General features: G+C 47.7%; 11 protein-coding genes, 3 long non-coding RNA genes and 1 pseudogene across 40 annotated transcripts; 7 read left to right on the top strand and 8 right to left on the bottom strand.

Annotated features, from left to right (window-relative positions):
• Positions 1-20,040: 20,040 nt before the first annotated feature.
• LARP6 (La ribonucleoprotein 6, translational regulator) lies at positions 20,041-34,903 on the bottom strand. Of its 3 annotated transcripts, XM_032469215.1 has the most exons (4): positions 34,178-34,903; positions 25,362-25,572; positions 21,522-21,608; positions 20,047-21,431 (listed from the first exon to the last, which is right to left on the bottom strand). In XM_032469215.1, the coding sequence occupies exons 1-4, from the start codon at positions 34,375-34,377 to the stop codon at positions 20,541-20,543; spliced, it is 1,389 nt and encodes a 462-aa protein (XP_032325106.1). In that variant the 5' UTR covers positions 34,378-34,903; the 3' UTR covers positions 20,047-20,540. The 3 variants fall into 3 exon arrangements, with proteins under 3 accessions (XP_032325105.1, XP_032325106.1, XP_032325107.1); XM_032469214.1 differs by having other exon boundaries at positions 20,041-21,608; XM_032469216.1 differs by lacking the exon at positions 34,178-34,903 and adding an exon at positions 23,317-23,354 and having other exon boundaries at positions 20,047-21,608; positions 25,362-25,504.
• A 3,660-nt stretch (positions 34,904-38,563) lies between these two features.
• Positions 38,564-44,018, bottom strand: LOC116660267. Its single transcript, XR_004315698.1, has 2 exons — positions 40,764-44,018; positions 38,564-38,802 (listed from the first exon to the last, which is right to left on the bottom strand). It is a non-coding gene; the product is annotated as an uncharacterized LOC116660267 (long non-coding RNA).
• Positions 44,019-56,024: 12,006 nt separating this feature from the next.
• LOC116660155 (translation initiation factor IF-2-like) lies at positions 56,025-56,786 on the top strand (the record flags this gene model as incomplete). Its single annotated transcript, XM_032468853.1, has 1 exon — positions 56,025-56,786. A coding segment is annotated over one exon (741 nt), but the record flags the coding sequence as incomplete, so codon positions are not given.
• LRRC49 (leucine rich repeat containing 49) lies at positions 56,712-186,099 on the top strand. 2 transcript variants are annotated; one of them, XM_014557004.2, is made up of 23 exons: positions 56,712-57,012; positions 57,664-57,720; positions 59,921-60,008; positions 64,188-64,385; positions 64,722-64,824; positions 68,109-68,312; positions 71,889-71,955; positions 76,873-77,016; positions 91,099-91,160; positions 116,124-116,271; positions 126,499-126,582; positions 130,340-130,506; positions 139,287-139,524; positions 140,718-140,903; positions 143,767-143,876; positions 150,845-150,998; positions 159,257-160,277; positions 160,386-160,515; positions 160,844-160,951; positions 166,678-167,070; positions 181,656-183,183; positions 184,485-185,606; positions 185,807-186,099. In XM_014557004.2, the coding sequence occupies exons 1-17, from the start codon at positions 56,854-56,856 to the stop codon at positions 159,458-159,460; spliced, it is 2,373 nt and encodes a 790-aa protein (XP_014412490.2). In that variant the 5' UTR covers positions 56,712-56,853; the 3' UTR covers positions 159,461-160,277; positions 160,386-160,515; positions 160,844-160,951; positions 166,678-167,070; positions 181,656-183,183; positions 184,485-185,606; positions 185,807-186,099. The 2 variants fall into 2 exon arrangements, with proteins under 2 accessions (XP_014412490.2, XP_006182072.3); XM_006182010.3 differs by lacking the exons at positions 64,188-64,385; positions 160,386-160,515; positions 160,844-160,951; ... (2 more) ...; positions 184,485-185,606; positions 185,807-186,099 and having other exon boundaries at positions 159,257-159,895.
• A 5,334-nt stretch (positions 186,100-191,433) lies between these two features.
• Positions 191,434-676,775, top strand: THSD4 (thrombospondin type 1 domain containing 4). The gene is given in 20 exon segments (XM_032469213.1): positions 191,434-191,572; positions 215,453-215,572; positions 227,177-227,246; positions 268,275-268,636; positions 291,176-291,212; positions 291,215-291,571; positions 291,573-291,626; positions 304,025-304,127; positions 405,539-405,675; positions 594,254-594,458; positions 639,124-639,299; positions 641,667-641,763; positions 646,182-646,451; positions 651,715-651,844; positions 652,751-652,955; positions 653,536-653,709; positions 659,231-659,404; positions 665,876-666,055; positions 670,119-670,263; positions 670,727-676,775. Coding segments are annotated over 19 exon segments (3,048 nt in total). The 5' UTR covers positions 191,434-191,572; positions 215,453-215,543; the 3' UTR covers positions 670,870-676,775.
• On the top strand, positions 361,903-365,138 carry LOC116660268. Its single transcript, XR_004315699.1, has 2 exons — positions 361,903-362,109; positions 362,442-365,138. It is a non-coding gene; the product is annotated as an uncharacterized LOC116660268 (long non-coding RNA).
• LOC116660269 lies at positions 627,519-640,553 on the bottom strand. The gene is made up of 3 exons (XR_004315700.1): positions 640,542-640,553; positions 638,541-638,548; positions 627,519-627,597 (listed from the first exon to the last, which is right to left on the bottom strand). It is a non-coding gene; the product is annotated as an uncharacterized LOC116660269 (long non-coding RNA).
• Positions 676,776-691,184: 14,409 nt separating the features above from the next.
• Positions 691,185-697,001, top strand: NR2E3 (nuclear receptor subfamily 2 group E member 3). Its single transcript, XM_032469003.1, has 8 exons — positions 691,185-691,290; positions 691,807-691,927; positions 692,075-692,178; positions 692,266-692,514; positions 692,622-692,797; positions 693,632-693,878; positions 694,120-694,225; positions 696,732-697,001. The coding sequence occupies exons 1-8, from the start codon at positions 691,197-691,199 to the stop codon at positions 696,862-696,864; spliced, it is 1,230 nt and encodes a 409-aa protein (XP_032324894.1). The 5' UTR covers positions 691,185-691,196; the 3' UTR covers positions 696,865-697,001.
• Positions 697,002-705,106: 8,105 nt separating this feature from the next.
• MYO9A (myosin IXA) lies at positions 705,107-875,975 on the bottom strand. The gene is given in 44 exon segments (XM_032469163.1): positions 705,107-705,292; positions 705,965-706,107; positions 708,171-708,373; positions 719,718-719,841; positions 720,545-720,676; positions 721,417-721,522; positions 722,285-722,413; positions 724,095-724,287; positions 728,880-728,941; positions 730,873-730,984; positions 737,889-737,936; positions 739,187-739,375; positions 740,894-741,010; positions 741,629-741,852; positions 744,473-744,615; positions 747,854-747,966; positions 757,585-757,684; positions 759,014-759,322; positions 759,324-760,622; positions 761,221-761,540; positions 762,350-762,499; positions 763,976-764,098; positions 764,946-765,056; positions 766,719-766,799; positions 769,485-769,607; positions 772,368-772,407; positions 773,943-774,086; positions 776,772-776,847; positions 780,551-780,653; positions 780,655-780,671; positions 790,046-790,241; positions 800,047-800,188; positions 804,134-804,255; positions 806,198-806,332; positions 808,684-808,800; positions 815,206-815,295; positions 821,651-821,777; positions 823,969-824,066; positions 829,680-829,736; positions 830,987-831,086; positions 834,083-834,145; positions 836,839-836,933; positions 838,161-839,068; positions 875,844-875,975. Coding segments are annotated over 43 exon segments (7,263 nt in total). The 5' UTR covers positions 839,001-839,068; positions 875,844-875,975; the 3' UTR covers positions 705,107-705,245.
• LOC102522136 lies at positions 865,850-867,158 on the top strand (annotated as a pseudogene).
• On the top strand, positions 874,858-895,385 carry SENP8 (SUMO peptidase family member, NEDD8 specific). Of its 4 annotated transcripts, none has more exons than XM_032469166.1 (2): positions 874,858-875,325; positions 891,682-895,385. In XM_032469166.1, the coding sequence occupies exon 2, from the start codon at positions 891,718-891,720 to the stop codon at positions 892,354-892,356; it is 639 nt and encodes a 212-aa protein (XP_032325057.1). In that variant the 5' UTR covers positions 874,858-875,325; positions 891,682-891,717; the 3' UTR covers positions 892,357-895,385. The 4 variants fall into 4 exon arrangements, 3 of the variants coding, with proteins under 3 accessions (XP_032325057.1, XP_032325055.1, XP_032325056.1); XM_032469164.1 differs by lacking the exon at positions 874,858-875,325 and adding an exon at positions 876,511-876,616; XR_004315681.1 differs by lacking the exons at positions 874,858-875,325; positions 891,682-895,385 and adding exons at positions 876,527-876,616; positions 886,201-887,151.
• Positions 895,386-906,120: 10,735 nt separating this feature from the next.
• On the bottom strand, positions 906,121-936,918 carry GRAMD2A (GRAM domain containing 2A). Of its 8 annotated transcripts, none has more exons than XM_032468970.1 (12): positions 936,813-936,918; positions 914,402-914,482; positions 913,535-913,592; positions 913,114-913,189; positions 912,382-912,485; positions 911,715-911,810; positions 911,525-911,596; positions 910,948-911,010; positions 909,833-909,977; positions 909,494-909,593; positions 908,534-908,638; positions 906,121-908,312 (listed from the first exon to the last, which is right to left on the bottom strand). In XM_032468970.1, exons 1-12 carry the CDS (start codon positions 936,851-936,853, stop codon positions 908,309-908,311), a joined length of 945 nt encoding a protein of 314 aa, XP_032324861.1. In that variant the 5' UTR covers positions 936,854-936,918; the 3' UTR covers positions 906,121-908,308. The 8 variants fall into 8 exon arrangements, with proteins under 8 accessions (XP_032324861.1, XP_032324856.1, XP_032324859.1 ...); XM_032468965.1 differs by having other exon boundaries at positions 909,494-909,711; XM_032468968.1 differs by lacking the exon at positions 936,813-936,918 and adding an exon at positions 916,036-919,599 and having other exon boundaries at positions 909,494-909,711.
• A 1,133-nt stretch (positions 936,919-938,051) lies between these two features.
• On the bottom strand, positions 938,052-962,042 carry PKM (pyruvate kinase M1/2). 3 transcript variants are annotated; one of them, XM_032469141.1, is made up of 11 exons: positions 961,897-962,042; positions 951,349-951,530; positions 950,681-950,772; positions 947,750-947,881; positions 947,131-947,317; positions 946,306-946,576; positions 944,874-945,024; positions 944,489-944,641; positions 941,411-941,577; positions 939,471-939,652; positions 938,052-938,798 (listed from the first exon to the last, which is right to left on the bottom strand). In XM_032469141.1, the coding sequence occupies exons 2-11, from the start codon at positions 951,500-951,502 to the stop codon at positions 938,692-938,694; spliced, it is 1,596 nt and encodes a 531-aa protein (XP_032325032.1). In that variant the 5' UTR covers positions 951,503-951,530; positions 961,897-962,042; the 3' UTR covers positions 938,052-938,691. The 3 variants fall into 3 exon arrangements, with proteins under 3 accessions (XP_032325032.1, XP_032325034.1, XP_032325033.1); XM_032469143.1 differs by lacking the exon at positions 941,411-941,577 and adding an exon at positions 941,982-942,148; XM_032469142.1 differs by lacking the exon at positions 961,897-962,042 and adding an exon at positions 961,857-961,881.
• A 6,300-nt stretch (positions 962,043-968,342) lies between these two features.
• On the bottom strand, positions 968,343-993,489 carry PARP6 (poly(ADP-ribose) polymerase family member 6). Of its 10 annotated transcripts, none has more exons than XM_032469151.1 (24): positions 993,332-993,489; positions 991,880-992,136; positions 989,402-989,601; positions 988,664-988,741; positions 987,837-987,931; positions 987,335-987,395; positions 987,007-987,097; positions 986,491-986,557; positions 983,815-983,964; positions 982,673-982,883; positions 982,085-982,138; positions 980,653-980,748; positions 980,260-980,352; positions 979,506-979,631; positions 978,015-978,080; positions 977,025-977,092; positions 975,675-975,723; positions 975,315-975,427; positions 974,478-974,550; positions 973,704-973,773; positions 969,757-969,836; positions 969,300-969,363; positions 969,044-969,128; positions 968,343-968,700 (listed from the first exon to the last, which is right to left on the bottom strand). In XM_032469151.1, the coding sequence occupies exons 3-24, from the start codon at positions 989,402-989,404 to the stop codon at positions 968,598-968,600; spliced, it is 1,896 nt and encodes a 631-aa protein (XP_032325042.1). In that variant the 5' UTR covers positions 989,405-989,601; positions 991,880-992,136; positions 993,332-993,489; the 3' UTR covers positions 968,343-968,597. The 10 variants fall into 10 exon arrangements, 8 of the variants coding, with proteins under 8 accessions (XP_032325042.1, XP_032325039.1, XP_032325041.1 ...); XM_032469148.1 differs by having other exon boundaries at positions 991,880-992,139; XM_032469150.1 differs by having other exon boundaries at positions 991,880-992,139; positions 993,226-993,489.
• Positions 993,490-1,003,951: 10,462 nt separating this feature from the next.
• On the bottom strand, positions 1,003,952-1,025,808 carry CELF6 (CUGBP Elav-like family member 6). 3 transcript variants are annotated; one of them, XM_032469154.1, is made up of 13 exons: positions 1,025,436-1,025,807; positions 1,021,711-1,021,793; positions 1,013,499-1,013,547; positions 1,007,820-1,007,948; positions 1,007,639-1,007,718; positions 1,007,348-1,007,491; positions 1,007,096-1,007,228; positions 1,006,846-1,007,004; positions 1,006,564-1,006,626; positions 1,006,230-1,006,307; positions 1,006,000-1,006,143; positions 1,005,217-1,005,370; positions 1,003,952-1,004,400 (listed from the first exon to the last, which is right to left on the bottom strand). In XM_032469154.1, exons 1-12 carry the CDS (start codon positions 1,025,695-1,025,697, stop codon positions 1,005,243-1,005,245), a joined length of 1,452 nt encoding a protein of 483 aa, XP_032325045.1. In that variant the 5' UTR covers positions 1,025,698-1,025,807; the 3' UTR covers positions 1,003,952-1,004,400; positions 1,005,217-1,005,242. The 3 variants fall into 3 exon arrangements, with proteins under 3 accessions (XP_032325045.1, XP_032325043.1, XP_032325044.1); XM_032469152.1 differs by having other exon boundaries at positions 1,006,230-1,006,310; positions 1,025,436-1,025,806; XM_032469153.1 differs by lacking the exon at positions 1,006,230-1,006,307 and having other exon boundaries at positions 1,025,436-1,025,808.
• Positions 1,025,809-1,029,161: the final 3,353 nt, after the last annotated feature.

A 1,029,161-nucleotide genomic window follows, 5' to 3' on the forward strand; every position in this document is an offset into this window, starting at 1 on the left:
GAGCCCAGGGCCATCGGCTTCAGGAGCAGCGCTGTTGGCACTGCACAAGCTGAGGTGGCCAGTTTCCTCTGACAGCTGGTGTCCGAGGACGGGGCCAGCTGTGGGGATGGGGGACACAACTGCTCTAGGGCTTCTTGTAAATGTTAAGGGCTGCTGATTCAGAGGCATCCATGGGAGCTACCCGCCCACTGAGCCTCAGGTCCGGCCGCTCCTTGGCCGTGCACCGCGTGCATCAGACCTGCCAGTGTTCCCTGCTTTACATGCCCCTCTGCACCTTCCTCCCCCCTGCTGGCCACCAGGTGAGTTGGGATGTAAATGCTTTTTGACATCCTATAGGAATTTCCTGGCCCACGATTACCTGGTGCCTACTTCTCACTTAACATCTCTGCCCAGAGGGTACTTGGAGAACAATCCAAAGGCCTCAGAATGGAAACACAAATTGTCATATTTATTAGAGAGAAGGGCGAGGGTCCTCCCAGCCACCATCGCCCACCCCGCCTTCCTAGTACAATTTAAATTTGGCTACCTAGTGGCTGAATCTGTCAGCTAACGAGCTCCCCTCCAAGGAGGGAGGCGGCTGGATTGGGAAGGGGTGCCGGGGCAGGCAGCAGGTGTACAGAGGAACACAGGCAGGGGTGCAGGAGAAAGGGGAGGGTGTGCAGTGGGTCGACAGCACGGTCGGGCTGGGAGGGAGAAGGCGGCGCTTCAGCTCCGCCAGCGTGCTGTGTGGCTTTCAAGAAGCGCTTTCCTACTCTGGTCCTGTTTCTTTATGTAACCAGGGGCCCCAGGCCCGGGGAGCGCTGCTGTCCCTCTCTGCTTTGGCCGCTCTGCTGGTCCCCTCCCTCATTTAGCACACTTGTTCAGTGCCATGGATTTGAGCTTTCCTTTTGTGACTTTTGACAAGCTCTCCAAAGTCAGCTGCAGGTTATTGTGTAATGAAGTTTAAGCTGTCAGGCCAAGGAAATAAAATAATCACATACCTTAAAAAAAGAGATTCAGAGGTTTTCTGAATCTTACAGACGAGCGGCTGATAACTGAGTCTACACTGACGCTGTGGGAAAGCTCTGCGGCAAACTTTGATGCCCTGACACCGGCGTCAGAGCCCTGCAGTCGCCCCTCCTTGGGCAGCAAGCGCCTGTTCCTAGCTGCCTGTGGCCTCTGTGTTTAAAATCTAGGGCGCGTGGGCCTCCAGGAGCAAGGAATGTCCACCTCACGCATACCAGGATACTTCCCTGCTTCTTCATCCTTTCTGCAAGGCCCTTGGGTGGCAGAGACTACAGAGCTGGCAGAGAGGTTACGCCCAGCCTGGCAGCCAAATCAGGTGACCGTGGCTGCGTCAAGAGTTACACAGAAAAGGGCTCTAGGCAGGAAGACCGCCAGGTCTGCCCCAAGGGAGGGTGCGGGAAGCAGCGGCACCTCCCTTCCTCGTCCTCCCTGACTTACTCTATGAGAATCAGCCTATTTGCTCCAGGCCCAGCCTTCCGATGGGTTCTCATGCTCCGGAACGTTCTAGCAGCGTGGAGGCAAGGTGTCTCAGAGGCACACCCATGCACTGGACTTCCTCAGACTGCATTCTCCTCTCGGTGGTGGCTCATCCCCTCCAAGCCTTCTCTTGGTGTTAATTTTAAGCCTTCTCCCGTTTCACATGTTGTTTTGAGGAGGTAGGGGTGGGACCTCACAGCGGGCTTGGCTCCGGGCCTCTGTTTTCCATCAGGAGGGTGCTGGCTGGATCACTGATGGCCTGGAAGCTGGAACTTCAAAGAGAATCCGCTATCTTCTGGCTACAAAAGATTTAGAAGCCAGCACCCAGGGAAATGTTTGATATTTTCCCCTCATTCTTTCCATGGGAATGAAAAGTAAAGGAAGTTTAAAATGATTATTAGTGGAACTGGAAGGTGTGGAGCAGAAAACCCCAGCAGGGTTTTAAAGCAGACCTCTCAGACTGGGAAGAGCACGCAGCTCAGTTCGTGGCTGTGTGACGTCCTGAACACCACAAGGTCTAGAGTCGGGGGGCTGGAGCGTGCTGTCCACCTTGACATTTGCCGAGAAAGTTGCTTCTCCTCCTCCGGACTCAGTTTCCCTGTCTGTTACCTGCCCTGCCCACCTCCAAGGGTTCAGGGATGATCTAATGAGAGAAAGGATGCGAACATGCTTTGGGAAGAAGGCTCAGGAGCTACATACATGGAAGGGATGACTGTTTGTGTTCCTAAGTGGACTTGTCCCTTTGCCATCACCGCTGGAGAGCTGTTTGGACCATAAATATTTGGCCTCTGAACTTTCACTCCGGACTGGAGCAGCTGTGGGTGGCAGGAATGCGGGGAGGGAGGAACATCAGAGTTAGCAAGCATGGGCCTCAGTCTAGGAGCTGGCCAGGTTTCTAGGGGAAAACATCTCAAGTAGCTCTTTGTGGTCATGAAGAATAAATACACTGATGGGATCGTTTTGAAAGTTTTTTGAGTCTGAAGGAAAGCTTTAAGGGACACATCACAACGGACAACAACAGAGTTACTCACTCAGCGAAGCTGCACGGGTCCACATGAAAGGGAGAAGAGAAGTTATCTAAATAATTCAGCCCTCCTCTCTCTTCCAGCACGTACACATGTGCACACGTGCACAGATGATTTCATCCACGGTGACTCAGAGAGCGATGTTAAGACCTCCCTCTTTGCACCTAGTCAGAGCCTTCCTGGTCTTCAAAGTTCTTCCCAATTTCCTTGTCATCTTATAACCTGTGTCAAGCACAGTCTGGCTCATAGTAGGCACTCAGTAAATTTCTGATCACTGACATATCAACCAACCTGGACTATGCTGTTACAGAAATGGTCCCCAGTGAACCATGCGTCTCTGAATCCATGTCCCGCGTGACCTCTTCTACACGGACTCTGGGCTTGGCCACATGACTGGCTTTGGCCGATGGAATCTTAGCAAACGTGATACAAACAGGCTTGAAAAAGCACATCAGAATATGCACACCATGTGAAGGAACCTGGGCTGGGTGGCAGAGACACGTGGCCCGGTCACCAGCCTGCTCCAACCACCAGTCATGTGAGTGAGGCCATTGTAGACCCTCAGCCCCCGTTAAGCCACCAGATGACAGCAGCTAGACAGAGAAAGCAGAAGACTTGTCTCGCTGAGTTCAGCCCGAGTGCTGACCCACAGAATCATAAGAAAGTACGGTTGTAGTTTTAAGTCACTGAACATTGGGTTGGCATGCTATACAGTAATAGATAATCGAGATACTACTTTTTAAAAAATGCATGGACATGTGAAGACCAGGAATGGTAAGCAGGTTGCATCTCATCTGTCAGCTTTATCTGGGTGGCAGTGTTCTCCTGCAAGGCTACGCTGAGAAGACTTTAAGGGCAACTTAACGGAAAAGAAAGCCAAGACCCTAGTACCGTGTGCAAAGAACACAGGTGGGAGTAGTGGCAACATGGCTGCCTTACATTTGCCGTCTCTGTCCCGGATTATCAGTCAGGGGTCAATGAGTAAGGAAAACAGAATCATCCACGCAAAAAGTTAAGTGGGCCAACTGGAAAAGGGGTTTCCCAATGAATTAGGTAACATTTCCTCGGAACAGTGATGGTGAAGGCAGAACTCCTTGGGTGAACTCAACCAGACATCATTTATGTCACTGGAAAACGCAGTTCTGTGACTGAGGAAACCCTCAATTTGGGACCCTAGCTGGCGACTCGGGCTTGCCTGGGGGCAGTGTACAAGTGGCTTTACGACGGCCCCAGATCTCACCACAGGTCCAGAGGCCAGGTCTTGTTGGCACATCCAGAGCCGACTGGGCTCTTGAGAACAGACCTGCAAGAACCACACTCAAGAGATACTGACAGCAAAACAAAATGTGAGGACTTCCTAGGGGAACAGCAGCTCTTATCTGCTCCCCAGACTGAACTAGTCATCAGAAAGGCTCGGTTCCACAAAGAGGATGGAATGTGAGGGAAGGAAGTGGGAAGGTTCAGAGGGGACGTTTCACACGAGTCAGGAATAGCAGATAAAGCATGTCTGTGTCTGACAGCAGTGCCCTCTCCCAGCAGCGGGAGGAGAGCTCAGGTCCAGTGCTTCTCTCCCTGGAGAATAACCAGAGGCACTCGGACCACTTGCAGACACCGATTCTTCTCCCAGCACCTCTGCAGATCCCGCTCCTTCTGGGAGACACGTGCCCTCAGACACGTTAATATAACTGATTAGGCCACTGGCACTTTTCTGTTCAGGAGCACTTTCTGGGGATCCCACCTTAGTTAGAGTTTGTTTTCCCAAGTTCCTAACTATCCATCACCACCTTGATTCAGAAGGCATCTTATCCCTTCAAAGATTTCTCTGTAATGCATTGATTTTGCCCATCCATCCATCCATCCATCCATTCTTTGTTTCACCTATTTATTCTGTAAATACTTAATATACACTCAGGTGCTGGGAGATACAAAGAGGAATAAGGCATGGACCCTTCAAGGAGCCTCAAGGATGAGAAAGGAGACAGGAGTCTCAGTGGGAGACCAAGACAAGTCCAGGGAAGAAAGACACGAGGATACTCTGACCAAGACTGAGCAGAGGTGATGGGGAAGATGGGGCAGATATCAGAGAAAGAAAGTGTTATGCAGGGAAAATGGATGGTGACTGCCTCACGGGCAGGCGGGGGGAGGAGGAGGAGACCAGGATGGTAACGATGACTGTTAACTGCAGAGGACTGATTAGTGCCATCGTCATCACTGTTAATAGCTGGTGTTTACTGAGCACGTCTGCCATGCCAGGTACTATTCTAAACCCTTTATATGCACAGCTTCATGTAAGCCGCACAATCCAGCAAGACAAGGACTGTCCTGACGTTCATGGTGACAAGGTGGAGGCACAGAAAGATAAGTAACTTGCCCAAGGTGGCGCAGCGAGTGTGTGTCGGGGCAGGCTGACCCTCAGGCGTCCGGTTCGGTGTCTAGGTGTGTGCCTTCCACAAAGGTAGGGAATATAGGAGGAAGATACGTGGGAAAGTTCTAGAAACGTGCAGGCTGGGAGGCCTGGGACCATCCCAGTGGCGGCTCCAGTGGGGAGGTGTGTGTGGGATGGAGACAAGGAGGGCGTCTGTGCTGGAAACACCAGCCTAGGAGCGGTCAGTGTCCACACGTGGCGGTGGACGCCACGGGTCTGGCGGGGAGTGTCAAGGCCAGGGCTGAGGTCAGGACCTGGGACAGGACCCAGGAGTCAGGTGGCATTTGGAGGAAGAGGAACCTGGTGGGGAGGATGGAAATGAATGATTACAGAGTCTGGATCTCAGCCAGGAACAGGGGGCGTCATAAAGACGCGATGATCCAGTGAGTCACGAGCCACCAGGGAGCAAATGAGTGAGGCCTGAGAGCGGCCAGTAGACTGGACATGAGGAGGTGTGACAACCAGTGACCCTGACGAGCACAGCTTCAGTGGCATGAACTCCAGCTTTCAAAGCACCTGGGTCAGCGGTCCTCAGACTCCAGTGCAGAAGCCCCTCCCAGCCGTTCATTAAAACACAGATGCCCCAGGCCTCCGCCAGAGACTTAGATCCAAAAGGCCTGCATGCAGGTCCCCGAATCTGAATTTTTACCAGGCCCCCCCTCTCCCTCCCTCTCTCCCAGCAGGTGATTCTTGACATGGTTGGTTCACAAACCATTTTTTGATAAGCACCGCCCTGAAGACACAAGCGTGTCCCTTCCCACCTGCCCCGGGTTCTGGCTTCCTGTTAAATGACCAGCACTGTGAGTGACCACCCTTTTCGGTCCAACCTACCCCCAGGGGCTTTGCCCCCCAGGCCCCCGGGATACAAATCCTATTTCAAAACTATCATTAGCAAAACATGAATGCATACTACAGACACACACACATTCATGTGCGGACCCAGAACAGGAGCGAGAGAAACATTTATCTCAGTGACAAACACTTACAAGCAAATAACTACAAACACACGCGACTAATTCAATGAGAGAGAGGAGGAAACTAGAACAATAAAAAAGGCGAAGCTCAGCTGAGCCAAGTATGACCAAGGAGAGTCTGTAAACGAGGTCCTTGACGTTTATATTTACTCCTGGGGGAAAAGTGCCAAAGAAACACAGAGCAAGGGGTAACAAATGCGGCTTGGAGGATGCGGTTAAGGCATCCTTGAGACAGTGACACCTGAGTGAGGCCTTGAAGGGTGAAAAGGAGTTCACAGGCGGAGAAAGGGAACAGAATTCCAGGGGAGGAACAGCAAGCGCGACAGTAGGGAGGCAGGCAGAGGGAAGGGCTCGCAGGAAGGGTTAGATTAGTGCGGCTGGGATGGAGGAAACAGGCCGGAGGGAGGGAGAGCAGAGGGAGTAACGGTGAACTTGGGCGGAAAGCTGCACTGGGCCACCCTCTGGAGGGTCTCTGATGCTAAGGAATTTGCACTTGATCTTGGAAGAAACGGAGAGCCTGTGTGGTTTTTAAGTAGGGGCTCTGGTTTTTGTTTTCTGGAGCTGAGGATGTCACAGTGAGGAGGCTGGCCGGGGTCTTCCCTTCAGTCTACCTGGGCAGTCCAGGAGAAGGAAGATCTCTGGTAGAGACGGTCCTGAACTCGCGTGGTACTTGCAGACCTGGCTTTAGAGTTTGCTTCCTCTAAGCTGTGGAACCTACAGGCTATCATCTGAGAAATAAACCCTGGGGAATGGGGAGGGAGAGAAAGGAGTGGGGGAGAAATAACCCTTAACCCCAGTTCGCATCTCCTTGTCCAAACATGGGTTTAAAATCATCATGAAAAATCCAGTTTAGTTTTCAGGGTGGGCCAAGGGAGGAGAACCAAAAAAGACCAAAGAACAACAAAGTAGGAAAAACAAGCAGAGGAGGAAGGAATATAAAAACAGGAAATCAGCAGGCAGCCGTCCCCATGAGCTCACTGGCCAAGGCCCCAGGGGCTGACTTTCGGGAGGCACAGGGTAGGGAGGGGCGGCTGGGGTACAGCTCTTTGCTCGCAGCCGTGGGCACCAGAGCAGGCCAGCGCATGGGGCCAATGCCAGGCACACCTGGGAAATTTCAAAAATTATTTCTACATGGGCTGGGGGAGGGGCAGTCTCAAAGCTGCGGGACTGGGCCTGGGGGACGAGTAGGAGGCAGCCGCTAATGCCAGGTGGGAAACTGAGCCCTTGGTCTGGGTCCCTGTGGCTCTGGGCAACGGCGTCTGCCTCTCGAGGCCTGTTTGCTTGCCTGGGACCTAGCGGGGTTGGCCAAGCCCCTGTGCACGCGGCCAACAGGCTTGTTACACGCAGCTGCACGCTGGCAGGAGCCCAGGAAGAAAGCGGGCTTTATTTTTCTAATCTACACCAAAACATTGTTCTGCCAGCCAAACCCAGGGCCCACGGAACTGTGACCACTTAGGGAGGCGCTTGTCTCATTCATACACAGGCGTTTCACGGGCTGGTGCGGCCCTGAAACGGGGGGCAGGGTGGGGGCTGGAGGTGCAGTGGGCTAGGTTGGAAAAATCGGCGGGGACTACCCCCTGGAGAGTCTCGGATCCGTGCCAGGGGGCTCGGCCTTGGTCCTGGAGGAAATGGGAGGTAAATTTGCTAGAGCCCGCTGGCCCTCCCCTCTTCCTGGCCTCACTCAGTGGAGGGGCTCTGCGGTGACGTCCCTCGCCTCCCAGCGAGGGCGGGGCCAGGGGGTGAGCACTGGGTTTCAGCACGACCTTGCTTATGTTCTTTGTGATGCGAGGAGCTGAAAGCTCCAGTACCCATGTGCGACCCCGCCTGGACCCACGTGCCTGGCCCCAAGCTGCCGGCAGGGCCCAGCCCCACGGCCCGGAACGCGAGGGAGTTAACGCCCATGGGGCGGTCTATGCCGGTGGGAGACCCGAGGCAGGGAGGAAGCAACGCGGGGGCTCCCACTCCTCTCCCGGCCTGGCCCCACGAGGGCGGCGCTCGCCGGGGACACGGTGCGCGCGAGGCTGCGCCGGCCTTTCCACTCGGCGGCCGCGGCCGCTCAGGGACGCACTGCTCTGCTCTTTTCTCCGCTCGCGTCCTCTTTCTCTCAGTCTCGCCGTGGGACCAACACCCCTCCCCACGAAGCTCGAGCGCGTGAGCCCTGCCTCCTGTCTCCCAGGGAGAGCGCGGCGGCGAGGCCCGGCAGCAACCGGCGCCGCCGCCGCCGCCGCCGCGCTGGCCCGGGCAGGTGGGGGTGCGCCCCCTCGTGCGCCGCCGGGACACACCGGCACCTGTCCCGGCCATCAGCGCGGCCGGGACGGCGCGGAGTCGGACGGGGACTCCGGCCCCAGCCCGTCCCGCAGCAGCGCCGGGCGCAGACTTGGGCGGTGACTTAGCTCTAAGTCTGCGTCCTCTCGTGCGAGGTGGAGGTGATAAGCTTACTCCGCGGGGTTGGCGGCGACGAGGCGAACCGCGACGAGGTGCGCGGGACACCCAGCACCCGGCCGGGCACGCAGGTCGAGCCCGGACAGCGCTGCTCGGCTGCAGTGATCAGGAGAACCGAGGACGACGCACCTCGGGGGCGCCGAGTCGGCGTCCGCGGACACGGGCCTGCCCGGGGCGCCGAGGTGGGGCTGGAAGACTCTCCAGCCCTGGCCCTGAGCTGCGGGCTCTCTGCTGCTTGAACGTGGGGAGTGACATGGGGGCTAACCCAGGCCCCCCGCGTTCACTTCTCCCACAGGCCGCCCACCCTGACCTCGGGCCGGACACGCTCCCCCTCACCCCTGAGCACTGCTTCCGCTGCGGCTCCTGCCCCTTGTCACCCTCAGAGAGGACAAGCCTCTGGCCTGGCCCGCTTCCACTCTGGCTTTGGTCTTGGAGACTGAAGGCGCGACCTGGTGGGGGGGGGGGGAGGTAAGGTCCAGCCCCAGCCTCTGGTGCCAGCTGAGAGGTCAGCAGCTCAGCCTCAAGGTCACTGTCACATTTGCTCGGCAGCGCTTCTGCTCCCCTGCCGAGTGGTGACAGCCCGCTGGCGGGGCGGGGCGGGGCTGGAGGGGGAGAGAAGGGGGCGGGGCTTCTGCACCCCCCCACCCCCGCACCGTGTCTCCACACCTGCCCTACGTCTGAAGCTGAGCGCTCAGGTTTGAAGAAACTGAGGCAGGCTTGGCGATGCGCTGCCATAAATTCGGTTTTGTTCTGTCTCGTGTGCTGATGATGGGGCACATAGAAAGAGCCAGAAAGACACAGAAGAAACTTGGTGGAGCAAAGACCCAGAGGAACTCTGGGAGGGGCTGGAGGCTCTGGAACCCGGGACCAGGTGACTGTTCTCTGACCCCAGTGGGAGGAGAAGGGGGGAGCAGACATAACTGAGTTTGTGGGAGGGAACTTGGAAGGAATTCCACGCCGCCTGGTCTCAGCTTCCTCTGGGACCGAGGAGGCCAAGCTCTCTGCTGAGAGGGGAGTGCAAGGAAGGATGGAATTAGAGGGTGGTGGGGAAGACCCGGAGCAGGCGTTGTGGGGAAGGGACGGTATGCTATCCAGAGACACAGCAAAGATGGCTCAGAGGCACCAAAGACTGAAGTTACGCTTTCCTCCGCAGCCGCATCCAGCGGCAGAGGCCACCCAGCGGTCCCAGGCCCTCAGTCCCCGCGGGCCGACGGCCTCCTCGCCCCTCCGGGTCAGGTGACCGGCTTTGAGGGCAGCTCGGGTGCTCAGGAGCAGAGGGCCAGGTGGGCAGCCCTGCTTCTCTGACAGGGATGGATCTCCCGGTGCCCAGGGTCCCAGGGGCGGCACACAGGACGGAGTCAAGTCAGGGCGGCGCCACCCCTCGCCTGGAGCACACAGGCGCTCTAACACGAGGACCTGGGGGGGGGGGGGAGGCAGAGCCCCGCGGATAGAGCACGTGCTCAGCATGCCGTAGGTCGTGGGCTCACGCCCCAGCGCCTCCCTTACACATAAGTAAATAAATACCTCACTTCCTCCCTCCAAAAATAAATTAAAAAAAATAAACCAAAAATTAAAAAAAAACCCGCTAGGCCCTAGACCCCAGCTTGTCAAACACTGCTCAGGGGACGTTACCCACCTCCTCTCCTAGGACCAACGCCACACCACCTAGGCCAGCTGTCAGAGGTTCTACTGATTGATGTAGAACTGTTTCCGCAGATGAGTTGTTTCCTAAAACTCCCCATGGGGGTGGGTGGAGAGGGCCAGGGACCAGGGTGAATTGGGAATGTTTCCTGGCAGAGAATTTACTGGCTGAGCAACTGAACTGGGGCCACTTACTGTCCTTCTCTGTAAAGTGGCTCAGTGCTCGGCCCTGGCCACCTTCTCACAGACCACGAGCACACAGATGTCAACCAAGGGGTCAGCCTTCTCGGAGAGATGAGCCAGGTTAATTCACTGTGTTCTCACCTTTTTAAAACCAGTTTGAATTTTGTTGATCTACTTACCTAAAAGGCTAAGGAGCCAAAAACAAAAGCCACACTAACCCCTCCCCCAACCCAACACACACCCCCGACCTGAGCTCCGTCTTCTATCCCCAGACTCTGCCATTCGTCCCTTTTCATTTTGGAAGAGTTGAGACATTTTTCTAGCCTGATCCTTGGTATGTCGCCATCTCGTGGTGGAAGCGGGTAACTGCCATGTATGCTCTTGAAAGTATTCATTATTTCAACCAGCACCGTGTTTACTGCCAGTCCGTTCTCTCAGACGCCGTCATCTCTTGACACTAGAAACAACAGTCTGCCGATGTGGCAGGAACCTTCCCTGGGGAAGGATGATAACTGCCATTCCAGACCCTCCCTAGGAACCCGAGACCTCACTCCCCACTCTATTTGAAACTTCACCGAGAATCTTGGCTGCTGAAAGGAGCCTGGTGGGACAAGGCTGCCTGGGGCTGCAGAATTCACTTCAGGTGCAACAAAACGTGACCTCTTCCAGTGGAGGGGACTTCCCGCCCCTGCACAGCAGTGGTTCTCGGCTCTGCTGCACACCAGAATCAGCCGGGGGCTTTTAAAGCAGCCATGCCCAGGTCTCACTCCCAGAGGTCCCGACCTAATAGTTCAGGGGTGAGGCACTGGCACTTTTTAAGCTCTCCAGGCGATTCCAATGTGCAGTCAGGACTGAAGGATGCTGTAAAACCTGGTAAGCAGGGCCAGACATCACCCTTTTACCGCTGCAACACCTGGGAGAATTTCTCCCCCACATACACACGCCTTCCTCACCGCCCCCCTCAGACGGAAACTGCGAGCTGCGTGGACCCACCGTCTAAGAGTTTCGGCGGTCTCTCACAGTACAAGGAACATTTCCCAAGTTTCCGGTGGGAGGCGTGGGGTCTGTGAGAAGCTCCACAAGCTGCTATTAAAGGGTGTATGACCAACAGGCCCCTTTTCTTACTCTCGGCCAGACTAAGGAAGCAGATTTGAAAGTAGAATTTAGGAGGGGAGGAGTTGAGCATAGAAGCCTATTCTGGTCACCAAAAGAATGCAAAGTAAAATTTCAAGGGGCAGCCTTGCAAAGTGCAGGAGGTCAGGGGAAAAGGTTTTCCTTTCCCCTTAAGGGTCTAAAGCTGGTCTATGCTACCCTGGGAGCTGACGCTTGTCTTTGGGAGGGGGCTGTGTGCACCAACGGTTAGTCCAGGGATAGCTGAAGAACGAAGGGGTCCACTTTCAATTCACGTTGGTGGGAGCCCTTAAGGAGGACCAGGCATGGGGGGCCCCCCCACCCCCCACAGCTTATCTGGTTCTGAAGGACCTGGAGAGACCAAGTGCACCTTGGACCGTCCTGCTGAGCCACTCTGGACGGACTCAGTAAGACCTGGCTCTGCGCCCTCCCGGGAAGCTGGGTCAGGGTGGGATCCTGTGCGGCAGACCGGTCAGATGTAGAAGCCTTTAAACACAGGAGGGGATGCACACCCCAGAGTGGGGAGGTTTGAAAAGGGAGGCTGTCTCTCCAGAAGAGAAGGCAGATAAAAGGTCAAGGGACTAAGACTAGGTTCTGGAGAACCCCACCCAGAGTTTCCTCCTGTGAAGACTTTAATCTCCTGGACGCTTTTCCAGGAGAAATGGCACTGACGGCTGTTTAAAATTCTTTCCCTTGTGTGTTGCAACTTTAATTCTTCCAACCTCTAGTAAAGTCTGAAAGATTTATTTCTTCACATGTGTGTGATAATACCGTGAAGGAGAGACGCGGCACCTACGCCCTCCCCTGCACGCAGGTCAGCATTCAGGAAGCACCGGGACGCCGCGGGCAGCTGCCCAGCGGTGACCTGAGTCGGGCACCACACAGAACCCAGAGCCACCAGGAAGAGAGTGGGACTCAGAGGGCGTGGGAGAAGGGAGACAGCCCCCACCTCTCCCCCACATACAGCGGGAGGCGACCTGCGAGAAGGAAGGGAACTATCGCTTAGTCATTACTGAGTTAAAGGGGCAGAGGAGGGCTGTCGGCTGAGAGGGCTGGCCCAGAGGTGGGGTTTTAATTTAATTGCTTTGGGGTAACAGCAGGGCATTCAAGGTGAGACCTCCCACAGACATGAGGACATGTATGGTAAAGAGTAGGCGAAACATTTAAGACCAAAAATAAAAACTGGAGTCGAAGCAGCACGGAGACGTCCCAGGCACAGGAGGATGCGGAGACACACACTAAGTCCTGGTCCTTTATTTCCCATGTGCGGAAACGGAGACCCCAAAGCTCCGGAGTTTCCTGACCTGAGACACATGGCTTGAACCCCCCTCTCCTGACTCTCAGTTCAGGTATTGTTCTTGTTTGCTGTTTTCCCAGGTGTCATCTTGGTCCTGGTCATCTGAACATCGACCCTGGGGAACCCAGCAACCCACACTCTTTCCTTGGGTTTTCCAGTGCTGATGAAAGGTAAGTTTAATTTTCAGGTTTTTAAAAATCAATTATTGTCTTGTTTTGCGTTTAGCAGAGTAACGACCAGTGTTTGTGCGGGCAGAGAAGTAAACCCCTGGGTGGGAGCCCCCCTTTGTTCTCCGCGCGCTCAGACCAGGGCCGCGTGCGCAGAGCGCGCCAAGGGGCCATCTACCAGGGAGCGCCGTGTTGGGCCTTGGAGCTCGGCCGCGGGCCTCCAGCGAAGGGAGTCAGAGAGGAGGCACTTGCCCCTGACCTAGGTGACCAGGCTCTGCAGAGGGGAAACAGAGACCAGGAGCCAAATGAAATGCCCCCGTGAATGGAACTGGCTACGCTGGGACGGCAAAAGGCAGGAGTCAGTGACTCAGCTCTGGCTCAGACGTCTCCCTCTCCCTCTAAAAGGACTGATGTTTACAAAGCCATTTTATCAACCGGATTTTGGGGTCTGGTGGCATTTTTGCTGCCAGCCACAGGGCCTAGCAAACAGAGACCTCTGTCGGCGCTCAAGTATCATCTCTTCTGCATTAAATGAGAAGGCACTTCAAGTGGTGACTCGTGGCCTCCCAGCAGCCTTGGCCACACTCATTTCCCAGTGTGTCCTGAGGTCAGAGGGGCTGGCCCTCCCCGGATGCTCTGTTCCCCAGGGTTGAGCCTCACTTGTCCGTGAGGAGGTGGGACGGCACAGAAACGAGTTCCAGGCGGCGTTCAGACTTGCCCGGGCCCCCTGAGTGGTGTGTTCACAGCAATAGGACCCAAACTGGAAGCTGGCAAGAAAGCTTCTGTGGTCTGGATGGTCTGCACTGGGTCACCCTTGCGCCCGGGACCCTCTGAAAAGCTTGGAGACACGATGTTTATTTATCCTGAGACAGAAAGCCAAGAAAACACAGCGGAAGAAGGCCTGTCCCTTCGTCATCAGGGTGAGCCAGACAAGGAAATCTCTCCAACCACGAGACAAAACCGCACTTGAAGTGCACACTATCTTCTTGTCCCCCCCAGTCCTCAGTCCCAGGTCAGTGGTCCAATCATTGGCACCTCTCTTCTCAAGGGATGATTGCTTTTCTCTTTAATTAATCTTTATTTTTAATGAAAAAAAATCCCTTTTTATGTTCACTATTATGTATCTATAAATAATCATACTGGGATTTGTTTGGGATTTCCTTAAACCTATAGATCAGCTGGGTAAGTGTGACATTTGCACTATAATGCATATGAAGAGAACGTGCCTCCCCGTTCACAGGTGTTCTCCGCTTACTGCCTTCAGTGTCAGTCAGCAGCTTTACCACAGAGACCTGCACACACTCGTCGGTGTTACAGCCGAGCTCACCACGTTCTTTTTAGAGCTATTGTAGGGGTTCATGCTTTTGACTTCTTGAAGACATTTTGGATGTTCTGGATGTCAGTTTCTAATTGTTCATTTGTAGGTAGAGAGAAGTGGTTGATTTCTGTATGGTGACCTCTTCCACGACTTTACTAAACACACTTCGTTCTTGAAGTGTTTTTTACCGGATTCCTTGGGGTTTTCTGTGCAGACAACAGTGCCATCTGTGACGGGGCAGTCCTGTCTCCTCCTTCCCACCTGAACGCCTTTCGCACCTTGTCCTGTCACTTGCGGGGCTTCCCGGTAGAGTGCGAAGCAGCTGACAGGGCAGGACGTGAGGCCGGTCCGCCTGGGGTGGTGTGAGCCGGCTGCCTCCTGGGGCTCCTTAGGGTAAACACACCTCAAGAGAAGACGCTTTGTGTCCCGCAGGCATGCAGGCATGCGGAGGGCCCTGCGGGGTGGGGGTGGGGGGGCGCGGGAGCCACCAGGCTCCAGGCGCACAGAGCCGGCTAGCGCCCCCGGCTCCACACACAGTAGCATCCATCACACTCTGCTTCTGCATTTGCTTGAATTTTTTTCATTATAAAAATAATAAATAAAACAGCCTTCCACATGCCCCCCCCCCCCGCTGCCGTTTTCTACTCCATCACGTAGGTTTATTTTTTTCTAAACTATTATTTGAAGTTACCTTGTTGACTGGTGTATCTTCTGCCTCCTCCCAGAAGAACACAAGCGCCATGAGAACAGGACGGACCTGAGCCAGGCTCACCCCTTTACCCCTGTAGCTAAACCAGCTCACAGCAACGGGCTTCGTGGCATCTCACAGCCAACGCGGCTCATCCAGCAGCTGCTGTGCTGCGGTTGAGGGGCGCTTTATTTCTGATATTATTGAAAGAATAAGATCTCAGCCTTATTTTTCTGTCTCAAAGGGATCCCAGCTCTTCACATTCGTGTCCCAGCTCTTTTCTCCTGGGATGGACAGCAGGACGCTGATGGGTGCAGAGACGACACCCCGTCCAGCAGTGCTTCACAGCCATCTCGTGGCCCACAGGCCTGGGTATCTGCCACGTCGAAAAGCCACAAAACCCAGCACTTTAGTTTGACCTACTGTTAGTTTCCCCTGTGAGGCTGTTCATTTCAAAACCTCTGGGCTTTTCTGGGCTCCATCTTCCTCACGCTGTTTCAAGGCTATAAACCAGGAACAGGTGGTGTGCACTATAAACCCGCATCACCAGCTTCCCGTGAGTCCTCAGCGTCAGTCGGCTTCCCCGTGCCGTGAAGGGGCTGCGCGATTCAGAACAAGGATGCCTCTCTTTCAAAGTTTAGGTCCTTAAAAGGGAAAACACAGTTGACATTTCTCACCTGTTTCTTGTGCTTAAAACTAATCTACTCGTCTGTCTCATTTATTTTATCTTTTTGGTTGTGGCTTTGAGGACTTGTGGTATTAGAAAAATCATTTGCAGATAAAGAAAGCGCCCGTGTTCACAACAGTTGCTGTCTGGTCTTTCTGAAATCTGTCCTGTGGCCACTTGGAGGTGACACTTAGAGACAAGCACATTTGTATTCATCAGGGTTGGTCCTCAGAGTGCATTCCAGGTGCTTCAGGGTAGGGCCGTGCCCTCATCCTGCACAGGAGAGGGCAGCTGGGGTGGCCTCCGGGCCCTGGCTTCCAAAGATCTCGACTCCATCCCTAAGCTCCTCCCCATCTGTCCTAGGCACTCATGTTCCTTTTCAGATACTCAACGGTTCAGAGCTCAGGAGTCCCCATTCCAGACTTAATCATGCAAAACATGCCTTTTCATGCCTTACGATGGGGCATGCACGCGCTCCAGGATGGACTGCAGGGCCAGAGTGCTTCAGCACAAGGTGAGGCCATCAAGCAGCGCTGAGTTCTGGAGCCGTGAGCGTCCACTGTGGCCTGCTTGGAGGCTTGGAAACTAAATTTATACTGCAATGTGCAGTATTTTTAAGACAGAGGAAAATACGTTTTTATTCATTATGCATTCAGCAAACACTCCCTGAGCGGCGGCCATGGGCCAGATGCCGTAAGAAGCGCTGAGATGCGCGGCTCTCGCCGCGTAGCTCCTGACCCAGCAGACCTGGTGCAGAAACCCCCACTCTGAGGCTAGTGCTTCGTGCTCAGGGCGAGTCTTGCACGTCCTTCTCAGGATGAGTTTATGGCCAAGACTTAAGACGGTGATGCACTCTCTGGAGCTATTTCTTTGTGCTGGGGGGGGGGTGTGGGGCGTCTCCCATGTGTGACATTATCCCCTTTAATCCTGACGAGAACTGAGGTGGGTGTTATCGTTCTAACAGAGGAGCAACTGAAGCTTGGAGGGCTGAGACAAGCGTTACCGTCTGGCAAGTGGCAAGGCTGGCGTTTAGCGTCTTCGATCACCGACCGCGGGCACGTACACTGGACTCTGCGTGTTATCTGCCCTTTAGACAGGGCTGCGTGCTGATTTGGACACTAGAGGGCGCTAAGAGAGTAAAGCAATGAGAAGACGGCCTCTGGGCCACCTCTCTGAACGGCCACAACTCACCAGTCTTCCCAGCTCACCTCTGAAGGCGGATTAGCAACAGGCACCGTGCTGAGAAGGCAGGTCGGGACCCACCACGCGTTCCGGCTGCAGGAACGGGCGAGGAGCACTTAGGATTCATCTTCCATGCAAAGCACTCAGCCCGCTGCTTTTCACCCAGAGAAGGGAAGGTATGTGGACTTTAATCGGGTGTCTGTGCTCAGTCACCTCGCACGACTCGCTCGCTTCTGCTCATCCCAGAGCTGATTCCAAACCAGGGCTACTGTGCAAGCGGCTGCTGGAAACTGGTCCAAGTGAGCACAGCCCAGTCCACCGGGGGCTGCAGACACGCTCCCAGCACGTCCCCCCCAAGCCCATTTATTCCAGCTCCCAGAGCACTGGCAGCATCGCAAAGCGCTGCTCCACCGGCATGACGCCCTCCTGAGGGCGCTCCGGGAGGAGGAAGGGCTCCGGCCCCTGCAGGACTCTCCCTCCACCAAGGGGAGGCGCACTCGCCAGGGTCGGCGCAGCTGGAAACAAGTGTAAGGCAGCGCTCCCTGTTGTTTCCGCCCTTCCCTCCTCCGAGCTTTGCCCTCGATGTCTAGGCAGCTTTCCCAGCACGCTGACAACTCAGAAGGAGCAGGACGTGTAGGTGAAGACTGCTGGAAGAAGCTAGGTCACGTCTTCAGGAAAGTATTTTAAAATAATCAGTGACCGGCTTGTCTCCAAAAAGTACTTCCTGTGTGGTTCAGCCCCATGTGGCAAAAACCAAGCAGAGCCTTTTTCAACCCGGTCCCACCCTGGGCTGATGCAGTAGTAGGCAAGACCCAGGCTCTGGACGTGGGGCTGGCCAGCAGCTCAGGTTCCCTCCAGTCTAACAGGCTGTGGACCAAGCGAGCTGACGTTCAGGGAGACTTCCCTCCCGGATGCACAGCACGGCAGGACTGGGAGGCAACGTGGCCCTCATTCCACATTTAGGGAGGGGCAGCCAGCAATTTTTTTTTTTAAGTAGGGAAGTTACACAAACAGAACTCTGCTCTAGTAAGATGGGTTTGGTGGCACGCTGGGGAATGGACTCAAGGGGAGATTGGAGACAGGGTCCTGGGAGGAGGGGGTACGCATGTACGTAGGCGTGTGGAGAGGGAAGGAGTGACTAAGAAGCATTTCAGGGCTGGAACGAACAGCTCTGAGTTACTGCCTGAATGTGGGGACGGGGAGAGGAAGCTATAAATACGACCACCTCTTGGGCCCTGGGCATTCACCAAGTGCAAGTTAGTAAGCATTTCACAGGACTTAACTCACCCAATTCTGGCAAATTGTATGAGGCAGGAATTACCATCCCCCTTTCCTGGGACAGGAAACTGAGGCACAGAGAGGCTAAGTCATGTGTCAAATTCATGAGGATTTGAGCCCAGGTTGTCAAACCCCAGAGCCTCCACTCTCCACGTGCCACACAGTCTCCTGTCTAGTCTGGGGGACGTGGGACATGGTGGCGTCACTGGCTGGGACAGGAAGTCAGGAAGAGCAGTGTGCGTGTGTGTATCAGTGCAGAGGGAGGGGCAGACACGGTGGCGCTTGGGGTACGTGTGGAATTTGGAGGCTCTGCCAGCACCCCAAGTGGACATGTGTGGCAGGCCTCGGGCCCCAGTGTGGAGAGGGAGCTGGTTTCCATTAAAAATAATGAAGCATCTGTAAAAGTGCTGTTGGCTAGCTTCCCCAGTCAAGCTATTCCCGAAAGCCCTGCTGTGCTCACAAACAGGAAGCCCAGGTCCCTCCTGAAGGTCTGGCCAGAGGCTGAGGAAGATCAGGTTCATCGCAAGGTGCTCGGGGTCTCTGGGCCGCGTGGAGGAGACCCAGCCCCAGCCCTGAAGGCGACACCCTCAGTTTATTCCAGGTCCCTTCCTCGTCCAATGGAGCCGTGCTTCTCAACACGGCCTGCTCTCTAGTCACCCAGGCCTCCTCCAGAACCAGTTACATCAGACTGTCTCGGGCTGGGCACAGCTCTCCAGGAGATTCCACGTGAGGCCCAGGCTAAGCACCAAGAGCACAGGAGGAGGGTTTATCTTTGGAGACGATCAGAGAGCAGGCAGGGTGCTCACTAACAGCTGCAAAGTACTTTTCAGCTCATAAAGCACATTCACTCATCATCATCCACCGGCTGGGGGGGAGGCTGTGACTCAAAAAGAGAAAACGACTTGCTCAAGGTCAAACAGTTACTTACCAGAAAAGCCATGACTAGAATCCAGGTCTGCTGACCTCAAACTCAGGGCTCTTTCGTGAGGCCACACGGGGCAATGCCACGGACCAGAGGCCAAGCTCATCTGTATTCACATAGAAAGGCGAGAGCACAGGTACCTTTTAAAGTCACTGTGACCCATGGGAGCAAATCCTAAAACAGCTGCAGCTGTGAGCCAGGGCATGATGGGGCGGCGGGGGCGGCAGGCCGAGCCAGGCCAGGAGGAGCTGCTGAAGCCCAGGGGGCCCCGGGGGCTGCGCAGGATGGAGGGCCAGGGTGGGACCTGGAGTGGGCCGTGGCATTGCCCAGGTCAGGAGGCCTGGGGGCCAGACTCTAACTTTAGGCCGCCTATAGCTGTAGTGGTGGAAACAGCAAATCCAAGAAATTTCTGGAGGCATTAAGCAGTGAATAGGAATTCTTCTGGGCCTTTGGGGACACACCATCTTACTAACCAGAGAGTAATCACCTGCTAATGTGCATAGAGCTGTGTAGTAAAAAGTACATTTACTTTTTCCACTTTCACAATGGCTTGAGGTATTATCCTCCCATGAGCAAACCCAGTATAATAATACTTCACGGAGACACTGAGAAGACAAATGAAAGGATGGCTAGCCGGGGAGGGTACAGCTCCACCGAAAAGCAGCCAGCACTGATGCAGAGCCAGCCGCATCTCGGACACTGGCGTGGAGACAGTGCTTCCCGGGGGCGCAGCAAGGCTGCGCGGGGCGCACAACTCTCCTGAGGACACGGCACCGGTAAGCGGGGGGCGTGGGAGTCCACCTGACCTCCGAGTCGCACGATCACTGTCCGTACCAGGGGCTCTCAAATTCCTGCATGCACCAGAGCCACCTGCAGGATGTGTTAAAATCCAGATTCCGGGCCGCTTTCCCAGAGTTTTTGATTCAGTCGGCCTGAGAATTTGCATTTCTAACAAGCTCCCAGGTGATGTCGAGGCTGCTGGCCTGGGGACCGTATCCAGAGGACTCGGTCTACACCAAGCTCGGGACGGCTCACCGCGCTGCCCTGGCGAGCGCACAGGCTCTGAGCCCTCAGGCGCCGGGGGCCCCCGGGCAGCGTCCCGGCGCGCATTCGGGAACCGTCTCTGTTAGACTCCTCAGAGCCGCGGGACACGTCCCACAGCCTCGTGGGATGCACACGGATTCTGTCAGGCGCAGTCCACGGGTTCAGAGCCAGCACTCCCGGTCGGGTGTTTTATTATTTATTCACTTGACAGGAAACGTACATTTGGTCCCATAAAACACCATGCTGCTGGCATCACTAGTTGCTGGTGCGCAGCTGGGCCCCTCTGGGCTTTCAGCGAGCCCTCGCACGGCCAGCCGAGCGCAGCCCAGTCCCTGCAGAGACAAGCCCCGCCCCGAAGAAGAGACCCGCTGCCAGACCTTCCCGGGCCGCCCCCGTCCCACGGCCCTGCAGAGCCACGACCCTCGCACACGTCGGGCGCCAGCAAAATAACGGTCATGCTGGGAGGAACAGGGGTTCTGAACTAGACGATGGTCTTAAAACCAGAGCATACTGGGCAATTTATGTACATTACAAATATATAAATTAAGAGGTCTAAAGGTATACAAAATCTTTCAGAGGGGACTTAATTTCATTCTGTGTCATGCCAGGAACTTGTCAGGACCTCGAAAACAAGGGGGATTTTCAGTGGAGCTGGTATTAAAAATAGAAGGAATTTATACACAGGCCCGGCTCCTCTCGTGTCCGCCGTGGAACCCTCTGGTGTCGTCGGGGCCCCGGGGAAGCCGCAGCACCCCCACGGGGAGCCCGTCTGCAGTCTGCATCTTCCGGGAGAGCAGGGGACTCGCTCTGGGGCTCTTCTCCTGCGCCCCCATCTCGGCTTGGCGGCGCCTCCGAACCCAGGGGCTGCCTGAGGGCGTGACACTGCTGTCTGAGGAATAATCCGTGCCCTTGCGGAAGCTCTCGGGACTGGCGCTCGGGTTCAGCCTACCTTCCTCGGCCAGCGGGGACTTTCTGGAAACGCCTTTGCGTTGAGCCAAGGGGCTGCTCCAAGGGCTCGGGCACGGGGAGGCATTCGGGCTCAGGAAGAGACTCTGGTGGCCGGCAGGGCTGAGCCTGTGGGCGGCCCCGTGTCGCCGGCCAGCCGTGGGGGACGTGGGGTTGCTCTCGGGGTCGGAGGAGCCGCTGGCGGAGGCCTCATCCGCCGGGGACTGGAGCTCCCCCACTCTGCGGTTCGGGGACTTGCCCGGGTGGGCGCTCGCCACGGGCTCCTCCTCCTGGGCCTTCTCCCTAGACGGCTTCTTTCTGGGCGGCTTCATCCCAATCAGGACCGCCTTCATGCCCTCCCTGCCCCGAGACTCCGTGATCATGAACTCATGGGCCCTGACGGCGGCTTCCACCTCCTCGAACTCCACGATGGCGCACTCCTGGGTCCCCACCTGGCTGTAGCGGCTGCTGATCCTCCGGATGTCTGGGGGCAGCTCTCTCCCAGGCTTGAGGATTCGCACTGATGAGATGACCCCAAAAGTCCCAAACAGCTTGAGCAGGTGTTCCATCACCGTCTCCTGCACCCTTCCATTCTTCTGGGGGGTGGCCAGGGTCCACAGCTTGGGGGACAGGTAGAGGTCATAGATCAGGAGCATCTTGCTGGGGAGGTTCTCATTGGGGAAGAGTGGGACGGGGGTGGTCCTCCTCACCTTCCGGTGGTCCTCATTCAACTCGAGGGTCCCTGAGTACTTCAAGGCATGCGCTGTGGTTCTCCAGTCCCGTGTAAGGTGTTTCACCTGAAGAACACAGAGCAAAGAGGAGATGGCACCTACTGTCCTTGTCCTGCGGGTGTCCCCTCTCTACAGCCTCCCTCCCTCCTTGCCTCAGCCCTGTAACACTGCTGTCTAGAATCACAGCTGCTGTGTGCAGACACCTAGAAACCACGGGAATGAATGAACACACTTCCTACAATGACAGCACGGTTCAGAGCAGGACTGCTCAACAGAACTTTCCGTGGTGCTGGAAATATTCCATTCTGTGAGAGTTTATAGAGGTTAGACCTGCAGGCTCTGGAACAAGGCTGCTGGATACACAAATCTAAGGTCCACCTTTGAATGGCAGTGAGACCTGAAGAGTTATTTGACCTCTCAGTGCCTCAGTTTCCTCATCTGTAAGATGGAGACACTAACAGTGTCTACCTCACAGAGCTGTCATGAGGATTAAATGAGTAAGTAAATAAATGTATGCATATCTACATCCAGACACACAATTTACATACATAAAACTCAGAACGGTGTCTAGCTCACAGTGAGTACTCAATAAATACTATGTGCCATCCTAATTTCAAATATCGCATGCTACCATTTTGACAGGACTCAGATTTTAACTCTTGAATTGTTCTCTTAAGTTGTATTTCCGCATTTCTGCATTTGATACACAGAAGGTTCCTAAAGATCATTCCATATCTCCTGAAAATGACATGGGTTGTTTTCAACTTGGAACTAAATCCAACTTGGGCGTCAAGGAGAATGACGAAACAGTCCCTCCCTCCTCCCCTCTTAGTGGAAACTGTGTGTAACACTGCTGCAGCCCATGGAGGCTCTGTTTATATCGTAAAGCAGTAATTTTCGAGAGGGCCGCTTCCGGTGCAGCGACGCCAGGGAGAATGAGCCATCCCAGAAATGGGAGTGGAGGCGGGCAGGGTGTAACCTGAGCCAGGAGCGGTGAGATCACCCAAGTCCTCCGAGGCCCGGCCAGGGCAGTCCCTCTGCAGACCCACCCTGACCCGAACGGGAACTTCCCGGAACCCAGGAAGGGAAGCTCCCCAGCAGGGCAGGAGCGGGGGATCCCGGCAGGGCTCTCAGGAGTACCGGCAGGCTCCTGGAGAGAGGACACTGTCCACTGTAGCCTGTGGCCTCTGGATGAAACGGCCCAGACTGGGGCTTAGGGTGCAGGAACCATGAGTCACCTACACACAGAATCTTGATCTGATCACTGTGACACCGGCCACGAGAGAAGCAGGTCCAGGCAAAGGCCGGACTTTAGGTGGACAGAGTCATTGAGGGGTCCAGGAAAGGTGAAGAAGATGAGCACAGGACAATTCCAGGTCGTGGGGCACCCATGCAATGGCTCTGTCGGGGTGAGACATGGGGGTGGGGTTGCTTCTCCATCACCAGTCAGGGAGTGAGCACTCAGGAGAGGAGGGGGAACCTGAGCAAGGAGTGCCTGGGGGAGGGCCAGGGCCATACTCAGAGGGCTAGAGAAGCTGCTGGAAGCCATGGCCGATCCAGAGAGAAGCAGGACCCAGCGCCCCTCCAGAGCAAGGAGCAAGGGCCACCGGGAACCCTCGGGTAGGTCTGAGCATCCCAGGCCTGGGTCTGTGAGCTGGGGAAGGAGGGCCTGGGTGTCACCTAGGACGAGGACCCAGGGAGCTGCAGTCTTTGTGCGGTTCCAAGAAGAACTTGGCAAGACTTTCTGAAACTTTACGGTCGCCCTGTTTGTTACCTTTGTCAAATACGTTTCCATTATGATTGGCAGGAAGCCTGTAGAATGAAAAGGGTCTTTGCTGTCATTTTGGAAGAGCTGTGTCTGCTCTGCAGCCAGTTTTCAACAGAGGAGAACCCTCCTAAATAGATCCAGTAAGTGGCAGCTTTAAAAGGAAAGAAATGCAGGCTTACTTTCAGGGAGGAGTAAGGGGAAAAACAGGATGCTCCCACTGGCTGCTTCATTTCGGGTCCCCCACAAGCACTGTCCACATGGGGGCTTCCTCGCTCTTCTCTGGACACGTGCAATGCTGTGATTTATGCTAAGAAATACGGATGTTTCTTCCAGGGATACTTCATCCCTGGTCCTGGCACGAGTTCCTAAGACCTTTATAAATCCCCGAGTGACAGCAGTACGCACAAGCAGCACCTTTAGTTCTAACGAGGCGACTCGGTGGGCTCCAGGATGGGGGCTGGTCACCAGAAAGACCAGCCATGACAGAAGCTTGGAGCCTCTCCATCCTCCAGAGGAGGGGAGGGGCAGGAAAAGGGGTTAATAATGGATCATGACGACACGACGGAGGCTCCATAAAAATCTCAAAAGTAAGGGTTCAGAGAGCTTCTGGGTTGGTGAACACACCCACCTATGGAGGGTGTCACAGCCCAGCTGCAGGCGGACAGAAGTTCCTGCACTCGGGACATCCCTGAGTCTGGCAGCCCACCTGTGTCCTTTATTGTGTCCTTTAATAAATGGGTAAATGTCATCAGGTTTTTCCCTGAGTGCTGTGAACTATTCTAGCAGATAGTCGAATCCAAAGGGGCGGGGGTCACAGGAACCGGCAGTTTGTAGCCAAGTCGGACGGAGCTGTGGATCCCCGGGGACGCGCTACCATTCACTGGCATCCAAAGTGGGGACACCCTTGTGGGACGGAATCTTTAACCTGTGCTGACTCCACACAGATTGTGTCAGAATCAGGACCCCCAGCTGGTGTCGCAGAATTGCTTGGTGTGGGGAAAACCTCTCCCACATTTGGTGTCAGAAGTACCGCAAGGAGAAAGTCAGTTTTTCTTTTAAAATGCAAAATGCCCGTTCCCTTCTCCTGTACCTTGAAAACTCCTATTCACCCTCCAAGATCCCATTTCAAGGTCACCACTTCTGGGCAGACTCCTCAGTTCTCCAGACTTTGCCAGGGCGGGGGGAATACATTCATTTTGCATATCCTGTACCTAACACAGCACTCAGCATATAGAATAAATATGTTCGATGAATGAATAAAGGAGAGAGATCAAGAGGAGAGGGCAGAATGCACCAGCAGGTGAGGCAGAGAAGAGCTGGGGGGGGGCCTCTCCATGATTTGCTGACAAAGTGCACAAGCAACTTGGCTGGGACCCACTTGTTACACATCCCATTATGCAACAGGCCGCGTGGGCTTTTCCATTCTAGTAAACACACTTCCTCCACGGGAGACACACTGTTTCTACTCCAACTGGCCTGTCAGCTCCTCAAGAAGTAGGGAATTCACAGCCCAACTGCTAGATCTGTGTAGGAGAGGCACGCAGGCTGCTGCCTTGACGGCAGCGAGCAGGAGGTACCCACGTCTCCATCCTAGAGAGGAGGACGCGGGCATGACGCAGCAAGGGCGGCCACAGTCTTGGAGGAGGCACATCTCCCGAAGCTCCTTGCTCGTCTTATTTATTCAATTTGACAAATGAAAGCTTGGATTTTGCCTCGTTCTAGGCCTGGCAGGCGTCTCCCAAGGCCCCGAGCCCCCGTCCTGGCGCGGCGTTCTCCTGGCCGCCCACCTGCCCGGCAAGAGTGCTTAAACTGTACTGAGAGCAAGTCATGTCATTTCATAGCTGCCACCAGCTGAGATCCATCCCAGCGCCCCGGACCCTTTACCAGTGCGGGAGGTGCTCTCAGTAACCACCCTAATCCCCCTCCCCGGATCATTTTCCTCTCTTTCAGGGCCCAGAGGAAATAAGCTGTTAGTCGTTAGGTCTCAAGGGGGTAAACGGCATTTAGAGCCACCACCCAAAGTGCCCCCCAAACCCTCAAAGCGGCCTCACCTTCTTGAAGGACGTGAGCAGCTTGACGCTCACGTAGCCCAGCTTGTTCCTCCTCACGTGCTTCAGCAGGAAGGCATCCTTCTCCAGGTTCTCATCAGAAAAGTAGAATTCGATCTGATCCACCAGCTTCCTGATGAGCTCCTCGTCCGGGGGCTGCCACTCCTGCTCCAGGTCCTCACGCTCGTTCTCGCCCCCACTCGTCGTGGCGCCACTGAGACCACGGAAAGGAGACGCGGGGCGTTATGGGTTGAATAGTATCCCGCCCCCCCCATTTCACATGTTGAAGTCCCAATCCCCATTTGTCAGAGTGCGACTGTATTTGGAAAAAAGGTCTTGTAAATGTATCTGGTTAAAGATGAGGTCACACCAGAGTAGAGCGGGCCCTCATCCACACGCTCACAGGCAGCACCCCACGTGGAGATGAAGGCAGAGATGGGGGGAGGCAGCAGAAGTCAAGGATGTCTAAGACTGACCACAAACCACCTGAGGGTAGGGGACAGGCCTGGAACAGACCCTTCCCTAACACCTTGAGAAGCAGCCAGCCCCTGCTGACACCTTGATTTTGGACTTCCAGCCTCCAGAATTGTGAAGCAATACATTTCTGTTGCTCCAAGCCACCCAGTTTATGGTGCTTTTCACAGCAGCCCTAGGAAACTGTTGTGGGTCACATCTGAACTGGACTCCTCAAAGGCAGTGATCATAGGGCCCCAAGGGGATAGATTTTGCCCCCAACTAGCTAAGAAATCAAGCTTTTGAAACCAAGATTATTTAAACAAACACAAAAACACATCTAGGGACATTTCCGTGCTGCTTTTTCTCCATCCTGGTCTCCTGCCCCGCGCGGGATGGGACACGGCTGGCCACCTCCCTGTGCCCTCCCCCGGCTTCTCTGACCTGTTCTTCCCTCATCTTTCTCCCCATGTGACTGCCCGTTCAGACCCCCCCCCCCCACGTCTAAATGTGGGTGCCCCCAACGGCCCTTCCTGGCTCTGTATCCCTGGCAACCTCTGCAGCTCATCCCATTCGAATCTGCTCTCCTGCAGCCTCCGTCCTGCCCCACTCCTGAGCCCCGGTCCTCAGTTCTACCTGCTGCCTGACGTTTCCACGTCGGGGGGTGTTGCCTCAACATCGGCGTGTCCGGAGTCAAACCGCGGGCCTCCGGAAGGACTGACACCTGGGCCCGCGCACCAAGAGACACTCTGCCCAGGAAGCTCGCCTTCTTTGCACACAGACTCTCAGTAAACGACCCATAATGTGTTGGGGGTGCCTCACATCAGTTATTTGCACCTGGTAAGCACACAGGCAGTTAGCGAGGGATTCTGGAGCAGGTGGGCAGCCCTGGGGAGGTGACGGAAAACTCCAATGCGAGTGCAAAGGTGAGCTTCTGGCACCCAGAGGACCCCGCCCTCTGCCGCTCTGGGTGCTGCCAGCAGCTCCGGTATCTCTCACGGGGAATCTTGGAAGAGCAGGAAAGACTGTTTTATATCTGGAAGCCAGAGGCACCGTTCCTTGGTTCTTGCAACAGCCTCTGAACAGAAAAGACCCTACTTCCTTCACAGACTTAAAAGAAGTTTATATTCTTCCTATAAGAACACTGGCAACTTTTTGTCACAACCATCCTGTGCTGCGTCTTCCCTCCCGAACTGGCCCCGGTGACCGCCCGTTCTCTCCTCTGGGAGCTTCGGCTCCACACCTGACGCGCATCTCTCCGCTGTCTCTCCTGCCCCCGCGCTGAGTCAGTCACCAAGCGCTGGCTTTACTCTGCAGTGTCTCCCATCTGTTCTGCCTTTTCCATCCCAACTGTCCTCATCACTTCTCCCTTGGACACTATTAATAGCTCATCAAAAAATAATCCTTAAAAATTAAAGTAATACATACACACAGCAAAACCCAAAATAACGCAGTGGGGAGCTCACAAAGCAAGCAACGCTGCCCCACCCCGCCCCTCTGCCCCGGGCGCTGCCTCTGTCGGCCATTTAGTCCCTGTGAGACTCGCCTTTCGGTTCTACAGAACAAGCCACTTCCCACCTGCCAGTTTCAGAAATTCTCTATTCCTGTCCTATTATGTAAGACAAGGATTTGGGGTCACTTGTCTCCCAAAGCCTCTTTTTCCAACTTTAAAATTTTTATGTTATTTTTGGGTTTTCTATTAGCCTTCTATTTATTTTTTAAATAATACACTGAAAATTCTATTTCTAATTTCTCAGTTCCTCACCCCATAAGATGTGCATATTATTATAATACCTTCTTTTCCTTCTGCTCTTCTTCCATTTCCAACTTCCCCAATTCTATCAGATGGACCTTTATTTCATTTTGTCGTGGTTCATAATATTCATAACATTTACAGGAACTACTCTTCAGGAACCCCTATTCCAAGCTTTGTCTACAGACAGGCACTGAATGCTGAAGCCAGTCAGTTACAGGTCATTGTCATGCCTGCGTCACCACAGGTCACCACAGGGAGAAGGTGTCAGCTAGATTACATTTCTTCTCGTAGGGACCTGAAAGTCCTGTTAGTTGACTGACCACTTGGATTGATTCTCCATGCCTCTTGTTTTCTCTCACATGGTCTGTCTTCACCTTTGTCTTTAATTTACATGCTAAGAGATTTCCTTGACATTATCTTCTAACCTTTCTCAGTGAATTTTTAAAATTTCAGTAATTATTTAGTCTCTAAAAATTCTTTGATGTCTTCAGATTGTTCCTTTTCGAGAGCATTCTCTTCTTGTTTGGTGGATGCAGTGTCTTATATTCTCTCAGGGCACTAACTGGAGTCTATGTAACAATCTCTTTTGTTTCTAACAATGTTGCTTCTATATCCTCTGGGGTCATTCTTTCCATTTAACTTTCATGTCATTGATTTTCTTCATGTGACTGGTAAACCAAGTCGTCTTTTTCTTTATTAAAATTTTAAAAAAAATAAACTTTTTTAGACTATTTTTAGATTGACAGAAAAGTTGTGAAAATAGCATGGAGTTCCCATATGCCCCACACCAGAATTCTCCTATTATTACTACCTTGCATTACTATGGTACGTTTACTGAGTTAATATTGATACACTGTTATGAGCTGCCGTCCACATTTTATTCAGATTTCCTCCCTTACCTATCCTCCTTTTCTGTTTCAGGATCCCATCCCACATTACATTAGCCACCACGTCTCTCTAGGCAACTCTTTTCTCTTGGCTGTGCCAGCTTCCCAGACTCTCCCTGCTTTTGACAACCAAAAAGACAACCAAATTGATAATATGATATAAAAACATGGGGGCAGATTCAAAAGATACAGATTCATCAGAGGGACCAGATGAAAACACACACAGGTATGTGCCAGCTCTGGCAAAGGCATCGCGGGAACAAGGACATTTTGGACGCCACTAGCAGAGGCCACGTGCTACGTCTGGGTAGCCTGTGGGTCCCAGCATATTTATTACAGAGATCATGACCTTCCTCTCTAACCCTGTCCTTGGCTGTGGTTCAGGGCCTGGGAAACAGTGCAGCTGGTGGGTGTCTTGTCTCTGCAGGTCTGTGGTGTGGAGCAGAGATAATGCACACAAAGTGCTTAGTTCCACATCTGGCACATAATTAGCATTAATAAATGAAAGCTTTCATTTTCATCATCCAGTACAGGGAAAAGATAGCCTTGTGCAATGACCCTGAAACATCACAGAAGAAAAGAAGCCTGGATAGTTTTGTTTGTCAAATGAAAAGCAAGTGTGTTCAGCGGTTTTATTATTCATACTAATATTTAGTACTGCAATTTTAAATCATTCTTATAAACTGTAACACAAACCAAATAAGTAAATATGTAAATGTTATTAGGAATCAAGATTTGCAGTGTGAAAAATAAAAGTAAAGCAAAAACCCTGTCATGTTAAATATGAATTGGAATTAGCAACATAAATTTATCTTTTACAAACGTATTTCCTACCTCTGTCTATTGAAATGCTCCAGGAGAAACTGGCACTTTTAATTCCAGGTCTTGGTTTCTAAATACCTTCCTACTAGTATTTGAGAAAATGGGGATTCCTGTGGAAATGGACGGATTCCACAACTGGAGTAAGAAAAGTACGAGTTCAGCCTAGAATGTCTAGTATTAGAAGCGAGAAGACATGCAGACGGCCAACAGGCACATGGACAGATGCTCGACATCACTAACCACCAGGCAAACGCAAATCAGAACCACAGTGAGATGTCATCTTGCACCTGTCAGAAAGGCTATTCTCAAAAAGACAACAAATAACAAGTGTTGGTGAAGATGTGGATAAAAGGGAACTCTTGTGCCTGGTTGGTGGGAATGTAAATTGGTGCAGCCACTAGAAAAACAGTATGGAGATTCCTCAAAAAATTAAAAATAGATCTACCATGTGATCCAGCAATTCCACTCCTGGGTATTTATCCAAAGAAAATGAAAACACTAATTAGAAAAGATACATGCACCCCAATGTTCACAGCAGCATTATTTACAATAGCCAAGACGTGGGAGCAACCTAAATGCCCATCAATAAATGACTGGATAAAAAGATGTGGTGTGTATATATATACAATGGAATGTTATTCAGCCATAAAAAAGAATGCCATCTTGCCATTTGTGGCAACATGGTTGGACCTAAAGGGTATTATGCTAAGTGATGTAAGACAGGGACAGACAAATACGGTATGATTTCAATTATATGTGGAACCATCAAACAAAACAAATGAACAAACAAAACAAAACAGAGCCATAGGTCAGAAAACAAACAGGTGGTTGTCAGAGGGAAAGGGGGCAGGGGAGGAGAGACACGGGTGAGGGAGATTCAAAGGTACAAAGTTTTAGTTGCAAAACAAGTGAGTTACAGGTAGGGACACATGTGGCCTGGGGAAGAGTCAGTAACTGTGAAACATCTCTGGTGACAGATGACAACTAGCCTTATTGTGGTGATCATTTTAAAATGTATAGAAATATCAAATCATTATGTTGTGTAATAGGAACTAAAATAGTGTTGTAGGTCAATCATACTTCAAAAACAAACTCAGAAGAAGAGATCAGACTTGTGGTTACCAGAGGAGAGGGCTCGGGGGAGAGGGAACTGGAAGAAGGCAGTCAAAGGTGTAAAAATTCCAGTTATAAGATAAATGAGTGCTAGGGATACACAGTACAACATGACACACATAATTCGCACAGCTGTATGTTATATACGGAAGTTGTCTAAGAGTGAAGCGTAGGAGTCTTCATCACAATGAAAACAATTTTTAAGTTCTGTACCTATACGAGATGACAGATATTCACCAAACTCATCGCGATCATCATTTCACGATGTGTGTGAGTCGATCGTTACACCGTACACCTCACACTCATGCAGCGCCGTACGTCAATTTTACCTCAATACAACTGGACGAAAATAAAAATAAACTGAGGGAGAAAAAAGCAAGAAGGAAGTGCTCAGAGAAAAAGGAAATAATCAAGCATTTCTGCCTCCTTCTTTAGGAGGAAGTCTTGATCAATCCCAGAGGATCAGGCAAAAGCTCCCTTTTATAGCAGACTGCCCGCTAGTAAATGCATGAAGAATGACAGTGAGAGAATCATCAATTTGTAATCCCCAGTGAACTGACTCAAGCAAGGATCATCAATGGATGCTAAAACCATTAGGCGAAAGGTCGCTGGTGAAAGAATATTCACAAGCAGCCCACATGTTACTTGTTAAATGCAATGGAGGGAGCACCCTAACCGAGAGGTCAAATTTAGCAGCACTAATGGTGGATGCCGCCTGACCTGACATAACAAAAAATCCATGGCATTGCCCTGGAAGTGTTCTTGCCAAAATATTTAATTGAATCTAATCAAGCCTTTAGCCCTAACTTGCAGTTTACAGGAAACACATGGTACTAAGGAGCAAGGTAAACCAGGTGATGAGAACATAGCCAGACCAGCCCAAACTGTGACACATTCCACACGACATCTGGGCTCTTATTTCTAAAATAGCAAAGCATTAAAAAAAAAGGTGGGGGAGATGCTCTAGGTCAAAAGATCCTGCAGAGATTTAACAGGCAAATGGCTCGAGAAACAGCTGTAAAACACAACGTGGGACAACTGGGGGAAACATGAATATGGAACTTGGCTATTGGCTTATCTCAGGAATTGTATTAGGGAATTACTGCTAATTTTCTTATTTGTAATAATAGTATCATGATTTTATAGGAGATTGCCATTATTAAGGGCTGCAAAATGAAGTACTTAGGGTGTAAGTTTTGTGTACAACATACTTTCAAACAGTTCAGGGAAAACTACGCACATCATGTATCCACCAAACCAATACTGCAAAATATTAACAACTGTTTAATCTAGATGGTAGGTATGTAAATGCTCACATTACTACTCTTTCTCATTTTATGTCTGAAAATTTGTATGTTTAAAAGGTGAGGATAAAAGAAAAGACATCTGTTTAGCGAGCACGATTGGGGGTGGGGTAAAGCTAGCAAACATTGGGAGGTTATAGAGATTCCTCCTTATTTCCATTCATCCCTTGTTCCCCAGGTACAAGCAGGTGTCGGGCTAGGTGCTGGAGACATGGGGAAGATTGCGACAAGGCGGTCGTCCTCGAGGAACTTGCTGTCTAGTAGGGGAGAAACACACGGATATTTCAACTTGGTAGAGAGCGTGCGATGACAGGGACAACTTACAGAGCGCCGGGCTGAGTGCTGTGCTGGGTGCCGAGGATACAGTGAAAGGAGGGAAGCAGGGTCCCTGCGTTCACGGAGCCCCTCCTCCAGGGAGGGAGACAGAACCACCGAACTGCAGCTGTGGTGTGCACCGAGGACTACAGCCACGCAAGGAAGAGGACACCAGCTCAGCTTTGGGGGAGGGATTGGGGATGAGGCAGCGAAGTTTTCAGGCGACCAGGAATCAGTCGGAGGACCCCGAGGCGGGAGCACAGAGACAAGCAGACATTAAACAGGACCCTGTGTTCAGGGACCCGGGGGGGAGGTGCTGGGGGAGCATTCAGACGGGCCAGGAAGGCAGCAGCAAGCTGAGGGGGCGACGTGGGTGGCTGCAGGTTTAGGCACTGGGGCTCTCTCCTGCGGGCCCTGGGAGCTGGCAGTGTTGGCACAGGGCGCTGGCCACTGTGGAGCCAGACTGGCCCGCACGGGGCGCAGCAGGTTCCTGTTCCTGGCTACACTCTCCTTGTGCTCTGGATGTTTGCCGGGGGGTGCGGGGCCCTCTGTCAGCTCCACTACCCTGAAGAGCCCCAGAGATTTTCTGGGGTCAACTCTACGCCATTGGGCAGCAGGAAATGTTCTGTGAGAGTCCAGCCACTGGAGCTGGGAGAGGAGGGCAACTCTGCAGGGAGAGTGTTGGGGGTGAGGGCAAGAAGCCCACCTGAGATCTCCACAGGGTCCCCCCAGAAACAAGCAGGGCTTTAATCTCTGCTGACTGTACACTCTCAAAATTTCGTCCCCTGAATAGGGGGCAGCTTTTGCGATAGTCACAGGCAAATAAAGGCAGTGGAGTAAGTCACTCTGGGCTGTTTTACATGACCTCTGCAGCGGTCTGGCGAGGCAGCTGCCTCCCCTCAGGACTGTGGGATGCCAGTGACTCATTATTTTTATACTCTCAATACTCAGCACAGAGCTGAGTGAATGAATGAATCAGGCTTTACAGTAAGTGCTGATCTACCATGTCATCTGCTGTGGCCCGCTTTCCTCACAAAACCCCTGCGCTGGACGTTCCTCCTCAAATACCTCCATCTCCACTGAACGGCCCCGAACTCTGGGACCTTAAATCCAGACCTTGTCCACGAGGGAAGGGTCAGGCAGTGACGGGGAGAGGCTCTGGCCCCAGCACCTTCCTGCCCCTGAGCTGAATATTCTCCCAAAGAAGTAAACACGTGCCTGCCAGGGGACAGTCCTGCAGGCCCTGATGGCTGAAAGCACGCGCTGTGTCCCAGAAGAGGGCCTTTAACGGGTGCCCCTTGGCATTTCCCAGATTCTGCAAGTCCTGTCGCTGCCCAACCCTCATTTCTATGCATTTCCCTTCAGCAGCAGAAACAACATCACAGTCCTGAAAGGCCTGGCTGTTAGCGGACACAAGACCAAGGTCTCTGGCTGATAACAAGGCTCAGGGCCCAGAGGCAAGGTAAGACAGGTGGCTTCTTGTGCCACACCAACTCCAGACCTCCCATTACCCAGGACACACTGCCCCCCACCCCTGCCAACGCTGCAAGGTGGTGATGCAAGCATGGAAGGCAGGAGGAGAAGGTGCAGGAAGATGGGGAATCCCCCAGCAGGGCAGGAGGAAGCAGCCAGCCCTGAAGTGATCCCAAATCAGGGCACATGGGCTCTCTACACCATGAAATTACTCCTCCTCCGGTCCCCAGCAGCCAGCAGCAAGTGTCTGCCCCCCACCACTCCATCCCATTTGGACTGATAAGCAGACAAGGCACTAGTGGCAACGAAGGCTAGGTGGGGGCCACTCTCAGGGGGAGGTGGGCCAGCTTCAGAAGTGAGGGCTGGGCTGGGCTGGGCTGGGGGTTTTGAGGGTCTCTACGTGAGCTCCAGAAGCGGAGTCTCCTCCTGGGGAAGGGATGGCGGGGATGGCCCGGGAAGGACATCCCCCTGGGTCCCGGAGCATGCCCCGGTCCCGGCCCTGAGACGCCCGCCGCCTGCCCCGGGAGCCTCGGGGGAGTTACAAGGCTGCGGCCCGGGCGCCACCCGCCGCCAAAAGCCGGCTGTGACTGCGCCCGGCGGCGGGGTGGCTCCAGCCGCGGTGCCCGCGGGGCTGCGGTCTCCGAGCTCCGGTGCGGCGGCCACCCGCTACCCACCCCGGGCCCGGGCCGCGCCTACCTGTGTCCGCGGCTCGGCTCCTCCTCGCTGGCGCTGCCCCAGCCGGGGCTGAGGTAGCGGGCCGGGTCCCCCGCACCCTGCGCCTCTGCGCCCCCCTCCTCGTCCTCCGGGCCCTCCACGTCCTCGGCCTCCTGGATGGCGACGCGGATCTGCACGGCGCTCTCGGGCCCGGGCAGCGGCTCCTCCCCGCGCTGGGCCATGGCGCTCCGGCCGGCGGGGACCGCGAGGCCAAGCCAGCCGGGCGGCGGCAACGGCGACGAGGGGGCGGGGGCGGCGCGAGCGGCGCGGCCCGGGGAGCACGGGGGTCGCAGCGCCCCGCCCCGCGCCGGCCGCCAGCCCAGCGCCGGCGCAGGCGGGGCCACCCTCCCCCGCCGCCGTCCCGCGGAGGCCCGCCCGGGACCGAGCGCGACGCCCCGACCCGCCCGGTGCGCGCCCGCTGCCCGCGCGGCCCGAGCCCCGGAGGACGCGCCAGCGCTCCCTCCTGCCGCCCGCTCCCTCCCAGGCGGCCCGGCGGAGGGGAGGGGCGCGGCGCGTCTGACTTGGCAGTTTGTGGGGGACTCCGGGGGTGGCCGGCACAGACAGCAGCCTCAGGGGCTCCGTGCCACCTGCGTGTCTACCAGCTGCCTTGCCCAGGCGACCGAAACCTCCACCGTAGGCCTCTCTGGCATAACCACCCAACACTGCGTCCTGTGAGTCAGGAACTTGGCTCCCGCCGTCCCCCGTACCAGCGGTCCCCAGAGTGAAGTCCTCAGACCAACAGCACCAGCTTGACCTGTGAACCTGTCAGAACTGCGCATTCTCAGGCCCACTCAGACCTCCTGGATCAGAAGCCATGATTCAGAACTCGTGTTTTACCAAGCCCTCCCAGAGAAGAGGTTCCCTAAAGTTTTAAACCCACCGCCCTGTATACCTCTTAGAATATGTCCTGAGTGTGGTAAACATCCAAGTATTTGTTGAATCAATAAAGGGATCTATTGAGATGCCCGTGTGTTAGAAACTCTGCCACCTTTTCACATTTAGCTTTAAATTGAGTTCTATCTCAACCCTTCAAATGTGACCCAGAAACTAGGCACAGGGGCATAGACAAGAAGGAAACCTCAACCTGCTCTCAGAGGCTCTTGATTGAGCACCCTACGCACTGTCTATCCTGTGAATTTGCTACACTAGGGCTTCAGAAGAATGGAACCCTGGATTGATACCTTTTGATATAGGGAAGCAAGTTAGGAGAGGCTCCAGAAAGGGGGTCTCTTGTGAAAGAACACCAGGCCCAGGGCTCTGGGCGTCTGGGCCAAGAGAGACCCAGGGGCACAGCAAGGACAGCCCCTCTTTCTAAGGTTTGACCGGAATCTGCGTCCCTTTCACTGTTAGCTCCCTCTTTTGACAGAAGAGGCCTGAGAATGAGTAAGTGAAGGAAGAGGGAGATCCCTGGTGTTCTGCCCCCGAGCAGCTCACAGCCCTGGGTCTGAGCTACGGGGCGGAAGAGGCAAGAAGTCCAGAGGATCTTTTCCCAAGTCAGCTGTGCCTCCCTCCAGGGCTACCGTTGCTAGAGGACCCCCACGCACCTGGCCCACCACTGTGATGAGGATCAAGAGGAGTAAGATTTGCAAGCCCCCCCATGCTTCCCGATCTGAGCCTTCAGTTCCTAAGTTCACAGGACAATACGCTTCATCTCATTTAAACTGTTCTAGGTGGCAAAGGCTAGAGGGATTATTGTCCCTATCCACGACAATGACTCACACTTGTGCCAGGTTTGGATTCATGCAGAGTTCATGCATACCTTATCTCAGGGTTCCCAGCTACCTGATCTTAAGAGTGCCCTGGGGACTCTTCTGCAAATACAGATTCCTGGTCCTCTACAGCTTGAGAACTGGCAGGTGGTGGGTGAGTCTGATCTGCAGAGGGGTTTTATTTGGTTGGATCGCTTTTTGAAAAGATCACTTGAATTTATATGCCCTTGGACCCAAATATATCTACCCATGCTGATTTGGGTATTATTTATTTCAGATTCTGCATAAAGGAATTTTGGATCTAGAAAGGATAACATACACCACCCAGCCCTGAGCTCCTCCTGTTCTGGATTGGGTACCCAGAAGAGTACAAACTTTTCTGCCAGAGCCCCACTGAGAGAATCAAATGCAAAATTTGCATGAAATTTATAAGGCAACTTCACACTTGATTTGATTAGTCCTGCCCACACACCTCATCATTTGTGTCACCGATGAAGGAACCAGGCCTTTTAAAGGGCCCCTCTGGTTTCCAGCTCCTTCCTTCACAGAGCTGTGGCCAGGGAGTGAGGCCAGTTCCTCCGGGGCCTATGTTGAGCACCATTTCAGGGAGTTTGCATCAGTACTGAGATGATCAGCAAAGTCTCCTTCAACAAAATCATGACCTCAGCCTGCAGTTGGCACTGTTCCCTTTCCCTGGGATCTTAAGAGCTCATTTTTATAGTAAACTCAAACTGAGACATGGCTTTTTCCCATAGTTTCTGAGGATGAAACAAAAGGAAAGACATTGACAAGGCATCAGGGTGGCCTGAGGTTAAGTTAAAGCAAAAACTTAAAGCTGAAAGCCTGTTCCAATAACTGTAGGGGAAGGAGGCATTTTATTTTCTCATCTGATCGTTTGTTTAAGCACGTAACAAGTACCAGACCCTGTGCTGGCCTCAATTTTGTAAAGTGACTAAGACACAATCCATGACCACCAGGAGGTGGAGGGAGCCTGGAAAAGGGAGCCTTCAGTAATAAGAATGTGCCCAGTGCAATAAATACTGTAGCAGAAATCTGAACAAAGAGGCATGGCCTGTAAAAACACCGCCCAGGATGTCCTGATCCTCAGCAGAAAAGCCTCCATGGAAGCAGCAGGGGCGGGGGGGGGGGGGGGGCTCTTGCTCTAGTATCAGACCTGAAGTCAGACACCAGCCTCGCTCCACCTCAGCCACGTCACCTCTCTGCTGTTCAGCTTTCCTACCTGTAAAATGGTCTGAATGAGCCTTACATCATCAAGTTGGGGATGCAGATCAAATCAGATTGTGGAAAGTGTCTAGCACAGCACCTGACCCGGATTGGACTAGATGACATACGACACTCCGAGGACGCTGGCATACACTGCCATGCGGCCTTCTGAGCGTTTTCATACCAGGAAACACTTCGCCTGTGTGGGGAACACAAACACTCTGGCTGCTACAGGTGCATCTTCCTCCCCTGTAAGTCAAGGAACTGGTACTTGTTTTGTTTATACGCAAAAATCTTCATAAATTGAAGTAGCCTTTCAGAGCTAACTCAATTCTACACACACTGACAAAGCAAAACCTCTGTGGGCAGGAAATCTGCGTCTTTCATTTCTAGCTTCCATAAGAATTAAGATACCCATCCACAGGTATAAGGTGTGTTATGAGTCTTGTCCATCAATGTGCATTCTCCCTTGTTTAACAGTATTAATTCCCAATGGCCACCTAACTAGAACTTACATTTCCCAGAATGCTTTGCATACTGCTCTAACCATATGACTAAATTCTGGCCAGTAAGATGGGAGCAAAATGTTTTCTCCCACTTCTGGGTTGTGCTTCTAAAATGCAGGTGTGATTCTCTGGCCTTTTTTCTCTGCCCATTGGCTGCTGGAACAAGCATGCTGGCCCCAAGGATGGAAGCCACACGTTAAAGATGGTTGAGATAAGCCCTGGACTTAACCAGTGGGCCATAGTCTGGACTACCATTTGAGGAAAAAAGAAACGAACACCTTGTTTGACCTTGTATTTTGAGGTCTTTGTTACAGCAGCTTAGCCTGTACCCTAACCAACACCTGAGGTTTCACTGAGACTGAATGAGATAGCGCCATATGGAAGCACCTAATTTCAGGCACACGGCATAGCAGTCACTCAATAAACTGGTGCTCAATTCTAATTTTAAAAATTCGACAACTCAATAACATGTATTGCATGACAAAAGGATACCAATTATGTGGTAAGAAGGATGCAGGACTCAGAAAGGGATAGAATCTGCTCTCTTTCTGGGATCTCTCGTTCCGGAGGGGGAAGTGGATTCTCTATTCCTTCTTCTAAGCCTTTTGCAGGAATAGCATCACGAGACTCACCAGTGGAAGTCCACTCACTCCTGCAAGTGGCAAGAACGTTGGGGGCTTCCAGAACACTTTCAGCTACTGTTTCCTACTTCCCTAAGTTTGAGGTTTCCTCCCCCCTAAAAAAGCAACATCCCAAGTTTGGGTCCCATCATTTAAAAATACCACCTTGCTGTTGTAACACTGATTTCTTTGTGACATACAACCAAATTGTTTTGGCACAAATTTCAAAGAGACAGTGTTTAACTTTTGCCTGCTATCTGTGCCTTATAGAAGACCAGTTATCATACTGAAGGGGGGTATGACACATTAAAAATAGATGGATTTTATTTGAGGGGAGGGAAGTGAGCACAGGGTGAGTTCTAGGATAGCGTTCAGAAATTTCAGGGGTAAAAGTGACTGACAGAAGTGCCAAGAAGCACGAGTGGAGGTGCTCATTCTCTCACCGAGGGAAAGCCTGAAGAACGTGCACAAAGCCGGATCGCACAGCGCAAGAGAGCCAGCTGCATCCTCTGGTCAGAAAGGGGAGCCCATCCCTGGTCCTCCAGTTCCTAGGAAGACACACATCAGCCAGTGCTTCCGCCTGAGCAAGGTGGGGGCTGTTAGGTCTGAGGTTCTGTACACCAGTACCACCCAGGGAGCTTTTAAAAAGTCTGATGCCCAGCTGCACCCCTCAATTATGTCCTGGGGATGAGACCCAGGCATCAAAATGCTCCAAAGCTCCCAATGAGATTCCCACGTATGGCAAAGGTTAAGAACCTCTGCTAGACCTTTCAGGCGCATGGTCCCCAGACTCCTCGTAACAGGTCTGGGGACTAGCTGCTGGCCACCTGACCTCCAGGTGCAAGTGAAGTGCCCAGTTCAACCCCAGCAACTTCCCAGAGTTTGCTGAGAGACTGGGTGACTCAAAGATGAATTTCTCAAGTGCATCATGTCTCAGCAGAAGCAGGCTTCTGACCAGGTTGCTGTGAACAGTTGTGCAGGTTGTACAGAGCACGAGGATGCTTGGTACTGGGGGGAGGGACTGAAACTACAGCCTAAATTCTGCTCACCGCGCCGTCACCTGACCTTGGACTTGATACGATGAGAAGGGGAAGAGGTACCTATTTCTAGCTCTTACAAAGCAGCTACAGGGCTAATTGTGTGCCTGGTTCGGACCTGCCTGAGGGAGGGGCAAAGGGAGATGCAAGAACCAACTGCACTGAAATTACCTGGGATCCTATTAAAACGCAGGTTCCTGGGCCCTCACCCCAGACTTAATGAATCAGATGTCTGGGGAAGGAGCTTAGAAATCCCTGTTTTTAACAATATCCTGAGTGGTTTCCATCAGGCTGACGTTGGTGACCACTGACCAAGTGTATGGGACGGTCTTTCGATAAAAATAAACTGAGCACCCCCTACGTGCCGGGCCCGTGCCACCTCGCCGCAACACGAGAACAAGCAAGACCCCGTCTCATCCCCGAGCACCCCGATCTGCTGGGCGGCACAGACGAAAAGGGTGCATCCCGGGGGAGCCCAGGCTGTGAGCGCTGCCGGGGCTCGGCTGGGGCTGGCACACCCAGAGAACCAGTGAGCAGACCCAGAAATCTCTACAGGAGGGGCTGCAGCTCCTCCCAGGAGAACAGTCATCCCAGAGAAGTAGGAGCCAGGCACCACAAGCCAGACCCACTAACAAAGCCTTCACTGTCAGAACGGAGGAGTGATTTGGGGAATGGCTTCGTGTCTGACGCGGGTTTGCTTACGGGCCGAGGCCCTGCTACCCAGCCCCTGATTCTGCTTTGTGGTTAAGTATCAGAGCTCTCTGGAAAGCTGGGGGCCTGTGCATTCAAACTGGAAGAGCTGTTTTCCTATAAACCAATCTGAACAACCTGGGCAGAAGGAACACGACGCTGGGACCCTGCCGACTGAACATACACATGAAGGGGGAGGCATACTTCGCCGCTGCACAGAGCAACAGCTCACAGCTCTGGCACCTCCTGTGCGTCTCCTCAGCTGCAGGGCGGACCCTGTGGTGCCTGGTGGACACAGCTGTGCCCAGTGGGGAGGCCACTGCCTGGCTCAGAAGTGCTAGGGCAGCAGAGGAGGGACAGTGCACAGACGCCAGGTGGTGACTAGCTGGACTTGTACGTGAACACATGTGAGATGCCCCCACCACCCTGCCCTGGGAATTCCAGGATACTTGGCGGGTGTTTGTAGGGGGACAAGGAGCATGTATTAATGACATTAGTGCGCAAGAGGAGGCAGGTGGCAGGAGCCCAAAAGTATAGGTAACAGATTCAGAAGGTTGGGCTTTTCTCCATCATCATCCCTTTTGCAGAAGGAAGTTTGTGCCCAGCGCGAGTGACCTCTAATTGTAGCCCAGACCAAGCCCTCTGAGGGGCCCTGAGGGGTGGGCTCTGGCATGGGGCAGGGGTCGGGAGAGGACGACCCTGGGGACCCAGAGGGGTCATTGCCTTTGCCCAATTTGGAAGGTCTAGCACATCCAGGCCCCCGCCCACCTTCCCACACTTACCTCATGTCACCTTGGCCTTTGGTCTCCCTGCTCCAGCCACGGGGACCTTCTCTCAGTTTACTCCAAGGCACCACCACTCTCCATAAGCTCCTGTCCTTTAAACTTGCTGCTATGGGTGCTTAAAATGCTAATTCTCCTCTTTTCATGGGCCAACTCCTACTAATCTGTCAGCCAAAATGGCACTCACTCAGGTGGACCTCTCTGGAGTCACCAGTTTAGTGTCTAGGACACGAGATGCAGTCCATAAATGTGGATGTGGAGAAAATGTAACTCTTTGGGATGATGGAAACTGAATCTCAGCTTTAGTTTGTGCTCTTCCCATAACTTGCACTTGGATCAAAATTTCAGGCAGTCATCTGGTCACCAGTCGTCTGTTTCCCCAGGAATCTATCCACTAAGATGTCTGCGTCATCAGTCAGGGGCTCTCTTGGCTGCCTCAGCGCCACGTTTGCTGCTTCAAGGCCAAGACTGGAACACGGGGGTCCTTGCTGAGTTCGCCATGATGCTGTGTGCCTCGAATCAACACCACCCACACACAGCCATTTCCCTCCTTTTCCCTCTTGTTTCCATCCCGGAGGAATCATTCTCTGGTTCCCAGAGAAGTTACTTTCACCTCAGACCTTGTTCTGCTCACTGGTTGCTGACTTCTTCCCCAAAACTTCCAATTATTTCCATAGACATTTCCATAGCGATTTTCATAGAAAGGTTGAAAGAATAATAAAATGATTGTCCTTACAAACTCTACTGGACTAAAAACGTGTTAGTATTTCGCCATCATTGCTTCCTCACCTCTAAATACTCCAGCCTATGTCTTCTAAAAACAAGGGCATTTACCTACATAACCACGACACCATGGCCACACCTGACAAAATTATCGGTCTTTCCGTAAAATCACCATGTATCTAGTTCATATCTGAATTCCCCCCAGGTGTTCCATCCCAAAACCGTTTACACTTAGCCACAAAGACCGGCGCCAGGCGGGCCACACTCTGCACCTCTACACTTCTAGCCTGCTCCGGTCTAGAGCAGTTCCTCTGCCTTCTTACGCTGTTGCTGTTCTTGCTTCACGAGAGGGACAGCTTTTGAAGGACTCACGCCAGTTAGCCTGAAAGACACAGGCTTTTGTAAACAAAATCAAAGAGCTCTGCTCCAAACGTTCCCTCGGGCAAGAAGTGTAACCCACATGTCCTGTTTGCTCAGGATGGAGGGTCTTCTCTGACCACGGGACTTACAGTGCCCAAACCATGAAAGTCCTGGGCAAACCAGGACTAGCTGGTCACCCGAGAGGCAAGGAGGCACAGGACGCTAAAGATAATAACCCAGCATTACGCAGCCTCACCGATCGACGCACGGTTTCACCGCATTGTGGTCACCCTTGTGCAACACTCACCATACTTTGGACTGTTTAATGTCTAATTTCTCAACTGGTAGTAAGCTCCACGAAATCGGCGACATGTCAGTCTTTCTCATTACTCCAATCTCACTGCGTCCCCCTCGTCCTCGTCCGTAGCAAGTGTTTGCTAAATATTTACTGAGTGAAGGAATAGCTGAATGATGTCAAGGTATTTCAGAACTGAACGTATAAAGTGGAATTCATCATCTATTTTCAGCTAAGACGTTTTTAAACAGGAAGACGGTAGCCCTGGTTGGCAATCTCCACACCCCTGATCTCTGAGCACCGTCCGGCTATGTTGCCGGCAGGGAGATCTGAACAAGCACCCTGTACAATTAGCCCAGCCTTCCAGGTGTGACTCTGCAGGTTTAAATCGTCTCCCACATCGAATTCACTCAGCCCCTCGGTCCTCAGAGGCTTCATGCAGCGAGGGTATAGAGAAAAGCAGGGGGGATCCAGGACTCTGGGCCATTAACTCAGTGCTAAGCAGCACTGGCCCAGGTCCTAAGGTCCTGACGAAATCAGTAACACGCAAGAAGATGCAATTAAATCAAGTAGAAATTAAAATAATAATTCTACTCAGGCCTTTTCCTGTTCTCCAGAGTTGAACACCTCAGGGCCATGAAATGATTGGTCTCTGAGAGGCCAGGAAGGAGAGGTTAGGGGCGGGAGGGCAGTTGAAATATGGTATAGTTCTGGACTTGGTCTGAAGTTCAGGTGGACACTAGGTCATGTCTGACTTCTGGGAAGTCTTCCGGGCCGGAGACTTGGGGACAGACTAGCATAACACCAGGTACCTGATCACAGAGAATCCTGTCGGAGGCTGATGTGAACAAGAATCTTGAAGGCCCCGCATCTCGGATGGCAGGTCCAAGTGGAAGACACTGCATCTCAACGCATGCACCCTCACCCCTTCCTCCCTCCCCAGAGGACCCGGCTGGGACCCAGGCTCACTCATAATACTTAGTGTCAGGAATCCTTCATACAGATGCTCATCAGAGAAAGACAAGTCAAGGGTGCTATGAAGTATCAACTAAAGACTGACAGACAGGAACATTAAGAAAAAAAAAAACTTCCTGATTATGAAGGAATTTTGCAGTGCATGATGAGATTTGGCTTTTTAAGCATCAACAGAGTACTTTCTATGTGTCCCTCACACTGAAGTCGGGGGCGGAGGTACTGAGAAGACACCAAAGCACAGTGAAGGAGAGAAAGGGAATGACCATTTAAGGAGCAGATACTGTGCGCTGTGCACGTGACTTCGCTTAATCCTTGTAGCAGTCCCAAAGCGGTCTTTTTCAGGGAAACTGAGGTTTAGCAAAATTAAGTGACTTGCTAAAGGTTTTATCGCTGAGATGCAGGAGACGTGAAGATTTATGCCTGCACTGTCTGACCTCAAATCCACAGCTGTCTCACTCTACCACCCTGCATTCTTCTGGAGACACAGTGAGACTAGGGCCTAATCAGCCTTAGGAGTGGGGACTTTAATAAATCTTGGTGAAGAAAACCATCTTGGCTGCCACGCTGTTTCAAGGACATTGGGAAGACTTTTTTGTTCCTCAGTTTTCTCTACCACGCCTACCACGCTGCCTGAAATCTTGGCATGCGTTGCTTGAGACGAATGTTGGGGTCATGGTGCTCAGCCATTCTAAATGAGTTAGCGTGAGCCAGAGGTCTCAGGGCGCGGTGCTCTGTGCTCCTCCTCTCTGTCACCTCTGTTCTGACATGTTCCAGATGCCCCAGCAGCTCTGGGTCTCAATGTGAGCTGTGAACTTGGGAGCACTGTGTTTTCCCTTCTCTTTGGCTTGATTGTCCTTCGCCCCTGGGGGAGGAGGAGGGGTGCTAATAGCCTGGAAGGGGGCCAGATTATTCCATTCTGCAACCTCCAGTCACAGCCGCTAAAGAAAACTTATGCTGTGTTTTCATTCAGTGGGGAAAACATGTTTTGCTCTGCACTCTTGCGTAACCATGAAACATCTGGGGAAACTTAGCTTAAAGCCTCCCTCCAGTGTCACATGTGGGCTGAACGATACAGAAGAATGTTCCCCTTGAAATGTACGCTCTGATTTACATTTAAGTAAGCCATTATTACACGTGTCTGGATGCATACCCAGCAGGGAGTCGTCCAGGACTGACAGCCCGGGGCCCTCTGAAATAAACCCTGCCTTTACCCTACATCACACTGTCCCCGTAAATAAACGGTCAGGGCCCAGAAAATGGCATGTGGGCACTCAGAAGGGAGAACATTTGAGAGGAAAAGGACTCTTCAGTGCTTTCAGCTGGCGGTTCTCAGGCCTGAGCCGGCACCAGGGTCGCCGGGAAAACCTGCTAAAGCCCAGGCTGGCGCCCGTCCCCAAGTTCTGACTTAGCAGGTCGAGGGTGAAGCTCAAGCACATGCATTTCTAACAAGCCGCTGGTCTAGGGACAGTATTTTGAGAAGTTCAGCTTCAAACCCTGGTCAACCCAAGGGAGGAGCTGAGTACAGTGCGTGGACTGCAAAAGCTGCGCACAGCGGCAGTGCCCAGGTTCACGCTCCGGTCTGGTTTCCTAAGTGGGGAAGAGCTGGTGCTGAGACGAGATGGCGGTGCTCAGTCACTGATGGTGCGGGGGCCCGTTAACACAAACCTTCTAAAACACGAACTGGCAGTCAGTAAATAGTCACAGGCACTGAACGACTAACCCCGCCTCTAGGTTTCCCCGAGGAGACAAGCAGAAAAACGTGCAAAGATGACGGTACAGGGACATTTAATTGCAGCTTTATATAGAATAGTAGGAGCCTGGAAGTCACAGTAAATATCCGACACCCACACAGCGGAGTGCTCCACCACCATCAAAGCGCTCAGGCAGTGTTTCTGACGAGAGAGAATGCTGCAGCGTGCTCGTACGTGAAGGCCCACGGCCCAGAGCTACACAGACAGTAGCCCAGACACATGATACAGACACACTTCTACAAACACTGTGTCAACGAAGGGAACACGCTGAAATGCTCACAGTGGTGAATTCTGGATCACGTTACATTTGCACAACAGATATTAATCACCTCCTCCCTACTTGATCTGGTTCTAAAATGACATGTCCTACCCGTTCATGTGAAGTTGCATCAACCCCAAAGGGTAAACCCCTAGCTCCACCCTTCTGAATCCAAGCGGGGAATTTCAGGTGCCATGTTTATACCGAGGGACCCCACCCCTGCAGTGGTGAGTGCTTGGCTCTGGCTAGACCCCTGACCCAAGAAGAACCCATCAGAGATCCTGACACAGGACGGGACTATTAAGGCCAGAGACTGTAGGATACACATGCAGGCTTGGGGCTGGGGCCCAGCTCAGGGCGTGTGCAAGCGGAGGAGGCTGGAGCAGGTCTGGGTCTCTGCTGGCTGTTTCCGTCGCCAGGCTCGGCAGCTAAGGGCACACGCACGCATGCACAAATCCCCTTTAAAAAGCAAGGAGGGGAAAGGCTGCAAACATCCAACTTCAACACGCTTGTCCTTGTTCCGTTTCTAACCACCACCTCCCTTTTTGTGCCTGGAGCTGATTAGGTAGGGTCCGAAATTAACAAGTAACTTTTGCTTGTTCGTGTGTATTTGTTTTTTCTTCATCTCCCACACAGTGTATTGTTGCTTCTTTTAACAGGAAAATATTATTAAAATTAAAACACTGAACTGCAACTGGAAAAATACTTACTGGAATGTTTCCTAGCTGAGTTCTTGCCCTCACCCCCAAACCTTCCTATTTTTGACACTCTGAGCTGCAGAAATTGAGAGGTTTTCTTTGTTGTCTTTCAGTTTGATTCAAAATCCAGTGGACAGTTTAAGTTTGGAATGTGTCCATGCAAAATTCTTGTCCTGTGCGGAGCTAAGCCTGTCATTTCCCCCAGCAACTCTCTGAGGATTCCAACAGCAGAGCCTGATGACTAATCAGAGACGCAGAGCGCGGTGGTCCCATTGGCTCGTAGACCTGAAGACTGCAAGGGGCGAGCCATCAGCAAGCTGGATGGGGAGGGGTGGATGGAGAGCAGCCCCACTTTGTCAGAAATTCCTGCTGCAATGTCACGCTAGCTCAACTGTGGTTTTCACTTCTAGAAATACGAGTGAATGCCATGTAGTTGGTTACTGCTCTTTCGTGACACGTCAGATTCACGTGCAGTTGCAACAACCCCAGAGGTAGATCAGCTCAGGACAGAACTCGGTGGCATAAGCCTCCTAGGTAACTCTTACCCCTCTCAAGGCTGCCGCCTCATCTGCTTCCCCACTGGGACTCAAGTTCCAACACAACAAATGACTGGAGTTGGTTTTCAGAATTTCAGGTATGCTACAAAATCTTCACGGGAAGGGCTGCATCTGCCGTGTTTGCTTTTACCCTCAGCTTCTTGAGTGAGTGAACAAACATTCACATCGTGCTAAGAGATGAAACTAGGGTACGCGTACTTAGAAGTAACTTCCCGCGGGGTCCAGTTTGGGGATCCAGGATTGTGGTTTAAAAGCCTGGGAAGATGTTGGGGATAAAGCTGTGATACAATTTAGGGTTTCCAAAAGTGTGTGTGTGTTCTAAAAGGACGAGGAGATCAATTACTGTCAGGTTAATAAGAGGAAATTTAGACCGTTTAGAAAGAGAAGTTCAATCAGCAGGAGCTAAGAAAGGTGCCATGCCCGTGAGGAGAGTGATCTGGATCTGAAACCAGGGACTGGATCTGTGCCTGGAAAGGAGGACCTTGTATCCCAAGAGAGTGCAAGGCCTGAGAGAGAGACGGCTCTTAATGATGCGCTGCCAAGCAGAGATAACCGAAGTCTACACCTGCAGTTGACCCAGTTTTAATAAAAATGACACTCCACTATTCCCTCACTGAGAGTAAACATCCCGTCAAAACAGCCCAGGAAGCCTCTGATGGCAGAAGAATAGGAGGGTGGGGGTCAAGACGATGAGGAAGGAGAAAATCCTGACGCCTCTTCCTCAGGGAGCCTTTGCCACGACCCATGCAGCAGGCAGTGCCTGCTGTGTAACAAGGCTTCGCCACAACGTACGACTTAAACACAGCCAGTAATTTAGCTCACAATCCCATAGGCTGGTTGGGAAGTTCTTCTGTGTGGACAGGATTGGCTGATGCTACTGGCCTTACTCCAGCTTCTCGAGTCGGCTGGCAAGTTGGCAGTGGCTGGATGACCCAGGACGGCCTCACTCAGATGTCTGGCATTCAGAGGGTTCTTAGGAAGGGCCTGGCTGCTTCTGCACGTGGCCTCTCACCCTCAAGCAGGCTGGCTCGGGCTCATTTCCATGGTGGTGTTAGGGCCCCAAGCGCAGCAAGAGGACAAGCCCAGTGCTCAAGCACTTTCAAAGCCTCAGCTTGCATCCCTTTTGCTAATGTCCCATTGGCCAAAGTGACTCATACGGCCAAGCCAGATTCAAGGAGTGGACAGACAGATTGTGCCTCTTGATGAGAATGGAAGAACTCATGGTCACTTAAACAATCTGCCAGTTAGTTAGTAGGGTTGGTAAAGAAATAAATCAATCAGTTCTTAAAACTTATAGAGAAAGTGTTGAGATATCAAGGAAACAGTCCTCGGATATAGAAATTCTTCATATCCTGGGTGGTGTCATTTAGTCCAGCTAGGGAATGCTCTGTTTAGGAATCGCTCTGGGCCACGTTATCACAGAGCCTAACACAACTCTGGAGGCTCTGAAGAGGACTTCAGACGCCATCTCAGAACAACACGGGAGGTGTCCTGCGTGTCTGGGATCTGTCTCCTCTGAAGCTCGCGAGGCAGGGACAGCCTCCTTGGCATAGCTGAAGACCTGTCTCTGCGGGTTCAGGTGGGAAAGAGGACCTGCTGCTTCTCTTCAAGGGCAGGGGTTAAGATCCAGGAGCCGCAAAGGGTGGATGGGTACAAGCAGAAATGACAGGGCAGGTTAGTATTTGAACTGGAATCAGGAAAAGGAAGGCTATGAATGGTGGCCGGGCTCCCAGAGGAATACAATCCAAATTAATAGTAAACTGGCGTCTGTGACCTGGAGGAAAGGACAGGTGGAAGAAATCTGACAGTCTCTTGAAGCAGTTTGAACTTTTTTTAGGATGGTGAGTTAGGGAAGACTCTAACCTCAGCTCTGCCACTAACCAGTCAGTTGTACGACCGTGGACAAATCGCCTCATTTAGTTTTCTCATGGACAAAATGAAGGATTCTGACTCGACCATTTTCACAAAGTCCTTTCTGGCTCTAACCTCCTCATGGAAGCCAGACAAAGAAGAAAAGGACCGGCAGACACGTGAGGGAGTGAGGCTGCGTCAGGGGCACTCCGCTTCCGGGACAGGCACTGAGAAGGACCCGAAGTCTCCAGAGCACTAAAGACACGACAGACCCCTGTCAGCACTCATCCCACAAGTGGCGTTCCACAAAAATTAACTGCGGACCCGCCCTGTGCCAGGCAAAGCTGTCAGCGAGTGACAGCAGCGTGGCCCCAGCCCTGTGGAACGACAGACCCATTTGGGCTTGATCAAATTATTTTAGAGAAAAAGTAGGATTTCATCCAGTTTCGCTATTCAATCATTTCTGATAAAAGTGGGGTTGGGTTTGCCAGAAAAGGGGAGACTGGGTGCTGAGACAACTCCGGGCAGGAATTACGTCAGGTAACTTCTCTGAGCTTCAGTTTCTTCATCTACGAAATAGAAAGGGCAGATCAGACCATCCCAGCTGGTGGCATTCAGCTCCGGGATTCTGGTCTGGCTGCCCGGCCGTTCTCAGGCGCTTACGCTCAGCAGCGCCATCTGGTGTCACGGTGTGAGCTGAGCAGAAAACCTCCAACATTCCCACTGACCAGAGAGGCCACTGAAGCGACTGCGCGGAACTGAAGACGGGCGGGACGGCGACACGCCAACGCCCACGTGTTTACGGTGTGTCGGGCACGGTCCTCAGCGAAGTTCCACAACAAGCCTATGATAAAGGCACTAAGAACAGCCCTGCGCTACAGACGAGGAAACGGCACAGGAAGGCAAGGGCACTCGCCCGGTCAGCGGCAAGCCCAGGTGGCCGCCACAACGCCCGCCCCCTTAACCCCGCACTTCCCGCCCCCAGCTGAGCCTTACGGGACCCCTGCCACGCGCCAGGCACCGCGCTACGAGTTCCGCGTGCTGTGACTCACTGCATCCTCTCAACAAGAGTAGACGTGGGTACTAGAGTCGCACCTCCTCAGACGAGAAGACTGAGGCCCAGCGGGATGAGGTGAGCTGCCGCGGCCCACACAGTTGCCAAGCGGCGCAGCCTGCGATCAAGCTTCCTCGTGCAGCCAGGATGAGGGAGCAGCCCAACGGGTGCACCTGGGCTGCTGCCACCTCCCTAGAACTCTCTCCTTCCTTCTCAGTGTCCCTGCTTCCTCCTTCTCAGCACAGAGAGGGAAGAGGCCAGCATCAAAAGCCACATGGAGTTGGGTTTTCTTGGTTTCTTTGTTTTGATTTTGTTTTGCCAATTATCTGAAGAGCCCAAGTCCTGAATCCTCCTAAGTTGTTCATTCAATTGAATGGTAACGCAGGCTTGTGCAGGTTTCTCGGCCTCTCCCGCTTCTTGTTCTGGCGCAGTTTTGCCAGGGGAGTAATGAGGACATCAAGTGCCGCAGGAGGGCTGTAAGCTCTCCTCTAGGGAATCTACGGCACGGCTTCAACGACCACGTCCATGCAAACGCCTCCCCAGGCTACACCTCCGTGCCTCCCCACTCTGACTGCCCGAGAAAGGCATCTGCTCTCGGGTTCCACTGTCCCCTCAAATTCAACACGCAGGATTCATTTAGCAGAGACTCACAAGCATCCCAAGCACACATGCAAACCCCTCAGGCCTTTGGAACAGTGCTTGGCACGTGAGAATACTAATGAAAGACAGCCCTTATTTTCAAGCTCTACAGAGTCCAGTGAAGGGAGGTTAGTAAACAGTCTTCACAACAAGGTGTAAGTGCTGCGATGGGCTAAGCAGGGCTTGCTTTGGCAGATGCAGTGACACTGCATCCAGCCTGAAGAGAGAGGCTAAGGGGAGGGTCCGGGTAGGTTTCTCAGACAACTGACTCCTAAAACAGAAATCAGCATCTTTCTCCCCACACTGGCTCCTCCTGGTTTCTACTAGTCGCACTGCTGTTTTTAGGTACCCAGGCTTGAAAACTCGGTCGTTGTGTTCAAGTCTTTCCTGATTCACAAATCCAGTGTCTAAATTAGTCATTGTGTCTAGTCAATTCTTCTTTCTCAACATTGCCTCCCTTCTTTACCTTTCCCTACTCTAGTTCAATCTTTTATCTTCTCAAGCCAGGACCACTGCAAAAGCCTGTCATTTTAACCCTAGCAAATTCTCTTTGACAACACCTCCTGCACTGTACTCTGGATTCATTTGCCCAACATACTCTCCCACTCAGAAATCTCAAAAGGCCATTCAACGCCCCAAGGGTAAAGACCAATCTCCTTGTTCTGGGAACATTCTGCTTCTAGCCTTCTCCCCTTCCATCCTCAGACTCTCCTGCAAGAGCCTCTGCCTTCAGTCTCGTGACACCCCTCTGACCCACCCGCTCTCCGCCCGTTCTGCTGTCATGCCCTTGTCGACTTTTTCTTTGCCTTCAGTTCCTTATTTTTTTAAAAAAATAGCATATTTATATCTTATTTCTCCTCGAAAGGCCATTCCAATTCTACCTATTCCGTGAAGCCTATCTTAAAAATCTACAGAATTTATTGTTTGTGTTAGTCATTTGGCAATTAGTATGAGCTGCCTTTTTCTTCCATCAACTTTAAAAAGGTGTAAATTATACAACCACAACCGTATGTACCAATGGAACCAGCATCACATCAGGATATAAAACACTTGCGTCACCTCCAAACATTTCCTTCTTCCCCTTTGTGGGCAGTGTCCTTCCCGCCCCAGCCCTAGGCAACCACTGATTCTGTTTCTGTTACCACAGATTAGTTCCTTCTCTTTTCTAGAAATTCACACAAATGGAAATGCTGAGTATGTACTCCTTTTTGAGTCCGGGTTTCTTCACTCAGCTTGTGTTCAAAATTCATCCACGGTGTTGCATGTGTGTGTTCCATTTTATTGCGAGAGAATTTCTTTGTTTGGATATTCTACATTTGTTTACCCAGTTACCTGCTGATGAGCGTTTGGGTTGTTTTCAGGCTTTGACTCATGAACATGTGTGTAAAAGCCTTTGTGTGGACACAGGTTTTCATTTCTCTTGGGTAGACACTTAGGAATGGAGCTGCTTGGCTGGACGACTTGGGTGCGTTACCTTTATGAAGCTCTGCTTCTTTATCAGTCCGTTCACTCCTGATGCCCCATCTTCCTCTGCTTCTGAGTCGCTGGAGAAACGTCAGGGGAGTTAAGAAGGCCTAGACCACACAGTCCGTCGACCTGTGAGCTGCACTGCATGGTCGTTTTCCAAATACTTTCACTTCGGCCTGAACACCTGGGAGAGGACAAACACGGTTACCTGTGATAGACTTCGCATTTCGTATGTCTTTCATATACAAAACATCAATTCAATTGATCCATCAGTTGATAAGTCAAAACATCCCCACACTCCGCTGAGGGGGCCTGTGCGGAGAAATGCGTGTACTTTTATGCACGGGGCCTTCTTCACAGTGAGGAGGAACTGAAGTGACGTCACTGGCAGATTACAGCATGGACTGGGGTCTGCATACCTTGACTTTCACTTTCAGTCTAAAAATATACATCAGAGGAGAATTATATCACAGGTAAGGCCTACTTTATATGACTTTCTCTCTTAAAAGTCACAAGTAGTCAAAGAATATAGATAATACTTCTCAAGGTCACATATTAGGAAGGCTGGAATTTGAACCCAGGCAAGCTGGCTCCGTAGTCCAAGCTCTTAATAACTCTGCCGTGCTGTTCTCTACCCTTTCTAAGTCATAAATTGTTAAGCGTTCTGGTCACGCAGAAATCTATAAGCTATTATGCTATTTGCTTACAGCCCATGGTATTTGTCCTAAATCAAGAGCTGGAAGAGATACTACTACTAGTATTAAATTATTATAATGGTATTAAATATGATATCATAGCAGAACAGCAGCATTATTCCACAGAACCGAAGCATCAGTCCTTTATAACTTACAGAGAAATGCTTTAATAAGATAATACAATTGGCTTGAATGTTTTCATGCTTTCCTGAGAAAAATTACCATGTGAACTGGAAATCTTGATTTGTGGGGGGAGAGATAGGAAGGAGGAGAATCTGGATATTTAGAAGGTAATGCAAGACTGAGTACCTAGAAGTTACGTGGAAGAGGCTAAGGAAAGACAACTGAAAAATGTAAGAGGTTCCTGTGGGAAGGAAAAATAAGTGATAGAGAAATGAAAAAAAGCGCTTTGCAATTGCACCCCTGGCCCTGGGAACAGCAGCTGCCTTCAGACCACTGAAAAACACTTCAGCGAGCATCTCTGGCTGTTGTAGCACATACTATTAATACTCAAGTTATTGAAACTTTGTGAAGAAACTTTTGTGAAGAGTTTCTCTGTAACATGAATAATCACATGGAACACTATTGAGGATTTAAATAAAAATTTAAGCCTTTATCTTTATTTGTGCTTATAAAATTATGACTAATTTTGACAGCTACATCTACTTCTAAGCCAAGCATTATGAAAGTATAGAATAAGTATTTATTTCTTTGCAAAACAGACATATGCCTGATAAAATGGAGTTTTAGGAATTTATTCAGGCCTTAAAAATAACTTTTGTTCCTTTTATAACAATAATACATTTTATAATTTATATAAATTTGCACCATACAGAGAACAAAAAGAAACAAAAAATTAGCTGTAATCTCATCATTCATAGCCAACAACTTCATATTTTGGTATATTTTTTATCTTTTTCTATGTATTTTTAAAATTGGGATCATATATTTTATAATCTTGTTTTCCTCTTTAATACATCATGTTTCTATGTTATTAAATATTCTACCTATAACTTTTATCGCTGCAATCTATTGTACAGATATACTATAATTTATTAAAATAATCCATTATTAGAAATATTTGAACATAAATCTTTTGTGTACATATATGATTACTTTTTCATATTAAAAGTTTAAGAAGCAGAATTTTCAGATATGTATTAATCAACCGGAACATGAATCAAAAGAAAATATTTATGGTTGCCACGGGGGCGGGGGGCGGGAGGCGGGAAGGGACAGACTGGGAGTTCAAAATTTGTAGATACTGACAGGCATATGTAGAACAAATAAACAAGATTATACGGTATAGCACAGGGAAATATATACAAGATCTTGTGGTAGCTCACAGCGAAAAAAAAATGTGACAATGGATATATGTATGTTCATGTATAACTGAAAAACTCCACACTGGAATTTGACACAACATTGTAAAATGACTATAACTCAATAAAAAAAGTTTAAAAAAAAAAGAAAGATATTTAGAATGAGGCAGAGAAAGACAAAAGGATGAAAAATATAGAAAAGACAATGAGAGATATAGTGGATAAGATGAAAAAGCATATGTGATATTAACTGTATTCCCAAAGGAAAAGAGAGAGAAAATGGGACAGAAGCAATATTTGAACAAATGACTTTTCTATGGCCAGTTTTTGATAATTTAATGATTTAAGACTTGTGCACTTCCCTGTATATTTGCTGTATTTGAATTGAAGCTTAAAAAAAAGTTGAATTAGAAAAGCAAGTATGCAAAATTCACAGTTAAGGAGTGACAATGATCGTAGTCATATGAAGCAGAATATCAGTGTATGGTGCCCCTGAGAACCCCCTTTCTTCCTTGGAGGTGGCCCCAAATCATTCTACAAGATCCCAAAGATATTATTTATCTACTTATAGCACCAAGCACTCAAACAGCGTCTACAACAGCTCCTCAATAAATGCTGTAGAACGACTGGGAACTTCCTGTTTAGTCAGTTGGTCCTGGAATTGGAAAGAAAAACAGCGAGCATGGGAAGGAGGGAGAGGTGGCACAAGGAAACTTTCCTAGTGATGCTGTTGGGGTTCTCAGTTCAGTTCTGGCTAAAAATTTATTGCTACACACTCTAAACTTTTTAAACTTTATATACTTTTAAAGTACTATTATTAAAACCTACAGTTTCCTAGTAACTCAGCATGTGTATTAATGTTATCTGGATTGTCAGAAATGTTGGCTGAAAATATTTGCTAATTGGAAAATGGAGCTGGGATCTGTTCTAGATTTCTCACTAGTTAGCCTTTGTTGCATTATAAAATCTTTGATTGTTTCATTATCCTGGCTTTTATTCTCCCAGTTCTTGATTAGATGGTAGAATTATGAGGGGAAAAAATGGTGTAAGGGTGTATGAGGCACATGTTTAATATTTAGATGGATATATATGGGCTTGGGTACAGGTTGGCTAGGTAATGATGCTGGATAAATGGTTGAAGGAAAGGGCGGATGTCTTGACGGGTGTATAGCCTGTTGAGAAGGGAAACTGGCAGAGCACTGAAAATTCTAAAACACTACAAAAATTTGTTCTCATAGTCACACAATCATTCCACAAACAATTATTAATTCCTTAAATTTGCAAAATATTGTTCTAGGTACTGGCAATACAAGAATGAACAAATCAGATAAGATCCCTGCTGTCATAGAGTGTATGTTCTAACGTGAGGACAAACATTAAGCTAACGACACAATTATTTCATGAAGACTGCGACCAGGGCAACTGAAGTATACGTGCTAGTGAAGTGTATGAAAAATGAGAGTATCTAATTAGTGGGCCAAAAGGGAAGGATGTTTGAGCTGATTTTTATAAAGTAAAAGGACTAACTTGATGGTGATGGGGAATGGGAGAGGCGTAAGTCCAGGGTACCCCATGAAACAACTGCAAAGAGGCTTGTTGGTGGCAAAGAACATAGTATGTTAAAAAAACTGAAAAGATCAGCATGACAGGTACCTGTGAGCAACCAGGGCTGTGGGCTTGGATAGGACTGGTGTGGTAGGCAGGGCAAAAAAGCATTCAGGGACTTAGACACTGTGTTAATAATTTTGTTCTCCATCCTAATAATTGGAGGATGCTAGTAAAGGGTCTTAAGCACCCGCCCCAAAGGAAGGAGCGGGCTGGTACCGCACAGAATTTCTGTCTGGCAATCAGACCTAAAGCAAAGATTACAGGCTTGTGAAGAAATTAACCACCCAGATTGGCTTCCTTGTGCATAAACTGAGTTTGGACTAGATGAGAACTTAAGATTCCTTCAGCTCTAACTCTTAAATTCTATGAATACCTCTGTATATTCAAAGCCAAAATATCAGTAACAGATAACTTGACTTCTTGGTGAACTCTTCCTATCTCTGAAAATGAACACCTTTTGGATCCTATTAAGAGTCACAGTTTCATCTACGTCATGGTGTTAGGGCTGAAGTTTGACTCACAGAAGGCTAAGAAGTGTTTTTTAAGATGGGAAGCGGGGAAGAAGACCTTAGTGACCAGATGCCGAGACAGCGTAATCAGTGCTTCGGGGCACTAGGAAGGCAGGCAGAGCTGGGCCCGGGCAGCACTGGGATGATTTAGTTTAAAGGCAGCCAGTCCAGAAGAAGCGGAGGAGTGGGAAGGGGCTGCTGTTCACCAGCAAGCTCCATCTTCACCATTGGCTCCGCATCCCAGTTCCCCCACCACTTTGACCGTATAATTGCTAATTCCTCAAGTTTATGTAATATGCTATGCAGAAACAGTTTCAAGCACTCGATTCCTTGAGACTTGCTCAAATTAAACCATTTCCATTTAAAAACTCAGGAGCGGAGAATGCAGGCGACTCCACAGTCTGAAGGACAAGAGTGTGTGTTTTGGGGAGAAGCAGGTAGAAGGAACTTAATTCCAAAGCACTAGGGCTAGACAGGCTCTCGGAGGTGACTGACTGAACAGAAACCTTGGAGGTGCGGGGCCTTTTCCAGGACGACACCAAGTGGAGGAGCCTAGCCACGGACCCGGGGTCCTCCCACGACCCTCGGTGGACTCCTGGGGGTCCCTCCGCCTGGCCGGGAGGAGGGTGCTGGAGGGTGGCCGGGCGGCCCGGGCTGTCTGACTCCTCTCCACGCTTAGGCGCTGCGGGGACAGCCGGTGCAGGGGGGCACGGCCCCGCCACGCGCCTCAGGATCACCGAAGAGACGTCCGAACAGGCGGGAGCGGCGTGGTCGGAGAAGAGGAAGGAGCCGTCACTGTCCCCGGACCGGTCGGCGCGGCGGCCCCACTGCAGCCGCACGGCCCGGGCCGCGGCGAAGCGGGACGGCGACCTCGCGGGCGGACGCGGGGGCGGGCGGAGGAGCCGGGGCCGCGCCCCCCGCACACCTGCGCGCCCCCGTCCCGCACCTGCCGCCGCGCACCGCGCTCGCCCGTCCCCGACCCCCCGGCCCCCACCCCGGGCCGCACCGCACCGAGGGCGCCCGGCCTTCGGAGGCTCCCCCCCCGCCGCCTCTCCCGCAGTCCTCCCGCGAGCAGGCGGCCCCGGCAGCGGGATACGAATTCCGCGCGGCGGCGCTGAGGCGGGCCGGAAGTGGCGGCGGTCGCGGCGCCGAGGCGGCGGCCTCCCCGCGTCCCACCCTCCTCCCCGCACCCCCGCTCCGCGCTCTCGGGGCCGGGAACACGGGCCGCGGAGGCGCTGACGTACCAGCCCTCCAGGCACAGCCGAGGCTCTAACGGGCGCGCCGGCCGGGGACTCAGCGGAGGACCGGGCCGGAAGTGGTCGTTTCCATGGTAACCCCGAGCGGTTGCTCGGGAGACGACCCCGTTCGGTCTCTGACCCTCCGCGGGAGCGGCGCTTCTGAGGCAGATGCAGCCGGTCTTCTCGGACGGTCTCCTGCCATGATTCCCGGGAAATACCGCTCCGTTTCTGGTCGGGCTGCGAGCAACGTAGGTTGGGTCCCCTGCTTCCCCCTCCTCCCCTGGTCGGCGTCCGTTCCGCCGCGGCCTCGCCCCAGGTGATGGGCCGTGCTCCCCGGCCCTGGGCGCCGGGCTCCGCGGCTATTGTCTGCCCGAGGCTGGAGGCGGGGGCTGGACCGGGCACTTGGAGGGTCCTCGCGCGTGTGCCGGGTCTTCGGAGCCCCGGTCAGCGTCCGGGCTTCCCAGAAGGTGGAGCTGCTCTGCTGTGAACGGCTGAGGTTCATTTAAATTCTTTTCATCAGCCAATTCCTCTTTTTTTTTTTTTTAAATTAAGAAAATAATTTATTATTAACAGACACCCCTATCTCCTTCACCTGTCTCACTGACATGTTTATTCAGAACTGAAATGGCAGTTGTCAGAAGCCTGAAGTGCTAAGTTGAGGGTTAAATCGCTGCAGACATTTTGGAAAATAAATCACAGTGACACCTTTTAATTCATATTTGTGATTTTATTGTTTTCAGCAAATCCCCAGAGCATGATCATTTACCAAAAAATGAGCGTTCTGTTTTATTCTAATTTTTTGGTTGTATCCTTTTCTGTACTATTTTGAGGAGGAGAGCGTGAGAGTGTGTCTGTGTAAGTTAAGAGCATATTTTTATGGTTTAATTTTTACATTGTAGGTGAACTGTGGGCTTCATCTGGTTATTCAAACATCATCGCTTCCTGAAAAAAACAAAGTAAGATTTAAGCTGATTTGTATTTAAATTGAAGATAAATTGTTTTATATTCTGCACAAATAGCATGATTTAAAGGGTAGAGCCTATGCTGAAAGTTTTAAGTATATTTACTTTGGTCTCCAGTCTAAAGCTAATTTCTTATTGTCTGCCTCCATAAAGCCAACTACTCATCACCAAAGAAGAGAGGGCAGGGGATGGGGCCAGTGAGGGGTATAGAATTAAGCCGTACAAACTAGTATGTATAAAACCGGTAGCCGAGAAGGATGTATTGTACAACCATTACCTTATAATAACTTTTAATGGAGTATAATCTGTAAAAATACTGAATCACAATGTTGTACACCTGAAACTAACATAATATTGTAAATCAACTCTATATCAATTTAAAAAATCAAACAAAACAAAACCAAAAAACACCTCTTTTGAAAACTGAATCTTATTAATTATGAGAGGTAAGTTTTATTTGTTTGTTTTTTACATTTAAACATTTCTTAAATCAGGATCCTTCTTAAAACTTATGGCACATCATAGTTTAATTGGGAAAGCTTTTTCTTTCCTAGTAATGGACAAAATGATAGCATGTCTTACTACTGATGGAATCTTATAATAGAAAAAATGTGGTAATTTGGGGGCACACATCTAACATTCCAGAAAAAATTGATTAGCAGTGGAAATATATTAGACTTACTGCCATTTAGAAGTTAAGTTTTGAACATGAGATTCTTTTTCCCAAACAATTTGCTCATATTATCCTTGGCATTTCCCTGATTTTTGGCTTTTGATTTGATTTTTGAGACACGTTTTTCTTTCCCTCCCGTCTCACCTCCACACTCAGATATACTCATCCACTTCCCACACGACTGTGTCTCAAGACACAACACTATTTTTCCTTCTTTGATCGAGTTGGAACCTCCGACCAGCACAATTCAGGTATTTCCTAAAATGTTGTTAAATAGGTGGCACTGGAGAAACTCTTAAAGTGAAGGTTAGTCTACAGATAACCACAGGAGGATAAAGAGGAGTGCCACAGGATGGATGGAAGGACACCATTAGTCATGGAGGGAGCGGTTGATTCTGTATCTGAAAATAAACACTTGAGAAATGGACCATTTGATCATTTTGAATACATAGTAGTTAGCTAGATTAATTGAAAATATTCTTTACTATAATTGGACATGATGGAGTCCCTCCAAAGCTTTGCTGATTGATTTCACTGGACAAATCCTGTTCTACTCTTATACATTATGTGCTTCTAGGAACTGTGTGCCTCATCCAGCTTCTTCCCAAACCATTCATTTCCTTATATGGGGACTTATATCCTGAGAATTTACCTTTAGTTCATATAATTCATAAGGATATAATACAAATGCTATTATAATTTTTAGTATGGGTGAATCAGAAGCATCAAAATTGTTTTAAGATACGTGTTTAGGGTTTTGTGGGGTTTTTTTGTAGCTAATCATAAGAGGTCATTCATTTTGTTTTTTCAGTCCTCCTATCAAATAATTTAAAATAAATTTAGAGAAAACCCATCTTCGAAGGTTTGAATCGAAGGTTTGAATACAATTTTATTATGTTATAACTGGACTCTTAAAGAAATTCTAGTGATAAAAGCGTTGTGATTTTTTTCAACAGAATTTAGTTTCTAATGTATTTTTTTGCCTTGGCTTTTGAAAAAATGACTTTTTAAAATCATTGAATTGTGGTGAGGGTATGGAGGAATTGGAAATGCCTCAGACTGGAGCATGGTTTCATCTGACCTCATGAATTTCACTCTGATTTGTGTGTGTGTGTGTGTGTGGTAAAATACACATAACATAAAATTTTTCATTTTAGTCATTTTAAATTGTACAGATCAGTGGTATTAAATATATCCATTCACAATGTTGTGGAACCATCACTACTGTCTAGTCCCAGAAGGGAGTCCCAGTACCCACTGAGCAGTAGCTCCTCGTTCCATCTTCCCCACCCTCCTGGAAGCCACAAATCTGCCTTCTGTCTCTGTAGATTTTCCTGTCCTCAGTATTTCATAAATGGAATCATACAATATGTGACATCTTGTGTCTGGCTTTTTTCACTTAGCACAATGTTTTTGAGGTTCATCTATGTTATATATCAATTATTGTATGTCATTTTATAGTTACATTCACTATTGTTAAATCTTCTCCAAATTTTTTTTCTTAAATAATTTTTTTTTTAGGTTGAATTCAAGCTAAATAAAGAAACACCATCATTCCCTGGTCGACTCTTACAACATGACCTTGAAAGAAACTACTCAAGTAGGCAAGGTATTTTCAGAGAATAGAGATCAGATTTGCTTTATCTTCTCTAAGTAATATTGTTTAGTAATGTTGAATTTCTAGATCCAAATAGACTTGAATTAAAAAGGGTGTCATTCATTGGTTACCAAATTGGTTGGGCATTTGTTTAAATGAGAGTTGATTTTATATATACAACATAGTAGGTTAATTCTAATATAGAAAAAGCTGTTGTATTTTAGTTTGGGGTGGGCTGTGCACAGGGAGAATGGGAAGGAATCTTCTAAATGATGTCTTAGAACTAGGAGAAATGGCTAATTGGTAAAAGTAAGCGCATAGGAACACAGATCTCTAGGAAATAAGGAAACAGTGGAAAGAATGGAAAGTCAGGAGTAGAAAAGAAGCAGGCTCTTTCCCTTCCTAGTGCGTCTAGTTATGGATATTTTATAGCAGAGGCCTTAAACTTCTGTGCATCTCCTGAGATCTCACTAGAAATGCAGATTCCTCGTGCTTCCTTCCTTTGTCCTCTTCCCCATTCTGACTTTGTAGGTCTGGGGTGGAATTTGGAAACATGCCTTTCAGCGTCTCAAGTGATTCTGATGGATGTCGTTTGTGGACCATCCTTTGACAAACAGCCTCATCTGATCTGGTTATATTTTTGACATGTATTTTTTAATTCAAGGGGGAGTTGTCTTTAGCGCATTAGAGTTATTACTTGGTTGCTGACAAGCCTCAGCTGTCTGTAATGTGCCAGTGTTGAGCACTGCAGGACCCTCCCGTACAGCACTGTCCCCGTCTCCCAGGAGCCTGTGTGAGAGGGCCAGTCAGTACCGGCCTCTCCAGATTCTTCACCTTGTGACTGCGTGAACGGATACAGTTTTGAATATTGTACTTGTTTTCTTTTGTTTTGTTACTTCTGGACTTTCCTCTTGGGCCCATCTAATCTGACATGACTTCTCTCTTTCCTGTACCCTACACTCTGGTCTTGGTTAGTTGCTGGACATGATATCGGCCTAGTTGCTGTCCACGGTGCAGATACATTGGTCTTGCCTTCTTTCGTTCTGTTGATGGTGTACTGTGTTCCAGACACTGTGTTAGGCACCGAGTTATAGAAGTGAACCTGAAAATTCTCAAGTAGGATATTTTATGTTTGCATTGTGAATGTCCTTCACACTTTTGATAATAAACCTTAAATTGGTTTTCTAAATCATGAGTCAAATGTAAATACTTTTCCCAAGGTATTCTTGAGTTCGAGGAGGAAGTCATTAGATTTGTGGATGTCTAGTTAGGTAAATTTATTTAAGTTGTAAAATATTACTAGATACTTGCTAATGAGGAAACAGTATGGAGGCACTGAGTTTTGTGAACCTGAGAGATGAATAAAGTCATGTACATAAATAACAACCCATAAAATACGAATTAATTGTTTAGGGAACAGTAAGCCTATTTTTTTTCATTAAAAGAGTTTGTTCAAAATCATTCTCTGACACTTGTCCCTGGTTCCCTTGTGTCTCCTTCACAGTTCCAGGCAGTTTCCGGCAGTGAGGGCCACACAGTGTGTAGCTGGCTTTGACTTTTGCCCTCACTGTTCTTCCTCCAAAGGCATAAAACTTTGGAAAAACAATAAGCAGCACTTTATCAGGAGAAGCTGGGAACCTCCATCTAATAAACTGCATCCTGATCCCCAATTACTGTAGCTAATTTCACCTCATTTCTCATTTTTTTCTATTTTTCAGAATTAATTGAGCATATAGAATAGCCTGTCACCATAAAACACCCAGTGGCGCTCTCAGTCCAAAGTAAAGAAACTGTGTTTTATGGTTAGGCTGCTTAGTGTGAAACTTGGCGTGTGATTTCTTTAGGTTTTTAAGATTCATGTTTAAAGTGAACCCCTGAATCTCTGAGATTTTGTAAGAGCCAGGGACTCCTATATAGTAAAATTTTAGTTAACCAGACATTAACTGATTAAATCTCTTAATTAAGAATTCAAAAATATGTGTATGGAAAAAAAAATGTGTATGGAGAGGAAGAGGCAGTGTTTGACTCTTAAGATCATAGTAAATGTTGGTAAACCCAGAATCAGGATTTTGTTTACCAAAACAATCCCTAGAAAGGTAAGGCTGAGTGAACACATATATGACCATGTTCTGTATCATCCAGCCAGTCAGCCACCCACCTGTCCATCCCCCTGCCCATCTGTTCATCCATCTTTCCATCCATCTACTCACCCATTTATCCATCCATCCATCCATGTACATAGGGTCCAGTGCAGTGAAGATTCTTACTAAATACAGACCGTTGTATTATGCCTCTAAACACTTTGAGATCCTAATTATGAAAGAATTAACTCTAGCATTTTTATACTAAAATGCAAGAATTTCTCACTTTCTTCTTTTTTTTGGCAGAAATAATATATACAAAATAGATTTCTGATTAACTGTTAATAAGTTGGAAAATCAGTTAATTTCCTGACTGCCTACTGAATTTAGGTTCTAATGTAGGAGGAGCTCCATTTCTCAAGGAGCTTTTGAATCTAACTGGGAAGACAAGGGCTACATAGCTGGTAAATTAAACAGTGACACAGGAAGTCGACAATCACAGGACATTTTCAGTTAAGACTTTGCCACGTAGCAGTGCAGTTTGTGTGTGGGGTGAAAATACGTGTATCTACGTGGGTGTTTATATATCTACAGAAACATACGGATGTTTCAGCTGCAGATCACTCTGCTGCCTAGCCATTTACAGGACCTTGTTTGTGCGTTTTAAGGCCTTTATATCTAATCATTCTCATCTCCTGCTAGTTATAGTAAGATGTGTGCCTTATTGAGCATGACAGTAAGCTCATCGTAAGAATGGTGATTATGACTTCAGTGTATAATCAGAGTTGAAAAGTGTGAGGATGAAATTCCTTTATTCACTGAGTGTAAGTGAAATTTACTCTTTGATTATTGCCTCTACATCCCAAGTCTTATGAAGTTTAAATCTGCCGCCTAAATTGCAGAATGCCTCAGTTTAGGAAGCTTTAATGAATAATTTTAAAAAACCTAACTCTGATGCTAACTAGAGAAATCTATACAGTTTGGGAGTTTTTCCTTTATCATCTTTAGCTGACTAGTTAATCCTTAATCAATGACCCCTTACACTAGTTTTTGTGTTTTAACCATCTAGTTTTTGATTTCTAAATCAGCCTACAGAATCATGGTTGCTTGGGTGTCTTGCCAGCAGCAACCGGTCATGTCACAAGATCAGTTCATTTATGAACACGATGTCACATCCTGAATGCTTGTACATGGAACATCATTATTGGTATTGTGATATTTCATGATTTTTGTAAAACTAGGTTGTGAGCATTGACTATGTTGTGCAAGAACCTAGATGTGTGATACTTTGGATTGTATTTTGCACCCCTGGAGAAGCTAGCAGGTGCCATGGCTTTACAGCTCTTTAATGTGACATGTATGGAACTTGACTTTCAGATGGCCTCCCAGAGAGTATGTTAACTTCCTAGGTTTGGGTTCATCTTTTTGCCTTATTGGTCAGTTTAAGCAGCAGAATTCTGTGGTACCTTACGTTCTGTGCTACTGTTCATCACTGCTCAACATCAGTTACTGCTTTCAGGAAAGTTTCTCTTTGTAGAAGGAAATAGAGTCTATTTCCTCTGGTGTTCAAACTGGCAGCTTTGACCCATTGCTCAAGTCTTACTTCATCTCTGGAACTTCCCAGCATGTCTTATTAACCATTCTGCATTATTCTAGATCTTTAGATGTATCTTAATATCCACCTCCCCTCAAACCCATTTGTAACCGTCTTCTTTAAGTGAAAAGTAACCAGACAAATTTAAGTGTGAATATATAAGTAGCTCTTATTTTTAATTCTGCATTTTGTACATGTTGTTCTATACAGATTATTAATTTCATTTGTGTTGCCCACTAGATTGAAAGCTACTTAATGGCAGGGACCGTATCTAACCAACATCCTGTAAACCTCATAGAGGTGTCACATACCTCGTGGACTCTGACTGCAAGTGTGTAAGATTAATCGCCATCCACTTTGATCTCTGCAGATGTTCTCTACTAGTAGCAGTTGAACATACGAAAAGAAGGGATGGTGCTAGGCTTACATTTGCTGTCCCAAACTACTGTCGCTGTATTTCCTGTAGCAACACCGTGTATTGTGTAGCTTTGTGATACATTTTTTGATATTTTGAAGGAGATGGAAGAGTAATAAGCCCTTCACCTCGTAATAAATCATCCTGCATCTCGTCCACAACAAACGGGACAGAACCGTGTGGGCTGGAAATGAAAACTACCACGAGCTCCTTACCAGCATTTGGAGATTCTTCCATTCAGACACCTTCAAAGTCCAGAATCCGGCAGGGCTGTCATAGTGCTGGCCCCAATGTATCTGGTAATGAGGGATGATCATCTCGACCACAAGAGAGTTAAAGTTTAGCATTAGGAGTGTTGTAAAGGGCTAAAGATAGCACTGCAGTCGTTCTGCACTTTCAGCCCGTCTGTGAGGCAAGGGGACATTATGTGGTATCCACAGGGCACACAGTTTTGGTTTGAGGAGGAAAGAAACAAGCTCAAGTTTAGTAACATTTAAAATGCAGAGAGCTATGGAAGCTGTATTTTCTAGAAAGGATATTAGTAGGTGCCAGGGTTCTCCAAATATAAGGTGACTGTAGTTTCAAGATTTTAAAGGTCTTTCTTAATCAAATAATTTGTGTATCATTTCCAACAGGTGATCATATTAACTTGGTGAGCTCATCAATGCCATCCTTCCCCATTCTCCAGCGTTCTTCTGAGGAGAAAATTCTGTACTCAGACAGGCTGACCCTAGAAAGGTGAGGACAACTTACTGTATTTGCTGACTAGATAATGTACAGACATGGTACAGGACCTGAAAGCTACACAAATCTCTCCCTCGTCTTGTTTTCCAGCTGTCCGTTCTCCTTCCTTTTCAAATTTGCCCTCTCACGGTTACGTGGAGACATTTAAATCTATGTAGTAATGTAAGAGAGCCTGAGTGTGCTCTGAAAGAGCACTGCAGCAGTTCTAAAACACGACATCGATAGAAATGGGCTTAGAAACCAACTTCAAATTATGGCCCTCACACGGGCTTGTGGGTCCCATCCACTTGAGTTCCCGGTTAGCTTGTTGGCCTCACCGCCTCCTGACCTCTCCTTCACTCACCTGCTACGGCTGTACCTACCTCCCTGCGGCTCCTGGGAAACACCAAGCATGCTTAGACCGCAGGGCTTCTGCATTTGCTGTTCCCTCTGCCTGGAATGCTGTTCCTTCACCTACATGTAGGCTCACTATCTTGCCTCCTTCAGGTCTTTACTCACATGTCATCACCTCAGGGGTAGCCTTCCCTGGCTACTCTCCCCAAAGCTGTAGCTCCTCCAACCCTGACAGTCCCCAGCCCCCTTCTCTGCTTTCTTTTTCTTCTTAGCGCTTACCGCCCTCTAACATATGACATATTTCACTTATGAAGTTTGTGGTTTGTCTCATACTGGAACATAAGCCCCACAGAACCAGGAGTTCTGTTCAATTCTGTGTCCCCAGCAGCCAGAACAGAGCCTGGGACAGAATAACCTGGAACACTGTAGAATGGGTCAGCACACTGAGCGCCCGCTGCCCTCCTAGGTCTGGAAAAGACCCCGCGCCGGAGCGGCGGGGAGGCTTGGGCCGTGGCCCCGTGGCCAGCACAGAAGCTGTTTGCCCCGTGCCCTGTCGCTTGGAGCCGTCCCTGACAGCAGGTGGTTAAGCAGGCTTCCCAGCAGCGCACCTGACGCAGCTCTCGGGGACGGGGACCGTGTGTGTCTGCAGGAGGGAGGGGCTCCGTGGGGGCGTGGCCTGCTGTCTGGTGGGCACGGTGACCCCTGAGGGCAGTCACTGTTGTGCCATCTTTGCAGTGCTGTTGGTTTTTGAGATTCTAATGCTGTCTAATTCAGCTTTCATCACATCATTTTAATGTTTTGAGGGATTTTGTGGTCATTTTTATCTCAGTCTTTATAAGTCCAGCCAAGAGTACCTGAGCCCCTCAGTTCGATGCTTCTGATGCTAACGGGAGCCGTCACATAACAACTCAGGCTCTTGTGTTGTTGCTTCGTGCGTCAGGCAGTTGTGAAGATGGTCCTTGGGCCTCGGGGTGAAGAAGCAAACTTTGATCCGGCGGAGACTTGCTTACCAAGAAAAGCCAGGCTCAGGGAGCTGGCTCAGCTTCGCAGGCGGATTGTGCACTGGCAGGATCACAGAAATGTCAGAAGCTTAGGTAGCATTTGATCTGTACCCGGATGCGCAGTCAGGGAAGCTGGGCCAGCAGCAAGGACTTGGGGATCGTTTGCTGAGAGCCAGTGGGTCACGGCAGTGATTTCCAAGGGCAGGTCTGCCGTGCCGAGCAGCTTCTTAGCCAGGAGGCTGAAGGTCAAGCATAGAACCAGCCCTGAGGAGAAATGCTGGGAAGAGCTAAGCTCTGGCTGTTCTGGGAGTTAGGGTGGGCCTAGAGTCAGAAACAGGCCAACAGCACCGTCCGGCAGACACCTCAGTAACAGGGCAGGAGGTGTGGCGACTCAGGGATCTTGTAGGGCGACAGACTCCCCTGGAGAGCGCTGGGTTTGCTGCTTTCCTGGATGACAGGGACTTACGGGGCTAAGAGGTACATAAGTGAGCCTTGGAGGTGGGACTTGGTCACTCGATTCGGAATCTGAGAATGTGACTTTATTTCCGGCCTCAGGAGCTTGTGTACGAGGAGGGTCAGAGGTTATTCATCTTCCTAGCTCAGTGATGACTGACTCAAGAATTGGGTGAACTAGAAGCTGGGGTATCAGTCAGTATAACTGTGAGAAACAGAGCAAGACTGAAGCAGGAAAAATGAGACAGTATCAACTTTTTGCTAAGCTGATGCAGAAAGGTATACACTTTACAAAAATACTTATAGTTTATTAATTTATAATTTGTAAGACAGAAGTACCAAATATATATTTGAACACAAAAAATGAACTCTAAATACTAAAAGAAATTACCTAATATTTTCATTTCTATTTTAAACCAATTTCTTCAGAGTCTGTATTTTTAAGCAACATTAACATTCAGTTATTTCCTTGTGCTAATCATCCTTCTTCTTTTTATGAGGAGGATTCTGATAACTTCTGCAGTGTTGCTTATGCTTAGAGCACTCTGATTTATTTCCTTTAAAGGGTATATTAACTTGATTTTTACTGAAAGGAGATATTTCTAATAAACCTACCTGTGAGAGTTGTTCACTCTGATTCTTAGAGCCACATTTTCCTTGAAGACTGTTGAAAATCTCCGAGGAGAACCCCTGCTCTCTGGCCATTGTGTTACATCAGTAGAATTCTCCAAGAGCCCTGCACACATTCATTGCACATGTAACACATTCTAACTCTTGCATGATAGAGGCTTACTGTTCTAAATATACCTAAAGGCAAACATTACTCAGTTGGCATCATACCCTGTAGCATTCTAAGTACTCTGCAAAGTCAAAGTTAGTGTTGAACATGTAAACATATACTTAACATCTGAGCTTCTGAGGAAATGTTCGGTTAGGACCGCCTTACGAGTAATGAATCTCAGGATGAAACTGTCTCCATCAGAGTGAGCTGTGGATGGCTGAACTTCAGGCTCTTCCTAAGACACCGCCTGGCTTAAGAGTCTGTGATCCTGTGAGAGATCCTTCTGTGTGTTGCTTTTCCTGGTGGCTGAGTTGCCTGAGCAGCCTTTGTATCAGTGGACTGACGGCAAAGACATTTCTCTGCTGATGTTATATGGTTCTTTGGATCCTCTCAACCTCGGTCTCAGAAGGCAATTACATTGAGTGTTTTCTGATGTTAATTTTATGTGAAATAATTAATATTGGAGATTTTTTAAAAAATACAGTGAGAGCTTAGACTTAATTTTAATAATTACTCTTGCCAAAGTTTGTTGGCTTTTATTTGAGCGATTTACAGTTAGATCTAGGATGCTTAGTTCATGGAGGCAAGACATGGTTCCGTTCATCTTTGTCTGCTCACAGCAGGGGGGCACAAAGATACTACTGTTAAGATTTGTAAGAGGAGGCCGGCTGCCATGTAAGAATCTTATTAACTTCTTCTATGTTTTCTAGGCAAAAGCTGACTGTATGTCCTGTCATCGATGGGGAGGAACACCTTCGCTTGTTGAACTTTCAACACAATTTTATAACTCGGATCCAAAATATTTCTAATCTGCAGAGGCTAATATTCTTGGATTTATATGATAACCAGATTGAAGAAATTAGTGGGCTTTCTACTCTGAGGTCCCTCCGTGTCCTCCTGCTGGGGAAGAACAGGTAATCTTCATAGATGGCTGTTGGCTTGTTGTGCTCAGGGCTGGTGTTGAGTCCTGTGGCTTTTAGATGGCAACTCACAACTGAGTAATACTTAAGAAACTGTTAGGCTAAAATTTTCGAAAGATTATTTGAACGGATTCAGATTCAGTCATAATTTGTTTTATGAGATTCAGCCTGATAATTAGTCAAACCAAATAACATTTATTGAGGGTATATTTTATTATTTCCATTGCTTTCCAGTGCCGTTATCTCACAGGGACAGAACATTGCTTCCCGGTGCCGTGTTGCGTAGGGGCGTGAATAGCGGACCTAATGGCCTCCTGTTTTCTTAGGCTGTGTTTGAAGCACGTGTATTCACCCCAGGCTCACGTGTGGCCTGGTGGGATGCTGTGAGAGGACACGTTGCAAATGGAGGTTCCTGTGATTAAAGTGCCGATTACATTGACCTCCAAATTAGAGAAATGGAGGCTGAGACAGTCTCCATCCATTGTGTGTAATTTTCAGAATGTTAGAAATAAAATTCTCAGGCCAACAGATAGTAATTACAGGCCAAGTCTTAATTAACTCAATAGTGAGGGAACCAGTATGATGATGAAGCTGGTCAAAGGAGGATACGAGGAACTGAGGCTCAGTCAGTGAAAAATGAAGGTGAAGTTATAAAACAGGTCAGTATCCTACAAAGCGGCAGAATCATATCCTCTGGGTTGTCTTTTCTATTAGACAGAAATGAATTACATCCCTACGTGGCATAGATCATTCTGTCTCATCAGTTTTCTGCAGGTTGGCACACAGCTTCGCAGAGTCTGGCTCTCATCAGCTGTAACTGGTCAGATGACCCGAGGTGGGCTCCCTGTCGGTGCTCTGATAAGACACCGAAAGGACACGCAGCCGTCCCTTTGCCGTGCTCCCGGGTTTTGGCCCTCAGCCCTGAGGGCACCCTTCATTCTGCTCTCACGCATCACAGTCTTGCAGGATTGGTTTTTATACCAGGTGGTTTTCACTTGAGTGTTTATATTTTTTTATTTACACCTTCTCAGGTCATTAAACATGCTTTGAGAGTGTCATTTTAAGAGCTGCGTATATACATGGACGTATTTGTAACAGTTTACTAAGTATCTCCCTTTTGCGAGGCTTGCACTGTGTCCTTTCTGTGATGAGTACCCTCGTGCAAAAATCTTTGTCTGCATCTCGGACTGTTTCCTTAGAATAGGCTTTAGTAGTTGAGTTCACCCTCTTAAAGCCTGTATGAGAGGGGAACTGAAATTTGATGAGGAAGAAGGTCTGTATTTTAGGTACTTCTCAGAATGTGATTCCTGGACCAGTAACCACCCAAGGACTTGTTAGAAACACACATTTTTGGACCCTGTCCCAGAAACTCTGGAGGGGGGGCTCAGCAGTCCGTGTTTTAGCGAGCCCTCTGGATGGTTCTGATACGCACAGAAGTTTGTGGACCCCTGTTTTAGGGAATGTGAGCTTGGGAGTATTAAAGAATTGAATGAAAGATGTCTCTAGTAGCCTGAGGCCAGTACTGTTAGCGAGCAGCGCTCTGCCCCGGGCCGGGTCGCCAGGGGGCCGGCGCTCTGTCTCGGGCCATGTTGTCAGGACGCTGTGATTTTCTGCAGCTGCTCTAGGTATTTCGCGAGCAGAGCAGGCAGAGGAACGATTTTGTTCAGAGTTTTGTCTGTTTTCCCTTCTGGTTTGGCTGCTGTTACTGTTATTGTTGTTAACATTCACTGATTCAAGTGTAAGGTAAGGTACTAAATGCCTGACTCTGGACGAAGGGTAATAAAGGATTCCAGTGAGTCCAGAAGGATGTTAACGGCTTAGATGAAGTGATTTAGGGGTGTTCGTGGGGCCTGGTGCTTTCCAGGGAGAGAGCAGCTCTGCTAGTGTGATGGTGTGAGAGCGGAGACCGATGAGGAGAGGAGGCTGTGGTCGTAAGGGGTGCGTGCGGGTGTATGTGCGTGAGCGTGTGAGCTAACGGAGAAGGAAGAACTGCAGCCACACACAAGGGAACGTAGCAGGTGTGTGGTGAATATTTTTGTAAACTAAATTGGGTTGGGTTGGCTGTGGCGATATAATTCTGGGCTTGGCTGTGACGGAAGATGGCTAAAGTCAAATAGGGATAGAAATTCATGAAGTTTCAGTTTGCGTTGTGTTTACTTGATGATCAGCATTTATGAAGTTTTAAGGGATGATCCAGGTTCTGGAAACATTTAGATTGGTGGAAATGGTTCGTTGAGGCGGGAAAGGGTGACGGCAGAAATGAACAGTGACAGACCAGTGACAATGAGGACAGGTGGGATGACCTTCATCCTAGCCCTCTGTGCCGCCGCTCCTGTCCCTCCGCTGCATCGCGGCAGCGGGAGGAAGCAGGGTGTTATAGGGAGGAGAACAATGAAAGGAAGTGGTTTTGCTCTTTTTGTCTGTTTGTCAGAGGAGAGTCCCGTCGGAGGCAGTTGGGCAGGTAAGGTAGCCATAGGAGTTAGAAATGGGGGAGGCAGGGGGGAGGCCCTCACCACTAGGGAATATAAGAGGGGACACTTTAGAGCTAAAATTCTGTGTTTTTAAATTTATGGGAACATTTTAGTTTTCACAAGATGGCAAATCAAAAATTCCAAACACATATCACCACCCGAGAAGGTTCAGTAGGAAGCATTACGCGGCATCCAGTCTGTCTCTGCGATGAACACTCCGGTTATGAAGACCTTGTACCTAAAACTCACCCGTTGTGTCCGCATGTTCGCCCGCTGATTAAACAGATATTTACTGGGTGCCTCCTTGGTGCCAGGTGGCGGCGTGAGCGCTGGGGGTAGAGCAGAGGGCCTGTCAAAGCTTCTGGCCTCTTGAAGCTCCCATTTTGGTTTGAGGAAGAACATCATAAAAAGTATACACATTCATGATACAAATTTAGGTCAGGATAAATTCAGTGAAGTCCATTAAAACAGGAAGGAGAGAGGGATGCGGACAGGGAGGGCGAGCTGGTTTTGAGAGGGTCATCTGGAAAGGCCACTCGGAGGGGGTATTTGAGCCTAGACCTGAACCTCGTGAACGTCTAGGGAAGAGCATTAAGGAGGAAGGAACAGCAGGGAGAGACCCCCAGGCAGAAATGAAGCTGTAAGTTAGAGACGGCAAGAGCACTGTTGTGGCTGGAGCAGAGCGAGCGGGAGCCTGAGCCCTGCTGGGAGGAGAGCTGGGTGGATCAGCGGCCGGACCGTTCAGGGCCTCGAGGGCTGAGGCGTGGAGTTTAGACTGCAGTCCAGCGGGGAGGGGATTGCCTGAACACTGCCTTGTGCTGAAGTTCTTAGAAGCAGAACTGTTCTTCCCTCAGGACGGGACTTCTGAGCCGCCTTCGGTTCGTTCTCCCAGTGGGCCTGCGTCTTTAGCATTACGACCCAATCAAGGGGAACCGGGTTTAATATGGATAATTATAGACAGTCTCTCTGTTCATATATATGTATGTGTCTGTCTGTCTGTCTGTCTGTCTGTCTAAATTACAATGAGTTATGCCTTCGAGTGGTTTGGTCTGCAGTAGGCATGATACATACATGTTTCTACTCTACTTCTGATTTTCAGAATCAAGAAAATCTCAAACCTGGAGAATCTAAAAAACTTAGATGTCTTGGACCTTCATGGAAATCAGGTATTGTTAAAGCCCTTTCTTTTCTTTTTTTTTTTTTTTCTTTTTTGAAAAAAGTCTAGGAAATTTGGTATTATAAAAGTTTTAATAATTATACTTGTGTTGAATTTTTTAAGAGTTACTTTACTCATTTCACTGAAATTACCTACAGTATTAAGGTATTAAGCTCATTTATATGAGTTGATAATTCCTCAGCAGCAAATGACAGCCAAAACTGATCAAACATTTGGAATTCTTACAGTTAGGACAATTTTGTTTCTTACTTAGTCTTTTATTAACTTCTATCCAACCCCAACCCAAGAGCTAGAATATTGCCAATTATTTTCTTCTTCGTAAGTGTTCCTTCTTCATTCCAAGATAGCCACTGTTACAGATTTCACATTTATCATTCCTTTGCAGGCTTTTTAGTTGGTTTTACCACATGTGTGTGTCTAAATAATATATAATTTAGTCCTATTGTCTTAATGTTATAAGGTGTCATATGACACGTTGCCATCTAGGGTTTGCTTGTCGGATACAACATTGTGTTACTGAGATTCATCTGTTTTGACAAAGAAGCTGTAGTTTATTTTCACTGTTGTCTCTTCCACGGTTTGATTATGCAAAACCCTGTTTCTCCATTTTACCACCAATAGACCCTTGGGTAGATTCTTTTTGTCTCTTTGCTTCTTGTTTTGTTTCCTGTTAGGATGGCACTTGTAAGTACATTCCTATCCGGGCGTCCCCCATGCATCATATGTGCTTTTAGGGTGTATATCGAGGAGTGAAACTGATGGATCACAGGCTATTTAAGTGTCTCGATTTAAAAGGTAATGCCAGGTGTTTTTCCAAGGTGATGGTACCAGTTTATACTCCCGCCAGTAACACGGAATAGCTCCTGCGGCATCACATCCTTTCCAACACTTGGAACTGCCAGACTTCTTAACTTTTGCTGAGCTGGTACAAAGTGGAGTCTTCTGATGGTTTTGATTTCTGTCTCCCTGACTACTCTGTAACCTGGGGTTATTATTCTGTTTGATCAGTTTTTCTATCCTTGCGTTTGTCTTAATTTCTGTGTCTGGTTTGTTATGTTCCCCCTCCTTATTCTTTTGTCTCAGAGCATCTTGGCTATTTTTTTTAAGCCTTTGCTCTTACATTTGAATTTTAGTCTTTGGAATATGTAGTACTTATTTGTGAATAGCTGTGTGAGCTACATACTCACGCAGAGGATGACACCTCTCTGGGGTGGGAAGGGTCCATTCTCGGGCGATCCAGAGTCCCTTCCTGCTGCTGGACAAGATCTCCCCCCTGCGCTTGTTCAGGAGCAAACCTCAGTGCTTTCTCTCTAGGCCTTCTAATAGCCGTGAGTCCCAATCATTCTTTTGAAAGTGAATGTAATGAGTAAAAACCTTTATGGATCTAGATAGGCCGCATCTGCTGGGTTCTATTGCACCCCACCCCATCTGTCTGCCTGTCTGTGTGTGCACACAGAGGGCCGAGTGTTGGTGGCCTGGGAACAGGCCAGCTCTGCAGGCTGGTTAGCGTTACTCTAGTAAAGGGGAAGTTTGCCCAGTTAGTCAGATGGTAGTGGAAGGGGAAGGAGAATGAAAGAGTTTTGTCAGTATGAGAGTATCATATTCAAAAGCATGGAGACTGGAAACAACGTGGGAAGTGTTTTTACTGCTGGAGAATTTAGCACGTGCTGAGGGATGGTGAGAGATGAGGTGAGAGAGGCAGGTATGTGGCCAGCGTGCGGAGGGCTTTAGATGCCACACTGAGGAATTGCCATTTTATCTTTATGTAGCCCTCTGCTTTTAAAACTGTTCATAAGTATAATTGCAACATTTTATGGCAGCATTGTTTTTCTTAAGTTTTTTATAAAGTGTATGTATGAGACCTAAGCATTTATGTGGTTTTCATATTATAATATACTTTTAAGAATTCATAGGCGTTGCCCAAGATCTACGAGAGGAACTGGTAAATGAGTAACACGTTGCTTTGTCTGTATGTTACATGTAAGACTTGTTTACCAATGGTTGTGTTGATGAAAAACGCTCCATTCCTTCTTAGCTGACGTGTTATGTGTCTTATAATTTCAGCATGTTTGCGACAGTCTGTGTAGTAAGATTAAATATTTATACCACACAAATTATTTCTCAAGATTCTATAAGAAGGAAATTTTAAGTGAAAATCTGAGTCTTGTTTCAAAATATTTAAACCCAAAAGCAAAAGTCTGGAGTCTTTAAAGCAAAGACAGTCCTAGTGACCTTAGGTTTCTAAAAAGTCAAGAGATACTCTATTCAGGATGAAACAATGTCCAGTTCTAAAAACAGCACCAGATAGTTAAACTGAAAGAAAAGTGAGTGAGTGGGTTTTGTCTTTTGAGTATACTTCTTCGAGAAATAAAAATGATGCTTGATACACATGGTGAAATGAAATGTAATCGGTCTATGGATGTAAACGCACCCAGAGGAACAGTGGTAGGGCCCGAGAAACAGGTCGGGGGAGGGGTGGGAGGAGTTCGGGGAGGTGAAGCTGGAGACAGGGCAGTTGAGGGACTCGTCCAGTAACCCTGGTGAGAAGCGATGGTGACTTACAGCAGTAGCAATAGGGATACAGCAAGGGGGCAGGTTGGATAAATAGTTGAAAAGTAGGAACATTGAGTTAGCAATTGATTGTATGTGAGTAGTGAAAAACACAGAGCAATATGGGAGATTGACTCTCAATTTGTGACCTAGATTATTTTTTGTCTGCAAGAAAATTTTCTCTTGGTAAATGCTTGCTTTACCACGGACACAAATGGACTTGAAGAAGAAGCTGTTCTCCCAGTGACGTCTTTTCCTCCAGGGAGAGCTTGCCCTGGCTGTGACTGCTTGCCTGAACGCAGACATCTTCCCTTCCAGTGCTGCCGAGTAGGAATGTTGTCTCCACCCAGACGCAGCGGTCTGGGTTACCCTGTACACGTGCGGAAGGCTGGCGTGCCCAGCTCTCCTGGATACGTTAAGAAGCTCTGCTGTCTGTCTCGTGACCCTCTCTGATCCAGGGGGACTACGCCTGGGCTTTTGAACATTCCTGTAGTCTCTTATTCTGGCTGTGAAGTTTATTAACTAACCTAGAATTCTGCTCTCACCCTACTCCACCCTTTGCCTCAAGTTTCTGTTCTTTGCTCTGTGCCTGTGACTTTGCACACGGCCTCAATGAGTAACGGACTTCATTCCACTAGAGAGGCCGCTCACAGTTCTGGCCTGTCTGATTGCAAACCAAGAAGCTGAACAGTATCCCCAGTGATTTTTTAAAAAAAATTATAGGCTGACACCCATATGTAAGAGCTGGAACTCTAAAAAGTAGGCATTCTGATTGTTAGTCCTACTGGAACGAATGGAATTGGAGAAAGGAAATTTTCTAAAAGAAATGCCCCAGGATGTGAGCAGGAGGAGGAAGACACCATATACAGGCCGTGGGCCCCTTCATTCTGTATATTTGTATTTTTCTTGAACTCAGGAAAGTTTTATGTGTACACACACACACACACACACGGGTACACACACACACACATACACACATACATTTACATACTGCTCTTCCATATGTCTGGTTTTTCATACTATTTTAGGAGAATTTCTCAAGCTTGTGCTGATATTACTGATTTTCTATAGTGTCTGTTTTGCTTTTTGCTGATTGTGTACATTCAAATTCTATCACCTATTCAGTTTTGAAATGTTTTTGTCTGTGTCTCACTGTGCAGTTCTGTCATCTGCAGATACTGATATCCTTGTTTCTTCATTTTACATTAGTTAGTCCAAAAGCCTTAGGACAGATTATAAAGCATGGTCGGGTGCTATCTTTATGTATCGTTAGCTCTGCCGTGAACATACTTAGGTTTCTCCTCTTACACCTAGATGGACTCCAGCTGGTATCTCTTGAATGTAAGAGAAGGTCCAAACATGACCAGAAACTGGATTAGAAATCTAAAAAATGGTTAAAGCCAACACCTGTTTGAAGTGTTAAATAGAGAATTTCAGTTAGTACTGTGATGGCAGTACAGGTGAGAAGATTAATCTCTAGTGATTGTGAAGTGCATTAGTCTCACTGCTCGGAAGCAAAGGGCTATGTAATGTGTGTAACTCGCTGCTCCTTAACAGTGCATTAAGGGCCGAGGAAGTCCTGCGTCGGGTGGAAACTCATCCCGTTGTGCTCTGCTTGCTGCTTACGACAGTGGGGCTTAAATCATGTGTGTCTTACTGCTCCATGGGCTGTGCCCTCTGACTCACCCTGACCCGTGCCTCCTCCACCACAGTTCGTGGTTGTGTGCGTGTGGATACGCAGTGATTCAACTCCTCTTGTTCTGAACGGCGCCCACCATGCTGTGCCCTGACCAACCATTATCTGTCTCCTCTCTTAAGCGTGTCCACTAACAGAGATTATCCATCCTCACCCCCACTGGGAATCCTAGTTCCTTGAGTCTTTTCCATTCAGACTCCCAACTGCTCTCAGCATCCTGCAGTGTACGTGGAAGTAACAAGGGGGACTCAGTATCGTTCCCTCTCCTTGCCTTTTCTCTCAGGGTTAGTCCTGTTTGATGGAAACATTGTGAGCTTGTGCCTTGGGCTCACAGTAGGTTTCTATTTGGCAGGTAGTGTGTATACTTCTCTTCACCTTCAGGGGTCCTAGCAAAGTGTTGGGCAATTGGAGATGCCCAGTCAATGGACTTGTTGATTATCTGATAAAACACACTTCAAATAATTACTGTGGTCAAATCATATGTTCCTTTAGTTAAGTGACTTCATAATACCTACAACAGACGAAATTGGAAATAGATTTTTAAATGTCTTCGTATAAACCTGTCACTGAATCCGGTGACTGTATTTTATTTCAGGATTTCTGTAACGTGCGTATCTGAGATTTATGCCTGCTGATCATCCTTTCCTCATTTTTTAACAGATTACCAAAATTGAAAATGTCAGTCATTTGTGTGATTTGAGAGTTTTAAATCTTGCCAGGAACCTTTTAAGTCACGTTGATAATCTTAATGGGCTGGATTCACTGACTGAACTTAACCTGCGGCACAATCAGATCACTTTTGTGGTGAGTATTAAAATGCAAGCAGCATGCGATGTCTGGCCTTTCCTTTAAGGAGATGAAATACATGTATGGCGTCACTTTCTGCAGAGTGAGAATCTAAAGTAATTTAGTTTTTTTCTGCATTTAAATTGTGTATATAATTGTTAAGCTTTATCATATTTCGATTTGGGAAATGTTAGGGTATTTTCCATTCTAAAAGATAAATACAAAATTAGGAACAGAAGTGTTATCAGTAAATGAATCAGCTAGTGGTAAACAAATACTGAGTCCTTTCCTTTGTTATTATAGGAATAGAATTAATAAGAAGGAAGGTTACTGGTGATTGAAGGTTGATGAATTGTTGCAGCAGGAGGTGAAAGGCGCAGAGAAGAGGGGCTGAGGTGTGGAGACATGCATAAATATCATATTCTTTGTGGTTTTACAAAAGGCAGCTTGGTACAGTGGAAAAAGCATTGTTGCACAGGACATTAGAGGCCTAGTGCTGGCCTCAGCTTCATCCCTCTTTAGCTGTGTCACTTTGGATAAATTACTTTAAATCTGTAAGTCTCAGTTTACTTTTCTCTAAAATGAGAACATTGGGCTAGATTATCTCTGTAGAGTCCTTTCTGGCTTGCTGACAATGGAAAAAGCCATAAACATGCTAGAGTGCTAGCATGTGAGCAGGAGGAAGAGTTGGCACCGTGGGGACCAAACTACAAAAAGACTCCACTGGAGCTCTGAAGATGAACTTTGTTAGATTGAGAGTTTGACTCAAGATTACCAAGTAGGCGACCATTCGATGCTCAGGTGCTTTGCACGTGCGTGTGTGTGAAGAGCACCAGGGGCACGGTCTCTGGCTGTGCGATGTGGGCCACGAAGATGTTTGAGGGTTTATAAAAGCACTATTTGCTCTTTTGACAAGTTTCGTTTGCTTATGTGCAATAGAAAAACTACATTAGGTTTTCTCTGGATATCACTTAAGCACTTTGAAAGGCACGATCTGATTCATAGCTTTTTTCAAGACACTAAGTTCCTTAGTAAATAGTTAAATGTACTACAAGTGTGCACTTGAAAAAGTTGGGGTCAGATGATACCTTATCTCTAGGCCTCGGTGTGCAGATTGGTTTCATTTTGAAAATTTTCCAGAAAATCTGAGCCAACTAATGCTCATATCTTCTAGAAGCCTGGGATAATTTCAAAACCTTCTTCAAGACATGGATTTATTCTAGAACCTCTTAACTTCTGCCAGCCCTTCCCCACATTGGGCTTAAATACTGGAAATGACTAGTTTATTTGAAAAGACACCCAGATTGAGTTAATCTGTTGCTTTGCTGGGTCTCTAGGAACTGCTCAGGCTGGACTTAATCTGTCCCTGGGACACTGGGTATGGTAAGGATCCAAACAGCTCTGTTAGAGTGGGGGACGCACATCTGTTGGCTCTAGCATATTCCTGTCTGCATTGTCTTTCATTTGTAAAGTGTGTAATATATATCCAGGAAATTGCTTACTGAATTTCCTGTTGAGCATTCTGTCTAATCATTACTGCTGTACCTTATGGAAAAGGAAATTGTATTAATTTCTAAAAGTTAAGATTTATTATCCATATGGTATAATTATGATAATAAGTATCATGCATTTTAATTTATTGGAATTGTGGGTATATGTATAAGAATAAATAAGAAACTTTATCTGTTTCTTTTTTGAAGCATCCTTTTCCTAAAAGAGCCAAGAGACTTAAATCTGAGAATTCTTTTGTTGCTGTTGTTTTTAACTCTCCTTTGCTCAGGGTCAGTTGTCACACTCTTTTTGCTTTTCATTCTCTTACGGTGTCCTCGCTGGCTGGTAATCCCTAAATGAAGGACCGCGTTGAGCGGCTGGTTCTCCCATGCAGCTGAACAGGGCTTTTTAACCACGTTCTCTCCCTAGAACGGTCACTACACCTGTGTACGTGTTGAATCCCACGCGCTGGCGGACTTCCCGCGAGAGTAGGGGCGGGAACCGAAACTGACAAAGTGAGAGCTGCTCGGCGGCGGCGTGGGTGGCGGGTGCGGGAGGACTTGGTGTCCTCGGCGCCGGGTGAAATTGTGGTTCCCGCCCGCTCTGGTTCTGCGGTGGCCGTACCAGCCACCTCCACGGATAAATCTCCCGCGCCCTCCCCTGCAGAGCCCGAGGCTCCGGCTGAGGCTTTCTCCAGCCAGCCGCCCCGCGGCTGCACGTGTACCTGGCAGGGCTGGGGGGCGGGGGGGAGGGGCGGGTCTGCTGGTGTTGCAGGAACAGCATCTGCCTGGTTAGTGGCGGTCGCCCTGCGCAGGCCTGCTCTTCGCGGTGCCGACGCCCAGCGCCGGGGGAGAGGCTTCTGTCGGGAGGAGCTGCTGCCGCCTGCTCTGAGCTGCAGCTTCTGTTCAGGGGCGCCTCCTGTGAGATCCGAGCTGCTCTCCACCTGACTGAAATTCACCAGAAACGTTCATCAGTTAATAACTCTCGTTTTTATCATTTCCACGGACTGACTCACTGTGGCAGTGTTTTTGTTTGATTCACCCATTGAATATTGCGAAGATGAAACAAGTGTGTTTATCTGCTTTACCATCTTATCAGAAACCTGTGATATTTTTGCTATGGAAAAGTCATTATTTATTGTATTAAATTCACTGACATTTTCTTGGAAATTTTATAAATTTCTACCAAATGTCTATTTAGTTTATATGGTATCTTTCCTTTTTAAAAAATAGGAAACATTTCAGACTCTCCCAAAATAATACAAAGTAATATTACCAATACTTGTATATACACCAATGAATTTAATACATAAAAGGCTTTTAAATACAGTTGATGCCTGCTATGTAACCCTGCCCCAACACATTCCCTCCCTCCTTTGCAGAGGTAACTGCAGGTACACATTTGGTACTTATTTCTGTGTATGCTTCCTTTTTGATATATCTCTAAACAATTCCATATATAGCCCGAAGCACTCTGAAGTAATTATTTTGCGTGCTTTTAAGTGTTCTGTACATAGTATAGTCATACTGCACATGTCTTCTGTAAGGTGCTTTTACTCTTAGATTCATCTATGTTGATACTTGTGGCTCTGGTTCACTAATTTTCATTGTCTACAGTATGCCACTGCGTGATTATAATTTAATATTTATTCTTCTACTTATGGCCAATAATGTTATTTCTGATTTTTGTTAAGAAGACATAACATTTTTGTACATGTCTTATGCATATTTATAAGTTTCTTTAGGACAGTGACTTTCAAACATTTTTAGCCATAATTTATGGTAATAAATGAAATTTACCTTGAAACCCGGTTATTAAATCCATATTTATATGGGTACTTCATAAATAATGGAAACAAGCATTTCGTGACCATCACCACCCTTTGTACAATCCAATCTGGTACATCCTATTCTATTCTATAATGGCTCATTAAAAATGTTGCTCTCAGAAAAAAAAAGCTTAGTCTCAATCTACTGAATTGATTTCTTGACTAATGAAAAGTTGGCTGCAATCTGCATTTGAAAAATGATGCTTAGTGGTGGATTCTTGGGAGAACCAACGTGCAGGGTCGTGCCCGTCATTTCACTTGACTAGATACGCCCGCTTCTCCCAAGGTGGCTGTACCGAGTATCATCTCCATCAGCTCTACCTGAGCATTCCTTTAACTTCACAGCTTTGTTGACACTTGCTGTTGTCGGACCTTTTAATTTTTGCCAGTCTTTTAATTAGAAGTTGTATTATACTGAGATTTTAATTTGAATTTCCAGTGAAGTTGAATGCCTTTCATGTTTTCATTTTTGATGTTGAGATTGCCTCTTCTGTGAATAGCCTTTTCTTTGCCCATTGTAGTAACGTGCTTTTTTTCTTTTTCTCATTGAGCTGTGATATTTCTTTTGTTTCTCCGCCTTTTGAGGATCAGAAGTGAAAATCATCAGTAGTTTCCTTTATTGTTTCTTTTTGTTTGTTTGAAAAACCCTTTCTTACGGGCTGAGGACATAAAGGTATTTTTCTCTGCTGTCTAACAAAAGCTGTGAAGTTGTTCTTCATGGGGAGGTGTTTCATCTGTTTGGGATTGATTTTTACCTGTGGTGTGCAGTTGAATTTTTTTCTATTGGATTACCAGTTGTCCCAGGACCTTCTATTGAAAAGTGCATTCTTTCTGTCTTTCCCTCTCCCCTTGGCAGTATCTTCCTCTGGCAAATCAAACATCCGCACGCGCGTGGATCTGCCCCTGGCTCTTCTGGCCTGTGTGATTGATTTCTGTGTGTGTCATAGTGTAACATTGTCTTAATAATGCTGACTTCCCATTATGTCCTAGGAGCTTGTGGAATAAGGTCCTCCATCTTCCTTTCTCTTCCCTTTCCTTTCTTTCCCAGCCTGCTTGCCTTTTTCAAAAAAAAAACAAAAACAAAAACAAAAACCGTCTTGGTTTTTTTTCTATATACATTCTAAAAATAGCATGTCAAGCCTCCTGAATAACCCTGCTCTCTGTTTGACTGGAATATCTTTGACTCTGAAGGGAGCTGACAGGCTCAGGATCATGATGTGAACATGAATGTTATTGTTGTGAGTGGCTCACATGCCTGTAGCACGTCCCCCATTCATGTCTCATTCAGTGATTTTTATACTTTTATCCATAGATTACTTATTTGTTTTTTGTTAGGTATCTTCTGACATATCTTACACTTTTTTGTTGTTGTTATAAATTTTTTGGTTAGAAATAGATTTTACTGCTACTAGTATACGAACCACAGTTGATTTTTGGTTCATTGATCTTAAATCTAGCAACCTTGCTCAGACACTTAATAATTCTTAATAGTGTACTTGTAGATTATGTTAGGTTTTCTAGTTAGGCAATTATAATTTTTGCAAACAATGGTAGTTTTTCCTTAATCATTGTGTTTTGTTTCTACTTATTTGACTGAGCCAGACTGAGCCTCCAGTTTAACTTAACCTCCAACACAAAGTTGAACAAAGAGGCAAACATAGTCATCCTTGTCCTATTCTGGATTTTCAAGGGAACACATCACGAGCTGTGTTTGCTGAATGCCATTTATTAGTCTGAAGAAATTATCCTCTGTTTTTTATTTGCTTAGAGTTTACATCATGAATCGTTGTTGAGTTTTGTTAAATGATATTTCTGAAACTCTTAGATCGATCATATGGATTCTTTAATTTATTAATTTTGAAAATTATAAGATTTTTATAATGATGACTCGTAGCATTTTGGGTCAGTGTATATATTATGTACTATATTTCATACACATTCCTTTTTTGTTTGCTAATATTTGATTCAAATATTTAAACATCTGTTATAATAAATGATACTGGCTTGTGACTTCTTATTGTTATTTCTGTTATTGAGGTCATATACTAGCCTCATGAAATAAATTGGAGAGTGCTTCCTATTTTAATATTCTGTGATTCCTTATTTTGGTTTTCTATCTAGTAAAAACCTCAACTTGTATGAGATAAAGATGACCTGTTCCTTGAATATTTTGATGGAATTTATCTTGTGAACCGCTGACTCAGTATAATAGTGGACATTGGTTTTGATATGTTGTAGTTTCCCTTCATCTGAATTCTTTTTTATTCTATTTCTGGCTGCTTTTCCTGTAGTCATTCCAACCCCTTGTCATGTCTGATAATACTTACCTACTTTGTTTTTTCCTGATCAGTGCTGCCTGAGGCTTGTTTGTTTTGCCGGTGGTTTCAAAGAAGCAGCTTTTGGCTTTGTTAAACCTCTCTGACAGCTTTTAAAAATGTTATTTTATTGATTATTGTTCGTATCTTTCTTGTTTCCTCTATTTTAAAATTTTTCTCTCTAAAGTTTTGTGTTCGATATTTGGTATATTAGCTTTCAGTTTTTTATTGTCTGATGTAATCACACAAGGCTGTACATTCCCCTCTAACAACCACTTCAGCTTCCTCACACAAGTTTTGAAATTTAGTATTTTTATTATAATTTAGTTCTAAATATATTCTAAGTTGTATTATGATTTCTTCTTTGATCCAAATGCATATTTAGACATATATTTAAACTTGTTGATATGAATGGATTTCTCACCCTTTTTTTCATCTTTTCTAACTTAATTGCCATTTGGCCAGTGAGTGTGATTATATGTAATTGGTTCTCTGCAGTTTGCTGGGGTTTGCTTTATTGCACAGTGTGCTGTCAATATTTATAGTCAATACTGACTATCAGTATATTCGCCTAATATGTGGTCAGTATTTAAAGCTATGGTTCTAGGTGCTTACAGATTTTAAACTGATGTGTCTTCCTGGTGGATTGTTTCTTTCATCATGTTGTACTAACTGTCTTTATTTGTAGCTCCTTCCCCGAGTGAGCGCTGTATGGGCATGGGCTGTGTGCCAAGCACGGCTCCCAGTTTGCACTGGATATCAGGAAGCTGAAAAATAACACTTCTTGTCTTAACATTTGTTTAATCAAATGTTAATATCAGTTTTCTTTTGGTGATTTTTTTTCCTGGTATATCTTTTTGATCCCTTAACCTTTAAAAAATTTTTAATTTTGCCATCATTTCAGAAACCGTTGCAACAATAGTGTGAAGAATTCCCATCACCCTTCAGTCCGAGTCCTTAAATGATGACCTCTCAGTGCCTTGGCTTTCTCCTCTCTCGATCATTCTCTTTCTTCCTTCCCTTCTCTCTGTATCTACCAGTCTCTCTCTCTCAGTGTATATATATATATTTTTTTTTCTGAGCCATTTAAGAATAAGTTGGAGACATAATGCCTCTCTATCTTCATGTACTTTAGTATGTATTTCCTGAAAACAAGAAATTCTCTCACATAACCACATTACCGTTACTAAAGTCAGAATGTTAACAGTGATATGATGCTGATATCTAATCTGCAGATCCCATTCAGATTTTCCAAGTTATCTCCATAGTGTCCTTTATAGCACAAGAAAATCCAAGATCACGCATTGCATTCAGTTTCTACGTCTCCCTAGTTGTCTCTGAATTGGAAGCACCCGACTCTTTCTTTGCATTTCCTGGCATTGACATTTTCAAATATTGGTTTATTATTTTGTAGAATGTTACTCGATTTGTGCTTGTCTGTTTCCTCATGATTAGATTCAGTTTATGTAGTTTTGGCAGGAAGATTAGCAGTAGTGATGCTGGGTTCTTCTCAGTGAATCATGCTAAGTGTTGTTTAACTTTCAGCTTTTCTCTTGTAAAGAACACACAGCTCCTTTTTGCATTTACGGCCTGAGCTGTGTCTTCTGGCCGGAGGCTTCAGTCTGTCACACTCATTGTGATTGCTGACGTGTTTAGATGTGTCACTGACTTTACCCCGTGCCTTCTGTTTGTCCTGTTTCTCCTGTGCTGTTTTTCTCTTGTGTCTGATTTCGAGTTAGTGTTTTCTGTTTTCTCTGTTCTTCTCCTTCCCTTTAATGGTTACCCTTAACATTTTAAAACACACTTGACTTAAATTACAGTGTTAACACACGTCCCTACCCCGTCTTCTCCCCCTCCCATTTTGCGCGCTGTTGCTGCCTAGCTTTTCCTTTTCATCTCTTTACTCCCCAGGTTGGGTATTTTGAGTCGTTGCTTGTTTGGACTCACCCGCGTGCTTGTTTGGGTTCACCCCTCTTCCCAAAGTACATAGTTTGGATCAAGTTCCTTTAAGATGACTCTGCTGGTAGTAAGCTCTCTCAGTTTTTGTTTGTCCAGCGATGTGACTGTTTCGCTTTTACTTATGACTCATACCTGATTGATTGGGTCGCCAGCTGTCTTTCTCCAAGGTGTCTGACGCTCATGTTCCACTGTCTCTGGTTTCTCCTATTGTCATTAAACTGTCTGCTATCATTTTTGAAGGAAGTCGTTTTCTCTCTGTTTGCTTTTAAGCTTATAAGGTTTCTTTCTGAAGCCCTCAAACTCACTATGATGGGTGTAGATGTGGAAACATCAAATTTGACCAGTTTGGGACCTGCATTTTTACATATTTCAATGAGTCTGAAATCTGGCTATGCCTCACGATCTATACATGGCGTCTTAAAACTACACAGGACAGCCTGCGGCGCCTGCACTGCTTGCGCACGAGGGAGCTTGGTTATGACTGTTTCTGTTACTGTCACTTCATTTGTTGGTGTTACATGTTTTGAGTTTAATCACTCTTCAAAATGTATTTTAAAAGATTACACCATGATTTGGCATTGAAATGAAACATTCAGAAAGGCATGGAAATAGAACAGCAAAGACTTAAATTTAATATTAGTGAAAATACTTTTCATTGAAGGAATGACTGTAATTTCACATTTTCTTGCTGATTAACAGTCAAATACTTTAACAGGAAAATAACCATGTTTGGCAAAGCTGTGTTATGTTTTGTTAATGAGATGGGTTCAGAGAGGTTGCTTATCACAGGCCGAGAAGTGCAGCTGAAGGCAGGAGAGATTGAGCAGACTTCTTGGAATAGGCAGAAGAAATTTCAAAGCAACAAGAAGCTGTGTGGACGATTAATGGTGTGTCTGGGTCCGTTTGTGCCACTGCCACAAAGCAGCGCAGACAGGGCAGCTAGCAAACAGCAGGGATCTGCTTCTCGCGGTCCCAGAGCCCAGGGAGCCCCGGAGCAGGGCGCCCGTGTGCTCGCCCTTGGGTGAGGGTCCTCCTCCCAGCCCAGAGTTGGTGCCTTCTCTCTGTGTCCTCACCTGGTGGACAATGCTAGAGAGCTTTGTAGGGTCTCTTTTAGATCCTGTTCGTGAGGGCTCCACCCTCGTGACTTAAGTGCCTCCCAAAGTCCCACCTGCTAATAGCCATCATCTTTGGTTAGGATTTCAGTGCATGAATTTGGAGGAGACACATTCAGACCATGGCACTAGTGTTTCTTTACCTTAACAATATCAGTATGTAAGAGTGGGTATTAGTAGCTTGGAAGAAAATCCTGTGATAGTAACAGAGCATACGTTATATGATGTATGTTTATATATATATATACTATATATATATATATATATATATATATATATGATATATGTTATATGATACATGACATATGTTATATGATATATGATATATGTTATATGATATATGACATCATCAATGTTCTTGATGGCACAGAAGACAATATTGTGTGAAAAGCATGGGTGTTATTAGTTAAAAAGGCATTTAGAAGTTGGACTCTAAATGTGAAGACTTTTCCTCCATATTTTAATAAAGTATAATTTGATACAGTAAAATGCACAATCTTAAAAAATTTTCTTTTAATTAGAAGTATAGTTGATTTACAATATTGTGTTGGTTTCTGGTGTACAGCATAGTGATTCAGTTATGCATGTATATGTTCTTTTTCATATTCTTTTTCATTATAGGTTATTACAAGCTATTGAGTATAGTTCCCTATGAAAATGCACCATCTTAACTGTATAGTTCAATGACTTTTTTATGCAAGTGTACTTTCTCTCTTTCTACTTCTTAAACACCTGCTAGACATGGCATGGACCTTCTTATTCTAGTCTTTGTTTCTTAGAATTCCATCATTCTTATTTTTCTCTGCTACATTTCTGCATTATTTTTACTTTTTTAATGCTGTCTTTCAGTTCACTGACTTCCTCTTCAGTTTTGTCTAATCTGATTTTCAGTCCACCCATTGAGTTTTTAATAACTACCACAATTTTTTGTTTCTAAAAGTTCTACATGGATTTAAAAAAAATACCTAAATCTCTATTTATAACACCTTATTTTTCTCATGTTTTGATTCATTTTATTTCTCTAATAACCTTAAACATAGATATTCCATAGTCTTTATCAAGTTATTCTGTTCTCTTCAAGTTTTGGCAGTTCTACATTTGCTGCCTGAAATTTCTGCCGACTCTTGCTCCTGGTAGTTTTTTTCCATAGGTGAGTCATTTTGGGGTAGTCCAAATGCCATAAAGCCTGAGCTGTGTTTGTGTCTTTCCAGAGAGTTTCGCCAGGAGTGGTAGGGGCGTGAATGCCAAGGACCATTTTTAACAAGGAGTCTTGTTAGATCATGCATGTGATGTAAATTTAAATGAGGGAAAGCCTATGGGTATGAAATTGAGGCTTTTTCTATTTCCCTCATAGCTATTATATCTAGCTCTTCTAGATTATAGAGACTGTTAATCTCTGCAGTCAAAGCACCAGTGCCTACTTACTAGTCTGGTTTTTCATTCCTTTTTATTTTGGGGAGAATTACAACAGTATATAGAAGAAAATCAGACTGAGAGTAGCTTGCAATTAGATGGACTGATATCTGTTGCCATGTAGTGGGTAGTAAATAAATATCAAAAGCAGATACGCATATTACTGCCTTTGGGTGATAGAGGCAGAAAGTGGACATTTCGTCATGGTGTGTACATGTGTGGTTAGAGCCGCTGATATGAGGGTTTACACACGTTATTCCTCATTGTGTTACAAGGTGATGGCTGTAGCAAGTAGTTATTTTGGAATTAATTTAGTAAACCTTTTTATAAAAAAGAATACTTTTTTCTTTGTTTTTTCCAAACTTATTTAATGTTTGTTAATAAATCTGTTTTTAGTTCTCAAAATTAAAGCGACTACCCCTATATATTTTTCCACTAACTTCCTTGTATAACAGAATAGGTCACACTGAGAGTGGCCGTGACTTTATCACGGTCATCTTTGTCCTCCTTGACGCATGCCAGCGCCTTCGCCCTGCTTCTTCCTTGTCCTCTGCAGGAGGCTGGTCCAAAAATAGCTCCAGGACTAGACATTCTGCGCATGGTCAGATTGCTGAATCATTTGGTTCTTTCGTGAAGTTTAGGAATATAGAAAACAGTGTCTGAGCTGAGTAGGACAAGCATGTTTCTCAAATGGCAAGTCATTATTCTTTTGAAAAATAAAGAATTATAATCCTCAGTAATCTTGTAGTAAGTAATTTTTAAGTCTATTTTTAAAGGATTATATTTTTAAATATATAAGTTGGTTCAGAGTCTTCAAAAAATATTTTGAATGTGATTCTCAGAATAGTGTTGTATTAAGTATAATAAAGTTGACACTGTGAGCAGGCTGACAGTTGAGATATGAGTATTTCCCTGTATGCAAGTATCGTACTTCCTCCTCTTTTCCTTCTCTTAAGTGTGTGCGCAGGACTGCCTCCCCGCGGCGGCCCCGCCCAGGAGCAGGCGCCTCCGGGAAAGGACTGCTGGGAAGGGTTAACATTTGCTAATGAAATAGATGTTCTGACTTTTTCTCAAAGTTATAAGGATTTAGCTTTCTTATATTATCTTTAACCCCTTATTTCCCCTTTCCCCATCATTCTAAAATACTTATACGTTTTGGATAAGCAGATTGTTGAGTGCTGGCTTCCCCAAAATAGCACCAGAATAAGCTGTTGATGAAGAAAAGCTGAGTTTATTACTGACAAGTGAGCGCACTGCCTGCACTTGGTCTTAGTCGTGTCTTCAAGGGCCAAAGCAAGATACTTATTTTTGAGATTTCTTGGGGGTCCAGTTTAAGGTGGGTCTTTCAGTACAGTGACTTCAGGTTGATGAATTTATGACACAGTAGATTAGGATTGTCTGGAACAGCAAGATGAGTTTTCCAAAGTACACACTGGACTGTCATATTCAGCTCTTGTTTTCTCTGGCTTTAATAACTGTCTCACTTCTCCCATTAATTGAGGGTTCTATTTAAGTACCATTAATTAATGCCTAAACTCCCCAACCGAACTCTAAAATCCCTCGCTGTATGGGCAGATTCTCAGGTAATCTGTTTCATTGTCTCTCTTTGGAGATACCCCTTCTGGAGCCCTCTGTCCTCCGTCTCTAACGTATTGAGACTATAAATAGGATGTTTTCTTTTTGTCTATTGTAATGCTAGAAATTTATTACAAAGTATACCTTGGAATTGCTAGAAAAATTAAAGAAATTTATAATTTTCCTATAGAAATGAAATTTGGAACAACAAAAATGATTATCAGTAATTATTTTGCTTTTTAAAGTTCTGGAAAGGCTGTCTACTAAAATGGGTTCGAGGTACATGTAGTTGATTTTGATTTTTAGTTTTTCAACTTGTGAATATTTTTTAAAGCTCTATCAGATATTGATAGTTAATAATTTTGAAAATTTGACAAAGACTTATGGTAAAATGTTGTTTTTAAAATGAAGATAAATACAAAACGCTATAGTCATATAAATAAAAAAACCCTTTTCTCATGAATTGTAGCCTGATGTAATTTGAGTTTATAGTTTAATAGCAACAAGTTATGTCTTAAGAGGTATCTGTGGTCTAGTCTCTGAAGGTGATAGGCCGGGGCTCAAAGAGACAAGTGTGTTTTTTTTAAGGTGCCTCGATTCAAAGGAGATTCAGGCTGCTGCTCCTCAGTTTCTCCCAGTCAGATGTCAGCAAACTGTGCTTGTGCCCAGGAATATCTCAGGTAGAAAAAGAGCCCCCCCACTGGCCCATCACTCAGCCCCCCCCCCCACTTGTGGAAATATCGGAGACAGAGCTGGCGGAGCTGATGCAAGGAGTCTGCCGCCATGCAGAGCCTGTTGCCCACGGAGGGGAATTGGGCAGCGTGCCTGCTTTCTGCAGACTGTGGTCACATCCATGGAGCAGGCTTTTCAGGGCTGGGCCTGCGAATGGTGATGCCAAGAGAATGGTCCCCCGAGGCGGGCCCTCATCCCTGGTAGCTGTGTTCATCTTGCACGGATGAGGCTCTGAGGGTTTGAGGGAAGTCTGGAGAATGGCACAGAGGCAAGCCGCACGGGGCAATGTCTTAAGCCAGGTTCTCTTCTCCTGTTCCTCTCGAAAACCAACGAGACGTGGCTCGGGCACAGCTCTGTCACTTATATTTTCTTTGTATAACAAGCTTTTGAAAATAGATAAATGAACTGTTTTTGGAAAGGCTGAGCTTGTCTGTAATTTCAGTACATTGCCTAAATTTTACTGGGGTCTTGGAAATGGTAGTTTTAAAAGGGCGGAAGAAAAGGAGGGAGGAAAGAAGATGATGACTTATGGAAACAGTAAAACAAGTTTTGGGTTGAAATATTGTTCACGATAATATGTGAAGTGTGTGTAGTTGTGTTAGCGTCATTCAATCCCATGTAATGAGGGATTATTGCAAATGATGCTGCCTTTAAAAATGAAGAAACACTTATACGAGAAGGGCCAGTGTGTGTGGTATTTTAAAGAGCAGAATCTTAGGAGTCAGGGTGACAGGAGTCTGGTCGCGTCTCGGCCCCTGGGCCAGTGTGCATCCTGGGTCACCTGCCCAGCCCGCTCCCGTCCTGTCGCTGCAGCAGCTTCAGCTGTTTGCTTGTCCTCATGTGAATGATGGGCTTGCTGCCTAAGCAATTACTAAGCTTCCTCTTAAGATTCTGGTGCTCCAGATTGTGTCATGCCTCTCAGAAGGTTTGTGTCTTTTCATTTAATGAAATTAGGTAGCTTTGTGATTTAAAAAAAATCATTTGAGCCAAAGCATTTCAGTATTTGCTAGGGGTAACTATGTTTCAGCAGCAGTGTTTGCCCTGGGGTGCTGCACCGAACGGAACAGTGTCGATTCCCAATTGTAAGGGCCTCTGATTCTTGCTGAGGTTGGGGACTGCCCTTACCGTGTCCTTCAGGGATGCTTATTATGATTGTTCAGTTTGACGGGGGAATTGTTGGTGTTTTGGTTCATCTGTAACTGGGTGGTGTATTTCGGAGGGTTTGGGAACAGTGAGGTTAATAGCTTTGAAATTCTCAGTACTGTTTGGAAAGCCAATTGCATAAATTTAAAACTTAAAGCGTTTGGAAGGCTTCCTTTCAAAAGTGACTTTTAACAAATGTTTGGTCATACTGTATTTGTGCCACAGTTGAAATGCTGAAGTAGCACTTTGGCTCCTTTCCCAAAAGCATGCTCGAAGAGGCCAGCAGCAGCGTCTCCTCTGTTCTCGGAGCTTTTACCTTGCAAGTGGTGCAGCTCGTTCTGCGGATGTACTGAACCCTCCCATTTAGTCTGCAGTGAAGGAGGATGGAGCTCAGTGTCCAGTAGAGATCAGTGGTCTAGCAAGGCTGCAGTAAATAGAAATGACTCTCTACTTCAGCAGCAGAGCAAGAAGACAATTATAATATTTTTTTTTCCTTTCAGCTGATAAATTTTTGCTTTCTGTTTCCTTCTAGAGAGATGTGGATAATTTGCCCTGCCTCCAGCGTCTGTTTCTCAGCTTCAACAATATATCAACGTAAGTGGAACCTCCCAGCTTGTCATGTATTAGTCACCTGATTGTGTGGGTTCTGGTGCTTTAAATTCAGACTGTAAATACCTTGGAGAATTTTATTAACATGGAAGATTTTGAATTGGAAAATGATGGAGCCGTCTGTGACAAAGTTCTTTGTGGAAAAACAAAGCTCCGGTGTGTATCAGTGCCTCTGAAGCTAAAATGATGGGATTAGTGCAGTGTGTCCTTTTTATAATTATACCTTTGGTCATGTTCTTTCGTAAAACATGGACATGGGAATGTTGACACGTATCTGGCTGTCCTTTGTGTGACACTTACTGCACTAGGCAGCTGGATTAGAATTTCTTTGTAAATCATCACCTGTGATCTGCATGGCTCCTCAGCGGTTCTGATGTGGCAGGCTGTCTGGCTGCTAAGCCACTTGCTAATTCGGCCATAACTCCGAACTTGGCAGCCCTGCTCGGGACGAATGCAGCTGAGAGACTGTGTATTAGGATGTATACATGTATGCATTTTGTTTTCCAAGGATTTGTATTGTGATGAAGTCTCACTCAGCGTCAGGGTGGGAGATGGCAGAGCCGAGCTGAGACGTCCAGCCGGGCTTTTCAGAGCAGGCGGAGCAGCGGTCCTCTCCTGGTTCTCTCCCGCCTCACCCCCTAGAGCTGTAGTTTCACTTCAGGACTGTTCTTTGAACCTGATTTTATAGGAGGGTTAGGAATTAAGTGTGAAAGAGTTTAGAGCACATGCCTTCCTGAGCGCTAGGTCTGTGCTTCTGATGATTCGAAACCGGTTGGGCTTTTGTGCGTTTTCTGTTTGCATCTTTTTCCTGTGTTACCCCATGTCCCTGTGCTGTGTCTCTACAAGGTAGAGGTTGAATCTGGATGGTGAGCTCTGCATATAGCGTTATTTCAAAGGAAATACCCTTCATCTTTTTCTGTTTTATCTTCTGTGGAAAGAAATGTTAACGTTTCTGAGAGACTTCTGAGATTCTTTTCAGCGTGTGTTGGACGCCGTTCCAGACGCCTTTCAGCTTTGTTGGGGGAGTAGGATTTATTTTCAATGGCAGTGGAAGGAACACTCAGTTTTCTTTAGGAAACTCCTACCTAACGACCATCAACAACTGTTTTGAGAGCATAGTTTCTCCTTCTCACAGTATGTTGTTTCTCACGTCTCACAATATCCACTGTTCGAGGTGCTGCAAAGCCCTAGGTTCCTCTGTGTGTGGTGGCACCTACTGCTCTCACTCCTTGTCTTGCTTACGGGGGATAATTTAGAAAGAGATACAGATGTGGGTGTCCAGGGCTTCTGACGTTCCTGGGTCCCCAGGGTACCTGGACTTCTGGACTCCTGGCTCTGTAGGGAGTTGATCTTAATTGCCTGTATTTAGGGAATTTTCTTCCCAACCTGGAAAGGAGTTTCACCTCCCCCAGCAAAATAAAGATATGATTAATGGGATTAATATTTATGACTTTCTTTAAAAAGTGTAATTTCTCCAGAAATTGAGCTAGAAGGACGTCAGCAGTCTCCGGGAGTTCATGTAATTAGTTGCTCTGTGTTTCTGCTTAGGCGTAGCCCTTCCCCGCCTCTAGAGCTTCCGGAGGACCTCCTTTTGAGGTCAAGGGCGTTGTCTGCTGTTCCTGTAGCTGCAGGTGGTCCAGGAGATGGTATAGAGAATATGTTGGATCTAGGGGAAAAAATTGGAGAGTGCAAGCCTTGAAGACATTTCTGTGCGCTTTCCTCAAGACACACATATCCCAGGTAGCTGGGACCGCAGACGATCTGCGGTGTCCTTTCATGTCCCGGGCGGCCTGCCATGGTCCTGGTGTGACAGAGCTGCCTGATTTTACAGGTCAGTGGCCCAGGAGTAACACACAAGAAGAGGAGAAACCGCAGCGCAAAGGTGAACGTGCCTTTGGGGCTTTCTCTGGGTAACTCTCAGATAGCACCCAGCAAATGAACACAGGCAACAATACGTCCGTTCTGGGGAGACGGCACGGTGCTGACTGCTACGTGGCAGGGCTTCCTAGGTTTTTACTGAGGCATTGAATTCTTAGCGGTCCATTTACGTGAACTATTAGGTATCTGGTGGAAATTTAGGAAGTTCCAAAATGTGATAGCACCCTACTGAATTCGGAGAGCGCCAACTGGGGATGAATAGGTGCCTGTGCTCAATGTGGATAGACCCATTGCCGTGTGTTATCCTGCAGATGTTAGAACGGTGCATTTAGCTCTACTAGCAGACGTGCAAGGTGTATTTAGAGGACGTCTGTGTATCTGAATAGAACCAGTGCCTCTGGTTAAAATATCCCTCAGAGCATGAGGAAGACAGAGGCACTAACAGGTAACTGTGGTGCAGCGCGGTCAGCTCAGTTGTGGTGCTGCGCAGGGGTCCCAGGAAGTGTCAGCCAGCCTGGGGAAGGGCAGTGAAGGAAGCCTTCCCGGAGGGAGCGGGCCCTGGGCTGGCTGGGCTCTGAGTGGGGCGGACCTTAGTGCAGTGAGGGGGACCTGGACGTCGCAGGTGAGGGGCACAGCCCGGGCAAGGCTGCTGCAGAAGGCTCGGAGCGGGCTCACCAGGTCCGCCCTCCGGGGGCCTGCAGTGAGACCCTAGCCCTCCCTCTCCGCTACCCCCGCACCAACCCCAGGCCCTCCTCCAGCCCACAGAGTGCCGGAGGCGCCTGCCAAGGGACATTTTGTAATGACCAGCCTGAGAGAAGTATTCTGTGGCTCATCGAGAGAATCGGTTATTCTGAATTCTCTTCAGACACGTTCACTCCATTATTCAGCTCTTCCGAGGTGCTGCTGTCTGCGTGGTTTGTTCTGTTTTTCCTGGTCTCGTGAGCTTAGCTTCTGAGTCGTCTGTAGTCTTTTCCAATGGCTTGTTCTTGTTTATGAATTAAAGAGCTTCCTTTGATTTCTAGAATTGACTTTCGCCCCTGAGTTAATGCCTGTATTTGGTCTTTAAACTAAACTAAACAAAAATTCTTTTCTTTCTTTCTTTCTTTTCTTTCTTTCTTTCTTTCTTTCTTTCTTTCTTTCTTTCTTTCTTTCTTTCTTTTTCTTTCTTTCTTTCTTTCTTTCTCTCTCTTTCTCTCTCTCTCTCTTTCTTCCTATGATTTTTGGATGGCAGTTTGTATTTATAAATGAGAATTTGTAAATGGATTTGCTTCCTCAACGTAGGTTAGAAATACCACTGTGAATGCAAATCATGAGTGTGGGATCTCTGCAGAGGTTGTGGGGAGGGAGGAGGAAGGATGTCCGCCCCGCTGGCTTTCCTTTGTGATGTGTGGAAGCAACTTGCCCTCTGGGAATGGGGTCCTTTTCCATCCTGGCTCAGATGCACCCCCTCCCCAAAGCGCTGCCCTTCCTCTCTCACCATTTCCAACCGGGGGGCAGTTCAAGGGTCAGCACTTTGAGAGTGAAATTGTGAGCAGACCCTCCAGTAATTCCCGGGCAACTGACGCACCTCTGTCTGCCTCTGACCCTGGGGAGTACTCGGAGGGTCTGCCGGCGACACTTATTTAACAGTGATCCTGTTCACTTCCAGCTCTTTAGCAGCTTGGGGTTTTACTGATTCCATCTGCTTTATATCTTCCAGAAATTCCTCAGTGCTCTGGCCTGCGGATGGAGCTCTTCCGGGTTTTCTAGTACTGCTGTGATGTTTTCACACTTCTATGTTCAGTCATTTCAAAGGGATTTTGAGAGGGTGGGGAGAGGTGAGAGCATGTGCCCAGGCAGCCGTTCCCAGCACTGCCCCCACTCGGAGTGATTTCCCCAGACGGGCTATACATAAAAATATCCTTGGAAGCTTTAAAAATACACAGTCCTCGCTTCACTGCGAGGTAATCCGCTCCAGTAGGTTTGGAGTGGGGCCAGGGATCTGTATTTTTTTAAGGCTTCTCAGAGAATTCTGATGTGCAACTCGACGCTAGATTTGGGAACCACTGAGTTACGGCACACCAGAGTGAGAGTATTTGTTAACTTGGAGATGACTGGTTTATGTAAAATTTCCCTTAGCATGGAAGAGCTTTTAGACAAAAATATTTGTCAGGGATAAATGTGCACTGCCCTCCGGAAGCGGTTTACGATCTGCAGCCAGAGCCCGGGTGTTTCATTTCTTTGCACTGAGGTGTCACAGAGCCCTGCTCCTCGTCACAGGGTCGAGTTGTGATTGTCTTCTTTCCAGGCTCCCTTTTCTTTCATTCTCCAACGGAGAAAGTTTTTACAAGCTTCTTTTTTTTTAAACAAAGAGGAGACGCATTTATAATTCTAATAACTTCATTACCTGAAAGGGAATGGCTGCTGTTGCCTCCAGAACTGAGGGGAATTCTGTATCACTGGGGAAGGAGTGAAATACGACTCAAGGGCAAGTGTTAGCCCAGGGCCCTTAGGCTCATGTGTCCTTTTTCCTTTTAGTTGTGGTAAAACACACATAGCAGCACCATCCTGACCGTTTTAAAGGGCGCCGTGCAGCGGCGTTAAACACGTTCGCATCCGTGTGCGGCCGGCCTTCTCTTGTGCTGAACTCCTCATCTTGTGAACCTGAGACTTGATACTATTACACAACAGCTCTCCATCCGCGTCTCCCCCCGACCCTGGCAACCCTCTTCTTTCTGCCTCTGAATTCGACTCTCCAGGCCCCTCACGTCCGGGCACTCACGCCGTGTTCTGTGACTGGCTCGTTGCACTCAGCACAGTGTCCTCAGAGTTCATCCATGTTGTCGCCTGTGTAGGAATTTCCTTCCTTTTTAAGCTGAATGCTCACGTCCTTGTATTCTTGAAACAGCGTGAAGCTGACTGGAAGAGGGAGCCTGCAGTGTGCGGCACGCCCACCCTCCTCCTCGCCATCGCCCGTCGTGCCCCAGGGGCTCACCCTGCTCCCCTGAACTTCTCTGGACGTGCCACGCCCCTCCTTGCCCACGCAGGCTTTGTGCCTCCCGTGGTTTCTGGCTGTGACATTTCTCTATCCTCCCTCCATCCTTCAGACCTCAGGGTAAACGACATTGGGGTTCTCAGACTTGAATATGCTCAGGGCCATCGGAGGGCCCACTAGAACGCCACGCTCTGGGCCCCATCTCCCGTGCGTTCTGACCCAGTGGTTTCAGGTGGGGCTCAGGAGTTTGAATCTTTAGCCAGTTATGCAGCTGACTTGAAAATACCACTGGTCTGTGTTTCCTAGACTTCGGGTCAGAACCCATACAAGGATCCTAAAATCAGTTCAGGTGGTTCAAGACCAGAAAAATGAAAATAGAATAGAAAAAGTATCAGTTTGTCACACATTGTAAGGGCAACCACTGTCTCATGAAAATTGTCCGCTTTTAATTACGTATGGTGCGTTCCTGCGTGTGCGTGTGTGTCTGTGCATTATTTTACTGCAGGTATGTGAGAACTGGGTTGCAGTGTAAATATATTCCTCACTATGGATTGGCTTTTAAAAGTTTGAAAAACTCCCGTGGGGCCTTGCCACGTGCTTCCTAGCTTCCTGTGCTCTGCTGTTACCGCAATGTCCGTCGTTTATTGTACCTCCGTTCTGAACGACTCTCCCTGCTAGACTGTGAACTCGGTAGAGTCAGAGGAGGGCCTGCTTTTCTCACTTCTGTCTCTCTGGCATCTAGAAGGTATGTGCCCTTTGTTGAAAAATTTTGAGAATTTAATCCTTGAAATAGACTTCTCTGTGTGACCTAAGAACCTGTTGTGGAAGGTCCTCTTTCATGTCATTACTAAGTCACCTGGGCTTAAGTCACGGTGCCTGGGGTATGTGAGGTTTAAAGGCTTAAGCAATCAGAATTCTTTTGGTAGCTGTTTTCTGGCTTCCAGGTCAATATTTTAATTTGTCGATAAGGATGCTTGCTTCCTGTGGGTGGCGCATCAAGGGCAGGGTTTGGGCGTGGCCTGTCCCAGGGCACAGGCAACGCGAGCGGTAGTCCCTGCCGGGGCTGGGCATTGATATTTCCAAAATGAACCAGCAAGCAGATCCGTGGGAGAGAGACCAGGTTGTGCTGAGCAGAGTGGGGGGGAGTGGGAATGGGGCAAAGATAATCAAAAGGCGCAGACTTCCAGTTGTGAGCTGAGTGAGCACCGGGGTGTAACGTACGACAGTGTGGGTAGCCCTGCTGCATGTTGTACGTGGAAGCTGCGAAGAGAGTACATCCTAAGAGTTCTCATCACAAGGAAAAATGTATGTATTTTTTTGTATTTCTTTAATTTTGTGCCTGTATGACATGGTGGGTGTTCACTAAACTCATGTCATCATTTCATGACGTGTGTCAGCCACCTCATTGTGCTGTACACCTTTCACTCGTGCAGTGTCAACTGTGTCTCAATAAAACTGGAAGAAAAAAGTACGTAGGATTTAGATACCCTTATCGATCTTACCAGAACCTTGAACATTTATCCACACTTTGATGCCACGAAATTATCAAAGTCTGAATTCTTAGAGCAACACCAATTACAGTACGTTTTAAGCATTCACTCTCCTTAAACTGAATTCTACACCACGCTGTTTACCACCGAGAGCCTGTGGCTTCCACAACTCAGTTTATTCAGTAAGTACTAAAGAAATGCTAATAGTGCAGTCCTCATTTTGTTTTGAAAACAAGGCTCCAAATATTAAAATATTGTCAATGTAAAAAAATAAATAAAAATAAACACAGTAGGGCATTTAGACACAACCAAAACCTACGAAAAACAGCTTGCTGCTGCTTACCACTGGGCCCTGGAGTTCTAAGCAACGTCAGGGGTGAAATAGCCCGCCTTCCCCTCCCGGTGAGACGGGCTGCCTGGCTCTGCCCTCCCTCCACGGCGTCCCTGAGGGCTTTGAACTAGGTTTCCACTCTCTTTTCCGGGGAGGGAGTGCTGTTACACGCTCTGCAGTGCCTCTTGCGGTGATCCTGGTGTAACTCGAGGTCTTTGGGCTGCGGCCTTTCCTTCATTCCGGGCAGGGTTATCCTGCAGGCTGCTTTCAAAATTTTACTGAAAATGGGTCATAGTTTTACCTTATCAGGAAGTCATTCTCTTTGCCTTTTTCCCAAATGGTGCTTCAGCTCGGCAAGTGGCCCTGGATGAAGTGTGCATCCAGAGGAGACCCGCCTCCACTCCGACAAGGCGGAGAGGCTCGGGCTGCCTGGCGGCGCCCCTCTCGACATCAGGCGGCGTTCTGAGGAGAGGCGACTCCGCTGCCCTTCAGAGTGCACGGCTGTCTGTCATGGGCTCAGCTTGTTGCAGCAGGTGTTCCTGTAGTAGAGACACAGGGCTTTCTTCCTCTGCTTTCCAGGACTGGAAGTGTCGCTGTGTCATTTCGTCTGAAGGAAATTCCTTTTCCTTCGCTCTAGTGTCCCGCAGACTGCCAGGTTGCCTTTTTTCCCCTTTGTGGCTTCAGTTAACAGACAACCAGCAATGTCGGGGTCTTCTTACTGACGGAATAAAACAGACGGAATCAGCTGTTGACAGATCTTTCCTGACCACCTGCTAAGAAGAGTTTTGTCTGAGGAATGGCCACGTACGTGTCAGGGAGGTTCCATATCATGTCCATCTGACTACTTAGTGCCTCTGGAGGTGTTTGCCTAGTGGCTGACATGGGTTCCCCTCCACACAAACATTTCATTGCATTTTTCTAGACGTGACGGGTGTCATCTAAAGAAAACCTACAAAAGCGACTCTAAAAACAGGGTTTTTAAAAATGCATCGCTGTTTTACTTGCCTGTGGCGAGCAGAACCCCCGGGGCGTGCGAAGGCGTCACCGTCGCGCGGCTGGCCGGCAAGCGGGGCTGCGCCTTTTGACTTCTTTCAGGAAGGAGTAGGGGCAAAGGTGTGACCCCACAGTTAGTGACACATTTTCCCGCCACTTCAGAAAAGTAGACTTTGAGGTAAAACAAATTTGTTTTTATCATTCTGATAGTTGACATAATTACTGGATCTAACTTTAATTTATTTAAAACATAGAAATTTTACTTAAATAATTTTTATGTAATCTTCCACTATACACCTGATCTCAATATTACTTTATTATGGGCCACTTTTCCTCTTCGATCAAAAGTAGGAATTATTCTAAAATAGAAAAGTGTTTAAAATGGCCTGGCTTCATTTTCTTCACTGATTGCAGGATATGCAGTCTGTTAGCTGACTGTGCCCTTTGTGATGCCTTGGGTTCTTAATACAAATGCTTGTTTGGATTTTTCTACAGTAATTTAAGGATTGCACAGTTCAGTTAACTTTTCTGGGCTATTTTATTTTTGTGTTATAATCTCAGTGGCTTTTTATTTCTGTTAGCTTTAAGTGCTTGTTGCTCTCATGCTGGATGGACTGCTGACCCTGTAATGGGAGTGTGTGCCTGTAACGCCGCAGCGCCACTCTCGCCGAGTCGGTGTCATGGAAGACGCTGCAGATTTTCTTCTGACTTAAGGGGATTAAGATCACTGCCGTTCACATAGCAGAACCTGGTGATCGTGAGGTTGTCCTGCTGTTCTGTAGGTGAGCGAGCACTAGAAGGCAGCTGCTTTGTGTGCCTGTGCGTCTGTAGAGTGCTTTGTAGTTATAAAATCCGAAAATGTTTTACTTTAAGCTAGCATTTTAAAGTGCACAGAGTACATTTACATTATATCTTCTGATTTACTAAGTTGATAATAGAATATATTCTGCCAAGAGAAAATTATCGACGTGACATGAATAGAGGCCAAAGGCTTCATTCAGCGGTGCTGTCGGGGAGCCCCCCACAGCCAGGCGCCCACCGGCCGCAGCAGGGCGTCAGAAGGCGGCGCGCGTGGCCTTGCGGTGTGACCGTGCGCTGCCGTCTTCGACGTGAGCCTCTGCCAGCAGGTGTTGCAGGTGGTCCTGGCCTTCGTGCCTCATGTTTAAGGGCTCAGTGATCATCGGCGTGATAGTTTGTGAGGACTGTTTTTGCAAGCCTTGTGGCTCATCGAGGAGTCAGACTTCATGCAGCGGGTGGTAGACAGAAAGAAAGGGCAGAGGTACAAGGCAGTGGGGAAGCGGGGGACCCTCTCTTGTGTTTGGTTCTTTTCGTGTTACTTGTGAAGGAGAGAAAGGCAGGAAAGGTCTGTTGGGTAGCAGTTACTTACTGTTCTCAGGGGCCTATTTTATTGTCTTCTTCCTTTCTGTCAGTATCTGCAGTCACGTGAAACGTTAACTCTGTAAGTACAGTAATTCATACAAGTGCTGCCATGGATTTTGTTTATAACATTATGGAGAAACTTCACAAGACGTTTTCCAGATACTTTTTTTGTCATCATAAAGTTTCATTTTCTTACGTGTAAGGGTAGTTTATCTGTGTGTGTATGTGTGTGAGTTTTTTAAAAGGAAAGAGTCTTGAACTAAAATTAAACAGAGACCCCGTGAGTAGGCTGTTTGCACACCTAGTCTCATCCTGCGTTCACACACACAGAGTTGAGAGGCTGCTGGCTATTCACGGCAGCAGATTAACGTTTTGAAAGGCATTGATGTATCAGAGGCCCTTTTGGGATTCGCTAATGTGAAGGTTCCAGATGTTGCAGACATTTTAGTGCATGTTACTAAGGGGGAATTTGGATCTTAAAATTACTCGTGATTAAACGTTATATTGAGTGTTTATTTCTAGGTTCAGAAACACAAGTATGATAAATTGAGACCAATGTGTGTTCTGTGATCTCCTTTAAGTTTGTTCTGCAAATTCAAGGTGTAAGTGGATTAAATCCAAAATGCATTTAGAAAGAAAGGTATGTAAGTAGCTTCCTCTAGTGCTGTTCCTTATGCTTGTAGAAAGTAGTTCCCAAAGGGGCTTGAAGTACTTTGCAGTAAAAGTCTCAAATGCAGTGAACACAAGTATTTAAAACAAAGGTAAATGACAGACACTGAAAGGACTGAAAAAGCTGATCAGTTAATTTCAGGAAAAAAACAAATTCAAAACCAATTATACCCAGACTCCAAGTGTCTGCTCTGACCTGCAGAACTTCCAAGTTCGAGCTGCTGAAGGAAGTTCTGTTCAGTCTTCATAATTCAGACCAAACCCCAAACAAGGAGAATTGTTTTCTTTTTCCACTGTCTCTGCCACACCTCTTAGAGTACTGCACTGTCTGTTTTTATGTAGCCCCTTATAGCTCAATCTTGGTGTCTGTCCCGTCTGGCACGTGGTTTAGTTTAGAGCTGATGTTTGTCAGTGTTCATAGGTAGTTCTTAAGGCCCCTTTTCAACATTTTATCTTGTTTAGTTGTCTGAGGATTCCATTTGTAGCTAATGCAGCATGGCTGTCCCCTGGGATACAAACTGCTAAAAAGTAAATAGAACAAGGAAGCAAATTAAGATTACTTTATGGTAGAGTTGGAGTGTTAGAAACACCTGTCACAAGATCGTCCCGCCCAAAGGCTCTCTTCAGCGATTTGAGATTTTTGTGGGGTACTTTTTGACCATTTGAGTAGATTCTGAGTTGTTCTCGGAGAAAAGCTGAGACTTGGCTTCAGATAGCTCCTCAATTACCTGATGCAAAGATAAGATAGCATATATATATGTGTGTGTGTGTGTGTGTATGTGTGTGTATGTGTGTGTGTGTGTGTATATATATATATACACACACACTGTTTTAAAGTTCCTGTCTACTAATTCCAACATTCCAACATCTGTGTCACCTCTAGGACTGTTTATGGTGACCTGTTTTTCCTCTTTGTTATTTATGTATATATTGCATTTTCTTGCTTTCTCACTTATCTGGCAGTTTTTATTGCGTTCTGGGCATTGTGGGTGTTACACTGTTGAAAATCTGGGTTTTGTTCTGTGAGGTAGTTTACCTGCTGGAGAATCGGGTCGACCTTGTCAAGGCTTACTTTTCAGTTCCGTGGGGCAGGTGTGTCTAACATAGTCTTATCCCACGACTAGAGGGGAAGCTTTGTGGCTGCATTCACCTTGCCCGACAGTGAGCACACGACCTCTGTGTCACAGGCAGACTGAGTGTTTACCTGTGACTGTCTTGGCACTGGTTTCTTGTGCTTCATTTTTCCCCACAGGGTTATGCGATGAGGGCAGATGTCACCCACGTGTGCAGAGTCAGGGGGTGGTCCTGGCACATGAGAGGAACGCAAAATTACTATTTTTGGAGCTTATATAGGAGCTGATTGCATAGCTTCACCTCCTCCCGTCTGGAGGAGACAGATGGAGACAGAGAAACAGGGGGAAGGCCCCTTGGACAGATGCCCTTCGCAGCGTAAACACATGGTTTAGGGAGGCGACGTTCTGTGTCACCACAGAGGGCTCTACCTGTACAGTCACCTTTAACCCAGCTGCCAGTTCTCCTTGCTCAGAAAGCCCTGCCCACGCAGACACACGACCGTCTTCGCGCCGTCTTCCAGCGTGGAGCAGCCTTGCACCAAGGGCGCAGGCGCTCGGGGGCCCCGGCTGTCACTGGTGCTGTGTGGCCCCTTCCCGGCGTCTGGCTGGACACCCCCCCGCCACCGCGGCTGCAGGCACTCTTCTCACCTCATGCCCCCCTCCCCGCGCTGTGTTCACTAGGCTCCCCGGAGCCCCGCTGCGCTGGTGCATCTTAATATTCAGCCAAATACTTAAAAGACTCCTGTGCAGGTTCTGAAGTTTCTTCTCCACACACTCCCTCTTCCCCACCGCCCCTGCCCTGTCCCAGGTCCCAGCAGCCACGCAGACCAGACTCTGACCGCTATTTCCTCCACCCAGTGAGGCCTCTGCTCTCTTCTTGACTCCCCTTCCCCGTGCTGTGATCTGGAGAGTGCCTCTAGGCAGAAGGCAAGATGAGAGTGACTTCCATATGTTTTTCTTCTCCAAGGATCACAGCCCTGTCCTGTCTGTTGTTCAACACTTGCTTCAAACGTTTTGTCTGGTTTCAGAGTTGTTTACATTGGGAGATTGAGTCTGAAACCATCATAGCCAAAACTGCACGTTCTTTCTGCCATATTTTCAAATTATCATGCTGTGTATCATCTCTGCCACATGCCCATCTGGTGTTTAAAGGATATGAATTCCCTTTAAATTAACAGGACTGTATTCCTATATCTAAGAACCAACGATTCAGTCTATTCCTGAACTGGTAGATATGCAGTTTCTGTTAAAAGCCTTTCTGAAATTTAAAATTAATAATTCAGAAATAAGCAAAAAATCTGCTCTAAAAGTCCAGTCCAATATCACGTTATTTGTCCAGAAAACTCCATGCTGTCTTTATAACTTTATCTCCCTATAGAAATGCCTTCAAAAGCTATGATTTAACATATGTCTAGTATTTATTTAAGAGACTGAGGAGGGTGGAGAGTACAGCTCAGTGGTAGAGCAGATGCTGAGCATGCACAAGGTCCTGGATTCAGTCCCCAGCACCTCCTCTAAAGATAAATAGACAAACCTAACCCCCTCTCCCCCCCACCAAAATAAAGATTGAGGAAAGAACTAATTAAACCAGAAACTTCTGGCCAGTGAAAGCTACTGCAGTTGAGCACAGATTGTATTGGGGATCAAGGTGAAAGGAAGGACTGTGACCTGTGAGTAAATTGCTGGGCTACCTTGTTTCGTGTGCGCACACAGTGAACACGTCCGCATGCAGTCACTCCTGAGTCCACGTCTGACGCTGGGGGATCAGGCCATCCTCAAGAGAAAAACGCTTTTTCCTGTTTGTGATGGAAAAATACATATTAGTGAAAAGCTGTGTTAAATTATTTAGGACTACATTTACAAGGATTGTATATTTCTGAAGAAGCTGCTGACTTTCGATGTTTGAGGGGGTGGTTGATAATCATACCCTTTCTCTTCTGCTCTATGTTTTGAATCAATTGAAAGCTGTGGGAATCAGACGAATAGAGTACAAACAGCAGAATGCAGCTTAGATCTGTACCTGCAGTCAGGCTTCCTAACGGATGTCTCCTGGAGTGGATTTTCAACTTGCTGGCAGAGGAGCTGGAAAACTGAGAGCGCCCTCTCTGGGAGGAGTGGGGCTGCAGAGAACACTCCCGTCCTGGAGACGGGGCGGCTTGACAGGAGAACAGGAGGGCCTGGGATTGCTGTGTGGGCGCCTCTCCTTTTGGGAGCTCGCCTCTTAGGGGGGTGTGTGTGTGTGTGTCTCTGTGGTGTGGGCGGGCTTTCTTCCTGTCAGTTTCAGTATTGAAGATGGCTTGTGTGAAGGGCTGAGTCCGACGTGGCTGGGAGGGGAGTCACTGCCGGTCTTGATAGTGACTAAACTTCCAGTCAGGCCTTGCCTGAAGGAGTAGGGTGTTTTCCCCGTTAACAAATCTTGGGTACACCCATGTGAGGGAGTTGGAATTCTTCATAAATAAGGAGGATATTTCTGGATTCTTGCCTTGAAGGGAGGTGAATCAGCTGGTCTTGTTTGTCCAGACAAGTAGGAAGATGCCACAGTGACTTACGCACTGCAAGACATCTTAGCAGGTAGTTCAGAACCGTCAGATAGTCTCTGTGAACTGTTTTTTGATAAAACTGCCTTCTTATGGCTTAAAAAGAAGTTGACGATGTCGGTTGTAGGCCCCGTGTTAGAGACCATGGCTTTTAGTTGAGGAGTCTCCTGGGAGGCCCTGAACAGTCTAGCCAGATTAGTAGTATTTTCCTGCTGGTGCCTGTGATCTTGTCTTTGGGGTTTGCCTTTTCTGCACTTCAGGGGTATTGGCTTGTGATTCTCCAAAATAACCCACGAGAGGAATTCAGAGAGTGTTCTTTGTAGCTCCATGGGCTTCGGCTGCAGGGCTGGCTCAGGGGTGTCCAGAGGGCGCTGGCCAGTCCCGACCCTCCTCCTTCACACCCTTTATCACTGCATGAAAATATCTTCTCCTCTCTCTCATTTAAATAATTTAAAATTTCTTCCCAGTTGGTTGGTGAACAACATTGATTATGCATGGCTCCATGTAAAACACCAAATAAGGCATTGTAGGGAACGGCCGAGGATAAATACATGGCTTCTGTTTTCTAGAAGTATATAGTCTAGTGACAGACAACACCCACGGACATGAGTGACACAAGCGTGGGACAGCCCAGCCTCCTGCCTGTAGAAGAGCCAGCAGCCCCGGCATCACAGTTCATCGGCACAGCAGCTCTGGGGTGAAGCGCGCTTCTTCCCTGATGCCTCAGAGCCTCACTGTTCAGAGCTGTGGCCCTGGGCCAGCAGCAGCAGCATCCTGGGAGCTCACTAGACATCCAGGGCCAGGCGCGGCCCTAGACCTCCTAGAAGAGAATCATCTGAACGATCCCTGGCTGAGGCCGGTGTGCGTCGCAGCCTGGGAGGCGCGCCGCAGAGGATCCCAGTTGTGCTCATCTGCGCGCTGGGTCAGGTGCCCAGCTGGAGCTCGTCGCCCTGGCCGGGAGCCTGCAGGGCAGGTGCGCCGGATGTGCGGCCTCCCCAGCCGGGACGGCTGTTCTCCGTCCCCTGGCCAGTGGGGGTGGGGTCAGTCCGTGGGCTGAATTTGCTGCAGGAAGAAAGTGTCCTGCCCCAGGGGAAACAAGGAGGCAGCAGGAGATGAGATTCCCAGTCCTCACTTCCTCTTCCGTGTTGGGGCTCACATGGCCGTGAGGGCCAGCTGCTTACCAGCCCTTCACGCTGGGTCATTTCATCCCCTTTCCTGTGTGTGTGTGCGCGTGTGTGTGTGCGTGCATGTGCTCCCACGCTACTCCCAGTTCCCTTCGCGCTCAGCCTATCTGTTGGCTTGACCTGGGTGTCAGAGATTCCCACCGCCTCCACAGCATGGTTCTTCTGTCGCCTCTCAGACAGTCACAGTTCTCAAATACATGTGACCACTTCAGAGGAAGCACACACGCGCCTGTGTCCAGGTCTGAGTTCACAGCCGCGGGGTCTTGGGACTGCAAGCATCAAGTACTGCCTTTCATTCTGCCACTAGCACTTCGGGCCTTGGAGTCAGGCCCTTTCAAGCCGCCAGCTGGCTGTTAAGATGCATTTATGTTTCCCAGGGGGCGTCATACCTCCAGCCCTCAGGAACCGAAACTCCTGGCGACTACCTTACTGGAAGTTCTATATACAGGGAAAGAGGAGGTTCTGCCCTTTTACTGTTATTACTTACAGTTGACCTTTGAACAATGCAGGTGTTTTGTGGGAGAAACAAAACTTCTAACCAGAGTTCATTTCTTTTACACTGTGTTTTGTTTCTAGTCTAAAAGAATATAATAAAAAAAACCTGTGTTTTTAAAAAAAAAGAAAACTGCATTCAAAGTTGCTTGGGTTAGTTCTCCTGTTACTTCAGTGCGATTATGTTATTCATTTAAATAGTAGATTTATTTGTTTGTATTCACTTTTTGTTTCCCCTCCAACCTTCTAATTTGATACACTAATTTTTCAGTCGATGTAACAATAACGTGGTTCTAAAACTTAGCTGTGTGAGAAGGTATCACTCGGAGGTCTCTCACTTTCCCCCTCTTTCTACCCACTTCCGGTGCCCCTCCTTTCCATCCTGTCTCTCCCACTCTTACAGGTAAATCTCATACATTGCTGGCTTATCCTTCTCATGTTTCTTTTCTGTACGTATCAGCGGATATGTTTGCACTATAGGGAAACTCCCACGTATTTTTCCCTAGTATTTGCATGGTATTTCTAGCATTTGCAGATTTTTTTTTGGAGGGTATGATATTTGAAGCTAATTTTTTCAAATGTCTAGTTGTCTGAGAGACACTTGCTGAAAAGCTCGTCTTTTCCCTGGTGACTTGGGGCTCTGCCTTTGGTAGCACCTTATCTACCTCCATGGAAGCTCAGTAATCATGATCTTGTTTCACTTTCCCCTTCCTCCTACCTTCCGTGTTCTCAGCTACATTATTTCTACCTTCCTGCACGCGAGACACACTGTATATAATACACAGCATGCTGTTCTCCCACAGGGTTTGTGCCTTTGTTCTAGTCCTGGGTCTACAGATGACACTGAACGCACACCATCCATGCCCTGAGCCCCGCACAGGTGTCCTCAGCCATCTGTCAGCGGATGAAGTTCACCCAGGACACTCCTCAAGAAGGGCTCGTGGGGGCAGGATAGTCTGGCATCTTACCAGTTTAAAAGTGTTTCTGTATTTTGACACTTAAAGGACAGCTTGTCTAAATATAAAATTCTCAGTTCATTCATTCTTTCCTTGGGTTTTTAAAAAAATGCTGCTCTGTTGTTATTCTGCACTGTAAGTTGTGTTTAGGGCATCTGGTGCCAGTCTGATTTCAGTTTTGATCTTTATGCTTAGAGATCTTGAGGTTAAAAAAAATTTAAGTCTAATAGTTTTATTAGGATATGTTTTCAAATCGATCATTCTGGTTCAGTTTTCTCTGGTACCTGTTGGGCCTTTTCAATATGTGCATTTTGGTCTTTTCTTGTTTCCAACGAGTCTTCCTGGGTTACAGTTTTAAGTATCAGGTCTGTTCAGTTGTTTTGCTTTTATCTTTAGGACCTCCTACTACACATCCTTTTCTTCTTTGGCTTTCTTCTCTTTCAACCACTTTACTTCTGATCCATTTTATTTCTTTGCCACGTTTTCATTTTCTTGGTTATTTTTTTCTGGCTTTCTTCAATGACCCTTAGTAAAATTTTATTTGGATCTAGTCTCCCTTGGGGACTTTGTCATTTAATCTTTGATTCTGCAATGATTTTGTCTTTTCATTTCTTTCCCACATTCAGTCAAGTCTCTTTTCATTTATTCCTAATTATTGTCCATTTCTGCTTTTAATTTTTGAATTTCTTATCCAAGGTGGTTTCTCATTCCCCCAAACGCAATGACGGTTTGAAGACTGCCACCTGAACTCATGTGCACTCAAAGACCCCTTGCCCGTAGTGCGTGCTCTGACCCACTGGGGCTCTTCCGGGATTTTTACACTTAGTGTGGCCTTTCCCTTTCTGGTTGTGATTTTAGCTTAGTTTTAGTCCCACTGCTAGTGCCCCTTTTCTCTCTTGCACATAGTTTTTTCCAAAGTGCCCTTCCACATTACCTGCTTATAGGTAACCTGATACTTGGGCATTCCTCATCTTTTAGTTATGTTGTGGGCATAGGTTTTATATGATCTGTTTGTTGTTCTTGTGGTCCTGTATTGTTTTTGGAAGATGGGCTGGGACACTCAGTTTATGCCCCTGCATTTGTTGCAGAAAAACGTGTTACAGCTCAGTTGTGACAGCAACCTGGATCCGGGCGAGAGACCAAGCAGCACTTGGAGAGTTGGAGAACACAGGTTTATTACGCCAGCGGGCCCAGAAGAGTCAACACTCCAAGCTCTGAGCCCCATCTGTAGGTTTACACAGGCCTTTTATAGGCTGCCTGTTTACACTTTGCAACGTCATATGCAAATAAGGTATAAGAAAAGTTGACTTATTAGGAACAAGCTTTGTAGAAATGGACCAATCAGGAGGGAGAGAAATAACCAATCAGGAATGAGCTCCATGCAAATAAAGTACAACAAATGGACCAATCAGAAGTTAGGGAAGTGGACCAGTCAGGAGTGAAGGAAATAACCAATCAGGCGTGAGCTCAGGGAACCAATAGAATTTTAGGGGTAAGTAAGCTGTTTCAGAGGCAAAAAGTGAGATAGAGCCTCTGGGCCAGGGAACCGGATGGTGCTGGCAGGAGAGCAGTGGCTCTGCCTGGGGGTCCTGCCGGTCTTTTTATGGGGCTTCCCGCCTCACATCTGCCTCACGTGTATGTGTAAACGTGCGTGTATGTGTGTAGATATTGTATGTGTGTACTTGTATCTGCTATCAGAATGTAATTCCTTAAGAGTAGCAATTCAGTTTTACTCATCTTTCCGTCTTTAGCAATAATCCCAGTACCTATCACATGCAATGCCCTTTAAACATTTCTTTTTCTTATTAACAATTAAAACAGAATTGCAGTAGAGCATGTTTCTCTGTTAAAAATCATCTATCTCTTTTCCAAAGGCTGCAGATAGCTAAAGGATTGTGACAGGAAGTGCAGACTCCTCTAACTATGCAGCTGGGCCTGCGGGCTGGACAGCAGCACGGGGAGTTATTTGAGAGCCTGAATGCACAGAAATTGCCATGTTGCTCATGACAGAAGGAATGTGATGTATGCATAGTGTTATAAGATGGTGCGTTCACTTCAGAGGAGAGCCCCATGGCTCCTGGGTGACACATGATTGTCCTTATTATTCTTGTGACTTGACTATGAAATGAGGTGAGAGAGTGCAGAAACCTTCTGCTTAGGGGAGCGGCAGATAGCGGTGCTGTGCGGTGCTCCTGTGCTCCGGATTGACTGGGAGGGTCCGAAGTGCCACAGTGAACGGTTAGTGTTCTGATGGAATCTGAGGGGAAGCGATGCCGTGCTCACCAGCACCGGTCTCACTCTGACTCTTCCTCACAGTCCTCCTGTCTGGGTCACGTACCAAATGAAACTTAATGTAATTTCTGCACGATAACTGCCATTTCTGTAAGAAATAGATACTTTTGTCAGTTTGTGATTCGGAAAGAGGGGAGAGTGGTGGATGTGGGGTAGGGATCAAACCTAGGAATGTGCTTGGGGACTTCTGTGCAAGTGTTACGGGCTGAATTGTGTCCCCCAGATTCGTGCGTTGAATCCTAACCCCCAGGACCTCAGAATGTGATCTGGTTTGGAGAAAAGGCATTTAAAGAAGTAATTAAGGTAAAGTGAGGTCATAGGGAAAGGTCCTTATCCTAGTAAGAAGAAATTAGGACACCTCCACACACAGAAGGAAATCTTGTGAACACAGGGAGAAGACAGCCACAGAGAGAGGCCTCGGAAGAAAAAAACCCCGCCATCACCCTGGTCTTGGGCTCCTGGCCTCCAGAACCACGAGAGAATACATCTCAGTTGTTTAAGTGACTGTTCGTGGTGCTTTGTCGACACCCCTACCAAACTAGTAGTGCAAAGGTACTCACCGCAGAATTTTTAAATAGCAGCTCCAGATGGAAACAAAAGATGTGCCCAACAGTGGGCGCGGAGTTATGTTCGTGTCCCGCTCTGCCTGTCCTGCCCCCCTGGCCGTCCCCTGTGGGCGGCAAAGGACAGTGAGGGTAGTCAGGGCTGCGGGCTGCCGTCACCTGGGGTAACCTGAGCCACCTCGCGAGAATCATCGGTCCTGAGCACCCCTGCTCTTGGGCCGCGGGCCCCTCTGTGCGGTGGATGGAGTTGATCGTGGACGTGCCAGGGAGAAACAGAAGACGGGTACTGTGCCTGGGGATTTTAAGGACTCAGGCTCAGTATATCCCTTTTCACCAAAACAATTTCATTTTGTTTTCTGCACAGATTTCCTCCAGAGCTCCCGCTGAATTCGGGTTTAAGCCGCTAGGTTCTCTTTACCGTCCGTACATGTCCAATTCCATGCCAACACCATATATACTTGTTATGTCTGATTAAATATTGTTTTTGCCAACAAAACCTTACAATATAATTCCCAAAATTCATTGCCACAAGCAAAAACCTTTCAAGATTTCCCCTAGCAGTTTCCTTATGAGCGCACTTGGTTATTCTGGTCTGTTTCACCTTGGCCCCCATGCTACACATGGTAGCGAGTAAGCGAGCTTTTCATTAGGGTGATTTCAGAGTATGTGGTGCTTTGTGGGCATGAAAGCTTAAAACCCCTTTTACTGAAGCACCTAACTTACCTTTGGGGGAGAACTTTCCAGTTAGAGAAGTTTGACATTTGGAAATTGTTAGTTTAATATGTGTGTGGTATATATGCATAGACAGGAATTTCATTTTTTCTCTGTATTTTGTTAAGTGGGCACAAAGTGGACGGAAGTCGTTTCTGTCCCTTGTGAGAGGGGAGCTTGGTCAGCAGGACGGTCTGCTCTCTGTGGGCTCTTCAGCACACAGGAAGCGGGTGTGGCGCTGGGGGGAGAAGAAGTGTGTGAGCAACCTGGAAAAAGATTAAAGTCAGACTACGAGGTTCGTGTCAGCCTCTGGACCAGGACTTTTCCATTCTTGGTACTTTAAAGAAATGAGCAACTTAGTGTTCTTAGAAAAGGAGAGACCATTCGTAAAAGCCGGCACCGCTCCCCTGTACTTACTGCCGTGTTTCCAAGTGCTTTTGTTTTTTTAACAATCTGATTTTTTCTTTTGTTTGGGTGGGATGTGACCCTTCATTAGCCTGTATGTGTACTTAAGGAGTCTTGTTTTATTTGATTGGAGAATGTTTTTAAAATCATATGCACCTTAATAACTGTGTTTCTGGGAATGTCTGGCATGTTTATTGGTCAAATGCCTTGCAGATGAAAGTGAAACATTGTGAGGAATCTTCTGGATCAAACACGGATCTATTTTTACTTTAGTAAAACTATTCAAAGCATAAAGCCTTCAGTCTGGGTGTCGGTGCTGGCAGCTCACCTGGGAGGGCTGCCGGGAAAGTGCCTGCTATGGGCTGCAGTGATTTTCCCATCCCTGCTGCCTCTGGTTGTCGTGCTTGAACTACAGACATGGACCAGCTGAGCACCACCAGGTCTCCTGGGTTTCCAGAGCACTGCACGACGGCTGCGTTCACGGGCGTCCTGTTTTCTTCTGAGTTCACTAACATGCTTTCAAGTTTTCAAAGTCAGTGAAGATACCGTTGAGTTTTGTGTCTGACACCAGCCCTTAAGAGATTATTAGACGAATTCCGTTCTCCAGAGGAGCACTGGAGAGGTAGAGCTGGGGTCGGTGGCAGTCATTTTAGTTTAAAATTATACCTGCTCTTAAAACAAGCCGTAGACGCTCTGCAGTCCAGCTGGGAAATCGACAGTGACGAGCAGCAGGGCTGGAGCACGCCTGCTCTGAGTGCCGTCTCCCCGCTTCTCTGTGCTCTGGGCGTGCGTCCACTTTCTCCGTGCATCTGCTTGCCTGGCGACAGAGAGCAGGTGTCAGGGTCATAGCAGTTCACAGTTTACAGTTTAATTTTGTTCAGAGACGCTGGGCCGTTGAAGAGAAGCGCTCCTCACCATGGAAGGGTGCTGCTGCCTCTGCTCCTCCCCTTGGCTAGGGTCTCACGGCTGAAGGTAGTCGCCCTGTTCTGTGCGAGCCGGGGGAGGACTTAATGAAAGCCTTTTGGAAACATGTCCTAACAGCCCCTGGCCAACAGCATCGCGTCGTGTTCCTGTTCCTGGTAAAGGTGAGCTGGTAGGTGGAAAGGTGATCTGCAAATATGTATTTTTTTGTATTTCAAATTTCTTTGTAAACCGATTTGAGATATAACTTGCATGTAACACAAGGCACCCAATTTTAAGTGTAGAGCTCACCGAATCTTGACAACGTGTACGTTCTTTTTTTTTTTTTTTAACATTTTTTATTGATTTATAATCATTTTACAATGTTGTGTCAAATTCCAGTGTTCAGCACAATTTTTCAGTCATTCATGGACATATACACACTCATTGTCGCATTTTTTTCTCTGTGAGTTATCATAACATTTTGTGTATATTTCCCTGTGATATACAGTGTAATCTCGTTTATCTATTCTACAATTTTGAAATCCCAGTCTATCCCTTCCCACCCTCCACCCGCCTGGTAACCACAAGTCTGTATTCTCTGTCTGTGAGTCTATTTCTGTTCTGTATTTACGCTTTGTTTTTGTTTGTTTGTTTTTGTTTTTGTTTTTGTTTTTGTTTTTAGATTCCACATATGAGCGATCTCATATGGTATTTTTCTTTCTCTTTCTGGCTTGCTTCACTTAGAATGACATTCTCCAGGAGCATCCATGTTGCTGCAAATGGCATTATGTTGTCGGTTTTTATGGCTGAGTAGTATTCCATTGTATAAATTTACCACATCTTCTTTATCCAGTCACCTGTTGATGGACATTTAGGCTGTTTCCATGTTTTGGCTATTGTAAACAGTGCTGCTATGAACATTGGGATGCAGGTGTCATCCTGAAGTAGATTTCCTTCTGGATACAAGCCCAGGAGTGGGATTCCTGGGTCATATGGTAAGTCTATTCCTAGTCTTTTGAGGAATCACCACACTGTTTTCCATAGTGGCTGCACCAAACTGCATTCCCACCAGCAGTGTAGGAGGGTTCCCCTTTCTCCACAGCCTCTCCAGCATTTGTCATTTGTGGATTTTTGAATGATGGCCATTCTGACTGGTGTGAGGTGATACCTCATTGTAGTTTTGATTTGCATTTCTCTGATAATTAGTGATATTGAGCATTTTTTCATGTGCTTTTTGATCATTTGTATGTCTTCCTTGGAAAATTGCTTGTTTAGGTCTTCTGCCCATTTTTGGATTGGGTTGTTTATTTTTTTCTTATTGAGTCGTATGAGCTGCTTATATATTCTGGAGATCAAGCCTTTGTCGGTTTCACTTGCAAAAATTTTCTTCCATTCCGTAGGTTTTCTTCTTGTTTTACTTCTGGTTTCCTTTGCTGTGCAGAAGCTTGTAAGTTTCATTAGGTCCCATTTGTTTATTCTTGCTTTTATTTCTTCTAGGAGAAAATTTTTGAAATGTATGTCAGATAATGTTTTGCCTATGTTTTCCTCTAGGAAGTTTATTGTATCTTGTCTTATGTTTAAGTCTTTGATCCATTTTGAGTTGATTTTTGTATATGGTGTAAGGGAGTGTTCTAGCTTCATTGTTTTACATGCTGCTGTCCAGGTTTCCCAACACCATTTGCTGAAGAGACTGTCTTTATTCCATCGTATATTCTTGCCTCCTTTGTCGAAGATGAGTTGACCAAAAGTTTGTGGGTTCATTTCTGGGCTCTCTATTCTGTTCCACTGGTCTATATGTCTGTTTTGGTACCAATACCATGCTGTCTTGATGACTGTAGCTCTATAGTATTGTCTGAAGTCTGGGAGAGTTATTCCTCCAGCCTCTTTCTTTCTCTTCAGTAATGCTTTGGCAATTCTAGGTCTTTGATGGTTCCATATGAATTTTATTATGATTTTTTCTAGTTCTGTGAAATATGTCCTGGGTAATTGGATAGGGATTGCATTAAATCTGTAGATTGCCTTGGGCAGTGTGACCATTTTAACAATATTGATTCTTCCAATCCAAGAGCATGGAATATCTTTCCATTTTTTGACGTCTTCTTTCATTTCCTTCATCAGTGGTTTATAGTTTTCTGTGTATAATTCTTTCACCTCCTTGGTTAGATTTATTCCCAGATATTTTATTACTTTGGGTGCTATTTTAAAGAGGATTGTTTCTTTACTTTATTTTTCTGTTGATTTATCGTTAGTGTAAAGAAATGCAACTGATTTTTGAACGTTAATTTTGTAACCTGCTACCTTGCTGAATTCTTCGATCAGCTCTAGTAGCTTTTGTGTGGACCTTTTAGGGTTTTCTATATATAGTAACATGTCATCAGCATATAATGACACTTTTACCTCTTCTTTTCCAATTTGGATCCCTTTTATTTCTTTCTCTTGCCTGACTGCTGTGGCTAGGACTTCCAGGACTATGTTTAATAGGAGTGGTGATAGTGGGCAGACTTGTCTTGTCCCAGATCTTAGTGGGAAGCTTTTGAGTTTTTCACCGTTGAGTACTATGCTGGCTGTAGGTTTGTCATATACAGCTTTTATTATGTTGAGATATGTTCCCTCTATACCTACTTTGGCGAGAGTTTTTATCATAAATGGGTGTTGAATTTTATCAAATGCTTTTTCTGCATCGATTGAGATGATCATGTGGTTTTTGTCCTTTCTTTTGTTGATGTGATGTGTACGTTCTTGTAGCCGCCACCGCAGTCACTAACAGGAGACAAGCCTGACTGCTGCTCTGGTTTCTGCAGAGCCCGCTCCCCGCTGCTCACACTCACGGCCACCACCTTCCCTTTGATGTGCTCGGCCCTCACTCTGCACCACTGCTGCTTACTGCAGTCTGCTCTGGAACTGGCGTTTTGCTCTTAACTCCTTTTTCCCCCTTGTACTTTCTATAATATCTCTAAGTTATGATTATTCTAATCACATTAGCCGCCCACCTTGCTTAAAATCCCTTGAGGGCCCTTCGCAGTTCCCCTTCTCAGTCATCAGTTTCTAGGTAAGAGGTTGGTTCACGACGGCATTGAACAGTTGTGAAATATACACGGGGAACCGGACTCGTGAAGGGCAGGTGATGAGTTAGTTCACTTAACAGTGTGGAAGAAATAAAAGCTCACCTTGTATTTCAGGGTTTAAATTATCAGAAGCATTTTACTTGATTCTCACTTTATGCAAACAACTGTGAGGGAAGGAGAGAAGCATCTTTCAAATATTCATTTCAACGTTAGAAACTGGAGCCAGCCGAAGGAGCTTCCGATGACCAGAGCTGGAGCCACCTGAACAGGATAAGTAACATGGTGCCGGATCATAACCCAAAGTACAAAGTAGAGTGTCCGTGAATCGACAAACAGGGAAAAGAGGCAAACTTCTTGGGAAGAGAATTCCAGATAATTGATATAGATCCTCTGCTCTCAACGAGCGGAAACTGAACTTCCCACTGACTGAGTGTGGGCTGCACGTGGTGACTTCCTTCCAGAGAACTCAGTGTGGAAAGGAGGGGAGGGGAGAGTAACTTTACATCAGAGAAACCTGAAGAACAGGTGACCAGTGTTGGCATGAAGAGTGACAGGCATGTTAGTAATAATAAGCACTGTGACCCCAGTCTAATCATGAAGAAGCATCAGGCAGATTCCAGCAGAGGAGCAGCCTGCAGAATAAGGGGTCAGGGCTCCTCAAAGCTGTCCAGGCTGTCACACACAGAGAAAGTCTAAGAAAACGCCACAGCCACAGGAGGAGCCTAAGGAGACACGACAGCTAAATGTGATCTGGTGTCCCGGATGGGATCCTGGAACAGAAAAGGACATTCGGTAAAAACTAAGGAAATCTGGGTAAAATATGGACTTGAGTTAACAAGGATGATCGATGCTATTTCATTCATTGTAAAACGTGTGCTGTGCTAACACAGGGTGTTAACACCAGGGAAACTGGGTGCGGAGTGTATGAGGACTCTGTACTGGTCTCAGTTTTTCTGTAAATCTAAACCTGTTCTAAAAAATAACGTGTCTGAAACTAAGGAAAGCACTGTTGAGGGTCCCCGGTAACCCGCTGGTTTCTGTCTCCCCTGCAGTTTCGAGAGTGTTTGCTGCCTTGCTGACTCTACTTCCCTCTCTGACATCACCTTTGATGGCAACCCAATAGCTCAAGAGTCATGGTACAAACACACTGTCCTTCAGAATATGATGCAGCTGCGCCAGCTGGATATGAAGAGGGTCACGGTGGGTGAGGGTCCCCCAGAGTGCTCGCCACAGTGCTCCGCTGGGTGGGTGGGGAGCTGGGCTGCGCGCGCTTTGCTTGAAATGCTTCTCACCTTTGAAGCACTGTGGATCATCACGACTATGTACTTCTCAAGCATAACGGTGAGCCTTTTACCTCCTGTCCCCTATTCCCGCTTTCACTGAGTAGACCTAGCCTTCTGTTTAAACTAATCCTCATGCTTATTTTTCACTCTTGCTTAATATCCAACTATTTACTTTGGAGGAGATGAGTAAGAATTTCACCGGTGAGTTGCGCAGCGTGGCGGTTAAGGACGAGGGTGCTGGAGCTGGCCTGCAAGCCTGAGTGCTGGCCTGGCCGCTTTCCGGCTGCGTGCCCTTTGGCGGTTTACTTAATCTTTCTGTCCTCTTTTCCTCAGAGTAAAATGGGGATTGTGGTCGTGTCGTGTCACAGGGTTGCTGTCAAGGTAGAACGAAGTGCTAAGCCGCAGGACGGGCTGAGGCTCCCGGAAGCGGTGCGGCCTGTTGCGCTGGGCTTGACGCGCTCCCGCTCAGCGGGGCGTCTCGTCTCTGTTCATTGTGTCTCCATGGGAGACACTAGACGTTTCCATGTGGCTCCTGATCTAAGTGAAATGCTGCACACAGTACCCCTCCTCTTAACTGTACCATGTACGTAAGCATACTGCAGGCTCTAGAAAGTTCTGTGATAAAGACACTTGCCAAAATTTGTTTCATTGCACCCCAGATTTATTTGAATACTTACCATCAAAGAAAATATCTGTTAGTAATCTCAGTTTGATCATCTCTGACCTAGAAAAATGTCCTAAACTTCCATCTGTTTTCTCACTTCTAGACTCTGCTAATTTTGATGTGGATCCTGAGTGGTCAGCTAGGTTTGTTCAGCTGCCAGTCGGCTCACTGCCTGTACACTAATGTCACAGTGTGTGCCGCTCACAGTTCTTCCTCAGCAGTATTGTGGACATCTAAGGTGGCCAGCGGATGGGCAAGGTGTGGCGGGATCCGTAAGTCCCAGGAGGCCTCTCAGGTTCCGCCTGTCTCTGTTCATGGAGATGAGGTTCTCTGTCCTTCCAGTTTGCTCAGACCTGCACCGTCCACTGTGTCTCATATGTTTACCCTCATCTCCACAGCTGTCTCACTGAGGCATCTGTGGTTCTTCTAATTGCTCTTCCGGATGGGGTTGTGACGAACAGGAACCCATTTATATAAAATAGTACTTAATTATGCTTCCCGTAGTGAATTTTATTTACTGAAGTACAGTCAGTCACAAAGCGCGCAGTTACCTTGTACGCCAGCCTTGTCTGCCACCTCAGGACGTCGTCTGTGAGGGCGGGAGCCGTTCTTCCTCCGGGCGGCAGGGGAGGACGCACCACACGGCTTCCTCCCTTCCTTTTCTGGCTCGCCCGAGGCTGGGCGCGCAGTCAGGTTCAGCCGAGGCTTGCTGGCTCAGTGCGCCCGGCCTGTGCGCGGGCCTCATGTAAGGAGGTGCGTGCCGCGTGCGGTGCCTGCCCTTGGGCGCCTGCCTGGCCAGGACGTGAGGAGATGGGCTGGGGTGGAGCAGGGCCTGCTGTTCTGACGTGTGTACAGTGGCCGACCTTGCGCGTCTGCTCCTCACTGTTTAATTTTAGAAATTAAATTTTTTTAAATGGAAATAATATCAAAATTAGAGGAAAGCTGTAAGTACAAAGAACTTGTTTTTCTTGAACCATTTGAGAGTAAGCTTCTGACTCAATTCCTCAGCCAGCCTGAACACATCAGTGTGTATTTCCTGCAAGCAAAGACATTCTCCCATGTAAGCACAAGAGAGCCAACAAAATCAGGAAATAAATGCTGAGTAATTGCTAGTGTCTGATTCTCACACCACGGTCACGTTTTACTGGTCACATCAGCAGTATTCTGTGGAGCCACGTGGTCCAGTTTGGAATTAGATGTTGCAAAGAGGAGGTGTATTTTGTTGTCATGTCTCTGTCACCATTTTTCTGGAGCAGTTCCTCAGTCTTTCCTTGACTTTCATGACTTTGACATTTATGAAGATTACAAGTCAGTTATTTTGTAGAATGACCCTAAATTCAGGTTTTATTTGATGTTTCCTGACAATTTTTGGTTATAGATTTTTGGCGTAAACATCACAGAAGTGATTTTGCGTACTCCCCCCTTGCCTGCTGGCAGGTGGTGTTTAATTTGTATTTGTCTCTTCACTGATGTTCTTCACTTTGGCTCGGTGTCCAAGACTTCAGTTCAGTTCTGGCCCTGTCTATCCAGACGTACCATCAGATGTCACAGGCTGAGGGCTCAGTCCCGTGGGACTGCATGCACGCTCCCTCCTCCGCCCAAGATGCTGGTGACAAGACTGTTACCTGTGCTTCTGACCCACTGGCTGTAAACCAGAGGGTCCCGTACCCCCGTCCTCAGGTCTGAGCTATTCGCTAGAGCGGCTCACAGAACTAAGAGAAACGTTCCACTTACTAGGCCACCAGCTCACTGTGAAAAGACGGAAGTCAGAAACGCCCAGGGGGAGGAGCCGCGTGGGGCGGGCATGTGGGAAGGGACACGGAGCTTCCGCGCCCTCAGAGCGTGTCCCTCTCCCCAGACCTCCAGGTCTCACCAGCCCCAAAGCTTCTGAACCCTGTCCTTCTGGGCTTTTATGGAGGCTTCATTAAATAGTCATGGCTGATTATGTATCATCAGCGACTTGGCAGTTGATTCAGCCTCCACCTTGTCTCCCCTTCCTGGAGGTCTGTGGGTGGGATGGAAAGTTCCAGCCCTCTAATTGCCTGGTTGGTTCTCCTGGCAACCTGCCTCCACTCTTAGGTGGGGTCCAGAAGTCATCTCATTAACAAAACAAAAGACACCTTTATCACTCCTCACATTTGGGAAATTCCTAGGGTTTTGGGAACTGTGAACCAGAAACTGGGATGAAGACCAAAGACGTATTTCTTATAATAAATCATAATATCACGCCTTTGTAATCCCATTCCTCATAAAAAATTCAATTTATTAACTTACTCATATCAGTATGGACTCATGGTATTTAGTCTCACCTTTTATTTATACCTTTTTACTGACTTTTTAAAAGATGTTTTATTAATTAACAGGTCTGGCAAACAATAGCCCATGAGTGGGCCACCTATTTTTGTAAATAAAGTTGCCCTGGAGCACAGTCACGTTCACTCATTGATGAATTACCTACACTTGCTTTGATGCTGCGATGGCACAGCTGAGTAGTTACTGAAGAAACGTGTGGCCTGCAGCCCTAGAAGATTTGCCGTCTGGCTGGAAGTTTGCTAATGCTGGGTCTGGAGCTATTTTTTCTCTTTAAGAATGACATCTTGATTAAATTTTTATATAATTTACCATAGGAACATTCTAGCTGGGGTGGATCACACAAATATTTAATGAACTTCCATGCCCTTGGGCTGTGGTTCCCAAACTGTGCCAAGGATGCTGAACTCACAGGGGCCCTGTAGAATGTTTATAATTTCCAAGCTAAACACAGTGATATTTGAGCTCTGTGAGACACAGAAAATTACCAGCTTAAGGTAATTTTCCATTTCAACATTAGGTCACAGTGCATTTCTCTCTATGGCATCATATTCTGGCAAAGCTGAGCTTTCAGTGGTGATTGTAATAAAAACAAACACCATGCCAAAATCAGGACAGAGCAAGCAGTGAGGGTGGACGGCCGGGTCCAGGCTAGTTCTAATGTGTGAGAAGTTGGGTGATGCTCTGCACGTGCACGCAGTTCATCGGTAATTGTGGTTATTTAAGGATGGGATTTTTTCTTTAATTTACGCGTATTATTGCTTTTTCAGATGGCTGCTAAGTTGCTAAAACATGAATACTTACTAAATTGTTTACTAACTGCTTAGTAAACAGAGCTGTAACATATTTCTTTTGACCTAGAGACACCGTGAGAAGATTCCTGAGTGCAGGCATGCAGGTGGAGTACGATGCAAGGTGACCAGCTAGTTAGATACGATCCATCTCTAGATTAGTACATACACACCACACACACACACAAACACACACACACACACACACACACACACACCCATGATGCTGTCAAGGAGCAGAGCACTCCTGTGTCTGCTGGAGAAGCAGGGAAAGCTCCCAAGGAGGAAAGACTTGAGCCTGCAGAGCAGCACAGGAGGAGGAGGATGTATGCGTGGACGATGCCCAGGGAGGTGCAGGCGCGAGGAACGCCGAGCGCCGTGGGAAGTGCGGCTGCGCACCGAGGGCAGGGGGAGGAGGGCACGAGCGGGAGGATGCTGCCTGGCGAGGGCGGGGTCGCGGAGGGCATTTATGCCATAAGAACAAGTTTAGAGTTTTGTCCTGAACGTGATAGGAAACCCTTGAAGGGTTTCCTGGTTAAGTGGGATCTGCCTGTTGGGAGGGTTGTCTGTGTGAGCAGTAGTGCAGAGGACGAGTGGGGAGGCCAGGCAGGGCGATTAGCCGGGGTAGGAGCTCTGGGGGTCTGGTCCAGAGGAGCGGCAGGAGGTAGCAGGATGTTGGGAGATAATGTGAGTTATTGGCCTCAGTTCCTGTTTTGCTTTTGTTATCTCTGTTAGGAGGAATGGCTTATAGTTAGTAAAGAGTGGAAATAAATATTAGTAAGATGAAAGTAAAGCCTAGGATAGGTGAATGAAAAGCTTGAATTAGACCCGTTTAGAGCAGGGGCTGACAGTAAGCACACCGGGCTTTGGGGCTTACGCGGGCTCTGGTGAAAACTGCTCACCTCTAATTGTAACCTGAAAGCGGTCGTGGACGGTACGTAAATGAATGAGCATAGCCCTGTTCCAGTAAAACCTTATCTACAAAAACAGGTGGCACGCTGGATTTGGCCTGTGGGCAGGAATGTGTCAGTCTTTGATCCAGAACAAGGAATAAATGGAGTGAATAAACTGCTAGGCACCTGCCAATTCTGTCTGAGAAGCAGTGTGGAATAGCAGAGTAGCTGAAAGGTAAGATGGACTAATCTGTCTTTTTATCCTGAAAGGAAAGAATCCAGAGTCCACAAGTGGTGACAGCAAACTTGCAGGAAAGAAAGCTAAACTGAGGTGTCAGAAGGCGGGTTGTGAGTCCTGGAGGAACCGACCCCTAGGAGGCGGCATGAGTTCACTACACACAGTTTGTGCCGGACAGAACTAGGTGACCGTCCTGGATACTATGAAGAGACCCCTCAGAGAAGTGCTGCGGGGGACAGTGTCTTGGTATTCAGGCAAAGCATTCCACAAAGTCTTTATGACAGCACTTTGAGTACGCTGTGACAGCATGGTTGAATGGCTTTGTGGTTCAGGTGTCCCTGCAGAACACGAGTGACGGGCTGACGCCAGCCTGGAGAGACAGCTGTCCTGGCGTGCCCTGAGGCTCTTCCTTAGGCTTGTTCTGTTCAACATTTTTGAATATTGACTAGTTGAGAACATTTATATTATTCTGATAAAATATGTGAATGACAAACTGGAGAAGTTAGAGACTCTGGTATGTTGGTTGATCAAATTAGGATCCAAAAATAGCTCAACAATCTAGAGCAAAGTTGGGCAAACTACAGCCCGTGGGCCAGAGCCAGCCCACGGCTGGGGGTTTTTTGTTTGTTTGTTTTTGTTTTTTTACAGCCCTTAAGCTAAGGATGGGTTTTAGATTTGCTGAAGCATTGTGAAAAAAGAAAAAGAAAAATGCTTGAGAGACATTTTATGTGGATCACAAAGCTTAAAATATTTACTATCTGGCCCTTTACAGAAAAAGTTTGCTAACTTCTAGTCTACAAAAATAAGCAGAATTTAGCAAGATAAAAAAAATTGATACATTGGAAATTCTAGACTTTACTTCATAAAAACAAACAATAATTCTCAGCCAAATGCAGGGTTTTGGGAAACGAGAATTAGCATATGTGAAAAAGACCTGCATTGGAATTGATAAGTTTAAACTGAGTTAATTATAAGATATGATTGTTAGAAGTTAATATGATTTTTAAACCAATATTCATTTATAGAAATAGAGAATTTAGAAAAATGGACAATAGCCCCCTTTTTTTCTCTAACTGTTGAATTACACCGGAACTGTTAGTTTTAGAGGGGTGATAGCAAACTGGAGAATTTCCAGAGAACCTGGCACGATGCGTTGACAGAGGAGAAGACATAAGGAAGATAATGTAGTAGTCTTCAGGTATGCTTACAGCTGTCCAGAAAAGGAGAGAATAGATGCATTTTGAGGGTCTAGAACGAGGACAGTTGCATAGAAAATCCTGCCTCCCAGAACTTTTTATTTCCAAGGCAGTATTTTGTGAAAGCAGGTGCTGTTCTCACAGTTCTGAAGTGACGTGGTGCCTAAAGTTTTCACCTCGAACGCACATTTAGTTGGCGTCACATGAACTTGTTTACAGTTCGCTCTCTGGAGGTGGGGAAGCCTGTCGGACGGAGGCACGTCTCCTGCCACGGGAGCCGTTGCCTGCTGGTTCTCCTCCTCCTCCTGACAGATGGAAAGCTGGTGCCTCCCCTCCTTGGAGTTGGGTGTGGCTGTGCAACTTGCTTTGGCCGATGAAACGTGAGCAAATGGAATGTATATAGTTTTCAGAGACAAGCATTTAAAAGCCAGTGCGCGCTCCTCCGTGCTCTCCTCCCACGTGGTGCTCACTGGAGAAGCCCGCGCTGAGCTGAAGGTGCCGTCAGGCCCCGGCACCAGGAGTGCGTCGCCACTGCGTGGGGACAGTTGTGGTGGTCTTACGGGATCAAGAAACAAACCTTTCGGGGGGAGGGTACAGCTCAAGTGGTGGAGTGCATGTCTAGCATGCATGAGGTTCTGGGTTCAATCCCCAGTATCTTCATTAAAAAAATAAATAAATAAAACCTGATTACCTCCCCCTTCTAAAAAACAAAAACAAACAAACAAACAAAAGAAACTTTTCTTACCGTAAGCCAGTGTAAGCGTTGCAGGTGTCCTGGCAGTGTCCCCCGGCCTGGTCTGCAGTGCAGTACTGCTCCTGGGCCAGGCGGAGGCAGGGGGCGCGGCTGCTCTTCTTCACTCTGCCGGTAACTACAACCCTGGAAAAATTAGTTTTCTCTGTAAAAAAAAATTGTTTGAAAAATATGGGCCATCCTCTTCTAGACAAATCTCTGTGATTTTTAAGTAGTCAAGGAGGGCAGTGTCTTTGTAACTGTCTGTTCTGAAGTCTCTGGGTGAAAACCCACGTTGCCACTTGTTAAAATTCCACAGAGGAAGTTGCTGCCTGTATTAGGGCTGCTATTATTTACTTTGGAGCAAAACATCTTCTCATATAATATTTGCATCGTTTTAGAGCTTTAATAATCTGACAGAGTATAATGCCTATTAAATCACTGTGCTTCTTAATTAATATGAAATCGTTTCCATATTGGGTCTTCGTGACGAACTGAAATAAGGAAAAAAGTGCACGTGTATTTTTAGTCCCAGATAGATCCCTTTCTTTTGCTACATAAAGGATATGGCTTTTGTCCCAGAAATTGGACTATTATCATGAAGATGCCAGAATTTTACAGTATTTTTCCTTCTTACCCACAGGTTTATAGCTTATCTTTACAATTAGAGGTCTATTTTTGTTTCTAAGTTTAGATGCTCCGTAATTATTTGGGCTGAATAATTACCAGGTGTATAAATTTTTTAAAAACACTCAGTGTTTGAGTTGATTTGGCTTATACCCGGTTTTCCTAGGTTTAGCTTTCCTGTTAAAGTTCTACTGTTTTTAATAGAAGCTCAAGTTCTTTTTGAAAACTTGATGAAATCATCTCTTAAGTATGCACAGTGCGTTATCCATGCACTTTCCAGTACTGTGTGAAACTGGCTCTTTGAATAACCGATCTGTTTCTAGTTCACATTTCATAGATGAGTCAGTAATTGGACATCAGTATATTTTGCTCTTTTAAGAGGTTTGTTCTGAAACAGGTTATACTTAATAGGTACTAAATCAGCATTTGCTGAATAGAAGAGTTTAATATGATTGTTAATCAAGCTATTTTATGAAGCTAGAAATCAGGGCTCTGAATTTGTTATTTAGTTTATTTCTCTTCATTAGTCAGCCTTTAAACATTAAGAATAACTGTTTTCTGTATTGTAAAAGACACTTAATTCACCAAAAATCACATGAAATTTCTATTCCCTTTAAAACAAGTAAATCATATGGCAGATTACTACTGAGTTTTGACCTCACCCTTTTCATCTCTCTAAAATCAGTAAAACACATTTAAATATATCCTTATTGTAAAAAATACAAACTCCGTTTCTTGTTCAGACATGGCTTCTGGTCCTGATTCTGAATTCTCAGAGCACCCATTTCCTCATTTCTAAGACTAGTCTCCCTGTGGATGCATTTCTGGTTTCCTTTTTAACTCTATGGTGGTTTATTTTTGTGCATGTTTTATTTACTTCTTTAGATCTTTGTTTTCAGAAGTATTTATAATGGCTCACCCCCTGGAATACACCTCCACGGCCTCTTCGACCTTCCTTAATCCTAATGTAACATGTACTGATCAGGATAGGCTAGATCATGTTACAGCAACAGCTCCTCTAACCTCAGTGCATTAAAGCAGCGCAGTTTATTTCATGCGCCCACGGTTGGTCTGCCCATTGTATGTGGTCTGGGAACTTTACTCATTCCAGGACCAAGGCCTTCAAAGTAGCCGCCATGTGGAGCTCTGCAGGTTCTGTAGCAGAGCTGAGAGAGAATAGCTGAATCATATACTGTCTTTGAATGCCTCCACCTAGGAGTAAACACACGTCATGTTCGTTCATACGACGTTGGCCAAAGCAAGTCATATGGCCACACCTAACTTGCCACACCTAACTTCAGGGGGCGGGAAGAGCTCTCTCACAGTGTGGCCGGGTTGTGGGAAGACACAGGAGTATTTGGCAAACAGCTCTTGTGACCATCCATCATGTTTTAAATCAAATGTTAACTTCTGGTAGAAGTATAAATCAGCACTACATTTATGGAGGGCAATTTGCAAACATATCAAAAGCCCCAGAAATATGTTACCATTTGATTTAGTAGTTCAGTTTTAGGAAATTATCAAACAGATACACAAAGACGTACATTGAATAATTCATTCTTTGAATTGAATATCTACTGTGTGCTGGGGAGCTGACATGGTCTGTACCTTTGTGCAGCTGTTTGCAAGAGAGGGGAGACACGGTACCAGAGAGAATTTCAATGAAACAGGCTGAGTGCTGTGGTGGGCAAGTAGGGGGCGGGCTGAGTGCGCACAGGAAAATGTCTTGCGACCTCTTTTACAGCTGTGTAAAATCTGCTCTTCACCCCCACCTCCACTGAGTTTTTAATTTCAGTGTTTGTAGTTTTTTATTTCTTGAAAAGTTCTCCTTCAAATGTACTGAGTTGCTTTTCGTAGTTTTCTATCTCTGAAGTACTTTCAGGCTTATCTTTTATGAAGAAATTGTTTTCTCAAATTGTGACATCATTTTTAATGCCTACAAATCTTTTGATAATAAAAATTAAAAGTTACATGGTTATAATTTACAATATTAAATTTTACCAATCTTCACAGGGGGGAAAAACACGATCCAGATTGCAACATTAAAAAGTTTGCTCATAGTGGGTATCATAAGGTGATACATAAATGATAAGATTTGAGTGAGGGTGTTGGGATTATGGCATTTAAAAATTTTTTTTGAAACTGTCTGTAATGTTATTTCATGGTTTTTAGAGTGGAAGAGATTAGACTCACCAGATCAGCTTAAAAACTCAGAAAAAATTATGATATTAATGAAGAAAAATTAATATCAATGGAGAGTTTTTGAGAACTTCCACAGTTGCTTCGTCTTTTAAAAAGCTCTGATTTGCAACCATCAATTAAATAAAAATGCTAGAAGCATAAGCTTTGCCCTTTTTAATCTTGGTGATAGAACGCTTGCTGCGTCTCTCCACGCGGAGGCCAGTATAAAGAGAAGGCGCCCCTGCTCCCCACCTTCCTTCTCCCCTCATCCTTTCTTCTTCCTCATTTCAGTCAGGGCCACCTCACGCCAGGAGTGGGAGCAGAGTGAAGGAGGCACAGGTCTTTTAGAATTAGGAAGGAGGAAGAAGATAAAGAGGGACACACTGACTTTTATTTTGGCAGAGTATTTTTCGGTAGCAAGTAGCATGCTGACAGGCAAAGGAAATCAGGCTTGTTGAACCAAAGGTATTTAGCATAAAAAAGATTGTAATGCTTCTAAAATTTTTTCTTTTAGGAAGAAGAAAGGCGTATGGCATCTGTTGTGGCCAAAAAAGAGGAAGAGAAGAAGCGGGAAAGTCAGAAGCAGTCTTTGCTTAAGGTACTTTCTCTGACGCCCGCAGGTGTGTGTGCGCACGCGCTCCCCGCGCTGACGCGCCCCAGCTGGTCAGCTAGAAAAGCCGTTTTCAAACGTTGCCAATTTTTCCTTTCAGTGGAATGTTTTTTAAATAAACAAACATCCTTAAAACTTTTATAAGTTACTACCTATAAATAAACCTGTACTTCTGAAATACGGTGTAATGTGCATTATAAAACACGTGCAAAAGCTAGACATTTTGAAAGGAGGAGATAAAAAATAAATGTAACAGAAGTTACCATTTTTCCCACCCCAGGACATCCCCTTGTGTGTCCTCACGGCATGTGCACTTCTTTCTGGAAACCCCTGGGATAGACTGCCATCTCTACTAATACTTTAATGAGCTCTGCTACGTGGGGTTTTTAAATGATGACTTTTTAAATTTAAAAACTTCCTCTATTAGCTTCTCTGATACAGAGGTGGTACAGATTTTGAGGATTTAGAAATTAATTTTTTAAACTGGTGTAAAATGATTTAGTATATCAGACGTTACTTTCCTTAAAATGTTCTCTTTAATTTTTTTTTAACATCACAGAGTGTAATAAATAAGACAGCTTAACGTTTACGGTTTGTGTTACGCTTCCCACTCTGTTCTGTACTGAGGAGATCACTGAAAAATGGGCGTTACTCATTCTTGTATCATGTAGGTGCTTTTCTTTTTAAAATTAACATGGCATTCAGTATTTTAAAAATGACCGGTAGGGATACAAAGTTGTGAACGCTGGAAACGAGGGCACTCGCTGGGGTGACAGAAGAGCCGTGCACCTCGCTAGGGGTGTGGGCTGACGGGTGCACGCACCTGTCAGAACTGATCAGAAAATACACTTGGATCTGTGTGTTTCGCTTGATGAAAACTTCTCCTAAATTAACAAAAACAAAGCAAAATAAAACAAACTTGACCTCAAGCCCCCTCAGCTCCAGACGGCTGCTCCGGGAGCCATCAGGACTGTTGGTCTGCTCTGACCTCCTCACTTGCCGTTTCTCTCTGGCCGCCTGACTCCTTCCCAGCTTTTGCCTGGTTTCCCTCATCCCGTTAGTTAGCTGTGCCCCAGCCCCCTCTCGACAGCTCTACCTTTTTATTGATTGATTTAGCCAAAAGGATGTTGATCTTTTTCCTATACTGGAACATCCCTAAGGGTTGGCCCAAAACACCTTGGTTTATAGGAAATAAGTATTTTTAAACGTGTAGGAACAAGAGTTACCATTGACAAGGCTGCTGCTGTCAGATGCCTGTGTGAGTGAGTGAATGAATGAGTTAATGAATGAATAGACCGAAGCCCTCAGACCTAAAGAGGCCTTCTGTGTGAGCCCTGGAGAACGGAAGGGAGAGTCTGCAAAGAAAGTCCACTGGCGGTTTAGCTCTGAGGCTCCCAGTGTAAGCGGAGCCAACTGTAGGCAACAGATCACACTTGGCTCCACCTTTGAGCTGAAAAGCTTTTGTTCTGCACCCAATTCAGCTGCTCGTTACCATCAATATTTTTGGAAACATGCCATTAAATATTTAGTGAACATGTTTTTTAAGTGTTTGGAAAAGTTTTATGAAGATGTCATAAAGCAGCTAAAGCTTCTCTTGAGGTCACTAAATAGGACTCTAATTATGAGGGTTATTTAGCTTTTAAAATTTTTAGTAAGAGGGAAAGAGTGGGAAATGAGGACTCCTAGCCCTAGCTCGGATTTGGGGTCATAATGTCAACGACCCTCAGCATTTGCTGGGGACTGTTTCCTGTAACAGCGCGCACTGATAATTTATAAAGGCGGGCCGGGCGCTTGTGGAGGGGCAGGAAGAGGGCGTGGACGCGCACCGTCAGCCCGGACGCTCTCCTTCCATTTTCCTTCCAGCCTTGGAAGTGAATGGAAGCGGGAGCTGTGGGATGTGCTGGTGATACTGGCGTGGTGTTGTCTGGACAATAAAGAGTAGACCGAAGGGGGCGGAAGCTGAAAGTTGGCATCTTCTAAAATAATTGTCACTTGAACACAGACTTGGCAAATTGCCATCTGGCTATAGAAACATGATTGTAACTAATATGCCAAATACATTCGTGATCTTTGAGCGTGAAGTGTTCTGCCTTACTGGGCCTCTAGCCTTCCTTTTTCCTCTTTTTCTTGCTCCACAGATACCTGGAGCCCTTGCTTGGCCCCTGGCCAGCCAGTGATCCTCCTTGACCCCAGGCTGCACTCTTGTTTTAAAATATGTCTTCCTTTTTCTTGGCCCTAGTGAAAATATTCATTTTCTTAGTCAACCTGGTCTTGATCTGATTTTAATAACCCAATTAAATTAAATTGGAGACTTCACTTTAGGATTGGTGTAGGAAAGTGTTTGCATTTTCAGAGTGTCTTGTTATAAATTTGTTAACATACTCAGCGGAGTGAAATTTTGTGCCTTTTGTCTAAACACTGCTGTATCTACCTCGCTAAAAATATTTATTTTTGCCAAACCCAAGTCAGCCAGAAAACCGGGCGCACGGAGCCGGCGTGGTGGGCGTCCCCCATTAACTCACTGCCCCCGCCTCTGTCAGTGTAGCCTTGGTACTGAGTAAAAGTAATGGTGTAGCTTAGATTAAGAACTGGGCTGTCCCCAGTCATCTACAAACAACTGACATAGAATTCTTTAAGGTAAGATGCCTTTTTATTATAGCTCTGGGGAAAAAATTACAGTAGAATAGCAGATTCCTACTTGCTTTAGATAAGAAAGACATACATAAAATGTCAAAAAGTCTCAGAAGCATATACATATTAAGTATAACCCATTTAACAAGTGGGTTAAACAAATGGGTTAGACTAATATGAAATACCAAGCAACAGCAAAAAGAACCCATGCTAAGAACATTTTTAAATGCAGAAATAGGACTTTTCAACAGTTTAGATTTGATTAAGCTTTGCCATCGCTTTCATTGCTATTTTGTGCCATTTCTGCGTGCTAAAATTTTATATACACAAAGAAGTGGAACTAAACGTAAGTCTCGTGCATGTGTAAATGCACGGAGGGAGGGGCAGAGGACCCTCCTGACGGCCTGCAGTGGCTCCAGGGGGAGCAGGTGACGAGGGTCAGTGTCACACCGCTGGGTTCTCACTGGATGATTGTGCTCCTAGTGAAGGCAAGGAAAGTGTCTGTGTTTAGCACTCTGATTTAATGGGCATCTCGTTTTAAAATCCTAACTTTTGATAATGGGTAATCTAGAAATATTTCAGCCTAGTGTAAGTTCTCTTAGCAGTGTGTATGTAATTGTTAATTTTCAGACATCGTAATTTATGCTGTGAAGCTTGGAACATTGATCAGCACCTCTTCTGCCCCCTCCCCCTCGATTATTCCTCCATATTTGTCCTAATTATTGGGTAGGAAAATTAAAATGTTAGTTTTTTCTTGCTATGTTTAAACACAAAGGCATATAAATTTCTGTCAAATTATAACTTCAAATAATGCTTAAGTCTATAATTTCTGTCAAATTAATGTTTCAAATAGTGAATTTTTAAATCTCTAGTGGAAGTAATTATTGCTTAAATGTAATTTTTTGAGGATGATGGAGCATTATTGTGGTGTTTGGATGCACAGGGTAAATACAGGGCACTTACGCTGTGTTTTAGAACATGTATCTGGTAGCTACCTTTAAGTAATAGACTCCTTTTAAAGGTGTGAGAAGTAGTGCAAACAGTATGCTCCTTGGATACTCTCTGCTACAAGAATTGCATTCTGTAATTCTTGTCATGATGGACTTTTTCGCAGGAGAAGAAGAGGTTAACCATTAACAACGTTGCCCGAAGGTGGGACCTGCAGCAACATCGAATAAGCAATATTGCTGCGGATCAAGACGGAAGAGACTCGGACTCCCCTTCTCAGGACCCCTGCCAGAACGCCGGGAGCACCGTCTCTGCATTTCAGGAGGAAACAGGGTATGCGGTGGTGTTCTTTCCAGATACTAGTATCTTTGAAGAACTGACTTTGGAGCAAAATGGGGAAACGTTTTACATGTAATTATTTTAAGATTGTCTTCTTAAGAAAACCTACTGAAATTAGCAGTTTAAATTTAAAAGTGAAGATGGAGATATTGAAAATACAAGCTGACCCCTAATTTAAAAATCCTCCAGTAGTTCCCCATTTTTCATAGGCAGGAACTTGAGGTTGCTTAGTGTAGCCGGGGGGCCCTCACCCACCTCCCCTGTTCTATCCCATACTGTCGGCCGCTGGATTCTCTGAGCTCAGTGAGCTCTCTCCCGCCTCAGAGCCCTTCTCCCGGAAACAGGGAAACAGCCGTGTCCTCCCCGACACCACGTCCCTGCCCTGCTTCCCTCCCCTTCCCCGGCTAACTGCATCTCAGCCTGGAGCTCTCAAATTTAAGCCTCACGTCCCCTGAAAAGCCGTTCCTGATGACTTCCTGGTGACAAGACTACATCAGATGCCTTCTTTCTCTCTCAGGACCCTGCACTCCCCCTTCTTAGCGGTTACCAGGGCCATAATTAAACACCTAGCGGGTACAGCTGTTTGACATCTCTCTTGCCCATTAGAACGCAAGCTTCTCAAGGAAAAGGATCCTGCCTGTGTTGACCTCTGTTGTTTCCTCAGCAGCTAGCACAAATCCTTACTCCTTAACCGGCGGTGTTAAGCAATTTGGCATAAGAACTAAATGATGGCTCTATAACATCTGTCTATTCCAGTAGCTCACGTCCTCTTTCTTCTATGACACGTGTCACGTTAAACGCATCCCTTGGTTCATGAGCAGATCTGAGGACACTTCCTAGACGTCACGTGTATGTCTTCCTCTCCAGAAGGCGTGCTGGAGTCAGGCCAATGAGAGGAATAGAAAACAGATACAGCTTTATAGTTTGCTTATAATTATACACAGAATTTTAAAATAAAGCCTAACAATCCGGGACGGAATGCACTTCAGTTTTGTTTCATTTGGGGAAGCACAGTTATCCAATGACCTAATCAAATTCTGAAACACATTTCAAACTAAATATAATACAGCTTTTATTTCAAGTATTTAGCCAGTGTTCTTTAAGCTTTCTATATACAAAGAATGTAATAAAGAAAGTAATTTGAGTCATTAGAGTATTTTGGGAGTTTACTTGAGTTACAGAGTTTGACATATATTTTAAAGACAAATAAAAATTTTTAGTTGCAGGATTAATTTTTATCAATTAGTGTACCTCCGTCAGCTCACCTGGGTTTCCACATGTAGAGTTTCTCGCCTCTTTCAGCGAGAAAAATAAGGCAACAAGAATAAGGATTCTAATTAAGTGATTATTTATATAACAAGTGTGTCATTTCTGTTGCCCTGGAGCTTTGTTTAATATTATTCAGATGTCAAAATTGATTTTACTTGGGGAGAACTATAATACTTCATAGAATTAAAACTATACCATTGGGCTTTCGATTTATGAAATACTACACAAGTCCATTCTATTTCTGATTTCTCTCTTTTTAAAAAATATGTTTTCTATCATCCTTAAGGTTTCCTAGTTCCAGGTTTACCCAAATGATCTTATAAATTTTATTCTAAAATTTTACTAAGATTTTAAAAACTATTCGTACAATATGTCAAACTTAGTTTTGAATATGGTGTCGGTGAGAGTCTAACCTGCTTTTATTTCAGGTGACCGGTCAGGTTGCCAGTAGCGTTCCTCAGTTGCGTTGTCCTCTTTGTTACCGAGATTGCCGTTTTCACTTTATCCGTTCCCATAAGTATCTGGGTGTATTTCTGGATTTTCTATTCCATTTCACTAATCTGCTGATCTGTTTTCATGCCAATACCAGACTATTTTGATTATCGTAGTTTTATAGTTAAGTTTTAATGTCTAGTAGGGAACTAGCTTTTACTATTCTTTTCAGAGTTTCAATTCTCACGTACTTGTTCCTCTGTATAAACTTTAAAATAATTTCATTCAAATGGAAATGTTCAGAGACTTATTTAAATGGCATTTAAGTTGTTTATTTCAGAGGGATCGACATTCTTAAGATAATAACTCATCATTTTAAAAATCATGGTACATCCATTTTTTCAGGTCTTGTTTGTATTGTAGAGGGCTAACTGGAGAAGTGTTGAAATACTGAAGGAAAATTCTGGGGAGCTAAAGGTGGTTACAGACCATGAAACTGTAGCAACTGTAGTCTGAGCTGTTGAGTGTGTATTCCAGGGGCACAGGGTGGCGAGGTTTATCAGTAGAGACACTAAATGCCTTATAAAGAAAAAAGAGATAAAGGATCAAAGATAAGAAATAAAAAATTCAAGTATAATGACAAAAGAAAGAGGTGATGGGTCATATGGTTTAGGCTAGGTTTTTAAAGAATTAAAAAACAGAAGGTTGCCAATGGATTGGGTGAAATTTTAGTATTTCTGGGACAGAAGTCTAGATGAAATTAAAGATGAGAAGTATATAAAATAAGAGGGTTAATAGTGAGCTGGAATAATGGGAACTTGCGGCCAGATTAAGTTTTTGAAGTTGAAGATTTTAGAGGTGGGCCGAGTCTAAGTCGTGGCAGCGTAAGAGCGGTGCGGAGGCCACGCTGGCCCTGGGAGCGGGCTGTTGGAGACGGGACGTGAGGGTTGTCAGGGGAGAGGAGATCGGCTGAAACTAGCGCTGCAGACAGTGAAGTTCCTGACGGCTGAGCTGGGCGTGGAACCAGGGACAAGTTGTCCGGCCGTGACCAGCCCCGTCTCCTTCCAGTCTCAGCCACGCATCCCAAGCTCTTGTCACGGGGACGCTTGCTGCTTAAGTTGTGCTCGTGCTGGTCACAGCAGTCACTGCGGGGGCTTCTCCGAGTTCTTTTCCCCCAGTGTAGTCTCATTGTTTTCTCTCGGCCCAGTGTTTACAGTTCATCGTGTTACATCGTATTGCTAGTAGCCTTTGCTTTTCACTTGCATTGTGCATCTCTCATACTCTCGAGTATTTCCATCTTCTCAACCTCTAGACGGTAGATTCCTCAGATTTGGGTCCTTTTCCCACTGAACTGCAGTGCCTCTCTGCCTGTTTTATTGGCAGGGGGAGAAGGAGGTGGTAGGGTCCTTTTGCAGATCTTCAGTTAATGCCCCACCCTGTGTTGGTCCCACTTCTCACTCCCGTCTTCCATCATGTCTCTGTTCTTTTCTTTCCCAACTTCTGCCGGGCAGCTTGGCTACCACCTTTGTTCTTGTCTCCAGTGTGTCTTCAGACCTACAGCCTCCTTTGTCCTGCTTCCTCACTCAAATATTTTCACTTTCTGCCTTCTAGAAATTTGCTGAAACTTCTCACTGAAGTTGTCCCCTTCCCTCTGTACTTGCTGCTGCCATGGGTTTGCACCACTTCAGTTACTTTGTTAGGGTCTTTCAGGGAGAAGTTTCACACACACATGTGAAGCTCGGTCTGTCTGCTCTTTTATCTGAAAGCACAGAGTGAAACATTTTAAATATTAGAAGTTGTATTACTACATTCTCTGTAAGTCTTTAAAAATGTAATTTAATTTCATCCTTCAGGAATGATAGAAGCCTGGCTCTTTCTGAAAGTTGAAAGCTAGTCAGAGGGCCACAAAGTCTCTTCCTTAGGGGTCCAATTTGTTTTTTAATGCTACATAAGATTTCCCATTTTTAACAATCCCATTTATGGTCTTTAGTGTTTTGTAATGCCAAAAAAGTGGCTAATTCTTGTGTTACAATGTCTATGACCTTTGACTTATGAGTGTGTAACTGAATGCCTGGAAATAAGTATCCATGAAAAAATTACAGGCACATAAAGGGGAGAAATTCTGCAAAACTTGGGCATATCCCATTAATGACTTCACTGTTCACTGTACTTGGGGCAGCTCTGCAGTAAAATGACGTGTCGCAGGTTTCTGTCCCCTGCCAGAAACGGGAAGGTACTTGCCGTAATGTTTTCTTTGCTTACATTGGACGCATGCAGTGAAGCTGGTTTATTTTTGGCCATTTCCTGTCTATGAACACTGGGGTATTTTAGCCAACACTACCATAATGAAATACAATGTATAAAATAAATTTCCACACCTGTGAGTGTCGTAATAGAAATTCATAAAGTACGTCGCTGTACGAATCAGCACCACTTGCTCGTTGGGAAAAGAATCTTCCGAAATGTTCTCAGTCTTTCTGTCCTAGCCTGTAACGGACCTATGATCCTCGGAAATACTGTCCTTCTTCCATTTAGGCATCGAAGAGTGTATTTTCCATTTAACCTGGCGTTCAGGGACCGTTGCTTTATTGCATTAAGTTAATCGCCCTGTCTCTTCTTAGAGTCCTCTGCTAATCAAGAAGGCAGAGAACATTTTTCTGATTTATTCTTATGTAAAGATTGAGTTGGATAAATGAAATTTGGACTTGGAATTAACTACTAAAGATCTTGAAGAGAATTTCTATTTGATGGCAGGCTGCCTACAGTTATGTAAATAATATGAGTTGGGAAATATACGTGGGTGTGCACTGGGCTTCATGGGAAAACAGAGTTTAAAGCATTGATCCTCCATAGAGGAATACCACGTTCCTTAGAGCGTACATTTACACGAGACAGGGGTAGGAGCTGGACCAGGAGACCCAGGCACCTCCTCTGAACCCCTGGCTCCTCCCTCTCCTTCATTCCCCACGGTCACTAAGTCCTACTTTTATGGTCAATTAAATACCTGGTGTATTTGTGTTCTCCTCATTTGCTGGTACACATCCCTGAAGTGTACTGAACTGAGTGTGAGATCCGGTTTAGAGTATTATTTCTAGTCTTCATAACAGCTCTGAAAAAACAGGTGTTACAGTCACCATTTTACACACGAGGAAACTGAAACTACAAAGAAATTAAATCATTTGCCCCCAAAGTCCTCTGTTTATTAATGGCAGATGTGGGATTTGAACTAAGCTCTGTCTGATTTTCTTGCCATTTGTTCATTCATCTGCCGCCTTTTTTGTAACGGTCTTACACGGTCTGGGTGACGCTGCTGCCTGGTCTTCCTACTAATCTCCCCCAACCCAGCCTCTCCCTGCTCCACCCTCCACAAAGGTGACCAGCACACCTGTCTTTAGTGGGTCCTTGAGGGCAGAGAACACATCTTATTTATCAACGTGCATGACACATTGGACGTGCTTTCAAACTTGCATTGAATACGGTCCTAATTCTTTTTTATTTAAAAGTCTCCTTCTGCTTCTCAACCTTACAGGATAAAATCTGCCTTTTCAGCTTCATCTTCAGCTGCTACCCGCCATGTGTTTTAGTGCTGCAGTCCTGTTCCTCAGTGCTCCAGCCGTGTTGGAAGTGTCCTTAACTGAATATGTTATATATGATTAGGCTCCTGTGCCTTTCTTCATTATATTTTTTACCTTAAGTGTGCTTCCTTCTTCTCCTGCTTTTTTTAAATGGAAGTGTAGTCAGTTTACGATGTTGTGTTAATTTCTGGTGTACAGTCTAGTTATTCACATAAATGTATTCCTTGTCATACTCTTCTTCATTACAGGCCATTGCAAGGTATTGAGTACAGCTCCCTGTGCTCTGCCGTAGGGCTGCCTCCTACTTCTGATGACATTCTACTGTTCATCCTTCAGGGGCCAGTTCAGATACTACCTCCCTTTGAAACCTGACTTCTCCCCACCCCAAGAAGACTTGGTCATTCCTTCCTCTGCATTTCCATAGCATATTGTTTATTCATTGTATGACAGTAAGCATCTTATATTAGAGTTAATGTATGTATTTATCTTGCTTTCCACTCTCCATCCAGGTTGGGAGCCCTTCAGGGACAAAGCAGTATGACTTTATCTTTCTATCCCCAATGCCTGCCCCAATGCCTGACACGTAACAAACTCCCCAGATTAATGTTTGTTTAATGAGGTTGAAATCATTTCAGTTTAGGAATTATATCCCATGCGTTTATTAATTTAACTTCAGAGTATGATTAGAGTAGTTATATTTCTGGGACCATAGCCCAGAATAAAAGTGAAGAAATTTTTGATACATCCAAGAACTTGCACCTGACGTCTATGTCGATTGTCCTTATCGATACAGGCGCGCTGGTTACCTGCGGCGGAGTTCTTAGGACAGTGCCCTGTGTACAGTGGGCTTTCAGCAAGTGTTCGGTGCATAAATGAGTGAATGAACAAACGCAGTAATACGGTGCGTGTTTGACTAAAGAGCTGCGGATGCATCTCCCAGCCGCACGAGGAAAACGCGAAGGAGGAGCCCCAGCGTGTCAACGTAGCGAGGAGACCACCGGGCGACTTCCTGTGGAAGTCAGAGCACACCTTCCCTGAGGGGCAGGCTCCTCTGCTCCAGACTGGCCCGAGCTTGAGGCTGCCCTCGGCCCTCAGTCAGAAAACACCTGAGATGGGTTTCGTCTTGTACGGCTGTTTGACGGGTGCTTTGTTTCCTCTTGAGGAGGGCGGACCTGTCCGCCGCCCGGCAGCTTGCCCTTTGTCTTTGCTGAGTGTCCATGCGGGGTCTGTGCGAGTTGGAAGCCACTTCCGCTTTGCGTTGTAACTGTGTTACTGTTGCTGAGGCTAGGTTCGCTTATTATTTCACTTACTTTCCTGACCATTTGCTTAACAAACCTTTAAACAAAATAAATAATCCTTTTGTATGATAAACATTTTATTTTGTAGTTTATAGTCTTAAACTTTTCATCACATAGAAAAGGTAAACAAGATGCTTCCAAAGGTAGGATTTAAAACAACACGACTTCCCAGAGGATTTATTCGTGTTTTTGGTACATTGCTCTGATTCCCCATCATTTTTATGTTAAAACAAACTTCTTTTGCTGGGAGCCATGACATCCGGCGTCACTGCATCACCTGGCTGACTGTTCTTGCCTTGACTTTACTTCTTTATTATTGTCTCTGCCTCACCTGCAAAACCTTCTTATTAACCTTTATTCTGTGTCTGTATCACTGATTCTGCCCCTTTGCTGAAACCAGAGTTTATGGTTGGAACACCTTTCTTAAGATTCCGTGGAGACTCATAAGAAACTTCAGTAACTGTCTCATTTCATTAATTCATTGAAGAGACGTTTACTGAGCACAGCCTGTGCCACCAGCTGTGCCAGACGAAGGCTGAGCCCTCAAGGAGCCAGTGTTTAGGGAGAGAGGCAGGTGACGAGGGCCTGCGGCGCAGCGTGGGGAGGGCTATGCTAGTGGCGTGTATGCTTTTCATCAAGGCTTCTTTATTTCAGTGGCACTGGAATGCAACTCCCGTCCTTCACCCTAGCCTGCACAGCTCACAGCGTGCAATATAAAGAACTCCTAATTCTCATCTCGATTCTCATCTCAGCTCTTACCTTTATAGGACTGTCATCTCTGATTACTCACACACCACTGCTCGCTGAATGTGTGGTGACTGTCGGTGATGATCATTGTCTTGGGCACTACTCTGGCAGGCACCAAGCCTGTCTGTATTTTTTCGGTTGCGTATTCACTTAAGAGTGGATTGATGTTATCACCCAGCTTCTTACTGTGTAGACAGATGTGTCACATGTTAACTGGTGCCATTGAAGTAAGTACGTGAAGTCTAGTAAAGCATGATAAACCCACAGGGTGGAGGATTGTCAGTCTTTCCTGCCACATCAGCATCATAAAACTTTTGAAGATCTGTCATAATGCAGTCAATTACATTGTGAAAAGCTCATTACTAGGTTCCAGAGCCTCCAAAGATGAAAAAATACAGGGATTAAGCCCGAGGGACTTAGTATCTGACAGAGGAGGCAAAACTGTAAACATGTCATTACGCCTGAGTACGAGGAGTGATGCATTTGAGGAGTTACAACATTCCATAGGAGCATGAAGGAGGGCAAAGCACTGACACAGCTGGGAGCAAATGCATACTGTCTGAAAGCAAAATCCCAGAACAAGCAAAAACCGAGCGTTGTTTGAGTTTTGAGATTGGATAGAACAAATACTTATGTCTCTATCCTCCAAGCAGAAAATCTGAGTTGGATCGAGCTTGCTCTTCTTCAGAGAGCCATCTCTCAGGTGCCTTGTACGGAAAATGTGGCTCTGCTTTGAAAACAGCAACGTACTCGACAGTTTGTGAAGCGAGTTTGTGTATCTTTTGTATGGAGTAAATGCGGGTGGTTCTCATCGTTTCTTATTTCAGAACGGGGAGGAAATCTTCTAGATTTTACTGCCTGTAACTGTAGTGTTTATACACTTGTAAAATTTCAAACAACGCTGAGATACTGAAAAATAGAAAAGTCAAAGTTACCCCTTAATCCAGCTTCTGGGAGGGAAACTGTTGCTTCCAGTTACTATATGAATTCCCAAGTGTTTTACAAACGTAGTTTTACATTACATGGTTCTTGCTATAGAAATATTTTATTTTATAAAATCCAGGCTTTTTTTTTTTCCAGCCAGACAGTGGAATATTCTATAGATTAAGAAAAACTGTTTGTTTCAACATGAAAAGGTATCCATGATATACGAAATGGATTGTTTAAAAACTAAATAGAGTATCAGGTATTTTTCATTGCTGTGAATAATTTGGGTTTCATAGTGGTGTTTTTTTGTTCACATGCACTTCTTTTTGAATTAAAATTTGTGACTAGAAGACAAAACTTGCAGATGCTCTATGGAAAATGAATCTTTGGTGCTCTGGGTTTAGTTATTGAAACTGAAAAACAAATGACTGTAAAATTTCAAATACCTTTTCAACAGGTCTTTATAATCTCTTCCTTACTTTGCATCATGAGACTTTCGTTTAAAAGTGTGTATTGGGTTTCCCAGGTCTCTGGACTCAGGGCTCACCAGTGCTTTGCAGGGCCTGTCGGTCACGGACACACACCTCGTGGAGGTGGACGGGGACACGCTGTCCCTGTACGGCTCAGGGGCGCTGGAGTGTCTGGATCGGAACTGGAGCGTGCAGACAGCGGGAATGGTGACAACGGTGTCCTTCACTTTCATAGAATTTGATGAAATCGTCCAAGTGCTCCCCAAATTAAAGCTGAAGTTTCCTAATTCCCTGGTAAACACTTCCTTTTAGTATGTATTTGAATTGCTCTCGGTCATGACTTGTGTGTTCAGGCCAAAGAACTGTTTTCAGCTTTATTGACATAGTTTCTGTCTGGCAGGGAGACTAACTTCTTGTGTTGGTTTTCTGAACCTGGGATTTAAACTAAGATTCGTACATAGCCTTATAGTCTTCTGCTAATGGAAATGATTTCTCTAGAAAATGCTTCTTTATGGAGTATAAAGGGCTAGTATAATTTTTCTCAAATTATATATTTCAACTTTGTAAAGCATTCAACAGGACCTCTCTTAACTCTATATTATATATTCATCTATTATACCTGGCATTAATGGGACATTCATATTTACTTATAATGTTACAGTAGTCCCCTAGTAACATTTAAAATAATTTTAATAGCTCATTAAAATTGCTTTGAGATACTGCTTTTTTCAATTATGGTATTATCATGTTATTTATTGGTATGCATTTGCAGAAGCTGTGATTTCCATAATGAGTTCTCTCTTGAGTTTTTAGTATCATTGTTTATCTCTGATAGACAGTGATTTCCCTCACCTGCTCTTTTATAGTGTTTTTTTTTTCTTTTGTTATCCTTCCCAAAGAAGATAGAAGTAGAGACAGTATGTTTAGAAAAATTTATCCAGATTCACAGATGGAACACTTAGCATTTCAGTTTTAGCGATTTTATTTTCTGGTAGCCAGTTTACGTAGCCTCCATAGTAACTACCAAGGTAAAGGTAGTAATAGGTAACTAGTTCTCCTCAGAAGCACTCTGAGCCCTGTATTCATACAGTTCTGAAAATTTCATTTCTAATCTTTCCTTTGTAGATTTAATCTCAGTGTAAAGCATGTAAAATGACTGTAATGCCTCAAAGAGTTTGAATTATTGTATATTTATATAATTTTTAAGAATCTTAGTTTGTTAATAATTAGAGGGATATCCTTTGCAGAAGGGAAGTCACTTTGAGTCCAACACAGGAGGGATTACTGCATTTCATCAATAATGATACGTTAGATGGATTAAAGTTGTGTAGCTTAGCACATTCAATGGGTTTAATTGTAATTAAAACCACATTAGCTAAGCCTGAAGTTTCAGATTTATTTGGGGAACGATCAGTGAAGCTCTAATGTTAATAGTTTAAGATGGTAAAACTCAGTGTTCAGCTCTGTTTTGTGTTCTATTATTACAGCACCTTAAGTTCAAGGAGACAAACCTTGTAATGCTGCAGCAGTTTAATGCCCTGGCGCAACTCCGTCGCGTCGACCAGTTGACAGTTGATCCTCAAGGAAATCCAGTTGTCAATTTTATCCTCTGGAAATACTATGTCCTGTTCAGGCTGAGCCATTTTAGTATGCAGAAAATAAATGGAACAGAGGTAAGCTAACCACTAAGTCAACTCTAGAATTAAAATGTTCCGTTTTAGGGGAAATAGTCATAAAAGTGGTCAGGAATTTATGTAACCATGATAGAACTTTTGAGAAATAATTTAAAATGTCAAAAAGCTAAAAATGTATCCAAAAACTTTTTAGGCACCAGACAGATTTCAAAAATGAAATAGTCACCAGGTCGTGGTGAATGGTAAATTCTTTTTGTATTGTTTGTAACTATTCAGAGAAGCAAAGTGTTGGTAGGATGGTAGTTTAAAATAATAAAAAAATAGAACACTTCTGTAAGTGATGGGATCTTTGTGCTTCTCAAAGTGCGGTGCAGACTGGCACGCGAGAGGCGCGGGGAAGGGACACTGAGTGTCGGGTAATGAGGGTTGTGGTGGAGGAGGGAAGAATCACATGGGGAAAGAGAACATCCACAGGAAAGGAGGGTGATTTTGTTTTAAAAAAGAAAAGATGAGAAGGAGAAATAAGCAAAGAGGAATGACAGAAGAAGAGGAAGTAAAGACACGTGGAAAAGAAATGACACAACTGTAAAGAAACATTTCGACTGCTTTGTTACTAGCTTGCAAAGCTGCTTGTGGCGTATCTGCACTGTGTAAGTCTGGCCTGGAGCCTGGAAACTGGAAAACTATTAGTGAAGAGTTATTTTTCAGATTGATTCTGCTGAGCGTGTCGCAGGGGTAATGCCCCAGCTAGCCAAAGATCATGTTCTCTCTAAACATCACTCTGAAAGAAGAGGCAAACTGTGCCTTTCCCTCTACTGTGGAATTCCCAAACTGAATTTAAACAATCCTCCAAAAAAATCTTTAATATACTAACGTATTATTGTGATGATCTCTTAAAATTCAAGCCTCCTTGTTGTAAGATGAACTGTAATCAACTTTGCTAGCATGGTGGTAATAGCAACTGTATTTCCCTGCAGCTGATACACTGCGAGTAACTCTGACCTGAAACTCCAAAAATCCAGCATACCGTTAGGCTGGCGGTCTCTGGTCTCAGTGCACCAGAGCCTTGTGAAATTTACGTCAGCCGTGGGGGGCCTGTGACCACAGTGTCAGCCATCCGTTGACGATACAGGCAAACCTGGAATCTCCTGATGACTAATCTCTCAACTGGTTCTCAAGAGACTGGGTTCAGTTTCGTGTCCTCTTGTGTCCCCTCTTGGCACTTCCCCAGAGAGGCTGTGAGTCACTGGTCAGGTCTAACAGTTAGTTCCAAAGTTTGCAAAGCCAGCCTGGACTGAACGGAGAGTGGTGGTTTTGCCTACAGGTGGGTCATCCTCCCTCATTCATGGCCAACCGCTATCTCAGTTAACCCCAAATAGTGGATTTATCCGAAGGTCAGCCACTAGTAGAGGTGTACTAAGTATTACAGGACCTTGAAACAGGAAGGAGCAGAACAACGTAATTATGTGAAGTAGAGAAGGGCGGAAAAGAGCCAGTATGATTTATTCTGATTTAAAGTTCTGAAAATGTCAATGCCAGGGATACTTGACCCTTTACTAAAAGACCTAAAATAAAACTGCTTATCCCATCCTTCACGATATATAATAGTGTGACACTGTGCTTCTACTTCTCTTTGTGTAGGAGAGAATGGTATTGCTTGAGGTAGAATTAAGCTGAATTATGAGCACTAGGGAGAAAAGACGGAGCAGTGGCCTGCGCTGGCCACTAGGTGACTATCTTAGACCAAACAACCTAGTTGTCAGCTGAAGGAAGGACTCCAGGGAGCCGCAGCCTCGTTAACTATGAAGGTCTAGAGAAGGGGAGAGAGTGAGCCAGTCTGTCCGGCTCCATGTGTGCAAGGTGCTCCTGAGTTACAGGTTTGTCTTCCAGAAATGCTCATAAAGTGTGCTACAGCTAGCGTTAAGAATATTGTTTAGGGGGAGGGCACAGCTCAGTGGTAGAGCGCCTGCTTAGCATGCATGAGGTCCTGGGTTCAATCCCCAGCACCTCCATTCAAACAAATAAATAATTACCTCCCCCTAAAAAAATAATTTTTAAAAAAAGATGTATTTTTTTTTTTTTAAAGACCTCAGATGTGACAATGCCAGGGTTTCTCAGCCTCAGCTCTGTTGACAGTTTGGGCCAGAGAATTCTTTGCTCTAGGACCCCTCCAGCAGTTGTGATAACCACAAATGTCTCCAGACATCGCTGAATGTTCCCCCGGTTGGGAACCAGTGAATTACACAGACAAACTAATAGTATTTAAAACGCAGGCAACCTTACTTTATATTAAAAATATGCCCAGATACTAGTACAAGCCCTGCTTTTAGCAGCTTTTGGTTAACAGAGGAATGAGCCCCCACAAGGACAGATTATTCCTCGTGGGGAGAAAGGTGGGCGTGACTTTAGAATGAATAGGAGTGTCCTTCCTGCTCCAGCGCTCATGCCCTCAGGCAGGGACAGAATTGTCCTTTTAGAGCAAGGTGTAAACACCTTGGCTTACCTTGGGCACATTATGAAAGTTAAGCAATTCCATTGATACTTGAGAACTTTTCCCCCTAAATCGTTCTACTCTAAGAAGCCATAGGATTTCTGGAAAAAAAAATTCATTAAGAATTTAAGGTATCTGAAGTAGAATTCTCACAAAACACGGCTTCTAAGTCAGAGTTAACTCGGCACCTCCCAGCCATCCTGCGTCACCTCAAGCCACATCTGTACGTCTTCGTTCTACTCAAGCTCGGGGAGAGAAAAACCCACAAGAATTCTCCTCTCACAGCCCAGGGAATGCACTTTCCTGGACTTAAAGACGATACTTAAAATGGACATTTCTTTGAAATTACGTTTGTTGTATCAAGCTAAAAGACAGTGTCACTCTTGACCCCTCTCCACTGTATCTCTTCAGGTGACGCAAAACGATATGATCATGGCTGAAAGGCTCTTTGGAATCCTAGCACACGTAGCATCTTCTGAGTTACCGCCGTACCGTCTGATTTCAGTTCTGGGTGATGCCAGGTAACCTTTAATTTCTGTGGTTTTTACAGAAGTGTTGTTGCACCAGAAAAAGGAATACATCCCACACACCTCTCATTTGTGCCATTTATGCCTCCCACAAGCACTTTTTCTAAATTTGTTTTCTGTCTGGCCCTCTCCAAAGTGTTGGAGATAAAACGATGAAAAAGGTAAAGTTCTTGCTCTTGTGTGGCTTATAAGCTAATAAGTTAAAGATGTGTAGCGCTTTGGATGCTGTAAGAGAGGGCTGTAGGGGCACAGGAGAGACTAACTGCATTTTGGAAGAACATCGGGGAAGGCTTCACAAGGGAGGTGACGTTTTTCCAGTTCGTCAGGAATGAACAGCTTTTCAGTTGGAGGGTGTAAGGGAAGGAGATCTGCAAAAGCACAAGGAATTGTAAATAATTTAGTATAATTGGAGCATAGGATGATTGCGAATTGTGATAGGAAATGAAACTAGAAAGATTGATTGTGATCTGATTTTGAAGAGCCTGGAAATCCATGAAAACCAAAAATGAATGCATTGTTTTGTAATTAAGCACAATCATCTGATTGGATTCATGTTTTAGAAAGGCTGCCATTTGGAAGACAGAGATGGAAGGAACGGAAACCAATCTAGAATCTAGTCTGTAGTCCAGGAGGGAGATTATGAGGGTCTGAACTAAGACAGTAAGAATCGAGAAGACGATGGCTTGAGAGATACGTAGAAGTGGATGGGGAGCAGTCTCTGGACTGGGCCTGGAGAGGGTCCCGGAATGATACCTCTGAACCGGTCCTCCAAGGGAACTGCTGCCTTTGCTTTAATCTGGGCAGCTGGGTGATCCGGAGACAAGTCCCTAGAAGTCAAGTACAAGTGCCTTTAAACTTAAAAAGTTGTTTGATTTCAAAGTTATAGACATGAAAATTTTTAAAGAACAAGATAACTTTGGGAAAAGACAAAACGTCTGAAGCTGCGCAGCATCAGAAGCAGAGTTCTCATGGCCTGTTCCTGGCGGTGCTGGTGCAACTCAGCTTTTCTCACAACAGTCTAGTAATACCTAACATATGTTACATGTACGTGCCCTCTGACTTAGTAATTTCAATTTTGGGAATAGTCTACAGATAATGGTAGTTATAAATATATGAGCACAAATACATGTGTCCAAGGATTTTCATTGCAGACAGTGCTTGTGATAGCAAGAATATGAAAACTCTTTACATGTCCGTTAATTAAGGACCAGTTACTTGCAGTTCTAAAAATGATTAGATATTAAAGTAGTCTTCAAGATGTCTTAGAACGTAAGACTACAAGGTACAGAATAATTGTGCAGCGTGCTGCAGTTTGTAAGAAAGAGGGCATATATTTCAGAGATTTCCTTGTGTAATTTAAAAATGTTTAATTTTTGAAAACTCATTGTCTCTAGAGCCGAGAGCACCAGGGTTCCAGAGCGTGTAGAAGTTTGCTTTTTACTGTATGTCTGTTTGCACTGTTTTAATTATCTTTTTGGTTTTTGTTCTGTTTGTGTGTGTGTGTGTGTTCTTTTTGTTACAGTTATTGTATTCCTTTTTTAAAAAAGGATTTTAAAAATACTGTTAACTTTTTAGGGTTGAAGAATAAAATAAAACCAAAGTCATAAGTCACTGTCAATGAATTTGACAACAAGAACTCTGTCAGAACCTGTGGGATGTGGCTAAAACTAGACAGAGAGGAAATTATATCTTTACTATACTTAATAGAAAACAAGAAAGATTAGAAATTGATGAGTGAGGTTTTTAATTCAGGAAGCTAGAAAATCACCATAGTAAAATAAAGTGGAGGAAAGAAATTCATAAATGTAACAGCAACTTATAAAGAAATAAGAAATTGAAAAAAGAGTAGTTGACCAGAGAAAGCAAAACCTGACTCTTTATGAAGACCGTTTTCTAAGGGAGCCTACGAGCTCAGCTATTAAACTTCAAAAAAAAATGAATTAGACTATACAGAAAGGCCAGATAGTACCTCAATATGCAAAAATAATTACAATTTATTCTTTACAATAATGAAACTATTGGATGTAGTACTGGAAAAAAGTATCTCATTTATAGGGGCAATAAAACTGTAAACCACCAGGAAATCCGCCTGACACAAAGTAACTGTGAAGTAATGAAATTAAGGGTGAAAAAGGAACCTAAAATGTGGAGAGATGCATATTCTTAATGAATTTCAAGACTTACTATTGTAAAGATGCAAATTTATTCAAATTAAGTCTCAATTTTACTGAATTCCCAATCAAACATCCCAGTGTGATTTCTCAGTAAACTAAACAAGATGAATTTGTATTTTGGGAAGGTATTCATCATTCCAAGTTTTAAAAAATATTCTACTGTACTTTTTAATACTTCTGGAAGGTCTGACACATTTAGCTCACAAAAATTTAACAGTTGTATATGATAAAAGACATCATAAAATCAAGACATGAGCAGACAGAGAGAATACGTTTGCAACATATTTAACAATCCTACACATTTAGTAAGAAAAAGACAGTTGACATGATAGGAAGAAAAGGCAAAGCTTATAAACAGAGAATTCACTAGAAGAAATACAAATGGCCAAATAACGTAAGATCAAACTCACTTGTAATCAGAGAAATAAAGTTAAACTAAAATAATTAGATGTCACTTTTGCCAGTGAGATTGATTTAAAATTTTAAACCAATAATGTCAAGGGTTTTATACTATTCAGGGAAATTCATTCTGCACTGTTGGTGGAGTATAGCTTGATGCAGACTTTTTGGACAAGGTGGTTTGGCAATATTCTGAGCACAGAAGGTCTAGTGGTAGGAATATATCCTACTGTAACGCACTCATATGGACACAAGAGACTTATGTACAAAGCTGCCAATTCTTTATTGTTTATAGTAGCCCAACTTTGGAAAGTAACTAAACACACCTTCTCTCTGGAGGAAGTTACTCTCATCCTATCTCAAATAATCCCCCTGCATAATTTTTAAGGACAATGACCAGCGCACAATGAAAAAAAAAAATTAATAGCCAAACACACAAAGAAATAAGGCACCATGTGTAAAAACTAGCAGAAAAAAGTAGGCCACAGAAACAGACCCACAGATACTTTAGATTTGGCATTTTAACTCATAGATTATAAACTGATTCTGCCTAGTATGTTACACAGTATAAAAGATAAGATCGAAAATATCTGGAGAAAATAGGAAAATTTTAAAAAGTGATCCAGCAGATTTGAAAGGAAACCAAAGGAATTTCTATAAATGAAAAATACAATAAGCTAAATTAAAACTTAATTAATTAAGAGATTTAACAGCTAATTAGATACAGTTGAAGAGAGAATCAGTAAACTGGGAAATGGGCTAGAGGAGATTTTGTAGAATGCCGCACAAAGAGAAAAGAACAACATATAAAATGGTTAAGAAATTTGAAGGTGGAACGACTTTGAAGATTTAACCTATGTTTGGCATTTGAAAAAGACACCATAGAGAGCATGGAGCAGAGATAATGGCAAAGAACTTTTCAGAACTGATGAAATGCACTAATCTGCACATTAAATAAACTCAACCACGCCAAATTTGATAAATTAGAAGAAGCCTGCACCTCGTCACAGCAGTGAAGCTGCAGAGCACCAGTTGTAAAGTGACACTGTTTCCAACAACCGGGAAACAAGAGGTCGTCTTCAAAGGCACGCATGAACGCTGACTTCACAGCAGCAGCCGCAAAGCCCAAGGACAGGGCGAGGAGAGTGTTCCAGGTCCTGAAGGAAGTTACTTGCCATGTTGGAATTCTATACACAGCAAAAAGTATTTTAAGAATGAGGTGAAATAAAGACATTTTAAAACAAAATAATAAAAAAAAAACTAAGAAATTTCCTGTCAGTTTTTTTTCACTAAAAGAAACGATAAAGCCTGTAATTAAGGCAGAAACTGATGCCAGACCGACTTTCCGAGGTGCACGAGGAGCTGAAGAGCAGGAAGGTGCTGCATTTGTGGGTGAAGCGAAGTGAATACCGACTGTATTCAACAACAGTAATGATGTGCTGTGGGGTTTGAAAATGCAGAACTAAAATATGCTACAACAGCAGTAGATATAGTTCTCCGTGTCCTTGTATTATCCAGGATGAAGATATAATCATTAAGTTTACATATTAGTAAATTAAAGCTACATATTGTGATTTCTTTGGTAACCAAAAAATAAAAAAGTATATAGCTTCTGAACTGGTAAGGGTAGGGCAGGGGTGAGGAATAGGGGGAAGGACAAAAAGGAAAAGAATCAGAACATTTGGGTCAGATAGAAAGAAAAGAAAATGTTAGATTTAACCTAATTACTAGCATATCAGCAGTTACACTCGCACCAAAACTCGGCGGCTTGAGCACTTGGCCCGCTGAGTCTACAGGTCAGCTTGGCGGCTCTGCCCCCCGCAGCTGGGTCCTCGTGCGTCTGCAGTCACCGGGGAGCTGGGTAGGCGGCTCTGCAGCCCCCTCACTTTTAGGGGGGTTGAGAGGTTGGTTGTAAGCTGGGCTACGAAGACTTCATTTAGGACCACTCATCTCTGCTCCACGTGGTCTCCTATACCAGACGTCTCCCTGGGCGTGTTGCCACGGCAGAGGCAGGGCTTGAAAAGAGAGCAGGAACATGCAGGTCCTCTTAAGACCCAGGCTAAGAGCCGGAACACCGCCATTTCCCACACTCCACTCGTCACAGCAAGTCACGAGGCAAGACCGCAGGGGCTCAGAGGCAGATGTACCTAGCTGTGAAATCACATGGTAAAGGGCGTGGGTTCAGGGGAGCCATTATGACCATCAATGTCATAAATTTGCCTCAGTGCTAAAATGCAAATGTACTCTAATTGTTCCGGTTGAAAGCCAAAGATTGTCAGACTAAATCTTTAAAAAAAAAGAAGTTCAATTATATGTTGTCTAAAAGAGACACATCTGAAACATACGGTTACATAAAGTTTGAAAGTGAAAAAGTGGGAAAAGATAAACAATATCAATAACCAAGATAAAAACAGAGCAGCCATTGAGGGCTAACAGACCGCGGCTGAAAGCAGTGCGAGGAGCAGGAGGAGTATCGCAAAGTGAAACTAGGTCTGCTCGCCAGAAACAAAGCGTCAATTTGCGGATTTAATTTGTATGCACCTGTAAGCTTAGCCTTAAAACTTATAAACCAAAAAATGACACTGCTCCTATACCTCTGAGTAATTAATAGAAAAAGGATGTAAAATGCTTGAACAACATGATTAACAAATTTGACTTAGACATTTAGAGAACACTGCCTCCAACAACTGCACAACGTAAGGCTTTTCAGGAAGACAAGGGATATTTATAATAATTGGCCAGATACCATCGAGAAAGCAAATGTCAGCGGATGCCAGAGGATTTACATGAACCATGTTCTCTGTTCACAATGCAGTTAAGCTTTAACTCAATTACAAATGTTAACCAGGAAATCCCCATATATTTGGAAATTAAGAAACACGTTTCTAAATTACCCAGAGGTTAAAGACAGTTTTACAATGGAAATTTGAAACTACCTTGAACCGAAATATAATAAAAATACCACATTTCAAAACTTGTAGGATCAAGTTACAATGGTGCAAAATGGAGATATTTTAACCTATCTCAGTGCGTACATTACTACAGATAAAGGCTGAAAGTGAGTGAGCTAAACGTTTATCTAAGGAAGTTGGAAAAACAACAGCAAAATAATCCCGAAGAAAGTTAAAGAAAAGAAATAATGACATTAAAAGCATAATTAATTGAAAAATTGATTATTTGAAAAGACAAGAGTGATGGAAAATATGTATATTGCTTTTGCAATTAAAAACCAGTAAAATAAGTGCAGATAAATATATTATGCATTTTTTTCTTAATGATAGTGAGGAAATTACGCTACCTAAATATCCAATAAACGGGCTAATGAGTTAAATTGATCTACATCACAATTGAATTGTATTTTATTTATTAAAATATTAATTTTCATGACATATAAATGCTTATATAGCATTAAGTGAAAACAGCACACAAAATTGGATGTTTAATATGATCTTAACTTTTTACAGAAATTCATAGAAAAAGTCTGCAAAGAAATATGTCTAATGTGAACAATGTTACTGATTTCTGTAGATTTATAAGCTATAGATTTATAGGTGATTTTATTCTATTTCTTTATACTTTTCAAAATGTGTCCTGCTTATTATTTCTAAAATGGTTGTGTTAACACTCCTCACCTGGAGAAAGGAAGACATTTGGAAAAAGATACATTCCTTTTCTGCTCCCAGTCTTCAATTCCCAGATTCACAGTAAAGCAGTGGTGTCCCTTCCCCCAGAGACTCCTGGGTGGTGGGAACCAGAAAGCAGGCTGAGTCACAGTCCTCTGCAGTTCTGGGCCTGGGTCTGCAGGTGACCCTGGGAGCGCGGCTTGCGCTCTTCACAGTCAAACGAGGCTTCCTGTTCCATTATTTACCGCCCGCTAGGATCCTGCCCTCATGTGCTAACAGTTGTAGGTTTGGGGTTTTCTCCTGTTTTTACCTAAGCTTAAACCAGTGCTGCATTTCATTTTCTAGTTATTGGTAATACTGCTGAGCCACATAATGGAATTATGAACTACTTGTGTGATTTGTCAGATGTGTAACTAACATGTGATTTATGGGATATAAAGACTTTGAAAGTTTGGTCTGCTGCGTGTTTAACTGGGCCGTTTTGCACTCTGTGATTGTGTAAGTTTCGTCTTGGTTGGGATAGCTTTTCCACTTTTGAAATGCTTGAGCCATGTTTATGTTGATGATTGGTACTTAGGAAACAAAAAGAACTTGAGCTGTGTAGTTTGACCAGTGGAAAGGCTGGGGTGGTGAACTGATTTCAAACAAATAAGCTCATAAAACAGACATTCAGAAAAGCCTGCGCTGTCCTCTAAAGGCAACAAGCATGGGCACATTTTCATAAATTGGACAAGGAGCTCTGCATCCCTTTACTGTCTTTCTACAGAAAGAAGCAATTCCAGTGTCTTCTGGAAACCAAAGGAAGAAAACCTGGTATTGTCAGTGAAGAAAACGACAACAGCAAGAGACTCGCAGGAGAAAACACAAACCGGGCCGCGTTGCACTACACCACGCGGGACCTCTACCATGAAAAGCTGGAGGTGAGCAGCTGCTGTCCGGGAGCCTCAAACCTGGGTGTGTCCCAGAGGGCTTGGGCCCTGGCAGGTGTGTGTTTCTCCCTTAACCAGTTAAGATAACGTACTTTTTTGTTCTGGAATGTTCGCCAGCCTTATACATAAAGCTGGGGATGGCAGGCACCAAGGCATTAGAAGAAGCAGAGCCCATGGTTTCAACACATGTAGGCAGAAAAAAGACGTTCCGGAGAAAAGGGCACTGAAAGCCTAGAGCAAAGGAGGACCGAGGGCTCCAAGCTCTCCGAGCGCAGGGCCCCGGCGCAGGCTGGCTCGGAGCGTGCCTCTCGCCTCACCCGGCGGGCAGCGGACGCGGCGGGCCCTCCGTGCCCGTCCTCTTTGCCCAGGTCCTAGGGCTCCGCTCACCGTGTCCGCCTCCTCCACCGCTGACTTCTGTGTTCTTAGCACATCGTGTTCACCTGCTCCCACTGCAGCTATTTAGACAAAAAGGCTGGAACCAATGATTTCTTTCCCCACATGTGTAGAGGTTTCTTGAGGGAGTGCTAGGTCGGGGTGCCCAGGAGCCATGGAGGACGAAGCCAGGCAGTGCCTCCTCCACGGAAGTCAGGGAGAGCCGGAGACGCAAGTCGTCCAAACAGCAATAGAGTGTGAAGATTCTACAAGAGATTCTGAGAGACTGAAGGGTGTGTGTGTGTGTGTGTGTGTGTGTGTGGAAATGGCGAAACATTTTTCAGATGCTTTGTAACAGCTGTGAGATCCTCTGTTCACACCACGCTGCAGCTGCAAGCTCAGCACATCAAAAGAAAGCAAACAGCAGAGCGGCTGCTGCTGGGGGAGAAGGGGATTCAGAACTTCCCTCTGCTGGACCTTCTGTCCTGTTGCTTTCCACCTACTTCACCCCCAATCCTGGTCATCTCTTTGGAACCCATAGGGCTCTTAAGGATTACAGCTCAAAAAGCACTTGAGAATTCAATGTGGCAGTATTTTTATAGCATTCTGGAAGATGTTCCGATTCTGCTTTAAATTTGTCTAGTGTAAAAAAGGTTACTGCTTCATGAGGTAGCTGTGTATCTCTGAACAACTCCAGCAGTGAAGAGATTCTTGCCCATATTAAGCTGAAATCTGCCTCCTAATAACTTTCAATTAGCGAGCCTAGTGTTGCCTTATTTAGAAAAGAGAACAAGTGTCTTTTTTATGAAGACTCTTCAAATCCTTGAAGTCAATTCCTGGAAGTCCCCTCTACAGTCGTACTTGTGTTGAGCCCCTACCGCATAGTGCGTGGGCTGTGAGAAGGCGCTGTCCTGTCCCCGTGGAGCGCCTTCCGGCGGGGGAGACGGGCATATACAGGGACAGTTGTAAATCACAGTGTCAGCACAGCAGGGGAGCGGCAGCTCATCCAGGTCAGGTGAGGCTTTCTAGAGAAGAGCTTCCTGGAATCTTAAAGGATAAAATGTAGCCACGTGACAAAGGAAAGGGGGCAGATTCACCTCACAGAGGTTGGGGTAGATGGTGTTAAAAGGTGAGACTGGAAAGGTAGGAAGAGGGCTGTGAGAAAGGGACTGGACTCAGTCCTCTGGCCGGCCGGGCCTCCTGGTGCCGCCAGGAGAGGAACACGAAAGCCAGGCTGGCCAGGCGGCAAGTCCTTGTCTTCCTGACGGCGGTTGGCTCCAGGAGTCAGCAATTAATGCTGGTTTAATCAAAGACGTTTAGAAAAATACCAAAGAGCTGCTTGCAAAAACAGGACCCGTTTCATAGAGAAACCTACCAACTCTTTAAGGAACAGAAAATTACAGTGATTTTTTTTCATTGTTCAAGAGTATTGGAAAAAAAGGAAAACGTTTTCATTTTTTTTAAGTCAGACAGTGTAACATTGAATCCAGACCTTCCAGGATTGCACAGAAAAAGAAAAGCCAGATCAGATACCTAAGAATACTGATGATGTAAAAATCCTTCTGAAATGATACCAAGCAGAATGCAGCAGAACATTAAATGAGTAATGAAATGTTACAGCCCAGTGTGGTGTATTCTGGGAACGTGAGAAAGAGTCAATATTAGTAAATTAATAGCTCTAAGGTGAATATGTCTGATTATTTCTATAGACATTCAAAAGGCATCTCACGCAATTCAACACCCACCCCTAATTTTCTTTTAGCTCCATAGTAGAATCATAGAAATGAATAGTAAGCATCATGCTTAATGGGGAGATATTAGCATCAATAGCAGGCGGAATTCTGACTAAGATGGCTTTGATCCCACCCCCTGAGGTCCTCTGGCATAATCCTAGTGACACTTCTGTGTGATTCCTTCCCCTAAGTGCAGGTAAAACCTGTGACTTGCTTCTAACCGATGGAATATGGTAAGGGTAGGGGATGTTTGCAGATATAACTGAAGTCTCTAACCAGTTGTCTTTGAATTAATGGAAAGGGAGGTTATCTCAGGTGAGCCTGACCTAACAGGCAAGTCCTTTAAAAGAGGATTCAGGCTTTCTCTGAGATTCTCCTGCTGGTCTTGAAGAAGTAAGCCACCGTATTTTGACAGGGTCATATGGCAAGGGGCTTCCAGAAGCATCTGGGAGCTGAGAGCAGCCCCCTGCTGGCAGCCTGCAAGAAAATGGGGCTTCAGAACTGAATTGTGCCAGCAGCCACTTGAGTTCAGGAGAGGACCTCAAGTTTCAGGAAGGAACACACCCTGGCCAGCACCGTGACGGTAGCCTTGTGACTTCTTGAGCACAGCACTCAGCGAAGCCGTGTCTGGGACTCTTAGCACGTGGAAGCCGTGACGCAGTAGAAAGTAGTGTAAGCCACTGAGTTAGAGGCAGTTCTTTTGCCCGGCAGTCGAGCACTGATGCGTCACTGAAGCCAGCCTCAAGACAAGGGCATCCGGTGTCGCTGTTACGATTTATCAGCACGGACAGTGAGCTTGGGCAAGAGAAGGAAATCCGTGGTGACTGGAAAGAGAGGGAGTAAGCTTACTATTTGCAGACAGTGTTGCTGGGTACCAGGACATCCCAAGAGAATTAACTGAGAAACTGTCAAAGCTGTAAGAAAATTCAGTAATGGAATAGAAATCAGCAGTTTCCATTTGAGAAGAAAACATAATGGACAGAAGACCCAGCTCACAGCAGCAACACAGAAAGGTAAAATATCTAGCAGTGAGTTAATTAACAAGTGTACAAAATCTGTACGAAGTAAACTTTGAAACATTGGTGAATCACACGGAAGATTTATACAGATGGAAAAACCTACCATGTTTTGGATAAGAAGGACCTAATTCAAAATGTCAGTTTTCCTTAAATTAACTTAAAAATCTAATATGATCCCAATAAAAATATCAAAAACTTTTTACTGAATTTGACCCTATAGAACATGTGGAAAAATAAACATAAATAGCCACGAGAGCTCTGAAACAGAAAAACAATGAGAAGACTGACACCACCGGTCTCACAGGACAGAATGGAAAACTCAAATACGCACCCGAATACAAAAGAGAGTTTGTTTTATGATAGAGAATAATCTCTCCCAAGTCAGGTGGACTACAGAAATAGTGGCTTGGGAATGTGAGGGAACTGAGAAAAAAAGCTGGGTTGAGACGTTTTACCTTACATCAGCATAAATTCCAAATGAGTCAGAGAGATTAAAATTTATAATGAAAGCATAAAAATTCTATAGAACCCATTGATAATTGATGTGTGACACTGGGATGAGAAAGACCTTCAGGGGGAGAAAATAAGCCATGACGAAAAACAAACTGAAAAAATAGCTTGCAATTAACTCCCTAAATTACCGAGAGATTTTAGAAATCAGTAAGAAAAGGGACCAACGACGCAATGTAAGTTGTGTTACCTGTTCAAAAATGAATTTAAAACAATTTGCCATTTACCATAATAAGAAACACTTTAGGAATGAATAATAAAATATCTATAAACCCTCTGCAGAGAAAATTGTTAAATTTGATTGAAAGACACTGAAGGAGAACTAAATAGATAGTTCATGGACGGAAACTTTCTACGTGGTAAAGATGTCAGTCCTTCCTAAATCCATCAGTGTAAGACAGTTGTAATCAAAATCTGGGCAAGGTTATTTGTGGAACTTCGCCAGTCGATCCCAAACTTGTCTGATAGAGCAAAGAATCCAAAATAATACAAGAGTGAACGCGGGGAGAACCCGCCTCACGAGCCATGAAACTTCATTGCAGCTGTCGTGATTAGGGCAGCGCAGGAAAAGACACAGGGACTGTGGAAAAAGAGGCAGAACTTCCCCGTGTACGTGGGGAAGCCACACAGACAGCAAGCACTGCACGCTGCGCACACAGCCTCATAAACGCCGCTGAGGAAGCGGAGCATCGCGTCAGACGCGCACACCGAGCCCCTGCCTCCCGTCATACAACAGAATTAACTCCAGGGCGAACACACCCCAGCACGAAGAGCAAAGCTTTGAAGCTCGCATTTTAAAACAGATGAAAGTATGACCTTGATTGCACAGGCTCTGCTTTTCTAACACCCCAAGGGCACAAACTACAGGGGGAAAATCTGATAAATTTGGCAATCAAGGTCTTTTTTTTTCCACAGGGATAGTTCAGTGGAGTCATATAAGCCGTCTCGATTTAAGTGGTTTGAGCAGTAGATGAGCCATCAGGAAGTAAAGACGGCGAATGTGGGCTCCTGTGTGGGGAAATACCCAAGGGCAAAGAAACAATCTGAAGCAGTAAAACAGTTTGGAAAGAATACGTGCCGTTCGGAGACGTGGATTTGAGCCCGGGATTCTCCACCTGCTTGCTCAGACCTTGCCCTGGCCCCTTCGTCACCTTCTCTGGATTCACAGTCCAGCATCCCCCACTTGAAAAACACTTAAATCACCGCAGCACAGAGTACTCGTTCTTCCTCCTCTGTGCATCTTGCGTCGTCGAGGGAATTGGTGGAAGCGAGTTGCTCACAAAGCAGAGTGAGCAGACCCTTTCATTACACGTACGATATGTGTAATTACGCCTGTGGCATGTGTAACTCTGATGCTTGGTAGCTGTCCATCCGTTTTCCTGACTCATTCTAAAAAAGATTTAAGAATCCAAGAGCTGAATGGGACTTTTTAAAGAATCTGATCCTGTTTTTAGGCAGGTGAGGAGAACTGGAACTCGGGGAGCTGCAGGGGGTCCCCTGGCGAGCTCCTGGCTGAGCTGCCTCCAGATCTCAGCCCACTGACCCCTGGCCTCGGACCCTTTCACGGTGCATCGAGCTGTTTCCTGCAGTCTTCTTGCCCACCCCAGCGCAAAGGGCTGTCCCTTCTTTGAACACTGATTGTATTTGCTGTCCGAACATCTTGCCCGGCACTTGATTGCTGTGTCAGCTCTTTTGAGTTAGCTTTCACACGTGCAGGCCGTCTCTCCAGGTGACCGCGGGCTCTCGAGGACTGGGCTGGCGTTTTCTCTAGGTAAGATGGTGTCTGATCCTGAGCAGGCCTCTCAGCCTCTGTTGACCTTAGCTTCCCACGTATAAAACGGAGACACGGATTAAACCCCAGTACAAGTACCGTTACAGTGAGAATTGCTCTGTAACAAGTCCACCTTTGACATCCTTCTTTTCCCTTTTCATGACAATAAAATTTTAGTTCAATAAAATAATGTGAACAGTATTGTGTAGCATTTATCTCATCAGGATTGAACTTGTAAAATACTTGCTGTATGACCTTCCACAGGGGTATTGTGGGCTAGAAACAATCAGCACAGGAGAGCATTTGCGAATGGAAAAAGCATTATTCAGCCGGCAACAACCCTGTGACGGGTCAGGGCAAGAGAAGTCTCTCTCGTTTAACAGGATCATTCTGGACATGCAGAGTGAGCTGTCCTGGCAGACACTGCACAGAGATGCAGAGGAATTGGCTTAGAGGAGAGAAGAAATGATGAAGTAAAGGTGCTTTCAGACAGCTTTACTAAATGAAGAGTTATTACAGCAGATACAATTCTGCATCAACATGTTTTAAAGAAGTCGTGGAACAAACCACAGCAGGAAACTCTGAAGCACCAGAAAGCACGCTATGCTGACGGTGGAACGTTTATTTTAATTTGTATTGTGTATAAGGTATTTAGCAACATATTTTAAAATTCTGTAAATTTGAATTACCCTTTATTACTGTAAATGTTTCCAGTCCTGTTGCTGGAACTTTTTTTTTTTAATTCAAAATCATGTTTTAAGAAACTTAAAAATCTGTAGGAGAGCCCTTCTGCTCGTGTCAATACGCTGCTCAGTGTAAAATGCTGCTGGTTCTCGTCGCGGATCTCTGGTGCTTCGCCCTCGTCTCTCTTGCTGTCGTCCTCGTGTCGCCGGGACTCCCTGGGTGTTAACCCGGAGCAGCTCGGTGCCGTTCTCATTGGCAGGCTGACTTAGCGCAGGTGGCCGAGTCCCGGGCTGCTGCGGAGCTGGAGGAGTCAGGTTCAGCAGAGGAGCAGCCAGCTGGAACCGTGTGTGATTTATCGCCCATCAAAGTCTGTACATATTTTTATGATAGGTCAATTCATGACCTGTTATTTTTAGCACACGAACTAAATCAAATCAGCATGTTGACCCCAGAATGGCGAGTGATTATTTGGAGAAATCTTATATATCATTAGAAGACTTCCCAGATACACCTCTGTTGGACGCTAGTGACAGCTGGGACTCGTCATTCACTTATATTTAGTCAGGAATCTCAAACATTTATTTTGTTGTTTTACAAATTGTGAAAATTTGGAAAAGGAAGAGAAATAGAAAAAAGGAGCAGGAAACACTCATGGCCTCCTTCCTAAAGACAAGCTTAATGACACTTCAGTTTATTTTCTACCAATAATTTTCTGTATATTTTTGTAACTTTTCAATGAAAATGTCGAACATACAGCGAAGTTGAGAGAACTTTACAGTGAGCGGCGTGGCTCACACCAGAGCCTGCTGCAGTACCGCACCACGCGGCGCACCTGCCTCGCCACCCACCTGGGCAGTCACCCGCCCTCCAGCCCCCGGCAGTCCACCTGATTTTTTAAATTTACTTCAGAGTCATCGCAGACATTACCATGCTTCTCCCTAAATAATTCAGCAAGCAGATCATTAATTGCAGTCCAGTATTTCACGTAGTTTCTTATTTTGAGGTAAAATTTGTATACAATGAAATACAAGTCTCAGGGGTGCACTTGCTGAGTTTTGACGCTTACAGACACCGATTAGCGCAGCCTCTGTTGAAATTTCATTTTGTATTTTTCTTTTTCCACTTAACATTGCAATGCAAGCATTTCCTTGTTATTATAGATCTTCACAGTATGATTTTAACGGCTGTATCTGTTGATACATTAAATTTAACTCTTTATTTTTAAATTTGGTGTTTTGATTTGAGTTGGAGGTTTGAGTAGATCCTTTTCCAAGTAATTGATTAGTATTACTTCCGAGTGACATTTGTGATTTATTTCCTCCTTCACTGGTGTGAATTTGGTTGTCTGATCTAGTCCGTGGGTTTTTCCATGTGTATTACGGCACGTTCCATCGTCAGGCCTGGATACTCTCTGAAAGTACCAACAGCCAAAATGAATGTTGAATTCTTGAGTTAAATAAAATGGCTTTTTTCCAGCCTCTAGGATAAAATTGGGGCCCAGGGCCCCAGTAGCCTCAGGCCCAGAAGTTCGTCTGCTGTGTTTTGAGCCCATGGTTTTCATCGCAGACTGCCAGACCCAGAAATGACTGCGAGCACTGTTTCTTTGGAGGGACAAGTTCTGGGTCCCAGGCTTGTATATGTTTCCTTTCCTCCTTGTATACTTTCCCCCAGCTTTGTCCAGATGGTCTCAGCCACAGACGTCAGTGGCATGTACCACTACGGGCTTTGCTGAAGTTCAGAGTGAACTCAAGAGTATGGGTGTTTCAAGTAGGTACGTGGATGTGAACTGACCTCATACTAGCTAAGATTGTCGGTATCAGTGCCCTGACACACTTACCACCAGAAGTCATGAATCTGCGTTCAGCTGACTGTCTGAACTGAGACAGGAGAAAGTCTCTCGGTGGAGACAGTAGTTATGATCAGTGATTCCAGTAGGAAATACATCTGTAACAGAGCTGCCCCACGGAGCGGGGCGTGCGCTGGGACCAGAGAGCTCCCAGTTGCTGTCTTTCCTCAGGCAGCGCCCCAGAGGGTCCAGGGAAGTGTTCCTGCTCTGAGGGGTGGGGGTCAGAGTAGAGTGTTTCAGGTTTCTCTAGTTCAGCTAGAGTTGGTTTAGGGATTAATTATGATTCAGTGCAAAATTTTCTGTTTTTTTAACAGGAAATAAAGGAAAAAAAGAAATTCTGCAAGATGTATATCGAGGACCTTGTGAAGGAAGCCACAGAAATCAACATGAAAAATGAGGCTTTGCAGAAGCTTTGGCCACAGATGTTCATAGAGCTCGTCAGGGACGCGGTCATAGAAGTCCGCAACAAGAATTCCTACATGAAGCTTTGCCTGCAGCACATCACTGACCAGAAGTAGAAATGGCTTTTAGTTGCAGCTGATTTTAGCAGTTTTATGTTTTTGAACGTTGAAATTATGTAGGTTAAACATGTTAAAACAACCACACTGTTCAACAAAGACTAGCATCAGAGTGTCATTGCCTCCTGTCCTCGTAGTTAAGGGTCAGGAAGCAGAGGACAGAGACAGGGAGGGCTGCTGCCCCACGTGCGCTGAGCAGGCCGCCTGTGGGAACTAAGCAGCCTTTAGGGGCGGCCGGCCCTTGCTTGACTGGCGCCCTGCGATAGCCCGCGGCACGTGGTGTCTGCTCGTGGCTCAGCGCGAGTTGCTTCCACCTACTTTCAGCTGATAAGTTTTAGTTATTTGCCTTTTTATTTTGTGTCATGATCTCAAAGCCAAAAATGTTTTTTTTAATGAATGGAGAATAAACTTGCTAATAAATTAGCTTAAAAGAAAGTGTTGCCTCCTTGATCCAGGCAGAACTGTCGTTTTTATTGCACGCTCCTCTTTAGCTGAGAAGGAGCCCTTCCTTCGCTTACACAGGAAGAGGCCCTGTTCTAGGCCTGCATCCTCAGGGCGCCGCCGCGGGCCCTGGGGGTCACTGTGGGCAGAAGATAGGAGAGTGAATCAAAACTGGGGCAGGAGGCAAACGCTTTGTCCTTGGAGACCCGGAGGGAGTGGGCACGCCAGTACTTCTGCTTCTCTGAACGGCGTCTCGTCCTGACGCCAGTGCCCGGGGCTCGCTCGTCAGGCAGGCGCGGGCGCCTGTGCCTCACAGTTACAGGGACTCATGAGTGAAAGTTTCTCGTTCTTCTAACTGCATTTGAAGATCGAGCAGGTAAGTAAGCTGTAAGCAGGGGGCTCCTAGTTCATGCTGGGAAAGAGGGCGTTCGGAGCCCGTGACCATTGCTAGAGGTGACACAACTTCAGAAACCCCGCCTTACAGGTCAGCAGATCGGAACTCTCCGATCTGCTCAGACTTCGCCTGGCAGCTCTGGCTAGCAGGACCAGCAGCAAAGACGAGAACGGAAGTTACAGGACCACGAAGTCCTGCAGAAACGCTGGAAGGAAGTGAGGTAAGCTGCTTTTGCAGTTCCAAGAAAGCCCTACATCCTTAGAGCTCCTGGCCCCCCTCCCCCAGGAAGGACGTGCTCAAGTTTAGGAGATTAACGTAGTGTTTCAGGACGTGGCCTCTCAAGACACACTGTCCGGGTTTCCGTCTTGGCACTTTGGCTCCCAGTTTAGCTTGTGACCCACCCGCACCTCAGTTTCCCCCTAAGAGTACCTACCTCACAAGATTGTTGCGAGGGTCGAATGAGATCAGTGCATTTAAAGCACTCGGCATAGTGCCTGGAACGAAGCCACCACCAGCAAGTGAAGCTGTTCTTCATCTTCTCAGAACAGGTTGGACCGCAGAGTTGGTGCCCCAGGACAGGAGGAACTGTGTTTGGTGATGATCATCCATCTCTCCAAGTGGAAACATGCGGACACCTCTCATCTGTCTGGCAGAAGGTGATCTCTCCCGGGGTTTCTGTCTTGCTTGGGATAGAAATGGAATCCCACCCTGAGGGGGATGCCGAGAGGGGAACGTTGGTTCACCCCTAGTAAACGGGAGAGGCAAGAGCGTGTGCCTGCTCAGACCCGTGGAACGGTTGCTCCCACCAGGCCCCGCAGGTGAATGGCTGGCCATTTAACAAATGACCTGTCTTGCTTCCCGAACGCTGCCCCTCCCCCACGACCCTCCCACCCCGATGCTAAAGGACTTGACCTCACGTTCACACGCGCTCTCGGCCCTCCCCAGTTCTCCTGGGTATAACGCACCCAAGGGCAGCACTCACTGACTTGGCACCAGGTCTACAGGCACTGCTGGCTCTACCCCGACCTTGTGCTTCAGGTCTAGTTACAGGGTTTCTGTCTCGTTCCTGAAGCCAAACCTTAATGCGTCAGCTCTCGTCACTTGTCTGCCAGCCCTTTGTACCTGAGCTCCCCCTTGTCTGCCCCCACACTGCCCCCTGTCCCAAACTGATTGACTTCTATTTCTTGAATCCCTGTTTTGCATAGTTCCAAACTCCCACTGGCTGTGCTGTGCCCTCCCATCTAATTCTTGTCCCCAAGGGTATTTCGGCCAATAAATAGTAGATAGGACCTGCACTCACACCGCTGCTCATCTGAAGTCTGGCATCTGAATAAAATAATGAAAGAATGAAGAGAAAGGGGGGGAAGAAGGAAGGAAGGAAAGGACAAAAGAGCCAACGAAAGAAGAACCTGGCTAGTGAGCAAGGCGAAGCGCGAAGTAGAGCACAGAGACTCCGCTCAGGAGAATGTTAAGTTAGATCTCGAAGAGCAAAGGTTAGTTTTCCTAACCTGCTTTTGTGGGTCAGCTGGAGATGGAGTGGTTGCTGTTGCCAAGAGGTTCAGAGCCATGCTTGAAACTTGATCACAGCAACTGTGGTTAACCAGCGTTGATGGAATATTTGTTATCTTTGATCCTGATTTTCTACTGAAGTTTATGTTTTCCTGGCTCATTTATGCGACTTTTGTTGCAAGCTACCTCCAATCCTTTGTGGAAAGAGGATAAGGAAAAATAAATGAGCTAAAGCATACCCAGTGTTGCAGTTTATTCTAAACTACTCCTCTGTTTTGGGGGCAATGGAACACTTTACAGTTTCTCTTCAGGAGACAGTGAAACTATGAATTCCTTACCCCAGCCTCTAAGCTTTAGTTGTCAGAGAGTTGACTTCTTTCTTCTCTTTGTTTATCTTGAAATTTTTCAACGTTCAGAAATGCGTGTAGAGTAGTATCTCAAATAAATACCCTGCGTGCACCACCAAGCATAACAGATACCAATATTTTTCCACATTTGCTTCAGATTTTAAGAATAAAACATGGCAAGCAGAATGGAGCCTCGGCGGCCCTGCTTCCCTGGAGGTAACCCCTGTCCTGAATTTGACGCGTAGCCTTCGTTCATGTTTCAGAACGTTCCTATTTATGCGCACATGCAGAGGGAGTTCACTGAGTTAGGTTTTTGTACTTTCAAATTTTATATAAATATTGTCATGCAGGATGTATTTCTCTGCGTATTTTTTCCACTCAGTATTCTGTTTCTGAGTAGCCGTACCCAGAAGCATGACTGATGGGAATAACCACTTTCTTTGCACTGCTGCGTGACGTTTGGCTGCACGGCCAGTGCACGGTGTATACATCCCTCTTCCTGTTGGTGGGCACTGAGTGAATTCTAGTTTATAACTGTTACACACAATGCTACTTTGAATATACTTGTTCCTGTGTGAGTTTGGGGGTACACAGCTAGCAGAGTTTCTGGGTCATAGGCACACGTCCAGTCGTATTAAATATTGTCAAATTATTTTCTGAAGTCATTATATCGGTTGATACTCCCACAACCAGTTGTCCCACATACTCAATGACAATTAGATGTTCATTTTTGCAGTCTGATGTGCTCATGTGAAGTATGTGTTTTTGAGGGTAGGTCTTGTGCAGAGAAGAGACTGTTCAGGAGCTTGTTTTTAAAAAGATGAAATTTAAATGCAGTGAAATGCGCTTAAAAAGGTGATTAATTTTAAAAATATCATCAACATCCTGATTAAGATACAAAATATTTTCAACACTTGAGAAGAGCTCTTCTAGTCAGCCCGTGCCCTCCCCTGTGAGCACCTGCTTTTCTAATGTCTTTCACCATTGATCACTCTTGTCTTCTCTGGAACTTCCTGCACGTCGAACAACACAGCGTGTGCCCTTGGGACAGGCTTCTTCTACCCAACGTATGTTTTTGGGAATCACTCGTACTGTTTCCTGTGTCAGTAACTGATCATTTTTCATGCCACAGTGTGAAGATACCACGCTTTGTTTATCCATTCTGTTGGGTTGTTTCTAACTTCGGGGCTGTTCTGAATAAAGACATTTGATATAAGTTTTTTGTGCAGTAGAACTGATGGGTCATAGAGTAGTTTTAAGTTTGACTTTATAAGGAACTGCCATGCATTTTCTCAGAGCGTCTGTGTAATTTTACACTCCCTCCAGCCACGCACAGAGCGTCCGACTGCCCCACACGTTTGCCAGTATTTGTTGCTGTGAGCTTTATTATTTCTGACAATTCTGGTGTGGCTTTTTCAGCTATCTCGTTGTTGCTTTAATTTTATTTTGCCTGATGCCTAATGACGTTGATCATGTTTTTGTGTGCTTTTTAGTCATTTTATATCTCCTTTTGTGAAGTACATGTTCAGGTCTGTTGCCCATTTTTAAAATTTGAATTGTTCACCTTTTTTGATTGAAATGCCCTCGAAGGGGGTGCTGAGCTGTCCTGTGCTGCTCCTAAGCGCAGGAGGCCGTGGTGCGCCCGGCGGGGAGCCACGTGTGCTAGCCGAGCTTCCTCCAGGCCTGAGGGCTAGTGCTGTTGGCCGGGAGTTCAGTGTTATTGAATCAACAATATATATAATTACTAGATGCCTTTAAACAAAAGCCCATATTAAAAAAGTTTACATATTGATTGATTGATTGACAAAAATGTTGTGCTCAAAGGCTCACAGGAACCTAAGCCTGTATTTTTCTTAGGAGCAAATGCTTAGTGTTTGCTAATTCAGTGTTCACGACAACCTTATATAGAACATACCTTCAGTGAACAATGAGAATCTACTGTACTGACCTTGTATCCTGTCTTGCTGTAAATCCTTTCTTAAAATTAATCATGTTTCCATATCTGTCTTCACTCTATTTTTCTCCCTTTATTTTTTGTCCCAAGTGTTGCCGTCATCTTCTGCTGCTTTCCTGCTCCCTTCTCGTCAGTGCCCTCTCTTTCCCACACTTCTCATCACAAAAACATATCTCCCTCCCTCTCATTCCGTTCATCTCTTCCTGTCCGTGTTTTTGTTTACGAGTGCCTCCAGCCACCGTCTTTGTATCTCAGTCTTCCAAGACCTCTGTGGCTGTTTTTCAAGATCTCTGTGTTGATCTCAATCTCTGTGAAGTTATTCTCAGGAGCATCATGTACCAGGCAGAGTGAGATACTCTGACAGGCCCAGTCTAAGGTCCTGTGGTGAGAAGGGCAGGAACGCATTACACCCAGCGTATCTCCTACTTGACTCGAATTCCTCAAAGCAGGTGTAATGTTGGGACTGTACTCGGAGCACACACATTTATAGAACTGTTTTTGCCGGGGAGAAAGCCTTGGTATCAGGTGATACCATTTACTCTAAGAAAAGTAAGATACAGCAATATGGCATCATTCCACGTGAAAATCACATTTTCTAATGCAGATGGCTCAGTAGCAGCGGTGGACCTTTTGCCTGTCTTTCATATGCATCCTTCCATCCCCCTATTCCAATACTGTTATCAAGTTAAAAAAGAGCAAACAAACCCGGGACTGACCTGGATAAATAGCTCCTTGTTCTGGGAAAGGGAACAGAAAGATCAGAATGAGCCTGGAATATCTTGTTGTCATCAGAAAGCAAGAATCTTATTTTTTTGATGTTAGGGGCCATATGAGAAGGTCAAAGGACCTAGGTTAAGGGTTTCCATTGACCAAGTTGTAACCATTTGAGCACAAAATATTATTGTTATTCTGGTTACTTGGAGTCTGTGGCCTTTCACAGACTCATATAATATTTCTCAAAAGAGAAAAGTTAACGTCATGAATACAGAAATGTAGTTGTAATACAGAAATTGGATAATCAGTCATGGATTTGCTGCTTGTAGATGAATTTTAACAAGTGGCCATTGTTTACATATGGATATTTTATTCCTCATGCTTAACTATTGTCCTGTATAAAAATACGTAAATAAATACGCACGTATTTGCTTCTGAGGAAAGAATAAAGCTATGAAACTGAGTAAATCAGTAATCCAGAATGAAGCGGAAACTCTGTCAGGAAGAAGAAAGACTGGTTTGGCTGGCACTGAGACTGACGTGTGATTTAGGTGGAAGGAAAGTCCAACACTTAATCAGCACCGGCGGCCACACAAAGTTACCAAGTAGAAGAAAGGCTCAGCAGGGTCCTCCGGAAAGGTGACCGAGTCAGGTGTCCGAAGAGGAAGAACATGCAGCGCAGACCCAGCGCCTCGCCTCGCAGAGGATGAGGCCGCCGGCCGCCCTGCGCGTGTTACTAAAGCACCAGTAAGGGAACGGACCAAGTCGGTGTATCACGCCGACAGGACGCTGGGTTTTGTAGCCCTGGCGAGGTGAGGCTTTAAAAGTACATCACTTCCTGAAAGACATCAGGTTGTAAAAAAAAAAAAACCCAAGTGAAGGTGTGACCTTGAAGCGCGTGTTGCAGTAAGGCCGGAAGCTAAGGCCGCCCGGGGTGAGTCCTGCCCCGGCCAAGACCGGCTCGGCTGGTGAGCCGGCCTCTGCGGCCGTGGCTGGGCCGCGCACGTGTGCTTTTCCTTTTGGGTCTAGTAATGTTACTCCACCCCTGGGAAGAAATAAAAACCTATTACTGAAACCCTAGGAAGATATTAAAATAAGTATACCAAGATCCCTTAGGAAGGTATAAAACAAGCACATAAATTATCAAAGAAAGGAGGAAGCCCATTGTTCTACTGCTTTAGAGGACGTTCAAGTGTAAGTGTGATGGCGAGCTGCGCAGTCACTGCGTCTGTGAAAGTTCTGTGATATTTGAGGCGTTCAGAACATCAGCCCTAAAAATTCACAATTGCATTTAAAATGATAAAGGAGAACTTAATCAAATGATAGCTTAAAATTTCAAGTAATTTTTAAAAAATACTTGTTTATTAGGTATATGAGTTCAATAATTTGAGCATTAAACAAAATACAAGTTTCCAGCTCCTGACAAGAAAATTAAGAAACCTGGGCTGTGAGATGCCATCTCCCAGGTCATCCCAGAGGAAATTAGAGACGGTGACTGAAGACCGCCGTTGCACCTTAGGATTACCCAGGGAGCTTTCATGTCTGTTGATGATCAGGGGCGTGCACTCCTTGGGCCACTTGTAGCAGAATCTTCAGAAGCAGATTTTAGGCAGTAGAATTTTTTAAATACTCCTCAGTTCCAACTAATATGCAGTCAGGAATTGACAGAGGAGGGGAGAAGGCAGAGTCTGTGGAACTAACATCAACACTTTGAAAAGGCCGTGAGGAGCCCAGAGACAGCTGGGAGTGGGTGTGGATGGAAGCGCACGGCAGCCTGGGGCGGGCACATCACGGGGCGGTGGGTGTAGCTATAGAGGGTGAACTTTGCTCTGACTTATCCCCTACGTTGCCTTGGCAGGAGCTCTTCTGGCCCCAGTCACTTTCGTGGAATGGAAATTAGCGCGAGCAGCCTTGATGCCAGGTATGCATATGGGGGAAATGGAAGGACTGGGGAGGTGGGGAGAATTTCAGACCCTCCCAAGTTGGGAATCCAGTGAGAACACGGTATGATGACCAGCTGCCCTGAGGCATTTGCTTCTTCATTCCCTTCCTGCTCGTGTCCTCAACGACAGTGCATTTCAACCTAAGAAGTGTCTTTCCCCTTGGAGATAACCTGCTTCTCTCCAAGAACTTAAGGGAGATTGTCTGATGGAGGCGATGCCTGACGAAGGAACTGGGAATGGAGCTGGTCTGCAGGTTCTGGGCTATGTGATGCTCTCATTCCTGGAGACCCTCCCCAGCCTCCATGAAGGTCAGTATCACACAGACCATATTGTCTAACCACGATGCAATCATGTTAGAAATAGTGACAAAAGAATTGTTCGAAGACAATTCTCCATGGGTCGCTTGTGTTTCTGTTTGTCTTCTGCACAGAGGCATTGTCAGCTTTTGACTACCTTTCCAAGGGTGTTTGTATAGCCCATAGCCTTGGAAAATAAAACTAGTATCTCCCTCCATGGCCGAGGGCAGGTCTGTTTGCTGTCTAGTAAGATGAAGATAGTGTCTCCCTGTGGGGCAAATGTTAGGTAGGTTGGCTTTTACGGAAGATTGGCATTTCCTAACCTGAGGGTCCCTCAACCGTGACTGAAACCCACTGCCTTTGCAGCGCCCTCCTGGACCCACACGTGCATCCCTCTTGTAGGATTTCGAAGGCAAAGAGATCCAGTAAGAAAATGAAGTCATTAAATTAAGTCCTTTGTCTTTGACCCAGGAGTCTCGTGTCTTCCACCAGTGTTTCTGATACGGTGACTGGCTCCCTTGTTAGCGTACAAGTAGGTAAAACCCAAGACTCTTTACAGTTCTTGATAATTTTTAAAATCCTTTAAGTCTGGATATGAAATTGCATACCTCTAAATAATCTTTAGATTAAAAAGGAATTCAAGAAGATAATACAGAAAACAGAATAAACAAAGGATTTTAAGCCAAAATTTATGGACGTAGCTAAACGGTATTTGGAAGGAAATTTATCAATTTAAATAAATGTGTCAGGAATCAAGAAAGATTGAAAACTAATGAGCTAAGTGTTTAGTTCAAGAAGAAAGAAAAGGGAAATTAGAGCGAAAACTAAAGAAATCAGAAAGAAAGAAATATTAAGGGCAGAAATCAAAGTAAAGAGTAAGGAAACAATAATAATACAAGATATAATAACACTAAAAACTAACAGTAATGAAGGTCCGTAAAATTAAAAGCTGATCTTTAAATTTCTTGAAAAGATAAACAAGATGGTCTTCTGGGAAGACTGGTTAATCATATAAAACAACGTGCAGAGTGATGAAAAGGAAGTAGCTGCGGGTGTGTGAGGCATTTCAAAATAATAAGACTGCTGTGACGACTGCGGTCTAATATATTTGAAACTGTAGGTGAAACAGATTTTGCTCTACAAGGTGGTGCTTGGTGCTGGCCCATCAGGGAGGGCCCGTGCCGGTCAGAAGGGTGCTGCCTGGGTGCCAGGCGGGCGTGTCCTGCCCGAGTGACAGCTCTGCCTTTCTGAGTTGACACTTAAATTCCCAACTGGCTCAAGGATAAATATAAATATCAAACAGCCCAGTAAGCACTGAAGAAGCAAGATGGTGACCAAAGCTCTCCTTTCCCAGAAAGCCGCAGCCCAGGGAGTTTTTTAGGTGAAAGCTTTGCAGACTTTACGGATCTTTAAGGAACAGGTAACTCCTATCTTGTATCTTCTCAGTGGGATAGAAATGCACTGGTTTGGGGAAAGTGAGGGGGAGTCTTAGACACTAAAACAGTGTGTGATCCTCCAAAGGGTCACAGGACATAGACAGAGGCGCAGTGTCTCTGCGGTAGTAAATTTTCATGGCGGGGGACTAGGGGAGAACAGACCTAAAGCGGCTCCAGGGCGGGGGAGGCTCTAACGACAAACACAGAAGATTGACAGACGCTCCCTAATTCTAGTCCAGAAAATAGAAAAAGAGCAAAGCCTTCCCCGATCATTGTAGTGTTTTAAGAGTCTGGTGTAACTGAATCCAGAACTGGGCAAGAAACGCCCACACACAGACACAGGTTCATACACACGTGTGTTTGTGTTTATAATCGAGAGGGAATCGTGGCCCTGTAGGCAGGCAGGCATGTTCAGCTATGAAAATGAGTGCAGAAATCCTCCATAAACACCTGTCAAGTGAATCCGACAGTGTTAAAAATGTATCTCGGAACCAGATTTACTCTCCTGCCTCAAACAGAGTACAACTGGACAGAATGTGCGGAACAACTGTTTTAAGATGTGGGAGAATATGAAGATGAAGACTGTGATTCCAGAGGAGAGGGAAGCGAGTGAGACGGGCCTTCCGTCTCTGAAGCTCTCTGCCAGGAGCTGCGTTCCGAACAGCAGCGTGCAGGGAGTTCGCGAGCAGAACACGGTGTCCTGGGCCGAGCAGTCGAGCCTGGGGCTCTGGGGGCCTGAGGCAGCTGACAGTCGTGGAGGCAGAGTTCCAGGGAGGAGAGAGCTGTGGAAACCAGCTCCGTGTTTGCTTAGAGCTCAGATGTGTAGGCAGAGCGAAACTCTCTCACGTACGTGTGTACACACGCGCACGTGTGTAACGAGACTGCCACTGTGTGAAGGCGGACTGTGACGGTGAGTGCTGTTGACTGTGCGCTCTGGAACAGCTGCCACATGCAGGGTCGTAACTAGTAAGTCCCCAAAGGAGAAGAACAATGGATTCAGAAAAATATGCAATTAATCCAAAAGAAGTCATTAAATAGGAAAAAATTCCTAACAGTTGGAACAAACAGAAATCCAACAGGAAGAAACACACGACTTACTGCACAAAGTGTGGATGACGCAAAGACCAGGTTAAAAGTCAAGTCGATGATAAAGCGACAGCGAACGTCTTTATAAAGACACAATAAATTAAAAGTAAAAGAGCGGAAGAGACACACCAAGCTAGCACTGATCAAAATAAAGCGGGAGTGCCTACACTAGTACCACACGAAGCAGACTTCACTGCAAATAATCTTAGCAGGATACGCAGGGTCACTTCGCCAGAGGAAACAGCCGTTCTCAGTGTTTTTGCACCAAATAACAAAGATCAAAATACATCAAGTAGAAAACTCACGGACCTGAAAGGAGAAATTGGCAAATTTACAAATAGAATTAGAGATTTCAGCATCCTCTTTAGGGTGGCCAGGTGCATCAGCCAGCCCCCTCTCCCCCAGTCATGGGGACTGACACCCCCACCACCGCTGAGGTACTGCCCCCACCCCTTTCCCTTGATGATGGTTAAGTTGTCATTTTGGGGCTTCGCTCTGGCCTATGAACAGTGTTTACCTGCCCTACCCTGTTGTCATCCTGGATGGACGACAAACGTGGGTTTGTATTTCCTTTTTTTTTTGCAAAATTCTTTCTGTTTCTATTCTTGGAATATTAAGTTGAAATTTTAAAATGGTGTTTATTCATTCTTTCATTAAATATTTATTGAGTGACTGTGTGGGTAAGGGCTGCATGAATGTATGTAAACACAGCCTCAGGGGATATTTTTTGTTTGTTCTGGTTTGTTTTGTTGCCTTTGGACCTCCTTCACCCATTTTCTCCTAACCCCAACCCCTCGCCTCTGGCAACCATGAACCTGTTGTCTGTATCTATGAGCTGAGGTTTTTGTTTTTGTTTTCATTTCTGTTTAGGTTCCATATATAAGAAAGATCATATGGTATTTGTTTTTCTCTGTCTGACCTATTTCACTTAGCATAATACCCTCCACGTCCATCCATGTTGTCCCAAATGGGAAGATTTCATTGTTTTTTAAGGTTGAATGATACTCCATTTTCTGTCTGCCTGCCTGCCTGCCTGCCTGTCTGTCTGTCTATCTATCTGTCACTTTCTAGATAAAGAAAATTATTGCTTCAGAGCTCTTCAGTCCTTTCTGCCAGTCTGAATCACCCTGGGTACAGGGAGTGACCCCTGACCTCCCAGTACCTTCTGTCCATCCATCAGTGGACACGTAGGTCGCTTCTGTGTCTTGGCCACTGTAAATACTGCTACATGCAGGCGCATGTGTCTTTTCAAGTTAGTGTTTGCCTTTTCTTTGGATAAATATCCAAAAGTAGAACTGCAGGATCTTACAGCAGTTCTATTTTTAACTTTTTAAGGAACCTTCATACTTTTTTCCATAGTGGCTGCACCAATTTACATTCCCACCAACAGTGCACAAGGGTTCCCTTTTCTCCACACCCTCATCAGCTAGTTATTTCTTGTTTCTTACAGTAGCTCTTCTAACAAGCATGAGGTGATATCTCGTTGTGGTTCTAACTTGCATTTCCCTTTGAGCAGTGATGTTGAACGTTGTCTCAGGTACGGGTTGGCTTTGTCTTTGAAAAAATGTCTATTTAAGTCTTTTGCCTCTTTTTCAATCAGATTGGTTTTTTTTTTTCACTACTGAGTTGTATGAATTCTTTATATACTTTGGATGTTGTCCTCTTAGCAGACAGGTGAGTTGTAAATGTTTTTCCCATCATCATCGTGCTGATGGCTGGCTTTGCTGTGCGGAAGCTCTTTACTTTACCACGGCTCCACTTGTTTATTTTTGCTTTTGTTTCTCCTACTTTTGACGTCAGATTCAAAAAAATCATTGCCAAGACCGGTGTCAAGGAGCTTACCATCTTGCATTTTATTTCCTGTGTGCTCTATTGAGGGCCAGTAGCTTCTTGCTTTTATTCTTGAATCGCCCATAATTTTTCTCATAATAATCTCCAAAGTTTAATGTTTCCAGAGCACCCTGTAACCCAGGTTTATTGTTGGCGCAGTTTCTTCAGTGAGGAGGGGGCCCTGCTGGCAAGCCTGGGGGAAGAGGACTGCTGTTTGACATTGTAGACCGTGGAAGCACAATTTGACTGAAAGCTGCATACATGCAATTCTCGTATAAAATAAAATTAAATCTGAAAAGAAAAAGAAAAGGTCTAGCATGCTTGCTGTTCCTCTCCACCCTGGCCTACTGCAGGCATCGCTAATGTGTAACAGCCCTGCTGTCCACTGACTCCCAGCCTCCCAGCCCTTCTCAATGCAGGACTCCAGGCAGGCACTGCCGTCAGAGCTGACATGAACCCAGTCCTCCACTCCTGATCTTTTCCACTGACTCTGTGAACAGATTCTGCTTTTGCTTTTCTAGCTCTGAACTTGGTGCCTTTTGCAGAATGACTCCGAGCTTCAGCCCTCCGGCGTCACGCACCACAGCTTGTGGCGTACACTGCTCCTAAACCGAGCCGTGCCTCGTGGCCACGTTCTGTGGCTCCCTGCTCAGTGGAGGGGGGGGGGCTGTAGCAGCAGTAGTGTACAGAAGCTTATTTATTTATGTGTCCCCACACCGGAACTCCTAAGAGAAACCCCCCTTGGGAGGAGTGGGTGCAGCTGACTGGACATCTCATTGCTTCAGGGCTCCTCAGTCCTTTCTCTCGGTCTGAGTCACCCTGCGGACAGGAAGTCACCTCTGACCTTCCGGTACTTTCCTCTCTAAGAAGAGCAGCGACATCTGACAGCCACTCCTGCTGTGGTTGGCTTACACCAGGGAGGGGTAAACTGTGTCAGCGGGGGCGGGGTGGCACAGGAACGGTGACAGCAGTGAGAGCTGCTACTCCATGCTCCCTCCCATCGGGAAGAGCACTGACCTTTTTTTATATTTCCCCTTACGAATCTTCAGTGTCAGAAGCAGAGCAGTCAATCACGTTGTTGACACAAATAGGCCTCGTAAAATCCAAAGCTAAAGCCGCCTCTGACAGCTTCCTTGCCCATAAAAACGAGGTGGGTGGACCAGATAGTCTCCCAAGGTCTTTCCAGCTCTCCTGTCTGGTGACTTTATGGCTTCAGTCAACAATGTAAAACAAGAGCAGAAAGCAAAAGACTTCCTTTAAACCTTAGCACAGGTTCTAGAGAAAAAGGACTGGCTTGAAAGCCGAGACGCCGGGATGAATTGTGAAGCGCAGCAGGGCTGTGAGAACGGGCTTGTAAAGCACATCGCCGCCGCGTGCCCCCAGCCGGCCCGGGTGGCGTCCAGACTGCGTGGTGACTGACAAGCACCGGTCTTCGTTAATGTGACCACACTCTGTTGTGTTTGCCAAAGGCTGGGAGAAAACTGAGCCGAGAGCTGGAGGCTGCGGGGGTCCGCTCCTGCCCTACACATCTGGACTTCGGGGTGTCACATTTTCTACTACATTTCAAGGCAGGTAACTTTAATTTTCTTCTCTGTCCTCTCTCACTGTGAAATACCACGTCTCCATGGGAACGGAGGATGCCTTTACCTTCACCAAACCTGCGAAAATCCTTCTCGAACGTGATACTATAGGATTTGCCTTTCAGTCGGTGGAGTTTCAGAATGTAGCTTGTACAAGAAGGGTTGCCTGTGCCCCGAACACAGACACTCCCCGGATCCAGAGGTATAAGAGATCTCTTGTGGAGGGACTGGTGGCTGCCAAAATCCAAATGGAAGAGCCGTGGGCAAGGAAAACTTAAGTTTGGCACAGAATCTGGGACTGTTGCTTGGGGAGTCAGACCCCAGATGGGAATGGAAGCCTCCGGGATGGCTGAGGCAGCCCAGAGGCAGCAGCTGTGTGAAGCGGGGCTTAGAGGTGACTCGGTGAGGGGAGGTGGTGGCGTGGGTGCCATCTTGGGTCTGTTCCTAATAGCATGCTCTCCAGTCTGGTCATGCCTTCCCGCACCTCCACGTGGGCTAGTGGAGTGTTGCATTTCTTCTTTCGCTTATTGAATCATCCATTCTTTCACTTACTCCCTTGTTCATTCATTCAAAAAACACGTATTCAGCACCGACGGGGTGCCAAATACTACCTTAGGTCCTGAGTTCAGGTGGAGGACACTCCCTGCCCAGCGGGGCTCACAGCCGTGCTGCTCGGCACGGTCCACGCCGGGGCGGGGCCAGCGGATGAGGTGGTGGGAGCGCAGGAGGGGGCTCTGCGGGCTTTTCAAAGGATGGCCTGCCTTAAGGGTCCTGACGGGTGTGGGGTTGTTTGATGGGGGGAGGGGAAGAGGGGAAGGTGCGTTCTAGGCTCAAGGGGCAGCTTTCCCAACGGCCCCGAGACAAGGAGGAGCCCATGGGGCTCGGAGGTCTGCAGGTGGCCCGGAGAGCTCAGCCCAGGAACCGGCCACACGCTTCGCGGCGGGCGGGGCCCTCGCCTTCCCGAGTGTTTCCTGAGCGGCTCCTGCTAAGAAATAAGCTCGTTGGGCTGGTCTGTGAAGCGAGTTCGCGTGGTTTGGCTGTATTTGACTCTGCGGTTGGGCTGGATGAAAGGTTCCCTCTTGAGAAGGAAGGTGCAGAGTTTGGAACCACGCGGCGTGGTGGTGAGGAGGCGCGCGGGGAGGGGCGGGCCCCGGGGGCACGGCGGCCGCCGGGGCGCGGGAGGGGGTTAACTGAGCGCCTGCCTCGTGCCCGGCGCCAGGAGACGTGGCGCAGACGGCTTGCTTCTCACAGCACCTGCCGGGAGGGGGCGTTACTACCCTCGCTTTACAGCTGAGGACGTAGAGGCTGCAGTTTGTCGAAGCCGCTGACCCTGCCTCACTCTGAGAGGTTTGCCATGGTTTCTGACTTCAGCACAGACTGGATTAAGTCATCGGAAGGAAGGCCCACGTCGGGAGAGGAAGCAGCCCCGCCGCATTTGGCTGGATGCGCGGCTCCGGGAGCTCCCGGGGCCGGGAGATGTGACCGGCGTGGTGTCCGCGTTTCGAGCGGGGAGCTCAGGAGAGGTGGTGGGGGTTTAGCACGTGGCGCCGTCCTTCTTCGTTCTGTGATTCAGTGAAGGGTTCTGTCAGAGGTGCGGCAGCGAAGGCCACCAGGAAGAGACGAGGTCTGCGCCGTCGAGGGGTTTGCCCGCTAGTGGGGCAGACAGGCAGGATGGGGGCGTTTACTCCAGGGCGGGGTAGGTGGTGACAGCAGCAAGGAGGGAAAGAAAGGAAGGAAGGAACAAAGTGCCAGGGTGGCCAAGGAGCGAGCAAGGAAGCGGCGTCTGCGTAAAGACCTGAAGACAGCGAAGGGGGAGCCATGCGGATATCGGGGGAAAGTGGTTGGCAGGGGGACTAGCAGCGCCGGGGCCCCGAGACGAGTGTGCCCGGCGAGCGTGAGACCCAGCGTGGAGCCCACGTGGCAGGAGCGGCATGACCGCCAGGCTAACGGGGAAGAGAAAAGGCAAGAGAGAAGGGGCTGGACCGCCTGGGGCCTTGAAGACCATGGTGAGGACTTTGGTTTCCCCTCTGTGCAGGGCTGGGAGTCTTTGAGCAGAGTGACATTACCTCACTGTCATCCTAACACTGTCCATCAGATTTTGGTGTTAAGCTCGTGGCCTAAGGGGGGCCCGATCAAGGCGGGAAGACACATCGGGAAGCCAGTGCCATCATCCAAGTGAGAGCTGACGGTGGCGTGGACCGGGGAGAGCGGTGAAGGTGGTGCAAGGTCTCAGTGCATCAGCAGAATTTGCCAACAGTTTGGATGCGGAGTGTGAGAGGGAGGAGTCAAGGGTGACCCCGGGGTTTTGGCCTGAGGGACTGGAAGTGACTTTAACTGAGGTGCGGGGGGCGGGGTGGTGAAGGAAGAGTAGGTTCCGGGGGGACCTGGGGCCTCGGGTAAGCTCGAGGCAAAGATGTGGAGGAGCCTGAAGACAGGATCGTCGTGCAGAGGCCCGGGGCAGAGGGAATGTGTCGGACGCCACAGAGATGTCAGGGAAGGTGAGCACGGGGAGGGGTCGTTGGGTTTGGCAAACAAGCCTCCCTGACAGCAAGGAGAGGCGCCAGGGCGCTCTGTGGGCTCGCACACACTTGCACACTCCTCCTACCACGTCTGGGCTCCGCGGGCCACGTTCCGTCTCCTTCGCGGCTCTCGCAGACTGGTGTGGCCTGAGCCTGCCCACTTTGCCAGGACTGGCTTTGAAGCCTGTTTCATTTCATGGTCGACTCTAGGAATCTCTTGGAAACCGGTGGGAGGGTGCCCTGTCCCCTGTATGGTACTTTTATGTTCATTTTTGTGGGACATTCATTTGCCCTGCTAAAAATACCCTCTGCCTTTCTGGACGGAGGGGAGGGGAAAGTGGAATGGAAAAATTACTTCAGTGCCTCGTTCACAGGTCCGCCCAGTGGGCGAGAGGCTCTGCCTGCTGTGGGTCTGAGCGCTGGCCTTCCGTGCCCATTGCTGGACATCCTCGTGGCATGTTCCAGCCCAGGCCCCTCCTGTTGTAGTGCACGGACAGCGCTGCAGTCCCACCCACTCGCCTTGGACACTCCCTCCGGGTGGCCTGGCTGGTCTCCATTCCAGTAGATGGCACGAAGCTGCGTTCGTGGAGCACAGAGAGTCTGGACATCTGTTTCTGTGGGTCTGCATGATGTCATTTGTCCTGAAACACCCCCCGGCCCCACACACAGACAGCCCAGATTCTCAACTTGGCAGAAAAAAGAAGACAGAAGGGGAATTCCTACTGGGGTTAGTGTTCTGGATGTGGAGGGGCACCCAAATCTGGCTTTCATGGACATACTCATGGAGCTAGGAAGACTCAAGAGGGTTCATCTCCCCTCACGGCTTTCCTACACTCTGTCCTTTGGGAAAAAGAAAAGAAAAAGAAACTGGGCAAAGTCATTACTGTGTGGAAAGGGCTGGGGGTTAGGGTTTCCTCGGGTCTGAAAGGGCTGGGGCTAGGGTTTGTGCAGGTCTGAGAGCCACTGAGTCATTGTCATTGCATAGATTCAAGGCTAATTTCAGGGTGCCTGAGTTCATGTATCACAAGATATTTGAGAAACTGTCTAAAGAAAACTTCACGGTGACCCAGGCTGAGCCAGAGGAACAGCTTGCGTCAGAAAAGCAAAAATAAGTCAGTAACATCCCAGCTGTAGCAGGAGATGGGACAGATCTGGGACACGCAGGAAGGAGGAAGCCGTGTGAAGGGGGCCTTCATGAGGCTCAGAGGGTCGGGCTCCCCTGAGCGTCACTGTGGCCGCCTCCAGGAAGGTCCCTGAAACAGTTCCTTAGGGTGAGGGGTGTGACCCCTCCAGGTCTGGGAACCAGGACTTGGGACCACCGTTCTGGTCGATTTAGGTTTGAGGAAGGATGAGAAAGGGACGGTGTGTGAACGCTGTTTAGCACTGCAGGTCGGGGGGCTGCTCCAAAGTCCAGTCCACTGGGGGTCACGGTGCACGGTGGAGGTGGGAGGCGGGAGGGGGCGGGGGTGGGCTGGGTTTTGTTTTGCCGGCTCGGAGCACTAGGCTCCTGACGGCGGCAGCCTGCCGGTCCTCCTGGTGGAGAGCTGCGTCCGCGGCGATGTCGGGAGAGGAAGGTGGCAGGGGTTGCTGATGGTGTTTGAACCTGTGCTTTTGAGTAAGAACTTTGTATGTTTACTGTATAGAGGACATAAGTTTAATCATATACACCCGTGCAGGAGGGGTCCCACGACAGGCCTGAGCCTGCTGTCCTTAGAAAGGCCTGCCTGTCACGTTGGCCTTTGGCTGGCATGTGGGGACCTGGCCAGCAAGCAGTTCCCTGCGCTGATGTAAAACCCCCATGGCTGATAAAGGCCGCGCATCATGCCTGTCCTGTCTGCATGATCTGGTTTTTGCTGAACACCTGGCTTCCTTCTGGGAGTCTGGAATGTTGGTGCAATAGGGTGTCTGCGTGACCAGCCCCCAGTAAAAGCCTGAGACACTGAGTTTCTGATGGGCTTCCCTGGGTGGCATTTCATACATGTCGTTACAACTTGCTGCTGGCGGCAGGGAGCGCGTCCTGTGTGGCCCCACTGGGAGAGGACGCTTGGAAGCTTGCACCCGGTTTCCTCTGGGCTTCTCCCACCTGTCTTTTCCCTTTGCTGATTTGGCTTTGCGTCCTTTCCCTGCCATGAGTGCGGCCACACACTGACTCCTGTGAGTCCTCGCAAATCACTGCCCCTGGAGGTGGTCTTGGGGACCCCGGCACAACACCAAGCCCCTTACTGTGGGGCGGGGCTCTAAAATAAACGACTGGCTTCCTCTGCCCTAAAGAGTCTGGAAAATTCTTTAATTAGGTGAGGTGAAAGGAAGGTGTTGATTGCAGCCTGGATAATTCTGTCGACCCATTCCTGGTGGCCCCTGCTGCCCCTGTCCCGAGCCCCGTCTCAGAGCAACTCTCCCCTGGAGCAGGACCCGGCCTGCCGTGTGCACGCTACTCCCAGCCTCTCCTCACCCTCCATGGGGAAGAGAAGAGTGAGTGCAAGTATCAGGGCTTGATGCTGGGAGCTCCGTCAGTGTTTGCAAATCATCTCCTGAGCCCGCAGGAGGGCGACGGTGAAGAGCGGCTGCAGGGACTGTCCAGAGCGGACCTTCGACTCGGCGTGGATGGGCCCACCCCGAGTGTGCCTTCCTGACCAAGGCTCCGAGTGGCCGGCTCTCACCTGGGCTCCGCAGTCTTTCTCTAGACGTGCTAATGCCGTCAGTCAGCTCAGAGTCACGCCCCAGCTTCTGCAGGGTGGCCGCCTCTGTCCGCGACCTGATGTGTGGATTGGGGTCTCAAAGAGCAAACCGATCCAAGTTTTGGGACGCTCCTCACTCATGGTTCCTTCCCCCAGCTGCAGTCACCACCTTGCATGCAGAACTGCTTGGAAGCCTGGTGTCGTTTCTGGGCCATCCCACAGAGAAGCAGGTCTTCAGCCTCTGTGTGCCGTTCAGGGTCCTAGAAAGCAACGTGCTGTCTACCCAGGCGTGGCTCCCAGACAGCCACTCACATGTGGAGGCTTTCCCAGCAGGATGAGTCCGTTTCTCCGTCCTCGTCCCTCCTGCAGACGAAGCGCACATCCTTGAGGGTACGAGAAGGGGACCTGGGAAGCACACGGGAGTCAGACGGGGCGGGGGGCGTTCTCGGGAATCTGGACGAGGTGTTTATCGTGCAGGCTTACAACTCCAAGGGCTGATATTCTAAATTTCCTAGTCCTAATTAGCTGTCTTGGGAAGAAAACAGTCCATGGGTCTGACAGACCCCATAAGAGGCCAGAGAAAAGTGGGCTCCTGGGTGTGGAGGCGAGGGGAAGGAGGGGACGGACGCGTCTAGGTGGCTGCAGGGCCCAAGGGAGAAGGAAAGGGAGTTTCTGTGGATGAGGGACCAAGACACCTCCAGGGCTTGTTTTCGGGTCCAGGTCTTCCCGCCCCACTGAGGAGTGGAGTAGGCTTGAGGGACCATTCCTGGCTTGTTGACCCAGTGTGGACTTTCATGAGTTGCCGTAGGTGAGTTGTTACAAGTGGCTTCAGACCCAGAAAGAGAAACCATTCAACATGTTCTGCCTCGGCGTGATGGACGGCGGGCGGAGCGTTAGACGCGTGGGTACTGTGCACCCCATCCTTCCGGCATTACGATTTTAGTAGGAAGCCAGGAAGATCTCCCAGTCACCACCGTAGGAAGTGCTGGACGGTCAGAGGGGTACACTAGAGCGCCAGACCTTCCGACCGGGGAGCGTTTCCTCCTGGTTAACGTCAAAAGTCTCTTTGTCAGAGTTACGTGGGGTCAGGAGCCTTTAAGGGAACGTGATGTGAGAAGGGTCTCCTTTCATGTCTAGGGACCTGCTTTCCATCTCCAGTGCAGGTGAGCAGGGGCCACGTCATTTGCCCTGACACACAGCAGCCGAGCACCGCGGTGGATGGCGGGAGCCACGGTGCACTAAGACACAGCCTCTCCCTTTAGAGAGTCTAACACGGTCAGCTCGGTGAGTGAGACGAGGAGGACGCCGTGTCACTGACCGGAGAGCAAGCCGGTGGACCAGGGCCAGCTCTCCCTGGCGGAGCGTCCATCCTTACCTGCTCGCCATCTGCAGGAGACTGTGGAGGCTACATTCGCTCCCCAGAATGATGGCTTTCTGCACCGTCTGTAAATGTCTTTTAAGGAGGTCTTCAACAAATGGACTTTACTTTCTCATAATTCAAGCCAATCCAGCATTTATTGAAGCCTACAAGAATGGAAAAGAATGTGGTCTGTAACCTCATGTCCTCTGTTTTCACTCTCTTGCGATTGCCTGTGAACCCCAAATCACGGCTTGGCAGGCAGCCCAAAACCTCCAGCCCCAGCTGAGCCATTTAATAGGTGCATAAGTTGAAATTTGGGAGATTTTCTAGAGAGAAAGAAGCCATTTCCCTCAGCATACAGAAATATTTCATGCAGCTGTATTTGCATCCTCTGCATTCTTCCCGTTGCAAGGCTGACCTGCCTCTGCCTCTGCCTCTGTCCAGGGCAGCTCACCACCGGTTCTTGGGGTCCTGTCCCCCTTTCCTTTCATGGACTTTGCATCTTTCTCTTGTATCATCCCGTTTCTAATGGCTTATCCCATTGGCATATCACTATGTTGTAACATCCCTTAAGATAGTAAAAAAAAAAATTTAATAAATCTCTTCTCAACCTCTAGTCCTTCAGCCATTGTTTATTTTGGCGTCTTTATAGCACAGCTCCTCGAAACAGCTGTCGCTCCTACCTCTACTTGCCCTCTTCCTGTTCTGCGTTTGAGCTGTGTCAGCCAGACCTTCGTCTTCCCAGTAATACTGAAGCCAGGATTCTCAAGGGCACCAACAACGTCATCTTGCTAACTCCACTGGTCAATTCTTGTCTTCATGTTGTTGACCTCCCGTTGGCATTTAACACAGTGGTTCATTTCCTCCTTCTGGAAACCTTGCCTTCTGTTGAATTTGGGGTAGCCCACTCTCCTGGCTTTCCTGCTCACTGGTCACTCCTGCTTGCCCCTCCTGCCTTCTGCCCCTCTTCCTTCCCTCTCTAAGTGCCGGGGCGTCCTGGGGCTCAGCCATCAGACTTGCTCTCTATCTCCCCTAACTCCTTAGGTGATCTTACCCAGTCTCGTGATTTTAAATACTGTTCATACTCTCGTGGACCCTAAGCATATCTCTAGCCCAGACCTCTCCCCTAAGCCAAGTGCCTTCTTACCATGCTCCCTGGGACACCTGCTGGACAGTTCCTAGTTTGCACGTCCAAAATAGAACTCTAAATTTCCTGCCCGAGCCCCTCCTCACACGTGTGTCTTCTCCAGTTTGCCCTCTCTCAGACAAGGGCACCACCGTTTACCTAGACTCTCAGGCTCCACACTTCTAGAGTTAAGACTGAGTTTTCTCTCTACATTCCACATCCAAGCCATCAGGAAGTGGGGTTGGTTCCGTCTGCATAACATCCTAGATTTCAACCGCTTGTCAGCGTCTTTACTGATGTCACCCGTCTGAGCCACCTCCATCGCTCTGGACCCACTCAGTAGCCTGGTAACTCATCCCTCTGCTTCCTCTCCTGCTGTCCCTTCCCCAGTCTGTTCTCTCCATGGCCACCCAAGTCGGTGTTTTAAAATGCAAATCAAACCATGTCAACCCCTGCTCAAAACTCAGAGTGAAACCCAAACTGCTTACCATGGCTGCCTCTCACCCCATGTTCTCTCGTGCCCTCCAGTTCTCACTACACCAGCCTTCCTCCTTTTTCTCGACCCACCGACTTTGTTCTCGCCTCACGGCTTTTACACTCTGCCTGGAGCGCTGCCCAGGATCTGCTGCATTCTCACTTCTTCATATTGTTTAGCTGTCAAGCACTTACTGTTACCTGAAATTATAATGGTTGCTCATTTGTATACTTGTGTAGTGTCTGCCTCTAAGGCAACAGAATCTAAACTTCATGGCAGGAATTGAGTGTGTCTTGTTCGCTGGTGTGTTCGCTGGTGTCTGAAATAGGAACGGGCACATGGAGGACTCCACAGATGTTTGCTAAGTGAGCGAGAAACAGTAACAGCTGGAACTTGCCGAGTGCTTGCTACGTGCCGATACTGTGATGGGGCTTTGCACGCGTTGTCTCGCTTAATCCTCACAGCAGCCCTTTGAGAAATTTACTAGTATTTTACCCTGTTTTACAGACGAGGAAACTTCAGCACAAAAAGGTAAAGGAACTTGCCTGGGGTTACGCAGCTAGCAAGGGATGGAGCTGGACCTTGAACCCAGCGAGGCCTCACTCCGAAGCTCCTGCTCCTGGACGCTAGCTTATGTACTGCCCCCCAGTTAAAGTCCCACTGGAATCATGTGAGGGTGCCCTGCTTTTGCTTTCTGCATGTGGGGACCATCAACCCTCCTTTCATTGCCTAATGGGGCTGAAGAGACACGTCATCGTCGCTCAGGAAGGAGTCGTGAGGACTCAGCCACAGGTTTTCCGGCCCCGCCCCTAGAAGTGGGTGCATATTCCAAATGCAAGGTTGGGGCGCAGGAGGGGAGGGGTCAGGTGGGATGGGGTGGGAGAGGCACTCTACTCCTGGACGCCCAGGTTTCCAGTCTTTCAAGTCTAGGCTTTGACGTGGGGCAGACTCCACGTGGGCTCCTCCCGCCTTACTCCTCCGGCTTCACTTCTCTCTGGCTGCTCTCCCTTCCTCCTTTTCTGGACGGGAGGTGGGGGCTCTGCTTAGGAGACGTTCGTGGTCCCCCGGGTCTGCCCCAGCGAGTTTGCAGACAGTCCCTCACAAGGAGTTTCCCTGGGTCTCTCTGCCTAAGGACAGTTTTAGGCCCAGGAATGTGCTTTGTTCCCAGCAGGGGATGGGCCAGAGGTGCCAGAGAATTACGTGCCACGGTTTCCCTGAGGGTCCCCAGTGGGACAGAGCCCAGGCTGCCCACGGTGGTAACCCACTCATTAACACACCCTTCATCAGCTTGCCCTTCTTCCCTTCCTCGCCTCCTCTCCCCACATGCTCCCTGAGGTCACCCCCGTGTGAGTTACGTGTGCTGGAATCCCCATCTTAGGGTCAGCCTTGGGGGACACCTGACTCAAGACAGACCGCCTGCCCCGTAGCTGCGGGACAGAAGAGCAGCCAGGAGTCGTCACCAGAGTCAGCCTGCCTCCCTTCCCACTGAAGGTCAAGTGCGTCTTGACGAGCTGTACGTTTCACAGCTTCTGCCAGGATTTCATTTCGTGCTCTCAGTCGTTCTGCGGTGGACACTGGCTGGGTAGAGTCAACCCATTCGCTCCACGCCTGTGAACACCGCGGCTCAGAGAGGCGAATGCAGTGCCTGATAGGAAGACGCCAGGCAGCCGCCGCGCACCCTTGCAGGTTTGCATGGCGCTGCACTCCGCAGAGAGCCCAGCCCTGAGTGGGTGCTCAACCCACACGAGTTCTCTTTTCTCTTCTGACTTTTTTTATTCCTATAAAAGTTCTTAAAATCATTTTGTCAATGGAGTTTGGCCATGTTTCATAATCAAAAAACGCAGACACACCTGAAGCATTTCCTTTTCCGAGGTGAATGTGTGCATTTGGTTCAGAAATTCCCCTCCAGGTTCGCCCCTGCTTTTCCCAGGCGAGGTCTCTGGATCAGCCCAAGCTCACTCTGGACACGCGCCGTCTCCTGGCTGCCGACTGCCCCCCGGCCTGACTCCAAGCTGCTCTCAGGCTCCCGAAGCAGGTGGGCACCCTGATTCTCTGAAGGACTTAGTCTGGAGCAAAGCAGCGTGGAGTGGGAGCTCGGGGGGCTCGCGGAGACGTGGGCTGGCTCCCTGACCCTGGAGTGGAGCACACATTCCCCTCCAGTGGGTCAAGGGCGTCTGGTGCCTGCGGAGCTGGGGTCTTCAGTGGGCGCGCTCTGCACACGTGTCAGCCCCTTGGTTGTGGCTTCCCCGGGTGGAGGGCGCGCCCTGCCCGGCCTCCTGCGCTTTCCCCGGGACCCCTCCTTCACTGTTCCCTGGGGCGCCTCGCGGGGGGTTCCTCCTCCTCTGCTGCACAGTGTTTCCTTAGAGAAACACACGCCTGGAAGTGGGGTCTCTGCCCTTACAATTTTATAAGTTCTCCTGTGAGTTCTCTTTTTTTTTTACATGCTGGTATTTGCCGTCACTGCTGATGACCAGCTCTATTTTTTTTTTTTTTTTTTTGGTGCACTGAGACCTAAAGCACCTGCCAGCTTCCCTTCCTTCCTCCCTTCATCTTCTCCTTTCCTTCCTTCCTTCCTTCTTTTCTTTCTCTTTCTTTCTCTCTCTGTTTCTTTCTTTTCTTTCTTTTTATTTTCTTTTAAAAAGAGAAGTCCCATTCCAGTGGAGTGGCCAAAGCAAGTCACAGGGCTACATTTAACTTCAAGGGGACGGGGAAGTTAAATCCTCTCTTGCCCTAAGAGGGAAACAGTGAGCGTCAGCAATGACTGCCCAAATCATGCCGTCAAGAGTTGTTATCTCCTCTTTAGAGCTGAAAAACTCAGACCGCATTAAGGCGCTTTCTGGAAGTCACGCAGTTAATGAGTCTGCAGAGCGAGGGTCCAGGGGCACACGTGTCCGGCGCACGTCTCCCCTTCAGGAAGCTGTTCTACGGAGACGGGTCTTACTAGCTTCCAGGGAACTTCAGATGCTGACGAGTGAAAAGCTTGACCCGCAATTTCACAAAGTTAATTTTGTGAGAAGATGTTTCTTTCTTCTCTCCTCACAACAGCCTGTTGGTTTTTCATAAGAGAAAGAACAGAAAAACCCCAAAAGAAAGAGAAAAGGAGAGAAATTAAAAAGAAAAGGGAAAATAAAACCCCACCGGGCCTTCCGCCCACCCAGCCTGTCCCACCATTCGCCCGCGTGGCGGGGCTTTGCTTGCTTTCCCACCGGGTGGTGGTTTCCATTCACAGGACCAGGTCACCAGTGTGCGTTTTAAGCTGCGTGCTTGTTCTTGCTTATGTTTGCTCTCTGCTCGATCACATGCCTTGCCTTCATCCTTGGAATGTTCCCATGACAGTGGACGACCAGCGGTACAGGGAGCCCGACAAAGGGACGGACCACGGACGCAGCCGCCTCCTCCCAAAACCCTACCCGGGAAGGCAGAGGGATGAGAGTGTCTGTGTGTGTGTACCCACTCTGCAGATGAGGAGACTGGGGCTCAGAGAGGTTAAGACATTGTTCAAGGTTACACGTCTCGAGCCAGATTAAAACAAGCTGCTGCTGTTTTCCAGAGTTGTAACTTCAGACCCCCTCGCCCCCCTCCCCAGCCTTCCCTCTGCCTCCTGCTCCTGGTCACCTGCCCTTAAGTGGATCGTGTCGGCAGACGCAGGGGTGGCTCACCCGTGACCCCTTCGCACACCTGCCCTCTCACGGGCACAGAGCAGGTGCGGTCCTTTCCCACCGAGAGCACAGTTGAGGCAGCGACCCCGCCGCTCAGGCTGCTGGCCCTGGACATGGTCGTCCTCCCAACACCTTAGAAGAAAGAAATGCTTCTCGGGCCTCAGAACTCGTCCTGAACAAACCCGAGATCCATAATGAGCTCTGGGAAGAGGCATGAGTGTAGGAGAAATCTGTCCACACTGCTGGGCCAAGCCTCCGGACAAGCACGAGGAGACCCAGCAGTGTTTTTGTTTTAATCCCGAAGAAGAAAAAACCACCTTTGATTAGATTAAATATGCTTTGAGTAGGGCCCGAAGTCCTCAGCTTTAATGTGCATGAGATCTGAAACCCAAGATGTTTTCAGAGGCTTTGAGAGCGGCCCTGACAGCACGCGACACCTGCTCTCTCGGTCCGTGGGCTGTCGAGGGCCGGGCAGCGGAGAGGGGCTCCCTGACATGGCTGCAGCCCGGCCCCAGGGGTAGCGGGAAGAGCACGGGCCGGCGCCTGCCCGCGGCTCCGGTTCTCCCTCAAGCACGCACGCTCAGAGGGCACGTGTCTGCCACTCCCTCACCTGCATGAGGGGAGATGTCATCTCCCACCCCTGGAACGAACGCCACGACTGAGACGGGCAGGTGACCTCGGGAAGAAGCTGGCGGTGGACGCTGACCCCACGGCCTTGAACCGACAGCCACTGAGAGGGGACACAGGCGCCACTCCAGGGCTCGCGCACGGGCAGGCGTCCTCCCCTCATCCCTCCCAAGTAAGTGAACGCAGCCCCTCCATCAGTGAGTCTTAGTGACTCAAGTCACGGGCTGGGGGAAGTTTTCGTCTGAAGCCATGATGTGGCCCCTGAGTCATGTGGTCAGTCTCCACATCACAGGAATGAAAGAAGCCATTTAAGATGCAGCTTGAAATTTTTAAAAAGTCACATACTTCTCTGTGTTTGTCATCTTTTCTCAGGTGGCTCCAGAACAAGCTGCAGAATTTCCCTGTTGCAGAATTTCTGAGAGAATTGTAGACCCGAGAGCTGGAAGGGGCCTCGCGAGCTGGCGCGAGCCCCTTTCCTTCCAGCAGGGGCAGATCTGTGCCTCCTGCTTTGTGAACGAGGTGACTGCGGTGCTGAGGCTGGTGGTTGCTGTGCTGACGTGACCAGCAGGCGACGCTGGTGTGGAGGCTGGGGGATCCTTGCCTTCTGTTACCCCAAACTGCTTCTCACATGTAGAAGATGCCACCATCATGCAGAGTATGAATCAGGAAACATGAAAGTCATGAAAAAAGGCACGCAGGACCCACAGGAGCCTTGGCAGCCAAGTCTGAAGGATGTCACCCCTGGCGCACAGTGGGTCCCCGCACACTGACAGTGGAGGCTGGGCAAAGGTGACCGGCGACAAAAGCAGTGAGCTTGAAGGCCGCGAGACCGGCCCGTTGGGCCTGGGTTTGCGCGCAGACCGTATGTGGCCGGTGGATGCGCGGTGCCTCTGAGATGTCACAAAAGTGAGGCCATTCAACAAGAAAGCTAGTTTGGTAAAAGAGGGAAGACCGCCAGCGGGGCGGAGGCGGCGGCAGTTGCAGGGCCCGGACAAGCCGATTAGCCGCCAGCAGCGCCGTGGCTCCCGTGCCGAGGCCCCTGCGGCCCGCAGCCCCGGAGACGTGCGGCGCCAGGCACAGGGCAGCACGGGCCGGCGGAGGCCGGGACCTTATCGGGACAGCCTCCCGGGAAGCAGGGAAGGCAGACCCGGCATTCCTCTAGAATGAAGGATTTGTTTTATTTTGCATTTATGTTTTTCATTACAAAAGAATTGTGGAGTGATGTTTTTGTATTACCTTTTTTTTTTTAATTAACGAAAGGGACTTTTTTCCCCTCTCCCTTTGGATAAACAGAGATCTGGTCAGATCAGCCCCTTGGAGGCTTCCTCTTGCTCATTTGAAAATAACCCACTCGCAGAAATCACCCTGAGCGTCGACCTTTAACAGGTCTGCACAGAGCCGTTTTCTCTGTTGACGACGAAAAGAGCTGCTTTTGCACTGGTTGATTAAAAGCCACTGCTTCAAGCTGCCCCCACCACCTCTTCCCCTCGGGGATCCCTGGACCGCCCCGAAAGCCAGCATCTAGGACAGCAGGGGCACAGGACCCGGCTCCAGCCTGTGGCTTGTGTCTGTTCTGTTGGGACGTGCCTGAGCCTCGCTGCTTGTCAGAGGACCATCAGCCACGCCTGGAAGGCTCAGCGCTGTCCAGCCGTCCCCCTCACCCCGCCTCCCTCCCTCCCGCGAGCCCTGGCCACACCGCCCTCCTTTGCCGTCCTCCAGTGTATCAGGCTTCCCTCTGGGCCTCTGCAAGTGTGTTTCCTTCTGTCTAGGATGGCCTCTCCCACCCTGTCCCCATTCAACTTTGGTTAACATTTCTCATCCTCTCTTTGATCACTCATAGTTGGCTTCATTATAGGTTGGATGGATGGATGAAAGAATGACCAGTCACACTGAGAGGAGCAACTGCCTGCAAATGGACTCTTTCCATCCATGTGCCTTGTCTTCGCCTAGTTAATCATCGCCAGACGAAGAACGGAGCCGGTGGGTCTGGGGGCCGTGACGTCCACCTTCCGTCTTGCTCAGCGTTGCTTCTCCTGGAGACGCGGCTTCACCCTGGGTGATGCCTCCTGGCTACAAGTATTACCACTTGCAAAGAGGGAAAAGAGAAATAACCTGAATATTTGGGATTCCAAAAGTTGTCTTGTACGAGGTAACTGGAAGTTTCCTATCTCCTCTTTCTGGCCATGGGGCAAGAAGGAGAGAGAGAAGTAAGGGAGGGAACGGGGCTGGATAACCTGAAAATGGCCGGAAGACTCCCTGACCACTGGAAACCCGGCATTCCGTCGAGAAGTCATTTTGCTCTGTCCTCGGAGCTTGGGGCTGCGGGTTTCAGGGCAGGTGGGGGCCGGCCCCAAAGGGAACAAAGTGAGATGGGGAGGGACGGCTTCTTCACTCTCACCCACAGAGCTCGGACACTGCTGAGAACAGCGTGTTTACCAGCTCGCGGGCAGCAGTGCCGCGTTGTGTTTTAATCACACTTCCCTTACTTCCTTATTGTTCATTGGGCACAAGCCTCCCTTGACTTTACAGTCTACAAAGTTCACAACCAAGAGAATAAAAAGAACAGGTTTGCAGGCCTTGCGACGGGGCCCGGGACCTCCCTGGAGCCTGAAATTAGGGGTTTGACGACACGTCTGCTTCCCTTCCACCTCCAAATGGTAACAAAGTAGGGATAATGGAGGGGTTCCATCTTCCCCGCTGGGCCCCAGCACCCTGAAATGCCGTTAGGATGAAAACACTGCTGTTTGTCAAGAGTAGAGAGCAGTATTTTTTCAACGTGTGATTTTTGGAACTCCAGCCCCAGTAAATACCCTGCGGGTACCAGTCAGCGGTCAGTCTTAGTGAGACACAGCGCCATGTTCCTCATCCCTCCCGCCGCCAGCATCCAGCTGTCCCACGCCGCCTTCCTGCAGCCGTTCACGTGGGGCTCTTGGTCCGGTCCCACGTGCTCCAGGGTCAGGAAGCTGCCATTGGTCCCCCAGCATTCGGGAGCCCTCACTAGTGCTGGCCCTGTGCTCCAGGCTGGGGACCCCCAGGAGGAGTGGCCCTAGGCAGGGGGCAGACTTACTGAGGGGGTGGCAGTCCTGTGCAGAAGGACCGGACCATGTGTGATGGCAGCGGGGACAACGCAGTGAAGAGGCCACTGATGGTTAATTCATGGTTACCCTGGGGCGCCAGGCAGAAACGTACTGAGCTGACAGAGGGCTTGCTTTTGTCTCTCATTCCAGGGGCCACGTCTAAGGCCGATGGGCAGTAGTAACAAGGAAGAGGGTTCAGTTAAAATTAAAGGGGGCTTTCTAACCAAGAGCCTCCAACAACAGTGTGGGCTGCTCTCCGAGGAGCGGGCACCTCGGCACTGCAGCGATGCAGGAGGGCAGCTGACAGCCCACCCTCCTAGATGTGTGCGGGAGACACTGACATGCCAGGGAGCTGCGGGGGCTGGGTGGCCCCGGGTGGCCTGTGACCTGAGGCACCCACTCTGCTTTGCCCTCTCTGGGGGTGAGGGTTAGTTGCTTATCTCAGATGTGAGGACCCAGTCCTGCCAATCTGGTCCACGCTTGCGCACACGGATAAAAGTAGAAATGCAACAGGACTGAGAGATTTAAAACTTGCCATTTTGTATAATTAATACTTTCTTGTGCCTATATATAATGTAAATATCTGTTTAAAAGGAGGCTAGATTTCACTCTATAGTCTTGACTTTAAATAGTCTGTCATTCTGTGACACACTAGCAAAATACGGTCATGACAATTTGACCAGGTTTGAAGTGGATTAGAATTGGTTCTGAAAAGCCAGCCTAGATCACTTGGATCGAGTCTGGTCCAGAACAGTTGCTTTCTGGTTGTGTACAATGTTCACATCAAGGGAAGAAGGGCAGGAATAAAAGGAAATTCTTTGTACTATTTTTGCAACTTGTCTGTATGTCTAAAATTAGTTTTTTTTTAACCCCATATCCTTTGCTCCTAAACCCTGCTCATACCATGCCCTGCCTGGCGGACCTCCCTCATCCTTTAAGGCTCAGCTCTGGCAGAACACCGCAGATTTCCGCTCCCCTCCCACGAGTCCCCGATCCTTCTGCAGATGCTCCAGTTGCACCCGCCACCTGCTAGTATGCCGCTCTGATTCGCGCCTTTCTCACCTCGCTCTGAGCTGCCTTTGGACTGGGGCGTTGTCTTCATCCCGCCTTTGCCTCTGAGCCCCGAGGCCCGCACAGCACTCAGCACGTATTTCTTCAACAAGTTAATAAGTCAGTCCAATTTGAACGAGTGTCATTAGTTTTGTTTTCTTTTTTAAAACTGTAGCAAAATACACATTACATAAAATTTACCATTTTAGCCATTTTAAATGTCCAACTCATTGGCATTAAGTATATTCCGATGTTGTATAATTTTTCTATCACTTTAAATGGTTCAAACTGGTCAGAGCTGTTGGAGCCACTTAATCTGGACCCAAGGGACTCCTGACACTCAGAATTAATTTAATCCCACTCACACCAGTTGCCTCCAATCAAAATCTGTTTGAGCGTGGAATTGTTCATCCCACTTAAACCAGTGCGAGTCGGGGAGAACCGGCCCTGCCCAGGCTCCAGGCCAGCCGTCTGAGGTGGTCAGCACCGAGGTGGTGCTTTGTTTCTTTGGCCTAATCTCTTGGGTTGTCACTTTCTCTTTTGTTAACCCACCCCCACCCCCACCCGGGGCTCTCTGCCCTGTTGCTCTCCTTCCTGCTCCTACACCCTACACCCATCCCGGGCTTGGCCTGACTCCGGGGCAGGGAGCTTTCCTGTCCTGCCACCTTCAGTGTCCCACCCCAGCACCTGCACCTTCAGAAAAGCCCCTGCAGGCCAGCTTGGGAGGCCGCCATAAACAGACAGGCTCACCTAGGGAGACTACCTGTGCTGGACAGCCTCTTTAAATACTTAAGGTCACCCTCACCCTCTCCTGGGAGAGGAGGGCCGTTTCCTCACCTGCACCCTATTCCCTGCCCCACTGGCTCTAAACCCTCCACGTGAATTCAAGGAACGTAGCGCGGCACCAGGCGCCAGTCATTCTCCGCCACTAGCTGGCTGGGTAACGGTCATGCCCTCTTCGGGGCCATATATGCCAATTAATAAAAAGAAGGGTTTGGAGCTACAGATTAAAGTTTGATTTTTTTTTATTACTGTTTTGCAGCAGGCTTTTTTCTTCCCACACAGAACGACCCTAAGACAAGAAAAATGCTGAATGCCGCTGTCAGAAGGCGTGTTTTCCCTCCCGCGTGCTGGCTAGCCCCAGGCAGAATTTGGAGGGCTCTTCTCCTTTCGCCCTGCTCCAGAAGGAGCCCGGTGAGTCTCATCTTGTGTGTGTGCGAGTGTGACTCGTGTGCCCTTTAGATGAGGACGCCTCCTTTGCTGCCCTTATAGTCACTGCGGCCTTCTCTGCTCTTGTTTGCAGCAAAAACGTTCTTGCTGGCTCCCTGCTTCAGCCTTGTCCTCACCCTGTTGCAGCCAGAGTGGTTGTTCCCCGTCCCTCCCGTGCCTCGGTCCTTCAGCGGCTCCCAATGACCTCAGGATAAGACTAGCGCGGAGTTCAAAGCCTTCCACCATCCGGCCTGAGCTGGTTCACCTCCTGGTCGCACTTTTTCCTCTTACTTGGCCAGTCCGGACCTCGGGCCGCCCTCCTGCCAGGCTCCAGGCTCCTGCCCTCGTTTCCGCGGTCTCCACTGCCCTCCCCTCTGCGAGACGATAGCTGTTCCCTGGGTACCATGGGCGCGGTGGCGCGCATCCTTGCAGGCACCCCTCTGGGGCTCGGGGCTGGGTCGGGGGCCGGTGCTTCCCGAGGCGACCGCCAGGGGGCGGTGCGAGCGGCTCCCGGTGACAGCGGGGGGCCGCGAGCGGGGGGAGGAGGAGGGACGCAGGCAGCGCGGAGCGCGGCTCTCCCGGCCTCACACTCCGAGCAGAGCTCTCCGCGCGCCCGAGCCGCTGGCCGCCCGCGCAGCCCGACGCGGAACCGGGCGCAGCGGAGCCTGTGCAGGACGGGCGCGGGGCGGCGGCGGCGGCGGCGGCGGCCGTCCATGCGGCGGGCTCGGGGCTGCCCGGCGCCGGGAAGCACGCGGGGGCGAGGCGAGGGGGCCGCCGGCCGCTCCGGGACGCGGACCGCCAGGTGAGCAGCGCAGCCCGCACCCAGCGCCCCGCGTCCCCCCGCGTCCCCCGCGCTCGGGCCGCGTCGCTGCCCGGCTCTTGGGCCTGTCCCGACCCCGGGCACGCTGGGCGGGCGGCGGGCGCGGTAGGTGTGTCGGGGCGCCCGCCCCGGGCGAGGGGAGCCAGCGCGCGCCGGGTCTACGCCGACGGCTGCGCCGCCTCCTCCCGCCTGCCTTCCCGGGGGACCCGCTCTGTCTCAGCGCCAGCACTCACCCTCCGCCCTCCTCCAGCTCGGGGACTCGGGGGACGGCCAGCCTGGGCGTCCCGGGGCCGGTGGGGACGGGCGGGCACACACGCAGCGCGCGCGCGCCCCGCCGCAGCCTCGCCAGCCTCGGGCCCGGGCTGGGGAGCGGGCAGCCCCGCCCCGCGTGCGCCTCCGCGCGGCCGCTGCAGCCCGGCGCCTCGGGAGCCCGAGGGGACGGGCTGTTCCGCCGGCTCCGGACTCTTCCTCGAGTGCAGCCCGAGTACCTGCAGCCCCTCGGCGCGCCTGCAGGCTGGGCTCTTACAGAGCCAGCCCACGTTGGAGCTGCAGCGCCCTGGAAGTTAGTATTTTTTTCTTTGAAACATCAGCGCTAAACTGGGAAGAGGCTTTCAGGTTATTCTCAGGCCCACTTAGCATCTGGAACTGGTGGGTCCGGGGACCCCCGAGCAGCCCGCCCCCGCCCCCGCCCGCTGACTGCGCGTGCTGGCGTCTTCCCTGCCCCCTCTGTGACCCCCGCCACGCAGCCCGCGTCCCTTGGCAGGCAGTAAGTGAATCTGAAGCCTTGGACCTGGGTAGCCCAAGCGGTCATGCGATGCCTGTTGGAATTTGGAGTAAGAGAAAAAGGGACCTGCGAGAGGGCTAAGGAATCATCTGGTCCAGCTGTCGTTCCCCAGCCGAAGGCGCCCAGGCACAGAAAAGTCTGAACATTTTTCCAGAGACCACACAGCTCTGAGAACCCGCGTCACCTCCATCGCGATGTCTTCTGCTGCATCGCTGAAGGTGATGAGGTGTTTGCTTAATAGGATGTTATTGGGTCTCAGAACACAAAGAAGCAAACATTTTAAAAAGGTGACTTAAATACAGCACTGCCCCATTCCTTTAGACTTTTGCTGGCACCATAGTTGAATTCCTTTAGAAAACAAAATCCCAGCCCTGGAATTAACGAGAGGAAGCAGATGGAAGTCCGGGGACTTTCCTACACACCTCTGCGGTGCCGGAGCAGGCATTCCCAGAGGTCCTGGAGATGGCTTTGGGTGATGAGAACAAGGAGGCCCTACGAGCAGCCACCCGGGTGGCCTCCGTGAGGAAGGCTGGTCGGTTAAGCTTGTAGAACTCCTTCCGGCGGGGTGCCGGGCTGGCCTTGTCTTCATTTCGGCCTCCCCTGCCATGAAGCAATGGTTCTGATTGGCTGTTAGGAAAAAGTAAATAAAGAACCGTCCAGAGTTGGGGAGTGAGATGGGCTTGTATATTTTGGACTCGGAGGATTGTTGCTGTTGTTTTTGGCTCAGAAATGTTTGTTGTGATTGCAATCGCTCACTGTAAAGAGAGGCTGGGAACTGCTTGCCCAGCCTACTGCACCCCCCCCCCCATTTCTCTCCATGGCACCACCTTCCTCCCGTTGGCTGGGGTCTCAGTGTTTGAGGGCTCCCAGCTCCCCATCCCACCCCCTCATTTATAGCTAATTCGTTACCAAGTCCCTTCCACATTCTCTTGTGATAGCTCAGGAAATTGTTTTCCTGTCTCCGTTCCCTCTGCCCGCTCTGTAAGCCATGTCCACATTACAGTAATAGGCTCCCCTCTTGACTCCTGGCCACGAGCCCCTTTCTTCATTTTAATCCATCTTCTTTCATGCTGACAGATTAATATTCCTAAAATTCTGATTTGGCCACATCATTCCTTTCAAGGTATCACAGTGGCTCTCTGGTATTCACTTCTATTTAAATCTTCTCCAACCGGTATTTTTGGGCATCCGTTGTGTGCCAGGGACTGTTACTACGTGCTGGGGTTTAAACTGAGAACGAGACCATATTCTTGCCCTTGATTTGTTGACAGGCTAGCGGGTGACACATAGCCACCTGGGAGAGAAAGGGACGTAAAGAAACAACCACAAAACTTTGCAAAACATCGGGGAGACACAGATGAGGGAGAAACATTTTCCTGCATGGGAGGAGCTAGGGAAATTATAGCTGGGCTTTGAAGCAAGAGGAGGAGTTCAAGGAGCTGGGGAAAGCTGGCAGGAGGGAGGGCCTGCCAGGCAGGGGGAAGAGCTTGAGCAAAGACCCAGAGACGTGGAAGTGCTGGTGTGGACATGGCGGCGTCAAGGTCATTCTTCATCTGGGCGTTTAAAACCTGCCTTAATTTCAGCCTACTTGATTGACCCAAGAGCAGCCCAACCCTCCCCTGCCTGAAACCCTTCATTCCGCGTACCTGGACGTTTTATCGTGGTCTTGTATGCCCCCCACCCCCAGCTTGGAAAGTCAGAGCTCCCCTCGCTGGTGTCAGGCTTGTCAGGACGTGTATCCCTGCCCTCTGGCACACGCCTCCCCCCTTCCCTGAACCCACCTTCTGTGCTCCCCCACATTCTCTGCACTGACTCTGTATTCAGCCTGGACATATCCTGGTGGGCAGGCCTCATCTCCCCAGCCGCCCAGATGTGTCTCCAGAGCAGCCCCGGGGCTTCTGGTCCTCCGGCCTCTACCTGGCCCGGGGGCACAAAGCCAGCTCCCTGCCAGCACCGGTGAACCTCAAAACTTGACTGAGTTTAACCTTCCATCCTGCTTTCCCTCCTTTCTCTTCTACTGTCCTTTTCCCGCCTTTTGTCTGTCTTTCAGTTTGTGTGCAGAATGGTGACATTTATTTACATACGAGCAGATCTAAAGGCTTCATGTGTTTGTTGACTGGCTTCTCTTTGAAGGTCGTGGATTAGAAATGCTGCGCTGGTAGCTGAGGCAGGACCCAGCTGACGCCCGGAGGGACCCTGCCTTGAGGCTGCTCTGCTGACTCTCCCCTCCTTCGGGGTCCCGCTGTCACCACCCCCGCCCCCCCGCAGGATCTGTGCTCTGAGGCTGGCCACCTCTCATCTTCTGGGCCGTATTTGCCTTCTTTCCTTTCCCCAACCCATCAAAACTGACTTCTCCGGTTTCTGGAGCCTCGTTGGCCCGATGAACTCCTTCAGGTCCTGTTTAACAAGCCCTGTGTGCTGGCGGATTAAAGGCTCCTCCCAGCCGTCTGTGCCGGGGACAAGGGAGGAAACGCGGCTTGTTTGCCCGAGGTCAACGACTCAGGTCTTGAACCCTAGTCTTACAGCCCAGCTCAGTTTGGTGCTCTTTCTAGTGTATCGTTATTTCCTGAGAGGGTTGTCTTTGGAACAGCTGAGTCAGAATTAGGATCTGGTGGGGGGAAAAACCCCAGATTCCGGGAATGGGCACTTTAAAGATGGCGTCAGGCAGCAGGCTCCGGTCTGAGGACCCCTGCCCTCGTGTTTTTACAGTGAGGTTCCAGTGACAGGGGGTGAGTTAAGCCACGTTATCCTTGACTGAGGCCTTGACCTTGACTCTAAGGAGTGAGCCACGGAGCAGGGCCCTCTTTTGGCCAAAGTGGTCTTCAGTTCAGTCCTGAAAGCGTGCTCCCCTCCCCCTCCCCATGAAGGCAGGTAAGCCCAGCCCCCATGCAGGTCACTGTGAATTATTTCTGGGCCTGAGCCAGTGCTGAGGGAGAAGGCCCAGGGTGGGTTGGTCTGGAGCCCCAGGTTGCCTAGGGTCACAACGAGCTGAGACTCCTGGTGCCACGCACTGCTGCCCCGGGCGGGCTGAGCTGCACTCTCTTCCCCAGAGTGAGGTCTGCTCACGGACACATCTTCATTCTGCAGGCCTGTGCTTCACCCCCTCGCACCTCCACCCTCAGTCTCCCCGTCTGCAACAGAGGATGGGCACAGCCTGGAGGGCTGTGTGGGGGCCGGTGCCCGGGCACTCGGAGCGGAGCCAAGGCCCAGCACCTAGTGGGCGCCCGCCGTCGGTTCTCACCCCACTTAACTGCCTGGCACCCAGTCGGAGCTCGGCAGGCAGGCGGCGCTGGATGTGCTGGAGAAAAAGTGTGTAACCTCAGGCTCCCTGCGCCCTGGGGGCTTTGTATCTGAAGGGCTGAGCATTGCAGCCTTATATTCAAACCAGCCAGTAAACCCTGCCAGCTGTGCAGTAGTAATAATAATGAATTATCCACTCAGCGTCTTCTCCCCTGTCCACTTTCCCCCTCCGGTTTCCCTTTAGCTTCCTCTGAGAAGAACCTAAGGAGCAGGCAGGCAGCAGTTCCCTTTACTGATGCTTACTTGTCCCGGGAGAGTGGTCTCTTTTTGCTTGCCTCTTTCTTTTTACCTAATCTTTCAACCGAACATACAGCACACACTGTCTTCTCCGATGAGCCCGCCTGGGTGGGTCATGAGTGGTACCCCGCCCGGCAGGGCAGCATTCTCCCTCATCCCCTCTCCTCTTGGGCGTGGTCCAGAGGACAGAGAGCCAGTTGACGACGCCACGGTTGTCCCAGAAGGGTGGCACCGGGCAGCCCATGACCTAGGCCGGGCAGAGGGCGGGCGGGGCAGGCGGGCCTGCCCCACCCTCCCCGCCCGCTGGCCGGCTGCCCGGGGGCTGGCCAGCAGTGAGGACCCGAGTAATGAGTGATTAATGGGCGCCCCCTCTAGTCTCCTGCCAGGGGAAATGAAGGGCCAGCCGTGGGCTGGGGCCCGTCGTGACCTGCTCCAGGTGGGCTTGGAATGCACCCAGCTCGGGATGGGGATTAAGGCTTGAAAGATGAGAGGAAATGAGATGTTAACCCTTTAGGCCGTGGCCCTCTGAGTCCCAGCAGGGAAATCGCAAGGCAATTATCTATAGGCCTCTGATGAAAGGGGAGCTTGGCCTTTGATTCACGGCAGAGACGCAGCCATGTGACCGCGGGGGAGGGGCGGGGTGTGTGACAAGCGACATCTTTGACTTAACCATTTTCTTGGAGGCTCAGATGAACACCTTATGAAAGTGGATACGCGGACTGCTGGGCGGCTGCTCTGCTCTCGGAAACCTTCCGATCACATCAGCAAGTTACAGATTTGTGGTTGCCAAGCAGATTTTTCCTTCTGTAAAGTCCTTTCCTGCAGTGACTCCGACCACTTGTCATTTCAAGAAAGATCGAGGAGGCGTCTGACACTGGCCGGACACCATCTCTGGCAGTGGGTCAGCCTGCTGCTCCGGGTCAGGCAGCAGCACCATGATGCCGAGTGGGAGGCCCTTCCGGAGCCAACTCCCTGAGTCCAGGCCTTGGCTCCCCAACTCTGGGGGTCCCTGAACAGTTCCTCGCCCTCCTGGGCTGTAGTTTTCCCATCTGTGAACTGGGGATGATAGAGACATGCCATGGGTGAGATTCATGAGGATATAAAAAGCTGACCACAGTCTCAGGCACGTGGAAGTGCCAAGTGGATCGTAGCTGTCACTTTTTCTCACCTCTCTGGCTAAATCCAGACACTAGAACCTCTATGGGAAGGATGTAAGCGGCCTTGCTTAGGGCTGTTGATCTGGTTGGTTGACCTCTGTCCCTCACGTGCCTTGAATGCTGGTTCCCCTCGCCCCTCCCTTTGCTGCTGGCTCGCTGGCCTCCAGCTGCCCTTTGGGTTACACCGCTGTCCCCTGCCTCCGCCTCCATGCTTGGTGGCCAGAGCTGGTGGACCGGGCAGTGATGCCACCAGGCCCCCTCGTGGCACAGCCCTTCCACAGCAGCTCTGCCCACGGCCAGCCTCACTGTGACCAGACAGCGCAGAGCAAAGTGGCTGTGCGTAGAGAGGGCGGCTGCCTTGAAAGCAAAAGTCAGAGCCGTGGAGATGGTCTGACCTGGGTGCAAACCCCAGCTCTGCCCCGTCCTCTGATTTCTCTGAGCTCCTGTCGCCTCAGCCTTGATTGATGCCAGGAGTAGGAACAGTTATGTAGTGGTTGAGAGGGTCAGGCCCGACAGTGACACCAGGCCCTTTGAGACTGTGGCGGGGAGTTTACTGCTGGTCACAAGGGGAGCCTTGGGAGTCGAGCCTCGTCTTCAAGTTTTGAAGCGCCATCACAGGGTGTGCCTGATGTCCTAGCCTCTATTTCCATTTAGTGTCATTTCCAGAACAGACGAGGACCCAGGTCCGGCTTGATTTTGGTGCTGTTTTAGCCAAGGCCCAGGGTTTCATTCTGCTTGAAGCTCAGAGGATCTGCGGGCCAGCTGAGGGTGAGGCACTGCTGTTCTCGAAGCTCCGTGTCAGGGACTGGGATTTCCCTGCATTAACTTGTTCAATCCTCTCAACAATCCACGTGAGCTAGACATTATTACTCCTGCTCCACAGGCTAGAAAACTGAGGCTCAGAGAGGCTGAGGAAATTACACAGGCTCACACAGCAAGTGGATGTCAGAATGATACCTGAGTCCCAAGTCATCTGGCTCCAGAATAAGTACTCTGGGGGCTCATGGGCCAGGTAGGGCCTCAGTGTAATTGTAACTCACGGAGAAGTCTCATTGTAACCACTTAAAATTCTAATTGTAATCCACTTGAAATTTGTAAAAATTCACATACCATAAAATTCACCATTTTGAAGTGCACACTTCAGTGGTTTTTAGTTTATTCACGAAGTTATGCAGCCATCACCATTATCTCCTTCCAGAATCTTTTCAGCACCTCTGAAAGGAACTCAGTGCCCATTAGAAGTCACTCCCCACTTCCCCCCCCCCCCCAGCAGCCCGTGGAAACCACAAACCTACTTTCTTGTCTCTCTGGATTCTGGACGTTTTATATAAATGGAGTCACACGACACGTGGTCTTCAGTGACTGGCGTCTTTCACTAGGAACCGTGCTGCCGGGGTTCACCCACGTTGAGGCGGGTGTCAGTGCTTCAGTCCCGTTTCTGGCTGTGCAGCCCACTTTTAACCTAAAACGTAAGGCTGACCGTTTTGCTTAGAGAAGGGGTGAAGTAGCAGCCGCAGGACAGATGCAGCGCAACAGGGTGCTCGTGTTTTACCGTGGGCGGCTGTGGGAGACCTGAAGGGATGGGCGGGAGGGGTGGTGCTCCTGCCTGGCGGGGGGGGGGGCGTGGTACTGGTGGGGGCGCGGTACTGGCGGGGTTCCTATTCTGGGGGGAGCAGGGGAGCCCAGCTCCTCTCCTCCAGGCACTTGTGCTGCCCTCGGCTTGTGCCATTGCCAAGCCTACTGAGACAGGTCCTGGAGAGGCCACGTGGGTGCAGTGGGCCCCTCCCTGCCTGGGAGAGGTGACCTCCAGGTGTCCTGAGCCGTCTCTGCCACGCCTGCCAAGTTTCGGTGCCGCGGAGACAGTCCGGCCCCCGCGAGTCTGCGGCTCCTGACTCCAGGTGGCCCCTGGCAGCGCTGGTGACTTGCTCTTTATTTAGATGTAACACTTGATTTTTTCTGATGACCACAGTAAGGTGTATTGTAGAAAACTTAGGAAATACAGAAAACTCAAAGAAGAAAAATAAAAGTCATCCACAATTCCCCAGCTAATGGTGACCGTTATTTTTAATGTGTGTCTTTCAAGTCTTTCTCCACACTCACACTCACACACACACACACACACACAGTTCTATAAAACTGGTATTATGCTGAAGATATTGTTTTGCTCACTACTTTTTCGCTTAACAATACATAGTAAACATTTTCCTTATGTACTAAATATTCCACATTCTTCCAAAGCGTGATTTACTAAATGGCTGCAGTGTATTTTTAGAAACATTAATATTTGCTTAAACAGACCCCTATTTTGGACATGTTGGATTGTTTTCAGTTTTTCAATATTGTTTATAAATAAAACTGCTTCTTTTGTGCATTTCTTGTACTGCTGTTAATGCACAGTTCTGTTCCTGGGATAAAAGATGTAAATACTCTTAAGGTATTTGATACATATGGTCAAACTGACCTTCTAGAAAGACTGTGTAATTCCACAGCTGGGTTATTTTTTAACTTGAGTTTTACTCCCCTCCCTCCTCCCCTCCTTCTTCCCATCCCCTTCTCCCTCCTCTCCTCCCTCCCTCCCTCCTCCCCTCCACTCCCTCCCTTCCCTCTTCCCTCCTTTCCTCCCCCCTCCCTCCTCCTCCCCCTCCTCCCCTCCCCCCAAATATCTGCATGGTCCACTAGCTGCTGGTAGTGTTTCCTCCTTGATACTTGCCTGTATTTTAGTTCACGCACGTCTTTTCCACACAGTACGAGATGATGTTAACATTTCTCTTGACCTAGTCGGGCTTCCCATCTTTAAGCACAATGACTGTTTCCATGCTTTGTTCCATCACGGTTTCCTTAGCCATTCTCCTTCCTCTGTTAGGGATCTAGGATTTTTTGAGTGTTTTACCCTAATCAGAAAATTAGTACTACCAACTTGAATGTCCCGTGTGCTGGGTTTTGTTTTTCTTTTTCTTTCGCTTCACATTCCATTTTGGACATTCAGTTCCTGGTCATGTAATTACCAGGTCCAAAGCAGGAGCTGTTCTAAGAGCGTTAAGCTGCTGAGGGGTCTGCAGAGAAAAGGCCCCTGGGAGGCCTCGGGGGAGAACCCAGAAGGAGAGTGGGTGCTGGTCTTGGTGAGCAGTATTAGGTGCCGTTCACTCCTCCCCGTAGCGTGAGAGGCGCCGGGAGCTGGGGCTTCCCCGCTCCACGCGGAGCTGTGTCGGAGTTCATACGGGCTCACGGATAGATGGCGTCGCACAGCACGCGGTCCTCTGTAAGTGGCTTCTTTCGCGAAGCGCCGTGAAGCGGATGGTCTTGGCGGCTTCTGACGCGGTGCCGACGCGCTTCAGCGGCTCCGTGCGGGCGTCCCCGTGCGCTCGCTGCCCCTGCTGCCCGAGCTCCCTGGGCCGCAGTGCGCACGTGGTGGCGCCCTGCACTGTCCCCGCGTGGGTTCCAGGCCGGCCTGCCGCTCACGGCCCGGGGACGGCTCAAGCTCTCCGCGCTCCCGACGCCTCGTCTGTGCAGCGGGCTGGGCTCACGGGGCGGGCTGCGGGGTCAGAGGCGGCGGCACGTGGGAGGCGTGTGTTCGGTCCACTAGTGACGCGGAGGGCCTGCTGTGCGCCTTCGTGCGCACGGGCAGGTCTGTCCATCTTAAAGATGAAGAGGATGGCACTCCTGCCTTGGGGGCGCATACAGCCTTGGAGGGGCTGGCGGGGAGACGGTCCGTGTGATAAACACTAGGCAGTCGGAAGCCTGGGGCCCAGGAGAGGGACATCAGACTGAGGTTGGTGGGAATTCAGAGACTGAGGACGGCGCCCGAATGTGGGAAACCGTGTGGAGGGAGGGGGAGAGGCGGTGGGAGCCTGTTTTGTGGGAGGGCTGCATTCTGGAAGACCCCACGGAATGCAGGTCCCTCATACTTCAGATTGTGCTTTTCCTGGAGATAAGTGGCAGGGGCGTGAGTGTGTGCTTGGTGCATTCTCACGACGCATCATTTTGCTCAGATGTGGCTTTTCACGTTGTCACTGTTAATCTCCAGCACTGCACGGAGGGTCGCTCGTAAAAGGCCCGTTTGGTGTCTCCAGGCGGTTACTTGGCTTCCTCAAGGGCCAGGCTGCTGCTGCTGGTTCTTACTGCCATCATCTCAGTGTGATCTCGGTCCTGCACCGCCACTTCACAGCCTGTCTAGATCAGGGGTCAGCAAACTTTTTTTTTTTTCTGTAAAGGGCCACCAGTGAGTTAATATTTCAGCTTTGCACAGTATATGGTCCATGTTGCAATGAATCAACTCTGCCTTTTGAGCAGGAAAGCCACCATAAACGACACATAAATGAACGGGCAGTGAAACCTTATTTATGGGCGCTGTAACTTGAATTTCATATAATTTTCACGTCACAAAATAACTTTCTTCTTTCGCTGTTTGTTCAGCCACTTGGAAACGTGACAGAGAGGGCAGGGGGTCAGGTCTGGCCCACCAGCCACAGTGTGCTGAGCCCTGGGCTAGATGACGGTAATATTCGAAAATTGTTTTAAACTGAGTGACCGTTAAAAAAATAAGATAAAAAGAGTGCATGTTAAAATCTGCCTGTAGTCCACAGAATCTCTCACTGAAGTTCTGCTCGTAAGAGTATGGCTCAGTTCACAAGTTCTGTCAAAAGACTGTGGGTATTTCCCAGCCTGGCTGATGCCAGTGCAGGCAGTTTCTTCAACACAACTTGCAATCCCTTAAGTAGTTATTCTAGTGAATTTTTAAATTGAGATCATCTTGTTTTGAGATGTAGGCATGCAGTGACTTTATGAATAGTTACACCATTCTGTTTCGTGATTCAGATTGAAAACCGTGAAGCTGTGGTTCCATCACCGTGCACCTTCCTGGAGTCTAGCAACTCGGCCCGACTCGCGACAGCCCGACGGCCCACCGTGAGGGGTCGGAGCTCGATTCCGGCTGGAATTTTTGTTGCAGAAGCCAGGGGAAGGCATGGGAAGGAGCTCAAGGCGCATGTCTGGCACGTGGTGAATGCGGGATAGACTGTGTTCCTTCTCTTCCGCTTCTCCCCACCCCCCCACCCCCCCCCACCCCGCCCAGCTGGTCTGTGTCTTTGGTCAGCTCCAAAACATGCGGAGCCTCTTTGAAATTACTTCGGTTCTTTCCACATGCAGTAAAGTCACTAACCTTTTTAAATGGAAACAAAAACAAAGGCTGTTAGAAAGCAGCCTCCCCTCCCGGGTCACCAGCTTTCCCTTGCCGGGGAGTAAGCAGGGCTGTGCTCAGACCGCTTGGCCCCGGGTCCAAGGCAGGCGCCTCCCGCTGGGTGCAGACCCAGCTCTCCAGCCAGGAGGGGGCCGCCTGGCCTGCTGGCTGCTCGCAGTTCCACAGCTCCTGGGTGTATCTTGGTTTCAGACAGTCTAACAGTAGGAAAGCCAGGACCGCCTCCAGATGGAAGACCACCGGCCCCGAAGGCGACTGTGACGCCGTGGTTCTTGGCTCTCGTGGTGCTTTTGCTGTGTGTGTTGGATGGAAGGTCCGTCTTGAATCGACGTGTGTCTGTGTTGTTTGGGGGATGGCGGTGCACAACCACGTGTGCTTCCTGGCCTGGGTCTGGCAGGGTGTGAAGGGAGGCGGCCCCTCTCCTCTGGCCGGTGAGATCTGGCGTTACTATGTTGGGGGCGGGGCTGGTGTTCTTTCTGTGCGTTAGGAGCTCCTGGTCTTGGAGCCAAGGGCATGGGCGTTGAGTCCTGACTTTGCCACCATCTTGCCACTCGACCTCCTGTAAACCGTTCTCCTCTGTCTCTGGGGTCACTCGTTCTTCATGACTAAATGAAAGGTGATAGCCACTTCTGAGGGCCCATTGCTCAGTTTCAGAGACTTGTGGGGAGCCTGGACTTTCACTCCCACCCAGCAGCAATGAGACATCCTTGCCCTCCCCACTGGGTGGTCAGAGAAGACCTCGTGGAGAGGAAGGACTCTTAACTGCCACCCAGCAGTGATGAGGCCACGTGTCCCCTCCTGCTTCCCAGGCCCCCTCCCCACCGGCGGTGCCACAGGATGCACAGTGATGAGGCCCTCTACCCCCCCCCCCAGCCGGGGAGGTGTCAGGGGAGACCCGCAGGGCAGCTGGAGCTCCGTCCCCTGCTCAGCAGCAGTACCCCTCCCCCTTGGGGGTCAGTGGAGGCCAAGTGGGGAGCCTGGACTTCTGTCTCCACCTGGTGTAGTAGGGTAGGGTCCCCCTTCCTCTGCCGAGGCAGTATCCGAGGAACCAGCTAAAATGGAAGGTTTAAATAAGATCTAAAGCTTCCTAACATACCTAAAATGTCCAGGTTTCAACTGAAAATCACCCGTCTTACCAAGAAACATGGAGATCCCACACTTACTGAGAAAAGACAATCAGTTGATGCCGACTCTGAGGTGACAGGACGCCGGAAGGTTGTTGAAGCAGGCGCCAGCGAGCAGTTATGAACACACGTGCAACAAGCGAGGAAAAACACGAAGACTCAGCAAAGAAACAAAAGGCATCAGATGAAAAGTTTAGAACGAAAAGTACAGTAACTGAAATGAAATCTCACCGAGTGGATTAAACTGCAGAACAGGAGATGACAAAGGAAGGAATGGTGAACTTGAAGATACAGGAGTAAAAATCTCCCAATCTGGGCAACAGAGAGAAAAAAACACAGGGCCGGGTGGAGGAAGAAAGAACTGATGCTCGGGGACCCGCAGGACTAGAACAGAAGATCTAACGTTTGTGTCTTTGAAATTCTAGCAGAGAAGGTAGAGGGAGACCCTGAATAATCACTCAGTGAACTAACTGCTGAAGACCCCGCGGTCGGGATGGGGCAGAAGCCTCCAGATTCAGGAAGCTTAGTGAATTCCAAACAAGATAAACCCAAAGAAATCCACACCGAGATATCGTTAAACTTCTTAAAGTAATCTTGAAAAAGAAAAAGAAAATAGGAGGAATCAGCCTGCAGGTTTGAAGACGTAGAGCCGCTGTGCCCGAGTCCAGTGGTGCCGGCGCGGATCTCCGCGCGTAGATCCGCGGAGCAGAACAGAGAACCCAGAAATCTGTCCGTGTGATTCGTGGCCAAGGTGCACGCGGGAACCAGAGAAACCCTCGCGGCGGAGATCCGGATGGGCTGGCAGGAGGCGGGGGGGGGGGGGGTGTCTAGGAGAGAGTACAGACGAAGGGCGGAGCGAAGGCAGGGGCCGCCCCGGGCTGGCGGGAGCGGGGAGCGCCGCGGCCCAGGTGCGCTTTGCGCTTCCGCGCTGGGAGGACGGTGACGCCGCCGCCGCCGCTCGGCAGGAGGAGGGCTCGGCGTGGAGCTGGTGACCAGCGCTCCCGCCCCTCGTCTCGGGTGGCCCAGCGGCCGGAGGACCCTGGCAGGGCAGGCCGGGGTGGGTGGTGAGGAGCGGGGCCCCGGAGGCCTCAGCACGGGGCGAGCATTGGAGGGTCCGAGCGCGGGCCCCCGCCCGGCGCGCGCGGCCCATGGGCGCGGTGGGTGAGGGCGCGCTTCCTCGGGCCTGGTCCGGTCACGGGGAGAGCCGGCGGGGCAGCCAGAGCGCGCGGGAGGCGGGCAGGCTCGGGCGCCGCTGGCCGCGGAGCTGCAGGGAAAGGCCGCGGTAACGTCTTACTCTTGCTAAACGCAGGTGCCTTTCATCGTCCCCCTTGGCCTCTGGGCGGCCTTTGGCGCCAGTGACTTGCGTCTCTCGGTCTCCTTGGAAGCACCCGCGGTCCACGAGGTGGCTGTCCGCCTCGCGCTGCCCAGGCTGCCAGCCGCGGCCCCGGCCCTCCCAGAGCCGTGCCGGGGACCCGGGCTCGGCAGCCGGGCTTTGGCCTCCCCGGGTGAGGGCGTGCGGGGCCTCCCGGCCTCCGCCGCACAGCGGTGACCGCTGCAAACCGTTGACTAGATTTCTATCGCTTAGAAAAATAACGACATAACTCAAATGTCAGTGCAGAAACCCCAGGAGCCGAGCCGGAAAAGGCAGATCCTTTCCTCCGAGGTTCAGAAGCACCGAGGGCAGAGCGCGAGGCCGGCTGATTTACGGCCGAGCCACACGGAGCCGGGCTGCATCCTGGAGGGGCAAGTGCGTGGGGGCACGGAGGTAGCACCCCGGGCTCAAGGCCAAGGCCGGTGTGGAGTGAATGGGGCAGAGCTCAAGCTCCCGCACAGCATCTCGCCGTCTGGGCCCGCCTGCAGCTTGCGTGCTGGGCGCCAGGTAAAGGTGAACTCAAGCATCTTACTTGGAAAGGTGTGTCTGATACAGCGTGTCAGGGACACCTGGGAGGCAGCTGAATGGAGCGCGGAGAGGAGCCACGGCCCCACAGCAGGTGGGCGAGGGCTCCACCGTGCCGCTGCCTCTTACGGGAGGCATGTTGCTTCTGGTGACCTCAGGCACAGTGCTGCACTGCTCGCAGCCTCAGTTTCCTTCTCTGTAAGATGGGCGTATCTGTCGCACCTACCTCATAATGCTGGAATAGTGTCTGGCACGTCTTGTCATGTATCAGACACTTGATACAAATTTAAAACCTTTGGCCCTAGCTTTGCCTCTGATTGGCTGTGACACTTTGCGCCAGTCGTCTTATTTCACTGAGCATCAGCCTGTTCATCTGTGAATCACGGTTATAAAATCATGGAAGTGAAGAGTTGGGTTAGACTCTCCCAGTTTTCTCGTGCTGTGGGATTCTGTGACAAGATGTCAAGCAGGAAAGTTACAAAGGAAGTAATGTATAGATTTTAAAGACATAAAATAAAAACGTATTTGCATAAAAGTGATGAGCAGGATTAAAAGACAAAAATCAAACTGAAAGAACTTGACAAAATAAGGGTTACTGGCCTTAATATAGAAAGAGCTTCTTGAAAGTCAGCTGAAAACGTGGGCTCTGCAGAAGAATTGGCAAAAGAGGGAAGAATTCAAGAAAGAGATGTTACACATGGCCAGTCAAACCGAAAATCTGTTCCAACTTTACTAATAATCAAAGGAATACATGTTAAAATGATTTGCCTCTTTGCCTGTTATGACTAACGCACTGAATGCCCACCCTGTACCAGGCAAAGTCGTCCACCCAAAGGCTTCCTCCTGGGCGTAGACAGACCACATTTTCCACACTCCCCTGCACTTGGGTGTGGCCGCGTGAGGACGCTGGGTAGTGCCGTATGAGTGGCTGTGGTTTAAGTGACCTCTGTAGAGCTGCTAGCTCGGTCCCCCATGCTCTCTCATTTCCCCTGTTTGTTCACTGGGTGGAAAGTGGGAAAAAACAGACAAGGGTTCCAAGACTGTAGACACTGGAGGGGCCGCTAGATGCAAAGAGACTGGGCCCCCGGGTCCCCGCGTGGCTGTGTGGAGCCGAATGCCCCTTCCAACCCACGGCAGACGATGAAGTGAGCAGGAAGCAAGTTAAGCCGCTGAAATCCCGGGCTGGTGTGCTGCGGCGGCTGGCCCACCCTGACTAATTGTGTGTCAGATTTTAAAAGACTGTAATGCTAACACTGTTGGCAAGTGTGTGCACTTCGCCCCCTGCAGTGGGATTTTAAGTGGATATACTCTTGTTGAAAACAACCCATATGTAGGAAGGACCTTAAATAGCCATACTTTTCAGCTTAGTGATTGTGGTTTTAGGAACCTACCATGAGGAACTAAGCAGAGAAACAGATAAAGAAGTTTATACAAAGATACTCCTCACGATTCTGAACAAGGGAGTTCCTTAGGTGTGTTATCCAGCTTCCACAGGGTGAACGATTATGGAGCAATTAACATGTTTCCGAATATTACTGAGGTGCTTATGATTTAAAATGAAAAATAGAAAGCAAAACTGCATGTGACTTTGTGTGTGTGAAATATGCACATGACATCCGTGAGCGTTGAGCACAGAGAGAAGACTGGAAAGAAGAAACCAGAGCCTTTCACAGTGGCTCACCTGGACTGTGAGGCCACACCTCGCTGCAGTTTTCCTGTTAATGTTTTCCCATAGTTTTCAATTTTTTTCTCAGTAAACGTGTACGGTATGATAGCGACTTTCTCTAAAAGAATATCACAGTGAGCAGCTGTGTTCCACCCGCCCCTGAGATCTCACCCAGCCCTGTTTCGAGGATGAATGTATTTTCCGTCTATGGGTTTGTTCCCTTTGTGCATGTGGCGCCCCCTCCCCCAGTGTGTGCGTGTGTACATGTGTGCGTGTGCGCACACAGATGGACACAGGTGCTGGCCAGAGTGCCAAGAGGTCATTTGTAGATGCCAGGACCTGAGCCTTGTGTCAAAAGGAAGGGAAGATGCGCCAGGAGGGCAGCTCAGCCTGAGCCAAAGCTGCCGTTAGTCCCACGGCCACCTGCCATCGACCGAAGGCGGCTGGGGAATACACTGGTTTTCGGAAAGAGAGGCACCATCGTCCTGGAGAAGACCTGGGTGGCATGTCAGAGAAGTCTGTGCTTCCCGTGCCGGGCTTGGGCTGTGGCATCCGGGGTTGTCTCCTTTGTCGAGTCTGAGTGGGGACGAAGGCTGGAGGCTGTGTCTGGGTGTCTTTGATTCCTAGGTGGGGTGACCTGCATCCCATCACAGCTGTTCACGTGTGTGTCTGAGGCTTTAGGAGTAGGGTGGGGTGTGCCGTCGGTGGTGTCGACTCCAATTAGCAGTCACTGCAAAACGAGAAAGTCTCTTTTCAGATCCTGGACGGGGCATCAGCACATTGAAAAAGTAACATAACCATGCTCAAAGCGAAGGCTCTCCAGTGAGAGGAACATAAGTGCTTTCTGTCATCATGGAACATCTCCTGTGCCCCAGGCGCTGTTCTAGGCACCAGGAATACAAAAAATAAGTCCTTGAGAAACGGCTTTGCTCTTCTGTAGTGTCATGTTATGGGGAGAAAAGGCAGGCACAAGTCAGGATGATTCACTGTGGCAATGACAAGGCTGGAGTTCGGTGTATGAGACTCACACGGAAGTAAAGAACTTCAACCAGCTTTATCAAATGCTGTAAATCAAGTGACTAAGTCAGTCACATTCGGAGACGAGAAAGTGCTCTTACTGCAAGGGCGCGCCCCGCTTTGATCTGGGGTGTCATGTCACCTGAAATTGGAGAAGCAGCTCTGCACAGAAGCAGGAGCAAGGGGCTCATTTATGTACAATATCTTGCCTGCCTGATATTTCTACCCTTGACTGTTTTCCTTAGTTACCTGGGAAACGTTTTTTAGGACCGAAAACAAATATACACATCAGTGTTGATGACCATGAAAATGATGTAGTTTGCATTGAAAACCCTTGACCAATATGTGCTGATTACCTAGTTTCTCCAGGGAAGTAAAGAGAAGTAAGCTGTTTTCTTTAATGAGTTAGCAAAACCTGCTGTAATGTGTTTGCTTTAAAGTATCCAGGGAGTTTTAAGATCTTCTCAACATTTTTTCCGAATCCAGATGCTGTGGGTTTTCAGGGTGCTCTGGGCCAGCCAGCCGGATTGCAGAATGGAAGTTCAATGGGAAGAAATGAGCTCTGTGGCTCAGTCTGAATGTGACGGGGGGAAAAGGATGGCCTCGCAAGGGGTGGGAGGAAAGACCGAGAGCAGGAGGGAGTGTCAGGGGAACGTCCCTCTGGCTGGCCTCGGCCCAGCAGGGAGAGGCTGGAAACGTGGCTGGCCCTGGGGCTGCAGGGTCAGCTTTCCTGAATACCCTGCTGCCTGGGGCAGGATTTCCTGAAAGGGCTGTGGTGAGTGATGCCAGCCAGCGGAGGGCTGGGGCGCGTCGGACCCTCCGCGGAGGCGGCGGCACACGCCCACAGTGGGCTGGTGCCTTCCGATTGCCCTGGCCGTTCGCTGAGCCCCAGCAAGAATGCATAGAAATCGGACCTGGTCCTGCTTCCTAAGAAGCAGAAAAAGAGTAAAGTCCAAAGGAAAAACTCCGTTGGAGACTCGTGCCTCATTCATCCTTCCGCTCCTCCGTCAGACTTTTACCGCATGGCCTCTCCGTACCAGGCAAGGTGAGGAAAGATGTAAAGGCGAAGAGACACATCCCTGGCCTTGGCAAGCTCACCATCGGCGGGGACCCCTATAACAGAGCGTGCCTGGTGCCTGCTAAGAGAGATGATGATCCCTCTCTTTTAAGTTTTTGACACCGTCCTGTCTCTCCCTTTGCTGGCGGGCAGATTTGCCCACTGGATGGTTAATGATGACCCTTCAAAGACTCTCTCTCAAGAGGATAATCAAGCGTGAACAAGAAAAGTGCGCTGTGCTGTTTACTTCTTGGAATGCTGGCATTCCTTTCGCCTGTGCCCGCCGTGGGGCGCCCAGCCTGAGGTAGTCTCATCGTGAAAGAGATATCCATGTATGTATCTGTGTGTTCATTGGTCTGCCTCGGTGAGAGTGCGAGCTCCTTAAGGGACAGGACCCCCCCCCCCGCCTTGTCATATGTGTGCCTTGCATGAAGGCTAACCCACCAGGTATTGAAAGCTCATTAGCCGATAACCTGATTGCCCCACGTAAGCCTTACCCAAGGACCTCAGGGGGACCGGGCCCAGCTCTGCAGGGGCCGCGGGACCACGCTGCTGTCTGTGACTTGAGGAATCCTTTTAACATATCCATTGAGGCCTACAATGTTCCTTCATTTCCAAACTAGTACTCAAGATGGCAGCTGGGAAAAGACGGGACCCACAGCAGACGCAGCTTCTGTGTGACCGTTCGGGCCAGCCCTGTGTGTGGGTGGTGGAAGGCAGTGTCAGACGATGGTCAAGGGCATAAGCTCTGCCTGGGCTTGAGTACTGACCCTCCCACCTGTACCAGCTAGGCGACGCTCCTCCATTTCTCAGTGGTACCTCCTTCACGGGCTGTTGTGAGGACAGAAGGAGTTAATACCAAGTACTGAGAACACCCTCCGACACATGAGGTAACCGCTCAGTGCGTGTTCGCTGGCATCCTCAGCCCCATTGTTATTATCATCTGAAATAATAGGTTGTTAAATCACTCATCTTGGCTCACTTTGCCCCAGGTGATGTTCATGGTGCAGTCAAGTCAAGTCCTGAAATGTTTCATCTCCCAGCAAATATGTGAGATACACCCAGCCCCCTTGAGACAGCATCCACCCACCCATCACCTACCCATCATCCATCCATCCATCCATCTATCCATCCATCCACCCATCATGCATCCATCCATCCATCCACCCACCCATCCACCCACCCACCCATTCATTTATTGAGTGTCTAGCTATGCATGGCTCTCTAATAGGTGGGAGGTAACAAGTCTAATAAAGTGAAGAGGTGGTCTGTGTTCAAGTCCACACCTACCCTCTACCTGCCACGTGGCCTCAGTTTTGCCCTGAGAATGAACTAACAGGACTCGTGTCTCACATCAGGTGCATAGTACAAGTCGGTTCCTGACTGTCTTGACTTTTCTTCCACTTTCCCGATCATGGAAGACACAGGTGGGTTGAACACACTGATGTCAGGAGCCTACATCCTGGTACTTTGGTCCACAAACAACTGGGATGTCAGGTAGGCAGTGCTGGAAACTGGGCCAGGGTTCTGTAAGAAGACGTGATGGGGTGTGGGGTGGTGGCGGCAGGACGGAGGCCCAGTGCGGAGGCTTCCGTCTGCCAGGACCCTCGGGGTGGCTTGCACAGAGGAACGTGCGGGTTCTGGGGCTTGCCCTCCCCACGTGCTACTGGGTGCTGGTTTGGGGTCTGAACTGCCTCTTTCTGAAATCCCTGCTCCTCATTCTGGGCTGGTGAGTCACTTCCTCTCCCCAGGGACTGGGGCTTTTGTTTGTCTGAGTGGTTGCTTTACATTGTGGGAGTTCTAGAGGAGAAGCCGGGGTGTGGGAGGGAGGGAGGGTGGGTGGGAGGTGGAGCTGGCGCCTGCGGTTAGGATGTGGCCGCGAGGTCGGGTTTCTGAGCCCAGACATGAGAGGCTGAGCAGATCCCTCTCTTTGGGTTGCACTGAAGTCAGGTGAGGGTCCTCTAGAAGTTCTGGTCAGGCCGTGAGGAGAAGGGGCAGGAGAGATGCTCAGAGGTGGGCATGTGGGCAAGGGGCAGGCAGCGCAGCAGCACGGTGGCACCTTCCGGGATTAGATCTGCTGTGGCTGCCTCCATCCCCGCCATCGCCATCGGAGCCTTAGAACCTCCTGCTGCGCCCCCTCCCCCTGGTGTGTGGGGACCGCGACTTTGGCCTGAACCAGAGCTGGCGATTTGTCCCACCTTCCTGCAGGGTCTTTGTGGAAAGGAGAGACGGTGGGGCCTCCATCTGCCAGGGAGCACGTGTTCTAACAGAAACTAGATTGTCCCATTTTTTTGTTCACTGTCAGGAAAGGTTATAAATCAACAGGCACAGACCCCAAAGGCGGCTGGCTCCACAGATGCGTGTGTACTCAGCCGCAGGCACTGTTGCCGCACGGGTTTTCGGGAAACCTCACTTTCCTCAGGCCCCTCCTGCTCCAGAACCTACAAGGGCTCCTGCTTGCCCATCTTGTCAGCATTCCCCTGGCACTTCCTGGGCTTGGACAGCATGTCTTTGCCTCGTCCTCATGATTTCATCTCCCCGTCACAGTGAGACTCCCGCAGTGCCTCTGGGCCTCCAGAGCCGGGGCCCTTAAGCTCTTCTGACTGCGAGCCACACTGGTATTTTCTCTTCTCTTTCATTCTCTTCTGTTTCATTTTTTTAAAGTACAGGTCGTGACTCACAAAATTGATTTCATGACAGACGAACGGGTCATGACCCAGAGTTTGAAAAGCAGAGTTGACTTAACACAGTGCTAATGGTGTTACCGAGTCCAAGCTCGTACCGGCACGACAGACCAATACATCGAAAGATGAGTTGTTGGGGCAAGGAGTAGCGACTTTATTCAGAAAGCCAGCAGACCAAGGAGATGGTGGACTAGTGTCCCAAAGCACCATCCTGCCCGGGTTGGGATGCTAGCTTCTTTTATAGAACAAAGAGGGAAGATGAGGAGGGAAAGTGGAAAACGTGGCAAGTTGTTGCAGATATGCCAGGGTTGCGTCAGACTCAAGAAAGGATGTGTTCGATTCTTCCCTGCAGTTATTTACAGGTGGGCCCGGTCAGGGCGCAGCTCAGCTGAACGCTCAGGCATGGGAGGCAGGGATCCCAGAGATGGGCCACCATGTGTACCTTAAGCTGTAGGTGACATTCCTTTGGTGATTAACGTAGCAGAAGCAATAGAACACAAAGGTTAAAGTGAAAGAAACAGATCCGATGGGGAGTCAGATCTGCCCTTCCCTGTTACAACCACAGAAGCCCACGTGGACGTTAGGAAACGGCCGCGCTCTCCCCACTCTGCTGGAACAAGCTCGTAACCATCTCCTGAGGAAAAGTGACCAGTCCAATCTGACAAGAAGTTGTGCAAAAACACATTCAAGAGTAGTGGCTGCCACAATTTTTTTTTTTGCACTCTCCATGAGTTAAAAAAAATGTTTGAGCATACAACGCTAACCCATATTTGGTTATTTTTTTAACCTATCAATGTATTATGTGACCACATTAAACATACACTCAAGATACAGATTTTAAAAGGGCGTCATAAAGATGAAAGGAGCCATATTGTGAAATGCCATGTGAAATTGTGATGGCTTCATTCTGTCATCAGCAACTGTCTGAAGGCAAGGTTCATGGTTATCAGCCGTGGCTGTAAATCTATTTTCAAACGGTTTTGATAATTTAAGATGGTTTTCCTGGATGACTTCCTGTCGGATTTGGGAACCACGGCTTCACGTCCCGGCCTCTTCCCTCCACCTTGTCCTTCCTTTCCTTACCGAACCCAAAAACAGCCCCGCTAGCACCTCCTCTGGCCACCTCCGTTCACCAGAAGTCTGCTGGGAGTCACCTGTGGCGCCCTGTCGCTCGTGCCCTTAGCCATGCATGCATTTACCGGATTCTGGGGGATTTCTTCTCAGCCGGGGGTCAGCTCTTCCCTCGTCTCCTGCGACTCTGTGTCCCCGCCACGCTGCTTCCTCTTCCTCCCAGCACCTCACACGCCTTTGCCGCCGCGAGTCCCTCTCCCTGGGGTGCCCCTCCCCCTTCACCTAGCTGCCCCCTGCTCATCCCTCAGGGCCCGGCCCAGAGGGCTTCCTCAGAAGGGCCTTCTCTGACCATTGCCCTGTGTACTTCCCGAGGCACCTTGCACTTTCTGCCACGCCTCTTATTTCTATACTTACTTATGTTTCAGTTTCTTTAAAATGCGTAGCCCTCTTGCACCTGGATTGTGATGTCCTCGAGGGCAGGGACCATGCCTGGCGTGTGTGCGTGTGTGTAGCACCTAGGTCACAGAGTCTCAATAAATACTTAGTACTCACAACAAGTCTATGAAGTAGTTACAAACAGTGCACCCACTTCACAGATGAGGAAATTGAAAGCTGAAAGGGTTGGTTGCCGAAAGTCACCTGGTTAGTAAATGGGATGTTGGTCTCAGATGTAGGTGTTTCTTATTACAGCATGTACAGTCCTGCCAGCCACTCTGGATTGTTCTTTTGTGAGCCGCACAGGCTGAGGGCTGGTTTGAAGCCCCGTCTTCCTTGCTGATTCCTGACCAGCCCCCTCTAGTCATTCTCTTACCCCTGCAGCGGCCTGGTTTTCCCTTCGGGTCTCTGGATAACGCTGTTGACCCTATGTTGCCCTGGAAGACACCAGCGTTCCCCACATAATTCCATGTCCCTAATCCTCACCCGTGCAAGCTGGACTTTGCGAGACCTTGCACTGCCTCATCTCTGGAATCCTGCAGCACCTGGAAGAGGCTGGAGCCCCGCACGCGCTGAGGACGTAATTACTGATTAGCTGGTCTTTGTCGGGAGCTTGGCAAAGACTTCCTCTGACTCCCAAGTTCAGTCCCGTCTTTGTGCGTGTCTGCTCCTCAGCCAAGAGCAAGGCCGTGCCTCAGGTTCAGAGGGCGTTAACAGGTCCAGTTCGCTCTGGTTGGCCTTCTTCCTGGCAGATCTCAGTGCAAGTTTGGGCTGAGAGCCAAGAGTTTAAGGGTCTTCAATGCCATGAGTAATTCCATGAGTTGCTGATGGCTAATTAGGGGTGATTACAGTCAAGAGGCGTGGCTTTCTTAATAACCCCCAGAAAGAACTGTTGGTCGTTTTAAAAATCTTGATTATTTTCCCCCACAAAGGGAATTACCTGATTCTCCTGACTGTCTTTTCTTAAATCCGTGTAATTTATCCCCCCATCTCCCCTTTCTAGTGAGAAGGAAGTATGAAGTCCTGAGACAAATTCAGAAACCCGTGGTTTTGGAAACGCTGGCTTTATTAGAGAGGACCCCTGGGCACACGGTGAAGCCCTGCTTCGTGTCTTCGGCTTTCCCTGCAAGGAGGTGTGGGAGGAGAGGCGTCTGGCCCATGGTTTTCTTCCCAAGTTCCATAACATTCCAGCCCAACCTCCCACCCCGGGCTTTCTGGGGCTATTTATAATTTACCTTCGAAATTGTTGGCCCATTTGACTGTTAGGAACTTGTGTTTAGGGAAGGTTTAAGTGAAGCGGTGTTTGTAGGTAAGGGGTTTTACCTTCCTGTTCTGGCCATGACGATGCATTCTAAGTACTGCCCAACCTCTTCTGGTATGTGTGTCATCAGAGCAACTTCTAAACTGAGTGTCCCCTACGCCAGGCCCTGCGCTAAGCACGTGACATGTGTCTGCTCAGTCTCCACAACCCGCCAGGTTCTTTGGGCCATACTGTTTGAATAGTTTTATTGAGATGTAATTCACATATCATATACTTCACCAACTGAACGTGTACAGTTTTTTCAGTATGTTCACAGGGTTGTGCAGCCATCATCACAATCTAATTTTAGAGCATTTTTGTCACCCAGGAAACGTCTTACTTGTGAGCCCCTCCTACCCTCCAGACCTTGATGCACTAATGTATTTTTTGGTCTCTATAGATTTGCTTATTCTGGGCATTTCCTATAAATGGAGTCATGCAGCATGTGGCCTTGTATCTGGCTCCTTTCACTTGTGTGATGTTTTCAAAGTTTGTCCATCTCCAGCATGCATTGGGACACCGTTTATTATTTTGTCAGGCAGTATTCTCACCCCTACCGCACAGCTAGAAGAAGCCAAGGCACAGAGGTGCAGTGACTTCCCTGTGGTCAGTAGCCTTCAGGGAATGGGGCTAGATTTCCCACACGGGTTTGCCTTACTGCCTGCTGCCTGCTGCCTGCTCAGCAGCTGAGGTGGCCGTGCTCATGGTGATGCATTGAGCACTGTGCTGAGTGTCCTGCAGATTTGTTGCCTCATGTTCAGACATAATCAGATTTCATTTGGGCAATCTGCTAACCGTCGCTGGGCGGGGCACTTCCGTCCTACTGTCTTCCACTTGCTCACTTCAGGTGTCATCGGCCAACTCAGGCTACGGAAGCTGGGGCTCTAGACTCTTCCCAAGCAGACGATACTAAACATAGTGTTGTTGTTCCTCCTGCAGGAGCTGAGCACCACTCCCGGCGCCACTCCAGGCTCCAGGAAACTGGCACCATCTCTGAGGAGCCCCTGCTTTTCCCGGGACCCCCAACATCATGGTTTCCTGTTTCATGGGGTCTCCCAGGTAAGTGGAGAACCTTTTAAAAATCAAACAGAAAGATAAGACATTTGATATTTGAGTTTTGCTATATAGTTTCATATAGTAGCTTGAGAGCCTGCATCTCACAGATATGTTTGATGTGCTGGGTACATACATGTCGTAAGTTTGTTACCCACAAAGGGAGCTGAGGCTGGCGCTGTGTGCGGTGGCGGGAGGTGCTTGCGCCGAGATCCAAGTGGCTTGGGTTCTAGGCTGCGCTCCGCTGTTGGCTGGCAGACATCTAGGACTCAGATTTTTTTTTCAAATAAAGATGTTACTGGATTGATGAATATCCATCATAGTTGCACAATAGAATTGCCTGAAGAACTTTAAACATATTGTCCTCTGGCTGCATCTGCACAGACTGGGGTTTAATTCACCTGGCATATTTAAAAGGTGACCTCTCTGGTGCCTTCTGCTCGAAACATCTGTGACTGGCACCTGCATATTTTTTGGTTTGATACGGTATCAGTCATGCAGAGCAGGTGGAAAGAGTGGTGTTCTCTCCCTGTGCAGATCAGGAGCCCGGTGCTTAACCCGCTGCTCGTTCCTTCAGTGCAGTCAGGGGTTGGGGGAGGGCTCGGTGCTCCCGAACTGCAGTCTGTGTCACTGAGGCTGTTTTCAAACTTCCCTTAAGCCGATGGGCCCTGTGCAAACTCCTCAGTCAAAAGCCTCTGTAAAAAAATCTCAATGCATCAAATAGCCAACAGCAACATTTCATTAAGATAAATTTATTTTATAACTTTGAAGTTGTAATATTTACACATTATAAGATGAATGAGTCTGTTTGGATAAACATGAGAATCTGAAAGCAGGATTTATGGGTGACAGCTCGTGCCCCAGCCTCAGCGGCGAGTGTATTTTGCAGTTGGTTTTAGCTGCCTCGTGTTAGGAAAGTCTTGATCCTTGTAGGTAAGTGAGTGCAGTTGGTAACAGTTCCTCCGTGAAGCTCCTCGTGCAGTCCCAGGAGGCTCTTTAAAGAAACTGACTCAGAATCCAGAAAGGGGAAAGGGCTTTTTGTTTCAAAGTTGGATCACGAAGGATATCTTGTAGTTCTCCCCCCATAACTCTACATTAGCTCCAAATGCCCAGAACTTACAATAAAGAGCGAAACAGTCTATAATCTGTTATTATGGTGGTGCCACATGTGATTGCCCATCCAGGGCGAGAGCATTTGCCAGGCAGATGCTCTTAGGCTGATGCCTGGCATTTAATTGATTGTTGTGCGTGCGTGTGAGCTTAGTCTGTGATTGCTTGTGTAATTTTACTGAATTGAGCTTGTGTAATTGTAATGAACTGACATATGCAGGCCTGGAGTCCAAAGACCCATGCCGAGCTACAGGGTTCTTCATCAGTGACATAAGCGAATATATCAGAAGGAGTCAGAGAAGACAGGAAACGCTCTGCTCTGAGGCCCCTGCAAAATCCCGCCATGAACAGAGCAGCCCAAGCCTCTTCTGAGTTAATCTTTGGTATCTGATCTGAATTTAAATTAGCAAGTGTGCTTTTATAAACCGTAGTTTAGGAAATAATTTAAAAGCTATTTCAAGACATAAAATATGCACCCTGTGGGTGGAAGTATGCACCCAACACACCGCTGTAAAACCACAAGGGTGTGAGAAAGGCAGTTGGACCACTGGTCCCTTTAGGACCGCAGCGTATCTGAGCACCAGAACCCGATGGGAGACACTAAATGGAGGTCACAGTCACATATTCAGCTGCATTGAAAAGAGCAGCAGATAAAAGGTACGTTCCCCACGTGGTCAGCAAGCGTCAGTCTGGCAGCCGTCAGGAAGGCTCCTACGAGTACTAGGACCCTCAGAAACGTGGCCACCCCGGCTGTACCAGAAGGCATCACTTGGGAGAAGTCCCTTTCGCAAAATTTTTTTTCTTAGTGCTTGGAATTTTAATTGATGCCCCTGCAATTAACCTCTGAAATGATCTGCGGAATGGAGGCCACCTCCCTTCAAGGGAGGCCCAGGGGTTACCTCCAAGCCATGTGTTATTTCAGAGAAGTTGCCCACAGGTTAGAAATTAGCAGGGTCGGAGTTGTCGAAAGCTGGATGTGGCCTCGCTACCCTCGGGGCAGAACTCTGGAAGTCTTGACAGGCCTCTGGGATTAGGGTCCTGCCAAATGGATGGTTTGAACAGAGCTGCTCAGAATGACATTTCTCCAGCAGTCCTGCTGTAAGGACTGGGGAAAGCAAACTTAAGTTATGCGGACAGGGGAGTCTTTGGGAGGGATCAGCTGAAGATTTCCATCAGGTCTCCTTCTTCATAAGCCAGGTACTCATAAACCACTTAGCATTCTGTTTCTCAGGCCACATAAATTTACTGATCCTGAAGAAAAAAGAAAGAAAGGAAGAAAAAAAAAAACAGAAAGAAAAAAAACCCACTAAAGTGCCTTTTGTTTAAATGCTTTTCAAAATGCTCTAGGGGGAAAGGGCAATGGTTACTTATGAGTGAGAGGTCTTTGATACGATTGGTAGATGAGAAACACACAGACATACAACTATAAAGGCTTTTGAGTATTTATCAAGACAACCAAATACATCAAGATGGACTGGAAAAGCCAGAGGCTTGCTCTGCCCAGAGAGAAAACAGGTCAAATTAGGAGTTAGCTGCCAAGAAAATCCCTGAGAGGAAAAAACATTGAAGGGGATTCACAATTCTGATATACAGAGATTTCATTTAAAAATCCCTCCTCAGTTCTTGCCAAGCCACAGGGACACAGAAAGCCAGCTTCCTTCACATTGAAAGAGATAGAGGAGCCCTGAGTATTAACATAGCAGGAGTATCTCCACCCTGCTCAGAGTCTACAGTAATAAAAAGAATCACATTAAACCCCACAGCAGACAAGACACTAAGATTTTAACTCTGTGGAGCTGGTTAGCGAGCTGCCATTGAACCTTGGACAAGCCGTGGACGCCATGCAAAGTTCCAGGCAAGTGAGATCTGTAGGACCAGAGGGTTGGTCAAGGCTGGATTAAGGAGCGTTTGTTATCTGTCACAAGTTAGAGAGGAGAAGGCACTACGTAACCCAGAAGTGTGTGTATTTCTGAAAGACGTGCTCCAAATTGTGCCCCCTTTTTTGGGTATGTCTTTATGTGTTTGCTCAGGACCTGAGTGGAAGGAGGCTCAGTTCTCCCCTAGAAGCAGGCACGTCTACCATGACCAGCCAGCAGTCTCCTTAGAGCCAGTCTGCCTGGTCAGGGGCTCTTTGTTTACCTCAGGGGTGTGCTTTCATATAGTTGACATGATTTATCCTTGAAATGAAAGCAGAGAGGACAACAAAAGTATTGAAAATTCCAAACAAGCGGTGAAAGTTGATTCGGGTATGCTATTTTGAAGAGTAGTTTTGGAAGCAACGCAGGTGTAATTAGGGGATTACAGGGTTAGATGGTCATTTTTATGGCTGTTATGAAGGAGAATTCTGGATCATTTTCAGGGTTTTACAGCTGATGGCCCTAGGTCAAGTGTCTGGTTGTCGTCTTCTGAAACTTGAGGCTTTTCTCTTCCTTGACGCACACCTCTGTGGAGGAAGGGCGCTGTGATGCCTGGCAGCCGCTTCGCTGAGAAATCCAACTGAAGGGAAACGAGGAAGGGAAAGGTGGCTGTTCTTGGGGCAACTGAAAAAGATCCTGAATACAAGAAGGAAGAAAGAAGGGGGTTGAGGAAGTGTGTGTGTAAGTGTGAGGAAGACCCAAAGCAGTGATAGCTGAGGTGTGAGCGCTGAGACTCCCCTCGGGGGCAGAGAAACATGTGATCATTGGGAAGGGCCAAGGGGTCAATTAGTGTCCCTGTGCCAGTGATCAAGAAATCGGGAGAAGGAGGAGAAATACGGGAAAGAAGACGACAAGAAAGAGGAGGAGCAGAAGGAAGAAGGGAGGGAGGGGCATGAGGTGAGGGGGAGGGGCGTGAGGCGGGGGAGGGGCATGAGGGGGAAGAGGTGGGGCATGAGTAGAGGGGGAGGGGCGTGAGGTGAGGGAGAGGGGCGTGAGGCGGGGGAGGGGCATGAGGGGAGGGGGAGGGGCATGAGGGGGAAGGGGTGGGGCATGAGAGGGAAGGGGTGGGGCATGAGAGGGAAGGGGAGGGGCATGAGGGGAAGGGGAGGGGCATGAGGGGAGAGGGAGGGACATGAGAAGGAAGGGGAGGGGCAGAGGCCAGGCTGGGTATCAGTAAGGCAGGACAGCGTTTATGTAGCCCGCATCTAAACCACCACCTAACTGATGGTTAATAAATATTCTTTGACTAGTGAATAAATAGCTTAATAATTATCCTTTGTGGAAGAGAAATAAAGAGGAAAATTTTTCTTTCTTGATCCGGATCGTTAGTTAATTACAAAAGTAGGGTAAAGCAGAAGATCGTTCACATGATACGCACGCACACCTTTAACAGTTTACTTTTAACTTAAAACACATGTACGCTCACTCACCAAGTTTTTGATGTGGGGCCAACGACTTTTCTTTGAGCGTGAATTCCTGATTGTCTTTCTTGCACAAACCGCACCCAAAAGCATTATCTAAGGTTTCCATTCGGGTTTCTTTAAAGTGGAGTAGGAATTTAAAGACATTTGCAAAGCAATCTGAGTATAGAATGATTCTAGAGTTTTATTATTTTTGCCCCTAATCATTTACAGTTGTCTCATCCACACCTAATTTGCCAGTAGTTTTTTTTTTTTTTTCTTGGCAACTTGCCTTTATTGAGTCTTTCCAAAGCATTCAGCTTCGTTTGTGTAGAAACAACTCACAGCTACTCTTTTCGTGTTCTCTTTGAGTATTTTGTGTGATCGCAAGTCCTGGCATCACCAGGCTGGGGAACATGGTTGACACCATATGAACGCACCTCAGGTGGTGGGCACAGAAGAGTTCAAGGGTACTAGGGAAGAAGCTGCCGGAATCTTTTGTGGGAAGCCCGGTAGGAGCCATCTGAATGGTAGGCTTAGAGGCTCGGAGGAAATAAGATAGTTTTTGGAGGCTTGCCCTGGCAAACCCATACCTATGAAATGATGGCAGGCGTTCAGACAGTATTGATTTTTCTCTATGCCTGGCACAGTCCGGCACCTGGCATGTAGCCTCATCACTCAGAACTTGACTGTGGGATTTGCTAGAACCTTCTGTACCAAAAAGGGTTCAACAGAGTCAAGGTGTGGTCACTGGGCTGCCAAGTACCTGTTCCCTGTGTACCCAAGTGAATGTCTATGCCTCAGGGTAACACTGACCCCCACCCCAGCCTTCAGCCAGGGATCAGGCTAATATCTCCAACTTACAGGAATCCACCCCCGCCCCCAAGTTCTTCTGTTTTTCTGACGGAGAATTCTGGGAAGCACGGAGAAGACGCTTTACTGATGAGAGTGTGGGTGGGCCACAGCGGCCCCCCGTGTTTCCGGGGGGCTGCTGTTTCCACCTTCTCCTGCTTTTCTCTCTCCCTTCGCTGCAGCCTCTCCTTCTCTCCTTTTGTTCACTTGCTGTTTATTAGCCCTGAGTTTGGGCCAAGACCATGCTGGTTGTTCCTGCTGCAAAGATGTATCAGAAGCCGTTTCCTCAACAAGCCTACCCTGGAGGAGGGGAGTTCACCAGGGGGCCTGTTGTGTCTTAAAAAGCTCTGCTGTGACGGAACACCTCGCTTTTCCAGAGGCCCTGGTCCAGGAAACACCAATGGCTGCAACAGCGGAGAACCTGGAAATTAGCAATAAAACCCAACATGCAGTTAGAAGAGAGGTCCTCAGGTCCACGCTCTCAGGTGGAAACTTCCCTCCACGACAGCCAGCCCGGCCTCCTCCCTGAGCCTGCTTGGGCTCGGCTTTGGCTGCAGCCTGGCTGTCTAAAGGTTTCCGCGGCCAAGGCCGACCTGAAGGAAGCCCAGAGCAGAGGCACAGGCTTACTTACCCGTAGTTCGGGAAGTGCTATCTGTCATCAGGGAGGAGCCGGCAAAGGGCCGACGAGATTCAGAAAGCCCCAGGCCTTCAGCCTGCTCTGCTCCGGGACTGCCGCTTAATGCTGCAGAAAGCCGGTGACTCTGAGCCATCTAGACAAGGTTCCCTGAGCCCAGCATACTCTGTGTGAGGAAGCAGGGCAAAGACATAGAATACAGTCTTTCTTAAGGTGGGGATTTCAATGGTTAGCTTCGATTATTTTTAAAACTTAGAATGTTCTCTAGTGAGGCTGGATACGTGAAGTTTTACTGTATTCACTTATTTTCTGATTATTTTTGCAAGCAGTGACAGAAAGTAAAACAGATGTGTGAAGCCACAGCCTCATGCAGTCCGGGAAGAAAACTGATGTAATAATATGGCAAACGCTTGGTGTGAAGGTACGTTGGGTCCTCGGAGGCCCCAGAGCGCTGTGGTTCAGAGTCCGGGCCAAGAGTCTGACTGCTGGCATGGAAGGCAGGCTCTGCCACTCATTAGGTGTGTGTGTGCCCTTCAGTCAATGACTCTGCCTCTCTGCGCCTCAGTTTCCTCACCTGCAAAATGGGTGTGATAAAAGCACTGGATAGGATGGTTGTGGAGATGAAATGAAGTAATACTAAGTAAGTGCTGAGATCAGTGGCAACCAGGTGGTTCCCTGGTGAAAGGTCACTTGTAACCCATCTCTCTCTCTCGCTGACTTGACTCTTAGTGCTGTCGGAGGAAGGCAGCGGGCCGAGCTGAAGGCAGCAGAATGCACGCCCAGCGAAACAGTCTGCTCTCCAGCGTGTAGTTGGTGGCGATTCCACTTCAAAGATGAGATGTTGGTTCTCTTTTGTGAAGGGTGCTATAATTTTGTCTGTGATCAAGTTGCTCCCAAAATGTCTCTTTGGTTGTTTTCACTGAAGAAGAAAAGAAGTATACAGTGTTTTTTTTTCCTTTCTGCTCTTTTTTCTTGTTTTGTGACTTTTTTGCGCTCAAGGAGCATTGCGTCCCTGGAAGCAGCCCAAGGCGCACAGTGGCTGCGACATGGCCCTCCGACCATGAGTCGGGGACGGCGGGGGTGGGGCAGGAAGGGCGCCCAGGCTAACGCAGAGGCGCGGCCCAGGCCCGCGGTGTCGGCCTCGTACCCGATTTCAGTGAGCGGTACTTTCTGCGGGAGGAAATGAAATGATGGAGTGTTTAAAGTCTTGAACAGGCCCGGGTAAACGGCAGGACTTTCTTCCTGAGTGGTATGAGGCGCTGGGCTGTCCCTGCTGCAAGGTGAGTCGGAAAGTCTGCTAGGAATGTGGCTCCCCCCACCGCTTGGAGGGGAGTGTGGGATTTGTTTGCCAGAGGCCCTGGTAGCCTTCAATCTGTCAAAGCCGTTGCAAGCTGGGAGCAGTTTGCCAAAGCAAACTATCCAAGTGAAGTAACACATGAGCTGAAGTAACACCGACACACACAGGCCTCCCGCTCCCCAAACGCTCGCTTCGAACTGGGCCAGGAGGCGCAGGGCCGTGGCCTAGACTGTCAGTGTTTTGAAGAGGTGTGGGCACAGTTGCAGGCCACCAGTGAGACAGGTGTGTGTGCACAGGGTGGGTACCCCATACGGAGCCTGCAGGGCAGGGGCGGAAACCTTCAGCCCTTGGCCGGGCTTCGTCTGGGCCCTGGGGTTACATACTGCTCTGGCTTCTGTTAGTGCGGCCCAAAGAGTAACTTCCCCTCCGGGGGACCTCAGTCTATTCCATTCAGAGAAGAGCCCATTTAATAACTGATATTTTATTCCAGCATGAATTTTATTGGATGCCCCTATGCATTTTAGCCCCATGAGGGCCCAGCTTGATGAAGAAAAGAAGCATTTGAACATCTCACTATAACTTGTGTTGCATTTTTGCACCAAGAAGCACCTGCAGACATTTTGCTGCCAGCCCTTGTGTAAATCCTACGGGCACAGATTTTTGGGGAAGTCACACAGAGACTCAAAAGCACTCTGATTTTTAGAAATACTTCGTAAAAGAGCTTTTAAAAGCTCCCAAAATTACTTTGGACTTTTTAAAATATGTTAATCACACTGTTTCCAAGGATCTTGAAATTTTGTAGGTCACAAGGTGACAAGGCACCATGTGTTAGTTCAGTGAGTTAAGCTCTTCCTGTGTCCTGTGTAGCAGACGCTGCTGGGAGCTGGGAGGTAAAGCAGTGACAGAAACTCCGGCCTCGTGGGGCTTCTGCTCTCGCGGGCAGAGGGAGAAATGGGAGTCAACAGTACACAGTATCTGAGGTGGTGAGTGCTCTAGAGAAAGGTGAGTGGGCTGGGCTGGGAGACGGAGCCCCATTTTATGGAGGGTCAGGGAGGCCTTAAGGAGAAGGGAAGGCATTGGGCAGACACCTGAAGGAGGCGAGGGGACGAGCTGTAGACACATCTGGGAGTGGAGCTGACCAGACAGCCTGGCACGCGGTTCCTCCGAGGCAGCGGACGACCTAGAATGTCCCCTCCTCCCGTCTTTCACTCCGTCTCCCAGCCCAAGCCCCCGTCTGTCAGGGAAGTGCAGGCTGGGATGAGCGGCTGTGCAGAACTGCTCCTGACTGCACTGCAAACGTGTGGCTTAGGTGCGTGCCAAGAGCTCTGAGCGGCTGAGGTGTGACACGTTTCTGGAGCTGCTGTTTGTTTTCTTAACAAAACCGCACTGATCTGGTTTTCTTTTTAAATGAGTAAACAGTGCCAGAATGTGTTACAAATGATTGCAGTCTGCAGGCACGGTTTCATAATTTGCTTCTTTGCACATTAACTCATCTGAGGTAGGCAGGGTGGGTTCTCTTCTTCCCATTTCACAGATGAAGAAGCTGAGGAGCAGAGGTGATTTGCCCAAGAAGGTCGTGTAACCAGGGAGCATAAACCCCTGAACTGTGATGCACACGTTCCTTGGTTTGGAGGACAGACTGCACCCAGTAAGGACATAGCTAGAAAGGAACAGTTCTTTCCCGCCGCCGTGTCCACACCCCTCCTTCAGATGCCCCTGCCCCGGCCCTGGAAGACGTCTCAGGCAGTTTTCTGGTCCATTGCAGGTTTAATGGGCTGTCTCACGCACAAGAATCAGAAGGCCCCAGAAAGATGTGTGTGTGTGGGAGGGGATGGCTTTAACGGTTGAATGCCTGTGCTTCTAGAAGTTTTAGTTACAGTTTTCCTCCGGTGGTTTTTGGGTGAATCAAAGACATCAGTAACTTCACCATCCAGACCTCTCCCCTTAGCCCCCTGTGTACTGAGCAGCGCCGATCCGCGCGTCTGTGCGTTGGACAGGACAGAATTTCCATCATCGTAGAAAATTCTCTCAGACGGAACTGGCCCAGAGCCTCAGCAAGTTATAAATCAACCCTTTGATTCTTTCACCACTAATTTCATGTGATATTTTTCTGAATCGGTTCCGTCCTTGGAAGGATTCTGTGTATAGGTACGCTGTATTAAGCCAGACAGAAACCTTCAGTCTCTCATCCAGTTGCGAGCTTCTTTCCTCCCCGGTCCTGGGCCTGGTCTGGCCTCAGACGCCTGCGGTGGGGAAGAGAGGGCTCCGGGCCCCCTCCCTGCCCAGCTCCCTCTGGCCCTCGTCGGTTCCTCCAGGACGGGCCGGTGGGGGAGAGAGGTGACTGGGTGAAGAGGGTGCCCGCTGTGACCTGGTGTTGCTGTCCTGGGTCGGCAGGTGTCTGAGTTGTGGATTCTCCCATCAGGGCACTGTGGTTGGTCGTGTGGAGAACCTCCCCCGGCAGGGGTCTCCTGCTGTGCACCCCCCAGTGCAGGCTGTGCGGGAACTGGCCGCCTCCCACCACCTGCCCCCAGCTCCGGGTCCTCCGGGTACACACCACACATCACCTGTCTTTTTGGGATGACCTGACCCTGGTGAGCGATCTTCTCAGATGAGGGCCTTGCAAGACAACCAAAGCCCCTCTTTCCACGTGCCCACACACAGTCGTGGGAGAACCCAGCATCACCTGCCCCTGCAAGGTCCAGACGGGCAGCTGCGCCCACGCCAGCCCTCTCTCCTGCCACTCGGCCCTCCCAGATGCTCCAGCCAGGCTTTAGCCTTTAACTGCTTTTCAGGGGAGAATCAGGCACCAGTCTTCATGCCCCGAACACAGGGGCTCCAGACCAAGCTCTCAGATGTTTGCCCTCATCGTCTGGCTGGAAAGGAGCTCCAGCGTTTCCTCCCCTGTGGCCGGGGAGGGGCTGTGCTCAGCTCGCCAGCATCCCTCACACTCTTCTCCATCCCGCTGCCCCGACCCCCTCCCTGTTCAGGCTGGAGGGGGGTGAGGGGCTGCAGCACAGGGGGGTGGGGGCAGAGGGGGGCACCTCCGGTTCTGATCCAAGTAGACGGTGCAGCCTTTCTCTTTGGAACGTGTGCATATGTAATCCCCTTGGTTCTTGGCTTTAGAGCGCAGTGCAGCTCTGAGACAGCAAAGACGCATGTCGCGCCCGGCTCACACACACCCCTTCCCGTTGCATTTTGTCCACCGCAGGGTCTCGGACCAGCCCGTCCACACCCGTTCTGCGAGGTCTGCTGGGGCTGGGCTCACCTTCACGCAGTGGGGATTAGCGTGGAATTTAGGACTCTCAGAGACGGCCCCAGATGCAGGCAGGTTTTCCTCATGCCCTCCTCCACACGGTGAGCCTTCCCGGCAAGGGCAGCTTTCACGTCTCTCCGTGACGTTGGAGACCTCAGAAAGGTCGAGAGCCACTGGGTTGCTTAACTGCCCTCGGGGTGAAGCCCTGAAAAAGGACTCAAAAGACAAGCACATGGGACGAGCGGCCTTTGTGCAGGGACGCTGGGACAGTGCCGCTGGCGGTGCGACGTCAGGGGGCTTTGGGCGCCTGATTCACTGGCAGTACCTGTCTCTCCGCTGACTGGCTGTGCCGGGGGTGCTCCCCTCTGCCGTCCTCAGTGGTCCTTCCAGGAGATGGGGACGTGGGGCTCAGAGGCGTTAGCTTACCTGGGATCGCCCCTGTGGGAACGGCGGAGCCGGGCCTCAGCCTACATGTGTTTGAGTCCAAAGCTTCAGGCCCTCCCAGCACACCCTGCTGTCTCGGGGCCAGCTGGCTCCTGTTTCTACACCTTCTCTTTATTTGATGACAAGCTCTAATCAGGGCTGGTGACAGTGGGGCTTAACACAGCTAATCCCACCCACGGAGAACGTAAGTGACACTAAAGGATGGCAGAAGAGTGGTTCCGAGGGAGCTCGGGGGTGTGGGAGGCCCTCCCCCGGCGGCTCGGAGCCCCGCTTCTGGCCTGGCCTTGCCACCTGCACGAGGACAGGCCGGCACTGCCCCTTACCTCTGTGCCCGGCGTGGCGTGTGAGCGCGTGCGGTCCTCCCAGACCGCAGCCAGCTTCTGTCGTCGTCCCCATCGTAGGAAAGTGAGGCTCGAAGAGGTTACGTGCCCTGACCTGGAAACCTCGCTGGTGAGCGGCTAAGCGGGGTCTGACCCAGGCCGTCCCCACGCTGTGGCCCCCCCCGCAGCACACAGCTGCCTCCGCTCCCGTGGGGCCGGCCCTCCGTGTCCCCTCTGGGTTGCGTCCCCTCTGGGTCGCATCCCCTCTGGGTCGCATCCCAGGGCCCGGGGTGGACGCTGCGCTCCCTTCCGCCGTGAGACGCAGAAGCACCTTCCGCCTGGAGCTTACTCACCGCCCCGCCTGTTGCTGTTTTTCCTTCCCAGTGTCCTGGCTTCCCTCCTGCTGCTTGGGTTCCAGCTCGTCTGCCCACAGCCCTCCACTGAACACAGAAAGGTAAGCCAAGGCCCGTCAGAGGCTCTCCGGCTCTGCTCAAGGGGCTGGGGCCCTCCAGTCACCACGCTGGGCTCTGTTCTGTTTAGAGGGGCATCACCGCTGATTCTCAGAGGAAGCCCCGTTTGTAGGATGGTCACCGTCCTATCCCTCCTAAGTCCTTGGAGCTTAAACACAAAGCTGGGGCGGGGTGGGTGTAGAGTGCACGCTTAGCGTGCACGAGGTCCTGAGTGCCTCCGTTAAAAAACAAACAAACAAACAAACAAACAAATCAACCTAATCCCCCCACCAAAAAAAACAATGAAGCAGGTGCCCAGAGTCAGTCCCGGATCCCAAACAGGGCTGGCTTCCCTGCGGTGCCCACTGAAATGCGCAGGTGAGGGGAGGTCGGGGGTGGGCCCTCCCCGCCTGGAGTGGAGCGGCTCCAGCATGGAGCTTCCCACCCGGGGCACCAGCAGGGCGATGGGTGTGGGTGACCTGAGAGAGAGCTGCAGTGCCAGCTAACGCTGTCGCTGTGTCAGAGGGAAGCATGGAGGGACCACGGTCTTCGGGAGGATGCAGCCCCTGCAGCAGCGGCCAGGCGGGGAGGGGGCAGGGGACAGGGGCCCTCGCTGTCCTCTTCCCCTCCGTCCCTGCTGGTGACTTGCTTAGCAGAACCCAACCAAAGGCCAGAACACCAAACATCCCTTGATGGAGCCCTCAAAGGCCACCTCTTGGGTAGCAGGGCTGGGTGAGAAGGGTGGACAGGGCTTCTGGAAGGACAAACGGACAGTAGCAAGCATGCCGCCCATCAGGATCTACGTGTCTCATCATAAATGAACTATTCACTGACGCCCAGACAAGCCCAGTGCTGTCCCACCACAGACAGGCCCTCAGGTGCCTCTCTTCTCCCCAGGAGCACCCAGGTCTGCAGACAGTGACGTGCAGACACTTCTGAGAGGAGCAGCAGGTCAGCCATTTGTACGTGGGGGGGACTGACCTGGCGGGAGCCCCTCCCGGAGAGGGCTCCCCTCCCTGAGAGGGCGCTCGCAGGGGACGCCCAGGAGGGAAGGGAGCCGGGAGCAGAGGGCATGTGCAGGCCACCTGGACAGGCCCCTTCTCGGGAGAACTTCTTGGTGTTTCTGTCTGATTAGTCTCATTCCCTTGAGGTCTGTGGGTTATGCTCTGCCTTTACTTTCTGGGCCAGAGATGAACCTGTATCGTGCCATTCCCCCTCCCCGCCAAGACCCTACTTCTGGAAAACCGACGTATTGGCAGGGCAGCCTGGAGCTTTGGGGCCCCAGGCCCTACCCAGCAAGGCCGGAGGCAGGGCCGCAGCCCCGGTGGGCCGGGGGTGGGGGGGAGCACTGAGCCAAAGAGGGTTGCTCTTCAGCCTTAGAGCTCCTAGTGGGACTTCCCCAGTTGGGTTCTGGACTTGCTTGGGGCCTGCCGGGACTTCCCTCCTTGCTCTCCCTCCTGTCTGGGATGGGGAGTGTCTGTCCTGCACCTGTCCTTCTGCTGTACTCTGGGAGCACAGACACGCTTGACCTCGCAGATTCACGGTGGGAGAGCAGTTTACTTCAGGGTGACTCTCACCTCGTGTCTTACCCGTGTCTGATTAGGTGATGTTTAGGTGAGACTTCGGACCTGGACTTCAGTACTGACGCTGGAACCGTCAGGGCGTTCAGAGCTGTTGGGGTGGGGTGAATGTACTTTGCACGCAAGAAGGCTGTGGATTTTGGGGACCAAGGGGTGAAATGCTGTGGACTGTGTCCCCCCAAATTCATATGCTGAAACATAAGCCCGAGCGTGGTGGGGGTGGGGCCTTTGGGCGGGTGTTTGGCCATGAGGGATTAGTGCCCTTATAAAGACGGCCCCGCAGGGATCTCTTGCCTCTTTTGCTATTTGAGGACACACGGAGAAGAAAGCTGTCGATGACCCAGGACACGGGTTCTCCCCAGACACCAAAATTCACGGGCCCCTTAATCGTAGACATCCCAGCCTCCAGAACTGTGAAAACTAAATTTTCTACAAACCACCCAGTCTATGGTATTTTTGTTACAGCAGCTAGATTGGACAAAGACAACTGTCTGTTTTCACTATGAAGTTGTATTATTTATTAGTGTTCAGAATTATCCCGGTGGTTTATCCTAAGAGTTGAATCAATCTACCAGGGCTGTTTTTGTGTTGTCATTGTTCACACAGACCATCAGACGTGAAATGTTTTATAAGTGGTCAACTTGCTTTGCTGTTTCTCTTTTCAAGTTCACCTGAATGCTATATATGTCGCCTGAACAAAAGGTTCACACAAAAAAGTATTGCCTCCGTATTTCTTAAAGAAAGTACTTTTTCTGAGAAATTTTTAAAGATCGGTTTATGAATTACTTTAGGGTGTTGAATTTAAAAGTTGAGCAACAAGCTTCACATCTTGGAGTGTGGTACCTTCTTGTCAAGCTACCCAGAACTTTGCAGTAGAAAGATAGACTAAGAAGATTTTTCAAAATCGTTTACAGATCCCTTTACTTGGGAAACATTAATTTTAGGACAGTTCTCAAATATGGTTCTGTGCATCGTAGCTGCCAGGATCATTGTTATTGTCATTCATTCCAGAGAAGAAAGGATTCATTGCTTTCTTGGTGGTGAACTTTGTGATGTCTTATTGGAGCTCTGGGGAGAGCTGGCTGTCAGCCTGCCTGGCTGCATCCTCAAAACCCTGGAGCAGAAGCAGTGCTGGCAGTAGTAGCACCCATTTATTTCTGCAACGTAAGAAATAAGGAGATACTAATTAAAACAGAAGTAGGAAATTCTTTTCTAGAAATGGCCAGTTAGAATACTTCAGGATTTCTGGGCTACAAAGTTGCTGTCACAACTGGTCAACTCTGCTTTTGTAACACGGAGCAGCCATAGACAACATGTAAATAAACGTTCACGGCCGTGTTCCAATAAAACTTTATTTACAAAAACAGTTGGTGAGCTGGGTTTGGCCTGTGGCCCACAGTTTGCCAGCCACTGCTCTGGAGTCAGGATGGAGAGGAGTTAACTGAAATTACTGCATATGTGTTTTGGAATTTGAAGTTGGAAACTGTTCCCTCCTGGGACCTTAAAGAACAGAAAGGATTTGAAAAAAAAAGTATTTTTTTTCATTAAAACATAAAAATTATGATTGCTATCAAATTGTTTTCATTGCTTAGATAAGTCATAATTGAATTCCTGCTGACTGATGGTTTTGTGGCAAAATCCGCTCCCAGTCTATAGCAGAGAGCAGCGGAATTAGGGAACCAGTTGTGGTCAGTTCGGAAGGGACCGCACTGCTAACTTGTGCAGGCTGCAGTTTCGTATGCCTATGAAAGCTACCCTCTAAAAGACATCTCTTTTCCTTTCTCATTACTATAGTGTGTCCAATTTTAGCATATGGAAGCATTTCTACAGCATAAGTTATTCTGAGGAAAAGACATAATTTGTAAATGCTGTCAAGTAAACTATGCATTTCTAAATGCTGCTCAGGTGACTGGATTTACCTCCGTAAAAACTGTCCCGTAATAGCGCGGGAGAAGGGGACTCTGGTGCGGAGGGTGAGCTCACTTGGCATATTTCTACCCAGAAGCCTTCCTCTTGCTCCTGCAACCCGGATGGTATCACAAAGGCCTGATTGCTCAACCACTGTTCTTGGTAATTATTTAATGACACTTGGCAAATGATTACGTTTTAAACCTCTCCGTGGCTTCATTTGCAGATAAGGTAAGATCAAGAGAGGAAAAAAGCTTGACCAAGACTTTAAGAAAAACCGTACGTTGTTGGTGAGGAACAATGTGTAGACCGTAGAAAGCTTCGAGGTGAACGAAACTGCTCTGCTTGCCGGAGAAGTTCACCGTGCACGGTCAACATAATCTATTTAGGAAAGAATCGTCAAACATACTTCATTCCTACAAATGGAAAAACATACATTTTAATCACAACGACTTACCTTGGTTTTTTTTTTTTTTTAAGTTTACTTTTTAATTAAAAGTATGCACGTTTACTATAGTGAATTTAGAAAACAGTGAAAAAGTAGAAGAAGGAAATAAAAACTCACTCCTGGGAACACTGGTCAAAGAGAAGTGCTCTTCAGTCTGTCGTTTATAGAAACTTCAGAACAGAAAGAGCAGAGACACTACAGCATGGAGTGAGGGTGAAGCGAGATACTTGTTGTGGTAACTGATCAGCAAACCGCAGCGTGAGCAGCAGGGCACCGTGGCGTGGCTTCAGAGCCTCCTGTCCCCATGTGCCGCCGCTGACTTCCAGCTGCCCCTGGACAGCGCCCTACAGGTGGACACTGAACCGAAAGCCAGCCGATGGAAGGACAAAAAGAAGTTTTAGGTAACATAGAATGTCTCATATTGTTGCTGCCATATGCAAAAAGAAGGAGAAGAAAGCGTTTCTAGAAGAAACTATATGAAAATATCGTGACGATGTGAGGTTGGCAAGGATTGCTCTAACAGCACACCCAAAGACTAGCCAGAAAAGAATGGAGCTCATTGAAACGGAGGACTTTTGTTTATCAAAATACACCATAAAGAGTGAAAAGATGAGCCAAAGACAGGGTGAAGGTATTCACAATGATATATTTGACAGAAGATTTATACTCAGATTGTACAAAGAGACTCTACTAATCATTAAGAAAGTTAAAAAATTCAGTTTTAAAATGGGCAAAAGACGTGAACAGACACTTCCTGCAAGGGGAAATTCTAATAGCCAGTACGCATATGAAAAGATGCTCAGTTAAAATCATTAATTAAATAAATCATTAGTCCCTAGAGAAATACAAGTTAAAATGAGACAGCACCGGGATGGCTTAAAATGAAGCCTCCTGACAGTACCAAGTGCTGCGGAGGATGTGGAGCAGCTGGGACCTGCATACATTGCTGCTGGGAGTTTAAAAGTAAACCCCTTTGGGAACCTGTCGGCAGCATGTGTTAAAGCCAAGCCGAGGCTTATGCAGCAGCCTGGCTACTCTGCTCCTGGGTGTTTACCCGAGAAAAGTGAGTGGATGTATCACCAAGACATACATGTAAAAAAGTTCTTAGAAGTTTATTTACAGTAACTCAAAATTGGAAATAATCCAAAGGTCTATCAGCAAAAGGATGGATAAATAATTTATAATATATCCATACAAGATAGCATTAAACGGCAAGTTAACAATAGACATCTGCTTCCAGCAAGATGGGAAAACAGGGCTCGGATTTGCTCTCCCATCTAGAATGAGAGCAAAATGACCGAGAGAGAGCAACAGAGACCACATTTCCCACAATCCTCTCACCTGAAACCATCAAAAGAAAATAAAACCAGACAACACATGTAAAAGTGTTTTTAAAAACACTGGACATCGGGCAACAAAAGACAGAAATGAGAAACAAATGAGCTGAATTCTAAAACTCCCCCAGCTAACTGCCCTGAGAAAGATTTCTGTCCTCGGAGTGGGAGAGGGAGATGAGAATCCAGGTAGAACCTTAGAATTCCCCGAGTTAAGGAGGTGGACTTGACGGTCCGGGAGCCCATGGTGGTGGGCGTCTGCAGGGCAGCGTGTGGAAGGAGGGAACTGCACAGAGGGAAGACGACAAGAGAGCTTCAGACTTTCTCCTCAAGGACACAGCACAGCACTGGTCAGCACGTGTGTGAGGAAGCAGCCCAAGGCCAGGAAAGAATTGTCTGAAAGGATGAAAGGCAAGAGCATCCAGCACTCACACGGGAGCAAGAACAGTGACTCCTCGTAGCAGCGACACTTCAGACTCCTAACCCAGGACGCACCGGAGAGGATGCTCAGGAAGCTCTCGCCTTGGTTCTGCGTCGCTCTGGACCTGACAGACGAACTACAAAAGCTCTACTGAAAGGATCAAACTGTTTCTAAATAACTTAGCTGTCCTGGTTCAAGTCTCCAGAACACAGGAGAATAAAAATATCCAGCACCCAACAAGGTAAAATGCAAGACACCTGGTGTTCAGTCAGAGACCCGCCAGGCACGCACAGAAGCAAAAGTAGATGAGCATGATTTTCTACAGTGAGGAGAGCAGTGAATCAACGGAAGCCAACTCAGGACTGACACGGATTTTAGAATCTGGAAACAAGGATATTAAAATTATTAGAACTGCATTCCATATATTCAAAAAGTTAAGTAGAGGATTGGAAGATATGAAAACACTCAATCAAACTTCTCAAGATGAAAATGAAAAGGATACCAGATGGGATGGACGGAAGACTAGACAGTGCAGAAGAAAAGGTAAGTGAACTTGAAGGTGTAACAATAGAAACTCTCCAAGATGAAATACAGGAAAACAGATTTTTAAAAGATGAACAGAGCAGCAGTGAGCTCAGGGACAGCTTCAGGCGAGCTTGTGTACGTGCAGTTGGAGGGTTGGCAGGAAAATGTTCTTAAAAATTAGCAAATGTCCCAAATTTGATTAAAACTATGAACCCAAGCATATCAACGAGCTCCACGCACAGAAACATAAAGAAAGTGGCCGTGTGACACCAGAATCAGGTTGCTCAAAGCTAGTGAGAAAGAGAACAAATTCTAAAGCCCCTGGAGGGAGGGGAAGACACCCTCCATCCACAGAAACAAAGACGAGGATGGCAACAGATTCTTGTCTGTTCTCCTCGCTGTCATATCTCAAATGAGCCTCATCAGGAGACAGAGTGGCAACATCACCGCAGATTTTGTAGACGTTGACAGGATAATAAGGGACTGTTACGAATACTTTTTTCTTATAAATTCAACAACTTAGATGAAAAAGACAAATCCCTTGAAAGATACAGACTACCAAAGCTCACTCAGAAAGAAAGAGATAATCTTAATATTCTTATATTTATTAAAGAAACGGCATTTGTAGTTAAAGAAAGAAAACTCTAGGTCTTGATGGCTTTACTGACGAGTCCTTACAAACAGTTAAGGAAGAGATAATGCTAATTTTGCACAAGCTCTTCCAGAAAATTGAAGAGGATTAAAAACTTCCCAACTTACTCCATGAGACCAGCATTACATACCAAAGCCAAATAAAGATATTATAAGATAAGAAAACTTAGGTGATCGTTCATCGTGAACACAGATACAAAAGCATGAATAAATTTTAGCAAATTAAATCCAACATTATAGGAAATGGTAGCGCACCATGAATAAGTCGGCTTGATTCAAGGATCCAAGTTTGGTTCAACATTTAAAAATGAATTGATACATTTCATCACATTAACAAACTAAAAAAGAAAAATCATATGGCTACCTGATTAAGTGCAGAGAAGTCTGACAAATTCTGACATCCATTCCTAATAATTAATTCTCAGCAAAGTAGGAATACAAATAAACTTGCTTTAACCTGATAAAGGACACCTGCTAAAACCCTGCAGCTCACCGTCTGTCATGGTGGAAGACTGAACGCTTGCTTTCTAAGACCAAGAAGAAGACAAGGATGTCTTCTCTTACCACTTCCCATCTACCTTGTACTAGAAGTTCTGCCTGATGCTGTCAGGCGATAAAAAGAAATAAAATGAACAATAGAAAAATTAAATTATAAAAGAATATCACATACCATAACATGAAAAACCTGAAATACTTAGGGATAAATCTGACAAAAGGTGTGAAAGAACTGTGCACTTACCACTGCAAAACATTGTGAGAGGAATTAAATAGGACTTAAATAAATGGAGAATTATACAATGTTTACGAGTCAAGAAACTCAATACCATTTTCTCTAACTTGATCTATAGATTTAACACAATTGCAATAAAATTATCAGCAGGCTTTTTGCAAAAATTAACAAACTAATTCAAAAACCTATGAAATGTGGAGGACCTAGAATAACCAAAACAAATTTCAAAAAAAGGAACAAAGTTGCAAGAGTTACACTACCTGATGTTTGCATTATTATAAAGCTGCAGTGCTAAATATATCATGTTCTTGGCATAAAGGTAGATAAACAGACAGTGGAACAGAACAGAGCACGAAAATAGAACCACAAATATACGGAAAATTTACTTTTGACAGACATACAGAGGTAACTCAGTGGAGAAAGGTTAATCTTTCAATAATAATCCTGGAACAGCTGGATATCCACATGCAAAAGAGTGAACTTCAATCCATACCTTGTACAATATGCAAAAATCAACTCAAAATTGATCATAAGTCTGAATGTGAAACTTAAATCTTTAAACCTTCTAGAAGGAAACAAAGGAGAAAATATTTGTGACTGAACCTGCCAAAGATTTTATTTTTTATACACGTCATTAAACTCATGACCCATAAAGAGTTGATTGAATTTTATCGAAACTGCTAACTTCTACCGTTTCAGGACACTCGTAAGAGAATGAAAAGACAAGCCACAGATTGAGGGAAGATATTTACAAAGCACAGATTGATAAAGGACTTGTGTTCAGAACACACGAGGACTCAAAACCCAGTCATAAAGAAAAACAACCTGATACAAGATTTGGCAAAAGATTTGAAATGATGCTTCACCAAAGAAGATACAAAGTTTGCAAATAAGCTCATGAAAAGACGCCCGAGGTCATTAGTCAGTAGGGAAGTGCAAATTAAACCACACTCACTAGAGGAGCGAAAATTTAAAAGACCGATTGTACCAGGTGCTGAGACCATAAAGCTATTAAAGATGAACTGCTCGCCTAAGCAACACTTCGCATGAATTCATTCACTGAATCCACTGAAGACATTCTTAGTGACTATGAGAAGCCACACACAGAAGTACCTGTGGTCTGATTCCATTTCTGTTTAGTTCGAGAACAAGCAAAGCTAATAGGTGGTAAAAAATAAAATCAGAATAGTGGGTCCCATGGGTGACAGGGGCAGGGTGGGGCTGACTCGTAGGGGCCATGCGAGGAACTTCCAGGAGGCTGGAAATAGGCCCCGTCAAGACCTAGGTGCTGGTTATTTAGGTCTTAAAGGTGCGCAACGAACGTACATCGTGCGCTTCGTGTACGTTACACCTCAATGAAGAAAGGGAAGAAGAAAGCGCAGAGCGTTAAAGGCCGGTACTGAAGTGGCCGGGGCGGGGAGGGACGGCGCTGGGACGGTTCCCAGGGAACAAAGGCGGGCCTCAAAGGGCAGTGTGAGACGTGCTTTCATCAGCCAGCGCCCGGCCGGGAAGCCCTGTGGACTCGGAGGCTGGCTCTAAAGCAGGCACTGTGTCTTCTGCAGCTGGTGTCTGTCAGGCCTTCTGTTTCTAATGGTGTAAATATAACTGGCTGCTTCTGAAACATTAGGAGTATTTCTACTTATGAGAAATGAAGAAATTAAAATGAAAAGACCTTATTAAGGACTGGGAAGAATGTCAATGCTCGTTAATTCATGCTGTGCCAGATCTCTCGGGTTCTAATCCAAGGGCCGAAAAGTCAAATTTGCTTCTGTTACAAGTGCAGCAGCAAGCTTGGGCTGGGTGTTGGGAAAGCCCTTCACGACGCAGCAGAAAGAGACCATCTTGGCTCTCGCTTGGGCGCATGGCGCATTCCTGCTTTCTTAGCCTTTTTCTGGTTTGGGGCCAGGGCTCCCTACCAGATCTCTGCTCTTTTTCTGAGTGCGCTTTTTACCCGTGGGTGGATGGCACAGACTGGAACACAGCGTAAACCTCTCTGCCCGGAGCCAGTTCCCACGCTGGCCGCTGCTCGCCGACCTCCTCGGCCTCAGACAGGGGTCCGCCTGCCCAGCCCTTGGGGCCCGCTTTGCCTTCTCCAGCCCTGGCTGACTTAACTTGGATTGGGGTTTCATCCTCCCAGCCTCTTGGTATCTGCCAGATCTCTCCTGTGGACAAGGGGTCTTGGTCCCATCTGTCCTGTGTCAACTGCCCGCCTGGCGCCAGGGAGACAGGAAGGAAGTCATCCCCTCCCCATCATGGCAGCTCTGTCTCTGACCCATTTGTTAACCCCTGCTTGCTTCAGATCCCTCCTTCTCTAGATTGTGAAAGGAGCTCTTATCTCCAAATCAAGAAGTGAAACAACAGGGACCTTGGCTCACGTGCCCAATCCGTAGGCGTCCGCGGAGATGTTGAGGGACCGTCAGAGGAAGCGGTCACCAGGGATCAGAGGCAGTCATCCCACAGTTTTAATGGCAAAAATGATATCCATTGAGTTTTGAGTGTTCCTTTCCTATGACAGCCTGTGCCCTGAATTCTTTAAAAAACTATTTTTGATATCCAGTTGCTACTAGTTTCAGGCACAAAAAACTTTATTTTTCTATATTGTGAATATTTCTTTTGTTCTAAGTGTTTTTCCTGCTTTCCAGAAGTACACACAACCCAAGTTTATAAATTCCTTCCTTTGGAAGTTTGTAGTTCCGTTTGTAATAGTATTTAAAAATAAAAACATTGTAAATTTGTTATTATTGTCTGAACAAACTCAACTCGAACACCCATACCTCAAATGCGATCTTGCTACAGACAAGCCAAGTTACACAGAATAGATTTTGTGTGTTTTGACCCTAACAAAGTGACTCTGGGACTATAAATAGTTATAAGGAAAAAAAAGAGTATTTTATGTACTTTCATTTTTTCCTTGAAATTTCCATTCCCTCCCACACTTAGACACACAAAACCCAAACCATAAAAAGGTGTTTTTAAAATAACTTCTAAATTCCCCACTATGTTATGTTTCCAGGCCAGATTACAGTTAAAACAAAGTTTTAACAGACAGAGTAACTTATCACTTAGGCCGCAAATCTTGGTCCTTGGAAAAGAAAATGAGCGGAGCCATCTTACGGCCCTGGTGCTGTGTGTGTGTCAGCGGTCCCCCTTCTCTTCCAAATGATGGCGATGTTTTCTGTTCTTACCGATGGGGGGATTCGGCAGGTGGCATCGTCACGTGCCAGCCGGCTGCCCTCCCTCCACAGGACGCTCACTCCTTGGTTAGTCTGGAGAAATAGAGAAGTCAGTGTACTTGTGTTCCTAATTTTATTCCGTTTGTATTGCTTCTCTTGTATTTTTGATGCATGTGTTTACTTATGGCTAAGTTCTTTTTTATTTTTTCCATTAACTCATCAAACATCACCAAGTGCCTACCGTGTGAACTTGGACTCTGAAGCCAGACTGCCTAGTTGATATCCTGGCTCTGCTGCTTACCAGTTCTAGACCTTGGGCAAGGTCCTGTGCCTCAGCTTTGTCGTCTGTAAAATGGGGCTGATAATAGTACCTACTGCGTAGGTTGTTTCGAGGATTACGTGAGTTGTATGTGAAGAGTTCAGGATGTTGTCTGACCCAGTAGGTACTAGGTGCGTGTGGCTGCCATTGTTTGCTGGTGCTGTTATGACAGATGCCAGCCTTGAACTACGGGCTGCTACCCAAACAGGCTGCTTCCCGAGGGGCTTCCCTTCTAATGGCAGGGATACGGTTTCTACCTACGCCCATTTTATCGAGACCAGAGTTTTTCTGCCTCGGCGCTGTTGGTATTTTGGGCCGGGTAATTCTTTGCTGTGGGACGGTCCTGTGCAGTTAGCAGTTCAGCAGCGTCTCTGGCCTCGACTCGCTAGGTGCCAGGAAGACGCTCCCCCAGCTATGACAACCAGAAATGTCTCCAAAATCGCCTGCGGTGGGCGACCGCCCGCGTGGCCAGATGAGGCTGCCTGCAGGGGCGGCGGGGAGGGCCCCTGCTCCCCAGGGAGCCCCTGTCACTGTGGCCACCTCCTCCATGAGCCTGGTTGTGAAGATCCCTGTTACGCGTTGCAGGCGCCTCTGAGCCACACGCTTGGAACCACAGGGAGGTTTCTGCTGGAACTGCTGCGGCCCCCGCAGTGGGAGGTGCGCCTCTTTAAAACCTCCCCCCCCCCACCCCCGGGCTTCTTTGGGAAGAGGAAGGAGCTCTCTTCCGAGCATATAGGCTCAGGGCTGCCGTGAAGACAAGCCCCGGCCCTTTACGGTGTATCACCTGGGGAAGCACCGGGGGTGACGGACCGCACACGAGGAGGCCCCTGGGGCGTCTGTGAGGCCTTGGCCCCTGGTCCCCGCTGCGTCAGCACTGACGGTTAACATTGGCAGGACGCTCCCCGGGCGCCAGGCTCTGCGCTGAGCACGCGCCCAGGACTGTGCACGCTTGCCCTCGAAGGCAGGTGTTTCCATCCCCGTTTTACAGGCGGGGAAACCTCAGCTTAGAGACCCTGAGACCACAGCTACCAAGGGGCAGAACCAGGAATCGGACCCGGGCAGCTGGTTCCAGAGTTCTCGACCCCGGCGATGCCTGTCTTCATATCTGCCCAGGAAAGCCGCAGCTCACTTCTCGGAGTGCCCCTGTCTGTGCCCTAACTGGATCTGATCCTGTCACACACAGCTGTCCAGCAGTAACTTCAGGCTGACCGGAGATGCGACAGGAGTGACTTTATTTTGTTTTGTTTGCATGGTAATGATGTCACAACCGGGACCCACCCTGTGCCCCACCCCTATTTCTTGGCTTTCCCAGTGCTAAAGACCACACCTTTTTCTTGCCTGTCTTTAGGCTGACCGGGAGCTTCTGCTAACCAGCAAGGCGCGCTGCGGTGTAAACCAACCTTGTGGATTAGATTAGAACTTCTGAGCTAAGCCCTTGGCTCACAGAACGTACCTTGCTGGTCCCAGGTGTCCTAACACCTCAATTTCCCAAAGACTAACCACTTTAAAACTATTAACTCTGTAAGCAAAAAGCGATACCCCTCTAGTTCTGCCCCAGACACAGAACTCCACACAAGCCCAGACGAAAGAGTGTAGTGTGGAAAGAGAGTCACGCCCACGTTAAAGGCCTTTGCTAGAGTCTTACTGTGTTGAATGGTGTTCAAGCTGTGCTGGCCATTGGAGGGGTGGTGTCTCTTCCCCCGTTACTATGGCAGTTTGCGCGATACCTGATTTCTCTCTGGCCTGCCTTGGTTTCCTTTCGCAAGGCCGCCTGGATCTGCTGTAATTTTCCACTTTTATCAAAACCCTTGGCTTTCAGATTGTTGTCCTTACAGTTTTAGTAAAAGCATCAGCATTTGTAGAAAACACTCAGAGCAAACGGAAGTGAGTCACAAAATGCCAAAGCACAAGTGCACGAGGCAGAGCTGTGCCTCTGAGTATTCGGGGGAGCCCTGAGAACACCCTGTCCTCTTTCTTTACTCTCCTCTGCGCCTTTCACGGGAAGACACTCCACATAGGTGCACAGGCTGACGGGAGGCGGGGGTGGAGTCCAGTTTGGAATTCATCATCCATGCAGAAAAATGTGCCAGGGGGTTAGTTGAGCACTTGTGTGTGCCCGGCACGTACCAGGCACCGAGGATGTGGCAGTGACGTACCAGCCCCTCCCTGGAGGAGCTCAGAGCCTACTAGGGGTGATGAATAGTGATCGCTGGGCAACCTGGGAGTTGCTGTGACCAAGTCTGACCATTGAGTTTGGGATCTCAGAGGAGAAAGGTGATGCTCATGGTGACACCTAGCATTTATTGAGCACTTTCTACGTGCTCGGCACTGTACTTTCTGCACATTATCTATTTTGTAACCCTCATGCCTGTGTGAGGTGGAAGCTTGCTCTTATCCCCATTTTGCAGATGAGGAAATTGAGGCTTAAGAGAAATTCCTGAGGCTGAGTCTTAAAAGCCAAGGAGGAATTCTTCAGGGAGAAGAAGAGGGGAGGCAGGAATTCTGGGATGAGGGAAAAGCAAGTACAAAATGAGGCAAATGGGTGGGATGGACGACCTCTGTGTCGCCAGGGGACATTGGGAGCTGGGGTTTCGCCATCCGGTTCTGCCCATGGTTAAGTGATTTCAACCTCCTGCCCTGTTTCTTCACTGAAGAGCAGCCCGTGCTTCCCAGCAGCCCCGTGCAGCTCCCTTCCGCCCTCCAGCCATGGGCGCTCACCGCGTTGTGTAACTCAGCCTGTGACTGGGGTGAACTGCTCAACCTCCAAGTGGTTGTTTACAGGCCTCCGACCTCGAGCTTGGGGGAAACCACAGCTGGCCTCTCTGGGGACGGCGTCGCGGGGCTGGCAGGGTCCCCGGGTGCTGGGTTCTCGGCCTTCCAAAACGGTCTTCAGGTGTCCTTGGGAAATTCACTTAACCTCCGTGACATTTGCTCTGTCCCTCGGAAGCTCGAGTCTGTGTCCCCGGAAGCCACCACAGGGTCTAGACCTTTACCCCCATCAAGTGGGGGGTGCCAGTGAAGGCAGGGCGGTTCAGGTGATCAACTACAGTGTGAATGAAAGCCTTTAAGCAGCTCAGTGAAAGGTGAGGAGTAAGGTTCCTTCAGTGGCCAGTCGTGAGCGGTCAGAGTCCTTCTATGTGGAGCTGGCAGAGGCTGGAGGCGCCAGGAACACTGTCTTGGCCTCTGCTCTGTGCAATTTTAGTTCGCAGCGGGTGGGTACAGATGGAAGCAAACTAGAGGTGGAATTTTTTTCCATACATGGGGCATGCTGGTGGAAAAGCAGCCTTTTTGGCAGGGGAAGGCCAGTTGAGCAGGACAGAGAAGCCTGGAGCCGCAGGCTGTGCCTTCTGAGCACTTCTCCTCCGCAAGGGCCGATCCCCAACACCGGGGTTGGGGGGCGGGGATCACACTGAAATCTCTGCTAACAGGCAAGGCCCTGCCGGCCTCCACACCCTCTCGCCTCCTCTCAAGACTTTCTGGAAAACAGAGCAAAAACAATGAGGCAACCCCAAGGGTTGATGAGAATTGCATTCTCCGTGCAGCCCTGATTACCCTGCTGCGCCTTTGTCCTGGGAACCCCGTGAAGGGCCTGCCTGTCAGGTGTCTGCCTCCCTACCCGGCGTAATCTGCACTGATTGACTTGTCCATTGTCCCTCTCTGGAGCTAAAAACAAAACAGGAAAGGCGGCTTGGGGGGATGGAGGGGAGGTTTCCCGGCATTGGACACAGGCTCGTTCCCTCTGAGAAACTTCCATCCACCGGCGGTGACTCTGAGAGGGCCGTGGCTGTGGAATTAGAGACAGATGCTCAGCTGGCCATGAGCAGATATTAAACTGTGTTCAACTATGCAAGCCGCATTTCTCATGCGAGGCGCGCTTCAGCCTTACATCAGCCCTTCGGCTGCATTTGCATTTCTATACGAAGGAAATAAAAGCGGCATGTCACTTACTCATTCCTGTTCCTGACCGGTTGTTCTTCTAGCTCTTGTCTCCCTCGACCTCCGTCGGGAGCGGCCCCCAGCCTTCACTCTGCCAACCTTGCTCACAAGGCCCGGGGCTGGGGCGGGCGGAAGGATGCGTACGACGAGGCTGGCTTCAAGCTCGCCCGCCGTGCTGCGGCGTTGGCGGCCCTTGTTTGCGCCTCTTATCCTGATAACAATGGTCACTAACACCTTTCCACTCTCAGAAGTGATCCCGTTTTAACAGTGAATGACATGGTCACCCCACTCACGCGCGTCCAAGTGCCTGTCAGCTAGAAGAGGCGGGAAGTATGAAGAGAGGTCATTTCAGAACGAGGTAGAGACGGGAGGCAGCGGAAGTCGGTGGTTGGAGGGGGCAGGGAGTCGCCGGCGAGGAGACTGACGGGGAGGCCTGGGCTTCAAAGGATGAGAACGGCCCAGACAAAGCGGGCAGGGGGCCTGGGTGAAGGTCGGCCAGCAGCACGAGGAGCGGGGCGTGTTCGGGGTTCTCACGGGGCCACACAGACGGAGGCTCATCTGAGGGGAGGCCAGAGTGGACCGCAGAGGTGGGGGGACGGATCTGGAGGGCTTGAAAGCTAGGAAGGAGCTTATGCTCCACCCGGAGCCCAAGGGAGGCCTCAGGGACTGGCCTGGGAAGCTCCCAGGGAGCAGGAGGTGAAACTGCCCCGGTCTGGGCCTGGTCAGCCGAGTACCAGCTGCAGATTCAGGATCTGAAGCTGCCCCTGGCTTTTCCCGCCAGTCTCCCATGTCCCGCACCATTAACCAGGCAAATTAAAATTTTCCACACATGACAGGGGGAGGCAAATGGATGTTCTGGTGTCTTTGGTTTCCTCTAAGCAGAAGACTCCAGCCAAGAGTTGACATGAGCTTGCTGTTTTAACATCAGCTAAAATCATTATTTTAGCATGGTTTTTTGACAGGGAAAAACCAAAAGCATCCATTTACGGGAGCAGGCTGTGCAGGCAGGACGGGTAGGCCCCTCCGAGCCTGCCGAGCGTGGCCCGCCCTGGGTGCTTCTGTGTTCCGTGGGGCCATCATCTTCGGGGTAATTTTGCTCGACTGTAGTCAGAGCCAAGGCTCCACATGCACAGGGAAGCTGTTCGCTTGGTCTGGGTCCGCGTCTGTCTCTTTTCTTCATTCCTGTGTTCTTTCCTTCAACTAAAGCCATTTATCAGGTGCCCCGAATGTGGCCACACCCTAAGCTGGAGGCCCTCACTTCACCATCACAAGGACAGTCCAGGCCTCTGAGATCGGAGCACGCCCGCCCATTTTACAGGTGAGGAAAGTGAGGTTCCGGGGGTGAAGAGAGCTACTTGCGGAGGCTGGCAATGCGTGCTGTTGAACACATCCCCAGGGCGGTTGTCGCCCAGCAGGGTTCCAGGAGCAGTCTGATCGTTTCCAGGGATGCTGTTGAGGACGTTAAACGTCAGACAGAAAGCAGTGCCAGGTTAGCGGTACCCAAGCCAGAATGTGCCTCTACACCAGCTAAGGAGCTTTAAAAATACAGGTTCCTGGGCTCTGCCCCGAGAGATCCTATTCTAGTGGGTCCTGGCAAGCTTAGGAATGTGTGTGTGTGTGTGTGTGTGTGTGTGTGTGTGTGTGTGATGTTCCCCAGGGTACTGGCTCTCAGACTACACCTGCAACAGCATCCCCGGACGGCTTGTTAACACACAGACGCTGGGCGACCCTCCCCAGAGTGCCTGGTCCAGGAGATCGTGGGTGGGCTTCCCGCCCCAGGTCCTGGGCACCAGCCTGACGTGCGCCGGGTCCCAGTCTCCCAACAGCCTCTGTTCAAGAACTTCCTCCTGTGCTCTCCGAGCTGGCCCTGTCTCCGGACCCTCTGGTTATTTCAGGCCCCACCATGTCTTCTGGCTTCCCAGCGTGGGATCTGGGCTGCGTTCGGCTCCATTATCCAGCCAGGGCCCGTGTCTGGCCCGTGTTTCCTTCCTGACACCCTCACAATGGCCGTTCTTACCTGGGCCTCTGCTGCCTGGAGCTGGGTTACTGTGAGAACCCTCCAGCGAGGGAGCCACCCGCTTCCCAGTCTCACTCTGTCCCATCTACACATGGCTCTCAGAGTCCTCCTTCTGATGCGGCCTCCCCTGCTCCCTGCAGACACCTGTGGAGCGTGCGCCGTGCGTCTGTTATCAGCCCCACGACGCCCTCATGAGTCAGCGAACGCTATTATCGCCCCTCGTTTACCTGTGAGGAGGCAGAGCCTGGGGATGGCTGGGAACCTGGCCAAGGCTCTTACCCCAGGACAAGTGGTGGAACAGAAATCCAGACTTGCTCTGGGCTTGTGGACCAGGCTGCGCTGCCTGTCGCCCGCCGGCCCTCAGCGGCTGCTCAGCACACGTAAACGAACACGAAGCTCCCCGGATGGGCACGCAGGCTTTTCCAGATCCGCCCTCGCCCACCTTGCAATTTTATCTCCTTTCATCCCGCCGTGTAGGAGTTAGTTCCTTGTGAACCAGTGCACTCCTGGGTCCCCAGGCCACATCACTCTGTTCTCCTCTTCAGAGTTTTTGCCCAAATGGGTGGTGGCATCCAGGATCCCCGGAGCAGGGCCACTCCTGGACCTGAGTCTTCTCGGCCTCTGCAAACTTTCTGAACTTCAAAAGCCTTTTTCAGTGTGCTTGCTTGTGCTTTACATTCCTTTCGTTAATTTTAACGTGAAACTGTTGTGGGCTGTTTTCCGGGTATTTCAGAGCCGTCGTCCTGGCTGGGTTACAAGCCCTGGAGGGAGGAGCTGTGTCACAGGCTTGGTTCAGTGTCCTGCGCCGTTGGATGCAGCGGCCAGTCCAGCCGCGTTGACTGTCTTGCCCCCTGCTCCTGTGCGGCCCGGGGCCGGGGCCGCCCTCTGGGAGCGGGGCTGGGAGAGGCCGCCCGACCCCCCACCTCCTCCGCGCCACCGGGGTCGCCTGCTAGATTAGTTTTCCATCCTTCGTGGGAGTCATTTTTCTTCATACGTTTCTGTTTTTAAAGTTTGAATAAAATGGAGACTTGGCTGTACACCAGGGAGGTTTAGGAGAGAAATGAGCAGTGGGACCTCCCCAGCCAAACCTGGCTGCGAACCGCTGGCTGCGCAGGAATACATACGCACTCCAGCGGAATCGGGGGGCCGCCCGGGGGGCACTGCCGGTCCCGCGTTTGCTCAGGGCTGGGCCGGCTCAGGGACGTCTGAGCAGGGCCGTCCTTTGGCATCTGAAGTATCCAGTGTCCGCGGGGGACTGGTTCCGGGGTGCCCTCGGCTCCCAAAGCCTGTGGACGCTCAGGTCCCTCATAAAAAATGGCACAGCGTTTGCACACAACCCAAGCACATCCTCTTGTGCACTTTAAATCATCTCCAGATTATTTGTACCTAACCTAATGTAAAAGCCACAGGGATCATTGTAAATACGATGTAAACTATGTAAATAGTTGCTGGCAAATGGCAAAGTCAAAGTTTTGCCTTTTGGAAATTTCTGGAATTTTTTTCCAAGCATTTTTGATATGAGGTTGGTTAACCTGCAGGTGCAGATCTCATGGGTGCAGGGGGCCGACCACGAACACCGCTCTCCGGTGGGCTCCCTGCTCCATGTCTTCTGGGACAGACTGGGTGTCCATGGTCAGCAGGGCTGATTCTGCTTCTGGCCTGCCTCTGGCCGACTGGCGCCGGTGGCGTTTGGGTGGGCAGCTCATGACCAGCCGCATACGGAATTCTGTGAATGATTAATACTAACAAGCCAGGAACAGAATGACACCCGACACAGGGATATGACAAAAGTGCAGTAAAATCTGGGCACAAGTGATACCATTCTAATTCATAACTGCTAGGATTTCTAGATCTTTCTGCCGCCTGGATTGTGGTTCTAGGCCCCTGTCACAGAGTCGCGGTCACCTAGAGGAAGAGCCGCTGGGCTTGGCAAGAGCACTGGCGTGCCATGAAGGACATGTGAAGTCTGTGTCCCGGGTCTTTCTTCCCTTTAGTCCCATGATAAAATGTGGTCCCCACATCCCTTCCCCACAAGCTCAGGCCACGTTTCCTGCCACCGGGTAGGAGTTGCCACCTCTGGCTTCCAGCAGGAGCAGCAGCCTGCCTCTGAGAAGCCCGGCCCGCCCAGGGCCTCAGCACGGAGCTGCGCAGAAGGCTCTGGAAACCATCTATCACTTCCACATCCTGGGCCCAGGGGATGACTCAGGGAGCGTAAGGGGACCAGTTCCCCAGGACCCCGTCCCGTTGGCCTGCTTTCCTACTGGGCCCCATTCCTGTTTGTCACTCATTTTCTCACCAAAACTGAGGCTTGGCCCTGAAGGTGGGCCCTGTTTGGAGAGTCCTCCGCAAACCCATTTAGATCCTGCCAGTCTGAGGCCGCACCTGCTTTTCAGTCTCCGGTAAGTGCTTCGGAAAGTGCGCACACTCGAGCTCCCAGACACCAGCAGTTCCTGGCCTCCCGGGGCACCCACTTGGGACATCCCACGTGCACTGTGGGATCAGACGACCCGCAGCAGTGGCCTCACGGTAGAGGCCTGGACACTGTGGCCGGTGAGCACCCTGTGGGCTGTCACACCTGGAATCCCAGTCGGAGCCCCGGCTCTGGGGGGAGCTGGGGGCCGGGGGAGCAGGAGCAGGAAGGAAGCAGCCTGGCCTGCAGGAGCCCAGGGCAGGGCCGGGGCGTTCTGTCATTCTCCACGGTGTGGGCCCCGCCCTCCGTGCTCCCGGGGCCCGTCTTCATCAATCAGTGAGTATTTATTGACTGCTCTATGCGCAGGGTGTTGTGTTAATCCGTCACAGGAGGCGGAACAGCAGTAATGTTTGTGGATGTGCCTAGCAGGGCCCAGTCCAGGGGAGAGGCTAAAAAATGTTAAAAATCTTTAGGTCTGGACATGCAGATACGACTCTGCTCCAAAAGATTAAAGAACAACTGAGCATTATTGGGTTTGGTGAAGGACAACCTCTCTGCTGGGATCCAGGGGGTTGGGAAGGCAGAACTGGGAAGAGTTCGCTGGATGGAGGCAGGCAGGGAGGACAGTTCTCTCGTCAAGTGGAGTGTGTGAGACGGACGGGGGTGAGGAGACACTGGTGGCGGGGAAGCTAGCTGGTAATGGCAATGATAACAAGAGTAACCGACCACTGAGCGTCCCCCAGGGGCCAGAGGCTGCACACGTGATTTCCGTCTTACTCAGCCCCACAGAGTGCACGAGGAAACGCGGACTTGCCCACGTTGAGCAGCCCACCCAGAGCCTAGAGGCGGTAAACGGCAGAACCAGCACCTGAACTCCGGTCTGCCTTCTTTCACAGCCCTGGCTGGAATAAGTGGGGTTTTCTTAAATTATGAATTTGGGATTCAAATTAGGGGAGTTACAATCAAATTGAAAGGAAGGGTCTGATGAGAGACATGTTTGAAAGAATCAGGAAGACTTGATAACTGACCCGTCTGAAGGGCAAAGGAGACTTGGAGGGAAAGAATGGCTGCATTTTGTGGCCTCAGATACTGGAGACCGTATGGCCAGTGGACACCAGGTGCCAGGGGAAGAGGTGACCTCGAGGGGGTGAGGCAAGAAGGTGCTGTGATGAGTTTCAGAAATGTGGCAACCAGTGATATCACTTATATGTGGAATCTAAACAATAATACAAAAGAAGGTATATGCAAAACAAACGGACTCACACATACAGAAACAAACTATGATCCAGCAGTCCCACTTCTGGGCATATATCCAGAGGGAACTCTATGCTGAAAGACACATGCACCCCAATGTCCACAGCAGCACTATTTCTAATAGCCAAGACATGGAAGCACCTAAATGTCCATCAACAGATGACTGGATAAAGAAGCTATGATATGTGTATACAATGGAATACTACTCTGCCATAAAAAAGAATGAAATAATGCCATTTTCATTAACATGGATGGACCTAGGGATCATCATTCTAAGTGAAGTAAGCCAGAAAGAGAAAGAAAGATACCATATAATATCACTTATATGTGGAATCTAAAAAAAAAAGACACTATGAACTCATCTATGAAACAGAAACAGACTCACATACTTAGTAAACAATCTTATGGTTACTGGGGAAAGGGAATGGGAAGGGATAAATTTGGGAGTTAGAGATTTACAAATGTTAGCCACTATATAGAAAAATTGACTTTTAAATAAGTTTCTCTTGTACAGCACAGGGAACTATGTTCAATATCCTGTAATAACCTTTAGTGGAAAAAAATATGAAAACAAATATATGTCTGTATATGCATGACTGGGACACTGTGCTGTGCAACAAAGATTGACACATTGTAATTGACTGTACTTCAATTGAAAAATAAATAAATAAAATAAAAAAGGAAAAAAGAAAACAAACTAGCAGCTACCAAAGGGGAGGGGCAGGGAAAGGGGCAAATTAGGGGCATGGGATTAACAGATACAAACACTGTATACACAATAGATCAGCAACAAGGACATTCTGTGTAGCACAGGGAAATGTAGTCATTATCTTGTAATAACTTTTTTCCTGTGTTTTTTCTTTTCTTTTCATTTTCTTTAAATTGAAGTATAGTCAGTGTACAATGTGTCAGTTACCTCTGGTGTACAGCATAATGTTCATCACACATATACATACATATGTTCATTTTCATATTCTTTTTTATTATAGGTTACTACAAAATATTGGATATAGTTCCCTGTGCTGCACAGAAGAAACCATTTTATCTATTTTATCTATGCTAGTTAGTATCTGCAAGTCTTGAACTCCCAATTTATCCCTTCCCACCCCCTTTCCCCTGGCAACCATAAGAGTGTTTACTATGTCTGTGAGTCTGTTTCTGTTTTGTAGATGAGTTCATTAATATTCTCTTTTTTTCTTTTTTCAAGGTTCCACATGTAAGTGGTATCATAGGTATTTTTCTTTCTCTTTCTGGCTCACTCGGAGTGACGCTCTCCAGGTCCACCCATGCGGCTGCAGGTGGTGTACTTCATTCTTTTTTATGGCAGAATAGTATTCCATTGCATAAATATACCGCATCTTGTGATAACTTTTAAAGGTATAATCTGTAAAAATATTGAATCATAATGCTGCACACCTAAAACTAATGTCATATTGTAAATCAACCGTACTTCAATTAAAAAAAAAAGAAAGGTGACATGAAGGTAGCGGCAGGACGTGCCAGGTGCCAGTCAGTTGTCTTCTCCGACTCAGGTTGTAGACAAGCTGTGAGATGGACGAGCAAACATGGGAGGAGAAAGTGGCTTGAGTCAGGGGTTGGTTCTGGAGGGAGCGGAAGGATGGTGGTGGCAGAAGTAGCCGTCAGGGATTGGGGAGAGGAGTAAGGATGGTGTGGTGGTGTGCGCGGCGGCAACTAGCCACGGAGCTGGTCCCCGTGAGCGGTCAGGGCGCCGCGCGTGTCAGGCAGGGCGCGGCAGCGCTCTCCCTCCCGCGTGCACTCGGGACAGCCCAGCCCACACACTCAGGAGGTGGCTTCCATGGACCTGGCCTTGTGTCAGGGGCAGGAGAGAGAGACAAGACCCTGCTCTTAAAGGCTTGGGAACCCTGAAGCAGACCTGAGTTGGAACGTGTCTCTTCCGCTTCACCCAAGCCCGTTACTCCCTGAGCTTCTGTCCCCTCCTCGGTCGGATGGGCGTCCTAAGACCTGCCCCCGAGCAGGCGCTGCTGCTGGGAGCTGTGCCGGGTCCCGCGCTGCCGCGTGCACGGTGCTCCCCAGGCACCTGGGGCTTCGTGGGGGCTGCTCGCTCATGCTCGGGACCCAGAATGACACGTCAGAGAAGGTAGGGTGGTTTCGGGGGGCTCTGCCCGCCCGACTCAGGGAGCCCACCTTCCTCAGGAGGGCATCCTTTCTTCAGTGGTTTGCGCTGTTCGCTCAGTCAGGCCTGGTTTCTGCTGCCTCCTGTGGCTTTTCAGTACTGGGGAGAGTCTCCTGTTTCTAGAACTTTCCGTCCTTTAATGTGTTTTTTGGCCCAGATGTTCCAGTGGAGCTCCCTTTCATTTCTCTTCCCCGAGTTCAGACAGAGGCAGAGCCCCACCCCCACCCCCACCGTGGGCTGGTGGCGCTGTCACTGGCCACGCTGCGGGAAAGCACGCGGTGCGCCCCATGGCAGACGAGCAGGTCCCCAGCGGCCCCGAAGGCTGGCCGCACAGAGGAGCCGGATGCACCGTGCACTGCGTGGAAGGGTCCTTGTCCACTGGGGCCCGAGGGCTGCAGGGCTCTGTGTTCATCCGCCTGGGGGTCTTTCTGCCCCCTGCACAGCCTCCCGCAGACTAGGAGGGGCAGAGAGGGCTGAGGGCATGGCCCTGTGTGTTTGGCACTGTTGGGAGACTGGGGTATGGGGCGGGGGTCTGATGCCCACAGATGAGGGCTCTGGGAGGAATCCGTGTGTGACCCACAAGCTGGAGGTTGGGAGGCTGAGAGGGGGACGAGATCAAAGGAGGGACCGGAAAGGCCACCAAGGTGCCCCACGAGGCTGTGCTGCGCGAACCCTGCCTCCTCCCCGGCTCGCCCAGTGGGCAGCTCCGTCCCCCAGTTCTGTGCAGTCAGCCTCCCCTGGGCCTGTATCCAGGGCAGGGAGATTCCTGCACGTAAGGCTAGGAGGGCCTTTAGGGGTCAGCCGTCCCTTCCCCGCTTCCTTCCTCCCCCAGGTGGCAGTTGCCTCAGTCTCCCAGGTGGCTGGAGGAGTGTGAATCACAGGTGTCTCAGTGTCACAAGTGTAGCTCTGGGCCTAGAGGGCAGAGCGGGCCAGAAGGATGCTGGCCTCCAGGCTCAGGAGCTGGCTGACCTTGCATGGTCTACCCCTCTGCCTGGCCAGGAAGGCCTGGCCCACGAAGGCCAGCCGGGATGTGTGGGCTCTAGGTGCAGCTGACTCTCTCTGCAGTGCATCTGGGGACACACCGCCATCTCTGCTGATATGGACGGCCCAGGTACCTTTGAGTAAAAATTCACCTCCAGCCCGATCGTTCCAAGGGCCCTGCCTCAACCATTTAATGAGTCAGAGCAGCGTTCCTCTTCATTCCGACTGACCACTTCCAACCCGGGTACCTTCCTATTTAACCTCAGCAGTATCAAGTTTAATCAACTGGCATAAGAAGCTCCCTATTAATAGAGTCACTGGAAATCCCCTGATGTGTCATTCTATTTGCGACCTTGTTTAAAATTAGCCCATATCAACATCCACTAGCGGTGCACCGAGACCCAGATGGGAGAGCCTCCCGGCTCTCTGCTGGGTCCGGGGCTCGTTGGAGGCGGGGCCCGGCCCCGTCCCGAGGCCCCCCCACGTGCACGCCCACGGGTGCACTCCCCCCGCCGTGCACTCCTCCGCGAGCACGCCCACGGTGCACGCGTGTTCCCTCAGGACCTTTTCTTCTTCCAACTTTGTACCCCACCCCCTTCCTCCTCAGTCACGATGCTGATGCTCTGGGGACTGGATTCTTTGGCTCTGCACAGGCCAGAAATGGAACTCTGCAGAGAGGAAGGCTGAGCGGTGCCAGGGTACCCCTGGCTCACTGCAGAGCAGGGCTGTCTCATCCTCAGCACCACTGACAGTTGCGGGTGGGGGTAGGGGAGACTGTCTCGTGGATGGCAGTGTGCCAGCAGCATCCCTGGTCTCTACCCTGTACATGCCAGTGGCGCCCCCCCATACCCTCAACTGTGAGACCGAAGATGTGTCCAGGCACTCTCTGATGTCCACTGGTGGGCAGAACTGCCCCTGATTGAGAACCATTGTTCTAGCAGCAGCAGCAGCAGCAGCAGTATTTCCGAGGCCTCTGGGACTTGCCCCAGGCCTCTCCTTCAGTCAGGAGTTTCCAAGGCCACTCCAGCAGGGGTGACTGAGGGCCTGTCCCCCAGATTCCTGGGCCCAGCGTGCCAGGACCTCATCACTCCTCGCTTTGGCCTGTGGCTTGCTGAGTCCCCATTGCTGCAGGCAGGCTGGCCTGCAGCTTCTCTGACCTTGCGTGTCCGGGCGACCGGGGGAAGGGGTGGTGGAGAGAGCTGAGAAATCCTGGGCTGGTGTCCCAGCCCGGCCTCTCGCTGGCCGTGTGACTTCAGTCACCTTGTGCATTATGCCAGCACTGTGTCCTGGTGAGCTGGCCACGTCGCCCAGCAGTGTTACGGCCAGGGCCGCTGAAGTGCCTGAACCCTGCAGTGGGATGCCCAAGGGAGACGGGCCCCCAGGACCGTAGCCGCTGGGAGACGAGGGACCGCATGGCTGGTCAGAACGCATTAGTTACGACCCTGAGCGGGTTTGTGCTGAACATCAGCTCATCAAGGCCATTGTTTCGAAGGAAGAAAAGGGTTAAGTGTTTGAGCGTTTCCTATTTGCAATAATAATTTTTTTTCATTTTCTGTAAGAATTAATAAAGTGTTTTTCATGGCCACAAAGTATATTTTGGTAAAGAGTGTACACCATTGTCATCATGAGCCACTGTTAAAATCAGTAAAGCACAAAACTGACATAAGACGTCGGGGGCAGGGAGCACTGGTCCCGGCGCCGCAGCCCCGCTCACGAGGCCCCCTCGGGAGGACGACGCCATGTCGGTGGTGTGGGTGGCGGCTCGGGGAGCGGCGGCACCTCCCACGCCCCAGGCTGGCTTCCCCGGGACTCTCATCTGGCCGACATCCGTGTGATGCTGGTCGTGCTCATTTTTAATCACTCTCGTTGCATCCAATTTACAGTAAGAGTTACGTCGGGAGTAAGATGCCAGAAAACGCTTCATCTGGGTCAGTGCCCAATGGCTCCCAGTGCAGCGTTCTGATGCAGCCCAAGTGGATTATATAGCTGGGATTTGAGGCCTAGATGGAACCTCCTGTCTTCTATGAGCCCGAAGCAGTGGCCAGCCCTCTCCAGAGCTTGTGAAGAAAGAGGTGGAGGGCCCCATGCCGTGGAAGAAAGGGCCAGAGGATGGAGGCTTTCACAGTGGTACCTCTGCTCGCCAATAAACGTGGTCCAGGCCACGTCCGGGCTTCTAAGCAATTAGGTGAACGCGTCTCCTGTGGATAAAGCGAGGCTGATGCTGACCTCACAGGCCTGGGCTGTGCGTGAAATGAGCAGACCCTAATGCAATGCTCCTTACCACCCAGCACACTGAGGCTCAAGCCCCGAGCAGCTTGAAAATCTAAAGGGGCCTCTGGCTTCCCCAAACCGACCCTGCCCCGCGCGGGGCAGAATCCGCCTGCCCTCACAGCCCTTCCTACGGCGCCTTTGGTCTCCCACGTAAGTGACTGCGAGCATTGGAAACAGTTGTGGTTCTTAATGCAGTGATATTTCCTCTTCGGGGACTCTAGCCCCTGGTCTGGTTTCAGCAACTCCCAGCCCAGCCCCAGGCGAGGTTCTCGTTTCTTCCCCGTCTAACGGGGGGAGTGTTTGCGTTTGCATAGGGTTTCTAACGGGCTGTAAGCTGTTGGCTCTGAGCGGGATTCTTGGTTCAGAGCCAGGGAGAGTGGAGTGGAAACGCTTGGGGAAGCCTGTGAGTGCCGCGGAGGGGCCCCCTGGGCTGAACCACGTGGCCGCGTCCGCACGGCAGGTGGACGTCCCTGTTCACCTGACAGGCAGGAGGCGGGCACTGCTGGCGTGATGTGTTCCTGAGCAAGGACGCTGGGCCGGGCAGCCTTTTCTGTGAATGTCTGGGGCAGAAGTTTCACATTAAGCCGGAGACTGTTAAGAAGGGCCTTTTTATTTTTATCATCCCAGAAACAGTGGTGGGAGCTTCCAGTGTGCTGCTGGAGGTCTAGACCATAGAGTTCTTGGCATGGAAATCATTTCCAGAGGTTTCCTCTTTCAGGCAAGACCACACCTACGCCACCCCGGAGAGACACGTCTGTTCTGCCTGGAACCGCTCTGGGAGGGAGACTTTGCAGCCGCCCTTGGCAGCGGCGTCTTTCCCCCGGTCCCTGTGCTTGGGTCTTCCCGCCTCCGCCCCTGTAGCTGAGGTCCGCTGACCTTTCTCTCTCAAGCACCAACCTTCATGACCTGGAGCATCGTTGTTCAGGGCGGTTGCCCTTTGGCTGCTTTTCTCTCTGCTAAGTCACTTCATGTCCGGAACTTCTGGGTGGTGGCCAGTACAGTTCGGGGCTTCTCAAATGCCCCCCCTCACAATGTCCCACCCGGAAGACTGTGAACATGCACACAGACACCCGTGCACACGCACGTACACACCCGTGCACAGTTCAGCCTTCCGAGTAGCCCAGAGTGACCTACTGAAGGCTCAACATTTATTTGAAGTCTAACATTTTCTTTAAACATTCTTGGAAATGTAACATTCTGTCCCCAAGTACAACTGATTGTTTTCATTTTAAAACAATGCTTTATAAATGACTTAACAGCAGGAAAAAATTCACACATGCACACACCCTTTTTATTTTTTTAGCCCTGTGCAAACTGGTTGTTGGTGAAGATGCCACGACTTTTTTTTGTGGAATATCTGGTGCACTGCTAGCAACATCAGTTAGAGCGGCTTGGGGAGTGGGCGTCTTGGCTCCAGGAGCGGGTAGATCTGAGTTTGAATTCCGACTGTATCACCTTCGAGCAGCTGAATTTAAGCAGAATACACTCGCTTCTCGGTTATGAGAGGGGGATCATTTTTTCTACCTGGCAGGGTGTGTTCATTCAACAACCATCCAGCACATACTATGTGTCAGGCTCTGTTCTGTGGGCCGGGAACAGAGGTGAAAAAGAGACACAAGAGCTTCACATAGAATGAGGCGTTTCTAGTCCGGGTGAGGGTGATGGACAATGAACACGAGCAAGCAAATAAGAGCATTCCGGGTGGTGATGGCTGTTACGAGGGAGATGAGAGAGGGCGATGTGATAGTGACTGCGTGTGCGTGCGTGTGTGCGCGTGTGATGTGTGCAGGTTCGTGCATGTGTGTGTTTGTGCATGCGCGTGTGTACACCTGCACTCACTGCTTTAGAGGATGTGGCCAGCGAAGCCTCTTTGAGGAGATGACATTTGAATTGAGGTCTGATTGGTAAGGGGAAAGGCAGCTTTGAGAATCCAGTGGAGTAATTTAGAAAAGTTCCTGGCAATAGTAGGGGCTTGGTACACATAACTGCCTCTCTTTCTAGAAGAATCAAAGAAATGCTGTTTAAGCACAGGGAGGTCACGGGATGTCACGGGAAGGACCTCAACAGAGTAACCAAGGAATTCGGCTTGACTCTGGACATGACACAGGCAGGACTTTTCTCTGCGTCCCAGACTGCTGCCCCTCTCCCAGGGACGGCTGCCCCTGGGGGCTCCTGGTGCCCGGGAGCTTTCTAGTCGCATCTGTACCTGGGCCCCTGATAAGCAGTGTGTCTTCCTTTGCCGAGAGGCCTAGGTGTTCTGCTCACCTGTTGCCACAACCTGCTCCCATGGAGCATGTAAATAATATCATCACCCCCTTAATCAAATCACATCAGGTTTGAGTTGTAACCTGTTAATATTAGCTCCTTAAAGAGGCATTGCTTGTGCAGGCTGTGCAGGGACTCACTGCCTGCCGGCCCCTCCCCTTCGACCTATACAAACACCAGTGACCTGCCCCTAAACTCACCATCATCTAGGACGTCAGTGTCTGTGAAGCCCAGTGTCTGGTGCCCAGTGTTTGGCCTCACAGCATCCTTGAGGACTGAGCACCAGGGGCAGGGTGAAGAGTCTGAGCTTTGGAGCCAGCCCAGCCGGGGGTCACATCCTGGCTCTGAGCCTTATCATTTTTCTTTAAAATTAAACAGTGTTTTATAAGCTGAGGGCCCATAGCTCCCTGGAGTCTTTGGTATGTTATGGGTGGTCTGCAACTTAAATTAAAACAATTTTTTTTTTAGTTTAGAATTTTCATTTTGATGAGAACCTAAAAATATTCATGTAAACCTGTTCTGGATAATCCAAGTGACAGTTTATTAGCTAAATACCTCCATTATTGTAAGAAAAGATTTTTTAAATTTTGAATCCATAAGTGGGTGGGGATATAGAGATACCACGTGGGGTACCAATCTCCAAAGACCCTGTCCCAGGGAGGCCGGAACCGTGCCACCTTCCTGTGTAACACGGTTCTGCCTTTGGTGACCCAGCTTACACCAGCTCATTTGCAGTCAGTACAGTTGTAAGTAGAAGTGAATTCTTTTCCTTAAGCAGCATTTTCGGGTCTTTTCCAGCCTTATAGATCGGCTCTTCTCAATGAATGATTGGTGGTTTAAAGCAAGTTCATTTTTCAAAAGGAAAAAGTACCAACTCAAACAATGGTCCGTCCTGCTCAGATTCAAAAGAACTTGGTCAGCACGTGATCCGTCAGAGACTTCAGTGCTTCCTATCGTGAGACCCCACAAGGTCGGCTTCATTTCATCCACCGTCCGCCCCATTAAATTAATATTGTTCATTTGACGTTCCTGGTTTGTTTTTCAGTCTTGTACCTACTCCGTTTGTGAGTGTGCGTAAGAAACTTCTCCTTGATTTCATTGTACAGCTTGGGGTATGAAACATCAGGAAAGGAGCTGTGGCGGAATACAGTCGAGTGGACGCCCGAAGGGCGGAGCAGCTGTCCCTGCCTGGGGGGCTGGGGGGCCTGCGAAGGGGCGTAACATCCCACGGGTCTTTAAGAATGAGCAGCAGTTTGTCAGGTGAAGTAAGGATCGGGCTGAGGGAGGGCGGAGGACCCCAGGGACTCGGGTTATACGAGGCCCAGGGCCGGGTAAGGACCTGCTGTGGTTGAGTGAGAAGGTAAGAAAAGCGGAGAGCTGGCAGGGGGCCTGAAGGTCCAGGGAGGCCAAAGAGGGAAGGGCCTTGGGAACCAGGCTGAGGGGCTAGACTTGGTTCTGGGCGCAGAGCGGAGCTCCGGGCGGTCAACAAACATGGGTCTCGGATGATGTGATTTTTAAGAATGTAATTCTGGAAGTGGGGGGAAGGGAGGTTGGATGGATAGAGACCAAGTAAGAGCAAATGGCAGTGAGAGCTTGGGCCGTGGGGATGGAGGCCGTGGGACAGAGACCAGAGATATTTTTGAGGCCCAGCTGGCAGGGTTTTATGTCCAGTTGGTGGCAGGGAGCGGGGCTGGGACCACTTCTGGGTGAACCGGGAGATGGGGCAGGCATCAGGTCCTGGCTGGGCGACACTGAGCATGAGAAGCCCACGTGTCATCCTGGTGGGCGTGTCGACTTGGTGGTCTGGAAGGGAATCGGGGCTACCCGGCAATAAGGGACACGAGAACACGCAGGCCGCCACCGATGCAGTGGTGTTGCCCTTCAGAAGGTCTGAGTTAGATGGGAAAGCCGAGCGTGGAGCCCTAACATTCGAAGGGCAGATGGAAGGGGAGAAGCCAGCAGATGGAAGAACCAGGTGCTAGAAGAGGAGGAGAGAGCTCCAAGTTTAGGGGGAAATCCAGGGCGGTGTGGTGTGCTGGAGTCGAGGAGAGAGACGTTTCAGCAAGCAGGGGATCGTCAGGGGAGCTGACGCTGAGCACCTTCCTTCGAAGAGACAGGAGGCCGTCACCTAGGCATGCGGAGGAAGGGAGGGAAGCAGGGCGTCACGGGTCATCAGCCAAGTGGCTGGACAGCCTGGGCACGTGCTGCTCTGCAGAGAGGAGGTGCTGGACCTTCCACAGAGCAGGACACCAAGTGGCTGGTACACTTGTCATTCATCCATCCGCCGCATATTTTCCGAGGGCCTTGCCAGGTGACAGACTCTGTAAGGTGCTGTTAGAGAGAGCAGACGGAGCACAAAGATAAATGGGGCTAATCCCTGCCTCGGGGAGCTCACGGGGTCGCTGGGGAGATGGCTGTGTGCGCGGATGGTCACAGTGCCAGGTGGTCAGTGCTGTGCAGAGGGATGTGGGTGGCGGCCCCGGAGCACGGGAGAGAGGCTGTTTGGCCTGGAGGGGAAAGGTCTCGGGAGCTGAGTGGGAGCTCCCAGGCAGAGCGGGAGGGGAGAAGGGCGAGAGCACGGGAGCCGAGGGGACAGCGGGGTGACGGCAGGGGCCGGGAGGGGGCTTCCTGCTCGCTGTGAGCACTGGTCGGGCAGCAGTGAAGGGCAGGCTGGAAAGGAAGGGTGAGGCTGGTTTATGAAAGGCTGGAGTGCCACAGTCGAGAGTGAGTTTAGATCTTGCCTTTCTGAGTGAGAACTCAAGAGACAAAGGTGAGCAAGGGAGTAACACAGCAGGGCTAGGTACAAGAGCTCTGGTGGCGTGGGGAGGCCGGCGTGGGCAAGGGAAAGACTGAGCAAGGGAGTCCAAGTGGGTCGCACCTCAGCCCGTGTGCGGTCCCCCTCACTCACGCAGCGGAGTGTCTACAGAACACCCACTGGGAGCTCTGCTCTGCGCTGCTTTCAAATTCCCTTCCTCACAGGAGCCTGCAGAGCCCAGCGGCTTGCTGGGCAGTGCTGGATGCTGACCCGCGGCAGATGGCGCAGGCAGCCAGGCAGAACCCCCTGGAAGGCTGCGGCTCCTCTGGTCAGCCTCCGGGTCCAGAAGCCGGCGCTCTGTATTGTGTGGCCTGCTCACTGTTTTGACTGCCCTGGTCGGCTTGGGTTTGCGGGTAGGCGACTGCTGTTGAGAGCATGAGGCCAAGTGGACGAGCCACCGAGCCGAAGAACACAGCAGGCGGCGGCTCCTGCCTCCCGAGGAACTGCGGAGCCCCGTGGGGCGGCCTTGGCGCCCGGGCGCGCGCGCCGCGCCGCTTTCTGGCTGTAGCCGAGGGTGGTTCCCCTGCGGCTGGTGATGAAAGAACCCGCTCAGTTTCAGCAGGGAGAGTGTTTCCCATTATGCAGATCACATTCAAATATTTACCGCATTCTATCACTCTGGCCGGGCCCTGCCTCTGAGCAGCGTGGAAAGGCATCGGGCCTCCCGGGCGACGCGCTTAGGGACGGTCTTCTGCGCTTAGAGCCCGTCTTTGCTGGCAGTGGGGACCCCTGGGCACCACCTATGGGATTGCCTCTCTTTTGTGGTACTCGAAGCGAATCAGTGTGTGGCAAGGAATGTCAGTGCTCTTCCAGGAAAAATCAGAGCCTGTTAGCACTGGAAGGGACCCCAGCCCTCATCAAGCCCAGCCGGCTCAGGTTACTGATACGGAAACTGAGGTCCTGAGCCGCAGACTGACTTGCCCCAAGTCAGAAAGTGAGTAACAGCAGACTTGGGACCAGGGCACGGGCCCAGCCCTGCGTTTCCCACAGGTCTCCCTTCCCTCTGCTTCCTGTCTTTCCACAGTTCCTGTTGCTCCTCTTTCCTTCAAAGCACATTTCAGATGGGGTCTGCTCAGCGTGGATTCCACGTTAGGCAGGGACCGTTCTCTGAGTGTCTTCCTGTCCCCTGTGATGGACTGCAGGTTGGCCTCTACTTGGATGGAGTATTTGGGGGCTCAGGAAGTGGCAGCCTGTGGGGGAGGTCCACAGCCCAGAGGGTATGCTTGGTTGAGTGTTTTCCTCCTAGTGTCTCACCTAGAGGTCTCCAGGGGCCAGTGGTTCTCAAACCAGAGGGTGCACTCAGACTACTGGGGGAAGCTCGTGTAAAATGCATGTTCTGGTGTGGGAGCCAGGAATCTGCACGTCTCAAGGAGACGTGAGAGTGGTTCTGCTGTGGCTACCACGTGGGTCACACATGGAGAAACAGCACAAGACTGGGGGTGGGAGGACGAGGGCGTCTCCGTGCGGCTCTCCAGCGTCTGGGTCTGAGCATGTACTCAATACCGTATTTGTGGATGCATGCGGTAGAGTTTGATGTACCTGAGATAACTTACTGTGAGGATTCGCCACCTGGGAGGACAGCGGGCGTTGGGAGGGGGCCTGAGGGCCTGGCAGACAGGGCTGGAAGCCGCAGGCCCACCACACTCACAGCGGCTCAGCTGCTGGGTGACTGTGGATGGATTTCCCTCTGAACGGCTCCGGCTTTGGCTCAGGCCTGGCATTCCTCCCTCCACACATCTCTCCCTCTCCCTTGGCCTCCACTCACTCCTTCCTTGCTATGGTTCTGTACAAATGCATCCTTTTAACTGTCCCTGAAGTGCGTTTGTAGAAGTCACTTCTGTGTAAACCATGACGTGGAGGGTTCCGGCGCAGCGGTCAAGGCTGAGTGCGCTGCGGTCCGATCTCCTGGATTTGCCAGACTCCTACATTCATTTTGCAGCTGGCGGCGTTGACGTTATGCGGAGAGATACGATTCGGGGCTTTTACAGTGTGTTGTGTCAGAGTTGAGGTTGGCGGTTGAGGTGTGGGGCTGAAGTTGGGCCTCGGAGAAAACCCTCATGGAGGTCCTTCCCTGCGGCCTGCTTGGAGTCTGGAGCTTCCTTACCCAGACGCACCCGCCCAGGGAACGCATGTCCCGGCTCAGTGTCCCCGCGTTCACGTGCTCTCCAAGACTCTACTCTCTGGGCTCAGACCCCAAGGTGTGCTTTTGTCACGTTTGCTGTAGTGGGTTGACTTGGTTATGTGGCTGAAACCAAACCTCCGTTTTCCAGTCTCCTCCAGAAAGAGACCTCAGAACATCCGACTCTGCATGTGACTTGTTTTCGATGAAGAACAGATGGCGGGTTTAATTTTGTAGAAAGAAAATTAGAAACCAGTGATATTTTACATGATTTCACATTAGTAGCGAAACCAAATACACTGAAAACATGTAGAGCTGTTCCCAGTTAGGGATCTACTGGTGGGAATGGGAAATTCCCAGAGCTCTCTGGACTGGAAGGAGGACCACCGCCAACTCTGTCTACCCTGTGCCTGAATTTTTCTCCATTTAATATATTTATTCTTTATTTATTGAGTGAGCAATAGTGTAACCATGACGGAACCTTCTTAAATCACAAGAAAACTGACCCTGGGTCCAGCTGCGGTAACAGATTGTGTGTTTCCGTTTTTCCACGTCCCCTTCCAGGCTGTGCCTGCGGACTCTTTACATGATTGTAGTCACGGTGCAGCCACAAGCTTGCGTTCAGCATTTCTCACCTGGTGTTAGGTTGCAGGGCTGTATCCACGTTGTGCTGTGTGGGTCCTGGCTGTGACGCTTCATTGTCATGAAGCCCTCGTTGACTTGACCGTCTTTCTGTTTTCGTCACATATGTCCATCCTTTTGAAGACGACAGTGAAATAAAGCACAGCCACAACCCCTCAGGCCCTCCAGTCCTTCCCTAAGACCACTCGCTGTCTGTCCCTGTGGCCCCCTCCTCGCTCGGCCCCTCTCATCTCATGGAGACCCTGGCTCTCTGGTTGCGCTGGCCTGTGGTCAGCTGTGGTCTCCACACCCCTCCAGCCCTGGACTCCCTCAGTCCCAAGGCTCCTACTGCATCAGGACCACCTTGGGTCACATCCCAATCATTGCTTCCTCTCCAAGTCCTGTGCCAACGGCAGACCCGGCTTATTTCACATTATCTCAGTTATAACACTTCATCTGTGTATTATAATATTTGCAACCACTTAGATTTCATTCAGAGTTCTTCACTGCCAGCCACAAGCCACAGAAACAAATATGAGTAACAAGGAATTTCCCAGAACCAACCTAGGAAGCAGGCAGGAGCCTGGCACTCCGGAGAGCGACAGGAAGGGGCCCAGAGTGCGGGCAGTGGGGTGGGACGAAGGGCCCAAGCCACTGGTGGGCTCTTAGCCACTTCCCTGGAGATTCAGAGTCCAGGCAGTGTTGGTTGGCACACCTTGCTTACCTTGGCTCCAGCCGGCAGCATCCCTGAATGCGTCGCTGTCACACTGCATCCAGCGTGGAGGGGCGAATTCCTAAAGGACCCCGGGAAAGGGGAACGAGTGCCGGGCCGCCCTGCACGTGCATCGTGCCATCGGTGTGCATTCACACACGCATTCCTAACTTCCACACAGCCGGCCCCAGAGTGTTACGGCATCCAGCTCCGAACCCCAAGCCTTTGGGGGACGTCAGTTCCCCCTTTAGTTCCGCCTCCACCTCTTGACTTAAACAGGGCTGTGACCGCCTCAGGTTCTTCTGCTTCTCCGAGCGCCTTCCCCGTTCTCTGCTCCCTGGCCCGTGCCCCACGGTGGCCTGCCACAGGCAGCGGGACGTCAAGCCGTCATCTGTGCGAGAGGAAGGGGCTGTTAGAAGGCCCAGAGCATGCCTCCTCCTCGCCCCTAACCTCGCCCTGGACCGGGCCGAGCCTCATCTCCGGGGAAAGGGCGTGGCACGGTGTGCGGCCTGAGACAGGTCTTCTCTTCTAATCCTGTTAGTTTACTTTGACACCCCCACTGCCCCTGTTCTTGCAAACCTCCAGTGGAACCGAGAGAGCGCCCGTCTGACCTGAGGGCTGGGCCCGCAGCTTACGCGTTGCAGAGCTTGGTGACGGAGCTCTCCCAGCGCAGGGAGGAAACGGGGGTCCTCCACGCTCGTGCGCGGGCGGGCGGTGTGTGTGACGCTTCACCGCGTTATTCACATCATCTACCCAGCAATGCTGCCAGACCTGCATCACAGTCCGTCCCTGGCTACGCAGGGATTGGTTCCAGGACCCCCAGGCTTCCAGAACCTGCAGCCGCGCAAGTCCTTTCTGTGAAGTGGCGAGGTGTGTGTAAGCTGTGCGTCCTCCCACGCACATTCACGTCGCCTCTAGGTCACTCCTCGTACCCAGCACGACGCAAAGGCTCTATAAATAGTTGTAAGTGCGACGCCAACGTCATGTAAAGAGTTGCCAGGTCAAGGCAAAGTCAAGTTTTGCTTTTGGGGACTCTCCGGCATTTGCTTCTCCGAATGCTTTCAGTCTGAGGTTGGCGGAACCCAAGGTGTGGAACCGGTGGATACAGAGGGCATTTTGTTTCTTACGTGTATTTTCAAAACCCATGCTTCCTCCACTCGGGCACCCTGCGTCCGTGACCACATCGGCAGGCTGGAAGCAGAACTGCTTGAAATGCATCTTGCATCAGACGCAGAGCTTGTGTTGAAGCAGTTCAGGCAAAGAGCGGGTATGTCTTGCGTCTCCTGATTACATCTTCTTTCTGTCACCGTCCAGGATGCCTCCTGCTTTCAGTGGCAGATCTCACCTCTTTCCTGGGAGGCTGAAGCCATCCAGTATGCACTTCACCACCCACGCCTCTCCTTACAGCAGGATATCACTTTTTCTTAACAGAAGATCAAAGAGCAATAATTATTTGTTTCCACCTAATGATCTGTAAGTGGGTCTATTCCCTAAATGCCGTCCTACCGCTTGGCTTTTTCTCACTGATTAATGCATTAGCTGTCAGCTTTAACAGACGCAAGTCCACCTCATCTGAGCAGCGAAGTGGTGTCCCAGCGTTTGGACAGACTGGGTTTGGGAGACTTAACCAAGCTCCTCCTCACGGACATTTAGGTTGTTTGCAGAGTTTGGGGATTTTGTTCTTACAAAAAATGAGGCAGTAAAAGTCCTTCTGTGTACACATTCATGCACTAGTTTTGAGCGCTTCTATAGGGTGGATGACTGAGAGCAGACCTATTAGCTAGAGGGTACGTGCACTGAAAGTTGGGTGGGGACTGCGGTGTCCCCTGCAAAGAAGTGCCCCAACTCAGACTCCCACCAGTAGCGAGCGTTCCGGCCACGTCAGTGTCGTCCAACTTTATCATCTTTGCTGATCTGATGGGGGTAAAACGGGATTCCGCCGTGTTCGCTTGCGTTCATTTCTTTCCATGTGCTGTGCTGTGTGTGTACTGTGTTTGTTTTCCTCAGCTGCTCAGCCTGGGTGGCTATAACAGAACCCCGTTCACTGGGCGACTCAGACAACAGGAATTTATGTCTCGCAGTTCCAGAGGCTGGGAAAGTCCAAGGTCAAGGTGCTGGCAGGTCTGGTTCCCCAGTGGGGGCCCTGTCCCTGGCTTGCAGGTGGCTGGCTTCTCACTGTGTCCTCTGAGAGGGAGTTAGTTCTAGTCGCTCTTCCTCTTCTAAGGATGCTAGTCCCACACCGGTGCCATCTTCTAAGCCTGGTTAACCCCCAAAGGCCCCACCTCCATATGCCATCACAGTGGGGCAGGACTTCAGCACCGGAACTTCGAGGGGGACACACACACCGAGTCCAGACGCCTGTAAACCACTCACTCGTGCGTGGCCTTTGCCCCTCCTTCCATGGCTTGTTTGTCTTTTTCTTACGGATTTGCTAGCACTCTTTATAAACGAGGGAAATCAGCAGTTTGGGGTCATTTGAGAAGCGCCTCGTGTTTTCTGCCTCAGTCTCTACACACTGCGTGTGTCTCGGGGAAGGGACAGAGTGCTGGCCGTTTACAAGGCTTCGTGTTTCTATTATTTGTTTGTTTTTGTCTTTCACCATGTCTTTGGTTTTGCTGTTTGTCGCTGACTAACTGAGGGCCTGTTAGTTAGTCCTAATTTAGGAATATTACGTCTCAGAACACTTGGAAGGTTTCCCAGAAAACTCCCAGACCATCAGGAAAGGAGGAGGCAGGAGGGTCTTTAGGAGGGCTGAGAAGGAGCAGGGTGGGGAGAGAGAGTGGTGCAGCTGGGAAGCTGGCCTCCAAAGCTCTCCTCCCTTTATTTAAAAAAGATTTTTCTTCCTTTCTTTCTCTTTCTCTGCATTTCCCCCCTTCCTTCCTTTCTGTTTCTCTGTCTTTTCCCCCGTTTCTGGCTGTGTACACTTCTGGAGCATGTGGCTGGATTCCCACCATGGGGACTGAGATGGAATTTCAAGTCACTCACCATAATTCAACTTTACAAATTAGAGAATTCTTATGAATAGAACCGGATGGAATGTGGTTTCATGTCTTCTCTCCCCGGGGACCCTGCCCAGTTTGGCAACAGGAAACTGAGTTAAGGGTGGGATTACTTCTAGGAAGTGGCTTTTCAGTCTAGCTGTGCGGCTAATCCACGCGTTACAGCCCGAGTTATCTGTTAATGAGGGCAAAGGAAACGTCCAAATGTGCCAGGAGCATGCTTCTGCCTTTGTACGTTCCTCCCGATTATCCTTCTACTGGAAGAACTATCGAAGTGGGTTTATTTCTCCTCATTTCACCCTTCTGTTTTCCACCAGCAACACAGGCAGGGAGGCACCAGGCTGCCTGGAAAAAAAAAAAAAAAAACACTAGACTAGGAATCCAGGGACCTCAGTTTCAGTCCTGCCTGCACCCCTCGTTGGCCTGAGACTGTGGGCAAGTCACACATCTTCTCGGGGCCCCAGTTTCTTCCTGTAAAAGGGCCAAAATAACCAGCCTCCAGGGTGGCTCGGGGCCCTGTAAAGTGGAACCTGGGGCTGGTGGCGCCCACACCGTGCAGGTGAGCCGTGTGCCCAGGGCCGGACCCGGACAAGGAGCCCAGCGAAGCCCACCGCCGTCCTTCCTGGTCCTGGGAGCACCGACACATGGTGTTAGTGTCTTAGGGCTGTTGTCACAAAGAACCACAAACTTGGTGGCTTACCACACCAGAAATGTATTCCCTCACAGTTCTGGAGGCCGGAAGTTCAAAATCAAGGTGTGACCTTCCAGTTACGAGGGGCAGTCCTGCCCTGAGTCTTGCAGCTTGTGGCGGCCCCCGGCCTGTGGCTGCGGGCCTCCCATCTCTGCCCCCGTGGTCACGTGGCCTTCCCCTCTGTGTCTTCTCTTCTGTGCCTTCTAAGGACACTTGTTGTCAGATTTAGGGGCCACCCGGAAAAGCTAGGATGACCTCATTGCAAGATCCTTAACTTAATTACACCCACAAGGGCCCTCTTCCTCAAAAAGGTCACATTTACAGGTTCTGGGGGTGGGGCACGGGCACCTCTTCGGGAGCGGGGACCACTCAGCCCACCACACAGGCTCTAGGGGTTACTTCTGGATCAAGACTGTGGCCCGATTTGACACATTGTTTTACAACAATCTCAGCGAATCCACCATTGGTCTGATACCAGTCAATCAGGACACGTGAGGGAGGAGAGGAAAGAACAGAAGCTTGTCCTTTGTTTGATCTGTGTTGTGTCTGCAGCAGCACAGGCCTTCCCTCCTGGGTCCCCAGCTTCGTGGGGATGAGTTGAGTGTATTTGCTGTTCCTGTGCCCACCCCCCGCCTGCTGCTCACATCCTGGTGGGAAGAAAACTGCAGCCCTCCGACCACAGAGCCTTCGGTCCTGGCCCTGCCCTGGCCGCGTGTCCCGTGGGCTCCACTCCGCGTCACCCTGGACCTCTCGCTGTGGCTCTCGGAACATGGCTCCCACACTGGCTGTCTGACGTCCAGCCTGGGCTTAAACCTCTGATTAGATGCTTGTTTGCTCCCTGGGCCCCTCCGCCCTCTCACTCTTCCTGGTTCGGTTACTCACTGAACCTTCAGGAACCCAGCCTAAGCTGTCAGGGTCACCCAGAGACCCCTCTGTATCCGAGAGTGTAGTTGAAGGCAGGCGGCCCCAATTATACAAGCCCCATGGCTTCGGGGTAACTGAGCACCTGGGGGCAAGGACTCTGCCTCAGAGTGGAGCCCTGCAGGGCGTTAGGGACTCCAGTGCCAGCGGCAGCAGCGGCTCCCACTTCCTGAGCACTTACCTTGGGCACTTCGGTGGGGTTCTTCATCCTCTGAGTCCTAGGCCCCCTCTGGGGTAATCTTAGCTCCATGTCTCGTTCCCATGGGGTGTGAAGGGGTTCAGCCTATTCTGATTTGTTCCACACAAAGGAGAAAGTCCCTGTACCTTCCCACTGCTCAGGGGTATCGTGGGGACAGAGGGGTGTAACCGTGAAAGGTCTTCAGGCTCGGACCAAACAATGCTGCTGAAAACCAACATCTTAAAAAAAAAAAAAAAAAAAAAGCCAAGGTAGTCTGGAGGCATTTATGCCCAAGGTTCACTGAAAACCCCACATTTTAAGCAAAGTCAGTGTTGCTCGGCATCCCAAGGGTAAGAAGGACATTCCAGGAGAAGGGCCCAGAAACGCAAGAGCGACTGTCTGCTGGGGAGAGAGCGTGGTGTGCCGGAGCTGCGGGCACTGGGGGCTGGGGAGACGCCAGTCCAAACCCAACGGCGGCCACTTGACCTGGGCAGGTCACACTCTCTGAACCTCAGGTGGGAAACCTCATCTCTGAAAGGGGAGAGTGGTAGGAGCCAGGGCTGCTGGAGGACCAGAAATTACAGGTGTATCTGGCACCAAGTGGCGTGCCTCCTCCAAGGCCTTCTCAGCCCCTCACCTCCGCACCAGGCACCCAGTGCCCGGAGCCTCCCCCAGTCTTGCACTCGCTGCGTGGAGCTCTTCTGCCGCTGGGTCCTGGCCACTCGCGTGACCCGGGGTGCTTTTCTCCTTGTCCTCGGGGCCTAGCTCCACACTGGTGTGCAGCCGGCGCTCAGAGCGTGCCTGCATCACGACGGAACGCGGTGGGCCCAGGCTTAGCGCCTTGCTCGGCACGCTAGATCTCTGCAGAGTGACCAGCAAACGAACAGGAGTGTAGAGTCACCCTCTGCGAAGAACTTGAACGCCTTCTGACATCTTCACCTCTCCTGACTCACCGCGGAAGTAGGAGAGTTGATCATTATGGTCGCTGACACCTATGTGTTCACTGCCAGCTCCTGCTGTGCAAGTGGATGACCTGACAAATCTCCTACAGCCCTGAGAGGCAGCGAGGGACCATCCCTCTTTAGAACACACAGAGGTTCAGAAATTTCCCAGGCACACTGGTAGAGGTGGTGGCCGGGATGTGACTCTGGGCACCTGGTTCTGGAGCGGGGCCTCTCAGCCCCGGTATCCACTGCCTTTACCGCATGGAGACGCTGGTCGTGGCCACCTCTGCAGCTTCAGGGAAGCGCTGTCCCTCTAGCCTGGATCCCGGGACCCATCGGAGGCCAAGGGGGACTCCTGAGGGTAAACCTGAGTAAGAGGTGAGGGCGCACAGTCTCCCAGGCATGCCCCAAGCCTGGACCACATGCGACTTCCAAGAGCCCCACGCATATATATACATATATAAAGTTCTATGTAATGGCCGTGTCTGTGTAAAGACGAATACAACCCAGGCTGGATTCATTTTGTCTCTCAGATCTTAACACAGACCCCGTGCCAACTCGTGCCCGATGGCCAGGCCTCCCGGGTTATATCCAGAGCCTCTGCGGGTGCAGCGGGAGCGGTGTGCGGTCCCCTAACCGGCCTCTGTCTCCACAGGTGCCGCAGCGGATGGCGGCGGCCGAGGGCGCCCCCGAGGATGGCGGCGGCGGCGCCCCGGGCGTGTGGGGCGCCTGGGGCCCCTGGTCCGCCTGCTCGCGCAGCTGCAGCGGCGGCGTGATGGAGCAGACGCGGCCCTGCCTGCCCGGCGCGCACCGCGCGCGCGCGGCTCCGCGGCCCCCGGCCGCCGCGCGCGCCTTCGCGGGCCACGTGGTGTCGGCCGTGCGCACGTCGGTGCCGCTGCACCGGAGCCGCGAGGAGCCCCGCGCCCCCGCCGGCCTCGACGCCGGCCGCCAGGGCCCGGCGCCGCGGGGCAGCCGGCACCCGCAGGCCCGGGCCCGCGAGCCCACCGCGGACAGAAGGTACTCGCCCGCCCGCCACTGTCCCTGTCCCCGTCCCCGCCCCCGCCCGGCCGCGCCGCGCTGCTCTGCGTCCCAGGTCACGCAGTATCACTGCCTTGCTTCAGCCAGGTGGGGAGGAATTCTTGGCTCCACGGAGCTCCTTTCATCCTTTGATTTATTTTGCAGCCTCTGAAAGCGTCGAGGCCACTCCCACCCCCTCTGTGGTTCTGAATAGCCTCCGAAGTGAAGCTGCGTCTCAGAGGCCCTTAGGCCCCAACCTTAGGGGAGCCCTGCGGCGGGGGTGAAAGAGAGAGGGACCTGGAAGCCGGGACGCCTCCGCCCTAGTGCCCCTAGAGCAGGGGGAAAGGGGGGTTCCTGCGGCCCGCGGGCTCTGTGCATGGGAGCTGAGGACACAAAACGAGGGGCCTTTTACTCCAGGAGCGGCTGGGAGTTTGGAACCCTCTGACGGGTCCAGCGTCTCGAGTCTGACTTGCCCCTTCCTAGGCTGTAGCTTCCAGGATTCTATGAACTTTTCCAGAAACTTTCTCCAAAGTATTTTGAGTGAACACACAACTTTGAGGATATGGCTAATTAAGGGCCTAGACTTTTTTTAGGGTCAATAAAATACAAACTCCAGAAATGGCATAGGGCGCCGGAAGAGCAGTGCAGCCCTGAAAGGCGACAGCGTGCGCCCCTGGGGAGGTAGGGCTCAGAGGACGGAAGAGCTTGTCAGTGCGCTCTGCTTTGCGGGGAGGGGTAATCAGGTTTATCTGCTTATTAATTATTATTATTTTACTTAATGGAGGTACTGGGTATCGAACCCAGACCTCACGCATGCTAGACATGCATCCCCACCGCGGAGCTACACCCTCCCTCCCCCACTTGTCAGTGAATCACTGAACCAGCATTGACAGGTCACCCAGCACCCATTCAGCAGCATTTGCTGGGCGCTCTGGGTCCACGATCAATTCGGAGAGAATATCAATGCGAAAGCGGTGACACTAACAACAGACAGACATTTACAGGAAGAACAGAGAGAGTGAGCGAGGCTCTCATGCTCAGGACGCGTGCAATTTAGTCACTGAGCCAAGGTGACGCCCATCCCAGGCAAGGTGCGACTAGCAGGTGGGCTGCCTTGCCCCTCCTGCTGCTCGCAGCTTAGACGTTGGCGTCAGTGGCCACCCTCTCCCCTTACGGCTGGAGCCGCGTGAGAAGGCCCAGCCCGGAGCTGCAGGGGGAGAGGAGGTGCCGCCCGTCCGCCCCCATCAGCCTCACACTCTGGACCTGGTCAGTAGGAGCTTGGAGAGGGACAACCGTTTCACAGAGAAGGTGCTCCAGCTGGATTCTGAATGATTCACCGAATCCGGGTTGATGGCAGGGCGAGGTGAAGAAGGGAGAATGCCGAGGCCTGGCGCGGCCTGTCAGTGGGAGAGTAAAGGAGACAGCAGCTGGGAGAGGACGCTTCCTTTTTTCCCCCTCTTCCTGCGTAGAAAGCCGAGGGCCCTTCAGTGTCGCTCGGGGACTGAGGGGCTGCTGCAGGTGAAGGTGCGGATATGACCTTGTCTCCTTTGATCCCGACCACCACCCCGTAATAACGTGGCTGCCCAGTCCCTTATCTGCAACGCTCACGGCCAGTGCATCTTAGCCTTCAGAGCTGTTTGGGTTTTAGAAAGGTAACTGAGGGTCTGTTTCACAGGTTATGTGCTATGGGGCCACATTCCATCATCAAACATGTTTATTTTGGCAGTGAAACATACGAATGTTCACATCAGATAGGATGAAAAAGAAATTAAAAGACCGTTAAGAAGCCTCATGTCCATTAAGGTGAGGTTGGCCGCCCAGTGAGTTTTACCACCAAACAGAAAAAAAAAAAAAATTCAAAAGAAAAGGAAAGAAAACTTGGTTTTCAAAATTCTTGGCTTCAGAACTGCAGATTTATGACAGCTAAAGATTGTCGAATACCTACTCCGTGCCAGGCACTGTTCTTGTCTCTTTGTACTGACAACCCTATGAGATAGATGCTAATATCAACCCCCTTTTTAGAGGGGAAGAAATGGAGCCCAGAGAAGGAGAGTAACTTGCCCAAGGCCACACAGCTAGTCTGCCAAGCGTTAGGAACCCAGGCAGTCCTGGCTCTGGGACCGATGAAGTAGATGTTAACACACGAGGGATCAAAGGCTCTAAGGATGAATGACTTGGAAGAGCTGGGGTTTGAAGGTGCTGCTGACTCCCAGATCCCTGGAGGACTGGTGACCTCTCTTCTGGCCTCTGTGGTTGAGACCCGAGGAAGGCTGCGCGGGGAGCAGGCTTGCGCTGGCCGCTGGCCTGGGCTGCAGGCATTCCAGCCCGTGCGTTTTGGCAGCAGGGATTTTTTTTCTTCTTCTTATTCTAACTTATTGACAAGGGGCCAGTTACTGTTTACTACGAAGTTCCTGCAAGTTTCTATCCTGCTCTTGTAATATGACAGTTTCAGATGAGACAATCCAAATGTTAGTCTGGGAGGCCCGCGCTGCCGACAAACGTGCAGCTCTTCCTGGCTGACGAAAATCACATTTGCTTATGTTACTAGTCATTAGGAACTTGCACAGGACATGTGACCCCCGAAGAAATGTCAGTGTGTTCTCCGGATGGCTGGCTGCCTTGCTCTCTGTTTCAGGTTTGAGGTTTGAGGCGAAGGCTTCAGGGCTTAGATGTTTAAGAAACTGTGAGGTTGCTATGCTACGCAACCGAAAACCTAATTGGAGCCAGATAACAGATAACACAAAATGATTCAACCTTCTAACAAGTATTTATCAAGCACCTGCCGTTGTAAGGCCCTGGACAGACACAAAGGTATAAAAACCAGGTTAGGGACCCTCCGGGCTTTTACTGACAGGCCAGAGCAGCTGTTTCCAACCTTACTGTTTTTTGAAGCATAAGAATCCTTTGTGCAAAATCAGTCTTAGGTGGTGGCTCAGTCTGTCACACAGATAGAGCTGAGCTGCTCTGGTTGAAGCCTCAGAGACATCACTGTAGAAACCCGGGGTCTGGGTCCCAGTGCAGCGGTGGTTTTCAGCCTCGGTTGACCATCAGAATCCTTTGCCCATCTTTTAGAAGTCTTGACATCCTGGTCACATCCCAAACCAACATCTGGATCTCCAAAGGCTGTACTCGGACATTAATGTAATTCCAGTCCAGCCAAGGACAGGAACCTCTGATCTGGAAGTATCTCTTTGGAACCTCAAGGTTTTGTGGGAAATAATTTGAGAATCAGTATTGTCCAGCAGGATTTTCCAGGTTCGGGGTCGCCTGCTCGGGAAAGGCTTCCACAAAGGTGGCCTCCCCTGGGATTTCTTCACAGCCATAGTGGCCTGGGGAGGCTTGGGCCGGGAGACTTCAGCCTGCAGATCTTGGCCAGCAGGTTCCATAATGCATTCTACCAAGCCCCCCCTCTCTCCATGCCCAAGGCTGTGTCCCTGGGACGGCTAAAGGGGGAGGAGGTATGCAGGTGAGTCGGGCAGCCGTGCAGCAGCTCACACCTGTGAAATTAAGACTGTCCTCAGTAGGAGAGCCTTCCCCCTCAGTTTCTGGAACTGGGTACCTGCAGACTGGAGGGAGCCCAAAGGGGCCCCTGTTATGGCAGACCTTCCCTTTTATGACACTGAAACCAGATGGATTTCCCATTCCCGAAGTGTCTAGCAACAATGGCTTCCAAAGAGAGGCCCTGCTGCCCAGAGTCCAGGTACACACGCCTACAGAACCTGCTGTAAATACCTGCTGGCCAGTTTCCCTCGGCTTCCACAGAGACAGGATATGAGGGCAGCGCCCGCCGCACTCGGAGAGCCACTTCACGACCTTCGTCATGCTCTGGTTGCCAAGCAGCCCGCGAACAGGCAGGCGTTCCTCCCCAGTGGGCTTCCTTACGCTCGCCTGCCTGAGCCAGTTCTCCTGATCATTACGTGCACGAAGCAGCTGGAATCTGGGGATGGGATGCTGGGTGCTTTAATTCAGAGATTTGTTTTTAGATAGGGAGCGCCTCCCCCCACAGGCGTGGCAAGTTGAGAACTGTCACCTACTGGAGACAGTGGTAGGAGCCTGGGGCAGGAACGTCACGGCTGTGAAATCATGGCCACTGTCTCCCCTGGGCGGACGGAGAGCGTCATACCCTCCGGGAATCAGAAAGAGGTTGCGGAGGGGGGCTTCCCAGAGCCCCCAGAGAAGTCGAGCCGCGTTTCCTGCTGGGAGGATTCTGGCTAGCTCAGCGATCCCGACGCCCGGGCTGTGCAGGCCCACAGCTCGAGAGCGGTTTGCGGTCAGTTTTCAATTATTGGGTTTTTTGGTTTTTTTCTTTGAAATATTGGTCTTTATTTGGAGTCAGCTTTTTAACCAGAACTTCCGATGTCGGGCGCAGCGGGAGAGAACCCAGCCTGAGAGGCTGCAGACGCACGAGGGCGAAGAGCCCGGCTCTGGCGCCGGGGGGCCCGCGTCTCTGCCCAGCCCCGCCGCTGCCTGGCCGCGTGTCCTGCCGACGCTGCTTGACCTCCCCCGCTGAGGGGGGTGGCGCGCCGCTTTGCTGGGTGCTGGGAACCGGACCCGTCACGCAAAGGGCTCGGCACAGCGCGGGGCCCCTCAGAAGCCCGCGTGGAGGCGTCGGCGTGCCTTCCGCACGCCGGGCATGCTGGCAGGCGTGTACACGCGGCGTTTTCTCAGGTCTTCCCCGTGGGTTTGCGTGGAGGACTTGTGTTTTTCCAGGTTATGGATGAGAAACCCGAGGGTCAAAGAGAAGATGTCAAATTCAGGGTCCCGTGGAAGGAAGGCAGGAGAATCAGAGTGTGCACCCACCTGTTTCCCATGCCGCTCAGCCTTGCCCTTCTAGAGAGCCTTTCTCAAAGTCAAAGGTACCGCTCATTGATTAAGCCTAGTACAGTAAACAAATATTTCTCTGAGATGAAAAACAAAATTTTCTCTAACATTTACCCCCAAGTTTTTGGTCCAGTAACTTATGTATCGGTAACGCTGAAACCATCTGCACCACGAACTCCAAAGTCTATGTGGGAATCCGGGGGAGCCACGAGCCCGCGACGGTCGGCTGCTGGCCACGCCCAGCCTTCTCGTAAAGGTGCTTGCTTTCAAAGGCTGCCTCTGGGCCACAGGGCTTGATTCACAGAGGTGACCTGGGCATTAACCTTTCTGTGTTTCGTTCTCATCATTCCTCGTGTGTCTGCTGTGAACTAGCCCCTGTGCTAAATGTAAAAGGGCAGACAGATGCAGGAGGTGTGGTTTCCCAGGACCCCACACCTGCGGAGGAGACACCCAGGGGTGACCGCCAGCAGGTGGTGTGGGGCACGTCCTACCTGCAGGGTGGGCAGGGGCTGTGGGAGCGCGGGGCTGGGGCTGACTCTCGGGGAATCAGGGTGACTTGGTGGTGGAGGCACTTCCTTGCCAAGTGAGGGAAGAGCTGGGAAGCACTTGGTATGGAGGGAGAGGGCAGTGGTTCGGTGACACAAGAGGAACCAGAAAGTGTCCTTGTCCTCAAGGGGTGCATGCTGGGGGTGGGGTGGGGAGACAAACGAACCGACATGTCCAAGACCCAGTGCCCAGGGCTCCCTCCAGGGCACACTCAGGGTGTGGGGAGGAGAGGAGGGGCAGAGGGAGGACCGGGGAGCCAGGGGAGGCTTCGCAGTGGTGGTGATGACCGAGCTGAGCTCGGGAGAGGAAGGGTTTCAGCAGAGGCTGAGAGCGAGGAGGGCATTCCTCCAAAAGCAAGCTGCGAGGGCTGAGACCGGGCGGTACGGCGAGCCCGTCACATTCGGGAAGTTCCAAACAGTCTGATGAGGCCAGAGCCCGGGTGGTAGGGGAGGGAGTGTCCGGGCGAGACCGGGAAAGTCCACAGGCCCCTTTCCAAGGAGTGATGGTGAAGCAGTCCTAAGGGGACTGAAACAGAGTTTCTTTGAGAGAGACAGTCCTCGTAATCATGGACGACCAGATCTTTCCATTTGAAAGCAAGGCAAGATGATGCCTCCAGTGTATAGTTGGTCCAAATCTCTTCTTAATGCCCTTGTGAGTTTGCAAATGCATGACTCTGCCGCCCTAAAGCTCACAGTCAGGGTGTCCTGTCCCGGAGCTCAGTCCTTTGGTCCCTTGGTTTTGCAATAGGTGTGTTAGTTTCCTGTTGACGCTGTAACATTGACCGCAAATTTAGTGGCTTAAAACAGCACAAATGTATTCTCTTACGGTCTGGAAATCAGAAGTCTGAAGTCAAGGTGTCAGCAGGGCCACGTTCCCTCCGGGGGCTCCGGGGGAGGGTTTGTTTCCTTCCCTTTTCCGGCTGCGGGCGTCGGGCTGCCTCCCTCGGCTCGAGGCCCTCTCCTCCCGTCCGTCCACCCTCTTGCTTCTGTCATCTCGGCTCCTTCTCTGACGCTCATCCACCCGTCCCCTCTGTATAAGGACCCTTGTGGTTACTTTGCACGCACTCAGGTAACCCTTTCAAAAGCTGTGGGCCACACAAAGTGGCGTTCCGGGGATTAGGGTGTGGGCATCTTAGAGTCGGGGGGAGGGGCGCTATCCAGCCTCCTGCAGTGTACGTGCATTTGGGGGTCTTGAGCATACCCTGGTTGTGGGGCAGTTTCTGTGCTGGCCAGACCACCAGCCACTCCCCAGCCGTGTCTGCGGGACGTTCAGCAGCATGCTTTCCCCGGAAAATGAAGAGGACGAATCATTCACCCCCCCCCCACCATGTGCTCTTTTTGGACATACGGTGTTCATCAGGGACAGTGACGATGAAGTTAAAGATAATAGATGCCCGAGGCAGCTGGCAGAGGATGAAGGGCTCTGTGTTCCAGCCCAGAGTCCCGGGGCCAGTCCCCGGCTCTCGCCAGCGCTTTGATCTTGGAAAGTCACCTCATTTCTCTGAGCCTTCGTTACTTCGTGTTTGTACAATAAAGGGGTTTTACCCGTTTATTACCCATTCAGTGAGGTCTCCAGCCGGACGCTGCTGTGTTGCTGAGGTCTGAGGCTGCGCCAGCACCCCCAGCAGCCTTCTGTCCGCAGAGTGACGGGGAGTCATGGCTGGGGACATGGCTCCCAGCTCCGCTTTTTCCCAACGTGCTTTGGAGCGAGATGGGTTGTCTTCTTCCTGGATGCATCCACTGCCCTCCAAGTGCCGTCCACACGTCTGACCTCCTCTTCTTGGTCTCCCTCTGGGCCTCCGCCCTTTGCTCTTGGAAGCATTCGCATTTCTTACCTCGGAGAAGCCCTGGGCTGGGAGTCCTTAGACCTCACTTCCTGTCTCAGCGCCATCGTTTGCTCACTGGATGGCCTTTGGGAATCACTTAATCAGTCTATAAGATCTGGACAATGATTTGTCCTCTGTCTGCCACACAGGCCTGTTGAGAGGGTGGGATGAGGTAACAGCCGTAAAAGTGCTTCAGAAATAAGAGAGACTGTTCAGATCCAGCCTGGCCTGATGACTTGATTGTCATTGGCCGGATCATCCTTGGGTTTTAGAGCCTCGTGCCTCTTTGTCTGATTCCTCGTACGTGCACGTACAGGCGTGTGTGCGTGTGAGCGTTTTGGTTGAAAGGTCCATTCGTTCTGAGACAGGACAGTCAGGGCCAGGCCGAGATCGCAGGCTGTCCCACCCTTTCCCACCTCCCCGGGGACTGTCTCTGACTGCGGGTAGGAATCATTTGTTTTTTCAGCTCCTCCTTTCCTGCCCACTTTCTTGGAGACCATTTGCATTTCATCATTAGTAACTCCGGGGCGATATGTTATTTCTGTCCCGTGGGCCCCTGGAGCCGAGTGGGCCCCTTCATGACGCTGGACAGGAAAACTTGCCGTTAATTAAACTTCACAAAAGCACGTGACGTTTTCCTGACCCTCCGTCGACACCTAGGGAGTCTTGTTACATACAGCGGGGCAGAAGCCGGCCGGCAAGGAGAAGGGAGCCCCCTGGCCTTGCCTGTGCTCCTCCTCGGAGAAGCTCCTGGCGCTCCTGGGCCGTGCGCGGGGGGAGCCGGCTGAAAGGCACACCCCGCGTGCTGGGTGTTTGGGGTTTTTCTCCTGCAAGGAAAGTTTTTGTTTCTTTACCTTCTTTTGAAGCAGGATTTCCACTTAGTCCCTGAATTGTTTGACACGAAGTTACCTGTTGATGCTAACCAGATGAGTGGTGTTTCAGTATGCCTTGGTTTCTAAGTCTGAAACTTTAGCCCTTCTCGGAGAGAGAGATTGCAGTGGAGCCGGGCCCGTTGGGATGTGCACGTCTGCCTGCAGGTTAGGAAAGATTGGAGCCAGATTTTAAGCTTGAGTGACTCTGCTCTCAGACAAGGCTCCAAAGAGCCCCTGTTCCTTCCTGTGGCATTTCATTGAGTGTCAGAAGCATTTCATTAGTTATCAGAGCAACGATCCCATTTGCCGTTAAGAATGCTGCGTTGAGCCTCCTCCAGGTCGCTCATGACGCCGGCGCCCAGAAGAAGGGAGCCTGGAAGGAGCCTGACTGCAAGGTGTGTGCCTCAGGAGGGGCCTCCGCCTTGCTGCTGGGGCCCGAGGGCTTCTCCTCGGATGTGTGCCCGGTGGCAGCCTGAGATGCCTTCTTGTGAGGACGGGAGGGAGGGACGCATTCCGTGTGTGTGGGTGACTGTCATTTCCTTTATTCGCCCTTCTGCACACATTGCTGATTGAGTTGTAGCAAGGACGCCCGTCCTACAGCACCTACTGTGTGGCACATCCGTTTGATAGCACCTACTATGTGGCACATCATTCACGAGCGGATTTGAGCTGCATTTTACAGTTGGGGAGACCGAGGTAGAAAAATCCCCAGTGTCCTGCTTCTGTGAGGGGCAGAGTGGATCTGAACGCAGGGTCGCCTGACCCCAGCGTTCCCCACTCTCCCTACTCCGAGCCTGTAATGTGGGTCCAGGTACTTTACCTGCACATGGGAGGGTTTGGGGTGCAAAGACTATGGCTTCGTTCTTGGTTTCCATGGCAAAATACAAACGGCCCCTCGAGGGCTTTTTGAGTCCTTACTTTCTTATCCATTCAAAGGCCCTTTCCTGGGCATGTGGGCCTTTCGGCTCATCTCTCTTAACAGCACGAGAGCAACCACAGAGGCTGGTTATTGCGGGTTGACTGTGTGTCACTGGCTGAGCAACACCTTCCCCTCCAGAGACAGCAAGCCCGAATCCCGGGGGCCTGAAAACGCTAACTTACTTGGAAAAAAAAGATCTGCAGAGGTAATGAAGGCTCTTGAGATGGGGCGATCACCCTGCCTCGCATGGGTGGCCCCTAAATGCAACCACGAGTGTCCTTATGAGAGACAGGCAGAGAGAGATTTGACAGCCAGACACACAGAGGAGAAGGTGGCAGGAGGACAGAACTGAGAGAGAGCTGGCGGTGCGGTCCCCAAGGACTGGCGTGACGGGGCCCAAGGCGAGGGGTGCCGGCCGCGCCCGCAGCCGGAGAGACCGGGAAGCAGCTCCTCCCAGGGTCCCCTGAGCCGCCCTGCCAGCAGCGTGATGTCAGCCCGTGGATACTAACTTCGAGCTTCTGGTCTCCAGAGCTGTGAGAGAATGAGTTTCTGTTGTTTTAAGCCACCAAGTTTGTGGCAGTTTGTACAGCAGCCCGAGGAAACTAGGACATGTGGAGACGGCTCTGGGTGGAAACTCTAAGGACTGCGGTGCGTGAAGTAACCCACGTCATCCCTTTGTTTTAATACGAGAAGGCCTCTGTGCCTGCAGATGAAGCGTCGAGCCTCGGGGCCCAGGCCTAGGAGGCTGAGAACAGGGGTTAGGGCCGAGCTCGCCTCCGGGCCTCTGCCCTTGGCCTCTGTGCCATTCTCCCTCCCGCCGGCCCCCTTCCCGGCCTGAGGCCCCCTAGGGCAGGCCCGGGTGGGGATCGGGCCCCACCCCAGAGCCCCTTTTCCTCCTTGAGGTTTGACTTCCAGGCAGGACTTACTGTCTTTATTCCTTCATGAATCTTTTCCTACAGAAACACTGAGTTTCTGGGCCACGTGGCCCCAGCAGCCACCGACACTTCCCTTTTCCTCCGTGGTTAGAACCTGTGGGCTAGTGCTGAAAATACTTTCTTTCTGGATTTGGAGGGAAACACTCATTTCCCCCACCCTGTTTTCCAGTTAAAGTCTCACGCCGGCAGTCCACCCCGGTGATCCCGTGTGAACGGCGCTTGGTGTTTATAAGCTGTGCCACAGGACAGCTGTGTAAGCTCCTTAAGAGCTTACCCCCCGTTCATTCAGCGGCGTTTGTTAATATTGCAGTGATGTCCGTTCACACAGACCTTCTGGCGGGGGCAGGTTGCTTAAGATCTTCCAGACCCTGTTTCCTGGTGTATGAAATAGGGGTAATGACGCACTTCACTGTTCGCAGTGGTGGCTAAGTGGGTTAACACACATAAAATATCTGGCAGGTGTTCAACAAATTGCTGCTGTCTGAACACGGAATTTATTTAAGTACATGATGCTGACTGTTTTGGGGGTGGAGTAAAATCTAGGAAAAACCCTCCTTTCCTTCAGCTAGCTGAGGGTGACCGGCTTGCGCTGAAATCCCCTCTGATGCGAGGAAGAAAGCTACGCATCATTTTCATACCTGACTGTTGTACTTGGAATAGTTCATACTTATATTAAAGTAAAATGAAGCAACACATGGTCAGTGGGCACGCGGTAAGGGGTGTGTGTAAACGTGCAGACTGGGGAGACAGGCGCAACTCGGGAGAGATGCCGTTGCTTCCTCCGTGGGCCTTTCACAGACAAGATGCTCGAGGGATGTCAGCTGCATCATAATTGTTATTACTGTTGCATTAATGAATTAATTCAGCAGAACTTGCAGAAAAGAATTCCTCAGCTTGCTTCAACCTGCCGGGGGCCAGCCTCGGGGGCAGAGGGCACTGTCTGAGAGTCTCCAGGGAGAGGGGTTAGGAGCTCACCTTTGCTTAGCACCTGCCTGGCCAGGCACTGTGCCCTGCAGGTAATCTCATGTGGTTTCCCCTGAGGCTGGCAGGGCCCCTCGGGTTCCAAGTCACAACACACACCAGCAACAGGTTTGATTTCCAAGAGGGCTCCTCCCACTGACGCTGGAGAAGTGAATGCATTTCTTTTCTTCCATGCAAAGCCAGCGCTGTTGCTGTCAGCCCACACTTGGCTGTCTGCCTCTGCAGTGACCCTCGCAGGCCATGGTTGCATGCTCTGTGTCCTTCACCTTGGGGACAGTGCAGCCGTCATGGTCACCACCATTTACAGAGCATCCACAAGGGCCAAGCCCTGTACTGGGCCGTTCACCTCTGTTATCTCATTCACCCCTGACGACAGCCATCGATGAGGTGGGCATCCTTACCCTGTTTTGCCACTGGAGACAGGAGATGTAGTGTGACCGACGGCCGGCCCATGGTCACACGGATAATAAGTGTCTGCCCTGGCCTGTTTGATGGGCTACCCAGGATCTCTCTAGCATCCCATGTTGCCACCCCAGGGGATGTCCTGCTCTCCTCACTTCAGGGATACCCTGCCCAGAATGAAGTAGGGTGGGACCAGCCTCTTTGCTCCGAGCAACCTAATATTAACTCGGCCTCAACTGGAAGTGCCTCTTGGGTGGCCCTCTCCTAACTCATTTTTTGCCTTTGTGCGAATCCAAAAAAGATACCTCTTCCTCTGGCTAGGTTCATCTTCCCACTAGGAGGACACCCTGGATTTCAACACCCAGGTGTCCTGGTGCAGTGCGTAACCTGCTCAGCTGTGATGGGTGGGGACAGTGCTATGGACCTCACCTCCTGGGAGGCCAGCGGGTGGGTCCCTGGGGATAGGGTCTTCATAAGTCTTGACTTCCCCGTGCAGAGAGGGCCTTTTAAACTCAGAGTCGCTCCAAGAGCACCTTTCTGCTCCCTTCGCTAGGTTGCTGGCCTCTTGGCTGCGGCCAGTCCTCCTGAACCCATGGCGACGAGCCGGCTTTCCTTCTCTCTCACTAGAGGAAGTTCATCCCTTCGCCCTGTGTCCCTCCGTCCCCCCCGCTTCCTCCGGCCTCTTCCCCCCGCTCCCCAAGTGTAAGCCCTTGCGATCCTTCTTCCCTGAAGGCTCAGAGCAGAGCTGTCAGCTGATTCTCACGCTGGTCTTTGGATCCAGGCCTTAAGCACTTTCTGGAGAGCGGCAGCAGGTCTGGTCAGACCGGCTAACGCGTGTGACCGTGTGTACCGCGTGGGAGGCAGCAGGAAGGCTTTTGTTTTCATCGTCTGAATTTTTATTTCCTTAAGCGGTCAGCGTCTTGCCTCTTACCTTCCGTAGATGCGAGATGGCTTATTGGGCTGGAACAGCCCTGGCAGGGCTCTCAGTCTTCTGAACTTCTAAGAAGACACATGCGCTCAACCTAAACCGTTGGCTCGCGGCCTCTTTGAACTTAGCACACGCGATCCTCTCTCCGTTTGGCAGGTGATCATAGTGGGACAGTGTGAGTTTTAGGAACGCAGCTGTCTTCCCAGTTTCAGGGGGCGGGCTCCTGCCCCCCGCCCCCCCCCCCGGCCTGGGACCCCCCCCCCCCCGCGGGCCCTGGGCGAACACGTGCTCCTGCCCCTCGGCTCCTGCCCCCTGCTCTCCCTGCCCTGGAAATTGAGGCACCTGGTCTCCCCAGGTGGCTGGTGGCTGTGGACTCACTATTACCAGCTCCCCACCCAGACGCGCGGGGCCACCTTGATTGCTTCCTTCCTGGAGCTCAGAGCCTTTCAGTCTCTCCTGATTGATCCACGGAGGTCACCTTTACCGAGCCACTGGTCAGAGATGCTGGGCAGCGAAGCTGTGGTCTCTCTCGTGTCTTGTTTCAACAGACACTCCCAGAGCGCCCCGGGGCAGGCCGCAGCTGGTCCTCCGGATCCCGCACTCGGGCGGGAGGAGCTGGCAGGCTCGCCCCGAAGACCTAGAGGGCACGTGCGGGAGCCGGCCTTTGACCAGCAGCCTCACGGAGACACAGTGTCCGCGCCGGGGCAGGGGCCTGCAGACCGCCCCTTGCGGTGTGCGGGTGGCTGGGGGAGCCTGTGGGGCGCTGAGCGGCTGTTTATGTTGGGCCGGGAAGGCTGCACCCGTTTGTGAGTGAGTAGGGTAGGGTTCCAGGCAGGCCCTGGGAGGCACAGGACTCAGTGTGTTCGGACATTGGTGAGTGATCCATTATGCCTGGGAAGCGTAGGGGCAGGAGACGGGGGGAGGGGGAAGACTGGAGTCGAATCTGGGAGGAGAGACTGAGACCAGATGGCGAAAGACATGACGTGGCATCAAACCGAATGTGCCTTTTTTAGGTTCCACGTGTAAGCGATGTCGTTCGGTGCTTGTCTTTCTCTGACTTACTTCACTTAGCACAGTGCCCTCCAAGGCCATCATGTCGCTGCTGGGCGTAGGACAGGTTCAAGGATGTACGTACAGCACGGGGAATGCAGCTAATATTCTGTAATAACTGTAAATGGAGAGAAACCCTTCAAAATTGTATAAAACAAAAAGAAAGAAACTAAACGTGCCTTAAAACCGTCTAGGTTTGAACGTTTTTTTCTAGGCAGAGATGAGCCATGAGGGCTTTTTGAAGTAGAGGGTGATGACCAAGGGCTGTGTTTAGGAGAGCAGATCTGGTGGTGAGAGAAGTCAAAAGCGCGTGAGGCTCCTGAGCCTGACGGGGGGCACCGGGTGGGTGGGGACGCTGCGGACAGCCGCGGATGTGTGCGGGCACGTTTGCCGCCACTGAAAACACGGGACTGGACGTCCCAGGGCCGGCACTGTTCCTCACCGCGGCTACACTGCCGAGCATGTTCAGACTCTGCCAAAGCTTCCACCTGTCCTCGAGGCCGGGATGGCCTTTGCTAATCTGGAATTTTCTGGGAGGTTATGGCTTTTCAGTTACTGACAGTGACATTTCAGAAGAATGTTTTCTCCGCTGTTTCCGTCCCCTCCGTCTTTCGGGCTGGTTTAGAAGTGGGTATTTTGTGTCCAGTGGACAAGCCTGCATATGTACGTATTAAGGCTGCTGACTTGGATTCTGTGGGTGGTGCTGTGTACGCCGTGTCCTCAGGGAGACTTCTGACCGGGGCTTTCTGCGTTCGCTTCCCACGACCCTCCCCACGTCCACACGCCTGAAACCTTCAGTGGAAACAGGTCCGTGCTTTGCTTCTCGGTATCACTTTCATATATTGAAAACCTGTGCAGAAGAAAAAAATTATTGTGCTGGTACAAAAGAGGAAGACATGACAGAGGAATCCGCTTCAACTCCGCCCTGCTGAGCCCGCTTCCCGGGGAAATCAGGGCCTGAAACTTCATCTCTACCAGTTCAAAAATGTGTCCAGCACACACGTCTATTCTCCTTTATTGTGTACAGTTTTCTCTTTTCTTTTTAAGCACAAACAGGAGCGTGAATGTTTAGTGCCTTCAGCGTCTTGTTCTTTTCCATTTCACTGGACTTTGGAGACCGTTCTGGATCAGTACACAGGCACCTGCCTCATTCTTCTAAACAGCTTCTTTGAACTCCAGTCTGCGCTGCGCCATTTGCCGTAGCATGTCCAGTCCCTCGTTCTCCTGTTTAAGGGGGCTTGGGTTGAGTGTCACAACTCAGACATGCGGAATGCCGGTTATTTTTCTCCATCTAGGTTTCGTTCATGAGTCTCTGTTTCTGCTGCTGCAGTAAATTCGCCAGCTCCAAGGACTCAGGCGCTCAGAGCCTTCATGGGAGACTTCGTTAGTTTGGGGTTTATGCTCCATCCCGTCAGGAGTCCCCTCCTTCCTCAAATTCTGCCCCTTCCCCTGGGGGAGACCTGGGTCCGCAGACGAGAGGCTCTGTGCAGTCGCGGGGAATGAAGGGAGCAGGGCGTCTGCTCTGCGTCCCTGGCTGCCTCCCGCCCTTTGCAGTAAATGCTGCCGAAACCTCCACGCGTGCTTTGCTGGCCTCTCGTCGCCGAGGGCCATGTGCTCTGTGTCCCTGCTGGAACCACAGAGACCCCTTTGGGATGAGCCATTGGCACTCAGGCGCCATGTTGGATACGGGCTTCCCCAAGCTTCCAGGTCCCTTCTGTTCTCAGGCTCCTGAACAAATCTGTTCCTCCCCACTCCAGGCAGAGTACTGTGGTCTAAGCTCTGCTCACTGCCTCTCCGTCGCTGCCTCGTCTCGTCTGCCTGCTAGCCAGGCTCTTCAGTGCCTTAGATTCAAGAACTCCAGGGTCATCGCATCTTCCTCACAGTCTGTCCTGTACACCCTACTTCTGCTCTCTGCGCCCCGGACTTTGGTTCTTGACAGACCAAGCCCAGCTCTTCTCTCCTGCCGACCTCCAGGTCCCCTCTCCTCTGGTGCTGCCGTCATCGCGGTCACTGTAGAAGCGCTGGCGGGGGAGGACGGGAGGAGGGCTGGCTGGGAGGGAGAACGTACCGGCTAGTTCCTTAGGACGCTGTCCTGCGAGGGCTGTTTCAGGCGTCCTCCCAGTTCAGCAGGGCTGCACCGGGGACCTTGAGCCCACACCTCTTTGCACCTCTGTAACCGCTTGGAAAGACAGTTCCCAGTTACCATTCCTACTGCTCAGTAGCCTGTAAAATATCTTATATAAAACTCCTTAAAAATGCCTTTGGTCGTACTAATGGATTGTGGGAAAAGCGTTTCACTCGACAGCGGTTGCAAATCTCATCTTCCGCCCCCATGTCCACGCTTCAAGCGCCTTGTCTTCTCTAGAGGAGAAAGGAAGTGCGTCCCGTTGTGGAGGCTGGCCTAGAGCCACCCCCAGATGCAGCGGCCCTGCGCTTGTGACCCGGAGTCTGTGACTTTAGCTTCTCGTGCCGTCCCGCCCGTCCTCGGTGCTAGGACTGGCCAGGCAAACCTGCCCCAAACACGGGCTTGGTACGAGTTTAGCTTTGATGTGTAAAAACAGTGCCAAGTGCCAATGTGGCATCAAAGATCCTTTAAACCACGTGGAGATGAGTCATTAGATGTAGTAAGATTCAGAAGGGCCTTGGATTTTCTCAACAGTAGCTGACAGGGAGACTTCAGCCATCCCTGGTTCCCTGAGCCGTCCCCAGTATTCAGGAATCTCCCACCTCACACGCCTCCTTTCCGTCTTCCCTGTGGAAGAACTGACTTCTGTTTACCTGACAGCTCAGCTCAGGTAGCCAGTTGCAAGCAATGTCCGCTCTACGTGCTGGAAGACCCGGAGCCTCCAAGACGAAGCAGGGTGGGGAGCCGTTCCACTTGAGCGGGGGAAGCTGACCCCGTTTCCCAGTCCCCGAGCGGGCAGGCTCGGGCTCCTGGGGTCCCTCGCAGGCTGGGCCCAGGGGCCGCTGCGCTGTGGGGTGCTCTGGCCCACGTGTGGTCCACATTAGCAGAGCTGAGAGAGGCTGGACCTCACAGAGACCTGCCGGGGCTCCCAGAGAAAACACAAGGGGGGTAAACACGGAGAGAGTAAGACATACAAGCGGCCTGGCTTCCAGAGGGCGGGGCTGTCTCTGCCGCTTCCCCGCCGTGCCGGACGCTCAGGCGGGACCCGGGGAGCCGCCACAGCAGCCAGCAGACGTCCTCGCCTGTGTGGCTCTTCAGCTCCGGCGGGCGTGCGTGGGGCACGTGGACCTCTGAAGTCGTCCCTCTTTTTGAGAGTAAAGCTGAGTCCCAGCCTTTGCGGGTCCTGCCTTCTGTTCCAGGGACCTGCTCCATCTCCAGGCGTCTGGTACGAGGAATGATCTCACCCGGCAGATGAGGCTTTTATGCCTGCACAGAGGGGTGTTCCATGTGACAGAAATTAAACACAGGGACTAATGGAGGGGGCGGTTTCCTTCCTCTGGCAGTGGGTTGAGCCAGCCATTCATTCAGTTTCTTCAGTTTTTCAGTAGTTGTTGAACACTTACTCTCTGCTGGCCGTTATACTGGGTTTCAGGCACACAGGACGGGTAAGACACACCCCGTTCTGAAGGGGCCACAGTCTGGTAAACCAGGGCAGGTGAAGCGCGTCGGCGTGGAGGCGTTTCTGTTCTGTGCCGGTTACACGGTGGGGCCCGCGTGAGGACAGAGGACGCTGACTCGGCGGGTAAGGGCTGCGGTGGGGTTGGACTAGGAAGAGCCACATGGACGGGTTAGTGTTCAGCCAAGTCCTGGGTGAAGCGATGGCTGGTGCAGGAAATGGGGGGGGGGGGAGGCAGCCTCGAGGAGGAAACAGCATGGCGTGAGCACGGAGGAAATGATTGGGTTGCTCTGTTGGGGAACTCCGAGGAGTGTGGTGTTGGGGGGGGGGGTCCCTGCAGCGCCAGGCTGTGGCGAGAGATGTGACAGGAGCTGTGTTGTGCGGACAGGGTGGCTAAGCCGGGGAGCTTGAACTCAGTACCCAGGGGCCAGGTCAGGTCAGAGGTCACGGAAGAGCCAGACAACGTCAGGGGTTGGTGTGGTACTTGGGGGTGAAACGGAGCAGTGTGGTCCACAGACCCAGAGCGTCAGCTTCACCTGGGAGCCTGTCAGAAGCACAGATTCCCAGACCCCAGCCCAGACCTCCCGAGTCAGACTGTGCAGGTGGGGTCCAACGCTTTGTTCAAGTAAGGCTTCCGGGCGGTCCTGACGCTTGCTGGAGTTTGAGAGCTACTGAGACGGGGAATGTGGGGCGCACTAGAAGAAGCTGGGCTTGAACGTGTTGAGTTTGAGATGTCGCTGGGCAGGGGTGTCTAGCTAGAGCAGTTCCCACAGCATCGGTGCCGCCTGGGGGCTTGTTGCAAATGCAGACTCAGAGCCCAGCCACCACCCTCCCACCCCGACCTCCTGAATTAGAAGCTGCAGTTTGACAGGATCCCCAGACACTTGCGTGCACGTCCCAGGTGAGAAACAGGTGCCAGTCCAGAGCTTATTTGGGTCTGTGGGATTGGTGCTCCAAAGAGGGGTCTGGGCCGGCCACAGAAATGTGGGTGTTGTCAGTTACAGGTGGTGGCTGTAGATGACACGCTTCCAGGGGTCGTGCATGGAGCTGGGAAGAAGGAGACGAGTTGTGGTGTCTTTGCCTGAATCTTCCCACCGCCTGGCCAGGATTAACCTCGCCAAGCTGCACAGCACCACCCGTAGTGAGCCCCAGGCGGCAGCCGGCCTGCTGCAGGGGACGTGTTTTCTGTATTTACTCCCTTTTCCAAAATGCAATTTGCAGCTGTTGTCTCAGGAGACAGCAGGTTGCCCAGACGCCCACAGTTGGCCACTGGAAGACCTGGGACCAGAACCCGGTGTCAGAACCCTTCCTGTCCTGCTCTGGCCGTTGTGGGGGAGGGAAGTACCGCACACGATGCCCACCAGATGCTCGTAGATGTTCAGTAAAGGTTTGTTAAAGTTGTGGAAACACATGGAAAGTGAATGATAAAAACTGCTTTCAGATTCAAAAAATGCATTCCTATTGGTAACTGCTGTTTGATCTTTACAATGTCACTGTCGGGAGAAAAGACGGGAATTCATGCTCTCACTTTTGGAAGGTGAGCTTTAGGGGAAGGTTATGGCTCAGTGGCAAAGCGCATGCATGAGGTCGTGGGTTCAGTCCCCAGTGCCTCCATGAAAATAAATAAACAAACCTAATTACCTCCCCCCACAAAAATAAATTTTAAAAAATACATTAAATAAATAAATGAATACTGAGAGAAAAAAATTTAAAAATTAAAATAAATAAATAAAAGATAAGAGCTTTGTTGAGATGATTAACCTACCATAAAAGTCACCATTTAAAGTGTACGGTTCAGTGGGTTTTAGTGGATTCACAAGGCTGTGCAACCATCACCACTGTCTAATTACAGAACATCACCCCCCCAAAAAAAACCCAGACCCTCTAGCACACTCCCTTCCCCACCCCCACCCCCAGCCCCTGGTCACCACTGATCTGCCTTCTGTCTCTGTGAATTTGTGACATTGCCGACCAGTGGAATCGTGGAGTACGTGGCCTCTCGAGCCTGGCTCTTTTCACCTAGGACACTGTCGAGGGCCATCTGTGTTGTGGTCTGTATCAGTACCTCACCCCTTTTGCGGCTGAGCAGCAATCCAGTCTATGGATGTGCTATGTTTTGTTTCTCCATTCATCAGTGGATAAGCATTTGGGTTGTTTCCATCTCTTGGCTATTATGAATAAATCTGTTATGAACACTCACGTACAAGTCTTTCCATGGACATATGTTTCCATTTTTCTTGGGTGTACACCTAGGATTGGAATTGCTGGGTCACATGGTAATACTACATTTAATTTTTTGAGAAACTTCCAGATAGTCTTCCAAAGCAACTGCATCATTTTACGTTCCCACCAGGAGTGCATGAGGGCTCCAGTCTCTCTACATCCGCCCCAGCGCTTGTTACTGTCTCTCCTTTTTATTATAGCCATCCTAGCCAGTGTACTCTCATTTATAGTTAAGAAAATTGAGGGCTTTTTTTTTTTTCCTGAAGTTCATAGAGCTAGCAAATACCAAGCTTGAACTTTTTTTTTTTTAAGCAAATACTCTGTGAAGCATGCTCTATGCACAGCATTATTTGTCATTTGCTCTCAAATTGTTTACCCGTTACAACAAGCCTGGAAGGAAGCTACTGTTACCGTCTTTATTTGTACGTGCCTGCAGGGGCCCGGCTGGGCCTAGGACTGCAGCATCTAAGGAGACATCACAACCCTGGGAGTGAGCGTCTCCCTAAATGTTGGGCCCTAAGTGCTTCTAAGGACCGAGGAACCTACCCAAAGTTTCACAATTGGCAGAGCTGGGATTCAAACCCAGGAAACCTGTTTCAGAGTCCAGGTCCCTAACCACTACACTGTGCCAATACTCATATCCTTGCGCTCCAAATCAGGCTTTTCCTAGTTCTTTCTCAAGGCCTACCTTTCCAAAATTAGCTAGAACTTTGACACACGTTGAACCCCAAGTAAAATCCCAGAGTCGGATTATGGGGGGACCCAGCAAGACGAATCAACCTCACAGCCCCCAGGCACCTGCCGCGTGTGCCCCTGGAAGGGTTCACTGGCCACACACATCCCCGTGGCCCCACCTCTGCTTGCTTTTCCAGCTTCACATCAATCTGCCCCCTGCAAATGGCCAGATGGACTCTGTCCTGGTGGGGAAGAGGCCATTCTGAACGTCGGGTGTGCTCTGACTGGCCGTAAGGAAAACACTGTTCTCCTGGCCAAGCGGGGACCGACCTGCCACTGGTCCAGGTGTTCTGGGACCAGCACCCTGACTGGCTGCTCATTTTCTCCGTAGTCTGTGGGTCGGAATTGATGGTCGTCTGTGGTGGAATCACCCTCTTTCCTGCGGTGTTGCGGTCTGGGTGGGTTCTAAGCAGGTCTCCGGTTTAGGCCGTGCCTCCCACAAGGCAATGTGAGTAGAAAAATACACATTTGCATGTGTGCACGTTACCCCTTTGGGGGTGATGGCAGCCTCTGGAAAGACGCTGACACCCGTCATCAGCCAGCTGTGGCTTATCCCTCCCCCCCCCCAGGTCAAGGTCAAGTCAGCCTAGATTCAGCACTTTTCACTGACTGAGCTGCAGCCACACAGCCTGGCCCAGACCAGCAGATTTTTGTATATGTCACAAACTCACAGGTTCTTAAAACAATTTCATGGCTAGCTTTCTCCATTAAACATGACACATTTTACTGTTGAATTCTCACTCTTCTGTTTGGAATTTCAATTCCATTTTATGACTTTGTTCTCCAAAGCCATGGGTCTGTGGACCAGCATCACCTGGGAGCTTGTTGGAAATGCAGAATCCTGGGCGCCACCCAGACCTCCTGAGTCAGAATCTGCCTCTCGGCAAGGTTTCTAGGCGACTCCTGTGCCCATTCAAGTTTGAGAAGCATCTTTCCGTGTGTCTTCCTTTCTCTATTACCTGCAGCTGGGGGCTCCACCCAGTACTTACCTTGAAGCTAGAATTTTTGGTAGGCTTTCAGATCTTAAAAAGAAAAAAGAAAAAAAAGATACGCACACACAGAGAAATTCTTTCCTTCGCCTTTGTATGATGTCATTCATTTTACCTGGCCTGCCACAAGGAGAAAAAAGCAAATTACACCCAATTCTGTCTCTCTCTCTCTCTCTCTCTGTATATATATATATTTAAGACTAACTTAATTACGTCTCTTTAAGCAGCATTCTGGATCGCCCCCATCATTAACAGAGCCCCAAGTGTTGCCAAGATTAATTGAGAAATGCCGAAAGGCAAAACAAACACGAGCACCGTTTAATTCAAAGCCGTATCAGCTAAGAATGAAGGTGCAATTAGTGATAAAGATGTTAATAATTAGTTGTGGTCTGTTAAATTTTATATTCAGTGGTTATGTAGAGTGAAGAAAGAATTTCCTCATGAGGGCAGAAACTAATGTTTCACCTTGATTGCTGTTTTAATGTGTTTATTTTAATGGGGCCATCCTGCAGAAATCCTCGGGCACATTTCCAATTTTACATACATGTAGAATTAATTATTCTGGAAGCATTTGTAATTTTAGAGTTGGAACGATCTTTGCGGTCGTTTAATCCAGTTCAGTCATTTACAAATAAGTGAGAGTGAGAGACTGACTTAAGTCCTTCCATGGGGTACGGGAGCCTTGCTTCCCAATCCTCAGACCAGTGACGGTGACGCCAGCTCCAAGCGCCCCAGGCAGAAGCGCTCTCTCGCGCTCAGACTTCCCAGTGCACTTTTGGCTGTGTTGCTCCCAAGGCCCTTTCCCCACCTTATGCTATGTTCTGGTTGCTTTCAACTGGACAGTTACGGTCTTGGGAACCCTGTTTGATTCACTTTTATATTTCTTCACCGTTCCTAGCTCTGTATTTTGCAAGCAGCGTGTGCACGGTGACTTTGTGTGCAGCGGTGGGCGGGAGCGGACGTTTCCCTGCTTGCTGGAGCTGATGGGGCCTCACGCTGGTAGCTTGAAATTGGCCAGTTGTTGACATCTACCAGCACACCACTGCATACATGGTTTTCATGAGAACTCGCAAGGCACCTGGCCTTGACGAGATCTGAAGACGCACACCGACGTGGAGGTGACCACTTGGCGGTTACTTTGCACGGGCTGACTCAAGAGTAACCAGTTGCTCAACTCCTCTAGTTTCTTCAGGGACTGAGTCTGACCCAGTGCAGGTGAGGCCATGGGGCTGCACAGGAGGCGGCTGCTTAGCCAGGTTCCAATTACCTGCAAAGTTATATGGGCGCCACTGGTCATGGAAACAGGGTCTGAATTATTGGGCACAGTCGAGTGAGGGAAACCCCACGGACTGTTATCAGGAAACTAGTGAACAGGAAGTTACTGCGGCCGAAATTGCAATTTCTGTCTTCATATTTTTCAAACAGCCTTCAGTGGCTCCCTGCAACCTACAAAAATGCCCAAACTCCCTCAGTCACACACGGGCCGTGGCTTAGCGTTCGATCCTCCTTTTCCACCTGTTCCGGCCTCCGTGGTGTTTCCTTGTCCTGGAAAGCCCTCCTTCCAGAGGGTGAACGTCATCTTCACGTTGGTATGAAGGATTTCCCTGTTCCACCCCAGGCTTTCTGTATGGTTTCTCTTCCTCCCCAGTCCCTTACACCACAGTCCAGAGCTTCTGGGTTTACTGAAAATCCTATGACTCGTTCGTCTCTTCTCCTGTGTGTCTCCCTTTAGGAGCAGGACCCGCGGTCCCATCGGCCCTGGCAATGTACTGGCTACGGCAAAGCCCCGTACATCCTACCCCTGCAGACGGATTCTGCGCACTCACCGCAGAGGCTTCGGAGACAGAGGCCCTCCTCCCGGAATTCCAGGTCCCAGGGAGCATCAGGTTCCAGCCACAGCTACAGCCCTCCAGCCCAGCGGGCCCCCCAGCACGGACCTCTGTACCAGAGTGACAGTGGCCCTCGTTCTGGACTGCAGGCCTCCGAGAGTTCCATCTACCAGCTGCCTCTGACCCAAGACCAAGGCTTCCCTGCAGCCTCCAGTCTCTTCCACGGCCCAGAAACAAGCAGCGGGCCCGGCGCAGGGGCCCCCGGGGCGGCCCAGGGCTTCTCCCAGCCCGCGCGGGCCTGCGGCCATCTCCTGCATCGGGGCCTACCGGCGGTACAGGCTGTGCAACACGGACGTGAGTACCCGCCCCGGGCCGCCTGCTGGCCGGCGGACGGCGGGGGAGGCGGGGAGGGCACCGGCCTTCAGGCTGCGTCAGGGCCCCTTCTGGTTCCCATCCTTCCCATTCCTCTCCGTGTTTTCTCCCGCACGCTTTTCTTTTTAATAGGTGTAACTTTTCCCTTTTAATTAATTCTTTGAATAGGTAATAACACTTCAGTAACTTAGGAAATAACTTCTTGAAGTCACTTGTTTTTTTCACTGCTGATTTTATTATTAATAGGGTTATTTTTATTTCTATTGAAGTAGAGTCGGTTCACAGAGTTGTGTCGACTTCTGGTGTGCGGCGCCGGGATTCGGCTCTGTGTGCGCACGCGCGCCTTTTCACGTCCTTGCGCGTTGCAGGCTGTTACAGTGCATGGAAGGTGGTTCCGCGGGCTGTGCAGCGGGACCTTGCTGATCTTCGAATCGCTCGACGATCACTGTTGCTGCCTATCAGACGACCCCCTGTACTCTCAGGTGGCTTCCTGTCAACAGTATTTTTTCTTTGCTGGTGGGCCTGTGGGTCAAGTACAGTTTGGCGAGTTTAGGGCAACCAGTGATGGTGCCACGGCTGTGGGGGTTTGGGGAGGCTTGACTGGCATGGCTATCGCCCAGTAAGTTTCCTGGAGGCTCCCTGCTCTTCAGGGCATGAAGACTTCGGATGTCGTGCCACGAAAAATTCTGATAGCGAATGACTTGCCTGAAGATTCCGCAGCTGGTGAGGAGCAAAGGAAATCATACGTGGAATCTACATGAGATGCCCAAACGTGTTTTACAAAAATATAGGTTTAAAGACTATATATAAAAGGGAAAGGAATAACAGAATGTTTAAAGGTTAAATTTCCAAATTGCTATGTTTTCTCATTAATAATTTAATCTGCCTTTAATGCTCTGTTACTGGGTAACAGGACAGCTGTTCTGTATTAGCTTCAATTTCCTCATTAAAAATATATTTCCGGCTAGAGAGTCCACAGAAATGACTTAATTTGTGATTTTAATAATTCCTCTGAATGTCTGGGTTGCTTTTCAGCTTATTCTTCCACTGACAGACTTCAGGAATTATTAATTTTTGTAAAGCAATAGTTTTTCCAAAGCCATTACTCATCGGTCTACCACTCAGTCTTGACTGAGTGTCACTGCTTGTCTTGTAACAGACCAGGCTCCACGGAAGACCAGAGGGAAGTCGTGTTACCCACCCCACGGGGTTGTTACGAGGATCAAACAAGGAGATGTTAAGAAAGTGCTTCGTAAATCAGAAGGAGTATTTGTGTCCATGATTGGTCCCTGTTCTTGAATATCCATTGCAATTCTTTTGAATTGAAATGAAGTCATTTCTAATGTAGAACACATTCTCCCATGGACTAGTAATTGTCTTAATTTTGAGGACCGAATAAATCATAAAAAGAAGGGAAAAGGGAGCAGGCACTTGGCATATATATGGACCTGCTATCTACTTAGCTTTTCTTTCACCGAGCCTGCGTTTTAGGCACGCACTGTGTGCCAGACCCGTGCTGCCCACAGCAGGGCGGCCTCTCCCCGAGGAGGAGCTGTGGTTTCCCCAGGTGCTCGCTGACCCCACTGCTGAGGGGCCTGAGGTGTGAGGAACGTTTTAAACCTCTTGTGAATTCACGGTCGTCGGCATCACTTTGGAAGCAGGTAAAGCAACGCGTCGCACCGAGGACAAAGCCGTAATGCCGACGGAGGAGTGTACACGCCCAGTTCCCTTCTCCTCACCCTAGCATCCTGCGCCCCTTCACCCCACGTCACATCCTAGTCACCCCTGTTGAGAGGTGTCTTTCCTTAGAGGCCCCCTGACTGCATGTCGTTCTGTAAGCCTGTGGCTTCTTGTGACTTGGGCCACTTTAAACACTTCACGTGGCCCGTGAACACTTTAAATCTCCCTGTGTTAGTGGTTTCCAAAACCACTCCTAGGTTTAACGACTTGCTGGGAAGACTCACAGACTCAACACGGTCCCCCGCGCAGTTGTGGTTTATTGCAGTGAAAGGACGCAGAGGAAAGTCTGCAATGAGAAAACTGCATGAGGCCACATCCAGAGGAAGGCAGACACAGTCTTCCAAGGGTCCTGTCCCTGTGGGGTCGCACGGGGTGCTCACTCCCCCAGCAGTGAGAGCCTGCACGTGCGAAGCGCTGTCCACCAGGGACGCTCGCCAGAGGCTCTGTGGCCGAAGTTCACGCTGGGAGCCAGTACGCGGGCACCCCTGCCTGCTGCATGCTGGGATTCCAGGCTCCCCCGAAGACAGCAGGTGCTTAGCATGAAGCGTATCACTGGTGCGTATAGCTGGGGCACGGTGAGTCACTCTTGCCGCTTTGGGAGTGGTGGAAACCCTTCCAGAACTCAAGCCCCCACCCGTCAGCCGAGGACCAACTTTGCAAGCAGGCCTGTCTAAGGAGAGCAGTCGTGGTCCTGTTGTGTTAAGTTTAACTTGCATCTTCTCCACGTGGACCCACGTGCTCCGGCACCTTAGCGTCGGTGACCTTATGTGGACATGTGCGTAGACTCCTCAGCATCCACATGAAGAGATGGCACGAATCCTCCAGTTATGTCGATCTTCCTACTCAGAAAGGAACGGGGTGACGGGCGATATTGTGACCAGTCTCGCTAATCCCCCCAGGGGAGGCCGGCCGTCACCTACGTTCTCCTCAAAGATTAAAAAAGAGCGCGTGCGTGGAGAGTCCTCGCCCAGCTGTTATCTGGGAGAAGGGAAAGTAAGCCAGGGCGGGCTGGAAGTACCGGCTGATTTCAGAACTTCACCCCTTAAGCTAAGTGCCCAGAACATCCCACCCCGGCTCTGGGTGGAATGGCCCCCTTTCTCGGGCTCCCCCACAGGGAAAGTCTCCGTTCTGAGGCTCAAGGTCGTGCAGGTGACGGGCGGTCTGAATTAGGGGAGGTGTTTTTGCTTCCGTATCTCAGAGCCGTGTCCCCTCACTGGTCGCGATCCCTCCCTCGATGCCCTTCCTGCCCAGTGGCAGAGAAGGCGCTGAATGCAGCTGCTTGTGGCTGTTGCGGCTGGCGCTGGAGCGCTCAGTGAGGGGGAAGAACCCTGGGAGCACAGGGCAGGAGGCCACAGAGTTGGAGAAGACGCCACTGAGAAGGGAACAGTTGAGCTGGGCCTTCAAGGATGCCCAAAAAAGGGAACAGAGAGTTTGGAACCAAAGAAATAGCTTAGTCAGGAAGGCAGGATTGTATCAGGATCTCGGGTGCTGCGACGCCTGCCGGGGGGGTAGGGACCCGCCTTCCTGCCCCCCCCCCCCGCCTCCTCCTATCCACTGCAAATGACCAGTCTTAACTGGGTGTTTGTTCTGTAGGCATCTCAGAATATTGACACGTCCCATGGTCTTACTGGACTTTCATACTTGAGGTAGATGGCGAGAAACTTCTTAACTATAGGGAACAGTCAGAAAGCAACTCGAATCAGCTGGTTCAATTGGATGCTAGGCCTGCAGTGCAGGACGGGGTAGTGGGTTTGGAGGGAGCTCCACACTGGGGAGCTGAGTTTCCTTGGGCAAGTTACTTAACTCTCCGAGGGCCCTCTGCGGAGTAGGCATGGTGATGAGGGTGATGTGAGCTCCAGGCAAGGTCCTGTGTAGAAGCTGCTCGGCGGGTGCCGACACTTCGTTAGTAAATAAACCATCTGGACCTCAGGAAGTGAACGAACGTGGCTGACCTGCCTCTCTGCAGGTGAGAATGGGGTGAGGTATCTGCATAGCTCAACAGGCCCCAGCTCCTAAGTGCTAAGTCACCGAACTGCGGGCGAGGTGGGCAGACGTGCTCAGAGTCGCCGTCTGGCCTCTGGGTCAGCTGTGGTTGACAGCCTTTCCCGTTGCCCAGCAGTAAGACAAGATTGCTCAGAGACCCAGCATTCCAGCTGCGATGTGGCTTCCACGTCACCACCCTTGGGTCATGTTTCAAGTTACGAAAGTGAAGCTATAGGTAACCTCACGCCAGTGACGTCTTCCTACCCTCAAACGTGCATATTTAACGTTAAGCCCTACCTTACGACGCCATCTGGAATTTTAAGCGTGCTGGTGTGTCTTCGGGATTGTCTGATTTATGTGAGATGAAATAGCACTTCGGAATCAATCACGAATGCAGCAGTGACGATCTCTGAATGCTGACCTCAAACATAAGACAGGTTTTATTTTTCACTTGCCTACGATGTGTAACAGGAAGTTAAGGGGACACATTCCAGTATAAATAAAGAATCCATGTCTCGGCTGTTGTGAGTAGTGCTGCTGTGAACACTGGGGGGCCTGTGTCTCCTCGAATTAGAGTTTCCTCCTGGTACACGCCCAGGAGCGGGACTGCTGGGTCACAGGGTGAGGAACCTGCACGCTGTCCTCCGTGGTGGCTGCACCAGTCTGCGTTCCCACCAGCAGTGTAGGAGAGTTCCTTTCTCCCCACACCCTCCCCAGCATTTATCATTCGTGGACTTTTGAATGATGGCCACTCTGACTGGTGTGAGGTGACGCCTCATTGTAGTTTTGATTTGCATTTCTCTGATAATTAGTGCTATTGAGCGTTTTTTCATGTGCCTATTGGCCATCGGGATGTCTTCTTGAGAGTAATGTCTATTAAACAGGGACCTCCTGAATAGCACAGGGAGCTATATTTTCTTGTAATGAGCGGTAATGAAAAAGAATCTGAAAAAAAAAGTATGTATGTGTATAACTGAGTCACTTTGCTGTACACGTGACACTAACATGGGAAACTGACTACACTTCAATACAAAATAAGAATTAAAAAAAGACCCTTACGATCTTTTAGAGCAGTCATCCGTCTTAGACACCTGCTGGTGCAGCAGTTCAAGTCACTCGCTGTTGCGGGTTTGTACTTGGAATCCATGAGCACAGCGCTGACACTGACCAAGGGGTCAGGGACACTGAAATCAGAGCGAGCTTGGAACCCAAGCAGCTCGGGGTCAGTAGGAGAGACTCCTAAGTAGGTAATAGCAAGTGCGGCGCGCAGGCACCGCTACACACGCTGCGCGGGCACCTTGAAGGCTCCAGGTAGTGGAAGTGAACTTGGCGTGGGTGGAAGCAGCGAGGCTTCCTGCAGGGGTGCTGGCGACACAGTACAGGGGGAGTTTTCTAGGAAGAGGAGGTGCTCCCCTCAGGGCGGAGGAGCAAGGAGGGGCACCTGGAGGACCTCTCAGTGGAAAGAGATGTCTTTGCCAAGAGCGATGGTTTCACCTGTGAGTTTATCTTCTGCAACAAAGGGCACCCCAGACAGGCACCCCTGGTTTATCCACAGCCCTGCACGTTCCCAGCTGTGGCGAAAAAGAGTAAGTGCTCAAGGAATTGAGTAAATAGGTGCGTTTCTTCTTCGCGGAAGCTCGTCGGAGGCCGAGACTTGGGAGCAAAAGAACTAGCGTCCTTCTGGGGATGATGCAGGGGAAGGAGGAAGCCAAACCACAGGCCCTCTGGTGCCCATGGGGATGCAGTTAAAATGCAGTTCTTTCCTACTGGCTGTGTCTGGGGTTTTGTATTATTATTTGCTGAAAACATTAACCAACCAAGACACTTTATGCCCTTCGTCCTGGACACCTGGGTGTCCCTCTCCCGCCTTCTTCTCTTAAGCCCTGTGAATTCAGCGCTTCCTCCCTGGAGAGGAGACTTGACACACAGGCTCCTGGATCAGGGAGGCTGGAGCGAGTCTCCTGGTGCAAGGCGGGGACAAGGTTCTGAGTTCTTAAAGGGCTCTGCTGCCAAAGGAGGTGTGACCCTGAGTTTAGAGAGTGCTCTGAACGTTTTGAAGGGTAGAACCCCTGGGGCTAAGAGCAGCTTTTAGCAAACGAGGGCTGTGATGAGTTCTGGTACCGATGACTCTCTGGGCGATTTCCCTGGGGTGGGACTGACTGCTGACAATGGATTGATCCATGTGGAGTTGATCTGGCTCAGAGTAGGTGAAAATGAAGGGAAGATGTTGGACAAATCTCAAGTATATCTGAGCTCTCTTTAGGCAGGTTCTAATTCTACCCCAGAGCTGACAGACAACTTCCTGCGTATAGTTTTAAGGAGAAACGTAGCAAATGGGCCAGTGCATTCAAGAATTCGGTGCAGCTCCGTAAGGTGTAAAACTTGCTGGGAACTGTAAGGCCAGGTACTGGGTGGACAGGTCATCTAACCAGAGGGCTCGACGTCAACTTCCCCCATTGTGACCTCATCACCAGCCTCCTTATGCGGGAAATACACGCCCGTGTTAGTGCCTTTTGCATCGTTCTGCTTTCTGTCTTCTCAGACCACTTGGAATTTTCCATACAAATTTCTTATTAACTTTTTCTTATTCTATGAGTGGCCTTTCATATATATATGAAATACGTATGTGAATGTTTTTGAGTGTGTAAATATTAAATATATTAAACGTGTAAATATCAAACATAAATATTCAGATATATTTCATATAAATGGATTTCATATGTATGAAACACAGATGTGTGAATCACGCACACACATGTATATAGATGGTTCACAGCTGTCCCTTTTCGTGATGGTACAAAGTCGTACATGCAGGAAGAAGTATCACAGTGTTAGAGAGAGAGGTGAAACCTAGTCCCTCTCCCAAGACGCAACCACAGCTATTTTAAATTTTCATGCTCGCTCTCTTCGTCACTAAGTTAGCGTGCTAGCACCTCTGCTCCTGATGTATCCATTGCAGATTTTCTCCGTCGATGTCTCACTCTGCGAGATGAAGAAGTGACCTCCTTCCTCCCGCTCTGGCGACCTCTGCTGCCCGCATTTTACTTTCAGTCGCATCTTTATTATCTATAGTGTATTAAGGGTTTTTCCCCTTGACTTACCCGCATTAGGAAGGATCAGTTAACTCCTGAGTTTTCAGGATTGCAAATGCAGTGCCCGAACAGTGCCCTAATTCTCATTGCCCACGTGTTCTGGCTTATTTTATTTATTTTTAATTTTTTTGCCTTGCCCTGGGACATCTCTGCAAGAGACTCTTCCAAGGGATTTTCCTCTGCACCCTCAGGAGTCATAGCACCTGGCACATAGTAGGGGCGCAATGAATGTTTGCCTTTGAAGAGTTTCACATGCTGTCTCAGCAGACAGCAGACAGGAAGGAAACCCGTGGTTAATTCAGTCCCTAAAGTAGCCACTAGGAAACGGGTGCTCCTCGGGGGAGTAGGAGCTCTGAATTTACAAGTGTACGTTTTGCAGTAGACTTCCTGTTAGTCAGAAAAGGGACGTTCTCTTTTAGACCTTCTTACAGGCGTGAAGATATATTAATAACCTAAAGAAGGAGAAACAAACAAACTTTCCTGGGATAGGCCTAGATTTGTGTGGAGATGTATGTAGAGTTTAAAAAAAATTAGCCTCTTTGGGGTGAGTGGATGGGCTTCGTTACGTTAGCATCCTTGGGGTCTTTGACGTATTTATCGAATGAGAGGGCAGCTCCTTTCTCTAGATCATTATGAACTTGGGTGGGAAAAATACGTGTTTGAGGACTAAGAAAACCTCAGTCCTTTGTGTTTTGTTTTTAAGTCCAAAGCTTTCACCCGACTCTTCTGGATGAACCAGTTCACTGACGGTCCAGAGGAGCCCTGGGAGTGGGGGTGGCAGAAGAGTCTTCGCGAGGTTGAGTTTGTTCCAAGGGACTTGAGAAAGCAGAAATTAGACATATTTGGAAAGCTGTGCCGGATGAGTTGTAAGACATCTTCGTTCACGGTTGTGTGACTCTGCAGCTGGGAAACAAAGCCCATCTTCCATCTGCAGCAGAGCAGGGAAGGGAATGTGTGCTCAGAACATCTGACATCGACCCGTCAGGAACTTAGCTGGATTCATCTCTGATGTCTTCTTAGATTCCAGCCCCGCTAACATGCACTGAGCGTTACTGCGAGCTGGAAACTTCAGTGTGTTACTGATTTGCTCCTCACAGAAGTCCTGGGGCGGGGGCGGGGCGGAAGTGGTGCCGGGCTCGTTCCTGAAATGCAGTCATTTGGGTTGAAGGGAGCAAAGTGCTTTGCCCAAGGTCACATAGCCACTTTCTCATGGCAGCGCAGGGACGTTTTCTAGGTTTATTTTTTTAGACTTCTTCACTGCGCTGATGTTAAATACATCGTGTGTTGCTATGGTAGCTGGTCTTTTGATTGAATCCAGAGCGATGCAAAGGACAGAAAAAAAAAAAATGCATGCTGGACTCAGGCAAACCCCAGCGTCATGTTCCTTGATGTCATCTTCATGGGGGATGATGGTCTTCAGGCTTCTGGGAAACTGACAGTAATTAATCACTGAAAGGTAATTGTGTGATCACAGACAGTGGCCTCTGAGCAGTGAAGTTAGGTGCAGGGCCTTGTCATCTCAGATTACCCAGGGTCACTAGGAATGTAGCCAGAGTTTCCATAATACTCTTTGTGACTCATCGTAGCTCTGGGCAGTTGCCTGGGTGGAACTTTGGGTAGGGCCCGAGGGCTTCGTGAGGATTCACCTCATCCTACTTATGTAAACAAAGTACATCTTTATATCTCTTCCCATAAGAGAGCTGTGGGACTGCCCCCCACCTCGGGGTGGAAGGGGGTCGTTTGCAGGGAGGTCATCTCTCAGGGGCGCTCTTTGGCTGTGCAGCTCCTGTCCTAGCTGGCTTTATCCTGAATGACCCTGATCCCCACGTATGAGGCTTTTCCCTTGTTTTGGTTTCTGAAGATTACGAGATTACGAGAATCTGTGCCCATGGAAAGGATCAGCTGTCTGCAGGAAGTCTTCCCAAAGCCAACTCACAGCTGTAATGTGGCGATAATTACTGATAAGGCGGGGGTGACTCAGCCTGTGGCATCGGGAAACAACCCACTGAAAGTATAACAGATGTAAAGTGATCCGTAACCTGGAGGTTTTAACTTCTGGGAGGCTGTTAAAATGGGAGGCGATCTCAGGCTGATAACAGCAGGACAAGTACAAACAGATGTAATCTACAAAAGGGATATGAAACAGAATTTCCCCAGCCCGCCTCAGCTTTCATCCTCAGTCCGTGGCTCCCGATCCTTTTTGCTGGGGCCACTTCAGTGGACCTCAGAGGCGGAATCTGACCTTGGCCTCCAGGCCTCCTGACAAGAGGCAAGAGGGAGTTTGAGGCCCTCTTGTCTGAGGACCCGCTGCAGATTAACTTTGCTGTCCACGCACTCTTGAGGGGCACCATGGCATCGTGGTTACTGTCGTGGGTTCTCGATTCAAGTACTGATTTCATCGCTTGCCCTGTGGCCTTGGGCAGTTCATTTAACTTTTCTTTGCCTTGGCTTCCTCATCTGTAAAATGGGTGTAATAGTGGTTGTGCAGATTAAATGAGCAACTATAGATACATCGTATGGTGGAGTATCTGACATTTAGTGAGCGCCAGTAAAACTTAGCTGTTCTTAACAGCACCCTCATCGGTATCACCCCAGGCTCCTGCCTCCCTCACTGCACCGTAATTGTCTTGGTAACCCCCTTCCAGATCTGGACCCTGTGAGACTTGCGTTTCTCTGGCCAGGTCTCTCCTCCCCAGGAAGTAGTGGCCTGCCTTTAACTGGCAGCTCAGCTGGCATCATGGGAGGCCCTGCTCAAGGTCACACACAGGGTGACGCCCATCTTCCAGGGCACCTTGTTACCTCCTGCCGCACCTTCCCATGCGAGGTGTTCGCTGGATGCCGTGGTCAACCTCTGGGCTCAGCTGCCTCCTGGCTTCTGTAGGTGGCTTTGCTGCCTCAGCCCCTGACCCCCTCACTGTGGGTCTGATGCCACATTAAGCCTTTGGCCTCAGGAGGTAACTGGGTCGTACTCAAATATAATGAGCTTGTTGTTGGCCAAGGACAGGGTATCCTGAATGACCCATCACAGGTGGCTGGTTGACTTGGCAGATGCATACGGATATAAATGAGAACACCAGGCACTAGCATTAAAAACACTGATACACTTTTATTACTGTGTGTATTTACTGAAGAAAAGTTAGACAATACAAGTAAGCCAGAAGTCACCTGTGGGAAGGAGGCGGCTATGCCCCACCTTCCAGAGATAACGCGTCCAACCTCTCTCTCCACACACCCTCCCCACACCCCACGCACATAATCATTTCAACACTTTGTCACTTAACGGATTGTGGGCTGCTTTCCACGTCATGAAATAGACACTTATGTCGTCAAACACTGAGCAATTCAGAATGATTCTGAAGATGTGGTTCGCGATCCAGCCTGTTGGCACTTTTTTGCTGATGGAAAGAAGTTAGTTAAATAGACTGGCCAAATTTCTGTGGTCTGCAGCTTCCATTTCTGGTAACTGCCACCAGGTTCCTTAGGGTGGCTTCTGGCGGGAGCCTCGATCAGAGCCACTTGGCTCTACGTAGGCGTGGTTATTTGAGGAGCAGGACATTTGGCCCACTTGATCTGGCCTCTTTCCGTTACAGAACCCGCCGCCCGACAGTGGCCCTCTCGTTTCTAGTTAGGGCTGGGACGGGTGGCGGGCAGTGCTGCGGACTCTGCCTCCATGTCGCTGTCAGACCTTCGGCAAGGTGCCCCGCCCCTCCAGGACTCTGCTTCCCATCTGTAAATTGGAGGGGTTGGATTCGCTTCTCTTCTTCTCTCACGCTATGATTGCGTGTTAAATAATTTGGAGTCGACTGAGGCTTGGGAGGGGCTCTGAACTGCTGCTGCCTCGTCTGGTGCCAGGCTGGCTGCACCAGCATCACAGAGGGAGCACACGGAGCGTATGCGCCTGGCCCTCTTCTCCGCCCTCCACTGGGGTGAGGCCCGAGAATCGGTATTTTTAACCAGCCCCTGAGGGATTCCTTCTCATTGCAAGGATGGTGTCTGCTCTCAAGGGACCCAGCTGAGCCTGTCCCAGTTGAACTTTGGTTCGGGTCAAAGGGTTGTAAAAAGCGTCCTAAGCCCAGATTCTTCGTGGGGACAGCTGCCACTGCTGGAAACCACACGGCTCTGCTGTGGGACCGCCAGCAGCTTGGCTTCCAGAGCCCGCGGGGACAGCCTTTCCCAGCCCGACAGCTCCTCGCTGGCTGTCAGCGCTCAGCCCACCCTGCCCATCCAGCCAGCCCTTTTTTCCCCCTCCAGTTTCCAGCATGTTCTACTTCACACGGTTTCTTGCTCCATATGGTTTGGCTCAGGCTGCAGCGGGTTATGGCCACCCTGAGCGCTGGTCCCAGCAGCCTCCCCGGCTGCCCTTTATCAAGCAGGGGACGTTTCCCTTCCACCTGGATTCACTCCGCCCTCTGTTCCCTTGCCGTCCACGAGCTCTGATGTTTCTGATGCCGACAGCGGATTTCTTTCTAGATCCTTCAGGACTTGAGCTGTCGTGGTAGTGGTTTATTCCAGAGACTCCTTCTGTACAGGGCTTTTAGCATCTAAGGGGCCAGATTCCTTTCCCTTCTGATTATTAAAACACACACCTCGCACTTAAACAGAGTGTTGCAAGGTTTAAAAAAGCCAGATCCAACTTCATCCACCGTTTGAATTAGAGACTCTGATCTTATCATCTCATTTCACATTTGCGTCATGTTTTGCTCATACTTACCATTTATGAATAATCAAGAAGCAAGCTGGAGGGAGCTGGGGATTTTCTCTGAGTAGTGGAGTACATCAGCATCACCTGGATAGTTTGATCAAATGCAGACTCCTGGACCTCATGCCAGACTGACGGAATGATAATCCTTGACCGAGCAATCCAGGAGTTTGCATTTCCCTCCAGGTCTCCGGGTGATTCTTTGGCACATCAAAGGCTAGGAGCTCCCACACTAGGTGGTGGAGAAAATTTAGACAAGACGGAGAGGACACTGAGGGGGGCTGCCTGGTGGGCACCAGACTTCCTGGGGTTCCAGCCAGCCTCTGCCCTCACTAGCTGTGTGGCTGCCCTGTGCCTCAGTTTACTCATCTGTGAAAAAAAAATTCTAAAATTATCATACCAGTCCCACTGGTCAGCATGAGGATTAAATGAGTTAATATGAGAAATAGGCTCAAAGTAGTGCCTGCGCCTGGGAAGGGCGCCGTGCCGTTTGCTGTGAACACTGTCCCGGGCCTGGGAATGGCACGGACAGTAAGTCAAACAGATGGGAATGGATGGCCTCTGGGCGGTGGGGGGTAGACCAGTCGTCGGGCGCAGAAGGTTTAGGTGGGGGTTTCAAAGTATGGTATGCAGAAACCGAACGTGGGAGCTTCTTAAGAATTTGGTGTCCTTCCAAAGATTCTGGTTTCGTCAACTTGGCACCTGCATTTAAAATTTTTGATGTACGTGATCAGCACAGGTTTAGAAACCGTAGACTTGGTGGAGGAGGACTGGCATTTTGTACCGTTCGGAGAGGTCTCCTGGGGTCTGGCGGGGGCCGTGGAAGGTACGGACGCTAACTGCGTGTTTAATATCTGCTTTGCTAGGTGTGCCCAGAAAGCAGCAGAAGCATCTGGGAGGTGCAGTGCGCGTCCTACAACAACAAGCCATTCATGGGCCGGTTTTATGAATGGGAACCATTTGCAGAAGGTAAGACTAGACCAGCCCTGTCCACAGGAACTGCTTGTGTCTGCTCTCCAACCCTGCCGCCTTTCGGTGGTCGCTGGAGGAACTGGTGCGGCCCTGTGAGCGGCGATAAGGGAGACGTGTGGCCCCAGGGCAAGGGGGAGCAGGTAGGGGTCTTCACCGAAGGAAGTGGCGCTCAGGCGACATCTGGACCATCAGGCCGCTGGACGAGGCCTTGACGCAAACAAGCATCATCTGAGGGCGGCAGGGAGCGAGGGACAGAACGGGGTCTGAGCAATGGGTAAGGCCGTGAGGAGTGAGCTGGGGTGGAGCTCCCTTCTCCGTGGTCCTCGCTCCAGGGGCTGGTGTGGTGGCTGAAAGAACAGGGAGAGCTGCAGGGTTGACGGCTGTCTGGCTTCTGTGTTGGGGGAGCCTGGTGTGCTGCTTCCAGGGGTGAATGTGGTAGCAGCCGCGGCCCTTGGGCCCGGCGTTCCCGTCCTTCCGAAACGATGGCAGATCTGACCCCGGGAGGGCTTGTTACACTGTCCTAGAGCCTGGAGTCAGTTTCCTCTGTTGCAATTCCGAGGGTAACATGGCTTTGGACTGAGAAGTGGAGAATTCTGGGATTCTCCTTCCCAACACAGAGAAGGTAGGCCCGAAAGGCCCCACAGGGGTGCTGCGTCAGGCGAAGCTCGCGGGCTCAGTTCTGCCGGCCAGGCTGGCCGGGAGGGGAGGGTCCGGCTGCTCTCAGCGTCCAGCTGGGGAGCCCTGCTCAGCCGCAGCCCGAGGCAGTGCTGGGGTGGCTGGGCTTGGCCACAGCCCGGAGGGCAAGCGCTGCAGGCCACGTCTGGGGCCTGGGGAGCCTGTCCTGGGGAGGACTTGGTGGTGAGTGGTGCTGATTCCACTACAGAATCAGTGCCCAGGGGGAGCCCAGCCGTGGAAGGTGGTCCTCGGTGGGAGGTCCTGGGGAGAACTATGGGAATGAATTTCTGTGTTTTAAGCCACCAAGTCTGTGGCGTTTTGTCACGGTAGCCCTGGGAAGCTACTCTGAAGAGGAAGAAACCAGATTCTGGATTGACTGAGACCCACCCCGGGAGTAGATCAGGAAGTGGGGTTGATCTGACCAGTAGCAGGAGGTGCCCGGAGAGATGAGGCGCGTGTGCGAAGCGAGTGGCCCCTCACAGCTCTGGGTCTCCCCCAGGCCGGGGTTCTCAGCCCTGGCTGCTCACAGAGCACTGAAGGGCCTCCCAGACGTAAAGCCGATGCGTCACCGCCCCCAGGCCTGGATCTAGTTGGTATGGGATGCAGCCTGGGCTTCTGGTTTTTTTTAAGATTCCCAGTGATTTTCATGGGCAGCTGGGGTGGAGAATCTAATCCAGGAGGGAGGCAGGAGCTCAGAAGAGGTGGTGACTCTGGCCTAAACCGAGGCACCGAATCATGGATGTTCCGTAAACTGTGAGATACGCCGTGTCAGAACAACAGTGCTTGTCAGCGAGCATTTACCGCAGAATAACCCTGTCTTCTGTGTGAGCCTCGCCCTTGCTCTGTTGCTGGCTGCGGGTGATGGCCGCTTTACCGCGATTTGCTGGGAGGAAGGGCGAATCCCTCCCACAGGGCACTAGGCCGCCCAGTGTCTCCCCGGGAGCTGAGCCACGTTGTCCAACCCCCCTGCTCAGTTCTGGGTGGTCATCTGCCAGCCACCGGTATTCAAGGCCGGACCCTGTCCAGCCTGGAAGACGCAGGCCTCACATCAGAAGCCCTGTGCGTCCCGCAGAGGAGACCTGTGCTTCCAGTTCTTCTGTTTGCCCTGACTGTGCGCTGGACTTCGTGAGTCCTGGGGGAGCGGGGCGGTCCTTTTTTTTAACATTTGATATAACTTTTTATTTTGGAAGATTTCAAACATGTGTAAACATAGAGAGAATGGTAAAATCATATAGTAATAAGCTCCTATCTACCTGTCACTTAATTCAACAGCTGTCAACTCGTGGCCTGTCTTTCCTGTATGCCCCACCCACTTCCCTATCCCGATGTGGGGAACTATCTGGACCCACATTACACAGCGTTAGTTATTGGTGTGTATATTAATTGGAACTCTTTGTTGTACAAAACAGAAGCCAAGCCCAAATATATTTAAATGAGAGAGATGTTTTGTTGGTCATGTTACTGGCAAGTCCAAGAGGTGGACTGGGGTTCAGATACGGCTGCATTCCGGGCATTCAGTAACATTAGGACCCTGCTTTTCTCGGTGTTTCTCCATCTCCTGGTTCTGTCTACTCCCTTCTCAGGTGGATGGGCAGGCAGTACGTGGCTTTGAACTTGCAGTCATAGTGAGAAGGACCCTCTCTTATCTAGTGTTGTGGGTTGAGTTGTGTCCCCCACCGAAGGATGTTGGAGTCCTATGCCTGGCACCTGTGAACGTGCTTATTAGGGAATAGTGTTCCTGCAGGTATGATTAAGGCATGCGCTAACGCTAAGAAGCACTGGAGTGGGGAGAGCCCTTCATCCGACAAGACCGGTGTCCTTATAAGAAGAGAAGAGACACTGACACCCCCGGAGAGAACACGCAGCCGCAGAAACGGAAGGAAGATGGCCACGCCACGACCAAGGCAGAGATTAGAGTGGATGGGGCTACAAGCCAAGGAATGCCAAGGATTTCTTGAAACCATCAGAAACCAGGATGAGGCACAGAAAGATTCCTCCCCAGAGACTTTGGAGGGAGCATGGCCCTGCCAGCACTTGGGTTTGAATTTCCAGCCTCCTGTTTTTGTAACCCACCCAGCTGTGGGTATCTGTTGCGGTGGCCCTAGGAAACTAATGTGCCCCGTGACTGGTTTCAGCCTCAGCAAAACCGCACTGCGGTCCCGTTTGGATCTCATTCCCATCCCTGGACCTGAGCTTGGGGCCTGGTGGTCCTTGGGCTGCTCAGGTCACGTGACCAGTCCTCTGATGGGAAACCCACATCACATGAAGGAGGCGGGGAAGCTGGAGATTGGGACAGACAGAGAAACGCAATCTTCTACAAAAATCATGATCTACTTCTTGAGCATAAGCCACGGAAATTTTGAAGGAACCAGTTAGCGTCCTGGGGTCTCACAGAGCAAAGGGAAACGCAGAATAGCGGCAGAGCGGGGACTCAGCCGTCTCCCGCAGTGCGTCCCTTTACCTTTAAAAATCATTACCGTGCCTCCCGTGCCCGGGAGAGGGGAGCCGTGGTCGCTGAGGGTGCACTGACTGTGGCTTCTCTTGACAGCTCTTCTCGCTGCTCAGATTGTTTTCCTGATTTTGTGCTTCTTCCCCGTAAATGACTCCCAGGCCGACGGGAGGGAGGCAGGCGCTGCTAATGCTTCTGCAGGGTGTTCCCGCTCCACGGCGGGGTTTTGCGTTGGGCTCTTGCTTTTGTTTGGACGTCCGCTGCGATTCACGTGAGCCCGCGCGGGGAAACAGCTGCGCTCGTCCCGCCCAGCGCCACACAGGACAGTGAAAGCAGAGTGCGCTCTCTGATAAACACATTAATCTCACCACGTGCTGCTTCTTGGGCCTTCAGACGCATTTCCTGGATACGGTGATCTGTCCGAAGATAATGCCTTTAGGAATTTTCCCATAGCCCTAGACTCATACTGTAAAGACGCTCCGAGTAGAGTTCGGGGGCCCGGGTGTCCCTGCTTGCCCAGAACAGTGATGGTCCCTGCCTGTCGCCCCATTCCCCCTTCACTCTCAGGACCACTTTGGATAATAAATTACATGGTCAGCCTAGCTAGAATGGGGCGCTTCAGTAGGAAGGTTCTTGTTCAGGTGCTGGCGCTGGGGGAAACTGTACGTGTCTCCATGCCTAGGAGCATAAGCCAGGGCAGCACTAGAACCGAGAGCTTTGCTGGGTCACTGGGGGCTTAGAGCGGCAAATTCCATTCTTAATCCGTAAAACAGAGGCCGTTCTGTATTAGGGAAGCTGAAGTGCTCTGCGTGTCTGTGAGAGCTGAGCTAAACCTAGTGGACATCTGAAAGCCAGAAGTTGAGGCTGAGTCAGAGTTGGAGGTTGCCAGCTGGTCGCAGGACCCAGGGCCACTGTATCCGTCAGGAGTGAGCAGCTCGTGCGGCAGGAACAAACAGCCCCCCGATCCTAATAGCAGAACAAAGGTTTGTCTCTTGCTCGTGCTGCTGGGTCAGGTAGGAAGGGTCTGCTCGCTCGGGGACCCAGGCCGATGGAAGCTGCACCCCAGCTTCCGCTTCAGCTGTGGCTGGAAGAGGGAACGAAAGAGGCACACACAGGTTCTCAGCGCTTCTGCCGGGAGCGACCCCGGTCGCTTCTGCTCACGTCCCACTGGCCGAAGCGAGGGGCGTGTCTCGCTCAACTGCCAGGGCAGCGGGCAGGTGTGTGCTCAAAGGGGGAGAAATGGAATGTCCGTGACCAGCCCTGATGGCCGGCACAGGCAGGACGCTGCAGCAGAATTCCCTGAATGCCTTCCTTCTAAGTCCAGGTGACGTTTATTAGACTCCTTGCAAGAACAGGAGATTTCACACTAAGGAATATTAAAGGTGCCACATCGTCTCTAATAGCCACGGGGCCCCGAGCCACTTAGATCGAGTTCTCCCCCTTGACTGAAGCTCTGAGGGGCAGAGATGGAACGCTGGCATCTGGGTGCCCACGTGTGCCGCTGATTCCCCCACCGGGCCCCAGTCTGCCCTGGCACAGACTCCACGTTGGTGCATGGGACAAGGGCTGTCGCATAAAAACAGGGACAGTATTATCAAAACTGTACGACCCGAGGAAGGAAGGCCTAGGACCAGGAGCTGGTGGACCTCGGATTAAGACGTTCGTGTTTTAATGAAGCAGTTGCATTCCTAGGTACCTGGAACTCTCGCTCCTCCTGCTCACCTCTCTGGCACGGACAGCTGACAGTCACCATGGGCCTTTCACAGGCGGACATGGAAGGCCCAAGGGGAACAAGAGAAGTTTTCCAGGGACACCACCACCCCGACTCAGTCCATTCCCAGGCTCTCCTATACTTGCCAGGGGACAGCTGGCCAGACGAGGCCAGGCTTGTGAGCGTATCGTTGAGGACAAAGCACAATCCTGAGGGCACCCTCTTTGTGGAAACACATGGTGGTTTTGATTTTATACATGTTGAGTTTGAATGAACGGCAGGGAGATGCCAGTAGGAAGCTGGGGACGGAAACTCTGAAGTTTAAGGGAGTTTCAGGCTGTAGACCTGGGTTGACGTCACTGGCCTCGGTGTGACAGTGAAAGCGGCCGTGATCGATGAGACCGTCAAGACACCGTGGCATCAAGAGGACGGACGACCCAGGAGGGGGCTCTGGAGTCTGTCCACGTTAAAGAAGCAGCAGGAGGCTCGACCGTTAAGGAGCCTGAGAGGAGGTGGCACCAGAGCACTGTGATCCTTCTGTCATTGCTCACGGTAATAAAGCCTACGATGGTTTATGAAGTTCCCTTATCACATACGCCGTAGTGAGGAACCAGTGAGACTGCCGTGGTTTGTGGGGCAGGCACAGTTCTAAATGCCAACTCTTTTCATCTTCCCAACAACCCCGTGCGGTGGGTACTATTATCCGCCTCATCTCCCAGAAGCAACAGAGGTGCAGAATAGTGAAATGACCTGCCCGAGGTCACTCAGCTGGGAAGCGGTAGAGCTGGGGTCAAACCTCAGAGTCTGGCTGCTGCATCCCCACTCTCAGGGTGTGTGGAAGCCAGGGCCAAGGTGTGTGCAGCCATGAGCATTTAGGACCCGGCCCTGGGTACCCATTTCCTTGTAAAAACTATCTGAGTAATTGCACTTTAGCTTTTCTGAAAAAACAAAAAAGGGAGAGAGAGAGAGACCGCGCGAAGCAGTCAACAGCGTAACACAGCAAGAGGTCAAGGGCAGAGTGAGAACTGAGAAGATGAGACTGGCGTGGGCTGTCGGGGAGACCACCGGGGAGAAATTAAGGAGGGCAGCCCCTGAGTAGAGCCAGCGCTTTCTCTGAAAAATCGCGATGAAGAAGGGATGTTGAGAGGGTTTCCTAGTTTAAGGGGAAAGAGAAAGGTTTGTTTAGAACAGCAGAGAAATGATGGCGTCTGTAGGTGGAGAGACTGGAACTCACAGAGAAGAGTAAGGGGTCAATAGAATGGGACCTGTGAGCCTGCTCTTTCCTAGAAGGAAAGGTGGAAACCAGGCATTCTTTCCCTCCTGGACAAAGAATATTCTTGCTTCTCTGCCTGCTAGTGATGGAAAGCTTCTTCACCATTAAATGAAAATTCATTTATTCAAGAGAAATGAAAGCAATCACATGTCCATAAAAAGATTTGTTCCAGAATGTTCCAGCAGCTCTTTTCATAATAGCTGCAAACTGGAAACAAGCCCGCTGTCCAGCGGCAGGAGACTGAATAAACAAACGGCGGCACCTTCGTACCACGGAGTATTGCTCAGTGGTACAAAAAGCACACTGCTGGTGCACACAGCAGTCGGGTGAGCCTCAGAAACGCCGTGCTGAGCAAAATAAGCCGGAAACGAGAGTACATTCTGTCTGATTCTGTTGATGTCATGTTCTGGAACAGGAAGAGCGAGGCCGTGGCGATGGACATCAATCAGAGCGGTGTTTGCCTGCGCGTGTGGGGAAGGGCTGGCTCGCTGGGACTCTGTCGAATGGTGGCAGTGCTTCCACATTGTGGTGGCATGCTTGTTACACAGTGTGTACAGTTGTCAGCTGTGACTGTGCACCTGTGATCTGTGCATGTTCTTGTGTGTAAGTTATACTTTAAAAAGCCCGTTAGACTCTCTCTCACCTTCTCCATCTCCATCTCTCCGTTCCTAAAAGCGAAGTTTAGAGCCAGTGTAAATTCCACCGTTAGGGAGCTAATTCTGAGGCTTGCTAGCTTGCCTCTCTCTCATTCTAAATTATTTAAAATCCTCTCTATTCCCGACCATGGAGGAACAAGAGGACTTCAGGGGGACGGACTGAGAGGCAGAGTATCATATCTGGAGCCACTCAGGACCAGAGGGCTTTGTTGGACCTAGAAATCCTGAGAGAGGTCCAGAGTCCGAGGAAGCAAGCTGCACATCTCTATTAGTTAGAGTTCTTTTCTCTCTTTTTTCCCTAAGCAACAGACACCAATCCTGGCTAAGTCAAACGGCAAGGGATTTAACTGGAAGGATACCCAGGAGCTCCGAGAGTCAGCAGGAAGTGTGTAGGACCAGGCAGGGCAAAGGACGGAAACCGAGGGGGCCCCGGGGAGCCAGGTGGACGGAGCTGGCGGTCTTGCTCGCACGCTGCAGCTGCCGTGGGTAAATCCCAACACGTCTCTTTGAATCCAAGATTCAAAGCCCTGGAAATAAGAGCCCTGTTGCCTTGGCACAGGCCACGTGCCCATTCCTTGGCAGCAGGGTGGGGGGATCTTGATCGACAGTCCCACCAAGACTACACGCAGAGGGCGAGAATTAATTCCCCAAAGGGAAATCCAGGTGCTGAGCCACAAGGAGGAAGAACGGGCCCTCGATGGCCGGCCCCGCCAGTGCCCACGCCGGAAGCTCGGGGCAAGTCGGGAGGCCCCCCTGGCTTGTCAGCTCACAGGACTTCTGAACACCTTTGAGGGATTGCTGGCGCTAATGTGTGAGCGGCACTCTTTCGTTCCCCTTGCGTTTACGTTTCTGAAGATTCCTGTAGGTAGGCCTCCGTACGTGTGCACGACATGCAACTCTGTGGGTCCCCTTGGCCTCCAGACATTATCTGGCGTCACTCGGGTTGACCAGTGCGCATCTACACGGGGGCCTGGGAGGGAGGCTGGGCTTCTGCGGGACCCGGTACCTTCCCGCTGCCTCCTGTGTCGAGGACGCCCTCGGCGGATGGAGGGGTTAGCAGTGACTCTGTCCTGTCCCCGCTGTTTTCCGTTCTCGTGGTCACTCTCCTGCTCTGCAGGGGGATTACAGACGTGGAGTGCACCCAGCGCACGTCTAGGGCTGCACCCACGCTGTTTCTCTCTGTATCCGGAGAGTATGGAGAAAACGCGATCGCATGTCTCTGTGAGTCGTTTCTCTGGTACATTTAGCATCTGGAAAAGGAAAGATTGACGGAGAAGACCTGCCCCTGCTCTAGGGTATTCTGGAAGGTGTAAATGATTCACATAAAAGCAATTCATTTCCTGGCACTTGGACCAGTTCATTCCAAGTAATTAGTAAAGACAAGCCTCAGGATATATTTCAACATCTAATAAGCAGATTAGACTGAAGGTGAATAACTATGAGGATTTAAAACCAAGGGTGGAGCTTAAAACCACTGCAAAATATTAAATAATGAGACGGAATCCTGTTGTTTATCTCATCCAAGAAGCTCAGCTTTCTTCAGATCCGCCTCAGTCCTCGTAGTGTGTCTGGTCAAGGTGGGTGAGGTCAGATGTCCCTGCACAGTGTCCCCATTCTGCAGACACAGGAACTGAGGCCACGGGCTGAATGGCCCGCCCCGGGTCACAGGGGAAAACGGAGGGATCAGATTGGAGGAGAAGTCATGTAAGCACCGCCTGCTGATTTCGGAGCAGTCATTTGCCTCGGGGGCTGCGGAAGGGTTTCCCCCTCTGTGGAACCAAGCCGGAGTGATTTGGTACCTTTAAAAACAAACAAACGTGTTTTTACATCAAGACAAGACTTTTCCGGGAAATCCTGGGACTCTGCCTTAACCCTTGCAGCGCAGCTCTCTCACCCTCTGGCCAGAGGCCCCTTGCTGTGCGTTGGGAGAGCTGTGTCCCGGGGTGTGCTCAGAACTTTTTGTTGCCCCTTGCGTGAACATCGAGACCTTCTGTTGGGCCAACATCAGATTTTTTTTAGAAGTCAGAGGGCTTAGAGCTAGAAAGTGATGAATGAACATGCAATTTATATTCAAATTGTAAATCCAGCCCATCTTCTGCATATTTATCGAAGAAATGCTCCCTTATCTGCCCAGTCCCTCCCCCAAAGCTATTAAACAGCAACCATGCATCAGCCTGTGTGTCTTAGAAACTTCAGTGAGAACGTTCCGTGGATCGGGGACTTCTCTGCAGAGGATTAAAGGAGAAAAGTCAGTTGTGTGTCTGTGGCCGGGCGGGAGGAAGGGAGAGAGCGCGCCCTGCCCGCACTCCCTCGTTCACCGGGCGGCAGTTGGCTTTGCATGCCTCCTCTCACTGCGTGTGCCCTGCAGTAACGCCACCCTTGTGAGGCCACCAGAGTTCACCCGGGGACGACGACTTACTGCCTGGCTTTGGAGCCACGCTGAATGAAACCTCCAGGTTCCCGCTTCAGAGGTTTGAAAGCAGCCGTCTTGTCACCCTCAGTCTTGCTTCACCAGCCTGCTGAGTATTCGTTTCCTTCCACTGACTCCCGATGTGTGGGGGCGTGCTGTGTGTCAACATCCTGGCTGTTCCCTTTAGAACATAATACACGAGTCGTAACAAGCAGCGCTGGTTGAGCAAGTGCTCAGAACAGGGAGTGTCACTGGGATTGATTAGTCATGTCTGGCACAGATATGGGAAGGGAGGTACCAGCTCGTTCGCTGCCTCTTTTCTGCCTTTACAATCGTTTAGTCTTTCACATTGGGATGACACAGGTGCCATTTAACCCTGTTAGTCGTTTGAAAATTTGGGATGAGTTCCTATTCTTTATTGAACAGGGATGAGACCATTAAATGAGTCACAAAGTTTGCCGAGCATTGCATAGGTCTTGCTTCAAGTGCAGGTATAAACCTTCTGATTTTAAAATACAATAGTCAAGGAAATGATGCAAGTAAATATAATGGACACACCATTGTACTAATTATTCTAAAATCTGTTAACATTTAAAACATAAATAAAAACCAAACAATATGTAACTAATCGTAATTTTCCAAGAGAGGACTTGAGGGCGGCTGAAGTCATCAGGGACAAGCTGGTTTCCCAGAGTGAGCCTTTACATTGTGGGCTCTTCCGTAGGCCTGGTGTATCTAGAAGTGGAGGAACTAAACCGAGGACATTTTCTAAAAACTGGATGATCTGGTATCTATGTTTTCAATAGGTTTCATTATGCTTTTGGAATTGTGTTTCCTGTCTGCACCTGTGGCCGTGTCTTACTGCAGCAAAGCAAAATGCAGCGGTGGCAGTGATTTATATCTGAATTGCCCTGCTTCCAAACCCAGCTATTTTCAGCCTCAACCGCGAGAGGGCTTGTCACCGTAACCTGAGCTCACGTGCCTCGCTATTTCACCTCTTTGCTGCAAACCTAGGCTACGCTGACAGCTAACTCTCCGACGTCCTTTGAACCCAGATACTTAGCAACAGAGTATAATTATTGAGAGTATTTTTCTTTCTGATTACCAATTATGGTATACATTACCCTGAAATACAAAGCTTTCGTTCACGACTGCTGCAGTCCACACGGGGAGGGGTTTCTGGATTCTGCTTCTCCTCTCTCTTTCCTGTTCCGTGACTGCCACTGTTCCACTGTTACCCATGGTGGTATCCAGCGATCTCTGGATGGCCCCCTGAAGAGGACTCACCTTTCTGCCCCTCTCTGTGCTGGGCTGAACCTGCTGCAGATTCTGTAGCCCCCCACCCACCAGGGGCAAAGCAGGGGCTCTCATCACTACTCCGTCAGATTCCTCCTGTTCAGCTCGCCCTTCTGTGGGTGGTGCCCAGTTTTTGATCTGGGTTCCTCCATTCTCTCTCTTTGGGTTGCCAGATACACGCAGGCATGCATTCCCGTGAGGAAGCCACTGTAGAACTCTGTGGGCAAACATGTGTCTGGATCTGTTTAAATAGTTTAGAGGTAAGACAAGGAAAGGCTCCAGTATGAATTCTAGTTTTGAACTCAAGAACTGCAAAGAGCAGATAGATGCTCTGCAAATGTAGGTGATTGATAACTGATAAGCAGCTTTGGAGCTGGTCAACAGACATTGTAAGTCAAGACTGCAATTTAGTAATTAATGACGAGAAAAATTTAGGAAAACAAAGTTCTACATTGTACTTGGTTAATCTTTTTCTTTTATCTTTTTTTTTTTTGTCCTTTTTTTCCCTTAAAGGACAGTCAGTTACAATATGTTGATTTCTGGTGTACAGCATAATGTCCCTGCCATGCATATACGTACATATATTCGTTTTCATATTCTTTTTCATTAAAGGTTATTACAAGATATTGACTATAGTTCCCTGTACTATACAGAAGAAATTTGTTTTTGTAATCTATTTTTATATATAGTGGTTATCAGTTTGCAAATCTCAAACTTCCAAATTTGTCCCCTCCCACCCCCTTTCCCCCGGTAACCATAAGATTGTTTACTATGTTTGCAAGTGTGTTTCTGTTTGTAGATGAGTTCATTAGTGTCCTCTTTTTTCTTTCTTTCTTTTTTTCGGATTCCACATACGAGTGATCTCATATGGTATTTTTCTTTCTCTTTCTGGCTTACTTCACTTAGAATGATGATCTCCAGGTCCATCCATGTGGCTGCAAATGGCGTTATTTTATTCCTTTTTATGGCTGAATAGTATTCCATTGTATAAATATACCACAGCTTCTTTATCCAGCCATCTGTCCATGGATATTTAGATTGCTACCATGTCTTAGTTATTGTAAATGGTGCTGCTATGAGCACTGGGACATGTATCTTTTCAAATTAGAGCTCCCTCCAGACACATGCCCAGGAGTGGGATTGCTGGATCACAGGGTGAGTCTATTTTTAGTTTTTTGAGGAGTCTCCGCACTGTTTTCCATAGTGGCTGCACCAGACTGCATTCCCACCAGAAGTGCTGGAGGGTTTGCTTTAAACCTTACTGAAAATGGTTTTCCTCATGAAGGCCAGGAGGGGAGCGGTGATGCACACTGACTGGGGAGGAGTTGCAGTTGGGAGAGATTGAAATAGAGCAGGTTAGGGGTGAGAGAGCCAGGTTATCTCAGAGATCCGAAATGCTGAGGCAGACAAGCCTTGTCATGAGCTCAGTGAGGCCAGAATTCACCAACAGAACAGGGCAGGGCAGGAGCCTGGCAGGGCAACCATAGATTTCACATGGTCACCGGATTAATTTTTGCTTTAAAGTTGTATCGAGTGAACCATGATTTATTGAGCTGAGTCAAATTTTGTTCCGGGAAGTGATTTGAAGCTTGGGTTAAACCCTGGAAGCAGCTTTCGCCTAAAGTCACGCTCCAGCAAACGATGGGATTTTTTTTTTAACTGAGCAGTCTATTAAAAACAGGTCAGATTCAGACAGGACAGTGGAGCTTTTGGTTTGAGGGAAGACTTGCAGTAACTTTGAAGAGACGTATCTGTTGCGATCACTAGGCCTGCCTGTCCTTGGGGAAGGGAGGAGGTGGAGGGGAGGGCACTGATCTTCCAGTCCATTCGTGTAACCTCTCGATGCCAAAAATTGGAAAGGAGCAGCGTATCGGATGCGCACAGCCCAAGTTCCATCTGTGCTTAAGGTTGCGTAACTGCTCATCACGTAACAGGCTCCTGGCCCTCGTCCAGGGAGCATGTAGATATTGGCAGCCCTGCGTGCCTAATAGGCCCCCATCAGTCAGGGACGAAGCCGAGCCCCAAACCCAGTTGCCGTGTTTGTTTAAGCCGGCTCTGGAGGTTGTATGAATAGTTTTAGCAACCGGCTCTCCCACCCTGGGTGATAAATGGCACCTTCAAAAAACCCCTTGGCGTGTCCTTAAGATGTGAAGGAGTAGCCCTGGACGCACTGATGTTTACGATGGGTATCGGTCTTCTACCACGCGCGATCTCATGCGTTAGCAGGTGGGGGGTGGGGGGGGCCTCTAGGGAATCTGCTCCCACCCTGGCTCCCGGGACCTCCCAGGCCTCTTCTTTTAGACTCAGCTCGGTGTGTTGCCATGCCTCGTGGACCCTGGCAAAGGGCTGTGCGGGGGCTGCCAAACGGAGCTGCGCCTCGGAGCTGCATAGGTGAATTCGAGTTCACACAGAATGGAAAGGTGTGCTTTTTCCCCTTAAACACTGAAAAGTTTTTTTAAAATTGCTACAATACGTTGGCATTGATTGATGCAGCCACCTTTTGTTCTGCGTGAGAGATGTGATAACCTTGGGGTGGCAGGAAGGACAGAAGGACACTGGTCCCAGGGACACCAGCCCCCGCCCCCCGACACCCAGTAAGAAATGACTTCCTCGCATTGTGAGGATCCAGGCGGGTGATGCGCATTCAGCGTGCGGATAAGGGCTGTAAGTCCCACTGCTGAGAACCAGGGTCCCGCATCCTCCAGGCGGAGCCCGGAGGGTGAAGACTAGGGGCCTCCGCAGATGTGGGGAAAGGCGTTCCAGGCAGAGGAACAGCACAAGCCAAGGTGCAAGGGCAGAAAATGCAGAATGAATTGGGGGACCTCAGGGAGTGTCCTTTGGCTGGGACAAAGGCTGTCTAAAGGGAAGACGTGCCGCATAAGGTCGGACGGGAAGTCTGGGGCCAGATCACGGAGGGCCCCAAGTCGGAGGCGAAGGAAATTGGACTTTGTTTTATAGGCAGTGAGGAGCTATTGGGTTTTTTTTAAGCAGGGGGAGTAACATGATCAGAGCTGAGCTTCAGGAAAATTAATCTGGCAGCAGAAGGCTGCAAAACTTCTTTGGAACAAGAAAGGGTATAAATAAATAAATAATGTGGAAATTTGGCAGGAGCGTTTTCAAATACGTTCTGAAACGTATAAGCTATACATTTTGAAATGATAATGTCTTTCTTGTTCTTTTTTTTTTCCCCTCACTGCAGCCAAATTCCTTTTTCATCCCCTCTTTTCTTTCTCTTCTGCACTCCCTACCCCCCTTCCTTTGCGTCTTTCTCTTTCGCTCACTGGCTGCTCCGTCACCCCCTCCTCCCTTCTCTCCTGTCTTTCGTGGCTGCTGGTGTTTTGGGGGTCGCAAAACCAGAGGTTGAGGGTTCCAGCACAGGGCTTCGCGAAGGCCCAACAGCCAGGGTCTGTGCCCGTGGTGACTGGGCCCCGTTACTGAAGGCGGTGAAGCCACCCACCTTTGATTGTCACCAACGCCGACCACACAGAATATAGGTATTTTGGACGAGGAGGCAGAGTCCTGTAATTCACGTGGCCAGTGTTTCTGTAATCCGATTTCCTGGGCTCATCACCCAAAGGCTTACTTGACTTCTGTAGCTCTGGGTCAGCAAGAACAATGGAATCTCTACGGTTCTAGCGGCCCAGCCCACGTCCCTCGCTCCAGCAAACCGATGCATGTGCTCAGTCCCCAGGTGTTCGTGCATTTCACCTGCAGGCTCGTGACTCTGGGTGGGGTCTCCCAACGGAGACAGGAGTCTGAGAAGTCTGCTTTGGGACATATGTATGGGGAAAAGATTCGTTTACCTTTATTTTTCTTCACCTGTTTGTGCATTTGCAGCAATGCTCATTTATTAGTTAGAAAAATGTTGTTCGTTGCTGTGAAAATTGCAATCAAGTGAGAGAGAAAGCTATCCTGAGCCGTGAAAGTGTGGCCGGCCCGCAGTACAGAGCGCAGGACTGTGGACGGGAAGCTCTCCGTGGAACTGGGGTTCCCGAGAAAGCTGGGGGCCTCTCTAAACACTGTTGTATTCGTGAATCTGGGATTTCAAGACGGTTCCAGATGTACGCCTCAGGGGTCTGCTGTAAATCCAGATTCGCAAAGCAGATAGATTATTGGATGACTATTCAGATTGCAAAACGATTTTTCATTTTATTAAATATTTACTGCATGTTTACCCTAGGGAAGTCCTTTAGGTAAATACAGTTGGGATTTGCTTTACAGAAATTCCGTGTAAACAGCTGTTTCTGGACACGTGTATTATGTGGAGTGGAACCTCATTTTCATGGCATTAGGGAAAAAATTTTTATTGAAGTACAGTCAGTTACAGTGTGTCAACTTAGAAAATTTTAAGATAATCATTTCTCCATTTGAGAAACAATTTGCATGTATGAAAGGTACTTGTTCAGTAATTATTGACTTTTTTAACACAAGGAATTTTGTGTTATAGATGATTTGAATGTTCAAAACTCTCTAATAACAAAGGTTCTTATTTGCTATGCTCAGCCATCACCATATTCATTGTCCTTTGTTTTAGGCCCACATGAAATAGCCTTTAAAATTCTCTCATGTTCACCTGCTCTGAGACCACAGGCCTCAGATTCTCCGTCAATAAAATGGGGATAATAGCAGGTTCCTCTCAAAGGCCTTTGAAGATTAAATGGCAGAACTCACGTGCCTTGGACCTGGTAGGTGCTTAATAAATGTTAGCTGTCCTGTTATTACCAGTATCACCGTTCTTCCAGTCCCAAAGATGAGAGCAGTTCACTCAAGCTAAGCGGTATTTTATTTCCCCATGAGTATTTTTCATTCAGCTCTTGTTTGGTTTCTGAACTGTTGCAGGTGTCCCAAAATGAGGAAATGTTTGTCCTCCAACTGAAACGACTGGTGCCTAGCAGTATCAGGAGCGCCTGCCTCATCTGGGGCTTGGATTAAGGTGTTTTAAAGGTTTGCCTACGGTGGTAGGCCTGTCCACCCGGCCCATAGCCTAGGAAAGACGAAAACGGGGAGAAGAGAAGGCGAGGAGGGGGGTGTTCCACTGACCCTGGTGGCTGTCCCCGTCTCACTTCCCACACTAGCCCCTTCTTGTGCAGCGGCGCCTTGCTTCCGACGTCGCGGGTCTCATCTCTGCTCCTGGGCCTTGAAGCACGCTCCCCCCCATTCCACTTCACAGACTCCCCACGCTGACCCGGAGCATCCCCGGGGACTCGCTGGTGCGCTGACTCTGCCTGGGCTCTCCCCCAGCCTCCGTTCATGCATCCGCATCCCGGCTGGCCTTTGGGGCCCAAGCAGTGTTTATCAGACCCATGAAGGCCTCCCTGCTCCTCACTGATTTCTTCCTCGTTCAACTTTTGTATCCTTTTCAGCCTGGGCGCCCTGACCGGGTGCCCTGTTGTAGATACAGCTGACCCCTGAACAGCTGTAGGGGCCTGGGGTGCCAACCTTGAGCACAGTCGAGAATCTGCCTGTGATGTGGAGTTGGCCCTCCGCACTCATGGCTCCCCTGTGTCCACGGGCCCACACCTGCAGTTCCTGCGGCCTTGTTAGTATTTACTCTTTCAGAAAAAATCTGTGTAGAAGTGGGCCTGCCCAGTTCAAACCTGTGCTCTTCAAGGGTCAACGGTAATGGGCACACAGTCATAATTACAAGCACATGCAGTTCTCTAGCCCCGCATCCCCTGAGCCTTTTCGCTGATTTCTCTGACTTTCCTCACAACCCTGTGAGGTAGGCGGGCCGGGGCTTGTAGCCCTAGTCTGCACGGGTACCAGGTCAAGCTCATACAGCCAGTGAGACCGAGAACTCGAACCCCCGCGTCGGCCAGCCCTGTCTCCCAGGTGTGGTGCTATAAGACCGCGTGCTTCTTGTGTGTTACGGTCGTCTCCTTAACTCGTCTGTAAAATCTCGCCGTCGGGGGAGATGGCACCGTACCCAGCTCTCACTAAAGACGGGCTGCCTGGTAACAGTACGTTTAGCGGCTGCTTAGCATCAGGCAGGCAACTACAAGAGCTTCTTTACAGGAAGCACTCGGTCCTCGGGGTGCCCCTGTGATACAGGCGCCACTGTGAAGTTTCCTTCCATTCAGGTTCAGGGAGGTTCAGCAACTTGCTAAGATCAGATGGATCGAAAAAGCCAGCGAAGAGCGTTAGCTCACCCCAGAGGCGGCCGTTACCGCGGGGGGGGGGGGTGGCGGTCAAGGTGGTTTCTTTCTAAGCTAGGCTCCTGTACAGCTCTGAATTCAGAGGCAGAGCTGACAGTGGGCAGGTTGACGCGCTGTGGGGTCCGGGCTCTGCTCCGTTGAAAGCACAGTAAATGGAGACCGGGAAATGGAGAATTTAGGCGGGAAAGGACCTTCGTTCCTATCCTGTTCGGATCTTTTATCCTAGAAAAGAACAACCCATTGATCAGTTACCAGAATTTCACGTTTTGGTAGAACTGGATTACGTCAGTGCCGTCATGTTCTGCTTAAACCAGACGTGCAGGGCTTCTGACGCCTTTTCTCAGGTGCACAGACTCCCAGAGCGGGTAAGTGAGAACCCTGGGTACGTGGCCCCAGGTAACACAGAGAAAGGCCAGAAATGTCTACATGTCCTTAACAAATGCACGTGGGCTTTTCACGGTACACCATAATATGTGCCTATTTGTCTTTATAGAGAAATACCTTTGTATTATTTACCATTGAGGGAGCATATGAGACACTGCTGTTTGGTTAGTTTAAAAATTGGGTTGGTGAACGAGTGCTAATGCTGCTTAATCGTAGGTCCAGAGAGCTTCTCCCTCCTTCTTGGTGCTAGAACGTTTTGAAACCATAAACTCATGCAGAGACGTTCGGGGCATCGTGTGTGGGAAGGTGCCCGGAATGTTGCCGGAGAACTGGTTTCATGCTGCGTTTTTCAGGCTCCCGAAAGCTGCACTCAGTATTTCTTCCTGCTGAGAGACCAGGTTACTTCCATGAGATAATGGACCCAACGCGTTTCTGATTTCAGTCATGAAAAAAACTGGCGTTCCTTGTTTTGGCCGTTAATGTAAATAAGCTGTCTCAAAGACATAGCGTTCCTGGGACCTCTTCGGTGACTCAGTCTTTTTTCCCGTTGCAGCAGTTGGTTCCGCTTGCCGTGGTGGGTTGAGAGATTTCAGCCGGGAAACAAAGGTTTCCTGGAGAAGCCAACTCGTGAATATCGGAATAATTCCGTGTATCCAGGTCTTTACCTGTTCCCTTGAGAACAACTGTTCCTCCATTAAAAAAGCAGCAGTTCAGCAGTCAGTTTAAGAACGTTAGCCATGGTCTGCCCTTCCCTCCAGCAACAGCCAGTATTCAGCTAGGTAACGGAGCGAGCTTTCGGACGCACTTTGTATTACAGTCAGTCTAAAAAGTCTAGCAGCCGGCCGCTGCCTGCACGTCCTTCCCTCCTTTTAAGGTGCGCTCTCTGTGGAAGCTCCAGCAGTTTTGAGTGCATCCACCAGCCTCCATCCAGGCTGTCATTCTCGATTTTAATCACCTCCACATTTCCAGAGATGTGAGCACCATTATTATTAGGAATGGAATGGAATGAAATATCCATACGTCGTTAAAAATTACTCCATCAGATATTTTACAGCCAAGCATTTTGCACATTTAACAGGCCTTTACAACGATACTGTAAACAAAAGAAGCAGAGGCCATAAATGGACTAATTGGACCAAACTTCTCAACTGTCTGGAAAGCCCCTTAACTGTTCCTTCGCTTGTGTCTGTTGAATAGTTTAAAATGTGTTGTTGGTAGCACTGCTGATTTTTTAGCTTGGCTATCTCTTTTTGATCCAAACCAGAAAAACTCAGGTGTCCGTAGCAGGGCTTCACCAAACGCTCTCCTGACAGAGCTTTGTCTCCCAAGGTGTTTCTGAAACTGACCCTGAAAGAAAGCTTCAAGGAACTGAGGGCTTCACTGATTGTGTTTTCCAATGGCCTGTTCCAAATCCCAGCTTTTCTCTTAAACTGAAAAAGATCCTAGTGATTTTTCTTCAAAAATTTGCATTGTTTCTTAATAAATATTGCAAGAAACTTTTTTTCTTGCAGCTAATCCTCAGATCTTTTTCCACTGTGGTGAAAAAAAAGTCGGGGCCAGGCCCGTATGTGTCACTACAGTGGTGAACTCGTTATGTGATGTAGACATAGAACGCATTTTACATAATCTGTGCGTGTAAGTGTGTCCTGTGCGTTTTAGGTGGACTGTGACCAGGTTGCTGTAAGTCTGGTTTGGGCTCATTTTGTTACTGTTGTTGTTTTGCTGTTGTTGTTGTTATGTGCCGTCAGTTTTATAGTGAGGAAATTTCAAAACTTGGGCTGATTTCAGATCAATTTGAATTTTGCCTTATATTGTCTACATTTTTGATTGTTTAAAGTTTATACTTCAAACTCCCTGTTTTTAACAAGTGATTACCATTCCTGGTGGAATGCTGACTCCCATTTGGGAAGCATGACGTTTGAGTTAAACTCATAGTCACAAATAAATTAATGCTAGAAACTGTGACGGCCTGGAAAACATACCAGAGAAAATGAAATATTTAGGAGGCAAAGGAAAAGTGGAGGAGCGGCCTTTGGGGTGGTTGAATACAGCAGTGTCAGATGCCTGTATTTACAGAAGGAAGTGGAAGAAGTTCATCATCTTACAGAACGCCGTGTTCATATTTAATATTTAGAAAATTGTAGCAGCATCCAATAAAAACGAGAAGAATATGCTTATTACCCCGCAGTGCTTTCACACAAGCCTGCGGAGCTAGTTCTGCCCGTGCGCTATCTGTAATAAGCATTATGGGATAATGTGAATGTCCTCACATTCTTTTTTGATATGCATGAGGATATTTTTAAATTTAGATGTTTTATATCCAGAGCAGTTCCAGACACTAAGCGAAAAAACAATCAAACTTCACGTGGTGAAGAGAAATAGGAGTAAGTTCCTGGGAAACAGTTAGAGACCCAGCTTGGAACGAGGCAGACGTAACTCGTGGAAGGTGATCTTGCCGGCTTTTGAAGCTAGGACGAGCCTCTCCTGCCACACAGGAGTCAGGGGCCACCGTGGGGTCAAATGCCAAGAGGATGAACTGGCATATTTCAGAGGCCTCATATTTTGCTTTTGATGCTCTGAGCCGCTGGAGGTGGGTGCAGTTCTTCTTGGATTGATAAACTGTTAGGAGATGTTGAGTTCAAGAAGGAATTTTTGCAAATATTAACTACTATATATCAAGTGGACAAAAAAACAGATTTCTTCTGTAGAGCATAGGGAACCATATTCTTATAGTTACCTATAATGAAAAAGAACATGAAAACAAATATGTGTATGTATATGTAGGACTGAAACATTATGCTGTACACCCGAAATTGATGCATTGTAACTGACTCTACTTCAACTAAGAAAAAAAGAAGGAATTTTAAGCCTTTTACGTTTAAAAATGAATGGCTTCGACGGCCAAGGGCTGATACAGTTCCTGTGATCTACTTGGGGAAAAGGTGGAGGAAGAAATCACCTCCTTTTCACGTTTGGGCAGTTTCACACAGTAAGTGCACTATGGCCCGTCCGTGCGGGGAGGCCACCTACACAGTGCGCTAGGTGACGCTTCCCGCCGTGGAGGCCCCAGGCTGTGCCCGATGAGACACACGAAACGTTTAGGAAAAAGTGTTTTATAGTCCCGCATAACTGCTCCCTCGGTATTTACTGACTTCAAGCCTGCAGTTAGGTGGCAAAAAGGAACCAGTCCACAGTAAACAGTGTGAAAAGAGATAAAGACAGATCAAAAGGAATATGCCGTCATCTTGATCCCTTTTTGAAAGAAGGCATCCTGACCGCAGCGAGGACGTATCCGCTTGGAATGCAGACCTGTTTGGTTTGGCAGATGGAAATAACTATTCCTTCTCAGGCTCCAAGAAGTAGAACCATACGACAGCGACTCGCAAACCACCTCAGAGAGGATCTGAGTCACTACCCCGTTGTACTGATGGGGCGACAGAGGACCGGAGGTGTCTAATGACCTGCTTGGGTCAAAGGGCAGAGGAAGGTTGGAATGCAGAGTTAAAATAAACACCCAGACTCCTCTCACCATCTCATCTCCTGCTGGACACGTCCAGCTGGAAGTCAGAGTGCAAGGGCTCCGCCCTGGGACGCAGAGCAGGGCAAAGGAAGGCAGAGAATGGGCCCGGGGAGGCAGGCGGAGAACGACCCATCGGTCACACCGTGATGAAGAGAGTCCTGTGAATGGCGATTCAGCTCGTTCAGCAAGTCGCAGTATCTGATCCATCACCACAGCATCCACATGTTTGAAATGGCGCCTACGCACATGTGTGATGCTTGCTGTTTACACAGCCTGCTGGTGACACTTGGTGCAGTTTGTGCCTTCAGGCGCCCCCTCAGTTATCCAGGACCTTCCAGGGATCCACGGTCTTCTGCACGGGGACTCTTGCACCAAGAAACAAAGAAAGCACTGCCAGTGGGCAAGTCCCCGCCCGGCAGAGGTTTCTACTCATTGGTGCTGCTTCCTGAAAAGAAAATCAACTCTCTCTTTTCAGAAACTAGCTCAAAATTACCTGGATGTTGAATTAAAATTTTCACCACGAGCTCAGCGCCGTATGAGACCTCTCCTGTACGCCACCTCAGGTCCTCTTGGCTGCACCTGACTCGAGGGTCTTGGCTCCGCCAGCGCCACACCTGTCCTGCTGTGGACACAAGCCATCAGCCTTGCCTGCTGCCCTGGGGCTTTCCTGTTGACCCTGAGACTCCCAGGAGCCCTCGGGCACTCATGCGATGTCACCTAGGAGTGTGGGAAGGCGGCATCCTGGGGCAAACCTCTCACTGGATGGGAGATGGCTTCCCTGCCTCACACCCCATCCCCTCCCTCCTGAATGGAGGGGTAGCTGCCTCAGGGAACCCAGACTAAGAGATACCAGGGCCGTGCCTCTGTGGGTTCTCTTTTGAGATCCAGTTTTCTTAGGAACTAATTTGGCAACTGTTAAATGAAGATGAAGAACATTAAGTGGAGAGGTCAGTAACCTAAGTTTACCTGTAAGTAACTGAATACCTGTTTGACTCAGAAAACAAACAATGCTCTGTTCAAACAACACAGCATAGCACGGAGAGTTACGAGCCGCCTGATGTTGCCTTGGCCCGACGCCCTCTCATCCCTGTGTGGGGCTCATCCTTCCTCACAGGACGCGTCCCCGGCTTCCTCCTGTCAGGGGAGGAATGACAGGGATGCACTTGCCTGTTTTTCCAGCTGGTTGATCCCTCCCTGCCGGAGAATCTAGAATGGGGTGACGGAGCCAGAGCCCTGGGGGAGAATTCACGTGTGCCGAACACCTCCTCGCCCACCTTCCCCGCAGCAGCCGTGCTGGACCTCAAGGGACGTTCAGCAGTTCTCCCTTTCCAGCGGCAGATGGGATGGGGGAAGGGTGTGGAAGTTTTGCTCTGGATCAAACTGCCTTGGTCCCTTTACCGCGCCCTCTTGGCTGTACTGACGGTGTAAGCAGTGGGGGACGGACCTGCAGCCTCAGGGCTTCCCGAGGGCTGGTGCTGGTACAGCTTGTCCTCTGTTCCTGACTGAGCGGCTTCCAGGTGGCTCCCCTGGAGGCTGGGAGCCACCTAATGCCCCTGGAGTACGGTTTTTGCTGAAGTTGGCCGGAGTGAGCTCCATATTTGCAGCAGCACAATACAGCACTTTTTAAATCCATGAATGATGCTGTCAGTGGAAGTTTTATTCTAAATCCCAAGCTTTCGTTTGTATGTCAATTAGTTTTTTTTTTCCCTTTTGCCCTATTAGTGTCTTTTTGGGATCTCCATGACTATCAACTAACTTACTGAGTTGCTTTTAAAAATGATCTTGTTTACAATAACATCCAACACTGGAAAAGTTCTTCACGCCCAAGAACTGAATTCCAGGGAAGCTGAATGCATGACAATTAGATTTATTTTAGGCTTTGAGAGATACATCATTCACTAATGCTTGATTTAAAAAATAGATGATATAAATATCTATTTTGGTCATAACATATATATTCGCTACCTCTGAATCTTGTTTATAACCCATGAAACACTTAACTGCCTAAAAAGCTGTAGATTACAGATAAGTAACCTTGTCATCACGTGTTAGAGATGGCAGGGAGGTTTGTCTCTACTGCCAACTCCAATTAACCTACTTTAACATGTAAAAAGCACACCCTTATTGATCTATCTGGAAAATCTGGTTTCCTTTCTTTTTCCTTTTTTAAATTAACTTTTATTTATGAACATATGCATATAATTTAAAAATCAAATCGTCCTAAAAGGCTTATAATGAAAACCAGCATTCCCCCCAAATCCTAGCCATTCCCCAGAGGCAGCTGTCTTCCACTTCCGGAGCTGTTTCTTTTGGCATTTGCCTCCAGGTTTCTAGACAATGCGAGTTGTCCATTTTGGGTATTCCTTCTTGACTTCTTGTAAGGTATCTGGATTTAGCATTCTTAACCCAGCCACTCCCAGCCTCATTTCCCTCCCTAACCTTCCCCATGTAGTTACAACTGAACTTTTAAGTGGTTGTTGTTTGTATTGGCATGACTTTGGAAATACTGTTCACTATAGTTCTTTCATATGTCACCGTATTTCTTTTGAAATAATTCAATTCATCTGTATCAGTGAGGATGCTCCAGAAACAGAACCAGTATGTATATGGGTATGTATGAATACATATATGTACGTATTTACTTATCTATTTATTATAAGGAATTGACTCACATGATTTTGGAGGCTGGGAAGTCCCAAGGTCTGCAGTCATCAAGCTGGAGACCTGGAGAGCCAGTGGTGTAGTTGTAGTCTGAAAGGCCATAGACCTGAGACCCAAGAAAAGCTGATATTTCCATTTGGCTCCAAAGGCAGGAAAAACCTGATGTCCCAGTGCATGGCAGTCCAACAGGAGGAATTCCTTCTTACAATGGGAAGACTTTTACATGGGAAGAGGGTCAGCCTTTTGGTTTGATTCAGGCCTTCAACTGATTGGATGAGGCCCACCCACATTAGGGAGGACAATCTGCCTTTCTCAGTCTGTTGATTCAAATATTAACCTCATCCAGAAACACCCTTACAGATACACCCAGAATAACATTTGACCAAATGTCTGGGCACTCCATGACCCAGTTGAGTTGATGCATAAAATTAACTATAACAGTATCTTTCTGACATCCATCAATTTTTCCAAGTGCTCACATAGATACAATAACCTACCATCTACATTTTGTTTTCTCTTGGAGGTCTTCCCCCCTTATCCCTCCACCCTCCTGCTCCAATCTGGCTGTGTTCTAGGCTGGGGGCATAGCTATCAGCCTCTCTTGTGATGGCCTCCGTCTAGGGTCTCCACATTTCACAATGAGTGGCCTTGCGGAGGACCTTTGTGTGTATCTTCGTGTCCCAGGCATACTCTATGATGGGCCTTTCAAGCTAGAAAGGCATTCCTGGGTAGTTTCTTGTAATATTTCTTTGATAAGTTTCTTTGTATTTTCTCTGGTCTTAATTTCTGGAACTTCTTATTTGGATAGAGTTTCAAATTTTCCAATCTTTCCTCTCCTGTTTTCTGTTGTTTTGCTTTTTTGTTCTACTTTCTGAGGAGTTGGCTTGGAGAATCTTCTAGATTCTCTGTAGAACTCAAAAATTTTGATGACCATGTAATTTCTAAGAGTTCCTTCTTGTTTCCTGATTAATTCTTTAACGTAGTATCCTGTTCCTGTTTAGTGGATGGGATATTTTAATGCGTTTACTCTCTAAGAATAGGATTTTAAAAGTTCTTTTTACTTTCCCTGAGTCTCCCCTCACCTCCAGGTTATTTTTCTGTTTGTTTTGACTCTGCCTTTCCTGTCAGAGGCATTCCTTGAATGTCTGTCAGCCTTTAGTGAGTATTTATATTTGACAGTAAGGCACTAAAAACCAGATTAGAAGTTCTACGTGCTTGGGTGGGGTAGTTGGCTGCTGAGCTTTCTTTGGGGAGAACAGATTTTGCGCAGGCCTTTTTGTTGGAACCTCACACCCAAATGTCCGTGTGCGAATGTCTTTCCTCTGAGGTTGTTCTTTTTCTCCAGAGAAAAATTCTTTCCTCTCCTGCCCGGAGAGGTGGACGTGTGGCCCGTGTCCTGGGGGCCCTCATCCCTTACCTCTTTCCTCCAGCACGTGCTTCCTGAGCCTGCAGGCGCGTCCTCAGTCCCTCCAGAGAATAAACCTCTTGCCCACTTGGGGAGGGAGGTGGGGGGCACACCGGGACCTGGGCGGGCGAGGTTAGCAGAGTGACCGGGCCGTTTTCCTTCATTCGCCTGACGCCCTCTCTTTCATGGAATTTGTGCCTCCCGGGGCTGAGCTCCCGGGGCTGAGCTCCCGGGTCGTCAGGCCAGTCGGCTTTGGCCTCAGCAGACCCTTGGGGCGGATTCGGAGTCTGCAGCGCGTAGTCTGTTACACCTCTTTCATCCGCTCTTCTGCAAGTTTGCGGGAACCTTTGATTTGCTGGTGTCTCGCTTCTGTTGCCTTTATCCTCGTGGGTCACGACATTTTTAATTGCTTTGCTGACACTCAGTAGGGTTCTGGGAGGGAGAGGAGGGGGAGGCGGACAGTCCCTCCTCTGTGACTAACTGGATGTGGAAGTCCAGGCTTTCCCTTCAGGCCTGAGACGTGCTGGGGAGCCCAGTCCCCCTGGTGGCGGCCCGGGGGGCTGCGAGGGGCTTCCTGAGGCCCCGTGCGCCCCGGGGTTTGCAGCCCCCGCGCTCGGTACTTGCCACCCCACTTTCGATGCCTGTCCTCCTGGCTTAGCGTCTCTTCGTGTTTCCCCGCCTTCGTCCTCTCCCCCTTCTCGCTCCTCCTCCTCTCGTGGATGTTCCGCTGCTGCTGCTGCTTCAGACGACACCTTCCACAAGCCTTTAGCACCGCTCTGAACTGAACGCTCTCAGCTTAAACCTTTCTCCTCCCAGCCTGAGCCCGCTCTGCTGTCGCGAGCGGGGAGCGTCTGTCCCCTCTGCCTTCTCGTCTGTCCCGAGCGGCCCTTTACCAGGAACGCCCGTCAGTCACCGTCCAGCTCAGGTGCCCGGGGCTCGCCGGCCAGCGGCACAAGCACGTCGCTTCCAGAAGCCAGGTCTCCCTGGGAGCTGATGAAGCAAATGAAACGTGGCCTGAGTCAGCCGATCGCAGGGCTCCCTTGCCACCACGGCCTTGGCTGTGTCGACGTTCCCGGCCGATGGTCTGATGGCGCAGGCGGGGCGCTCGGCGTGCACTTCGCTGGGCTCCGCGCAGGAGGGGCCGTGTTCGCCTTCTTCCTCCTCGGGAAGCGTCCTGGCCTGGGCGCTCGCCGTCCCGACACGGGCTGCAGCGGCCCTCCCTGTGCGACGCTCTCGTGGTCCTCTCGGTCCCTCGCTGCGCCTGGTCTGCGATGTCTGTCTTCACATCAGGGGTCTAGGATTATCCATAATGTAAACGCTGGGCCCCAGAACGTATGGCCTGAGTTTATCCAAGGCACAAACGATTACCCAACATTCCTCTTAGACAGAAGACAGATTTCTTTCCCTTGGCAAAGATTTTCTACTGAGATATGTTGCAGGATGTTTTACATTCTCTGGGTCTTGTAATAACACCACACCCAACCCAGGATTTGATGCGTCGGTGGCCACTTGGAAGGTTGTTACGTTTTAAATACATGTTGTTCTCAGTCTGGGGCTGCCCTGTCTTTAAGAGGTACAGTCCTGTTGCCCCCTGTCCAGAGTTTTATGGCACTTGGGGACTTGGATTAAGTCAGGACCTGGACAAGATCGGGGTGGGTGTGTGGTGCCTGCGTCAGGGAGTCCTGAAGGGGCCTGTGCCTCAAAGGACACTCTCGTTACGGCGTCTAGATAAGCAGACTGGCTGGACGTCTGTGGTTTCAGTTAGGCAGGACAGGGAGCCATCTGGAGTCGCCTCTTGCCTGGATTACGCAGTGTCTTTTTTACGGGTGTCACGGTGGTCCTGGGAGCGTGTTATCAGCTCCGTTTGCAGATGGACGGACACAATGGAGCTCAGGGAGGTGGAACGACTGGCCCAGGGTCCAGGACTGGAACTCAGGCCTCCGACGCCAAGTCTGTGGTCTGTCCACTGCCCTCCAGCTGCTTCCTACGCCCCTTTCCTGGATCATTCAAGCAAAACAAGCCCACTTCCTGCTCTTTGAGGGGGAAAAGGGTTCAGTGGGGACTGACTCATTGAGGTTGGCTGTCCCCTTCAGCTCATTTCACCAGGCCATCCCCTGGCTCTGCGTTTCTGCGTATGTAGTCTCAGATCAGAGGCATCCTGGCTCTGTGTAAATTCACTTTGTGACCCGAGGTGACTCATTTCCCTCTCTGGGTTTCAGTTTCCATTGTCAGGTAAGTACATTGGAATTCAATGGAATTTAAATCTGCTGGTGCTTCAAAGTCACCCGGAGAGCTTTTTTTTTTTCCTAAAAAAAAAAAACAATGAGTAAGGCATATTTGCATATCATAAAGCTTACCCATTTCAAGTGCACAATTCAGTGATTTTTAGTAAATTTACCCAGTTGTGCAGCCATCACCATAAATCAGTTTTAGAACCTTTTCACCACTCCAGTAGTATCCCTCGTGCCCAAGTTAATCTCACCCTCTGCCCCGGGCAACCAGTGATGTGTGAACTTTCTGTCTCTATAGATTTATCTTTTCTGAACATTTCATATAAATAAAGTTTTACATGATGTGGCCTCTTGCACCTGGCTTCTTCTACTTAATGTAACATCTTTGAGGTTCGTTAAGACTGTGTCTTGTCTCGGTGCTCGGTTCCTTTTGGTTGCTCAGTAATACTCCGTTGTTTGGAGGCACCACATTTGGTCTGTCCGTTCGTCACTTTATGGACATTTGGTCCAAGGGATGGACTTAGCAGACAGTGACTGATGCTGCTAAGAACACTCAATGTACGTGTTTTTGTGGGAGTGAATGTTTTCATTTTTCTATATACCTAGAAGTTGAATTGCCAGGTCATATGGTAATTCTGTGTTTAATTTTTTCAGAAAACTGCCAAACTGCTTTCTAAAGAGACTGTCCCATTTTACATTCCCATCAACAACTTTTAAGGCTTCTTCCTCTGGGGAGCTTTTTGGAACTTCTCGTTTCTGGGCCATACTCCCCAGAGGTCTGGAGTGGGGCCCAGGACTTTGCATTTAACAAGCTTCCCGGGTGATTCAGATACATCCGGTGGGTAGCTGTGTGTTTGGACCCACAGGACCAGGTGACCTCTGAAGCCTCCTTGAGGCCAGTTGTTCCTGTTAGTTTGTGGGTCTAGGGCGAGATGCGTGTTCCTGCCAAGTCCTTCTTGGTGTTTGTCTTTGGATCAGAGGAGCAGTTATGCAGAGCGGGGTTAAGGGCGTTGGCCAAGAAGCACTTGCAGATCCGGGCGGCACCTGTCCTGCATTCTCCTTGACACAGGCCAAGGCTTGTGCCCCCGGTTTCACAGGCTTACCATTTGATCACAGCCGTTTCTGTGTTACCACACTGTACGAGTGCCACACCATCAAAGCAACCTCCTCAAGTTTTAATCCCGGTTGCTGCCATGTTGGTGACTAGCTGAGAAGCTTTTATCGCAACCGCGACATTTATTATCTGTGACTAGTCTCCTAACGGCTCTGAGCGCCCCTTTCCTTGTCTGCAAGATGGGACTAATAGTATCGACATCATGGAGTCGCTTGTGAGCATTAAATGGGAACATATGAAGCACAACCAGGATGGTCTTAATCCTCCTTTCTTCCTCTTTCTCGCCCTGTGCCCTGCCTCACCGTTTTGCATATTTTCATGGGCTTGAGGGCCGTTTGTGTATCTTCCATTATTTCTTTACAGTATTAATTTATTGTAATAAAAAAACACAACGTGAGCACCACCCTCTTCACAAACGCTTACGTCTGCAGTGCGGCGTCGCTGGTTACAGAGGCGGCGCTGAGCGGCAGGCCCCCAGCTCTCACTCCTCTTGCATAATGAGGACGTTACGCCCAGCGGCCAGCCGCTCCCCATCTCCCGCTGCCCCAGCCCCGGAGACCATCACTCTGTCTCTGATTCTGTGAGTTCAGATACTTCACGTAGGCACAGAGGTGCAGGACTTGTCCTTCTGTGATGGGCTTACTTCACTTAACGTGTTCTCAGAGCTCATCCGTGTCACTGCACACGCAGGATTTCCTTCCTTCCTTCTTTTTTTTTTTAAGCCTGAGTATTATTCTGTCATCTGCCACATTTTCTTTAGTCGTTCATCCATCAGTGGACATTTAGGTTGTTTCTACAGTCTGGCTGTTGTGAATGAGAGTGCGAGTATCTCTTCAAGATGCTGATTCCAGTTCTTTTGGCTGCATAGCTGGAGGCAGGGCTGCTGGGTCATATGGTGGTTCTGTTTTAATTTTTGTGGAGTCTCCATATTGTTTTCCACAGTGGCTGCACTCTTTTGCGTCCCCACCAACAGCATGCAGGGGTTCTGGTTTCTCCACATCCTTGCCGACACTTGTTGTCTTTTTTTTTTTTTTTTTTTTGATAGTCCTTCTAACAGGTGTGAAGTGATATCTCATTGTGGTCGGAATGTGTCTCCCTGGTGATTAGTGGGGTTGAGCGAATTTCCACGTACCTGCTGGCTGTGTGCCCGTCTTCTTTGTGAAGGTGTCGATTCATGTCTTTAGCCCATTTTTAAATTGGGGCGTTAGTTTTTTTGCTGTTGATCTGCACAGGTTCCTTGTGTGTTTTGGAAAGTAAGCCCCGTGCGGTTTATGATTTGTGAGTGTCTCTCCCCCGTGCCGGAGGCTGCCTTTCACTCTGTTGTTGCCACTGCTGTACAGAAGCGTTGTGGTCTGAGGCGGCCCCGCTCTCTTATTTTGCCTTCGTTGCCCGCACGTGTGATACCATATCCATGAAAGCGCTGCCAGGACCGATGCCATGAAGCTTTCCCTGCATTTTCTTCTGGGAGTTTTGCAGTTTCAGTTCTTACGTTTAAGCCTTTAATTGATTTCCCATTGAGTTTTGTGTGTGGTGTAGGATAAGGGTCCAGCTTCAACCTTTTACACGTGGATGGTCAGCTTTCCCAAAGCCATTGAAGAGGCTGTCTTCCTCCACTGTGTATTCTTGGCACCCTTGCTGAAGGTCAGTTGACTATATATGTGTGGTTTTATTTCTGGGCTGTTTTGTTCCTTTAGTCTGTATGTCTGTCTTTAAGCCAGTACCCTACTATTTATTGTTTGTTTGTTTCTTTTGCCCAGAATAGAACCTTTTATTTTTAAACATGCTTTATGATACGTGTATATATGTTATTATAAATATATACAGACATATTTTTAATTTTATTTTCTATTGAAATATAGTTGATTTACAATGGTATGTTAGTTTCAGGTGTACAGCATAAGGATTCAGTTATATATATATGTTCTTTTTCAGATTCTTCTCCATTACAGGTTGCTATAAGATACTGAACATAGTCCCTGTGCTCTACAGTAGGTCCTTGTTGTTTTATCTGTTTTATATATAGTAGTGTGTATCTGTGAATCCCAAACTCGTAATTTATCCCTCTCCCCCACCTTCCCCTTTGGTAAGTGTAAGTTTTCCTTTTTGGGGAGGAAGAGGTAATTAGGTTTATTTATTTATTATTTTTCATGGCAGTACTGAGGATTGAACCCAGGACCTTGTGCACGCTAAGCATGCGCTCTATCACTGAGCTACACTCTCCCCGACATAGGTTTGTTTTCTGTTTTGTAAATAAGTTCATTTGTATCATTTTTTTAGACTCCACATATAAGAGAGATCATATGATATTTGTCTCTCTCTGTCTGACTTACTTCACCTAGTGTGATAATCTCTAGATCCATTCATGTTGCTGCAAATGGCATTATTAGCTTTGTAATATATTTTGAAATCAGGGGTGTGATGCCTCCAGCTTGTTCTTCTTAAAATCGTTTTGACTATTGGGGGTCTTTTGAGGTTCCACACGAACTTTAGTACTTTTTTTTAATGCCATGGGATTTTGATAGGAATTGCATTGAATCTGTAGATTTCTTAAGGTAGTGTGGGCATTCTATTATTAAGTGTTCTAACCCGTGAACACAGAATGTCTCTCCATTTGTTTCTGTTTTCTTTATTTCATGAATGTTTTGTAGTTTTTAGTGTGCAAGTCTTTCACCTCCTTAGCTAAGTTTGTATGTATGTATGCATGCATGCATGTGTGTGTGTATGCATGTATGTATGTATGCATGCATGTATGCATGTATTTATTTATTGTGCTTTTGTAAATGGGATTGTTTTCCAGTTTCCTTTGCAGATAGTTTGTTATTAGTACATGGAAGTACAGCTGATTTCTGTATATTGATTTTGTTTACTGAAACTTTATAAAATGTATTTGTTCTAATAGTATTTTGTGGAGTTTTTAGGGTTTTCTATATGTAAGTTCATGTCCTTTGCAAACAGGGACAATTTACTTCCTCATTTCCAGAGAGGATGTTTTTTGTTTCTTTTCCTTGCCTGATTGCACTGGCGAGGACTTCTAGTACTATGTTGAATAGAAGTGGCGAGAGTGAGCATCCTTGCCTTATTCCTGATCTTAGAGGAAAAGCTTTCAGTTTTTACCATCGAATATGATAGCTGTGGGTTTTTCATATATGGCCTTTATTATGTTGAGACAATTTGTTAAGAATTTTTACCATGAAAGAATGCTGAATTTTGTCAAATGCTTTTTTCTGCATCTTTTGAGATGATAATGTGATTTTTATCCTTTATTCTGTTAATGTGCTGTGTCAGATCATTTGATTTTCATATATTGAACCATCTTTGTTATCCCAAGGGTAAGTCCCGCTCAGTCATGGTGTGTGATCCTTTTAACATTGCTAGTATTTGGTGAGAATTTTTGCGTCTGTGTTCATCAGAGTTACTGAGCTGTAATTCTCTGTTCTTGTAGTATCTTTTTCTGGATTTCAGGCTAATGTTGGTCTCATAAAATGTTTGGATGTATTCCTTTCTCTTCAGTTTTTTGGAAGAGTTTAAGAAGGACTGGGGTTAATTATTCCTTAAATGTTTGTAGAATTCACCAGTGAAGCCATCTGATCCTGGGGTTTTCTTTGTTGGGAGATTTTTGATCTTGATTCAGCTCCTTACTCGTTAAAGGTCTATTCGGGCTTTCTGTTTCTTCATGATTTAGTCTTGATTTATGATTTTGGTGTCACAGCTAAGACTCCATTGCCAAATCCAAGGACATGAAGATTTAGTTCTGTGTCTTCTATTAAGAGTTTTATAGTTTTAGTTAAATTTTAGGTCTTTGGTGCATTTTGACTTAATTTTCGTGTATGATATGAGGTAGAAGTCCAACTTCATTCTGTTGCTTATGGCCATTCAGTTGTCCAAGCACCACTTGTTCAGTTTGTTTTTTCCTCATTGAATGGTCTTGGTACTCTTGTCCTAAATTAATGGACCGTTGGTATATAAAGTTTTATTTTTGGACTCTCAATTTTATTCCATTGAAAGTATGTTGAGCCTTATGATAATCCCGCACTGTCTTCATTATTGTAACTTTGTAGCAAGTTTTAAAATTGGGAAGGTTGAGTATCCGATTTTGTTCTTTTTCAAGACCCTCTTCTGTTATTAACTGGCCATCCTACTCTTCTGCAGCAGCCACCTAAAACACATCCGTTATCTTGCTGCAGGGCCAGGGCATCAGCCAAGTATTGTAAAATCAGCCACACGTCTGACCTCGCTGTGTTTTTCACTTGATGAGGCTCCATTTCTTGTCTTGTAGCCTCCCCTTGATAGTCCCTCCTTCAGCACGACCGCCTCCACCCCTCTCCTCCGTCTGGAGTTTTACGGCTAATTTCTCTTTGAGCCCCTGACCTTTTGTTTTAATCCCCTCCGTGGTTGCAGAAGCAGAATTACTGTTGTTGGGTCCCCAGGACACCCTTTGCTTCAGGTCTCAGTTCTCCCCCACCCAGCTCAGCTCAGGAGCCTCTCGGAGTGTCTGAGACCCAGCTTGGCAGCTTCTTCCTTCCTCCCCTGCCCTCATATTGGTGCTCTTGGCACAGACTGGGCACCTCTGCATCAGATCTCAATGAGCCCCTGCATTTTATCATAATCAGGATTGTCATTTTTGCTGTCACTTCTCTTGCACCCTCCCATTTCATCAGCATGCGTATTGTCTCCGCCAAAAGAGATTAGGTGACTCGCCCCAATTAGGAAGAGTTAAAACCTGGGCTAGAACACCTGTCACCTGATGTCAAGTCCAGTGACACTGCCTTCTTCCTAGATGGCTGTGTTTTCTGTCTCTCAAGAAGAGGGTGTTGAATTCAGACAAATGTAAATTTAATTCTAGCTCAGGCCCTTGCTATAACTAGGTGAGATTGGGCACATTTCTTGAACCCTGTGAGCCTCGGATTATCCATCTGTGAAGCTGGGTTAGCCGTTCCGACTCTGCAGGGTTAACACTCCAATCAAATGCAGTAAGGAGTGGAAACTACCTGGCACAGCCCCTGGCGCAGGTGCTGCATGTCTTCAGAGCCTCTAGTCTCCCTGACAGCGAGGCCTGCCCTTGTGTGCAGTTCCCAAATTCCCACAGGTTATGGCGTTCCCTCTCAGATGGCCTGCCATTTTTATTTCTACTTTGATGGCTGACTTGTTCAGTTTTTTGCTAATGACTATTTCTCTTTAGATTTGTATAAAACTTTCATTTACCCTCATTTGTAGGGGATAAAAGAGAAACCGGGTTCTCTTTGGACTCTTTTACCTGGCTCTGAGGTCCCTAAACATGACGATCATTGGAATCAATTTCCTGGGGATCTTTAAAAACTGCTGGAGCCTGGTCCCCAACGCCAGACATTGATTTCGTTGGTGTGGGGTGGGACTGCTGCCCTAACCTAGATCAGCCGTCATGCTTGCTTCCACAGATACGTGTTTCCTTCCAGTTTGTCCATCTGTGTGTTTTTGAAATTTTGCTCGGTGCCTGTACATCTTTTATTCTGCATTTTTCAAAATTCCATTACATCATAAGCAGTTTTCCAGATTCCCTCTTTGTTTAATAACCATCATTTAGGGCTCCACAGTACCGTTTTGAGTTTACTGATAATAACCCATTTAAAATGCATCCTACAGTGAACATTTCAGTTGATTTTGCTGAAGCAGCTGAGAATAACGGATGCAAACAGTGAATCTGGTTTTAGACTGTCTGGATTTGACTTACTAACTCTATGGCTGTATGACCTTGAGCAAGTTGCTTAAGTTCTGTTGCCCTCAGTTTCCCCATCTGTAAATGGGGATTATAAAACAGTACCTACCTCACATGATTGCTGTGACGATTGAACGAGTGAGTGTGTATAAATCGTTTAGACAATGTTTGTCTGTTGCTAAGTCATCAGTCAGTGCCACGCACTATCTCAGGATAGCTCTTACAACACCCTGTAAGAGACGATATATATATATATTTTTTTAATTTTTATGTTTTTTTATTTATATAAGATATAGTTTTAAACTATTGTGTGATTCCATTATGACTCCTGTGTAATAGGTGTTAATATCCAGAAGGCCTGATCCCATTTGTTTATTCTTCCTTTTCCCGAGATTCCCTTTTCTGTTGTGGGCTGTCCTCTTCCCAGAAGAACATCAGAGTGACACTTGTGTTTTCTTTTGACAAGTAATTTAATGTCTCTTTTACATCAGTTTTCCTCTGGAGACCTCTAGCCATTTGAGATTCAGTTTACAGCTCCAGGTTTCTCACCTGAGTGTGTGCTTCAGTGCAGTTGGACTTGGGTTCTGCCTGGAGACCTGCAAGGTGGGGGTCCTCTCCCCCAGCCAAGGGGCTGCTGGGAGGGGAGGACACGTGGCTCAGCCTTTGCAGAACATGACACTAGAAGGATGGGGTGACCCTTGGTCCCTCCTGCAGGGGTCTTGCTGGGATCTGATCTCTGTTGCCTGATGCCCACCCGTCTGCAAGGCCAGACGAGAACTGGGGGTCTCTCCGTGGGAGCCAGGTTAGGGCTGTTCTATTTGGGGACATATTGCTGAAGACTGAGGTTTAAACCAATAGGTTCAAACCCAGAACATCCTTCTGCATGTAAGAGGCGAGCAGTCAAGTGTCACCATCTGACTCCCTTCGCTGGCAGGGTTTTCAGTCCTTGTCTGGTGGGATTCCACGAGCTTGAGGCTACCTAGAGATCCTCTAGCCCAGGCTGGAGAGAACACTGGAAGTGACGGAGGGTGGGGGCAGGCAGAGCAGAGCTGAGACCCACACAGAGAAGCCGAACTCTGATGACCCCTAGAGGGGAGGCCAGGAGGTCACCAGAGCCAAAGCAACCAGAAACAGGCACCGCGGTGGAACACGCAGCTGGAAAAGCCAGAGCAGGGGGCCGAGACGAGAGGACCCCATCCAGCAGAGCGGCCCTGGGCTGCTGCTGAGAGCGCGCCCCGTCCTCGCTCCTCCCGGTGCACACCACCTGCGAGGGGCCGGCTCACACCCAGGGTCCCAGTGGGACGGCTGGGGGTGTCTGTGGGGAGTGAGCTAAGGCAGCAGGTAATGAAGACTTGGCGCTACTATCTCCACACACTCCTACCCACTCTTAGCCCGGGGGACACATCCCTTCTTTGGGCCAACAGGGAGTCTGCCTGGCCACCGGAGAGTGACAGGTCTGTCCGTCACCTCCCCTCATCTGATCAAGACTACACCCATTTTCTTCCAGCACCATAGTCCCCAGGCTCTGGTTCCTTGTTCTGCCCTCCTCCCCACCACTCGCGTTGTGCAGGGGGCTCAGGGGGCCGCCCTCCCCTGCGAGGCCTTGGTTTGGTCCCAAGAAATGGTGGCCCCCAGCCAGAGACCCTGCGTGCGGCTGGTGGTCTGTGGATTTCTGACGGCAGGCCTGCCCTTGTGCCCCGTGTGCCTCTCAGCACCCACTGCTGGCCTCGTCCCCAGACTCCCTCACCCAGGAGGAGGCTCTGATTTGCCACGTCCGGGAGAGACCCTGGCACCGAGTCTGCAAAGGCCCCCGTCAGCACACGTGGCTTCGGCCTCCTGGCGAGGCCCGCGCGGACCCGGGCAGGACGCGGGCAGGCAGCGCGGGCCGCGTCGTGACCAGGCTCTGGCCGGCGCTGCCGCCTGCTTGGCTGACGGGGGCATGGGGACAGACGGAACGTGGGCCCTGAAGTTGTGGAGGGCGATGTGACGCGTGCTCGCACGGCTGTTCTGCGGGGAGCAGGACGCCTGAGGTGAGCGCCCTGCTTGCTAGTTTCGTTTCTGCGGGAAGAACGGGGGCGGTGGGCCTGACGGACGTTGGCCTCGGGTCTTGAACGTGTCGCCTCTTCTGGAGTCTTCCTCCAGGCTTCCCCACATCATCACCGATGCCCCTTCCCGCAGTCCTGCGTCCGGAGCCCTTCGTCTGGCTGACCTGCCCCGCAACTGGGCGCTGTGCCGGACGCCGCCTGGCCTTGTGGGTCAGTCCCAGCCCGGCCTCGTCGCCGGCGCGGTTCCTCCGGGGAGCGTTTGCCCGGAGGGCGCCCCCAGGCGAGTGCGTGGTGCCTCCAGACTCCAGACGCCTCTCGGCTGCTCCCCAGGCCAGGCCCCCAGGGCCGCTCCACTTTGGTTCTTGAGGACCCCTCTGCTGGGCCCTTGCCCTGCTTGGCCCTACTCGTGACCTTCAGGGTCAGATGGCAGAAGTGGAGAAGGGCATGTCCCCGAGGGCAGGGTGCTAGGGGCCAAGAGCAGAGCGGCCCAAGCGGCCTGTTCACGAGGCCCCCCAAGGAGGCAGCTCACCCCGGAAAGCGCCCAGGACAGTGAACTTGCCCTGGAGGGAAGCCGAAAGGACCGAATCACGGGAAGGGCGGGACCACGCGCTCTCTGTGAGCCATGAAGAAGCCTGTCCCAGCTGGCTGTGACCGGCTTTGGAGGGGACTCTCTGCGCCGCCCTCACCAGGGGAGCCGCCGAGGGGAAGGAGGGCGAGCTCGCTTCCGAGGCTGGACGGCGCTTTGGCACCTGCCACGTCAGACCCTGCGTCCTCTGGATGGGGTTCAGGGGAGACGTCTCTGTCGCTTATCCTGAAGGTTGCCGTGCGGAGGACTGCGCTGTCTCCCGGTGTGTTCCCGCGTGGTCTGTTTCCGGTGTGGTCAGGATGTGCCGTGTCATCCTGCGTACTTAAATATCTATTTGGCAGTGAAACTTCTGGTCTGGCCGCTAAAATTTCGCCTCAAATTTTCTTTCCCTTTTTTTTTTTCCTCACCCAACTTGAGGATTTTTATCAGTGTTTCCCATCTGGAAGATGCAAACACATTACTGAAGAACCTTGAAGTTATTATCCAAGAACTCAGATGCTGCTAATTTGGAAGACCCTCAAGGGCTTGCCAATGCTCTCTAGCCTTGTCCGTGGTAAAAGGTGTTCCATGGAAGAGACCCCGCTGGAAAGAAGTAACCACAATGCACATTTGCCCCGTCTCGGATAGTGAGTCTCCCTAGCAGATTGTGGATGCGTGCAGAGAGAGTGGTAGAGCATGAGGGATCATTCATCGTCATGGCCTCATGTTGTTATGGGATAAGTATGCTCACTGAATGGATCCAGATGCTGGCAGACACACATGTCCAGTAAAGACTGCTGTCTCTCCCTGGCCTGGGCAGCGCGCACAAGAGGCTTGTTTGTGACACTTCTCTTCCATCAGTTACCAGTGGCCCTGCACACATTTTTTAACCTCTTCCCCCCACCGCTCTGCTGCTGGTGAAAGGTGGGCAAGTGTTTCCTGATACAAAGATTCTGAGGAAAGCCCTAAGAAGGTAGGAGGCTGCTCCCCGTGACCCAGAGCTGATGGATGATGGGGAAATGAAAATCACATGGCCACTCATCTACCAGCCTAGGACGAAGCATTCTTCTCCATTAATCTTCTTGCTCATTACATCAAAGCACAACTCCCAACCCAAGACGTTCCCAGTCCCCAGAGGACAGGCTTGAGTCTAGGAGGAGCCCCTGCAATCTGCCGGGGAAGGACGGAATGACAGAACGTGGAGACACGTTCAGTTGCCATCAAACACCGGTTCTTAACGTGGTGAGCTGTCTTCCCAAGACCACCCCAGGAGCTGGCAGCAGGGCTGCAAAGCCGAGGGGCCCCTGTGAGAGAGGATGGAGCTCGGCTGAGGGCTGTGGTTGACGTGGCTTTGGAGCTCAACACGTATCGATTCCAATCTTGTGACCTTCGAAGGTGCTCTGTCTTCGGAGTTCATTTTCTTTATTGTTTAACTCTGAACTGTTCGGAGGCTCAGTGGGGTTTTGTTGTGAGCTGCCCGGTACTTAGGACGTACCTAAGCTGTAGCCATCGTTACCCTTGTGAGCAGGATGATCGGACAGGAGACTGGCTGTCCCAGAGAAGCAGGAGAGCGTGGAGAAGCCGCGGACTCCAGTGGCAGGACGGGGCTTGCCCATCCTGCTGGGAAAGGCGTCTCCTCACAGCCAGACCCAACCTCTTCTTCCGGGGCCCCCACTCCCCTCCTCCCCAGTGCCCCGGGTTCTCCGGGTCCTCCAGTTGGCCGGGTGGCCGCCGCCACCACCACCGCCGTGCATGGCTGACTGGAGTCCACGTCTTGCTGTTAACACTGGAGCAACCTCGTGTGAAGATGCCCACGTTGCCTCTCAAACCTGTGCCTAAGAACTTGAAGGCTTAAAGTTAGACAGGGAGACGGAGGGACTTGTGTATTTATTGCTGCCTTTTCTTACGGCCAGCCCTGTGCTAGACGATTCAAAAATGTTGTCTCCTTTTTATCCTCATAATATCCCTGAGAAGTGTGACCACCACGTCCCGGGAAACTGAGGTCACACCCAGGTTTATCTTTCTTAAAAGCCTGCATTCATTTCAGGGCCCCTTCCTGCATCTCGAGGGTCTTTACTAAGAAACTAAGGTAGACAAAGCAGTACACGTGCAAAAGGGCTCAAGGGAGAGAGGGTTTGGGAACACGTGTGCTTGTGCTTTGCTGAGCGTGGGCTTCTGTGTCACTGGATGAACATTTTGCAGCCTGGTGTCCAGCGAAGCAGGTCTTTGAAGTCCTTCTGGAAAGGGCGTGCAGTGGTCAGGTGGAGTCCGAATGCTGCAGGTTGCAGTCGGGACAACTCACCGCGCAGGTTAGCATATTAAAGGCTCCGAGAAAGTCCATTAAAAACAAACAAAAGAAACCGTTCCTAGCGCTTAACGGAGCATCTTCCAGCCGTGCTGTGGTCCCTGGGTGGTGTGTGAAGCACACTTTTCCCCCGTGTTGCGTTTCTCCTCGTGGATCGTTCTCCGGAGCGGTCGTTCTCAAGTACGAGCGTGCATTTCTTAGGTTTCTAAGCTGGTATCATTTCCAAGTCTGGAAGGATGTTCAGGTGTCATCTCAGGGTCTTCTCTCCAGGTCCGGCTGTGTGGCCATCCCTCAGATCCCAGCTTGAGGAACCTGTGTTCCTTCCAGGCCGGGGCCAGCCCGGCCCCGCTGTGTCTTGGGGACTCCCGGGGGCTCTGGTCTGTGACTGTTGCTCCTCTTGACTAGTAGCCCTTTCCACTAGCTAGTTGTCAAGGCCGACAGGAAGCGGGCTCGGGTCCCTCAGCAGCGCCTTAGGTCGCTGTCCCGCCCGAGTTTCTGCCCCACGCTGACTCACTCTTAGGCTTGACTTCTGCGTCCACGAGATTTCCTGGGGTGCTGAGCGCACTCTGTCCCAGCATGCCCAGCCTCTAAGACCGAGCGTGCCCGGGGCCCCAGGGCCACCCTCAGGCCTGATCATTTGCAAGATGGGATCACAGGACCCAGGAAAGCTGTTACATTTGCAGTGATGGTTTATCACAGTAAAAAGTTACAGATTAAATCAGCAAAGGGAGAAGGCGCATGGGGTGAAGCCCTGGGGAGACCAGGCACAGATTCCAGGTGTCTCTCTCCAGTGGGGCTGCGGAGTTTCCAAAGGGTGGGTTGAGTTTTAGGTGTTCTCAGTTGGAAGTGAAGTCGGGATATTAAAGGAGAGCCCCTCGGCAGAAGTTGGAGAAATGAGAACGAAGGACAAGACCGAGGCCAGGATGGCAGCAGGGATAAATCACTGCCCTAGCAGAAGTGGGGGTGTGACTTCGGTCACGGCCAAGAGCCTGGAAGCAGATTCCCATCCTGGCTGCATTTTGGCCTGAGAATTTTAGCAACGTGCTGGTGAGAGTTACCAGTGAATACTTATGTTTGTTATTTTTGTTCTGTACTACCAAGGATGGCTTCTGCCTGGCATGGAAAAGGCTGTTGGTTGTCCCCAGAGAGTTGTATCCCCATTTCCAGACTGGTCTCTGCCCAAAAGTGGCCCATGAGCCGGCACAAAGAGCATCACAAAGTCAACGCAGAAGGGACGTTTTCGTTGTCACAGTGCTGTTAACACTTCTTTAACCATGCGGTCTTGGAAGAGTCCCTCAGGTTTTAAAAAGATTTGACTCCACTTGGGAACACGGCTGTAGCTTAAAGGCCTCCAGCCTTTACCCAGCGCTGCTGCTGACACGCGGCGGGCTGTGTTCAAAACAACCGTCGTTTTCAAATTTCCCTTCTAAGCCCCACTTCCCGGTTGGGCGTCTGTGTGCCTTCCCACCGCATTCTGTTCTGTGGGGGAATTCGGGCCGTTGCCTCCGTATGAGAGACGTTCAGAGCAGGAGTCGCACGGTACCCACGTGCTGCCTCCCACAGTTTCAGTACGGGGCCGTGTGTTTGGTGACCATGTTGTAGCCCTTGGTGTCTCTGAGTAAGTTTTCCAAGAAAGGATTTGATTGAAATGCATGGTGAAATATTCACATGATTGGCCCTGATCTGATTGGCGGCTATTTATTCACGTCAAAGCTTACAGGGCACCTTGCAACATCTTTACTTTGTTTCTTCTGAACAATTGAAAATTTACTGTGTTTAAAGATTCTCTTTTTTTAAAAAAAAACAATCCCAGAGTTTGTATTACAGCTTTTTAATAGATTTTTAAGGGTAAAAGATCAGATGCATAGGAGGGAGAGAGATTGTGAGAGCCTGCTGAAAATTTCTAGGCTAAATTATCTCTTTCTCATGGTATCAGAAAAAGAGTAAATAGAAGTGAGACCGTGAAAAAGCCGTTGTTTAGCACCTGGGCCGACAGAAACTGCCTGGGTCCGAACTGCGCCTTTCTGCTTTTCCTCCATCATTAGTGATCCAATGACGTTGTTGAAGAAGAAATGAGAGTTGCCTGTTAATGCTTGTGCCGGATAATTTGTGCCAGCATCTCTCTGGTTTGCTGCGCCAGGCTTCTGCCAGGCTTGTGGGTGTAACCGGGAGTGTTTGGTGGGGGGGGATCCCATGCTTTGCTGGGCTAAGTAACGGTGTCTTACAGTGGTCAGTCATGCTCCTTTGTACAGCCAGCTTCTTCTGCAAAGACCGTGTTCTTTCTCCGGTTGCCTCAATTTGGTAGAAGTATGCTGAGGTTGGACAGAGGAAAAGAAGCAATGTCAGAGTAGAAGAGGTGACCGGCAGCCGCTCCGGCAGCTCCCCTGAAGCATGACAGTCCGGTGCTCCCCTGCAGGCTCAGACGTGAAGTGGCAGTGACCTGAATTACACGAGCTCCAAATTATTAAGGCTAACAGATGCACCCGCCAGGTGACACAGGCACTCGTGTTAGCTGCCCCCGCCGCCTTCTCCCTAGAGGAAGACGTGCGGGGGAGCCAGTGATTACTCCAAAGGGAGAGCAGCCGTCACCCTGTGGTGGAATGAGCGTGAGCTGTCCAGCTGGACGAGGGCAACTTAAACATCGGTTGCTGGCCCAGCCCTCCGCTCACACTGTGTGACTTTGTGTAATTTTTTGACGTTCGTGGAACCTCAATTTTCTTATTTGTGAAATAGGATAATAGTCACTCATTCTATTGAATTGTGAGGACACGTGGTGTCATGTGTAGGTTCCACACCCTGTGGTAGTTACTGATATTATAGTATTTTTATTGAAAGGTCACTTACCATTGAATTTGAGCCGAGGGAGTCTAAGGAGGCTTGAAGTCCTGGAGTCTGGTGTTTCCTTTCTCATGACCAGAAAGCATGTGTCCAGAAAACAGACGCTCACCTCCTGTCCAGGCCGTGCTCCCCCTGGGGTACAGCTGGAGGTGATTCACCCTCCTGCGAATCCAGACGGATGACTCCCTTCTGATGACAGAGTCCTTCTTCATGTTGTGAACTGCTTATCATAAACCACCTTAAAAAATAAAGCTAGCCAGGTCTTTCTTACCTGTTTTGACAAACTTTCTGCCTTTTAAGAGGACTAATGATTAATGTGGGTCTTACCCATTTTTTGTATTGTTTCTACCAATTTATGCTCAGAGAGGACTTTACTTACAATAATAAAAATAATCATTATGATAACTACTATTTATTGAACAATTACTATGTGTTTGCATTGTGCAAAATGCTTTCCATGGATTATCCCATTTAATTCTTATAAACAAACCTATGAGATGGACATTATCTTCTTTTTTTCTTAATTGAAATATAGGCAGTTACAATGTATTGACTTCTGGTGAACAGCATAATGTTTCAGTCATACATACACATACGTATATTTTGTTTTCATATTCTTTTTCATTATAGATTTTTACAAGATATTGAATATAGTTCCCTGTGCTGTACAGAGGAAATGTGTTTTTTTATCTATTTTATCTATACTAGTTAGTATTTTGCAAATTTGAACTCCCAGTTTATCCCTTCCCAACCCCTTTCCCCCTGGTAACCATAAGTTCGTTTACTGTGTCTGTGAGTCTGTTGCTGTTTTGTAGATGAGTTCATTACTGTCTTCTTTTTTCTTTTTCTTTTTTTAGATTTCACATGAGTGATCTCATATGGTATTTTTCTTTCTCTTTCTGGCTCACTTCGCTTAGAATGATGATCTCCCGGTCCATCCATGTTGCTGCAAATGACACTGTGTACAATAGCCAAGACATGGAAAGAACCTAAATGTCCATCAGCAGATGCCTGGACAAAGAAGCCATATGTTTAGGCAGTGGGATACTACTCAGCCATAGGACGGAGACAGGCGTGGTCTCCATCCTCAGGGTGAGGAACGGGAGACTTGGAGAGCTGGGATGGCCGCAGTAGGTGGCGCGGCTGGTGCTCTTCCAGAGCTGAACGCCCCCGGGTCTGGGGACAAGCTTGTTTCTGCCTGTGGCTGTGCTGGGAAGGCTTACCCAGCAGCGGTGACTAGACCTGTCATACTTTTATATTATTGTCATTTAAATTAGAAATTCTCAAATGGAGAGAAAAGTGTAGGAAGTCATAAAGCATGGTGTGCTCACAGCTAACATTTAATGTGCACTATTGTTTTGCCATATTTGATACAAGTTTTTAAAGATACAGAAATAGCTAAAACCCACCCGATCATTTCTTCTTCCTTAATCTCCTCACCAGAAACTGATACACTGAAGGCAAGGGATAGCCTTCTCTGGGTGTTCTTGTGGTTTGTGACTCGTGTACGAATCTTAACAAAGTGTGTAATACTTGTTTAATGTCTTTTTAAAATGGTATCACGTTGCATCTTACCTTTTGCAACTTACGGGAGGTGGTATACGTGGCTGCTACCCACAGTCCATTGGCCAGAACTCAGTCAGGTCACATGGCTGCACCTGACAACAAGGTGTTCAGATGAACAGAGATAACTACAGGGCCCCCCTCATTCAGATCCAGAAATGATCCATCATGGGGGCAGGACCATGTTTCTTGCATCCGCCTGTCTCCCTAGTACCTAGCATCGTGCTGGCTTACGGCAAGCGTTCAATGAAATGCATAAAGAAAGAAAGTGGACTGCAAGAAGGAGGAAGAGGAGAAGGGAAGGAAGGAGGGAGGGTCGATTGACAGGAGAGTGAATGAATGAATGGGGAAGCCCCAGGCATTACTGAGGTGATGGGCCCAGGCTTTTGTGGAATCTGCAGGTCACACACAGGTCTCCCTTTGTTGAGGGCGAGTGACACAGAGCTGGGACTCTGCAGGGGCCTTGGGTGTCATTCGGCCCTTCACACGCAGTGCGCCCAATCTAAGCCCATCGCTGGTAGGGAGAGGGACCCGTCGTGCTTCTAGACTTGGCTGCTAGTAGCCAAAGGACCGAGCAGAACTGAGCCTGAAAAGGCCCTTGTTCAGTCCCAGCTGCTGAGCAGAGCAAGGCTCCCTGGGCCTGGAGGAGTGGGCTGGAAGGCTATGTCCCCAGCATCTCAGGGGACTTCTAAGAAGTCAGTGTGATGGATGTCAGGGCCGAGGTCTGGGGACGCGCATGTGAGACTTTGTTCTGCCTGTTGTGGGAGAGCCCACGGTGGGAAACGCCCGAAGTATCACACTTCGTGGTTATCAGTGGGACCCAATAAACCTGGCAATCCTGACGTTTATATTTTTATGCAGCACAAAATGAGCCACGGGAACTGCCTTCCAAAGTCCAGACTCTGAAAGTGTTGGCAGAACCCAGAGTTTTAAAAAGATCGGGTGGGATGTAAATGTTTAGACGGAGCAGATTGCCTAAGTGTTTGTTTTGTGTGAGAACAGTCTGAACACCCGCTGAGGGCTGGTCTTCGGAGTTGGATGTCGGTGTCTGAAATGGTTGATGTGACAGTGACTAACCGTCCCTCCCTTTACCTGCGAAGCAGATGTGGGATGAGAGTCAGCAGTGAGGAGGAGCCACGGCAGGAGAGGGGCGCGTGTCTCCTGTGAGCCCGTCCCCGCGGGTGTGAGACGGAGGCCTTGGGAAGATGGTGAAATGTGCCCACTGGGGAGTTTGTTTTCCTCTAAGCTTCCAAGGCTGGGGTTTCCCGTGGAGGGGAACAGCAGGATAGTTGAGGACTGGGGACGGCCTGCGTTCGAGCCCTGGGCCCACCCCCGAGGATCGATGCTTGACGAATTACTCAATCTCTTTGAGCTGTACCTTCCCCGTCAGTAAGCCTGGGGAAGTCGCAGCGCCCACTCACGGGGTCTTACGGTGAAGATGAGATGAGCCACCTAAAGGGCTTGATCAGCAGAACGCCTGGTGTTTGGTTCGTAGGTGTTCACAACTCTTACGTCCTCACTATTGTAACTGGGAGCAAACGGTGGAGCTTGGAAGATATGAACACAGGAGGAGGGGACTCCTTGCCCAACACCCACCTGCCACTGGCTTTTAGGGAGGTGTAGAGGGAGGAAGGATTCAGGGAGTTTGGGCCCCAGTCTGCTTGGGCCCCCTGGGGGAAGTTCATGGAGGAAGGTTCCAGGCCCTTCCTAGGAGGCAGGCATGAGCCAGAGACAAGGCAGTGAGCTTGGGGAGGCAAGGGCTTGAATCACCCAAGCCTCCTGGTCAACATAGAGAGGGACAGAATCACCGTGGACGGCCACCAGAGTGAAGGCAGGCAGGTCAGGCGTGGAGACAGCTGGGGAGTCTGGCAGCGGCGAGAGGGACGGGCAGCGCACGGGGTGGTTGAAAGCAGGGCCAGGTCAGTGTCCTCTCCACCGGGCCTTTTGTTCCTGAGCCGCAGGGAGAGGCAGAATCTTAATGCAGAGTGAGAGACCTAACCCACGAGCGAGGCTCCTGGAGTAAGGATCCTGATGGGCGAGGGCGAGGGCGGGGCTCACGGGAGGCACTCAGGGTTCGGCCACAGAGTCAGTGAAGAAGGGGTAAGGGTCATTAAGGTCATTCCGACCAACACAAGCACAGAGCCAAGGCCTAGAGCCGAGACTGGGGCTCAGCCCATCAGCTTCAGAAGGACCCCCAGAGAGGGCAGAACCACGCAGGATGATTTCATTCTGGGGCGGAAGCCACTGAGGGGGCTAGATCCTAGGGCAGTGAATCTCAGACTTAGGACAGAAGGAAGGCAGACATCCAGGCTAGCTGGACAAAGGTCAGATGCTGTCAGGGGTGGACCTGAGAAGCAGGAGGGCAGAGGGGGCAGAGTGCAGCTTGTGGAGAGAGCACTGAGCTGGGATCTGGCACCCTAGGTGCCATTGGGATTATCCGAGCTCCATGTGGGACTTGGGCGAGCTTCTTTGTTTCTCGGAGTCTCAGTTTTCTCATCTGCAAAATGGGGGTGACCACACCTTGGGTCATAATGTTAGTGGCAGAACCTGATTTACAGCCAGACCTTCAGGTGGGGGTGGGGGCGGTCACAATTAGCACTCGGTCTGACATTGGTGCTTGCAAAATCCTTTCTCTTAAGTAATCACATTTGATGATCCTTGGTCCAAGTCTGTTTTTATCACCCAACTTGAGGACACTCTTGCAATGTCTGATCAAGGAAACGAGGAACTAAAATACTGACCTGAAACACAAAATCCAAAATCTCTAAAATATACCAAAGTCCTTAAAATCTCTGGGAAATACTCTTTTACATTAATTCCAGAGTGAAAACACTCTTCCTTAAAAATGTTCAAGAAAACAGACACTATTTCTTCCTCAGTATTTTTCTTTGTCTCGATCCCAACGTGCCAGTGTTGGTGGCGGTGCCCAGCTCGAAGTCAGTCAGGATGACCCCGAACTGAGTTTGCTAGGCTAGCCACGAAAGCTTACTTGGCCAACGAGTTACAAACATCTGATTAAACAAAGAAAGCAAATTCTTTATCACAGGACTTCTCAGAGCTTTTACCCTGCTAGTGGGAATTACAAATTTTCAAAAGGAAGTTATAGTAACCAGACTTTACCAAAAAGGTCACAGAAGCTTTTTAAAATTGAGATTTTTTTTTTTTAAACAGAAATCTCTTGGCACTAACATTCCTAAGAAAGTGCTTTGGGAAATGCTGACTCGGGAGTTCACGTGCGCCGAGTCGCCCCTAGTGAACCCCCAGTTCCCCCAAGATGGCCTTGGAATGAGTCATTGTCCCACATCAGGGTAAACTGCGTGAGGTCATTCTGCTGTGACCCATAATGACCACATCACAGTCCAACGGGATAACTCCATAAGGCCTTACATTTGGTGTAAGCCTGGAGCTCACAGAACACTTCTGCATATTTGGAACGTACTGAAGACCACCAGCTGACCCAGAACGAAACAACCTCAGAATTATTTGCTGAGCGTCTCTGTGTTACAGCAGCTCCCTTTCTCCCAAGCTCTTTCCTTCTCCTCTTCTCATGGGGGCACCACCTTCCAGAAAAAGGGACTCTCCTTTGTACCAGAGATTATTCCCTTCTCAAAGACCCCGGATAGTCCTAAGATTGAAAATAGGTCAGCTCACATTTCTGGCCTTTTCATACAATGCAATCTATCTTGAATTGGTAAAGAGACAGACAGCACAGAGGAGGGGAGATCTGAACAGCCGCAGAAGCCCGTTCCTGGACTGTCTCTAAATGCTTTGCTCCACTGCACACCTTTCAGCAGCTTTTCAGGAAGTAGGAGCCTCACTCTGCGGGTGGCTGCTCATCCCTTGACTTTAGGTGGAACCAAGAAACCTCATTACCTAACACTGACTCATAAAATGAGAAAGCCATCCTTTTTTAGCTCTTTTTCAGCCCCACGCAACATCTCTTTTTTTTTAACATCGAGAAAAATGCTCAGTTGGGTTTTAGTTATTTCCAACAATTCTCAAACTGGGCTAGCCTTCAACAGTATTCACCCCAAATTGAATAACACCGTTTGGTTTTCTTTTGTATTTATTTTCCTGTGACCTTTCATTGACGGAAATTGATGTGGGTTTTCCACTTAACCAGACTAAGACAAGATGTCTTTGGAAAATAAGTTTTTTAAAATGTGGACATAGAGAAACCCATGCGGTGACAAAAACTGGGGAGATTGGAACTACTGCCATAACAGTTGCCGTTCCACCTTCCGAAGGTGACCCCGTGTAGTGACTCATTTTGCAGGTGAGTAAACTGAGACTTGGAGAGGTGGAATGACTTTGACGCAGTTATTTGACTGAGCCAACCAGAGCTGGGACCAACATTTCCTGAGTCTTCATGAACTCTCCTCATTAAAACTTTTCTGTCAGCTCTTTATATTAAAACATAAGGTTAAAATAATCTTTTAAAATAATTTTCCCTTTCCCCACAACATTTTGAAGTTGTTTTCCAAGAATAGATTAGAACCTAAATAAGGTCTTAAAATACTAAAAGCAGTTATGAATGTGAAAGCACAGAAATAAAAATAATTGCATTCTTAAAATGCTGAAATCTCAGATGATGATTTTAAGTTGAAATATTTAGCTGAAAAACAGCTGAAACAACTTAAGACCTGTTAAAACAAAAATGGGCTAATGTGAGCAAAGTTGAAAGGAATCTTAAAATATTATAGTCAATTTAATAGGGGCCAAAAAAATTTTACTTTCTCAAAACCCTGAAAAGCAGCTAAAACAAATAAAAGCCAGAGTCAACAATTGCAAATGTTAATAGCAGTCGAGGTCCATGAGAACTAAAGGGCAAACTGAGAACCGAGTAAAATAATAACATAGATTTCTTTGGGGGGTTTTAATATGGTTCAAGTTAAGTTGAAACCAAGCTCAGAGTACATTAAAATGCACTTACTAATGGTTTAAAAAAATCCACTGCAGGTCCAGCATTGCAGTGGGATTCTGCCTGGAAGGGATCGGTGACTTTTCAGGAACTCTGAGGAACTGGCCCCCTCGTCTGCCTGATCTGTACTTACTGACTCTGTACTGTACTTGCTGGAAAAAGAGGGTTTGCATGAAGCAAAGAGATCGGGAAGCTGAGATTGTAGACAGACTGGCTGGACAGACTCGGCCCCTGCTGGAGGATATTTGGTTATCAGACCCATCCAGAAAAAAGTGAGGAAATTTAGCCCAAGGAGCAGACCAGAATAACTCACGGGTCTGTTAAATCATTATGATTTCTTCCTATTCAAAAACTGTCAACCCTGTCTCTTTCACATGGCGTCAGGGGGTAGCAGAATTCTAAAAGCACAAATGCGTTCGTTGTCAATTGCTGCGTAACAAATGATCCCCAAACTAAGTGGCTTAAAAAAAAACAAATATTTATCAACATTTCTGTAGGCTGAGAATTCGGAAGTGGCTTGGCTGGGTGGTTGTGGCTGGTGTTCCTTGCGGAGTGGCTGGGGCTGCGGTTGTGTGAAGGCCTGACTGGGGCTGGAGGATGAATGCCCACAGCAGCTCACTCCCAGGGCTGGCAGGTTGGTGCTGGCTGTTGGCAGGAGGTCTCAGTTCCACTCCCCGTGGGCCTCTGCACAGGGCTGCTGAGAACCCTCCTGACATGGTAGCTGGCTTTCAACCAGGCGGGTAATCAGAGAGGCAAAGTGGAAGGTGCCACATCCTTAGTGGCCCAGTAAGGGAGTCGAAACTGTCACCTTTGTGAGCCTAGTGTTGGTTACACAGGCTGGTCCTGATCGGAGCGTGGGGAGACCGCACAGAGTGGTGAATAACAGGAGGCACTGACCGCGTGAGGGCCATTTTGGAGGCCGGCTGCCACACCAGAGAATTCAAGGCCACAGAAGGAGCCTGTGGCCAGCCTTGCAGGTTGAGGAGACCTAAGGTAGGCACATGGTGGCAGCTTAAAAGGGGGAAGAATCCGCTAAAATCCCAGTGAGGCCTGCTGGGAATGAGATGGGGTTGTTCAGACAGCCAGCGAGGAGCTGAGGGGGAGAATCGCAGGAGGGGGTGGGGCGGGGCCCAGGCAGGTTTCTCAGATTTCCTGAAAACTGGCTGTAGCGCTGCCAACTGGTTTAGGTTCCAGGAAGGTCATCCTGAGCGAAAGCCTTGGGTGCCAGTTAAGTCTGCCGAGTGCCCTGCATGACAAGAGGAGAGCTGGCGGATGGGAAGGAGGAGAAAGGATGAAGCAGCTGCCTTCGGTTTAGCACGAGATGAACACAGGAACCTGACTCTCAGAAACGCCACACACAGCCCTTGTTCCTCGCGAGGACTGTGGCGATGAGAGGAACTTAAGAAGATGCAGATAAGCAAGGAGAAAATAAAAATGGTCTGTAGCCCATGACTCAGAGAATGTGACTGAAAGTTACAGCTTCTGTTTTTCCCAGTGAATTTCTCACTCCGTCTGTCGGGCTGTGTGTTCTGCCGAAGGGGTGTCACGCCTCCGTCACCGCCGTTCCTCTTGCAGCATCTTCCGTGTCGACCCCGTTGTGAACGGTTCTACCGCAGCCGCGATCCTCAGCCTCTCCTTTATCGCTCCGCTCAGGAGCCCTTGCAGGGCCACCGTGAGAGCTTAACGCCACAGACACACCGCATGAGTGTCTATGTGCTGCGGTGCTTTGGGGCCCACAGGTAGTTACGGTGTCTGAGATCTTTGTTTTCACCTGCCAAGAACAAGCGCTTGCCCCCGTGACTCTGCGCGCTATAGCCCCGCTTTACACAGCTCTATGGTGTTTCACCGTGTGAGTGTGTCGCGATTTATATAACCATCCCCCTTTACCGAACATGAGGCTCATGTCCAGGCTTTCCTTGTTGCGCACGGTGTTGCGACGTGTCCGGGAACTGTTCCTCTCATCCGCAGGAATCAGACCCTTTCCTGTAACATACAGTGTGATTGCCTCCTTTTTCCCTTTGATTTCATGATGGTGAGTTTTCCCCTCCATCCCTCAGTTGAGTAGTCCCCAGGTACCTAGTGGGTGCCGGCCCGTCCTGAGTCTGGCTCTGGAGATAGAGAGATGACTGAGGAACCCGTTTTTGTCTGTGCAGAGCTCACACCAGTGGAAGGAAGGAGGCAGACATGAGGATGGAAAGGATGCAGGGAACTTGGACACCGAGAGATCCTTAGTATGGTCCATGGGGGTTCAAAGGTGGGGTATGTCATAGCCTCCATCCTCCTTGGAGCTCAAGTCAGGGTGCAGGATCACGTGATTCACGATTGTTGCAAACCTCGACTTCCACAGCTGTAAAATGGGCTGGCAACAGGGCACAGGGATTTCTTTTCCCCCAAACCTCTGCATTTGGGGCTCAGCTGCTGAAATGCCGAGCCCAGATCAGAGAGGAGTCAAAGGAAATGCTAAATTAGAGCCCATTTGACTTCTAAGTATGACATAAATTGAACAAAAGAATCTCCAGGAACTGTGGATAGTTTGTCCAGGGCTTATGATGACATCAAAGCCAGAAAGCCTTTTACTGGGAACTTTTTTCCCTCTCACCCCTGAGTAATTCTAATGATATGCATGTAAAATACATTATGGCAAATTCCTCTAACAATTTCCGCCTCAGTAATAAATGTTGTGTTCTGCTAGAGCAAGGACATCTGCTTAATAATTTCATGTACTGCTCTGCAGAGCTGCCAGGGTGGAACTTAGTCAGCTGGGTATAGCATGAAGCGGATAGCGTGGGAGAAGGAAAGATGCATTTTGAGCCCAGTTTTCGGCCACTCACTGATGTGACCGGGAGCCAGTGATTTCACTTCTTCAAGCCTTAGTGTCCTCATCCACAAAGTGGTGATAATAAGCAGCATGGCTGTTGTTAGGATTCAGTGAGTGAATGTGTGCCAAGGCCTTAATGTTAATGCCCAGTCCAGAGCCGATATCTGGTCTACAGTGAACACTCAGTGATTGGCAAGTGATGACAATGGTGGTGGCGATAATGGTGATGGTGATGATGGCGGTGGTGACGATGGTGTTGATGGGGGTGATGACAATGGTGATGATGGTGGTAATGATGGTAGTGATGATGGTGATGATAGTGGTACTGGTGGTGATGACGGTGGTGATGATGGTAGTGATGATGATGATGGTGATAGTGATGATGGTGGTACTGGTGGTGATGACGGTGGTGATGATGGTAGTGATGATGATGGTGGTGGTGATGGTGATGATGATGGTGGTGACGATGGTGATGATGGGGGTGATGACGATGGTGATGATGGGGGTGATGATGGTAGTGATGATGATGGTGGTGGTGATGGTGATGATGGTGGTACTGGTGGTGATGACGGTGATGATGATGGTGGTGGTGATGGTGATGATAGTGGTACTGGTGGTGATGGTGGTGATGATGATGGTGGTGATGATGATGGTGGTGGTGATGGTGATAATGATGGCGTTGATGTTGGCAGTGATGGTGGTAGTCATGGTGATAATGATGGTGGTGTTGGTGGTGATGGTGGTGGTGAGAGTGATAATGATGGTGGTGATAGTGGTGGTGATGAGGATGGAAAAGCGAAAAAATATATTGCTAATATGAATCAGGAGTGATTTGAGGTGTGTTGCAGCTGTAGCTGAGATGTCGTGGAAGGAAAGAGAATAGAAATGGGGGTGGGCAGCATGAAGCTTCAGTGATAAGAAAGAGTCAGAAGAGCAGAGGCATGGGAGGCCAGCAGCCTGAGAAGTGTGTTGCCTCTAATCCTCCTGGTTTTGTGATGTTTGGTCTTGAGTGTCCACCTGTGAAAGGGAACAGGCCCTTCTTCTCAGGTGGTGATCAAAGGAGACAGTATGTGTGAAAGCAGCTGGTTGTGGGCAGGGTAAATGTTAGTTGGGTCCATGAAAAGGACATTCAGTTAACAACTGAAACCTCCCATAATAGAGCACTCATTTTATTCTGTTTCCCCCTTTTAGTTGTTCATGGTCGCCTTTTGTCCTCCCATGAAATGCATAAATTCCTAGGCTTATGGAGCTCACACTGTCCTGCCACACACCTTTGTTTCAGACAGCTCCTGCCAGTCCAAACCTTAGCCTCCACCCACTGTGTTGTGGTCATCTCCCTCAGGAAGCCCTCCCAGACTGACTTGACCCACCTAGAGCTTCCTTTCTTGGGACTTCTGAGTCATGAGATTTGTAAAAGGGTTTACTAATGCTTTACTATGCTAAGTATGTATATTTATTTTATATATGACTCTTTATGTTCATTTTGTCTACCTAACAAATTGAAGCTCTGTGAAGTCAAGAGCTCTGTCATATTTGTTTTTTGAATCTCATCTGCTTTCCTCTATCCAGATTCCCTCCCTCTAAAAATTCTTTGTGATACAGTGCTGAGCATATAATGGGCATTTGATAAATAAAGCTGTATTTGGATTTCTCTTTTTTAAATCCTGCTTTTCTCTCTTGCTCCTTTTTCTTCACCTCACTCCCCGTATCGTGTGCCTTCAAATATACACAAATACAGCCTTTTATGTTTATATATTTAGTGACCCGCTTGTGAAAATAACCGTGTTGCCGTGGGGCCTGGGACAGCTGACGCCGCCGGAGGCGCGGACCGTGCTAATTAGTTCAGCCGTGTCAGTGAGAGCGGTGACCGCTCAGTGTCAACAGAGGGACTGTGAGGAAGGCCAGTGTCTGTCCTCACCAAGTCACCAAAGGGAGGATTGGGGCGAAGAGGAACGCCACCCTCTTCACTGCCTGGCTGACTGGGTTGTGTGTCCTCCCAAACCCCAGTGTGACCTGACTAAAAATACTAAAAACCCTGGCTCCGAGGAGGGCCTCTAGACTCGCGTTGCATCCTGCTGTGGGCCCACTGGGACCCCTCTGTTGTTAGTGGGCTGTGTCACTGTGTTTTTGAGCTCCTCTTGTCTTCATTTCTCTTCTTTCTATTTCTTTCTCTTCTTTTTTTTTTTTGATTAGAGTATAATTGATTTATAAAATTATCCCAGTTTCAGGTGTAAAGCAAAGTGATTCAGTTATATATGTATTTTTTCCAGATTATTTTCCATTATAGTTTATTATAAGATATTGAATATAGTTCCCTGTGCTGTACCGTAGGACCTTGTTGTTCATCTGTTTTGTGTATAGTAGTGTGTATCTGCTAATCCAAAACTCCTAATTTATCCCTGTCCCCCTTTCCCCTTTGGTAAGCATAAGTTTGTTTTCTATGTCTGTGAGTCTGTTTCTGCTTTGTAAATAAGTTCATTTGTATTTTTTTTTAGATTCTGCATATAAGCGATATATTTTTCTTTCTCTTTCTGACGTATTTCACTTAGTATGATAATTTCTAGGTCCATCCATGTTGCTGCAGATGGCAATATTTCATTCTTTTTTCTGGCTGAGTAGTATTCCGTTGTGTGTGTGTGGTGTGTGTGTGTGTATAAATATACCACATCTTCTTTATCTGTTCATCTGTTGATGCACATGTAGGTTGTTTGCATGTCCTGCCAATTGTAAATAGTGCTGCTATGAACACTAGGGCACATGTGTCTTTTCAAATTATAGTTTTCATCTTTTCCAGATATATACCCAGGAGTGAAATTGCTGGATCATATGGTATCTCTGTTTTTAGTTTTTTAAGGGACTACCATACTATTTCTTTCTTTCTCTTCTTAATTCAGTCTTTAGTCATGTAATCTAGCCAGCTGCGTGAATGATAGTGGCCATTTGGGTGTTTAGGTCTGCTTTTTATAAGATGATGCAAGAACCCTCCACCTCATTCTCCTGAAAGATACTAGAGGCTGCATACGTTGGTGGGCGGAGGGGGAAAAGTGTGATTTCACATTATTTCACTCACGGCTTTGCTCCCCTCTCCCCGCCAAGAGGCAGTTCGGCTTGCTGATTCTCTTCCTCACATTTACTCCCTGTGTGTTCAGTCAGTCAGCCGGCCACTTCATAAACATTTATCCTTTATCCACCGAGTGCCAGGTGCTATTCTGGGCTTTGGAAATAGAACAGTGAATCACACTGATAATGCCCTGCTCACCAGGAGCCAGCATTTTTAGCAGGGGAGAAAGAATAGTGCGCCACACGGACATTTTTTGATTGGAACTTTTTAAAAACTCTGAACCTTGGAAAAAGTCCACTTTCCATGGTCTTATTAAATATGCTGAACCAGACGGTTAGGGCTGCTGACTGGTGATCAGGGTTCAGCAAACTTGAGCTCCATGACACAGAGCGTTTGGTTTTATGGTTTATAAAACAGTGCAGCCGTCTGCACATGCCACCTCTGTCTTGTCCCCTGTGCTCCCTGGAGGCTCCGTGGGGTCGAGGAAGGAAGCAGGAGCAGGCTGCGTGGTCCCAGTCGCTCGGGCGCGGGGCCTCGGTCGCCCCCTCTGTGAGGCCGGGGGCTGGGCGGCGTCCGCAGGCCCGCCGGCCCTGCCGTCCGGGCCGCCAGCCCTGCAGCGCCCGGCTCCCTCTCCCGAAGAGCCGCCTGCCTGCTTCAGCCGCTGGCCCGGCCCCAGTCTGAGAAGTACCGAGCCTCATTACGATGTGTCACCACGAAAACGCTGGCTGCCCTCTGGACGGAACTCTGCTGATGCCGTGGCCCGAAGTTAAATTTAGATAAAAATCAGTTAGGGGCTAAAAATATTCCCAGCTTTCCTGACAGGTTGTATCCATCATCACGGGAGGAAAAACAAGGAGCTGGCTGCCTGGCGACCGGGCCGGGGCCGGGCCGAGGGTGAGCTCAAGCCTGGGCTGGAACCTCATCGACTTGAGAGGCCAGAGCCGCATCCTGGGAAGTCGGAGCAGGGAGGTTCAGGCTGGAGAGAGAGGTGGCCCACGCCGCCTGTCACTTCTAGAAGGTTCTTTTAGGGACTCCGGTTCAGGGTGAGCCCCCAAAACGTCCTTGCTGCTTCCTTAACAACCTGCCCTAACGGGCTTCTTCAGCCCAAAAGCGTGTTATAATTGAGCGGGAAAATGAAGGCCGCGCGGTGGCGTCTCCCGTGGGAGCCCAGGCGGGCAGGCGGCGTGGCAGGCCCGGGGGGCGCTCCGGCTCCCCCCCCCCCCCCGCGGGCTGCGGCGGCCGGCACGGGAGGGGCGCGTGCAGGGCCCGGCCTGGTGCTGGGCCCGTGGTGAACGCTCAGTCCGTGTTCAGTGTTGGGGCGAAGGTTTACGTAGCTCAGGTGGTGGAGCATGTGTGTAGCATGGATGAGGTCCTGGGTTCAAACCCCAGCACCTCCACTAAAGAAATGATTAAATACATGAACCTAATTACCTCTCTCCCGCAGAAAGGTGGGGAGGGTAACAGCTTCGTGGCGACGTGCGTGCTCGGCATGCATGAGATCCAGGGCTCAATCCCCAGTACCTCCATTTTTCTCAAAGTTAAATAAGTGTTCAGTACCTTTGCTCGTATTGTTACGCCCTCCCGGGCCGCGTGAAAGGTGGCTGCGGCTGCGCCTGGGCACCCGTAGGAAGGATTTACGGTGTGTGGAGCCCCTGTGCCCTTCCACCCCTCACTTACCAGCTGTACGACCTTCCTGAGTCTTTGTCCTCACTGCTCAGAAATGCATATGGCAGACTTTGTAAGGTGATTGTAAGGGTTACATGAGATCATGAAATTAAAACAAGGCACACATAGGTATTGAGGAAACACAGGGAATCATGCATTGTTGTGGTGGATAGAGTAAGGTTTACTGGTAGACTGACTTGGTAAGATGTAGGCCTGGCCCATAATCCGTTGGGAAAGTTGCTTCACCACTCTGAACTTCAGTTTCTTCTTCTGTAAAATGGAAATAATAGTAACACCGCCTGTCTGAGTTACTGTGAAGACTGGAGGACACAGCGCACGTGAGTCAGCCAGCCCTGTGCCTGGCAAGGGAGCAGAGCCCTCAGTAACCATTAGCCTTTTCCTTCCTGCCCTCGGGTCTCCCGGGGCCCAGTTTGAAGACAGTGCTTTTATAAACCCACTCATTTTTTCTCACTTTCTCTCTCTGTCTCTGCCATGGCCGACCCTGGTCCACTGCTCTGTCCACCACCAAGAGTAAGAGAGAGGCTACTTCTGTGAGTAACTTGAAATAAAACAGGCATCAGTTGACATTTAAGAGGTTTGAATGGCACGGACACTAACTAGCCTGTTTACCTGCCTGCCGGCCTTGGCGAGAGGGGAGGAAGGCTGCGTTCACTGGCTTCCCCGGCTGTGAGCCTCCCGGGGGCAGTCGGGGAACTGAGCTCCCTTCTCCTGCGCGCCTCTCAGGGGCCTCTGGCTGGCAAAGCTGTTTGTCTCCCCATCCAGCCTTCTGCTACAGTCATCTAGACCGCCTTGATTGGTTTTCCTGCGGTGGTGCTGGGGTGTCTCCCCCAGCCACCTAGGTGTTTGGCCTGGGATGGTGACGGAGGGGTGGCTGCCCTTCCTCGGGCTGCTCCTGGCATGGGGGAAGCAGCTCTGAAATCTCTCGGACTGACTGGGTGGGCCAAGAAAATTTGGATGTGGATGCAAGAACCCTTGGTTTCATCTGAAGACAGTCAGGTCTCAGGTGGCCAGATCCCTGGGCAGAAATGTGGCTCCACGTCTGAACACATCTGGGGAGACGTGGAGCTGTCAGTCTCTGCAGCTCTGACCCAGAGCGGATTGACTTTTATGAAATGGTTGTCTCTAGACACGCTTACTAAGTGCGGAAGCCTGCTGCGGCTCGCGGGCAGCCCGGGGCAGGGTGGCCTGCAGAGGCCCGTGCTCTCCCTCTCTCGCTGGGGCGGCTCTCATGCGGCCTGGCTCCGAGCGCGGCAGGGCCGGGGAGGAATCCCAGAGGCACTTGCTGAAGACCTAGGCTTTGGTCTTGGCCCACCACTAATCAGCCTGTTTACCTGCCCGCTGGACCTGGGGAAGGTGTCCAGCTTCCCGGAAGCCACCTCTCAGCCCACCTCTGGGGCTCTTTGTGGGGGGGGGGGGGGTGGCGTCCGTGTCATTTGGATTCTCAAATAGCTCATATCGCATTCCAACCCTTTTCTCATCCCTTTTGTGACACTGGGCTGGTTACTTCCCCGTCTGTAACACAGAGATAGTAAGATTCTGTTTGTCAGGGTCTTGCAAGAAGCAGACACCAAGACAGGATCAAGTGGACAAAGGTTTGACTGGGGGAAACGTTATGCCTAGAACAGTCACTCAGCAGTGCAGGTCTGTCCTCAACAGAGGGACAGAGGGAGGGAAGTTGCGGGGGAGGAGCCCAGATTTCCAAGGAGAGCTCAGCGAGGCCCAGCGGGGAGCCCTGGAGTCAAAGCCAGCTGTTAGAGGATCCGATCTCCTGGGAACAGACTTGTCTCCGCGTACCCGCTGGGCTCAGCATTGCCTCTGGGAAGCTCAGGTCACAGCCAGTGCCGCTGCGATGATGGATCTGGAGCCCGGGAGCGGGTAGTTGGAGGTCTGCAGAGACCACGAACACCTACATGGCCGGTGGCTGTGCGGATAGGAGATCACGGATGCAGAGAACGGGCATCTTGTTTTAAGGATGATGTACGCATGTGCGTGTGTACGTGTATGTATGGCAGTTCCTGGCTGTAGAGCATAGAGGAAAGAAAATCAGGAGGCCGGGGGAGAGGCAAGGACCCTGTCTGGGGTCCTTCAAATCACTGCCTTCGTTTAACCCTCCCCACAAATCCAGGGAGGTCGGGGTACAAAGTTAGAATGCAGCGTGCCTGGGATTTGAGCCCCAGTTCAAGTCTTGTGACGTCAATGTTTTAGGACCCAGTGCCTGTCACGAGGTTAGGGCAGGGTTCATTATCCCCGCCGGCAGCTGGCCTGTCTGTCTCGTCCATGCTGAGTAATCGACACCTGAATTGTGCCTGGTACACAGAGGCCCTCGGGAGATATTTGAGTGACTAGTCCGTGGATGGCTGACTGTGGGTCTGTGTCCCGTCAAGCTCACCCAGACTCCGTTTGAGCCCCCCCACCAGGAAGCCTCCCCAACGGTGGTGCTCCCGTGGGGAGCCTGGGGTGCTGGGGGGAGAAGGACGTCTTCCCTCCGGGCCGGCTGCAGGGTCCTGGTGGAGGCAGCCCTGTGCCTCGTGCTTTCTGCTTCAAGGTGAGAGGGGCAGTGTGGGCTTTGGCTGCTCAGCTCGGAGGCGGGGCTCCCTTCCTCTGCAGTCTCCAGGCGGAAAGTGCCTTGGAGGAGTTCACGGGTGTCCAGCTCTCTGATCAGACACGCATTCTGGGGAGCGGGTCCCAGCCAACCTCAGGCCGCCTCGTTACTGCCCTGTGACCATCCCTGTGCTGGGGAAGTGCAGACTTGCCCATCAGGGTCCCTAACAGCTCCCTGTTTTCTTTCCCGTTTCTGATGTGCGGGCCTCTCGGCCATGACCTTTCTCACCCTCAACAGGCTCTAATTAGGCTGGGCCTTTGTTTTCTCTTGGCCAGGTGCCTTGTCGCTCTGGCATCTGCAGTCTTGGACGGGAAAGATGTGGATCTGAGTGGCTGGCAGCTGGTCTGCCGCAGAAGGGCAGTGACATCAGGGTGCCATCCCAGGGCATCTGCTGGGCGTTCTTCCTTTCCCAGGAACCAGCCAGATCAGGGGACGAGGGGCTGCGGCTGTCATGAAGGACACATATTAAGTCTTCACTTCGTACTCCACTTAGTACTCAGTGCTCTTTCCCTCTCACCAGAGGTAGCATTCGTGTCAAACACCCCGTTTTTAAGGCAGTACCCGGCAGGGCTCAGCCGACGCTCGCTGACAGGCGTGGATTCCGTTTGACGAGGTAATGCTGCAGAGAGCCGTGGCTTCCTTCCGTCTCCCACTCTCCGGTCTTTTATCCTCAGCTCACATTTCTGTCCTGTTTCTTTGCACCAAGTATGTGGAACTCAGAGATGAGTAAGACGCCACCTCTGCCCTCAAGAAACTCCCAGCCTCCCAGCCGGCTGTTTTGGGGGCTGGTTCGGTGGATGAAAGCGTTTAAAGAAAGATGGCTTTTAAATTTAGAACTCACACGCTGGAGGGCCGTGTGATAAGGCACACCCAGCCAGCAGGAAGCCAGAGCAGTGTATCGGCAACCAGGACAGTCATAAACTGAGAACTCAGCCCTTTTCCACAAAACCGTCCAAAGCGCAGTCAGGCGGGTTGTTTTGCTTCAGGTCGTCTAACATGTGAAAAACAAGAATCCTCTCCTTCTTGCAAATGGGCCAGCAAAGTTAAAGGACTTCTTCACAATCCCAGCTTCGAAACCAAACCGTGATTTCCCTAGAACCTTTCCTCCAGGAGGCAAGCGTCAGCGGCCTTTGTAAATGAACAGCACAGGCGGGTGGGGCGCTAAGCGCGAGAGGACACATGGGGCATCTGGGGCGTTCCGGGGTGCTCGCCGGCGTCCAGTGGAGCTGGCAGCGCTCATTTTCGTCATCATTCTTGGTATTTTCTCACTCCCCCACTCTGGGAGCAGCTGGTGCAAGGCTGTCACCCAGGTTCCACAGAGCGTTCCCGAGGGCCAAATGACACGGGGATTGGCATCGGTCAAGCCGGGGCCAAATGCCATCCCAGCGGGGCAGGTGACTCAGCCGGCCAGAGTCTGACCCAAGCCCTGGAGGAGAAACAGCAGCTCTCCTGCCCCCAGTTCTCTGAAATGACGCTCTTGGCACCATCTTGCTGGAGAGATTCGTCACCCTCACAGCTCTAGGAATATCACCAGATATGGCCAGTGGAGAAAGGAAAATGCGTGTTCTCTGTGGAAGCTGTGCTGTCCACTGGGGGCAAAGGTGGCCGTGTGACAAAGCACGCTGCTTTTGGAAGCGGTGGCTTCAGAGACAGAATGTGGCTAAGTGACAGACCGGAGCCGACGGGCCGGGGCGGCGCTGGAGCTCAGAAAGGCCCTCCGTGCCGGGCAGAGCTGCTGGCGCGCAGGTCCTGGGAGGCGCCCTCGGCGCAGCTGCCGTGTGACTCCTGCCGCGCTCAGCCGTGAGACACTCTGGGCCCGAGACACGAGTCTTGGATCGTAGGTCGGGTTTGCGTCCGAGTCATCTGTCATCAACTAAACGAGACAGTACATGTGAGGGTGCGCGGAGCAGCGCCTGGCGCACGGCTCACGTTCAGCGAATGCGGGCACGTCAGCACCAGCATCTTGCAGCTGATGGCTCTTTGCTTAAATCAGAGTTGTTGGGTTCAGAGATGGTACCTCAGTGAAACAGAACTTCCTGCTCTGCTTTGAACTTGAACCAAGTGCCCCACGTCCTGTGAGGGGTTTCGTATAATCCCCATCCCTTAGCACCTGGACTCCCAGGATGGCAAGTAGATTTAATCTGGCGCCGGGGAGTCTGGCTGGACCACACTGTGAGAAGAATTCTGGGGCTGATTTCAGGCTCAGAGGAGAAGGATGCGGTGATTGACTGGTGATGTCTGTCATGAGTGTGGGAGAGGGGTGGGAGGGTGTGACTGCCATGCTTTTACCATCTCTAACTGAACAAAGGAGCCTCAAGGCCTGACCTTCTCAATCAAGATGAATCTGAGGCCCATTTCTGAAGATGTTGCCATTCTGGCAGGCAGCTGAGACCTGAACAGCTGTTTATCTTCCTGGTCATGTTTCTGGTTTCTGACTGTTTGTCTTTTAGCAAGAGGTCAGTGATCGAGGGCTCCTCCACATCTGCAGGGAGTTTCCTGCAGAATTAGGATGTGTAAAATAAACCTACGAAATCAAAGCCCCGAGCAGATGCTGGAGAGTGTTTCCCACTTGAGGTCATCCTTATTCTAGGAGGGCACGGGGTGGGTGGTAGAGGAATGATGTGGAAGGCCCAGCTTGAGGGGCTGGACTGAAACAAAGCACAACTGACTAAGAAGAATTCTCAGATTGGAGAGGAGTCACCTCAGCAGATGGCCTTTCAGGTTTCATTCCTTGGGCAGGGGGGGGTCTCTTGTGCTGGCCGCCCCAGCACGGCTGAGACATGTGCACTCTCTTTCTCTCTCCCTCCCACAAGTGCTCAAGCTTCTAGAACTCGTTTAAACAGTTAAGTGATTTAGAGCAATTGTTCCTCAACTTTTAACATAAAGATAACTTTTACAGCCATCGTCTGAGTGGTGCATCTTTCCATGACGCATGGAAGGAGGAGGCATCGAATAAACCCACGGAAACCCTATCCTGCAAGTTTGTGTGCTTTCTTGGATCTGAAGTTCGATTTCCATGTAAACATACAACAGATTCAAATTCAAGTTACTGAAACGTTAAAATTTCTAACTAGCGATATTTAAAGCCAAGAATTCTACACTTCATCATTTTAACACATGAGGGAGAAAGAGTAAAGTGGTCATTTGGGTGTGATGGCTTTTTTTAAAGTTGGAGGTCAAACTTTAAAATAGATAAACAAGTTCATACTGTAGAGCACAGGGAGCTATATTCGATATCTTGTAGTAGCTAACGGTGAAAAAGAATATGAAAACGAATATATGAATGTTCATGTATGACTGAAGCACTGTGCTGTGCACCAGAAATTGACACAACATTGTAAAGAGATTGTACTTCAATTGAAAAAGCAAAAAAGGAAAACGTTGAAGATCCGTCTGTGGAACAGTTGGTGTTAGAACTGGTCATTAGTTATATTCTGCGTTGACCTGTACCTCAGTTTGTTTTAAAGTGCCATGTGTGCAAAGGAACGGTAGATCTCACGGAATGAGGCTTTTTGAAAAGGCATGGAGTGCTACGTTTCTGTAAGACATGCTTTCAAACGCCTCATCTTTGAACTCATCATTTCCCGTCTTCAGTGTGGTTTTCTTTTTAATTCGTAACTCCTTTTCACTTATTTGGAACTTCAGGTACAGTTTCTGAAGCAACAGACAGACCTGACCCCAATCTGATTTTTCTCTAGGAAGCTGGTGAGCTTCTAAGAATGATGCATGGACCATCAAAGCTGTCAAAGCCAGTGAGACTTTTTTTTCTTTTTTTTTTTTTTAATTTTTTTTTTATTGAAGTGTAGTTGATTTACAATGTTAGTTTCAGGTGTACAGCAAAGTGATTCAGTTATACATAGACAAACATATATACATATGTTTTCAGATTCTTTTCCACTATAGCTTATTGCAAGAAACTGAATATAGTTCCCAGTGCTCTACAGTAGGTCCTTGTTGTTTGTTTATCTATTTTATGTGCAGTAATGTGTATCTATTAATCTCAAACTGCTAATTTATCCCTCCCCCCTTTCCCCTTTGGTAAATAACTATAGTTTGGTTTCTATGTCCATGAGTCTATTTCTGATTTGTAAATAAAATTTGTATCTTTTTTTAGATTTCACATATAAGTGATAGCATATGATATTTGTCTTCCTCTGTCTGACTTCCTTCACTTAATATGATCATCTCCAGGTCCATCCATGTCGCTGCAAATGGCATTATTTCATTCTTTTTTATGGCTGAGTAATATTCTAATGTACCACACCTTCTTTATCCAGTCATCTGTCGGTTGCTTCCATGTCTTGGCTGTTATAAATAGTGCTGCTGTGAGCACTGGGGTGCATGTGTCTTTTCCTATTACAGTTTCCTTCAGATATGTGCCCAGGACTGGGACTGCTGGGTCGTATGGTAAGTCTATTTTTAGTTTATTAAGGAACCTGCACACTGTCCTTCACAGTGGCTGCACCAAATTGCATTCCCACCAACAGCACAGCAGGGTTCAAAAGGAGCAAGACTGTCACACCTTCATCAGGGAAAATGCCATTTATTAAGGTCCACTGGAGGTGACCTTGGTCACATGTAAGCACAGGCCTCAGGGAAGCCAAGGGCGTTATCTGTATGGGAGCCATTTCCTTGAGGGCCGGCCCAGCTCTGGCACACCTTGGGGCAGATCAGTGGGCATGCGCACACACCTGTCTTGGCGGGGAGGGAGCAGGCATGGGGCGGGAAGGGCTCGAATGACCACCCCGTCCCGGGCCAGGCCGAGGGCGTCTGGGGCTTGGATGTGACTCAGCTGGGCGCAGCACTGAGTTTCAGCTCCACCCGTTTCTAGTTCCACCCATAAAAACTGCTACAAAGCTAAGCGGCCATTTCTCGGCCCAAGAGGGAGCTATGGCAGGCGGTGGTCCCGGCAGCAGCCAGGCCAGGGGTAGACTGGACAGAGGACCCAGCACGGAGGCCCAGAGCACCTGGCAGCTGTGTGTGGGTCCAAGCCCCGCGGCGGCGGGTGGACTCAGGACTGAGGAGCAGGCTGGGCCCAAGGTACCTGGGAGGAGACCTGGCCCTGGAGGGCCAGCCCTGGTTACCCCCAGAGAAAAACCACAAATACTTGCCTTGTGAGCCAAACCATACAAGAATCAACTAGTTAACTTGTAAACAGTCATCCTAAATTGGAACTGGATAAACTGGTCTGGCCTGATAAATAGCGAAAGGGCTTCCCAGCCACGAATAGGGTGAGAGAGCCCTCGGACGGACGGATGGACGTTCTGCCCAGGCAGGCCGTCCACTCAGCAAGTCTGTGTTCGGCTGGGGAGGTCTCAGAGGCCTGGGCCCTGGGTGGGAGAGGTGCAGCTGGGCTGGAAGATAAGGTTCTGTATGTTGGGCGCCCCAGCTGGGCCTGATGGAGGCCTGAGACGCCCGGAGACACGCCTGGGAGGCTAGACGGTCAGTCAGGTGACTCCCAGATGGTGTGGTGTGGGCAGAACGCCCATTCGAAGGTCAGGCTGAGTGCTAATCTGGACTCATTCACTGACCGACTGCGCTTCAGTCTTTGAGCCTTTCTCAACCTCAGCTCAACCTCAACCCTGTATAAATAAGTCGGTGACACTGGTGAACTCCTTGAAGGCTTGCGAGGGTTAACAGAACCGTGCTAGACACAGCTCAGCACGCAGCAGTGCCTGGCAAAGGCTGGTGTCCAGATTGCCCCTCCCTGTGCCGCTGTCAGACGCCCCCACCTCTCCTCCCGACACGCGATCACTTCATTTCCCCAAGGACCCTGTTCAAAGTGTGGTTTTTAATATTGAAGACTCAGAAATGTGGGCTTCGAATCCTAGTTTCCCTCGTTGGCTGAGCAGCCTTGAGGCCGTCCTGCAAGCGTGCTGTGCTTTGAAAAGTCAGGATTCCCGGAGGGTGGCCACGGCCCCCCGCCGTCGGGAGGAGAACCCAAGGGCGCAGTGGGAGGACGGGCGCACGGTCGGCGCGCCGACCCGTGTGTGAGCCGCCGCGCCCGGGGCGCGTGCTGTGTCCCCGCTGCCACTCGCGCGGGACCCAGAGTCGGCCCGGGGGGTAGCGCCCAGGGTATGCGGCTGCATAAATTCATGCCCTTCTCTGCTCTGCAGTGAGCTTCTTTGAGCTCTGATTTCTCCTTTTATGGTGTCTTTAGAGAAAGGCGGCGAGGTTAGGAGGCCTTTGACTGAGGAGTTCCAGGGGCACGTGCATTCGGCTCGAAAGGGCTGGAATTCAGCTTTTTCTTTTTGAGCAGTTTCTGTTGTTTGGGTTTGCTTAATCTGCGACTCGAAGCTGAGGGATGGCAAGGACAGGACACCCGTCACCAGCCTCCTGCAGTCACGGACACTTAGCGGGAGGTGGAGAAGAGGGAAAGGGGCCAAAGGAGAACAGCTCCTCCGACTCTGGCCACCGGAGCAGCCCGGCGGCCACCGCAGGGGCCCGTTGGGGTGGCCGGAGCTGAGCCCAAGTCCGGCCATTGCCTGGAAACCAGAGTCAGGGTCTGGGGTAAGAGGCCGTCTGTCCTAGGGGTCATCTTTGATCCCAGAGGAAGGGAACTATAGGGACTGCGCGGCCAGCGTTTGTGGGATGAGCTGGCATCTCCTAGCAGGGCGGCCCCTGTGTTGCTCCGCCCACTGGCCGTCCCCGAGGCTCGGCTTCTTCCGTCCGTCTTGTCCTGACCGTGTCCCAGCTCTCCGTGTCAGCCTTGTCTTCAGCCCCTGACGTACAGCTTCTTCTGGGCACCCTGCCTGCCCTTCACAGCATTTTAACTTTCTTAGTACGTTTTGTCTCCCTGAAACTTTTCCAGTGTTCTGTGTACCTCCTTCCTTCCTTCCTTTTTCTTTCTTTCTTTCTTCCCACCCTCCCTCCTTCCTTCCTTTTTTCTTTCCTTCCTTCCTTTCTTTCTTTTTTGTTTATTTGGCTTCTTGCCTCTGCCCACCCAAACTCTTCCTTCTTCCCCAGGGTCTTCCTTTGATTTCCTTATTTTTTAACTAGGAAAAACTTCCATTCATCCTTCAAAACCCAGATTGAGTGTCATGGCTCTTAGGAAATCTCCCTTGACCCTCGCAGATATTTCATTATCTCCCCCCGGGTCACGTCCGTACTTAGCACACATGTCCTGTTAAACTGATCACCGTGCATTCCTCTTTATTTCTTTAAGTGCCTTGTCCCTGTCTGAAAACGTAACCTCCTTAAAAAAAGAGAGCTGTGTATTATTCATGATCGAGCGGGCGCGAGGTACAGTGTGCGAGGGATGGACGGCTTAGACAAAGTCCCCGCACTACTGTTTGCAAGCTGTGTGGCTTGAGGCGAGTTCTTAACTTCCCTGCGCCCCAACTTCCTAATTTATAAAACGGGAGCAATGAAAGAAGCCACCTCCTCAGGCTGTTCTGAGGATCAAATGGCAAAGCTGTGAGAAGCACGTAGTTGCCCAGGAAGCCTTAACTGTTGCTGACGCTGGTCTGCGTCTCCAGGCTTCGAGAGACACGTGCCGATCCTCTCCGCCTGTGACCAGCCTGTGTCAGACCTCCACGCTGAGGAAGGGCCGCGTGGCCTGCCTGCTAACGCACACGGTGGGTTCAGCCCCTTGCTGTGAGGGGTCTCAGATCCCCACTGCACAGAGGAGGAACCAGAGGCTCAGGGAGGCCGAGGGGCAGGCTGAAGGTGACTTGGAAGACCGAGATGCGGTAGAAGTCCTGGAACTCTGAGCGGGCACTTGAACCAGGGGCCTGACATATCGGCCACTCTGAAGTTGGAAGGTTCTGGGCTCTCAAACCGCGTCCTCGAGGGCCCGAGCTAGAGGAACCAGGACGTGTGGCCCGTTCCCCGCAGCACCGGAGGCTCGCGGTGCCACCGGCCCTCCGGGTGGCCCTGGGCTGCGGCGGCTGCCAATATCCCACTGCCCAGGCTTTCCTCTGGGGGAGAGGCAGCCGGTGTCGGGGCCTTGATGGACCTCCGTAGACTCTTCCATAAGCTCTCCTGGGGGCTCACTCGTGAGCGTGGGGCTGGAGGGCCCCCCTGGGCCCGAGGTTTCCAGGGGGATGTGCACGGCTCGTCCCTGCTCTCAGAGCGCAAGCACGGCCCGGGCGCCCGGGTCGGAGGGAGCCCAGCCAGCGCCGCGAACAGCGCCCCCGGTGGCCCTGCCCACCCAGCATCGCGGTGGGGGGGCCGGGGACACCGGCTGGATGGCGCGATGCCCCTTTCCTCATGGGGGAGTCCCTCCTGGGGCCTTCGGTGTCAGGCCCACGCAGACCCTCAGGGAGTCACGTGCTGACCCTCAGAACTTGTTTGCTGTCCCGCTTTGTCCCCGGGCACTCTGCTCTCTTCCACTCACTGTCCAGCTCTGCAGGCAAGAAGGTCCTCAGAGAAGTAGCCTTTGCCATGCCCTAAAAGGTTCCATTTCATCCTCATGCCAGAGCCTTTGTGCCCCCTGGTCTGACGTTATCACAGCCGGGGGGGACCATTGTTTCTTCTCTGGACAAAGCCCACCCTGGGTGGCCTCCCTTGCCCGCACTGTGAGCTTTCCAAGGTGCTGTAACCAATGACCAAAAACTTGGCTTGAAACAAAAGAAATTTATCCTCTCGTGGTTTCAGAAGACAGAGTTTGAAATCAAGGTGTCGACAGGGTTGGCTCCTTCTGGAGGCCCCGAGGGAGAATCATTCCACGCCTCTCCCCTGGCTTCTGGTGGCTGCCAAACATCAGTGTCCCCCTTAGCTTGTAAATGCACCCCTGCAGTCGCTGCCTCTGCCTTCACGTGGCGCTCTTCTCTCCATGTGTCTGTGGCTCTCTTCTGCCCCTGCCTCGCTCTTAAAAGGACACCTGCCTTTGGATCCAGGGTGACCCTAAATCCGGGACAATCTCATCTCAGGATTCTTAACTCAATGCCACCTGCAGTGACATTGTTCCAAATAAGATCGTATTCACAGGTTCCAGGGTTAGGATTGGGACATATTTGGGGTCGGGGAGGGGGAACCATTCAACCCTCTACTCCCTCCTTGTCAAGAACCACTGGCAGCCTCTCCAAACAAGTGTGAGCTGCCCCTCTAGGCGCACGTGCAAGGGGCTAGCTGGGTGTCTGCTCAGAAAAGCTCACACCTTTTATCCTTGGTGTCTGCTTGACTGTGCTGCCAGATGTGATAATTTAGGAAAAATAGTAAATGTCGTGGAAACTTCTCTGGGCTCAGGGTAGGGGCGTTCTTTTCATACTCAAAAAAAAAAAAAAAAAAAAGCCGTGGAAATACTGGGTGGGATCTCGAGCATTCAGAAGGATTTCTCGCGCTTGCCTCTGTGGATTCTGTCTTCACATGTATGAGGTTCCCCCAGCACGCTGACCTTGCTCACCAGCATCTGCAGGGCCGTGGGGAGGCACGAAACTGGCGTGGTGTCAGCCTCCGTCTCTCAGGCCGCAGCCCTGAGAGCTGCCCAGGTGGGAGATGCCCTTCAGGTGTGACGGCGCGAACGGGAGCCAAGATTTCTGCGTATGGACGTGGTCGTGAGGGGAAAGTATGGCGGGGGCGGGGTGCAGAGCGCAGCAGCTGAAGCACGCAGGGGGCGACCATGGGACCTAAAGTCCAAGAGGAGACTGTGTTCGGGTATTTTGAGCTTCATCTTTGATCCCTTCTTAGTCTAGACAGGGTCTGTGACGTTGACTATAAACATGGTTGTGATTTCTCGTTTCTGCGAGGTCCATTTTTGTTCTGTTTCTGTGTGTGTGTGTGTGTGTGTGTGTGTGTGTGTCTGTAGGGTGAAGGGAGGGACTGACTTCAAGTAAGGAGGGGCCGTACCCCATAAGAAAGCCATTTCTCATGTCAGCAACTCCAAACTTGGACCAGAGGAGGGGTGGGTGGGAAGCTGAAACACGGCAGGCAGTGAGGGGCCAGAGGTACCCGCGCGGCCTGGAGTAGGAGGGAGGCCTGAGCTCCCGGACTGGCCCCTCTCTTCACACGGGAGGGCCGGCGCACCCAATGGCAGATTTTGGTCTGGAAGTAAATCACACGGAAGCAATCTGAGCTCGCTGCTCTGGGGGCTTGCTGATTTAACAGCCCGACAGCGTCAGCCTCTGGGTCGGTTTCAGCCGAGTTTCCAGTGCTTTTCCCGTGTTGGCGAGATGGTGGCCCCAGCTCTAGGCACCGGCTTCCACCAGAAACGTCTGCGTCGGGTGGAACGGAAGAGATTTCCTGCACTGCGCCCTCTTTTTGCTAGAGAGGAACTTCTTTCTGAGATGCCTCCAAAGGGTTCCCGTGACATTCTGTTGGCCCAAAGTCGGTAAAGTTGTTGATTTTCAATTGTTTACACTGAAGCAGTGTCACGCGTACAGAAAAGTCGCAAGTCCTGTACCAGGGATGACTTTTTTTCTTGAACTAGTTGAGGTAAGCGGCCGAGATGGTGCCCCGTCCCCCTCGCAGACTGCGCTTCAGACACAGTCACCGCAAGTCCGTCAAGATCAAATCAGCGTCGCCATCTTACTCCCGTCAAACCTCGTTCACGCTCCGCCGGTTGTTGCGGTGGGAGTACCTAGTTCAGAATTGCGTGTTAGGTTTAGTTGTCGTGTTTCTTTGGTCTCCTTCAGTCTGGGATGATTTCTCAGTTTTCCCTGGACTCTCATGACCTTGACATACTTGAAGAGTGCAGGCCATTTATTCTGCAGAATGGCCGTTAGTTTGGGTTCGTCTGATATTTCCTCATGAATAGATTCAGCTTGTGCGTTTTTGGCAGGAAAATCACAGAAGGGGTGGCGTGTTTTTATTGTGCCCTAGCAGGTGGCACATCACGTCTGTGTGCTCCTTCATTCCGTCTTTTATTTATCCCAGTGTGGACACGCGGATTTCTCTTTTCCTCAATGGGTTGTGATTTTCCTTATTTTGAGGCTCAAATTGTCCTAATTTGGCCAGGGGCAGTCCTGTCAGCTTGTGTCTTTTTTGATGCCCCCATTGTTCTGTGAGCACAATAGGGTGTTCCAAGTCTGTATTGTGTTTTTCCAATCCAAGCCTTGGAATCAGCCATTTTTCCAAGGAGACCTGGTTCATTTAAGTGGAGCATGGAACTTAGAAGCCAAAATCTGGAAAACAGAGGTGCCTTTTGCTATTGGGACTGCTGCTCCCAGGCCCTCGAGCAGAGCGAGCCGGGCAGTGTGTATGTATGTCTGTGCACAACTGCTTACATCTGTATTCATTTCTGTGTCCATCTATACAGGTGCATTGAAAATTCTGAGCTCACCCTCGTGTCTCAAGTTTCAGTCCAGCATCAGAAGGCCTATTCTTGTTTTCTCTCTTGGCGTATTTGTAACTCTCTTCTCTGGCAATGGGAACTCCAGCTCCCATTGTCCTTTGTGTGTTTATTTATTTGCCTAATCACTTTGCATGTGATCCATTTTCCATTTCCAGCATTACCCCTGCACTATGCAGGTGTCCACCCAGTGCCAGATCCCCATCCCCCATGAGTGCCATCTTCCTCTCACTACGGCTGTGACACTTTGCTCTGGGCCACCACCAGACGGACATCTCCCTTACTCAGCCCCGCAGACACACAATTTTAAAGGCAAAGAGTTTGACTTTATCAGGATGTCCGTTTTCTGTGTGTCTAAATGTACTCGCTCAAACCTTCCTCCTTACTTGACTGGTACCTTAGGTGCCCCATCAATGACCCTTCCCTAAATGACCCTGCTGGCCTCTTGGGCCAGAGGCAGGCACAGGGGCTGTTCTGCCCATGGTGTTTACTTATACCCCTGCTGTCCAGTATGGTGGCTAGCTAACAGTCACATGTAGCTTTTAAGTTTAAATGAACTAAAATTAAATAAAATTGGAAATTGAGTTTCTTAGTTGTGCTGGCTGTATTTTAAGTGCTCAGTAGCCATGTGTGGCTAGCAGCTGCCACACTGGACAGTGCAGACATAGAACGTTTCTGTCGTCACGGAAAGCTCTGTTGGACAGCTCTGTTATATGTATAAACCCACTCTCTTTTCTGCCTAATTTGACCTTGATCCTCCCCTCACTACCATTCATCCTGACTTCAGCTTGGTTTTTCATTTTCAGATGATCAGCTGGGCCGTGCAGACACTTGGCAGTCCTTCATGCTGATTAGTCTGTCTCCAGCCCCACACGGTAACAGCTTCACTGAGCTCATCCCCGAGCCCACGTTCTCAATACCCGTCGGTCCATCCCCTTTGCCCCAGACCATCCATAATGTGTGCTCTGCAAATGGAACAGAACCTGTGAAACTGGGACTGTCTGGGAAGCTCTTGGGCTTACAGCTTCAGGAGTTGTAAATGAGTGTCTGCTTGTCTGAGCTTTTGAAAAGCTTGCTTTCTAGGTCGTTCCTGGGAACCCTGATTCCAGGTTGGCTTTCCAGTTCCTCGGTACCCAACCCTTGGCATAGGGCCTCCTCCCCCAGATCAGTGCTTCTCACTTTCAACGTACAGTAGAACCACATGGAAATGCTGCAGAAATGCAGGCATTCTGAGTCAGCAGGTCTGGAGTGGACCCGAGTTTCTGCCTTCTAATGAGCGCCCCTGGGTGCTGACGTTGGGAGTCTGAGGACCACAGCAGCAGGTCCTGGGTGTCTGAGATGCTGAATGCCAGAAGCGTGAGCGCTCCCCTCTGCTTCCCCTTCGTCCTCTCAGAGAGGACGCTCACCCGCCTGCCAGCACTGGGTGTCTAGGTGCTTTCAACAGAGACACCTCGAGAGCCTGCACCCCGGCGATGGCGCCGTTCCAGGAACCAGCTCCGAGTGTAGCCCTGGCTGTGTTCAGAGCCGGGGAGCGCGGCAGAAGGTGCAGTCTCTCTGTTTTATAGTCACACCAATTCGTTATGGCTGTTTCAGGCTTTAATTAAAATGGACACTTCCCCATAAACCTTCTGCTTCAGATTTGGCTCCACAGCATGAATGCCTGTTACCACCGAGCCATTTAGAGGAATGTTCCACGTGTTCTGTAACTCCGTTTTAATAAGGAGGCATGCAAACATTTTGGGTGACAGGATCCTCTTTGGAGTAAGTGCCAAGTCCCCAGGTGAGCCCCCGAAAGGGCAGCGGTGCTCTCATTTGGACAGGCAGGTTTTCACCGATTCATTATGAAGTTCACTCTTCTTCACGAGCACATCTTGACCTGCAGCTTCTATAGCTAGGCATTCTGGATTTCAGACACACACTCTCTTCCCCTGGATGGCCCTGCCTGCCCGCGTCCTGAAACCTGCCCCGTCCCCCGGGGGCTGTGAGCACGGAGCCGCGGCGCATCCAGGACAGAAGAATCAGGCCAGCCTGCGTTTACATCCTGAGTCAGTGCTTCTTAGCGGTAGGGTCACCAACACACTATTTAACTGCTCTGAACTTCAGGGTTTTAATGTAAAATGAGGCTACTCTGACCTGTGGGAATTGAATTAGATACAGTGTTTTCACAGGATAATTGGATACAGAGGTGCCCCCCAGAGAAGCCCCCAGAATGCTGTTCCCTGTCTTGGCTGTTTCTCTCTTCAGTGCTGAGCGCTCCCTTGCTCAGGTCTTTCCTCCTTCATCCAAACGTGCACGTTTCTGCCGTCGGGAAAGCGGTGACACGAGCCTGCTCCCCTCCCTGGATGCTTTTCCATCGCCCGCCTCCCTCCTCTGACAGATCTCCTGATGACGTGGCTGCTGGCTGCTCCCCCGTCCTCCTGGCCCCCGCGGTGCCCCCCCACCCCAGAGCGCAGCCCGCGGCCTCAACCGTCCTGGATGGATGTTCTCTGACCTCGTCGCCTCCAGGAGGCAGCGTCTCCATCTTTTCCTTACTCGATGGTCCTTTCACAGGTAGAAGTGGGTCCCACCCAGCATCGGTCAGAAACCACTGCGGCGAGAGAAGGTTGCCGAGAGACTGATCAAAGGGTCAGTTTTTGGTTTTGCTTTGCTTTCACTTGTTTTGGAGAGATGGGATGAGGCTGTGTGTACGTACATCTGTGTCTGAAATGGGACGAGGGTCCTTACTCTTAGAGGTTTGGGGGGCTTTGTATTGAGTGTGGGCCCCGCCAGGGGAGCCGATATGCAGCTGGTCCCAGGGGCGGCTGGAGCAGGAGGGAGAGACAGGGAACGCCCCGTGACTCCAGGAGCAGGGGTTTACAGCCCATCCATTTTAACGTAATGCCTATCAGTTTATGGAAGTGCTGACATACTGTTATTTAAAAAGCCTGAGTGGCATGATAATTAAGTCTCCGCATGGATTTTATTCCAGCACATTCATGGTGTGTCCTTGTCCAGCTGGTGTCATAGATTTCCAGTCTTACAATTATGTAAACTGCAAAGTTCCCCCCAGTTTATTTTAAACGTTAATTGTGATGCCAAAACCAAGGTGGGGTGTATTAACTTAAGCATCATCATTTTAAGCTGAATTTTGTTTTGTCCCTGAGTTTGATGACATCCAGTCACTAAAAATATCCGGAAGTTATGCTTCCCAGTATCCATCGTGAGGGGATGTCGGCGTCTGTTCAGTGTTTCTTTTTGGCACCTTGGCTTTGAAGTGTGCATGCCTGGTGGGGAGCCGAGTGCCCTAGAATTCAGACGGTCACTCCCTGCCGAGCAGAGGGGTGGAGCAGGGAATCAGGAGCCCTGGGCTCTGCTTTGGGGCTGCCACTGACTGGAGAAGTGACTGCCCCTCGGGGGCTTTGTCACATAGGAGCCAAGGTGCTGTAACTTCTAGAGTGAGTTCTCTTTTTCCTTCTTCCTTTCTTAAAATAACACCCCCCATGTTGCCCTTTCCAGTTCCAAAATATTCAACTGGAAAGAACACCTACAGGCTTGAGGTGTCCGTGGCCAATGAGGAGGAAGGCAGGCAGGAGAGCGGGGGCGGGGGGGTAAGCTGAGGTCTCGGGGGAAGGGTAAATGGAGAAAAGAACAGAGCCAGGGGCAGGGCTGTGCCACCCCCAGGTTTGAGGAGTCTCCTCTTGGCAAGTTGCAGGCAAAACATGTGGACACACCAAACCCCTTCACTGTATTAAGCCTGTTTGGTGATTCTTCTAAGAAACACCACTGGGAGGATTAAGCTGAGCTGATACGTGAGGCCACTCGGTCCCCGTGCTCAAGGAGCCTCATCAGACAAGCCTGTCGACAAGCTGCGGGTGGAATTGCTTTGCTCGAGCGCCGGCTGGGGTCCCGAGGACCTCTGTCTGGGAAGTGCTTTCCCTGGCCAGCTGCGGCACCCCCGGAGCAGAGGTTGGGGAACCGCGGGGAGCCTGTCGCGGCCCGTGAGTGCTGCCCGGGGCCTGAGGGGGCGCCAGCCCGAGCCTGCCTCCTGGAGAGCGGAGGCCCGACGGCCAGTGAGGGGCGGGCCAGCTGGCTCCCTGGTGCTGAGCTGAGCGGTCCGCGTCGCCCACGGTAACACGTTATGTATGTGCCACTATTACTAAAAAAAAAAAAAAAGCACTCTTTAGGAAAAGTGCACATTAGCAGTACAGACACATGCAGGAGGCAGTTAAACTGTTGCTTCTGTTGACTGATTTTACCCTCTAAATACTATTTTTTTCTCCTAATTCATGGATTTCATGAGACTTCCAACCTAGTTCCTTCTCCCAGCCATCTGCTCTTAAATTCCTCCTTGTACGAAAACTAAACCACCCCTTTTTAACCTCAAAATAACATCTGCATGCTTCTCACATGTGCTCTCGCCCTCCTCATCTGTGTCGAGGCTGCAAGCTCTTGGCTGCAGCGACTCCCAGATTCTCCCCAGCGAGCGCGGTGGCCCTTCCTGGTCCCTCTCCCAGGCTGCTGCTGGTCTTCTCCACGGCCAGGCCAACCTGGAAGCAGCGTGCAAACCAGTTCCTTTCTGCAGCCTGTCTCCCAGGTCACTCCATGCCTTTGGTTTCTGTCTCCTGACTCCCTTCCAGGGGCCGTGTTGATTCAGAAGTCAGTTACCAAATAACGGTAACTGGCTGACTGATCTGCGTTTAGGAAAGCCGCTGCTCTCTGCCATCTAGCCTTCCCACCCAGAGTCTGCCAGCCCCACTTCTTTTTAAAGCTCCTCAACACGATGTGCACCGCTACCCGAGAAAAGCCGTCTTTGAAGAATCAGGCAGCGCCGTACTTCTCACATCTTCCCTCTTCAGCCTCCAATGGGGGCCTATTCGTTAAACAAAAGAAAAGATTACAGTGTCCCTTTGTTTTTGGCAGGTTGGTGACTTGAATGAGTTGATACTTTTCCTGTCCTCTTTTTTTTTCCCCCTAAGCATCCTTTCCCAACCAGGAACATGTTGAATTTTCATTTGGAAAAACAGTGACTTGCAGGACCTGTCACTCCCTGCGTTACTGTTTCTATAACGTTCGGTCCTCAGCCAGGTTAGGGTTTGATGATCGGTCCACAAGTTAACCTCTGACTGAAGACACATGGCCTGAGTTTGTCCGCCACCCTGATGGTTGCCAGCCATTCTTTCTGAGAAGCAGACGTGTTTCTTTCCCTTGGCAACGACTTCGTGTGGAGATGAATTACAGGATGTTTCGCAGAGCCGGGGCCCCATGATGGAGCAGCAGGCATGACTGTCTGCTGGGTCGGTTATGAATGGGGTTGGAAGGTATGGGTCTTTAGAAACCAGGTAAATTGGAACATACTTGAACTTGACTAAAGCTTCTAGACACCTTGGGACTGAGAAAGAGTTTGAGAGGATTTGCTAGTGCAGCTGAGCTCATTCCAAAGAGTATTTGTTGAGATCCTCTGTGGCCTGCTAGGAATACAGATATTAGAGACATGGGCCCTGGCCGGGGAGTTCTGAGATACCAGGAGAAAGAAATGAGTACTTGCAACACAGTATTGTACGTGCTGTGATCGGGCTTAGCCACAGTGTTTTATGAGCCCTCAGGAAAGGAAGAGGAATTCCACCCAGAATCGGGGTGGGGGAGGGGTACTGGAAACCTTAACATTTAAGCTGGAGCTTCTTTTTTTGTTGTTGAGATGCACCTGGCGTGTAACACTGTGTCAGTTTCGGGTGTGCACCGCCATGTTCGTGTGCGCTGCAGAGTGAGCTCCACCGTTGACATCCATCACCACACATAGTTACAATTTTTTCCCCCTTGTGATGAGAACTTTTAAGCTGGATCTGGATGGAATTTTCCATGTGGACACGTTGGTGGGAGGGTCGAGGAGGGAAGAGCGTGAGTGAAAGTCCAGAAGCCTGAGAACTCTGGGGACACTGCTTAGTCCGCGTGGCTTGTCTAGAGGTGGAGGAGGTGGGAGATGAGGCTCTCAAGGCAGAGGCGGCCAGCTCTCCAAGGACCTCTCCACGGCTGACTGCCTCCCGCCCATTCAGCACCATCTCGTGGACCAGACGCCATGTAGTTACCACGGCATCTCCGTCAGACACTCCTGGCGTCAACAGACACACACACGTGAAGCGGCAGCAGTGCTTCTCTCTCTCCATCTGGGGATGTTGCACCTGGAAGAGCCGTGGGGGGCGAGGAAAATACAGTCTCCATGGGACACAGCATCTTTGATTGGTTTGGGCCCTAGTGCAATGTTTGACAACAAGTAATCTGGGTTAATCAAAAAAAGATGTCCGGTTGTTAGTTAGAAAGCACTTGACCTGCTTGCAGAACAATCCGTGATGTGATGCAGTTTTCCGTCAGCTCAGAGCAGATGAGGAAGAACCCCTAGCCTGTGGTGTTATTTAAAGTACTTCAAAGTGTTTTTTCTTTTCTTCAGTTGAAGTATGTTCACAGAGTACGGCAAAGTGACTCAGTTATATACGTATATGAATCTGTTCTTTTTCAGATTCTTTCCCATCATAGTTACTATGAAGTATTGAACATAGCTCTGTGCTGTACAGGAGGCCTTCGTGGTTATCCGTTTTACATACATTAATCCCAACCTCCTGATACGTGTTTATCCCTCCCCTCTTTCCCTTCGGTAACCATAATTTTGTTTTCTACAGTCTGTGGGCTTATTTCTGTCTTGTAAATAAGCTCATTTGTATCGATTCCTTTTTAGATTCCACATCTGAGTGATACCATGTGATGTCTGTCTTCCTCTGTCTGACTGACTTCACTTAGTATGATCATCTCTGGGTAAAGGTGTTTTCTGTGTCTTTATAGAATAGGTTCTTCACTGTGAGGTTTCTGACCCAGACGGAGTTGTCAATGAGCCTCAGGGAGATCCAGGACAGCCTTTAAACTGTGCACAAACCTCTTCTCTGCTAACGCATGCCTGCGTCAGGTCCGCGGGAGAACGTCCACGCGTTCATACGGCTCTGAAATGGGCCTGTGACTCCCCCGAGTGACAGGACCACTGCTGTCTGGGGATCCACAGAATGTGCTGTCCCTACGACTTCTTCAGTGCCTGGATGATAAATCCCAAGCTCCTTCACACGGGAGGCGTGGACTGGAGCATCAGACAGACCCGAATTCAAATCCTGCCTCTACCTTCCGCTGCTGGTGTGACCTCAGCTTTCGCTTCCTCCCTCGTGCATGTGGGAAGTCATATGGGAGCAGATAATGAGATCCACACACGTGCAGTACAGAGAGCAGACAAGACTGCCCGCCGACCGAGGAGGGAACCCTGGGCAGCATCAGGACACAAGGGGCTGTCGATGCAGGGGGCTGAGAAGGAGCGGCCGGGGGCCAGGGGAGAAACCAGGAGGGGAGGGTGTCCAGCCGGGAGCCAGCAGGCTGGCCTGTTGGGCCGGGACTGAGACTCACCCAGCCAGGTCAGGACTGAGAGGACACGGTCGGGTCTTCACTTTAATCCCAGATTACACTTCTCGGAAGGGTGGCTCAGGGCATGTTTGATGAGCTAGTTGGAGACGACTCCTTTATTAATTCAGCGTCAGTTTACCGAGCACCTGCTACGTGCTAGGCAAAGCCCTTGGTGCACGGAGCTTGCACACGAGGCTCCCACCTATGGAAACTTCCAGCCCCTGCAGTTGCTAACAAGCCCTGGATGAGACGGCCAGACAACAGGCTGGCCCCACGCGTGGCCTTGGGCGGGCCCCGTGATCTCTCCAGGCCTCAGGGACGGGGTCTGGATTATCTGTCACGTTGCCCGCGTCGATGGTGAGTCCTGCATCACTGCCCAGGCAAGACGGGGCAGGAGGCAGTGATGAGGGAGCGCCTTTCACAGCAGAACCCAGGTTATGCTCGGAGCCCTTCGTGGTGTCAGATGCTCCTCTGCCAACTTCTCGGTCCTCTTTCCTTGCTGGCGTTCCCTGCGCCCGTGCGGTGCCTCTGCCCATGTTTGGCGGGTGGATAGACGCAGTGAGTGTGAGGACTTTGCCTCCCAGGGGATCCTGTCGTTCTGGCACGAAAGCAGTGCAGATGTTCCAAAAAACAGAAACAACACTTGCTGAGCGTGGGCCGTGAGCTAGGCCCCGTGCTGGATTCTCTCATGTGCGTGACCTCGTTGGAGGGGAGAGGCCTCTTTATGGAGAGTTCAGTGCGGGGCAGATCAAGTAATGTTTCAAATAAAGGTCTTCCTGGAGCTGACCCACAAACACCCAAAGAGTGACACAATGTGCCACGTGCACGAGGTGAGCGTCCATCCTGACACCCAGCTCACCAAGGAGCTCTTCTTTCTCTGAAACTGGCTTCCAGACCCCACTGACTTTCTGAGCAAGACATGCTTTCCTCCAGCTGGTCTGAAATTTGCTTCCTCCGGGGGTGTGTAGGCGTGCGCTCAAAATAGAGACTCGAAACGAGCGTCTCTCGGTTTACCGCCCCAACTGCCCGGAGGTCTGTTCCTGGCTTCTGTGGCAGGTGTGGGTTGTGTTGCCCAGTGGTGCCCTGAGAGGAGCGGGTGGGGGGGTGGTCCTGGGCCGCGGGACAGGAAGGAAGCTGCAGGCCCGGCCCCTGCCCAGCTGGGGGTGCTCCTGGGCAGCCTGCCTGGGCCTCGGGGAGCTGAGCTGGTGGAGGGCCGGCCCAAGGAGGACGCCGAGCCCCCATCAGTAGGACCAGGGGCAAGTAGGAAGACACGACGTGGTGTTTTCTTCATGTGTCACAAATGGAGTCTTAGCCTCTCCCAAGTTGTCTAAGTTAGGTCTTTCCAACTGGTCTGATTAATTTCTTCTCCGGAACATTCTGCTCAGTCTCTTCTTCCAGAGAAGCTGATGACTGTTCCCTGCAGATGGTTTCCTCTGGGGCCGAAAGACCCTCCATGAGCACCCAGATCAGAGCGGCCGTGCGGTCACTCCCTGCCGGGCCCCCGCCCCAGCCCCCTCCACCCGAGAAGGAGTTGAGGGGCTCAGCGTTTGCTCACTTGTGTACCGTCTGTCGCCTCCGCACCCTCAGTCGAACGTAACGTGGTGAGAGTGGGGACCTAGCAGCCTCCTCTCCTACTCTGTCCCCAGAGCCTAGGAAAGGTGCTTGGTACATAGTAGGTGCTTAGTGAAAGTGTGTTGAGTGAACAAACAGAAAGCAGAGGGAAAGAAGGAAGGTAAGAGAGGACAGGAGGGAAGGAGGGAGGGAGGAAACGTTAGCAGGGACACTAACTCTTCCTGTGTTAAGCAAGCAGGGAGGCCACCACCATCAAAGCTCACGAGGGGTGCCCTGCTCTCTGAGTGAGGCTCGCCTACCCCCGGGCCCTGCCTGTTCCAGCACCGACGGGCCGGGAATGCCCTCACAGCTGCTTCGCTGAGGGAGTTTTCCCAGGACATTAGCAGCACTGTACACCCGAAGACACCACGGGACAGGGAGGCAGCCAGGTCTAGCCTGGGGACAGCACAGGGGACGTGGCTGCCCAGCCCGGCCTCTGCTCCTCCCCACCTGCTGAGTGTGAAAGACCTGTTCCCTGCGCGTTTGGGGTAAGAGGGTCCATCGTGCCAGTGCGCCCAGCACTTGGTAGGTGCGCAGGACGTGATCGCTGCCCCATTTGTGTCCTGCAGCGTCTGGGCCAAGGACCACTCCTCCCCAGCAGGCTCCTGCTCTTACTGGAGAGCAGGTGGAGAGGGGGCAAAGGAGTGTCCCCTCGTCCTGCCTTCCTGCCCCCCACCCTGTGGGCTCGCTGCTCACAGCCCCTGGACTGCGTGGGACAGCAGCGTGTGGCGGCACATCCTGAGACGGCCCCGCTGGGAGGGGTGCGTGTCCTTGTCTACGGCCCCTGCCCCGCCGGGTGGGAGCTGACACACTCTTGAGCGTGAATTTCAGCAAGTGGACCTGGTGGGACCCCGGCCGGCAGGCGGCTTCTCGGAGAGGGTGGGGGCTGCGCTGCCAAGTGGGTGGGGGCGGCTTCCAGGCTTGGAGAGAGCATTTGAGGCGTGGAGGCCGCGCAGGGCCCCACGCCCTTGCTCCCTCTCCCTCCTGGCTCTCGGGCCTGCAGTTCTAATATGGGCGGGGACTGGATTAAGTGTCTTGGCAGAATCCCGCCACCAGAGTCCTTTCTGGCTGAGGATGGGGACCACATTCCAGACACAGGGACGGAGATTGGGGAAGGATAAAGGGAAAGAGAGTGAGAAAATTAAATGCGGCAAGAAATGAATTTTCCCTTTCTGCTGTCTGAAAATAATTGAGTTATGTTATTTTGTAAAATAATCTGTTTTGAGGCTTTTCCTGTTACCCAGCAGACTACCAGTGGCCTTACTGATTGGGGGGGGGGGGGCGGTAGGAAGCACTCACGTTGGCCCTGTGCTGTGGTTCCTACCGAGTACCTCCAGCTGGGCCGGGCTCTAAGCCGGGGCCCTGCTGTCTGTGAAAATGAGAAGCCGAGGCAGCCTTTTAGGGACGGGGTGGCCGGACCCCCTCGGTCAGGTCCTGGCTGGTTCCGCCCACCCCTCCCGACCTTCCCCGGGCCGTCCCCTTCTCTGGGCTTTGAAGGGTTTAGCCACTTTTGTCCCAGGACCCTCAGAGGAGCCTATCTGTCCCCGTGACACCCAGCCAGAGTCCCTCCCCTCCTTGCCAGCTGCTCCTGAACTCTCCTCCTGGCCTCTCTGCGCGGCCCACGGGGGGGGGTCCCCCGCTCGTGGCTGCCCTGATGGTGAGGACTCTTTGCTGTCAGTCCAGGGTGTGTCTAGCAACTGTCAGTAACGGTGCTTTAACCGTGGAGTGTGGAAAGGTGGGTCTTCGGGCATCTGTCCGAGCGAATCCCATTCGATGGCTGTGCGTTTAGAAGCAGCCTCCCCGGGTGACAGACAGGAACAGGCATGGGGCTCTCAAGAGCTTCAACTCTGGAGCCAGATTTCATAAATTCATATCCTGGCTAGCCACTTATCGATGGATGGCCTTGGGCAAAGACATGGCGTCACCGTGCCCCCGTGCGGAGGGGGACAAGGGAGAGATCTGATAAAATGAGAAGAGGTCTTTCTGTTCTTTGGCTGCCTTTGGGACCCTTGGTGCCCCAGCCTCCTGGCGTGGGCTCTGGTTGCAGTGGAGGTGCAGCTGCACGTACAGCCAGCAAACAGAACAAGAAGCCCATGGAGTGTAATTACCAGCAGCTTTTCCCTCTCTCTCTCTCTCACTGTCCATTTACAGTAATTTAGTAGAAGGTCTTTGACTGCCCTTGGTTGAACACTCAGGTGGTCCCTGACTTTTCTGATCACTCTCAGGTAATATATATTCCTTGGACCGCTGGCAGTTGACAACACGGTCTCGATTTATTTGCTAAGTGTCCGGTCTGTGTAATAATTTCTAACTTACTTTCAAGTTAAATCCGCTCTCTTTTCTAAACTAGAGCCCGGTGCAGGTAGAAGAGGAAGGGCTTCCTTCCCCTCTCCGTCCGTGCACCCTCCTTCAGCTCGGTGACAGGGCGGCCGACCCTGCCGGGTGCACACGCCGGGCAGAGCAAAGGGCAGGAAGCTCTCATTCAAGTCCGGCTGTAAGATGCACTCACTGGGTGCAGCCTGGGGGTCTGTACAGCCAACTCCTTCCCTCGTGGGTTTTCCTAAGACCCTTACTGGGAGCACTGACGTCTGTCTTCCCGGACACACATGTTGCCTTTTCCTCCAGCTGGCTACCCTTTCCTCGGCCCTCCACACGGGCCCATTCAGCAGGGGCTCTGTCACCGTCCTGTGGAACCCTCGTAGGTGGGAGTCCAGTGGATCTGGACTCGCTCTCTCCCCAGCGCGCCTCCTGTCTGGTCCACCGGAAGCTCTCACAGATCGTCTGTCCCTGGCGACCCCTCGGAGGACAGCGCCCAGCAGACCCCTCTCCTGTGCTGGTACCAGGAGAGCACCCAGGCTTCCAGAAGCCCCAGGAGGGGATTAGACCCACTGCTCTGAGTCCCAGTGATGGTAAGGAGACCAGATCAAAGCCTCCGTGGTCCCCCTGAAGACAGGCGCCACGCTTCCCCTGGGGAGGGGGCAACGCCAGCACAGCTCTCGCCAAAGAAACCCTCTCTTCAGCCCCCCTTTCTCAAAACTGTTCTGTCCTCACTGTGAACAAGGGACTCCAGAGCCACGTAACTCGGGTTCAGCCTTCAACTTTGAAACTGAGTTTGGCCTTCTCTTCCAAACGCAGCATCCGCTGTTTGCCTGCCTTAGCTGAAGATGAGACAGAACCAGCCCCGTTTTAACATCCCGTACGCTTGGCCTCAGAGCTGGCGTCACGTTTGCCGAACACTCTCCGCTGGGCCCCTTTTCGTGTTATCTCTTTTAATCCTTGTAACAACCTCCTTCTCAAGAGAAGGAAATTGAATGATTATAGGATTTGTCCAAGAGTGTTCAGAGCGCGTTGGGCCGGGGTTGTAAATGATGCTTCCACGCAGTCCGTGGTTTCAGGTTTGATGGCCTCTGTCATCAGAGAGTTCGAGGAATGGCTGTGACTTGCAAGTAAATAGATTTAAAATGATTTTTTCATCCATTTCTAGTTTTATGGGTTGTTTCCCCTTCCGGGCAGAGGTACAGCCCTGAATGAATTCTCAGTTTTGGAATGCCGTGAGGTGTGTGTGGTTGTCTAAGACACGGGCCGTCTGGTCACCGTTCCACGGTGTTTGAAGACTCTGCTTGCTCCTTTGTTGCTGGGTGCAGACCGCCGTGGCTCTCTCTTGACTCAGACTTCCGTGGCTCCTAGCTCGGGGTCGGGGTCGCACACACAGGAGATCCCAAGACTGAAACAAAGGCATTTTTGAGGTGCTTCTGACCCAGACAGCAAGCTTTCACCGAAAGCATTAGCACACCTGAAGCCCACCTACACCTTTGTTAGTTCATTGCCAGACCAGCAGGTCTCTCCTAGACCCGACAGAGCGGGTGCCGCGGTCTCTCTCCCACGTCTGAAACAGCTCTGGGCGGTGGGGCAGCGTAAGTGAGTTCTTGGTCCCGCCCACCACTGACTTGCCCCGGGCAGACTCCCTCCCCGTGAAATACGGCCTTTGGGCAAACGTTTTCATGGTCAACTCTGCGTCTCCAAGTCTTGAGACGCGCAGCAGGCCTCTGGCTTTCCATCCTGAGGGTCACAGGCAGTTCATGAAACAGGGTGTTCCCATCGAGAGTGAGTGTTTCTTGGAGAAAAAGCGTCTTACACAGGCGAATGCTACACATGGGTCCCTGGGAATTACAGAATCATTCTTTCAAAGCCATTGGAACTGCCCGTCTGCAATCAGCTGTACAGTCACCGCGCTACCCCTCTCCTCAGCGTGTTACACGAACGCTGGACCGAGCGCAGTGACACACGAGGTCGGAGGGCAGGCCCGGCAGGACACGCACAGTCCTGGCTTGTGTTCTCCGTGTGGAGCGGCCGCGCATGGGCTGGGTGACGCGTGTGCCCCCTGGAGGGGTTGCAAGCACGTGTCTCGAGAGCTCGCTGGAGTCACCTTTCTTCCCGGACGCCCTGACTGTGGGGCGGCTGAAGCTCTCAGACGGGCGGGGGTGGGGAGCAGAGAGGGCGTAACTGACCATGCTAAGCGCGTGGTTCCTTTCCTTCATCTCACGTGTCCCGTGGAAGCGCTGTCTTATCTCACTCATTTCCCATCTGCTGGGCATCCCGTCCGTGTCAGGTGGTGCTGTCGCGTGCAGAGACAACGAAGGGACCGGGAGAGCCTAGTGGGTGTCTGTCACGCCCTCTCCCTTCTAAAGTGAGGCACACCTGCATTTTACACACGAATAAATGAGCGTGGTGAGACAGGGGACATGGTAGGGAAACGTTCGTCCAAATCTCCAAATCAAAGTGGCAGTTTCGGGGGGAAGGTGGTGGGACGTTACCCACGTGGTAATCAGGAAAGGCTGCCGTGACCCGTCAGCGCGCTGGGGCCTCCGTCCATCCTCCTCGGAGGCTGCTTTGGGGATGAATCTTGAGAGTGAGCCACGGCCCTGACCCTTAAGCTTGGGATGCTAGGAATGCGGTGGTTTGCAGGAATGAGCTCAGCCTACTCGCTTGAAATGAAGGCAGCGGAGGAGTCCGCCCCATCTCTGTTTATAAACGTGCAAAACAATTTGCGAGACACAGCTATTACTCAGGCAGGAGACTGCTCACAGATGGTGGCCTGGGCTGGGAGTGGACGCCCAGGCGGGGACTGAGGGCCATCGATCACCATCCGCAGATGTGCTGCTGGGTCTGAGTGGCAAGCCGGGCGGGGCGGCGTTCAGGAGGGCCTGGTGTCACGTCCCCTGTCCTGGAGGGCATTAGAGAAATCGTCACAGCCAGAGAAGTCACCCAGTCACGGGGGGGTTTCAGCCAAACCGACACGTCCTCGCACCCCCTCTCCTCCCGTGCCTTCCTGAGTGCAGGCGGCTCCAGCCTGTGCAAGTGTACGCGCCCCGTGTCCGCTAGAGCCCAGGCGCCCTGACGGGCGCCCGTGTAGGTTACAGATGAGCCCATTCAGCCGGGTGGGTCGCTGTCTAGACGCAGAGTTGAGGCGTAGTGTGTGTGTGTGTGTGTGTGTGTGTGTGCACGCGTGCACTTGTGCACAGGTGTGTGTGCAAAGGCAGACCACCCCAGGCCACACCTAAGTTTCTTCTCCTCCTTCCAGAACTACCTTCTCTGCATCCTTCAGGTCCCGCTTGGCTTTGCCTTCCCCTGAGCAGCCTTCTCGGACCTGCTGAGACTAGGTGAGGTGCTCCGCCTGTGTTTCCACAGCCGCCTGGGCACCCCCCCATCCCAGGGCTTCTCCCACCGAACTGTAACTGCCTGTTACATAGTCTGTGCCCACCCCCCGCACCAGGGACCTCTGTGGGAGCAGGGACGGTGCCTGTCTGTGGCGCTGCCAGCACCGCACATGCCTGTGACAGGTTTATAAACAGCACGGACAGCGCTCTCCAAAGTGGCGACGGAGGAGAAGGGACTCCAGCTGGCCCCGAGAGCCAAGAGCCAGAGGACAGACGAGGTGGCTTTGCCTAGCGCGGGGGTTGTCAGGCTGTGGCCCCTGGACCAGCAGCCTCTGTGTCGTCTGAGAACTTGTTAGAGACGGACATTCTGGCCTCACCCCACACCTCCGAAGGGCGAGGCCCTGCGGGTGGGCCCGGCAGTCTGGGTTTCAATAAACCCTCCCCCCGGTGGTTGTGATGCCCATCGAAGTTAGGGGACCGCCGACCAGGCACCTCGCCCCTCTGCCTCCGTGTTGTTCACGGCTGAGCCGGTAGCTCTCCCCGGCAGCTCTGGCCCTGCCTGTGACTTTGGGGCCACGCGCGACGTGTAGAGTTTATCTCGTGTGCCACTTTCAACTGATTGACAGGGGCTGTCGGGAGGTCTCGTGTGAAGGGTCCTGGAGCTGCTTCCGGGCCCAGAGTGAAAAAGTGCTGTGAGCCGTCACCCACGTCCGCCGCGTGTACACGGGCAAGGAGCACCCACGTCCCGCGTGGGGAGCCTGGGCCACAGGCGGTGCGCGGACTGGGATGAACAGGAACGTGGGCGTCCCCTTCCCAGCGACGGTGGAAGAGGGGCGAGTGGAGAAGGAACTTCAGGCTCTGAGGCGTGACCTTCGAAGAACGGCCATGCCTAGGCTACTCGGATGAGCAAGCAAGGTCCCACCGTCCTCGGGGAACTCAGAACCGCCGCGGGGGCGTGCGTCGCAGGGCAGCGTAGTGCGGACCTTACGCGCCTGAGGCGCTGGGCGCCCGGGCTCGGTGCCGCCCCTTCACGCTTGTGCTTGTGCCGGACCCAGCTTTCACGTCAGCCGTTACGGAGGCGTCGTTGTTAATGGATCTTGGAACGTTGTGCGCCGCTGCTTCAGAACCTAACTCTCTTCGGGGTGAGAGAAGACCACGAGCTTTAAGATCACACTTTCTCAGGGCTTCTGCGGCCTGCGGCGGGCGGCTGTGGGGAGAGGCAGGGACGGGAGGGCCTTGTTCTTCAGCTCGTCTCACTTGCCCCTGAGGCGCGTTTTAGCTGGTGGTCGGGGGGACAGGCTTGTCTCTGGAGCTCTAAGTTCTCGTCAGGAAGAACGAGGAGGGTTTGGCTCTCCTGGGCCTATCGGACTTCTGTTTCCTCCTTTTATTTACTTACTATTTCAGTGGCGGCACTGGGGATTGAGCCCAGGACCTCGTGCCTGCCGCGCACTCGCTCTCCCGCTGAGCTCTGCCCTCCCGCGGTTTCTGCCGGTCAGGTGTTCCTTCACCAGGCCTCCCTTCCTAAGAGGAGGACAAGGGTATCTGAGCTCCTGCTCCTGTCACGTCTGCCCCGAGAGTCGGCAGAAGCAGATGGCGGTCTTTCTGTGTCTGGGCCGCTTTCCTCTCTGACCGTCTCGCACAGCGTGGACATAAGAGACCCCCCCACTTCCTCACTGCACAAATAAAGACAGGGAGGCCCAGGAGGCTGCTCGGGCTCGCGCTGGGAGTTTAATCCCAGGAAGCAATAATTTATAAACAGAATTGCATGTTGGTTTACTTTAAAGAAAAGAATGGCAGAATGGAGGCTGGACCACAAGAGGAGGAAATTGATTCTGAAGAGGAAGGTCATGCGAATGGAGAGACAGAATCGGCAGAGAGGGAAAGTTAGACGTCTGCATCCAGGACGCACTTGTATTTCCTAGGCTGCTCCCTGAGTGGGCGTCTGGCTGAGACGGACCCAACACCACTGTACGGAGAAGCAAGAACCTTAGAGACGCTGGAAACAAGAGAGTGGCAAACACAGCCTTGTCCTTCCTGTCTCCATGTTTGTGGGTTTATTCTAAAATCAAAAGCAAAGCAGGCAGTCACTGAGCAGCGTGCCCAGCCAAATAAAAGAGCTGGTACTGGTGTCAGCTAGGATCGCAGTTGAGCAGAATGCCAGCACTGCGGCAGGGCTGGGGGACAGGAACGCCTGACCTCCAGGTAGACAATACCCGGCTTCAGAGAAGGGTTCCTGACTAACCTGAGGATGTACAGTTACAGAGAAAGACTGACGGGGAGAGAACTGAGCCGGGGTGCGGAGAGGTCCTGCCTGTGCCGTGGGGATGAAGACCCCTGGGGGCCTCAGAAATAAGTATAAAACCCAGGTGCTTGAAATAAAATGGCAATGCGTACAAATCAGAAAGTGGACGTGGAAATCTGACCTCAATTTACAGGAAAATAAACCATTACTGCCCTTAATGCAGACATCTGACTTTCCAGCAGATGGAGACGTTACCACGTGAAAGAGAAGTCTGACAGGTGGGCCAGCCCCAGGCTTCCTACTGCCCAGAGCAGGGCGGCCCGTTCCTCAGGAGTGAGGCCCGGAGAGGACCCCTGAAATGCACAGTCGCGGATCCCTGAGGAAACAACCCTTTTCAAAGGAAGATGGAGGCGTCACCTAGGTTCCAAATTCAGAGGGGAAGCTTTTTGAATGACGGAAGTCTTCCCCCCTCATTATTTCCTCCTTGCTTTGGAAGAATTTGGCGAAAATCGCTTTTCCTCAGCTTTGTGTTTGGAAACCATGGGCAGAAAAGGGTTCTGTCTGCCTTCTCATCAGCGTGTATTTGCATGACAGTACCTGCCGCTTCAGGAGTCAAGGTTTCGGGGTTTTTTTGTTTTTGTCGTCTTTTCTCTTTTTTTTTTCCTGGACGCTGGCGGTTCCCCGTGGCCGTGGGCGTGGGGGTCACGGCGCTCTTGCCGCTTGCTTGCGTTCTGTTTTAGGCTTCTGAGGACTCGAGCAGGATGCTTTCATCACCCGTTTGAAGAACTGAATAGCTGCGCCCTGCAAGCTAGCTGCCAGGCGTAGCTCATTAACATTAAAAAAAACCTGTCTGAGAGCCTGGGGGGGCGGGGATTGCGTTGACGGACAGTGTTGCCTGGGTGATCCCAGGTGGCAGAGAAGCACTTCAGATCTGCTCAGGATGCAGTGGTTGATGCTGTCTCCAAACCAGGGACGCGGCCCCCGTGAATCAGGGCTTACATAGGGGTCAGTATGGCCTTAGGTGTAATGGGGTCATGCTTTATCTCCCCTGGGGTCTTTTTCCTAATGAGTTTTTTAAGAAGAACTCAAAATTCATTCAGATGCATTTTCAGGAAAACCCTAATATGTTCTACTCTCCTCTGAGATTTTAGTCTCAGAATAGATTCCAGGAGGGGGAGTGAATCGGTCAGTGGGTATGAATTTCATCACCTGACATCTGCCTCATGTTCCCCAAATTATTGGCCCAACTATACAAAGATACCACATTCACTGCCAGACTTGCTTTGTGCGCTCTCATTTTAAAAAAAAAAAAAGGAAAGCAAGGCCTCTTTTTGGTTAATTACACGTTTATGCCACAAAGCTTAGAAGTAAGCACTATGGTGAGGCACGGAATTTCAGGCATGTAACTCGGAATCCTGTTCTACGCAGCTTAGGGAAAGCATCTTACAGATTTTCTTCTCAGCCCAGGACCCGTTTTCCACATTCCTCTAAGTTCAAGCAGAGGTTACCCTCCCTCGGCCAGGGGACCTCTTGCTGCCTGCCAGCCTGGGACGTCTGGTCTTTTGATCTTCTATTTTCTCTCAGCCCTGAGCTATTTAATCTCTCCTGGGAGAGGCAGAGACATTGGCTGTTTGGCCATCAACAGTTAACTGCCTTTGCGGCTTACGCACACACACGGAAGACAAATCAAAACTACACCCAGGATGTCACATGCTCTCAGGAAAACCTAAGACTTTAACAAGAACCTCCTTTATCTTGTCTCACGTAAATCAGCCCTCAAATTTGTACAGAAAGAGGCAGCCAGTTTGGTTTTTTAACAGTCTTGAGGGTTCCGTACATTTCTGCAGTAAGAGAGGCTTGGTTCATTCCCCTTGGCCTTCAAGCGATTCATTCATCCGCTCACCAAACCCATATGGAGTGCCCGCTCTGCGCAGGGGAAGCGGTGGAAATGCAGCCCCCGTAACGGGGAACACAGCGACCTCCACCCGTGCTTTGTTGGTTTGGGGTCAGTAATGTCATCTTTGTCTGCAAACGATGGCTAATTTTTCCGTCTCCCAGAATGTGTTCTCTTTTCAAAAATTTTTCTGTTCATCTCTTCCTCTGCGCCCACCTCACATGGAGCAGGGAAGACAGAGAGCAGAAAGCACATCTCTGTGGGGCGGAGGAGCCTGGCAGACCATCCCAGCTACTGGAATTGTCGCCCCAGTGTTAGCTGTCTTTTCATGACAGTCTTGATTCGATTCCTTGGAATATAATGACAGACTTTTGAATATTTGTAAAGACTCTGGTTCCGTTGTTTAAAAAATTGTAGCGAAGTGTACAAAACAGAACGTTTACTGTCTAAACTCTTTAAGTGTACAGATCACTAGTGTGAAATACACTCACACTGGTATGCAACCCATCTCCAGAACCCTTGTATTCTTGCAAAACTGAAGCCCTGTACCCATTAAATAGCTCCTCATTTTCCCCTCCCCTAACCCCTAGCACCTACCATTCTGCTTTCTGTCACTAAGATTTTGACTACTCTAGGTACCTCATATAAGTGGAATCATACAGTGTCTTCTTGTAACTGGCTTATGTCACACAGCATAACATCCTCAAGATTCCCCCACGTTATAGCCTGTGTCACAATTTCCCTTTTTGGTGCTGCATAATACTCCACGGTAAGCATACGCCACATTTTGTTGGCTTTTTCATCTATGTCAGTGGCTACCTGGGTTCCTTCCACTTCTTTGGCTCTTGGGAACAGTGCTGCTCTGAACATGGGTGTACAGATGTCTCTTCAAGACCCTGCTTCCACTCCTCTTGGATGTACAGCTGACCCTTGAACAGCACGGGTTTCTGCAGGTCTGCACACATAGATGGTTTTCAATGCATAAAGTCCAAGTGTTCTTATTTTATAAAGTGTGGGGGAAAGTTTGTGTTTGATTAGAGACCACAGTATGTGGGGTCAAAAGAACTGAGGTTTGAGTCCTGACTCTATTCAGACTGCTTCAGCCTCTTGCTCTGGGGTGAGTCACTTGTCAATTCTGGGGGTTTGTTTTTGAGGCAGACGTAGCAGTACACAGACTTCCACCTGCACGGGGGTGGTGGGGGCAGTGGTGTCAGCCAATCTCTTCAACCCTCACCAACACTTGTTGTGTTCTGCTTTTTTGATATTAGGCATCCTAATGGGCGTGAGGTGTTGGTTCCATTTTTTAGAGTGAAGTAATAAACAGGAGAGACAACGTGTCCCAAGCATTTTCAGACAAAAGGATACAAATCAGGAAATGCTAACATTTGACCCTACGCACCTGGCATCAAAACCCAAACAAGATGGCCCCAGTGGAATCGGGGCCAAAGGTTTAAAGAGCTTATGTTGCGGTTCCTCTCTGTTGATGTTGTCTAGTTTGATTTTCATGGAACTGTCTGCTTTTGGTGACTTCTTTGTATGGCTTTAAGTGGACAAGAAAAGCCTGGGGGAGGGTTAGAGGACTTGGAAATCTGGGTAGAGCTGTTGGGTCTCTGGACTGCAGAGACAGCGGTGGAAAATCTGACCCTCGTAGGTCGGCAGGGTTGAATCCAACCTTGCATCTCGTGCCTGCCCGTGTCTCCTCTGTCGTATGACCTTCCCCTGACCTCCAGCACTCTGAACCCACGGAAAGGCCTGGTGTGTCCTTGGTCTAAACTCGCGCTTGGCATTGGTCAGAGCGCCCCGAGGAGCCGTTTACCACGTTGGATAATGCAGGAGCTTTTCCTGGAGCCCGATCGACTTCGTATGGGGAGGGGGAGAGTGGGTAATAACCTGGATGACTCAGCCAAAAAGATCATATCCTTTTACCTCAGATCTATTGCTGCAGCTGCCCGAGTCGGGTGAGCAGTGGCTAGGCGGAGCTGGTCATCGCAGGGGGGCCCGGCTGCGGCCGCGCCCCGCCGGGCCTGGAGGGAAGGCGTGTCCTCTCCCCGGGCGCCCAGTCTGCCGCGTGGGCTGTTTTCACCTAGGCAGAGTGGGCTTGTCGCGTCGGTGGGAACTTCTGCTGGAGGAAGAGAATAGCGAGTCCCTCGGTGAGACCCGTGTCTGTCGCGGGTGGTGGCTGAACGGCAGGAGATCCTGGCCCTTTGGACAGAGCAGACTCTCAGAGGAAGGAGGGTTCAAACCATTCCTCTGTACAGAGCCAACAGAAATGACACTTGCAGGTGGCTGTCTGCAAGAACCACTGAAAGAAGGAAGACGGAATGAGACCTCACATGGCGTTTCCAGGCGTGGCTGCTGAGCGGCTGGGGCCTGCAGCGCCGCCAGCCCCGCGGGACTCTCCGCGCCCCTCGTCCAGGCGCGCTCGAGCGGGCCGCGCCGCCCGGCAGGTGTCGAAGACCAGGAGAGACAGGCGGCTCTGCAGGGGCTGGGGGACAGCCTCGCAGCAGTCAGCTGCCTGCTGGGAAGGGAGTCCTTTCGTGAAGCCTTGAACCGGGCTGCCACCGAGCCCGGCTTTTACCTGCCAGGGGCTGCCGCATTCCGATGAAGGTAGATATTTCCCTGCCTGCAGTTTTTAATGAAGCTTCCAAAGGCCAGCTTCCGGGCACCTGGTTTCGGGGGAGAAGGAAGGAAGTGAACGTGCGCTGCGCACCGTGCTTGTGCAAGCCTTCTGTCACTTGGCTCTCAGGCCTGACTGTGAGATGAGCACCGGCCTGCCCGTTTTCACAGATAAGGAGAGCAAGGCTCGGGGACATAATTATTGCAGTGACACAAGAGCTTAGTACGTGGCGGAACTCAGATTCAAACCCCGGTGAGGACACACAGAAACCACCCAGGGGAGGACACGCAGAAACCCGGCTCTCTCTCTTTGGCTTCAATGCCTTCCAGTGGATTCGTGGATGCCAGGTGGTGGGTCTGAAGGTCTCACCAGCATCCTTTCTGCTGCATTTCTTTACCTACACTTGCGGGTCGAGGGTCCTAAGGGCCCCCGAAGGCCTTCGCTCTGGAGCCACAATGCTGGCAGCAGCTGGTCCTGCAAGACGGCTTTGGGTCTCTGAGACTGAAAGGCAGGCCGCACCTCATTTAACTCCATGGCCACCATCCAGATGGCCCCGCAGTCAAGAAGTGGGCTGCTTTCCACGCCTTTTCTGTACACATGCTTTGTTCTCCCTTTTTGTCTTTGCCCATCCTCTTCCTCCAAATATCACAAAACACTGTTTCAGCCTGAGGTTTCAATTAGGTTCTGGCGCGATGAGCTCCCGCCGCCGTTTGTGGGGCCGCGGCAAGAGCACGGCTCCCGTGCTTCCTGTGGGGGGAGCCCGGCCGCTGAGTTCCCTTTTCATGCCTCCACAAGGGAGCCTCCGCTTCTCATGTGTCCAAATCCTTATTTGTCTTCGGGAAGTGAAAGGCTTGCGTTTGATTGTGACTGGGATGGACCGACGTCTTTTCAAGTCCGTGGAGGAATGAAAGCCAAGCCTACGCCGAGGGATTAAGCCCCGGCATTCAGCGGGCTTGAATGTGAGGGCTGCGTTCGTTTGGTAAATAGTGGTGGAGGGTCCCACCCTGCCTTTTTCTCCTGGTGGTTGTGCATATTTGGACGGGGCGTGTTCTGCCTGCAGAGAGGGCAAGAAAAAAGTCTGTCAGCAAATAACTAGGACCTGAACGGGACAAACGAGGCTGGTGGGTGAGTCCCTTCAGGGTCACAGTGTCCATCTCAAGGTAGAAACGATCCCTTCCCACACTTGCCGGGTCAGTTCCATGGGCCACCATTCAGGAATAAAGTCACCAAGCCAGCCGTGGGGAGAGCCTTCTTGGTCCCCGGCTCTCATGCAGTCTCCCGGAGAAGGCAGGCGTCTAGCTGGTGGGAGCAGCCGCTGGCTGGGGTCCTTTGTGTCTGTCCCTCTGCTTGTGCAAGTGGCCCCTTGGCTGTCTGGCTGGCTGTTTATTTTGTTTGGAAAGCTCCTGGCTGTCTGGGTTTGTGTCTATTCATCCCCCTCCCTCCGCACAGAGGCATGCAAATGAGTTTGTTAATTCAATCACGGGATCGATGCAGCTGTTTTTCAGTGTGCCCAGCGCTGTCCTAGGCGCAGCAGGAGGGCGTGCAAGGAGCCGCGTGGGGTCTTTATCTGTGACCTTGAGGGGCTCTGGTGCCTGTCTCGGCCTCCTGTTCGTTCTTGTCTGTGGCGCTAGGAGGGCAGACTAGCTGCTTCCTAGCAGGGCTCCTCCTGCTCGGAGGTTCTCTGATTGAGGTCATGGGAGGCGGAAAGCTAAAAATAAGACCCGCTGTGATTAAGAATACAAATGAGTTATGTAGAAAAATGTGTCCTTTGCTTGTATGCAGAGTAAAGTCGCTAGCAAATAAAGATAAAGGATGTCCAGTCAAATTTGAATTTCAGATAAACAAATAATTTTTTTTCATGTAAGTATTTAGCGTACGTCCCATATGACACATTGGAAAAATTTAACTGGGCATCCTGCACTTTATCTGGCAGCCCTGATTCAGAAAGATCACGAGCACGGTGGCCTTAAAGAAGGGCCCGCTCTCTAGGCTGTCTCTCCAGCCACACTGGCCTTCTTTCCACTCCTCCTGCCGCAGGGCCTTTGCACAGCCTGGTACCACTACTTGGGATGGCCTCCTCTCCATCCCCTCTCTCATAAAACTGGTTCATCCTTCAGATTTCAGTCCCAACGTTCCTTCCTCACTGAAGCCTCTCCTGACGCCCTGGACAGAGTCGGTTTCTCTGTCCCACATTCCCTGGCAGTGCTTGTCACGACCTGTGACAAGCACTGCCTTCATAGTGCTTGTCACAGCTCATGCACTCGTGTATTTCACAGCCATGTGCCGACGGCAGGGCCTGTGTAGGTAGATTGGAAGGTCAAGGACACTCTGGATAGGTGAACAAAAGAAATAGCGCTGCGGAGGTGAGGACAGCCACGGGGCGCTTCCGGACAGGCCGGCCAGCAGCTGAGCAGGTGGTCAGCAAAAGACCTGCCTGGAGAGGACGGCTGTCTTGAAGCCCGTCTTCGGGGCTGGACAGAGACGTTCTGAGGAGACCGAGGAGCTCGGGGTGGCTGTGAGGAGAGTGGTGCTGCAGTGGAAGTCATCCTTGGTGGGGTGGGGAGGCTATTAAGCCCCAGAACAGGGAGCTGAGTCCAAGGCTGGCTGGACTTGTTTGAAGTTTGAAGTTCAACTCTGTAAAGTTTTCCCCTGAATTCTGAGAATCTGTCATACTAAAAAATTCTCCTGAAGCCGTCAAAACTTTCTTCCTGCCGAAACCTTCTTTTTCTAGCGTCTCACCACGTCGGCTCTCAAATGTTTAGAAGAAGGAGAGCGCCTCTTCTGGACCCACTGCTGGGTTTTAGGCACGTGGGTTTGCTGGGTCCGCCCACACACCCGTGCCGTGAGTTTTGCCACCTCCTGGGCCAGCTCATGTTGTGTCCCTGTCTCTGCTGACTGCTTTGACCCGGTGCCAACAGACTCTGGAAGATACACGTGTGCATACACAGATGGACATGAACACACACACATACACACGTGTAAATCAGTACCGCTCTATCGTGCATACGTGCACACATGCAGCATACATAGTGCACACATGTAAACACGCCCACATGTGCACACGTGCTCACACACATTTACACGCATTGCTTACTGTGATAATAGCAGGAGATGAGAGGTCAAGCCGCCGTCCTTCGGGTCTCACCTGCAAAGGGGGCACCGTTTCCTCAGCCTCTGAGTTTCTCTGGCCTCAGAGACCTTCACTTTACACAGCAGTTTCTACCAGCCTCCCCTTCCACAGCTTCCTTCTCAGCCTCAGTCCTTAAGAAGAAAAACCCCAGCCACATCGTCTTTCTGGAGGATGTGTAAATGTTCCGTATTTTAACATGTCCGTATCCGCTCAGATGGACATATATTTTCCCATCAGAGACTGGTTATGACCTCCCGCTTCCCTTGAAGCTGTCAAGCTGCTTTCCTGACAGTTGGCCAAGCTGGCTTGCTCCTGGCAGGACCCCTTTCAAACTTTTTTTTTTTTATTAAATGTAACATTTTAGATGCAGCACCACATGTCACACAGCTTGAAGAGTTTTGAACAGCATGGCGGGGTTTTTTTTATTTCCATCACGGTATTTGTTTTCAGTCACTTTTTCCAGCTTTGGATTTACTATGACATGAGAGAAAAAGAACACATTGCAGAAAAATTGGTTGGGTAACTTGGATGAAGTTGGCTTAGCCAATTCCCATGGAACTCGGCGTCTAGGAACATTCTCCAAACAGGAAGCTACTGCCATTGCATGTTCTGGAAAAGTACAAAGAAGGCAAGCCGTGGTGCTTCACAGAGCTCCAGACAAACACGTGTTCATCCTTTCTACCAGAACGATGGCTGTGCACGCCCCGCGCTGCTGACCTCCGTCTGCAGCCTTGTCTCACATCTCCTCCCCGCCATGCCCATCCCGGGGGATGCCCCGCACCCCTCCAAGGCGCCGTGTGTGGTGGTGAGCAGGTCACTCAGCTGGCCCGAGCCCCAGTGCCCTCGTCCTCCACAGGGGAGGGCGAGATGAGTTCATGTGTATAGAGTCTGGCACACAGTAGGTGCTCAGTCAACAGGAGACATAAAACTTGTAAGAGGCAGGAAGATGCACATGCAGATACTCAAGAAAGAGAAGTTCCTTCTCTCTCTCTGTTGCCCGCACAGCCTGGGCCGTGCCCACCTGCTCGGAAGGGGCTTCCTCCCCGCATGGCGCCTTGCTGCCTGCAGTCTCAGCTGGCTGGCTTGCACGTCTGAAGCTCAGATCTTTTCATCAGTTAGCTGGACGCCATTCTGTGTGTCCGCTTTGGCAGCAGTGCCTTCCCTGGGTGTCAGCTAGCGGTCTGGCTGCTGGGGCGGTCTCCTCTCCCCACCCTGGTCAGGAGCACCAGTCAGAGCAGGGGTTCTCAGAGGGTGGTTCCTGGGCCGGCAGCGTTGGCGTCACCTGGGAGCCCGTTAGCAATGCAGATTCTGGGGCTCCACCCCAGATCTAATGAGTCAGAACGTCTAGGGGCCGAGTCCATCAGTCTGTGTTTTAAGGAGACCTCGGGGTGATTGTGAGGGCACCACGGTTTGCGGGCCACTACGGGGAAGTGTTACCCATTAGAAACGTGTGTGTGTGTGAGCAGCACTAAGAGGAATTTAACATCTATGGAACATTGAGCCGATGATTTTTTAGGATTTGAAAAAGACATTTTGGGTACTGTTTCCAATCCAGATCTCCAAGCCTGATAAAGACTGTCAGCTAAGTGAGATTCGGTAGGGCACCCTGCACGTGGGCTTCTGAAGTCTGAGTCAGTCGTGGTGAGGGGTGGGTGGAAGGTGAGGACAGTGCGTGATTGCTAAGCTGACACACTTGCACTGAAGTTTCGATCACGGAACGCACCCCTAGACAATCTCCTTCTCAGGACAAGAATGCCAAGGACCACATAGCCTCGCCCTCTTCTCCTCTGACTTTTTCAGAGCAGCTCTCTGATTCCAGAGACGATCTGGGCTCTTAGCAGCATTCTCCTCATCTTATTTCCCATAACTTTGTCCTGGAAAATGCAGTCTGGGGAAGGCAGTTTCGGTGGTAATCATCTGTGTCTCGTGCAGGAGCCTGGAGTCCAGCGCAGGCGGCTCAGCCCTCGGTCACAGACAGGAGGGCCCGCCTCCGCCTGGCTCTGGCCGCCCGGACCGCTCACCCCGCGCAGCGCTGCAGACTCCGTGCCCGTCGCTGGGGCGGTGAGCAGACCCCTTTTCATTGAACTGAAACCCTGTCTGCGCAGCTAAGGCATCGCGTCCACGTCGCCCAGCAGCACGTGCCGGGTGAGCGCCCTGCCCCGGCCGAGCTCTGTAAGCTGCGTTTACCAGGCGCTTTCCTTGAGCAGGGACGTCGCTCTCCCACCCCCAGCGCGGAGCCTGAGCCTGGGAAACAGGGCTTCGTGTGAACCTTGGAGTGAACTTGGGACATGCGTGTGGATCCGAGACTGAGCGCAGGTGTCCTCCGTTCTCCGGGAACTGCCTCACGTGTTCACTCCCAGCATCGCTCTCCTCTCTTCTCACCTGGGACCTTCCCCGACTTACATGCGGCGGGAGGAAGTGTCTCTTGAACCGCATTTCCTGCCACGCTGGGGAGCCCCTTCCTCTCGCCTCCTAAGAGCTCACGCACACCCAGGTAGCGGCAGAGCTGGCTGCAGTCTAGAAGCTTCGGCGGCACGTTGCTTTCTTGGAAAACAACAGTTTGCTCTCCCACGTATGCCGAGTTCCTGAAAGACAGCGAGGAGTTCTGTGTCCACTTTGAACGGAGGTGGCAGGGGCCCGCCGGCCGTCGAGTCAGGGCATCGTCCTGGCTTAGGGCAGCCTCCAAGTTGCTGCTTCTGAGGCAGAGATTTGTGCCCGGTGTTTCTCGGGGAGCGAATCTGCAACAGCACCTGAGGGGGTGGGAGGTGCCGGACCGAGATGCTCTGTGCTGGGGTCGCCCTGCAGAGGTGCCCCAAACTGAGACGGGATGGGGCTCTGTACAACCACAGGGACCGGGCATCGGACAGGGGCCAGCCCCGGGAAGGAGGCCGGGGAGGCGGCTCCCTGAGGCTGGGGCAAGTCCCAGAAGGACACGGCTGTGAGCTGCCAGCTGCTGGGAGAATCCGGGCTGGGGCTGGGATGGTGACGGTTGATCTGAGCGCCACCCTGTAGCCCCCGGCACCTGCACTGGCGTTGCTTTTCTTTTCCTGAAATCCTTTTCTTTCTGTGTTGTTGATAAACGCCTTTTTGTTTTCCGCTTGTCTGCCCTTCCAGGTACTTCACACTAGTCCAGCCCAAGCCCCTCCAACTGGTGTTGCTCTTCTTTGAGTAACGTCGCATCTCAGTATCTTGAAATCTCAATATCCTAACGTTTGTTGGGTGTTCTTCCATTTCATTTTCTTGGAGCAATCTCTCCTGGGACCTCTGACCTGCTCCGGTCTTTCCCTGCTGCGCGTCTGTCCTGGGCATTCTCTTTGCTTCTCTTTGGGGTTAGAGCTTCTGTTTCCTGGGTCCCACACCTCCTACTCCCTTGGTTTATCCCCTCACTGAGGTAGAACGTGCTCCAGTAAGGGCACGTGAGAGGTAAACTGTGTGAGAACTGAATTTCTGAAGACGCCTTTACCGCTTCCCGGGGACTGATAGTTTGACCAGATACAGAATTCTAGTCACGGATGCAGAATTCCAGAAATTCCTTCCCCTCGAAAATCATGAGGCTTTGCGTAGTTACCCCCTAGCTTTCGAAGTTGTCGCTGGGAAATCCAGCACCGTCTTATGTCCTGGTTTGCTTCCTCTCTGGTGGCCTGTTGTCCTTTCTTTGTGTCCTCATTTCACAGTCCTGTTCCTTGGCGTGGTTCACTGCTGTCCGTTCGCTGGCGGGCGCTGCTCCTACAGGTCTGGCCTGTAGGCCAAGGGTACAGGGCCTTGACCAGCGTACAGCCAGGTCACTTCTCAAGGCTGTGTTTGCAGTGAGCAACCTTGAAGGACGGGATGCATCTCCAACCAGGACGAAGAACAAGGTTTCTTACCACTCCCCGTGCGAGCAGGGGTTCCGCGTGCTCAGGCGTGCGTGCGTGCCGTCCAGGCTTCCGCGGCTTGTCCCCACGGGACCCGGGGCAGGCGAGCCGGCGCACACATGCTGACTCTTCCGTGAGTGGGAGGGTCCTTTCTCGCTGACTCGGGAGTCTGGTATCCGCCGTCTGTGTCCGTGAGACAGTAGCAGGCTAACTTACTGATTGTAAGTGGGGCGAACTCCAACCCCACCCTGACAGCCTGGTCTGGGCGCTTGGTGGGCTCCTGCAATCTGGAGACAGAAGTTTTCTTGAGTTTATTTGATGATTTCCTGGGGCTCTGGGAAGCTAACTTCTGCTACCTCTTTTTTCTTTTTAAACAACAGCTTTATTGAGATAAAGCTCACATACCATAAAAGCCACCAAGTTAAAGAGTACAATTCAGTGGGTTTTAGGTTATTTAGAGAGTCGTGCAGCCACCACCACCATTTAACTTTGGAGCATTTTCATCACCCCGAGAAGGAAGTCCACGCCCATCAGCAGTCGCTCCTCGTTCTCTCCTCGCTCCAGCCCTGGCCACGCTGATCTGCCTTCTCCCTCTGTGCCTAGGCAGATTGCCTGTCCTGGGTATTTCCTACGGATGTCACTGTACAGCATGTGACCTTCTGTGGCTGGCTTCTTTCACTGGGCGTAGTGTTTTCAGGGTCCACCCATGCTGTACGTAGCTTGTATCAGTGTTTCATTCCCTCCTATCGTCAAATAATATTTCGTGTATGGAGAGACCACATTCATTCCTCCCTCCATCAGCTGAAGGACATCTGGATTATTTCCACTTTTTAGAAATTATGAAGAACGCTGCTATGAATTTTCGTGTACAAGTTCCCGTGAAGACGCACGTCTTCATTTCTCACGGGCATAAACCTGGAGGTGGGGCTGTTGTGGCGCACGATGCTGACGCTTGTGGCCCTGGGACCACGCGGAGCAGAGCGGGGTGGCTGTGGGGGTGGGGCGGGCATCAGGGAGCAGCAGAGCTCGGAGGAAGGCGCGTGGAGAAGGAGTGCCCGTGCAACCTCGTCCCGCTCCTCCAGCCTGCCCTCTTCCCCTGCAAAGAGAAAGCCATGACAAGCTCTGCTCAGAGAAGAGGCTCCTGGCGTCAGAATTGTAATTCTATTCAAGGAAAAAGGAAAGGAATGAGGTGACTATCCATGAAAACCTTAACCTGAAGCCCTGAAAGTGGACTTAGGCTGAGTTCCTCAGTGCCGGAGGGGTGTCGCCGGGGCCTAGAGAAGCCGGGCTGCAGGTAATGCTGTGAGAAGCTCCAGGCTGAGCGTTGCTCAGGCAGTTCTGTGAGGTGGCCACTTGTCCCCAGGTGCCGGTTTCTCCTAAGGTCCCCGTCTTCCCTGCTGCAGGTCTGAGAAGGCAGGGACGCTGTCTCAGCCGCGCAGACAGAGGGTCAGGCGAGCGGCCGGTCTGGCCCACCAGGAGGAGAAGCCCAGACGCCAGGCCGCTCCTCTGGGTCCTCCGTGCAGCCGGCGGAAGGTCCTGCCGCGGTTGTCGCACGCTCGCCCTGAGTTTCTGTTGTCGCTGTTGTTCTCAGGATGTCTGGTGGCAGATACTGAGAGCTAAGCTCGTGGCCGCCAGTGAGGGCACCCCAAAGGATAGAGGTCGTTGGGGAGAAGCCCACAGAAGTGAGAACTCAGAGCCCTGGCCCCCGCGAGGCTGCCTTCCAGACACTTTTATTACATAAAATGCGACACACCTGCACCTGGATAGCTTGTTGTCACTTCAGAAAGCAAGGAGGTGGGAGGCAGGAAGTGGGGTCCGGATAGACGGATGACATGAGAAAGCAAGTTGTCGCGGACTAGCTTTACCCCCAACCTGTCCTTACTGCCTTGGGCCTGCTGTGTGTGTGTGTGTGTGTGTGTGTGTGTGTGTGTGTGTGTGTTTAATCTATAAATTGCCGGTTAGGTTTTAGGATCCCCAAAGGTGCTTATGTCTTTGATTTTTCCAACATCACCTCTTATGTCTTTTGGGCAGCGAGGGTAGAAAACCAAATCTCTCGACTTCCCCAACAGAGCTCGGAGGACAGAGAAGATTCAATCTTCCCCAAACCGTGTGGGCCCAGAGGTTGCCCGTGAGTTCCTGTTAGCGGTTTGCAAGCTTTGGAGCAGAAGGAAGTTCATTGCTATGACAGTCAGGCAGCCACGCTGGGGAAAATATGATGTATTGTGTTGTGTAGGAAAAAGCCAGTATCATCCAATGCAGTAATCAGATTTTCAGACAAAGGCCTGACCCTGGAACATGCTGTCTGTGGCTGAGCAGAGCGTCAGTCTCGTCTCCAAAAACAGTTAAAACCAATGTGTGCTTGGCTCGTCTTTCTCCCTTGGATGTGGAAATCTATCTTGTCTGAAAAATTTTCTCATTCTTACTTTGGAGGCAGCTAGATTGCTCTGAAGATACTAGTTGTAGCGGTAGTTAACTTAGCATTTACTGAGCGCTGACTGTGTGCCAGGCTCTGTGTGAAATAACAGAAATGTAAAGAAAGACTCTGAGGTGGGAGGATCTGTCTAGTGGGGGGAAAGGAGAGAAAGGCAAAAACGAAAACCAAAGCAGACAACCCCAAAGGCCAGTTTTCGTTCACTGACCCCTCGGGGGTTTCCTGAGCATTTGCTCTGTGCCCTGCTCTCTACCGAGTGCTGGAGACACAGAAGTGAATGAGCCAGATGCAGCCCTGTGGTCCCTCAAAGCCATGCTTCAGAGTGAGTCTGGTTAACCTTATGGTAGAGGAGGTGGAATCAGCCTGTGATGGGTGGACATATGGGGGAGATCAGGATCCACGGAGGGCTTCCTGGAGGGGGTGACCCGGGGACAGCAGCAAAGCAGACACAGGTGCTCGCCAAGCGAGGCAAAGCCAGAGGAACAGCCAAGCAACGGCTGGGCAAAGGAAGTGCGGGGCCGGGGACAGAACACGGATTTAAGGAGGGACAGCAGGAAATGAGACCATAAAGGCAGGTGAGGTTCAGCTCTTGAAAGATGTTTTCTCCCTTGCTGAGGACTTTGGACTTCAACCCAAGGGGACAGGGAAACCACTTAAATATCTAATAAGGAAGGAATTATTACAGGAAACTCCATCCGTGTGCAAGGGCATAAAATGACATAACCGCATAGGTTTTAAGCAATAAAAAAGTGGAGCATAAGACTGGGATTGCTGACTTACACGGTGCAGTTGTGACTGCGCTGAAGTGTGGGGGGAGGTCCAGGAGCAGAGTCCATTATTTGCATTGTGAGAGTCTTTAAGATTTCCTGCACCATATTCTCTCAGCATCGAGTCTCTGCCACGTGCCAGTAAGTCAGGATACAATCCCGTCTCTCTACCATCAAATACAGAAAGAGCCAATAATTCTCATGCAAATTTAAAAGGTGTGTGACGACGAAATGTCCGGAGTCGGCAAGCCCATAAAGCCAGAAAATGGGTTGGTGGCTGCCAGAGTCTGGCGGGAGAGGAAGGGAAGTGGCAGCTAATGGGCCCAGCAGTTCCTCTACGGGGTGGATGGAGATGTTCTGGAGTTAGTTCGTGAGGAGGGCTGCACAGCACTGTGAGCGTACCAGAAGCCGCTGACCTGCACACTCCGGCTGCAGTGGTGAGCTCCGTGTTGCAGGGATGCCGTCTCCGTGGAGGCTGCAGGGGAGCAAGGGAGAGGAGGGGCGCCGCTGACCGCTGTGTTCTGCTTAGTCAAGGGCAGCCGGAAGTGCGAGCTGAACTGCCAGGCGACGGGCTACCGCTTCTACGTGCGCCAAGCGGAGAAGGTCATCGACGGGACCCCGTGTGACCAGAACGGCACGGCCATCTGCGTGTCCGGCCAGTGCAAGGTGAGTGCCCCCGCACGGGGGCTGTCCGGAGCGGGTCCCGGGGCGTCTGACCCGTGACTGCCGACCGCACCGTTCGCCGGGCTGCGGTCCGCCACCTGCCCCAGCCCGCGGTCCCCTGGCCACTGGCCACCTGGAACCGTGAGCGCTGGGGGACGTGGGTAAGACGGGGAGATGGGGTGGCCTGGTCTGCTCCATGGTTTTGATCTTTGGGAGTTGCCCCATCTCACCCTGGCATTTCAGTTATTAAGTGACTTATGTTTACATCACATGCGTCGTAAGAAACTCAGCCATGTTTCCCTGTTGGATCTGGGGCTCCTTCCTTACCTCTGAAGTGGAGGTTATGGAAAGGGCACTGCTGGGTCCGTCAAGAAGTGTTGGCGTCGTCAGGGTGGCGTGTTAAGTGCGTAGCGAATTTTGTTGTCCCTCCCACCAGCCGGGGCGGGCTTCCAAATGAGAGTCGCCCAGCACCTGGGTAGCGAAGCCGTACTTTCAAGAGGGAGGCTGCAGCCTCCCCTGCACGTGTGAAGTCTGTCCTAGGACCTCCCCGCCCTGCATTCTGCAAACGTGCTGGGCTTCAGAGAGCCCTCGTGGGTGCTAGCCGTTGACAGAAAGCACCATTTGGTTAAAAGCAGGCGCGTCCGAGGAGGTGGCACCAGCTCCGCAGCCACGTTAACTGGGGTCTGGAAGTCCACCCCGCTCTCCTCTGTAAATGCAAGAGTGGAGCTGTGACGCCAGCAGGTGAGTAACTCTTGGGAGCCCAGATGAAGATTCTATCTTGACAGTCAGTCGCTGGCAGGACTGACTTTCTTCGAAGGAAGAGCTCTTTGGCCACCACGCCTGGAATCCCTGTCACACTCTGGATGTGAAGGGCCACAGTGTTCAGTGTTGGGGATTTTCAAGTGTGACTGACGAGCTCCACCTCCCCTCTCCCAGCCTTTTTCTTAATGAGGTTTTAAACCAGATACAAAATAGTGTATCAAAGCAGCATGGTTTTTCACGGATTGTGCATAAAATTGAGGAAGGAAAACACTGTCATTTGATATCTGACGCATGTGAGGTGTCTCTGGACGGGCAGGAAACCCTTGAAGCATCGGGATGCGGGTCGGAAGAGGCAGGGAGCGTGCGGGGAAGCAGGCTGGAGCTGACCTGTCTGGCCTTCGATTTCCGCTCCTCTGGAAGAAACCGCTGGGTTCCACACATGCCCTCTGTGCCTCGCCGTCCTCAGATGATGCCCGAGGGCGTTCTGTCGGAGTGTTTTTTGGTGTCCAGTCCCTGCTTCTAAACGTCACTGCGCCTGAAATGATGGCGCTTACAGCAGCCTAGCTGCTTCTTTCAGGTCCTGGATCAACTGTTTTGTTTCCTGGATTCAGGTGCACACATGCTGGGAGGTGGTACAGTGCGGTGGTTAAACACTCGTCCTCCTAAGTCACGCTGCTCGGGTTCAGATCCTGCCTCTTCCACGATTTACTGTGTGACCTGTGTACAAGGTGCATAACTCTCTGTGCCTCTGTATCACCCACACCACGAGGAGGCTCGTCCCCACCTCCTGCGCTGCAGTGAAGAATCATGAGCTAATATACGTGGGGGCCTTACGATTCACTATGGCCTGGCCCTTAGTGAAGCACACTGGCTTTTCTCAGGGTTATGATGTGTATGTCCACACATGTCCTGTTGCATTTGAATTTTCTATGCAAAAGCATTTGCTTTCCTTTTTTTTCTGCTTTGCTTTTTTTTGCGGCAGATTGTAGATTTGTGGGATTCACATTCTCTTTGGAGACAGTGTTCCCCCACGGGGCGTGGCAGATTCCACGTAGGCAGGTCTGGGGAAACGCCTGAGTCGTCGGCTGCTCTAACCGGCTCCCATGTGATGCTGGTGTTGCTGGTCCATGGATCAGACCTTGAGTCGCAAAGTTTTAAAGGACGCTTTGGTTAAAATGCAGTTCCCAAAGAGCCAGAAACGTAAATACGAAGTGGTGAGGTGGCCGGGAAGGAAGGTGGAGTGTGGGCTCTCTCCACTGGGGGCCCTTGTCTTCTCAGTGTTGCATGAAGCGGCTCTAAGCTGATGCTATGAAAGAAAAACAAACACTCTTAAGGACACGGGTATGGATTCTCACTAGCTGATGGAAACCAGTGGTGGAGGACAGCGCAGGTGGAGGATGAGGCCTGCGGAAGGGCTGAGGCGGATGCTCCCCAGGCCGTGGGCGGAGGAACGGGGGTGTGACGTCCCAGGCACGGCTGTGGTGTTGCTTCGTGTTTGCTTCTGTGCATTTGCCCGAAACCCACTCGCTGGAGTTGTTGGCGCCTCTGACTCTCCCGTCCTCTTTAGAGCTTCAGTTTAAATAATCAGAAGTACATTTGCTTCCCAGGGTGAAGTTCTGTTTACTTTGCAGCTTTCAAAGTGCCCTTTTCTGAATATTTGATTGGAAGCCCAGAATTCAAATCGCTACCTCTGCATCTCGGGCCTGTGGCTGAGGGAGCTGTCACTCTCGGACAGGAGCGTCTGCATCTGAAATAGCTCCAGAAAGCCTCTGCTGGCCAGAGAGCTGAATGCAAACCCCGGCCCGCCACACGCATTAATGAAAAGTGACAAGGGCTAAATAAGAATATGAGCTAAACCCACGGAAGAGTAGCTGAGGGAGGAGGGCGTCCTGCCCACACCACGCCGCAGAAAGGCCCCAGCCCACCCAGGGCAGCTGGATGCCCTGTCCCAGCGCCCCGCGGAGCGCTCCCTGGCCCTCCTGCGTTCACCCTGCAGTGTTTTAGATCCAAGAGTTGGAAGAGGTGCGGGAAGAATGCGCAAGTCCTCAGGCGGGGGGTTGGAGAACGTGGGGTTTCCTCTCCAGCCCCCCAAGTCTTGCGTGGCTCTTCCTTTCTTGACAGGGAGTGAAGGATCCCAAAAGGTGGCTTCAGGCTATCTAGGAATCTGGGCTCTGCAGGGAAAGAGCTCCAGCTCTGACTTGTCCTAAAGCAAGAGAGTGCGCCTGGGGCCCGCAGCGACCCCGCCCCCTCATCTCCACCCCCACCCCCACATCACGCAGGGGCATCTGGCCAGCCTTCAGAGGAGCCTCTGACGCACTCGCAGCCCTGCCCAGGCACTGCCTTACTGGTGGGAACGGAACGGCATTTGTGTCTCATTAGCAGAGAGCACAGCAATCATTTCCAGTCATTAAAGCATCGTGTTCACAGTGCTGTGGTTTGTCTTACCCGCTCTCAGTCTTCAGCTGTCTAAAAACCTCGGAAGTTCCTTAGTTTGATAATGTGCACGTTATTTTTGCTCACAACTTAATGAAAATAGATGAAGCGCTGCCTTGAGCGCAGTAGGCACTGGAAAGAACAGTCCCCGGGCCAAGACCCATTAACAAACAGAACACAAAGTCCACCCTAGCTCCCCGGAGACCGGCCCTTCAGAGCCTCAGGCTTCCAGGCTTGAATCATCCTGGAAGAGTCAGAATCACCCCAGCACCTACCCTCCTCCCACCCAGGAGTCTCTGGTGGGGAAGAAACGGTCCTTGAGTGAGTGCCCTGCAGCACGAGGCTGATGCAAAGCCCCAGGGAGGAAGGCGCGGGAGCTGACGCGGGTGGCGCGGGGCCGCTCCCGAGGGCTGTGTACCACGGGCCAGGCGCTGCGCCGCACGCGGTCCCCACAGGACGCTGTCCGTAAGTCATTCGTCTTCACGGTAACTCAGTCAGGAGGAACTGCTGGTCCGCTCTGTACAGAGGGCTGTTGAGAGGATGAGATGAGCAAGTGCTCGCGGGCAGCTGGCTGTTAGCGCTGAGCGGGCAGGGCGAGCTGTTAACCAGAGCCGACAGCGCAGTTCACATGTGCTGGGCTGAGACTCCCACGCCTTAGCTGTCTCCCCTCTTCTGAGTCTGTTTTCCTCACTGCCTTTTTCCAGAACAGACTGTTGTTCTAAAACACACATCGAGCCATGCCTTTCTTCTGCTTAAATTCCATCGGTGGCTCCCCATTGCCTGCAGAGTAAAGTTAAGGCCTTTCACCATCTGTCTCCCACCCGGCCTGCCGGGGCCCCAGCGCCGGCTGGGCTGGGACATGTTGCTCCCTGACCCAGCAGGCCTGCAGGGCTGTGTCTTTGCAAGCATGTACACGCCGTCTGTCAGCCCCGGGAGCCGTCCCGTGTCACTCTTGGCCACCCAGTGGACTCTGCTCAAAAGCCACTGGCTGACCCCCCACTGGAGCACTGTGTCTGTTCTTCTGTTCCCGCTTCTTGGAACTGTTTGTTCCCATCACCCTGCTGACCACCCACCCAGGCCGGGAGCAATTCCAGGCACTTTGCTTTTGAATAGGTGCTTAAAATAAACGGGCAAAGGAACTGAGGTGCTTGGTGACTCAGTCTGTTGGATTTCAGCAAATGAAATTAGCCTTGAATCCAGCACAGAGCTTTCTCACGTGGGGCTGGCTGGGCAGCTGAGAGCTGATAATACAGGGACATGAGCCCTCTTGGCCACATCCCCAGAACCCGAGGCTTTGACGGTCAGGGAGAATTCCTGGCACCCCCAGGCTCCTGTCTCCCTCTTCGCGTGGTTCATGCTGCTCGCGCTGAATTTGCTGAGCCTGTGCGGGGCCAGGACAGGGAGAAGCTATCAGGTGTGAGAGCAGAGTGTCCCGCGGTGCCTTCCCCCGCCCCACCCCCCTCCCTCCTCGTCCCTGGTCTCCGTCACCTGCCACGCGGTCCCCACCGCCTGCCCTGGCCCCACGGGGGCTGCCACACCTCCTCTCCCCGCTGGGGCAGCGCTGGCCTCCATGGAACACAGCGGCAGACAGGTTCGTGTTTACTCCACAAGCTAAAGCAGGGTGGCTCTCTCCACACGCTGGGAGGTAAGCTCTGGACCAGCGCGTTGCCTGTCCGTGCAGGATGACTTCATGGGTGTGTCCATCTGTGGGCGCCTGCACGTCCCGGGCCGGAGCCCCGCCGTCCTCCTTCGTCAGCCGCCGCTGTGCTCCCCGAACCGATCAGCCCCGCTCGGGTCTCTGCCTGTTCACCCCAAGCTCCCCTCTTGGGTCCCTGCCCGTTCACCCCAAGCTGCCTTTTCCCCCTTCGGGCACCGGCTCTATGTCGTGGGCTTTGCCTCCAGTGCTCTTGTGACTCAGATGAAACCGAGAGAATCGTCGCGTTAGCGCCGGACGTGTGCTCGGCCCGGGCCGTGGAGTCGGGTGGAGAGCCTTCCCTTTGCCTGGATCCTGAGCTCGTGCGACGCTTGGTGGACTCCCTCCTGCATCCCCACCCCGAGAAACTGTGTTCTAAAGTGCTTTCTGCGTGTGCCCACTGAGGTGCGGGTCCTACTGGGTTGCAGTTACTTCGCCGTGCGCCTCAGCTCCCAAAGCAGAGAGAGTGTTATACAGGTTTGCATCCTCAGTGCTTGAGTTATTAAAATTATTCGACAAACATTTTAAAAATGTGTACGTGAATGAACCGGAAAACGAGTTAGAAATGGGCTCTCCTAACCTCCCTTTCCTAAAAATGATCAAGACTCGGGCTCACTGAGCACCACGACGTGAGAGCGCAGGCCTCGCCTGGCTGTCCTCGGGCTCGAAATCTGAACCAGAAACCGCAGGTGAACTTGATGACATTTGCCTGACTCTGTGCACTTCTTTTCCATTCTCTGTGATTTTTCTCATTTTCAAACATTGGGACGGGTCCCTAACATAAACTGTTTGGATTTCTTAATGAATACATACTTAATAATTATGAACTAATTATTAATTAACAACCCAAGCAATACATATAAATAACTGTTAATTAACTCAAATAATCTTTACCACTCACAGCCCTACACTGGGCCAGGCATTGGAGATAAAACACAGGAAAGACTGAAGTGTCTTCTACCCACACTGAGCTTAAAACCTCACGGAGGAAGCAATGAGACAAAAAGTCGGTTAGGAAATGAAAGACTGACAAACCCTGATGAGCCCTGTGACATTAACAGGGAACTGAAGCAGCAAACAGCGAGGAGCACAGATTCGATGGAGTGTCGGGGAAGGTCTCCGAGGGCGCAGGGTCGGGCTAACCGGTGGAGGCAGGACCACGGCCATGCAGGGCTGGGAGCTGGAGAATGTGTGTGCCGGGTCTGCAGCCAGGACCCGGCGCACACGCGGTGCCCAGGAGCCGGGAGGTATTGAGGTGATGGTTTTGCGTTTTCTCCCACTCTCCACCCCTGGGTGGGTCTGGTCTCCTCCCAGTGGTGCCCCCTCCTTCCCCCCAAGATGCCCACACAGCTGCCGGGGTGCATGCAGCCTTCAGCAATAGCAGGCCCTCCACTGAGCCATTCTCTTGGCTGGAAAGATTGCCCTGGAAGCCGGGGTGGAGGATGGGTTTGGGGGTCAGCCAGAGTCTCCAGTATTAAAACAGATGAAAGAGGACTGCTCAGAAAGATTGGGGTGGGATGTCTGGAGCCTCCAACCCGCCCTTGTGTGGCCCCTCTTGCCACAGAAGAGAGAGGATCTATTAGGTCCCTTTCCCCTGGCCGTCGGAAGGGATGGGCAGCCTTCCCCCAGCGCGAACTTAAAGAACCATTCTGTCTAAATTGGCGGGGGTGCTGACTGGCGCCTGTGACCGAGACGTGAGAGGAAGCTTCAGCCCCTTTGCCCCCGTGCACCCGCATTCCTGCCCCTGAGCCAAACACAGGCTGGAAGCTCTGCCCGAGTCCGACTTGTTAGGATGCAGACGCTGCAGGGATGCGATGCTCTTCACATGTAAGCTGGTCTGCAGACACTGGTCCACAAGGCACGGGATAAAAGTGTTAGGGGTGCAGGTTACGCTGCCACGTACAGAGCCCAGGTGGTCTCTGTTTCGACTGACGCGGCCCAGGGGGGAGCCCCCTTCCCTGTGGTCCTTGTATGTGTTCTTGCTGAGTCAGCTTCTGTTTCTAAGGGATGATGCTGACGTGCGATCAGACTGTTTTTCTTTTTTAAGTAGGCTGCCTAGCCAGATGGTGTCTCCTGACACCAAGTTTGGGCATTTGGCTTAAGTTTCTGCCAAGTCAGGTCAAACCGAGCCGTGAGTATAGTGCTGCTGGCGTGAGAGAAGAGCTTCTGACAGACATCCTGGGGGGGGGGGTGCATCTGGGCAGAAATGGGTGTCTGAGGACCGAAGTGCCAAATGAAAAGCACTTAACATTTTTGTTTCATATTTTAATAGAGAATATATTTATTTGACTCAGGCATCAAAAAGTGTGGTCCCCTGTGTCCTCTCCACCCGGTTTCCCATTCCCCGACAGGCAATAACCTCTCCCTGATCGTTCCTTTTTAAGGCAGGTGCTTTTATGCGCCTACAAGCCCATTCATAGTGTATTATTTCCCCTTCTTTTTGACACAGATGGTGGCATCTCACACACACAGCTCTGGACCTTGCTTTTCTTACTCACCGTACCTTAGAGAACTTTCCGTTTCAGTATCTAAAGCGTGTCCCCCATCATTTTACCGTGGCTCAGTACTGCCCTGTGTGAACGAACCGTAATTGATTTAACCATGATGCACCTTGAGGTTGCATCCAATCTTTAACTGCTACCAGCAGCACTGCTGTAAATACGCCTGTGCGTGAGTCGCTTCATCCATAGGATAAATTCCTAGAAGTGAGTCAAGAGTCCACATGTATTTGTGATTTTAATGCCCAGGGGGTGGCAAATTGCTCTCCAGAGAGTTTGGAACAACTCACCCTTGGACCAGCAATGTCCGAGGGTGGTGTGTTTCCAACATTTGGATTGTTGCCAGTCTGCTAAGTGAAAAATGGTGTCTTCATTTGCATTTATTTTGAGTAGGGCTGTGTATCTTTTCATATGTTTAAGATGCACTGGGGACTTGGAGGAGGAGGAATGAATGCCTCGGATGCAGAATTTAAGGAGGCACTGAATAAAATAAAATTCTCAGGGTCTCCTTAAATGTTGTGCCTGGAGCACCTCACTGCCCCACCCCACCCTGTCCCGCCCTGCACTGCACTGTGATCTCCTGACCCCAGAACCATTCCTTTTGTGTGATCTGTTTTTCTCCTGGGTTGTTGATCTTTCTCTTAATTTGTAGAAGCCTTTCATACATGAAAGAATCTTTTGTGATATAAATTGCAAATTTTTTTTCAAGTAGCCTTTTGACTTAGGCCTTTGCTCAGGGTTTTTTTTTGTTTTGTTTTGTTTTTGTTTTGGCTAGGCAGAAGTTTTAAATTTTTTAAATGATGAATTTAGTAATTTTCTCTTCTCTGATTTTCAATTTTGTCATAGAAAGACTTCCTACTTTGAAGTTAAAAGGAGATTCTCCTGTTTCTTCCTTCAGTGATTCATAGCTGTATGCTTTCACATGTTTACATGTTACGTTACTCCATTTGGAATTTGTTCTAGTGCATCGTGTGAGGTGTGGATTCAATTTTACTCTGTTTCAGATGGCTACCCAGGTATGCCTCTCTCATAATTGAATGAGTCTTTCCCCACTATTTTGGGGCTTTTGGGCTACTGGATTCCGTTTATCTGTTTGTCTATTTATAAATGAATCCCAGAACATACATTTATAAAAGTTAAGTTTGTTCTTTGCTTGGAGCTAATGCACTCATGACTTTCAAATGGAAACCTTTCTTTGTTTCTTGCTTGGAAAAGCCATCAGCGTTTAGGGGCCTTAGCAAGACTTCACATTTACAATACATTTTACCTTGATTGAAAAACGAACGTTCCATGACTTTTAGGACTAGAATAGCAGAAGTTACAATCATGAGACGTACTCCACATGGCAAAACCCATGGTCGGCCAGAATGAGATCTCATGGACAGGGACAGCTGGGAGAACAAAAAAAAAAAAAAAGGAATTAGAAGATTTATTAAGATTGAGAAGCACAGAATAGAAGGTTCTAGCAGCTCTTTGCTTTTAGAACAAACTGGATTTGACAGGGAGAAAAGTGCCTTCCCGAAGAACAGCTCAGCGCTCCAGGTCCCGCTCTCTGCCGTGCAGTAAACAGCAGGATCGTCTACAAGTTTTGTTTAATACAGACCTGGATCCTATCAGTTTCTTAAAGTTTATCAGCTCATCGCCTGAGGGGCTGACGTTTACTCTTCTTCCCACTTCCTGTCCTTGTGTTTTCTCTTCAGCGTAATCCTGGTAACTGTAGCAACTGAGGACAGTCTAGACCTGGTCCCGTAACCCCATCCGGAGGGGGTGCCAGGCGAATAGACTCCTTTTTGCCCCACCTCCAAACTCACCCCGGTGGGCTGAGGAAGGGGGACCAGGAATGGCCGTGGTTGTCGGGGACTGAATAGAATCCTGGGAGTTACGAGACCTTAGATTCGCGTTTTGGCTTCCAAGCACCAGCCTTGTTTTCTCAAAACTGTACGTGACCGAGCCTTGAAGTCTGGCTCCCTCGTGAGAGCCCTGACGAGCTGGCGCAAGGTCTCCGTAACCTTTGGGTTTCAAGTCAGCCTCTACAAGCCTGATCTAAAGGCCTCACACATGCAGCGGTCACTTCAAACATACGATGTAAATAAATTCGGTGCCTGGTGCTCTTGGTGCCTGACGGGTTCTTGCCATTATTTCCCACTTGGAGAGAAAATAGGCTTTTTTTGGAACCCCTCAAAGTGAGGCTAGAGAACACGCAGTGTTTGCAAGGGAAGTCTGTCTTATTTCTGTCCCAGGTTTTGCCGGTTAAGTAGCACAGTGTCACTGAAGTGCGACTTTAACACTTGTGCTCTCGGTTCCCTCAGACACGGTGTGAAGGGAGGTTTAAGAGCGACCCCTAGTGTTCGGTAGTGAAATGACACCTCCTTTTTGGAAGCGGCTCCTAAGGGAACGAGTATGCATTAACCCTTTAATTCAGGGCCTGCGATGGATTAAATGGGCCGAAATCAAAATAAGTGGAAGTGGAGTAGTGGGGGCAATAACTGGGGCAAGTCTGAGTCAGAGGGGTGATTTCTTCTTGATGACGACACCGAGAACTGCGAGTAACGCTTGGGGGCAGTTGGCATGGACCTGCACAGCACGCTGCTGTTCGCTTTCAGAGGAAGTCCTGCGCCAGTTGTTTCAGCTCGGCCGTCTTTGGCCCCTCCCTAACCAGGCCTGGGTGTGAATTCGCTAACGAAATTACTTTACCAAGTCGTGCCATTTCTCTGAGAGTCAGTCCCTTTAAATTTAATAAATTACAGCCGCCGAGATTCTGGGAGCATTCAGTGAGGTGTCGTTTTGTGTGTTAAGATCTGCGCTCAGCGTGGGGTGCACCGTGAAGGGCGCGTGGCAGGCGGTGCTGGCGGTGCAGGTGGTAGTGATGGTGCGCTCGGGTGCCAGGGCTCATTTGCTGGATCCCGATGTCTCGAGGTAGCAAAGGCAGACAGAAGACGGGGACCGGGTGCAGAAGTTGTCCAGGAGATTGTAACTGGATTCAGGACACAGCGAGCAACAGGAGCCAGGTCCTGACAGGAACAGAAAATGTGGATTGTATGAGGCCCAGGTGAAGGGGCCCAGGGGGCTGAGAAGCTGCTACCCTCCTGACTTGGGACACAGGTGCGGGAGGGAGGCCGGGAAGGAAGTGTCTGGCATCCTTGGGGGCGGTGTTCTGCCTGTCGAGCTTTGAGAAGATATAACCACGTGCAGAAGCAATTGCTTATCTGCCACTTGTGAGCTGAGTCTCCTTTGTTAAATTGGTTGACTTTACGGAGCCCCATTTTCCACTCTGTAAAGTGGGGATGATAACGGTGCCAACCTGGCAAGGATGAGAGGTTAAAGGAGAAGATGTACAGAAAGTCCTCAGCACAAAGCCTGGCACGCTTAGGAGGCAGGTTGCGACTGTTACCTCGTGTTCCTATCTAAGGAGACGAGACGGAAGCAGAAGGCTAGAAACACGACACACAAAACCATTCAGCCCCTGGACGCATGGCTGATTCCTCCTTGCCTTTCTGCCCTGTTCCCTCTCCCTCGAAGTCCTTTTCTTCCTCTGTCTCCTGCATAAGTCATTTCTGGGGGGCATCCCCTGACTCGGGGCCAGGGGATGGCCCTCTTTGGACTGTATCCCCTGGTCCCCAAAGTGTCTCGTCTTGACGTCCTCTCTCTTCTCATCAGTCTGTAGTGTGGTTGTTCACACATCCTACCTCCTTGATGTGAGGGCCTGCGAACAGACTGACGGACTTTAGGTGCTTAAAAAATGTTGCTGGAATTGATGGAGAGGGAGACGGAGAGGGAGAGAGGAGGAGCAGGGAGAGAATGCAGCCTGTGTGGCAGGTTGGTCACTGGATCTGTGGGTGGGGTGTGTGCATGTCAATGGAACTATTCTTGCAACTTTTTCTTTCCTTAAAAATGCAAATTGGAGGGAGAGGGGATGAAAGATTGGCCCTGTTTTCATTCCTGCATTCAGAGCATTTCTTTTGGGGAGATCAGACCCACCTGCTGTGCGGTCCCCCATTCCTCGTTCCTCGAGGCCTCCCTCGGCTGCCCTGGCTGCCCGTGAATGTTGTTTGTGTCCAAAGGGTAAAGCTGCCCTCGGCCCACAGGTCTCTTCACCTGACTCGGGTCAGCTCACCTGGGCTTCCACCTGTAATTAAGAGAAAAATAGATTCTTCTCTAGGTGTGAACACTTCTCTCAATGTTGCTTGGAAGCTATAGTGTGTTTCAGAATTTGGGATGAGGAGGAAGAACGTTAAATTTTGCAAAGAGGAAGCACTGAAGCATTGAAACAGCCCCCTTGAAAATGCTAGTTCATTTCAGAAGAAAAAAAAAAAAAAAACCAAAACCCGAAAAACAAATAAAACAAAACTGCATGTTGTCACTTCCAGCTCCCCCTGCTGGGCATTTGCAGAACTGCGGCACCCCAGATCACTTGTGAAAAATTCCTTGTGCTGCGCTTTTGAGAAGCATGAAAGGCGCTGTGTTCAAAGCTGTACCCCGTCCCACCCCCTTCTGCCGCAAGCATTGCTTAAACCGGGGAGCTCTGCACCGAATTAAAGCACAGCGGGCAGATGTCATTTCGAAATGAGAGCCGCATAGCAAATGCTCTTCAAATGCTTCTATGTTATTTTATTTTTCTAAAGCAAGGGCTTGAGGCAGACCCTAGAAGTAAGGACTGCCACGCATCCCTTCTGTTGCGTGGGCTGCTTGAAGATCAGACTCTCTTTCTGAGTTGAGAATGTGCCTCTCCTAAGGCTGAGGTGGTACTTTCTGAGCTAACAGACACTTTGTCAACATTTTTAAAAAGTTCCTATGAAGTAGGATTTTCCAACAGCCCTTTCCATGTGGTACTGCCTTTCCTATCAAAACTGGTGTGAATGCATTAAATGTGTGGTGAACGGAGTGGGGAGGGGGGGCAGGCGCATGGAGGCAAAGGCAGGCAGAGCAGGGACAGACTGATACACTGATGCCGGAGAGGGAGGTCCACACTGAGAGCAGGTCAGCTCACCTCTGGATCCCTTTCCGTCCAAGATACTGCAGATCTGCCGTTCTAAAGAATTAAATTGATAGTCTAAAGCACTGAATCAATCCGAAGTGTCTTAGACTGATCCCACCTCTTCGGTGGCCACAAGTGACAATCCTAGCTTGTCTAGTCATTTATCAATTTAATGCTTGGTCAGAAGACAGAAGTTTCCCCCAGAGAATCAGTGTGTCCTCTGTAGCCAGACCTCTCTGTGGAGCTCCAGACTCGCTCTGCCAAGCTCTGCGTGGTCTCCCCAGGCTCTCTGCCCTTGTTTTCAGGACATCTGCCGTGGGTCTGAGCATTGCCGGCAGGCACGAGGTCCAGCAGAAGGAAGAGGAGTCCATTCTTTCTTGTGCATCTTCTTTTTAAGAGTGAAGAAAGCTTTTCTAGACACCCTCACAGCAGAATTCGCCTCTTGTCCCATCAACCAGAACCAAGTCTCATGCCCATCCTAAACCCGTCACGTGCAAGGGGATTGAACAGTCATGAAAGGGAGAGGGCGGGAGGGAAGGCGGGAGGGACACTGGAATGAAAACCGAGGCGCTGTCAGTCTGTGGAGGGAGGGAAAACGCCCACTGGGTTGTCAGACAGCAGTGTCTGCTCTAGCCCTCTCTCGGACCCTTCCTTAGCAGGTTGATTTTACCAGGCTAATTCATACGTACTCAACTAAGTCACCTGGGGGGAGACACTTCTGGCCACTTCGCTCCTTCCAGTCCCTTCTGATGAGCTACACGGCCATAGAACACAGACCACAGGGACCGCGTGGTCGTTAGTATCTGTCACACGGTTACAGGCATGTGCTCTAATATGTGTCAAATAAGAAATGGACAGTGAAACCTGAGTTGTGACTTCGGGCTTGCAACAGAAATCCAACAATGGCGGTTTAACCGAATAAAGATGTTTTTCCCATGGGACAACAACCCCAGAGGAAGAGGCTGTAGACCAATGAAGATGTTCTCATCAAGGACCAAGATGCCTTCGGGGACCTTAGCATGTGACCACGTGCTCCCATGAGCGCCAGTTGACCGTCTACTTCACTGAGTCCGTGTTCCAGGCAGGAAGAAGGGCTGAGGGTGCGTGCCAGCCGAGGCTGTGTCTTTTCCTCAAACAGCAGCTTTCTCCGCAGCAGCCCCTCGTTGACTTCTGGTTCCATCCCATTAGCCAGACTTGGGTCTGGTCTACTGGGGTCGTTGCCAGCACAAACATTGGCAGGGTTCTGCTGGGAGAAAGGGGAGGTGGGAGAATTTGCAGGAGCTGAGGCAGTGCCTGCCTTGGTCACCTCCAGAGGGTCTCAGAATACTTTATGCTTTATTGGTTGTTTCACCCGCCAGCTTGAAACAGAACAACAGCCACTCAAAGCTGTCAGGTGGAGCTGTGGTGTTGTGTCCTAGAAGTGGGTCTTGTAAGAACGGTTTCCATCACGCTGTCCAACACCCTCGTTGAGAATACTGAGGAGACAACATGGAGAGAACGCAGGCCCAGAGAGGTGTCGTTTGCCCAAGTTTAATCAGAAATTTGGTGGCAGAGATTGGGGAATAGCCTATCTGCCTTACCGTTCTGGGCATTTAGTGATTTCAGTGCATATGAGCCTGGGATAAAGGAAATTAAATTTATTAACTTCTCTTCCCGGTCTTACCTAACGAAGTCTTCAAGAGCAGAAACCGTATCTGCACGATTTGCTAGATGGAATGCCCCGTGCCGAGTCAGTCGTGAGGATGCCAAGGGCTCCTAGAAAGATGCAGGGAGGAACTGCAGTTCCCCCCACCCACACCTAGGTGGCACTCTTACCCCGGTCGGGCCAAGGTTGACAGCTAATCTTAACCGCCTGGTGGAAACTGACGGATTCTTGAATCGAGGTGGTGAAAAGTTAACTGGAGGTGGCTTTCAGGCATGGCTGGGTGAATGGATTGGTTAAAGGAGAGGTGGTGAAAACTGGGGCCTGGCTGTAAACAGATTTGATGATTACGTAGAAATCTCCTTGCCTTCTGTTCAGTCCCCGTGGAATCCCAGGTCCCTGCTGGGCCAGCCAGAGCAGGACAAACCAGAAGCTGGCCGCCCGGGGTGCCTGTGACCTGCGGGCAGCCTCAGCAACCCCCCACCCCACCCCCCGAGGACCCGGGGGCCTGTCCACATTGGTCACGTGCTCGGAGACGGTCAGCACAGAGGAGAATGGGTCGCCCAGCCCCGTCTTCGCTATTCAGAGAAGGTGTATGTGCTGGGTTGAGTTAATAACCAGACTGGCTTTTAAATTACTCTTGTAGACGTAAACATGTAAGTCATTTTTCCAGACCCTTGTGCTGGTGTCAAACCCTTGGGCTGCTGACTGACCGAGCCACCCCGAGGTGTACTGGATGCTGGTTCCACGTGGCGGTGCAGGAGAGTGGTGAGAACGTGGGCTTTGGGGCTAGAAGGACCTGGGTGCTGGTCTAGGTTCTGTCACCTCCTGCTGTGTGGCCTTGGGTAGATTAATTAGCCTCTATGTGCCTCAGAGAAGTGGAGGTAATACTAGAACCTGCTTCCCAGAGTCACTGTGAGGGCCGAGGGACATAATTTTATGAAAACCGTCTAGCACAGTACCTGCTACCCTCTAAGTGCTCCCCCCAAAATTAGCTATTATTGTTGCCATGAATCCAAATTCACGAAAGTCGCAAAGGACAGTGATGTTTATCAGTTGTTCCCGTTTTATGCAAACATTTCATGATCAGTTTAACTTGAGCTATAAAAAAAGTGCTGAGAGTAAAATCAGTAATATTTGACAGTAAAACCTATTAATAGGTTTAAGTTAAAACAGCATTTTAGAAATAAGTAGATTTAATTAGGGAGAAATTTATTTGCAACTAAAAATTCAGACTCCAAACTACTAGACGACAAAAAGCAGGGTAACCTACTTTTAACCAGTTTAACCCCAACTGCTATCTGTAAACTTCCGCTGGCCAGTCAATGCCTAGTTCTCTGGGTAGCTCTCATCACAGGTAGACAGCACTGTTTGTAGACACTTAGAAAAACGACATTTTGGTTTCAAAGTAGGACAAGAAACGACTCTCCATATTAAAGCATCAGTGACAATGTGAAGAGGTGGGTCAGGGCTTTGGTGCAGAAATGACCACCCAGGGTGGACGGATGGCCCTACGGGGGTGTGACATGCAGATCTGGGTGGAAACCAAAGCAGAGACCGGGGAAGGAAGGTCTGGACGTTGGACAGAAAGCTCAGTGCAGCGGTGTGTGTTTGAACACTTGAGGGGGCGGCAGACCTGCCTCTAAACCAGGTCGGGACGGGTCGTGATAGCTGGGGACTCGGGAGCTGCCTGCCCGTGTGGCCTCACTTGCTCCGCTAACCGGTTGGCATTGCTGCCGGGGGGGCCCGGGCCGGGGGAGGAAGTGTCGGTGCCCGGGACTGGGGGCCACGGGGAAGGTCAGGCTGGCGGCTGAGTGTCTGTCCTCTGGCCTTACTTTCACCCAGGAGAGCGGAACCTGCTCAGGGGGAGCAAACCCAAAGCATACAGGACTTGGCCTCAGAAGGTTCAGGGTCACACCCAGCTTCCCCCTCTCACCATCGATAAGTTGCTTCCGCTCTCTGAGCTTCTGTTTTCTCGTCTGCAAAATGGGGAGAGAGCAAAGCATCCAATGGAGGGCCGGGGTCAAGGACACAGTCACAGAGGGAGTCGGTGCGGGCGTGACTTCGTCCGTGCCTGGGCTCAGCTAACTCACGGGGCCCCATGCCCCAACGCAGACCGAGGTGCCGGGGCCAGGGAGGGGGCGGCACTACAGTTACTTAAAGTTGTCACTTACAGCTAGTCGCTGCTGGCCTAGAAGCCTCTTCGGAACGCAGTCTCTCTGGGAATAGTCCTGTCTCTCAGGGCTCCTCCCTCCTTCTCGAGGATCCCTTCTCTCCCGCTGTTCTCCTGGAGAGAGTCAAGGTGAGAGGATGTGTGCAAAGCCCGGTAGCTCTGGGGGCCGAAGGTGCGGCCCCTGAGGTCCTTCCTGCAGGCTCCTGCTGACTGCTAACTGTGATCGGTGTTGCCTGGTCTGGGGCCCCCCCGTCCTCGCTGCACCTGCTCTAGCAGCAGTGGATGTAACTCTCCGACTGTTTTTGTAGCACAGTTGAGGGCTGTGGACCCGTTTGCCCTCACACTGGTATTGACCCCTGATGCTCCCAGGTGTCCTGCATGCCCACAAGGGTCCAGCTCTGCACCTTCGACCTCTCACCTTGATGCCTCGTGCAGCCCTGCTGGCCCTGGGGCCACTGTCCCAGCTCCCTTCTGTGCCTAGATCCACCGCACTGCTGTTTCTTCTCCCCTGCAGCTTTCCTGTGCTGCTGGGGACACAGTGAGGGGGCTCCCCACTCCCGCTCTCCCGAGTGGGAAGGACGACACTCGTCCCCTTGGCGCTGGGTTCCCAGCTCTTTCTGGAGGCTTCTGCTCCCATCTGCAGTGTTTCCGCCATGGTCTGGACAGGGGCACAGCACGTGGTGGAGGAACAGGTCCCACACGTGGAGCTTGAGCTCCCCTCTCCCGACCTTCCTTCTTCTCCCAGCTCTCGGGGCCTCTATGCTTGTTCTAGACTGGATTTCTGCCTTTTTCCTAAATCTCATATATTGAAGCACTAACCCCAATGTGGTAGTATGTGGAGGAAATTAGGTTTAGATAAGGCGGTGAGGGTGGGGCCCCCAGAGTGGGATTAGTGCCTTTATAAGAAGAGATGACAGAGAGCGCCCCCCAAACATACACAGAGCAAAGGCCACGTGAAGACACAGCGGGGGGGTGGCCTCTGCAAGCCAGGAAGGGCGCCCTCCCCAGGAGTCCAGTCTGAGGGCCCTCGATCTGGGAGGCCTGACCCCCAGAGCGGCGAGAACACCCGCCCGTGGTGTGAGCCGCCCGGTCTGCACTGTTTGGTGGCAGCCGAGCTGACTGAAACACCCCGCCCCTTGTGACAAGACCCTCCCAGGTAACAGCTTTGCCCTGTCGTTTGCAGCCACAGCTTGTGCTCAGGCCCCGCTTGGGGTGACCTTGCCGGCCAAGCCCTTTCAGAATTCAGAACTGAACACGTTCTCTCCAGAGCACCCAGTTCTTGCAAGTCAAGGCTCTCCTGTCAGAGACAGGCTGCAGGCGCTGACCCGCGGGCCCCGTGGCGCCTCAGTGGATGGGGGACGGGGAGCAGCAAGGCACTGCCCCCCACGAGTGAGCCACCCGTCGGGTCAGGATTGTAAATCCTGTTTGACATGAGCAGATGGGGCATTGTCAGTGCTATGCCTGGTAAACAGGTGGTGCCCGGGGAGTGTTTCCTGAACGTTGACGTTGAGTAGCAGCCGTGATCTTGAGTGTCCTGAACTACATGAGAACGATGGTGTGTCAGCAGCTTGTGCCCTGTAGGCACGCGGTCGGACCTGGGGGCACGTGGGGGTGTGGCCGTGGGGCTTCCCTGGTGGGAAGCTAGTGGCGAGGGCATCAGAGGGCCCAGCGTGCTGGACGCTGCCTACGTCACGCCCATCACCTCCTGGCCGCCCCCGGCGGGGAGGAGCTCCAGGCCCGGGAGCGTAGGGCGCCAGGACAGCTTGGTGCCCGCCGTGGGCGAATGCTCTCTAGCCTGGAAGAACCTCATGGAAAGTAACTCGGGAAAACGTACATTTAAACCCCTCTTGTGTCTCCTGCTCCCCTAGGAAAGAAATGGGGGAGAAGAGGAACAACATGTCATGTTTAAGTCAAACAAGGCTGTTTCTGTACCTCGGTGTAACTGGATGGCTTTGAAAAGGAGGGCAGGGTCATCTCTGGCCTGGGTCTCGGAGCCTGGCTGCCGAAGAAAGAGGCGGCCTGGCCCCTCTCCCAGCCCACGTGTGACACCTCCTTCTTAAGATACCCTAATTTATAGTTAACGCCTTTTAAACAAACAAGAGGGAGGAAAAAAAAGAATCTGGTTCATATTATGGCAACGTGCAATGAAGGGAAGTCTGGGAGTTCAAAGAAAAATGTCCCAGGAAAAGCACAGCCCGTTAAAGCTCACTCTGAGTGGTCAGGAGGTAATCGGAAAGAAGGCTTCCTCAGTGCGATGCTGGCAGCCGGGCACCCCACTCTGCCCCCACCCCCCAGTCATCTCCCTGACGCGAAGGTCATTCCAAAGAGGAACAGAATTAGCAAGGATTGGTTACTAAGACATGCTAAATTGACTGAAGAAATAAAAACTCCAGCGCTCAGTGGAGGGGCTCAAGACGGGGGGGAAAGGACACTCTCCTTCCAAAGCCAAAACCCTCTTTGGTTCGAGGCACTCACCTTTGCCATCCAAAAAACTCCCCCTCACCTGCCCATCCGCTGGGGCGTGATGCTGGCCCATCAGTCAGTTCCTGGCTGGATCCTCTGGGCCAGGGCACCTTCTGTGACTCTGTGTGCGTGCTGGGGGTCTGCAGGGCAGGAGGGATGGGGGCCAGAGGAAAGCAGGATTTGCTTCACCCCCCGCTGCCCACCCCCACCCTACCCTGAAGCCTTGGGCCTCTCCAGGCTGGAGGGGATTCAGATTGTACAGCGGGGGCACCACCATGACTAATTCGGGAGGGCTGGGGGTGGCCGGCCGGCTGGCTGGAAGGCGGTCTCACGGGCCTCACCTGGTAGCCGAGCTCACTGACAAGCCTGTGGTTTAGGCTCAGACTGCCTGCTGAGCCGGAGGGCTGCTGGGCAGGCAGGGTGTGCAGGGGAGCCCTCCTCGCCAGCCCTCCCTCTGGCCCTGACACTTCATGGATGGGGGGGCCCACCTCCTAAGCAGCAGCCTTCAGTCACCCCCTGGGGCAGTCTGTCCCTCACGGCAGGTCCACATGCACGGCCTTGGGTATTCATTCCCTGACCTGAGGAACTGGCCTGTAATCAAACGCTCCGGTCCCTGGGCGGTGTGACAGCCTGGCCGAGAACGAAAGTGAATTGATGGATGTAATCCGTTCCAGATGAACCCGGACTTGGTTGCGAGGTGGGGGGAGGAATCAGGAGCACCGAGGAAGGGGGCAGAAATCCGCCACAGTCGATGCTGAAAGGGAGGTGGGAGGGGTCAGAGACAAAATCGCTCTGCCCACCTCGGGGTGGCCCCAAGTCGCGGCAGGACCAAGCGCCGTTCTCTGTGCTTCTCCCTGAGTCCTCGTGGGTCCTGTTGCTCCTGAGCCACAGAGCCTGTCATGCCTGCCCTGCCCGTCCCTTCCAGGGCAGTTTTCTCTCTCTTTGGAGCCTGCCAGAGAGTCAGGGGTCAAGCTCAGCCCAGTCTGACCTGCTGACTTTTTCGACTGGGCCCCTTTTGTAAACGGGGTCCGGCCTTTCCTCCCTTAATTAGAAGCCCCTGCAATGAATGGCCGTGTTGTTCGGTGGGGTTTGATTTGGGCGTGAGGAAAGCTTTTCTCTCCCTTTCTTTTCCTCTTGCGATTTACTTTCAGATTACCTAAATAAACAGAAGAGAATGTCCCCAGTTAAGCATCCAGGGAGAGCGCCACGGCAGCATGCCATGTTTACTCATGTACTTTCCACCCTGCGTATTCCTCGTCACCTCCCATCTAAGCCAGTCTCATGCCCTTCTTTTTCGTGAATAATTTCTTCCATTTCCAGGGAGGGTTTTTTTGCCTGTAGCAAAAAGGAGCTGCCTTAAAGTATCACTGAGATGGTGGAAATGCTGAAACGCGTATCCTGCTGAAATAAAGAGACGGCGTTGTTTCCCGGAGCCTCGCGGGGATGAGCGCCTGCCCCCGCAGCCCAGCCCCGCACAGTCTTACCGGGTGGGTCCTGTCACGGCCCTCAGGTTCCCCGCAGCAGACCTGATGCACACAGCGGTTTGACCGAGGCCTTGGACCTGGCTGGTGGCTGAGTCAGGAGCCACACCTCGTCTGAGGGCCATCGGAGCCCGAGAGCCCCATCCGGGGGCGCCACTGCTTCCCAGTATTTGCTTCCCTCTCAACAAGCCCTTTCTAGAAACTGAGAGTCAGGCGGAATGGGGAGGGAACCCGCAGCAGAAGAGTAGAGAGCCTCACGGATGCGCTTTGGATGAGGACGCAGGCCCCGTGGGGCGGAGCGCCATCCCCGCCAGTGGAGGAGCTGGCCTCGGAGCGCCGGTGATGCTGGAGTTGCCAACCTGCAGTGCAGTGTGAGGCCAGGAAGGGAGACTCGTCAGCTGAAGTAAAATCCACGCTCCTTGCTGTGGACTCCAGGGCTCTCTGGAATCTGGCCCCTTCCCGCTGCTCTGCCCTCCTCCCCGGTCCTCTCACTCGGTGTCTGCCACCCGCCTTTCTCATTCCTGGGTCCTGCCAAGCTCTGCTCATCTCAGAGGCTTGCGGTGACATCGGCCTGGGGCATTTGACCCTGGGATCTTTGCAGGGCTCACTCCTTGCTTCTGTCACACTCCCCTGGAAGGCCCCCCCTGGGACCAGCCTGGCTCCACCACCACACTCTTCTCCCTTGTGGTGCCTGACTTTCTCGGCAGCACTACTGCCTGAGACGACAGGATTTATTTAGTCGCATGTTCATGGCCTACCCTCCCCACCAGGCTGTGAGCCCTGCGAATGCAAGACCTTTGTCCATCTAGCTCCGTTCTTGGATTCCCTGCACCACTGCAGGGCCTGGCACTTAGCGTTCAACAAGCAGATGCATTCAGGGAGTCTGCGGCGTCTGCAGTTCCCAGAATTCTCTACCCGACGATTTCTGGGCTTTTCCAGTTCTGGGATAAATTATTAAAAATGACACAATCCTGTGAAAATGTCATCCTGTTATAATAGGTCTCGTTCACATGTGCATTAGTTTAGCTCTGTAATGGCCACGAGTATATTGTAATTGTTAACAATACTTCTCTATCACAGACGATAAAACTGAAGCTCGGAGACATGCACTGACTTGCCAAAAAAAATGTAACTTTTAAACAAGAATTTTATGGTATAAACACACGTGGAAATTTGATTTGTATATCTATTGTTGTAGAGTGGAAAGAGTCTTGGATTTGGAGTCAAAAGGTTTATATTTTATGTTTTGTCTTAATTTGCATTTTAGCACTTTTATGGCAATTATTATCACGGACAACACACTTCCCCTGTTATGCACGGGTGTTCTTCTCTATAAGTGAGGATAATAAATTTTAAAAATAAGACTTCATTAGGACTCCCTGTGATGGCATATTTAGCGTTTAGTAGAGTCCAGCATGCTTGTTAGCCGCACAGTAAATAGTGGCTGACTGATACACACGTACTTCCTCACCTGAAAAATACTGTACCTGTCTCTCGGGGTTGTTATTAAGCTCAAATCAAGTATCAGAAGTACTGCATGAACTGTAATAAGCATCAGGCAAATGGCAACTGATTATGTTACTGTCATGTTTCAAAACACTGGACATTCTGGAACTTTCTAAAAGAGAAATCACTGTGATGAAGATATTCTTTTCATCCTTAGACATTATTGGAAAACCCATTCACTGCATGTGTGTTACCGAGAGAGAGTCATTCTTGTCCTGTGAGTTTTCCACCATTTAATAGTTTACTCTTGGGTACAGAATTTTTTAAAGAAGCTTCAAAAAAAAACCGGACTCTGTCGTCCATTTGCAGTGGCACTGAGTGTCGGCAGTTCCAGGCCTTGCTGGGTGTGCAGGTGGAGTGTTCTCTGCTTGGACCCTCGACTGCGCTGCCATTAATGTTTTACATTTTATTTAGAAAGAGTTGGAAGTTGTCTTTGAGGGAACGGAAAGGTATGCTTAAGACAGCTTTCTCGAGAATTCCTGACCGCAACGACATGCCTGCTCGCGTCTTCAGCACTGGTCAGCCCTGCCATTCCTCCCCGTTTCCTGCCGGGTAAGTGTGCCCGAGCTGGTGGCTCGGCCCGCAGCGCCGCCGCTGGCGCGGGCTTCGGCGCACGCACCCTGCTCGGTTCGAGGCAGGAGGAAACGTTCTTCTGCAGGTTTTCTTCAAAAAGGTGTAGTTCTTGCATAAAACAGAATTTTCGAAGCGAGAGTTAAGTTCCTTTTTAATTGGAAAAGTTCAGAAAGATGCATTTACACCTTCAAGGTAAAAATCACACAGAATCCTTGAACTGCAGCAAAATAAAACTAAAATTAATAAGTGAATACAGTTCAGTTTCGTGAAGATCAGCCCGTCTTGTGTAACTCTGAACTAGAGAGGGCCGAGGTTGCTAAGTCTTGGGGAGGCGCGCTCAGGCTGGCGGGCTTTCCGCGTTTTGATTTTCTGGATTGTGTCCCCTCTTACAGGCTCTCGTCCTCGGCCACACTCGGCCATACCTTCTGTGGCCCTGGAGTGACCAGTGCACTCTATGCTGTCTCCAATTTCTACCTCTGGCCACACAGCTGTCTCTCCCATGAGAAGGGCCACGGCCTCTTTCCCTGTTTCTCAGGAAGTGTCCCCTCTCTGCCCCTTGATCCCTGTGGCCCCCCATCCTGATGGTAATTTTCTTTCTCAAGCACATTCCCTAAGGGAATGGCTGAGAGGTTGAAACCTGGGCCAACTGTTCTGAGCCGACTTACCCTAATGGAAGGAATAAATCACCTACCAGCATTCAAAAGCACATAGGTAGATAAGAAATACAAGCCTCCTGTTTTTTTTAAAGCATGCCATGGGCCCCAGACAGCTCCAGGGGTAGACGGCATGGTGTAGTAAAAGGCACTTAAGCATCATGACTGCTCTCGCAGAATTAATGGGTCCGAGTGCGTCCCGCACTGAATTTACCGTGTCCGCCAGCAGGGCTGGATGGCATGTGGACGCATTCGCACACCGTGGAAGCCATTAGCTGGTTTATGATCCCTCGAGTCCCAGGCTCGTGTCAGAGTCTGACAGCAGTGCCTGCGACTCTGTGGGAGCTGATTTATCCTGGACCATTTAGAGTCAGCGGGTGCTTTTCACCACCTGAGTTCTGCACGCTCTCTCCCTGAGCTGTGGCTGTCTCTTCGGTGAAACTAGAAAAGGGCTACCTCGTGACGGTGATGAATGGTCCCCATTTGAGCACAGTTCAGCCTCCTTTAGTATTTAAGGCCAAGGTCATTTTTTTTTTTCTTGCTGGTGTCTAGTCATTGCCACCCAGCTAGATGGGACTGGAGGTTACCAGAGCACAGTTTGCTTACCTAATCATTCATGGCACAGGGTCAGCAGTCCTGGAAAGACCAAATAAAATCTGAGTCTTCTGTTCGGCTTCCTACGTCCTCTTTTTATCCATGTTGGCCTCCTTAGGGAGGCCCCCACTATGTAAGCACCAAAAAGAAAAACTGAGTTTTACTCATTGTAGCTCTGTATTAACTCCCATGTGTCAGTTGGCTCTTGCCGTGTAACAAATTACTCCAAAACTTAGTGACTTGAAAATAATAATAAACATTTGTTATCCCACAAAGTTTCTGCGGGTCAGGAATTCAGGAGCAGCCTCACTGGTGGTTCTGACTCAGGGACTCTCAGCAGGCGGCCGTCAGGGTGTTAGCTGGGTCTGCCTGCTGTCATCTAAGGACCTGACTCGGGCTAGAAGCTCTGCTTCCACGACGGCTCACTCGCGTGACTGGGAAGTTGGTACTGGCTACTGGCAGGAGGCCTCAGCTCCTCATGGATGAGCCTCTGTGGGGCTGCTTGAGTGTCTTTACAGTGTGGCGGCCGGCGTCCCCAGATGATCCAAGCAAGCGCAAAATAGAAGCCCCGATGCATTTATGACCCACCCCTAGAAGCCACACCTTATCGCTTCTGTGATACCTTAACTGGTTACACAGGTTAGCCTTGCTCGGTGTGCGGGGGAACTAGGGAAAGGCATGAATGCCCGCAGGCCAGGATGAGTGGAGGCTGTCTTAGAGGCGGGCGGCCACACTCTCTCTAACCTTCAGAATTTGAGTCCCCTTTAGTAGAAAATGCCTGTAGTGTTACTGCAAATAAAGAATCAAAGGTGCTGTTGGGACCCATAGGTTCTCTCTGTTCTAAATATGGCTGCCGAACAGTGTCAATATTCTCTGTAGTCCTGTTAAAGGAAGGATTCATTTCCAGACATCTGAGCTGATGTTTGTCAAGAAACAAAAATACAGTCCAGAAAAGCCAAGGTTAGAGTCCACTTTTGATCGTGCCTTCCAAGCAGGATTTTCTCCCGCCGTGGTGAAGCCATGTGGGGACTGTCAGGTTTCTTTTCTTCCCCAGTGTTTGCACTGAGGAAAGTTAAACAAACAAATCAAAACTGAACCTCCTTTCACAAAGTTACCATTTCATGGGTCGCCATCCTGGAGTGCAGGCCAGGTTCTTTGGTTAGCTGCTGCTTTGAAATCCGTAGCCAAGGTTGCCTGGCACAGAGTGTGGCGTGCTGGCAAGCCACCCCCAGTGGATTGGAAGTGCGTTCGGAGCTCAAGGAGCAAGACCAGAAGCCTGGCAGAACCGCACCTCTTACAGCCTCCCGGTTGGAAGGGCTCCGTGAGCCCCTCCCGGCCCGACATCCAGCGCGCGCAGGTGCGTGCTCTGAAACGCTGGAGGTGTGCGGATGTCTTCAGTGAGAAAAAGCTGACTGCTTGTCCGAGCGTTCTTCTTTGCTGCTTAAGCCAGGTTTTACCTCTGCTCATCTTCTGACCATTGACTTCCTCTACCTCTGGAGCAAAACCAAATGTGAAATTCCTTCAGACGTATGAAAACCACTCTCGTGTGGGTCTGCACGGCCTTTTCCAGGTGAATATTCCATGCCTGCTCAGCCTTCTCTTCTGAGAACAGCCTCTAAAGCCCTTGCTGTCTTAGTTTCCAGGTCCATCTGAAAATGTGGCATCCACTCATTCGTGTGACAAGTATTTGTCGGATGCTTTTGGCAAGGCACTGGGCCAGTCCAGATGTCTGACCAGGACAGAGCTGAGTGGAGCTGTTTCTTCCAATCAGTTTGGATATTATGTTTCTATTGATGTCACCAAAGATTACATTAGCTTTCTTTGCAGCCATGTCAAACTCTTGGATTATTTTGGGCTGTGATCAACTAAAATTGTCAGTTTTTGTTGAAGCGAACCATTCTCCGTTCTGGTCTTCCCAACCCTGTGTTCGTGTAATCGATTTTTTGAGCGTAAATGAAAGACTTCATATTTATCTCCATCCAGCTACGTCTTGTTGGTCCAGCTCACCGTTCCAGTCCGTTGAAGTCACCGTGATACTTGCTAACTCTTAGATCTTGATTTCATTGTATTTGTATTTCTCGCAGCTTGGTGTCATCTGCGGTTTTGATCAGCATTTCTTATATCTTTGTATCCGAGGCTCTCCCAGTAATGAGGAGCAGAATAGGACCAGTGACAGCCATTTGGCAGGTCATTAGGCCCCCCCTTTCCCTCTCCCATCAGCTCTTTGAGAACAGGTTTTCGGCCAACTATGAGTTGCCCAGATTATACTGTCATCTGGTCTGCATTTCTCCATCTTGTCCACAAGAATTTCCTGAGAGCCTTTGCCAAATGTCTTGATTAATCAGTACATTCTGGGCCCTGACATTCACAGCTGTCAGTTGTAGTGACCTGCTTCTCGCTCCAGAGGGACAAAGGGAATGGGACAAGCTGGGGATGGTTCTGTCCTCTGCTCAAGCTCCCAAACCCCCAACCTCCTGGGTCAGCCTAGGGGAGAGCCTGGTTCACGAAGATGGAGCTGTTGGCTCACACCTTGACCTGACCCTTTAGGGCCAAGAGATACCTGGTTGTTTAAAAGTATTACAACCCTAATTGGACTCCGGGTCTCTTCATTCCTGATCAGATGTTCTTTCTAGCTGTCTTGGGTTCACCTCATTCTCCCCTTTTGACCTCATTTGTCTGCCCTCTACCATACTTTGATCCTCGAGTTCATGGATTTTCATAATTCAGATCACCAAATATTTGAGTACCTAGTGTGAGTTCCTGTGCAAGACAGCCCAGGCCTGTGTCAGTGCTCTTCAGTGCACCCTGCACAGCTACCCAAACTACAGTCCATGACAAGCCATGCTGGTCAGGTCTGCTCCACCTTGGGAATTCCTACAGACCCACACCTGTCCCCACCATCCTAGGTGTCCAGCCTTACGTGTTAGGACCTATGATTTCTCCGTTCTTTTTGACTTCATGCCCTGACTTGCACACTCTCTTTGGGTCTTAGATTTGGTAACTAAGTTTAGACAGTTTACTCTGGCTCAGACCTTGGGTCCCACCAGGCTGTGACTTCCATTGGATCAAGCCCTGTAGGTAAGATGCATTTTGCTCTGCCCTGGAACCTCCGTCACAGAACCTATCCTTCCCCTGTGAGAAAGATTAGAAAGGCAGTGGGTGGAAGAACTGATGAAAAGACTAGGTTCCAGTCCCCAATCCTGTACTGATAATCCAGTACTGTTTTTGGTCTGTTAATTTTAGATAAAGCACACTTTTTTTTTTTTTTTTTGCAAGGGGGGCTGCTTTGTAGTAATGAGTCCCGACCATCACTCGTGGTGAGCCGCAGTTCGTGGTCACTGTGTTAACCGCCGTCTGTCTCTTGGTTGGCAGGACCTTTCCGTTGTGAGCAACGTGCTCAGTGAGCGTCCCCTAGTTTTTACATGGAAGATGTAGAGCTTTGGTGCTTTTTTCTGGGACATACTCATTGTCTTAGTATAGAATCATAGTTTCATCCAGACATTTTCCCCTCTAAAGCTTAAGCTTAAAACCTTCTAGATCAGAAATCTCTCTCCCATGTTTTTTTCAGTTTTGGGAGATGTGCATTGCTTCTTTCTTTTTTTTTTCTTTCTTTCTTTTTTAGAGTTTTTGTTTTCCTAATTTTATTGCGATATAATTAACATATAATATTATTAATTTAAGATGTACAACGTAATGATTCAATATATGTATATATTGTGAAATGATCACAATAAATTACCATCCCTCACCTCACATACTTACGAATTTCTTCTTGTGATGAATCCTTTAGAATATTCTCCCTTAGAAACTTTAAAATATACAATACAGTAGTTTTAACTCTAGTCACCGTGTTGTACATTACATCACCAGAACTTATTAATCTGAAAAATGGGAGTTTGTACTTTTTGACCAGCTTCACCCACTTCCCCCATCCCCTGCCCACTGCCTCTGACAACCACCAGTCTGTTCTTTGTCTCTGTGAGCTCAGTGTTTTTTAGATTCCACATATAAATGGGATCATACAGTATTTTTCTTTCTCTGTCTGATTTATTTCATTTATCATAATGCCCTCAAGGTCATTCCACATTGTCGCAAATAGCGGGATTTCCTTCCTTTTTATGGCTGAGTAATGTTCCTTTTTATACACATGCCATGTTTTCTTTGTCCCTTCTTCCATCAATAGACATTTAGGTTGTTTCCATGTCTTGGTTATTGTACATAGTGCTGCAGTGAACATGGAGTGCAGGTGTCTCTTTGAGACAGTGATTCCATTTCCTTTGGATGTGCATCCAGAAGTGGGACTGCTGGATCATACAGTGGTTCTGTTTTTTTTTCCTGTTTCTTTTCTATTTTATTTTATTTTATCTATTTATTTTTTAATTGAAGTACAGTCAGTTACAATGTGTCAATCTCTGGTGCACAGCACAAGGTCCCAGTCATGCGTATACATACATATATTCATTTTCATATTTTTCCATTAAAGGTTATTACAAGATATTGAACATAGTTCCCTGTGCTATACAGAAGAAACTTTTTTTTTAAAATCTATTTTTCTGTATAGTGGCTAACATTTGTAAGTCTCAAACTCCCAAATTTATCCCTTCCCACCCCCTTTCCCTAGTAACCATAAGATTGTCGACTATGTCTGAGAGACTGTTTCTGTTTTGTAGATGAGTTCATAGTGTCCTTTCTTTTTTTTTAAGGTTCCACATATGAGTGATATCATATGGTATTTTTCTTTCTCTTTCTGGCTTACTTCACTTAGAATGATGATCTCCACTTCCATCCATGTTGCTGCAAATGGCATTATTTTATTTTTTTATGGCTGAGTAGTATTCCATTGTATAAATATACCACAGCTTCTTTATCCAGTCATCTGTTCTTAGACATTTAGGTTGCTTCTATGTCTTGGCTACTGTATTTAGTGCTGCTGTGAACACTGGGGTGCATGAATGTTTCTGCATTAGAGTTCCCTCCATATATATGCCCAAGAGTGGTATTGCGATAGTTCTGTTTTTAATTTTTTGAGGAACCTTCATCCTCAACAACACATGTTTTCTCTTGTCTTCTGGATAATAGCCATTCTGACATTCTAACAGTCATGAGGTGGTAGCTCATGGTGGTTCGATGTGCATTTCCCTGATGATGAGTGATGTTGAGCATCTTTCCATGTACCTGTTGGCCACTGGTAGGTCTTCTTTGGAAAAATGTCTATTCAGTTCCTTTGCCCATTTTTTAATTGGAGTGGGTTTTTTGGGTTTTTTTGTTTTTGGTTTTTTTTTTTTTGGTTTTTTGGGGTTTTTTTTGGCTATTGAATTGTATTTACTCTTTATATATTTTGAATATATCTATATCAGATGTATGATTTGCACATATGTTCTCCCATTCCTTGGGTTCCCTTTTCATTGTGTTGATGGTTCCCTCTGCTGTGCTGAAACTTTTTAGTTTGATGTCATCCCACCAGTTTGTTTTTGCTTTGGTTGCCTTTACTTTTGATATCAAATCTGAAAAATCATCACCAAGATTGATGTTAAGCAGCCTTCCCCTGTACTTTCTTCTAGGAGTGAGATGTACACCACTTCTGCTCAAGAATTCATAGAATCCTTGTTCATAGGCCCCACTTAGGTAGCCAGCTGCCAGTTTCCCATTTATTCCATGATCATCTGAATCTATGGCCTTAAGTCGGAGTAAGAGATGAAGGCATCACCTCTGTCCTTCAATCTTTAATTCTCTATTTAAGAAAGTGACTATATGCATTTATGCATTTTTAATGTCAGCTTAGATCCCCAGGTGGCAAGTGAAAATGAACATTTACAACTTTGCAAAATTTGTACTTGCGTGTGGTCCTTACCTGGGTTGCTTTTTTCCTGGAGGGTGATTGACCAGAACTCAAGCCCCTGGCTCCCCCCCAAACACTAGGAAATCTGAGCTTTTAGCCACTGAAATTCCTCACTAACCGAGCCTGTTTCCACTCATTTTCAGATGTATTCATCTCTGCTAGCATGACCCTTTGGAGAAAACAAAGTTTTTATTAATTGAAGTGGGGCCTCCCACAGGACGTTCGGGGTGACTGGCTGCATCATTATGTAACAGTGATAAACAAATGAGCCCCCTTTGCGCTGAGCAGCGCAGGGTCCTGCTGCCTCTTGGCCGAGGGCCCGCGGTTTGACACTTGCACTGCAGTTAATCAGGGTGGCTGTGAGGGGTGGGCAGGGGCAGAGAAAAGGCAGGATTTAAAAGCTGTTCCTGCTACCTTTTGGGGAGTTTCAAGTCCTTTCTACATTATAAAGCTAAATGGTAGATTTATGCTTTATTTTCTCCCTGGCCGCCTTCCTTGGCTTCAGATTTAGTGAGCCCAAAGGAAAGGGGACTCATTATTTAAAATCTGGGTGACGTGCATTTGAATTTAAGATTTGTGTTTGCCCAAACTTTTTATTCCTGCAACCCAGGTTACCTATGTGTAAGTCAAACTTCGTCAGTTCCATTGTCGGCATTCACCTCCCCCGTTGGGAGAAGCTGGATCTAATGGGTTATTTCCCAAAACTGGCTTCGCTGCTTTCTTATTTGTGAAGCACGTAGGGTCAGCTGGAGGGAGGGAACTGGAAAGAGTGCTTTGGTCACTTCACATGAGTTTGAAAATAGTGACCAGTAAGAGAATGGCTATTCACAGTGTTTGTCGGCAGCTCCACGGGGGGCAGGTGCTGACACTTCCTGGGACAACAGAGCGACAGGTCTGGGAAGCAGAGTCCAGGATGAAACTGATGCAGGGAGGAGGGTCTGGCTTGCCCTTCCTCGAGAATTCTGAAGGATATTTCTTCTTCCCTGTCCAGCTTTTCTGCCCCTCTCCTCCTTAATCGTGGGGGACAGAGGCCTGAGGAGGAGAGGCTGGGTCAGGGAAACAGGGTCAGACGGGACAGGCCGCAGACCCTCACTGTCCACCTGCACCCCAAGCCCCCCCAGTCCGAGGCCCTAACGTGCTTTAAAGGGTCCTGTCCTTTATCTGTTAGACCTCCCTTTTCTGGCCCTGAGGCAGAAACCCCTATGTTTCCTTGGATGTGGAGCCCCTGCTTCATGCCAGGCTCACCCTGACCCACTTCCTGTTGCCGTCTTTCCAGAAGGCAACGCCGATCTCGGGTTCCTCGGGTTAAACCTGGAAGGACCCCATCCACGTTGCCCTGAAGATGCAATCTCTTCCCCTTAACATTTCGTGGCCGGGCCTCAGGCTCCTCTCCTGCCCGCCTCGCTCCTCTCCAGCCACACTGGCCCGCACGGGAGCTCTCTGGCCTCCGGCCTGATGCCTCCGGGTCCTATGCTCTCAGCTGAGAAGGCCTTGCTCGCCCAGACCTTTAATCAGGTGTTCCCTCTAAGGTGTTGCTTCATATTGAAGACCAGAGGCCCAAATCTCCCCTTCAAGAAATCTTACTAAATTCTAAGAGAGGCCTGGATGCTCCAAAGCGTTACCCGTGATTTGTGAAGCCTGCCAGGGCTGCGTTTCCCTGCTTCTCCCTGCCTCCTCACATCCACATCCTCACGGGCTGCCTTGGTTTCTGTCCTCATTAGTCATGCACCCAGATCCATTTTCCACAAATATCCACATGGTGAAATGAGTTTGCTTTCACGAACTGACTGTCTTTACTGAAGACTGGGATGAACATGGGCGGTGACTTCAGCAAGTGATTGGCCATAGGTCTGTTCATTGGCTCAACACTCATTCCACTCCCTTTTTCTTATTCCCCATTACATGAAGCTCAACTCTAATAGAAGTAATAATAATGATGAGCAATGACATAAAGGAGTCTATTTTTGTCCCACATTAAAGAAGTCGGAGAGTGGCAGAGCAGGTCTGCTGCCCTCAGGATGAGTCCTTCCTTCATCTTACTTCTTCATACTTGGCTTCTATTCCGAAGGTCATCTCACCATCCAAAATGGCTGCAGCAGCTCCAGCCATTACTTGTATATACCAGCCAGCAAGAAGGCATGCACTCTCCATTGTAATATTTCCCAGAAGAACCACAAACCACTTCTCCCTCCACCCTGTTGGCAGAACTTGGTCACATGGCCAGACCTAGTTACAAGGTCATCTGGGAAATAAAGTCTTTATCTGGGCAGACATGTGCCCAGCTAAAACCTGGGGGTTCTATTACTATGGAAGAAAGAGAGAATAAATATTGTAGATTCTCTTCCAGCTGCACATTTGACCCAGGAACTTGTTTGAGTATTTTTCCCAAACACCTACAGCTTACTTTCAAAGAGGAGGCTGTTGAAAAAACCTTTCTCCATCTTATAAACCATGCTGAATTCTCTGTTTCCTGCATGGCCTGGGCCCTGTGTGGTTGTCATGGGTCTGTACCAGAGGTCTTCCTTGGGTCTGCTCCCATGCATGACAGTTTCAGCTGACCCAGGTCACAATTTCAGATTTACGGGTTCTCAGAATGCAATAGCAGATTTCCAGGTCAACAGTCATGGTGACCAGTGAAAAAACACCATGAGGATCTTGGTATTGTCCCCTTGTGGCCACAGGTCCACAGACACACTCTAGCGGCTGGTTTCAAGGCTGAGAAGCTACCCAACAGCTTCTGATCGCTCCCTTCCAGTGAGGTGAGGCATGGGTGATGTTTATCTACTAAACAGCACCCGTATGAATACATAGAGCTGGATGTGTATTCAACTTATGCTCAACACACCTGCATCAAACACATCTTTGGAAGACTGTCCTTTTGGGGGAGGAAGGTAGGAAATTCATAATCTGGTTATCTCCGTCCGCATGTTCTCCACTCCGCTGGTCTTGCTCACTCTCGTTTCCTTTCTCAGTGTTTCGCGTGGAGTCTGACGTCGGGCAGGTTTTCAATAAATATTTACTTAAAGAACTGATGAATGAATCTGATATGCTAAATGAGGAGGACACAGAGATAATTGAAACATGGTCTTTGTCCTCACAGAGCTCAAAATCTAGTGGGGGAAGCCAAACATAAGACATCATTTTCCAGAGAAAAATATACAGTGTAAATACATGCACAGTGTTGAGGTAGCACAAAGGAAGGGCCTGATCTGGACTTTGATGTATGAATAGGAGTTCACTAGGCCTGTGGAGGTGGAGATGGAGGCATTACAGGCAGAGAAACCAACTTGTCCAAGGGTCTAAAGGCACAAAACCACCTTACGTGTTCGACAATAAGTATACAAGGTCCTCTAAGTTAAAAGAGCTTATCGTTTTTAAGTAGCTTTTTGAAAACTAAACTTTTCCTTTTTTTTCCCCTTAGAGGTGATTCATAATCGCTATTGATTTAATCAAGAGTCAGAACTTTGATTTGAAATGGAGATTTGCAACCAAATGTTATGGCACAGGACCTGGTAATCTGTTAAGAGTCCTACCCGCTCCCCACCTGGGGGCACCCGTAAAACTGGAAGTTCTGCTTTCTTTCCTCGATGTCGGGTCCCGGAAGCCACGTGAATCCCGCCCTGCAGCAGTCTCATGTCTCAGACCGGGACATGACGGTCGCAGATTTTTACAGAGTGCGGGGGGCCGTTCTAGGTGTTTTACATGTACTGACTCATTTAACTTTCACAGTACCCTTATACGGTAGGCACTCGTACTGTCCCCGTTTCAGAGACGAGGAATCCGGGTCACCAGGATTTCCTGACACCCTCAAGGTCACAAAGCCCAAGATCACGCAGGTGGCTGGGTCAGCATTTTCAGCTCTTACACAGGTCCGAAGTTTCGTAGTGCATTCAAAGTTATCAGGCCGTTTATTTTATTACTTCACTTTCTGAGCTCTTCGGCTAGGCAAAGGGAATGTTTATGAGGAAAACCAGAGAGAACTTGCTGGTCTGGGATAACCCCTGGGGCACTGCCGTCTCTGGAGCCCCCCGCCCCCCTGTGCTGCGGGCCCCTCTCCAGCGTGGCTTCCTTCTCTGGCTTCTCCCTCCGCGGCTGGTCCCCGCCCCTGACCCCTGCCAGCTGCCCTTGAACCCGAGCACCCTGGCCCTCTGCGTGGTGAGGTTCAGAACGAGTCACAAGAGCAAGCAGGTGAGGCTATCCAAAAATCAGACTCCTGGAGGGAGGGGCAGGTAGCCATTTCCAGAATGTTCCTACAGGAGGCCCTGCCTCCCTCTGAGACAGCAAATGCGCTTAATCCTCTCTATTCCATCTGTCGAAAGCAGGCAGGGCCCACCCCTCTCTACTCTTCAGGGACCCTTCTTGCTCGTCCCGGCAGCTCGAAGGTGGCAATCCGGGTCCGGGGTGGGCAGTGTGTCCCTCTGAGGCTGTCCAGCCCGTGTCTCCTCGTTCTCCCTTTGGCCTGGCCCCTGCCCCTTTGTAGTACCTCGGCAGATGATTGCCTTTTGTGACGTAAGGGAGGAGCAGCGTCTGGTGGCCAGGAGCAGGGAGGCTCTGCTCAGACACACCTGGGTTCAAACTGGCTCAGGCACATAGTAAGTATGTTGCCTGAGGCAAGGCCCCCAGACTCTTTATTCTTCAGTTTCCTAATCTGTAAAATGGGGGGTGATGAACCCTTCCTGGCGGTGTTGTCATGAGGATTCAAGTGAGGGCATCCACGGTGCTCGGTGACAGCGGCTGTCGGAGCTGTCTGTGCGGCGTGAGAGCCTGGGCTCTGGAGTCACGCGGTGGGTTTGAGTCCTAGCTTGGCCACAGTCTAGCCACGTGGCCCGTGACTTTGTGACTCCTGCTCTGCAACATGGGGGTAAGAGAAGTACCCACCTTATCAGATTGTTGCAAAGATTTCATGCCTGTAAACGTGCTGCCCTGAAGCACTCAGCACGCTGTCTGGCACAGACTGGGTGTTCCAGAAAACTAACCACTACTGCTTGTCGTTAGTTACCATCATTAACACTAGTTGGAGTTAATCCATTCTGGACGAAGTAGCCTGAGGACCAACAAAAGGCCCGTCCGAGTGGGGCTCCCCTCCAGCGTGGCTCAGGCCAGCCCTGGAAGCCCTCCGCCGGCTTTCGCTCAGAGCTCCCAGTGAGAATCTCCCAGCTGAAGGTTTCTTTGCTGTTCTCAGCGGACGGAGGCTTGGCTGCCCTCACGGGTGGAGTTCCGCACTTGACAAACCGGGATCGTCTCCCTCGGGAGCTTTCCTTCATTCCAAGACGAATGTTCCAGAAGCAGCCCCCTCCCCGTGTGTCTGTGGACGTCCTGCTTGCTGGCCTGCTTGGAAGTGGGGATCTGGGTTTTAAGAAAGGTTGATTCTGCAGGAGGTTGGCTGCACGTTATTCCCAAAAAGCACATGTCGTCTTAATTGAAACTGTGTGAGTGGTAAACTTTGCTTCTAAATTTAGAAGAACAGCGGGAGGAAATGTAACCTCTGAAGCCGGAGGTGGCGTGGGAGCTGTTTTGTGTAAGCGGCGGGGAGAGCGCGTGGGGGGCGCGGCCGACTGCGCCCAGATGCTGCTCTGGCGAGGTCTGTTTTTACTAGCACGTCTTTGGGGATTTTTTGTTTGTTTCCTGATGTTGCTCAATCTTTGTGCAATTTTTATGGACTGTATGCAGCTTGGAGCATCTTAACCTGTTTTACTTCAGTCAGTGTCATGTCAAGAGCCCCCGCCTTTCCCCCAGGCCAGGCCCCAGCTAGGACTCTGCAGACACGGTCACTCAGAGCTGTGATCGCTCCTGAGTCTTCAGAACCACAAGGCAAACTGTTGGCAGGTGATTATTCTCTCCGATAATAGCATAGCCTCAGCACGCATGCCTGACTCGCTCATGCCCTTGGAACAAGGTGGTCTCACCGCGGTGCCCCCAGCCCGACACAGAGAAGAGCGGCCGGGAGCACTTCCTCCCATCGCCACTGCTCCCAGGGGCTGGGCAAACGGTGACAAGGACCCTGACCTCTGTTTTGGTCGGCTGTTGAAAGGGAGGGACGTTGAAGCCTGGCATCGTCTGGTGGGGCCAGCGAAGCCCCCGCTCATGATACAGGGTGCGCAGAGGTGGGCAGGCCCCCCGCAGTGGAGGACCCTCATCAGAAAGCGCCCAGCCCGGCGCTGCATCACCTGGGCGTTCTTACTCACCTGCCCGGGCCACCCCAGGCCAGCGCAGTCGGAGCGTCTCGGCCTGGGGCCCTTGAGGCAGTTTGCAAAGCCTCCCAGGTGGTTCAGACGTGCGTCCAGGTGGAGACCCAGCCCAGTGAGGGCCCTCTGGTGATGGACCCTGCTGGGCCGTCCCCCGACGCTGACTCCTCCTTCTGCATGACGTCCCACAAATGAAAGCTCAGGTTCTCGTTTGCCCACCCCTGTCTGTTCCTGGCGGTTCTGTGCCCCGCCCTACATCTGTAGCTGATACTGCACTGCCCTTAGCGCCCCTCAGACAGCTTCCAGTGTTCCAGATTGGTAGCTTCTCCGGAAGGTCCTACTTGTCTTCAGGGCAGCCCCAAGTCCACAGCAACAGCCGGGACCCAGGACCGTTCTCCGCCAGCACCTCTAGAAGGGAGCTGGTGGCAGACTCACTGCCAGCCCCCTGCTGAGCAGCTGTCCCACTAGTTCAAGAAACGCTGGAGACATTTGCTTTTAGAAGAGTGGGCCTGGGGAAGCACCCGTTGCCCCGTCGGTCCCCCAGGCAGACATCTGAGCCACCTTTTTCTTTAGAATGACTTTAGTCCTAATGAAAACCTTCAGGGAAGTCGCTAACCCTTCCTTTCTTTAGGACGAACTTGAGTGAACGCGAGGTGGCAGCCTCCCATTTGGAGTAGAGGGTAGAGCACCCCACTTCCTCCCGGTGAGAGCCAAACTCGGCTTTCTGGGGAGCGCAGCTGCCCGGCCCTGCCGGCAGACATCCCCCACAGCCCGTGGGGTGTATCTGTGCACATGGGCCCTGAGTAGTGCTGTTCACCAACGTAAGCGTGCACACCGTTTGGAATATAGATCCCAGTTTACAAAAGAACATCTCAGAAACCAGAGCCATGACCTCGCGGCGCTGAGAAGAGGGCTCAGAGCTGCGTGGGGCCAGGTGCCTGAGCGTGTGCCCAGGTGCCTGAGCGTGTGCCCCCAGGGGCCCCCCACGTGGCCTCATTCTTCCATGTGATGTGGAGTTGAGTGCAAGTGTGAACAGACAGCTAGAGAAGCTGTGAGCGTGCGTGGAGACGGCATTTAGAACTGCTGTTCTGTAAAATAGATAAACAAGTTTCTCCTGTAGAGCACAGGGAACATGTCCAGTGCCTGTGGTCGCCTGTAATGGAAAAGGCTGTAGAAAGGAATCTGTGTATACGGATGACTGAAACCTGACGCTGCACACCAGAAACGGACACAACATTGTAAACTGACAGCACTTCAATTTTAAAAAGGAAAAGAAAAGAAAGTGTCAGAACCAGGAGAAAAAGGAAGTCGCCCAGAGGAGTCCAGAGGTGGAGGAAGTGGGCGTGCTGCCCTGCAGGCCCCGGGTCTTGAATTCATTTTCCCCACACGGCAGCAGCTCTGGGGCGGGAGGATGGAAGGACGGGCGGATAGCGAACAACACTGGAAAGTTACAGGAGTGAGACGGGACGGGGGTGTGGAGGCCACACCGGGAGCCTCACGCGGCGTGTGCACAGAAAAGGAGTTAAGGGTGCTGTTTCCTTCCCTTCTCGAGCAGCTCTCTCATCTGCGGGTCCTCCGACCCTTCCGTCCCTCCTTGTCTCATCCTCCACCCTCTGCTTCGTGCTGGTGGTTCTCCAGTCTTCATCGCTAGCCCAGGTCTCCCTCCCAGGCTCCTCCCCCACGTCTCCAGCTGAACCTCCCCTCGGAGCCCCGCCATCACCATCCCTAAGAACCCTCACACCACCCGCTGCCACGGACCTGCACCTCTTTCTGAACTTCCCACTCCCAGCTAAGGCTTCATTTGAAAACAGGGTTCTGCAGCTTAAAAAAAAATGATGAAGAGCAATCGTTCTGCTTGCTCCCAAATCTGTGCCTGGATCAGACGCAGCAGAGCTGTACGCCCAGATCAGATTGTCCTGGCCCCCGAGGAAGGGGGCTCATGCTCTCAGCCTGCTTTGAGGACTGTTGTAAGAAACAGCCCCGTGAAACCGCTAGCTGGCTTCGCGCAGTGTTTCCTTGAAGGTGCTGTTCATGATATTCCACAGCAGCTTCTTAATGAGGACCCCAAGGAGGGGTTTCCCTCAGGGTTAGCTGCGTAGAATTAGCTGTCTTTGTAGTGAGCAACCAGCCTCCTCTGGCCCCGTGAGTCCTGTGTCACATCTCTGCTCACAGCAGAAGGTTCAGAGCCCGCCTCTGGCTCAGACCTGAGAAGGCACAACAGCACGTGCTGTGCGCTCACCCTCCTGGCTGCGTTATGCCTCCATCTACTTATTTTAACTTCATTATCTTGGATTATTACGTGTATTTATTTAAGCCTCCTTTAAGGTTGGATATACCCTCCATTCTCGTATTTTTACAACTGGACATGTACGTACAGTCTCTATAGAGACACATGTATTGAGTGGAAAGATGCAACTTTTAGTGGAGAACACGATGTGGTGGATTCTACCCAAAGGGTGTACTAAACGGTAACAAACTCCAAGTAGCAGCGCTTCTGGTCACCTGTTGTGAACAGTGCAGTGTTGCGAGGAGAGGTTTAGATCTTGGACTCCAGCTGGAGGGAATGTCGGCTGTAGGCGGCAACCAAAGTTCAAGCCGCTTTTATGTGGCTTAAAACACACGCTTCTCTCTAATTATGTAACATGTAACAAAAATATTGGGGACTGTTTGCTGATAATGAGAGGTCCCTGGCAACCAGATGAGTGATCACAGGGGACATGAGCCATGTGGAACCATATGGACCTTCTCCCAGGCACGAAGCGCTGAGACCTGTTCCTCCCTGCACTTCTCTAATGGGCCATTAGGGAAGCGGACTGTTTGCTGGTTAACAGAGATGAAAGTTTCTGTCATTTCCCTGCAAGAGAACAGGTCTTTAATATTTCCTGAAACCACAGGTCTGCTTCGTGCCTTGTAACTGAAACAACTATAACCCCTAACACCAGAGCGCAGGGGGGCCCCGACAGTGCAGTGGCAGCCCGGGGACCAGAAACACCTGCAGGCAAATGAGGCAGGGCATGTTTTGCAAGCCGTGTCCGGGATCTGTAAATGCTAGCTGATCACTGGCAGATTTTTTTTTTTTTTTTTTTTTTGGTTGAATGTTTTCAATGACTCCCCTGTACCCGAGTGAGGTATTCGATGGACCTATTTCACACACACTCCCAGGAGACTTAACGCACCATTCTCCACATCCATTTGTCGGTGTTCTTTAGCATGTTCACAACTTCTGCTTCTCATACCAAGTCTTAGTCCTTTTAACTGGGTAAGCGTTCTCTTTCCCAGACACTAATGAACTTATTTTTATTAGAGCCTGCACTTTCTTAATCGTTGCTTCTGGATTTGGCGTTTTACAGGTAGATCAAGGACAAATCATTAAGTTAGAGGTGGAAGAGAAAGTGAACCTTTCCCTTGGGAACCTGTATGAAGACAGATGCTACTCAGAGTCTGAAACAAAGGCTTTCCATCAGTTAAGGCAAGAGATGGACAAATTTGAGGAGCCACAGTCTGGGCTGGTTTTGGTTCGTTGACGGGAATTTGGCTTAACTTTTGAAGGATGCTTCAGCCTTTAGTTGCCAGATTTTTTTTTTTAAACATGCCTTTTAACTCTTTAGGAAAAGAAACTTTTCCCCTATTAAAGGCCAATGATTTATCTGGCAAATTATAGCCAGAATTTATACAAGTTTGAATTGTTTTTTTAAGAGAAATAGCTTTATTTTCTTCATTCTGACTTAAAACTACTATAGTCTTATTTTTTGATACAAAAAACCCAGATATTCATAAAGAAGAAAGTGAAAATATTTATATTCTTACTACTCAGAGATACACACTGCTAACATCTGGTATATTTCTTTCCAGCTTCTTTCCTGTACATGTAAGCACACATATGTACATATATTTTTATAAGAAAGGATTCATGCTATGCATACAAGCTTATAACTTGCTTTTTTCTTAATATGTCTTCCATATCAATGTGTACATAGATCACTATCATTAATAATAATGACTGTTGAATGTTCCATGAAATGCATAGCAATTTGTTAAATTCTCTACTTTTTGACATTTAAATTGTGTATCAGTCACCTACTGGCATAATAATGCTGCATAACAAGCAACCACAAAATCTCAGTGCCATGCACAACTAAGCACTGCTCCTTGCTCATGAGTTTGCAGGCTGGCTTGAGTGGTACAGAATAGGGGAAGATGGGGAGGCTGTGATCCATGAGTCTGTCATCCCCTCCTGGGATTTTCTCACACTGATGCCAGCTAGTGTGGTATGTTTTCTCGTGGTGATGACAGACATGCAAGAGGCCCAGCCCAAATGCACAAATGCGTTTCAAGCCTTGGGTTGCATCTTGGCCATGAATGTTCCATTGGCTAAAGGAAATCCCCTGGCCCAGTCTAAATTCAAGGGGCAGGAAGTACAGAGAAGACCATAGAAAGAGTAAATACTTAAAACATGAATCTAATCTACCACATTGGCTCCATTTTTCATTACTGGAAGCATTGCCAAGAACACGTCTATGTGTACAGTTTGTACACAGGATTGATTTTTTTAGGATACATTCATAGAATTGATAATTGGTCAGAGGTCAAAGTATATATAAAGTTTTGATTTTTATACATGTGGTCAGACTGCCTTTGTTAGACTTGTTTAAAAACAAGGCCGTTGTCCAGGAATGATACTTCCACTGAGGTTCATGAGATTGCTTTGGGGGAAGAGAAGGGAAGATGTTTATTAAACCAAACAGCAACAACTGAATACCTGTACTTGATTGGGGGTGGGGGGAAACTCTAACAATAACAAGTTTGGGCTCCAAATGTAACCTTTAGACTTTGTGAATTAGGAAGCCCCAGGCAGTTCTCAGAGATCCTGGACAAGGTAATGCGATGACTCTGGAATAACCCCACATCATTAAGCTCACATGCAAAGCGATGAGAAATACCTCCGACTTGTAAGTATATTTATAAAATTTGAGTTATTTGAGTTATTCCTCTGTGTATATATAAAAGCTCAAAAATTCCAGGGAAAATGACATTTTTAAAAAACAGACATTAAAGTTTACAAATACAAACAGATCCATTCTTTCACAGCGCAGCAAGAAACTAAGCTACTTTTTCTAGGTAGCTAAGGACCTTCACTGAACTGCGAAGGGCAGTGACAACAGTGACAACGCCTCCTGATACATGCAGCCCAGACAGAGAAGGTGCGAGTTTCTTTTCCTTGCTCTCTCACTTTTTCTCTCTTCTCTCCTTTCCTATTTCTTGTTCATCTCCTTACCTTAGCCTCTGTCTTTCTTCTTTTCATTGGCTCGTTGAGTTTCTTTAATTACAAGGGAAGGGAGGAAGGAAAGAAGGATGGAAGGAAGGAGGGAAGGGAGGGAGGAAGGAAGGAAGTGAGGAAAGAAGGAAGAAAGGGAGGGAGGAAGGAAAGAAGAAGAAAGAAAAGATGCAGACTTCTGTGCCCACAGCTGAATAGAGCAATTGTTTCATTGTGTCTGTTGACTAGAATATTGCTTTCTCACCTCATTAGTTCCGTCTTTCATTCTGTAGACATTTATGAGAACACTATGGTTTCTAGTAAGTGAATATTTGGGTGAACTCCCCTAAGTGAATAGTGAGAAGGTAGGGGTTCTTGGTGTTTCTGGCCATTCCTCGAAAACACATCCTTTTATCTTTTAACACCAGAAAAGTGACCCAGAACCATGGGTGCCCGTCCCAAAGTCCAGTATCAACATGGGGTAAAAAACAATGGTCCCTGCTGCCCCTGATCACGAAAGGGCCACGGTCACAGCCATTTGGGGCGTGTTGGCTTCGGGTGACAGGGACCCACCTGGAAGTGGCTTAAACTAAGGAGGATTCGTTTCCCTCTCATGACGAAGTCTAGAGGCAGCACCGATCAGCGCTGTTCTCCAGCACTTTGATGGCAGTGCCGTCTCTCCTGACTCCCTTGGCCTTCCTTGCTGGTCACAGGGTGGCCAACCATCGTATCTGAGTTCAAGGCAGAAAGAAGGACGGAAAGGGCAGGACTGTGACTCCTAACAGGAGAGCAAGGCTTTCCCGTTACTGTGACCCCCAGCCGAGCCCCACTTACACGCACGGGCCAGAGCTGTTGGCACGCCCACGCTGCTAGGAGGGGGATGGGGAAGCTGGTATTTCTGGTGAAGACATCAAAACAAGGAGGGGGTTGAGAATGGGTATTGGATTGCCAATAAAAAATGTCCTACACAACAAGGAGTACAGAATATTAAAGAGCTATAGAAGCCCCGTCCAGGGACACAGAGGAGCCAAGGGAGGAGACGCAGAGCCCAGGCCGGGCCGACCACGGTCCCGAGCCCTGCAGCCTGGTGCCGAGGAGTCAGAGACCTCCATCCTTCAGTACCTTCTTCTTAAACTGCCCCCAGACGTCTATGTTTGTGTGTGAATGTATGGTTTGTATCTCATATGATACACTGGCACCAGAATTAATAAAATCGTATTATTAATTGCTAAGACTGCACATACCTGGCTTTTGACTGGACAGTTTGTCTAAGTGAGAGCAATGTCCTTAAACTTGGTCGAGTGGAGTGAGAGGCAGGGCTGTGCCATGAAAAGAGCATTTGATTGGTTGACTGGGACGGTAACTGGAACCTGGACTCTCACAGCCTCAGTTTCTTCGTCTGGGGAGTGGAGGTGGCAGCGTCCCTCCCGCACAGGGCTGGGAGCAGAACGTAGCAGGTGGGAAAGCTGCCGGTGAGCCGCAGCGGGCCCTGCCGGCCTCGCTGTGTTTCTCGGCGGGCCCGTCAGACGGCGTCTCTGAACCTGGACTTTCTCAGGATTTAAGACCGTGATGGAGACAAGACTGTTCCCCAAAGGGAGCTTTTGAAATATTTTCCCACAAAATTCCTAAAGCGCCGACCCCCGGAGGAGCTCCGTCCGCTGATCTGACTCCGCCGGCTGAATCACGAGGAACGGAGGGCGGCCCGCAGCAAGGCACACCTGCGGCCGTTCCCGCGCGTACCACCACAAGCGCAAACTTCCTACATCGATTTTCCGATGAAATAGGTCCTATTATTATTATTCCAGTTTTAAATTTGAGGAAACCAAGGCTCAGAACGGTTTTGTGTTTTGCCCAAGATTTGGCTTTCACACCAGATCTGCCTTATCCGAAGGCACAGCTCTTCCCGTCAGCTCCCACCAGCATCCTCAACACCAGAACTCTCGTCTCCCTCCTCCTTCTCTGCACCCTCCTTTAAGCACACCTGTTGCCTTACATAACCCTCGTCTCAGCTCTGAGGTTGGCTGATCTGTGAGTTGACTAGCCCCAGTTTACAGGTGAGGAAACTGAGGCTTAGAGACGGAAGGTGACCCTCGTATGATGCTGCAGGGAATTCATGATTGAGGGAGACCTTGTGATAGAGTCAGACCTGGTGCCACGACTCTCCTTCCCAGACAGGTAGCACCATTCTAACTTAAAGGAGGTCACGGTTCCTGACAAAGGGTTTGGGCCTGGCTGATAAAACATGCCTCCCGGTTGAATTCACTTAAGATTTCCCGTATTCTCAGAGGCCGACATCCACCCAGTGTCCTCTGCTCTCCTGACTGTTGCTGACTTGCGTGGTGACCTTCAGCCACCCGTCTGTGCCCTCAGATGTGCGGTCCCTCCCGTTTCCCCAGCTCCTCTGGAGGCTCGTGTGGAAAGGAGGAGGGCGGGGCTGGGGAAGCGCGCTGGATGAGCCACCGCCAACGGTCCTGCTACCCTCGTTAACGTGAATGGCTTTTTCTAGGCCTCGCTGGCTCAGCATAGACAGTATTCAGCTGACCTGATTCTCATCAGCATGGTGGGAGCCCTGGACGTGGAACCGGAAGACCCGGGTTCTAGGCCAAGGTCTGCCCTCAGCGGTCCCCTCACTCTCCATCTCTGGACCTCAGATCCTTCTCCCCGAGCTGACAAGGTTGAATGGGAAACCCTCTAAGGAACTTTCCTGTGATTCATTTTCCTCCCTGGGCAGAGTTTCAGTTTACCATCATGGACTGTTTTTGGCTCAGAATGGTTGTGGTTCAGTGGTGGAAGAGGAGCTTCTTGCAAATTCATCTTTAACGTGTTCTGAGATTGTTAACAGAAAACTGACCTCACCGTTGCCCCCAGAGCTTTCCATGTTACCCGTCTTGCCAGGCAGAAGGAGCCCTGGGCAGGCGGGATCTGGAGGCAGAAGGGCCTGGAGATCCTCGGCTCCACCTCCCACCTTCTGTGAAGGGCAAACCACAGCCCAGGTCCAAGGTCACCCCACTCTTAAGAACAAAACCGAGCATAAAACTGTGTTTTCTGCATTCTTTCACGATGCCTCTCACAGAAGGGCAGACCTTTGTTAGTGTGTATTTTAGTGTTGTTCCTATAAACTTAGTGACCGCGTGTGTCAGCGACGCCTTTTCCTTTGTGGTCAAACTCAGGCACTACTGCAGCTCAGTGACGAGCTCGTTTTTTCAGCCTGTGGAAACAATTACATCGTCAAATGCCCCGTCATGATTAAAACCTTTTCTAACCAGGAATGGCTTCCCTTTCGCAGTAATTACTTGTGGCAAATATCCTTTTTTTAGAAAATAGAGGCTGAACAAATTGAAGTCAGATCACTTTTTCCTCTCCTGCTAAAATAATTGCGTGAGTTAGAGGTGACTCCAGCTCGGGGGATGTCCGTAGTTTCACGTATTGCATGAGATTTAGACTTCAGTGTCCTGACACACTCTCCTCTCCATCACAAAATATTTCTCTGTCTCAGAATCAGAGCTGAAGTGGACCCGTCTTCCTTTAAAAAAAAAAAAAAAAACTTTCTTTAATTCACCCTTCCTTGGTGATAAGCTCTTGATTTTATGTAATTTTTAGCAGCTGCAGCCTCTCCCTCTTTGCTAGCTTGGGGTTCCAATTCCAGTTCCAGTTATGTGACCTTGGGAAAGTTAAACTCCCAGGCTCCGTTAAAGAAAAAAATGGGAACAACGATTTTACCCCACAGGGCAGTTGTGGGAATTATACAAGAAAGCTGTGTTTCAGGAGAGTGGCTGGTACGTAGTTAGCTCCCCGTCGGGGTTCATTCTCCCACTTACGCGTTGCTTTTCCATTCTGGCTTCTGGCGCACAGGTGAGGCACACATCTTAACCGAAACCTTCATGGGAACCAGTTGCCTGCCTCCCGGATGCCAAGTTTCTTTTCTAGTTTTTGTTTCTGTTTTTCCCTATTCTTTCTTCTATGTCTATAAACATTTTAGAAATCGTTTTTAAAAGCCTCTTGCAGATTGGCCTCTTACCTGCTGTTTCTGGGAGTGAATTCCCTGGTTTATTCCGAATGCTGATGCCGGCTCATGGTTGGGTATTTCTCCCATGCTTTGCGATTTTAGCGTGTGAGCTGGTTCAGCGGGAATCCTTTTCCTCCAACAGCCCGTTTGCCTTGGATGCAAGAGGAGTACCTATGGGAAGATTTTGCATTTGCCTTTCTGGGACGCTGTGGATTCCTCCAGTGCTGGGCCATGTTTCCTGTTAGTGTCTTTTTTCGAGGACAACACCAACTGAGCAGTTCCCCCCCAGTTCATAAAGTGTCCAGGTTTATGCTGAGAAAAGCCCTCAGGTCCAGCTCCGTTCAGCGTGGGAGGGGAGCGGCTGTGGTCTCGGTTGTGGACTGTTTAAAAGTGCATCCGCCTCTCATCCCTGCGGGGTTGACCAGGGTCGGGCACCACTGCCCGACATCCGGCCTTACGCCCGCATGGCGTCTTTTCTTTATTTTCTCTTTACTTCTGATGCCTCAGAGTGTCCCTTTCTTATTCTGAATGTGGCCATGTGGGATCATTTTTTATTACATGTATGTGTATTTTATCCCATGTAACTGTGTTTGGAGCAGGAAGGTCAGCTTTTTGCATCCTGTAATCGGGTGAGAAGTTCTACGCCTCTCTCTTGGCACTAAAATGAGAGGCTTTGGGTAACAGTTGCTGACTGGTTCTCAGACTCACTATTCAGTGGAAACTGCTTTCTTGGAGGTCAGCAGCAACCTCTTGGTTGCTCAATCCAGTTGCCTTCTCTGAGTCTCAGTATATATAGATCTTTTGAGTATTTTTATAGTAATTGCAAGAACGTGTCAACCAGAACATGAGTTGTAACTTGGTACAGAACAATCCCTGTCTGACTAAGGGTTGCAATCTTCCTGAAGCCCGGGGCAGAATCTCGTGTGTAGTGATCTGTCTAGTTCCAAGGAATGAAAATGACTGATACTTACATTAAGATCATGTTAAATGCACACAATCCAAGCATGCGGCGTGCCTTTGCATTTGTTCAAGTGTTCACTGGAGCCTTCAGAAATATTTCATATGTTGTTATAAGTAACTTTTGCACTTCTTAAGTTAGTTTCTGTGTATCTTTTTTACTGCTATTGTAAATGGGATCTGTTATATCTTTGGTCTGGTTATTATTTGTAAATATGAAAGTTACTGAGTTCTGTAGAGTTTTTCCATTTATTATCTTCCTAACTTCTTTTATTATTTCAGTACTTAAAAAAAAAATCTTTTCCTTTGGGTGTTCAAGGTACGTAACCACATCACCTGCAAGTGTGACCATTTCATCTCCTCCTAATCGGTATCTTGAGCCCTGGTTCCTCTTTCCTGTCTAATTACATAGGTTACTACTTTTGGTACAAAGTTAAATAAGAGTTCAGTCCTTGTATCTTTGTTTTGTTCGTGACTTTACTGAAAATGCTTTTGGTATTTCTTTAGCAAGATACAGGCTCTTGGGCAGGGACAGACTGATTGTCATCAGGTTAAGGGAGCATTCTTATATCACTGGATATTTTAATCAAGAATAGAGGTTCCCCTATGCTTTTTCTTCTTAAACTTATTAATAGGATGAATTATAGTAATGTGTCTCCTAACAACAGACTGCCTCCATTCATGGCATGAACTCCACCTGCTTAGGGTGCAGTGTTCTTTTAACGTCCTGGATTTTGTTTGTGTCATGACTTCTTCAGAGTTGTTAAGTGGAGCACAGGATACTGGATGGTGAGCGCAATTCGACAAGAGGCCACGAGAGAAACTGAAGTAGGGAAGTAAATGACTCGCAGCCCCTGGGGACACCTTGAGGGGCCACATGGGGAGGTCAGTGCAAAGCACAGACACTGAGAGGCAGGACCTGGGGCCCGTGCCTTTATTAGGGGCTTTCGGGTTCCCAGGCTGGGGCCTGATTGGTTGATTGAAACCAGAGGAGTGGGGCTTTGGAAAGCCCTACCGGGGACTTACGTAAGGGGCCCATTAGGCGTACAGGCCCTGGGAGACTGGACCACAAGGGCTACTGGGAAGTCACATCAGACACTTACCTCTGTGTGTGACAGCAGCTGCTATGCAGGGCCCGTGCTGGCACCACGAGATCACGAGCGTCAGCGTCAGTTTAAGGCCCGTGACGGCTGCCTGGCTGAGCAGAGCGGAGGCTGGGGCAGCAGTACCACGGGGCAGCTTAGCTAAACTCTCGACAGCTTGTTAATATTTTATTTAGGATTTAGGCATCGGTATTCATAAGAGATGGTCTGCGACTCTATTTCTGAAATCTTTGTTTCATTTTGTTGTTACTCACATTGGAAAATTTAGAAGTTTTTCGTCCTATTTCTATGTTCTAGGACAGTTTAAATTACACTGGGACTTTCTAGTCTTTGAAATTTGGGGGAAATCCCATGTGGAACCAGCCTGATCTGGTACTTTTTAGGGGATGAGGCTCTTTGTTAATCCTCCTCATTTTTTTCCCCCATGGAAACTGGTCTGTTTAGATTACCTCTTTTTCTGGAGTCAGTTTAGGTAAATTATATTTTCTTCAAAAATCGCTCATTCAGGTTTTGCGTTATTTCCTTACGGCATTCCTTCCTTGTCTAGTAACCATTTTCTCCCTTTTCCTCATTAAGTCAGCCAGCAGGTCAACTGGCCTTCTCCCCGGAAGGCTTTCTGTTCTGTTTATTCCAATATTCTCTATTTTCTAACTCACTAATATTTGCTTTTGTTTTTATTAATCCCTTTCTTCTGCTTCTCTTCAGTTTATTTTTCCCTTTTCTAATTAATAATTCTCAGATTTGTCGTGGTCTTAGATTTACAGTTAAGTGCGTCCAGCGTGCCCCTCCGGTCCTTTCGCCATGGTTTCCTCGGTCATCTTTTGGTTGGCTGTAGTTCAGCTAGAAATTGCCACAGAAAGTGCGTGGGAACAGTGTTCCCTGAGTTTTTGCATATTAGAAAGTGTCGTCCCATGAAGAGGTGATCGAGGACTACGCAGCCAAAAAACACAGGGAAAGAAGGTGTTTAGAGACGGCGCATTGCAGAAAAGGGCTGTCCGAGAGGAGGGTCTAGCAGAGAGCTGCAGTTAGTTTTTAGAAGCATCTTATTTTTCTGGATCTTGGTGGTGTGTGTGGAATTTGTCCACCTTAAAAATTTATATTTATTACTCTTTCTTTGCTCCTTCTAAATAAATATCCTTGTACCTAATTTTGTATTTAAAATGTATTGTTTGTCTTTAAGCGGGGCCCCCACATTGTACACACTTCAGGCCCACAGCACTGGTTCTCTCCTGGCTGCTGCCCGGCTCACCCCCGCCCGGGGACCCTCCCTTGCAGGTGGCGGATCTGCCCGGTCCCCGGGGGGGTGGATCAGCCACCCTACAGAAACACGTTGTTTTGGGGGCCCTGTCAGGCCAGCTGCCCCAACTCTGGAGCTCCAGAGGACGTTGGTTTGCCTTTGGTGTCCCTTTAAAAAGTTGATTATGTTTCTTGGTTTTGCCAGAAATGGAAGATGGTACTTTTTTCCCCCTTTCCCCCTCATTTTTGGCTTATTTCCATAAGCAGAACGGGGGGATTGCTGACTTAGGCAACTATATTCATACCAGAAACCCACTTCTGTCATTTTAAACATTTTTTTTCTATTTTAAAAATAACACACATATACATTATAGAAAATTCAGATCCTGAGGAGTATGAAAAAGAAAATTAAAACCACCGTCACTGTTAAAACCCTTGTGTGTTTCTTTTCTAATCCTTTTTCCATGCTTACATGTCCTCTTTTCCTTTAAAAACTTGGGATCACTGTAAACCTACAGTTTTGTATCCTGATTTTTTTTCCTACATAAGCATTTTCCCAAATCACTGAAAAGAAAAAAGTTTGTAAAGGGCTGCATAAAATTATTTTATCATTTCTATACTGTAAGCATTAGATGGTTCTGTATTTTTTATAATCTAGATTGTACTATGCAGGTTGGCAGACCATGGTTCATGGGCCAAATCCAGCCCGTGGCTACTTGTTTTTATAAATAAAGTGTCACTGGGACATGGCTGTGCCCACGCGCCTGTGCGTTGTCTGGGTCTGGTTTCTCCCGAAAGGGGCAGAGCTGAGTAGCCGCAGAGACTGACTGGCCTGCAAAGCCTAAAATACACGCTATCTGGTCCTTGACAGAGTTTCCAGCCCTGTGGTACGGTCTTTCCAGGGTTATTTTTATATACGTGTTCGTTGGTTTTCTCAGCGTAAATCTCTAGAGAAGGAGCTCTTTTGATCAAAAGGCTATGGACATCTTTACGGCACTTGAAAAACTGTCCACCAGAAAGATTGACTCATTCCTGCCGGAAGATGGAAGTTTACCCTTATCCCCACACTCTTAACAACACTGGGCATAATCATATGTTTTAACCTTTACAAATTTTGTAAGTTGAAGAATGGTACCTTGCTTTTGTTTGCCTACCTTTGGTGGCTGGTGAGGTGGAACGTTCCTTCGTAACGTTCACTTCCCTTCCATTCCTCAACTGCCTGTTCATCTCCTTTCCGCTTGTGTTTGCTTTTTCTTCTTGATTTAAAATGTCAGGCATATTTCAGTGTTACCAATATTGTACACTTGATGCTTGGGATGTTGGCAACCTTGCTGTTTCTCGAGATCATGTGCTGTCCGCATCCACAGCTGGGGTGGGTGCTGTACTGGGAGTCTGAAGTAGGGCGGCAGCTGTTTCTGTCTTGGGTTTTGTCTTGAAGGGAAGCACATGTATGTAGGAAAGCTAAGGACCGGCTTCTCCTCCTGGAGCTGGAGAGAAAGGAAGCTTCCAGCAAAGAAACACAGCAATTTAGGAAGCGAAGCCCTCTTTCCTTTCTTTTCCCAGGCCCGCAGTTAACCCAGGGTCGTCTTCAAAGTGGAAAAGTGCCCCCCCCCGACTCCCTGTGGGTCTTACAAGCCCCTAAATCAATTCCATGCTCAGGGGACTGGTAGCAAGCGTGGATGTGTGTGGCAAGCGTTATTCCTGAAGCGTGCCCCGTCTGAACCCTTTGCCTCCACGAAACGTCTTTGTTATGTTTTTCAGAAACAGTGTAATGACCTGTTGGAAAAGGGTTCCTCACTCTAGTACATAAAGTAGCCCCTCGAAAATCCACGCCAGGCATCACACTGTCCAAATTAGATTTTGTGAATTCAGGTGGGTGTCTTGGCTGGGAGGAGGCAGCAAGGAGCTATTTATGAACCATATGATTGTACCTCGTGTCTTAAAGTCAACAAACCTGCTTGGGTTACTCAGAGTCAAATGGTTGGGGACCAAAACCGTCGTAGGCTGGCGTGAGGCATGAGCGCGACACCGGCTGGCCCGTCGCTGCACTCTGTGCTCCGGGGTAATGAGGTGATAAGCAGGTTTTTGGATACAGCTGGAGAGTTTGACGTTTAACTGTGAGACTGCCTGTGGCCTCTTCTGAAGCTTGGCTGACAAAGCAGCGCTCCATTCCTGTACCTCTCACTCTTACAGTCCTTTGATTTTTTAGTGTAATACTTATAATGCCCTCTGAGTTAGGACGGGAGCCACCCCAAACTTAAGAGTAACCTGTGTTTCTATAGCAGCGCCCGGGACAGAGAGCTTCCTCCATGTGGTCTCTATCATTGCGAGGAAGATGCAGCTAACTCTCCTCCCCATTTTATAGCTGAGCAAACTGAGGCTCTGCGAAGCTCAGTGGGCTGCTCTGTGTGAGGCCCAGGGCCGCCAGGCGTCAACACTCGTGTGCGAACCTGGTCTTTACATTTACTCCCAGAACTCCACACACTTCAGCGGGGACAAGAAAACACGGTTGCGTTGCCCTGGCGGTGCCGGCATGACCTCTCCATCTCAGGGATAGCCGCTTCTTCCATCCAGAGGGCAAGTATTTATCCAGCTCACGCTCTGTCCCATCCATCCTGCTGGGTGCTTTACACACAGCACGTCGAATCGACCACAGCCACCTTGTGACGGCTGCTGCCATCAGCAGAGCTGGAGAAGGGGAGGCCCAGAGTGGCCGCCCGGCCCGAGAGCACATCGGGGGTTGCGCTCGGTGTGAACTCAGCCCTGCGCGCCCCCGGTACTGGGTGAGCCAGCCTGCGTGAGGCTCAGGCTGTGCGTGCTGGCAGGGCACGGCCATACCCAGCCGCCCCCGCGCAGCCCTCCCTCGTTGCCAGCCGTGCTCTCAGGTGGCATCTGAGGAACGGAACACCCAGATGTAACCCGACTTTCATTTGGTTCAAGATCGCAAGGGTCCATTTTTAAAGGATATTATGCTTCCAGTATGGGGAGCCTTCTAAAGTGACACCTGATGGTGGAGCGCATGCTTAGTATACAAGAGTTCAGTCCCCAGTATCTCCTGCAAAAATAAATAAACCTAGTTACCTCCCCTGCCAAAATAAAAAAAAATTAAAATGACACCTGAGCCTCTGTAAAGGGAGACGTGTAGGGGCGCTGTTTTTCGTTTTGCACCTGCGGTTTTATTTTGCGCACTGAGCTTACTGGGAGAGGGGCTTCTTTTCTAATTACCGTAAAATAGAAGAACATCAACATAAAAAGAAAGGATTGGCTGAACTCTGCCCCCATCTTTCCCTTTCTAACCCCACCTTCCAGCCTGGGACTTGGTGCCCTAAGTGCAACGGAGGACCCAAGTCATGGTCAGCCCCGAAGTCTGCGGAGCTCCAGAGGCTGGCACATAGCGCAGGCAGCTTCCAGATACAACAGGACACTGGGGTTTAATTAAATATTTTCAGATGCTTTCAAGCAGCCTAAGGATGTACTGTACAGAGTTTCCTCTCTCCTCTTCCATGTTCCGAGCCCCTCCCCCACCACCACACCACGGACCCCAGAAGAAATGCTGTCTGGATCCTTGCCCATTAGTGAATTCAGTCTTTTTCTCTTAAGTTCTGTTTCAGTTCAGGAAGAAGAGTGGCTTTATGAACCATTACCAAATCAAAGCCCCATCAGAGGCAGACAGAAGCCGCCATACATGGGATGAATTATTCTCGGTTCTTGACTTTGTGCCAGTGCTAGTGAAGCTTCACAGCTGGTTATTAAAAAATCCCAGGGTCAGGGGTATGTGCTATTTATGTCCCAAGAAGCGGGAGAAATAAAATACCCCAAAGATATGGAAGTATTTTGTAAATCGACATATTTGGGGCATATGTTTCTCTTACGGGGCCTAGGAAGCGATTTATGTGCCCTGATGAAGTGCTGGTCGGAAGACCTCCACCACATCCCTGCCTCATGGGCCACGCACCTTCCAAAGTATTGATACAGCTGAGCTGGCGAAGGCCCACGGCAGGGCGAGAGGGGGGAGGCTGAGGAAATGGGGACAATTTATTGCCTTTCAGAAAGAAATGGTGCGAGTGACCTAAGTCACAGTTTCCTCGAAAGGTAGAAACTGCTAACAACTCAAGCTGACGACTGCCAGCAGCTGACCCCGCTGTGCTCTTCTCGCTGGAACCTGGAATCTTTGGGTTATCTGGGGGACGGTCGCAACCCCCTCCTACTGCTAGGAGCACTTCCAGCCCTGCCTTCAAAATGCAGAGATCCCGGCACCAAAGTCCCTTCTCTAGAGGGGATGGCCCACGAGCCAGCCCTCCCAGAGGAGGTGTCCGCTCCCACAGAGGAATGGAATTCCAGTGTCTTACTGCGATTAGCTCATGGTCCCCCAAATCCAGTCCCCCAAGAATAACACTCTAAACTCAACTAAAACACTAAAAGTATAGTTTCTCTTTGTTAGTTAGAAATATGAGATAGGAGAGAAGGAATCTTTTTTTTTTCTTTGCTCGGGGCATCTGATACCCAGCAAATCGAACAGGACACCCCAAGCTGCTGGGGCGAGAGAGCGGCGGGCCGCAGCGGGCGGGAAGGTCTAAAGCGAGGGCCAGCACGGTATCGCTGTGACAGGGAAGGGTTTGGGTTTAGGAGCCTCCCATGTGGGCTCAGTGGGGAGGAGGGCTAAAGCCGTATTTCACAGGCGCACCTCACGGCCCCAGGGGGGGCTCCCGGCGCCCAGCCCATCTTGTTGATAGCTTCTCCGTGAGGCTTCACTTCAGGAAAAGAGCGTGCATCTTGATGAAGCCCGTGGTAGAGCCGCGAGAGAAGGACCGATTACGGCCTCGGGCTTCGGAAGCATTCAGCACAAGCCGCCTCCTCCGCCTGCTCTCAGCCCGGGCAGCTGAGCTTTGCACTCACGTCTTCCCTGCGCAGTGAGGCGCCGGCTCAGGGGCCGGCCCGGCCTGGAGCACAGGCTTGTCTCTTGGAGGAAATGATGCAGCTCAGCTAGTCTCTTGAGTTGCGGGTGGGTTTGGAACCTCACTTGACCTGCGTGAACCTGAGCCGTTCTTGATTAAGCTGGACTGAGATCCCTGAAGGACGGGCAGCGGTGCCCGTCTGTGACTTACTGCAGCGGCAGCTTCTGCAAACTCACGTTACTTCATGGTATTAAAAACTAAGTGTTTGGGATTGAAACTGACTTCTTGTACAGTAGGAAGCTGCTGGTTTGAAGCCTGACATTAATTAGGGTTAGAATCTGCACACACAGAAACGGAAGACCCAGAATGACCGTGTGTGTCCCAGCGGTGCCTTCCTTTTCTTTCACTTGAAAGAAGGCTGTGCCCTGGATTCCTCCGCCCCCTTGCTCTGTCCCCTCAGGGTGCCCCTTTCATCCAGGTGGCCCCAGGGCTCCAGGGCCGCGGGAGCTCTGGCAACAGAAACGCGTTCCAGGCAACAGGACGAAGGGAGGAGAGAAGGGCAAAGCCTACGGTTCTGCTGGTGCCCCCGTTAGGGGGCTTCTCCAGAAACTCGCCCTATGACTTCCACACACATCGCATTAGACGCCCCGGCAGCGAGAGAGGGAGAAGAAGCCATAGTCATTCGTTGGGCTCCTTGATGCGTGGACTAAAACTGGGGTCTGTCCTAAGGAAAAATGAGAGGATGAGCGAGTGACTCAGCGTCCCTGCCGCAGGCAGCCCCGGAGAAAGGAGCAGACTGGGGCCCCCTTTCCACCTGGGGTGGCGCCGCTGGAAACCGCCCTGGGAGCGTCTGCGGGAGCCCTGTGCCCTGAGCAGGGCGAAGGATGAATTACCAAACAGGGCGAAGGACATGCACGGACGCTGGGCGTACTCCAGACGTTCCACCCAGCAAGCGGCGCGGCCGCGCTGCTGCTGCCCTGGAGTGCCCAGAGTGCTTTGCAGAAGGAGGGTGTTTGATGGATTCGGAAGTTGTTACACCGGTAGGGAGATCTTTCTGCAGGAAGACTGCAGTTATACACATTTGCCACTATACAGATGTTTCAACATGCTCTCTTAGTAAGGATGAGAGAAAGGGCCGTATGTGTGAAGGCATTTACGTGCATGAAGTACTACGTGTGCACAGAAGTAACATCTAAAAACATACTTAATTAAATTCATCTCAGAGCGCTTACCACACTGCTTCCTTGCTCAAGGGGTCCTGTCTGCAGAGACAAAGTTTAACCTCTTAAGACTGCAGTTCCCTGGGGACTGGGCGGTGCTCGCCAAGCCCTGGGCACCGGGCTAGGTCTCCGGCCTGCCGTCACCTGCTGGAATTGGTTTCTTCCTGTTTGATTGTCCGTCTTCGAGCACAACCATGGGACTGAAAAAAGATTTCTCTCACTTACTGAACAGGAATAATGGGTTTTTAATGCCTTGGTCTAATAAAATAAATGGTTTCAGTGCCCTGAAAAGCAGACTCTGGCTTCTGGATCGTCAGCTCAATGTGCTTGGTGGGTTGGATGTCTGGTACACACCGACACAGTTTTCAGACTAAGGAATTAAATATGTTTGGGTTACAATTATGTTTAAAGGAAACTTAATTCTTTGCAAGGGAGGAGCCGGGCACGGGTTGATTCTTCTAATGATTTAGGCGCTCGTCCTACCGGGGGTAGGCGTGAAGCCAGCGTGCGTTGGTGATAGAAATCTAATACTCAAATTTAATGATTAAGTCATTTTTAACGAACGGAAACCCTGCTGTTGGATTATATTACTCAAAACAATATTAAGTTTTGCAACACTGTGTAATCAGAAAGGACCCGCGGGCATGATCCCAGGAGTACCGTCATTTATCATGCTTTACGAGGGGAACAACTCATTCTGCTGGAGAAAGCTGATTATTTCTCATCTAATTAAACGTGCTAACATCTGAGGGCCCACTGCAAGTTGAGACCACAAAGCTTCCTTCTGTGTGCGGGTACCTTACATACGTCTCAGAGTGTTTAAACCTTCTCACCCTGTGCTTGTTGTTAGTGTCTTACTGAGGCATGCTAGCTGGGGGCCGATATGTTATTGTTTCTTGCTCTCCCTCTCTTTTTTTTTTTTAACCCTGTGGCTGCCTCTCCTAACGCCCCTCATCCTTGGGGTCTCTCCAGAATCATTCCTTCCTCTCACTGCCGTGACCACCTCCCTGGTCCAGGCTTCACCGCTGGTTTCCCAGGTGTCGCAGCAGCCGCCATGACTGCTCCCTCTGCCTCTGTTTCTGCCTTTTCCATCCGTCCCGTACACAGCAGCCAGGCGCATCTTAAAATGACATGACTTGCGTCGCCTAATCACCACGTTCAAGGTCACCCGTTAGCCTTGAGCTGATACCCAGGGAAGCGCGGTAGCTTGGCGTTGACCAAGCGGGGTCCTCCCTGTCCCATTCTGCCTCTCGTTATTTCCAAACACAAACCTTTGCCTTGGTCTGATCAGCCCAACCCCTGGTGCTCAGAGTTGCTGTCCACCCTGGCAGTTTTGCGTCACACTGTCCTCTCTTTGTCTTTGCTGAGCCCAGTCCTTCCCTCAGAGCCCAGAAAGAAGCCCCGTCCGTTGCTCCGTCTGCCGTGGAGCAGTGGTCTCTCCAACACTGAGTGTTCAAGGCACCTATTGCCCTGACACTTTTCTGCAGTGTCACCAAGGATTCCACATGTATATTCTCCTTACATTTATTCTCTAAGCAACTTGAAGGCCAGCCTGTATGTCTTAGGTGCTTAGCACAACACTTTATGTAAAATAGTAAGATTGTCACTGATGATGAAAAGGTATGAAAAAATCACCACGGCTTTGGGGTTTTCTTTCTTTTTTTCTTTTGGAAGAGATAGAGAGAAGGAAAGCAATGAGCACCTGTTCGGCATTTTCAGAGTATCAAACACTTTCTGTGTATGGTTATTTTTAGTACGAACTCATGAGGTAAGTGTTGGTCGCCTTATTTAGCAAAGAAAGAGAACTAAGACTCACATTTCGTAACTTCAGTTACTAAAGGTCACACGGTGAGTACGTGGCAGGGTACAGGCTTGCCCAGAGTGGGCTTGTCTGACTTCCAAACCTGTGTTTTATTTGTTCTCAGTCTCTCCTCCTGTCTCCTCTTTGCTCTCTCCCTCCCCCTCCTCGCCTCCCTTGCTCTCCAGGCTGGTGTTTTCCAGCTCTGCCAGTGTGAGCGGCTGACTGCCCTGGGACCCGGGCTAGGCAATGCCAAGGTCATTATTAGTCACCCCTTGGTGAGTCTGTTTCAACATGGCATGGGAATTTCATGGCTGAATTGATGGACCAATGCCATGTGCTCTGGCTTCGTTCACTAACCTGTGAGTCTCTTTTGAACAGCTCACAGTGGAAGGCAGATGTGAATTTAAAGATGCAAATAACTCTTTCCACTCTGACCCCCTGGTGAACCTCCAGGAGCGTTTTTGTTTGGGGATCATTGGGTCATCTTCATGGCTTCCCTTCCCCACCCCTGCCTCCCCCATTTCGTACGTGTTACATAATTTCTGCCACCAAAGAGGGAACAAATCACACAGAGAACACACCTATTTAACTGTGTTTAAGATCTGCCCAGGAATGTGGAACATGTTTAAATACAAAGGTGAGAATGAGGCCTTTGACATTGATTGATTTTAGAAATAAAGTAGAGCTAATCCACGATACCGATCTCACAGAGAACTATTTTCACAAAATCCCAGAACGTTTGTGGGAACTGGGCCTTAATTAGAGCCCCACTGTACAGGAATAAGCAGCACGACCCTCAGAGTTGATGTCGTTACTGAAAGGAGCGAAGCATGATTAGGGCGAGCTGGTGCATTTAGATGTTCTAGATGTTTGGAGCCACTTGTGTATGATACAGGGGCAGTCTGGAAAGCGTTTAAAAATACATCTCAATGCTTTTTTATGGGCTATTGAACTTAACTAGGCGTATGAACATTCATCAGAATTAGGGTGGCGAAATGAATGAAAACAGTGGAGTGTGCTTCAATTTAGAGGTCCCCCTGGATCCCAGGTGAACAGGAACACAATATCTTATCCAAAAGCGAAGACAAAGGATGTTTGACAAACCACAGAATCTATTAAAAATCTTCCAACTTGACATTCACTGTGTACGATAATCATGGATCAAGTTTTATGCTCCCCGAGTTAGAGAAATGGAGGAGCTTTGAAAGGCGTTCAAAAAGGATTAAAGCATTGGAAAGTAAAATGTAAGATGAGTTGAAACAGTTGACTTGAAAAATAATAGATTGGCTCCTAATATATATATATATTTTTTATTGTATATTGAATAGAGGCAAGATGTTCCACGAAGGTAATTTCAGGCTCCTGTCTGTCTTTAGATAGAAAAGGGGTAGAAAATGTTGTAACTGAGAGTTGGAGAAAGAAAACAAATCACGTAAACGAGGTCTTTCTGGCATAAGGTCAAGCATCGGCGCCCTCACTGCTGACACCACGCGTGCAGCCCCTCCAGTCCCCGTGTGCAGGTGCGCATCGGAGGCTGCCACCTCACTCGGGGGGTGCAGGGGAGCGAGCAGACGTGCCGTTGAACTTGCATGGTGTGTCATGTACCTCCACGTCTAGGTGGACGTAGACGTACAGTATAGACCACGGACAGAGCAGCGCTGCGCTGTGTGTGTCAGTGAGCTGACGCAGTGTGAGAGCAGCACAGGGAGCCACACTCCCACCCAGCCTGGTGGGGAGAGCCTTCTCATAAGGGTGTTTTTCAAGTGTCACTAAAAAATCAGGCAAAACAAAGCAAAGCCCAGGACCAGCTCTTTGGTGAGCTGCGCTGGTGCAGCGTTGGTGCGAACTTACCAGGTTTGCTTCTGTCTTTTGACATGAAACCTTTCCCCCGGGCCTGGCCCTTCTGCGGGGCTGTTCTGCCTTGGGATTGCGAGCGCACCCACTAGGAGCTTGGCTGGTCCGTGGTGAAAACAAAACAAGGCAAAGCCGCAGCGGGCCCGGGCCCCACGCACTGCAGGGGCCGCTGCGGCGAAGGGGGTCTGGGCGACGCCTCCCTGCTGACCGCCTGACCCCCTCCCCTAGAGCGTTGCCCTCCAGGGTCACAGCCTAATTTATTTGCCCTGGAGCCCTGAATTGAGAGCTTTGAAGGACAGGCAGCACAATAAAGCCACGAGAAGCACCCATTTCACTCCTGGAGCCAGCCCTCCCATGTTTTCAGTAGATGAAAATCACGCACAGAAACTGGAAAATGGACCTTGGTCTGTGCTGTAATTTTCTGAGTCAAGTGACCATGAAAAGCAGCTCATGCTGGCACTCGTTATCCAGACAGCTCGTGGGGCCCAGTTACTCAGTAAATGATGATTTTAGGGGGCAGATAGCATAGTCTTAACCTGGGTGGAGGCAGAGGAGAGGTGGAAAAGAATGGTGGAAAGTGAGGTGGAAAATTAAGGCTTTTCAAAGAGCCAGCAAATCATATCTTTCTGATTCAGCAGGGCCCCTGGGACATGGCCTCGTTTATGAAGAACAAGTCAGAGGAATTTCACCTTTCTTTATCTTGATGACTCAAGGGCTGGGACTTTAGGTCGCCAGCACATCTTGGGGGGCAGCTCAGAGTCTGGCTCCTTGTAGGGCTTCCAGTATACGTGTGCTGAATGAGTGCGCGAGGGAGCGGACGGGCGCATGCGGGGTTGTGGAAGCCGGGACAATTAAAGGTGAGGGTGGACACCTCCGTTGGCTCATGCAGGGATGAAAGATCAAAGGACTTCTTAATTGAGCCAGATGACCTCCGAGGAAACAATTTCAGAAGCCTAAAAACTGACGTCACACACTCATCTCACAAAGTATACAAATAAGTAAAAAAGGTGAAAAAAAGAAAAGGTGCAAAATGGGGCCAGTGGTTAAAGCCCCAAGTACAAGCAGTTTGAGAGTGATATATTATTTGGATTAATTTTTTTAAATAGAGTTTTTATGTTGGTATAATTTTAGATTTACAGAAATATTGCGAAGGTAGTTCAGAGAATTCCCGCGTGCTTCAGGTAGCGCCAGTCTTGCCGATGTGGACGTGGCACCAGGGTGCGTTTGTCAGAGCTGAGAAGCCTGCGTTGGGGCATCACTGTGAACAGAACCCCAGGCTCTGTTCCCGCCACCAGCTCTTCCGCTACTGTCCTCCTTCCGCTCCGGGTCCCATATCACATTCGGTCGTCGTGCCTCCTTAGTCTCCTCTGTTCTGTGACAGGTTCACAGTCTTCCCTAGTTCTCATGCCCTCGAGATTTTTGGACAGTTTTGAGGTGTGTGATCATGTATGTTGTAGAATGTCCCTCAAAAATGGGTTTGTCTGAGCCGCGGAGGGTAAAGCTCAGTGGCAGAAGCGTGTGCTTGGCACGGACAAGGTCCTGGGTTCAATCCCCAGGACCTCCATTAAATGAATAAGCCTAATTACCAACACCCCCCCCCCAACAAAAACAAACCAGTGGGTTTGTCTGAGGCTTTCTCATGGTTAGACTGGGGGTGTCTTGGGGGACACCTGCCATGACGGGGAGGGGCCTTGCTTGACCCCTCACATCGGAGCCTGTGAAGCCCATGGCATCGCTAGAGAGATTAACCTTGATTCGTTTTTTGACCACAGTTCTTGCCTTTACCCCAACATGTTCCCATCCTTACGGCCAGCCTCCCGTGCTTCCAGGCTCAGATGAAGTAGCGTGGATCTTCCTTTCAGACGTCCTCAGACCCCTGTTTCTTTGTACCGTAAAGGAGACCCCATTCCCACACTAAATCTCCATTGCTTTAGTATCAATAATCTCTCCCTTCATGGAGGTTTGTTGAGTCTCTGTTGAAACATTGTCAAAGAGGGTGAATGAAACAGACACGCTCTTTAAAAAGACCTTCTTAGGGCCCGAGGAAGGAAACGAAAGTACCGAAGCGCAAAGCGAGGTACGCACGTGGACCAAGACGGGAGGAAGATGGCAGCCAGAAAGCAGGCAGCCCGCTCACACGAGGGCGAAATTTGTGATGAAAAGAGCAAATGCAAAATGGAAGCCTGGTCGAAAGCACAGGGTAAGGAAAAGGATCGGAAAGTTTCCAACTTTCAAACGAAATTCTGCGAAAGTAGAGGACATTTGAGTGGTTTGAGCTTGAATGGAAACAGAAACAGGGGTGGAAAAATACGTTTCAAACAGGTTAGGCAAATTTTAATGAAAAGCCGAACAATACGGTTATCGGACCTCACAGAAGGAAAGCACCGCCACGCGGGAGGAGCACGAAGCTTCTGGCGGCCCGTGGGCGGGCAGCGGCTCTCAGCCTGGGCTTCAGGAGGGGTCCGCGGAGGACTGTCCGGAGGCTTGGATCCAGGCCTGTTGCTTTCCTTGCAGAAAAGAATCATCTCGTTTTGAGAGGCAAACAGCAAAGGAATTTGAAATCCTTAAATACAGGTTGGTAACATGTTTTTTGTTTCTTGACTTTTGAGGGGAAAATGCATAAACATGCTTTGTGGACGTGGCTCAGGCCCGCGGGGTCACGGGGACGTGTTCTTGCACTCCAGACCACGCTGCGCGTCGCCCGCACTCAGGCGCGGCGTCAGGAGCTGGTCCCTGCCCACGACGTCGCTGCGGTCTGGCTAGTCCGGGCCCGCTTTGTTCCCCACCTCCCGCTGGCGTTTCTGCTGATTTTGGTCTTGGGAGGCAAGTCTCTCCCCCAGGCAGGGCTGTGGTTCCGGCGCTTCCCTTCTGTGGCCCAGGCTGTGCATCAGGTCACTTCGGGAGGTGCGTTACCCATCAGGGCGAGTGACCTGTTCGGCACCTCTGCCCCCGCCGCCCAGGTTAAGCGCTGGGCAGGGTTGACCCCCTCCCTCACCGCCCCGCGTGCTTACAAGACGAGCGACCCGCAGACACGGCAGAGACAGTAGCCTTGTCTCCGGAGGCTGGCCCCTCTCTGTGGCTCCCAGGCCAACCCAGCCCGGCTTGTTTGCCAGCGGTCTGCCTTGTCCAGCCTTTGGTTTTCCGTCCAGCCCAGTGCCACCCACTGGGCCTTCTGTCCCGTGTGAGAACATCAACACAAGGCTGTGGGCAGCCATGTGACCCGCACAAGACCGGATGGCCCGTCAAACCTTCGGGCTGCACGTAGGAAACAGATCCGACTGTATCCCACGTCCCCGTTATTTTTCGGGTTTTTCTCTGCCGTCACTTACGGTTGCTTGACGAGCAGGGTGTCTTTCTTTACGGCCTGAGCTGGCCCGAGGCCTCTGCCGTGGCCGGACCGTGGTGCCGGCTTCGTGGGGTTGGTGCTCCAGGCTCATCTGTCCTGTGAGGTGCTGTTCTGTCCTGACGTGTGCTTGGGGTGTTGTTGGCTCACAAACGCCTGATAGACGGAGGCACGGTGTCCGTGTCCCGTGAAGTTCAGCTGACTCTCCTGTGGTTTATCCGAGGAGGAGAGAGGTGGGGTAACGGGAGTAGAATGACGAATGTCAGCAGTTGCAGCAGAGCAGCAGAGCAGAACCGAATCAGACCTCGTGGGGTGTGCACAGGCTGGAGCCTTTCGGATCGATTTTAAGTGAATTAAAAATGGGTGCACACCGAGGGCCCCCTCCAGGAGAGCGCACCTCCTGCCCGGGACGGGGGGGGCCTGGGGCTGCGGTGAGCTGCGCTTCCCGCTGGGCCTTCGGCGGCTGCCCTGGGCTCAGCGCTGCCTCGTCACCTTGTCTCAACACCTGCCAGCGCCGCCCCCTTTAGTCCTGGTGCGTTTCTAACATCCCCTGAGGTCGACTCCAGAGCTCGAAGCGTCCTGCGTGAGGTGCCAGACTACATCCCAGGAAGGAAGTGCTGTTTCTGCCTGGCCTTTGGTCACAAAGTTGCCTAGGATTTAAGTGGTTGGCCCTTTGTGGGACCCAAAACTCTTCTATTTTTGGGGCACGATGTTGCAGAACACAAGGTCCTTCAGGGCCATATTGAAAGGCCCATGCTCAGCTGTGTCTTGCTTTCATCCACACTCCCATCTCCTCTCTCTGATACGTTCTTAGCTGGGGACGCTGCTCCCTTCATGGTCCCAACGTTTGAAAGGTGGGGACTGAAGAGAAGAGGGGAGGAGTCACGCAGTTCCCAGCAGTTACCGCCCTCCCTCTAGACCCCAAACTCCATGAAGACAGAGACCAAATCTTTGGGGTCTATATCGCTCATGCCTGAAGAAAAACCGAGACTCAGAGTTGAGCTGTCTGTAACAGGTGTCAGGAAGCCAGGGGCCCTCCCCAGATACACTCCGCACAGAAGCAGGACCGGAACTGCACTGCAGGACTTTCCAAGATAAACCCCATGACGCTCCGAGGGGCCGCTGTGATGCAGCTGAGCTCACTGACCAACACGGCAGCTAGACTCTCTGATCACTTGTACGGGGCCCTTCTCCTGAAACAGGGAAGAGCAGAGCCACTGCTACCAAATGTTAAAGTAAAAAGTGCGGTGGTGCAGTGACGTCACTTGGACGTCCTAGTGGGAGAAGAAGAGAGAAATAGCTGTGTGACTGAGAAAGAATGCGTTGTGAGTGTTGCTGAGAGCGCGGGAGGGCCACTTAATTATCCAGCGAAATGGGAGCTGTCTAGACAAGTCACTCAGGTGGCTCAGGCTGAAGCCAGCCCGTCCGGAGTTTGTGCCAGGGCCCAACCTCAGTCCTGCCTACGGGAGTCTCAGGGCTTTGTTCTGCCCAGGGTTAAGCCGCGTCGCCGCTGGCTGCCAGCTGCTAACAACGAGGTGCTCACCATAGGAAGTGCATGCCCAAGGGAGCATGTCCAGTGCAGTCAGGGGCGGTGAGCCTGCATCTGGCTCCCAACAGCCATTCAGAATGCAAAGAGCTGCTTCTCCCAAGTTGAGAGGGTCACGGCTCCCTTGGCCAGGCGCTCCGTCCCCCGCCTGGCCCTGTTGGTCCTTGTAGATCCTGGAGGAGAAGTCCTGAGACTCGGCATTCCAGAGGGCTTGCGTTCCAGCTCTGCAGAGCACCTGCTGCGGACCTGGGGGAGGTCACTTAACCTGTTGCCTGCTTCTTAGCACCTCATCTGTGAAGTGACGGGGGCTGAGCAAGAACATTGCATTTTTTTCTGAGAAGTGATAAAGCACATTTTCATTGTAGAACTTGATAAACATGGGAAAATATCATGCATATGTAAAGTATTTTTAGATATTATAAATCCTATAAAGATGAAACTTATAAATACTTATATGTATTATATGTATCATGTGAGTGTTTATAATGTTTTTAAAGTACTTATACTATAAATATTTGTAATATAAATACATATAAATATTATACACTTATAAATATTATGCCTTTGGGATCCTGCTGCTTCTCCAAACATTATATGAAGCACTTCTCCATTCATTAAAATAGTTCTGTGTCATTAGTAAAATGTCACATCCATTTGGTTTCCAAAATGCCTTCCAGCTCAAACATTTTAGGATAATTTGAGGGATGATACAAAAAAGGATGAAGTTTTATTTAAAAGGAAGAAATTTTATTTAAAAGAAAGAAATTTTATTCTGAAGAAAGACTGGAGAGCGGTGGCCTGTCTGGCTTCCATGTGGTAGGCGCCGTGGGGCATAATTTAACCGCGTTACTGGTGGGGCGCATTCGTCCGTGGCCCTCTCGTGCTCTCAGATGTCTTCCTGAGTGTGCCGAGAACGTGAGGCCCCGCCTGAGCCATTCTTCAGAGTCGTTCTCAGCAAGCAGCCCTGAGAAGCGAGGTAAGCTCCGCCTCCAGAATGAAGAGCAGTCTTGCTTGAGCTTTCTCTGAAAGCTCGTCACCCCCCAGACTCAGTGTTCCTCAGCTGCAGTGCAGACCCACTGCCTGTGAAACATCTCTGTGGACCCCTCTGCATTGTCCCCATGGACTTGAGGACGAGGGTCACTGATGCAAATGCTCCGCTGTGAGTCATAAAGTCTTCAGTCTCTGACCCAGGGGTCTCGTATCTTCTGCCAGCAGCAGATTAACTTACTAACTTATAAGTGGGGTACAGTCAACCCTCAGAGCAAGCAGTTGTTACGTGTTACTTAAACAGTGGCAGCCGAGCCGCGAGGACGTTTAGACTCCGGGAAGCACGGCGTCCTGCTTGGCTTGACGCAGCCGGCTAGTGGCACCGCTGGAAGTCAGTCTGGGTCCCTGGGGCTCCACGTCCCCGTATTTTACTGGCCCCTTTCACCAGTATCGGACACCACGGCGAATCCTCCGGTTGGGAGAAACCGCTTGCTGGGAAATGAACTGGGGACTTCAGGTGGACTCTTCATTACGAAAAATCGCTGGTCCCACTTAGACGTTCTGTCTGAAGCTACTTTCCCTGAAAACGCTTGGCCTCTGTTACCTACTTGGAGGGTTCATCCGCACCGCTGGTTTATTTAGATTTAATGAAAGCATTTAAATCTGGCTGTTGTGGTGTTTCGTTGGCCTTAAAACTTTTTTTTCTCCAGCAGGCTCCAGTTCATAAATATGATGGATATTCTTAAAAATGAAATAAACACAGTAGGAAGCATTCTAATACCCACATTGCCCCAGAAGTTCCAAGCTCTCCACACTGAAGCGGAGAAAAGGTAACGAATAGCCCTAGGGGACATGTGTCACTGCTATGCTGGGGCCAGAGAGTTTTTTTAAAAAACTTATTTTTTAAAGCAGATTTAGGGTCCCAGAAGCATGAAGAGGAAGGTACGGAGATTTCTCTTATCCCCTCTGCCTCCACACTCACAGGGCCTACCCCTCAACAGCATCCCCTACCAAAGTAGTACGTGCCTTACAGCCGACGAGCCTACGATGGCATCATTGTCACCCAGAGTCCATAGTGTACAGTAGGGTTTGCTGCAGGGGACTTTTTGTTGATTAAAAACAGGGTATCGCCCATTGCTAGAAGATCACGATGTTGGCAGAACACCCGGCGAGCTTGCTGAAATCCCGTCGGCCATGGCTGGTGTCTAGGAAGCGCTCCGTAACTCATAGGCGTTGTGATAAGGTGCTTGGTAGATGCTCCTGCTCAGTGGATAACGGTTACGTCCACGCATGGATCCCGCACGTGCGCTGGGGACGCGGCAGTGGACAAGGCAGAAGTTCCGCCCTTGTGGGGTTCATGTCCCAGAGGGGAGCCCCGGAATGAACAGACGCACCAATACGGAACATCAGCGGTGAGAGCCGCTCTGGGAGAAGTTAAGTGGGAAGAAGAGGCCAGAGGGAGATGGTGTGGGGTGTCCTTTTGGGTCACGCGGGCAGGGGAGGCCTGGGGAAGGCGTGGGTCAGCGGGGAGGGGGGTGCAGAGGGGAGGGGGGCATCGGAGGGGCCAGCGGGGGAGGGGGGGCGTCAGCGGGGAGGGGGGCGTGGGACGGCGTCAGCGGGAGGGGGGCGGGAGGGGGGCTCAGCGGGGAGGGGGTGCGGGGAGGGGGGTGTCAGCGGGGACAGGGCGTCATGCGGGGAGGGGGGCGTCAGCGGGGAGGGGGCGTCATCGGGGAGGGGGGCGTGCTACCTGGATTAAGAGACGTGAGGGGCACGAGGAAAGGGTTTCTCTGCAGCGCGGCCCCGCTCTCTGCTTCGCACCGTCGTCTCTGTGGGGCTCCGCTCCCCGGGGCCTGGGCACGAGCCCCGTGCAGGGACAGCCAGCAGGGTCTTCCGCCCTGTGACGGGGCGGTCAGAGTGCTCAGCACCTACTGCAGGTGGCCGTCACAGAAGTGAAAGTTTTCACCTAAACTGAGCATCGATGTCTCCCAGGACCAGGCTCCATCCTGGAGGCTGAGTGTGATGGGTGGTGTGATCCGCTGTGTTTTGTTATCAGAAGCATGGAGAGCAGTAGGTGGGGTGGGGATGAGGAGAAATAAGAAGTGTGGCTTCTGTTTCCAGCGGAGCTGACCAAATGGATAAGGTGTCAGATCACGGGAAGCAGATGGAACAAGAAGAGGAAAGAGCTGTTGGGATTGTGGGCTGTTTGTGGGACTGGCCGCCAGCTTGGTCTCAGTGGCGTTTTCGTGGACGTTCGGTGCTGGGCCAAGCAGAGGTTGGAGACACCAGCCTCTGTGTCTCAGCTTCTGGCTTAAAAGGACTGAAGGAGGAAGGGTAGATTCTCTTCCCTCTCAGCTAAAGTCGGGGATGAAGGTGGGGGGATTGGACTGTCTGAAGACCTGGGTCTTCTCGCTGAGTTAAACAACATAAATTTTATTGTCGCCTGTCCTTCCTCCCCAGAAAAAGAAAAAAGATTTTCTTTCATTGCAAATGTGTAAGATTTGTTGGGTTCATTTTCACAAAAGAGTTAGAACGTGGGAAAACCAAACACTCCCTCCTCCCACTGCTTTCCTTCTGGCTTTTGCTTAATTTTGTAACATTAATTCTTTGATCCTTCCAACCAGAAATCATTTAAGTGACTTTGATTGAATAACCGCTGAACTCCCAAATTCTTTGTATAATGATTGTATTTCTTGTTGTGTTTCGTACGGTCATAATGAGGTTCCAAAGCAGGTTCCGATGCCAGCGCACCTGGACTTCTCCTGGCAGGCCGTGATCTAAGGCAAGTTGTCTCACCTCTTAGAGCTCAGCCTCAGCAGCGATAAGAAAGGCCTGGCACTTAATCTGCATCCCCTGTGGAGACGGCGTTGGGAACTTTATTCGGCTTGTGTGTGTATAAAGGATCTTTATTAGAGACCCCAGAGAGGGTGGTGCTGTAATGCAATAGGAGCCCTGCTCTCTGGACCATCGAGCTGATGTTATGTAATGACCTGCTCTTTGGCTCCACATCCCTCCTGAGACTTGCCTTTGGCTTCTCTGGAGACTGGATTCTGCTGTTTTCCCAGCAGCTGAGGAATCAGGGGCGTGGTTGCAAGCTGAACAAATGGCGGAGTCTGCCCCCAGCGTGGCCTTCCTTTGCTGTGGATGCCCCGTCACGTCTGTCGAGGACCAGCAGCGACTGCCGGTGTCTCTGGTTTTGAGGGTCAAAGCAGATCTGTGAAATACACAGTCCCTAGCTCAGCTCACAAGGCTTTATCCAAAATTCTAGCAAATGACTCTTTGTTTCGCTCACCCCACGGCTTTATTAGCAACCCTGGTTGACCCACACTGACATCCACGGGTTGCTGTGTTGCAAAGGTCAGACCATTTCAGTCTGGCGACGTTTTCCTGTGGCACGTACGTTTACAGCAACTCTTAAGGCCGACAGTAAAACGCACATGATGGACATGGCTCAGGTATTTCCCACTGCTTCTGAAGTGATGATTTCTCACCAAGAACAAGGGGCTAGTGAAATGCGGGCTTAAGGAGAGGCGGCAACAGAAACCGTGGGTTTTCAAGTTTAAGCTAATATTTAATGTAGGATACAGACCACTGGTAAATATTGATTTATCTTCCCTCGTGTTCCCCAAGGGGCTTAATCTCGCTGCACAGAACATTAAACAACTGTTTATTATTCCACCAGTATTATAAAAACAATACTGGAATTCTTTTCTTTCTTTCTTTCATTTTTTTGAAAGAAATAACAAGCATCTAACATCCCAGCAGGACAGAGCAGCTGCGTGTGAGATCAGCAACACACCCACACGGGCATCGGCCTTACGCCTTGTGGCTCCTCATGGCCCCTCGTGGCTCCTTGTGGCTCCATTCTTGACAGGCATCTGCTTTTCTTCCTGGCCTGGTTTCTCACCTGCAACAATACTTGAAAGAGTTCTTTTAACTCTAGGCCTCAAAGAGAGCGAAAAAGATTGCTGGTAAATGGCCGACCTCCAGGAGCCACGTAAGCCACCCCGGGGCAGCGCTGTCAGATAACGCCCTGAGATGATGGAGACAGCCTAGCATCGCTGTGTGGTCACCATGAACCACGCGTGGTGACGGAGCACTTGAAATGGGGCTGGTGCCACCGAGGAACTGAATTTCCAGTTGAATTTCAGTGTTAGTAATTTAAGTTGGAATAGCCACGTGTGGTTAGCGGCCACCATGTTAGCGTGGATTTATAGTTTCTCAAGAGTTCGCTTAATGTGCGTGTACTTCCACACATGTACGACAGAAATCTAACTAAAATGCAAGAGTGGTTGTCTGGCTACCTTGAGCCCCGCCTTACTGGGGGAATGGCAAGTCCTGGGGCAGTCTGGTCCCCTCTCTGTGCTTGAACTTTGTCCCTGCCCCTCTTCTGCATTCACCTTGCCTACTCTTTTTTTTTTTTTTTTTTTTTTACATATAGCAACTTTGTTGAGATGTAAGTCACATACCATGTAATTCACGTATTGAACGTGTGCAATTCAAGAGTCTGTCCTGTGTTCACAAGGTTGTATAACCATCACCCCATCAACTTCATGACACTTTCATTGCCCCAAACAGAAAGCCTGCACACATTAGCAGTCATGCCCCATTTCTCCCCGGACTCCCACCCTGCCCTTCCTGTGGCACCACAAGTCTACTTTCTGTCTCTGTTGATTTTCCTATTTTGCACACTTCATAGAAACAGAATCATACTGTATACGGTGTTTTGTGTCTGGCTTCTTTCCGCCAGCATCACGTCCCTGAAGTTCGCTCGCGTTGTCGCAGGCGTCTGTGCTCCGCCCATTCGTTGCTGAATGTCCACTGTGTGGTGCGCCAGCGTCCCTGTCCGCTCACCAGCTGAGGGTCACTGGGTTGTTTTCACCTTTCAGCTGTTATGAGTTACGCTGTTACGAGTATTCACATGTAAGTTTCTGTGTGAGTGTGTGTTTCCATCCCTCCTAGGTGTGCACCTAGGCATGAAATTGCTAGTCTCCTCTGGTAATGCTGACACTGAACGTCCGGTGGAACTGCCAGACTGGTTTGGAAAGCAGGTGCCCCTGTGAGCGTCCCCCATCAGCAATGTGCAAGCATTCCAGTTTCTCCACATCCTTGCCAACTCTTGTTACTGTCTGTCTTCTTTTGATATAACCATCCTAGCAGGTGTGAGATGATAGCTCATTGAGTTTTGATTTGCATTTCCTGATAGTCAGTGGCCCTTTGCCCCCGTCCGTTCACACTCGACGCAGGACAGTGACGCAGGCAGATTCGCCCTGGAAATGCAGTTTTGCAAGAAAAGAGCAAGCTCTGTTTTAGGTGTTTCTTTGGAAATGGCAGGAACCACTTCTGTGGCACAGTCAGACTGAAACCAGGGGGGCTGGTATTTAACCAGTTCGTGCCCAGCTAGACGTCGGTCACATTTATGCTTTTTCTGAGTCAGATTCCTGGGCAGGGCTTCTTCCCCTAAAAACAGTCTATGTAAGTAAAAGTAGTTTGAGCCAAGCCTAAGGAAATGCTTTTTAAAATTTCCTGTTACAAGAGTTTTCTCCAGAAGTCCTTTCTCAAACAGGCACCAACTCTTCTAAGATCACTTTTTTCTAATTTTTATTTTCTATTATTATTTTTTATTGAAGTACAGTCAGTTACAGTGTGTCAATTTCTGGTGCACAGCACAGTGTCCCAGTCATGCATATACATGCATGTATTCATTTTCATACTCTTTTTCATTAAAGGTTATTATAAGTTATTGAACATAGTTCCCTGTGCTCTACAAAAGAAACTTTTTAAAATCTATTTTCATATATAGTGGCTAATATTTGTAAATCTCAAACTCCTAAATTTGTCGCTTCCCACCTCCCTTCCCCGGTAACCATAGGACTGTTTACTATGTCTGCAAGTCTCTTTCTGTTTTGTAGATGAGTTCATAGTGTCCTTTTTCTTTTTTCTTTCCTTTCTTTCTTTTTCTTTTTTTTTAGATTCCACATGTGAGTGATATTACATGGTATTTTTTTTCTTTCTCTTTGTGGCTTGCTTCACTTCGAATGACGATCACCAGGTCCATCCATGTTGCTGCCAATGCCATTATTTTATTCTTTTTTGTGGCTGAGTAGTATTCCATCGTATAAATATACAATATACACATCTTCTTTATCCAGTCATCTGTCGATGGACATGTAGGTTGTTTCCACGTCTTGGCTATTGTATATAGTGCTGCTGTGAACACTGACTGAGGTGCATGTATCTTTTCGAATTAGGATTCCCTCCAGATAAATGCCAGGAGTGGGACTGCTGGTCATGGGGTAAGTCTGTTTTTAGTTTTCTGAGGACTCTCCATCCTGTTTTCCATAATGGCTGCACCAGTAGTATCACTTCTAATTCTCACGGTTAAAGTGACGCAGAGCACCGTGCTGACACGGGGTGGGAATGGGAAGATCGAAGAAGTCCAGGTTGGGAAGCCCCGGCAGGCAGGGTGAGTGGTCTGCCTGCAGGAGCCGCCCCACCCCCACCGGCTGCCTCGCGTTCAGGGCTTCATGCATCCATTTCTTTAATGAATACTGAGTGCCCCGATGTGCCAGGCACAGCTCTGGGGACGGAACAGTGAGCAGACTGGGCCTCGTCTCTGCTTTCACGGGGTCAGGCCGACGTCAGTCAAACAGCAAGACTGGCCAGAGTTAGGAAGGCGCGGTCCGGGGAGCTCTGGCTGAGACCGTCCGTTGCCTGCTCACTCGGCCTCTCCGCGTGCTCGGCCCCGACGGTCCTGCGGCGGGAGACCCTCGTCCCGGCGTGACTCACCTGGGTGCGGTTTCTGTTCTACTGCTGAGTAGTTGTTACATCGTTTATTTCCTTTCTCTTTCTCTCGCTCTTTGTTAAACATTCTTTTTAGCTGATATCATTTTTATAACCGAGTTTTTCTAGCATCTTGGGAGGTTAAGAGTTTGGAGAAATACGTTTCTGTTGATACTGTTCCCTGTCTTCCTTGTCTGTCATATTTCTGCTTATCCTTCAATGAACTGCTTGGATACGGCTTTTTCTGTGAAATATCACCATCACCATCAGTCCTGAGGGCCTCCAGGAAGAAGCATCCATTTCTCCCCTGAGCTTCGGCAGTGCCTTACGCCTGCATTGCCATGTTGCAGAAGGAAGGTTCTTTACCTGCTGGCTTTCCTCGCCAGTCAGTCAACATCTCAGAGTAAAGCTTTGTGTCTGAGTCTTGTTTATATTTTCAGCCCCAAGCACAGCAGCTCACACCTAATAGGAGATCTATAAATGCTGAGTAAATGAGTGGTCATGCAGAGGGGTCCAGACATCACACGAGCCCGGCTCCTTTCTTCCAGCCAAGAACGATTTGTCACTGAAGCAGCAGTGAACTGTCAGCTCTTGTAACCCTTGCTTATTATCTTCTATTGACCTTTTAATTCAATAGGGAAAAATATAAATACATTCTCCTATTGGAAAATTTATTATAAAAACAACAGACTGGACAGGGAAAGATGACAAGAAGCCAGTCGTTCAAGACCTTCAGCGCTAAAGCCAATGCTAATGTTTTGTTCTGGGAAACAGAATCCACCTCTTAGCCCACAGAGCACCCTGGCCGTGTTATTTCTAGGGTGAGGAATGAGGGACCAAGTCTAGCAGATTATGAGCAAGCCCAGACATGCAGGGAAGCGAGGGGCTGGGCCCGGGACAGAACACATAAACAGGCCAGGACACAAGCATCTTAAGAGCCCTGGGACAGAAGCAAGACCACACATCAGAGCCGGAGGGAAGGCAGGATGCTGGGCTAAGGGCAGGATTCAGGGCAAGCAGCAAGCCATGCAAGAAAATTAAAACATAAATCTTAGTTGCAGGAAGCTCAAAACCTAGTATTTCAGGGTGGGGGTGGGGAAGGGAGTTGGAGATCAGAGCAAGTAATTGATGCAAATCTAAGCCAAGTCTAGGGGTGAACTGCGAATCCCTTCAGCACTGCCGGGGGCTCCGCAAGGCGGGGAGGTGAGGCCGAGAGCCTCCTGCCGTCTCCGCACGTGAGGATGTGCCGTCTCCGCAGTGCGTTTCGCTCCAGATGTGCTGTTCCTTACGAGCAGCAGAACTGCGGTTTCTATTCAGAAGGGCTGTCCGTGGTTCGAGCCTGTCGGAGCATCGTCTGATTTTCTCTTTACCTTGAATGTCTGAGGTCGGCAGGGACGTATTTTTAAAATCATTTCACATGACAAGGGACTTGTGTCCAGGGTATGTAAAGAACTCCTAATTGTAGGAAGACTAACAGCCTATTAAAACGGGCAACAGGCTTAAGTTGACACTTAGCAAAAGAAGATACATGAACGGCCAGTAATCACATGGAGATGTTCAGCGTCGTCAGGCACTCAGGCACGTGGCGCGTTCAGCCTTCCGTGCACTGCCTCCCGCGGGCACCGCGTCACTGGCAGGACCTCGCGTTGGTGAGGATGAGAGACTGGGATCTCCGCACGTTGCTGCTGGGCATGTAAAGTGACACACTGCTCTGGGGAACCGGTCCAGCCGCTCCGTAATTCCAGGCCCGGTATTTCCTGGAGGGAGGACACAATGCACGTGCTCACCCACACACGGGACTTGAACAGCAGTGTTGATGGCACCTCTAGCCGTAAGAGCTCCGCACTGGTAACAGCCCAGACCCCCGTCACTAGGTGAGGGACACGCAGATTGGGGTGTGTTCATTCAGTGGGTATTTTCAGCACCCAAAAGGAACAAACTGCTGACCCTCAAAACAGTGTGGGTGTATCTCAGAAACATTACGTTGAACCAAAAGAAGCCAGACACAACCCGCAGGACTCCATCCATCAGTGGTTCTAGGCCAGGTGGCGGGAGAAATGGGAAAACGGATGCTTCAGTTAGAGACGAGGCAGGAAGGAACTTTCAGGGGTAACGGACGTGTCCTATGTTTAGATTCAGGTGGTGGATACATGCGTGTAGATGTCTGTAAATTCGTAAGTGCTTGTCAGAACTCAGTGAACTGGACCCCTGAGGGCTGTGCATTTTGCTTTGTGTACGTTGTGCCTGAACAAAAGAAAAAAGTCCGGTTCGGAGAGGTGAAGACATTCGCTTCAAGTGGGGCAGCAAATCCGGGGCAGAGCCGGCGCCTGACTCGGGCTGACGCGTGCCAGCGCGGGGCCCGCTTTAGCTGCATCGTCCTCCCAGCACAGAAGGAGGGCAGGGGGGAGCGGGAGGGAGGCTCCCTTGTACCAGAAGGAAGGGCAGGAGTCACGGGGGTCACATTTCTGTCCGGGGCAAGAGGCTCTTAATGGCGCCTGCGATGGGAAGGGCCAGTGCCACCTGGCCCCCTGCAAGAGTGGTTAGAAGGCGCAGAAGGCGCGGGGGCAGAGACAAGCACCTCCATCTGACTCGCGGAACCTGCCAGGAGAGACGGTTTTAAGGTTATTCTTTTGTTGGTATCCACCTTGGGTAGTGAATAATAAGTGTGTTTCATTTTTAAGGCCTCTCAAAACTTCTTTATGAGTTAATCTATATATTTACATTGGGGAAAAACAGAAAATAACAAACAGAAGAAACAAAGAAAGCCTCCCAGGGCCTGTCAGCCAGCAATAATAAGGTGTTTTTCATTGCTCACTAATAAATAAAGACTTTAACAAAAATGGGACCATCCTAAATGTGCTGCTTCACAGTGTGCGTTTTGTGCGACATACCATGAGCCTTTCTCTTTGGTAGAGGACACAGATTTTTCCTCTGCTGAGCTTGTCACTTTCCGTGGACGGCTGTATCCGGATTTGTTCAGCCAAGCCTTGCCGTCGCTCGCTCAGGCTGTTCCCGGTTCTCAGCTGCCGCCCGCCAGCCCCCTGCAGGAGGACACCTCGTAAGCCACGCCTGCTCGCTTCCCTAGTTACCTGCTCAGGGAAAGTCCCGAGAAGGGGAAATCCTGGGTCAGAATCGAGGTGTGGACGTCTTCAAGGCGCTGAATCCATGTTGTCATTTTCTCCTTTTCGGGATGGCTTTTACCAACGTGCATTCTCCCCGGTGGGGAAGGAGGGGTCCCCCTGATGCACAGCCTGTAACTGTGGTCCCCACGTCAGGTGCCGCCTCTTCATGGAAGCACAGTCAGGGTCAGAAATCAGCCGTCACTGTCGTCTAGCTCTGTCTCCCAAGCGATGCCTGAATCCTCTTTTGGATTCAACTAGTCTAAAATGTGCATGTGAACGGGAGGGCGTGGCTCAGTGGCAGAGTGAGTGCCTGGCCTGCACGAGGTCCTGGGTTCAATCCCTGGCACCTCCACTGAAAAATACATAAATAAGCCTAATTACCTCCCCTCAAAAAGAAAAAAAGAAATTAAAACATGTTAATTTGAGGACATGATTGATGACTGAATGGAGCTGGAAAGAGACGTGATCCTGGGGTCCGAATCCCTTGGTCTCGGGACTGGCTGTTCCGTCACCTCGCTGAGCGTGAGCCTGGCCAGTTACCCTGCCCGGGCCTCAGCGGCCCCGGCTCCAAGATGAGCGGTGGGCGCGGACCCCGTCTTTACACATTGTCTTCAGTTATGACGTTCTGTAAATCTTTGGCTATGTGAAGCATTCCTCTCTAAGGCTGGGCTTGTAAATTGAGAGCGTCAGGCCTTTAAAGTGCAGCTCGTGCGGGAAAGGAGAAGGCCCAGCAGCCAGCTTGCAGCTGGGCCTGAACCCCGTGTTCTCTGTGAAGTGATAAACTGCGTCTTGGCGCCCAGATTATTCCAGGTCGCCTCGGGTTTTGCGAAAGTGGCTTTTTCAGGAATTGTTCCCATTGCCGGAAAGTGGGTGTTAACTGGTGCCTTGGCTATTTGTCAGGGCACGCGCTGGCAGAGTTCTGGCAGCTTTTCCAGAGGATCAGCCGATGCCGCGACCCGGTTGTGGCTCTCCTTGCCAGACGGCACACACCCTGCGTGAATAACCCAAGACAGACCCACACCAGAGACCGAGGCTGTATCATGCACCACTTAGCCTTGGCCTCTGAAGTGTCTTTTGGACCAAGTGGAAACAGTGGTCAGCATATCACAGGAAACAGGCTAGCCCAAAGCAGAGGAATTGGTCAGTATTCCTTAATAAAGTGTCTGCCACCCGCTGAAACGGGGTCCAGGCGGTGTCCTGGCGGAGGAGATGAAGCCAAGGAGGGTGAGCAGGGAGCAGCACTGAACAGCACTGGTGCTGGCTTCTCTACAGTTCGCAGCCCGTGCGGACTGACCCTCCCTCTTTGTCCCACGTGGCCTCTCTGGGAGCTCTTGGGTTGCCATTTCGCCCTGATCCGCCCAGGAGAGCCTGCAAGAGCAGGCGTCGTGGTGCCGAGGGGCCCGGTCACATCCGCAGCAACCACGGAGCGTGGCTCGAGCCCCCCGCTTCTCTGCTTTCTTGGCAGCGTTTTGCAGTCTTGCGCCTCCTTCCTCTTCTGCCTTATTCTTCTGTGACAACGATGGGAAAACCCCTCTTCTTTCTTGCTCTGTGAGCCCATGGTAACAAATTACAGTAACAGATTAAAGACGACCAGTCTTCCGTAGGAGGCACTCGCAAGACGCTGGTCCGGTGTGTCCCAGGCTTCAGGCATTAGTCACTTAGCGTTCACGATGTGTGCATGTTTATGTACCACATGTACTTTTATTTACTTGATGTTTGTCTTCAAATGAGTGCGCTATTTCTTTTTTCCTTATCCTGAGCAACACAGTATCTGAAATCCTCGGCTGGGCATGCTGGTTACAGCTTTCCGACATACCTTAAAATGTTATGTAGCTAATGAATAATGTTCATTTGTGTGCTATGTAATGGGTTTCCCTTTTCCTCTCTTTGTTGTACACACCATACTCTGAGACATTCATTAAAGTTAAACACTTAAAATTCAGCTCCCTGGTTCCAAATCGCCACATTTTAAATGCGCAGTCGCCACTGTGGCTAGTGGCTGCCGTGCTGAACTAGGCGGAGAGACAGCATCCTGTCACCCCGTCATCACCGGAGGCTGTGCTGGACTGCTCTGCCCGCGGTCGGCCCAGGGCACGCCGACTGCTCTTGTCGGCTAAGCTAAGCTAGTATGCGGCAGGGTCACCGAAAGACTTGTTCGCAGCGAGCAGTGTGGGAAGTGCTGGCAGCAGTGCCCTCCCTCCCCGCCCATCGCTCCCCTCCGTGTGTGTCTGAGCGTGTCCCCTTTTCCTCCTTCTGCTCGTCTTGCTCCGCCTCTGTGTCCTAGCTCACGGTCACTCTTGCCCTCTTGTCCTTTCTCTCTGGTTCCTTTTGCCTTCTCAACCAAAAATCTCCCTAATTCAAAATCCGAGTGTGTCTGGATTTCACTTTATAAATTATCCTTCAGCTACAATAATTTCAGGCCAGAGCAGGTTCTGGGCTGTGACTTGAGTAACGGATACCTCTTGGAGGAGCTCCTTCCAGATGCGGCCAGCTGCTCACGGGGCATCTCTCCCTGGAAGGCCTGCTGGCTGCTCACCGTTAGCGTGCCCAAGGCTGGACCGTCTCCCAGTCGCACCCCTGCCTGCCCCCCACGGACGTGACTATGTGCTTTACCTGCTCCTCATCCAAAGCCACGTCTCCAAGAACAGGAGGATTTTTGGTCACGCTTCTCTTCAGGCCCACGTAAGAGGGGCCCAAAGTTCTCTCTTTGGCACTGGTTACCTTTATCGAGCAGGCAGAAAGCCGGGAATTGCCTAGAAGGCTTGATGCAACTTCTTTTGAAATAAAATATGGTGCTGCTGTTTGTATATTTTGGAAATTAATTAACAACTTAATATCAAAAAAATGAACAAACCAATCAAAAAATGGGCAGAAGACCTAAACAGATATTTCTCTAAAGAAGGCATACAGATGTCCAACAGGCACATGAAAAGATGCTCGATACTGCTAATTATTACAGAAACGCAAATTAAAACTACATTGACGGGGGGAAGGTATAGCTCAAGCCGTAGAGCATATGCTCAGCATGTATAAGGTCCTGGGTTCAATCCCCAGTACTTCCTCTAAAAATAAATCAAATAAATAGACCTAATTACTCCTACACACACACCAAAAAAAAAAAGACCTACATTGAGGTATCACCTCATACCAGTCAGAATGGCCATCATTTAATAAATGCTGGAGAGGCTGTGGAGAAAAAAGGATCCCTTCTGCACTGTTGGTGGGAATGTAAACTGGTGCAGCCACTTTGGAGAACAATATGGAGGATCCTTAAAAAACTGAAAATAGACTTACCACATGATCCAACAATCCCACTTTTGGGCATATATCTAGAGAAAACTCTAACTTGAAAAGATACATGCACCCCAATGTTCACAGCAATAGCCAAGACATGGAAGCAACCTAAATGTCCAGGTGAATGGATAAAGATGTGTTTATATACAATGGAATATTACTTGGCCAAAAAAAGAATGAAATAATGCCAGTTGCAGCAACACGGGTGGACCTAGAGATTATCGTATTAAATGAAGTTAATCAGCAAAAGACAGATATCATATGATATCACTTATATGTGGGATCTAAAAAAAAAATGATACAAATGAACTTATTTACAAACCAGAAATAGATTCACAGACATAGAAGACAAACTGTGGTTAACAAAAGGGAATGGGGTGGGGGGAGGGATAAATTAGGAGTTTGAGATTAACATACACACACTAGTATGTATAAGATAGATAAAACAACAAGGACCTGCTGTACAGCACAGGGAACTATATAATCAATGTCTTGTAATAACCTATAATGGGAAAGCATCTGAAAAAGAATATGTATGTTAAAAATTTTATTCTATAAAAAATAAACGAGCACTTGGAAAGCTTCTGGAGGATCCCAGAGGGAGGAAAGCACTGTGTAGACAGACGTCTGCTTTGTCGGCCATGAAGGCCAAGGACTAGGACAGACCACACCCCTCTCTCCCTGTTTTAATCACGCAGAGACCCCAGACAGGAAAGCAAAGGAGAAGCTGGATCCAAGAGCCCTCAGAAGAGCAGGCTGCTCTCGGGGACATGTATGCATTGTTTGCACAAAAATAGGCCCTTCCGTAGGAAGACAAAGTTGGAAGTTTCCCTCATTCCCTGCAGGAAAATGTGTTCTTTTTTTTTTTTTTTTTTTTTTTTTCCATTCTAAATGTATTCAATTAGGCTATGGAAAATTTAGTTCTTCTTGCTAACTTACACAAGGCGTTAGGATACCTTGGGATCTTCATCTGTCAGCTTTAAAACCTTAAATATGGCATTGATTATTCTCAGGAAGGTGATGGGACAATCTGCTCTCTTTCTCAGACAAAGGGAGGCAGTTGTCCAAAATGGGAAGCCCCTACCTGGGTAGGGGTGATGCAAGCATCCGCTGGCTGCGTTCTGTTCTGCTCCACTCTGAAAAAAAGAAGCAGACCCGAGTTTGCCTAGCCGTAATCTTCCTACAGTTTAAGGGCTGTGGTGTTCTCCGGATAGTATAACACGTATGTGTTGAATGCTTGGAATTTTCCCAGCGGTGTGTTAGGTGCAATCTCATTAATCCCCATCACAACTGCGATGGTGGGGATGGTGGGGACCACCGCCGCGGTCCCTCCCATATTTTAGTTTGAGGAATTTGAGCTTGGGGGAGGTAAATAATCTGTCAGCTCAAATGCAAACCCACGCCCAGTGTTCGCTGATGGTCACTACGGGCCTGGCACTTTTCTCAGCTCAGGGAGTTCTGCAGGGAGAGATCCTCGGTTGTACGGGGCTTACAGCCTACAGAGGAAGGACAGGAAACGAGTAAGTTAGAAAGGAGCGTAGATGGTTCCAGATGTTGGTGATGTGGTAAGAACAACAGGTGGAGTGAAACAGTGGCGACTGTGGGCTGCTTACACTGGGAGCTCTTCCAGGGATTTTCTGAGATGGCTTTGAATTCAGACCTGAATAATATGGAGGATCCAGAATGCAGGTATTGAGAGCAATGGAAACGGAAAGTGCAAAGGCCCTGGGGTGAGATTGGGGGCCATGTGCTTCAGGAACAGCAAAAAAGCCAGCTTTGCTATGTAGCCACTGGGGGCTGAGTGGTAGAAGGTCAGACACGTAAGCAGTGTAACAGGACACCGCAGAACAAAGCTAAGCAGAAGAGGCATATAACCTGAAGTAAGGTTTTGAAAGTTCCCTCTGGTTTCTAAGTGGTGAATAGCAGGTACAGGAGCAAGACAAGAAGTGAGGGAAAGGTTAGCGGAACATGAACTTCAAGGGGGCTGGAGGTGTTTGAAGAAGGCACACGGTGCTTTGGAGACAGCAAAGGAGGAGGAGACAGGAAGGTGTTTACTCTTCCGTCATCCAGATCCCGAGACACTGCCGACGGGAGGAGGGAGCCGCGGGGGCCAGCCAGGGCCAGCTGGTGGGCTGAAGGGAAGGGGACATTCAGAGAAGAGGATGAGGGTGTAGACAGTGCTTCAGGGCCGGTGGTGGCCAGTCATGGTAATGAGAGCTGGTTTTATTGAGCACGTGCTGTGTGTCTCCTGCGGTCCGAGTGCTCTCCTTGGACTGGCTTCTTCAGCTTTCTCAGTTACGCGAGACCACAGGTGCTGCTACCAGCCCCTTTTTACACAGGAAACTGAGACACAGAAGAGCGAAGAAACTTGCAGCTCCTATGTGATGTGACTGCTGCTAAGCGGGATGGCAGAGTCTTCATTTCAGAAGTCAGAGCGGTCAGGTTTGGGGCTGTCAGAGAGAGCTGGGAAGTGAGCTCACTAAGGAGGGGCCGACGGGTCTGGAGGTGAGACCCAGATGCCCCAGGTGATCTGGGAGGGAGGGGCGCAGGTAAGCAGGTTGTCCTGTGGTGCCGCTCATCCCGGCCGCGCCTGGAAGAGGGTTCCTGCCCGGCGCACACGGGAAGCTGGAGCCCTGGGTGGCTGCTCGTCCCTGCAGCTTCCTGTGGGTGGGGTGAGCCGGCGCCTCCTCCCTGGGGCTGCTTGCTCAGGCAGCTGGTGGGAGAAGAGCGGCTTCCTCTAAACAAGACGGCATCTTGACCTCTTTTATCTCACTGCTCTTGGGTGGCGAGGAGGCTCAGTGACACATTTCTGGGATGTTTTGCCGTAGCTCCCATGCAGAGATACGGATCGCTTCCTGTGACTAATTATTTCCTATGTGCCAGGCTCTGTGCTGAGCGCTGGATGTATATTGTTCCCAAGAAGTCTTTGTAAGCCCCAAAGGATGAGTGAACAGAGCGACACAAAGCCCGAAGAGAGCCCTTGGGAGTGAACAGCCAGAGTCCTGCTTGACCGCACTGATGCTGAAATGTCGGTAGACCTGCTGTCAGATTCGCGGAGCGCCCTGTGGGTGAAGGACTTGAGGGAGGTGCAGGCTGGAAGGGGGAGGTGGGTGTAAACAGAGGAAGCGGGTGTTGCTTTAATGCACTCTGTTACTCCTCCTAAGTCTGAAAGTGCCTCTACTCAAATAATAGTGCTTCCCCCTTTTAATTCCCCTTAAAGGACGCCTGAAAACTGCCTGCTTCCCCCCTTCCCCCAAAACAAGAAAAAAGGTGAGATTATGAATAATTTTTGGTGAGGTATTTTAGTTTTCCATAATTTTAAAAGAAAACAAATGTGCAGGCTATTTTAAAAAGACATCATTTAAATAAATGAAATGTTTCTTTAGGCATCGAATTTAATTGAATCCATTTCATCATTTTAAAAAAATTATTTTCTCTGACATTCATCTGTTCCTATCCAAGAACATGGGTGGATAATCTGCTCTCAGTTTTCTTAGGCTCCATGGTCCTGGCAAAGTCACTTTTTAAATGTATGCCTGGATTTCTCCAACTTAAAGACTCCTGGACTTCCAAAACAGCTGAACTGTGCGGATGGGCCGTGAACTTCTCTGCCCAATGGCCTCTTCTGTCGCCCTAAGTCCTTCATTTGTACAATAAAAAAACTCATTAACCTGCCAATCAACTTGTTTTCTTTGGGTTCACCTAGTGGACTGGATTTTGCTGTCCCTACATGCTTCTTCGAGCTCCTTGGAGAAAACTGCGATGAATAATAGACATTTGATCATTTGTTTTACAAAAGTCTGTTGAGTGCCTCCTGTGTTCCAGGCTCCAGACGTCAAGAGTGAGTAGGATTGAGGTCCTTGTTCTTAAAGGATCCCTGCTTGAAGGAATTATTACAAACCGTGGCAAAGGACAGGTGTAGCCCCCTGTGTGTCTCCCGGTGTAACAAGTTCCTTGAGCGTTAGGGACCCAGAGTCTTGGACACATTCGCACGACCTTCAGACCCTCGTCATGGACCCACCGTGACAGTCGTGCGCTGCTGCACCGGACGTGAGCTCGGGCTTTGCAGGCCCCCCAGGCTCACTCCTTTTTCAGATGGAGTGATGAAACCCAACTGGAAAATGGCAGCCTTGGGCCGCAGATTCCTACTTCACTGTGCTTTCTTCCATCTAAACAAATCCTGTGTGCTACATGTACATTTTGGTTATGTCTTTAAACCTCCCCAAATTTATTAGTATCATTAGGTACTTATTATTATTTATTATTGGCGGAGAATATTGACTTAGACTAGCCAACATGTTGTCCTGTAAGGTCTTGGTAGCAGCAGACTCAAAACTGTCCTCAGGGTTGCCTCCTTGGTCCGCAGCGCACAGGCCACCCGTGAAAGTCGGCTCGCTGTGAAGGGTAGGGTGAGCAGTGGGGGAGAGGGAGGTCCGGGACATACAGCAACACAAGGAACATGCAGTTCCAGGCTGAGTGTTTGGAAAAGCAGAAGGAGATGGATTCAGTATTTCATGCTTAGATGCAATCAGCTCTGGGTAGAGTGGCTGCACATAGTATGTGCTCAGGGAACACTGGTTGACCAACTGAATGAACGTAGGGAAGAGAAACACAAGCGAAGGCACCAAGCAGATCTGGAGCCGTCCTTCACTTCCCACGTGCCTTCTGGAATATACGGTCTAACGCCTCTGTGTCTCTACGTGGAACCAAAAGCTTTGCGTGCCGGCACTGATGGATGTCCGTCCTCCAGTGCCATTTCGTGAAACAGCAGGCATCAGAGCGGTAAATCTGGGAGGTAAAAGGAGGGACTTAGTAAATCCCAAAGCTGGACGCTTGAGAGCCTGCAACTTAATGGGACTCCAGTCGGGAACCTGGAGCAGGGGCAGCCAAGCCTTCTAGAAGCCCCCCTTGCACGGACGCATCACCACATGATGGCCACACTTTGTTACTTGGCACGTGACGGGAGCAGAGGAGTCGAGGCTTTGGGGTAAATCAGCACTGGGGCGGGCGGCCCCGTTTCCGGAGCTAAGTGCAAAGACGTCGTGATTCTGTGCTCATTTCCTGTGACTGCTGTGACGAACCACACACTTGCTGGCTGAGGCCGGCAGAAACGTATTTTCTCACAGTTCTGGAGAGCAGACATCCACATCAAGGTGTCTGCAGGGCCGCACCCCCTGCGGGGGCTCTGGGGCAGAGCTCAGCCTCGCCTCTCCCAGCTTCTGGTGGGCCCCGGCGCCCCTGGGCTGGCGGCTGCGTCCCTCCAGCCGCTGCCTCCATCTTCACACGGCCTCCTCGTCTTCCCTCTGTGACTCTTACAAGACCGCTTGTCATTGTACGCAGGGCCCACCCAGACAATCCAAAATGATCTCATCTTGAGATCCTTAATTTAATTACATCTGCAGAGACCTTTTTTCCAAATAAGGTCCTGCAGGGGAGGAAAAACATCTTTTCCTTCTGCCTTTCTAAGTTCTTGGCGGGGGCCCCGTAACAAAAGACAGATTAACAAGAGAAAGGCATACAGATTTATTTAATATAAGTTTTACATGACAAGGAAGCCTTTAAGGAAACAAAGGCCCAAAGAGACAGTTAGACCAGAGTGTCTTTATACCAGGCTTAAAGACGAGTGCAGAGCTGTGGGAAAGTGTGCCGGGACACACGTGGGTCTGGGAGTGGCACACGGGGAGACTTGGCAGGCCCGTTCATTCCGACTCCTCTTGGCACCTCTCCAGTCTTTAAGATAAGGGTGCTTCCTTCCTCCGGGAATAAGGAGGGCGCCTCCCGCGTGAGGGCCGTATGACCTGCTTCAGGGGAAGATGAGAGATGCGCCGCGCTTGCGCATCTAACATTCCTTTAGCTTAAAAGGTCCTAGGTGTTTGGGGTGCCTGGCCCTGAACTCCATTACCCGTGGCCACAGGCTGTGGGGCTTGGGCGTGGACATATCTTCTGGGGACACTGTTCAGCCCACTGCCCTGACGTTGACGCGTCAGAGGACAGTTTGCCAAGGGCAGTTGGACGGCAAGGGTGGATGGAGACGCCAGCTCCCTGGCCGCCCGCCCTCAGCCCAAGTCGGAGGGCGTGTGGGGCCCGAGCCGGCAGGGCCCTCGGGAATGAGGAGGGGGGCGGAATCAGGGGGCGTGTGATGGGAGAGTTCGCCCGACTTGATCACTGTGTGTGTGGCGAATGAGAGAAAGAGAACGTTTTAATGTGGCCCTGAAGCGCGTGTCCCACAAGCGCGTGCTGCGGTCCTGGGGACGGCACGTCGGTGGGTGTTATGTGGGGAGAGGGTCCTGTAGACAAACACGTCTGGGAGACGTGGGTCACACGGGGCTGCACAGGCTTCTCTGAGCCTTTGGCGTGTTCGTGCACACTGTGACTCTCTAAGGGGGGGTTTCTGGGGGGCAGCCTTTCCCAAACCTGCTTGACTGTGGGCCTGTCTTACCTAGATTACCTTGAAGGACAAACGGTCCGCGCACCTCTGGGAAATACTGCCCTCAGGCTCCCCGCCCTCTAAGACAGGGGTGAGAGGAGAAGAAAATGAGGTAATGGAGTTCAGGGCCAGAAGGGTGATATGAAGAAAAACTGAGTCAGGTGGTCTGCTGGGAGCCAGGCTTATTTTTCCAAGACCCCTGCCAGCAACAAGGATGGCACAGGGACTGACAGCAGTTGGCAGAAGCCACTTGAAAGCTTGCACAGCCCTCTCTGACTTGAACAGTCTGTGGGATTGCCCTGTGGTGGTTTGGGTTATTCTCTCTCTGGCACCTCCTTCTCCGTGGAGAAGCTTTCACTCTAAGAGGAGGCGTGGCACATCAGTTTCAACCATTGTGCCAGCCCTGGTCCCTCAGATGGCAACGCTCCTGCTGCCTGGAGAAGGATGCCGGGAGGAGTGCTGCAAGCAATTAGTAATGTCTGCCATGAGCACAAGAGGAGGTGGGGATGAGTTTTGAGTCCTTCTTGCTTTGTACCTGGAAGAACTGCCTTTCCCCCCACCCCACCCTCCCTCTCCACACTTGGAAAGGGGCCATCTGGGAACGCAGCTGAACCCCCCACTGCTGCAGTAATCCTGGACCCTCCAGTCTTTAGCAGTCCCTGCCCCACATAGAGAAGAATCTTTGGGTACCGATGACAGAAATATGGTTATCAATTTTGCAGTGAATAATAAAAAGAGCGAATATTTACTGAGCTCTTAGTACGCCTCAAACAGCACATTAAGTGTTTTACGTGTGATGTCTCATTTAATTCTCATGACAGCCCTAAGGGATGGGCACCATCAATCATCAGATTTTATAGATGGGGACCTTGAGGCACATAGAGATTAAGTTACTTGCCCAAGGGCTCATAGCTGCTGTGTGGTGCAGCCAGAATGTGACTTCAAGCAGTCTGATGTTAAAATTCACATTCATAACCACCAGATTACGAATTTAATGGTGGGTGTTTTGGATTTCAAATGTTGGTAAGATTTGCAAATGGAAATAGGCAGAAGGCAGTGGAGGATGCAGACTCGGACGAGGTCTCGCCTGGGCTCAGAGCCATCGGGGGACATGCGGGTTGAAAAGTGCCCGTGGATACGTTTATTCAGACTATGAGGTCGAGAGTTGGTTATAAGATTTACAACACAGAAAGGACTCCATGCAAAGATTTTATGTATTCGTGGGATGTTTTCCCAAGCAACGAGTTAGAAATAACCGGCTACTGTTATCACAGTCTATGGACAGAACATTCCAACTGTGAGGAAACAGGACCCAGACACAGAAGTCTACACCCTAAATCATGCTGAAAGTCAGAAGCAGTTGGGACTTTTGAGAAGCAGAGAAATCTCACTGGTCCCGAGAGTGCAGTGAAAACCATGGTCCTTGGCGAGAGCCAGCGAGGAGATCTGACAGATCCCGGCTCTGCCTTGACATCCGACCACAGACTCAGGGCCCTCCTCGTCCCCTGGAGCCCCATCCCCTTGATGCATCTAGAAGCTCTGAGTGCCAGGCACGCTGCAGACGCCCAGGAAACGGTCGCTGAGCCGAGGAAATGGGAACCAACCCGGGTCAGCACCATTCTGCTCCTGGGTGCATTCTCTAACTTCAAGTGCTTTCCCTGACCCGTCACTATGCCCCTGCATGCCTACATTTCCCCCATGTACTGGGGACAAGGCCACGATAAATTGCTGCCTACTTGCACTGAGTTTCATTTTGTTCTGATTCATTACCTACTTCAGGGACCTTCTAAAATCACAGTTTATGGACTCTACGTCATGGTGGTTCCCAGAGAGAAATAAGCCTAGATTCCAAGGAATGCAGATGTCTTCAAACTTGCAGCCAGCTTCCAGGCTCCCTGCAAAGGTCTCTTAAGCCCCTAAGTATTTCCTCTCTTAAATCACACGTCACTGGCGCAGGCGGAACATTTGCTAGGAGACGGTCCCTTAAAGGTCTGCCCAGTGGACAGTTTGATTGTGCTGTTCTTAGATTTAGTTTAGTGATTCTTTTTTTAACGTTGTGTTTGGGTTTTGTTGTTGTTGTTGTTGTTCCTGAAAGAAACTAGTTCTCAGTGCTGCACTTGAAACGTGCTGTTGAATCTCTGTTGGCGTGTTTACGGGCTGGGGGAAGGACCGTGTGTGTGGAAGGGAGCTGAGAATTTCACTTGTGCAGATGTCATGACTTGTATTGACACGTTTCTAATCAGGTGATGTCAATTCCTAGAGCCAGTGATGGGTTACTGCATTGCTCTGGCACCCGGGTGTTCCACCAAATTTTGATGGGTTGTTATGGTTTTATTTTTGTGTCATCCTAGAAGAGATTCTCTTATGGTGTCTCTTATGGCATGTTGACATGAATGGGTTATGGGACGAGGCAGAGAAGGAGGCACGGTCTTCTGGGATAAGAGGCAAACTGTCCACATCAGGTTAGCACATATGGAAAATGGCCATAGATCAAAATATACAGACTCTTCTCATGAATATAAAAAAGCATGCAGTCAGGGCAGCAAACAATTCTTGAATGGAGGGCAGCAAAAGTGGATAATGTGACAACAATGGGAAATTTCTGGAACTTCCTGAAGCCTCCTTTTTCATAATCAGTGTTCACCTTTAAAGCCCCTCAAACGTACAACCAAAAATTTGAGTGTTTGAAATTGTGCTATAGACACACACAAAAAGGTTACCAACCACTGACCTTTTCCCAGTGACATCCAGTAGGCTCTGACACACACACGCACACACACAAACTCACACACATGCACACACTCACACACACACACTCACACATACACACTCTCTCACACACACACTCTCACACACACACACACACTTCGGTTCATGGTTGCAATTCTTCTTCTGAGTTTCCTTCAAATTTGGCTGCAAATTCTTCATGGACGTTATTCAGAGCTCGCTGGTTTCCCCCCGCGTTTCTGCTTATGCTGTAATATCTTGCCTGAGATGCCCTAAGTGGGCGTCTAGGAAAACTGCCTTAAGTAAGAATGAAGAATGCCTTGAAATCTCTTGCTCTCAGATATATACCCACCTTTCCAAAGTGATTATTACTGGAAACCACAAAAGTTGAAAATGCAGGACAGCTAATTCGGAAGATCCCCTTACCCCCCCACCTCTGCCGTCGTCAGGTTCAGTAACAAGGATTCGAGGCCAGTGCGCTCACCCGTGTGCTGTGGGTGTCCTTGTGGAGGACGGGGCTCCCTGACTCTCTGAGAACCTCAGGGGCTGCCAGGGAGGATGTTGTCGGGACCTTCCCATTCAGGGCGCCCCCCCCACCTCCCCGTGTCACCTAAGAGCACTCGGCTCCGTGGGAGGCAGTGGGACAACACGAAATGGGATCCACCCCTTACTACTACTGTAACCTTGGCACAGTTGTCTACTTCTGTGAGCCTCAGCCTTCTCATCGGAAAAATGGAAATAAAACTCCTTTCTCTGGACAGATACTGTATGTTACCACTTATATGTGGAATCTAAAAAATAAAACAAGCAAATGAATAGAACAGAAAAGAAACAGAGAGTTAGAGAGAACAAATTTGTGGTTACCAGTGGGGAGAGGCAGGAGGGGAGGGACAAGATAGGGGTAGGGGACTGAGAGGTACAAACGACTGTGTACAAGCTACCGTACAAGGGTACATTGTACAGCACAGGGAGTAGAGCCAACATTTTATAATGACTTTAAATGGAGCATAATCTATAAAAATATTGACTCACTATGTTATACACCTGAAACTAATATAGTATTGTAAATCCACTATACTTCTCCACCAAAAAAAAAACGCCTTCTCCACAAATATTAGTAAAAAGCTTTAGCCGCGTGAGTTGGGAACCTTACCTTGTTCTGTGTGCCAGGGACACAATTTGGAGTCAACGGTTATTTATAAACTAGTGAGTTTGTATTGTTGTACCTGATTCATGACTAAAGTTTTGGAACAAAAACTATGGGGTCTGTCTGTGTATTTATGTGTGTCTGTGGATACATGTTATGTACATATGCTGTTTTTCCACCTCCAGGGGGTATTGCCAGGATTCACACGTAGAAGAGTTCTACTTCATAGGCTCAAAGAAAAACAAGCTTGAGTATTGATAGTATATTTATGTAAAACTGAAATTTAATTTTCTTTCATCTGCTAAAATGAAAAAGTTTTCTTGGACTATTGGTCTGTCCTTAAGATTGTGAAAGGTTTTACTTTACCTTCAAAGTAAGCAGCCAAGAAAACAAAGATCCTGTGTTCTGTTAGGGTGGTTTCCTGTCCTTCGTGTCTTCTTCATCAGGTCTTTGATCATTTAAGAAAATGGAATCTTTTCTATTAAAAGAGCTAAGTTTGTTACAGCTATGTAACTTTCAAAAAATGCCGTTCTCCATCATTATTGAAATTAAAGAGCACCACGTCTGTGGAGGGCCGGCATGGAGTAGGCACTGAAATGTTCCCGTCCCTGCCCCTCTGCACGCCGTCGTTTGAGCGGTAGCTCTTTCACTCAGCTGCGGGCTCTGTTTCTGAAACTGAAATTTCTGAGCATCAGCTGAGAAGATGATGAGAAATGCTTCTTTAGTGAATTATGCAGATTTCTTGGCTGGACTTCGATGAAGCAGAGGCGGGGAAAATCTGGATATAAGGCAGACGTTTAGTATGGGACGAGCCGGGGCTGTCCCTGGGCACCGCGCTGCGCGTGGGCACCCTACTCCGGTGTAGCCCTGCTAACAGCGACGGGCTCTCCCCTTCCGAAGATCCCGGCTGCCGTGGTGGACTGTTCCGCTGTTTGGCAGGCTGTGGTTCCTTTCTCTCGGGCCCACAGCTCGGCCTTGTTTCTTAGCCTTCTTGCAGTTGGATGGGGCCAGTAGAAGGTGGGCCAGTCCTGACAATCCTCCACCTTCTGCCCTCCCCGCCTCCAGGTGGACAGCAATGTCCAGGGTGACCCTGGACACCATGTGCTGAAGCAGGCAGAGCCCGGGCCAGCCTGGGGCTCTAAGTAGCAGGAGCCCGCCTGCCCCGCCATCTGCCCCGCCATCTGGACTTTCCCCAAACAAGAAATAAACTCTTTGTATTAAGCCGTTCAGACCTCACGGTGTGTCTGTTACAGCAGCTACCCCAGCCCCTGCCGTAACTGATAAACGTGGTGACGCGGGGTGAAGTTTTCAAATTTTCTCCTTAGGATGGTGCTTCGCGTTCTCCTGAATGTGACAGCACCATTTTATATTTTGTTACTGTGGGAAAACAAATCTCATAATTGCTTTAAAAATGTCTACATGGTCTATCTATTCAAAATGTGCTGTGTATACGGATCGTAAGAAATATGCAACAAGGTTCTCTGTCAGCAAGAAGTCTGTTTGATTTTTTTCTTGCCCAGCAGTTCCAGCTGAAAGCCGGAGTTAGTGATTAACTACGTTTATTGTGTTTTAAATGAGATTAAACACTCCTGAAGCCAGGTGCTGGGCGGAGAAGGGAGAGCTCAGTGAAGCAAGAGAAACAGAGGGTTTTGTTTTCCCCCTAAATTATCAGAAATTCAGCCATTAGAAAACTAACAAAGGCATTTTATGTTTTTTATGTTTTCTAAACAAGCTATACTGAAAACAGTTTTGCTTTTCCCAGCCTTCAGCTTCATCAGCCCTCAAATGAGGGCTACTCAGCCCCCAGGATCTGAGGATCAAGTGGGGATCACGTCTAGCCCCCCGCCTGAAGCCTGGCACAATAAGGATTAGACAACACACACAGTAACCCTTGAGACCTTGGCCTCTTTCTTAACGATTTGGTTTATTGGATTTCGCTTTGGATCGTGCTTGGGAACCTGAATCATCCCCGTCAGAGCCTGGTGCGGTGCCTGGCCACCCACCCTGACGTCAGCTGATGCTGAGAAACAGCGATTAAGTCACAGTTTCTACTTTTACAGTCAGCCTCTTGCTACCTTATACTGGTAGCGACAGCCTTCGAGTTATCAAGTCCTTTTTATGGGGAGAAGAAAATAAAGCACCCCGGTAGGAATCATTACTGACAAATGAGTAAGCTCTGTGTGCAAGCTGGGGGGATGCCCCAGCAGAGCCGACGACCAGCCTTCTGAGGGCTGCCTCAGCCGCTCGGGGACCCGGCACGTTCCACGCCAAGGCTGCTGCTGGTTCCAGCAAGCTGAGGTTAGCAGAAGTCAGAACTCCCCATCTAGGTATGTTCTGGCTGCGTGCGCTTCCTGCCAGCTCAGCTCTGACGCCCCGGAGAAGGGAGAGGGGAAGGAGAGGTGAAAGGTGAAGTGCGATTGGGGGTGGAAGACGGAGAGCTGGCCGAGGGTTAAGAGGTGACTTTGGTGGCGCTTCTTAAGGGGACAAGGTGTTCTGCGTGCACATCAGAAGTTTGAGAAGCCCAGCTCTTAAAGCACCTGTTCTGATCTACACTCAGCAGCCTTAGGTCAGAGCGCCCGCTTTCCTAAGCTCTTGCCAGTAGTGGGTATTTCCTGCTCCCAAAGAGTCTTCTCCGGTGTGTCAGGTGGACATGGTATGGTGTTACTTGGTTTTGTGATTCTTTGGTCACCACTGATGTTAAATTGCTTTTCAGCTCCCATTTTCATACTACATTTGTGTATCTTCATTTGCGAATGGACTGTTTCATGGCCTTTCCCATTTTTATTGTTATAGTCATCATTTTTACCAAATGAAAATAATTTTGGTTTTCCTTTCTACATTTTTTCTTCTGCTGATCATTGTAGAAAAAAAAAACTAAAATTTTAAAAGCGAGAAAGTGATCATCACCTTTTATGTTTACCCAAAATAGAATGAAGTGGGCCATAATATGGACCACTGTCTAAAAACAGCCTTTGGGGTGGGGGGCCGTGGGGGGTACAGCTCAGTGGTAGAGAGGGTACTTGGTGTTCACAAGGCCCTGGGTTCAATCCCCAGTGCCTCCATTAAAGGAAAAAATAATAATAATTTTGAAAATAATTAGTTAAAATTTTTTTAAATAGTAAAAATAAGAAAAAAAGAACAGTTAAAAACATAAAACCAGCCTTATTAAGAATAATGCACGTACACCATTCACCCATTTAAAGTATGTATTGCCGCATTTTTAGTATATTCAGAGTTGTGTGACCATCGCCACAATCTGATTTTTAGAAATTGTCATCACCCCGAAAGGAACTACTCCCCATTAGCTGTCACTCCCCGTTTCTCCTCGCACTCCTCTGGCCTGGGAAACTACCAGTCGACTTTCTGCCTCTGTCAGTTTGCCTGTCCTGAACATTTCATGTAAACAGAATCATTTAATAAGCGGCCTTTGGGGACTGGCTTCCTTTACTCAACACGTGCGTCGTGGGCCAGCAGGCCGTGGCTTGCGCAGCGCTTCATTTCTCCTTGTGGCCAAGTAGCGTTCCAGTGCTTGGGTCCACGACCCTGGCTTTGTCCGCTCATCAGGTGCTGATGTCTGAGTTGCTTTCGCTTGCGGGTGATTAGGAGTAGCGTTGCTCTGAGCATCCATGTACAAGTGTCTGTGTGGACACATGTTTTCGTTTCTCTGAGCTGCACAGCTGGGGCTGGAACTGCTGGGTCACACGGTGACTGTACGTCTAACTCTGTAGCACAGCCGCCAGGCTGCCTTCCAGAGCGGCCGCACCATTTCACTCTTACACCCGCAGTGTCCGAGGGCTTCCGTTTCCTCACATCCTCGCCAGCGTTTGCTGCTGCCTGCACTTGTGCTTCAGCCGGTGCGAAGCCGTGTCTTGCTGGGGTTTGATTTTCCTTTCCCTGGTGACTAATGATGTGGAGTGTTCTTTCTTCATGTGCTTGTTGGCCATTTGTATATTTGGGGGGAAGCATGTTATTCCAGCCCTTTGCCTCTTTTTCACTTGGAATGCCGTTTTATTATTAAGTTGAAGAATTTTTATATATTCTGGACACAAGTCCCTTATGAGACGTATGATTTGTAAATATTTCCTCCCAGCCTGTGGTTTGTGTTCTCACTTTCTTGATGACATCATTAGCAGCACAGAAGTCTCTAATTTCAGTGAAGTCCCATTTATTTCTTCCTTTGTCATTGGTGCTTCTGGTGTCATATCCAAGAAACTGGCCCCTAACCCAAGGTCATGAAGTTACTCCTGTGTTCCTTCTAGGAGTTTTATAGTTTCAGCCTTCATTCAGGTCTATATATTCGTGTCTTATGGCTGCTGTAAAAAAAATTAAAATTAACACAAACAGTGGCTTAAAGTAACACAAATTGATTTTCTTACCGTTCTGGAGGTCAGATGTCCGAAACGGGTCTCGCTAGGCTAAAATCAAGGTGCCAGCAGGCTGCACTCTGCGTGGGGCTCTGGAGAAGAGCCCCATCTTCCGGCCTTTCCCAGCTCCTAGAGGCTGCCCCGCCCCTAGGCTCATGGCTCCTTTATCTTCAAAGCCAGCAACGGCGGGTTGACTTCTTCCCACATCAAAACCCAGTCAGCCCTCCGCATCCACTGGTTCTGCACCCGTGAATTCAACCAATTGAAGGTAGAAAATATTTGGGGAAAAAAAATTCCAGAAAGTTCCAAAAAGCAAAACTTGAATTTGCCACATGCCCACAACTGTTTTCGTAGCATTTGCACTGTATTAGGTGTTGTAAGTAATCTGGAGATGTTGAAAGTATGCTTAGGTTATATGCAAATGCAAATACTGCGCCATTTTACATAAGGGACTCGAGCATCCACGGGCTTCGGTGTCCGCTAAGGGTCCTGGAACCAGTCCCCCCAGTGGAACTTTGTGATTATGTTGGGTCCGCCCAGATACTCAAGATACTATTCCGGTTTCTGTGCAGTCTGAGGAACCACCTTAACTCCAGCTGTTACCGTAATCACCCTTTGCCATGTAAGGCGACACGTCCACGGGGCCTGAGGGGCAGGGCAGGGCCTGCTGGGGGGCTGTTATCTGCCTGCCGCAGTCTGTGCTCCATTTGGAGCTGATCTTTGTGTGCGGTGTGAGGCCGGGGTCCAGCTTCATTCTTCAGCACGTGGATGTCCAGCTGTCCCAGCACTGTTTGTGGAGGGGACAATTCTTCCATTTATGTGGCTACTTTTGTCTTAAAACAATATAACATCAAAATGTGCCCGTATCAATAAATATGTGACACGGTCACTTTAAATGGCTGGATGGGATTTCACTTTCGGATGCATCTGTTTAGCGACTCCCCTACCGGCCGCTGCTTCTGGTCTTTCACTGTTAAAACTGGCACTAAATAAACTGGCATTGGCAGATAAATTGGCATCTGATTTGTGGGTTGTGGGTTTTAAAACCTATGTCATGGACACAAACCCTTTTCCATTATAGATGCTGTAAATTATCTTTGAAATTAGTCACTTCTTTCCACCATCCCAGTTTAAACACGTCCCTTCATCCCTTTTCATCTGGACTCCAGCCGTAATCTTCTCCCAGCCTCCTCTCTCCAGCCCTCTCTCCATAAGCAGAGTGGCGTTTGCAAAATGCAGTTCTAGTCATGGAACTGCTGCCTCTGCCCTTAAAACAGATTCTCATTAGGAAGAGGATGACACTCTTCATCGTGGCCCCTCCCTTTGTCTTCGCCCTAACATGATGCTGGCCCCCACTCGCCCACCCTCTCTCCATCCACACCTGCTTCCTCTCGGGTCCTTGTAAGGGCCATTGTTGCTCCTGTCACAAGCCAATCTCCCTAATGAGGGCAAGCTTCCTACGTGACCGCGTATCTTTTCTTTGCAGCCCTCTTCACGTTGCACTGTTTAATTTACTTACTGGGTCTCATTAATGTTGGCCTCCCGCGCGTGACAGCAACTCTTATCAGGATAGGCACTGAGTCTGCCTTTGCCGGTCACTGTGTCTCCCCAGTACATGACACGTGTGGATGTTTTAAGTAAATACACAAGTGAAATACATTTTCTACTGTGTATTTGACTTTTAGTCGTGTCCATGGCATGTGAATTTTTGATTTTCAGAATTTTACAAACACTTACACATCTTTTATGATTTCTGTTTTGTTAGAGATGTGATCAAAAGTCCTCCCCCACTCCAAGAATACCAAAATACTGACCTAGTTGTTTTTTTTTTTTTTTACTGCTTTCATATTTCTATTGTTTACATTAAAATCTTGAGTCTACCTGCAGTTTACTTTTTGGCGTATGATTATAATTTAGGGAAATAACTCTATTTTCCCACATAGCCATCTTCCCAACCCTTTTCTAGCCTTTCCTTGCAGAGCCGAAGTGGCTCACCGTTTGCACACTAAATCCTCTTCCATGTTTAGTCTGTTCCTACGCCGGTGTGTTTGCCACTGTCTTCATTCTTAGAGCTTCAGGCCATGTTTTAATGCCTGACAGTCACGTTTTCTAAGAAGATATGTTTTGAACAGAGCAATACTTTCAAATTATACAACGTGAACTGAGGGTCACGAGGCAGAGGACTGGCGCTTAGAGCAACACGTATCAATGAACCCCACCCCAGGGCTTCTGATTCAGGGGGTCTGGGGTGCGGCCGCCGCGTTTGCGTCTCTGGTGAGTTTCCCGAGGATGCTGCGGCTGCTGCTGATCCGGGGACCTCAGTCTGAGGACCTCTGCCTTGGGGTAAACAGCTGAAATAGCCAAGAGTGGTCCTGATGTCCGGATTCATCCCCGCGTCCTCTCAGACTGAGGCTGAGCCCACCTCCTCCGCTCCGTGCAAGCATCTCCCCGACGGTGTGTCCAGCCCTGCTCCTGGCTAGAACACCCAGCCAAGCCACGACACACAGCCCCCCTTTCAGTGACCCCGCAAGGTGCTCCGCGCTGCTGCTCACAGGTGCCCGGGGAGCCAGGCTGAGCCCGTCAGGCAGAAAGCGGAGGGAGGGAAGAAGTGTGACTCCCGTGGCTGCGTCTTCTCGGGGTCTTCCCTGTGTTCGAGCGAGTGGAGCAGAGGTGCCCGCCGCCCTCCTCACTCCCGCCTCCTCGGCCCCACCGTCCACACGAGGGGAGAGCTAATGACGAACACCCGCTCCCGGGCCCCTCGCTGACTCCTGACAGAGACTTCTCCCACCCCTTCCACGCGCTGTAAGCGTGTTTCAGGAAAGGCGGTTTGAACTGGTTAGCCCGAGGGCGTGTGCCTCTGTGGAGAAGGCCGCGTCTTCCTTCCTGCTTCATGAAGGGATGGACGTGCTTTGCGGGGAACCCAGCGGCCTTAGAGGTGCTCTCTGCTGTGGACTTCCTCTTCTTTGTTATTTAGACATAAGTGTGTGGTTATATTTTATATGAAATAATGTGATTTTAGGCAAACATTTGTTTTCTTTTTTTTGATACTCACACTTCCCCAGCTGACTTACATTTTCCCTAAAGTTCAGTTGTAAATTTTCTGCCTTTCCTGGAGGGGTGTATCTTCTGGGAATGTCTCCTTCTCCTTTTTCCCTTCTTGGCATCTCAAATACGTCATTAGAGGACCTCTCCTCCCGTCACAGGCAGACGAGAGCTTCCTATCAGCCCCTCTCTGGTGTTCACTTCTGGAGTCAGTGCACACCGGACGCGGCAGTGGGTGGAACCTGGGGGCCCAGAAAGACGCATCTCCGGACATCAAGGCCTCCCTCCCTGCTGATGAAGGCAGATACTTCAGTCAACAGTGACAACACAGTGCAATGAATGTTGCACTGGAGGAAATCAGAAGACGCAGGGGGCACCGTCCTCAGCGTGGTGGGAAGCCTGACAAGGCGCAACTCCCAGCAAGGGTGACATTTAAACGAATCACGGGCAGAGGGGGCTTCGTGCATGTATTTATTTATTTCTATTAGTAACTGTTGTTAGTACCATGATTTCGTTTTTATTTACTTTTGGAACAGCAGTACATTCACATGTTGACAATTCAGCAAGCACGAAAGGGAAACAGATGTGCCATCCGATAGAAACAGGCAGTTTAAAAGTTTTCTAGTAGCCACATTTTAAAAAAGTAAAACAAAACAAGGGAAACTGTATAATACCACATTTTATTTAACCCAACACATATAAAATTATCATTCTAACATCCAGTCAGCAAAAAATCACATTAGGGAAATATTTTCCATTCTTTGTACCCAGTCTTCACGGTGCTACGAAGTGTGTTTTACGTTTATCACACAACACAGTTTGGATAAACCACACTCCGAGTGCTCAGCGACCACCTGTGGCTAAGTGGCCACCTGCTCAACAGTTTCCCTCCCGTTTCTGCCCTGAAGCTTCTGAGATCCCCTCCCTAGAAGCAGGTGATGCTGGTGACCTCGGGTGTGTCCTTCCGCAGATCGTTAATGTGTATGCAGGCCATTGTGAATGTATACACGCACATGATAGGAAAATGATCACACCGTTGTGCGTTCCACTTTCCCCACTTCACAGGTCTTGGCGATGTTTCATACAGCACAGAAAGCAAACTCATTCTTATTTTACTGCTGCAGAGTGCCCTGTTTTATGGATGTCACAGATTACTCATTTAGTCCTTACCAGTGGGCATTTAGGTGGTTCCCAGTATCTGGTGTGTACTTGAGCTGAGTTTTCAGAGGCAGGCGGCAACAGGGGTTAACCCGGTGAAGACGGGGGGACGACATTCTAGAGAAAGGGATGAGCATGAAGAAGGCGCGGGGCACAGGGACACATGACGTTTGGGGACAGTTTCTTGTGGCTCGAGGGGTCTGGAGAGTGGAGCATGTGAACAGAAAAGAGGAGGAGGAGGCTAGGAGGGCGGGAAGAGACCAGGTTGCAAACAGCCTTGCAAGCGTCATATTAAGGAGTTTGGACTTCATCCATAATGGGGAATAACCAAAAGATTTTAAGAAGCAGGGAAGGATTAATTGATAACTGAGTTAATAAATAAATGGGGGAGGAGGGACGAATCTTCCACACTGATGAATTCTGACGAATGGATGTAGACGGGACACAGAAGATTAGAGTAACTGCTAGTAGGAGTGACCTACTGACTGAATGTTCAAATGAGTGGATGAAACTGAGAAACAGGGTATTTGCACAGCCTCAAAGAATCTTCCCCAAAATATGTGTTAATTATTGTGATAGATGTAACATATGTCCAAATATTCTTTGATCCTGCCCCTCCAGGAAGTGGAACTTAATTCCACTGGACTGACTGACTTGTAATGAATAGGGGATAGAAAAGTGGACAACCCTGGCAGACACCTCCTTAACCAAGTGATCGGGGATAACATCACCAGTCATGCCCTGTTGATATGGGGTGTCCCTGACAAACGTGGTGAGAAGGGCACTCCACGTCTGCGATGTACTCCCCCCAAAACCCATCCCCACAGTCTGATGGTGGGAAAACGTCAGATAAACCCAAATGGAGGGACATTTTACAAAATACCTGACCGATACTCTTCAGAAGTGTCAAGGTCATTAAAAAGAAAGAAAGGCTGAGAAAGTGTCACAGACCCAAAGAGACTAAGGAGATGTGTTGACTTTAAATGCAATATGGAATCTCGGGATTGGGTCCTGGACCAGTAAAAGGACATTTGGGGAAAAACTGGTGAAATATGGGTAAAGTCTTTATTTTACTTAATAACCTTGTACCAATGTTAATGTCTTAGTTTTCTTAAATGTACCATAGCTACTCAAGACGTTAACATTAGAAGGAGCTGGGTGAAGATACACCATGATACTCTGTGCTATCTTTGCAGACATTCTGTAAATGTAAAATTATTTCAAAATAAGAAGTTAAAAAAAAAAAAAGGATCAGGAGAGTCACGTGATTGGATACACATTTTAGAAGAATCCCAGTGGTTGCTGTGGGGAAGAAGGTTGGAAGGGGAGAGACCAGAGCAGGAGAGTTACCAGGTCTTGCTCCAAAAAGTCAGGAAGGGAGAGTAGAGACCCTGATGAGGGCAGAGGCAGCAGGACTTTGGGGCTGTGGACGGACTGGAAAGGTCTCTAGGAGGAAACTCAATCAGACCTGGCGATGATTTGCTATGGAAATTGAGGAAGTGAGAGAACTCAAGATAACACCCAGGTTTCAACCTCCAGGAATTAGCTGGGTAATGATGTGGTCCACTGAGATGGAGAAAGCAGGATGAAGAGCAGGTTTCAGGGAAACACTGGTTTAGTTTTAGATCCATGGTCTGGAGGACCTTTCATAGGTCCCAGTCTCCGTCAGGCAGCTGGACATACGTGCCTGCAGGTCGGCAGGAAGAGCTGCCTGTCGGCCATTGTGGGGAGTCCCTGGTGTGGAAAGAGTGTTGTCAGCATTGTATGAGACACTACATATAAAGTTCTTAGAATAATGCTGAGCTCAGTGCTCGAGGAATGTCGGATAAGGGGAGGCAAAGGAAAACAAGAGAATGGTGTCCCGGAAGCCAAGGGAAGAGAGTGGTCTAACATGGCAAGATGTACCCAAACATTATTGATGAGCAAAGTAGTGTAGATTGTATGATTCATTTTTATTCTGTATAATGTTCAAATTCCATATAATGTATATATAGAGAAAAACTTAGCAAGCTATAGCTGGTTATTAGGTCATCTCTGGGTAATAGAGTTTCAGTTGATTTTTATTTTAAAAAGAAGAAGAAGAATGTGCACGGCACACCCTTCAAAATGGCTGTAATCCAAAAAGGGGAGAATAACAAGTGTCAGCAAGGATGTGGAGAAACTAGAACCTTCATTCGTTGCTGGTGGGATCCTAACATGGCACTGCCACTGTGGAAAAAACTGGTGGTACCCAAAAAAGTTAAACATATGATTAGCACCAGTTCCACTCCTTAGTGTATACCTGAAAGAATTGAAGGCAGGGATTCAAGCAGAGATGAGTACACCCATGTTTACAGCAGCTTTGCTCAATGGCCAAGGGGTGGAAACAATCCAAGTGTCTGTCAACAGATGAATGGATAAACAACGTGTGGTATATCTATACAATGGAATATTATTCAGCCTTGAAAAGGAATGCAGCTCTGACCAGGCTACAACATGGATGCACATTGAATACATGATGCTAAATGAAGTAAGTCAGACACTAAAGGACAAATACTGTGTGATTCCACTTAGCTGAGGTATAGAGCAGGCAGATTTATAAAGACAGGAAGTTGAATAGAAGTTACCAGGCGGTGGGAGGAGGGAGGATTGAGGGTTATTATGTAATGAATACAGAGTTTCTGTTTGTGATGATGAAAAAGTTCTGGAAATGCAGAGCGGTGATGGTGGTACGACATTGTGAGTGGACTGAAATGCCTCTGAATTACACACTTAAAACTTGTTAAAATGGTAGTATTATATGTTGTGTATATCTTACCACAATATTAAAAAAAAAAAAGGTGACCACGGTTCATACTGCAAAGATGCCAAAAGAGATAAGCCTTGAAAATTATCTGTGGTATTCAGTGACACAGAGGCCACTGGTGACACTTCCAGAGCCCCTGCAGTGGAGCAGAGAGGTGGGAAGTCAGGTTGCAGACGGTCGAAGGGTGCCCAGGAAGCGTGCGGACCGGGATCAGCAAACCATGGCCAAATCCGGCCCACTGCCTGTTTCTGTAAGTAAAGTTTTATTGGAACACAGCCCTGCCCCTTCGTAGCTGAATGGCTCTTGGTGGCTTTTGTGACACCACAGCAGGGCTGAGTAGCTGCCACAGAAACCGTGTGGTCCGTGAAGCCGTAAATATTTACTGTCTGGCCCTGTACAGGAAGTTCCCCCATCCCTGGACTGGACAGGACCCCTGGTCTTCCAAGAAGTTTGTTTCCTTAGACAGTTCCTGCCTTTCTGGCAAGACTACTGAGCAGATGAGAGCGCCCAGCAGTCACCCGCAGAACAGGCCCCGCGCTAGACGGGAATGACGGTGGATAAGGAGGAGGGGGAGGAGGGGGAGGGGCAGGGAGCGCTCATCCCCTCCTTTCTCCGGCGAGGTGTCCGCTGCACCGGGCCTTGCGTCCCTCCCCGCCCTGGAGAAGGGGAGTGTCAGCCCCCCCACCCCGCCCCGCAGCAAGCTCCCCTCCAGTCGGCTGCCACCTGACTGGTGATAACAAACGTTCTGACATGGCTACAGACTGCGGTTTGGTTTAACGTTTCCTCATTAATGCAGGAAAATGCCTGCAACCCGAGGCTTTTCAGGTGTTTATGAATTTACCTTCTGGGACCGAGCGCCAGTGCTCGCTCAGATCAAAGGGAAAGCGGCGTGTTCCGCGCTTGCTGCGCGTCCAGAACTGCGCCGAGGTCTGTGCCCGGGTGACCTCGCTGACAGTCACCAGAACCGGCAGAGGGCCTCTCCCCGCTCGACCCGTGGAGCGACTGCGGCTCCGGGGTCAGTGCGGGCCCACAGGCCCGCAGCGCGTCCGCACCAGGCCTGGGCGTTGAGCCGCCGTCTCCCCGCTTCCTGGCATCCGGGCCGTCTTCTGTCTCTCGTGCCCATTCGGAGCAGCATCTGGTATCTGCTGGGTTCCTCAGCCTGTTTTAAACCATGAGCCTTGGTTTTTCACAGGAGGAGTTGACCACGTGGGGTGTGTCTCGGGAGGAGGGGGCTGTAGGCTTTAGCGAGACCCTCTCCCCAGCCTGCTCCGTTCCCTGGGCCCTCAAGCTCCGCCTTGCCGGTCAGCGTGACTCCACCCAGAGGTGCTTCTGCAAAACCATCCTGCTTTTCACGCACCCTGCCCGTGCCACCGAACACCTGGGCTCCACCTGTTCCCACCTTACCATTTATTTTTACATCATCTGCAGTGATTGCTCAAGCTCCTGGTTAGGCACAGTGACCCCGTGAGGCAGCAAGAGTTGTAGTGGCTGCCTCAGCTCCCAGCCATTATGTCCGCATGATCGGCACCTAAGCACGCAGCACCCTGGTGGCTTCCTTCCTCTTCGAGGCTGCGCTTGATAGCACAGCCTTTGACTGCCTAGATTTCTGCAGCCATCGGTCAGAACTAATAGGGAACTCAGAGGTCATGCACCCAATCCTTGACGATGCGAGTGAGAAAAACACCGGAGGCCCAGAGAGGGTTGGCAGCTTAGCCAGGCACGCACAGCTTGTCAGCAGCCGGTCCTGGACTAGGAAGGACTCGGGAGTCTCCCACCCCCAGCCCTCCCCGCAGCAGCTCGCTGCCTCCCGCCCGCCTCGGCTGATGAAACAGGGGCCCTGCATGTGGAGTGCTTACCTTGGAGCCTTTTTCATGAATGAGACCAGATGCAGAACTCCACATTGATCATTTCTGTCCCTCCCCTTTCTGCTTTCTGTTAGAGGCAGCCCCCCCAGCTCCCAGCTGGCTCCTGTCCCCTCCCCCAGCCGGGAGAAGTTATTACATGAAGCGATCGGCTTACCAGTTCCCTTCAGAGCAGAGGCTGAGCTCGGAGCTCCGGGCAGCGCGGCGCGGGGGAGCCGAGGGAGCCGGCGGAGCCGGCGCGCGCCCGGGGAGCTCCGGGCTGGAATCCCGAGACACAAGTGCATCTGCTAGCCGTTAGCGCTCGGCAGCCGGAGCCCTCCTCTAGGGCCGCTCTAGCTTTGGGTAATAATGTCTGTCAGCTACCTGATACTGACACTGCTGCACATTCACACAGCAGTGGTAGCAAGACCTGGGGGCGAGGTAAGCCGAGTAAAGTGCCTTGTCAGAAGTTGTGTTTTCGTCGGCATTGTATTTCCTCTCCTGTCTACCAAGAGGGATCAGGGAAGGGGTTTGTACGGTGTGCGGAGAGTAATGCTTTATTTTGCTTTTTCAGGCTTGCCTTGCCTTTTCTTACAGGAAGATTTCTTTTCTCCTTGAAAAAATCTTGTAACTGCTAAAATCTTATTCTGGTACAGCCGCCACACCAGGGCATTGGCGTGGCCTTGTGGCAGATGCCTGGGGCATGTGTGTTTCTCGTTCTGCTGTTGCAAAAAGAAAGTGTACATGTCAGATTCCAGCAGGGAATGTTACCTTTTGAGAATTTTTCTCCAGTATTGCATACGCATGCTAGAGGGTGCAGCCTAGAAGGATTGCTTTTCTTTGCTGCTTTTAGATCACTTTTTTCCTTCTTTTTTTTTTTTTTTTTCTGCTTTGATGTGCTTGGAAAAAAGTCTGTGCTTAACTCTGTTTCATAGATTTGAAAAGGGATAGTGATGGATACACGGCAGGGTGTCCCAGATCTGCTGTGGAAGAGAAGCATGTTTCAGACCCGAGAGGATGATTTATTCTTTTGGTTTAGCTCAGACCTTTGCTGGATGCATTTCTGAACATCGCAGATGCCTGTAGGAGCCAGTGTTTGACGGAGGCAGAGATCAGAAAGGATGATCATCTGGAGAGAGAGGCACTTGGGTGTATCCACCCTCACCTGCAAATAGCCTGCAGCAAACTCACCTCGTCCACTCTCTTTACTCCCTATTCTGATGAGAAGTCTCGGAGACGGATGGCTGAGTCATCAAAGGACAGCCTTTTTCCTGAATCCATCTTCTCTTTGAAAAGCCTAGTGAAAAGTGTCTCTCCTAAAAAGGCCACGGGGCCGCTCCCCAGCTCTGCCTTTTGTTAGCATCGTGGGGACAGAGCAGGCTCTGAAAGCCTCCGGTAATGACTCTCCCTTTTCTAAGAGGGCTGGAAGTGAGCGCGCTCCCAGACCCAGGCTGCAGGGCTGGTTCTCCGTTCAAAGCAGACGTGTGGCTCAGAGGCGCGCAGCGATGGGTCATTTGTTTCAGGCTTTTAGTCTGTTAGTTACCCGTGCCCTCCGCTCTGCAGATATTTTCTGGGCCCGTGGTGGGGGTCGAGGTCTTGAATGGGAGCTGGAGGAAGTGAATGGGTTGGTGATGCTGGAGGCTGAAAGCGGACCATTGCCCTCTGGTTGTGGTTGACGTTCGCAACTTCCCTGTTGGTTTTTTTACTGCGTAGGGCAAATGACAAATGGGCCGGCTTGACAGCCTGGAGCACTTAAGTGTGAGAGGAGAGCTCATATGGAAAATATTTCTATCACCGCTGCGTGTGCATATGGTCTGGGGAGACCCCAAACGGAGCAAATCGCAGCGCCCCACGGCCCCTCAGCGGCATGCCAATTACTCTTATTAACAGCGCGGCTGCGGGCCGGCTTCAGTCACCTGCACACGGCGGGGCCCGGGGACGCCACCCTGGGGCGCGGGGCTTCAAGCCTTGCGTCACGCGCAGCGGGGCCAGTGGCTCTGTGTTTCCCTTTGCAATCAGCACAGCTGATGACAAATGAAAGGGGGTTACACAGGCGCATCCAAATCCTGAGCCTGTTCAGACGCCGCCAGCCCTCGGGAGGGGAGGCGGGACTTCTGCCTTTGGAGTTAAAGTGTGTGTGCTTCCCAGTCAGAGGTGACGAGTGCCTGCTCGGCCGGTCCTTTGTTCTGCTCGGCTGTGCTAACTAAGGACCCTCCTGTGCCTTGTCCTCCTTTCTCTCTGGTTTTCCTTCCTTCCCTGTGCGCGCACGTGCGTGCGTGCTGCTGCAAGGCCTTGGCGCCATAACTCCGGTGCTCCTAGGAAACTGTACAGTTAGAATTCCGTTCCCCGTGTTGGGAATGAAACGATGAGAAAGGACACGAGTATGAACAGCTCCCCCTCCCTCCTTAAAAAGAATGTCGTGTCTACAGAGCTTTGAAGAATGTGGCATTTCTTTATAAGAGCCTCCTTTTTTTTCAATAGCCCTGTTACTTACGAAACTCACCCATAAACATGTGGCGTCATCCCCAAGTCACCCCGATTTTCATTTTCTTGGCCAGCCGCTTTTCTTGCAGGTCTTAATTATCTTCCCTTTGAATGTTCATAAAAACACATGAGGAAAAGGCAGGAAGGGGAAGGGAGTGTCGCACACCTTGTGGTGCTTGGCTGGCTGTGTTCTCAGTGGGGATGGACGTTACACAGCCAACCTTGGGCAGCAGCTCACAGAGATGATGTTCTAGGAGGCGAGGTCCTTCCGGATAAGCAGGGCTGGCAGGTGGTGGGGAAGGAGGTGTGATTCAGAGCAAGCCTTGTTTAGCAACCTGTTGCTGGCGCTGTGGGCACTGGTGACTGTGAACCAAGGACAGAACAACCAGACGGTGTCGATGCATGGGTTTGAGAACAAACCCGGAGAAGGACTCTCCCTTCTTCCAGGAGCATCCCACTGAGAGCACGGAGGTCCCTAGGGTGCCTTTGCTCTTGTCAGATCAGCGCAGCACTGGTGCTCACTTGCGCAGACTGCATGCGTCCCCTGAAGGAACGTGAAGGTCTGTGAGTCAGGCTGGACATGGGGTCCATTTTTCCTTGCTGGAAGTGTGCCTGGATCCAGTTTCTCTGCAGGGTGCAGCGGGGGGGTGTGGGGTGTGGGGGTGTGTGTGTGCGTTTTCTGAACTTGGACATACCTTCCCAGAAAAGACCGATGAGAGGGTCTTACGTGTGACAAGGGGGAGTGACGGGCAGCCAGAAGCCTGTACAGTTCCATACGTCTTGGTGAAACAGATTCCTTGAAGTAAGTCAAAAAGGTGTTTATTTTAACTTCTTGAAGCAACTTGGCAAAACCTATCAAAATTAAAAATAAATACCTCGGCTGCTCACGGGTACGGGGTATCTTTTTGTGGTGACGAAAACGTTTTGGAATTAGATAGCGGGAACACTTGCACAGTCTTCTGATCGGACTGAATCGTACCTTTGAAAAGAGCCAATTTTATGATGTGAATAATAGCTCAATTTTTCAAAATTAAAAAAATAAATAACAAATCTCTCTTTGACTCAGCTTTTCTATTTCTAATATCGTGTCACACAGATCTACTCTGAATGTGCAAAATGCCCTCTGAACTGTTTTCTGTGGTGTGGCTGCTGCGACACCCTCATGTCCCTGAATAGGGGGCGAGTGCGCCCCACGCCCAGCCTGACCCAGTCGTTTGCATTCCTTCAGGGCACGCCTGCAGCCTGCACAAGTAAACGCCAGTGCTGCGCTGTGCTGACAAGGCCAAGGGCACCCTGGGGACCTCCATGTTCTCAGTGGGATGCTCCTGAAAGAAGGGAGAGCCCTCCTCTGTGTTTGTTCTCAAACCCACGCACTGACGCCACCCAGGTGTTCTGTCCTTGGACGGCCGTCACCGAGGTGTTCAGAAAGAACGGGGTAGCTCCACGTGCGCTGGTGTGAAATGACCACCCAGCTATGTTGTTAAGTATAACGTGCTACTCCTTGTGTAAAATGTGTTACTGTATTTGTCCATCCTCTCTCTCGAAGGACGCACCAGAAAACGGGGGAAGAAAAGAGGGTGGCTGGGCAGGAGGGCAGGTGAGGATTATGGTCCCTGTGCACCTTTGGGACCTTCTGAATCGTGTGCAGTAAGCATGTCTTATCTGGTAAAAAAAAAAAAAAAAAAGAAAAAAAAGAAATAGAATAAAATACATGATGTGGCAGTAACTCACTTGGTAATAAGTAAGATACGTGATATAATGGAAAACATGCCCAGCAGGCGCCGTGGCGTGAACGAAGGTGGCGTGTCCGCGGGCTGACAGCAGTGAGGCTGAAGCCCGGCTCAGGGCGGCGACTCCTTAGGGCTCAAGTGATGTTCTCCCGGTGGCTCATTCTCTCGTTTCCCACCTGCTTACACCCTCTGTTTTCTCGTTCTCGCAATGCAGCTGAGGATAGAAGCTATTTTGAAGGGTGGTGGGAAGGATTACCATCAACCAAGACTCACAGAGACAGAGAGCAGACTAGTGGTGACCTGGGGGGAGGAGGGGGGGCAGCCTGGGGGCAGGGGATTAAGAGGCACAAACCACGTGTGAAATAAATAAGCTGCGAGGTGTGCTGTGCTTACGGGGCACACGGCCAGTAGCTATAAATGGAGAATAGCCTTTAAAAATTGTGAATCACTATGTTGCACACCTGAAACTTATATTGTGAATCAACTCTACCTCAATAAAAAAAAAAAAAATTTCAGAAGTGTGGTAACATGTGTAAGAGCTCTGAGCTCGGGGTGCCGGGCGCGTGGTAGACGGCAGGTACTGGCCGTTACCACAGCTACTACTGCAGGAGCCACCGGGGCGTGTCACCTGGGAGCCGAAAAAGGGAAGGCGAGCGGGTAAGGCCTCTGTCGTTCCCGAGCCTATGCTTTAAAGGAGGCACAGAGCGCAGACGTTTAATGATTATGAGATAAGGAAGCCTCTTTAGTTGTGAGAGCAGGGGCCAAGAAGCAGTGCAACCCGCCCGAGAAAGTGAAGGAAGACTCCACGAACTATGATGCGAAAAGCCCGGAGGCTTGTGCATGGGGGTTGGGGCAGCCCGCAGGCCCGGCGCCCCCAGCGGCCCTGTAACCCCGCGGACGCTGGGGTGCAGCACGGACGGGGGGGGGGGGCCAGGGGCGGGCTCCCGAGGATCTTCCCCCAGGGGGTCCATGGGACTCACTTCAGTCCCCCACCAATGAGCTGCGACAACACGCACGAAACGTTGCCAGCCAGGGAAGCGTGGAGAGACTCGGCACCTGGGGGCTTTCGGGGGGCTGGCCACACAGCACCCTCTGCCTGCCACGTACCACACGACAGACTCCCAGAGGGAAACAGGGCTCCACTTAGACCGTACCGTTCATCCAGTGAATGCGCGGGAGCCACTCTTGCCAGTTCCGGGAGTGGTGGGCACCCCCCCCCCAAATCCGAGTTCCCACGCGCCCGCCAACGGCCTGCCTCGCAGGTGGGTGCGCTTGAAGGAGAGGAGTCAGATCTGCTATGGTGACTCCTCTGCACGGATGGGTGGGCACCTTCAGAGGGAGAAAGAGGGAAGAAGGATGTTCCAGGCAGAGGGGAAACGTCTAAAGAGCCCCAGAAGTAAGCAAGCAGGAACACAGCGTCTTCTGGAAACAAGGCTTAGTTCAGATTACAGAAGCGCGTCGTGAGGGATGGATCCGGGGAGGTTCCATCGGCCACCTGGATCCCACGCTGGAGTTTTCCCCTGTGACTTTGGAAGTCCCAGAAATTCTGTGTCTGCAGACTTAAGATCATCCTTGATGGTGTGTCGTTTAGGTCACTGTCGTGGAACATTTCCTTGGTCACAGATTATTGAAATTATTTCCTAAGGATTAAAATAAATGAAATGGTGAAGTGCTCTGTGAGCAGTAGCAGCCTTTGTAAGAAGCTTGTCGCCATTACTAGTCCCTGGAGTGTTACTTGTGGCAAATAGGAGTGAAGGACCAGTGTAATGCCCTGAGTGACTGAGTCTTTGTGCACGATTCCCAGTGGCCCCACCCCCCTCTCACCTTCAGATAAATGAAACGAAAAACCTCCTGTGTGGCACTAACTTGATGATGCAAGACCTGAGCTTTGCAGTGAGTCTACCACATCCAGCCTTATGACGTTCTACATTTTTAGTTGGTTTTTTTTTTCTTTAATTATGAAAGCTGTTCTTGTTATAAAAACAAATTCAAGCAAGGAAGAAATTCAAAGAATAAAAAATTAAAGGTTCCTCTTTACCCTCACTCCCTTCCCGGTCCTCCCCTCCTGGGATGAAATTGTCGGTAACAATTTGACATTTGTTCTTTAGAACCTTCCCTGCACATTTATAAGCACAAGGATGTGTGCGTATCTGTATGTGTGTGCCTAGGAGTGTACGTGTGTGTGTGCCCGAGACGTGCAAATAATGACAGTTTGCTTCTTCCCTGATACCTGGTGCCCCTTGCTTCTACCCCCTGTCTAATGCCGTGGCTGGACCTCCAGGATACAGTGCTGAATCAGAGCAACGAACATGAGCTTTCTTGTCTTCGTCTAGACTTAGATGGGAAAGCTTTTAACAGCCCGTCACTGAGTGCGATGCCTGCCAGGTAGATACATTTTATCCAGCTGCAATTTCCCTTCTAAGTGTTTATCAGGAACGATTGTTGAATTTTATCAAACCCTGCCTGCCTTCGTGAAATGCTGACATGGTATTCTCCCTCCATCTCCTCAGACAGAGAATTTTATTAATAGATTTCTGAACATTGGGTTCTCTTTGCATTCTTGGAACTTGACTTTTTTTCACCGTTGAATTTGATTTGTGAATATTTTATTTTGAACTTTGTCTCTTTTTTATGAGTACTGTTGGTTCACGGCTCTCTTTTATTGTGTTAGGCTGGGGTTTTGCTAGTTCTGTAAAGTAAATTCAGAAGTTTCTCATGCTTCAGTGTACTTTGAAACAGTTTAAACAACAGAGAAATGAGCCTTTTCTTAAAGGTTTGTTGAACTCAGTCATAAAACCAGCACTTTTGTGGAGTGGTAGTCTTTGAGTACCTTTTCTACCTTCTCTTTCATTCCTGAAAAAATGTGTACTATTGAGTATATACAGGAGAATGTATGTGCTATATAAGCAAGTTACGAAGCAAAGTAGTAAAACCAACACCTGTGAGCTCATCTCCCAGCTGGAGAAACAGAACATTCTCAGAACTGCCTGCTGCTCCCCAAGCACGTGCCCCCCCCCCCCGAGGGAAGCAGCATCCTGAGCTTGATGGCTGTCATTTCTTTGCTTTTTCAAAAATAATTTTATCACACGTATGTGTCTCTAAGGACTATATTGCTTGATTTTGTTTGGTTTTGAGTTATGTAAGCAGGATATCTTGATTTTTTTCATTCGACTTGATTTTTTATCCAGCAGGAGGATGCTTGTAGCTGTGGCTCATCCATTCTCCCTGCTGCATAGGGTCCTTTGATGTGAATAGACCGTATTTTTTTTTCTGTTGATGGATATTTGGGTTCTTTCCACACTTGTTTGGGTTTTTCTCTATTATAAACGATGCTACTATGAACATTTTGGAACATGTGTCTTCACGTATACATGCAAGGATTCCTTTAGGGTATATACCTAGGAGTTGAGTTACAGGGGTCGCAGAGTATGTGCTTAACTCCACAACATAACGTCAAATTCATTTCTAAAGTGGCTGTATCAGTTTTCACTTCCACTAGCAGTGCCCAAGTGTTCTCAGTTATGTCTCCTTGTCAGCGTTTGGCATCATCAGACAGGCTAATCTTTGCTGATCATTAGGTGTAAAATGTTGTCAGTGTGTGGTAATTGGCACTTCTCTGATCACTAACTCTCACTATACAGTGTAATTTTTACACGTATACAATCTATTCATGTTTCCACTTCCATGAAATGCCTGTTCATGTCTATTTTCTGATTTTAAATTAGTTCTTTGTTTTCTTCACTACTGATCGAAGAGTTCTTTATATATTTTGAAAAGAACCCTTTGCTTGTTACTCCATGTACTGATTCGTCCAGTTTATGTCTTGTACTTAAAATTTTTTAATCTTTTGATAAACAGAAGTCTTCAGTTTTAGTGTATTTGAATTTCTGTTTTATTTCTTTGTCTTGTTTAAGAAATGATTGATCCCAAGCTTAGAAAGATATCATCCAGTGTTCTTTTTTATCCTGTATTCTTATCTAAAATTACTGAAGTTTTGCATTTCATATTATGTCTTTAGTACATTAAGAAGCCATTTTTCTGCTTACTGTGAATAAGGAAATCCAATTTCATTTTTCCCCATATTGGTAATCAATTGTTGCAGGACCATTTATTGAAATCTCTCCATCTTATTCTTATTTTGGGGGAGTATCAGCTATTCTTAGACATTCTTCATGAAATTTGAGGTTAACTCATCGATTTTCCTTGAAAAATCCTTTAGGATTTTGTACTGAGTCTGTGGATCAATATGGGAGCTCTGATGTCACCCCAGTATTGAGGCCGTATATCCACGGAGCCACGCTAAGCTTTGCATTTATGTGGGTCTTCTCTGAAGGTTTTCAGTAAGGTTTTATAATTTTCTGTGTCAATGTCTTGCACACTTTGTAGATTTTTTCCTAGCTACCTTGTTATGTCTTTGTTATTGTAGATTATGTTCATTTTGCAATTAGTTTTTTTGGTTTTGGCTAATGCTTAGGCACGCAAATGATCTTATATCCAGTCAACTTGTGAAACTCTTATTGATTTAAATCAATTGTCTGTAGGAACGTCTGTGATTTCTAAGTACATGATCATGTCATCTGTGAATAATGACCATTTGGGTTTTTTTGTCCTTTTTCAATCCTTTTACTTTCTACCTCTTTTTATGTTTATTGCACTGGCCTGAACTTCCAGTAAAATGTTGAATAGAGGCAATGCTATTTTGCTTCTGATTTTAAAAGGATACTTCTAAGATTTTGCCATTAAAAATGATGTTTGTTGAAAGTGGTTGTATCAAATTGATAAATCCTCTTCTATTTGCTAAGAGATTTATTTTTAAATCATGAATAGGTATTAAATTTTATCTGGTGCATTGCCTCTGTCTGCTCAAATGCTAATGTGGTTTTCCCTCTTCAGTCTGCCTAATTACAGAAATAGACTTGATAATGTTAAACTATCCTTGCATTCCAGGGATAAATCTGACTTGGTTATGATATATTTTTATCTTTATTAAATTAATTCTACATGTGACCATTTTGTTTAGAGGATTTAAAAGAATCTATACTCAAGAGTGAACTGTAAACTCTTCTTTCTTACACTGTCCTTTCTGTTTTTCTTATAAGGCTATACTAGTATCAACAATTCATTTCAGAAGTATTTCCTTTTTTCCAATTTCTGAAATTTTAAAAATAAAATTATAATTTATTTCTAGAAAGTCACCTGAAAAAAATGGGCTAGGCCTCTTGTGGTATTTTGTTTTGTTTTTCCCTCTGGGGAAATTTTAAACCACTGATGCAATTTATTGAATGGCAATAGGAAAATTAAAGCTTCCTATTTCTTCTTGGAAAATGTTTTAAAGTTATTTGTGTCAAGAATTTGTCCATTTAAGTTTTTCATTTTTTTATTGAAGTACAGTCAATTACAATGTGTCAATTTCTAGTGTACAGCACAGTGTCCCAGTCATGCATATGCATACATGTAAATTTTCCAGTTTTATTAACATTAATAGGTTCATTATATCCTCTAATGTCTTTTCAAATATTGCAGATATCCTTTGTTTTTTCCTAACATTGTTCCTTTATGACAACTATTTTATTGACCATTCTCACCAGAAGTCTGTCAACTTTATTAATCTTTATGAAAAATCAACTTCTGGATTTGTTGATCTTCTGTCTTGGAGTTTTGTTTACTATTCTATTTAGTTTTGCTCTTCTTTTTATTTCTACTTTCTTTGGATTTATTCATTTGAGTTTTTTCTTTGAGTTCTTTCTTTATCTCCTTAAATTTATGTTTAGCTCATTAATTTTCAGCCTTTAATCTGTTCTAATATAAGCGTTAACAAAGGTATTTTTTTCTTGAAATACCACTTTTGTTGCATCCTTCAGTTTTGATACATTGTATTTTTTATTATTTATTCTGTTTTAAATCGTTTTTTAAATTGTCATTATGATATTTTTTCTGGCCCATGTATTATTTAATTGTACTTTCAAAAGTATGACCCAAGCTCATTTCTAACTTGATTATATTGTGGCCAGAGAACGTGGTATCTGCAATGCTAATTCTTTTAAATAAGTTGAAACTTGCTTTATGGCCTAGGATGCGAACAGTCTTTGTAAACATTTCAAGTGTGCGTGAGAAAAAGGTTCATGCCTGAAACTGGGCACAGGGACTTTTTATGTATCTATTCAATCAAGATTGTAGATTGAGTGTTTCAAGTCTTCTATATCACGTTTGGTTGCCTCGTCAATCAACGTGTGAAAGAGACACGTTGACACCTCCGAGCAGCTGCTGCGTTGGCCTGTGGGGAGAACGGATGTGACTGACCTCTGTGTTCTTCGGGCCAGCCTGTCCTGGACACAGTGACCTCTCTTGCTCCCTGGCCGCTCCTGCTCCTTGTACCTGTGGTTTCTGTGTTTAGAATTCTTCCCTCACTGCGATAATCTGTTTTGGTAGTGTTTTTTTTTTTGTTTTTTTTTTTTTCTGCCGTGGCTTTTTGTTTTGCCAACATAAACTTTCTAATAGCCAGAAATTCCTCCAAAATTTTTTTATCTGCTGATGGTCTCCTTGCTTGTTTTATAGTTGTTTTTCCAACATGTGTAACTGTTTTGCCATTTGAATGGAATTTTGGAAAGAAAAGAGAAAAACAAATACCTTTGCTCCATCTACCATCTTGATCCTTCGTAGGATGCACTGGTATCCTTTCCTCTTTTCTTATGTTCCTTTTTCTCTCAGCATGTGTTTACTGGGCAAAGAATTGTTCTTGACCTCTGTTTCCTCATCTATAAAATGGGGATAATAATAATAATATTCATCTCAATGGCACATAAGGGACATTAATAAGATACTGTTAATGTGAGTGCTTTCCAAACTGTAAGGATAAACACATGCAAAGGGCGAGCTTTAGCAGCTCTCTGTGACATTCCTTTTCTATAGCTAATATTATATAAAAGCAGCTCAGTTACATTACAGAAGAGTGACTAATTGTGGTTGGCACATTCGTAAGAGGCACAAACAAAATTTTATTTGTCACTTTTTGAGAAAATTACTTGCCAAGAAACTGTTGGGTACCTTAGTAGAAAATCATAAATTTTATGACCAAAAAATAGCATACATTTTATAAATGGAAATATTTATCTAGTCTAAAAACTAACGCTATAATGGGTGTCTTCCCCCACATTTTTGTACTGTGTTGTTGGCATGCATACTCAAATTAGGCATTTATCCTTTAAAAATATTTTTTTAACTTAAAATAACTTATTTGCTGATTCAGCACGTTATATAAATTTATTTACTTTAGCTTAGAGAGTTAATATGAACTGACAGAAAGAATGCTAAAATTTCAACCCAGGCATATTTATGGGACAGAATGAGTAATTGATGTCAAAGACCAAATGGTTTGTATTAGAATGTACTGAAATCTGCCTATCGACAATTATGTTTTTTTCACATTCCTATATTGCACCAAGGCAAAAATTAGCAGCTCTCAATTCAGTTCAGCAGCTCTGCCCTGAGTGCTGTTTTGTGTGTGAGGTTGGTGCTAAGCGCTGTGGGATCCGTGAAGCGGTGAGACCCCGCCCCCCCCATCCATACTGTCCTCTAACAGTGGACGTGTGCAAGAAGGCTGGTTAAAGCTGAGATATAAATTACTCTAATAAACACATCACACCCTATCGTGAGGATCAAGAGCAGCCTTACGGAGAACGCCGCGTTTGAGACGGGATTGAAAGTGCTCTGGCGTTCCACAGCCGGATGGTGGGGCAGCCCCTCCAGGTCTCAGGGACAACATGAATAAAGAGAGCTCTTGAGCTGGAAGAGGTAAGGGCACATTCAGATGATGGCAGATGATCATCTTTCCTTCTTTTGGCTGGAACGTCAAGTTCACGCACGTAGTAGGAGATAAGCGTGCGTGACGGCTCAGGGACATATTGTGCACGACACAGTTCCAGCCCTAGAGAAGGGACTGAGGCTTTCTTTGTGGCCACATATACCAGTTTTTGTAAATGTTCCGTGGAAGCTGTTTATTATAAATGCATGTAACTATAGATGTGTATAACGTGTGTGCATTCCTCCGTGTAATTGTGTCGTTCCTTTCCTCGGCGTGGGTGTGTCCTTATACTCCGTAGGTTCTACTAGGAATAAGTAAAACGAAGTGATTTTCTTAAATATGTTCCAACTTTACAATTCTCCGAATCTAGAAGTGACCACTAAACTACAGATGCCCACTGTGGATCCGTGAAGAGAGCTGCTGTCTTGAACAGAACGGGAGGGGACCCGCGGGCCGCGAGGCGCCCTGGCCCGAGCCTGCGTCTGCGGACGTGCGTGATCTCACTCGGGCAGGGTCAGGGACTTCCCTAAGTTTCATTGTTCTCATCTTTAAAGTGGGGAGGAACACCAAAAACAAAACAAAAGAGGAAAAAAAGAAGAAACAATCACCAAAAACAAAGAGAGAAAAAATAAATAAAGTGGTGAAGGTCGCGTCCACATCATAGAGTTTTGGTGACGATTCAGGAGGCGATTTCCGCAGAGGGGCTGGTGCACAGCGGGGAGCGTCCATGGAACAGAAAGGAAGGATCCAGGACAGCGGGGTTGATGGTCAAGACCCAAAACTGTGGCTCCACATTCCTCAGCCAAATCTTGTGGATTCAAAAGCTCTGAGTGGGAAAGAAAGGAGAAGAAAACATCCAGGGTGATTTAAAATGGGGAGATGGGGGCGGCCAGCTGAAAAAGGAGGAAGAGCGGAACTAGGATTCTTGCAGCTGGAACAAGGAGGCCACACCTTCCCAGAGGGTGAGGGAGGCCGCTGGGGGCTCCCTGCGGTTTCTTAGCAAAAGGGTGGATGAAAAACAGTCCTCGCTAGAGCCAAAAATTGGTATTAAACACCAAATTTTAGTCTCTTGAGTCATTATTTGAGAAGGACCCTTAGAGACAATCTAGTCCAACCCGTTAACTTTGCATAAGAGGAAAAGGAACCTTTTGGAGGTTACAGGTCTTGCCCACGACCACACGTCTGCCAGCCCAGAGCTGGAGGGTGATGGTCTGGAAGCTGCATGGACCTAACTAGCATGATGGCCCTAGCTGTGGCGTCTGAGACCTTCGGGCGAACGAAAGCTTGGGGGTGACTTGAAAGACAGTGGTGTGGCTTTAAATCTTTATGGCAGCAACAGTGAAACCAGATACATTAAATGTGCTCAAAGCTATTTGTAAGAGACCTCGGCTGTATACAGTTTGTTCCCCAAGGTTGCTCACCCTATAGGATGGCTGACCCTCTGAGTCTGTCGGAAGAGGGTGGGGAGGGGAGAGAAAGGGTGGACCCCAGAGACACGTGGGCTGCGTACACTTATGGAGCCTTCAAGTCAGACTGGAGCAGCCGTGACTGATGAGGGCTCCCTTCAGAGACGAGTGATACAGCGGAGTCTTACTGGGGGACCCGCCGTCACAGCCACTCCAGGGATCTGCCCCGCGAGGCTCGGGCAGCCGAGACCCGGGCAGCGCCCTGGAGGCAGCTGCTTTGGAACCACATCCTCCAAGTGCTCTGGAAAGCCCATTCCAAGGGAATGGAAATCTCAAATGCCACTGAGAACATCTAAGGACTATGAGTAAGACTGTGGGATGGTCAGAGGAAGGGGGCCTTCTGATCTTGAAGCATTTTGATGATTAACAGAATTCTGAGCCAAGACTTGAAGCCAGGTACACACACACCGTGATAGTTAAGCCAAGTAACACTTAATCACCCCTGCAAAAGAAAGCGCACCGAAATAGAAAGACAGTAAAAAAAAATTTTTCAAAGGGTTCACTTATTTTTACTGGGTTCAAATAACCTAATTCTACGTCCTTACTCGGCCTCTGATTTCCGTGTTTTATGGTGTGTCGGTCAGTAACCTCAGGAGAGACGGCTTTGTCTGGCTTCAGAGAAGGTTGTTATCCGACCAGGGCTCTCTTCTTCCCAGTTGCTGCTCCCACGTCCCATAAGTGTATCCAGACCACGTGGCAAATGGACACGAAGGCCCCCACGGGGCACCAGCCCCTGGGGTGGGGCTTGGTGCGCAGGTCAAGGCAGTGACGGGGCGGTCGGGAGTAGCGGAGAGCTCTTAGCTCCCTGCTTTCTGCTTCAGGGACTGTTGTGTGAGTTTAACTGCAGACACACCCTGAATCTGAGGGGGGACTAGCAGGCAGATTTCCCTGGGACCTGAATGAGCCTCTGAGACCACAGGGCATAAATGGTAGGGGTGCAGTAACAAGAGGGGAACAGATCACCCTGTAATTTACTGACAAGGGAAGAAAAGCCAAGGAGTCGTCGAGGTTTAGAAGTTTAGATGCTCTGAGCCGGCTTCTGAGGCGCTCAGGACACAAGTGTGACAGTGGCAGACGGAAGTAACTCTTTACGGCCACGTGAGTGACTCAGGCCTCCGCCGTCCCAGGGGAAGCGAAACAGACCCCAGAGCAGAAGAGGCGCTCCATGTGCATCTGGTCCAGCGCCCCTCAACTTTTAATTACGGGGAATCTGAGGTCCAGGGAGAGGAATAACTTGACAAGGTCACAGTGAGCACTCAAGGAAAAGTCATGAGGAAACCATTTCCTTTGGTTTCGTTTTAGAATTTGTTTCTAAATACATTTAGAATTCAAGTGCCCCACAGGTGCTGTGATTCTGTAACGGTGCATGGTCTCAATGTTGTGCTTTCTCTTTATAGGGACTTAATCAGATAAAAATGCAAACTAGTTTTGAAATAGCCGTGAGTCAAAACACCCACTTCCTGAGCGTTGAGAAGCTTGCAGTCAGAGGTGTCCATGCATTTCTGTCGCTCGGGGTCGGCCAGTAGATTCCAGCACCAGTATTTACGGGACACCTCCTCTGTGCTCAGGTGCTCAGGCCAGTGAGCCCCCTGCGGTGGGGAGCGTTACCCCATTTTTCGATGAGGAAACTGAGCTAGATAGATAAGTGGCGCCGTGCGTGTGACTTGTTGAAGGACCTAGGATCTCTCTTTGTTTCTCAGCCACTCTGGGTGGCACCGTTCCGCCCTGAGTTTCTGTAGTTTGGACCCAGATCTCTCAGACCCTTTTGCCCCGTAATTTTCCATCCCTTCCTACACTGCAGCCAGATTTTGTGGGTTGTAATTGACTCACTGCGCCTCCAGAGAGCCCTGTCATTTCCTCTCTTGGTTTATAAACTGTCCTCTCAGCTCTCGGGCCTCCCTCCCTCCCTCCCCACGCCCTTCCCTCTTCCTTACTCGTCACAGGGAGAGATGTGACCACTGCTCCAGACCCTGGCTCTCCCCTCATCCAGGGTCACCCCCTGCCTCCCAGCCCTGAGGGCTTCTACAAAACAGACTGGGATTCTCTGAAAGACACTTGGGCAGAGAGCACTGTGATTTTTTTTTTCTCCCTAAAAACTTAAACTCATGTAGATGTGTGGCATATTTTATATCAAAGGATCATAGAACCGGAGGGGACCAATAGAACAACCCTCTCTTGTTAACGATTAAGAACCTGCAGGCCAGATAACATTACTGGCTCAGCTTCACACGGCAATGCTAGAGGTTAGTTCCATCACGTGGACCCTTCGCCTAGAGCAGTGAGAGGTGGCCGTGGCCTTGATTCCGTGGAACTGCCCTTGGCTGTACTTGTAGGAGGCAGCACGTGACAATCATCGTTGCGTTTACTGCATTTCACTAGATCTCACGGCGTCCATGGCTTGATTTGGGTTCCCCCAGACACAGACCCCGAGCCAAAGACCCCAGTGCAAGTGGCACATTCGGCAGGTGGTCACAGGAAACCCCCGCTGGGGGAGCACCCCGTACCGGGTGTTATCAAGCCATTGACCACTGTGGGCACCTGGGATTCCATCCGGATGGCGGTCTCTGGGGGTCCGTGGAGCACACACCTCAGGATTACCCAGCAGAGGAGCAAGGAAGCCGCCGTATTTGCCCGCCAGCTCTGTTTCATCATTTATGAAGACTCACTAGAGGAAGCGCCATCGTCAGTCAGAGCCGGAATACCAGGGCACCTGATCTGGGGGGGGGGGTGCACGTGCGTGTGTGTTTGACTCACAGACACTGGCTTTGATGACCCATCGTGCTTGCTTCTCAGTGCAGACAGTTTGGAAGCTCAGAACCCATTTCTAGCCCACGTCGAGCTGGTTGGTAGGACCTTACGGGAACTCAGTCCTTGTGCTGACCTCACCCTTTTATTTCCCTTCTCTTACGTATTTTCCTCCTGCCCCCGTTCCTTTGTACGTTTACTCGTGCCCTACTTGCGTCTGCCTCTAAAAGCCTCCTGGAGTCCCTATGTTGGTGTGGGTTGGGTACAACACATACAAAAGCGTGTTACCGGGTCAAAAGAGACAAAACTGGGACTGCAGGCTGCCACCGGCCTCTCGCTTTACCTAAGGATGATTTTGTGATCTCTGCACAGAAGTCTTGACTGTCGGGGAAACGGCAGAATTCTTGCCCGCGCATCAGGTTTGCGGTGAGTCAGCAGAGAACTGCAGATAAAGGGAGATCTGCGTGCATTCTTCAAAGTGGCTGCAGAACCAGGATGTGCATCACCCTCACAGAGTGTGGACTAGGGGCTCCCGCATCACATGGGTGATGTGACCAGAGGTCCCTGGAGGCCAGATCGGAGCCCATGATTCTCAGTTTTGCTGAATCAGGTTCGGGACCCTTTTGACAACACAGAAAATAGAGAAGCAAGTGAGGGCAAGTGCGCGCAGAAGCGCCTCCGAGACTCCAACAGCTGCGGCCCCACCTCTGTTCTCAGGCTGATGCTGAAAACATTTCCTTCCTTGAGTGATTTTTTTATTAATATTTTTACTGCTTATCTGTAGAGTGTACAACACATTTTCTTTAATGAGCATATGTTACCTTTAAATGGGGAGAAAATGAAAAGGCACTTCCTCTCATCCTGTTTTTAATCATGACATCCCCTTAAATGTCTTGGTTTTCTAACAATACATGCTTTGCTGAAAGGATCCAAGGTGAAGTGTGGCCTGCCTGGCAGGCGTCCGAGGTTTGGGGTGTTTTCTCTGTTGGGCAGAAGCCCTGGAGAAGTGAAGATCTGCCCTCTGGCACTCGCGGATGTGCGTGCTGACCCGCGCTGATCTTCCTTTGCCCTTTGGTGTCAAGGAAAATATTAAGCCAGACGTCACAGTTAAAAGGAGGAGGGGCCAAAAGGGAAAGGGTGGGGAGGGATAAATCAGAAGCTTGGGATTAGCAGGTACCAAGTACTACGAAAGGAGCAGACGAACAGCAAGGTCCTGCTGCGCAGCACAGGGGACTGTATTCAATAACTTGTGATAAACTACAATGAAGAAGAATATGAACAAGAATATATATATGCGTGTGTGTATAACTGAATCACTGTGCTGTACACCAGAAACTAACACATTGTAAATCAACTGTACTTCAATTTTAAAATTTTTTAATTAAAAAAAAAAAAAACTAAGAAAAGCAAGATGGAAAAAAAAAAGGAGGAGGAGGGAGGGAGGGAAGGAATGAAGGACGAGAGGTTAGAAGCCTAGACGCCACTCTTGTTCCATTCTCTTTCTTTTGTTCAACAATCAGCAATGTTATTTGAGCATCTCTCAAAACCTATTTATTTAGAACTCCTTTATTCTAAAGAGGGCTTAAAACAACCACAAAAAATTAAGTGAGCACAACAGACAAGGCAACAAGGGAGGAAAATGGAGCAAAGGGAAAGCTTGGAATAGGGAAAACGAGACAAGAATAAGCCTGGTGTCTAAAACTCCATGCCGCTGGTCCCACTGGGCACGGGTTAGAAGTTTTACTCTGAGCTTCACAGCCACCAAAGTGAAAAAAGAAACATAATCAAGTATGTGACTCATGGGTCAAAAAAAAAAAAGCCAGTTCATTTGGGATGGGGTACTGAGCCAAGTATTTGGAGAGAATGTATACAAGAAGATAAGAAAAGGTCGTAGCTCGTGGACTGCAGAGGTCGGTGCCGCTGCTTGTGAGGACCAGTAGTAGTGCTAGCTGCCACCAGCTAGCCTTCTTGTGTGCCGAGCACAGCCCCAGCAGGGCCGGGGTGAGTGTATGTGAGCGTGATCGCTTGCATCTGTAGAAGTAGAATTCGCGGCTTACAACAGGCTTTCCCGTTTGTATTTGCATAATTACTCACAATAACCCTCATGAGATACTGGCCAGGAGGACATTATTTTTCCAAGAGGAAGGCAAGGTCATACAGCTAATAACTGGTGGGCCTGGAATACAAACCCAGATTTTTCCGATAGACCGTTTCCACCACCTTGTGATCTAGGAGGCAGAACCGTAGTGATGCACGTAGGGTGTTCGTCTCTGGGCTCTTAAGCGGAGTTTGCGTGCGTGGTGTCTGCTCCTGGGCCCGCCATTGACAGACTGTGTGGTGTTGGAACAGTCCTCTTTCTTCTGGGAGCTGCAGTGTCTCCAATTGGAAAATAAGGAGGCTGATGGCCGTCGGGGGAGATTCATTGCAGCTGCAGCAGCCCGTTCATCTCTGGGTTTCTGTGGCTCCAGGCGGTTTCCCAGACGACACTCGGGGGGTTCCTAGTCATTTTCGCATTAGCAGCTGCTCGGTGGTATGGCTGGTCTGCGCCTCTGTGGGCCATTTACCCTTCGCCATTGTCCCAGGCTGTTGGGGGCCGGCTTGGACTTGCAGGCTGCGTGTTAAAAGCTGAGAGAAGCAGAACTCCCTCTAAGCCTGAGGTGGCCCCCAGGGCGTTTCCACGGCATCACCAGGACGGGGTTTGTTGTCACTGATAGACGTGCCACCCTCCACGCATCTCCTGAGGGAGAGTCAAGGTGGAAAGTGCCTGAGGTTGACTCCAGACCTGGTGAAGGACTCCCCTTCTCTCCCTCTTTCCTTTTTAAGCCTCTCCTGAGCCCAGAGATCCCATGTACATGTCTTGGATTCTTACAAGTCAGCCGTGTCTCCGTGGAGGGCTTCCCTGGGGGAGTAGAGTGTTGTGTTAGTTTCCTGTGCCCAAATAAATAAACCCTGTCCTAAGCTGTAGGCTCCAGGTTTGTTTCTGGCATCCCTTTGCCTTAGAGTTTCTGTATTGAATAAAACAGAAATGTTTAGCAAATCCCAAGAAATTCCTTATTTAATGGAAAAAAGAGATCCCTGAGTTTATATTTCAAAATGTGATTTCCACGTTCCCACTGCATTAAGGCAACTTCGCCTCACCAAATCCCCAGATGTCTGGTATGCTTTTCTAAAACTGCCCATGTTTAGTCCCTCAGATGCATTCTGAGTATCTATTATGGACAGAATTCTCCTCTGAGCCCCGCAGGAGATGGAGTGCCCGAGGGAGACAAACCACATCCTCTAGTTTAGTTGTAAGGGCTGCATCAGAATCTGCAGGAAGTTTCAGCTCCAGCCTGCACACCAGCTTCCTCCTGCGTGTTGATCGTTTACACTGTGCGATGCAGCACCTCTGTGTGGCCGTCTGTCCTTCCTGCTGATAGGAGAGGCTCAGCTCTGCGTTGGCCACAAACAGCGTATCTTACCCACTGCCCTGCCGTCCTGAAGCTGCCCTGGCCATTTCTCTATGAGCTGTGTTTTCTTTCTTCCAGCCTCTTCGAAGATTGGGTTTTTTCACTGGCTTCTTGTTTCTGCCAACTTTAAGCTGCTCTCTCTCCTAAAATGTTTGTCTTTTCTCCTAAAAGTAAGTTATTTTCGTTGCCGAAAGAGAGATCTAGAAACACAGAAAGTGTGCAGAGAGAAATTTAGAAAAACGTGATCAAGAAAATAACCCCCACCCAGAGCAAACTCACTGCTGTTAACATTTTGGGTTTACAGAAGTACGTCTGTCCACGGTTATCTACTTGCACCGCCCGCCAGTGATGTAAATGTCGAGTTGGGGGGATAATACCTGTATTACATAGTGAGCGGCTTTCCTCTGTCATTAAATAGTCTTCAGATCCTTATTTGTTAACGGCTGCACACCACTCGGTTGTAGGGGTGAGGCCACCTTTTTAACCGTTTCCTTTGTGCTGGACTTGTAGGTCATTTCCCGCTTTTGTTCAAACCCACCTTTAAGGTGGTAGCTGGAGCGTGGAGCCGCTTGCAGAGTGCATAGCTCGTGCCTGGCGCTGGGCGAGGTCTGGGGACAGAGAAGGAAGAGGCACCGGCTCACCCCGGGGGTGGGGGGTGAGCAGTGTCGCCGGGCATGTGTCATGTCTAAAGATATTAGGGCCGTCCCCACTGTAGCACCGCAGAGTCCCAGCGGGTCCACTCAGTCATCTGATGCTGTTGTGTTCTGTCGAATCTCAGACTTACGTTATTTCATTATTTTCTAAGCCTGAAAAGTGGTTTTAGCGGGGAAAGTGGGGAGAATGCTCCCCAAGAGAAGCTGCCCGTTGAGCTGTTTCTTGAAAGACAAAGTGACTTGGGGGAAGAAGGGAAGGTTGCGGGTAGGGGAGGGAGAGGTCATTCCAGGAAAGGCGAACAGTGCCCAGGACGGGAGCTGGGCAGGGCTGGGAGTGCGCCTGGACTTTACTCTGGCCTGACCTGAGGATGCCTGCGTGGGCGTGGCAGGGCTCCCCCTGGGGAGGTCTGCAGGGGACCCGGGCTCAGGACCTTTGAGGCCTCACCCAGGAGCGAGACTTCACCCAAAGACTTGGTGAACCGCTAAGAGTTACCATCAGACGCCTGAGCTCAGCCCCATGCGGGTCCAGAAAAGACACTGTGGCATCTGCGGGGGATCAGCAGACTTGGGGGTTTCTGGGGAGAAGTAGTGGGAGAGACCTGGAGCCTCCCGGGCGCAGGAAGTGTGACTTCTGTTTACCGCTGCTCAGTGCTCGGTACACCTGAGTGAGGCTGTTCCAGGATTCCAGGGGGAACGCTGAGGGTGGTGTTAGTGGACTGGTGGGGCGGGGGCCTCTTAGAAAGACATTTAGGGAGGGACATGGCTGAGATTTACTGATTTTAAAGCCAAGGACCCCAACAGACCTTATTTTTCAGCCCTGAACAAAAACCAGAATGCAGCTTTTGAAAAGGTGTTTGACTTCAGGAACCAAAAGGCGGTGGAATGTTTCTAGACCCTTTGAAACTCTAATCTCTGCTTTGTGAATTGCATCGCTTGCTTGTACTCAATGGGTCCCTTTTTCCCCCACAATGCCACCTGTGAAATAAGTTAAACACCACAGTCTTAATGTAAAAATATTTCCTCAAATCCTCTGTATAAAGTAATTACTCTCTCAGGAATGGGATAATCTAATTTCCCTTATACAATGTGTCCATTCACGTGTTCTGTGTTGCTGTCGGGGTAGGTTGTGAATCAGCCGTTTCTGAAGGATTGTGAGCTGTAATAACCGTCAGTGCGAGCTGATTGCTTTCCCGCAGCCTCGGTCACCGTGACCACACTTAGTAGCATAGTACTGCTTGTGTCGCTCTGCTTGCCTTTGATTTGCACTGTGTCCCCAGCACCTACCAGGGTACCTGGAGTGAGCGAGCAGCCTAGTAAAGGCCTTTGGAGTGAAGGAGGACTTTCAGTCCTTTAAAGATGCTGCTGGAGGAACTTCAGAGGTCAGGGAGAACACCTGCAGTTCAGGTGGGCGTTCACCGAGGAGGTGAGAGCCGATTTCAGCCCTGGAGCTGGTGACACAGACACCCCTTATCCCAGCGCTTTGCAGGCTCTCGGTGAATCTTAGCTCACTGCTCAGTTCTGCCGGGGCAGTGTCTGGTGCCGAGCCACGGCCGTTGATTCCAGCCTGTGCCTTAGGCAGTAATGCCACCTTTCATGTAGGCGTTGAGCTTTTATTGAGCACTTACTGTGTACCACCATGATAGCAAACATTCGTGACATTCCTTGAATTCCAAAGAGCTTTCTCATTTTGAACCTTTCGATCACCTGGTGGATGATCATTCCCCCTTGCAGATGAGCCAGATGGGATCTGGAAGCCCTAAGTTACTCATCCAGGTGAGCTGGCTCTCTCACCTGTGTCTTCATGGTACCGGAAACTGGTTTTTGGGTCTCCTTTTACCAGTCAAGTAAGCAGTGGGGGCTGGGCTGTCAGGATGTCAGAGGATGTGAATCCCTGACTGCTGGCTTTTCTGCTTTGTGACCCTGAGCAGTTCCGTCCTCTCTCTGGCCCTCAGTGTGTAGTGCCCAGGTGAGAGGTGATGAACTGAGGGGCACCAGAGCAGATGGAGAGGAGCAGCTGGACGCAAGAATGTTAAGGAGAAAATCACCTGGACATGATGACTGATGCGAAGGAAGGCAGGAAAGAGTGGCTTCAAATAACAACCATTTATTATTGCTCTCGAGTCTGCAGGTCAGCTGGGGTGGTTCTGCCAGTCTGGGCCGTGCATGGCTGACCTTGGCTGGGCTGCACCTGTGCTCAGCCAGGAGCTGGCTGGCCTGAGAGAGCCTCACACACATGTGTGACGGGTGCCTGGCTGCCCACCAGGGCGACGAGGGTGAGTGGAGCGCATGTCCATGCTCTCCCAGACCAGCCGGGGCTGGTTCCTGTGACAGTGTTGCAATTCCAAGACTATGAGCAGAATCAGGCAAGACCTTCAAGGGGCAGGGAGACAGACTCCATCTCTTCACGGGGAGGACCTGACCTGCAAAGTGCAGCCAGAGTGATCACCCGAGGCTGGTAGAACCGTCTCTTTGCCTGTAGGCCCTGGAACAACTCAGACCAAGCCAGCCCGGGAGCAGCTGCATAGCTGAGCCTGGCACGACGGCCGTCCGGAGAGTGACCTGCCCTAACGGGCTTTAGGACGCGTCAGCCGGCACACAAGGGACGCTGCAGGAGACTGGACCAGCCCCTCACTCTCACATTTACTCCCGGTTGTTGTTGAAGACGCTGTGCATCTCGGTACACGGAGGAGAGAGTCCTGTCTTGTCTCTGTGCCAGGCATGCCTGGCCTTCTCTAGACCTGGGCCAGCTTTTAATCATACACATGTGTGGCTCGAGAAGCAGATGGATTTCTCTCTTGAGCTGTCTACTAGAAAGCTCGGAGCCGACGAGGGACCCACTGCTGACAAACACGGCGACCTCGTGACATATATTTTAGTACTGATTCCACTTTGGGCTCCATATCATTGTGCCTTCGAACAGGTTTCCTCCCTGTTTACTTTAAATCTTACTGTGTTTAATTGCACTGTATATTTGTGGAAGTGGTTAAGTTTTGAATAAAGTAGATGATAAATAAAATGGCTGAACAAGCAAGCCTTCATATGGCCAGAGATGTCCTGAAATCAAGGTGGTTTTGATTGTTGTTCGCTTGTTTTTAATAAGTTGTACTGGAGGTCCTCACTTGAGCCGAAATTCATACCTTGGGAACTGCCTCTTCTAGAAGCGTTTATTTCGGAGAGCCTGTACTTACCCTTCTCGCCGCTAGGTGACACTCCCTCGTTATCCTCTCCCAGGTGGACTCCGGCAGTGTGGACGGGTGGCCCCTCTGAGGCACAAAGCCTATGTCTCTTTTATGCAGGGTTGGGTGCACAAACGCTTGACGGTGGAGCGGAGAAGGTTGAGGGGATGTGTCCCTGGGCGTGGGCCAGCCCTGCTTGCACGATGCTTACAGTCCAGGTCGGAGGCTTCCTAATCCTCCTCCATGCAGGTCCAGTGGCCCTGGGCAAAATGTGCCGATGGACACTGAAGAACGTGAAAAAGAGTTTACACGTATAACTGGCCCACCATGCCGCACACCAGAAACTGACACGACGTTGTAAGTCAGCTATGCTTCAGTTAAAAACAAACAAACAGCAAAACCCAAAGTGTCTTCCCACAGCAGGGGTTGTTTTCTAGTCCAGGAACAAGGCTCGAACTTGTAAAATGACCTTGAATGAGAGAAACTAAAGGGCTTTTGTTAGGACAGTCCTGGAACACACTCTGGGGACATTAGCAGTTTATACTGAATAACCTAGCACTTTCCAAAGGATACCATTTATTATATAAAGAAGACTTTATTTTTTGGAAATATTTGTGTATCATTCCAACATAGGGTTTGGAGGGTTTATAACAGAAGACGTTAAAAGGTTGATTAGAAACAGAAGAAACCAGGAAATGGAAAATGTATCGGTCTTAAAGGTAAACGAAGTTGTTCTGGGTGAAGAGAAAATCTGAACAGAGGCCACTGGCAGGCAGAGGAGGTAAAAAGATAACCTGCGATCCTGTTATCTGAAAGGAGAGGAAAAGGTAGACCCCAGGACACTGGCAGTCCCGAAGGCTGCCCAGGGCCCGGGGCTCATCTTCGAGTTCTACCTTCCCCTGAGGAAGCTGCTCCTCAGAACCAGCAAGCATCGTGCCTGCGATGAAGGATATGAAAATGAGTATAAGCCCTTCTCTGCCCCTTTACAGTTTGCAAAGCACGTCCTCCGCCGTGATCTCACTTCCCTGAAGAAAAGAAAAAGATCTACCACATTTTCATTTTATGTGCAAAGAAACTGAAGCTCAAAGAGGTTAAAAGGTTAATCCAAGGTAACAAACCCAGTGGCTTGGAGCTGTCTCTGACTCAAGGATGAGTCTCTGACTCTAAGACCGGAGCTTCCACTGTGGCCTATTTTCATCCTCAAGAACCTTGTCATTTGGAAGACCATGGGAGACACAGAAAGCAGCTGAAGATTAAGGAGTAACATCCTAGTGGTGTTTTCAACGTAGCTTAAGTTCAAGGGCAGTGTGAGGCTGGGGAAGCCTGGGGTGCTGGCTGGGGAGACGGGGACAGGAATGCAGACAGCAGGAGGAAGCGGGCCGGCAGGGGGACAATTTGAGTAAAGGCGGGAACAAGCCAAGTGTGCTGGGGGGGACGTGTCAAAGGGTTAATGACCCGTCAGAGACCCAGGCATTTGCTGTGAGGCGTTAGACATTAGGGAACTGCTGTGTTTTTTTAGCTGGACAGTGATTTAAAATAGCAGTGTTCTAACGGGGGAGTTGAAGGTTCACATAGCCTTCCATCCACTCAGCAATTTCACGCCTGGGTATATGCCCTCGGCCCATTAATGGATCATGAAATCAATTTGGTGGATTTTGAACAGCATTTAAAATACAGAATAAAGTGGACTGGAATATATTAAAGGACAGCGGACGCAATAAAGGCAAGAAGCATTACTTCTTGAAATAGTTCCACTGCTTGTGTGTGTACATATTTTATGTTTTGTGTAATATACTGTGATATAAATATATTTCTTACTGTGGATTACAGTCAAAAAAGTTCAGAAAATCCTGCCCAGAGAAGCTCTTGCAGATGTGTACACAGAGGCAAGTCCAATAATGCTGCTAGCAGCACTGTTTATTTTTTCATTGAAGTACCATCAGTTACAACGTGTCCGTTCCTGGTGCACAGCACAGTGTCCCAGGCACGCATCTACATGCATGTATTCGTTTTCATATTCCTTTTTCATGAAAGGTTATTACAAGATATTAGCAGCATGGTTTATAACCACCAGGAATTGGAAACCCCCTTGACATCCATCCTCAGGAGAAGAGATGAATGAGTTGTGGGTTCTGCATGTCGTGAACTACAGGTAACACTAGAGCCATGTGTATCATCGTGGACAAAAACTGTCAAAGATGAAAGAAAAAAGACGGTTTCTGAATTACAAACGTATTATATCATTACATAAACCATAAAAACATACGGGACAATGAAATGCATCACGTACGGATCCACAGCGACGAGCAGGAGCGTAGACACGTGTGAGCTTAGCAGCGAGCTGAGGACCACGGTCACGGCCGGTGAACAAGGGAGGGGCCGGGACCGGGGGAGGGCCTTGCTCCCTGCGTCTGCTGTGTTAAATTGAGGGATGGGGGTGCCCGTGTTTGCGGTACGCTTCCCTGCATTTGTCTGCAAGCTTGAAATACTCTCTAATACTTTTGCTTGGAGCAGAACCATAGGGTCATTGATGCGCCAGCGCTGGCAGACTGGGTTGGAGACTTGCGGTATGTGGCTGTAAGGCCATGTGGCCCCGGACCCAGCCTCCTGTGTTTGCAACTAGCCTGTGTGTGGCTGGAGACATTTAGACTGGAGCCAGATGCTCGCCTTAGCAAAAGAAAAAAGAAAGAAAGGCAACAATCCCAGACATCTTCCAAAGATGAGGAACCAACAAACAAAATAGTGGGTGTGTGACCAGAAGGCAGCAAGCAACTGTGGACGGTGCTGCTCAGAAGCGGCCTCGCTCTGTAAATAACAGAAGGAAGGACAAGCACAACATTTGTGGGTCTAAAATGTGATGGGTTCCGTGTCGGGTTTGGACGGATGTTACCTCATGTAATTTTCCCGATGACCCTTGGAGGCAGGTGTTAACGTCTCTCAGAGTAAAGACTGGGAAACGAGAGTGAAGGTGTCAGCTTGTCTCCCCAGGGTCCCTGGCTAGTGAGTGATGTAGCCAGGATTTGAACTCGGGTTTTGCCCCATAGCTCATGCCGTCTCGTCTATACCGTGCGGCAATAAAATTGAGAGAGAAAAAGAACATGAATTTATAAGCCAGCATGTGGTGATCATGGAAAGAAGTAGATTTGGGGGAGCCTGGAATACTGGAAAACCAGTGTTTGGGCTGGGAAACCATTTGAGGTTCTTGAGCAGATGACTGTCCAAGTGAATGCTCTATTCTGGTATGTTCCATCCAGCAGTGATGTACACGGTGAGCAGGACCTACAAGCCCCAGGGGCAGAGAGCGGGAGGCTGCTGGCAGCCCCGCGGCCCCAGGGAGCAGCCACGTGGCCCTGCTGTCCCAGGAACTGAGCAGATACCTCTCTATAGAGATGTGGGGAGAAGCTGTTTGTCTGGCATCACAGGTCGAAATGCAGAGCACACTTTCCCATGGAAACCATGTCCTCCTTGGTGTTGGGGTCTGGTCTGCAGAACAGTGACAGAATCCACAGTGGGCTGGACCGGCTTTTCTGGGCGGGTCTGGGAGCCCGGTCACCATGCATGCCACACATTCTGTGGGAAAGTGTGTTCCTAGTTCAGCTTTCAAATGGACGTTTGGAACATAGCCTGCCTTAAGTTGAGGACAGCCTGCCCCGGAAGGATGTTGAGATTTGAGATGTTCGGAGTTGGCTCCCAGCGCTGGCTGAGGGAGGGGGAGGGGCGTGACACCTGCTGGGCCCTCAGGTCCCAGGGGCTGTGCGGGGTGGGGGGGGGGGGGTTGTACGTACCCTCTTGTGGCGTTCCAGCTCTGGTTCTGGGAGGTCGGTAGGAACAGCCTCATTTTTGTGCAGGGGAACTGGACTCTGAGACGTTCATTGGTTTTTTCAAGAGCACACAGCTGGGGAGAACTGAGGCCTCCAGTTCAAGTACTTTCCAGAATGAGATCAACTCTCTCGACTGGAGGCTCTCTTCCTGTCCCCAGCCTTGTCCCTTAGCAGCACGGTGATTTAAAAAAAAAAAAAAAAAAAAAAAAAAAAACCCTAAGAAAGCCTGGGGCTTGGGGGTGCTTTAAAAACACACTAAGTCATAGCTGGAAACTCTTACTATCAAATCTGTGATTGTTTCTAGTCACTAAGAGACGGGGAGGCGCCCAAGGACAGGAGGGACCCGAGAAGATGGAAGGAGGGACAGACGGCAGTGAGCTCTGGGGGGTGGGAGGTGCCAACGGCATCGTCTGGGAGGGCCTTTTCCCGCCAGGTGCCTTGCTCTGCACCTTCTGCCCCACAGCCCAGCAGGGTGCTGGACCCACTGGATGGGTGGTACCGTTTGCACCGGTCCATTCTCAAGCCCGCGTGGGTCTCTTTCTAGCTGGGAGGTCTGCCCTAGCCCAGCAGGAGCCAACCTGACCCAGGTGTGACCAGGGTCAGACCTCCCGAGTCAGAGCGGTCCCCACACTGCCTTCAGCGGGCCCCATGGACCTTCCTCTGGGCACTGGCCGCAGACTCGTGAAGGGGGTGTCCCAGGTCACTCGTACTTCTGCCTCTGTTACACAGAAAGCTGAGAAACCTGTCCAAGGTCACCGTAAGCGGCAGAACAGGATCCCGGTGTGTGTTTGCGTAGCTGCACGTGTTGGTGTCACTGAGGGATGGCACAGCTTTTGGGGGGGACTGTCTCAGCATCTCCTGACCCTCCAAGTCGGGAGAAGAGTCCTTCTGTCCAACCTCAACATTGCTTTTCTTCCCCAGCAAAGGTTCTGTTTGGGGTTTTTTGTTTTTTTGGTTTTGTTTTTCAGTTTTTAAATCAACCAGAACGTCCTTGAGGTATTCCTTGTTGGTGTTTTTTGCTTCCTTTGGGTATTCATTCCACCCTTTATTAAAAACACGTCTCTGGAGAAATCACTGAGTGATGAGTGAAGCGCTGAGGCGACTTCTGTTTGGCCGACTGGTGAGAGGGGAACGTGGTCTTCCGCAGAGACATGGTGTGTGCCCCTCCGTGGGTAGAGATGTAGTCAAAATCATGACATCACTGTGGTTTTCCCTTTCTTTTTTCCAACTACAAACAGCAGATAATGACACAGAGGCTCTTTCCTTGAGGAAAGACGCACCGCCCCCCACGCTGCAGAAGGAGCCACGTGCGCCTCTGCCCGTAAGTGCGGCCAGGCCCGCCTCCCGGGGGCTCTGCAGTGAGCTCCCACGCAGACCGTCCTGAGCGACCCCAGACTGGGTCCACGGGGACGATCTGAGACTTTTCATTGTATCTAGTTACTCCGGATCGCGACACCTGCGGGCGCCCTTTGAATTCTCGAGTGCCCCGGTGTTGAAGAGGCCGGGTGGGTACTTGCCGGGCAGGACTTTTCACACTCGGTCTGGCCCACCTGTTGACCATGGGACCGTTGTCGGCTTGTTTCCTGCCGTACATGGTGGGGTGAGACCCCCGCAGGCCTCCTAGCTGAGGAGTGGTGCCCTGTTTGGGGGGCACAGAAGCAGAGGGAGGTGGGAGGGTGACGCTGCCTGGCGGGGCCCTGGGGCGGCCCTGGCGCTCCTGGCTTGGAACACCGTTGTTTCAGGGCCGCGGCCAGAGATGGGGTGGGGCCAAAGGAAAGCAGCCAAGAAGCGCTGAAGCCACAAGCTTCAGGGAGCGGAGGCTGGGCGAGGCAAAGAGGAGCTCTTGCTAAACCAAAATATTTGACTAGATTTCCCTCTTCTCCTTCAGTCCAAATTCTTTGCTTGAAAGGTTCACTTTGAAGTTGTTTCTTTTCTTAGCGTTCCAACAATATTGTTCTTTTAATCTTGTTTTTTGGGTGGAACGTAGACTATTTAGATTATTTCTAAATCAGAGCATCAGATTGCTCAAATTCCTGGGTATGCTTTTCGTCATAGGCCATCCTTGGTGCAAGCCAGAACCTTCTTTCTCAAACAGGCAAGAATTGTGTGAAAACAGCCTGGCTGAAACTGACAACTGAGTCTTTAGCATCCGGTAGTTTGCAAAATTTCAAAGACTTGCTGAATAGGTTCTTTATATTATATATGCCGACTGTATATAGACTATATGCAATTACATGCACGTATGACACATGCAACTCCTCCTGACTTCTTGGTACAGAATGTCTACGCCAGTTCTGCCTGTAAACAGCACACACTGTAAAGAACGTAGTAGCGGAGTCATTAGAAGGATAGTAAGATTTATAGAGAAAAGGTTTTCACCAAAAAACCTGTTTACAAGAGAACACAACCTTTATATTTCACTTGGAAAAACAAGATGAGGAGCTCCCAGGTCAAACCAGTGAGCTTCAGTGAACCATTGCTCTTGCATACATCCCCCTAAGTCGCTGGAAAACACACGCGGGTTTTTAGCAAGCTCGCCATCCCACGCGAGAAAGGCCTCTTCCATCCACAGCCCCCTTGGGTAGGGGAGCGGGCCCCACCCCCAGCGCCCAGGCCCGGCTCTGCGCCCCGGGGCTGTGCGTCACAGCAGGGTGTGCACCTGTGGCGGCCCCAAAAGAGGTGAGTTCGGGCACCCCCTTGAATTATTTTCCATTCCTCCCTCAGACATTTGGCGAGTGGCTGCTGGGAGCCAGGTCCTGTGCTGGGCCCCGGGACCGCTCAGAGGAGCAAAGCGTGGTTCCAGGTGCTCCCAGCCCATCAGGGAGAGGGGGGTGCTCACCAGTGCAGGCCACGCGGAGTGAGGAGGGTTGCAACAGGCGGACGGAGCGGAGGGGGGCTGTGCCCGCGTCGGGGGGCAGAGTCCCGAGGGTTAGCAAGGCCCCTTTCCGGTTAGACCTTGCGGGGCTGGTAAGCATTGCTCTGGGGCGTGAATGAGAGGGGCCTTCCAGGCCAGAGAAGCAAGAACAGAAACCAAGGCCAGAAAGGATCCAACCCATGGTATGTTTGGAAAATGGCAGTTGGGCTGGGGGGGCTACATCTGGAAGCTTGAAAGTTAGCCCGGATCCGTCCCAGGCCCAGGAGTTCGGCCTTTAATCAGAAGGCCTTGCTGGGGGCTGAGAAGAGGAAGGGGAACGTATGCACAGAACCAACTGTCAACACTCCAGCGGCTTCATGGGAAGGAGAGGACTTGACCACAGGCTGGGGAGGGGGGGTCGCCGTTTTGTTGAGTCCGTTTCCCTCCTGTCCTGCAGGGCTCCCCCGCCCCCTCCCCGCGGGCGCAGTGCTGGACCCCCACTCGCAGCCGGGGCCTCGGGGCTGCTCACAGTAACTAAGAGAGACTTCGCAGGCAGGAACCAGCAGGCCTCAGAGGCTTGAGTTTGGGAGGACTCAGCACGGGGCCTGAGGACCGCGAAGCCTGCTCTGTCGCCTGCGTCATTGCTGACTGAGCTGCTCTCGTTCTTTTAAGACGGCAGATGCCCCAGGCTGAGGCCAAGGAAGTGTTTCCGTAATGAAGCTCCCAAGTGGGAGGACGAATCTCCTTCATAAGTTTTTTTTTTTTTGTCTTTTTAATTGAAGTAGAGTCAGTTTACAACATTGTGTCAAATTCTGGTGTACAGTACAATGCGATGCTTCAGTCACACGTACATGTACGTAAACCCCTTTTCATAATCTTTTTCATTATAGGTTACTACAAGATAGTGAATAGAGTCCCCTGTGCTACACAGAAGAAACCTGTTGTTGTTTCTGTTTTATACATACTAGTAAATATTTGTAAATCTTGAACTCCCAATTTATCCCTTCCCACCCCCTTTCCCCCAGATAACTATAAGATTGTTTACTGTGTCTGTGAGTCTGTTTCTCTTTTGTAGATGAGTTCATTAGTGTCCTCTTTATTATTTTTTTAAGATTCTACATATAAGTGATATCATATGGTGTTTTTCCTTCTCTTTCTGGCTTACTTCACTTAGTATGTCGATCTCCAGGTCCGTCCATGTTGCTGCAAATGGCATTATTTTATTCTTTTTTATGGCTGAGTAGTATTCCACTGTATAAATGTACCACAGCTGCTTTATTCCAGTCATCTGTCAATGGACATTTGGGTTGTGTCCATGTCTCGGCTGTTGTAAATAGTGCTGCTGTGAACATTGGGGTGCCTGTGTCTTTTTGTATTAGAGTTCCCTTCAGGTATACTTCATAAATTCTTAACTTAGTAGCACAGAACAATAAAATTCATTCTATCAAATGCTGTTTTTCACTCTTATAGTCCCTCCCAGCCACATAACGTATGCAGGATCCAGAAAAACGACATTATTCTGAATGTGCTTTGAAAGAACCACCTTATTTTCACAGTAACTAGAATGAAAGCAGGGCCTAGGGAAGTTCCACAGTCCTCCTGCCGCTGTGCGGGGCTGAAGAGCAGCCCTGGGTTCGGATCCCTCCCCGGCTGACAAACCAGATGACCTCGAGTGGCAGTTATCGCAAAAGATTGCTTAGTCCTTAAACAGATCTAATAAAGAACGTTTTTACTCTTCCTCTGAAAAGTTATTTTTTTGAAGATTGACGAAGGAGATTATCATATTAAGTGAAATAAGACAGACAGAGAAAAACAAATATATGATGTTGCTGTATGTGGAATCTTAAAAAAAATGATACAAATAAACTTATTTACAAACTGGAAATAGACTCACAGACATAGAGAACAAACTGTGGTTACCAAAGGGGAAAGGAGTTGGGGAAGGGATAAATTAGGAGTTTGGGATTGGCACTTACACACGACTATGTATAAAATAGGTAAACAACAAGGCCCTGCTGTAGAGCACAGGGAACTGTATTCCATATCTTATAATAACCTATAATGGAAAGGAATCTGAAAACGAATATATGTCTGTATATGTGTAACTGAATCACTTTGCTGTGCACCTGAAACTAACACAACATTGTAAATCAACTATACTTCAGTAAAAAGAAAAGAAAAAAGATTGAAGAAGGGACATGTCACCTAGAAGCCACCCAGTAAAAGTCCTGCCCCCTTCGGGACTCCTTTTTTGACTCAGACTTGCTTTGACCTTTGTATTTTCTCTGAATTCCACTTGAGCTCAGTCAATATTTACAGTTGGGACCACTTGAAAACCTTCTCAAAACCCTGAATGATGTTGGGCACAAGTATTTATTTCATGTGGGTTAGTTTTGTCTCCCAAACTAAATTGTAAACCTTTGAGATCAGGGACCATGCTTTTACATTCCTGTGAGTCCAGCCCTCCGACTCTGGCGGGTGCAATGCTGGTTACACAATATGTACAGGATAAATACTTGACTGATGGATTTGCTGTGGCTTTCCCATCCAAGTGGAAAAATGGATGTTTGTCCCCGGAGGAGGATCCAAGTCCTCTGGGCTGACATCACACACGGCGCTCGCTCTCCATCAGTACATTCATTCACGTTGTCGCATCCTCACCTGACATAGACGGAGCCCCTGGGGTGCCAGGCCCTTTCTGTACACGTCATAGTGTCTTCTCTTGGCACCTAAATTTGAGGCTCAGACTTCGGCAAGCTGTTCACTGTTCTGACCAGACTTTGGTCACCTGTGAGGTCATGGAAATGCTGTGCAGTATCTCAAGGATGGAAAGGACCTAAAACCAAGAACCCTGACCAAATCATAATGCAGGGTAATTACATGCCATCGGTCCAGTGGTATGCACCCCCGGCAAGGTCTCGCTCCACTTGCTTTGTAAAACCTGATGAGGAGCATTTTTTCAAAGGAAGAGCTCTTATATTCTGCCACTCAGCTGCCCTGGTGGACGCTGGCTGCTGGCCCGGAGGAGAGGAATGTGTGTGCAGCCAAGGGCAAATGTCACCTCCCCACACTGTGTGGAGAGCTCGCTTTGTGCCTAAAGCCTGGGAGCTGCATAAAGCCCCAGTGTCTCCCCCGCAGTGCACCCCAGTGTGAGAAACTTCTTCCCAGCAGCAGAGCCACAAACCTCGCTGAGATGCATTTTGTCTTCCCGTAAGCTCCCGCGTCTCAAATCCTGAGACATCCAGGCTTGGTTAGTGTCATCCTTCTATTACGACTCCACCTGGTGAAAGCCTGTTTAATTTCCCTTCCAAAGTGACTGGTAGGAGCAGCAAAAGCTTCTTTTCTTTAAAGACTGAAACAGCAGTTAGGATTTCATGGCAGTGTGGCCTTGGGAAAATACCACTGATTAGCTACAGTCAGTACTGCGGACTAGAGAGGGCTCTGTGCGAGACGGCCATCCACACAGAAAGTTCTGTCTTGGGGTCCTAGCCTTGCCCTCTTCCTGGAATGCCTGTCTCCTAGTCTTCCAGTGGTCAGCTCACTTCACCATCATCCCTTCACTCACTCAGGTACCACCTCCTCCAGGAAGCCTTCTCTGATTTCACTCTTCTTCTGAATTCTTGTAGGGCTTTGTTTCTTCCTCTCAGGGACCTCTTCGTTTTCTTCTTTGTCGAGCCTTAATAAGCACACATATGACTTGGGTTCTTCTCTAAGACCCTTGAGGGGAAAATCTGCGTCTTCTTAATCATTATAATTCCCATGATGCGTCATATAGTGCCTTACACATACATGACACTTGCTGAGTATTTGGTGTGTGGGGATAGACAAGGAATGACTGAGAATTATTTGTATGAATTGTTCTCAACCACTTTTTGTTTATTTGGGGGATTTTGCAATTTTATTGAGATTTAATTGACATAGCATTGTATTAGCCTAAGGTAGACGGCATCACGATTTGATATAAATGTTGCAAAATGATTATCTATTGTGATACTGAGTGTAGTTAACATCCATCACCTCACATAGTTACGGATTTTTTTTCTTGAGAAACTTTTTAAGATCTACCCTGTTAGCAAATTTCAAGTATACACCACAGTGTTGTTCACTACATGACATCCCCGGGACTGTTTATCTATAGCTGGAAGTGTGTACTCACACTCAGCCATTTTCAGTGACTCCACGGGCGGGTCGTAAGTATGTTGTCTGATGATGATTATGATGAAGACAGCTGTACATAAGTATACAGTTGTATACATGTGTATGTAACTATATGTATGTAACCCTGTGTAACAACAAAATACAAGAGCGGCCATCGTTCCTTGAACAGCTGCTACATTGTAGAGGTGTTCAGCCCTTTGCACACCACTGCACCGTCTTAATGAGGAGGAAGTGCGGTTTTAGAGAGAGGGAGTCACCTGCCCAGCACCCACGATGAACAAACGGTAGAGGTGAGACTTGAACCCCTCTCCACTAGACTACAGATCGAGAGCCGGCAATTGTGTCACAGACACAAAAGAGGATGTTAAAGAGCAGTTTCTGCGAGTGTGAGAGCAGCCTGTTCCCCTTCAGGGCGAGGGGAGTGCGGAGAACTGGTGCATTTGTGAAATCAGCCCAGGAGGAAAGCATTTTGCAGCTGGAGAGGGCGGTGCTGGCCGGCTGCTCTCACCCCAGCCCCACCGATGGGGCCGCACCCCCAGCCCGGCCTCCCTGTGCTTCCAGAACAAGGGGGTGGAAACCTGGGTGAGCACTCCCAGGCGGCCAGACTCTGTGCAGCGTTGTCATGGGCCTGCCAAGCCGCTTTTCACGTTGGCTACTTTATAAATGATAATAATTGCACCAGGCTTTGGTGGAAGACTCTGAGCCTAATAAAAATGTCAGACTCATTAAGAAGGGTCCGAGACCAAATAAACTCTGGAGAGGCTGTAATCTCTGATGGCTCTAAGTTTGCAAATCACAAGAATGTGGGAAAACACAACTGCGGCGCGCAGAGCTACTGAAATGCCACTATTTATTGCTTCAACGTCATCTCGTAGTGGAGCTTTGGTTGCAAGATCAGAAGTCTCTCCTGCGAATATCGTAGCACACTTGTTCTTTCTTGTAATGAAGCAGCTGTGTGCGTGAGCCATCCTGTCCGTGGCACAAAGCAAAAACTGGAATAAACAAGTTTGCTGAGCCTGGAGTCACAGCCAAAAACGTATTATATTGGAAATGTTTACAGTCAGGCTGAGGGCTTTTTTCCCCTCTCTTTCGGGGAGGCCTAGGACAGTCGTAGGAGAAACAGAAGTTACCCCAGAGAAGACTCCACACTGCAGAGCAGGATTTCCGTGGGAGCTTCAGTCCTGGCTTTGGAGAGGCAGCGATCTAGGGGACAGAAATGGGCGCAGGGCAGGGACGCAGCGTGTAAGGTGAGGACAGTGACAAAGATGGTGGGTTGACTGGGGCTGAGGGCTTCATCCTGGGGACTCTGAAGGATTCAGTGATCTATTCAAGTCCTCCTGGATGCCAAACTCTGAGCTAGAGGCTTAGCAAACACTGCCTCCGTCCTCACGTTGGTCCTGTAACGGAGGCCTTATGCTCAGCTTGGAGCTGACGAACTCGGAGGCTCGTGCAGACCCCTAGACGTCAGAGAGCAGACTGACGGCCGCCGGGGGCTGAGCAGGGGGAGCAGGAGGAGGTCGCTAACGGGTGCGGGCTTTCTTTGGGGTGACGGTGTCCTGGAAGCGGGTCGTTGTGGTATTTGTACAACTTCGGGAATACACTACTGCCTTCTATACTTTAAAAGGGTCAATTACGTGGTATACGAATTATATCTATAATAGTAATAATAACAAAACTGAGGAGCAAAGCGGCCGAGCGGCGCTCCCAGGGTCCTGACGCCGGCGGTCAGCCGGCAAGCTGGGCTTTGTGCCCGGCGCGTCCAGGCTCCCAAGCCCGTCATCCTCTCCTGAATCGTGCTGTCTTCTGTCCCTTCAGGACCCACGAAGGCTTAGCCATGAGGTTGGTCACAAACTTTTGATGTGAGTTGCATGTATTTTTACAAGGGCAGTGACGGGGTCTGACAGACACAATGGGTCATGAGGCACATAGTGAAGTTTCTAGTAGGGAGTTAGCACACAGGGTCCTGCCTTTGAAGAGAACAAGACCAGTTCTGGACCCTGTCCGAGGTCAGGATGCGGGTGCTGGTATGCGGGCTCCCAGGGCTCGCTGACCAACTGAGCCTCGTGGTGGCGTTTATTTAACCTCATAAAGAAGTTTTTTTTTTTACATACTTTTATTGTGGTATGATTCCTGCAGAGTAAACAATGCGTATTTCAGATGTACAGTTTTTATGAATTTTGATAGATGTACACACCCATGAAACCACTACCGTAATCAAGATAGCTAGCATTTCCGTCCCTCCCCGAGAGGTGCAAGTTTCAAACTCCCAGTTCATCCCTTCCCACCCCCTTTACCCCCTGGTAACCATAAGTTTGTTCTCTGTGTCTGTGAGTCTGTTTCTGTTCTGTAGATGAGTTCATTTGTGTCCTTTTCTTAAGATTCCACATATAAGTGATGTTGTATGGTATTTTTCTTTCTCTGTCTGACTTACTTCACTTAGAATGATGATCTCCTGGTCCATCCATGTTGCTGCAAATGGCATTATTTTAGTCTTTTTTATGGCTGAGTAGTATTCCACTGTGTGTGTGTGCGTGTGTGTGTGTGTGTGTATAGATATGTGATGGAATATTTTTGGTGCACACAGCTGTGACAGGGAGGATTTGCAGGAGGGGACCATGCTATAAAGGACTTGCCCTCACTTCTGGTGGGGAAATTTTAATTCGGTGCAGCGGGCAAGGGTGTATTAAGGAGATGACTGTTGTTGGAAAGTTCTTCTGGTGGTGTACAAAGGGTGGGTTCCTTTGAGGATAGGGTGGGTCAGGGAGGCCAGCCGTAGCCTCCCAGGCGTGAGTTGAGGAGAGTTTAGTTCAAGGTTTGGTAGTAGAAATGGAGAGGAGGAATGAACTTGGGTGAGATTTAGGGAAAATAAACAACAGCCTCAGCCACAGAGGTAGAGGGGACAGTTACAGTTCTGAAGCTACGCAGGGTTTCTCTTCTTCTTAACTCTAGGGTTTTCAGGCTGGAAGACTAGGAACCTGAAGGTGCTGGGGGTAGACACGAGATAGGAAGGACGCCCAGTCTGAGGAGATGATGAGGGAAATTTGCGCCCTCATGAGTTTGGGGTGGTGACACTGGAACGCTGGCACGAGAGCTGTGCGAACTCCCTGCCCGGGCCCCCACCCCAGAGGCAGCCTTCTCCTTCCTTGCACTTTAGGAAGGCGAGGTCTGATGGATGTGCCAGTGGGAAATATGAAAGAGTAATAACACTGGCAAGCCAACGCATTTTTATAACACTTTGTAGTTTACAGACTTTGGGGGCATCTTTTATTCTGCTCATTGTGACAGGTTTATCATCATCCTTCCACAATGGGGAATCTGCACGACACGAATCTATAGTTGGACATGCTATGACATTCCATTCAGTGGCCTGAGTGGCCTGGGGAGTGTCAGAAAGGCCCTGAATATTCAGATGCAAGATGAAACACTCCCATCAGTGCCTGGTGAAACTTAAGTTCTCTGCATCAAAGCAACAAATACCTCATTCACACTTAGGGGAGCTCCAGAAAAAGTTCTGCAAGCAAGTGCTGAGAAAATGTATGTTTATAACCAGTCCCAATTATATATGTTTCAAGGTATATACAACATCCATTGTAATAGAAGAAGACAGTAGGATGGTGTCTTTAAGTGCAGAAAGAAAAAATAACCTGTCAGCCTAGAATTCTACACCCAGTGGAAATATTCTTTAGAAATGATAGCAGAAGAAATGCTTATGGAGGAAAATAAAGCAAGAAATGTCACTAGGAAATGCATGGGGGGGGGTCTCAGTTTTAAGTAGAATGTCAAGGGGGCCCTTTCTGGGAAGGTGACAGTTGTCCAGAGAGCAGGTGAGGGGATGAACCATGTGAACAAATGGGAGAAGAGGTTATAACAAGCAGGAAGGCCTTGAGAAGGGTGTGTGTCTGACATGTTTAACACACAGCAAGAAGGGGGAGGGTGTAGCTCAGTGGCAGAGTGCAGTGCTTAGCATGCACGAGGTCCTGGGTTCAACCCCTGGTACTGCCATTAAAAAAAAAGAATAATGGTAAATAAAGAAACCTAATTACCTACCCCCCCCCAAAAAAAAAAGAAATAGTGAGGAGACCAGTGTGGCTGGAGCAGAAAGATGAGGAATAGAAGACAGGGCATCATGGGAAGAATAAACATATATCTTGTTTGCCTGGGACAATCCAAATCTATACTTATTGTCTCAATATTATTTTTTTTAATGTCCTGTTTTGGATGAAAAACTTTTTGGCAACCCTAAGTTTAGTTCATTTAAAGACGTTGGCTTTCTTGCCTATTGAGATGGGAACTTCTGGAGGTTTTGACCCAAGATCTGGCTCTGACATGACTGCCTGGCTGCCATGTGTTGAAGCGACGGTGAGTGGGCAGAACCGAGGGGAGGATGCCCGTGAGTTACCTACTGACAGACCGGGGTGAGAGGTGAGGGGGTCAGTGGTCACAGGGCAGCAGTGCAGGTGATGTGCAATGTCAGGATGCTGGAAGTATTTTGAAGGGAGAGCGGCATAACGGATGTGGGGTGTGAGAGAAAAAGGTGGCATCAAGGTTTTGGCCCAAACGATGGGAAGGGTGGAGCAGCCCACAGCGGAGACGGGGAAGGTTCTGGGAGGAGCAGGTTGGGGAAGGAAGATGCGGGAGGCACGGGTGTGACAGGCAGAGGTCCGGGGGAGCGTCAGACTGGAGATGGAAACGTGGTGCTTTACGCCAAGAGACTCGGTGAGCTTGGCAAGTGCGGTTGCAGAGAAGATGGGCAGATGGCTGAGCCCGGGGCTGCTGCAGTGTTTAGAGTTAATGAAATGGGGCGGGCAGCAAATAAGACCGAGAAGCAGCCACCAAGGAGACAGGAGTAAAACCAGAGACCGTGCAGTGCCAGAAAGCAACTGAAGACAGGAGAGGGGGGCGATCGGGCTGGGTGAGATGTCCCTGTTAGGTCCGGTAAGACGAGGACTCGGAATCAGCCATGGCAGACGTTGATGACCTGGATGACGGAGGTGTCTGTACGTAGTGAGGGCAGAAGCCTGACCGCAGTGAGTTCAAGAGAAGATGCTGTCTGTTTCTGTGGGGTTTTTTGTTTGTTTGTTTCATTTTGCTTTTTTCCCTCCCCACCACCCCAAACACTCTCCTTGGTTGGTCCTTGTGAAAAGCAAAAGACAAAAGAAATTTCTCCAAAAGACCTCTTCTAGCCTCCTTTGTTCAGTGGCTGGGCAGAGACCACAGAAGCTATGTGGTTTTCCGTTGTTGTCATCTGGCTCCCTTTTGCAGGGGGATGGGGGACACTTTGCAGTGATGCGGTAACTCATTTTATATTCCTTGTGACTTAGGCTCCTGCGGCAAAGTGAATGCAACTTGGGAGCCGCAAGCTCCAGCAAGGAGGCAGGATCAACAGCTCAAAGGAACAAGACCTCCCAGAAATAGCATATTTCCAGGGGCAGCTGTAATGTGGTTGTCCTTAAAATTGGGAGATGAAATCTGAAAACATTTCAGAGGGAAAAAAAAAAAGGCAGGCCTGGATGACAGCTCGGATTTGGGGGATGAATTACGGGAGAAGAAAGCATTCGTCAAAGCTTTTGGGCGAGCCAGCAGCTCAGCAGGGCTCAGCAGAAACGCGTTGGGAGGAAGAGGGGCCAGCTGGGGCAACGTGGTAAGTTTAACGTGGAACCTTTGCAGGAGATGCAAATGGAGATGGCCTGTTGCTGGCTAGAAACTGACACCGGAGAGCCAGGATGGCTAGACGTGGACCCGGGGGTCCCTGCCTGGGAAGTGGCCGAGCAAGCCACTTTCACGGGAAAGGTGGGATTTAAGAGCCATTGCAAAGGTTGGCGAAAGGCGGCTTGACCGTCTTGGGAAGAAGTGGTAACGGGGAAGGGTCACAGGCAGGTGGTCCAGCTTGCAAGACTGCTCAAAGGCAAGGAGGGATGGCATTTAAGGCATTTGTAAATGACAAGGACGCTGAGAGGCGACCGCTGTGAGTTAAGGTGTTGGAATAAGTCTCTCACTTCTGCACTCATCTGACTCACTGCTGAGACCCAGGCGTCACGCCCAGGACCGAGAACTCAAAGGGGAGTGAGTACGGTAGCCGCACTCGCTGTCCTTGTGGTGAAACAGCAGCGCGTGGTCAACACGGCACGAAGCGTGCAGTTGTCATCGGGGAATGAGGAGTCGAACCTCACCCACCCCGAGTCTCAGGGCAGGTGCACAGAGAGAGTCGTCCGGCACAGGGCTAACTAGGTCTTGGGAGGGCGGCCTATAGCTTCTTCCCACATGGACAGACACTAGGGCTTACGGGAAAGCATGGAAGTCCCAGGAGGGACCGGGAGCTCAGAGGTATGGGAGGGCCCGGAGCCCTGGGGAGAGCAGGAAACGAGGTGGGAAATGGATGAGGGCCGCTCAGTAGCCGCTCAGGAAGCAAGCTGAGGGGGTGGGGGACAATGGGACTCACACCCCGGTGCTTACGTAACAGCAGGCCCTTTGCGGAGGTTTTCATATTTTTATGTTTGGTGGTGATCTTTCGATTAAAAAAAGCATTGCGCTCATGGTAGAAAATTGTAAAACACCAAGAGAAAGGAGACAGTTACCCTCCACGCTGCGCCCTGCTGGGCGTCGCCCCGGCAACCTCTGCTTCTGTCACGCAGCACTTGAAAGGGGATCTCCCACATCATCAGAAATCCTTTATAAACATCATCTTCCGCAATATCTAATATTCCGTCACGCGAACGCACAGCCCCTTACCTAACCATTCTCCTCGCACGTGCATTTGAGTTGTTTCCAGTTTCACATAAAGGTAAATAAAGCTGTGGTCAGCATCCCTGTAGGTCCATCTTTGACCTTGTTTTTGATTATGTCTTCGGGATTAATTCCCATAATTGGAATGACTGGGTCAAAGGGCATGAGCATGTGAAGTCTCCTGACCCCCATTGCCAAATGGTTTTCCAAAAAATCCCTCCAGTCTACGTTTCAACTGGCAGAGTGTCACTGCATCCTCCCCAAAAGGGAACGTTATCATTTAAATTTTGATCTCACTTAATCCTCGTGATAGGCTCGTGAAATAAGTCTTATCCCCAATTTACAGACAAGGAACTGAGGTCCACAGGTTAATGCACCAGCTGTGAGCCACAAAGCTGGTAGGGCACAGAGACAGACCCGACTCCGGGTTCGGGTAAGAACTCGAGAGCTACACTGCTCTCTCCGTGGACAGGTGAGGGGCCCACTGGAGGGTTTTAAACCTGGAAAGTGGCGTGAAGGGCCGGGTCCTCTTGGTCTACTCTTCTGAGCCCTGGCTTGTGTACTGGTGATGGGTCTAAAGATTAACTACCAGCTGACACGAGAGAACCCTCCCTTAACACGCCGTTTCTTGTTCTTTGGGGCATTTATGAGCTGAAGACCGATTATGTGGAGAGGGGCGAACAAAAGAACAGAAAACGTGATGTAGGTTGTTAATGTTAACAGGTAACATATCTCTGAGTTCGTACAAACCGGTTAGCAAATGTGACCCACGCAGGCACACCTCGCCGGTGCCGCGCGGTGAGTGACCGCGGGAGGGTCATTTCACCCGGAGCGAAGCTGCACTCTCTCAGCTTGGCTGCGCCTCTGGTGCTGCTAAATCTCGTCAGCTTTTCAGACCTGAAGGTCAGAAGTGATGACATCTGGGTCCCAGGTCACCGCACGGTGTAACTCGGACTCTGGCCAGAGTAGCCATGTGGGTTTTATTGGCTCTCTTGAAAGACCCAAATCGGCCAGTAATCTCACTTGGCCACACAGGGGGAGTGTGAGAAAGATGACAGTCAGAATGGCCATTTACTGAGTGCTTGCTGTATGCCAGGCACTTGGAGAACATGAGCTCCCGCGGGCACGTGTGGGACCCAGTAAGGAAGCCAAATTAAAGACGGGCTCCCTGGCACGGAGTCCCAGCTGCCATCAGCAATAAAGAGGTGAAAGCTGTTCGCAAGGTGGATTTAGATAATCCGTTTTAAAGCGCGCTGCGTGGTGCACACTCCCCCCCCCCCCGACTAAGGGAAGGACACAGTGCTGTCAAACAGGCACAGTGTCAGACCGGCAGGCAGTCACCAGTGACAGCCGCTCGCACGGCCCTGAGGAAACACATGCGTCAGAGAGGAAGGGCCCGTGTGGCGCGTTGCGGGTGGGATGTGCCACCCCCACTGCGAGCCCCTCCGTCCCCTTTGTGCCCTCCCCCTCCTCCCCGCTTTGTTTCCTATTCGTTGCTCCCATCAGTCAGAGAAGCACCACGTTTCGTAAGCACTTGTGGGGGTCCCTCATCATCCAGAGAATGGCGTCTTTAGGAAGGCACTGGGGCAGACTCAAGACAGCGCTGACGTTTGTCACAGCAGAACTCCTGTGAAGACAGGGCTCAAATCAGCACGGTCCGCCCTTTGAGAAACCATTTCTCTTGCCACAGGAGGGAGATCACGGTGGGCGGTGGGGGTTCTTCTTAGTGGGGACAGTGTGTGGGACACTCCTGGTTCCAGTAATTGCCTGACACTCTGTGCTCAAGTGTAAACCCGAGTGACTTACACACGTTCGTTTATACCTTTATTGGAACATACTCGTTCGCTCGTAGACTCTTTCCCCCAGATTGTAGGACACGCCTGTCTATACCTCTCTGCTTACGCCCTGCAAGTCACTCCTCAACTGTAAACTGGGGTGAGCAGAGAGCACAGAGCAGACAGGGCAGTTATATCCTGGGAGTGGGGGCTAGAAAGGTGCCGGGGGAATTGGCTTGTATGTATATATACTTCCGTGTGTGTGTGCATTTGTGTGTGTAGAGGAAAAAGGCTGGGTGTGGAGAAAGTTACGTGGATGAATGAGATGATGACCGCTATTCTCAGCATACAGCTGTTTGCTGAAGCCTCGGCCATGTTTAACGTGAGTTTAGAGGCCTTAACAGAAAAAGCCCCGCACCTGCGGCCGCTGGGGCCCAAGAGTCAGTTTTGCAGCCTCACTGGCGGTGGGTGCGGCCAGTAAGTGTGAGAAGCACCAGAGGCAGCTGTTCCCGCAGCAGACTGCACTTCCCTGCTGTAGCCCCGACCCCCTCCGCCTCCCCACATGGCCCTGCTGCTCCCTGCGTTCCACGTCTGGCATTTGGCGAGTCCTGGATTTTTCACTGGAGACGAAAGGATTGCCGTTCCCCCTGGAAGTGGGTGAGGGCGGGTCCCAGGCTGGCCTGCCCCCCCCCCCCCCCGGCTGCTGCCCACTTGGCGCTGCCAGCGGCTCCCGGGGACGCTGCCCCCTCCGGGAGGGAGCTGGGCAGCTGCCCCTCTTCTCGGCGCCGCCCTGCCCTGCGGACACCTGCTCTGTGCTGAGCGCTGGGGCCTCAGCACCGGGAGCTCCCAGTCCGGGCATGGGAGAGACGGATCTGTGAGGACCGACCGCTGTGTGACACACACTGCTGTTGTGTGCGGAGGGGAGGGAAGGACTCGCCCTGCCTGGGGGGGTCGGGGAGGCTTCGGGGAAATGACGTTTCATTGGGAACGTGAAGGATGACTTTTGTTCAGCAGGCCAGTGAGGACAGTGAAGGCAAAGGCTACAGTATGACAGGATTAAGGGACAGGGAATAGTCTGGACCGCCTGGGTCCCTGGGGAGGCACTGAGCATGTAGCTTGTGATACAGGAAATGGTTCCAAATAAGGTTGGAAAATTAGGGAGTCAGGTCTTGGAGGCTTCGAGCTGAGCAGAAGCTGAGTGACCCCTCTGTGCCGAGAACTGCTGCATCCGTAAGTCGGCGAGTGTTGTGTACCACGTGGAGCGAAGGCATTTGGGGCCCCACAAGTACTGGGTCATTTGAAAGACACCCCCTTCTAGCCAGCTCCGTGGAAGTGCACGACCCTCAAAGGCTGGGGAAACGCTAGCTGTGTGGCCAGGGAGGGGCCAGGAGTCCTGGGAGACCTTTGGAAAAGGGTCATGAATGGCCAATATCTTTGTGCTTTTGTCGCCAAGGGGGAATTAAAGCCTTTTGTGAGGAGGTTAACGGGGCTTTCCAAGGTTGGATGAGCTCACAGTTTCAGCTAACCACCCCCAGGGGGCCTGATGCCAGACTTCTCTCCTGCAAACTTCTTTGTAAGAGGGCACCTTGAAATGAAGGATTTCTGAAAACAGATATTTCATAGAGAAAATGGTTGCACAGAGATGGAGGGTCTGCAGGAAGCCCGGACGGTGTCCCTGCCTCTGTGAGGCTGCTTGGATTGTGTGTGTGTGAACCTGTGCAAGGTTGTCCGGGGCTGTTTTCTGGGCCAACACCCAGTGAGAAGGGGTGGGCTCCGTGTCTGCAGCTGTTGACGGAAGAAAGAGGGCCGTGCAGCTGCTTGAACTCTTGACACATCGCCGTGGGACTGGCTTGGGAGGCCGTTCAGCTTCCTCTCGCTTCTGCCCTGCCCTCTCAGTTCTGCAGTGGGAAGGGTCACACTCAGAGGCCCCAGATGTGAGATTATTTCCCAACAGAGTCAACGCATTGATGTGTTTCAGAGACCCAGTCGAGGGTGCTCCAGTCAGCTTAGAGCAAGGTGGATGATTGTCGGAGCTTTCTGGAAGTTTCTGACTGTTGCTGAAGACAAAATGCGATTGCCGTCAGTAGGAAGGGGTTAGCAAATCCACACACTGTGCTTTCGATATGAATTCTATCTTGAAGGGCACTGTGTATTTCATAAAAGCCTTTGTCCCTTGGTCACATGAGTACCAAGGCTAAAGCGATCGTGGAGTCTGCCTCCTTGATGACAGTGCCTACTGAAACTCGCCTTGGCTGTGGCATAGTAACTGCATCTTCATTTGCTAACGGCCGGCCACAGGCATCGTGTTTGCAGAAGCAGAGCTGGTGAAGTACAACCTTTCCTGAAGCGCGCTCCCGGACCTTTAGTCCCGGGAGAGTCCCGCACAGAAAAGCCTTTAAATGCTAACATGCTCACGAAACGCTGTGTGCTGTGTGCTCCTGTTGGAGAGTCACGGGGCCCACCAGCGTCGTACACACACCAAGGAAACCTGGTTGACACTGTATAATTTAGCATCTCCCAGACCTGTTGTCCACTGAGCCATTGTTCTGGGTTTTGTTTTTCAATTTTTAACATCTTTTAAAATTCTGCATATTCAGAACAACTTAAGGAAATGCTGATTTGGAGAACTAAGGCCCACATAGGAGCAGGATTTATTGATTTAAATGGTCTTTTCTTATTTTTGACAGTGTCAAGCCAGCTAATCTTCAGCTTGAAGATACATTCAGAGCCACGTATGTGAAATGAGTCGCAGTCTCTCTCTCTAAACCTCTTTCCTTATCTGGACCCTCTCATTCTCACACCCGCACCCCCACCGAGCAGAGCTGGCCCGGCCACGATGTCTTCCCTCCCCACCCTGTTTATGACCCTGTGTCCACGGCAGCTGCTGTGCTCGGAAGGGTTTTCTGTCCCCTTGTGGGATCACAGACCATGTGAACCATGAAATCCACGCAGAACCCGTGTGCTCCAGCAAGCCAGCCCCGATCAGGCTGAGTGCAGTGTCGCATGTGGGCAACTTCCCCGCTGAGCTGTGTGCCCCTTTTATGTGGAGCGTGAGCCTGACCCAGCTGGGCTTTGGGTGCGCGTAAGTGCTTCCCACCTGCGGCCTGCGTGGGGCTTTGCTGCGTGTTGACCAGACCATAAACTCACTGAATAACAGAGCCCTTTCCTGTCCTCTCCTTACTACACGGAATACTTAATCATGCAACTTTTAACCACAGAAGCCCGCTCCAGTCACAGATGCTTGCTGGTTGTGCTGGGGCATCAGAAGGGTAGACAAGAAACGCTTACTCCCTAAGGTACCCTGTCTTATTTTTCTCCAAAACTCAGCTCCCCTGTTTTGGCTGAATATTCCTGTGTCTGCCCCAAATAAATGTTCCCAAACCTGCTTGGGCACACCCTGCGCACTTCTTGCCTTTCCTCGCCGCCACTGACTCCATTCTTTGACCCACCCAGTCGCCTGGAATCAGCCACTTTTACTCCTGAGGACACTGGTCACTGCCTAACATCACATCCAGTTGCCACTGTCACAGCTTTATTTTTTTTTCTTCCTCCTTAAAGTCTTCTTGAGAAGTCTGTTCTCTTGAGTCCTAGGACGCTGCATCCTCCTGGCTCTCCCGTGCCCTTGCCGTCTGCCCCTCAGTCTCCATCCGCCACACACAAGGCTTCCATGTATTTATTTTGCTTACCTCCAACCACCCACGGGTGCCGTCCCACCTTCTGGAATGCTGCCGACGATCAGCAAGTAAACTGAACCTGTTGCTTCCTCGGCACCTTCCTATCTCTCTGAATGAAATCATAAACTTCCCAGGTCAGTTGAACTTAAAACGTCAGGATTGTCTTGGACTTCCCTGTCTCCCGGACCCCCTGTGAAATTTGTGACCGTGTCATAAGTTAGGAAGCACAAGGGCAGATCTGTAAGAGATCCACTTCTTCCGTGTCCTGCTCAAACGTGTGGAGTCTACTTAGCCCCTTGTGCCGTGCTGGGAAGCTGCCCTGCTCTCCGGCATCCTCATGCGTTACTTCAGAATGCCTCCTGGCTCTGCTAACATGCTTGTTACTGCGTCCAGAAGTTGCGCGTGTTTTACTGGGGCCTCTATTTAATCACAGTTCTGGCGGCTTTCTTCTGGTGAATGGTTGTGTCTGTTAGTGATTTTGGAAGCCTAGATCAGAGGTTCCACTCACTGCCCGGCTCAACCCAGTGCTGGGTTTTTTGGAAAGAAGGGGAAGGGTGAGATTTGGTTCCGATTTTGCAAAGCATCCTCTCACTGGAAAGGAAAGCCATAAATCTGAAAGGTTTAAATCGTTTCTGAAAATATTTAATTAAATCCAGAAATGCTGAGTTGGAAGCCGTACTTCAAGTATAGGAAGAGAGGGAGAGGTTGCGTTGGTTGGAGCCACTGTGGACGGTTCCCAAAGAAGTCCAGGTTTTGAGTGGAGATGAAGAATGCGTCATATTTGAAGAGAGCAGTAACGGAGACAAGGAACTCGAGGACTGTTTCTTCCTCCTGTTAAAGTGGAGAGAGGAGGGTGGGTGCAGCTCGGCGGTGGAGCACATGCTTAGCATGCCTGAGGTCCTGGGTTCAATCTCCAGTCCCTACATTTAAATTAAATAAAATGGAGAGAGACAATGCGCTCGGCCTGGCAGAGGAAGGAGCACTACGGTGTGACCCTCCCAGGAGTGCGCATTTCCTGAGACGGGCTCTGGGCTGGGTGCCTTTACAACCAGCAGGTGAAGCCTGCGTGGGCTGTGTCCCCTCCAGCTAGGGAGGGGGAGATGCCACCTTGTCCGCCAAACCACCACCCTCAATGCAAAACCAGGGCCTGAGAGAGGACCGGCCTTTGGAGTACACTACCTTCCATGTAAGTCAACTTGTACAGACTTGCTTTTGCAAATGAAAACAATGGGCCAGGGTTTCGCAGCTCTCCCCTTGTGCCCTCAGGCTTGTTGACGCGTCCCTTTTAAGTATCAGTGGGAAAATGGAAACAAGGTTTCCGTGATGCACGGAATCTCTATTATCAGAGAAGATAAACAGTGGCTTCTGGTCAGAGACTCCGAAGAGGACGGCGACCCCCAAGGGAAGGAGGACGGAAAATAGACTGAAACGCTGGCAGGCAGGCAAGTGAGTCAATAAAACGCACCGCCAGGCAGACCCCCCACTCAGTCCCGGTGCCGCGGCGAGGAGCAGCGCGGGGAGGAAGCGGAGAAGCTCCCAGGAAGCCCCGGAGCTGCCGCGGGAGGCCGCACGGGTGGGGCTTCCGAGAGGCGGGGCTTCCGAGAGGCGGGGCTTCCGAGAGGCGGGGCTTCCGAGAGGCGGGGCTTCCGAGAGGCGGGGCTTCCGAGAGGCGGGGCTTCCGAGAGGCGGGGCTTCCGAGAGGCCGGCCCCGCGGGTGGAAGCGGCTCAGCGCCCGGGTGAACGCGCGCAGCACCGGGACGCGGCGGAACGGGGCGGGAAGGCCACGGCTGGGGCCCGCAGCGGAGCTGGCGGGAGGGCCTTCCCGGTAATGCGGACGTGTCGCTGGCCGACGGGCAGGCAGGACGTCAGAAAAAGTGGTCCGGGTGACACGTGCACTTGACGCGCAGGCTTCCCGGGCTGCGGGCCCGGGGGCCCGTTTCCGCGTGCGGCCGGGCAGCGGCCCGCGGCTCGTCAGCTGAGTTGTTGGCGGTGCGCTCACTTCCGAACAACGTGACACCGGACACGTTGCTGAGCCTGCTCCCCCAGCTGTGAACGAGGACAAAGACGCCCCATCAGATCGCCGTGAGGATTAAAAAGCGCTGGAGGAGGACACACGAGACCCACGACCCGTGCTCCGCACGGAGCAAATGTGCAGCAGACAGAAGCGTCTCCTCCTCTTCGTCACCAGCATCCTTCAGAGCAAGTAGGGGCAGGTGCAGGGCCAGGCCCCCCCTTAGGACCCCAAGAATGATGTTACCAAGTAGCAGAGAAACAACAGCTGTTCCCACGTGGATTCTCTGCGTTCCTGGGTGGAAAGTGCAACAGGGTAAAGGGGCTCCTGCCGCCCCGGGTCAGCGAGGAGGTGGAGCCCTGGAGATGAACGTGGTCTCCCGGCCAGTGCGACACGCGTGCGGGGTGGCCCCAGAGCCCCAGGGAGAGACGCCCCTTCAGTGTGGGTGAACGCGTGCTCCCACGGCAGCGCCTTCCTGGGCTGCTGTCACCGGCTCATCCCTCTCCGCGCGGGACAGAGGCTCCGTGAGGGCAGAGGCTGTGTCCCATTCGGTCCCTCCCCAGCTCCCAGCACAGCATCGGCCCGGAACAGACGCAGAATTCAGATGTGCCGATTGAATGTGCCAAGACTAGAGATGGACAAACGTCTACATTTTTGAAATGAGAAAGGGTGAAACTGAGGAACTACAATTATCCAAGCTTGATGGCAGTTCCAATAAAAGATCTGGAACAGAATTAAATAGCTGGTTTGAAAATCTGCTGTTCATCTAGAGATGATCAGGAAATTTGAGCGGACGTTCATGAAAAACCACTAGTGCAATGAAGAGATGTGAAAAGCGGATCTAGCTGTATGTTGCGTGAATGAATAGAAACGTAGGGTCCTGGTAATCATAGTCCTCCTGTGCTTTGCTGTCAGACCACATTACATTCTGTACTGAGCGGCTCATTTTCAGAAGCGCTCGGATGATCCAGAACACACCTGAGGGAGGGTGACCAGGACCAGTCCTCAGGGTCCTTGTCAAATGGGTACAGTGGAGGGAGCTGGCTTGGTTTCACCTGGGGAACATCTGTGGAGGTGGGCAGGAGGAGGCGGCCAGCTCATCTCCAAAGCTTGGGAAACAGGTGTGGATCTCCTTTGTTCTACTCACGATGGCAGAACTGGGACCAGCGGGTAGAAGCAATAGGGAGCCTGAATGTAATCCACCGTAAAGACGAATTTCCTAGAAAACAGATGCAAAGGCTCCCCGCACAGCAGACGTCCCACGGCCGTGCCTGGGTGACCTGCCCGGGGGTGCACGGGGACTCCTGCATTGGGCCAAAGGCGGAACTGGGTGGTCTTCAACACCAGGAGCGCCTGACTGTCCCACTTCATTCATCGTGAATAGGATCGACTCTCTACAAGAAACCTTTCCGGATTAGGGTCGCTGTGCAGCAAAGCCCCTTGGAGGCTCCATGCACATTATTTTCGAGGTCAGCTGCTCCCAGGAACCTGTTTCTGTCACAGGGATTCAAAAGAGTTTAGCCATTAATTTAAAGCCACTTCCCGCCTGTCACCAGGGAGTGGCCAGTCTAAAATGACTTCTACTTATTAGATGATTTGTAAGTTGGAGGCTTGATTCACATCACATCATGTGATGTCACGGCAAATGTCAGCAGGCGTTTCTGGCGATAAATCAACTCATGTGAACTCGGATCGGAGAGTTCCTGAATTCCTCAAATTCCCTATCTCAGATTCCTCCCCACCAGTTGTTTTTAGAACGTTTAATAGCAATCTGCTACTTTTTAAATAAAATCAGATCCAAGCCAGAAGTGACTTAATGGAAGGATGTGAGATTAGACTGCAGAATTTTTCTTAAATGATTTCAGTGCAAAGGTTTTCCACCATCATTTAGACCGAACTTCTGTTTTTATTAGTAATTTCTTATTGTCTCCTCCTTTTGTTTCCTTTCGTCTCCTTTTCCTCTAAGAATTTATCTTTTTTTTTTTAACTTTCCCAGAACTCAATTAACATCACTTAAAAATTTTTTGTGGGACCAGTGAAGTCTTGGGGCTGCTGCATTTAATACTCAGCCGAACCCTGGAAACGAAATCTGTAGCCAGACATTTGGCTTTGGTTTAGAGGCAGAAGTCAAAAAAGGGACTTGCTATGCAGGTGTGGTGCAAAGCTGGTCTTAAAAATACAGCTGTTATTACCTCTGGGCCCTGGGGACCTGGAACAAAATGCAGCGAGCCACCCCCAGAGGTGAAACAATGGTCATAAAACGGTTTCTCGGTTCGTGGGTTTTGCTGAGCTGTCTCTTTGCAACATTTAGTGATGATTTAATAACAGTAACAGCTCTTTGAGTTAAATTGCTAACATTTGGAGAGCAAGGTAATGTAAAACAAAATTGAATTATGAAAACAATTTTCCAGTTAGCTCTGGCATTTCTTTATTTGTTTATCTTTTTCCTCAAAGGAGCCATTTACCAGTTCCCACCCCACTGGCATGAGCCAGAGTCCACAGCCCCAGACGATCAGCACGCACCTCTGCGCAACAAGCGGCCTGATTTTCCACCTCTGGTCCAAGCCCAAGGCTTGGAAACACATCCAGACACGGAAAGATCTAAGACCAAGAAGTATCCAAAGTGGTCTTTGGGAGAAAATGACGGTGCTCGTCTACCCCACTTAAATTTTCATAAAACTTCTCCCTCGGCCGAGTGCTGTTGGAGGTAGAGTTTATTTAGACATAGGAACGGTGGGTATTGAGATGTGAGACTTAGAAACAGAGGCACTTTCTAGTGAAACTGAAAATGCACACACCGTAAAAGCAGGCGAGTCCCCGTCTAGCCGCGGACTTCAGGGCAGCCCTCCTGCGCGCACCCTTCACAGCCGTTAAAGCCGATAAACAAGATGCACATGTGTCCCCGGGGACAGCTGTCAAGAACACAGAGTGAAGAAAGCAAATTACTAAAGATATGTCACCATTATCCAAATATTTAAATAAAAACCACAAAACATACAACATAAGAGCATGATGCACCCTGGCTTCGGAGACTGCCTCTGGGGGAGGGGAGGAGAGGGGGGAGGGTTACCAAAAGCTCTTTGACGTTATCAATAATGTTGTGGTTCCCTGAAAAAGACAATATCTAAGGCACATTTAGCAAAAACTTAACTTAGTGTGTACTTGGGTATTATTTCAATGTCTTTATGCATCTTTACACATTTTACAAATTAAAAATAAAATGCACACCAGGATTGGCTGCATCTTTACATAGTTTACAAATTAAATATAAAGCCAGGATTTAAACAGAAAGGATGGCCCCCGCACTGTCTGGCACCCAGGAGGGGTTCTCTCCAACCCCAGCAAAGCGGGGAGGGTAGGCATCTGGGAAAATAAGAGGAGGCTCCAGGCTTCGGAGTTGTGCTTAAATCATTTCATTCTTCCCTCTTTCAGTGGCCAGCCCCCAAGACTCCGTAACAGCTTGTTGTTACATGACTTTATGTCCTGGTCACTTTCTTCTTGCCTGGCACAAAGTTTTAATCCCAGTTGGTGATACTCTAAGTGGAAATGTCCATCTACCCATTCTGTTCTCCTGTGGCTCAGGTTTTCCCTTCTCTCTGTACGTGGCAGTCAGATGCACGCGCCCAAACCGGACCTGTACGTGGACGGGACAGCCGGCTCTCGGTTTCACACTGAACTTTATTTAGTAAATGGGCATAAGCACCTCCATGTGGAGGGAGGTCGGCTCGACCATAACAGTTCATTTTTCCAACTAATTCAGTTAACACCTGACTGGAACTCCCGACCAAGGTTTGAAGCCCTTTCAGTGTTACTTAGTATCACTTCCATTCAGCCAGTATAGGTGCAACCTCTTCTCTTATCGAGGGCCACCAGCCTACAGGGCTAGAATTACACACAGCCCTTTAGAGAGTCACATGCAGTCCCAGAAGGCAGATTGAAGAACACGCAGTGGGCTGCACGTTGCACTGATGCTCTGATGAGAGGCCTTGGAGGGTCCTGAGAGGGACACCTGGAAGAAACAGCCCCGTGTTGGGGGTCAGACAGGTGGGGCCCTGGTGGCAGCTCTGCCGCTGCCGGGATTGTGAGGAGCTGGGCGAGCTAAACCGTGGCAGATGCTTCAGCCGGTGCCTGACTGGGTTGTCGGCGTTTGAATGCGTAGCTGTGGTTCCTCGTCCTCATCCCTGACGCGAGACACCGGGAGGGCTATGTGAGCGCTGCACGTTATCCAGGAAGACGCAATATGCATGCAACGCATTGACACAGAACAAACACTGGTCTGGCTTTGGGCAGACTGGAGTATCAAGATTTTGCCTAGGGGACTGTAACCACCCCTCACGCCCTTTACCAAACAAAGGTCATCTTCTTGCATGATAATTTGTCATCAGGAGGGCACCGGGATTCGCTCAGCGTGAAGCAGCCCTCCTGGTCATTGTGGTGTCAAATACCACGATGAGGTCTGTGAATTCCACATGTAACCTTGTACAGGCTTGAAAAGTGAAGCCTCGGGTGGTTAGAGGTGACGTAGATGAATGTTGCACAGGGTGTTTATGACACTTTTTGTAGGACTCTGGGAAACATTACACCTTCCCAGAAGCTCCTGATGTCACTCTAATGAGGAGGGGAAGTGCCGTTAAGGGGAACAGTCATAAATTTTTAGCATATAACTACAAGAACAGCCTGTGGGTGTGATCCTGAAATAACTTTGCGTTGATTTGTGCCATTGCTTTTATTTTTTTTATAATTAAATGCATTTTTCTTTAAAAAAAAAATTGGCTGCATGGGTCCTATGTCATCCCTCCAGCCTGGACTCACCACCCTGGCGACCACTGTTACTGGGGAGAGGGCTGAAAAGGTTGACCATCGCGGATCAGCCCCAGGCTGGGAGCCCACCCTGGTCCCATCCTCCCACAGCTTCCCTGTCATGTCGTCGAGCAAGGAACTTCCTGCCTCAAAGTCTCTTGGTTTGAAAGATGGGGAAGTAGGAACTCAGACAGATGATCTCTGGGTCCTTTGCTTTGGTTCCATGCTGCGTGTTCATGATTTCTGGTGTTTTTTTGCATGTATGATTAAACTCTAAAACAACCATGTGCTTTCCATTGTAAAATGCACATTTTTTCCCCATTTTAAACTCCAGGAAGTTATTGTGGATGGTAACTTAGATTGCTGTGAAATACAGCATTAAATACAGGAGAAGTACTGATAGTAAGTACTGTTTCATCAAGTTTCTACAGGAAAAATTGGAAATCACTGTCAAAATATTGACTGAAAAAGAGAGTGTACAACCCTTGTAACTTGAGAGAGATTACTAACATAGAAAAACAACGCAGGAGCTGGGAGGACAGTTGGCCCAGGGCAGGGGTTGGTTTGGGTGTCCCTGAAGGTCCCTTTCCGCCCGGAGATGCTCGAACACATTACCTTTGTTTCAGTTATTTGGTTAGTTATTTTGTGCGCTCATTAAGTAACTGTAGAGCATTTTGGTAAAAAAAAAAAAAAAATAGAAGATGGGTATGGAATGACACAGTAATATTGTACCTATTAAATAATTACATGTAAATTTCCACTGAAGTGTTAAATTACTAATACTCTGATTGCTCTAAGTGTTACTGTGGCTGTCACACACTGATTCTTTGTTTTCCAGTAAATATGTTTGGGCACTAAAACTACAGTGAAAATAACTTCATGGCCTGTTGATGGCTTGAAAGTTCCTTTAAGCTCTCGTAGAAGTGTGAGTCATCGCTGTGAGCGTAGTGCCAGACAAGGAAACGTATTTATTATTTGTGCTCTAGGTAAATGGAGCTTCCGTATTAATTCTTACCCTAGTAACAGAGGAGACACTGCTCTGTTGTAACTGCTGATGATTTTTCGTGGCTGCTGAGGTTAGGTACATAAAGAGAAGCCCTTAGTTGCTTGTGCATGACTTGTTTCTTGATTTATCAAAACTTCGTAATAATCACAACATGCTGCCCCTCGTCATGCTCGCTGTGGCTCTTAGCGCTGCTGAGAACTGAGACCATTTCGAACCTGACCGTCCCAGGAATAAGGCCTAGAGGTGCCGTGCGGTTGATCTTGGAGGAGCGCCTTGAAAAGTGATTCCCCAAGCCAAAATCTGGGATCCGTTATCCAAAGAGCTGTATTCGAGGGCTGGGTTTGATTTCTGGGTTTCCCTAATTGACAGTAGAAATCTCAGTTTATCACATGTGCCATGAATTTGTTGGTCTGAAGGAATTAATCATAATCCTATTTCTATAAAACATTTTTATTGATTCGTCATTTCTGAAGTCATGCGCTTTGTGAGCTGGTCCTATCTTGGGTAATAGCAATCACTTCTGAAAGCTGCGAGATAGTTTCTGTCAGGCTTAATTAGACCTTTTCTGCTGGGAGACTCTTTAAAGAGTTTGTGAACTGTCAACTGTTGATACTGTGTCCCAAATATTACTCATGAAATGGAATCTCTACCAGTAAAAATAACTCAGAGGCATCAAACCTCCAAGTCTGGGAGGCAGTTGACTCTTTTTCAGACAAATTCCATATGTCGCATTACCTCATCGCCACTCAGCGTTTGGTCTTCTGTGTTATTTGGGTGGGAGTCAGTTTTTTCCTAACTCTTTATTTATTTATTTATTTTTTGAGATGTCCACTCTATTTTTTTTACTAGCGTCCTTTTGTAAATTTTAATGCTGTGGAAAGCACCCAAGGATGCATGGAGATGCTCAGAACAGCAACCGTTGTAGGATATCCAGATGGCGAGCTTGTCAAGGGAGAGTTTTGACCCATTTTTGAAACCTGAGGAAAATCTAGAATCTCAGGGACGCGTTTGACGATGTAGTATTAGAGACGGGGGAGAACGTAAGGGTAAGTGGAGGCTCAGGACGGGGTAACTGCAGAGTTAGACGGAGAGGAGGTCTGATCAATGGGGTCCACTTTGATCTGTGCAGGGTTTGGATTGATAAAAAAAAATAAGAGAGCAATTCAGACTGAGCAATGGTTCGAAGACAGTGAAGAAGAGTTTTCTCCACTGGAATAGTGGTTGGATGACTACAGAGGCGCCGGTTCTTGACGGTCTTGGTAATCAGGAGTCCCTGAAGAATTCTGAGTGAGAAGGGACATAATGGAAGCAATGTTTAAAGAAAATAAGTCGGTGGCACTGGGCAGAATTGGAGGGGAGGAGTAAGGTCAAGGACAGCTGAGAGGCAGGAGGACCAGTTTCTATGACGATCAAGGAGTGAGGTGATGATTAAGGCACCAGTGTTGTGCCGTTAATAACAAGAACGGCCACCACTTATCGAGGCTTACTCCATGCCATGGCTAGTGCCCAGTGCTTTACGTAGGTTGTGGCGTTCAGTCATCATCACAACAACCTTGTAAGTACGATTATTAATCCCACTTTGCAGATGAAGAAACTGAGACTTAGAATGATTTCTCCTGAGTAATTGGTAGAGGGAAGATCTCAACCCAAGTCTTCTGCTACCCGAACCCATGCTAGAAAAGAGGAACGTTCCAATTATTTGAAAGGTGTAAGTGAGAAACAGTTGGCTTAGCACTGTACTCGGTATTACAGTGTAGCACCTAAAGCATTAAGACCCAGCATTTTTTTAACATTTTTTTATTGATTTATAATAATTTTACAATGTTGTGTCAAATTCCATTGTAGAGCCCAATTTTTCAGTTACACATGAACATATATATATATATTCATTGTCACATTTTTTTCTCTGTGAGCTACCACAAGATCTTGTATATATTTCCCTGTGCTGTACAGTATAATCTTGTTTATCTATTCTGCATTTTAAAATCCCAGTCTGTCCCTTCCCACCCACCACCCCCTTGGCAACCACAAGTTTGTATTCTATGTCTGTGAGTCTGTTTCTGTTTTGTATTTATGTTTTGCTTGTTTTAGTTTTTTTTTCAGATTCCACATATGAGCGATCTCATATGGTATTTTTTTTAAGACCCAGTATTTTTTTAATTGAAGTATAGCTGATTTACAATGTTGTGTCAGTTTCTGGTGTGCAGTATAAATGATTCATATATAGGTTTTCATTATAGGTTATGACAATAGAGAACTATTGAATATAGTTCCCTGAGCTCTAAACAGTACGACCTTGTACATCTATTTTATATACAGTAGTTTGTATCTGCTAACCCCAGACTCCTAATTTATCCCTCCCCCCTTCCCCTTTGGTAACTGTAAGTTTGTTTTCTGTGTCTGTGAGTCTGTTTCTGTTTTGTAAATAAGTTCATTTGTGTCATTTTTTTGGATTCCACATACAAGTGATAGCATATGGTATTTGTCTTTCTCTGCTTGGCTTCTTCACTTAGTATGATCATCTCTAAATCCATTCATGTTGATGTAAATGGCATTGTTTCACTCTTTTTTATGGCTGAGTACTATTCCATTGGATATCCATGTAGTATTCCATTGTCTGTGTGTGTGTGTGTGTGTGTGTGTGTGTGTGTGTGTGTATATATATATATACACCACATATACCACAATTTCTTTATCCAGTCATCTGTCGATGGACATTTAGGTTGCTTCCACAAAGACCCAGTATTTTATCACAACCAGAGAATCAAGTCCTACAACAGGAAGCAGACAGATGTCATGAGCTGGGCTCCCCAGAACAGGCTTGGAGGTTTGTATGCAGGAGGTCTCTTGGGGAGAGGGCTTAGGAGCAACGTCTATGAGAGGCGAGGGATGCAGGAATGGGCAGATGCAACCGAGGCCTCAGCTGTTCTTACATGGAGTTCTGGAGCTGAAAGGACCCTTCAGAGTTGTCCCAGTAAAGGCGAAAGGCCCGGCCCTTATACCCCTCCATCAAGCAAGTGGATGCTGACTGCCCCCAGGACGGGAGGGCGACCTTCGAACAAAGCAGCTTCTTTCTGCTGATGACAGGCCCTGGGAAGGGCCTCAGCTGTGTGCACCGTCCTGAAGGGAATCTGAACATGCCACAGTGTCCACTATAACAAAATATTAGAACGTATTGATATTTTAAAAATTATCCACTCTTCAACATGTAAATACCTAAAGTCACATGTTAAAAGGACTTTTTGGTGGGGAGGAGACACTGTCAGCATGCTTCTTTGCTACAGAGCGGTAGCCTTGGCTCTTGATGAAAATAATCAATGTGGAAGGCATTTGGTGTGTGACTTAATTGAAACACTGTGGTTTGGACCCATTTGGTGTTAATGTGTAAATCCAATACTATTTTCACACCTTCCCCTTTTTTTTATGGTGCCTTTTTCAAGGGGAAGTCTAGTGTAGACTTCTTGCTTCAGACCACAAGAAGGGCATGGACTGTCATCACTGGCCAGGAATCCAACTCACGTGTTGTTGTGAAGTCATCCTTCACGCCCGTCAGAAAGCCCTCACCAGGCTTACCTGCGGAGAGGAGCTGTGTGAATGATGTCCTGTGCCAGAAATCACCCAGGGAGCACTCTGCTGCACCACAGCTGGTCTTGACAAATATTAGATGTAAATACACAAGATACATGCACCCCTGGACTTCACCTCCCGAAGAACCTGATTCCTGGTGGCTGGAGTGGGACCCAGGAACACTTATTTCGTAACAGCCTCTAGATTGAGCAGAGTTTAAGAACCCCCTTCCAGCGGGCTGGTGGAGACCTTTGATACATCAGTCTGTTTTGTGGGAGTCTTTGGGGGTGAGATTGCCAACTGGGTGTGTCGGGGCTCTTCCACAGACTGAATCTCAGAAAGGAAGTTCTTCTCAGAGGATGTGGGGAATACCATCTCAGAAAAGGAAAGAAAGTGAAGCAAAGTTTGAAAAACTCTGCACTCAGAAGAACAAGAGGACACGGGACAGAATTAGGAACCAGAGAGCAGGGATAGGGGTTATGAAAACTCTCTAAGATTCATAGATCTTCTTTAACTGCCTCTTACTTATTTTCATTATTTGTCCATTACTCTTTTTTTTTTTTAATATTTATTTATTTATTTATTTATTTATGTGGGGAGGAGTTAATTAGGTTTATTTTTAGAGGAGGTACTGGGGATTGAACCCAGGACCTCATGAGTGCTAAGCATGCACTCAGCCACTTGAGCTATACCCTCCTCCCTTGTGTCCATTACTCTTAAATGAAGATGATCCTTGTGTTTCTCTTGATGGGTATCAAGTAACTGGGAGCACATAAGCAAGGGTTGCCTCTTTCATTCATTCACGCAACAAGCCTTAGCTGAGCAGTTACTCTATGCCAAGCACATGCAAATGTCAGTAGCGCCGAGAGACGAAGATTCCGCCTCTGCCTTCTGGGAGCTCACAGTCTGAGGGGCAGAGGCTGACAGATGATAGAGTGCCGACACAGAGGCTCAGGGGCTGGGGCAGCACGGACGGGCGGTGCTGAAGCCCTGCCCGGAGAGTCAGGGAGGGCTTCCTGGAGGAGGTCTCGAGGACTCTGCAGGGCTGGAAGTGGGTAAGTCAGATACCGTTTTTCCGTCCATAATTGTGTCACATCGTTTCACTTATTTAGAGCTTCTTTTATATTCTTTAAGAGCGTTTTATACATTTTTCCATAAAGCTCTGTTACAACGTCTTTGAACTTAATTCCCAGATAATTCACAGCGTTTGACGCTATTGTGAAGAGCATGTTACTTTATATTCTTTTTCTGGTTGGTTGGTGTCGGTTACAGAGAAGCACAGCTGGCCTTGGGATGGGGTCTTGGATCTTGCAACTTTACAGCACCCTGATTCTGAGAGTGTTGGGATTTTCTTGGTGAACAAACCACCTGCAGACAGTGGCAGTCTCATCCCGTCTCCTCCCGTCCTTACGTTTCTCGCCTCCTTCCTGTGTGTGGCTGCACCAGCCAGGACTCCGTGCCTAGCAGAGAGCAGCGGGGGTGGCAGGCGTCTCTGTCCCTCCCGGCCGTGGAGGGAGCGTGTGTCTCGCTCCTCCTGTGGGGTGCTGCCTTCTGCAGGTGGGCTTCGGTAGATTCCCATCCTGAGATTCAGGCAGCGTCCTTCTAAGTGTTTGTAGGAATGCTTCATCTCAAACGCGAATTGGACCTTAACAAATGCTTTATTTAAGTTACCTCTTTTGAGACGCCCAGATGACGTTTATTCTCTAGATGCATTACCTTGATAGATTTATCAGGTTGTACCGTCCTTACGTTCTGAGAGAAAATCACTTAATTAGAGTTATTACCGTTCTTATACACGACTGGATTACATCCGTTCACGTCTTATCCAAGACTGCGGCGTGCTAAAGCAGGGAGCGCGGCTTGCTGTTCTGTGTTCTCGCACGGCTCTCATCCAGCTTTGGAACCAGGATATTCCAGTATCGCTACATGAAACGGTCAGCTTTCCGTTTCCTCCTGTACTCGGGAACGGCTTGTGAAGTGGGGATTATCTGTTCCTGAACATTCAGTAGAACTTAGTTACAAAACCATCGAGGCCCAGGGCTTCGGGGGGCGAGGGTCGGGGGGGGGGGCGTAAGAAGATTATTGCTGTGTCAGTGTAGTTAGCGGTCGTTGGTACCTCAGAGATGTAGTGGGTTTGGTTCCAGACCATGGCAGTAAAGCAAATACCACAATAAAGCGAGTCACACTAATTTTCTGGTTTCCCAGTGCATCTAAAATTACACTTAGACTACACTGTAATCTATTAAGTGAGCAATAGCATTATGTCTTAAATAATACATATATACATACCTTAAAAATACTTTATTGGTAAAAATAAATGCCAACCATCATCTGACAATGCAGGGTTGCCACAAACCTTCAATTTGTTTAAAAAAAAAAAAAGCCATGTCTGTGAAGCACAATAAAGCAAAGTGCAAGAAAACGAGGTCTGCTGTTGGAGAGCGTAGACGACCTTGGTGACGTCGTTCAGAAGTCTTTGGTTGCAGATGGCCTCGATGGCTGTTTCTCACACGAGAAAGCTGAGAGGAAGAAGGGGCGGCCCCTGGAGTCCATGCACGTGTGGGGAGCTTCTGCCCCGACTCGGAGACGCCGCCGGGCTTCCCAGGGAGCCAGGGACGGGGCTGGAGGTGATGGAAACAGGGGCAGCGTCCAGGTTGTCCAGCTGGCGTTTACGGAGCGCCCACAGAGCGCTGGGCCGCCCTGGGCGCTGGAGACGCACAGGTAGACGAGTCGCTTTTCCAGTCCAGTGGAGTGAGCCAAACCAACATAGTTATCCCGGGGTTTGGTTACGGCTCTGACTTACAGTTTTCCTGGCCCAAACCCTTGAAATGCCCTGACTTCTCACTCTGTCCGCCTCTACCCCCAGCCTGTCACCAGGTTGGCTCAATATGAATAAACGAAGGTGTGGACTGGCCAGAAAACTAACGGAGTCCCCATGTGCATGAGCAGAAGTGTCCTGAACCAGCCCGCTCTGCCCGGTCAGCCTGCAGCTGGATGACCAGCTTCAGGGTCTCAGTGGTACCGTGACATCGTGGCCTCATCCAGGGAGCGGCCAGACAGGGGAGGAGACCTGAACCATGTCCCATCTCTCACTGACGGATGAGCTGGAAGTGTTGGTCCTGCCTGAAGACAGGGGGTGCGTGGGACCTAAGGGCCCCCCAGCCACCCCTCAGCCTCCATCCCTGAGGACGCTTGTCGTTCAGGCCACACTGTGACCACTCTCCCTGATCCAGGCGTCCCCAGGCTTCCCCCAATCACACGCCCGCGTCTCCCTCTCTTCTCAGCCCTCATCACTTCTCTGGTTGCACCTGCCTTTCGTATTTGCTTGTGAGGACTGTCTGAGAAGCCCGGCTCTGGGGGCCAGGACCCACGTGGAGAGTCTTGGAGGTTCCCAGCTGGTCCTTTGTGACACCTGTAGACTTGCCTTCTCCACATCCAGGCCCCGCTGCACCCCACATCCCACACCTGGACTGCTGCACCAGTGTCCCTGGAAGTGCCCCCCACCCCCGTCCCCCCAGAATGCATCCTGTATGCAGCTGCTCGGCCGTCTTCCTGTCCGTGTTCCTAACCCAGTGTCGACGGCAGCCTCCGCTCCCGCGAGCTTGATTCTCTGACAGCCAGGATAGCCAGCCTTCTGTGACTGGCGACAGCCTGGTTCCGGGGCCCATGGTGGCTCCTCAGCACCCGCAGGCCTTCATGGTCGTGCCCCCTGTGAACTCAGAGAGGGCCCCCCTGCCTCTCAGCCAGCTTCCCTCCTCCTGCCTCAGGCTGAAATCTCTCAACAAAAGTGGAAACTTGCATTCAAGCATCAAACCTCTGTCGCTGTCAGCTGGCTCTCAAGAGCTGTCTTTCTTTTCATAAAATGTGGTGATCTAACCACATTCTCAAGTTCCCCCGATAAAAAGGAAAACCAACAGACCAAAAACAGCACCCTGAACAACCCCCCCCCCAACCAAGGCCTGCTTCACGGGGGCTTCAGACAAGCACGTCGCTGGCGGATGGACGACCACGTGGGTTTTCCAGGAGGAGCAGTGTGGGGTGTGAAACTGGCCCAGAGCTCGGCTCAGAAACTGCTCTTGGTCTTTAACTCGAGCCATCCTAGGCCCGGCTCAGCACACTCTGAAAACACACTTTGTGATTAGAAAATGTGCAGGTCCTTCTGCCAAAACATTTGTTTATATTTCCATTTCCGGGTCCTTGTTTCTTGCCATGCCTTCGTTGAGAAAGTTCTTCCTATAATGAAAGGTGCGGGCGCTGGGAGCTCGGCTGTGGACAGAACACAGAGCGCGGCTCCCTCCCCTGGACCCAGAGGCGGCTTTCTCCCCACCTTCAATGGCCAAAATGATCTTCACTGTCACGTCTCCAGAACGGTCTTAACAGGCAGGCTGCCCAGGAGAAGGAGCCTCACGAGGACTGAGGCCTTCCCAGTGGGGCCCCGCACGGCCCCTCACAGGCCGAGGCTGTCTGATCGCACGGGGGTGTGTCTGCAGCTCAGTTAGAGCGGAGGTTGTCCGCGGTGGGGCTCTTCACGTTTTGGGCCACTGATTCTGTCCTATGTGTGTAGGGTGTTCGCGGCGCCCCTGGCCTCTGTTCACCAGGTGAACAGCAGCATGCGCCCTCAACCTCCATGAACTGTACAATCAGAAATGTCTCCAGCATTTCCGCGTGTTCCCGGGGGGAAGCGGGACCCTCCCTGACACCCAGCTGAGCCCTGCTGCACTGGGTGGGCTTGGAAGGGAATCCTTCTGGGAGGCCAGGCCTGCGGGGCCCGGAGCAGTGAGCACACAGTAGAGTCACTTCAGAAGCTTCAACAAACTGCTGTGGCCAAGCCCGTGCCAGACTAAGGAGGTCAGAGTCTGGGGGGAACGGCCCAGGCACCCACGGCTTTTATTAAAGGCCCCCAAGTGTGTTGTACACCACAGGCCCCTGGGAGTGCACACACTCAGGGCTGAGGAAGAGAGAACTTCGAAAGGAGGGGCTATTTCATGATCTCCATCAAAGGATGAAGAGAAGAACAGGGGCCTGGGAACATCGCTGTTTCATTAACGAGGGAGTCAGAGAGGTAGGACCGAGAAGGACCAATAACCAGCCTGTGTTCCTGTGTTTGCTCTTCCTTCTGCCTTAGTGGTTGGTAGAACCCTTAAATGAAGAAGTCAGAACATTGGGAGGGAAGTTACAGCTCAGTGGTAGAGCACAAGCTTAGCACGCACAAGGTCCTGGGGTCAATCCCCAGCACCTCCGTCAAAAAAATAACCCTAATTGCGTCCTCCCTTCCAGAAAAAGAAGCCCCGTGCTGGGAGGGGCCCAGGAGCCCCGGCGACACCTCACGGCCAGGCTGTGAGCAAGGAGGAGTCCCAGAGGAGGAGAGTGATATTAAAAAGAAAAGTCAGCTGAGCCTTTGAGGCCTCAGGAAAGAGGGAGAGGCAGGAGTGGGGGGAAGGGAAGCAGCTCTGAGACTGAAGTCGGTCCTTCCTGGCCACGTGGTTCCAATTAACCAAGGAAGAAACGGCTTCCAGCCGTGTGGGCCTGGGGGTCCTGTGATGTCCCTCCATTTCCCTCCATGATACCTAAGTCCTATTCTAAAAGGATAAGGAAAACCATGGGCTGCTCTAGTGCCAGACTTCTGGGCTTCAGTTCAGGGCGCTGTCACCCCACCTCATATCCCAAAAGCCTCCCATCATTTGGCACTGATTTCTTCTTACAGCAGAGAGTTTAAGGGCTGGGCTTTGGAATCACTAGAGTTGTGTTCAGTTCTTGAATCTAGGTCTTATTAGTTGAGAGACCTTAGAGAAATAAGCTGCTTGACCTTCTGGGCCTCAGTTTTCCCATCTGTAAAATGGGGGTAACAATCATGCCTCCCTCATAAAGCTGGTGGAAGAATCAGATGAGCTAATCCATGAACAGCACTGACTATAGCACTCGCTAAAGATTAGCTACTGTCATTATTTATGCTTTGGCCACAAGATCCGGTGGGTCGAGAAGTCCTGCCACCTGTTCCTTGGAAATGTCTTTTGAAAATACAGTCCCCAGCTTCCCACCTCTGTTGGTATTGCCTGAGTTCTGTGCCACTGGTCACCTCTTCTGGCAAGTCTGCCTTGCTGTGTCACCCAGCTGACCGCTCTTCAGGTGTTACTAAGGGGTCATGCCACTCCTGATTAAAACTTTCAGGAGTTCTTTGCAACCAACAGGGTGAAATCCAGAAGCCATTGGCCAGAACCTGCTTCTTTGGCCCTGCTGTGGTCTCTCGGTGTGTCAGAATTGTTAGTTTTGGTTCCCACCTCCAGAGAGCCTGGACTGGCTTCCGTTGCTCGGGTTTTAGATGTCTGTGTGGTTTGAAGTCACTCTAAGTGGTGGTCAAATGAGCTGCCCTGTCCGCAGTCCATATGTCTTGGACTGAAGTGTTTCACTTTTTTTCCTGTTATGTTTTAAATATAAAGTTTTGTTTTCCCAGCAAGTGCTGTCAGTGATTTGGAAACACTGCCTGGTTCTGATTAATTTCTTTTCTGCGTCTCATGTAGGGTTTTGTTTATTTATATTAAGAAAAAGACTATACAAACAGCTTACATGTGATATTTTCTCCTGGGTACACAGAGGCCGACGATAGAGGCTAATTCATGAGTGAGGGCAAGTGGAGATCCTGGCTCTTTCTGCTCTGATCTGAGTGCATTGCTGCAACACACCTCCTCATCACGACAGACCTTGTCTGAGGCAGCTGTTTCATTACAGGTCTCCCCAGCTCGGCCGCTGACCTAACAGCTTGCCGCTTCTTCAGGGGTGGGGGAGAGGGAGGAAGGCAGTCAAGATGAGACAAGAAAGAAAAGAGTTCATAAAGGAAAAAAATTACAACTGAAAAACAAACTACCTCGAAACCAAATTCTCTGGAATTCCTGGGCCTTGGTCCACCCTCAGCAGGAAAGTGCTTGCAGGAATATTTTGTTGCGTTGCCCCCAATTTGGACTCTTCAGACTCTCACTCTAAGTCAGCCTCCATCTCTTGGGTGTACAGATAACCAGCCCCACTCGTGAGGATGATTCCACTGAGGGTGAAGACAGGGGTACCTGGGGGAACATGGCGACTTGAAATCCAGAGCAGTGTTTCTTGTGAAGGGGTAAATTTTGATTCCTTGAACACGCAGCTCACCTAGGTACTGGTGTAGATTATTAACATGAATTCTGTTCGTTCTTTTTCCTCCTGGATTACAATTGTCAAATGACTGTGAACTTACGTGTCTGTTTCCCTCCACAAGCCTGGGGAGCAGGTGACTAGAAGGGACAGTCAGCCAGCATCGGGGGGGGGGGGGGGGAGGCAGGGACCTGACCCCAGAAAAGCGTGGCTCTGGTCCTGCCTCTGCTGCTTCCCGGCTCCCCGGCTCCCCAGCTCCGGGGAGGCTGTCGGCTTGCCTCCCGCCCAGCATTCCGTTCCATCGCCTGTCGGATGGCAGGGTGCAGCGGCCCGGCCCTGGCGGGCTCCGCGGTGAAGCGGCCGCGCGGACCGGGCGCGGGTCCTCTGAGCTCCCTGAGCACGGGGGCTCCTGTCTGCGTCGCCGCTTCCAGACCTGCGTCCGGAAATGAAAGCGTCTGAGGTGAAGGAACGAGGGCCGTGCTCACACGTCCGGGTCAGCCAGTCCGAGCGTTCGGGTGGGGGTGGCCGCGGCCGCAGCCCAGCGACGCCGCCGGGGCCGAGGCCGGAGCGGGCCGGCGACGTCCTCAAGTCCCCGCGTGGTCTGGGAGGGGGCGTGTCCCCCCCCCCCGGGGGGAATCGGTCACAGCGCGTGCGCACGGAGAGAGGGAGCGGCTCGGGACTCGCGGGGATGCGCGGCGCAAGCGGAAGAAAGGCGGGCGGAGACGAGAGGGGAGAGCCGGCCTCGGGCTGAAGGAGGGGCTTCCTGAGGCGGGGCGGCCGCCAGGCCGCGGGGAAGGCCCGTCCGCGTAAGCTGCGCGGCCATGCGGGGCCGCTCGTCTGCGCCCCCACGTTTATTACGGCTGCGTCTCCCATAAGCTCATTGTCCTCCGTCCTGGTGCGTGGCTCGCGCACCACCACCAAGGAGCACTGTTCTGACGGCTCTCAGCTGGGCCCTGGCTTCCTCGCCGCTGTTTGCACACGAAAGCCTGGTCCCATTAAGACGGTCAGATGTTTCCTGCCATCGCATGGCCTCGTGCTCACAAACATGTGACTCTATTTAAAGCCTCTTCTCTGCAAATATGCTTTGGTCACATTTGTGTAGTGCCCATTAAGGCCAGGCTGGAAGCTCTCACAGCTTTCACTTCTGTTAACTGACTTCAGGGCATGTAGGGCTTGATTTTCCGGGAGATAATTTGGACATCAGAGAAAAGCCAAGAGACCCTCGAATCCCTGTGGCACTTACCTTGACTCCCAGCTTCTAATGAAAAAGCTTCTTAGACAAAAAGGGACACAAAGACCCTTTCACAGAAGCCATCAACACTCTGCCAAGCAGGAGATTTATTGGGTGGGAACACACACACACACAACTTGATTTTGAGGCACCCTGGAAAATGAAAAGCTATCTGGGAAAAGTAATCATGAGAAAAGATGGTCCTGAAGATAGCAGCCTGCGTTTCTGTGAAAGCAAAAATGGAGCAATTGACAAGCACGACTCTGCTGGGAGGCTGAAAGGGCCGTCTCCTTGCTCCCATACCTACCGTTCTCTAAAAGAAGCGTATCATAGATTGGTTGGAACACATGATCTTCTGGTTACCAAATACTTTAATTAACGGGGAGTCAAAAACATACTGTACAAAGATCACCGAGTATCCACGGAAGGCACTGCGGATTCTCTCCCAGAGGCGCGACTTGGAGCAGGGATGCGGTGATGCTGCAAATAACTGCACTCATAACATCAATGGACTTATTATTAGATTCTTACTCTGAGGCACTTTAAATGTATGCACTTTCATGAAACATCTCACTTAACTCTTGGAAAGCTAGGAGGTAGGTGCCATTAGGTGTCTGTTTTATAGATGAGGAAATGGCAGGGTCAGAACTCAGACCTCAGTGAGGTCTGTCTGTCCTGAAGTCCTTGCTCGCACCTTCTGATACCCTGGCCCAATGGAAAGCACAGCTTTGGAGACAGACCAGAGTTTTGTCCAGGTCCGTCGTGTGACCACGGACAAGCTGCTTAACTTTTCTGAAACTGTCCTTCAACTGAAGTAAAATGGGAACAGTAGCTGCCTCACGGCTGGTATAAAAATTAGATGAAATAAAGATAAATGGAATCCAGAGGTAGTCAGCCAGTGTCAGGACCTCCTCCTCCTCCTCCGTGTCGTTTCATTCCAGTGATTTCTCTTTTCCATCCTTGGACTGAAGCTCCTGCCGTCTTCTGCTACCTCATCCCTGCATTCTTTCTTCTTCCTGGCTCTCGGGCGTGGGGACCGTAGAGAAATCTTTCTTTGCTTAGCTCCTCCTAGCAATCCTGCAGCTGTGCCTTCTGCCCCCCAGACCCCGCTGGCCCCCCAGGAATCACACTCCCTCCTCTGTCCTCGAATCCCGAATCCCGTGATGCCCCTGAACCACAGGAGGCCCTGGGGGGTGAGGGACCTGCAGGTCTGAGTGCAGACCTAGCTCCCCCTTCTGCTCAGGAACTTCTCATGTTTTCACGAGCTCCTAAGAGAAGAGCTCTGAACAACAGCTGTTTTCTCTGTCAAAACTGCTTCCTAAAAGATTCAGATTTTATTTCTTCGAGAAACTTGGGTATTCCTGCCTTAGTATCTTTTTTCTAAATTTCCTGGAGGATGAGTGAAAAAGAGAATAATTAGCAGAATGGTTTTCAAATGTAATCCATGGACTTTAGCTAGAAAACACAGACACTTGATGGACTCCTTAAGATGGTGGCCGTTTGTGTTAGGATTTCAGGAGGGAACAGGTAGCAGGTGGGCGGATTTACCGATGGCAACACAGTAAATGGAAAACTCTGAATATGAGCAGTTCTCTTGGGAGAACACCCACCGTTAGGGGTGGTAGGGAGTCAGTGGTCACTGCTGCTTTCAAGTCTGACTAACTCTCTTTGAACCATCGTTTATAGATCCCTAACTTCTCGTTTCCCATCAAAACAGCTGCGTCTGAAATTTTAGATGAATACTAAAGTTCCTTTACAAACAAATTTTCAAAAAGACTGGCTTTCAGAAAACAGCTTGGGCTGTCTTCTGATCGAGAAGACGCGGTGAAGGACCGAGCCCCTGGGAGCCCACAGCGGGGGGACAGCAGAGGAAAGGGAGGAGGGAGGACCTGGAGGGCCAGGCTGGGTGCCGCCGTGGGGTAGTTCGAGGGGCGAGGCATGGGAATGAATGAGAACTGAGGAGACCCCCCTCATACAGGGTAAAATGAAGTCATTAGCATCTTCGAAGGAGAAAACTCTCAGTAACCTTCTGTGGGTGGGAGTCCGTGGCCGTGGGCTGGGACAAGATTGTGTGAGAGCTGGTGCCAGTTTGGGATATTTGGAAGCGGGAGGGTAATAGCCAGAAGTGGAGGCATATCCTGCTTGGGGCTGCGGTGAAGGTCCGGGTTGTCCGTGATCCCATGTGAAGTGCCTGCTGCTTTGCAGGACGTGGATGCTGTCGGGTAGCGTCATGCTGAGCTGACAGTGTGTGGTGTGGACAGACGAACACAGGACTCTCCAGGGTGTATTTTCAAAAGGCCGAAGGCCATTTGGATGCTTGTGGGCCTCTGTTTCACTCTGGCTTTGTGTGGCACATAAAAGTTGTGCTGAAACAGGTGCCCTACAGGGCCTGCCCTCCATGGGGCTTCCCAGACTGTGTCTCATAACCCAGCAGCATCAAGTTAGAGGTAAAGTCTGAACCCCAGGAGACTAAACCATACGTGAAAGTCATGAACGGTGTGTGGGATTGGCAAGTCGCATTCTGTATCTATTAAAAGCTTGTGTTTTCAATACAATAAAGAAAAAATCTTTAGAAGCAATTTCAACTACTCAGTTTCAAACTTTATTTTCTTATAGTCGCAGTACTTTTAATTTACATTATATCAGTGCAATAGTGCACTCTTAATCAGAGAGAAAGAATTAGAAAGAAAGAATTCAGAACCTAGTTTGACTCTAGCAGGTATTAGAAATTAATATGGTCTAGTCTTGTCACCTGGCCTGAAATTCTACATAATTTTTTGACTGTCGTTTTAAGAATTTCACCAGAGGTTCTATATAAAGAAGAAGAGTCTATATTATGCTTGAGTGACAAATAATGGCAAAATGTCAGTAGCTTTACAAAGATTCCTTTTTCATTCTAGACCTTACAGGGCCAGCAGGGGTTCATCACAGTCCCTAAGAGACCCAGGTTGGTGGAGGCTGCATCCTCTTAGGCAGCTGCCATTTCACCCAAAGTCTGCACGATTTGCTCTGGCAGAGGAAGAAAAGGTTGGAGCCTTGAGCACCAGCAATTAAATACTTCAACATGGAAGTGACACATGCCACTCCCACACACTTCCCCGTTGGCCGGAACTAGTCACACGGTCACGCCTAATTTCAGAGGCTTGTAATCCTCCATTTACCCAGAAGTAGAAGAGCCGCTTACTAGGAACACCCGTAAGGTTGAACAGAAGCTCGCCCGACCATTCCCTCTGCCCAAGAAGAAGAGGTGAGCACCTTCATCAACTTTGTGAGCTGTCCTGTTGGAGTAAATCCTGGTGACTGGCCTAGGGGGTGGGAGAGTTCCAGTAAACCAAGGATAACTCCACTGTGACATCCACCTGAGCTAATAAAGCGTCTCTTTGACACAAACACCTCACCTGCAATACAGAACCAAAACGCAGTAAACCGCAAAGTTGCACTCCACGGGATCTAGGCTCTAACTCTTCATTCTCCAAGTGAGACAGTCTGTGGACTGAAATGGAGGCCCAGTCACAGCTATAAAGTTTTACCTAATTCAAGAATTATTATCACTTAATATGTGCTAGTTCTGAAAGATATGCAGAGTTAAATCTTGTATGTTCTTTGCTCAAGGCACTTAGATGTAACTTTAACATGAGGTCAATGGTAATGTTAGGATTTCAGTATTTTAAACAACTTGTTATTAAATTGAAATGTTAATCAACACAGAATCATGATCTTTATCTTGTGGCTTTGTGTAATCCTGACCTACTGCCAATAAATCCTTGGGGATTCTCACCCACTCATTCTTGTAGGCTGGTCTGGTTCAATTATAAGTAACCTATTTAGCAAAAAGAGCAAGGCAGAAGAACAGTAAAATATATTCAGAGATTTTTTTTCTTATTCAAAATGAAGTTTACTTTCGTACAAAGCCTGGGAGGTAACGTATGGCAGGAGGGCCAGGGGTTGCTCAGGACTGGTCTTGAATTTTCCATAGTTGGGCCGATATCCCTGATGTCAGTTGAGGCCCCCCAACTAGGTGACTCCTTCAGAGCCAAGAGCAAAAGGACATCGCGACGCAGATAAAGACCCAAGTTGTGCGGACTGTTACTTACACATTCCAGGCTTCCCCCAAACTGCGTGATCTTTTCATCTTTGATTTCTTCGAGTCTAAAAATCCATCCTTTGTGTTACGAAGCCTGGTTCTGTCGTGAGGCCAAGTGTGAGTCCTTCGCCACGGCTGCCCACTTCTGGCAGCGGGCCCTGTTCCGCCTTCCGTGCGGGCGAGCTCATGCCCGTCTCACTCACAGGTGTTGTCTCCCTAACTGATCGCTAAGCCCACTGAGCGCGGAGACACGACACCGGCTGCTTTCTCTAGAAGACTGTGTCAGTGCTGGTGCGTGGTTGCTGTGTCATTAATTCTTCATTAATATAGTGACTCATCTGATGATCTAAACCCTTCTTCCCGCACCCTTCCACCCTCAGTCAATTCTGACTACTCATGCGGAGCGTGGCGAAGAGTCACTGCCTGCCCACGAGGTTCCAGGCACAGTGCTGCACCTTCGCACAGACTGTGACATTCAGCCCTCACAGCGATCTAACGGCGCAGGCGTTCACTGAGATTCCACGCGGGATCAGTAAACGTGACAGGCCTGTCCGTTATGCCCCCGCCAGCCCCAGTCCAGCCTCCTAGGGCCACAAAAAGGATGTCTTTCTTTCATGGGACAGCGCCTCCGATGTTGGAGCCATCTGGCACGTCTGTCTTCTTTGTCCTCCTGTCAAACACCCCAGTTTTTTGTACTGTGATTGTTGACAACAATCACAAACTCTTATTGAGGGCTTTCTATGTTCCAAATACTGTAATAAACTCTTTCCTTTTGTGGCTTAAATTACTATATATTTTCTTATTTAAGCACCTTGCCTAAGGTCACATGGGACTGAAGTCCCAGGAGAGCATGATTCCAAAGACAGAGTTTCCAATTATTACTCATCATTCCTACTTAAAGGTAAATTTATCTCTTTTAACAGTAAAAAATTCCGTATGTCGTCTTTTTAATAAAAGAGTGAAAAAGGACAAATACTTTGTCATAGAAGTTTTGTGAAAGGGATGTTTTTTAGCCCCTGTTTTCTTAGGAAAACCAAATGCTAGAAAAGGGCACAACACCGAAAATACAGTTTCGACACTGTGCAGAAGCAAAGTTACTCCAGCTCATTTCTCTGGAGCTGGAAGCCTGGGGCTCTACGTGCACCAGCCTCTTAGCCCCTAGTCCTGACAAAGAGGGGAAGAGGTTGAGGAAAAGGCCGGTTTTAGGCAAATACATCAAACTAAATGGAAAATATTAGAAAGGAAGTGTCACAGCCCAGTGTCCAGAGGTCTCCAGAGATCAGAACATGGAGCAGTGGTGGATGGTACACAGAGCGGTTTCCAAAGGGAGGATTTGTGACAAGTCAGAGCCTTTCAGGGATGAGTGGGCTCCTCAGCAGGTGGGGAGCCGCCTGACAGTGCGAGGGGGTCGGACAACCCCAGACAGACAGGGCTCTTGCCAAGAAGGGAAATGTCTTACAAAGCTAGGGTCACCAGGCAGCCATGGGGTCATCGGGAGGTGTAGTGAGAGCTGAAGTTAACAGTCCTCATTCTGGGACCAGCTCAATAGCTTGCTAACCTTGCACAATTCTCTCAGTGCCTCAGTATTCTCTTCTCTAAAATGGAAATAATATCATCTACCTCTTGGGGTGTTGGGAAGAGTCAACGAGCTAATTTATGTAAGGCATTTTATAAACTCAGTGCTATGCACATGCTAAATTATCTAATCTTCACTTTTTAGCAGAAATGCTTTTTTCCAAAGAAAATGGTATGAGTGACCCTAATCAGAAAGCAACTTTTTAAAACCCCAGTGCGTTTTCCCCGTGTGTTTTATTATTATTAGTTAATTTTAATGAAAACGTTAGCACCTAAGTTTGTCACGGCAGTTAGAGAGCATGTAGCTATTTTGGTGAATAGCAAATGTAGCACATGGAATATGGAAAATGATTTAGGTGCCCCAGCATCCAGCTTGTTTCTGAATTTTGTTTCAGCCTACAGCTCTCGAGGTGTTCTTGATTAGGACAAGACAACAAATTGCAAATCGTAGACAGACAGCCTCTTTGGTTAAAAACGGGAGCAGTTTGTCCTGGGGGCTACATGAAAAAGAGTGAGTGCTGCCGTTCCCAGGGTGTTGTCACCAGGTGTCTACGATGGTTGAAGATGACGCTTTTCAAGTTCTTCATATTTTAAAAATATGTTTTAAAGATTATGAAAATAGTAAAGTAGAACCTTAGAATAGCTTGAAAGCCATTCACATATCTAGTCCAGAAGACACGTTTTATCAGTTAAATTAGCCCCAGTGACCTGCGCAGGGTCTCGGCAGGAACCTGCAGTTCCTAGGCTGTCCTCAGTACAGAACTTGGCACCTCCTCTGCCCTTGGGTAGACCAGAGAACCATGGTTTCTTCTCTTCTAAGATTCTGTGATTCCGGCGTTCTATGTGCAGTGGGAATACTTACTAATAAGCCTGATTTTACTCTGATGAGCCGCCACCGCCTCCTCCTTCCCCGACTGTTTGGACCATTTTGAACTTCTTTATATTACAAAAATCTGTTATGAAATAAAATGTCAAAGTTGTATTTGCTGGAAAGGATAGGTGTCATTTGTTTCAAATCCATCTTGTTGTTGCTTGTCTCCACTTTTGTGATGTTTGTGTAAAATAGAGAACTGTGGAGAGTTAGTGGGTTTTGCTAACACTCATTGGCAACGGCAAGGTCCAAACTTACAAGAAAATCCAAATTTGATTTTCATGACGAGCAAGATCAGTTCCCTCTGCCACCCTTGTTTGTGTTCTGGCCCCTGACATTTAAGCTTTTATCAGAAAAACTGGTTCAGTGTGTTGATGACTTTGAACCACAGCGGAGGGGAAGACAAACATCCTCGTCTACGCTAATGCCGTGGTTTTCAGGCCTCTTCCAAAGAAGCAAGTAAACGTCCCGTTAGTTACCATCCAAAGAAGCAGGTAGACGTCCCATTAGTTACCAACTAAAGAAGCAGATAAATCGGCCTGTTAGTTACCATCCAAATGGCTTTGTGTCGACCACGTCACTATTACCAACTTAGCTGACGCAAGGATTTTCCAGGGCTCACGTAGACGCTTCAGATAACTTTTTTAGCAGACCAGTGCATTCCTGAGCTCAGGGGTAACACCTTGGTTAACTCATGGAGCCCACGGGAGGATTAACAATTCAAAATCAGTGTCCTCCCAAAGCACCTATTAAGCTGTAGGCTATAGCCTTCCTCTGCTCAAGATTTCTAGAAGTTTCTTCACCTTAAAAAGAGCAGCCTGTTTCCTGTCATTATTTAAAAACACAGGGCAAAGGAGTTGAAACTACACGGTGATTTCTTTGCAGCCCTCGAACGTGCATGGTACGTGGCCTCAAAGAAGGCAGCGTGAGGGCCCCCAAGGGGAGCCCAGGCTTGCTGGGCGGCTCAAATACACACAGCAGAGGTGGTCTGAGGAAACCCTGGGCTGTAAGCTCACGATGCCATGATCTGAGGCTCCCTTTCTGCTAGTCAAAGGAGAAGATTCTGGAGGCTTGAGGCAGAGAGAGCCCTAGGAAACAGAGCCCGTCCAAAGGGCTTGAGCCCCAGACCTCGGGTCAGCACTGGGGGGGCCTCCAGCAGAGCCTTTTGTTACAACAGGAAAAAGGGTTCGGAGAGTCTTTTGTGCCAGGGCTGCAGACAGCACGCAGAGACAGTGGGTCAGAGAGAACTCGGAGCTCCTGAGGACCTGGAGCTTTCCCAGGAGTACAGAAGGGAAGTCCAAGGCGACGTTAAGAGACCCCTTTCCATGAGCTATCAGGGAAGAGCAGGCAGCCAGAAGCCAGCAGTCCCTCCGTCACCTGTCAGCCCCCGGCGGCGTGTCCTCACCTGGAGGCCGTTGGCCTCCGTGGGCCCCTGCATGCGTCTGCTCAGGGCTGTCCCCGCTCCCTGCTCCTGCAGCGCCTGCTCCTCAGCTGTCGCGTGTGCTGCCCACCACCGTGTTCCCTGGCTCCATCACTGTCACCCTCGCCATGTGGCATCCCCTGTATCACCTGCTCTGAGTTTCTGAGCTAGACAGATGTGGGCTCAATGCCTGACACTTGGCCACGTGACCGCCTTCCTCCTCCATTAAAATGGTGGTAAATATGTCACCTCAGTAGATTCACAGCAAATGCCAGTCTCCTTCCTTCCTGTTACTTTTCTTGGTGTCCTCGAGCACGTCTGTAGACCTTCTCTGAATAATGAGAACACGTCGGTCTCACAGGGCCCAGGGAGCCTACCAATGCTCAGGACTGAATTTTTGACTCTTTTTGACTTTGGCTCGCCTTTATCTAGGGTTTATTTTAGTCTGCCAGAGAAATGCTTTTCTTTCTGCTTCCATATTTGCTGCCATTCCACATTCCTTCAAGTACACGCAGACTGGCCGTTCCCTAACTCAGTAACGTTCCAGGGCATCCATTGTCTAAGCCAGGAATGAGCATTATTTGTTTGCATTTCTTTGAATTTGCCCTCTGTGTTATCTTTAACTTGACTTTAAATAAAACGTAACACGGATTGAGTTCCTCCCACGTGTCAGATGTCTTTTACAAACCTTGTCTCCCTTTCTCATCATAAAACCAACCCAACAAATGAGAACATAATTAACCATCAAGCATTGCTAATTAATGTGTACTGTCACTTTAACAGAGTCTTTTGGTTGTCAAAGCGTAATGAGGCTGGACCGTCTTCAAAATTCCTACTTTCAGTTACCCACACCTGGGGTAAAGCTGCTGCTTGAGCTAGATGGCCCCAGGCACTCCTTTCCACCTGGAATCGGGAACTCAAATAGAGGCCTGATGCCTAGGAGGAAACAGTCGGCTGTGTAAGTGACAAATGGTATCAGGAAGCCTTCTGAGCCAGAGGGATGACATGATGACAGCAGCGTCTTGGGAAGATAAATGTCACAGCCACATGCAGGATAGATTACCTGAAACCGCAGCAGCAGCCTTTTCTTATGCTTATGCATATCAATACGATCTGTTAAAGAGGGGGCTGGTGGAAATGGAAAGTTTCAAGGTTCCACCAAAGAGGGTGAAGAACCAGCATCTATCCAGCTGGTCTGCATGTCCTAAATATTTATGCACACAAGTGTGTATTGTTAATGCAGGCACTTGGAAGCCACGTGTGGGTGTCCCTGCAGCCACTGCCCTATCTTTTTGTTTAGAGGTGCAGGAGGAGGGAAATTCTCTGCAGGCATGAGAGTGATTCATCTGGCTGCCACCTGAATTATCGTTACGGGACACATTGAGTTTGACAGATAACCCTGTTCTTAGCCATCCTTCAAAAGAAGCATGAAGGAGCCTTCATGTTCAAATATTTCAGCCAGATTTCTTCCTTCTGAGCCTGCCAATGGCACACAAATGTCTTTATTTCTTAATGAAATAAGTATCTATCTTGGACGCATCTGTGGTTAGAAGAGAGAATAAGATGGCATTATCTTTATTTGATTTCTTGGTCAGTCTGGCCCCAGAGAGCAAGCTCTTGGATTGGGTCATGATGTCTCCCCTGGACAACGCTTTTCCTTGAGTCATAAACATCTCCCAGCCTGGTAAACCGACAGTTTCCATTCCAAGGAAGCCAAATGAGAAAAACAGTTACTGCTTCAGTGAATACGTTTGGACCTAGGAGTGTGTCGTGGAGGATGGGTGGTGGTAAAGACGTCCCTCCCCTTGGGTGACTGGGAGCTGCATGAGGGGGAGGTGACAGAATGGGGCTCTGGGGGAAGCGAGAGACGAAGAGAAGCCACGGGAGATGATGAAACAGTTGAGCTGGCCCTCGCGGGACGGGAGACCTCAGGCTGCAAGTAGCGCCCCCGTGGAGGGGTCTTGGGACAAGCCAGAGAGCAGCCCTAAAGATGGGAGCAATGAGGGAGTCAGCCTTCTCCGATTTCTTGAACATTCTAGCCCCTGGTATATGTGGCCTGGGTGGGCCAGCTATCAGGCCCTGTTCTTAAAGATTTCTGTTGGGCTAAGGGACTTTGCAACCAGCAAAGGAGCAAAGTGCCAGTGGGCCCTTCGTTCAAACCCACCATCACCACCTCTCACTCTCTCTCTCTCTCTGTATATATATATATATATATGATACATATATAGTATTTTTAGAGGAGGTGCTGGGGATTGAACCCAGGACCTCAAGCTTGCTAAGCGTGTGCTCCACCGCCGAGCTATGCCCTCCCCCTGCCACCTCTGTATTACGTATTTCTTACCTTCTCTGAGCTTCTGTAAAGCAAGGATAGTCAAGATAATTAAACAGGACAGCATGTGCTGGGCGCCTAGCACGTGGCTAGTCCTGGGCCCTTGACAGCTGCCACACACGGGCGGGGCTCCCTGCTGCTGGAGTCCCCAGGAGCTCGAATGCCTGCTTGCATCCGTTTCCCTCTACAGCTCGCCTAAGACAGCGCTCCAGCGTGCCGCGCTACACGCTCCATCCACAGCCCTCCTTGCTCTGTTTCTAAAATGAACACAGACTCTTTGACAACTTTACACACTTTCCGAACCTCGTCTCCAAGACAAACTAGGAAAGATTAACAAACAAATAAGCCAAGCCACACATTTAAAAAAAAAAAAAAAAAACCAGAGAGGTAAAAGGGTTATAAGAAAATCCCTGGAATTCTTGAACCCGTTGTCCCGGAACGTTATTGCAATGCAAATAGCCCACAGCAGAGTGGCTCTTCCAGCCTGGCTCTGAACATCGCTTGAGAATCATGTGTAAATAGAAGTGGGGTCTTACGGGCAGTGCAAACAGACCAGCGTCCTCTGCTGGTGTGGAAGTGCGCGCGCCTGGCGCGAGAAGAAGGGTTCCCACGGCCACGCCCAGAGATGGGTCCCTCCAGGGAGGCTGGCTCCGCCGCAAGGAGACATCTTTCCAGCCCCAGGTCCCGGGCAGTTCTGAACTGGGTGCCTTCATCTGCATGTTCTCCTTGACGCCTCACAACAGGTTTGAGAAACTGTATGTTGACACTGTCCTTTGACAGCTGAGGCTCAGAAAAATGACGTCCCCTGCTGGTGCAGCGTGCGTTAGGGCTGCTCTCGGGTGAGCGTCCGTGTGTTCCGAAGAAAAGACTTTGAAGACGTGGGGACATAGAAGAGAAATGTTTGCTTCTGATTATAGAAATGGAAAGGGGGTGAAAGGAATCTAAACCAGGAATTCCAAAGCCTGGAGGACAGGCCTAACAGGGACGTAACGCTTTGCTGAGGAGCCGGGAGGGCCGGAGACAGAGAGGTTTCACTCACAGCAAGTAAACCTCGGATTCCAGGCCAACATGAACAGTCCTTCCACCTACTCAGGGCTTCTCACTGGCCCTCCACCATCTCCGCGCTTCTCGTCCTTCCCTCCTCTGTCCCTTTCTTCTGTCTCCAGCTCTGGAAGCAAAGCCAGACTCTTCTGTGCAGCCACGTCCCAGTTGAGCCGTTCTCTCTGGTTGCCTGGGCTTCTGCTGACCCCCAGGCCTCAGGGCCCACCTCCCAGTGCACACAGTGTGTCTAAGTATTTTCACAGTGTTTGCTCTCCAAAAGGAGTTGCTATTCTAACTGGTGGATAAAGCCTTTTCCACGTGGTCACAGGGACAGAAGAAGAAGACAGAAAAGAACATAGACCGTTTGAGTGAGGAAACCGTGAAACGCTGCTTTGGAAGGAGCAGGAGGGCATCAGTGTCATGAAAAGGCACCCCTAGCAGGACGTCCTCTCTCGGGCGCCCTGAGAAACCACTTCCCCCTCAGTGTTTGGTTCTTCGCCCCTGGAGCGAGGGGCTGGGGCTCCCACGGCCTTTCCTGTGCTCCAGTTCCGCGGTTCTCAGGAGACGGGGTTTATGAATGTTTGTCTTGCCTCCACCCTGTTCCGAATCAGAATATCACAGAGAAAAGCTTTCCAAAGGCATTGTTCATTTTTAATTTTTAACCGAGCGGGAGATCTTGTTGTGTCGTCTGTCTCGGTTCTGACGGCGTTCACTTGGCTTTGGTGCGCAGTTGGAGAAAAGTAGAAAGAACATGGAGTAAACGGAAAGTGACCTGAAAAGGCAGGTAATCTCAGACCGCACGGGAGTCACCTGAGGATGCTGCCCGAACGCAGGCTCTGATTCCTTAAGCCTGGGGTGGAGCCAAGGTTTCCAGCGAGCTCTCGGACGGTGCCGCTGCTGCTGGTCCACGGACCACACTTTGTGTGGCAGTGGGGCCAGAGAAGACCAGAGAGTGCTTATTATTCTTGATTTAAAAGAAAAGAAAATCAAAACAGAGGAGTGAAAAATATAATTTGGAAGGATTCCCATCCAAAAACTGGAATTAAAATATTTAGCATTCCAGAGGAAAGTTCCAGTGAAAGAGGTGAGTGAAGTGATGTGATTAAATGTAATGAACAAGTCAGTGGTGGTCGAGACCCCACACTCAGCCCTCTGCTCTAGGATGACTCCGGCAGAGGCTGCCTCCCTCGTAGAGCTTCTGCCTGGAACAGGCAGCGTGGCTGTTCCTCCAGGTCCCAAAGCCACGGACCTCGCCGCCTTCCCCACTCCACCTGCAGCCCATTGGTGGCTCCTTCAGCCTGACTTCGGTGTGCCCTTGCTCTGCATCCTGGCTCCAGCTCTCTGTCCAGGCCCCCACCCCTCTGTGCCCATCTTAATGTGGTTGCCTTCAGGCTTCTCAGCCTCTGGCCCCTTTCGTCTGTGTCTGCCGAGCATCCTCGGAAGCAGCGTTGCAGTCTGCCCTTTTCCCGCTCGAGAGTCTCGGGACTCGAGCCCTCGTGCTTTTGGTAGCCAGTCGTTCCTTCTCATCTCCTCCCACCCCTCAGGCCGGTCTTCTCAACTGTCCCTGGAGGGATCACCCAGTGACACGTAACCCCCAAAGTTTAACCCACACAGATTTTTTTTTAAACATTTTCTTGAATATTCTGGAAATAAAAGGCCCGAATATGCCACCCACCTTTGTAAAGGCTCCACAAAAACATTTGGAGAAATGAAAGTCCTGCCTTAACCACATGGCAGAAACTTGCACATAAGAGCACGACGAACGTGCAGCCGCCCTTCTTGTGCTTCTCAACTAGCGTTCCTTTTCGTGTTTAACCTCCGTTTCATGTCCCTGAGCAAGTTGGTCATGTGGGTGCCCTTTTACAAAGGCTTCTAGGTGCCATCTTGTGGAGAAAAATGCAAACAGGCACATTTCACGATGGGCTGTGGGTCAAGGAAATGACAGGAAGCCACGCCTGAGGCTCCCTCGTTGCCTTCCCGTCTCTGGATTCACCCGCAGTCCTGGGGGCCTTCTGGTTGGGCCCAGCCCTGAGGACCCGGGCTGTGTGCGCCCAGGGGGCCACGTGGACTGGGCCAGCGTGGAAGCAGCCCAGATCCCAGAGCACAGCTCATCAGCCCAACACACTGTGGCCTTTTGCTGGCAATCTGAATCTGGCTTCCAGAACTTTGCCCTTCGGAGCCTAGACAGCGCCTCTCTGCTCCTTTCTGCAAGAAACTTCCTGGCCCTGACCCCCTGGCAGCCCAAACCGCAGCTCCAGACAGATCCCTCCCTCCCGGGGCCCTACAGAGTTACAATACAATCTGACCAGGTATATTAAACCAAATTCTCTTTAAACAGAGAATTCACCAGTCAGCCTTACATTTTAAAAGTAAAGTGGAAGTCCAGAGGTTTCTACTGTTCTGTGCAAAAATATGGTCACCTTACCTTTATAACAGAGTAATTGTCACTGTCGTAATCCATCCATGCCCCCTCCCCCGTTTTAGTCCATTAGGGAGGAAGAGCATGAAAGAGAAGCCCTGGGATGTTAGAGTTGGGAGCAACCCCGTTCTCCAGGGAAGGCCGGCCCCGTGGGGGGAGGTGGGAGGGGGGTGGCAGCTCTCCCGCCGCACAGCACCCGTTCCCCGCGTTCCCCCACAGGGCTCTTCTCCCCAGATGTGTAAACGCTGCTGCGGGTGATCCTGAGAGAGCGCCGGTGTTTTCTCCCAGACGAGTCACTTGGTAAGGTGCTGGGCTCTAAGGAAACAGGATGAGGCACTGAAAAGGGACAGCCATGAGCTTGATGAAAGCCAGATCGCCAGCTTCACAACCACCTTCATTAAGGAAGCCCAGTACCTGTATCCCGAGGACCGTTTCTTCCCTTCAAACGAATGGTATTGTCAGTCTGTTCCCCGTTGATTCCTGTTTCCAATTTAATTTTGTCTACATAAAGCAAATTCCTCTGACTTTAGACATGGCAGGATTCTTCACATCAGGGCTGTCTCTCTCTCTCTCTCTCTCTCTGGTTTTTTTAGAAACAATTTAACACCAGAAGAGACTTAGAGATGATCCAGTTCGAGAAGCAAATCGGTCCCGTAGCTCTGACCCCTTGATTCCTCAACCAGCTGCTGTTTCATTCGGCCAGCCCCTCCCGTGCACCTGCTGCGGCCCAGGCCCTGCGCTCTTCCCGGCGCGTGACCCTGCTCGCACTGACGTTAGGCCACAGCGCAAGCTTACAGAGCTCTAGAAGGCTACCGGCCAGCTTGGTGGCGGTGAGAATGTGTTTTTTAAAACTAGATAACTGAGTATTCTTTGTTCATTAGCGTCTGGTGTTTACAGATGACTGTTTCTGCATTTCCATGAAATGGCCATTGTTTTAAAGCTTTCCGAGTGTCAGCTGAAACAAAACGCACAACCTGTACACTGAGAGTCATGTTTCATCCGGCGGACCTTCTGAGGCCTCGAGCCTGGCCAGTGGCCTGCTGGATTGCTCTAAGATTGTTCCAAAGAGGCAGGGAGGAGCCAGGGTACATAGGAGTATTTGCCACAAAGACCAGGAATTTGGAACATCAAAGGATGACTGTTAGTTAAAGAAAACCAGGTATCTGACATTAAGGAATTTAGCACTTTTCTACGTATGAGAAGGAACGAAGGTCTGGGCTCACTGGAGTTACTCCTTTGATCTGCACCTAGCTGTCTAGGGCCAGTGTCCTCCCCTTTCCCAACCTGAGTCCCCTCAGGGGGCACCGCCGATGTGCTGGCAGTGTTTTGCATTCACACAGGGGATCTGTGCCTCTAGGTGTGCCGTGAGCTTCGGCAGTAAACTGGCGCAGTGCTTCTCAGCTGGGGGTGGTTTTGTTCCAGGGGACATTCGGCACTGTCTGGAGACATTCTCGTTTGTCATACTGAGGAGGAGGGTTGCTGCTGGCATCCAGTGGGCAGAAGCCGGGGGCTGCTAACCATCCCACAGTGCGGGAGACAGCCAACAACCAGGAGCCGTCTGGCCCCACGTGTCACTGGAGCCGCAATGAGAAACCCCGGCCATGAGGGAGAAGAGCAGGCAGGAAGGTGAGAGGCTGGGCTTCCAGACGCTGCCGGCCGCTCTGCCGCCAGAGAACAGTTCTGCTTTTCTGCTTTTACATATTGGAGTTCCCTACGTTTGTGCGTGAGGTTTGGTTTGAAAAATACGGGGGTTTTGCTTGAAAAATAAAACTACAGAGGTCGGAGAGGAAACACCCTGCCTTCTGTTTCAGTTGAGATGCATCGGGACGGATCAAGTGGGCCGTGTGTGACCCGGGACGGGGGCCCGTCGGGTGGACGGGACCATCAGCCCGAGCGTCCGTCTGGCCTGCGCGGGGCTTGGCACGTCTCCCTCTGAGCACGTACTTGTCGTGTGGAAAGCCAGGACTGGGTCTGCCTTTCAGTTTAGCCCAGAGTTGGCTTTTTTCCCTGTAAGTCACTCTGTCCCAAACCTTTCAGGCTTTGTGGGCCGTGTTACCGCCGTCATGACCACTCAGCCCTGCTGCCACAATGCAAAGGCAGCCCTGGGCAGTAAGGGACCTAATGGCGTGTTTGTGTTCCAGTAAATCTTTATTTGCAGAAACACGCGGTGGGCCAGGTTCGGCCTGTGGGTGGCAGTTCGCCCACCCCTGCCTGACACCATGTTGTCACGTCGCTGGGGCCCCCTGGGAAACCCTCGCTGACCTGCATCGAGGGTCAGCCGTGCAGGGGCACGTGCTAGAGGATTTTAATGAGAATAACAACTGGAAAAAGTCCATCCAGTGTTTCCCGGAGGGTTTCTACATATTGTTTAACGATTTCCCTCTGCTGGACATTTAGGATGTTTTCTTTTTTTTTTTTTTTTTTTTGTTAATAATCGTGCTGTGATGAGCTCCTTCATACCAAAATTATTGGCTGTGTTTCTTATAATTTCCTTAGCGTAAATTCCTAGAAGAAGGATTCCTGGGTCAAACTGCAGATATTGCTAAACCGCTTTCCAGGAAGGTGCTATTGATCTACATTCCTAACCGGCAGAAGAGGGAGATATTCATCATACAGCAAGGATTTCTTTCAACAGGATGTCATGAATAAAAGGCTTGGCATTCATATGCATTTCCATGAACTGGCTCACCGTAAATACAAGTAAACTGGTGGTAGCTACGAAGCACTTTAATAATGACGCTCCCCCACACTGTTGAGACCGCGTGACTATTACGGCACGGTGATTTTTACCTGTCGGTGTCCCCTGGCCAACCAGCCGAGGCCGCCCTGTCTGGTGTGTGTGTTGAGCAAAAGCAGAAACATCTGCTTCCCATTAGGAAGCAGAAGCTCCACCCCCTGCATGCCTGGCACCAGCCGACCCTGCTGTGACGTCCAGGGGCCGCCTCCCTGTGAAGGTCACCACCAGAGATGTCGTCTGGGTTGCTCATTTCCCACGGGAAGTTTCGTGTAGGTTAATGTAGGCACACAAGCGGGGACCGTTCTTGGGCAGTTTCTCCCTTGACGGCTTGTAATGTGTAACATTTTCCTACAATTGCTACAAAAGTCCCTGGAAGATACGGCTCTCTGATAGCTGCCCAGTTGTCTTTGTAACAGCAAGAAATAGCTCTTCTGAACGACAGTGCATAGTGAGAAAAAAAAAAAAAAGACGAAATAAAGGTAGATCGGGGACCAGATATTTGTTTGTCCTTTGGCACCCGGCGCGTTCCGGGAGCAGCGCGGGTGAAGGAGCTGTGCCGGGGGTTTTCCTTCGTGGGGGACTTGGCCTTGCCTTAGCTCTTCAGACTTCTCTGAATTTCTCCAAACGCAGAAGAGAGTGTCTGTCACTGAGAAGTGAAAGTAAATGCTGCAGAAACAGGATGGGTCTGAGAGGTTACACAGTGGCAGGTCATGGATGGACAAAATGGGTAGATTCCAGATGAAACCAGCTCTGTGAAGACAAGGGCAAACCCAGTGTTTTCTGAGAAACCGCCCTACCGCGGTGTCCTGCTAAGTGCCTTCCCTGTGTACCTCCTCTCATTCTCCCAGCGGCACTACGGGGTCGATACTGTGCCACCCCAGCTGTAGGTAAACTGAGGCTCAGAATGGCTAATTAGCATGTCCGGTGATGCAGCGCTCCAAAGTGGCAAAGCCAGCACAAGACCCCGGTCCAGCAGACTCCACTGATGGCACGTTGGTGGTACCTCTGAAGGGTTTAGAGACATAGACCAGACTTCTGGTATGCAAACCAGAATTCAGGCCAGATCCATTTCTGAGCGCCGTCCCCTGAAAGATCTGGATGGTGGTGAAAGTGTTTTCAGCGCCAAGCCCAGAGAGAAACGACTCATCCAGCGTCACATGTAAGTCAGGGGCTGAGCCAGGACGATGTTCCAGGTTTCCGGATTCCCAGTGCAACATTCTTTCCATCAGTCTTAACTGCTTTTCCCGCTAAATGACGTCAGCTCAGCTTATCAATTACACAGTCTCCTTTCGGAGGAGAATCCCAGCTGCTGCAAAGAAAGTAACATAGGACATGAATCTAGACACGCAGTGAAATTTTGTTCATGTAAAAAATGCAAAATCCAAATAAGGGTCACTGTTGAGTTAATACGTTAGTTATACCAGTGTCAGCGGTATACGCGGTTTTGACAACGTGCTGTGCTCATGTGAGAGATGTCACCGGGGAGGCTGGCTGATGGGTCACTGAAACGCTCAATACCGTTTCTGGAATTTCTTGTGAGTCTTAAACTAGTGCAAAATACAAGTTGTAACAATTACTTTCTTAGTAATATGAAGGGAAGATGAGCTAAAATATTGACCCACTACCTGTGTGTGGAGTGTTGAACCCGTCAGTGTGGGAGAGACACGTAACGTGCTTGGGGCGTCATCGTGTTGGAAGGGGAGGATGCGGTCACTTGTGGGCCAAGCTATGACAACAGCGCCTTGAACTTGTTCCTCTGCACCCAGGTCACCGCCACCATCCACTCCTCCGACAGAGCCAGAACCCTCAGCACGACCTCCGGTCCTTTGGAGGGGGCAGTTTTTGCCTGGGGTTAAAGGCATGGGATTTGGGTTCAAGTCCAGTCCTCCTTAGTAGCAGCTTGGCCGTGGGCCAGTTAGCTAACCTCTCTTAAGTCTTAGTTTCCTAGTTTCTCAGCAATAGCACAGGTTGCTTTTAAGATTAAATGAGAAAACTGCATATTCAGGGGGCCTGGAGTATGACAGAGATTCTGTAAACATTAGGCTCGGTGGTGGGAGGAGTGCGGTGGGGGGAGGAAGAGGAGGAGGACAGTGATTCGAGCTCCCCCCACCCTTTGCTACCCAGGCGTCTCTCAGCTCCTCTTCGTCCTCCCACCACACCCCCAGTTCAGGCTGGGACGTTGCCACCTTCTCCAGACTTACACACCCCATTGTTAATTATCCACTTTCTACAGGAGAGTTGATCTGCTCAGCTTGATTTAGGGGAGGATGCAGGGACTCCTCATTGTCTAAGAGTGTGTGACTTTCTGCACGGATGTCTCAACGCCCCGGTTAGAATCAGATTCCCACAGGCGGGACCTGTGTCTGCTTCAGCCTGGAGCCTCCCAGGTGGCCCGGCCGGCGCAGTCCCTCAGCAAGGCCAGTGATAAAATGCATGTTTACATGTTTGGATCTTGTCACAGCTGCTCCTTCTTGTCCTTCAGAGTCTAGCCCGAAGATCACTCCCTCAGCTGCGCACGCCCAGTGCGAAGGTTCCCTCCTTGTCATCTGAGGCTCATAACAGCCTATGCAGGAAGAGGGACGGCTGTCACACATGTGATCCGCCTGCGACCTCGGTGCTGAAAACAAAGCTCTTGAATTCATGTCATGTGCACGGTTCTCATTCTGGGGTCGTCCCTCCTGCTTTGTGCACTGCATGCGGGACATTTAGCAGCTCCACGGCAACCCAGCTTCTCGGAGACCCTGGGTTGCCACTAGAACCCTAGAAGGGTGCTCCGTCAGCCTCTTGTCACCCCTCAAGGAAGGCCCACACACCCCTTGCTCTGACTTCTCTCTTCAGGAGTGAACCGTGGGTGCTCAGAGTCCAGAGACGGGCCTGCGGGACAGGATGTCACCTTTAGTCCTTGGCATTTCTTGTGCAGCCTCGTGCTTCAGTGAAGCCAAGCTCCAGGCTGTTGGACATCTCCCAGGAAAAACTGCTTTGCAGCCCTCCCTCCCCACAACCAGATTCATCCAGAGTGGCTGTGCTGTTACAGGAAATCTGGGAGGATTCTGATGTAACGTCTGATTTACAAGAGAAAATGGTGCTGTGTCTATGCTTGTCTGAAGCGATTCGTGGCTTGTAGTTTCCTTGTGACCGTCCTGTTCTAACTGGGCAGGGGGCTGCGGACTCGGGCAATGTCCATCCCCGCCGTCGGAGGCTCCTGTTCAATCCTGAAACATCCTGCCCACCGCATCTGTAGGAGAGGCTCACGGGACGGCCTGTTCTCCCACTCTGAGGCCCACCCCTCACTACAGCCAGAAAATGATCACCCAGAAAACAAATCTGAGGGTGGCCCTCGCCTTTTCTGACACCCAGTGGTTGCTGCTGCCACTGGATAAAATTCTAAGTCATCCCCCTGGCGAACGAGATCCTTAACACATTCAGCTAGATTCTCCGGCCTCCTTCCATCCCTCCCAGCAACCATTTCTGTGTGCGAGACGCTTACCTTCTTCCTCAGTGTTCTCTCCTACTTCCGTGCCTGGGTGCACATTGCTTCCTTTGCCTGGAGTGCCCTGAGGGAATGAGCCCAGTCTGGGACCAGTTGAGTCCGGGAGTCGCAAAAATGGATCACGATGGGGAGGAAGGAAGGGGGGAGATTGCCGAGCAGGGAAGGGAGTGAGCGCCATCGGCTTTCTGGTTCCTCTTGCTCAGTCAGCGGCAATCAGAAGCACCTCCTTAATTTGGTTAGAATCTTTCTTTAGCATCGTGGGGTCTGCTTTCCCAGACTTCTGTTGGCAGTGGCCTTTTTTTGTTTCAAATTTAAGCAGAACCTGGAGCGGGGGTGGGGGGCAGCGAGGGTAGAAACCCTGCGCAGAAAGCATTTGCCTTATTTTTCTGCTAAAATGTGCCTGGGGCAAGAGCAGGGGAGGAGAAGCACACAGCAGACATGGCGTTTTTGAAAGGATAATTGGCTGTGGATGAACAACTGAGATGATGTTCTGCTCTTGTCAGAAATAATGTTTTACAGAGAAGCTAGTTGCGAAGAAAGCGGTTATTACTGATGGACCGACGTGCGCTCAGGAATGTGGAAGCAATAATGCAGGCGAGCAGGGCCTGCAGAGAGATGCCAGTCAGACAAGAAGTCGGAGGGGAAAGAACTAGCACCTGGGGTGTGACTTTGCCGGAGGGTCTGACCTGTGGGGCCCACATGCACAGGCCCGGGACGCTTAACAAAAGCCAGAATGGTCTCGCTGCCCGCTTTGCCCCAGGGTGGGGTCTGACGGTCGCGCTCAGAACTGCAGAGCCAGCACAAGCCTGTGATTCCGCAAACACGCATCTCAGGTTTCAGAGTCCCATTCGGGTTTCAGGTACCATTTCCTGTCCCCATAACCCAGCGAAACAGCCCTGTGGTCCCAGTATTTCCTTGTCCAGACTGCAGTCAGTCCACTTCTGTCTGCCCACGGACATGTGACGGAGTCTTCTCTGCTCAGACCACAGGCCCTGTCTTTAAACTCAGGATGCAGGAATGTGGGTCCTGTGGACTCAGCCCCAGAAGTGGAGAAGGAGTCCACGAAGATCATTTCATCCTGTTCTGAGGTCTAACTGCCCTAAGAGAGACCTGAATGGGGAGGGGGAGGATAAAGCCAGAATATCTCGGGATGAGAAACGAGAAGATTCTTTGGGGGAGGGAATCTAGGAAGGTCAGAGTTCCTCTGAACCCGGGAGAGGTTGCCTACAAAGCTCCTGGCTGTTCAGAAGCACGTCGTCCGGTTTGCTGCGGTTTCTGGCCGCTGCTTCCCCGTAGCCTCTGCCCTGGGAAAAGGGCTTCGGAGGATTCAAGCAACAGTCCTACTGCTCAGCTTTTCAGAGCCACAGTGACCCGTGGGGGCCCAGATCTCAACCAGTTTGATTTCATTTCCTAAGAAACAGGGCCTGAGATGGCTACTTTTGGGGGGTATTTGGCCAAGTCTTCGCATGGTCTGTCATTTAGAGTAGAAATCTTGAGGACAAACCCCAGTTTTAGGTGCGGTGCAGTGCTCATCATGGTCCCAAAGGACGTCTTTCTGTGACAATCCCAGCACAGTCCAGCCTCCCCTCTCCAGAGTCCAGCGGTGGGATGGATTCACGGGACAATGTCGCTGCCCAACCTGTGGAAATAAACGCCCAGCCCCCACACCCTCCTTACTCCTTTTCTCTGTGTTATTTTTCTTCTGATCATTTACCACCACCAGGTGCACTCTGTTTTACTTCCTTGTCTGTTTGTGTGGCCCCCACCTGGCCCCTAGAATGCGCATTTCACGCATACCTGGAAAAGAAGTTCCTCGCCCAGAGTAGGTGCCCTGTGAAAACCTGTTGAACGAAGGGCAGAATGAGCTTCCCCACCTACAGGAGCTGAGTTGGGGGCAGGAGGAAGGTTGGTTCGAGACCCACCAACAGGTCTTCAGTCACCCCCGTCCCTGTCTCCCCCGGGTGCTCCTGACACGTGCTACAAGCGTCTTCTGTTTTCCACCTCTTGCAGAGCGTTGGCTGTGATGACTACCTGGGCTCCGACAAGGTCGTGGACAAGTGCGGGGTGTGCGGCGGCGACAACACGGGCTGCCAGGTGGTGTCGGGCGTGTTCAAGCACGCCCTCACCAGCCTGGGCTACCACCGCGTGGTCGAGATCCCCCAAGGAGCCACAAAAATCAACATCACCGAGATGCACAAGAGCAACAACTACCTGGGTAAGCTTGGTCTTCTTCCACAGGAGGCCCTCTGGCGCGACCAGTTTGATCGACTCCTTCCAGGACGGTGACACCGCGGTGTCTCCAAGTCCGTGGACACGTGGAAGGCGCCACTGGGCAGCCAAGGCACCCCCTGGCTCCCCCTCTGAAATGAGATGCTTGGGGGGAGCAAGTGAAAAAGTAAAAAAGTCCTTCTTGCAAGTAAACGTTTACCATCTACACATTTAAACCAGCCATTGTTCTTTCCAAGAAAAATAAGGTTATGAAATTGAGAACAGGCTAAATGGTTTCTCTGAAATGGGGGAGGCTCTTTGAAAAGCCAAGCGACCTGCCAGTCTTCTTCTGTTGGAATTTCGGGGGAGCGGGGCGGTTGATGGTCCTGTCTACCTTCATTCCCGGGGATCTAAAGCAAAAGCCATTTCTCTGTTCTTCCTGCTTCGTCCGCCTGGGGCAGCGGTCTGTGTGTGTGTGTTCTGAACAGCTGCAGCACCCCTCCGCAGCCATTTTGGGGAATAGCGTCAATTTTGCTAGATCGTTTTTAACCCATTTACCCACAAAGGGAGATCTTCGTTGATCCTTTCTTCTTGGGTTTCTGGCTGATTTTAGGCAAAGCAAGTCGTGTCCTGCAAGTTAATTTTTACCAATTCTAATTCATGTAAGCGTGCACAAATCAGTTAACTAAATAATGTGAGGAGAGCACTTTCTTAAAGTCATTTAATGAATAGCAGTGTACGTCTTTATTTTTTAATTATTTAACAGGAAGTTAAATAGCACAGACTATCCGCCAGGCACTATTCTTAATGCTTTGCAGGTATTAAATCATTGAACCCCCTCAACAGCCCCGGGTGATAGGCGCTAGTCCCCTCCCGATTTCATATATAAGGAGACAGGCAGTTATTGGGTAACTTGCCAAGGTCACACAGCAAGGGAGGGGTGGTGCTGGGATCCGAACCCAGGCAGTCTGTCTCCAAACGCGGTAGTCTACCAAGGCAGAAAGCCCGTGAGCACCTGTGGTACACCCGGGCCACGCGGCGGTGAATGGCTGCAACAACTGAGAGATCATTCATCCTGCAGATTGCAAGTACCAGACTCTCCCCAGAAGGTAACTCCAGACTCGAGAGCTGGACTCTGCAGCGCTCCCTCCTTCACCTCGGCAAACACATCCAGAGTCAGCTTCGCTCGGTTTTGCCGGTGGGAGGAGGAGGGATGGCAGATGGGCTCGGAGGCAAACCTGATTAAAGTGGAAAGCTGCTACCTCTGCTCTGGCAAACCCAGGCGCCACCGGGGTGGCGATAAGCCTGGTGTCCCCGTGAGCGGTTTGTGTGTTATTTTCATTTGCAAAAAAAAACCTTTTTTTTTTTTTGGCTTCCTTTCTTTTGTGCTATTAAAAGAACAAAGATTAACATCACGTTCCTAGAATGGAAAATATTCTTCACGGGATTATGTGGCGTGTGACTGTTTTCCAGTGCACCAGCAAGCCATGTCGCTTTTTATGAGCTTTGTGTCGTTTGGTTCAAATTAGTCCTACTCAGTAAGGGGCTTCCAAGCTGCGCCCTCCGAAGGTAAAACAGATACCCTGGGTTAACATCTACCGGGAGTCTGACTGGACACTGCTCTCAGAACCTCGGTGTTTGCATCCGGAGTATGGGAATAAGAATCTGGACCTTACCCGTGTTCATGAGGGTCTGAAGGACAACAGATGTTCAAGACCCTGGGAGCCCTTGGCACAGGTTAGCAGTTGACAAATGTTTCTGCTCTTTCTTGCGTCTCAGAGAGCTTATCAGTATGTCAGAGTTTCATGGAATCAAAATTCCCTAATTCCCTAAAATCCCCTTAAAAAGACAAAGAGGAGGCAGAGGAGAATGGAAGTACTCAGAATCAATGGAAGGGTGATTGAGAATTTCCTGTGCCGGGTGACCAGTGGCGTGCATGAGAAATCCAGAATCCGTGCAGTGTTGCATGGTGCCACGTGGGCAGAGGAGGGAGAAGGGCAGCACGAGGGCAGGGGGCTCGCAGAGGTGCTGAGCTGGGCTTCTGTGCACAGCCCGGCCCTTAAGCACCACTTGGGATGTAGCAGCACCCGGACAGCTCTCTTTTTTTCTTCTTCTTTCCTTTTATTATTGAAATACACTTCACATGCCATAAAATGTGAAGTGCACAGTGGACGGGATGGTCTTTTTGTCATCATGGGTGATGACACCTATTCCACTTACCCTGCTGAATCTCCTGTTCTGTGAAGTCTGTATATATATATATATATATATATATATATATATATATATTATATATATATTTTAGATTTTCAGTTAAGTTTTTTACTGACAGATAGTCAGTTACAGTGTGTCAATTTCTGGCGTACAGCATAACGTCCCAGTCGTGCATATGTATATACGTAAACTCATTTTCACATTCTTTTTCATTTAAGGCTATTACAAGACAGTGGATAGTTAGTTCCCTGTGCTATACAGAAGAAATTTGGTTTTTGTCTGTTTTTATATGTGGCAGTTAACAATTGCAAATCTCAAATGTACCCTTCCCACCTCCTTTCCCCCGGTAACCATGAGAGTGTTTACTACGTCTGCAAGTCTGTTTCTGTTTTGTAGATGAGTTCATTAGTGTCCTCTGTTTTCTTTTTATCTTTTTTTTAGACTCCACATATGAGTGATATCGTATGGTATTTTTCTTTCTCTTCCTGGCTCATGAAGTCTGTACATTTTAAAAGTCAGGCCACGTGCAGTTGTTTGAGATTACGTGTAAGCCGTTAGAGCACAGGTCCGTCTAGCTGTTTCTGAACTGTCCAGTGACTTTTCTTGCACATGACACGGTTTTAAACATGGAAACCTTTTTCCAAAGAGCTACGTGGTGGGTTTCTCCACAAGTTCCAGGTAATGATAAAAGTTTGGGTTTTCTTACCGTGTGATTTCTGACTATGTAAACTGTGTTTTGTAGAAAAATTTGACTTGATGCACAAAATTGATTTGGCTGTCCACACACATTTGTTCTGCAGAATAGGCAATATAGAGGAAATGAATATTTCAAAGGTGTATCATTGCTTTTTTTAAAAAGCACAACTTTAATCAGTTTTTTTCAGTTGCCCTATTGTTTTCCTGAATGACCTGTAGTTATTTGTAATAAAAATCAAACTTGCCTTGTGAAACACTTGGTATTTTATATGACTGAGTCTCCAAACTTGGTAAAGATAGAAAGTAGATTTCTATGAAACAGAAGGACTTGTATTATGAGTGCTGGAGAAGATGGCTTCATCACCTCACCTTTAAAGGTTTGTTTTTTAAACCTACAATATTTAAATGGCTCATTCTAGCCTGCTCAGTTAACAAGAGTAGTCACTCTATACATGTGGTACTTCAGCCCCCAAGTGCGTTTACATGCATGGTCTTTGGACTTTTAAACCTGGACATTCTTCACTTTGCATGCTTCAAAAAAGATCTGAGAGTTACTTACTAAAGTTGCAATTATTGACTTAGGATCTGAAAACTGAAATTAAAAATCTAAAACTTTGGAAGAATGTCTGTTCAGATCTTCTGCCCTTTTTTAACTGGGTTGTTTGTGGTTTTCTGATACTGAGTTGTGTAAGCTGTTTATACACTGTGGGTATTAACCCTCTACTTGTCATATCATATGCAAATATTTTCTCCCTTTCAATATACTGTCTTTTCATTTTGTTGATGGTTTCCTTTGCTATGCAAAACCTTTTAAGCTTATTTAGGTCCCATTTGTTTATTCTTGCTTTTGTTTCCTTTGTCTTAAGAGACAGATTCAGAAAAAGTATTGCCACAGTTTATGTCAAAGAGTGTTCCACCTATGTTCTCTTCTAGTTTTATCATTCCCAGTCTTACATTTAGGTCTTTTCTCCATTTTGAGTTTATTTTTGTGTATGGTGTTAGAGAATCTTCTAAGCTCATCCTTCTTCAGGTCGCTGTCCAGTGCTCCCAGCACCAGGTATTGAAGAGACTGTCTTTCCCCAGCGTATGTTCTTGCCCCCTTTGTCGTGGTTTGATTGGCCGCAAGTACGTGGGTTTGTTTCTGAGCTCTCTTTTCTGTTCCATTGATCTGTGTGTCTGTTTTTGTGCCGATACCAGACGATTTTGATGACTGTAGTTTTGCAGCATAATCTGAAATAGGGGATTGTGACCCCTCCAGCTTTGTTCTTTCCTCTCAAGATTGCTTTGGCTATTCAGAGTCTTTTGTGGTTCCATATAAATTTTAGGATTACTTGTTCTAGTTCTGTGAAAAATGTCATAGAGAAGACATACAGATGACCAACAGGCACATGAGAAGATGCTCAATGTCACTGATCATCAGAGAAATGCAAATCAAAACCACAGTGAGTTATCACCTCACAGCTGTCAGAGTGGCCATCGTCAAAGAGACTGCAAATAACAAGTGTTATCTGCAAGGGTGTGGAGAATAGGGAACCCTCCTACACTGTTGGTGGGAATGTAAATTGGTGCAGCCACTGTGGAAAATAGTATGGAGGTTCCTCAAAAACTAAAAACAGAACCACCATATGATCCAGCAGTTCCACTCCTGAGCATACATCTGAAGAAAAGGAAAACACTAATTCAGAAAGATACATGCACCCCAGTGTTCACAGCAGCTTTACTTATAATAGCCAAGACTTGAGTGTCCCTCAACAGATGAGTGGATAAAGAAGATGTGGTATATAGAAAATGGAATATTATTCAGCAGTAAAAAATAAAAAGAATGAAATTTTGCATTTGCAACAACATGCATGGACCTGGAGTGCACTGTGCTTAGTGAAACAAGGCAGACAGAGAAAGACAAATACTGTATGTTACCACTTGTATGTGGAATCTGAAAAACAATGAAACAAGTGAATGGCTATAACAAAACAGAAATAGGCTTACAAATTGAGACAACAAACTAGTCGTTACTAGTGGGGTGAAGGAAGAGAGAGGGACGAAACAGAGGTATGAGATTAAGAGACACAAGCTACTATGTATAAAATAAATAAGCTACAAGGATGTACTCTACAGCACAGGGAGCACAGCCAATGACTTTGAGTGGAGCATAATCACTAAAAATACGGAGTCCCTATACTGAACACCTGAAACTAATATAAGATTGTAAATTGACTGCACTTCAAATTTGAAAAACTCAAAAACTTCACAGAAGAAAGAGACATGCATATCAAACACCTTGGCTGATCTGTAAATAGTGATGGCACGTTCAAGCTGATTCTGAGTTTCTGGCTGACTTTGGTTTGACCATCAGGAATTGGACCTGCTGGACTCAGATTCCAAAAGCCTGAGTTCTGATCCCGGCCCTGCCAGAACTCACAAGGGGTCCTGGTCCATGTGGAGCTCAGAGGACAGGCCAACTCAGCATCTCGTGAAGCTGACTGCTTCTCCGGGCAAAGCGGGAGGAACCATGACATTTAATGGTGTGCAGATTTCAGGGGGTAAGATGTTTATCTGTCTCATTTTCAGTTGGAAACCAATGAAATTCTGCAGAACTGAGCTCCACTTTTCAGTGTTTATTTAAATTTTTCACATGCTCCAAAATATAGACTAGCTGGTGGATTATAGATTCCTGGATCTTTTTTTCATTGCAAATACTTTAGAACCCCTGTAGCTGTTGTGAACTACGTAGTCTCCTTTTCCACATGAGTTATTCTGCACCATGCTCTTTAGAAATAAAAAGTTAACTCTAATTTTATTAAAGTGATTGACATTTTATATTACTTGCCTCTTCCTTAATAAGATGTTGTGAAATCATTTCAGCTGAAATATCAAAGTTTGGCGTAGTTCAGCCAGCTCAGTTTACTAATGTTATTATGTAACAGTTAAGAAATCAGACATAAAAGCACACCAAGCAAAACCTGATTCTGCCGAACATGGTTGGTCTGCCTGCCAACATGTCACAGTGTCATTGAGCCTTAGACTTGGCAGAGGTTTTTTTTGAACATTTATAAGCTTTTAAAAATAAACTGGCAATACTTTTACTTTTAAGCATGTTTTCTTAAAAGTTTTAAACAATAAAAGTAGTGGTCAGCTTTATAAAAAAAATCAACTGTCTGTGATTTGCAAGCCTTTATTAGTTGAGTAGCTTTCAATCTGGGAAAGGGTAGAGTGTTTAAATAATATGATGTCTTACATTTGTATGCGATTAATTCCAAAGATTTCTTCATATGCGCTGTAAAAATTTTAAACAATACAGATGATACGAACAAAAAGGTGAAGTTTCTTCTCCATGCCAACCTCCTCGCGCTTGATCCAGCTGCTTTCAAGTGTGGAAACAGAGATAAGTGATGACTCTTAACAGTTCAGCGTGGACCTTTGTCAGTCACCTGTCACAGGCAGAGGCAGCCTGAGGCGTCCTCTCGGAGGGGAGTCCTGCCTCCTGGCTGGATGCTGCTCGTCGGTGCAGTGCTGGCGCACGAGAGGGGACCACTGAGCATTTTGTTTCTTATTTGGACTTGGTTCTTGCCTTTTCTTCAGGCAAGCTTTTATGATTCCTGTCCAAAACCAAATCTTCGCCAAGGACCCCCACCAGAGGGACTGCGGGAAGGCGCTGTCGTCTGCCTGAGCGCTCCCGGGCTTCGCGCTGCATTACCTGCTTTCCTCCTGGCGTCTGGCAGCGCGCGCCTCCGTGATTTGGGAAAGCTCTGATGTCCTTGTATCTGTTTACACGGCTTTCTTTCCACTTTTACAGTTGCTCTGCCTTGAAAAGCTTTCAGATACGCTGGACCCAATTGAAGCGACTCCCCCCCCCCCCCCTTCATGCTCCTTGTCTTCTCGCAGCTTCTGGTTTTCGGTTAGCACCTGGTCGCCTGGAAGTGCAAGACTGCTTCTGCCCGTCGGTGCTTGGATTTGCCTTTTGCTTTGTGGGGAATCGTTAAGCAGTGACTTGTTTTTGCTTTTACCTGCATCGTCTGTCTCAGACATAAGCAGATGATCCACACCTGTTTTTCTGCACATAATGGGGTGCTTTCCTCCAACGCAGGAAACAGCTGTCGAGCGGGCTGAGTCCTAGATTCTTATGGGGCTGTTTTGACAGCCCTGCCCCTGCGGTGAGAACAGCGTTCTTCCCCCACCCCAGCACCTCCAGCCGCACTTTCGGCGGGGCTGCTCACCGCTCCCGGGTCTCCTGCCTGGATTAGGGCAGCAGCGCAGAACGGGTACATGTGCACCCAGCGTGGGTGAAGCTGTCCTGAATCTGCCCACTCCCTAACCCACTTGGAAGTGCCTCAAAGCCTTTCCCTTTTGAATCAAAGTCTGGCTTTTTGCAATGTGTTGGATCACTGAGCTGCCACATTAGGGAATGAATACAAGTGAAGCCTCAAGAAGAGATATCTAAGGTTTGAACAACATTTAGTAAATACAGTTGACTCAACAGAAGAGAAGCAACAGCCGAGAAAAACAGAGACTTCCAGACCTCGTCCATCAGCAGCGGGGCCTCCCACGCTCCACTGCCCCGCGGTCCACGCTCTCTTTGGAAGATCCTCTGATTTCTCTCAAGGGGAAAAGCTTCAGAAATGGGAGATCTGCCTTTGGAGTGGTCCCCCTCCTCCCTCCAGGTCTCTCCTTCCAGACTTTAGGGCAAACCGAACACCCTTTTCCCCTCTCTCATTAAGCAGAGCTCCCGTCGGATTCTGCTCTTCCTTTAAGCCTTTAATTCTTGCTAATAAACCCCTGGAGGGTGCGCTTCGAAGATAAGCGTCTTTTCTCCTCGTTGTGGGCTGCTTCCGTCGGCTCTTGGCCCGCTGTTTCAGCCAAGTTTCAGCTCGTAGAAGAACTTTCAGCATCTCCTAATTCTGCTCTCCCCTTTCCCCACGCCAGACACTCTTCCTGGAACTAGAATCATCGAGATGACAGTGCGGGGAAGGTGCACTGTTCTGTCTGAATTGAGCGGACAGTCATGTCCTCAGAAAATGCACAGAGCCCCCCTCGAGCGTCCTTTTGCCCCTGACAGCCACGCTTCTCTTTATTTCGCTTTGGGGGCAAAATCTGTCTCCTTGATCAGTATTTAGTTCTCTCTTAATCTGGTAGTTACATAATCTGATTAAGTAAAACATTGCTCTTCATCTGACCTGGTATTCGTGCAGAACGGTGAGACAATTCAGTGACTATCTGTAAAGCCGCTTCTGTGTCTAGTGCGTTGCAGAGACGTGACTTGTGGTCCCTGCCTCCGAGGCACTCACCGTCTGTCTGGAAATCCTTTGAAGACTTTGTTTTAGAAGAGACCGCGCACCACGGGGGGACAAAGGATGGAGAAATTACTTCTAACAGGATGATCTGAGGAAGAGTAAGAGAAGACGGTTTTTCGGCTGGGCTTTTAGAGCAGGGCTTGGCAACCTTTTTTGGGAACAGGCCAGTTAGTAAATATTTCAGGCTTTGCAAGACATTTGGTCTCAGCTGCGACTACCCTGCCACCATAGTGAAAAAGCAACCACAGGAAATATGTGAGTGGGTGGGTGTGGCTGTGTTCCAATCAAATGTGATTTACATAAAAGACATAGTAAACAATCTTACGGTTACTGGGGAAAAGGAGGTGGGAAGGAATAAATTTGGGAGTTTGAGATTTGCAAATATTAACCACTATATATAAAAATAGATTAAAAAAACAAATTTCTTCCGTACAGCACAGGGAACTGTATTCAGTATCTTGTAATAACCTTTAATGAAAAGAATATGAAAGCGAGTATGTGTGTGCATATGCATGGCTGGGGCGCTGTGCTGTGCACCAGAAACTGACACCTTTTAGCTGGCTGTACTTCAATTTAAAAAAAAGGGCAGTCACCAAACGCAGCCTCCGTGCTGCTTGCCAGCCCCCGTTCTAGAGGCTGGCTGTGACCAAGATGCTCATAGACGCAGTCAGAAGCTGATCAGCACTTGTGTTTAAGGTCTGGGCGGGGATCAAGGATTTGGCTTTTAGCTGTTCTGCTTTTAATATGAACACTGACTTTCTGTTTTGTGACGTGTTTTTTCAAATGCTCAGAGACCCACAGACACAGAGACCCATTTCTGAGCATGGGGAAGTCTCAAAGAAATACAGACCCTCAGTAGTGCCAGCCCGGGGACTCTCCGGGCCCCCGTGACACAGACGCCTCCTGGAGGGACAGAGACAAGTTTCAACCCAGGGCCTCTGTGGACCCGCTTACTTGATTACAATTAAATAAGTTTAACTTCTCACCACTTTAGTCTCTCTTCTCCTCTCTCTTCAGTGGAAAAGAACTGCTGTTTCGGGACAGGAAGCCCGACCTCTGGCCAGAGCCGCCGCTGGCCCGGCGCTCACCCATTTGTTATATTTGCTTTTTATTGACATATTAATACATAGGGGAAGTCCGCAGTTCAGTCTGGTACAGCTTTGATGAATTTTCACAGAGGGAACACGCACACAGAACTAGGACTCAGATGAAGAAATGGAGCTTTATTGGCGTTCCCCCGGGGCCCCCCCGACACCCCCTCCAGGCACTAGCCCCCGCCTCCAGAAGGAACTGCTACCTTTACTGGTAACACCACAGATTGGTCTTCTTCTGTCTTTTAAAAGCCTCGTGTAAATATGGACTCATACAGCACACACGCGTTTATTTCTGGCTGAGGGGTTAGGGAGCCCTAAACATTTTCACGCCTAACTTGGAGAATAGTACGAAACGCAATTACAGATTTTTTTCCCTATTATTTAGCCAATTTTCTAACCCAATATTTTGGATCATTTATTTCTTCACCATTGGAATGTTTAGAGTGTGCAACATCCTCATATGCAGCCTAGGTCTGTTTCGTGGCTGCTCATTCTGTGCCATCTGTCTGTCAGATAAATTCCATACCACACTGTGACTCTTGTAGCTTTAAAATGCGTTTTAATATTTGGCATGGCAAGTCCCCCTTCTTTTGCTTTTTTTTTTAAAAACATTTTAAATAATCTGGCGTGTTTGTATTCCAGGTGAATTTTGGAGCCATTTTGTCACTTTTTTTTTTTTTTTTAACTCCTATTGGTGTTTTCCTGCGATTGTGTTACATCCACTCGATAAGCATGTATCAAGCACTTGTGTGCGCCAGGCTCCGTTCTGGGCACTGCGAGTGCTGCGGAGGAGAAGGGCACACCCCACTGCGACGGCACTTAGGTTCCAGGGGCCGAGACCAGAGACAAAAGAGCAAAAAGATCATTTCAGACGGCAGTATGTGCTATAAACAAAGGAAACAGGGACAGTGGAGAGCAAGTGACAGGCTGGAGGAGCAGGGTGCTGTTTGAGTTTGGTGGTGGGAAAAGATCTCTCAAAGGAGGTGACGCCTGAGCTGTCGCCCGCATCCCGCCAAGAGTGTGCTCGCTCTGTGCGTCGCTTTGGGAGGAGCAGGCATCGCTGAAGCATCCGGCCTGAGAGCATAGCGTGTACTTCCATTTATTCAGATAGTTTATATCTGGCAGTAGAATTCTGACATGTCCCATACGGATTCCCTGCATTTCTTGTGAAGATTGATCTCAGGTGTTTAATCGTAATCTGTTGTGGGATGATGATGGTAATGACGGAGGATGGAGTCGGGTCCGGTTTTATCTTCAGGTTGCTCTCATCAGCATGTGGAAAGTTATGGATTTCCCACACTTATCACTGTCCAGCCCCTTTGTGAACTTCCGTTAATTCTGAGAGCTTGCAGTTGATTCTCATGACTTCTCACAGTGTAACCCTAGCAGACAGAAACGATGGCGTCGCCTCCTCCTTCCCGGTAGCCACACCTCTGATTTCTTTTTCCTGATGTATTGCCCAAAGTTTACCAAAACTTCTAAAACAACTGTTACTAAATGATGACAGTGGGCGGGTATGGCTGAGTGGTGCAGCCCATGCTCGGCATGCACAGGGTCCTGGGTTCGATCCCCAGTACCTCCACTAAGTAAATAAATAAATACACTTAGTTACTCCCCCCCCAAAAGAACCAAATAAATTAATAATCGCTACCTAAAAAGTTTAAAAATAAGTGATGGCAGACATTCTTCACCCGTCTCTGACTTGAGTGTGAAGGCCTCTGATTCTCAGTACCCAGAGAGAGAGAGACGTACACAATAAATATTTTAACGTATGATTACATGCTTATTCTTGGATTGAGAAAGTCTGTTTCTAATTTTGTAAATGTCTTTACCAGGATGAGTTTTAAATGTCATTTTGGCAGCTATTTAAATTATTTTTTTCCTAAAAATTTCCTCTATTAAATCATTCTTGCGTGCCTGGAATGCAGCCTTCTTCGTCTTGCCCAGTGACTTCTTTTACTCTTCTGTTGAGTTCAGTTTGCTGGGACCTTACTTAGGACTTTTTAAATCTATAATTCATCAGCGAGACTGCTTTGACTTTGTGCTACTTCTTGAAGCTTAGGATAGGTTAGCTTTCCAGTTTTTAGAGTCTCTGGAAAGGTTTATATCATTAGCAAGTCCTTTAGGTTTTGATGGAAACGCACCAATGAAAAACATCTGGCTCTGGAATCTTTTTGAAAGAAATTATTTTTGGTAACTCTTAAAAATTCTTCTATGGTTACTACTAGTCTGTCATGGTTTCTTGTTCATCTTAAGTCAATCTGGTAATTTTTTTTAATGTCTTTTTCATGGAGAGCTGTAAATGCTGTCATAGAGAATTACACGTAAAATTCACTTAGCATTTAAATGTCCTCTGACGTATTGTCCTTTTGTTGTTGTTGTTGTTGTTGTGATATTGTTTGGGGGGCCTTATTGCTTTTTTCTTCATCAAAGTTGCTTATTTAAAAAATGCAGACTTCCAGCTACAAAACGAACACGTCACGGGGAAGTAGCGCACAGAGCGGTGACTGCGGAGCCTGGTGCATCTGAAAACCGGCTCAGTTACGAGTCCCTCGCGCTTCACCCACTGACCATGTTAAAGGGAGGTCCTGCCAGCGCACAAACGAGCAGCAGCCAGGGCAACGAGCAGTCGTGCCCCTGCCTGTCAGCAGGCACAGCGCTGGACTCACCCTCTTTCCAACATTTAGTTGAGGAAAGTGTCGTCGTCAGTTCCAAGCGCAGTGTTGATGGTGGCTAGTAAGCACTTGGGAATAAAATTAAGCTGCCAGCGTCTTACCAGGTGTTCATTTTCTGTAAGTGCTTGTTCTTGTGGACTGTTTAGTCCTCCTCTTGATGTTTCACGGTCTGCTGTTTTAAATAAGAATTTTGTTTCATAGGAAAAATTATGCCAATCTGCTTTACTTTTTCAAAGCTGCAGGGTCCTGGCTGTTTGGACCAGGAGGCCGTCACCAGGGGGCCTCGCTGCTGCCCCCGACAGAGCTTTCTGTTTTTAGGAAAAGGCCATCAGAGGAAGATAAGTTCACAAACTAACCTTAAAGACTGACATCTCAGAAATCGATCCGTATCAATCATCCATCAGTCAAAAATATTCAAGTGCCTATATGCAGATTATACTCATTCATTCATTCCCTCATGCATTCATTTATTCACTCATTCAACAGACGTTTGTTGAGCGGCTAAGCCAAGTCTGTTTCAGGCTACAGTTACAACTTCAGTTACAGCTTCTTGTGAACGTTTGTTTTGCTCACGGGTGCTCGTATGTATTCTATGTAACACTTTCTTCTGCCTTCTCTCCAACACTGAAAGCTCCTTGAGTGAATACCTGTATTTTCCCTTCTCTTCATAATGCTCCACAGCTCCCAACTGGACGCTCCACGTGAAATAAAGCACATGGCTCTGATTTCCTGACTGGTGGGAAGGGACGCCTTTACAATCCAGTCTTCCGCCTTAAGCCCCATCCCGAATGCTTCCCTCAATTCTCCAGTAGCTCCCCAAGGTTGCAAAGAATATTTTCATTTCTGCCTTATTTAAGGGTTTGTGTAGAATTACCAGGACCCAGACTTCACCCTAAAGATGAGCGTATTTACGCGTTCAAATGAACTAATCCTGAGGTAATATTCTGAACTGTGTCCTAACTTTTAAAGAGGCTCCATTATTGCATTTGATTCGTAAAACTGAAGAGTCAAACGCTAATGTGTAAAAGTGTTATTCCAGGTCATAAAATCGGTTCCCAGCCTTTCATAATCACTTCCAGCCCAGCCAACAAGCTTATTAGCAGAAATAATGGCAGGGGAGGGAAATTAAAACTTTCATAAATAAAAAGAATAATGCTCCTCCATTAAGTTACGTGTTTAATACCCTTGGTTGGTTCTTTTTTTTTTTTTCTTTTCGTAAACTGCCTGTAATTTTTTAAAACCTACTTTTCAGGGCAAAATGTTAACATCTTGGAATAATCACCCCTGTCTGCTTTTATTTATTTATTTATTTTGAGTCATTCCCTTTGACGTTTCCATTCCCAGTTGTGACAGATGTTCCAGAGCCACATGCTTCGGGCTCTTCTCAGGAACAAAGCCATTACCTGCTGCCTGTCCATCTCCACCCACAAGATAGCAGCCCATGAAAGTCTCTTGTCCACCCCCTGGGTGCCAGGCGAGTACCAAGGAGCCTCTGCTCTGAAGCTCTGCCCATTGGACCTGCAGAGACCTTCAGTGAGATTCTGATGGATAAACAGTGTGTCTAAAATGTGACCCCCAGATAGTAACCCTCCTGCTGAAAATTTCTGCGCTGTCTTCACCCTCCAAAAGCGCCGTCCTCCTGGTCTCCTCACCTGGGTGCGTGCCGTCAGACCAGGGGTGGACTTCAGAGCTGGTGTGTCCTTGCTGCTCTGGAAGCCACCACCACGTGGTTCCTTGGGGTGCCGGGGGCCTCTGGGCTTTGAGAAGCAGCACCTCAAGGAAGGGGCGGTAGAGATAGCCCAGGACTTGGAGCCTCAGGCAAGCCTCGAACTCTGTGCACCACCGGGCAGCTCTGTGGCCTTGGGCGTGTTATTTGAAGTCTGTGACTCTTCTCCTCCTGACGTGTAAAGTGGGGGCAGTCGCAGTGTTGAGAGGATTAAACGAGATAATGTTATATAAAGCTGCCCCAGACAAAGTAAGCTCCGTTTTCTTGCCTCCGCTCTCAGAGTTATAAAATCAGTGCGCCAGGAAGGAGAGCCGAGCATCCAGGCTCCACTCCCAGCAAGAGAGGTGTGCGGCCGGAGCGCCGGGAGCCTGGGCTGTCCTCCCAGCCCGGCCGGGGACAAGCCCCATTACCTGGGGTGAGCCTCTGCACCCACCTCGCTTCCCTGGTCCCTAAAGTGGAGCTCGTGTTGTCACCCTCTCTGAGGCCACCGAGTCCTCACCGAGGACTAGGAGGGCACGTATGTAAAAGGACCACATCACCTCTAGGCCAGGGGGGGGCATTTCTCCAGGCGTATTCCCTCCAGGTTGGGCTCAGAGTCCAGAACCCTGTCTGGAGCTCTCTGTTTGGACCACACTCCCCCGATTCCCCGAACACAGGCAGAGGCACAGAGCTGACTTCCTCACGAGGCAGCCTCTTCAACCCTGAACAGCTCTGATTGTTCAAAAGTCCTTTCTCGTTAACCAAACTCTGCCTTTTCGAACTTCCCACCCATAATCCATAAAATAAAATAAAGGCCCCAAGCCTTTCTCCAATTAAGTTTTTTTTTTAATCCCAATGGAATCAGATTCAGTTAAGCATCGAAGTCAATCTTAAAAGGAAAAAATAAATGAAAAAGTCAGCCAGGGGACCTTCGCAGAGGGACCATCCTTGCCTTTCATCTCGGCCCTGGTGGTGTCGGTAAGGTCTTGTGATGGATGGGCAATTACATCTGCGTGTTCTCTGAGTCTCCCACTTTTAAGACTCCTGGGTGGAACTGTCCTCTTCGGCATCGCTGGCTCCCTCTCTGGGATCACTGGGCATCAGGTCAGAATCCTTGTTGAGGAACTGGGGTCCCAGAGGAGCTGTAGCCCCCCCTCCTCCCCTCCTAGGATGGTGCTCAAGTCTGCACTTCTGGACTTCCACAAGGCTGCTTGACAGGTGGGAGCCAGGGGTCAGGACACATGCCAGAAGAGGACATAGGGACCTGGACGCCACCACCAGCCAGCTTCAGGTACAACTGCGAGGAGGCGGAGTCTTACTGACACTCCCAGTGGCAGGCAGGATAGTGCCCCCACAGAGGTGCTCACATCCTACTCCCTGGAACCCATAAACATGTTAGATTATGTGGCACAGGGGAAGTATGGTTGCACATGGCATTAAAGTTTCTATTCAAGACTTTGTGATGGGGAGATTATCCAGGTGGGTCTGATGTAATCACAAGGGTCCTTCTAAGCGGAAGGGGAAGGCAGATAAGTTGGAATCAGAGATTTGAAGATGCTTCACTGCTGGCTTTGATGATGGAGGAAGGGCCACAAGCCAAGGAGTGCAAGGAATGCGGCTCTAGGAAGTGGGAAAGGAAAATGTATTCTCCCCTCGAATTTCCATGAAGGAACATTGGCCAGCACCTTGCCTCTAGTCCAGGGAAACCCTTTTCACACCCCTGATCTCCAGAACTGTGATAGAATGAGTGTGTGATGCAGTAGCCACTAAGGTCACGGTGCTTTGTTATAGCAGCAACAGGAAGCCAATGCGTTCACCTCCTTTCATTATCACGGGTCCTGTTTCCCGCTGGGGGTGTGTCATTCTTTACTCTCACCTGCCTAGATTGTGACTCATCTTTAAGAGGCAGCTTGCCTGGAGAGGAAGGGGCCCAGACTGGATCCAGGTGGGGCTGTATTGAATTCCAGTCTCAGCACTTCCTGGCTACACAGCCTTGTTCAAGTTGCTTCATGGCCTTTATTAGCTCCATCTATGAAATGGGCATAACAAAAGGATCAAACTGCAGGATGTACTCCTCGTGGAGAACCTGGCGCCTGGAGGACTCTCGGCATCCGGCCTCTGTTACTAACGGCCCTGGGAAGCGTTTCCCTTTGTTCAGAGTGTGGGAGATGGGCGCTCTCTCCCCACCCGGCCCCAGGAGCCCTGCTCGGGGGTTCCCAGGGACACCACTGCAGGTAGCTGGACTGCGGGAGGCTGGCCACTCCCTTCTGCAAGGGCAGTTAATATATGAAGACTTGGCACAGCACTTCCACAGGGAAGTTAAAACTAACTAACCACCAGGCTCCCCGAAGACCGCGCCAGCCAGGTGAAAGCCTCGAGGGGCCCACCGCGGCGGTGTGGCCGCGCCGAAGTGCTCAGCCACTCTGCTGGGACGTTCGCCAAAGTAACAAGCAACCGCCCGGGCGGGCTCTCTGAGTGAGTGACCAGAGCCTCAGTGGAGCCAGTGTCCCATGTGATTAGTTTGAGAGCAACAAAATGCCAGGGCGCGGGTACGTACAAGTGAGTGTCCGGGAACATTCATCCAGGCGGCAACCGGTAACAGACACACGGGAGGGAGCATTTACATCTAATTTTGATTTTTTCCATTATTCTACACTGAATTGCTATTGTGGGTTTCCAGAATTGTAGAGACTATGAGGCCATCTTACAGGAATTTTGCTCCCAGGCCATCCTTCAAAACAGTTCAGGACTTTTTTTCCCTTCTTACTCGCTGGATGCCAAGGGGATTTATCTAGACAAAAGCTGTACGTCATGGCAGGACACGCACTCTTCCACTGGAGACCTTTGGTCCGTTCGCTGGGCTGTAAGATGCAGCTCTGCGGTGTGCAGGGAGCTGCCAGGGAGCCGCCAGGAGCTGGGGGTCCGGAAGCGGCCGAGGGGGACGCAGCTCGGCTATCCGAGCCGGTGTCTCCAGCCAGCCGCCCCTCCGTCTCCTCCTCTGTGCCTGGGGGATTGGACGGGGTGGTCCCTGGGCGCACAAGCAGCTCTGACATCCGGAGGCGTCTTAGAGAAGCAGCAGGAGGAAGTGGGGAGGGGAGGCGCGACGCTGAGGCGGCTCTGCCCCTGGGGAGAGATACCCCACGGCGCTCCGGGCCACCTGGTGGGCTCCTGCTCCAGCAAAGACAGCCTGGGAAACGCTGACCTGGGGGATATTTAAAATTTAAAACTGCCTTTGAAGTCACTGAATAAACTGTACTTACAAGCCACTATCCTGGACTTACAGTTTCATAGAACTTCCAACGGGGCAAAGAATAAACACATCCAGAAGGGCGAGCAGTGTCCTAACCCGGTGATGAGACTGGATTCAAAACTGCTTTTGAAGAGACACAAAAATGTCCCCACTGTGGTTGTGGATGTTTAATCGTAGGTTTGTTTGAAGACTGAAGCAGCCCTGATGCGAACTCACTGTTAAGCTCAGAGTGTGGGGCTGCTGGCGGGAAAACCAGCCTGTGGAAGAGGAAGATCAAGAAACCCCTCGGTGGAGAGATATTTCCCGTTGCTACAAAGCGCGTGGGCGGCCAGAAAAGCCCCTTCGCAGGAGGCGTTCGTGGGCTGGATCGGACGTGCTCTCTGGTTGGGGCAGCAGAGCAAGGAAACCCAGCTCCGTGAACTGTCCACACGTGTCCACGGGCAACAGAGGCTCTCGAATTGGAGAGAGAGGTGGGGGAACCAAACTTGTGTCACGGGTGGGACTCTGAAGAGTGGGGGTGGGGAAATCCGGATGAAACCTGACCCTTGGTGAAGAATCTGGGGAAGACTCTTGAAAAGCCATCAGCCACTGAATGGATTTTCATACGTGTTCCTGGTGACTTTCTCCTCCTTGCATTGTCACAGGCAGGTCATCCAGCTCTGAATGTTTAGATTTCTCCTCTTTCGGTTTTTTTCTTTAGATTTTCTTTTTCCCCGTAATACAGATTTCCATCTGGTTAGCTTTTCATCAGCTGCCTCCAGATCGCTGCTTCTGATGACTTTTAATAAAAGTGAGACTTCGGGTCACGGTATTTTCTTTTAACTTGGCTAAGCTTTTCAAGAATTATACATTTTCCTTCCATTGACTCAACAAGTTTCCTAGCGGCTGATTTTCCCCCTCCTCTTCATGGTTTAACAGACGTTTTTATTGAAATAATTGTGGATTCACATACAAGTGATAGGAAATAATACAAATATTATTTTTCTTTTGAACGGAGCAAAAAATTCTGCTCCCCAACAAAAGAGCCACTAAAAGCTTTTTTTTTTAAGTCTAACGGTTACTGCCTATATTATCATGTCCAAGAAAAAGGGCAGATGTCCTGAACTTAGGTGTTCAGGATGTGCTGTCTGACTGTTTTAACTCCGTCAGGAGAAGCCAGAAGCACAAATCTGAGGCCGTCCAAAGACCACCCCGGTGGACCCTGCAGGACCACAGCAAACCACGCAGAGCACCCGTGGCATCCGCCTGGGGCCTGTGTGCACTTGGCAGCCAGGACAGCCCACATGTAGAGCCAGGCAAGGGAGGCAGAGAGAGAACAGTTCAGGACCAGCGTGTGGGAGCTGCCCAGACCCCCTGGGCTCTTAAACTTTTCCTTTTGTGCCTCTTGAGTTCATATCCCATTCACTATCCTCATGTCTCCCTTCTTCCCAAACCCACAGAGCGAGTGTATGTCTTAATGAGTTATTACAAAGTAAAGAGCTGGAAATCCGCCGGTCCCCAGAAGCCCCCAGCATGCTCTGTCCCAAGCTCTGCTTCCCCCTTCCCCCTCCTGTTTTATAGAGAAATCACTTCCTTGAATTTATTTATCATTTCATTGCCCAAGTGGTCATCCTTGGACCTTAGAGGTTAGTCTTGCCCATTTTCAGTGAAGGTCCTTTAAGCCTCTCCTCCTCTACAAATTCTCCTCTGTTCTTGTCCTGATGATTTGAGGACCCGGGGCGACTGGCTGTAATGCTTCCCAAGGTGGTGAGCTCTGCTGACCGCAGTCACGGTGCAGTTGACTAGGGTCCTCTGTCCTCTCTATTTTCTGCCAACTGGCAGTCGAATCGGAGGCTGGCTGCGTCAGGTAGAGCCCCCTGAGGGAGACGCCGGTCCGCATGCTGAGATCTCTGTAGCTGACCAAGGCTGGGAAAGAACTGGGCAGACCGCAGCTTCTCCCCCTCAGAGACCCTCCAGCCCCACTCCTGCGTCTGCTGCCCGCTCGTGTCACTCCAGGAGAAAATGTGCTCTGGACGTGTGATGTCCTTGTCCCCAGAGACGGCAGACCCACAGCTCTGTGAAGCCAGGGGACAGCCTCACAGAGGGAGACCAGGCCCTGCCTCTGCTCTCCCTCCCTCCTGAAAGGGGGAGGTGCTGGCGACCACAACAGAGGCAGGCAGGCAAGAAGGTGGTGCCTCCCGCCCTGCCCGGGGTCACAGCTCCCCGTCTGGTCACAGCTCCACACCCCACACTCAGGAGCCAGCGCAGGTGCTGCTGTCTTCTTCCCGCACAGGGGAGAGGATCGGCCTCAGAACCAAGTTCAGACCCCTGCTTTGCATCTCGGTGGCTCTGTGACCTTGGGGCAAAGCGACTTTTCCTGTGTGAGCCTCTGCCTCCTCTCCTGTGCAGTGCAGCTAATACCGCCCACCAGGAGACCTCACGGGGCTTACATGCAGTCCTGGTGTACACTGGGCAAGTCACTTCTCTATAAAATCGGAGGCACCTACCTGACAGGGGGGTTGTGATCATTAAATGAGCTACTGTAGGTGAAGCATGCGGAAGGCTGTGCCTGGGAGAATTCTGGAAGGAATCTTAGACTGGAGAGCTTCAGAAGAGCATGTGGGAAAGTTAGGTGGAGGAGCTGCCCCGAAGTGTGAGGTGGTGGGGCCGAAGGGCAGGGTGGGGGACAGTGACAGTGAAATGAAGATCCGTGAGAGGTGAGTGGCATCGGGGAGCTGGGAGCCAGCCGGCAGGAGGTGGAACGTGCTGGAACACCAGCTTCAATAATCACACTCGGTATTCTTTTCAGGAGAGTGAGCGGAAACGCCTGCTCAGGGGAAGTGGCCACACAGACATAAACACGCCTGTTCTGCAAGCTGCCAGGAGAAGCTGGTGGGGTGGGACATCCAAGGGCTCTGCTGTAAAGAAAGGGTGTGAATTTGGACCCAGATGAAAGGAGCGAGGAAGACGAGTGATGCCTGTGACACCCTGGGACGGGAATGCTGTGGCATTCAGGCCGCTGAGTCCAAAATGCACCGTATAAAATGAAGGGAGGAAGGCAGAGCAGCCTTGATAACACTGATTAACACTTGGGGGTTTTGCAACTCATGGTGTTTGCAAAATCTGCATTTGTGTTCAGTATGGGGAGGGGAGGGGAACATTATTGGATATTTGTAAAACTTCACATCTTTCCAGTTATAAAATGTGAATTCATTTTTGTGGCACAAGATGTGGGGGTCTCCTCTCTGAAGTTTTAGAAAAGCTAGGTAGCTTGTATTTTCTCTGGAATAAGAGCTGCCTCTGAGCTGGATCATGAAGAATCGGGTTCTCTGCATGACAACGGAGAAAGACCTTTAAAGGAAAAGAGAACTATAAATCCATTAAGGCGTAAATGTGCATAGAATGCTCCGGAAATGTTGCGTCTGTGACGTCTAGAACACAGGGTGCCTTGCAGGCTAATGGGAACTGAGACTGGCCAGGCCGCGCCAGGTCAGTGAGGGAGTCCAGGAGCAGCAAGGGAGGAAGCGGACCTTGCCAGCCGGGTTTGCCAGATCGACTTGGATGACGGGTGAGGTGGCAGGACTGCACCCTGGTCACCCTCATAGGATTCACGGTGACATCTGGAATGATCATCTCTTGTAAGGCCTTCCCTAAACTCAAGGGTCATGGAATGTTTCCTTTGGGAACAGCAAAGCCAGGCACTTAGGTATTTTTCGTAGCTAAGAACATGTATATCCCATGTTTTGTATGTCTTCTGATCTGTTCTTTTCCTCCAGCCTTCAAAGCAAGGTTTCTGCCAATATTTTATTGCAGTGTTTAGTAGTGGTACCAGCTCTTAGTGTCTGTTACCTTCTCTCTTCTTAAAAATAACACTGTCATCCCCCTTTGTTTCTCTGTTCGGACATTTCACATTCCATTTGACAGGTTCAGCCTAGGGTTGGTTTGCCAAAGCCACGTTCAAAGTGGGTCTGTGCCCAGCACTTAACAGCCGGACAGACTACACCTTCACTGGACCTCCTGGGTCAGAAAGCAGCAGGGCAGGGACTGGCCGAGAGGTGGCAGGTCCAGCGTTCTGGTCTTGACAGGCTGGGCGCGTCCTGTTAACAGGACAGTCTTTGTTGCTGCCAATGGGCAGTCCCATTAGAAAGGCATTGTGGCTGGAGGCGGGATCTGTAGTTTAATGTTTAAAATCCAAATAATTTGGAGATTAAAAGATAGTTAATATTGGATATCGGTTACTGCACTAATATAGTAAGAGAAAAAGTATCTCAGTAGGCACTGAAAAGTCACTTGATGCCACTTGCCTCCCAATATGTGTTAAAACTCCCTTAATAAGCCAGGAGTAGATGTGAAATCTCTTAATTGGATAAAGAATGTCTACGGGAATTCAGCAGTGTTCATCATACTTAATGGTGAAACATGAAAAGCAATCCTATTTCAGGGCAAAGCAGGGATCCCCACTATCACTATGACAATTCTAGCCAGGGAGTTAAGATGGGAAAAATAAACAAGGTATAAATATTGGGGGGGAAACAGGTAAAACTCTCCTTGCATATATCACATGACTTTTTACCAACAAAATCACTGACAACTCATGAAAAGATCTAACCATTAGACCTGATCATATGTTCATTACAGTGTTCAAATCAAGGTTAATTCAAAAGTAAATTCACTAGCTTTCCTACACATAAACAATAACCATATGGAACATGTGATTTTTAAAAGATGCCATTCAGTAAAGCAACAAAATTTAAACTATTTAAGAATAAATGAAGCAATAAATGCCCAAGAACCGTATGTGAAAACTGTAAAACTTTACTAAAGAACATATAAGGAAACTTAAATAAATTGAAAAAATACACCACATTTATGTCTAAGACATGACTCCATACTAAAGAGCCATCAATTTCCCTAAATGAATCCATAAGTTCAATTTTAAAAAAAAAAAAAAAACCTCAACATTCCAGTAGAATTTTAATGAAAATCACCTGACTGATTCTAAAGTTCATCTGGAAGAACAAACGGGCAAAAATAACCAAAAATTTTTGAATGAAGAGGAACTGAGAACATGTCCCACTAGACATCAAAATTCTGTAAGCTGACAACATTTAAAACAGTGTGGGACAGACACAGGGGTCCCAAAGAGGTTGCAATGAAATGAGATAGTCTAGAAATAGACTGTATATGTAAGAACATAGTATATGATAAAAGGTACATTTTAAATAATTAAAGAAAGCTTGGACAGTTCAATAATCAGCATTGGGATAACTAGTTATCATTATGGGGAAGAAATAAAATTAGATTTCTGTGTTATAATATATACCAATATAAAAACTAAAGACATACCAGAAGAAAATATAAGGAAATAAAATCAATAAAAACACATAAGGAAAATATTTGTGAATCATGTAGTGAGAAGAGACTTTCTAACAAGACTCTAAACACTTGGCCTCTGAAAGCATTAATAAGATTTACAAGTTTGATTTAATAAAAATTAGAGGCTTCTCGTAAAACAGATAAACAGCAAGGCCCCACTGTATAGCACACAGAACTATATTCAGTATCTTACAGTAACTTATAATGAAAAAGAATATGAAAAGGAACATACATATAACTGAGTCACTATGCTGGACACCAGAAACTAACACAATGTGGTAAACTGACTGTACTTCAATTTAAAAAAATTTTTTAATTAGAAGCTTCTCTATATCTAAAGACTATAAAAAAAGATAGACTGAAAGATACTATTTTTGAACATATAACAAAAGGCTAATGACTAATATTTGAAAAAAAAACTAAGAACAGATAAAAACAACCGAATGTAAAATGGGCAAATGATATCAGCAGGTAATTCCCAGGAGGGGAAAGTGCCAATTGTTGAAAAATATATGAAAAGATATTTAACCCCACAAGTAATCAGGAAAAAGCAAACTGTGTAACTGTTGCCTAGTAGATGGCAGAAATTTTAAATATGGGTAAAAATACAGTTTGGGATGGGAGGCAAAAACAGTTACTCCTTTAAGAGCACAGACCTGTGCAAAAAGGTTTATTGCAACCAGTTTTATAAGCTGAGGAGAACGAAATGCAATCTAACTGCCCAACAATAGGAAAATGATTCAATGTTATGATTTTTTTCATTCTATGAAACACTCTTCAGCCATTAAAAATAATGAAGTCACTCCATACTTCATGACATGAAATGGAGATCCTTGAAGGGGTGCCAGGCTAAAAAAAAAGTTATAGTAGGGTCCCATTTTTGTATTAAAAAAGCCCGATAGGAAATTATATATGATTTTATATATGTCTGTGTCTGCTCATGCACAGAAAGATTTGGAAGGATACATACCAAATTGTTAAAACGTTACCCTCGGGGAGTGAAATGAGATTGGGGCTAAGGAGAGGAAAAATGAGAACTTCCACCTCTTTTGTTTAGATCATTTAATGTTTTTTAATGATCATAAATAACTTCTGTGATGTTTAAAAAAATTCAAATTATTCTGATGAAAAACATACAGAAAATTTACACTGCCAGAGGTAACACTGCCACACAGCCTGTCAGTCAACTCTGAACAGCGTCTTTGAAGCAGACGCACCCTGGCAGCGCTCCTCCCCATCAGCTGTGTGCTGCGCCGCCGCCCCACAGTCACCCCGCGGCGCTCCTCCCAGGGTCGGGCTTTCGCTCCCGGCTGCTCTGCCCGCTGCTCAGGAAGGCTTCACGAAGGGTGTGGCCTCACCCAGGGCCTCCCCGCAGCAGCGGAACCGCAGCCTGGAGTGTGGTGACGGGACGGAGAGAGGCCACCACCGAGTTCCTGGAGCCCGTCGTCACATGTACTCTCTGAGCTCACCGATTCACTTCACCGTTTCCAATTCTTTATTTGGATTAGGTTTAGCCTGTTAAGAGAGTTCTTCACTGAACGGGGCCTTGGAGACCTTTAGTTCCATCCTGACGTTTTAGGTAGGAGGCGCCAGCCCAAGGGAGGAGCGTTCATCGGATGTGTTAGATTTAAGACCCTGAGTGTGGAGGCTCGGCCTTGTCAGTAAGTTCCTTGGTTCTTATGAGAGCCACCTCCTGCCCCCGTGCTACCGTTTGAAATATTATTGCCACCATCTTGCCCATCCACTTCTAGAAGGAGGACCAGCTTGACCTCCCGTCATTTCTTCAAACCAAGTTCTTCTGACCTCAGGGTCTTTGCACATGCTGTTCCCACTTTCCTGGATGCACATCCCTGCTGGCCCAAGGCTGGCCCCTTCCCACACTCAGGCACCTCCTCACAGAGACCCTCCCTGACCTGCATGTACATCAGACCCCTGCCCCATCATGGTGTTTCCCTCCAGGAAGGCAGACTCTGTGTCTCTCCTGCATGTCCTTAGTGCCCAGCACAGTACAGGGCACGTAGTAGGTGCTCAAAAAGAGTTTGTTAAGTGAATGAGTGAGCAAATCTGACAGCTCCTTTTGGAAGGTTTCTGGCCCCTGCTCTTAGATGACTGTCTCCTCCTCTAGTCCATGAAATGTATATTGTCATTTAATTTTTGTTAAGCAAAAAAATGATACAGCTTTATTATTTTAGCTTGTGTAACTTACAAGGGACACTAAACATATTTCCTTCAGCTTATGTCCTTTGTTCAGCAGTCCATTGGCCTCTGGCTGTTTTACTCAGTCTTTCCCGGGCAGTGGCCTGAGTCAGCAACCGGGGAACCTGTGAGCGGCCGCAACCTGAGGCACGGGGCAAAGAAAAGCGATCGATTCCACCTGGGTCTTTTTTTTTAACTGAAGTACAGTCAGTTACAATGTGTCAACTTCTGGTGCACAGCACAGTGCCCCAGTCATGCGTATACAGACACATTCATTTTCATATTCTTTTTCATTAAAGGTTATTACAAGATATTGAACATAGTTCCCTGTGCTGTACAGAAGAAACTTTTTTTTAATCTGTCTTTATATATACTGGCTAACATTTGTAAATCTCAAACTCCCAAATTTATCCCTTCCTACCCACTTCCCCCCAGTAACCATAAGATTGTTTACTATGTCTGTGAGTCTGTTTCTGTTTTGTAGATGAGTTCATAGTGTCCTTTTTTTTCCTTTTTTTTTTGGTTCCACATGTAAGTGATATCATATGGTATTTTTCTTTCTCTTTGTGGCTTGCTTCACTTAGAATGACTATCTCTAGGCCCATCCATATTGCTGCAAATGGCACTATTTTATTCTTTTTATGGCTGAGTAGTATTCCATTGTATAAATAAAATGGGAATGTAGTTTGGTGCAGCCACTATGGAAAACAGTATGGAGATTCCTCAAAAAACTAAAAACAGACTTACCACATGATCCAGCAATCCCACTTCTGGGTATATACCTGGAGGGAACTCTAATTCAAAAAGACACATGCACCCCAATGTTCATAGCAGCACTATTTATAATAACCAAGACATGGAAGCAGCCTAAATGTCCATCAACAGATGACTGGATAAAGAAGCAGCAGGTGTATTTATACAATGGAATACTGCTCACCTAGGTCTTAAGTAGCACCAGGGACAGGGCTCCCGGGGCTCGGTGCTCTGACATCTAAAGCCAGCCTGGTCCCTTGCCCTCTTGCTGGCCTTTCCACAGAAGACAGCTCACGTGGCCGGCAGTGCGTTCGTTCACTCATTCATTCAGTGACTATCTCGATGTTGCCTGCTACATGCAAGGAGGATGTAAAGAAGAGAAAGAACTAGACTTGAGCTTTTCCCAGAGGGTGTGGTCACTTAATCCAATGGGGAGATGAGAAGTGATCAGTGATAAATCCCTAAAAGAAATATGTCAAGTGATGCAGGACAACTGGGCCAGTGAACAGGCAAAGCAGGGCTGGGAGAGATAGAGGGCTGTTGCTTTGGGACGTGTTGAACTGGCACTTATGAGAAGTACAGAGTGAAGTTCCGGCAGGCGTTGGAAACCTGGTGCTGGGGTTCAGGAAGGAGAGCAGGACCAAGATATGAATTGGGAGTCACCTCCTCAAAGCAGAAAATGAGGTGTCTGGGCAGGTGGGGGCGGGGGAGACAGAACGGAGGGGAGCTAGAAGCCGACCGAAGACTGCAGCCACAGCTCCCTTCGGAGAGGAGGAGGCAGAGGAGAACCAGAGGTGCGGTCGGAGGTAGGCAGGATGCAGTACCCCGGAGGTGAGGGAGGAGAGACGCATCTGGGAGCAGCCTGTGTCCCTGCAGAAAGGGTTAACACCCCACAGGCAGGAGGCCTGAGCAGAGAGGCAGCTGATCCAGCAACTAGAACGTTCCTCCTGACCTTTGCAGGTGCAAGGCAGCCAGAGTAAATGTTATTTAGGAAGTTTGACAGTGAAGAGGAGGAGGGAGATGAAGGAGTGCCAGGACTGAGGCAAGATGTGGTGTTTCTTTTCTTGTTGAAGGCTGGGGTAGACTTAAACATGTTTCTTGGAAGATGGAGAGGAGCTGGCAGAGAGAGGGGGAGATAAGGGTTGCAGGAGAGAAGGAATGCTCGCTGGAGGGTGATCCCGGAGGAGGCAGGCGGGATTCAAGGTCGAGGACATGGCCCATTGGCAGTTGGAATGGAGGCCTCTGAGCTGAGGTGGGAGGGCCTGGCCAGGGTGAGCCCTGAAGCCCCACGGATGGGAGTCAGTCACACAGGAAGAAGAAAATCAAAGAGCTGAGGCTCCACCCTTGGGAGGAACCCAATGTTCAAGGTCAAGTAGGCACCAAGGAGAGGACAGCTGGAAAACATAGTCGTGACGTCCAGAAACCCGAACAAGTCAGTCCGCGGTACACAGCCCCGCAGATGGGGCTATAGGAAGCTGATCGACAAGGATGATGTTTGCTTTGGAGGCAGGTTAGGATGATAGCGCTGACATCCGTTAAGCCGCATATCAAATGCATGATTTCTCTGCTTGCACTGGACTTCAACTTCCAAATATTTTAATTAAACCAATATGTGAGTGTGGAAGACAGCAAAAAGACAGGGCACTATTAATTTGAGAATCAAGGCAACTAACTGCTTGATCCTTTTAAGTCATTTCCTCATTCAGCTCTAATCTGTGTAACCCACATTCCTGTAACTCCGCGGTGCGGTTCTTGGACTTAAAACCACGGTTTGGTTTTTTTCACCCCCTCAGGGACTTGTTTCTTATCTCACGGGCCCTTTTGATAAAGGCCATTATCAGATCAACCTTTAGCTCACTGGCCTTGGGTTTAATAAGTAATTTTCCCCCTGAATCATAGGCTCTTAAGAATTCAAGCCAAAATTCCAGGCTGGCTCTAAGCAATAAATACTGTAATTAGCTTCTAACCAGGCAGGCTGACATTTTGCTTGGAGAAAGATCGTTTTCTCAGACAAATGCCTTTCAAGTAAAACCAATTTCATGCCCTTTTTTTCCAGCGCGACACTTTGCGGTGCTTGGAAAGAATCTGTGCACCGTGGGAGAGTGTGTTCTGAGAGGTTTTTTTTTAATCAAGTTTTCTCTGGTTTTCCGTTCTGCCATAGAAGCTGCACCATCTTCTAGGGGTATTTTGTTCCTAATGGGGTTATTTTCCGTCTCAACTGTTCACAAAGTTCTGTGGAAGCTCTGCTGCGCCCGGTGAAGTGTGACGTCCGTCCCGCCCGACGGACAGAACTGCAGTGAGCCCAGGGCCGTGGCAGGTGGGGGTGGACACGGACAGTGGATGTCTGTGACTGAAGACAAACTCAATAAGGATGATCTCTTCTTGGAGAATTGACCGTTTTATCATTATATAATGCCCTCTTTATCCTGGTAACTCCTAACTCTGAAGTCGGCTGTGTCTGAAATTAATGTAGCTGCTCCCACTTTCTCTTGATTAGCATTAGCATGGCGTGCGTGCGCACGTGCATGTGTGTGTGCGCGCGCGTGTGTGTGTGTGTGTGTGTGTGTGTATTTCCATCCCTTTAATCAATAGGTGTGTTTTTAAGTGGGTTTCTTGTAGACAGCGTGTAGTTGGGTCTTATTTATTGATCCACTCTGACAGTCCCTGTCTTTTCATTGGTATTTGTACCATTGACATTTAAAGTGATTATGGATATTGTTCCATATCCGTAATCCATGGCACCAGGGTGGAGGAGGAGGGGCAGTGGCAGGAGTAGTTCATCACGGTGATAATAAAAAGCATCTCGATTTCTAGACAGTCTTACTGCCATTTTTCTTTCATTGAAGTCAGTTACACTGTGTCAGTTTCTGGTGCACAGCACAGTGTCCCAGGCATGCATATACATACATACATTCATTTTCATACTCTTTTTCATTAAAGGTTATTATAAGATATTGAATATAGTTCCCTGTGCTATACAGAAAAGAAATTTGGTTTTTTTATCTGTTTTTACATATTATTGCTATTTTTAAATCATCTACGATGTACCTCCTTAGTCCCTGCACCTGGGACAGACCACGCCCAGTGCCCAGCCGGTGTCTGTCACACTGTCTTTAGTCCAGTCAGTGAAGTACGTGAAATTAAGACCCATAGTAGGATCAGCAAAGGGAGTTTGAAATGAGGATGTCCTGAGAATATTCCAAACGTGCAGCCAGAAAACCAAAGCCTGGGGTGACAGCTGAGCTGGAAACAGAAAGGGTGTATAATTAAGGTGTCAGTTGCTAAAAGAGATTTTTTTAAGTCCTTGAGCAAAACACAAGCCGGGAACCAAAAGGAGAAAAAGGCATCACGTGTGTACAGGCAGGGACCCATCAGGAGATGGGTCGTGAGTTTTTGCCGGACGGGCTCCCGCCCCCTGACCTGAGTTTGTTTCGGTTCAGCTGTGCACACGACGGCCTTTCTCCGCGGAGGTTTTCAAGTAACCACATAATTTCTGTCAACATCCAGAGCGAGGGGCGTGTAACGCTGCCTGAAACCAGGCCTTATTTTCTCAGCGCTGTGGCAGAGACCCTGTCCTGTGGTTACGGTGCTGCGCACACGCTGCGGAGCGCTTGGGTGGCCCCGCAGCACGGCCATGCAGAGCAGCGGCCCTAACCAGGGGTCTGCGCCCCACGGGGCCCCGGCCCCAGCCCGCCGCGGGCTGTGCGGTGACGTGGGGGGGCGTGTGGCCCAGGGTAGGGACTGCTGGGTACGGACGCAGGAGCCTAACGACGCACCCCCAGTCCCGCTACTTAACTCACCTCGTGGTTTGGGGCACAATTCTTCTTTGTTTTAAAACCGGCGTCCTCACCTGAATCATGGGGTTGGACCAAGAACAGCTGAGGGGAGGAGTAATTGAAATGAGCTGTGTGAGTTTACTTTGCAAACTGTAAAAGGCTCAGGGACAGAGGGTGGATTGTCTGCGGGCTCTGCGGACCTGGCCCTCTGGTCGTCGTTAGGTTTCAGCCAGTAATTAGTAATTAGCGTCCAAGTGCAAGGTGGGAAGCCAAGCTCAGCCGCAGCACCTGTTTGAAAAAGACTCTTCATCAAGTCAGCCATGTGCTGCGCAGGAAACTACAGGGATCAGAGTGGAGGCGAGGAGGAGGCGGATCCCAGTCCTGCTCTCCTGTGGGGCATCACATCCACGCCAGCATCCTGTGTTCCCTGGGAGGCACCTCGCCTACACAGAAGCACAGACCAGCCAGAAACGTGCTGCAGGAGGGGCCGTCCGGGGGCTCTCGGGTTTTTCATTGGAAGGAGAGAGCCCTGGGGGCAAAGTGAAAGCCGTCTTCGGATTTTGTAAAGGTTCGTGCGTGCAAGACAGGTTCGAGTTGTTACGTGGCTTCCGCAGGAGGGAGAGCGCCGGGTGACGCTCCTGCAGCGCAGGTCTCAGCTCCTCGAGGGCAGGGCTTCCCAAACTCTGCTGCGAATTAGAGTCACCCGGGAAGCTCTGCGCTCTCCCGTGGCCCAGACTGCTCCCCAGACCAGCTGAATCAGAATGTCCAGGGGCAGGGCCCAGGCATCGGTGTTCTTTGAAACTCTCCAGGTGATTGCAGTGGGCAGCCAAGTTCGCGAAGCCCTGATCTACAGAAGGACTGATGGCATCAGAACCAAGAGACATGGAGTCCCTGCCACGGACGCTGCTGAGCCCCAGGCCGGGTGTCACATGGCATCGTCTTCAAGTGGAGGTGATGCATGCCAGACTTCCACGGGTGGCTAGACTGAAGTCCACGAGCCTCAAGTTCCCACCCACCCTGAGAGGTTGAGTCAATGCTCTGAGGTGGAGGTTTTCAAAGTTTAATAGTTCCAAGGAACTATTTGTTCAAGTAAAATAAAATATTTTAAATAAACAAAGGAAGAAGGAGGTGGATTCCACCCCCGCCACACACACACACGCACACACAAATCCACTCTGCCCCTTTCTCCGCGATGACCCCAGAGGACACTGTGGAAATCTGGAAACTTAGTGCAGATCCCCAGGACTCCAGGGAACACAGTTTCTAAAACCACTAATTTAAGGGAAAGGAAATAGGATTTCCACAGGAATGACTTTCATCTTCAGCCATCTGTAGTTGGAGCCTTGATTGTTTTGATGAGTAGAAGTAGCAAATCCCAAATGGAGAAAAGCCAACATAAATGACCGTGGACCTAAACGGCTTGTTCGTTGGGAACACGCGCAGCGTCCGTCAGTCTGTGGTTGATCCGGTGCCTGAAAAATCAGACCCAGGTCTGTTTCTGCTTATTGTCTTGGTGCCACACGTAGGGTGTGAGAGCCACCTCCAGCTACCCCCGGTGTTGCCAAAGGGAAGAATGCTTACATACTGTTTACTGGAGGTTCCCGGACCCTGCAGCCACCCAGGGAGCGTTCCCTCTGCACGAGCTCTTCCCTCGTGTCCCGTGATGTGCAGAGCGTGTCTGGAAGCCCGGTCATCTCACCTCCAGTGTCTTCTAACAGGTTCATGGCCCTCTGTGCCACACAGACTCTAGCTCAGGAGGCCTGGTTCTCAGATGCTGCTGCCGCTGCCCCAGGGACCACACCCTGAGAACCCGGCTCTAGCCCTGTGCCACCCCACCTGGACCCCAGTCTCACTCGGCACTCAGCACCCAAAGTGCGGGAATGGTGCCCAAAGCGGGTGAATTCCTTTCTGAGCTCCGCCTTACATGCCTTAACCCAGTTTGGAAATGGAATTAAAGCAGAGAAGTCAAAAGAGATAAATCTGCTCTATTCTTGGAGTCTGAACTGAATGAATACTTTCAGGGGAAAAAACAAGTCTGTCCCTCCCCGAGAGAAGCGTTGAAAAGCAAAACAGACGAGGAAGAGCAGTCGGAGCCGGATGGTGAAGAACGGCTGAATGCTGATCGTTCCTGACGCTTGGGGAGGAGAATTTATTATACTGCCTCGTTCACTTTTAATATGTTTGACATTTTCCATTTTTTAAAAAGTTCTTTTTAAGTAAACTGAGATTATAACGTACAGGAGCCTAGCAGAAGATGGATGTGTGTTCGAGAAAATTAAGGAGCTGTTTTCAGATTCTCAAGATGATTCAGACCTGAATCCCCTCCACCGGTGCTTCTTACCTTTTCCTTTATGCCCCAGCAGCCTGGGAAAGTTAGTGCTTACCTGAGGCTAAGAAGTTAGCCAGGGCTGTTCTGCGGCAAGCCCAGATTTCTTTGAAATTTTGTCTCATCTCCCAAATGTGATTTTGCATCCTAGTTAGACTCCATTTGGCTTTATCTAAAAATGTTTCAGACTGTCATTACGGGAACACGTTTCCTAGCTGTGCACCTGGTGGGCACACACGCTGCCATCATGAGCTGTGTAACCCTCGTAACTCCAAAGACGTGAGTGGCTCAGTCTCAGAGGAGTGGCACGTGCGAGAATCAAAGCTCAACGGTCCAAATAATTAAGCAGGAACTTCCTTCCTCATGTTTGCTCTCAGAAGACGTTAAAACTGGTATGCATTTATCGCTCAGTGTTCTCATACTCAAGACACAACAAGGTTTGGCTTCGAGTCTCTGCAGTAAAACTCTTACATTGTGTTAGCAGCTAAGGACATCCTGTGTTTTTTAGGCCAACTTCTTCTGCCATTACCAGTCACCAGTAAGGACTCACTCAGCACCACCGTCTCGGAACCCTCAGCCAGACTACAAGACTGGTTCGGAATTTCCCACAAGACCTTGCATCTTTTCATTGGATTCAAGCTTATGCTTCAAGCTTCTATCTCTAGTCATCAATTTTTATAATTTCTTTAAAAAATTACCAAATCCCCGCCTTTGAGGGGCCTTTGGGTTATACAGGAATGGAACTAAACTACAGTTGTATGTTTATACTAAAAAAAAAAAAGAGCGTGTGCTTACAGCAGTATGTGGGAGCCATTTGTGTGTGTGTGTGTGTGTGTGTGTGTGTGTGTGTGTGTGTGTGTGTGTGTGTAAAATCAAAGGGAAAGCATTTTGGTTCAATCTAATCAACTTTAAAACACTGGTTGTCCCATGATGTTGAGGATTTTCCTCATTCCCCAGTGTCGTTCCTGTGGAGCCACAGGCTTGGTGCTACACATTTGGCATTAGACTCCGGGCCATTTTTCTCTATTTACAATAGGTGCATTTAATACTAAAACTCTGACTTCAGAATTGGTTTAGATTAATAAAACAATCAAGACAGCCATTGACTGAGCCTCAGACAACAGGGCACAGACACTAAGATTAGGGCTGGGAGCTTAGAAGGAGGCGACTGCAGCTCCTAAATCGGGCCAGGGGTGAGGAGAGGACGCGGGCTTTGTTGGACAACAGCTACTGAGTGTCCTTTTGTCTCGTACTAGATAAGACAGGGCTCCTGCCCTGTGAAAAGTCGGAATGGAATTTTTAAAAGTTGCAGACACAAATTACCAACATCTTCCATCCTTGACTGAATGAAGACGAGGGGCCATGTGAGGCAGCTGAAGGCAGGGTCAAATCACACAAGATACTAATTGTGAATCAGAGGAGGGTGGGCGTCACCCTTTAGGCATGAAGTTTGGAGGCAGAGGAGGGGCAGGAGGGAAGGTAAGGCTAGAGGAGCACGCAGGGAGAGCCGTGATCAGGCGTCTGCCATGGTCCAGGTGTGAGGCAAAGAGGACTCGGATGCAGGAGGGGAAAGAGGAGAGAAAGATAGGGAATGGCCAAAGATGATGCCAAAACTCGAATCTCAGTAATGAGAGAATAATGCTTTTTTAAAAGGAGGAGGGGTTAGGAAGCAGCTCTTTTGGGTGAGAAAAATACTGGGTTTATCTGTGGAAGAACTGAGCTATAAAGAGACCCATTAGAGTCACGAGGCTCCTGGAATTCCTTCTGAAGGGTGAGGAGATGCCACGCTGCTTGCTGGTGGGAAGTCGCCGGCTCAGTCTAGAAAGGAGCCGTGGCCCCGAGACGCCTGCCTCAGCCGAGCTGGCGCCGCCTGGAGGCATGGCAGGCACTGGGGAATTGTGCTGGTTGTAAACTGTCAGCTTCAGTGGTACCTCCTAAAGCCAGAGCTCAGCTGTCACTCTCCTGATCCAGAACCTTTCACGGCTCCCCAGTGCCCACCATCCAGCTCTCACAGTCCAGCCACGGTGTCCCCTTCCCACCTCCCCTCCAGGGGCTCTCCCTCCACACACCCTGCTCCACCCCAGCCCCCAGGACCCCACGACACCCCTGCTCTGACCACATCAGACACTCCCCCACCCCTCCAAGGTTGGGCCCTTTCCCACCTCTGCCTTTGTCCATCGCCTTCTCTGTCCCCTGATGAACTGCCCCCATCCTCTGCCTGGTGAACTCCTCACCCTGCAAATTCCTGCTCAGACGCCACTGCCCTCCGTGACTCTCTACACCCCACGGAAATTTTACCAGCCTCTCTAGCCACATTGCATTAGTGTGTGTCCACACTCCCAAAGCTGTGGGCTGTCTCATCTTCCCAGCCGCACCCCCCCATACTCTTTGTTGAGTTTATTTATCTTCCTTAAACCCTAGATGGGATCCATTTCATACAACATTATTTGGGGCTGAAAACACACAAACTTTCTTTATAGTCAGTAAGCATTCAAAGGAAATTTGGAGTCAAAATAAATCCAATGTTAAGATTGTAAAGAATGAGAACCAGCCGTTCTCAGCCATGATTTAGTAATTAAATAAGAACGGCGTCGGCAGTTTCCTTTACCCAAACTCGTCACACCCTGTAATCGCCCCGTGCGGAAGAGAACGCCTGCCTGCTTTTCTGTTGCTCTGATACTCTGATTTTGGGTCCAAGTGTGTTACGTTATGTTGCGGAAAATCACACAGGTTCATTTCTTCCCAAACTCAAAATGCCAAAGTCGATCTGAACTGAGAAACCGCTGTGTGATATGGGTGTGTATTTCTTTAACAGGAACTGTCATTTGAACTTTTATCAGACTGGCTCTGAATCTGTCTAAAGAGAGATGTTGCTCTGTGTGTGTGTGTGTGTGTGTGTGTGTGTGTCTGTGTGTGTGTGTGTGTCTGTGTGTGTGTGTGCGTCTGTGTGTGTCTGTGTGTGTGTTGTGTGTGTGTGTCTGTGTGTGTGTGCGTCTGTGTGTGTGTGCGTCTGTGTGTGTGTGTCTGTGTGTGTGTGTGTGTGTGCGTCTGTGTGTGTGTGTGTGTCTGTGTGTGTGTGTGTGTTGTAAAAGAATTTTTAGGCACGACTGCATGTGTTTACCATGTTGACCAGGAGGGGTGGAGGACGTTTTTGAGAGTGGAATTCTTAAACAAGAATATCCAGATATAAACAGGACTTTAAGGAGTTTCCAAGAATCCCTTATCTAAACTCCAAAGTTAAAATAAGACAGATCAGAGCAACACAGCTTATCATTTACTTCCATTCCGCGCGCATTTACTGAGCGCCAATGCGGGCTAAGTCGTGGGGCAGACAGGTAAATGCCACAGGACTTGCCTTTAAAGCAGGCGGGGCAGGTACACGCATGTAGAGTTCAGGGAATTAAGCTCAGTAATAGAAACCAGCCGTGATGTGTGTTCATGCGTAGATGCCGCTCCTTTCTGTTGCCCTCGGGGCCTTCTTCACGCCCAGGCCCTGAAACTTCCTTTGAGCCACGTCTGGTCTTCGGCAGTCGGGGAGAGCGTCCCGGTGGCGGGATGTCTGTACGATCCGCGCAGCAGGCGTTCAGAGCACAGTCGCAAGTCCTGGGGCTTCGTCTGAACTTCTCGTTTGATTATACGTGTTGTTTCCCCTTCGTCACGTTATTTATTTCTAGAAGTGACCTCCCAAAAGTTAGCTCGGCGTTTCAGAGACACGGACGGGGCGCAGCGCCGCTGGGGCTCAGGGTGCGGGACACGGGGGCGCCAACGTCTGCTTCGGAAGCTCCGTTATCCGCCCCAGCCCTGCCTGCGCCTCGTGCCGCCGGGGAGCTTTTCAGTCACCCGCTGCCCACACTGTACCCCACCCAGTTAAGTCCAGATCTCTGGGGAGCTGGGACCAGGCATGAGTGTTTGGGGGAGAAGGAGTCAACTTGTGTTTTTTAAAAAGCTTTTTATGTGGAAATAATTTGAATTCATAAAGTGATGCAAAATTGAAATAGCACGAAGACCCTTATATTCCCGTGTCCAGAGTCACCTGTATGCTTTCTCCTCTGAACCATCTGAGGGTACGTTGTATGCGTCACGGCCCTCCACGCACAGAGGCCCCAGCCTCAGCGAGCGCTTCCTAAGAATGGGGCACTCCCTGTGTCACCACAGCGCAGCCAGCAACTTCGCTCGTTTACTGCACTGATATGACACTTACAAGTACTTCACGTACCGCCCATCCTCAGTTTTGTCGCTGAATCTAGTAACGTCCGTTGTCGCGCTTCTCTTCCTCCGGTTCAGGATCCAGGGCGTTAGCGTCTACGTTTAGTTGGCATTTCTCTCTCTCGTTGCTTCTTCACCTTGCATAATGTTGACATGTCTTCAGAATACACTTCCCGCCACTTTAAAAAAATAAAGTCGTCCTCACTGTATGTTCCCCGGGGCTAGACTGAAGGTCTGTACTCTCACCCGAGCACTGGGCCGGGGCTGGTGTGTCCTTGCAAGGTACCACATCAGGAGATACACAGGGTCCACCGTTTCTCATCGGTTCTGTTCATTCCGATCACCTGGTAAAGTGTTGCCCAGTCTCTCCATTGGATAATTACTCTTTCTTTTTCTCTCTTGCAACTCACAAGCGGTCTGCGGGGCTGGCAAGACCATCAGAATGCCTTGCTCCACATCAAAATTTCCCTCCAAGGTTTAGTGTCTGTCGATGATTTTTGGCTGATCCAATCTTTACCATGATGACTGCAAAATGATTTTCCAGCTCTGGACCCTCTCGCTAGTTACCAGTCAGCCCTGGACACCTCTCATAACAGGAGCGCTGCCTTCTCCCCCCTGTATTTATTTATCTGCTTACTATTGCCATGAACCCGTGAGTTTCTTTTTTTTCCAGTAATTTATAATTCATTACCATGCTTTTTGGGTGCTCAAACTCTCTGAGATGTGGCCAGTAGGAGCCCCCTCCAGGTGACTCCTGTGTCCTTGTGACATGTCCCCATCATTTTTGTGAACAATTCCTTAATTCCAGGCTTACCTTATACCTACCCTACCCTATCCTTGGAACCAGTCTTTTCTCCCAGAAAAAAAGGCACCTTTTAATGGGGTTGGCATTAGAGACAAAGATTAAGGCACCAGGTGTGCTCATTGCTAGTGGGGTGTCTCTGCCTCTTAGCCCCCTTAGCAGACAGAGCTAGGAAATTCATACGTGTATGTGTACACATGCACACGCAAACTATGCATATTCACATACATGTAAATATGCACGTGCACACACATTATTTCAAAATCATGAATTCACACTGACACCTCGCATTTAAATCCATCCCTGCAGGGTTCTGTGTTGCCTTCTCCCAGTCCGTGTTTGTACGTCTCCTTTTCCACAGTGAGACCCTTGGCTCCTAACAACATCACAGGGTGCAGCCGCTGTGGGAAAACGTGTGGCGGCGGCTACTGCAACTACACACACATGTACCGTGACCCAGCAGTGCTACTCCTGGGGACGTTCCCAACAGAAGTGAGGACTTGTGTCCAGCAGAAACATGCAAGAATGTTTACAGCAGCTTCACCCGTAAGAGCCAAAAACTGTAAACACCCCAAAAGTCAATCAACAATAGAAGAGTAAACGGTGGCATATACATATAAAATAATACTGAATTGCTATGAGAAAGAATGAAGTACTGATAAACGCAACAAGGGGAAATGAATCTCATGGCATCAAGTTAAGAAAAAGGTGTCCAGTGTGAAAGGATGTGTGTGTTATTATTCCATTTGTACAAAATTCAAAACAACAGGGACGCCGTGGTGCTGGACAGCAGAGTAGTGGTGACCCCGGGACTTGTGAGGGTCGGGTGGCGACTCGAGGGGACAGGAAAGAGCCTTCTGGGGGGACTGGACTGTTCTGTGTCTTTATCCAGGTAGTAGTAACACAGGCGTGATGCAAATACTGAAAATTCGTCCAGCTATGAACTGATTTAAAAACTTCGCTATATGTAAGTTACATCCTATTTTTTTTAATTTAATGCAGTTATAAATTGGGCTGCCAATGCAATTAACTCAGCTGAAATGGCTCAGTCAGACCAGTTTCCCGCGTGTTCAGGAACTTGATCATCTGCCCGGCAGCGGCGGCGGCTCCTCTGCCGTAATCCACATCCGGTGCCTGTAATGGTGGGGAAGTGGGGAAATCGTGCATCCGAGGGTTTAACAGTGCAGGACGCAGGCTTCGTCTCAGTATGACTGTTTGTTGAGTTGAACTGGACTGTCCTACGCGCGCACCCTCCAAGGGTTAGTCACAGATCCACACCCTGAGCGTCCTCCACCCCGTGTGTGAAGCCACGTGGCAGACGTCCTCTAGGACTGATTGCTGGTGACTGGAAGTCCGCTGGGTCCGGGAACCCTAAACGCTCGGAGACGGGGTGGAGGGCGCCAGTCACAGGGCGGGCTCAGCACAGGCCTCGACCTCCAAGCTGGTCCTTGGGCCTCCCCCTTCTCAGTGTCAGCCCTGCGGCCCAGGCAAAGCCAGAATAAGGGAATGAGACCGTTCCTCGGTTGAGAAGTCTTCGCTTCTGATCAGGACTCAAAAATAAGAGAGGAGGAAAGGAGGTTGAACTTCGGTGATTCTCCAACTTTAAATGCGCCACAACCCGCTGGAGCTCTTGTTAAACCCAAATGCTGGGTCCTGCCTGAGTCTCTGATTCAGCCGGTCTGAACCTGCACATCTAACAGCTTCCAAAGGATGCTGATGCTGCCGGTCCAAGGACCACACTTTGAGGGACGCTGGAGTAACCGAATGAGTGTGGAACTGAGTGTCTGAGTTCAAATCCTGAACTCTACCTAATCACAAATAACCTTTCTTTCCAGAGGAAGAAACAGACGTCTAGCGCACAGTGATCTGTTTGCTGTGAGGAAACCACCTTCTCTGTTTGACTGTGGGAGCCAGGGGCTGGGACGTCGACGGTGGGCATTAAGACGCCGGGATAAAGCGTATGAGAAGCCGGGCTTGGGTGTATAAGCAAATCCGGTGTGAGCCCTGGAGATGGGCATCGCCGGTGCAGATGGTTTAGGCGGAACATGCTTGCCCAGCGCTGACAACTAGAACTGGAGTAAAACGCAAGTGTCCACAAGAGTTCCGACGAGAGTGAAGACTTCCTCTTGCTGACGTGGTTGGGGGTTGCCTTTCAAACAGGCTTTGCCGAAGCCTGACCTTCAGGCAGCACAGCCGCCAGCAAGAGCCATGGGTCACCTGCACCTTTCTGTGGGGCAGCTCTGGGCGCACGAACAGCCGCGGAAATGCTTCCAGGCCCAGAAGCTGTGGGCGCAGCTGTGCCCGATGTGCGAGGCCCCGGCCCCGGGTCGGGGCTGGTTTGGGAGCTATTTCAGAAGCTAACCCGTGGGCGTATGGAATCAGGACCAGGCTGGCTAAAAACCTAATGTGGCTTTTATTTAATGCTTCGCTATTAGAAGTTTAAAGTTCGTCTGGGCCTTTAGAGGGACGCAGTGGTGGACGGCAAAGAGATTCAGGGCCGCAGTGTCTGATTTCCTTGGGACACTTTGCAGCTGTCCCCTCCACGGTACTTCAAATGCTGCTTTAATGGACTTTTTGGTTTCCAGGTAATAGCCTCTTCTACACCACTGCCATTAAAAGCAATAAAATCTTAGCCAGAACCTACCTCCATTCTGGGCTTTTGATGATCTGAATAGGACTTTTTAAGGAGAAGCTGTAAAAAGCAGGGCAGTGGGGCAGGGGGAGAGTACTTACATCCCTCAGGAGCATTTCTGCTTGTACAGTGTCCTTCATAGTAATTAAAATTTTTAAGCTTTAAAGAAAGTTACATAAGCGTGTGGTAAAAACAAAATTTAAATGATAGTAAGAAGATGTAAAATGATATATGTCTCCTTTCTCATCTCCCTCCCAAACTAAACCCCAGGCCCCATCCCCAGACGTTAACAGTTCTAGGACCATCCTTCTCTAAAAAGTTTTACGTGTGTGCCTACGTGTCGTATATATGTTTTTGTTTAAAAGTATTGCTGTTTATTTAAAAGAATAGATAAACCGCAAAGTCCTACTGTACAGCACAGGGCAGTATATTCAGTGGCTTGTAGTAACCTGTAATGAAAAAGAACGTGAAAAGAGTCTGTGATGTATGTATAATTGAGTCACAACGTCATACACCAGGAACTAATGCAACGTTGTAAATCAACTACACTTCAGTCAAAAAATAAAATTAAGTAAGAGCATATCACGAACGAGACCACACCAAATGTGCTGCTCTGCATTTTTGTTTCATTTAAAAATGCATCACAGAGCATTTTCCCCACGTCCACAGACCTGCCTCACCGTTGTCAGGGCCACAGGGCATTCCGTCGTGGACGACAGCTGACCTGCGCAATCCTCTACCAGTGGAGATTTAGGTTGGTTTTCGTTTTTCTCTGTTTAAAACCATCTGCAGAGAGTTTCCTTGTTAAAAACACTTTTGTATCCTTACAGGGGGAGTGTCCTCGGGTAGTTTCCTAGAAGCACAATTCTCAGGTCAGGTGTGTGGGCATCTGAAGTCTTAAGAGTGTGGCCCAGCCACCCTGCAGTATGTTGAATCACCAACAGCATCACGGTGCTTGCTTGTTCACGCACCTGGCAGCTCTGGCAGTATGAAATCTTTTAAAACGTTTGCCAAGCCGGTGGGTCAAGAATAGCCCACTGTGGTTTTGATTTGCATTTCTTAAGCTCTGGGCAAGGCAGAGCGTCTTTGCATCTGCTCGTGGAAGGTGTACTTGGTTTTCTGTGCGTTGCCTGTTTATCGTTCTTTGCCTTTGTTTGGAGCTGTTGTCTTTTTCTACTACGTACTTTTGCATTCAGCAAATATTAAGTTCCTCTATGTGATGAGCACTGTGCTGGGCACTAGAGCTGCAACGGTGAGGAAACACCGCTGTCTTTGCCCTTTGGGAGCTTACGGCGCACCGGGAGACAGCAGTCATCCGGCCATGCTCTGGGTGGGTGTGTGTGCAGGCTGAGCTAAACGCCGTGAAGGGGAGGCTCTTGCCTCTCGTAGAGCGTGTGAGAAGAGAGATGCCTGGACTTGGGGGGAGAGCAGATTGCCCTACGGGGCTGGCTTCTACAGGACAAACAGGATCTGGAGTTACGAGAAGCATCTCTGGAAGAAGGAACAGCATCGTGGAGGGAACGTGATGTATTAGATGAGCTAAAAGACGGTCATGGAGCAGACCACAGAGAGAACAGTGACACAAGATGGGGCTGGACTACGTCACCTGGGGCCCTGACCCTGTTCATGTTGGGGTTTTTTTCTCCTAGAGAAACGGAAAGCCAGTGAAGGATCTTGAGCCCTAGTTGGTGATCAAATCTGCATTCTGAAAAGATCACTCTGGCTGAAGAGAAGGGAAACAGGAAGACCAATGAGGGTTTTGAATCAGTCCATGTGAGGTCCAATCAGAGCTTGGCCCTGGACTGTGGCAGGGGACTTGAAGAGAAGAAGATGAGTTCAAGAAATAAGTAGGAAGTCAAATAAATTTGATGATGGATTGTATAGAGGGGGCCAGGAAGGGAGGAGGCACCCAGGATGAGTCCTGGGTTCCTAATTAGGTGGATGGTAGTGCCATTTACCGGAATAAGAATGACCACGTGATCCAGCACTTCCACTCCTGGGTAGGTATCCAGAAAGAACTAAAACGCTAATTCGAAAAGATACGTGCACCACAATGTTTACAGCAGTATTTTTTACAATAACCAAGACACAGGAGCAACCCCAGTGCCCATGAACAAACAAATGGATAAAGTTTTGAGATTTACATATATAATGAAATATTACTCAGCCATAAAAAGAATGAAATTCTGCCATTTGCAGCAACATGAATGGACCTAGACAATATTATTTTTAGTGAAATAAGTCAGACAGAGAAAAACAAATGCTGTATGATATCACCTCTATAGAGAATCTAAAAGATAGTATAAATGAACGTACATCCAGAACGGAAACGGACTCACAGACACAGAAGACAAACTACTGGTTACCAAAGGGGGGGGGAGGGGCAAATCGGGGGGGAGGGATTCAGAGACACAAACGATTATGTATAAAACAGATCAGCAACAAGGATACATTACACAGCACAGGGAATGATAGCCATTATCCTGTAATAACTTTTAATGGCGTGTAATCTGTAAAAACACTGAATCTTTATGCTGTTAACCTGAAATTAATATAATATTATAAATCAACTATACTGCAATTGAAAAAAAAGAAATGCTAGATGAGGTTGAGGATGAGTTCAGTCTCACACGACACCTCTGAGTGCAGCTGTCAAGGCGGCAATGAGACGTAAAAGTCTGGAACCAGAGGAAACGCCTGGACTGGAAACATAAATATGGAAGTCACTGGGTTGCAGTCATTACGCTGTGGGTATAGAGGAAACCGCCCACGGAAGGAGGACAACGCCCAGCTCAGGTCTGCTCTGAGTCCTTCAGGGGTTCCAGGATGTAACGGCTGAGTGGAGAAGGACGAGACGGGAAGGAAGGACCAGAGGCCAGCCCCAGAGCAGGAGGAAAGCCTGCCGCGTGTGGTGCCCAGAGACCAGGAAAAGGATGTCCCAGACAGGATGGGGCGCCCGGGAGTGCCGAGCACCGCCGGCACGTCCACGAGGAGGCCTGGAACGTGCCCACTGGGCTTAGCGACACGGAGGTCCTGGCGACGTTCGCTGGAATTGTTTCTGTGAAGTAACGGGGGCAGGAGTCCGACTGGAGATGGCTGAGAAATGAGTGGAAGGTGAGGACATGGAGACACCGTAGGGACCACTCCCAGGAGGTGTGCTTTTGAGGGAAAACAGCCCCAAACCTGTTCAGCCTCAGTCTCGACTCTTGACCCTTCCTTGCCACTCCGTAAGCTGAGCTGATTTTCCAAATTGGAATTTGGTGTCCCACAGCTGTGGTCTCCCCGGAGCCACGGCACGCAGCCAGCCAGGGACAGAGTCTGCAGGGGAGGCCGCCTCGACCCTGGAGGCTCTTCTGTCCCTTTGAGCAGCTTCTGACTCTGCAGGACTGGGAAGGCCCGTTGCAGACACGCTGCTGAAACCGGCTTAAAGAAACAAAGGGTCCTTACGCTTTAGAGGTGCCTACTGAAAAATGGGAGGATGAACAGTGTCTGGGATTTGCAAAATGAAACAAGCTAAGCCATGATAATTATTGAAGCTGGTTGATGGGATGGGTACATGGAGGTTTAGTATACTGTTCTCACTACTTCTTTTTTTAATTGAACTTTTTTTCGTTTTTCCTCCAATAATTCAGTTTTTTTTTTAATTGAAGTATAGTCAGTTTACAATGTTGTGTCAGTTTCTGGTGTACAGCATGTTTCGGCCATACACATACATACATATATTTGTTTTCATATTCTTTCTTATTATTGGTTACTGCAAGATACTGAATATAGTTCCCTGTGCTGTACAGAAGAAACTTGTTTATCTATTTTATACATAGTAGTTAGTATCTACAAATCTCAAACTTCCAGTTTAGCCTTCCCCACCCTCTTTCTCCGCTGGTAACCAGAAGTGTGTTTTTCTATGCCTGTATTCTCACTACTTTTGTTTATGTATACATTTTTCATAATATGTTGTAGAAAGTTAAGTTCAGTAACTCTATAAATTGAAAGTACACAGAGCCAGTGACCATCACAGGCCCACTGTGACCAGGCCGCTTGAAACAGGATCTCCTTTACATCCAGTTTGCCGTTGGCTTGTGGGTTTCAAGGTACCGAGTGTCAGAGGGAGGAGAGTCTGCTGTCAGGTGCTGTCCCTTCTCCTCGGTAACCCTGGCGCCTTGTTTCCTGCCCCTCTTCTCCTTTCTTACCTCCCTCCGGGGCGTGGACTGCAGATCCCAGTTCTGTCACCCCTCTTCGTGAACCTGAACAAGTCCCCCTCATCCTTGAACCATGTTCCGAACGATGGGGACGCACACCTTCTTAGCAGCGTTGCGAGGGCTGACGGGCAGCGTGTGTGGGAGTAGCTAACCCAGCTCACCGCCTCGAAAGCGAACAGGGGGCCGGAGATGGTCACACTAAGAGCAGCAGGTCAGACAGAGAAGGACAAACACCACATGCTGTCACCTTACGTGCAGTCTGAAAAGATGATGCAAATGAACTTCTTTACCAAATGGAAACAGACTCACAGACATAGAAAACAATCTTATGGTCACCAGGGGAGAAGGTGAGGAGGGATAAATTAGGAATTTGGGATTAACAGATACACACTACTGTATATAAAGTAGATAAACAAGGACCTACTGTGGAGCACAGAGAACTAAATTCAATATCTTGTAATAACCTATAATGGAAAAGAATCTGAAGAAGAACATATACACATATATATATAAGAATCTGAAAAAGAACATATACACATATATATACACATATATATTCACTTTGTAAATCAACTATACTTCAATATAAATCAATCAATCAATCAATCAGAGAAAAACCAAGAGAAAAAAGCCCACAGAAACCAGGTAATATAAATGAATGGAGGTGCCCAAGTAGGGGAAATCATGTGACCGGCTTGGCCTGTCTTTAGCTTTGCCACATTTAGTAGACATACAAGTAGAAAGAATTGTAAGAAAAATTCTAGTCTATAAGAAAAATAATAACTCAAGCATGCTCATAAATGGAGTAAGTAATCCATATTCATAAATCAGTGGGGAAGAAGCTGAGGCCTAGCCTCAGCGTGGGGGAGCACTGGGGAGTGGCGGGGAGTGGGGCCGGCCGAGCACGCAAGCCCCGTCTGACAGGGCGTCCTCAGCTGCGTGACTGCTGCCATGAGGGAACGTGGAGCCAATGTTAACATGTCTTCTTGTTTTACAAGAGAAGCTAGAACTCTCAATTTTTTATGGGAAACCTCCCAGTTCTTAAACTTGGTTTGAATTATTAAAAACAAAACAAAACAAAACACTACAATAGCCAAACTAAGCCCATTTGTGGGCCAAAATCAGCTCATGAGCTGCCAGTGTGCGACCTCTCACCTAGAAAATGGGTAGAATTCCCTTCCCCTGCTCCCCCTCCCCCTCCCCCTCCCTTTTATGTTCTTGCTCTAACTTTCTCCTTCCTCTCATTTTCCACATCCTTCTCTCCTGACCACTTCCGCCCTTCCTTTCTAGACCAAGTCCAAGTGCGGGAGGGGTGGAAGTGGGCTGGGGACGTGACTGCGCCCAAAGGGGTGCTCTGGGTGCCTCCCGCGCCCCAGGGCTGAGGCCGGCGCCCGGCTCGCAGTGCGTCATAAGGACAAACCTGACGGCTGAGCGAGCGGCGGCTGGGCCGGCAGCCTGTCCTGCACACCCGGGCTCACCGAGGACCGTCTCGTCTTTCTCCACAGCCTTGCGAAGCCGCTCCGGGCGCTCCATCATCAACGGGAACTGGGCCATTGACCGGCCCGGCAAGTACGAGGGCGGAGGGACCATGTTCACCTACAAGCGTCCGAACGAGATTTCGAGCACCGCCGGGGAGTCCTTTCTGGCGGAGGGTCCCACCAACGAGATCCTGGACGTCTACGTGAGTCTGAGCTGTGGCCCGGGCTCTCTGCCTTCTTGCTTCTCGGGGTCCCACGTAGAGCAAGGAAGGGCGGCTCAGGAAGACCGTCTGAGCGGCGCCCCGGCAGTGCCCTGCGAGCCTGGCGCTCGTCTGCGCGCCTCACCTCTGACGGTGCCCTGTTCACAGAAACCTTACACTCTGCCAGATGCTTTCACCCTCAGAGTTAACTGACCCAGTAAAACCAATTTTACTTGTTGAACCAAATCAGAGGCAAAATACATCCTTTATTTCATGAGCGTTGGGTCTCCGCCAGGCCCTCTCCTCCTGTGCTAATCTGGCGTGTTTTTTTTTTTTTTATGGCAAAAGAAAGCAAATGCCTAAAGCAAGACAGGACCACTCACAGCCCCCAGCCCTCTTCAGATTCCATTAAAGCAAGTGAAGAAACGAGAGCTCCAGGGTCCTCCAGCCCGCAGGTTACTCAGAGTCACAATACAGAGGTTTACTAGAAGGCCCCCGCTTCGCAGAAGCCAGAACTCTGGTTTCTTTTACAAGAAACTAAAGCACTAAGTTGCCCCAGAGTTTAAAATTGTCCTTATTTTTAACTGAAACCACTAGAATCCAGCCTCCTTAAAAAGATCAGGAAGTAAAAAAATGACCAGAAAGAAAAGCTCAAAGTCACATTTTGATAAAAAAGAATGAGCCCCCGCTAGGCATGCGTCCTCTCACCACCTCCAGAGCCTCGCTGGCCTCCTCGACACCTGCTGAGTTCGAGTTTTATGAATATTACTTCTCCAGCTCTCGGGTTACCTGTTCATTCCTCCTGGGCCCAGTGGCCCATGGACTAGAAACTATAAAGGAAGCCTTGTTATAGTTCATTTTGAAAAATTTTTTTAGACCGTCCAGTTGGTTGTTGGACTCTAGGTAAGTTTCAAATGGCATCAGAGGTAAAAACTCATGGTGTGAAAGGCCCACTGTGGGTGGTCTGGGATGTGGTGGCCAATAATAATTTCGCAAACGGGACGGATGTGCACTGGCAGAACATTGCCTCAGAAGAGGCGCAGAGGAAGGAGGAAGGGGAAGGGTTTTCTGTCGGATTGTGTGAGAAGAGAAGTGAGGGGCTCTGGAGCAGACAGCGGAGCCCAAGGTCACAGCACCGTGTCCCTCGGGGGTTCTCTGCCCTCCATGGTTCCTGGACGCCAGGAGCCCAGGGCTTCTCACGAATGCCTTCCATGGATGACTTATAGACTGGAGGCCCCATTTTACGTGTAGGGAAAGGGTGAGGGCTGATGGTGTAAATGGACAGAACAGACAGCCTCCTAGACCAAACAGGACCCACCCATGCAGTGTGACTCAGTGGACATGTGTAGCTAAAAGGACCTGAGAGATGAGCTGTGAGTCTAGCCTCCTGCTTCTCAGATGAAGACGTCAGACGCTGAGAGATTAAGGCCCCTGCTCCAGGTGACAGAGCTGGGGAGCAGGAGGGCCCCTTTAGGAAGCAGCGGAGAGAGAAGCCGCGTGGCGTGACCCTGTCTCCTCGCCCGCCCGAGTCTTCGCTGCAGCTTCAGGTCTGCTGCTCCAGCTGAGTGCCCCACCCTGCCTCCTCCTGCCCGGAAAGCCTGGGGCACAAAGGAGTCTGCGCTCCAGAGCCGACAGGGCGGGATTTGCTCTGCTGCGCCTCGCTGGCTGGCTTTGTGGCTTTGTCCTGGGCTGTCTGACCGCTGGCTTCCACAGCCCTTGCGGCTTTTGTTGAGGGTTCCTGAGAGAACAGGGCCCAGGGAAGCTTACTTACCTTATGCCGGTTTTTCTCACCCCTATCTCTCTGTGGTTCTGGAACTTTCCGTGGAGGAGAGGGCCTGGAACCCAGAGGGTCAGGGAGGGAGAGGATTGGGGCCCACCCTTCCGGAGTCGGCCTGCTGGGCCCGGGGGTCGGAGGGCTCTGCGGGAGGTCTGGCCCCTCTCCGCGTGGCTCTGTCCGGCCACCTGGTGTCCAGACGGCTTCTCCGTAGGGTAAACTTCAGTGTCTGTTTTGGACATTCTGAGAACCGTGAGCAAAATCTAAGCTGTGGTAGAGGCTGGTTGGGAGCCAGTGGGCGGGTTCACTACCATGGCTCCCTTCTTCCTATTAGGAATTTATAAAATCTTAACCTGCAGCCTACTTTTCTTGATTCTCTCAAAGACGACGTTCTTCATTCTTCAAAAGCCAATAGCAAAAAGCCATCTGGAAACCGCCTTCGTTTAGTCTGTCCCCGGCCCGCTACCATTATTAGATTAATATTGGTGAATCCGTCCACTCAGTTACAGTCAGTGCCGCTCACACGGCTGGGCCGGAGCCAGCAGGAGAGGGTGTGCCCGCGTGCCAGGCGCTGACGCGCCCCTCTGTGTTGCCAGATGATCCACCAGCAGCCTAACCCGGGAGTGCACTACGAGTACGTCATCATGGGGGGCAACGCCATCAGCGCCCCGGCGCCGCCTCACAGGAGACCAGGTACCGCCGCTTGTTCTGCTGCCTAGCGCTGTTATTTTATTTCATTTTATTTTATTTTATTTCAAGCACTTTTAAAGCCCTTCCCTCTTCTTCTTGTGTGTCCACCCTGTGTCTCTCAGTCAGCGCAGAGACAACCCGCGGACACATACTTTAGAGTCAAGGGGCCTTGGAATCAGAGGATGCTTCGCCATCTGCCTGAGGCTTCCCTGATAAGAGTGTCCCATGCACATGACCCAAACACGAAGTCAACATTCGCGGTCTGACTTTCCAGTTCCACGTCTTGTATTAGTTTCCCGCTGCTGCCGTAACAAACGACCTCACACTTAGGAGCATAAAACCACACAAACGTGCTGTCTTACAGTTCTGGAGGTCGGAAGTCCAAAATGGGTTTTATTTATTTATAGTGGAGGTCCTGGGGATTGAACCCAGGACCTCGTGCATGCTAAGCATGCGCTTTCCCCCTGAGCTATACCCTCTCCCTCCCTGCAAAATGGGCTTTGCTGGGCCAAAATCAAGGTGTTGGCGGGTTATGTTCCTTCCACGGGTTCTGGGAAGGAATGTGTTTCCTTGCCCTTTTCAGCTCCAAGAGGCCACCACACTTCTTGGTTCACGGCCGCTTCCTCCCTCCATCTTCAAAGCCAGCCGGGTGGCACCCTTCACATCTCTCCTCACCTCTGACCCTCTTCTCTCAGCACCTCCTTCTCTGTCTCTGGCCCTCTTGCCTCTTTCTTATAAGGACCCTTCTGATTACACTGAGCTCGGTCAGACAGTTCAGGACAACCTCTCCATCTCAAAATCCAGGAGAACCTAATCACATCTGCAAAGTCCCTTTTGCCACATAAAATAACAAGCCAGACTCCAGGGATCAGGACACAGACATCTTCAGAGGGACAGTGTTCTGCCTCCCACTTGCCTTTTCTCTTGGTCCCCTCCTGCCTCTGCTAACATTCCTCTGACCCGTGAGAAGAGAAGAATGAGCTCTCACCTGCCAGCCCCCCGCTTCCCGTGGGCTCCGCTGGCAGAGAGCCGGCAGCGCTCGCTTGGTGCTGCTGCGTGTGTCACAGCCCCTGGCCGGGATCTTCGCCTGAGTGATGGGGGAGCCCACCACCCACATGGAGGCTGTCTCTTCCATCTTTCGAACAGGAAGGTCTGCAGGAACACTGTGATCATTCACGCACGCCGAGTCCTGGCTGTTTGCTGGCACTGCTGAGCCTTTTATGTAGACTAACCCATCCGACCAGCAGGGGCCCAGAGGGAGGCACTACTGCTAGCCCCGTTTTAGGAGTAAGGAAATGGAAGCGTTATGTGCCCAGGCCCCACAGTGACCTCAGGCCAGCCTGGGTCACTAGCCCCTGTGCTTGTGACATTGTCCAGAGGGGACCTGGTCCAACCCCTGTCCTAGGAAGTGAGGGGACAGACGCGAGACCGGGTCCATTCATCCTTCCCTGGGTTCTCAGTTGGATAATCAGGTGATCTGATTGTCACACGTCGGGGAGGAGCCACCTGGCAGCCGGGAGACCACAGCCTGGTGTGTGCCTGGCATGTGGGGTGCACGTGTCGTCCAAACTCCAGGTCAGCCCACTCACGTTTCCAGGAGTAATATACAGCCCGAGAAACCAAGTTCAGGTGGCAAGATACTGAGATTACTGAGGTCTGATGCTGATTTACAGGGGCAGCTGGACAGACCGTCTGAAAGCATAGGGGACGATGATGACTTACAGCAAGTGTAATGGGTCTCAGCTGATGGGCAGTGAGGCTCCGGGATCAGCTGCCTGGGACAGGGCAGGCCAGAGGGGCCAGCTGGAAGAAGCCGGTGAGGAGAGGCACTCTGGACCAGGCTTCATCCTCCGTATCAGCGGAGTCAGGAGGCCAAAGCTTGAATTCAACTTGCCACTTTCTTGCTGTGCGCCCTCAGGCAAGTCAGTAACTTCCCTGAACACATTCACAGTCTACAAAATAGAGAGAAAGAACGTGCACCCAAAGGTTTGGTTTGGGAGGGAGGGGGTATGGAATGAATCAGGTCTCCCTCCCAGCACGTGCCCGGTGCGTACAAGGTACATACAAGCCTTTCGAATGTTTTATCTGAAACATCTTAGTCTCGTTTATATCAGCATGGATGCTGGGCTCAGTTCTATTGGTTTAATTTGCATATAGTATCTTAAACCCTGAAGTATTGTGAGTAGGCAACTCAATAGTAACGTCCTAGAGGAAGGGTGGTGAAAACCCTGTTTCAACTGCATTTTACAGTAACCCTAGGATTTGCTTTATTATTTTATATTAAACTAGTGAATGTTTGAGCACTATTCAATCAAAACACACGTATGTAAAGTGAAGTGCAGCTGCTCCTTCATTGCCAAAACTTGGAAGCAGTAGGTGAATTTGGATAAAGAAACTGTGGTTCCTCCAGACAGTGAAATATTATTCAGTGCTAAAAAGAAATGGGCTGTCAGGCCTCGTAAAGACACGAAGGGACCACAACTGCACGTCACTAGGTGAAAGCAGCCGTCTGAAAAGGCTGCGTGCCGTGCGGTTCCGCGCGCGCGTGTGACGCTCTGGCAAAGGCACGACTGTGGAGACAGTAAAGGGGTCGGTGGTTACCAGGAGCCGGCAGAGAAAGAGGGACCAACTGGCAGAGCACAAGGATCTCAGGGCAGTGGAGCTACTCTGTGTGATACTACAGTGGTCCATACACGTCCTGTATTTGTCAAAACCTACAAAATGTACAGCACCGAAGGTGAACCGTGGCGTAACATGGACGCTGGGTGACAGTGATGTGTCAGTGTAGGTTCATTTGTTTTAACAAATGGACTGTCTAGCAGGGGATGGTGGTGTGGGAGGCTGTGCACGGGGCTGGGGCAGGAGAGAGGTGGGAACTCCCTGCACTTCCCGCTTGATTTGGCTGTGAGCCTTAAACTGCTCTAAGAATATGTATCAGGTCTGTTTATTTTTTAAAGCAATACCCCCAACCTCGTCCTCTCCCAGCGCCCCAGAGGGAATCGCTCTTGAACAGCTTGGTGGGCTCCTGCCCTGCCGTTGCTGTGCACACACAGACACGTTTGCAGCCAGTCCGAATCGTTGTCCACAATCCAGGTATAAACACGCCAGTCTTCCCCATAAGTCGTTGTAAATCTAACCTCAACTTGAAACTTCTTTGGAACTGGGAGAAAATTCAACCTCAGTCAGTCTGGGGGATCCCACACTCACCCAAGGTGGAGTTAGGGTCTGTGGCGCCCAGGGGACCCAAGACCTCAGAAGCCCACCTCCCCTTGCTTTGGACATCTTCCTCTCTCTCCCTCTCCCTCTCTCTCTCTCTCTCTCTCTCTCCCTCTCCTCAGCACTCTCCACTCTTCCCTTCTCCCTCCCCTCCACTGGCCCCTCTGGGACCCGTTATCCGTTATCCGTTATCCGTATGGGGAACCCAGGCTGTCACCACGGGAGAGAAGAGCTGTTGACTTCCAGCAGCTTTTTCTTTCTTTCCTGCAAAAATCTGAGGCAAGAAAATCTAAGAATTTGGCCATTTGGACTAGGAGAGGAGGAGGAATGCGATAAAGAACAAAACACAAATTAATCTCTCAAAAAAGTCTCCCTCCACATCTGCGCATGAGTAGATGTACACACGCGGATCCGCCACATCTGCGTGCGTGTGTGTATACACATGGATCCGCCTGCGTTTTTTTCTTTCACCAACTACCTATCAGTCATATCTCCATGTCACAACACGTGTTTGCTTCATTCTTTTAAAAAAGTGACATAGTATTTCATTCGTGGTTGTAGCATAATTTATTCTAACTGGTGCCACTAGTGGACATGTAAGTCCGTTCTACAGGTTTGCTGTTTCAAATAATGCTTTAGTAACCATGCTTGTCCACACAGCTTTATGTAAAAAAAAAAAAAAATGGAAATACCTGTAGGACAAATGTCCTGGAAACTGAATCGCAAGGTCAGAAGGTGTGTACGTGGAAAATTTGGAGAGATATTGGCAAATTGCCCTCCAAAACCTTGCGTCTGTTGGCAGGCCCGGCCAGCGTGTGAAAGCGGGTCCCCGCGCCCTCCGTGGGCGGTTAGGGCGCTAAGCGTTCCTGGGGGCTCATCGTTGCTGTCAGGCAGGCGGGCTGCTGCTGCCGGCTGCTTCCTTGCACACTGCTTCCCGTCGTGGGTGGACTGAGCGTGGTTATGCGCCTTTGGCCGTCGGTGTTTCTCTCCCGCGCAAGCCGCCTCTCCCAGGCCCTGGCCCACCCCCCACCAGGACGTTCATCTTCTTCTTACCCGTTTGTAACATCTGCCTGTTTCAAATCTGTGTGCCGTGAGCTAGGAATGAGCTTGTGCCTCCTGATGTCTAATGTTGGAGCAACTTCCTCTTTACGACTCACCGTCCAAACCCACCTTCCTTCTGGGGTGTGTGCACTTGCCTCTCGCAGGGGAGCCCTTCAATGGCCAGCTGGTCCCAGAGAGGCGGAGCCAGGACGAGGGAGCAGAGAAAGACGGGGACGAGGACAGGGCAGACGTGCACGGCGGCGGGGCGCCTGAAATATTCACTCCGGAATCCGCACAGACCTTCCCGGTCAGGCATCCAGACAGATTCTCTTCCCATCGGCCGGACAGCGTGGTGCCACAGCCCCCGCGGCGGAGCCGGGACCACAACTGGAAGCAGCTGGGGACGACAGAGTGCTCGGCCTCCTGCGGGAAAGGTGAGCTCGCGGGCGGGCTGGGAGGGTCTCTGAGACCCCTGGGCGGGGACTGTGCTGGTGGGCACATAGCAAACCCTCCCTCCCTTGAGCCTGACTGTGAGACGGCTCCTTAGTGTGACGCTGCGTTGGGAGTGGGGGGTCCCCAAGATCACCCCCAGGCTCAGAGATCCACTGGAAGGTCTTACGAGACCCAGAAAAGCCGCCGTGCTCACGGTTACCGTGTATTACAGTAAAAGATTGGAATCAGCCAAGGGAAGAGTGCAAAGTCCCGGAGACACCACGCACCAGCCTCCAGGGCTCCCCTCCCGGTACAGTGGCTCAAAGATGCACTTAATTCTCCCAACAGTGTTGTACACGAGCTGAGCATTGCCAACCAGAGAAGCTCCCTCGAGCTCTGGTGTCCGGGGAGGGTATTGGGGTTCAATCACGCAGGCATACAGCCCCCACATTACCGGCATTAGCTACTCAGCCGCTAGCACCCAGAGGTCAGACTTAGACACTGTGGCCCAAGGCCCCAGGCAGCAAAACAGGCCTGCACACCCACCACATTGTTGGTCCTCAGCTCACTTGTCAGACTGATACGGTGCAACCCAAGATCTCCTGCACAGAAAACTCTTATGAGCAGAATATTCCAGGGCTCTGAGGACATCCCCAGCCCTGGTCAAGGGCCAGCCCTGAGCACTGGGCCGCCCAGGGGGCCCTTCCCCACACCGCGCGCCCGTTCACAGGCAGAGACCATCTCACCTGCCTCAAGGTCTGGGCTGACGTACACGTCGCAGATGTGGAGCTCTTGGCCAAACGCCAGTCGAAAGTCATTCTCAAATCTAAGGACCTTCAGGGAAAAAAAATGCTTTGGGAGCTTGAAGGGTTAGTTCGCCAGCTTTCATACTCAGCAACACTTGCAACTCCCTTCCTCCTCTTCAGTAAATTCTTAATCCTCTGTCCGTCCCATCACCTGAACCCAGTCCACTGAGACCTCCAGGAACTACGTGTAGCCCCACAAAGCCAGTTTCCACAGCAGGGAAACCACCCACCAGCCAGCGGAGAGAAAAGATGGAGTTAAAGGATTTGGGGAGAAGGTGGAGTTTAGGGGAGACTTAAATAGAGCAGGGCTGTGATAGTCCGGAAGCAGAGCGCGGCTGTGTGAAGGGGCCACGTCGCAGTCTGGACTGTGAAGTGTGCTCACAGCCCTGAGTCCTTGACAACTGCCACGGGTGAGCCAGGCGTGGGAGTGCTGTCCAGAAACCCCTGATCGGATGTTCTGCGGGGTCGGACACTGAAGCTGCTTCTCTGTTCCAGGACGCCCTAGGTCCTCATCACGAGGGCGTGTGTGACTGTGCGGTCGTGATTTCCTTCATGCACGTGGCGGTCGCCTCCTGCTTCTAGCAGAGTGCTACTTGTGACCCTAAAATGGCTGTTCTTGGAGGGGAGGTTGTCATGGAAGCAAAGGCTGTACCCCTGAGGAGCTGCTGCTTTCTTCAAGAGATGTGTGTGTGAGGGTTCCAGATTTGGAAACCATGAGGTCGTCGACACATGGGAAAGTCCTCCACAGCCTCCTCTCAAGTTTCTATCTTTTTCATAAAAGCACTGACTTAGTGATTTTTGAGAATCCAGTTCAAGTCTTTGGTTCGCCTTGGGGTCGGGAGCCCTTCCTGCCTGGAACCTTCGCTGGTTCCAGGGCGGCTCCACACCTGGAGCGCTGGCTTCTGGAGGCTTTCCCGTGTTTATGAGGAGCTGTGCAGAGCAGGTGGAGTGGGGAGTCATTGTGCCGACTTCTTTTGTAAGCAGTATGAGGGGAAGTTAAATGCCTGCTGAGTGTGTCTTGATAAAAAGCAGGAAGCCACAGATTAATTATGCGTTAAGGCCAAAATCGCTGTAGAGAAGATCTGTTCACGGCACCGAGGAGGGAAGGAGCACGAAATGTGACTCATAGGAGCCCAGGATCAAAATGTGTCGTCACTGAAACGTTCTGCCTTAGGCGGCGGTGCGATGCCCGTTAAAGGAACCAGCTACACCAGAACTAGGTGAGACCAAGGGCGAGTTCTAAAAAGGATAAAAACTCTTGTCGTGTGGCTTGATCTCAAGGGCTTGGGGAGAAGATTCTCTTCCGTTTCATGTCTTTAAAGACAGCCTGGCCCAGCCTTCCCAGGAGGATGGGATGTGGGTCTGTCTGGAGACCGTAAGGCAGGGCGTTGCGGACACAGCGGGACAGGAATAAGAGCTCGCGCCCTGCGCGGGCTCAGCCCCCCGCACTCGCACCCGGCCTGTGTTCGCTGGGTGGGTGCAGCGCCGACCCACCCAGCTGGTCCTGCCACGGTCTCCACCTGTTCCATACCAGGCGTGACAGAGGGACCCCTCTGCTTCCTCCGAGGTTTGCTCCCGGCCAGCGATGGCCTCACACAGCAGGGCAGGGAGGCAGCATGGATGCACAAAACGTTTAGCTCATCTCACGGTCATCAGCGGCACTGATAAGTGTGCCGCGACCAAGAAATCCTGAGCCTGCCGGTGCGTCCAGCCCTTCTGCATGACTCAGGTCCTTCCGCCTTGTGACCTCATTATCCGTCCCCACACAGGCCTTCTCCCAAACTCTTCTCCAGTCCTTCCTGGTAGTGCTCAGCAGACCACACACTTCTGTGCCTCTCGGGTTACACTTTCAGCATCATGACAGCATCACCACAGGGAGGGCCCGTGGCCGGTGTGCAGGAGGCCTGTGCTCTGCCCCGTCACTGCCCAGACCTCTGTCCGTCTGGTCAAACTCGTGGCTTGGCTCGGAGTTCCAGGTCTAGAGTTCTTTTTCCCCTTTCTCCTTATTTTGTCCATCTCTCCACAGTGCCTCACTGATCTCTACACTGTGCCCTGAATTCACTGACTCACCTCATTTAATACCCACTGGTGACCTGTAGTGCGATTCCCTCCTCCAACGTAACATAACTTCTGCTTGATCAACACGCTCAGCATACAAACCGACCAGACTCAGCCCAGATGTTTCCTGCTGCCTGAAGCCCAGCCAGCCCCTGACCTCACCCCCCCCCCATTCCTGCTTGCTAGCAACTCGAGGACTAACTGTGTGGCATGCTTGGACAATGAAGGGAAGGCCAGGTGCCAGTCTGAGTCATAGCCTCCCTCTCTGCAGAAATACGAACTGACCCAAAGAAAGAAACCATTGCGAGTCACTGGAGTCAAGAATTATAGGTATATAATTATATATATTATGATATATAGTGTTTTCTCACCATTGGAGAGATAACAGTGCCTCTGAATATTTCCTTGGCTAATCGCTGAGACGGGACCATGGACAGACGTCCTGCAAAGGCGGTGAGAAGCCTGGGGGAGGCAGACAGTGGCCACGTGCACACGGCCCCAGGTGGGAGCCATCTTCCCAAGGCACGGATCGTTCTCGGGGTAACCTGTCAGCTAACGACACTCAGTTTCCCCTCCTTAGGGCCGAGCGGTTGGCATAGTTACCTTTGCTTTCTAATCCATAAATTCATAAGTAGAAAAATTAAACCCACGTGGTCTGAACAGAAAAGGATGGGCTAAACAATAAAATTTTTACTTGATCCCTTAATAGCTGGGTCTCAAATGAGCGACCTGCAAGCCGTGAACTGCACCTCGTTCATCTTCATAACTCAGTGCAACGCGCTTAATGTTTGTCGCGTGTCATTAAAAGTCTGTTCTTAATGGGAGCAGATATGTCACTGAACAAAATTTAATTCCACGAAAGTTTTTGCTTCCTATTAATTTTACAGCCAGTACTGCTTTTTACTCAGCGAATAATTAGGCTTAATTGGAACGTTATTTTAAATAATGGTCTCCAGTTATAGCTGCATGGTAAATTCTCACTGCCAGAGGAGTTTAAACAGGTGATTGTTTCTGAGTCAAAACTGTCTTATAAACCGTCAGGTTTCTTACTAGAACTTCCCTGTGGCTCAGTGTGTCTCACAAAGTCAGCTTAGAGAAGCACTGAAACACTTTGTGGCTGATGAAATATTAAGAAGCACCTTCAAAGTTATCTCTGTAGTTACAGTTAAAATTACGGCAAGTTGCAAGCTCAGAAACTTTCAATGCTGGCCAGTCAGCAGCAGAGCTGTAGCATAAACGACAGTGCTCTGCCCGCAGGAACCGGGCACCGCCTGGACTGGGGTTGGTGGGTGGAGGTGGGGAGGAGACAGGTTTCTGTACAAAAGCACCGTACTCTTCAGACCAGCGGGTTGCGCGTTCAGCCAGTTACTGTTTCTCGCTTTGAAACACCCATTTGTAATACTTCAGTGTGGCCACCAGGGGGTAGCAGAGAGAGGAAGGCAGAACTGAATGGGCTTTTTTGTTTTAAGTTGAGAGCGAGAAATTCCACTTAACAAATTCTGACTTTTTTTCCAAAATAGACTCTGTCTTATTAAGTATGAAACACTAGGCTGTACTTTTAAAGAAAACAAAAAAACTGAGGCAATTAGTATTTTGTTTAGCAAAGTAATAAAAGAAACATTAGACCTCTGATAAATATTCACTCAACAAACTTTTACTGAGCACTTACTACTCTGCTGTGCCGGGGTTAGTTACAGGGACAAACAAGAGCTAGTCCTGTGCCTGAGAAGTTCACTATCTCATAGGAGGCAGAAATACCCAAATAACTAAAATACCATTAGATCAGTACTTTATTATTTATTAAATACCAATAGATCAGTGCTGTGATTTACAGAAGGGGAAGCCAGCTGCTTTTCTAGCCTCTCTTGAATCTTCTTACTTCTCTGTCCCAACCTGACTGCCTTCAGCACACCTGGCACTTGCAGTGAGTTTGCGGCCTGGACAGCCCCCTCCCTGCCAAGACACATGTGCACAGACCCAACCCTTCCTCTACGATGCAGCTCGACCCCACTGGGACCCGTTCTCTTCAATGTCTCCAGAAAACCTTCAAGGAGTTATTCTGTGTGTTCATTTTATCATCACTCCCCTGCCTGGCGAAATCTCTTGGTGTCCTGAACTCATATGAAAGTTGATTTCATCTGCCTTTGAACATACTCAGACCCTGTCCACAATTACATGATAAGGTCTTTGCAGGCAGGAGCTATCTCTACCCATCTTTGCCCCCGTCCGTGCCTGGGAAAGCCCTTGTGCGGGTGGTGTGTAAGCACAGGAGTGAGGACGTGTGTGTGTGTGTGTGTGTGTGTGTGTGTGTGTGTGTGTGTGTGTGATGGCTCTGCACCTGGGTCTCTGTGCGTTGGCATCCACAGCCTCACATTCAGGTGTGTCCTCCCCGTCCTTGCAGGATCGCAGTACCCGATTTTCCGCTGTGTGCACAGAAACACTCACGAAGAGGTGCCTGAGAGCTACTGTGACTCGAGCACCAAGCCGGCCCCCGAGGAGGAGCCCTGCAACATCTTCCCTTGCCCAGCCTTGTAAGACAGCCTCTCTGTTCCGGTCACCTTTAGCGGGCCACTTTCGGTTGCCTGTGCATAGGGCCCTCGTGGCGCACATGACGTAATTCTTAAGTCAGCCCACTTCTGATTTAGGAGCGGGAGGCTTGGTCTATGCAGTCTGGAGCAATCACGCCTGTCTTTCAGGGTTAACACGAGAGCGCGTGGCCATTAGCTGGTCAGCCTTTGGTAAAGTAGAGCGATTAATTAGGTCTTAGCTGGGCAGGGAAGACAGAGGGAGGTCAGTGCCGCAGGTGAGCTGTGTGCAGAGAGGGGATGATGAAGGTCGCCGGCACACCTGCCTGGAGTCAGTAGGAGAGTCTCAGGCACGAGCTCGGGCTGGTTATTGAATGATTTTTTTTTTAATTTTTTTAAAAACAAGGGGGAAAAGCCCTAACAGGAGTCAAAACCCTAATTCTCAAACTAATAAAATCAAAATTCTCATCTGAAGGCACAGTGAACACACGCTGACGTCTTATTTAAGTAAATGGCAAAGCAGGATGGCGGAGGAGAGGACGTGTGAAGCTGGCGGGAAAAGAGTTAATGGAAAATAAGGAGGGCTCGGATAAGAGTTCTAAGTTAGTTCCGAAGTGGGTCGTGTCCTATAGGGTAATAAAACTAGCCTTTGGAGTTACTCTTTTGACTAGATAGAAATTATTTGTGCCTTCTCGGCTTTTTGTAATTTCATGGAATCTGAGCCCTGATCACTGGTAAACAGCACATGGAGCAAAGCTGCATCCTTTACGGGGCCCCGGCCGTAGGCGGACCGCCGGGCACCGCTCCAGGCTGGGGTCGAGGGCGAGGGCTCTGACGCTCTGAGAGCTGGCTCAGCCTCTCTCCCTGCTGACTGACCCGCCTGTCCCTCTCGCTGTCTCGCTCCCGAGCTAGCTGGGACATTGGGGAGTGGTCCGAGTGCAGCAAGACCTGCGGCCTGGGCACGCAGCACCGCCAGGTCCTGTGCCGCCAGGTGTACGCCAACCACAGCCTGACGGTGCAGCCCTACCGCTGCCAGCACCTGGAGAAGCCGGGCACCACCAGCACCTGCCAGCTCAAGATCTGCAGCGAGTGGCAGATCCGGACAGACTGGACCTCGGTACGCGGGGCAGGGCCGCCCGTGGGAGCTCCCCGTCCAAGACCCACCACCCACTCCTATTTCCCCCACCCCCGAGACCCACCGCCACCCTCCCGTTTCCCCCCTCCAAGACCTTATATGGGAGAACCTGGGGTCTCCAGGAGGACCCACCCTGAGGGTTTCTGGAAGGACTTTCCGGCAAACCATAGGATGTGCTGATCGCCGGACAGACCTAAGGGCTGACTTTCAGGGGGAGCCCCCGGGAGTCATGTGCACACAGGTCTCCTCCCTCTCAGGCAGCGTGGTGGAGTGAAGGCCACCAACCACTGGTAGAGCCAACTCCTCCTTCCGGTCCTGCTCTCCCATTTTACAGATGACAGGACTGAGGCCCAGAGGCTCAAAGTAGGCAAGACATCCAAGAAGGTCTTAGAGAGAAAAGGTGTGAAGTTTCAGGGCCGGGATCTTCCCCAGGTAGCATCGCATGGCAGAGGGCCTGGCCACCCAGGGGTCTCGCCCCAGTCCTGGGTTCAGGGGATGGGTGGTGAGAGTCCCCGGGGGCTGACCCTGCCCGCTGCGCTGACATGCGCTTGCTGGGTTTCAGTGCTCGGTGCCCTGCGGAGTGGGGCAGAGGACTCGGGACGTGAAGTGTGTGAGCAACCTCGGGGACGTGGTTGACGATGAGGAGTGCAACATGAAGCTGCGGCCCAGCGACATCGAGAACTGCGACATGGGGCCCTGCGCCAAGAGCTGGTTCCTCACCGAGTGGAGCGAGAGGGTAAGGACGGCGGCGGGTGGACTGCGGTCTGCGGGGCGGGTGGGCAGCAGCTCCGTGCCACCAGCTGCCCCAAACCACGTGAGGACACACTGCTAGCGCAGAATCCCCAGGGTAACTTCGGACTTGGGGGAAAGGCCCAGAGGTGAAATAGTGCAGGCTTGCTGCCTTCTTATGAAGACCGAGGGCTCCGAGATCCAGGCGTGGGCTGCAACAATCCACTGAATTCTTCCTAACACACTATCCATTTGAATATTAAATAATGAAATTCTAAATAAAGTGAATAATTACCTCACACCTCTCCTACCTACATTTTGGGAGTGCCTGGCGTATGATGGGCGCTCAGCCAGTGGCAGGCGCCTTCCCTGCTTCTTATGAACTCAGAACAGCCCACGGAGTTCTCCTCCCCAGGAGCCTGGCCTCCCTGGGGGCCCCTGATGTCTGGCATCAAGGAGGAACTCGAAGGCATAGATCGTTCATCAGGAGCCCACTGGTTCCCCGTGTACAGGGAAGCCAATAGGGATGGAGTTCATCTATCAAAGACAAAAATCAGATTTACCTCAGGAGAGAGAAGGGTCGTGGAGCTGGCCGGTGGTGATGGCTGCACAACAGTGTGGATGGAAATGCCTCCGACTCAGAGGCTGGGGCAGATTAAAGTGATACATTCCATCTTATGTGCATTTTACCATAGTGAAAACTCGGGGGAAATACTGAGCACAGTTACAGAACATCCCTTGGGGAGAGGGAGGGCGCGGGGGGTGATGAGCTGGGTCCTGCCGTTTTTGGGGGAAGCTGCTGATTGGCTGGCAGTGGGGGTGTTCTGACCGGGGCGGCTGAACCACTCATTCATGAACCATTTCTGGGTTTCTGGGTTCTCCAGAGGACCTTGGAAGTTTAACTGGGATACAGGCATGATTGGCTACCTCTGCCAGTCTGTCCTTAGTGCCTCCCTCTCAGACCAGGTCTGCAAAGTTCCCCTTATCAGAATCCCGCACAGTACTTCCAAACTGTAACGTGCCTACAAGTCACCTGGAAACCTTTTTACAGGGCAGGGTCTGAGACAGCACTGGGAGGTGGGCTCCCGGGGGCCTGAGGCCGCCCTGGAGCAAGGGTAGAGGACCAGCCAAATGCACAGAGCCTTAGGAAACACTGCTGAGCTCGTGGGTCCTGTTCCCCGGGCATCGCTGGGCCAACAGTGCGAGATCTCAAGCTCAGAGGAGTAAACGGTCACCTGCCAGCGGACTCGCACCCACACCGCCACGCCAGTTGATTCCGATTGGCCAGCATCCATTCTAAGCAGTCAGAGCCCACCAGGGACCAGCTACTGAGTGTTCTGAGCGTCCACCCTGCAAGTATGCACATGGGTTTCCACTCGTTTCGTGTCATAAGATGCCCCCGTGGTCCCATCCCTCTCATCAGACAGTAGTGACCCACAGCAGTGGGCACTGCCACTGAGAAAGAAAGGAGGAGCAGACCTGTGTGGCAGCCCTCACGCCACATTCAGAACCATCCTGGAGATTCTCACCCAGTGATCTGGCTTCTTGTGGGTTCCCGACCTCTTGTGGCTTACAGCCCCTGTCCCTTAACCCCAAGACGGTCCTCAGATAGAGACTTCCTGATGCAAAGACCGACCTCTAGGAGGAGCAGCTCACAGTGCCTCCTGTCTCAGGGGTGGACTGCAACGGCCAGCAGATTAGCCATCAGGCAGGCACTGGCCAAAGGGAAACGCACGGAAAGCAGGTGCCAGTCTAAAGGTGTCTGCTGACGCAGACTTCTGCCCCTAAAGCTGAGTGGGGCAGCGTTCACCCCAGTTTTGTTTGGTACCCCTCCTCTCCAAGCTCCCGACCGTGTACAGCAGCTCCTGGCATTGTGGAAGCAGTGCTGGGGTGCGATTCAGAATCACCCGGCTTAGCCAGCACGAGGGAGCCCCGCGGCACCCAGGCACAGGTCTGGTTGCTCTGTCAGAGGTGCACGGGGTGTCGAGACACGTTGTTTCTAGTGCAGCCTGTGCTGTCAGGAGGTTTCCGTTCACACTGAACCGAAGTGTCTCTTGCCGACCCCCTCTCGGGCCCTGTAGAAAATCTGAGTGCGCTCTCCTCGCGCGGCCGCCCTGCAAACACCGAGGGACGCCTTCCACTTCTTATCCAGGCTAAACATCCCCCGTTTCTTCGACTAATTCTTTCGTGTTTCTGGACGCCTGGTCATCCCGAAACTCACTCGTGCTCACGGTAAACTTGATGGATTTAGTGTGTAAGCCAGTGAATGAAAAGAATGATGCCGGCTTTCATTTTCACTATTGGAAAGATTCCTTTTAAAATAATATTCTTTCTTTGGTCATAACGTAACATATGCTATCATAAAAAATATTTAATAATCAGAAAAGCAGACCTGTCATCTCTTCACTAGAAGATAACAATTTAAAGTATTTAAGGTATGCTGCCAAGCTCTTTTCTATTTGTACATACTTGGCGTTTATAGCTTTTTTATACTCATATTTATTTTAAGGATATAAATCATAATATACGTATCCTTTGGTAACCCACTTTTTTCACTTCTGTATTTATTGTAAACATTTTAAGGGTATCGAAAACCTTTCATGCATGACCAGATCTTAATCAGAATAAAATACTTCAGTTTGACTACTAAGATTGAACCAACCCCCTGTTCTTTATTTCCCCTCCAGTAAAGGCTTATAAATTTCACTTTAATGTAAATTTCCTTTGTATTTTCACATAAGTACTTGCTGGATTGGACCCTTTTCTGAAAATTCTAAATAGAGGAAAGAATGAGCACTTTATTCCTCTGTTTAGAGAATATTTTATTATTCTTTTTCGGGAAAGATATTTTAAGCCATGTAAGTTTGGCGCTACGTGGTAAGTGAGTAATTTTGCTTTACCCCCAGGGTAGATTGTTTCTCTAGAACGTTCATGCTAGTTTTAGAGTAGCTGAGTTGGGAGAAGGTGTGGCTGGGTTTGAGGGAGGCACGGGGGCTTTGGGACCACTTCCCCAAGGCCTTAGGTCAGGTTAGAACTTGAGCAAGCTGCTGACTCTCTGACCCTCAGTTTCCTCATCTGTAACGTAGCAGAGCGAGCATGAAAGACACACACCCCTGAAACCACGACGTAGCAGGGGGCGCAGTGAGATGGGCCTTCGAGCTACCAGTTAGCCTGTCGAACGGTTCAGCCCCCCCAGGAATGACCAGCTGGTGGCAGCCGTCCACATTTGCGAGGGGGCTTTGTATAAAAATGACCCCGTTAAGCTTTAGCCTGCACTATGCGGCTGTCCACCCCAGGAGTAAACATGTCCTGAGCGTCTCCAACACGCGAGGCAGGAATGAGACTCAGCCTCCATTTCATGAGCTCACGTGGGAGAGATGAAAGAAGACGACATCAAAGTGTACGAACACTTAAAGATTCAGAGCGTGTCCTGTTGCTCAAGTTAAAATTAATCTCCACCTGATTGAGTTGACATTGGAAACAACCTGAATCTTTTCAAACTTCTAGGGCCCTAGGGGTCTCCTGACTTGTTGACTCACTTGAGGAAACTCCTTGCAGCCACCTTCAGCTGAGGCTGGGCCCTGTCAGGCCTGGGGCATCGTGGACCTTTTTGTTCTGCAAATCATGACAAGTTTAAACACACGTGCAGTTTTTAATCACAACAGAAAAAAAAAAAAAAAGAAATCTTAGCCCTCCAGCCTCAATTTTTTAACAGCCAATTTCTTCTAAGGATGTTTTTCTCCAAAGGAAAAAATAAGTAAAGATACTGAGTTATTTACATTACAGATGATGCGTAAAACTGAAGTTCAGGAATAATCGTTAGAGCCGGATGGTCCCTGAGGGGCAGCTGGGCTGAGTTTAGCGTTTAACGGATGCTGGAGTGAGAGGACAGTCCTTCACCAGAGAGCTGCCTAGGAATTCCAGGCATTTCTGTGTTCCGTCAGCCCAGGAGTTCAGTTGGGAGTCTGGTCCTTTTCTGGCTCCCACAGCGAGTTTGGTCCTTCCCTTAGGCAGATCCTTCAGAGACAGTGTGTGTCACTGCCTCACTTTGAAGGTTGGTCTCTGCTGCCTGGTAGGGACCCCCGTTCCCCTCAGTCCTGCGGAGACGCTTCCTGGGCCAAGCCCAGTGCAGGCAGCTCCCTTCAGTTTACATTTGTTTTGCTTTTCGCTGCAGCTGGCATGATAAAGTGATGTTCCTCTGCCAGGCTCATCCTTGTCGTGTTCTCTCGGTGGGCACTGGCTTGGTCCTTAACATTCTCCCTCTCAGTTAAGCACATGGGGGTGTGGGAAACGTTCCCAGATGCATGCACATGACTTGATTTGGAAAGCAGAAAATTGAGTCAGAAAGTCCATGGGACATTACGTGGAAAGAAATATTCTTAGGATTTGAAAAAATGATAACATAGATTTGACTTACCTTGTGTTCTTTAGGAGAATTTAAATATCTTGAGTGTTTAATATTAAGAAAAGGACCACGTAATACATGTCTGAAGCCAAAACACAACTTTTAGCCTAGAATATTCCAATTACTGTAACAAAGGATATTTTCTAACCTAAGGGACTGATTCATTGTCTCAGATTTCTAATAATGCAGATAGAGTGTAAGTCGTGAAAAGTTTTTCGGAGCCTGTAGGGGAGAAAAAACTTTTCCTGTACCCTCGTATGTTCTGTGCTGGAAGCCTGCGAATTAAGCTGACAAAAGCCAGGTTAATAGGAGAAAAGCATATAAATTTTATTTGGTGTTATTTTTTTTTAACATGGCACAGGGGGCTTCATAGAAAAGAAGTGAAAATCTCAAAGAAGTGTTTAGACTTGAGGACTTATGTACCATTTTTATAATAGACAATAAATTATAAATGACTAGGCAAAGGAAAGGGGCCTAAGCTTCCAGGGGCAGTAAATTGTAGAGTAGTGGATGAGAAGCTGATGGAAGATGAGGGTTATTTCAGTAAGGTTTGTTTGTGCAGACTTACCTTGGCATCAACCCCCCGTCATCAGTAATAAGAATGTTCTCCTCTTCCTGTTACTAAGTGGAAATTTCCCACAGGAAATTTACACCCTGCTTTTAGGCAGCAAAGGGGAGGGCAGAGAACCCTCCCTGCATCTGCTGTTTCTCAACTGCCTTCAGCTCAAAATAATCAACTGCTGGGGAAGGGAGAGCATAGTTCAGGGGCAGAGTGTGTGTTTAGCGTGCGTGAGGTCCTGAGTCCAATCCCCAGTACCTCCATTAAAATAATAATCATCATCAATATGCCAAAGCAGCATGCTTAGGGGTGGCATGCTCTAATGCCTTTTAAGCTATTTGCTCCAGAGAGACTTCCCCCCTGAGGAGTCAGACCCAGCTTCTCAGCGGTCGTGTAATTACTCATCCTGGGCTGTGGTTTTATAAGACTAGACAGCAACGCACAAAAAAGAAAACAGAAGCTTTGATAAGGAAACCGGAGTGTTCGGTCCTCCTCTGCACCTTTTGGGAGTGGCCCCGGGCCCCGCGGGGTCCCCCCTCTCAGGCGCCCTGTCCTGTCCCGCAGTGCTCGGCGGAGTGCGGGGCCGGAGTGCGGACGCGCGCGGTGGTCTGCATGACCAACCACGTCAGCAGCCTGCCACTGGAGGGCTGCGGGAACAACCGGCCGGCGGAGGCCGCCCCCTGCGACAACGGGCCTTGCACGGGCAAGGTGGAGTGGTTTGCCGGGAGCTGGAGCCAGGTGAGTGGCCGGAACGCGGGTGTCTGTCTGCCCCTGGCGAGAGGCAGCAGGGCAGAGGGGCCAGGAAGCGGGGCGCGGTGTTACCGGGGATGCGGGGTCCGTTGCCCGTGACCCTGGAGAAGCCGCTTCTGACGCTCTTGGAGCCTCGTTCGGTCAACGGTACTTACTGAGCACCCACTCTGTCCTCTTCCAAGCCTGTGGGAAAATCCGCGAGCAAAACAAATCTCTCTCCCCGCAGGGAGCTTAGGTCCACTGGGCTTCCTTGTCTATAAAGCGCTGGTAATGACAGCACATATGAGGCGACTTCTAGAAGAAACAAAGTCCTGTGTCCAAAGCATGTGGCACAGTGCCCGGCACACAGTAAACGCACAATAAATCGTAACTTCTACTGCTATTATTTTTGTTCTTAATAAAGCCAATTGTGTCTGTATTTGAGCGTCAAAGGCAGAAATAGATGTGACCCAGCAATTCCACTTCTGGAGCTAAGGTGATTACCTGGGAGAGACAGCTGCACCCCGCTGTTCACAGCAGCATTATTCATGGTAGCCAGGGTATGAAAATAAGCTGTGTGTCCACAGATGAACAGACGAACTGTGGCCTTTGTTCACAGTGGAATATTATTCAGCCTTTAAAAAGGACGTCCTGCCATTTGTAACAACATGGATGGGCCTGGAGGGCATTATGCCAAGTGAAATAAGCCAGACACAGAAGGACACATACTGCAGGGCAAATGCTCACATGCGAAATCTGAAATAACGTCAGACTCAGAGAAGCAGAATAGAATGGTGGTTGCCAGGGGCTGGGGGTGGGGGAAAGGGGAAGAGGCTGGTAAAAGGGTACAAAGCAGTTATGAGACGAGTAAGTTCCGGGGTTCTGATGTGCAACGTGGTGACTGTAGTTTAGGAGGTTAACACTGTACTGTATAATTGACACTAACAGAGTGAAACCTAAGTGCTCTCCCATATACACACAAAACAGGTAAGCCTGTGAGGGGATGGATGTGTTAACTTGATTGTAAGAATCCTTTCCCTGCGACGTAAATCATGTCATCGTGTGTGTACGTTAACTGTATCATTTGTCAGTTTTGTGTCAGTAAAGCTGGGGGAAAGGAGCAGAAATAGACAAAGTGAAGGCTGTTCTTTATAAAGAACCGATAATACTGAACACTTCAGTAAAGCAATGAATGAAGTAACTTAATTGATCAATTAATTTTTTCCTTAGTGTTCCAGAATTGAACATGAGCCCCCAGAGAGCGTTCCCTCTTTGCCCTGTTATGATTACCATCAGTATTTTGAGTTCTTGGGCAATTTAGCATTTGGCTCCCAGGGCTGGCTGGTTCTCCAAAGACTTTTTGGCTGATAATCATGATTTACACATTATCTGGACCTCTGGCTCCATATAGAATTTTATTTCTTTTAAGTAGCTTTAAAAGCAGACCCTGAAAAAAAAAATGGACGCCTTGTCCTTGTAAATTGATACAACCCCTTTGGAAAGCAACTTGGCAATAAAAGTCAAGAACCGTAAAAATGCTCGTTCGCCTTAACCCAGTCACCCCACTCTTGGGACTTCATTTTAAGGAGAAAAAGAGACTTTTTCAACAGAGGTGTTCCTGACAGCAGGGCGGTTGGGGTTATTATGGTCTATCACAGCTCGTTCAAATGTTACGTAGCGACAACAATGACAATTAAGGAGACATGGAAATTATGTGTGGTATAATGGCAGCTGAAAAACAAAACATGAAAATACATGAACCCTGTCTCAGCCACTTCAGAGTATAGTTTTTTATATAAACGACATAGGAAATGTTTTCTTCTCACATTTCCTTTAATGTCTTTATAATACAAGCTGCAAAATATAGAAAATTCAGGAAAAAAAAAAAAAGAGAGAGAGAGAATTCAAGTCCGTCCAGTGCTGCCTGAGTGGGTATCAGAGGGAGACAGACGCGGTGACTGACCCCAGCTCTGCTTCCCTTGGTTCTCTGACGTGGGGCAGGTAATCTAACCCCTCTGAGCTTGTTTCCTCACCCAAACATGAGGGTAATAATGCCAGCCTCCTAGGGTTGTCAATGGGTTTTCATGAGGTGCGGCACAGATAAAGGGTCCCCACTGCCTGGGATGCGGGGAGCACTTACTAAATATCACTGTCCTTTTCTCCGTGCTTGTTGTTTTCTTCTGCCAGTGTTTCTATCTCATTGTTGGCAGCAAAGCACCGAGGATCTAGACCCCAAGGGTGACTCAGAAGTGGAGTGTGTATGGGGCACTGATCGCACCGAGTGGCCCTGGAGACCGAGGCCCCGGGAAGAGCCCTGGGAACCTGTAATGTCGGGTCAGAACAGCGTCCGCACAGGCAGGAGAAGCAGTGCGTTTCACCCGCACGTCCCCCAGGGTCGGAAGCGGAGCGGGATCAGGGCTCGGGGCTTTTTGCCGTGGGCCTCCTGTCGACTGCAGACCTCCTCGGAGAACTGAGAAGCGTGCGAATCCTGGTGAAGGCGGCATTCATTTCTGCTAAGATTAGAAACATAGAATGTATTACCCTGCCATCCAAAGGGTTGGGACGTGGTTGACGGTGGGCAAGGTTTTAGTTCTGACTTTATAAGAAGGTCAGAGCCTGCCGGCACCTCCCTGCCCTCAGAGTTCGATATTATCCCCAAAGAAAATGAAATGCAGCACGCTTATTTATTGAAAGTAAATCTTAAACATGAACTGACTTAAGAGTAGAAAAATAAATATTCCTTCCAGCCGCGTGGTTTGCATGAGAATGGGCCTCTGGAACACCCCACCAGCCTGGTCACAGTGACCAGTCCAGGGTGGACGTGTGGCCCAAGCCGAGCCAAACGGAGTCCTTCGCTGGGACTTTGAATGTGGACTCGGGGAAGAGACCCCCTGGGAAGCCATGAGCACGGGGCCTCGCAGGGGCCGTGCTGCGGGTGCGGAGAAGCCGGCGGGAGAGACAGAGACCCAGCAGGCTTGGGGAGGCCTTCTCTCCTCTGGAGGCAGAGTAGCCGGCTCTCGCTGGTGAGGGTTTCCTCCAGGTCTGTTACTCATGCCCAGGAGCTTTCCTTCTTCCCTGCAGGTTCTGGGTTTGCTTCTCCCTTAGGCCTCCTTAGTTCCTGGGGGCCTTTCACAGCCTTTAACCATAGGGAGCAGCCCTCTCGCCCGCCCCGGCATCTGCATCACGTTTATCCCCAGTGGCGTCTGAGCAGACAGCGCCACTCTCTTCACTCTCGGATCAGTGAGCCACCAAAGTCCGACTGCAGGGATTCTTTAGGTGTCGGAACAGGCCTGGCTGCTGCCACGTCTCAGGGGAAGCGCTCGTCCCTGTTAGACCCCGCGCTGCCTCCTGCGCTTTCCTCCACGAGCCAGCGTTTCATCTGGTGTTTGCGTTATCCTGCTGCTTATTGTTGATTTTCACCTGCAAGACCGCTGTCAGCTTCTTATGCATTTTTTATGTTAAGTCTTTTGAATGTGGGACTATTTTTGTCTTCATTTTTACCCAGTCTACATGTTTCTATTTTTCAAGAGCTGCATTTTAACCGTTCACATTTATTGTAACCACTTATCTGCAGGGACTTTTTCCCGCCACCTTATTTTGTGTCTTCTGTTTGGTTTTCCATTGCCGTGCTTTGCTGGGTTCTTCCCTCTTTCCTTCCACACGTTTGTGTTGGTCAGGTTTCCTTAATTCCTTTTCCCCCTCTAACATTTTGGGAGTTATCATTCCTATTTTTATTCATCTAGTGATAACAGAAGAAAAAAGATTTAGCATATGGTTTAAACTTTGATATTTCTATCAGCGTCGAGGCATCAGTAACCACGTCCTCCCCTAAAAGAAAACAGAAGCCTCAAGTTCTTCTGTTTACGTCCTCTCTCAGTCTGCAGTACATCCACAGCGATGCTGAGGTCATCTGGATTTAGCTCCATATTAATGTTAATTAATTTTATAGAAAATACTAATACTAATTTAAATTTTAAAATGCCTTTTTTCCCCTCCAAAGTTTTCTTAATCAAAATATAATTCAACATCATAAAATTTACCCTGTTAAAGTATGTAATTTAGTGATCTTAATATATTTACAGAGTTGTGCAGTTGTCACCACGATCTGATTCCAGAACACTTTCATCATGCCCAGAAGAAACTCCATCTCCATTTAGTACCCGTAGCTTTTACTGAAGTCTTTGCCAATTTCTGCTTTTGTCTCCTATGCCTTCTTCCTGGTTCTTTTTCATTTTGGGAGAGACCATAATCCAACAAATCTTCCCAAGGATTTGTAAGCCGTGAGTTTTCTGAGCCCCTAAACGTCTGGAAATGTCTTCCCTTTGCTCTTTGACTTGAATGCTCCCAGTAGGGGCAGGTGGCTTTGCCTTTCCGTGGCGCAGTCAGTCTCCTGGTCAGTCTCCTAGCCGATCACTGTCTCACTGCCCCCAGGCCTCCCTCCTGTTCCTCATACCCGCACGTCCACCGCCATCCTCACCTGAAGCACTTGAGCCCCTTCCTCTTTGCTAGAAAGTGCAAAGCACGGAGATTTCTTGCCCTGCATTTTGGACTGTGACTTTCTCCTTCAATTCAATTTCATCCGTCTTTTCACCAAAGATTCCCCGTAATTTCTGGCCCACCAAGGATGAGTGCGCCTTCCTGTTTTTAGATACTGTCTCATGCAACCCATATACCCCCACACACATCCACGCACTGGGTCCTAGACACGCGGATTCTGCCCTTGCTGGGCGTTTACGGTAGGAGGAGCCTGAGACATGCTCATTCACTCCTAATTACCTAGCATCTTCAAGGACTTTCCAAACACGCCGTAAAATCACCTCAGGTCTTCACAGCCTGCAGTTCTGCCAAACACTCAGCAAAGACTCTGACCCTCAGAGCAGTCAGGAGTCTTTCAGAGCAGGTTTCCAAACCGTCCCTGCCCCCACCTTTGCAGGTGAGACAGTAGAGACCTGGGGAGGTGCAGTGTCTTGGCCTAAGATTCCGAACTGTTGAGTGACGATGTCTAGACTAGTTTCCCTGTCTCCTGACTTCAGTCCAAGGTTCTCCTGCCACCGCCAGCACCCCACCACCCCCAGACCCTTTGCACGCACCTCACTCCTGCAAGAGAAGCCAGACCTTTGCCTGGCAGCCTGTTGCTCCCCTCCTGCCTCCAGTTCCTTCACTGTCTGCAGCACTTGAGAGAAATATGAACACAAATATACTTCAAACCAATAGTAAACTAACATTGTGATACGCAGTGTTACACGCAGATGAGAAGGATCACGTGCAGGGAAACCCCACGTAACACACGCCCCACAAACCACGTGGCTGCAACACAGTCTGCCTGTGATGCTGGGATTGGACCAACCTCCAGCATAATTAATTAATTAATTAATTAATGACATGGAAGAAAGTGGGAAAAATAAACTAAGGAGCCTTGTCATTTTCCCGATGTCTGTGAAGATGGCGGAGAAAAAAGGCCCGAAGTGCAATGGCTAACGGAGGTGCTGCTTGTGGCCTGTGCGGCTGACCCAGGGTCTGCGGGCCTAGGCTTGTTTCTTTCCCCTGGCAGTGACGTGGGTTCCCCCCGTCTTTGTTTCGCATGTACCTGCTGTGGAAGCGAGGCTAATATTAAGAGTTGCAGCCGTAGACGTTTTTAACAGGCTTTTCATAAAGGGAGTAGATTCTTTAAAGTCTTTAAAATTATATAGATCACAGCTTGTAAAAATTTTTAATCAAAAAGTATTAAGAGTAAACCAAATGTGAACAAGAAACATTTTTTTACAAAGTAATAGATATGAAACGGAGTAATTTATGAGCAGTTACATGCACCGTATTTCTATAACCTAACAAAACGCACCGAGACGTGGAAATGTCTGACCGGCCTCTTTGTGGCCACGACCCCAGCAAGCTTGGCTCCAGGTTAGGAAGTCAGGCGGTCGGACAGTCAGAGGCTTCCTGCCTTCCAACAGGGGGCGGAGGGCTGACCGCAGGAGGGCTGACGGTGTCTCAAGTCTGTGGTCTTCTTCCGAGCTTCGTGTGTCCCACAGAATTTTCATTTAGCCCTTTATCCACAGGCACGCAGACTCTGGGAAACCAATTCGTTCCCAGTGTCTGCCTCCTAAAAACCCAGCAGATAAACCAGCAAGTCAGTTCACTGATCCACAGTGAGAGGTGTCAGAGTCTACCCGACAAAACCACCAGATCGACTGGCTGGCGTGTTCCTGTGGGAAAGGCTGGGGGGCACCAGGGCACCAGGGTCTCAGCGTCCAGCATCTCAGGCTGCGGAAACTCAGGGCGCCCACTCTCCTTCCAGACACAGAACTGTCGGGAAAACTGGAACCTGCGTGCGGCTTCTCCTCCAGATACGCTTCCCGGCGCCCTGGGGCTCTTCCTCGCTGACTCCATGGTGGAAAGCTCCGGGGAACGTCCCTCAGCGGACAGGAGCCCTGGTCCCCTTTCCCGCATGTGACACCCGTCTCCCTCTGCTACTTTCTGCAGTGTTCCATCGAGTGTGGCAGCGGAACCCAGCAGAGGGAGGTGATCTGTGTTAGGAAGAACGCAGACACCTTTGAAGTGCTGGACCCCCGTGAGTGTTCCTTCCTGGAGAAACCCCCCAGCCAGCAATCCTGCCACCTCAAGCCTTGCGGGGCCAAGTGGTTCAGCACAGAATGGAGCATGGTGAGTCGTGGAGCTCCAGGTAGGGGCTGCATCCGCACATCAGCTTTCCTGCCACTGGCACCCCGGGCCCTCTGCTGGGCACCAGGCGCCGGGCTCAGCCCTCAAGCAGATTCCCTAGTCGGGGCACCCTGGACTCAGCCTGCTTGGTCTGGGGGAGCGTGAGGCTGGGACGGTCCTGATTTCTAAACGGTAGAGGCCATAAAACAGTGACTCGCAGGCTTTTGTGTGCATAAGAATCAGCTGGGATCTTGTTTGCAAAGACCAATCCCGGGTCCAGCCTGGCCAAGGAATTTGCTCCTTGGGTGAGCTGGCTCCAGCTGTAAGACTCCTGCAGAGGACTGATGGCCGAAGGGGTTCAAGGGATGCTGTTGAGAATACAGCATGCATGAAGTGACCTCGTGATAAAACGCACTGGAGGAATTTGTCAGGCCTCCGCACCTGTGTGTGTGTGTGTGTGTGTGTGTGTGTGTGTGTGTGTCTACAGTTTTTAAAATTCCTACAGACAATATGGATTATGGGACTGATCCCGTTTTTCTCTTTGAATTGGCTGCCAGGGAACTCAGAGCCAAAATGGTGGTCCAACTCTAAGAGAGAACTTAGCAGAACTTACAAAGTGGCTTAAAGGTGCTAATGTTCCCCGGCTTCTCTTTCTTTTTCCTACTTTTATCTTCTTCTTACCCCAGCTTCCTAATTTTTTTTTTTTATCTTGTGGTTGTCTAAGTATTTCACAAACCTTCTCAAATCCTTTTTCTAAGGAAGGAGGGGAGCGTGTAAATGAAGAGAGACAGAGACAAAGGCAGAGTTAGTACAGACACAGGTGACTAAGGCAGGAAATGGCAAAGGATGGAAATAGTGATACATCTTTTTTTTTCAAGTGGAAGACTTTATTTTTAAGAAACTTCCTAAAACAGAAAACCTCCTCAGGCCATGTTCCTGGTGACGAGTTAGCACAGCTTCGACACAGGGGGACGGGGGTTCTTTCTGCTTTTTGTCACGAAAGGTCTTCAAGCAGTGGCTGTGGGTGAGCCCAGAGCAAAACCAGAGCCTTTTTCAATATCGTTCAAAGGTGATCGAAGGGATTTGCTTATAAAATACATGAATACAAGCTGAGAATTCCGTTTCCAAACTGTGTATGTCTGCTCTGGTGACAGTGGCCATTTGGGCACGTGGTGACCCACACCTCGGAGGCAAATGGCAACAAGGGAGGTGTTGAGTTTCAAAGGTGCTCTGCCGACTTCTGAGAAATACCATTTAATTATTTTGATGTTGGCCAAGGCCCTTGAGAACACAGGCACAGAGCACCATTTTCTTCTGCCCTTTGGTTTGGAGAGTCTAGAAAAGGCCAGGCTCACCAGGCCACATCAAAGGAGACAAACTCCAACACACCTGCCAGGAAGCCACCCAGATGTCCCTCACCTGGTCAATGGATAAGGAGACCGGTGCATGCATCCAAGCAACGGGCACCACTCGGGAACAGGAACAAGTGAACTGATACTTCCCATGACACAGAGGAGCCTCAAATGCATTTTGCTAAACGAAAGACCCCAAAAGCTATATATTGTGTGATTCCATTTACATAATATTCTATAAAAGGCAGCACTGTAGGGGCAGAGGCCAGACCAGTGATTGCCGGAGGAAGCGGGCTGTGCGAATCTCACTACAAAGAGATAACACGGGGATTTGTTGTGTGTGATGAAACCTTCTGCCTCGTTGGCAGTGGGACACACGTGACTCTGAATTTGTCAAAGCTCACAGAACTGAGCACCACAAAATGTGAATTTTTCTGCATGTAAGTTGAAAATAAATAAGTAAGCCGAAACAAATGTGAAATAAGTAGTTACTATGGTAGCAAAGATGGTGACGAAAGCTGGACATTTTTTAATTTATCTTGTTTTATAAATTTGAGTTTGCAACTAAGTAAATATTTTATATAATTATAAGGCAAACTTTTTTAAAAAGAATCCCTAAAAATGGAAACTGCAATGAAGCAAATTAACCTAAATGTGTATCCAGTTGGTGGCATCAGCACACTTGCACGTGGCTCTAAACCACAGTAATTTGGCTGTCCATCACTAAACACAGAAAGAGCCACAGAAAAACGTTTACATTGTTTGCAATAATCACATTTTTGAGTGACAGCTGCCGTACTGTGTTCTGAGGTGGTTGGGTATATAATGTGTGATCAGGTAAATGAATAATCTGCTTTATGGAACTGGAAGTGTGATAGTGCATATATGATAATATGATGGTATGGCTCTGTTATCCCCAACATCCCTGAGAAATAGGATTCTCAACTTAGGAGAAAGAAGATACAGACAAAAAATAGAAGAGATTTAAGTGAAAATCCTGTTGTTCTGAATTTGGATTAGAAATAACAGTATGAAATCACAAATTAATTTATCTTAAAGAAATTTTTTTCCTGTCTTACCCATTGAAAGAGCCTAGAAACAGTGAGCAAGACAGCAGCAAAGGGCACTCCCATCAGCCAGAATGCGGTTTCACAATACCCCTCTGCACTAAGAGGAGCCGTCCTTCTTAGAGAGTGGCTGGTTCCAGGTCCGGGGCTGCACAGGTAGAGATGAGACTGGGATGTCTTTTCCTACCGGGAAGCAAGGAAGTTCTCAAAGGCAACTGAGTTCACATGCAGAGGACTCAAGAATCAGCTTTTAGGGGCTCCTGCTAGCCACTGACGGGGCATCAATGAGCCTCAGAAAAAATAATAACTCCTGTAGATTGAACGAAATACACTGTGTATGTTTAATCCATCCATTTATTAGAAGCTTATATGATAAAAAAAAAAAAACTAATTAGAGGACCCACCGTTGGTGGATATTCAGGCAGCCTACTCACTTCTGAAACCTGATAAAGAAAGAAAATGATCAAGCATTTACCCTTCTCCCCTAAACAAGCTGTGCCCCTGGGCAAGCAGAGACTACGCGTATGTAAGGAGCAGGGGGGGAGGGCCTTTAGATTCCTGGCTTGTAAAAGAAGAGGTGACGGGTGTTATCACCATTTCTCAAAGCCAAGTGAACTAACCAGTCATGCACCTCCCACTGCAAGCAAGACCGAAGTTTCATCACACACAGCAGATCCCCATGGATCGTTTCAGCCCCGATGAGCTACTGCCCATCACGGGCTGCCAGCCGCCCCCAAAGAGAGACCACCACATGCATCCTGTGAAGTAGTCTCAGCACCAGAAGACCAATCCCGCACCTGTCAGGGCCTCTTCTGGATCCAGCTTCCAGTTTACAGGAAATACAGAAGACAGAGGAATGAGTTAACCTGTTCCATGGGGATGCGGTCAGCAAAATCCGGACTGTGGGTAACTCCACAGGACAAACGACTCAGCTCCTCCAACAAATGAGGTGCAAGGGGAAAAAACACAGCAGAGGGGAACCTGTGGATTAAGAGAGTCATAGAAGGCATATCCAACAACTGCAATGTGCAGACCTGATGTGGGTCCTGATTCAAAAAACAGAAAACTGTATTTAAAAACCAACATGTAAAAAATTGGAAACAGGAGCACCGAATATACATTTGAAGATATGTAGCTATTGTTTTGTTTTGTTGTTTTTGGTTTTTGGTTTTATTTATTTATTTATTTTTGGGCTGGGGGGGCGGTAATTAGGTTTATTTATTTACTTATTTACTTATTTTAATGGAGGTACTGGGGATTGAACCCAGGACCTTGCATATGCTTAGCAGGCACTCTACCCCTGATACAGAACTACTGTTAATTTCTAGGTATAATACTGGTATTGCGGTATTTTTATGAGTCCTTGTCTTTTAGAGCCACAAACTGAAACGTTATGGAAGAAGTGATATGATGTCTCGATTTGCTTCAAAATAACGTGGGGCACGGACCTGGGTGGTGTGTAGGTGGGAACGTGACTGGCCTGGAGCTGGTGGTGTGGAAGCTGGTTGATGGGCGGGGGGAGTTCGTTTTAATACTCCGTCTCCTTTTGGAGATGTCCGCAACTTCCCATTATCCGCCTTCTCCGGTGCGCTGAGCCAGCGGGCCGCGAGAAAGCTGAACCCCCCCCCCCCCCGCCTCCCCGTGCAGTGCTCCAAGAGCTGCCAGGGCGGGTTCCGCGTCCGCGAGGTGCGCTGCCTGTCGGACGACATGACCCTAAGCAGCCTCTGCGACCCTCAGCTGAAGCCAGGAGAGAGAGAAACTTGTAACCCTCAGGACTGTGTCCCTGAAGTTGGTAAGTAGATTCCTCTCCTGGCGTAAAAGACTCGTCTTTCTTAAGCTCCGTCAGGGCCCCTGGTGTGACACGGCCAAAGCCGTCTAGGCCTCTCTGTGACCTTGCGCAGAGTCACGGAGTTCGGGGGCCGAGGGGGGTGGGTCAGCCCCCTTTTGGTGTAAATTTCATGCTTTACGGTGGCTGTTTATAGCACAGCTGGGGATCCAAGTCACCCGCCAACAGATAAGCCCAAATGGGAGTTGAATAAAATGGCAGTGAACTCAGAGAACTGGATCCATCATCCCTAAGGTCAGAGTAGAGAGGTCTCAGCTTCACGGTTAAAGCAAGCATAGAGGCTGCCGTCCCACCTCACGCCTGCCGTCGGCAGTAAGCAGCGGCCACCTCCGCGGCCGCCCTGGCGCCGCGGCCCGGGCGCTCAGGCCGCCTCCCTGTGTCGTCCCCCCCCCCCCCCCCCCCGCCGCAGACGAGAACTGCAGGGACCGGTACTACAACTGCAACGTGGTGGTCCAGGCGAGGCTCTGCGTCTACAACTACTACACGGCCGCCTGCTGCGCCTCCTGCACGCGCGTGGCCAGCAGGCGCTCGGGCTTCCTGGGGAGCAGATAACCCGCCGCGTCGCATCGGCTGGCGGGTCCGGAGCCTGCGAGCAGGGGTGCCGGCTGCCCGCCGCCCCGCCAGGGGGCGCCCTGGCCTGTGGCGCTGCCGGCCGCCTAAGTCACCGCCCCGCCTTCGTAACGTGTGCACTCGGTGCCCGGGAGCAAGGCCACCGGTATCCTTTGAGCATCGCCGTAAGCTGATGACCCCGCCTCCAGGACCCCGGCACCTGCGCTGTCTGCAAACCACGCGTGGGTGGGGGCTGGGGGGGTGAGTGTACGCGCGGGCAACCCCCGTCCCGAGTGAGTCGGCAGCCGGGCCCTGCCTGGGCGCTGCTTCATCCCGGCTGCGCCCGGCCTTTCCAGCCCCGGCGCCCCTTGGAGAGTCAGAGGAGACGGCACCACCCCCCCACCCCACCCCCGCAGAGCCTCGCTGCCGCAGAGCCTTGCTGATGCGCCCGCACCCCCGTTACCTCGCCCCCGGCTGTGCCTGTTTTCATTCTCACAGACAGCAGGCTCTTCTCCTGCCTACGACACAGATATCTCATGCCAGTATAGCGCTTTATTGTTTCGAGGTGTATTCAGAGGTATTAGCTCGTTAGCGGCTCGCAACACCCCAGAAGGGGAGGCGGGGAGTGAATGATTGTCCTCATTTTACTAACAAGGAAACCGAGACTGAGCTTAGGTAGCTGACCTGCCGTATCAGGTGGTAACTGACCTGGTCACCAGCAGAGCTGAGTCCCGACCCCAGTCGTCTGACCACAAAACCCTCACCCCCAGGCCTGCCCAGAAGTCTTAGGTCTGCAGGAAGTAGCTTCATTGCAGACCAAGAAGCCAAGAAGTTTCCCCATCAGCAAACAAAGCCCAGACCTTTGAGTTCTCTCTTCTGGCCAAAGGTCAAGTCTTTGTCCCTTGTGCTCCGTTGTTCCAGGAGTCTATTTCTTTTTATCCCTTCCCCTGCAAAGTCACAGCCCTGGTTACAGGACTCTGCATGTCTTCTTAAACCCCATCCTTAATGGAACTATGCCATGAGACAAGAAAGCCATAGGGGTAACAGGGTGACTGAAATTCTGATTCCTCTCCCCAGCGATATGTGCTGCCCATGGAATCCCCCATCAGGGCCCTTGTGACTGTTCATCTCCCGGAGCTGACTTCCAGAGCGCACAGCTCTGTGCCCTGGGCTCTGGCCCTGTCCTCAGCCACCTTTCCTGGGCCATATACCACATATTGCCCAGCAGAAAGTCTAACCAACCCATCCCAACAAAAGCCCTAGATATTTATGTTAGAAAGAGGCTCCCTTGGGTCCTTCTGGTTTGATTTGCGGATTTCTCTCTGTGACTTTGCATCCCTCCGTGCCTCCATGACTCATAACCCATTTCCCCTCCCAGACCGAAGCACTGAGATCTCTATTAATGCAGCCAGCCTGGGAGAAGGGGCTGTGAACAACTCTGCCATGGCTGTAGCGGCAGTTTTCCCTGATTGACTTCAACTCACTCTGTAGTGCCAGAGGCCTCGGGCTGGAAGGAGAAAGTGCATATCAAAAGATAAGCTTCTGAAAAATCAATTAACAAGAAGGAGAAGAAGAGGGTGGGGAAAATATGTATGTGTGTTCTTACACCCTCTAAGGAAAATATCAGGCTAAACAAATTGGAAGCTTAGAGAAAATTTATCTTACTTAGAACTACGATTCTGGGCATTTGCTCTGAAATTCGTAGCAACCGAGTTTCTCTCATGAGCCCTTTAACCCAAAACTCTGCTAATTTGATGATGACTTAGCTTCAGGAAGCAGTACCACCAGCTCAGTCTGACACACTCTGTTAGGGTCCCACGACCCTTGGACTTTCAGCAATTCTACATGGCTTTTCTGCAGGTGTCCTTCTCTTCCTGGAGAGCCCCAGCCACCATTTCCCCAAAGCACCCCCATCTCTCCTGATTCTTAATGTAACTCGTGCAATAAGCCATAGGGCAGAGGCCCAGATTCCCGTGCCCACCAAGCAAAAACAGACCAGAGAAGCCAAGCGAGTAGGTGATTTCCGTCCAGTGCCCACTGCCCCGCTCTCTCCACCTGCTTTTGCGTCTTGTCCCAGGGGAGCATTTCCTTGGCGTAGCCGCCCTCCGATCTTGCTGAACAAGCCCATCGTTCAAAGGATTCCTTGGAGGAGCCTTTCTCCACCTGCTGGGGGGCAGAGCAAGACCAACGGGTGGAAAAGCAGAAGGGCTGGTTTCAGCTCAGATGAAGGGAAGGCCTTCTAGCCGCCCAGGCTGCCCCGCACATACCGAAGGGGCTCTCCAGCCTAGAAGGGATTCTCCGTCACGTGGGAGGGGGCACGCCAGGTCCTCCTGACTCGGGGCCCCCACAGCTGGCTGGGGCAGTGATGGCTTCGTCTCTTTGCTGCCCAGCAGTGTCCTCTGGCTCCCAGATGGCACCTAACAATTCTTTAAAAGGGCAGTGGTCCTCCAGGAGAATGGCCATCCTGCCAGGTGTAGAACTGGGTGGAAGCAAATGGGTCAATCCCGTGTCTTTAGGAGAAAAAAGTACAGAAAATAGGGGTCTTTTTTCTTTCGCAGCAAACAGTTGAGCTAGTCTTGGAATTCATTTATCTCTGGAAAGGTTATAAATGACTAGATTAGGGCTTTTATCAACTTGCCTTGGAAATCCAGTTTTTACTAATTTCCTTGTTTCTTGCATCAATGTCTAAATGCCTCTGTTCTCAGCACAACGCACATGATAAGGTCAGTGAGTGTGTCCAGTGACGATGCTCCTGGGGAGGGAGTCTGGGGAGAGCGCCCTTCTGATGGCTTCCTCCCTCCTTGGCCCCCATTCTCTCACCCTCTTCTCTGTGACCCCCCATCTCCTTTTCAGTCCTCTGCCGGCTCCCTTAATTGGTCACAATACAGAATTGAGATTTACATTTTAATATAGCTTTTTTTTTTCTGTGTCCCGAATTGCCTCATTCCCTGCTCTGAACTTTTAAATAAGATAAATTAAAGCTGTTCTATGTTTTTCTCACAAAAAAATCAACAAAACACTAAAACAGAAGTAGTTTGGTTTTTAGTAGGAAAAGGAAACAGTGCCCCTTTGCAGCCAACGCAAAGGCCATTCAGTGCAGCTCATCCTTCCCATCCTCCCGTTGACTCACATTTCTCCCTCTAGAAACGGAACAAATACGTTAAGAAATACGTTAAGCCCAAAAAATAGAAAGAAAAAAAAAAGCTTGTAAACCCGGCCACTGGGTGGAGTCAGTTCAGCTCATTAGAAGTGTGTTTGGTGCCCCTGCTGGCAAGCTGGTGGGGGACCCAGAAGCACACAGTCTGTCCCTGCCGTGGAGTTGCTGCAAGACAGAGGCGCTCAGAACTGTCCCCTGCTGTCCCTTTGCCTTACTTCTCTGGTCCAGGGTTCTCAGAGCTTGTGTCATTTCCTTACCCTCAAAGTGCTCAGCATTCAACACTCTTTCCTTTAAAAAGGGCAGCCTTCCCGCGGGATGGAAACGGGGGACACTAGCTTCATTTCTTTCCATCAAGCTGCGTGGCAGAGAGAGAAGCCCAGATGTTACTAGTAGCTTTCTGAACCAGTGGCTCTCTTCTTCTTTAATATAGCCATCTTCGAATTTAAATACCAGTTTTCTGATAGAGAAGACATACATGTAAGTGGTAAAAGGAAACACAGCTTCCCTTAAAACAGGCTGAATAATCAAACCCGAAGAAACCCCTATCGGCCGGGCAGGTGGAGGCCCACGCGTTGATCATTGCATAGGGAACATTTTGAATGTGGCTTAATAGGAAATCAAACACCTTCCTGGTGAATGTGGTGGATGCCAGGAAGTTGGAGAGAGAACATCTTGAGTGACAGTTTCTAGAACCACAAAGGAATGGGAGACAGGAACAAAACCTGGATCTTAGAAGTTCGCCAGGAAGCAACGTGAAGTCCCACCTTTGGATTTAAAAATGTACATACATACAGGTACAAGGTGGGGGAGGTAGAAGAGTTTCAGCTGACTAAACTCAGTGTGGGTCAAGAAAGTAGGGTGGAACTACCCCCAAAAAACCACAATAAACAACAACAAGAACACAAGACATTTAGGCTGCACGAGGAGAAGGCGCTGGTGAGCCGTGCTGGCAGTGGTCGGACACTTTAGGAAGAATATTGATAACAGGTGACATTCAGATGAGCGTGCCCGACCCTGACGAGCGGTGGGAGGACCAGCGGAAAGGGCTCCGTGAAGGCAGTCCGCCTTGGGGTGGCGCCCTGCGCGCCGTCCGAGGCCCAGGAGGGGAACGTGCAGGGAGGCAGATTTTAGCTCTTGCGGGAGAACCGCCTTTCTGCAAGTGAGAGGTTCGGAAGGCAGAGGGCTCTGTGGGTGGTCCCTGGAGGACTCAGCAGAGGCCAAATGGCCGTTTGTCGTGGACGCTGAAGGGCAGGTTCCAGCACCCAGGTGGGGCAACACAACTCTTACGGTTCTTTCCAAGTCTGGGCTTTGGCGACTCTAAGTAGGACAGCTTTGAGTGACTCGCCTGCTCTGGGATGGCCCGTACATGGCACGTGTGCTTCCCGTTGCTATGACTACCGCCTTGAGCCCAGCGTTGCTCCCCACCCCCAGACCTGACCGTGGCCTCGGCCCTCAGAGACCCACTAGCAAATTGGCCAGGGCTGCCCCATCTGGTCCTGCTTCATAAGTGAGTAACCAGATGTCCCGATGGCTAGTTCCCTGCCCAGGGTCCCACACCTTGATGGGGACAGAGCCTCAACCAGACTAGGACCCTCTTTGCTTTCCCGCACTTCTGCTGGAGCGAAGTCACCCCCTCCGCTGTGAACCATCCCGCACTCCTGGTTCCTTCTATTCAGTGGGTATCAGTGGGAGACCGCCATCGTGCTGCGGAGTAGTGACCCCCACAGGGTGGGAGCCTCCAGCCAGCTTTCTCAGCATCTTCCAGACACTGAGTCCTTTGCCTCAGTGAGAGGAAAGCCATTCTGTTACCCAAACCTAATTTCCACTTGCCTTGACCCCCCTAGATCCCCACCATTCAGTTTGATGGAAGGATATACTTTGTTATAACTTATTATTTTGTTCTTTGTAAATACAAGATGTTTATAGGAAATGTGTATTCTGAACTCTGCAGGCCAAATGAGTCACTACCCCAAAATAGTTCTATTATTTAGAATATGTTAATTTTAAAGGGACCTAATAGGTATTTATTTGCATATTCGATCCACCCTTGTGTAAAATCATGGGATCCTACTAACCCAGCTTCCTGGAAAGTTGCTGCACGCAATGTCCTGTTCTAAGTCCGTAGTTACGATTCAGTATACTGACTGGCCAAATTCCTTGGGTTTCAAGTTTAAATATAAATTACTCTGCTTTTTGACGCGTTCAGGGGCTTTTACGCCTGGCGTTGTACCTGAAACAGGTCTGTCTGGATGCCACGTTTCCACCTTAAATATCACATTTGCTCATATAATCTGCCCTCTCCTCACACCCCCCCCAACACACACACACACATTTGGAGGAGGAACCAGGCAAGTCTTTTTCGGCCTTTCTCTTTGTCCTGCCTCATTTGCTAGAATCACCCGCGGTAAGTTGCTGGGAGGCTGAGCTGGGACGGAGGCAGGGTCCCCTGGGATGGGAGGCAGTCCCTGCTGTGACCACGCCTCCAGGGTCCCCGGATGGCGACTGCTGGCTGGGAGCTCTGAGTGGTCCTGTCACCTGCACAGTCAGGAGCGAGGAACCCCCGGCATGCTCTCCGCCTGCCCCGTGTCACCCCTGTGGTGTCAGTTACTGCTCAAGGAGGTGGAGGGCAGAGGGCACATTATATGAGTGAATGAAGTCTGTTTTCTCTTCAGCAAAAATGACAACTATTTTTGTGTATGACTAATTTATTTTTATTATTGTAAAAATACAATAAACTGGTTTTAAAAACTCAGCTTTGTGGACACGTTGGTGCTTTCTCAGGCCTCATTCTGTTTCTGCTCACGTTGCTTCACACAGCCGAGCCCTTTAGCGATCAGTTGGCCTGTGGGGCTCTGGGGGTGGCCGGGACACTCAGACAGCTGGGAACACAGGACATCACATGCTGGCTTCCACTGAGCCTCAGCCTTGGCTGAGGAGCTTAAGAGAAGACACTCAGGTATGTGCACTTTTACAGGATTTCATGTTTTTTACAGGACTGCACTTTTACAGGTATTTCTTTAAACCTCCCCCGGGGCAGGGAGGGCTGGGACCCGCCTGCTGACTCACTGAGACTCTGGCTCTCCGCGGGCTGCCTGCGCCCTGGGCTTGAGCTCAGCAGAGTGTTTGACAGAGTCTTTCAGGTTATCTTGGTGCAGAATAATGTGAACTGAGGTTTGGGTGGTCACACTCACCGCACGTCATCCTGGACGCGAGAGTCTGTGGCAGAGTGCCCGCCGGCCCTGCCCGTGACCCCGCCCGTGACCCCGCGCTGCTCCCGCTTCCTCAACGGCTCTCAGAGGTGCTTCCTGCCCCTCCCCCACTCCCATCCACCTTGTCTGCCTGGAAAATCTCTCCTTATTTTCTTTTTTTTAAATTGTGATAGAATTCACTTAACAAAATTCACTGTTTTAATCATTATAAAGTATAAAATTCAGTTCTTAGTACAGGGTGTGGTAAAACCACAGCCAGAACATTTGCATTACCCCCAAATTCCATTTATTCTTCAACACCCAAATCAGAAGTCTACTACGTGGGGGAAAGTGGGCCGAGCGCTCTCACGCAGCCCTACCCAATCTGCACAGCAGACCTAGGAAGCTGGCGTGTTGTCCCTGTCCAGAGACGAGCACACTGGGGCTCCCGGGGGTCCCGTCTCCCACTAACGCCAGGCGGCCCTAGGATTCTGCAGTCCGCTTCCCTGGAGGCGAGCCTGTGTCTCTTCCAGCTCCATCTCCCCCGGGGCTGCACGCATTCTGGTCTCACTGTATATTCGTTCCAGCCTCTTCCTCCACATCGGCTCCCATCAATGACATCAGCTGGCCAAGGGCCGCAAGGGGTGCTTGGCTGCTGATGAGCAAATGCTGTGCTGTTCAGTGTCCCCAAGCTCAGTAGGACGGGGGATCGTGGGCTGCACTTGAAGTCACACAGCTGCCCTCAAGAGGGACGCAAAAAGCCTGCTCTGTTCCAGGGGTCAGACCCATGCTGGAAGCCTCGGTCTCCAGCTCTGGGAACCACTCGTGACATGAAGTCAATCGGCCACCAGGAAAGAGCCTGGAGGCTGAGGATGGGGACTGGGATGGGGGCGGAAGGATCTGGAGGGGAAACTGTCTTCAACCATCTCCAGACATCGCTAGGACTGTCGGGGACAGACGGCAAGACACCTCCAGCAGATCAGAAAGGGAGGGACAGCGAGTCAGACGGGGTTCAAAATAAGACATTCCCGTAACAGAGAGGCTCAGCCTCAAAAAGGAGTGGTCAGTAGCGTTTGGGCAGAGGGGAAAGTTGAACGGGAACTGTACTGAAGATGACCTACTCAGGAACAGGGAGAACAGGGCAGCGCAGGCGAAGGGGAGGTGGGACGCTGGGGAGCCGGGGAAAGGCTGTGGTTTCCCCGTGAGAGAGGGGGAGGTCGGCCAGGGATCTGGGCAGGGGGGGTGGGGGGGACAGGGCGTCAGTAAGGCCAGCAGCCCGAGTAGAGGTGTGGATTTGCGCCTTGCTCAAGCTGTGCCCAAAATGCCTGTTTTCCTGGGTTAAGCCATGAGCTTTGGAGGCAAGCTGAGAAATACCATTTCAATGAAAATGCTGATTTATGAACGTCCACTCAGTACCGTGTAACAAGAGCCACACGGCCACTGAATAACTCCGCGCCTGGGGATGCAGCCTGCGGAGAGAATTTAATAACACGGTGTTTTTCCAGGGCGTTTTCGGTAATACTTTATGTTCATTTTGTGTTTTCATGTTAATGAAAATCTTTTTAAAAGCAGACGTGAACATACACTCCTCGTCGAGCTGACCTCTGTACGGCCCAGCGCTGCCCCGGGTTCCGACCTGGGACCGGGTGGCACTGCGTTCATTGTCACGGCCGAGCTGACGCAAGAGGAATGGAGTTGAGTTTAGTAGTAAAAGGTTGATTCACGCCAAGCAAAGGCCAAATTACGTCACAGACTTGCTGTCTGAAGCACGGCCCTGCAGCAGTGTGGGCAGGCGGGAGTGGAAAGCTACTTGCTGCAAATGCCGAACGCAGGCCGTTCCTGGACCCGTGCCGTGAGAGGCAGCTGAGCTTCAGCAAAGCATTCTGTGTCTCACCGGTGCTGTTGATTGTCATTCTGTTTGTTCTGAAATAGAGTTTCCACTTAGCAACTCCGTTTTGGTTGTACAGTTCAGGAAGGGGTACAACGTCCTCCACTTGGTCTCGTTTGGGAGCGCCGTAACTAACCATTGGAGTATTGCATCCAGTACTGGAGGTGAGGGAGACCATTATTTTCCTTTACACGCGGTCTGAAAGTTACTCAAGCGCGAGCAGCATCGGCATCACCAGTAGCTTGAGGCATCAGATGATTCAGAACAGCCTTTGCAGTGCTGACCCTCTGCTCACCCGCTCAGGAAGGGCTGGATGGTCTCGGGCTGCAGGAAGGACCTAAAAAGCAGTCGAGGTCGTGCTCCCTGCCCAGGCCTATTCGTGACGATCACCAGGTCACCAGGGCTCCTCTACAAACAGGCCCTGACAGGTTGGTCCAGCATGGACTCAGGAACATTCAGTTCATTTACTCTGCTGCTGACCACACTCTGGGGGAAACAAGGCAGGTTGGTGTTTAGAAAGTTGTCTGGCTCCCAGGCTGAGGGCGTCCACCCTTTGTCATCACGGAGGCTCTCTCCCAGGTGACCTCAGGCACCACCTTCTGGGCAACCTCCGCCAGCACCTTTCCACCTTCCCTGCTCTCGTGGCGGCAAGAGGTCAGCACCCCAGTCTCGTCTGCTCCATCCCACCCCCGTTCCGAACGTCTGCGGGGGGGAGGCGTCCCCTAGGAACACGGGAGTTTGCCTAACCCTGTTGCCTCCATACATTCTTTTCCCACCAGCAAAAGATAACGTGACAAAGATTCCTGACCAGGGCTTAATTCAGTAAATGTCCTTCCAGCTCAGTGCTCCCCAAACCCTGGCAATCGCCTCTAAAATGCAGAAAACCCGAATTCCAGACAAAAGCTAGAGACAGCTCTAGCCATTGTCACAAATCATGTCCACAATTCTTATGGGAACATGGGAAAACCTCTTCATAGAAGAGCATATATTTTCATGCCAAGCAGGCATTCAATGATTCAATTCAACAAAGTCAACATCCATTCCGTTCAGCATCCATCTCCTGGATGTTTGTGTGTCGGGAGCTCTACCACACAAGAGCCAGTGCGTCAGAACAAAACCTTGCAGAGTCTTCTTGTCGCGGAAGGCACCACGTCAGGGTTAGACCATGCCCTCCCCGCTCCATCACACACACTCCCCTTTGGTGCTTTGGGAGAAAAACAAAGCTGTGCGTTAAACCCTAGGTAACTTTGCAAAGATTCGTCACTAAAAGAATGTAAATCTTCTGTCTGAAGTTGCAAGTACTAATGAACTTGCTTTTTCTTCTATAATTTCTGAGAAGAAATTCCCAAAGCTCTTGCACTAGAATTTGGGGAGTGGGTGAAACAGTCCACGGAGGAGACAAAGCTTTTCTCATGGAGTAACAGCGGCACCTTGTGGTCACTCTGGGTATTGCAAGTAGATCAAGCTACCTCTGATTTTGTGACTTGGTACAATCCTGAACCTGGGAGAGAACTGCAGAGGTCCTCTATTTCCATCTCCTGCCTTCACACAGGTAAGGTGTATTAGCGCCACGATTTCTTTCTTTAACAGCCCAGAGAGGTTATGGGGTTCAACCAAGGTCACACAGCTATTAAATACCTTACCAGAGGCTCCTGCAATCCTCTTGTCACTTTTTTGGAAAAGGAAACCTTTCTTCAAACAAAATCCTACCAGTTATAAAACAGACACACATAGAGGAGCTCTGCTTGAAGCATGGACGGGTGAGCCTTGTCAGTCCCCTTCCTCAGCACACCTGGAATCCTGTACAGGGGCTGCTTCCCTGGTAAATCAACACGGAAGCATCACTGTGGAAACCTGGACAAGATGCCCAGGAAAATGCCATTCCATTCTGAGGGGGCTTCTCATTTGAACAGTTTTCTGGCCAGATAAACCCCTTTTATTAAAGTACACTCTCTTTCTGAAAGAAAAATGCCATATGACATCACTTATATGTGGAACCTAAACAAAGTGGACACAAATGAACTACTTCTTATGCATAGCTTAGATGACCGATTTCTTCAATATGTGTAACGCACTGACGGTCCTTTATGACTGGGTCACCGCATTCTGTTGATTCTTGTTTTGTGGTGGCTTTATTCCTTTAATAACTATGTAAGTTTAAAAAGCTAAAGCTCTAAACTCCTCTTAGAAACAATTAACAGTATGTATATGTAAATTTAACAATAGATAAATAATAAAGATAGAAAAAATTTTAAATTTTAAAGTTTTAAAAATAAAGCATATTCTCTATCAGGATTACCAGCAAGTTTTCATTTTTACCTCTCTCTGCGTGGAGAATCCCTGAGCTGCCTGGTTTTCAACTGCAAATAAATGCTTTAAGACTCCTGTGACAGAATCAGTGGCAACACTGGCCATGGATGTGACCATGTGGACCTGTCGCCTGCCAGACCCCGGGCCAGGCCCCGGCGGGGGAGCAGAGGGAGCTGGAGCAGTGACATGGCTCTATAGGAGGCCAGAGCAGAGGGAGAGGGCAGGAGGAGGGGCTGCAAAGTCTGCTGGGGACTGAGGGGTGCTTTCATTTACTCAGTCAGTCAGTCGTTGAATAAATCATAGTCAGGGCTCCTTCTATGTGTCAAGCCTTTAAAAAAGGTCGACAGCTCTCTGGTCTCAGACATCTCTTGGTCTGTCTAGTTGGAGACAGGCAATGACAACTCAACAAAGAGCTGGGTGCTATCACATGACTGGGAAGTGGGGAGGGATGGAGAGCTCGGATCTGAGGAGAGACACTGGTGCTGAGTCCTGACGTGTGAGAAAGAGTTGGCTGGAGGAGGAGGACAAGGATTTGAGGCAAGCCAGCCGCGGGCATCCCAAGAGAAATAAATCAGACAAGGAAAAGCACTGCAGGAGATCACTGATCTGTAGAATCTTAAAAAAAAAAAAAGAAGCCAGGCTGGTAGAGACGGACAGTAAAATGGTGGTTTCCAGGGCCCTGGGGGTGGGGGACGGGGAGAGGTTAGTCAAGGGTCTAAGCTTCAGTTAGAAAACGAACACGTGCTGGGCTCCAACGCACAGTGTGGTGACGAGGGTGGACGAGACTGTGCCGCACCAGCAGGTCTTGTCCCTGCTCTCACCGCGGACAAGAATCGTGACGTGACAATCGCGTGACATGATGCTGGTGTTGGCTAATCCATTTGGAACATATGACGCGTCAGATCAACACGTTGTACAGCTTAAACTTACACGATGTTATATGTCAATTATAAAAAAATTTAATAACAAGTAAGTTAAACAGATAAATAAATTCTCTAAGGAACACCATTGAAAAAAAAAACAGACACTCATTCAGAGAGAAGCTCTAAGGCACCTCCACCACAGCTAGCTGCCTTTTCCTTCTTCCAGGAGAGGTCGCTGGTGCACAAAACCCAATGCAAAGCCAGCACCTGGAATTTTCGTCAATTACACAGCAAGATAAAAATGGTGAGTGACAGTTTGCAGGGGTGGGGTGCAAACAAAGGGACAACCAGGAAAGACAGACTTGAGAACGTGTCCAAAGTCATCAACCACATTTTTGTATCATTTTTCATGTTGTCTGCTTGTGTGAGTAGATAATTTTTAATTAATTTTTTATTTTATAAAATTTCAATCATAAACAAAATTGTGGAGGTAATAGTTTAGTGAAACCCCATGGTCTCATTTCCCACATCAAACCATCAACCTTAGTTGTTCTCAGTTCATATTCATTCATTTACTTTTGGGGGCAGGTTGAGGGGGGGTCTTTAAAAAGCAAATGCAAGACATTGAATCACTTCTCTGGTAAATGCCTCAGGACATGCCTCCAACAGTTATAAACATTCACGTTTATTAAGCACAGCCACAATACCATCGCCATGACAAACTAAATTAAAATTGACTCCTTCATGTATTTTAATTGTGTGTGTCTGTTTTTGAACATTCTGTTTCCAAAATAATTTCAGCATTCCAGAAAACTTATTTTAAATTTCAATATCTTATCCAAGAGTCTCAACTTAGGACTGTGTCTGGGAATAAAAATATAGATCACAGACTTAGTTAGACGCTACCATGGAAAGCAGATGACTAAATAAATAAACGAATAAATAACTGACCATTCTTGATGCTGAAGAAACAGTATAACAACATAAAAAGGTCAGTAAAATAATAATGTTAATATCCATTAAACACTTTTTCCTATTAAATATATTAAGTATATTGTAATGCATTTTTATAATTTAATAATTTTATTAAATAACATTTAGTACAATTAAAAAAGATAATTTCTATCAAATTTGATTTAATACCAGGCAGAGTGCCCGTGACTTAACAGAACCATTTTGGTTTTGTATACAAATGTCATAGTGTCTGTAGTATTTCGTAGCTTGCTAGTTCATCGTAACATTTTTCCATATAACCCCCTTTCAATGGCAGAAAAATAGCCATCTGGGAAACATGCCATAATTTATTAACTAAAAAATATATATTTAGCTATTTCCAGTGCATGGTGACTGAAAACAACACCTTCTCATATCATGGTGTAGTGTTTGTGTAAGAAGTTCTAGCAAAGAGCAGGTTAAAGCCCTTTGAAGATAACAGGGAGCAGGAACCTCATACGGGAAGCCCGTGTTTGGGGAAGACATTCGCTGTGTTCAGGGATCCAGGAGACCTTTGCGGCCAGAGCCTGGAGCCGGGGCAAGACTGCAGCCCAGGCTGAAAAGATGGCCAGCAGTCGGTCCACCCCGGGGACCCTCCTGCAACGTCACATCTCAGGGAGAATTGCTTTGAGCGTATATGTTTTCTCAAATGTCATCCTAAAGACCGTGTCCTCCATCTCTGGGCAGATGGATTTTTGCTACCTCAGTTTACCATGTTCACCAAATTGATAAATGGAGCTAATAAGGAATGTCATTAAACACAGCTTCCCTCAGGATCAGAAGTCAGGAAGGAAAACGTGCCCAATGTTACCAGTGAGCAGGGCTCACTCATCTAAACAGTTCGATCCCGGCAGTTTCAAGGCGCCCTGGCAGCTGGCAGCACGTCGTCTGGGGCCTCAAGGAAAAACGGCAGACACAGGCAGGGCGGGGGTCCTCGCGCCAACCGCTCAGGCAGCCCTCGGCGGGCGCGGCCAGCCGGGTCCTCCCCGCGCACACGCGCCCCTGCACACGCGCGCGCACGGACGCGCAGCACTGCAGGGAACTCCCAGTCAGCCCAGAGCCCTTGCGTTGGAAGCAAACACAGAAAACAAAGGCTCCGACAGAGTGAGCCTCTCGCTCTTCTCTAGACGCGTTACTGCAGCTGGAGGCTAAGAGCTGCATCTCGGGGAAACGCCAGAACAGCGACGCCGGCTCAGAGTGGCTCCAGCAGCCCCGAATCCCTGGGGACCGCCCTGTCAGCCTTCCTGGGGAGGGAATGTGTCTGCAGGAGGTTTTCTTTATTACATGTACGGAGGTGATTTTTTAAATGTGATAGTCCCATTTTTTCCTCCCTTCCCTTGGGCAGATACATTCTCCTAAAATAACCAGCTTATCTGCCTGGGTTTGAATCACAGCTCTGTCACCTACCAGCTGCGTGACGTTGGGCAAGTCGCTAAACCTCTCTGGCAGTCTTGTCTGCAAAAAGAAGCTAATAATGGTACTGCCTACCTGGTAGTGTTGTGAAGATGAAGTGAGTTCACACATATAAACACGTACAACTGTGACGGGCATATATTTATTTCTTAAATAAGTATTTCCAATGATGATTGTGATTAACGGTCATGTTTATTTCAAATTAGCTAGTCTCTTTTAAAAACATGAAAAAGCTTCATCTTAATTATAATTATGATACATGTTCATTATTAAACATTCAAACAACACAGAAAAATATGTTGAAAATACAATAGTAAAATTCTCCTACAGAGAAACCTGCCGACACTTTGAGCATCCTTCCAGACAGTTCCTGAGTCTGCCTACACATGACACTGGACATAGTGTCACACACCTAACGGCCAGGGGTTCCTCACAGACACCTGCCACAGGAAGTGTTTCCTGCAACTGTGGAATCAGGTTGGTGAACTGTCAGGAAAGTAGGAGATAACAGGACTTAGACCCGTGTCCTTCAAGGGGACATTCAGCAATGTCTGGAGACATTTCTGGCTGTCACAGCTGGAAAGAAGGGGCTGGCATTGAGGCGGGAAGCCCCATAAAAAGACAGGCAGGACCCCTAGGCAGGGCCGCTGCTCTACCAGCACCGCCCGTTCCCTGGCCCAGAGGCTCTATCTCACTTTTTGCCTCTAAAGTGGCTAACTTACACCTAGAATTCTATTGGTTCCCTGAGCTCACTTCTGATTGGTTACTACTCTCACTCCTGATTGGTCCTCTTCCCTAACTTCTGATTGGCCCATTTGTAGTACTTCATTTGCATGGAGCTCACTCCTGATTGGTTACTTCTCTCACTCCTGATTGGGCTATTTCTAAAAAGCTTATTTCTGGTTGGTCAACTTCTGTTATACTTTATTTGCATATGATGTTGCAAAGTGTAAAACTGGCAGCCTATAAAAGTCCTGTGTAAAGCGAGAGTCGCAGTATAGAGCTTGAAATGTAAACTCCTTTGGGCTTGGTGGTGTAATGAACTTGAGTTCTCCAACTGTCTAAGTGCTGCTTGGTATCGCCCGGATTCAGACTGCTGTCACAGCTGAGCTGTAACACTGACTTTTAATACCCAGCTGTAACGTATTTTTTCCGCAACAGCATTTAGTGAGCAGAGGGCAGGGAACTACTAAACACCGCCCAGGACACAGAACGCCCCACAACAAGCATTGTCTGGCCCCAAACGTCAGTCGTGTCCCAAGTTGAAAACCCCTGCCTGCTGTTTCGTTTCTAGGAGGTAGTAAATGTTACAACCCAGAGGGTAGCTCAGCAAGAACACACACGTGCGCGCAGGTGTGGTGGTGCGTGCGGCTGAGCTTGTAAGATACTTCGGGGCTGGTTTTCAGAGAGTTCTCACTCCCCGGCCCCCACCCCACCACCGGGTCTAGCACTAAGGGGATGACACGGGGCTCAGCAAGAGGAGGGGCTCCTTGGGGACGAGGCCCCACCCCTACGGCTGCAGCCTTTCACATCAGCCCGGCCCGGCCTGAGCAGCGGCTGGAGATGCGAGCATCCCCTCAGGTCACGAGGGAGGGAACCCGAGAGCACGAGAGGCTTGTCATCCCCGCACGGAAACACTGAACAAGTTCTCCATAAATATTTCCCGGGATTATTATGGGTGTATTTATTTCAAGTTAGCCATTCTCTGTTTAAAGACCTGAAAAGGGCTCTGTTTTATCCTGATTATAATTGTAACACATATTCAAACACTCAAAGGCAGTAAGATTTTCTGCGGGTGGTGAGAATTCCCGCTGGGAATAGCTCCCCTAGAGAACGGAGACGCCCCGCTCTCTGAGCACCGCGGGGGGGGGGGGCGGCTAAAACAGACCTGGCTCACGGTGTGTCATCACCACAGAGGAAGGGGGATCCCCCCCAACATGGAGCAGCAGATCGGACGGGCCCTGGACAGGCTCCCTTCCGTCTGCTCCTCCTCCACAACCGGGGCGGAAGCGCCCCTGCTCTGCTCAGACCTTTAAAACAATTCTGGAAGGAAAGACTTCAGTAGCCGAGACCTGGGAACCAGGGCACGGAATATCTGATTATTTCTAAATACTATCTTGAAAAGGAAATAAAGAGGCTTTGTTGAGAAACTTTCCAGCTGGCGTCGGCTTCTTGGAGTCCTGAACCTTCTATTCGCATCTCTAGAAAAAGAGACTACTGCTTAACTCCGGTCCTACCGAGGGGAAAGGAGGCGCGTGCTTGGCCGGGAATCCCCGAGACGCGCTAAATCAAACCGCACCTGCTGTTCTGTAGCTGGACTGAGGCTGAAAGTCAGAGGACGTGTTTCCGTGGAAATGGATTTGGGGACAGTACCACTTTCAACAGCCGCACAGCATTCCACCCTCGGGACGAGCATGCTTTATTTGGCCAGTTGTCTCCGGATGGGTGTTTTACTAAAATCGCTGCAGGGAACAGCCATCTAATTAGATCTTCGTGAGATTTTCCGTGGAGTCGTTTCCCGGAAGTGGACTTGCTGGGCCCGGAGCTCCAGGGCCGGCGTACACACCACGAGCTCTCCTTCCTCAGGGAAACTTGGATTGGGGGAGAAAAGAGAATTTTAAGAAATCCCAGAAGACGGGTTCCCAGGACCGTGTGCTGTGGACAAGGCTTGCCCCCAGCCAGAAGCCCAAGGCCACCAGCATGGCAGCCACGCCAGCCAGGCCGGGCAGCCTGACCAGCAGCTGGGTCAGCCCAGGAACCACTCCCTCCTCCCGAGGGCCAAGCACAGGCCATCTCTCAGGCCTGGGACCTGGTGACACAGGGTATGGCAGGCCCTGGACGGGCTGCAGCAGGCGGCTGTACCTGCCAGGGTCCCCGAGGTCCAAGGGGAAATGAGTTCTGAAGGCCCACCTCCCAGCCCCCCCCCCCAACTCCCAGGGAGTCAGAAGGAAGTTGCTGACCTGTCCCCTGGGGGAATAATTGTATTAGTGATAAGGTGGCCTCTGGCAGCTTCGTCAGCAGATCCAAGGCTTTGGGCTGAGTAATCCTTTGGCGTCTGCCCCAGCAGCTGGTGGTCACAGATCGGGAGGGACCCCCCTGTCCCCTGGCCCTGCTGGGCTGTCATCCTTTTCCCCAGCACAGTCACAGCTCTGGCTGGGCCTGACCTGCCAAAGAACCGAGGGCCAGGGTGAGAGAGAGGAGAGGAGCTCGGCTGCGAGCAAAATGATGGAAGGGCTGACATGATAAAGTCAGAACACACAGTGTGAGAACAAGCAGGTCCAGCACTGCTGGTGTCTTCTATTTTGATGGATTAATTTTTTTTTCATTCCAAATAATACAAACCCTATAGAATACCAGGAAAATAGAAACAAGTTAAAAATGGACTTCTGTTCATTAAGGCCTGGGATCCGCATGCCCAGCTGACCCCAAACTCTGTCTGAACCTGGTCCCTGGAACCTTCCATCGACTGAGGAGAGAAAGCTGACCTGGCGTGAGGCCCTATGTTAAAGACAATATCTAGCTCTGGAGGTGCCTCTAGAAAAAGAAAAGGTGGACGGAGGAGTCAGGGCAGACAGCCTGGAGGAGGTGAGCCCTACCAGGCCTTGGAGGATGGGAGAGATTGGGCAGATAGGGAGGAGGGGCAGGGCAGCTCAGATGGAGAGCAGCAGAGAAAAGACCCCCCTGGGGAAAGGCGTTCCTCCCGCTCCGCATCCCTGCTCAGTTCTCCCCCAGGACTCCTCTCCCCCACCGTCAACCCCTTCCTCGAGGTCCTTCCCACACACTTGCCCAGAGGAAGCGCAGCCATGGAGCAGTCCTGGTGTCCATGTTCTCCCAGTATCTGCCAGGCTGCTGTGGGCTTCAAGGAAAATTCTATACCTGCCCAGACCGTCACCGTCATTAACCTCAGTGGGGCCTCAGAGCTCCCCGCACCGTCCCTCCCTGAGCCCCTTGTCCCAAGGCGGCTACTTCAGACCTCACCTCACCCTCTCCAAGGCGTTCACCCCAGCCTCTGCCCTCCCCCACCAGCCTCTGCCCCCCCCCCCGGCTCCCTTCCACCTGCCTCCTCCCTCTCACCTTGGACGGGGCCAGCCCCTGTAGTGTCACCTCCTCTAATCCCGCCACAACCGCCAGGAGCACTAGCCTCCCCAGTTCAGAGATGGTGGGGCTGAAACAGAGAGGCAGAGTAACTTGTCCAAGCTCACACAGCCAGGAAGTTGTAAAACCAGGATCTGAACCCAAGCCTGCCCAAAGCCCTGGGTTCTCTGAGTCCTTCCGGGCAACCCCTCTCCAGGCCAGAGCCGCCCCTCTACTTGTGCCCTGCACCCCACCTAGTTTTGCTCAGGTATCAGGTATTTGATTTACACCCTACTTCCAGCTTCACTCTCTCTCCCTGCCTCTTTCTTCTCTCTGTCTCTCATTGTAAAAGGAACTCCTGTTCTCAAATATTTTTCTGTAAATATCTCCCTTGACAGGAAAAAAAAAAAATCTTTCCTGGTCACCCTTCCTACAAACCCCTTAGCCTGTCTCCTGGCCCAGTGCTCGGCCTCCAGGTCCTCCCTCCCAGCCAGGGTGGTCTGCTGTCCCCCTCCTTCCGAGCAGCTGGCTCCCAGGGCGGGAGGCTGCTGGTGGGGGGGAGGGGGGGTGGAGATGTCCGCTGGGGCACCGGAGCTGTCGACAAGTCCAGAGGGAGAGGAAGGTGGGGAAGGGGTCCTCCAGAAGAAGAGGGAGAGGTGCTACTTGGGAAGGAGGGAACTGTCAGTCAAGTTCACGGGAGATGCCCTTGGCTTTGGAGGTCAGGTGCAGCTGGAGACCTTGCAGTGGAGGGCCCTGAGGGGCTGCTGGTTAGGAGACAGGTGAGGGCAAGGACGGGGGCAGAGGAGGCCAGGCGAGGGGCCTCAGCCCCATGGCCTCGATCTTCTGAGGCCCCAGAAAGCAGATTACCGTGCAAAGCCCCTCAAGCTGACTTTCCAAATCCCCAATACTGCTTCCCTGTCACAGCGAGGGTTAACCCCACTTGCCCCACCCCCTCTGTCCCCATAACTCTGTGATCCTTCCAGAATCTTCACACTGTCCGCCCTGAGCCCTCAGGCTCTCAGGCCGGGCCAGCTCCTGCCGGGGTGAGCCCAGGTCTGCTGAGGATGGGTGGTTCCCTCCAGACCAACATGGGGCTTTCTTCTCTGGCCTGGGCGTGGGATGGGAGTGGGGGTGAGGTGGGGGGAGCAGGAGAAAAGGCCGCCCACTGTGGATTGCTCTGGGCTCGTCTCAGTAACCCTGAGAAGTAATCATGGTAACAGCTCCCGTCACTGGTCTCGCTCCTGCTACGTGCCACGCACTGGACACGGAGAATCAGCTTAGCTACCCCGGTTACAGCGCCACGCGGGAACTTCCCTCACCCCTTTGTGAGACGAGGGGACTGAGGCTCAGACAGGTTAAGTCACTTGCTCGGGGATGCAGGGCTGACTGTGAGGAAGCGGGGATTCGAACTTGGGTCTGTCTCAGCTCTGTCTGAGGCCTGGTGCCCGGTCCAGGGAGGGGCGGACACCTCTTTCCACCTCCTCCCTTCAGAACCATCACTGGGCTCAAGCTGGGAAGACTGGGTCTGGAGACAGCTGAGGGACCGGCCTGGCTAGGACTGTGAGACCAAGTCAGGGAAGGGTGGGGAGGCCACCTGAGAGCCCGTAGTCAGACTCAGGGTCTGTGTCCTCACCGCCTCCAGTCCAACAGAGACCCTCCACATGGGGCCCCAGCCGCCCTGCCTGCAGGCCAGCCTCAGACCGTGCATTGACTCATTTCCATGTATGATGGGAGCTGCCTCTGTGCTGGGCGTCTGGGGGCTACTAGCCATCCAAGAGTGCTCAGACCTTCAAATCCTGGGCCCTACGCCGTCCGCTAATCAAGGGACTGAGTGAGAAGCACTGGGGTGGAGAACAGGAGCCACCCAGGCCCCACAGTGAGCACCCGTGTGCAGAGCCACACATACACGGACACCCCACCCCCGCCAAGCCACACGCTTGTCTCCAGACACATCCAGTCCTGGGGCAAGTGGAGTCCACGTCTCCTTGATGATTTGAACAGCATGAGAGCACAGGACAGGAGCCACCCGGGGACACCAGGCAGCCTGGGAGCTGGAGAGGGGCGGCCGGACTGACCGGCTCCGGGGGCACCTTGATAATGCTGCAGGTGTGGCCGGTTGATCCCCTGTGGAGACAGTAAAGATTAAGAGGATCATAAGCTGCGTCCAGCGCTGCCCTGGGAGAAATCTCCTCGAGCCAGAGCCGCTGCTGTGAGGGGAAGTTGGGGCCGCTCCTGAGTTTAGACAGAGGGGACAGGAAGCGGGAGCATGGAGAGGAGAGACAGGGAGAGAGACAGACAGAGGGACATGTAGAGACAGAAGACAGAGAGCCGGAGGTACAGAGAGGGAGGCAGAGGCTGGGCCCCGCTCAGCCATCCTGAGGCCTACCTCAGGCAGAAAGGCAGAGGCTGCCCTGGGACCGGCCGGGACTAGGCTGACAGCGTCCATGAGCTCCAACATGGCTGCAGCTGTGCCGGCGGCTGTGGCTGCCTCCAGGAAGGAGTCTCCAGGCAGGTGGGGCCTGGGGGAGGAGCCAACAGGTATGGCTTTCCAGGAGGCAGGGTCTGCGCCCCTGGGGAGCAGATTATGGGCAGAGATTTGTAGGGACCATGAAAGGAGCCAGAGTGACTCAGGAGCAATCCCCAAGGGCTGTGGGCAAGGGTGAGGGAATCTGCTGGCAAACCCGGAATCCTAGAAACAGGACAGCTGAGCAGATGGAGGAGGAAAGCAGAGACAAGTGACCTGGGGCTTGGGAGCAGAGGTCCCCAGTGATGGTGTCAAGAATGCTCTTGTGTGTGATGGAGCTGACGCCGCAGGCAGAGAGGGGCTGGGGGGTGGGGAAGTGGCGGCGGAAATTGGGCTCTGGTGGAGGACTGGCCGTGGTGGGGGGCGCCAGGAGAAGGGTCTGGGTGGTAAGGGAGACACTTCTCCGGAGGGGAGGGACACGGGTGCCTGTAAATGTGGGCGGATGGGACCCGAGGATGGGAAGGGAAGGAGGGAGGAGGGCCCCTGAGGCGGTGCCCCCAGCCCAGCCTGGTCCTGCCCACCATGCACAGGGCCCTCGCTCCAGTGCCGCGTATGTGGCGACACCAGCAGCGGGAAGCACTATGGCATCTACGCCTGCAACGGCTGCAGCGGCTTCTTCAAGAGGAGCGTGCGGCGGAGGCTCATGTACAGGTGGTGGAGGGCAGGGCCCTGGCCCCCCCGGGTCCCTGGGAGGGATGGGGCGTTCAGGGAAGACGGGGCTGGGGCAAACGTGCCCCAAACCCATGGCCCAGGGCCCGGCCAGGACCCTGACGCCCTGGGGCTCCCCTCGGCTCGCAGGTGTCAGGTGGGGGCGGGGATGTGCCCGGTGGACAAGGCTCACCGCAACCAGTGCCAGGCTTGCCGGCTGAAGAAGTGCCTGCAGGCGGGCATGAACCAGGACGGTGAGTCGGGAGCCGACCCAGAGGGGTGCGGCCGAGGCGCTGGGGGTGCGTGGCCCATAGGGGTCCTGACGCCTCCTGCCTCCCCAGCCGTGCAGAACGAGCGCCAGCCACGAAGCACCACCCAGGTCCGCCGGGACAGCGTGGAGTCGGACCCAGAGCCGCGGCTGGACCCCCTGGGGGCTCCCCCAGTGCCAGCAGGGCCCAGCTCCCAGGGCCCCACGCCTGTGTCTGCAGCCAGAGCCCTGGGGCCCCGGGCCCTCACACCTCCAGGGCACCACCACTTCATGGCCAGCCTTATAACGGCAGAAACCTGTGCTAAGCTGGAGCCCGAGGATGGTAAGTGGGAGCTCCCAGACGACCCTTATCCCCACACCCGGGCCCCTGAGCGCCCTCTGCCGCCAGCCGCGGAGCCGGGGCCGATGCACAACCTCCTCCTCCAACAGCGGATGAGAATGTCGATGTCACCAGCAATGACCCCGAGTTCCCCTCGTCCCCACACTCCGCCTCCTCCCCCTGTGGCCTGGACAGCATCCACGAGACATCGGCTCGCCTGCTCTTCATGGCTGTCAAGTGGGCCAAGAACCTGCCAGTGTTCTCCAACCTGCCCTTCCGGGACCAGGTACACCCGCCAGGGGGCCCCCGAGAGTCCGCTGGGCTGGGGGCAGGGGCGGTTGGGGGTGCCCGTGCCTCGGAGTCCGTGGTGGTCGGGGCACAAGTCTCAGGGATGTGGCTGTTGGGGATGCTCACGTCTCTGGGCAGTGGTGGTGATCGAGGTATGCACCTCGGGGACAATGTGGCCAGGCACACACAGGGACCAGGGGTTTGAAGGCAGTGCCTGCGGCCCCCTGGGTCTTCTTTCCTCCTAGACAAACCCTCAGGCCCTTCAGATGCTCTATCCGTCACAGGGTGGTCTGCACACCCTAAACAGCACAAATGGTGACTCGGCTCCCTAGGAACACAAAAGCCTCTTACTTCAGGGCTTGAGTTTCACCCCAGCCTCCTCACCTCTAGGACACTCCCCAACCCTGGGCTTCTCGTGAGCAAGGGGACCTGCCATGAGAACTCCAGGAGAAGAGACGCGCTGAGGGGCTGAGCCCTTAGCCAGGGGCTTGGATGGAGCAGCTCAGAAGCTGTCTGCTGAGTGCACTCGACTTAGGACGCTGGTGGCGATGTCCCTGAGGCTGCCCAACTTCCCACGGCTCTGGGCTTTCCTAAATGTTCCCCCTGAGGCTCTGGATGGAGCCCACAGAGTGTCTTGGTGCCTAGGCTGCTGGGCCAGATGGTGCCAAATCCCAGAGCTCTGTGCCTGGTGGATGTCAGGCAGAGGGCAGAGTGGTCTGGGCACCCAGGACCAGCCCTTCCTTTCCCAGGGCACCCGAGAAGGGGGCGGAGGTTCCAGGCGGAGCCAGGGAGCCATGGATCAGCCATCACACTCCTCCCTCTCTGGGCACAGGTGATCCTGCTGGAAGAGGCGTGGAGTGAGCTCTTCCTCTTGGGGGCCATACAGTGGTCTCTGCCCCTGAACAGCTGCCCACTGCTGGTCCCGCCCGAGGCCTCTGCTGCTGGCAGCTCCCAGGGCCGCCTGGCACTGGCCAGTGCAGAGACTCGAATCCTACAGGAGACCATCTCGCGGTTCCGGGCACTGGCGGTGGACCCCACGGAGTTCGCGTGCATGAAGGCCCTGGTCCTCTTCAAACCAGGTAGCTGCGTCCTCGCCCCAGCCTTGGAGGACAGGGGCTGGGGATAAGGAGGGGTAACTCTGGTGACTTCCCTGCACCTCTCGCTTTCCCCGCATTGCCCCACGCAGACCCAGACGCATGCAGGCTCCTTCCTGGGGCGGGAGGGAGGGCTGCGGGGCTGGGCTCAGCCCTCCCGAGGCCCTGGCTGGCTGGGAGTGGGCAGAGGGGCCAGGAGAGGCTCACTGCGGCCACTTCTCCCCAGAAACGCGGGGCCTGAAGGACCCCGAGCACGTGGAGGCCTTGCAGGACCAGTCCCAGGTGATGCTGAGCCAGCACAGCAAGGCCCACCACCCCAGCCAGCCCGTGAGGTGAGCCGAGCGCGTGCCCACCTGCCCACCCGCCCCTCAGCTCCCCACCCGCTGCCCACCTCCAGCACTGCGTCCGGGCTGCCCTGAGCAGACGGCACAGGCGTCTCAGGTCAGCCAGCACGCATCCAGCAGCTACCATGGGCCAGCACAGCGCCAGGCCCCACGGTGGGACCAAAACGTGTGTGAGGCAAGCCTGCTGCCTCCCGAGCCCGCACTGAAGGTGAGCGCCCCCCAGCCAGGGACTGAGGGCTGCATGTGTCCGAAGACAGAGCCCCCCCGGGAAAGGGGGTGCACAGCAGAGCGGAGAGGGGATTTGTGGAGGCAGGGCCGGACTTGGAGGAAGGACAGGATCTCAGAGAAGAGAAATCAGTGTTTACAGAGGGAGAGAGAGGGAGAGGCCAGTCTGCGTGTGTTCTCAGGACAGGAGCCCAGTCTGAAGGTGGAACAGATTGCTGCCCGTGAGGCGGGGGGCACTGAGCCAGAACCGCACCCCGGCACCAGCCTGTTCAGGGCTTTGTAGGCCTGCCAAAGGCCATGTCTGGTGTGGCAGGCGGAGGGGAGCCGCTGCAGGCTTTGAGGAGGGTGTTGTACCCGGAGCTGGACTTAATGCAGACTGCTCTTTAGGAGCGGAAAGGCCATGACAGATGCAAGGGTCCCCGGGAGCTGGAGTGGGTCAGACTTGGCTCCTGAGTGGATGTAAGGAACAAGGGACGAGTTCTTTACTTAGGTGGAGAGGCACTTGCATAAGCTATGTGTGTGGACAGTAGGAGCCCGGCCCTGGCGGGGTTTGGAGGACGGTGGCAGCCCGCTGAGAGTGTGGCTGCGGGGAGGGCGCAGGCAGGGGCCCAGCTTGCCCCAGCACCAGCAGGTCCAATGGTGCCACAGCCAGATCGGACCACTTGGCCTCCAGGCACCTACCGGCTATTTTAGACCATACTGCCTGCATTCTCCTGGGGCTCCCAGCAGTTCTCTCTGAAGAAATAAGCTCACACGGGCACCCTCGAATCCCCTGTCATTCTAGAAATGACCACAGAAAGAGGCAATTTCCCTTCAATAAGCATCAAATTACACACGGTCATACATCCTTTGTGCGGAAAGGTTTCTGCTCTCAATGAGCGTGAGCAGAACACGGGTCCCCCAGGCGTGACCCAGCATCCTGAAAACGGTCACCACGGACACGGACACCAGCGGCCCTCCTCCGCCAGGTTTCTGCTGGGACCAGTTCCCAGAGACGTCCAGGCATGCTGGTTTTGTGTCAAACTGCGAAATTCTGCTCACAGTTTCCTGTGCCTCTCCGTGTAGCTGCTCCGTACCAACCACAGGCAGAGCTGACTGTTGAGAGAGTCACTCCGGGCTCTCAGAGCCAGCGCATTTCAGGTTTTAAAACCTGCAATGCCCAGGAAGAAATGCTATTCTTATCATAACCCAGTGACACGCAGGCACGAAGCAAAGTTCTACCCAAAAACACCTGCCCTTACTTTGTATAATTTACTCTGATACTTCTATTTCTAGTTTATTTTTTCAGAAGGCCAGTTGTGACCCACTTCCTGCAGTTTGAAAAACAGTTTCTCTACTTGACTTGATAGTTACTTCTTCCTGACACTCCTTAGAGCAGAAACACAGCAAACGGGAAGGCACAGGGAGGCGTGCACACGGGCTCAGAGCCACTCGCGAGGGGAGCAGCCACTGAGCTGTTTTGGTGGCAAAACAAGTTCAGCGGATAATTGGAAGGCGGGGGAGGGCTTCCCAGACCCCCGTGCTGCCCAGCTTCGCAGCGGCCTCCTTGACAAGCGCGTGACCCCAGCCGTCAGCCCTCCCTCCGACCAAGGCCTCGTGCCCCGCTCTGTCTCTTGGGGCTTCACCATCCACCTTCTCTGCACGGGGGAGCCTTGCCCTGGCAAATGGCTCTTATTTAAAACTACAGTGACTGTTTTCCTGGATGAGAATCTCGGCCGCAAAACTTACACTTCAATTTCAGGACATTTTCACTAACGGCTACTCTGTCATCCTAGGTGGCTTACAGAGAGGAATTTATATTCTCATTCAAATATATATGACATTAATCATAAATATTGTATTAATGATGTAATGTTAATTCTAATTATTACGTAAGATTGGTAATGATATACTCACATATATAACCAATATAGCTTCTCACATAATAATAGAGCTTTACACGTAATAACTAAGTGGTATTCACTGTTTTCATCACACTCCTTACCTAAACACTCGAGGGGGCGGCAGTGGGTCAGGGGCGGGGGTATATGGGGCCTTTCCTCGAAATTGCTCCTTCCGCGCTTCCCAGCCCTGGGCGCCTGGCATCTCTCCTCTCCTCCCCCACTCCCTCCCCGCCCCCCCGCCCCCCCCGCCTCCCCGCCTCCCCCGCCCCGCCTGTCCTGGGAGGCCCCGCCCCCCCCGCCTGTCCTGGGAGGCCCCGCCCCCCCCCCGCCTGTCCTGGGCGGCCCCGCCCCCGGGACACGTGCTCAGGGGCCCGTCTCCCGCTCAGGTTTGGAAAGTTGCTCCTGCTCCTGCCGTCTCTGAGGTTCCTCACGTCCGAGCGCGTTGAGCTCCTCTTTTTCCGCAAGACCATCGGGAACACGCCGATGGAGAAGCTCCTCTGTGATATGTTCAAAAACTAGTGGACGTGGAAGCGAAATGGGTGCGACCACTTGGGAAAAGCCTCCTGAAGCTAAACGTTTGCCTGCCCTTTGACCCAGAGATCCCACTCGTAGGCGCGTGCGCCTGGCAGAAACGCCCGTCAGAGGATAGTGCACGCGTGTTCGTAGCAGCTTTTTTCCTAATAGCCCCAAACTGTACATTGCCCGTGGAATGGATTAGTAATTTGTGGCGTATTCGTAAAATAGGAAACAGCAATAAAAAGGAATGAACCAGCAATACATGTGACAACGTGAATACATTCCACAGACATGAAAAGTTCAAGACCAGGCAAGGCTGATGACGGTGGTAGAAGTGGAAATAGTGGGTTACCTCGGGTGGGGCGGGGGGTGGGGTGATCGGGAGGGGCCCCAGGGAGCCTTCAGGTGTGCTAGAAATGTTCTTTATTTTGATCAGGGGGATGGATTTGCAAATGTACTCATTCATAAAAGGGAACTGAGCCATGCACTTACGATCTGTGCGCTTTACTGTATTATTACAACTCAATTTTAAAAAGGGGGGAAAAAACAAGAACAGGAAAACAAATGTGGCCAAGGTTCTCCTTTTGAGGACACTGGAGCAGGGAACACAGGGTCTTAAATTCCATCTGGTTTCCACTCCGGGCCAGAATCCAAGCCCGGCGAAGAATCTCTCAGAGGATTCAGCAACCCAGCTTCTCTCCAGATGGTGCCCCACCACCCCGAGGCTTCTCCCCCTCGTCTCCTCCTCATCCCCCCTCGCCTCTGCACAGACAGAGGTGAGCACCACGCAGCTCCCCATGGGGCGGTCACAGGCACTTTCGGTGAAGGGGAACCTCCATCACATCTTAATTCCTTGTGGAAGGGTGAAGCTCAGACAAACTCCATCCTTTTCAAAGACAGACCCAGAAGACCTAGAAAATAAAAATTTAGAAAGTTAACATGTATCAGGCACTTTATATACCAGGCGTGAGCTGAACTCTGAAGGTACATTATTATTCAACCCTCAGATTAACTGTGGTGGAAGGACCAGTCATCCTCACTAGTAAATGAAAAGCTGAGGCTTCGAGAGAACTCAAACCTCGGCATGACTGTAAACTCTGGCACTGCCTCCTCCCCATCCCCCTCTGCCCCTGGAATCAGCTGAACAATTCTGTTGCATTTTTTGTTTTCAAAGAAGAAATGCTTAATGCCAATATACAAAGGTCACATGAGAAATCTGTGAAAATCTGGGGACTCCCTGGCCTTTGGCCTGTGTGTGAATTCTTCTGGTTATCCGGAGATGTCTTGCCTCCATGGAGGAAGGATGGTTCTGAACACTCTGCTCTGGAAATGACAATAGCGAGGCTGGTGCCCGGACAGGAGAGTATGGCAAATACCACTCAGCCTGAGCCCTTCCCACTGAAGCACTCAAACTACTCGATCTTCTAAAAGCATCAGACTTGCCTGGGTTGTTCGGGTCATTTAATGTCAATAACGCCATTACACTTTCCAGTTCCCTCTCAGAAGTTTTATCCATAAGGCTCAAAGGCCCACGTACAGAAAGCTTGAGCAAGGCAGGTGAGCAAGAGACATGGTTGCGGCAGGACCAGATGGGCCCTGAACATTTTCCTTGCCGTCTTGCTTTTGGGAACATAACACTGCAGAGGCCGCCTGCTCAAGTTCACAGGCTGCCGCCTGGGCTGTGAGCACAGCAGTTCGACCTCGGGAAAGAGACTGGGGTCTCCAGCAAGAAATCTTGGGGAATCAGAGGAGGTGCAAAGCTTGAATTATCTGCTGCTGACCTGGCATCCATACCACGGCTCCCCCGGACCCCAAGCCCCCCCAAACGTCCTGTCTTCATTGCAGAGATGCCAGGAAGTACGTTTCCCAGGACCCCCTTCCCCCAGGGCTTGCTAGTGGAAGGCAGGCACTCACATGCGATGTGCCAGGTAAATAAGGAGCTGTCGTTTTCTGGAGGCAGCTACAGCCAGATGTGTGGGAAGACGGAGGCGTCACAGCAGCTGTCTTGAGAACTGCAGTCACTTCCAGGCAAGCTCTTGAGAACTTCAGAAATTTTGCTTCAGATCAGCTGGCCTCTCGGCCTCTGGTGGGCGTTTTCTCTGACATGTTTCCCCAGTTCTTCCAATGTTTATGCTAAGCCCCTAATTCCTAAATTAAGTCCTTCTCACCTAAAATAAACTAAGTGACTTTTGTTTTCCTAGTAACAGATCTCAGTTGATCCCAGGATCTATTCAACTTTTTGCTGTAAACTGGCCCCACTGCAATTCAGATGCATAACAGCTCTCTGCCACCGCATTTGGGGCCCTTGCTAGGAAAGGGGTTGCTACGAACTCTTTTCTGCCCTCAGTGCCAAGCATGTCTTTGCTGTGAGGCACAGGGAGGCAGTCCCTGTGTGGGCCTTTCTTTGCAACTGCAGCCTGCAGATTCGTGAGCCACTTCTCCTCCTCCACCCTTAAAGGAATACTTAAAGGTAGGAAGGACAGAAAGACTCAAAGATACCACGAAGCACCCACTCAGATCAGTAAATATAACCTGATCATGCAGCCTAGACACCGTGGATAACTAGTCTCCATCTGGTGGACACCACTGGTCTTCCTCGAAAAGATGCAAGCTCTGCGGGGGCGGGGGCCGGGGCTCTGTTCTGCTCACCGTAGACCCCGGCCACCCAGGAGGACAGGGCCTCTGGGGGCTCAGGCGGTGTCTGCTGAATGAGTGCATAAATGGCCACACAGAACGGGGAAGTGACATACTCCTCAGAGTCCAAGATGCCTTAGAAGACTCAACAGATATTTTATGTCTTGTCCCCGTCCGTGGTCAGGTCCGGGCTCTCAGACACCGTACCGCCGCCCAGCCTAGGGGAGGGAACCACCTTCACAAAGGCAGAGCTCTGGTCTGCAACTCCCTACACCTTTCTGCTCTTCTGCTCATAATCATAAAGGTTTGTTGTGGATTCAGTAATCACAGGGGTAACTTTTAAAAATGGCATTTCTAGGTCTTATTTAACCAATGAAGGAAATCTTAAGAACCAATCCGCTATCCTTATCATTTTGTTGTAACATAAATTTAATGCAAAAAATGTAAGTATAAACTTAACGTAAAAAGAAATGGGAAAGATGATCTCAGAATTTTAAAAACTGAGTAACTTTGACATTAGGGAAAAATTCACGACACTGTTTCTCAGTTCTACCTGGGACCTGGTCTGGCACTGGGGGGCCCCGGCCTCATTCAGTCTTCTCGTCCTGCATGCAAGTGGGGACCCCTTTGGTATGCACCAAGGACCTAAAGACAAGACAGGCCCATGTCGTGCCTTGGGAACCTCACATCAAACAGGTGTTTGATGCCGCAAACACAGGAAGCTGTTAAGAACACAAGGCATCTCAGCCAGCTCAAGGGGGAAGAGGGGATTTCCAAGGAGAACTGCCTTTTACATCGAGACCTGAAAGTCAGGAGTTACCCAGAGAAGTGAAGCTGGGGCAGAGAACACGCTCCAGAGAGGGCCTGTGACTCGCCCAAAGTCGGGCAGCGAGCGGCACGATGGAGAGGGCCCGCGGGCCCTCCGGCGGCCGACACCACTACCTGTCTAGGGCCTTTCTGGTGAGGATCTGAAATGCAGATTTAGTGCCTTCCCTGCCCACCCACCTCGAAATCGATTAAATGAAGCCTTCACAGCTTAGCACCCATTACAGAAAACTCACAGCCTGAGTGTCACCTTCACCTTCGTTCTGTTGAGCTCCAGTAGTTACCGCCTCTGTGCTTTGTCAACTTGGGGCTCAGTGCTTTCCTTAAAACAAGAAACAAACAAACAAGAAACAAACCAAAAAACCCCAGTTTAACAAAAGTCATCGCTGTTCCTTGGGCTCAGGCTGGAATGAGCTGGGGTGGGAAAGAAACAAGCCACACACAATGCTGCTCTGGAAGCTTCGTTCTTTAATGAGCCGCCGAGGGATGCGCTCGTCAGGCCGCTCGTGTGCAGCCGTACAGTGCGTACTTTGAGTGACACAAACTGCACTTCATACAAATGACGTCTACCCCCTCAAAGGAAAAAAGCCAAAGGAAATTACAAAGTGCCTGCTGATTGCATCAGGAGTGTAGTCAGTTCTGTGGGTGAGATAAGCCATTTTTTTTTTATAGAATTACTTCTGTTAAACAGTAAAATGATATATTTCACAGGATATGTCCTTTTATAATACATAGTCTTTTAAAAATTTACACTCAGCATACTTATAAATTACTTTAAATCCATTAAAATAATATAATACTAATCTGTAGTCTACACCTTTCCCCGAGTAAATACAATTACTTGGTTCAAAAGGTGACCTAACAGGGTTGATAAATAGGCGTTAAGTATGGATGGACAGCAAAGTGACAGACCCCTTGGTGGGGCTTTTCTGGGAAGTTTCAACCAAGAGACAGACAGGACCTAATAGGTCCACCTCCACAATCATCACTTTGCCGTTTACACCAAATCCAGCGTGGGAGCGGTCCCAGAGAAGGTGGTTAACAGTCACTGAGGGGCATCGAAAGGCAGAGGACTCCCACCGACACCAGGGCACTTCACTACCCAGGCCAGCACGGCCCTGGGGCCGGCGCTGAGGAGCTGTCACACGTCGGCCAGCCCAGAAGGATGTCCATCTCCCCACCAAGGGGGGGAAAGAGGGGAGAGGGACGGATGAGGAAAGCTGTCAGATTGTTTCTTTTTAAAATTAAAACTCTCTTAGCTTTGAACACATCCTGAGAATACTTTCTTCTCTACAGTTCACCAAAGTGCTTGTGAAAGGTACACATTCACTAGTTATAGTTCAAAAGCCACGGCCCGCAAATACCGAGCAGGCCTGCAGGACCTTGCTGGGCCTCCTCTTTCCAGCCCGCTGCTGGGACCCTCCGTCTCTGACAGTGAAAACCACCTGACTGTGATGGAAGGCAGACGTCCCCACTGCCCTCCCAGCAAGGGAAGAGCTGTAGCTGGATCCAAAGCATGGTGTCCCATCCCCGGACCTCAGGCCCCTCTGTCTCTCCTGTGCGTTCAGAAGCCCAGAGTGGCTAAAAAATTAAAATGGCAGAAGTGCAAAGTGCATCACAAACTAAGGACGTCACCTTCCTGAATCCTTGGTGGATTGGCTTTACTTTATGATACACAGTGTGACCCTGAAATTCCACTTCTCTGCTTCTGTCACATTTTCCACGGCAAGGGCTACATTGGCTGTAATGGGGAGAACTGAAAATCCCGGCTCTGTCTGGGGCTGGGACGTGGGCTACAAAGAGAAGCTGTGGGCGTAGAGCACGGGCTCCGAAGGGGTGGCCCCACCGCGGCCATGCGGGGTCAAAGGAGAAACAGCAGGAGACATGAGTTTGACACACATTAAGGTGAAATCTCTTAATCAGGAGTGATTGTAACGCAGCATCACCTCATGGTAGCATAACTTGCACCCCAGAGGCCCGGGTAAGCCCAGAGGAAGGGGAGGCCGCACTTGTTCTGATGGGCTGAGAGTTACAGGCTTCACCTCTTTCCCAGGACCACCATGCCTGTTCTGTGGGAGCGATGGCTTGCCTTCCTTCAGAGGGAGGGCTCCACACTATTTTCCACCCTTGTCACTGCATGGGTCCCCCTCAACCCTCCCTTCTGGCAGCTTCTTCCACTATAATGACTAGATATCCACAAATCTAGCAACTAAAATACAAGTTTTTTATTTAATTTTATCCAAATTCAGGTTTTAGGTCCCTGAGATAAACGATAAAGTCTCTTAACACCCATCGCCTAGTTCCTGTAGAGACCTATGTGGGTAGTTTTGTAACTGCCAAAAACTTATTTTGCAAAACAACAACAATAAAACAAAAAACCCACAAAGATTCAGAGAGGAGAACACATGCCAAGGTGTGTTCTCCAGGCCATTCCTTGGGCCAAAGGAAACGTGCTATTTAACCGATGTTCTGGAGCAAGTGGAGGGAGGAGAGCAACGGCAGCTGAGCGCCAGCCTCCCAGGAGCCCCGGGACAGCCTGTGCCTGGTCCGGGGCCCGGGGCACCAGAGACCCCATGGTGACACGAGCGTGCTGAGGGCCGGGCGTTAACTCTAGGAGACCCTCTCAAACGCAGGTCTTTGAAGAGTTTACCTTTATTGCTCCTCAGGACAGTATGAGCTGGCAGACGTCTGAGGGATGTAACATCTAACATTCACTCACTGACCTTCATCACTGTGGAGATTTTAAAATATCCCCTTCCCGAGGTCATCTCTGAACCCACACCAGGGAGAGGGAGGCCCCCTCCAGCTGCAGCTGCAGCTCAGAATGCTGTTCCCCGTCCGGCCTCTGGGGCTCGACAACGCCACCGAGGCAGCGGCATGAGGTCAGCACTGTGTTAACAGGAGAGACTCTGCCTCAGCAGGAGTCTTAGCATTCCCACAACTTCACATCAGAGCAGCAGGAGAAGGAAGAATAACCAAAATGCAGGTTACAGACGGTAAAGGCTCTTTTTTTTTTTTAAGAACAGTGCATGTGGTAGTTAGACAAGATGCATTTAGTAACTTTAAAAATAAACATTTTCACATACTTATCTCAAGAAAGGGTATCATGTTTCGTTTTCCATATATTATAAATAGCAAAAACAGATTTCTAATCCCACAAATGCTAACAAGCTTAAAATGCTTTTATAACTCAGGTATGTGGAGACACCCAGCGGTGAGAAAGATGGTCTGACTTCTCCCTCAATCCAGGGATGAGTGCCCTCACCACCAGGTCCAATGGCCCTAATCTGTGGGAAGAAATTCCATGGGAAGGGGGGAAGCATAAGGATAAAGAGAGATAAGCATACTATACATACGTATTTACAGTAAACTTCAGTGACCAGAAATACTAACAAAAATAGCTTCAAGTAGTCCTTGATTTTACTTATCTATTTAATACTGATGGTCCAAGGAAAAGAAGATAAAAGTTAGATGGGTCATATTAAAAACGTTTCTCTTTTATTTTTTGGCAGCTTTCTGTAACACGTATTCATGCAGTGCTGTGTGTGAGTGTTTCAGGAGAAGTGATTAAATGGTCACATTATTTGTCTGAGTTCCTGGTGGAAATCCACCAGCAGGTAACAGGTTCATACACAACCTTCAGTTTAACCTGTACAAAGAGGAGAGCCTGCATGGATTAGGATGAAATGCTCATGTTTAGGAATCACCATGTCTCTGGGACATTTAAAAAATATCAGAGGAACCCGACTCTAGGGTCAGGGAGGGCAAGAGCAGCACGAGGACTGACGCTTCGGCCCGTGCAGTGTGTCCGGCAGGAACCAGCCAGGAGCGACACCAGCACTGATTACCGTGACACTGACCACCCTCAAAGCCCAAACCAAGCCTGTGCTGGCTTCTCCTAGTGTGGCCAGATGTCTGAGACACGCCCTGATGGCCTGATAGCGATAACTGCTCTTCTACCTTCCCCAGAATATAACAGGGAGTGTTTTTTCAAAAATCTTAAAATAGAAGGGCTTAGGCTCTTTGTTTATAAATCCTTGGAAAAAATTATATTCTTCCCCAGCTCTTAACTATCCCAAAATAAACCCAAAGGCTTTTGCTTTCATGGCTAAGAAAGATTTATATGTTTTCTTCAAATGTCAGAACTCAGTGGGTCCCTCTGGCCCACAACGGCCCCCCAGTCCCACACTCACCTCTGGGAGGGGAAAGGAGGAGGGAGGAGCGGCAACTACAAAGACCCCCACACCTGCCGCAAATCCCCAGGCCCCAGGTGCTCTGCTCAGTGAAATCTCTAGCCAAGCACAGCAGCCAAGGCACAGCCGGCACCGCCCCTCGCAGGCTCCAGCAGGGGCCCCAGGAACTGAGCACACGTGGTCCTGGCTGCGTGCCCGGGCAAGAGGCAGGACCACAATTAGGATGGCTACTGTGGACCAGGTGGTGAGAAGAGGCCCCAAAGACGAGATGTGTTTACCACTCCGTAGCCATGAAGGGACACTCATCAGCCAGTTCAGACCATAAACTCATTGCTCCCAAAGAGAGCTGGCTGTTGGGCGGAGCTGCGGTCTGGGTCCACAGTTCTCCTGCGGCCAGACACAACTGTCCCCTCTGGGGTCTCTTTGGTTTTCTGAGGTGAGTTTTTCACATTCTTTAATTTTTGTTTGCCCTTTTCAGGGTTGAAGGTTCCTCTGCTGATGAATTGAGGCCTGTCTTCTAGGGATTTGGTCTGGCCCAGTGGCCCTTCCATTCCCAGGGCCTCGCCAGCTGAGGCAGCTCGGTAGAATGGAGATTTGGAATAAATCTGAAATCGTTTTCTGGTCCCATGAGAAGACGCAGTGCTGGACGAACACAGAGAAGAGGCTGAAGAGTCCACTGAATCCAGTGAGTCTTGCTGCTTTTTTAGCTGCTTCCGCAGTCTGCTTGAAGGTTCAGACTTGCCAGCTGCCTTCAGGGAGGATAAGGGCTAAGCTTCTCTCTAATACGAGAACAAGAGCAAAGCGGTAAATGACAGATCTCTCTAGAGAAAATCTCCGTGTGATGAAGTGGTGTCACTGCTCACACGTGGAAGTGGGCGGGGGTGGGGGGGGTAAGATCTGTAGGGCCCAGGCTGACCGATTTTGTGTGGTCACAACTAGAGAGGAGGGCTCACCATCCATCACTACACCATCCATGTTGTTTCAGAATCAACCCCAAGGAAGTCTGGAGTCAGACCATGCCTTACAGTCCCCATCATTTAAAAACTGCCAGGATATGCAGTAAGTGCCACAGCTTCCTGCAATGCGCCACGCAGGTAAAGAGCTCCTTTGGTTCAGTCCCATCTCACAGCAGGGCACACCTCCTGCCACCCACCCTTAGAAAACAGAGCGTGGTTCGGAAGGGCAACATGAGTTGTGACTGCTGGCCTTTCTTGTAGTAAATACAAGAGAAAACATTAAATTACAAAAAACTGCATTACACTAAAGACCTGGTCTAATGAACAATTTATATAGAAGCTTCATAAAGATCAGTGTATTTCAGTTCCTTAGGACTCTGTCACCTTTTCATGTAAGGTCAAGGCCTTCTTGAAAGGGACCTTGTCTTCACTTGGGAATCCTTACTCCTCCTTTGCAAAACAATCCAGAGTCTCTGGTCTAACACATTCACTTACCTGACTTCTCAGGGACGGCACCTTCAGACTCAACGTTCAAGTTCTCTGAGCTGTCAGCAGTCCCGATGGAGGCCTCCGACTCCAGCGTCTCGTCGTCTGAAGCACGGGGCTCCAGCACAAGCATCTCGAATGTCAGCTCCTCCCTGTAAGGCACAGTCAAGGAATCTGTTAGCGTCTGATAAGAAATGGAAGCAAAACAACAGGAAAAGAGACTTTCCATGAAAGTCAGGAATTTAAGCAGCAAAACTAGTCACAATGCTTACTGGTTCCACTCAGGGGAAGCCACAGTAGCAGTGAAGGCTGAAGACAGCAAAGGCTGGGACCTGTAACAGGGCTAAGGGCAGGGTGGGGGGTGGGGGTGGAGCGAGATGCTGAAGCTGTCGAAGCTTCGGTAAAATGAACTCTGGGCTGGTAATCCGAAGATCAAGATTCTAAACTCATTCATAATGCATCAGGAAAGTACTTTCCTCTCTCTGGACTTCAACTTTCTCATCCACAAAACATGTAACTAGATAGTCTTTAGGATTCCTCCCAGCTCTTAAACTGTTTTCCACAAGATTTTATTAACTAGCTACAGACGACATCCTCTATCTTAACCTAGAAGAGACTTCCGATCTCCGAGATGGTGTAGAACACTGGCCGCCCTGTCCCGCCCTGTGAAGCCTTTCCCATCCCCACGCAGAGCATCCTCTGCTCTGCTCAGTGGTCACCCACCAACTCTCTCTCAACCACGCCCCTCATTCCCTGAAGTCTTTGGTACCTGGTTCCTAATCTTGCTTTCTCACTGCTGCCTGATCCCACCTTGATCTATTTCAATCAACGTCTTTGTAAAAGCGCACTTCAACACCCTAACACCCAAGTTCCTTTATGTCTGTAATTCCGAGCAACCTCTCCTCCACTTTATGTAGGCAATTTTCCCCAATGGGCAGATCCTAGGGTTTGTCGTTGCCTGGAAATACACCAGCTCTGAATCCAGTCCTCCACCCTGTCCACAACCTCCTCATCCTTCCAGTTCTCACTGTTTTTCATCCAGTCTCCTCCCTTTCAGAGCCCTCTCAGCTTCTCTCCCATTCTGCTTAGCTTAAAACTATTCATCCTGTAATACCTCTGACACCTAGCTTGAGATTCACGGACAGTCTGTTTAAGGACAGTCTCACCAGCAACTCGCTGCTGCGATCACACCTGTCATAAGCCATGTGCACTCACACCTCTAAGACGACGCTCATACCTCTTCCTTTCCCTGGAAAGACTTTCACCTTCCTGGCAAATCCCTACTCATCCTTCAGTGCTTCCAATGCCATTTTCATTCAAGCTGAATTAGGTCCTCTTCTATCAAACAGCTAGCCCCTGGTCAAAGTAGGCCCCTTGTGCACGTTCAGCACAGCTGAGTTTCAGCTGCTTTTTTAGCTTGCCTAAATTCTAGAATCAATCCCGACAGGCTAAAATTACTTTAATAGGCTCATAACTTCTCATAGATTAAGCTCTCGGACCTGAGATCCTAGGATCCTGTGATCCTAGACCTCAGGAACAAAAATCCCCTTAAAGCTTAAGAGTCATCACTGTCAACCGGAACCAGTACACAGTACCTTCAGGGAGAACCATGGGCTGTTCATATTACCCCCAAGGTGTGATGTTACCCACCCCTGCTCCAGTGATGGTGGAGGTCACAGAGTGGCCTATTTGTCTCTCTCCTAAATTGCAGCCAACTTCCCTACCCAGTATCCCAGCACCCACTAGAGTTGCTGCCTTACCCTGCCCATCCAGTTGCTGGCCCCGTGGTTATATTGATCTTCAGATAACAGTGCCTTCATGGAGTTCTGCCCATTCTTGAAAGGGACTTTGTCTTAGCCTGAGAATCCTTATTCCTCTTTTTTTTTTTTTTTTTTTTAAAAGAAAAATCTGTTCACCGAGGCTGGGCTCTGACCCATGAGGAATCCTGGCTGAGGCTGACACCCTGTTCCAGTCAGCCTCTCCAGAATCGTTGCTGTAGCAGCTCCAGGTCTCCCAGTTCACGGAGCATCCTTCCCTGACCACCTTCAGTTACCTGAGTACAGGCAACATGTCTTTGTCACCTTTACATCCCCTGCATCACCTTAACGTAGTGCTTGACACCCAAGAGACACTTAATGAGCAAGGAGAAACAAAGAAAGGACGGAAGGAAATGAAAACAGGTAACTGGTTGCTCCCTCCCCTCCTGAAAACTCACTTCTCCTTTTGCAGGCTCTCAATCTGCTCGGTCAGCACCCTCTCCTCTTGCTGCAGGGCTGCCTGCTGCTGCTCTGTGATGCCCGCCTCCAGAGCTGCCTCGCCAGTCAGCGTCTCCTCTGCGACAGCAGACACGGAGGGCGCCCCAGCTATGGCAGGAGAGGGTGGACACGGGTAGTTTCCTCGACGAAGACGCCCCTTTCCCTGCAAAGAGGAATACATGTCAAAAAGCAAACTGAGTGGCTGCATCGGTTTACTTGGCCCAATTAGGATCAGAAGTGTAATACTTCCATCACACCTGGTGAGTGGCAGGAGTAGTGGAAACATTCTGAAAGGCCTAAGATAAGTAGTGAGGTGCCATCCATCGAACACATTTAGGTGAAGTATTTCTTGCAAAAGCACTGGAAAATAGGTACGTGGGTGGGGGGAGTGTAAGAACACATGCTGTAACTTAGCCAAGATTCTTGTTTCAATCTAAGCTGTATCCCCTCCAAACTAGATATCCAGCAGAGCTATTTACATTTTAATTGATTAATTAATTAAAATTAGATGGAAGTAAAAATCTAGTTCTGCATTCACACTAGCTACATTTCAAGTGCTCAAAAGCCACAGGTGGCTAGTGACTACCATATTGAACAGTGCAGATACACAACATTTCCATCATCAGGGAAAAGTTCTGATGGACAACACTGCTCTATAACTTTAAACTTGGAATATATAATTTCTCTAGAAGACTACAGAAACAGGTCCTAAAACTTAGTCGTTTTTTTTCTTTAAGTCATTTATATATTAAGTCATTTATATATTACAGGGTGTTAGTGAGAGAGATTCTCTGAGAACAACCCAAGAAAATTCTTTCTTGAGATCACAGGGAAAAAAACTCACTCTTTTAATTGGTTAGCTTGTATATGACTTTCTGATAATGGCAGACTAGGTATTTAAGATTAAACCTTCTGCTGAGAGCAACTGGATCAAACATAAAAAATGCAGCATATTCTTGTAGGCACTGGAGAGCTAACAAGGTAGATGAAGGAAAGGCTAGCCCAGCATTCAGGGCTGATTTAAATTTAAGAAGAGGTGTCCGAAAGTCTGAGCAGAGCTTTTGACAGAATATAGGAGATGGCCCAGGGCCCGTGGGCCAAATCTGGCCTTGTGCCTGATTTCAAAAACAAAGCTTTACTGAAATACATTCCTGCTTGTTAATTTACACATTGTCTACGGCTCTTCTGCAGAACAATGGCCGCACTGATAGTTGCAACAGATTGTACGGTCCACAAAGCGTCAAGTATCTACTCTCTGGTCCTTTATAGAAGGTCTGCCAATCCCTGTGGTACAGAGTAAGAGTCCAGGCCCAGGCAAGGGTATGGGCTGCTGTCTGGTGTGCGTGTGGCCTCCAGGCATGATGCTGGGATCCCTAAAGTTTGCATCTCAGATATAAGGGTACACTGAAATTATTATAGTCCTTGTAGAAAATGCAGCCTAGCTTCACTTGAATGGTTCAGAAACCTGTAACCTCTAAAACTGGATTACAGTAATCCCAGATGGCCAGCGCCTGAGGACCTGGCAGGAAAAAATGAAAACACCCTCTGGAGGGAAGTAACATCATCTCAGGTTTCAAAATATTTTGACAAATAACTTTTTAAAATACTATGTCTGACACACAATCAAAGGTGACCAAGCACAAAAGGAGACGAGACAGTGTAAATGAAAACCAATAAAAACAACAGAAACCCCCAATGACACCAGACACTGTGGCTACCAGAGCAGACTTAAGACCACCATGCGGAAGGAGACAGAAAGACAGAGGAGTTAGTGGACCAGACGTTAGGTCAGAAGAAAATACAAAGAATCAAGCAAAAAGGAAAAAAAATCACTTTTCTGGAAAAATTCAGAAAATAAGGTAAAAGACAGCTCTCAATACAAAGACCCACCACTTGTAAAAAGAGCACCCCGGGGAGGAGAGAGGCCCTGCAGAAGAAATACCGAAGGGACAACGGCAGAGAGCTTTTCAAGCCATGGAGAGACACCCACCTCCTGACTGCAGAAGGCCTTCAACCTTTAAGAAAGAGAAATAAAAAGAAGTCCACACCTAGAGAAAACTGCGGAAAATCAAAGGCAAGAGGGAACTCTTGTAAGCAGCCAGAAAACAAAATACACCTGCAACAAGGAAGCAACTTGGACTCAAAGCTTACTTTTCCACAGAAACAACGGAAGTTAGAAAACAATAAATGGTATTTTCAAAATGATGAAGGTAAAAAGTAACTGCCAACCTAGAATTCTCTACATGGCAAGAAAACTTTCAAGAATAAAGTTGAAATAAAGACATTTTCAGACATACTAATACAGGGAATCTGTCACCAGCAGATCTGCACTAAAGGAAGGGCAGAGATAGAATGACCCAAAGAGAAAAGTCAGGGAGGAAGAAATAAATAGCAATGAAAGTGGTAAATATGTAAGTTTAAACGAATTTGCGTAAAACGTAAGAACAACATGTTAGATTTAAAACAGATAATTAAAAACATAACAACAGCAACTGTATCATACAATAGCTGAAGCACTGAAGTCCTTGCATCATCTGGGAGAAAGATAAAAGTACCAAACAGACTTTGATAAATCACAGATTTATACTGTAATCTTCAGGTTGACTACTAAAAGAAGAATAAAAGAGTATAAAACATCAAAATTAACAAAGGAAAATAATGGAATAATAAAAAGTAGTCAAAAAGGCAAGAAAGAAAAGAAACATATCAGGCAGGAAAAATTAAAAGCACATAAAAAATAGTAGATTTAAATCCAAATATATCAGTGATTATATTAAACATAAATACATTAAATATTCTAGTTAAAATCTGAAGATTGTCAGACTGTATTAAAAAAAAGAAAACCCAACTATACTAAGTTAACAAGGGACACATAAAACATTTAGAATTCAGAAAGGCTAAAAGTAAAAAGGTTGGAATAAAAGACGCACCATGTCTCATTAACAGAAAACTTGTGTAGCTATGTTAATTATAGACAGTAATCTTTAAGGTAAGAAGCGATACCTGTGACAAAGAGGGATATTTCACAATGATAAAAGTTCAAAGTATGAAGATGTAACATTTCCAAATTTGTAAGTACTTAAGAAATGGCTTCAGAAAATTTAAAGTAAAACAGCGACATAAATACTCAAAGAAATAGACAAAGTTATAATCAGCACAGAGAAACCAAGTGTGTACACACACATCAGTCAAGCCACGAACCGAGTAACTTAACGAAACCCAAGCGGCCTAACAGACATATACAGAACTCACTAACAAATGCAGAACAGTAATTATTTTAAAGCACATACAGCAAGACAGTACATTTCCAACAGTTGAAATAGTTTATCAGACCTTTAAGTTTTCTGACAGTGTAATTACAAAGAGAAAACTAAAAATCTCTATATATGCAGAATTTGAGAAACAGACTTTTACCCATAACCAAAGAAGAAATCACAATGGAAATTTACAATTTTTTGAGACTAAAACAATAATAATAAAATCTGTGGGATACAGTTTAACTCTGCCTATCCTAAAATTATAGCATTATATGCATACATTAGAAAAGAAGAAAGGTTAAAAATTAAAGAGGTAGCATCTATTTCAGGAAACTAGATAAAGAACAACAAAATATACGCAAAGGAAAAAAAGCAGCATTATTCATAATTCCCCAAAGCACAGGCCAAATGTCCATCAACACTGGACTGGACACACTGGTATCCAAACACTGGACTACTACACGGTAACAAACATGGGCTACGGCAAACACAACGTGGTCAGCCTTACACACTGAAGGCTGAGTGAAGTAAGGCAGATAACACAGTGATGCAGGCTATGTGATTCCACTGGTACAAAGCTCAAAGACAAGCAAAGCGAGACCACAGCGCTCAGGGACAGGGACTCCAGTGGGAAAACGACGACGAAAACAAGGAAGTGATTCACGTAAAATTCAGGTTTCTGCCTACCTCTGAGGGAGGAAAAGGACTGTGATGGAAAGAGGACGCGGGAGCGTCGGGGGTCCTGGTGGTGTTCTCTACCCGACTGGGGGGGCATGCGGATGTTCACCTGACCATTCGTGAGGACGTGTGTGGGTGTTTCTGTGCCCTTCCATATGTGTTCTATTTCTCAATAAGGAAGATGTTTGAAGAGCTCCTCCTCAAAGTAGCTATTTACGCAAAGGTGCTAGTGTCTCTTGAATAGCATGGGACAAAAAGCTGACAGACTTCTGAATTGATGTTGGGAAGAAAAAAGGAAGATGTACTGTCTCAGAAACAGAAACTGCTGAGCTGGCCCAAATGCTCAGGTGAAAGGGGAAGCGGTTCTAAGGGCACTCAGACCAGCTCTCCCAAACCCGTGCCTCTGAAACACGCCACAGCTTGCAAGACTGCTACTCCACTTTTAGTTCTAAGATCAGGAAGTAAAGAATACACTGAGAAAAAGGCACTCAAAACACATCAGTCTGCAAATTTAACAAAGGGTGACTCTGGGAAAGGTACCACCATGGAATGGAGGCAGAGAGCGGGGTCTGGATGAGTACCAGCACAGCGCTGAAGTCCATTACGACTGGTCAGAATCACATTATAAATTCCAAAACATCTTCCCACTACATACCATTCTGACTATTTTAATGAAGCCAATTGAATAACTACAACTTAATGTGATATAAAAGCTTTAGGGAGCTGGAAAAACCTGGGCTTATTCCTAGTTTTCACACATCCCAGTATTTAATAGAAGAGCTGCCTCTGTGCAGCGTCCATACCATCACGGTCGCCTGAGTACTCTACCGTGAGTTAGCTCACTTGACAGGGTTGAGGAAAACCACACGAGCTGTACAGGAATGATCTCTTTTAAGACAGGATTAACCAAAGGTTAAGGAAAAGCTGAAACCCCTACAGACCAGAGTTCTCTTACAAGGTCAGAGAAAGTACATTTTAAAGTTAATTACCGAAAATCTGTGTCACTATGCTGTATATCAGGAACTAACACAACCTTGTAAATCAAAAATATTTCAATTAAAAAAATAACCTGAAATAGGGTAGATACAACACCAACAAAAAGAAAGTTAATTACATAAAGCTCTCAGAAACATGGGAAAATGCTTATATTGTGTTAAAAACTAAACATAAATTTGTTATACCATAGGTTTTTTAAAAATCTGCAAATATATCAAAGTATTTCCCAAGTGGAATAATATCCTTTATTCTCCATACTTTTCTGTACCTTCCAACTTTCCCATAATAAGCATAAATTAGGGGTTTTTTTAAATGGGATTTTTTTTTTTAGCAGTTAACACTCACCATAGATTCTCTTTCAGTGGTTTTATCCATAATTGTTTTTCTACCATCATTGCAAAAGTCAACAGAGTGAAAAAGGCAAATATTTTCTCTACATTATGATAAATTTGACCTCATGGACTCCCTGGAGACAGTCAGCAGTTAACACTTTGAGGTGGTTTGCAGTGTCCTTTGTTCATGTTCTGCTAGGTAGCTGGTCTTTCTCCCGTTTATTTACAGGGGCTTCTCCTTATTAACTAGAGAAAATTAGCCTGTGTGCTATGAGCTGTAAATATTTTCTTGTGGTACGACATCTCCCGTTTGCCTTGCTTACAATCATTTTTGTCATGCGTTAACACTTGGTAACTATGCCATCGAACCCATCAATTTCTTTTAATGGCTTTATATAACAGAAAAACCTTATCTACTCCAAGATCATAGTATATTTTTCTATCGTAATAGGGATTTTATTACTTTTGATTGATCACATAGTTTATGAATAATTTGTACCCAATTCTTAATACAAGTGGGTACAAACTGAAAAACCTATAAACTCATTACTGTATTCCTTTTCTGAAGTTATTTCAGTGACTTCCCAGCTTAAGCTTTAGAGACAAATTTTTCTTAAAAACAGGATTTCACCTACAATTATTTTCAAATGTTAGTAAGCGTTAGGTCTAAAGTCTCACTAATCCATGGTTTAATATCATACATGATATTCAAATTTCCAATGCCTCACAGTACATTTACAAAGTTACTAAGAAAAACGGGACCACCATTACCAAAGACACCACAGATGACGGTTCTGAGTGCCGAGCTGAAGGAGCAGTTTAAGACATCACTATACTTACGGAGAGCAAACTACTTTCAGTTTGTACAGAAAATACACTAGCCCTCGACTTCACCCTTTCAAAAATGGGAGGAGACGGAATTTCCTTCTTCTTAAAAAACACACTTGTAGCCGAACTCACAGAAACAGAGAACAGACGGGTGGCTGCCAGGGCTGAGGTGTGGGGGAAATGGGTGATAGTGGTCAAAGCCTACAAATTTCCAGTCACAAGATGAATAAATTCTGGGGGTGCAATGCTCAGCATGCTGACCATAGTTAACAATACTGTACTGCAAACTTAAAAGTTGCTAAGAGAGCAAAGTTCTTATCACAAGAAAAAAGTGGTAACTGTGTGTTGTGACGGATGTTAGCTAAACGTATCCATTTCACAATATACACATATAGCAAATCATGACGTCTCACACCTAGAACCAGTACAACGTTCTATGTCAGTTATGTCTTTAAAAAAAAGATTAGCACCAGAAAAATACCTTCTGGTCAGTACCAGAAACAGTAAGAGCGCTTCTATATTCTGAGAAAATCTTCCTTCTCTGGATCTGATTCTTACTGTGCCAAGTCACCTAATGTGAACAGCAGACTTAGACACACGCATTAATAAAGGAAGTGACAGGACCCTTTGCTGAGTCAAATCCACACTTGGAATATCTTTTTTCCTTTGGAGCTCTTCAAAGCTGCCACATTTCAATTGATTCTTGGCTTTCCAATGATATTTTAATGCATAATTTTTGGAAGGGCATTTCTTGCTTCTTTTGGTGTTGTCAGTTGCAAAGCTCAACCCCACAGATCTACTTATCCATGTTGATATACAATTGCAGGTATGCCAATTTCTAACAGAGACATGCAGGTAAGTTCTTTAATAAGCTTAAATGATGCAAAATTCACAAGTGCTGCCAATCACTATGAACACAGCAAGACAATCCTCGAAAGACCCAGAGCAATTTTAAAATTACAAACTAAATACATGAAACAGCAACTGACACTATTTAAAAAATTAGAAGACTGTTCTTAAAACGTCTTTTTTAGAACCCTTGTTCAACTAGACACATTATGGAGAAGGCGCTTCATGGTTAAAGGTTTAGAAGTGTCACACACTGTGTCTCAAACTCTGGCTACAGAAACCTTTGTGTGTCACATCCTTCAAGAAGATAATCTGTGAAGGTTTTACGGATTAGTAAACTTTACTTACATTATATTCTTCATATTATCTTAGCTTAAATAATACTAAATCAATACTTATGCTTAGAGCTGTAAATTATTTTAAAAAACCCACCTGCTATGGAAGAGCCATAATCAGACAGACTGTGAGCACATCATATTCCGAAGTCCTGCTCTGGGAATAGCCCTGTCAAAGATCAGGCCCATAAATCTAACTATGTGGAAAGTACATGGTAGCAGAAACATACTTGCAAAATCATTTCGAATTGAAATGATCAGATTCAATCTATTTCAGCGGTGGCAACTATGATTCATCACAAGAATCTCCTGATACCTGGCCACCAGCCTTGCCCATCTTTAACTCAGTCTTCTTCAGAATGCTACCAGTTAGCTTCCAAAAGAACTGACAGTGACATCCCCCTACTTCAGATCCTTTCCATAGCTCCCAAATGCTTCAAAACCAGAAAATTCAAAATTCTTTGTGCTGCACATCTGGTTCCCGTCTACCTTCCCAAACTCCTCTCCCACCTCCACACGGCCTGCCGCCTGCTCTAGCGACACAAGGTGGTTATCACTGACACACACCTGCTTCGTGCTTCCTTGCCTCTGGAGCTGTCTTTCCTCTTTCTTTTTTCCATTTATTAAATTACTACTCATCTTTCAACACCCAATTCAAATGACTTTTCACACTGGCAATGATATAACACACTTCCCAAGAATACATTTCATTCTTCATTTCAGAGAAGTCACTATTGTATTTAATTCTCGAATAGCAAAATTTTCATCTATGAAGATGTGAATACTATTGACTTTGATTAGTTTATATTTGTAGTGAATATCCTAAAAATTCACTGCTGTTTTTCTTAGATTCGGTCCCATAGGTGCTTAATGAACACCAAGTATGTCCTAGATAGTCTTGTCTTCAGACTGGACCTAAAGCCTTTCCTACAGCTAATGCATACGAAATAGGACATTAGTGGGATTTGTTCTCTTGTTCCAATACTGTGGCAAAGGCCTAAACTAATAATAATTAAGTACCCTCTTCTCTAGCGCCACGGGGACAACAGTTGGCACCAGTGCCCTCCCTCACGACTTACTGAGAGTCACATTCTCTTTCAATGAACACCACCATCAACATTCTAACACCTTCCCTTACTGTAAATCTAAAAAGGCTTAAAGAAGGGCAGGTTATTGGACTTTCAGGGGAACACAGAGTTTATGAAAAGAAGATATTCCCTCCTCTCTTGGGGAAAAAAAAGTGTTGTATCTGAATCCAGAAGGTAAGAGTCAAAGTTTGAGTCATGGAAAGAAAGGCAGACTGGTACTTTATTCTGTGTGGTCACCTGCGCAGGCAGAAGACCTACTGATCTGCTCCTCCGTTACATGCACAGAGGAAAAGAGAACTGGGGAGAGAGTGTGGTGGAGAAGTCCAGACAGGGAGCAAGACCGTCACCCACCCTGAGTTCTCGGGAACCAAGGGGTATGAAAAGTGTAACCCTCCCCCACATGCGCCTGCAGGCCCTAGAACCTGCCATGGGAGACAGATTTGATTGGGTCAAGTCTTGAGGCCAAAAAAAAAAAGACATACATATCAGTCATATGGTGTGAATGCCATCAGTTAGGATGAACCAGAAGATGTAAACAAATCTTGCAAGGGACTGCCAATGCCTGTGGAAATGGGGTAGGCTGGCGCTCACTGTCAGCAGTAAACTGGAGCTGCTGCAGCCTCCTGACAATGAGCTTCAACAGTCGTGCTGAACAACCAAGAGAAAAAGACTGTCACCTCAATACTGGGACAGCATGCGGAACTCTCCCTCCCCGGTCACTCCTCCCAGTTTCAGCACCAAAGGGAGAAAGGGCACAAGAAAGAGATCTGAGTGTGTGATCTCTCACTCACCCCCAGTTTTCAGCCCCAGATTAAGGTCTGGTCTATCCTGGGAGAAAGTGGTAAGAGTGCTGGATCAAGCCTGCGACTCACGTCACAGCATGAAGAGAGCTAAGTCTTAAATACTGGACTGAGACCAGAGCATTTGAAAATCACGGAAAAGTCACAAGACACTATTAAGTACTGATATCCAGTAAGAAAGGGGATTCTGACGTGGGAGAGTTAGAAGGCAGTTACCAGATAAAAAGTAAAACTGATCAGTGTTTATACCCTAGCAAACTGAGACCCTCAATGAACTAGCTGCACATAGATGGACAGTCTCTGAAATTAGCTTCCACATATACTGGTGTGCTTATCTTTCCATCTCTCCATTTCCTTTTTCTATTAAGCCCTGGTTTGAGCTCTATTATACTATTAGATTTAAGTCTAGAACCAGTCCATCAATTTTCTGTTTGCTGCTCTGTCTGGAAAATGCTAAGTAGGTAAGAGCCGTACTTCTGCATGGAGGAAGACACCATCAAAGTCCCAGATCAGAACGGGAAAACAAGCACTACTAACAATGGAGGGCGATAAAGCAGTAGCAGGTGTTTCAAGTAATAAAGTAAAGGAGATTGATGAGAACAAAACTCATAGAGTAGACATTAATTTGATACCTCAATGCTTTCAATGTTCTGTTCACCTTTTAATGATCCAACCAAAGAAGAAATCCACAAAGAGGTTTATCTGACAAAGAGGAAAAACCAGTATGTAGTAAATAGACATTGTTCAACTGCATGATACAGAGGAAAGAAAATAAAGGTTCTAAAGAAAGAGAGGAAGAGAAAACCAAGGGAAGGCTGATCAGGAAGTGGGACCTCACTGGGCTCACATGGAGGGTGGACAGGCATGGATGATGGACAGAGCAGAACAACTCCTAGGTGGATGGGAGACAGGGATGTAAAATGGCTGTGACACGGTGCAATATGAATACATACCGAGACTGAACTGCGCGTAATGCTCATAAATCTAACTGCAATTAGTACAGGTTTCTGGATTAGGAAGGACATGAAAAGGAAAGCAGAAGGTTAGAATGTACATGTCATTGCTCTACTAAAAGAGAAGGTTTAATCTTCCATTGGAATGAGTATATTCGTCTTCTGCAGGATCAGGAAAAAAAAAAAAAAAAAGCACAGCTTGTCTACCTGCTTTGAAAAGTAGCTTTGTAATAAAAGGTCTCTTCCCTTCCTCCCTGGGGAGGCACTGCTAACTTGGGCCTCTCAGAACTGAGCTCCTGAAAATTCATATTACAGAAAGGGTTTCACTGTAGTGGGGTTTCTGTTTTCATTTTCTGGGAAAAAGATTTAGAAAGTATCCTGTGATGAGCTTTATTTAATATATGCACAAACTAGAAAAATTCTGTCTATGTTTGTTTTTAGAGAACACCCTTCACTGACTTAATCAGCAGGCATTTGTTGAGCACTTGTCCTGTGCTGTGCAGCTTAACAGTAAGGGAAGAAACAAAATCACTTTAATGCTAATCCAAGGATAAATTATGAAGAATATGGAGGAAGTATTGCTGGGCCCCTGCAAAAGCACAGGCTTGATGATGGGGAAACCTGCTTCTCTTCAGAGACTTACTGGGGATCAGAGTGGGGCTCACTGATACAGTTCTGTTTCACAGTTCAGGGGATGGCTAGCAAACGGAGAGTAATTAAACCTTAACACAGCAGTGGCTTTCCAGTTACCCAGATCCTACTGATTACTGGCCAGTGAGAACTGGAGTTATCCATACACAGGTCACCGGTTACAAAGGAAGGTATTAAACAGAACAGTGGGCAAATGGAAGAAATAAGTTATCATTTTTGCAAGGTTTTTCTCAAACCGTAGCAACAATCCCTTAGAGAAATCTTTATTTGGTAACAGTAGACTCATAGATGGAATTTCATATCCTGATGAATCACATTCTTGCAAGTGACTGAGTTCTCTATACCCCAGAAGTACTGAGTATTGGCAGGACCACCAAAAGTGACATGGCTGAGGGTGGGAACAGACAGTGGAAGGAAGCAGAGAAAAAAGGATGGGTTAAGTGTTCATAAAAAGGACAGGAAAAGAAAACAGGGCAAATTATTAAACCAGCAACACTTTATCCAAATAGTTGATTTTTAAAATTTTCCACATTTAACTGTATGTATTCTGTACATATAACTTAAAGAGAGGTAAAAAACCAAACACGAGGCATCCACAGTACCCTGAGATAGGTGATTTTTCCCCCCACTTGTTCCATGTGAAAAAGATTTGGAAGATAATCTCTCTCTACACCATGATGTACATTTAAATCCCAGGAAGGCTCCCATCTCCTCCTGTGATTCCACGTCCCGCATCTTACCATCGATCTACGAATCAGTGACAGCCTGGTCTTTGCCTTATTCTCAGCAAATTCCAGGCTATTGATGTCTTTGAGACGAGCCTTATATTTATTCATCTGTTCCACGACAATCAGCTCCACACAGCTGCAAGGGGAGGAAAGAGAGAAAACTGGTTAATCAAATAAGCTGTAGCACCACAGACTGTTTTTTCAGGTAAGTGTGGCAGACAATTGGTGGATGAAAGGAAAACCAACATCCCTTATTTTACGAGCTGAGAGGGAGGGTGTATGGGTGGGTCAGGACTTTAGCGACACCTTATGATCCACCTGAGCAGTTGTAAGTTCCAATACATCAGCCACACCCCAGACCAATCAAATCAGACTCTCTGGGGATGGGACACAAATGTCAGGCTTTTAATTTTTTCCAAAGCTCCTTCTGCAGGAAGGGTTAAGAACCACCTGCTCCAGAAGGACAGCAGAGGTCCATGAGAAAAGGTCGAAGTAAAAGACAGGAAGACTGAAGTATCAGGACCACAGGTCAGAGCCACGAGACCACAGTGAGGCCAGACTACGGGAAGACACAAAGTACACGTAACTGGGTAAAATGGGATTTTAAAACGTATTTAGAAACCATAATCATTCCTAAAGAAAAGCCAAATTTGAAAAATAAAATCCTTCAAAATGAATAATGCCTAGTTGAATCCAATCTAAAGAAATGTTTCATCTTCAGCATTAAAACCCCCAATAGTGCCTAGCAATCCTATTAAAAACATCTGAACTACAGAAATCATTCATTGTGTTTGCCATCTGGCTCCTGGGGTCTTGCAGGGCGACGTGACCAGCCTTACGTGGTAGTTTTACTGATGTCCTGCACACTCTGCAGCGGGTCGATGGTGTCAGGACAGCGGAGGATGCAGGGGGCAAACACAATGGCCAAAGCATTAGCAGACATTCGATTAGTGTCTTCCTGTAGAGCAATCCTAAGGAGCAAAAAAAAAAAGGTGAAACTGGGATGAAAAAGGCAAACGGCAGGAGATGAGAGAAAGAAAATGAGTGACAGCAGCTGCACAGCACTGCAGGGACTTTCCTAGCAGCTGAAGGGAGAGCCTACAGACTTGTCCTTTGCCTCTGGAAAATGTACTTTCACTCTGTCTTTCCTTGAAGCAGTGCAGGCCAGCAGATGGCTTATCAAGGGAAATTTGTGACCTGCTGCTCCAGATCACCATTACTAGATGAACATGTGTAAAGAATGCAGAGTAGAGATTTTCAGGCATTTTCAGTCATCTAAGATATTTATCCAAAGAGAAAGGCGGCTTTTCTTCCCAGCTATGCTGATGCTTACACTCAGGAGAAGAGAGACTACCCTGAAGTCTCTTAGGTCAGTAAATTCCTGAGCTCCACCTGGGCCAATCTATGAGTTAGGTTATGTCAACAGAGACACACCCCTCCCAGTTTAGGCATCAGGTAACAGGCCAGGCTACACAGTGCCACCACAAGACCAAGTTGTTACATGGCTCAAATAGGGCAGAGGAGCACCTGCCAAGCAGTCCAGCTCAGTGGAGAACTTCTGCTCCAGGGAATCGTTCCCACCCATTTGAGGCACTGACTTTATCAATAGAAAAAAAAAAAGATCTGTCAGTTTTCCATATGAAGGAAAACGTCATTTACTTAAAAGAACACAAGAGAAGCCGTTAAACACTCCTTGGTGCCTTGAAGTTACCTGACCAGATGAAAGACGAGCCGCTCCAGGGTGTTGAGGTGAGTTCGGGAGAGCTGGTCAATCACGGAGTATACACCACGGATGGTCTCCTTCCTCTCCTGGAGGCCTGGAAGCAGCGAGAGCAACAAGTAAGACCGGATGTCCCCTCTTACACACCATGCCTTCCTCTGGGCAGACACCAGGCTGCCAGGCAGGCTGGCTCTCGCTCCAGGAGTGCGAGCTACACGTGCGCGGCGGAAGCACAGCTCCAGTCACCGCCAGTCCCCTCTGCTGGAGTTGCACGTTCACGGAGCAGCTCCCTGACGACAGCCAGGGGAAGAGCTGCCCAGACTTTCAGGCATTTTGTGGCAGACTAATTCCCCATTAATTAATCAGCTGCCATATAATTGCTAAATCAGTCTTATGGGAATTTGAGGAGTCATGCCCCAGGGCGTAAACATTTCTAGGTAGGCCTTCATCCATATCCTACACCTCTGTAGCACTGAAAAACGAAACCATCATGTGAGGTATGGCATAGAACAGACAGCCAACATTACACTGAATTCTTGCCTAGATTCACATTTTAAATGAACATCAATCTCCTACTTAATTTTTTGATTTGTTTATAACCCTAGTCTTTCAATCTCTGTGAGAAGCAACTAGGTGACTTACTTGTAAAACTTTTAGGACACTGACATTTTAATGAGTCTCTAAAAAAGTCAACATTTGAATAAGTGAGAGTTCACTGGCAGTTTTGCATTGACTGTCATAAGCTTACTTTTGGATCTATTATGAACTAAACCACTGGACAGAATGGCTAAATAATACGAAGACGGCATTTCTTTCCCAAGTGGAGGCCTTCCCTTGAACCCAGGGAGCCTGTGCTTACCCATAGCTCGTAGAAATTCCTCATAGAGTTCAAAGGTCATGAGTGGATTGGGCAAATCACGAAGCCATTGTTTGAATACACTTGCAATGACGTGAATGTTATAGTCATCCAGGTTGACACTCTCAGCATCTATTCAGAGATAAGAGTTAGACAACAAAGCCAAACATGCAGAGAGTCAAATAACTCACTTTGGCAACCATCATCACCAAAAGAAGCCTTCCATATTCTTAATCAAACTGTCTTCTACAGTCCAAACCATGCTTGGGAACAGTGCTGCTGTGGTTAAGGAACAGTTTCTGTTTGCTGTTTGCTTTCCACATTGTCGTGGCTTGACAGATGTATAAAATAAAAGATCACATGTTTTCATGTCGAAGCACTGTTAAATGGTTGTAAATGTTTCTAAATGCTTGCTCTCAGTTTCTGTACTTATCCTGTAGATTGGTCCATTAACCACAATTCCAGTAGTGTCTTCAGATGACAAATGGAAAAAAGGCCCAGAAGACATTTTCTAAAAGTCAGACTGATTTTCAGTCATTTTTACAGATGAAAGGACAGTGGCAACTGAGCCTCAGAAATGTGAGGAAAACCTTTACTCTGCTTCAGTTACAAGGGTACCCATGAGATGATCAGGATGATACAGGATGAATGGTGCCTGGTGGGCGGATTCCTGGTGACACAGAGACAAGCTGTGCATCTGTTATGTGATTAAAAAGATCTATTCCTTTTCAATAGTGGTAAGAGTAGCAACTGAAAATAAAACCATTCAGAATGTAGAACAGATAAACAAGATTATACTGCATAGCACAGGGATATATATACACAAGACCTTGTGGTAGCTCACAGCGAAAAAAAAATGACAATGAATGTATGTGTGTTCAAGTATAACTGAAAAATTGTGCTCTACACTGGAATTTGACATAACATTATACAATGACTATAACTCAATAAAAAAAATGTTAAAAAAGAAAACCAGAGTTAAATCCTGGATACAGTCCAGGACTGAGACTAGAGCTCTACACAGATACATGTCAACCCACCAATTCTCAGCCGACGTAACTATGTCATCGACGTAGGAAGGCAGGCAGGTGCATCAGCAAGAGCACCGCTCGGAGTCAGAGAGGAGAGACTAACAGGCAGCAGCTTAGACTATGGACTCAGAAGATCTGGGGTTAAGTGCCAGCGGTGTCCCTTACTGGTGGTGAGCCTTTGGGCAAGATCCTCTGTAAGCCCTAGTTTCTTTATCTGTAAATAGGGCTAATAACTGCAGTTTATGCAGATTAGTACAAAGAACTGTTGTGAAGATTAATACAAAAACATTAACAGTGACCGGCGTCTCATCAATGGGTCGTTATTTAATTTCCCTTTACATAAATCTTCTTCTTTGTAAATTACAGATATCACGATCTTGCCTGACTGTTAGAGACTAAATGAGGTCTGTCTGAAGGGCATGATCATGTCTGGTACAACACGATACTCAGTGTATGTTTGCTGAACTGACCACATCAAAACAAAAAATCTTAGGGGGGTAGGTATGGTTCAGTGGTAGAGCACGTGCTCAGCATGCACAAGGTCCTTGGTTCAATCCCCAGTACCTCCATCAAAAAATAAATAAACCTAATTACCACCCCCCCAAAATGTAATAAAGTTTAAAAAAAAAAGAAAAAACAAGAAATCTTTAGAAAGCTACAAAATGATAAAACAAGCATCCCTCAGGATGGAAGGAAAGGATCCACATGTGATGAAAACTAGGAGCATGAGATGAGCCACTTAAATAAAAGTTCTGGCCTTGATACAGAGGGCACTATCTTACCTGTGTCTAGACCTTGTCGAAGCTCCTTGATTTTATTATTTGAACCAGACTTTCGGTAAATACCTTCTGTGTACAGTCCATGCATTTCAATGTAGTTTATGAGCTTTTCCACCACTAAAGGAACAGTTCGGTCTTCACTGGTCAAACGGGACAGTTCAACCCCAAACTGTCGAGATGACAGCTCTGGATCATACTAAATGAAAGACAAATGTTGTTTCCAAATACATTCAAACATCTTTAAACCCAATTCTTTAAGACGAAGTACTTTTTAATTTTTCTGAAGTTTTATGAATGTAGTTATGAGAGTTAGGACGAAAGGGGGTTAACGATTAATGCTGGGAGTATAAATTATAAGATTTTAGTTTCAATCCTCTTCCACTAGGAATCCCCCCCAAAAATACTAGGGTGGAGAATGGCAACAGTGGTAACAGGTTACTGCTTCCCTTCCTGTTAAAACCTCTTCAGAGAAAGATGGTTTGAGTAGGGAGAAGGCGGACAGGCTCTGTATGTTAAATATTTACCAAGGACCATGAGGAAGTCTACTGGTTTGATATGATGTAGGGTTGCCATGAGACTGCTTCAGTGTTTATGTAACCTCAGGGAAGTTTAACTGAACAGTGATGTCATAGCTTTCGGCAGAGGCACACACAAACTGGCCTGTGATTAGTGTTCTGACTCTTTTTTATTTACTGCAATAGTGTATACTAATACTGCACCTACTAACTATATTTTATGTGACTGAAGAAAAACAGCTTAACCTTAAGACTATGTGAAGTAGTTCAAAGCAAAGTAGAATGCCAGGATTACCTGAGACTTAAAACCTTTTTTGAAGACTTCTTTTCTTGTCCTTTCCTTCTCTTGGACCATTTTCCTTGCCTAACCCAACACTGTGTATCCTAGTCTCTCCTTCAGTCTGCATTCAATCAGTAGCAGGTTCTTTTACTCAATAAGGACACTATTTTTTTTTCCTAGTCTCAGTGCTATCACTGTGTCAAACCTGTATCACTTCCCACCTGAACGGCACCAACAGCTACCCGGTGAACTTCCCCACGTCCATGTTCTCCCCTTTTAATACGTTGTACAGTATACATAGCCTCCTTTATTATCTTCAAAACTGTTCAACGGCTGATGAGTACAAGGCATTCCTGAGTCTAACATTCAAGATATTACTTGAATTGATCTTAATTTCCCTTTCTAGGCATCTGTTAATACGTATGTCATATATGTGCTAGGTAACAGAAAAACAAAATCAGAGACAGTTCTTACCCTAAGACTAGTATTAAGACTATAGTGCGAGTGTGTGGGGATAAGTAAAACATTAAGGCAGATTACTAGGTGTTACGGAACCATAAAAATGAAACAGCTAGTTCAGGAAGGACTGGGCTGGGTAAATGATGAATGACATTAAGATGACCTGATGCGTGTTGCCTAACTGCTGGAAAGCAATACCACATAGTAAAGAAGGCCAGGAAAGAACTTTTCAGGCACAGAAAACACAGAACTACAAAGCTGGGCAAAGCAAATTTTAAGTAATCAAGAAAAAGCTAGACAGAGAGCTTATGAGGGCTTTGGGTACTAAGTTACAGAATCTGCGGTCTTATCCTGACAGCTACGAGAAGTCACCAGAGAATGTTAAGTAAGGGAAGACATGATTTATATTATATGCATTATGCATCTAATAGATATTGTTTATGCATATATATTTATATTATTATGCATCATTCATCTACATATACTCTGTAATCCAGAACTTAATCTTTAAGAATTTTCATGTCTACTTTGAAGCATATTAAATTACCTTAAATTAATATAAGGCAACATCTCTGAAAAGTATTTCTGAGGTGGAAGAGAAAGAACTATGTAGAGGCTGCAAGTTAAATGTCTGCACTGTCACTACAGGAACTACGTTATATAGGTTATTTCGTATTTGCAACTAGATTACAGCTGGGGATAGGTCTCTCCCTTTCCCGTCTCAGAGGGTTACTGTAAGATTAAGTCACAGGTGGACTTACAAAGCTCAATAAATTGTTAAAGAAATAAAATAACGTTTGTTGCAACGATTAAAACGAAATAAACTTTAGCCAAATGTCTTACTATTACTATGACACATACATGCACACATATAATCTATTTACTTAAATGTTATGGCTAGCACGCTAGGAATGTTAACAGTAAGACTTGTGAAAGTAAAAAAATAAAATAAAATACTTGAGAGTATTAAACAAAAACTTTAAAACAGCTGTATCTGAAACCAAATAATCTAAAGCAAACATACTAAAAATTTCTATTTCTTGAAATTAAGGGAAAAATTAATTTTACTGTTTTCCACTGAAAAAAATTAACTCTGAATTTTCACTGTAAAAAACAGTATGTTTTTATAGTTATTTTCTGTCTAAATTAACTTCCTTGTATTTTTTTTTAGAAGTTTAATTAAAGTATGACATATATACAGGAAAGTACATAAACTGTAAGAATACAGCTTGATGGACTTTGGCAAAGCGAACTTACACTTGAGACCAGAAGCCAAATCAAGAGACAGAATAAAACCAGCGGTTATGTCCACCTGCAGGCCCTCCTGGCAGCGGTGCCTCTCCCCCTTCACAAACAGCCAGCATCTCTACTTCCGTCATGACAAGTTAGTCTTTCCTGCTTCTAGACATCATGTTAATGGTATCATATAATATGTATACTATGAGTTAAGTTTCACTCATTTTTGAACTTTATCTAAATGGAGTAACACAGTATGTGCACTTCTGTTTCTGGACTCTTTCATTCAACATTATGTCTGTGAGTGCCAACAGCGTAACCTCACCGCCATGGGGGACTCTGCTGTGCAAATACACCACAATTTATTTATTTATTCTATTGCTGATGGACATTTAGGTTTCTTTCAGTTTGGGAATATTTCAAACACTGCTGATATGAATGTTTTTGCCTTCTGGCACAAATACCTACGTATATCTGTTGGGTATATATCCTCAAGCGGTACTGCTAAGTGACAAGAAACACTTACGTTCAGGTTTGGGAAATACTGCCAAATAATTTCAGAAGCAGTTAGGGAAAAAAAAAACCAAGGTAAAAAAAAAAAAAAAAAAAAAAAAAGCCGTTAGGCAAACTTAAACTCCTACCAATAATGTATGAGAGTTCGACATCTGTCCTGCATCCTTGCTGAGGTGCTTTTCCTTTCAGCCATTCTAGTGGGTATATATCTCACTATGGTTGCAATTTGCATTTCCCTGATAATTAGTAAAGTTGGGCACTTCTCCACACATTTACTGGTCATCTGGAAATCCTTTTTTGTGAGGTGCTTGCTGAAGTCCTGTGCTTATTTTTCTATAGAGTTGACCACCTTTTACTGATTTATAGATGCTTTTTATATATTGTAGATACAAGCTGCAAATATTGCAAATCTTTAGTGGTTACTTTAAAGACTGCAACAGTATCTTAATCCAATCAAGGACTGCACTGCAGTTTTCACAAAGCTCAGCCTATCACTGCTTCACCTCCTTTCCTGGGTATAGCTCTTCACAGGTCTCACTGGATAGTCTAGGGTGTTGACTAGGGTTCTTCTTTGAAGGTAGTTCATACAACTCCAGTTTTTCTCTATTTGGCACCATGAGACTGAAAAACACTCTAATCTGCTTTTCTATTTAAATTCTTAGCCTTTTGCCCTGTGCAGCTTAAGAATTTAGAAAATTCCTTGAGGGGAAAATCTCTGAGTTTCAACTTCTCTGTATGTCTGGATCATGGTCCCTCAAATCTTGACAATCCCAAACTCCAACTTCTGTCTCTATAGCCCTATGAGATTCCTAAAAGCTTTGAAGGCTTCTCTTGACTCTTGTGCTCCTCTGCCCAGAATCTTGGTTTCCTGTCCTACAGCAAAAATGGACAAACTTCCAGCAGGAGGAAGACTCCTCACAGATACAGATTTGCCAACCTGCAATTCTCTTCTCTTGAGGGTCTAGACCCCTAAACTCCAGTTTCCCTAGGCAGCTTTCTGATGCCTGGCAATAATTTTTTCAGTTTTTCTCAGCATGAGTCTGCCAGAAGCTACTCCATTTCAGCTGGAAGCAGATGTCTCACCTTCGTTGTATTTTAAGCCCTGAGTCAAATTTCATTTTGTACTTTGCCATTATTTGTCTACTAACTTGGAACAGATGCAAACTATATATGCTGGCTGTAAACACGCACACACATTTTACATAGTTCAGATTCGTACGGTATTGTTAAAATTATATGTGACTAATAAGTAAGAAAATGTGATTAGATGTCAATAAAAGCCTGAAATATTTCAAAATGGTTGCTTTATTGAAGCATAAGGGTGCCAGAAAACTTGTTCACTACCTTTTAGACCTCTGCCTGTATATCCAAGCAGAAATACGTGAAAACACCAGCTATGCTGGTGAATTTTGCTGCTCATGTTAAAATTTTGAACCGTAGCCGACCACTTTCAAGGGAATTTCTAGGAACACTTACGAGTGTTTAAAGAAGTAGGAAACCTTTAAAAGAAGTGTTTTAATAAGTTGTCATTTGTGAAGTCACTTTAGTAGCTCCCACGTAGTGAAGCTAAACATAGTTCCAGAAAAATCAATTCAGTTATATGTACCCATCCCTCTGCCTGGGTATGCTGCATCATGATATAAAACATGTTTCTTACTACAATTTGTGGCCAAAGAGTCTGAAAACCACTGCTCTATAAAATCGCCAAAGAGGCCTTGCTGTCTTCCCTCACGCACAGCAGCCCAGCAGGCCTGTTGTCACTGCTCACAGGTGGCAGCTTCTTACCTTTTTAGAGCACTTGGCTGTGGTTTTCAGACAGCACCTCTTATGGCAAGCATACTTGCATACTGAAAAAGAAGTTAACAGTGTAGCATCTTCAGAAGTCTCTACATCAGCAACAAGGACTTAATAAATTTACTACTTTATTTTGAACATAAATTTTTTCTTTAAATCTGAGACTGTTATAATATCATACACATATACTTCGTACAGTATTAGAATGAAAAAGGGGTCTTAACCCATCCTTTTCAGAAAAATGAAGTTGAAAACATGCCTAAAATTTCTAACCACTGTCTATGAAAAAGCTTTTTATTCTTTCAAGACTGCCTGCTCCCTCCTCCCCACCCCTACCATATTCCAGCAGAGTATTTATCTATCTTTATGGTTTGATTCACAAATTAGCACTCATCTTCCCCTATTATATGTGCTCTACAATCTGCTAAAATGCCAGAAATACTATTAAGAATCATTCCAATGGGTAAGGAAGGCATTGCTGTCCAAGACCCTTACTGAAATAAAAACAAATTTGACAGCATGTTAAGATATAGGGAAGGTCTTATTTACTATCTTAGAAGGTCTAGAATAGAGGAACCAGAACATAAGACTAACAGCTGTGATCGGGAAGATAAGATAAAGGCAAAGGTTCAGAGCAGAAGTAATTTCTTGGAGCAGAAGATCCAGGGTGGCTAGGCAGTGGGAAGCGGGGAGAGGCATGCAGAGAGGAGGACACTGGGAAAATGCTCGGCCCACGTCACTCTGGTACACCAGCTCTGGCTCCTGCATATCAACACCTGCATATCCTTCTTGAGCTTGTAAAGGATGACTTGCAGGATTTTCAAAGCCCAGATCAAGTAGGGGAGGCCATATCATTGTACTGGTGAAATCATCAGTATAATTACAAAAAAAGTTAGTTAATCCTATTAAGAAATCAAACCAAGCCCACCCAAGTAATAAAAAAGCAGATTCTTTATACTTTCAGTTTTAGATGACAGAGAAAACTACCAAACCTACAGGAGTCAGACTAACACTAAACAGTCAAGCCCATGGCAAACTACCTCCTATTTCACTCTCACTATAATTTTTTATAGACTACTGATAATAAAACAATAGGAAAACCATTGCTGAACCACAGAACAAGCGGACGTATCCAGCAGTAGTGGTGAACATGATTCTCATCCTTGCTGTCCTACTGGATCCAGCCCTTCCTAATATTCGTCCAATTCTGGCCCACGAGTAAACAAAGCCTCAAAGAACTGCTGGAAGCACCAGAGTACACGTATGGAATGAGGAGTGGAAGTTAAGGTCCTCTGTAAGCCAGAACCACACTGACCTACAGAAATCTTTACTCACATTCTAGGATTTATAAGTTCTGATGAAAGGATTATAGAAGGAAAAAGTACCTTTCTGGTTATAATCTAAGAATTTGTTCATTAATTCATCAATTCATGTATAGGCCCATCTACCCAACAAATATTAACACTTACAATGTGCCAGAACTGTTCTGGGCACTAGAGATATAGAAGAGACAGATTAAGTTTCCTGACCTTACAGAGCACACACTCTCGTGGGACAGTCTGACAAACAAGAAAACAAATGAACATTTAATGTAACATTGGGTAGTGAGAAGTGCTATAAAGACTAGAAAAGCTGAGTAAAGGGACAGTGATTTGGGGGAGAGGGTGGTGTTTTAGATAGCAGAGTAAGGAAAGAGCTCTCTAATATTTGAGCAGAGACATGAGTTAACTGAAACAGTAAGTCATAACTAACATCTGGGAAAAGAGCATTTCAGACAGAATGAGCTGCAAGCAGGGGGACCAAAGAACAACAAAATATCTCACTTGGCTACAAAGAGCAGGTGAAAGGGAGTATAATGCGAGATGAGGTTAAAGAATTAGGGAGTGTGAACATCTTCTTTATGTTAAAGAAGATATAAGAAAACTCACAGAAACAGAAATACCAAGTGGTTTTAAACAGTTCCTCAAAGATCTCTCATACTTACATTTGCAAACAGAGGCTCGGTCCATTATCCATATCAGAGAAGAACAGTACTCACAGTACGTAGGGATGCTATATTGGGTGGCCTTAAAGATGTGACCATTGTGCTCCTCCACCTGGATGAAAACAAAAGAAGGAAGCTATTTAAGTTAAAGCCAACACGGTAAATGCTGCCCTAACCTGTCAGGCAATGGGAAATCCTTCAATCCCTTGTTGTCTTCATTGGGCACTTATGTCAGAGGAGAATTATAATCTTCTGAGAAATAAAATAAAAATAAAATATATGGTCCCTGATTTCAAAAAGCTAGGAATCTAGCAGAGAGACAAGACCAACTTATATGAAAATCAGAAAGCAATGTTATAAACATATAAAAGCTGTCTTATGCAACTCTGAATCAGCGTGTTAAATTAAAAGCGACAGTTCTCAAATTTCTTTTAACCTCAAGAACCTTTTATGCTTTTGAAAATTATTGATGATCTCAAGGAACTTCTGTTTCTATGAGTTATGAGTTAAAAATTGAAACAAAAAAATTTAACTATCCAATTCACTTAAAATTAGCGTTAAACATATGATATGCTAACCTAAATAACATTTTTATGAGAAAGAACTGTATCTTTAAAGCAAAACAAAAAAAGGACCAACAAGAGGAGTATTGTTTTACATTTACATAAATCTCTTTAACGTCTGACTTAATAAAAGACCCCTGTATTCTCATATCCACTTCTGCATTCAATCTTTTCAATCAGTTTAGTTTGAAATATATGAAGAAAATCCAGCTTCATACAGATATGAAATTGGAAAATGGAAGAATAGTTTAATTATCATTACATCTAATGATACTATATCAAAATTCTGAAAATGATAACTTAAAGGTTAATTGAAATATGAAATCTAAAATCATTATCAATGAACTCTTCGTATTCTGTGACTTTAACATCCATTGTTCTGGGCTTCATTAAAACTTACAACCTTTACTTCAAAGTACCATTAAGAAAATAAAAGATAAGTCACAGACTTGGAGAAAACAGTTGAAAATCATATCTAATAAAGGATTTCTACCCAAAATATATGAAGAACTGTTACAACTCAATAATGAGACAAACTACATTTTTTAAATGGGCAAAAATATCGAATAGACAGTTCAGCGAAGTACAAATGGCCAACAGATAAATGAAAAGATGCTCACAAGGATCAGCCGCCAGGGAAACGCAAATGAGAACCATGACGAGATACCACTTCACACCGCTACACAATAATTAGCATCTACTGGTGACAGCAGTATCTACTGGTGAGGGTGTGGAGAGACTGGAACCCAGCAGATACTGCAGGTGGGGGGATAGAACGGTGCACTTAGTTGGAAAAACTGTTTGGCAGTTTCCGAAAATCTTAAACCTAGAGCTACCACATGACCCAGGAATTCCACTCTTAGGTATATACCCAAGAGAACTGAAAACACATAGCTACATAAAAACCTGTCCATGAATGTTCACAGCAGTAGCATTCACAAAAGCCAAAAAGTAGAAACAGCCCAAATACCCAACAAACGATGAAAGGATATAGAGACGTGATATATTCATAAAGTGGAGTAGTATCTCAGCACTAAAAATGACCAAGCTTCTGACATACCCAACATTGCTGACCCTCAAAAACATTTTGCTAAGAAGCCATATGCAAAATAATGCACATCATATGATTCCATTTATAAAAATGTCCAGAAAATGCGAAACTTGAGAAACAGCAAGTAGATTAGCAGTCGCCTAGGGCTGGAGCTGGTAAGGGCAATGACTGCAAAATGACCCAAAAATGCTTTTAGGTGATGCAATGTTCTAAAGTTGGATTGAGGTGATGGTTATAACTGTGTAAATTTACTAAAAATCACTGAATTGTACACTCAGAAGGGATAAACTACATGGCAAGTGCCTCAATGAAGCTGCTTTAAAATAACTTTTGGTCTAGCCTGCACTTAACATTGACCACTTTACCTGTACATGATTTTGTAGTATTATGCACTGGTCATTCAGAAAATACCAGAAGAATGGGGAGCAACTGCTGAGGATGGAGTTTCTTCAGGGGGTGATAAAAATGTTCTGATTATTCAGTGGTGATAGCTGCCCAACATAATGAATATAGTAAAACCTGCTAAAATGTACACTTTGAAATGGTTAAAAATGGTAAATTTTTATTTCATATGAATTTTGGCACAATTTTCAAAAAGGGTAGATCAGCTTACAGTTCAACGCTACAAATGATGTTTTGGAGACAACCATCCTGTGCAGCCATTGCATACTTCCCATTCCCTTGAGAAGTATCACCTGCCTTGATCTGTGCTAAGTTGTCAGCAGTTTTACCCATGATTGCTTTTGTGTTGACTCAGTGAAAAAGAAAAATACTGTCATTATTACTAGGAAAATAGTTTTGATCTTGTGAAATCCCTGAAAGGGTCCCAGAAACCCCTGCAGATTTCACACTTTGAGAACCACTAGACAAAAAAAATTTATATAAGTTCACAAAGAAGTATAGAAAGATACATACCATACTGTTAACTACAGTGGTTATCTCTGCTGAGATAAAACACCCAGTAATAAATGTAATATGAAATAGCAAACACCTCGATATGGAAAACTTTAAAACCCTTTTGGAAAGACACAAAAATAGACTTCAACAGATGAAAAGATTTGAAATCATAAAGATGTCAGTTCTCTGCCTGTTTATTTATAAATATAAGGTAATCTCAGTAAATGTACTAACAGATTTTTCTCCCTCCAACTGGAGAATCAAATTCAAAGTTCATATAGAAAAATAAGTAAGACTAATCAGAAAAGTTCTGAAAAAGAAAAGGAGAGAGCCCTGCCAATTATTACACATAATAAAAGCTTACTAATTAAAGTAGTGGAATTGGCTCATGAATATTCAGATCAACTAGGGGAACAGGATGAAAAAATTCCAGCATAAAGGGGAATTCAGAATATAAAAAAGAATGACACCTCAAAGTAGATGGGTAAAGACAAACTCTTAAATAAATGGTGTTGAATTTGGTAACAAGTAAAATTAAATTTGTATTTCATACTACACATCAGAATAAACTCCATAAAGATCAGAATTTAAATATAAAAAATGTGACCATTAAAGTATTCAAACAAAAAATTGAGAACTTCTTCATAACATTTAGGTGGGTAGGTGGGGAAAATTTAACTGGGACTAAAAATTAAGAAATTTTGGAAGAAAATACTGGTAAGTCAAATTTCATAAAAGTAAAAGTCTTCCATATAGCAAATGATATCAAAAGACAGATCAAAAGGCAACTGACAAACTGGGAAAACATTTGCAACTTATATCACAGACAAAAGGTAATCTTCCTCATATACGAAATTCTTACATATTGACAAAGATCAAAACCTCAATAGAAAAATGGATAACAAATATAAACATTATAGGCTACCAGGGGGAAAAAAAAGCAAATGGTACTTAAGAAGAGATACTCAAGTTGACTGGTATTGAAAGAAAAGCAAATTAAAACTTCAGGGAAATACAATATTCCTCATCTATCGGATTGGCAAATATCTAAAAATTTAACAACCCATTTTCATACATTATTGCTGAAGCTGAAAAACGAAATTATCCCAATTGGGTAATAAGGCAACATTTATCAAAATAACAAACGCATTTTACCTATGACCCAAGAATTCCAATTCTAGGAATCCCCCTCCTCCCTCTAACCCATACACACACACACACACACACTCACACACACTACACACACAGAGTTATTCATAGTGCCATTAGTCGTCGTAACAGTAGGCTAGAAACAACCCAATCCAGCAAGGAGTATAAGACAGCTGTAAATCAGATTTCTACGCACAGCTATTGTACTGGGTTTGAAATGCTGCTGTAACAACTTCCCATAACAGCAGCTTAGAACAACACCCATTTATTATCTAACAGTTTTGTCGGCCAGAAGTCAGACACAGGTCTCACCAAGCTAAAAGCTGGCATTTTTCAGAGCTATGTGACTTTCCGGAGACTCTGGGAGGTAATCTGTCTCTAATCTCAACCATGTTGTTGACAGAACTCAGTTCCATTCGCTCGGAGGCCCAAAGTCCTGTTTCCTTGCTGGCTTCTAGCTGGTGGTTGTCCCCAGCTTCTAAAGGACGTTCACACTCCCTGACTAGCAGTCCCCTGGTCTCTGCTAAGCTACAAACAGGGGGCTGCATCCTTCTCCTGCTTTGACTTTACCTTTTATTTTTCTTTTTGGCCAAATAGGTTTTATTGTTTTTATTGCTTGTTACTACTTTTATTAAACAATGTTAGGCTTGTAGGATGATTAAGAAAACAACGAATATTCTTGGAATTTGTATACTCTATTAACTGATATAAATCAATCCAGTCTTCCATCATAGCAGTTAATTTTCAGGCTGCACAAAGATAAGTAATTTATATTCCAAACATAACAAATCACCTCTGGGTTAATCATCCAGTACTAGTCGCAAATTCCTACTATACGGCTGCACATAGGTACAGAATTTTAGCACAAGGCCGATACAACTGAGAAAGCATCTCCAGGCTAATGGCGATGGAAGCACTAGAGGCGGGTGTTAGCAATGGGTACCCTCCTGAGTTCTAAGGTCTGCGAGTCAGTCAAGGCGCTTCGCATCCCTCCTGGCTGCCTGGACCAGATTCATTATCACCGACACTGAGACCAGCATCAGTTTTTAATGCAAATATCAAGTCATCAAACTCCTGGGACTCCTCACTGGCTATTACTGACCCCTGGCTAAACACATCCTCCCGCCAAAGGGAACCTGGAGCCATTTTGAGGACCTGGCTTCTGCCAGGGCTGGCCTGACTGACGAGTTGGAAGCATGCGCTCTCCAGCTGGGTAGCACGTCCCCCATGGCACTGACAGACCCCGGATGGACCTGCTGAGGTCCCCTCCAGCAGGAGGCATTCCACTCCCCAGTGTGAAGAAGGCGGTACTGTACCTTGGCCCTCCACTGGATAGCCGTCCTTCAGAGGGCAACACATATGGTAGTGCAAGATGAAGTAAACCACAAAAACGTACAAAGTCCCTGCTGATCTTGGAGAGCCTCCCAGAGAGGCAGGAGGCAACAAGCTCACCCTGGGGACACAGGCAGGCTGGGGAGCAACTAGCATGCAGACGCTGGTGCAAGCAAGTGCCTCCCTGGAGCCCTGACCTCTCCCTGTCTCTTTCACTATCTTTGTCACATAAATCTCTCTGACGGACTCTTCTGCTTTATTTACTATTATTATCAATTAAAATTGTTTTTCCCAACTTTTTAATTATGGCAAAATACACCTAACATAAAATTTACTGTCTTAACCTTTTCTTTAAATTGAAGTACAGCTGATTTATAATACTGTATTCGCTTCAGGTGCACGGCACAGTGATTCAGTTATAGATACACGTTTTTATTTTCAGGTTATTTTCCATCATAGATTATTTACAAGATATTGAACATAGTCCCCTGTGCTACACTGTAAATCCTTGTTCTTTATCTATTTTATATGTAGTGGTGTGTATCTGCTAATCCTATACTCCTAATTTATCCCTCCCCTTACCTTTCCCCTCAGGTAACTGTAAGTTTGTTTTCTACGTCTGTGAATCTGTTTCTGTTTTGTAAGTAAGTTCATTTGTATTATATTTTAGTTTCTACATACAAGTGATATATAATATTTCTCTCTCTCTAACTTATTTCACTTAGTATGATAATCTCTAGGTCCATACACGTTGCTGCAAATGACATTTCATTCTTTTCTTCATGGCCAAGTGTGTGTGTGTGTGTGTGTGTGTGTAAACGTCCCACATCTTCTTTATCTGTTCATCTGTTGACAGACACAGGTTGCTTCCGTGTCTTGGCTGTCGTAAATTGTGCTGATACGAATATTGAAGTACATGTACATTTTTGAATCAGAGTTTCCATCTTTTCTGGATACATGCCCAGGAGTGGGACTGCTGGATTATATGGTAACCCTATTTTTAGTTTTTTTAAGGCATCTCCATACTGTTGTCCACAGTGGCTGCACCAATTTACATTCTGACCAACAGTGCAGGAGGGTTCCCTTTCCTCCTCACTCTCTCCAGCATTTATTATTTATAGACCTTTTGATGGTGGCCATTCTGATTAGCATGAGGTGACAGCTCACTGTACCTTTGATTTGCTTTTCTCTAACAATTAGCAATGCTGAGCATCTTTTTATGTGCCTGTTAGCCATGTGGATGTCTTTTTTGAAGAAACATCTAGGTCTTCTGTCCATTTTTTGATTGGGTTTTTTTGTTTTTTCAATATTGAGTTATATGAACTGTTTGTATATTTTGGAAATTAAGCCCTTGTTGGTCCCATCATTTGCAAATATTTTCTCCCCATCCACAGGTTGTCTTTTTGTTGTGTTTATGGTTTCCTTTGCTGTGAAACAGCTTGTAAGTTTAACTCAGTCCCATTTGTATATTTTTGCTTTTAAGCAAGTAGTAATTTTTTTAATGCCTGCCTTCACTAGCAGATTATGAACTCCTCTAGGGCTTAAATCACCCTTGTAATTACAGAGATTATAGAAAAGTATATAATAAACATATATAATACAAAAGATAAGAATATGAACAATGGTAAAATATGCTCAAATGCCTTTGGGAGTGTTTTTTGAATTAGAAGTACTTATATTTGTAAAATCCTAAATGGTCCTCATACTCTTTGGAAGGGAGGGAAAGCTCCTAAAAAGTTCCTTCCCCACCCCTACTTCCAAAAAAGGGTCGTATCTGACTCTTTCATGAGTAAACATCTCCAGTTTTCTACAACTGAAGGAGGCCATCATTAATAACAAATCAAGCCACAGAATTCAAGACACATCTGTCATTCTAAGCTTTTGTAAAGGTATAAATGATTACCCCCAGGCATCTGATAAACTTATTCCTTAAATATATCCACAGAAATACTATATGATATACTTCACACCGTTGGTCTAACAATTACTTTTCTATAACATAAACAAAACAGATTATAACTTACCAAATCAGTTTCTTTTTTCCTTCTTTTCTTTCTCTCTGTTTTTAGCACCTGGTGGGAGAGAAATACAGCAACTATGATGTAAGAAGGACTAACATACTTTCTTCTTCTGCAAATGCTGAGATTTTTCCTCTACAGGTAATCAAATAAACAGCTCTTTATTCAGCAGGAGGAAATGTACAGTGCTAGTAAGCAAATGTGAGAAAAAAATTTAAATTTAGTAAAATACAGTGCTCAAAAAAGCAACAGAATGGAAGGACACTTTAGAAATTACTGTTTTTTTAAACCTCAGTTATGTCCAGAAGCCATACCATACTGATATAAATGATTGTTTTATTTCAATCATTAATTAATTGATTATTAATTTTAAAGACTGCACTTTCCGTATTTTGGCTCTAGAAAACTCTCCATCCCAGAGCTAAATATAAAAAGGTATCATTGGGGACATGGAAAAGCTTTTTCACATGTAACATTTTCTGATAGCCACAGCAGAGGACAACTGAAGCCTAACCTTTTAAAATCATAAACAAAGGTAGTGTAAGTCTAGTAGGAACCCTCTGCCTGACATATGAAGAACTTAGCTTACATGTAGAACAGAAGAACTTTCAAGGATTTGTTTATACTTAGCTACTTCAAAAGGATTTAAGATACATTACAAATTAAATATATATAAACCAGAATAACTGAAAATAAAATGGGACATAATCAATAAAAAGGATTAAGAGTATTCCTGACACCCAATAATTTCAGCTGGAGTACTGAAAGGAAACACACTGACAATTCTGCCTAAGTCTCCTATCTCTTCTGTAATATGAATGTCATAATAGTTAATAGGATTGAAGCAAGAAGTAAACAAAATATCAAACACCTAGTATAATTCCTGGTACTCAATAAATAAAGGTTATTAGTACTATTACCTGGATTTCCAGATACACATATTTCCCTAAAACCTAATTCAAAGAGAAATATAATTTGTGGTTCCTTACATGAAAGTCACTAGAAGATATAACGAATCACATCATTAATCACTGTTTTTCAAAAGGAAATTCATGTACTGACCTCTATCAATGCTGAGGGTGTAATCTTGAGGGGACAACATTTATTCTAACTAACTGACAAATGTATTAATTGCAGAAGATTTAGATAATATGGCCTGATGAACTTTTCAGACAGAATGGCAGTTTGCTGTAGTGTTAAGTTGACATGTTCACTGTAATGTTTTTCTCAAATACTATTAGTTCCAAACAGACTCTTAAGAAGAATTCATAATTGAATCCTTTTAGAAATAAAAATATATTTACCTTTGTTGGTATATAATCCAAAGTCTTGAATTCATTCATATATTCATCTAAAAACACTTTAAAAGTGTTGACCCAAACTCTGACTGGAGATTCACTCCAATCACGCTGCTCAAGCCTCATGGTCTTTTCCAGAATCTGTTCAAACAGTGCGTAGAGGTCTTTATACCGGATGCTTTTCCCATCATCTATCTAATAAACAGTAAGAGAAGACATGTAAGGCTTTATGAAAAGACTGTTTAAATATGGAAGGCTGATTCAACTTTTACCGTGTGGTATTTTGAGTAAAAATTGGAATCCTGACATAATGACCCAGGTCAGGTGGTATCGGCAAATTCCCACTCCACTATGGAATGTCTACAGAATAAAACCTGCTGAATTTCAGTAAAACCCCTAACAGTTTAAACAATGTGATAACTGGAGAAAGTCCGGGGGATTTCTTCCAGAAGTGCGGCTTTTTTTTTTTTTTTTTAGCTGTAAAGGTTATTTGCATCCCTCTTAGTTATCTAGCTCCCCAGAAATGAATCTTGTTCAGACAGCTTTACTCTAAAAGTGAAAGAGTGAACACCTGAGTCCCTGCCTAATGACACATTAGAAAGCTTGTACTTTAATTCACTTTTCCAAAGAAGAGTGGCAAGCCTAGAAAAACACCGTACATGGAATGCCTTTTAACTTATTTAAATGAGGTCTGGAATCTTTTTGAAAGGGAAAAAAAGCATTTAAGTGACCAGAACTTATTATCTACATTTAGAATTTATTTCTTTTTCACATCTTCAAAATTAGAAGTTGAACTTTTTCTTCGACCCAGGGTTAGAAAACCACTATTAAGCTCTATTACATAATGTTGGCTCTTCCTGTGTGACTCAAAGTGTTCCAGTCCCTAATCTAGGAAATACAGGTGTGAAGCAGGGAAAGACAAGAGCACGGTAAGCAGAAAAATATGGCTAACACTGTCTCCACCCAAACCCAGTCATTTGCCCTAGCTCAACGGCTATTTTATCACAGTCTTGAAATTCTTGCTCTCTTAGACTGTATGGTTCCTATTTTTAAAAGGAAAAAAGAAAATCTTATACTGAGAAAGAAAAAGTAGAGGATACACAGAAAGTTCTGATTTCTCTTTTCATATTAAATTATAGGTTAAACAAATTAAATACAAATTATTATTTAATAGAATAAATATGACAATTCAGAGATACTAATAAAGATTTTATAGCTCAACAGCATTAATTATTATATACTTTAGCTCCAATAATAAATTTTCTAAAACACAACCAACATCATGTTAAAGTATAAGGTAAACTTGGAAGTGATATAAACGCATACATAGAAATCAGTGAACATACCTGCTCTAATTCCACTAAATAAGAAAGTATAATGATTCCACACAAATGAGAATTACAAGCTAGAGCCAGAGCTAAAAAAGGATTATGAGAAGTCAAAATGGTAGAGAGCCCCAGGGTGAGAGAGGATCATACCTAGAAAATCTGAATTCAATTTCTTAAGAAGATGAAAATACACCTGTAAGGGGGGGAACTACTCAAGGAAATTCAAGGAGTCTGTTAATCTGAGGTCGGTCAGTTGCTTTTCCTTATCTGTCCTTGAAATAAAAACAAGGGACTGGAGAAAGCTCTCTCTGTATTATTCTCTAAGGCATCGCCAAATTTTTCATATGCTGAACTACCGATTATCTCCCAACACAGTCCAACTTACCGCCAATGCAGATGAATAAAAGCTGAAGATATTCTGCCGAAATTCTTTCAGGGCTTTTTTAAATACAACATCCACTAGTGTGTCTTTCTTGCTGTCTTCATTATCTAGGTCATTCATCTGGGGACCACAGAAAGAGTTTTTGTACACCATCAACTAATTGAAAAGAAATAAACGCCACAGTGGACATACACTGCTTCTTCAACAACGACTGTCCTGCAAGTGCAAGCCACTGCTGTTACAGGACACAGGTGAACGCGTGACTAGACAGCCCAAGTTTTACTACTACTCATCTTTTTGTTTTTTTAATGGAGGTACTGCGGATTAAACCCGAGACCTGGTGCACGCTAAGCACACGCTCTACTGCTGAGCTCTACCCCTCCCCTCCCAAAGTTTTATTACGACTAGATGCTTCCTAAGGTCCCTTCTAACACCGTGACTCTATAGTTCTGCCACCAGAAAAACAACTCAACATGGGCAATGATGAGCCTCAACTCAATGCCTGGAATGCACCGTGACAGCTATAGCAAAACTGAAGTCAACAGTGAAGCCTAAAACCTTCAATACCGTCTCTCCAGCCTGACTCACGCATATCCTATTATCTGCACCTTTCCAGTAGAGAGCAGACCATACAACCTACTCAAGTGTGTGTAACCTTGCTCTCTGAGGGGCGCATCCTGATACACAAGTGTTCCCGTCAAAGCTGCTCAGGGGCCCAACAAAGCACGCAAAACGTACCTTTTTCAGAAGAAACTCATCCATGCTTTTTAAATCGCTGGCACTTGCTATGATCTGGACAGAGTCATTCTGCCAGTGTGTCGACTCCAAAGCCACGCTGCTGATCTTCACACTGCGCCTGCGCCTTGCCTTTGGAGAAGGCTCTTTGTTCTCCTTGCACTCCTTCCGGCAACTCCCAGGCAATTCTGGACTCAACGGAGGCGTTGGGTGATTCTGAGCTAATTCTATAATTCAAGATAGAGTATCCCAAAAAAATTTTTTTAGTAAAAATACTGAAATCTCCACATCCTTCTTTTTAAGTTTAAGTTCCTTTAGTAAGTCACTGAAGGAAATATGGAAATATCTAAAAAGTAAAGTAACATTAATGTTTGAGGTCAGGCAGTTAGGCAATAAATCCAGATTGCACATTTGTACAGAAAATGTATTTAAGAATTACTATTTTTCAACAGGAAATGCTATCGTGTCTCCCAAAGAGCTGAGATCCCATACTGAAAACCTAGACAAAAGTGTCTTGTAGAACTGAAGCCTGGATCCCAAAGACCTCAGTTCCAAGGAAAAGAAAGCAGATCACACAATTACACTACATGTTAGATGCTGTTAACCCAGTCATAGCGCTACTGTAACTGTTTGAAAGAACATCCAGCTATACACAAGCCCGTGAAGTTTAATGATTATTATTACCTCTTTATCAGTGTCAAAAGCCAAAAATGCTTCAGTGACAATATCTGGTATTAGGCTGGCAGCCTATATTGCAACTCAGTTGGCTTACTTCTGCTTGGGTCTCTTTACTAGTTAGGATTTTCGTATACATTTCCCAAATAACGACCTGAATTTCTCAGACAATTCCTGGAAGGAATTAGCCTTGTATGTAATACTGGAGAACACAGCCAATTTTCTCTGCAATTGTCTACACCAGAGAAACTGGGGTCCATAACAGTCCATTACCCCCTAGGTACTTACACTGGATTTGCCAAAGCCCCACCTGGTGCTTGATGAGAACACTGGCCCCACCTCACACATCGGTTTCCCCCACATGTATTTACCTTCCCTTCTGTCCAATGGTATATCCACATTCCACCTAAAAGCTAATTCTGATAATGAAGGAAAAAGTAGCCTCTTACATGCTTAATGCCAACTCAGGCAGGAAGTGAGGCAAACGCCATTTCAGGTATGGCACCAGAATAAAAACTATAAAAATACAGGAAATAAACATACTCAAATTGGCATCACCTGATATTAATTCCATTATGTAACCTAGATATACAAGTATCTAATTATTTCATTTAGCAAAACCAATATCTATCGCTATACTAAAAGAAATAATGGTTACTAAAAAAATTGCATATAATCCTATTTCAGCATTAAAAATAAGGGCTACCTTAATAAATTTTGACCAAAAGATTAAAAAAAAGATACAATCTTATTAATGTTTATAAATCCTTATGAAGCAAGCACACAATAAAGTCTGCTAATAATATATAGTTCAACTAAAGAGAGTCCTAATTCCTTCTTGGGAATTAGCAGTGGGGAATATTAACTGTGGAAAATGAAGAATTTAGAGTGATTACTGTGAGCCAGATAAGATGTGAGATTCTCTTAGGAATTCCAAATTTTCCAAACTGAACTTGCAGTATTCACTTACTTTATTACTGGTTTTACCCATTTCAGTTTGGAAACTGACTGGAGAAAACCACACATCTCTACTAATTTTCCCTCTGATACCCAGGAGCCTCCTCCCTGGCTGATCCAAAGGAAGCCTGGCGATCTTTTCTCCCTTATCTTACCTTTATCTTACCCTTTGTTGCTTTATTTTTATCTTATCCTAGAGACAGGAGAAGTTTTCTTTACTTTGTGTAACTGGGTCTGCTCTATCATCACTTAGAGATTATAACTTTCTTCCTAGGACTTCTATTTTATTCAACTCTGGTATTTCACCCACCCACCGGTCAGTGGTATTGACTCACTACCACATATCCATCTCTGATGCACATCCCTGCTGAAGACAGCTGGCAACTATACACGATAATTAAAAACTCTCATATATACTTGAGCAAAGGGCTTGGGAAGAATGGGCTATCTTTCTCATACTGGGACTACTGGAATCCTTGAAGAGTTAGTAAGTCCAGCATTTGGAAAGGCCACATCTCAACAGGTGAACTAACTGCTGGGTACTTGCTAATGTGTCGTAACTGGTGCCCCCAAAGTTAAAGTGACAGCTACCACTAAAAAGCTCCAAGCGCTAACATATAGGAGGTACTTGGTATTTAGCATCACGGTTAAGAATATGGACTCGGGAGCTAGACCGCCTGGATTAAAACCTTAGCTCTGCCAATCACTATACGTGTATACACAAATAACCTGTCTGTGCCTCAGTTTTCTCATCTAAAAAGTGGGAACAATCATCATACCAACCTCAAAAAATTGTTATGAGAAACAACTGAGTAAATACACACAAAATGCTTAGTACAGTATCTTATACAAAGTAAACACTCAGATATTAGCTGCTGTCTTCTTATTAATTTTTACTAATAACACATATTGTTAAGTAATGAATGATGGCCTAATCTTTATGGTTTAGAAAACTGAGGCCAACCAAAGACTCACAATCATTCTTGAAGTTGTTATTTCACTGTTTTGTGCCATATTTCCTTGGAACTTCTATTATAGGTAAAATGTAATTTTGTAATTATCTTTTAATTAAGGAAGGATTTAACAATCCTGGTCCTATCTCATCAGAATATCTAGCCAACAGGACTGCCATTATGAATATTAGAGGAATAGCAAACTTTCAGAAAGAGTAAACAGAAATTATGAAGACCATCTCCACCCTCTGTCCATTTTTACCATCTGGAAGCTGATGAACGGGAATCACATCAGAGCCAGCAAAGAGTGCCGGAGCCTCCGAGTGGGTGGCAGCTTTCACTCTGGTAGTCTTCTTCTCCCCTTGTCTCCCTTTGGCCCAGAATCGCATCTTAGCTCTCTGAGGTCTATTTACAGAAAAATAAAGGTAAAAATGGAAATCAGCACATCCTGTTGACAATATTTATGTATCACTTGAAGTTACATATACACATCTTTTATGTAAATTAATTCATTTAACCTTTACAGTTATGTTTGGTCATATTTAATCTTCAATTTTACATTTAAACTTCATCTGGACGGTAAGGTGAGAATTTCCTCATCTTGAATACAGAAATAATGAGACCCAGAGATGTTAAAATAAAACAGCCACAAAGCAGTGGAACCAGGAGTCCAGCTCAGGTTTCCTGACTCCTAAACTGGTATCTTTTCATTCTTACCCTCCTATCAGCTTGGATTTAGTACACAGACAACAAACAAAATACTTCAAAAGAAATCGCTGACACCCCGTCACTCTAAAACACATTTGTTTACATTTTTGGGGTAACTTCCTTCCAGTCTTTAACCATAAGCATATCCATTTTTACATCATTGTAATCATGATTCAGATACAATTTTAGATCTTTCCACTCACCATTATGTAATAAAAGCTTAGTGTCACTACTTTATACTCATGAGTTATCAGTACTATTAAAGAACAAAAGCCACCACTTATTTGAGTTGTTATTTTGCTCCAGGCATGAGTACTTACATAGGATTACCTTAATTAACTGTAACAGTAAGTTTACTTTCAAATTATAACCATTTTCAAATGAAAAACTGGAGGCTTAAGCATTAGGTAACTTTCCCAAGGTTGCAGGGCCCTTGAGAGCCAAAGCTGAGACTCACACCTACTGTGATGCCACACTGCCTCAGCCTTAGTGCTTCCACACTCCCGCCGTGCACACAGACCCAGGAGACGCCCGCCCTGTGGTGACAACAGCCCATGCCTACTGACCCGTACTAGGAGGCTTCTTAGAGCATTAATTTGTTTGCTCCTTTGTATCTTCATTCAATCCACCAAAAAACTGAGCACCTACTGTGAGCAGGCACTATGCCTTCCACACCACGTCTACTTTTCACAGTTACCATGACAAGCAGGTGTTTTCATCCTCACTTCACACGTGAGCAAACTGAGGCTCAGAGGGCTGACAGGATGGAAGGTAACACCGGGTCTATCTGGTTTTGAAGCCCATCTTCTTTTTTCCATTGTCCCCCCACTTTGTTTTATAGCTCACTAGTAATCTTATACATCCAGATAGTATACGGAGAAACTGTTCTACAAGGATTATTACAAATGACAGCATTCTTCTGCCATTCGCACTTCTTCCCTGCTCCCTAGAGTAGTCCTTTTGATTGACTTAAGGATCTCTCCCAGACCCTTCTACCTGCTCTACTCTGGCTCAGTGCTTGCTGTACAAGTGTCATCGGAAAAGCTACTTTCATCATCACAATGGAGACTTTGTGTGTCTCTACTGTTCTATGACGGTAAGGGTCTTTTGGTAAGGGTCTACTGTCATCCATTATGTTGGGCACTCAGTGGGGTGGGTCCTTTCAATCTAGAAACTCAAGTCCTTCAGTATTGTGAAATTTATTTGAATTTTTATTAGTGATTTGTTCCTCTCCACATTCTTTGTTCTATCTTCCCAGAGCTCCTGTGCATGAGTTACTGGATGTCCTGAATTGCTCCTCTAATTTTCTTATCTTTTCTTATTTCTTCCATCTCATTATTGTCTTTTTGCTAAACTGTCTGAGATATGCCCTCAGTTTTCTTTCTAACTCTTCTGACTTGTGTCTTTATGCTATCACAGTTTCAATTTTCAAATGCTCTTCTTTATTGACTGTTTCTCTTTCAAGCATTCTGTTTGGTTTCATGGATGCAGTTGTATTTATTTACGGAGAAGATCTACTGATAGTTGTATCTGTCTGTCTTGAAGTTTTCTTTCCCCTGCACAGTTTATTTCTTCCAAGTTGTGTTTTATCCATTACTTTCAGTTTCTTTCATTTATATCTCCTCAAATGTGTGATGATCAAAAGTAGGGTATAAAAAGCTGCCTGGAAATTCTAGTGTACACTGGTGGGGCTTCCAAACTGCGACCTTCCTTGTGGGGTTATCTGGCTGGTCAAATTTGTCGGGAGAGCCCCTGACACCAACATCTTTAAGTCTTTCCTTGAAGGCTGGACAAAAGTCCCAAAGATTCTTTGAATCATCTTCTCAAAGGGTATGTGAAATGTGGAAGCTGAGTGCAGAAAAAAAGCGGGAGGATCTTTTCAGTACGCAATCATTCATTAAATCCCCCTGTTTCAAATATGTACCTCAGTCCTCCACTGTATCTAGTGACTTCCACCTGCAGGAGACTTTTTATCCTTCTCAGAGCATAGAGCTCCTGTTTTCTGCTACAGCTGAGGAAGGTCAGCCAGCCACATGCTTCTTTCTCACTTTTCCCAGTTGGTTTCGGTTTCAGCTTTTTCCTGTATGTCAAGGCATTTAAAATTTCTCAATTTAGTTTCTGTATTCCACAGTTTTAGTACTGTCATCTTCTGTTGTTTTGTTGTTCCTGCTTTTGTCTTGTATAGGTTTTGCCGTTTTAGGAGGATGTGGAATTTAACTTTATATATTTAATCTGCTATCTCCAGCCGTATGTTCCTTCTATCGTGTTGTATTTTGTTTCCCAAAATTTGATCTCCAGTACAACCTGCTCTAGGTTTGGGTGACCTTGGATTGTGCCTCTACATTGACAGAGTGGTCTTTAACAGGGTTATGAAGCAGATAGATTTCAATGTGATCCTTAAGTGTTCAGTGAGGGCCCAGCTGCCTTATATCACACAGTAAGGGTCAAAGACATATTCTTGACAAATAAAAATTCCATATATTCTCTTAAAAAGAAAAGAATTTTATTTCCTGAAAGTTTCCTCCAGTTCCATTTGTAAAAAATTTAACTCAGAACATAATCCAAGTCCAAAGCTTCAAAATATTTTCAATCTCATCTGGTCTAATCCCTTTTCTTTTACAACAAAAAATCATTAAGTCATATAATGATTTAAAGACTTTGCCCAAATCACGCAGCTAAAGATACCATATAGAAGCTCATTTTACACACACACACACACACACACACACACACACACACATATGTACACATATGAACTATTTATGTGCCTGTCACAGTGGGTACTTAATATTTGTTGAAAATAGATAAATTTTAAAACTTTCAAAACAGTTACAGCTGCTCTATCAACTTTTAAAAAGAGGCTCAGTATTTAACTATAGTTTATTAGTTAATAAAATTAAATTACCCCTATTAAATTTCGGTGTATACTTTATACCTTGTATCTGAATCTGAAGACTTCTGTCTCACTGTCAACTTCGTAATCTCTCCTTGAGACATGGTCTTATGAAGTTTTGCTTCTTCATCAACTGAAGAAAATCTCTGTGATGTCTGTAATAATTACATATGTAAAAGACTTTAAAACCAAGTAACTGTATCATAGCACTGTAAGTAAAGCTCAGGTTATAGAATTATATAAGAATTACATCCATTAGAAAACAAAAATACATTCATATTATTCAGAGATTTACTGAAGTATAAGAACCTACTAAAACCTCTATTAACGTCCTAGAATAATCTGAACAAAAGAGACCTTGGGTCGATGAAAATGCTGAAGAGGAACTACCAGCTCATGTTTTCTGACAATTTAACACAGAGCATTAAGTGTGGGGAAAGCAAGAAAAAATTCAAAACCAGCTAAAGATACAGACAAAAGATCCAGGATCCGATAAATCTAGAATGCTAAGTATAGTCTTTCATACCTTCTTTTATTTGTCCCTATAAAGATGATAATTATTTTTATAGCTTAACTTGTTATTATAGATTCTTATTATATCCAGTTAAGGATTTAAAAGAGCTAAAACACAAGAAGATAAGAAAAATTAAGGATAAAAGAATAAAAGATCATTACCCCCACTAATGGTCTAAATTATAAACAACTTACATATATCAAACTGGGACATGAATTTCAATTGACAATTCTTTTTCTATTTATTTATGGTGTATCCTATTAAAGACAACACCATTTGGAGGAGAGAATTTCCTGTTAACTATTCAAGTCATTTTCTAATATTCATTTTTCTACAGCTATAATACTTTCTTTAGCCTTTTGGTCTGCCTAACTATGGCCTTACCAACAGAAATAGCAAATATCTTGAGTTGTTAAAATTTAAAGAACAGATTTCTGCCTCTGGCCAAGATGGAGTAACAGGGGCCTGTTTTATCCTCTTGCTTGCAACAACCAAAAATAAAAGCAAAACAAAAACCAGACAAAATAATATGAAACAGCCGTTATCAGGGTGATGGATAGTTACCCCTGGGAGATGGGAAATAAAATCAGTGGGCTAAGTCCTACAACTGCCCCAGCTTAGTGTCTGGATACAGTTTCCAGGCTGTGACACGGGGAATTCAGGTGACCCCTGGCAGACTCGGAGTTGAACACATGAGGTTGAAAGCCTAAGGGGAGACCAGGGCGACTAGAGACCAAAAGACAGCGCACTGGAGAGGAGAGGGACACACGAAGGAAGAGCTCTGGAAACCTTCAGAGGGTCCCCAGTGAAGATTCAGCTGAGTACTGATCAACACGTCTGCATCAGACAATCACCCAGGACCAGGGAGGGGGCCACCCAGAAGGACTGAAGGTAACAGCACACTGCTCACAAAGGCTGGCTGCAGCGCCTGCGCCTACGAGTCAGAGTGCATAACCTCACGGCTCCCGGGTCTCATGTCAACAGTCAAGGTCAGTGAGCCAGAGACTAAGCACTGCTCTGTTAGAGCCTAACAAATCTTTACTTTATTTAATAAAAACTATTCATTTAACATGTATAACATGATGGTTTGATTTACATATAAACAATTAAATGATTACTGTATTTAAGCTAAGCTAATTAATACATCATCTCCTCATATAATTACTTTGGTGGGGGGAGGCAGAACACCTGAAATTTAGTCTCTTACCAAATTCCAGTATTCAATACAGTGAACCTAACACATCTGTCAAAAGGAATAACTAAAAGGACCAAACTACTTGCAGAACAAAGCTCTGGACTATTACTGGGATGTAACAGTCTCAAGAATTTTAATTAACCACGGAAGTGTCCAGCACCCGACAAGGCAAAACTGACAGTGTCAGGAACCCAGTAAGAAATAACTAGGCACACAGAGAAGTAAGAACGCATGACCAGTGAAGAGGAAGAAAATCAACCTGTCTATAATGACTTAACACTGACACAAATGTTACAGAGAACTGACTTAAAGGGAAAGGACTTAAAATTGCATGTAATTCAAGGTGACATACTTTTACAGGCATTGCTTCTGAGGGGAAAAAAATGTAAAAAGGAAGGAAGTGGTGCCCTTTGGAGACTGGGCAGTGATGAGGAAAGAAGCAGACGGGGAAAATTTAGAATCCAGCAAGGAAAAAGAGGAGTAAAATATGGAGGACGCAACATTGCTTCCACCACACAAACCAAAGCAACCCAAAACAGTCCATAAAAGACTGTACTTGCTACATGGACACAAGAGGAAGCTCCTGAATTGTTATGTTATAAACTACCCCCAACGCACAAAAGGAATAAATTAAAACATAAAAAATCTACAAAAGCTTCTACAGTAAGAAAAACAAATAAAATGAAAATCAAAATTAGAATGAAAATAACTCATTTCCCACCCAAAAAAAAGAGCATAAAACAGAAAACTGTAACTCAAAAGTGAATTAAATTTCCTCATCTATCTGAAACAGTATCCTGAATCAGAAATTCAAAAATTAAAACTAGAAATGAAACCCCCTCACCAAAACAAAAACAAAAACCAGGAGGAAATAAAAGGAGAGTTGAATGAACTCAGGAAAGAAAGAAAAAGACAGTGAAATGAACTTACAAGATAAGATGCCTAAGGGAGAAAAAGTACAACTGGAAAATTTAAAGGCAACTGAAGAAAGGCGGAAAGATAACGAAAAATATAAAATATACAAAGAAACAAGTAAAAAGAGTCAAAAGAGAAGGTGATTGAAATGGAAGACAGGAAAAGGAAAAACTTGTTTGTAACTGCAGTCCCTAAGCAAGAAAAACAAAACAAGAGGACACAATATTTAAAACTATAATCCAATTTTAAAACTATAAACACACCTCTAAATGAAAACTTCAAAACAAGGCAAGACCAGAATTTACATATTGACAGAGTCCTGAAGATACATGGGATAATTAATGTGTAATGATTAACGTGAACACATACTCTAAACTTTCAATACAAATTAAAAATTCTAAAGGCCTCAAAGTAAAAAGATCAAATAACTTCGAAGGGCAAGAGAATTACACTGGCAATAGACTTACCAAAAATAACAAATAAAGGAAGACAAAAACAAAATAGCATTTTCAAAAAACTCAGGGAAGATATGAATCAAAGATTTCATATATATTTTATATCAAATATCAAGGCTACAGAAAGAACTCAGGGAATTCTATACTGATGTCCCTTCACAAGCAATCTAGTAGGGGAAGAGCTTCCTTGAACAAGAGATAAACAGGGAAACTCCTGCAAAATATCTGAACTGATCACTTAACGTATTTAATAGTAGATCTAAGACACAAAACAAAGTGAGGACTAGGAAAAGAATCACATACAAAATTACACGTTCTGACAAAGTAGAAATAAAAGTCTAAAACTCAGGAGTAGAAAGGAGCAGAAAAATAGAGACTAGAAAAGTTCATTAACAGTTCTGTCGTAACAGATGAGAATATCACTCATTTAAAAATGACTGACCAGAGTGTAAATGGTTAAACTGAAACAGTACATTAAAGGCATTTTTAAAAGCTATGTACAAAGGTGAACAATCAACAGAATAAGAACACAACCTTTCCTGAACAGCAAAAGAAATTTTTAAAAAATTAAAAAGCAAGAAAAGCTACGTAAACACACCAAATTTAGCATAATATATGATAAAAAATTGTAAGGAAGAGTTAAGAATGAATCCATCCTTACTTCAATAAATATGAATAGATTTAACTCACCTATTAAATGACATTTTTAATTTGGCTCACAAAGCAGGACCCAACTCTACTGTATGAAAAACACACCTCTAAAGCAAAAGGATCCAGAAAGGCTAAAATTAAAGGATGAGCAAAAGTATTCTAGGCAAGTGGAAATAATCAGAAAATAGGGGCTGTGATATTATTATTTATATAGAATTCAAGCAAAAAGCATTGAATCTGACAAAGGACACTTTTTAATACTAAAAGCCACAATTCACAATGATCAATAGGAGCCTTTAACGTAACATTCTCTATACAAGACAGATTAAGTGTACAAAAAATAATAAGGACACAGAAGACAAACAGCATAATCAATAAGGTAGAAATTACATACATATAAACTGAAATGTTATACTCTGAATAGAGAATACACCTTTTTATCAAATGCACATTCAACAAATAACAAGCATTGGCAAGGATGTGGAGGAAAGTTCACTGTTCGTTCATTGTCGATGGGAATGTAAACTGGTTTGGCCACTATGGAAAACAGTACGGAGGTACCTCAAAAAATTAAAAATAGAACTATGATATGATCCAGCAATTCCACTTTTGAGTATTTATCCAAAGAAAACAGAAATACTAATTTGAAAAGACACTTGCACTCCAATGTCCACTGCAGCATTATTTACAATGGCCAAGATACATAAGCAACCTAAATGCCCATAAATAGACAAATGGATAAAGAAGATGTATGTGTGTGTGTGTGTGTGTGTGTGTGTGTGTGTGTGTGTGTGTGTGTGTGTGTGAATATTACTTAGCTATAAAAAAGAATGAAATATTGTCATTTGCAACATGTATGGACACTAAATAAAGTAAGTCAGAGAGAAAGACAAAAACTGCATGATCTTACTTATATGTGGAATCTAAAAACAAAATAAACAAATAGAACAAAATGAAGACATTTGGAAAATGAAATGAAAAGAAAACAAATGGATGTTTGCCAGGAGGGAGGGAGGCAGGTAAGGTGGGCGAACTGGTGTAGGAGATTAAGAGGTACAAATTTCAAGTTAAATAATAAATAAATCATGGGGATGTATATATAACACAAGAAATATGGTCCATACTATTATAACAACTTTGTATCATGACAGTTATTAGACTTACTGTGGTAGTCATTTCATAATGTATGCCAATGTCAAATCATTACATAGTACATCTGAATCAACATAACATTGTATGTCAATTATATCTCAATTAAAAAATGCACATGGTACATACACAAAAACTGATCACATACTAAGTAACAAAATACCATTATATTTGATCAAATTACTAGCATTACAAATACTCTTTCATCAAAATACAATGAAACTAAAAACTAAAAATTTTTAAAAAGGCTCTTCATGTGAAAACTAAAAAATTTTATCAAACTAGTTTTGGGTAAAAAGAGAAATACAAACTAAAATTACAGATTTTCTTTTAAAAATAAAACTTTTACACATTAGAAAAAATAAGATGCATCTGAAGTGTGATAAGAGGAAAATTCATAGCCTTAAAAACCTGTATCAATAAAAACAAACAAAATAAATGAATTAAATTCCCCACTCAAAAGCTAGAAAAATAAGAAAGCAAACAAAAAGAAAGCATAATAAAAGGTAAAAGCAAAAATCTGTGGAGAACTGGGGGAGGAAAAGTAAGTATGATAAATAAACCAATTCCTGTTATTTTGGAAAAAAATTAACAAAATAGACAAATGACTAGCTAGAGAAAAAAATCTACAAAATAATAAATGACAAACGAGAACTAATCATTGAAACAGAATTTTTTAATATCATGAGACTACTTTCTGTATCTCTATGCAAGTAAATCTGAAAAGTTAGATGAAATGGATATTTTCACAAGAAAAAAACAGTCAAAATTGGCCCCATTAGAAAGAAAGCTTTAAAGACAAATTTTCCTAGAAGAAATAGCGAATTAAGCCACAAAAAGTACCAATCCCAAATGGTTTCACAGGGCAATTCAACCGTATCTTCAGAGAGCAGAGTCACAATGCTATTAACTGTCCCTAATTTTCGGGGAGGGGAGAATAAAACACACATATAAATACTAAGTGTACTCAACAGTGTGGCTGCTCTCTGGGGGCCACCAATCTAAACCTCTTATGTCATAAACTCTGAATTCAACCGGTATTCTAACTTGTAAGACTCACCTCAAAATCAGTAGGCTAGGTCCTAAAATCCTACAAATATCCTTTTCTGACTTCCTCTTTCCGAGAAATAACTAAGACCTAGTCAAGGTGAATTTTCCCTTACTGTAAAAATAAGCTAATAAATTTAGCCTTGTTTGATTAATGAGTTTTTCTGGCAGTTTTGTTGGGGAGTGGACAGTAAAGAGAAGGAAAATTCGACACAGATAAGGATTGGAGAAAACCTCAGAAGAAAACAAATAGAAATGGGAATATAAGAAGTGACAGCAGATTTGAGGGTAATATGAGACATTTCATACTGGAGATGAAGAGTACAAATTCTGGAGAGCTATTTGGGAGTCATACCCATAGAGATGACTGCTTTAAATCTGGGGAATGGTAGAAGAATCCATTCAGAGAAAACTATAAAGTTACCTATACTAATCCTACAAATAAAGGATGGAAATGATTTTACTAACTTACTTGCCATCCAGAAGATGGAGAGACTAAAAATCTATATGAAAGCCACCTCAAAAATATTGCTTAGCAGAACATGTTGTTCTTCTTGGGTAAAAACAAACACAGTGGGTGTGAAAACTGAGTGAAAACAGTAATACAGAGACTAAACAGTTATTCAAATGGCAGAGTTAAAGGTAGAATGTTAAAAAAAAAAAACAAAAACGCCAAAGGCATAAGGAGGGGAACTACTAGCTCTGCCTCCACTCCTCGACAGCTCAGAACAAGTACTTAGTAATTCCACTCGGGAGGCAAAATTCCCCTATAGGGAATTCATTTCTAACTGTCTTTATCTCATTAGATCAGTTGTTTCACAACTGGAAAGAGCAGATGGCTTCCTCCAAGACTGAATGAGATACTTCTTAGGAAATGAGTTATTACATCACTTTGTCCAGAATTAATTAATTAATTAACTAAACTAAAATAAACAAAAACTATCCAGTTTCTTAAAAATCATGTGCCCAGAAAATCTAGACCATTTAAAATTCTGAAGATACCTGAATTTTGAGAATTCAGCGGATTCCATTTAGAAACAATGTCTTCATTTTCACAATATCAGATAACATTAAACATGGCATATTTTCAAGATAAACAAACAGAAGCACACTTTAAAACTGTTCCTACCCTTCCCACCCCCAACCCCAATAAGTATTTATCAGCATGTTCAAGAAAGCAAAGCTTTTCATGCAAGTGTCCACCAGAAACAAACACCACCACCTGCTCCTAAAACAGCTAGTGATGAAACAGAGGGACGGTGAGACGCTGGAGGGGTGACTAACACGCTGTGCAGGGCGCTCTACGACTACGGGCATGCAGTGACCGTCAAGCAGGTGAACAGCGTCGTAGGCAGAGGCTACCAGCTAGAACCCTTACAGGGGCCCTCCAAGCAGAAAGCCCAACTTCCTGCTCCATCTCAGTAAGAGTTCTCAGCGAGAAAGAATTCTACCACCAAAAGGACTAAGGTTTGTAACAAAGGAAACGCTCAGGAACAAAAACAGCAACTGCAAATGCTAAATTCTTCCACAAATGAGAAGCTACGTGTACTCTGGAGAATAATCTAAGTACGCTCCCAATTTACCCTAAAAATACATAGCAGTACTTTTCATTAAAATTCGTTTGCTCCATTACATGATTTCATCTTTAACAACTAAGCATATGATAGAGTATGTTTCATTATTTATAACTCAAAAACAGGGCACGTCCAAAATGGAGTTACTTTGTTCTACACTGAAAAGAAGGCTTTAGCTCTAATTACATATATTAATGGATACACAGACTGCAACTTTTACAGTCCTACAGGGTCATGATTCATTTGTCTAATTAGAGAAGTGGTCATGGATTTTTGTTTTTGCTGTTGCTTCTTCTTTCACAGAATATCAATATTATCATTTAAAAACTGGGTCTATTTCCAACAAAAGATAAAGATAATGAGGGTATTCTGGAACTCAGCAAATTTTTCATTAACAAGGTCTCTGTCACAAACAGCTTAAAACAATTTAAAGATTAAATATTAATGAGCCAAAAGAAGACCATCCTAAAATGTTTATCCCATAATGAACAGATGCTAAAGAAGAACATTAGCAATCCAACTTAATTAAGGATATACATGGAAATAAAATGCATATCCCTCCACTTCACCAGTGATAATGTTTTAGAACATTTTAGACATGCAGGGTACTCACACTGTTTTTTCCAGGACAATTCCAAAATCAAATACTTCATAAATATATTCATAATTGTCAAACTATACATATATATATATATATACACACACACATATATACACACACACACACACACACACACACACACACCCCTAATTTGGGTTGAGATATGATGACAAAGTTATTTTCTTAATGCAGCTTTATTCAAACATAACTCCAATGTTATAATTTGTGATTAATACAAATTCACATTATCTACAGCCTTTTACTTCTCTGGCTTGGTCCAAGGAGACATTTTAGGCACTGTTCATTAAACTCTTAAAAATTCATGTTTATTTTCTATTACGAAAAAATGGGGAGATGAAGCAAGTTTAAAGGTGAAAAAGAAAAGAGAGAGAATACCATTTCAGCTAAAAGCTACTGAATTATTTAACATATACCCTATTCACTAGACCAGAGAGGGATCAGGAAACAGCCCACTGCCTGCTTCCGTAAGTAGTTTTATTGGAACACAGCCATGCCCCTTTGTTTACTGACGGCCTATGGCTGTTTTCACTCTACAGTGGCAGAGTTAAGTAGTTACAACAGAGACTGTGTGACCCAGAAAGTCTAAAATGTTTACTATCTGGCCCTTTAAAAAAAAACTGAGGCCGCCTGCTCTAGACCTCTTAAGATGTAACACACAAAATTTCTACATCAGCGCTTGCTTAAATAATCTTAATCTGGGGGGCCTAATTTATGAGTTGACATACACTATGTTAAAGTGCCCTTTCTCCAAGTCCTATCAAATTAAGGTTTAGCTTTAGTTGCTGTGTTCACTGAGGTTTCCCACGTACAAACCATTATACGGAGAAGAAGCTGTGAAGGTTAGCTTTAGATTAGCAAAGACTACGCCCATCAGATTCGCTTGTTGCCTATTTTTCTTATATGCTGTAAAATTACCATTTCGGAGTCACTGTGAGAGGCCTGGCCCAGGCTGGGCGCAGGCCCTAGCTCAGAGTGAGAAGCTTGGTCAAGGGAGAGAAGGGGCTCAGTAATGTCATCGTAATCATCTTCCTCTGTATCCCCCTCCCCATCGGCAAAAGTACCTCTAGTCAAGAAATCGGAGCGCGTCCGCGCCATTCGAGCTTTCTTTTTATGGGCCGGTCTGGCAACCTGCTTGACCAAATGATAAAACAAATAACACAACAATGTTTTGGTTTTTTCGTTTTGTTTGGAGACGATGCCAAAGAAAGACATCAGAGAGCTCATGAAGGTATTGAACCATCCCCTCCGCCCCTGTGCCCTCTCCACTAGAAGTGACAGCGATAACCAAAAGCAACCCACATACACTACTGTGGACACAGGGAAAGAACAGAGCTGGATCTACACTGCTCTTCTCTCCACAGCCAAGGAAGTCATCCCTCACTGCCATAATGAGTCAGCAAAGTCACTTGCATAAACTGCCTTTTTTTTCTTAGCAATTTCTTTCTCGTAAATACAATCTGGGTTTTTAGGCACCATTCCCTGCCTAAAGTACACCTTCCTAAATATAACAGAATTAATTCACGGCTTCTTTCTCTATAAACAGTTGGGAGTAAGTGCGTAGACAAGGTGCTTTACCTACAAGAAGAATAATTTCCAAAATAGCGTGTGTCTATTTTGCAAAGAAGATAAACAAACAAAATTTAGGACTTACCTCTCCTTGGCCCAGCCCAGTTAACTTCACAGGTTTCCATGCTGGTTCATCTTGTTTATGGAGTTGAGGATTTCCACTGTTTAAGGCTTCCTTGGTGACACTTAGGATAAAACAACAGGATTACATTTCAGTTCCTAGCAGATATCTCATGGCAGCAGTCCTGAAGTATAGCATGAAATATAGTCTGCCAGGCCAGGTCAACGAAATAGATTTGATAATGAGAAAGCCAAAAAACCAAACCTCCAAATCCTGAGAGTTAGTCTTAGAAGGGGCCTTTCCTTTAATCACTATAAAGTAAGTAGCCACCCAGTGAGGAGGACCTCATTTCTTTGTTTTATACTAAGATGAGAATGACCTCTCACCTTCTAGCATAGTGCTGGGTTTAAAGTAGACATTAACTTATAGTAGTGACAGCTCAAGCTGTCATGTAGTTCAACTGCATTTCATAGTACATAGAAATCCTTAGTGGAAAAATAAAATGTCAGTGATCTCTTGCCCATATTTATAAACGGTTTCTTAAAAATCTGTATGCAACTTTCAAGACTGAAAGATTTAAAAGCTCAGGTTGTGAGAAGAAAGAAAAAGTTATTTCCATAGTTAATGTGAAATTTAATTTTTTTAGCCCTAAGATTTAGCCCGCCTTTCATTTAAACAGTGATATTCTCCCATAAGAACGGAAAGAATCCACTGTATACAAAGACTTAATATAAACATCTTAAATTTTATCAAGTTTGTTTTTATGTACCACTTTAAAAATGCTTTTCTCAGTTACCATTGCTTAAAAGTATAAAGAACTTAGATGCATATGAGGCATGCAAAGTGGTCAAACTCATAGAAACAGAAAGTACAGTGGTGGTTTTGCCAGGGCTGGGGTAAGGAGGGGACGGGAGCCGCTTTCAATGGGTGACCGAGTTTGTTTTGCAGGATGGCAAAGTCCCAGGGCTCGGCTGCACAGCAGCGCGCGCAGTTGCCAGCGCTGCGCCGCACACTGTCAAGTGGTTACGACAGTAAGTTGTATGCGGTATTCTCCACAGAAAAAAGCACGAGGAACTTAATGAAGACCATAAGCAGGCCAACAGCTGCACAAAGCCCCGCTTTACAGCCTGATGCCCGCAAGCCTGGGCTGCGACGCCTAACCGCGAAAGCCCACCTGCTGTGCTCCCACGCACTGCCTTCACAAAAGCTTCCTCACTTAATGCGAGGAACCCCAACCTCTGCTATCTATGCTCAGTCAGACTCCTAGGCTATTATTATTAAATTCCACTTCAGGTGGCTGGTGGAGCCAACAGTTAGCGGGTTTTTTTCACACACAGAAAATGGCTAATTTGAGTAGCACCCATACAAAATAGTTGAGGCAGATCAAGGTACCTCAGTGAAATTTTCCAAGCAGTTTCCCATTTACACATAAAAAGACAAACACTTCACTTACAGGGAACTACTCATATTCCCCTTCGGCAGGAAGAAAATGGCCCCAGTAGTTCCGTCTCTGAAAGGGTCATCAGATTTGTGGCTGTAAGGCTGAGTCGGCCGAAGGTGTTCTCTTTTTGAAATACGATTATTAGAGAGTTTAGAGGCTACATTCAGCTGGGTGGACAGTCTGTCTGTCTTTGCTAATTCCTTGATAGTACCAGACTGGCATGGGCCTCCTTTCCTTTCAAAGAACAGGGTGACAGGTCGGTCCTTCACGGGTAAGTGACCAGAGGGGCTGTCTTGTGGGGCAAGGGAGGCATCTTTTACAAAGGCTACTGATGGAGTCCCGACTGAAAGTGGGTTCCTCCTTACTTGGGGTGCTCAGGATGAGGAGAGAAGAAGGCCTCTCTACTCTTGGCTTTGACTGATGGACAGACGGTGCCAGAAAAGACTCACCAGTTCTTGACTTTTCAATTGTCTTAAAGGCTTTACGCTCCTTTTCTAAAATACCTGTTTGCTGGCGAATCTGTGCCATCATCTCTTTTTCATTCTGCTGCTGCAACTGCTTCTGCCTTTCTTCCTTCTCAATGTTCAGCTTTTCTAACTTCTTAAGCACAGTGTTAGAAGGATCTGTATTCAAAGAAGCAACAACTTGATTTTCTCCTGAGAAATGGTACTTTCTGGCTTCCCTGTTGATACCCAAAGTAAGAGCTGGAAGTGTTTCTTCACTTTCCAATTGTCTGTTTCTCTGGATACTCGTGTCCAGTTGGGAACCCGTTTTCAGTGGGTCTTGATGAGGAATGTAAAAAAATGTAGGCAGACTATTTGAAATAAAGGAGTCTCTCAGTGGTGGTTTACAGGTAATAGATTCAGAACTGCAAACCAGCTTTTCCTTCGAAGTCCCAGTCTTCAAATGCACCGAGTCAGACGGTGCCCCCTTTTGAATCAATGTACAGTTAATCTCACCTGAGGCACTGAGGGCACTGTCCTGTGGCTCAGAATTTGGACTGCCAGATCTCTTAGGTGACAGAAATGGCAAGTCTCCTTCATCTAGAATTGCGGGCTCCAGCTTGCTCTTCTGGCCTTCCTCGCAGCTCAGAAGTTCCAAGCTGCCTTGAGAGCTTCCACTGTCCGGGGACCCCCGTGGAGACTGAAGGCCCTCGGGCACCAGTTCTGCAGACCACCTGCGTTCCTCTGAAGGAGACGTGCCACCGAGAGAGCGGACTTTGAGCAGTTCTAAACTAAATATAGCTTGCTCTAGTTCTCTCATTCTCCGACTCTCTCTTTTGGCCCGGCCTACTTTCTTCTGGTGGAGATCTTCCAAGGACTTGGGTCTCTCTCTCATAATCACATCTTCCTGCACGTCCACACCACTCTGGCTTCTGGCCCTCTCCTGTCGCTTGCCTGGGGACTCATTCACCCAGTCCCCTGAACTCTCCTGGCTGATTCGATTATTCTCTATCACAGTTTTACACTCCTCTATGGCTTTTACTCTGTCGTCAAAGGAACGATCCTCCCACTCTGAAGGGTCTGAACCCTGAATTTCCAGAGCTGCATATGGCTTGATATTTGCCAATCCAAGTCCTAGTTTTGTTTCTTTTAGTCTCTGTTCTTTTAAAGCTTTATATCTATGTCAAATTAGAAAAAAAAAGTTAGAAGTATCTATTTTTACCACTGGAGAGAATACATTTATTGAGAATCTTTCAAAAAGTGAGAAGTCTCAAAATTTTCTTTTAATGTAATATTTCTTAAATTGACTTGGATGTACATTTCATAATTCTATTTTTATGAGTGAGACAATATTTTATTAAGTGTTATTACTCCTAACTGGGCATTCTAGTCAAAGCATAAATTAACTCAGAAATAAAGCTCTGATTTTAATAATATCCTTATTTTAAGGTAAATCTTAAATATGAGATTAAAGTTTCTGAAGGTAAAAACAGTTTAATACTGACAATGTTTAAAGACTTAACATAATGTGAAAGTTAACTCTTAGCAGTTTTAACAACGATCTTGTTAAGTTTTCAACCCAATTTAATTAATAAACACTTATTTGGTTTCTATGATAGACCACCCGGTGTGGTTAAACCTTGCTGGGAGTATCACGGCCTAGCAGAGAAGACAGCATACAGAACCAACCCTAATACAAGCCAGGCAAAGGTTCGCAGACATCCAAGCAAAGTACTTGAGAAGACAGGGGCAACTGTTACAAGCAGCGAAGATCACCTTTGTCTAGCTCTGAGGCCTCTACACGCCGACTGCAAAAGGACGATCTTCTCCCTTCGCTCTTGATACCTCTTACTCTCCCGGTAGCCCTTCCACCTGGCCTGTATGCAGACGGCAGCCGCGTGCCTCCGCCTGCAGCGCTCCCGCCATCTGTGCTGGACCAGGGCGGCAGCGGCCCGGAGCTCCAAATAGCGCTGCCGCTCCAGGTGCGCGCGCCAGGCGGCCTGCAGAACGGCGGCCGCGTGGGCCACGGCTAAAGCATCCTTCTGCGCGGCTGCCTCTCTCACTTGCTTCTGGTTTAGATAATCCCTCCAGAACCGCTGTGGGGAAGACAACGTAATAAAGGCTGCTGTCACATCTTATGACACGTCTTCACAGAAAAAGGAAAAGAACAACTGTCTTATAACTAGAGGTTAAGTGGCTAAACAGCTAAACTGTGGGTGATTACAGTAGAAAAACAAGTTTTCTTTTCTATATATGCTTGGCTAAAACACTTATTTTAGATAATACAACCTCAATGAAGTTAACCGTAGAACTTAAAATTTTTTTAAAAATGTTGGTGCTTTCACACTCTACAAATTAACAAATTACATTATATTCTCATGCTACAATTTGCCAATACTAATGGGTTTAAGGTCAACATCCATACATTTCAAAGGTTAAGATCCTAAAATTTTCTTGTACAAACAGAAAAGACCCTGTGGAAATGAGCCATCATATAAATCACTGAGGGAAGAAATTTTAAAAATAAATGTGAAATAAGGTACCTTTCATCCAAAATGAATACATAACAACAATGCATATATAATTCGCAAATATCACTCAGAAAACTAAAAATAACTTTGTCAGCAAAAATTAAGGCATGTAACTCCTTTGCCCCTAATTATACCTCACAAGACATTACAAGTTCAATTTAGTCTAAATTTAACTCCATCAATATTTAATAGTCCATTATTATATGCCAAGTAATCTGTTGGGTGCTGTGAACATTTCAAAAACAAACAGGATGCATTCTTATCTCTAAAGAAGTTCACATTCTTATTTAAACGTTCACAGTAAACTAGTTCAGCTACTAAAACCCAGGCTAAACAAACTAGCCCATCTCACGCAAGGAGTCCTCTGCTCCCACCTGGATGGTAACGGCTGCCTGCCTCAGCTGGAGGAAGTGCTGCCTGCAGAGCAAGGCCCTGAACCACCGCTGCAACACAGCAATTCTGCGAAGCACCTCTTGGTGAAGCAGGTCCTGTAGGTGCTGCCGCCCCTGCTCCTTCAGGAACACCTGCCGGGAGGAAGACAGACAAGGAGCACAGCTTGAGAAGCAGTGAGAAATTTATTTCATGAATCGTCATTCCTGCTGTAAGCTTTTTTAGAGAACAGATATTGTGGCAAAAGTGCAAAAGCAGTACTGACAAATATTTCTATCGATTCATCCAAGGCAACCATCCTCAAACTGGAAAGGAGACGCCAGAATGCAGAAGGGGAGGTGGGAAAGGAGCATCAGCACAGAAATCCCAGTGCCAGACTGTGACACATGATCCCCTCGGGAAATAACCACCATCAGGAGCCAATGCAGCACAGGAAATACGCTGCGTTTTTCAAGGGTGTTGTAGTTGAGGGGAAGAAAAGACGACAGCCACAGATTTTAAAGTTTGAACATAAAATGAATAAATCAATAATCATAGTCTTTTTGAAAGCCAGTATGTATCAAAGGCTTCTTGTTGCCCAAAGCTATTCATTAGTTTATTTATTTACTCCTTCATTCCATTGTAAATCTTTAGGGATTCAGAGGGATACAAAGATAACTTAGACATAATCCCTTTGGAAACAGGATTTGTACTTCGACTTTAAGAGCAGGTAGACAGGAAAAACTATGTATTTAAGGTGTACAATGTGATATTCTGATATATGTAAACATTGTGATTTCCACAAACTATAACATATCTATCACCTCCTACTTTTGTCAAAAATTTAAAAAATATTTTAAGAAAGAGCAAATAGATATTAGATACCCCAAAGGAAAACAGTAAGCTAACAGCGGCAAGGGATGGAGGATACCACCTGAGCCAAAGAGGTGGAAACAGTAACAAAGGCAGGAACTGGGGACCACGGAACAATTAAACAGTGTGAAGTCACAATATAGAGATTCTTGAAAAAGAGAAAGATGTTTAGTGTCAATGAGGAGATTATCAGGGGATTATTACTAAGCAGGAAGCCGACAGAAAGAAAGAAGTATATCAAGGTGATGATTCTGGTACTATGGGTAGAGTGAGTTAAATGGAACGACAAATAGACTGGCATCAGATGATGGACCTGTTTACTGTAAGAGAAATGTGTGTGAGAGCTAAGAAACAGAACTAAAATGGAAGCAGTAGGAATGGAGAAAAAGGGAGAAATATGAGAATCATTTGTAAGGAAAAAGAATGAAGCAGAGCTTTGTAAAAAAAAACTAAAGGGTAAGCCAAATATGATTATGGTTTCTAGCCTAAGAAACTACAAGAAAGGTAACAGAGAAAAAGAATAGTTGATAAATTAAGGACAGTAGGGGAATGACAATCACAGGCAGGACTAGAGCACTGGCCATAAGCTCTTTGATCACTACTGACTAAGATTATTAAGTAAAAATCTTAGCCTCATTTCCTTCAGATACCTGGTACATTACCTTTCTTATAAACATTCTCACAGGCAAAAATTGCCATTATTATTTAAATACAAAAATGCACTCAATTTTGACAAGGGCTGTATATATCATATTTACCATGGATTTTCCAACTTGATAATTATCTGGATTAAGATTTATTTTCCTGAAGAAATCCTGAATGTTAAATTTGGATGGTATAATATTTCGGGGAAGAAGTACGTGGAAATGGCTCACAAAATCCTGAAAAATGAAAACAAAATGTTGTAAAATCACAAGAGAATTATATGTAAACAAGATCCTAAACTGGCTAATTGTTGTTTTATTGATCCTTTTCTCATTCTTTTAAACAGGGTGAAACTAAGAAATTACTTGCTAATTTAAAATATTACAAAAGATTACTACATAAAACGGTGGGGGAGCAGTGATTTGTACATATTTTGTTTTCAAAGGAGAATCAAAGAAGAAAAGACGGGCAGAAACTAATTCTCTCTTTTGAGAAAGCTGTATTCAAGACCAAAGAAAAAGTTATTTAACAACAATCTGAAATTCTTAGCAGAAAAATAAGCAAAGGTGGCGGCTATTACAGGATAAAACTGAGAACGAAGCTTTCCCTCCTGGTAACAGTAAAGACTGGCTCAGCTGCTGAAAAGCTTCCAAATAATTTCTACACCCATAGCAGCAGCAGCTGATGAGAACAGCAGTGAGCCTTGCTGGCAGCCGCCTATGAAAGAAAATCCTGCTGAGAAAACTTAAGGGAAAACTAAATGGAATTCTTTCTTTTGAACTAGGTAGTTCTGATTGAACTACTTCAGTTACTGGAGTAATCAGTGTGAAGAACTGGCTACATTATGAGTAAACCTGCATTAGCCAACTTCCAGATTCCACTACAACACAAGCTTAATGAGACTGTTGCCATTCAATGGGAATGCGTATTCTCTATCCCTCTTCAATTCTACATACAAAATACGGAAAGGAAAGGAAGAACTAAGAGAAATTAACAAGTGAGCCTCAAGTAAAAACTAAGCAAGACATAGGAATAATTTACTTGATGTGCATATATATTTAAATATCACTATAAAGGCATAACCTGGAAAGAGTATTTGCAGCTGTATCCTGACTGGCGAATTCGAACTGTCTCCAGCATCCCAGTGTACCGAAGCTGTCTAAGTACCAAGGCATCACTGAACCTTAATGGCAACTAAAACAAAACAGATGGGAAAAAGATTAACCCAGAAGAATAGATCTCCAAATTAACGTTTGTCTCATAAGTGTAGTTAACTTTTAAATATTTAAAAATTGACTAGAGGTTGTCTGGTTAAGACGTAGCAGAGGCAACTAGACAGTCTTAGCTCCCCAGCCGGTAGCTGCAGAAGACTTCTGACTGCCTGACCTTAGGGGGAAAAAAGAGACCCCGAGCTTCCAGGCTTCTCCAGTTGCAGAAGAGGAAGACCTTCAAAGCTCAAAAGGAACGCAGTTGCCCACGGAGGCAGCTACACAGTCCAGTCACTATAAAATCTGTAACAAGATTAACCTACTTGTATTCAGTCAAGTCTGTATTTTTGTTTTTAAAGAACTTATCTATAATCTCCCTCAGAAACCACCTACTACTCTACCAGCTGCCTGGGTTAAGTGAGAGCTGACGGATTCCTCTTCTAATGACCAGTCCAAGGGTGAGAGGACTGATCTCCCCACTGGGCAGGAATTGCAGGGAGGAGGCGAATGGGGGGCATTCGCCAGTCACCAGACACAGCACTGTCACTCCTGGGTATCTCAGTAGGCACTTTCTAAGACATCCAAAAGAGAATGTGTCTGGAGTTTCTGGTATTTCTCCCTATTCTCTAAATACTATTTTCCAGTGATGCACTAAGGCAATCCCAAACGTTTCCCTGCAGAGAGAGGGGGCATACCAGCTGTCAAGTAAACAAAAGTCAAGTAGGCAACATACATTACATATCAATGGCACTTAACATTTATTACTTATTCTGTACCCTTAAACACTTTAGTAACTGAACTCCTTGTACAGAAAGGTCTCAATCAATAATAGGGACTCTAGCGCCCATTCAACCGTAAATAAAATGGTTTGCCTTTTTGTCACTACAAAAGAACAACTAAGATTGACTTACCGCTTCATACGGGCTAGAAACACTCTAAGTACTAGACAGGTGTTGACTCACATATAGTCGCAACACACTATGAGGTTGATTCTATAATTACAGTATATTCTTGCAAAGATGAAAAGATTTAAGCCAGGAAAAGGTTAAGTAACTCATCTAAGATCACAAAGCTTGTACCTAGCAGAGTTGGAGACTGCTTCTTAAAAACCGAGAAAGCTGAACCTAATTCCTACTACATTTTAGCTGTTTGGGCTGGAACTATTTTTTCCTATGATGGACATAAAGATGACAATGTTTATACTTAATAAATACATTTTGCAAAGCTCTAATTAGGGGAACTGCCATATAAAACAATAAAGTATCAAGAATGGCCAGAGTATGTTCCTTATTTTACAGGCACAAGAATCTCTACGCATGAAACGTGCCAAGCAGGTTCTATAGGAATGACTGACAGCTTATACCCAAACAAGAGACAGTAACCTTGGGGTAACAAAAGCTGCATAAAATCCTTTTGTCTGATGGAATTTCAAGAGGTTTCTGGTTCTCTAGGAGATGCTAAATCAAGCCCATATACCACTTTACACAAGCAGTAAGTGTGGAAATTACACAGATACCCATAGAGAACACGGTTTTCCTTACAAAGATTATAGATAGCTCTTCCCCTCCACTTACTCTCCTTAGAAAGAATTTAAAGCTTGGTTTGAAGTAAGCTGAGCTAGAAGATCTCGTTTATAGGATGTTTTTACCTTTTCGGCATTAGAGCGGATGCATTTTACAAAATATGGTTCTGCTTGACCAAGTGTCTCCATCAGCTTGCTTAATGAGGCCTGCAATACAAAGCAATGTAATTAGCATTTTCTCCTATTCCAAACTGATAATGAACAATTTATAAATATAAACAATCATGTTGGCAAAATATACAAAGACAAGTGGTATACCTAGAAATAGGTTTGTTTCTGAAAAGCACACTGTGTACACTCCCACACTGATTCAACTGAGGCCAGTGAAGGACAAGCACGGTAGTTTAATCTTAAAGCTGATAGCCTGGCAACACTAAAAATTGCAGGTGTATTTCAGAATACTTTAAATCTAGAATAAGTTTTTTATTTTTCTTCACATTTCATGGAACAATTTTATCTAAACTCACGCAGTCCTAGAGCAACTTGGGGGAAATATCCGGTAAGGCACCCAGGAAGGCAGGAATTCACTGCTCCAGTTTTAATGTTTGCAGAGTAAGCAGTGATGTCCCCTCGTTCACTCCAGATGCTGATAACTGGTGCTTTACCTCTTTCTTTGCCCAGATTAGTCTGGAGTTTTATAAGTTTTTTTTTTAATATTTTAAAATAACTAGCTTTTTTGTTTCATTAGTTTTTCTCTATTATTTTTCTATCTTCATTTTCATTGATGTCTGCTTTTATCTTTATCATTTTATCCCTTCCGCTTGCTTTGGGTTTAATGTGTTTTTTTTTTTTTTAAGTTTCTTAACACAGAAGCTTAGATTACCAATTTGAGTCCTTTCTCCTTTTCTATTAAAAGCATTTAATGTTATAAATTAACCTTGGAATACTGCTTTGGCTGCACTGCACTGCACAAATTCTGAAATTTCATTTTCATGCCATTTAAAATCTTTAAAAAATTCTCCTTCCTCTTTGACTTGTGTATTATTTAGATGTCTGTTCTTTATTTCCCAAATATTTGGGGACTGTTATCTTTGTTTTATGATTTGTGGTTTAATTCTATTATGGTCAAATAACATATTTTGTTTATTAATACTCTATCTAATTTATCTATTGGCTTTTCAGTACTATCTCTTTGTATTGTTTTTTTGTGGCTGCTCCGGGAATTACAATATACAAACTTACTACAGTCTACTTAGGAGTCAATATTTTATGACTTCAAGAGAAACTTAAAAGCCTTACAACCATATAGATTTCCACTATTGTTGTATCTGCAGTAGCTATAATGTGCACTCTTCAGATTAAAGACTAATTTTGGTATGCAGACACCTGTAAAAGATGCAAGGTAACAAAACAAGGTACACTTAACAGCTTAATGATTCTGCCCTTCATAATTATGAGATTCATGCTTCCTTTTTACCACGCTCACCAAGTTACCTGTTGATCAGAATCTGGCCTCCCATGTTGATCTGCTAATCGGAGGGAACGGTGATAAAGAATTAACAATTGTAGCAAGTCTGCTTATGACTCCTGTTTCTCATAGTATATTAATAAATGTTAATACTGCTTTACACAGCAGTGTTTATAGTTTATCAGTCATCATGACTTTTTTTCTCTGTAACCTACTCATCTGTGTGTTTCTAAATCTACAAAGTGAAAAGCCAAACTCCGGGAACGCGAAGATGGCACCAAGGTTCAGCCAGACGTGGCAAGGCAACACCTCTCTCTCTTTTTTAATAGTCAAATACCATTAACCCATAGGATTATGATTCAGATGGTTCTAAAAATCCATGGTAGAGTTTCCAGTATACTCAGCTGTCTTTCCTTTAACCTCATCAGCACATAATAAGCTATTTGGCTCTTCACTCTTGTTGGGTTTCTCTTTTTTAAAAAAAAAAAAAAAAAAAGCATTTGACCAAATAGCTTTCACAAATCCAAATTTTTCTCTAGGTCTATGGTGAAAATTATCTAAAATAAAATGACATTTTGGGCCTGTAGTTTGAAGGACTGTGCTTACAAATCAAACAAGATCATATCCAGTAGATAATAGTAGGCAATTTACATTCAGATATCCTGGCTTAAAAAGGAACATTAAAAAAGTGATGGCATATATCAATCAAGCTACCAGTAGATAGAGAAATTTTTGGTGAACACTGCTTCTGTAGATATGCAAAGCATCGTTACCATCCAGATTTTCAGTTCATTTGCACAACTATCTAGCAAATGAGTGTTAGACAGAGATGACTTGAGAAGAACAGGAAGAAGTCATCAGAAAAATATTTTGAAAAGTTACTCTGGAAGTTTTTTGGTTAATTTACTATGATCATATTTATTCCTAGATATCCAGTCACAATAAAAGGAACTGCATTTCTATGTATATAAAATAAAAATAAACAAAACAAGAAAAAAATGCTCCAATTCCATTCAGCTAAATCCTGATGGCAGCAGCAGCAGCATGTGGCTTAAATTTACATAGAAAAAAATATACACCATGATGTTAACAGTGACTATATTCAGGCAGTAGGGTTTAAAGACCAATTCTGTTTATGATATCAACTTCTCTGCTGCTTTGCTCCTCACAATGGAGACAATGGACTCCTCTCTGGGACACCCACTACCCAGAGACACAGGGGTGGAGAAGAAAGGCAGCTGACTCTCTTCCCATCTTTGGCACTTCTCTCCAAGATGACCATCACAGCACAGCTTCTCAGCCACACAAATCATACCCATTCAGGTGGCTGACAGATCGCTTTGACCTTTCAGTGTCACTCTAAACAAAACAGACCCCTCTTTGCTAGAAGTGAAAGGAAAACACAGAACACGGCAGGAAACAACCTGGAACTGCGCGCTGATGCTGGGAGGCTTCTTCTTCTTGTGCAGGTGCAGCAGCGACTTGGCGATGCGGTCCTGCAGCGTCAGCCTCATCAGGTGCTTCAGAGACTTCACTTCCAACAAGTGCTGGAGAGAGGAGGGAAGAGAATCAGAGTCTCCCCATAAATTAATCTAAGAACAGGAGAAACACAACTGTAAGCCAGTTTTCATCGCTCCTACGTATGACTGTGGTGAATACAGGAGATTAACATCCAGCCTCCATCCTACCTTTTCTGCTTTCCCACAGAAGCTTACCAGCGAAAAAGAACTACGTTTCCCAAACTCTCTTGCCTCTCAGGTTCTGGATGTGATTTAAAAGTTTAGCAATTAAATTCCCACACGTGAACTAGGATGGTATAACTGAGGCAGCAGCTCTGGCTCCTCGCTTGTTTCTGCTGCCAAACGTGCACACAGAAGTACCCGAGTCTTCTGCAGTCCCAGGGTCCAGGCACCGCTTTTGCCCAGAGGGCAGGGCAGCTGTGCTGTCCCCACAACTCTAGGAAAAGCACTTCCGCCCTGGAGCCAACAGTTGTAGCAGCTCCTTCCGGAGCCCGGATCACACTGCAGGAGGCACGAACCTGGAAGCTGCAGCGACAATGGCAGCTTCCGCATTTCCCAGCTTTCCGATTTCAGCTGGGGTCACTTCTGCTCCTTTGTTTTAATACTATGAAACTCTAAGGCTTGGGATGATTTTTTAAGCACCTCTTTGAATTAAGTCCCTTTCTACTTAAAAATATTTACGGTGATTACTGTTATCTGCAACTGAATCCTGACTTATGGAGACAATAAATTAAATTCAATCCCAGGGCTACAGCAGGTAAGCCAGAAACAGGTATACAGAAAGAAAGAAAACACAGTCCCTTATCAACCCTCATTCTGATGTGCTAATTATTAATTTTAATAAGACTGGAGTGACACATAAAGCAACTAAAGAATACAAGATAGGATATTAATAATGTATTTTAGAGCTTTTTTAGCCAATCATAATTTTTTAAATCCTATAATTTACGGCAGTGAATCTGTCATGGAAAGAATGTATCTATACAGATGTGTAATGTTATTCAAAGACTAGTAAAAGTTCAACTGTATGAAAAGCACAGAATTGAGTTAAAAGCAAGATAAATTTAAAAGACCAAAAATATTAACCTTGACAATATAAACACTAAAAAAACAAAAACTTTCAAATGGTAGTAAGTACAATACATATTTAGACAATTTCAACTACGAAAAAAATTTCCAACAATGACAGACTTATTATCTATATATAAGAACTGTAAAGAAAATCTTTAAAAATAAATCCCATGATAATAAGTGAGCAGAAGACCACAAAAAATAATTCTCAAAGTATAAATGACAAGTAACATAATGACAGTCAATCTCACTTGTAATCAAAGAAACATACATTTTCTTTTAAGGAGATTTTCTGCACATCAGATTGGCAAACATAGTAAAGACTAATAAAACCCAGTATGCATGTTGCCTCTCTAATATTAAAAATATGTATGTGAATCTGTAAGACACATTTAAAATAACAAAAAATTAGCCATGTTTAACTTTAAAAGATTGAGAAATAGATGGGATTCCTGTGATTGACGACTGAATGAAATTATTTACTTCAGATGTCCAACACCACTCCAAGTTTAAGCAGTCACCCACGAGGACAGTGAAAAGAACAGTGCAAACACTAGGCTCAGAGGCAGCATTTAAAACACTAAATGGCCAAGGAGACAGTGAGGAAAAAAAGGAAAGACAAGTGAACAAATAAAGAGGACGGGTAACGAATGCAGTCTCCTCTCTTTTTCTCTACATAAAATCTTCTCAAGGTAAGAACATAGTCACAAACCGCTTGTAAGAATTTTCTTTGTGCTGTGTAGTTACTACTGCTAGAAACCACACTAGCAGTGTGTTAAATTTTCTCTGGAAATGTCAGATGACTTAAGTGTCAGGAATAATTAGGCATGGATTCATTTTCTTGTTTCTTGAACTAAAGAATCATGAGAATAAATAGGTCTTTTTCAGTTCTTTTAAAATTCTGGAATTACATTCATTAACAAGGTTCCAAGTGACAGGATTCCTTCTTTCCGAGGGCACAAGAGAAAGAAACAATCAGTAACATTTTTCTTTCTTTAGTAAATTCAGTAATATTCTGGAATGCAGATCTGGATAGGCAAATTACAGCCCCTGGGTCAAATCTCATGGTTTTTAAGTGGTTTATATGGTTAAAAAAATGTCAAAATATTATATAATGGCATGTGAAAATTACATGAAATTCACATCTCAGTGTTTGTTCATAAAGCTTTACTGGAATACAGTCGCACTCATTCAGCTGCATATTGTCTTTAGTTGTATTTGTGCTGCAACCGCAGAGCGGATTAGTTACAACACTGACTTTTTTTTTGTTTCCAAGCCTGCAAGCCTATCTGCCCCTTTACAGAGAAACCTGGCTGACTCATGCTAAGGATGACGTAAGTTAGGTAAGGACTACTTAGAAATTATTTTTAAATCAGGTAAAATTCAGAATTTGATCTTAATCTGCCTCAAGGAGAAATGAAAAAGCCTTATGCAGAGAGGCAATTACTAAACAAAAATTTACATTTATATTCAGAAGCTTCTCAAACACTAGAAAATGGAATAGATCACAAATATTTTCCTGAATCATTAAGCTTATTAGCCATTTCCTAACATTTAGCATTATTTTTAAGCTGGATTCAACTGAATGTACACAACCCCTATTCTGGGTACAAATAAGATATTTCTTGTTTTTGATTTATAAAGATTGCTTGTATGATTAATAAAAAAATTATGAAGTAGGGCATTAGTGGAAAAAAACTTTTTCATAATACTCACCTTTGGAAGAACAGGTTTGGATTTGAAATTTTTGTTTCTCCTATAGAGACAAATCACACATTAGAAAAAAACTACTGTAGAGATGAATTATTCAAGGTCTCTACTAAAACAACAGATTATATACCCATTCCCACGCTACAAGTCCTCTAAATGAAAACACTGTCTAATTCAACTAAGCAGGCACCTTTGGGAAGAAAGAATAAGCAAGGGAAAAAAAAACAAAAGAGATGCCTGTTCTGTAATACAGGTACAAACTGACTTAGTGTGATGATCAGTAGCGTAATGTTGTACATTCAAAGCTAGAGTTTCATTTTCTTTTGGATGTTAATAGGGCTCTGAATCCTTATATCTACAGAAGATTTGCTTCCGTCATTAAAAGACTTTAAATAGACACCTAATTTCATGAATTTTTAAAATGCACTTTTCACTAAAATTTATGATCTTCCATTTTTGGAAATTAAAAATTCTCTTCTCATTTTTTCTTATTCATAATTCAATATCACACTTACATCAAGATTTTCTTTTTAATGGCTACATAATGCTTATGAACATGGGCTGGGAGTCAGTTAAGACCTAGGCTTGAATCTAAGCTCTCCCACCTACCAAGGTATGATTTTAACTTAAGACTTGGTTTCATTACGCAGTAATGTACAATGAGGATGACAACACTATCAACCCCACAGATCTGTTGTCAGGCCTAAATGAGTTAAGCCACAATTCTGGAGCACAGCAAGACTAACCTAAAGCAATGACTAGGGATTAAGGAATCCAATTCAGTCACACTTTCAGTTAGTGGTCAAAAAATAGTCTATGGAAGTGTTTATGAAATATGTTGCCACAGACAGTAAGAACTGGTCCTTCATGCATAGTTACGTCTATGTCCTCAAACCAGTCCTGTGATCAGCTAAGGAGAAATGGCAGGCTTCAAGAGTGTCGACATGTAACACTATACCGGTGCCCCTTCAACAACGTGGGTTCTGACGGCACGGGTCCATTGATGATGGAATTTTTTCAATAGTAACTACAACAGTACTATTTGATGTGAGGTTGGTTGGATCTGTGGATGCAGAACCATGGATATGAAGGAACAGTGGATACGGAGGGCTGACTATGCGCAACATGCAGATTTTCGATTGTGTGGAGGGTTGGCACCTCTAACAAGCGCTGTTAAAGGGTCAACTGTCTATGGCTCCATTCACTGTTTCACAAGGAATTTTCTTGCCCAGTTTGTTAGGATTACCAAAATTAAAGGACAACTGCAGTTAAAGACTGGGAATCCTAAAAAGAGCTAACAGTTTTTCTTTCTCTGGATGTAGGAAGAGGTCTTTCAAAGAGCAATAGAGAATCATCTCCATAATGAGTATATTCAGTCATGATCCTCCTGGGAGATGAAAACAAACAGCAGCTTTATAATACATGAGACTGTCACAGCTCTAAATTCTGCCTACTTTTGAGTCTTGTTTCATTTAAAATTCTACTAAGGAAAAGAATGTTTCGTGATCACCCCCTTCTTTCTTCAGCCAGAAATTTTAAACCAGTCATAAAAAGCAATCCACATTACTGATCAGTACTAACGTGAGAATTCCATGGGCTCTCTCCAAGAGTTTGCTGCTAGCTGAATTAGAGAATATCCCATCTTTATCAAGCAAGGAGGTGCTACTTGATAATCTGCTCTGGCGAATCCCAGTTCTGCCATTCCAGGCAATATCAAATGTTTCACTGTAAAAATTAAATACAGTACAATTTCTTTTGTTAGTTGAGACATCTCTAACACTCTTTAAATTGCTTAAATGAGTAAAATAAAACTGTAAACACTAAGGTCAAAATTCAGAAAAAATGCCAACCCAGCAAAAGACGGTTTTATTAGAGACGACTGATCAAACTGGACTAAGCTTCTCCCCATTCAGAATGAAAAGCTTCTGTGGATTCTGGCACATTCACATGCAAACGTGCACGCAGATGAGCACACCATATAATTAACACCTTTAAATATACTGTTAAGCACTTAACAAGTCAGTAAATAATATAATGCATTATAATATAATGGCCTTTGTGCCTGTTAGAGTTTAGAGCTTCCAATGCTGCCGAAGCAATGTGCAAGCCTCATCGGCCGTCCCATCCTACTGAGGATTAAATTTCCTCCCGGAGGTCTCATTCGCACTCTCACTCACTACACACGACCACCAAAGCTACTAAGATCCCTCTGTGGGCTGAGCACTGTTCTAGGCACTGGAGATAAAGGAACGAACAAAACATAAAATTATCAGTGATTACAATATAAAGAGTTAACAGGGAGCTTTCCAGGTAAAGACAGCAAACTGGACACATATTTGGATTCCTCCGAAAACCCATATACACATTAACAAAATAATTTTCAAAGGAATAAACACTTAAGAATAAAGAGAATATACTAAGAAACAACAGTTACACATTTTGAAACACCAAAAGCAGATGAATATAGAAAGCACTCTCGTTTCACAGTATTAAGCCTGAGAAAGAAATCTTACACTGGCTGGGGAGGAGGAGGGTGAGAAGCATCCCTATTTACTGGGCAGAACTCCTAAAAAGCTCCTGTGAACAGCTGTAGAGTGGAATGCGTGAAGAGTAAAATGTATCACCCTACAGTGGGGGAAAAATGCCTTTGGAAACTTGTTATCTAGGAGGAAACAGGTGTGTGTACCACCAGAATTTACTACTGACAAGTACATAATAATGAATTTCATACACTGTGGAAGCACATGGTGGGTTTTTTAACTAAACGGTGTCTGCTGTACCATCATGCTAATCTCAGAGCATTAAGGAACTAGAATACGTGGTAATAACTGCATGGCTGATCTGATTTTTCATGTATCTACTATTCTGTCCTCTCCATCTTCTCACCAGTTTTCTCTCAAATATGTCTAGAATAAATGCACCAATACAATAAATGCAATCTGGAAGAATGTCTTGTTAAGGCTGCTAGCTGGCCTTTTCCTGGTACCAGCACCTCAGTGCCGCATCTTTCTTTACTGTATGTAAAGGAAAAGCAGCAAGCTGATGTCATCACCTTCCCTGTGAAGACGGGTCGCATAAATGAGTGTATGCACACATGTTTACAAAATCAGCTTATCGTTCCATGAGTGCCTAAATTCAGCTAACTGCTTTAGCCCAAACCAATCAATCTGAAACCAAAATATTAGACTTTCCCAATGGGTGCATTAAAAAACGGAAGCCCATGTAGACCTCTTTAGGTATCCAAAACTGAAAGCATAAAGAAACACAAACTAGGAATGAGGAGAGTTATAACCAGTTGAATTGTTCTGGGAAAGGCAGCAAGTCAGAGTTCCCTTTTTTTTAATCCAAATCAAGAAAATGAGTTCCTTAAGTGAGGGGTCTCTAATGACCAGGGTGAGAATACTGCCAAAAGACAAATGAAAATACACAGGTCACCAGATTAATTATCTAATTTGTTTTGGGGTAAAATCTAAGATGAACATATAGTGGTGATTTTCACCATTAGCCAAGCGTCACTGTTAAGAAAACAAAACACATATTCTATAAAGATAGCAAGTAGCTCCATTTGCTGGCATTTAAGATTAGTATAGTTGAGGCTGGATATCTGGGCTGTGTTAAATGGTAAACCTAGACTTCCTTTAACAAGAATAAGAAGTTACAAGAAAGCGACAGAGCAGAGAAGTGACAATACACATTAGAAAGACAAGGTAACTCAAACTGGGAAACCTGATCAATGCAGTTATACGTTAATTTTAATGGCAGACCACCCTCCTCACCAGGACACTACGAAGCTCAGTCTTCTTGAAGGTATTTAAAAAGTACAAAGCAGACGCTAAATAATGTTCTTCAGTGCATTTAGAATACAATTACTATAAAACAGTACGTGTAAAGGACAAAGAAACTTTATTTACAAACTCAGAAAACTATTTAAATTTTTTTACTTTCAAATTTTATTCACGAATTCTTTACTGAAAATGGTAAAAGGTAAGCTTTGCTTGTGACACTCGTCAAGAACAGGTATTGGAGGGTTTGATGTAAATCAAACTACTCAATTATTACTTATTAATAAGACTTCTCTGTGGAAAGCAGCAGAATACGTGTAACTTTTCCAAAAGACATTAAGTGCAAAAAGGATCTCAGAAATTTAAACATATGTGCTCATTTTTAATTATTCTGGGGGAACTTTTTTTTTAAAGTGTACAACCATTTTACCACAGGCAATCTTAGAACTTAGTCTTAATAGTTTTGTTAACTCTAACCTTATTTTTCACATCATTTATAAAAGCTTTAAGAAATAAACAAAAAACTAGACCTGATTTTCTTCACACTTTTAAAGTCACCAAAGTATTAATAAGAATTCTAGTTATTTCTTCTATACTCCCCTGAACATACAAAACCAAACATACTTACTGTTGGTTTTTTTCATTAAGAGTATTCACACCCTGAAGATCAGAAAGAGGTGTTCTGGGATTTTTCCGAGCTAGACCTAGCATTAAAAAGCAAAAATTTTCAAATTAATGGTAAGAGAATTTGAACATGAAACAATTTTTCTAAGGACAAATGAAATGAATGTACTTTGATAGTAAATATTTGCTAGACATGTCAGAAACATCGAAATAATAATATGAACCAAGTCCCTTGACTGTTACTTACAAATGTGACCTAGTCAAAATGAAACAAATCAATTAGGGAATTTAATAATAAATTCTTTAATTTCTTCTCTCACTTAAACATTATCAGGAAATACAAGGGTAACTGAGCTGAAAGTCAAGAAGTGTACAAGCTCGTTTCTTACTTTAATATTCAAAAAATTTCTAGTGTTTCCTTTGTTTCATTTTCAGCAATAAATATATTGCTGACAAAAACTATAGATTTTAGAGATCAACGAATCTTATATATATAAAGACACTGAGAATTAAAGACAACAAACTGCTTCTTCAAGAACTACTAGTTTTTTTAAACAAACAATCCAATCAAAAAATGGGCAGACGACTTGAACAGACGTTTTTCCAAGGAAGATATACATAAATGGCTGAACATGCACATCGAAAGATGCTCAACAGAGCTGATTATTAGAGAAATGCAAATCAAAACCACAATAAGGTATCACCTCATCCATGCCTGTCAGAATGGCTATCATTAAAAAGTCTACAAAATAAATGTTGGAGAATATGAAAAAAAGGAAACCTCGTACACTGTTGGAGGGAATGTAAATTGGTGCAGCCACTATGGAAAATAGTATAGAGGTTCCTTGAAAAACTAAAAATAGAACTACCATATGACCTGGCAATTCCACTCCCAGGAAAAAACAGTACATACCCAGAAAAAACCGAAAACACTAATTTGAAAAGATACGTGCACCCCAATGTTCACAGGAGCACTATTTACAAACTAGCCAAGACATGGAAGCAACCCAAGTGCCCATCAACAGATGACTGGTTTAATAAGACATGGCAAATATATACAACAGAATATTACTCAGCCATAAAAAAGAATGACGTATGGCCATTTGCAGCAACATGGATGTACCTAGAGACCATGCTCAGTGAAGTAAGTGAGACAGAGAAAGATAAATATTACATGGTATCAATTACATGCGGACTCTAAAAACATAATACAAACGATTGTGTATGTACAACAGAAACAGACTCACAGATACAGAAAACAAACTTGTCAGAAAGAAGACAGGGAAGGAGGAGGGAAAAATTAGGAGTATGTTATTATACAAACTACTATCCATAAAATAGTAAAAGTATCTCTATTTGAGATAATAAACTTGTATGTGGAAAACCCTCAGTAATCCACAAAGAACTCAGGACTAACAAATTCCGCAAAATTACAAGATGTAAGATCATTATTCATAAATCAATTATATTTCTATACAATAGCAACCAACAATTAGAAAATGAAATTAAGAAAAGAATTTCATTTATAATAACGTCAAAATAATAGAAAAGGAATGAACAACAAAATAAAAAATGTCTACACTGAACACTACAAAGCATCGTTAAAAGAAATTAAAGAAAACCTGAATAAACAGGATAGCTGCCCATGCTCATGGGCTGGAAAACATTATTATTAAGACAGCAGTGCTCCCCAAACTGATCTACAGTTCAATGCAATCTCTATTAAAATTTCAGCTGCCTTTTTTTATTTTACAGAAATGAATAAGCTGATCCTAAAATTGATATGGAAATGCAAAGGACCAAGAATAGCCAAAACAATGTTGAAAAAAAAAGAATATGATTGGCGGACTCGTATTTCCTGAATTCAAAACTTTCTACAAAGATATAGTAACTGAGACAGTATGGTACCAACACAAAGATAGACAAATGGATCAACAGAAAAGAACTGAGAATACAGAAGTAAATTTTCACATTTATGATCAACTGAATCTTGCCAAAGGTGCCAAGATAATTCAATGGTTAAAGAATAATCTTTTCAACAAACGGTGCTGGGAAAACTAGATATCGACAAGGAGAAGAATGAATTTGGGTCAAAGACCAAAATAAAATAAATGCTAAAGTATAAAACTCTTCTGGGTGGGGGGTTAGGCTTATTTATTTATTTAATTATTTTAATGGAGGTACTGGGGATTCAACCCAGGACCTTACACATGCCAAGCATGTGCTCTACCACTTGAGCTATATACCCTACCCCACTGAAGAAAAACTCTTAAAACAGGAGTAAATATTCCTGACACTGGATTAGGCAATGGTTACACCAAAAGCACAACCAACCAAAGAAAAAGACCGACAAACTAGACGTCATCAAAATCTAAAACTTTTGTGCTTCAAAGGTTACTGTATCAAGAAAGTGGAAAGACAATCCACAGAATGGTAGAAAATGGCAAATCAAACATCTGATAAGAAGCTTGAATCCAGAATGTAAAAAGAATTCTTACAACCGAATAATAAAAAGCCAACTCAGTTTAAAGATGAACAAAGGATATGAACAGGTATTTTTCCAAAGATGATACACAAATGGCTAATAAGCACTTTAAAAGATGCTCAACATTATTAGTCATCGGAGAAATAAAAATCAAAACTGCAATGAAATACTTACCTTCGTTCTGTAAAATGAGAAAATACATTTGGTAAAATCTTTCAAAGTGCATGTCACATTTTCTCATGCCAAGACGGCACAAGCAAGAGAGAACAAGGACCCACAACATTCGCTGTTAGGGATTCTACTTATGCTCTCCTCCGACTGATGATTAAATATTAAAAACTTCATGGAACTTCAGTCACAGAACTTAGTCAAGTAAATCTGAGCTCAGAACAGAATATGTAAGTAACTCAGGTCCACGTACATATGAAAACTGATGAGTTAGGTGCTCGTTCTGAAGGATTCATTTATTTGCACTATAGCAATAATGGGAGCCAAATAACTGTAACTCCACAACAGGCAGAAGAGTCTATTTTCATGCAGAATTAAGTATGACAAATAGAAAAGGAGAAAATGGATGGATGGAAACCAAGGGCATCTTTTTACACCAATTTTGTTAAAAAAGAGAGAACACCCACTATGACTCTGTCATTCTGCCTTCAGCCAAAACATCACATGGTGGCTTTGCTCGAAACCAGACATCGTAAAGTCTGACAGAAGGACTATTCAGACGAAGTGGATTTACCAATGACACATGAAAGGAACACTGCTGATCTTGAAATGCAAGTATAAATAAGGGTAAAAATCAGCAGGAATTCAAGAGACAGAAAATTGTTGGCAATGTTAGATACGTTAATTATCTTGATTGTGGTGATGATTTCACAGCAGTATATATATGTCAAAACTTACCAAACTGTATGTTCTGGCAAGCAGTTTACTTTACCTCAACTAGATTTCAATAAAGTTTATTTTTTAATCAACAGGAAAAAAAATCATTATTCATTTTTCCCATCACTCAGGTACTTTAAAGACAAAAATGGAAACCAATTCAGAGCCTATAACCAATTATAATTAACAAGTCCAGGATCATAGGCAAACAGTCATCCAAGTTAAAAGAAGAGGTATAGTAACTTTCCCAAGAGAAGGAACAAAGATTTCAATGGAAGTATCATGAGACTGGTCAAAATTACACAGGTCACATTTCCTACGCAATCTGTATCCCACCCAGGGGTCGAATGCTCCTGGTTTCCATTTCCAAATGAATGTGATGACACAGAGTTTATCAGGATTCGCAGCCTTACTGTACTTCTCTTCCTTGCACCTCTGCAGAATCTCTAAGCTCCTCTGGTGGACTGGGTGTTGGAGAAAGCTAATACTATCCATACTTTTCAAAATTGCACATGGCAGTTGTATCATCATGTCCTTAGGAAGCAAAAGAAAAACAAAAAAATGGAGAAAAGAAAAAGACATTATATAAGCCCAAACCAATAGAGAATCAAGGACAGTGCTGCCAACTATCATAAGAGTATATAAAAATGTATCAAGTAATAGGGATTAAATGTGAATAATTTTTCCAATTAATTTGAGAAAAGTACCCAGAAATAAGAGGAAAAAATAAAAGTCCTATTTAGGTGTTCAAAGCATCCTTTTTCAGGACTCAAAAGTGTCTTGAGTTAACAACATACTAAAAATTTCTAATTTCAAATATTAGGAAAATTTCCAAAACAATTTGTATGGTGTAGTTATTTTTTTTTAACGGACTCATTTTCATCAGGTCTGAAATATAATTAGTTGGCAACAATGCAAGAAACACTGATGGAATCCCAAAGAGAAGTACACCCAAAACACTTTACCCAGGCAAACTTTCACAAACCTCGCAATTAATCACACTTGCAGGAATTCCAAGTGTGTCAATGCTGAAAGGGTAGGAAGAAAAGCACCAAAGAGCAGGAAAACCCAGCAGCACTTCTGTATTTATAAATCTGAAAACAAAGCTGAAAATCCATACCTCACAACCACTTCTTAGCAAAGTGAGACAGAATTAAGTGTCAGGGTGAAGGGAAGAGAGCACGTTCAAGCAAGACCAAAGCCCCAGATTAGTGCTACTGACACAGTGAGTCACTCGAGCAATAAAGGCAGGGGTCGGGGTTGGGGTGAGGGCGAGGGTAGAATGTACCATAAATATTAGCAATAAATGGACTGAAAAGAGAGTTCAGGTTTTCCAGGTTTCAGGGAAGCTGAGTATCATTTACTCAGAGAACATCTCTACAGTTAGAACATAAGGTTCCAATGTGCGGGGGAGGGTGTAGCTCAGTGCACAGTGCCTGCTTAGCAGGCATGCGGTCCTGGGTTTAATCCCAGTACCTCCATCAAAAATAAGTCAATAAATAAACATAACTACCTCCCCCCCTAAAAAAAAATAAATAATAAAAATTTAAAAGTTCAAATGTATGTATGTTTGCCTTTTAAACACAAAAGTGAAGAGCTGAACAGTAGACAGAGGCAAATTAAGCAACACAAAAACAATGAACTAAGTTCCACAGGAGATTATTTACCGTATAATTAGGAATAAGATACTATCTATGAATAGGTCTCAAGGAAGAGTCATTTAAAAGTTAAACAGAGGCAGAGGAATGCAAAGAGGTTTGCAAAAGCATGGTTTAATCAAACTATAATTCCTTAATCTGAAATTCTACATCCACAGAATAGGCACTTATGTTTTAGCTAAGGAGACAGAATCTTACGACACCATAAAATCAGCTAGTAATATATATTATATATATATAGTAGGCTTTTTAAGTAAAAATTTTTCCTATAATTAAAAAGGAAGCTAATAAAACACTATCTCATTTATCCAGTATGGAGAGCCCATAGTTGCAAGTGTTTACTGTTTCAAAAGGAGACAAGTATTACCAGGTTACCAACAGTTCTTAGTCAAAAGGTGCCTCAATAAAAATATTCTATCCTCATTATTATCAATAATCCTGCCCTCCACAGGCTGCTGGAGAAAGAATGCTCAGGCTCCCACCAGCTTGCACTTGGCTGACTGCAGGGTACGGTAGGGGTTGGGGGGAGGATAGCAGCTGAGCTGGACCATTTGAGAAAAAAACACCAGGGTGAGTTCTCTAGCACCAGACTTTCAGGCCCTTCAATAGCTAACTTGATGCACTGCTAGTCAGAAATAATTTAAGAAGATCATAGTACTGAAGTGTTTTATATAAAAGTTTAGGGCATTAAATACACTAAATTATTACATAATTTTAAGAAGTTAGAACTCGCTCACCACTATTACAACCACTGTACTCTATTTTCTATTTAGCTAAATAACCTGTGGCAACGCCATTTGGATATGGGTAATTTTGTATCTGCGACTCTTTTGTGTCCCAAGATATCTAACACCTTAGTGTTTTTTATTTTTTAACTTCTTTCACTCTGCTTTCTATGCCTTCTTTGAACTCTTTAACAACTTTAAACATTATTTTACAGACTATAATAATATTTCCAAACCTTACAGGGACATTCCTCTCTGTCGTGTGTACCAACTCCCGCTGTCAGAGTGGTTTGGTTTCCCAGGATGGTTTTATCAGTGTATTTTCAGTGCAATCTCATAAACTCTTAAAAGAGGTCTATTTAGTATTTGCTTACACTAGTTCCTGGTCTAGTTTTGATAATTTCTTAGTTTGAGATAATGCACCAAACAGCACAAATTTAGACATCATAACCCATACACGGGGAAGATACGGGGCACTGATTTTTTTAGGGAACTTTTTTTCACTTTACCTAAGGCCTAACAGGTTGATAGGTATTTGCTCTTCCTCTAGGCAAGGGCCACAGAGAGAATTTTTCAGCGCTCTTTCAGCCACAGAAAGCTTCAGGTTCTCTGAATCTCCTACGCCATGCAGCAAGCTCGCTGCCAGTCCCACTGCATTCATTCTAACTTGAAGCCATGCCTCTGACCCTGTGACAGTTTCTAGGTCTTAGGACCATTTTTTAAAGGTGTATTTCACACACAGTAAAAATCCACTAATCTCAAGTATACAGCTTGATGAGCTTAAACAAACGTTTACATCATGCAATTCTCAATCGAGATATGGAACATTTCCATCACCTCAGCAAGTTATCTTATCCCTTTCCTGTCAATACCACCCTGACCCCTCCCAGAGTCAACTGAGGAATGATTTCCATCACTGTGTATTTCTCTGCCTGTCCTTAAACTAAATGAAATCACGCCGCACATGTTCTTTCATGCCTGGCTGTTTGCTAAGTGTTCTGTGAACCATCCATTGTGAGTATCAGCAGTTTGCTCCTTTTTGTTGCTAAATAATGCTACGAGGTAGGAATGCATCACAACTTGGTTACCCATTCTTCTAACTGATGGACAGAGAAATATAACTTACACAGCATACAATTCACCTATTTAAAGTGTACAATCCAATGGTTTATAGTGTACTTCCCAAAGCTGTTTAACTATCAGCACAATCAATATTAGAATATCTTCATCATATCAAAGAGAAGCCTTATACTTTTTAACTACCACTCCCCTTGTCATCTCCCATCCTACCCACTCCAGCCTCAGGCAAACACTATTCAAAATTCTGTCTCTATAGATATGCCTATCTAGACACTTCATATACATGGAATCATACAGTATGTCGCCCTTTGTGTCTGACTCACTTAACAAAATGCTTTCAAGGTTCACCCATGTTGTGGCATGTACTAGTACCTCATTCCTTTATATAAAAGAACAACATCCCATTATGTGGATATACAACATTTATTTATCCATTCTTCTGTTGATGAACAATTGAGCTGTTTACACAATTTGGCTATTATGAATGTAATGCTAAGAACAAAAGGTACAAATTTTTGTTTGAACACCTGTTTTGAGCTGTTTTGGGTATCTAAGAGTGGAACCACTAGGAAAGGTAACTATCAGGCTGTTTTACAAAGTGGCTGCACCATTTCCTACTAACAGCTTATGAGGCCTCCCATTTTTCCACATCCTTACCAATATTTGCTATTACCTGTGTTCTACCGTAGCCATCCTAGTGGATGTGAACTGGTAGCTCATTCTGGTTTCGATTAGCAGTTCCCTGATGACAAGTGACGTTGAACACCTTTTCACGTGTGACTATTTGCATATCTTCCTTGGAGGAATGTCTTTTGGGTCCTCTGCCCATTTTTCAATTGGACTATTGGTTTTTTATTACTGAATTGCAAGACTTCTGTATATATTCTAGGTACCAGTTCTTTATCAGATGTATGATTTATAAATAATTCCTATCATCCTGTGAGTCGTCATTTCACTTTCTTAATAGTGCCCTTTGAGGCACAAAAGTTTTTAATTTTGATGATGTCTAATTTATCCATTTTTTCATTTGCTTATGCTTTCAATGTCATATCGAAGAATCCACTGCCTAATGCAAACTGAGAAATGTTGAGTCCTCCAACTTTTGCTCTTCTTGCATTCCTGGATCCCTTTACACACCAATTTTAGGATTAGCTTGTCAATATCTTCACAAAGACACCTGAGGTTTTGACAGGGACTATGTTGAACCTGTAAATCAAGTATTGCCATCTTGATTATATTAAGCCCTCCAATGCCTGAACATAGGATACCGTTCCATTTATTTAGGTATTCTTTAAGTTTTTCCAACAATATTTTGTAGTTTTCAGTGAAAAAGTCTTACAATTCTTTTGTTAAACTTATTAATAAGTATTTTACACTTGTCAGTGCTCTTGTAATTGGAGCACCAACCTAACTTCCTTTTCAGGCTGTTCACTGCTAGTGTGCAGAAACAGAACCGGTTCTGCATACTGATCTTGTTCCTGCAAACTTGATAAGCTTATCTACTATCTCTAGTAGATTTTTTTGTAGATTCCTTAGGAAATCCTATACATCATATGTCATCTGCAAAGAAAATGGTTTCTTCCTTTCCAATTTGGATGTCTTTTATTTCTTTTTCTTGACTGAATACTCTTACCAGGACCTCCAGGACAATGTTAAATAGAAGAGGTGAAGGAGACCTCCTTGTCTTGTTTCCGACTTTAAAGAAGTAATCAGTCATTCATCATCAAGTACGATACAAGCTTTGGGTTCTTCCTAAGTCCCCTTCTCACGCTGAGGAATTCTCCTATATTCCTAATTTGTTCAGTGTTTTTGATGAAAAACATGAAAAGGTACTGGCTTCTATCAAGTGCCTCTTCTGTGCTGACTGAGGAGATAATGTGATTTTTGCTCTTTATTCTATCAATGTGTTGTATTACATTGATTTGATTTCTCTAAGTTGAACCAACCTTGCATTTCTGGGTAGATTCCATTAGATCACTGTATATAACACTTTTTACATATTGCTGGATTTAACTTGCTAAGATTTTGTTGAAGTTATTTGTTGAGGAATATTGGTTTGTGGTTTTCATTTTTGTGATGTCTTGTCTGGAACCCATGTAATACTGACCTCACAGAATGAGAATGAACATATTTCCTTATATTTTGTTTTTTGAAAGTGTTTATAAAGAATTGGTATTAATTCTTCACTAAGTATTTGATAGAATTTATCAGTGAATTCACTGTTCCTTGGCTTTGCTTTGTGGGAAGATTTTTTTCATAACTAATTCAATCTCATTTCTTGTTACAGGCCTTTTCAGATTTTCTGTTTCTTCTAGAGTCAGTTATGGGTTGTTTGCATCTTTCTATGAATTTTCCATTTCCACTAGGTTCTAACTTATTGCCACAGAATTGTTCATAGTATTATAATCCTTTTTATTCCATCAATTCAGCAGTAGCACCTCCCTCTCATTCCCAAAATTAGTCATTTGAGTCTCTTCTCTCTTTTTCTTGGTCTGTCTACCTCAAGGTTTGTCAATTTTGTTCATCTGTTTAAAGAAAAAATTTGGTTAAAGAAGAAACTTTTATTTGTTGGTGGGGCATTCAGTTATTGATTTGAGATATTCCTTCCTTTCTTAAGAGGTATTTGAAAGTATAAATTCCCCTCTAAGCACTGCTTTAGCTGTATCCCATAAGATTTGGGTGTATATTTTCTTTTATTTATCTCACACTATTTTCTAATTTTTCTTGTGATTTCTTCTTTGATTCATTGGTTATTAAGAAATGTGTTGTCTAGTTTCCATATATGTCTTAAGACATATTATTTCTGTTCCTCTATTCTTTCATTATTGCCTACTTTTACATCAAACAGTTGTTTTCAAGAATACTATTTTAATATTTGGACATTTCTTTTACTATATTTTTTTGTTATTTTCTTAACAGATCTAAAGGGAATTATAGCTGGCACCTTAATTTATAACAATCTAGTCTGATTTTAAAATACTTAATTTCTTCTTTTTTTTTTTTACCAGTTTTTAAAATTGGAGTTGATTTTTACAATGTTTCAGGTGTACAGAAAAGTGATTCAGTCACATATGTGTGTGTGTGTGTATATATATTCTTTTTCAGGAGAGCTGGCGAGGGAGGGAGGTGAACAGCAAAAGTTAAAACCCTACGAAGTGCACTGTCCTTACCGATATTCAGCCTTTTTTCTTGTAGGAATACATCCCAAATTACTGCAAGCCTTTGATGAATTTCCTGAGCTCTGACAAAGTTATTCTGACACTTTCTGCAAGTGTTCTTGTTGCTTTTAAGGAAAAGAAAATTTTCAGAGGTCCTTACTCCACCATTTCACTGACATTCAATCTAAAACCCTTTCTCTTAATCACCACACCATGGTGCCTGATACAGAAGTGATTTATAAATAATGGTCAGGGTTTTGTCTGTTAACAAAAATCCATTTGATTGTCTTAAGTATTGGATAGAATTGTGGGCAGAGTACTGAACAGAGATGCTAGACCCTGGGTGATTATCTAAATTAGTTTTAGTACTCAGTCATTTCTAGAAATAGATGGTCAGTGGAATCCTTGTCCCACTTGCAGAAACAAACGGGAGCACATTAGAGTCACGCAGTCCACTGAGTGGGGTGGGGAAGAGGGACAGGTTATGTTGGAACCATTAAAGCTCTCTATCTGCAGACACTATTGAATGGCTTTAGCTTTTCTTCCTGTGGATGAAGGAAATTGAATGGCACTTTGAATTCTCTCGTTCTTGCCTCTTACACCAATGCGACAAGTGAATTCCCAGTCTCTGTCTGGTCTTTTTAGATGGATCAAAATTCCTCTTTGGTTACACTTTTATGTAACTCCAAAAGAACCAATAAAGCATCACTGCACTCACATCTACATACCATGAAATTCATGGCCAAGTTATAATCTCCTCTGTATTCTCTAATCCAGGCTCTTTCTTATTAAGGAGGAGCAAATCAGAGGCAAGGTGCATATCACTGGAATTTCTTCTCCCATACCTCACTGCTGACAAGACAGATCATTACTATTTTTAATTCTATCTTCCAGCAGGGCCAACATTAGCTTCACTCAGATTGCCTACTTATGACTCTACAAATATCCATTTTATGGTTTCCTGATCACCAAAGTACATCTACAACTGTAACAAAATTTATTTTTAAAAATAATAAACTGAATTAATTTTTATTTAAAGATCTTAAAATGGCATTCTGTCCTCTAATTTGGAAGCCTATAAAAAAAAGAAAAAATAAGAGTAAAAAGTAGATTTAAATTTGATATTTACATTTGCGCTCAATTGGCTTGATGAAGAGAAACAGTATTAGGGAACTTCTTAAGAAAATCCAGGATTTTGTAGGGGGGAGGGTTCACCATCAGGGCATTTGCTGACAATTAGCTAAGAGTCAGTTGAAATTTTTTATAAAGATATTCTCAAAGGAAGTGAATGTATACTGTACTTCTGCAGTCTATATCTTCTTTCTTCATTAGAAATATTACCTTTGACCTCTTATTCTCATTTCCTAAATTAAAAGAAAAAACTTTTCCTTTAAGTTTTTTGCTGGCAACTACAGTCAATAATATTTGCAGCACATATTTGAAAGTTGCCAAGAGATTAAATTGTAAAAGTTCTCATCACTAGAGAAAAAAAGGTTTGTAACTTAGTTACCTTCTGCTTTTTATATATTCTACTCCTGGTTAAATAACCTCCAATTTGTGTTTCACTTTGATATGTTTATGTACTACTTATGGTCATTATAAAAGTTTTGAATATACTACTTAATCCATTTTCATATTTATTTTGTTAGTTTTCACTTTGCAATGCTACAATGCTCTATTTTTATAGTATCCTTTTATCCTAAACCCACAAGAAAACAAGTGGGAAGTGGTGTAGAGGGAGGAAAAATACTAAATGCTACAATGACACTAACAGACTGTGATACAAACAATTATTCTATATAACAAATATGCTCAATCATTGCCTTCAAATGAAAATGAACTATCATTTTTCTTTTTCTTGATAAAAAGTGAAATTTTAGAACTTTTTCCAAGGGAGCCTTCTAGAACGTTGGTAATACTCTATTTCTTAACCTAGGAGCCCCAGGGGTATTTTCACTGCGTGATAATTCACTGAGTTACATGTTTTTGTTTTGTGCACTTTTCTGTATGCATGTTATATTCCAGAATAAAAGAGTTTATTAGGAAGATCTGTGCTGACCAGAAAGAAAAACTAAATTAGCAAACAAGAAGAATCTAGAAATTACCAAAGTAGAGATAATACAGTTCAGCTGGCTGATTATCAGTGACACTGCATGCCTTACTAATAAATAATATACATACAAGCAGCTTTCACAAATAATATTTTGAATGCCAAAGGAGTATGTAGACAATGTGAGTAACTGTTAGAGAAAGCAGTGTGTTTAAATAGTAAATATAAGAAAAGTTTCTTCTCTTAGTTACATCTTGGCAGGATATATATTAATTTTCAAAATTGTTAAGTCCATTGTAATAAATAAGAATGCATCTTAAAATAAAAGAAAAAACTTTCTTAAAGCTTTTTGCTGGTGACTATAGTCAATAATACTGCAGTACCTATTTGAAAGCTGCCAAGAGATTAAATTGTAAAAGTTCTCATCAACAGAAAAAAAACAGTTTTCTAACTGTATACAGTGATGGATGGTATCATTTTTCAGTGTACACAAATACTTGTGTTATATACCTGAAACTAACATAATGTTATATGTCCCTTATACCTCAAGTAAAAAAACTTTTTCAGGCTTTTTGCAAAGACAGCCTCTTAAATAATTTTGAAAAAGGCAAAGCAGTTTTAAGATATTTCTTTCATTAAAAAAAAACAACTATCATTCTGTCCACAAAGGCCAGTCTGCACACATAGTTTTGCCTCTCATTTTAGAAATACAATCTCCTAAATATATTTACTCATTTAAAATATATAAAAGCTGAATTTAGTTTTCCCACTATGCACGTGGCAAAAGCCTATGAGTAACTCTGAAAGCACTGAAAGCACAAGCTGTACCCTAGTGCTCTGTGCTGAAGCTTCCTGGCAGAAAGAGTTTATTTTAAATGATTACATGTAAAAGAGAGAAAGGTAACAATATTAAATTCTGTATAATTAAATAATGATAATTTCACTTCCTGTTTAAAAATCATACTGATGTCTGAATGCCTAGTAAATACCAGGTGCTTTATACTCGTTACTCCTGTCAGTATTTGTTAATACAAATGTACATGCATATATAACACACACACACACAGACAGCATACAGCCACTTAACCACGTAAGTGCACCAGCACTCATTAGGTCTGAAACACGACGTTAGGCATAATAAGAAAACAAAGAGAATAAAATTATTGTGTCTATACTTCTTAGCGAGGTAAAAACTCAAAAGATGAAGCATGGGAGGATGCCAACATCTACTGCTTACCGGTTTTTCTCTGAATGTGTCTTTTCCCAGCCTCCCTGAAAGCAACCACGGCTCTGAAAAAAGCTCGGAGAACTGCCCATCGGAAAATAGCGACGGGGTCAATTCCAATCATCCCGGAGATAAACGCACTCTTGCTGCTTCTCAGAAGAGCTACAATGTCCGGGCGCATGTGATCTGTATTTTTTTCCCGGAAATCCTACATGAAAAAATAGCAGTGTTAATTTTGAAAAAATTATTGAAACAAGAAGATAATGAGTGACATATCTGAACAGCAGTTGAATTAAGGCCCTAGAAGTGATTTCATTTTTAGGCAGCTAACTGGACCAGACAGATACCCTCTCTACAAAATCCCAACCCTAAAACTACTGAATTCTGTAATTCATTTAAATTAGAATGAACATTCCACAAACGTACTGCAGCTTCTTAAACACTGCCAGAGAGAGACTCTCTAAAGGAGTATCACATAAAATCACAAGAGAGCTGAACAACAAAAAGGAGCCAGAAATAGGAAGACCAGGGACAGCATTCCAGGCAAAGGGAACACGTACCTAACACCTGCAGGTGGTGATGAGCTGGACAAGTGCAGAGAAAACCAGTAAGACCAGTGACTGGAGCATTCTGGGCAAGAGTGAGAGTGGTGGAAGATGAGGCAAATACAAAGGCCATAGCAGGGGTCTAAGTCTGGATTAGGGGTTTGGGTTTTATTCAAGTGTAAAGGAAAGCCCCTGGAAGGGCAGTGACAGGAGCTAACTGGTGTTTTATAAACAACACTGGTTGCCGCAGAGGAAATAAATTGTACAAAGAATGGAAAAGGGAGGCCAGCTACTGCAGTATTCCAGGTAAGAGCTGACAGCGACTTGGCCTATGTTGGCGGCACTAGTGGAAAGGGGAAATGGTTACCATGTTTGGGGTACGTTTTGGAGGTAAGGGCAAAGGACTTGCTGGAGGATTAGGGCATGGTGAGAGAATGAGGGCATTAGGGTAACACCCGTATTTTGGGTTTGAGCAACTAAGTGGATGGAGGTGTCACATGCTGATATGGAGAAGCCTAGAGAAAACAGAGGCATGGGGACAGAAAACGAGGATCAGGAGCTAAGCTGTGTGCAAGCGAAGTCTGAGACGGCGAGGATGACGACGTAAGAGCAGGTAACACGGACCGAGAGGTCACTAAGTGTGTGGCGCCTGTCTAACCGCTTTACGCGTGTTGTCTCATTTAAGTTCGTTTCATCCTCCTAAAACTCCTTGAGGTAGATGATCCTATTATTCCTATTTTATAGATGAGGCAACTCAGTCACAGAGAGGTTAACTATCTTGGCCCCTATCACACAGCAAGTGGAAGGACAGAGGCTCCAACACAGCCACTCATAACCACCAGACTGTCTGCAGACAGACATCCAGCAGGCAGACAGGTATACGTGTCTAGAGTCCTACAGAGACTTCAGAAAATACATGTGGGTATTATCAGCATGCAGATTTTTAGAGCTAGGTAAGATTACCTAAGGACTGTAAACAGCCAGCAAAAACCACCTCTCAGTGGGGGCTGGAAAGGACAGAACACAAGAAAATGGGTTTAAATGCCCCGAAGAAAGGCAGGAAGGGCAAGCAGCTCACACTCTGGAAGAAGGGCCAGACGGTCCCGGCGCCTCACCCCAACCACACCCAGATGGAAGGACTAGGACTGGCTGAGTAGACCACTCTAGGCTGGCGCAGCTCCACAGAACGGCTTTAACTCGGGATTCTCTGAGGATCATGCCTAGCATGACACCATCAAAGCTCACGACCAGAGGCAGCTCAGACTCATCCTATTACCTTTCAGGGCTTTCCTTTCCTAGTAATTCTTGGTTCTCCTGAAAACAGAGGAAAAGGGACAACAAGCCAGAAGTGTTGGTGCTTAGTTTGTCCCTAAGTACCCTTTGAGCAGAAGTATGTATTACCAAAGTTAGTAAAACTGAGTAAGAATTTCCAAATCCAATCACCAGCGGCAGCTGCAGCAGCAGGGGGGAAAAAGAAAAAAAAAAAAAAAAAAAAAAGCACCTACCAAAGGCGGACAAAGGTCAGGCACTAAGGCAGCACTACACAAAACTTACTGAATTCTAACAATTGCTCAGTAAAGCAGCATCAGTTACAAACCACACTTCACTGATAAGTAAACATGAGGTAAAGAAGTTCATGAGAGGTCAAACATAATAAGCACTGGCGCGGGAAACTAAAACGCCCGTCTGCCCTGCTCCAAACACCATCCTGTCCTAGGAGTAACTACACGGTCAAATCTAAAATTCTAGGTGTTTAAAGTTCCATGACGACTGTCCAATGCTGATAGAGACCTTCCTTCTCCAAATGTAATGGTGCCATCTCCCTGTCTTCATGCTCCAGATCTCTGAGTCTACTTCATGAGCTAGTCCCATCGTTCTCCTGGAAACTCTCTAGTCTTGGTTTCTGTAACAACACACTTTGTGATTTGCTGTTAACCTTCTGTACTGCCCCTTTTCAGTCCCCACTGCTGGCTCTGCACTGAAATTTCTCAGGGTTTCCTCTTGTGTATTCTTGCATTTCCCCTCAATCATCTTACATCACTTGATTGCAACCATAATGACTGCTTTACATACCACCTATACGATGAGGCCCAAATCTGTATTTCCAGCTCAAATCTTTGTTATGTCTGAGGTTCTTTCACACTTCTTAAAGGTATCTCCAACTTGAAAGAAAATGCGTTAAGACTAGTATTGCTTATGTGTTGGAAAGCATTCAGCAGTGAAACCACGTTGGCCTGGAACTTCCTTTGTGCAAAGTTTTAAACTACTGATTCAAATTATTTAACAGACATAGAATCTTCAGGTTTTCCTGTATTTTATGGAGTCAGTTTTGGTAATGTATTTTTCATGGAATTGTCCATTTTATCTATGCTGTCAAATTTACTGACAAAATATCCTTCATGTCCTTTTTTTTTTAACATTTTTTATTGAGTTATAGACATTTTACAATGTTGTGTCAAATTCCAGTGTAGAGCACAATTTTTCAGTTATACATGAACATACATATATTCATTGTCACATTTTTTTCTCTGTGAGCTACCACAAGATCTTGTATGTATTTCCCTGTCTATACAGTATAATCTTGTTTATCTATTCTACATTTTGAAATCCCAGTCTGTCCCTTCCCACCCCCTACCCCCTTGGCAACCACAAGTTTGTATTCTATGTCTATGAGTCTGTTTCTGTTTTGTATTTATGTTCTTTTTTTTTTAGATTCCTCACATATGAGTGATCTCATATGGTATTTTTCTTTCTCTTTCTGGCTTACTTCACTTAGAATGACATTCTCCAGGAACATCCATGTTGCTGCAAATGGCATTATGTTGTCGTTTTATGGCTGAATAGTATTCCATTGTATAAATATACCATGTCTCCTTTATCCAGTCATCTGTTGATGGACATTTAGGTTGTTTCCATGTCTTGGCTATTGTAAATAGTGCTGCTATGAACATTGGGGTACAGGTGTCTTTTTGAAGTAGGGTTCCTTCTGGATATATGCCCAGGAGTGGGATTACTGGGTTATATGGTAAGTTTATTCCTAGTTTTTTGAGGAATCTCCATACTGTTTTCCACAGTGGCTGTACCAAGTTGCATTCCCACCAGCAGTGTAGGAGGGTTCCCTTTTCTCCACAGCCTCTCCAGCATTTGTCATTTGTGGACTTTTGAATGATGGCCATTCTGACTGGTGTGAGGTGATACCTCATCGTAGTTTTGATTTGCATTTCTCTGATAATTAGTGATATTGAGCATTTTTTCATGTGCCTATTGGCCATTTGTATGTATGTTGGAGAATTGCTTGTTTAGGTCTTCTGCCCATTTTTGGATTGGGTTGTTTGTTTCTTTCTTATTAAGTCGTATGAGCTGCTTACATATTCTGGAGATCAAGCCTTTGTCAGTTTCATTTGCAAAAATTTTCTCCCATTCCGTAGGTTGTCTTTCTGTTTTACTTATGGTTTCCTTTGCTGTGCAGAAGCTTGTAAGTTTAATTAGGTCCCATTTGTTTATTCTTGTTTTTATTTCTATTGCTTGGGTAGACTGCCCTAGGAGAACATTTTTGAGATATATGTCGGATAATGTTTTGCGCATATTTTCTTCTAGGAGGTTTATTGTATCTTGTCTTATGTTTAAGACTTTGATCCATTTTAAGTTTATTTTTGTGTATGGTGTAAGGGAATGTTCTAGCTTCACTGATTTACATGCTGCTGTCCAGTTTTCCCAACACCGTTTGCTGAAGAGACGGTCTTTATTCCATTGTATATTCTTGCCTCCTTTATCAAAGATTAGTTGACCAAAAGTTTCTGGGCTCTCTATTCTGTCCCATTGGTCCATATGTCTGTTTCTGTACCAATACCATGCTGTTTTGATTACTGTAGCTCTATAGTATTGTCTGAAGTCTGGGAGAGTTATTCCTCCAGCCTCTTTTTCTTCAGTAATGTTTTGGCAATTCTAGGTCTTTTGTGGTTCCATGTAAGTTTTATTATGATTTGTTCTAGTTCTGTGAAATATGTCCTGGGTAATTTGATAGGGATTGCATTAAATCTGTAGATTACCTTGGGCAGTATGACCATTTTAACAATACTGATTCTTCCAATCCAGGAGCATGGAAGATCCTTCCATTTTTTTAAGTCTTCTTTAATTTCCTTAATCAGTGTTTTATAGTTTTCCGTGTATAAGTCTTTTACCTCCTTGGTTAGATTTATTCCCAGATATTTTATTACTTTGGGTGCTATTTTAAAGCAGACTGATTCTTTATTTTCTTTTTCTGTTGATTTATCATTAATGTAAAGAAATGCAACTGATTTTTGAACATTAATCTTGTAACCTGCTACCTTGCTGAATTCTTTGATTATTTCTAGTAGTTTTTGTGTGGATCTTTTAGGGTATTCTATATATAGCATCATGTCATCTGCATATAGTGACACTTTTATCTCTTCTTTTCCAATTTGGGTCCCTTTTATTTCTCTTACTTGCCTGACTGCTGTGGCTAGGACTTCCAAGACTATGTTTAATAGGAGTGGTGATAGTGGGCATCCTTGTCTTGTCCCAGGTTTTAGTGGGAAGCTTTTGAGTTTTTCACCGTTGAGTACTATGCTGGCTGTAGGTTTGTCATATACAGCTTTTATTATGTTGAGATATGATCCCTCTATACCCACTTTGGTGAGAGTTTTTATCATAAATGGGTGTTGCATTTTATCAAATGCTTTATCGGCATCTATTGAGATGATCATGTGGTTTTTGTCCTCTCTCTTGTTGATGTGATGTATTACATTGATTGATTTGCGTATGTTGAACCACCCTTGTGTCCCTGGGATGGCCCCCACTTGGTCATGATGTATAATCTTTTTTATGTGCTGTTGGGTTCTATTTGCTAATATTTTGGTAAGGATTTTGGCATCTATGTCCATCAATGATATTGGCCTATAATTCTCTTTTTTGGTGGTGTCTTTTCCTGGTTTTGGTATCAGGGTGATGGTGGCTTCATAGAATGAGTCTGGGAGTATTACTTCCTTTTCAATCTTCTGGAAGAGTTTGAGAAGAACTGGTATGAGTTTTTCTTTGTATGTTTGGTAGAATTCCCCAGTGAAGCCATCCGGTCCTGGACTTTTATTTGTAAGGAGGTTTTTTTATTGCTAATTCAATTTCATTTCTAGTGATCAGTTTGTTCAAGTGGTCAGTTTCTTCTTGATTCAGTCTTGGTGGACTGTATGTTTCCAGAAACTTGTCCATCTCCTGTAAGTTATCTATTTTAGTTCTATATAGTTTTTCATAATATTCTAGTATGATATTCTGTAGTTCTATGTTATTTGTTGTAATTTCTCCATTTTCCTTTCTTATTTTGCTTATTTGTGCTCTTTTTTCTTCTTTGTGAGTTTGACCAGAGGTTTGTCAATTTTATTTACTCTTTGAAAAAACCACCTTTTGGTTTGATTGACTTTTTTCTACTATTTTTTTAATCTCTATTTTACTTATTTCCTCCCTGATCTTTATTATTTCCTTCTTTCTGCTGACTTTTGGGTTTTTTTGCTCTTCTTTTTCCAATTCTTTTAGCTGGTGGGTTAGATTGTTTATTTGAGATTGTTCTTTTTTGAGGAAGGCCTGTATCACTATAAACTTCCCTCTTAGCACTGCCTTTGCTGCATCCCATAAACTTTGTGTGGTTGTGTTTTCATTCGTCTCAAGGTATTTTTTAATTTCACCTTTGATTTCATCATTGACCCAATGGTTTTTTAATAGCATGTTGTTTAATCTCCATGCTTTCGTTTTTTTCTCCTTTGTTTCTCTGTAGTTGATTTCTAGTTTCATGGCACTGTGGTCAGTAAAGATTCTTGAGATAATTTCCATCTTCTTAAAATTGTTGAGGCTTCTTTTGTGCCCAAGTACATGATCAATCCTAGAAAATATTCCATGTGCTCTTGAAAAGAATGTATATCCTATTTTTGGGGGGTGTAATGCTCTAAAAATATCCACCAAATCTAATTTTTCTATCGTATCATTTAATTTCTCTGTTGCCTTATTTAGTTTCCGTCTGGAAGATCTGTCTAGTGATGTTACTGCGGTGTTGCAATCTCCAACAATGACTGTACTCCCATCAGTATCCCCCTTTATCTGTTAGTAATTGTTTTACGTACCTAGGTGCCCCTACACTGCATGTCCTTTTAACACCTACAGGGCAGGTAGTTAAATCCCCTTACTTGTTTCTGGTGTCTGTAATCTGTGAATCTCTTTTCTTCTTTTATTAGTTACTTTCTACTATTTTTTACTACCTTTTACTTATACAGTTTAGCCCTGAACAACACAGGGTTGGGGGCACCAACCCACTCACACAGCTTAAAATCCCCGTGTAACTGTATGGTCGGCGATCCAGCACCTACGGCTCTGCACGTGCGGAGTCAAGCAGCCACGAGTCAGGTAGCACTGTGGTGCCTGCTTACTGAAAAATATATGCATGTAAGTGGACCCACACAGTTCAAACCTGTGTTGTTCAAGGGTCCACTGCATTACTTTCCATTATCTTTTCAAGGATCTAACTTTTGGGTTTGTGAATTTCTCTATGGTAAGTCCACTTTCTATTGCGCTGATTTCTGGTCTTCCTTTTTTTGTTTGTTTGTTTGGTTTTTTTTTAGAGCAAAGTTATTGGGGTATATTTTTATTTTATTTATTTTTTTAACTTTTTTTTATTGAGTTATATAGTCAGTTTACAATGTTGTGTCAATTTCCAGTGTAGAGCACAATTTTTCAGTGATACATGAACATACTGGTCTTCCTTTTATTACTTCCTTCTTCTAATTTTTTGTGGTCTAATTTGCTGTTCTTTTCCTAGTTTCTTGAGATGGAGATTTAGATGATTACTTTTCAACCAGTGTTCCTTCCTAACATATGAATTTACAGTTATAAATCATCGCTTTAAATGTATCCTACAAATTTTGATACTCAGTTTAAAATATTATCATTTTAATTGTGATTTCCTTTTTAACTCATGGGTTATATAGAAAAATTTTACTTAGTTTCTAAACATCCAAAGACTGTTCAGTTATCCTTATGATATGCCAATTAGGTCAGCTGTTCAAGTTCTGCTTTTATTGATTCTGCGTCTACTTATTCTGCTAACTACTGGGAGATCTATATTAAAATCTGCAATTCTGATGATAAACTTGCCTAGTTCTACTTTTGCTCCTCGTTTGGCTTACATATACTGGAGTCATTAGGTACATACAACTTTGATTATGTCCTCCTATTGAACTGACCCCTTTTATTGTTACAAAAGTGCCTCTTTATCTCTAACAGTAACTCTTGCCTTAAAGTCTTCCTTGTCTGATAATGACATAATTATGCCAGCTATCTTTCAGCGTTTGCCTGACACATCTTTTTCCCTTTCTTTTACTTTCAGCTTGACTGATAATATGGATGAATAATCACAGATGCAAGTGTATATATTGTATGATTCCATTTATCTGAAATTTAACATGAAGTAAAAAAACTAAGGATAAAAAATTAGGGTAGTGTTTACCCCTGGGCAGGGGAGAATGTGCTGGGAAGGGGCAGAAAGAAATATGTACACTTTAGATTTCTGCACTTTATGAACTTCGATTTATGATTTTATAGCTCTTTTTTTGTTTGTTTTAAACTTCTTAAATTGAGCTATAACTGACACACATCACTGTTTAAGATGTACAACATGTCGATTTGATGCGTTTATATGCTGCAATATGATTACCATGGTAGAGTTAGTAAAAACCCCCATTGTGTCATACAATCATTTCTTTTTTGTGGTAATAGTATGTAAGATTTGGTCTCTTAAAGACTCTAAAGACAATGTTGTAATTACAATGTTAACTATAATTACAATGCTGAGCATCAGATCTTCAGAATATAACTGCAGGTTTGTAGCCTTTGCCCAGTATCTCCTTAATTCCCCAACCCTCCACCCCCGGTAAGCACAATTCTACTCAGTTATTCTTAATGCTTTTTCTAAAATCTGGTCCTTCGTGTCTTTTCCATATCAGGAAATAGTACCTCAAATTCAGCCATCAAAAAAAAAAAAGAGAAATTCACCCATCAGCTACATCCAGAAGTTCTTTACCTAGACTCTATCACTAACGTCTACTGACTGCACCTCCAAAAAATACCCTGGAATCATCTGGATCTCCTCCATCTCTATGTCACCTCCGTGGTCCAGCTTACCTTAACATTTCACCTCAACTATTTAAAAGAGCTATCTAATTGATTTCCCATCTTCCACTCCCATCCCCTGTTATTCCTTGTCTTCCAAGAAATCAATCTTTTAAAAAACACATATACCCTCTTAAAATCTTTTCATGGCTCCTCATAATAATTTTAACAAAAAAACAAACTCCTAACTTGGTCTGGAAGCCCTGAAGAATTAACCTGCTGTCTATGCTCTGAATTCATTTCATGCCACTATCTCCCTTGCTCACTACAATCTAGTAACACTGGCCTGTTTTCCATCATTTTAACATATTAAGTTCTTTCCTATCTCATGGCCTAGAATATTCATCATCCCAACTCCTCAACAGGGTAAAATTTACTTCAGATCATCTCTCAAAATTTTAGTTTCTCAGAGAGGTGTTCATGGATCTACAAATTCAAAATCTACTATTCCCCTACTATCTCCAAAGGACCGATTCATTTATTTATAACCACAGCCTCATTTATCTACATTATACACACACACATACTCGTATACATATACATATCCACGCACACACACACACAAAGCCAAGAACAAGAACGTGTCTGCTAGTTTATCACTAGATCATTCCAAACACCAAGCACAGGGTTTGACACACGTTCCATGTTTAATAAACACTTCCTGAATCAATGAATCAGTGATGAATGAATGAGTGATCTTAACTGTGACTCTCTCTGCAACACCCAGGAGAAAACATATTGCTCCACCATTCTCCGAATCATCACTGCCTTACCTAGAAAAGGGTTTTAAATGACAGGCTTAAACATCAAGTCGTCGAAGGAAAAGGGGCTCATCGATCACAAACAAGAAAAGAGCAAAATTATGAAGATTCCCTTCTACAGGACTTAAGAGTTTCAACATATTCATTAGGAATCTGAGCTCACAAACACTTAATGATATGCAAAGACATGAAGCCTGTCTGGCCTCATGGATGCAGAGAAGAGAAAAAAAAGATCAACCAACTATGTAGATGAAGACATGGGTTTAAGACATACTGATGACATCTTTTCTTTCAGAACTGAAAGGCTATTCTATACAGAATGGACTGACATCAATTTTAGCTGCAGGAGGAAACTAACAAAAACATTGCCTAATGACAGTAATGTATTACAAAGAAGAATCTGAATTTTAGTAGCATCCTTGTAAAATGTCTCCAACTGTTACTGATCAACTACAAAGAAGGCAGTGCGACAAGGATGGTGATACAGTTAAGAATGCTCCTCTGCTCTAAAGCCGCTTTCGGTGAGAAATGCACTGACCTTTACCCCGTATTTTACTTTCCCGGCATAATGTTTTATGATGAAAGCAGGCTCCATCACAGCTGGAAACTCAATGTAAGGACTCTCCTCATGCTGATGCTTAAATTTGTCTAGCAGCGTTTGGTTTGTAGCCTGTGGAAAGCTGAATTAAAAATAAAAATAAGAACACTAAAGAAAGATGCAGCAGTTAATACAGCCTTTAAAAAAAATACATTATAATTACATTGCCATATGACACATCTAGCAAATCACAGAAAGTTTTCATTTAAATTATCCAATCTGATTCTTATAACAAGGTTTAAAAAAAGAGTAAAACAAGGGCTGGTACTCCTATTTTGTAGACGAGAGGTCAAAAGTTGTGATTTGCCCAAACTCACACTTCGCAGGTAGCAGAACTGAGACATTAACTCAGGGCTTCAGATATTTAGCTTAGGTTGCAGTGTGCTGCCCTAGCATAAAACCCAAAGGATAATAAAAACCAAATCAGATGTTGTTTGGGCTCAAGAACTTGCAAAAAGGGAACAATCTCTGAATTTGGACAGGTTCTTTAAATCCACAGTCATTCTTCGTTTTTTCTTCTTGTATTAATTAAGCAGTAATTTTCTTACTTACACCAGTTACTGAATATTTTTATATTATACTTATTATTATTTCAAGTATATGTCAACAGGTTTGTACTCATTGATGAGTATTTCATAACCAGGAATCATTCAAATAATATTTATTAAGAAGTAACTAACTACATAATAGTAAATACAGGCATATAAAACTTCAGAAGAGGAAAAAAGTCACTATTGGTTGGGAATAACTGAAAGGTTCAGAGGATACAGGAGGATCAAATTACTAACTAGATGTTAAAAGCTGGGTAGGAGTTTCAAACAGAGAAAATAATCACTGACCCAAAAAAGGAGAGGGCAAGTATCTTTCAGAGACTAGTTTAACAGTAGCTGAAATAATGAGAAACAATGTGACATGGGACTGCAAAGGTGCTGAATATATCTAATGCATAAGAATTCCAAAATTACAATAAAAATAGTTAATTACATAGTATGTACTGGAATCAGGAAGGAGAATGGCTGTTGATGTTAGACAGGCATCACTTAGGCTACCAGTTCTGTCTGTGGCCTTGGGAAAGCTAGGTATAACCTTCTTTAAGAATTGGTTTCCTAATCCATAAAACGAGGTATCACAGTGCTAGGAGAATTAAAGAAGAACCAAACGACACTAAGAGAAACACCTAACACTGACATCTATAGGGATGCTATAAATGTCAGCTACTTTTCCATCTTGCCAACCCTGCCACTCCCCTAGTCAACTAGGCCTGCTTTTTGCATTCAAATACTATCCCTTCTTCAAAACATCTCGCTGTCTAGGCAGCCTCCTCTCCTTCCCAGGAGTCTAAAGCCGTTCTAGAATGAACTACGGCTCTTAACAACCTCAGAGAGCACCGTAACAGCCTCTGTAGTAGCTTCAGGGATTCTGGTCCTACCTTGCTTCAAGTCACCAAACTGAGGTATCAAAGCAAATTTTCCAACAGCAGTGCTTTAATTGTGTGCCTCCTCCACTCTGGAAAATCAGAATCCAAGCCCCTAAGCCTAGACCAACCTAACACCTGCAAACTTACCCCTCACTACTCCACAGCAGAATGCTTCTTTTCAGGAAGGATGCTCACCTTACTGTCTCTAAGTAAAGGTTCATTTACCTGCTCCTCCTCTGAGTAATCAAAAAGCTTGTATGTGATTCAGTTTTCTCTTACTTTTAAATGGAGAAAAGAAATTTTTAAAGGAAGGTGGACAGACATGAGAATAATTTCTATTCCAAACAAGGAAAGACGGACAGGAAAGAAAAGAAATAAAAATATTACTATGGTTTATTTAAAAATGTTATGGAGGACTAATATAGACACATAAGAGACAATTAAGAGGTTATTTAGTCCAATCTCCTACCTCTAGTAACACCCTAACAGATGACGAAAATAATTACTATCATAGGGAATTCTATTACTTTATGAAGCAGCTGCTAACCAGCTCTAATGAGTTCTTCTATTGAGCCAAAGTCTGCCTCTCTGTAATTTCTGGCCATGTGGCTTAACCCCAGAAGATTTGGGGTAACAGCAAGAGGTAGCATTCTCTTCACTGGGCAGTATTTACATTGCTGCGAGGTAGCAACTGACCAGCGAAAGACAGTCTTTGTATAGTAAGATGTGCACTCCATGAAATTTTCCTTAAAGAATGACAGGCCAGACAAGATCCATTTGCTTTATTCACCTTTTAATTATATGTCCACTAGCTCAACTGCTGCTCACCAACCTCCCCAGGACATACAGCAGGCCACACTACCATTTGTCATCATCGCTTCCTTTTTGCCGAGGTTGGTTAACAGAGCTGGAACACAACTCTGAACTTCTGACTCTGCAGCCATAGGATCATGGGGAAGCGACACAGGACAATGCTTCAAAGCGCAGGCTCACTACTCTGCTCTCTGTATCTACATGCTTTTTTTGTTTGGTTTGATCATTTATTTTGTTTCTGTTTGTTTATCAGCTTTTTATATACCAGAGGGGAAAGGGCAGGGGGAAGGGCAAAATGAGTAAGAGACCAACCATATGTTGACAGATGGAAAATACATTCTTGGTGGTGAACACACTGTAGGAGATACAGAAGTAGAAATCCAACATTGTACATGCAACTTACATAATGTTATCAATCACTGTTACTTCAATAAAGAAGGAAAAGACAAAGCTCAGGAAAAAGAAAAAAAATAAAGCTGATTAGTCGGAAATAACCTGGACAGTGTGAATGTCAAGACCACCATTTACTACCTACATGATCTTTTTCTCAAATTGCTTAAACTTTTTTGCTCTTTTTGGTTCCATAAAATACCTCAAACAAAAAGAACTGCTTATCATTTCCATATCAACCACAATTGTTCTCAACACTAATTATCAAAATCACCTATGAAGCTTTCCAAAAGAAAATACACCAGAGGTAAGAGGCAAGCAGAGTTAAGAACCATTAACCTTACAGTTTTATAAGAGAGAATGTATGCTTCAGTACATATAGAGCAATAAAAGAAACTTCCACAACTCCGGACATAAAATTAAAATATTTTTAGTATTTGTTGCATTTCAATTCATTTAGATTAATGGAAACAGACTAGTGATAGAGTGTGTAGATATAACTGTTAGCAGTCTCCTTTCCAATATATTTTGCATTCTGCCATATTACTTTATAATTCTACACAGCAATTCTGTGGGTTTATGGCATATTAACAGGATGACATATAACTTACCATACACACTGGGATATTCTGAGAGTAAAAGTAGGTACCTTTAATAACTAAAGTAAACAACAGGCATCAACTTTAGACTGTCCCACACAAACTTGGTGTATGGTCATCTGACCTACGGTAGTAAATGCCCAACATTTTATATCTTGGTTTAATGGGTATAATGCTGAGCTAGGAATCAGGGGACCGAATTCAATTTCTAAAGTATCTTACTAATGAGTCACAGAAAACTGACAGACTCTCCATCACTTCGGTTTCCCAACTCTATAGATTTGCCACTTCTTAGAATAATTTAACTAAATAATACTTTATAGAGCACTGAGAACACCCTGGAGGCTGCTCTATGTAGCTTTACGTGTGAAGCAAATATATGTTTGGTATATTGAACAGTGTTATTAAGAGGTGGCAAATATCTGACATATGCTGCCTCTTAAAACTTGCACAGCCGTGGCAGGTATCACTTATCTATTATTATATTCTTTTCTGCTGAACGTGAGACTGCAAACACATCACATATATAAAACAATTCAAGAAGAGAGGAACATGCAACAAAAAACAGTAAATATGTGCAAACAAATTTAACATCAAAGTGACTGTGTACAAGAAATCTGGAAAAACTCAAGGAAAAAATAGTTCAATGGTGAAGTCCATCCAATTTTCTTAGAAACACATAAACACAAAATAATACATACAAGGGAAATTTTGGCTCTTTACTTTATAAAGTGACGAAGAAAATTTAGCACTTAAGATATGAAAAGCCCAAGTGGCCAATAACAAAATTGAAAAGACTCATACTCACTTGCTTTCTTCATCCAAAAGATGGAGCAGTCCTGTTGGTTTCTTGCTAATAAGATTTATGCAACAGGTATTATCAATATAATCTATATTGTGCCAGCTTATACCTTCACTTCTATATTCCTCCTAGGAAATAACAAATTAACAATTTATTCATCATGCATAAAGTAACAGGTATATGAGAGTAGGGACTAAAAAGCTTTTACTAAGATTAAAAGAATAGTCTAAACTTTTCTCTTTTAAATCATTAATCCACACAACGGAAGAACGTATAATTTCAGCTGTCTATGTAGCATCCACAGTGACTGTCCTCTTTATCTTTGGAATTCTGGCTATTTATATTCCTCTCTGTGCGTGTGTTTGTCTGTCTGTCTCTCTCCCATGAATTTCTTGAGGGGTTTATCAATGCTATTGGTCATTTCGAAGTATTACTTTTGACTCTGCTGATCCTCTCCCATAATGTATTTCTTTTAATTTTTATTTAATTTTCTCTTTTATCTTTATTATTTCCTTCTTCCCATTTTTGTTTGGTTTAGTTTGCTGACCTCCTTCCAATCTGTTAAATCATTGCTCTTGAATCTTAAAATCTTCCTCTAAGTAAATCCTTAGTTATATTTCTTTAGTGACTGAAGTACACCTTTAGACACAAGTTTTAATATGTAACATGTTAATTTCAACATATGTTCTAAAGTTTTCAACTTCTAGGCTATTTAGAAATTCATCTCTTAATTTTTAATCATAAAGTATCTTCTAGTTATGTTTTTGGTTTTGGTTTCTGATAAAACTTCATTATGGTATTGAGATCAGTTACTGATCAGGTTAAAACAGTGTAGAATTTCCAGTGTTCTTAGCCACCTGCCAAGAGCAAATTCAATCTCCAGTGGAGGAAGAGATCATCCTAGTGCTAAAGTTATCTTTTTTATCTTGGATTAAGTAAAGAGACCAAACCCAGCTCTGTTTCGGTTAATAGCAAGAATTACAGAGCCAGAGTGTTAAGGATGAAGTACAGGCTTTAGGCGTCATCTGTAAAACTAGAATAAATACAGGATCCATTTGATAAACAGTAAGCACCACATACACGTTAGGTGATAGTTTTTTAATAGTTCTTTAAGAGAGTCTAGCAAAAAGGTTATGTGTTAAAAGCATTAAAGATTCACATCAAGATGGCCAGGACTAATGCTGCTTCTGCTAACACTAATCAGTCTTCATAACTCTTTAAGTAAAACAGAAGTACTTAAAGCTAGGACAAAGGACAGCAAGCCCTAATGATAGGAAAGACCTTATTTTTCTGTTTTGTAGATGTGCTGTGCTCTTTCTGTTCATTTCTTTTCTTCTCCATTTCCCTTGAGCTGAATGTGAATCCTGCTTCTGCTAACGTCTGCACATACAAACTCAAATTCTGGGCTTAAATCTCAACTTGTTATTGTCTTCAAACTTGACTTGGAGAAAAAGCCCATATTTTCCTCAACGCTGCATTTAACCTAAGAATTCTCATGCAAACTGAAAGCTCACTCTTTCTACACTAATTCAATCAATTTGAGCTTCTCACAAGAAATATCTAGTTACCCATTTTGGTCTTCCTACATTGTCCTGTTTCCTTGTATCCATATTCTGAGCTGACTTAAGATTCTATTAGTAAGCTCCTCCATCCTATCCTTGAACTAAGAGATCAAAACAATCAAACAAGCATACTTAGCATTACATACAGCGACCAAACCCATGGCACCAATTAAAAAATCAAAAACACCAACAAAAATTCAAAACAAACCCATCCATCTTTTCAAAGGTTTAATCAAACAAGCACATATTATGGGATCTACTTGAGGACTATTAAACAACAACAACAAAAAAAACCCTGTATGATAAGGCCCCAAAACTATGCTCTGCTATGCCCCGTGCTGACACTAATATGAAGACAACAGTATCTATATTCAAATACAACACTTAAAATACTTACGGCTATGACTCAAAATGTTACGTGTGTTTACGTGTATAAGTATATGTGAGGTAGGGGTGCGGGGATGACGGAGTGGGAAGGGGGCTAGCATACATGCATTCAGGTACTCACTTGCTCCAATTTAAAGATATGCTGATTAAAGTAGTGTTGTAAACGTTCATTAGCAAAATTAATACAGAACTGTTCAAAGCTGTTATTTTCATAATCTTCAAACCCAAAAATATCAAGAACACCAATGGACAAAGTCTGTTAAACAAGAAAAAAATTATGGTTAAAAAACAACAGTCAAATTTATTTCATTAATAATATTCAAAATATAAGTAACAATATGCTCAAAGTTTTTCAACAGCAGGAGAGAGATTTTGGGAGGCCAGTGTTCAACCAAAATATACCACAAATAAAACGCATTTTAGTTCTCTTTATCTTTTTATCTTAATTATAAAAATATGTCAAAAAATTTAAAAATGTAATCCACTGATTACTTTACAGAAATGTACAAAGCAGGGTTAATGGCCTATTAGCTTAATCTCAGAAATCCCTAAAATCCAAGAGTCAAGAAAATGGTAAAAACAGGCTATGGGGAAGTCAAAAGGTAATTTAAGCAAAGCTAGGTTACTCCTGGCAGTATCTAGTTATGCCAAGAGGACCATGAAACTTTTCTTAGTTTGACTTCTATATCCCAGTAGAATTCTGATTTAATATGTGCAAGCTAGAAATGAAACTGGTTATCAGAATATGAGGTTTCTTGAAGTTGAAACTTTAAAAATTTTTATCAAAAAAAGTATGAGATTTATGACATTAAATAGTTCTCAAAGGATTATAACAAAAAACAACAATCCCTTCTCCATCCTCAATTTCTGCTCCCAAAAGTCAACAACACTCAAATTTTTTTGGCTGTTTGGTATGGAATAGTGTAGTACAGTAAAAAAAAAAAAAAAAAAAAAAAAAGTTTTATTTTCCTATTTCTTGGTATTTTACTTGAAGACATTGTCTTCTTATTATGGTTGATATAGAGTCAGCTCTAACAACCCAAACCAACATTCTTCTTACCACCCTACCTCATTCTAAAATACAGTTGTATGGCAATTTTGATTAAATGAAAACAATTTTTTCTTCACTGGTGCTACAAGAGATACTGGGCAAACTGATGTAATGAGTGATAAATAGTAAGAGATTTTTAAAGTCTCCATTAAGAGTATTCTGTTTGATTAATTCTGCTGACTAATTCTAGGCCCTTATGAAAAACAGTGAAATAATGATTTTCAAAAATAAGTCAAGTTGGTAAATTAGATTACAATTAAAATCAATTTTCTAACTGTGGGGTTACTCAAAGCATGAAAAGATCATGTAAGAACAATTTTACATTTAAGACAGTAGGATTAAGTAATAAAGATAACACTGCTAATCAGTCTGTAAAGGTAGACTATTGCATAAAAGTTATTGGGAAATAAAAATGGATTTGAAATGAATAAAAGGTAAATATCTACATCTACCATATTAAAAAATAAATTCCAATTGGGAAAAATATAAACTCAAACATGAACTTAAAAAATTAAATTCTACAAGTATGAGAATAAATATTTTATAATCTTGGGCTGGAAGAGCCCTTCATATGTAAGAAAAATAAGTAACTAAAACCCAGGACAATAAAAGAAAATAATGACAGAATTAACCGTACAAAAATTTTAAGGTATACGGTATATTTAAAGTGTATCAAAAACATAACATAAACAAATCTTAAAAGTCAAGAGAAAATATTTGCAATATATATCACACTTTGATCCCCTGAAATATCTATGATGACTCTTTAAAAGAAGTAACAGAAAGACAAAATGAACAAGATCAGAAACAGCAAAAATATATAAAGAAAAGAAATAAAATCAAGAAAACATGAGAAGATGCTTGACTTTCATCTCACTGAAAAGACTGGTAATAAAATAGTTCTATCAGACTAGCAGGTGAAAATACTAGTAATATTCAATGTGAGTAAAGTGTAGGGAAATAGGCCCCTCCATACACTACTAGTGAAGTGTAGTCTTTTTGAAAAGCCATTTAGCAGTAGCAACCAAAATCTTTATATATGTATATATATGTCTTGAAATGTAACAATTTGTTCTGAGGATTTTATCCTAGAGAAATATGCACAAAGAATATTTCTTACTTCATCATTTATATCAATAAAACAAATATATTTTAATGGGAGAATTTATGGTATATAAGCATACTACACACTACTAAAAAGTTATTAAAAATAATGAGGTCCAGATATATTTCAAGACGTAACAAGTTAGAAGCACTATACATAGCATGATCCTATTTTTATGTCTAAAAACAACACTGTATACATACATCTAAAGGAATATAAGTATATAAGAAAAAAGCTCTGGAAAGACACACAGAACAACAGTTTCCCTGAATAGGTAATAAAAACAGAAGTAAGGAGAGAAACAGCAGGGAATACAGATAAAAGGTGACCCTTAACTTATCTCTCCATATAATTCTACATTTTGAAATTTCATGCATTAACCATCTTATTAAATATTTTTTCAGGAATATATTTTTTTTCAGGAATATATAATAATCCAATGTATGTCTACCTTGGTATTTTGCTCCAAATCTTTACTATTCATAAGTGCATGATTAATCCGAAAAACTATCCAGTCAAACAGGGCACTATATAAAGACTTAGCCATGGAGTTCCTCACTGTCACAGCCTGAAGGAAAAGGGAAAAAAAAAGTTAAGTTTCCAAGTGAAATTGGCAACAGTATGACTAAGATACCATAACAAAGTGTTCTGCTCTCATTCAAGAAAGAAAGCTTATTATCCTGAATTAGAGATTAATTTTTCCCTCAATATAAATAGCTTATCATTGAAGTTTTCTATATATACTCATTAATTTAGTCCAACTTGGGGAATCTAGGCTAAAACTGCCATGAAAGATAAAGGAAACAAAGTGTAGGTCACTCAGTTCAAAACAGCTTTACTGCAAATTGGGATATATATTTCACCTAGTAAAGAAGGTATAACTGGAAGTTTAGAAACAAATGAACTTTGCCAGCTAAAGTGGGGAAGCATATTCCAGGCACAGGAATAAATCTGATAGCAAAAAGGCATCAGTTATCTGTGGAATCCCAGTCAGACTCTTAAAAGGTAATCGTAACACCGTCAAAACTGCATTCTTGGCTGTCTTCAGCCTGCCATCCGCAGTAACCTCTAGAATTTCTCCATCCCCAAACAGTAACAATTCTTTCATTATGGAGTTGTGTGATTTATTTTTTCCCTCACTTCAAGCTTTACCCAGTTTATGGAAACTCTCTGTACTATCTGATCAATTTTTTCATAAATCTGAAACTGTTCTAACAATAAAGTCTATTACTTAAAGAAAATACAACATTTAGAAAGTACTATCACCTAAAAAGGAGGCGGGGGAAGACAACCGAGTCCTCGCACGTAAAAGCATGCAGATCCTAGGAATGCACATGTGTATCATCTTGGGACTTACCTTGAAGCTTGTGTATTCAGGGACACATGGATACCTACGTCCTTAAGTTCAGAGGAAGCAGAGAGTAATGATGAAGAGCTAGATTACCTTCCCATCCCAGTTTCTCTACTGAATTCTAGCTGTGTGACCTGGGTCAAGTCACTTCAAATACGTCTGAGACTGCAGCGTGTATGCTTGTTAAATGGAGAGAGTACTACCACCTACCACAAAGATGATGAATGAATTTCTGAATTTCAGTGGAAAAGGGATTCAGGTTTCTAGAACAAAAAAATAACTGCCTAAACTACTACCTGCATAGGAAAGAGGAAACAGGTATCAGACTCCCAATCTTCAACAACAGACACTTGCAAATAACTGGAAAATGTTTGGCAGTTCTGAGAGAAAAAAGAATGTGCCCCTAAAATTTTATTCTTAGGCAAGTTATCAACAAAGTATCTTTAAAATATCATGAAAATCAATAGTAAATTATATAGAAAGAATCACTATTCTATTTTCCCCCAGAGGGGAGAAAAATAAAGAAAATCTGATTAAATTCAGCAAAAGCAAAATATTTTAAAACTAAATAAAAAAGCATAAGACACAAAAGCATAGAATAATAAAATATATTAGTTTTTACAATAAATATGAGTTGAAACTTTTAGTTAAAGACAAATCTTCATATTAAATTTAAATTCAGAGAGAATACAAATAAACCAATTCCAATTTACCCCACAACTCCCAATATTATACTTTCAGCCTCTTTTCTCTGAAATGCAGTCCTGTCTCTCTCGGCTTAATCTCAATAAGCCCAAATAACAACTAATTGTTTTCCCATTCAAACAAGATCTCGTTTGGTGTTTCCTATCTCTCCGAACGCTACCAATATTCCTACAGTTATGCGTACCAGAAAATTAGGACTCATCCTTCACATCTCCTTCTCTCTCCTTGCCTCCCCTTAAGCAAATCACTGCCAAATCTTGTTGCTTTTACCATTGAAATGTCTTTCCTTTTAAATACATGCAAAAAAAAATCCACTTCTCCATTTCAGTCTGTCACCATTCTAGACAAAGCAGCAAGCATCTTCCTCTGCGGAGTACCAACTGCCACAGGCTCTAAACTCATCCTTCCACACTCACTCCTGCCCTCCGTGTGAGAATCCTAAGGTGGTCCCAAGACTCCCATCACCAGGTGTACTCCCATCACCAGGTGTACGCGTTCTCTATAGCCCCTCCCAGTAACTGTAAACATGATGGATTTCACTCCCACGACTATCTAATATTATGTGACAAAGGTAAAGGGATTTTAAAGATATAATTACGGCCCAAAATCAGCTGAATTTTTTAGTTAATCAAAGAGAGACTGTCCGGAGTAGAGCTGACTTAATCAGAGAAAGCTCTTATTAGGGACTGAGCCCATCCATCAGAGATTCTCCTGTGAGCCTCGCAGAAGCAAACTGCCACGTTGGGTACAGGACCACTGAGCAGGAAACTGCAAGCGGACTCCAGCTGCTGAGAATGGCTTCTGAAAGCCAAGAAGAAATTATGGATCTCAGTCCTACAACTGCGAGGAACTGAATCCTGTGGACAACCTGTGATTTCGGAAGAGGATGTTGAGTCTCAGGTAAGATCACAGCCTTCATGGATAGCCTGACTTTAGCATAATGAAACCATGAGCAGAGGACCCAGCTAACCTGTGCCCAGATGGATAATCCATAGAAAATGTCAAATAATAAATCTGCGTTGTATTAAGTCACTAAGCTTGTTACATAGCTATACAAAATTAACACACTCTCTGCCAACTGATTCTTCACACTGCTGCCAGAGTGATCCTTGAGAAAAAAACCTAAGATAACTAATTGCTTAAAATATTTTAAAGAGTTTTCCACTGCTCTTCAAGATAAAATACTAAAATTTTTAAGGGATGCTTCTCATTTTACCCCTAATGCCTAGCACAGTTCTAGGCACAAAAGCGTTTTCAAATATTTACCAAACAAATAAACAAATATACCAAACAAACATAAACAAAAAACATAAAAAGAGAATTATAGGCCATTATCACTGATGAACATAGACGCCAAAATCCTCACCAAAATTTTAGCAGATAGAATCCAACAACACATAAAAAAGATTATACATCATGACCAAGTGGGGGCCATCCCAGGGACACAAGGGTGGTTCAACATATGCAAATCAATCAATGTAATACATCACATCAACAAGAGAGAGGACAAAAACCACATGATCATCTCAATAGATGCCGATAAAGCATTTGATAAAATGCAACACCCATTTATGATAAAAACTCTCACCAAAGTGGGTATAGAGGGATCATATCTCAACATAATAAAAGCTGTATATGACAAACCTACAGCCAGCATAGTACTCAACGGTGAAAAACTCAAAAGCTTCCCACTAAAACCTGGGACAAGACAAGGATGCCCACTATCACCACTCCTATTCAACATAGTCCTGGAAGTCCAAGCCACAGCAATCAGGCAAGAGAGAGAAATAAAAGGGATCCAAATTAGAAAAGAAGAGGTAAAAGTGTCATTATATGCCGACGACATGTTACTATATATAGAAAACACTAAAAGGTCCACACAAAAACTATTAGAGCTGATTGAAGAATTCAGTAAGGTAGTAGGTTACAAAATTAACGTTCAAAAATCAGTTGCATTTCTTTACACTAACGATGAATCAACAGAAAAAGAAAGTAAAGAAACAATCCTCTTTAAAATAGCACCCAAAGTAATAAAATATCTGGGAATAAATCTAACCAAGGAGGTGAAAGAATTATACACAGAAAACTATAAACCATTGATGAAGGAAATTAAAGAAGACTTTAAAAAATGGAAAGATCTTCCATGATCTTGGATTGGAAGAATCAATATTGTTAAAATGGTCACACTACAGGCAATCTACAGATTTAATGCAATCCCTATCAAATTACCCAGGACATATTTCACAGAACTAGAACAAATCATAATAAAATTTATATGGAACCACAAAAGACCTAGAATTGCCAAAGCATTACTGAAGAGAAAGAAAGAGGCTGGAGGAATAACTCTCCCAGACTTCAGACAATACTATAGAGCTACAGTCATCAAGACAGCATGGTATTGGTACAAAAACAGACATATAGACCAATGGAATGGAATAGAGAGCCCAGAAATGAACCCACAAACTTTTGGACAACTAATCTTCGACAAAGGAGGCAAGAATATACAATGGAATAAAGACAGTCTCTTCAGCAAATGGTGTTGGGAAAACTGGACAGCAGCATGTAAAACAATGAAGCTAGAACACTCCCTTACACCATACACAAAAATAAACTTAAAATGGATCAAAGACTTAAACATAAGACAAGATACAATAAACCTCCTAGAGGAAAACATAGGCAAAACATTATCTGACATACATTTCAAAAATTTTCTCCCAGAAGAAATAAAAGCAAGAATAAACAAATGGGACCAAATGAAACTTACAAGCTTCTGCACAGCAAAGGAAACCATAAGTAAAACAAGAAGACAACCTACAGAATGGGAGAAAATTTTAGCAAATGAAACTGACAAAGGCTTGATCTCCAGCATATATAAGCAGCTCACAGGACTCAATAAGAAAAAAATAAACAACCCAATCCAAAAATGGGCAGAAGACCCAAACAAGCAATTCTCCAAGGAAGACATACAAATGATCAAAAGGCACACGAAAAAATGCTCAATATCACTAATCATCAGAGAAATGCAAATCAAAAAACTACAATGAGGTATCACCTCACACCAGTCAGAATGGCCTTCAAAAATCCACAAATGACAAATGCTGGAGAGGCTGTGGAGAAAGGGGAACCCTCCTACACTGCTGGTGGGAATGCAGTTTGGTGCAGCCACTATGGAAAACAGTGTGGAGATTCCTCGAAAGACTAGGAATAGACTTACCGTATGACCCAGGAATCCCACTCCTGGGCTTGTATCCAGAAGGAACCCTACTTCAGGATGACACCTGCACCCCAATGTTCACAGCAGCACTATTTACAATAGCCAAAACATGGAAACAGCCTAAATGTCCATCAACAGGTGACTGGATAAAGAAGATGTGGTACATTTATACAATGGAATACTACTCAGCCATAAAAACCAACAACATAATGCCATTTGCAGCAACATGGATGCTCCTGGAGAATGTCATTCTAAGTGAAGTAAGCCAGAAAGAGAAAGAAAAATACCATTTGAGATCATCATATGTGGAATCTAAAAAACAAAAACAAAAACAAACAAACAAACAAACAAAAACAAAGCGTAAATACAGGACAGAAATAGACTCATAGACAGAGAATACAGACTTGTGGTTGCCAGGGGGGCAGAGGGTGGGAAGGGATAGATATTTCTATTTCAAAATTTCCAAATTGTAGAACAGATAAACAAGATTATACTGTATAGCACAGGGAAATATACAGAAAATGTTATGGTAGCTCACAGAGAAAAAAATGTGACAATGAGTGTGTATATGTCCACGTATGACTGAAAAATTGTGAACACTGGAATTTTACACAACATTGTAAAATGATTATAAATCAATAAAAAATGTTAAAAAAAAATAAAGCAGGGGCTACAAAAATAATCTCAGAAAGTTGAATTTAAAGTCAAAAAATGAAAAAAGTTTAAAAATGTAAATAAACATGAAGAAAAATTTAATAATGAAAACAGTTACAAAAGAAAATAAAAAAGCATTGAACCTTTATGTAAAAAAGGGCAAAACTCTTAAAATGACTGGCTTTCTCTGTTGTTTAGAAAGGTTCTCAAAGTTGGAGACTGTGAAATAAGACATACAATCCCTGACACGTAAGAAATGCAGACCCACAGGTACAGCTGGGAGGGACCCAAAACAAGGGGTGAAAGGATCAGCATCTTCCTAGAACACAGTTAAACCACTATTTCCCCACTCCTGTGTCTCCTAATCTTCTATTCCTGTCCTATTCTTATAATAATTGTCAGTTTGAGTTCTTATCACTTTCATAAAATTTCACTATAAAATAGTAGGCTTTTCAATAATCTTCCTAGCCTATACAGCTAGTGTAGTGGTACAACAGGAGTATCAGCTCACTATAGCAGTGAATCACCGAGAAGCCTCACTACACAGGTGAGAGGTAAGGCCGTGGGACTGGAAGAGACAACCTAGACAAAGAGAACAAAGACGAAAAGACAAAGATTATCCTAGGACGCCCTGTCTTTTAGAGGTCAGGAAGAAAACAAAAAGCAAACAAGAACAACTGCCACGGAGTGGAAGCCAGCAGAGCATGATGTGCTGGAAGACAGAACTGCCTCAAAAGGAATTTGGGTCAAACACTGCTCATTTATAATTCTACCTACCATCTATTCATCCCACATATTAAGAATATGAAAATTAAAAATGGTGATCAGATTAAGATTTCTGGAGAAAAATGTAAGTGTATTGCTTAAAATCACATTCAACCACGTTAAGTTTTCAAGTTGATGGTAAGTTCATAATCAAATTTCAAGAGCCTAGAAAATATTTCAATCAACATTTTGTTGTTATTTTCATTCTGTTAAGAGAACGAATGTAAACCTAAACTTCTAAAAATGTTCAGAATTCTTTGATTTCAAAGAAAATCTGTTCATACCTCTGCCAGCTTGTACGGTAAAATAAGCTTTTCTCCCACTGTCATAGTCTTCCTCGTAACCAATGCTTCAAAGAGCATCTCTTCTTTAACCTACACAGCAGAAAAGTAAATTCAATATATATGATTTATATGACAATAGTTGAATTATCTACTGAAAAGCCTAATAAAGAAAAAAATTTAATGAGATTAGCAAACATACAATAGAGAAAAAAATAAAAACAAAGACACACTGGGTTATTTAAATATTGGCCAAAGTGGAATTTAAGTTTCCTACTCACCTCATTTCACCATATAAAAGACAAAAAAGAATCTTTTTAAATTAAAGTTCTCTTTCTGATCATAACAGAGAAACATATTTCATTGCGTAGAATATGAAAAATACATAATAGTAACAAAAATATTTTAAGATAATCATAATCTCACAACATGAAGACAAGGACCAAAAAGTGACAACACTTCTTGAATTCCAGGCATTATAACGGATACTCATTTATGTTTCAAGTGTTTATTTTTACTTATGGATGTTAAACAGACACAAGTGATGCTCCTTCTGTTCTCAGTCTCTTTCTAGAGGCTAATACTATCTGTGAATTTGACATGTGTCATTTCAGTTCACTTTTTATACACACACACACACACACACACACATATATACATACATACGTATGTATCATTTCAGCTAATGTTTTTATATTATCCACAAATTTCTGAGCTATAACTATGTTGAAAATTTAGGTCAAGCTTATTCATTTTAACTGCTATACTACATAAATGGCATCCCATCATACACATTACCACTGTGTGCAATCCGTTCTCCTATTGTAGGCACTTGCACTATTTACAATTTTGCACCATTAGAAAATAAACTGCAGTGAATATTCCTGTTAGTTTAAGAATTTTCTGAAGTATGTACCTAAAAGTGGAATTATCAGATCATAGTGTACACATTTTTAGCTTTACAGAGTATTGCCAAACTTCCATACACAGTTTTACCAATTTGCTCTCTCAGCAGCAGCACTGAGTTACTTCTTTAAACCTTGACTATTCTTGCTGTTATCAGACATTTTTTATTTCTGCCACACTGATGGGCATGAAATGGTAAACAAGACTATTTTATAAAAGCATCCATACATAATAAAGATACAACATTCATAAAATTTTATGTACATGATATAAAATATTTCAAGCAAAAAAGATTACAAGGAAAAACTGAGTTATAAAATGACAGAGTGGGGCACTACCCTGCCACCAGCAAACTCATGAGATCAATTATTTTTTTTAAATAATTACACGGTAAAGAAAAGACATCTTCTACTGGAGCATCCATTGCTCAATCCTCACATTCCAAAAAAAGGAAACAATTTAAGGCACATTAACTTGACAAAATGAAAAGCCAAAGTTTAAACACAAAACCTCAACCTTTCAGATTTACTTAAAATATTTTTAGGAACAAAATAAATAATACCAGATTACACAAAAAATGACAAAGTTAAGAAAAGTAAGAAAAACCATGTATGATATATATGAGATAAAAATCACTGTAACATTGTGATATATATTTCTCCATGTAAGCAATTATTAAAAGTGAATATTTAAAAATAAATGATCTCTGCAATAGACTCAAGAAATTTTTTTAAAGGAAGAAACAAATATAAGCTGGCAACAGTGCTGAGCAAAGGTCACTTCCATACACTTGTATAAATTCATACAACCAGTGCAGAGAGTAATCTGTCAGGATCAGTAAAGCCCAACGTGTGTATGTAACATAACCCCGAACTGTACTCCTTGGACTCTACTCTAGAATAATTCTCACAGATTTTAACAAGAAGATACGTACAACAATGCCTGTCATGGTACTATCTATAAATGGAAAATTACAAACCATCTCACTCCCCACTAAAACATACAATTATGTTTTATTCATATAATTTTACACAATAGCTAAAAAGAAGACTCCAGAATATATAAACCAGCACTGAAAAATCTCAAAAACATAATATGAAATGAAAAGGTCAAGTTTTAGAATGATACACACAGTGTAACATTCATATAAAGTCTGGAAACATGAAGAACAACAAAACTAGACGTTCTTCCTGGAAATATCTACCTGCTCTGAAAATATAAAAACAAGAATGAGAATGACAAAAACTAAATAAACAGTAGTGTTTACTTCTGGTGGGGGCAGAGTACACAGTGGACTTCAATTACACACTATTTTATGAGTTGGGTGAGATTTCAAGTACACAGGCATTCATTATATTGCTTTTCATATATAATGTATGCTGAAAACATTTCATAATTTAACAGAGAAAAAATGAAGAAAATACGTTAAAATAAAAACTAATATATAATAAGAAAAAGACAGAACTAATAAATCCAAAGAACAATTATTTAAACATAAGAAATGACAGACAAATTTCACACCTATCAAAAGAAAAATACACAAACAGAAAGCCAACACCATAGAGAAAAAAAATTTAAACATCAACAAAATATTCACAAAGAACACAAAAGTAATAAGTTTTAAGCATTTAATCAACACGTGATTTCCTAGAAAAACACAAATTACGAAAATTAACTCAAGCTAGATTTAAAAATCCTGAAAAATCAGTCAACACAAAACAATCTGGAAGGACATCAAATATAACTGGTCACAGGCTGATATCCCTCACATCCTAGAAACATATTATTCTCTGCTAATGATTCTTCTCTTAAATGTAGGAAAAAGATTAAAAGAATGGAAACTAGCCAACTCATTTGAAGGAGCTGACTTAATGCTGGCATTAAAACCAGACAATTATCATACACAGATCTACACACATACACACAATCACACAAAACAAACTAATCTTCCTTGTATTTGAAAAACATCCTAAAGAAAATATTATGGAATTCATATTTTAATCAGCTACCTCTATAATCTTCCAAATGGTCTTAGTTGTACGTATGTGACTTTAAATTTTTCAAATAAACTTTATTAATACAAAATAATTAGCAATGGGCTCAACAGCCAATCTACAATGTTTCTCATATTCACATAATTGAGAAACTGAAATGTATTTTAAAAACTCATTTTTTTTCAAAATTAAGGATCTAAATTTTTTCATTATTTTATTTTTTTATTGAAGTGTAGTTGATTTACAATGTTAGTTCGAGGTGTACAGCAAAGCTATTCAGTGATATATACACACAGATATATTTTTTCTTTTCCGATTCTTATCCATTATATGTTATTACAAGAAACTGAATATGGTTCCCAGTGCTATACAGTAGGTCCTAGTTGTTTATCTATTTTATATATAGTAATATGTATCTGTTAATCCCAAACTTGTAATTTATCCCTCCTCCACCCTTTCCCGTTTGGTAACCATAGTATTTTTCCTATGTCCATGAGTCTGTTTTTAGAAAAACTCATCTTTTTAACTGAAGTATAGTTGATTTACAATATTGTGTTAGTTTTAAGTGTAGAGCAAAGTGATTCAGTCATACACATACAAATGTACCTTTATTGTTTTTTCTATTCCTTTCCATTATAGTTTATTACAAGATACTGAATATAGTTCCCTGTGCTATACAGGAAATCCCTGTTGTTTATCTGTTTTATATATGGTAGTATGCATGCATCTGTTAATCACATACGCTCAATTTATTCCTCCCCCATTTCCTCTTTGGTCACCATAAACTTGTAAAAACACATTCTTTATATTGTTTCAACAGATGTTAAATATATTCAAAATACATAAATCTATGAAAAACTGAACAATTCTTGGTAATGATGATGGTTCTAATATCTCACAACAAAAACATGCTCCAAATTAAACACAATCTATCAGAGATTGTTCTCTTTTCAATAATTTCACAAGTATCTATTCCAATAGGAGTTAGTAAAAAGAAGACTCAAAACATTCACTACTGCCTGAAGTAACTACAAACAATAATTGAAAGAAATCAATAAAATTAAACCATTATTTTAAAAACATTTCTTCTTAAAAAGTAAATCTCTATCACTGAATTGAATCACTTTGGGAAGGAGGGAAATTAAATTAAATCTTGACTAAACTGAGTTTACATTTTAATTAAACCAGTTGTTGTGCCAATCTTTTAACGTTATTTCAGTGAAAGCCTTACGGTTGTAATTATTATTATCAACTTTAACCAATAAGAAAAAATCACACTTAAAAATGATGTCTTAGATACCATGGGAGGTCTTGTCAGATCTCCTCCAGCTCCTCAACTCTGAAGACACCTTCTTTCTACTTAACACTCAACCTCCATTTCTAGAGCTAGTCCAAACTAAACATAACAAGGAGGAATTTAAGAAGCTTGAGTTCAAAAGTGAGATTTGCTATCAAATCACGTTTAGCTAGTAGTCTAACTTTGACAATTCTCAGAATTGGATTTTTCCTCTTTTTTTAACCAATACTTGAGTATTAAATTGCCTGAATTGCCCTTACTAGTCTCTCACCAAAGAAAGAATACTGCACGAAGCCTTGGTACTTGCTAAATGTCCGAACTTAATAAGACCGCCAGCCGCAGCGCTCTACATTACCACAACACCAAGTGTTTGACTAAAATATCACCTGAAATGCCTGCCTGAAATACCATCTGTTCTCTGACCCTCACGACCTTCAAAATTACAGCCTTCAGATACCACACTCCACATCCTGGAACTTCTTTCCACTGAGTGAGTCCAGTTCCAATACAAGGTACTCCCGCCTCCTAACCCTTCTGCCAGGCTAACTCATTCCACTGAAGTTAATAAACAACACCCAGGTATGCACAAAATAATAAACACTGTAGGGCTAGGTAAATAAGAAAGAGGCACCACTGCTCTAAAAGAGCATCACCACCACCTTATAATGGACACAAACTAGTAAACAATTAACTTTATGCTACAAAGCCAACATTAAATTATGCTAAGTAGAAGCAAATGTTCCATGCTGATAGAATCAGTTTCGACCATTTAATAAGGTAAACCTCATAAAGTAGCATATGAATCAAGATTTGAAAGGTAATATTTTAATAGAAAAAAAAGGTCATTCATAATTGCAAAAAAACTAGAAACAATCAAGATGTTCTTCAAAAGGTGAATGGATAAACAAACTGTGCTACATCCATAACACAGAATGTTACCCAGCAATATAGAGAAATGAACTAGCAAGCCTCGAGAAGACATGGATGAATCTTAAGTGTATACTATACTGCTAAGTGAAAAAAGTCAGTCTTTAAGAGGCTACATACTATATGATTCCAATTATGTTACATTCTGTAAAAAACAAACCTACAGAGTAAGTAAAAAAAAAAAAACTCAGTAGTTTGGGGGGAGGGGTTGAACAGGTAAAGTATGGGGAAATTTTAGGGCTATGAAACTATTTTGTATGATACTGCAGTGGAAGATACATGATACTATGCATTTGTCACAACCCATACAGCAAAAAGAGTGAACCTTAATGTATACAAATTTTTAGAAAATTATTTAAGACTTTGGGGGAATCCTAGGAAAGAATGCAGACCATGGCATGAGAACTGTATGACAAATATATGGAACAACCTCAATGAAGGGGTGGGAGGAAAAGGTGCCGACCTAAATAATTTTGCAAATAAATGGACTCTGTAAAGCTAGAGGCAGATGTCTTAATAAAGTCATTTCTCACAGAGGTAAGGAATAAAAATTCTAATACTGCTACCCAGGTATACTGGAATTGAATAAGTAAGTAAGTGAACAGGACAGCTTCCTCATCGTTGGAGTGCAGGTTTACAGATAAGCAAGGGCAGGAAGGCTAGAATAATACATGTAGTAATGGATTAGTTAGAAACAGTACAATCTCATGTTTGTCTTTATATAGATATAGATAGCAAACAGATAAAAATATCTGTAGATATGTGAAATACTGAGGTTAGTATACACACATGTATTTCCTCGTTCTGTCAGAGGAGAGGACCTATAAAAAATTATACCCTTTTTAAGATGAGCAGTTAGCTGGGAAAACATGAGAAATCATCACTCCAGGAAGAAAGAGAAAGTTAATAAAGACCTTGATGTGGGAAGAAGCATCATAGGATGAAGACCTTCGGCTCCCTCTTCCCCATCCACCCAGAAACTCCACCTTCAAGTAAAATCATTTAACCAAAGTCCTAGTATGAAAAGAAATCTGAAATACAGAAAGAGAAAAACTATAAAAGCCCAGAACATGCCACAGTCTAGAATGATATATTCATGCTATTCAGCAAACTGAGGAATTACAGACATCCGTCACAAGGGGAGGCAGGAGAGAAAACCCAAATCCTCGGAAGATTCCGGCACACTCGGTAGCAAAATTTCTATCTTGTGGAGAAACATTATAAATAAAAAGTATTAACCCACTTATACCTACAAAATAGTGACACAGAATAACTGAGAAGTTACCCAGAATTTGAAATGACAACTGAGAATGTAATCACTCACTTCTAATAGTTCCGAGACAACAGGCAGCACCTCAGGGTTATAGATATCTATGGAGTCATCCCGGTATGTCTTCTTTTTGTAACAGATATTACCCAAATGTAGTATTGCTGAGAGAAGAGAGAAAATCCTGCGAAAATAAAACCACAAATTACAGCTTGTTTGTGTGCATCCTCTAAGCTTATTTCATTTCAAAATTCTTATCCAGCAAATTAACTAGTACAACTACAAAGTATTTAGTCTTCAGAAAAATAAGAAATATGGGGATAACAATCATAACCATAATAACTAAAAGTAATTGAGTGTTTACTATGTCAGGCACCATGCAAAGCGCTTTACATAACCCTACTTTCAGGATTGTATCACTTGTCAGACAGAGCTGTTCAAAGGAGACTTTTTACTATTGTCTGAATCTGCTATCATGTTTCAAAAGTCTGACTTTCTAAATTCTTCTCAAAAACCCTGCCTGGAATGCCTTTTCCCTGCAGTCTAATTCAGATCTACTGAATCAGAAGCTTTAAAGGAAAAGCCGTGGAATCTGTATTTTTTTAATGAAGTAACCTGGGTGATCTTTTATTATTATATTTTTAAATGCTTTCCTACATCATATTATACGGTCCATCATATTATAAATGCTTAAAAAACAGTATGAGGCCATGAGGGTTGGCATATCAGGCCCTGGTGTGAAACATCTATGTCTGGACAGCTCTCCCCTCCTGTCTCAGAAGAAAATACGCCCTCCTCCGGCCGATGAAGCTGACCCCTACACTTGCGCCCTACATCTCACGAACTCAGTTTACTCTGAACCTGTACTTAAAAAGGCAGAACGTGAGCAGTATTCTACAGCAAAGGTTTGATCCACATGGCAAACAACAGACTGCCTGCAAGGCTCTGTTAAGAGTAGTTCTGAAGCAGATGTGGGTGCAACAGAAGACTGTGATTTATCAGCAAAGTCAGCCATGGTCACAGGGGAGGAGAATAGCAGTACACGTGATACGCTCTCCATCCAAAACATTACAAGTATGTAACTGAATGAGTGGAAAAGAGACGACTCCTTCATGGAATGAAGCAAACAGTGAATGTTCTGAGTACAACGTAACATTTCAGAGAATACCATCAGTCTAGTTAAAATGTGAAACTCGTGTTAGAGAATATCTGAAGATAACATCTGAGGGATAGAGAAGGGTCACACTGAAGGCCAGGCTACCAGGAACATATTGTTTCCAGTGGTTTCCAGTATGGGACGCAGTCATACCAGAAAGTGTAAAAGACAATCTCATGGTGTAAGAGAAGTAAATACTGTATTTCCAACTTATTTTATCTAAAAAAAATGAAATGAAATTTCACTATTATTTAATGTACAGACTGACACTTCGATCCGTAAGTCAGCCAGTCACGTGTCACATGAGGTAAATGAGGTGTCCTGAGGGAGAATGGAGGAAGGAGGGGTACCTTCACTTATTTACTAACGTTCAGTGAACTGCAGTTTATGCCACCAGTTCAATAGATCTGCATATTTATATATTATATTATTTGGTTTTAACTTCTTTCATAAAAAGATTCTGGCAAATAACCTGCTGACAATTCATACCGATGATGTATCACAAGCAAACAAGAAAATGGCAGAGCTGGTATCTTTCCACTCCTATTATTAGATTAAAAACACAGTATAATCAGATCTGACATAGTTATCAACATTTATTCCCTCCTTATAAGAAATTTGTTAACTGTTTTTCTCTGATGAGAGTCAAGGTCATTTGTCTTTAATTTTAAATCGTTTGTTTTATTTTAAATATAATTTACTTTTATCTCAACCTTTTTACATTTCTATTTTGTTTATAATGAACAAAGTGCGTTTAGTACAATGCCACAGACATAAATTTACAGTCAAATACATGGAAAATTATATTTTACTGATAGGTATGCATGTCATAATAAAATTAAAGATCAATGATACAGAAAATAGGAGTTATAAAAATAATGTTATAAAGCATCAGTTTTTAAGAAAGGTAGTGGAAAGGTCTGGGGGACCACTATGAACTCTTGCAATAATATGCAAATGCTTATGGATTACATTTTATAGGAAGAAGAGCTCCAGTTTTCAACAGACTCTCAAAGAATTTACGACCAAAAAACAGCAATTCAAAACAAGTCTTTTAGAAAAATAAGTTTTCTAATTCTAAGCAGCACTTAAGATGGAGGAGGCACTGGATCTGGAATATCAATTAGAAAATGGTTTCAAAGGATCAAGGAAGAGGAATCTTTGAAACACATCGTGATTTGTTCTACAGAGGACAAAAGAATAAAATTAATAAACTCACTGTCTTCGTGTCTTGGGAAGGAATCCTACCATCTCCATGGCTAATTGTAAGCGTTCAAAGTCATGCCTCAAATCTTCCCCCTCCACCGTGAAGCAATCCTGCTTATTTAAGAAGAAAAGGGGGAGAAAAATCAAGATTACCTATTGGAAAGTAACGTAAGTCACTCCGAAGTTAGTAATTTTAGATTAAGTACACCTATATATAAAATTAGAGCTGGTGAATTATTTAGACATTGCCAAATTCATGACAGCTCTTACCTTACTTACAGGTATGCAGACTAAACACATATTTACCAAGATACCAGCATGTTACCTTTTCTCGCCCTTTCACAATCACCAAAGCAAGGATCTCAAAAGTAACAAGATAAAGAGCTGGCAATACTTATAAAATGTTCTGATACCAAGTTTAATTTTGAGTGGTTCTGAAGAGTTTTAGAAATCCAAAGCATTTAAGAGAGCTCAAGTCCACAAATGGGACTTATTCAATAAATATTTAACAAATGCCTACCCGTATGTAGTAAGGTGCTGAAATAGATCTTGGGACACACAAATAAATTTTAGAAGAGGCAGTAATTTATGTGAGAAGTGGAGCTTACATTTTTATAATATAAAGATGTTTATATTATATCAATATTAGATACAACATAGTTTCTAATGAAATAATATAAACAACATGGTAATCAATCAGCCAAATAAAGAAGAATATGTGAAAGTATAAAAACCTGTAAAGAACATACACGATATCAATCAGTAAAAATATTTACGGACTACCAGATAAAAAAAAAACACTACTCTTTTAGAGCAACTCTTACATTTCAGTTCCCCCAAAAGTCAAATGGTAACACCATATACATAATCTAAATCTTTAAAACAATAAGTCTTTAAATCCCTTTACTGTATGTTCTCACAGTCCCTTGCACTTACATTTTCAAAAACTTCCTCACATGTATTTACTTTTTTAATGCTGACCCCCCCTCTTATGAAATGCTGTATCAAATACTCAATGAACACATGAACTTTTGTCTCATTCACTGCAGATCTCCAATATCAAGCAAGCCAGTGCCAAGAAGAAAGTGGGTAATTAATTATTGAAGTAAATATATAATCACTGAATTATGTAACTGAAACACACCTTTTTGAGAAATAAACAAATTACTCATTTATTTTTTTTAAAATATTTATCAAGTATCTACCTATGTATAAGCACTATGAGTTAATGAACATATGAATTAATGAACATACTGCAAACAAAAAACTTTAAAATTGAATATTAAATCTTAGAATTCTATTAAAAGTGTTTTTATTCTCTATATGGAACAGTATACAGGCATAGTTTAAAATTTTAAATTCACTTCAAGAAAAGTTCTTTCTGAGAACACATGGATTTAATTCTCTGACTATAAAATTTTTGGTAAGCAATTTTAAGACACATTTCTACAGACATACCAATGTCCTACCCACCAAAAAGATTTTAAGTTATCACATTTTTCTTTTACCTAGAGCAAAGTTTTTTTAAAAGCTCTTGCTTCTCTTTCCCCCAAATCCACAAACAGCTTGCCCATTTTAAGATTTAGTAAAAATTTTTCTATAACAAATAAGTTATAGAAAAACACTATGCTTCCATTTGTGTAAACTCAATGACAGAGCAATGATTCTCACAACTGACAGTTGTTGTCTGCCCCCAAAATGAATAAAGCCGTATGTATAAAATATTGAGAAAGTGAACTGAAAAAACCACTAAAATATAGATTTATATTTGCTATTATCCATAATCAAATGTTCTTCAGAAATACAAAGCAGTCTCAGTAAATAACAAATAATTAATTTTTAAAACATGTACTTAACGTATTACTTCTCTGATGGCAATGGTATTAGAAAAACTAAGGATAGATTAATCTACCAGACCAGAAATATCCTTATCTTAATCTAGGTGTCTATGGAAGCAGACCTTGAGACCAAGATTCAGTACAAGTAGCAGCAGAATGGGAAAGTAAAATAGGGAAGAGAATGTAGCCTAAACAGGGTACAATATTAAAGTAGCCACCACAGTGGGTAACTGGACTTTAATTCCAAAGTAACCCACAGGAACAGTATGAAAAACAGAAAGGTGGAGGAGCCGGAACACTTACACACCCTCTCCCATCAGTTACTGACTGAGGACTTCTGGAAACAGGAGGAGGAAGCTGTTAGTTCCTGGGCACTCCAGGAGGCGCCGTGCAAGCGCACAGGGCCTCCCAGAGTTCTGAGAAAAGCCTTCAAGCACCAAGAGATAGACACTGGCTGCTGGAGGTCCTTCAGGAAACAATGAAAGGGGAAATTCAAAGCATCAGGCAGGGAACTAACCAACAACTGTTACAACTCTTCCCACAGAAAGAAGACAGCTGATTCCTCTGGTCAAATTCAGCTCAAGCTCTAGTTTTACTTGCTAACACACCACTGCACACTCCCCACAAACACACCAAAATGTTCCTTCATGCTATCAGCCTTTTGCCCCTTTGCGTGAGATGATGAGAACCCTTTCTCACACATAGGTGCCTACGATAAGCCTGGTGTGCAGGAAGCATTTATGAGGGAGAGAAGTGAAGGAGACAGTCAAATTAGACTTTTTTTTCTACGCTGTCTATATTTCTTAGAATGCTGTTTAGAAAAACCACACTCTTTTTATTTTATTTTATTTGGTGGGAGGAGGTAATTAGGTTTACTTACTTATTTATTCTTAGAGGAAGTACTTAGGATTGAACCCAGGACCTCATGCATGCTAAGCACGCACTCTACCACTTGAGCTATACCCTCCCCCCGAAAAACCACATTCTTTTAGAGCTACCAGCACAGGACATAAATCTGAATAACTGACTTTGAGAGTTAGTAAAGATGCTGAAGATCATTTAAGAAAAAAGAATATAAAGAACATAGCCTGATTTGAATCCCAATTACACTATTAACTTGCTTCATCACCAAGAAGGAAGTCACTTAAACTCTGAGCCACTGTTGTTGTGTGGAAAGTAATCATACTAACTCCAGTCAGGGGTTTTATAATGACCAAATATAACATGGATGTTAAAGTGGCTTTAAAATGGAAAAATATATGCAAAGGAAGTTGTGCAGCACACAGAGACCTCACACTGGACTGGCATAAAGCCAGAAAGGCAGAATTTGAGGGAGTGACCACAAATTTATAAACTACTGAATAGTGAACAGCAATAAGAGTCTTTATGCTGCAGAAGTACTTAAAATAGGGAGAAAGGAAACATTATGGATTCAAAGCTTCTTGCCCAAGTTGCATCAGGATCACTGAGAGCACTGCAGCAGGTCTACCCCAGAGGAAAGCGAGCTGCAGGTACTATACAGACGTGTGGGCTCCTGCAAAAGCAGCAGCAACCAGCGTGGGCGCTTGGCCTCCAAGAGACGCTAAGTTCTGATCCCACTGCAGCATGGTGGGATGGCGGTACTCTGAGACCTGCTATGGCAATTCTCACTAAACCTGACCTGACAGTTGGACCGTTCAAAGCTCGGTTTAGAAAAAAATTTTAATTAGGTGAAACTAACCCTTTACAATGAAGTTATTCAGACCAGCTTTAGGGTAAAACAGATTATTACCATTTAAGGAAGGGTGGCATTTATTAAATATCTTCTACATATCAGTCAATATGAGAGTCACTTTCCATATATAATCTCTAAAACCTTAAAACACAAGTTGTTAATTATGTGTATGTATATTTAATTGCACATAGGGGAGAAAACAGACTCATAGGTTGAACAACTCACCTAAATAATAGGGGTGGCCAAACAAAAATTTATCCAGTTCTAAATCCTCTATCTCCCATGAAACACTAGCTGCTTGAGCTTGTATTAATATTTAGAAGAATTAAATCACCAATCAATGGACAACAACAGGTCCCTTATTAAAAGCAATTTTCTCACTATAGTTCCCCTTGGGATCACTCATACAATTCCACACAATGTATGGTAATACACTACAAATTGCAGAACTGCCCTTAACAATCCTCTCTTCCTATAATACTAGACCCATAAGTTCTAATGACTTAGAGGGAAACAAAGTTTAGTTTGCCCCCAAATTTACTCTAACGGGGAGTAAAGAGGAAAGAAGAGATCGAATGCTTGCTTTCATTAACTAACTTGTGAGGAAGCAACAGAAATTAATCAAAGTTTAAATTATAATAGACTTGAAAACACAACACATGGGAGGATAGTGATGAACGTTAGGTTAAGGGAGCAGGAGAGTATGGCTACAAAGTTCTTCTAAAAGGAAAAGATGGATAATGGTGTTTCCAATGGTACAGCAACAGAGGAAACACCCATTGTGCACTTACTGAGTATTAAGCAACCTATCAAGCTCTTTAGATGCATGAATTTAATACTCACAAAATTAAAGACCATTATTATCCCCTTAAATAGGTGATGGAAACAAAAGGATAAGTGACATGCTCAGGTCCTCCAAAATTGTAAGTAGATGAGATGGTACCCAAGTCAGGTCTGTCTACTTCAGAGTCCAAACTCTAAAGCATTACTTAGACTAAATAACAGCAGACCAGTTCACAATTTCTCTGTAAGCTCCGTCAGGTAATCAAGCCCTACATTCACCATATGAGTTACCCAGTCTCCTACCTACCTCCCAGTGTGGCACGGTCACCTGGTTTTCTAAGCCAAAACTGGACGCTTGTCAAAGTCGGCAAAACAGCATTAAATTCCTCTACTAAAATTTATCAGTATCTACATATGTAAATGTCTAAAATTTACTCTCTAAAATTTTAAATCTGAAACTGCAAATTACATGATTTATTATGAAACAGTAATACAATTAAACTGAAGGAAAAATTAATGTCATAATTACTATCCCTTCTCAATTCTGAAATAGGCTAGTTTTGTAATTAGGAGAGTTTGTAATTACACATGGCGAGAATAAGTGATGGTTATTTAAAGCAAGAATTAAGACATATTATGTTTCCAGGAGGAATAGTTAATAAATTAGTTCATTAGTTAATGAACAGGTATAGATGGTGTGTGTTTTCAGTCGTTCACATTTAACCTAATTGCAAACTGAAGGACAGGAAAAAGATTTTTTGTGCTCTTTTTATAATCACAAACTTGTTCTTATAAAATATAACAAAGCTGAATTTACCAACTTATTTTATATATCATAATATAAATCACTTAATTAAAAACATAAAGTAACCTTATTTATAGGAATTCCAATTCTTAATTTTTAGGAAATAATGTAAAGGCTATAGCCTCTCTTGCTATTAAAAATATACAAGCATTCATTATGTAAAAAGACTGTTAACTGACACATAATACAGGAGAGATATAACTTTTTAAAATAAACAATAATATTATTCATAATATGTGGGGAATTAAATTACTAAAAAAAAAATTTTTTTAATCTCAAGGAAAGAAGCCCTGTAGTTCATAAGGATTCATATAAATGTTGAAATAAGGAATGCAATCAATCTACTCTTTGTTAAAATGAATACTGCATATAGCCTAACATTAGCAAAAAAAATCCAAAAAAGTAAACTGACTGGTTTTTAATCAACAAACCATACACATACAAATAAGTTAAACATTGATTTATCTTCTTTCCTATATTCTTGGTTTGTATTTCAACGACTGTCTTTCTAAATCATGAGATGCAAATAAGCAAGCTGAGGGTCCTTTAACAGGAACGCAGAATATTTAGGTACTTGTACTGACCGGCTCAGAGTCATAGCAACCATCATCCCAGCTCTGTCTGAGGGGTCTCTTTGTTATCTGAAAGTAAGGCAGGTTAGTTAGGCAGAAGCAATGACATCACACGTCTCCAATCACCTCTCAGATGTCGTGCTCAGGCGGCACTGCTGGCATCCAGAGAAAGTTACTCCGTACAGCAGCACAAAGTGAGACACAACTAGGTAAATGTTCAGATTCTGGGAGATCGTATGTTATAAACGCCAATCTGTATTTGCCATTTCCAGGGACTCTGAAATTTATATTGCTGCTGAGTCCCACAGTCTATGAATACTGACCTTATGACAAGAATATGTATGGTATGGCCATCGACTACAGAAAGATCTGGAACAACAGCAATAAACTCTGGATTTCTCTAATACTGACAACTATCAGCTCATTTATGGGCAAACACTACTTTTTAGAAAGGAAAATATTTAATCACCCAAGTGTAATGCACAGTTTAAACAGGAAAGGGAAAAAACTAAGGAGCTAATTCGATGATTTTATTTTTTAATATACTTAATTCAACAGAGTAAAAATGCCTCATATTATATCATAAAGTGATATTTTAAATAATTTTGAAACTCTCATAATGGTAACACAGAGTTATGTCAGTTTATATAAATTATGTAGTTTCAAACTTGGGAATTACCAGTTATACAGTGCACTCCCTATCTTGTGAAAAGTCTGAGATGTTACTTTCATAACCATAAATATACACTATAATCTTATTACTAGATATATAATCTTACTATTAGTTCAAGAATTTTTGTTAATACAAGGAATGACATTGAGGAAACCAGTGAAGAGTTGGGAGTATGACTCCTTAAGAAAGTCAATACCCTAAATCAGCCTCACAGCACCATGCAAAGAGGGATATGCATTAGACTTCAAAACATGCAAATAAAGCTCCAGTCAGCCTTTCTCAAGGGCAAGCATTAATCATTAGTAACATTTAACGTGCGGTGGTCGGTACAAGGTACACCACTTTGAAAGAGTAAACCACTCTTCTAAATTGGAGGTACCTATAATCAGTTTATTATTCTCTAAAAGAGTCTACAGAAAGCAAAAGACACACATATAGCTAAACTTTTACAACTCACATAAGAATAATAATAATTTCTGAATGAGAGAACAGCATCATGTAAGTTTTCAGAGGGTACATATGAAAACGCTAGTCAATATTTACTACCAACCAGGTTTGGGGGTAAAAACACTAGGAAAACAACTTTTCTTAAAAGTTAAAATTTAATAATGTCCTACATTTCAAAATGCTTTTCATGAACTCTCACCTGATTGAGATAATGATATTCTTCTGGCTGTTTAAGATGGAATGCTAATCTCTCTTCTTCACTTGCTCCTGCCAGGAGGTAATAGAATACATGATAGTTCCTGTTGGAAACAAAGAAGTATGGCTTTATAATGAACATGGTTTATGGTTATCACTTAACAGGGGAAAAAAGAGAAAACATAAATTTGTAAAATGTTTCAGCTTTGCTTCATTTTTTAATACAAAGGTGATAAATTCAGTATTTAAGTCCTACAAAATAATGTTTTGGATGCTGAATACAAAAGAGAACGGTGAAATGCAACAATACATCAAAGTTAAAACCTCTGCAAATTTCTCTCCTCCATAAAACCAATCAGAAAACTGGCAAATTTGCCAGAATCAACTTTTTCAGAACTCTGGAAATTAACCAAAAGCTTACAGCAATACAGAAAGTGTTTATACAAGAATGACAGCTGAATCTCAGTAAAAACAGAAGCTTGGTGGCCTTTTAACTTGCCTTATTCCATCTCCTGCTTACCAGATCCATGGTAGCCTTCAATACCAATAGCTTACAACTGAGGTGGACACCAGAAGCCTGGCAACCTCCAAAAGAGGGCAGAATAGGGTTGGAGCTCATTCAGACTTTCATTCCTTGAGAAATACCATTATTTGAACTGTCTGGTAGTTCCCTGGAAGAAATCATTTTCAAAACTATCTTTGTTTCACCTGACTCTGAGTTAGCCCAGTATGAATATCTTTGCCCCAGAAACATTTGTAGAAAACAATTATAAACAATTTTTGAACATGTCTGCTGCCTGAAGCAATGGATAAATGTTCGGGGCAAACAGTAGGTAAACCAAAAAACTTACAGGGAAACGCTGGAAAAGGAGATCTCCATATGGGCTTTGAAAAGCTCCAGTACGTTCCTGGGAACCTAGATGGCCATGTGCGTGAGTAAGGCTGTGCCCATGGCCACTCAGCAAAGACCAGAGGAGATACTAAGCTCTCAGCTATCACCAACCCTGAAGGTCTGCACAAACAGGAAGCAAAGGCTAAGGCAGAATTATAAAATGCCTACCTGGTTGTTAAAAGTCATGGCCCAACACACACAGAGAGCCCTGAGGCAAAGACTAGGAGATTTACTATTTCCAAGCATTTAAGGAAGTCTCTGTTCAATCATTAGCTGACAACCAAGCTAACCAAGCAGATACTTCAATGGCTACCCTCAAAAAAGAACACAGACCTCAAAGCAGTACAGAAAAATCACAAAACAAATGGCAGAAACAAAAGTAACCACCACAGATCCTGGGAGGAGAAGGAGCTCATTTCTAGAACTGCCACATAATTATTTCAAATGTTCAATCATTATTTAAAATGTTTAATTTTCAACAAAAATTTATGGAGCATGCAAGGAAATCAGAAAATACACCACATACAATGGAGGAAACACAATCAAGAACAACCGTTCTCGGGGAAGTCCGGACATCAGACCTACTGGGAGAGAGGTTTAATCAGCTGTCTTAAGTACATTCAAAGAACTAACAGGAACCATGCTTAACGAACTGAAGGAAAGTATGAGAATGATGTCAAATAGAAGCTATGAATAAAGATACACAACTTACAAAAAATGGTCAAAAGGAACGTGAGATTTCAAAAATATAGTAACTAAATGAAAAACTATCTGGAGGAGCTCAGCAGCAGATCTGAGCAGGCAGAAGTAATCAGTGGACTTGAAGAAAGGCCAGCTAAGGTCAGTTAATCTGAGAAAGAAAAATTATCAACATCTCAGAGATCTGTGGGACACCATTAAGCAGACATATGCACAACAGGAGTCCCAAAAGAAGAAAGAAAAGAGCAGAAAGAATATTTGAAAAAATAATGATCAAAACTCCCCAAATTTCATGAAAAACATTAATCTGTACATCCAAAAAACTCAATGAACTCCAGGAGGGAAAAACTCAGAGATCCCACACCTACACAAATTAAAACTGTTGAAAGACAAAGACAAAATTTTTAAAGCACCATGCAAGAAATGCCTCATCAAAAGATCCCAATATAAGATTACCACCTGATTTCTCATCAGGAACCATGTCAGAAGGAAAACAGATTCAAAATACTAAGAGAAAAGAAACTATCAATCAAGAATTATATATCCAGCAAAGCCATCCTTCAAAAAGAAAGGAGAAATTAGGACATTCCCAGATAAAAACTAACATACTTCATAGCTAACAGACAGGCCCAATAAAAACTGCAAAGCTCTTCTGGCTGAAATAAAAGGAGACTAGACAAGATTCAACTAAGCATGAAGAAATAAATAGCATTACTGATGATAACTATAGAGGTAAATACAAAAGACAGTATAAGTTCATGTTTTTTGTAATGCTCTTTTTCCCCTATTAGATTTTAAAGACACCTGCAAAAAGCAATAATTATAAATCTGTACTGATGGGCCTACTATTATAAAGATGTAATCTGTCTGACAGTAACAGCACAAAGTAGGGGAAAAGAAACAAACCTACACAGGAGCAAAGTCATTTGTATACTATCAAAAGTAAGCTGTTATTAATCCAAACCAGACTGTTAGAAGACATATCCAACATCTGAATGTAGGTCTGTTTAACTTCAAACTCTGGTTCTTAACTTTACTTTGTCTCATTGTAACATGAAGCAAATCATTTACTTCACCGATATTGAGCTTCTTCATCCAACGGAAGATACATATATATCATCTCTGAAGTCCCATATACCTTAAATACTATAATGAAATTAAGAGCTTTATTAAAAACTTTTCTCAAATTAGAGAAAGAACACTAAGACATAGCAAAAGGTCCAAAGGCACAAGGCTGACAAAAAGATACCACCTGAGATACCACTGTTTTCCTGTTCTGTTAGTTTGCCTAGAATTTAGAAAGGACAACAGTTCTACATACGCATTTTAAAAATCTCCTAGCAGCCTCTAAAAAAATACAGTGTTCTGCCCGTGAAAGAAACAGCAATTATATGTAAAGCTACACATGGTATAAACTGAATTAAAGGTCATGATGTACAAAGATCTGAAAAGTCAACCTGTATGATACAAATGTTAGCTTGATCTAATCATACAAATTAAAATATGTACCGTTCATTATGCTCTTGATAAACGAGTCTGGACTTCTCCAATAGATATTTTTCAACATAGGCACTAGAAGAAAAATAAGACTGGTTGATATAAAGCTTAACATAAAGTAGACAAACATTTAATCAGAGAAGGCATAAAAGTATAACGAATACTATCCAGCTTACTTTAGTACATTTACTATTATAATTGTGTTATGGACACTCTTTATGTTATCCACGTTAAATTCATGAACTCAAGTTTTCTTTTTTTTTGCTTTCAATAGAGCAAAATAAAAGTCAGAAGTTCGAAACATTGCACACAAGACCCTCCCATGACACAGCCTTCACTTTCTTTCAAGGCTTGGCAAGACTGTACATTCTTTCAGATATTATAATTTGGCCAGACCACTAAACAAGGCTCAAAGATACACTGTCTTCACATAGCCATGCTACTGCCACATTCTGGGATTACTGTTTATTACTTACTGGTTTACTCAGTAAGTATTCATCATTGGGCACTCTGCTAAACACTGTTCAAATATAGAAATAAATGATATACTACCTGTTCTCAAGGGGCTTCCATACTAGAGAAGGAAACAGATGGGTAACCTAGCAGCTATAATACTGAGTTTAAAGGGTTCATTATAGAGCAATGATCAGAATATTATGAATGTACCAAGAGAGACACGTAAGATCCAATCCAAGAAGGAAAAAGGATGTAAAGAAGAATTCGTATAGAGGGTGAGTACATAGCACACAGTAAACATTCATTAAATATATTTGGTAAGTGACTGAGTAAATGACTGAAATCTGAAAGACTGACCAGAAGAAGGCAAGGAAAACTGCCTTTCTGAAAAGGCATAAAAGGGGGAGGGTAATAACAGCTTCAGGGAAGACAATTAGTTAACATGACTAGAGAATGAGATAGGCAAGTGGACTAGATCAAGAATCATCAATATACCAAGGGCCAGAAGAATGGAATCTACCCTGAAAGTAATGGGAAACTGAAACATGAATTGTATTTCTGATGTCATTTGCTTTGTCCAGCCCTGCACCCTTCAAGTCTTCAATACCTCTTACTGAAATTAGAGTAAGCAGGTAAGCTCTTACTGGAAAAGGGGGTTCTACAGTCTGAAACTTAAAAGCTTTAGACGGCTGAATCCAAACTACCTAGCACAAACATGTCTGGGGTCAAAATCTTGACTCCTGAGCTTTTATTTCCCTCAGTTCCCTCCCATCACATGCTGTATTTCAGAAACTCCCAAATACAGGCTACTCCCTCAAGCATGCCATTCACCTCTTACTGCACTGTTCATGCCCCTTCTTCCACTTCTAATTCTGTAAAAGAGAGTGTAATCTAACTCTCTGGTCCAGTAGATTCCTATCTTGCATTAAAATGAAGCTCAAATGTACCTTCTTTGCAAATTCATTGCCACAACCATCACCAGTAATTAAAATACATCACTTCTTCTGAATTACCATTACGACCTTCAGTCTAAACCACTGAAACAGGCTCTTACCTGCCTACAGTGGAAGAAAGGGAACTAACATAAACCGGTGGGTTAAATCCCCACTGAGCATGGCAAATATTACTGCCTCCGTTTTATAGGCTGAGAGACTGATGCTGAAAGACATTAAGATCATGCAGCTAGTAAATGGCAGAACTGTGATTTCAACCCCGGACTATTTTAACCACACAGGCTCCCTCAGTGACCCCCACATACTCCTGGACATCTCTCTTGCTTCCCCTCCAATCCATGGTTATGCTGCCATGAGGGTTATCTACCCACACAACAAGACCCACTCTTGCCTGCTCCTCAGACTGAAATACGTGGCGGTGAACTGATGTTATGTCCATCTAGGACTTTTTTAATACATCAGCATAAACAAAGGAAACAGAAAAGTAAATATGGCAAACTTTGAAAACTGCTGAGTCTGAGTGGGAGTTCTTTGCACTGTTCTCTCTACCTATGTGTATGTTTGACATTTTTTATAATACAGTTTTTAAAATGAGCTTCCCAGGGTCAAGAGGATAAATTATAAACATTAGAACTTTAGTCACGATCTGAAACCAACTGACCACTATGCCCATAATCTGTAGCCACTTAATTTACCTCCTCAATTATACCAAGCTCTTGTCATAGCTGGAGTGGAATGAATGATCCCATTCATTTGATAATGCCAGTTCCTCAATCGATAAAGTGATTTCCCACTTTTTCTGACAGGCAAATTTTCAAGATCCAAGATAAAAATCACCTCTTTCTGTGAACTCTTCCAGACACATACTTCAGTCACTGCACTTACCTCATTTACCGTAATCATTTTATAGAAGTATCTGCCTTCCCAAAGAGCCTATGGGACCTTCAATGGTATAAAACATGTCTGCATCTTCTTACGTCCTCAACACTTACACCATGCCTGGTACTCAAATGAACTTGATCAACAGTCATAAACACAAACAGTATTATGTAGGGAAATGTCACTTGTGGTTGCTTTAAGAAATACATTAATTAGGGGATCAAGTTATATCTCTGACTTATTCAAAAACACTTTTTTAAAAATGGATGTATGCATAATATAGAAGTTAAGGGTATTAGACTATCCTTAGAACTTCTCTCAGGTTTGAACTTTTCCAAAAGAAGTAAGTTGAGAAGAAAATAATTTAATACGAACACCAATGTCACTATTCTCATTAAAGAGCGAATGAACAACCTGTCGTTTATGAAGGGGCAATGGCAAAAATGTAAACATGCTCCAAAGCCTGTGACTGTTACTTACCCAAGTACAGTGCCTGTTTCTTGGTAATTTACTTGAATAAACTTGCCAAAACGACTTGAATTGTTATTATGAGCTGTCTTTGCATTTCCAAAGGCCTGTAAAAATAAACAGTTCTCATTAATTTCATCTTTAAGAAATGAAAAATCATGCTTAGGTCAGCTTGGGGGGAATATAAAATGGTATGTACAATTTATACATAAGTTTGGAAGTTTCTTTAAAAGTTAAACATATGCCTATCACATGACCTAGTCATTGTACTTCTAGGTGTTTGTTTACCCAAGAGAAAGGACAGTGTATATCCACGCAAAAACTTGAATACAACTTTATGTGTAATGGCCAAAAACTGGAAACAACCTATATGTCCAACAGATGAATGGATAAACAAAACATGGCATATCCATACAATGGAATACTGCCTTAGCAAAAGGACTGAATTATTGACACACAACAATATGAGTGAATCTCAAAATAATTATACCAACTAAGAGACGTCAAACATAAGACAGTACATACTGTATGATTCCACTTATATAAAATTGTAGGATACACAGACTAAGCTATAGCGACAGAAAGTACTAAGAGGTTTCTTGCAGGTGAATGAGCTAGAAGGGCTGAGAGAGAGGGACCACAAAGGGATGTGGGAAAACTTCAGGGCTAGTGGGTGTGGTCAGTCATCCTGCCAGTGCTGGTGGTTTAAGGAGTATATACGCTTGTCAAATTTATCAAATTGAGCATTTTAAATATGTGCAGCTTACTGTATCTCAAGTATACCTCACAAAAATATCTTTCAAGAAAACAAAACCCAAGTAATATTACCCTTCCTTTCAGCTCTAAAACAAAAATAGTATATTCTCTTTCCTTTCTAACATTGATGGCATTATTTCTAAAACATACCAAACTAAAACATTTTCCCATATTCTCTACATTTTCAAAAATGAACCCTTAGAATTTCAATGCTAGGCAGATTTTAAGGTTGCAAAGATACAAATATACTGACAAAAATATCTTCCCCAACCACCTATTTCCACAGCGCAATAACAGACAGGAGTCTGGCCCTGCTGTCCCTTTACAAGGGGACGTATATTACTCCAATCACCTCTTTCCCCTGCATCACTATGACCCAAAGACACCCCCTGAAAAAACACTGCCACACCTTTCAATCTTCCACATCGCCTTTTCTACCTTCCCATCGTCCAGTTTTCCTTGGTAACTAAAAATGATGTCTGTATTTCTACTTTGTTTCATTTCATTTTCTCACATCAACAAATTTTAATTTTTAAAAGCTATGTTTAAGAGTAAGAAAAGTATTTCTACACACTTACCTCAAGTACTGGTCCAGCTCCAAGAATAATTTGTTCCACTCCACTGGCAAATCCTTTCTGACTGAGAGCAGTAAGATGGTGAATAAGAAAGTTTGTGCTTTGAGTCTTCCCAGAACCACTCTCTCCTGAAATCACGATGCACTGATTCTTTTTGCGCTGAAGCATGGCATGGTAAGCTACATCAGCCACGGCGTAAATGTGAGGCTCAAGTTTTCCCAATTGGTGGTTATCATACATTTTGACATATTTGGGGTTATAAATAGGAAGAAACTTAAATGGGTTAATAGCTATTAGAATACTGCCAACATAGGTATAAATTTTTTCATGCTTAAAGCGATTCCGTAGGTTTTCTAAGAGAGTTTTCTCATTCAAATCAGGTAAGCTACATAAGTCATCAAAGTCTTTCTGCTGAGGCTGTGGAAGAAAACCCCGTTCCATCATCCTTCGACGTTCTTCTGTTACCCGTAGCCATGACTGAAGACTACCATAATGGATCGATCCATCGAGGTTTTTTTCTCTTAGAAGAAAGCGGTAGTCCTCTCCACTCAAGCGATTTTCCAGAGCCATTCGGGGCCACAACATCATTCGCTGAACTGGACAGTCCGTTGGATTGAGTATCCATTCTTCTCCACCAAATTCCTTTACCTCTGCTAAAACGTAACATTTTGTTTTGTCAAGATGAAGTCTGTTTATAAGAGAGTCAATCACCTCAGCAGCTGTGGAGTTCTTTCTGGCAGGAACTGGACAGTAGATTGTCCCTTCTGCAATTGTCCCAGGGTATATACGTAACGTGTGTTCATTATCCTCAAAGCGTCGTCTTCCTCCATCATTTACATTCATATTGGATCCTGTCCCATCAGCATGAATAGTATGTGTTCAAGACTATGCAAACCATTTTTGTAAAAGAACTGTTAACATAAAACATGGGAAACATTAGAAGTCATATTGCACAATCACTGCTTTCTTATGCTCAAAAAAAAAAAGGCTTAACAATCATGTTAATTACATCTTTTAGAACAAAAACATCCTAACTCTTCTTTTAGTACAGGAATGGTCTTGAAAATAGTCTCTATGCGACCACATATTTCATTTTATTCCAAATCTGGACACTAAAACAGCAACTTGCCAAAATTTTTTCCACATTTTATTATATTAGTAATTCAGAACCCAAAGAGTAAAAATAGAAATGATTTTATCCTCTACTATTTTGAATGGTTCTGAAGTATCTGGGATTACAGCCAAGTTCTTTCTTTACACTTGAAGAGAGACTCATTGAAGACTGGATTAAGATGCACAGAACAATCACACACATATCTAATCACCCTGCACCCAAAAGTTCCTACACATAAAGCAAAAACGAAACAGAATGCCATCAATAGAGCAAACATTTGTGAAATTAAAAACAGTAAGCTAAGATGAGATCAGATAAACAAATTAAACTAGATAAAGTTATATCCAAGAGAACACGAGGGAAACCTGCTATAGAACTGACATATTTTCAAGAACTTCTAGGCTATGCCTTCCCTAAGGTGAAGACATGAAAGGAGCAATGGGACTGGTCCTGCCCCCCGCTTGCTTAACAAAGCTGACAAAATTATACAACAAGGCACCGTTACAAGTTTTATTCAACCTTTCCTTTCCCTTCAATGCGACCTTTCTATCTAACCTTATTTCATTTCTTACAAGTATTCTGCAAACTCGTCCAATCTTCTCGAACTCCACACATCACACTGCTGTAAGAATGAGTTCAACTTTTATACCCGAGAAAATGGTGATTTTGTTAAATGACTTCTCCAAGTCAAAATGTACTCCTATTTTCACCTCAGCTCTGTTCTTCCAATTGTGTCTAGAGAGGAAATATGTCCCATATCCTTCCCATGCTGAATAAAACCCAATTCTTAGCATCTCCATCAGCAACCTGTCCCCCCAAAAAACTACTCTCACGTTATCAATCTTTCCCTTATTTATTGCATCCTTAACATATAAAGATACTGTTTTTTTTTTAAAGAAAGAAGAATACCTTCAGTTGCTTCTTTCTGATACTACTACACATTTGTCAAAGTTCTCTCTAATGAAGAAACTTCGTTTACCTGTTTCCTGGATGATCTTTCAAAAGTAGAGAACACTACAGAACGTGTAGAAAGCAGCCACATATCTACTACCCTATTCTACTATAAAACGTTTGAAAACTCCTACAACTGCTCCAGATCATTTTATAAACAAACAAAATAATAGAGCATTAAAGCACCTTCCTTTGCTCTGCAGAGGTAACCATCTTCCTGAGGTTGGTATTACTGACATACGTGTTTTTATATTTTTATTACATAAGTGGGTCTCCATAAATTAGATAGTATTGTTCCGTTTCTAAGCTTTAAAAACAAGTGTCATACTATACTTAATAGTCTGCATGTCACTGTGACTTAACATTGTCTTTTTATTTATAAATGCTGATGCATGTAAAGTTCATTAACTGCCAAACAATATGATATGGTATGTTGGTTCATTAATTGTAACTGAAGTACCACTCTGGTGGGGGATATTAATAACTGGTGAGGCTATGCATATGTGGGAGCAGGAAGAGGGTATATAAGAAATCTCTGTATCGTCCACTGAATTTTGCTATGACCCTAAAACTCTTCGAAAAAATTAAGCTTATTTTTCAAAAAAAAAATCCCATTGTATGATTATACCACCATTTATCAATCTACTACTGATTATACCACAGTTCATCCACCTTAAAATGTTTCCAATATTATGCCATTAAAATAATGCTGCCATTCTATGCTCATACATGTCTCTTCATGTACCTCTGCTAGAATTTCTACGGGCTTTACACTAAGAGTGAAACTGCTGGGTTTTAAGCATCTTCAACTTTACTGGATATTAACAAAATGCTCTCCAAAGTAGTTGCAGCAACTGCCTATTTCCCAGCAAGTGCAGGAAGAACTCATGTTTCTCTGCCTCATTACCAAAAGTTAGTATTGTCAGACTTGAGTTTCTGCCACTATAAGAAGTGTAAAAAGGCATTTCATCGATTTTTATTTCCCTGATGACTAGTTTGGAGGGAAAACACTTATCCTAGCATTTGCCATTGGGGCTATGTTGCTTATTGTTCATTTTCCTCTTTTTGAGTTGTCTTTTCCTTATTAATTTGAACTATTTTTCACATATCCTGGATATTAATCAATTTTCAGTTGAATAAGTGACGGATATCTCCTACTAATCCGTATCTTATCTTTCTATTTTTTTCACATTGCCTTTTGTTGTAGAGAAGTCTTATTTTTAATAAACGCACCAGTCCTTTACAGGTTACGATTTCTTTTTCAGTAAACAATAATGGCAATTATAGCAACTCCTATTATGCGCTTGTTAGCACTAGTCATTCTTCTAAACATTTTACATGGGTCATTTAATTTAATCCTCACAGTTCCTCCCTAAGAGTTATTTTTATCATCATCGTCCTCATTTTACAAACGAGAAAACATAGAAATTTTACATAACTTGACCAAAGTCATAGCTACAATGTGAGTTAAGATTTGAAGCAGGGAGTCTGGCTCTAAAGCCTACATACTACTATCTCCTGGTACAGTTTTTTAAAAATTCTCCTTTATCCTGAGGACGTAAGATTACGCTTATCACTGAGCTGATCTTAATTATTACAGTTCCATAATAAGTTTTGGTATCTGGAGGGCATATCACCCCAATTTGTTCCTCTTTAATGTTACTTTGGCCATTTACCATAAAAATTTTAAGATCAACATATCAAATACAATGAAAAAACCTTCTGGCATCTTGATGGACAGACACTGCATTGATTTTATAGATTCATACTGGCAAAACTGGATGTCCTATTGACTTCCCATTCATGAACACCATGTTGTTGTCATTTTTTTTAATTACACTGTTTATTACTTCCAAGGTTTCTGTCATTTTCATATCCACCTGATCTTTTTTCTACCTATTTAAATTTGATATTTAAGAGATATGACTTGTTTACTTATCTCCTTGAAAATCCTAAATAATATAATTTTACATTGTTCAGACTAATATTTTAATGTCATCAAAGTGAATTTCTCTTCTAATGATTTTATTTCATATTTTTCTCAGCATTAGATGGCTTTGAGAATTTACTTTATAGGTGCACTTTTTGATAGAAAACTTTTTTCATACCAACATTTACTAAGAACCCATTATTTACTACTTTATTTTTAACACAACCACAATACCATTAATCACACCTTTAAAAATTAATATTTTAATATAACTAGTAGTGTTTAATTTCCCCAGTTATCTCATAAATATTTTTCTTGCAGTTGGTCTATTCAAACCAGGAGATTTGTCCTACAGTGGACAGAGCTAGGAGGCTTCTAGCTGCAAAGCAATGTTTGTGTTCTCCTGAATCCCTAAGCATAAGGCCTCATATAAACTGTGGCCTCTGGCAACAGACAGCAGTAAAGCTGTTCCTTACAGACAAGCAGGCTGTGCCTGGCACTTCAGGAGACAGCTGGAGTCTGACCTATAAAGGTGTGCAATGCGGCAGCCCTAGAACTAACTGAGAAATCTCTTTTTCAATAGAGTAGCCCATGGTTTCCAACAGTGAGCCCAACTGCAATAACACTTCCCCATTATCTCAAAGCCAGAATCTCAGCTGCTTTCCCTGCATGCTCCAGCCAGAATCCCCACTCATTGCTTTGCATTCTATTCCGTTTCTGAGACAGAAATGTTTACCTTTTTTGAGCCCAATTTATGTCAATTCAGTTTTCTCTTTTTGTTAACTTTACCAATCATTGCTTTGTAGGGGCTGCCTCAAAATATCACTCACAAATACATCTTGACAGCAAGCCATGAGGATTTATCAGAATCATCTGGGGAACTTTTAAAAATCTACATTTCTAGACCCAATAATAGTTGTGGGATTGGGAAAACTAGGCAATTCTTTTGTTGCTGGCCCAGAGAATAACATTTGGGAATCAATGACCTGTATTTCCACTCTCTACTCCCTTACCACTCTTCCCATATAGCAAGCTACTGCCAATGTTCTTTGAAAATGTCACCAACTACCATAAAGTTGCCAAATCCAAAGGTTTCTTCTCAAGCCTCATCTTAACACACCACACTGTAGCATATGACTAAGGTGGCCCTCTTCTCATTCTTAAAACTGCCCTCACATGACAATTATTTTTCTTGTAATCTTTCTGATAGGTTCACTCTTCTTCTAAATCACTCTTATAGCTCCTCTTCCACTGCCTCACTTTAAAAATAAAAATATTAATATTTAATAAAAATATTTCCCAGTAAAAAAAAAAGGAAAAAAGTATAACTTTGCAACTAGTAGAATGAAAATATGGAATGATTAAAAATAAACAATTCAAAAGAAGGCAAGGGGAAGGCATTTAGAACAGATACAACAAATGTAAAGCAAACTAAATATATCAGTAAATCTATGAAGTGTAAATGCTCCCAGTAAAGAGACAAGATTGTCTCTGAAACTGAAAACTTAAGAAAGTGAAGGTCTGATGAGCCAAGGTTTTTTAGTAAGCAAGACTAAACTAGATTTAGGTCAAAGGTAGACAGGTGCCTTTCAAAGAAAGAAACAAACACTATTTTTCTGAAAAATTAAAATTAAAAAAAAAGGATGGGTTGAGAAATAGCGTTTCAGGTAAGCTGTGACAAGAGTGCAGGCCAGCTGACCTTCATCACTGGAGAGGATACAGGAACTCAATCTTAACCTATGGTAGGTCAATGCCAACCAAAAGCCAAATCTGGTACTGAAAGAAAAAACATCTTGTAGTATTTCAACTAAAGAAAGGGTGACAGAAGAAATGAGTTATCTTATGACACACTACAGCATAGGTATATGGACACCTATCAGTTTAGTCTGCCCAGTAAGTAATCAATAACTTCTTCTGGTGAAAGTACTGTGTTTTCCCTTACAGAACTACTCCTCCCTTGTCATCTGACACAGTATGAATGGACTGACCCCATCCCTCAGTTAGCTGTGACCCAGGCCTGGCCAACCAGTTTATTCCATTCCCCTAGTGACAGTGGCTGTTCACCAGGATTCTATACTGGAAATCTGCTGTAATCATTAGGAAAAAGGATTTTTTTCTACCAGGGCTGCTAATCTAGAAAGATGTAAACTACTGGCAGCCATCTTCCCTGGATGTATAGAAAAAGCTTTTCTGCAGTTAAGGAAATAAAAAAAAAGAACTAACACACACAGCAAAGCCTTATCAAAACTGTTTGAGCCACTAAATCCAGCTGTGCGTCAAATACACTCAACCACTGAACTTCCCTAGGTGTGCCAATCAATTCCCTTATTCCCTGAGCCACTCTGAGCCGGATTTCTGTTCCCTGTGAGCAGAAGAACCCGCTACAACAAGAAGGACTTCAGTGCAACACCCTTTGACAACACAGGTACTGCTTGTCAGACAACTCCTCATATCCAAGAATCTCACAATCTAAACTCAGGAACCAAATACACATGAATATACTTTTGGATACTTCCGTCACTTTCACACTATTTATTATCCACTTAGGGAACCAAATTCAAATAAGGCATTTCTCCCTGACATCCAAATTCACTATCAGAACTGAAGAATTAAACAGATTTTGATGTTAAAGGATACTTGTAACACCAACCATGCAGAAATATTGCAAGGGGTGTACAATGTAATGTCAACTGAAAAAAAAAATTAATATAATATATTTAATATATAATATAAAATTGCATATAAAGGTATACATGTATAAAAATGGATCAGAATATTAGGCTTTTTGGAAATCTTCAAATTTTTCTTTTGTAGTTTTCACCAAAATTAAGTTTGACATGTATTACTTCATTTGAGTTGAACAGCAATTCTCTGAGACAGAAAACAAACTATTACCTTTCAAAACAAAAATTAAGGCTTAAAGAGCAAAAAACACATCTATAAAACTTACTTTGTGATAAAGATTTCAAATCAGCAGGGAAAAAAGGATTATTCAATAATGATGTGGGGATAAATGAATGACTGTGAAAATAAAATAAAACTGCATATTAATAATTAAGACAAAAACTCTTAGCAACGTGGGTATAGAGGGAACATATCTCAACACAATAAAGCTACTTATGACAAACCCACAGCTAGCATCACACTCAATGGCAAAAAGCTGAAAGCCTTCCCACAGAAATCTGGACCAAGACAAGGATGCCCACTCTCACCACCTCTGTTCAAAGTAGTATTGGAAGTCCTAGCCATGGCAATCAGGTAAGAAAAAGAAATAAAAGAGGAAGAGGTAAAACTGTCACTACATGCAGATGATGTGATACTATACATAAAAAACTCTAAAGGCCCCACACAAAAACTACTGGAGCAGATAAAATAATTTGGCAAGGTAGCAGGATACAAGATTAACATACATAAATCAGCTGCATTTCTCTACACTAACAATGAAACAGCAGGAAAAGAAAGTAAAGAAACAATTCCTTTTGAAAATCACATCCAAAAAAATAAAATACTTAGGAATAAATCTGACCAAGGAATGAAAGACTTTTACACAGACAACTACAAAATACTGATTAAGGAAACTAAAGATGACTTAAAGAAATGAAAAGATATCCATCCCATGCTCTTGAAGTGGAAGAATTAATATTGTTAAAATGGCCTTATTGCCCAAAACAATCTACAGATTTAATGCAATCCCTATCTAATTACCCAGGACATTTTTCACAGAACTAGAACAAAGAATTCTAAAATATATATGGAATCACAAAACACCCAGAACTGCCAAAGCAATACTGAAGAAAAAAAAATGAAGCTGGAAGAAAAAACCTCTGAGACTTCAGACAACACTACAGAGTTACTGTAATCAAAACAGCATGGTATTGGCTTAAAAACAGACATATGACTCAATGGAACAGAACAGAGAGCCCAGAAATAAACCCACAGATCTACGATCAATTAATCTTCAACAAGGAGGCAAGAATATACAATGGAAAAAGGAGAGTCTCTTTAGCAAGCAGTGTTGGGAAAACTGGACAGCCACATGTAAGTCAATGAAGTTAGAACACTCCCTAACACCATACACAGAAATAAACTCAAAATGGATTAAAACCTTAAACGTAAGAAGACGCTATAAACCTCCTAGAAGAAAGCATAGGCAAAAGATTTTCTGACATAAACTCTAGCAATGTTCTCCTAGGGCAGTCTACCCAGGCAGTAGAAATAAAAGCAAAAATAAACAAATGGGACCTAATTAAACTTATAAGCTTTTGCAGAGTAAAGGAAACCAGAAGCAAAACAAAATAACAATCTACGGAATGGGAGAAAATATTTGTAAATGATGCCACTGACAAAGGCTTAATTTCCAGAATATATAAACAGCTCATACAACTTAATAACAAAAAACAAACCAACCAATCCAAAAATGGGCAGAAGACCTAAACAAGCAATTCTCCAACATGCATACAAATGGCCAATAGGCACATGAAAAAATGCTCAATATCACTAATTATCAGAGAAATGCAAATCAAAACTACAATGAGATATCACCTCACAGAATGGCCATCATTCAAAAGTCCACAAATGATAAATTCTGGACAGGGTGTGGAGAAAAGGGAACTCTCCTACATTATTTATGGGAATGTAGTTTGGTGCAGCCATTATGGAAAACAGTATGGAGAGTCCTCAAAAAACCTAAAAACAGACTTACCATATGATCCAGCAATCCCACTCCTGGGCATATATCCGAAGGAAATTCTAATTCAAAAAGATACATATATCCCAATGTTCATAGCAGCACTATTTACAATAGCCAAGGCATGGAAACAACTGAAATGTCCATCAACAGACAACTGGATAAAGAAGCTGTGGTATATTTATATAATGGAATACTATTCAGCCATAAAAAAGAATAAAATAATGCCATTTGCAGCAACATGGATGGACTTGGAGATGGTCATTCTAAGTGAAATACGCCAGAGAGACAAAGAAAAATACCATATGATATCGTCTGTATGTGGAATCTAAAAAAAGAAAAAAGACACTAATGAATTTACCTAGAAAACAGAAACAAACTCACAGACATAGTAAACAAACTTATGGTTCTGGGGGCAAAGTGGGTAGGAAGGGATAAATTGGCAAATATTAACTACTACATATAAAAAAACAAGTTTCTTCTGTATAGCACAGGGAACTATATTCAATATCTTGTAGTAACCTATAATGAAAAAGAATATGAAAACAAATATATGCATGTATATGTATGACTGAAACATCATGATGTACACCAGAAATTGACACACTTTAAACTGACTATACTTCACTTAAAAAAAAAGTATATACTAACAGAGAAAAACAATGTGGTGAGACAGTTGCTGTGGTCAGTAGGGTGTGGTTCAGAATAGGCTAGCTTATGATGGTATTCGCTGGACTGAGTTAGGAGAGACTAATTATAGAGGAAAACTATGGTGAAGAAAACAGGGAATATGGAGTTTCCTTTAAATTAGAAGTTCAGTAAAAAAAAAAGATAAAAAGAAATAACTAAAGACTTTTAATGCAGTATTTTGTGTGTGCTAATAAAACTTAATTTTCAAAATTTATGCACTATTGCTTTTACTTTTGTATCAAGTTCTCAAAGTTACTTTTTATGAAGGACAAAAGAAGAGGCCTTTCCCTTTCCACTTGCTTTCTCATAGGTATCTATTGGTGAATGGTAGCAAGTAGGATCATACATTATCATTCAGTAGCAAGAGGCGTGGAAGGATAGAATCAGGCAAATGCATGTCTAAGAAATAAAAATCTAACCTTGCTTCAGCCTCACTCAAAGCAAAACAGGACAGAAATAGACTCATAGACAGAGAATACAGACTTGTGGTTGCCAGGGGGGCGGAGGGTGGGAAGGGATAGACTGGGATTTCAAAATTGTAGAATAGATAAACAAGATTATACTGTATAGCACAGGGAAATATACACAAAATGTTATGATAGCTCACAGAGAAAAAAATGTGACAATGAGTGTGTATATGTCCATGTATGACTGAAAAATTGTGCTGAACACTGGAATTTGACACAACATTGTAAAATGACTATAAATCAATAAAAAATGTTAAAAAAAAAAAAAAAGAAAAAGCCTCATCAGTACATTTTAAAAGGAGAACAGCCTACTATCAAGGTAGGGTCCAGTTGCGAAAACATTAGTGACTTGTGTATCACTGTAAATTTCATGGGAAGAAAGCTAATAAGCATTTTGAACTCATTTAGAAAAATAACTCTGGGAAAGTGGTATTTAAGAGCTAATACTCACATTTCTTCATTTTTCAGTACTTACAATCGAAATGTTCTACAAATAAATGTATTTATTACCATACCAATGCAGAATCACATACAGACACACCTTGGAGATATTGCAGTTTTTGGTTCCAGACCACCGCAATAAAGAGAATATTATAATATAGACCAGAAACTGACACATTGTAACTAACTATACTTCAATTTAAAAAAGAAAAGAGAGAATATTACAATAAACGCACAAGAATTTTCTGGTTACCCAGTACATATAAAGTTACATTTACACTATACTGTAGTCTACTAAATGCGCAATAGCATCATGTCTAAAAAAAAGTACACACCTCAATTTAAAAATACTTTATTGCTTTATAAAAATGCTAGCCATTATTGGAGCTTTCGGTGAGTCGTAATCTTTTTGCTGGTGGAAAGTTTTGCCTTGATGTTGACAGCTGCTGAGCAATCAGCGTGGTGGTTGCTGAAGGCTGGGGTGGCTCTGGCAACTTCTAAAAACAGGACAATGAAGTTTGCTACATCGACAGACTTCCTTTCATGAACAATTTCTCTGTAGCATGTAATGCTGTTTGATAGCATTTTATCCACAGCAGAACTTCTTCCAAAATGGGAGTCGGTTCTCTCAAATCCTACTGTTGCTTCATCAATTAAGTTCATGTAATACTCTAAATACTGTTGGCATTTCAATAATCTTCACAGCATCTTCACGAGTAGATTCCACCTCAAGAAACCACTTTCTTTGCTCATCCATAAGAAGCAACTCCTCATCTGTTCAAGTTTTATAATGAAATTGCAACAATTCAGTCACTCCTTGAGGTTTCCCTTCTAATTCCCTCGCTATTGCCATCACATCTGCAGCTACTTCCTCCAATGAAGTGTTGAACTCCTCGAAGTCATGCATGAGGTTTGGAATCTGTTTCTTCCAAACTCCCGTGTATTTTGATATTCTGATCTCTTCCCATGAATCACAAATGTTCTCAATGGCATCTAGAATGGTAAAAACCTTTCCAGGTTTTCAATGGACTTTGTCCAGATCCATCAGAGGAATCACTATCTATGGCAGCTACAGCCTTATGAAATGTATTTCTTAAATAGTAAGAGTAGAAAGTCAAAATTGCATCTTGATCCATGGGCTGCAGAATGGATGTTGTGTTAGGAGCCAGGAAAACATTAAGCTCATACATTCCTAATCAGAACTCTTAGATGACCAGGTGCATTGTCAATGAGCAGTAATATCTTGAAAGGAATCTTTTTTTCTGAATTTAAATCATATTGTAAACAGATTTGCTAGCATCCAGGCTTTATTATTCCACTTACGGAGCACAGAGTATATTTATCATAATTCCTAAGGGCTCTAGGATTTTAGGAATGGTAAATGAGCACTGGGCTTCAACTTCAAGTTACCAGCTGTATTAACCACTAACAAGAGAGCGAGTCTCTCCTTTGAAACCAGACACTGACTTCTCTCTAGGTATGAAAGTTCTAGACAGCATCTTCTTGCAACAGAAGGCTGTTTCGTCTACATTGAAAATCTGTTGTTCAGCATAGCCAGCTTCATTATCTTAGCTAGATTTTCTGAATAACTTGGTGCAAATTCTACATTAGCACTTGCTGCTTCACTTAGCACTTTAATGTTACGGAGACAGCTTCTTTCCTTATACCTTATGAGCCAACCTCTGTTAGCTTCAGATTTTTCTTCTGCTTCTTCCTCACCTCTCTCAGCTTTCACAGAATTGAAGAGAGTGAGAGCCTTGCTCTGGATTAGGCTTTGGCTTAAAGGAATGTTGTAACTGGTTTGATCTTCTATCCAGACCAGTAAAACTTTCTCCATATCAACAATAAGGCTGTTTTGCTTTCTTATTTGTGTTATTTACCAGAGTAGCACTTTTAATTTCCTTTAAGAACTTTTTCTTTGTGTTTACAGCTTGGCTAGCTGGTGCAAAAGGTTTAGCTTTCTGCCTATCTCAGCTTTCAATATGCCTTCTTCACTAAGCTTTGTCATTTGTAGCTTTTGATTTAAAGTGAGAGATAACTGACCCTTTCACTTAAACATTTAAAGAGGCCATTGTAGGGCTATTAATTGGTGTAATTTCAATATTGCTGTACCTCAGGGAATAAGGAGACCAGAGGAGAGGGAGAGAGATGGGAAATGTCCAATCGATGGAGCAGTCAGAACACATACAACATATATCAAGTTTGCCATCTTATATGGGCATGGCTTGCGGCACCACAAAGCAATTGCAATGGTAACATCAAAGGTGACTGATCACAGATGACCATAATAAATATAATGAAAAAGTTTGAAATATTGTGAAAATTACCAAAATGTGACACAGGGACACGAAGTGACCACATGCTGTTGAAAAAGTGGCACTGATAAGTTTGCTCAATGCAGGATTGCCACTTCAATTTGTATAAAATGCAGTATCTATGAAGCATAATAAAGGGAAGTGCCATAAAATGAGACACGTCTGTATACACATACGTGGAACTCACTTAGATATGTAAGTATTTGTATTTTTAACTTTGCAAACTACATGTTTTGTAATTTATTTTTCCCAAAGGTCCCCGAATACACTTTTTACAAACCCACTTTTTCCTCTTCCTGGGCACCCAGCTAGAATTTATTTCCCAACCTTCCTTGTAGTTAGTTACCTATGACCATGTGACCAAGTCCTAAGCCAAATATGTGGGAAGGGGTAATGTACACTCCCTTCAGGATGAGCCAATAAAAGTCCCCTCAAAAGGGTCTGCCATTCCCAGTCTGCTCAAAGAATGGAGAGGAGCCAGGGGAAAGCTCAAAGATTCTAAGGGACACTATAGATAGAAGGACCCTGGGTCCCAAATGACCACATGGAGAAGAGCACCCACCACTGCCATCCACATATATCAGATTGTAAAGTAAATAAGAAATAAAATTTTACTGTGTAGAGCCACGTATATTTGGAGGTTGTTTAGTTACAGTAGTTAGCCCACCCTAACTAGTGCATTCCCATTAAATTCTTCCAACCCCTGCCCTATAAGGAATTTTGTTAAGGAAATTTCTCTTATCTCAATCCATCAATAACTACTATTAGTCTGCTTTTAAGATATATCCCGAATTTAGCCAGTTTTTAGCATTTCCATCTCACCTAGTTCAAACCCACTACCACTTTCTCATTTTAGTTACTTAAGTGATATCCCTCCTTCTATCTTGGATCCACTACAGTCAACAGGCAGAGCTGTGCTTTTTAAAGGTAAATCTGATCCTGTCACTCTCCTATCCAAAACTGTGAACAGATCTCCATAACACAATCAAATAAAACTGAAACCTCTTACTGTGGCCTAACTTCACCTTTTCCTTCACTCCACTCCAGCCCAGCCTCACTGGTCTTTTTTCTGTGTTTACGCCTATTCCTGCTTCACAACCTTTATGCTTCCTTCCTGCTCTCTGCCTAGACTTTCTTCCGTATCAGTGAGGTCTCCACTCAAATGCCAACTCCTGCATGAGGTTTTTCTTTACTATCCTATCTAAAATAACCCTCTTCCCCCACTCTATTCTCCTTATCCTGATTTATTCTTAATCAGAGAACCTGATGCACTACCTAGAATTATTATTTGTATTTTTGTTTATTATCTGACTTCCCCATTAAAGGGTAAATTAAAAGGCTTGTCCTTTTTTTATTGAAGTATTGTTGATTTATAATGTTGTGCCAGTTTCAGGTGTACAGTAAAGTGATTCCGTTACACATATATATTCATTCTTTTTACGGCTGAGTAGTATTCCATTGCAAACACGCGCGCACGCGCGCGCGTGTGTGTGTTTATATGTGTATACCATAGCTTCTTTATCCATTCATCTCTCGATGGACATTTAGGTTGATTCCATGTCTTGGCTATTGAAAATAGTGCTACTATGAACACTGGGGTGCATGTATCTTTCTGAATTAGAGTTTCCTCTGGATATATGCCCAGGAGTAGAACTGCTGGATCATATGGTAACTCTATTTTTAGTTTAAGGATCCTCTATACTGTCCTCCATAGTGGCTGCACCAATTTACATTCCCACCAACAATGTAGGAGGGTTCCCTTTTCTCCACACCGTCTTCAGCATTTATTATTTGTAGACTTTTTAATGATAGTCATTCTGACTGGTGTGAAGGGATACCCCACTGTAGCTTTGATTTGCATTTCTTTGATAATTAGTGATATTGAGCATCTTTTCATGTGCCTATTGGCCATCTGTATGAATGACTTGTCTTTGTCATCATAGGTATACACAGCTCAAAAGTATATTAGTTAAAGGAATAAATAAATTCATATCCACATTAATTCATGTATTTTAGCAATCATTTTATTGCTTAAGGTAGTCATTTTATTAAACTTCACTATAGCTTTTACCTACTGACTTCTCATCGATTTTCATGTATATGTACCACTTCATCTGACTTCCTGTGAGACCTATTTTCAACCACTGGACAATGTAAAATGCCAAATGACATCATTTAAATGAGGAATCTAAAAAATAATAACAATAATAATGACACAAATGAGCTAATTATTATTTTGATTTCTTTAATATGTGAAAGCACATTTGACTGTCCTTTATGATTGGTTACCACATTCTGTTGATTCTTATTTTGTAGTTGGCTTTATTCCTTTGATAACTATGTAAGTTTAAAAAGCTAAAGATCTAATCTGTTCCTAGAAATGATAATTAGTACATACATATAAACTGAAAAAAGTGCAGTATACTGTATATATATATTTACATGCAATATAATACGTATGTGCAGTTGAACTGTAATAATTCTACCTAATAAAACTGAAAAAGGAGGGAAAAAGTAAGTAAAAAACAAACAATTGGACAACGTATGGCTTTAAAAATGAGCAACTACTAACCGAAGTTCCTTCCTAAGGAGGTAACCAATGTTGCTGATAAAATAAGCATGTCCAGCAACAGTACGTATAGAAGAGCGGCTCTTACGAGGACAAAAGAGGACATCCAAATGGCCAAGGAGGATATGAAAAAGAACTCAACATCCGTGGTAAATTAGATTATTGCTCAAAACATTCACTACCAACCCTCAAGTCCACTGGAGACTCAGCATACCTCCCCACCCCCAAATTTAGGCTACTTACACCCAGCAGGAAATATGGGAATAAGCAAAACAGAAACATACTTCTTAATTTACATATTCATAAATTTTTATTCCTTCAATTCCTTTCAAGATATCCTTCATTTCAGCTCTTCTTTGGACTTTCAGTAAGAATCAGAGATACGGGAAATTTATCTATAGGTTGATTCACTTAGGAGCTCCATAAATGTCTGCATAATTTTGGAGGTTTTGTTGACAAGAGATACTCAATGACTATAGCTAGCACATCAAAATGCTGAGACTCAGCACCTTCCACATGCTTAAGCTTGTGCAACCAGAATTCAGCACTATTTGGGCCTCAGAATCTTTCATCTCTACTGTTCTGTCCATGGAACACATGTTTCCCTAATACGTCTTCCAGGCACATAGCGGCTTTTCAGATGTGCATACTCTCAAGCAGTTGAAGAGTTTCCAGGTATACTTTAAACTCAGATTTGAGTCCTCCATATGAATGATTCTGAGGGGCTTTCAGAAGCAGTAGATCCTTTTAGTAGACCATCTCTTCTTGTGCACTTTGGGAGAAGTCCCACAAACTCTTTAGTCTTTGTCCCTACCACATTTTTTATCTGTTCTGCTTTTTATACCCTTTTAACAATGATTCTAAGGTTCCCTTTATTAACTATTGTTGCTCAATTCCTTCATTCCAGACAACTCAACCAACGTTCCAAAACTCTTCAACAATTAAGCATTCTGAGGGAAAAAAAAAAATCCAAAGGAAACAAATAAACAAAGTAATTTTTCATAGCCCTAAGATCTTTTTCTGTGACAGTCCAGACAGTAAATACTTTAAGCTTTGTGCATCACATATAGCCTCTGTCACATATTTAGGTTTTCTGTGGGTTTTCTTTTACTCTTTTAAAGGTTCAAAAATGTAAAAACTATTTTTAGCTTTCAGACAGCACAAAAACAGGCCACCTGCCCGCTCTGGCCTGTGGGCAGGAGCCCGTCTGTCATTATACTAGAGGATTTGGGTATGCTATTTTCATTATCAGTAGCACTGAGTGAAGCTTCTGGGAGCTGGTGAGACGCCTACAGGACAATGAAGGAGCCAACCATGCTAACATACGGGAGAAATAACCCAAGCTAAGAGGAACAGGTAGTGCAAAATCAGAAACAAACTTGGCATAGCTGAGGAACAGAAAGGAACTCAGTATGGCTGAAAAAAGTATTCAAAAAGAAAAATGGGGAGAGATGAAGTCAGAGATAGGAGGAAAGGACTGGTTCATACAGTACCTTGCAGCCTGGGATTCTATTCTAAATGTAATAGAAAGCCTCTAGGTATTGTATAGTTTTGTTTTTATACACAGGGAATGATACCCCTGAATTATGTTTTTAAAAGATTACTCTTTTAAAAGTGGAAATATGGGGGGAGGGTATAGCTCAGTGGTAGTGTGTGTGCTTCCATGCACACGATCCTGGGTTCAATCCCCAGGACCTCCATTAAAATGAATAAGTAAGTAAATAAACTTAATTACCTCCCCCCCAAACAAACAAACAAAAACCAAACAACAAATAAGGAAGTTTCTTTTTAAGTAGAACTTTGTAAGCAGTTGGACATACAAGCCTGTAAAGGAAATGAAACGACTAGAGACCTGGTATCATTAGCACACGAAGGGCATTTTAAGCAATCAGACTAGGTGAACTCACACACACAGACTGCAAACAGAGAAAAAGAACTACGACCAAGCCCTGTGGGTCATCAGTGTTTAGCGGTTCAGCAGGAAAAAAAGGAGAGTCAAAAATAGAGCAGCTAATGACTTAAAAACACATAGCAGTAACAGTAGTAGTAATAACAGTAATAATGGCTAACTCTTATAACACTTATTATGTATGACACTATTCATTTGAGCCATTAAATCTTAGAACAACTTTGTGGAGATAAGCACTATTATCATCATTTTCAAATGAGGAAACTGAAGAACAGAGGATAAACAACTTGCTATAGATGACACATCTAAGTAGAGGAAAACCACCAGACAAATGAAGGGTCATGAAAAGAGAAGTATTTCAAGAAGCAGCCAATGAAGTCAGATAAAACAGAGAAATGACCTATGGATCTGAAACCATGGAAATCATCTGTGACCATTTTGTGTTTGATTTTTAAGATTATAGCTGGTTGAGTCTGGGAATGAAGCTCAATTTCCTCATAGCATCAGTATGAGAGAGAAATAAGTTAATATATGAAAAGAATTTAAAACAGTATCTGGCACATAACAGCATATAAGTGTTGGCAAGTATTATTATTATCATTATTATTATTATTGAGTATTCCATTACCTACTTATTATCTAAAGCAGGCATCTTACCTTTACTATTATAAATCATTCATGGTCAGTAATCTTTTTTTTAGTATCATCTTCAAATAATATGAATATTTAAGACAATGTGAAGATATAGGAAACCACTTGCTCCCAGAAGTTAAAGCTAAGCCACTACTAACCACCCATCAAATGTGACCCTCCATTAAATTAGTATTCAGGTCTAAAGATCTTAAGACCTAAAACAGATCAACAACCTGCAACATTTGCCTCAGATACTTTGAAGTCATTTAGGCAGCTCCTGGAACTAGGACAAATCAGTGTACCTCTCTCAAACAATTACCACTGCAATTACCAGTGTCCACCTAGCATCAGAAAACCATAAGCAAGTAATGCACTTGAAAACAGCCATGATTAGATCTAGGCATACCCCCTGCTCTAGTAAATTTATTCCACAGAGCCAACAAATTGTTTTAAGAAACACATCTCAAGGGAAGCTAAATTAAATATCAATGACAATCTCATAAGAACTGAAAGAAGAAATTTAGATTAGGAAGAGCCACACTTTGAAATTTATAAACTATAGCTGGGATTAGCTGTTTAGCAATGATTCACCACAGCAATGATTTTATAGGAAAAAGCACCCTGGGGAGTTTAAAAAAAAAAACAGCACTGATATACAGTAACCTTCTATTTGGACAACTTTTACAGATGCAATTGAGATGTCTACTAACAGAAAGCAACCGAAAGAAAATGCCAACAATGACAAGTAGTATGTAAATGTGGTACCCATAGTCTACTGAAATTAAAAGACTCCCCACAAAACTCTGAATACAGATATCTAAAGCAAAGTAGCCTTATGACCTGGGACAAGCTATTTAAATTGCAATATTATTCACTGCCATTTAATCATGGTCTAATGCAGAGGTAAGGCAAACTTCTTCCATAAAGGCCCAGAAAGTTAACATGTTGAACTTTGCAGGTCATGTAGTCTCTTTCCCAAATACTCAACTCTGCCCCTGTAAGATGCAACAGTCATCAACCAAAACTAACCCTCACATCACCTGCCTTTTACTCATAAAAACTAAAATCCAGAAAAAAAGTTAACTGATAGAAAGTTAGATGTGACTAGGCATTCCTGTGCTATGATAATAAAAAATTAAACATGTTCCATATAGTTTATATCATCTTCAATGGAAATGAAAAGCAAAGCAAAGCAAAGCAAAGCTTAAGTCATTTGGATGTGCTAGCAAATCTGTTGATGTTATTAAGGAATTAAAAGAACACCACTTTTTCAAACTGTGCAAATGAAGAAAAACTAAAATAATTTCTAACTAATTTTTAATCAACTAATAAAATAATGTCATGCTGAGGGTTATTCTAGTCAGAATATTATAAGGTCATGAGAATGAGTGACTCTCACCATAAATACAAGAAAAAAAATCTAGACAGACTACTAAGAGCTGGACAAAATTAATTTTTTAAAGCCATTAGGGAGCCGAGAATACAAATAAGTCTAAAGAAACTCAAACCCATAGATGGACAAGTCGGACAAGTCACTTCTAGGTAAAGAGACAAGTGACCACTTTCAACTCAAAGACCATGGTGAGCAAAGGGGCAAATAATCCTATCAACTGATGTGATGGGCTGAAACCCAAAGGAGCCCCACAAGCAGAGCTGATCAACACAGCCTAAAACTCCTCCCCCAGGGGCTTTTAGCGTATGGAGCAGCAGGCACAGAGCTCAGGGCAGACCAGAAGGGCAGACTGGGATCTTCTGGAGACTGGAAAGCCAAGTGCAGGATTATAAAGAGACCTCTACAATCCGGCTGTACTTAAATCCCAAGCTCTGTTGTAGGGTAGAGACTGGATTCATCCTCAAAATACTGGAAACCAAAAATAACTATAGCTATAAACCAGCCCACATATAACTCAATTCTACGTCAGAATGAAGACATTAGCCCCTAAACCCTTTTGGTCTGTCTGTTAGTATGCCTTTTTCCATGAGGAAGCAGTTATAAACTTCATTCTAACTGTTCTTTTTATATATAATATTCACATGCAATAAAAATTATAGGATATTCAAAGAATCATGAAAATGTGGCCCACAGGCAAGAGAAAAAAGTCAAAATAAAGCCACATACGGCCCAGATGTGGGAATTAGCAAAGACTTTAAAATAACTCTTATAAATACATGTTTGAGAAAAGTATGGATTTTATATATTTTAGCAAAGAAGTGAAAACACTAAAAAAAAAAAAAAAGCCAAATGGAAATTCTCAAACTAAAAAAATAGTTTAAAAAATACAATATTTGAAATGAAAAGTTCATGGAATAGGCTTATCAACAAACATGGTATCGAAAAGATCACTAAAGGCAAGAAATCAATAGAAATTATCCAAACAAAAGCATAGAGAAGAAAGAAACAAAAAAGTTTAAGATCAGAGAGCCACAGATCTGTGAGGTAGTATCCAACAGTCTGGAAAGAGATGTAAAAGAGAACTATTTGAAGAGAAAATTGCAGAATTTTTCCAAAATTGATGTAAAAATAAATCCAAGATCCAAGAAACTCAGCAAATCACAAAAAAATAAATAAATACAAAGAAAGCTGCACCTAAGTACATCATAGTAAAACTGTTTAAAATCAAACATAAAGAGAAAAATCTTAAAAGTACCCAAAGAAAAAGAACAATTTATATTCAGGTTAACAGCAAAAATGAGAGTTGACTTTTCATCAAAAGCAATAAAAACTAGAAGACAACAGATAATATATTTTAATTGCTGAAAGAAAAAAACCTGTCAACCTAGAATTCTAAATATCCTTTAACATGAAGATAAAAATAAACGTATTTTTCACAACATTGTAAAATGATTATAAATCAATAAAAAAAATGTTAAAAAAAATAAAATAAACGTATTTTCAGACAAATAAAAGCTCAAAGAATTCATCACCAGCAGACATACAATACAAAAAATTCTACAGGGATTTCCTCAGACTGAAAAAAAATAATCTCAAATGGAAGTCCAGATCTACAGGAAAGAATGAAGAGTACAAGAAAATACTGGAAACAAGTAAGGTAATGTCCACCACACCTTTACACATGAGAATTAAAGCTATCTTTATTCTCAGTATGACTTTATACACAGAGAATCTAATTTAATTTACCAAGTCCAAATGACACAAAGTCAATATACACAAATAAAGTAAATTCTAACTACCAACCAACACAATTGGAAAAATGAAATTTAAAAAACAATATCGTTCATAATAGTCAAAAAACAACACTTAGAAATAAAGTTAGCAAAAAGATGTGAAAGACCTCTAAAATGAAAACCATGAAACTTTGCTGAAAGAAATTAAAGACAATCTCAATAAACATAGAGATATGCCATGTTCGAGACAGGAAGACCCAACATTATTAAGATGCAAACTTTCCCCAAATTGATCTATATATGCAAAACAATTCCAGTCAAAATCCCAGCAAGCTATTTTGCAGATATTGACATATATTTAAATGAAAAGCAAAAGACTCAAAATAGCCAACATAATATTGAAGGAGAAAAACAAGGTTGGAAAACCAAACTACAGGACTTTAAGACTTATTTTAAAGCTACAGTAATCAAGACAGCTAAAAGAATGGACAAATAGATCAATGGAACAGAAAAGAGCCCAGAAAAAACCAACTACAGTCAACAGATCTTTGACAAAGGAGCAAAGGTATAGTCTTTTCAACAAATGGTGCTAGAACAAATAGACACCTACATGCAAAAAAAAAAAAAAGAGTATAGACATAAACCTTCCACATTTCACAAAAATTAACTCAAAATGGATCACAGACCTAACTGTAAAACAAAAACTATAAAACTTGTAGAAGACAGCATAGAGGAAAACCCAGATAACCTTGAGTTTGGTGATGACCTTCTAAACACAACACCAAGCCATGAAAAAAATATTGACAGTTGGAGGTCATTAAAATCAAACACTGCTCTGCAAAAGACACCATTAAGAGAACGAAAAGACAAGCTACAAACTGGGAGAAAAATCTTTGCAAAACACATTATCTTATAAAGGACTGGTATTCAAACTAGATAAAGAATTCTTAAAACCTAGGTGGGGAGGTTATAGCTCAAGTGGTAGAAATGCATGCTTAGCATGCATGAGGTCCTAGGTTCAATCCCCAGTACTTTCATTAAAAATAAATGAATAAATAAAAACAAACGTAATTACCTCCCCACACAAAAAACAATTAATTAAAAAATAAACTTAAAAAAAAAACCCTAACAACAAGGAAACAAACAATCCAATTAAAATGGCAAAATGAGACACTGGACACTCACCAAAGAAGATATACAGATGGCAAATAAGCATTTGAAAAGATGCTCAACATCATATGTTATCAGAGAATTAAAATTGGATACTGAAAGACTGTATACTGAATATAATTTACGTGTTTCTTAAGAATTTGGACTCCTGTAATAAACGTCAATTTTTCTGACAGTGATATTCATAGAAACTACTGATATCTGTCCCTATCCTCAGTATCACCAGACTGGCTTTCGGTTTATAGAAAAGATTTCTTCCTGTCAGTATAAATTCCCCTCTGTTTTCACTGCTGCTTCTAACTCACGTGACCTTAGAAACCAAATACGTATTTGAATTGTCTAAAATAAGACTAACCTCTAAATGAAAGCCTGAGGGATTCTGATACAAGTACAGAAATGTTAAGCATATTATTTTCATAAAATCTCCATTAACCACTTAGAGAACATTTTTGTTATAGTAAAATTTTATGGGAAAAACACATGCTTTATAGTCACGGAGAAGTTCAGATCCTTTTAGCACTTACCAGCACATAATCCTGGATAAATAAATAATAAACCATCTTCCCTAAATGTTTGCATACTTGTTATATATCACCATTAACACCAAACTCAGAGTTGCTATGAAATTAAACAGATACTGCATATAAAAAACAATATTTGCTACAAAGTACAAAATTAAAAAGTCTATTTTTACCTTTGATTCATATAGTTCACATGACAAATTTACTGAATTTTACTGTCTTTTGTACAGTCAACAATATTTTCCATTTTCTCACATTTTTTTATGTCTTGAGTTTCTATATATGGTGTTTGTTTTCCCTTCCAAAAAGCTTATGAGTATTTTAGCCTTTCTTGTCCTCTGTAACTGAGACACTTCTCCTGCATGGCCCCAGTAGCAGAAATGGGAAAGAATGTGCAATCCTAACTGCACACACTCCAAGATCATAAATAAGCTTTCTAAGGTCAAAGTTTCTGTCTGCTTCTTACTAGTAATATAGCTTTTAGGCTATTTCTCTAAGCCTTAGTTTCTCCATATTCAAAAAGAATGTCAATCTCCAATAATTTGGCCAATTATTTAAAACAAAACACCCACTGAAATTTTTTAAGTTAATAAAATAGAAAGTATATATTCTTAAAAGTCTCCAAGAGCTGACAAGATAGTAAGGAATTATAAGAAACATAAGAAAAGGGCAGGAACTCAAAGAAGTAAGCAGAATGCTGAAGCCAAGTTAGCCCCTGACCAAAGCCAAACTTGGGATTTGGTTTTCACAGTCTCCTAAAATAAAAAAAAAGCCCACAGCCCACCCTAGGTAGTGAGTCTGATAGGAGACTCTACACGATACAACTGGAACCCATAAAATAAACAAGTAAACCTGTCCCATCCGAACCCATCTCCCAAGAACTTCAAGGAAAGTTGATCTGGCACTGAGCTGTAAAGGAGAGTTCCTGACAAGTTGTAATTTTTTCTGCAAAGGGCCAGATTATAAATACTTCAGGCTTTGGAGGCCATACTGACTTCTGCTGCAACCACTCAACTCTGGTTGTAGCCTGAAAACAGCCACAGACAGTGCAGAAACAAATGAGCACAGTTGTGTTCTAATAAAAAAAAAAAAAAAACCTGAAAGGGACAAGAACCATTAAAAATGACTTTGAAGATTTGAAAAAAGAATTTCTAAAATTATAAAACACAACTGAAATTAAAAATAAAATACAATAGTTGAAATGAGTAAACTAAAAGATATATCTGAAGAAATTATCCACATTGAAAGAAGAAAAATATGAAAAAATAAAGTTGAGAAGAAATCTAATATATATGTAAACTGGAGGTCCTGAAAAAGGAAAGAAACAGCATTGAAATCATAACATCATGTTCTTGAATAACTCTATTTGGATTTGCTGAAGTTTTTTTTTAAATTTTTTTATTGAAGTGTAGTTGATTTACAATGTTACTTTCAGGTGTACAGCAAAGTGATTCAGTTATACATATACATACATATACATTTTTTCTTTTCAGATTCTTTTCCACTATATATTATTACAATAAGTTGAATATGGTTCCCTGTGCTATACAGCATGTCCTTGTTGCTTCTCTCTTTTATATATAGTAATGTGTCTCTGTTAATCCCCAATCCCTAATTTATCTCTCCCTGCCCCTTCCCATTTGGTAACCACAGTTTGTTTTCTATGTCTGTGAGTCTGTTTTTGGTTTGTAAATAGAATTTGTATCACTTTTATAGATCCCACATATAAGTGATATCATACGACACTTATCTTTCTCTGACTTACTTCACTCAGGATGACAATATCCAGGTCCATCCATGTCACTGTAAATGGCATTACTTCATTCTTTTTTATGGCTGAGTTTTATTCCATTGTATATGTATACCACATCTTTATCCATTCATCTGTCAATGGACATTTAGGTTGCTTCCATGTCTTGGCTACTGTAAACAGTACTGTTACGAACAATCGGGTGCATTTATCTTTTTGAATTAGAGTTTCCTCCAGATATATGCCCAGGAGTGAGACTGTTTGATTATATGGTAACTCAATTTTTAGTTTTTTAAGGAATCTCCACACTGTCCTCCATGGTGTCTGCACCAATTAACATTCCCACCAACAGCATAGGAGGGTTCCTTTCTCCCCGCACCCTCTCCAGTATTTATTTGTAAACTTTTTAATGATGGTCGTTCTGACTGGTGTGAGGTGATACCTCATTGTAGTTTTGATTTGCATTTCTCTAATTAGTGATGTTGAGCATCTTTTCATGTGTCTGTTCACCATCTGGATGTCTTCTTTGGAGAAATGTTTATTTAGGTCTTCTGGCCATTTATTTATTGTATTGTTTGGGGGTTTTTTGTTTATATTAAGCTATACAAACCGTTTGTATATTTTGGAAGGTAGTCCCTTGTCGGTTGTCATTTGCAAACATTTTCTCCCATTCTGTAGGTTGTCTTTTCATTTTGTTTATGGTTTCCTTTGCTGTACAAAGACTTTCAAGTTTAATTAGGTCCCATTTGTTTATGTTTGCTTTTATTTCCATTACTCTAGGAGCTGGTTCAAAAAAAATACTGCTGAAATTTATGTCAAAGAGTGTTCTGTCTATGTTTTCCTCTAGGAGTTTTACAGTATCCAGTCATACATTTAGGTCTTTAATCCATTTTGAGTTTATTTTTGTTATGCTGTAAGAGAATGTCCTAATTTCATTCTTTTGCAGGTAGCTGTCCAGTTTTCCCAGCACCACTTATTGAAGAGACTGTCTTTTCTTCATCGTATATTCTTGCCTCCTCTGTCATAGATTAATTGATAAGTACGTGGGTTTATTTCTGGACTTTCTAGCCTGTTTCAGTGATCTGTGTCGGTTTCTGTGCCATATACCCTTTTACAATGTGATACTGACACTCTTCCCTATGTTCTCTGCTCCTTCAACTTGGATGGACCTTTATAACTGTCTTGGCAAGCAGAATGCAGTGAAGTGAAGCTGACTGACTTCTGAGACTGGATCATAAACAGCAACATGGCTTCCATCTGGCGCTTTCTCCCTCAAGAATTCTAGCAGTCAGCCTTTAACAACACTGAAAAAGCTCTATGGAAAAATCCACATGGAAAGGAACTCAGGCAAAATTGCCAAGCTGAACCGCTCCTGAATTACTGATCCACAAAAACTGTAAACAAAATTAGAAGCTCCTAAGGATTGGGCTTAACTTGTTACACTGCAATAGATGACTAACATACTAGAAAATTCTCACATTGCTATAAACTTAAAAAGATAGTCTAAATAATCCATATGACAATAAGTAAACAGAAAATATTCTGAATAAACTATAACAAAAATATTACATTTCAAAACTTGTGAGATGCAGCTAAAGCAATACTTTATAGGGAAATTTATAACCCTAAATAGATATAATAGAAAAAAAACAAAAAGTAGCAAACTGTCTATTCAAGAAGACAGAAAAAAACAGCAAAATAAAACTAGGACAAGTAAAAGGAAATAACAGAAATAAGAAATAATAAGAAAATATAAAATAAAAAGGGCCAACAAAGCCAGAAATTAGGTCTTTGAAGAAAACTATAAATTGGCAAACCTCTGACAAGAGTAATGAAGGGAAAAAGAAAAAGGGATCAGGAATGGAAAAAAAAGGCAAAAACTACCAATGCTGCAAATATTAAAATGGTAAAAGGATTTTTTAACTTAGCTGAAATTGAAAAAAAAAATCCTAAAAAATATATAACTTCACATAGCCTAAGAAGACACAGAAAACCTGTAGGGTCCCATTAAAAACAAAAACAACAACAACAACAAAAATGACTAAAATAAAAAATTTCCCCAACTAAGAAAACTCAAGAGCCACACTACGTTGCCAGCAAATTCTCCCAAAAACTAAAGGAGTAAATAATCCAATCTTAAATAAATTCAATGCTTTTTATGAGACTGGTACAACCTTGAAACCAAAAAAAAAACAAAAAAAAAAAAACTGGCAAAGACCAGAGAAGAAAGAAAAGTTAAAAGCCAATCTTACTCCTGAACCTACATGCAAAAATCCCAAACAAATAAAGCAAACAAAATCCAGCAATCCGAGTACAATATACTATGATCAAGTTAGGTATTCCAGGAAAACAAAGACAAATCTGACATTACTATCAGAAAGTCAATTAATATAATCAACCATATTTTTAAATCCATAAAAATTCAATTATTTATTCACTAAAACAATGTTGTTTTATGCTGGATTATTTATTGGGCTTTTTGGTGTGTGTGAAATTTGACACAATGATTCTAAAATATACATGAAAACGCAATGGGCTAAAGACAGCCAAGACTCAGTCTCTCGAAGAACAGCAGCAAAGTGGGAAAGCTTGCCTTATCAAAAATTAAAACTTCTAAAGCTATAAGTAGTTAAGATGGTGTTTTACTAGTGAAGGAACAGACAAATAGACCAATTGAACAGAGAAGCAAGTCCAGAAACAAAACTGCCAAATATGGACACTTGGCACATAGGTCAGATGAGGCGCAGCAGGTCACTGAAGAAAAGATGAATTTTTCAAAACCAATGCTGAAACAATCAAGTGTCCATTTGGGGTAGAGTAAGACTGGATCTCACACTATTTATAAAATTTATTCCAGATGAAGACCAAATTTGTGAAAATTTGGCTAAAACTTACAACTCTGAGAAGATAATACAGAGAATATCTCCTTTACCTCAGCCTAGGACAGGGTTTCTTTAAAAGGATTCAAATAGTACTAGTCAAAGCTGATAAATTCAACTACATTAAAACTGAGAAATTCTTTTGTTCAACAGGCAGCACAGAAAGTGAAATAACAAGCCAAAAATAGAAGATACAGGTATAACTGAAAGACCAGTATCCAAAACATATACAAAATTTTTAAAAATTAGTAAGAAAAGCAAGACTACCTAATTGAAAAAAATTGGACAAACAACTTGAACAGGCATGTCTTAAGAAGAAAACTCAAATGACTATAAAAAGATGCTCAACTCCATCAGTAATCATGGAAATGCAAATTAAAATCATGAAATACCATTACACCCTTCAGATTGGCAAAAATTAAGAGTCCGACAATGCCAAATGTTGAGAATATAAAGCAGTGGGAATTCTCAAATACTGTGCTGGAATTATAAATTGAAATCACAATTTCGAAAAACACTACACCATTATCAAAGCTGAATATGTGCATACCTCACAACCCAGCAATTCCATTCCTAAGAACTCAAGAGAAATACTTGTGCAATTGCAAACATGAAACAGGTATGAGAGTACTCACCACCAAATTGTTTGTATAAGAGTAAGAAATTAAAATCAACTCAAATGTCCATCATAACTAGAATAATTAAATTGTAGTATACAATGGAATACTTTATCATAATGAAATCTAATGAACCACAGCTAACAACTTGGAATTAATTTCAGAAATGCTGAACTAAATTTTTAAAATCACATAGAACAGTCATATGAAGTTCAAAAACAAGGAAAACCAAACGAGGAGTCTGAACAGCAGATGCAGAGATACAGATCTTTGTGAAGACCCTGACAGGCAAGACTATCACCCTCGAGGTTGAGTCCACTGACACCAATAAGAATGTCAAAGCTACAATCTAAGACAAGGAGGGCATCCCACCTGACCAGCAGCATCTGATTTTCACGGGGAAACAGCTGGAGGATGGCCGTACTCTGTCAGATTACGATGTTCAGAAAGAGTCCACCTTGCATTCAGTGCTTCGTTTGGGAGGCGGCATCACTGAGCCTTCCCTCCACCAACTCACCCAGAAATACAACTGCCACAAGGTGATCTAGCCGCCAGTGTTATGCTCTCCTGCACGCCTGTGCTGTCAACTGCCGCAAGAAGCAGTGCGGCCACACCAACAACCTGCACCCCAAGAAGAAGGTTAATAAGGCCCCTCCACCGGCTCCTCCTTTGACCGCTGGGAGGCCTCCTGCCCAAGCCCCATGGCTCTGGGACCTCAGTAAAGTTTCCCTTTCCATGACTAGGGGAAAAAAAAGGAAAACTGAACTATACTACTTAAGGATATATGACCTGGGATTTAAAATTATGAAGCAAAGCAAAAAAACAACAGTCACAGAGGTGAGAATAACAGCCACCTTCACAGAGTGGGAATGTTGACAAGGGCAAGGGAAATACGAGGTAATGAAGAGGCGATCCTGGCTTTTTGGCCCAGGCAACAAAAACCCAAATATTCACTTCATAATTTTCTTTAAATTGCATATACTTTTTTCACTCTCCTATATATATGAGGGGGATAAAAGTAACAACTTCAAATGATTGCTATGGTAATTTAATACAACAAAGCACTGCGTGTGAGCCCCAGAGCTTGACTTCCTTCCGTACTAGCAGGTACCCTGCCCTGTCCCTCTAGTATTCCTATCTCTTACTCTTTATACTCATGGTATACATCTTACCTGCCTTACTAGACTATAAGCAGCTGTCCACTGAATGCTTGGGAAATTTAAGAGATTTAAGGCAAAAAGAGGAAGAAGAAAGGCTACAGTTGAGGAGAGGGGAAGTTTTGGGAAAAACAATCGGGACAGAACTTGATTTTTGCTTCAATGAAAACACCCAGGACATCAGGAGTTTAGTTCCAATGCTTCAAGGAGCCTGGCAGCACAGGGAGAGAAAGCAGGTGAATCATCTATTTTCCCTTCTGACCCCGGCACCAGAAAACAGTTAAAGAAGATTACCATTCATTGATATCAATCATCTAATATTTAGAAGCAACAAAGTGTACCTATGTTCCAAAATCTACTTCTTCTGAAATACTCTTAAAAACAACAACAACAACAACAAAAGAAAACCACAATAACAAAGACACTCAGGCTATAAGACTCTCTGGAACAAATCAACTCCTTCTCAATTACTTGAGGAAGAAACTCTATTTTTTAATTAATTTATTCAACACATATTACTTATTCATTGTTCAAAAGATTAAATACAAGTATCAGATACAGACTTGTTAATAAAATTGTGGTGAATCAACACAACAGAAAATTATGCCTCCATAAGAAAGAGTAAGATCCATATGTACCAATATGGAGTGCTCTCCAGTATATATTGCTAAATGGGAAAAAAAAAAGAAATATAAAACAGTATATATAGTACATTACCTCTCGTATATGAAAGGAAAATACAGACATACACATGCATCTAACTTTGAAAGAATAAAATTGAAATAAGTGATCAGAAACTTACAAAAATGATTCTCTACAGAGGAACAAGGAGGAAACAGAGTAAAGGGATGAGGATAAAAATGAGATTTCTACAAATACCTTTACATCTGGTTTCTCCTTTTGGACTATGTAAGTATCTAATATATCCAAAGGGTAGTATTAAATTAAAAAATGGGACGCAAACCCTAAAATGAAAAACAAATGGACCTAACTACATATCAAATTGGTAACAATCACACCAAGAAAATGATTTCAAGTGACTTTTAAATATAGTACTAACAATAAGTATAATCTTGGTGGGATACATTCTAAGGGCAAAATGAAACACAAGGAAATCTTAAAGTTCACTGAGCAGTTTTAACTTATTTTGAAACTATTTTAGATATACTTAAGGAAAAAAATCAGTGTTAATAAAAACTAAGATTTTCAATGTAAAAGAGATTAAAACTAAAGTACTCTTTTTTAAAAAAAAGATGAAGAAAAATGCAATGTTAAATGTGAATTAGAAATATCAATATGACCTCATGCCTTCCCCCACCTCAACCAGGCCTGTAAGTGATGACAGCCCCATAAAAAGGAGCACATCTAGCATCTAAATGTTGGTTTCTGAACATCATCCTCCACCATCAGGAGACGGATCTTCTTAGAGAAACTGCTGATTCCAGTCTAAAGCAGGAAAAAGTCCTTGGTGAGTCAAGGTATCTCATACCCAGAAGTAAGGACTCACTCAAAGACTAGTAAGGAATCTAGGCAAAAAGAACTCAGAAGTCTGCTTGAACTGACTTCTAACGCCCTTATCTGAAACAATACGAGCATCAAAAATCCCAATATCCGTAACTACTTTGTAATACAACAAATAAAAATCCAAGAGACCATTAAAAAAGTCATCTGTCACCACTACAGATGACTACTAAACCAACTCCTTACTCTGAAAACTACACAAGAAAGAATTAAGCATTTATTTATTCTGCCCTTTGAGGAAGAACTGCAGTTGACACCCAGGTGATGAAGGTTATAAACCCTGTGTTAACAGAAGAATGACAGTTAAAAAAGTTAAAAAATTACAGAATTAGAAAAATCACTGTTTTTTCAACCTTCAATTAAATAGCTGACCTGCCCAAAGCTCAACAAAAGATGCTAAAATCACTAGGTAAAGTATATTTTGATGAACAGAGTATCTGTATGGTACCAAAGTATCAGGAAAAAATATACTTTTACAATGGTAAGATACAGCAAGCACCATTTCAAACTTCATAAAACTCAGATCACTAATATGTGACATTATATACCTCTCATTGTATGCAACATGAAATATAACATTACCTATGAAATATTCTTGCCATAACTTTTTAACATGCATAATCAAATCTTTGAAATACAACTTCCAGTGTACAGGATATACAGGGAACACAGGAACAAGGTAAACAAAAGCACAAGGAAATAATTAGATAATTGGAAACAGCTATTCTATGAGATAATGATCTCTTCTTGTGAAAGAAGTTTCAATAGCATAAGGAAAAAAAGTAGGGTAAGAAATTTTTCTAGGTTATAAGAGACTAAAAAGATAATTCAAATGCAATGCAAAAATCTTGACTGAACTCTGGTCTGAAAAAATCATTTTGTGGGTCAATTCAGAAAATTTAAATGTGGTCTGAATATTAAATGTTATTAGGAAATTACTATTATTCTTCTTAGGTGTCGATAATTGCACATGTGAAGAATGTGATGTGAAGAATTATCTATTTTCTTAGGAGATATATGCTATTTTGAGGTAAAAGTCAAAATATCACAACTTTCAAAAGGTTCAGTTAAAGTAAATACACACACATAGAAAACAATAAAGCAAATATTGTCAACTTTTGAATCTCAGTGGCAGACTTATCAATGTTCTTTGTTCTGTTCTTTCAACTTTTCAATATCTTCTAAGTTTTTTCATTATAAAAAAAAAGTAGGGAGAAGACAGGAAGAAAACTAAAAAAGGTAGAGCTGCAAAAGAAAGAAAAAAAATATGATCTAAAGATCATTTATGAACACATATCCAGTTACCTGAAGAACTTTTTCCCTTTAAAAAAAAAAAATCCAGAGACTACTCAGTCCACTATTATCTGATCAATATCAGTAAACAATTCAAACAAATACTTACACACTACAAACAGCAATAGTGCTACAATCTGTCAATGATTTAAGAAATGTTTGTCTTTGGCAAACAGAACATTTTATAATGCCTCACATTGAATCAAAATACATTCTAACATCCATTAATCTGATATACTAAGACATCAAAAAAAGCATTTCTTTGAGCTTTTTTTGAATTGAAAAATGTGATCGTGAAAGACAGCTAGCAGACTATCCATCTAAGATTTACGTTCATCAGCAACAAACTTTGACGGCCATTTATTTACACCACACAATGAAATTCTTTAAATTCTTGATCTCATATTTAAACATAACAAGAAATAGACATATTCAAGGGGGAAAAGGAAGACTTGTTGAGTATCAGCTATGTGCTAGGTGCTTTACACAGAGTGTTTAATGATAATCTTGTGAGGTAAATAGTCCCATTTGAGACATGAACATTCTTGAAGCTCACAAATGTTAAGTAACTTGCCCACAAGTGACAGCTCATACGTGATAAGGCTGGAAATGTAATCAAAGTCTGTTGGAAATGCAGGTTTGAAAGTCTATATTCTTTCCATTTAATTGGCCTTAACATATTTAATATTTAGACAGAAAAGCCCATCTAAAGAAAAAGTATGTTTAAAAGAATACCTTCATATTCAAGGAGCTACATAATCAAAACTGAAAAAAAGAAAAACTACCCTCTAAAATTACTGCTAGTTGCAAAAAAAAAAAAAACCACCAATTCTTAACAAGCCAGCTGTCTATGACACTGGACAGTTAGTCCTTTCCTCACTGTACATGTAAAATTACACTCCAGTTGCCCGTTGAATGACCCCACTGCCAAAATATGTTAGCAACATAATTCACATTAAAACCCAGAGCCCAAACACTATTTGGAAAATGCTTTACATGTTTACTAGCCCTATCTCAAGTATGTTCCCCACTCAAAACAGGCTATTTTCAGCATATTCTTTGATCTAGCATATACTTTTCTGGTACTCTAAAATAATACTAAACTTATAAACAAGGAAATCTACCTAAATACAAACATTCCATAACTGAACACTAAAATATTATGTGATTGTGCATTTGTCTACTGCACAAAAATATACCAAAACTATACGTCTCTAACATAACACAAATTATGTATGCTCTTTCCATAGGATCAAAATTCCATTATCTATGTCTCTTGTGTATCTAAAGATACACACAAAATATGTAGAGAAATCTGTATCTTAAAGAGTTTTCCCATTTAAAATTAAACTGAATTTGAACTGAGCTAGTGACCAGAAGAGGGCATGAGGTGGCTTGTAGAGTTGCAGAAACAGCCTGTATCTTGATGTGGGTGTTGGTTATATTGGTGTATTCACTTAGTGAAAATTTACTGAGCTGCACATTTATGATATTATACATTATAATTTATAATAAGCATATTCTTTTTTAAAAATCCTCAATCTAAAAACCTGCCTTGCTGTATTGCACTGATACCAAAGAAGCCAGCTCAGTAAAGTAGACCAGCTATTAGGGATTTCACTAGAGCTACAAAAGAAGCAAACACTACGTCCTACATGAGTGGCACCTAATTTAACCTGGAAGGAAAGCTTCCTGAAGATACATCTGAACTGAGTTCTACAGATCAGACAGGAGACTGCCAAGCAAAGAAAAAGGGAAGAGAAAGTCAGGAAAGAGAATAGAGTGAGCAAAGACAAGAGAGAAAGCATCTTATCTGAGAGGGAGCCTAAGCTCCATAACAGTGGATGAAAGAATTTAAGGAAGAGAGCAAGGAAGGAAAGCTTTAAGTAAGAGTCAGATCATGATGATCTCATATACATGTCATGCTACAGTTTAAGCTTTATCCTGAAAGCAGCAAGGAAGCAGTAAAGACCTTTCAACACAAAAGGACATGATTAGATTTCTATTTGTACTATGTCAACTATGGTGCCGGTCATGTTTGCAACCCCATTTTGAGAAGTCAGCCTGCACTCTGTCCCATGTTTTTCACCATTATGATCCTGCCCCACACCCCACAAATAAACACACAGCCAACACTAAATGGCCAGGAGTGGTCACATGACCCATGTAACCCATGTACACAGGCTTGCTAGCAGCCCCTGAGTAAAAAAGCTGAGCCAAAAAAAAAAATTGTTTCTTGAGAATTCAAACCAGAAAATCCTAGGGAGAAGAAGTTAGCAACAGGAGCTCAAGTTAAAACGATAGTAGCCAGGAGGCAAAATGTTGGCATGGGAGTGACACAGTAGTTATAAGGAGGCAGAAATTAGGAATAAATGGAAGCTATGACATAGAAGGGGGAAAATCAGAGTAGAGAGGAAAAAATAATACAAAAACAGCAAGAGTAGCTAAGAGCACTAGAATGAAATCTGTCTTTTCCTGCTTCTAGTTTTATTTATTAAGGTCCCATTCTTCTGAGACCAAGTTGCTTAATTTTTCCTGGGTTCCTTTGTGCATGTTTTCATTTGATAAGCCCTCCATTACTTAAGGTAACTTGAGTCTCTTCCTTGCAATTGAAAGAGCCTAACTAAAAGAGCATCTTAGAACACTTACTCTGGCAACAAACAGTGCAGAGAACGAGCCAGAGGGAACGGCAAACCAAGAGGCAGGAAAGAAGACAAGAAGACCACTCAGAGAGCACTACAGAAGCCCTACAGACAGTTAGGGTTAAAACACAGCAAAACTAGCAACCAGGAATGATCTGAAATATCATGAGAGAGAATGTGCAGGACTTGATGTCAGTAACATGTATGGTACAGAGTGGAGTGGAGGATGACTCCCAGGTTCCTGAGGCTTCCTGAGGGGCGAGATACCATTCATCAAGATAAGAAATCAAAAGAAAAGTTTTGTTGCAGTTTGTCTCCCTCTACCTCTACCTTTTGAAGGGGAAGAGAGGCAGAGAAGAGTTTTATTCTGTACATGCATGAAGTGCTTGTGAAATGTGAATCCAAGTGGAGATGTCCACTAGCAGTGATTTACAGGGGACCAGAGTAGAGGCAAGAGCCCTACACAGCAGCTCCAGATTAAGGAATAAATATATTAAGCCCATCTTACGGTTTTAAAACATGACTGAAAAATCTGACTAATATTTATTTTAAACTAAGCTAATATAACTAAAAAGCATGAACTAAAAAATTTAATATTCTTGACAAACCACATGTTCCAAGCTCCTGCACTTCTCTGTAAACACTGAAGATTGAACAAACTTGGGCAATAGTATAATCTAAATGATTAGAAAATACGGGGTTTATATTTCTAACTTCTACTGAAGTTTTACTTTTTTTAAAACTTAAGTTAATTACCCTCATGAACTATACACCACTAAGGGAAAATACTGTTAAAAAGCCGTATGTTAGACAATGAATCTTCTGATGTTTAAACTGTAATAACAAGATTTTTTTAGAGTACTTAATCACATAATTTACTAGCTTTGACATTCAACTCTACCTGTACTGTACATGTGGGTTTCTGCCCTGCAATCTTTTCTCCTTTCACCTAACTTTTGCCCCCAAATCCATTACTGCCAACCCAGAATTTGACAATGAGCTTGTGCCACAAACCCAGCTGCCTACTGGCCACCTACATCTAATAAAAATATAATCACCTATACTCAGCATGTCACAAATTGAATTCCTTTCTTGACAAAAGTAAAAAGAAAAATTCCATTTGTCCCTCATAAAGGCACAAGCTAGAAACCTAGATCTTACCCTCTATGAACACTCTCCCTAATCCCAAATCCAATGAAACCACCAAATCCTGTCTAGTTTCAAAACCCAAACGAAGACCCACCATCATCATTTACCCTCCTGATATTCTCACCTTCACTTTTAGTCTATCCTTCTATCCACCCTCCTCAAAACAGCCAGAGTGACCTTTTAAAAATGCCAATCTGATAATTTCAGTCCCTACTGTAAATCCTTCAATAACTTGATAAATATTACAGTCACCATCAAAGCAAGTCACTCCATAGAAGCTCCGAAGTTCAATGAGAAACTTACTTTAGTTATATCTTTTTTTGTAGGTTCACCCCAAAAGAATCATCAGGAAATTTCTTCAGATCCTGAAAATTCCTTAAAACATGCATATAACAGCTGATATATTTAAGAGAAAAGCATGCAGCACTGTTTGCAAAAACAAAGACTGAAAATAACCTCAAGACCACCAAAACGGAACACTATCCAGCCATTAAATGAGGCACTTCCAAACGTAGTGCTGTTAGGGGATCTCTAGGATCTATTAGTAAGTGTGGGGACAAAAAGCTGTATACACAGTGTACGGTATGCAAGCATTTCTCTGTGTGCATTTTAAGAGTATAAATGTGTACACTTGTCTGCTGGAAACATCACGGGAGGGATACACACAAAGATGAAATAATCGTTGCTTCCAAGCAGGGAAAATAAGATGGTTGGAGGATAAGAGAAAGAGAAACGCTTTACTGTGCACTCTTCTGAACCTTCAGATTTTCATACAATGTCTGGTCATGCCCTATAATTTTAATGTGATTTTTTGCCCTCCTCAGTTCCACACACACAAAATAAAAAATTTTTAAGTACTGACTACAAAAATCTCTCTATACTTCATCCCTATACCAACATTAAAAATATGCACTGATCATTTGGTATAACATCACATTTCCTTTTAGACAGCTCAGGAGTTCAACAAACATTTTATTCAATATTTACTACTGCTGAGAAGTCTGCTGGTAATGACATCAGTGAACACTGCATGAGAACTGTACCAGCTCCCTGAAAAAGGAAGACAGCAGCACCCGCTAGCAGAATTTTATTACTAAATTCACATTAAAATCTTCAGCGGTTAAGGATAGCTACAAATCTTACTTTTCCAGCAAATTCGAAAACAGCAAATGAAAAAAAAAAAAAGTCCCCTGGTATCCTTCAAACACAGTGCAAAAGATCTGTAAATGTCTACGAGGTGAAGCAAGTGATAGTACATGAAGACACAATTATATTCATCAGTGTTGTGTGATTTAATCCTTATAGAAGTCCCTACAATGTCAGATCTGGACCACCCCACGCGTCCTACGGCAGACACAAGAAGAGAAGCAGGCTGTGCGACCTTACAAAAGCACACACCCCCTGCCCTGGGCTTCCAAGCGCTCTCTCTCCACCAAACTAAACCCTCCAAACACGGGTGTCAGTTGCTCCCCTTAAGCCCCACTGTGGGGAATACACTAAGCTAAGCGAACATCCCTTCAGGATCTCACGGCAAAGACCTTTCAACCAAAGAAAGGCTCACGACCGGGGAGAAGATAAAAGGAGAGGAGGTCTGGGGGAGAGGCCGCCGCCAAGGGCGACACCAGATCTCCTGGGAGGTAAGAGCATCTCGAAACAGACCATCTGAAAGCCGAGTTGGGTGGAGGAAGAGCCACCGGCTGGACGGTGAGCGAGCCGGGGGATGAACAGGCCCACAGGGAAGGGGTGGGCAGCGGTGGATCTGCCCGGGAGCTGGGGGTCGCAGGGCTGGGGGCAGCCGTCACTGGGAGTGAGGGGCTGTGACTACGTCTGCGCTCACGAAGGATGAGCGTCTCGAGGCCTTATTAAGTCCTGAGAGAGTCCGCAGCGGGCTCCAGTGGGGTGTGCCGGGCGTGGGCCCGGGACAGACTGCGGGGAGGCTGGAGGCCAGCACGGGGTCCGACCGGCGGAAGGCACAGTAGGCGGGGCCCAGGGGGCCCGGGGCAGCGATCGGGGTCAGGGAGGCTCTGGGGCAGACCCACTCGCGGGCGCGTCTGCGCTGGGCGGGGCGGGGCGGCTCCGCGGGGGCCAAAGGGAGAGACCGAGACGTGGGCCGGGCCGGGCGGCAGGGCCGCTGGGCGGCTGGGGCGGGTCTTACCTCGGGCTCCGCCGCGGTGGCCACCGCAGCCCCCTCCTCTTCGGCGGAAACCGCCTCCCAGCCGCGGCCCCCGGTGAGGCCGGAGGGGACGGCAGAGGCCGAAGGCACAGAGGGTCGCACGGTCCCCAGCGGGTGGGCCCAGCCGCCTCAGGGTCCGGGCAGACGGCCGCCGCGCATCCCCCGCCCTGTCAGAGAGACTCCGCCCGGCCTGGGCAGGCACATCGCCCGCCGCGCCCGCCCAGAGAGCACGCGCTGGACCGCCGCCTCGACCGCTGTCGCCGCCTCTGCCAGCGCCGCGGGCGCTCCGCCGCCGCCCCTCACAGTGCTGGCCGGACTCTCACCGGCCGCCGCCAACCGCCGCCGCGTCCCAGTCCGCTCCGGCCCGCGCGCCCCCGGCCCCGCGCACGCGGCCCCGCCCCGCGCGACTCCCGGGCTGCAGACGAGCCGGCGCGCGCGCACTCACCTCCCACGCCCCCTACGGCCGGCCGGAGCCGGCCCGCCCGCCCGGCCCCGCCCTCGCACGTGATGCCGCCAGCGAGTACAGCCTGCGCTTGCGCTGACACGCCCCCTATCTTCCGCCCCGGGCGGCCCCGCCCAAACTTTTCTTCCTCACCTTACGGCAGAGTTGGGAAATCTGCCTTAGATTGTCTCTCTACCGGAGAGGAATGTCGCAATGCTGGGGTAGAAAAGTCTGGGTTTGCGACTGTAGCTCTCGCTTTCCGGCCAATACAGAGGTGCCTGAAAGCTGGTTGGGGTGGTGAGGCCAGAGGCAGGTAAGAAGCCGCCTCCGCACTTCGGTTTGTGGGTCGGTATGTCCAGGCAGGGAGCCGCTTTGCCGCCCACGCGGACCTAGCGTATCTGTGCCCCTTCTCCAGTTCTGTCGCGGGGTCCTCGGCGTCGCCAGTCTTCCCCCCGCCCCTTTTCCACACACGCCCCCTCCCCCGCACTTCCCCGCCCCCGACCTCCGCTTCCTAGTTCTGCTTTCCATTCATTCCTCTGACTTTTCACTGAGCGGTTTCCATGCCTTAGACTCCGGAAAGTCAGAAGCAAGTGAAATAGTTTCGGCTTTCTTAACTGCTGTGTTATGTCGGAGACCAGGAGAGAATCGGCAGTGGTAGTCAAGTAAAATTGTAATAGAGAAAAAAGAGCCCCGGATACTCTCTGAGCATAGACGAACCCCCCCGCCGCCCCCGATCGTGTTGAAGGACCTGAGGAAACCCTTTCCAGGGTGACCTTTGGATCATTCTTAATTTGTATTAAAAGGCTGGTGAGCACTAGCTGGTCAAAGAAGTGTAAGAGGAGATAGAAGCAGAGAGGATTTCAGGTACAAAAGCAAATGACAGTCCTGGCTGGAAGAGTGAAAAGTTGTTGGAATAGAGTATCGCTGGTGAAAACCATACTGCTGTAGGCTACCCTTTAAAGAAGCATCGTTGTGAAGTAATGAGATGAATAATCACGTGGGCCACAATGTAAGATGGGAGACTCTTAAGCATGAAAGTGTACCATGGAACCGAGAAGTGGACAATTAATGAGTGAGAGTGACTCATTTATATAGAGCCAAGAACACTGGCGGAACTCAACCCTGTATGCACATTAAAATTGCCTGGGAAACGTTTTAAAAATAGAACCAATGCAGTTGCTCCACCTGAAACCAATTAAGCAAACCCAGGCATCAGTATTTTAAAAAAAAAAAAAAAACCCTCCTGAGATGACTTTAAGGCTGCGGGTTTAGTACCGCTAAGCTAGAGCAAAGGAAAGGATGGGAAGTAGGGGAGGGCAGGTTGATGGAGTTGGCTCTGTAACATTAAGATGGGAGTCACTTGATGAGGCAGAGTTGGAGATGAAATGGGTAGCTTGATTAGAGTGACGAAGGTTTTGAATAACTGCTCTGGGAAATGGGAGGAATCACTCTTGCCTTTCCCTTCAACATAGTTCCATCCTTCAGTCTTAATCAGGTCCCCCTCAGCTACTCCTGTCTTTCCTCTCCCTTTCCCTTCCGTCCAGGATTTATCAGCTGGGGATCCAGCCTTAGATGTTTAGGGTATCCTCATTTCTATCAGAAAATCAAAGTTAAGCCAATTTTTGAGATTCAAAGACTGACTGCTTTCCCCTAGAGATTAGTACATACAGTCAGTGCCTTGCCAATTTAGTATCTTTTATTATTCATTTTATTAATCATTTAAGTTAGGAATGAGATACAAAGGTATTTATGATTCAGCACTGTTAGGACCGCACTAGTATTGGGGAAAACAAAACAAAACTAACAATTCACTTGGCAGGCGTCGAAGGTCTGTATAAGTTCATGACTACTGTCTATTAACTAGGGTTAATCCAAAAACCTGTCTATCTGCCGCTAGATAAGAGAGTCACTATTGTCTGGTTAAGACTAGAGTTTAGTATGGAAAGTAGGGGTGGAACAGAGACAAAGACGATAAAGTGGGTGGGAACAGATAATGAGGAGCCTTGAATTCCATGCTAGTGTTTAGATTATATACTATAAGCAATTAATACGTATCTGTAACAACCTCTTTTATGCCATGGACCACTTTGGCAGCCTGACCTGTGGACCCTAACTCAGAATGATGTTTTTAAATGTATAAAAATAAAACACGTAGAAACATAAATGAAATCATATTTACCAGAAGTTTTTAAAATGTTAAAGCAAGTGCATGATGTAGTTATATATGTGCTTCCTTATGCATTATGTAACATCTGGCAGCGGGTCTAATTATGTAATTTCAAGATAGTGGTGAGTATAAGTTATATTTTGAGATACCTGTAACAACTTTAATGTGGTATGAAAATACTGTATGTCTACTGGTTACAAAAACAGAGACTGCTAATACTTCTGTGGATTATTGCCTCCACTTATTAAAGAGAATGCTAAATTTCAACTAAAATGTATTGAAAATAAAGATGCCGGTTTTTTTCCCAATCCAAGTCCATGGAACCCTAATTCTAGCCACATCTTGGCCCATGGATCCTAGATTTATAAACAGCTCACTGTAATGGTTTGAAGCAAGAGCATGACAGATTAAACGTGTTTCCGAGAGGTACTTGAGCACTGTTCAATTCTCAATCTCTGTTGGTCTGGGAGTGAGAAACTGGCTATTCTCTTTTTGTATACCTTACTGGCAGTATCTGGTACTGATCCACTGTTGCATAATAATTCGGACCAGTAGGAGAACTGAACTTGTATATGTGGAAGAGTACAAGAAAATTGGGAAAGATAGATTGGGGCTATTTTTGTGGAAATTATTGAATGCCAGGCTGTAGTTTGTACTTAATGTGGTAGACAATAGAGAAATGTTAAAGTTTTGGAATAGAATAATGTAATTAGAGTTCTGTTTGGAAAATTAATCTACCTGTGATGTGTAGGTTAGATTATCAAAAGAGAAAATAGGAATGAAGAGACTAGACCAATAAATAATTAACTTTTTAAAACCTAAATTTTATCATAACATGATCTCTAAAGAGTCTACTAAATTCCTTTATTTCCCAGTGTGACTGACCAATCTAAAGAAACAGACTGAAATCAATTATATACCTTTCAACAAGGATGTGTACAACAGTGTGGAGGTCAGTTAGCATTTTATGTGGTCAAGAGATTAGCCCATTCTTCTGTTTTATAAATGATGTTAATATTTCTGATGAGCGATGGCTGTACCATTTATCTAGGTTCCCAGGTGTTGCTAACGCCTTTCTTGGTTAAATTCCTCCTACACCTCTAAGTCCTACATTTCTGACTTTTTAACGTCAAGACTCCTCTCCCCACTAGTTCCTTGAACCACTTGGATGAGTAAAATTCGTTAGTTTTTAAAAAAAAAAAAAAAAAAGGAAGTCCTCAAGGACCAGGTAATTCATCTCTTTGGAAACTGATCAGTTGCCAGACTGTATAAAACCTACTGCCCAAATCCCAGCCAGTCCCCAAATTATGTGCTTTTTAAAACATACTCCAAAAATTGAATTTGAGGTCCAAGTATTTCTAATCCAAATGAGTAATATAAAGTTACTTAACTTCTCTGAACCAGATTCTCTGAGGGAGTACCTTCTTCAGCATGACTAGCTGTATTGACTTTATTCATCTAACTATTGGAGACCATTTGGGTAGTGATACAGTTCAATGCAGATTGAAAATCAAGTTTATGTAGAGGTTGCAGTTCATCTGTCTCTTTTAGGTAAATGGGGAATGGGTCTGTCTTAAAGCAGAGAGAATACTTGAAACTTATGAGGGTTTCTAAGCATTTTTATTATAGAAAATCTCTGGAAGTTTCTATCCCTGGCTTCCAATTCAATGACGACCCCTTCACACATTCATCTGTTATAAAAACACTGAAACTCAGTCCTGGTACTGAAAACAATTGTCCCAACTTTAAACCCGTAAAAATTGGGTTTAAAAACCTTATTCCTGCCTTCCCTGATGGCCAGCAAATAAATAATAGCTCTCTCAGAGCAGTGTGATAGTTTAAATTCCTTCAGAATAGTAGCTAGGGGATTTCTGGCCTCAGTTGGTTCTAACTTTCTCTCTCCTGCTTGTTGCAGCAACCTAGCACTTTACATTAGCAGTTAAAGTGAATAGTTGCTGGAAATCTTTTGTCCTACTTAATAATACGTAATTCAGGCCTGGTCAGATAACTCACAAGAATTCATGTTAATTAACATTTAAGGAAAAATTGCTAAGACAGAATTCTATATGTCATAACTGTCCCATCAAACCCTGTTTTCCTATCAGGACAGTACAGTAAAACACAAATTCATTATTTCTTTCATTTGTTCATTAAATATTTATTGAGCTCCTACAATGTGCCAAGCACATTTTTGAAACCCATTAATTAGGAGTTTGTAATAACAATTTACCTCATAACTATATGTGAAAAAGATAACTTACCAGGCTTTGAAATCTGCAAGACAAGAATAACAGATGACGTCTTTTTCACTCTTTCGAACTATATATTGGCATATAGTTACTGTGTGCTAAACACAGTAATTATTTATGAAACCAGGAAGATTATAACTTTAGCTTGACCACACCTTATCACTAAGGTGTATCAGCTATACACTAAATAAAATTCCTTCCACACCTTTATAAAATATTATCTTACTCAGACCTCTCATTAAATCCAGTGACCGCCCTATGCACTGTATTTACAATCCCAGTCATTTCAAGTTTTGTGATTGTGTTAAATCATTTCTCAGAAAATTTAAGCAAAACAAAGTCAAGTTAAGAAAAGGCTGACGTTTACACGAACTATATGCTAAGGGAAAAAATTTGTGACACTTTTGAGGTAGAAACAGTAGACTGAGAATAGCGTTCTTTTTCTGGTCAGTGACCCTTTAACCATTGATAGACATGCCTAATAAGTAACAGAACAGTAAGAGGAGAGCCTTGGTGCTAGAAGAAATCCTAAAAGGTTCCCTAGTCTTATCTCCCTGGCCTGAGATAGGGCCAAGTGGAATTTATCGCAGTGGAGTTACCAAGCATCAACACACCCAAATGGTTTTTCTCCTTTGAGAGCTAAATTCCTCTATTTGTAAAATATTCCTGTTAGAGGTATATGTTCAAATACATAAATAATTTATAAAATTGAGAAATCTTCCTATGTTTATAACAAATTTGTGTTTTAAGAGTTTTTCAAAATGTATTTCACTTCCAGGAAAAATATTCATTTATTAAAACTTCTCCAGTTTGTCAAGGACTGAAGATTGAACAGGGATGAGTAAAATCTAATCTCTGTCTTCAGGAGGGATATATAAATCTTGATGATAATTTTTACGTGCCACTTTATGCAACTCTCTGGATGATTTAGGCTAGCATTAAAAGGAAACGTTTAATTAGGGGAAATTGAAACCAAAAAATAAGGCTTCAGCTTCCTTCCTGAAAATTTTTCTGTTTATGCTGCCATGAGAAGCACATTTGGTCTGGGATGTGATTCTTTTTGTGAAAGTGCAAATGGAATCAGAAATTAGAAGTTCAACATAATCTAATTTGAATAAACCATCAGATTATTTTTGACTCTTTGTGTTTGAAAATGTGTAGAAGAGAGATTAGACTTACGGTTTTTTCAGACGACAAAAGTGAGACTAGTAGGTTGAAGAAACAGGCATGTTTAGGGCAGTGTAAGAGTGGGAGGTGGTGCTTTTTTTCCCCTGAATGAAAATAGCTGCATTTACTGGATACATGCTCATTCTAAAAAGGGGTAAAAATAAAGCAGTCAGTAACAAAAGTTAGAAGGAAAAAGGTTAAAAAGTATTAAAATTCTGTTCTTAAAGAAAAGTGTACATAACTCTGGAGAGCTGTCATTCTTGATTATTTTGTGTATATTTTTATACAGATTTGCATCTAACCTTTCTTTTCATAGCATATCATGAACATCTTTCTGTGTCAATAAATTTATGTATACAACTTTTTAAATTTTATTTACTGAAGTGTAGTTGATTTACAGTGTTAGTTTCAGGTACACAATAGAGTGATTCAGTTGTACATATACACACTTCTTTTTTTTCAGGTTCTTTTCCATTATATGCTATTCTAAGAAACTGAATATAGTTCCTTGTGCTATACAGTAGCTCCTTATTGTTTATCTATTTTATATATAGTTTTAGTGTGTATCTGTGAATCCCAAACTTTCTTTCCAGAAATCCCTATGAAAGCTCATGGAACTGTGCTGTCCAAAATAGTAGCCACTACCCACACATGTGTGGCTATTTAAATTTAAGTTTAAATTGATTAAAATTTAATATTCAGTTCTTCAGTCACACTGGCCACTTTCAGGTGCTCAGTGGCTACTGGATTGGACATTGAAGATGAAGAACATTCCCATCGTCATGAAAATCCTAGTGGATAGCACTGCTGTAGAAAATTGTGTTCATTGAGAGACTGGAATAACCCATAATTTCTTTCATTGGTCTTCATCATTATATTTTAAATTTCTAAAAATGCACGGATTTCTTCTTGTGCTGTTTCATTGATTTATCTATTTCTGCTCCAATATCACACAGCTAGTTGTAAGTCAAGCTCCTGCACACTTCCCTGAGAGCAGACATGGAAAATTTCTACATGGAGTAGGAAGGGATAGTAAAGGCCTTTACACTTCTAAGACTCTGTAGATGTAAAAATTTCTCTGCAGAGCTTGACTTATATCATGTTGGAATCCATAATCTATTATTCATTTATTCTACAATTATTATTGAGTATCTGCCTAACAAGTTCTAAGTCCAGGAGACCAAAATAATACATTTAGGCAGGCAAAGTCCCTTATTCTTTTAGGCTCATGGAGTGTACATATTTGGCCTGGTAGCAGGGGGCAAGAATTAAGAAACAAACAAGAAAACTATCAGAGAGCCGTGAGTGCTATGCAAGGAATTGAAATTAGAGGATAATAGAGTGACTGGTAGTCTCTTATTTGGTTAATCATGGGAGATCTCTGAATAAGTGGCATTTAAATTGAAATCTACCTAACAGATAAAGCCAACTACAAGAAGGTCAAGACACAGCTAGTACCCCAGCCCTTAGGAGGAAAAAGCATGGTGTGTTTGAGGAAGAAAAAGAAGGTTGGTGTGGCTGAAACTTAGTGGGCAAGGGGACAAGTAGTAGGAAATGAGATCGGGGAAGTAGCTGGGGCCGTGTGATCATGCATGACTTAAATTTTTAAACAACTCTGACAGCTGTGTGGAGAATTTACTGGAGGGGTCGATAGTGGAAGCAAAGACACCTGTTAGGATAGGTCAAGACAAGAAATGATGATGGATTTGACTAAGGTGATAGTAGTCAAGATGGAAAGCATTGGACAGATTCAGAACATTTTGTCTGTAGAATCACCAGGACTTACTGACTGGATGTGAGAGATGAAGAAAGTCAGAAGCTCAGGGGTGATGTCTGTATTTCACTTTACAGTGTTAGGCTCAGTTTCTGGTCTAATTACTATAGGCAAAACTGGCACACAGAAAACACCAATAAATATATTCTGACCAAATGAATACATTTGCTTCAATACACATATTGCTCCTATACACATACCAGCTACTAAAGCATAACCGCTTGTGCTCATGCCTTTATTAATTATTAGGGAATCTGGTTCCTAAGAATTGAGGTTTATGTTATAGACATATCGAGTATGGGGAGTAGCTAAACTGTTTCACGGAAGTACCCAAGCTGGCAGCGCAGAGTGAGTGAGCCGAGAGAGCTGCCCTCCGCAGGTGCAGTTCTCTGGGAATCTCTTATTTTAAAAATCTATGCTGATTTTGCATTTTATGCTACATAATATCCGTGTTTATGTTAATAAGATATTGTAAGTTACTGATTAAGATATTTTAAGTATTTAAAATATTTAAAGTATTTAAGGTTAATGTGCTTAGCTTTTTTTCCCCCAAAACTAGTGAAATTGAAGCTCTAGGAAGATGCACTGGGATTAGCTTGTGTCTGATCTTTGGTGTGTGTGTTTGTGGATACCTGCTAGTACATAGCCATGTATTCAGTTAGAGGAGCACAGACCACATTGTTAGCGTTTGCAGTTTGATATAATTTAAAGTAAAAGCCAGTGGGAGTGAGGAAGGGAAAGGGGAACTGCATTTAGAAACTAACTTTCAATCCTCGCTTAAAATGAGTAGGACAGCTGCACTTTGCATGTAACGTTTTTAAAAACATAACTGAATGAAAGCTGTTCCCTTTTTTTTTTTTTAAGGAACCCTTGCTGAATAATTAGGGGGAAAATGAATAAAGGTCACAATTCTGGGGTAGCATTTTTTCTTTGGAGTTTTATGGTAAAACTTACCTTGATCACTGCTTCATTCAATAACCACAGGCATGTTTTCCCAGTTGTGAGAATTGCTGCCTATCTTATGAAATGCTTATTAATTAAAATCTTCATGTATATTTTTGATCTTATAAAATGGGTATTTATGCATCTATATAGTAGACACTTCTTATTTATATCCACTGTAATTAATATTTTTAAGCATTTTCTCATCAAAAATTCAGATTGAAACAGCAGTACCACTTCTAGTTAAAGGTTAATCTACTTGGAAACTGCCTTTAAGATATTTTAACAAATACCCCCAATGCTTTATTAGACCTTTAAAAGCTCTTAAAATTAATTCAACCTAGACATTTACAGAGGGGTACATGATAGTGGTCTATAACAGGAATTGGCAGAATTTTTCTCTAGGAGGCCAAACAGTAAATATTTTAGGCTTTGCAAGCTACTCAGCTCTTATAGCTCAAAAGCAGCCATAGACAATATGTAAACAAATGAGTATGACTTTGTTCCAATAAAACTTTATTTACAAAAACAGGCAGTGGGCCACATCTGATTTGTGGGCTGTGGTTTATTGACCCTTTGACTAGAAAACTAGAAAACTTTTAGGATTTTTAAAGAGAATGGCAAGATTTTTAAATTGGGAAAGTTGAGAGCTTAGAATTGTGGAACCCTAGAACTAGAGGAGACTTTTAGAAATCATAGAAATGCTTGGAAAAACATCTTAAAAATACAGGTACCCAGACCCTACCCTCATCATGTACGTTCTTTAAAATTTCCATAGATGATTCTGATGTGCATCCCTGGCTAGAACTACTATTTTTCTGGTGCAAACCTCACTTTACAGATGATGAAGCTGAGACCCAGAGGTTTAAAATGATTTCTTCAGATACAACTGGTTAATTGTAAATCTGAACAGAATCCTAGGTCTGCTGACTTCCAGCTTAGCTGAACCTGCAGCTTCTTCCCTTGCTTAATTACATCAACAAGTAATCAGAATTGTTCCTACTGATTTATAAATTTTCCCTTCAAGTTACTATTTTTTTATTTAATTGCCCTATTTTTGTAATAAAGAGAAATATTCAAGTAGTATGCATTTTAAGGATTTTAGGATTAATATGAAAAACTAGTCTCTTCCTTTTGTTAAAATTAAATATTTAGGAAGTGTTATGTACTATGAATTCAGTATTCACTTTGTTTAGCTACAGAAGTTGGAAGATACAATAAATTAAACCCTAAAATCACAAGGTTTGTGTATCCTGACAACACATTAACAGCATTGCTTCGCTCAGGTTGAAAGAACAATTTTATGTGGAGTTAGCATTCACTCTGCTTATGCCGAAGGTAAAGCACAAGAGGGCAGAGTCATGGCCTGACTAGATCTATCCCTGGTGACTTTGTAGCTTTATATAAAGAGATAAATGGATGCTTTATTTTCAAGAAATCTTTGAAGTCCATTATTACCAACCCAAATACAGGGAACAAGGATGGAAATAAACGTTTTTGAGAGCTTGCTGTCTGCCAGTGTGCTGAGTCTGTTTACTCACGTTTTAATTCAAAAACCAACTCTCTGAGACAGGTTTTGCTCTTACCTTGTTTTACAGATGAAGACAAGCCCAGAAGGAGGAGGATTAACTTGCCCAGGGTCTCACACACATGGCAAGTGGCAAAGTCAGAGTCTGAACTCAAGGCCTCCTGGCCCCAGAACATAGACATATACTATATTTTATAGGATTTTACAAGTAGAACTATGAGGAAATCATTGCCTCCTCAATTCACTCTCCAGCATTCCTTACTGTCCACCAAGACCAAGTAATCTTTTCATTCTAAAGGAACTACTATCAATCAACAGAGGAAAATAGACAAAACACAAAATCAGAGCAAAAATGGGGGTGTTATAGACAATGCAGAAATCTTTAAATGCTTTATTTCTCCTTTTTTCCTGATCTGTATTCTCTGACTCCCTTGTTAAAATGTGTCGTTCATCTGGCAAACACTGTACCGCAGCTATGCCAAGCACAGTGTTCACTATATAGAAGGGAAATGTCCCTAGGACGGTTCTCCGTGATTCCTGGTTCTTTTGCTAGGTCCTTGCCATCTCATTTTCCCTCACCCCGTTACTGATGGGATCGTTGTCCTTCTAGTCATTCCAGCTGAAACCCCGAGACCATGTCTTAATTCTTTTCTCTCTTATCTGCCCTCTTCTGATCACTTGTTAATTCTCTGTCTGCAATATCTTTTCCTCCTTGCCTCTCCATTTCTGTTACCAGCCCAGTCTTGAACTCTTTAATCAATGAAAATTGGTAAGAGCCCAGATAAGAAATTCAGGCAAAGCTCTACTGGGACTCCTGCCGTAGCAGGAGGGAACTAAAACAAGTAACTGTTTCCCTTACTCGCTCCCTGAGCGGGGGTGATCTGGTCCTTTAAATGAGGTGAGGGTAGGCGGGGGCCTGTGGGTCAAGCCGGAGGGGCAGCTCAGTTCGTCTGCCCACCCCCTTGGTGGTGCTTTGTGGCTGGATCATGCTCAGTACCCTGCTTTTGCTCCCAACACCTCAGAAGTGGCAGTTTGGTTTTGTTTTTTTGTATCTTGTTGCTGGTAATTTGTTCCAATGGCACATACATGCAGTTATTTTTAGTCCCTTAAAGTTTCTATGTATTCTGTTGTTAGAGGAGACGTTTGTCTAGGAACAAGAACTGCAGTAAAGGGTCCAGGTCCCAGCCTGTCTCACTACTGCCATCTCCCCTGGTTTAGGTCATGTCCTCCTACTTTTACTTTCAATAAGAATCTAATTGATCTCCACCTCCATTTTCTCTTCCTGCCGATTATCATCAGTCTTCCAAAGCATTGCCATTAATGGCTCCCCATTTCTTCCAGAATAAGTTCCAAGCTTTTCACCTCTTCATTCAGTCCATCAACACGTAACATCTAATAATCTTTCTCTAACCCTCCGCTACACCCCTGTTCCCACTTCATTCCAGCCAGCCTGGACTACACATTTTTTTTAGTATTTTATTTGTCTATTTATTGACTTATCACTTTATTATTTAATTATTGTATTTTGGTGGGGGGTAGGGGGAGAGGTAATTAGGTTTATTTTTAGAAGAGGTACTAGGGATTGAACCCAGGACCTCATGCATGCGTCTTATGCATGCTAAGCATTCACTCTACCACTTGAGCTATACTTCCCCCCCACCCCCGGCTACACATTTAAAGTGTATTACTTTCCTTGCCTCTGCCTCCTTAATACCCTTCTCATGCGTCCAACTCTACCTGCCTTTCAAGAGCCCACTTCTATGCCACTTTCTTCTTGGAGTCTTTCCTGTCTGAGCTCTCCTACGCTTTCCCTCTTTGGAATTCCCATTCATTTTATTTGGGGCTTATGGGTTTCTTCTTCCATTGAATATAAGCCACCTGACACATCTTTGTATCTCCAACACCACCTAATATCAGATACTCAGTTGGTGTTTATTGACTAAAAGAGGTGTATATGTACATAAAAGAGGCTCATTATAACATAATAGGCTTAAGCTCAGTGAGGATAGAAACTATGCCTATCTTGCTCCCCTTCTGATTTTCCAGCCCCAGCTCATGGTAAACACTCAATAAACGTTTGTTAAATGTAGCACACTACAGTTACCAGTTGTTAAGGTATAAATTCCTTGATGATACAGTAGATATCTGGAAATACTATTTTGTTATTTTTTTTAATCTTAGTTACCTGTGTTCTTCATTTTGTGTTGACAAATACGCTATGTAAAGGTCATGTATTAATCTCGCTTTACAGAAGACGAAACTGAGACTTAAAGAAATGAAGTAGTTTATTAATGATCACATAGCCAATGAGTAACAGAACAGAGTCTAAAATTCAAGTCTTCAGATGTGGAATTTAGAGTCCTTTTTCTTGGCCAAGGATAGTTTGGCGAAAGGCCAGTTTGGTTCCATTTGCTTTAGAATTTATTGATGTTAACTGTTGCAATCATGCTGTTTGGAATAGAAGTTCTTGACTGGCCCAGCATCTGTATGTTGGATATTTTCAAAATCAGACAAAACACAAAAACTGTTTTCTGAAGAAAATCTTGACCCTGCCTGTGGACACTCCCTCTGAGGTGAGATGCCTGTCTGTTCAGGTGCTCTTCTCTTTGTAGGCTTCTATCTGTGTGGTTGGGTAAAGGTGTGGATCTGATTTCAGCTGGCAGCATAGAGACAGGTCTCCAGGTTCTGCCAGGCAGGACAGTCTGGCTGTCACCAGTCATGGGATCCGTGGAAGCCGTGGCGGGGAGAGGCGGGGAGCCTTGCTCGATGCATGTGCAGTCATTCCCGTTGCATAGTCATGTCATCTTAAGTCCAGTGAGATCAGCAGCCCCTGAGCACCTAGGCTCCCCACAGCTGCTCTTACTAAACTACTGTTTGCTCATTTGCCATCAGGCTGGGTTGTGGGGGTTGAGGGGTGCTTTTTATTCTCAATTGATGTATGGTTGATTTACTGTGTTGTATTAGTTTGTGGTGTACAGCATTAGGGATTCAGCTATATATACACACACAGACCCGCATATTCTTTTTCATTACAAGTTACTACAAACCATTGAATGTAGTTCTCTGTGCTATACAGTAGGACCTTGTTGTTTATTCTGTTCATAGTAGTTTGTGTCTGCCAGTCCCAAACTCCCAATTTAGCCCTCCCTCTCCCCTTTGCCCCCTGGTAACCATAGTTTGTTTTCAATGTCTGTGAGTCTCTTTCTGTTTTGTAGATCAGTTCATTTGTGTCTTTTTTTTTTTTTAAGATTCCACATATAAGTGATATCATATGATGTTTGTCTTTCTCTGACTTACTTCACTTGGTATAATAATCTCTAGGTTCATCATATCACTGCCAGTGACATTATTTCATTCCATTTTATGGCCGAGTAGTATTCCATTGTGTATATACCACATTTTCTTTATCCATTCATCTACTGATGAACATTTAGGCCGCTTCCATGTCTTGGCTGTTGTAAAAAGTGCTGCTAGTGAACATTGGGGCACATGTATCTTTTTGAATTAGAATTTTCTCCAGATTTATGCCATCAGGCTAGTATTAAGGATAATTATAAGAAACAGTCCTCTGGGGGTGGGTATAGCTCAGTGCTTAGCATGCACAAGGTCCTGGGTTCAAAACCCAGTACCTCTATTTTTTGAAAAATTAAAAATTAAAAAATAAGTTAAAAAAAAACAGTCCTCTGAAACTGTTTCATGTTTCATCAGGATATTATGGGACATTCATTATGATACACCGTGTCTTTTCTGAAAATTTCTTTAGAAAAATCCGTCTGACCTTCATACAGAGAACGCTTTTAACTCTCCTGAGCGATTGTTTTGTTTTATAGACATTGTGAATGTTTAACTTAACACTCTGGTTAGCTGCCAAAAAGCTAAAAGCCAGATCTGTGGCCCACCCATAACAAATGTGCTCCATGCCTTGTTAAGTTCGTTCCTGGCTCCAGTTTATGTATCTGCTCAAGTTATTCTTTCTTTTTAAGAAAATCTTACTTTGTGCCATCTTATTTTTATAGATAGGTAGATAGATTCCTACACAGCCTTAAATTTTTTCTGAAGTAGTTGATATCATGATATACTTTGTGAACAAAACACCTACTCATTACTTTAGCTCTTTTTCTTGCGGATATTTTTCTGTATTGGTTTTTGCAGGGTTTCGATTGCATGAAAATGGTTGTACCACAAAGTTTTAATATTTCAGTAGTGTAACCAAGTGGTAAAACAGCTGTTCCAATGGCCAGAACTGATTTAATTGATGTTATTATTCTAGCCCAACTTTTCACAGTAGCGTTATTTTTTTACAGTATGCTTTGCTTTGTCCTCTCACTCTGCATGTGACAGTTATTGCTTTATGCTTTTTAGAATATTGTGATGCTGCCAAGTCAATGCACAGCAGTGAACTCTTGTCTGTTAGGCTCAAAGCTTACCACACTTATCAGACTTCTTGCCTCTGTTAGTAGCTTCCCTCAGGTGATCATGAGCCTGTCAGCCTTCTCATATGACTTGTCTTGCTCCTGCTCAGAGTGAGTCATGCATTTGTTTGGATAAGATAATATGAATGAGTATTTGTTTACAAACCTCATTTGTATTGATTGGTTTGGAGCTCTATCCAGATTGTCTGATCATCCAGTCAGTAACATAAATATTATTTGTACAACATTTTATACTCTTAATAATACCTTCAAGTAAAATTATTTGGCCTTTTCTACAACTCTCTGAGGCATATAAAGCAGACATATGCCCTTTTTTAAAGATGACAAAACAAAGATAAAATCATTTAATGACTTGCTCTGGATGATACCAGCAAATCAGAGGTAGAACCAGGGCTTGACCCAGGTCTTCTGATTCCTGTGCCACATTACCTTCAATGCCAAAACAATCTCTAATTTACATGATAAACATCATGTAGTCTTTATCTTACTCCTTGGGGTTAAAGATGGGAAATGGGCAAAAACATATGACTTATGCTCATAGAATCATGAACAAATTTCATTTGTAATACTCTCATAATTTTCTGTGCCTGAAATTACAGTGTCTTTTAACTACAACTCTAATCATTGTCACTTTCCATTATGGAATGAGGAAGTAATATTTTATCTTATCTCTTGAAAATTAATGTTGAAATGGAGACTATTTCCCTTAGTAATTAATATTTTTCTTTAGACTCTGAAAATTCATGTTTAATATAAAAATAATTTGCCATTGTTACCACGCATATTCGCTTAAGGGCCAGATATACCATTAATGCTATCGAGTTTGGTAAAACATTAGTTACACTGTTAACCAATTTCTGCATTTAAAGAGGAAATTTAAAATCTACATTTACTGTTTCAGATGGAAAATTTCCAAAGTTTTCATTCTAATTGTAACATAAAGCACATGAACTGGAGGGTTTTTTTTATTTTTACCCCTAGCCAGGCATCATTTCTAAACACTTTACAATTGTATTAAACCCGCCAAAACTTTGTGAGAGGAGTTGCTATTTATGATCCCCATTTTACAGCCACATGTCATACTCAACAGTAAATATTGTCTTCTGCCTCTCCTTCAGCTTCTGAAATTTCTGAGCAGCCCTGGTCAGTACAAGATGGACCCTGTGGTGTTGAGTTACATGGACAGTCTGCTGCGACAGTCAGATGTCTCACTGTTGGATCCTCCAAGCTGGCTCAATGACCATATTATTGGGTTTGCCTTTGAGTACTTTGCCAACAGTCAGTTTCGTGACTGCTCTGACCACGTCTGCTTCATCAGCCCGGAAGTCACCCAGTTCATCAAGTGCACTGGCAACCCAGCCGAGATGGCCATGTTCCTTGAACCCCTGGACCTCCCCCACAAGAGAGTTGTGTTTTTAGCCATCAATGATAATTCCAACCAGGCAGCTGGGGGAACCCATTGGAGTTTGTTGGTTTATCTCCAAAATAAAAATAGCTTTTTTCATTATGATTCCCACAGCAGGAGCAACTCAGTCCATGCAAAGCAGGTAGCAGAGAAACTGGAGGCTTTCTTAGGCAGAAAAGGAGACAAACTGGCCTTTGTGGAAGAGAAAGCCCCTGCTCAACAAAACAGCTATGACTGTGGGATGTACGTGATCTGTAACACTGAGGCCTTGTGTCAGAACTTCTTCAGGCAGCAGCCAGCATCCCTGCTGCAGCTGCTCACGCCTTCCTACATCACCAAGAAGAGGGCAGAGTGGAAGGACCTCATTGCCAGACTTGCTGCAGATTAGCTGCTGAAATCACACCTGTGACTTTGGAAGTCTCCTCTCCCTGGCAGCCACCATCCGTGGGGCGGCTGCAGGCTCAGTGCCTGAGGGAAGATGCCTGGTACAGGGAAGCTTAAGGTTCTTGCTTTTTTCTGAAAGAATGTTGCCCCCTGCATTATCCTGACGGAAAGTTTCACTTTCACCCTACCCTGAGAGCAGTATGTTCTCTGAAAATGTCTTCACATTTTGTACCAAAACCTTAAAACCAAGCTGTCTTAACGTTTATTCATTCCCTTTTGGTCTCCCTTATCCACCTCGGCTTATTCCAAAGGAAAAGCAGTGATCTGTAAAACACATTAGGAATATGTGAAGTCTAGAGGAATGCAAGAAGACTAGAGAAGAACCAGAAACTTCCTGCTTAGCCCACGTATTTCAAGAGATCCATCTGGCTAGAAGCAAATCAAGACCCAACCTCATTCAGGATCTGAATATCCTAGAGATGGTGTTAGCCCGTCTTCCCCCATCTGATCCTGGAGTGCTTTAAGACAGAGGAAACTTTGTTCGAATAAATGGCTGTGAGTGGGTCGACTTGCTGCTCTGCATTGATAACAAGCTTTCCTTCACCTTGTCTGCTAGCCATACACACACTCTTTTCTTACACCCAAAGCTCTGCAGTTTTAAAATTTAAGCTGATAACTTGCTAAGATTACCTGTTACTTCAGATAAACATTTCTGCTTTCTGATAGTCATTTTTCCTCTCTCCATCCTTAATCTGGCAGAATTGTTTTCCAGTTAGTCATGGTGATTTGAGGACTATTGTATCTAAAATTTACAGACTTAATGCTGGTTTGTCTTTGAGATGTAAGGGAGAAGTGACCTTTGTCAGCCCTTTCACTTAATTCAAAATGCAGACAGTGTAATTTTTAAATGTGGAACCAAGAGTAAAAAGAAACGCGAGCCCTCCTAAATCACTGGTGGGTTTTTTTTCAGAGTTGCTTCAAATAAGTAACAACTATGGTATTTAGATACAGACATTGATTCTATTCCTAGTTAGAATTAGATTGCAATGCATATGAGATTTAAAAGCCAGACATTAGCTTCGGCCATGAAATTTATTTCAGCTGCCTCCCCAGCTTAGCCCTGCCCCCAGCCCGCCTGGTCCGAAGTAACCTTACCGCTCAGTGACCACAGAGGCAGTACCTCAGTTGCTTTCAGTCAGGAAGGGAAAGCACAGTCAGTGTAAATAGCTGCGGGTTGCAGAGCCGGCCTGAGTGAACGCAAGTTGAAACCAAAAGTCAAAGAAAAAGCCAGCAAAAAAGTTTCCCCTTCAAGTCAGTTATGTTTGGGATAAAAAAGGAATAAAAGATTCGGAGCTGGCGATCAGCCATAGAGGTAAATAGGGAGGGAGGGAGGGACAGCAAGGGGAGGGTGACACACTTGTGAAGCCGGGAGTATAGATAAGGATAAGAAGGCAATATTGTTTCCATAACCGTGGACTAGGCGTCTCGTGTAGACTCTTAAAAAGAGGCAAATCCTCTGGAAAAAGCGGTGGTCTTTCTGATGAAGAGAGTGCAAAGTGTGTCTGTATAAATGTCAGATTGTCTCCCTCTTAAAACAATGCATATGGGAGCAGGCTTTCCTAACTCCCTAAGATTCATCCCAGAGGTAAATTATTTTTTGAACTAAATTTGTAAAATCTTAAAAAAAATTAAATCTGAAGGCCTCCTTTTCCACAGCATGACTGAGCTGTGCCGCAGGTTGGTCTCCTGTGCTACTTTGAGTATGCCTTTGTAAGTCTTAGCGTTATAAATGACAGGAGAATTGGAAAGTCTACTTGTACTATTTCAGCAGATACTGTAACAGCCTGTAAGGTACACACCTGCTTGACCACACAGTGTTGATGTTGTGTCAGACAAAATACAGAGAAGATCTTTTGCTGGATCGTGCTCCCTTCTCTTAGTCAGACGGACCCAGTGTGCAAAATCCAGCTTCAAGGTACTCAGGAGGTAAGGTTATTCAAAACTGGTCGAGCAGTTATCACACTGAGCCACACTGCTTTCGTACTGATCCATAAGTATATTCACAGTTGTCCAACCTGTGTCTCATATGGAATTTAGGTCTGCATATGTAAACCCAGCTGCAGGTGGTGGTGAAAAATACCACTGAGTTTTTTGTTTAAAGTTGTCCAAATCATAACTATTTCTGCCCTTTGGCTAGATAGCTGTTGAAGTTCCTAAGCACTAGTCCTCCTTGGATCAGAATAATGAAAAAACCACAAGTGGATTATACTTCTGATATGAGCCTTATTACTTTTCTCTATAGTTTTTACTATATCTGTATTGACTCCATGTTTCTTGTTTGTTTGTTTTGTTTTGGGGGTTTTTTTTTGGCGGGGGTGGTAATTAAGTGTTTTTTGTTTGTTTGTTTTAATTTTAGAGGAGGTACCGGGCATTGAACCTAGGACCTCGTGCTTGCGAAGCATGTGCTCTACCACTTGAGCTATACCCTCCCCCCAACTCTATGTTTTAAAACTAGGTATTCCATTAAAATGGCAAAGTAGAATTTCTCAGTATTCACTGATACAGAACATTTTTTCTTCCATTACTTAAAACAGAAAAGGGGAAAACATTTACAGAAATTTGCATTCTATGGTGTGGGAAAGGGCATGAATGTTCCAGTCAAATCCAAGCCCTTTCGTAAACTTACAGCCTCAGGCGAGTTTGAGATTCAGTAGCCCTGTCTGCAAAATGAAGTCGTCGTCTGTTTAAATGGGTGCTGTGAGGGTTCAGTATCTCCTGTGACTCATGTAATAGACTCAGAAATGAACCTCTCTCCCTTCTTTCCTATGACCCAGTCCATTTTAAGACTAGCAGCAAGACGGAAAACTTAGTTTTATATTGCAGCCAACCAACTGTGTAAAAAATGGTCTGATAAATACTGTCATGGACAAAAGAGAGAACTTATTCAAAGATGGTAACTGATAAAAACTAATCTTTGTATCACTCTATAATGTGCAAAATACTTTATATATATTAAATTATATTGCCATGTGTTTCCAAGTATTTTTTTAATTGAAGTATAGTTGATTTACAATGTTTCAACTGTAAAGCAGAATGATTCAGTTTTTTACATATATATATACACACACAAACACACACGCACACACTTTTTCAGATTCTTTTCCATTATAGGTTATTAGATGATTGAATATAGTGCTACACAGGACATCCTTGTTGTTTGTCTGTTTTATATACAGGAGTAGTGTGTATCTGTTAATCCCAAACTCCTAATTCATCCCTCCCCCTTTCCCCTTTGGTAACCATAAGTTTGTTTTCTGTGTTCTCCAGCATTTATTATTTGTAGACTTAAATTTTGATGATGGCCCTTCTCATTGTAGTTTTGATTTGCATTTCTCAAATTAGCAATGTTTCTTTTTAATTGAAGTGTAGTCAGTTTACAGTGTTGCATCAGTTTCTGGTGTACAGCATGTTTCAGTCATATAAATATTTGTATATATTCCTTTTCGTACTGTGTTCGTTATAGATTACTACAGATATTGAATATAGTTCCCTGTGCTGTACAGTATAAATGTGTTTATTTTATATATAGGAATTATTATCTGAAAATCTCCAACTCCCAGTTTATTCCTTCCCACCCCTTTTACCCCTGGTAACCATAAGTTTGTTTTCTAAGTCTGTTTCTGTTTTATAAATAAGTTCATTTGCACCTTCTTTTTTCTTTATTTAGATTCGACATATAAGCGATACCATATGGTATTTTTGTTTCTCTTTCTGGCTCACTCCACTTAGAATGACAATTTCTAGGTCCATCCATGTTGCTGCAGATGCCACTATTTTATTCTTTTTTATGGCTGAGTAGTATTCCATTGTGTGTATCTACCACATCTTCTTTATCCAGTCATCTGTCAGTGGACATTTGGGTTGTTTACATGTCTTGGATATTGTAAATAGTGCTGCTGTGAACATTGGGGTACATGTGCCTTTTAAAATTATATTTTTATCCAGATATATTCCGAAGAGTGGGATTGCTGGATCATATGGTAAGTCTGTTTTTAGTTTTTTGAGGAATCTCCATACTGTTCGCCATAGCGGCTGCACCATTCTACATTCCCACCAACATATAGGAGGGCTCCTGTTTCTTCACAGCCTCTCCAGCAGTCATCGATGGCAGACTTTATAATGATGGCATTCTCACTGGTGTGAGGTGATATCTCATGGTAGTTTTGATTTTCATTTCTCTAACAATTAGTGATGTTGAGCATCTTTGCATGTGCTTGTTAGCCGTCTGGATGTCTTCTTTGAAATCCTTATAGCATATTGTTTAGCCTCCAAGTGTTTGTGTTTTTTGCAGGTTTTTTTCCTGTAGTTGATTTCTAGTCTCATAGCGTTGTGGTTAGAAAACTTCTCCCCAGCAGCGCAGCCCAGGACACGGTGCTCTGCGCTGGGCCCATCTTCCCTCGGCCACTCGCCCTCTGGCTCTCCCCAGCTGCCCCCTCAGTCTTCATTCCTAAAACCTGCAAAGCCCTCACCACCTCCCACACTCTCCGACCTCAGAGAGGAGATGGGAGCTAGCGTGAAGGCCTTCAGCTTTCCTGACACGAAACCTACCAACCTGACTGAATCTGTACCCGTCTTTGAGCCTTCCTTGCTCCTGTTGCAGTGACCCTCACAGTTGTGACTGATCCCTTCACCTGCGCACAGGCATCTTGTGCAAACAGTTCCTTCACACACACACACACACACACACACACACACCACAGCTGATGGAGATGGCTCCTCTCCATCAGCATTTAGATGTATTAATCTCCCTCTCTTTAAAAATAAATAAAAGCATGACCTCATGTTTCCCTCTAGATACTGACCTTTTGCTTTCTTCCTCTTTACAGCCAGATCTGAAATGTCAGTGTCTCACCTCCCGCCCTCTTAACCCACTTTAAATACGGTTCCCGCAACTCTTCCCCCAACTCTGCAACAAATTCTCAGTAAGATCAGTAATGGTTCTTGTCTGACTAGTCCTCCTAGCAGCGTTGATTTCTCCTTTTCCACAGCTCCTCCTTTAATTGGTGTGACACCTAGTTCTCTGCCCACTCTTGTTTATTTGCCAGTTTCTTCTCTACTTGCTGTAGATTCTCAGGTTTTTGTCCCCAAATCTCTTTCCTCATTCTGTACACACTTCCCATCCCTTCCCGAGACCAGCACTAGGTTTGGGCATAGCAGACCTGCATTTCTCTTCTGAACTCTCCCAGACTTCTACCTGAATATCCATTTTCCAGCCTACTGGAAATCTCCCCTTGAATGTCTCACAGGCAGCTCAAACCCAGCAAATCCCAGCATTCATCTCATTAACTTCTCTCATCAAACCTGCTCCATCCATATTTCCTACCTTAAGAAGTGGCATCACTGCCCCACCCAGTTTTAGCCAATAATCTAGGAGTCATCCTTGACTTGTCTCTCTCTCACACTCCTCACATCTCTCAGTCTCCTAGTCGTGTTGATTCTACATCTTAAATATCCTTTAAATCCACGTACGTCTCTGTTGCCAGTGCCACCCCTCTCGTCCAAACAACCATCACTTTTTACCCAGACTGCCGCAGTAGCTTGTGAAGTAGTCTCCAGTGTTCACACACACTCTCCATCCCCCAGTCCGTTTCGTATCCTGCCAGTATCTTTAATAAAGCTCTGCTCAGTCCGGCCCCTTCCCACTTCTCCTGCCTCTTTGCGAGGTGGAGCCCTCTTGCCACGGTTGGCTGTGCCCCGACTCTGCAGGCCTTCTTGCGGCTCCTATGGCACAATGCATCCTCTTCTCCCCTTACGGCCTTCCCACTGGCTGTGCTCTCCCCTTCTAACTCTCCCACACTTTTCATCAGGGAAACCTTCCCTGATGCACCAGACGAGTTTGCTTTCCTTGTTAAACAGTTCCCTAGAATCGTGAGCCTTTTCAGCATGCCCAAATCACACATAACTTGGCGGTGTATCTTTCTTGCCGCTAGACTGTAAAAGCCCTGGAGGCCAAGGACCAAGTTTGATCACCATCAAATCCCTGCTGCTTAACATAGTGCCTGGCACAATGTAGTGCCTGGCACGTAGACACTGGTTGTTATTTGCTGAATGAATAAATACAAATGTAGAAGCAATTTATCAAAAAACAGCCCATCATCCTTCCACGGCATCGCAGCCGAGATCAAAATGCCCTGTTAATCAGCGTAACACTTCACGCTTGCCTAAGAGCAAGCTGTTGTGGGGAGAGGGTTTGACAAGCAACCTGACAGAAAACAAGGAACTCTCTAAACATGTAACTAACCATGGACGTCTCTTCAACTTCCTTGCTGATTTCTTAGAGATTTTCACATTTTACATAGTTATAATCCATGGGTAAGCACTATTTTAATTCTGCTTTTTACAGATTTCCTCCCTTAATCATTGCCTGCTTGTTATGTTTAAAGGTAACCTGGGGTTACATCGAGTCGGTAGCTCATGATACTCGTAGCCACTTCCGCACTGTGAGGCTTTTTGGATGGTTCCGATGTTGCGATGAGTGCTGTAAGCACCCTTCATAATGACTTTTTCATTTCAGATTATCTCCCTGAGGAATACAAGAGCGGCCTGAGATATCAAAGAGTATGAACAATTCATATCTCTTCACATGGATATCCAGAGAGTTCTCAAAAGAGAATCGATGGACAGTACCATTCAAAACGTGTAGTGTAAACCTGTATCTGATTCCGTGTAGCCCCGCCAACGTTGAGTTTTGTGCTTGTTTAAATTTACTTCCTGACGTTTAGTAGAGAATAACTAACTTTTATCGAGCTCTTCCTGTGTGCCAAGGACGTCTAAGGATTGCTGTCAGCGTTCCCGTGTGATGAGCAGCACGGAGCGCTCGGTGGACACTGCTATTACTCGCCTTTTAGAGGTGAGAAGACGGAGGCTAAGAGGTGCCTGAGTAGGTTGGTGCGGTTTAAATGCAGATGAACTGGTTCCGGAACCTGTGGTCTTACCCACCAGGGTCCCCTGCCCTGTGGTGGTTTGTTAGTCGTAGTGTTTTTTTCTGATTTATTTGCCTGAAAGGAAAAACTATTAAAAACAAAAACTAAGCGTAGCCCTTCTGATTTCAGGAGTGTAGCACAGCGTATCGCCAGAGAGCTGCTTGTTCTGTTGAGGTGAGTGTCTAGATGGGCTTTTTGACTGAGAGAGGCCGACTGCCTGGATTTAGCCTAAGTGGGCCAGGAGGATACAAGGAGAGATCAGTTACTCCAAATAATAAGATGAAAGAAACCTGAATTTTCATTGGTTGCCCTAGAAAAAGAGAATGAGGCCTGGAAAAAAAGAAGCGGAGGGAGGGAGGCGAAAGGAGCTGAGTTGGGATGCAGGCCAGAAACATGGCAGGAGGTGGGGTCTCCTGGGGGGCGGGGCCGGTGAGAAGGTTGCTGAGATAGCAGAGAATGACTTTTAAATTGCCATAAGCAGTCAAGGGTGCGCTGAATTCCATGTTGTCGTCTGCTGTGTGCCTTGGCCTTCCATTAACTCGAAACCTTTCATGCAGTTTGGATACGTCCAGTTATCTCAGTGGCAGATTATTGGGGGGAGTGAAGGACAGGGAGCGGCACGTCGCAGGCAGGAGGGCAACAGCCCCGGGAACGGGAGACGGTAGGAAGCCGGCTGCGTCCCAGTCTGACCTAGGAGACGCAGAAGCAGCCTTGGAGACCCCTGGGGAAACTGAGGTCTCAGAGCTTCCCACCGAGGTTGGAAATGGAGCTAAGGCCACTTTTGTATTGAAAGAATGAACCCTAAACATTAAGTTGTTTGGAGTTGTCCAGGTTGGAAACTTCGGGCTTACATTCAAGTGAGAAAACGTTTTTGTAGATCACAGTAAGAGAAATTTGATTTATTGGCAGCATTTGTCAATCCCCTCCTTGCTGTCTGGTAATGAGCTTCCAGACCACAGACTCCTCTGGGTTTCCTCCTGCGCTGTCAGGCGCTCGTCGGTTTCCTTTGCCAGTTCCTCCTTCTCTTCCTTCTCTCTTAATGACAGTGTGCCGCAGGGCCCAGTCCTCCATCCTCTCCTTAAATGGACAGCCCGTTGCTGATCTCGTCCAGTCTTGTACTTTTAAACACCATCCTACATGTCGATGGTTCCTAAGTCTGTGTCCCCCAGACTCTTCTCCGGAGCTCCAGACCCATGTCCCTGTGGCCCACCTGACACCCCCACTTGGGTGTCTAAAACTCATCTCAAACTGAACACACCCAGCAGTACATCCTGAACTTCCTTCCAAAAGCTGCCCTCGTGGCTTTCTCCATCTCAGTTAAGCCAAAAACACGAGTGATCCTTTTTGACTCTTCCTTTTTACTCCATCTCTAACTAGACAGGAAATTCTGTTGTTCTTACCTTCAGATTATATCCAGAATCTGCCCATTTCCACCATCTCTTCTACCACCCAACTAAGAGCCACTGTCACCTCTCACCAAGATCATTCCAAAAGTCTCCTCACTGACCTCCCTGCTTCCCCTCCCTCATAGCCAAGGATGATCCTTTCAAAGCCTATATATTAATACAACATTGCAAATAAAAAAATTAAAATTTGTCTAAAAGCCTGTATAACAAAAGCTTATTATTTACTCCTTTGTTTCTCATTTCATTCAGAGTCAAAGCCAGAGTTCTTACAGTGATCTTATCTGATCTTCACTGATTCCTGCTTCATACAGAGATAGATCTTGGTAAATCATAGCTCTTCATTGAAAAGCCAGGCTCTATCCACTCACTCTACCAATTTCCAAAAACAAAATTTTAGGAAGGTGAATGCAGAACTACAGATCAGCATCTTCCCTGCCTGCAGATAGATGGAGCATTCCTTACTCAAAGTGGCTGCTGAGCAAGATGTGACTTGGGGTGGGGGGAGGGAGAGAAAGCCTGCTCTCAGCCACTTTCCTGCTAATGAGTTTAGAGCACATAACCTGTAGCTTTGCAGTATCCTCTGGAGGTTTCTGGTGTGCAGAATAAGCTACTTCTGAAGCCTCTTTTCTGTAGGCCATTAAGTCTCTTGGCATTGACGACGACTCTCCCGTGGCAAGGAAACCATTTGCACTTTCGTCAGCTATTCTAAACGTCAATAGATTGACGCAGTTGGTTATGAGAATACCTGCCAACATTCTGAGGCCCAAGCCCTTACCTCCTGCCATCTAGACCAGTGCTTCTCAGTCAGGGGCAGCTGTTCCCCCAGGGGACGTTTGGCAATGTCTGGAGACGATTTGGGTTGTCAGAACCAGGGGTGGGAGGTGCTAGTGGCATCAGGTGGACAGAAGCCAAGAGTCTGGCCGAGCACCCTGCAACGCACAGGCCGATCCCCCCAGCAAAGGAGCGGCCCAGAGCGGCCGCGGCGCTGAGGCGGGGAGCCATGGTCCAGACCGTCCCGCCAGACTCCTAACCTGCCTCGTGCTCCGCTGCCAAACCAGCATTCTGAACCTGCGCATTTATCCATCACTCCTAGGCTCCGGTAGCCCCAGAGCTCGTCACTGCCTGAAGACCAAGTCTCTCCTCCTCATCCTGGCATTTATCCTGAGAGACTTTGCACACTTACGTATTCCTTCCCCAGCAGGAGCTCTGCTTCTCCCAAGTTTTCCTCTGCGCCATCCTCCGCACCGCCATCCTTTTACTGATACTACCCCCCAAACACTCATCCTGTGAGATCCTCCCCACCTCTCTCCTCTGACCCAGAGCTTACTCATCCTTTGAAACCCACACATGCGGCACACCCCTCTGCCACCGAGTCAGACTGTACCGCGCCCTTTTGTGCTTATAGGGGTTCATGTGTCCTACGTTGTTTTACAGCTATTTCCTCGATTTTGTCTCCTCAATAACCCTTTGAAGGGGTCCATACTGTATTTCTGGCCTATTGGTCTCAGTTTCCACAGCATAAGGTTTGAAAACTGTTTCAATGAGAGTTACTTGTAGTAAGAGTCATTTAAATGAGCATGAGAAGCACTTTGTATGGGGCTCGATACCCAGTTTGATGATCAGAAAATTATAGAATCATAATGTCTGTAGAAGCAGCATTCAGGCACCCACAGAAGGTGCTTAATAGATCTTTTAAATGTAGTTACTGGAGAGAGCATGCATTCAGATGAGCCTGGTGTTTGGAGCTAACAGCAAAGAGCAACTTCCATCAGAAATCCTACACGGATTAAAACACCTTCATGCTAGAGTGACTCCAGGAGCAGTGGGTGTCACATTTTCCCAAAGTGGAGCCTAAGCCAGCCTTTCTGCATTTAACAAGTTAATGAACAGCTTGTGAGTAACGCTTTGCCCACTCTGGCCCAATTTGGAAGGCTGCCAATAGGATAAGATGTCAACGTGCCACTCTCCGCTCTGCTGGGGTGCCAGCTGCGTCCTGCCTAAGTGCCTCTGCCCTCAGCCTCTGGCGAGTCTGCTGTCCTCAGCGAAGCCGGCACCAGAGCGAAGCCTGACCTCCCCCCCACACCCCCGGGGCGGAAGAGAGCTTGCTCAGAGCCTGAGAGTGAAGTGAGTGGGACATGGTATTCCGAGCAGCTCAGGTTTGGCTTTGGGCCAGGCACTGAGTGGCAAACAAGAAGGAACACATTCCGGGAAGCCAAGGAGCCCTGCCAACTCGAAGGCTGCCCGGCCAGCAGGGCCTGCCGGGCGCCAGGTGCTCCTTGGCCCCGCGGAGGTCAGGCGCGCAGAGGATGAACTCGGGTTTCTCTGGATTATCATTTCAGAGGCTTAAACGCCTCCCTCCCCCTCACCTTCAGTGGGCAAGCATGTGTACGCGTTACGTTTGAATCCTCTCTGCTCTGGGGCCCAGCCCCGTATCTCTGACCGAAGTTGGAGGAGGAGGAATGAAAGCGCGCTCTGCCGAGCCGGGTTTCCGCGGTTCGCGCCCTGGGGAAGGGCCGGCGAGGGCGGAGCGGGAGGGAGGCCGGGGGTCGGCGCCCTGCTGGCAGCGGAGCCCGCCACACACACACACACACACACGCACGCACGCACTTGCGCCGCACACCCGCCACTCCTGCCTTCCGAGCGGCCTGACCTCAGAAGAGGTGCAGAGCCCTCGGGCATGCCCTCGTCTCGGAATCCCCTCGGGCCTTTCCCGGAGCTGAGAAGGAACAGGGAAGAGGGAAGAGGACTCGGAGGAACGGCCTCAGGAGCCTGCCCAGCTCGCCCGCTGCGCTGGACAGGCAGAGCTCGGGCCTGCGGACCGCAGGGCCTCCTCTGGGGAGGAAGGGTCCGTCCCTCCGGCCGTGGCTCCAGTTCCTGCTGGGCTTTGCTGCCACCTCGCGGCCCCTCAGACGCTGAGCCAGGGGCTGACGCGAGAGCCCCTCTCTGAGACGCCGACCCAGCGCCAGGAGAGAGGGGCAGCCCCGGGTCACGGCCCCACCCAGCTCGATGGGGGTCCTAGTGCCAAGGCCACCAAGTAGGAGGGCCGGGCTGGCTGGCTGGGCACTCAGGAGTGCGGGTGGGGGCGGTTCTGACTCCCGGCGTGTCTCCTGCGGGATGCCGTTTCCTGGAGCCCCCTCACTCCTGAATGCCCTTTTCACTGGAACTCCTGTCCCTCCCACGACCCCTCCTCATCTGCCTAAAGCCCACGTTGCAAAGCTGAGGCTCCCATATTTGTATGTGTGTATATATATAATATGTATAACGTATGTGTGTGTGTATGTATAGTGCTCCATTTCTCCAAATTTAAGGCGGTTCTTTCTCCCGTATAAGTTAGCTCATTTCAACTTAAAAAATGTAAGCTGATACACCCTTTCTATGATTTGCTGCCATGAACCACTCCCCAGGAACAGTGAAAAGAGGGCACGTGATCACGTGTGGATAACCGGCTGTACTTTTCTGCGTGTTCCAGCCACACGTTTCTTCCCTGGCACAAGAAAGCACTTGGTTTCAGCAACCACTGATTCGACCCCCTCCAAGCTTTCAGGTCTGAGCTTCACTACCCAGGGAGCGTGTAAAACCCAGACTCCCTTCTCCTGCCTACCTCTCCAACCTCTTTTAATTGTGGTAAAAATACACATAAAATGTATCATCTCAATCATTGTTCAGTGTATAGCTCCATAGTGTGAAGTACATTCACATTGTCATCAATCATCACCACCTCCAGAACTCTGTTTATCTTGCAAAACTGAAATTATACACATTAAACAATAACTCTCGTTTCCCTTCCCCCGGCCCCTGGCAAGCACCATTCTGCTTTGTTTCTATGAATTTGACCACCCCAGGTACCTCATGTAAGTAGAATCTTACAGGATTTTCTTTTTACGACTGGATTATTTCATTTAGCATAATGTCCTCAAAGTTCATCCACGTTGTCACGTGTGGCAGGACTTCCTTCCTTTTGAAGGTTAACAGCATCCTGTTGCATGTGTACCCCACACTTTGTTTACGCATTCATCTGTCGAGTGTCATAGATATGTGGGTCGCCCCCACCTTGTGAATGGCGCTGTGAGTGTGGGTATGCAGACAGCTCTTCAAGCCCCTGCTTTCATTTCTTTCGGGAACATAACCAGAAGTGGAATTACTAGGTCTTATGGATCCTGTGGTAATTCTGTTTAATTTTTTTGAAGAACTGCCATATTATCTTCCACAGTGGCTGCACCATTTCACATGCCTACCTGTAGTGCGTGAGGGTTCCAGTTCCTCCGCATCCTCACCAGCACTTTGTGTCTTCCGTTTCCTTCGATAGTAGCCATGGTAATGGGTGCGAAGTGGTATCTGATTGTGGTTTTGGTTTTCACAGCCCGAATGACTAGTGATGTTGAGCATCTTTTCAGGTGTTCATTGGCCATTTGCACATCTTCTTTGGAGAAGTGTCTGTTCAAGTCCTTTACCGATTTGGGGGGTATAGCTCAGGGGTGGAGCGTTTGACTGCACGTCCTTTACCGATTTTTAAACAGGTGGCTCTGTTGTTGAGCTGGCCGCTCCAGCCTGTCCGCACGCCAGCCTCCCGCCGACCAGTGTTCCAGGTGGTCTCTCTTCCCCACAGACGCGTGCTCTTTCCTACCTTTTGCAGTTGCTGATCCTTTGACAGGAATGTTCTTTTCCCAGCTCCTCTCATGATTGGTTCCTTATCCTTTAAGCATCCTCTTAAAAATCATTTCAGAGAGCCTTTTCTGACCACCCATCTAAAGCCATCTCCCTAGTTACCGTCTCCCAGGAACTTGACCACAGTCTGTAATTACTTGTTTGTTCACGTGTTTACATTTTCATGGGACGTAAGCACGATGGGGGACGCACCGGCATCACCTGACATGTCCGCTGCTCCATCCTCAGTGCCTCGCTTAGGACCTGGCTCAGAGTGTGGCTCAACATTCCCTGGAGGAACAAATCACTACTAGAGCGGGCATCCCAGGGAGAAAGGAAGGTGATGTGGCCCAAACTGGAATTTACTCTCCATAATCAAGGCTTGATGTCATAGAAAAGGACACAGGAGTTTTCTGGCTCTGAGTTCCAGACTTCCATTCCTGAGTCAGCAGCACAGGACTGTCTGAACCAGGGACAGTGCTTTGGAGCTGCCCGGGAGAAGCGAGCAAGTGTTCTCAGTGTCCACCCCCAGCGGCAGGAGGCCCTGTGGTTTGCTGTGGCCATCCATCCTCACCGTGCCTGAAGTATGAGTCAGCTCAGCTGAAGTCCTGAGGTTTGCAAAGTTCTTGGGGTTCTGGGAATGACCTGAGCTCTGCTGGTCTCCTTGGTGCCAAATATGTCAGTAAGAATACCTTTAGTGAGTAGTCGGAAGGTAAAAATGAACTCTCCACTCCATGGGACACTAGAAAAATCAGATTCTTTATTTAAAAATATTTTCAAAGGCTAATGCCATCATGGAACAACCCAAGGACAGTTGAACCAAGCTCTCAGGGAATCAGAGGCGCATCCGCCAATGCCAGCAGGTCTGTATAAATACACGTGGTTTATGAACAGAAGATATGCTGGTTGAGGGACAGGCACACTTACACCACTCCAAGCCCTGGACCCAAGAGGGCATCCAAAGCCACCTAGCCCCCTACGTGCCTCTCGCCCTCTCTGAGCCCGGGGCATGGCTGGAGACTCGATTCACCAGCAGGTTGGCACAGCCACCCATGACTTGGCACCTCTCATGGCCTCTGGCTCAACTCAGCAAGGCTCAGAGAATGGACCTGTTCTCCCTGCCCTTCAGCAAGGACCAGGGAGGGGAGGCACTGGGGCAAGTTGGATTATTTCCCTGAAAATATGATGGAAAGGAGTGATGAAGGGGGCTGGTTCCAAAAAACTCACCCAGCGTAGCACTGTGGAGAAGGGAACAGGGCCGTTGCACCTGAGACATACAGACTTGGTGCAAGCGGCCCACAAGGCCAAGCTCTAAGCCCAGTCCTGGAACCTGGGATGGAGAGGGGATGAGGGTCTCCAGTCTGAGCTTAGAGCATTGTCACCTCCCTGACAGTCTCCCGGGTGGGCATTTGGATGTGTCATAAACAGGACCATCACAGCGCCGGCCACACTGAGTAATTTCCACCTGGATTTCTCCCCAGTTTACCTCTCAGGTGTCTGAAAAGGGGAAAACAGTGGCTATTTCTGACACCACCCACCCCATCACCAGTGACTTTTTCCCTGCTACCTCTGGCCTCCTCACAAAGGCCTTTCCAGAACTTCCAACGGTACGTCTTAGCAGTTGGGGGTTTCAGGGAGAGCAGGCCAGAGTTTTAAGGCACAGAAAAGCTTTTTAGTATTGAGAAGACCTTGACAGTTGAGAAGAAAGAATCTCTAAGGCAAAGCCACCACCCTTTCTACTGTGTCCGCACTTTCTACTCTCTACCTTTCTTGTCCCCAGAGGTATCAGACAGACCCCCTTGGCCTGGCCCCTGCACTGTGCCAGGCCCTCCTTGGACACCCCCATCTAACTCCTGGAGAATGGAGCCCATGGAGTGGGGGACCCTTCTACATGGCCTGCAACAAACACACTGACTGCAGGTGACACAGCGAGCTCTGCCCCGGGGCCCTGACACCATCACGCCCAGCCGCCCAGCTGCCCAGCCGAGCCCGAGATCCGGGCAGTCAGGCAGGGAGTACAAAGCAAGACCTCAGCTCAGAGCCACCGCCCTTCCCATCCCCTATGTCCCACCTGGGGCGCCCTGGCGATGTCTGAGCACACCGGGGGAAGGTCCAGCACCAGGTCCGTGACCACAGTGAACAAAGGCCCTGCTCCACCTGCCTCACCAGGAAGTGGCAGCTGAGGACACAGAATGCTAGATCTCTGTTTTCCTTCGCAGCCCCTGGCCCCTGCTGTAGGCCGTGTCCGCCCAGGTTCAGCCCACCTCTGTGTGAGGGGCCAGAACAGAGTCTCAGTGCAGCACACGGACGTGGTCCTCTCCTGCTAGAGTCCTGACCACAGGCCTCTTCTCATTCAGAGCTTGCCTCACCTCCCTCCAGTCTGCCCCGGTGGGTGCCTGGCTGCCTGGAGAGAAGCCCTCTGAGGCCCAGAACAGGGATTCACGGGGACCCCAGGGACTCCACAGTATGTTGGGAGACCGCAGGGCCCCACACTGGCGGTTTGGGTTCTGGCCTCTGTCCCACCACTGGAGTGAGCCATGTGACAGTCAAGTATCAAAGCATGGCCTCTGTCCCTTGGGGTGGCTCCTAGTGCTCTGCCTGTGTGCCAGGACTGTTTTCAAGGAACAAGTTAATTTTTTTTTTCATTGAAGTGGTTGCTGAAGCTTAGTGAACAGAATTCCTCAGCTAGCTCCAAAAATCTGGCTTTTTGTCCGAGTCCCAAAATTTAGGAGCTTTGTAAACAGACACTTCAGATCACTCATGAAAGGAGGGAGAAGAGCTGGGGGGAGGAGGAGGGACCTGGAGTGTCTTCCTTCAGACTCAGTCTCAGCGCAGCAGCAGCAGCAATCAAGGGGACCGTTGGTGGCACCTCAGCACCCAGAGCATCCTTCTCGGAGGAGTGAGGACAAAGGCCAAGTGGCTGTTACCTGCACACAGGAGAGATGCCAGGTCAGACAGATGGGTCAGCAAGGACCTCCCCCGACGAGAGAGGGTCAGGGTGGCACCCGTGGCCCGCCCTGCTGAGGGCCGGCAGGCCAGCTCAAGGGCAAGGCCGAGGCCCGCCAGGTGACAAGCAGCCTGGTTGTAGGTTTTGGCTCCTGCCCTTAACCCTCAATCCCCGAGGCCTTAGAAAGAGAGAGGGCGTCACCTGTGCCCAGGGACTGAGCCAGCCCAGCTCAGGGAGCGCAGCTGCCGTTCCAGCCGGGAGATGCGGAAGGCCAGGTAGGATGAGGACGCGACCAGGAGGCAGATCCTGGAGACAGGGGTAAGACGGGATCGAGCCCCTCCTCCAGGAAGGAGGCATTCTTACAGGCTCACCAAAAACAGACGTGGGACTAAGCTGCTCTTACGATTGGAGGGATGAAAGAACCCTTTGCCCTGCAGCTGTGTCCAGACCTGGGCAGCTTTCTCCCAAGAGGCCCCATGGGGGTCCTGAGACTCGTCCCCATGGAGGTGCCCTCAGAGCTCCGGGTCCTTCAGCTGGGCCACCTTCCCTCTGACCAGCCGCCTTGGTCCCACACCCCCTCCAGGAGGCCACTAAGGTGACCCCTAAGGCGGCAGCCCCCCCCAGCAAGTGCTGAGGCTGACAGTCCATACCCAGCCGACAGAGCCAGAGTGGCAGGGCTGCGAAGGAGAAGCGAGGGACATAATGAGGGAAGGGGAAGGGAAGCCGGGGCTGGCTGTTCGGGAAGCGTCCCAGCACCCTCACTGCTGTGCTGGTCCTTGGGCAGAGTCACAGACAAGCCTGGGCTCCAGAAACCGCCCCCGCGGTGGGCAGCGGAAAGGCCGTGGTCCTCCCGGGTCTACCTACGGGCCTCCCAGACTCTGCCAGCCCTCCTCCTCCCCAGTCCTGGGCCGCCTCTCCTCTCCTCAGCAGCCTCACACCTTGCTCCTCCCCACGGCGCAGGCTCAGCCCTGAATGACGGGCTGTCGTGAAGGAGACACTTTGTCCTGCTCTGGAAGGGCCGCCAGCCACCACCCAGGAGCTTGTGGGTGACTCGAACCTTCCCCTCGCTCTGGGCAGCGGCCTCCCCACACACCGGGGCCCCTGCTCTAGACATCCAGACAGCAGGCGGGTCTGCCCACCCCACCCCCCATCGTCACCTACAGCACGAAGACGACCTTCAGGAGCCGGTAATCCCAGAGCCTCAGCTCCCCGGCGCTCTGGGTCTCCTCCTCCAGCGTCTCCTCCTCCCTGACAGCGCTCTCTGCAACAGAACGGCAGTCGGCAGTCGGGCACCTTCCAGGGGCAGAGGGCGGGGCCCCAGCACGCTCCCCCAGCCCGCCCTCTGAAGCTGCTTGGGCGCCAGGCTTTCCCGTCTGGGTCTGGAGAAGGAAGCAGCTCTCAGAAGCCCTGCTGGCTGCGATGACCCCTTTTCACAGAAGAGGGAGGAGGGACAGCCTGGTCTTTGCAAGCAGTTGCCATGGACGAGCTCCCTGAACTCACCAGACCCCAGAGGCTTCCTGGAGGGGAAGAAGCCATCCGTGGAGCCCATGGATGCATGAGGGATACAAGGGATGTTGTCCGGGAGGGACAGGGACCTGGAGGCAGGGCACACTTTTCTCCACTTCATCTCGGGGATGAGGACTTCCTGCAGAGGAGGCAGGAGAAGCTGTCTCACCGTGGCCCTTGGGAATCTCACTTGCCCTAAGGGGTCCATGCTAGGTTATCAAAGCCCGTCCAGACAGTACCAGCATGGACGCCTAGCAAGCGTGGAAGCAGGTCCCCAGCAGCGGGAGGAACCACCGCCATCGCAGTCCCCTGCCTCCCTCAGCCTCCCCTGTCTTGCTCCCTTGCAGTGAGTGGCCACTCTTCCAGGGAACGGCGTCTTCGAACACTGAAGTGTAGAACCACAGTGGAATCTAGGACTGTGAGCCAACCCAGGTGCAGCTCAGATCAGCTGAGTCCAAGAAAGCTCAGCACCGTGTATCTTAGGTGGGGTAAGTCATGGCCCCTGCTCATCTGGGCTGTAACCCTAAGCACATCGCCGACCTTGGCAGGGGCACCAGGTGTCCCCATCAACAAAAATGGGAACGTCACCTTCTGTCCCCTGCGTGGCACCGTGCACATTGTATGCTTGGCTAAACGCTTAATAGTTACTGAAGGAAACGCCAAGCGCCCTGGGGTCATTTCCGCTCTACCCTCATCCCTGCTCTGCAAACTTGGTTCTGCCAACCCAGAGCCCCAGGGGCAAAAGAAACAGCTGGGATCTCAGCAAATCTAAAATGAGCCTGCCGGGTTCTACAGCGAGAGCCTTCGCAGCTCTCCCCCGGGGACAGCTCTGTCCCCTTGCAGGCCCTCCTGACTTTGCTACAGGAAAGCGGATGGGTTGCGGCTCTGTGCCCATAAAGGTGTGGGTCCAACCTGGGCTGTGTTCTGCCCAGAACAGCAGCAGTCTGCCCAGAGCCTGGTGGCTCTGCGTGGTTCGGCGCAGAGGGCCTAGGGGACCGCCGGCCTGGGCTGGCCCCGGAGCCGGGCCCCCAGCTCCGCACTGCCGGCCCCTGGGAAGCCCCCGAGCCCCGGGCACACTCAGGCCAGCTGCTTCCCAGTTCAGCTCTCACCAGAGACTCGCACTCAGGTTCCTCTGGAAACTCTCTTATACTCAGACTCTTCTTGCTGGAAGGCTGAGGAGGGAAGGGAACAGGGGTCACTGGTCCATCTGGAACAGCCAACGTCAGGCATGGGGAGGTGACAGCACTCTCCAAGAGAGCTTTGCCTCCCAGTAAGCCACTTTGGGTGAGGTGGCGCTGATAGCTCCCCAAGTTTGCAGGGGGGCCCCCAGTTAATGCTGGGACAGTGGGCAAATCCAAAGCAAGGTGCTCCCCAAGCTACTGCCCCCGCCGTTTCCCTGCCGGAGGCCAGAGAGTTGCAGGCACGTTGAGCAGCGGCCACGTGCTCCTGTCCATCTGTGCCCTGAGGAAGCACGGGTGAGGGCACATCCCCGGAGACCCAAGGGCCCAGTGGCCTCGGGCCCAGGCTCATAAGCACAGACACGCGGCCCAAGGACTGCCTGTGGCTCCCCTGCCCCAGTGTCTGCCCCGTGCTGGAGGGATGGGCTGACCTCTCCCAGCGGCCGTGACCCCAGAGCTCAGTTCTGAGCAGCCTCCCCGGCCTGCCCCCTGCCCCCGAGCTGCACACCTGCAGGTGGGTGCACACCCTCCTCAGCACGTCATATACGCTGTCCCGGGAGAGCAGTGACACAAAGACATACTGCAACACGGAGAACAGAAAAGGGTAGGTAAGTGGGCTTAGCACCAGGCTCAGGCTGCGGCCCCCAGGGCTGGGCGGGGAGATGGACGAGAGAGCACTGGTCCAGAAACTCACGGACCTTCCGGCTGGTGGTGGTGATGGCCAGGCCGTTGGGAAGGAGCCGCGCCATCTTGTGCTTTTTGATCATTTGCACCGACACCACGGGAATGACCACCTGAGGACAGAGGCATGCTTCTCTCAGGACTCACCCCCTAGGACAAGGTCCCTTCACCTCCTGCCTCAGGCCCCTGCCCCAGCTGGCGGTGAGCCCAGCACAGACGCCATGGAGAAGCCCAGCCCCACGTGGGAGGGCATCTGAGCCTTCCACCTTCCCATGCAGGCGCCCGTCCAGTTACACCCCCAGTCCTTGGCAGCACGTCGCTCTGGGCTCTCAGCCTGTTATCCAGGTGGCAAGGATGGTGAATCCCATACTCCAGTAGGAGTTCCCTGAGCCACCACCTGGCCACACTATGGCCCCCCAAAGTGTGACATCCCACTCTGATTCTGAAGGCATTTTGGAGGCACCCATAGGCAGAATAATCTGGCAGTGAACTGTTCTGGCCAGCTCAGGCCTGGAGTCCAGATGGGGGCCCCTGTCTGGAAGGAGTGGGGCTGCTCCCCTGGATTGCAGGTGGGAGGCCCCATCAAGTGCCCGCAAGCAGAGGGGCAGGCCTGACTTGAGGCGTGCCGGCCGGGCAGGGGCTGTCTCTTCCCTGGGCGAGGGTGAGGGCCTCACTTATTACTACCTTGACATCCTTGCCGAAGAGGCTGGCATGGAAGCAGAGCCAGTTGGGGGAGATGTAGAGCCGGCCCTGGAGAAGGAGGTCCCTCTGGAGGGCGCAGGAGCACACTGGGAGGTCACAGGAAAGAGAATGCCATGAGCAAGGCCAGCCCAGGAGCCCCGATGCCTGGGTCCACACACTCAGGAGTCTGGAGTCCAGCCTAGGAACTGCTCTGCTCAGTCCCCTTCCCCGACCCGTTCCCCCAGCACCCTGAGCGTCCTCCCCTGAGGCTCCTGCCTGCCCTCACCCCACCGGGCCCACCAGACAGCTAGATGTTTCCTCCTCCTCCTCCCATGCCCCAGAAGGTCTCGCAGGTGTCTACCCTGGTCCCCCACGCTGGATTTTCACCCCCTCGGGCAGAACTCCTTGTCCTGCCCTGCCCTGGAGAGAGGACCGTGATTGTGCAAATGTTCCCGCACACTCATTGAGAGGCTTGAGCAGGAAAGAAGAGTCACTGATAAGAGCAGAAAAGAAATAAGATTTGGAAGCCCTGATATTTCCTCAAGAAAACTTCCAAAAATTCACCTTCATATCTCAAATCAGCCCAGCCTCCTCACACTTCTGGAGAAAAAAGGACCAACCACATTCAACGGGCAGTCAGTTCCCATATCTGATTTGTGCCTGGAGCCTCCAGGGGAGGACCTGGGCTGCGAGCACTGCCGGCGCCCGCCCAGCCACGCCAGGGAGACCACTCACCTTTGAGAACCGCCTCCTCCAAGGGGACGTCCTTAAACAGCCTGTGGTATTGCTGGTTGTATTTACTCAGTAGTGTCTGCAAACACACGAGCTGGCTCTGAGAAGGCCCGGAGACCAGACCACCAGAGGGGCCCCGCTCCAGCCACCAGGAAGTCAGGCTAAGGGCGTGGGGGGCGGTCGTCCTACAGGGGTCTAGCACGAAGCAGCCGGTAAGGGGCCGGTGGGCGTGGAGGGCTGAGTTCCAAGCACAGCTTGTCTCCTAGTGACGTGAGATTTTGACAGGCAGCCTGTGACTGGAGGGGACACCCACTCAGGCTTCCTGGTGGCTGGTCTGTGGCCAAGGAGCCAACAGGCACTGAACTCAGACCACCCAAGCCCCCTCTCTCGGTGGGCAGTGAGAAGTCGGCCTGCACACACTTACCCCTTCTCGGCCACACTTCTTTATGTTTTCATCCTTCACGCCTTCTGGCCAGTGCGGACTGCAAAGGAGACAGGCCGTTCCAGGGACAAGGAACCCCCTCGTCCTGCCCATGCGTCCAAGAGCCAGATCTGCCCTGGCCTCGAGCCACAAACTTGGGGCAGAGACTGGAGACTGGGGCCCTTCTCTAGGGGCCCCTGGGGAGCAGCACTCCTGGATGCGGGGAGAGGCGCTGAGAGCCCTCCTCCCGACAGCCGTGAGCAGTGGCCCCCACAGGAAGCACGCTCGGCCGGAGCCTCGCTCCCCAGGGATGCCTAGGAGCCGCCCGCCCTGGGCGTCAAACACCCTCTCCCAGTCCTCTAGCCGAGGGGTAGGCCGAGGAGCAGGGCCCGGAGGAGCAGGCAGGAGGCCCAGGGAGGGGGCCCGGTCTGGGGAGTGGGCGCCGCAGAGGCGTCAGACTCACGGCTCCGGGGCCTGGCCATGGGCCATGATCCCGGCAGGACTGCCCTCCTTGCAGCCGCGTCCCCTCGGCCTGGAGCTCTGCAGTGGGGAGCTGGGCAGACTCGCCTGACCTGACAGAGGCTACCACGGCTGGCAGAGAGGGGGTGGTGCTGAAACGCAAACCTTTGCCCTGGCCAGGTTGGCCTGCGGACAGGTGGGCAGGGAGGAGGCTGGTAACCCGAGAAGCCTGGACGCTGCTGGGTCCCAGCGCGCTGGGACAGGCCTGGGAGTGGGAGGAAGAGGCCCCGGGCAGCCTGTGTCCAGCCTAACACCCTGACTCAGCCTTAAGGTCCGCCTTCTAACAGGTCACCTCCTGAGGGCTTCCCACCCCCAATCAGTATGTACATCTGACCGGGAAGGAGGCCTCACCTGGAGTCTGGGGGTCTCTGGACCCTGTCTAGTTTTTCTGTGCTCTTCAGGGAAGCCGTCTTTCCATGCATCTGTTGGTTGCTGCAGAGAAACAGACCTGCATCAGGAAGGGGGCTCTCTGGAGACACCTTTCCCGGCCAGCTCCCCCATGCCCAGGGCAGCTGCCTCTGCCCCACCCAAGACGGGCCCTGCTCTCCAGGGCAAGGCTGAAGACGTCCCAGTCCAGACGCAGCAGCCCAGGCGAGGGTTCAGAGCAGCTGGTGGGGAGGAGTCCCACTCACGTCTTCCCTGCAGGCTGTTCAGTTTATGCCTGGGTGTGAAGGAGGATCAGTCCACCAGGCAGCTGGGAGGCTCCAGCCCCATCCGTGAGGAGGCGCAGTGGGAGGGCGGGCCCTGAGACCCGCTCACGCCTGAGAGCCACAGCTTCAGAGGCACCCGGGCAGTATTACCGTAACCCGTCGGGTCCCGGGAAAGGGTTCTGAGCGCAGGAGGCCTTATCAAGGCTGCGCAGCTGGCAGAGCACAAGTGTGGACGGGAACGCACAGGTGAGCGTGGGCTGGGAGGGGCGGGGCCGCCCCACGTCAGGAAGGGGCCTCGACGCCTTCCCACAGTCAGGGTAGCTCAGCCCTGAGAGCCAAACCATCTCAAAAATGTCCCAGAGGAAGGGGCCCGGAGGGAGGAGACGCCTCTCCCCGGCCAGGTGGGGCTCCTCAACAGCCTTGGAGCTCATGCCTCCGCCACACAGCTCCAAAGCCCGCGGTTCCCTGCTTCCTGCTCCTCCAGGGCAGACGGACGAGGAAGCAACAAAGCCAAGCGGTCAGACTAGCCGCCTGTGAGTGGGCCCGGGGCTGCCAAGAGGCCGGACCAAGGCCGGGCAGCGTGGTGGTCGTGACCAGGTCACGGGGCCTGAGCAGGTGAGGAGCCGGAGCCTGGAGCCCGCGGTGCCAGCACTCCGCCCCTCTCGGCAGTGTAACCAGGCAAAGTCAGCGTTCCCTTCTTCAAGGACGGCTACCGCCCCAGCTGGTATCTGCCAAGACCCTCTGAGGTACTGGCCTGACGCCCTCCCACCCCACTGCACAGAGTAGGAAACCGAGCCGCCAAGGGGACAGGCTGTGCCCAGTGTCGCAGGATGAAGAGCCACATGACCTCACCCGCAAAATTGGCCCAGCCACGGCCGTGTGGCCTGGTGACCTCTGTCCTCAACCTTATGGAGAGTTTTGGGACACACCTCAACACCTATTTCCTGATTCTTGCAAAGTGACAAGTTGTGCTAGTGATTCGACTCTGACTCCTACAGTTAATTTCTGGATTTGGTTCCATCGTTACACACGTCACAGAGGCTTTTCCCCCTTGATTTTTTTAATGCTTACTGTAGAAAATATGAGAAATACAAAATACGTAAAGTGTGATGATCGAAATCACCCATAAGAAAAAAATCCCCCCCCAAATCACCCAAAGAAAATGTTTATGCATGAGGGTGTGTAATGTAAGCGGGGTTGTGTATCACACCGCTTGTACGCCCAACCTCTGTTGTTTAACCTGGTCTCCCCGTGTCACTGCTCACTCCTCAGATAGATTCTCAGAATGGCATTAGTGGCTGGAGAAGGAACATTGCTCAGGATCTTTAGACCTACTTCCAAGACGCTTTCCAGATGCTCCACCAGCGCGCATGGCCTCCAGCGCTGCACGGGGTGCCGGCTTCCCCGTCAGCCAGCCCCACACTGGGTGCTACCTTTTCCTCACCGCTGAAAATTTGACAGGTGAAAATACATTGTTTTCACTTCTACGTCTGCTTACTGATAGGCTGCACACTCTGCCAAATACACATTAACAACTGGGGTTTCATCTGTGAAATGTCTGTAAGGATCTTCTTACTGATTTGTATACATTGCTTTTTGAGAATACGAATCCTTAGTTTGTCATTTTTGCAGATACTTCCCCCCGTTTGCCGTTTGCCTTTTAGTGCTGTCTGTGGGATTGCTGTGAACTGTGCTCCATTTCTGCGTGGTGGGTCCCATCCCTCTCTTCCCCCTCTCCCTTCCCTTCTTGGTTTGAGCGCTGCGATAGGAGAGGCCCCCAAGACAGAGCACGGACAGGTCAAACCAGCGAGCCCTTCGGAAGCCGCAGTGCGGCCGACGGGCGTGGGCCCGGCCCTAAGGAACACTCTCCAGCCTGGAGGACCAAGGGTAAAACGGGACCCCGAGAGGAAGGAGGAGCTTGGCCATGGTTCCAGAGGCAGGGAGCCTGTCCCTCGGGCACTGGAACGTGTGATTTTGAGTTGTCGGGGCTGCATGAGCTCAGAGGACACACGGGGTGAGAGTTGCAGTCAGGCTCCCAGAGACAAGGAAGCTGAGCCTTACCAGCTGGGTGGGACGATTATCCAGCTTGGCTTCCATCACCTAACCTTGTGCGGAGAATCACGCCTCTGCGTGAAGTAAACCCAGCTCGTCCTTAGGTTCAAATGTCACTTTCTCAGGGAGGGGCGCCTTCCCTCGGCCCTTCCCCAGCCTAGCGATGAACCCTGCTGGTTGCACTCACAGCCCAACCCCAGGCTCCCTCCGGGGCCCTTGCCGCACTGGTCGGTGGGCTCTAACTGTCCATCTCCAAGGGCCGTCAGGGACTCTGCCTCTTCCACCACCGCACGCCCTGAGCCCGGTGCAGCGGGCACTCGTGACACATCTGAGGACAGACTGTGCGAACTGTTAAGAAAGGTCAAGAACAGAGACTGGAGGAGAGACGGACCATGAGAATAACAAGAGAAGCCCGTCACATCTCCCACAGCATCTCTGTGATGAAAATAAGGGCAATCAAACAGGAGCTGCTTAGGGAAATGTCTCAAAGGTGCTTAAACTAAAAACAACTCTTTTCTGTGTGATGAACAGGACGGTCACAAGCCATTCCTTTCATGTCCATGGATTAAAGCCAGCCCCCCCCTGGCCACCCTGATAACGCTGTTGGTGCAGAGACCCTGGTGATGAAATGCATCGCCTTCAAGTCAGACTTCCTGCTACTTCTGTCCTGTAGTATTTGTTTAGATGAGTGAAAATAAAGAGATGTTAGCAAAGTCAGATGAAAAGCTAGGTCTGGGGCGATGGGCACTGAGCATTCACCAACAGAACCAGCCAGGCGGGGTCCACCCAGGGACCACCAGGGCCCTGCCCCAGAGGAAGGAGGTGGCCGGAGCGGGGAACACAGAGTGGGAGTTAGCCTGGCCCCCGACCCTGCTGGCGGCCTCCGTCCAGTCCCACACAGACTTCCTTGAGCCAGTTGCTCTTGCTCTGTGGAGGGTGAACTGAAACCCCTGCCCACCCATCCCCACCCCACCTCACGTGCAGACTGGGCAGTTAATATCGGGGTCAAGTCCACAACCATTCTTTCAATCCAAGTCAGAAAAATGTCATCATTGTCATGAGGGGGACAGAGCAGGGGAGGCTCAGTAGTTAGGACGCTGAAGACGGTAGGAAAGGCCTGAAAATCCCTCAGATGAGGCCCTGTCTCCCTGCTGAGCCTGTACCCAAGGCAAGATGCCAGTCCAGAGGACACAGCTAGTGCTGGCCTGGTCCTCCTGCCTCACTGGCTGCTGTGGGGCTCAGGCTACTTGCCCCTCCCTTCCTTCTGTCCACAGATACTTACGGAGCCAGTCACCCCATGAGCCCGCTACGGGCCTGCCCAGCCCGGGGCTGCCAGCAGGGAGAGGCGTCAGGAGAGGAGCCAGGCACATCAGAGGTTAGGGGAGGGAGGGAGCGGGGATGCACAGGAGACCCAGAGAGGCAAGGATCTAGCTGCTTCCCGCAGACTTCCCAGGACACCCGCCACACGTGCTCTGCTCCAGGTGCCTCTGCCAGGCTCAGAACACCTGCACCAGGCAGACACTCCCCAGTCTCAGCCCCAACCCTGAGGCATCGACGCTCCCGAGTGGCGGGCCCTGTCGTCTGGACGGGGCCGGCCAGCGAGGTGAGCCCAGCATCACACCCACCTGGCCAAAGGCTCCGCCCTCCATGGCTCCTGCCTCTCCCCACCCCCACAGCCACTCAGCCCCCAGGGCCCGAGAGCCGCACCGCCACTTAGCCCACGACACCATCTGCTGTGGTCACTCCCGCTGCACCAGGCCAGCCAAGGCCACCACCGTCTTTTCCTTGGATGCCGGCAACAACTTCCCAACGAAGCCTGCCCCCGGGCTTGCCCTAACACATCCAGCCCTCTGCCACCTCCATAATGCCAACAGGGCCACCTGGGGCGCAGAGCTGGGCCTGCCCCGTCTCCTTCTGCAGCTCTTTCTCGCCTCCTCCGCTGGCCTCCCTGACCCCCTGCTTCCTTGCCAGCCTCGCCCATGCAACTCAGCTGAGCGCCGTGGCTTCCTCACATGGCAGCCCTTCAGCCCTGCATGTTTGCTCTGCCTGGAATACCTTGTCGTGCATAACTACCGTAGGGAATGCCTGGTCATCTCTCAAGCCCCAGCCCAAATGTCTCCTCCTCCATGAAGCCTCCACTTGTCTGTTTACACATCTATCTCCCCTGGTTGACTCTGAGCCCCACCAAGTGGCATGCCTTACACATCTCTGTATCCCCAGCACACAGCAGGCACCTAGGGTTTGCTAACAGGATGAGTGAAGGAGAGGCAGAGAAAGAGACATGATGATGCTCCAAGAGGGAGGAAGGGAGGAAAAAGCCAGGCCCTAAGAGTGAAGGATGCCCAACAATAAGAAGAGGGGTGGACAGGAGCTGCCGGGGGTCACCCACAGACAGGCCCTTCCCTCCAGGAGCCCCAGCCTGGGGAGAGGGAGGCAGACAGCCCAGGCCCGGCAGCACCAGGCACCCAATTCATGCTGGTTGACTGATCCAAGGGGAGCTCAGGTGAGAGGTAGAAGACATACGGAAAAGGAGAACGTTGCTCAGACGGGATGGGATGTTTGGGAAGAAGCACAGGCTGGGCCCCTCCCTCCTGCCCGCACTCCCAGGGCTGCCGCACGCACAGGCAACACTCCTCCAGCTCAGCCAGCCCCCTTCACCACAACCCTTCCCAACCTCAGGGCCTGCCTCCCTCCCGGCCCCCCCAGCCTCTGGCAGGAGCAGTGCCCGTGGCCGATGCTGAGCAGAAAACTTGGCCCGGCCCAGCAGCCTGAGCCAGCTGGGCCTCGTGGTCACAGGCGCGTCCCCTCGGGCATCTCCTCCTCCAGGGAGGGGCCCACACTCTCCTGAGCTGTCTTCTAATGGACATCTGAGATGCTACAGTGTCCTGTGGGTCCCGTCAGCTCTTCTCAAGGCCAAGGACAGCTCTACGCTCTCCTGCAGCCAGTCAGGGCACTGGGCCCCAGTCAGCTCCGAGAGACCTGCTCTTCCAAACAAAAACCACATCTTAGCATCAGGTCCCTGAGATGCAAACCCCAAGAGGGCGGAAACAGCCACCTAGGGACAGGGAGCTGAGCGGACATGTCCTGGAAGGAACAGTAGCCACTGGTGCTCAGTGGCCTGGACCTTGGGGCACCTCCAAATTCCTCCAGGTTCCCCCCACCCCACCCTACCTGTCAGCACACAGCTCGCCACCTACTTCACGGAGAAGACAGACCATCCTGTTAACTCTAATATATAGCCTGCTGGGTACACACTAAAATTACCAGCAGGGCTTTTTAAAAAACCAGCTAAATAAAAGCGGTGCCTGAGCCCTACCTTAGACCAGCTGCATCCGCATCTCTAGGGGCGGCGTTTCGGCATCTGTGCACATTTAACTTGTTAGGGATGCAAAAGTTCCATGTGAAAAAGTGCACATGAAATTAGTGTACCACGCAATGCGTTTCACAAACAGAGCCGACCTGAAAACCAGCCCCCAAGAAGCCCCTCCTGCTCCTTCTGGTCTCACTGCCCTCTTCCCCTCACGACCTCCCCCCAACAAGGATAACCATCGTCCTAACTGCCGTCGACGGACGGCCTTTGCCTCTTCGGGGACTTTCCGTGGATGGAATCAGGTGGTCCGTGCTCCTCTGCATGGCGTCCTTTACTCAGCAACGCACTTGTGAGACTCATCCCCAGAGCTGCATGTGGTTGCAAACTGCATTTTCACTAATGTTGAGAATTTCATTACATGGACATATTGGAACTGATGTGTTCATGTCACGACTGAGGGGCATTTTACAGCTGAGCCTCCAGCCTTGGCCTGTTACGAAACCGCTGTCAACATTGCAGCACCCATCTGTGGACACAGGCATTCATTTCTCCGGGTAAACACTTCGCATTGGAATTGCTGGGTCATGAGGCTCAGCTTCAGGCTTTTAAAAGCTCTCGGGTGATTTTAAACCCCTCCTTTCTTTGTGGCTTAGAGGGAGGCGCATACCTCCTGGTCTCCAAGGGCCAGTCCTCCCACGTGGGTTCCGGACTGGGGACCCTGACCCTCCTGTGCCTTCCCCTGGCCCTCTGGAGTTCCAGGAACACCCCTGGCTAGACAAGGAATCACACTGTTAACAGAGACTTCCTCCGTCTGCGAAGGTCACAGAGCACATTCACTAAGTTGTGCCAAGGAAGCAAGAAGAGCAGCCTTCGCGGGTGGCAGCAGCTGGCTCTGAGCCACACTGGGTCCTTCCCAAGAGCCTCCCCCTCCTTCTCTCGGGACCACTGTCCCAACATACAGCCTGGAAACTGGTTGACAAGACCTCTCCCCAAGGGAAACTGGAACGGTGTGGACAGAACCAGGCTCATCGTCAAGACACTGAAACTTGAAGAGAAAAGGTGATCTTCTTTTGCAAAAAAAATAACTCAGTCATTTCTTACATAGAAGCTGCACCTCACTTTGTGTTTTCTAAGCTGATATCCCACATCCAGGACAACCACAGCTTAGCCCTTTCCACCGACTGGAAGCCGGAAAAAAGTCCCCAAATTGATTTCCATACTGAATGTGAGGGGGTGGGGCTCAGTGAGCTGGGACCCCACCCGGCTGTCCTGCTCAGACACCCCAGCGAAGGACTCAGGGTGGGCCGGGCACTCAGCAGAGTCACAAACCCTACCTCCCAGGAGCGGGTATGAGGACCCCGCACCCGGGAACACGCTTCGTTTCCCTTTACTACCTGTGGCAGCTCTGAAGTGGTGAGGGGTGTGGGGGGGGCCAGGGGCCAGCTTCCCAAGACAGCACAGTTTGTACCAGATGACCCTGGCCACGCCGGACAGACCCACAGGTGGGCTCCAGGCCCGAGCAAAGCCACCCGCAAGCTGACCAGCGGCCTCTTTAGAACGAAAAGACAAGCTGGCTCATCAGATCCCCTTTCTGATGAATCCCAACTGGGAAACAGGAGATGCGAAGGGGTGTGGCCAGAGGCAGCGGACAGGCCTGAGCGAGCCCAGGTGTGCTGGGCCCACCTGAGATGGGGCCTAGAACGAGCAAGAGAGTGAAGAGAAGTAGGTGAGCCATGCCCACCCCCCACTGGGAGACAGCACAGAGGGCCCACCCCCCACTGGGAGACAGCACAGAGGGCCCCCCTCAGCTGCTCCTTGACTTTCCACTCTGCTCCCAGTGCCCCAGCTCTTGCTGCCAGGACCAAAATCCCCACCCCACGACCACACACAAGGGCCCACGTGTGATGCCATTTAGCATATTCTGTGGGGCAGGTGGTACAACTTACATTTCACGAGCAAAGAAGGACGGCTCAGCTGGGGTCACTGGCAGGGCCAGGACTCCATAGAGGTCTGCCACCCATGCCTGTGGGTACCACACCCCAGTGAGCCCTCCGTGCCGAGGAAAGGGAGAGGACTCTGAGGAAGGCTCGGAACAAGTCTGGCACTATTCACCAGGGAGCCGCTGGGGAGAAGGAGGTGAACAGAGCTGGCTCATAGTCTCCACTAATCCTTAGACCAGCCTGTAGTCATGCAAGGGAGATACACCATCCCCAATACACAGATGAGGAAACTGAGGCCCGGAGAGATAACGCACCCTGCTCCTGACCACACAGCTGGACAGTAGTGGAGCCTGAATTCAAACCCCAGTCTGGCTGAAAGCATGCACTCTGCATGTGGCATGCTGCCTGGAGGGCCCTGAATTCTGCCCCCTCCTAGAGCTTTCCCTGGCTGCAGAGCCAGGCCCCAGCTCTCCCCATGAACCCCATCCCTGCAGAGATGACCACGCAGGAGCCCCTCTGGGGAGTGGGGTTCCCTAGATCAGAACCCCTCCTCAAGCCTTTATCTCCCTCACTCCAAGAACCAAAACACTGGGCGAGCTAGTTGCTCAGGAGATGTGGGCTGGCCCAGCCCTCTGGGGGTGGCTGGATCCAGCCTGAACAAGGACCCCTTTGAGCTCGGGTGCTAACAAGAGCTCCTTCTACCTACAAGGATCTCAGAAACCCTGGGTCCTCCCACCCCGTGGGAGCTGGGAGGACCAGAGCAAGGCTGGCCCCATCTCCCACTCCCGGCAGCCAGGTCGGCTGGACCAGCCCCAGTTAAAGGGCCCCAGCCCCTCTTCCCTGCTCCCTGACCTCCCACCCTGGCCTGGGCTCTCCCAGCACACCAGAAAGGCCCAGCTCCTCATGGGGACAGGATTCAGGAGCCAAGTGCTCAGACCGATGCCTCTCCCGCCCTCAGGAGCTGTGCTGAGCTGCCGCTCCCAGCTCTGTCTGGGCCCTGCTAGCTGAGCTGGCTCCTGCCCAAGATGGAGGCCCCTCGTCCTGTCCCTCAGCACCCTCCTCCCCGGGCCTGCCCACACCTCCGGGAGCACAGCCCCAGCTCCCCCCCACCCCGCCCCCAGCCCCCACCAGGCTCTCTGCTCAGGTGTCCCTCTTGGCTGCCTGTTTATGTGGCTGTCTCCCTCCCAGACTGTCTGACTCACCTCTTACCCCTGGCCTTGCACAGCCTCAGCATACAGTAAGTGCTCAATAACTTTTTACTGCATAGACAAATGCTCCCTGCGGAAGACTCATCTGTATAATTTGTTCAGCAGCAGTGGGGCCTCGAGACACAAACATAAGACCTGGAGTGACAGCACCCGCCCAAGGTTGCCTCTGCTCCCCCCGACCCTCTGGGTGGCCCGCAGGCACCTCCCTCTGAGCTGCTCCCTCCGGTGTAAAATGGGGAAAGTCCCCTCGCGGACGTGCAGATGGTCAGGGTCCAGCCCTGAGGAAGGGCGGGTTCTCACAGCCTTGTCCACTGAGCCTCACACCCCTGCCTGCACCACTGAGAGCTGAGGTGCCCACCCCCCTCTTACCATCTGTCCCCTGAAGGATGCTCAGAGGTGAGCTGTCCTGGGAAGCAGAGCTGGAGGCCCCCCCCCCCGCCCCGTACTGCACCCACAAAACTCCATACGTGTCCTGCAGACTGACTCTTTCCCCTGGGGCTACAGCCAGAGACAGCGGCTGTAGACAGGGCCCTCTTCGCACCTGGGCGGCACCCAGGGACTGCCTCCCACAGCGCTGGCCCAGCCATCCTCAGGACCCCACCCCACTTCTCCCTCCACCAAAGGTTGGAGGCCAGCAGTTGCTGCCCGCTTCCTGGCCAGAGCTCAAAGGCCTGCAGAGCGGGAACAGTTACCAGGGAAACACGGGACTAAGAGCCGGCACCTGGAAGCTTTGCTCCTGGGAGATCCAGGACTTCCTACAAAGCCCAAGCTACCCTGGAGCAGGGAACTGGTTCTGCAGAGAGCGACCTGCCTGCTGCCAGCCTCGCCCACGTGCCCACCGCGGGGCAGCATCAGTTTGAGCAGGCGCCCCTGGACCTGGTCACAGACCACTTTTTCTTGGCAGGCCGCTTGGGGCCTGGCTGTTTCTAGACAAGAAGCTGGTCATTCAGGTCTAAGCACAGACTTGCATTCATTAGGGAACAGAGCACCCCTGTGCTCCTGGGGGCCACCCTCTGCTGGGCCTGCTGGGGGAGGGCCCCGAGACACCCTCAGACGCTCAGATGCCCCCACTCGAGGTGGCCAGGAGGCGTGGCTACTCCTAGGTCAGCTCTGTCCATCCGTGGGTAGCACCCAGAACACCCCACTCCACCCACCCTGGGACACCCACCTCAGAATCACTTTGGCTGAGGGGACCCACTGGGCTCTTCTCCGGGCACAGGCAGTCTCCGAGTGTCTCAGGGTCCCCAGAGAGCCTGGGCGTGGGGACAGTTAGACCGGGAGGCAGGCCTGGAAGTACCTCTCATTGCCGAGGGGCCTTGAGGAGGCCACTTTCTCTTTTTGGGCCTCAGTTATTCCTCCTCAAAGAGGCAAGAAAGTCTCAGGCCAGGAGGGAAAGCAAATATCTGAGGGAGTAACAGAGCAGAGCCAGGGACTGGGTGGGCTGCAGGCAGCCACTGGCTCTCTGTGGTCAGAAGCACCCCGACCCCAGGAGAGGCTGGCAGGCGCTCAGCCCCCAAAGGGCCGCCAGCCCCTCTGCCTCCCTCCTACAAACACCAGCTGAAGGCCTGTGTCCGCTCAGCTCTGTGTCAGTGCTGGGATGACGAAGAGGGAGAGGCAGGCATGAAACAAGCATTCATACAGATCAGTACGTAATTATAAGTGTGTGATGTAAGCGATGCAGGACAAGCACCGTGTCCTAGGAGGACTTCTGTCAAGCAGTCCTGAGTCAGCCGTGAAGAGCAGGGAGCCTCCTTGAAGGAGCAGCAGCAGCACTGAGCTGACACCAGTGGGTGCTGACCAAACCGCTGGCTGGGGCTGGGGGGACTGCAGGGAGCTGGAGAGGGGTCACTGTGGAGGGGTTATGACATGCAAACGCCCTGAGGTATGTGGCATGTATGAGAAACAGAAACAGAGCCTTTGTGTCTGCAGGGTAGAGGTGTGTAATGAAGTGGTGGGCAGTGAGGCTGGAGAGGTTGGCAGGGCTAGATCATGCCCTGGGGCCTAGTAAGGGTTTTTGACATCCTTTTAGAAGCAACTTGGAGCCAACGACGGGATTTAAACAGGGAAATAACACTATCAACTTCGAATGTTAAAGAGATCACTCTAATACATAGATTTGCTTCAAAGTAACCCCAAAAGGATGGCTAGAGGGTGAGTACTGATGAAACAGGGACAACCCTATGTTGGTGGTTACTGTAGCTGAGTGACGGACACATGAGTGTCCATCCTACCTCTCCCCTCTTTTGTGTATGTTTAGAATTTTCCATAGAGACAGACCAGCTAGGAGACTGTATTCCAGCAGAGATGATGTCTCAGACTCGGTGGCAGTGGTGGTGATAGGGCTGAAGGATGAATTCAGAATATATGTTTCCAAGCAGAACAAACCTGGACTTGGTGTAAACTGGATATGAGGTGTAAGGGGAAAAGTGTCAACTATGACTCTAGATTTCTGGCTTAAGCAAGTAGAATACTTCTCTGTTTTGCTGAGACAAAACGGGGGAAATGTCTTGGAAAAAGAATGCATTTGAAGGAAACAATCATAAGCTAAGTCTTGAACACATGTGAGAAACATTTAAGTGACAATGTCAAGTTATATAAGAGTAAGGAGCTCAGAAGAATGGTCCAGGCTGGAGGGATAAATTTCTGAGTTAGCAGCCGATGAATGAGTACAGGAGCTAGAAAAATCCCCCAGGGAGAGTGGGTACAGAAAGAAGAGACGCTATCAACCAGAGTGCCAAGACCAATTCAGTGGGGGGAAGAATAGTCTTTTCAACAAATGGTGTGGGGACAACTGGCTATCCACATGCAAAAGAATTAAGGTGGACCCCTACCTCACACCCTATACAAAAATTAACCCCAAAATGCCAAAGCTAAAGCTATAAAACTCTTAGAGAAAAACATAGGTGTAAATCTTTGTTTGATCAGGTAATGGTCTCTTAAGATATGACAGCAAAAGCACAAGAAATAGAAGAAAAAAAAGACAAATTGAACTTCATCAAAATAAACTTTCATGCTGCTAATGATATTATTCAGAAAGTGAAAACACAACATACAGAGTGAGAGAAAATATTTGTAAATCATATATTTGATAAGGGACTATTATCCAGATTATATAAAGATCTCTTACAATCTTGAAGATATTATACTAAGTGAAATAAGCCAGACACAAAAAGACAAATGCCGTATGATTCCAATTATATGGAGTATCTAGGGTAGTCAGATTCATAGAAACAAAAAATAGAATGGCGGTTGCCAGGGGCTGGTGGGAGGCGGGAACAGAGCGTTATTTAATGGCTACAGAGTTTCAGTTTTGCAAGGTGAAAAAGTTCTGGAGATGAGTTGCACAACAATATGGATACGTATATTTAACACAACTGTGTACAAATGAGCTTAGAAATGTTTAAGATGGTCAATTTTATGTGTTTTTCTTGACTGCAATTAAAATGAAAAAAAAAAAACTCCTAAAACTGAACAACAGAAAGACAAACAATCGAACTAAAAATGGGCAAATGTTTGAATCAACATTTTTCCAAAGAAGATACCAAATGACAAATAAGTAAATAAAAAGATGCTTGACGTTGCTGGTCATCAGGGGAACACAAATCGAAACCACAGCGTGATACCACTTCACACTGTATCAGTATCAGGTGTTGGTGAGGGTGCAGAGAAACTGGAACCGTCATCCACTGCCGGAGGGATGGCAACGCAGTGTGACTGCTTTGGAAAACATTTTGGTGGCTCCTCAAATAGTCAAACATAGGGTTACTACGGGACCCAGGAATTCTGCTCTTAGGTATGTACCCAAGGAAACTGAAAACTTACGCCCACACAAAATCTTGTACAAAAATGCTCACAGGGTTATAATTCCTATCATAATAGCCAAAAAATGGAAACAACCCAAATGCCCATTAACTGAGCAAGAGATAAGGAAGATGTGCCACACCCATACAGTGCAATACACTTCAGCCATACAGCGGAACAGAGTCCCGATTCCTGTCACAACGTGAATGAACCTTAAAAACATTATGCCAAGTGAAAGCCAGTCACAAAAGACCACATATCCTATTACTCCATGAACAGGAAATGCCCAGAACTGGCAAATCCACAGAGACAGAAAGTAGATTAGTAGTTACCAGGGGTTAGAGGAAGGGGAAACGGGAAGTGACTAAGGCACATAGGGTTTCTTTGGGGCTGACGAAACTGCGCTGGAATCAGACAGCGGTGATGGTTACACAACTTTGTGAATACACTAAAAGACCCTGAATGGCACAGTTCAAAGGACTGAATTTTACGGTGTGTGAAGTGCATGTGGGTGAGGAGGATGGGGGAGGGGGAGGGGAAAGAAAGAAGTCTGGAACCTCGAGGACCGCAACGCTTTAAAGCTGTGTGGCAGAGAAGGAGTCCCCCGAGGAGATGCGGCGAGTGGCCCGAGAGGTGGAAAGAAGCCCAGGTGTACAGGCTGTCCTGGAAGCGAAGGAGTGCTTCGAGAGGGAGGGACGGGAAGGCAGTGGAAGTTCGCCGAGCGGCCGAGTCGGAGGAAGGCTGAGAGGCCGTCCCCAACTCAGCAACAAGGAGAGGATCTGCGACTTTCGCCAGAACCGCTCCGCTGCAGCGGTGGGGTCTGAATCCAGATTCGGGTACTGAAGGCGTGCTCCTCCTTCCTCCCTCCCCGCCGGTGACCGCACCCCAGGGACGGGCCGCTGAGCGCGAGCGAGGATGCTGCTGAGCGCGGCCGGAAGCCCGGGCGCCGGCCCGCTCAGCGCCTCCTCGCCCACCGCGGACCCCCCTCCCTCCCGGTGAAAGCCCCGGAGCCCCCGGGGTGGGCAGCAGAAGGCGCCGTCCCTTCCTCTCCGGGCTCCCTGCGGTCGGGAGGGGGCGGCGGCACGGCCCTCGCCCGCGGCCGCGCCGTCTGGCCCACCTCCCCCGCAGCCTCACCTGACCCCGCTCCGCGCCGGCGCGTGTCCGCAGCTGCCCGCCTTCCTTCCGAAGGGCTGGGGAGCCCTGCCCGCCGTCCGGCGGGGGCCAGCGCGGGGCTGGGGGGCTGCTGGAGGCGCACCGCCCGCGCCGCCTGCTCCCTGAGGAGGGACCCCCGCCCCGCCCGAGACCCGAAGCCGGTAGCTGGCCCGGATTGGGGGTGTCCCGGGCAGGGTCCAGCTCCGCGCCCGGCCGCAGGCTCCGGCTGACTTGCTTCCCCAAACCGTGCTCGGCGAAGGGTTCAGATTCCTGAGCGATGACCGACTCTTAAGGAGCTTACTGGGTCCTGGGACCTCCTCCTCCTTCTCCAGGGAGCACCCCAGATTGTCTAACTGGTGGAAACCCCCTAGGAATGCCTGCTTTCACCACCGTTATTCAACTTTGTTCTGGAAGTTCCAGTTCTTGCACAAAGGCATGAAAAAGAAATGAAAAGTTCATATATTAAAACGAGATGGTTAATATTTGAAACAAGATGGTTAATATTTGTAACATAAACTATCCTAGAAGACACATAATTAACCAGAAAATCAGGGGGGTCAGGGTACAGCTCAGTGGTAGAGTATATGCTTAGCATACACAAGGTCCTGGGTTCAATTCTCAGTACCTCCATTAAAAAAAATAAAAAACAATAAAATTAAATTAAAAAAATTTAAAACCTGGAAAATCATAAGAAAGTGGCCCAGAATTCTTATACTTGGGCACCCGGTGAGGCCAACATGTGATGAGGACAGACAGGCACTGCACTTCTAAGGAGTTCACTGTTATTCTGGTAGTTACAAGGTCAACTAAAAAGTCAATAATTTCTCAGTAGACCTGCAATAAAGTTATAAAATATATTTGGGGAAATGATTCTATTCATATGGCAACAACACATATAAGAAACCCAAGAATAAACTTTTAAAATGTAAAAAATCTATGAGAAGAAGACCACAGACATGCTTACAACGACTGAAAAGAAGACTTGAACAAATCAAAGGATGCATTCTGTTCTTGAGTAGGAAGACAAAGTTTTAAAGAAGTGAATTTATCCCAGATTCCATGCAAGGGCTTTGCCCTACCAGATATCAGAACAAACTACAAAGCTAGAGCAATTACAACATTTACTAGTTCAGGAAAAATTAACAGATTAATAGAACATAAGCGGCAGTCCACAGCATGATCTAGGGATATCTGAGAATTTGGTATACAGTAGAGAAACTGTTTCAAATAAGTAAGAGAAGTTTAGATTGTCCAATAAATGGCATTGGGGCAACTGGCTGCCTCACACCATTCACAAAAATAAATTCCAGGTAGATTAAACATCTAAATATTTCCTAAATCAGTAAAGAACTAAAATAAAATAGAGTATATTAAAATATCAGGAAAGGCCTTCCTTAGCAAGATGTAAAACCCAGAACACATAAAGAATTTAACTGCCTAAAAATTTAAAACTTTTGTATATCAAAAAATCCTTTTAAATTTTTTTAGGGGGAGGCAATTTGGCTTACTTATTTATTTATTTTTAGAGGAGGTGCTGGGGATTGAACCCAGGACCCTGTGCGTGCTAAGCATGCGCTCTACCACTTGAGCCACACCCTCTCCCCTGCACATCAAAATTTAAACTGACAAAGGATTGGCATTTTTAACCTATAATTAGCTCATCCAAGTCAATTTAAGAAAAAGGTAAACAATCTAATAGAAAAGGTGGATAAAGAATATGAACAGGTAGATTCCTGTAATGGCTGCCTCCTGGAAGGTGCTGTCACATGGAACATGACAGCTCGGCATCCTGAGCTCCAGGAAGGGAGTCAGAGAGAATTATACAAATACCGCTGTCTTTGGAAGCTTCAACCTTCAAGATGCAGCCACCTCAAGAGATCAATACCACGCTCTCAAGTTTCAGCACCCTTGTGCCTCGTCCTCTTTCCATTGCTTTTGGTGCTGCCTGTTGTTGAAGCAGCAGAAGCTGGAGACACACTTGCTCTCTTGCTAGGCGCGGTTCTCAGCGTCACAGGCATCTGGGCTTGTGTAGGGGTATATGCATGAGAGAGAATTGGACAGGTGTGACTTTGAAGGGCCTCCCGAATCAAAGCTTGCCCTGAAAACTTTTATGCTATTGAGGTTCAGAACTGGGCTTTGGTATCTGAAAGTTCCCAAGAAACAATACATAAGGTAGTCTCACATTCTTGGTTATTTCCCTACAAACGGGAACAAACTGATATCCTGTGTAAAATGGAGAGCAAAATGTTTCCTTCATAACAAATAATGCACTGAAAAATGCCATCTGTAATTTGTATTTGCTAGTTAGAAGGAGGGCCAAAGAAGTGAGATGACTAAAATTTGCATAAGTAATACTTTGTTGTTTCAGAATTCTCAGTAGGAAGAAGGAAACTCTTGCCCAGAATCTTGGGAAATGGCTACTGTTCAGTTATAATCACTGTCTCCATCTGTTGAGGACTCTTTTGTCCATTTTTTTTTTTGGATTTTTGTTTTGTTATCTCCCAAGTTAGTATTGTACTTAGATACCAACTACAGCCGGTCAAAAATCAAAACTTATTTCTTTAGGGATGGAAAGTTTAGAAAATGTATTCAATGTATGTAACATTGAATTGGAGAAAAGATTTAATGTAAAAAAAATACTTTATATTGACACTGAAATGAAGAAGAGATTTAATATTAAACAAAAAGCCTTTATATTAACTGAATAATATCTCCACAGTGAGAAGTACTATGTTAAATATAAACCCATTATGTTAGTTAAAAAAAAGAATATGAACAGGTATCAACAAATAAAAATATACTATAATTTATGTCAAAAAAAGAGAATATGAACAGGCAAGTCCCAAAAGAAGAACTATCTGTCTCACCTATCTTATTGGTAAAATTACAGCGCTCAGTACTACCAAGGATGTGGAAGATAAGCATTCTTATTTTCCATAATGAGACTGAAAACTGAGTTAACCTTGCAGATATATACCAAATGCGTAAGACATGTAAATCCTTTGATCCTACAACTCCATTTCAGGTATAAGGAAATAAATGGACAAGTAAGCAAAAATTTATATTCATATGATTAACAGTTACGAGAAAAAAGTGGAAATACCAAAGTAATATTTTACCAGTATAATAGATTCCTATGCAAGTGACTAAAAAAAATGGAATATGGCTGCATGTGCTAATATAGAAAAAAGTGCAAAACGTGCTGTTTAGTGAAAAGTAGGTACAAATTCGTAACTTAGATATAATCCATTTATAAAATTAGAAAATCTATATTAAACAATAGTGATTATATCTTGGGGAAGAATTAAAGGGTGATTTTCACTCTCAATGGTTTCTGTTCTGTTTGGAATTATAACAGGTATAATACTTTAAAAATCAACAAAAACAATAAAGATATTGAATCTTTTAAAGGTAGATAGGATATCTTCCTTTACTTATTAAATTTCCAAGTCTTAAAAGTTTACTTTTAAGATCTACTGTTGATCAACTCATTGGTGAATGGGCAGCCTCACACACGTGGGAGGGCGGTGTGAGAAAAGGTACATACGTTTACATGTAGATACCAGACAGACCCACAAACGTCACCTCTAAGCATTGATTCTTAGGAAATAACTGGACACATTTAAATGTACAAGAATGTTCACTGAAGTGCAGTTAGAAGAGGAAAAAAAACAATAGGGCATGAACAAATTATGGTTTATTCATAGGACGAAAGGGTATGTAACTATTAAAATGGTATTTATCAAGTTATTTATTAAAACATATTTATAAAAATTAAATCTATATTAACACAAAGGATAGAATTATATAACACTGGAAAAAGCATTATCTAGAACATCATGCGTAATAGAATATATCTGAGGCTGATATTACGAGACCTGTTAGCTTTCCTATTTGCTGCTTTTACATGGGGCCACGGGTTATTTCCAGTCCTGCCAAGTCCTCCTCCATCTTTATGGACCCCAGCCGACAATCTAATGGACACTGGAGTCCAGGCAAGGGTTGCAGGACAGGTCTGTGAACTGGAATTTGGGGCAAAATCATTGTGTCTGAACAAAGGGACACGTCTCTGGAAAGAGAACATTTCACTTTTCTTAGATTTTTAATGTAGCCTATGACTCCCACATGATAGGAAATAAAACTTTAATTTGATCAGCAACAAAATGGGTTTAAAATATAAACTTCAAAACTGATTATCTTAATAAAGAAACACTCGGCTAGCAATGAACACCCTTGGTGCTTAGTTTATGGTCTCTAAATATAATTTCCCACTAGGGAATCAATGCTCCTTAGAGAAACAGCCGATTCCAGAGTTGGGGCAGGAAATACACAAATGAGCCGAAAATACCTAATCATACCAGAAAGCAAGGAAGCCATCAAAGACTGAGGACATGGCACAAGCACTCAGGAGCCAACATGAAGATAGGATAAAGACGGGGCAATCTGAGCATCAAAAAGAATGATGTCTCCAAGCACAGAAACACACCACATATGTTTATATCCCTGAGATTGTCATAATACAAAATGACTCGCTGGTCAACTTTGGTGGCTCTCGTTATTTTGAAAACTTATAAATAAAAGGAAAGGGTGGAGGCCTTTCTAGTACTAAGCTATACCTCAGGGGAACCAAATAATTGAAGAGGGGACATTTCTTTTTATAGAAAGATTCCAGCTAATAAATAAATAATGAAAGAATTATAAATAATGATAGAGTGATACCATTTTGTGATCCCTAATGAAATAATGCATCTGAATAAAATAGTCATCAATGGCTGCTAACATCCCCCAAAGAGAAATTACCCAACCTTCTGTGCTTCCTCAAGTGCTCAGTACTTCCTGGGTCTGACCTATCTCCAGATCCAACTGCCAATTTGTAGGAAACACTGGAGTCAGAGAAACATTTTAAACAACATCAGGAAACTGGGAAATGGTATAGGAAAAATAAACCAGTTTTTTTTTTTCAACAAATACATTGCAAGAAACAACAAGGAAGAAGAAGAAAAAGAAATGGAAGGGGAAAATTATATAGATTACAAGAAATTATAGAGCAGATATTTAGATTCAATGTTTCAGCCAATGATATAAACCTCATTTGTACCCTTATTAAAAAGTTTTAAATGGCACAAAAACATTTATGAGATGATGGGGGAACTTTAAATGCTGACTAGCTATCTGATGACTTTAAGGAGTTATTTTTCAGATGCGAAAATGGTATTTTAGTTATATTTTTAAAAGACCTTGTCTTTTATAGACACACACTAAAATAGTTGTGGACGAAAAGATATATCTTAGATTTGCTTCAAAATAACCCAGGACTGAGGGAGAACGGAGGCCGCGGCGGGGTGATTGGCGAGCCTGGGCACTGGGCACAGGCTGCTTGTTAGTCTCTCTCCTTTTGTATATGTTTGAAACTCCCCACAACAAGAAAATTTAACAATTAAATATGTAAACATTTTTCAACTTGTTTGGAAATCAAGGAAGCCCAGCATGAGTATCAATTCCAAGGTAACGTTTCTGAGTTATTTTAAAATAAAATTTCTGGTTTGTCCTTCAAAATCTAAGAATTATTTTAAAATAACATTTTGTGTGGTCCTGGTGACTATGGGCAAGTTTCAAATAATTTGATTAATGTTAACACATATTAGAAATATTTAATTTTTTTCTATAGGAGAGGAAATGAGAAAAACATTCTCATAACCAGTCACAGCTGTCTGCTCAGGCATCCCACCCACACCGCTGCTCTGACCTGAAGTCAGTGAACAAAGGGACATCAATGAAATGAAATACAAATAGGATTTTGACAATTATTTAATATGCCATGATGTGCCAGGTCAGCACCTTAGGAGGAAAAGCAATTAATGTTTGACTTAAACTAATTATTTATATATTTTTCATTTCATTTTTTTTTTTTTTTACATTTTTTGGGGACAGGTAACTGGGTTTGTTTATTTATTTAATGGAGGTACTGGGGATTGAACCCAGGACCTCATGCATGCTAAGCATGCGCTCTACCACTAAGCCTCCCCTCACCGGTCTTTTTTAAAAATATTATTTCATATTTTTAAAAAATAATGCCAGCCAAAAACCAATGTCTTCTTTAAAAATTAACAATGAGAGTTTGTAGTGGATTTTAAACATCACCTGAGGAAACACTAATTTAGGATAACGACCGAAAGATTGTTTCAACCTCCACAGGTTATTAAGACGCTCCAGCCCTATATTATGACCGAGCATTTGTAAACTAATGAAAATGCCTGGTTGTGGTGGGGAGACGGAAGGAACCAGCCTGCCTTGTAGAGGCTTACATTCGAGGGAACAGCGCCTTCCTTCTGGAATCCTGGCTGTAGCAGGCAGGGACTCCCTGGGGAGGCAGGTACTTCTTAATTACACCGGTAGCTCCCTTCCTAGGGCTTCTGACCCACTCCCCTCCTTCCTTCCCTACGTTAGTAAACAGCTGGGGAATTAATCAAAGCTTCAAAGGTTGGTGATAACCCAGTGACAGACTGATGCCCTGAAGCCCAGGTGAACAGCAGCACAGTGGCCAAGACTGACTTCATGCCAAACTTACACTTGCATAAGAGATGGCTGCAGAACTGGGAGAAATTATTTTCACTCCTCAGGAAAGAAGAAAAGCAAATTATTTTCTGGTGTCCAGACTCAGACCCTGGACACCAAAGAGGAATGCTGCAAAGTCTCAACATCATGGGCTGTCCACAGGTAGTCATGGCAACAAAGCAATTATGTAAAGAGATAAAATACTTTCAGAAATCCAGGGGAAAACAGGTTAGCAGAATTCCTGAATGACTGCATGGAGAAGGCCTTTAGGGAGCCTACAGTCCAATCTCCTTACCTTATGGTGGCAAAGCAGGCCCAGAGAGGGGACCTCACTTGTCTCAGGTTGCAGCAAAGGAGGAACAGTGTGAGGCTTAGCACTCACTTCTGATTCCCGTAGAGAGGCTCTTCATGCTGGTCTGATAAGTATGGCATGTGGCATTCAAGGGCCAGAGCCATGACTTAACCATGTTAAGGACTGGGAGGGGTCACCCAAGCAAACACGTGGAAGAACTTCAGGGAGGCTGGGTAGCTTAAACCCATCTTGAGTACTGCTGACCTCAACCTCAGGGGGTCATCCTAGGGAGATGGATGGGCACACAGGTCCTTCTGGTCTGCAGTAAGGCTCTGAAGGGCCCACCTAAGCTCAGAAATTTCAAAGCAACCAGTAACATCCAGGCATGGACAGGACCCGGGCTGTCCCCTGTAGGCTATTTAGAATATTCTCCCAAAGGCAAGTCAGGAAGAACTTCGACTTGGCCCCAGCAGAAATGCTCCTGGAAGCTCAGTGGCAGCTTCTAGAGCTGCCCGCTTGCCCCAGAGATGCCCATTGCTTAGCTGATCCTGTGGAACCATAACTTTGGACCTGAGAGTGTCTGCCAGTGTGATCAGAGGGCTGTGGAAGGAGCACACTGGTGCCCTCACTGCAGGATGGGAGGGACACTCTCTACTTCCCCTCTCCCTGCAACCCCATAGGTCTTCCCTCTGAAAGGAGCTGGACTGCAGAGCCAACTAGAAGTCCACCTGGGCAAAGGCATCACGGATTGTCAGAGCGTTCTCTCATTCCCTAGGAGCCTGGTTCCAGCCAGGATGGGCGGGGCAAGCAAAGCAAAGAAGGGCAAATGCCAGCTAGGCAGAGCCCCACCAGCCTCTTCGAGGACAGGACAGGACAGAAGGAGCCCTTAAGCATTCTGCCAGCTCCTGTACTTGTGTGGATTCGGCGCTGGGCTCACACCACATTCACGCCATCTGTCCCGGTGCTCCATGGCCAGGGAGGCCAGGCTGCCCTTCAGAGCTCAGGCTGCGGGTTTTGGGACCTCGGCAAGGGCAGGAACTTAGAGCTTCATCCACTGGCTCTGTCTTCCCCAAATAATCCTACCCCAGGGCCCCAAGACCTCAAGGGGCAGCGGTCACAATTCTTGGTGTCACCTGAAACGCCGCCTCCCGCCTGCCCTGCCTCCCTGCCCCTTTCCCCAGCTGCAAGAACTTCCCTTCCTCCGAGGGTGACAGTGGAACAGATCTCGAGGTTGAGACCGGCCCCAGCCCGCCCGACGGGGACGGGCCTGACTCCCGGGCGCGGCCGAGTCGTGCCGGGACAGCTCCGCGCTGCCTCCCGGGCAGCCGAGCGCCGCTACCACTGCAGACCCGGCTACGAGAGGAGAGAGGCTGACCCTTCGCGGGGTCAGAAGGGAAGCGCTGCCCTTGGGCGGGGGGCAGTCAGAACTGGGGGTCGATAAGGCTGGGAGATGAATGAATGGATGGCCAGCGACAGCGGCGGAGGAGGGCGAGGTGCTAGTGGACCACAGGGGGCGTCCCAAGGAGGGTGTCCTCCACCTCCCTGATGCCGCCCGGCCGCCCCTCCGCTCCCAGGTGCTGACCCCTCGCCCGGAACGCAGACGGCCGGACACCCCTCCCCCGAGAGGACGCCCAGCAGCCCGGGAGGCGCCCGGGCCCGCATCCGGAGCCCGAGAAGTGCCTGCCCCACGGGCAGAAGGCGCCGAGGCTCAGCGGGCCCCGCAGCCGCCGGTCCCTCCGGGCGGCGTCCCTCCGCGGCGGCTGCGGGCCCCCGAGGCCGGTCCGCGGGCCGCGGCCCCTTACCTGCTCGCCTCGGCGGCCTCGCCCCGGCTCAAAGCGGTCATCGCACAGCCTCCAGCGAGCGCCGGGGACCGCGCGGCGGGACGGAGCGCCTGCCCCGGAGGACCCGCCCCCGAGCGCCCATTGGCTGGTCGCGCGGGACGGGCCCAGCCCATTGGCCGCTCCTTCCTCTCTCCAGAGCCAGGTGGGGCCCACGCTCCGCTCAGATCCTACCGCTCGGTCCTTGGCACCGGAAAGTCCCGGAGGCCAGGGCCAGGGTCTGCGCCCTGGCTGCTCTCCGCTAGGGCCTTGGTGCCTGCTCCAGGTTCTTCCTCTTCCGCCTCGAGCCCGGTGCCCTCTGCAGCCACCAAATCCCACCTTCGTATAAAACCTCCCAACGCTAAGCTCCAGGGTAGTTTCAATTTCACTCCACACCAGAGAAGTGATATGCGTAGGGAACACCACAGGGGACTTTGAACAGGAGAACTGGATGTCAGACAGCTCGGGAGCTGGAATGATTTCATGTGCTTTTCCCAGAGTTCCGGACTTCAGTGTCTCCCCAGGTTAAGTTTTTGGAGATGTCTGGAAAGGGACTGAAGATGGCCAGAAATCAAGAGTGGGGATGCACAGGCAGGTCGGATGTGGGGCGGGGTCGGCAATAAATTTGGCTTGTGGGCCCCTCCCCTCTCATCCCCACCGGGAAAGGCTTGGTCTTGGGAGTGGTCAGGAGGGGGAAGGTGCCAACCAGCCAGATTCAGTTCCATTCCCAGTCCTCTCACTTCCTTGGCCCTGCTTTATCATGGAGGGTACTGGAAAACAGAAGGGGCCCAAAGGGAGCCCAGGGTTCCCCCCAAATATCTGGAAACTGGGAGTAGAACCTACACTCACCCATAGAGATCGGCAGCCTTTACTGCAAGACTTAGGGGGAGGGGCAGGGCAAGGGCCACTACACTCCTGGTTTACCCACCAAAGTGGAAGGAAGAGGCCCTTGCTGCTGCCCGCTCCGATCTTTGGTCCAAATAAACTGTTTAAGTTTCCCCAGCCGCAAAAGTCTTTAAACCTTGGGGCACTGACAGGAGTAACCTATATCCTCAAGATAGTCAGTGACTGCTTCCCCAGCACCTCTGCACCTGGGATGGCACACGTGGCCAGAGTTATTGCACAGGAGTACTCACCAGGAGCCACCAGGCTCTTGCCATTCTCACACCACTCAGAGGGCAGGGTTCAACCCCCCCACCCCCACATCAGAAAAGACAGGAAACAGGTGCTTCAGCTGCTGTTTATTGACATACAGGTAGGCTCTATAGCAACAGGCCTGGAGGCGGCTGCAGAAGTGGGGGAGAAGGAAGAGGGGGATGGAGTGTCTGTCTGCAGCCACAGCCCATGGAGTGAAGGAACAGACGTGCACAATGAACACGGTGGGAGTGAGGGAGGCTGAGTGGGTTGGAGAAGCAAGTAAGGGCCAGGACTGGAGCCAGAGTCTGCAGAAACTGGAACCACTGCCCCCTGCCCTAACTCTCTGCTGACTCTCTCCTGATCCCAGGCCAGGGCTGGGAGTTCTCTGGGTACCCGTTTTCTACAAGAACCGAATCGAGTACACAAAGGAAGAGAAGCAGAACTGCTGCCCTCTGTGTGAAGCTCTGGGGCCTCCAGTCCTGCCTGCAGCCCTCCTTTGTCCCTTGCTTGGACAGGGCCACGTGATGATGGGTGGCCCAGCTCTGAACTACCGCACTGAAACAGGGTCTTCCAAACAGCCATGTTTCACAGAGCATTGTCTTCCCTGGCATCCCAGCCCACCAGTGCCACGTTACAGCCCCAAGTGAGCACTACAAGCGTTGCTGGCCTAATGGATGGGTTGGGGAAGGCGGGCGGGACAGGGACTGGAGGAGGGGCTCCGGGCCCATCACGGCACAGGAACAACACGCATGGTGTTGGTGAAGCCAGAACCAGGGCGCCACCCGGTCAGCACAATGACCACATCTCCCTTCTTGAAGAAGCCTCGGGCCTTGCCTGGAGAAAAGAGACGCTGATGAGTAAAAATCAAGCCAGGATGGCATGCACCTGAGACTGCCCTGGTCAGCGGCAGCAAGCCAGGCTGGCGGGCCATTACCTCCTTCCACCACAAGGTGGCGCCAGGCTCACAGGGAAAGGGAATGAGGGAGGCTCTGCTATTTCCTTATCACTCAGATGGCAGAGCTGGCAGGCACTTTTGGACATCATTCATTTTACACTCTAGAGGGCGGAGAGCCCTGCCCAAGGTCAGGGCTGGCTGCTTCCTCTCATCCCATGACATCCTATGCTTACACTGGAGCACAGGCCACTGGAGTACGTAACTGCATGTGTGCTGCCCCAGCAAGGGGGCTCTGGCTAATTTTACTAAAAAGCTCAATAATAAGCAGTTGTCAAAGAATGAACAACCCCGACTTTCCAGGATCCTTTGCTCTGGACCCCAGACTGGAAGAGAGTGAGGCGAAAACCAGGGCGGCTCAGCCCCACAACTCAAAGGCTCCCCTTCCCTAGGGGCCCAGGACTCCAGGGAATGGGATGGAGACTCAGAGAACATCCCCAGTGAGGACAGCTCAGAAGCCTTGCACGTCCCCCTTCCTACAGGGTCTCAGAGAGGCCGGCGCTCAAGCCCCTTCCTCACCCCTCCACCCCTAGCCCTTGCTCGCAGCCACGCACCAACATTCATGGCCAAGTTCACCCGGAGGTCCACGTCCTCGGCCCAGGCCTCCTGCACTGGGTCCTTACACACCACAGGGAAGATGCCGCGGTACAGGTGGGCCTGGCGAGCTGTCTGGGGGTTCCGGGTCACAGCAATGATGGGGGCGCGGGGGCGATATCTGGACACCTGGTGAGCAGACCTGAGATGGGATGGGGACAGATAGATGAGATTAAACTGTATCCCAGGAAGCCCCTCAGGGCCTCAGCAACAGCTCACCCCCAATCCCATTCACTGTACCAGCCTGAGGCTCTGGCCATCTCAACATCTGCTCCCAAGGCTGGGGTGTATCTCCCACAGCACATAACTTCTTCACAGCTATGCTACGCATTTGCCCTACACCCCTCCCCACAGGCTAGGGCCCTAGGACCATGCTGACCCAGCACAGCCCATGGCTGGCAGAACCCCTCCTTCCCTGAGCTGTTCCATTCTGGCACAGGGAAGCAGCCCTGTCCAACATCACCACACCCAGTAACAGCTACATGCCGAGCAGCATGTGAACAGCACCTGACGTGGATCTGCCAAGAACAGCACAGCCCGCCAGTTCCTCGGGAGCTACAACACAAGCCTTCCTCTGCTGTGCCCTCTCCCAGCCCCACACGACCCCCTAGTCCCTGAAACAGTCCCAGCAACTGGGCTGCAGTGCCCTGGAGTCAAACCTGAGGATCTAAGAAAGGCTCAGAAATACAGATGCTCCCCAAGAGGCAAGACTAGGAGACAGGAGTGTCGGGGAACAGGCTCTGCCTGTGCAGAGGGTAGGGGACTCCTTTAAAGCCCCACGTCGGGCGCTTCCTTCAGCACTGACACTGCACTCGTAGCTGCAGATGCCGGAGTTGGAAGGGCCTGCAGCACAAGCTGGGCCCCAGAAGGCAAATCTGTAAGGACACTCAACAGGTGTCAGGAGGAACTTAAGCCATGTCACCGCAAAGAACACCCTGCTTAAGGCCTGGCTTCCATACAAGGCTTTCCAGAGGGGAGCGAGTGCTGAAGTCAGGACCTGCTGAGAGTGAAATCCCAGAAGACTGGAGCTAAAAATAGCCAAGTAGCAAAGGATGGACCTTTTCACAAAGGTCAACTCTGATGGAGTGTTTGGCCCGAGCCCTCTGCCGAGGGAATCTGTGCACACCTTGTGCCCTGGTCCTGCAGGCAGCCCCACCTGCTGCTCCTCGGTGCCTGGGGGCTGCCTGTCTGCCCCACTCCACCCTCCTCCTCCAGGAAAGCCTAGCTGCCTGGCGGGGAGCAGCACCCCCCGGCCCAGGGAGGGGGGGGAAGGACGGTAACACGGAGCCCCGGATGTGGAAGGGACCCCGAGTCTGAGGCCAAGCAGAGGCCTCAGCCGGGCCGCCCAGCCCCAGGGTGCCAGCAAGACACCACGGTGACCTTCCCTGGGCTGCACCCACTTGTCTCAGGGACGCAAAGACAGACGGGACGGGTGCAGCAAGCAAGCAGCACGTCAGCAAACAGCACTAATTTTCCAAACTGAACTTTTTAAAGAGCATAGAATAAGCAAAACCGGTTATCCGTTACTTTTTGAGCAGACCAGCTTTTAAATAGCAAATAAGCACCTGTCGTCAGTCTAGCTATAGATACGCGATTAAGCCTCTAGTTCATCGTGAGGGTATAAACTTGCTTTGCATCCGGCCAGTCCAACAGGCCCGTGAGAGCTGCCTGGAGCCCCGTCCTTTGGGCCCCAGGCAAGGCTCGGCTCGCTCTCAGAGCCTGGCCAGGAGGGAGCTGGGGGGCCGGGGGAGCGCCTTCCCTGCAGGGTCCAGGGGGCAGGCAGAGGGGTCTTACCTTGGCTCGGCACCACGTGAGCACCATTCAGTGCACTGCTCCCAGGACCCCCAAGGGAAGGTGCCACCAAGCAGGGCGCTCTCAGGGAGCCGCTGCCGCCTCCTACCTGCCAGACTTGGTGAGGACGATTATGGCCCCACTGCGGCACTTGAAGGAGGCCTCCACGGCGCCCGCGGCGGCGGCTTCGGTGGGGTCGCTGGTAATGGGCGCCAGGCGGCGGAGCTCCTCAAACAATTGCAAGTGGTAGATGGCGGCCTCTGCCTCACGGGCAATCTGGGGGCAACACCCGTCCAGAGGGACAAGAGGGGGACAGAGCTTCGTCAGGGCCGGGCCACACGGGAGAGGGAGGGGAGGTGGCGCGCAGGCAGCTGGTGAGGGACGGGTCCCCGGGTGCAGCGGCCAAGAGGAGCCCGACTGCCAGACGTGCCGAGCTGAGCAAGGTCAAGGCTTGCAGGGACCGACCCTTCACCAGGTGCCTGTCACCCGCCATGCCTGTGACCTGGCTGTGCCTGCCGAGCTGAAGGACCCTCTGGTCCTGCCCTGCCCTGACCTCCCTGGCGGGCTTCCTGCGCTTGAGAGAAGAGCGCAGACCCAGGCGCGGGGCCGGCCTGGCTGTCCTGCAGAGCGGCGGGAGCAAGGCGCCGGCAGCCTGCGGGCCACGTGCCCTCGGGCCCTACCTGCCAGACTCCGTCAGAACTATCAAAGCTGCCGCTAAACACTTATAAGAAGCCTCCACGCTGCCCATGGCCATGGCTTCCATGAGGTCTGTGGAGTGACTTGAGGCTCGCACAAGTTCTTCAAACAGCTTGCGGTGGAACATGGCTGCCTCAGCCTCACGAGCTATCTGTAAGGTTTAGGGGGGAGGGGAGGCGAGGAAGAGGGAAGAAGGAGAGGGAACGAGAGACGACAACATGGAAAGACAGAATGGGGAATTAATCAGAGAGGAAGGAACTGAGGTTAATTGGCTAAGTCCGTCCTTGAGGCAGATACAGAGAGGCAGGTGATGAAGCCCTGCTCAGGGGCGTGGGGAGGATTTCAAGCACTGTCTGCTGCTTCCCTTCCCAGAGGGAAAGTCGGTTCTTCCATTCTGGAAGGGTCTTTTGATTTAGGAAGGTTTTTGTGGGTGGGGGTGGAGGGAGATAATTTGGTGCAGGATGGACACGTGCCCAGGCTGGGCCCGTGGCTCCCTGGCCAGACTTGACCACGCTGCCTCATGACACAGCTCACAGGAAGGAACAGGCCCCCTCCCCCACATGGCTGTCTGCTTCCCGTCCTGCTGGCTTCCACGCACATGTGGCGCCTGCTTGGCTTCAGGCACAGGGATGCTGCTAGCCAGCACGGAGCAGCGCTGGAAAGCTGGGGTCGGACAAAGACAAGGCCACATGGCTTCACCATGTTCTAAGCAGGAGGGGGAACTGACGAACTTGGGAGGGGCACGCTGAACAGCCATGTGAAGAGACAGGTGCCTGCAAAAGCACACAGGTAAGTGTAACAAGACATTTGATTAAAATCTAATGATTAAAACACCCACGGGGAAGCCAGTGAGTTATTTACAGATCACCTGCCCAGATAACACCAGGAGAAAGAAGATTCAAGCTTTAGAGGTTACAGTGCAATCACCAGCATCTCAGAGAACGACATGGGGAGGAAGTCAGTCATGCCGCCTCATTAATTTGTCAGGACAAGCAGATGTATGGGAGGACTCAACGAGTTAAAGGTTTTCTTTCTGCAGGAAGGGAACGCACACAGCCCAAAGGACAGGGGACATGAGCAGGAAAAGGGCCATACCTGGGACTGCCTGCCTAGTTCAGGACACCAGCTGCACCAGGCAGGCACAGGAGAAAGCAGTGGACAGCTAAGAGGGGAAGCTGTTGGCCAGCGTTAGCTGTGCCACTGACCCAGACCCAGAATGTATCTCCTGAGCAGTGCCAGGCACACCCAGCCTCGCAGTCCTCTCTAAGGTGACTGTCTGTTCAAAGGAGAGACTGGGGTATGGGAAGAACAGACATGGAATTCAGAGCCCAGAGCCTAGTTCTTGGTCTCTGACCCCAGGACAGGCCGCAAATGGACACGTGTCCCTATCTCCTGCTAGACACAGCGCTGTGTTGCAGGAGACAGCACCGGCTTCGGAACCAGCAGATTTGGGTTCAAGCTCAAGCCCTGTCATCACGCAACCCTCACCTATGAAACTGGGTGACCTCTGTCTCACTGAGGTTATGAAGATGACAGTTATCTATACCAGGCCCATCAGACACTTAGTAACAGCGGTGACCCTTCACGCTAAGGCTGCAACGGAGCGTCTCTCACCTCGTTCACTTCACAGACAAGGCCCTGAGAGGCAAAAGGACGTGCCCCAAGCACGTCAAAGCCCCACAGTCTGTGTGGCTTCCTGGCTCAGTACATCAGGTCATGGTCGCTCTTACTTCTCAGAGGCCACGGGACCACACAGCAAAGCAAGGCAACTAGAGAGGGGATGTGTGGAGACCCGCCACGTGATGGCAGCCACTCTAGAGGGGGCTGGTTCAAGGTCCAGGTGCTCTCGCCTCAGGGCCAGCCGGGATCAGCCAGGACCTGCCGTTACATGGGGGCTGTCACCCATCACTTAAACCCCACTTTTGAGTCTGGGGTGAGCACAGCAGCTCAGCGAAGCGGGCCCAGCTGCAGGCGCCATGCAAGGCCAGCTCGCAGGCAACTCAGCGCGGCGGCAGCCTCCAGAGTGGGCCCCGGGGCCCCTGTGGGGTGGGGGTGCCTGCCTGGGGCCGGTGGGGAACCAAAATGGAAGCCAAACAAAGGACGGATGGGAGCAGGAGAGCTTGGCTTTTTCCAAGGCCCTCAGGCCCTCCACGCCGTCCAGAGGAAGAGGGGGAGGCAGCCCAGGACCTGAGCCGAGGGAAGGGTCCCCAGCCCCGCAGACAGCAGTGACCTGTGCAGGGTCTGATGCAGGAGGCTGCCTTCAGAACAGAAGGCACACAAGGAGGGGGTGTGGGCAGGATGAGAACAGGAAAAGAAAGACTCGTCCCTGCCCCCAGCGCACACCTCCTCACTCTGCCTGCGCTTTGGAGGGCAAGAAAGGACTGTGGGCACAGGAGCCTAACAGGTGCTGCCCTTTAGCCGAGCCCGCCTCGCCTCCGCCCAGCCCCAGCCCCAGCCCGAGCCGGGGAACCTGGGCCGCCCGAGAGCTCACCAGGTGCTGCATGCGAACAGCCTCCAGTGGGTAGTCCCCTTTGGCCGTCTCTCCAGACAGCATGATGCAGTCGGCTCCGTCCAAGACGGCATTGGCCACGTCACTGCCCTCAGCCCGGGTGGGGCGAGGCTTCTTAATCATGCTCTCCAGCATCTGGGGGGAACAGAGCACTCGTGAGACATGGCCGGGGCTGTCTTCAGAGACAAATGACTGCAAGCTGACCCCAGGACAGCGGGTGTAAACACAAAGAGTGAGGCTTCGTGCAGGAGAGTGGGGGTGAAGGGGACTTGTGCGTCTGTTTGTGACACGGGGCGGGGTCTGTGGGAAGAAACGGAGCCTCCAAAGTTCCCTGCGCAGGGATGCGAAATTGGGGAGCGGCACATGCCTGCGTGGCACAGATGACAGGCTTCCCGGCTCGGTTGCATCGCCCAATCATCATCTTCTGAGCAAGGAAGACCTTCTCTGCAGGAATCTCAATGCCCAGATCACCTCGAGCCACCATGATCCCATCACTGGCTTCCAGGATCTCGTCAAACCTGACGGGGAAGGTGGGAAGAGAGACAAGTTATATGGAACAGGGGCCACAAGTATGCTGACGCAAGGTCTTCCTGGGACCCTCTGACTCCGGTCTCCCTGCACCAGCCAGCCGCCCGTGACATCACCGTGGGTGCGCGGAGCTGGTGGGGGCCCAGCTACCTCAGCCCCCAAAGCAGGGCAGCAGCTCCGCGGGCTGGGCGCCCTGGTATCCTGAGTGGGCGCCTCACTGTGGGGAAAGCGAAAGGGCGAAAGTCTTATGGGCTTATCTCTTCTCCATCTGCATCTTATAAGACCCCCCCCTTAACATTAAAAAAAATTGAGGTACAGTTGACTTACAACACTGTATTAATTTCTGATACACAACACAGTGACTCAGTTACATACGTAAAAGCCACTGAACACAGCTCCCCGCGCTGCATGTTACAAATCCCCTCTCAAGGCGCCCGTCTCTCCACCATCTCCAGTCCAGTCGGCACTCCCAGGCACTCTGAGGCCTGCCGACTGCTCCTGACACCAAGATCCATGGCCTCTTCCACCCAAGGACACCTGAGGGCTGCTCCTTCAGGGGGCCATCACCAAATTGGTGCAGGAAAAGGATGCGGCTTTGCCTGGCCTGGAGCCAAAATCAGCGAGTACCCAAGGCTTATCAGGATGGCAGAGGGGGAACCCCGAACTTCCTGGTACAAAGGACACCCACACAAAGCTAAGGACGGCAAGGCCACAGCACCGGGCAGGGCTGCTCCTCCCACCCTCCGCCAGCTCATGCTAACCCACACAAGCGGGCCTGGCATGTTTCCAGCAGGGGCCAGAGAGGGCAGATGTCACCAAGCTCTGCACTCGTGATGAGCTCACAGCTCCGCCTGGGGAGCACCGGGGAGGTGGTGGGGCTGAGCTGGGACGCTGGATGTGGAGTGGAACACATGCTTTCCCCCAGAAGCTGATATCACGCCAGAGCTGGCCCGATCACCAAGCCGGCCACTTTCAAGTGAAGACAGGAGATCATGTTAGGAGCAGAGCGTGATGGCGCCTGAGCCTGGGGGCAGTCCCGGGGCCTACAGAACCACGTCTAGGTGCCAGCGTCCCTACCGCCTGGGAAGCTGCCCCTCCCTTAAACACCAACACCTTCCACTCCCCCCCTCAGGGCACTCTGTTTCAGTGGGTCTGACATAAGTTCGAGTCTGCACTCCGACGGGCAGGCAGCCGATTTGGGGGGCAGGCAGCCACAGGATGCATGCCACTCTCCAGGGCTGAGGAGGCGGGGGGCAGGCAGGGGCGCTCACCTCCGAACTCCTTCGTGATTCTCGATCTTGCTGATTATCTTGATGTTCTTCCCTTTCTCTCCCAGGACCTTCCTGACATCGTGGACATCAGATGCCTTGCGGATGAAAGACGCGAACACCATGTCCACGTCCTGCTCCACCCCAAACTTCAGATCCTGGATGTCCTTCTCTGACACGGCAGGCAGGTCCACTGCAGCCCCAGGGAGGTTCACACCCTTCTTGCTGCCCAAGAAGCCGCCATTCTCTACCTCCGTCACCAGGAAGTCAGCACCTGCATGAAACGGAGCAGAACCCTGGGGCCAGGTCCCCAGCAGGAAGCAGGCTCTCCCCAGGACAGCCACCTGGGAAACGGCGCACCATGGGTGCTAGAGGCACATCACCAGGGTTCAAATCTCAACTCCACTGTGTAACCATGGGCAACTCAATTAATCTCTCTGTGCCTCAGTTTCCTCATCTGTTAAATAGGGGTAATACCTACTTATAAGGTTGCTTCAAAACTTAAACAACTTTTGTGAAACGCCTGACGCTTTAATGTCAGCCATCACTCCCAGCACACCGGGGCCCTACGCATACCACGCGGAGGGGCAGGACAGAGGAGAAAGACTTAGACAGTGAGGACAGGCAGAAATCTTCTCATCTGCTCCCCAGGAGCACGGCTAAGCGGGCCGCAGTCTGTTTCGGAGTAAGGAGTCTATCATGGAAGGGATTCCTCAGGAGATACAGACTCAGTCTCGCTGCCAGCCAAACAAGCTTCCTCTCTTCTGCCGAAGAAACTCAGAGACGGGCGCTGGCTTCACGCCCGGAGACCCTGACTCCCGCACACACCTTTCTGCTTCACCAGCAGAGAGATGAGCCCGTCGTCCACGTAGACCTTGCTGCCCACTTCCACCACCTTGCAAATGTTCTTGTAGTCCAGCCACAGCACGTTCTCATCGCACTTCTCCATGTAGGCGTTATCCAGGGTGATCTTGAGCGTGGCTCCCTTCTTCAGCTCCACCTCGGCGGTGCCGCTCTGCAGACAAGAGAGTAAAGCACAAGTCCAAAGGGAGCGGGCCCTACTGGCAGGAGAGAAGGCTCAGGCGCCAGCGGGAAGTGACAATAAAGCTGTTTCCTTTGGCAAGAAATGTTCGGATTGTTTAACTTAGGATATTTCAAGGTAATACCCCAAGAAAAACCTACAATGTCTTATATACTATTTAATGATTGGGGAAAAGAGACAAAGAAATTGCTCCCCAAAGTTAGAGACACTTGGAAGTAGGTTGAGTAAAAAAGAGGTTCCTTTCTGGTATTGTTTCATAGTGAAGTAGATCAGCATTTTTACAGCGATGGATGAAACTCTCATTTACAGCCCTGAACTCTGTGGAGTGGCTCCCGGGCGGGGCAGACTGCCGAGGATGCCTCGGGACCCTGCACCTCCCCTCCCGCGTCTCCCCAGGATACTCACGCCCTTGATGAGCCCAGTTCGGATCTCAGGTCCTTTAGTGTCCAGGGCCACAGCCACTGGCCGGTAGAGAATGGGGTCAGAGGCAAAGCTCTCAGTGGCCGCACGCACGTTCTTGATGGTCTCCTGGTGGTACTGGGGAAGGGAGGGAAGGTGGTAAGGACCCCGCACCGGAGCTGGGGCCCCTCACCCAGGAAGAGCTGTGATGCTCCAGACCAACGCCTCACCGTCCAGTCTCAGTGCCACCCGGCCACTGAGCACCTCTGCCTGCTGGTGTCACCTCCTCGCCCCCATCCACTCCTACCCCGGCTCTCACCCACTCCAGGAACTGCAGGATACTTCCTTACCAAAACCCACCAAAGGTATGGATGTAAACATGTCTCAGACTAAATGAAGCTCGTCTCTCCTCCCCGGCGAGGATTCATCAAATACTCTCAGCAAATCAAGCAGACAGTCGGGGTAGAAGACCCAGAACTTGTGTCTGGATGATGCAGATCGGCCATCAGTGTCAGACTTTGATAGATTTGGTACTTCTGAGCTTTTCACTTATTGATTACAACTGCAATTCAGACTCAGTTATTTACTGAAGCTGAACAGTGGTCCAAGCCAGACAGCTCATTGCCAAGGTCGTGCAGGTCTGGTTCTGACAGTGGCCTGCTTGAGGCTGACTAGAGATGGAAGTGGAGCTGGGGAAGGCGGGAATCCCACTTCCTCTGAACTGAACCTCACTATTTCTCACTTGCAACAAAACCTGGCTTCCATAGCCTCTTTCTCTTTCCCATTTGTCATTACTGTTTGACTAAAAAGGGACTCAGGACCAAGATGTCAAAAGTTCTTAAACAGCTGTTATCGACGACAATGCTGACAAGAGACTCCCAACCCAGCACTTCGTGGGCTTTGTCTTTTGACCACCATTGTCCAGGAGAGTGGCGCCTGCCAGGAGGAGGCTGGAGGGGAGTGGTAATGAATCCCATCAGTCAGCGCTGTCCTTGCGCAAGGTTCTAAATTTAGGTTGCTTAAAATCAGTATTTCCGGCCAGCCTGGCCTGATGGGACCACGCATTTGGTAAGAACACATCTTGCCCACACAAACTGCCAGAAGAGGGGGCGATGGACACTGGAACAAAGCTGTCCAAGGATCAGGTGCCGACAGTGGACATCCCGCTGTCAGAGTGCGGGAGGGAAAGCCATTCTGATGTCCTGCTTAGAAGGGTATTTAAAGTTGTCAGGAGCTAGGAGAGCATGCCCCAGCCTCTCGTCAAACTCAGACCTGTTTACATTATATAATTAATATTAGAACAGTTTCAGGTCAGGCTCCAAAACCCTGATCCCAGGGACAGCATGGTTTCATCTTGGTTAAAAACCTCAAAGTAAACCCACGCGAGGGACATGGTGGGTTTTTTCGTTTTTTTTCTTTCCAAATCCTGATTCTACCCTGGGAATAAGAGTTACAGCACAGAGCATCTCGAAGGGCCTCTTGCAGTTTTAAAACCAAAATCCCTGAGCCAGCCCTGCTCCGGCAGGCACGGCACACACGCTCACCCTTGCCATTCGGAGCGGTGCGGTGTTGTTTTACTGGAGGGAAGAGGCTATAAAGCCTAGTTAAAGGTCAAGTTCTCAAAATCTATTTCTGCTCCTTCCCCTGCACACAGGAGACCCTGGCACAAGCCAGTGGTGGGGATCAGTCGTGAGCCGACCGTTAGCGACATCTTCAGAGCTCTCTTTGGGATCACACTCTCTGTCAGTAATGCCTACTGACTTCTGCCGAGAGCGCCCTGCCTTTGGAAAATTACAGAATGCCTTCAGAGGTGTCTTAACCTGCCCGAGATGCCTGCTGAGCACAGGCCCCTGTGACCTTTGGAGGCCAGACACCTGCCAGCCCACAGGCTGTTTATGGAACATGGGTTAGGGAACCCTATGATGAAGATTCTCATGTTTCCAGAAAGAAGGAATTCACCTCCTGGACTGTACTTCCCGAGGTTTTATTTTTAGTTTAAACCTAACACCAACTACCAAATGCCAAAGGGCAACCCCTCACCAGTCGACCTGACAGGGTAGCATTTTCTTTATCCTAAACAGGAACTAGAGAGATCAAGAGCAGGGAGTTTGCTTCATCCATGACTCCTGTATCAAAGCTAGTGTGAAATCCCATGGCCTATGGCTGGCCCTGAAGGTTTTTTAAAAAGGCACTGTCCCTCAGGGAGCCCCCGTGCTCCTCGAAATGAGTTTGTTCAGAAGCACAAATGGAATCCTTCCCACCAGCTGCCACCTGACCCCTGGGTGAGGTCCCACAGGTCAAGTCAGCTCATAAACAGCCCCAGCACTAAAACCTTCCCACCAGGCTCCTGGGGAAGTGTGCTGGCTTTATCTTAATGGGCCAGTACTCCTGGGAAGGGACGGGCTGGGAACACAATGCTGATGAAGTGGGGTGTTACCTGTCAGAGGGTGTTAGTGCATCAGACTCGGTCCTCACTTGCAATAGTGGAAACCCTTCCTCCTGGACCTGCCCAGTTTAGTCTCGGTCTAAATAAGACCAGACTCAACCTGCAGGTTGACCTACTGGTTCATCACTGCAAAAGGAGCTGTTACAGAAACGCTGGGGCAGGAGCATCAAGCCCTGTGGCCAGGATACCTAACGGCTGAGAGGGGGGTTTCCGGGAGGACCTCTGCACACCTTCCTTAACAGGGCCAGTGGAGCACAGGTGTAGGGAAGAGCCATGGCCAGCGACAAAGCAGGTCTTCTCTGCTTGAGGAGACTTGGCCAGCGGAGATGGCAGGAGACAGGGAAGGAGAGTTGGGATGGGCAGGTGAAGACAACTTCCCCTGGGCTATAAACCCCACTCCTTACCTGGTCCACTGAGGCTGAACGAACACAGCATCCCACCCTGTTTCCCACCGGCCACCCTCTTGGCCAAACCGTCCAGCTGAGGCTCACCTCGTGAGTCCCATGAGAGAAGTTCAGACGAGCCACGTTCATTCCAGACTTAATCATCTCCTTCAACGTCTCCACCGATCGGGAAGCTGGGCCTAGTAAAAAAAAAAAAAGAAATTTTTTAAGTCATAAAATTCATTCATTCATTCATTTAATGGAGGTCCTGGGGATTGAACCCAGGACCTTACCTTGTGCTGGCCAGGCATGCACTCTACCAGTGAGCTATACCCTGCGCCCCCCACTATACGACTATTATTGTGCTCACCCATCTTCTTGATTTAGAAGGACACTTCTCCCTTCAAATTAGAGGCTCCATCTAACTAGGAGAGCCTCGGGAAGATGTGACCAGCCCTCTCAGCTCTCCCTGAAGCCCAGCCAGGTGTCCAACTACAGAATCCTGGTTGTACAAAGCATGTCAAAAAGATCTCTCCTAGGGCTCTGAGATGCTCCTACAAAGATCTACCAAGGAAGACATGCTCTAAATTTTGCCTTTAGCAGAAGGCATAACACATACTAATTCTTTACTGTAAATTCCTATGACCTTGGTTCCCTAAGAATCTCTGTAGCATCTCACTCAGCACCCAGTTTGCTACATTTATTTAGTCTTTTCAGGAGAGAAAAGATCACTGTCGCAGGAAGCCTGTATTTGGGGGGAGGGGCACCCCACTCACCGATGGTACAGATGATGCCAGTGTTCCGGGCCGTGATGGGCGGCGAGTCAATGTCCAGGCGGCACATGTGCTCGAGGAACGTGTCAGCCATGGCCGCGTGCAGCTGCTGGGTCTGGATGAAGGCGGTCCCGGCATCACTGTGGTGCTTCGACATGGCTTCTGAGGTCTTGGGTCCAGGGGAACTGAAGAGAGGGTGATCAGTCTGAGAAGCCTGGGGTGGTTAATACACAGCTCGGCACAGGGAGCTGCTTCCTGCTCACACATTAGCTCAACAAGCACGCTTTGTGCCCAAGCCACAGGGAGCCCTGCCACACTCCGGCTATGCAGCTGAGCCTCAAGTCGGGCAACAGGCCCCCATCACTGTGAGCAAGCAGAACAGACCTTAAACAACAATCTAAAACCTCGTACCCAATGCATGTGCTTCCCAGACATCCAGGGTAAGCAGACCTCCCTTACACTGGGCTGACATCTACCTCGACAGCTTTCTGGCTAATCCTCTCAACATCATCTTACATGCACTGAAGGAGCCTCCTCAAAAGGAGTTGCAACCAATCTTCCAGTGCTATAAACAACTCACCCCACTTTAGCGCCCTGGCCAGTCTAGATCTTTCTATGAAAAGCTGTCTCAAAGCTACAAACATCTACTGTGGGGTGCCCCCCCCCCCGCTGCCTACCAATCCCCACCCAAACCCAAAGTGACTGTCCTGGGCCTGGGGACAACCACCATCAAGCCAGTCCTCCCAGCTCTGCAGCTGTAAGTTTTCCTTAACCCACAGGACCACACAAGCTGACTCATCAACTCACCCTGGGCCAGAGAGGAGGTCCCAGTCCACTGACAGGCAATAAAAACCAGTCCCTGGACAGAACTCTTGAGTGCAAAACCTCTTGTCCCAGGAATCTATACCTAAAACCACATCTGGTGCTTTGGGTCAAAAGGGCTTTAGGACGTGCAAAACAATTTGCATCAAAACAGGGATAACCACAATGGCACTAGTCTGGTTCTAAACTGAATACAATTACATTAACAGGACAGTTGCAACACGAGGAAATTAAGGCTGCTTGTCAAATCCTTCCCCCAGCTGATCTTCTGATGCACCCTCCCGATCTCCTTTCTAAGTCTGACAAGTACTCCAACCCCAGTGACAAAGACCATCTGTTCCAGGTAATTAATCAGCCCAGGTCGCAGTCCTGACAACTGCCCCGACCTTTGCTTTGCTTTTCTTCATTACTGACCTACAACTAAACTCACTCAGCCGGTTAGTTAGCTGATTAGAGATAGAGACGTGAGAAGCTTCCAGGCAGAACTGGGAGAACCATCAAGGAAGCGAGCCAGAAGCCTGAGAAGCCTCGTCAGAAGACTGACCCTGTCCTCAAGGCTCAGCCCAAGAGCTACTCCTTCTGAAATCCTTGTGCCCAAGCGCTTCACCCAGGCTCAGGGACAAGCCCCTCTTTCACCCTATCCTAGCTCCTCCTAAGTCTCAGGGCTCCAAACCAAGGCACCCAAACATACAACCCTTGCTCTTTCTCCACCCCCAACCTCGTGGCTCTCCTGGTGGCTTGAGCAGAGCGTGCATCTAAACCCATCTCTGCCGCCTTCTCAGAGCCTGGGAAGCCCAAGCAGCTTTGTGACCAGTCGTGAGTGGCTCTCCCGTAAGCTACTGAAAAACGATGGACACAAGTCCCCAGCTACAGAATCTGAAACTTTAAAAATGAGAAAACAAGATACTGGCCAACTCTTTCACATGGTATATGGGCTATTCCTCTCTGTGTGAATTTCCGAACTCCCTAAAACGCACCAGGTACCAAAACGAAAGCATCGACACGGCCTCCCCTCCACAACACGCTTGTGCTCACACCCCTAACTCCCAGCACTTGGAGATGCTCCAGAGCTCGCTGAATGACCTTGCAGAGCATCTTCGTGCCTCTTGGTCAAAAGCCAGAGTTACACCTCTGCCCCCGCCACAGCCCCCCACGTCTGAGGAACCTCTGAAATACGGACAGGACAGCCTTTACCCGCACTCACGGCTGAGGCAGGGCTTACCTAGCTCCAGAGCACGTGGGCTTAGGTGAGCCTGGCTGTCAAGGGGACATTACTGAAGAGACGGTACCAGGTGGCACCCCAAGCCAACGAACACACAGGCCTTGCTGTGGCCTCCAAGGGGAGGGGGCCATCCATCCCAGCACCATATCACCATCTCTGTGAGTGGCTTAAAGTAGCTAACCTGACTCTTTTAAAAATCATCATCTCTAAACCTGAGGCATCAGGGTCTCCTTGCAAAGACCTGGCTGGGGCCACTGATTATTGGGTCATACCTTGTGTTCTCTGGACTTGGGTTTCCGGTGACATAATGCTCTTTTTTTGGTGCAGGGTGGCTCCGTGGCCCCACGTGCAAAGACTGCTCGGAACTGAGAAAGGTTTGCCCTGCAGAGCTGTACAAGGATTGAGGTAAAAGCTGAGTGCAACTAAAGCTCTTTTGGGTAGTGGAGAAATTACCTTAGTGACCAGGCATCCAGGTAGTAGCTGCTCCCAGGGACCCAGCTATGTTACAAAGTAAAACACAGAAGATTCCCAAGAAAGTACCAAGAAACTGATAACAGAAAATTCGCAGGTAAAACTGACTTCTTACTGGCTCCTCTGTGATGCTTTATCCCCTCCCCTAATACCCCAAAGACTGCCTCCCTCTAAAGTCTCTTTAAGCCTTGGTTTACTAACATTTCACTATTCGGTACAAGAGCCTCGTCCCCTGCCTTTTTAGGGGGGGTGATGGGTGGGGAAAGGGACACTAATGAAACACACATAAATGACCCGGAAGGACATCTACCAAAATATTATCAGCAAGGTATCTGGGTGGTAGGATTACAGCAAATTGCAATTTTTTTTCTTTACTAAAAAATTTACTGATATGAAATACTTTCATAATATGAAAAATTACAAATGTGCCTCTTCCATAAATGATGTATTTACAAGCATCCTGGTAAAAGTGTTGGATTAAAACAAATGATACCCCCAGCTCCATTATTCAGCCGCTACTCTGTGCACTTCAGGAACGCTGTTTAAACGTGGTGGGGGGCGGGGTTGATGCATCTCAGACCCCAGATCACAAATGCACTGCAGGATAGTTTCACTGACTTAAGGAGGTCAACTTTGAGGAGGAGGGGTAATAACTCAGTGGTAGAGTGCGTGCTTAGCATGCATGAGGTCCTGGGTTCAGTACTTCCATTAAAAAAGAAAAAGAAAAACCCAAAACAACGTTAATATGGTCCATAGGACAATTCTTTGACAAAAACCAGCTAGTTACATGTGCAAATCCAGCAAAACTTTTTTCCTGCTTAGTCTGTCCATAGCCGTCACAGCAAAATTTTGTGACAAGGATGTTCTGGTACAGAAGGGCTGTCTCAAGGACAGGAGATGCCATCAGCAGATACAATTTACAATTATCAAATAATACTAACCCTATTTTAAAACCTCAAATTAAACCTGAGGTCTACAAGCCCTGCTCTTTTGCTACCCAGGCTACTAAATACAAAAATAACATGAAATTTTGTTCGGCACTAAGTGGATTTACACACCAGCGATCATAAAAAAGCTGGCTTGTCAGCCAGTTTGTCCAGACTCAGACAAGATCTCAGCATGTCCTTAAAACCCTCTTCCAGACCAGAGACCTCATGTCTCTGGCCCAGGTCACCAGCTGGCCTCTCTCCTCTCAGGCTCTGCCCTGGAGCCTCCATGGTGGGGAGGGTCAGGATTCTCCTGCCTGTCTCCAAGGTCCTCCACAAGCCTCTTTGGAGCACAAGCAGCCGGCCCACCCTCTGGACCCCCCCCCAGCCCCAGGACAGCAGCCTCCGCCCTGACTTCTCAGGGCGGGGCTCTGGGAAGAGCTCCCTGGCTCAGGCTGGCTGTCTGGATGGTGCCCGCCAGCACACGGCTCAGCTGGTGCCAGTCTGACTCACTACTGCATCCTCCTCCGGGGAGGCACAGACATGCAGAGCCAACCTCCAGCCCGCAGCAGAAGCCGCTGATGGCGGCAAATGCCATGCCAGGGAGCCTTATCCTTGAGCCCGCACCCCTGCTGCAGGATCTTCCTCAGAGCCATGTCTCCTCTGTGAGAAAGGGGACACCGTCAGAGGCCTGAGTGCCCAGCCAGCAGGATGGCGCAGGTCCTGGCTCAGCCCAGCCCCAGGTGACCCTAACTCCCGCCTTTCGTTTCTCATCTCAGGTGGCTCCTGGTTCTCTGAATCTCCAGTTTCATTTATGTCAGACACAATTCTCTGGTCACTCTTCAGAAACCAGGGGGTGAAAGTCACAGAAGAAGAAATGCCCAGCACATCACTGAAAGCCAGGACTGCTGGCAGACTGTGCTGGGACAGATTCACGCTTCGCTCCACCCATTCCGTCTTTCACAAAAGGCCCAAATCACTCTGCTCTAGTAAATCAGCCTGGCCTATGAGCCCGCATCTGCATAAGCCAATCTTCAACCAGCCAGGGCTCTCTGCACCAGTTTTGCTCTGATGCCAATCTCACCACACATACTAACCCAACAAGGATGCCACCTGGTGCCCATGATTGTGTTTCTCACTCTGACATCAATTTGCCACCTATGCCTCTGAATCTCCCAGCCAGTATCCATTTCAAAGTGTGCATCGTAATACGCGGGATGAAGCATTCGGGCCAGCCTGCTCTCTAGGAGATCTGTTCTTAGATGATAGAGGGGGAGGTAACTAGGTTTACTTATTTTGGGAGGAGGTACTGGGGATTGAACCCAGGGCCTCCTGCATGCTAAGCATGTGCTTTACCACTTGAGCTACATCCTCCCCCCCAGGGATGGGAGTACTGAAGTTCATTCTACCCAGAGCCAGCCCGGTCACAGAAAGCAAAGGCTGGTGTTACCGGGTTACCCGAAACACAGTGAGCCCACCTGCAGGTTCAGGTAAAATCCCCTTGCTCTTTTATTCCAGGCTAGAACTAAGTGACTTACATTTTATAAGCAGGAGCTCAAAATCTTATTTTAAATTTAAGTGTGGAACAGGGCACAAAAGCTGCTCCTAAGTGGGCCTGCCCTCCAAGGGACCACTCAACTCCAGGGCAGGAGTCCCAAGTCCAAGAAACCTCGACGTCCTCAGATGCTCGAGGATTTCCAGGTTTGATCACAAATGCTCAGAGCAGAGAACTGGTTTCAGTCTGAAGGAGGAAGTTTAGGTGAAGCTTCTACTGCGTTGTGCTCCTTACCAGGCTTAAAAAAATGAGGCAGAGCTTCAGGGCGTATATACTCTCTGGAAGCAGCAATGGCCCTGGGACTATGGCTTAGGTCCCTTCCAAGCCAGGTCCAATACCTGGATGGGTGACGGCCTCAGTAAAGGGAGACACTGGCTCAGCACTTAAAGGAGGAGCTGCCCTGCATCACTGTTGCGGGGTGGGGGTGGACGGGAGGGCGAGGCAGAGGGGGACAGAAGGAGGAAGGGCAGTGCCAGCTCTCCTAGAGCACTGACCTACTTAGTACGCCTGCTTTTCCTACCGTGACCATCATAGGTTTGCTTCTATTTTGTTTCAAACTAAAGAAAAGAAAGAAATATTAACATCTGCAATTTCACCACCCAGAACTGACCATTAACATTTAGCCAGATTTCCTTTAGACTTGAAAAAAAAGTTACTAGTTTATACAGTTTTTCCCTCCATCCCCAGGTCCCTCCCACCCTCACCCCACCATGGACTTTGACACCCAACCATTGTCATGCGTTTTGCATCCTTCTAGCTCATTTAAGTGTCTGTGTCTATACTGATCCCCACCCTGACACTGTTGTTTTCTAAAACGCCTTCAGAGGTAGACTGTAAGGCATCATCGCACAACTTGCATTCCCAGCACATTTAAAATCTATCCAGTGGGTACACAGATCTAGTTCATTCATACGAACCGCTATACTAGGCCGCTGCACGACTATACCATCTACTTATGCATTCTCTTACTAGTTGGTCATTTCCCCACTAAACCAATTTCCCCCTTAGGAGTCAACACTGTGATGACGCTCCTAGCACACACCTCCTTGTGCAGGTGCAGGCTCCTACATATCCAGAAATGGAATTCCTGAGCCAAAGGGTACATTTATTTTCTATTTTACTAAATACTGCTGAATTGCTCTCCAAAGGGGTTATATCCATTTACAACCAACCAGTAGAGTGAATTCTTGCCTCATCCGTTGCCAACACTTGATACAGTCAGACTTTTTAAATGTTTGCCCATCTGATGGCTGATGTGTTAATCTGCTCTCTAATGTAATAACAAAAGAAGGAGATGGGGTATCAGGATAGTTTAGTTTATCAAGTCTTTACTTCCTTGCCCCTTAACTAGATCAAAATCCAGGGCTCCTCCAAAATCCAGGTGATTTTGTCTCATGTACCATGACTGACTCAGCACTCATCACCCGAGATAGGGAGACACCAGTCATCTAAAGTTAAATAAATATTATCTGTAGGTTGACTGAATTATTTGGAAGGGCTAGGACTCCCTTGGGAGACTTTTTTTTTTTTTTTTACTGTATCAGTAAAACTTCACTGCCCTAACACAGCTTGGCATCTCCCCCACCGAAGCCCTTATCTGACTTCTAAACACAGCTTGCTGGCGTCAGGAAAGAGAGGCTTACAGCTCCCCAGGAGTTCTGCATATGGAGAGAAGTGGGGGAGGTGAGTCGCAGAGGCCACCAGAAGTACCGCAGCCTGGCTCCCCTCCTACGTGCAGACCAGCACAAACCAATGCAGGAAAAACGGCCGCGGGGGCGGGGCTGCACCACTTGGCCCTGCCAACCTCCCCTCCTAAGCTGAGCAGTCACACCAAGCAGCTGCGCACCGCCATTCCCCACCCACCCTGGCTTACCTGCCCCTAAACAGCTTCTTTAACAAAGCCCCAAGTAATCAGCTTATTCATTCATCTCGTCTAAGGCAGCTGGCTCGTTTAAAAAGGGAAAAAAGCAAGTTCCCAGAAAGTACAGTCATACTAAGAACAGTCCTCACTTAGCTCTGTTCCTATCTGTTCTAGAATTGATGCTTAAAGCGATGATTCAAGGTCCTATAAGACCTTTTACAAAATAAACCACTTTTATGTTTCACAAGATCCTCAATGAGGTTGCAAGAAAACTCTGCTCACCGGGACGACTCCTTCTTGCGGTGTTACCAGTTAACTGGATTTGACTGGACATTTTGAATGATTCAGAAATAAAGATAATGTCAAATGAGTCATTTTCCCCTAACTTCACGTCAGTCTTGGCTCTTAGCCAAAATAACACACCCTGGCTTGCCTTCATAAAAGCTGAGAAAAAATAAATGGAAACCTCTGTAGTGCAAGTCTGTAATGCAGGAGATGTATTTTTTCTACCTTCCTGCTCTCAACCATTTCCTCATTTCTTCTATTGCCTCGACATTAAGAAACGAGCAGTTTTAAGACATAAAATGGCTTTTCCTGTGACCCCACCTTAATGTCACAATACTCAAGTCAGAAAAGCACCTCCCAGAAAGCGCTAGGTCTGTTGGAGTCACAACCACCAAACTTGCCAAATCACTGGGGGTGCAATTCCTCAAGACCCAGTAATGCTATTGGTTAAACTGAGAATTCAACACTAAAATTATTCACTTCTAATTCAGGGCTTAAAATGAGAGCAGCTGTCCTAGATAGAAGACTAAGGTCCATATATTTTGGTTCAAGTCTAGTAACTCAGAAGCGAGTTCAAGGACATTCTTTAAGTCATCGTTATTCATGTCCATTACAACTCTTATTCCCAAAAGGGCTGCCATGCCCACGGCAGAAGGCTCAGGAATACAGTTGTGCAGACTGTGTTACCTGGGCATGGGACTCTGCCCTGCTGCACATAAGCTCTTAGGGCTGAGAGCCTGAGACCAGGACCGTATTCACTACGTTGAGACACTTTTAACTGTGGGAAATGCATGCTTCATTATTTGACTCACTGACAGAGAGGGGACTTTTTAAGCCTGCAAAGACCACAAGGCAGTTTGCCCACTCACCCAATGAAGAGAGTTCTCTTAAAAGCGGATAAATTCAAAGGTTGAGTCATCTTCCCCACAGCCTCCCCCTACAACCCACACAGACCTGACAGGTTACATACTCTTCCCCTCAGAAAAGCCCCACTGCATTCCCAACCGCATCCTCAGGCAACCTGAGGGTGAATTATTTGCTAACAATGCTGCAGAGTCCTGACCTAGGCCCTTCTCTGTATCCCAGGGAGTGGCCACACCCTCAGTCCGGCCAGCAAGGCCCTTTGCTTCTAACCCTAACCTCACGTTTATCAGCTGGCTGAGCAAATCCTACAGGCCTACCTGGAACCCGTGGGAGTGGAATGTGAAGATTTCAGTCTTGTCGTTGCAAGTTTGTTTCTACTCTTGTAGCCAAACAACAAAGGCTGAAAATCAACCCCTTCTTTTTCCTTCCTTTGTCTAGAGGTCCCCATTTTCAGGAGACCAAAGAGCCCCTGTTCCAAGTGGAGAGTTGCAAATTAACATTAGTTACTTTGTAAACACCTTCCCAGGGTCCCTGAGGATGTCTGGTATTTACAGAGCCCGACTCCCGAAGACCAACTATGAATACGTATTATGGGGATGGCAGAGAGGAGCCCTCATGCTCAATTATGGATTAAGTAATTGTGCTCAGTGACCAAAAGATTATCTTTGGAGGCATTGCACCAGAGATTAGACGCTGCACTGAGTACTCAACATATATCCATGTGGTGTGTATATAGCGACCAATCCTTCCCACCATCAACAGGAAAATGTTACAATTTACACATGGGACACTGAGGTCTTGAGGCTCATTCTCTCCATTATTCACGAATAATGAATATAATGAATCCCCTCCATTATTCATATCAGTATGTTAGTGAGTTAAACCTGATTCTAAAAGCCTGTTTCCAACTTCCCAATGCCTCCATCCATCATGCCTGGACCTCAACTATCAGGCTCTTCCTTCTAAGGATCGATGTCCCGGGTTTGAAGAACACAGGTAAGAAGCCAAGGATGCCTTTCCATTACTGGGTCTTTAAATAAGCTTCAGGCTGCTTCTTCAAAACCAGTGTGATGCCACTTTGTGAGGCCTCCAGGTGCCCTCCCCCGACCTCAACCCCCAGCAGGAAGCGTGGACCTTCCTCACAGCACTCACCAGTGATGCGTTTTATGTTCGTTCCCCAATTAGATCATGAGTTCCACGGGCTATGACCGTTCTAATCATCCTGGTTCCCACATCCCTCCCCAAAACAGTTTCAGCATACGAGTTTTTATTGAGTGAATGTGGTACACGGCACCACGCTCCTGACATATTTCTACTCTCCCCGGAACCTGCTCCCACCCCATCCTGTGGCTTCTGCGTTCTGCAATCGGGCCCATCTGTTAAGCAACGTGCACCGGAGGTGGGGAGCCAGGTGAGTGCCTCGAACGTGAGCAGCACGCAGAGGCTTGTAGGGCCGGAGTTGGTGCTTGGCCATAACGGCCCGCGAGGTCAGTGGTCCATGATCCGGCGGGGAGGGGCGGGGGCGGGGCGGGGGGCGGGGCCCTGGGCTCTACGTGCAGCCCCACGGCGGCGGGATGGAGCCCAGTGAACCCGCTCGGAGCGAGCGCAGCGCTGCGGCCGCGCCATCGAATTTAGGGCGGCACAAAACGGACGCGCCACAGGGCAGGCACCCCTTCTTCCCTCGCAGCGGGGAAGGCCAAGGGTTACGTAACCCTCCAGCTGGGCCCCGGGCCGCCGCTGCATCCCGCGACCGCCCATCCGCAGACCACTGCGCTTCAGGCAGTGACCCGGGACGCGGGCCCGGGGCTGCCGGAGAGCCCGAGATTGGGGGACGTGATGGAGAAGGGGCAGGACTGAGACGGGCGTCCGAGGGGCGGGGGCGGGAGACAGGCGGACGTGACCAGAACACAGGGGGAGGGGCGAGGACGCGGCGGCGCGAAGGAGGGAGCCGAAACGGATGCGGAGGAGCGGACGTGACGGGGGGGGGGGCAGGGCATGAATGGGGGGGACAGGGCATGAATGGGGTGGGCATGAGGAGACCGCAAGGACAGAGGGAGACCTGAATGGAGAAGGGACGCGGGCGCGGAGCTAGAGGAGTTTCAAGGAGCGGTTACAAGGAAAGCATCAGAATGAGGGAGGAAGGTTGAAGACGAGGGAGCGAGAGGAACAGTATTACCGGGGAAGGGGAGGCGGCAAACACAGTAGCAGAGTGGGGAGGAGAGAAGACGAGGGAAGAAAGGAAATACCAGATTAGGAGAAAATAAAGGGAGGGCGGCGAGGATGGGACCAGATGGGGGTGAGGGAAGTCAGGAACTTGGGGCAGAAAATGGGCTGGCTGACCCATCTGCCTTTGGAAGCAGGAGCCGGGGGCTTTGAAGGGCAGGCCCGAGGCCCGAGCAGCCTTTCTCTTCTCTTCCGACCCCAACCGGCTGAGTCCAAGATGCCCAGGACTCTGCTCCGCCCCGGTACGGATGCCCTGCGTGCAGGCAGGCCAGGATTACGCACCGGCCGGGCGGACGGAGCCCAGGTGGGGACCCCCGCTCACCTCCGACGCTGTCTGGCTAGGATGCGCTACTGCTGCTGCAGAAACGCCCAAAGGATCGCTGCGCGCCGCCCGACTGCGGGATCCGTGGCCTCAGCTTCAAGGTTATACCGGCTGCAGGCGCCGCGATCCCTCCGCCGGCCCGCCCCCTGCCCAATCCCGGCCCCCGCTCGCGGCCCCGCCCCCGCCCGCGGCCCCGCCCCTCCGCGGCCTCGCCTGGCGCAGTCACCTTCTGCAGAAGCGCCGCGGGGCGGGCCGGGCGCTCAAGTTGCCCTTCCGAGGAGGACTACATTCCGTGGCGGAAGGACACTCTAGCAGCATCGCGTGAAGACGGGACGAGCGGCCAATCGGGAAGCGGCGAGGCAGCGGGGCCACCCCGGAGCCCTGGGGCCCTCCCTCCAGAACCCCCCCGGCGCCCCGGCCACCTGTTGCCGCCAAGTTGGAATGCTGGACCAGGGCTCCTCTCTTGACCCTCGGCCCAGGGCACCCCAGCTGGGCTGCCCGGGCCTCCCCAGATGCCGCCCAGATTTATGGGTTCCCGGGCAGCACCCACCCCGGAGACGGAGCCGAACCGGAGGGTGGGGAGGGGCTGAGACTCGGGGGATGGATGGCTGGAGCTGCGGGGCCGCCTTCGGAGGGGCTCCGACATTGGAATGGGGGGAGGGAGAACTGGGGAGGGCGGAGTGTGCTCGGAGCGGGAGCACGAGGCCCTTTTGTTCTCAGCTCTGGAACTAGGAAGGACAAGTCAGGGCCACGTGAATACTTTAGCGGGGACTGGAGTCCTGCGCGGCGAGCGCCTGAGAGTAGAAAGTGAATAGAAGATATTAATATTAGTGCGGAACTGACCATCAGGAAATACCAAGTCAACGCTAGCTAGTAATCTCTGCAGGAGTCAGCACTTCTGTTTTCAGCCTTGTGTATTTAATCCAGTCTTGTTGGAGCTTTTCTTACATTTTTCTACAAGGTATTTTCTAATTTCCCAGTAATTAGCCAACAATAAGCGATGACAGCAGTTATCAATGAAAGGGCTGTTAACTATTGCCTTTTTTCAGCTAAGTTATGAAAGCAGATACAATGTTGCCCCTTAAAAATCGTGAAGACTATTAGGTTCTTTCCTTTTCCTGGAAAATGAGACCAATGGGTGGTACCTGCTAGCAGCTGAATCACAGGCCATTATGCTTTGCTGTTAGCTCAGATAAGCTGGAAGGAGAAAGTGACAGCCAGAAGTGAATTTGAGTTTAAAATCTTTAAATTCATTCTGTAAGCTTTTTCTGGTCTCCTTAGTTGCAGATAGGAAGTAAATGCTTGGTTTTTGAAGTGGTGAGAGCACATGAAGTTGCTGAGAGGGGAAAAAAGTCATGCCCCATTAGGGAGAATCAGATTCCTTCTTATCCAGAGAGAGGAATGGCATAAATGGCCCTCTCTGGCTCGAGCTACAGATGAACTAAGTACAGTAATGGACAGCACTGGAGTGGCAGCAAGCTGGCCAGTGCAGGACTATGTTGCATTCTGAAGATCTAAATCTAGATATATTCCCAAGATTGAAAAGCACATGTGCTAAACTGGAGAGCGGATGACAAACTACTGCCTTTTAGTTACAGGTACTGATCATCCAGCAGTTACAAAACTGCTGTCCATGAACCTCTGGCAGAGACTAATCCAGCATAGTTTTGCTCACATTAGATGCATAATGAACATTTGTCACACTGAGTTTAAGGTGGTTGTCATTGCTTTGCTGAGCAGCACAGTATATACAGAAGAAAGCCTAGGTTCCCATCACATTTAGTTTTACGTCCACTCACTAGCCCTATAACCATACCCTATCACTTAATGTGTGAGTCCAGTTCCTTAAAAGTAAACTGAAGACAACTCTTGCTTCCTAAGGTGGGGTTTTGATCAAATGTTGTCTGTGCATGAGCACAGCACAGTGCCCAAAAGGCATCCTCTTTCTTTGACAACTAACTAGTTCTGGAGATTTGTCCTTGTGACCAGTGCCAGAACATCTCTCTCAATTCAGGTAACTAGGTTTGCCCTTCTCTGAGCCATCCTCCTCAATCCTCAGTGCTTTGACCCAGCAACAAGTAACCGAGGACTACAGAGAACTGGGGAAGCTGGGGGTGGACACAGATTCCCCTAGAGGTGAGGCTCCTCCTCACCTTTCCCCTGTGCTCAGGGACTTGGCAGGACAGGAGAGAGAATGGCCAGGTTCACTGGACTGAAATGTGAGCAAGGGTGGAGGTTGTGGTTACCTGTCTGGATTCTGTACCACAGCATCTCCAGTCTAATGATTTAACTTCTTCTTCTTTTTTTTTTTTTTTTTTGAGTAAAGGTAGATTTATTCAGAGATACATACTCCATAGACAAGAGTGCAGGCTGCTTCAAAAGGCAAGAGAAAGGCTGCGAGGTGTGGGGGTTGGGTGCTCAGTTTAAAGTCAAAGTAAATACACACTCTACAGACAGAGAGGGGCCCCTCTCACTCAGAAGGGAGAGCGGCCTAATGATTTAACTCTTGATGGTCACTTGGAGCTGAGGTACATGTGTCAGCAAACAATACGTGACCCAACCCTGAAGCCCAGAGACAAGCTTTGGCCCTGGTGAAGTGGGTAAGGTTACCGGCTTTACCATTATGGGACCTCTTGGCCTCTGTCTGAAAGTGTTACTTCTCTCAGGCCAGTACAGGTTTCCAGGGCAGCCCATTGGCCTGACAGGTTTAGAAATGCTTATCACTTCAGATTTTATATGCCCTTTCCAGAGCCAGACCAAGCAGACTTCCTAATTTCTTCTATGTGTTCCTTCAGGTTCCCAAGATCTCTTCAGGGCCACAAAGGTGGCAGAAAATCTTAATTCGTGAGTTTTCCCCAGACAAATCCTGGAAGGAAGAGAAAGTTGGCTTTTTGGAGTTAGGGATAAAGAGAGAACAGGCTGTCTGTGGGTGAAAGGAAAGGATTCCTGGAGGAGACATGAGGGCTGGTTACCATAGAGACGGGTACGGGAAGGCTGTTCCAGGGGAAAGGAAGGAACAGTGAAGGATGAATTCTGAATGCAACTGTGTCTCTAGGTGCCCTCTCCGGAGGCAATGTCTCATCAGCACTTAGAAAAAGAAGGGAAGATTCTGGAGGAGTCCTTGCTGATTCCAGTGGAAGTACTGCCTCAGCCAACATGACCTCTGGCCTTTTTTTCTCTAGTCCAGAACCGCTAGGGCTCACAGGACAAAGCCTCCGTGGGGTGGTTTAGTCCTGTCCACCAAGCCACTCCCTCAGAGGCCTGTGCTCTCTCCTTTTCTCCTAGAAGCATAGCCAGAGCCCAGGTTCCCTAAGATGCAAGTGGAATTGTAAGCACACTCTATTCCCTCAAAGTAATCAAGACTTGGAAGACCAAGAAAGGCATGAGCAAACAATAGATCAAGTGCCCCCTCCCCCAGGAAGCCCTCCTGCTGCAGTTCAATCAAAATCCAGAGTTTCCTTGGCAGCATACTTCCAGCCTCCACCTCCACGCGCACTGGCTGCCAGCTGACCTGACCACGCGTCCCAGGAAGGGCAGCTAGGACGAAGGAGACTTGGTCTTTCTCCTAGATAATTCTTGTAGGCAGTGCTTTAAGTTGAAGGGTGGCATCTTTGGGCCCACTGCAGGGTGGTTCTGAAGTGTTTGTGGAAAGTCCTTTACTGCAGAGAGACTGACCCCTTCAAATGAGCTGCAGCTGCTTTATTCCCACCCCTTCCGGGGAAGGAGGGCTCTGAGGGAACTGAGTCCCCACCACCCCCAAACTGGTCCTAGAAGCTAAAACATCGCCCAGACCTCCATCTCAGAATCCACCCTGTGAGAGCTGGTAAGTAACCCAGTTATGACTCAGCACCAGCCTGTTCCCTCTCTCCCCACTGGCCAGGAGGAAAGGCAGAATCTGGCAGAAGGCTCCTCCCCGATGGGCCGCCACATCCCCACCACAAACTGAGTCATGGCCACACCCTGCTAGGATGGAAAATTACCCTGAGAGGGAAGAGGAAGGTTTAACTCCAGGGATTTTGAGTTCTCAATCCAGAAATCACAGCCATCCTACTCTCTACCTGGAACTAGCTGAAGAAAATAGTTATTTCCCCTAGCCTAGCCTTAACAAGCATGTCCAGTCTGAATGCGTAAAGCTGCTTGAGCCCAGGACTATGTGAAAGCTAAGAGGCCACCGTCAACTCTGAGTGCAGTACCTGTAATAGTTTTGGCTTTGGTAAAGGATGATCTCTTGCTCAGACCTAGCTCCACCGCCCCACCTCAAGGCAGCCAGAGAGAAAGGGGCAATCCTCCTTCAGCCCCTCTTCAGGCTGTGGGAGGACTCCCTGCCAGAAGGTCAGGGCCCCACCCTGCAACCTTCCCTGCAGTGAAAGCATTCTTGTTGTAAGAATGCTGTGGGGTTTAATTAGACTTGTTTTATAAGATACATGGTTTGAATTTTTTCAGATATGATTATGTATGGCTTTCAAACTTCTCCGATTCAAAAAGTCCCACTGCTCTTATGTAGAATGCTATAAAAATGTTATATTTAATTTCATTGCATTTTATTGGCATTAAAAGACAACTATTATGCATATGCTATAAAAAAAAAAAAGTGATTCCCACGAGGCCAGCTCAGGTTTTCGTTTTTCTGGTTACACACACTACCTGTTCAAGATCTCTTATTCCATCATCTGCTAGTACTTGCTTTATTGGCTGCTACTGATAAAGAAAAATTACAGGAAATAGTTACAACTGAGAAAAATCTATAAATAGTTTCTAAAAATTGAACAAAAATGTTGTTATACCATTTGAGTAGCCAAGCACCTAGGTAGGTTCAACTGCTGGAACACCAGCGGGGGCAGCATGAGAGCCCCCAGGAAGGAAAAGCATGGTTAAGAGCTCAGGTCCTGGAGTTGAGCAGACTGGTTAAAAACCCAGCATGGCCACTGACCGGCTGTGAGACCTCAGACACATTATTTAAGATCTCTAAAGAAAACCTATCTTCCACCTCTGTTGTCGGGATTAAATGAACGATTTAATCATCTGCATATAGTACAGACCAGAAGGCAGCTGTGCAGTCAGGCTGCCTGTCAGTCACCAGCTATGGAACATGGTAGGTACTCATCCTCTGTGCCTGTTTTCTCATCTACAAAATGGGAATAATGACTTCTACTTCACAGGCTTGTTTTGAGAATTACATTAGTCAATACATGCGGAGCGCTTCCAGCAATACCAGGCACACAGTAAGTAAGCCAAAGTATTAGCAGATTATTAAAATGCTTAGCATAATGCCTAGTGCCTAACTAGGAAGAACTAAAAAAATGTTAGCTATCTCTGATACTATACAGATGAGCTGCAAAAGTCCTTCCAAGAGGCAGGAATTTCAGTTAGGGTGGGCTCCCTAAAGGGGTCTTTTACTTAGTGAAGAGGTTTTTCTCCTAGACCTGAAACCAGAATGGGGGAGAGAGCCTTAGGAGATTTGCAGAGTCAGAATGGAGTAGTCTTGATCAAGGAGTCAAGAAGTTTAAGAAACAGCTCCTGAAGGTATGGACCTCAAGAATGGTACTTTCATGTTAAGTCCAGGCTTTGTAACCTTACCTACAAAGCAGGTAAGATACCCAAACAAAGAAGGGTACCTCCAAAGAAGGGCGAAGGTAATGAGGATGACAGGGAGTCTAGCACAAGCTTTATAAACCCAGAAGCTCTAACACAATAAAAAACCTACACTTAAAAGCCAGACTTGTTTAAAGCTTTTTGTAGTCTCTGTACTTATATTCCTGTTTTCTTAATAGTTCATAAAATATTTGGCAATGTCCAACCTGTCTCAGAAAAAACTTAGGGTTTTAGGTACATAAAGCACAGCCCGAAGGCCAGCAGAAGGTTGGCCATGGGAGCTTCAGCAGGGAGACGGCTTTCCCTGAAACAATTAGGTCTCTTACGTTGCTAACCTTGGAGAATTTGGATTTCGTTTCATTAAGGGAGGCTGTATATCTTTAGGATCTTTTCATAGATTTCAAGTCAGAGACCAACCCACCTTCCTGCACCTGCCAGTTCTCCCACCGCCTCCCTTATCCCAAAGAAACAGCTAGGAGGAGGAGGAGAGAAGCCAGCCCCTGAGATACAGAACAAGAAAGAGGGGCTAGGTTTTGTGCAGAAAGCAGAGGTCCTAAGGACGGGAAATCTGACAGCAGTGGTCCTTTGGCAGCAGTGGACCTTTTTCAATCTTGAAAAACAGTGACCAGCAGGATTCTGTACCCTTCTCAGTTTGTGTCAGCTGCGTAACTGGGTTTCCTTTGTCTAATCTGCCGATGAGAGTGCTGACAGAGGTGTGGCGCACGACGTCAGATGGACTCAGCTTTGACTGCGCCCACCATCAGCAGCCCCGACCCTCACACTCCACTCCCCACCCCCATTCGGGGGCTTGGGGCAGGTGCTGGGCCAAGGCCAGTCAGACCACAGTGATCAGATCCAGTCCACAGCACCTTCCATTTTATTGTTTTATTTACAAATAGGGTGAAGTCAACTGGGAAAGCCAGGGGTAGGGAGTCAGCCTGGGCCATCCAAATGTGGAGTGGTTCCTGGGTCAGTCTCCACCGAGGCCGCCTCTTCCATCCTTCTCCTGCCCCTTGGGGATGGCCCCTTGATTCCTCAGGGCAGCCTCATCTGCTGCTCCTGAGCCCTTTTACGAGGGGAGCGGGGGTGGTATGAGGGCTGGGGCCCCCTCAGTTTGTGTAAACCTGAGTTCCGATCACACGCATGATTTCCTTCTGTATCTTGGGGTCCTGAGTATTAATGTTGGCATCGCCCACCTGACCATCCTCATATCTGCCAAAAATAGGGCGAGCGTGAGCGTAAGAGAGAGAACAATAGCAGCATAACGTCACCCAAGGGAACTGCGTTTGGACCTGCGGCCTCCCTGGCCCAGAAGTCAAAACCCTTTCTAGCTACTCTTTAGGGTAGAAGAGATTCAGGTTATCTGGTTTCCTCCAAACAGACACTGATCTATACCGACCCCCGTCCTCCAAGGGGAACGCCCCAGTGCCAGCTCCCCTCAGGCAGCCAGGGACAAGTCTCCGGTAACAGAAATGGACTTTCCTCATAGTCACACATCATCATGCTCCCACCCTCACTCCTCCAAGCAGTCTCCAAGGTACCTTCCTAGACTTACACAAAGAAGAACCGTGTGCAGACATGGTCGGAGACAGGGCACACCCAGATGTTCCCATGCTTCTGGAGGTCCTTAGATGTAATCACTGGGAAGAAGAGGGCCAGAAGTTATAGGTATAATGCTTAGGTCACAGGATCCAGGCAGGGGAGGGACGACATGATGCTTCAACATCACCATTAGCAGGATCAAGTGCCAAAGCTGCACCAGAAATAAAGACCAGGGACCCAGAAAAACAGGGACCAGGTGAGCCACCTACCTTCACAAAGTGCTATGCAGTTCAGATTCCGACTCTGCAGGAACCGTGACTGAATGGATCGGGTCTGGAAGAGGAAAGCAGGGCCAGGTGGACTGTTACGACCTGCCCTAGAGAGGCCGGCCGGCTGGCAGTGGCTGGGGTGGGGACAGGGATATCCTGAGCTCCCAGCCATCCCCTGAAATGTTGGTTTTTCCATAATCAGTCTGGGTGAGTCCAGGCTTCCATCTTCACATTTTCATGTCAGTGCATTTAAACTCAGTCTCTGCTTTCGTAGTTATGACTGAGGCCACAAATGACTCTGGAAATTTGTTCATCTTAGAACATATCTGATTCCTTCAAACGATCTTTAACCTATCCATCCCCCGCCCCCACCACTGTTTCCCCATCCGTCTCTGCAGCCTACACTTACCCCAGAGGAGGGGTCCTGCCTGGGTGGAGCAAGGGCAACTAGTAATACCTGGGGGATGGTATTCATTCTGTTGTATCTCTGGACCAGCTCGTCCTTGGAGGGCATCCTGTGCTGTCCTTTTCCCATTCCTGTCACAGAACAATAAGCCAGTTCATAAACCCATTCCTTAAGCAAACATTTACTGAAATGCCTACTATGTGCCAAGCATTGAGCCAGAGATACTTGGTGATACAGCAGTGAATAAAACAAATACTGTATCTGCCCTCACAGAATTCAGTCTGACGGAGATATCAGAGAAGGAACAGACAATTACAACACAGCGTGGTAAGGGTTATGCTGGGAGAATAAAGCACACTTTGTGAGCCAGAGGAGGGGACCCAGCCTCGCCCAGGGGTTTGACGAAGGCTTCCTGGTGACAGCTGGGCTGAGAACTACAGGATTAGGAAGAGTCGGTTAAATGAAGAAGGGGAGTGCTCTAGGCAGAGGTAATACAGCACTATGAAAGGCCTGGAGGAGAGACAGAGCAGGGCCTCAGCTTGTACGGAGCACAGCCAACGGCACAGGAGTGGTGTGAGATGACATGCAAGAGGTGAGCTCCGGAGAAGATCAAGCAGGCCTTGTAGGCCATCTTAAGGCCACTGGAGTTTATCCTAAGAACATCAGGGAACAACTGAATGGTTTTAAGATGGGGGTAACACATGAAATGAGCCAGGCACGAGGGGCCCAGGAGAGTGGTGACGTCAACACCTCGGGTCAAATGCCAGGCTGAGGGAAGTGAGTGGAGAGGAAGCAAACAAAGTCGGATCTACTCTAGTTTCAAAGCGACAGACAAGGCTCTGACCAGTCATTCAGAGGAAAGGGAGAAAGCACAGCAGCTAAGCGAGGAACACTCTTCACAGGTAACCACGTGGCAAGCACCTTGAAGAGCTCTGCTTCCTTTCGAAGGTCTCCCAGACTCGAGGAAGAGGAGCCGGTCCCCTCACTTTCGCCCTGTCTAACTCCACAAACCCTCTGCCATCCGCGCCCCTCAGTGAAAGCCCGCTTACAACATTTATAGGCACATTCTGGATTCTTCCTTTTTAGATATGAAACAGTGCTTGTGCGCCCCTGTTCCCAATTCTTCCTGGCCTATGATCAGGACTTCAGTCTCTGTATTCAGCTCTATCACAGGCCCAGCCTCATCACAGTTAGGGATGAGTTCGGTGTAAGTGTGTATGAGACATGAGACCGAGAGGGAAATGGATGAGGATGGGAAATGACGCCATCCTTGCAGGCCATAAGCAGGGCCCTCATCTCCCCAGTTCACCCTGGAACTTCCTGTTGTGACTAACTCTCTCCTGGCTTTGTGACAGCCACGGTATAGAGGTAACGATGAGAACCATGGACTGACATTCTTCACTGCTCAGGCTGTCAATTCATCATGCACTCTCACTGGAGTCCTTGATAGATTTATGGCCTGAACAAAATTCAGGTCAATGAGCACCTCAAGACTTCAATTGTCAATTTCTTCCTCCTACAGGACATCCACCACCCCTCTGTTTCCAACTTCTCCATTGGCTTTAAGTTTAGTGCTGCATCCAAACATCATGACCTTCTTGGCCTGGGTATTGCAGAGCACGGATCTGAGTGAAATGCACATTTAGGCTCTATCCCAGAGGATGGGAGAGAACAATCTGATTTCTATGGCTGGTCTTAGATACGGCCCTTATGACATAATCCAAACCTTCCCCCATCCTAGTCCTGTTGTATACAATCCTGTCCCTATTGACCCAGCCATCTTCTGTCAGTTTCCTGAGAGCAGACCCCGAGAACTTGGAGGCCAGAATAATCCCTGGATGCTTTGTGTCCAGAGTATATACTTTTAAGAAGTTTCTAAATATGACTAAACAGACAGATAGTGTTTAGCATCCTTTCCCATTGTCCCTCATCTTAAGCTGCACACTATGACCAAGTCATCAGAGGCTCCACTGGTCAAACGGATGCTCTATTTACCCTGCCCCACAGGGGCACCCCATGCCTCTGGAGTATGGATACCCAGAGGAAGAACAGAGAAAATCAGAGCAGAAAAGGGTGGAAGGAAACATACAGTGAACACAAAGTTGGCCAGATGCCAGAGTAACTAAAATCAGCTGAACATTTACACGCATCCCACCCAGCGACAGACTCACGTACCTATGGGGCCCTCAGAGACTCAGTCATTCAAGCAAAGCCTACCTTGTCAGTCCAATATAGTGATAAGAACACTGGCCCAGAAATTGAGAGCTGGATTCCAGTCCTAGCTCTGCTACTTAGAGCTGTGTGACCTCAAGAAAGTCATTTAACTTTTCTGTGTATCTGCTTTCTAATCTGGACAGTAACAAGAGACTGGACAAGATGACCTATAACTCCAATAGTAAAAGCATATGGTGTTTTGTATCTATAATCAAATCGACCTTTGGAGAGGGAGAAGGATGGTGCCGTATTATGTTTTTATGTAACCAGTACATGAAGAAGAAAGTTAAGAAATCAATAGAGATTCCTGGCTCCGACTGATAACTAAAGGCACTCTGGCAGTCTGATAAACCAAGGGCAGCGGGAGAGGAGAGGGAGAGATCGGGGGACAGACAAGAGGAAAGAACTGTGTGGGCGCTGGGAGCCAAGCATCTCACTACTTAGCAAGTAGTAGGATATTAATTAGAGGGGATCTCAGACCAGGACGAAGATACACACTGAGGAGCCCAGACAAAGCCAAAAAGACGGCCCCGACCCCAGCCCCACTCTGGGCCCCAGGCGCACAGAGTAAAACTCATCCACAAATGCAACAAATGTGGACTGGGCACTCACCCTGTGTGGGTTAATCATAACTTTTGGCTCATGACACATTATCATTTATTGAATAGGACAATGAATACCTACAGACCTAACCCGGGAACTAAATCCAAGAACTAAAACATCACCAGTGACTTGCATCTAAGTGCTCCTAACCCTATCCCAACTATCTGCCTCCACTTGGGAGGCAGCCACTATCCTGAAATTTGGGTCCTGTCTTCTTCTTCTTTATTCTTTAGTTTTATCACACACACACATCCACCCCTAAATAGTTTTAAGTTTGTTCACTTCTGAGCAGTGCAACAAAAGTGTCACACAGCAGTAGTCCTCTTTCGAGTAGTCACTTCTGAGCAGTAGTCCTCTGCACCTGCCTTTTCTCACTCAACTAGTACTAAGATTTTTCCATGCTACTGAATGCCACTGTTGGTTCATTTTCATTGCTGAATAATAATCCACTGTGAGAATCTAGCACTGGCCCCATCACATGGTAGACACGCAACCACACGGTGGCTACCTTTTACACAGAGACTACACAGAACAAGAACAAGACGGAAAAGGAACCACGACATGACCCTGGGTCACTGAGAGAGCTCTAAGTCACACTCGTTTCTGAGCTGGACAAAGCTGGACCCATCTCCTGACTAGAATGTGGACCTCATTCATGCCTTTGGAATAAAATACTTTGTCTTGCATTCAACGTGACTAACATAATAGTGTGTAATTATAGACAGTTTAAATTTTAAAAGCTGGTTGACAGGGAGGAGAACAATGTCTCCAGAAATGTGAGCCAGCAGGAAGGGACTCGGGCTCACACATAAACCCCCTGCACACGCGCACGCCACCTGTAACGGCAGGCTACTGCCCCAGCGCCAACAACGTGTTCTCCAAAGAGCCTGGTGCCACCTCCAGTTACCCCCTAGCCCACCCCCAGGGCCAAGCCCACACAGTGAACAAAACCACCCCCCTGAGAAGAGGGTACCGAAGAGAAAGGGATACAGTTGGCCTCACCCTGCGAAGAATCCAACTTTCTAGTGAGAGAAAGTAGAGAAAGATTATTTGCCCATGACTGTGGGGAGAGCTGACACAGACCAAGCGTCCACAGCGGAGGAGGAGGCAGCACAGGACTACGTATTCACAAAACGGATGCAATGTAAACAGACTCAGGGCGGCCAAAGATTATTTCTTACCTGAGTATCCAAAGGAAATACTGGAGATGGGGCTCAGGTAGATGCCTTTGCCATAGGCTGCTCCATGCAGCTTGCAGGGAAACACCAGGGTGAGCAAGGTGAGCCTGGGCCCTCCCACGGCTGTGCACTAGGCAGCCACAAGGCTTCCGCAGCCCTCTGTCCCTCCATCTCATCTTCTCACTCATTCAGATAACTTTAAGCACCTACTCTTGAAAAGCTGACTGGCTGAAAAGTGGGCGCAGGTTAACCCCTCGGTCTATGAAGTACTAGATACTGATGCACTGGTGAGACGTGCCAGAGCCAGTGAGTCAGCCGCGCAGACTCCACGCCCGTGTCCTTACACCTTGGTGCATATGCTGAGTCCCCCCCAAAGCAGGCACACAGACCAGGAAGCCAGGAGGAGGGATAATAACAACTCCTTGGAGTCTTGCGGGGCAAAGAAGTCTCCTGTATCTGCTCTCTGCATGAACGGCACATAAACTGAAGAGCTCTAACAGGTTAACTAATCAGGTGGCTGCAACCAGCAACCCCTATCCCTGTCTGCAGCTACATTCCTATCCCTAAAAACAGCAACACACACAGCCTAGGGTCAAATGTACAACAGCCACACTCACTCTGCACGTACAGCCTCAACTTCCTCCCTAGGGAAGCCTCACAGGAGACTAGGGCTGAGAATGGTGAGGCAAAAACAGCTGAGTACTCTAAGGCAGACTTCCCAAAACTGAGTGGCGGGGAGGGGGGCGTGGAGAGAAAGGGAAAGGAGCACAGCCTCACCTGCAGTTTGGTGTAGGATGCATTGACCAGCCCGTTGCGCAGGATCGAATGCCAGTTCTCAATGTGGGACCCACTGTAAGGCAGGGCAGAATACATGTCTCCTCGTGGAATGAGGGTCCCAGGAGCACTTCCAAGAGTGCCACCCCCACCCACTGTCACCCACACAGAACACGAAGATGGACACAGACACACCCAGCGATGGACGCGCACGTGAACAGCCACAGGCGCGCGAGGTGTGTGCGCCTGGCCGACCCTACACCTCCACACCCAGTCCCACCTTCTCTTCGGCGCTTCAGCTAGCCCCATCCCAAATCCTGAGCTGCCGGGTCAGTATTTTCATCCGCCTATTGTCCTGCTATTTCAAATTAAACAAATTCATCTCGAACTCAACAAGCTTAGCACTGAGTCCACATATGGCTTCCAGTCATGCTTCCACTTCTATTTTAAGGAAAGGGTACAAACAACTCTCTTTAAGTTACCTTTAATATCTTTTTTCTCTCTCTCCTCCCACAATTAGGTATAAATTGCTGATTTCCTTCAAAGTAGCTTTCAGATCTATCCCTGCCAATCCCTTCCTTCAACCACATCTTTTTATATGCAAATATAATTTCTTCTCAACTACACCGTAGGTAGCTTGAGAGTAGAGACCATCATATCTTACGTACCTTTATCCTCTATAGCCCTTAACACAACAGCATTTAATAAACATTTGCTGACTGACTGGCTGATGCACACAGGTAACACAAACTCATACTCCTCAAGTAAACTGGCCCTCCCGTCCCCCTCCACTGCTCGTTGCCTCATCCCACACCCATGCCCAGCCCCACTCCTCCTCACTGGAAGGCAAACGTGCTGCCGTAGAGCTTCTTGGCGGTCCGGAACCGAGCCTCCTTGGCAGGAGGGCTGCTCAGCAGGAGGAACTGGTGTGAGGTGTGCATGAACTTCAGCTGCTGCCCAGGGTGGGGGTGGGGTCAGGAAAACAGAGCAGAAACCGAGATCAGGGAGGGAAGGGTTGGGGATAGGGAGCAAATCAGGTTTCTACTAACCCCGAAGAAAAGGAAATGCGCTTAGGGTCAAAGGCCACTGCTGACGGACAAGCCCAACAGGCAGGCCCAGGACCAATGTGGTTAGCTGTCTGGAGATCTCCCTGCACTTCATCAGAAATTTAAAGAGTTCAGAGGGAGAAAGGTCACTTACCCTGCTGAGAGGTAGTTTGACAATGTGTGACCTGTTGCTAGAGATGATCCTGGGACAAAACAGAGAAAAAACAAAACCAAACAGAAGACAAAGTAAGTGTGTGCTCAGGCCACCCTGAACAAAGCAGCAGCCCCTTCTTCTGCCCCTGGGAGAAGGGGCAAGGATTCCAGAGCTATCTGAATTGTGTGTCCACATCACTATCTGGATATTCCTATGGGTAATAATGTTTGTGTATAAAAACGTAAAAGCAAAGTTACTGACCAGAGACCAGCCAGTTATTGGGTAGTTAACAATGGATAAAAGAAAGAGAAGGCTGGGAGGTGGGCTGCTACATCCAGGGAGAGAAAAGAATAGAACAAAAGGAAGAGCACAAGAGGTCAGCCACCAAGCAAATCAGAAAGGTGGGGTCTGCAATTAGGATGGTGACAACTTACACCTGGGAATTACAAACTGAGAACTGAGGCTCAGGGGTCATCCTGCCTGAGCTCAGGGGAAGGCTGAAGGCTCTCAGAGACAGAGGGGATGGAAAGTTACCACTTGGGCTGGAGAAAGAAACAGAAGAAACCAGAACTAACTTCCAGAGGAGTCAGAAGCAGACTGGGCTGCATGTAGGCTGAACTCAGGACAGGAGAGAACAAAGGCATAAACCGCTGAAGGCTCAGCAAGGGAGCATTATCTCCTGTAATGAATATGCTTTATCTTTTTGCGCATGATTCATGTACTAATGATGCCAGCCTGGAGGGTCTCTGCCTGGTCGTTCCTCATGCTAAGAGGGAGCATGCTGCACTGAGAAAGCACTAATGTCAAAGGCTAACTAGCTGAGGGAAGTAAGCTCAAGGGGAAAGCTACGTCAGGAAAAGAGAACAGAAATCAAGATCAGGGAGGGAGGGCAGTGGAGAAGGCTCAGAGCCTCTGCAAGGAGAAGGGAGTAGTAACAGCGCTGCAAGGCTCTGGGCAGTCAACGTCAACAGCGTAGTCAACATCAGCTACTTCCCCGAGACAGGAAAAAGGAGCAGAAGGGGAGACAGACCTCTCTGGGAGCACAGAAAACCTAACTGAAATGGGCAGTGTTAACTTCGACATGCAAGCAGCACTCAAAAACCTACTGCGAAACAAGAAATCCCTAAAGAGAATTCAAGAAAGACATCATGTCAGAATTTGTGGGCTCTCTGTAGGATCAGAGCTCTTGTCGAGGCCAGGTGTATCAATAACACCCCAAGCAGCAGCAGCCATGACATCCACAGCCTTGGGAAGGACGCTGAAACCGCCTCTAACAGAAGGTGGGGGCTCCATGACCAGCACTGCACTCCACTCCCCCGCCCACCAAAGGATGAACCATTCTACCCATACCACTGAAGGAGAGGGTGCGCCAGGGGGTCCAGCTTGTCCATCTGCTTCTTGATTTCCAGGTATGAGCCCTGTAAGACAAGAGCCGTACGGTTACCTCCCAGAAGAGATGGGAGCACCCCCTTTCCACAGACTGCCAGGGCCCAGGGCAAAGCAGGCACCGACGGCCACACCAAAGCAAGAGGAGACGGGGTTCCCACCCTCAAGGACCCAGTAAGGTTGGGACGACTCGTAAATAAACATGAAAATGACTGAAGATGCTTACAAAACAACATGCAGGTGGGTCTCCCTCATTTTATGCAATTCCTACAGCCCTAAAAAGTTAATTATAAATCAAAAAATAAATAAAATCAATGTCTTAGAAAGATTAGGCTAATGAATCCTGTGGTAAAACTTCACATAAAGCAGAGAGTCTTTCTGACAAGTAAATCATCCCTCCTAGGTGTATCTTATGTGTTAATCTGAACTGCGACACATAGGACTTGCTGAGAAGAGGCCCACCTGTAAATGTGAGTACAAATGAATGTCTACTCATGCAGAGACTGCAGACGAGGGGTGGGGAAGTCTGGTGTGAGACAGCCTTGAGTCAAAGGATGGTCACTGCTCCATGTGGCTGCCCCACCCCTGGAAGGATAGAAGATGCAGGCCCCTGGGTCTAGTTCCTTACCTCCAAGCCCCCTCCTCACCCCCCAACCCTGGGCAGAGGTCCTTCCCTCACTTCTCTAATGCCCTAAGAATTATGGAAAAAACATTAAATATGAACAATTTGTGAAGGAGTCTGCAGCAAAGGTAAAGGCCAAGAGAGACATAAGGAGTCAAAAAGAAGAGTAACAGAGCTAACAGAACAGAGAACAAGATTGGAAAGACCAAGAAAATACAGTGAGAAATCTGAGTAGCATCTCTAAATCTTCACTCCACTCCCATGAATCCCAAGCAGAACAGGGTACTTGAGCAGGCAGGCAGAGGGCAGGGGACGGGCAGAGAGCAGAATACCTGGGTCATCTCCCGGATGGACATCACACTATCCAGAGCTTTCTGAAGTCGCTCATAATTCTTCTTCTGTGGGGAATCAATGGGAGAGAAGAACCAGATGAAGAAAAGTGGAGGAGATTAAAATGTGATGAAAAGCAAGGCCAGATGTACAAAAGAAGTCTAGGCCCCAAGGAAATGGGATAGTATGTCATGGAAAAAACATACATATAATGTCAGAAAATTCTAATCACATGGTAGTTCTCCTTTTTACCAGGTGAGAGTAACAGTACAGTTACTTAACCTCTTAGAACCTCAGTATCCCTGCATGTAAGTGAAGACAGAAATTCCTACCACCCTCATAGAGATGTCCTGAAGAGGAAATAACATACCTAAAGAACCTGGCAGGAGGGCATAGCTCAGGGGTAGAGCGTGTGCCTGGCATGCATGGAGGTCCTGGTTCAACCCCCAGTACCTCCATTAAATACATACATAAACCAACCAACCAACCAACCTAATTACCTCTCCCCCCAAAAAAAGATTAAAACAAAAAGGACCTGGTATTGCGCCTGGTACACAGCAGAGAAAGTAACAGTGAAGCACTGTGCTGGGAACCTGTGATGGTTAATTTTGTCAATTGTTAGTTGTTTCAATCTGGGCCATGAAGTGCCCAAACATTATTCTGGGTGTGTCTGTGAAAGTGTTTCTAGATGAGATGAAAGTTTGAATGGTGGACTGAGTAAAGTAGATTGCTCCCTCTGCTCAGGTGGGCCTCATCTAATCAGCTGAAGGCCTAAACAGAAAACACTGAGTAAGAGAGAATTCCTCTTGCCTGACTGCCTGGAACTGGGATGTTGGTCTTTTCCTGCTTTCATTCAGACAGGAAATGAAAAACCAGCTCTTCTTGAATCTTGAGCCTGCTGGCTTTTGAACTGGAACTTATACCATCAGCTCTCCTGAATCTCTAGCTTGTCCACTACAAATCACGGTACTTCTCAGCCCTCAGAATCACACGAGCCAATTCCTTACAATAAATTTCTTCCTCCATGTATCTTCTATTGGTTGTTTCTCTGGAGAACCCTAACTAGTACAGTACTTTATATATATTATCCCTCACTTTCATAACAATAGGTATTATCCCCTTTTTACAGACAAGAAATTTAAGGTTCAGAAAGGCTGAGTGACTTGCCTAACACCATTCAGCCGGGAGCGGAAGAACCACAAATGGAGCCAAGGTCTGTCTGGCTCCAGGGCCTATATCCCTCCCTATCATGGCGTAACTAATATCAACCCTTCTCCCCTTCTGACAAACTCAGAAGTTATTACTTATGTGATATTATTGTTATGTTTAATTATTTATTTACTAAAACAGCTAAAGCTTAGGGTTCAGCAGGTCCATTTTCCCTGTCCCCTTATTCCAAGCTGTTGTGTACACCCGGATAACAGCAAATAGTCTCCCACTATCTTTTACCATTTCTGTTCCTTAGCCCTGATTTTCTTCCCAAGCAACTATACCTTAGGGTTAAAGGCCAGAGTCTTGGGATCAGTGGGGTCCACCACAGAGGGATAAGGCTCAAAGATGATGCTCTTTCTCGGGGACTCCAAAGCTGCCCTACACATGGCCACCAGCAGATCCACCACCTTAGGGGAAAAGAGAGAAAGGGGGCAGAAGCTAAATGACTTCCCAGCGCTGAGAGTCACGCAAAATCCAGCATAGGTCTACCTTCTGGAGGCTCTCAGCATTTCTCTTTTTAAAAACAAGTAGGTTTATGGTTTCCTCATTAGAAAATATAAGCTCATTATAAAAATTCAAGAACAATGTTTAAAAGAGTGATTAAAAAAGGATAAGAATCATCCCTTTGTCCCCAAATCTATTTCCTCACAGGTAACTACTGCTAAGTTTGATGTATATTCTTACAGATATTCTCCCTATAGAAATACTTATTTTATTATATAAGCAGTTAAAAAAAAGAACTATGCTATAGATACTGTTTTTTTTCTCTTTTATATATGTTATAATTTTATATCCATAAATAACAGCTATATGGTATTTCCACTTTAAGGACATACCATGATTTCTGTAACTGGACCCTGTAAGATAAGCCTCTATCCCTTTTTTTTTTTTTTAAAGAACTATTATAAACAATACTACAGTGAACATCCTTACACAGGAAAGCATTTCTGAAGATTAAATTCCAAGCAGTGGAACTGCTGGGCTCCCTGGCCTTTCCTGATCCCGATTCCCCAGCAGCTTTTCTCTCCCTCGTACCTCTGCGCCAGTGGCCACCTCCTCTGCGGCTCCAGACATGACTCCCAATGTGTAGAAGGAGAAAACGCACAGTTCACGAGTACAGACGGCTGGCTGAGAGGACACGTTAAAGAGTTGGTGGTGGCAGGAGGTATGCATTGAGAAGATATTGTAGGGAGAGACCTATGCTGACCTCAGACCACTCTAGAATGATATTCACATGTCCTCATCTTTCCAAGAGGACTGCTGAGATTTGTTTTCTGAGAAAAACAATTATTCTTAGAGTCTCAAGGAGTACAGACAAAATTCTACCCTTACCATAGACCCAGGAAGAAAGGAAACTTGGAGAGATGACGAGTGAAGGGGCCTTAGCTATGGGTGCAAGGAAGGGGGTCACAAAATAGAAGAATATACCTTGAGCATGGACCCATTCTGGAAGACATGCTGCTCATCACAAACCACACAGTACTCATTCAATGTTGGAATCCTCTGCTCTGCGTATTTCATGATCTGGAGAGAAAAGATTCTATTCAATTTTTTGGAAGTACAGAGACAGATACGAGAAATAAAATTTGAATTCCTTTTCCAGTTACTCTCCTACCTCCCAGGCCCGCACCTAAGGCAGAATCTATTCTTGGGTCCTGCACTTAGTTAAACAAATGGTCTGACTCCAGAGCTAAAACTATATACTACAGTAAAACTAAGACCAGCCGTGGTAGAAGACCTGGGGGAAGACCCCCTCCCGCTACCTAACCCGTACACAAACTTGGGCAAGTCAGTCATCCTGCGGCTTCTTCACTTGTACGTTACAAGTGAGTATTCGGTCCATGATAAGACGGCAGGGGAGCCTGAGAAGCCATTCTAAGCACCTAGAGCAATCAGCCTGTAAACTGACCAGGACCACAGATACAACTCTGTGCTGGGAAAACAGCATCAATCCAGAGCTCATGAAGCAATACTCTCAAGTGTTTTCTTGCATACACTGTTGTAACAGGCTTTTCCAACTATATAAACTTTGTGTATAAATCAAGTTATTCCCATTTCACAAACTTTAGGGATGGTAAATAGATGTGCAAGGACTTTTATTCATTCACTTAATGAAGATTTACTAAATGCCTACTGTGTACCTAGCTCAGTGAACGGTCTCCTTTATTATTCAATAATATAAAAGATTGTCTTCTCAGATCCTACAGTCCAAAAAGGGAGATGTGGAATGTTAACAAATTAATTACAACTCAAGGCAGCGTATGGTACACAACACATCAGTGCCATATAAAACAATAAGCATCTTAAGAGTTCACTGAGAGGAGACACACTTCCAGCTAATACATTCTGAGAAACAGAGAAGAGTTTAAGGGAAAAGGTGGCACCTGAGACTTGACTGCAAGAGGCAGATACAGGGAGGAAGGCCAGTGTGGGGAATGATATGAACAAAGGTGCTGGAGATGCAAAAGTGAAATCACGTCCAGAGAATAAAGGAGTTTCAAAAAGAAGCAAGTAACTAATAGTGGCTGAGCAGTAAAAGTTTGTGCAAGGATGTGGGGGATCATAAGAACACCAGCATCGATCCTTCTCTCATCTTCAAGTGCGTTTTTGCACTTAAAATTGGCAGTGCCTCATTTGGCACTTGATCTTCCGTGGTCTGTGTAGTGTTGTCTTCCCAGCAATGCTCTAAGCTTCTTGAGGATGGGAACCATGCCTCTACTCCTGTCTACACAACACTCAGTATAGTTCTGGGAGCAGAGCAATTCGGGAAATGCCTGCTGAGGAGCTGGGAGATGTTAGGGGATCAGATGGGTTAGAAAATGGGGGAAAGGCTTTGGAATGAAGCTTTGGACTTGATTACCTGGACGAGGAATCCATATTCCAGAGTGGGGATGTTCTTGCAGTGACCACTGACCTGATGAGAGTAAAATGACAAGACCCCATGAGCCTCCTGTGATGCTGGTGCATAGAAAAACCTTGCTCGCATCCACTACCTGTAATTCTTCTGAAGCAGATAAGCCCTAGCTCTGATCAGTCTAAGTGATCCCCAGGCTACAGAGAAGACTTTTAGACATTTTTGCCAAAGGCTCTTGAAAAAGGCTCACCTGTCCTTAACTCTCTTCAACATAGATAGAACAGGCATGCAGAGCTTGGCTGACTACCAAGTCCCAACCACAACTTAATAAAATCATACATGACACCTCCCTAGGATGCCCAGAACCAGACTCTCTCCTCATGGCCTACTATCAAAGAAGCTTGCGAGACTGTTCAGACAGAAGTTCACAACTATTAAAAAATGTGTTCCATTCTACTCACTCATGATTCATGCCAAGGTTTGACTTATGACACCTGGACAACCAGATCCCTAACCCCATTTTGAGAAGTTATATTTCCACATTTCCCCTCCCACCCTCTGACACCCAAGTCAAACCCTCCCCAGCCCATGTACCAAAGGGAAGGTCCGTGCTGGGGGAGGGAGGCCCACGTGCTGGGGGCACAGGAGACCTGCCTGGGGGCTGGGAGGGTAGCCAAACACCTCTACTTTGGGGTTCTTCATGGTGCAGGAGATGGAACGATTCATGAGGCGTCCAACTCGAAGTTCTGGTACACCCAGTTTGCCTTTCAGCATGGAGTCCTGTATGATAGGGAAACTGGGAGACCTGAAGAGAGAGCAAAAAGGAGTGATGGAACTGGGGATTCAGTGTGAGCCCTAGGAGAGGCCAAGAGGTAAGAATGGGTGAAATGACCTAAGCCAAAGAGCAACTGATAACTGAGGAAATTTCCACGGGATCAAACTGTCAAAACAAGTACAGCACCACAATGAATTGATTTTTATGTCATTATCTGTGTGTTCTTCCAATCGGAACACAGAGAGCAGGCAGAGGCAAAGCCAAGGCCACTCTCTACAGCAACAAGGCCAGGTAAGGAATGATACCTTGGAGAGGATGCCTGTTTCGCTTACTGTGTGTGTGTGTGTGTGTGTGTGTGTGTGTGTGTGTGTGTGTGTGCGCGTGTGTGTGCGCGTGCGTGCGTGTGTGTGTAGAAGTAGTTATACTCCAAAAAGCCTAATATCTGACTGTCTGTCCATAATGGTCCCTGGAAAACTACAAATATGCATTTGTATTTGCCTTTAGGAATATGAGAAGGCACCAGGGGGAAAAATGGAGGCCTGGGGTCAAAGGATGGAGCAATATTTATTTCCAGAACCTAGATAATAAATCAATGTGCCCCTCTGTAAGAGCTAGGAGTTGCTACCTGTTAGCTCTGACTCTGCCTCCTTAGGACAGAGAATAAGGATGAGGGTCAAAGAAAGGAAAGATGGGAAGATTAACACACATTTCTGCAAATACATACCATGAGCTAGGTACTGTGTTTTACATAAAGGACGAGGTATGACTACTGAGTAAGGAGGAGAAGGGTAAAGACACAAAGGGGACAGGACCATGTGGGTGGTGTTGGTAGTTAAAAGTACAGAGTTCAGAGAACCTAGGAAGAGGATAGATTAGATAAGTTTACACAATCAAGAAGGTGGGCTGGGTGCTTAGACAAGGTGAAGGTGATCAGAGACAATCAGCTCAGGGAGGAACTTACTTGGGGATGGGTGAGAAGATGCTGAGGCCAGCTCGGAACTTCTTGATGGTACCACTTGCCTTGAACCAGCTGTGCCTCTTCTCCTGCTGGGTCTTTAAGAAATCGTTGCTGAGATGTTTCCATTGTTGGGATGTAAACATACCCAGGATCCTAAAGAATCAAAGAAGAATAGAATTAGGGAAGCCTAGGTAAGGGAGTAGGTCAAGAAATAGGACTATGAAAGGCAATGAATCTAAAATTCAGACCCAGGGACTGTAAAGCTAGTTGTTGTAGGGTACTGTGTGTCTGAAGACCCACCTGATACATCTTAGCACGTGGAAATGTACTGTCCTAAAGTACCTCTTTACCTTAGTGGGTAAAAACTCACTCCCTTACCGAGCCTAATGGACCAGAAAAATTCTGAGATGCTTTGCAGTTTAGAGGAAGATCTCAAAGGTGAGTCTTCGAAAGCTGCGAACCTGCCAATTTATTGCCAAGAGAAACCATACTGAGAGCAGAACAGAAGTGGAGGAATGGAGATGAGTCCCACCCACTGCCTTGCAAACAGTGAAGAAAAGGCCAAGGGACATGAGGAGTACTGCCATTGTGAGCCCAAAAATCATATCCCCAAAGTTATGGTTTCCATAAGCTGGGCCCTCAGCTACCTTGTCAATCCTTCACTTGTCCTTGATCAGCTCTCTCTAGCATAGCTCTACACTATTATTCTAAATCCTTATCACCTTCTTTAAGCTCTTAACTTCATCTCTAACCAATAAGCTCTTTCTTCTCAAGGGAGAAAACTGAAGCCATCAGATACCAGCTTCCCTAGTTTTCCAGCACCATTACAAAATCTATCTCCACTTCCACCCTCATCATGATCCCACCACTCTTGGGAGACAAGGTGACTATCCTGCTAAGGACCAATTGCTCTATTTGTACTCTAGATCTCAGCTCCTCTTCAGGGAACTTGATTTGTCACTCATTCCCCCTCCTGTCAGTTTTGTTTACCAAAGTCTACAAAAAGTTTCAAATTTCTGCACCTCAGCCTAGCGACTCTCCCTCTTCCCTCCCAGCCTCATCCAGATTTCTCAGTCCATACTTACTGTTTCTATTCTGCTGCCAATCACTCACTCCTCAGCTTACTGTGTTCTGGTTTCTACCTTCACCACTTCACTACAACTGCTCTCACCTTGATGCTAAACCCAACAGAAACTCCTAAGTTTCTCTTACTTGTCCTCTCTGGCATCTGGCCCTCCTCGCAGACACACTCCTCCATGCCTTCAGGGACACTGTTCTCGTCCCATTGGGCTCCCGTTTCTCTGACCAACCTACCTTCAGTGTTTCTTCTTCTGCCTCCTCTTGGTATTTTGCTGAGTGTTAAAGGGTATTTTGCCCTTGATTCTATTTTCTTCTCATTCATCATGCTCTCTCTCAGCAATCTCATATTCTACACAGATTGCAATTCTGACCCATTCATTGATACATATCTTCAACATGAATCTCTCCCATAAGGAGCAAATCTATATAGCTAACTCACTATTGAAAAATCTCTACTTAAGTATCCTAAAGTTACTTTTAAACAACGGGTTTAAAATGGAACTAATTTTCTATCCTTTTCTCACAAATTGGTTCCTCTTCTTAAATCCCCATCAAAATTAGTGGTATTACAATTTACCACTAGGCTGGAAACCTACAAGTAACAGTCCACTATTCCTTGGCTCTTATCATATATAACATGTCAGTCTTCACTGATTCTATACCCTGCCAATCTCTCTAGTCTATCTCTCTGTTCTTACCTATAGTCATACTTTGGTTCAGGCCTTCATCATCTCATGTATGGACTTCTACAAATGCCTCCTACTAAAACAGTTCTGGTCTCCTGTCTCATCCTTCTTATTTTGCACAATGCTACCAGAATGGTTTTTTTCAAAACTAAATCTGACCATGTCCTTTCTCTGGCTAGAACCCTTCAATGCTCCCACTGCCTACAAAATTAAAACCCAAGATCCTCTTCTACTGGCTTTAACTTTAGTTCCTAACTTGAAGCTTCCTACCCACGTGCCGCTTCACATGACTGTGCCCTTGCAAATGTTACTTACTCTCAATGTCTGTCTACGTGGGCAACTCTCATCTATCCTTGAAAACCATTCATCATCTCCCTTTCATCTTTCATTCATCCACCTGCCACCAGACTGAGAGTTACAGTTTCCTCTGTTGTTTCTATCCCTTACACATTCGCTTGTATTAGAACATGTATCCATCAGACTCTATCTGGAACTTGACTAAAGGCAGAATCTAAAATTCACTTATCTTTGTATACCAAACACTTAGCAAGGTGCTCAACACATTAAATAAACTACCACTCTCTGAGCTCCTGGAGCCCCATTCTGAGGAAACCACGGAGAAAATGTGACAAGCAGGACTAATTCCGAGGCTGTGCTTTTCCTTGCATGCTAAGTACTGACGAGCCTCTCCTCTCACCTCCAGGAAGTCTCAAGGCCAGACACCCCAGCACCACAGGCTCCTCCATGTAACCATAAATTCGGCTCCCCAAATTTACTTATTTTAGTCTTTCTTGGGCATACCTCAGAAACACATTTTTGGAAGAAAATCTTCCATTCAAGAGTCTGCCTGTCCATCCACATGTCCATCTCTCTTTCCCTCAAATGCTCAAACCAGAAAGACAGAAGTTCTTACTTTTTCAACTGAAGACCCAGCCCAAATCCTTCCTTATTCGATGGCTGGAAAACCTCAATTGACGGTTCTGCAAAGAGAAGAGAAAAGTCCTCGTCGACACAGCTGTCTCTCCTGCTGGGAGTCCAAAGGCCCAGCTCAGTGGATTGGCTCCCTCCTACTCTAACGGTGCTCTGAACGGCAACGAGGGAGAAGAACCTCCAAGGCAGAGGGCAGAGTTTGGGAACCACCTGACACTTCAAATACCCTCAACTTGTGCAAGGAAGTTGACGGGAAGAGGAGGAATAAACAACATCTGGGAACTGGAGAAAACAAGTTCATTAACAAGAAGGCTTTAAGGGGTGACGACCAAGGGGAAGAGAGTAAAGACGCCAATGCAAGGGGCCTGGAAGCTCCTGCCAGCGGCCCACAGACTACACCCAGAGGCCTTGTTCCTAGTTTTTCCCTACCTCAGCGGACTCAGGACTTTGGATTAGACCAAACTCAGAGCACCCACTTTCCCAAAGTCACCGCCTTTACCTGGTCCATCAAGGTACTGGGAGAGAGAAAATCGCAGCCTCAACACAATGGGTTCTGTCCGGAGGACCTTCCAGGCTGTGGAGACTTCCTCCTAAAAACGTAAGGAAAACAGTTTCCAGTTTAGCAACAGAGAAGAGTGGACTTAATTTTTCCCTATATGACACACACATGCACACAGCACACACCACTGCCTGCTGATGGTCTAGGAAAGACAGGGATAAAGACTATGTGCTCCAAACACAGCACCCAGGAACAAGACCCTAGACTGACACGGCAAAACGCACAAGCCCAGCCGGACGCGCTGCCGGCAGGCACCAGCGCCACTCACGTCGAGGAAGCTGATGTTGACGTGGAGGTCGACGTCCACGTCGTCGATCGTTCCATATTCTCTACAGAGACACAGGCGATCACAGGTGAGACTCATTAAGAGAGAAAGACGGGAACAGACTGAGGTAGAGGGAGAACTGAGCCTGGGACAAGGGAGGGGGAGGGTGGAAGGGAGTTCTGTATTTAGGTTTTACCTACAGCCTCAAGCCACTTTCATAATCAGGGCCTTTCCAGGCCAGAGGCCCTTCTTACCTCAAAGGTGAAATGATCAGCCTATACAACAGTCTAGGATGGGGGAACTGCTAAGAAAAGCAGCCATGCTTCCTTACTCACTCCCTTCAGCCAACCTTCAGTATTCCGAGCAACTCCCACCATCATTAAGCTCCTACCTCACCAATGTTCACAGACCCCCTACCATACCATAAACAAAGAAAAAACTTCTAGCTTTTAACGACTCAGAAATGAGCGGCTACTCCCCTGCCATCCCTGAGGCAGAGTCCCACCTGATGGATACAGAGTTCTCACTGTAGATCTCCTTCACGGCTTCAATGTCTGCATCAAGCTGTGGGTGTCGATATAGGTCAGCTGCACAGCTCCCCTGAGTGAGCAGCAAAAATGGTGGAGAGGGGAAAGATAGAGTAGAGGAAAGAGAGAGATGAAAAATAGAACACGAAGGAACGTCAGGAACAGGGAAACCAAATTATAGCAATATACACAGGCAAACGCTGCTTCTGTGAAGGGGCTCCTGCTGGTGGTCCTAGCTGGGGATTTCACTGACTGACAACTTTCCCTCCACCACCGCTCTGTGAAGTTTCAGTAGGCCAACTGCAGGTTTTGCTTAAGTTCACATCCTTCAGTCTCAGCTTCTATCTCCAGACCTTGACCAGGACACTTAGGTATCCCTTCTGTGAGAACACAAAACAGGCTGAAGAGTACAGAATTTAACTCAGACTGATTTTATTTGAAGACTCCAGCATTCCTACTCAGGATCATGCCCTGGGCAGTGACAGCAATAGGCAATCACTGGTAGAATAATCTCTTAAAAATCTGACCCAATTGAATGAAATGACCCTCCCTGGCTAGTGAGGGAATAGTCACAAAGTAATTATTTCCAACTAAGAACACATGGGTAACCTCCATGCACAGAGGGCGTACTCTACCAAGGGAAAGGGATGAGCGCCAGGTAAGAGTGAGGATATGAGATCAGCTCTGACAAGACAATGCTCAGACCACACTCCCATTGTATCTTTATTTTACCTCTGCTTCAAAATAATCTTACTCCTAATGTACACAGAGAGAAACACACATTTAGATACACATGGGGTCTCACCTGAACTCCATAGAGAAATTCCTCTGATTCATTATCTCCCTCCGAATCATCATCATTCCAGAACTGGCCTTTGATGTCCTAGTGATGAGAAATAAGGATACAACCCTGTGTTGGGTACCTATTACCCCATGGAACAGAGTGGGGTGACAGGACGGGAAACAGATTTCCACAAAAAAATGGAAGAAGGTCCCCTAGGACAGAATAACTGCGGCCCTAATCCCTTTGTTCCCTTCACCTCGTCCTTGGGGAGTCTCAGTCTCTTTCTGAATCTGGTCATATCCCCGGCCTAGCACTGACCTGGCGGCATGGAGGAAAACAACTGGGAATTTTAGCCTTCTTAAGTATCGGTATGACTGGGGCTCTGGTAGCCAGTGGAGGAGGCACGTGGAAGACTTCAACGTCAAGGTTGATTCCTAGGCATATCTAGGTTCTAGTAAGAGCTGGCCTCTCCTAAGATCATTCCCCAAGGCAGCTCCCAAACACACCTAAGCTCTCTTGTCTCCTAATTCCCTTTCTATCCCTAGTAATGCTTAACTATCCCCTTCCTTCCCAAGGAAGCCTCCCTATACACACACCAAGTAACGCTGGTTCCGTGTCTCTTCTCCTTCCTTTAACTTCGAATAGCCACTCAACCTTCCAAAAGGGTGGGAGGGAAAACACCAGGAAAAGGTGAGGTCTGCACTTTGTTTCATCTACCCCCTGGATGATCAGTTGGAGAGGTGGGCAGTCAGTTCTCACCATTGGGTCAGTGAGTCACACACACTCCCAGGTCAGTGCTAGGCAGCACCCCTCCATACCACCAGCTGAACCCAGGCCAGTGAGATGGGCATTTAGGAGGCCACAAAGGGAGGCAAGGGAGGGAGGAGCGATGTCAGGGGCTGACTGGAGATCTGCTGGGGTAGACAGCTCTGCTGTTGTGGTGGCAACAGGTCACTGTCCTGTGAAAAGGAGACAATAACTGGTTTCATCACCACTTAACACCCGGGTGGCATATACACAGAGACGCGTGCTTAGGGATACTCTTTTAATACACATTTGTACAGACACTTGCACGTAAAGAGACATACTTGCAGGCATGTACACACAGTTGCACACACAGTCCTTTAAAGATAATACACAGTGAAAGCACTATTCAAACCTAAGTCACCACTGTTCCAATTAAGCTGAAGAGTCAGAACTGGAGTAAGTTCTTGCTCTACTTCATAATGCCGTATCAACCCCTGAAGCCAAAAGTGACGGTGGCAGGTGCTTACGCTACTCAGTCAAATCGGTTCATTTCAGAACATTCTTCAAAGTTCCAAACTCCATTAGAAGCAGATTCTTGTGGGGAGGGCATAGCTCAGTGGTAGAGCACATGCTCAAAATGCACAAGGTCCTGGGTTCAATTCCCAGTACCTCCACTAAAATAAATAAATATAAATAAATAACCCAATTACCTACCTCCCAAAAAAATTAAAATAAAATAAATTTTAAAAGTAAATAAAATGATTTTTTAAAAAAGAAGCAGATTCTTTTTTGGAATCTTTTTAAAAAAAATTTCTTTCATTTCCTTTTTGTGTGTGTGTGGGGGGGGCAGGTAATTAGGTTTATTTATTTGTTTATTTTTAGAGGAGGTACTGGGGATTGAACCCAGGACCTCAAGCATGCTAAGCATGTGCTCTAGTGCTTGAGCTATACCCTCCCCACCTTTTGGAGCCTTTACCCCTAGTTATTGCTCTAAATTTAGTCATTAACTCTTACTAAACAGCAGTACCCCCAGAACACTGGGTGTTATCCTCACAGCTAACTTAAAAAGTACTCAACAACATGGACATGCTCTGTTAGACATAGTCTTAAGTTGTCACAGCCAAAATAATGCCCTGGACTCATTTTGGAACCTACTCCCCAAATAAAAGTATAATAATGATCCAAAGAAATGTTCAAAAAAACACTAACCCCTAGCCCTCTCACAAAATTAAAACAGGAGTGTCCTAGGCTTTCTTGGCTCTGCAGCAGTCTCAGCTTCATCCATTTCCACCTTGAAGTAGCAGCGTCCTAGCTCCCTAACGTGGTTCTACTGAATCTTAGGTTTCTAGATCAGTGGTTCTCAAGGAAGGTTTGTGGGTCTGCAGCATCAGTACCACCCAGGAACATGTTAAAAAATGTAAATTCTCAGACTCCCTACTGAGACCTACTGAATTACATTCCAGAGATTGGGACTAGGAATCTGTGTTTTAAAAAGTCCTCCAACTTATTCTGATGCATAATAAAACCTGAGAACCCCTGTTCTCAGTCCTTGTGTGTTCCAAGGGCCTGTGATCTGTTCCTCAGATACCAACTTAAACCTGGTAACTGACCCAGGATGAGGACGTAAAGCCCAATGCCAGGGCAAACACACAGTAGTCCTCCAGCTGACAGCACCGCCTGACCCATCAAAAACAATATGCAAAAGGAAACTGCAACCAAAGATCTTAGAGATGAAATGGCCTTCAAAATACTACTTCAAAATACTACTCCAGCGCAAAAACAAAAAAGGAGAGCAGGGTGGGGAAGAGAAGAAATAAATGCGGCAAATGTTGATGAGCCGTGAAGCTGAGAGCTGAGCGCACGAGGGTCTTCTGTGCTCTCTACTTCTGTGCACAGGCGGAAACTTTCACATTCAAAAAAACAGAGGCTACTCTTGTACTCTCGTAAAGGCCCTCCCTAAAAAGTCAGCTCCAAAAGTGAACATGAAGATTACCCCCAAGACTCCAAAAGGTTCTCCTTGCTGTCCTTCAAACACATCCAGCATATTCCCAGCACAGGGCCTCTGTCCCTGCGGGTCACCCTTCTTTGAATGCTTTTCACCCAGATATCCACATAGCTCACTCCTTTACTCTTTCATATCTCTGCTTGAAGGTCACCTTGACTATCCAACATAAAACAGCAAAGCTCCAAAGCACAGCACACTCACATTCTCTATCCCTATTCCATGCTTTTTCTCCACAGCACTCGCCACGCTCTGTGTACAAAATGCTTGTTTGTTGTATTTATCTCCCACCAGAATGGTAACAGAAGCTCTGTTTTCACTGTCCACACTGTCAGTCCCTCAACACATATTTACTGAATGAGTGAGTAAATGAATGAACTGTCAGCTGAAGACCTCAGCCAAAGGGAAGATACATACAAAAACCTAAACATATCTACATATAGACAAAATCATACAAAAATGATTCTATAAAGCAAGACTCCACTCACCTTCAAGAGCAGCTGAGAACCAGAATCTGAAGATGAGGGGGCTGGGTTTTTGAGATTTGAAAATAAACAGTCAGGTGCTGCTCTGGATGATCACAGAGGAATAACGAGGGAGGCACTAATGTCCAGCCCGGGCTGTCTTGGGCCGGGTGGTAGCAGGATGGCAGCGTGGGCCACAAGTACCAACTTCCTGAAGTTCTTTGTCACTGCAGAAGCCAAGAAAACTTAGTCTCGCTCCGAGGGCTGTTGCTGCTTGGTTTCTGCTGTAATCACAAGAAGAAAAAAATAGTTCAGAGATTTTTCATGTCCAAGGAAGAGACAATTCGGAAACTACCATATTTCTCAAACCAGGCTGTTTCAGTAAAAGGGACTCCCACCCTCTATTCTCAATTCCTCTGGAGAGATGGCGAATGGGTTTAAAAGGTTAAGAGTGGGAAAAGGGGGAATGGTGGGTGGTCATGAAATTCAAAGAATCACAGGCGTTTTAAAGAGGAATAAGCCTGAAAGACAACCTATTTCAAAGCTTTCATGTTATATACAGAATACGTACGTGTAGGGAGGCCAAGCAACTTGCTTAGGGCCAGGGGTATAGTGGAACTGGGACTTAAGCCCATTTGACAGGTTCTAATTACATCCACTCTTCATGTGATGTGGTTACAACCAATTAAGGGAGTTGTTAATGAACTACGCAAGAAAGACCTAACTGACTTGTCTGAATGAGGTAAGAGGAACCCTTTCAAGAAAAGTTGGGCCAAACACAGACCGTGAGAAGAGCGCCCAGAGAAGGGTGTCTGTCGTTTGGTGCTTAAGTCTGGATGATGGCAGCTAACAGAACGCTTTACGAATTTACGTGGGAATAAGCCAAATGCAAATAAGCCTCAAGTCCGGACCACAAAGGTCCTAGCCTAGGTCCAAGGGCGCTTCCAGGTGTGACAACTCGGAAACCTCCGATCCCAACCTTTCACACTCCGGGTCTGACTCCCAGTCTTGCGGTCCTGGGAAAGCGGGGTATCCAGCTCCCCACCGAGCGCTCCTCTCCAGAGAGCCCGGGCCACGGAACAAAGAGTACGGGGTAGAACGCACCGGCCCGCCATGCTCGCTACCTCGGGTACCCACGGGGGCAGAGGCTGCCGCCCGCGCTTCCAGGACAGGCCCTGAGGCCTCCCTGGGGGAGCAGTTGGAGCTCTTCTCCGGGTTCCTCCGGAGACCCCGAAGACCCCAACACCTGCCTCCCGGGGAAGAAGCTCTGTGCCCGATCGGCGTCGCCAGCCGCCCGGCCTCGAGCGAAGCCTGTCAAGCCCAGGGGGGCCTCTCAGAGACACCCGGTCCAAGCCCCTCACTTCACCCACCCCGGCCGCGGCGGGGCGGGCCCCGCACCCTTCCTGAGGCCCGGCCGCCCCGCCCCGTCCCGTCCCCGTGGTGGCCGCCTCACAGGCGGGCCTCGCGAGTACTCACGGCGACCCCGGGCCGCGCGCGGCCGCCGCTGAGGGGACGAGCGGCCCGGGACGCCCCGCGAGGGCGGAGCGGCAAGCCAAGGGGCGGGGACCGGGCCGGCCGGGCGAGGTCGCACGCCCCCACGCCTCGCCGTTCCGTCACGGCCGCGCTGAGCCACTCTGCGCACGCTCGCGCGGCGGCACCGTGGCCACGTGACCCGCTCCGGCCCAACGGCCACGCGGCCCGCCCGGGGCGCGCCTCCGCCCCCGACGCCGGGCTTGGGGCGCCTGCGCAGTGGTTGCCTGTTGGGAGGAGGGCGGAGCTGGGGGAGGCGCCTGCGTCGTGGAGAGGGGCACGTGCGTGGAGAAATAAGAAGGGCCCCGGTGATGCGCGGAGGGCCTTCGAACCAGACTGTTGGAGCTTGGCGCCCCTTGTGGTTGGGAGGAAGAAACAGGGAAGGAGATCCTGGCTGCCTCTCCTTGCTGGAGCCCAGGTTGGCCCATAGAGACTGAGAAGGACCCCCCGAGGCTCTACCGACTCCAAGAATCTTTGGTTTGTAACATCTCAGGGTCATTTAATTCTGAACTTTAACTCTTTTGCTCCCCCGGTAGCTGTGGTGTGCTGGAAAGCACTCTGGCCCTTTAATCAGACAACCTGGCTTCAAATCCTGATTTCAGCACTTTGACTGTGTAGCCTTAAGCCAAGACGTTCACTTTCTGAGTCTTAGTTCTCTCATCTCTAATGTGGGGTTTAATACCTGTTTAATGGGGCTCTTGTGGTGAGGATGAAATGAGATGGTATGTCAAACTGTATGAATTTGCAAGTATTTGACTGTGTCTTACAAAACAAATTTCAAATGGTTCAACCTAACACATATAAAGAGAAAGAAGGGCAGAGTACTTGGGTCCAGGCGGTAGTCCATAATGGGAAGCAGTAACTGAGGTTATAGTTGTTTTGACCTCTGACATGGCCTGACCTCCCTTCGTCCTTATCAGAATTGCATGTCCCAGCATGCCTCTCTTTTCCATCAGCACTAATGGGGAAAGGCTCCTCTTATATCCACTTACCTCCCTCGTTCCCTCTTTTTAGCCAGACACAGCACACAGGGAGGCTTCGGCCCGAGTGATATAAACACCTGACGTCTCTGTCCCTCCAGAGCCAGCATCACTCAGAATTTTCCCAGTGATGTTTTTCACATTTGGATATTCTCAGCATCTCCCTTCTCACTCCCTCTCCTTTTTGATGTTCCTACTCCTCTTACCTGGCCTCTCATCCTGGGTCACAACACTGTCGTAGTATTAGTTACACCCATGGCATAATAACTGAAAAAAAAAAGTGAGGGATATAAAATAACAGGACTGAGAATGTAGACGTTCAGAGTAGTTGGGGAAGGAGTTGGCTTTGCTCCCTAAAACAACTCACCAGCAAGGGCCCCATAGCAGCTTTGGAGAGCCAACCATGCCTGGGAGGGTTTGAACAGAAGCACTTTGGGTAAGCTTGGGAGGTCTGTCCCCATGAGTGAAATATCAAAATCCAGTATTCCATAACCTTCCATCATTTCCCCTCCTCACCCCCTCCCATCTCATACCACCAGCTCTTCTGCTTACTGTGAATCACGTGAGTCTCAGCTGCCTCACAGCTGACTAGTATTTCCCTGGCTTCACTTCCTTTTCCATGCAGTCTAGATCCTATGGTTGTTACTTGAACCACATTTTCGCTAATATACTTGTCCTTAATATGACAACCCCTGATCATTCCAGCCATCTATCTTCCCTATTCTCCTGTTCTATGCCAGGATAAAGGAAATCACCCAATCCTGCAGAACTGAGTTTGGGAGCGGGTACTGTTTTATGTTGATCCAGCCCATAAGCCCTATTCTTTGGGAATTATGTTTTCCACACTCACTCTCCAAATCTGTGAGCCCCAGAGCCATGTTTGTCTTCTGTGACCCCTGGTGCCCGGGCTGCAGTTTATTGAGCTATGAGTGGATTCTTAATCCAAGCTGAGCTAAGCAAATGTTCTCTCCCAGGAATATTGGATTAGGGGTGAGAGATTATGATTCTAACTGTACTGGTTTCTTGAGCAAAAGAGATACAAGCTCTCAGCAGCAATGGTGCACCCACCTCCCAGCTACTATGAGAAATGAGAAATGGAGAAAGATTATCCGTGGAGAGAGAATGAAGCCTGGAAATGCAGAGACCAGAAATGCTGGCTGCTCTCTGGTTCCTGAAAGCCCCTCAGGCTCTTTGTGAGGTCCTCTACCCTTGGAATCTATGAGTCACCTTTATCTAGAATAAACTGTGTAAGCTAGTCTACCTCAGACCCAACACAGAGCTACTGCAAAGTCACAGTCTCCTCAGCTGGGCCCTGAGTGTGCCCAGCAGTGTGCCCAGCAGTGTGCCCAGCAACGTACCCAGCAGTCCTTCCACACCTCAGCTTCCGCCACCATCCCCAGTCCTGCTTCACAGAGGAAATGAAGGCAGTGGGGAGGAAACTGCCTTCATCTTCAGCCTCCTGCAGAAAATTTGAATCTCTCCCACCCCTTCTTTCTCAGAGGTGGAGAGGTCTCCCATCAAATACAAGTGTAATCCTTTCCATGCGATCTGTATTTCACATCCTTTTTCTCTTCCTGAACTTCGTTCCTTTACTTAAATTTCTCTTCCGTGGATATTCAGCTTTTTCCTCTCTCCTACTCCTTGATCTCAACATATAAACATGATCAACTAGCCCAACCTAAAAAAAAAAATTTTTAATGTCATGCACTAGTGACTATTACACATTTTTTTCTTGCCTTCAACCAAGCTTCTGGGGAGTAGTTTACATTCTCCATCTCTATTCCTCACCTCCCATGTGCTCCTTAAATCCAGTGTCATCTGACCTTTCCCCAGAATCTCTACTCAAAATCCACCAAAGTTACAGATGACTTCCGAGCTGCCAAATCCATTGGAAAATTTCAGGGTCAACCAATTTGACCATTGATGTCAGTTGGCATAATTGAGTATCTGTCCCCACATCCCTTTTCTCTGTTGGCTCCTGTGGGCTACGCTCTTCCACTTTCTCCCTATACCTCACATGGCTCCTTCACAGCTTCCTTAAGATTCCTTTTCTGTCATCTACCATTTAAATAAAAATGTCGGTCCACACGTATTTCTCATCTCATTACTCTTCCCAGTGACCTCAGTAGCACCCCTCTGAAACAGACCTTGGTAATTTGGGGGCTCCCAGAAACTGATTACCCTTCCTGTGTCTCAAGTCTTAGAGGTTAGCAGAGCCCAGCTTCTATGACAGACGTTGAAAGGTTGGGTCTTTGCTTTCCCAGCTCTTTGGCAGCTAAGACATGTGACCTAGGCTTGGCCAAGTAGCCTCTGAAGGTGGTGATTCTGGAGTGGAGATTCAGAGAAATGATAGAACAAGGGAGAATTCATCCTGGTGGCAGTGGCCACAGTAGGGTCAGCTCTGCCCTGTGCTTGGGGGCTGTAGTGGTCAGGGTCCTGGTGGTGGGGCATCCAGCCTCCAGTGATGATGACATTGACAGTATTCTCACTGGGCTGGTCCAGCATCTTACTTTGGCTTTTGCTCTGGTGGACTGGTCTCCCGTTGTTCCTGGTTATTTCCCAGGCTTGCGTGTCCTGCTGGCAATCCCGTGACCTGCCCAATGCCCTCTCAAGAAATGGCTTTTGTCTAAATCTTCCTGTGTGACACACTGACTGCAGGTGACTGGGACTCCCGAGTATATGTGCCCATCCTTTACTTCTTGCATTTCAAGTTGCCTTTTAGACAACTCCACTTATCTCACAGGCAGACTCATCTTCCTCTCCATCTGCATTTCTTTCATGTTCCCACCTTAGTAAATAGCACCTGTGACTTGTTTCGTCAGAACCCTGAGCGGGAAACTTCTGTGACTTCTCCCCTCTCATTTAAACAGAAGCACTTTTCCCTTATAAACGTCTTACAATTTACCTCTTAATACATCTTAAGTCAATCCGTCCTTTATATTCCTCCTCTTCCTCACCAGAACCATCGCACTGCCTCCTAACTAGACCTGCGACCCCAGTAAATACTCCTCTGAGCTAGTCTCCACTTAGCTGCCTCGAGGAATCTTTCCAAAACCCAAATCTGATCACATCATTCCTCTATTAAAGTTCTTCAGTGGCTCCCTTCTGCCTCCAGTGTACCCTTTCTGAGGCTCTGGCTCCTACTTGACTCTCGTCACTCCCTTGCCTGCATCCTGCAATCCAGCCAGGTCAAAGCACACATTTTTATAGACCATGCAGGACATGTCTTTACATTCTGTAAGTGCTCAGTGGGGCTGACAGTCACGGTGCCAACTCTGCTCCCTCCCCTGTTCCACCCTGCAGAGATGGGCACCTGACCACTCTGGCCAGGCAGGGGACCCCATCCCCCTGACCAAAGTGATTAGCTCAAGTAAGTGTTTGTGACCTAAGTAGAGCCAATCATAATCTTCCCCTCAAAGCTCTCTTGCCCTTGACACCGTAGTGCTAGGAGCACAAGAGTTTGAAGCCACCAAGACCCAGCTCCCTCCCACATGGAGAAAGTGTGTCTATGGCAGGAAAGAGACTGCGACGAGGCACAAAGAGAAGTAGAGCCCTGAGAGCTGGAGTGAGAGAAATCTGCTGACATCTGTTTGAGCCCTCGAATTCAGCCCTGCCTGAAGCCTATAATCCCAGTAGACTTCTTATTCCCAACTTGCTTAATCCAGTTTGTGTTGGTTCCTATCACCTGTAATTAAAGCAGCCCTAATACAGAAATGGAGTGGCATGTGCAGTCAGCAGACTTGAGAATGTGGAACTGGTGGAGCTGAAGTGACGTGGAAGCAGTGTGGGGACCCTATGATCCTTGAATGGGAAGTTAGAAATCGCTGTTTTGTTGTATCAAGTCAGCTGACTAAATGATCTTCTCTTTTATCTGGAGATGTGGGTCATGCATCCGTCCTACATGGAGATTTCAGGGCCACACTGGAAAAAAATTTCTGGATGTTGGAGTATGCTAGCCTCTCACAAGATTTCCAGTAAGGTCTGCAATTCAAGCTGGATTCCTCGCTGGCAGAACCAGACCATGTGCAGCTTTGTTTAGAGTTGACTTTTTCCTTTTTAGCCTGTAGCCAGCCAGCTAGACTGCCAAGGGTCAGATAGTCATGCGTTTTATAGATTATAGAAGCCAGATGCTCTTCCCCTAGCTACAGTGAGTGAGGACAAAAGCACAGAGGTGGGGCATCCAGCAGGAGAGACTGGAGCTTAGGGCCTGGGCAGTTCAGGAAAAAAGCCCTATTCTCCAAGCTACACCTGAATGCATTTTTTTCTCCCAAATTAAAAGATAGTTATTTTATTTAAAGTTCAGACAGTCCTGGGGTTCTACTGCCTGGGGACCTTGGCTGTGAATCCTGTGGGAGAGAATGAGATGTATCAGTCACAAACACCATGCACTTTTCTGGAGTCCCTAAACCACCTCCTCCCTTCTGTCTCTTGGTTGGCACCCCCACCTATGCCAAGTAGCCCCTCCACTTCCACATCTGTGGTAGAAATGCCGCAGGTCTGACTTCCCAAGCATCCACCCAAGGGGCAAGTGATGCAACTCAGAAGAGCAGTGGGTTAGCCCTCTGTGGGGTGCCCCTTGGCCCATGGAAGACAGGAGCTAAGCGGGGAACAGGTGGAAAAATTCCCTCTCAATTCTCCTCTTGGTAAACTGTTCCAAGGTTCAAGGTTGCAAGTTTCTCCTTGCAAACACCACGTGCTTTAGCAGACGGTCCTGTCAAGTCGCCCACTCTCCCCTCACGGCTCATGCGAGAACAGTAGCCAACACAGCAATGCATTGTCTTGCATCCTTCACCTCTTTCCTTGCCACATCTCCTCTCCCCTCCCATCATCTTGGACTTCCATCTCCCCAGGCAGTGTGAACACTTTCCTCCCTGCCTCAGAGTCTGCTTTCTGGAGCCCTTGGGTTAAGATGTGGAGCTGTAATCAAAGCCCCTGTCCCAACACTGAGCCCCAGCAGTGGGTAGCAGGGAGGTGCTGAGGATACAACTGATTTTTCCTGCTCACAGGCAGGGAATCCAGCTTAGACTGCTGGATCCTTATCAGGGGCCCAGGGCCAAGGCTGCTGCATCAGGCCAGTTCAAGGCCTACTCCTAGGAGAAGCTGAGGCTAATTTCCCAGGCTCTTTTCGTGGTTCCCTGCATTGTCTCCTGGGCACCTGAGACTTACCTTGGGAAGAGTGGAACCCAGGCTTGCAGCTTGCTCTGCCTAATGGGTCTCTGTGCTCTGAGGCCACTAGAGGGCAGGAGGCTGGGGCCTGGAAGTTCAAAGTCCCCTCTACAGATGGCCAAAGGCTCTGACCATCCCAGGCTGCTGTACTGTGATGGCAGTGTCTGAAGCTGGGGCTGGGGAGAAAATGGGGCTCTCCACCCGTTCTGAGTTTGCACTTGGCACAGACTTGGTCACCTCTTTGTGGACCCCACGTGGCTCTGGCTAGAAGGGCAGCTGCCGAGTCTGCATTGGCTGTGAGCTCCCTGAGCCCATGAGTTTGCTTCCTTCATTGGTTCTCCCAAAGAACAAAGGACTGTGTGACATGCTTGTACAAATACACTGGCTGAGGGGAGTCCCGGAGGCCCAGAACAGCCTCTGAATCCCTGCTGTTTGGCTGTGTCACAGAGCACGCAGATGCAGTCAGGACAGTGGATGCCCAAAGATTTCAACCAAAGCTGGAAAAGATGAAGAGAGATTCCATGCTCTCCTTGATCTTAGCACCCTCTTCTGGAGGGTACTGCATGCCTGTTCTGTTCCACTGAGGCAGAGGTGAGACCCCAGGTCAGGTCAGAGCACACAGCAGATCCAGAGATGCTTCTGAGGTCAAAGGTCGTCAGTCCCATCTCAGACCAGAGGTCTCTTCTCTACATCCAAGACACCCAGGTTATAGCCAGAGAGAGAGAGAAATTCCCAGGGCCCTGTTAAAGGCTAAATACTCTGCCCACAGGCCCCAAGTTCTCAGAAGGCCCCTCAGTCAATGTCCACTGACAGAATCTCCTTGGGAGTGCTTTGGTGATGTGGTCTCAGTATAATAATGGACTGTGGCCAGAGGGCGAGGAGTGGAGCGAGCTGCAGGTTGGCCAGAATGCGGTCTGGGGTGGTTGCCTCACTGCTGTCCTAAGCATCGCTTTGGGATGAGGCCTGGGCGCCAATACGGCTTGGGGATTTTGACTATCTGGTCAGGGTCCCTGGAGCATGAGCCAGCCACAGTAATTTATCTCTGGGGGCACTGAGCAGATTAGGGGTGATCTATTACCATAGACAGGGCATTGCGGAAGCCCAGAAGCTGGGGGTGGGGGATGGGCCAAATGTGACCCGTTGCTAAGAGACAGAAACCACAAGGACCAGAAACCCAGACTCAAGGACCAGGACTTGGCAAATTCTTGATTTGGGTTGCTCGTTCACAGAGAGCCCAGGAGTCAAACCAGTCGGTTTGGAAGGAACTCAGCTGGCAGTTAGGGATGTGGGAAGGCATAATCTCTAAGGCAATCTTTAGTCCCAAAGCCAAGTCCAAAGGGAAGAGGGATGCTTCAGTTCCAGAAAGGGTATCTTCTCAGGGATTTCCATAAAGGACAAGGGATAAAAGAGACTTTTCCCAGTGAAGAGGACCAAGAGCAATCAGTTTTGTTGACCAAGAATCTTGCTCCGCTGCCCAGAAGGATGTGCTATAGATTAGTGACCACTGTTTTTCTCTTCTCCCCAGTTCCAAAAGGAAGGTGGGGTTTTTTCTTTCTTTGTTAAAAATGGTTATTCTGCTTCCCTCCAGTATTTCACATTGGTTATGTAGGGGTAGCTAAATTTCTCTTTAAGCCATAGATTGCAAAATAATCACAAGAAGTTATATGCAGATCTGACCAAGAATTGCACATCACAAAGGGACCCTGGACTGAGGGCTCAATAAAGCAACTGGACACGATTCTATTTTGTTTCCCACTGAGAAGTATGTTTTTTTTTCTGTTGGGCCTAGGATTATTGCATTGTTAGGCAGGTACATTTAAATAATTATATGTTTGTTAAGAAAAGTATAGGTGGATACTGAGCAAGAAAGGGGTAGAATATAGTGGGTGCAAACGGCTTATCCGCCCAGCATCCTTTCCCTTGGAGACCATTGCTGCCCCCCAAGCCCTGGTGGGGTCAGTTAGGGTGGCCTACTCTTCCATCCTAGAGGTGGGCACGTGTCCATTCTGGCCAGAGTCCTCCCAAGGTCTCCCGAGCTGAAGCTAGTGAGGCCGCCATGTAGAAGGAAGCAGGGCCAAGAGATGAAAACATCATCGTTTGAACCCCTGCATCCACCTGTACCTAAAGGCAGATTCATCCTTTGATTCATCAGTTATGTAAGCAACTAATTTCCTATTGGCTTAAACATGTTTGAATTCGGTTTTTGATAGTTGCAACTGAAAGGATTTGGACTAATACATATACACACAACAGAGACACAAACACCACTGTTTAAAATCATTAGACATTATATGAGTCTTCCATGACCTTATAGGGCTTGGCAAGCTTTTTATCTAAAGGACCAGATAAATCTTTTAGGCTGTGTGGGCCACATCTGGTCTTTGTCTCATGTTTTTCGTTTTGTTTTTTGTTTTGTTTTTACAGCCCTTTAAAAATGTAAAAAACATCCTTGGTAGGCCGTACAACACCAGGCTGCAGGCCAGATTTGCCAATAGGCCATAGTTTGCCTCCCCTATGTAGACCCTGCTGAACTCTGCATCATTTGTACACAGTCTGCCAGTCCCTAACTCTGAAACAAAATACTTTTAAATGCCATTTTGGTTTGTGTTTTGACATGAGTTTGTAATGAGTTAGGGTTCAGGGTAGAGTTAGGAATGGGTGCCCACTCTCTGCCACATAATGGGCACTGAATAGATGGTAATCACAATTATTTCTTGATAGTAGAGAGAACTGCTGAGAATGATGCAGCTGTCCAAATGGCTTTGTCCAGATGTGGCAGTTCATTCTTGAAGACCCTTCCTCCTTCAGTAAAACTTCCTCTGACCTGCCTTACCAGTCAAGTCTGAATTAGGTACTTTTCTTGCCACCGCAGACCCCATGTGGCCCTCCATTAAAACTACATTTGGTCTGTTTTCCCCCTGACTCTGAGTGCTTGGAGCATGCCTGAGCCCCAGCTCCTAGCACGGAGCTTAGCACCTGGCACGGAGAGGTGCCTGTGCCTCCACGTGAACGTCTGTTTGAATGTGCAGGTGTTGCATTCTCGCCATCTGTGTCCAAGGTGACCGCCCCACCTGTTGATACTGTGCTGGTGTACGGATGCCCTTGGCACTGGTTCCTCTCTCAGCTGGAAATTGTTTGTTGATCTGTACCACATGTGACCTGATAATGTTATTTTTTATCCCCTTCCCTCCAAAAATGAGTCAAAGACAGAGGAACAGGTAGGAACAGTTTTGTTAGAAACTCTTATGAAGGAGGAATCCTCCGACCCCACCCCCACCCCCTTTATTGTCTGATGTGATCTCAGATCAGAGGCCTCCAGCCTCAGCGACATGTGGGGACCAGAATGCCCACCACGTAGCTGGGGCCCCAGACTAGTTTGATCCAGGTCTATGGGGTGGAGGGGAAAGTACCCTCCTGGGGAAAGTATGTGCGAGGCCCTGTGGGCCCGGGAAAGGCTGACCAAGGCAAGGTGAGTCATGGTGTTCTAAGCTGGATCTTTTGCCCATCTCACAGAAGCAGGCAGGAAGCACCACCATTGATCAGCTTTATATGGCACCCACTGTATACAACAGACAGACAAAGACAGACAGACAGAGCACACACCACTTCTAAGCTGAACACGCTTACCACCTAGAAGCACCTTGGATAAGCACATGTGAGACACTCTTGCATAGGAAAGATGTCGTTTTTAAAGGAATGAAGAAGTATTTTGGCAAAAGATCTACTTCCCTCCCAGGTCCTGGGTAAAGAGGGACCTCTAAATTCTGAAGCTTCTACCTATTGAAAATTATCCCCTTCTCAGTGGCAGTATATACAGTAGCAAACCTTCCAAGTCTGTTGTCACAGCTCTACGTACATCCTGAATCTACTTTACAGGTGGGCAGACTTAGACTGAGAGACAGAAGGCGGCCTGAGCAAGGGGACACTGGGGCTGGCTCAAGGCGAGGGGAAACAGGAGGTGTCTCGGCTCAGCCAAAGGCAGGGCCTCTGTCTATCTGGATGGAGAATGGAAAGGCTGGCATGGCCCACACTCCCTTTCTTCCTGCCGGGGAAGCAGTGGTTCCACGGGAAAGGCTGTCAAGAAGGAGAGGCAGGTTCCCCTCCTGCCGGCCAAGGGGCCTTTCGGGGCGGCAAAGACCAGGCTGGGCCCGCGCTCCTCCTGGGAGCTCCTCTTCAGGGATGCTGTCTGAGTTTGGGGATCGTGGGTTCACTGCTTCCACAGCTCTCTCGTTACCTGCATATAAGCCTAGACCTCAAATCCTTGATAATTTTTAAGAGGTGGTGGGGTGGGAGTGGCTTGAGAGGGAATGAGACACAGAACAATCTTTCCACAGCCTCCCTCTGCCTAGGCTGGGGCCTTCAAGGGTCTCCTTCACCCTGTCTCCTAGGGATATGTAAAGGCAGCTTTTATGAGACTCTATACTGTCTTTTTTGTTTCTCTTGGTTTTTTTTGTTTGTTTTGTTTTTTTGTTTCTTTGTTTTAATTTATATATAGATATATATATCTATATATCTATATATATATATATATATATATTCTTAAAAAAGCAATAGTCCTTTGGTCCCTAAACTCTAAGGAATGATATGATTTTGAAAGAAGTAAATCTGGGCTTCCCTTGTGGAGAAGCCCTTGGCACCCCCAAGGCCCTCTGCTGGTTCCCCTAGACAGTCCGTCCTCAGCCAGCCCAGCTGCCTCACCAGCCTGCGCTCTACGCCACAGGCACAGAGCAACCCACTTGGTGGAAACAATCCTTGAGGTGGCCTGAGCCCAGGCGTCGGCCTTGGGTCCGATCCACCTCCGTCCGCGGCCGCTCCTTCCGGAAGGGCTGCTCCAGCGTCTCTGTGCTTTTCTTTTCCTTTCTTCTCACCCTTCAGTTTCCATTGTTGGGTAAGGAGAGAGGCGGGGAAAGGGAAAAGTCACTCCGGGGGCAAGGCAAGAAGAGCCCCTGCCCCCTCAGTGACATGTCAGGTGAGTGGCTGGTCCTCAGGTGTCCACTGAAGCCAGCCCCTGGGTCCCGGACAGATGGCCTCAGCCCAACAGCCCTTCCAGAGGGCTCCCTGGGGGCAGCTCAAGTTAGGCAGGTTCCTGTGGACCTTCTGAGAGCAACTCTCTGAAAGTCGCAGGCAGCCGGCCCTGCCAGGAGCCTCAGAGAGCTTGTCGCCTCCCTCCCGACGCCCACCAGGCCTGTAGGTCCTGCTTCTTCAGCACCATATTCGCTTCTCTCCTCATCTCCGTGTTCACTGCTGTTATCCTAGCCCTTACATCCTGTTCTTTCTTGGCTTAAACTCCTCAGTGGTTCTCTACCATCTTCAGGGTAAAGTCCAAGCGTGTGGCCTTTGAGACTCCTCACAAGCTGGCACAAACCCACTTTCCTAGTCGCATTCTCCACCCGCCCTCTGCTCCCCCACACATGAACCCTCTCCTGTGGCCCCTGGGGCTCTCTGTGGAGTAGAAGTAACTGACTGGATCTAAATGCACTTGTCTTTCTCAGATTGTGGTGGCAGGAGTGTTGTCTGATTTATCTCAGTCCTTAGACTGAAGGAAAAACACAGTCTCAAACTGAGGATTCCTCCTAACTCCTGGGTCTTCTCCCCCAGCCTTTGCAGAGGTGGGTGCCCCCAACATCCCAAAAGGGATATCAAAGCTGAGAGAGACCCCCTGCCTGGGATCTGCCAAGGACTCACCTCTCTGGCTGGTCACTGAGAGCAGGTCAGTAAGGCCGGTTGGCATCCTTGGGCCTCTTGAGCTGGACCTTGAGCCTCTTCATGCCAATTTGAAAGCCATTCATGGCCTGAATAGCTGTCTGGGCACTGGTTGGATTGTCAAAGCTAACAAACCCTGGAGGGTGTGGGCAGAGAGGCTAGCTGGGACTCTGCCTGGCAGGGCCCCCTTTCTCTGACTAGTCCCTTCTCCCTGCCCCTCAGGCCAGTTCCATCAAACATGTCCTCCTCCCCTCTCCATTGTTTGTAGGTGCGCACACACAGGCGCATGCTCTCACATGGGCTAGTGGCCTCAATTTCCTACAGGTGTGATTCTGGGAATGCGAGGAGGTAATTCTGAGTGTGTGTGTGTTGTGAGATGGGTAATGCGCTGGTTGGGGTGCTTCTCTGTCCTTTCCCTGGTATGGGAAAATCTCTCTCCCCCCACAGCTCCCATTCCAGTCCTCTGAACTGCAGATGGAGTTGGAGGGGATCTCTGTTCCCAGGCCCAGACTCCACCTGCCCTGGCTAGACTCTAAAGCCTAACCTGGTTGAAGATCTACCAGACACCTGACCCTCCCAGGTGAACCTGAAATAGACTTGTTCCTGGTCTGGGCTTAGCCCCATCGCTGGTCTGGGACCCTGCTGAGGGCTCTACCTACACACTCAGTTTGTGGGAGTCACTGACTTCTGGAGGCACAATCTTAGGGTCTGCAGGGAATCTCGAATTTAGGAGCGCGAAAGGCCCAGGGATGGGTTTCTGCTCACCAAAACACTTGCTCTGGTTGGTGGCTCGATCCACAAAGACTTTGGCAGAGACAACAGCTCCGAAGGGCAGGAATGTCTGGATGAGTTCTGCGTCACCAAACTCCTGAGGCAGGTGATAGATGAAGAGATTACAGCCTTCGGGGCCTGCAGGAACAGAAGCAGGCTGGTTCAGGGGAGGAATCCTGAGTCCAGCCCCACCAGGCCCTGATCTCCAGATCCCTGTCCCTCACCTTCTCTTTGCTGCTGGGGCAGGGCTGAAGGCTGCTGGGGAAAAGTTGTGCTCACTGGGGCATAGGCCGACGGATAGGCTGCTGGAGACAGAGGTGGGAGTGGGCAGTGACCCCTGGGAGCCATCCCCCAAGCAGGGCCCCATCTGCCTGGCCATTTTTGACCAATGCAGCGAGTCCACAGTAACCCTCACCCCTAGAAAGGTCGTCCTGGGTCCAGGGGTACGGGATGGAGGGTTGACTCCTCAGAAGAGAGCCTAACCGCCCCCTCCCGGAATCTTCCTATTACTTTCTGGGGCCCTTCAAACCCCCCAGGCCGCGTAGCGCCCAGTGAAACCTGCGTAGTGGTGCGTCCCAGCGTAGGCCTGCTGCAGGGCGTCAGCCACGCCAGGGCTCTGGGCTGGGGAGAGAGGGGCGCAAGGCCCACAGTGAAGGTGGGCTGGCGGGCAGGGTCAGCTGAGAGCTCAGGGAGTGTGGGAGGTCGAGGGAGGTGTGAGAGGCAGCAGGGAAGCAGGAGGCCCTTCCAGGGAGGCCAGGCCCTGCCACCATCACCCCCCAGCCCCCACCCCCCGCTCCCCACTCCATTTCGCGGGAGATTCGGGTGGAGCGGGGGGCCCACCTGGGTAAGGAGAGAGCCCGTTATTGTAGAGACTGTCGGAGCCAGGCTGCCCACTGGTCTGGGGGGTCAGGGGGGTCAGGGGGCCGAATCCATTGACCCCGATGGGTGCTGGGAGACCGGGAAGCGCGCCGGGACCGCCGCCCGGCGGGGAGCTGGGGGCTGGCGGCGGAGGGGGTGGGACAGTCAGGCGGCAGCCCCGCCCCGCCGCTCCCCGCCCCCCCCCCACGGCGCCCCCCCCTGCGCGCCGTACCTGCCGCGGGCAAGAGCGGCGCGGCCACCAGGCTGAAGGCCGCCACATGCTGCATCTGTGCCGCCACTGCGGCCACCGGGCCGAGGCCCGGGCCCTGTGCCGCCGCCAGCAGGGCCGCCTGGTGCTGCAGGATCTTTAAGAGGGAAGAAGGACGAGTGTGGCGCGCCCAGCGGCGCGCAGCTGCCCCAGCTCCCAACCCCCGGCCTGGTCCAGCCGCCGGTCAGCCCGCGCCCGCCAGGGCCAGGCACCTACCGCGGTGGTGTAGGCTCCGCAGGCCCCGAGCGGCAGCGGCGCCGGGTGGAAGGCGCCCAGCTGGCCCGCCATCTGCTGCATCCGCCGCAGCGCGCGCTCGCGGTCTGTGTCCGCCAGCTTGACCACGAGGCTGGACGAGGCGCCCTGGTCAAGGCAGGGGAGGCTGCAATGACCAGTCCAGACCCCAGCCCCGAGCGCCTGGCTTATCAGGCACTTTCCCCCCGGCATATGGGGAGGAGGAGCCCATCACCACCCCACAGGCCGCACCCGGGGCCCGGCTCCCGCCCTCACCGCCATGGTCCGGCTGCCGTGCAGACTCTGGATGGCCGCCTGAGCCTCCCCTTGACTCCCAAACTTCACGAAGGCACAGCCTGGGGCGGGACAGAGGTGGCTCAGGTCACAGAGGCCAAAAGCGTCATGTGGTGCAGAGTGAGACGGGTCATCAGGAAATCCAGGGGTCAGCTCAAGTCACCTTTACTGGTCCCATCAGGGCTCCGCAAGACGGTGCACTCCTCGATGTGGCCGAAGGGCTGGAACAGGCGTCTGACGTCCTCCTCGCCCTGCTGCTTGCCCAGCATCCCCACAAACAGCTTTCGGTCCTCTGGGGACAAATCGAGGAGTCAGCTGGGAACCCTAAGTCCTCTTGGGCTCCCCAGAGTAGCAGGAGGCGTTTAGGAGGGTGGTTAACCACAGTCTAATTCTCGAAGAGGTGTAGTGACTGAGAAGGCCCTACTCACCCAGGGCTACAGGTGGAGTTTCTCTGAGGGGCAGGATGACCTACAGGCAAATCAGGAGGAAAGGAACTCCAGATTCCCATCAGGGAAACCTGGGTCCTGGAAAAACTCAGTAAGGCTCATTGCTGCTCTTGTGGGAAGTGATTCAGTAACTATATATATATTTTTTGGACACAGCTCTAAATGCATCATTTTCTATGCTAGACCTTTCTGTTCTTGGAGTTTGGGAAATGCTGTTTTAGACCATTGCAGCTCTATTAAGGGAGGGGTCCTCAAAGGAGTCCTGTGTGTTCAGACTGGGTCTGGAGAAGACAAGCACACACTGCTGGCAAACCCGATGGCAGTGGCTAGAATCAAGGATTCTGGGTCAAAAAAAAAAAGCACAGAAAACAGTTGTCTCCTTGTCCCCAGACACTGAGCACAGGAATGATGACTCCTCACCCCCAGCACCAAACTCAACCTGGGTACCCCCACCCCAAGGCCTAAAGAGGGCAGGAAACTCGGGTTCCTGAGCCTCCAGCATTGGCATTTTCCCCGCTACACTTCCTGAATCCCTTTCCTTACCTTCCTTATTCCCTCACTGAGCTTTCAGGGCCCTCACTAAGCCCTGCTGCCTCCTCTCTGACTTCCCCTGTTTCCCTGCTCTGACCCCTCCCCAGGTGTTCATGCCACGGGAGAACAAGTTCTGCCTGTAGACCTGGATGGCCACCTGAGGATCCTTCCCTGTGTCCACCCTTCCTGTGGGAGTGGTAGGGATTCCAGGAAGGAGGCCGCAAGCTGGACCTGTGCCCTTGGAGAAAGCTGGAAAGCTGGGGCTGGAAACGAGGTTTCAGTGCACATCCAGCAGGTCAGGCCGCAGGAGAACTACCCAGGAGGGTGAAGCAGGGGGACCAGCCCATATGTCCTGCTGTCAAAGCCCCTCTCATCTCTGCACCAAGGCAAGTCTCTGAATTGGAGACAGGGCTTCATCAGGGTGATACAAGTTCAGAGAGAAGGAGTGAGTGGGAATCTGGGTGAGCTGATAGGGGTCCTTGGATCCTGAGTACAAGGGAAACAAGGCTGGTGAAGGTCATAGACTGAAGCTTGGGTGATGGTGAAAGGGAAGGACAGACTGGCTGAAATCAGCAGTGGAGGGAACGTCCAACAAGGCTATGTGTGCGTGTCCACATTTCACCCGGACAGTGTGGGGTTCAGCCTAGGCTGCCCTGGGTACCTTGGTATCTGTCTCCTGCCTGTCACTGCTGTATCTGTATGGAGGGCAGGGGCTGTGGTGTATATGAGACAGACAGAATGTGTTCAGCAGAATCTTGCCCTCTGTCCAGAGGATTACTGCCCAGAAATCCCGGCAGGGAAGGAATGGATAACGTACTTGTGGCCGGAATTCTAGTGGAGGTACCACCATTCTGTGCTGAGACTACAATTCAGAGGGTGTGCATCGCTCCTGGGAGTGTTTGCCACAGAATAGTGCCCTCGGAATGGGTCGCTGGTTGCCTAGCCTTTTTAAAAAGCTGTGGAATCCACTGTTCTAACAAAAATATTAGGATGAAGCCCAAAATGTAAGAGAAAAGCAGAACGGCTCAGACTGAAGCCGGACAGATGGGAGGAGGACTGGCATTCCTCTTGTCTCACCTTCCCCTGGTGCTCCCTAGGGGGGCTCCAAGGAAAGTACCTTGTAAACCGCTGGCCTAAAACAGGAAATAGAGTTCCGCATGGTGTATGAAGAGGGACCTGAGATCATTTTGTTCAGGAACATGAGAAGACAGGGAAGGTCTTTCATGAATCTCTTGACTAGCCTGATGGCAGCTTTCGCACTATGCACATTTAATGTAGAAATGGATGCCTTTAGGATGTTATGAAATAATTTAATTTTGAAAAATTAGATTAGTTTTCCTTTAAGAGTGTACTGTTCAATGCCACAGGATGTAAAATATAGGCATGGAGCGTGGAGTATATGAACAGTGTGGAACTTGGCTGCAGAATTTATAGGAACTGGGATACATGAAACATGTATAAACATATACATAGGGCTGGGGTATGTTGAGAAGCTGCTATAATAAAGTCCGTGAAGACCTGGATGCACTCCCAGTGCCCCCAGGGCTGCAGGGGCGGCCTCGGAAGAGGAAGACCCCAGCACCTTGTATCAGGCAGGTCTTGTGGTGGTGCTTCTACTGCACAGTAAGCATTGCACATGCAAGTGTCACCAGTGCCTTCAAAACATAATACAACATACAACAATGAATATATGTATGTTCATGTATAACTGAAAAATTGTGCTCTGCACTGGAATTTGACACAACATTGTAAAATGATTATAAATCAATAAAAATGTTAAAAAAAAATACAACATACAGTATGTTTAAAATATAGGTTGTTTCAACCACAAACCTCATGTCTGTTGATTAAAAAAATAAGAGTAATATTACTCTGTTGCATCCGCATCAAAATTCAAGAGATAGAATGTAAAGTGACATATTTGTCAGAAAGCTCATGTGTGCGTAACAGAATACTCCTGCGTGGCAGATGGGAAAACATGGACGTCTCTGGGCCGAAGAATCAAACCTGGCAGGCTCAGGTAGGCTTCCACAGTGTGGGCCCACTTTTAAAAACTGAATTAGTTGCCAGCGTTTAACCTAATTAAAATATAAGATTTTAATTATATCATGACATTCTCACCCATGTAGGGTTACTTACCTGCTCCTGTAGCATCTGAGTTAGGGATCCCTGTTTTATGGGAAGAGAAATCTAACAATAATCCCTTCCCAGAAAAAAAAATGGCAAAATTTTGGAAGATTATATTTGCCTTGATACCCCCTTGATGTCAGTATTTTTATCAGATATAGAAATCATTATTAATCAACTGTAAACAAAGGATTGAATTTCAGGAATAATTAAGATATATGCAAGCTCACAGGCTTAACTGTATCAGGGCAGGTATGACCATGAACTCTGAAGATTTATTGACTGCTTGGGATCACAGAGTTAAGACTAAAATGGGACAAGCTATCCTACACTGGTGTCAGATGTTTCATTTCAAAAGCAAAATTCAATACCATTTTAAAAATTGAGTTTCTAAAGCATTAATTTGTGTTAAAATTCTGCAGAGAGCTGAACTCACGGTAGAATAGATACATGACAGCACTGAAGAAAAGGGGCACACTTTGGTTAGTATCTAACACAGATCAGTTGGTAGTAAAATACTTATAAATTGTAAAGGCTCAACTGTTCTGCAAGATTTAGAACATATGCCTCCTCTCCCAAATATGGATCAGGGACCATTTGGTGACTTTGAGGGGGAGCAGGAAGGAATTGAGAGATCTGGTCATCCAAATCTGCAAGAAGGATTATCCATGGTTGCATTTGGAGTAAATGTTCCTCAAGAGCCATCACTTGTCAAGAAATATCTGTGTTACACAGAACTACTAAAATTTTGAATTCTGCCAGGCAGACGTCTTTTCAGCTAGATTTGCTTTGCCTGTTCTCTTGAGCTGCTTGGAATGTGAACAGGTGTAGGGGTGAGATGCCTTATGTACAGAATTTGTCAATGATATGACACTTGAAAAAAACTTGTATGCTGTGGGGTAGGAAAATGATAAAACTCATGCTGATGCCACTGCTGGGGGCCCAGATGACCAGGACATCAGGGCTAGGCTAAGGAAGTATTATCGGCGTGGAGGCCTCCTTTTGCGGTGGCCCTCACCCTGGCAAGATGTGTTGGACTCCAAACAGCAGGAGTGCCCCCAGCATTGTGGACTTAGTTCCTGGACCAGATTCCAGGTCGCATCACGTTCTGAGCGCTGCCGGTGCGCTTCTCTCTGCCTGAAATACTTGCTCCCTCGCTCCTCTCTTGTCTGTTTGCCTACTTCTTGTTCATCCTGGAGATCTCAGCTTAAATATTACTACCTCTGGGAGCCCATCTTGACCTCCAGACTAAGTTACATGTTCCACGTTCGTGCCCCCACAATCCCCGCTGGACCTGAGAAGCACTGAGCGCCCTTTGTTTACTGGTTTATAACCCAACTCTGAGGCCAGGAGCCAGGTCTGCCTTGCTCAGCTCTGTGTTCCTAATGTGGAGTCAGTTACTCAAAAGATGTTGGTTGGATGGTTGAACAAACTGCAGCCCAGCCTGTCTGCTTCTTAGCTCACTCAAGTGCTCCCAGGTGGCCGCTTACCCGTGGGGCAGTCTAGTGTTTGTGGGCAGGGCTTAGGAAATGGCCAGCACTGGCCTTGATGCTTAACAGGTTCCCGAGAAGCAGAAATTCTTGGGACAAGTGAACCAGAGGTTTGGTATGCAGCCTGGAACTTCTCAAAAACCAATCTGGGAAGAATGAGATGGAAAAGGAGGATGTGTATTTGGAGGGGAGAGTGGAAGCTTGGAAATATTGCTTCAAGACAAAGTAGGGTGATAACATCTTGACCAGAAGTTGAGAAGCAAAGACCAGAGGTTAGAAAATCTAAAAGGATGAAGAGAGGATATCTTGGAGGAAAGAACTCCACAATGGAACTATGAAGCTGTGAGCGTCCCTTGCAGGTGCGGACACTGAGCATGGAGTCTGGAGGGCTGTGCAGGTTAACGAATGTCTGTCAATTGGGTTCCATTCTCTCCCTGATCTCAGGCAGCTTCTTTTACCTAACAAAGCCATGGTCTCTCCAAGGGAGAGAAGGAGTCTTACTGGGGGGAAGTCAGCAGACTTCAGGGAGGGCTGCAGGCAGGTAGCTCGGACTGATGTAACACCCAAGGGCAAGAAAGATGTCAGGAGTTGTCGCTGGAAGCTAGTACTGCTTCTCCAGTATGAAAGCTGGCCAAGATGTGGATGGTTGTTAAAAAGTACAGGCTCCCAAACCCTCCTGTGCTTAAGGAGTGTCAGTCTTTCTGTACTAGGAAATGATGCAGCTAAAAAAACTTTCAAAGACTTTCCATGGCCCTCAGCATAGAGTCAAATTCCTTAAGATGGCCTACAAGATCTGTCTTACCAGTCTTATCTTTTACCACAAGTAACCAACCAGGCAATTGCAATGAAGGGGCAAGTGGCTCCAACCCAGACTGGACTGGGTTCTCTGTAATCAGAAGAATCTGGAAAAGGAAAATAACTCTAGCCTGGTCCTTCAAACAGACCTGGAAGTTCCGCCTGTAAAAACAGGAATGAACTCTCTCCAGGGGTAAGGTGGCAAGAACTCCCTTCCTCTATGTCCAGCCTCTACCTCCTGCCTCGTCTGGGTCTGGGGACCCCGGGACCCCATCCCTCCTCAGTCTGACCTGGGATGGCTGAGCTGTTCTGGTGCCGAGTAACTCTGGCCCTTACTTGTCCCCCTGACCCAAAGAGACTCTAGTAATAAAGCCTGGATGGGACTGACTCCAGGGGGGGCCCACCATCCCCTACATGGATGAGACCCTGAGGTGCATCAAGCAGGCAAGTTACCTCCTCGGCCCTCACTGGCAGCCGGCTTCACTTGGATGGGACGATTCATCTGAAAGACATCGGACCAACACACCCAGTCAGTGTGACTGCCTCGCCCCAGGGCCCCGGCTTCCCCACCCCCGGACACCTTGGGATCCAAGCCCTGGCCCCTGTGAACTCTCCACTCTAGCACTCTCACACAGGGACTATAGATTTTCTCGAAAGTCCCTCCCTTAAACCCAGGAATTTAGAAGGTGCTGAAGCCTGAAGAATTTGATGATCGGAAGCTCCGTGGGAAGCAGAGGATGGACTGGAGGCTAAACAGATTCTCCCTCCTTGGACCCTATGCAGGGACCACGTGAGGCCTGTCCCTCTGGCTCCTGGACTTTCTTAAAGGTGTTGCATGAAGGAGCTGGGTAGGAGGATAGAATGGATCTTCAGATTTATGTTTTATGTCTAAAGCTGGGAATATAGCTCTATGTGTCACTTCAATGAGACAGTCTGGGAATCAGGGCTGTCTAGCCCCAACTCTGCCATTTAGTGGTCGTATGACTTCAAGTAAGCCACCTTCTCTGATTCAACTTGTCAGACGAGGAAAACCTTCTCCAGGTTTCTGTGTCGCCCGCTCAGCCTCCTCCTTGGGCCCTCTTCCCCTGGGGATGCTGGAGTCTCCGGGCCACCATCCTCGGCCCTGCGCATCCGCTCCTCCCGTTCTTCCTGGATAACTCATCTGCACCCACAGCCTCGGCTCCTGCCCCCACGGGGATGACTCACAGTGCTGCATCTCAGGCACACACCTCCCTCCTGAGCTTCAGACCTGTGTGCCGGCTGCTTGCCGGACATCCCGACTAGAAAGTCCCACTGGCACTTTCCACTCAACACACCCAAACCAGAGCTGATCTCTTTGTCCAAACCTGATCCTTCCAGTCATCCAGGCTCTAAACCTGGAAAGCAGCTTGACCCCTCCCTCCAGACCCTCCCCCACAACCGATTTCACCTTCTGATTCAGGGGTTCCCTGATCAGGGGCAGAGAAGAATCACCTGGGAACCATATCCAGTTGGGGGATGTATAATTTGTAAAAGCTCCTCGGTGCTTTCGATATACACCGCCCCCACTCCCATCCCCCAGCCACCCTGAAAGAATTCATGATTGGATCCCCGTCTCACCTTCCTCTCATGGGTGTTGTGGGGATCACATGAGATAATGGGGACTGCAAAAGGTCTTTGTAAACTGCCAAGAGCTGGGTGCGTAGGATGTGAGGAATTATTGTTGGGGGCAGATAGCTGAGTGCAGGGAGGAAAGAACAGCGTCCTTCCTGTTCATGGAGGAAGGGGTACTGATGCCCATCTGGCCTGAGAAGGTGATGATCTGACCCCCTCCCCTCAGGAAATGCAATGCTTCTGCACCAATCAGGGACCACTCCATCCCCTACCAATGTGCTCGTTGCCGAGACAACAGGCAGCTTCCTGTTACCATAGCCACAAGTGCTACCCAGTAACCATGGTAACGCCCTGGCAGTCACAGTTGAGCAATTTCCTTTGGATCAAATTTGGGGGGGGGGGAGCGGGGAGGGCTCATTTTAAAAAAATGGAAAGGAAAGGAAAACAGGCCAAGCCTGAACCAGTGCAGTCCCCCTCCCACCAGGGCTCAGGTTCTTATACGCTCTGACACACCCCCCCACTGGTGGTGGAGCACCTGCTGTGTACCAGGCTGTGGGTGGGGGCCGAGACACCGACAGGACTCAGGCTGCAGTCTACAGGGGATGACAGATCAATCCAAGCAGATCAGGGCGAGCTGGACAGGTCTGGACTGGCCTGGACCAGGGATCAGGAGGACGGGACCCGTCCCTGGGCATGGCCACCTGTGATTGTGGAGGAGAGACCAAGAGACAGAGCCATGCAGAGTAGAGACACAGGGAGAGGCGAAGAGACACAGGAGGACAGAAATGATGAGAGAGTAAGAGACAGACCTACGAAAGGGCAAGGAAAGAGAGAAATACTGGTGAAGATGGGAAGGAAATGAGGGGCTGAGGTTCAGGAAGGGGTACAAGAAAGGCAGGGAGGAGTGTGGCAGGGGAGAAGGGAAGGTAGAAGCCTGGGTTGCGGGGGCAGCGAGGGTGAGCAAGACCATCATTATTTTATTAGTTCTTAAATATATCCTGAGAATTTCTCTCTGGAGCCTAGAGAGATGAGCCCATGTGACAGCAGTGGTTTCCATGGCAGCTGCCTCCCCGGCTGGGTTTCTGGGGACGTGGAGCTCATTGGTGCTCTGGGGGCTGCCCCTTTCCCCCGCCCCGACTCCCCACTCTTGGATGGAGGTGGTCCATACATGTCCCACGTGGACCCGGCGAAGTCTGGGTCTCCTAGGCCGGACACCTGGCCTTCCCACCACTCAGGCATGTTGCTAATATTTCCATAACTATAAAGAGCCCCACGCTGGGCCCTTCAGGGGAGACAGCAACGCCCCTGGGACCCTGTCCTTGAAAGCTCACAGCGGGGAAGACAGTGCCACCATTTCCCGAGAGCCCACTATGTGGCAGGCCCCTCCTGGGGCACTTTGCATAATTGTCTCTAAATTCCTTCCGACCAGTCTGCAAGATAATGCCACTGTTCCCATAGTGTAGATGAGAAAGCCGAGGCTGAGAGCAGTTAAATCGCTTATCTGGGATCACGTGGTGGGTAAGTGGTTGAGTTGGGATTTGCCTCCAGGACTGTCTGACCCTGAAGTCCATGATTTTTGCATTGTGTTGTTCAACTCCGTTCTTAAGACATGAACACAAATAATGAGGCACAGAGGGACTAGGACCTTAGGAGGAGTGCAAGGTAAGGTGCTGTGGGAGAGGCTGACTCCATCCGGAGAGGCTGGCTCAGGGAAAGCTTCATGGTGGAGGCAGGGTTTGACCTGGGTCCTGCAGGACTGAGGTCATTGGACCCTATGGCGATCATGGGACAGATAGGGTTGGGGGCTGAGCACTCCAGAGGACTGGGATACGGAGGGGGAGCTGCCAGCCTGAAGGAGCAAGGGTTTTGACACTGAGGGATCCAGGGTAGAGAAAATCACCTCCATGTCAGATAGACATGGATGTAAGTCCTGGCTCCGTCACTGGCAACTTCCTTAGGCTCTCTGAGCCCTAGTATCCATGTTAATAAAGGGGGAATCACGATCCTACCTTGCAAAGGTGTGGTGCAGATGACAAAGGCTAGGTCTTAATAGGTGTGCCAGATGTAGTAAGTTATTTGTTTGTTTTGAGGGGGTGTGTGTGTGTTAAATGGAAGCATATGAAACTAAAAAGTAAGCAGTGATACAAGTGAAGGGTGAGGGTGACCCGGACCAGGGCAGAAGGAAATGGACAGATTCAAGAGATGTTTGGGAAGAGCTAACTGGGCTGAAGTTCAGTTGGATGTAGGGACGAGGGAGAGGAGGGAACTTTGGCTGACTCTCAGGTTAATGGCTTAGGTGTTGGGGGAGCTGGCAGTTTGGGAGCTAGGAGGCTTAGGGGAGTCCCCAGGGAGGAGCCCAAGATGATGAGGACAGAGCTGGGAAGAGCAATGCTCCCCAGGGCTCTGGGCCTTCAGTCTCCACTGGGAAGTGGTTAGGGCGGACACGCAGGATTTAGGTATGTGCTGTGAGCTACCTGGACAACCCTACCCTGCCTCATCCCTGACACAGCCAGGGGAGGGGTGTGCGAACAGGGTGGAGTAGTCACTGTTACTCTTTGAGGAAAAGAAGGCACTGTCTCCTTGGCCAAGTACTTGTCATGTCATGGGACCTCAGGGGAGCTCTTGCCCTTGGCTTAGCGTCTGCTCCCTTGAGAGTTTCCCAGGTCCAGGCTCATGTCTGCTTCTGGACCCAGCCCTGGAGGGGAGCTCAAGGGAGCATGTAAGAAAGAGGCGAGAAGAACCTAACCTGGGCACTAGAGTGGAGAAGGTCAGAGGCAGCGCCGACACACACAAGGTCCTGGCCCTTCTGCTCTGTAAGCAGAAGGGAAGGCAAGACCTTACCCCTGCTCCCTGCTTGTCTTGCCTAAAATTCCTGCCTTTGGGCTCAGCATTGCCCTCTGCAGACTCTTCTGTCCTGATGCCAGCTGTTCCTTTCACTCAGCACTCACGCCCTCAGCCCCTTCCCCTCACTGTGAGAAGAGTATTTATTGGGACCTTCCCAAGGAAGAGACTACTGGTGGGTCTAGGAGAGGTGTCGGGGTGCAAGAAAGAGCGGAGCAGAGAAACAGGAAACTTCAGCATTTTCAGCACTTTGTCCTGCCTCACCCCCTTCCTCTAATTCAATCCACCGCCACGTGCCATTGGTTCTAGAATCTATGGGCATCTTCTAAATAGTTCTCAAGTCCACCCTTTCCTCTCCATTCCTGCCTAACCCCAGCTCCAGGCCAAAGTCATCACTCACCTGCACTCAAGCAACAGTGTCCAAAGAGTCATCTGCCTTCAGCATTGCTTCCTCTCCCACCTACCCAGCCAAAGGGATCTTTTGATACCAGTTCTTCACTCTTCCTTGCTCAAAATCCACCCATAGTTCCCCATTGCAAGCCTCCCAGTAAAGCCCAAGATCCTAAGACTGGGAGTCACAACCTGTGAGTCCTGCCCCCCGGGCTGTCCAACATGCATGCCACTCTCTGTTCCCCTGGAGCCTTAGCCATCTCTGCGGGGCACCTTCCCTGCCAGTCCTCACACCGGCCCCAGAAGTCCAGAAGTTGTCATTGTCTTCCAGGTTTCTAGACCCTCAAACGTGATGATGTGTGAGCACAATTCAGCTCAGACAGCATCTCCCTTGTGGAGCATCTCCTCCCTCTTCCCTCTTGATGCCTCTTTCATGTGCCCAGATGTAAACCCCACTGTGATGCAATAAGTTATATCTGGGCTGGAAGCTCCTTGCGGGCAAAGGCTCCAACTCACTCACTGGGCAGCTGTTAGCACATACAGTGTCTTTGTATGAATTACAAAGAGGCATCTCTGCAGACAAGTTAGGGGAAATGGGCCCCTTCCTCTGGGCCGACAGTCCTGGGATAATGTGCATGGCTCGGTCAGCAGAGCACGGCTGCATTTCAGCCCCCATTTGCCTTCTCCACTCAAGCTGTTCTGTGCAGGTCACGACCTGCAAAAGCAAATATCCTCAGTTGTGCCTGTTTCCTTCACAGTGTGTGAAGGGATAGCTGCCCACAGGAAAGGAGGACACAAACATGGAGAGAGACAAGTTGGGCTTCACTTTCTTCAGGTGGATTCTGGAGCCTTTAGATGTAGCTCCAGCCTCAGGGGGAGGAAACTGCAGAAGATGGGACAGATCACTGAGGTTTGAGGAAGCCCTGAGTTAGGGAGCCAAGCTTTGATAGGTGACAGAAATTAGCAGGGGGCTGGTGGAGGGGATGCTGAGGGGAGGCTCCAGTCCAATAGATACCATGACATTTCTCCTAGGGGTTCAGGATTACTCTTTGAGGTTGACCCAACCTTTCCTGGTCCCACAGTGATAGTCCTGCCTGCCTCCAGTAGGAGCCCAGACTGAAGTCTTGTCCCTGCTCCTCCAGCAGATGGTAGGTATGCCCAGGACCCAGTGCCTACAGAGATCTGGGCACCCTCCCCTGCTCCCTGTGGGTGGGCCTGAGGCCAGGTGACTAAAGCTGCTGCTGCTCCTGGCAGGCCCAGAGGAAAGACTGATGGCACAGCCATTGCTGGGGCTGGCCAAGAGGGCCATCGATTTTCATTTAGGAGAACAATTAAATATTAATTTTCACTTTGTTAAGCTGAGAAGGGTGAATAAAGCCAATCCCGGCAGTACCAGAGGAAGCCTGGCCATGTTGGAAGCTTGTAAATGAAAGGATGGGAGGGGGCAGATGTACCCAGGCACCATACCCTCCAGAACCTTAGACCCCTGTCTGCCACCAGCTTGGCTCAGGTAACATTGCAGTGGTTCAGTGAATGAGTTCTGCAGCCAGACCACCTGGGCTCAAAGCCCAGATCTTCCCATTAGTAGCTCCATGAACTTGGGCAAGTCACTAGTTTTCTATGACTCAGTTTCCTCATCTGTAAAATGGGAATGCCAGTAACAATACCTTCTTCATAGAGGATTAAATGACTTCGAATATGTAAAGTGCTAAGAACACTGTCTGGCATCAATATATGTTAGGTATTGTTATTTCTTTTTTCTCTCCCAGAAACTTCCCAGTAGTGTGGTGCTGCACGACCCTAATCTCAGGTGCCCTCAGCCTCGTAGGGTCCCCCAGGGACTCCTTACCTGTGGAGCCCTGTGGCTGGTTGGGGCAGGGGTTGTTCTCCTAAAGTTCGTCTTAATTTTTTCAGTGCCTTCCATTTGCTTTCAGGATGAGGTCTAAACCCCTCAGCCTGGAGCTCAGAGTTTGCCCTTCAAGCACTGTCCTCAGTGGATCTTCTCTCTGGTCTGGCCTGGACTCACGTGGACTTCTCTACACTTCCAGCCCTAATTCACGCCCATCTGTTCCTCCTGTCTCTGAGCCTTTACTGTGATGTTTCCTGTATGGAATGTTACCATTTGTCTCATTGGCACAACTCTTGTGACAGAAGTCTTTACTCTAAAGGTTGGGTGAGTAACGGCTCTACTCCTAGTAATGCTGCTGTTACTGTTCCTAGTACCACCACCACCAGCTGACCCATGTCGAGTACTTGCTGTCTGCCAAGATCTGTGCTAAGCACCGTACATGACTTAGATCATTTCATTATTACAACAGTCCTACAAGTTCAATTTCTCAGTTGAGGAAGCTTAGGCTCAGAGGGGCAAAAACTTGCCGAAGGTCACAGAGTTAGCGAGTGGTAGGGCATGGATCCACCTGCACACAGAGGACTGGTGATGGTGAAAAGCTGGTGGTACTTGACCCTGAGTCTTTAAGAGTGAGGCTCAAGTTCCTTCAATTACTAGGATTAGCTCTAGGATCTGACACCCCATTAACAGCGTGATCAGCTCTAAGCTGTCCTATTGCTGGAGAGCTCCAATTCAGAGAGATGACTTCATTATAACAAGCTGAAAACGGTGTGTCTGTTCTTTATACCCACTGATCCTGCCCTCTGGGACCAGCCATAGAAAAACCAAATCCCTCTACCGAATCTGAAAGTGGTTACCCCCACCCCAACAGTAATATTTATCGAGATCTTACTCTGTGCCAGGCACTTGCTAAGCCTCAGTTGATCCTCACAATAGCCCAGAGAGCTAAGTGTTAGCATAGCCCTCTCTTTATAGATGAAGAAATTGAAGCTCAAACGTCTAAGTAAAGTATCCGAAGACACCAATGTGGTAAAAGGCAGAGCTGGGATTCAAATCCAGTCTGTGAAACTCAAAAACTAGTGTTCCTAATTACTATATCATGATTCCTTCCTGCTGAAGCCCGCATTAAACCCTGTCTTCTTAGCTAAATATCCCCAATTTCTTCAAACTATCATTTCATGGTATATTTTATATCCCCATCCCATCCTGGTCTCTTTCTGGTAGGCTGATGACCCTCTTAAAGCTGAGGCCTACAACTGGACGTAGTCCTGATACCTGAATAGCATTCTTCTAGACAAATCTCTCCTTGAACAAGAGGAAATGAAGCTGCGTGGCATGACTTACTCTTGGTGAGCCCACACTGGTTCTTAACAATCCCACTTTCTTCCTTCAGCAGTAGGTCCCACTTTGCTTTTTGTCCAGTGACTACCATTAGCCAAGGCTGTACCAGGCGCCACCGGTACGCAGTGGCCTGGCTGCCCGTGCGAGCAGGTCTCTCTTAACTTTAGCCAAGTGTTTGGGGTGTGGAGGGAAAGCAGTCTTGGTGACTCAAGACACCCCAAAAAACATTACAGGAAAGGGACCAGAGGCAAGTGCCATCAAGGACCCTGAAATGGGAGGAAGTGAGATACCAGCCCAGCAGACCCTCTACCAGTGTGTCTGCATGTATGCTCACACCAGTGGCAAATGGCTCTTGAAGTCATGATTTCAGCCGAGATGGACAGATTCTAGCATAGCCCACAACAGTGATGCCTCTCCTAAAAGATAGGGATGGAACACTTGGCCCAAGAGTCTTGAGCCTGTTTCTTTGAACCAGAAGACTGAATATAACAATTAACCTGTAGCTGTTAAAGGCACAGGTAAGTCCTCTCCTAGAAAGATGACTGTTCTAGTTCCTGGACCCAACCCAACCCCTACATGCAGCTTTGCCATGAGCACAGGACATGTCCCCAGCCAGAGGTGATTCCCACCCCCCGACCCTGGTGGACTTACCCCTGGCAGGGTCTTCTGCTCATGCAGTGCACTCTGGGCCTTGAGAGCAGAGTCCCGGGCGCAGTAGGTGAGGAAGGCACAGCCTGGGGAGGGAGAGGCTGGCTCAGAGGGTTTCCTGAAGCCCCCAGATACTCTTCCTGGAAAGACCCCATTAAGTTGGCAAACTCAAGGCTACTCTCTTTTAAATAAGGACACTGCTTCTGAGAAGCCTTCTCTGCCTCCCACCTTCTCTGAAGGGAGGGGCTTGTGTCCCCAGCTCTGGCTCCCTGTCATTTGCTCCTGGCCTCTTGCCTAGGGAACCTGTGTACCCACACCCAGTCACATGCTCATACAACCCCACATCACCCCTCCCCACTCCAGCCACAAGTCCTGTTGGAGTTAAACCTCCCTAAGCAGCTTTGCCTTCAGCTTTAACTCCAGTCTCCCCCTTTCTTTTTGGATTCATACTGCCAAAGTCTCCCAGAATCAGCCTCAATTCCTTCCCACCTCAGTTTCAGATGGGAGGAGAGAGAAGAGGAGTTGGGTTGGGAACCAAGCCCAGGATCCCACAACTCCTTCCTAACACCTCTTCCAAATTTGAGTCTAAGGAATGGATTAATTTGAACCTTGGAAGATGTGGCTGGTTTAAGGGTGTCCTGTAGGTAGGAGCTTCCAGGAACTTCCAATCCTATACAAGGAGCTTGATCTGTCAGCTCTCCCAGGACTTCAAGATAGGGCCCCAAATCTGACTACTCTAAAATAACTGGTAGATACAGGGGAGAGGAGGAGTCTGGGTTAAGCCAAAGGGTCAGTCCTACCCTCTACAGAACCTATAGCCTGCCAGGAAGCATGGGGCCAAATCTTTTTCCTTTCCGAAAGTCACTGAGTCGCTCATTCAGAAAAGATTTATTGAATACTTACTTAGTGTGGTGGGTCATTATGATGGGCTTGAGGATAAAGTGGCAAAAAGACACATGCCCTGCCCTCATGGGGATTATATAAAGGATCATGAGGGGAACATAACTGAGTTCACAGGGTTGAGGAATGTCCATGAGTTCTCAATAACAGATGGGGGTTAACCAGGTGACAGAAGAGATGGTGATTATTTCAGACAGTGGGAATAGTACGCATGACAACTGAGTGAAAAATAGAGTGTGTTGGGGAAATGGATGGAAGGCTAGTATGGTTGGAGATTGGTGACTGGGGGCAGAGTGGCCAATGAGAGATGCAGGGATCAGCTCATCTATAACTTTGTATGCCTCAGTCTGGATTTTGAACTTTTTCATAAGAACAGTGGAGAGCCATTAAAGGGTTTTAAGCAGGGTTGTGACATTAGACTTGTGTTTTCAAAAAGAGCCTTCTGAGTATAAGAAGGAGAAAGACTGAAGGAAGAGAAAGTGGATGTGGGAAGCCATTAGGAGCCTGGTGCAGTTTTCCACCTAGACCTCAGCAGACTAGAAAGGCAAATGGGAACATTTTCTCCCATGTCTTCCACGTAGCTGCCCCCTTAAGGTGGGTGGATATCTACTATTCACTGGGTTAAAGCGACCTTAGAGAACTCCTGGGACAAACTTTGGTCATATCAATAGGGAAACTGAAGCCTGGAGAGTGTGTAAGTGGCAGGATAGGGTTTGGAATATCCAAACTCCAAGGCTGAGCTTGTTTTCAAAGCACTATGGCTGCCCCCTCGGTATTCAGCCTTCAGAAGGAAAATGAGTCACTCTGCCTTTTGGACGTCACTGTTGCTGGGGAGAGGGTGGGGGATATGTTGACTTGCAGACCCTCCCCAATCATCCTGCAAAGCAACCCTGCCTTTGAGAGTTGTGGGTTGGTTTAGGGATAAATCACCAAACACCTGGTTCCATCTTCCGCCACCAAGCCATATTAGCTGACGTCAGAACTGGGCAGGGATGGGGCCCTGTCTGAAAGGCTCAAGGGCCTAGTTGCTGCCTGAAGGAGCTCTGTGTGACTAGCTGGGTTAGGGAGTGGAAGAATGAGGGATGGAAAGACAGAGAAGTATGGCTTGAGGGACAGATGAATAAAAAAAATGGGAAGAATTAGAGCTAAGTAGAAAGAGAGAGAGAGGATGAGGGAACTGTTCAGAGACTCTGATGGTGTTTGAGTAAGAAGAGTGGGAATTAAAGGTATTCTATACACTTTCCTCATTGCACAGATGGCCCAGAAAGATTAGTTTATGCTAACATGCTGATATAAATGTCTAGACAATAAGAAAATAAGTTGCTATGGATGAATGGACAGCTGGGCAGCTGGACTGAATTAGAGGGAATCTGGATGGTATGGTCTTGTCCTTTCATGTCCCTTTTAAAATGATCCCACCCTAAAGGTGGAAGATGCACTGCTACATAGCTGGTCCTAGGTCTTCTATGGTCCTTTTCCTGAAGCCCTTACATTAGTGTGCTTAGGAACTCCCCAAAGCTTCCCAGTTGAAAAGGTGGCAGCCTGATTCCAGCTCTCAGCCCTTAGGAAAGTACATTTACCCGTTACCCAGGGTCCACCACTTCTCTCCTGGAAAGATCATGCAGGATAGTTGGAGACCCTCCCCTGCCCCCAAATCCTGAAACTGCAGCATGGTGAGAGTGGGAAGAGAAAAAGTGTTTCTTCTCAAGTCATTTCCTTTCCCTGCCCATATATGACATGTGATTCTGGCTCTCTTACTCCAGCCCAGCCTGGACAGACTTTTCTGCATGTAAACAAGCCTCCTCCCTCTCTCTACAGGAAGAAAGGGGTGTGGCTGGACAGGACCGTGGTGCCTCTGTCTCTCTAGCAAGAGCAGGGAGAAGACCCTTTCTGCCTCTTCAGTCTGACCCACCCTGAGGCTCTGGTCCATAAACAGCCTGTGAGGGAGGGAAGAAAGAGGATTGGGAAGGGACAAATATGTGGTATAGGAGTGGGGAGATTAGAGAGTGGGAGAAGTGTGGGTTCAACTGAGAGGAAACGTGAGATGAGGGGGGCACAAGGTGGCTGGAGTTCCCAGCTGAGGTCAGAGTTCTGGACTCAGATTAGAACAAGAGGAGAGTGTTGGGATTCTGGATGAGAGTAGGAGAGATTGGTGTTATTGTTCAGAACGAAGGTGGAATTTGGAGCTGAGAGCCTCCTAGGAGAGGAATTGGATTTTGGGACTTAGCTAGGCCTGGCTTCTGAAGAAAGGGAGAGTTTAGGTCTGTGGGGTTTTAAGTTGGCAGTCTGAGTGAAAAGAAGGCTCTGGGGGTTGGTAGGTCTTGGAGGCCAGAATGAGGGGTGCAAGTTAAAATGTGTGTAAAGGTTGTTAGGCCTGAGTGGGGTGGCACCAAATTGAGGGATGGTGGTTCAGGAATGATTGGGTCCAGGGTTTTCGGGATTGGGGGTGTCAGCGACCTAGAAGGTGGAATAAGTTTCCAAATTCCAGAATTTGGGATGCTTGATGAGGGGGATGGAGGGAAGTCCAAATGAAAGGTGGGGACTGTTGGAAAGTGAGAGGTGAAGGTTGGAGGCTAGAGTGGAGAACATGTCAGGGACCAGAGTGATGACCAGAGGAAGGATGTCAGATGGGAAATTCTGGGTTGGGGGTTCTGTGATCTGGGGTTGAAGTGGGCTGTAATTGGACTGGTGTTGTACTGGCTCTAGGTAGGCTAGGGCTGGGGCTGCGGTTGAGGCTGGGATTTGGGCTGGGCCGCACTCTAATCGGATTGGGGCTGGGCTGGGCTGGGCAGGGCTGGGCTGGGCTGGGCTGGGCTGACCCCGCGCACCTTTGTGGAGGCCGGTGAGCCGGTCCTTCAGCACCGTCAGCTCGTAGATGCGGCCGAACTCCTCGAACAGCGGCTTGAGGTCCTGCTCGTCCAAGCCCCGCGGGATCTGCCCCACGAAGAGCTTGATGGCGTCGTGGTCCTTCATGGGCACGGCAGGACCGGGGTTTAGCCCGCTCATGCCGACGCCGCTGTCCGCGGTGCTGAAACCAAGGCGCGGGCCGGGGCCGGCGGGCGGCGCAGACCCTCCGGGCGCCGCGGCCATATCCCCGCCCGGTCCGCCCTCCCGCCGGTCCCAGCGGTCCCGCCTGTCCCGCCGTCCCCTCCCTGGACCGGTGGCAAGGGCCAGGGGGGCCGGGGGCGGGGCCCGGGCGGCGAGGGCGGGGGGCTGCACGGGGGGCGGGGTCCGGGTGGAAGGGCGTGGAGGGGGTGGGGCGGGCTGGAAAGGGGCGGGGCAGGGGGCGGGGCAGGCCCAGGCCGAGGCAGCGGGACGCTGGGGTCTGGCTTGAGGTCCCCGCGCGGCGCTCTCTGGGCTCCCGCCCGAGCTCTCCCGGAGCTGAGCCCCGAGCCCCAGCCCCCGTGTTTGATGACGTCAGGCAGCTGGCCGCCGGGTCTACGCAAATGATTTGCATAATAAGGACGCAGCGGCCAATCAGAGGTGGAGTTGACCGGGCTCGGCCGGGGGCGGGAGGGGCGGCATGGGCTCACGCGCTCCTGCTCCCCATGGCAACCGGACCCTCGTATGCCCTGTGTGCCGAGTGTGTGCGGGCGTGGCCGTGGATCGCGCGTGTGCGCCCTGGACCGCGTGAGGGGAAGTAGCTTCGTCATGCGTGGTGATGTCTGCGGGAGCCGGAGCTAACCCCCTCCTCACACCGGCACACACAGGCGCACACACCTCCAATCGCTGGAGCGTTTCCTGCGGGGGTGGATGGGGATTCCTCTTCTCTGCTCCCACTACCAACGCCAGTTCCTCGGAGCCGATCCCACCCCACCTCATCACACAGCTCTCCGTGTCTTCAACCACTTCCCTACCCAAGAGCTTCAAACACATTCGTCTCCTCTGTATCCCTCCCCCCAAAATAAAAATAAAAATACATTTTTAAGAGAGAAAAACAAAACAAAATAGAAACTCCAGAACACTGCTTGAACATGAATTCCTCCCCAGGAGAGTGAGGGAAGTTATATTAGCCACGTATGCCAGCTGCCTGGTTCACCCCAATCCCGTGAGCTCAGGAGTGGTATCCTCCTTTTCTGGAAAAGGAAGCCGAGGATCTGAGGGGCAGGGAGGTTAGGACCAGGCCCACCCCTAACATCTGCTGGGCCCAGGGCAAGAGAAGAAGTGGAAATAGACATACTGTGTGTCTAAATATTTTAAAGATATAAATCAGGTTAAGGTTTGTAAAGTAAAATATGTTCATTTTATTTTCACAAATACATCTTCATAGTAAAGCTGAAAAATATGTGTAAAGCTATTTTTATATGACTGAAAGTTGGCAAAATCTCAGAGCTGGTGGAATTTTATTACTCCTGCTCATGTCTGAGTACTCTCCTGACAGGCCAGTGATATTTGGACAGAGAAGTAATACAATAAAGATAAATAATTCATAAATTAGATGTTTATTTCATAAAATTTTTCTTGCCTTCTTTCAGAAAAATTGCTAACCTATCTCCATTGACTATTCCAAGAAATTGCTCAAGAGCAGCAGTAGCAATTGGAATTAACAAAATGTTCTTACAGCAATAGTCAAGTTCAGAAATAAACAGTGATTTTTAAAAATTATTTTTTTACTTTTAATAGAAGTTACCCCTTATAATTACCTGATTATGGAATGGGTTATCAGAAAATTTTAGTTTCACTCAGTTTGATGTATTTTCAAAATTTCCTTGAAAGTTCCTCTTTGAGCCACAGATTATTTATAAACGTATTGTTTGGTTTCCAAGTGTTTGGAGGTTTCCCTGTTATCTTTCTATTATGGATTCCTAGTTTGAGTCCATTGTGGTCATACATAGGTATGATTTCAATTCTTTTGCATTTGTTGACATTTTGTGATCTTCAGAATGTTATCTATCTTGGTAACTGTTTCACTGGTGCTTGAAAACAGTGTATATTCTGCTGTTGCTGGGTGGCATATTTTATAAATGCTGACTAGATCTTACTGGTTGATGGTGTTGAGTTCTGCTGAGTCAGCAAAATATCTTTGCTGACTTTAATGGCTACTTGTTTTATCAACTGTTGAGAGGGGGTTGCTGAAGTCTATAACTGTGATTGTGAATTTGTCTATTTCTTCTTTCAGTACTATTAGCTTTTGCTTCACATATTTTGCAACTCGGTTGGTGCATACACGTTCCGGATTGCTATGTCTTTTTGGTGGCTTGACTCCTTTATCATTATTCTCTGTTCTTGAGAAATTTCTTGCTCTGAGATCTACTTTACCTGATATTAATGTAGCCACTCTTGATTTCTTTTGATTAATGTTTGCATAGTGTATCTTTTTCCATCATTTTATTGGCAACCTATGTAGCTGTTATATTTGAAGTGAGTTTTTTTTTAACATTTTTTTATTGAGTTATAGTCATTTTACAATGTTGTGCCAAATCCTGAAGTGAGTTACTTGTAGGCAGCATACAGCAGTTGGGTCATTTAAAAAATTCAGGCCATCTATCTTTGTAATTGTTGTATTTGTATAATTTACATTTAATGTAATTATCTCTATGTTAGAGCTTAAGTCTGCCACTTAATATTTTGTCTTCTTTTTGTTCCCTCTGTTCTTGATTTCTCTATTTTCTTTTTTCTGTCTTCCTAAGGGTTACTTCCTCTTTATTCTAGGTACATTATACATACATATCAAAGTTTACTGGTGTTGACATTTTACCAGTTCGAGTGTAGTATAGAAAATGTACCTACTTTTAAGTCCCTTTATCTTTCCTCATTTATAATTGTCTTAACTACATCCTCTACATACTTTGAGAACCATATCAGACAATGTTATTCAAAAACAATTTTGAAAACTCAACAGGAGCAGTAAAGCCTATTATATTTACCCATATTTTCATCTTTCCATTATTTTTTCCTTCTTCCAGATAGTCAAAAAGCTTTTATTTTATCATTTCCTTAGCACTTTAGTAACTTCTTTAGCCATTCTTTAAGGTAGTTATTCTGGTGACAAATTCCCTAAGTTTTTCCTCATCTGAAAATATCTTGATCTCCCCTTCACTCCTGAAGGATATTTTTGCTGGACATAGAATTCTCGCTTGACAGTTATTTTCTTTCAGCACTTAATAATGTGCTACTTCTTTCTGGTCTTCATAGTTTGTGATGAGAAATCTGTTGTTATTTGAATTATTTTCCCCTAATTGGCAAGATATCGTTTCTTTCTTGTTGCTTTTGTGGTTCTTTGTCTTTAGTTTTCAGACATTTGATAATGAGGTGGCTGGAAGCGGATTTCTTTGGCTTTATCCTGTTTGGGATTTGCTAAATTTGGATAGTTTTCAGCCATTATTTCTATAATCACTTTTTCAGCCCCTTCCTTTTTCTCCTTTTTTCATGAGTATAATGACTAGGATGATAGATGTTTTGTTATAATCCCGTAGGTCCCTGAGGCACTGTTAAATTTTTTTTTGTCTATTTTCTCTCTGTTGTTTAGATTAAGTTCTGTTCCCTCTTCAAGTTCACTGATTTTTCCTCTGTCATCTACATTCCAATGTCAAGCCCATCCAGTGAGTTTTTCA

Source organism: Camelus ferus, chromosome 27, assembly GCF_009834535.1.
Source record: "Camelus ferus isolate YT-003-E chromosome 27, BCGSAC_Cfer_1.0, whole genome shotgun sequence".
Lineage (NCBI taxonomy): Eukaryota > Metazoa > Chordata > Mammalia > Artiodactyla > Camelidae > Camelus > Camelus ferus.

What these genes read in the sequence shown, in the direction of transcription:
- CELF6 (XM_032469152.1), bottom strand. Translation starts at nt 1,025,697, where the DNA reads ATGGCCGCGGCGCCCGGAGGGTCTGCGCCGCCCGCCGGCCCCGGCCCG. An exon ending in TGCCAGTGAGGGCCGAGGAG is followed by an intron (nt 1,007,949 to 1,013,498) that starts GTAACTTGCCTG and finishes ATTTGTCCCCAG; the next exon opens with AGGACCGAAAGCTGTTTGTG. An exon ending in GCCGCTCTTGCCCGCGGCAG is followed by an intron (nt 1,007,005 to 1,007,095) that starts GTACGGCGCGCA and finishes CTCCGCCGCCAG; the next exon opens with CCCCCAGCTCCCCGCCGGGC.
- SENP8 (XM_032469166.1), top strand. Translation starts at nt 891,718, where the DNA reads ATGGACCCTGTGGTGTTGAGTTACATGGACAGTCTGCTGCGACAGTCA.
- GRAMD2A (XM_032468965.1), bottom strand. Translation starts at nt 936,853, where the DNA reads ATGACCGCTTTGAGCCGGGGCGAGGCCGCCGAGGCGAGCAG. An exon ending in CAGAGACCCCCAGACTCCAG is followed by an intron (nt 913,593 to 914,401) that starts GTGAGGCCTCCT and finishes TCTCCTTTGCAG; the next exon opens with TCCGCACTGGCCAGAAGGCG. An exon ending in TCTTCGGCAAGGATGTCAAG is followed by an intron (nt 911,811 to 912,381) that starts GTAGTAATAAGT and finishes CTCTGTCCTCAG; the next exon opens with GTGGTCATTCCCGTGGTGTC.
- LARP6 (XM_032469214.1), bottom strand. Translation starts at nt 34,377, where the DNA reads ATGGCCCAGCGCGGGGAGGAGCCGCTGCCCGGGCCCGAGAGCGCCGTG. An exon ending in GAGCCGAGCCGCGGACACAG is followed by an intron (nt 25,573 to 34,177) that starts GTAGGCGCGGCC and finishes CCGTGGTCTCAG; the next exon opens with TGGCGCCACGACGAGTGGGG. An exon ending in TGCTCACGTCCTTCAAGAAG is followed by an intron (nt 21,609 to 25,361) that starts GTGAGGCCGCTT and finishes TGTGTTCTTCAG; the next exon opens with GTGAAACACCTTACACGGGA.
- PKM (XM_032469141.1), bottom strand. Translation starts at nt 951,502, where the DNA reads ATGTCGAAGCACCACAGTGATGCCGGGACCGCCTTCATCCAGACCCAG. An exon ending in CTGTCATCTGTGCCACGCAG is followed by an intron (nt 944,642 to 944,873) that starts GCATGTGCCGCT and finishes TGTTCCCCCCAG; the next exon opens with ATGCTGGAGAGCATGATTAA. An exon ending in GAACTTGGCCATGAATGTTG is followed by an intron (nt 938,799 to 939,470) that starts GTGCGTGGCTGC and finishes TCTTTTCTCCAG; the next exon opens with GCAAGGCCCGAGGCTTCTTC.
- NR2E3 (XM_032469003.1), top strand. Translation starts at nt 691,197, where the DNA reads ATGAGCTCCAACATGGCTGCAGCTGTGCCGGCGGCTGTGGCTGCCTCC. An exon ending in TAAGCTGGAGCCCGAGGATG is followed by an intron (nt 692,515 to 692,621) that starts GTAAGTGGGAGC and finishes CTCCTCCAACAG; the next exon opens with CGGATGAGAATGTCGATGTC. An exon ending in CACCCCAGCCAGCCCGTGAG is followed by an intron (nt 694,226 to 696,731) that starts GTGAGCCGAGCG and finishes TCTCCCGCTCAG; the next exon opens with GTTTGGAAAGTTGCTCCTGC.
- LRRC49 (XM_014557004.2), top strand. Translation starts at nt 56,854, where the DNA reads ATGGTAACCCCGAGCGGTTGCTCGGGAGACGACCCCGTTCGGTCTCTG. An exon ending in CGCTTCCTGAAAAAAACAAA is followed by an intron (nt 57,721 to 59,920) that starts GTAAGATTTAAG and finishes TTTTTTTTTTAG; the next exon opens with GTTGAATTCAAGCTAAATAA. An exon ending in ACAATCAGATCACTTTTGTG is followed by an intron (nt 77,017 to 91,098) that starts GTGAGTATTAAA and finishes GTTTCCTTCTAG; the next exon opens with AGAGATGTGGATAATTTGCC.
- PARP6 (XM_032469144.1), bottom strand. Translation starts at nt 989,355, where the DNA reads ATGAAACAAAGTGCAGACCTCACCTTTTCCTGGTGTTTTCCCTCCCAC. An exon ending in GAGAACTCTGTATCCATCAG is followed by an intron (nt 987,396 to 987,836) that starts GTGGGACTCTGC and finishes GTGTCTCTGTAG; the next exon opens with AGAATATGGAACGATCGACG. An exon ending in GGCAGCACGTTTGCCTTCCA is followed by an intron (nt 974,551 to 975,314) that starts GTGAGGAGGAGT and finishes CCTGCCTTACAG; the next exon opens with TGGGTCCCACATTGAGAACT.